At 44.6% G+C, this 819372-nt stretch overlaps 3 protein-coding genes and 1 non-coding gene across 5 annotated transcripts; all 4 read right to left on the bottom strand.

Moving 5' to 3' along the window:
• Positions 1-9409: 9409 nt before the first annotated feature.
• Positions 9410-68369, bottom strand: WWC1 (WW and C2 domain containing 1). Of its 2 annotated transcripts, none has more exons than XM_070373051.1 (19): positions 68292-68369; positions 61378-61507; positions 59753-59899; positions 58519-58592; positions 53693-53935; positions 46264-46353; positions 45043-45572; positions 41355-41463; positions 40926-41006; positions 40187-40273; positions 39174-39366; positions 33097-33249; positions 32262-32353; positions 24607-24727; positions 23237-23401; positions 16215-16307; positions 13317-13550; positions 10919-11040; positions 9410-9826 (listed from the first exon to the last, which is right to left on the bottom strand). In XM_070373051.1, exons 1-19 carry the CDS (start codon positions 68348-68350, stop codon positions 9760-9762), a joined length of 2790 nt encoding a protein of 929 aa, XP_070229152.1. In that variant the 5' UTR covers positions 68351-68369; the 3' UTR covers positions 9410-9759. The 2 variants fall into 2 exon arrangements, with proteins under 2 accessions (XP_070229152.1, XP_070229153.1); XM_070373052.1 differs by having other exon boundaries at positions 33100-33249.
• Positions 68370-69939: 1570 nt separating this feature from the next.
• On the bottom strand, positions 69940-166531 carry LOC138988473 (protein KIBRA-like). The gene is made up of 4 exons (XM_070373053.1): positions 166401-166531; positions 88557-88666; positions 80303-80506; positions 69940-70035 (listed from the first exon to the last, which is right to left on the bottom strand). The coding sequence occupies exons 1-4, from the start codon at positions 166517-166519 to the stop codon at positions 69956-69958; spliced, it is 513 nt and encodes a 170-aa protein (XP_070229154.1). The 5' UTR covers positions 166520-166531; the 3' UTR covers positions 69940-69955.
• A 34303-nt stretch (positions 166532-200834) lies between these two features.
• TENM2 (teneurin transmembrane protein 2) lies at positions 200835-689679 on the bottom strand. The gene is given in 29 exon segments (XM_070373048.1): positions 200835-202988; positions 204632-204762; positions 226904-227134; positions 227137-228517; positions 229971-230267; positions 255272-255507; positions 256957-257132; positions 264721-265595; positions 266873-267027; positions 268236-268468; positions 271909-271929; positions 279713-279962; positions 280591-280734; positions 291451-291718; positions 292496-292757; positions 296003-296122; positions 304184-304394; positions 330445-330591; positions 364309-364494; positions 366215-366415; positions 372486-372680; positions 395767-395868; positions 403854-404049; positions 431222-431427; positions 448700-448822; positions 510002-510240; positions 545478-545712; positions 627961-628170; positions 689470-689679. Coding segments are annotated over 29 exon segments (7809 nt in total). The 5' UTR covers positions 689486-689679; the 3' UTR covers positions 200835-202226.
• On the bottom strand, positions 323068-323140 carry TRNAG-CCC (transfer RNA glycine (anticodon CCC)). The gene has a single exon. It is a non-coding gene; the product is annotated as a tRNA-Gly (tRNA).
• Positions 689680-819372: the final 129693 nt, after the last annotated feature.

Here is an 819372-nt window from a genome sequence, read left to right as displayed (position 1 = left end):
TCTGAGCGGGTAACATTTGAATTAAAATTTTGAACGGCTAATCTGGGATTAAGTTCTGAGAAGACAGAGGCCTTAACTGTCTTGTTCACTTTTCCCAGGAGCCGCAGTGCTTCAAACAGTGGTCTCCAAACATTTTTGCCTCTGTGGCCCATATAAGAATTTTTAAAATTCATGCTCTAGCCTACAGACTTTTAAAAGTTGACATCTGAAAGCTCTTTCCACAAATTTGAATAGTTGTGATGAACTATTTTCTGGCATGTTGTTTCTTTTATAAGTGCTCTTAATGTATTTGCATCAAAACTGTGGAGCTGTGAATTTAGCTCATGCAATTTATGAAAAATTTCCACTATATTAATTAATTGGCAAAGCTAGTTCTCTTTGTCAAGTCAAATAATTCATATCATTTTTTTCTTCATTTTTTTATTTTTAAAGTTTGCTTTTATTTTTATTTTTAACCCAAACACAAGTGTTAATATATGTTCCTGTGATACCTTTTTACTTCTCTAAGAGAGAAAAATGGATGGAGGGAAGGATGGATGAGTTGGTGGATGGTCAAATCAATGGACAGATAGATGTCCACCTTCGAAATAAAGCAGGAAAAAGGGCCATCTTCTAAATAAATTTCTTTTGTTTGGTGCTAAAGGGGTTAACCTCAGGGGAAACTCTTGAAGTTGTAGAGAAGCAAAATTTGCCACCTCAAAATGTATCTTTTTGGTGATTATTTAGGCTGATTATTCTTTATGAAACAGAAGACTCAGGAAGTTTTTCTTTTTACCTCCTTATTAGCTGCCTAAGAAGCTGAGAACCAAAGAATTGATGCTTTTGAACTGTGGTATAGGAGAAGACTCTGAGAGTCTCTTGGACTGCAAGGACATCAAACCAGTCTATCCTAAAGGAAATCAGTCCTAAATATTCATTGGAAGGACTGATGCTGAAGCTGAAACTCCAATACTTTGGCCACCTGATATAAAGAACTGACTCTTTGGAAAAGACCCTGATTCTGGGAAAGATTGAAGGCAGGAGGAGAAGGGAACAACAGGAGATGAGACAGTTGGATGGCGTCACCGACTTGATGGAGATGAGTTTGAGCAAGCTCTGGGAGTTGGTGGTGGACAGGGAAGCCTGTTGTGCTGCAGTCCATGGAGTTGCAAAGAGTTGGACACGATTGAGTGACTGAACTGAACTGGCTGCCTAAAGAATTCTATTTATTTTTTAAAAAATATTTACTTATTTGGCTGTGCCAGGTCTTGGTTGCAGGATGTGGGATCATTAGATGTGGCCTGTGGGATCTAGTTCTCTGAACAGGGATTGAACCTGGGCCCCCTGCATTGAGAATGTGGAGTCTTGGCCACTGGACCACCAGAGAATCCCCAACTCCCTAAGGAATTTAGATAAAGGGCCTGTTCCTGGCATAGAGCTACCTCCAGCGAACTCTGCAAAGAATATTGGCTAGGTGTGCTGGGGGAAACTTGGCAGGGCCTAGAGATCACGGTCCACACTTATCTCAAATGTTTACTTACCCAACACTTGCTTTTCCATCTCCATGTGAATTGCTTTTCTCTGAACTCCCAAACCATTATTACTCTCAATAGCTTCTTTTGTCTTTAGCTGAAGGTGGTATTTAAGGTGAGGGTTTGAGCCATTTTGGGAGTTCCTCATTTCTCCTGAGTTTTTCCCATGTATACATATTATTAAATGTTTCTGTGATTTCTCCTGCTAAACTGTCTCGTGTCCATTTAATTCTTAGACCAGCCAGCTCAAAGAACCTAGAAGTGAAGTGAAGTGAAAGTCGCTCAGTCGTGTCCAACTCTTTGCGACCCATGACCCGTGGACTTCTCCAGGCCAGAATACTGGAGTAGGGGACCGTTCCCTTCTCCAGAGGATCTTCCCAACCCAGGGATCGAACCCAGGTCTCTGCACTGTAGGCGGATACTTTACCAGCTGAGCCACCAGGGAAGCCCAAAGACCTAGAGGGTAAAGGAAAATCTCTTCCTGACAGAGTATACCTAGTTCAGTTCCTGTTAGTTTACACCCAGGGCAGTGGGAGGAGCGTTAACGCCTTTCTCTGTGGAAAGAGAGCTATAGAAAGAGAATCGGATAACTGAATTTGCAAGCAAAAATTTTTTAGGAAAGAGTATACAAAAATTAACAATCTGTAAGTAGATTCTTCTCGTGTGTCCAGGCTGTAACCCCTCTTAGAATGTCTTCCTACACCCTGAATTGCATATGAACCAGTTTGTCACAGGACATCGCTAAAAAACTATTTCTTTATGTAATGAATAGGAGGGTTGTGAGTGAAAAATGTCTCCGGCCATATCCGTAAACAAAGGATGTTGCAGCCAACAGGCAATCCCAGGACAGCCACCCTGGACAGTGAACCCTGAAGGAACTCAGGATGCAGGCGACACAGGTTCTATTCCTGGTCAGGGAACTAAGGTCTGAGATGCTGTGGGGGCAACTAAGCCCACAGGCCACAGTGAAAATGCAGTGTGACCAAAAAAAAAAAAGTTGAAATAAAAACTAAAAACTGGACTTCCCTGGTGGTATAATTGGATAAGAATCTGTCTGCCAATTCAGGGGGCACGGGTTCAATCCCTGGTCCAGGAAGATTTCACAGTCCGCAGGGGAACTAAGCCCGAGGACCACGGCTACTGAGCCCTGGTGCGGCAACTACTGGAGCGCATGCGCCGAGAGCCTACGCTCCGCAACAAGAGAAGCCGCCGCAGTGGGAAGCCCGCCCACCACAACCAACCTCTGCCCTCGCTCTCTCGGCAACTAGAGAAAGCCCGCAGGCCGGTTGTTTTTTTTCCTTCAGTCAACAGGGTTCTAGACAGGGAATAGCAAATGCAAATGGTCTCGGACAGGAACTAGGTTTACTGGAAAGCAGAAAGAGGGATTGGGTGTGAGCGGTTATGGAAAGCCTGGCAAAACCAAAGCATATAGGAATTTTAAGTGAAGGCGATGGGGGTGGGGGCCGGTTTCATTTTGTTCTAAGCAGAGTGTGAACCATTGGATGGCGTAGCAGAAAAATCAGATTTCTGTCTTTCAAAAGGAAGTTGCGCTGTTACAGGGTGAATTGTATTCTCTCCCCAATCCATATGTCAAAGGCCTGACCCCTTAGTATCTCAGAATGTGGTATATCTGGAGGTAAGGCCTTTACTTCCCTTGTAGCTCAATTGGTAAAGAGTCTGCCTGCAATGCAGGAGACCCAGGTTCCATTCCTGGGTCGAGAACATTCCCTGGAGAAGTTAATGACAACCCACTGCTGTATTCTTGCCTGGAGAATCCCAGGGACAGAGGAGCCTGGCAGGCTACAGTCCGTGTAGTCCCAAGAGTCAGATACGACTTAGCGGCTAAACCACCACCAGGGCCTTTACAGAGGGAATTAATTTAAATGAGGTCATGAGCGTGGGGCCTAATCCAATATGTTTGGTGTCCTTATAAGACAGGACACATACACGCGTGCACGTAGACACACACACGTGCACACATGCACGCACGCACACACACACACACACACACACACAGAGAAGGAAGACTGTGTACAGACACACTGAGAAGGCTGCCATCTGCAAGTCAAGGGGCGTGGCCTCAGAAATAATCACCCTTGCCTGCAGACCCTTTGGTTACAGACTTGTAGCCTTCAGGACGGAGAAGGCAATGGCACCCCACTCCAGTACTCTTGCCTGGGAAAATCCCATGGGCGGAGGAGCCTGGAAGGCTGCAGTCCCTGGGGTCGGGAAGAGTCGGACACGACCGACCGACTTCACTTTCACTTTCATGCATTGGAGAAGGAAATGGCAACCTACTCCAGTGTTCTTGCCTGGAGAATCCCAGGGACAGGGGAACCTGGTCGGCTGCCGTCTATGGGGTTGCACAGAGTCAGACACAACTGAAGCGAATTAGCAGCAGCAGCCTTCAGGACTGTGAGAAAATAAACCGTTGGTGAAGCTCCCTCACTGCCCGCCTCTCCCCAGTCTTTGACAGACTGTTATGGCATCATTAGCAAACTAATACAGAAGGTTTGCAAGTGATCCAGGTGAGGGATAATGAACCAAAGTGGTAACAGGGAAAAATAAAATGGACAGATTCACAATAAATTTTGAAGGTAGAACTGATGGAACTTGCTCTTGGACTAGGAATCCAAAAATAAAGCCATGGGGAATGAGAAATAATGAACTAAGTATGAGCAGAAAGAAATGAAGAAGGTTATCTAGGGAAGGAAAAGATGATTGGATCTTTGAATTCTCCTTCCCAGAACAAAAGTCTAATGACCCAACATACTTTGTTTCCATAGTGAATAATATTTACTTCAACCATGGCACTGTAAATGCTGTTAACAGTTCTTAATTTTCAAATCAACTCATAATAGGAAGCTGGATGATCATTGCAGAGGAGCATGTAAATGTGACTGTTTTAAATGACATAAAAAATAACCATGTAACTAACAAAAATTAGGTGTTGCTAAGGAGAAAGGGAAATATGTGGCAGAATCTCCTCATCCTTATGGCAGGGAGGGGACAGCTCTTGCCTGCAGATGATGAACAGGGAATAAAGGTCAATTATTTAAGTGGAAACCACCTGATTAACAATTATTAATTGTAGATTCCAGAGGGTAGGGTGTCTTATTTTATATCTTTCTGTAGCATTTGAGATTTTTTTTTTTTTATACCTATAATTACATAGTAACTGAAAACAAATTCTAAAGTGAAAAAAATCAGGCACCAAGCATACTGAAATCTCTAGGTGGGGCAGGCCCTCTTTCTTAGCCTCCAGCTCCCAGTGAGGACTGCCCCAAGCACAGAGGGAGTGACTTCTGAAAAGGAGAGGAGGGGACCAAGACAAAGTTCTGACCCAACAGGAGGTGAAAGGATCTCCATGTCTTCTCCCTGTTGTCAGAGAGATGGTGGGGAAGTCATCAAGGGTCCCAGGGTCCCTGGCCCTCATCATTCCCACTTGTACAGCACCTGGGCCCAGTGTCACACCAGCCTTAAGCCAATACGAAGGCATTTTACTGTGTGTAAAAGCAAGGGGGTGGCAATAACATAAATATCCATCAATTAATTCAAGTTATTTATTTCATTTAGTGGGATACTTATATGGTTGTTGAAAAGTCACTTACAGATACCTAGCACCATTCTAGATATATTGACTCAATCACTGTCAGATAAGTTTCTTTGTTGATTATGTGATTTTTAAATTTTATTTTTTTTGGCAATGCCACAAGGCTTGTAGGAATTTAGCTCCCCGTCCAGGGTTCGACCACTGCCCTTGGCAGTGAAAACGCAGAATCCTAACCAGTGGACTGAATCCTAACCACTGGACTGCCAGGGAATTTCCTAAGATAGGAAATTAAATTAAATCAATCTTTAAATCGAATTCTTTCTGAACTTAAATGCTTGCTTAGCCTCATCCTCAGGAGTAGTAGCTGTGAATTCATGAGTTCAACAGCCAAGTTAAAATAAACGTATGATTATAATTATACAAAATCCACCGAGGTACCCTCTAACAGTGCTTCCTATACTTCTTTAGAAAACTCTGCATGAAATCACTGGTTATCAAGACAGCCTGTCAAAAGGTCAAAAACCCCTGAAAAAACAAAACACAAAAAATCCCCATGAACAAACAAAAAATAAAACTGCTGGAAATTTCCCAGATTCATGTTATTACTTAGCAGAACTGCAATCAGAATTTTGGTCTTAGACTAATTCATTCACAGAACAATTGTTTGAGGCTCTGCCATCTGTCAGGACTGCTCTGGCCCTGGGGCTAAAATGGTGCCCAAGACAGGCCTGATGCCTGCTCCTAGGTGTCCAATACCGTCATTATCACAGATTCAAAACCAAAATATGAACTATGTAAATGCAAGTGGTAAAAACTATTATAATGTTAAGCGGAGGTCATTTTGTTACTTCTGATTAGCTTCATGTATATTTATGGTTGGGAAGTCTTATAAATATATGACTCACCATGTTCTCCTAGATAAATGTAAAACCAGTCCCCAGTGCCCTGGGAGAAGCAGGGTGGTACAGGACAAACTTCTACCGTTAGTTATTCCCAGGAGCATCTAGAATATAGTAAGAATATAATTTCTACTAGAATATAACAAGTTCCCTACCATTCATCAATGACCGAATTCTGTTCAGTGCCTATAACGTATTACGTCCTTGATCCTCATGCCACCTAATAAAGCCAGCAAACAGAAGAAATGACTTATAGGCACTTTTACAGTTTTACGTGGAACATTTGAAAAATGCAGGCAATAAGACATGGAGCCTCAGGGTCCATCAACACAGGAATGGATAAAGAAAATGTGGTACATACTTACAACAAAATACTATTTAGCCATAACAAGAATGAAATAATGCCATTTGTGGCAACATGGATGGATTTGGAGATTATAATACTAAGTCAGACAGAGAAAGACAAATATATTATCACTTATATGTAGAATCTAACAAATGATACAAATAAACTTATTTACAAAACAAAAATAGACTCACAGATGTGGAGAATGAACTTACGGTTTCCAGGTGGGGAAAGATGTGGGGAAGGCATAGTTAGGGAGTTTGGGATCGACATGTACACACTGCTGTATTTAAAATGGATAACCAACAAGGACCTACTGTATAGCAAAGGGAATTCTGCTCAATGTTATGTGCTGCCTGGATGGGAGGGGAGTTTAGGGGAGAGTGGGTACATGTATATGTATGGCAGAGCCCCTTTGCTGTCCACCTGGAACTATCAAAACATTGTTAATCAAGTATACGCCAACATAAGCTAAAAAGTTAAAAAAATAAAAATATAGGCGGTAATTTATCTACAGATACTCTCATACTCTTGTGAAAGGCTGAATGGAAAAGAGAGTAATTAGACGCTGTAAAAGCAACAACATAAATGTCCCTCGATTCATTTGAACAAGCAGTGGAATACTATGTGGTTGTTAAAAAGAAGGAAATAGCTTACAGATATCGTCCTAAGTGAGAAGAGGCAAGGCTTAAAATAGTCTGGTTAGTATGCCCTTTCAGGTGGGAAAAAAAGAATACATGTGTGAGATTGTATATGCATTGCCTATCTCTGGAAAGACAGGAAAAACTGGCAATACAGGATGCCTTCAGGGAGGGAACTAGCTGGTGGGGACAGAAATGTGAAGACTTGTCATTGTAGTGAGGAGTCTTAAGAGTAGACTCTAGGTTTAATCCCAGCTATACCACTTACCAGCTGTGTGATGCTGGGCAAGTAACTTAAGTTGGAATTATCTAAAATAGTAATGATCATGATACTATCTACCTGATAGGGCTACTATTAAGATAAATGAGTTACAAATAAGTAAAGCTTCAGGACCATGCTATAGAAGTGGAAGGGTTTGCTACCATAGTACTTGAGTGCCCTTTGGACTTTGCTGGACTCAGTCAGTCCTGACCAACTCTTTGCAACCCCACGGACTGTAGCCTGCCAGGTTCCTCTTTCCATGGGATTCTCAGGGCAAGAATACTGGAGCGGGTTGCCATGCTCTCCTCTGTGGGATCTTCCCAATCCAGGGATTGAACCCGGGTCTCCTGCATTGCAGGCAGATTCTCAACCATCTGAGCCACCAGAAAGGTTCTTCCTACATAATACACAAGGAACAGCCAGGTAAGGAATATAGTGAGGACGTGGGGGAGAGTCTCTGCAGCCAAGAAGTGGGGTGGTGTCTACTCTATCACCCCTCTAGCAGCAGTCCTCATGGCCTGGAGAGGGTCATTCCTATTACTGTCCCCTGTGTGACTTCCTGCTAGTGTGGGGCTGTACCACTTTGCCTCTGTCTCATTCACATTAGGCCAGTGGGTCCCTTGAACTGTACTGTGCATAAGACTGACATGGGAATGTGGATAAAAGCAGGTCTCTGGGCCATCCAGATATGGTGAGAGAGGGGTCCAGGAGTCTGTATTTTAATTTTTATTTATTATCTTTGGCTGCTCTGGGCCTTTATTGCTGCACAGGTCTTCTCTAATTGCAGTGAGCTAGGGCTACTCTTTCAGAGAAGGCAATGGCACCCCACTCCAGCACTCTTGCCTGGAAAATCCCATGGATGGAGGAGCCTGGTGGGCTGCAGTCCATGGGGTCGCTAAGAGTTGGACACGACTGAGCAACTTCACTTTCACGCATTGGAGAAGGAAATGGCAACCCACTCCAGTGTTCTTGCCTGGAGAATCCCAGGGACGGGGAAGCCTGGTGGGCTGCCATATATGGGGTCGCACAGAGTCAGACACGACTGAAGCGACTTAGCAGCAGCAGCAGCAGCAGGGCTACTCCTCACTGTGGTACGCAGGCTTCTCAGTCTGGTGGTTTCTCTTGTGGAGCATGGTCTCTAGGCAAATAGGCTTTAGTAGCTGTGGAGCTCGGGCTTAGTTGCCCCAAGGAACGTGGGATCTTCCTGGGACCAGGGATCGAACCCATGGCCCCTGCCTTGGCAGATGGATTCTTAACCGCTGGACCACCAGGGAAGACCCCTGTATTTTTAAAATATATTTATTTACTTATTTGGCTGTGTCAGGTCTTAGTTGCAGCATGAGGGATCTTCACTGTCTCGTGAGAGATCTTCTGTTGAGGTGCATGGATTCTCCAGTTGCAGCATGTGGGTTCGGTAGTTACGGCACATGGGTTTAGTTGCTTTGAGGAATGTGGGATCATAGTTCCCCAAACAGGGATGGAACCAGCGTCCCCTGTATTGCAAGGTGGATTCATAAGCACTGGGCCCCCAGGGAAGTCTGCTGGCCCAAGATTCTGGTGTGGCTGGTAGTGAGACCTTCTCTGAAGACAGCTGCAGCGCTCACTTCAGAGGAAGGAAGGAGGAAGAGATTCTGTGACTTGGGTGTTGAAGTCACACAAGTTGATGTCTGCAGCAGTCCCCGCTCAGCAGACATTTGCTCCTTTAATGAGCACATGAGCAAACAAAAAGAAAAAAAAAAACCAACTCTCCTGGCCTAGGGATAGGTTGGGAGGGAATGAGTGGGAAGTGGAGATTCAAAAACAAGGGGAACACTGATGAAGGGAGGGGTAGGGGAGAAAAAGCGAGTGAGGACGTTTGTTCAGAAAGGCCACTTTATTGATGGAGATAAAACTGAAAGGTGTTCTCCACAGCCCTCCCTCACTCGTGTCAGTGGCTTCACTGGGCATGAGACCAGCGTGGGCAGGCCTGTCACCAGCCAGCCCCACGCTGCCCGCTCCACGTCGGGCGGCCACATAAAAACACATCACAGCTCGTGAAGATTCACGGACGCACCTCAGAATCCCTGCACAGTTCCCGTGCATCTTTTTAAAAACATGGTACAAAATACGTTAAGTAGGAAAGGTCAGCTGTGCTGTGACACCTTCAGGACATCCTTTGAGGATTACTGTCCCTCAAACATTACTTCTTATTGCAGTGAAACCTCTAGTAGGTAGATCTGTACAAAAAAAAAAAAAATCTAAACAACTTTAAGAAGAGCAGCAACTTAATACTGCTTTAGTTCATTTAAATTTTCTTTCTCAAAAATACATTCCTAAATATACAAACTATACAATCTTGTCATTGTAATGCTGGTTTTTTTTGTTTTGTTTTGTTTTTTTTTTAATAATAATAGAACTCAAACTAAAAAATTCTGTTTATCTTCAAATGGACAAGAGTGCTAGGGGACTCATGACTTGGTACCTTCATATAACACCACATAAATAAGTTTAGCCACAGTCTAGGCTCACAGCGTGATCACTGGGACAAAAGAAATACTTTTCTGGCTATTAGACGTCATCTGCAGAGAGGGTCGGGATATTCATCCGAGGCCGCGTGAAAAATGCCATCTTCTCCCTGTAAAAAAGGCCATTCCTTTATGTATTTCTTTCTTTCTTTTTTCCCATCCACACCATGAGGCACGCGGAATCTTAGTTCCCTGACCAGGTATTGAATCCGAGCCCCCTGCAGTGGGAGTACGGACTCAACCACTGGGCCACCAGGGAAGTCCCAGGCCATCCCTTTAGAGCAGGCTTTTCAACCTCACTTTATAGATATTATGGGCAGGATAATTTCTTCATTGTGGGGCTAATCCTGTGCAGGTAGGGTCTTTAGCAGCATCCCTGGCCTCTACCCACAAAACATCAGAAGCATCTCTGCCAGCCCTCCTCTGGTTCTGACAATCAAAAATGTCCCTAGACATTGCCAAACGCCCTCCCCGGAGGCTCAAGTCACCCCTGGCTGAGAATCTCTGCCTTGGGGGAACATCAGCAGGAACAACCACCCCCAGTTCCGATCAGGGGCCTCTGAAATCTCAAAGGGCCCTTGGCCATTTCCACTGTGGTCTGTTTTAGATTCCCTGCTGGTTAAGAATGAAAAGATGTCCAAGTGTGGTTAGAAAAATGACAGTATATTTTACATCTTTAAATTCCTCCAAGGGATGCATTTTAGCACATACACAAACATGAATACCTTTTCCGAGAGGACAACACAAACCTAAATGCAAAACCCTCTGTGAATGGGGAGGCCCAGGACACGCCTGGGTCCGGGGGTGGCAAGAAGGCATCTCCCTGAGATCCTGGCAGGTGGCAGGCAGTGCTAGGGAGGCCCAGCAAACATTTTCCACTGCCAGGCTGATTTATCCCTTGGCCAATCCTCCGCAGTTACTGGTGATGGGAGCGCTAAGAGGAAAGGCCGGAGCAGGTGGCTCACCCATTAAACAAAAGGATCTAACAAATTAGGTCGAGTTGTGCGGAGACCGATAAAGACAGCTGGGGGGAAGCACCGCGGGGCTCACAGATGACAGGGGAAGACTCGGCAGAGGACAAACATCTGCTACAGAGAGCTGGGAGCACAGATAGGGAGCATCGAGACGGAGAGGAGGAGACCGAGGCTGGGAGGGCAGGGTGAGAAGGGAAAGGCCGGCTGGCCAGGCACCCACTTGCTGACCTGAAAGACTGCACCTCTGGGGGCTCCTTACAGCTCTGGCCTCGAAGCCTGTGCACGTCCTTGGCGGCTGACCTCATCATCTTGTCTGTCTGAAGCTCTCCCTTGTGCTCTGCTCGGTCCATCTGGAGGGCAGAATGAGGTAGCAGAGAGTACTTAGGGTCTCTAGAAATGGGTCAGCCACGGAGACCCTTCTAGCATAAATGAGGAGTCTACTGTGGTTAGAAGGTCTGAGGGTCACCAGAGAGCACCATGATGTTTCCTGTTCCTCTTTATTCCAAATGATGATGAGGGGAAGTGATCCCAACATGTGTCAGACAGGATAGGTTTTCAGGGCCAGGGAACTGAATACCTATATGCACGTGTCAGAAGTAAGGCGGCAAGAGCTACCTGGTAAAATGCGTGTCACCTCACTGCTCCTCAGGGCCACTTAGGAAGGTAGGCTTTATAATAATCTATATTACAGATGCGGAAACAAAGCCTCAGGCATGTTAAGAAACTGCTTTAACGACATACAATTAAGAAATCGTAGAAACCCAATTTTGAATCATGCAATTATGGTCAAGGGTTTGAGGAACAATACATCCTTCCCTCCTGATACAAACCTAAGGAAACACTTTAGAGAACAAACCAGAGAGCCCTCAAATATCTATGTTCTACACACTTAAAACCATAGCACGAAGACAGTATTTTGGTTAATGAAGCTATACCATTTAAATGACTCTTTAACAGAATCATCATCAGATAGTCATAGATTTACTATTTAAAAAAAAACAAAACTATTTGAAAGGTCAGGTTTTCTTGGTAGGTGCCTTCTTAAGGCAGGAAACATATATACTTGTTTGCTTATCTCTTTTTGCCTTGGCTACTAGGAAGCTCCAAGATAAATGTAATAGACAGCTACCATTAGAGACATATTTAGTTCCTTCTCTTCCTTAAAACTTTCTCTAATTTTCTATTTTCTCTTAATGCTGTTATTATAACTCTGATGTAATAAACAAGAAAGAAATAAATGCTTGGGGAACTTCTGATTTACTAGAGTCAATTTGAGGCTCCCACAAGTCCAGACCTAAGAAGCCCAGCACCACCTTCCTGCTTTATGTTTTCATCACCTTAACTGAGAGCTGGAATTTTAGCTAATGGCCCTCCCAACAATCCAGTGAGGCACCGTCTGGAAGGTGCTGTTGCGTTGCTTGGCTGTGTGCAGAGAAAACTAGCAAAAGCTTGTCATTTCTGCCATGGACAGCCCTCCTGGCAGGTATGAAAGGAATGAGTCAAAGATGGCCTCTGATGATTATTTCTTCACCCTATGATGTTTATTTCTTCACCACAGTCTGGGAGCCCACTGGTGTCAAAGACAATTTTTTACCCATCCAATTGTTTTAAATGAAGTTCAAATAGCAGTTTGGGTTTTTTTTTTTTTAGCCTTTTAGAGCCTGCCTGTTACCTATACCCCCTAAAACTGCACCCAACATCTGCTAGTCATAGATGTGTTCAACCCCAGGTCTATAAAAGAGTCCAAACTCCTGCTGCTTTGGAGTTCTCCAACCCAAGACTCCTCATGGTGCTCCAAGTGACATCATCTCCATGTCTAGGTCCCCTCTCCAACCCCCTTTTTCCCTGGGAGTTTGCCTGGACTCTTCCCCTCTATGTCAGTCAGTTCAGTTCAGTCGCTCAGTCGTGTCCGACTCTTTGCGACCCCATGAATCACAGCAGGCCAGGCCTCCCTGTCCATCACCAACTCCCGGAGTCCCCTCTAGGTAGTGGAGCCCAAACAGCTGCCTTTGGAGGCTGGGGGTGGGGGTGTCTCATGCAATGTGAGACCTTCCCAAATACACACGTGTGAAAGCAGCAGCCACCCAAATTCAACTCATCGTGTGGTCTGGCCCCTTTGTGGTTGTATCTTTTTTCTTGAGCAATGCTGAGATCTCTCCGACTCACTACGCTAGGGATGAGACGCCAGCAGGCTTGTATCCTCAGGCGTCTTCATCAGGATAAAACCCGGCCAGGACCCACTCCTCTCCCCTTTGGAGAAACGTGCTCTGTGGGACTGGGTAGGCAGGCAGGAGGGCAGGTCAGTGTTCTTATTTACTCTGTGCAAGTGTGTGCTCCAGCGTAGATAAAGTGCCCCCCAATATGCCTGATGAAGGACCAGCTGCTGGAATAAACATGTGAGTAATAAGGGCTTGCGCACAAACACGGGAATGCAGCAAAAGGACCTGGCAGCCAGTAAACAGTGAATCAAGTTTCCTGGGGGAGGGATTGCTGGCTTCCTTTGCTGATGAGCTTGAGGGGCTCTGGGAGCACTCTCAGTGAGTCACAGAACTGCAGGACCCATTCAGGGCCCTCACCGCCCTCCCTTGCAGTGGCCTGCCCTGCGTTCCCACGGTTCGCCACCCACCCGCTTCTCCAGCATCCTCAGCAGCAGGCGGAAGCGCTCGTCCTCCCGCACCCACTGTGGCAGCTCCTTCTCCCCGTGGCTCTTGGCTTGTTCCAGCTGCTCCTTGAGCTCCTTCAGCACCGAGATCTCCTGAGTCAGCTGGCTGTGCCAGGTCCTGGTGGCCTGCAGGTCCAACTCGAGGTCCAGCGAGGTGCGCGGCAGGCGTTCAGTGCGCAGGGATTTGACGGATGAAGGCTGCGGGGGTGGGGATGGTTTGGACAGGTTAGTATGGGGCCGGGTCCAGTGACCCTGTGCTCTCCCCTGCTCTGGAGCTCAGCTACCCTCCTTCGTTCATCCGCGGGCTTCCACTCTAAAAGTGAGGCTCGTCCAACCCCTGGGAGCCTGTCTTGATTTTTTCCGTGTCTACCCCTCATATTAGTGAGCAGTTTTATGTCCCAGGCATGGTGCTGGGCGCTTTACTTCCGTTACCTGAGTTCATTTTCACGACCCTATGAGGTCCTGACTGTTATTGTGTGCACAGATGAGGCTCCCAGAGGTTAAATCACACACGTTATAAGCAGTGAAGCTGAGATTCCACTGCAGGCAGCTGGCTCCGGATCCCATCCACTCACTCCCTACACGCAGTTGCTTCCCTTACTCCCACTGGCTTCCATCTACTGCCTGAGCTCTGCCTCTCTCTGCATTGACATATCCAGACAAGTTTCTGAGACTGGACATGGGCCAGAGCAAAGGAAATAGCAACCCACTCCAGTATTCTTGCCTGGAGAATCCCATGGACAGAGGAGCCTGGAGGGCTACAGTCCACAGGGTCCCGAAGAGTAGGACATGACTAATGATAGTACAGGGGCAGCAGAGCTAAGCAAAAGCAGCTTCATGTGAGACCTGGAGTCACCGAGATCACTCAGCTGGATCTCCTGGCCTTGCTCATGTATAAGCACAGACTAGACAATGGTCACCCTAGAAAAGCACAGAACCACTCCATTGAGTGGTTTCCTGTTCCTAAAAGCATACTGGCCAGCCTGAAGTGAGGACAGGTCTCATAGTTAATGTCTTATGTATTAATACCATTTTAAAAATCACTTTATTGGGCATTGTATTGGTTTTCTGTTACTGCATAACAAATTACACAAACTAGCAGCTGAACGTAATGCAAACTCATTATCCCACATTTTCACTGGGTAGGAGTTTAGACACAGGTTGGCTGAATCCTCTGCTCAGGGTCTCATGAGGCTGAAATCTAGGTTTTGACTGACTGTATCCCCATCCGGGGGTTTGACAAGGGGATGATTTGCAGCCCGGCTCCCTCAGGTCCTGGGTAGGGTTCATTTCCTTGCATTTTCTCACTCAGCTGCTGACCAGGAACTGCTCACAGCTACTAGAGGTCCTCTCAGACCCTTGCCAGGTGGCCCTGTCCACAACACGCATTGCTCAGGCAGCTAGTGGAGGCAGGTCTGCAGTGTGCACGGGTCCTGGCCCAGCCTCTGGACACCCCTGTGCCTCAGGACATAGAAAGGACCTGAAGGGAACATGGGCTCAGACCAGCTATCAAGGGCCCCCTTTGCAAGGCATCCCTTTGGCTGAGGGGAAGAGGAGATGAAGAAGCAGGAACTTCTGTGAGGCTTGTCTTACGGCAGGGGGTGGGGGGAGTGGGGGCGGGGGTTGTAAGACGTGCAGGGGGTACTGAGTAGGAGCTCCTGGGTGTCATTTCTCCAGGAGTGGATCATGGAACACCTGGTCCAGAATTCTGAGGAGCCTATAAAAATGCTGCTTCCAGGGCCACACCCCAGCTGCCTGGATGAGGTGGTCTGGGAGTGCGGCCTTGGAATCTGCGTTATCAACAGGCTCCCAAGGTGACTCGGTGTTCCAGGGACTGGAGTGCCAGCCAGCCACAGCAGACGGGGTGGGGCAGGGGATGCCCCTGTCACTTGCGGCCATGCCCACATTCTCCTGCATTCAGTACCCTCTCCTTTCTGGGAGGGAGCCTCTTCTGCACTGCCTTCTTTCTCCTGCTGTCTCTGGTTCTTTCTGGAGACTTGTGCAGGGAGGGTATGGCCATACACAGGACCACTCCCGAGGCTGGTGGTCAGCAGCAGGCCTGCCGGAGATGCTACGGGGCTGCCCCTACACGGGGCTGTCAGCATGCTCTCCTTTCTCTGCGTTTTTGCTTTGCTCTCTCCACTCCTCTTTCTGACATTCTGGCTCCTGGGTTTTTTCTAGTTCTGGAAGTTCACCAGAACTGTTGTCAAGTCTGCGCTGAAAGCCCACAGTGGGGAGGGCCCCCTGCCCCTCCTGCAACCCTGACTAGTGAAAAGTCCCTAGCAGGAGTAGGGCCTTGACCTAAGGCCTCTTGCCAACCCCCATGCAGCCACGTTCTCCGTAAGGAAAGGCCAGGTTGCTCTGCGGGGACAGCTTGGGGCCTCTTCCCTGGGAGTTTCCAGCTGGACTGAGTCCCATTCGCACCTCCTTGCTTCCAGGTCAGCTCTTGGTGGGGAGGCGTGGGGGGGCAGGGGCACCTGGCCTCTCTTCCCGCAAGGAGGCTGTTGCAAGGGACCTTCAACTGCTCGGTCAGTTGGACAACACAGGGAGCAGAGACCTGCAGGAGGCAGGCTCCCATTGGTAGCTGTGACATCTTGGGTTGATTGGTTCTTCATGACTCTGATTTCTACACAAGTATGCCCACTCCTGATCTAACATACTGGTCACAAAAACTATGCTACGTTTACCCCTTGGCACTTTCCCCAGTGCCTACCCAGGCCTTACAGTTCACCAACTTCCATTTGCAAATACCACCATGCTTTCAAGTGCTTTCTTCCAACCAGTGGCTGAGGAGAAACGGTCAGGCATCAGGGGATGTGCGTGAGGGACACAGGGCTTGGGGAAACAAAGGCACCGTCTTACCCGCTTCATCCGGACGCTGCGTCGCTCCAAGGAATTTCGAACAAAAGGTGGCTTCTTGGACAGGGTGGAGCTGTCGCTATCACTTCGGTTCAGCTGCAGAGAGAAGAGGCGTGGGACACTCATGAAGGTCCGAATGCGTGCAAAAGGCACACTGGGGCCAGGAGGGTGGTGGGGTCCCCAGCCCCGTCCTTCCTTTCCGTGTTCCCCATGGGGACTGCATGCAGGAGGCAGGTTTCATTCGACCTTCCTTTTCTCTCTGGGTGAGCATTCACTGAGTGGGTCCTCAACAATGTGTGGCCCTGTGTGCCAACCACAAGACCTCATTCATCCTTCCAACAGCCCCATGGGAGAGGACATCGCCACTTTACTAATGAGAAGACGGCGGGTGAGGGGCTACCCGATTTGCTCAAGGTTGGAGCTGGTGCAGCCTGGCGGGATGGACACCAGCCACAGATGACTCCAGGACACACTGCCCTCTGGCCTCCTATGCTAAGGCCTGTTTGCACCAACTCTTTCCTGTCGCCCACAGAGCCCACCTTCAGGGCTCGAATAGAGCCCATATTGAGACTGATATGGAGATGGAGCAGACAGGTTCTGTGAGGGCTGTGCTGGTCACAGCTCTCTCCTCATCAGAACCCATTCAATCCTGCAGTTATCTGGACTCTCCCTGGAGGGCTAACATTCCTCATCTGTGGCCAGAGATCAGGGCTACGGTCAAACGGATGCTTTTTTACTGACAGTTCGTGTCCCCAGCGGGAGGACGGGAGAGGGAGGGGAGATGGTGGTCTCTCTCTGGAGTCATATTTCCAGGTCAGTGGGATTGTCACAGGCTGATGCTCCAGAGTCTATTTATTCTGGCAGCTGTCAGCTCACTGAGGTGGGTCTCCTCTGAGAAGCTGTCCACACTGTCATGTTTGTGGTTATTAGTAATTATCAGTAATAATGACATTACTAGTCCTGCTACATTGATGAAATAGCTCCTGCACTGGGCAGAGTGTCAACCAGAATGAGAAACAGATAACAGTAACAACAAAGCCACACTGGGACTTCCTGGCGGTCCAGTGGCTAAGGCTCTGCGCTACCAACACAGAGGGCCGGGGTTCAATCCTGGGTCAGGGAACTAGATCCCACGTGCTGCAACTGAGAGTTCACTTGCCACAAGTAAAGGTCCCGCATGCCCCAGCCTGGTGCGGCCAAATAAACACAAACAAGACAGCAGCCATACGGACGGAGCCCCTCTTATGTGCCACGGGCTTTACCGACAGTTTCATTTAATCCTCAAACTATCTTAACTGACGGGACTGAGGTTGGGAGAGATTACCACATTTTTATAAACCATATAGCTGGTAAGCATCAGAACAAGAGTTCAAGGTCCCATCCAAGGCCACGTCCTCTTTCAGTTCAGTTCAGTCACTCAGTCGTGTCTGACTCTTTGCAACCCCATGAATCGCAGCATGCCAGGCCTCCCTGTCCATCACCAACTCCCGGAGTTCACTCAGACTCACATCCATCGAGTCAGTGATGCCATCCAGCCATCTCATCCTCTGTCGTCCCCTTCTCCTGCCCCCAATCCCTCCCAGCATCGGAGTCTTTTCCAATGAGTCAACTCTTCACATGAAGTGCCCAAAGTCCTGGAGTTTCAGCTTTAGCATCATTCCTTCCAAAGAAATCCCAGGGCTGATCTCCTTCAGAATGGACTGGTTGGATCTCCTTGCAGTCCAAGGGACTCTCAACAGTCTTCTCCAACACCACAGTTCAAAAGCATCAATTCTTCGGCGCTCAGCTTTCTTCACAGTCCAACTCTCACATCCATACATGACCACAGGAAAAACCATAGCCTTGACTAGATGGACCTTTATTGGCAAAGTAATGTCTCTGCTTTTCAATATGCTATCTAGGTTGGTCATAACTTTTCTTCCAAGGAGTAAGCATCTTTTAATTTCATGGCTTTTAATTTCACATCCTCTTTAGGATGCATGTAATGCTCAGAGATGAAATTAATATAAAGACAGAGGGGTGGATTCATACAAATGGACTGGCTGGGTATCATTTCAGAAGGGGGCTTTATTCTGCATTGTTTCAATCCAAAAGTGGCACTCACAGAATATATGTCACACCAACTAGGAATACGTGTCAGGACGATTGGTGCTTAAGTCATAGTTGTTTATGTGTTAAAGACCATGTTATAAAAGAGCGATGAAAGTTACATTAAGTCCTTGAGTTTAACTCTTTCTTAAAGATGTTTTAGTGCATTTGATCTGAGACATGGTAGAGAATATTGTTGCCTTTTTGCTATCTCCATTAGAGGGAGATCGAGGAGCAGAGAGGTGAAATAACGGGAAGTCAGAGGGGTCTACTTGAAAATGAGAATTTTGGAAGAACTGTATCCTTCAGGTCAAAGTGGGCCAACCGACACGTGAGACAGCGCTGCTGATACGGAGGCGTCAGCGCCACAGGGCTTGTGGGGAGCTGTGGGGAGTGTAACACTGTCCCCGCCCCTCATGACTTAAAAGTCCAGTGGAAGCCCAAGCCCAGGAAACTCACCAAGTGACACAGGCCATGCTGAGGACCAAAGAGGGGGACACCCGGCAGAGGGCTCTTGATGTCAGGCCAGGAGAAGGGACTGCCTGTGCTCACAACAAAGTGCCCTGACTTGCAGCATCTATGAAATGGGATTAACGCCACTTGCCTTGCAGGGCTGTTTGTGAGATTAGATGACACAGGAAAACAGGGAATTTTTTTTGGGGGGGGTGTGTGTGTGTGTGCTGCTAACCTAATTAGCATATGAAACTCCATCCTCTTATGACTCTCAGTGGGAGACAAAGCCCACCTTCCACTCATGAGGCAAAAGTACCAGAGTCTTGCTTTCATGGCCTCCCTTGCAGCTAGAAGCCAGCACAGGACTCAGCTATGACAATTAAATGCAATCGTGCTGGTCTTTCAGTCACAACCTGGTCAGCTGGACCAAATCTCTGTGGCTGTGCCTCTTGGACTCAGCCAGGCCACTCTCTTCTGTTCCGTGTTTGTGGGCTTGTTTGTTGCATCTGTGTTTGTTGGTTTCTCAGGGAGAAGCAGCCATCAGTGGTGAACAGTGGTGGCAGCAGCAGCAGCAGCTAGAGCTCTCCTGGCCTCCTGCAGTGTCAGGAGTCTGCTGGGGGCCTCAGTGCTGAACCCCAAAGGCAGCTGCAGGGCCAGCTGGGGCCATGTACTGCAGTAGCACTGTGTCCTCACCTGTCTTTAGGGTGTGATTTTGGCTGTGGTCTGGCCCGCCTTGTTCCTGCCTGATTTCTGAGGTTGCTTCTACAGCCTTCTAATGAATCTGTGAACTACTCACTTTCCTGTTCAAACATTTCTTCCCCACATATACTGCTCCCAGTCTGTTTCTGCTGCTTGCTGTGAAGAACCCTGACCAGGTACTAGGTTCTTGGTACTAGGGGAGTGGAGTGCTATAAACCACAGGCTGGAAAACAGGGAGCTGGCTGTGTACTGGAGGTAGGAGGGGGCACAGCACAGACACATATTCCCTGCTGGGAATTTGAGAATGCTCATTTTGTGGGTGAGAAACAGAGGGAAACATTATTGTTACCTCTTGCATCTCAAGAGACAGACTGCACACCCCTATAGAGTTTTAAGGGAAATGACAGGAAAAAAAATTCAGGATGTTGTACCATTGGCTACTTCCTGTAGCCTTAAGTGAGAATCTACCAGAAACAGATAAGCTTGGGCTGAAGTGTAGTCAGAAAGCAAAAGAAGAAAAAATATACATCTTTGCTAATAAAGGCCCTTTTTTTGCCTGTGGCAGGTGATCCATGCAGACTGGGAATTTCTTTACCTTCAGCCCTGAGGTTGGAGACTGGTCCAGGTAATAAAATGTGGAACGGGCTCAGCATAGTGCTAGTTGTGTTAAAAATGCTTGAGACATGGGACTGGACCTCTTTGTTATCAGGAATGCCAATTCTGGAAAAGCCCATTTAAAGTGAATCCATTTACACAGGAGACCAGAATTTTATAGTAAACATTGGGGGGCAAAAGTTTGAGTTTTTAGTTGGAAAAGAGTAACACTTTTCAAAAGTTTTATATTTCATATCTTCCATTTGACAAAATTACAACTGCATTCTAAATCCTGATGACAAAGGATAAATCAAACATTCATTTCTTTTGCTGTGATTTTTCCAACAAGTATCATCCTTCATTTTGTGTTTGATTTCCACTGCATGTTCATAAAGGCGGTAATTTTGCCAAAGACAGATTATCCATTATCCTGAGGGCTTTGCTAAATCCTTCAAGTTATTCACATTTGAAACACGGATTGGGTTTTTCTCTTCTTCAGCTGTGAGCTGGGATTAAGCAGGATTCTTCACTTGTGGTTCAGGAAGTCCCTTGCATTAAAATCACACTCAGTGACTGCAGGAAACCCTGTACCTTTTGCAAGATACACAACTATATTACGTGTACTCACACTTTCTTTTCAGATGTTTACAAGCTCTAACATTAAGTAGAGACGACACAGAGAGGAGAGGTTTACATTATTTCTGGGAGGTACTGCAGGGAATGTTTTGGGGCGGGCACTAATTTGAAAAGTAGCCAGTGCATTTGTAAAATTGTCACGTTATGAAAAAATTAACTTCACTACTACTGGCTTACCAGTAAAGAATCTGCCTGCAATGCAGGAGATGCAGGAGATGCAGGTTCAATCCCTGGCTTGGGAAGATCCCCTGGAGAAGGAAATGGCAACCCACTCTAGTATTCTTGCCTGGAGAATCCCATGGATAGCAGAGCACGCAAAGAACTGGACACAACTGGGTAACTGAGCACACACACACACACACTCAAGCTTATAACTGGAGGCCTTGGATACCAGATATTAGATGCTGAATCCCCCATAGCCCTTCCCTCTATAACAATAGACAAATGGATGTCAGGTTGATGAGGTGGGGCGGGTTCCAGGGGCCTCTCCTGCACAACTTACTGGAACACGAAACGGGACGGTTCTGTTTATTATTCTAGTTATTGCTTGCTCATTTTGTATGGTAAGAGATAGGGAAGGATGTCAACATGTCATATGAACCTCAGAAACAAGGTCTTAGTTCTACAGCCCCAGCAACTGGAGTGACCCCTCAGATGGGAGTCATGGATAGAAGGCAAGAGATTCCGGAAGCCAAGACCACTGCACGGCTTCTAAACTTCCATGGCTTGCAAGAGCAGGTCAGCAAGTCAAATAGGTTAAAGAGGGCCGGTGGAGGCCACGATGAACTTGAAAAGGCCTGCCAGTCCCTACTCCGAGGGCAGCGGCCCTCACTGCGGAGCTCCAGCCACTCATCACTGTGACAGAATGTGTAGCCCTAGGGGCCAGACAGTCTCTCTTTTCCCCTCCACAGAAACTGGAGTTTTATGTGAAATGGCTGCATTTTAAATTTTATTTTTAATTGAATTTCTTAAGTTTTCAATGGTAGCCAAAAAGTTCAATGAAAAAAAGCTCCTAAACCCATAGCTAAGTAATCCAGGGCTGTTGCTATTTTGCAACCTCAGGCTGCATGCTGCCATTGCCTTGGAGGGGGAGGAACTGTCCATCAGGGAAGGTGAGGATCAGTCTGATCTCAGCAAGGGGTGTGGAAGGGCAGGGCCGGGCGTAAACAGAGTGGAGAGTTGGTTGGAATTATAAACAGTTCCAAATAGGAAAAGGAGTATGTCAAGGCTGCGTATTGTCACCCTGCTTATTTAACTTATATGCAGAGTACATCATGAGAAATGCTGGGCTGGAGGAAGCACAAGCTGGAATCAAGATTGCCGGGAGAAATATCAATAACCTCAGATATGCAGAAAGTGAAGAAGAACTAAACAGCCTCTTGATGAAAGTGAAAGAGGAGAGTGAAAAAGTTGGCTTAAAGCTCAACATTCAGAAAACAAAGGTCATGGCATCTGGTCCCATCACTTCGTGGGAAATAGATGGGGAAACAGTGGAAACAGTGGCTGACTTTATTTTTTGGGGCTCCAAAAATCACTGCAGATGGTGACTGCAGCCATGAAATTAAGACCCTTACTCCCTGGGAGAAAAGTTATGACCAACCTAGACAGCATATTAAAAAGCAGAGACATTACTTTGCCAACAAAGGTCCATCTAGTCAAGGCTATGGTTTTTCCAGTAGTCATGTATGGATGTGAGAGTTGGACTATAAAGAAACCTGAGCACTGAAGAATTGATGCTTTTGAACTGTGGTGTTGGAGAAGACTCTTGAGAGTTCCCTGGACTGCAAGGAGATCCAACCAGTCCATCCTAGAGGAAATCAGTCCTGAATATTCATTGGAAGGACTATGTTGAAGCTGAAACTCCAATACTTTGGCTACCTGATGTGAAGAGCTGACTCACTGGAGAAGACCCTGATGCTGGGAAAGACTGAAGGCAGAAGGAGAAGGCGATGACAGAGGATGAGATGTTTGGATGGCATCACCGACTCAATGCACATGAGTTTGAGTGAATTCCAGGAGTTGGTGATGGACAGTGAGGCCTGGCCTGCTGGAGTCCATGGGGTCGCCAAGAGTTGGACATGACTGAGCGACTGAACTGAACTGAACTGATAAACAGCCTTGGCTGTGAATTTCCTGGTGGCCCAGTGGTTAGGACTCTGCACTTTCACAGCAGGGGGCATGGGTTCAGTCCCTGGTTGGGGAACTGAGATCCCACATGCCATGTGGTTGGGTAAGTAAGTAAATAAATATACATATTATATTTATATAATAAGCAAGTAAATAAACATATATAAGTAAACAGACACACACATATATAAAAACGTTGGCCATGTACTGGTTACTGAGCCTCTCCCATGCTTTAGCCAATTCAGTCCTTAGAGCAACCGCATAGACTTGGTCTATTAACTCCATAAGGAAACAGGTGTAACATGCCAAGAATGACTGACAACAGGGGCGGGACCAGGACTTGGACCCAGAGCTGTGCGAGGCCCACGGCTCTCAGCTGCAGGGGGAGAAGCGGGTGCTCCGGGGAGGACGGCTGTGCGGCTGCTTACCCGGCACACGTACTGGCTCTGGGGGCCTGGGGAGAAGGTCTTGGAACGGATGATGGTGCTCCCTCGAAGAAACGGCCCCGGGGAGGGCGTGCCCACCCGCCGGTCCTTGGGCCGCACCACCGTGGGCGATGGGGCTGGGGTCTCTGTGTTGGTCTCCTTGTCCACCTGAGGAAGAAGTCACAGCTGTGAGGCTGGGAGAACCCAGAGTCTCAGCCACCCACCCTGAGACTCACGGGGTGGACACTGAAGCTGCTCCCCACTCCGATCACCTCACCCCTGGCCCTCAGACACAGCCGGGGGCTTCCGCGGACCCAGCCCGGCCAGCATGGCACCCAAGGCCCCGTGTGCCAGCCCCCAATCCTCCCTGACACCTGTGCTTGGGGCCAGTGGGAGAGACTCAGTCCCCTAACAAGCTCACATAAGCAGTAGAGGTACCTCAGGCATGGATGTCCTGGGCCTCACACCCTCAAGAATAATGTGCCAACCATATTTTGACAAAGCCACACCCAAGGCTTCCATCGCCTAGCCAAGAACTGCAGATGTTTTCTTGGAGTTAGGGAAGCAACTAGCAAACCTCATTTTTTAAAAACTAGGTGATCAGCTTTTCTATTGTCCTTTCACAGTAATTACCAGTAGAGATCAACAAATAAAAACACCCAAATGAAAAGCCTTGGTTAGCCTAAACAGTGCCTTTGTGTGCTTTTGAAAAAGGCACCCCCTTTGGCTGGAGAAACTGCAGGATTTCCTCTTGGTGTGGAGTAGTTAGAAGGCAGGCCCAGATTCTTTTCCAACGCCCCTACCTCCCCACTCAACCTGTACCTCCACCCCTAATGGAGCCTCTTACAACATGTCACCTGAGTGCAGCAGGGGAGCAAAAGGTGACAGTCACTCGACTAGACCCCCTTTCCTACTGCCCTTCAGGTAGACCCAAATGGAGAAATCTACTGCTTTGAGATCCACCCATCTGCAAGGTTGGCATTATTGCGCCCATTTTAGAGATGAGAAAGCCAAGGCTGGAGTGGGATGAAGTCATCGGTCTAAGGCGACACAGCTAGGTAGGAGCAGAGCCAGTATTTGAATCCAGGCCAGCTGACTGTACAGCCTGGAGTCTGCCCAGAGAATTGGGAACCACAGAGGGTGGGAGAGATGAGAGGGTCAATCAACTCCTCCTGATTTTCTGTCACTGAAATGACTCCAATTCCAGGCAGGGACACCCCTATACAACCCTCTGCAGGTCACCCCACTCTGAAAGCCTGTCCCCTGATGCTGGGGCATGAGACTTAGCCCCGAGACTTTTCTGACAGCCTGGGTTCAATAGTTGAGGATTATTTCCCCCAAAACAGCCCTTCCCATGTCCCGGCCCTCCCTACCTTTACCGCTGGGCACCCGTCCATGTCAGGGGAGGCTTCCTCTTCCCCTTCCTCCTCCTCTTCTTCCCCTTCCTCCTCCTCGGCTGCGGCCTCATTCTCGCTGGTCCCCTCTTCATACCTCCTGTGATGACAAGACACTGTGATCACCCACAGCACCCACGCTCATCTGCTCACTGCCTTTAAGTGCATTCAGGGCAGGGCTTCCAAGCATTTTCTGGATTGAGGACACTTTTAAAAAAAAAAATCAATTTTAACGAGGTATATTTACATATAAAAAAACTCATTTCCTGTAATGTTTGATGAGTTGTGTTCCCCTGTGTAACCACTACCACACTCAAGAAAAAGAATGTTCCATTATCTTGAAAGTTTCCCTTATATGCTTTCCCAGATAATCTGCCCCCACCCTCAGCCCATCATTGATCAGCTTTTCATGACTAAAGATTAAATCTGATCTTTCTTGTGTTTCTTAGAAATGGAATCAGATGATATATGCTTTTTTGTCTCTGGCTTCATTCTCTCAGCATCATATTTGGCACACAGTATCAATAATTTACTCCATCTTATTGTCGAGTCATCTTCCATTGGATGGATGGACCACAGTTTGCTCATCAGGTGATAAACATATGGATTGCTTCCATTTCTTAGAAATTATGAATAAAGCTTCTGTAGACACTCACCTACAACTCTGTGTAGAAATAGGATTTCATTTGTCTTAAGACACTGGATTAGTTTGCTAGGGCTGCCATAACACAATACCATAGACAGGGTGGTTTTAACAACAGAAATTTATTTCCCATGGTCCTGGAGGCTAGTAAAAGTCAAGATCAAGGTGCGGGCAGGGTGGTGACTTGTATACGGCCACCTTCATGCTGGGTCCCCACGTGGTCTTCCCTCTGTGTCTGTGTCCCCGGTGTTCCTCTGTGTGTCCCAATGTCCTCTTCTTATAAGGACACCAGTCATACTGGATTAAGGCCCACCCTAACTTTAACAGACTCATGTTAACTTAATCAGCTCTGAAGACCCTGTCCTCAAAAATAGTCACATTCTAAAGCATGGTCAGAGCTTCAATATCTGTAATTTGGGGGGAGACAATTCAGACCATAAGATATGTATACATATTCAGGAGTAGAACTGCTGGGTCAGACAATAAGTGTAAGTGGTGAGCTGGTTTACCCACACGGTTATATCATTTTATGTTTCCACAGTAATGTTATGGGAATTCTGTTTCCTCACCTATACTTGGTAATATCCATCTTTAAATTTAGTCATTCAGCTGATGAGTACTCATATCTATTGTGGTTTTCATTGTACTTTCCTGTGGAGAATTTCATTGACCATTCAGATTTTCTTTTGCAAAGTTTCCATTAGAATTTTTAGCCCATTTTAAAAATGGGTTGTTTTTTTATTAGAGTTGCAAGAGTTCATTATATATTCTAGATAGGAATCCTTTGCAAATATTTTCTCCAAGTCTGTGGCTTGCCTTTCTTCTTCTAAATGGTGTCTTTCAAAGGACAGAAGCTTTTGATTGTGACAAAGTCCAATTTATCCCTTTTCCTCTTTAATGCTTTGTGCTTTTTATGTTGTACCTAAGAAGTCTTTGCAAAGAATTTCTCTTGTACTTTCTTTTAAAGGTTTTTTAGTTTCAGCTTTTATGTTTAATACTATGATCCATTTCAGATTAATTTTTGTCCATGGCACCCAACATTTATTTTTTTCTGTATGGATATCCAATGGGGTTGCAGCACCATTTGTTGAAGAGACTTTATTTTTGGTGATACTCTTCATAATTATCCTTTCCCCTCAGACTTTGAGCCTAGAAAGAGTTGGTGTGACAAATGGATGGCATTTGTTAATTAGTAATTTATCTCCATTCCCATCTTTACTTTTCAAAGACATACATAACCGCCAGGCTTCTGATCAGCATGAGGCAGTATTACCATACAGAGCTGAAGGAATTTCAGCCAAAAGCAGAGAGTTTGACATCTCATTAGCTGGCTCAGTGAGACTGTGGATAAACACAAAATCTCCCTTTGGATTTTCCCAAGAGGGAAAACAGATCTTGGCTCTCCACCCTCAGCCCTGTGCTGAAAACCTCCCTTGCACTTAGATGGGGACTCTCGCTATGGAAGGGCCTCTTTTTTCTCTCCTCTGCCTCTTGATCCACTCATGAAAGAGGCACTAAACATGGATACCAGAGGCTACCCTGGTGGCTCAGAGGGTAACGCAGGAGACGTGGGTTCCATCCCTGGGTCGGGAAGACTTTCTGGAGAAGGGAATGGCAATGCACTCCAGGATTATTGCCTGGAGAATCCCATGGACAGAGGAGCCTGGCAGGCTACAGTCCGTAGGGTCTCAGAGAGTCAGACACTGAGCAGCTAACACTTTCACTTTTCAAACATGGCCTCAATGACCTCCGGGTGCCACGCTGAGGCCCTTCAACCATACCGAAAGCCCCTCGTCTCAGAGACTGAGTAGGCCTCGCTCAGTGTCACAGGCCACTTAGCGGTGCAGCCAGGTCTCCGCTCCATGAAGCGCTCAACTGCTAGGGAAGTCTCTTCTTTGTGACTAAGAAGCTGATCGACATATTTTCCGGGAAAGGAAAAAAAAAACAAAAAACCCTCAATTGTAAAGAGAAAAATAATTAGACACATCTTTTCACCCTTTGGAAAAGTGGCCAAAAATCAATAAAAATTTAAAAATATGTATTTGATATTTGTAATATGTATTTGATATCAAGTGAGGGTTTGGGGAAAAGGTGTATCCCTGTGGGGAGTGTTAATTAGAGCAGCCAATGAATACTGTGAAGTCAAATTAGCAGTACCTGCTAGAAAAAAAACATGTACATGTTCTTGATTAAATACTGTTAGATTATATTGTATCAGAGAGGACGTAGCTTTAGGGGCACTCTCAGTCAGTGCTGCTGGTAGCATTTACAATCCTGTTTGAGAATGATGCTGCAAGACCCCGTAAAATATAAACCACACATGCCCTGGGACCCAGCAAGGCCACTTCTCAACCTTTGTCCTAGACAAATACATGTAGCTCCCAAGGAGGTAAATACAAGGGTTTTCACTCTAGCATTGTTTGTGATTATATTCTCCTGCATGCGTGTGTGTCCGACTCTCTGCGACATTATGGACTGTAGCCTGCCAGTTCCTCTGTCCATAGGATTTACCAGGCAAGATTATTGGAGTGGGTTGCCATTTCCTCCTCCTCCAGGGGATCTTCCGGACCCAGGCATCGAACCCTCGTCTCCTGCAGCTCCTGCACTGCAGGCGGATTCTTTACCGGTGAGCCACCGGGAAAGCCCCTATATTCTCCTACATTTTCTAATCCTCTGAGAGTTTTGCTTTGTTTCTGAATCTTAAAAAAAGATCAAGTCTTCTGATGATACGCATTAAAGAAACCCGAACCAGTGAAAGGAGGGAACAACAGAGGCATCCTCCACTGGGCCTTGGGTGCGGAGGGAGGAGAGGAGATGAGAACAGAGGACCAGTCTGCGGAGCCCTCCACTCTAGAGCTGAGCGGGCAAAGCAGAGCTAGTTAACATTCCAGGACCAAAAGAAGCCTCCAGCGTGGGGGGAGGCGGCTGCAGATGGAGCCACCCACTACCGCAGCAGCTCGGGGGACTCCCAGCCCTCTTTGTAAGTCAGTGTCTGGGGAAGTTTGAATGGCCAAGGGTGGGGAGAGAGGGGGCCACAAAGGGTGAGGGAACAGAAGGTGGTTGCTAGGAGACAGTGTGAAAAGCCTCAACACAAGCTTGGAATCTGGTGGAAAACCACTGATCTTGTGCCAGGGTTTTGGAAGACAGGTCCTGGGCCGATTTCCGGCATTGGGACCTTGCAGAGTGTCAGAGGGAGGGGAAGAGAGGGAGAAAGGAAGGGGGAGAGGGAGAGAGGGAGAAGAGGAAGGGAGAAGAGAAAGGCAGGAGAGGGATGGGGGAAGGAGGAGGGAAGGAGGAAGGGGAGGAAGGAGAGAGGCAGTGGGGAGACAGGAGGAAGCACGGAGGGAGGGGAGGGAAGGAGAGTGGCGAGTGACAGGGGGTGGGACAGAGAAGAGAAACTGAGACAGTTGAGAGAGAACCCTAAAGCAAACGAACATATAAGAATTCAGGAACCTGGCCCTATTCTTCATCACAGGGAGGAAGAGTCAAGGAGAACAGGAAGAAAGGAGTCAGCCTAGGGGCCAAATCCAGCCCACTGCCTGTTTCTGGACAGTCCAAGGTTCAGGCTGTGAATGGTTTTTATATTTTTAAATGGCTGGGGAAAAAAAATTAAAAAGAGGGTGATATTTCACAACACATGCAAATGATGTGAAATTTAGATTCCGTGTCCGTACATGAAGGTGCAAGGACAGAGGCGTGGTCGGCTGGTGTGTGTACTGTCTGTGACTGCTGTCACACCACGATGGCAGAGTTGAGTGGAAGCAACAGAACCTGCCTGGCCCACGAAGCAGACATTCACTATCTGGCCCTTTCCAGAAAACACCTGCTGACCCCTGGAGTAAAAGGTATTAAGGAGAGACTTCTTGTCAGACCAAACGTAGAATTTAGGGCTGTAACAGAAGAGTCACTGCGTGCTGTCCGTGGGTCAGGGTCTGTTTTAAGGGCTAACCATGCATAATTTTCAGAGTCTACAAAATACACCATGACTCTATGTCACAGATGGAGAAACCGGGTTTGGAGCCTGGTTCTCAGCCCAGGCTTCACCTTAGAATTACCTTGGATGCTTTTTTTCCACACCCCCCCCCCCAGATTAATTTATTTTTGCCTGCCCTGGGTCTTTGTTGCTGTGCACGGGCTTTCTCTAGTTGTGGCAAGCAAGGGCTACTCTTCGTTTTGGTGCATGGGCTTCCCAATGTGGTGGCCTCTCTTGTTGAGGAGCACAGGTTCTGGGTGTGCAAGTTTAAGTAGTTGCAACTCGTGGGCTCAGAGAGCAGGTTTGGTACTTGTGGCGCGCAGGCCAGTTGCTCTGGGGCATGTGGAATCTTCCCAGACTAGGGATCGAACCCATGTCCCCTGCATTGGCAGGTGGAATCTTAACCACTGGGACCTCCAGAGAAGTCCTCCCAGGATGCTTTAAATGTACTGATGCTTAGGCCTCACCCAGACCTAGGATCCCACAAGGAGCTGGCTGAGTGAGATTTTGTGAATTCACATCTGTCTGGACTCAGAGCACATGTACTTAAGCACAACAACACACACTTCCTCCCAATGGCAAGGTTCCGAGGCTGTGCTCATTTCCGAGATGTCTCCCTTTCCAGCTGGTACTTAAGCCGTGTTCCTCCTCCATTTCCTGATAAGAATCTCTATTGTCTCTTGCGTGTCCACTACAGGCTTTGCACTTTTACTTCATCAGTGGCTGGTCCTTCAGTCTCTTCTGATGATTCTTCACAGTCAGTGTGATGTCCCCATGTTTGAGCCAAGGATCAGACAGGGTCAGAATGACTTTTGGCTCTCTTGAGTACCAGTGGCTGCTCTTGAGGGGGCGGGCAGTGACCGGAGGAAATGTGGTGTGGGCTTCCGGAGAGCTGGTGATGCTCCTCAGTTTGGACGCATGGGTAGTTTGGCTTCTGAAAATTCACTGAGCTGGACACACACACCAGCTTTTCTGAATGTGCATGATGTTGCAATAAACAGTTAAAAAATGCATTGCCTAAGGTTATACCAAAAAAGATAAAGCTAGGGTTTGAACCCTAGTCTACATCACTGTTTCCTAAAGTGTGTGATGAGACCTTTTGTGGGAAGACAAGGGACTAAAGTTTCTGATCACACAGTGGAAAAGCTGTGTCCTGTCCACTTCTTCTTCAGACTTGTTTACATCAAGAAGGAAGTCTCTCTTTGGCAGCAGCATGTCTTTAACACTGCTGACACATGGACTTTTTTTTTTTACTGGAGTATAGTTGCTTTACAATATTGCGTTGGTTTCCACTGTACAGCAAAGTGAATCAGCTCTTGTTGTTCAGTCACCCTGTCGAGTCTGACTCTTTGCCACCCCGTAGGCTGCAGTGCGCCAGGTCTCCTTCCTACCGAGGTCACCAAAGAGCGCTGAGTAGAGTCCCCTGAGCTATGCAGTAGGCTCCCGTTAGGTATCCACTCTGTACACAGTAGTGTATATACGTCAGTCCCAATCTCCCAGTTCATCCCCCCATCCCTCCCCTCCTTGGTTTCCTTGCATTTGTTCTCTACGCCTGTGTCTATACACATGAACTTATTCGCAAAGCAGAAATAGAGACACAGAAGTAGAGAATATATGACCTTACTTTTAACAGTAGGAGAGACCTTAGTCTTAGAACCTTGGCAAGCAATACATCTAGGTAAATTTTAATATTCTTGTTGTATTTTTATTACATTTAATCTTCCACAATTCTCTTATAAGGCAGGCTTGGCTCATGACCTACTCAATATCCACTCCTACATTCTTCCTTAGTAACAGAATCCTGAATTTTATATCAACTGAGAGACCTCATTTCCCATCTTCCTTTAGCTATTGGGTAGACCAAGTAGCTAAGCTCAGCCCATGAAAAGCAAGTGGAAATTGCTGGGTGGGACGTTCAGGAATGCTCGTTGGTTAAAAGGCACTCATGGAGACTCTGTTGTCTTTCCTCTCCTGATGCCTGCCTGATGGCTGGTGACTGCAGCCATTCTGCGCTTAGCAGCCTTGATGATGGAGGTCACACAGTAAGGACAGCAAAGCAGAATAAGAAAAAGAGCCTGGGTTACCAGTAACATCCTGGGGCTGATAGATGAGCCTTGGATTGCCTTTTTCCAAGTCTTCTTTTTTAAGTAACAAAGAAGTAAAATTCTATCTTGTTTAAGCCTGTTATTTCTGCTTCCTATTCCTATCTGCTGCTGCTGCTACTAAGCTGCTTCAGTCGTGTCCGACTCTGTGCGACCCCATAGACAGCAGCCCAGGCTCCAACATCCCTGGGATTCTCCAGGCAAGAACACTGGAGTGGGTTGCCATTTTCTTCTCCAATTGCAATTCCTTACTGAGGAATTTTCAATTTATGGCAAATTATACTTATTTCCACTTCCCTTCTGGCTCAGTTGGTAAGGTCTCTGCTTGCAATGCAAGAGACCCCAGTTCGATTCCTGGGTCAGGAAGATTTGCTGGAGAAGGGATAGGCTACCCACTCCAGTATTCTTGGGCTTCCTTGTGGCTCAGCTTGTAAAGAATCTGCCTGCAATGTGGGAGACCTGGGTTCAATCCCTGGGTTGGAAAGATCCCCTGGAGAAGGGAATGGGCTACCTACTCCGGTATTCTGGCCTGGAGAATTCCATGAACTGTATAGTCCATGGGGTCGCAAAGAGTCGGACACGACTGAGTGACTATCACTTTCATGCTTATTTCCACTTCTAGTAATATAAAGCTTCTTAGGAATGTTTCTGAACCAAAATAAATGTAAGTGCATCACAATAATCACTAACATGTGAACCAGTAGGAATATCTACTAGAACATAAAGTCACAAACTGGGAAGGGACTTGGGAAACACTCTACCAGACTATATACTGCCTTGTTGCCTATAGAGAACCATTGAGAGAGGATCTCCGTTTTCACAGGGGAACACTTCTTTTGGTTGCTGTGTTGTCTGGGGATCTCATCCCTGGGCTCAGGTCCAAGCCAGGTCAGTTCCCAGGGGCACCCTCACTTACCAGGTGTCTTCCAGGGTCTGTGTGCTGCTCCTTTCCTCCTGCCTCTTCTCCAGCTCCACGGCTGTCTGTTCCAACAGAGCAGACACAGCATCCTGCAGAGACAAAGGCCGATGAGCCCTCTGTGCAAGGCAGGCAGAGCCCCACCTGACAGGAATCAGACCCTATCACCCTCCCAGTGAACAGAGGGTAAAACTGAAGGCCAGAGTGGGCAAGCATCTCGCCGTAAGGTTACATCAACTGGAAATATGGTCCCTAGTTCTTCTAAGTGGCGATTCTACTGAAAATAATCTCTGTATACATGGACAAAATTTGGAAGATGAGTTTAGTGTTTGCATGAGACAGAATTACAGGTCTACAGCTGCAAGATCATCAAGTAGTCAGGGAGACTGTCCCACTGAATGGTGTCCACGCTGAGGAAGACTGTGTGACTTGAGGAAATTAATTAACATCTCTGACACTCAGTTTCTTCTCTAATAATTACTCCACCTCTGATGTCCATGCTTCTCTGCTGGCCCAGAGGGTACAAAAATCTGCCTGCAATGCAGGAGACCCTGGTTCAGGCCCTGAGTTGGGAAGATTCCCCTGGAGAAGCGAATGGCAACCCACTTCAGTATTCTTCCTGGAGAATCCCATGGACAGAGGAGCCTGGCAGGCTACAGTCCATGGGGTCGCACAGAGTCTGACAGTGAGTGACTGAGTGACACACACACACACACACACACACACCCCCCCCTCTGATGTCCAGCCATCTCCAACTCTGGGAGAGGCTTTTCCTTCCAGCTGACCAGGTGCTGCCTTTTATAGGAGAAAGGTGCAAAGCTGTGGTCCAGCTCACCACGCTTTCAGGCCCTGGGATGGGGGCCATGGCTCCCACTGGTTTGGGCTCCCGGCTCTGTTTCTTCAAGTATTTGTAGCTCAGGAGGTTGTACCACCGAGTCGACCTCTCGCCGGACCGGCAGACCTCAGCCAGGCTGATCTGGGCGCCTCCCTGTAGAGGATGGGAAAAAAGCATAAGCAGAGAGTGACACGGTATTCTGGGGAAAGTAGATAAAACACCACTCCAGGTGAGATAGAAGCATCCTGGGAGGAAGAAATGGCTGGGTATTGTTTTCTAATAACTCACTCATTCACTGACTTATTTGTTTACTGAGTTGTATAGGTTAAGATCTATTTAGATATTAATTTTAAGGATGGGTTCTCTGATGGCTCAGATGGTAAAAAATCTGCCTGCAATGGGGGGAGACCCAGGTTCGAACTCTGGGTTGGGAAGATACCCTGGAGAAGGGAATGAGCACCCATTCCAGTATTCTGCCTGGAGAATCCCCATAGACAGAGGAGCCTGGTGGGCTACAGTCCATAGGGTGGCAAAAGAGTCAGACACGACTGAGTGACTAACACTGTACTTTCATGGGCTGTTTAGATATTAACTCTTTATCAGATATACAATTTGAAAATATGTTCTTCCATTCAGTAGGTTGCCTTTTCATTTTATTGATGAAAATGAAAGTTCTGCTGTGCAGAAGCTTTTTAGTTTGAGGTAGTTTCACATGTTGTTTTTTTCTCTTGGTGTTAGAGTTCAGAAAGATAATCGCCAAGACTGATGTTAAGGAAAACAACTCAAAGCTCTAGCAACAGTAGATTGGGGGAATAGACTGTAACCTATATCTACACGGTTATTACATAGCTATGTACAAAAAATAAGGAAGATTTCTAGGTACTGATGTACAGAGTTGTCCAACAAGATACAGTCTACTGCAGCCACAAAACTACAAGACTCTTGCTCCTTGGAATAAAAGCTATAGACAAACCTAGACAGCATATTACAAAACAGAGATACTACTTTGCCGACAAAGGTCCGTATGGTCAAAGCTATGGTTTTTCCAGTAGTCATGTATGGATGTGAGAGTTGGACCATAAAGAAGGCTGAGTGCTGAAGAAGTGATGCCTTTGAACTGTGGTGTTGGAGAAGACTCTTGAGAATCCCTTGGTCTGCAAGGAGATCAAACCAGTCAATTGTAAAGGAAATCAATCCTGAATATTCATTGGAAAGACTGATGCTCAAGCTCCAATACTTTGGTCACATAACGTGATGAGCCGAATCATTACTAAAGACCCTGAAGCTGGGAAAGGTTGAAGGCAAGAGGCGAAGGGGATGGCAGAGGACAGGATGGTTGGATGGCATCACCGACTCAATGGATATGGGTTTGAGCAAGCTCCAGGAGGTGGTGAGGGACAGAGAGGCCTGGCGTACTGCAGCCTGTGGGGTCGCACAGAGTCAGATACGACTGAGTGACTGAACAACAACAGCAACAACTATTTGGGGCTGCCTCATGGGTATGAATAGTCTGCCTCAGTAAACTGGATGCACTTTGACAGCATCTACGCATTCATTCATTTATTTGACACACACACATTTGCCCAGTTGCCTCTATGTGTCAGACACTGTTCTGGGTGTTGGGAACACAGCGGGATTTAAGGCAGAGAAAAATCCCTGCCCTCCTGAGCTTATATTCCAGTCTGGGGGAATCAGATAATCAGTAAGTAACTTCCATATTGTGTCTCATAGAGCCTACTGCTGCTGCTGCTAAGTCGCTTCAGTCGTGTCTGACTCTGTGCGACCCCATAGACGGCAGCCCACCAGGCTCCCCTGTCCCTGGGATTCTCCAGGCAAGAACACTGGAGTGGCTTGCCATATCCTTCTCCAATGCATGAAAGTGGAAAGTGAAAGTGAAGTCGCTCAGTCATGTTCGACTCTTAGTGACCCCACGGACTGCAGCCTACCAGGCTCCTCCATCCATGGGATTTTCCAGGCAACAGTACTGGAGTGGGGTGCCATAGAGCCTAAGATGCCATCAATTATAGAGTGTACTATTATTTCATGTATCACTAAGAAAGAAAAATAGTTACCAATTAGAATATGACCTGCCAGCTAGTACACACTGCATCTTGATTTCAGAGATGATAAAAATGCGAAAATAACTTGCGCCCTAATACCTATGACACGGAGAAATATTAGGTGATATAAAGTGCTGCAGAGAAGATGATACAGGCAAAGTGCAGAGGTGGGGATAAGAGGGTGGAGGGGGCAACGTGACTTTACGTAGGGTGGAAGGAAGTCCTCATGGAGAAGGTGACATCTGGGTCAAGAACAGAATGAAGTGAGAGAGTGACTTTTGCCCATCAACATCCAGGAGGAAAGAATTACATTCGAAAAGGATGGCAGTGAGAAAGGCCGGAGAAGGGGGTGTGCTGGTGTATTCAAGGGGCACAAGGGGGCTGGAGGAAGAGTCTCAGGGATCAAATCTGAGAGATGGCAAGGAGCAGACCTCAGAGGACCTGGGGAGAGCAGGCAAAGGCCCAGGTGTTGACTCTGGGTGGAGACAGAAGCCTTCCTAAGGATTTAAGGAGAGGACGGGATGGACTCATCTGCGATTTAATAGGATCACCCTGGCGACTGTTGGAGATGAAGGGCGGCAAGAACAGAAGCAGGGAGACCTGGTAGGGGATTCTGCAACTATCAGGTGAGAGATGGTGGTGGTCAGGAGCATGGGAGAAGTGGCTGGAATTTGGAGATCTTCTGAAGGCAGAGCTAGGAGTTCCCAAAGGACTGAATGTGGGGTACGAGAGGAAGAAAGGGGTCCAAGACAACCCTGTGGTCTCTGGCTTGGGCAATGGATGAATGAATGGGGTTGCATTCATCTGAGACAGTGAAGACATGGAAGGAAAGCTGAGGGGTGTGCTGTGGACACATGATTGGTGATGCTGACTGGATATGCAAGAAAAGATGGAAGAGACAGTGGACATACAGCACTGAGATGAGTGGGGAGGCCCAGGATGGCATTATTACATGGAATGGTATTGAAAAGCCAGGGGATAGGACAAGATCAACGAAGCAGTGCATGCAAGTAGAAAAGGGGAGGAGAGCAAGGCCTGAGCCCTGGGGCCCTTGGAAGGGGAGAGGTCAGGGAAATGAGCAAGAATCCACAGAGCAGACAGACAGGGAAGCCAGTGATGGAAGAAGGCGGCCAAGAGAGTGAGCGGTCCAGGAAGCCAAGTCAGGGCAAAAGATGTCGAAGAAGATGGAGTGAGCAACTGAGCCAAACACTGCAGACAGGCCAAGAGACACGAGGATGGAGAGAGCTGGCCATTGGATTCAGCAATGAGGAGGTCCCCAGTGACCTTGATGAACACATTTTTGGTGGAACGATGAAGGCCAGAGCCCACATAATCTGAGATGCAGAGAAAACACACACCTCGTTCATATGTTGCTACAGAGAAAACAAAAGAAGTAATGTAGTAGCTGGAGGAAGAAATGGGGTAAAAAAATTTTTTTTTTTTTTTTACAGCATGGGATTAATAACAGCATATATATGGAGAGTATATCAATCTAGTGGAGGAGGGAAAACTGGAGACAGAGCAGAAGGGTGAAGATGACCTTGAGCGAAGATGGCCATGGATGGGAGTGCGGAGGGCCCACCCTGAGCTCTGGGTGGAACCACAGAGCCTGCAAGAAGAGCTAACTGTGGCGGGGCAGCTATGGGGGCTCTCTTCTGGTTCCTTCTACTGTTCCAGGATTGGGTATAAAGCAAGGGTCTCAGCAGAGGGAGAATAGGGTGAGGAGAAAGGAGAGGATGAGAATTTGGTGCTGTGTGTGTTTTTCTCCAATTGCACGGGCAGACAGGAGGGGAGAGTTCACTTTGACAGGGCTGGTGTTTTGCCAAGTGTGGATGGCAAAGTGAAAAAGGAGCAAGGGAAGGTTATAATGGTTAGCTCTGGGGTATGAGTGGGCCTGGGCAGTGGGCTGCCTTTACAGAAGCTGCACAGTTGAAGGGTGAGCAACCAGCACCTTGCTGGAAAGCCTGTGACCCCGTGATACCACCATAAAGTGACTGTGGAACTGCTGCCCATGATATTGGGGAGGGCAAGACACATATTCCATCCAAACCCATAATCTAGTAGGGTAGTGTGATGGCTCCCAGGTAGCACAGTGGTAAAGAATCCATCTGCCAATGCAGGAGACACCGGTTTAATACCTGGGTTGGGAAGATCCCCTAGAGAAGGAAATGGCCACCTACTCCAGTATTCTTGCCTGGGAAATTCCACGAACAGAGGAGCCTACAGTCCATGGGGTTGAAGAGTTGGACTTGACTGAACAACTGATCACACACACAGTGTGATGGTGACATAAGGAAGTTGGAATCTGTGTTCAAATCCAGACTTCTCTACCTACTTACTGGATGACCTGAGCTGGTTAACCAGCCTTTCTGGGCCTTGATCCCTTACCTGCCAAATGGACCTAATGCTAATATTGCTTCCCCGTTGTAAGGATTAAATGAGATACTGCACTCAAGTTCTTAGCCCAGAACTAGACACACAGATGCTGCTCAGGATGAGTACTACTCTTCTTGCCCGGCTGGTTACGTGGCACCGGGGTGCCACCAACTCAGCAGTGCGGGGAGGCAGCGTGTGGGAGCCGACAGCCCTTCCTTCACGCATCTCCCTTCCATGCCTCCACCAGCCACCAAAACACGACAGCCTGACACTCCACGTCCCCACGGGACATGGGAGACAGAGGCTTCCGGCTGGCCATGGATGGAGACAAGCCACGGTGGGATGAGCACTTTGGCTGCTGCCATGGCAACCAGCAATGGCCAGACTTCAATTAGGAAGGAGGAATAAAAGGGCTCCAATTAGGAGGATAAAACAGGGTTGAGTCTCTTCTCATTTAGGAATGCTCAGGGCTGAGGAAACGCTTCACTGGAGGGGCCTGGATTTGGTTTTTTTTTTTTTTATTTTGTATTTAATTTCTATTCTATCCTTTAGAATAGAAATTAATATTATAGAAATAAAGACGTATATTTTTGGGCATGCCATGCATCTCTGTTCCCCAGTCAGGGATTGAACCTGGGTCACGGCAGTGAAAGCCCAGAATCCTAGCCACCAGGCGACTGGGGAATTTCTTGGAGGCTGGATTTGGAAAAGCTTTCTGCTCCATCCTTCAGCAGCACCCACCCTGCTTGCCAAATTCTTGAGTCACTATCTCATGTATTGGGCTCCTCCAGGGAGCACCGTGCTGACCCAGAGAAAACTCCAGGGTGTGACATGGGTGGATCAGCCTACGTTCTAACTCTACTCTAACCCTGAGAAAGTTCTTTGTGCCTCAGTTTCCCCACTGGTATAATAGTATGGTACCTAGTTTATAAGATTTGTTGGGAAGATCAACAGAAATGATACCAGTATGGAGTTCAGTTCAGAGCCCACGATATAAACTGCATCCAATTAACACAAGCTGTTGCATTACTGCCAGTAATAACAACAACAATATAAATGGCAATGAAGCTGTTATGAACCCCAGCTGAGCAGGAAGGTGATGGGAACTGATTTCCAATGAGAGCCAGTGTGTGCAGACACTTCATTCCTTTACATCCTTGCTACGGGGACCAGCAGCAGCGGCACTGCCTGCGAGCCTGAGAGAAATACGGAATCTTGCTGCCCAGACTTGAGGCATCAGAATCTGCATTTAACCTGCATTTTAACCAGGTAACTGTGTGCACGCAAAAGTTCGAGGGGCACTGGTTTAGCGCTTCATTCAGTCCCCAGAGAACCACCTATGAAGTAGTCATGGTGAGCTGGTTTTACAGATAAGGAAACTGAGACAATTAAAGCATCTTAGGCCACACGATGCGGAAGGCTGGTGGCTCAGCTTCAGGCACAAGGAAGGGATAAGGCCCTGCAACTCCACAGCAGATAAAGGAGCTCCCTGCTCTCTCTCCCCTGCTCCCAATAAGTCTACCTAGAACCCACGAAGAGCTGGGCTGATACCACAAGCTGTGTTTGCCCCAAGCCTTCTCCCTGAAGTGCAAAGGTGGATCAAGAAGGACAGAAGGCTGGACAGACAGACAGAGCTCTCACCAGGCACTCCTCCAGGTGGCACCTGTCGGTGGTACAGACGTCGACTCTTAAGGTCTTCTGGTGGAGGGCTGGGTAGGACATGGACACCCAGAACACCTCATTGAACACCAGGGTGTCCGCAGCATCCAGGGGCCGGGTCCGGAAGAGGCAGGTGGTGCTCTCGGAGCACGGAAGGAGAGCCGCTCGGATGTTCCTAGAGGGGCAGGCACACATGACAGCCAGGGTCAGGTGGGCCCGGGTCGGGGGGCTCAGGCCTTAGGCTACACAGCTGCTGCACATCCCCCAGGAAGCCACAGAGGACAAGAGTTTGTCATTTCCCCAGTCGCTATGTGTCCCATCTCGTCTGCCTTCTGTTTGGCCTGCTTTCGGGCCTGCCTTCCTCCTTCCCACATGTCACGCCCCAGGCGCTGGTTGGGTGCAGACCACAGAGACAGAAGCTTATACTGATGCCCTCAAGGCCTACGGTCTAGCAAAGGAGGGGCACGGAGGCAGATGAGCTCAACGAAACATAAACCCGTCTACACCAGGCAGAGCCGAGAGGCAAACGGTGCAGGTCTCTGCTGTATTATTAGCCGTAGGGTTAACACCCATCGCAACCTGCCCACTGAATCATGATGGGAACTGGCTCTTGAGAAAGGCAGGCCTGGCTCTTTCTGCACGAAACACTAGCGCTTAGAGCAGACAAAAGGGGCCGTGACTTCCTCCTTCACCAGGCTTCAAGTTCACAAGGACAGGGGTTTGCTCGCCACCCCATTCTTAGTGCCGGCACCTGGTCGGGGCTCAGGACGCATATGGAAAGCTGTCTTGGGCTCTCCTCTTTATACTGAGCGCGTCTGGCGCCCTGCCTGCATCCACGCTCACGGCCCTGACACTGCGCGTCATGGTCATGTGCAGTAACCACCCACAGCGGTCTAGGGGGGCCCGTGGTCGGAGCAGGGCAGAAAGGAGAGTGTCCCCTAGGATGGGCATAGAGGGCGAGAGGATGATACACGGTCCGTCAGCTACACACTCACACTTTCTGGTCTTGTTGCAGCAACAAAGCAGAAAGGTTGCTCAGCTGAATGATGAATATTGCAAACTGTTTATTCTTCTCATCATACCTGAAATGAAAAGGGGGCATACAGAGCACCTGTTGGTAACACATTTATCTCTCTCTCCTTTAATTATCACGGATGGAGATGCTGACTGCTCTGGGACCGTGGTGAGCTGGAGATCACAGACCCAGTGTTTGCAGCCATGCAGGGACACAGGTCCAGAGCTGTCGGTCTGATTTTTTAAAGTGAAGCCAGAGGTTGTGTAAAATTTCCTGAGAGCTAAATGTAGGCAATGAATTCCTATTTAAAAATAATCAAGACCATTCCCCATCAAGAGATGAGCAACAACAGGAAATCTAGGCTGTAGCCCCCCAGGGGCTGACTTCAGTCCAGATGAGATTATAAGACAAAAGCTGTAGTAATGATGATGACCAAACACACCAAGAGGCAGGCGGTCTTGGTCCCTGCCTGGCTTGGCCACTGCCCAGCTCAGTGACACTGAGCAAGGTACAAAGTCTTCAAACCTTGTTTTTTTCTCTTTTGTGAAATGGGGAGCTGGGAGGCATAGAAAGAGACCCCCACCCTTAGTTAGGAGCCCACAGCTGTCAGCGGGGCCTGCTGGTTCTGGAGGAGGGTAAATGCTGGACATGAGGCAGAAGGGGGAGGAGGGGACCCAGTGCAGACCATGCCCCTCTGCCCCGCCCTCCCTGCCACTTACTTCAGGGCGACCTGAACCCGGGTGGCACCCACTGCTTCTGATTCATCACTGTCGAAAGCAGCGGCTTCCGAGACACCCAGCCTGGAAGGCAACACGGGGAAGACAGAGACAGAGGGTCAGGCTGGTCTGCAGTGACCTGGGGCCAAAGTCATTTTCCAGAGACAGGGTTCTCTCTGGGAGGGAGCAGCAGGTTCTTGAGGAGGAAGGTTTGGGTCTGCTGAGCCTCCCTGGGGACCCTGCCTGCCCACACGACTCTAGATCCCTCTCTCAAGGGGGCTGCTCTTTCCCCAATACTTGCTCCCGGGCCACACGCCCCTTGATGGCACTCAGGGAAATCAGCAGTCTCCCAGACGTGAAGTATCTCTAGCCCCCCACCCTCCTGTGGGTTCCTCCCACACGCCACAGGGGGCCCGGGACTCAGGGACCCACCTCTGCACGGAAGCCTCATACACACCACTGTCCCCGGCCACGGATTCATCTGACACGGCGGCAGACACACAGGCCACTTTCAGGCCGCACCCCTGAGCCATATTCACAGCTGGAGGAAGAGAGGGGGGGAAAGGCGGGCTTCAGAAATCAGGACACTGTCATCCCAACATGTACTGTGGATCCCCTGTTGTTTTAAGATGGTCCCACCAAAATCCTACTATCTCTGACCTTTACAGCAAGGTCCTGCGTGTTTTGGGGTGAAGGAAAGGGTGGCAGAGGAGTCTGTGTCTAACATCTCAGACTCCACAGGCAAACCACCTGGGTTCAAATCACACACTGCTTTATGACACTGGGACGCTGCTTTATTCCCTCTAGGCCCTGCATTCCCTATCTGTAAAATGGGGATAATAACACCTACTTTGTTGGGAAGACACAAGGAGATGATATAGAGAAATCTTTAGAGACTGGGGCAGGGGAAGGGCCCTAGAAACCCGTACTGCTATCCTTAGTTACTATGACTACCATTCCCATCACTACAGTGATGCCTTCCAGATCAATTCCTACACACTTGGGACAGTAACACAGACCCTGGGCCCTTGCGGGAGGACAAGAAGGGGAAGAAGGATTTAAGCACTGGCTCTCCTACTTGCCTATCCCACTGCACTCCTAAGTCAGCTCATCTCCCCTGCCCTTGACAGAGGCCCTCTGAAGTCTGTGACCTGGGACTCAGACTCAGCACACGCTGCACATTCCTTCCCTCCCCAAGTAATGGGCGCTGACAGTGTGCCAGGGCCGCTGCCAAGTTCAGAGCTGCCAAGATACAGGACAGCGCCTGACCTCCACGCAGCACAAGAAGGACAGCTTCAGGTGTTCCAACCTCAGGGCCAGCACTTCTGAGCACCTGCTGTGTGCCAGGCACATGGGTGGGGGATGGGGGTTGGGGGGTGCGCTGGCTGGCCTAGGGGATGGTGACCGTGAGCCTGGCAGAGGCCAAGGGGCCATCTGGGTGTGGCTTTCCCAGCCTGCATCCCACATCTGCAGCCCTGGAGCCCTCCTGCCTTCAGACCCACCCCGCTCCACCCTCCACAAAACCACTTAAGAAGATTAGTTTGTCTGCTGACTGAACAGTGGCACTAATCACATAACCTGCTTAGCGTCTGAGCTCAGCCTGGCAAGGCTTCTGGAGATGGCATGAAGAAATGCCGGCCTGGGACGTGAGCGGTCCCTGGCTCCCAAGCTGCACTGACGCTGTGGGGTGGGGGTGAGGTGGGCTGGGAGGTAGGGGAGGGGTTGCTCCCCACACCCCACTGGAGTCCCAGCATCCCTGATCCAGCTGATCACAGCCCTTAGACAGGGAGCACCGGGAACCCTTCTTGAGCCTCATTAGAGGTTCCGCCTGCAACCCCTCCTCTCCAGGGAACAATTTTCTGAAGCTTTCCACCTGCTGCAGTAGGAAGCCTGTTTTTATTTTTGTTTGAGAGGACTCGGCAAGACTGCCTTCCTGATGAGGGAGCCCCAGGGATCTCCCGGCTCTTCTTCTAAGGAAGTGGCTGGCATGCACCCAGCAGAGCCTTTAATTAACCAGGAAATCGTGTTGCTTCTCCCTTGCTCCCAGTGGCCCTTGTAATCGAAGGAACTGATATTTCTGGGTGCTGCAGCTGCCCCTGCCCCCATTCCTGGAGCTGAGAGTGGTTGAGATTCTAGCTGGCTTCATGGGAGTCAGAAGCAGACCTTTGCCAACTAGGTGGTCCTGAGGCCAGTCCTGACTGTCCTGCCTTACCGCAGTGACGCTGACCTCAGACAAGTCACTTAACCTCACCGAGTCTCACGCCTTTCAGTCTGTAAGATGAGGATAAAATCAACACCCACCTCATAGTGTTGTTTTGAGGTTTACATGAATCAGTATGTGCAACAGTGCCTGTATCTTGTACACCTGAACTTAATAAATTATCCTGTTCAGTCCTGACTTTCATATGTGAGATGGGGTCAGTGAGCATCAGGGGTATCTTAGGAATAAATACACAGAGCTGCCTCATGTCCTAAGGGGACCACGGTGATAAAGAGGTTGGGCACTGGGGTCAGAAAAACCCAGATTCCAGTTCCCGCTTCCCCACCTGTTGGCAAGTGATAGCACCTCTCTGAGCCTCTGTCTTTCCATCTGTGAAATGGGTATAATGCTGCTGCTGCTGCTGCTGCTAAGTCGCTTCAGTCGTGTCCGACTCTGTGCGACCCCATAGACGGCAGCCCACCAGGCTCCCCCGTCCCTGGGATTCTCCAGGCAAGAACATTGGAGTGGGTTGCCATTTCCTTCCCCAACGCATGACAGTGAAAAGTGAAAGTGAAGTCGCTTAGTCGTGTCTGACTCCTAGCGACCCCATGGACTGCAGCCCACCAGGCCCCTCTGTCCATGGGATTTTCCAGGCAAGAGTACTGGAATGGGTTGCCATTGCCTTCTCTGGAAATGGGTACAATAGAAGTAGCCTATTTCACCATATCAAGCGCATTGCTCACCACATCAATGCACCCCAATAAATATTCACCATTATAATTTATTATGTGGTTGCTGTTACAGATGAAAATTTTTCTAATAAACCTTGGCTGTCATTATTGGCATCATCTTTTACTTTGAAGCTTCTGACCTGAATCTCAGTCTAGACTACAATGCCCTTTTTGACCTCATAACAGGAGTGATCTTTTGTCATTCCCTGGCTTCAATCACATGGATCCTTGCTGCAACTAGCATAAAATGTAAACTCCTTACCTTACACAATTTGTTCTCTGCCTGATTCTCTGCCTTGTTGGTGACCCCCTACCTTTGGTCTTTCTTGCAGCCCCTGTTTCAGCCTCAGACACTTTGCTCTTGCTTCTCTCAAGGCTGGCTCTTTCTCACTGTTCAAGTCACAGTTAAAATGTTGCCTTCCTTCACCACCCAGCCTGAAATGGCAGCCCTACTCCAACCTGAAAGGCTCCATCACACCCTGTTTTATTCTCCTCCTAAGTGCTTTCCCCTGATCTGCTTTTACAGTTATTATTTGTGCCTTCATTTGCATGCAGGCTTCATGCAACCAGGATCTTATCTGTCTTCCACACTGTATCCTCTAACTAACCCACATGGCCTATCTGTCCAATGAAAGAATGAATGAATCCATATCCACCCATTAAGACATAGTTTCCATAGGTACTTAGTATCTGTTGCATGAATGAACCCACCATGGAAAAACCCTTTGCTCAGGGTCTGCTGCTGCTGCTGCTAAATCGTGTCCGACTCTGTGCGACCCCATAGACGGCAGCCCACCAGGCTCCCCCGTCCCTGGGATTCTCTAGGCAAGAACACTGGAGTGGGTTGCCATTTCCTTCTCCAATGCATGAAAGTGAAAAGTGAAAGTGCAGTCGCTCAGTCGTGTCTGACTCTTAGCGACCCCATGGACTGCAGCCTACCAGGCTCCTCCGTCCATGGGATTTTCCAAGCAAGAGTACTGGAGTGGGGTGCCATTGCTCAGGGTCTAGATGACAGTAAACACGTAATAAATACCTACTGCATGAATGAATAAATCGATACACTGTGTACAGATCTGGTAGATAGAAAGCAGTAACTGTTGCCCGTAACTGTCACAATTATCACTGAGGTCAGAACTCGGTCCTGAGCACAGCCCCACCTCCCTCCCTCCTGGGATGCGGTGCTCTCTACCTTGGCCCAGCGGCTTGCCTTCCGGGCCGGGTTCCTCCAGCCGGTACCTCTCCCGCATGCTGCTACTGAGGCTCAGCTCACACAGAGCGGCACTCAGCTCGGGGTCTTCAAACTCCAGGTTGCTCAGGAAGGCTTCCCCAGCCAGGTCAGCGATGAGAGGCGAGCAGGGCGGGGACGGGGAGGAGAGCGAGGAGCGGGGGGACAGGGAGGTCATGGACTTGGGGGTGCCCGAGAGGGAGCGCAGGGCTTGCAGGCGGCCGCCCCCCTCCGCCTTCTGGGTCTTGGCCACTTCGTCCTCGTGGATGGTGGTGATGCAGCCAGAGGGCCGGAAGCCTGTGGCCCCCTCCAGGAGCAGGAATTCCACCTTGTTCTGCAGCTCCGAGTCCAGCTGCTCGAACGGGTCATAGTAGAGGTCGGTGAAGCTGGCCGAGGCGGAGGAGTCCAGGCTGGAGGCGGCCAGGGAGCCCCGGCTGGACGTGAGGGACCCCGGACTGCTGCCGGAGGACAGGCTCTGCATGCTGCCGGAGAGGCTGGAGCGGGGGGAATAGAGGACACTGAGCGGGTGGGCCTCCCGAAAGCTCCCCCGGAAAGCACTCAGGACACACTGTTTCACTGGACCCCCCGATGGTGCCCAGGGCAGACCGTGCACCCCTGCTTCACTGAAGGGGATATCCGGAGAAGGCCGGCAGAGTTGGGATTCGAACCCAACCCAGCTGCCTTCTGAGTCCACTTCCTCCTGTTTCTCAAACCTCCACCAGCTGCACTCCATTTTCCTATTTTTCCATATTTGAATCCAATGCCAAGTAATGAGGCTTAATATTTTTCTCCAAATCAACTCACTTTTTAAACATTAACATAGTTATCTTCAAAAGGAGCCTTTATATCCTAAGTGTAACTTGAAAAGCCCTGTCAACTGATAAAAATATCTGATGAAAACAAAATGTGATAAAATTCTGGCCACTCTGCCCAGCGAGGCCCCGGCCTGAAGCCAACCCCCTCTGTGTCGTGCAAGTTGGGTGGTAGGGGTGAGGGATGTGAACGAGACTCACTAGCACCCGACTGGGGCCTTGTGCACGCTGTCAGAAGGGGGAGGTGAAGGACCCTGCCCTGGGCCACATCTGTCCCAGCACAAACCCCCCTGGACCATCCATAGACCTGCTGTGCACTCAAGCATATCTGGCCATTCCCCGGGGAACACTTACCCCACTGCCCACCACTCACCTCTTCAGCTGGGAGTGCAGGGCCGCAACCTGCCGGGTGGCTTCCTCCAGCTCTCTCACCAGCTGGTTCCTCTTACTGTTTAACTTCAACCTGAAGGGAGCGAGAGAAGGCATGAGGGGGAAGCCCTGGGGGATCCAGCCTCCATCTCCCTGAGAGAGGAACCACAGGCATATACTCATGAAGATGTCCACAGACATACACACACACACCGGAACATCCTGGGAGCATTATACTATGCTGTTTGGAGAGATATGGTCTCTATGTACAATGTTATAGTAACTGCTATATGCATCACCTGCTATATACCAGGGGCTGACTAGGAAACTTATGTTGTTGTTCATTAGTCACTAAGTTGTGTCCGACTCTGCAACTCCATAGACTGTAGCCTACCAAGTGTCTCTGCCCATGGGATTTCTCAGGCAAGAATACTGGAGTGGGTTGCCGTTTCCTCTTCCAGGGGATCTTCCCGATTTAGGGATTGAACCTGTGTCTCCTGCACTGGCAGGAGGATTCTTCACTGAGGAGCCACCAGGGAAGCCCTGATATTGCCTTAAATCATTTGCACAATAACCCTTCTTGGTAAGAATTTTATTATCTCACTTTATGCATAGGGGAGCTGAGGCTCTTAGAGCTAAATAGTTTACTTAAAGCTAGAGAGTTAGTGGCAGAGTTAAGACTCCACCCAACCATCCCTTCCTGTGCTGCGCACAGGTGCGCAGAGAGAGAAGACCACGTGAAGATGTGTAGATGACCATGTGCAGACCCAGAATCCAAGGAGAGAGGCCTCAGAAAAAACAACCCTGCCAACACCTTGACTTTGGACTTCTGGCTTCCAGGACTCTGCAGAAATACTTAATACATTTTTGTTGCTGAAGTCACCCCATGCGTAGTATGCTGGTTTGGCAGCCCTAACAAACAAATGCACCATCTTAGGGCAAAATATAAAGGGGACAAAAAAAGGTAGGGTCCACGACCAAGCTCTGAGTCTAAACAGCATCTCAAGGCTGAACAGGCAAGAAGCAGTCAGCAAAGGAGCTTGAGAGAATGGTTCCAGAGCGCCTGGGGAAGATCCTGGTGAGTGTGATGGAGCATCACAGAGCCCGGGAGCAAAGGCCTGCACCCAGGCCTGCTGACAATGATGCTCAGTTCTGCAACTCCCTTCCTGAGGGCAAAATCCTTGGGTTTTTATTTTTATTTTTTTGGCTGGTACAGTGCAGCTTGTGGGATTTTAGTTCCCCAACTAGGGATCAAATCCAGACCCTTTTAGTAGTGAAAGTGTGGAGACCTAACCACTGAACAGTCAGGGAACTCCTGGGCTCAGGAATATGCATCTCTTCTTTTTTTTTTTTGGCCATGCCACTCAGCATGTGGGATCTTAGTTCCCTGACCAGGGATTGAACCCAGGCCTCAGCAGGGAAAGTGCCAAGTCCTAACCATTGGTCCACCAGGGAATTCCCTGGAATCTGCATCATTATTACCTATCCAGGTGACTTTTTGGCACACTGCGGTTTCCAAGTTGCTTCACTAGCTGGGGATTGTAAAGCAGGAGTTGTGCCTCTCTCCAGCCCCGAGCACGGTGCCCACAACATGGACGTGTTTGAAAAGGCGTCACTGAAGGGACGACTCCTCCCCAGCTGACACGGGGAAAGCTCCTTTGAGCTCCTGAAAAGACCCAGACGTTCAATCTCCCTTGGGACTCCTCTGGTGGCCCAGAGGTTAAGAAGCCACCCACCAATGTAGGGGACTGCAGAGCAACCGAGTCTATGTGCCACAACTACTGAGCCCAGTCTCTAGATACAGCTCGTGCTCTGCAACGAGAGCAAAGAGAAGCCACCCACATGAGAAGCCAGAATGAAGAGCAGCCCCTGTTCGCTGCAACTAGAGAAAGCCCGGGTGCAGTGGTGAAGACCCAGCACAGCCAAAAAGTAAATAATGAATTAAAAAATTATCTCCCTGGACGGATCTTCATATCCCCTTATGCCATCCTACTGGACGAGGAATGACTGACTCATTGCTCCCAAAGCACAGCCAACCCAGCCTGGGGCCTGAGAGAAAGAGTTCATTCCCATGGAAAAACTAACCATGCCATCCCTCCACCGACACGCCCCAGGACCCCAACACAGGCCCTGCCATGAAGACCAGAGACACAACTGGAAAGTGATGAGAGATGGGCAGGATCTGTCACTGGGGAGCTGGGTTGTGGAATTACAGAAAAGACCATGGGAACAGCGGGCGTAGTGGCCTCGGCATGGTTCTTGGCCGGTTCAACCCCTGGCGCTGTTATTCCAGAGTCCTGCCTAGGGCTGGGGGTTGGGGCAGACAGCAGGCCAGCAGATGGAGCCAGTAATGAACAAAAGCCCAGTTTTCAATGGAATGGACAAGACTGTGGAATGTGGCCCTCTATAAGAGGAAGACCTTGAAAGGGTGTGAGGTCTGGGCTGGGTGGGGGCAGGGGGGGGGTCAAGGCACAGCTGGGGGTCACCATTTCTACCTCTGTTTTCCTCTCCTCTGGGAGGAGACCACAGCACATGCACTAGAAGTAAACGCAGGTTCCGGCCCCCCCGGAGGCCCAACTGGAGGCTTAGGGGCCTGGGAGCCAGGTGGCCTTGACTTCTTAAGCACAGGGGTGTCGCCACCAGTAACAGCATGCAGGTGCTGAGGCTGCCTCCCAGAGGCAATGGCCTCGGTGGCCATATGGCGTTTGCGTGTGATGCCCGGCACATGCTGTGAGGCCAAGGACGCATCAAGCATGGAAGCACGCAGAGGACCCAGAGGGTGGGGCTGGAATCCCCACAAGCTGCAGCTCAGCACCTGGGGCGCTGGTTAAAAATGCAAGAGCCTGGGCTGTGGCTCAGGTCTGGGGAGTTAGGCCCTGGGGTGGGGGCAGAGATCCCACCCTAACAGGCACTGCAGCTCTCTGCAGTGGTGGGGAGGGTCCACAGGAAGGGAGGTGGGAGTAGGGGGTAGGAGAGGGGGTGTTGGGGGGAGGTCCGTGCTTCTCACCGATTCCTGATTGGGGTTTGGCAGACCCTGTGGTGTGCTGTTCCTGGACGTGTCTCTTTCTGGCCTAATCAAATCCACCTTGAACAGAGAGGCTGTTGTGTGCAGGTGAGGAGTACAATTGTCGTTCAGTCGCCAAGTCGTATATGACTCTTTGAGATCCCATGGACTGCAACATACCAGGCCTTCCCATCCTTCACTATATCCCAGAGTTCACTCAAACTCATGTCCATTGAGTCGGGGACACCACCCAACCATTTCATCCTCTGCCCCACTTAAAAAAATTTTTTTTAATTTATTTATTTGACTGTGCCAAGTCTTAGTTGTGGCATGTGGGATCTTCAATCTTTGTTGCGGCATCCAAACTCTTAGTTGTGGCATGTGGGGTCTAGTTCCCTGACCAGGGATCAAACAAGGGTCCCTGCATTGGGAGCCCAGAGTCTCAGCCACTGGGAAGTCCTCTCTGTCCCACTTAACTAGAGAGAGAAGAAACAGTGGAGCGTGGCTTCCCTGGAGGCTCAGTGGTAAAGAATCCAGTGTAGGAAACACAAGAGATATTGGTTCAATCCCCAGGTCGGGAAGATCCCCTGGAGAAGGAAACGGCAACCCACTCTAGTATTCTTGCCTAGAAAATTCTATGGACAGAGGAGCCTGGTGGATTACAGTCCACAGGGTTGCAAAGAGTCGGACACGAATTTAGCAACTGACATGCATGCCTGAGAAACAAAAAGAGAAAGAAACCTAGAGAACAAGAGAGTCAGAAGATGAACGCAGACAGTCAGGGGGCTGGAGGCAAAGAACACAGATGAAAACTTATGGGTGGGCTTTCTCCTCTCTTTCCTGCAGGGGCTCAAGCCATCAGTCCTGTCCTTCCCAAGGCTTTCCCCTGGCTTCTTTCTGTGTGAACCAGGGGACCCTGCTCTCTGGGACCTCGAGTCGGCCGCTCAGCAGTTGCCGTGGACTGGAGGTTCTGGCTTCCCTGGATGGACTGTGTGAACTCACTGTTCCAGGAGAGCAGTCAGACCTTTGAAAGATGATGCTGAAGGCAACAATGAAAGGTCTTCTAAGAGGGCAGCAGCCTGGGTAGTAATCCCGGCTCTGTGCCTCCGTGATATCGGGTGAGCCTCAGTTTCCTCATCTATGAAACGAAGATTAATCTCAGGGTTGCTGGGAGGCTTAGCTGAGATGATGTAGGTTACAGAATCTGGTACATAAAGGTAACTTTTACATGTAGTATACGCTTCCCAGGTGGCACTAATGGTCAAGAACCCACCTGTCAGTGCAGGAGACTCTTAAAAGACGCAGTTCGATCCCTGGGTTGGGAAGATCCCCTGAAGGAGGGCATGGCAACCTACTCCAGTATTCTTGCCTGGAGAATCCCATGGACAGAGGAGCCTGGCAGGCAACAGGCTATAGGATCACAAAGAGTCAGACATGACTGAGCGACTAACACTTTCACTTTAGGGAGTTCTAAGAGCATATCCAATCCAAGTTTCAAGAAACTGAAATTATTAGAGAAGAGCCTCAGTTCACAATCTGGTCTAACCACCGGCCTTCAGAATATATAAATATTTATATAGAATGTAATTATCTTGTTTTTTTCCCCCTATTAGGCAGTTGAAGTCCATACGGTCAATGACTTGCTCAAGGTCAGTGGTAGGAAGGGTATTTCTACTGACCTACCAAGCAGACGGATCTGTTCTTTTCAGCTGCTGGCTGTGAGCATGATGAATAGCTGAGGGCTTCCCAGTGATAGCTGGAGGGCCTTGGAGCAAGTCAGGAACCCAGAGGACCGGCAGACACATTAGGAGATACATGCAGAGGCCTGTAAGGGTCTGCTCAGGTTGGCTAACCATTTATTCTTTCAAATGACACTAAAGTCAAAAAGGCGTCTTGTCAGAGGCCTCGTCCCCAAGCTGCACAGCCATGGGGAAAGTAGGACAGGGCCTTGGCACTAAAGGAGATTTCTAGGAGGCGCTTCCTAGGGCTATAAACCACCAGCTCCTGAAGCCCTTTTCTCCTCCTCCCACCTGCCTGGTGGTGTGTCAGCAATCAGCCGCTCCTCCCAGGAGAAGGAAAAGGTGAGAAAAGTGACACATCCCTGCGAATAGTTCTGACAAGGGGCTTGGTGGGGAAAGCTTTCCCACCTCTGACAGTCACTGGACTCTTTGATGTGCTTATAGGAGGCCAGGCAGAGGCAGGTCAACTTCACCCATCTGGCACCCTGCCATATGCAGATAGCGCTCACTCAGTTACCAGGGTGAGGCTGAAGCAGGGTGCCTTCGCACAGAGGAGGCTCCCTGAAAGCATCCTAGCCCCCATCACAGGGTGATACAGAGAGCACAGCTGGGCACCGAGGACACCGGGCCTCCTGCCACTGGCCCAGACAGCTTCATCTGCTTTATAAACGGGGCTTCTGCCTCTGAGTACACTGGAAAGAGGAATACCCCTGCTCATCCCTTCCCCTCTTGCCCATGCCCACCCCACAACAAGTTTGAAAACCACCATCTTCAATTCTGGGCTTCCCCCGTGGCTCAGACAGTAAAGAATCTGCCTGCGATGCGGGAGACCTGGGTTCGATCCCTGGGTTGGGAAGATCCCTTGGACGAGGGCATGGCAACCCACTCCAGTATTCTTGCCTGGAGAAGCCCACGGATAGAGGAGCCCGGTGGGCTACAGTCCATGGGTCACAAAGAGTCGGACACAACTGAGCGACTAAGCACAGTACGTCTTTAACTGTAGCTCCTTAATGGCAGGTGGTGGTGGTGGTGGTTTAGTCACTAAGACATGTCCGACTCTTGCGAACTGTAGCTTGCCAAGCTCCTCTGAATATTCATTGGAAGGACTGATGCTGCATATTCCTGAATATTCATTGGAAGGACTATTCATTCCTGAATATTCACTGGAAGGACTGATGCTCAAGCTGAACCTCCAATACTTTGGCCACCTGATGCAAAGAGCTGACTCATTAGAAGAGACCCTGATGTTGAGAAAGACTGAAGGCAGGAGGAGAAGGGGACGACAGAGGACGAGACGGTTGGATGACGTCACCAACTCAATGGACATGAGTTTCAGCAAGCTCCGGGAGGTGGTAAAAGACAGGGAAGCCTGGCATGCTACAGTCCATTCCATGGGGTGGCAAAACACTGGACACGACTGAGCGACTAAACAACAGGCTCCTCTGTCCACAAGATTAAGGGCAGAGACTTTGTCCAATAAAGTCTGCTGCCAAAAAAAAAAAGTGAAAATAACTGAATACACTTTAAGAGTATCAGAGCAGAGATCATGACCTATTCACTTCTGAATCCTCCAAATTGCGTTGCATGCAAAATATGTGCCACAAAACATCTCTTGCATGAATGGAGAAGCTGGGGATTGAAGAACCACCTGCAAGACTGTGAACACAGAGATGTGCTCTGTGTAGTATGGGTGTGGAGGCTGGTGAGACACTAAAAGATTAAAGTCTGTTGTGGCTCAGCTGGTAAAGAATCTGCCTGCAATGCAGGAGGCCTGGGTTTGATCCCTGGATTGGGAAGATCTCCCGGAAAAGGGAAAGGCTACCCACTCCAGTATTCTGGCCTGGAGAATTTCATGGACTGTCTATGGGGTTGCAAAGAGTCGGACACGACTGAGCGACTTTCACTATACAGTCTAAACCGGAGAATGTAAACCAGTGGCTTTCATGTTAAATCAAGCCCACAGATGAAGCTAATTTAGCCTCTAGGGTATTAAAAATTGTTTTGGATTAGTTGCCAATATTGAAAAAAAATCAAAAAAACTCTTTTCTTGAAAAATGGGGCCTCTAGCAGCCTGGGGCCTGTACTCACCTCCTGGAGGCTGCAGACAACACCTGGGGTCTGTGCACTGCAGTCTAACATGGCCCATGGCCAAGTGGCCTCTGGCATTTATATCACCTGCTTGACCCCTATAAGCATCTCAGTTTGCAAGCCCCATCTAAACCAGTGTTTTTCAAACTGCAAATTGCAATTCCTTAGCACGGGGCAAAACCAATTTAGTGGGCCACGACCGGTGTGAAGAGAGACGCAATATAAAAGAAAGTATCGGAGGACTCTCGCACAGAAAGACTACGCACTGTTTCATGAAACTTTTGTCTATTCGGTAATAATGCGTGAGTCACTGTCACAAAGCTGGAGAACAACTGCTGTAAATTACATAGAGCTTATCTCAGAAGAACATTTCTGAAAATCTGCATGTGAGCAGACGTTTTAGTAATGTGATTCCCTCTGGTAAAATTTTGGGATGGTTGGTTGGTGAGTCACTTCCCTACATTTGCTATTCTGGAAAGTGATGAGTTCTCTAAACTGTGCTCTCAGAGTGGAGCCCGGGCGTCCCAGGTTGTCCCTCTCGCTGAGGGGCTGGAGCATGACCAGCAGCAGGCAAGGGCCCCGTGCCCCCAGCCCAGCCCCACCTCTCGGTCAGCGCCTTGCTCTGGGTGTCCCGGGCCGCCTGCAGGTCCTTCTCCAGCCGCTTGCGGGCCATCTCCAGCTGCTCCACCTCCCCTTGGGTCCACTTCCGGGGGCTGATGAAGCGCATCTCCTTCAGTAGCTCCTCCTTCTCGTTGATGAGGATCAGCCGGTCCCTCTCAGAGTCGAGCACTCCAGGCCAGGCCTCGCTGTCCAGCTTGGCGAGCTGGATCTTCAGGTTGGCAATCCTGTGGGCCAAGAGGGTGAGCATTGACCGGTGTGCTCAGCGGCAACCCAGGAGCAGCGGGACAGACTGTGTTGCCAAGGTTACATGGTTTGAGGAGCACTGCCACTCTCAGAGCATCCTCTTTGACCCTGACTGGATTCCTTTTGATCAGCGTGTGGTCTCAAGGAACAGATTTTTATCTAACAAACACACGCGATGCCTACCACATGCCAATCCTGGCTCAGCAGGGAAGGGAGGTAGAGGCAGTGTCCTTGCCCTGAGGGACACGAAGCCTGATAGAACAGAAGTGGATCCGTCACCAGGCAATAGCCTCCTACCGCTAGCTATGTGCCCTCGGGCAAGTTGCTTCGTCACTCTGCAGGGAACACCACCACCTCCTTCCTTGTGGGGTAACGGTTGCAGGTTTTAGGACATAATTCATAAAATATCCAAGCGCAATATCTGGCACACACTAAACCAGCACTCAATGAATTCTTCTGCTGCTACTGCGCTCGCTCCCTGGTTTAACCACTTCTCACGTGTGTAATGTGGGGCACACTCCCTGAGCCTTGCATAGAAGGAAACAGTTACTTCTGCATCAGAATTGGTGTGAAAATGAGCAATTATGTGTTCTGTGTGTCTGGCACGTAAGTGCTGAAACAATGGCAGTCACGGGCCCTCTATGATGACAGCAAACACTGCCATTGCCACCCTGGTGTTCTCAGTCCAGAGGGTAGTGGCAGCACCTGTGAACAGCTGCACACTTGAGGTCAGAGGCTGCCTGTTAGAGTCTTGGCTCCGACTTTCTTAAGAAATCATTCAGGTGACACAAGCTGCTAGCACAGTGGCCGGTACACTGCAGGCCATTAAGAAGTGTTACGGGAAGGAGACTCAGTATCCTCATCTGTGGGCTTCCCAACTGGCACGAGGGTAAAGAACCTGCCTGAATGCAAGAGACCTGAGAGACGCAGGTTCAATCCCCTGGGTGGCGAAGATCCCCTGGAGGAGGGCATGGCAACCACTCCAGTATTCTTGCCTGGAGAATCCCAGGGACAGAGGAGGCTGATGGGCTACAGTCTGTGGGGTCATAAACAGTTGGACACGACCGAAATGACAGAGCACACACACACACATCCTCATCTGTAAGGTGGGGATGATACTGGTGCCTGCGAGGTGAGTTGTGAGGACCAAACAAAAACATATCACTAAGAGCTCTTTACACAGATGTACGTGAACCCTTTTAAAATTAATATATTTTTTAAAAAATTGGAACAATCCATTCCATTAAAGAGGACTTGAAAAAGAAAAAAAGAGCTCTTTATACAAGGCCATGTGCTACATAGATATTCGGTATGATTATCATTGGATCAAATTAAAATTCACAGTATTGCTAAGAGTATTGCTACAAATACTTAAAAACAATCATGTGATTCTTTAGGATTTAGTCTTTGCAAAGTGTTTTTTTAAAAGCTATCACTACCAGGCTCCTCTGACCATGGGATTCTCCAGGCAAGAATACTAGAGTGGGTAGCCATTCCCTTCTCCAGGGGAATCTCCTCCACCCAGTGATGGAACCCACGTCTTCTGCATTGCAGGTGGATTCTTTACCATCTGAGCCACCAGGGAAGCCCCTTCACCGTCCTACCCTGGGGTGGACAGGACCTGATGGTAATCCTGTGGGGCAGGTAGCCAGAGAGGATGCGGTTCCCCTACGACTGCAGGTCATACACATGACCAGTATTTGTTGGGGTCCCAGGCCTCCAGACCCTCAGTTCAATCTTCCCTGCAAACAGTGTGGCCAAATTCTTATTTTACCAAAAACATTGTTGGAGATGAGACCTCCAGGGTGTGTAGTGAGAAGTTCACAGAGAACCACATATACATTTGCTCCTTCCCAGCCAAGTGTCTCAGCAGGGACTCTTAGAGTGAATTAATCTTAATCCCATACTCACATATACAGCAGTCCACCAAAGCCAGCTTTGGGATAACTGTAGCTGTTATCCAGCCAACTGCTTGAGAATAGGGTGCTATGGCTAAGTCAGGGGGTGGGAGTGGGGGCTCTACTACACACAGGAAATTGAAGGGGTGACTGATGCTTTTTTTGTCCTAAATCCACCAGAGTCAATCTCTGTATTTTTAAAACATATATTAAAAGTCTTTATTGATTTTTTTTTAAATAATATTGCTTCTGTTTTATGTTTTATCTTTTGGCCAAGAGGCATGTGGGGTCTTAGCTCCCTGGCCAGAGACCAAACCTGCAGCCAATGCATTGGAAAGACCAAGTCCTAACCACTGGACCACCAGAAAAGTCCTTTAAAAATTTTTTATTTCAGTATAGTTGCTTTACAACATGGCAGTAGTTTCTGCTACATAGAAAAATGAATCAACTATATATATACACCAGAGAAGGCAATGGCACCCCACTCCAGTACTCTTGCCTGGAAAATCCCATGGATGAAGGAGCCTGGCAGGCTGCAGTCCATGGGGTCGCTAAGAGTCAGACACGACTGAAGTGACTTAGCAGCAGCAGCATACATATACACATATCCCCTGTTTTTTTTTTTTTTTCTTCCCTTTTAGGTCCCTAATTGAATGTTTTCTTGAAGGTCACACATGACCAAACTTGGCAGCAATCAGACCTTGCGTTACAGCCACCTACCCTCCCTGCCTCAAGTCCCACAGCCTTTGCTTCCCCATTCAGCAGGCTACTTTATTCTTTGTCCTTAAACCACTTTCAGGTGAAAGAGGAGGCACAAAGTTGGATAAAGGTAGATGAGTCAGAAAGCTCTGTAATGAGAAGTTTAGTGGTGCAGCCCTAAAGGAAAGATTCAAGCCCTTTCATTTCTCCATAACTGATCATCTAAGATAGCCACCACTGCAAACTGGAATATATACAGAGTTCAGAGGGGCCAGGAAGTGGTTGTCCAGAGCAGAAGTCGTGCTGTTCTGCGGGCCCTCCAGGGGGAGCTGAAATAGTGCACGGGGTGTGCTTTTCCCCACCTGAACAGTATCCACTTTCTGCTTCTTTTGTTAACAATATTCCAAGTTTTCTTTGGGAAATCGACATGTCCCCCCATACTTTCAGGTCACTTGGTTCCCACAGAGCTGACCTCAGTCCCCTTCCTATAGTCGGGCACATGACTCATGTCTGGACCTTCAGAGAATTCCAGTTCCTCCCACCCTGAGACAATGACTGGCTCTCCCAGAAAAGCCAATGAGTCTCAATCCCAAAGTTTTGTAAAACTGTATGGGGAAGGTAGGTCCTATTTCTGCTGGGGTTGCTAGCCTGGCAGTATGTAAGTCTAGAAGAGCAGGGGTCATTTTTTGCTTTGACAGAAAAACCTGTCAACACAAAGGCAAGCAGGAAGGAGAAAAGGAGACTGAGTCTATGTAACATCATTTGAAACTCTGGATCCAGCTGTGCCTGAAGCTAGATTACCCCTGCACTTTGGCATTCAATAAGCCTATGAATTCCCTTTCTTGCTTCCAGTTTCTACAGGATTCCTGTCATTACCTCCAAGGGTTTCTGCATTGTTGGCAGAGGGGCAGGGCTGGGTACCACCACAGTCTCCCTGGCCTGACTTAGAATGTCCATGGGGTGGGCCATGTAGCCTAAGGAGGAATGGATGCAATGTGCTTGGTTTCATTTACCATCAGACCTTGTGAGTTCTTTCTTAGAAATATAGGCTCAGTGTATAGGAAGACCATGGACCGTCCAGTTCAGATTCTGAATCTACCTTGAAAAGTCATGAAACATCTTAGATCTTACTTTTCTCTTAACATGGAGAGAATATGAGATAAGCTATGCTATAAGGTTGCTTTTAAAATTGATGAGTATACACTGTCTGGACCGTTACAGATTCTCTAAGAATATCAGCTTTGATTACTATTTTATTTGCAGTTGCTGCTGCTGCTGCTAAGTCGCTTCAGTCGTGTCCGACTCTGTGCGACCCCATGGACTGTAGCCCACCAGGCTTCTCCGTCCATGGGATTCTCCAGGTAAGAACGCTGGAGTGGGTTGCCATTTCCTTCTCCATTATTTGCAGTAGTGGAACCCAATTACCTAGGATTCTGTGAAGTCACAGAATATCTAAAGTCCCTGGTGTCTACACAGTTTAAAAACACAGCTTGTTCCCAGTTGGGCAGGAGACACTGAAACGGGTAGTATCAGTAATCTTTTTAGCCTGTTGCTAAAACCCCAGCTGTGCTCTTTCGCACACAACTATTTACATGATTGTTGGTAAGCCTTGATTTTAGAGGTTGATTTTTAGGCAGACAAGTGGGAAGATTACTAGGTTTGAGGTTTAAAGTATGGTTCAAAGCATAGTTGCACTCTTTATCTAAGCGTCCCTGGTTCAGTCATTTCCAGAATTTCAGAGAAGACTAAAGTATGAAGATGATAATACTCACCTTCACAATCTTTGTGAGGATTAAACACCATGAAATGTGTAAAAAGCAGGCACAGAGCAGACAGGCTACAATGGTACTGGGTTGGCCAGAAAGTGTTTGGATTTTAAGTACTTACAGAAAAACCTGAACAAACGTTTTGGCCAACCAGTTATTATTGGGGGGCCATCCTGCCCCTAGACCCCAGCCTCTAATTACCTTCTCTTGGCCTCTTCGTATCGAAGGCGCAATCTGACCTTCTCCGCCAACTGATTGTTGCTGCTGGTACCGAACTGGAGGAAAGAACAGGTCAGGAATTACATGGTTATGGTGGCCAGGGCTGAGCTGGGTTTCGGGGGCTCCTGAGAGACTTGACAGCTTGTGTGGGAAGGAGCTAAAAATAGTACCCAATTATTGAGCTGGCTGCGGGAATCGCAGGGAAGCTAGTTAGGAGAAAAACATTTTCTTTCCTTCAGGCCTGGGAAGAGCCCCCAAAGCACACATTTATCACTTTAAGAAGAGAAGCCGAGGGCTCGGAATATCATCTTGCAGCCCCAAAAGGCTTGGAGTTCATTCAGGTGGTAGGAGCGTGGTGGACCGCTGGCCAGGAGGAGACAGGCACGGCCACCACACGAGAAAGCCACGCTGGGCCCGCTGGGGAGGGCTCCACCACACTCAGGGGGCCTGCAGCCCGCAGTGCAACAGCGAGTGACAAGAGTGTCCTAGAGCTTGGAAGAAGGCACACGGTTCCTTCACAAATGCTTCACCACAGGTGGCTTGTGGCTGGACAATGGGTGGTGTGAAGATGGAGGGGGCAGCCCCGTTGGCCATGCCAGTCTGTCAAACAACTCCGAGGCTCACCCCATCAGACATGAATGGAGCTTCTCCTCACAAGTGGGAATACGACTGTGGAGACCCCATGGAAGAGCATTTAGGCATGGAGGCTCGTTCATTCAATGTCATCTGCTCCAAGAAAAAAGCTCTTCTAAGTTACGGATTGCCATGGGTCAGTCCTGCTCTGAGGCTTTCAGGAGCGATGTCTGGACAGCACTTGCACTATTCATTACTCTAACCAGGGCTAAGCTTTTGAACTGGGAGGCGAGCAGCTGTCTGAAAGCCACATGCATTGGTCTGGGGTGAACAGGAGGGAACTATCTTCTGTTTCTCAGCTGGTGAGAGGAAAACAGAATGGCGATGCTAATCAGCACAAGGAGAAAGACCTGAGAAAGACCCTTCAAACATGCTTTCTATGCAGCATCTAGAGATGCATTCCTGGGACCAGCAGTCAGAGCTGGCTACCCCTCCACGTCGTCATCTCATGTCATCCAGAGGCCAAGAGGTCTGCAAGAGAAGGCTGGGGCAGCACCCAGGCTCAGAGAGTGCCTCGGGCTCTCGGGCAACAAGAAGGGTACTCCGTTTCTCGGGGCCCCAGGGGCATGTGCTGTGTACTCACACTTCCTGAGATGTCCGTCTGGGAGCTCACGTCCAGGTACTGTTTCGGCAGTGGGAAACCCGAACTCTCCAGAGAGCTGCTGCTGGACCACAGGTCGGAGTGGGAGCCTCTGTCGGTGTGGAAGCCGTCCTTCAGCATGGCGAGGCTCTGGAGCAGGGAGGGCAGGCTTAGCAACACCCCCTCCATGGAGGGTGCTCTGGGTCTGTCACTCTCTAGGAATCTACTAGGGGCCCTGACACCCCACTTCTCCTGTAAAGAGCTACCAGTGGGTGGGTATCAACTAGGTGCCGGGCACTGTGCCGGGCCCTTTGCAGGGGAGAAACCACTGTGGACAATGGCTTTGGAGCTGCACAGCCTGAGTCAGGATCCACTGCTCTGCCACTTCCTAGCTGTGTACTCTGACCTTGTAGATTAACCTCTCTGTGCCTCAGTTTCTTTTCCTGCAAAATGGGTCCTATCTCACAGGGCTATCATATTGACTATCATATTGTTTAGATAAGATGACCAGTGTAAAGTGCTGGTTTGGTCAATACTTAATAACTGTCTGTTTTACCATGATCTTATTTAATCCTGACTGCAATCTTACAAGGAATAACCTGTGATTATCCCCATTTGGGGCTTCCCCGGTGGTGGCTCAGTGGTAAAGAATCTCCTGCAGTGCAGGAGCCTCAGGAAACCCGGGTTTGATCCCTGGGTTAGGAAGAGTCCCTGGAGATGGGCAGGGCAATCTACTCGAGTATTCTTCCTTTAGAGAATCCCATGAACAGAGGAACCTGATGGGCTACAGTCTATAGGGTTGCAAAGACTTGGACACGACTGAAGTGACTGAGGAGGCACGTGTGCACCCCAATTTTATCCATGAGGGAGCTGTTATGTGGAGAAGCTGGCAACTGACAGAGCCAGGATTTGGTCCTGGTCTATCTGACTTAAGGCTTGGCACACTTAACTGCTAAGCATGAATGGAACATGCCTCACTGTCCACTAATGCCTGGTTTCAGTGTTTTCGCTAGGCTGCGGTCCTGGTAGGAGCTTTGAAATGATTCTGTTTGTCACAGAGTGTAAAGCTTCCCTCATCAAGTCATGGGCTTCTGAGTTAGGTGTTGACGGGGTTGAATCTTGGCTCTAGTGCCTACTCTCTGATCTGTGCAGTCTTTTGCTGTATGCTGGGGATAACCCAGCACTGATATAAGGGGAAAGTGAGGCATGGTGTGGGCCAAGTGCTTGGCACAACTGCCTGGCACAGTACATCACAGCCATCACCATTAGTCAGTTCCCAGCACAGAGTCGGAACATGCAATGAAATGCTTACAAGGATGCTACATCTTGATGCCAAGGTTAGTGAGGCTGAAGCCAGCTCCCACCATTTGGTTCTGTAAACCAGACAGCTAGAGCTGGTGGCCAGGATGTGACCTTTAATCTTGACCAGAGGGATTCTGTTCTGGCTCTGCCACTGCCACTGGCTGTGTGACCTTAGGCAAGTCACTTCATGCTTCTGAACCTCCATTCTCTTCTCTGAACTCAAGAATCTGGCAGCACATGGAAATAGCCCATCTGAGTCCTGCCTGGCACAGAAAGGTGCTCGGGAGAAACTGGGATGGGGCCCCCGTCACTGGGAGGTCTTGTACCTTAATGAGGTCTTGCTTCTCCTTTTCTCCACAGGTGATGGCCTTTTTGATGGCTTTTGTTTCTCTCAGAACAGCCTGAGCTTCATCCAGTTTGTAGCTGCCCTGAGCATCTGACATCTTCTTATCGATTCTAGGAGACAGTCAAGGGGAAAGGTCAGACAAAAAGAAGGTGATGGATGGGGTTCCACCAGGGAAAAAACACAGACCACAGTGCTTTAGTCCTGAAAGAAGTCTCCTTTCTGTCCCTTCTTCCTCAGGTCCTGCCTATTGGATAAAGCACAGAAGGTCCCTGTCAAATTACAAATGTCAGTGTTAGGCTGCAGAAGCAACACCGTTCTTGAAGTCAACTCTTAGTGGAAGCCTTCCCTGATCATCTCCGGGGTCTCCAGGCTGGGCTAGATGTTCTCATAACATATCTTGTAGAGCTGTGACACTCCACTCGGTACGTTGTGTTATAATTAATAATTTATGCCGGTAGTGTCATCTGATAAGCTTGAATATGTTTGAGTAGTTTTATTATATAGCACAGAGCCACACTTTTTTTTTTAATGTGATCTTCTTTTCCAAATATTTATTTATTTGGCCGAACCGGGTCTTAGTTGAGGCGTGTGGGATCTAGTTCCCCGACCAGAGATAGAACCCAGGTCCCTGCACTGGGAGTGTGAAGTCTTAGCCATTGGACCACCAGGGAAGTCCCGTTTTTTCCCCTTTTAACATTATTTTATTTTACTGAATGAAAGTCTTTCAATTCTATAGTGCTTTACAATTTTCAAAAGGGTTCACTCACACACATGATTTCCTATAATCCCATAATAATGCCTTTTTGCCCTCTACCCCATACCGTCCCGTCCCCCTTCCCTCTCTCCACTGGCAACCACAGTTTGTTCGCTATACCTGTGAATCTGCTTCTCTCTTGTTACGCTCCAAGTTTGTTGTATGTTTTAGATTTCACATATAAGTGATATCATACAGCATTTGCCTTTCTCCGTTGGACTTATTTCACTTAGCAAATGCCAAGTCCATCAGTATCATTGCAAATGGCAAAATCTTATTCTTCTCTATGACTAATATTCCACTGTATAGATGTACCACATCTTCCTTATCATTTATCTGTCGATGGATACTTAGATGGCTTCCATGTCTTAGTAATGGTAAACACTGTTGCTATGAACATTGGGGTGTGTGTATCTTTTTCAATTAGTGATTTTCAGATATATATCCAGGAGAGGAACTACTACTAGGTCATGTGGTAGCTCTATTTTTAGTTTTTGGAGAAATCTTCATACTGTTCTGCATCGTGGCTACACCAGTTTACATTCCCACCAACAGTGTACAAGGATTCCCCTTTTTGCACATCCTCACAAACATTTGTGTTCTTTCTGACGATGATCACTCTGACTGGTGTGCGGTGATACTTTTACATTTCCCTGAAGATTAGCGATGTTGAGCATCTTTTCATGTTCCTTAACTCAGGTCTCTCAACCTCAGGATTCTTGGGGCGGGATCATTCTTCGTTGTCGGGGCTGTCCTGTGCATTGTAGGATGCTCAGGAGCACCCCTGGCGTCTGCCCACTAGATGCTAGCAGCATCTGGACCTTGAGTTGTGACAACCAAAAAAATGTCTCCATATTTTACCTAATGTCCCTTGGATGGGAGGAGCAAAATCACAGCTGGTGAGAAGCATAGCCTTTAACAAGCATTTGTTGGGCTTCTCTGGTGGCTCAGTGGTAAAGAATCCATCTGCCAGTGCAGGAGACATGGGTCCGATCTCTGGTCTGGGAAGATCCCACATGCCATGGAGCCACTAAGCCCATGTGCCACAACTACTGAGCCTGTGTTCTAGAGTCCAGGAGCTGCAACGATTGGAGCCCGTGCGCCCGAGAGCCTGTGCTCCGCAACAAGAGAAGCCACTGCAATGAGAAGCCTGTGCCCTGCAACTGGAATGTAGCCCCTGCTTGCCACAAAAAGGGAAAGGTCAGTGAAGCAGCAAAGACCCAACACAGCCAAAAGTAAATAAATAAGTAAACTATTCTTAAAAGTATAATAATAATTAAAAAAAGCATTTGTTGAAGTTAATGGCCACACAAAGGAAAGGTTAGAAGGATGAAGAAACCCCTTGCTAGCACTTAGTAGCATGACCTTGGGCATGGCCCTCGTGCACATGGAGCCTCAGCTTCCTCCTCTGAAAAAAACCTGGATAATGCCATATGCCTCGCCCATGTTCACCAAGCTGTGAGCCATGTTAAGAGGGATAAGGCTGGAACATGAAGTGGGGAGCTAGGAAGTATGAGACAAATGTGAGGGGTTATAATACTTTCAGACTGGGGAGTCTGCCAGCTCATCTAGGCCCTACACACAGGTTCATTTTGACGGAGGAAGATGGAGGTGAAGGGGCACGAGGCCATTTTCTGAAGGTCAAATGAATCCTATTGGTAGGGGGCCCAGCCCTCTTGGAGAAGAAGAGCTGTGCTGTGGACAAGGCTCTGAGCACAGAGAGAAATTTTAACTGCTTCACACTTTCATCAAAAGCCCGGGCGGAGGTTTCAGTGCCCAGTGAAGAAAAGGAAGTTTTGTAGTCTGAGGGAACACCACAAACCCATTATTTCAGGATGAGAAACCACTCCGAGGCATGCTTTTCTGGCCTTCTAGAGGCTGAAGTGTCCTGGGCTAAAAATAACCTGAGTGGGGAATCACAGGTTCTCATCCTAGCCTCCTTGTCTGCAATCAGGGAGGGGTAAGGAGACTTGTCTCATGGCCCCATCCCTTCAGCCTCCTCCTCGGAGGAAGACAAAGCCCCAGTTATGTCTCCCCACTAAAAATAGCCTGTCTATGCCTTTCGAGGACTTGGGCCTGGGTGAGCCTGCCAGGTCAGCTCAGATCGAGTTTGAAAACTTCGTCTACAGGGAGCTTTCCCAGCAGAGGCCTGACCAACATGCTTGGTGGAGAGAAGGCTCCCCCTAGAGCTGAATGTCCTGGGGCCAGAGGTGGCCCTGTCCCAAATGGAAAGGGGGTCAGGGGAAATGCTGTATTGTCTGAACCTGGCTGGGGGCTCTGGGCAGGGGGCTGTGCCCAGCTGTCCCCTGCCAACCGGGTGAGGGTGGCTTTGAATCCTCAGCAGGAAGAGACAGAAGTGGTCTGTCTTCAGGGCCTCGGGCGCCTCACATGGCTTCTACCTGACTGCTCTCAGGGGCTTTAGCAACCCAGGCTCTGGAATTTGGCTCCAGAGAGGAACTCGGACTCTCAGGGACTGGGGAGTAGGGGGAGCGGAACAAAGGGTTACCATTATGTACTCAGTGAATGAATCCTTTTTTTTTTAAAGGGAAAGAAAAGTTGCGTGGTTGGTGGGAAGGAGAGGGTGTGTGTGTGCTGGGAGGGGTGGGGAGCGGGAGACGTGTGTTTTAGGATTTCCAAATTACACGGCTGTCCTTCTCTAAGCTCTTGAGACAGTCATACCCGGCAGCCACAGAGAAGCAGGGCAAAGGCTCTGGTGGTAGCCAGCTCCTCTGGGTCTTGTCCAGCCAACTCTCACTGGGCAGGGTGGCTCTGGGGACCAGCAGAGAGATGCTGTCTTGCCCACCAGCCCCAGGGTTGGTATGCCTAGTCTTCCTTATTTACAGGGGCTCAAGGCAGCTGACAGGGCCAAACCCCTGGCTTTGGTCCTGATTTTTCTTTTCAGTCTTTTCTGAGAGGTCTGCTTCCATCCTCAGCAACCTTTCTTTCTTTTAAAATTGGGTTTTCTGACCATGTGTGTGTGCTAAGTCACTTCAGTCATGTCTGACTCTGTGACACCATGAATTGTAGCCCACCAGGCTCCTCTGGCCATGGGATTCTCCAGGTGAGAATCCTGGAGTGGGTTGCCATGCCCTCCTCCAGGGGATCTTCCTGACCCAGGGACTGAATCCATGTCCCTTGTGTCTCCTGCATTGGCAGGTGGGTTCTTTACCACTAATGCCACCTGGGAAACCCCTTGCTGACCACGAACCAAATGAGTTTTAGCTTCCTCCAGGTTCCACAAAGACAGGATGCTAAGAAGTGACTGGACAATTCCCCAGTGGACACTGAATGGCAGTCCCTTGGGAGAGGGAAAGGGGCCTGATGTTTTCCGGGTCTGAGGGGTTTATCTGGGATGATGCCAGGAAGGCAGGTATAAGGACATGAGTTTCAAAACCCAAGAGTCCCAGGTCTAGCTCTGACACTCTCGAGGTCGGGGCTATTTGCAGCCCCATCAAGTACCCTGGCCTATAAAGGGAAGCAGAATAAAAGCTGCTCGAGTAGAGACGATGGAAGGAGGTGACTGGTGCCCAAGGCGAAGGCACAGTTCATGTGAGTTCCTTCCCAAGTCCAAACAGCCAACTATCTAGAGGTCACCACCCCCTTCAGCTCACCAGGTTTTCCCTACGTGCCAGGTACAGTCATGCGCTTGACACGGATTTTCCAATTCAATGTTTACAATATCCTATTTTTCAGATAAAGAAACAGAAGCTCAAGGGGATGAAGCAAAACACTTTTTCATGTTCCCTGGGAACTAAGATTTGAACCCAGGCCATCCGGCCCTGGCAGCGACATTCCTAACCCTCTCTGCCAAGGTGCGCATTAGAGCAGAAACCTTCCTCCACAGGGAACACGGGGGTGGCTTCCGGCCCGGGAGCCCTGAGAGGCCTTATCTGGGCCTGATATCAAAGGGGTGGGGGTGGGTAGGCTGAGGGAGGGGGAGAAAAGGAGTCTTGTCTTTGGGGTTTCAGCATCAGCTTACCAAGCAACAAGAATGATCAATGCTGCTACAGGGTGACAGAGTGGTAAAACAGGTTTGTGGTGGCTCAGAGAATAATGGCAAGTGTTTTAACCAGAAGTTCCAGAGCACCTAGGAGTTGGGGGAGGGGAGTGGTGGTGGTGGGGAAGTGGCGGGGCAGACATTGGAGGAAGGGGGGAGGGGAGGAAGGAAGAGGAAGGGGGAGGACCTCTGCTCTGAGAGTGAGTAGCCCTTAAACTATGTGCTCAGAACCTGCGCCACTACCTTGGAAGACTCATGAAGCCATTTGCTTTACAGGAATTTTCTGAACTCACATTCCTGCCCCTGGCTGCCCTTGGCACTGCTGGAGACTACCAAGGAGCATAAAGTGCAGCCCCTTGTCCTGATGAGACTAGAAACTGGCTTGAGAGGCAGGACCGGCATATGTATAGATACACACCTAAACAATATATATCTATATAAACACAAAGCCATGACACATAACACAAAAAGGCACTCTAGGCAATCTACAACATAGAGCCATGTTTCCTTATATCCTGGTGGCCCACCTGGACAATCAGGGTCTGAAGAGTGGGGCGTGTGAACAGGAATCCACCAGCCCCACTGGTCAACTCCCCGAGAGTTGGACCATAAAGAAAGCTGAGTGCCGAAGGACAGATGCTTTTGAACTGTGGTGTTGGAGAAGACTCTTGAGAGTCCCTTGGACTGCAAGGAGATCCAACCAGTCCATCCTAAACACTCAGATCCAACCAGTCCTGAGTGTTCATTGGAAGGACTGATGTTGAAGCTGAAACTCCAATACTTTGGCCACCTGATGCAAAGAGCTGACTCATTTGAAAAGGCCTTGATGCTGTGAAAGATGGAGGATAAGAGGAGAAGGGGACGACAGAGGATGAGATGGTTGGAGGGCATCACCGACTCAATGGACATGAGTTTGAGTAAACTCTGGGGGTTTGTGATGGACAGGAAGGCCTGGTGTGCTGTAGTCCATGGGGTCGCAGAGTCAGACACGACTGAGTGACTCAACTGAACTGAACAACTCCCCTCGATTCATAGGACTTGGAGATAAACACCCAAAGGCTTGGGGCTGTGGCCAAGAGTAGTGAGGTGGTTTGAGGTCTGGAGAATGAGGAGAAGGTACAGTCAGGGAGAGTGAGACAGCAGTGTCTAGAGAAGATGCTGTCTGTGTACAGGTGACCTCACTGGGAATCTAAGCAGACAGTCCTTAGAACAGAGACATCTACCGACCGTCCTCTTTGGAGCTTCCAGGAGGGCTATGAGGCACCTCTGTAATGACTGTCCCATGAGCTCATCACACGTACTGAACATGACTCAAGGCACAAGTCTCAGTGATATGAGTGGTTTAATAACAACAATAAGCTGACACTCAGGAACATGGACTAGGTGCTTCAGTTTCTCCATCTATACAAAGGAATCAGCTAAAAGCACATTCCTTACAGAGTTGTCATGAGGGGTCACCCAGACAGAAACACTGGAAGTGCTCCCTGGCATGGACTACCTGCTTAATAAATCTCTGCTAGTATAATCATAGAAGTGACAAGGAGCACGTCTTCTCTGAGGAAACAAGAGAGCTGCATGTTCGTGGCTGCACGTCAGCTTCTAAAAGTGAAAACTACATTTGGTCAAAGTTCTGGAAATTTCTTCAGCCACCTGCAAAGTACAGTGTGCATGGCATGGAGCCCACTCTTCTAGAAATCCGTTTGTTGGGGAAGGGATCCTTGTTTCTTCTGGCAGCGTACAAGCCAGGGTCATTGTTCACTTTGGGGGGCCATGGAAAGAGCTGGTTTTTTCCATGTGCGTATCAGATTCTCCCCCATCTACAGGAGGGGAGGAGTCAGGTGCCCAGACATGCCTACCGATACTCATTTCTGTGGCTGGCAAAACTCAACTGAATGGAACAGACTTTAATGACTTCTGGAATTCAGAGGACCGTGAGAACCTGAATCGGAAATGAGTTCCCTTTGCTCTTCCTAAACCTCAAGCTTGGGGAATGGGCTTCAGTAGAATAGAACTGGAACTGAACGATTAGAAAGCCTCGTTTCAAGGAGGGTGGAATGAGAATGAAGGAGAGGGGGACAGAGAGGATGGGAGGAGAGCACAGATGAGGGTAATCCCCATACCCTGCACCACGACGCGGACTTACTTCTTCAGTGTCTGAAAGCCGCGCTCTTTGAACTGTAGCTCCTGTTGCAGGTGAACCATCTCTCTCTTCAGCTTGTTAACCTGGATGGCAGAAGACCACACGGAGAGTCAGAGGTGGATATTAACCCAGAGCCCCCAACTGCCCCTGCATAATGACACATCCCCTCACTGATATTGCTGGGGTCGGCCTCCCAGTCCAGTGGTCCTGTAGGTCATTCTTAGCCAGCCCTTGCTCTGCAGAAACAGGAAGTCGACAGGACCTGGCTGACCTGGGCTAGAGTCTGGCCTTCCCCCTGACTAGCTGGCTGGCCTCTCTCATGCCTGGCTGGCTTCTTTCAAGCCATGTTGTTGCCTCTGTGAGCCTCCCCTTCCTGTTTCTGACAGATGAAGATAATGGCAATTTCCTGGGCTGGGCATTACTTAAAGCAGGTACTGAATTCGCTAGTGTAGTGCAGGGAGGCGAGAGGCAACGTAGTAACTTAATGTGCAGCCCTGGCCAGGGAGCCAGCTTCAGCCTGCAGAAATGCTTTGGCTTGCAGTCTTACTAAATTTTTAAAAATTAGTTGCTGATGGGCATCCCTGGTGGCTCAGTGGTAAAGTGTCCACCTGCCAAAGCCAGGAGACACAGGGAACAACGAAGCCCGTATACCACAACTATCGAGCCTGTGCTCTAGAGCCTGGGAAGTACAACTACTGAGCCCTCATGCCACAGTAACCGAAGCCCGTTCGCCCTAGACCCCATGCCCTGCAGCAAGAGCAGCCCCCATAATTAAGAAGCCCGTGCAGCACCACTGAAGTGTAGCCCCGTTCGCTGTGACTACAGGGAAGCCCACGCAGACCAGCACAGCCAAAAACAAATAAATAAAAATTTTAAAAAATTAGTTGCTAATAATTAAATATTGAGCTGTTTCGTATACTAGGCCTAGATACACAGTTCTTTTATGAAAATACTTGAAGATGTGCCAATGCGGAGCCCACGTTCCAGCATGGGCACAAGAGCACAGAGCTAAAATCCTACTATCCTTTAGACAAGAATACCCTTCTAGGCTACACAGTCCCTGCTGCCTCATCTCCAGCCGCTTCTCCCCTTTCACATTTTCTCACAGGCATCTGAATTTGTAGTAAACCCATGTTCACAGCACTGACTTCACCTTGAGCAGGTCATTTAAGTGCTGGTCTTCAGTCAGTCTCCACATCAGTAAAGGGGGAATAAAACTATCTGTCCCCTAAGGTAATCAGGAAGTAATTAAATACGATAATGCAGAACAAGCAGTGGCTAGGAAGAGAGCACCTTCCATGAAGAAATTTGGGGTAAGCCTGAGTCCACTGTGACCTTGAGCAAGTTACTTAATCCTGCCAAGCCTCTGTCGGCTCATCTTTAAAGTGCAGATGGTGACAGTGGCTACTTCACAGGGCTATCGCGAGGGCATGAGGTATTACTCATGGAGCATTTAGCACTACACCTGGTTAGAGTGATTGCCTGTGAAAGGGTAGCTGCTATCAGGAAAACGAGGGCTACTACAACTCCTGCTGTTGTTACGTAGGGTCTTGTTAGTCAGCACCAGCTGCCACTGCCTGGCTGAAGCATCTACTCTGGTCTTGTGGGTAGGCTAGTAGCCCAGAGCTGCCTCAGGGACCCCCATCAACAGCATAAGCAGAGAGGACCTACCGGGATTTTGCTGTGGCAATTTCAGCTTTCAGAATCTCAGGGTCATACTTAGAGCTGGATGACGAGCCAGAGACCACTGCAAAAAGAGAAAAAGGAATTCTGTAGATGAAACATATTTTGGTCAAGTTGGCTTATTTGGCCATCTAGATAAACCCAGAAAGGAATGACTATTAGCAAACAACCTAAATGCCCAACAAAGGGGAATTTGTTAAATAAATAGGGTATACGTATAAAATGAGGACTGTACAACGTAAGTGATTTAAAACGGTGGTGTGGGGACTTCCGTGGTGGTCCACGTGGTGAAGACTCTGCACTTCCATTGCGGCGGGTGCAGTTTTGAAGAAGAAGATTCTGCATGCTATGCGCATGGCAAAAAACAACCAAATAAACGATGGTGTAGAAGGATACTAAATACTCAGGAGATGCCCAAAACTTACTGTTAAATAAAAAATAGTAATTTACGAAAAACTACAAAGAAAGAATAAGTTTGAAAATATACAGAGGTAACACACACACACACACATATGTGGAAGGAGACAAGAAAGATTATATTTAGAGATTTGGATGCTGAATAAAATTAATTTTCATCTTTGTATTTTTCTATCTTTTCTACAACTTCTAACACAAACATAATTTTCTAATCAGAAGTTGTATACCTCAGAGATATTGTGGGTTTGGTTCCAGACTCCCATAATAAAGGGATTATCAAAACAACAAGAATTTTTTTGTTTCCCAGTGCCTATAAAAGCTTTGTTTACAGTATTGCAATCTATGAAATGTGCAATAGCATTATGCCTTAAAAAATGTACATACTTTAATAAAAAAAAATACTTTATTGCTACAGAAAGCTAACCATCATCTCACAACACCAGGTTGCCACAAACCTTCAATTTGTAAAATCCACAATCTCTGTGAAGTGCAATAAAACGAGGTATGCCTGCAGCTGTAATCTTAGTGCATTTTAAAAATAGAATTTCTTTGTGTCTTGATAAAGGATTTTAAGGCTTACAAAAATGGACACAGAGTGATCCATCTAAAAGGAAGGAAAATGAAATAAACGTACAGCGAGAGTGAGGAAGCCAGTGGCGTGAAGCTGGGCTCACTGCATGCCATGAGGTCCCATTTCTGACCCGCCGCTGCCACAGACCTGGCTCTGAGCTTCCTACCTGCTGATCTGAAGAGGAAAATGGGCCCTGTGTACGATTCATGGTGTCTTTAAACACAACCCCACTGTTCAGGAAAAGGGACAGGCACTGTTCAGGAAAAGGCCAGAGAGGCCAGAGAAGCGTTCTCCTGAGTCCTTAATCTTATGGTCTGAGCAATTTTATCACCTCCCCTTTCTGTTTAACATCACTTGCTGGCACCTGGATTTTTCTGAGGCTAAAGAGGCTTATTTGGAGATTGTGGGCAATTTTCCGTGTATGGAGGTAGAAGGAACAATCATGAAGGGGCTGCTGCTCTGCTCTGTGGACCTGGTTTAAATACTGGAGTGGACCTTTTGATTTGCTGCCATTGTTTAGTTGCTAAATCATGTCCTACTCTTTTGTGGCCCCATTGACTGTAGCCTGCCAGGCTCCTCGGTCTACAGGATTTCCTAGGCAAGGATATTGGAGTGGGTTGCCATTCCCTTCTCCAGCGGATCTTCCCAGAACCAGGATTGAACCTGTGGAAGATTCTTTACTATCTGAACCACCAGGGGGGACCTTTTGATTATGCTTGTGCAGTGTGTGTGCTCAGTCGCATCCAACTCTTCGTGACCGCATGGACTGAAGCCCACCAGATGTCTCTGTCTGTGGGATTTCCCAGGCAAGAACACTGGAGTGGGTTGCCATTTCATTCTCCAGGGGATCTTCCTGACCCAGGGAACAAAACCACACCTCTTGCATCTCCTGCATTGGCAGGTGGATTCTTTACCACTCTACCACGGGGGAAACCCCCGATTATGCTTTAGGAAAGTTAAAATGGAACACTGGGGAGTCTGGGAAATAAAATTGTTCTGCGTAGAAACTGACAAGATGTCCTGCACCATGGGCAGCATTTCACCTCTGCTGAGTTTGGAATGATGGTGATGGTGACTAAGGCTGGGCTTTCTCAGAAGAGATGAGTAGCAGGAACACCTGGATAGGAAGGACCTCACAGCCCTTGTTTTGAGCATGGAACAGGGATACGTGTTTTGTTTCTAGTTTGAAGCTTTCACTTCCTGTGCTCTAACTCCTTCAACTCTGCTGGAACTGGGAGTTTCAGAGGACAGACCTGGTTGGATACAAAGTTGGAAGCACTGACTTAGGCAACTGCCCAGATAGGCACTTCCGGACAAAATTTTAAGGTCATTGACGATCTTTGTTACCCACAGATGGTTAGTGAAAACATGGTGCAAAGATGAGAGTCATCAGTGAGGAAATAAGATACACCGAAAAAGAAGTGTGCCTGTTCTGTGAGCACCCGATCCTGCAAGTACCCTGTTCACCCATGCTGCGGGCTTGGCCTTCACTGGGGGAAGTGTTAAGGGGAGCGTGGTAGCAGCCTGGGAGAGCCCATGAAACATGGCAAGTCCTGACCCTAGCAAGGAGAGGGTGGCTGTGGGGACCAGTGCTACCAGGGCAGATTGTGGAAGGCAGGAGTTCTTCCATGGGAACACTCAGAAACCCTCAAGGGAGAACCCAAGAAGGATGAGACTCTCTGCCAACGGGGCCACCAGGGGCTGGAATCATCACCCTCTCTGAAGAATCACTGTGACATGTACTGTTTCTGTCCAAAGCTGCAGAAATAGGATGTGGCTTGTTATTTTTTAAGCAATCTTTTTGTTGAAGTAAAAAAGTACATATAGGAATGGAAAAGCACACAAATCATATGTGTGCAGCTTGGTGGACTTTCACAAAAGAAACACACTCAACTGACCAGCACTCCCAAGAAACAGGTCATGAACTTCCTTTCTGTATCCAGGTCCCCTCAGTGACTCACAACAAAATAATCTCATATTCAAACAGGACCGTATAGATTGCCTTTAAGATGACATCTTTTTCTAGTTTTTAATTTTTTAGTTTTTATTCAAGTTATGTATGAACACTCTAACAGTCTATATAAAATTCCACATATTTTATACATCCCAGATTTGCTATTAAAAAAGAGCATTTCCCAATCCGCTAATCTTACTAGCAAAAAAGGAACCATTTCAATGGGTTCAGCCAGTTTCTTGGGCATCCGACCCTGTGTGTCTGATGATATGCAAGCATCACTGTTTCTTGATTTTTTTTTCTGTTTTAGGCATCATGTATTCATTTCTCTCTGGAGGATGGAGTGTTAGACTCACTCCCTTTCCCAACCGCTACCCCACACAGGGCACCCCCCTCTCAGCTCCTCATCTTCCTTACAGATAACTCTGGCCAGAGACACCTTCAGTGTCTGTATTACTCTTACTCTGTAAATGCTATTCAGGACCAAGGCATGTAGCCAACTTTGCCTACTTTTTCTTTCCAGCACATTTTTGGGGTGGTTTTTCTTAAAGTTAATAATTATCATTTCTAGGTGTGCTTACTCTCCACACATTTATCACTGAGCAACCTCACACTTGGCCACTTATCTAAGTCTCCTCTCCCTGAGTTCCCTTCTTGGGCTCTGCCTCGCTGGGTGTGTGTCTGTATTCTCCCTGCATGGCTGGCATCCTGGGACTCCCCCCACCCTCACCCCCACTGCCTCTGTCTCTCCTCCTTCCTAAATTCCATGTCTTCCCCCTGTGACTACCTCCTCATTTTGGTAGAATATCACTTCCAGGAACTTCCTGAGAAAGGAAGCATGAAGGAAATAACACTTTTGGAAAACGTGCGTGTAGAGTCAGACGTGACTTAGCAACTGAACAACAGCAATAACATCCATGATTTAAAGGTAGTTTTGCTGGATATAGAATTCTGGGGTAGAAGTTATTTTCCTTAAATGTTTGAAGGCATTGCTCCATTGTCTTTTACATTTCCAGTGTTACTACTGAGAAGCCAGGAGCTATTCTGAGTCCTGATCATTTTTGTGTGACCTAGTTTTTCCTCTCTGAAAGCTTTTAGAATCTCGAATCGTTCCCCGTGTTTGAAGTGGCACAATGATATGTCTTTGGTGTGAGTTAACTTTTATCCTCTGTGTTGGGTGCTCACTGAGCGCTTTCAATCTCCTCTATCAGTTCTGGGAAATTTTTCTAAATTATGTCACTGATGCTTCTCTGTTTCTTCTGCTCTATCTGGAGCTTTCATTACTCGGATAGAGTTCTTGGCCTGATGCTATTTTTCCATCTCATTGTATTTTTGTTCTGCTTTTTAGAAAACTTCCTCAGTTTTACCTTCCAGGCTTCCTGTGGGTTTTTCATTTCTACTACCGTAGTTCAATTTCCAAAGGCTCTTCTGTGCTCTCTGAACGCTCCTATTTATAAAATGCAGCATCCTGTTTCACTTTCACAGTTGTGAGCTTTGCTCCATGTTTTCTTCTCCACGCACACTCTCCATTTCCTACAAGGCCTCCCCGCGGCCAGGTGTTTGTTTCATCTCTACTGTTCATGTAAGAGGCTTCCCGTAGATGTCCAGAAACTCAGCTGTCTGCTCACACTTAAACCGGGGACCCAAAAAGCTGGCTGGAGCAGAGTTTGTTGGAGATGGGTTACACGATTCACTGTGGGTTGTGTGGTATATGTGATTTATCTGGACTGTTTCATCCAAGAATCCTTGCTGTCGGTGTTTTTACATCTTTTCTCTCTATTTTTAATGTTACTGATGTACTTATTTGTGGCTGTGCTGGGTCTTTGCTGCTGTGTGGGCTTTTCTCTGGCTGCAGCAAGCAGGGGCTACTCTCTGGTTGTGGTGCTCGGGCTTTTCATTGCGGTGGTTTCTCTTGCTGCAGAACAGACTCTAGGGCTCGCGGGCTTCTCTAGTGGTGGCACACGGGTTTAGCTGCTCCCCGCCATGTGGGATCTTCCCGGACCAGGAATCGAACCCATGTCCTCTGCATTGGCAGGTAGATCCTGAGCCATTGGGCCACTAGGGAAATCTCATCTTTTCCGTTTATATCTCTTTTCTCTGAAAAAAAGAGACTCAGATTCCCCAGATTCTTCTACTGTCCAGCCTGGCAGGCAATAGCCTGGTACTCTTCTGGGAGTCAGGTGGTACATGCCGGCTGGGGTCTCAATCCTCAAGTTCATGTTCACTTGAATACCATGTTTTCAGTATGGTGCACCTCAGTTTTGAATTTGCCTGGTATCCTGTGGTCCAGAGACTCTGTTTTATTCTCTCGTAAAAATAAACCTCCTTTTTCATCAGTTTGGAGATAGGCACTGGCCTGGGTCTCACTGATTTGGGGAAGAGATCTGGTGGTCTGTGTCTCAGAAACAACTTTTCTCTGGTCTTCTTTGAGGGCCTCCTAACTTCATTCCCATTCCACAGAGACAGCCACTGCCTCCAATTCCTGACGCTTTTGCACATGCTCCAGGTAGACCAGAGGCCTGCTTTTTCTGTCAGCCCAATTCCTCCTTTCTCTGGTCTGTCAAATAGGCTGCTATCTGTCCTTCCGCCTTTAAGTCTCCACATTTTATTGCTGCCTTTTCCTCCAAGTCTCCCTGTCCTTGTGCATGTATGCCTTAAAAATCTCTTATCTGACATTTTCTTAGTTTCAAGAATGAGTGAAAGCACGTAGGTGGTTCAACTGGCATTTTTAGCAGCAAGGCGCCCAGTAACTGATTTTCCAAATGGGAAACCAAGGTCTGGAGGAGGAAGGAGCATGGTGAGGTCCCAAAGAACCCAGCTCTCCTGAGCTCTCATCTTTCAGAGGATGGAAGAACCCCAGTGTAGCCCTCAAACCTTAGAATTTGACTGGCTGACTTGGGTTAAATCAAGAGAATTGGTTTTGAAGTCAGATGCTTATGGGTATAAAAACTAGTTCTGCCACTTTTTAACAGTGTGACTTTGGGGAAGCTACTTTCCCTCTCCGGGCCTCAGTTTTCTTATCTGTAAAATGGGAACAACAGTATCTTGTAGGATTGTGTGTGTGTAGCAAGGTTATTTGATACAACATATGTACAGTGGCCAGCATATCACCCTGCAGAAATTCGATAGATGCATGTTAAATGAGAGTTCTCTTCTCATTCCCCATGGGGTGAGAGACTGTACCAGTGATGACAACAAAGCCTCCTTCCCCAAGGCAGAGCCCCACCTGTAGCCAAGCCCTACAGCAGCCAAGGCCAGGTGACAAAACTCTCACAAGCCCTGACAGGCCATCTGAGTTAGAGGGAGGCATGTGACCTCACCGGTCTATCAACATGCCAGAGAGCTTGACTTGGAAGGCAAACCTGGTTTGTCAAACCCTAAGAAAGTCATGAGGAGCCTTGGGTCATGCCTGTTTCACTAGGATGCTTGGGCTGAGGGATGCCCCATCCCTTGCTGATTTATATCTTAGAACTAGTGATCTGAGATGATTCTTTTTAAAATTTTTAATTGGAGGATAATTGCTTTACAATGTTGTGTTAGTTTCTGCTGTACAACAATGTGAATCAGCTATAAGATACATATATCTCCTCTCTCTTGAGCCTCCCTCCCACCCCCATATCCCACCCCTCTAGGTCATCACAGGTCACAGGGCTGAGCTTCCCATGCTATACAGAAGCTTCCCACTAGCTATCTATTGATTTCTTCTTTAACATTCAAAATGATGGTGTCTTTGAACCTGATGGAGCACTCAGTAGTAGCACTGAAGTCATACGACAGGACTGCCTCAATTACTTTCTATAAGGAATTGTTTATTCTTACTGGTTCCAGGGATTGGTTTAAAATCTTGGTCATTTCAATGCCAATGAATTAATAATATCAAATAAATATTAATATTATCTATCGTGAGCTTAAGAATGTGATAACTAGTATTCCAAGTACAAATCCCGTAACACACCGGTGGAAGGTAACACTATTATTATGTCAGTTTTATACTTATTTTTGGCCACACCACACAGCATGTGGGATCTTAGTTTCCTAACCAGGGATCAAACTCCTGCCCTCTGCATTGGAAGCACAGAGTCTTAACCACAGGGAAGTCCCTGTCAATTTTACAGATGAAAAACTTCATGCAGAGAGAAGCAGCATCACTTGTACAAAGTTGAACAGCTAGGAAGTTGCATATCCTGGACTGGACCCCAGCAGTCCAGCCACAGAGTCCACATTCTCAAAAGATTATGTGATGTATTTCTTATCAGGAGAATACTTATTGAGCTTTTAATACATTCTAAGGGAATTGTGCTAAGTGGTTTACCTAGACCAGTGGTTTCTGGCTGGGGGCAACTTAGCCCACCCTGGGGCAGTGTCTACACTCATTTTTGGTTATCACAACTCTGGGTGGGAGATACTATAGGCAGAGACCAGGAATGCTGTTAAATATCCACAACACACAGGACAGCTCCCACTAAGAATGTGTCACTGCTGCCACTTGGCTCTTTTCCCCACCCTAAATTTTTATTTTGAAACCTTTGTATCTACTGGAAATTTGAAAGCATAATGTGATGAATATTGATAGATCCTTCACCTAGATCTACCAACTTTTAGCATTTCCCCACATCTGTTCTGTCTATCCCACCCTCCACTCTTATTCTCTCAGTAGGATGACTGCCTGGATCATAAAAGCCCTCAATAAATGATTATTGGGAAAAACCCATCCCACATCCAAAACCATCAATGAGTCATTGATCTCACTTAGACTGACATCATAGTTTTTTCATTTACCATACCCGCACCACCCCCCACCCCGCCGCCCCGGATTTTTTTGGAATTAAGTTGCAGACATGATGTCACATGAATGTCTTAGGAACAGGACATTCTCCTACACAGTTACAAAGTCATTATTATACTTAAGAAAATCTTCCAATTGCCTGAGAATATCTTTATGGCTGCTTTCCCCTCCATCCATGGTCTAGTCAAGGTGCAAACACTTCACTGGGTTTATGCCTCCTTAGACTTTTTTCATTTTGTAATCTAGAACATTGCCCCTCTTTCCGTTTTTTTCACTGCACTATTTTTTGTAAGTGTGTTGGGTAATTATCTTGTAGGATACTGTGCAGTATGGATCTGTCTGGTTGTTTCTTCATGATTCAATTGAGAGTAAACGTTTTTTGTCAAGAATCCTCGGTGATGTTTTTTTATTGCATCGCATCAGAAAGTATATAATGTCAGTCTGTCTCATTATTGGTGATGCTAATTTAACCCCTGTGTAAGGTGGCGGTGGCTGCAGCTCTTCAACATAAAAAATACATTTTACCCCCCAAAGATAGTAAGTTATTCAGGGTGTGATACTTGGGGTCCTTGTATACATCCTGACCTCCAAAATAGGAAGGTTTGTTTTTTTATACACTATGTCACTGTTTCAGACTACAGAAAGAAAAAAAATTATCTCTTTGAATCTGAATTTCACTAGGGATATTAATATCTCCCTCCAGGGCTCTGGTAAGAATAATGCTATGGACTTGGACTGAATTGTGTTCCCCAGAAATTCATATATTGAAGTCCTAACCCCTATTGTAATAGTATTTGGAGAAGGAGGCCTTTGGGAGGTAATTAGGGTTAGATGAGGTTATAGGGATAGGGCCCTTATGATGGGATTAGTGACCTTATAAGAGACACCACAGAGCTTGTTGTTTTCTCTTCTCTCTCTGCCATGTGAAGACACAGTGAGAAGACAGGGAGAGGGTCCCACCAGAACTCAACTGTACTGACACCCTGATCTCAGGATTCCAGCCTCCACAACTGTGGGAAAATAAGTGTCTGTGGTTAAAGCCACCTGGTCTGTGGTAATTTGTTATGGCAGTCCCAGCTGATTAAGACAGATTAAGTGCTAAAACCCTCATGATGGTCTCTAGGACATTATTTGACCTAGAAACAGCTAATGAGTATAATGCAGTTCTTTTCTGTAATCTGAGATTCTGGGTTTTTCCCTGAGTTGCCAAGGAAAAGGGCAGGGCTGGGACACTGAGTAACCTACTCACTGTCCTCCTCCCAGACCAAATTTCTCAAAGTGGGGGCTTCACACAGGGGGAATGTTTGATTACCCAGCCAAGGCATGGAAACCCTGACACCATCTTAGAAGCTAGCCCCTTGGCCCAAACTGCAGATGTTGGGGGAGAGGATTGTGTTTGTAACTTATCACCTCTTACCAGCTGTAAGACCCTGGGTATGCTATCAGTCTTCTCTAAGCTGCAGATTTTTCATCTGTTACAGGAAGATATTAATTGTGCTTCCCCACAGAACTGTTATGAGAATTAACTGAAATAACATATTCAGACCGTAGATGAGCATTTAGTAAGCACTCAGTAAACATAGAAAAGGATTAGCTATTAAAAATAGTGGCAGAAGACCAAAAAAAAAAAAAAAACCCCAAAACCCCAAAACATCAGAAAAGGTCAATGGGCTCTTTGAGAGCTATGGATCTGGTATTTCCCTACACTGAGAATGAAGGGACTGGGGTGCCTGTTCCCCTCCTGCAGACATGAGGGTGAACAAGGGAAATGGGAAATTTCCTCCACTAGGAAATACCAACAGATGTATAAGCAGATGTACTGTGATAGTGCTATGAACAAAATAAACAGCCATTACAGAGGCTAATGCTGGGGAAGGGCATCTGAGGATGGAGTTGTCAGAAGCAAGCCTCTCAGAGGAGATGACTGGAAGGGTGAGAAAGAGCCAGCTGTGCAAATGGATCAATAGAAAATCTTTCTAGGCAGGGGAGCAGCAAGGACAGAGACCCCGAGGTAGAAAGGTGTAGGGCAGGCTAGGGAAGCAGAATGGGTGTGCTTAGTACATCTAGACCCTAGTGACTGGGAGCATCCGTGGAGGTGGGAGTGGCTGGCAGGAGTCTGATCACATGGGGCTGTGTATGGAAAGAGTGATGCAAAAAAATACATATAACATAAAATTTACCAGTTTAACCATTTCAAAATATACATTTCAGAGGCCGTATATACATTTACACTGTTGTGCAGCCATCAACACCATCCACCTCCAAAACGTCTTCATCTTTCCAAACTGAAACTCTGTACATTAACCAAAAACTACCCCTGCTTCTCCCAGCCACTAAAGGGCTTCAAATAAGGAGATAGGTAAGTCAACTGGCATTCTGAGATGAAAAATGAATGAAAGGAAATGGAATGAAAATGGCAGATGAATCATAGCAAAGCACAAGCAGGAGCAGGAAAAGGGTGGTGGTTTTTGCAAGGAGTGGAGAGGAAAGAACACAGGTAGATCTGAGAAGCATCGAGAAGCAATACATGCAGGAGTCAGTGTGGCCATTTCCTCTTCCTTGAGGTCATGTTGGTGGGGGTACTGGTGGTGGGAGGTACTCACAGCTGACCTGGGAGCCAAGCTTGTGCTCCCAGACGGCATGCAGCTGCTGATACTCCTGCTGTGCAAGCTCTAAGCGCTGCTGCTTCACCTGGTAGATTTCCTTTTGTGCACTCAGGGCCTCCTGGGCCACCACCAGGTAATCCTTCAGCATGTGCTCCTGCTCCCGCCGCCACTGTACCCGGGGATCCTCGATCTGAGTGGTTTCTGGAACAGACCCCAGAGATCCTAGATTAGCACTTCAAAAATGTCTGTTGAGTTGGTGGCCTGTAGAATCTACCAGACAACAAAAAGTGTAATAAATATAAAATTACAGTAAATGTAAATGGGTTAAACTTGCCTTTTGAATAGCAGAGACTCTTCATTTGGATTAAGCAAACAAACATACACAAAAAACCAGGATCAATTTCCAAACCTGCAGTTACTCAGAGAATAGCCAGAATGAACAGATGTGAATTCTACTGTAATACAGAGAGGTTCAATGATATTACAGATGCTTAAAGTCATTCATTTCGGTAAATAGTAAAGGAAAATAAAATAACTGATATTTCAAAAGATGTACAGAATACTGTGTCCACACAGTATGTAAATTAGAACAGCCTTCCTAAAGGGCTATCTGACAGTGAAAATCAAGAGACTTAAAATGTTAATACCCTTCATCCAATAATTCCTCCCATAGTAATTTATTACAAAAAGTAATAAATTCAGGCAAAGATGCATTTGTATAAAATCATCTTCATCATAAACAAGCACTTATTTAATGTTTACTCTATGCCAAGCACTATTTCATTTACTTTGTATCTATTTACTCCTCTAATCCTCACATTAACTCTATAGAGAAAATTCTTTTATTACTCTGGTTAAACAAAAGAGAAAACTGAGACATAAAGAGGTTAAGTGACTTGCTCAAGGTCACACAAGAAATTACTGCTGAAATATGTATGCTATATTTACACAATACACTAAAACAGCCATTAAAAATCATGTCTTTGAAAAAAAAAACCAGAAAGGTGTTTACGATAAAAAAAATGGGTGTAAGTACTGAGGTCTCAACAGAATTGGAGGCAATTTAGCAACTAAACAATAATAACAACTGGGTAGGAACTGCATAAATAATTTGGATTTATCAAAATATATATGTACATTCTCAAATAGATTAGGAGGAAACAGCAAATTATCGACAGTAGATAATGTCTTGTTGGTAGGATGCTTTTTCTTCATTCTTTTTTATTTTTTAAATTATGTATCCAATAAAAATACACAGTGATAATTTAGAAAAAAGTAATAGGACAAAAAAATGGTTTTAAAAGGGTAGCTGGCAGCTGAGCAGATATGGAAGAGGTCAAAGCAATGTTAATGTCAAAGAATCAATGCCCATCGACTGCCAACTCCTCAGTCATCTCCCAGCTGGAAGGTGGGGTATGGGATGACAGACACACCAGAAATTATATAATCACAGCCATATGGTAAATTCAGCTTGCAGGAAAGTTTTGCTTAGCCCAAAGAACTTTAGTAATTTTGAATTGATTACTGGTATATAAAAATAAGGAGATTTTTTAAAAATTCATTTTTTATTTTTTTAAATTGGAACATTATTGTTTTATAATATTGTGTTAGTTTCTGCTGTACAACGAAGTAAATCAGGTTTTCAGTGTTAGTTGCTCAGTTGTGTCCAGCTCTTTTCAGATCAGGTATATGTATACACATAACACCTCCCTCTTGAGCCTCCTGTCAGCCCCACCCCCACACCTCCAGGTCATCACAGAGCACTGAGCCGAGCTCCCTGCGCTCATCAGCAGCGTCACACTAGCTGTCTGCTCTACACATGGTAGTGTACATATGTCAACACCACTCTCTCAATTCATCCCGAGCTCTCCTTCCCCTCCTGCGTCCACAAGTCTTTCTCTACACCTTTGCCTCTTTCTGTCCTGCAAATAGGTTCATCATACCATTCTTCTAGATTAGCAAGGATATTTATACATTAAAATCTTGATCTCTGGTTTTTCTGGATCATTCAGAAGATGTGGCCGCCAGGGGTCCACAAGCTACCCTCTGCACTCATTTCTGCCGTGTGTCTGGCTCCTGGGGAAATGAGTTAGAGCCTCCGCTCTCAGGCCCTTCACTCTCAGTCCTCCTGAACAGGCCCCAGTGAGCTTTTCCAATGAAAGAAAGAAGAGACAGGGAGAATGATCACAGAGGTAGCAGGGCCACGTTCTCATGCCCGCTGGTGATCACTGGGTTACAATGGGCAGGTTGCTTAACCTCTCTGAATCTACTTTTCTGATTATTAAAGAGAATAAGGGGCCCCGCCTCACTGCTTACACCCAGGTAAAGTAAACATACGATGGTGAGAGTAAAGCCAAAGCTATTCATTGAGGCCAGTGTTTGAATTATCTGTGAATAGCTGTTCTTCAAGCTCACCTCCTCCCTTTTTCTGGAAAAGAAAACAAGGTGTGAAGATGGCCTGTCTGTCCTGAACTAATGACACTCAGAGGACATTCTCCTATGCCCAGCCCCTTCTATGCTCACTCTCCTTCCTTAACTTCCATCTCACCAGAGTAGTTAACTTTACACCAGGGCAGGTTCTCAGAGACCCCCTTGGTCGACTACTTATTTCCTTGCTTATGTATCTGGCTGTGTCAGCTCTTGGCTACATCATGTGGGATCTTCCACTGCGGGCACAGACTCTCTAACTCTGGCTTCAGGGCTCAGTGCGGCGCGTGGGCTTAGCTGCTCCATGGCATGTGGGATCCTAGTTCCCCCACCAGAGATCAAACTTGTGCCCCCTGCTTTGCAGGGCAGATTCCCAACCACAGGACCACCAGGGAAGTCCTTGGTCAACTATTTTTCGGTTCTTGTTTTTATTAACGTTAAACATGGACATAGTTAAATCATTCAGCATGTCACAAAATCAGCTTCACACAAAATCATCCCGCATCCCCTTCCCCTTCATTCGCTCTCTCCCTAAAAGGTAGCTACTTCCAACAAATGTTTAATTGATTGAATACAACCATCATTGAGACCCAGTTCTCCTTCCTCCCCCAGGCCCCAAACATCTACCTACAAATACACCGTACCCTCTCCATACAGCTCACAGTTCACGGGCTTCACGTACTCCTCATCCCACCACACACCTGCTTTCTACATGCACCACACAAGCACCCGTGTGACTCACACTACTGAATTCTGCAAGGGCTTGAATTACAATTGTCTTAAAAACAGCTGAACATCTGGAGAAAGTCCAACCTTGTTGCTATGCAAAGGAATGCAAATGAAACACAATGAAGTAACAGTTTAAACCTGTGATGAATGTATCAAAAGTAAAGAAGTGAAATTAGTCATATACTGATCGAGGTATGAGGAAAACAGTACCCTCATTGCTTGTAGTAATGCAGATTGACTCCATCTTTTAGAAATATTATCCAACTAGGAAGAGTTACCAGAAGCCTCACAAGTGTCCACAACCTTTCACTTGGCGATCCTACATTTGGAAATGTGACTCCAGGGAAGTATCACAGAAGAATAGAGCAATATGCTTAAAGACTCTCCCTCAAGTGTTATTTTTCATAACAAACAAATGGAAAGAACCCAAAGGTCAGTTGTTTTATGTGTCATAATGTATTGATGCATCTGTTTGATACATTAAAAATGGCAAATATGAAGACTATGTAGCATCTCTCAAATATTCATGACATAGTGTGAAAAGAAAACAGAAAACACAATTTGATCACTGATTAAAACCATCTAATCCCGGAGAAGGCAATGGCACCCCACTCCAGTACTCTTGCCTGGAAAATCCCATGGACGGAGGAGCCTGGTGGCTGCAGTCCATGGGGTCGAGAAGAGTCGGACACGACTGAGCGACTTCACTTTCACTTTTCACTTTCATGCATTGGAGAAGGAAATGGCAACCCACTCCAGTGTTCTTGCCTGGAGAGTCCCAGGGACGGGGGAGCCTGGTGGGCTGCCGTCTATGGGGTCACACAGAGTCGGACACGACTGAAGCGACTTAGCAGCAGCAGCAGCAATCATGATAGATAAAATCAATGCAAGAACACGAAGCTACAATCATTGTAAATTTGAGAAATAAATGCCCACAAATTAACAAATAAATATTTAATAAATAAATGAGTACTCTCTTTATGCCAACAGCTCCATTTCAAATGCCTACTTCAGCCCAGTTCTCTTTTCCAAACACCAGATTCCTACATTAAACTGACCAACATCTCCTCTCAGATGGATAACAGGCATGGAAGATGTGACCCATCCCAGCAAACCCTTGTTCTTCCTTCCTAAACACATCACTCCTCTTATAGCTTTCTCCATCCAATGGATGGCAATTCCATCCTGTCACCTGCTCAGAGAGGCTCACTTATTCCTTTTTCTTCCACACCACACATGTAATCTATCAGGAAGCCTTGTTGGCTTTATCTTGAAAACACCTCCAGCCTCAGGCCACTTTTCACCACCTCCGCCACTATAGCCTTGGTCCGGGCCAGTGTCCTTTGTCACCTGGACTACTGCAACATTCTTTCACAGGTTTCCCTATGTCTGTCCTTGTTCCATGGTCTACTCTCAGGAAAGCAGCCAATGACCCTTTTTAAGACATAAAACAGATCACACCACTCATCTGTTTAAAATTCTCCATGCTAAGTTGCTTCAGTCATGAGCGAATCTTGGTGACCCTATGGACTGTAGCCCACTAGGCTCCTCTGTCCATGGGATTCTCCAGGCAAAGATACTGGAGTGGGTTGCCATTTCCTCCTCTGGGGGATCTTCAATGGCTCCCATCACGTGGAATAAAAGCTCGAGCCCTTCAGATGGATTACTGCCCCATCCAGGCCCTGCTACCACCTGGCCTGATGCCCTCCTCCCTACTTCCTTACAAATTCTGCTAAATGCACACCTGCCTCCTTGTCACCCCTTGAGAAGTAAAATGTGATCACATATTGGCATTTTCGCTCGGTCAACCCTCTCTGCTTGAAACACTCTCCCCACCTCCTTCAAGTCTTAGCTCAGAGAGCATTTTCTCAACACTGCCCCTCCCCTGCCACCCACAAATGCACACAGCACACCTCAGCCCCACGCTCTGCTTCCCACTTTTCTCATAACCCTGATAATTTAAAAATACACTACATAATTGGCTTACTTATTCTGTTTATCTTCTGCTGCTTCTGCCAAAATGAAAGCTCTATGAAGGCAAGGATCATTGCCATCTTGCACTCTCATGTACCCCATGCTCCCAGTACAGTGCCTAGAACATTGTAGGAGGTCGATAAATATTTGCTGAATGAATGAATGCTTGATGGTGGATTTAATTTGTTGTTCAATTCTATTATCTCTATAACAGTAATTTCAGGGGCTTTCCCTGGTGGTTCAGTGGTAAAGAATCTGCCTGCCAGTGCAGGGGACACAGGCTTGGTTCCTGGTCCAGGAAGATCCCATGTGCCACGGAGCAACTAAGCCCATGTGCCATAACTACTGAGCCTGTGCTCTAGAGCCCAGGAGCTGCAACTACTGAAGCCTGTAAACCTAGAGCCTGTGCTCCGCACAAGAGAAGCCGCCTCAACGAGAAGCCTGTTTTCCACAACCAGAGAGTAGCCCCTGCTCACCACAACTAGAGAAAAGCCCCTGCAGCAATGAAGACCCAGCACAGCCACAAATAAATACATCAAATTCATAAACAAAACCAAACCGTAATTGCAGTCACTCACAGAGGATTGGTCCGAGTCCACAGCTCTGAATGAGTGGGCCTTGTGCATACCACCGTTTGTATCACTGGCTCCGTCCTCTAGAAGTGGTACCCTCCATCCAATGAGAGCACCTTCCAGCCAAAAGAAACCCTGCAGCCTGACTGCTGGCAGAACTACCAGAGAGAATTCTTCCTTTTGTGGTTTTCATTTACTCTCCTTCCTATACACACCCTCGTTTCTGCTACCATCCCCTCAAGAACATACTCTACCATTGCATGACACGCCTTCCGTCTCTCCAACGACTCCCAGAAGCACCAGAAAATCCCACTCCTGCCATCAGATTTCAATGAGGGGGATTCACTCAGCAATTAGAGACAGGAAAGGACTAGTGCAGGTTCCTGTACATCAGTGTTTAACCCAATATACCGTGCAGCCCTCCAAGCATTAGCCTCCTTCCCCATACACACTCAATTAGGCACATTTACGTCTCATTATCCAATATGCAATCATGAGTGCTAATAAAAACCGTTGCTACCCTCAACAATGCAATCAGTGCCATTAGCTGTCTCTCAGAAACTCTCCTCTGCTTTGGTGCCAAGTCTGCTCACTCACCCATTTATTTAGCCATGCATTCATGCACGTGTAACCTTTTCTAGGTAGCAAAGGTCAAGTGCACACCTACTCTGTGCCTTGCCAGGCAAAAAAGTCTGGGGAACCTGCCCTGACAGGTAAATGGTTATACTACAGAATGTGAGGGGCACAGCAGAGATTTGACCAGGTGCTACAGAAACCCAGAAGAGGAAGTGGATGGAGAAGCCCAACTTCACTCCCAGGACGAGTTCAAATCCCAGCCCTGCCATGCTTTGGCTCTGAGAGTTGCACAGTCAATTTCTATCTCTAAATTCCATTCATAAGACAGAGTTAATCATCCTAGTGCTTCCCAGGTGGCGCCAATGGTCAAGAATCTGCCTGCCAATGGAGGAGACTCAGGTTCGATCCCTGGGTAGGGAAGAGACCCTAGAGTAGGGAATGGCACCCCACTCCAGTACTCTTGCTTGGAAAATCCCATGGACAGAGGAGCCTGGCCGGGTCTCAAAGAGTTGGGTACAACTGAAATGTCTTAGCATGCACACACAGACGCACCCGTGGAAGAACCAGGCTCTTTCCCTTCTGGCAGGCTATAGTCCATGGGGTCACAAAGAGTCGGGCATGACTGAGCACACACGCACAATCATCCTAGCATCCCACAGGGGTGTTGGGAGGATTGCATGAGATGATGCCTAATCAAGTGCCTTGTCCAGCACATGGCACAGAGTGCATGCTCAGGAAACAAGGGCTACTAGGAGTCAGCGCCTTAATCTCAACCTTCGGACACGTGCCACTGCAATCTATTCTCCTCTTGCCTGAAAGGACAAGAGGAATCCCACAGCTCAGAAGGCTGAGATCGAGACAGAAAAATCCTCTTTCCTCGATTATACATGGACAAATAGGGCAGCAAATTCCCGAGGACAAGAATAGTCTTGGCCAAGAAGGTGCACAATGGATGAGGCCCAAGCACACGTCAACTCTTCCTGCCTGGAAGACCTCAACCCGGGTTCTTCCACCTGTGAGACGGCATGCTTCTCCCCTTCTCGACCGACACTTCCATCAAAGTCCCAGAGACAAAGACACTGGGAACCTTCATTCTGGATCAGGATATCCGGACCACAGATATAAAATGAGAGTGGGCTGACTGGTGTGATGGGCTGGAGATACACACATACATCACTCAGACCATCCATTACAGACACATGCTGTATGCTGCTGGGGACTTGCTGTAGGGGCAGTGGCTGCTAAAAAATAATCTGGGGACGACACGGACACATCTACCTTCTGCGAAAAAAATCTGTATGCATGAGCCTCCCCCCACCATCCCTGCCCTCTAGGTTGTCACAGAGCACCGTTTTGAGCTTCCTGAGTCATATGGCAAATTCCCACTGGCTATCTATTTTACATATGGTGCATGGAAATCAAGGGAAGTGAAAGTGTCAGCTGCTCAGTCATGTTTGATTCTTTGTGACCCCATGGACTGTAGCCTGCCAGGCTCCTCTGTCTATGGAATTCTCCAGGCAAGAACACTAGAGTGGGTAGTCATTCCCTTCTCCAGGGGATCTTCCCAACCCAGAGATCAAACCCAGGTCTCCTACATTATAGGCAGATTATTTACCATCTGAGCCACCAGGGAAGCCCTGTGGAAATCAATATATGTTAAAAAAAAAAAAAAAATATATGTATGCACACATGACTGGGAAGTTTCTGGAGAGATACACAAGAAATGGCTAGCAGTAGTTACTTCTGTAAAATTGGGGAGATGGGTTGTGAGACACAGAGTTCTAGATTCTATTTAAAACTCTTCTAAACTGTTATTTATATATGAGCATACATTATCTATCTATATCTACACTGACATCTCCATCCAACTCTCTGTGAAACGAAACACAATCTGGCTTCACAAGCCCCTGCTGGTAGCTCTTCCAGACGTGGGGGCTGGCCAGGAGGTGGAGGGATGGGTGGAGGGGACTTACTGGTGTTGTGGTCTATGAAGTAATCTCCGACCTGTGGATCGTACGCCTCTTCCCATCCCAGCGGCAGCTCGTCACTGATGCAGTCAGCAAAGGTGAGCGGTTTGGTGTACCTGGCGAGTGAGAGCAGAAAGAGACTCCGTCAGCCTACGGTCCCCAGAGAGCTGCATTCGTGGCTTCCTATAGCCTCCCTGCCCCTCTGGACTGGCCCACCAGATGCAGAAGCTCTGCGCCCCGGCCCCATCGTCCCCGGGAAGATGAACGCGTATCGGAGCAGCAGGATAAGGTCACCTGGGAGGGAGGTGGGGAATCTGCTCTGGTCCCAACTTTGCCACCAACTGGGAAGGGATTCCGAGCGAGTCGCCTGCCTTCTCTGGGCCTCACTGCTACGTCTCTAAGTGAGGGGTCACAGGGAAGGGCTCAAAGGTCGAGCCTGGCTTCTGGACTCAGACTCAAATCTCTCTCTGGCTTCTCCATTAGCAGGGCACGTGGCCCACTCCAGCCCCAGCCGTCCTTCAGGCTCTGTCCATGTTTGTCTTACCTATTTCCCCTCTGAAAAGCTAGCTCGCTGCAGCATTGAGAAGAACAGATGTTCCCTCCCTGTGAGTTTGGCCAAACGCAGTATGTTTTTTTTTTTTTTCCTGGGCTGGTTCCCAAATGCCTGTACCCACTGCTGTCCTTCTCTGTACAATCCAGGCCAAACTGATTTTTTAGCCATAACCACCCTCGAAGTCCCCATATTGGGACTTCCCAAATGGGGGGTGAGGTGGTGGTAACCACTTGGTCTCGGCGACTATGTCAGATAGACAAACCACCTAACTAAATGGACGAAGGTTTATCGAGGCTCAAAAACATCACAAGCCCTTGGTCCAGCACTTTAGCCAGCATGCAGGGAGCAGGGAATCTGGATACATTGAAGTCAGCCTGAGTGGCCCCTTTGGATGGCCCGGTTAGTTTCTCCCCATCACTGCATCTGCCTAAAATACACACACATAATATTCTCCCTGGTGTGCTGCAGTCCACGGGGTTGCAAAGAGTCGGACACAACTTAGCAACTGATCAACAATATTCTCCCTCTCCTGCCTGCTCCTGCCCCCTCCCACTTCTGAAAGACTGAAGGTTGTGCTTCAACACTCTTTCGACAGCCTGGCAAACTGAGGTACAATGCAATAGAAGGAAAGATGAGTGGGATGGGGTCTAGGATTCCTGGTCAAGAACTTCCCTCCAAGCCATAGGAGATGACTCTCCTAGCCCATGCAACCTCCTTCCCTCTTAAACCCACCCCAAATTAAGCTGAAAACAAAATATGTGCTGAGACTTCCCTGGTGGTCCAGTGGCTAAGACTCTGTGCTCCCAATGCCAGGGACCCGGGTCCAATTCCTGGTCAGGGAACTAGATCCTGTCTGCTGCAGCTAAGACCCAGCACAGCCAAACAAATTTTTAAAAAAGAAAGAAAAGCAAAATGTGTGGGAAAAAAAGAAACCATGAAAGAGCCCCTGGTGGACAGACCTAGTGTGTTCACATACCACTATACATCCAGGGTCTGGTAGACTGAGAACATATCTACTGACTGAAGGAGTGGACAGCACCAAAGCGCTGTTAAACATACTGCTGTATTATGGGAGACAAGGATGAGGCAGAGGTCTATATGATATAAAATAGACTAAGCCCTATCCAATACGGATTCAGTAGGCATCACTTATTAGCTGTGTAAGTATGGCAACTTAAGTGTTCCTCTCTGAGCCTCAGTATTTTTATCTAAAATGTGGGGATAATAACTCTCCAAGTTGTCAGGGTAAATAAAGTCATGATTGTAAAAACAATTAGATCCTGGTGCAAATGAATGCTGAAAGAACATTCTTCTCCACTTCCCAGAAGGGGAAACGGAGACTAAGAGAGAGATGAAATAACACTCTCAATGTCTACACCAATGATATTCAAGCAAGGCACTCAGCCTTCAGAGCCCCTGCTGTGAACCAAAAGGTTCTCTCGAAAGTTAACATCTTCAGCTGAGACCCATGGAAAATTACAAGCCACTGTCTTAAGAGTAAAAAATGAAGAGATGAGGAAGACACAAGTGATTTCTTTAGGCTAGAAGGCTCTTCATTTGGGAGCACTTATGCCAGCCTGGATAAAGTTTCTAAAAAGTCGTCTTCAGCGCAATCCGCCGCTACCCCGCAAGCCCTGCCCACCCCAAGACTTCAGAAGCAAGAGACCATGTTCCTCAGTTCCTCCTCCTCCTTAAACTCCTGTAAAAATGGTTTATTCCCACTTCCTTATGGAAAATGAAGACCAGTGACCAACAGTGAAATCTCATCCAACATCATTTCATCTAACACATTACTGAAAGGGTCTCTGAAGGAAAACTCTGCACGCAGGCCTACCCTTCCACAGCAAGTGACTCTGTTACTGAGGACAGATACATCTGGGGAGGGAACAGCAGTGCTTGGGCCAACCACAGTCAGACCCTTCTGGTTCATTACTTTCCTTGGGTGCAGCCCTGAGAAGCCCCACCTACTGGCCTGGTGATGAAGATGGGAATCTTGTTATTTACACTTTGCAACCCAGAAAACCAAGAAGACAAAGATATATTCCCTCTCCACAGCTCCCTGAATCCATGAGTGGATCAAAATTCTTTCCCCCCTCCCAGGGTTGGGGGGGTGGTGAGGTGGGGAGGAGAGGAAGAAATTTCCTGGTTGTCCAGTGGATAAAAGTCCACCTTCCAATGCAGTGGACATGGGTTTGATCCCTGGTTGGGGAACTCAGATCTCACATGCTATGGGGCAATTAAGCCCATGTGCCACAGTGAAAACCCAGGGCAGGCAAAAAAGATAAACAAAAATCTTCCATGGGGATGAATTAAATGATTTCATCAATGGTGCATTTAAGCAATAGAATCTTATGTCCCCCATGATTGGTGATCAATAAATATTTGTGGAATGAGTGAATATGACCATAAATATCTAAGAACAAAAAATAATGGTGTATTTTATATTTTGCTAACATGGAAGAATGTTCTTAACATACTATGAGAAAAATGACATTTTTGAACAAGAAACGCTTTAGGATATTGTTTTAATACAGTATTTTTGCCTGAAATGTGTGTACGTTTGTAGAAGAGAAGCTGGAAAGATACACATTAAAATGCTATCTTGGTAGAGGGATTTTAACAATTTAATTTTTTTCTTTTTAATCTTTTTAAAAGTAGTTTCTCTGTAATATTCCTATCTCAACTGTAATCAAAATAGTTAATGATGGCTAAATCAAGGCTTAGAAAACAAGTTTGTTCCTTTTCTAGGCAGCAGGTGCTTTTCCTCTATTTGACCAGTGAGAAAACACACCCAACATCTTGCAGCTGGCAAACACCAGAGGTATAACCTGAAGCCCCACCGCCTCACTCCAGAACCTGAGCTTTGCTAATAAAAACTGACAAGACCAAGGGAGTCTCAGGATAATCTGGAAGCTATGCCTGAGATACAGATGTCAAAGCTGGGCTGGGGGACATCGGAAGCAGGCAGAAGGCACCTGAGCTGCAGCCTACCTGCACCTTCAGTTTTCTACGTCTCGGTGCAAAGCTACTCAACACATTTGGATAATGCACAGTTGCTTCACGAAAAGACAATTAATTGTTCTAAAGTCATCGTAACAAGGGATTCACTGAGCTCTCTGTGTGAGGCTGGAGATTGGGGGAGGAGAGGCAGGTCTAAAACACCAAAAATGCATCACTTTTCCAGAAAACCATGAACTTTACTGCTCATTCCAGCCTTGGACATCAAGAAGTCAGACCTGAAATAAATGTTAGCTACAAGCATCAGTCATGTACCTGACACTGGATTTCCTACCAAAGCTGAAATGCTGATTCCCGCCTATGGTGAACGCAGACATTGTGCTCAACAGTTATAAAGAAGAGGAATCAAGAGGACCCAAAGTTAGCCAGAGGGGGCAGGGGAGACAGGAAGGCTTTTGGGTTTGATATTCGGGCTTCTCTTAAAAGTGATCATGGAGAAAAAACCAGAGGACTGACATCCTGACTCCTATAGCTCTTCCATGGGAAAGAGAAAAGCTTCTATTGGAAGACTACACAACTTACAAGAAATCTGGACAGCAAGCTTCTCTGGAACAAATGCCAAGAGGGGGATGAATTATTCAGTGTGCAGGGACGTGTCATTCAGAGAATCAGGATGAAGAGAAGCATTTTTAGCTGTACAAGGATTTAAATACATACACACACACACACACACACACGATATATACATGTGCACCCACTCCTCATCCCAGACAGAGGAACTGTCCGTTTAAACCAATCCCCTCTGGGAAACTGTGGGTGCTTCTCTGGCCTGCAGTGTTTCCCCTTGGGCAAGTGCCAAGAATGTGAGCTGGGACGAGATGTCTGCTTTCAGATGCGGCCAGGACTTGGGGGCCTGCCTGCAACTCACAGCCCCCATCCTCTGGTGACGCGATTCACCCCCATTCTGTCCGGTGCAGTCCCTGCCTCCAGGCTCCAAGTCCTGGGCTGCTGAAAACCCAGATCGTGAAATCAAATGACCCAAATGCTGAAGGGGTGAGGGGGAGTGAGGGAGGGCGCCAAGAGAGAACCAGTTCTGCATCTTGTTAATTACCAATCTCTGGAGGAACACAAACATTCCTGAATGTTTCACAACAGGCTCTCCTGGAAGAAGGGGCCCGGATGTGTTGCCTTAGAGACAGGTAAGGCTGTGTGGGATCACCTGTCCGGGAACGCGGGCCCCTGTCCTCTGTCCAGCTCCATGTCCCCACGACTGGCTGGCATTCAGTATTCAGACAGTACATCTTTTCTAAGGAGGCAGCTCAGAGGAGCGGAAAGCCTTCTGCCAAGTCTAACACTGGGTGGTGATTCTCTTGGGCCTGAAGAACGCGTAGCATATCTTTCATGTTCCTAGTGCTTCCCAAGCAATCTGAACGCTTCCCACAGTAACCTCTTTATGGCCCGCCAGCATGAGGCTGGCCCCCGACCGGGCTCTCGCCAGGGCCAGCTGGGCGGGATCGCTTTCTAAAGGGCCCTGAGGACCACATGCCAAGAACTGTCCAAACTTTCAGCTGAACCTCTCCTCTCAACCCTGGGCACAATGGCCAGGCTGGCTCTTCCCGCCCTGGGGTGTTTCACACGCATGGTTCCCATAGCTCAGGACTGCACAACTCCTGAGGAGATGCAGCCATCTCTGGACTCCAGCAGAGCCCCAGGCCACACAGACCCTCGACTTCCACACCTGCAAGGCTGGGGTGGCTGAACAAAAGGGCAATCTTTGAAGCTCTCCTTCCTTCCTTGAATTCCATTTGGTTCAAACACCTTCATTCATTCCTTAAACAAATCTGGGGATGAAAGTAATCACTGTCTCATAGTCGGTTAGGAGGGCTGAGTACACGAACTGCAGCGGAATCTGAACAAACTTCCAGCTACAGAAGTGGACAAAAGGACCCTGCCCTCACTCCCAGCAGGGAGACATCCCAACCAGAAAGTGAATCCACAAGATCATTTCAGAGATTCGTGCTTTTCAGAAAAATACAACAGGGTGGTGGGATTATGTGTAAGGGTGGGGTAGGTTGGGGCAATCAAGGGAGGCTTCTCGGAGGAGGTGATCTTGGAGGGGAGACCAGATGGTGGGAAGCATCAGGAATAGCCAGTACAAAGGCTTTGGGGTGGGATAATGTTGGTGTGAGGAACAGAAAAGAAAGCCACATGTGAGCCACATACGTCATGAGTGATGGAGTAGAGATAGATAGGGGCAGATGCTGGGCTTTTAGGACTTTGGGGTCCCTGTTAAGACTTTGAGAGCCATCCTAGTGTTGAGCCACAGAGGGTGACCCAGAGAGGCTCTCTGAGTCACCCTCTCCTCACCTCCTTTCTCCCTGCTTTCCATCAATCCTCCAAACAACAAGAATTTATTGCATGGACACAAGAGCCTGGTCCCATGCTAGGCACGACCACAGCTCAGACATTTGAATAAGCCTTGTTTCTGCCTTCGAGAGCAGAGGGCCTGGCCAAGCAGTTGAGGCTTACCCTTAAAGCAGGGAGTAGCTGATCCCTGTGACAGTATGTACGGTGGTTATGCTACCTTAGGCTTTGAACCGTGGGCAGTGAGAGGATGCAGAGATAGTTAATAAGATGCTAGGTCACAGGCTTCCCTGGCGGCTCAGTGGTAAAGAGTCCGCTTGCCAAGGCAGGAGACAAGGGTTCAATCTCTGATCCGGGAAGATCCCGCCTGCCATGGAGCTGCTAAGCTCATGGGCCACAACTACCGATCCTATGCTCTAGAACCAGGGAGCTGCAAGTACTGAACCACGTGCCGCAACTATTGAAGCCTGCGTGCCCTACAGCCCTGGTCCACAACAGAAGAAGCCACTGCAATGAGAAGCAACGGGAGAGTAGCCCTCACTCGCCACAACCAGAGGAAGGCCCTTGCAGTAACCAAGACCCAGCTTAGCCAAAAATAAAAATGAATTAATTTTAAAACAAATAAGATGCCAGGTCTGGTCTGCTGTACACATGTGAAAGAGCAAAAGGGTGGGAGAAGGGAGAGACTGAGAGGACAGGGCATAGTCAGGGGAGGCCGGAAGAAGGAAGCAGTCCACGGAGGACGGTGGTCAGCTCCGGGGCTAATAAGGAGGCAGGGTAGCCGTACCCACATAGGCTGAGGAACTGATGCTGGGGTGAAACCCACACCCTGCCTCTTCCACAGCCACAGGCGTGTCACCTAACCTTGTTAGGAGTTTCCTTCTCTGTGAAACTTAGAAGGCCCAATCTCATAAGGGTGTTGTGGGAATTAAATGAGATAACCCATACAAAGTGCTTAGTACAGGGCCTAGCATGTAATAGGCCCTCAGAAAATGTGGGCTGTTAACGTGAACAGCAGAGAGACTTCCGTCCTCTCCACTGTGAGAATTGTGTTATCTTTCATCTTCAGTTTGTTGGATATGTTCACTATCATCGTTCTCATCATCGCTGTCCCCATTTTTCATCTCAAGAGATATGAGTGGTGGTTAAAACTCACAAGCTCTAGAGTCAGCCACCTGGGTTGCAAGGCTGGCAGCATCACTTACTCACTCTATCCTGTTGGGCATGAACCCCTAACTTGCCTGAACCTGCTTCTTCATCTGTAGAGTGGGGATACTCAGAGTGACTACCTGGTTAAAATGAGCTATGCTGAGCCCATGGTACACAGGGCTCCACCCACATTCACTTTCTTACCAGTTAGGTTTTACATCCTTTTCTAAAGTTAATTTTTTGGGGAGTGCATTTGCTTTATAATGCTGTGTTCATTTCTACTGTGCAGCAAAGTGAATCAGCTACATGTATATATATATCCCCTCATTTTTGGATTTCCTTCTCATTTAGATCACCACAGAGCACTGAGTAGAGTTCCCTGAGAGGTTTTATATTCCTTTCCACGATGAGGCAAAAACCTGTCCGTGCTGCTGCTGCTAAGTCGCTTCATTCGTGTCCAACTCTGTGCGACCCCAGAGACGGCAGCCCACCAGGCTCCCCCGTCCCTGGGATTCTCCAGGCAAGAACACTGGAGCGGGTTGCCATTTCCTTCTCCAATGCATGAAAGTGAAAAGTGAAAGGGAAGTCGCTCAGTCATGTCTGACTGTTAGCGACCCCATGGACTGCAGCCCACCAGGCTCCTCTGTCCATGGGATTTTCCAGGCAAGAGTACTGGAGTGGGGTGCCATTGCCTTCTCCACCTGTCCGTGCTAATAGCTGTTAAATCCTGAACTGTATTCCACTGCCTCCCGCCCTAGAGGAGCTGGGGTTGGTTACACTCCCTGGTTTTTTTGGAAATTAAACCAGAGAAAGTTAAGAGATGACAGCTGGATTGGCTTTGGCTCTCAAACTGTGTACTCTGAAGAAAGCATTTACACCAGCAATTTCCAAGTTCTCTTTCTCTTAAAACCCTCCCTCCCTCTCCTCCCCAGACACCTGTCTTGACATTCTGGTTGTCCGACCCCCAGAGTTCCTTCCTTCCCTCCTTTGGTTGGGCTGGTTTATCTAGCCGCTTTCTTGGTCTGGACACTCCCTCCCATTCCTGGAATTCTATGGGGAGGGGAGGTTCCAGACTGTTCCCCCTACCCGCTCTAGTCTTCAACCCAGGCTTCAACAAACCAGTAGCTCACCTCCCCCTGATAAATCTAGCTCTCACTCTGCCCTACCCCCACTGAGTTCTTGGGATCACACGCCCCAGCCTTGGGTCTGTTCCCTCCTTCGCCTCCATCCCCATGTCTCTATGCCTACTCATGCCCAGATACCCTCCAGCTCACTGACACGGAGGTGACTGTGCTATTCCTCCACGTCTCACTTGCTGGAATTTAAGATTAAGATTCTGAGAAGCAAATTACGGGTTGGCAGGGCCAAGTTTGGCCTATAGATATGTTTGCTTGTCTACTGTAATGTTGTACTTTAAGAATGGAGTTAGCATGCCTTTTGAAGTCAGCCCCTCACTCGTTGCACACAGTCCCCTCTGCTCTCTAACGTGTTTCTCCTGCATCTTGTCTTATCAAGAGGCAGCCTGTGTGTGTGCTCAGTTGCTAAGTTGTGTCTGACTCTTTGCAACCCCATGGACTAGCCCGGCAGGCTCCCCTGTTCATGGGATTTTCCAGGCAAGAATACTGGAGTGGGTTGCCATTTCCTTCTCCTGGGGATCTTTCCAACCCAGGAATCAAACTCGAACCTCCTGTGTCTCCTGCATTGCAGGAGGATTCTTTACCACTGTTCCGCCCAGCAAGCCCAACAAGAAACAGCACAGAGAAGTCATTAGGAGCACTCTCGAGCCAGACTCTCTGGGCTTTGACTGCCAGTTTCTAGCTCTGTGACCTTGGGCAAGATACTTAAACTCTCTTGGGCTGTTTTCACACTTGCAGAACAGGAGAAATAATAACATACTGATGGAGCATGCATTCTGTGCCTGGAATTGTTCTAAGCCCTGTACATATATTGGCTCACTTGGACTTCATACCAATGCCATTCAGACCCACCTTACAGTGTTCTCTGAGGATTAGATGAGCTAATGGATGAAACAGCACTTTGGTACACAGTTTGTGCTCAACAAATATCAGCAACACATCATTATTTTCACTGCTGTTCAAACGAGGCGCCTGATGCAGGAGTAGTAAAGAATGCTAAAACTGAATGTGATATCTGGGATATGACAGATCAAATCCTTGTTTCATTGGTGAGAAAACTGAAGCACAGAGAGAAAGACTTGGCCAGAGCCACCCAAGAACCCAGAGGCAAGACTGAGACTAAAACCTGGGGACCAACCTCAGGCCTGCATCACTCATGCCACCAAGAGATCAAGTCAGCCTGGTGCTGAGTTTAGCTCCATTTGAGATGCAGTGATCACCTGAACAGCCCTCAAGAAACAGCTATTGGTAGTACTGCCCTATTATACTGAAAGGAGAATGATCGCTAGGCCAGAGCCCATATTAAACTATGGAGTTCCCATTCATGGATAGATAAGGTTGGCACATGGGCCCTTCATTTTGCTTGTTTCCTCACTGAAGGGCAATTCTCTTGAACAAAGCACTGGGTATATATGCTCCCGCCTCATCCAGCTTCTTCCAACTCCACTCTCATTTCCAAATTGGGAATTAGGCTAAAGAGGTTCTGGCCGCATAGAAAAGGCCAAGAGAACCAAATGGAATTCCCAGTTCCATCTTCCTTAGCCATATAATCTTAGGCATTCCTTCCCCAGCTCTAAGCCTGTTTCCCCATAGGTCAAAAATAAAGCAGTCAAGAGAATCTGCCTCACAGGGCTCTAGTAGTGTTGAATGAATTAGTACCTGGGAACAAGTCAGCAGAGCCCTTGGCATGTGATGCTGGGCAGGCATGCAGAGCTCTTCCATTTTGATTTGTTTTTAAATTTTTTGCAAGATCTTATTCCCTGACTAGGGATCAAACCGTATTCACCCTTGCCAGGGAAACCACAAGAGCTCCTCCTTTATGAATGTAGGCTCCTGAGGGCAGCGACCCCCAGCTTTGCCCCTTTCTAGTCTCAAGAACTGGCTGTCCAAGGGGTCCTCCCTGGTGCTGGTCTATCCAGGAGCTTCCAGCTCGGAAGGACAGAGGCCACCACCACCCTTCCCTGGAATCTGGCCATTCCTGTTCCTTGAGTTCTGACCCTCACCCCAGCCATGCAGCCTGAGGAGCTGGTCCTTCCAGAAATGGAAATGGCCATGAAGGCTTCTCTGGGATCCTGATCTGTGGCTCATTCCGTGACTACACAGTTTAGGCAGAGCATTGGAAGGGGATCTGGGTTTCAATCCTGACGTGGCCACTAGATGAACCAGGCCCTTAGGCAAGGCACCGACCCTCTCTGGGCTTCCCATCTACAAAACAAAGGAGTTGAAATGTCATGTTTCTAAGGCCCCCTTTATCTTGCCAGTCCTCAAAGTCAAGGGCATTGTGAGGTTGCGATGAAACAAAACATCTTACTGGACCATGGGTTCTAAGTGAAAGAAATCAAGCCCTTTATCTTCACAACATTTCTGTGAGGCAGATAGAGCCACCCTTACTTGACCACCAGGAAACTGATGTTTCAGTGTCATGTAATAACGGTAATATAAGCTAAATCTCCCCGAGTGTTTACAAAGTACAGGCACAGTTCCGGATCCCACACACAGACTCTGTCTCAATGATTCTAAGCTGCACATTTTAAAATACCTTGTAGCATCTCTGAGACTGGGATGTGTGTGAGCACTGCTGACATCTTTCAACAGTATCAACCAGGCTGTGGTCCTGATGGAGCTGTCACTGCCCACGTGTGCACAGACATCAAAGGTGTCACGGGCTTGGGATGAAATCCCAGAGACAATAGTGGAGCACTTTTAACCCCTAGGAACCACATGGTTGTGGGGAAGGGTGGAGGAGGCAGTGAACAGACATGTTTAGCAACATTCCCAAAGCAGGCGTGCAAGGGAGGCTCCCTCTGCATAATTGCCATGCTAGCCACAGAGCCCAGCACCAGAGCCTTTGAGCTGCTCTGTGGGTCCTATAACAAGGCTGTATCACCAATGCTCAAGGGCATCAAGGACGAGGATATTAGAAGGACAGACATCAATGATTCTGAGTTAAAAAATGACTCCAAAGAATTTGATTCAAAGTGAGAAAATGTATTAGGAACACTCGAGTTTTACCTTTTTTTAGGTATTCCTTTTTATTTTTGTATGAAAAAAGCAGTATGTGAGTTTTAAAAAAATCTGAAAGATTTGAGAAGTATGAAATAAACATTCTAGTTAATTTTAAAACATTGGGTCATAATTTAAATGGCAGCATTTTTCCTTTCTTCACTAAGATAAATAATGGTACATCTTAAAATCAGTGCTAAATTGATTAGTGTTAATAACCCCAAGCTGGAAACAGTCCAAATGTCCATCAAGAGGGGAATAGATACATAGATCAGTACATGTGTACACTGGAATATTACTCAGCAATAAAAAGGAACAAACTATTAGCACAAACAATAACACAGATGAATCTCAGAAACATATTGGGCAAAAGAAACCAGCAGGGGAAAGAGACTATTCTGTACAATTCCATGTATGTAAAATTCTGGAAAATACAAACCAACCTATAAGGACAGAAAGCAGATCAGTAGTTGCCTGGGGATGGATAGAGGGAGAGAGGGGTTAAAGGCACAAAGAAAGTTTTGGGCGTGATGGGAATAGTTGTTATACTGATTGTGAAAACAGGCTCACGGATGTATGTGTGCCTGTCAAAAGTCATCAAATTGCACTCTTTAAATACATACAAGTTAGTGTGCTTTAATAATTCCTCAAAACTGTTGTAAGAAAAAAAAATACAAGAAAATCCCATATTTGATGTTTTGATGCTACATATTATCGTGTTTAAAATAATCTAAGTACTATTATCAGCTCCATTTTACAGATGTGGAAACTGAGGCATAGCGGGGCAAGCTGGTACATCCTGGGACACTCAGTTTGTCAAGGGGCAAATCTAACTGGCTTCAAGTCTCAGCTCTGCCACCGAGTGACTGTGGCCAAGTCCCTTCCTCACTCCATTCCCATCATGAGGTGATGACACAGTGACTGATCACTAAGGGACCTTTCAGTACTGGGTTTCTAACACTGTGACCTGAGGACTGGTCCAAGGTCACACAGCCACAGAGGAATGGTTTCTCCTGGCACCCAGGTTTTCTGACTCTCCTCGATCCCCTGGTTCATATGCACTTGTTCTCTGAACACTCCTTCTGACACCCCCTTGTGTATACAGCAGTGATCCTCAGCCTTGAGCTGCAACACAATCCCCTGGAGAGTGAGCGCTTGTTAACTCACACAGAGCTTCATAGAGAGCTGTGACCCAGAGTTTCTGAATCTGGGATGCACTGAGAATCTGCATTTCCAACTAGCTCCCAGGGGATAATGATGCTTCTGGTCCCAGCACCCTACTCAGGACCCACTAGTGTACAACATCCCCTATCTTATAGTTTCAGAAACTTTACTCGTCACTTTTTTTAGTGAAATTTTTTTTGGTGTATAATGGCTCAGTGGTAATGAATCTGCCTGCCAATTCAGGAGCCACATGAGATATGGGTTTGATCCCTGGGTTGGGAAGATCTCCTAGAGGAGGAAATGGCAATCTACTCCAGTATTCTTGCCTGGAGAATCCCATGGACAGAGGAGCCTGGTGGGCTACAGTCCATGGGTCACAAAGTCAGACACGACTGACTGAGCAAAAGACACAGCACATAGTCGCTTTACAATGTTGTGTTAGTTAGACAGCAAAGTGAATCAGTCACGCGTACACATATCAGTCAGTTCAGTTCAGTCGCTCAGTCGTGTCCGACTCTTTGCGACCCCATGAATTGCAGCACGCCAGGCCTCCCTGTCCATCACCAACTCCCGGAGTTCACTCAAACTCACATCCATTGAGTTGGTGATGCTATCCAGCCATCTCATCCTCTGTCGTCCCCTTCTCCTCCTGCCCCCAATCCCTCCCAGCATCAGAGTCTTTTCCAATGAGTCAACTCTTCGCATGAGGTGGCCAGAGTACTGGAGTTTTAGCTTTAGCATCATTCCTTCCAAAGAACACCCAGGACTGATCTCCTTTAGAATGGACTGGTTGGATCTCCTTGCAGTCCAAGGGACTCTCAAGAGTCTTCTCCAATACCACAGTTCAAAAGCATCAATTCTTGGGCGCTCAGCTTTCTTCACAGGCCAACTCTCACATCCATACACGACCACTGGAAAAACCATAGCCTTGACTAGATGGACCTTTGTTGGCAAAGTTATGTCTCTGCTTTTTAATATGCTGTCTAGGTTAACCCCTCTTTTTTTTTTTAAATTCCTTCCCACTGAGGTCACCAGAACACTAGCTAGAGTTCTCTGTGCTGTACAGTAGGTTCTCACTAGGTATCTATTTTATACATAGCAGTGTACACACACCAATTGCAATCTCCCAATTCCCCTTCTCATTCCCTTAGGACCACCAGCAGAAGCTCTTTCAAAGCTGAGCCATGCATTTCACACTGAAGGAATCGTGCCAGAGCCCCGCAGAAGACACGGCATTGGACTCCCTACTGTTCTATGGGCTGTAGAAGCAGGGCAGGCCCCAGGTTATTCATGCAAGTAGGCAGGGCCTTCCTAATGCCTTCCCTAGATGCTGCGGCTGGGGAAGCACACGGCGGCATAGCCTGGCCACGTCTAAGGATCTCAGAACCTGCAGATACCCGAGTGTTTGCTGACGGCATCACAGTGGCCGGTGGACCCAGCCCAGAAGCTCGCCTCGCCTGTCCACCTGACTGCTATTTCTTTATTCTCCAAGACGGCAGAGGCCTACGGTGACTGATTACAAAGGAGCTCTGCACGGGAGTTGAAAAGAAAATGGTTTTCACCTCTGAAAAGTACAACTGGAAGGGTTTATGTTTTCCTCCCATCGTTTCTTTCTAAAGAAGAATATAAACCCTTGTTCCCTGAAGGGAAGCCCTACCTGCAAGTCAGCGTTAAACACCAGAGGAGGAAGGTGCCTTCAGAGCTGAAGGCGGCTGAATTAAAGTCAGCAGTGAAACAAATAAGCAATTAAAATAGCTATTTTGGGAAGCCTTGGAAAGCAGCAGATACAATATGAATTATTCATTCATGCTGCCAGGATGACTTCGGGGCACCGTCCTCTGTGCTACTGTTCTCTTGCTCTTGTTCATTCAGCCGTTCAAGCACAAAGAGGGGACACAATACCCTGGCCCTGGGACACGGGCGCTGAGTGAGTGTGTGCGCGTGTGCGCGCACGCGCGCGTTACACACACACACACACACACACACACACACACACACACACACACGTGTCCTCCACAAGGAGGCCAGGTGGCTACTCCAGATGGTGAACCACATGGAAAAGAAACCCACAGGTTGGCAGACACCTTCAGCTCCCATGCCAGGGGAGAATATATGAATTTCCAATTGGCCCAAGAGGGGTGTGTGTGTGTGTGTGTGGTCACATAAGCACATAGGCATGGGGAGTGAGTCATAGGCGATCACCTGTGCAGAGCAAGAGATAATGCATACAGTGTTTCTAATACTTCACAAGCTTCCCAGCTGCTCTGGGGTTGATTCGGGGACTCAGGAGGCAACGGGTGGGATCTGGACAATTAGTTGCGCATCACACTGAGCCCACCCAAGGTCTGGACATAAAGGAGGAGTCCCCCAGGCTTGGTGGAAGGGCTCTATCTGGGCTCTGAAGCCATCAGCCCCCTCCTGCTGCCTGACCATAGAAGTAGTACTGTGTTCTCATACCTTATACCCATGCAGGAGACCTTGAACAAGTCCCTTCCCCTCTGTGGGCTTCAGCTTCCCCATCAATGAAACCAGGGATATGAGCTCCATTTCAACTGATCCTTCCAGGTTTGACATTTCATGGTACCATTTTGTCACAAAAATCTAGCATCTCAGAGATGATTTACATGCTCCTGTTTTGACCTTGTAGCAAGTCAAAGCTTTTAAAGAATACTAACACACAGTACTTTACATGTGCTGCTGCTGCTGCTAAGTCACTTCAGTCGTGTCCGACTCTGTGTGACCCCATAGATGGCAGCCACCAGGCTCCCCCGTCCCTGGGATTCTCCAGGCAAGAACACTGGAGTGGGTTGCCATTTACATGTGCTACTTGTCATTCAATTCTGATAGCAATCCAGTTAAGTGGTTCCCATGATGATCTCCCATGGTACAGATGAGTACATGGAGCCTTAGAGAGAGATGTTAAGAGAATGACTGAGAATTTGGATTCAGGACTTAACTATGACTCAGAAGGTGAGTGGAGATAGTGACTCTACATAATTGGGAGGACAGAAGGGGAGTTTTTTAAATACCATGGAATTGAAAACTACCCTCTATAGCTTTAAACTATAAAGTCTGGTAAGAAGGGAAAATTAGGGGGCTATTTTTGCCCTGGCTACAAATATTAGGAATGGATATTAGGAACGCTGTGGGTGAGGCTATGAGAGAAGGGGTGGTTGTCTGGGGAAGATAAAGAGAACAACTTTTCGGTCAAAGTTTTTAGACAAACTTCTAAAAGTTTAGACAACCCAGGAGCAGAAGTCACGGGTGACAAAGGACAGGAGCAGTCAGAAGCACCCAGTTCCTAAAAGACAAGGGGCCTCTTAAAAACTTACAAACTTAACCCACTGTCTTAAAGACAACTGCACAAACGCTCCAGTGACCAGCTGCTGTTCTGACCCGACCCAGGTGGGAAGATTTACACTCAAAGATGTTTAAGGCAACATTAGTTATCATACGAGGGAAAAAATGTGCACAGCCTCAATATCTGTAGGGAATGAACAGGTAGAAAATTTTGGTTATAATCATTCAAGTAACTGTTTGAAATATATGCTCAGGAAGCACTTTGAATGATAAAAGGGAGAAGGCTTATAGTACAGAATTGAAAAGAAAGTTAAAAAGCAGGATACAAAACTGTGCCTGCAGCATAACCTTACCTGCCTGCAACTAAAGAGGAAAATGACCATAAGGAAAAATGCCAAAATGTTGAGTGTTTGCCTTTCACTGGTGGGGATGGGGTTTGGGTTGGGGGGTTTGTTGATTTGTTTTGGCTGCTTTCATAGCCAGGAATAAGGCAAAAACCCCTAAACCACCAAGTATATTTTTCAGCCCTGCTATCCAGAACCTCTTATTCCCTCTTCATAAAAAAAAAGTCATTTGAAAATGAATCCTAATTTTCCTCTTATAGACAAGTTCAGAGTATAGGAAAGCACTAAAATAGTGAACGAAGAAGACAAGCATAAACAGTAGTTTTGTGATTCCTGCGTGAAGCAGGGTCACTTTTCTGCACTCCCAATGCAGGGGCCCCGGTTCGACCCCTGGTCAGGGAACTAGATCCCATATGCCATAACTAAGACCTGGCACAGCCAAATAAATGTTTTTAAAAAAGAAGTGGGGCCATGAAGCAGCATGGAAGCCAGTGAGACACCCCAGCACAGCCCTGGTCCATCTGCCAGGAGAGAAACAGAGGCTGCCTCCTGGGTCTCCTCTCTAAAGCCGGAGGGACCAGAAGGGACCAGCCTGGGAGCTTGTCTAGAGACTGATGTGAAAGGGCCCTGAGGATATGGGAAAATCATTACTAGATACTCTCCCTGCCAACACGTGGGTATGAAGAACTTTGGAAAAAAACCGAACCATTACCAATCACCCCAAATGAAGTGTTGTTGGAGGAGGGCTGCTGCTGCTGAGTCGCTTCAGTCGTGTCCGACTCTGTGCGACCCCACAGACGGCAGCCCACCAGGCTCCCCCGTCCCTGGGATTCTCCAGGCAAGAACACTGGAGTGGGTTGCCATTTCCTAGTAGAGCATAATAAACAGGGGGCGGCTTGGAATATTTTGTGTGTCGAAAAGAAAGTTGATAGAGATCAGACCACAGCCTGTGATAAGACCATGGTTAGAATACCCAGCAGCAGGGGCTGTTAAAACAACCCTCACCCCAGTCTCTCTGCCCCCAGAATGTTCTGGCCTAGGGAAAAATGGTAGCAGCTTCCTGCTGCTGCTGGTAAGGACACAACTCCCAGATCACTCAGTGCAAACTGCACGCTATTTCATGTGATCCGTGCCTTTGTCATCGCTGTTCCTTCTGCCCAGAACACTCTTTCCTTCCTTCCACCCTCTTTCCCTCCCTTCCCCACTCCCCACTCCTTTTTAAACAATATATGTATTTCTGTTATCTGTTTATGTATCCACCACTTCCAGAAGTTTCATGAGGATCTGAGCGGTGACTTACTCATCGCCGTAACCTCAGCATCTTACATGAGTAGACAGTGAGTGAATGTTCACTGAATGAATAAATGTACTTACAAAAGAGCAAACGAAGAGAGAAATGGTTCCTGGGAATTCCCCGCAGGGTTCAGAGTGAGGTTCACCAGGTTCCAAGTCAGGCTTGACTCAACAAAGGAATTTGTGAGCAGGTCCTCAGAGTGCCTTTGCATTCTTGACCCTAGATGATTCTCAAATAACCATCACAAAAGCAGCATCGTTACTATCTTGACTATTCCCCCACTTTACGAAGGAGCAAACCAATACTCAGAGACGCTCCTCAATCGACAGGGCTCCCAAGACCCTGGTTTGTGCCAGGACTGGACCTGGCCCACCGCTCAGTCCCATCCACCCTGAACTGTCGCGACGGCTCCCTCCGCTCGTTCCCAGCTGGTAACTGGAGATGTGTGGCAACGGCCAATTCTCCTGCTTCCGGGTAGTGGATTACCCACTGGGTAGCTGAGGGGGCTCGTCTCCTACTCCTGTGTCACTTTCATTAGCGTGATCATCACCATGCAGAAGCGGAATTGCCCCCGACACATGCAGGCCTTGGAGGGCTCTGCTCAGAAGTCCTGGGAGAAGGAGGTGACCCTCGAGGGTGGAAACAACCCTTGTGGATTGTCTCTGAGGGTTGGTTATTCAGGAGCCTCTGCTGACTCCATCACTGCACACACTCCCCAGGTCAGAGGTGGGGGGTGGCCTGGGAATGTTCCCATCAGCTGACTTAGAAGACCCTTGCCTGATACTCAAGCACTTCAGCTACTTTCCCACAGACAGCAACACAGAGTGGCCCAGAGCCTTAATTAGGTCAGGGGAGCGGGCAGGGGTTTGGGGACCACAGAGGCTTGGGTCCCCAGTTGTGAGATCTGGTGCCAGACTCTTCACCTCTGTGGGCTGCACACAGCTGGCTCCCCACCATTCTGCACAGAACAGGGCTCATGAAGTATGCACTCCATCGCTTCTCTCTACTTTTTCTCCTGAGTGAAGCCTTCCAAGAAATATGCTTTTTTAGCTATTTAACAAGTCTGATCAGTAGAAATCATGTGGCAAGATTTCATGGTGGAAAAAGAACATATTTGGGTCTAGTATCGGTGGAAGAGGGCTTCCCTGCTGGCTCAGATGAGAAATAATCCGTATTCTTGCCTGGAGAATCCCATGGACAGAGGAGGCTGGCAGGGTCTCAAAGAGTTGGGTACAACTGAAGTGTCTTCACACACACGCGCACACGCACCAGCGGAAGAACCAGGCTCCTTCCCTTCTTACACGGATGGGGACACTCATCCTTGAGTTTTGAGCTTTCACAGTCTATGACCTAGACCTTCAGCAGCTGCATTTCCGAAAGCCCCCAGATCACGCCCGTTTGTTCTCTTTGGGGTCTCCAAGGAAACTATCACCTTCTTGCTGTCCCTCTTTCCTCTGGCCCTTAGCTCCCCACCCACCCCCTGCTGCTGCCCTTCCTACACTGCAGTCCCCATTCCTCACTCCAGCTGTCGGCTTCCTCAGTTCTTCTACTGCCCCTTCCTGCTCACCCCTCACTCCACAGAAAACTCCAAGTAAGTCCAACCTTGTCCATCTACTGCTTCAATCCCTTCAAAGTCTGCCCACCCAAACTAGAAAGAAACCCTAACTTTGGCTGTGGCCCAGCCCCCTGCCTATCTCTCCAGTCTCATTCAGTTCCCAGAACTCAACAGCCTAATTCCCGCCTCTCAGCCTCGGCTCACGCAGCGCCCTCTGCCCAGGATGCCACTGCCTGTCCCTGTCCACAGTCTGCCCACCGTTTGCACGGCTGTTGCCTTCTGTCCATCAGCTTTCAGCCACAACACCATCTCTAAGACGCCTCTCCAGGCAGCCTTGTTGACTGTCTGTCTGTCTGTCCCTTTCCACGGAGCCAGTCTATGCTCACCATTGGCTCTCTAAGGTGGAGCAGAGAGTTAGCTGACGGCCCTATTGTCTGCTGAATGAATGAGACAGAGGACTTGTGAGTATTCCTTTCTCCCCAAGGGGAAAGGTTTCGAGTTTATTTTTTTGTCTTTGTTTTCCTTTACCCTCCCTCCAGAGGCACAGTCCCTGAGCCCAACACCTACCAAGCCAGCACCGGGACTCCTGCAGAGTCCATGGCCCCACTCCAGGGTGTTATAGGTTTACCCATGAACCTCAGTGTCCTTGCACAGCCCATAGCAAACTGGAAATTCCCAAGAACAGGCCCTGAGAACCCTCCTGAGAAGGCTTTGAACTGACAGGGCCAGAACAGTCCGTGAGGGTGAAACTCACTGATGGAGGGGATGACATGGGCCTCTGAAAACATCTCTCTGTGGACTGGCAGAAGTCAGATCCTTGAACTGGGTCCATGATGAATACCTGAGGGTCCTATAAACTTCAGGAATTGTGATTTATTTTGTACCTACTGCTCATGTTGGGCACACCCTGGGCTCTCATAGGATGGAGGAAAGGTTTTTTGTTTTTTTTTGTTTTTTTAAAGTAGGGCTTCCCAGGTGGTACAGTGGTAAAGAATTCGCCTGTCAATGCAAGAGAGGCGGGTTTGATCCCTGAGTTGGGAAGATACCCTGGGGTAGGAAGTGGCAACGAACTCTAGCCTTCTTGCCTAGAAAATTCCATGGACAGAGGAGCCCGGTGGGCTATAGTCTGCGTGCATGTGTGCATGCTAATTCGCTTCAGTCCTGCCCAACTCTTTGCAACCCCATGGACGGTAGCTCACCAGGCTCTTCTGTCCATGGGATTCTCCAGTCAAGAATACTGGAGCAGGTTGCCATTTCCTTCTCCAAGGGATCTTTCTGACCCAAGGATCGAACCCATGTCTCTTATGCCTCCTGCACTGGCACGCAGGTTCTTTACCTCTATTGCCACCTGGGGCTATAGTCAATGGGGTCGCAAGGAGCCTGACACGACTGAGTAACTGAGTACACAAGCTAAAATATATTTCAGAAATTTATCGAAATAGTTGAAATGTTACTTTTCCCTAGAGAACAAGCAAACCAATGTAAAAGGATTCAACAATGAACCCTGACTTATGTCTCCTCGATGGTATTGATATTGAGAAACAGAAGAAAACACATTAGCTTTTGGAGGAGCCTAAACTAATGAACAAATTTCTTTTACACAGTTATTATGTGCCCAGCACTGAATACTGTATATGACCTTACGGGTATGTTGTGCTAAGCCGCTTCAGTCATGTCCGACTCTTTGTGACCCCATGGGCTGTAGCCCCTTGGGCTCCTCTGTCCATGGGATTCTCCAGACAATAATACTACAGCGGGTTGCCATGCCCTCCTCCAGGGATATGAACTTAGAACTAGCTGGAAATAAACACAAATGTTCATTCACGCACAATAATATATACGAAGGCATGAAAACAATGAAGACATTGTTTAAAATGAAACTTTCATGAAAGGGGCCACAGGATTCAAAGAAAGAAGAGCCCCGAGGGCTGGCAGCTCCAAGGAGGTTCCCAAAAGGAAGCAGGAAGTAGCCTGGGTCCTGAAGGGCAGCACTTGGAGTAGGCACAAGTAAATAACAAAGTAGATCTTCAGCCTCCACAATGAGACAGGCAAGCGCAGCAGAGGAAACAAAGGTCTCGAGAGGGGCTGAGGTTGGCCCGAGGGCATACCGCTAAGGAGGAACAGCCCCCTGGCCAGGAGGCTTCCACAGGGAGGTGCAGCAGGCCTAATTCTTCGGGGTGGAAAGATGGAGCAAGGTCAGAGCAGAGTGATGCCAAGAACAAGGCTGTCGCGTGTTTGCACATCAATAGCATCTTGTCTCTTTACTTAAGAAGTTCACCTGCAAAGTGCAAGACCTACCTTAGGGTCTGGAAGAAAATTCTAGAAGGAAGAGCCAGGCTGGTCACGGGGCTGCTCTAGGGAAGCCCAGGGAGGAGGAGGAAAGGCAGGAGAGGGAGGTGAGCATTCCCGCAGAGGTGAATGCTTTGGGTGCCCCAGGGGTGAGAGGCTGCTCAGAGGGGGCTGCCCTGAGCCCTCTATAAGCGCCCAAAACACTCAGAAGGGTTTCCACATGGGAGCGAGGCTGCTGACGGAATGGATGGGGCGTGGCTGTCAGAGCCCACAGGCCCGGATTCAAGTGTAAGTTTACTCACTGATTCGCTGGTAAGTAAGGTCACCTCTATAATAACAACAGTTCTCACTTATACAGCATATCTGTCTGGCAGGTGTTGACCTATGAGCTCCAAGTGCGAGCTCAGTTTAATTCTCCCAGCAATCCAGTGAGAAGATACTATTTGGTGTCATTAAGGATTATTGTCTGTATTTTAGATGGAAGTTGAGGTATGAAGACCTAGAGCCAGTTACTTGAGGTTCTACAGCTGGAAAGCAGCAGAGCTGAATCCAGGCCAGCAGGTTCTATGCTCATAATACCAATGAGTAAATCAGGGAGTAAAATTATGAATACCTTGCAAAGTTATTTTGACAATGAGAAAAAAAAAAAGTCTGGAAGACTCAGGAATCAAGCTGCTCAATGAGTGATACTTAAGCAATCACCAGATAAACCCAAAACCCAGGTAAGGCCTGGTCAAAGAAAATATCTGCCAAGAGATACTGTGTGGTTCTCTGAAATAAATGTTATTTCAGTGGCTGGGCGAATATCCCATTTTTCAGATGATGAAGCTGAGACTCAAGGAGGTTATCTTGCTTAGGGTCCCAGAGTCAGGAAGCAATGGGAATGGGAGGCCAACTGTCTCCACTGTAAGTGCATCTGGAATGTTATTTTTCAAACCATGTTGGTTAGTGTTTATTGAGTGCTTGCCTGTGCCAGACCGTGTGCTCAGCGCTTTGTGTGCATTGTCTCATTTTACACTGCCAGCTAGCCTCCGAGGTAGGTACTCGGATGACCGCCAATGCACGGGACAGAGGGGCCCTGGGAAGGCACAGCTGAGGGTTCCGAATCCACAGGGGCTCCTTTAGCTGTACCAGCGGCCCCTCCAGAACGCCTGGGCAGAGACCGTGGAGCAAGCCCGGGTGTCCTGGGGGACAGCGTGCAGGGAAAGAGCAAGTCACTGGGCAGACAGCCTGGTCTCAGCTGTGAGGGGAGAGCTGATAAACACCACCGTTAGGATCAGGACAAACGTAAACAGGACACACGACTGGGCAGGTGGCACTGGGCATGGGCATAGCACGCCTGTGGGTGAGCCCCGTGCTGCTCTCCAGCCCCTGCCCCCCCTCTGCCTGCGATGTCCTGCCCACTTCTCTGGGGGTCAGAATCCTCCCCAGACTCCTAGGGGCACACCCTCTTCTCAGCTCCCACAGCACTTCATCTGAACCCCTCCTTCTGTCACGTCCTGCCTTGGAGCACTTCGATTTGTGCCTGCCCTCTCTCCCACTAGACTGGAATTTGCTTCAAGGCAAAGTTTGCATTGGATTCCTTTCTGAATTCCACCAGTATTGCACTTTTCCCACGTGTACACGAGGCTTTTCGGTAGCACACAGGACAGTGTTATATGCACACATAAAAGGCAGGACTAGGCAACGGCTCTTTCAGTGAGAAGGTGAACTCCTTCTCAATCCCCTTTCAGTTTTCCAGAACTGATCTAGAATAGAGCCTCAAAGAGCTACCATATGATTCAGCAATCTCCTTCCAGGGCATATACTCTGAGAAAAAAACAATTTAAAAAGATACATGCATTCCAGTGTTCACTGCAGCACTATTGACAATAACCAGGACATGGAAGTGACCTAAATGTCCATCGACAGAGGAATGGATAAAGAAGACAATGGAATATTACTCAGCCATAAAAAAGAAAAAAAAACCAGTGTCATTTGCAGAGACATGGATGGACCTAGAGACTGTCATACAGAGTGAAGTAAGTCAGGAAGAGAAAAACAAGAATCATATAGTGTCACTTACGCGTGCAATCTAGAAAAATGGTACAGGTGAGCTAATTTACAGAGAACAAATTTACAGATACCAAGGTGGGGAAGGGGGTGGGTGGGATGAACTGGGAGATTGGGATCGACATATATATACTACTACATATAAAGTAGATAACTAATGGGAACCTACTGTATAGCTCAGGAAACTCTATTCAATGCTTGGTGGTAACCTAAATGGGAAGTAAATCTAAAAAAGAGGAGATATTCGTATATGTATAGTTGATTCATTTTGCTGTACAGTAGAAGCTAACACAATATTGTAAAGCACCTATCAGATCAGATCAGTCACTCAGTCGTGTCCCGACTCTTTGCGACCCCATGAATCGCAGCACACCAGGCCTCCCTGTCCATCACCAACTCCCGGAGTTCACCCAGACTCACGTCCATCGAGTCAGTGATGCCATCCAGCCATCTCATCCTCTGTCGTCCCCTTCTCCTCCTGCCCCCAATCCCTCCCAGCATCAGAGTCTTTTCCAATGAGTCAACTCTTTGTATGAGGTGGCCAAAGTAAAAATTTTTAAAAGATAGAGTCTCAGTCTGGTGATACAATGTCTTCAACAACTCCAATACCTGGCAAGCTTCCCTTTTAAGAAAGAGATCAAATACAGGTTCAAACCTATCAGCTAGGGACTGATAACATAACTTTGCTTCTATTGGCTTTTGCCAACAACTGAGAAGTGGGAAACTGTGAAGAGAGCACACCTATGTCTGAACGACAAACTAGAAAGACAGCAGGCTAACGACTGTAGTTTGAGAAACCCCGATTTAACTTGGTGCCTGAGACGTCTTAGATGTTAACAAACATGTGTTGAGCAAATAGTTGAGAAATCCAATGGGCAGAAGAATGAGTGAATGGATGAATGAATGATCATAATTACAGGCTCTCCTCTACTCCCCTACCTCCTGTCCTGTCCTTGGCCAGAGATGATTCATCTTTGAGTGGATGAGAGGAGAGCATTTGCTGGAAAGGAGGGATCAGGGGACGTGGGAAAGTCAGTCCAGAAGAGAACTCTCAACTTCTGTCCAGGTGCCCATCTGGCCCATGTAGGCAGCCTCCTTATGGACCAGGTCCTGGGGACCCCCAGGGGAAGGCATGGAAGACAGTTGGAGCTTTACCACCAGGCACCCATTTCTGCCTTTTTAGTGGGTGTATTGCAAATTTCCTGAGGAAATCACCTCTCTAGGATTCTTAGTCCGTGTACTTTGTTGGGGAGTTGATTTCAGCCGAGCTCTAGAGATAGACATTTGATGTGGGCCTGACCAAACTCCATTCTATGCCCCTGAATGTTGACTCCTGGTTCAGAGGCAAGTGACCCTCCTGTATGAGCCAGTATGATTAGATCCCAGGACTTCTGTCTGAGCCATGAAGGAAAAAGATTCTTTTTGTACTTGTCTTGAATCCTAGAAGCCCGTTATGTGGAAACTGATAAGGAAGTCAAGAGGGTAGCAAGTGCAGTCAGGAGACAGAGAGAACCCAAGTCTTGACGGCAGTACCGGAGCCTTGGAGCTGACAGCCTCTTCTCCTGAATCTTCCCAGTACATCCCCAATCTACCCCTATAGTATTTAATGTCCAACATGGCTGAGGGCCACCACCTCCTGGAAGATCGACCTGGAAAAGCAGGTATTAAGCAGCACAGGTGGAGAGCTGACATTTGGAGGGCCTTGCAAGATGGGGCCCGTGTCCTTTCTGCAGGTGAAATGTTGAGCACTGCTTTGAGGAAGCAAAGGCACTAGGGAGGATGCTTCTGGTCACTGAGTTAGGGCTGGTGGAGCTCCTGGTCCAGACCAACTCTTCCAAAAGCAGGAGGGTTTGGGAGAGCCTGGCCCAGTGGGTCAGAGGTTGTCAACCCCACTCCCTGCTCTGCCTTCTGTCTGCAAACAGAAGCAAAGGAAAGAATAGCCAGTTAAATGCAATGGGGGTGGGTGGGGGTGGGGAGGAGAAAGTCGCATTCCTTGAGCACCTGTCATATTTGTAACAGCAGACCAGGAGGTAAATCCCAGCTTGGAGCCACCATCCACAGACTGTGTGACTTTAGGCACGTCCTATGCCAGGCACTCAGTAACTCTTAGAGGGCTGGTAATGCCTGCCTATAGGCCTGTGCTGGAGGCAAGGCTGCTTGGCAGAGTGGGATGGGAGGCAGCAAGCTTTTATGGAAAAGAGGAAAAGGGGGTTTTGAGCTTCATGTTGGAAAACATTTAAAACCAAAGCAAACAAAACAAAAAGTATACCCTCCCTAGGGACTTCCCTGGTGGTCCAGTGGCTAAGACTCTGTTCTCCCAGTGCAGGAGGCCCAGCTTAGACCCCTGGTCAGGGAACTGGATCCCACATGCCACAGCTAACTAAGACCTGGTGCAGCCAAATACATATTAAAAAAAAAAAAAGCAAAACACCTCCCTAGGTTTGTAAGGTAGGAGATGCTGTACACAGAAGGGGCATTCAGGAGGCTGGCTCAGAAACAGGTGTGCATGGGAAGACCTGGGCAGGGGTGCCAGAAACCTAGGCGCCTAAGAGCACCTGCCTGTGAATGAATGACTCTGCAGATCCCTGTGACAGCCATGGGGCCTCAGGAGCAAAAGGCCTTTTAGAAAGCATCATGTCTGGGGCTCTCACTGTGGAGAAGGGGAAAACAACGCAGAGGGAGTGAAAGTGACTTGGCTATGGTCACTTGATGGTAGAACTGAGAGGAGGAGCCAGCTCATTGCTCCAGTCACCAGTCTTAGAACTCAGGGCATGTCTGTTAGCCTCTCCATGCCTCAGTTTTCTCTGTGAAATGGGGATAAGAGTAGTCCCCCCTCATGGGGGGACTGGGAGGCTCACAGGACACAGAGTATATAATACTGGGCAGTCGCTCAGTCGTGTCCGACTCTTTGCAATCCCATAGACTGCAGCATGCCAGGCTTCCCTGTGGAGTTTGCTCAAACTCATGTCCACTGAGTCGATAATGCCATCCAACCATCTCATCCTCTGTCATCCCCTTCTCCTCCTGCCTTCAATCTTTCCCAGCATCAGGGTTTTTTCCAATGAGTCAGCTGTTTGCATCAGGTGGCCAAAGTATTGAAGACTTAGCTTCAGCATCAGTCCTTCCAATAAATATTCAGGGTTGATTTCCTTTAGGATTGACTGGTTTGATCTCTTTGCTATCCAAGGGACTCTCAAGAGTCTTCTCCAGCACCACAGTTTGAAAACATCAATTCTTCAGTGCTCAGCCTTCTTTATAGTCCAACTCTCACATTTGTACATGACTACTGGAAAAACCATAGCTTTGACTATACAGACCTTTGTTGGCAAAGTGATGTTTCTGCTTTTCAATACGCTGTCTGGGTTTGTCATACTGGTCATTAGGTCTGACATATAGAAAGCAGTTAGAATTTTCAGACTACTCAGAATTTTCAGACTACCTTCCACCAGGAAAGAAATTCCTTCCCACATCCCCAAGCAAAGAATCCAAACTGAAGTCTGGGGACTAGTCACCCCCAGCCCCTCTCCCAACCAGATTCCTTCCAGGCCACCTTCAGGAAGGGCCCTTTCCTGAGTGGGTCATTTCTTTCTTTGTGTTTTCCAAGTGGACCCTTACCAGACAACTCCTCCTCCATCCTCCCGGTGCCCAGCTCTCCGGGGGGAGCCTCTGCTGTTTCCTCCTTGGAGAAGTCCTTGTTTGTGATGGCTGTCACCCCCGGCTGGCAAGTCGGCGACGCTCTCCTTTGGCCATCTGATGTCGAGGTGGGATAAAGGCTGGCCTGTGCTCCCAGCCAAGCTCCCACCCCACCCCGGAACTTGCTGAGAGGTGTGCTCCACGAGAGGGACAAAGCTGCTAGGCCCTTCCCTCTGCCAGCAGTGCCAGCAGCTCTTCCCATCCGGCCGTGGATTAAAGGAGCCTGGGTAAGTGCCCAGGCGGAATAAAGCCTGCAAACATCCTGGGGACGTGCCCCTCCTTGGCAGGAAGACAGAAGAGGGGGTGACTGTGATGGCTTGGGTCTCCCTGAGCAGCACCCTTCCCCCCACCCCATCCCAACAGCTCAGTCACATCCCTTTTGCTCAGGACCAGCCCTGCAGTCCTGAGTGTGCCTGGCACCCATCCCTTCATCACAGCACTGCTTGCCTGTCCCATGTGGCAACAGGTGGACCTCGCTCATGAGCATAAAGGAGCTCAGGCTTGCCGTGTGTCTGCACCGTGCCTGGATACAGCAGGCACTCAAGACTCTCTGGTGAGAGGTGTGTTGAATGCTTAAGTCACCACTGCCTGAACATCACTCCTCTGACCCTCCAGACCAGGTTAGATCCCAGCCTGACTTCCAGTGACTCAGAGTGTTCCCCTGGAGGTGGTGACCTCCCCAAGGGCAGGCACCAGGACAGTTCAGACCGCTGCAATATCCCCAGTGGACAGCACACAGAGTGAGGCTGGAGTGTATGATGACTATGCATATATAGGGATTTGATCTGGGGACTGATTTTGCTTGGCAATGACTTTACTGAAAAATCGCCATCAGATTTCACCCAGGCTAATAAATGAAATGAGTCCCATGCGGATTCCTCTGTCCTGCCTTGATGCTTAAGTGGAGGGTGTACTTGGGAAAATGAAGCCTATGTTCAAATTAGGCCACAAAATGACAGAATGGCAAAAAGGGGGTTTTTAGGTCCACTTTAGCAGGGGATCCACAAACAGGTCCCAAGAGAGTGAGCAAGGACTTCATAGGACCTTTATCTCAGCAGCAGCATCTCAACAAAAGGTATATGGAGACCCTGGAATCCAGGGCACTCAAGTCCAGGCTCCCTCTCCAGGCAAGACAAGGGTGGGCACTGGGGGAGGCAAATGGGAAGTTGGGAAGGGACCCCAACATGGTAGGCTGAATAAGCAGTCCCCGTGGAACTGCTTCTCCCCTGGAGTCTGCCCCAGAGGGAGTGTGGCTCAAACCTGCTAAATCAAGAACTCTCTGCAACCCAGGTCCCAGGAAACAGCGCTCAGCCCAGGGCTCCAAAGCTGCCATCTGACCTGGGGAGGACTTGGCCTTGGGCCTTGGGGAGGACCCTTGTCACTCAGGGGCTGGTCCAGGGGGTTGGGGGTAATGACCAGTGCCTGGGGGTGATTTCAGAGGACCCCATCAGGAAAGGAAGGAGCACTCTGAACATAAGCCCAGTGTCACAGATCCAAGCACTCTGCACAGTACCTCTTACCCTACATCTCCACTCCCTATCACCACTGCCCTGGGACTCCCATGAACATTTAGAATGTGTGGCCAGTGCCCCCAAGTCAAAGGAAAAGCATCTGGGGCCAGGAGAGACATAGTGCCTGACTTAACCACACGGCACCTCTAAAATCCTTTTACAGGGACTCACCATCCATTGTCACATTAAAAAAATAAGGCGCGTTTGGCAATCACTTCTAAACCACCACCAATTTATGGAACAGTCACTGGAAAAGCACAGCAAACTTAGGCCTTGGGAGGTCCCCAGCTTTTTAACCATTCTAACTTGCCACACAGGTTTCTCAACAATGGGAAAATGAAGCCCTTTGAAGCCAGCTGAATTCCTTTGCTCAGAGCAAAACAGGAGGAATTTCAGTGCATTCTGGGTATGTTGATTCTCACGACAAGGATTCCGGGCATGCCCATGGCATGCAAGGTGTGTGCTGCCTCTTTGCAGTGTTTCTGCGCCTCCAAAACACAGATGCCTAGCCTAACTGGAGCCCTGCTGGTATCAGTCTACTAGAAGTTGTCCTTCCCATGCCCTTTTCCTTTCTGCTTCTTACATCAGACACAAGGCACCTGATTAATTTCAGGAAGGGAACTGGAGAGTCAGGGTGGTGGCATCCAAGCCTTCAGGTCCAAGGCTCCCGAAGGTGTGTGCCTCCCTTGGCCATGGGATTCTATTAAGAGATGGGTCAGTTATTTCTCCCTGCCAAGGTGCTGTTGGGGTAGTCTCTCATGCCAGAGTCCTGAATGCTGGCAATACTCTTGTTCCCAACCTTGAGGTGGTTCTCCTTCCTGCTGTAACCTTGTTTACGTTAGACCCTGGACTTGGATGTGGAGTGTCACTAACATTGTGAACTGCATGCAGCTCCATGGGAAAACTCAGCCACAGGTGAGTAAAAAAATTCTGCTGAAAATCATGAACATCAGTACTCGGTAATAATAGCAACACCTACAGTAAACTCCAGGCACTAAACCAAGCTCCTTACCTTAACTGTCTTGTTTCATCTTCATTAAAAACCCTATGAGTTAGGGGTTATAACATTGTCCTTTTTACATAGGTGGGAAAAACTGAGACTCTGATGATGATCTTGTCAAGGGTCACACAAATTGTACCAATAAATACTGAGATTTTAACCCAAATGCTGGGCATGTCCCTGGCAATCCAGTGGTTAAGCCTCTGTGCTCCACTGCAGAGAGCACACGTTCAATTCCTTGTCGGAGAACTAAGATCCTACATGTCACGTGGCACAGCACCCCCCCTTAAAAAAAAATAGAAGTGCTCTGACTCCACAGCCCACACTCTTAATCGTGAGAAACTGGGTATTATCTCAATATCTGTACACAGAGGGGCTCCTCAGGTGGCTCAGTAATAAAGAATCAGCCTGCCAATACAAGAGACACAAGAGATGTGCGTTTGATTCCTGGGTCGGGAAGATCCCCTGGAGGAGGAAATGGCAACCCACTCCTGTATTCTCACCTGGGAAATTTCATGGGCAGAAGAGCCTGGGAGGCTACAGTCCATGGGGTTGCAAAGAGTCGGACGTGATGGAGCACAGCACAGGGCAGGTTATGCAGAAGACCAATTTGGGAAGCAAGAGTCATCATGATCTGAACATTTAACCCATGAACTGAGCACTTATAAAATCAGTGCCTACTCCAATATCACTCCCCATTTAACATCCGTGTCCAGCACAGACCTTAACATTTCAAGTCAGCAACCTACTGGGTTAATTGGATGTTGACAAAGCGATGCAAGTATAGTGTGCGGCATCTGAAGGGGAAATAACTAATATTCTAAACGATGCAGGATTTCATGAAGTCAGTGAAAGTGATTTGGAAGAACTAGCAGAATTATACCCAAGGAGTGGCAAAGTCCCTGGGTTAACAAGTAAGGGGACTATCCAGCAGGATGAAGAAGGGGAATATCCAACAGGTTCTTTAAACAGGAGAACTTTGATGACAATAGGGATCCGATGAGACTCTTGGAAAATTGATGGAGCTCTTGCCAATATTTTGCAAAAATGACCTTCCTTATGCATCTGCTGGGAAAGTTAAATGGGAGGAGAAAGCTGTGCCTTATAGCTATTGTTAACCATGTTGAAACAATTACATAAAAAATAAATCAACACTTTATTTGTACTAAGAACTGGGGGCATGGTTGCAGCCACAACTGAAATTTTGTTAACCACAACATAAAATCCACTTATGGTCCAAACTGTCTGTTTTTTGTCAAAATAAAGACCTAATAAAATCTTTTCCCCTCAATATCCACTATAGATTTGATCTCTGTTTTAAGTAGTTTGTCTTCTAAGTGAAATCTCTCCTTGAACTAGGAATCCCTGTGCTCCTATGTCAAGCCCTGCTGACCTCCTGCCATGGGAGACCCATCGCCAAGAGCTGGGCGATAATCTCATAGCCTCAGAGATGCAGAGAGCTTCTCACTCTTCAGAGAACTTCCCCATCAACTGTTTCATCGAATGCCTTCCAGAACCCCAGAGACAAAGTAAACCGCGCACTGGTACTCCACACGCATATATCCACTTCATGGTTTACAAAACGGATCACTTCCAGGATCCCACATTGACCAAGAGGAACACTGAGCCAGGCAAAAATAACACTCACACATTACTCATGAGAAATGGAAGTTTAGATCAAAAGAACATGCTTGAGGTCCCCTAACTCATTGGTGGCAGCTTCAGGACTAAAATCCAGCTTTAAACCTCTTATTTTTTCCCACATGACACCTGGTTCTCGCAAACTTAGAAGGACAAGTGAAAATTCTGCTGGCTAATGAACAGTGTTTCAGGCCAGAGAAGTCTTTTGAGAAACTATCAACTTTAAAACACCCAGACATATCTCCTTTCCTTTCACAGAAACAGCCCAACGTCTTAAAGCAGAACAGTGACAATGAACACATTGCCACTGCTTTATGGGGACTGTTCCAGGTGGCAAAAAAAAAGAAACAGAGGAGCTCTAATTCAAATGCTTATCAGAATTACCTTGGAATTTTTTGAAAAATACAAATGCCCAGGTATTGCTTTTTTTTTTTTTCCCCTCCAAAGCTCCAGCTGTGTTTCTAATGAGCAGCCATGTTTAAAAACAACTAGACTCTGTGATGACCTTTTACTTTTCTCTAGTTTGTTTTGCTTTTTCTATTTCATAGTCAGTGCTCCCATTTCATTTAGTTCCTGTTCTCCCATTTCTCCATCTCTCTCTCTCTTTTTTTATGTTCTTTCTCAAGCCTTTAACAAGCACAGTAGAAAAACTTTTGTATACATATATAAAAACAGTATGTATAATGTATATGTTTTAGAAAACTTATGAAGTTTTGCCTAAGAAATTTATGACACTTTGATTCCACGTGTTTGACTTGGTGTGAATACAATGCCAGATTTCTAATTTAAAAAAATAGATATGTTACAAGCAACAAATGTTTACTGTATAGTATAGGGACCTATAGTCAATATCTTGTAATAACCTAGAATGGAAAATAATCTGAAAAATAATATATGTGTATATGTATAACTGAATCACCTTGCTGTACACCTGAAACATTGTAAGTCAACTATACTTCAATAAAATATATATGTTAAGGAAGGAAATGCTTAGGATGCAGGGGCCTTGCAAGCCACCTACAGACAAAGGTAGCAGTGTTCTCAAATTCCTAGCTGTGCCAAAGAAGAAGCATATGAATTATTAAGAAATGCCCGCCAGTGGAAGACTGAGTCTTCTATTTGGGTGTTGGCAAAACCTCTGAGGTCTGAAGCTCTGAGGACGAGGAAGAAACACACCTGGTCACCAATATCTTTGCAACCAGTTGTGTGCTGCTGCTAACAAGCACCTTGGCTCCGTGACCTTGGGTAAGTTACTTCCCCCTGTGAGGCTCAGTTTTTCTCATCTATAAAATGGGGATCAACACTCACACCTGTTTGAAAAGCATATGAGATAACGTGAGACATACAGTGAGCCCAGTGTAGCTTTGTAGTAAACGCTCAAAGCACAGAGGCTGTCATGACCATAGCCAAGTGCCAGGCAGATGATAGCACTCGATAAATGTTAGGCCTCTCCATCAAGAAGGTATTTCTGTGTCCCCTATCAAGGGGGCTCCATGACCTTCAAAACCATGACTACTGGTTTGTGCAAACAGAAGAGGGGATTAAGATTGGGCAAGTCGGGGACAGGAGTCTCATCCCTTCAGTGGGAGATACACGCAGGGTCCCTTGTTCACAGGACAAGAGAACCAGTCATTCCTTGGAGGGTATAACAGGGAGTAACTACTCAGCATTGGAACTGAAACGCCCTTTGCTTTTTGCCTGGGCCTGGGCACGGGTCCTTGGCAGTGGGCACCTGAATAAGCCTGACTGCCGAGGGCGGCAGTGCTCAGGGGCTCCACACAGCGCCCTTGATCCATGCACAGCATGGTCAGCTCTTGGCCACGCCTGCACTTGTTCTCGGCTTCCCATCCCTCACTGGTTTCCTTAGCTGAGTTTCCTGGGCTTTTCCTCATCTACCCTTTTGAGTTATTCCAGAAGCCCCTCCTCCATACAGCAGAATCTGGTCCCTGTGTCCCTTTCCTGCCTCAGTATCTTGACCTCTGAAAGCCTTCCCCAAAACCTTGGCCTGCCAATGACCACATCAGGGTTAGCCTTTTTAGAAGCTGTGCAACTTTCAGTGCCTCCACTAAGTCTCCGGGAATCTCCTTCTGCCTGAACCTGTCAGCATAAATTGAAGCCCATACCTAATTTTACTCTGTGCATCACTGGCTGAACTGCAAGAACCTCTGAGGCAGGGCCTGTGGCATCTGCCTCTGGGATTCACCCTCAGTCCCTAACACTCTGACTCAGACCCCACCGAGTGCCTGCCACGTGCCTGCTCAGCTGTTGATGCCCTGAGTCTGGCTCTGTGATTCTCCCCTCCAAGATCTGTGCCCTGGTTGAGCTTCATCAGCCCTAGAAACTATTACCATGATCTGTTTCCCCTCTCCCTTCCTCAGCTCCATGCAATTCAGAGGAAAAGCAGGCCAGCTGGACTGGAGCTGTGTCTGATCTTCCCCATGTCTGAAAGTCGCTCACAGCAGACCACCACAGTTCCCCACATGCCTCCACTGACACGCCCTCATGCAGAGGGGGCCATTCCACCGTCTGATGAAGCACTTGGATCCAGTGCCCTGGGGACAGGGAGCTGTTTCCTCCCATCAGTTAGTCTTAGTGGCTCAGCTGTGTCTGACTCTTTGTGACCCCATGGACTGAGCCCACCAGTCTCCTCTGTCTGGATTCTCCAGGCAAGAACACTGGAGTGGGTTGCCATGGCCTCCTCCAGGACTTCCTCCCATTACACAGGTTGGAGTCCGACCCTCGCAGGGAGCAGCAGGGCTGTGAATGAGCCTGGTGGTCATAGTTAACTAACCCCACCTAATCCCCACCCACCCGGAAAAAAGGAGTGGGCTCAAACGCTGCCAGTAAGAGACCACAAGGGCTTTCTTCTGCTGCCTGTGGGTGAGTCACCCGGTCTTCTTCTTGGCTCACTTAAGAAGGGGTCAGGGAGGGACCTGGCTGGCCAAACCCTCAGCAGGCGTATATATCTGGTGACTGACAACTTCTTTTTTCCCAACCCAGTTCTCATCAGCACACAAGCCCTGGACCCCTTTGAAGAGTAATGGCTCTTCTCCCCCATGTGAAAGGACAGTTATTGGGAGGGGAGGAGATGAAAACCACCACCCCAGGTTTAGATGTGAAGCATCTCAGCCTTCTGATGTTTCAGATGAGAGGTGGGGACTGAAATCTGGGTCTCCCCAACTGAGTGAGACATCAGTAATATCTGACAGTGGGACGTGTTCATGCCTGGTGCTTGAGCTGGAGGGAGTTTTCTCAGTCAGCACTGTCCCTGGGACTCGGTGTCCATGGAGGCCTAAGCCGACTAAGAGGGCTAAATAAAAGCTAAGTAAATGCCTGACCTCTGAAGGATATATGCTCTACGGGCCCTACCCTGGAGGGCTCGCACCCATTCAAGGCTGCTAACCATCTCTGCCTGGTTAGCACCTCTGCCTCCTGCAGCTCTTAGCCTATGAGGTCACGCAGCCTTGGCCCCCAGAGACGACCTGCCAGCCCACCCACCAGAACCTGGAACTCCACTGTTACAGCTGTCACATTGGTTGTTCTGTGCATCTCTGGTTATTACCCTGTGGTCTCCCAGTCAGCTTCATAAGGGCAGAGATGTGTCTGTCCGCTTTGTTCTCCTGGTCTCTCTCTCTCCTAGCTCCTTTCATAGTAGTTGATACATAGGAAGCTCTCCATGGAGCTTCCTCTGGGGCTAGGCTGCCTGAATTCTGGTTGCAACTCTGTTATACCCTAGCTGTGGGGCCTAGGCAAATAACTTAACCTTTCCAGGCCTCAGTATCCTTACTTGTAAAATGAGGTAAGAGTAGTACCTACCAGGGACTTCCTGGTAGGTGGTCCAGTGGTTAACAATCCACTTTCCAATGCAGGGAACACAGCTTCTACTCCTGGTCTGGGAACTAAGATCCCACATACTGCAGAGCAACTAAGCCCACGTGCAACAACCAGAGAGCCCACACCCTGCAACTAGAGAGAAAGCCTGCGTGCTGTAACAGAGACCTAGGAGAGCCAAAGAAAAGGGATAGTACCTACCGCATATCCAGAAGAAATGCAAACTTATATACACCCCAAAGCTTGTAAATGAATATTCATAGCAGCATTATTCATAATAGACAAAATGTTGAAATAAGCAACTACCTATCAACTGATGAATGGATAAATGTAAATCCATACAGAGGAATATCATTTGGCAATAAAAAGAATTAAGCACTGACACAGGATTTAACAATTTGAATGAACCTTGAAAGCTTTAAGTGAAAGAAGTAAGACACAAGAATCCACATATGGTTCTATTTATATGGAATGTCCAAAATATATATATCTATAGAGACAGAAAGTAAATTAGTGGCTGCCCAGGCTGGGAGAAAGGGTGGGAAGAAATTGATGGGGTGATCGATAAGGGAAGCTGGGTTTCTTTTTGGGGTGATAAAAAATGTTTTAAAGCGACTGGGTGATGGTTGCAGAACTCTATGAACACTTTAAAAGTCATTTAATTGCACACTTTAAATGGCTGAACTGTATGGCATTTGAATTATATCTTGGTAAAGCTGTTTAAAAAAAATCATAGATACTATCTCATAGTATTGTTTAGGCCATTAAATGTATTACTTGTGAAAGTGTTACCTAAACTAACTGCCTAGTAACTAATACTCATTAAACCTTGATTATATGCTAAGCACTTTACAAAGAGTACATTGTTTCAACCTCACAGCTCCTTCAGGAAAATGTTCACACACTTTACAGATGAGGAAACTGAGACTCGCAGAGATTAAGTAATTCACCTTACGTGGCTGGTAAGCACCAGAAGCAGGCGAAACCCATGTGCTAAAACCATCACATACAGACAGAGCAATGTTCCCCAAACCCTGGGGTTCCCTGAACTTGAAGTGGGAAACCTCTTGGCAAAAACTAACAGCACTGACATCAAATGAGAGCCCCACAGGCCCTCAGAGCTAACCGCTTGCGTATTCTCCCCTGCAGGCAGCTAGCTGCGGGGCAGGGCCCTCCACCCCGGCCCTGGCCCTCTGTTCTGGGGAGTCCGGTCTCTGTCAGGGGCCCGGCGGACATGCTCTGCTTCCCCTGCTCTCACAGCATCTCTGTTTGTGTATCTCCAGCTTTCCTCACACCTGCGCAGCCTCTCTGGTCAAGGCTTCCCTGGAGCCCCTGGACCTTCCGATGCCCAGGATTGGTTTCTTAGCCCCTCTCAACATTTTCTTTAAAGTCTTTATTGAATTTTTCTATAATATTGTTTCTGTTTTATGTTTCGGTTTTTTGGCCACAGAGCAGGTGGGATTTCAGCTCCCCAACTAGGGATTGAACTCTTGCCCCCTGCATTGAAAGGCAAAGTCTTAACCACTGGATCAGGGGAGTCCCTCAACATTTTTAAAAGTGGAAAAATCCCTTTCAATTCACACTTTATAAATCTTAAAAAAATAAACAAGAGCATGCCATGTCCCTGTTACAGGCTTTCCATAGCTTCTCACTGTGTTTAGAACGAAATCTACCACCCTCTTGCCCAGGTGTGAAGACCCCTCCTGGCGGCTCCCCAGCTTCCTCCAGCTCCTACCACTTTGTCCAAGGCTCCCTCTACTCTGCCACCCTGCACATTTCAGATCACTTCAGGAATCACTCCTCCTCTCTCTGCTTGGCTAGCTCCTGGGTCTCCAGACCCCAGTTACCTGTCACCTTCTCAGAGAGGGCTTATCTGACCAGAGCCATCTTAATTAGGTCCCCCTATTTATTCTCCACCAGGGCACCATTTTATTTTCTTCCCAGAACTTACAACAATGGGTAGTTATATGCCTGTTTCTTTGTTTGGTCATTTAATCCCTGTTCCCCACCCCCAAATTCCCCATGACGCACACTAGACTACATGATCCATGTGGGCAGGGACCAGGCCTGCATCATGGGTGCTTAACACAGACTTCAGGGGTTCTTTAATTTTTTTTAAGTTAATTTATTTTAATTGGAGGCTAATTACTTTACGATATTATAGTGGTTTTTGCCATACATTGACATGAATTAGCCATGGGTGTATATGTGTCCCCTATCTTGAATCCCCCTCCCACCTCTCTCCCCAGCCCATCCCTCAGGGTTGTCCCAGTGCACTGGCTTTGAGTGCCCTGTTTCATGCATTGAACTTGGCCTGGTGACCTATTTCACATATGGTACTATACACGTTTCAATGCTATTCTCTCAAATCATCCCACCCTCGCCTTCTCCCACAGAGTCCAAAAGTCTGTTCTTTATATCTGCGTCTCTTTTGCCATATTGCATATAGGGTCATCATTAACCACCTTTCTTAACAGGGTTTCTTGACTTTGGCCTTCACCAGGAGCCTCTGCTGACATCTGGGCCCAGATAACTCTTCATGGTATGGGAAGAATTGCTTTGTGCATTACAGGATGTTTGGAAGCATCCCTGGTTTCTACCCATTAGATGCACCCTCCCAACTGTGACAACCAAAAATGTCCCTGGACATTCCCAAACATTCCCCAGGACAGGTGGGAAAAGCTGTCAAAATCTTTTCTAGTTAAGAATCACTGATGTAGCTGTTGAAAGACGGAAGTCAAAAGTAAAGATAAAAACCATTCATCTCAAGTGCCATATGGTTTGACAGCAGGGTGTTCGGATACTCAACAGGGCTGTTTACCACCACACATAAGAATACACGGGGTAGGACTTCCTGGGTGGTCCAGTGGCTAAGACTCCATGTTCCCAATGCAAGGGGCCCTGGTTCGATCCCTGGTTAGGGAAGTAGATCCCACATGCCACAACTAAGAATTCACACACCAGGATTCAATGCAAGATTCCATCTGAAGATAGGGCTCCATGACTAAAACGTGTTTGAAAACCCCTGACGAGAGTCCAATGTCCTTGTTTATAGAAGATGAAACTGAGGAGCAGACAGAGGCAAAGTGATCCTAGGTCCCCTAGGGGCAGGAAATCAAGGACTTTGCAGGTGGATGGAACTGGGTTCAAATCCTGGTTCTGTTGCCTGATGAAGTTCTCTAAGCCTCAGTTAAGTAATTGGAGAAGTGCGAGTGATCATACCTTCCTCGTCAAGTTTTGTGAACAGTTAGGTGAATGGATGTGAAGTACTAGGAAGACTATACCTGGTCAGGTGCTAGCTGCAACTCGGAGTCAGCACAGGCATTAGAACAGAAGCGTGGAAGCTTCTAGACAAAGCTATGTTCACGTACGGGCACTTCCACACCCAGCTATGTGGACAAAGGCCGGTCTTTCCATTCTCTGAGACCTAATTCCTCATCTGTTTAACTGGCATAATAATCTCTCACTTACAGGTGTGCTGGGAGGACCAGATGAAATGAAGCAGGCGAAGTGTTTAGCACATTTCCTGGGGGCATAATAGATGCTCAGTAAACACCTGCCATTGTTATCAGCCCCCCCCCCTTTTTTTTTTTAAACGTCTGTGATATCTCATTTGGGAAACTGCAGGTGAGATGTTCTGCAAGTGCCCATGGAGTATGCGTCTGCAACCTTACCTCCTCCAGGCTGTGTGAGGCCAATAAGTCTTGGAAGGCACACCTGCGCCAGAAAGAAGTAGTTCTGGGTGATGAATGGAGCGTGACTTAGAAGCTCCCACCTCGCAGCTCCCTTAGAAAGAATGTGTTGCATGATTGCCTCTTTTAAGAGAGCAGGGGGCAAAAAAAAAATACAAGCTAGAACTTCAAGGTCAGGTTCACTTCCCTGCAGGCTCCTCCTGGGCTGAAGTGAAATTTCAAGAATGCAGCCTCTGGGCCCAGTTTACATTCCCACCCTCTCTCGTATCCAGGATACCAGAGGGACCTGTCGCATTCCATCCCACCAATCAGCCTCCTCCTGCTGGGGGCGGGGCCAGCCACTGGCTCTTGGGAGAAGCGTCACTGCTTGGCAGAAGGGTCAGCCATTCATTTGTTCAACACATGTGTTCAGAGCTTATCAGGGCCAGGCACTGAGGATGGAGTTCTATGAAAAAACAGCCTGACCCCTTGTTCTCTGGGAGCTTGCAAGCGCCTCAGAGAAGACAGTCAGTCACAAAAATACTGTGAACAGGCCTACAAAGCTGAAGCACACAGGGGCATGAGTCGGTGACTGTCTATGGGGGTCTGAACTACTCAGCAATGTTAGAGGAGGCTCCTTTGAGTAAGTGATGATTAAGTATAGAGCCGAAGGGTAAGTAGGCACTAAAAGGTGAAGTGAGGAGGGAAGAAGAGTCCGAGTAGAGGGACTAGTACTTGCAAGTAATGCAGAGTTAGCAGGCCTTGGCATATCTGTGGTCGGAGTACAAGGCGGGGTGGAGGTGGGCAGGAGAGGGCAGGAGAGGCAAAATCGGGGTCAGACTTTTGTTCCATGTGCCATGCATGGTAGAGCATCAGCATGTCTTGTTTCTTTCCATTTGTTTTTTTTTTTTTTGGCTGTATCATGCAGCATGCTAGATATTCCCTGACCAGGGATCCTCTGCATTTGGAGCTCAGAGCCCTAATCACTGGACCACCAGGGAAGTCCACACCAAAATGCTTTTAATGCAGGGGGGCATGATCAGACTGAACTTCTATAAAAATTACAGATTACATTATATATATATATATATATATATATATATATTAAGATCATCTTGGACAGTGGAGTAAGGAAGAGAGAGAAGCAGATTTATCAGTTAGGGAACTTTAGTAGCAGTGTCCAAGTCTGCAAAATGATGGACCTGGGCTAACGGCGTGGGGGAGGGGGAGCCGGGGGCTGTGCAGGTGGGGGAGGGGCTGTCCTCTTCCTCCATGTCCCTCTGCTTCTGGAAAGCCCTGGCAGCCACACCAGCACTGATCTCCTTCTAGTCCTTCTAGACTGACATCACGTCAGAGCAGCCTCTCTGGGTTGCAAAGATCACAGAGGCACTGCCAGGCAGTTGGAATCTGATAACTGATAAACCTGCGCTGGCCATCTATGCATCAGGATCACTCCAGGGAGGGGAAGCCTCCACACTGGGGCAGGGGCTGGGGGGTGATGGTCCCAGCATGGAGGCACGTCCTCAGATGTAAAGGCTCTAGAGAGATGGCAAGGACCGTAACGACAAACATGTTTTGCAGGCACCTCTAGTGCCAAATGAACATCCCTCTCCAGCTCTACAAGGAAGTCTGGAAGGAGAGAGTCTGCAGAAGCCTGTTTGAGGCTATACACAAGAGAGGCGCTCAAAACACATCTGAGGAAGCAAGGGGGAGAGAGAGGGGAAAGCCAACAAGTTAGTTAATTAGTGATTTCTCTGAAACCCTGATGAGCCTCAGGGGAAGCTTGATCTCCTGACTTGGGGGTGGGGGGAAATACTGGCTTTCAGCCTGGTTTGATGGATAACTGAACCTGGCTGTCTCCCCCGCCCCTGCGGTCCCATCCCCAGAGATCAGGAGGTCAGGAGGTCTGAGATGGGGCTTGAGACTTCAAAGGTACTGTTAGTAAAAAAAAAAAAAAAAAAATTAACAAAACTAAAAAAGCCAGAGAAAATATAGTGAAAGAACAACAAAACAACCTGCGAACACAGGCAACAAAAACCTCTCCCCTTCTCACCCATGAATGCAAGCCCCCCAAATAACAGGAAAGTTAAGATTTCCTTCCCAGTTATACACGTGTAGACAACAGATAGGTAGCTGCCTGAGGTGGGGGCAAAGGGATCAATTGCGTAAAGGGAGTCAAAAGGTACAAGCTTCCAGTTATAAAATGAAACAGTCATAGGGGATAATGCACAACATGGCGACTATTGGTAACAATACCATATTGTATATTTGAAAGTTGCTAAGAATAGATCTTCATTTTTTTATTGACATAGTTGATTTACAATGTGTTAGCTTTTGGTGTACAGCAGTCATTCAGCTACACATATAGAAATACATATTCTTCTCCACTATAGGTTATTACAAGACATTAAATATAGCTCCCTGTGCTCTACAGTAAGTACTTATTATCTGCTTTATATACAGTAGTGGTGATAGGAGAACTTAAAAGGCCTCATCAGAAGTAAAAAAAATAAAAGTATGCAAGGAGATAGATGCTAACTAGATTTACTGTGGTGATCATTTTGCAATACATACAAATATTGAATCACTATGTTGCACACCTAAAACATATGTTATATGTCAATTACCCTCAATTCAAAGAAAGATTTCCTGTATGTCCTTCCAGAAATATTTTCATGGACATACCAGCATGTGTATGTACCCAGCATACACACAACACATGTCCACGTGACTGCATCATACCTAAGACAGCAACCCTATAAACAAAAGTTTTATTATGTAAACAACAAAGAAAGAACAGCACTGCCAATCAACTATGGTCCCAACGCTTTCTTTATCTCAGAATACTTACTTTATATGTATTAAAAACGCTCATTTAGGCTTCTTCAGATGTGGACTTAATTATATGGCTCTCTTTTCCATACACGAAAAGAAAAACGCAAGCGAATGACGTTGGCTCAGGGATTGATAAGACTGAACCCTCCCGAGCTCTGAGGTCACCTGCGCCTGTGGCTTCCTCACAGCGCCCTTCTTTGTGCTGGGCACTGTCTGCTGATGCCTCTGCTTTTCTTCCAAGCTACTGAAAATTACTTTGAGTTTGGGTTCTGATGCTTTCGTGATTTTACCAGACGATGTCAAAGACGGATTTTTGATAAGAACAAAGGTCCATCCACAAGAGGTCTTAAATGGTTTGGGGCTGAAACAGAGGAGTCATGGTACCAGCTACATTTGTAGAATAAGTAGAGTTTGTGCATGTGTTGGCAATGACCGTGCCAACATTTCTAAGATTCATCCCCAATTTGAAGGTGGCAACATGTTAACATTTGAAGATGTTAACATTTCGTTTTTGTAAAACAAACAAAAATAAGCCATTCTTGGAACTGACGGACCACACTGTGGTGCAGGTGCTTCAAGCTCCCTCCACTCTTTCTCCGTCGACTGGGAGCTGCAAACTCAGATTACAACACGAGTCAGGCAGGGAACCGAGTGAAGTGGGAAAGGTGAGGCTGCAGGAATAGAAGGTGGTTCCAAGGCAGTGACGCTCGAAGGGTAGTGCTGGCCCAGCGGCTATTTTGGGGGGAAGGGCCAGGGATTCTCAATAATTTGATTTTTAAAATTTGCATTGGAGTGTAATTGATTTACAATATTGTGTTAAGTTTCAGGCATATGGCAAAGTGAATCAGTTATCTGTATACATACACCCACTCTTTTTTACATTCTTTTCCCATAGAGACCATTATAGAGTATTGAGTAGAGTTCCCTGTGCTCTACAATAGGTCCTTATCAGTCACCTATTTCACATGAAGTGGTGTGTTTTTACACATGATGCTTTGGAGCCCCTCTGTAAGACTAACTACACATGGATGTGTATTTTTAACCCCATCTTTAAACACAAAACATACTTTTCTGAGTCTTGCAATCTGCTGAACCATACATTCTGGAACTCTTTCCGTAACAGCACACACAGCTCCGTCTCACTGTTAACTGCATGGTCCCCACTGTGTGGACGCTCCCCAGCTTACTAGGCAGCTCCCAGCGCAAGGTGTTTAGTCTACTTCCTGGTTGCTCTCAGGCTCAAGGCTAAACGAGGAAGGGGCAAAGCTGTGGTTTGAAGCATGACTCCCCCAGTGTGGGAGAGGGGGTTCTGATGGCCCCAAACTAGGGAAGGCAGTGAGTCACCCAGCTCACTTCCTGGCAGCTCTGCCTTGAGGTCAACTGCAGGCTCTGGGGGAAGCGGGGAGGGATTGGAGGTACAGGACTCTGGAGGCACCAGCTGCTTCCTAGAGTCAGTGAGGACTCAGCAGCTTTAGGGGAGAAGACTGGGATGGGACCCCATTCTTTCCCCATCTTCCTCTTACGGAACTGCAGAGCCCTGTAGTCCCCAGAACCAGCTGCTGCCTGCCAACAACCTCACGGCATCCTTCTCCCTGAGCTCTGTCCCTCTCCTTCCCTACCAGCCCCAACTCCTTCTAGAGGAACAGAGGAAAGAGAAAGGCAAAAGGGGTCTCAGGGAGTGTGCGCGCAGGGAGGTGGAGGGAGGTCCCCAGAAGCCCCTCCTGCTAAGCCACCCCCTCCAGCACATCCCACACCCGCAGGATGGGCTCTGCAGTGGTGAGGGTAGCAATCATGATTACTGAATGCCAGAGCCAACACCCACAATCATCATGAATCCTCATGGCTCTGCACATATCAGCAGCTCTCTGTTTCACTGACAGGAAGACTGAGTCCAGGAGAAGGTGAATGCCTTTGCCCAAGTTGTACAAGGTACACATGGCCTCCCTCCACACAATGGCCCAGGTTTTCAAGGGCTTCTTCCAAGAGGGTATATCTTAGGCAGCAAATTGGCCTTTGTTTTTTAACTTTTTATTTTGTATTGGAGTATAACCGATTAACAGTGTTGTGACAGTTTCAGATGGACAGCAAAGGGACTCAGTCATAAAGATACATGTATCCATTCTCCCCCAAACTCCCTCCCACCCCAGATTTAAAGCAGCAAATTGAAGTCTTTTTCCTGGAGAATGTGGAAATAAAGTGCAAGTCACTCGGTCGTGTCCGACTCTCTGTGACCCCATGGACTATACAGTTCATGGAATTCTCCAGGCCAGAATACTGGAGTGGGTAGCCTTTCCCTTCTCCAGGGGATCTTCCCAACCCAGAGATCAAACCCAGGTCTCCCGCATTGCAGGCAGATTCTTTACCAGCTGAGCCACAAGGGAAGCCCTTGTGTGGGTCCCAGGCTAATTCCCCAGACCCTCCTGTTCAATGTATTATATTCCTGTGTGTGGTGAGGGGGACTCGGCAGGGGTGGCAGGAAAGTGGATACTTCTTTTAATAACTGAAGAATTGACATTTCAACCAAAGAAGAAAGAAAGTTAGCTGCACAGTTGTGTCCAACTCTTTGCGACCCCATGGACTGACCCCATGGACAGAGTAGCCGGCCAGGCTTCTCTGTCCATGGAATTCTCCAGGCAAGAGTACTGGCGTGGGCTGCCATTTCCTTCTCCAGCATACTTCCCGACCCAGGGATCAAACCCGGGTCTCCTGAATTGCAGGCAGATTCTTTACCAACTGAGCTACTCTGCTGGTTATTAACGATTACGGCTCTATATCATTTCACCTTCCCTTTATCTTTCTACCCTTTTAACTGCTGTTTTGCCTCATTCCTCACATATTCATTCACTGACCTCCCCAGCAGATGTTTCCACCTGTGAGTCCTGCTTTCCTAAACTCTCTCCCCTTCCAGGGGACCACAGGCACAAAGTCCAGGAATTTGCACAACTTGGCAAAAAGGTTCTGCCTCCAAATCCCTGTTCATCAGCATGGCTCGTTAATTATAAACGCTCTGCTCTGCAGCCACCCGTCTCCCCAAACACCCCAAAGAGCAGATTAAGTTTTAACTTTGGCTGGCAGGACACCTGCTTCTGAAATTCCTCCCCACCTCCACCTCACCTCCTAGGATTTACAACACAAAGCAAACATTTACACTGGTTAAGATTTACCAAAAGGAAGTGTGGCCTGGAATGTTTCCTTTGAAGTTGTGTCTTAAAAGAAGAAGGAGCCCTTTTAAAAATATATATAAAATAAGAGACCTCAAAGCTTTCTCCAGGGTGTCTGACAGGCACTCCGCATAACCAGACCCTCTCAATTTTTCACTTGGGCCTTGACGTCAGCACATGGTAAATTCTGAGCATAACTCAGAACTATGGGTCCCTCTGCTCCAGGGTAAATGGAGTTATCAATCAAATGGCTTCCTGGAAACTCTAGGGTAGGACTTTCTTCCAAAGATACCACCAAGGAGGGAAGAAGAAAAGGGTACCCTATGAAGTGAAGGGAAGTGGCTCAGTCGTGTCCGACTCTTTGTGACCCCACGGACTGTAGCCTACCAGGCTCCTCAGTCCATGGAATTTTCCAGGCAAGAGCACTGGAGTGGGTTGCCATTTCCTTCTCCAGGGGATCTTCCCAACCCAGGGATCGAACCCAGGTTTCCTGCACTGCAGGCAGACGCTTTACAGTTTGAGCCACCAGGGAAGCCCACCAAGATACTACCAAGGAGGAAAGAAGAAAAGGGTACCCTATGAAGGGGGAGCCAAAGGCGAGGCAATTTTCTAGGCAGGAAGGGGCCTGAGGTACACCTGCTCGCTCCAGACAAGCCTGATGCTCTCAATGAGGCATGTCTGGTTTACTGGAGGTGGGCGAGGGGTTGGGGCACAGCCAGCCCAGGGTGGATGCTGGCTGAGCTGACAGAGTAAGTGCCAAATGCCATGGCAAACATGAGGTCATGCAGATACTTTGGGGGGAAAGGAAGTGAGAAAATTCCCCATACCTACCCCACCCCACGATTGCCTGGTGTGACCAGTGGAAAAGCGCTAACAAGAAAAGCAAGGAGGTTGCACTTGTTTGGCCTTTGTATCAAATCAGAACCTTCTATTCCTTTAGCGAGCACACATCGAAGGTGTAATCAACCAAGAATCTTGACCACGTGAGGCAGACCCAGGTGATGGTCGTAAACATGAAGCAAAGGAAGGGCAGATGAAGCATGAGCTCACCAGGAAACAGCAGCATTAACAACTGACTCTGTCCTAGGCACCTGCCGGCTACTTAACCTGACTGCTGTCTAGTCCTCAACACTACTCAGGGTATAAGTGTTCTTATACACGCCCTGCAGGTGACGGCATTGAAGCTGGCTCACCTGGCCAAGACTGCAAGTGATGTTCAAAAGCCCGTGTTCTTTGCACTGTACTGCTAAGTCACTTCAGTCGTGTCCGACTCTGTGTGACCCCTGAGATGGCAGCCCACCAGGCTCCCCTGTCCCTGGGATTCTCCAGGCAAGAATACTGGAGTGGGTTGCCATTTCCTTCTCCAATGCATGAAAGTGAACAGTGAAAGTGAAGTCACTCAGTCGTGTCCGACTCTGAGCGAACCCATAGACTGCAGCCTACCAGGCTCTTCCGTCCATGGGGTTTTCCAGGCAAGAGTACTGGAGTGGGGTGCCATTGCCTTCTACTACAGGCCTCTAACTGGAAGACGTGGATTAAAAGCAGCCTACATGAAACATCAGAACCACTGGACCTACATTCCTAAATTGTGGATGGCCCCGTTCAGCATTTTTTTAGCTGAGTGACCTTGAGCAAGTCCCTCAACTGCCCCCCGCCCCCACCGCCCCGTGGGTGTTTCTGATTTCTCTTCTGTCCTCAGCTGCAGCATGTCCTCGGGCAGCCGCATTGTAGGAAGGCGTTAGCATCCACCCACTTGCTCCAACTTCCTCACCCATCCAGCTGAGCGTTCAGAATTTTACCAGCATGAATGCAAAATATTTTGGTAAGACTTTTCCTTACTCCCGGGTTCCCTATAAAGGGAGAAGCATATTCCTTCCAACATGAGCTTATATTCTCTCTATATATCCTTCCAAAGTTGGAAAAGCAGCCAACTTAATGCTCCACTAGGCGATTTTACACTCAGGCTTTCACTAAGCGGACATCGACAAGCACTGACCTCGCATGGTTCTTCAGGTAAACTCAACCCCAGCAAAAATTCATCTTTACTTGGCGAAAGAATGCACCCAGAGCCCCTGAGCACCCTTATTCTTGCTGCCTTGGGCTTTCCAGGATCTCATAAAGCCACAGTCTTGCTCAGAGGAACGGCATGTTTCTGATTCTGAATTCAATTCAAGGACCAACATTACAATTCATTTCTCAACAGTTTGAAGCTCAATTTCCTGGTTAGTCGATTGGGGAATGAGACAATTTACCGCACAAGGTTATCCCTGAAGAGCTAATAAGACGCGAGGTAAAACTCATTCATCAGAAACAATCCAGCACTTCCTGTGTCCTGGGCCCTTTAACACACCACTTCAATGCGTCAGTATAAGACATGCATATTGGAAACATTCTAAAACACAGGTCACAGGATGAACAAATAGACCAATCAATAAATGAGGGAAACGGAAGGAGGGAGGGGGAGGGGCCTCGGAAGGGCAGTGGGGCCCTGAGTCATGCTAAGAAGTTTTGGGGTTTTCTATGGGCACTGGAGAACCACAAGAAGTTTCTGAGAAGGGTAGCAATTTGCTCTGGAAAACCCTGCGGAAGAAAATTCCAGAAGTAGTTGCAACATGAGTTGCGGGAAAATGGTCTTGGAACCTGGCCATCCTGTTACAATAGCCAAAGCAAGACATGACACCTTAACTGCGACCACAGGGACCACAAGGCGCAAAGGACTGCTGGGAGAGTGAGGATGGGCTTTAAAGCCCTCAACTAGCAAAAGTGTCAGCAGCTCTCTACCACGGGGCCAGACTCTCCCGGGTGCTCATTTTTGTTCTAAGTCCCCCGTGTGAAATAAGGCTGTCAAGTGTTCTGAACCACTAATTTCTTATTTTTCTTTTTAAAGAAGGTGGGGCAAGGAGGGGGAAACGGTGTTGAATTTTATTTATTTTTTTTCTATTTTTTGGTCACGCCACACTGCACTTGGGGTCTTAGTTCCCTAACCAGGGATCGAACCTGCACCCTCTCCAGTGGAACCATCCCAGCCACTGGACTGCCAGGGAAGTTCCTGAACCACTAACCTCTATCCCTGCCTTCACCTCATTACCTTAACACAAAGCAAAATTACACAAAAAGGAATCATTGCTGTCTACTCATGTTCAGAGCAGCAATATTCACGAGAGCCCAAAGGCGGAAGCAAGTCCAGTGTCCACTGACAGATAAATGGATAAGAAACGTGTGGTATGCGCATACAATGGAATATTACTCAGCCTTCAAAAAGGTAATTCTGATGCAGTTACAGCATGGATGGCCCTGGAGGGCATTATGTTGGGTGAAATAGCCAGTCGTCAAAACACAAATACGGCATGATTCCACTTGTAAGAATACCTAGTAGAGTCAGATTCATACAGACAGAAAGTCGAATGGTGGAAGCCAGGGGCTAGAATGAGGAGCTAATGTTTCCATGGGTACAGAGAGTCATCTTTGCAAGATGGAGAGAATTCTGGAGATGGACAGTGGTGATGGTTGCATAACGATGTGAATGTATAATACTTAATGCCGCTGAACTGTACCCTGAAAATGTTTAAGATGGTAAATTTTATATTTTGTGTACTTTGCCACAATTGTTTTTTTTAAAGTTTGAAAGGAAGGAAGAAAGGGCAGGAGAGGGAAGGGAAAGAGAGAAAAGGAGAAAAATTATCGCTGGACTGTCAGCAAATGGGACTGAAAATGATGCAATTTCTTTGCCAGCCAGGCACACCCTATCTGGGAACCTCCGCCTCCTCCCCTTCCAGGCAACATTTCGTTATTGCTGAAAAATTCCCCTAATCCTGTCCCCTGCCCCACCTGGTGCTGACTCAGCCCTTTTTCATTCCCCGTGACCAACCCTGACCCCATCCATCACTCCAGGACCCCAGTCCTCTCCAACCTCAGGTGCACGGCCTCTAGCCTGGCTGGCATCCCATGTGAGGTCAGAAGGTTCCAGAAAACTCTTTATGGCAAGAAGAGGTGAAGGAGCCTGTGGGAATTCTCTGCAGGGGCTCCCAGGGGAGAGCCCCAGGCCTGCCTTCTCAGAGGCCCTCGAGAGACACACACGTGCACCAGGCTGAGCGCAGAACCGGCTGCGGAGTCAGCCTGCTCCTGCCCACTTCTCTCCCGTCACTGACTCGGAGGAGACAGGCAGGGAACGAGGGAGTGTCTCCATCAGCCCTTCCCCTTGGGAAGAGCCAGCAAACTTGCTGTGCTGGATCCAGTCACTTACTTACGCATGTATTTCGAACTCAACTATTACGTGTGTACACATCTAGGATTATTATGTCTTTCTGATGAATGGGCTTGTTATTATAAAAGCTCTCTCTTTCTGCTAATTCTCCTGTTTTGGGTATACTCTGTGTGCCAACATTATAGTCATTCCAGCTTTCTTCTGATTAGTATCTGTATATTATACCTTTTCCATCTTTTTACCTTTTTTATAAACATTGTTAAGAAAATATTTATTTTAGTACAGTCTATCGGCTCAGATGGTAAAGAATCTGCCTGCAACACAGACCTGGGTTCGCTCCCTGGGTCGGAAAGACCCTCTTGAGAAAGGAACGGCTACCCACGCCAGTAGTCTTGCCTGGAGAATTCCACGGACAGAGGAGCCTGCTGCTGCTGCTGCTGCTAAGTCGCTTCAGTCGTGTCCAACTCTGTGCGACCCCACAGATGGCAGCCCACCAGGCTCCCCCGTCCCTGGGATTCTCTAGGCAAGAACACTGGAGTGGGTTGCCATTTTCTTCTCCAATGCATGAAAGTCAAAAGTGAAGTTGCTCAGTCGTGTCCGACTCTTATCGACCCCATGGACTGCAGCCTACCAGGCTCCTCCATCCATGGGATTTTCCAGGGAAGAGTACTGGAGTGGGGTGCTACTGCCTTCTCCACAGAGGAGCCTGGTGGGGTACAAAACAGTTGGACATGACTCAGCAACTAAACAACAACAAAAGCTCAAAACAGTTGGTTCAGGCCTTCTAGGATCTGCACACCTCTTAAATACCAGGGAAATCACAAGAGGAATGAAGCCCCAGTGGTTGGCAAACTGGCTTCCCTTGAAAAGTTTTTTTCCTTTTTTAAAAAAGATATTTATTTATTTGGCTGCGTAGGGTCTTAGTTGAGGCATGAAGGATCTTTTGTTGAGGCACACAGACTTTCTAGGTGCAGTGCACAGGCTTAGTGGCCCCATGGTGTGCGGGAGCTTAGATCCCCAACCAGGGATTGAACCTGCGTCTCCTGCATTGCAGGTGGATTCTTAACCCCTGGAGCACCAGGGAAGTCCCCATCCTTTTACTTTTAACCTACCTGTGTATTAATATCAAAGTGCATCTATTGTAGGCAGTCTGTAAACTGCAGTCTTGTTTTTTTCCCACCACCTGACAATATCTTTTAACTGGCATGTTTAGTCTGTTTATTTTTAATGAATAATTAATATAGCTAAACTGAAGTCTACTAGCTAACCAGCTGTGTTCTGTTTGTTGTATCTGTTTCTTGATTCTCTTTTCCTGCTTCGATAAAAATAACACCATCATGTTTGCTTTAAATAGACAATTATCTTTTAAAGAAATTAAGGGGAAAAATTTAAGTCTTTTATATTTCTGGTGCGCTTAATTTCTCATGTAGATCCAAGTTTCCATCTGACAGCATTTTCTTTCAGCCTGAAGAATTTCTTTTGACATTTTTTATTGTGTAAGTCTGCTGGTGAGAAATTCTCTCAGCCTTTATCTGAAAACAAAGGTTTTGACTTTACCCTCATTTTTAAAGGATACTTTTGTTGACATAGAATTGCAGACCAGCTGTTTTTCCGTATCTCAGCACCTTAGAGATATTATTCAATTAATTTTTGGCATGCATTGTTTCTGATAAGACAACAATAGTTCTTATTGTTCTCCTACATCCAGTATCTTTTTATCCTCTGGGAGATTTTAAGATTTTCCTCTTTCTCTTGCGTTTTCAGCAAGGTGACTACAACGTATCTACATTTAATTTTCCACATGATTATTGTGCTTTAGGGTTCACTGAGCTTCTTGGATCCATGGGTCAATATTATTCACCAGATTTGGAACTTTTCAGCCATTATGTCTTCAAGCATATTTTCTTTTTCATTCTCTCTCTCTCCTTTCCTTTTGGGAATCTAAATATACATTTGTTAGACTGATTAATAACATCTCACAGATCACTGAGGTTCTGACCACTTTTTTTTCAACATTTATTTTTTTTCCTTTCTGTGATTCAGTTTGGATAGCTTCTATGGCCCTGAGTTCACGTTCAATGATCTTTCTTCCTGTAGTATCTGATCAACTGTTAAATCCATCTAGTGAAGTTTTCATTTCAGATATTGTCATTTTCATCTAGAATCGTTATTTGGTTCCATTTCCCTACTGACTTATTTTCCTTAAACATCCTTAAACATATCTGTAATAAGTATTTTAAATTCATTTTCCACTAATGTTAACAGCTCTGCCATTCCTGGGTCTGTCTCCATCATGTTTCCTCAGAAATCTAGTACCTTTTCTAAGATGTTAGACCCTCTGAACACTAAGTTGACAAATATCTGGATTTTATGTTCCTTTTTTAAAGAATGTTAAGTTTTGTTCTGACGGGCAGTCCATTTATTGGCAGATCAGCTTAATCTCTTGAGGGTCTTTAAGTCTGGTTGGGCCAGGAGGTGAGTTTAATGAAGGAAGCCACATGCTAAGAAATGGGGTACCAGAAAGGTACAAGGAACCTGGGTCCCTGAAGCCAGCACCCTGGCCCTAACTGGCCTGCCTCGATTTTTTTTTTTTAATAATGTGCTAAAGAAGCCAAGATCTACCTACCTTGGCATTATTAAATTCAATCAGTCACTGTTATTTTTCACTTGGATGACTAGCCACTAAATATTATTTCTGTTACAATCCCTAAGCATCTACTAAGCAGCAGGCCCTGTACTAGGTGTTGTGGATCAAGCAATTCACTGGTTAGATGTGGTTCCTGGCGTTTTGGAGCTTATGGTCTCAAGCAGAAGAGGGCAAAACATGGCCCATGGGCCAGACTCACTCATGCTTATTTCTGTGAAGAGAGTTTTCATTGGGGCACAGCCATGCCTATTTGTATACACATTATCTATGGCCACTTCCATGCTATAGAATCAAACAGTTAAGACAGAGAGGGTATGCATGGTCTTCTGGTCCTTTACGGAAGAAAGTTCCTGATCCCTGTTTAGGGCAGCGATTCTCACTCAAACCTTTTGGTCTCAGGATCCCTTCACACTCTTAAAACTTGAGGACCCCAAAGAGTTGTTGTTTATGTGGGTTTTTAAAAAATATTTATTTATTTATGCATTTATTGATTTGGCTGTGCTGGATTTTAGCTGCAGGAGGCAGGATCTTTGATCTTCATTGCAGCGTGTGGGATCTTTAGTTGCATATTGCAAACTCTTAGTTGTGGCATTGGGATCTAGTCCCCTGACCAGAGATTGAACCCAGGCCCCTGGCTTAAGAGCACAGAGTCTTTGCCACTGAGACCACCAGGGAAGTCCCTATATGGGTTTTATTGATCAGTATGTATTATACTAAAATTGAAAACAGAGAAAACTTGAAAATATTTATTAATTCCTTTGAAAATAAAAATAATAAACCTATTGCACGTTAACACAAATCAGATTCTTATATTCTCCAAGCTCCCCTCTGCCACATTATGAGAAGAGTGTCATTATTTCACATTTTTGCAAATCTTTTTAATATATGATTTAACAGAAGACAAGGGCTTCCCTGATGGCTCAGATGGTAAAGAATTGGCCTGCAATGAGGAAGACCTGACTTTGATCCCTAGGTTGGGAAGATCCCCTGGAGAATACAATGGCAACCCACTTCAGTATTCTTGCCTGGAGAATCCCATGGACAGAGGAGCCTGGCGGGCTTCAGTCCATGGGGTACCAAAGAGTTGGACACAATTGAGCAACTAAACAAATAATGACAGAAGACAGTTGGGCCCTAAGAGCTGCTTTTGCATCAGTCTGTTGCAAAACTGCACGTCATGTAGCCTCCAGGAAACATCACAGTCGTCTCGTGACAGGTGGAAAGTTAAAAAGGCAGATGACTTCTTTGGATTATTATGAAGTTTTGACTTTGCAGACCTTCTGAGAGAATCTTGGGGACCTTCAGGGAACAGACTTTGAGAATGGCTGGTCTAGAAAAGTCTGAGGCCGACATTAAACAGAAAAAAAAAAAAAGGTGAGATCTTAACTAATAATAATTGAACCTTTGATTTCAAGGGAAAGAATACTGCTCTGTGAGGCAATGTGAACACTGGCCCCATTTGGGGAGTAAGAGGACGATCCCTTAAGGAACTCATGTTAGAAGCTGGGCCCTGAGAAGGAGTTAACCAGGTAAACTAGCAGGGGAGGCGGAAGCCCCCCATCCTTCTGTGTGTTTCCTAAGGAAGCTGGGTTAGGCTTCAGAGAAGGCTCAGAGATGAGGACTATTTTCCTATGACTCCTTCCCTTGGGCTGAGTGACCAAGTCAGAGATCTGTCCTGGGAAGCAGAACCCAGGGGCTTCTGACACTCCTGGAATTTACCCCAGGGACAGGCGAAGCCCTAATCTCTCTGGGAGGAGGCTGATGTCCTGTGGGTGGGACACCGCAGGGAGGCCCAAAACCCAGGGAGGACTAAGTATGTGTACCTGCAGACAGATCTCCAGGTGGTCTGGGCGCAGCGTCCCACGAAGACACATGCAGCAACACAAACCCTTAGTCAGCCGCCTTACTTCAAGGCAGCGAGGAGCCATTCCTCGTCCACGTGGTTATCAGCTCTAATAGCTCTTGGCCGAAGGAACCAGAGCAGCTACCTTTGCACTGGATTCCCAGGAACAGTCCCATTTCCTGGCCTCCAGATCTGCACACACTCACTTTTAAGAAACCAGATGCTGCCAAGTTCCAGGATGGATTTCCCCCTGACATGCCCAACCTCAAATTCCAGCTGCCATCTCGCCTCAGACTCCCAAGCCTCCCAAACTTGGAAAAGACTAGGCAGAGAAGAAAACCTGCCCTGGAGGAGGGACGAGCGACAAATGCTGCTCTTCACTCAGAGCAACAAAGCCCAGCACTCAGCAGACACCTTCAGCCAGTCTCGTGCTTCCCATGAGACTGATCTGTATTAGATCACAGAATCCTCCCATCACCCCTGTGAGACAGCTTGCTGATTACCCCATTTTACAGATGAGAAACTGAAGCAGAGAGACATACTGCAAGCGACCTGCAGTTACGATCAGAAAGAAGTGGAGCCAGCATTAAAGCAGGCAGCATGGCTTCTCAGATTTAGCACTTGAACTGTACCTTTTACTGCTTTTAGCCTTGAAATACTGGGCTCTCCTGGTGGTTCAGACAGTAAAGAATCTGCCTGCCACGTGGGAGACCCCAGCTCAATTCCTAGGTTGGGAAGATCCCCTAGAGAGGGGAATGGCAACCCACTCCAGTGTTCTTGCCTGGAGAATCCCATAGACAGAGGAGCCAGGTGGGCTACAGGTAAAGAATCTGCCTGAGTGACTAAGCAGGCACAGCCTTGAAATGACAGGAGAAGTTAGTTTTTTTAAAGAAATATCTGTGTAGATGGTCAGCATCACTAATCATCAGGGAAATGTAGATCACAACCACAAGATTCCATCCATCCATTAGGATGGCTACTATCAAAAACAAAACAAGAACGGACACTAACAATTGTGTTGGTGAGGGTGTGGAGACACTGGAACCCTGTACACTGCTGGCGGGAATGGAAAACGGTGCAGCCGCTGTTTAAACCAGTGTGGCAGTCCCTCAAAAAATGAACACTAGAACTATTATATGATCCGACAATTCCACTTCTGGGTGTGCACACACAGGATGTGAAGGCAAGCATGTAAAGCAGGTATTTGTCCACCCATATTTATAGCGGCACTTTTCATGCTAATCTAAAGGTGTAAGTGTGTCCATGAATAAATGAACGGATAAACAAAACATGGTGTAAACATACAACAGAATAGCATTCAGCCTTCAAAAGGAAGGACATTCTGACACATGCTGCAGCGTGCAGTGGGAAAGAATCTGCCTGCCAAGGCAGGAAAGGCAAGAGACTCAGGTTCGATCCCTGGGACGGGAAGATCCCCTGGAGAAGGAAATGGCAACCCACTCCAGTATTCTTGCTTGGAAAATTCCATGGACAGAGGAGCCTGGTGGGCTACAGTCCATGGGATCGCAAAGAGTTGGACACAACTGAGCATAATGCTCGCGCGCGCGCACGCACAGACACACACACACACACACACACACACACACACAGAGGAAAGGAGGACCCAGAGGACATTATGCTAAGTGAAATAAGCTGGTCACAAAAGGACAAACCCTGTATGAGTTCACTCATATGAGGTACCTAGAGCAGTGAAGGCAGAAAGCAGAATGGTGGTTGCCAGGGACTGGGGAAGAGAAGAGAAATGGGGAGTTAGTGTTTAATGGGGATAGAGTTTCAGTTTTACAAGAAGGAAAAGAGTTCTGGAGACCGATGGTAGTGATGGCTACACAGCGATGGAATGTACGTATGGCCCCTGAACTCGTACACTTAAAAATGGCTAAAATGAGACATTTTGTCATGTATGCTTTGCTGCTGCTAAGTCACGTCAGTCATATCTGACTCTGTGCGACCCCAGAGACGAAAGCCCACCAGGCTCCTCTGTCCACGGGATGTTCCAGGCAAGAACACTGGAGTGGGTTGCCATTTCCTTCTCCAATGGATGAAAGTGAAAAGTGAAAGTGAAGTCGCTCAGTCGTGTCCAACTCTTCGAGACCCCATGGACTGCAGCCCACCAGGCTCCCCCGTCCACGGGATTTTCCAGGCAAGAGTATTGGAGTGGGGTGCCGTTGCCTCCTCCGTATGTATGCTTTACTCAGATGAAAAAGAAAACTTTTGGAAAAAAGGAATAAGAAAAAAAATTTTTAAGTGAACTAAAACACATCTCTACATAACAAACCTCAGAATGTTTATTATAATTATGATAAGAATTATCCTGAATAATAGTCTAGTTTTTGAAAAAAAAATTGGGGCTGATGACACTTTGAATTTCTGGACCTGAGAGAACACATTACAAGCCATGGCCCTTCCTTGGTTCACATGCCAAGCTAAAGAGGTGATTAGCAGGCTTAAACTACTGATTGTTAATCAGAAAGTCTAAAAAAAAAAATCATTCTTTGTCAAAGAGAACAGGAGCAAGGGGCCAATAAACTCAGGGGTTATACAATAAAAGCTGGATTATACCAGGTAACCAGGCCCTTCCATCTCCTCAGTGCTGTATTCTTGCCTGTGAACATGTTCTCTCCCAAAGCCTGGATTTTCATGATGTCATCAGGCTATTGCATTGCACTGATAACACATCACTCAGCATGGCGTGGCCCCTCACAAAGGCGGGCAGCACCCCTGATTGCAAATGGGGACGCTCGGGAGACAGACCTTCTTCTTGGATGATGAACAGTCGAGTCTAAGTTGTTCCCATACACTTCGCTCTCGCGCCCACACAATCCTGCTTTTCTTTCTCTTTCTCTCGAGTGAGAGAGGCTACCAGGACGCTGGGAGAACTGGATTCTTTCTGAAAAGTTCTCTGTGCTCACCTTTCCAAACAGCTGTAGAACCCAGGAGGGCAGGGAGCAAAGAGGGAGATAGGAGAGGAGGTGCTGGGAGGCGGAGGGTACCTGGGAAGTGACAGGGAGCACGTGGCCTGTGGGTCATCATGACCTGGCTGCTGGCTCCTCCAGCCACAGATGCAGGTCTCTCATCCTCACTGCCCTACCAGTTAGGGTCTATGGGATCTGACTGCCTGTGGACTCTAGGAAGGAGGCAAGGAGTCTAGCCACTGCTCCTGGAGAGTGTGAGAGCTTAACTAATCCTCTAACCAGGACGTGTACACAAGATGCTCTGAGAAATGGTGGAGAAATGGTCAGTGATGTTACATCCCCAAGCACCAGTGACCTCTATGCGACAACCACGCAGCAAGACAAGCACCTGGGGCTGCGCAGTCACAACGCCTGCATTAAAATCCAACTCTCTCACCAACTTGCTGTGTGACCTTGATAAATTCCCTAGCCTCTCTGGGCCTTAGCTGCCTCCTCTGGACGGGAGACACAAGTCAATCAGTAAAATTCCTTAGTAAATGGCAGCCGTCACAACCTCCAGCTGGGGTGGCAGGTGGAGCAATTGCTGTAGCATCAAACAAGATTTTTGAACTTGTATCATTTTTTGAATGTGAACAAACAGTAACATCATCCTGTCTTCTTCCTGGAAGCTATCCAAGTGTAATCTGAGGAGATGAGAAGAGATAGAGAGGGGATTCAGAAATAAATCCTTCTGGACTTCCTTGGCGGTCCAGTGGCTAAGACTCTGTGCTCCCAATGCAGGGGGGCTGGGTTCGATCCATGCTCAGGGAACTAGATCCCACATACTGCAACTGAGTTCGCATACCTTGACAAAAGATTCCTCATGCCACAAGGGAGACAGAAGATCCTGCATGCCGCAATTAAGACCCAGTGCAGCCAAATACATAAATAACATTTTTTTTAAAGTATGAAAGAAATTCAGTAACGACCTAAAAATCCTATCATACAGATGCCCTCATGGAATTTCAGTGTCGACTTAAGAAAATATTTACCACCTAAAAGTTGAGAGTTATGTTTTAGTCAGTGGGAATTTTTAGGACTTCAAGCCCGGAGGACATCTCAAGTAACCCTGAGAGAACTCTGCATGAGATGAGGAGAGAAGCCAGGTTATAGAGAAGCTCTATGAACAGGCAGTCTGAACGTTTTAAGATTACTGTTAACTAAAGAAAACCAGATAACCCAGATTAAGGAATTTAGTGCTTTTCTATACAAGGGAAGATGCAAGAATCTGGGCTGAGGGGCACATGAAACCATTCCTTTGATGTGCATCTCAGCTATCTGGGGCCAGTATCTTGTATTTTTCACATCCTGAGCTTCCTTGGGGCTCACCAAAGGGAATGGCTATAGTCTGATGGCTGCCAGATGGCAGATATTCTTTTCCTTTCTGTGTCCCCTTAGGGCTCAACTGGAGAAGGCGATGGCACCCCACTCCAGTACTCTTGCCTGGCAAATCCCATGGATGGAGGAGCCTGGTGGGCTGCAGTCCAATGGGTCTCGAAGAGTCAGACACGACTGAGCGACTTCACTTTCACTTTTCATGTTCATGCGTTGGGGAAGGAAATGGCAACCCACTCCAGTGTTCTTGCCTGGAGAATCCCAGGGACTGGGGGGCCTGGTGGGCTGCCGTCTATGGGGTCGCACAGAGTCGGACACGACTGAAGTGACTTAGCAGCAGCGGTAGTAGGGCTCAACGGCTCACACTGGAGGGAGGCAATTGCTGACGACTGAACATCCTTGTTGACTGATACGGCAGAAAATAAATACTCCATGTCTCATCGGCAACTGTCTGAAGGATTCCGAGAGCCCACACTTAACAGTGGGTGCTCCCCCTCAGCTGCTCTGCCCAGTCACCTACAATTCAGCCAATCCTTTCTCTTCAAAGAAACAAAGAAAGTTCTGACTGGACTGCGTGACATGTTAACCAGTCAGTCTGCCTCCAGGGCTGAGGTCCTCTGTGGTCACAGCCGTCTGGGCTGACCCTAGAGTCTCACCAGGCCAGGTCTTTTTCCAAAGCCACCCTGTTCCCTCCCTACCCCACATATACACAGAGAGGCAGAGATCAGAGGAGGTGCCCTGGACTGGTAAAGCAGGTTTTCGTGGTGCTCAAGTTGTTAAGAATAAGGAAATGCATTTTGTTTTTCAGAGCGAGGAGATGGGCCACATTCTTCAGCTCACAGGCGCCCGGCTCTCCCTTCACTGACTCTGTGAAGGCAGCCGGCCACGGGCTTCTCCCATCTTTGTGCGATTTCTGCTGGGTCGACATTTCCCAGTTTGGCAAATGGCAATTTGGAGCCTCACACTGAAAACGGTGGTAGTGATCTCTGAGAAAGGCTGGGGGAAACTGACTCTTGGGTGTTTCATGGTCTGATAGCTCTATTCTTTGACCCGCCCTGCCTGACAAGGCGAGGGGGTGTTGAACGTTCTAGAGGTCTGGGCTTTGGGGTCAGGCTTAGGGCTGGCAAACCATCCTTGAGTCGCTTTTCTTCTGCATCATGCCCCTCCCTTTTTTTATCTGCTGGAGTTTTTCTAAAATGTAGCTAGGCTTCCACGGGGGTCACCTCAGGCCCACACGGGTGGGCTGTGCCCCAGGCCAGCCAGAACCCTGGACTCTCCTTGGGTCCAACACTTGTTCTCCAGCTTCAAAACTTAACCGAGGACTTCAGATCCACTGAGAGGAGAATCGGAATATGGGAGCTTACTATTGGGAAGCGTTGACTTCACCCTCTGCTCTGTGGCTTCATCAGTCCCTCTCAGCTGCCTTCACGTATATTCAGGCATTTATTAGTCCTAATTATGTACACAGCTTTGTGCTGAGCCTGGGGAGATTTGACGGGATGCTTTAAGATTCAGTGGAGAACACAGATATGAAAAAAATGACACCGATGTGGCAAGAGCCGTGTTAGAAGCGGGGCACAATGGCCCCCCTACATGATCTGGGACAAAGATAGCAAGGCGGGCTCCCAGGAAGAGGTGACCTTGCATCTGGGTGTAGCAGAACAGGAAGGGAGCACCACCAGCAGGCAGAGACAGGACCTGGTTTATGCAAAGGAAAGAAAGTGCCTCACGGGCGGTGGGAGGAGAGGTTTTCAAGTTTTCAAGTTTAAGGTGGATTAGAATTGGCTGGGGATCCTAGTAAGAATGCAAATTTTGGGAAACCTCACTGAGATTCAAATTCAGTTGTTTTCAGGAGGGGGCCCAGGAATCTGGGTTTTATAAGCTTCACAGGGGAGTAAGGCAGGGAGATCTGTGGACCACACTCTGAGAAACTCTGCTTGGAAGGAATGCCGCATCCATGGCTTTGATGGGATATTGGTTCATTTTTCTGGAATGTCCCCAAAGGGACTTTGGACAGCTCACTAATGACTCGTTCTTCAGTCATCTTACACAGACACACAGACAACATCCAACAAACTGGAAACGAATGCAGGGAGGGCGTCAGGGGCCTCGCTCCCCTGGAGGCACTGGCACTGTGCTCCCAGGATGCTGGTGGGTGGTTCTCTCAGGAATGCGTCGGGGCAAGGTCCACGCTTAGGCAGGAACGCTGTTCACAGGTGAAGCTGGGTCAGGGAGCAGCGATGGGAAAGCCCTCTGGGATCCTGCCACACCTCCCCGCCACTCTCCTGCCAGGAAGGTGAGGCCTTGTACAGACTTCTCTGCAGCCTTAGGCTGGCTCCCTGCCCCTCCCACCCCCGGGGGCCCCTCAAGGAGACTGCCTTCTCCAGCCCCAGCGCCACCCTGCTCAGGCTGCCCCTGGCTGGGACCAGGGCTGCACTGGGCGGGTCAGGGGGTGGGGGGAATGTGTGTGGAGCGACTGATGGACCCTGGCTCAGTTGGCCCCCAGTTTTGGCCATCGGCACTGTTTCTGCTAGTCCCCACATGGCAGTATCTTGCCCTGTTCAAAGACAGTTCCAGGGACAGAGTTGCATGGAACCTGCTGTTTATTTTGCTGGCTCATGCCCCTGCCTGGGAAGCTTCTCTGGGACCCAGACCTCCTTGCCTTGCTCTTGCCACTGTTGTCTAAGGACTGGAATCCTGCCTCTGGTTTCTGCCAGGTGCCTGCCAGGCCACCTCCTCATTCCTTGTTACAGCCAAGGGACACTGCCCCTGCCACCAAAGTTCCCATCTTCTGACTGTCTCTTGCCCCCTGGGGGCCACAGTGGTGGACTGCCCTGTAGCCTGCATCGGATCTGACCTCTGACCCTGCTGGTGGGCATGCTGCAGGCTCAAGACCTTTTCTCAAGGCCTTTTCTCAGCAGGTGTGATCCTCTTTCCACTGAGACCTCCCCCACCCCCATTTCCGGATCCAGCTTCAATCCCTTATCCCAAGTGGAATTCCAGGAACAGGTTGAGAAGCTCCCGGTCCTTGGTAGTGTTTATACCTAGATGTGAGAACCCACTGCTTACTGATACTACCTGCTATCTGTGTCTGGAGGCAGAGTCAGCTACAGAACAAAAGAATAAAACAGGGCTATGCAAACATCAGTCGTGTTGACTGGCCAGTGCTACTCAAACATTAACCTGCGAAAGGACCACTGGGGATCTTGTCAAAATGCAGTCTCAGGGGTCTGAGGTGGAGCCCGAGAGTCTGTGTTTCTAACCAGCTCCCAGGAGATGCTGGTGTGCTGGTCCACAGTCCCCACTTCCAGAAGCACAAGTCAGGGTCACGCTAATGAATGGGAACTTGTCATAAGGGAGATGAGGCCAAAAGTGGGGCTCAGAATCGAGCATGTGCTCAGAGAGTAACCACTGGGTCCCCAAACTGCCACAGCATTCCAAAACATGGACTCTGGGGGTTCTGAGAAAGCACAGCCTCCGGGTGCCAGCTACCCACAGCCTCACCTGAGTGGCCAGCTCCCGTGGGGGTACATGACCCCTGAGCCCTGATGCAGTTCCCTGTAACCAGATGAGTCCAGTTCAAGGCCGGCTCTGTCATCTTTCCAAATGAGTGTCTCGCAAGAATCTCAACTGGGGACACAGAGTTAGCTGCGGTTGCTGAGGTGGAGAATTACGAGACTGGCTGGCGCTGGGAAGGTCAGATGGGTCACCTGCAAGCAAATGCTGTGATGATGTCATGACTGTTAGCATTCTTAAGTAATTATTCCGGGCCTTGCCCTGGGCTGTGTGTCCTAAATAAGAGAATCTGTCCTGTAATTCTCACAATAACCCTCACAATGAATGGCAATCTAGTAGCATGAGCTCTGGGGCCAGAGAGCCTGAGTTTGAATCTTAGCTTCTCGACTTTCTAGCTGTGTGACCTTGGGCAAATTACTTATCCTCTCTGTGCCAGTAATAGTACCTCCCTCAGAAAGTTAGTGTGATAGTTAATTGAGCTAATAAATGTAAAGCACTTGGAGCGGGGCTTGGCACTCAATAAAATCTGGGCTATTATTTTACTCCTCTTAGCCTTATTTGTATAGAGGAAACTGAGGCTCACAGAGATTAAGTAGCTTGCCTGGGGGTCACACAGCAAGTTCGAAGCAGAACTAATTCATAACATGGTTTATGAATGTATGAACAAACTTTAGATTTGTATAGTCTGTATAAAGGTTTCAGGAGGTAGCAGAAACCATAACTCTGGGGGTGGGTAGGGGGTTGGGGTTGCGACAGGAGGGAATAGAGGGGCATGTATGGACACTGTTTTTCACGGACTCCAGCTATAGCTCCCGCCAGTCCGGTGGTGGGGGTTGCTATGACCTTCCTTAAATTCCAGCAAAACCTCTAATCTCACAGTAGCCTCTTTCTTGGAGCCATGTCATGTGGGCCTCTACTGCTTTTGACCAGAACAGGCCTAACTTAAAGTAGATTCCTTTCAGCAGAGCAGCGGGGGAGATGGCACATGATGAAGGCTTCATGAAGCAAGTGGTGTCCCAAGTGGCCAGTGAGGGAGGTGGCCCTTCAAAGGACAAGGTGGGCATGGTTTCAATGGCCACCAGTGGGTGTGGCCTGTGAGGAGATGGGGTTTCAATAGACACAGGTGGGGGTGGCTTTGATGGACCCCAGTGGGCAAAGCCATTGGTTGAGTCGCAGACTGAATTCAACTTTAGATCCGTGGTAGTTTGAAGTGCTTGTCTGGGCAGAGAAGTGATATCCAGCAGGAAACTGAGCACCTGAGGTTTCACTGCACAGGAGGTGGTTGAAGGCTTGGGGGACACAGGCCACCACTAGGGAGAAGCTAAGGGATGAGAAAGACCACCAATAAAGGCAGAAGTTGGCGACACCGCTAGATGCTACAGGGAGGTCAAGGAAGATGCCATGCATGTCGCCTGGTGACACTTCTGGAACTTTGGTCAGACCGAAGACTTACTCTTGGAAAGAGAACACCTGAGCACTAGAAACATCCATAGATGCCTGAAGAAAGGAAGAGATGTTTTGGATGTGAGGTCCCAGAAGTAGGCCAGGTTATGGGGAGAGGCTGAAGGGATCTAGTCCTGGTTGAGTCTCTGGAATGACTTGGGACAAGTCTATTGATCATCGCTTCTTAAACTTAGAATGGTATCAAAGGTCCATCAACAGAGGAATAAAGAAAATGTGATATACATGTCCAATGGATTACCACTCAGCCATAAAAAAGAATGAAATCTTGCTATATGCAGCAACATGGATGGACTGTGAGGGCCTTATGCGAAGGGAAATAAGTCAGACAGAGAAAGAATGATGATGTCACTCACATGTGAAATCCAAAAAAATACAACAAACTAGTGAATAAAACCAAAAAGAAGCAGACTCGCAGATATTGAGAATAAACTAGTAGTTAGCAGTGGGGGAGAGGGAAGAGGAGAGGGACAATGTAGGAGGCGAGGGTTATTAGGGGACCATATGAAATCACATGTGTGAAACTTCTGAAAACTGTAAAGTGCTATAGAATTGAAAGAATCTTTCATTCAAAAAAAAAAGAGAAAGACAAACACCTCTTGTTGCCACTACAGTGAGTGCCATGCTCTTTGGACTAGAATTAAGAAAACTCAGTTGAAGAGGTTGCGTGGTTATCATAGACGAATAGTGATCCATCTTTCTTTCTTTCTTTTTTTTTACTTAAAGCTAAAAGCAAACAGTTTTTCTGACTACACAACTTTTAAATTCTATAACTTGACGTGTGGTGTCATTTACAAGGGCTATTATTTTTGAACACAGCGTCCTCTTTATTTTCCCGATCTGTAAGGATTTGGTTCATGTTCTCATTATGTGTCTATAAGCTTCATGAGGAATGACGTCTGTCTTTGGTCACTGCTGTACCTACTTCTTAGCACCATTCTCACCAGGAATGAAACACACCAAGGTAATACATTCTTTGCTCTCAATTCTAGCCAACATGCAAGAGAAGTGGAAGGTAATTGAAGCATGGCTGGAGCCACTTCAGACCTGAGATGACCCAACTGACTTCTAGGGAACCCCAAACATCCTGATGGATGTGCCACTGGGCAAGCGAGAATGCTGCAGTCCAAGCCCATGGGCCCTTCAGGCACCAAAGTGTCCGACGGGAATTTGATTCCTGATAAGTCTTTCACGCTGAAGTAACAAGAGATGGGGCTCCCTTGGGCACAACGGTCTGTGAGGAAGGTGAACCAAAGATGCTGATCACCACCAGGGACAGGGGAATGTGAGCTGAATCTTGATGCAAACATGTCAAGTGATGGTAACACCTGGTGCAAGAACTGCAGAGGTCCCACTTGGACAATAAGCATTTGGGGGGACTTCTCTGATGGTCCAGTGGCTAAGACTCCATGCTCCCAATTCAGAGGGCCCAAGTTTGATCCCTAGTCAGGGAACTAGATCCCACATGCCACAACTAAGACGTGGCATAGCCAAATATATAAATAAATATTTTTAAAAAGAAATGAGAGTTTAGGGGTTGATATAAAAATGTTCTCAGGCTGATGACCATTTCAATGGGCTGCATCTACCCATACTCAGAAGGCTCTTCAAACCCGGACAGATTTTGCCAGCAACCACCCACAAAATACCTTATGGCATTCTGGCTACAAATGTTCGGCCAGTAGTTTCCAGACTTCAAGGGGCAGCAGAGTCCCCTGGGATGCTCCTTGAAAGACAGCTCGCAGGGCTCCCAACCACCCTCCCCCCAACCAGAGTGTCTGATCAGTAGGTCCAAGATGGGACAAGAGAGTCTGCAGGTCTAACAAGTTCCCAGGTGAAGCTGATGTCCTGCTTGGGGACCACATTTTGAGAACCACTCAGGCCTGGGCAGAGTACATCATGAGAAACGCTGGGCTGGAGGAAGCACAAGCTGGAATCAAGGTTGCCGAGAGAAATATCAATAACCTCAGATATGCAGATGACACCACCCTTACGGCAGAAAGTGAAGAAGAACTAAAGAGTCTCTTGATGAAAGTGAAAGAGTAGAGTGAAAAAGTTGGCTTAAAGCTCAACATTCAGAAAACTAAGATCATGGCATCCGGTCCCATCACTTCATGGGAAATAGATGGGGAAACAGTGGCTGACTTTATTTTTCTGGGCTCCAAAATCACTGCAGATGGTGATTGCAGCCATGGAATTAAAAGATGCTTACTCCTTAGAAGGAAAGTTATGACCAACCTAGACAGCATATTAAAAAGCAGAGACATTACTTTGTCAACAAAGGTCCATCTAGTCAAGGCTATGGTTTTTCCAGTGGTCATGTATGGATGGATGTGAGAGCTGGACTATAAAGAAAGCTGAGCACCAAAGAATTGATGCTATTGAACTGTGGTGCTGGAGAAGACTCTTGAGAGTCCCTTGGACTGCAAGGAGATCCAACCAGTCCATCCTAAAGGAGATCAGTCCTGGGTGTTCATTGAAAGGACTGATGTTGAAGCTGAAACCCAATACTTTGGCCACCTGATGCAAAGAGCTGACTCATCTGAAAAGACATTGATGCTGGGAAAGATTGAAGGCAGGAGGAGAAGGGGACAACAGAGGATGAGATGGTTGGATGGCATCACCGACTTGATGGACATGGGTTTGGGTGGACTCTGGGAGTTGGTGATGGACAGGGAGGCCTAGTGTGCTGCGGTTCATGGGGTCGCAAAGAGTTGGACACAACTGAGTGACTGATCTGAACTGACTGACAGGCCTGGTGACCAATAAGGAAGCTGAAGAAACACCCAGGGTCCTCCACTAGCAGCTGGCAAATATTTGTTTCATATCAGTAGTAGGAATAAACCATTCAGGCTGGTTTGAAATGTTTTGAGCTATTAAGATACCCCTCCCAGTCTTTGTTGACCAGGAAGATGTGTATATGCTTAAGTATGATCTGTTTTTTCCCAGAGAAATGAGAAATGGCTTATGTCCAAAAAAATTATGGTGCTCAAAATACATGAACTGAGCAGAAACTACCAAAGTATAGATAAAGCTAGCAAGGAGACCTTAATCACTGCACTTAGAACTATACGGACAGTGACCTTAAATTTGATTCTGACCAAGCCTACGAGGTAGGTTCTAATGTATTCCCATCTTGTCAATGAAGAAACTGAGCCTCAGGAGGCTTTAAGGGGCTTAACCAAGATTGGCCAACTAGCCAGTGAGAAGGGGGAGATGCACAGTCCAAGTCATGGTCAAGGGGAAGAGCCATGGACAAGGCCTCCCTCGAGGATTCTGTTGGGGGGTGGACTTTGCCTCTTCCCCGCCCCTGGACTTCCTAGACTTGGGATAGGAGAGCTGCTTGGCACAGGTACCCTGGCTCAGCAGGGAGGAACAGGGAAGACTGTTCCCTCTGCTCCTCTCTGTGACCATGGATACGCGACTCCACACATTCTCGGATAAAGAAAATGTCCTCCCTGGATCTGCTCAGCCCTCTTGCTTCCCTGTACTGTATTTCACAATGCAGGAGAAAACCCTACTGGACTGTGCCACCACTGAGGCTTCGGGTCAGCAAAAGAACCAGAACAAAACTGCTCGTAGCATCATAGGGATGCAGGTAAACAGGTCTTGCTCCTGAAGTCACTTCCTTTAGCCCACTTAGCATAAAAAGGAGGGCCAAGCTACCTCATCTGCCTTCTTCGGTTCCCTGTTTGTGAAACACGGATTGAGATGGTGCTCCCCTACTCTCCCCACTTCCAGGTTACTGTTGAGGAGTCAATAAATCAACTGTTTGTGGTATGCAAAGCACAGACACAAACCAGCAGTATCGCCTATTGAAAACTCAAATTTCTGGGCCCCTCAGCAGCAGTAAAGAATCCGCCTGCAATGCAGAAGACGAGGTTCGATCCCTGTGTCAGGAAGACTCTCGGAGAAGGAAATGGCAACCCACTCCAGTATTCTTGTCTGAGAAGTCCCATGGACAGAGGAGCCTGGCGGGATATAGTCCATGGGGTTGAAAAAGAGTCAAACATGACCTAGTGACTAAACAACTGATTCAAACTAGGGGCAGCGGTGGGAGCGTACAGGTGGGACTGGGGTTCACAGGTCCTCAAGGTGATTCTGATGCTTCCCCAAGTATGACGATCACTGCTGTAGAATGTAAACTCCATGAGGACAGGATTTTTGTGGCTTGCTGCTGCTGCCGCTAAGTCTCTTCCGTCATATTCGACTCTGTGCAACCCCATAGATGGCAGCCCACCAGGCTCCCCCGTGCCTGGGATTCTCAAGGCAAGAACACTTGAGCGGGTTGCCATTTCCTTCTCCAAGGCACGAAAGTGAAAAGTGAAAGGGAAGTCGCTCAGTCGTATCCGACTCTTAGCGACCCCACGGACTGCAGCCTACCAGGCTCCTCCATCCATGGGATTTTCCAGGCAAGAGTACTCACTGCTAAATCCCCAGTGCTGGAACAATGTCCAGCATATTTCAGATACTCTATCCATTTACAGGCGCTCCATAAATATTTTTAAACTGAGTCCAGATGAAACAGGAGAGAAAAAAAAAAAAAACAAGGTTCAGAGAGCCTGGGATTTCTATTTGCACAGATTGATGACAATTTCTCACTAATGTGTAGTAAATGTTATGAGCTGGACATGGTCTTGTGTTACCCTTGCATTCCTAGCACTTAGCCAGGTGACCAGCTCATCCTCATTGGCTCTGGGTAACACCCTATCTACGGAAGGTACAAAGGTCTCTCAGATCCAAATCTAAGCTCACACCACAACTACCAACTGGTGTCTAAGACACGGTCATCCCTCCATCTTCCTGAGATGGGTCAAACTGTAGCAAATACCAAGCCCCTGGTCATAATGTAATTTGCCTGTTTAACTGTTTGCCCATCTCCCTCACCCGAGGGTACACCCCATTGTAGCAGGGACTTTGCTCTGATCCTCAGCTAGGGCAACGGAGCCAGAAGCCCAGCAGGCACTCAATAAATACCTGCTGAATGAATGGCCAACCCCAGGCTGGGTGGGACGAGATAAATACCAATGCCCTTCTGTGCTACCTCCACGCTAAAATCAGCAGGTTCTCAAACGGCTCGTCAGCAGGGCACGGGGAAGCCCCAGTGAAGGACCAGGATATCAAAGCAGTTATCAACGAATTCCAGAGACGTGCCCCCACTTCCCAGTCCAGTTCCCACAGCAGCCATTTTCACTCAGCCATGACCACTGCGATTCATTACCCTTGCCTCACACACCGCCCTGGTGCCAGCTCCCTGGCAAGAGTCACTTCACTCCAGAAATTCCAAAGAAGGGCTTGCCTCTGATAAGACCAGGGGGAAAAGAATTTATTGGTTTATTTATACAGTGAGTGCCCCAAGGTGGTTTGCAAACTCTGATGTCAACGTGGCTCAAGTGAACCCTGGTTCAGCAGGAAGAAACTTGACTTGGAAAGGAGGCGACAATGGTTCTTGTTCCTCTACCAAGGCAAAGAAGGGTAAACTCGCCTAACTAGTCCCAGCTCCCATGTGAAAATCGTGTGTAGCAGGCACTGGGTAAGATCCGCCTTTCCTCTCCCCACAACCCTCGGGGGATTGGTAAGCCCTCCTTATGAACGTGAAGTCGCTCAGTCGTGTCCGACTCTTTGCGACCCCATGGACTGTAGCCTACCAGGCTCCTCTGTCCATGGGATTTTCCAGGCAATAGTACTGGAGTGGATTGCCATTTCCTTCTCCAAGGGATCTTCCCAACCCAGCGATCGAACCCGGGTCTTCTGCATCGTAGACAGATGTGGGAGACCTGGATCTGTCTGAGCCACCAGGGAAATCGTGCCCTCCTTACCTGTGCTTTAAACAATTGAGAAGGGCTTTGTTCAAGGTGACCTACTACCTGGAAATGACAAAGGCAGGACTTGACTTGATAGCCTCTGGAGATCCTTATGGAGACCTTTTCCACTACAGGGAACTGTGTGATATATCAAACCAGCATTGGGCTGGAGCCACACAAACATTTTCCTCCATAGTGAACAAGGTATATATGCTAACAGGTGTGTTATCTCTGTAGTTAAAAAGCTCCCTTTCCTTTGCTCTCCTCCCCTCTTCCCTTCCTCTCTCCAAATGCACTGAGAAGGTTGCAGTGGTGCAAAGATTAAGGCTCTGTAATCAGACAGACCTAGATTCAGATTCCAACTCTCCCCCTTTCTACCCATGCAACCTTGAATTTGTCCCTTGGCCATTCTTAACCCCAGTTTCCCCATTAAGTCAGAAAAATACTATGCGCAAAAGACTGTGCTTGGCACATGCCAGGTACTAGATAAAGATGACTAAATATAACCATTATCATTGTGATCACCAGGGGCCGGTTATGATACAAATGCACGTGGAAGAAATTCCTGGACTACACAGTGCCACGCTCACAGAGCCCTAACTATCCAAGAAAAGCCACGACAGATGCAGGATCAGAAGGCTGTCCCAGGGTCATCTCATCCTAACAGCCACCTGATGCCTGGATCTTGACATTTTATCCTCCCTAGTCAGGCACCAGTCAGTGGATCCTAAGGGCAGCCCAGAGACAAACCGAAAAAGTAACTGCCACTGGGTGAGGAGGAAGCCAGCTTGGGGACAGCCGGGCTGCCATCAAACCGGGCCCGGCAACAGCAGGCAGCCGGCTGGGGAAAGTCAGCAGCTGCCGCTGGCCTGGTGTCTTGGCTGCCAGAGAGTGATGAATGGAGCAGGGGAAGAAAAAAAGCCAACAAAGGTGTCCCTAATCTTGATGCAGCTTCTTTTTTTTTTTCCTGGCCGACCATTGAAGGAGAACTTAAGCCTTAGTCCTTTTTCTTTGGCAGACATTTGAAACTGAAAGATCCCATTTCTTTGCAATGGTGAGATGTCATGGGTAGAAGCACGGAAGAAGCAGTGGGGGCGGGGGTGGTGGTGCAGGGACGTAACCCACTGCACTGGTCCTTTTTTCCGCCCCCTCTCTGCTCTCTTCTCCACCCCCTCTCCCTGGTCCAGCATCTTTGTAGAATTTTCTATGTTCTTCCCACACAACAGTGAATGCCCCCCCACCCCCTCACCCGGCCCCGTTATTTTGGCAGGAGCTTTGCTGCTCAGGAGCCAGAGGCTTAATGGCCCGCTGGTGAAGGTTAAATAACAAAACGCCACTGTATCCAGTTTCTGAGTTTTCTCTTCTTTTATCTCAGTCTGAAACAGGGATCCAGAACAGCTGAGAAGCTTGTCAGCAGCAGCAACCAGAGCCTCTAGCTGTTCCACCTAAGGGTGTGCGGCTGGCGGGCTGGACCCTCTGTGCTGGGAGAGGCAGGGCATGTATTTTTTACCCGGACTCAGCCCCTATCCAGCCCTCTGCCCTGTCCAAGCGGAAGCACAAGGAGATGCTACCCAGGCCATTTCTCCAAGGGAAGGGGGCTTCTCTTATCCTGGGCCCCTCACTGAGCTGGGGGCAGATCGTCATCACCTGGAGGCAGACGTGGCCGGAGAGAGAGCTCCAGGTGCGCTCAGCATGGACAGGCGAGCGCTGTAAAGTTGGCACCCCTGCAGATGCTGCCAAAACTTGACCGAGGGTTCTGCAGCAGCAGGCCGGCCGCCTTCCAGCTCCCACTGATCCTAGCCTCGTCTCTCCTGTGCACCTGAGCTTGGCGTTCCAACCTTCCCAGTAACTAAGGCAACCCGACTCTCTTCTCTTCAAAAGGGCCGTGTTGCAAGGCTCCCCCGGGCTCCCAGGGGAGTGGGGAATCAGGTCAGTTTGTCGAGGCCAAAAGCAGGAGGGGCAATAACAGGAAGGAGCTGCCTTAGTGGTTACTAAGCCCCTGGCTGTTGGGAGCATTTACCCAAGCAATTTGGGAATGGCTTTGAACTCTCCACACACTGCATCCTTCAGAGTTTCCCTGCCTCTGTCTCTGTTCTCTCCCTCCCTCCCAGAGCTCTGGTTGGCTGGCGGCTCCCAGAGGGTAGCCTTTGTGCCCTCTGGTCTCCCAAGCCACCATGTGGATTTCACTGGCTTTTCTGATCAAGCCTCCTTGCCAGCATCTTTCCCTGAGATCCACAGCAGGCTGGCCTCATTTTAAGAGTGAATGGTAACTTTCCAGGCCAGTTTGTAGACAGGGCATCTGGAGTCCTAAAATGGCTACAATGAGGAGAGCATGGCAACCCCTCCAGCATTCCTGCCTGGAAAAATCTCCATGGACAGAGGAGCCTGGTGGGCTACAGCCCATGGGGTGTCAAAGAGTCGGACATGACTGAGAGACTAAGCACAGCACAATCCGGGTTTGGATTCAGTTGAACCACCTGGGCTCCAGTCCTGGGCGCATCACCTAGTGGTGGTGACCTTGAGCAAATATAAATTCATGACCTTTTTAAGTCTCTGTTTCCTCATCTGAGGATGGAGTAACACTATTTACCTTATATGGCTGGCAAAAGGATTAAGTGAGATCATAATATAAAACACTTTATGTGCAGCCCAGAGTACATATTAACATTTATTACTATTCATTTGTGGGTTCCAAAGCCTCTTACTTCTTCCTGTTAGCTAGATTAGTGCCTTTTAACCTTATTTCTTTCTTAATGAATGATATAAGATACTCCCGTGCACTGCAGATGCCCACGAGACGTGTAGATCATAAATTCAGGCCTTGGAAGGAGAAGAAAAGCCCTCTCATAATTGTAAAGGCCCAAACTAAAGGTATTAGTGGATCATTAAGAGCAGAAGCATGGAGAATAGAGGCTTTGGGTAAATTCCCTGGCAGGCTGGTTATAATTCCTGCTAAGAAAGCATGTCAGAATGTAAATTGGTGGAAAGTGACATTAGTCTGACAATAACCTTAAATCGATTGAAACTGATTATAAAAATAGTAGTGCACTTGCAATTGCTGTACTTTGCTCGACACATAACACATTCCTATGACGCGACTCACACATGGTTGTGACGCTATGAAAGAAACTTGCTGGCCATCAGCACAGCCAAAAAGGATTACAGAGGATAAACCACAAGCATAAAATACTCTCAAATTATTACAGTGGATGAGAAGAAACTGGGTCTGATTTTCAAGGAAAAGTTTACATATGAGAAAGAAGAAAGGAGACCTTTCCCTGGTAGCTCAGCTGGTAAAGAATCCGCCTGCAACGCAGGAGACCTTGGTTCAATTCCTGGGTCAGGAAGATCCCCTGGAAAAGGGGTACGCTACCTACTCCAGTCTTCTTGGGCTTCCCTTGTGGCTCAGCTGGTAAAGAATCCTCCTGCAATGCGGGAGACCTGGGTTCGATCCCTGGGTTGGAAAGATCCCCTGGAGAAGGGAAAGGCTACCCACTCCAGTATTCTGGCCTGGAGAATTCCATGGACTGTATAGTCCATGGGGTCACAAAGAGTCGGATACGACTTAGCGACTTTCACTTTTCACCAGAGACTCAGGTTGACATTTGCTGTGTGACCTGGGGCAAGACATAGGTTTCCGTTTCATCAAGTGAAATGAGAGGGTTAGACATGACCAGAAAGGTCCAAAGCAGTTGCAAACTGCTACAGAGCTGGAGGCTATTGATATTTCTCCCGGCAATCTTGATTCCAGGTTGTGCTTCATCCAGCCCAGCGTTTTGCATGATGTATTCTGCCTATAAGTTAAATAAGCAAGATAACAATATACAGCCTTGATGTACTCCTTTCCCGATTTGGAACCTCAGATATACAGATGACACCATCCTTAAGGCAGAAAACAAAGAGGAACTAAAGAGTCTCTGGATGAAAGTAAAAGAGGAGAGTGAAAAAGTTGGCTTAAAACTCAACATTCAGAAAACTAAGATCATGGCACCTAGTTCCATCACTTCATATCAAATAGATGGGGAAACAATGGAAACAGTGAGAGACTTTATTTTGGGGGGCTCCAAAATCACTGCAGATGGTGACTGCAGCCATGAAATTAAATGACGCTTACTCCTTGGAAGAAAAGCTATGACCAACCTAGACAGCATTTTAAAAAGTAGAGACATTACTTTACCAACAAAGGTCCATCTAGTCAAAGCTATGGTTTTTCCAGTGGTCATGTATGGATGTGAGAGTTGGACTATAAAGAAAGCTGAGCACCGAAGAATTGATGCTTTTGAACTGTTGGTGTTGGAGAAGACTCTTGAGAGTCCCTTGGACTGCAAGGAGATCAAACCAGTCCATCTTAAAGGAGATCAGTCCTGGGTGTTCATTGGAAGGACTGATGTTGAAGCTGAAACTCCAATACTTTGGCCACCTGATGCGACAAGCTGACTCATTTGAAAAGACCCTGATGCTGGGAAAGATTGAAGGTAGGAGGAGGGGACAACAGAGGATGAGATAATTGGATGGCATCACCAAATCAATGGACATGGGTTTGGGTGGACTCCAGGAGTTGGTAATGGACAGGGAAGCCTGGCGTGCTGCGGTTCACGGAGTCGCAAAGAGTCAGACACGACTGAGTGACTGAACTGAACTGAACAGAACTGGATGGAGACTTGGTCTCCATTTGACTTAAGTATTTTCTAGGTCAAAGTGTAGTCGCTTAGTCGGTCCGATCTTTGTGACCTCATTGACTGGGCTCCTCTGTCCATGGGGTTTCCCAGGCAAGAATACTGGAGTGGGTTGCCTTTCCCTTCTTCAAGGGATCTTCTCTACCCTGGAAGATCCTGCACTGCAGGCAGATTCTTTACTGACCTCCTTGTAAAAGCTACAAGATTTGACATTCCCAAGTGTCTACTGTTATATGAGGCTCTATGATAGTTTCCCTGCCCAATTTAACTTATTTCATGCTCAAAATGCCTCTTGACAGCTGATGTATATCATCCCATCCTAAAGAAGACAAAACTGAGGCTCAGAGAGAATACATAACTTGCCAAGGTCACTCAGGTAATAAGCAGCAGATCAAAGATGTCAGGATTCAAAGACTCTTTTCATTTTCTTTTGTTTTTTATCTATTTGTTTATTTTTGTCCTGCCATGTGGCTTGTGGGACCTTAGTTTCCCAACCAGGGATTGAACCCACAACCCCTGCAGTGGATGTGCAGAATCTTAACCACTGGACCACCAGGGAAGTCCCCTCTTCCCATTTTCTACACTGCTCTCTGAATAACTGTGGCCTGGCCACACCAGAATGGCAGCAGGTAAGTGAAATCATGCCTGTCCGGGCTCCATTCCCCAAGGCTGAATTCCTTAGGCAGTAGAGCAGAGGTGTTTGATTCTGCAAGGGATTCCAGGCAGCTGAGTGGTCAGGAATGTGGGTTCTGAGTCGACACGCCTGGCAATCACATCTCAGCTCCTCAGAAGCTGAGTGGTTTTCTCCGAACTTAGGCCCCCTAAGCCTCGAGGTTTCTCAGGTAGATAATCTACTCCCAGGGTTGTTAGGGGGATTAAAAGAAATCCTCCATGTAAAGTGCTCAGCAGACTGCCTGAATACAGTCAGTTCTCAATCATTATGTCTCAGCTAAACAGGAGGGCATACAGGTAGTCATGAGCAGTTTCTAAGCTCATCCATGGTAGGGGTTATGAATCTGGGGTCGGTGAACCCCCTGAGAAATGATGTGCCAAAAGCCCTGTTCATGCTTTTCTTCGAGAAACGTCCTTAACCTCTGTTGGAAGCTTCTAAGGGTCTGTGACCAGAAGGAGATTAAGATCTTTTGCCTGCTGTAAAGCCCAACATCTTACACTATGGATTGTTCCTGTAATAACAGGGTTGGCAAAAATTCCTCTTCATATCATGAGAGAAGTTGCTGGGTTCTCTCAACAAGGCCTGCTAGCCACGTGGGCCTCCAGCACTGATCACACAGACACAGAAACTGTTCCCACAGAGCTCCCAGGTGAAGAAAGTCTGAACACAGTCCCCCTCCCTTCCCCCCACACACCAAGGAGCAGGAATTAGGCTTCAGGAACCTTCTCTGGCAGGGCCAGTTCCAACAATCCATTCTTCCTCAGAGAACAATCAGTGCGTTTGTTGTTGCATACCACTAAGTTAAATACACCCAGAGTGCTGGCCCTTGGCTAGAAGCTTCCAGAAGAATTCGGGGTTATTCTGCTGAAGGGGTACTGCTCCATGGCCAGATGGACAGCACCTGATTCCCCACAGACCTGGCACCTTCTAAGACCAGCCCGACCTCAGGAGGAGCCCGCGGAGCTTGGCGGAGCCTTTGGCCCAGTCGGCAGGGCCCCGAGCTGCCCACTGGCCCTTCTCTGGTTGTTGGGACAACCGTCCTCAGGAATTTCGGCCTCCCAGTCTTCCCCTGGGTGAGAAGGGGAGAGAGTTGGCAAGGCTGGCTGCCTGGCTGCTCTTCCAACCCCCTGGTGAAAGGGGAAGCTGAAAACTGGATTCCCTACCCCCAGCAGCCTCCATGGCGGACACACACAAAACAGCTCAGGCCCGGAGGGAAGAATGTGCCAAGACATTCTGCAGGGTTGGTAACCCGAGATGCTATTTTGTTCTCGGTGGCTAAGAAATCACTTTTCTAACTGAAGGACCATTTGACTTACTTCTTTTAAATTCAGGGGAATGGGCAGGCATATCTCCTTGATTCAGATAAGAAAAAAAAAAAGACAAATGCGTGCACACACAGACATACAAACACACACACCCAGCAGAATCTTTTTTCTTTTATGTGATATTTTGTTTCATAGCATTAACCAGCTGCAGAGATGTAACCACCCTGGCAGAATTCCGCCCCCCCGCCCAACCACCAACAAACCCCACCACCCCAAAGAAGTCTGGCTCTTTTTCAGCTTTGCTCAATTTTTTCCTCCTCCTTACAGCTCCCTCACCTTCCTGCCTACCGCCCTCCTCCCAATTCTGCCATGGAATCACGGGGGATAAGGTGAGGCCAAAGCCGAGTCCATGAGATCATATTTGAGAACTGGCAGGGGGCCTCAGAGACCATCTCATCAACTTTCATCTCTCACCAAAGGAGCACTTGCACCTCAGAGAGGTAAGGAGATTTGCCTGGGGCCACACAGATAGAGTGAGAAGGTTGAACTCTCTTCTGGGGTGTGCGGGAGGGAATTCCAGGGAGGCAGAGGTGGACGCCCTCTGTTCAGCTGTTTCCCCAAAGTTGGCTCACTGCAAGAGTGAGCTCAGAAACCCTCAGCATCCTAAGATCAGGGGCCCCACCCCAAGCTGGTGCAGGTGGGCTGACCGGAGATACAAAGGCACAGAGTAAAACCAGTGAACAGCAAGGCGGAGAAAGTGAGCAGTTCCTTAAGCGCCAGTTGTGTTTTTAATTCCTCTCCATTGCTTGCCAATCTGCCTAAAAACACAGGCTGCAGAGGCCTGTTGCTGGGGTCGTGGACTTCAAATAGAAAGGCACTTTTTTCCCCTTCCACTGTACTTTTTAAAGGTTCCTTTCTCTTTGGAGCCATAGATATTGCTAGTTTCCCATTTGCAAAAGTGGCTAAAAAGAATTCAGATTGGGTTGATTCAATGTCAAGTATTAAGTCAGCAATAACACAGGTGATATAGCAAAAAAGGTGGTCTACATAATACTGAAATTTGGGAAATCATGCCATAGCCAGGTCAGTTTTCCATGGAAGCTATACTGCGTGCCCTCTTCCAAGGGTAAAGAATGACCGCTGCTTAAGCAGCTTTCTGCAGCTGTGTTAGCCTCTCGGTGCCCCAGAGAAGTTCCCAGATTCAGGACCTGGGGTGAGTTAGCAATGCCCTCGACATTCAACTGCTGACAGCATACTGGACTCTGTAGCTGCTGGGATCTAAAATGCAGGAGGGCACACAAACTTGAACTTGTGTCTGTCTTAGGTGAGGACAAGGGACTGTGGAGGCTAGAACTTCAGAGCTGGCAGAGAATTTGGCAAAAGGCAGAGTGGTGAGACGATCAAAACCCCCAAGCACATCCCACCTCCGGATCTCAAAGTTTGTCTCATGTTTGAAAATGGGAGCTGGGCCCTGATCTTCTATATCCCTTCCACTTTCAAGAGTTCCACTATTACCCTTTCCCTTCCAAGCAAATCATTTGTCTGACAAACAGGCAAACTGAGGCTCAGAGGTTAAAGCAGCTTGCCCGTGGGACACTGAGCTCTTCAGCATTAAAAATGTCTTTCAGATTAAATTGATGAGATATTCAGCATAGTACTGAACTCAGAGACGACACCCAGTCCATGTGGAATGAATGAACCAAAGTGCTCACAGAAACTATGAGCAATCTCAGCTCACATTTTCTTTCTTGCTTTTTCTTTTTCTCAACTCTCATCTTGATTACACACCCCATCCTAGACTTCTGGAACCTCCATTCCCACCCCACAAGATGAAGCAGCCAAACAATTCAGCTTCATTGTTTTACAAGCACCTGACACCTAAGGTCACAATTACCAGGTGAAAACTCCGCATTCCTGGGACCCTGACCACAGAGATGACAGCAAAGGACAACCAGCAGTCCCAGAGGGTGGTCCTTCCCCCTCCCCCACCCCCAGGATATTCATGGAGAGAGGGTGCTGTGTGCAAAAAAAATGCCAAGCAGCCAAAACCAGGAGAAAGTCTGGATGCTTAAGAGCCACACCAGCCATCTCACACTCCACCTGCCTCAGCAAAGAAAAAAAAAAAAAAAATCCGGTGCTCCAACCGGCGTGGTGCCCACCAAGGTCAGGACGCGCTGGTGCAGGATTGAGGAACCCCCATCCCCAGAGGAGAGGAAGGCGGGGAGGAGAAGAGGCGATGGGCAGGGCTTTGCGGCGGCCTCTCACCTCTATCTACATCCTAACAGCTTCCAAGTTGCCGTGAGATTCCTGGAGAACCAGTCTCCCCGATCAGCCCTCCCCCGCTCCTTCCTCTCCTTCCCACTGTCGGCCTCCCGGCCCCCAGAATGCCGCTGCGCCCGTCTCTCCGAGCCTGGGAGGCACCTGTCAAAATTCACACTCTGGTCTGCCTTTCCCGGGACGCAGTGTCCTTCCTCCAGCAGCCTCCCGCTGAGTCCTGGGTGCCTACCACCCCCTCCAAACCAGATGCTTTCCTATCCCCCCTTCCCCGCCCCCCACCCCGTGCTGGGGAAAGCCTCCCCGGGAAGCCCCAGCATCACTCGGCTAGATCGCTCCCCCAGCCCCCGCCCGACCTAACTAAGGGGGAGGTGGGGGGCGGGAGGCGGGGCTAGAGCTTAAGGTCAAAACTCCCGGCAGGTGCCGGCGGGGGGCTGAGTTCCCCTCAGAGGATGACGCGGGGTGAGGAGGTAGCCTGGGACAACTCACCGGCCGACCCCTCCTCCCAGCTGCCCACCCAGCAGGAGCCGGCGGTCCGGAAGGGCACGGGGGGTGGGTGGGGGGGCACACTGAAGACAGCGCAAGAGGCCCGCAGAGCTCCCCGGGGTCCCCGCCCCGTCCCGGCTGGTGGCCCCTGGGGCAGGAGCGGGATGCGGGGGGGCACACGGAATCCTACCTGTCCCGCGGGTCGATCCAGCTGGTGGTGCGGCTCGTGTGGTCTATGTAGTAGACCTTGCCGTCGAAGTCGCGCGCCTCCTCCCAGCCCTCCGGCAGGGGCAGCTCCGGCCTGGGCATCTTCTCGAGCGCGGCCCGCGCTCCCCATGCAGCTCCCGGCCGCCACGGGGGCCCCCCGGCTCAGCGGCTCCGGCCGGTTCCTCTCGGCTCGGGCGGCCGCCGAGGCACCATGGTCGGGGTGGTGGGGAGGGAAGGTGGCGCCCGCGGACTGGGGGCCCCTAGTGAGGGCCGGCTGGGGTGGCGGCGCTGTCCATGCGGCCCTGCGGCCCCGGCCCGGCGCCTCCCGCTTCTCCCGCCGCCGGCCTCTCACGCTGCCATGTGCGCCCGCAGCGGCGCGGTGCGGGCCTGGGTGCGCGCCCGGCCGGCGGGGCAGAGCGAGCCGAGCGCAGCTGCCGCCTGTCCTCCTCCGCTGCGCGAGGCGCCCTGCAGCCTCCACGCCGCCGCCGCCGCCTCTCGCTCCCCCAAGCCGAGTGCTGTCCCCGCTCTCCCTCCGCCGTTCAGCGCTCGCTTGGTTTGCGACTCCTGCCTGCGCCAGGTGCGGCTCGGGCCGTGCAGGTAACCGCGCTGCCCCGGAAACTGGAGGCGGAGCGCCGGGCGCCAGGGTTCCCGCGTCCCCTCCCCGCGCCCAGCGCCGCGAGGGCGGGTCCTAGGGCCCGAGACGCGCCCCCTCGTGGGACAGTCCCAACGGCCGGCCGCCCCTTCGCGGCTCCTGCCGGGAGGAATGGGAGCCCGCCCTTCACCTGGGTCCCGGACCCAGGCTGGAGCTCCGGGAGGCGCTAGCAAGCCCCGCTCTGCCTCGGCTTCCCGGCGCTCCGGGCTGTCTCCACCCCGAGTGGCCGGGCTCTTGGCACAGGTGTCCCCAATCTTATAACTCCCGGCTTCTCTCCTGTAGAATCAGGAGTCAGGCAAGAAGTGGTTAAATGGAAACATTCTTGCAAATCGGGGAACATAAGTTTTCCAGGATCTCTGATCCCTTCCCCCAACACACACACCATCTGTCTCCCTCTTATTCTATTCTTTCCGCGCGTTGCTTCACCCATCCCCCCACCCCTCGTACTTGCAAGTGTAGCTGGCTCTTCCCCGGGTCCCTAAAATGAAGAGTGCTAGGCATCTCCTCCCCCCAATCCCCAAGGACCTCCAGTGGGTGTCGGGGAGGCCCTTTGTAATAGTAATGGTGGTGTTGTTCATTAAACTGAATACGTAACCTGTTCCAAGCAGCTTCACCTGCCCTCTTCGAGATATTAACTGATCTGTCATGGCTTTGGGGGGATAGGGGTTATGGAAAAGAAGGAAGCAAACAAAGCAAAATTCCATGTTGGAAAAAATGAGAACTTTTAAAAATCAATATTTCTTGAGAAATGAAAAATTTGTGATTATTTAATTACAGTTAAGAATCAGCTGTCTGTGTCTCCTGAATGTCTCTAAATTTTTTTTTTTTTTTTTTTTTTTGCCCTGGATGTATAGCAGGGAGCTGGACTGGAGGGATGAAGCCCAGCCTACTGTATCCTTTGGGTCCCGCAGCCTCCCAGAGGAGCCAGTGTCCTGGGCCAGGGTGTGCTGAGCATAGGGGAGAATCCCATGTTTCTGGTCTCCTCTGCTCTTGGTACAGAAGACCTGTGGTGGCAGCTCCTCACCTCCACATGCCTTCTGCTAAGCCAGTTACTTCCCTAAGGCCAGGCCCATGGGCTCAGTATTTGACCTTTCCCTCCTTCCCTCATTCCATAGATGCCATGCACAAAAGTCCAGAAACACAGACCTCAGGCTGGCCTCAGAATACCTAGAAGTAGGAGTTCACCCTCCTACTTCTTATGGGGAGTTTCCCACAGCCCTCTACAACTCACTCAACTTCACTGGGTGTAAAATACTCCCATTAATGATGAGGGCAATGCGTACATGCCACTGGGTGCAAAATACTCCTGTTAGTGATGTGGGCAATGTGTGCATGCACTCATGAGGTCGCTCAGTTGTGTCCAACTCTTTGCAACCCCATGGACTGTAGCCTACCAGGCTCCTCCGTCCATGGAATTTTCCAGGCAAGAGAACTGGAGTAGGTTGCCATTTCCTTCTCCAGCGGATCTTCCCGACCCAAGGATGGAACTCAGGTCTCCCTCATTACAGGCAGACTCTTTACCATCTGAGCCACCAGGGAAGCCCTGATGAGGGCAATGAAAAGTGAAAGTGAAGTCACTCAGTTGTGTCCAACTCTTTACGACCCCATGTACTGTAGCCTACCAGGCTCCTCGGTCCATGGGATTTTCCAGGCATGAATACTGGAGTGGGTTGCCATTTCCTTCTCCAGCGGATCTTTCCAACCCAGGGATCGAACCCAGGTCTCCTGCATTTTAGGCAGATGCTTTACTGTCTGAGCTACCAGGGAAGCTACTGATGAGGGCAATAGCTCAGAATTAAAGCCAACATGGTGCTAGCTGCTTCACAAGCATGATCTCACATAAGCTCATACCACCACTCTGGAATAAGGAATGCTACTTATTATACCCATTTCACTGATGAGAAAACCGATGCTCCAAGATGCTATATTGTTGACCAGGGATACAAAGCTAATAAGTGAACCTAGGTCTGACTTCAGTACGCATGCTCTCCACCATTAACCTATTCTTTCTTTCTGTTTAATTACTCTGAAACTCCTGAACCTACCCAGGGTCTAGATCTGGAATATTACGGATGCTGATGACTGCTTGTCTCTTTGGATGCTTGCTTCGTCATTATTTGGCTGAGAAGCTAAAGCTCTGGAATCAGTCTGTTTGGGTCTTAAACCCTCCCTCTTTTCTAACTGTGGGACCTTGAGTAACTTGATCAAATTTTCAGTCTTAGGTCTGAAAGACACCATAATCATATAGACTCTGTAGGGCTTGTTGTAAGGGCTACAGATGAGAAATGTAGGGGGCTTGACATTTCACAGTACGCCGTCATCGCAGGTGCCAAACGCAGAACACCATGCCCTCATGTGAAACGGAAGTATTTTCTGTGCCAAACACAAGCCCATGTCCTTTCCCGTCCTGAAAATTGTGTGTGGGGTTTTTTTTTGTGTGTGTGTGACAATCTTCCTCATTGCTGCTTTCATTTTCTGTCTTGTTTTGCAACCAAGACTTCCCACTGGCTGATGCTGGTAATGAAGGGAAAACCCCTTTTAGACCTCCAAATCCAACTTTCTTGCCCACACCCTGGACTTTCCACATGACTTGCCCCTGCAGGTCTTTTGACCTGAGCTGGAAAGTAGGAAATCGAGACCAGAGCAGGAATGGACTCCTGAAAGCCTTCCTCTGTCTGCCTTACCTCCATCTACCTTCCCCCGCCCCCCAGCCCAGAACAGAAGACTCCTAGGTTATCTCAGAAGCTACAAGCAGGGTGAGGTAATAAAACAGATGACTGTCTGCCCCATGTGATGGTGGGTGAATCATCCCCAGGCATTCTTTGAGGCTGAGCACAAACGTGAAAGGGATTAAAGGTAAAAACCAGCTCAGCCACGTGATAGGGCAAATTGGACATTATTCTACAGGTGAATGAACTGCAGGAATCTGAAGCGAAGACAAGAAGCCCAGCCTTCCTCCTGGGGCTGCGTGAGCCTGCCCAGGAAGTTGGAGGCATAGTCAGTTGTTGGAGCCAAGCAGAAGTGACCACAGGATAAGCCTCTCTCGGTTTGGTTTCACAGCCACGTTGCCAATTGGACACACCTGAGCCTGAAACGGATGGTCTTTTTTTTTTTTTAAAGACACCCACTAAAATCCTTCCCCCACTGCAGCAGCAAAGGAGAACACACACGCGTTTCAGAGAATTTCAGAGCGACAGGGTAACATATTTTATGAAGACGGTAAGGAGAAGAAATTAGCTTAGGAAAAAAAAAAGGAGCAGAAATGCCAGCAGTACTTTCCTGTTAGCATCAACATTCTTCAAGAAAATGGAAGAAACCTCTGCGGAGATTTTTTTTCTGACTCCATGACTGTTCTCCCTACATCATGCTCTCCCTCCTACACACCCTGCGGGATGCACAGTTGTGTTTCTGTGATGGAGCCGATAATGTGCCCTTTCTTTTGTCATGCATTATGTGCGATTCATAATTGGGCCCATGAACTATTTTCTTTCAATAATGGGAAAACATGTCGTAAGCCAGGAAAAATTAGGGTGCAGGAAACCTTGGCAATATGAGAGCTGAGACAGAAATGGAGATAAATAGAGACCTATTTATCTCTGCTGCTGCTGCTGCTAAGTCATTTCAGTCGTGTCCGACTCTGTGCGACCTCAGAGATGGCAGCCCACTAGGCTCCCCCGTCCCTGGGATTCTCCAGGCAAGAGCACTGGAGTGGGTTGCCATTTCCTTCTCCAATGCATGAAAGTGAAAAGTGAAAGTGAAGTTGCTTAGTCGTGTCCAACTCTTAGCGACCCCATGGACTGCAGCCTACCAGACTCCTCCATCCATAGGATTTTCCAGGCAAGAGTACTGGAGTGGGGTGCCATTGCCTTCTCCTATTTATCTCTAGGTCTTCAGTGTTTAAGGCTTCCCAGTTGGTGCAGTTGGTTAAGAACCTGCCTGCCAATGCAGGAGATGCAAGAGATGTGGGTTCGATCCCTGGGTTGGAAAGATCCCCTGAAGAAGAAAATGACAACCCACTCCAGAATTCAATCCCATGGATAAAGGAGCCTGGTGGGGTACAGTCCATGGGGTCACAAACAGACATGACTGAAGTGACTGAGCACACACTTCAGTGTTTAATAGCTTGAAAATACATCAAAATAAGTCTAGCACAGTCGATTCATTTTACAAATCGATGGAGTATCTATGAATACTGACTCATTTCCCTGGTTTCTTATTAGTCCCATTTTACAGGTGTGTAAACTGAGACTCGAGAGGCGAAGTGACTTTCCTCTAGTGACACGGTAAATAATAGAGCCAATAGTCCAACTCAGTTCTTCCCAGTTGAGTTTTTACTTCTGAACTCAGGGCAGTGTGTGCTCCAGAATGTCAACGAAGAAGGGACTTCAGGTTATATAAACAGACTAGTTAGAAGGGGGCAGAGAGCAGCCAGGAGACTACTAGTCTCTGCTTTCACTCAGATTGCATATCTGTTGGAGTGGTTGGAGGTGGGAGAGGGCACCCTGAGGTCATAGCTGAGTTTACAATGAAAGGGCAGAGTTGAGGTGGGGGCTCTGAATTCCAAGCTGAAGACAGACCAACCTGGTTCTCAACCTCCAGCAATGTGTCAACAAGACCCACCTGGGGTTTAGATAGCTGGGGCTTTAACAGAGAAGCTGTCTCCGTGGAAGGAGGGGCACTTTTCTCCCTATGCAGCCTGCCTCCCTACCTCCCTGCCTTTTTCTTGCTGCTTCATTCATTAGCTGAACTGGATTTCTTCCGGATGGAAGGTTATCCTGGGGCCGCCAGGAGAGGTTTCCACTCTCCCATCCCAGAGGCCTCTGCGGCCTGGGGGCTGGGAGCTGTTGTGTCTTTCACCAATGAGAAAATGAATTATGCACCATAGGAGGAGGTGGAGATGAAATCTCAGTTTCAAGGGCGGGGGTGTGGATAGGAGAAAGAAAGAGTGTGAACAGAGGGACAGAGTTCCTGCAAAGCAGTGCTTTCCTCCACCCCCACCCCAACCTCTGGAGAGGAGCCCTGGTGGGAAACAGGGGTGGGGATACAAGTGCAATAACCCACAGGCTGAAAGGAGCCTCTCTCGGGCATTTATAGAACTTGCATCACCATGGCACCCGGGCACTTATAGTCCACCCCAACGGCTAGTGGTAAAGAACCTGCCTGGCATTGCAGGAGACGAAAGAGACACGGGTTCAGTCCCTGGTTTGGGTAGATCCCCCTGGAGGAGGACCTGGCAACCCACTCCAGTATTCTTACCTGGAGAATCCCCATGGACAGAGGAGCCTGGCGTGTTATGGTCCACGGGCTCGCACAGAGTTGGACACCACCGAAGCGACTTCCTGAAGCACAACTGCTTAGAGACTGGTGGAATGAAGTATTCTGTACCTGTCCACTGCTCATAGTTCGAGACCTCATTCTCAGAATTCTAGATGAGCAAACTGAGTGAATTTTATAAGACCTCATTCTCAGAATTCTAGATGAGCAAACTGAGTGAATTTTATAAGTATCTTATAATTTTATAAGATACTATCAAGAAGGGTACAGGGTTGGGATCTAAGCCCAGATAACCTGTCTGAACAGGGTGACTGGGTGGAGTAGTGGAAAATACATGGGCAGAAAAGAAATATCTGTTTATGAACTATGGCTCTACATCATGGTGGATGTGTGACCCTGGGTATGAGATGGTACTTTTTTGGGCCTCGATTTTCTCATCTGTGAAATGAGAGCCACTGTACCTACCTCCCCGTCAACTAAATGAGGTGATGCAAATAAAGTGCTAGCTCAGCCCCTGAAACATAGGAGTTCATTTAAAGGTAGGTCCCTTCCCTCCTCAGCTATTTATTCATTCACTCAACAAGACTCTTGTCTGTCAACTGTAACAGACAATGGGTTAAGCCCTCAGGACAGAGGGTGGTTTTAGGTCTCAGAGAGAATACAGTTTAGTATCAGAGATAAAAAAATCAACAAACAAATATTTGCCTATTGAGACTGATAAGCAGAAGACAGCATGCTATGAAAAAATACAGCATGGTTGGGTGGGTGATGGGCTTCCCTTATAGCTCAGTCAGTAAAGAATCCGCCTGCAATGCAGGAGAAGAAGAGTCGCTCAGTCGTGTCCGACTCTTTGTGACCCCATGGACTGTAGTCTACCAGGCTCCTCTGTCCATGGGATTTTCCAGGCAATAGTAGTGGAGTGGATTGCCATTTCCTTCTCCAGGGGATCTTCCCAACCCAGGGATCAAACCCGGGTCTCCCGCATTGTAGACAAATGCTTTACCGTCTGAGCCACCAGGGAAGCAATGCAGGAGACCGGGGTCCAATTCCTGGGTCATGAAGATCCCCTGGAGAAGGGATAGGCTACCCACTCCAGTATTCTTGGCTTCCCTTGTGGCTCACTGGTAGAGAATCTGCCTGCAATGCAGAAGACCTGGGTTTGATCCCTGGGTTGGAAAGATCCCCTGGAGAAGGGAAAGGCTACCCACTCCAGTATTCTGGCCTGGAGAATTGCATGGACTGTATAGTCCATGGGGTTGCAAAGAGTTGGACACAACAGCGATTTTCACTTTCTTTCTTTCGGGTGGTTGTTAGTGGAAAATCTACTTTAAATATGCCCAGAGGAGAAGGCCTTTCTGAGGAAGTGATATATATATATATATAAAATTTGTTTTTTTTTTACTTTACAATATTGTATTGGTTTTGCCTTACATCAACATGAATCCGCCACAGGTATACACGTGTTCCCCATCCTGAATCCCCCTCCCTCCACCCTCCCCATACCATCCCTCTGGGTCATCCCAGTGCACCAGCCCCAAGCATCCAGTATCATGCATCAAACCTGGACTGGCGATTCGTTTCATATATGATATCATACATGTTTCAATGCCGTTCTCCCAAATCATCCCACCCTCTCCCTCTCCCACAGAGTCCAAAAGACTGTTCTATACATCTGTGTCTCTTTTGCTGTCTCGCTTACAGGGTTATTGTTACCATCTCTCAAAATTCCATATATATGCGTTAGTATACTGTATTGGTGTTTTTCTTTCTGGCTTACTTCACTCTGTATAATAGGCTCCAGTTTCATCCACCTCATTAGAACTGATTCAAATGTATTCTTTTTAATGGCTGAGTAATACTCCATTGTGTATATGTACCACAGCTTTCTTATCCATTCGTCTGCTGATGGACATCTAGGTTGCTTCCATGAAGTGATATTTAAGCAGGCTTTCCAGGTGGCACTAGCAGTAAAGAACCCGCCTGCCAACGTGGGAAACAAAAGAGACACAGGTTCGATCCGTGGGTCGGGAAGATCCCCTGGAGGAAAGCATGGCAACCCACTCCAGTATTCTTGCCTGGAGGATCCCATGGACGGAGGAGCCTGGTGGCAATAGTCCATGGGATCGCACAGAGTCGGACACAACTGAAGTCACTTAGCACACACTCATGCTGAAGTAGCTGGCAATGTAAACAGGCAAAGAACGTGCATTCCTGGTTAAGGGAGCAGGAGATAGAAAGCATGCAAAGATTTGGTGTGTTCAACACATCAAAAGAATCCTGTTTCTATTCCTCTGTAAACCATGGGAAGTTGTTTTTCTTGAGGGATTCGAGCTAGTGGGTGGTTGCCCTAAAATCTTGCAAGGTTCTCTGATCCCAGTCATGTGTCTTCCGGCACTGCCACTGACATCCTGATTCAGGCTAAACAGAGTCCCTACTCCCTGGTCCATGTTCTTCAGCTGCAGAAGCCTCTAAAAATTGAAGACAGCCTAGTAAAGGTTGGGTACTTTGCTTTTTCTGTCTTTACTTTTAGACGTTGTTATATATCATGATGTGAATTGGAGCAGGGTTGGGGTAGAGGGACAGTTATCTTCTTTGGCTTTACAAATCAGCTTTTTGAAGCTGTAGTTTGATGATTCCCATCAAAGTTGAGAAGTCTTCAGCCGTTATTCCTGAGTCCTTTTACAGTTCACCCTTTTTCTCCTCTCCTTCTGGGACTGTCATCTTTTATAATAGTCCCTCAGATCCCTGGGTCTCTGTCAATTTATTTATTTATTTATTGTCTATTTTCTCTCTGCTGTTCAGATTAGGTCATTTCTATCGTTCTACCCTCTAACTCACTGATTCTTTCCTCTGTCCCCTCCACTCTGCACACCCCCCTTTTAAAAAAAAATGTATTTGGCTGCATCAAATCTTAGTTGTAGCACACAGGATCTTTGTTGCATCATTCGAGATCTTTTGTAGCGGTGCACGGACTCAGTAGTTACAGTGTAAGGGCTTAGTTGCTCCACAGTATATGGGATCTAAGCTCCCCAACCAGGGATCGAACCCTTGTCCCCTGCATTGCAAGGTGGATTCTTAACCACTGGACCACCAGGGAAGTCCCTCTGCTCTGCTCTTGAGCCCAGCCACTGAGCTTTTCATTTCAGTTGTAATAAATTTTTTAGCTCAAATGTTACCATTTGGTTCTCCTTTATGTCATTTGTTTCTTTGCTGAGATTTTCTGTTTCCATGCTGAGGGTGTTTCTCCATTTTTGTCAAGTGTGTTGATAAATAACTCATTGAAGCATTTTTATCATGCTGCTCTAAACTCTTTGTCTGATAATTCTAAATCTCTTTTTTTGTTGTTAGGGTTGGGGTGGGGGTTGATCTATTGACCACCTTTTTTTTCCCACTCAATTTGAGGTCTTCCTGGTTCTTGGTATGGTGAATGATTTTTGACTGAAACCAGGATATTTTTACGTGTTCTGAGACTCTGAATCTTACGCAAACCAGTTTTAGCTGGTTTGCTCTGATACCATTCCAGCAAGGGAATGAAGGGTGGCGGGGAGCGGCACCTCGTTACTGCCAGGTAGAGGTGGTAGTCATGGTACCCACTTAGGCCTTGTTGACGCCTGGAGGTGTGTGTGTGTGTGTGTGTGAGGGGGGTGGTCCACACTGCTCACAGGCCTTCCCTAACGTCATCCAGGGGAATGTTGGGCACCTCATCACAGCCTCTCGAGGGTGAAAGTTTAGGGTCCCTCCTCAGCCTTGGCCTATCTGGATGAAAGTATGCTGACATTTTTTTTTCCCCCCTCATGGTATTTAGCTAGAGTAGGGTGGCTATTGTCTAAAAGTTTTTTTGTCTGCTAGTCTACCTCTTTGCTAGGTCTTGGCTAGAGAGAGCAGGCTTTTGTTGAACTTTCTTTTGTTGGGACCGTTGGTGTTTGTGGGTTCCCATTTTTCCAGTGCTCAGTCTGGGACATGTAGCAAAAAGAAAGCCCAGAGAACTGCCCACCATCCCATTCATCAGATCCTAGGGTCCCTAGCCATCTGCCTTCCTTTCTGCACTTTCAGAGTCTTCTTCTGTTTTGTGTATAATGTCCAAAATTCTTGGTTTTACTTAGTGGGAGGAATAGGAGGAAGCATGCCTACTCCATCATCCTGGAAGCAGAAGTTCATTGTTTACTCTGAGCCAACAAAACCCAGTGCACCTAAGCTGGAATTCACTTTTTCTCAAGCCAGCATCTCTTCCTCCTGCTCCTCCTCCACTCTCTGTCTCCTTATCTCCATTCACGTTCCTCACAGCTATCTAATATTAAACTGAGGATCCTGCCTTCATGGCCTCGCTTATGTCTCTTCCTTCCTTATTGATGTGAGCCCTGGTCCAGATCCTTTTATCTGATTCTTGTCATTTTAATGGTCTCTTAACTGATCTCATGACTGGTCCTCTCATCCATCTTTACCATTTCAGTATAGCTACTCATCTTACTTTTTAAAAATTTATTTTAATCTTAAAAAAAGTTTTATTTAGTTATTTATTTGGCTGGACTGGGTCTTAGTTGCAACATGCAGGATCTTTTCGTTGTGACAAGCAGGATCTATTTCCTTGACCCAGGATGGGATCAAACCTGGGCCCCCTGCATTGGAAGCTTGGAGTCTTAGCACTGGACCACTGGGGAAGTCCCCCTCCTCATCCTTCTAAAACAACTGTCCACAGGGGCTTCCCTGGTGACTCAGTGGTAAAGAATCCACCTACTAATGCAGGAGACACGGGTTTAATCCCTGGTCTGGGAAGATCCCACAGGCTGAGGAGCAACTCAGCTCGTGCGCCAGAACTACTGAAGTATGTGCACCTGGAGCCGTGCTTCCCAGGAGAAGCTACTGCAATGAGGAGCCCACACATCTCAACTAGAGGGCAGGCCCTGCTCTCCACAAGCAGAGAAAAGCCACGTAGGAACAAAGACTCAGCCCAGCCAAAAATAAAAGAAATAAATTATTAAAGCAAGTGTCCATAGGTGCATTCTTCAGAGTCGAACTAAAGAACAGTCTGACAGCAAATGAATTTGGGAAATGTTGACTTTAATAAAGAGATTTCTTTACTGTGAGATTTCTCAGAGCTCTCAGTGTATCTACATCTGTGGTAAATAGTCAAGAAAATGACATAGACTATGAATGGCCTAAACTTATTTGACTAAAACATCTTTTTGCTTCCTGAGGCATCTCTGGAACACAATGTTTATAAAGCAGGGGAATGCAAACTTTTTCTTCAAAGAACCAGACAATACATATTTTGACTTTGCAGGCCATATGGTCAATCTCTGTCAAAAGGACTCACTTCCTCCGTTGTAGCTGCAAGCAGCCTTAGACGACACGTAAACAAATGGTGGGCCTGTGTGCCAATAAAACTTTATTTCCAAACAGGCCACCGGCCCTCAGGTTTTAATTTGCCCACCTGTTTCAAAACATCATTTGAATTACAGAGGAGGCCTTATCCTATATTTCTTACTTTTCTTTGCTCTCTCTTTGCATTCTATCTATTCTATTTGGATCCTATCTCCAAAATATTCATCTGTTATCACCTCACATCAATCAGAGTGGCCAACATCAAAAAGTCTACAAATAACAAATGCTGGAGAGTGTGTGGAGAAAAGGGAACCCTCCTACACTCTTGGTGGGAATGTGAGTTCATGCAGCCACTATAGAGAATAGTATGGAGGTTCCTCAAAAAACTAAAAATAGAATTACCATATGATTCTGCAATCCCATTCCTGGGTACATATCTGGAGAAAAATCTAATTCAAAAAGATACATACACCCCAATGTTTATAGCAGCACCATTTGCTACGGTCAAGTCATGGAAGCAACCTGTGTCCATTGACAGAGAAATGGATAAAGAAGATGTGGTGCAGTGGTATGCATACAGATTACTCAGCCATAAGGAGAATGAAATAGTGCTATTCATAGCAATGTGGATAGATCTAGAGAGGATCATATCAGGTGAAGTAAGTCAAACAGAGAAAGACAAATGTCATGTCACTTATATGTGGAATTAAAAAAGAAAAATTATACAAATGAACATTTTTACAGAATAGAAATAGACACATAGACATAGAAAATGAACTTATGGTTACCAGAGGGGATAGCAGGGGTGAGGGGGAGGGATAAATTTGGAGTATGGGATTAACATATACACTACTATTTATAAAATTAGGAACAAAGCTAGTGGAGGTGATGGAATTCCAGTTGAGCTATTTCAAATCCTAAAAGATGATGCTCTTGAAGTGCGACACTCAATATGTCAGCAGATTCGGAAAACTCAACAGTGGCCGTAGGACCAGAAAAGCCTCATTTTCATTTCAATCTCGAAAAAGGGCAATGAAAAAGAATATTCAAACCACTATACAACCATAGTCATTTCACATGCTAGCAAGGTTATGTTCAAAATCCTTCAAGCTAGGCTTCAGCAGTACATGAACTAAGAACTTCCAGATGTACAAGCTGGGTTTTGAAGAGGCAGAAGAACCAGAGATCAAATTGCCAACATTCATTGAATCATGGAGAAAGCAAGGGAGTTCCTGAAAAACATCTGCTACATTGACTATGCTAAAGACTTTGACTGTGTGGATCACAACAAACTGTGGAAAATTCTTATAGAGATGAAAATACCAGCCCACCTTACCTGCCTCCTGAGCAACTTGTATGCAGGACAACAAGCAACAGTTAGAACTGGACATGGAAGAACTGACTAGCACAAAACTGGGAAAGGAGTATTTCAAGGCTGTATATTGTCACCCTGCTTACTTAACTTATATGCAGAGTACATCATGTGAAATGCCAGACTGAATGAATCACATACTGAAATCAAGATTGCTGGGGAGAAATATAAACCACTTTAGATATGCAGATGATATCACTCTAATGGTGGAAAGTGAAGAGGATCTAAAGAGCTTCTTGATGAAGGTGAAAGAGGAGAGTGAAAAAGCTGGCTTAAAACTAAGAATTCAAAACACTAAGATCAAGGCATCAGGTGCCATCACTTCATGGCAAATAGAAGGGAAGAAAGTGAAAGAAGTGACAGATTTTATTTTCTTCGGCTCCAAAATCACTGCAGAGGGTGACCACAGACATGAAACGAAAAGACTTGCTCCTTGGAAGGCAAGCTATGACAAACCTAGGTAGCATAATAAAAAGCAGAGGCATCACTTTGCTGACAAAGGTCTGTATAGTCAAAGTTATGGTTTTTCCAGTAGTCATGTACAAATGTTAGAGCTGGACCATAAAGAAGGCTGAGTGCTGAAGGACTGATGCTTTCAAATTGTGATTCGAGAAAAGACTCTTGCGAGTCCCTTGGACTGCAAGGAGATCAAACCAGTCAATCCTAAAGGAAATCAACTCTGAATATTCATTGGAAGGACTGTTGCTGAAACTGAAGCTCCAGTACTTTGGCCACTTGATGCCAAGAGCTGACTCACTGGAAAAGATCCTGATGCTGGGAAAGATTAAAGGCAAAAGGAGAAGTGGGCAGCAGAGGATGAGATGGTTAGATAGTATCACTGACTCAATGGACATGAATTTGAGCAACTGCCAGAAGATAGTGGAGGACAGAGGAGCCTGGCATGCTGCAGTCCATGGGGTTACAAAGAGTTAGACAACTTAGCAACTGAACAACAGCAACAATATGTTAAATAGATAATCTCTTCCAGATAGCTCTAGTGGGAAAGAAGACACAAGAGATGCGGGTTTGATCTTGTGAGGAAGATCCCCAGGAGAAGGAAATGGCAGCCCATTTCAGGATGCCTGCCTAGATAATCCCATGGACAGAGGAGCCTGGCAGGCTACAGTTCATAGGGTCACAAAGAGTCAGACACAACCGAACATGCACGCATGCATGTGATATGAGAAAAGAATCTAAAAAAGAATGAATATATGTATATGTATAACTGAATCACTTTGTTGTATGCCTGAAACTAACACAACACTGTAAATCAACTATACTCTGGTAAAAATTTAAAAAAAAAAAGAGATAATCAACAAGGACCTACTGAATACAGAGGAAATGGTATTCAGTATTCTATAATACCCTATAGTGGGAAGGAATCTGAAGAAGAATATATATATGTATAACTGAATCACTTTGTTCTACATCTGAAACTAGCACAGCATCATAAGTTAACTATACTTCAATTTAAAAAAAAATTTAAAAATACAAAATCTGTTTCCCTCTGTCCATCTCCATTTCCACTGACTTAACTGCAGCTGCTCATCGCCTGTTCCTGGTACAGTTTCCCAGCTGTGGTTCCTCTGCCCACTTGCCCATCATCCTAGACAGTGAACCAGGACATCTGGTCGTGTTCCACCCCTCAATGGCACTTGACTGGTCTTAGGATAGATTCCAAGCACCTTACTATGTCTTCTAAGGCCAGTTTAGGTGGGTCCTCGTCACCCCCCGGCCCCTGCTTCAGCTGCGGCTTAGATGAGACCTTTTCCCCACCATCCAGCCTTGAGTTACATGTTCCTTCATCTACTTTACCCAGAAATCCAGCCTCATCATTTTTCTCTCTCTCTCCTGATTGATTTTCCTTTCCCCAACTAGACCTGGGAGGCTTCCCTGGTAGCTCAGATGGTAAAGAATCTGCCTGCAATGCAGGAGACCCAGGTGGGGACCCTGGGTTGAGAAGATCCCCTGGAGAAGGAAATGACTACCCACTCCAGTATTCTTGCCTGGAGAATTCCATGGACAGAGGAGCCTGGTGGGCTACAGTCCATGGAGTTGCAAAGAATCGTCAGACACAACTGTGCAACTAATATTTTCACTTTCAACTAGATCTGAAACCCTGTGAGGGCAGGCTTGTTTTTCATCTTTCCCACCTCTCCAGTGCCTACTACAGGCCCACACTGACATGGGCTTGTGTTCCAGAACACAGGCTAAACCCTGATCAAGACCTAAGACTCCCCAACACCACATTTGAAGTTTTTCCTCCTCATAGGGAGCAGATGGCATTAAACTGTTGGAATAATTAGGAGTCCATATGCCCCTCTAAGAAATGATCTGCCCATCTGTGGTGAAGAACGAGAATTATGCAGCATCCAAGGGTCCTTATGGACAGATTTGTCTTTTTAGTTGGAGTCTAAAGTTTCTTTCTCAGAAGTCTTTATTGGACAGCTCTAACTCTTTCTTTACATCTATCAAAACATTAGGAAGAAGCCAAATGTAGTGCATGATCCACGAGTGTATCCTGGATTGCTTAAAAAAAAAAAAAAAAAAAAGCAAAGCTACAGAGAACATTCCTTCGACCCTTGGGGAAATGGGAATACAGACTGCATTTTAGACAATATTATCATTGTTGGTGCTAATGGTCTCAGGATAACGGTGATACTGTAGTTACTGCAGAAGAATAATTCTGTTCTTAGGAGACAGAAGCTGAAACATTTAGGGGTTAAGTGTCATGATGTCTACAGCTTACTTCAAATAGTTCAGTAACTGAGGATTTTGGAGGGAAGGAGGGGTGAAGAGAATGGAAATGTGGCAATATTGTTAAAAATCAGTAAATAATAGAAAAAAGGTACTATATTTTATGTTTTATTCAACTCATCTCAGTACACTGTCTGCCATGGAAAGTTGTTGTTGTTTAGCTGCTAAGTCATGTTTGACTCTTCGCGATTCCATGGCTTGTAGTCTGCCAGGCTCCTCTGTTCATGGGATTTTCCAGGCCAGAATACTAGAGTGGGTTGCCATGCCCTCCTCCAGGGGATCTTCCCGACCCAGGGGCTGAACCCAAGCCTCCTCTTGCCAGTCAGATTCCTGACCACTGAGCCACCCAAGAAGCTCCTGCCATGGAGGATACTTCTATAAATGTTGGCTGAACTATGAACAAAGCTAGTGGAGGTGATGGAATTCCAATTGAGCTATTTCAAATCCTGGAAGATGATGCTATGAAAGTGCTGCACTCAATATGCCAGCAAATTTGGAAAACACAGCAGTGGCCACAGGACTGGAAGAGGTCAGTTTTCATTCCAATCCCAAAGAAAGGCAATGCCAAAGAATGCTCAAACTACCGCACAATTGCACTCATCTCACATGCTAGTAAAGTGATGCTTAAAATTCTCCAAGCCAGGCTTCAGCAATATGTGAACCGTGAACTTCCAGATGTTCAAGCTGGTTTTAGAAAAGGCAGAAGAACCAGAGATCAAATTGCCTACATCTGCTGGATCATGGAAAAAGCAAGAGAGTTCCAGAAAAACATCTATTTCTGCTTTATTGACTATGCCAAAGCCTTTGACTGTGTGGATCACAATAAACTGTGGAAAATTCTGAAAGAGATGGGAATACCACCTCACCTGCCTCTTGAGAAACCTGTATGCTGGTCAGGAAGCAATAGTTAGAACTGGACATGAAACAACAGACTGGTTTCAAATAGGAAAAGGAGTATGTCAAGGCTGTATATTGCCACCCTGCTTGTTTAACTTATATGCAGAGTACATCATGAGAAATCCTGGGCTGGAGGAAGCACAAGCTGGAATCAAGATTGCCAGGAGAAATATAAAAAACCTCAGATATGCAGATGACACCACCCTTATGGCAGAAAGCCAAGAAGAACTAAAGAACCTCTTGATGAAAGTGAAAGTGGAGAGTGAAAAAGTTGGCTTAAAGCTCAACATTCAGAAAACTAAGATCATGGCATCTGGTCCCATCACTTCATGGCAAATAGATGGGGAAACAGTGGAAACAGTGGCTGACTTTATTTTTCTGGGCTCCAGAATCACCGCAGATGGTGACTGCAGCCATGAAGTTAAAAGACGCTTACTCCTTGGAAGGAAAGTTATGTCCAACCTAGATAGCATATTCAAAAGCAGAGACATTACTTTGCCAACAAAGGTCTGTCTAGTCAAGGCTATGGTTTTTCCAGTGGTCATGTATGGATGTGAGAGTTGGACCATAAGAAAGCTGAGCGCTGAAGAATTGATGCTATTGAACTGTGGTGTGGGAGAAGACTCTTGAGAGTCCCTTACCAGTCCATCCTAAAGGAGATTAGTCTTGGGTGTTCATTGGAAGGACTGATGTTGAAGCTGAAACTCTAATACTTTGGCCACCTGATGCGAAGAGCTGACTCATTTGAAAAGACCCTGATGCTGGGAAAGATTGAGGGCAGGAGGAGAAGAGGATGACAGAGGATGAGATGATTGGATGGCATCACCGACTCCATGGACATGGGTTGGGTGGACTCCAGGAGTTGGTGATGGACAGGGAGGCCTGGTGTCCTGTGGTTCATGGGGTCACAAAGAGTTCGACACGACTGAGTGACTGAACTGAACTGAACTAAACTGCAGTAGCAACCACTACTAGGTCGTCTGATGACGTGCGTTGAGTTGCCTAAGGTGATCTGTTCACTTCCTCCCTTTGAACTTCTGATATTGGGCTTTGGCAACTGTATAATGAAAAAGCCCAGCAAACAGCCATCTCTTTCCTGGTGAGATGAATAGCTTGATCTCCAAATAGGTTTCTCATAGTTTATCATTTTTATTGTGAAGTCTTTATAAAGGAAAAAAACAAAGTTAGGGGAGAAACTTGCTCACCGTATTCCAAGTAAGGAAAAAGAGCTCTGGGTTTGGATGTGACCATGGGACACCATGTCTCACCTGATTCAGAATACGGAGGACGGGGCTTCCCAGGTGGTACTAGGGGTAAAGAACCTATCTGCCAATGGAGGAGACATAGACTCAAGTTTGATCGCTGGGTCAGGACAATCCCCTGGAGGAGGGCATAGCAACCCACTCCAGTATCCTTGCCTGAAGAATCCCATGGACAGAGGAGCCTGGTGGGCTATAGTCCATAGGGTTGCAAAGAGTCCAACACACTGAAGCGACTTAGCATGTACATATGCACACAGGATACAAAATTAATATGCAGATTACGGAGGACGGAGGTGCTCTCTGGCTCATCTTCCAGGATAGCTCCCTGGATGTCCCTTTAAGAGCTTGGCTGCTGGTGCACCGCAGCCCCTCTGATATCCTAACGATCCAGCTCAATGACTGAAATTGCCTGAAAGGCTAAAGATTCGCACTTGCATGAAGTTAACAGGGATTCATGGGCCTTTCCCAGCCCCAGTCTCTTGGTATCTTATGTTTTCATTTCATGGCGATCAAACATAAGGTCCAGCCCAGAAGAGGAAAGCCCTCACATATGGCAGCTCTGAAGGCAGAGGGTCGGGGCCAGGGGATGGCCCAAGAGCAGGTGGATGATGGGTTTGCCATACGCATAGCCTCCAAGGGGCTCATTTCGTGGACAGGAGCTTCCCTGGGGTCGGCAACAATAGTACTGACAGTGGCTGTGGATTGACTGGGCATCCTGAACCAGGCACTGAGCTGGCACTTCCCACGTCCAGCTGGGGCTGGAGGTCGCAAAGGGTCAGACACAATTGAAGCGACTCAGCAGGCGTGCACACGGAGATGCTAGGGACCTGTAGAGCCGATGTAGGGGCTTCCTTGGAACAGGGGCCTCACAGTGTGTTTTGCTGGGGGGCGGTGGGAGAAGTAGGGGGAGGAATCAGACCCAAGCCCACCTGACATTAAATTCCAGGCTGCAGAGTAGCTGGTGTTAACACAAGACCTCCCACACGTGGGAATACAAAAGATTCTCCTAGCACATGAGATCTGGCATCTGAGTGCTTGGTGAAGTTCTAGATTCGTCTGAACGGTGAATGGCATGACTGTTACCCTAAGGGCACAAGGACCCAGAAGCCTTGCCCTCCACAGGTTTTCCTCCTCATTTCATCTTTAGCACCTCAGAGAATAAATCAATTTCCAATCACCAAGTTAACGAGTAACATGGTTGCCCCCACCAGGGGCAAGGTTCAGGCATGTGCTCTCACTGAACGCTGGATTGGGCAGGAGGATTGTGGGGGAAGGTGGGGGGCAAATTCTGCCTCTGCATGGAGCCACCAGCGTGGACATGGTCCACTGCCTGGAGTTTGATCAGCAGAGCCCTCTCGTTGGCAGGGAGGCCAGGAACTCCCTTGTTCCAGGTGGTGAGGAGGCTCCCCATCTGTGTAGCATCCTCTTGTGGAGAGTGAGCTGGGGCTCGCCTCACACAGGGAGCTTCCGAGCCAGCAAAGATGCCAAACATCGAGTGCAGCGAGTGTTTGGGGGAAATGAATAAATGGACTGTGCAGGAGCGAGTGACATGTGCTAGAGGCTAGGATTTACCTGTGACCAGGAGCTGATCCCAGGACCTGATTCTTCAGCTTCACCTCTTGCACTCAAGGTGAGGTGGGCTGAGTTCTTTCCATCGCCACTGAAGAACCAGGACTGGGAAGGTGGGCTGTGTGTCTGGGGCTGCGTTTTGTGCCTGCAGGTAGAGAGGGCGTGTGTTTCTGCATACTCAGATGTGTTGTGTAGTTAGCAGAGCAGGTGGCTGTTGTCTCAGAGGTCCTGGGTGTTGCTAAACTCAGCAAGCAGGTGGCATTCTTTTGCCTCCCCGCCCCTTGCCGTGCCCTTCAACAGGGGTGGAAAACAAACAGCAGCAAAGGCACACACACACACACACTCACACACACACACACACACACTCACTCCATCATGCTCCTCCCCCTACTTCTCCCACCCCACCCCCCGGCAAAACACGCTGTGAGACACCTCTTCCAAGGAAACCCCTACATCGGCTCTACAGGTCCCTGGCATCTCCATGTGCACGCCTGCTAAGTCGCTTCAATCATGTCTGACTCTTTGCTACCCCATGGACTGTAGCCTGCCAGGCTCCTCTGTCCATGGGATTCTCCAGGAAAGAACACTGGAGTGGGTTGCCATGCCCTCCTCCAGGGAATCTTCCCAACCCAGGGATCGAACCCTCATCTCTTATGTCTCCTGCATTGGTAGGCAGGTTCTTTACCACTAGCGCCACCTGGGAAGCCCCTGAACCTGTGCATGGGACAGCCATGCAGCCATGGACAAGTCCTCACTGCAAAAAAGCACCTGGGGTTGAGCATTAGCTCTCCTGGGCAGTGGTCTCTTTACAGGGAGATGGGTAGGGTGTATTTTAGGATGAATTTCCTGGGAAAAGATTCTGGGCTGAAAATTTGAGTGCAGGAAGCTTCTTAGCATGCCAGGAACACCTGGGAGGGAGGGAGGGAGGGATGCAGGGTTGGGTGGAGGGGGAAGCTGGGCTGCAGTGCCATAGGAGCAGTGGCCTGGGCCAATCCCGTTGGAGCTCTGGAGCTGGGATAACTCTTCAGAGATGCTGCTCACCCAGGGGAGCAGCCAGGCCTTTGAAGCTTGGGGTGGACTAGTTCCTGGATGTGAACTCCCCACCGGGGTAGGGGATGGTGTGACCTGGCGCCCGCAGCTCCCTTCAGAGAAGGTACACGAGGCTTCTGCAGGCAAGTTTCCCAGCCTGGGGAGAACCAGTGCCAGGAAGCTGAAGGCAGGAATCTTCGCCTGCACCACAGTCCAGACCGTATCATTGTCAACTGGTTGCACACACCCCGAAAATGCGGAAGAACGCAGAAAATGTCCTTGTGCTGCTTCTGCCACAGTTATCAGTACTTAATTGTTGATTTGTTTTAGAATGCTGCCAGGCCTGAGTTCTTCGCCTTGGGTGTCCACGCGCTGTCTCTTTGAAGTCAAAGGAGAAAGCTTTCACCTAACCTGTAGGTATGTTCTCTACCCCCTTCTGTCTCTCTCTCTCTTTTTTTTCATGTTGTAAATGGTAGGGCTTCCTTTATTCTGTTTTTAAAAATTAATTTTTATTGGTGTACAGTTGCTTTACAAGGCCATGTTATTAATAGTTGGCTTCTACTTCCCTGGTGGCTCAGACGGTAAAGCAAGTGTCTGTCTACAATGTGAGAGACCTGGGTTTGATCCCTGGGTTGGGAAGATTCCCTGGAGAAGGAAATGGCAACCCACTCCAGTACTCTTGCCTTGAAAATCCCATGGACAGAAGAGCTTGGTACAGGCTACTATCCATGGGGTCGCAAAGAGTTGGGCACGACTGAACGACTTCACTTCACTTTCACTTCTACTGTACAGCAAAGTGAATCAGCTATGTGTATACCTATATCCCCTCGTTTTTGGATTTCCTTCCTATTTGGGTCACCACAGAGCACTGAGTAGAGTTCCCTGTGCTGTACAGCAGGTTCTCATTAGTTATCTATTTTATATTCAGTTGTGTCCCACTCTTTGCACCCCCATGGACTATAGCCCACCAGGCTCCTCTGACCATGGGATTCTCTAGGCAAGAATACTGGTGCGGGTTACCATTCCCTCCCCTAGGAAATCTTCCCGACTCAGGGATCAAACCCACATCTCTTACGTCTCCTGCATTGGCAGGTGGGTTCTTTACCACTAGCGCCACCTGGGAAGCCCTATCAATAGTGTATATGTGTCAGTCCTAATCTTCCAGTTACTCCCACTCTCACTTCCTCCTTGGTATCCATATGTTTGTTCTCTTAATCTCTCTCTCTGTCTTTTTTATTTTTGGCCTGGCCACATGGCTTGTGGGATCTCAGTTCCCCAACCAGGGACTGAAGGTGGGCCATGGAGCAAAAGCCCAGAATCCCAACCAGTTGGCCACCAGAGGCGGCCCGCTTAATGGCTCTTTGATGTCTTTATCCTTTCTTGTATTCCGCTACCCCAACCCCACCCCAGTCTCGTGGAAATTTGCTCACGTGCATGGTGTAGCTACCCCCTCTATGGCCCCTGCCAAACTACCAGTGTGATGTCACTGAACACGGGGTTGGGAAGGACAAGTCATCTCGGGAGCGGGTTCTAGCACCTCCCTGAGTGCAGGACCAGAGGGAAGGGGCTGGGGTGGGGCCCCTGGGGCCATAAGCAGAGCTCGCCATAAGAGCTGGCCTGCTTCCATCTGCTCTGAGGGCCTGAGCCTGCCTGGGTGTGCAATGGCTTAGACTTGGTCTCCATCCTGTTTCCCCCGGTGCTTTCCCATCCATGGGACATGTTTCTGAATGGGACTCTCTTCCTTTCTGTGCTGGTCCTCAGTTTCCCCTCTGCCAGATCTCCAGCAGGACACACAGGGGTTTCCAGCAGGGGTAGGGGTTGCAAAGAGGGGGAAAGGGCCTTCAGGGTGATGCTTCTGCCTTCGGGTACGAGAGCTGAGCCCTTGGCAGAGTCCAGGTTCTCTGTCCTGGCATTGTTGAGTTGGTGCTAAGTGCTGAGTTGGGCATTGTTAAAGAGTTGGTGCTAAGTGCTATCTTCTGTATCCTGCACTTAACAAGAGCCAGTACGTGGGACTGTGGCATCTCTGTTTAAGTGCTTTACACAGAGTGGATGTCAGTGGAGTCTCATAACACCTGCAGGAGACGTGGAGCATCATTTTCTCCACTTCACAGAGGAGGAAGCCGGGTCTTAGGGAGCTTGTCTGAGGCTTGGAGCAAGTACATAGTAGAGCAGGGTTCAACCTCAAATCACTGATTCCAAAACTTGTGCCAGAAACCCTTTCACTGCACACCTCAAGTGTAGAGACTGTCAGATGTCCCGTCCTACAAGGTCAGAAGAGGCGCATAAAGTGGCCATCCCCCTGTGCTTCTGTATACAGAGCCTACATCTGTGCCGAGAGTGATGCCACACAAACTTCCTGTCTTTCCACACCAGGGGTTCTGGGACTAAGGACTGGTCTCCGCCCTGAGCCTCCCCTTCTGGGATCCACCACCCAGGAGATGCTACTCAGTAGCTAAGTTCATGAGCCAAGTATGGAGAAGAGAATGGATTGCTGCCCCCTCCCAAGTTCTCCCCTGCCCTGCCAGCTCCCCCTGCTGAAAGGGGGGCAGCGACCTGAACACTGCAGACGGAGTGGCAGTAGATCTGTTCGGGTGAGGCGCAGCTCCCAGGGTCCATTCCAGTGATGGACACCAGAGCCATCCCAACGAGAAAGTGACACGTGGAGAGGGGCAAGGGACCGCTCAAGGGCCCTCCTTTGGGACCTAGGCAGGATGCTGGGGCCTGAGATGGCTGGGTAATGTATTTCCTCCTTCCTCCCCTGTCATGTTCCAGGAGTCCCTTGAAAAGGGGCATCTGATGGTGACTGATGATTTCCAGTGTTCTCCGGAAGGGGCTGGGCATGGTGCCGTGGCATCCATGGCATTTCTAGAGAGAATATGAGTCAGTGTCCATCTGCGCCAACCTGTAAGGCTTCCAGGGCGGCTTGCAGGAGGTGGTGTTTTTCTCAGAAGCACTAGTCTGCCAAGCTGTTGTCCTGATTATTGTGGGAACCTCTACTGGTCAGGTGTGTCTTGACTCTTTCAGTTTGGGGGTATACCAGACATCCTGATGCCAGTGACATTGGAGTGAAGAGCGAGAATACGGGTTAGGGAGAGGCATGTCTTACTTAGTCTGCCCAGAAGTGTACAGCAGACCGTGTTTTGAGCAATGCGGTGGAAGGCCTGGGGTCTGCACCAGGTGCTATGACCTGCATGTGTGTGTCTGTTGAATTGCAACACACATTGTGTGTTTGCCCGTGTGCAGGGGGGCACGTGGTGCATGCTCAGAGGAGCACAGGTCTGTGCACTCATGCATGATTTCCAGTGTGGTCCACATGGAGGAAGAACATGTGTGTGACACACTGCAAGGAGCTGGGGAGGACTGCACGGGTGCCAAGACACTGGGCATGAGCGAAGGCATCACACAGAGCGCTGAGCGGCGACCTGCACTGCGTGGGGAATCACGGAGCTTGTGAGAATGTGGGGACAATGGAACGTGCAGAGCAAAGCGGTGCGTGCAAGGGAAGCAGCACACCCTGGATGAACTTGGGTGAGCACTGACAAATGTCTGCTTAGTGGGAGCTAGCCTGCCTGACCAGGGGGCTGGAGTCTGGGGTGGAGGAGCGATGAGGGAGGGGGAGTGGGGAGGCACTAGAGCAGCACTTCTCAACTGAGGGCATTTCTCCCCGCCTCCAGAGGACAGCAGGCCATGTCTCGAGGTGTTGTCACAACTAGGCAGGTCTTTCCAGGGGACTCTAATGGTATAGAACCCACCTGCTAATGCAGCAGACATAAGAGATGTAGGTTCGATCCCTGGGTTGGGAATATCCTCTGGGAAATGAAATGGCAACCCACTCCAGTATTCTTGCCTGGGAAATTCCATGGACAGAGAAGTCTGATGGGCTACAGCCCATGGGGTTGCATAGGAGTCGGCTATGACTGAAGCGGCTAGGCACGCACACGACTAGGCATGCGGAGCTATCTAGTGCATACAGGTCCCGGATGTTGCTCAGCCTCCTACATGGACAGGGAAGCCCCACGACAGACCGGCCAACCCTAAGTGTTTGTGGAACTTGGCAGGAGACCCGTGCAGTATAGCAGAGGCTGGTCTGATGGGCAGAACCACCTCTGCTGACAACGCAGTTGATACTAAGGGGAGGTCCAGCTCCCCATGTGCTGGGGGAGGGAGAGAGGAAGTGAAGGGGCAGGAGGGATGTCCAGCCCTTCCCCATCCCCAGTTCTGCCCAGTGACAGGTTCTCTAGGTTGGTGTTGGGAGGAGGTTCCCTGCCTTTGCAGAGGACTGGAAAGGCCCATGGTGGGCGGTGGCTGGTGCGGGTGGAGGTGGATAAGAACCTTAGCAGGAAGACTTGATGGGCTTGGTGCCTTTTTGCCCATTAAGTTTCAACCTAGATCTTCCCCATGTGATACCTGTGCATGTGTTTCTTTCTTTTTAATATTTACTTATCTGGCTGTGCTGGGTCTTAGCTGCGGCATGTGGTGTCTAGTTCCCTGACCAGGGATTGAACTTGAGCCCCCTGTACTGGGAGTGCAGAGTCTCAGCCGCTGGACCACCAGGAAGTTCCTATGTCCTTTTTTCCAAATCCCCATCAGCGCGGAATTACCTGCTCCCCCTGCCGTGTCCCCGTCATGCCCTGCGGTTCTCTCCCCAGCACTTCTGTGTTGAATTGTGATTGTTGTTTTGTTGGTTGGCATTCCCCACCAGACTGCTCCCAGATGGCTGTGTTTGTTCATCCTTGGATCCCCAGCCCCTGACCTTGTCAACCGAGCGCCTAAGATGTGTGGGGACGCTTTGTTGACAGCATAGACAAATGCGTGGTTTCAGTGGATACATCAGCAGCTAACGTGTTTTTGTCTAAGCGCTTATCTTTCCTGGGGGAAACCACCTTTCCCCACTCTTTATGGCCCCAGAGTTCTAAATTTTTCCTGCTGAAGTATAGCTGATGTACAATGTTGTGTTAATTGCTGCTGTACAGCAAAGTGACTTGGTTATATACAGATATATGCATACGTGCCTTTTCATATTCTTTTTCATTATGGCTTATCACAGTATTGAATACAGTTTCCTGCGCTATACGGTAGGAACTGTTGTTTGCCCATTCTATTAATATATATACCAGTTTGCATCTGCTAAGCCCAAACTCGATCCATCCCTGTCTTACTCCCGCTTCTCCTTGGCAACCACCCATCTCTTCTCGATGTCCCTGATTCTTTTTCTGTTTCATAGTGTGTCATATTTCTGTTCATTTGTGTCGTGTATTAGATTCCACATATAAGTGATATCATATGATATTTGTCTTTCTCTCTCTGACTTACTTCACTTAATATGATAATCTCTAGTTTCATCCATGTTGCTGCAAATCTACGGCCCCCAAGTTCTGGTGGGAATTGGGCCAATTCAAGGTCTTCTGTGGGTAGAGGGAGGGTTCTCTGCTGTTTCCGCGGGTGCTGCAAGGATATAGGTTTGGGGTCGTTAGCAGTCATGGGTCCCACACATGGAGAAAGCCTACTTGAGAATAAGGCCACTTCCCACGGGAAGCAGAAGTGGAGGCGGGGCAATGACGTCCTTTGAGCCCCTGGATCTGACCGTGTCTGAAGTCAGCCATGCCTTTGGACTTGCCAGGTTTTGCTTCGTGTCAAGGTTCTGACACTTAGCATCACAGGTCCTCTGATTAGCACAGTGATGCTGCCTGGGGGCAGAGCCAGTCTGGAATCTTCCTCTCATGCCCCCCCCACCCCACTCCAGCCTCCTGCATGATAGATTGCACCTGGCTGACTTCAACCCGTGGGGCAGATCCTTCTGGCCAATGGCTCCTGCCTGAGAACAAATCCATGTTTGACTGAGGTCCCACTAAGGTGAGGGGTTGTTGAGGGAGGGGCCTGGCAAAGAAAATAATGAACCATAATATAATGAGGTAGTAGACTGAGAACCGGAGGAGGATTTCCAGACACTAGGAAGGGTCTGTTGTGTTGTGTGACTTCATCTGGTCACTTCCTCTCTTCCAGCCTCAGTTTCTCGACTGCTCCTGACTGTCTCACTGGGTGAATGTAAAATTCAGATAAGGTCAATTAATTTGGGTGAAAGTTTTTTTTTTTTTTTTTTGAGGTGGACCATTTTTAAAGTCTTTATTGAATTTGTTACAGTATTGCTCGTGTTTTATGTTTTGGTTTTTTGGCCAAGAGGCATGTGGGATCCTAAGTTGCCAAGTTGTGTCTCACTCTTTGCAACCCCATGGACTGCAGCAAGTCAGGCTTCCCTGTCCTTCGCTACCTCCCAGAGTTTGATCAAACTCATGTCCATTGAGTCAGTGATGCCATCCAATCATCTTGTCCGCTGTCCTCCCTGACCAGCGATCAAATCCACACCCCGTGAATTGGAAGGCAAAGCCTCAAGCACTGGACCGCCAGGGAAGTACCAGGTGAAAGCATTTGATAATTTCATTGGGTTTAGAAGTGAAGGGGACCAGAGGTTCACTGGAAAGGACAGATGAGCAAGCGCTAAGGGGAAACGATGGAAGAGAATGCTGCATGGAAGTGGCCACCCCCACCGAGGACTAAAGGTGGGTCAGTTCAGCTCACTTGTGTCTGACTCTTTGCGACCCCATGGACTGCAGCAAGCCAGACTTCCTTGTCCATCACTAACGCCGGGAGCTTACTCAAACTCATTTCGATTGAGTCAGTGATGCCATCCAACCATCTCATCCTCTGTCGTCCCCTTCTCCTCCTGCCTTCAGTCTTTCCCAGCATCAGAATCTATTCCAATGAGTCATTTCTTCACATCAGGTGGCCAGCGTATTGGAGTTTCAGCTTCAACATCAGCCTTTCAATGAATATTTAGGATTGATTTCTTTTAGGATGGACTGGTTGGATTTCCTTGCAGTTCAAGGGACTCTTAAGTCTTCTCCAACACCACAGTTCAAAAGCATCAATTCTTTGGCACTCAGCTTTCTTTATAGTCCAACTCTCACATCCATACATGACTACTGGAAAAACCATAGCCTTGACTAGATGGACCTTTGTTGGCAAAGTAATGTCTCTGCATTTGAATATGCTGTCTAGGTTGGTCATAGCTTTTCTTTTAAGGAGCAAGCGTCTTTTAACTTCATGGCTGCAATCACTATCTGCAGTGCCAGGTGATCACCCCCTACCTTCAATAGCCTCCTAACTGAGAACACAGGTAACCCCGACCCCACCAAGATCCTTCTATTTCATTCTCTGGGAGGGTGACCACTGGGTTGACTGTTCCTATGGGGGGTGCAGGCATAGCTTGTTTTCCTCTTGCCCCAGGGTCTGCTAGCTGAGCACCTGCTTATTGCTTTCTGTAGTTTATGTGTAGGGCGGATGGAGAGGGAGTGGTGACCTTTGCTCTTTGACAGGTCAGACTTCAGGACTGGGACTGTATCTAGCTAATCTCGGGACAGGAGCTTCACCTTCTGTCCTCACAGGCTAAGAGTAATCATGCTTCGTGTTGGATAAATAGTCATCCCTATTTGCCAGGCACTAAGCTGGGTGTTAGTTACAGCATCTCCCTGTGAGATGGGATCATCATACCCATTTCAGAGGAGGAAAGTGAGGCTTCAGAGGTTAGGTAAAGAGCCCAGGCTTAGCTAGAAATGGGGGCAGTGGGATTTAAATGGTAAAATGCTGTGAAAGGAAAACAGGGCATCATTTTGGGGTTACAGTCTTTGGAGTAGAAAATAAAACTTTGGAGCTTCCCTGGTAGCTCAGTGGTAAAGAACCTGTCTGATAATGCAGGAGACACGGGTTCCATCCCTGATCTGGGAAGATCCCACATGTCATGGAGCATCTAAGCCCATGTGCCACAACTACTGAGCTTGTGCTACAGAGCCTTCAAGCTGCAGTGACTGAAACCCATGTGTCTAGGGCCTGTGCTCCTCAACACAAGAAACCATTGCAATGAGAAGTCCACATACCACTAGAGGGTACTTTCCACTCCCGCACCTAGAGAACAGCCCATGTAGCAACAAAGACCCAGCGAGCCAAATAAATAAATACATAAAATTATTTTAAGAAAAAACAAAAATTTAAATCCCAATTTTGTACTTGCCAAGCACCTCATATTTATTATTTTTGTAACTCTTTTCAAATAATCCTATAAAGTAATTTCCCCCCGTTTTGCACCTGAGAAAATGGGTTTCTCAGGAAGGGGAAGGTTTGTATGAAAATCTACTCAGGGAATAGGTGGTGGAGCTAGGCTCTGAATCCAGTCTGGCTGTTCCCGGGGCTAATATTCTTTGGAATCTTGCTTCCTGGAACCGATTCCAGGGGTCTCTCTGAGGGCACAGGACTCTTCTCTGGGCGCAGGGCTTTTTTGGCTGTCTCTTGATTCTCAGAGTGGAGCTAACATTTTCGCTAAACCAGTCCCAAGTGCCCAGGCCCAGATCCAGGACGATTTCGTGGGAAAGGCTGCCACCTTGTGGCCAGACAGCGAGCATGTACCAGGAGGAAGCAAGGGTTTAGGAGGGTGGGGCTTGGGCAACAGGTGAGGTCAGTCTCTGGAAAGACTCCAGCTGGTGCAGACTTGGTTTTGGAGGGCTGCCTCGCAGTTGGAGGGCCAGCTTGGGCCTCAGAGGGAGGGTTCAGGCTTCCCAGCAGTTTCAGGATGGATGGTGAGGCTTGGCTGTGGGCACACTGGATCAGAATTTTCCTGCAAAGTCCTGACGTGAGCCCATCAGAGGAATCCTGAAGGTAAGCCTAGGTTAGACTTCTTATGTCCTTCTGAGGCACTGGTTCTTTTAGCTGTGTGGAGAGGCCATGTTGTGTCTGTGACACTTCTCCTGCAGGACACCCTCGGAGCTTCTGGACTGAATCCTGCCTGAGCTCGACCCTGTACCGACACTGTCCCCAGCTCTGAGGGAGATACAGAGCCTCCTCCCCCCTCCAAAACCTAATCCTGTGTATCCTCATCATCTGGGCTGATGCAGCCTCCCAGACTCAGTTCTTTCTGCTTCTCTCCTCTCTCCACTTTGCTAGTCAAAGGATTTCCTAGTAATATTTTTCACCAGGTGCAAGAGCCTTGTGCTTCCCTGGTGGCTGAGAGAGTAAAGAATCCGCTTGCCAAGCAGGAGACGCGGATTCAATCTTGGAGTCGAGAAGATCCCCTGGAGAAGGGAATGGCAATCCACTCCAGTATTCTTGCCTGGGGAATTCCAAGGACGGAGGAGCCTGGTGAGCTACAGTCCATGGAGTCGCAAAGAGTCAGACACGACTTAACGACTAGACAACAAGAGCCCCACTGCACACTCCTCGCAGTATGGAAGAGGACGTTGGGCTTCTTAGCCTGGTCTTCCTTCCTGCCTCACTCCGACATCAATGTCTGAGGCCACGTACCTCCTGTTAAGGCTCCAATCAGTACTTCTCCCCTGGCTGCAGGTTCGCATCACCTGGGAACTTCAGAATCGGCCCCTGGCAGCCACGCCCCCTCGAGATCCTGCTCTGATTGGTCTGGGCCCTGGAGGTTGTGGGCGTGTTGAGAGACCTCCAAGTGGCTGGGAGGGTCCTCGTGCGTAGCCATTGCTCTGTCCTTTGGCAAGTTCTCCGCGGTCAGCTTATGCCTTTCTTCTCATTCCTGAAACCTGTTTCTTAGTCCGGATAGCCCTCTAACCTTCTCTTCCCCACGTTCTCGTCCCTGTGAGTACCCAGCTCTAAGCTCGTGGACAGAACTCGTGGTCCTCTTCCCCGCCTTCACTGTTTGGGGGACCACTTCTGTGCCAGCTTCGAGCCCGCTCTGTCCCACAGATTGACTTGTGAGTTAGTCCTCACGCTTTACACGGTGAAATTTTGGACCACGTTTTATTTCTCTTGGTAGTCCAAGCTTCTGACGGTGCCCGGGAAGACCCTGTGCTTGGTGACTGGGAATGTCGACGAACGACTGAATGGACAGCCAGACTCCATGTTGCTGAGATCTCCGAGCCTTTCCGAAAAGCCGTGAGCAGCGTCCTGAGGTACATGTCCTGGGCCTGGGAGGGAGGAGGGGCACCCCCGAGCAGGATTTGAGGGCCAGTTTTCTCCATCTTCCTTCACAGCTGCATAAAAATCTCTTACTCCTAGGATGAACAAGTCATGCCTCAAGTTTTACTTTTAGAAACTCTGCTTGAAGCAAAGATTTAGAAATCATAAAAGCTAGCATTTACTGGGGACTTACCATGTGTTGGTGATATATGCAATCTCATTTAATCATCCAAGCAGCCCCGTGTTTATCAGCCCTGATTTACGGGTCAGGAAACAGAGGCTCCTAGATGCTGCCTTATGTGGCAATGACTGCTTAGACTCATGAACATCTGGTCTCCTCTTCCTGGATTCCTAGTCAGACCACATTGTCTAAGTGTCCTTTGCAGTAGGAAGGTCCACGGAACCCCTCATGGAATGTGAGTGGAGGGGATAAGTATACCTCCAAGTGTGGCCCATTAAAAATAAAGTAGTTACACATGTGCTCTTGGCGCTACTTCAAAGATTCTGAGGAGGAAGAAGAAGGTGGAGCCAAAGATAGAAGGAGCCTGGGGTGCCCACTGGGGCAGAGCCATTCCCACTGCTGGCCCACAGTGGACAACTACACAAGTAAGGATTCAACGTTTTCTGTGTTAGCTTATATTGGGTATCTCTCTCTCTCTTTAAACTTATTTGGCTGTGTCAGGTCTTAGTGGTGGCATGAGGAGGTTTTAGTGGTGGCATGTGGACTCTTAGCTGTGGCATGTGGGAACCCTGAGCAGGGATTGAACCCGAGCCCCCTGCATTTGGAGCACGGAACCTTAGCCACTGGACACTGGAAGTTCCTGGGTTTATCTCTTAAAGCAGCTAATGCTATTTACCCCAATTAATACATGTAATTTCCCAAAGGGCTTTCCTGGTGGCTATGATGTTGTTGAATGAAAAAAACTAGGATTGAATGAAAGTATCGTGTGTAGAGCACATAACACTGTTCTTGGCATGTAGCTATAAAGAATCTGCCTGCAATGCAGGAGACATGAGTTCCATCCCTGGGTCAGAAGATCCCCTGGAGAAGCGAATGGCTACCCTCTCTCGTATTCTTGCCTGAGAAATCCCATGAACAGAGAAGCCTGGTAGACTATCATCCAAGGGGTTGGAAAGAGTCAGACGTGACTTAGTGACAAAACAACATACATGAACCTTCCCAAGCCCTGTGTTTCATGAGTGGTCAAGTTAGGGTTTGTTCCCATCATGCTGACCTCAGAGTGTACAATCTTGTCCCCTGAAAGGCCTTTCTGGAATTGTCTTTCATTGTTCTAATACTGAGTTGGTTGAAAAATTTGTTCAGGCTTTTCCATGAGATGTTATGGAAAAAGTGTGGCCAACCCATACTTTTGGAAGAGGTGAAACATTTTATGCTGGTCATTCTAGGTCTGGCTCAAGGAAAGACAGAAGTTTTTTGTTTGTTTGTTTGTTTTTAACCCAAGACCATCTCCTTCTCCTGTGTTATGAGTGTGCATGTTGTGAGGGGCTGGGCTTGCCTGGGTATAACAGAACACTTATGGATAATTCAAAGATGGCTGGCATAGAAGAGAGTTTCACGTTCACGGGAAACTCTGGTGACATGTGACTGCCTGTGTGCTGTGCTGTGAGCCCACCCTTTTTGGTCTGCCTGCTGCCCCCGCCCTGCCATGAGGCTGGTGAGGCTGGGCAAGCTCCCACTGCCTTGTTGCCTGAGATCCCCTCCGTCTTGGTGGCCCTACTGGCTGCATCTTCCCTGGAGAGACAGGGCACAGCAGTTGGTCCCCATGTGGTTGGGATTCAGCCTGGCTTTATGACCAACTGGAGGCTGTTCTGTGGGTACAGATCCAAGGGGTCCTGACACCAGTCAGATTAAACAAGGCAGCTGGACCAAGCACACGGAAGGACCTGTGTCCTGCTTCCTGTTCTTCTAAAAGAAAATAGGGAAAGAAAGCTTTACATGTGCTTCTTTTTTTAAGGTATTTAAAAAATATTTATATTATTTGACTGCGCTGGATCTCGGTTATGGCATGTGGACTCCTGGGTCATGGCATGTGGGCTCTAGTTCCCTGATCAGGAAGTCAAACTAGCCCCCCTGCATTGGGAGTGCAGAGTTAGCTACTGGACCACCAGGGAAGTCCCTACACGTGCTTCTGAGAAGCAAATTCTCTGGTGTATTTTTGTTCTCCTGTTTGATTCACTCATCACAGCTTGCTCTGCTGATAAGAGGGCCATGGGATCTGATACACCATGGCCTCTCTAGCCTGGCCTCTCTTCCCATCTCCTTCCACCTGGGGAAGCCACCCCTGGTCAGGCTAGAGAATTGAAAGGCAGTGGTGGTTCAGAAACCTTGGAGGGCTCAGGGTGACATGCCACCCGGATGTGCTGGAGAGGTTTGGGAATCAGCCGCAGCTGGGCTTCAATCATTCCACCACCTCCCAGCTTGTGACAAGCAGCCTGTTTCTCCACTTGCGAAGTGAATGATACTAGGAGCTTGTCTTTGCAATCTGTCCACTCAATTTACTTTTGTTTCCTCCTTGATGGCCAGGAACCTTCCTTGTTATCTCACATAGATGATTGCATCAGCTCCCTTGCCTGGTCACACCGTATTCAGAGCACTTGTTGGTATCAGAGATTAAAGCAGACTCCCTGTTTGTAATACAACAACAACAAAAAAATTCCAGTCTTTAATCAGGGTGTTTTCTGAACCTTGAAAGCCTTTTCTGTTTTCTGGCCTGACTGTGTGACCACTGTCCCTTTGCACGTACTGTTCTCTGGGTCTGGGATGTGTTCACCTCTTTTCATCTGATTAACTCCTCCTCAACTTTCAAATCTCAGTAACTTCCTTTGCATTCTCAGTCTAGGCCACATCCCCAGCTAAGTGCTTTTATAACTTTGTAAATCTCTCCTTCTTGGTATTGACCCCTGTCATTTTACTTTATAGTGTAACTACTTGACTGTTGTCTGTTTGCATCCCTGACTGTAAGTTTCATGAGATTAGTGCCCCTATTCATGTCACCTCCTTTATCCCCAGAATTTAGCATAGGGCCCAGCATATAGTAAGCTCTCAGAATAATGCTGTTGAATGAAAAAAAAAAAAAGAATTGAATGAAAATATTGTGTGTAGAGCACTTAGCTCTCTTCTTGGCATGTAGTAAATATCAAAAAATGGGGCTTCCATGTTGGCTCAGAAAGTGAAGAATCTGCCTGCAATGTAGGAGGCCTGGGTTCAATCCCTGAGTCAGGAAGATCCCCTGGAGAAGAGAACAGCTACCCACTCCAATATTCTTGGCTGGAGAATTTCATGGACAGAGGAGCCTGGTGGGCTACTGTCTATGGGGTTGCAAACACTGTTCTTGGCATGCAACAAGCATTAATAAATATGAGCTCTTAATGATAGTATTACTATTCTGACTGTGGGACTGGTGGGGAAAAATTCATCCAAATCATAAGTGTTCTTCTGATGTATATGTAGGGCTGAGTCCCTTTGCTATTCACCTGAAATAACCAAAACATTGTTAATCAACTATATCCCAATACAAAATAAAATGTTTAGTTTGGGAAAAATAAAAAAAAGCTTTTATTAAAAAAAAATGGTCTTCTGACTTCGGTTGCCCCAAGTTTGCAAGTTTTGGGGTAAAGTGATCTAGTGTGGAGGAAAATATACACATATGCAGATACACACTGAGCCGTGACACACAGACACATGCAGGCCTCCCACGGGGACAACTGTGTGATTTCAGTTTCCCGGCAGCACCTTCTACAACTAGAAGGCGGCAGCAGGGAGAAGGCTGGCTGTCCCAGGAGTGCTGGAGGAACCTGTCCAGGCACCGGTGGGCCTGAGGGTCTTCACCGCCCACTGGTCCCAGGCCCACACTCTCCTTCTCATCTCCGCTCCATGCAGAGTGGGGCTGCAGATGTTGGGAGAGATCACTCTAGAGAAGCTTGGAGAACAGGGGATGCCTCTAACAAAGACTGCCCCCAAAGTTCAAAAGTCCATATCTGCCCGAGCATCTTGACAAGATCCCTCTTTCTTCCAGCTTCTCTAGTGGCTCAGATGGTAAAGAATCCGCCTGTAATGTAGGAGACCTGGGTTTGATCCCTGAGTTGGGAAGATCCCCTGGAGAAGGGAATGGCAACCCACTCCAGTATTCTTGCCTGAAGAATCCCATGGACAGAGGAGCCTGGTGGGCTATAGTCCGTGGGGTCTTAAGCATCGGACACAACAGCAACCAAGCACGCACACACACCCTTTTCTCCAGAACTTTTGACCTTGCCCTCACCACAAAGCATTTCCACAGAAGACCAGTGTCCACAGGAGTTTTAGAGACTTTATTATGTATAAACAATTTAAACACTTTGCCATAAATTATCTTTGCCTGTCCCTAGTCTTTGCTTAGCAGCAAATTAAAATTAATATAAAAACTCGATGAACAAGTCATACATGTATATTACAAAAAAGTTCCTGTACCAAAGTTCTTATTAGACATTTTTTTATGGTTTTTTTTTAAACTTTTTTTTTCTTGTTTTTTGTGGGTTTTTAAAATTTTTTATTTTCTCTCCTCGTGGTGACTGTCATGTGATTGTCTCAGTTTCTGGACCAAACAAACACACTAATAATTGTAAATCTCAAACAGTGATTGTGCCTCAAGGCTTAGGTATGTACAGGGTGATCTGAAGTGGTGCCCGTTTAGCAAAAGAGTGTCACGATGCCCACACCTCTACTGCAACTGATACCCACGAACTACGGAATCTAAACAGACTACACCCTGTAACTGCGTATTACTGTCCACAATGGAATCTTCAAAGACAAAAGAGTATGAAATTGATCTGTAGTGATTATAGCCACCCTTGGAATTAAATTTTACACTCTGCGCTCAAATAAATTAGCTCAGGCCAGACTAAATCAGGACCTGAGAGTTAAGTGCTGAACGGTATTATTTCGCTTCGATTTTTGATATTAATTTCCTTTTTTTTCTTGTGTTTTTCTATTTTTTTTCTTTAAAAAGTTATTTCCAGTGCTCACTCTTTCACTTTTACCCCCCCTCCCCAGTCGCTACACACAAATCACCCCCAAAGTCGTGGTTTAAATGCACCTGTATTTGTTTAAACGAAAACGTCTGTAGTTATCTATCCAACGAGCAGTCTGAATCGTGGTCCTTAGCTGGTCCTGGGATGCTGGCCCTCACGGATATCTGTGTGTCGCTCACGTGTGAATGAGTGAGGTAATAGAACATGAGGCCTTCTCGTCTTCACGTCTCTGTTTTGCGGTCGCTGTGTTTTTGTTTTGTGTGTGTGTGTGTGTGTGTTTTGTTTGTTTCCTGTGTGCATATGTATGTTCTTTTGTTTCTTTTGAACATTTTGCGTCTCTTTCCGTCTCTTGGCTGCGTAGACCCTGAACAAGTGGGTCATTATTTTAGGGGAACTTGGAACATGGTTGTGTGTTCGTCCATTTGTCTGTTTTGTGTTTTGTTTGTTTGTTTTTTTTCCTCAGGAATTTTGCCGCCGGGCTTTAGTCTACTCCAGGAGGTGGGACTTCTTGTGTGGACAGTAGCATTTGAACTCAAAAAATGTGAGCTTTCTTGCCACTTGGTCTCCTAAAGCAGCCCGGCCTTTAGTGCCCCAGTTAGGTCTTCATCTCCTTAGGAGAGGAGATAACAGTGACTCCCGCTGAGCCATCCAGGCGAGGAATGGCAGCAGACGATTTTGTTACCTCTTTCCCATCTCGTTCTGTCTTAAAAACTGGATGTTGCTGCTACTGTCCGCCAGCTCAGGGTACTGCTCGACGGGCAGCACGTAATAGCCCTCGTAGCCCTGCACGCGGCCCGTGCTCAGCAGCTGCTGCTTCTCGCCCTCCGTCCACAGGCGGCTGCCCTCGCGGCCGTCCCTGGCTTTCTGCTGCTCCTTGGCCCAGGCCGTGCCTAGCGCCCTCTGCCTGGCCTGGTCCAGGACGCGGGCCTTCTCTTCGTCCAGGGTGTCGGGGGTGAGGCCGTAGCGGATGCTGAGCAGCAGCGTGGAGTACTGGAACTCGATGTTGGTGAACCTTCGAGTCCTGCCGTTGACCAGCAGCGTGGGCTGCGACACGGTCACATTCACCCCGCTCTCCAGCACCTTGCGGCCGATGGTGGTGCCCAGGGTGACCAGGTCGGCATCGGCTGAGCCGATCTTCACGAAGTAGTGGGTGTCCTTGCCCTCGATGCTGTAGTGCATCTTGTCCAGGTAGTAGGCATTGTTCAGCACAGACGCCACTTTGCGGCTGTCCTCGCTGGCGATGCTGGACACGCCGGTGGTCACCCGCCCCTCCTTGATGGCGAACATGATGCCTTTGCCGATGATGGGCGTGGTGGTGGCGAACCAGTGGCCTGCTTTCTCGCGGATGCTGGCGTGGAGCTTCTTAGAAATGACCTGCCCTTCAAGAGCCAGGAAGGCCTGGTTGTGCCTCTCGGTTGTCTGCTGGACACCTGTAATGAGCTGTGGGCAGAAGAGACACAGAGAGCTGAGGGGGTGGGCTGGGCCCACCCTGTGCAGTTAGGGGCTGGGTCAGAAAGAGGAAGGCTGGGACACCCCTCCAAGAATACGTCTTGCGTCTGTCATGATCAGAACTAAGAGAGCCCTACCTTTTGGACTAGGACAGGCTGGCTTGTTTCCAGTGCTCTGATGGTATGGCCTCCCCACCTTGTAACTATAAATGGGGGTGCATAGGCATAACACCTGAATGGCATCTATACCCAGGCCTACCCACTTACTGTGTCTCTCCATCATTGCAGAAGAGAGAGTCAATTGGCCCGCTGATGGTTTAGCAGCTGCGTTATACATATATAGGGGCTTCCCTGGTGGCTCAGGTGGTAAAGAATCTGCCTGCAGTGCAGGAGACCTGGGTTCGATCCCTAGGTTGAGAAGGTCCCCTGGAGGAGGGAATGGCTACCCACTCCAGAAGGGGATGTTCATTAACTTCCTTGAGTTGGCACTGTGCTACTCCAAGTACGGCTAGGAGCCGAGGCATCACCAGGACCCTCCCTGTTAGCAAAGACTAGAATCTTGGGCCTCCCTCCTGACCCAGCGAGTCAGAAGCTGCATCTAAACAAGACCCTCTACCTGGTCTGCATGCATATGAATGTTTGAGAAGCACCAGGCTAAAGAGATTCCAGCTTTGTGGGCCAGAGGGAATATCCCTGGACTTTTTGAGCCATTTGCTTTGGATCCTAGCCCTGCTTCTGCAGGGGGACGAAATCCCCATTATCTCCTTGGCCTTGAGTTTTCTACTCAGAAATTACAACTCATCTCAATTGGTGGTTGGGGGACAGGCTGGGATAATGGAGGAGGCTGTGCTGGGGAGGTAACGGCACTTAGATAAATGAGCGAAATGATGGCTATTCATCCAGTGAGTGGTCCCCACGGGGCAGAACTGTGAGAATGCTGTTCTCAATTACCCGGCAGTTCCTCCTGGTCTCTCTCTAGTGACACAGTCTGGACAATTATTCAGAGCAGCTGAGACCTTTCAGAGGTTGATCGTGCCAAGCACGGGTTCTGCAGCAGGAGAGATCCAAACGCAGATGCCCACCCCTCCCATCCAATTGTGGCCGCGGTCTCAGCTGCACCCAAATTGAAACTGACCACCTCTCGGTCATCACCGAGAAACCCAAGCACAGATTATGTTCTGAAAACTCAATCTGTATATGTTTGGGCCATAAAACACTGAGATTTTATGTGAGGCATAAAAATGTTCTTTAATGGGACAGAAACTGCAAACTACCGTTTTATTATGTCCCATAAAAGCCAAAAGGGTTATGATCTTACAGGCAGTGCAGATGGTAGGTTGCTGCTAGATTTCTCAGTGCTGTTGTTAATCAAGGAGTGACTCAAGGGTATACACTGAACAGATAATGACACCACAATTAAGGTAATAATTGAGGTTGGGAAGAAATATGTGCTGCGCCAGACAAGTGACAGCACTGATGTCCACTGTCTCATGAAGCCACCCGGTTTCATGCCCCTTTTATACCCAGCTCCAATGTTTTCTGGTGCTACTGACATGTCCTTGGCCCCGACATGGTTCTGTTTGCCAGAGGGAATGGTGACAGTCTTTTGGATTCTTGGCAGGGACCTCCGCTTACCTGTCCGCTCTCACTTGCTTGACTCTCTGACAATTCATAGGGTGGAGGCACGAAATACATTTTGGCTCTTGGGAAGCCAGGAATTATGTTGCTGAGCTGAAATCCAAACATCACAAGCCAGCTTTTCACATCTATGGTGGAAACAGAAATAAAGACTTCTGAAATCATGATGGGTAGAAAGCCAGAGGGGATCTTGGAGAGAGAATGAAATAAAGTGGGATGTTGAGTATGGAGTCCAGCAGGAGAGGGAGGCAACAGCCTGTGAGAGTCTTCTGGTCGGGACCTAGAGCTGCTTTACCTGGGCTCTAGGAAACAGATGTCCTTCCAGACTTGGTCAGTTGACCCCAACCTCCCACTCCACACGGTGATTTAGGACAGTGCTGGAGTAAGCTAGATCTCCCTTCCGATGCCCTTGTTGTGTGACCTTTGGCAAGTTCCTGGCCCTCTCTCAGATTCAGGTTCATCAGATATAAACTACTAATGTCATTGGGTTGTTGTGAAGGTTGAGGGAGAAAATTCACGTGGAGGGCTTATCATGGTGCCTGGCATGTGGCTTGTTCAGTCACAGTGAAATCCTTCATTTGGCAAGTACTTCAGTATTGATGGGCCAGTCAATGTGCTTAGAAGCTAGAGATACAATGATCGGAAACATGTAGATGTGATGATTACACTGTGCAGGACCTCCAGGCAGGGGCTGCTGCACCAAGCCTCGCTCATTATGAAAGGGGGGGTCCCTGAGTGCATGCAATGCAGACAGTCACCTGGCTCCTGAGACCCTTTCCTCAGGTGTCTACTCTTCAAACGGAGGTCAAGAGAGTGCTCTTGTGTGCTCAGAATACAATTGCCCTTTCCTGCTAAGGCCTAGGGTTGGGTCGGCTCCATTGTCATGCTCCATCTCTATTCCTGAACTCCTTCCTTGTGATTTCATTATACAAGCAGTCAAGCCTTCCAGTATCCTGGCCTCTTAGTTTTTTGGTGATCCTCCACTTACTAACTCTCCTGCTCATCCTTTGGAGCTTGTGATCATGAGTAATTCTACCTCAATTTCATAGACATCACCCTCTGAACACCGCCTGGACTCTCTCTAGTTTACTCTTTTTTGTAACCTCACCCCTCCATACTCCCAGAACGTCTCCCTTCCCTAGGACCTTCAAGCCAACCTAAACTACTTTTCCCATCCCCCAGCTTCTTTGTCTGTCCTCTCTTCTTACCTAGCGTGCATTCCATGGTCAGTCATTAGAATCATCCCCTTGTGTATATTCTCAGATGCGTTGCCACTTTCTCACTTCATCACACTTGCTTGGTGAAATCATGGCAGGCTCCTGTTTGTCCCTGTTGCAGCTGAATGCGGCAGCAGAAATGAACGAAGCCACCCTGACTGGTATTAAATTCCTGACCATGAACCCCAGCTGTGCCTTCCTGATGCCTGGTAATCTGACCATATCCCCTTTTTCCATTCAGTCCTTCTTCCATTCTCCCGGGTGATTGGCTACTTCTCATCTCTCCTAAAACATCCCACACCTTCCTCACTCTAGCAGCTGACCTTTCATTCCTATCTGAGAAAACTGATGTGGTCAGGGGGAATTTCCATCAAACGCTCATCATATTTACCAGCTTACCAGCATTAGTACCCACATTCTCACTTTCCTTCTGTTACTCCACATGAGCTGCTGGAAAAAACCCTCCGCTGGTGTAACAGGTCACCCCATCAACATACAAACATGCCACTAAATACGCACCTTTAAAATTCCTCTCTTGTCCGTCCTTCTCCCTTTAGCCACCATACGTGTCTCACCCCCTTTATAAGAACTTCTCAAACTCAAAATAATTCTCTAGACACAGGAACTCCCATTTCTCCCCTTTGAATCAGGCTTTGCTCCCAAAGATGCATTAAAACAACACTTGTCAAGGCCATACATGACCTCCATGTTGCTGAGTCCAGTGCTGACTGTGGGCTTCATCTTACTTTGACCTATGAGAAGTCTCTGACAAGTTGAACGCTCCTGCATCTCTCTCTGTTTTAGCCTTGTGGACAACACACTGTCTTGTTGTCCCTCTCCCACCTTTGTGGCCACCTCTTGTCCCTCTTTGGTTCCTCCTCATCTCTCTGCTCTGAATGCTGGGATGTCCTAGACGCAGTCTGTGAACTTCTTCTCCACTCTATCTGTTCTTCCCAGACATGGTGATCTGACCCAGTCTCAGGGCCCTCAATACCATTTTTTCTCCTTCCAAGTTTGAGATAATATTGACATACAGAACCATATAATTTTATACAGCATGATTTAACTTACATCATGAAATGATTAGTACATTTAGTGAATACCTATTGTCTCACAGAGATACAAAATAAGAGAAAAACATTTTTTTTCTCTTATGATGGAAACTCCAGGATGGAAAACATACATCAGTTTTAGGTATATTTATCATGTCATACATTCTATCCCTAGCCCAATCTATGTTCTAAGCCAGATCACCCTAAATATACTCAGAGTCAGCAAAAATGCACCTTATCATTTTCACATGGTGCCTTAATGGAGAGGAGAATGCCTAATAGAAACACTTGTCCATTATTTGATTTGATGATACACAAAAGGATTCATATAAGGAATGTTTGTTTTTAAATAATTTATTTATTTTGGGCTGCACTGGGCCTTCTGCTTGGGCTTTTCTCTAGCTGTGGCGAGTGGGACCTACTCTCTAGCTGCAGTGGTCGGGCTTCTCACTGCAGTGGCTTCTCTTGTTGCAGAGCACAGGCTTTAGGGCACACAGCTCCCAGGCTCTGCAGCACAGGCTCAGTAGTTGTGGCGCATGGGCTTTAGTTGCTTCACAGCATGTGGGATCTTCCTGGATCAGGGTTTGAACCCATGTCCCCTGCACTGGCAGACAGATTCTTTACCACTGAGCCACCAGGGAAGGCCCAGGACATGTTTTATTTGCACCTCAGTACCACTTGCGTGCTGATGCCAACTCCAAAATTTATGTCTCCATCTAGGACTTCTTCCTCAATGCCCAGCTTCTGTCCAAACCTCAGTTCCTTGTCTTCCTCTCCACATCTGTCACAGTAGCCTTCTTCATCCCTGATTATGGTAACTCCATCCTTTCAGCTACCATCCTGGACCTCTTTCTTTTTCTCACTCTCTATGTCTAATCCATCCATAAATCCTTTACTTTTGTTTTTAATTGAGGTAAATCTCATGTAACATAAAACTCATCATTTTAAAGTGCACAATTCAGTGGCTTCCAGTTACACTCACAATGTTGTACAATCATCGTTTCTGGAATTCATGAATTCCAAAACATGTTCATCATCCCCTCAAAACTGCATCACTATCAGTAGTCACTCTGCATTCTTCTTTCCCCTCAGTCCCTGACAACCGCCACTGCTTTCTAGTCTCCATGGATTTGCCTTTTCTGGATATTTCATATAAATGAAATCAAAGAACGTGTGGCCTTTCATGTCTGGCTTCTTTAGCACATCATTTTCAAGGTTCATCCGTGTTGTAGCATGTATCAGTATATTATTATTATTTATGGATGAATATTCTGTTTGGATATATTCCACTTTGTTTATATCCATCAGTTAATGGATATTTGGGTAGTTTACACTTTTTTTTTTTTTTTTTTACCTATTATGGATAATGCTGTTATGACTATCCATGTACTAATTTATTTATTTTTTTCATTTACTGCCAAGGTTTTTATTATTATTAGGATAACATTTAAACAAATGAAGTATAGTGATTTACAATGGTGCATTAGTTTCAGGTATAGCAAAGTGATTCAGTTGTGTACATACATATATATTCTTTTTTTACTTTAGTTTTTATTTTATATTGGAATATAGTTGATTTACAGTGTTGTTTCAGGTGTACAGCTAACTGATTCAGCTATCCATATGCACATATTCATTCTTTTTCAGATTATTTTCCTATATAGGTTATTACAGCATATTGAGTAGAGTTCCCTGTGCTATACAGTAGGTCCCTGTTGATTACCTATTTTATATATTAAAGTGAAGTTGATCAGTCGTGTCCAACTCTTGGCGACCCCATGGACTGTAGCCCACCAGGCTCCTCTGTTCATGGAATTTTCCACGCAAGAATACTGGAGTGGGTTGCCATTTCCTTCTCCAGGGGATCTTCCTGACCCAGGGATTGAACTCCGGTCTCCCCCATTGCAGGCAGATAATTTACCATCTGAGCCACCAGGGAAGCCCATTTTATATATAGTAGTTGCTATTTAGTTGCTAAGTTGTGTCCGACTTTGCAACCCCATGAACTGCAGCACTCCATGCTTCCCTGTCCTTCACCATCTCTTGTAGTTTGTTCAAACTCGGGTCCATTGAGTTGATGATGCCATCTAACCATCTCATCCTCTGTTGTCCCCTTCTCCTCCTGCCTTCAATCTTTCCCAGCATCAGGGTCTTTTCCAGTGAGTTGGCTCTTAACATCATGTGGCCAAAGTATTGGAGCTTCAGCTTTAGTGTCAGTCCTTCCAGTGAATATTTAGGGTCAATGCCCTTTAGGACTGACTTCCTTGATTTCCTTGCTGTCCAAGGGACTCTCAAGAGCCTTTTCTACTACCACAGTTTGAAAGCATTAAATTCTTCAGCACTCAGCCTTCTTTATGGTCCAACTCTCATATCTGTACATGACTACTGGGAAAACCATAGCTTTGACTAGATGGACCTTTGCCATTTGTCAGCAAAGTGATGTCTCTGCTTTTTAATACACGGTCTAGGTTTGTCATAGCTTTTCTTCCAAGGAGAAAATGTCTTTTAATTTTATGGCTGCAGTCACCATCTGCACTGATTTTGGAGCCCAAGAAAATTAAAATGAAATCTGTCACTGTTTCCACATTTTCCCCCATCTATTTCCCATGAAGTGATGGGACCAGATGCCATGATCTTCATTTTTTGAATGTTTAGTTTTAAGCCAGCTTTTTCACTTTCCTCTTACACCTTCATCAGGAGGCTCTTTGGTTCCTCTTCACTTTCTGCCACTAAAATGGTATCACCTGCATATCTAAGGTTGTTGATATTTCTCCTGGCAATCTTGATTCCAGCTTCATCAAGCCCAGCATTTCGCATGATGTCCTCTGCATATAAGTTAAATAAGCGGGGTGACAATATACTCCTTTGCCAACTTTGAACCAGTCCATCATTTCATGTCTAGTTCTAAATGTTGCTTCTTGTCCTGCAAACAGGTTTCTCAGGAAACAGGTAAGTTGATCTGGTACTCCCAACTGTCTAAGAATTTTCCACAGTTTGTTGTGATACACACAGTCAAAGGCTTTAGCATAGTCAATGATGCAGAAGTAGATGTTTTTCTGGAATTCCTTAGCTTTTTCTACAATCCAACAAATGTCGGCAATTTGTTCTCTGGTTCCTCTGCCTTTTCTAAACCAGCTTGTACATCTGGAAGTTCTCAGTTCATGTACTGCTGAAGCCTAACTTGAATAATTTTGAGCATAATTTTGTTAGCATGTGAAATGAGTGCAATTGTATGGTAGTTTGAACATTCTTTGCCATTGCCTTTCTTTGGGATTGGAATGAAAACTGACCTTTTCCAGCCCTGTGGCCGCTGCAGTTTCCCAATTTGCTGGCATATTGAGTGCAGCACTTTAACAGCATCATCTTTTAGGATTTGAAATAGCTCAGCTGGAATTCCATCACCTCCACTAGCTTTGTTCATAGTAATGCTTCCTAAGGCCCACTTGACTTCACACTCCAGGATGTCTGGTTCTAGGTGAGTGACGACAGCATCATCATTATCCAGGTCATTAAGACCTTTTTTTGCACAGTTCTTCTGTGAATTCTTGCCACTTATAAATCTCTTCTGCTTCTATTAGGTCCTTGCTGCTTCTGTCCTTTATTGTGCCCAACTTTGCATGTTCCTTTGGTATCTTTAATTTTCTTGAAGAGATCTCTAGTCTTTCCCATTCTATTGTTTTCCTTCTTTGCATCATTCACTTAAGAAGGCTTTCTTATTTCTCCTTGCTGTTCTCTGAAACTCTGCATTCAGTTGGTTATATCTTTCCCTTTCTCCTTAGACTTTAACTTCTCCTCTTTTCTCAGCTATTTGTAAGGCCTCCTCGGACAACCACTTTGCCTTGTTGCATTTCTTTTTCTTGGGGATGGTTTTGGTTACCACCTGTAGAGAGTTACAAACCTCCATCCATAGTTCTTCAGGCACTCTGTCTACCAGATCTAGTCCCTTGAATCTATTTGTCACCCCTACTGTATAATTGTAAGGGATTTGATTTAGGTCATACCTGAAAGTCCTAGTGGTTTTCCCTACTTTCTTCAATTTAAGTCTGAATTTTGCAACAAGGAGCTGATGAGCTCAGCCATAGTCATCAACAGGTCTTGTTCTTGCTGACTAGATAGAGCTTTTTCACCTTCAGCTGCAAAAAATATAATCAATCTGGTTTCAGTATTGACCATCTGGTGATGTCCATGTGTAGAGTCATCTCTTTTGTTGTTGGAAGAGGGTGTTTGCTATGACCAGTGCATTCTCTTGGCAAATCTGTTAGCCTTTGCCCTGCTTCATTCTGTACTCCAAGGCCAAACTTGCCTGTTACTCCAGGTGTCTCCTGATTTGCTGCTTTTGCATTCCAGTCCCCTGTGATGAAAAGGACATTTTTTGGTGTTAATTCTAGGAGGTCTTGTAGGTCTTCATTGAACTGTTCAAGTTCAGCTTCTTTGGCATTAGTGATTGGGGCATGGACTTGGATTTTTGTGGTGTTGAATGGTTTGCCTTGGAAATAAACCCAAGTACTGCATTTCAGACTCTTGTTGACTATGAGGGCTACTCCACTTCTTCTTCGGGATTCTTGCCCACAGTAGTAGATATAATGGTCATCTGAATTAAGTTTGCCCATTCTCGTCCACTTTAATTCACTGATTCCTAAAATGTTGATGTTCACTCTTGCCGTCTCCTGTTTGACCACATCCGATTTACCCTGACTCATGGACCTAACATTCCAGGTTCCTATGAAATACTGTTCTTTACAGCATTGGATTTTACTTTCACCACCAGTTGTTGTTCAGTTGAGACCCCATGGACTGCAGTATGCCAGGCTTACTCAAACTCATGTCCTTGAGTCGGTGTTGCCGTCTAACCATCTCGTCCTCTGTCCACAACTGGGTGTTGTTTCTCCTGTGGCCCAGCCTCTTCATTCTTTTGGAACTATTTCTCTGTTCTTCCCCAGTAGCATATTGGACACCTACCGACCTGGGGAGGGGCTTATCTTTCAGTGCCATATCTTTTTGCCTTTTCATACTCTGAATGGGGCTCTCAAGGCAAGAATACTGAAGTGGTTTGCCATTCCCTTCTCCAGTGGATCACATTTTGTCAGGCCATTAGTAGCACGGACATGCCCTCTAGCCTCTCCACATAGCTGGAAGACATGCCTGGTGCTCTGGCTGTCCCACTGCTGGCCCTCGTTCAGTGTGTAAACCTTCATGGGCCATTGGGTGTTGGTCAATGTGAAGCGGGGGGCTAAGGCAAAGGCCCTGCTGCAAGAGGGCCTGAGAGAAGCTGGAGCTGATGTTGGAGGACGCCCAGGAACAGAGGGCTCCTCCAGTTTTCCATTGCCTCTGGCTGCCCTGGGGCCAATCCACCAAGCTTCTAATTTATCCCTCCTTACCATGTTTTCCCCCAGCAACCACAAGTCTGCTTTCAAAGTCTTAGTCTGTTTCTGTGTTGCAAATGAGTTCATTTGTATCATTCTTTTTTTAGATTCTACATATAAGTGGTATCAAATGATATTTGTCTTTCTGTGTCTAACTTGACTCAGTATAACAATCTCTAGGGTCCATCCACATTGCTGCAAATGGCATTATTTTGTTCTTTTTATGGCTGAGTAATATTCCATTGTATATATGTCCCATATCTTTATCCATTCCTCTGTTGATGGACATTTAGGTTGCTTCCATGTCCTGGCTATTGTAAATAGTGCTGCAGTGAACACTAGGGTGCATGTATCTTTTCTAATTATGGTTTTCTCCAGATATGTGCCCAGGAGTGGGATTGCTGGATCACACGGTAGCTCTATTTTTCTTAAGAATTTCCATACTGTTCTCTGTAGTGGTGGTACCAATTTACATTCCCACCAACAGTGCAGGAGGGTTCCCTTTTCTGTACACTTTTTTCAGCACTTATTGTTTGTAGACTTTTGATGATGACTATTCTGACTGGTGTGAGGTGATACCTCATTGTAGTTTTGATTTGCATTTCTCTGATAATTACTGATGTTGAGCATCTTTTCATGTGCTTTATGGTCACATGTATGCCTTCTTTGGAGAAATGTCTGTTTAGATCTTCTGCCCATTTTTTGATTGGGTTGTTTGTTTTTGGCATGATCTGTTTGTACATTTTGGAGATTAAACATTGTTGGTTGTTTCACTTGCAAATAACTTCTCCCATTCTGTAGGTTGTCTTTTCATTTTGTATACAGTTTCCTTTGCCATGCAAAAGCTTTTAAGTTTAATTTGGACCCATTTGTTTATTTGCGTAGTGACTATCTCTTATAATAGTTTTTAAGGTCTATTTTGTCTGATATGAATATTGCTACTCCAGCTTTCTTTTGATTTCCAGTTGCATAGAATATTCTTTACCATTCTCTCCCTTTCAGTCTGTATGTGTTCATGTCCCTAGATCTGAAGTGGGTCTCTACTAGACAGCATATATATGGGTCTTGTTTTTCCATTCAGCCAGTCTATGTCTTTTGTTGGAGCAATGTAATCAATTTACGTTTAAAGTAATTATTGATATGTATGTTCTTATTGGAGAAGGAAATGGCAACCTACTCCAGGATTCTCCTGGAGAATCCCATGTGCAGAGGAAGCTGGTAGGCTATAGTTGATGGAGTGGCAAAGAGTCGGATACAACTGAGTGACTTAGCATGCAAGCACCCACATGTCTTTATTGCTGTTTGGTTAATTGCTTTGGGTTTGTTTTTACAGCTCTTTTTTCCCCCTTCCTCTTTTCTTGTGGTTTGATGACTATCTTTAATGATGTGTTGGATTGCTTGTGTGTTTGTATCTGTTGTAGATTTTTGGTTTGAGGTTCCCATGAGGTTTTGATATAGCATCTATGTGTATGAGATTGTTTTAACTTGCTGATCTCTTAATTTCCCATGCACTTCTAATATCCTACATTTGTACTCTTCCCTCTTCTCACAATTGCTGGTTTTGATAACATATTTGTGTGTGATTTCCTACCCTTATGTTTGCCTTTACCATGAGCTTTTTGATTTGTAATTTCCTTGTTTCTAGTTGTGGCCTTTTCTTTTCTGCTTAGAGAAGCTCCTTTAGCATTTGTTGCAAAGCTAACTTGGTGGTGCTGAATTCTCTTAGCTATTGCTTGTCTGTAAAGCTTTTGATTTCTCCACTGAATCGTAATGAGAGCCTTTCTGGGTAGAGTACTCTTGCTTGTAGGTTCTTCCCTTTCACCACTTTTTTTTTTTTCCTTTCACTACTTTAAATGTATCATGCCACTCTCTTCTGGTCTGCAGAGTTTCTGGGGAAAACCAGCTGACAGCCTTATGGGGATTCCCTTAAATATTATTTGTTGCTTGTCATAATTTTTGGTTGTCTTTTATTTTTGTCACTTTGACTAATATGTGTCTCAGCATGTTCTTCCTTGAGTTTGTCTTATATGGGACAACTGTGAACTTTGTGGACTTGAATGAGTATGTCCCTTCTTATGACAGGAGAGTTTGGTGCCTAATCTCTTCAAATATTTTCTCAGGCCCTTCTCTCTCTCTCATCTCCTTCTAGGACTCCTATAATGGGAATGTTGATGTTTTTAATGTCCCAGAGGTCTCTGAGACTGTTTTCATTTCTTTTTATTTTTCTTTTTTTCTATTCCACAGCAGTGATTTCTACCACTCTCTTCCAGCTGACATATTTGTTCTTCTGTCTCACTTATTCTTCTATTGATTTATTCTAGACTATTTTTATTTCAGTTATTGTATTGTTAACCTCTGTTCTTTAAATATTTTAGGTCTTTTAAAAATGTTTCTTGTATCTTCTCAGTCTGTGCCTCCATTCATTTTCCAGGATCTTGGATCATCTTTACTATCATTATTCTGAATTCTTTTTCAGGTAGATTGCCTACCACCAGTTCACTTAATTGTACTTGTGGCTTTTTATCTTGTTCCTTCATCTGAAACATATTTCTTTGCCATCTCATTCTGTCTTTCTGTGTTTGTGGTCTCATTTCTGCAGACTGTAGGGTTGTAGATCTTCTTGCTTCTTCTGTCTGTCTCCTCGTGGATGAGGCTGGTCTAAGAGGCTTGTGCAGGCTTCCTAGTGGGAGGGACTAGTTCCTGCCCACTGGTGAGTGGAGCTAGGTCTTGTCCCTCTGGTATGCAGAGCCATTTCAAGAGAGATATTTTCAGGTGGCTTGTGATCTCAGTACAACTTTAGGCAGCCTGCCTGCTGATGAGGTTGTGTTCTCTCTCTGCTGATTGTTTGGCCTGGGGTGTCCGGGGACTACAGTCTGCAGGCTCTTGGGTGGGGCCAGGTGTTGGTGCCAAAATCATGACCTCTGGGAGAGCTCACACCAATCACTGTTCCCTGGCACTTCTACCACCAGTGTCCTTGCCCCCACAAGTGAGCCACAGCCAATCGCCACATCCCCAGGAGACCCTCCTTACACTAGCCTTGCCAAGACCCACAGGTAGGTCTGGCCCAGACTGCTGTGTGGTCACTGCTTTTGCTGGGTGCCAGTACATGTGAAATCTTGTGTGCATCCTCCAAAAGTAGAGTCTCTGTTTCCTTCATTCCTCTGGAGCTCCTACACGCAAGCTCTGCTGGCCTTCAATGCCAAATGCTCTGGAACTCCTCCTCCTGTTGGCAGACTCAGCCTGGAGAGCCCAACGTGGGGCTCAGAACTCACTCCTATGGGAGAACCTCTGTGATATAATTATTTTCCAGTTTATGGGTTACCCATCCAGTGGGGACAGGATTTGATTATGTCACGAAAGTGCCCCTCCTACCATCTGGTTGTGACTTCTTTGGATGTTAAAATATCTTTTTTGGTAGGTTCCAGTCTTTTTTGTCAATGGCTGTTCAGCAGTTAGTTGTGATTTTGTGAGAAGAGGTCCTACTCAAGTCCTACTCTGCCATCTTGTCCAGAATTGAGGGCTCTACATATGTTCTTTTCCAGATACTTTTCCATTAAAGGTTATTACAAGATATTGAACATACTTCCCTGTGCTATACAGGTCCTTGTTGTTTATTTTATATAAAGTATTGTGTCTGTGTTAATCTCAAGCATCAAATATATTTCCCCCTCCCCCTTTCCCTTTTAGTAATCATCATACTTTGTTTTCTGTGTCTGTGAGTTTCTCTGTATTTTAAAAAATAACTTAGTTTGTACTATTTTTTAGATTCCACACATAAATTATATCATATATTTGTCTTTGACTTTTTCACTTAGTATGATAATCTCTAGGTTTATTCATATTGTTGCAAATGGCATTATTTTATTTTTTTATGGTCAAGTAATATTCCATTGTATATATGTACCATATCTTTTTTATCCATTCATTTGTTGATGGGCATTTGGATTGTTTCCATGTCTTGGCTGTTATGAACAGTGCTGCTATGAACATAGAGGGGACATGTATCTTTTTGAATTATAATTTTATCTTTTCTGGTTATATGCCTGGGAGTGGGATTGCAGAATCATGTGATAGCTCTATTTTTAGTTTTTTTTTTTTTTAAAGGAGCCTCCATACTGTTCTCCATACTGGCTGCACCAATCTACATTTCCACCAACAGTGTAGGAGGGTTCCCTTTTCTCTACACCTTCTCCAGCATTTGTTATTTGTAAACTTTAAAAAAAATTTAAGGGACTTCCCTGGTTGTCCAGTGGCTAAGATGCTGAGCTCCCAATGCAGGGGCCCAGGTTCAATTCCTGGTCAGGGAACTAGATCCCACATGCCACAGTGAAGATCAAAGATCCTGTGTGCCATAACCCAGGGAAGCCAAATAAATAAATAAATAAATAATTTAAATATTTATTTGGCTGAGTCAGGTTTTAGTTGCAGCACTTGGGATCTTTAGTTTCAGTATGTGGGATCTAGTTTCCTCACCAGGGAGTGATCCTGGGCCCTTTGCATTGGGAGCGCAGAGACTTAGCTGCTGGGCCACCAGGGAAGTCCCATTTGTAGACTTTTTGATGATGGTAAAAATTGACATTTGAAAATGTATTTTTAGTTCTCTTGTGTATACACCTAGGTGTGGAATTGCTGAGTCCTATGGTTAAATCTTTTAGTTTTACTTTTAAAACAGACCAGAATCTGTGTCTTCTCACCACTTCTACCATCTCAACCCTTGCCTCACCTTCTAACTGGCCTCCCTGCTTTCACCTCTGCTCCACACACCCTGTCAACACAGCAGCCAGAATAAGCCCTTGTTGTTGTTGTTGAGTCACTTCAGATGTGTCTGACTCTGTGCGACCCCACAGACGGCCGCCCAACAGGCTCCCCCATCCCTGGGATTCTCCAGGCAAGAACACTGGAGTGGGTTGCCATTTCCTTCTCCAGTGCATGAAAGTGAAAAGTGAAAGTGAAGTCGCTCAGTCGTGTCCGACCCTCAGCAACCCCATGGACCGCAGCTTTCCAGGCTCCTCCATCCATGGGATTTTCCAGGCAAGAGTACTGGAGTGGGGTGCCAATAAGCCCTTAGCATTCCTCTACTCATTACACTCCAGGGATTCCCTCGTTTCTCTCAATGAAGAAGTGAAAGTTCTGCTAATGGTCTGTAGGCACCCTTAACATATGATCTCTCTTCTCCTGCTCTCTCTGCTTCAGCCTCTCTGCTATTTCTTAAACATGCTAGGTGCACACTCGTCTTGGGGCCTTTATACTGGCAACCCCTCTACCTGGAATGTGCTGTCTCACTCTTCCCTTTTTCAAGTCTTGCTCAGATACTGCCTCCAATAAGGCTGACCTCAACCACCACATTTAACCCCTGCCCAATCCCACCTAACAATCCCTAGTCCCCTTCCTTTTGCATCCCCCACTGCCAAAACTGTAACCACACTTTAACATGTGTCTCATATGGTTATTTATTGCATTCATTCTTTATTGTCTGTCTCCCTCACTGAGAATGTAAGCTCCACCAGGACAGGGAGTTAAATGTCTATTTCATTCACTGATGTCTCCCCAGGGCTGGCACAAAATAGGTGCTCAGTAAGGATTCATGGCGTGGATGAATGACGAAACACTGAACATATGTGGCAAAAGCCACCCTGACTACTGTGTGTGACAGAGGAACTACCTGTACCTGCCTGAGAAGATGCATCTGAAGGGGTTGAATAAGGTCTACCCACCTCCTGCCCGGGGGCTGGTATGAGGGGCTTAATGCAACTTTGCTACTAAACACCCAGGCCTAGAAGACCCTTTAATGAGGGAGATTCTGGGATCCGTGGTGTATCCATCAGCCTTAGGTACAGACTAGGTATTGAATGACTTGGTAACTATACTTATTAATGATAGTCCATTTAAGACTGATTAACATCAATAATCATACATGTATACAGGCTAAGTTGCTTCAGTCATGTCCGACTCTGTGTGATTTAATGTAGCCTACCAGGATCCTCTGTCCATGGAATTCTCCTGGCAAGAATATTGGAGTGGGTTGTCATGCCCTCCTCCAGGGGATCTTCCCAACCCAGGGATTGAATGGGAGTCTCTTATGTCTCCTGCACTGGCAGGTGGGTTCTTTACCACTAGCGCCACCTGGGAAGCCCATTTAAGAGTCATTATCATCAATAATCATAAGAGAGATGCACATAAAAACCACAGTGAAACAGTACCTCATACCTCTCAGAATCACTGTCATCAAAAAGACAAGAAACAATAAGTGTTGGTGAGGATGTGGAGAAAAGGGAGTCCTTAAGCCCTGTTGATGGGAATGTTAATTGGTGTAGCCACCACAGAAAACAGTATGGAGGGTCCTCAAAAATTAAAAATACAACTGCTATATGATCTGGCAAATCTACTGCTGGGTATTTATCCAAAGAAAACACTAATTTGAAAAGACATATGCACCCCTATGTTCATTGCAGCGTTATATATAATAGCTAAGACATGGAACCTAAATGTCCATGGACAGATGAACGGATGAAGACAATGTGATGAATGAAGACATCTATAGTGGAATATTACCCAGCTATAAAAAAGAATGAAATCTTGCCATATGTGACAACACATATGAGGCTAATCTTATTGAAAGAAGTTAGCGAAAGACAAATACCATATGTTTCTACTTAAGTGTGGACTTTAAAAAACAAAACAAATGAACAAATATATTAAAAAATAAGAGTCACAGATACAGAGAACAAACAGGTGGTTGACAGAGTGGAGATGAGTGGGGGAATGAGCTAAATAGATGAAGGGGATTAAGAGCTACAACTACCAGTTATAAATAGGTCACAGGGATGTAATGTACAACTCAGGGAATATGGTCGATAGCACTGTAATAACTTTGGTGCGTAATCTATAAAAATACTGAATCACTATGTTGTATACTTGAAGCTCATATAATATTGTAAGTCAACCATACATCAATAAAGAAGTCATTTAAGAATACAGGTTTGAAATTGCTTTAAAAATTGTCAGCATCCTAGCAGAGAGAAGCCTGGCTTTAGCCCAGCAACAATCATATGCCCACAGAGCATCTGTGTGCAAAGTACTACTAGATGATGAATGCTGTGCAGTGTGGATTTCTAAACTGGGTATTCCTGGTCACCCATCATGGTCACCTGTCAAGATTGTTCTGCCATATCTAGGTATTATCTTACTGGTATTTGCTATCTAATTAAAAAATTGTTTTGCCTTGTCTACTTAAGGAAATCCATTTAAAAAAAGAAGAGACTTTATGTCACTACCATAAGTAGGAAGGCAGACTCGCTGCAAACAGAAAATAACTGTAAAATTAAAACAAAGCAATGCAATTAAATTGGAGCATGATTTTGTTACCTGCTACCGGGGGAGTCTTAGACCTGCTCTCTCCGTTAAAAAGGGAGATAAGAAGTGTTAATGAGGTGTTAAATACAACCAGCATCAACTGGAGGCTTTCTCCTCTGCCGATTTGGGAGAATAAAAAGAGCCTGGAAAGAAACTAACTTTCCCCATTTGTGTTGCCATGTTATTTAATACCTCATCTATACAACGTATAAAATCATCACATTTTTCACCAGGGATATGAAGGGAATCCCACGAAAGGCAAGAGAAGAGGTCTTTGCCCTTAGCAGACTCTCCACATCCTGACCTCTTCCCTGAAGGCATCTCTCCTTGTTCTCCAGGAGATAAGTTAACAACACCCTGCCTTGGGGACCACACATTTCTTCATTTTTTTTTTTTTTTTGGCCACACCATACGGCATGCAGGATCTTAGTTCCCTGGCCAGGGATTGAACATGTGCCCCCTACAATGGACGTGCAGTCTTAACCACTGCACCACCAGGGAAGTCGCAAGGGACCAGACATTTTAATGGCCGCTCCGATGAACACTAATAGTTCATGTCATGTGTTTTCTTCTTTTAAAGTTTCTAACGTGGCTTGGTTTCCAAGTGTAAACCTCTTCTGAAATGTTTATTCAAGTCGCTTGTCTCCTCCATTTCGCAGAAGGCACTTGTGGCATCATACAGACACCTCTCCTCCTTTCAAAGTCATTGGCGTCCTCTGATGATAGCCTCCCTAAACAATCAATCCTCGAGGTAGGAGCTGGTGATGTGGCCCCTCCTAACAGCTCATCACTCCCCCTCCTTATGTTCTTCGCAGCGAGTGCCGCTGGAGCACGTGCTCTGTAATACACACTGTCAGCACAGCGGCTTAGGTGCTAAGTGCAGACAGAGCAGAGGGTAGTGAGGAGGAGGCTGGGCCTCCCTCCTCTCAGGGAAATCAACCTCCATGAAGTCTGACTTCAAACCTGCATGAACCTGGGGGTCTGTAAGCCCAGAGATCCCCAAGGGAGAAAGGTGGGGAGCCAGCCCAAGTCATCGTGGATAACATTTCTGAGGTTTGCTTACCTCAGAATGTGGGGTTTCAGATTTGCCAGAGCAATGCCACTCAGGCCAGAGTTTGGGATCTGTTTCAAAGTAGAGCTGCAGACCCCTGGGAGCCCTAGGGAATTACATTAAGGGGATAACTTCACTTCTCACCTACAGACCTCCTGTCTCGGAGTCTAGAGCTTCTTATAAAGCCAAATGCATTCCTACCATCAATCAGGCTTTGTGCAGGCCTTGGCTCTTTACATATCATGACTCACTTGCTCCTAACAGGGGGTCTATGCTGCCCGCCTCTGTGCCAGTAGAGGAAACAGCCTCCACCAGCCTCAAGAGGTGTCTGCTGCATTTAGGGAGTTGTATTTCCAAACAGCAAAGACTCTTTTGAGCACAACAGAGGGAGAGAGAGAGAGAGAATTTCTATTCATGGAGTTCCTGCTGACTACACGTTAATTACTTCTTAAATTGTGAGCGGCAAGTTCAACCACTCTGCTCATCTCCTAAGATTCAAATTAAGAGTCACAAAGATGGGTTTACAGATGAGCCAACACTTGAATAGTGGAGAATGATTTGATGTTCTCCCCTGGGATGCGTCCTTCGGCGGTCATCTCATGGGTTTACAGATGAGCCAACACTTGAATAGTGGAGAATGATTTGATGTTCTCCCCTGGGATGCGTCCTTCGGCGGTCATCTCATCTGCAGCAGGCAGCAGGCGTGGGCTTGTGCCTGGTCTAGCGCTCTCCACCCAGGTTCTCTTCCTCTGCTTTGACTGCAGACATTAGTCCTAGGCGTGCAGATTCTCTAATAGGACCTTTTACTTTAGACTCTTTCTAGTGTTTTCTGGATTCAGTTTTGTTGGACTTTGTTCAGCCTGGCTTTGATGCCCATTTACTGAGTCTCCATGAAGCACTGGAATGAGGAGTGTCATCTTGCTATGCAAAAACTCTGCTAATTTCTTTTTTCTATTTTTACTGGCGAATAGTTGATGTATTTATTTTAAATTATACTGCAGTAAAAACATTTGGAGTATATTATACTCCAATAAAATCATTTAAAAATACCTGAAATTCTAAAATGATTTTTATTGGAGTATAGTTGCTTTACAATGTTGTGTTAGTTTCTGCTGTGCAGCAAAGTGAATCAGCTATACGTATTCATATATCCTTTCTTTTTTAGATTTCCTTCCCGTTTAGGTCACCACTGGGCACTGTTCAGTTCAGTTCAGTTTAGTCGCTCAGTCGTGTCCGACTCTTTGCGACCCCATGAATCACAGCACGCCAGGCCTCCCTGTCCATCACCAACTCCTGGAGTTCACTGAGACTCACGTCCATCGAGTCAGTGATGTCATCCAGCCATCTCATCCTCTGTCGTCCCCTTCTCCTCCTGCCCCCAATCCCTCCCAGCATCAGAGTCTTTTCCAATGAGTCAATCTTCGCATGAGGTGGCCAAAGTACTGGAGTTTCAGCTTCAGCATCATCCCTTCCAAAGAAATCCCAGGGCTGATCTCCTTCAGAATGGACTGGTTGGATTTCCTTGCAGTCCAAGGGACTCTCAAGAGTCTTCTCCAACACCACAGTTCAAAAGCATCAATTCTTTGGCGCTCAGCCTTCTTCACAGTCCAACTCTCACATCCATACATGACCACAGGAAAAACCATAGCCTTGACTAGATGGACCTTTGTTGGCAAAGTAATGTTTCTGCTTTTGAATATGCTATCTAGGTTGGTCATAACTTTCCTTCCAAGGAGTAAGCGTCTTTTAATTTCATGGCTGTAGTCACCATCTGCAGTGATTTTGGAGCCCCCCAAAAATAAAGTCTGACACTGTTTCCACTGTTTCCCCATCTATTTCCCATGAAGTGATGGGACCAGATGCCATGATCTTCGTTTTCTGAATGTTGAGCTTTAAGCCAACTTTTTCACTCTCCTCTTTCACTTTCATCAAGAGGCTTTTTAGTTCCTCTTCACTTTCTGCCATAAGGGTGGTGTCATCTGCATATCTGAGGTTATTGATATTTCTCCCGGCAATCTTGATTCCAGCTTGTGCTTCTTCCAGTCCAGCATTTCTCATGATGTACTCTGCATAAATAAACAGGGTGACAATATACAGCCTGGACGAACTCCTTTTCCTATTTGGAACCAGTCTGTTGTTCCATGTCCAGTTCTAACTGTTGCTTCCTGACCTGCATACAGATTTCTCAAGAGGCAGGTCAGGTGGTCTGGTATTCCCATCTCTTTCAGAATTTTCCGCAGTTTATTGTGATCCACACAGTAAAAGGCTTTGGCATAGTCAATAAAGCAGAAATAGATGTTTTTCTGGAACTCTCTTGCTTTTTCCATGATCCAGCAGATGTTGGCAATTTGATCTGTAGTTCCTCTGCCTTTTCTAAAACCAGCTTGAACATCAGGAAGTTCACGGTTCACGTATTGCTGAAGCCTGGCTTGGAGAATTTTGAGCATTACTTTACTAGCATGTGAGATGAGTGCAATTGTGTGGTAGTTTGAGGCTTCTTTGGCATTGCCTTTCTTTGGGATTGGAATGAAAACTGACCTTTTCCAGTCCTGGGGCCACTGCTGAGTTTTCCAAATTTGCTGGCATATTGAGTGCAGCACTTTCACAGCATCATCTTTCAGGATTTGAAATAGCTCCACTGGAATTCCATCACCTCCACTAGCTTTGTTCCTAGTGATGCTTTCTAAGGCCCATTTGACTTCACATTCCAGGATGTCTGGCTCTAGGTCAGTGATCACACCATCATGATTACCTGGGTCATGAAGATCTTTTTTGTACAGTTCTTCTGTGTATTCTTTCCATCTCTTCTTAATATCTTCTGCTTCTCTTAGGTCCATACCATTTCTGTCCTTTATCAAGCCCATCTTTGCATGAAATGTTCCTTTGGTATCTCTAATTTTCTTGAAGAGATCTCTAGTCATTCCCATTCTGTTGTTTTTGTCTATTTCTTTGCATTGATCGCTGAGGAAGGCTTTCTTATCTCTCCTTGCTATTCTTTGGAACTCTGCATTCAGATGTTTATATCTTTCCTTTTCTCCTTTGCTTTTCGCTTCTCTTCTTTTCATAGCTATTTGTAAGGCCTCCCCAGACAGCTATTTTGATTTTTTTGCATTTCTTTTCCATGGGGATGGTTTTGATCCCTGTCTCCTGTACAATGTCACGAACCTCATTCCATAGTTCATCAGGCACTCTATCTATCAGATCTAGGCCCTTAAATCTATTTCTCACTTCCACTGTATAATCATAAGGGATTTGATTTAGGTCATACCTGAATGGTCTAGTGGTTTTCCCTACTTTCTTCAATTTAAGTCTAAATTTGGCAATAAGGAGTTCATGATCTGAGCCACAGTCTTCTTGGGAGAACCAGGAGAGTAAGTGAGGTTGAATATGCTTTGCAAATGATTTTGTTTGGGTCTTGGTAGCTGTAGGGTGTCTGTTTAGCCCACACTGACGACTTCCATTTGCTTCTGGCTGATCCATCCCCAAGGTGTCCAGTGCCAAGAGGAATCTGGGAAGTGCATTCTTGGGGGTGGAGGCCGCCTTCTATGCCTGAGATAGGTGTGGCCTGCCGCCCCATTCCTATTGGTGTCTTCATCTGGAGACTTCCTCTCCCTTCCCCACTTCATAATGGCCTCAGCTCAAATGGCCCTTCCTCTGTGAGCACCCCAAAGAAATGAGATCCTTTGTTCTCTAACTCTTAGCTGTTTCATTTATCTTCACGGCCCTTGTCATTATCTGAAACTATATATATAGGGGTGTGTGTGTTTTCCTGAGACACCCTTTAGTTAGAAACTGCAGTGTGGTCAGTGGGAGAAGGAGAAGGTGGGATGATTTGAGAGAACAGCATTGAAACATATACGTTACTATATGTAAAATAGATAAGCAGTGCGATCTGATGGATGAAGCAGGGCACCCAAAGCTGGTGCTCTGTGACAACTTGGAAGGATAGGGTGGGGGGTGGTTCAGGATGGAGGGGACACATATATTCCTATGGCCAATTAAAATTGATGTACGGCATAAGCCACCACAATGCTGTAAAGTAATTATCCTCCAGTTAAAATAAATGAATTAAAAAAAAAAAAGAAACTGCAGTGAGCTGGGTGGACACAAACCCTGCTAAGCCCTGGAGAAGAGAAGAAGCCCTGGCAGAGTAGCATGGCAGGGCCTCCCGATGATGCACAGTGGGGCGACTAGGAGGGAACTAGCTTGGCTGTAACTCCTGTACTCCTGAGGTACCAGCTGCTTCGGTTGTAGGGGGATGCTGGGTTCAACTTCAAAGGCTCTGGAACTTGTCAGTAAGGCACAGCATGGCCAGAAGTTGACCTTTAAGGTCATCTATTTCTGCAGCATGCGGCACTGAGGGCCACACTGTGCTCCAGGGAGCTGCTGCTTCCTTTCCTATCTTGGGGATGGATAAGTGATCCCTGGTTACCTGAGGGTAGGGACCCTCTGGGCTTGATGCTTCCCTGGCCCATGGCTAAGAGCTATGAGTTCCCTGGAACTTGGGGTGGGGCTTGGAATTGGGGTCCTCACTGTTATTCATCTACAATGCATGTTCAGGTGAGATGGCTCCATATTCTTTGCTGAATATTGGTCTTTTTCCTTCATCTATCCATCCATCTATCCAGATTTCCTTGTTTCTCTCCCCGAAAAAAGGGGCTCTATCTTGCAGTCCACTGCATCTCTAGTACTTATATGTTAGATGAAAATATCTGTCAATAGGTGAACAGACGGATGGATAAGGACCCTCATTTAACCAGTTTCTCACTTAGCATGAAGAAGCAGATTATTTGCCTTCCTTGACCTGTCTATCCAGACCTCTCTCCAAGCTTCCTATGTCCTTTTGACCTGTTTTTCTTTTTTCTGTGACTCAGCTCTGAGTGGCGTGCAGGATTTAAGTTTCCCAATCAGGGATTGGACTTGCGCCCCCTGCAGTGGTAGCACAGAGTCTTAGCCACTGGACCACCAGGGAAGTCCCCTGTCCTTTTGGACTTTTGCTCATGTCTTTCTTCAGCCTTGAGCTCATTTCTACCACCAAGATCCCCTTCATTCTCAAGGTTTGAGGTGGGGCCCTTCTGGACTATGCCAAAATTTTCAAAACTGAAGTCATCTGCACATGCACCACACACACACTTCTTTGAGAGAAGTGTCTGCCTTGTTTCCATTGCATCCCCAGTAGGCATCACCAACTGGATGGACATGAGTTTGAGTAAGCTCCGGGAGTTGGTGATGGACAGGGAAGCCTGGCGTGCTGCAGTCCATGGGGTCACAAGGAGTCAGACATGACTGAGTGACTGAACTGAACCCCAGAATGAAGCATGTTGGTGCCTTGAAAACGCTTGTTGAATAAATACCTGGACAAACACCTATATGGTAGCATGGACTTAATCCCATTTTCCATTATCACTGCTTATTTGTATTTGTTTCTCATCAGCCTCATCATAAGGTCAGGAGCTGGGTCACAGACATCTCAATACCCACGCTGTTTCGTTGCTTCACTAGTAATGGTGATGTTAATAACACAAGCAGATACCCTTTCGTGAACGTCCTCTAAGTGCCAGGCACTGAACTTTACATACTTAAGTTCATTTCCTTCTTACGATCACTCTGTGAGATGATTTTGTTAGTGCCCTTTTGCAGAGGAGGATACTACAGCTCAGAGATACTGGACAACCAGCCCAAGGTCCTTTGACTTATAAATAAAAGAATTTGAACCAGGTATTTCTGAGATTAGGGTCTCATCCTTTCCTCCTTCATAAGGTTGCTTTCCTCTTTTGAGTTAGAGAGGGCTCTTATAAAAGTTATTTCAATGGAAAGGACTTGAAAATAGCCAGGACATCTTCAAACAGAGCTGCCTGGCTAGCTCAGTTGGTAGAGCATGGGACTTTTAATTCCAGGGAAGATGGCCCTGGAGAAGGGAATGACAACCTACTCCAGTATTCTTGCCTGGAGAACTCCATGGATAGAGGAGCCTGGCAGGCTAGAGTTCATGGAGTCCAGAGAGTCAGACACGACTGAGTGACTAACATTTTCACACTTCTCTTCAAATAGAGCTAAGGACTGCTCTGTACTGTGATTGCTTGACTGTTCTCAATCCTGTACTGGCAGTGTACACAGCCCTCCAGGATTCTCCTAGCATCAGACATAAGACCTTGTTTCAAAGTCCCTGATAGTCTACTAGGACAACCACCCCACAGGGAGCCACTGCCCAACTGAGGTGGCCAGGTCCTTACCTGTCACATAGTTCTTCAAGTCCAGCTCATTGCTGAGAGGATTGTTGCTCTTGAACATGTACAGGTTAAAGGGGGCTGGCTCCTTGCCCACATTTTTCCACATGGTGTAGTCTGGAGAGGTCCACCGTCCCGCCAGCACGTCATAATCACGCTGTGTGAAGTGGACCAGCTTGGTGAGGGGATCGTAGAGTCCCCCGTGGAAGCCAATGACCATCTGGAAGTCAGGGTTGAGTCGTAATAAATCTCCCCATAGGCGGTGTACTGCAGCTGCTTGATCATGAGACCATTGATGCTGAACACAGCCAGGGGCGTCCCCGTGTTATCCGAGGCAACGTAGTACTCCTCTCCACTGCTGCTCTCCATGGCAAAGAGGTGCCCCTGGAGGTCATAGTAGAGCGAGGTTATCTCTGAGTTGGAGTGATTGTAGACATGGGTGATGCGAGTCGGGTTGTGGAGGTCAGAGTAGAAATACTGCAGGTGGTGGCCCAGGTTGGTCTTGTAGGAAGCCCGCCGCCCCACGCCATCATAGCGGTATTGGACGCTCCAGCCACTGGCCTTGTTATAAGCCCTCGTTAGGAGGCCCTTGGAGTTGTACTCAAAGATGTCAGCCCCTCGCTGGCACAGATAGCCATCGTCGTCAATTTTGTACTGCACGTCGCCAAGCCTGGTTATCCGATCCCGGAGGTCGTAGCGCAAGGGCATGAGGCGCACACTGTTCCCTGGGTTCAGCAAGTGGAGGTTCCCGTTGAGGTCGTAGCTGTAGCGCCAGGTGGGGCGGTCATTGACGGCCACACTCTGGAGCTGCCCATCCCCATCATAGTCGTAGGTGTACTTAGTGGTGTTGGCGTAGGGCCCCAGTTTCAGCTCCCTCTTGATCACCCTGCCCATGCTGTCATACTGCACCGTCATCCAGTACATGAGGGACCGGAACATCTCGTATTGGACTTCCTTGATCCGCCCATGGGTGTCAAAGTGTTTGCTGAGGGTCATCACGGCCGTGGTGATGATCTGGTTGATGTCATAGTAGATGACCCCGAACTTGCCGAAGTGCTCCACTTTGCCGGAAATCTCATCATAGCGGTAGAGGTCAACGGGAAGGGGAGTCTCACTTATGACAGGCTTGATGCTTGCGATCCGGAAGCTGTTGTCGTGATAGGTGTATTCAAACCTAGCGTTGACCATGCCTTCCTCGGAGAACCTGTAGATCTGCTTGTCCACAAGTGGGCCGATCTTTCGGTACCTGATGGTGCAAGAGAAGCCCCCACTTTGGAGGTTGACCATTTTTAAGACGCCGGTGGTCTCATCATATCCGAAAGTGATGGCAGTGCTGTCATAGACAATCTCCGATAGCTTGGAGAGTTTCCCATACTTGTAGAATACCTGGCGTCCAGTGCCCAAAAAGGATGTCTTTAGGATGCGGCCATCATCACTGTAGTCAAAGATGACGGAAGCGTTGCTTTCAGGCGGGTTATAGGTGTTGCGGATGTAGCCAATGGAGGTGTGGGTGGACATGCTGTGCCGGGCGACGCTGGGCATGGTGACAGCGTGGAGGCGCTCAGAGGAGTCGTACTCAAATATGTACTGACGCTGACTCTGTAGCAGGAGCACCATGGACTGGAGGAGGAAAGGGGAAGGGAACACGTGAGTTAGCCATTTAGGACCCAGTGCTCAAATGGACGGAATTTATTCCATGTCCTGGATGGCAATTCAAAATCTGTGAAGGATGGGGAGATTTAGATTAGAGATTTAGGGTGAATTGATGTCATGGGGCATGCTACTCTATGGATCATGGCCGCTAGAGGAATGCTCCCCAAACTTTAATGTATGTGTAAAATACCCAGGGATCTGGTGAAAAGACAGATTCTGATTATATTGTTCAGTGTGAGAGGGCAGTGGGGAGGTGGCCTGTGAATCTACTTTGGGAACATCCCAGTGATGCTGGTGTTGCCTGGACCATAGTCTGAGTTGTAAGGGTTTGAAGGACTGAGATGAGAGGCACTGGGTTCGCCTCCAGGCTCAATGACAAGACATCCTGAGACTGGTGAGAAATGACTGCTGCTGGCCCGGCAGGGGAGAGGTATGATGCACATACTATGTTTGGGGGCACCCCCTACTAAGTCTCACCGTAAAGCACATCCTTCGTTTAGAAGCCCCTGGAAAGATTAAGTAACCTGGAATCATTGATTCTTTGGGGGAAAAAATGACCTCCAACTTGAAGCCATGGGGAGATTCTTGCCTTCCCTGATTGACCATTCATTCTGATATCTTCTGTCCTAATGAGAACAGTATTGAGGAGGGACCAAATAGACAGAAGCCCCTCTTACAGAAGAGGTAACAGCTCTGTCTGCAAGTGACCACTGTCATCAGGAGGCAAGAAGGGAAGAAATGGAAATGGGCTTGTGTGGAGGTGAGTCCAGGTGAGAGGTCCAGGCTGAGCAAGCCCCTGTCTAATGATAGATGACCAAGGCAGTCTTTAAAAGTCTTGTCCCCCGCTCCCAGAAGGGACTTCTTTTTTACTGCTGCTCCAACCTGACCTTTTCTAACACGGAAACCTGAGTCTGGCACTTTCAGACACAGGGAATTATGTAGCAAAAATCTGTTGACTGCTTCAGCCAACAAGCCAAGTAGGAGGGGGCTGCTCCGTGTGCTGGAGTTTTGGGCAGAGTTCCCTACCCTGATGGCTTAATTCCAGGCATGGCAGAAATGAATCACTGCATTTCCAATTCATAAGGAATGATGAACTGTGCTGCTAGTGACATGATTCTGTCCACTTCAACAGCACTTTTCTGGGGGAATAAAATCAGACAATCTATTCTTTTCGCTATTACCGAGTGTCTAGCAGGTTTTTTTTTTTTTTCCTGTTGATGGTAGTAGTGCTGGGCTATGAATAACATTTTCCTTGGGATTTCCTCCCTCCCAGAGGGTGGTGGGAGTACATGGGAGCCCTGGTAGTGTCAAAGTAAAGATGTTAAAATGTCTTATGGCAAAGTGTATCAGGTCAGCTTAAAAAGAGCAGTGTGAATGAGAGAGACAGCCCCAGCTGAGCAAGGGCAGCATGTCCACCCACCTTGTCAAGGTAGGAATAGCTCCACACCTTCCCGTCGGCAAACATGCGGGACACGATCCGGCCCTGCTTGTCGATGTCCGTCCTCTCGCTCATGGCCCCACGCTGAAGGCCGGCCAAGCGCCCATTGAAGAAATAGGAGACATTCACGGCCGCCAGCCCGCTGCTGGGGAGCCAGAGGAAGGGGCGGCCCACTTGGTCATAAATGATCCTCAGGGTGAACTTCCGGTGATCATCATAGATCTTCTCTGTCCGAATATTCCGGTCATAGTCAATGGACAAGAGATTTCTTCCATGGACCTAGGGAAACACAATGTGCCTGCTTTGAAAGACATCACGGGGCATGTTAGCTCAGGTTGCTATGGAGGGTGTGGCCAGGGTATGTGTGTGCTTTACAGGAAGAAATACTCTTGAAGTTATTTAGGGAAGTGCTTCCTAAAAGCCTTTACATCATAGTATACACAGGAAATGGTAATTTTTGTTGTATTCACTAGAATACAGGAACAAGGCTGCTTATGGCTGGAAATGACTGATCTGGGCATGCCCACCATGAACAGTTATATAGGCTGTACACTGCACAGCTCAGGGGTGCCATCATGTAGACCACATAAATGGTGAAATTACACGGCCATCCACAATAGCCCTGGATCCCAGGGTTCTGACTGTCCTGCCTGGCCATCTTGGCAAGCAGGAGAATTTGTATATTTACACACTTAAAACGCTTTTTGGGCACGTCATCAACTAATGGGTAGCCAATGATTTTTGAGAGCAGGTGCCAAGATTTGTTCCAAAATCTTAAAAGGTACCCAGGAAGGTGAGGAGGAGCTCTTAGAAATCCATGTTTTACCACGATCTGGGAATACGAAGCCTTATTCCTACGCGATATCCTTTAATTCTCCCACCTAGAGAAAAATCTCGCCATTGCCAAGGATGCAAGACACCAATGGGATGATAGCAATAGGGCTGGGGAATGCCAACAAAGGGAAGAACTGATTCACTTAGATTTGAAAAGAACAATCCAGATATAATTTAATATTTATTTAGCAGTTGATCTGTTTAAGGAAGAGAGCCTCTCTCCAAAGGCAGAGCTGAGAGACTACACTCTGGGTATGGGGACATGAGAGGGACTCTAGAGATTCAGCTAGCCTGGAGTGGATGCCTGGAATTGAAGGGAATGAGGCCAACTCTGCCCAGGCTCTTTCAACATAATTGACTACAAATGTGCACATCCCTGGGGTGACTGCTGAAGGCAAGAGAAGGTATAAACATGCAGAAGGAAAGGATGTGAAAGATGTCTGGTACCTCCCTACCTTATAGTAATAATTCAATAGCACTTAACAATAATAATGATGGTAATACTAACTCTGACACATGTTCAGAGCCAGTCTATATAGGCATTATCTTGGGCAATTTACATCCACTGTCAGAGCTGATGCTCACAACTGAGGAAACTAAGCCTTGAACAGAGGTTATACACTTGCCCAAGGTCATGCAGCAGTGACGTGGTAGGTTAGTCTGGGACTTAGGTCTTTAGACTTAGACCAGTTAACCAACCAGCTCTACTATTTCCCACACTGTTTATATTGGATGTGCACTGAGTGTCCTGAGATGTGTCAAATGACTGTAGAGCATTGCCACAGCCCTTGAAGGATTCCACATTGCAGCTCTGGTGGGGGCACTAGGAATAATTCTAATATGACAGACGGCTGTTATACTGGGGAGCAGCACTTTACCCAGGTAAAGAACTACACTTCACAGCTTTCTTGCGACTTGGGTAGAGGTAAAGTGATTTAAGTAGTAGTCGTTGGCTGGGTCTTCTGGGACCTTGAAGAAAGCAGACATAGCCAGGAAGCAAGCACCCTTTTGTTCTTCCTCCCTCCTTTCCTTAGGTGGAATGTGGATGTGATCACTGGCGCTCCAGTATTCACTTTGTGAATATGGGGTGACTTTGAGGATGTTAAACCTCAAAGACTCATCCAGAGAAAGAGTCTAGATCCCTGTCAACCTAGGTGTCCTCAAGATGACCTAGGTCATCTGTACCAGCAAGGAGATCCAACCAGTCCATTCTGAAGGAGATCAGCCCTGGGATTTCTTTGGAAGGAATGATGCTAAAGCTGAAACTCCAGTACTTTGGGCACCTCATGTGAAGAGTTGACTCATTGGAAAAGACTCTGATGCTGGGAGGGATTGAGGGCAGGAGGAAAAGGGGACGACAGAGGATGAGATGGCTGGATGGCATCACCGACTCAATGGACGTGAGTTTGCGTGAACTCCGGGAGTTGGTGATGGACAGGGGGGCCTGGCGTGCTGCGATTCATGGGGTCGCAAAGAGTCAGACACGACTGAGCAACTGAACTGAACTGAGGAGAAGGGAATGGCTACCTACTCCAAGTATTCTTGCCTGGAGAATTCCATGGACAGAGGAGCCTGGCAGACTATAGTCCATGGAGTCACAAAGAGTCAGACATGACTGAGTTATGAACACTTTCACTTTTCAGACTCCTTTTAGATCATAAAAAGTGTCTATATCTTGTATAATCTCCTGTTATTTCTAATCTGTTACCAGCAGTTGAAGCTAATCTAAACTGATAGAAGTCCCTGATGCTTTGACAGATACTGTGCTAAGTACTTTACATACTTGATTCCATTTTATTCTCACACATAGGTAAAAATTGTTTTATATATGGGCATCCAAGCTCGAGGGGGCTCACATAACTAGAGAAGTGCCAGGATCTGAGCCCAGGACTACCTGATTCCCCAAACCATTGCTGTTTTCATGAAATCATCCCAGAGCAAAGGGGACAGAACATGTGAGATAGAACATTTATCTAAAGCATGGAAAGAGAATAAAGGTGTGAGTTCTTGGGCTTTTAAGGAAATCCAACTTTAAGTGGAAGATTCATATCATCAAACCTGCAGTAATTGGAGGAATCCAAAAAAGGAGTGAGTATGGCAGGATATTTCTAACATGTCCAAAAGTTAATGCTGTCAGAATCATTGAAGATGCTGAAGATACGGTATTAGAGTTATCATAACCAGAGCAAACCACAAGCTTGGGTTAGAAAGATCACTCCCTCTGGGAACAGAAATGTGGCCACACTGGGTCGCTTCACTTGGGACAAGAGCAGCAGAAGGCCACCAATATCCTTAAGCCTATTGTCTAAGAATTTCAGTTCAAGACCCCGTCAACATTTTATTCGGCAGAGTGAAACACATGGCAACAGGAAGGATTTTCAGGATTTCCTAAGCCGCCTGTACCTATGTATTTCCCATTTCCTCAGTCATCCGTCCATTCCTTTCCTTACTCTTCCCCTTTGTTTCTCTTCACTAATATCACACAGCCCCAGGGCATTTATTATTGATTAAACATTACATCTCTGCCCATGTCAAGCATGGTGCCTGCTCTGGAATGCAAGGAGGGACACCACCAACAAAGCAACACGCCCTGAGAACTTTTTGCCATGGGCTTGGTGTGTTCTCAGCACTGCCCATGTTTTTCTTGTTTAATCCTCACAACACTCACAGGCAGGCACTATTATCCCCACGTTACATGCAAAGCACAGATGGTTAAAATGCTGTGCTCACGCTTACACAGTAAGTGTTGGGGCCAGGATCCCAATCCTGAGCTCACCACCTCCACCCCTAGGCTGTACTGCCGTCCCCCACACCCCCACCCCATGGGCGGCTCTCCATCAGACGTGTGATTCTAAACCATCGGGGATGCTCTCTCAAAGCACGGCGACTGCACTGACTCCACCACTGCTGAATCAGCCTCCCAGGGAATCCAAGCTGGGCGATTCTGATGAGTACTACTGGCTAAAATACTTGGTGAGCCATAAAGCTCTACTTCAGTTACCTGGGGGAGACCAACAGGCAAATCATATATCCATAATCGTGTGTGCATGCATGTAAGTATAGTGCTATAACATGCATTCATGGGGATACTAACATGTAAATCATATGTGCAAGCATGACTATCATAGTACCAACTATATTAGTGTATGAAGGTGTTGAGAATGCAGAAAAAACAGAATAGTAGGCAAGCACAGAAGAGGGTTCCCAAACCTCTGACTGCTACCATTTGGGTTTGCTGCTGTTACTGAAAAGCTAACGAGCCCCAGGTACACCAACCATAAAAAAGTAATAGGTGCTAATCATTCAGTTCAGTTTAGTTCAGTTGCTCAGTCGTGTCCAACTCTTTGCGACACCATTAGCCATTGATAATTCAGGGTAGGATTTTATTCCCAAATTCATTTCATTCTGGGAATGGGATTTTATTATAGAGCTAATTTGGGATTTTCCCCCGTTTATTGAGATAATTGGGCTTCCTTGGTGGCTCAGACAGTAAAGCATCTGCCTGCAATGCAGGAGACCTGGGTTCGATCTCTGGGTCGGGAAGATCCCCTGGAGAAGGAAATGGCAACCCGCTCCAGTATTCTTGTCTGGAAAATCCCATGGATAGAGGAGCCTGGTAGGTTACAGTCCATGGAGTCGCAAAGAGTCAGACATGACTGAGTGTCCTCACTTCACTTCACTTCATTGAGATAACTGATATACCTCATTGTATAAGTTTAAAGTGTACAGCACAGTGATTTAAGTTACATATATTATGAAATGATTACCACAATAAATTAGGTTAAATCCATCATCTCACAGAGATACAAAAAAAGGGAAAAGTCTTAGGATTTACTCTCTTCACACCTTTAAAATCAATGATTTTTATGTTTATTTTTAAAGTTAAGATCAAATTGACATACAGTATTCTATTAGTTTCAGGTATACAACAGAACGATTCAATATTGTACAATTGTACATACTGTAAAACAGTCAGCTCAGTAAGTCTAGTTAACATTGGTCACTGTACACAGTTGTGAAATACTTTTTCTTGTGATGAGGACTTCTAAGATTTACTCTTCAGTTCAGTTCAATTCAGTTCAGTCGCTCAGTTGTGTCCAACTCTTTGCAACCCCATGAATCGCAGCATGCCAGGCCTCCCTGTCCATCACCGACTCCTGGAGTTTACTCAAACTCATGTCCATCGAGTCGGTGATGCCATCCAGCCATCTCATCCTCTCTCATCCCCTTCTCCTCCTGCCCCCAATCCCTCCAAGCATCAGGGTCTTTTCCAATGAGTCAACTGTTTGCATGAGGTGGCCAGTATTGGAGTTTCAGCTTTAGCATCAGTCCTTCCAATGAACACTCAGGACTGATCTCCTTTAGAATGGATTGGTTGGATCTCCTTGCAGTCCAAGGGACTCTCAAGAGTTAGCAACTTTCAAATATGCAATACAGTGTTAACCATAAACACCATGCTGTACATTACAGCTCCATTACTTAAGTGGAAGTTTGAATCTTTTGACTCCCTTTCCTCATTTTGAGCACCCCAACCCCTTACCACTGTCAACCACGAATCTGTTCTCAGTAACTATAATCTTTTTTTTGAATATTCAGGACTGATTTCCTTTAGGATGGACTGGTTGGATCTCCTTGCAGTCCAAGGGACTCTCAAAAGCCTTCTCCAGCACCACAGTTCAAAAGTATCAATTCTTCAGAACTCAGCCTTCTTTATGGTCCAACTCTCACATGGACCTGTACATGACAAATGGAAAAACCAGAGCTTTGACTAGACAGACCTTTGATGGCAAAGTGATGTCTCTGCTTTTTAATACACTGTCTGGGTTTGTCATAGCTTTTCTTCCAAGGAGCAAGCATCTTTTAATTTCATGACTGCTGTCACCATCCGCAGTGATTTTGGAGTCTGAGAAAATAAAGTCTGCTACTGTTTCCATGTCTTTCCCATCTATTTGCCATGAAGTGATGGGCCTGATATAATCATCTTATATTTTGAATGTTGAGTTATAAGCCAGTTTTTTCGCTCTCCTCTTTCATTTTCATCAAGAGTCTCTTTAGTTCCTCTTCACTTTCTGCTATTAGGGTGGTGTCATCTGCATATCTGAGGTTATTGATATTTCTCCTGGAAATCTTGATTCCAGCTTAAGCTTCATCAAGCCCAGTATTTCACATGATGTACTCTGCACAGAAGTTAAATAAGCAGGGTGACAATATATAGCCTTGATGTTTGCTGTTCCATGTCCAGTTCTAACTGTTGTTTCTTGACTTGCATACATGTTTCTCAGGAGGCAGGTAATGCAGTCTGTCCTGAGGCCAAACTATGTTAGAGGTAATGGTCATCTCCTCAAAGAGGACTTATGCCAGCACACCATGCCTCCCAGGACTGTTGCTGTCAGTGCTCCTGACCCCGTGGCAGGCCACTGTTGACTCTCAAACACTCACAGGCAAGTCTCGATCAGTCTTTTGTGGGGTCACTGCTCCTTTCTCCTGGATCCTGGTGCACACAAAGTTTTGTTTGTGCCCTCCAAGATATTCTGTTTCCCTAGTCCAGTGAAAGATCTGTAATCAGATCCCACTGACCTTCTAAGTCAGATTCCCTGGAGTTTCTCAGTCCCTTTGTCAGATGCCCAGGTTAGGAAGTCTGTTGTGTGGGGCCTAGAATTTTTGCAACAGTATGAGAACGTCTTTGGTGTGATTGATTGATCTGTAACATGTTGTTTAATCTCCACATATTTGTGAATATTCTAGTTTTCTTCTGTAATTGACTTCCAGTTTCATACCATTGTGGTCAGAAAGGATGCTTGATATGATTTTAGTCTTATACATTTGTTAAAACTTATTTTGTGGCCTAACATATGATCTGTCCTGGGGAATGTTCCATGTGCACTTGAGAACAATGTGTATTACATTGTATTACATTGTTTTTGGATGGGATGCTCTACATATAACTGTTAAGTTTATTTGGCCAAATCTATTGCTTAAGGCCACTGTTTCCTTACTGATTTTCTGTCTGGACAATCTACCCATTGATGTAAGTGGGATATTGTCTCCTACTATATTTCTGTATATTTCTCCCTTTAGATCTGTTAATATTTGCTTTATATACTTAGGTGCTCCTATAGTGGGTACGTAAATATTTGTAAACACTATATCCTCTTGCTGAATATACCCTCTTGTCATTATGTAATGCCTTCCTTTAACAACTTTCCCATATCATACAACAGTGTTGAATTATGGTCATAATGGTCATTACTCATAGCACTTATTTGTCTTAAAACTGGAAGTTTGTACATTTTAACCGCCTTCTTCTAATTCTACTTCCCTCATCTCTGCCTCTGGTAACCAAAAATCTGATCTGTTTTTTACAATGAGTTTGGGGTTTTTTGTTTGTTTTACATATTTTAACTATAAGTAAAATCACGTAGTATTTATCTTTCTCTGTCTGACTTATTTCACTTAGTGCAATGCCCACAAGGTTCATCCATGTTGTTGTTACTGGCAGGATTTCTTCATTTTTATGACTGCATAATATTCTGTTGTCTGTCTGTCTCCATCTACCTACCTATGTACAGATTCTTTATATGTTTACTTTCAGTGGACACTTAGGATATTTCCATATCTTGGCTATTATAAATAATGCTGTTTGTGAACATGGGAATACAGATAGCTCTTTGACATAGTGGCTTTTCCCTTCAGACATACTCCTAAAAGTATAATTGCTGGATTGTATAGTAGTTCTATTTTTGCCTTTTTGAGGAACCTCCATACTGTTTTCCATAGTGTCTGTGCCAATTTGCAATCCCAGTAGTGTAAGAGTTCCCTTTTTTCTACATCTTTGCTACTTTTATTATCTCTTCTCTTTTGAGGATGACCATTCCAATAAGAGTAAGATGCTGTCTCATTGTGTTTGTGATTAATGGCAACCCACTCCAGTACTCTTGCCTAGAAAATCCCATGGACAGAGGAGCATGGTAGGCTCCTATAGTCCATGGGGTCGCAAAGAGTTGGACAAGACTGAGTGACTTCATTCACTCAGTGATCAGTGATGTTGAGCATCTTGTTGAGATGTTGAGCACACCTGTTGGCCATCTATATATTTTCTTTGTAAAAATGTCTATTCAGGTCCTTTGCCCATTTTTAATTGGATTTTTGCCATTGAATTGTATGAGTTCTTTACATAGTTTAGATGTTAACCCTTTATCAGATATATGTATGTATCTCAATTGCTCAGGTATGTCTAACTCTTTGCAACCCCATGGACTGCAGTCTGCTAGGTTCCTCTATACATGATGTTTTCCACACAAGAATACTGGGGGTCTTTCCAACCCAGGGATCAAACCTGGGTCTCTTGTGCCTCCTGCACTGGCAGGTGGATTCTTTACCACTCTGCCACCTGGGAAGCCCTATCAGATGTATAGTTTACAAATACTTTTTTCCCATTTTATAGTTATTCCACTTTGCTGTTTTTTTTTTTTTCCTGTGTAGAACTTTATAGTTGATGTGTTCTCACATGTTTATTTTTGATTTTGTTGAGTATGCTTTAGGTGTCATACCAAAAAAATCATTATCAAGACACATGTCAAGGATTTTTTTCCCTATTTTTTTCCTCTAGAAGTTTTATAATTTCAAGTGTTACATTTAAGTTATTACTCCATTTCAAGTTAATATTTGTGAGTGGTCTAAGGGGCCTAGTTTCATTCTTTTACACACGAATACCCAATTTTCACAGTACAATTTATGAAAGAGACTTTCTTTTCTCCATCAAGTATTCTTGGCTCCTTGTTAAACACAGTTGACCATGTATGCCTGAATTTATTTCTGGGCTCTCAATTCTTTTTTATTGGTCTGTTTGCCAGTATCATACGTTTTGATGACTATAACTTAATACTAGAGCTTGAAACCAGGAAGTGTGATACTTTTTGCTTTGTTCTTAGTTCTTAGGATTTCTTTGATCATCAGGGTCTTTTGTGGTTCCATACAAATTTTAGGAGTGTTTTTCTACTTCTGTAAAAAATGCCATTGGAATTTTAATAGGAATTGCATTGAATCTGTAGATGGCTTTTGTTCAGTTCAGTCACTTAGTCGTGTCCAACGCTTTGCAACCCCATGAATCGCAGCACGCCAGGCCTCCCTGTCCATTACCATCTCCCGGAGTTCACTCAGACTCACATCCATCGAGTCGGTGATCCATCCAGCCATCTTATCCTCTGTCGTCCCCTTCTCCTCCTGCCGCCAGTCCCTCCCAGCATCAGAGTCTTTTCCAATGAGTCAACTCTTCACACGAGGTGCCCAAAGTACTGGAGTTTCAGCTTCAGCATCATTCCTTCCAAAGAAATCCCAGGGCTGATCTCCTTCAGAATGGACTGGTTGGATCTCCTTGCAGTCCAAGGGACTCTCAACAGTCTTCTCCAACACCACAGTTCAAAAGCATCAATTCTTCGGCACTCAGCCTTCTTCACAGTCCAACTCTCACATCCATACATGACCACTGGAAAAACCATAGCCTTGACTAGATGGACCTTTGTTGGCAAAGTAACGTCTCTGCTTTTCAATATGTTATCTAGGTTGGTCATAACTTTCCTTCCAAGGAGTAAGTGTCTTTTAATTTCATGGCTGCAGTCACCATCTGCAGTGATTTTGGAGCCCCCAAAAATAAAGTCTGACACTGTTTCCACTGTTTCCCCATCTATTTCCCATGAAGTGATGGGACCGGATGCCGTGATCTTTGTTTTCTGAATGTTGAGCTTTAAGCCAACTTTTTCACTCTCCTCTTTCACTTTCATCAAGAGGCTTTTTAGTTCCTCTTCACTTTCTGCCATAAGGGTGGTGTCATCTGCGTATCTGGGTTATTGATATTTCTCCCGGCAATCTTGATTCCAGCTTGTGCTTCTTGTGCTGTACAGTAGGTTATCTATTTTAAATATAGTGGTGTGTATATATCAATTCCAGACTCCAAATTTGTCCCCTACATTTCACCTTTGGTAACCATAAGCTTGTTTTCTAAGTCTGTGAACTTATTTGTAAATAAGTTCATTTGTATAATTTTGTTAGATTCCACATATAGGCAATATTATATGATATTTTTCTTTGTCTGACATTTCAATTAGTATGATAATCTCCAGGCTCATCCACGTTGCAGCAAATGGCATTATTTTGTTCTTTTAAATGACTGAGTAATATTCCATTATAGATATGTACCACATCTTCTTTATCCATTCCTCCTGTGTCAATGGACATTTAGGTTGCTTCCATGTCTTGACTATTGTAAACAGCACTGCAGTGAACACTAGGGTGGCATATATCCTTTTGAATCATGGTTTTCTCCAGATATATGCCCAGGAGTGGGATTGCTGGGCCATATGGTAGTTTTGTTTTCAGTTTTTAAAAGGAATCTCTACATTTTTCTCCATAGAGATGGTACTAATTTACCTTCCATTAACAGTGTAGGAAGGTTCCCTTTTCTCCACACTCTCTTCAGTATTTATTGTTTGTAGACTTTTTGATGGTGATCATTCTCACTGGTGTAGGTGGGGAAACAGTGGAAACAGTGTCAGACTTTATTTTTGGGGGCTTCAAAATCACTGCAGATGGTGATTGTAGCCATGAAATTAAAAGACGCTTACTCCTTGGAAGGAAAGTTATGACCAACCTAGATAGCATATTCAAAAGCAGAGACATTACTTTGCCAACAAAGGTCCATCTAGTCAAGGCTATGGTTTTTCCAGTGGTCATGTATGGATGTGAGAGTTGGACTGTGAAGAAGGCTGAGCGCCAAAGAATTGATGCTTTTGAACTGTGGTGTTGGAGAAGACTCTTGGGAGTCCCTTGGACTGCAAGGAGATCCAACCAGTCCATTCTGAAGGAGATCAGCCCTGGGATTTCTTTGGAAGGAATGATGCTGAAGCTGAAACTCCAGTATTTTGGGCACCTCACGCGAAGAGTTGACTCATTGGAAAAGACTCTGATGCTGGGAGGGATTGGGGGCAGGAGGAGAAGGGGATGACAGAGGATGAGATGGCTGGATGGCATCACCGACTTGATGGATGTGAGTCTGAGTGAACTCCGGGAGATGGTGATGGACAGGGAGGCCTGGCGTGCTGCGATTCATGGGGTCGCAAAGAGTTGGACACGACTGAGCGACTGAACTGAACTATTAAGTCATTTTGAGCATCATTTCATGTGCTTCTTGGCTATGTGTATGTATTCTTTGGAGAAATGTCTATTTAGGTCTTCTGTCCATTTATTTTTAAATTTTTCTGATTTTGAACCACATGAACTATTTGTAGACTTTGCATATTAATTCCTTGTCTGTCACATTGTTTGCAAACATTTTCTTCTGTTGTATGGGTTGTCTTTTTGTTTTGCTTATGGTTTCCCTTGCTGTGCAAAAGCTTTTGAGTTTAATTAGGTCCCATTTATTTTTGTTTTTATTTCCATTACTCTAGGAGACAGATTGAAGAAGCTATTGCTCTGATGTATGTTAAAATGTGTTCTTTCTATGTTTTCCTTTAAGAGTTTTATACTGTCTAGTTTTACATTTAGGTCTTTAATTCATTTTGAATTTCTTTTCTTGTATGGTGTTAAAGAATGTTCTAATTTAATTTTTTTTAATATGTAGCTGTTCAGTTTTCCCAGCACCATTTATTGAAGAGACTGTCTTTTCTTCATCGCATAGTCTTGTCTTCTTTATCAATAGATTAACTGACCACAGGTGCATGGATTTACCTCTGAGTTTTCTATCCTGTTCCATTGAGCTGTATTTTTGTTTTTCTGCCAGCACAATACTCTTTTGATGACTGTAGCTTTGGAATATAGTCTGAAGTCAGAGAGTCTGACTCCTCCAGCTCTGTGTTTCTTTCTCAAGATTACTTTGGCTATTTGAGGTCTTTTGCACCTCCACACAAATTTTAAGAATTTTGTTCTAGTTCTGTGAAAAATGCCATTGGTAATTTGATAGGGATTGCATTGACCCTGTAGATTGCCTTGGGTAGTACAGTCATTTTGACAATATTGATCCTCCCAATCCAAGAACATGGTATATCTTTCCATCTGTTTGTGTCATCTTTGATTTCTTTCATCAGTGTCTTACAGTTTTCAGAATAGAAGTATTTTGCCTCCTTATGTAAGTTTATTCCTAGGTATTTTATTCTTTTTGATAAGATAAATTGTTTAATTTCCCTTATCTTTGTTAATGTATAGAAATGCAACAGATTACTGTGTAGTAATTTTGTGTCCTGAAACTTTACTGAATTCTTTGATGAGCTCCAGTAGTTTTCTGGTGGGAACTTTAAGATTTTCTATGTATAGTATCATGTCATCTGCAACAGTGACAGTTTTACTTGGTGAGAAAATGCCAGCCTCCAGGAGAGCTCACACCAATGAGTGCTCCCCAGAACTACTGCTGCCAGTGTCTTTTTCCCTGCAGTGAGCCAAAGCCTCCCCCTTTGTTTGCAGAAGGCCCTCCAATACCAGCAGGTAGGTATTCTATGACCAGGCTTCCGTGAGTGAGGTCACTGCTTTTTTTCCCTGGGTCCTGGCACACACTCACTCCTGTGGGAGAACCTCTGCAATATAATTATTTTCCAGTTTGTGGGTCATCTACCAGGTGAGTGGACTTCCTTGGTGGCTCAGATGTAAAGAACCTGCCTGCAATGCAGAAGACTTGGGTTCAATCCCTGGGTTGGGAAGATCTCCTGGAGAAGGGAATGGCAACCCACTCCAGTATTCTTGCCTGGAGAATCCTATGGACAAAGGAGCCTGATGGGCTACAGTCCATAGGGTCACAAAGAGTCAGACATGACTGAGTGAATAACACTTTCACTTTTCACTTTACCAGGTGGGTATGGACTTGATTTTAGTGATTGCGTCCTCCTACCATCTTCTTGTGGCTTTTTTGTTTTCGGATACAGGATATCTTTTTTGGTAGGTTCCAGTATTTTTTTGAGGATGGTTGTTCAGCAGTTAGTTGTATTTTTGGTGTTTTCATAGGAAGAGGTAAGCTCATGTCTTCCTACTCTACTCTGTCTCCACCTCCAGACTGTTTCTTTAGGAGCTTTCTTGCTTCCTAGTATAGGTGGTGTTGATGTGAACTTCCATCTTAGAACTTCTTTTGCTGCATCCCATAAGGTTTGGTATATTGCATTTCCATTTTCATTTGACTCAAGATTCTTTTAAATTTCCTCTTTAGTTTCTCTTTGATCCACTGGTTTTTCAGGATTGTGTTTTAAAATTTCCATGTATTTGTAAATTTTCTAGTTCTCCTCCTATTATTGATTTCTAGTTTCATACTACTCTGGTCAGAGATGATACCTGCTATGATTTTAGTTTTTTTGAATTTGTTATGACTTGTTTGGTGCCCCAACATATGGTTTATCTTAGAAAATGTTCCATGTGCACGTGAAGACTGTGTATTCTGCTGCTGTCAGACAGCACGCTCGGTGTGTCTGTTAGGTCTATTATATCTATCTATACTGCTGTTCAAATCTGATGTTTTCTTATTAATTCTGTGTCTGAATGATGCATCCATTTGTTGAAAGTGGGATAGTAAGATTCCCCACTATTATTGAATTGCTGCTTATTTCTCCTTTTAGTTCAGTTTTTGTTTTATATATTTAGATGTTCCAGTGTTTGGTATATAAATATTTATAATTGTATTTTCTTTAATGAATTGACCTCTTTATTAGTATATAATGACCTTCTTTGTTGTTGTTTTAAACTATTTTTAAAGTCTTTCGTTTGATATGAGTACAGCTACCCCTTTTTTGGGGGGGATTATTTTTTGGTGTACTATCTTTTTCCACCTCTTCACTCTCAGTCTATACATGCCTTTAAGGCTAACGTGAGTTTCATATAAGGCAGCATATTGTTGGATTTTTAAAAAATTAGCCATTCTATGTCTTTTAATTAGAGAATTTAATGTTTATGTTTAAAGTGATTATTGATAGGTAAGGATTTACTACTGCAATTTTGTTCATCTTCTGGCCTTTGGTAGATGCATTGTTCCTTTTTTTCATAACCTGCTGTCTTTTTTTGGGTGTGTTTTGATGTCTTTTGGCACGAGTGTTCTTTGACTTCTTTATCATGTTCTTTGTGTAATTACTACAGGTGTTTCTATTGTGGTTACCACTAGGCTTACATAAAATATCTTTAAATTATAATATTCTATTTTAAATTGATAAAAACTTCAATGTAACTCCTCAAATTTACACTTTAACTTTTCCCATTTTAGTTTCTGGTGTTATGGTTTACATATTTTTAAGATTACATACCTAATAACAGATTAGTTATGAGTATTTCTATTATGTTAGCTTTTTAACTTATAACTAGAGTTGTACGTGAATTACATCACACTCTTACCATATTACATAATCTAACTTTGACCATACCTTTATCATTACAAGTGAGCTTTACTTTCTTCATTTTTACGATGCTGGTGAGTGTCCTTTTATTTCTACTCAAAGAACTCCCTTTATCACTTTTGTAAGGCAGGTCTAATGGGGACGAACACCTTGCTTTTGTTTGTTCATGAGTCTTTATCCTTCCTTCATTTCTGAAGGATGGTTTTGCTGGGTATAGAGTTTTTGGTTTAAAGTTTTTTCCTTTCAAGATTTTGAGTATATCATCCCATTTCTCCTAGCCTGAAGTTTCTGGTGAGAAACCTGTTGATAGTCTCATGGGGGTTCTTTTGTATGGGATGTCTTTTTTTTTGTCCTGCTGCTCTCAACTTTCTTTATCTTAGACTTTTGACATTTTTTTTTCTTCTTTTAAAAGAAAAAAAAATTCTTTTTTTTAAATTTAAAATTTCTTTTTCTTTTACAAATTTGTGTGGCGGGCTGACTTTCAGTAGATTACAGCAAGGGTGAAACCCCGACCCAGAAGCAGGTCTATGAATGATTTAGCACCAGGTTCCTCACGAACATGCAGTGTGTGACGGGTGACGGGGCGGCCACTTTTCCCGCCGCGCCCCATGTCCCAGGATGAAGGGCTCTCCACACTGACCCTGGTTCTGACACCATGGTGGGAACGGTGGGGGACCGACTTTTGAAGATTTTAATTGTAATGTGTCTCAGTGTAGCCCTATTTGGGTTCAAGCTATTTGGGGTCCTTTGAGCCTAATTGATCTGGATGTCCATTTCCCTTTTTTTTGATTTATAAAAATTTCAGCCATTGTTGCTTTCAATATACTTTCTGTTCTTTTCTCTTTGTCTTCAGGAATTTCTGTAATGCAAATATTCTTTGTGCAGGAGCTAGGGTGGGGTGGATAAGTGCAAAGCCTTTCATCACTGTTTTTCTGTTTTGTTTTTGTTCCTCTGAATAATTTCAACTGCCTTATCATCCAGGTTGCTGATTTTTCTTCTGTGTTGATTCTGCTTTTGAAGTGCTTTATTGACTTCTTCAGTTTGGTTATTGTATTTTTTTTAGTTTTTTTCATGGTTTCTATTTTTGCTCAACTTGTGTTCAATAGTTGTTTTCCTCATTTGTGTGCTCTTGCAGTTCACTAGAGTTCTTTAAGAGGACTATTCTGAATTCTTTGGCTGACAGCTCACAGATCTTCATTTAAATAGGGTCAGTTATTGAAGCTCTCTTAGTTTCCTTTGGTGGTGTCATATTTTTCTGGTTTTTCATTGCCCATGGTGGTATCTGTGCAACGAAGTAAGTGGTTTCTCTTCTAGACTTTATAGGTTTGCTTTGGTAGAGATAAGTCTTCACCAGTTAGCTCAGTTTTGGTTTCTGGATGTATCTACTGATAAAGTCTTTGAGCAGGTAGGGCTTGATATTAGGATCTGTTTTTGAGTAAGATAACTGCCTGAGGCCAGGGGTGAGAGGGTGTGCTGCTGACTGCGAACAGTTGGACAGGACTCTTATCTCAGTTTCCTGCCTAAGGGAGGGCATAGTATAGGCTCTGCAGTTGCCTAGGTTCTCTGGTCAGGCTTTTTAGACCATTGGGCCAGGTTACTATACTCAGCAGTAGGTAGCGTCCTTGTCCTAGTCAGGCAGCAGAATGGAATCCAAGGGCTGCGTGGCTTTTTGTCGTGGGATTTGAATTTGGGAAGTGTATATACTGAATTCCCTGTCCAGATGGGGCTACTGGTTTTGCTCTGCAGATGGGAAAAGCCACGGAGTCTTTCTGTTCAAGTGCCACTATAAGCAGGGCTCTGGTTAGTTTCCTTGGTTGGGTGGGATGAAGCCTGTAGTCAGCACTGAGTAGGGCTACACATTAGTTTCCCTGCTTGGGCACAGTGGAAGAACTAGCTCCAGGGTTTGTAAGGCTATTCGTTTGTGGTCTTGATCCAAACCAACTCTTGCCCCAAGCTCCCTGCTCAAATAGGGCCACTGGCTCTGCTCTACAGGCTATCAGCTCAGCCTTCCCATCTCTCTGCTTGAGATTGCTGTGCAGTCCATTCTCTATGTGTTCCTGGCAGTGACCCTGGCCAGTCTGGGTGGGAGCCACACTCAGCGGCTGGCAGGCCTATGATCTGCTCCCCTGCCTGGATGCTGTGTGTGTGTGTGTGTGGGGTCCGCTTCAGGCACCTCCCAGGTTTTCTGAAGAGGTTTTTCTGGTTTGCAGGAGCTGAGAGCTCCACTTAGCAGCAATGGGACTGTGGATGAACTATCCCTGTCTTGGCATAGCAGGCGAAGTCTCCATGCCTGACACAGACTGTGCTCTGGGGGCCATCCGCTCTGCCTGCCTGCCTCCTGGCTTGAGCACTGTTCGGCTTCCATGCCTTGGAGAGGGAGGTGGGCAGATCGGGCTCCAGGGCTGGCAAAACACCCCTCATTTGAGGACCTGACTTGCACCCAGGTGAGTTCCCTGGTCAGACTTGGTTCTGCAGCTGAGCAAAGCTGCCCGACGGGATTACTACCTGGGTGCTGCAGGCAGGGACTTGGTCTGCTGCGCTCTTGAGTGTGGGTTGTTGCAGGCCCCTCCCCATTTCCCCCATCAAGTCCGATTCCCTTGCAGGCCTGTGGGACGATACAGGTGTAGTGGCTCTGACAAAGCAACTCACAGTGCTGGGGTGGGGCGGGGCCCTGAATGCCTCCCATGAGCTTGCTTTCTCCACTAGGACGATACAGGTGTAGTGGCTCTGACAAAGCAACTCACAGTGCTGGGGTGGGGCGGGGCCCTGAATGCCTCCCATGAGCTTGCTTTCTCCACTAGTGGAGCTGTGCCAGCTGGGGGAGGGGCAATGTGGTCTGTGGGCAGCTGCGCCCCTGACCCTTCTGATGTATCTGTCTTTCCCTCTGTGGTGCGTGTGTTGGGAGTTGCCTCAGCCTCACCCTGAGTTGTAGAATGCTCTCAGTGGTGCCTTGTTAGCTGCTGTGCTTGTAAGGGCAGAGCAGTCAGGAATGACCTGCATTCCCACCTTGGTGATACTGCTGAGATTAACTTTGGAAATGTGTAATTTCTATAAAAATATCCAATCCTTCTAATAATTAAGTGTGATAAATTCACTGGAAGCAGAGCCAAGGAGTCTGGGCCAGCCACATCATCTAATCAAACATCTTGAATTGTGAGGGTCCCTTTGCTAAAGAGGAGGTGTCTGGGCTGTAGGGGTCGAAATCGTGGGGAGTCTGACAGGCATGCTCAGCTCATCGTGGGCACCTGCCCCGCCTCATCTTCAGAGTGTGCGGGAGTTTTCACTTAGCCACACCGCTCTCTTATTCCGAATTAAATTACCCATCTAACAATATTTAAATTAACCTTGAGGCTTCCTGGAGAACATAAAAGTTATTTTGAATTATTTTCACTGCCAGAATCAGCACAATTCCCTTCCCAGCCAGCTCGGTAGGTATTCAGTGATTGAGAAACCAATTTTTAAATTAATACAATTTTGTGTTTCCAAGGAAGCCATTATTTTTAATTATCGGGCATTTTCCTCAGCCTGGCTTCCCCAGTTAATAAAACTCAGCTACTTAGCGTGGCTGTTATTTTTGCAGAGGGCAGACTTTGGGAGGTAGTTTCCCCATGTGGAATCTCCCTCCAGAATGTTTTGATCTCACCAAGCACACGCCTGTCACAAGGAGGCTCGTAAAAAACCCCGAGAAAAGGAAACGCTGTCGTCAAAATGGCCCTGCTGGGCCCATAACGGATGACTCTAACTTAGCTTGAGGGGCAGCGTGGGGAGCCGGTGAATCGAGAAACTGCAAAGAAGAAATTAACACTGAGCTGGGTCCCCTCCCGGAAGTGGCACTGAAGCACAGGAGGAGAGACCTCAGTTAGACTTAGAGCAGAACCCTTGCCTCTTCTGCTTTAAGTCTGGGAAACCCTGAAAAGATTCGTGAGGGAGGAGGGGGAGAGAGTCTCCTTGTCTGGCAGCGTTGAAAAGCAGAACTCCCCGCTTGGAGAGTTGAGCTGTTCACCCACCCAGAGGAGAAGCCTGGCCTGGATGACATCTTCATTTCCTTTCTGGGTCAGTCCTCTAGGATTTAAAAAGCAGCTCTCCCCAGCTCCCATACAACATGACTCTGTGCTATGTTGGGATCAGGGCTGGAGCAGACAGAACAACTTGCTATCAATTTAATATTAGCTTAAATAATGCATAATTAGAAGGTTAAGCCTCTGCAAACACGTTAAATAATGTATTCCCCAAGCAAACATGATTTGGTGATGATGTGCTATTTTGGATGGCGGTGAGGTGGAAAGGTGGAAGAGACCCGGATCTGAGCTGCATTGTTGATACGGATCGTTTTTGTCATTATAAAGTAGACCCTTCCCTGGTCATGCCGTGGTTTCCTTACCTGTCATGGCCTGTGAACTTCTGGTGGGTAGAGGCTTTAGCTTAAGTTTCTCAGGGTCTCTATTTTTTGGAAAGTGCTTGGTGCTCGACAAGCATTTGTGAGTAAGGGGACTGAATTAGATTGGGTATAAGCATGTTAGATCTAAGGCTCTAATGTGAAAAACTGAGACAAGAAAATGTGAGCAGGACACTTGTGACCTCCAAATATCTGAAAGGCTGTCTTCATTCTAAACAGTGATAGTCATTCTGGGAGGAACCCTCGAGTCCCGGAATGAACACAGATGGGAGGGGGTGGATTTTCAGGATGTCAATTTAAAATCACATCCATTCATTGAGCATTTCCTGAGCACCTACTATGTATGCTTGTTGATGTGATCAATACTTAAAATAGAGCAGAACAGTTAGGGCCCCTGCCCTTGTGAACTTACAGGTCAGAGGAGGATAAAGACACACAAACCACCAGTGGAACACTTGTGTGGTTGTGAGCGTATATGGAATGGAGAAGGGACACAGACTCAGAACTGAGCCGACAAGGACAGCAGCCCAGAGAAAGTGCTGCCTCGGGGGTGGGGTCGGGGTCCCAAAGTATGAGAGTTCAACAGGTGAGGGCAGGAGGTGGGTTAGGGAGAATATTCCAGATGGGGTGGTCAGGAAGTGAGAGCTTGGGTGGTTAGCAGGGGCCCCGCGCAGGTGTCAGAGAACTTCACTTCTGATGCTTCGGGTATCCTGGTGGAGGCAGGTGGTCCCTGGGGAGGCATGTGGCAGAGAGGAGAGGTGTCTGATGTGGAGGTTCAGCCTAGATGACCTGAATGGGGCTTGTACTTGTCATCCTTCAACCTGAACTTCTGGATGTCAAGTATGCTGTACGTCTCTTTAGCCTCTAAGAAGAAAGGAAGACGGTGCAGCCTATGGATGAATGCTCCTTTGCATTCAACAGTGGGTACGTCTCGTGGGGACTTCTATATTTCTATAGTCACTAAGTCATGTCCAACTCTTTTGTGACGCCCATAGACTGTAGTCCACCAGGCTCCTCTGTCCATGGGATTTCCCAGTCAAGAATACTGAAGCGGGTTGCCATTTCCTCCTCCAGGGGACCTTTCCGACTCTAGGATCAAACCCGCGTCTCCTGCTTGGCAGGTGGATTCCTTACCACTGAGTCACCTGGGAAGCCCTTCCAAGATCCTTACCAGCACAATAAGGTCCCAATCCCTTGACCTCACCACCCCCAGCTAATTTGCTCTAGCCCTTCTGCCTCATCTTCTGCTCAGATAACAAGCAACAGTCTTTTCTGCCTCAGGGTCTTTGGATGTGCTGGTAGCTTAACCCAGAAGGCTTTCTTCCCATTCCATTACTGGAAAATTCCTACTCTCCATTCATTTCTTACCCCAAATGCCATTTTCTTTGTGTGGCCTTAACCTCAATCAGATATGCCCTGTTATCTCAACCATGTTCTCTCACAGCACCCATCACCATTTCTTTACATTATTTGTAGTTAATTTGATTACTGTCTGTTTTCCCCTTGCTACAGTATAAGCTCCATGAGGGTATTTTTACTTTTCTAGCACACCAATCAAAATAGCAAGTAATCCAAAAGTAATGCTTGTTTGGGGATATATTATTGAATATATTTGCAGAGGCTTATCCTTCTAATTATATATTATTTAAGCTAATGTAATGTTTGTAGCAAGTTCTGTCTGTACAAGCTCTGCTCAGAACTGAGTGTCTTGTCTGTTCACTAATATATCCTCAGTGCCTAATACAGTGCCAGGAACATAATAGGTGCTTGGGGTGGTGGGGGGAGAAAACATGGGTTGGTGCAAAGTGAATGCACTGGGGCAGGAAGGGCGGATAAAGCTCAGGCTTTTGTGATGACACTGTAGGTGAGCAGACCTACCAGAGTGGGACCCACGCGGAACTGAGTTCACGTGTGTGTGTTCACAGGCACACATGCACATCTGCCTCCCACCTTGTTCCCGTGTCACTGTCATTTGCCACAAAAGTAAAAGTAACACAAGCCAACGTGTAATTGCAATGTCATACTAATTATACAGAAACCAAAACAAAATTACTAACTCCCACTCCTTCTGGGAATACTAATAACACTAATACCAATATCATGATGGAAGATTATCTTGGCAGCAATTTTCCTTTTGTTCTGCTACCTACACATGTAGCTGTTTCGTGCTTTTGCAATCTCTGTGTAAATCATAATCAGGAGGAGATATCCTAGAGGGTGGTTATATGCCTTCCTTATCAGAGAGAATCATGCAGTAAGCCTGTCTTAGCAAAGAGCAGAAGTTTTAAATCGTAACAGGAGGAGTTGGTTTCAGTTCTCTCTTCCAAAAGTATAGAAAGAAGTCTTGCTGGAGGGGAGAGGCATTAAAGCATGAACAAGTCCTCGGGACCAGAAGTGTGTTTTATGATTAGGCTTTGGAAGGATGGACGAGGAAGACTAGACAGGGGGTGTGTGAGTGTGATGTAACCATGTCTTCCTTCTTTGGGAGCAGCGCCCCCTTTCTTTGAGGTTTCCCCATCTAGAAGTTTTTCCTGAGCCATCCGTCATGTGGTACACGTGACCCAGCCGTGTACAGACCCCCCGCCCCCTCCCGGAGCAGTGGGACTGGCCCAGGGCTGTGACTGCCCTTCCAGCTGTGGCAGGCCCTTCAGAGGGCTTCAAAGGGATTTTGGTTTTTAATTCTGTAACAGATCCCTTTCTCGTCCCTCTGGGTCACTAAGCTGAGCTAATAGCAGCCTGGAGTCATCTTTAGCCAAGCCTGCCTGACCTCCCCAGTGTGAAGAGATCACCAGTTGAAGGTAGGGGTAAATGAGCCTAAGTATCAAGGGAAACACTGATAAGAGATGGAAGGGGTCCGGGAGAAAGATGTCAACGTGATGATATCGTTTGAGCTGGTGAAGTCACTGGTGGGGAGAAGCAAGGCCACGCACAACGCATGCCCTTTTTAACAGCTCATTTGAGTACATGTCCTATTTCTTGCAGTGGAAAGATTCCTGACAGACGCATTTATGGACTATGCACATTCCACGGAGGAGCCTTTTAAGGGGGCGTGGTCATCGTATCTTCATCACCCACTGCCTACATGCCCATCACATGTCATCAGGGATATAGCCGTGAGATGGTCCTCATGCCCATAGAGCTTACAAGGTACCCTGATGTAATAGCTTTGTGAGAAGGTCAGAGGAAACAGGGAAGAGTGATGGGTGGTGAGGGCTGGAGGCAGGAGGAAGTTTTCAAAAGAGATTCCTGGAGCAATCCTTGGGAGGCAGAAGGAAAAGTCTTCTCCACTTTGAGTCTAGGCAGCAACAACTGCTCGAGATTTGGCCCAAGGAAAAAAGCCATAAAGCTTTTGGTGGAAGGGAATGGCCATGGTCCATCCAGCCACCATTGTAACTTCAACCTTTAGGTAAGGGCTGCTGGTGCATCCCTCCCCTGAGAGATGCCCTTGGCTGGAAAGCTGGAAGCAGCAGGTACCTAGGTGGGTTAGACTTTCACTGGGGACCATTCTGGGGGTTCTGAACTCCAGGGATGCTCAGAGCCTTTGGCCCTCACTGCTCAACTGGCCAGACTCTCAGGAGTGGGCCAGCCCCTGGGAAAGGTCAGGCTGTTTGCGTCAATGCAAACAGATCCACGGGGGTGGGGAGCAACGATGGAATGGTGCTGGTTCGGTGGTAGCACGTGACAGTTCATTCAGTTTCTTCCCTCTCCAAGAGGCAGGGCTGGGGCTGCCGGAATCGCACATCTCTGTCTCAGGGTTCAGGCCCCAGCCTCTGTCCCACAACAGAGCCTGGCAGGCTAGTCCTTGAAGTCTGGAGGACTCCTTGGCTTCCCAGTCTACCTGATCACGCAAACGGCCCCTTAAAGGTGAGCCTGATATAGCCACCCTGCTTGCTGCCAAATCCCATTAACTGTGTGTGCTAAGTAGCGCTCAGGTCTCCCTCTGTCTTCTCTGCTAGGGATTTTGTTTCTTGTTCGAATTACCCCCTCCTCCTATCCTGCCCCCATCTGATTTATCTTCCTCTGTACCCAAGGAAGCCTGAGAGGTCTTTCTAACACGACAAATCCCAACACGTCACTCTGCCAACCAAACCCTGGAGCAGCAGCACCCCCACCCTAGCAAAATATGCCCTTCATTCCCTTCCCATCCTAACCCTGACCAACTCACCCTGTCTCACAGTATAACAACACAGACCTTTCTCTCCAGCCACACTGAGTTAGTTTTCTGAAATGCCATTCCTTTTTTGAGGGGGGGTGGGGGCAGAAACCTCTTTGCCTTTTCACAAGCGACGCTTTGATCACCCCTTGCTGATAATCTTTGCCTGGCTAATTCCTCCTGCTCTGTAGAACTGATTCCAACTCTTCTGTGAAGCATCTCTCAGCCCTGAGCTGGAGGGCAGGGACCCTGCTATGTGGTCACCAAATCTCCTTTCATTTTCTTCTTAGGCTTGTATAAAGACACCATTTCCTAGGCTTCCTTGCAGTTAAGTTGAAGTCACCCCACTGTGTTCTCACCAGGGGGAATGGCAGTGATGCCTGCCACATCTAGCCATGTTCATTAAGCCCCCACTTTCAGGGCTTATCTGTGCCCATTTGTTAACCGATCATAGCTCATCCTCCCCCGACTGATACAGTGGCGTTCCCCCTTCTTGACATCCTGGCCTCGTTGACAGCTCACAACATCACGTGACTCGCACTTGCCACTCCACCTTCCTCCTCTACCTTCTCCCAACGGCTCCCCAGCAATTTCCAGGAGTTGCTTTTATTTCATTCACTAAACAATTTATGAATTGAATTAAAATAAATGAGATGCAAATAAATTCCAGGCTTTCTCCCTCATTTTCAAATTACATTTTCAGTCCACTCAACCTGTTATAATCTCATAGTGATTTTCATTTAAGAGAGCTAAATGGATATGTGATTATTGTTACAGGAACTAACACCAGACAATTAAATGTTGAGGTGTTGATAGATAAAGCTGTGTTTCGATTTGCATAAACATGATGCCAGCAAATCTAACCCTGGCAGAAATTCAGTTATAAGACTTGCGTGCCTAACTTCTGCTAATTACCACGAGTACCATTATTACGACTTTTAATATTCGGAGTTGGGATTATGGCCATTTTATTTGAGGGCTGCATTTATCTTTATTTCAAAAACTCAGTCAAAATGCATCACTGACTTACCAGAGAAAAGGCATGATTACTACTCCTAATCAACTTCTACAGTGCAGTGTATCAAAAATCAATTATACAGCCCTGAAATCCAGTCATTAAGGATTTAGTTACTAATCTCATTTCATTTTTGTCTTTAGGAAGATACTGCAGCTTGCAACTCTACAGATACCAGCAGAGGAAGAAAAACATGGGCGACTGCTGATAACCTAATGTGGAGAATTAAACTCCAACTAAACAAAGGTAGAATCTTAACATGGAGTGGCCTGGTTCTGCAGGAGTCACCTGGGCTGGCTGGATTTCAAGCCAATAACACAGTAGCAGTTATGACCCAGGTTTTTTTGTGGGTGAGCCTTCTGAGCTCAGGAATTCCAAAGCATTTGTGAAGCCCTGCAGCATCACATTGTTTACCATCTTCCTTGTGAGTATCTCGATCTACAATGATGTTTTATCTGTTAGTTGGTTTACTGTCTGCTGCCTCACCTGCTGGCTGTAAGCTGTATGAGGGCAGGGATCTTGTGCGGTATAGCTCCAGTGTGTCCACAGTGCCTGGCTCCTCGTTAGGTGTTCAGTAAATAGGTGTTGAATTTGACAAAGACTGAGATCCCAAAGAGGTTCCCAGTGAGCATGAAGGTAAGAACCCGTCCCTCTTCACGCCATGTAAATGACCAGAGCAGGACCCAGGCTATCTGGATGACTGCTGATGGAATCAGGAGTTGTGAAGCCTATTGGCTAAGAATCCTAGCACGTGAGACAGAAAGAGAGAACTGGGGCTGAGTTCTGTCCTTGGCATTTTCAAACCATTGTACCCTGGAATTGGTTACTTAGCTCCCCAGAGCCCATGTTTTCTCATCTGAAAAATGGAAATAATACCTACCTCCATTGGAAAGTAAGATAATATAAGCAAAGCATTTAATGTCGTGTTTGCATCATAAAAGTCCTCCATGAATGTTATATATTGGTTTTAAAAGCTGTAACTTGTGGTGAGTTACCTAGTCTGCGGAAGCTAGAGTTGGTTAAAACTTCTTGCTGCAGCTTGCTTGTTACTTCCTCTTAGGAAGCCTTCCCTGATGCCTGCAGGGTGGATAAGAGCTCCTCCTCTGTGATCCCACCAAACCCGGGATGCTCCTCCAGCTTCTCGCTCAACCCACTGGATTATCCTGAGTTCATCTGTTCTACCAGACTGTCAACTCCTTGCGCCTAGAGAGTGTGTTATAAAACTTATTTAGCAAAGCACACAGTAGGGCATAGGCACCAGCTCATTTGTTAAGTTGGCCAAACAGTGAAAGGTGACAGAGAAAATGGCAAGTATGAAAAGAACACCAAAGGGAATCTCTACTTTCAGCTGAAGGTAAATCCCCACCTTTTCCATCCTAGAAAATGCAGACCATTCTCCCTGAGACCTAAGTCCCCGAGGGATGCGACTCACGTGTTTCTTCCACGGAGGCTTGGGAGAGGGCCTCAGCTCCTGAGGAAAGGGGGTGTACCCTGCCACTTTGTGGGGACAAGTTGGGTGGGACGACTTACCCGGAGCTTCCTGCCAAAGATGGTAACTTTGCCTTTAATCTGTTCCTTTCTTAGGCGCCACTCAATGGAGTTGAGGCCATTCTCCATGGGCAGGGAGATATTGCAGCGCCCGATGGTGGGGGTGATGGTGCCCGCAAGCACGTGGGGCTCACTGTGGAAGCTCACGCCCATCCCATTGGCGTACATCACCCGCAGGGTCCCGTTGTTGCAGAGCTGGTAGCTGTTCCGCACTTGATCTGGAGAAATGGAAGTGGGGGCAGGGAGAGGGAAATAAATTATCCATGCTGCTAGTCATGAGAGAACGGAACCCCTATTTTTGTAGGTTTCCATGGTACTTTGCAGCTGTCAGTCTAAGGCTGCCTTCAATTAGCACACGTGCAATGTTAAGGTGAGTAGCAGAGATGCTACTGATCCGTGGAAAGAAAAACATTATTAATATGTGGCATTCTAGAAATAATTATGCTGTGATATTTTTCTTCTCCTCACTGAAGACTATTAATAGTAGTACATTTAAAGATGTATCTTGCCTACACAATTCATGTCAATCAAATCCCTGATCTTTAACATATATATTTTAGCTGAAATGGAAAAAAATAAATGAAAACAGATGTAATTTTGTTTCCTTTCCCCTACCATCTAACCTGAGGCTGATGGTTTACCATGGGTCAGATCCACTGCAAATCAAGTCTAAGAGTCTTCAAGAAGCAGCAGCCTTCCTGCCCCTCATCTCCTTGCTGCTGACTCTACCATGATGCCACCTCCACACGAGACAAATCTGAGGAGCCTCAAATAGCAAGAGAGAGACTGAGCCAGTGGGTGCTGATAATGTGTGTTTATCTGCCCAAATGGAATCTACACTCGTCCATCAGACTTCTGACCTTTTCCTTTATCAAAAAGTTCCAGGTAGGAAATGTGACTCTGAGACTCTTCTTATGGATAAGTTGCTTCCTGATTATTTGGGCAGAGTCCAGCTGGGCTGGCCTCCGAGATGCTAACTTTTGGGGGTAGCAAGCAAGTGGGGACCTGTCACTCCTGCGACTGCAGCCATCACGCAGAAAGACAAAAATCTACATCATTAATCATCTGGCAGAGAAGAAATAGACTCATAGAAACAGGCTCTGTCATGGGATAATAGTCCAGAAATGTCACCATTTATCTGCCATGGGACACTTTTATCCTCTGACAACGGGCTAGCCCACCGACAGTCTATCTTAATTAAAAGAAAAATTAATCTGCACAATTCCTTTTCTTGCCAGGCCCCGTGCTTGTCCTGGAGTGTGCGTCATGTTGAACAGCAAGAGAAACTACGAGCTGGTCAGAGACCTTTACGGTCTGGGCAAGAGACTGCTAAAGGGCTCTGTGACTTGAGGACAATGGACTCATCACACAAATGTTTAGTAGACAGAATGAGACTAAAACCACCTTTGAGGAGGTAGCTGTGTTTGTTGGGTGAGTAGGGAGTGCTGGTGACAGAGAAGTGGGAATGGAAAAGGACAGTCTCCTGCATCTGATTAAATCCTTTTCTATAACGTGGATGTCTTATAGAGTTAGTTTGCTATGGGCTCAAACTGCAAGCTGAGGGGTGCTAGGAAGTCCTCCCAGGCTTGGTAACTCACACCTGCCTCTGGCCTTGGCTGCGTCAAGGGTGAGGGTGTGGGTAGGATGGTGATGAGTGAGGGACTTACCTTGTACCACTGTGTAGGAGGCCTCCACCGAAGACAGGTTGGTAATGACGGTGACATCGTCATCACGGTTGGAGTTCTCAATGTCGATAGTGATGGACTTCTCCATTTCCCGGTGTAGGCTGGTCACCACCCCCGTGGGGCGTGTCACGTTGGTGAGGCGGCCCTCGTGGTCATAGCTGGAGAAGAGATACACTGATGAGAAGCAGTTCCTGGGGCTGAAGACTTCCTCAAAACTCAGAACCCCACAATGGATAGACTCATGGAGCTAGAAAAGGAGAGAGGGGGAAGGGGGGGTGGCGGGTGGTGCAGCACGCCCACCTGCCCTGGGAAATGGTGATGCTTTCTACTACCCACCCATTTACCTAACAACATACTAATTATGCTTTCCCAAGTTAGTGAGAACAGCTCCTTTATGCTCTTTAATTTGGGCTCCACAAAGTAAAGGACTAATGAATGAACAAGAAAATCTGAATAGACCAATGAGGAGTAAGGAGACTGACTCATGAATCAAAGCCTCCCACCAAACAGAAGTCCAGGATCACCTGGCTGGCTTCCTGGTGAGTTCTACTGAATATGCAAAGAAGAATTAATACCAGTCCTTTTCAAACTCTTCCAAAAAATAAACAGGAAGGAATAACACCGAAGTCATTTTATAACGCTGGCATTACCCTGATACCAAAGCCATATACATGGACACTGCCAGAAAACAAAATTACAATTCAGTGTCTCAACATAAATGCAAGCATCCTCAACAAAATATTAGCAAATCAAATTCAACAGTACAGTAAGAGGCTCAGACACCTTGATCAAGTGGGAGTTATTCTAGGGACTGCAAAGATGGTTCACATCAGCAAATCATTCCATGTGAAATACCATATTATCATCTCAATAGATCCAGAAAAACATTGACAAGAAAACCCTCAACGAAGTGGATATAGAGGGAACATGTCGCAAGATGAAAAGACAGACCATAGCTAACCTCAGACACAGTGGTAAAATCTGACCATTTTTACTCTAAGATCAGGAACAAGACAAAGAATGCCACTTTATTCAACATAATATTGGAAGTCTTATCCAGAGCAATTAGCCAAGGAAAAAAGGTATTATTTGTAAATAACATATTCTATCTATGTATATAAAACCCTAAAAACTTCACCCAAAAAAACTGTCAGAAATAAGTTCAGTAAAGTTGAAGGATACAAATATATAAAATCCATTGTGCTTCTATAAACTAAGTACCAGAAAGAAAATTTTAAAAACCATTTATAGTTATACCAAAGAAGAAAAAAATACCTAGGAATCTATTTAACCAAGGAGGTAAAAAACCTGTACGTTGAAAGTTATGACACTGATGTAAGAAATCAAAGAATATACAAATAAATGAAAAGATAGCATATGCTTATGGATTGGAATAAATAATATTGATAAATTATCCATGCTGTCCAAAGCAAGTTACTGTCTCAGTGCAATCTCTGTCAAAATTCTAACAGTATTCTTCATAGCAATAGAACAAATACCCTAAAATTTGTACAGAACCACGATCCCCAAATAGCCAAAGTGATCTTGAGAAATCACTGCTGCTGCTAAGTCGCTTCAGTCGTGTCCGACTCTGTGCGACCCCAGAGACGGCAGCCCACCAGGCTCCCCCGTCCCTGGGATTCTCCAGGCAAGAAATCACTAGGGAACTGCAAATCAAAACCCACACATACACGGCCAGTTTATGACAGAGGAGCTGAGAACATACAGTGGGGGAAGAACAGTCTCTTCAGCGAGTGGTGTTGGGAAAGCTGGACAGTCACCTGAGAAGGAGTGAAACACTGTCCTCTGCCACTCACGAAACTGACTCAAATGGAATGAAAACCTGAATATAAGACCTGAAACCACAAGTCCTAGAAGTAAACAGAGGTGCTAAGCTCCATGACATTAGTGTTGTGGTGTTTTGTTTTTTTTTTTGCACTTGACACAAAAGCAAAGGTCATAAAAGCACAAACCAACAAGTGGGATTATTTCAAACCAAAGAGCTTTTGCACAGCAAGGCAAACCATCCCCAAAATACAGCAATGTACTGAGTGAGAGAGAATATTTGCAAATCTGACAAGAGAAAATATCCAAATATAGAAAGAATTTATACAACCCAATAGCCAAAAACATGAACAATTTGACTAACAAATGAGAGGATATACAGATGGGCCATCAGGTACATGAGAAGATGCTCAGCATCGTTAATCATTAGGGAACTGCAAATCAAAACCATACTGAAATATTGCCTCACAATAGTTAGAATGGCTCTTATGAAAAAACAACACAAACCATGTTGGTGGTGATCTGGAGGAAAGGGAACCTCCTACATGGTTGTTGAGAATGTAAATTGGTGCAATCACTATAGAAAACAGTATGGGGATTTTTCACAGAGTAGAATTATCCTGTGATCCAACGGCTCCACTTCTGGGTGGAATCTGAGGAGCACAAACACGCTAATTTGAAAATATTTATGCACTCATATTCACTGCAGCATTATGTACCACAGTCAAGATATGGATTAAGGGGTCCATCTCCAAGATGAATCAAAAAAAAAAGCTATGCTATAAACAGAACATTATTCAGCCATAAAAAGAATGAAATCATGCCATTTGTGACAACACACGTGGACTTTGAGGGCGTGATGTTAAGTGAAATAATTCAGACAGAGAGACAAATCCCCTATATGTAGGTCTCAAAAACAAAAACAAAACCCCACGAAAAACCAAACGTATAGACACAGAGAACTGATTGGTGGTCGCTAGAAGTGAGGGGTAGATGAGGGGGGTCAAAAGGTACATAATTTCCAGTCTCTCAAGGCAATAGAAATAAAAAATAAACAAACGGGACCTAATCACACTCACAGGTTTTTGCACAGCAAAGGGAACCATAAACAAAACAACAGACCTACAGACTGGGAGAAATATTTGCAAACAATGTGACCAAGAAGGGCTTATTTAGCAAAATATACAAACAGCTCACACAACTCAGTAACAAAAAAGCAAACAACTCAATCAAAAAAATGGGCAGAGGACCTAAAAAGACATCTCTTCAAAGAAGACATACAGATGGCCAAGAGGCACATAAACAGATGCTCAACTTCGCTGATTGCTAGAGACATACAAATCAAAACCTACAATGGGAGTTTGGGTCAGAAGAACCACCAGCAAAAAGTCCACAAGTAAACACTGGGGAGGATGCGGAGAAAAGGGAAAGCTCCTGCACTGTTGTGGGAATATAAGTTGGTGCAGCCACTATGGAAAGCAGTATGGAAGTTCCTCAAAAAACTAAAAGGAGAGTCGCCGTATGATCTGCAATCCCACTCCTGGGGATATACCTGGACAACATGCACCCCAGTGTTCCCAGCAGCACTGTTTACAACAACCGAGACATGGAGACAGCCTCAATATCCATCGACAGAGGAGCGAGAAAGACGTGGTACACACACACAATGGAATACTACTCAGCCAGCCAGGAAAAGAACGAACCAACGCCATCTGCAGCAACATCAGCGGACCTAGAGATTACCATACTAAGTGAAGTAAGCCAGAGGGAGAGAGACAAATGCCACACAGCACCACTCATGTGTGAAATCTAAAATACGACACAAATGGACTTATCCATGAAACAGAATCAGACTTACATACAGAGAGAATACACTCGTAGTTCCCAAGAGAAAGGCGGGCTTGGGGAGGGATGGATTGGGAGTTTGGGATTAGCACATGCAAACTGTTAGGGATAAATTACAAGGTCCTATTGTATAGCACAGGGAACTATATTCAGTATCCTATAATGAAGCATAATGGAAAAGAATATGAAAAAGAATTAACTGAATCACTTTGCTATACAGCAGAAATTAATGAAACATTGTAAACCAACTACACGTGCATGCATGCTAAGGCGCTTCAGTCGTGTCCGACTCTGTGCGACCCCGTGGGCAGCAGCCCACCAGGCTCCTCTGTCCACAGGATTCTCTAGGCAAGAATACTGGAGTGGGTTGCCATTTCCATCTCCAGTAAATCAACTATACTTCAATAAAATAAACTTACAAAAGGTACAGATTTTCGGTTGTAAAATAAGTCATGGGGAAGTAATATATAGCATGGTAACTGTAATTAATAATACCGTATTACATATTTGAAAGTTGCTATTGCTAAGAGAGTAGAACCTGAAAGTTCTTATCATAAGAGGTTCTTGTAACTATATGGTGACATGTTAATTAAATGTATTGTGGTCATTTCACAACATATACAGAATCATTATGTTGCATCCCTGAAACTAATACAATGTTACACATTAATTTTACCTCAATAAATAAGAAAATAAAAAACAGTTCTAAGTGGTTTGATGTGGGGTGCTTAGTGGAGAACTCAGACAGTGTTCCAACTCTTGCTGCCAAGTAGGGACAGTGTGAGCAGTGTATTCCACGAGTCCCAGGCAATGATTTAATTCCAATCCACTATATTACCTGGACACCTACAGTGTGTAGATTGCTGTGAGAGAAACAGTAGGAACCGGAGCTTCTACTTTTGGGGAACAGAGAATTAAGGCTGAGACCAGAATCTCAGTGACCACCAGGAGAAAAGCAGGTTTTCTTTAACTTTCAAAGAAGATTCAGCTTTTGATACCCCTGGAGTAAATGTCTAAGATTCAGGTCTCTCTGCAAAGAAGCCTGGAGACACTGGCAAGGAGCTGTGAGTTCCAGTAATGGGGCCTCATGGCCACCCAGTGGAACCAGCTCTGCCTTCCTTGTCTCAGGTGGGGCTGGAGGCTGCATCTGACTCCTTCATTCAGCACCTACTCACTGAGTTCCTCGTAGGTGCCAGGCACTGTTCAAGGATCCGGGGACCCATCTAGGAACAAAATGGATGAAAATCCTTGACCTCGTGATGTGTGTAAACTAGATGCAGAGGGTCAAAATAAAGCTCACAATACAGAGTATGTCATATGGTGACAAGCAGTAAGGAGGAGACAGAGAGAGAGCACGTGTAGAGCTGGTTGTCCTTTTCAGTAGCCCTGTGCCCTTCAGCGATAACAGACCACTCGCGCCCATTCTGAGAACTTAGCAGACACAACAGCAGTCCAGAGGGCATTCCCATGTTGGCTTCATCCCTGCCCAGCTCTCCACGGGGCACTTCCCAACTCAAAGTGGATCGGGGATAAAGGTAGCCCCTTAAAGGGACCCACTCCAGGCTCCTCGAGTGGCAATGCTGGCTGATTCTAGAAAGTAACTCTTGAACCCTGCTCCCTGGAATATAACGTCCCTCTCTCCCTCAGAGCTGATATTCCGTCCTTCCTCTGTTGCTTTGTTGGGAGGAGTTGATCAGGACTAGAATAGCCCTTTATATTACTTTATTTTAGTTTATATTTAGTAATGCTAAAAGTATTTAAAATTAAATATTAAAGTACTAAAGTATTATTTTATATTATATAATAAATGTATTTTATATACTATATAAATATATTTTATTAAAATTTTAATAAATACTTTATATATATATATAGGCTAAGTTGCTTCAGTCATGGCTGACTTTTTGTGACCCCATGGACGGCAGCCCACCAGGCTCTTCTGTCCATGGGATTTCCCAGGCAAGAATACTGGAGTGGGTTCCCATTTCTTCCTCCAGCGGATCTTCCTGACCCAGGGATCCAAGCTGTGTCTCTTATGTTTCTTGCATTGGCAGGCGCATTCTTGACCGCTAGCACCACCCGGGAAGACTCCCCCCTTCTGGAGGGCCGGTCCTCTGGGCCCCAGGTCTGGTAAGGCAGGCTCTGCCCTGGCAGGAGAGAGAGTGGCAGGAGTACAGGGGGTGAGGAGAGAGCAGGATGAATTCAAAGTGGAGTATTGGTCCAGTGGCTAAGACTCCATGCTTCCAATTCAGGGGGCCGGGATTAGACCCCCAGTCCAGAAACTAGATCCCATGTGCCGCACCTAAGAGATCCTGAGTGCTGCAACTGAGACCCAGGGTAGCCAAGTAAATAAATGTTTTACAAAGTTTTCAAAGTGAAATATTATGTAGAGATCAGATGGGAAAACTACATGCTTTAATTCTGACTCTTTAAACTGAATCCAGGCGTCTGTGGGGTTTTGTTCATGACTTTGTTGACTCCTTTCTCTAAAGTTTTCACTAAGGTGACCATGTCAACAGGAAGTCGAATTTGTGTCTGACTATTACACAACCAATTTGCTGACAATGTGTGAAAAACAAATACCACTAAATAGAAGCTACCATCTTATTTAGGAGGCTAAGAAAACCATATGCATTGAACTCCTACAATGGAGAATGTATGATCTTTTGCCAACTTTATGGAAGAAAAGCAACTCTTCATATCAAGAGAGAAAAAAATTCTCTCTTCCGTGTAACTTCTGAACAATCATGAGGGGGAAAAAAAGTGACCATGTTTTCATTTAGTTCGGCGCCCCTTCTGGAAACTACTCTTCTACTTAAGAGTTCCTGTCTCAGGATGCACCTCAGCCTGAATTCTGTCACTCCAGCCTCTTATACCTGGCCCACTCAGACTGGCCTCCTGAGAGTGACACCAATTCTCTCTGAAATGTGTTGGGTCTTCAGGTGCAAGTGAGAAGAGAAGTTGAGAATCTAAGAGGCATTTGGATTACAGCGCAGCTTTAGCTTAACTTTGTGTGAGAGCCAAAGATGACACTCAGATGGCACCTCCAGGGACAGAGTCACCTGGTAAAGTGTGGTCCAGTCCCAGTGCCCTGAAGGATGTCAGGCTGCTTCGGAAGTCTGAGAAAGACAGCTTTGCCCAAAGGAAGATGGCAATGCAACCTACTTCCAGCAGATGGCAGAAGCTTCCTTTACATTCTCTTAAAGCCTTTGGAATGCAAACAGAAAGTGAACATGCCTGAATTTAAGACTGATCATCAACGAAGTCTTCTGTTCTTTCTCCTGTCCTTTCCTTCCGTGACAACACCTGGCCAACATACTAAATTCTCAGCTAGCAGCATCACACAGACAGAAAGCAATGACTCCAAATTACACAGTGGTTAACCAGATCCTTCACCATCAAGGACAGCCAGATCCTTACCCATGCCATCCCTGTCTCAGCCAGCCAAGGAGCAACCTTAGCAATCATGCCTTAGCAACCTCCTCCCACTGGCATCCCACTGGTTAATACCTGGAGCAGCAGGCAGGTGACCAAGAACTGCCTGCAGGAGTGAGGGAAAACAGCTTTTTGGTAAAACAAACAGCAGGACTATCAAGTATGAGATAATTGTTAGGGGAAATATGACCAGCTCTCACATCTTTTAATATACCTAGCACTTTATCTGTATTGATCTGCTTCTGCTAAAGAGGAAATTCAGAGTTTATCTACCTGTCTGTGCAATCAAGTGTGTTGCTGGACCTATCGGCAAATTACAGGAGCCCCACCAGGACCATGCCTTTTAGTTTCTAATTTCCGCACCCACGGCAAACATGAATAATCAGCAGAGTTAATCAACACTTGATCTCTCAGGCGCTGTGCGTGTCCAATATCCTGAAACTGGAACGGCAAGCAGACAACAGGAATTCCCAACTCTTGTAGGGAGGATGTTCGATATCAGACACCCAATAATGCAAATCACTTACGAGTCAGGCAGAGGGGACAGGACTACCCCGAAGCATTAAAGTCAGGAAGACAACATGACTAAATGATTCTAAAAGCCACACCAACACTTGATCCTGATGCCAGCGAGGGTAGTAGGGAAAGTGCTCTGAGGAACTACTTTAAAAGTCGACTTACTCATAGAATGTTGTCCATCCTGTTTCATCACTCTTGGTGGCTAGGAGGCCAGTGTTCCCATCATAGGTCATGAGGCCAAGCTCCAAGTTCTGCGTGGACACGACTTTGAGACCTCCGTTGGTGCCCACTGTGAGGGTGATGATCTGGTTGTCGGGCATGAGCAGATGGCGGGGCGTGCCACTGCTGTCCCGACGGATCTTCAGGGAATTTCCGTTGTTGTCAATCAGCTCAGTGACATCATTGTCAGCACTGTACGTGAAGTTGTACAAGTACTCCCCCGTCACCAGGCTCACGGTGTACTGGTGGATACCCTCGGCGTTGAAGACGTACAACTCCTGTTCCCCAGGGGAGGCAGCCTCATACTGGTTAAAAGCATTCAGAACGGGCTTGTTCTTGCTGACTGCCCTGATCCGAATATTCCCAAGGTCCGCGATGTAGATGGTACCGTCAGGAGCTACAGCTAAGGATGATGGGGAATTCAAGATGGCGTCAGTCGCGTAGGCATCGTCTCCTGAGTAGCAGTTGCAATTGACATCGTTTTTGCAGTCACAGTCAGAGGCTGCGCCTGCTAACAGGCAGATCTCCCCATTGGTTGTTACCTGGCGTAGTCGGTTAATCTTCTTCTCATCCGTCTCGGTGATGTAGAGGACCCCAGTGTGAGAGATGGCAATGGCGCTGGCTGACTCCAGGGCAGAGTGAATGGCTAGTTTGCTAAGCGAGTAGTCAATGCCAGGAACCTGGCAGTGCATGGGGCGTCCCGCGATGATGCTGACTTGATGGTTCTCGGTGATGCGAAGGATGACGTTGTTCTCCAGAACATACAGGGAGTTGTCCATGGGGTTGACAGCAAGGTCTGTTGGCCACTCCAGGCGAACCTACGGATGATACAGCACCAAATTCAAGGACAGCCTCTAACATGCTCAGTGTTTACCTGCGCAGGGCACTTCTATTGATTTTATGCAACTGGGGGGAAAATACTTTTTTTTTTCCCCCTAACACAGTGTAGAAGTGCCCATCATGGGACCACTTGCTCACTGTCCATGCTGGGCATGATGGAGAAGAGACTGTGGAACAGAGATCTTCTGTGGCATCACCTGCTGGGGCTAGAGTAGGTCACCAGTTCTACCCACAATGCTCTTTGCAGCCCCAGATGATTGGGCCAGGGTTGGATTCACCACACATAGTTGGACAGGTAGTTCAGAGCTCAAGGGCTACTGTAATGTAGTCCAGGCTCTGCTCACCAAGCCATGGGCCTGAGGAGGCTATGTTCACTTAGAGGAGGCACCTTGATCTAATTCACAGCAAGGAACCATGCAGTCTAGAATGGGTCCCTGCCCCAAGGGCAGCCAATGCACAGGCTGGCCAGTGAACTACAACCTGCCTGTTTGCCTGAAAAAGTAAACTGCGTAAAACACTTCCCTTCTCTGCAGAATCGGAAATGGAAACCTTAGGAATCAGTTGTCAGTTAGTTGAGGAATTTGAGCTGGAAGTAATTAGGTTGACTGAGGGTTTTGGAAAAGACCCTTTTGGAAGAGTAAGCACAGACTCAGGTTGAGGGCCCTTATATTCAAGTCCCATTTCTGTAAATCAACTATACTTCAATAAAGTTGTTTTAAGTATACAGTCCTTTTACTCCTGTTGTACATTTGAGTGAACCTCTGTTCTCTGCTAATGTAAGAGCCCAGACTAAAAGACTATCACTTGGGGGAATATCACAGAGGGATCTGCTCAGTTACAACTTCACAAAGTAAAGGTTTATGTAGTGAGGGTGCAATTGCTTCAGATTAACAGGGAAGTTCTGATTGACATGTAGTACCGTATGGTATGTTCTCAAACCCACGATAATGATGGAGAAGAGAGGTAATTACACAGTAACGCCTACCCTATAATCTGCCACGGCTGGAGCATGTCACCAGCTCCACGCTTCTGAGCAGAATTCCCCTCTCTCTTTCTCCTATTTCTCTCTCATGCCTGTCTCACATGTCCCATTCCATCTTGCTGTCCAGTTCATTTCAAACCTTCTGCAGACAAACCTGGGATCTGTATCTCCTCCCACTCTACTTCTAACACAAAGAGAACCCAGGTGAGAAGTTCAGACTCAGAATCAGGTGTGGCACAGTGATGGGAAATGAGAGGAGAGAGAGAATCCCACCTGGGCCACATCCATGCTGGAGTCACAGCTCAGCGGCCGGACAGCGGTGAGGTCGTTGGAGCCCAGCAAGGTGGAGATGATTCCATTCTGGTCGACCTTGCGGATCATGGTGGCGTCGACAAAGTACATGAGCCCATTCTTGTCAACTGCAATACCTGAGTGGGACAAACAGCAGGAGTGTGTCTCTTGGCAAGGGACAGAGCTGCTGGGGCGGTGGTGGTAGTGGGGATGCCCTGCTAGGCATTATTTTCTTGGATGAGGAACCTGACTGGACAGCACACTCAAGAGTCGTTTAAGGCGACACCCTTTCTCCCGAGCGCTGTGCTACGATCTGGCTAATTCCTGGGGTATTGGCTATTTCACCATGCAAGTGAAGAAAGAACCTTGGGCTGCAAATGAACCAAGGCTGCGAATGAATGAATGGGGAGATCATTTTGCATCTGCTCTTTTTTAGAAAAGAGCTATTTCCCAAGTTCACTGCTTGAAAAATTATTGGTAGTAAATTACTGGAATACCCTTCACAACTGATTGCCACACTAAGGTTGAGAAACAGTGACTCTTGCAGTCACAAACTCCTAATTCAAAATATATCCTCCAGGAAGTATTCCCAGTTAAGCCGTGACTCCAGTCGGCACATTGCTATTCTGGGGGAATGCTGGTTCTAGCACTCCCTTGGTAAGAGGCAGACAGCAGCTTTATTTCTTCTGCATTTTCACCTCAGTGCCCAAGCCCAAGGCTCCCCGTCTTTAATCTTCACTGCTGTGTGCTTTCAGCTTAGCTAAAAATGCTAACAAGGATCGGACCTTTCAGTGATGGTCCTTAACCTTCAGCATCTTTAGTCCTTTTCAAATAGAGATCCCTCAGAGCCAAGAACCCCTCCTTGCCAATCCCAGTCCCTTGGAACTTATACTGATTCTTAATTGCTACCATTATGGGGCATTTGCAAAATGTCAGGTACTGTTTGGACTTTATATACACTGCTACCTAACAGGAACAGCTGGGAGTGGTTGAAGGCTCCCCGCACTGGGCTCTGTTCTGTCTCCAGCCCACACAGCTGGCCTTCGGGCTCACACAGCAGACATTTCCTTCTGACTCTCTATGACTGGCAGCAGTCAGCAATCTCTAGGGGCAAGCGACTGCACTTTCCATTTGTAGCCTATGTGGGAGATGAAGTTTACTTCAGATAAAGAAATACTTCTTCTTAAACAATACTCACCCACCCACCAAAGCCATCTATCAGAGTTAAATGATTCTAGGAGAAGCTGGGTTTGGGACTGCTGGGGCTGAGTTCACTTCGAGCATGAAGGGAGCCGGGTGTTCGGGGAGCTCTCCCTGGGGTGGGGCTTTGTTGCTGGGCCTTTACCTCGCGGGCTCATCAGGGTGGCATCCACAGCCTTGCCTCCGTCCCCGCAGCGGGCTTCGTCAAAGGGCAAGCACTGCTCGCCTGTCCCCGCCACGACTTCCGAGTTCCCGGCCAGGTCTTTGGCTCCACTCAGAGACTTGACTCGGTAGATCCGCCGACTGTTGGTGTCAGACACGAAGAGTGAGCCGGACACGGGGTCCACCGCCAGGTAGTACTTGTGTGCCGGGTTGTTGCTTCAGGAGGAGAAGCACAAAGAGGAGTGAGACGGCGCCACGCACTGGCCTCCTGGGTCAGGGAGATGACAAACATCCCAGCGAGACTCCAACCGCCTCTGGTGTCTACTGGGTTGGCCAAAAAGGTCGCTGGGTTTTTCCATGAGATGATATGGAAACACCTGAACCAATTTTTGGCCCAACCCAATACTTTAGTGAACTGGAAAGAATCTAATCTAGTAAGTTAGTGTTCTAACATATCATGGCTCTGAGCTATTTCTGCTTGGGCTTAAGCTCTTCACGCTATCAGAGAATTCATCACTTCCCATCATGCTAAAACACCACTGCTTCATTTAGCCAGTGTGAAAAATCCCACTCTGATCCTGCTTTTGTGTTTGTGTTTTGTGGGCACTGGTCTTCTTTACTTCCCCTGTGGGTTTCCTCTATTTTCAAGTGGGACTGAGAAACACTTCCATGAGACAATGTCCTCTTCTAATCTATGCTCCCTCAGTGACTCCAAGGTACTAGCCCATGAAGACTGGGGTAACCTTGAGTCTTCCTAACTTTGTGATGGGCAGCTCCCCGCAGCCATCTCAAGTCCTCAACCTCAGATCTTCTCTACTGTTTCTCAGTGTGGATACGAACAAAATTGGTATTTTGTGTGACAACCTGTGATATCTTGCTGATGATCATGTTCAGAATCTAAATTATAAAGGAAGGAGATGTAGTTTTCAAATATTGGGTAACAGTGAGATCTGGGGGTTTCCCTGGTGGCTCAGTGGTAAAGAATCCACCTGCAATGCAGGAGATGTGGGTTCGATCCCTGGGGGAAGATGCCCCAGAAAAGGGAATGGCAACCCAGTCCAATATTCTTGCCTGGGAAATCCCATGGTCAGAGGAGTTGGTGGGCTACAGTCCATAGAGTTACAAGAGCTGGACACGACTAAGCAACTAAACTACCACCAACCAATAGTGAGGTCACAGGTGTGCCCCAGAAGCTGCCAGGACCCTAAGTCACACTGGGAGAGAAGTACCTCAGTGTGGAGGTGATGTATCAGAAGAGCATGAAGCCTCAGAGACCTGGATCTCTTTCTCTGCTGTGCGTTCAGCTCTCCTATGGGTAAGATCTGTAAACTTGGCTCAGAACTAAGACTTAGGAAACTCTAAACTCAACTTGAACTCAGCCGGGGACCTTAAGGAAGACTTTTGGCCACAGTGGGTCCTAGATTCCTTACCGGGGGTAATGAAGAAGTTGAATCAGAGTATCACTCATGTCCCTTTTGGCTCAAGCCCTACATTTTTGTCCCTCTCTAGGGTGTCTAGTGTGGAGGTTGCAACAGAATGGGTCCCCGTGCTATTCCCACACGGGTTATTAGCATCACTGTCCCTAGGATACAGGTGGCAGATGTCTCTCTGTCTTAGGTTTTGGTGCCACAGGTCTAAATGAGCACAGGTCATTTTTTTTTTCCTAGTCATTTTGCATCTGTAGTTTGGAATGATGGGAAGAGAGGAGCTGGAAAAGGTGAGGCAAAGATGAGGGCGATGAAGGTGTTGGATACATCTGTCCTGTAGACATTAGCTGGTAAATTACTAATTAAAACACCACCACTTGGGTTCTTTGCTGATTTAAGTAAGAAAAGAACTAGAAAGCTATTTTAAGGAACAGTTTATGCATCGATATCATCTTAATTCCAGCTTCTCCTCAGGTGGCTGTTAAGACCCATAACTGAACCAGAAGTCAAGGGCTTTCTAAAATTCCAGCCTAGATGATGAGTCTGGGAGAGTAGGCTACCTGGAGTCCTTGCCTTCCTTCATTATTCCTTTTATTTATTATTTATTTTTGGCTATTAAGTCTTAAGAGACTATCTATACAGGCAAAACAAATAAGAGCAGAAAGGGAAAAACTCATGCAGGTTTTTAATTAGATGCTGTTACTTTGTTACTGGCCTTGGAGGAGCTGGTGCCATCCTCAGAAGAACAGGGCATTGCACGTTTGTGCCTATCTTAGGAACAGGATAATTAACTCTGGAATTCCTCGGGAGCCCAATTCAAGGAGGCTTTTCAAAGTTTCTGGCAGAAGAGCAGCCAGTTGAGGGTATGGGGTCAGTTCCTGCTGGGAGCCCATTCTTCCCCCACTGTCTCATACTCATTCCAATCAAGATGCTTACAGAGGAGCTCAGGTAGATGGGCAACCATGCTTTCACACTGGGGCTATGGTGAAGGTCAAATGGAGTATGGAAATTTGAGGGGGTGTCCTTCTAGAGTGTTGCTGCTTTTTAAAAAATTTGGACCAATTGGGGTGTCTATAACTAGCCAATTTTGGCAGTGCCTGAGATGGAGAGGCAGAGGACTTCTACGTATGGCTTTTACACTGACTTTGATGATCTTGTACAACTTAACTCTACTCTGCCTGTGTGTGTGCTCAGTCACTGTCATGTCCGACTCTTTGCAACCCTATGGACTGTAGCCGGCCAGGCTCCTCTGTCCATGGGATTTCCCAGGCAAGAATACTGGACTGGGTTGCCATTTCCTCCTCTAGGGGATCTTCCCAACCCAGGGATCGAACCTGCATCTTCTGCATCTCCTGCATTGGCAGGAGGATTCTTTACCACTGAGCCACCTGGGAAGTCCCACTCTTGATTTTGACCTAACATGATGCAGAAGCTTCTGCCAACATTTCATTTCAAGGAGTGAGGAGAAGAATTCCCTCGAGTATTAAAATGCACTTTTTCTTCTCCTCTTCCAAGTAAAAATAAGGTCACTTTTCTGATGTTTTAGTGCAACCCGAAGTTTTCCTAACTTTGAACAGGAAGCTCCTCAGAGCACTATGCATGTAGATATGAACTGTACCAGTTCGGTTTTAAGTGATAACCTCAGAGCGGCTGAATGACAAAGGGTATTTAGACAAAAAGTACTTGGTCCACACCCTTCATACTACTTAAAAGTGACTGAATTTTATGAAAATTCCCAGTGCATCTGACTGTTGGATTCATTTTGACCAGCAGATTGGCAATTAACTTGTTTTTTTTAAGTGACCATACATTCAGGGGAAAAAAATCATTAATGAGTTGAAAATGAGTTTTTGACCCGTTTCCAGTTCATTAAAGCTTTTGTGAACCCAGTCCAGCATTTACAAAAGCCAGAAGTTTGCCTCAACTGTTTAGCCCAATTATGGACCGCAATGAGCAGTCGGGGTAAAAGTTCGCTGAGGGTTCATTATCTCACACTTGCATCTTCCGGAAATTCTAATTACTGTCAGCTTATTTGGTTCTTTTTTTGACTGCATTTCATAATTGCTAAAGCTTATCATATCCACAACACACAATTAGCACATAAAAAAGTTACTATATTTGGCATATAAAAATATACAACATTCCACAAGAAAGCACAAAAACAAAACGGAAACACAAGGAAGCAAACGAACCATATCAAATTATATGGGAACGAGTTCTTCATCTTACCTATGTTTAAACTCTTTATTTCTTTATAGAAAGAAAACAGAAGGAAAAAGAACAAACAGTTAGCAGAAGAATTGATGATAAAGCAAACATAACATTTTCGTTTCTTGTATAAAGGGCCCCCCTCAAAGGCAGTCTTTTTCTTTTTTTTTCCCTTCTAGCTGACAGCTCCTAGTACAATTACAGAAATGAGTCCTCTACATACAAGTAAGTTCCCTTCCAGAGCTTGTTTGTAAGTCCGATTTGTTTAGTAAAGTCCAACAAAGTTAGTCTTGGTACCCAACTAACAGTTGGTATAGAGTACTGTACTGTAATAGGTTTCTAATACTGTTTGCACAACTGAGCATAAAAAACAAACACAAAAAATGAAGAAACCATTCTTAATGTTACAGTACAGTACCTTGAAAAGTACAGTCGTTCAACAGCTGGTCTACAGGGACTGGCATTAAGTGAGCAGGCAAGAAGAGTTTGGAAGAAGGGAGAAGGGAGAAGAGGTGGGAGACGGCAGAGCTGAAGGATCATTAGCAGTAGGAGATGGAGGGCAAGCTGCAAGTTCACGTATGCCTTAGGTGAACGGACCAGGGTACAGTGTGCATCTTTGAAAGTTTGCAACTTGAAGGTTCATATGTAGGACACTTACTGTATTTGGGAAGCTCCTCTAGTTTTAGATTCTTCCCAGCCACTGGAAAATCGAGACAAGAATGCTTAAATTCTCTGACCGGCAGTGTGGCTTTATGTGACTCAGGTGAAACAGCCTAATGCAGGGATGGCACACAGGTGACCTCTTGGGTGCCGACACCTATCCACTGGTACTGGCTGCTGGGAGGGCGGGAGGGGAGGAATCTGAAGCCACATTCAAGCCCATCTAAAGTCATTTGGGATATCTGCCTTGGGTGTGGGAGGGAGCCTGGTGACACCCGTGTCACCTACTTGCCACTGGTGCATCACAGAACCAGGGAGAGAGGGACTCTGCCCCCAGGAGAGAGCCCCTGCCCCAGACAACTGCATTTGCCAAACACTGTTGAGACCCTGAGCGTCTCAACTATTTCCTCACCCTGCTCCATGTCTCCTCCCCATCTGACATGCATGTGTGTGCCCCTGCCTAACATGCACTCTTCCTTACAGGTAACACTCATCAATGAAACGCACAGGTGATGCCATCCTCTCATAATCAGAGCCAAAGATTCCAGTGATCATTCTTTTTCAGAAAGCTAGTGAAAGTTTTGCTACTTTTTTCTTTTAAAAGTGAAAACATGGGGACTTTCCAGTGGCTAAGACTCCAAGCTCCTAATGCCGAGGGCTCGAGTTCCATCCCTGGTCAGGGAACTAGATCCCACATGCCTCAACTAAAGATAACCACATGCCACAGTGAAGATAGAAGATCCCACCTGCCATAACCAAGACCTGGTACAGCCAAGTTAAAAAAAAAATTCTTAAAAAAAAAAGAATGAAAATACATGTCAAGTTCAACAGAAAAGGAGCTGAATCTTAACAGCATTAAGGAGAAGAGGAGAGAGACTACGGCCTCAAATAGAGAAGTACTCCCCATTTCTGAGGTTTCCTGGCCACTGTGGAAGGAACCCCTGACCTCTCTTTCCCTTCCAGCTAAGGGAGGAGGCTTCAGGGAAGGAAAGAAGAAGGTTGACTGCCCTGATTCCTGTCTGGGTGCAGCTCAGGCCTTTGCCAGGGGCCATCATTAGTGGTGGGTTTGCACAGGGATTACATTTTTATATTTTATTCCAACATGTTAGTTTTTGCAAAAAAAAAAAAAAGTTAATTAAATGATGCTGATAACTCTTGAGCTCTGACTGACATAGTGCAATTTAAGATTCATTCTGCAAAGCCTGGTGTGTCAGGGTGGCAGCCGGGAATTCTCGCATCTATTTTATATTGCTTAATGAAAGTGAAATGTTATCTGCCACCAGTGGTAGTCATATTTGGCTCTTAATTATTACAATATCAATTCCACTTTTTTAAAGTTAAGATTTTGTGAAAAGACTGGTTGGGATTTGGGTCTGTAGACCTGACCTACTTCTTTGCTAAGAACATCTGCTTTAAGTTGATTAATATAATATCTATGTTGGGGGAAGGAGAAGGCAGTGGGGACTCAGTCACTGAGACTGCAGGGTCCGAATGATCATATGGATCTGAGTTTTGGACAAAGGCTGAGATTACGGCTGTTCCAGTCCAGGGCCATTAGCAAAGTGGGTGTTTAGGACCAACAAACCCAAATAACAGCACCATTGAGTCAATCTCCGTACATGTGTGTAGGTGCCCTACTTACAAGGGATAGGCCTAGTCTTTGGGTCCACGGCCTCAGGACACCAACCCTTTGAGGGAAGAGTTGTCTCTGATTCAAGAATTGAGATGGATTGGTTCTCCACACTGTGGAGTTTCAATGACTCCCCTGCAAAGTCTTCAGGGTCTCTCCAAGCCTTCTCCGCTTGTCTCAGGGATCTCTCCATAGGCTGTCTTGTAATTTATGTGTGTGTGCTTATCTTCCTTGATTCATCAGCAACGGAAGTGAGTGAGTAAATCTGGACATGACTGACTTATCTCTGTGTGGCTGATTCTTAGTAGAGAGCCCTGGAGAAAGGCAGGGCTGGAAAAACGGGTTCTTGAGTAGAGGAAGGAAGCAACGGGCTGCTTCCCTTCATGCTGGAAGACCTGCTTTGGATGAGGTCCAGTCCCTCGTGTCCTGCTGAGAATCACAAAGCTGCCATCGGTGGACGCTGGAGTCTTTCTATTCCAATTCTATCGCTCTGTGGCATAGAACAGGGTGGATGTGGGCTGGCCAGAGTTTTTGTTTATGTGTATTCTTTAAAAAATTGAGTTGGGATACATTTAGTTTAGTTTAGGGGGATGTGCTTCTGTGGCTCATACATAGTCCTTCACTATCTTTCAGATGACAGTGGTATTCATGGCTTTAAGGAATGCTCCTGCCCTGTTATACCAACTCACCTAACATCATTACAGGAACTAGAATGTCCAGTGGAGAAGTCATATATCATGGAAGTGCAATGGTTAGTTAACAACAAACTTTAGGTTATTTGTCTGGATTTTGTTATGTCTGCACTAATTGCCAGCTTTTCTAAATTTGTCATTTGTTTTGGGTCCTTTTCTTATTTTAAATGGTAGACACTTTCATTCTAAAACTGCATGAAGAATCAGACCCCATGAAACCTGGATCTGTCCTTGGTAAAAAGAGCTTTGAAAACAGTGCCAAGAACTGTCTAAAATGTTGTGGCAATATTGTTGTCACCGTTACTCTGGGTAGGTGCTGTGTTATATTTTGCTTTCTGATCTCCATGTTTATACACTGTCTACACAGAGAAAGCATTTTCCCTCTGGCTATAATCTCATTCTTCTCCCTAACTTTCTATGTTGGCATTAAACAGGCTCTGTTGGAGGTGAACTCTCAGGCAAAGCTGGCCTTTGGTGAAGCCTCCTTTGAATTTCTGCTGCCCTTACCCACTCGCCTAGGTTTCTGCATTCTGGCATCTCTTCCCTTTCCAGCACTCACACACCTGGGCAGGACAATCCCATCCCCTAAACATCTTCCCTAGGGCAGTGGTGCTGCTGACCCCCCACCACCAGCATCCTCAGAATCTCAGCATGGGGAAGTGTTTTAGTTGGAAAAAACCACAGCTCATATCACAGTATAATCTAATAATGGGAAAAAGAAAAAAAAGCTTAGAACTGCAAACATGAAGGAAAGTGTGAGATTCTTATGTTTATGGAAAGGGGCCAAGTCAAGAAAAGGCAGAGAGACACTGTCCCATCCGTTATCATTTCCTGCCTCATACTGGGGTTCAGGTCCAGAGATATTCTCAAACAGGGAAGACAGGAAAGCTTGTTTGTTGATAGAACTTCACCCCAAGATGTGAGTGACTGACAGATATACTCTACTCCACAGGGCTTGGGTTTTCTAAGAATCACCTGCAGAGGATAATTGTTGTAAGAAGGGAAATGGGCTCCCAGAGGTAGGTTATCAGGCTTTTTGGGGATGTGGGTATTGAAAATGTCTTGAATGCTGGTGGAATTAGAGCAGGCAGGTGATAATTGGTTTACATAAGAAGAAGGCTTCTTCCAGCATCAGTTCTTCAAGTGTGTAGAGCTCTGCCCCTACATGTTTGGGATAGGCAAAGGAAGAAGTGAGGGAGAAGGAGAGTGAACACTGAAATAAAATTAGGGTTTGGAGGCTCAGCTCTGGGACGGGCACCAACTCCCAAAATTGGCTAATTCGGCTGCCAACTCACAATGGAGAAAAGACAGAAGCACGACAGGTCTCTCCCCATCCCCCCCTCCCTTTGCTGGTTACTGTTTTGAAGAGAGGGGATTGACAGCCCTTTGTTTTCAGGTATGTGGTGGGAAGCAAAGAAGAATCAAACCAGTGTTCTTGTTAAAGCTTAACTTCTAATCGTCTCGATACCTGGCTGATGAAATAAGAGCAAGTCTAAAGGTGGTTACAAAGGGAAAAAAAAAATCACACAGCTGTCAAGGGAAATTGACAGTTACCCTCCCTCCAGCTGTCTTCAATGTTACCACGTGGGCCCTTAACTTGTGCCATTGATGTTGTGGCCCCTGCAACTTGAGAGATGTGGAATCAGGGACAAACTCCAACCAAAGGGAGGATGCTGGGCTTTATCCACTTTAACTCAAGGAGCACGTCTCGAGCCCCTCCTGTGGGCCAGGCACCTCTCTGGGCATCAAGGGGCAAAGATGTCAAAGGTGCTGGCTCTATAGATGTTCACACCCCAGGGCCCTGCGGACTTGCAGAAATAGCTGAAAAACATGACAGTCCCATGGTGTCACGTGTGTGCAAAATGAGAGTTAAATGGCTCAGGGGAGGGAGAGAATTTTTTCTGCTGGGGAGACCAGGCTTCACGGAAGAGGCGGCCTTCAAACTCCACCTCTAAAGGGGGACCTGATGCCGGAGATGAGGCGGAGAAGGTATTTTAAGTGGAGCAAGCAGCACGAGTCAAGGCGTGGAGGCGGGGAAGTGGCGGGCGTGTGCTGACGGGGCCCTGAGCAGCAACAGCAGTGACAAAGGAGCAGGAGCCAGATGCTGGATGCCGACACGCAGCCCCTCAGAACAGGCCCAGCGCTCCCTCCACTGCCGTCCCCGCCTCCTCTCCTGGCCCTCCACTGCCCACAGGATGCCTGTGAAGAAGATGTTCTACTAGAAAAACAAAGGGAATAAACAGCTTGGCAAAGGGACCCGGCTGGGGAGCGCTAAGAAAGTGGCGTGTCTCACTGTCAGCGTGACCTCCTGAAGATGACCCAGCCTCTTCCCTTTTGCCTGCCCCTTCCTCTCACTGATTATCTTTTGGTCATTACACCCTCTGCCCCATGGCCCCCGCCCGCCCCACCATGTTTCTGTGATGGTTGGTTGTTGGCTCTTCTAGAACACTCAGCTTGAACTGCTTTTCCTCTCCCAGGTGCCCATATCTCGTCCTCGAACGGGTGCTCTTTAAGCCTGGGTTTCATCCCCTTTGGGACCCAGCTTAGGGTCTGGTTCACCCTTATGCTCAGTAAACGCCTCCAGGATCCCTGATCATTGTATCACTGAAACCGTCACCTTCTTGGGGTGGAGCTGGGTTGTATTCTCTTCTTGTACCCACTCCAGACAAGTGCCTGGCACAGACAGTCTCAGCCCCCCAGGACACCAGCAACACTTGCTGGTGGTCAGAGCACTGACTTCCCTCTCAGAAGGTTCTCAGAGACACAAAATGCAGGGGCAGCCTGTGGCTTCTTCCAAGTCCTTCACTTGGCAGCTGAGGCTGCCTCAGAAAATACCACCGCCCACTTGGCTGCTCAGACCAAAATCTTAGCATGACCTTTGATTCTTTTCTCTCTCTCTGGTTCTCCCCACCCCAATTTCTGAAAATAGTCTACTGACATTTCCTATGAGATTTGCCCTGAAAATGTATCTCAATTGGAAGCTCCCCATCCCCCTGGCTACCACCCTAGTCCATGTCACCATCACTGAAATCCTGGACAATGGCTACAGTCTCCCTATTGTCTCGAACGCCTACAGTCCCTTCCTCATCCGATAGCCAGAGTCATCTGTAAGAAAATGCAAATCAGATCATATCAGCTCCACCCATGGCTGTGCATTGCATAATGAAAAAGAATATAAAAAGCATCTATATGTATGTATAACTGAATCACGCCGTTATACAGCAGAAATGAATACAACATGGTACATCACATATCTTCAATAAAATAAATTAAAAAGAATGTGACCCACACGTGTAGACATGGTCATTCCGATCTTGAAGCACTGGCCCCCTACCTACCTCTCTGCTCTCCTCTGAGACACTCTCCCCTGAGCTCCCCACCTTCCTGGATTTCTATCAATTTCTATCAATCCCATAAATAAGCAGGTTATTTGCTGATACTGGGCTTTTGCACAACGTTACTCTTCCCTAGTACACCACATAACTAACCTCATCATTCATGTCCCACCTCACGAATCACCTAATACAAGGGGTTTTTCTGAATACTTTATCTTATGTAGCTTTCTTCTTCCTCCTCCCCATCACCACAGTCCCTATTTCTCACCCTGTTAGAGTTTCCTTAGAGCATTGAAGGCTACTTGAAAAAAATTTTTAAATTTGTCCACATGATTTAGTTTGAAGTTCCCTATCAGACCACCACCTTTGGCTGCCTGATGTGAAGAGCTGACTCATTGGAAAAGACCCTGATGCTGGGAAGGATTGAAGGCAGGAGGAGAAGGGGACGACAGAGGAGGAGATGGCTGGATTGCATCATGGACTCAGTGGACATGATTTTGAGCAAACTCTGGGAGGTGATGGACAGGAAAGCCTGGCATGCTGCAGTCCATGGGGTCGCAAAGTCGGACACAACTTAGCGATTGAACAACAACAACAGACCACCAATGTGACAGCTAGGGCTTTGCTTTTTCCATGTGTTTTTTTCCCCTGCTTCACCAGACAGTCCTGCACATGGTATATATTCACCAAGTATTTGTTGAATGAATCTTCCCCCTTGTTTATAGACTGCATTTCTCCCTCTATTTATAGATGGATTCCTCTCTAGGTTTGAGGACCTGGAATCAACTTTCCCAAAAAGAGAGTTTCAAAGAGCTTTTGTCCAGACAGAGACCAGGACTTTAAATCCCCTGGAGTGGCTGGAATTTACCTAGCAAGGCCTATGCAGTAATTCTAAGTCAGATCCTAATAAATGTGCAAAGATCTAGAAAATTCGCAGAGAGCTAGCACACAGAAGTGCTCAATAGAAATGTTTGAATTAATGAATGAACGTTAGCGATTCTCAAACTTCGATGCATATCAGAATTTTCTACAGAGCCTGTCAAAGAGAAAGACACCTTGACGCTGCTCTAGACTTACTGAACCAATTCTCTCGGGGTGGGCTCTGGGAATCTGTATTTTTAAGACGTGCCACTTTAGAAACCAGGGAAATGGACCATCAGCTTAGAGTAGTGGTTCTTTCACTGTTGGGGATGTATCAGATTCTCTCGTGGAGGTTTTATAAAATATAGCTACCCAGGTCCCACCCCCAGCACAATGTCTGAAGGCTTTCGTCTTTGCCGTAAGGTAGGTGTCAACAACTGTATTAAATACATGGGTAGTGTTTTATCGCTACACCAAGGATTTTCCCCAGTCCTTATTTGATCCCAGGCCTTGGTTATCAAACCTCAGCCCATCACACCGAATGTGCATCCTCTGGAGAACCCCACACGTGGCCACCATTTACCCAGGGAAGTTTTGTAGCAGTGGGAGCCATAGAGTAAAAGCAGGTTTTCTGTGCTGTCACTTACCGTAACTCCAAGATGCTGGTCACGTTTCGAGAGGGAAAGATGCGTCGGATGTAATTGAAGTCACCAACGAAGAGGCTCCCGTCGACTCCAACGGCCAGGGCGACTGGGGCGAGCAGCTTGTTGCCTTCAGCAAGGCCGTTGCAGCTGGGACAGGAGATGCTCCGGCGGCGGCCGTTGCCCATGATGCTGGTGATGATGGCGGGCTGCTGCGTCAGGAACTGGTTCTCCCCGGTGCCCTTGTGCAGGATTCCTGGGCGGGGTGGGGAGGCAATAAATTGGGATGGTTACTGCAGCCCTCCGGGTGGACATGTCTATCAACTTACTGAGGATGGGTGAAAGTGACAGAGGGAAGAGAAACAGTAGGAAGCGTCAACTGTGGGGAGGTCCCCAATTTCCTCACAATGCCGACAGCACTGCAACAGGATGCGTACACCCCAAGGCCGCGGTCCGGGGTAAGAAAACATTTGCAGAGATAATTGAAGACTTGTGAGGGCCACTAAGATGCATGGTCTGGGAAAACCAGCTCTACGGTGTTTGACATTTCAAAGGAGAAGGGGGAAAAACCTATGAGTATTTTAGGCACTTGATGAAAAATAGATGCGAGAAGGGGATGGTGCTTTCGCTTAAATGTCAAGGCTGGAGAGAAGGTTCCAGATGTTGTATGCAGGAAAAGGGGCTGTGCTCACAAACTACTTTTTGTGGGGGGGATGTAGGCCATTTTTAAAGTCTATTGAATTTGTTATAACATTGCTTCTGTTTTATGTCTTTTTTTTTTTGCACCAAGGCATGTTGGATCTTAGCTCCCTGACCAGAGAACTGAGTTTGTATTGGAAGGTGAAGTCTTAACCATCAGATCGTCAGGGAGGTCTCCCACATACCACTTTTAACGTTGAGGATATGGTGTTTGTCCAGGGACCAGCCACCGAGGTTGGAAGGGTCCAGCTCAAATCCCTGAAGGAGGGCTGTCCTTTTCTCCCACAGGATGAGACTGGGGCAGGTCTCATATTCAAAGCCGACGGACACTGAAAGATACCAGGGGGTGGGGCAGAGCGGGAGATGAGAGAGTTTACTTGATTACTCCAGAGCCCTCCAGCAGGAATAAGAAACTTGTGTGCACAGTAATACAGATTCAGTTCAAAAGACTCACTCAAGGAGGCAGGCTGATTGCTTTTCTCCTTGTGATTCCATACAATATTAAATTCAAATTTCAGGCTGAACTCAACCTTGAAACTTTACACAGTAGTAGTCTGTGGGGATGGAAAGACCTTTCCAATGAACAGCCGGCTTTTCAAAAATGACCCCAGTGATGGAGAGGGAAGAGATGAATCATTTAAAAACTGAATACAACGCTCCTTTAGAGATGGACAGGAGACCGTTTCCCTCAGCCTGCTGCTCACGGCATGCGTTCGCTATATTCTGCGTTATTTATTTCCACTCACTAGGAGAAAGACCTATGGAGGCTTTGTGGCTCATTTATAAGGAGATTTTGGAGGCAACAGCTTGTGTTAGTTAAGGCACTTTGTACATTCACTCAGGATTCCAGAGGGTTCCAAGTGAGGCAGGCACGGGGACACAGCCTGCCAATTATGTGGCAATGCAGTGGGGAACAGAATCCAAAAACTATAAAAATCCTGCACTTGCCACATGGACAAATAGGAGAGAGGGGTGGGAGATGAAGGACTTGAGTCCCAATTCTGTTACAGCTCACACTTCCTCGTGGTTCCATTTCCCCCATGTGTAAAACAGAGCAAGTGAAGCTTCAATTTCTGAGCGATGTCGTGAGGATAGATGAGACAAAACGCCGAGATGCCATACATTTTTAATTGGAGCGCTGCTTTAGAAATATGAGGCGTTGTTATTATTGCTGTTCCTACTACATTAAATTCTTAACTATGTGTGTCACCTTTGGGGATTCTCCTCCGCTTCTTTTAAATCCTGAGATATAGGAGTGCCGAGATGAACGAAAGATACATTTCATCTTTTTAAAAAAAGCTCCATGTATTTCCTGGCTTGTCCTCTGAAAATTCTAAGAAAAACAATGACCGACTCAGTAGCAAAGAGAATAGCTAGTGCTTGGTCTGTGGCCTTGAAATATTATTTCTCATTAAAAGGAATCAGGGCTCCTTGAAGACATGGCTGGGGCAAGAAATGAACAATAGAAGACCAGGCCATTTTATCAGACCAGATAGGAAGGAAATAAAATCTACTAGGGCAATGGCAAAAGAATTTGGGAATCAGCTTGAAGAGGCTTCTGTTGACCAAGGATGAGACAATCTGACTATTAGGAAAGACAACTTCAAAGGATATATTAAGAGGTATTTCATCCTGTGAGTTTATAATGGTATTTAAAAAATGGATTTGCCACTGGTAGAGGATATTAGAGAGCCAACTTACAATGTTGAAAACTAGTAAACAAAGGGAAAGAATCAAGCATTTATCTTATTTAAACTGTACTTCAAATAACAAAGTAGTTAATGAGAAAGTATCTCTATAGAAAAGTATTCTAGCTAGTAAATAATAAAGAAGCAATGACATTATTAGAATATCCTTTTGTAATCCCTAATGACCTAATGAATCTAGGTAGTGAGCATCAATGCTGCAGAAAGCATAAAAGAATAGACAAGCTGACATTAGTCACCTCCTGACAGAAGATGAGAGCACCACCTGTTTTTCTTAAAAAAAAAAAAAAAAAAAAGAATAAAATACCTAGAAATAAATTCAACCAAGGAGGCAGAAGACCTGTACACTGAAAACTCCAAGAAATTGATGAAAGAGACTGGAGAAGACACAAATAAATGGAGAGATACTCCATGCTCATGGATTAGAAGAATTAATATTCTAAAATGTCCATACAACCCAAAGCAAAGTACAGATTCAGTGCAATCCCAATCAGTATTCCAGGGGTATTTTTCACAGAAAAAGAACAAACATTCTTAAAATATGCATGGAACCACAAAACCCTGAACAGTCAAAGCAATCTTGAAAAGAACAACAAAGCTGGAGGCACCACATGCCCAGATTTCAAACTATATTACAAAGCTATATTTATCAAAACAGCATGGTGTTGGCATAAAAACAGACACAAAAATCAGTGGAATAGAATATAGAGTCCAGAAGTAAACCTAAGCATACACAGTCGACTAAGTTATGATGAAGGAGCCAAGAATATTTCAGTGGGCAAAGGACACTCTCTTCAATAAGCGGGCTGGGAAAGTTGGACAGTCACATGCAGAAAAAAAAAAAGAAACTGTTCCACTCTATACTATTCATAAAAATTAACTCAAATGGATTAAAAGGCCCCAAACCCATAAAACTCCTAGAAGAAAACACAGGCAGTAAGCTCCTTAACATCAGTCATGGCAATGATTCTTTGAATTTGACAGCCAAAGCAAAGGCAACAAAAGCAAAAAAGAGCAAGTAGGACTAAGTCAAACTAAAAAGCTTCTGCACAGCAAAGGAAACCATCCATAAAATGAAAAGAGAAAATATTTGTAAATCATATATCTGATATGAGGTTAGTGTCCAAAGTACATACAGAACTCACAACTCTTGACAACCAAAAGCCAAAAAATCCAATTAAAAAAACAGGCAAAGGAACTTAATGGACATCTATCAGAACACATACATAAGGCCAACACTACATGAAAAGATTCTTAGCATCACTAATTTCCAGGGAAGTGCGAATCAAACCCACAAAGTGATATTACCTCACACCTATCAGAATGGCTATCATCAAAAAGAATACAAATGACAAATGGTGAGGATGTGGAGCAGAGGAACCCTTGTGCACTACTGGTAGCAATGTAAACTGGTATAGCCATGGCAAACAGTATGGAGGTTTCTCAAAAAATTAAAATAGAACCACCACTGTGACCCAGCAATTCCACTTTTTGGTATTTACCTGGAGAAAACAAGAACACTACATTGTAGCATTATTTACAATAACTAACATATAGAAACAACCAAGGTGTCCATCGACAAATGGATGGATAAAGATGATGTGGTATACAATCAATGAAATATTCAGCCATGTAAAAGAATGAAATCTTGCCACTGGTGACAACACACATGAACCTTGAGGGCATTATGTTAAGTGAAATATGTGAGACAAAGAAAGACATATACTGTATAATCTCACATATATGCGGATCTAAAAATTTGTGTAAATAGGAATACTGCTGCTGCTGCTGCTGAGTCACTTCAGTCGTGTCCGACTCTGTGTGACCCCATAGACGGCAGCCCGCCAGGCTTCCCCGTCCCTGGGATTCTCCAGGCAAGAACACTGGAGTGGGTTGCCATTTCCTTCTCCAATGCATGAAAGTCAAAAGTGAAAGTGAAGTCGCTCAGTCGAGTCCGACTCTTAGTGACCCCATGGACTGCAGCCTTCCAGGCTCCTCCGCCCATGGGATTTGCCAGGCAAGAGTACTGGAGTGGGGTGTCATTGCCTTCTCCGAAATAGGAATATTACCTACTCTAAATGCCTTAATTCTTTATCGTGATAAATAGTACATTTCTTTTTGTGAGATCTAACTAATCTTTTTAAAGTGTTTATGGAATAAAGATGATCATAAGCAGAATAAAAAATTAAAAACAAGCAAAAAACCAAGATCATGTACAGGTAACAAATTGGTGGCTGTCAGGCAAGGGCTGAAAGCTGGGCCAAACAGGTGAAGGAAATCAAAAGACAGAAACTTTCAGTTAAAAAATAAATGAGTCATGGGGATGTGAGGTACAGCATGGTAACTATAGTGGGTAATACTGTATTGCACATTTGAAAGTTGCTGAGAGAGTAGATCTTAAAAGTTCTCATCACCAGGAAAAAATTTTGGATCTAAGTATGGTGACAGATGTTCACTAGACCTATTGCAGTCATCATTTTGCAATATATACAAATACAGAATCATTATGTCATATGCTTGTTATATGTCAATTATATTTAAAAAAAGTTGGTATAGATAAAAAATCACACCTGTATTTAGGAAACCTCCAGGTTCAGCTATCGATTTACAGGAGATACAGAACAGCGGAATATGTTAGACAGCCACAGGTGTGCAATCAGAAAACAAACCAGACTATGAGAAATGCTACAAGCAAACAGTTTCTTCAACAAATACATCATAAAACAAAATATAAAAAAAATGAGCTAGAAGTGAAAGGAAAAACCATAGTTTAAAATAACTGAAGAGAAATCAACTAATCACACAAGGCAGATCTCATAGTAAGCACAGGGAAATATCTATAGTAATTACACAAAAGAACATGATAAATAAGTCAAAGTGACTAATATCAAAGACAGCAAAAGAAGAAAGAAGGAACAATGGTTCACAAAAAAGCTAGAAAACAGAGGCCAAAATGACAATGCTAAGTCCCTACCTGTCAATAACTTATTTAAATGTAAACATTACAGTCTCCAATCAGAAGACATGAAATGACCAAGTGAACAAATCAAACAAACAAGATTCAATGATATAACGCCTACTATAGGCTTAAGGTGGAGGAGGCAATGGCACCCCACTCCAGTACTCTTGCCTGGAAAATCCCATGGATGGAGGAGCCTGGAAGGCTGCAGTCCATGGGGTCACTGGGATTCGGACGCAACTGAGTGACTTCACTTTCACTTTTCACTTTCATGCATTGGAGAAGGAAATGGCAACCCACTCCAGTGTTCTTGCCTGGAGAATCCCAGGGACAGGGGAGCCTGGTGGGTTGCCGTCTCTGGGGTCGCACAGAGTCGGACACGACTGAAGCGACTTAGCAGCAGCATAGGCTTAAGGACCCATATAGACTGAGAATGAAGGGATGGAAAAATACATTCAAGCTTTCAAGCAAGTGGTAAACCTCCCTACCCTGCCTCAAGCAAGGGTAGCTATATTTATATCAGATGAAATAGATTTTAAACTAAAAATGTTCAAAAGAGACAAAGATGATCATTATACAATTGTAAAGCAGTCAATACACTGAGAAGATATACCAATTATAAATATTTATTCACCCAACATTGCAGCATCTAAACATATAAAGCACAACTAATGAAGCTAAAAGGAGAAATAATATAGTAAAGTTAGGGATTTAATATCTCATTCTCAAAAATGGATAGATCACCCAGACAGAAAATCATAAAGGGGACAGCTGATTTGAACAACACTATAGACCAAATGGACCTATCACACATAGAACATTCTATCCAACACCACCAGAATACAGATTGTTCTCAAGGGTACAAGGAACATTTTAGGTCACATGTTAGGCCACAAAACAAGTCTTAGCAAATTCAGGAAGATTAAAATCATACCAAGTATCTTCTCTAACCACAGTGGCACGAACCTAGAAATCAATAACAAGAAAACTGGAAAATTAAAAAATACATGGAAATTAAAAAATGCTCTCCTGAATAACCAACAGATCAAAGAAGAAATTAAAGGGGAAATAAAAAGAGACAGATTAAAATGGAAACACAAATACCAGAACTTCCAGGATGCATTAAAAGCAGTACTAAGAGGAAGGTTCACAGCAGTAAACACCTACATTAAGAAGGATCCCAAATAAACAGCCTAATTCTACGTCTTAAGGAATTAGAAAAAGAATAAACTGAGTCCAAAATTAGCAGAATAAAGGAACAAATAAAGACTAGCGTATAAATGAATAAAATAGAAAGCAGAAAAACAATAGAAAAGATTAACCAAACCAAGAGTCAGTTCTTTGAAAAGATAAACAAAACTGAGAAATCTTTAATAAGACTATGGAAAAAAGAGAAAGGACTCAAATCAACAAAATTAAAAATGAAGGACACATTATAATTTATACTACAGTAATACAAAGGATCATAAGAAGCTCTTCTGAATAACTACACACGAATAAACTGATCTGAAGAAATGGAAAAATTCTTAAAGGCATAACTTATCAAGACTGCATCAGGAAGAAATAGAAAATCTGAACAACCAATTACTAGTAAAGAGATTGAATCAGTAATCAAAAATCTCCCAGTGAAGAGAGGCTGAGGGCCAGATAGTCTCACTGGTGAATTTCTCTAAACACTTTATGAAGAATATACAGCAATCCTTTTCATAGCGGAAACAATCAGAGTGTCCAATGATGGATGAATGAATAAAGAAATGGCAGTGTATACACACACATACACACACACACAAAATGTAGTATATGTGTACATACACAATATTTCCTTCTCCAACGCATGAAAGTGAAAAGTGAAAGCTAAGTCGTTCAGTCGTGTCCGACTCTTCACGACCCCATGGACTGCAGCCTACCAGGCTCCTCAGTCCATGGGATTTTCCAGGCAAGAGTACTGGAGTGGGGTGCCATTGCCTTCTCCAATACACAATATTCCTGAGTCATAAAGAACCAGAAATCCTACTATTTGCAATATCATGGATGGAACTTGAAGGCATTATGCTAAGTGAAATAAGTCAGACAGGGAAAGACACTGTGTGATCTCACTTATATATGGAACCTAAAAACAAAGTGGACCAAACTAATAGAAAAAGATCAGACTCAAGGTTCCCAGAGGCAGAGAGTGGGGAAAGGGGAGATTGGATGAAGGTGGTAAAAAGGTACAAATTTCCAGATATAAGATAAATAAGTACTAGAAAGAAAGCAAAACAGTAATAGGAATATAATGTATACCATGATGACTGTTGTTAACACTGCAGTATGATATGCAGGAAAGTGGTTGAGAAGGCAAATCCTATGAGTTCTCATGATAAAAAGAAAAAATTGCCCGTTTTCTTACCTTTTTTGCTCTATCTTTATGAAAAGATAAATGTTAGCTGAATCTACTGTGCTAATCATTTCACACTATAAGTAAATCAAATTATCATAGTATATGTCTTACATAGTAATGTATGTCAATTATTTCTAAAACTGAGGAAAAAATTCAGAGGTGAAAGGGAAAACCATTGATTTAAATTTTTTAAGAGAACTCAGCTATTCCCTTCTTGGTATTTATCCAGAGAACACTAAGACATTAATTCCAAAAGATATATGCACCTCTGTATTTACTGCAGTATTTACAATAAAGATACAGAAACAACCCGAGTGCCCACTGGTGGATAAGTGCATAAATAACTTGTGCTACATATAGACAGTGGAAATACTACTTAGCCATAAAAAGAATGAAATCCTGCCGTCTGTGACAACACGGATGCACTTTGAAGGTACCATGCTAAGTGAAACAAATCAGAAAGAGAAAGGCAACATTCTGAATGGTTTCACTCATAGGTGGAATGTATAAAAACCAAAGGAACAAAAAAATAAAGCAAAAAAAAAAGCAAAGATACTGAGATCAGACTAGTGGTTCCCAGACGGGAAGGGAGTTGAGGATGGATCAAATGGATGAAGGGGATCAATGGCATGGTGACAGGTGGTAACAAGATCTGTGGTGGTGATCACTTTGTAGTGTGTACAGAAGGCAAGTAATAATGCTGCATATCTGAAGCATATGTAACAAAAAGAAGAAATCAACCAGTTACAAAAGGTGGATCTTATGTGGATTCTGACTCAAGCAAATGAAATACTTCTATTTTCAGATATTCATAAGGCAATTGAAATATTGAATGATGATTGGCTGTTTGATATAAAGAAATTCTGTTTCCTTATTGTAATGATGATGTTGTTTGGTTTTCAAAGTCCTTTTTAGAGATACATTCTGATATATTATGAATGAAATGATGTGATGTCTGGGACTTGGTACAGAAAAATACAGGAGGCAGAGGAGTAGCTGAAGGTAAGGAAGAAACAAGAGTCAACAAGATGTGTTGATAATGGTAGAAATTGGAGTACATGGGGTGTGTTATAGTATTCAGTCTATTTTTTGATGTTAGCTATCATTTTGATATTGGCTAAAGCCTGACATACTGTTGACAGTAAATGCACTGGTTACTCCAATAACTTATTACTGTTCTGAAGAATAGCAAGGAAAGATAAGAAAGCCTTCCTCAGTGAACAATGCAAAGAAATAGAGGAAAACAACAGAATGGGAAAGACCAGAGATCTCTTCAAGAAAATTAGAGATACCAAGGGAACATTTCATGCAGAGATGAGTACAATAAAGGACAGAAATGATATGGACCTAACAGAAGCAGAAGATATTAAGAAGAGGTGGCAAGAATATACAGAAGAACTATACAAAAAGGATCTTCATAATCCAGATAACCACGATGGTGTGATCACTCACCTAGAGCCAGACATCTTGGAATGCGAAGTCAAGTGGGCCTTAGGAAGCATCACTACAAACAAAGCTAGTGAAGGTGATGGAATTCCAGTTGAGCTATTTCAAATCCTAAAAGATGATGCTGTGAAAGTGCTGCACTCAATATGCCAGCAAATTTGGGAAACTCAGCAGTGGCCCCAGGACTGGAAAAGGTCAGTTTTCATTCCAATCCCAAAGAAAGGCAATGCCAAAGAATGCTCAACCTACCGTGCAATTGCACTCAACTCACACGCTAGTAAAGTAATACTCAAAATTCTCCAACCCAGGCTTCAACAGTACGTGAACTGTGAACTTCCAGATGTTCAAGATGGATTTCAAAAAGGCAAAGGAACCCGAGATCTAATTGCCAACATCTGCTGGATCACCAAAAGAGCAAGAGAGTTCCAGAAAAACATCTACTTCTGCTTTATTGACTACACCAAAGCCTTTGACTGTGTGGATCACAACAAACTGCGGAAAATTCTGAAAGAGATGGGAATACCAGACCTGCCTGACCTGCCTCCTGAGAAACCTGTATGCAGGTCAATAAGCAACAGTTAGAACTGGACATGGAACAACAGACTGGTTCCAAATCAGGAAAGGAGTATGTCAAGGCTGTATATTGTCACCCTGCTTATTTAACTTATATGCAGAGTACATCATGAGAAATTCTGGGCTGGATGAAGCACAAGCTGGAATCAATATTTCCAGGAGAAATATCAATAACCTCAGATACTCAGATGACACCACCATTATGGCAGAAAGTGAAGAAGAACTAAAGAGCCTCTTGATGAGAGTGAAAGAGGAGAGTGAAAAAGTTGGCTTAAAACTCAACATTCAGAAAACAAAGATCATGGCATCTGGTCCCATCACTTCATGGCAAATAGGTGGGGAAACAATGGAAACAGTGAGAGACTTAATTTTTTTGGGCTCCAAAATCACTGCAGATGGTGACTGCAGCCATGAAAGTAAAAGGCACTTGCTCCTTGGAAGAAAAGCTATGACCAAGTTAGACAGCATATTAAAAAGCAGAGACATTACTTTGCGAGCAAAGTCCGTCTAGTTAAAGCTATGGTTTTTCCAGTAGTCATGTATGGATGTGAGAGTTGGGCTATAAAGAAAGCTGAGTACTGAAGAATTGATGCTTTTGAATTATGATGTTGGAGAAGACTCTTGAGGGTCCCTTGGACAGCAAGGAGATCCAACCAGTCCATCCTAAAGGAAATCAGTCCTGAATATTCATTGGAAGGACTGATGCTGAAGTTGAAACTCCAGTACTTTGACCACCTAATGCGAAGAGCCAACTCATTTGAAAAAACCCTAATGGTGAGAAAGATTGAAGGTGGGAGAAGGGGATTACAGAAGATGAGATGGTTGGATGGCACTGCCAATGGGATGTGTTTGAATAGGCTCCAGGAGTTGGTGATGGACAGGGAAGCCTAGCGTGTTGCAGTCCGTGGGGTCACAAAGAGTCAGACACGACTGAGCAACCGAACTGAACTGAACCACTCCCTGACGAAGCAGACCACAGGACTATATTCTGAGCATGTGTAACCCGCTAGGTGTGTGTCTTTAGGTAGCTTGCTTACCCTGCCCTCCTGTCCCATCTAGGTAATGGGGATTATGAGAGGGGCTTCTTGACAGTGTTAGTGAGAGGTCAACCAAGACAAAAGATTTAGCACAAAGCTCTGCACAAAGGGAGTGTCTGATAAACATTGGAGGCCAGTTACAGTGAACATTTCTGAGTTTGCTGGTTTCTTATTTTGGTAAACTTATTGCAGTTCTTGAAAACCACAAGCCTATTAATGAAGAATATACAGGATTCTGGATTTTAATTAATCCCAGACAGCTTTCTACAAGTAAGAAAATATACTGGGTGGGTTGATATGAATCCACAGTTCATGGTTCTTCAAAGACTGACAACTGTAGGACCCTTCTCTCACGGTGGTCTTTCTTAAGTAGGAAGTCGCATGATTCCTTCAGAGGCAAAGCCTGGAACAGAGCGTGTGGCGTTCAGATGCCCTCTCGCTCCATCCCCTGGTCCCCCAGGTGTGTTCTGTGCCACTCTGGAACACGATCCAGCCCTGCCCAGTTCTCTCCCCGTCTCACACAGTCTCCCTGTCCACCACATTCCAGCCATCCTGGCCTATTTTGGTCTTTCAAAAACAGCTCTTCTCTTTGTTACAGGGTTCCTTTACCTTCAAGTCTCTGTTTAAATGCTACCTGCTGAAGAACCTCCCATGAACACCCTCTCATGCTTGCCCCTCCTTCCCAGTATACATCACTTATCTTTATTTTCATATTAGCACGTTTCACTGCTTGAAATTTTCTTCCCAGTCTATGTTTATCATCTCGATACCCACTATAGAAGGTATAGAAGGTCTGTGGAAGACGACTCTTGTCTGCTTTATGGACCACTGCACTCTTAACTACTGGAAAAGTGCTTGGCACATACTAGGAATTCAACAAATACTTGTCAATTTAATGCATGCCCAAATCCAAGAATCAATAAGGGGTTGAAACTGAAACATACCAACAGCATCAGAGAGTCCATAGACCCTTTGGCCGTAGGCATCTGTCTTGTCCCAGATGAAGGTGTAGGCCAGGTTGGGAGAGGCCTGGAATGACTTCTGGAAGAGGTGCCCCTCTACAGCAACCATGAGATGAACCTTGATGAGGTTCAGGGGCACTGTGGATTGGGTCATGGTGATCTTCAGCAGTGACTTGTAGCCTGCGGTCCTGGAGCTCAGGTAGCGAAGCTTCACGGTGGAACCAGGGAGCTCAATTTCTTCATGAAGAACCTGGAGGAGAGGAAACACAGGTGGAAACAGTGCATCAAACACACCCCAGACGCTAAGCTGCGTGCAACCCACGGCTACCCTTCTGCTATCGTCCTCACCAAAGCATCCCACCTTACAGGGGTCGGGTGTAAGAACCCCTTCCCATGGCTGAGGAGAGAGAAAAAAAACCAACAACCACAACTTTATCCTGCACGATGGGGCGAAGGGGCTGAGGTTATGATTTTTGGATTAATAATTATTCTTGGTCACTGTTGTGTTTCTTTTTAAAACCACACTGTTGGCAAAAGATGTAAATAAGAACAGCAGGCTTTATTGCTAGTTGCATGCAAGGAGGCCACAAGAGGCTGTAATTATATGAACCTGCAACTTCCACTGACAATTGGTATAAAGCAACAGGGAAGCAATAATGTAATATGCCCTCTGTCGTAACACCGATGTAGATCATTAAAGCGCCTCTTATCATGTATCTCTGTGACTAACAGGAATAAAAAGCAATTTGCAGGTGGCATGCACATATGTGTATCGTTTTTATTCTATTAAAAGCTCCAGTGACTGCCAAAGTCTTGAACAACTATCTGGAAACATCTGGAATGTCCAGGAGAGATTCGGTTTTCTCTCCAGCGACAATAAATTATACTGTGACCTTACTTTTTGTCCCTCCCGCTTAATAGTAGTTTCTGGCTTACCCCAGGAGAAAGAGACGGTGGGAGGAAGTTGGCCAGTGGGTTTGAGTCAGGGCCGGATCGAGAGTCCCACCCCGGGACCCGGAGCTCCTACCTGGGTCTCGGGCACAATGGGATTCTGTCCCGGGACAGCACTGAAGAAGGTGGACAACGGGGAGGAAATGATGATCGGATCCGGCCGGACAAAGCCACTGAGGTCACAGCTGGGGATGGAGTTCTCCTCTGTCTTCATCACCAGAGTGTCCATGGCGTAAAAGCTATTCCACGGCAGCCACACGGTGCGCTCCTGGCTCATGAACGGGGCCCGCTCAAAGTGCAGCGTCAAGGAGGCACCACCGTTGGCGATCAGGTCGAACCTGTAGGGGGCAAATGGGCTCACTGAGAGGGGCTGAACTCACCTGCAGACCAGGCGGGTGCTCTGACCTCCGCGCTGAGGGCAGTGGAGGGGCAGAGCGGGCAGGAGGAGACGGCGGCTTTGTCAGCAGACGGGCTGGGTGCGAGCCCGAACTCTGCCACTTACTAGTTGTGTGACTGTGGGCAAGTTGCCGCAATTTCTTCATCTGTGAAATGGGAATAGTTACACCGACTTCACAGTGTGGCTGAGAGGATGAAATATCATCATGAATTCAGAGCAGACGTCAGCGGACTAGACCCGTGAGCTAAAGCCGGCCCACCACCTGTTTTGGTAAAAAGTTTTGTGGGAATCCCAGCCATGCCCATTCATTGACTTATTCTCTCCAGCCATTTCTGGGGTACAGTGGCAGAGCTGAGTAGTTGTAACAGGAACCATATGGCATCTCAGCTTAAAATAGACACAATCTGGCCCTTTACAGAAAATGCCCCCTCACTACTGGTATAAAGCATTTAGCATTGTGCTGGGCTAATAGGAGTCTTTACTACTTACTGGAGTTACAATGATTTGATTGTAGGCTCAGGAAAGCTTTCTTTTCATCAACCTGTGCTGTTTCTGACTTCTTTTTTTGGTTTCATAGAACTTTAACTTTTTTTGAGATACCATTGACATATAACACTATATTAGTTTCAGGTCTACAACATAATAATTCAATATTTGTATATATTGTGAAATGTTCACCACCATAAATCCATTCATCACCACGCTCAGTTAAGATTTCTTTTTTTCCTGTGCTGAAATTTTTAAGATATGTCTTAGCAACTTTCAACTATACAATATGGTATCATTAACTACAGTTACCACACTGTACATACATTCCAGGACTTTATTATTAGAAGTCTGTACTGTTTAAAAACTTTTTATTTTATATTGGAGCATAGCTGATTAACAATGTTATGACAGTCTCAGGTGAACAATGAAGGGATTCAGCCAATCATATACACGCATCCAATCCACCCTAAATTTCCCTCCCATCTAGGCTGCCATGTAACAGTAAGCAGAGTTCCGCGTGCTATACAGTAGGTCTTTGTTGGTTAAGAAGTTTCGACTTTTTAACCTCCTTCATCCATTTTGCCTTGTTTCTGACATATTTTTCCAGCACACAAATTTATTTGGCATTTAGAATGAAATGGTTCTTACTGTTTCTTATATTTTTGACAGTTGTTCTTAAACTATATTCCTGCTTGTTCTTTCAGGCTAGATGGAAATCTATTACTAGTGAAGTAAAATAAAGGTAGTTCTTCCCCCGTTAAAGGAAAAGAAAGTCAATGGAGAGAAGTCTCTCAATTTGACCTTTTACTCCTCCACCAGGATCTCAACTGTTTACGGGCAGTGGTGCTCTCTTCCACACACTTCAGAATCCTCAGCACCTAGCAGAGTTCCTAGAGTACAGTAAAAACCCAATGAAAAAAAAGGGGAGATATATGTGTAACTGACTCGCTTTGCTGCACCCCCAAAACTAATACAATACTGTAAATCAACTATACTCCAATAAAAATTTTTAAAAACTCAAATGAAAATATATAGACTCTCTGACTTCATTCAATTTTGGTAACAGTTTTGGTGTTTCTCAATAGACACAAAATGAGTGAACAGGGAGCATATGAGTATTAAGGTAAATATCATGGTGGAAGAGTTTATTCTGTTAATTTGTTTATATTTTTATTTTAGGGCGTGCACGCTGCTGGGGACAGTGTTTTATTTGGAGTGCAGGAGAGTGGAATGTTTTGAAGCGACATTGTTCCTCCTTGGGCTGATAGAGTCGAACCACCCACATCTGTGGCGCACAGCACTACACAACAGATTGTGGGATTCCTTGGAGCATTTCCACACAAATCCTGTGACTTCCAGGCTCTGCTACCTGGACAAGCTGAAGAATCACCAATCTGGGAGGTTGGATACATGATCTGGGAAGTTGATTTAGGTGATAATTAGTCTGGAAGCAGCGAGGAAGGATGGGGCAGTGTGAGGTGAGAGAGACAGCAGACCAAGGACTCAGACACCTCCTCTGGTGTTATCACAGGACTCACAGGGCAAGAACGCTGGCTTCTGAGCATGAACAAGTGCCTAAGTAGCCTTGTACAGTACACCCTCACAGTCCTAGTGCATTCAAATAATGAGATTTGGCTGCAGGAACATAAGATCTAAGACACCAGAAACCTGGTGAATATTAAGAATTTGATGTGAATCATCAGATGCCTTCTTTGAGTCTCACAAATAGAAATAGGAGGATAGGGCTACTGTGGGCTGGTCATTTTTGAAACTACCCACAAGGCTATTTTAGGACATTAGGGGAAAAAAAAAGACCAGATTCTTCACCAGAGAAAAGACGAGAATCAGAGTACATGATTCGTTTATGATTTTCCAGACTCCAGTTTTATAGAAAAAGTGTTGCATCAGATTTACAGCCACAGTGTCCTCTTTCATTTGAAATAGAATACAGTAGTGTGTGGTGTATGTGTGTGTCTTTGTGTGTTTTAAGGCCAGGGTGGGTGCGTGTTTTCCCCTTCCTATAGATTTCTTCTTTTTATCTTTTTCTCTAAATTGCGATTCCATGCCCAACGGATTAAGGAAATGACAGAGCTTTCATCTTGGTGGGGGCTGCACGGGTGCGGGTTTCCAATCAGAAGATAATAGGGTAAGGTTGCCTCCTTCACACAGCAGGGTGAAGGCTAAATGTATTTAATTAGACTTCCCTGATTACATCCCACCCCCTCAAAACAGAAGCGAACACACCACCGCTCCTAAAGTCACAGATGAACGCAGAAGGGGTTCACCACAGGACACTGAGGCCTGTGGATCCCTGTCACCCGGCATGGCCTTTGATTTAAAAGAAAATAGGAGTGAGGTTCCAAGGGCTACTTTCCTTTCCTTCTAGACTCTGCCACCCTGAACCTTTCCCCAACATACACCCCTCCCTTCCCCACACACAGAGTGAAAAGCATTTCCGTGCCGTGGAATAAGCATGGCTGTCAGCAGCCCTGGAGAGGCTGGCTACTCTAGTTATCTTCCATTTTTGAGATCATACCAAAAAATATATATCTGGGCGGGGGGATTCTCCCTCGAGATCTGGCCTGGTGGGTCTCCCCCCAGTCTGCAAGGGGGAGGCACGTGGTTCCAAGCCCACTGCACCATCTGTCTCTTTGCAGCCTCAATACTAAGTAAGTGGAGCCCCACAAAGCTACTTACGTGCCATCTTGGCGGGTGATGGTGTAGCCGTATTTTGGATACTTGACAAAAGACACGTTCACACCAATCAGGGGAGTCCCATCTGTAGTTACTACTTGGCCTCGGATGAGAGAAACCAAACTGAGAGAAAGAGAAACACAAGCTTTTGAGCCATACTCAGGAGAACAAGGGGACAGGCGGTGGGGATCGCCGACAAGTTCCCCTTCTCTGCCAAAGCTCCCCACGCCCCCATCCTCATCTGGTCCCTAAAGCAAGGAGAAGACTTTCAAATGTGAACTGCTGGCTTCACACGATCAGGGGGAGCTGTGGGCGAGAGGTGTGCCTCAGTGCTGGCTTTCCCTGAGGAGCAGTCTGGGCTGAGATCCATGGGTAGTGTCCTCAGTCATTCTACTGGGCAATGGGGTCCCCTGGGCACAGTCCCTCTGCTCTTGGCCTCACTCCGCTTCTTGACATCACTTGGCTTTTGCTTGGCCGGAGCTCTAGGCTGCCCCACATCACTCATGTTTGTGCCTTAGCCTGGCACAGAGAGTATTATCCTCGGGTGAGAGCTTCCCCATCTGCCTACTCATTTCATTTTTTTGGCTTTGGAGGAAGGCAATGTTACTTTTTCCCTCCAGGCTGGGATGACAGAGGGAACGGGGAATGGGGAGGAAGGGAAGCACACAGAGGTTTTTAACAAGGCCAGGGCGTATACATACATTGGTTTTTTTTGTTTGTTTGTTTTTCTTTTAGTTGCCCTTTAAAAATAAAATTTCTCACAATCCGTGACAGCCTAAGGAAAAGAGAATATGAGAGATATTTTCTCCAGCAGAACTATCTTGGATTCTGGATTCCATGTAACTATATATTTTTCTTACATCAAATTCCTGCTACCCTGATTTTGGGCAGGGGAAGGGGGAAGTGGTTGAAATCCCTCTCAACTTTTGGCCCCTGTGGCAGACACCTTTCCTCTATCCAGATCATAGTAACTAGAATGTTCCCAAGGATGCCAGCATTCAACCAGCTCCTTCGGGGAAATCCCATAAAGCAAAGGACATGATACAATAGTCTACTCAAAATCCATGGAGAGAGAATGCACATGTCTCCCTTTGCCTGAATTCTCCTGAGTTCATAGAGAAATGGGTGAACGAGAAGTTCCACTTCTGCACTGAGGTTCCAGCCTACCAGGCAGGTCTGCAGCTGTATTGTTGGCCCTCAAGCCACTGGGCAATTTGGCAAAGGCAGAGAGGTTCTCAGGCATCCAGATTCCTGGACATGCTCCCAATTTCTGGACTAGGTAATAAAGCTGACCTGTTCTGTGCCAGAATCTTGTCCAAGTCTGCTCAATTTTTGGAAAGCACTGACTTCTGCAATCCCAAGTGACCAGAAAACTGGAGGGATGTTCTCTCCAAGCACCTCCCTTTCTATTAGCAATCCCCCCAGCTGTTCCACTCCGACCCTTTGATGATCTCAGGAGGGTTTAGACTGTTCCACTGACAGCTCTAATTGTCTGCGACTGGCTGCCTAACAAATGAATTCCATTTTTAGCTGGTTCTAACCACAATGTTAGAGTCTTTTGAAAGTGGAAAACTCATTTATGAAAATAATTCTTTTGTTCAATTCCCTTTCCTTATCTTAGCTCAGACTAAGATTTCTTTCAGGCCTTCCTAGACACTATTTTAAAATCAACGATGTGTGTTGATGACCACAAGGTACAAGCTGCTTGTGACGAGAAAACAAAATTGGGAATGTATCCCACGGTGGAGTTATTTCCCCCCTCCTTTTGAATACAACTGTTATTTCTTTAAATCACTCCTGCAGCACAAGACTTTGCAGTGTGCCATAGGAATAAAGAGAGCTGGGTTGCCTGTGATTTCTACCCTCTATTTTTCTAATTCTTCATTGCTGCTGGCTTCCTACATCTCTAGGCAGTCAATTCGCAGCAAAGATTCAGCTAAGACATGCTATCGGTTCATTTCTATTTATGATTATTGATGTGTAACAATTATCACATTATCTAGATAGTGAGATCTGCTCTATAAATTACAGTGGTGGAGTCAAGGCATTTTGGTTATTTTTGTATGCCATTATCTAGGGGAAACGCCTTCTTAGAAGTCTTGAATTAAGTTCTTTTTTACTCTGAGCTTTGTCCTTCATTATTTGTCAGAGGATAATGCACTGAAATTCACATGCTTAGTGAACTTCAACCTATGTCTTGGAGTAACATTTTCCATTTCTGAATTATGGATCCAAGCCGACATGCTGGAGTGTGGACTCATTTGGGTGGTGCTATTGATTGCTGCCTTCAAAGCTTCAGAGAAGCTTTCTCTAAAGGAAGTTTCTTTTGCCCAGATCTCTGGGGCTGGTACAGTCTACCTAAAATTCTGGAGTCCCTGCCTGCTCCCCGACTTCTTGGCTCTAACCCAGGGTGCCTTCTGGGAGTGGTAGCTACTGGTGAGGAGGATAAGACTGACTTTTAAGGCATAAGTGAAGAAAGAGTATGAAAAGAATACGAGAAAATAAAGGATTTAGGGGAGAAATAAAATGTTAATAAGAAGCGGATTAAAACAGAGTATGAGCCTTTGAAAGATGCATTTATAGTATAATCAAATGGTATGCAAACCTCATGGACTTCCCAGGTGGGGCTAGTGGTAAAGAAACTGTCTGCCAATGCAGGATATGTAACAGAGGTTGGATTCGGTCTGTGGGCAGGAAAGATCCCCTGGAAGCAATCCACTCCAGTATTCCTGCCTGGGAAGTCCCATGGACAGAGGAGCCTGGAGGGCTACAGTCCACAAGGTCGAAAAGAGTCATCCTGGCAATGGGAATCACGTCCATAATTAAAAAGAAACATACCAACACAGTCTCTTACCCAGAACTAGGAATTAACAAGCAGAGAAAATATTTTTTTGGTTCCAAGATATGTGATTTACTTTTCTTGAGGGTTACTCATATTAAAATAATATTACTGTGTATAGTATAATCTACACTTACTAAGTTAATTTTACCAATCAAGAAAATAAAGTTTATGAGGTTAAATCACTTGCCTAATGTGACACAGCCAGAAGATGTCAAGGTTGAAACAGGCGAGGGCTGAGATTATTTTTTTTCCTCTTCTATTTTATTTTTAGTGAAACCAGAACAGAGAGAGGCTAAAGTTGCTGGCCCAAGGTGACCTTAAGAACCCTCATAGTCAGAAAGCTGCCATGAATTGGGGCTACATAGCTTCCCAGGGCGGAGAAGGCAATGGCACCCCACTCCAGTACTCTTGCCTGGAAAATCCCATGGATGGAGTAGCCTGGTAGGCTGCGGTCCATGGGGTCGCTAGGAGTCAGACACGACTGAGTGACTTCACTTTCACTTTTCACTTCCATGCACTGGAGAAGGAAATGGCAACCCACTCCAGTGTTCTTGCCTGGAGAATCCCAGGGACGGGGGAGCCTGGTGGGCTGCCATCTCTGGGGTCGCACAGAGTTGGACACGACTGAAGAGACTTAGCAGCAGCAGCAGCTTCCCAAGGAGTTCTAAGAGGCTGCAGAGTTCATTGGCTGTACCATTACCCACCACCTCCCCACTCCCACCCTCACCAGGCTCTCCCAGGGAGGACCAGAGTCTGAGTTGTGACGTGGTGATGTCTCCTCCCCAAAGTCTAATGAGTGGGGCTCCAAGACAATCTCTTGTAGACCCAGGGGCTCTTCTAAAGTGTCAGTCAGTTCAGTTCAGTTCAGTCGCTCAGTCATGTCTGACTCTTTGCGACCCCATGAATCGCAGCACGCCAGGCCTCCCTGTCCATCACCATATCCCGGAGTTCATTCAGACTCACGTCCATCGAGGCGGTGATGCCATCCAGCCATCTCATCCTCTGCCATCCCCTTCTCCTCCTGCCCCCAATCCCTCCCAGCATCAGAGTCTTTTCCAATGAGTCAACTCTTCGCATGAGGTGGCCAAAGTACTGGACTTTCAGCTTTAGCATCATTCCTTCCAAAGAAATCCCAGGGCTGATCTCCTTCAGAATGGACTGGTTGGATCTCCTTGCAGTCCAAGGGACTCTCAAGAGTCTTCTCCAACACCACAGTTCAAAAGCATCAATTCTTCGGCCCTTAGCTTTCTTCACAGTACAACTCTCACATCCATACATGACCACTGGAAAAGCCAGAGCCTTGACTAGACAGACCTTTGTTGGCAAATTAATGTCTCTGCTTTTCAATATGCTATCTAGGTTGGTCATAACTTTTCTTCAAAGGAGTAAGTATCTTTTAATTTCATGGCTGTAGTCACCATCTGCAGTGATTTTGGAGCCCCCCAAAATAAACTCTGACAGTTTCCACTGTTTCCCCATCTATTTCCCATGAAGTGATGAGACCAGATGCCATGATCTTCATTTTCTGAATGTTGAGCTTTAAGCCAACTTTTTCACTCTCCACTTTCACTTTCATCAAAAGGCTTTTTAGTTCCTCTTCACTTTCTGCCATAAGGGTGGTGTCATCTGCATATCTGAGGTTATTGATATTTCTCCCAGCAATCTTGATTCCATCTTGTGCTTCTTCCAGCCCAGCGTTTCTCATGATGTACTCTGCATATAAGTTAAATAAGCAGGGTGACAATATACAGCCTGACGTACTCCTTTTCCTATTTGGAACCAGTCTGTTGTTCCATGTCCAGTTCTAACTGTTGCTTCCTGACCTGCATACAGATTTCTCACGAGGCAGGTCAGGTGGTCTGGTATTCCCATCTCTTTCAGAATTGTCCAGTTTATTGTGATCCACACAGTCAAAGGCTTTGGCACAGTCAATAAAGCAGAAATAGATGTTTTTCTGGAACTCTCTTGCTTTTTGGATGATCCAGTGGATGTTGGCAATTTGATCTCTGGTTCTTCTGCCTTTTCTAAAACCAGCTTGAACATCAGGAAGTTCAGGGTTCATGTATTGCTGAAGCCTGGCTTGGAGAATTTTGAGCATTACTTTACTAGCATGTGAGATGAGTGCAATTGTGTGGTAATTTGAGCATTCTTTGGCATTGCCTTTCTTTGGGATTGGAATGAAAACTGACCTTTTCCAGTCCTGGGGCCACTGCTGAGTTTTCCAAATTTGCTGGCATATTGAGTGCAGCACTTTCACAGCATCATCTTTCAGGATTTGAAATAGCTCAACTGGAATTCCATCACCTCCACTAGCTTTGTTCGTAGTGATGCTTTCTAAGGCCCATTTGACTTCACATTCCAGGATGTCTGGCTCTAGGTGAGTGATCACACCATTGTGATTATCTGGGTTGTGAAGATCTTTTTTGTACAGTTCTTCTGTGTATTCTTGCCACCTCTTTTTAATATCTTCTGCTTCTGTTAGGTCCATACCATTTCTGTCCTTTATCAAGCCCATCTTTGCATGAAATGTTCCCTTGGTATCTCTAATTTTCTTGAAGAGATCTCTAGTCTTTCCCATTCTGTTGTTTTCCTCTGTTTCTTTGCACTGATCGCTGAGGAAGGCTTTCTTATCTCTTCTTGCTATTCTGTGGAACTCCACATTCAGATGTTTATATCTTGCCTTTTCACCTTTGCTTTTCACTTCTCTTCTTTTCACAGCTATTTGTAAGGCCTCCCCAGACAGCCATTTTGCTTTTTTGCATTTCCTTTCCATGGGGATGGTCTTTTTTTTTTTTGAATTTTTAAAAAAACTTTATTGGGGCAAGTTGATTTACAATGTCATGTTAGTTTCTGCTATACAACAAAGTGAATCGGTTATACATATACATATCCCCACTTTTTTAGATTCTTTTCTCATATAGGTCACTGTATTGAGTAGAGTTCCCTGTGCTATAGAGTAGGTCCTTACTAGTTATCTATAACTTTGATGGTGATTTTTTTTTTTTTTTTTGGTTTCACTGGGTCTTCATTGCTGCATGCAGGATTTCTCTAGTTACGGCGAGCGGGGGCTATCTTCCTTGCTGTGCATGAGCTTCTCATTGCCGCGGCTTCTCGTCGCAGAGCACAGGCTCTGGGTGCTCAGGGTTCAGCAGCTGCAGCACGTGGGCTCAGCAGTTGGGGCGTGCATGCTGCAGAGCTCAGGCTACTCTTGTTCTGGCACATGGGCTTAGTCGCTCCTCTGCCTGTGGATACTTCCCAGACCAGGGACCAAACCCGCGTCCTCTGCGTTGGCAGGTGAATTCTTATCCACTATACCACCAGGGAAGTCCTCTTTTTTATCTGTAGTAGTCCGTGTGTCAACTCCAACCTCCCAGTTTATCCCTGCCTGCTCCCCAATGTTCGATATTTTGATTGTGAATTTACACAACATAATTATATAGAATTACACACACAAAGGTGAAATCTGGATAAGCTCTGTGGATTGTACCAATGTCATTTTCTTGGGTTTGATATTAGTTATTTGAGATGCTACCAGTAACCTCCCTGGTAAAACATTTTTTTTTTTTTTTGGAGGGGGGTGGGTAACATCCTCTCAATCTGTAATTACCTGAAAAAAAAATTTAAAAAGTCTATCAGAGATGCATAACAACATATTTACAGATTACATGATACAGCTCTTAGGTTTGTTTTAAAATATATTCTAGTAATTAAAAAAATAAAACAGTAGAAGACATAGATGAAACAGGATTGAAAAGATGTTGCTAAATGTTGAAGCTGGGTGAATAATACATAGGGAAAGCACTAGTTTTGTGTTTGCAGACTTCCCAAATAAAAAATTTTAGACTTTTTATTAAGCTTAGGACTAAGCCTAACTTACACAGCCTTACTCAATGCTGTAACTTTTCCATACAAATTGAGTTCAATGCTTGTAATTGTTTCATTCACAAAGTTTATTATGACCTTTTATTGCTGCTAAGTTGCTTCAGTCATGTCCGACTCTATGCGACCCCATAGACGGCAGCCCATCAGGCTCCCCCGTCCCTGGGATTCTCCAGGCAAGAACGCTGGGGTGGTCCATGGGGATGCTCTTGATTCCTGCCTCTTGTACAACATTACGAACCTCCGTCTGTAGTTCATCAGGCACTCTATCTATCAGATCTAGTCCCTTAAATCTATTTCTCACTTCCACTGTATAATCCTTCTCTAGTTGGAAGCCTGCTTAAACAGCATATTTCCTGAGTTGCTTCAGGGTCTGCCCAGACCTAAGTGAGGGGGAAGAAAACTAAGAGAAAGATGGCGTGATGAGGGCTGTCAGAGGGATAAGGGGATGGGGACAAGTTTCTAGAGGTTCCCAGTTCTTATTTCTCCATGAGAAGGAGCACAAATATGGGGCAGGGCATTCCCAAGAAGGTCACACCCACCATCGTCACATCTGCTGACACCACTGTTATCTGGATCCAGACTGACCCAGAGTGAGAACAGAGATGTGCAGGCAGGCCTGAAGAGGACAACACTGCCACCTCTCCTTGCCTCCTTCCAGCCTCAGCATCAAAACCAGCGCCTAGAAGACACCGACTAGGAGGGCGGGCATCTCAAGGCCAACGCATCTCTTTGCTTTCTTCTCCAGGGTACAGCTCTAATCTGTCCTGGTGGGAGAGGAGGGGCCAAGCTGTCTACAAAATAAATCCAGAATTTGCCCCAGAACACTCACAAGCCTCAAATTAGCAACCGAGAGCAAATGTAAATTCAAGAGAATCCACTCTGCCGCCGCCATTTTGGAATGAGAAGGGGAAATGCCCAGGCACAACACCTAACACCAGGTAAGGAATTAGCAGATACAATCATTGGGGGTGGGGTGGCTATGAGGATGAGAGCCAATCTATATACATCAGGTCTCTAGCTCATCATAGGTGCTCAATAAATTCTAGCAACTGGCATCATCCTGACTCTAAGACGCCACAAATGATAACTTGTGTTATTGAGTTTACAGCTGCTTTAAAAGCCTATGGTTGATTCATGTCGATGTTTGATAGAAACCAATACAATACCATAAAGCAATTATCCTTCCAATGAAAAATAACTAAATTAAAAAATACTCTAACGAATGAGATATTTCAGTGATGATCAAACAGAAGTCACAATCAGGGAGATTTAGAATAACAATAACGTCATAAAATAATAGATCATCAAAATGATCTAGAAAGCAGGCAGTTAACGGGTCTCCAGCAGGTTCTGCACCGCAGGGGGTCAAATCCCACAGAAAAGCCAGGAGCACTTCCTCCTGCTCAGACAGGAAGGGAAGCAGTGACTTCAGCCACCTGCAGGGACAGAAGGGTGCCTACCTGCTGTTGAAGGGGTTGTCTCCAGGAATGATGTGGGTGCTGTCTTTGCCAGCCAGGAGCTTGATGCGGTCGTAGAAGGACTTCACGGCAGGTGAGTCTGTCTGGCCCTGCTGAATGATGTCTAGGGGGTCCCGGGACCCTCGGCAGAGCAGACTATTCTGACAGGCTGACTGCAGACAGCAGTCAGGGTCCAGGCAGTCCACCAGGCCATCTGGAAGGGCAGAGACAAAGCCAGGGCTCAGCAGATTTCACGGCCCAAAGCTGCTCTGAGACGCTAGCACCTTTTAAAAAAATTAATTAATTAATTTGACTGCACTGGATCTCAGCTGTAGCACGGGGATCTTCGTTTCTTTCACTGTAGCCAGCAGACTCTCTAGCTGTGGCACAGGGCTCAGTAGCGCTGCACGTGGCTTTAGCTGCTCTACAACATGTGGGATCCAGTGGTAAAGGATAATTGCAAGGCAGATTCTTGACCACTGGACCACCAGGGAAGTCCTTGAGATGTTAACATCTTTGTCCCCACCAGCCTCGACCCTTCCCAAAGGCCTGACCTGGCAGGTTTCCCACAACAAGCCTAGTATATTTCCAATATAAATTAAAGACTGAAAGAAAGTTGTTGAGAATGTTGACAAATGGTTATCCCCAGGTAGTAGATTAGTGTGTCTCTTTCTTTTTCTATCTTGTATTAAAACTTTTGTATTTCTACTTTTTCTATTACGAACACGTATTATTTGGGCGGTTGGCAATAAAAACTAACACTTTGCTTTTAAACAACATAGCACAAAAAAATTACCTGTTGCTAGATTTCAGGGACCCATGTTAATGGGTATGCAAGTCACCAAAATGCATGGGATTCCTTAAATCCTGCTTCAGTGGAGAAAAGCATTCCATCCCCACTTTCTCTAAGCCAGGGAGGGTAGTGCTGATTAGTGGGAGCACCAGGGGGTGATGAATGACATTTTCCAGAAAATGTGGAGATATGGCTTTGGCATGAGCATCCACAAACTAAGCCATTAGTTTACCCAATTGCTTCTGGAGGTGCCTTCACCATAGCTGTAGGACTCCGAACATTCTGATTTACTTGCCTAGATTCCCGCTCCTTCACCCGTTCCTGAGTCATCTGTGTTTAGTTGCTCAGTCATGTCTGACTCTTTGTGACCCCATGGACTGTAGCCTGCCAGGCTCCTCTGTCCATGGGATTCTCCAGGCAAGAATACTGGAGTGGGTTGCCATGCCCTCCTCCAGGGGATCTTCGCAACCCAGGGACTGAACCCAGGTCTCCCACATTGCAGGCGGGTTCTTTACTATCTGCGCCACCAGGGAAGCCCTCCTAGTCATCTACGCTTCAATAAATACTTGAGTGCTATTTATGTTCTGAAAATAAAACAGGGAACAAAGAATGATGGTGTCTGTCCTAAAGGAGCTGACAGTATAGAGGAGGAAATGGATATGACGCAGCCTTTAAGATCCACACTAGGTGTGGCCTCCTCCAGGAAGCCTTCCTGATGATGTCCATGGCTAAGGGAGGTATTCTTGTTCTGTGTATCCCTGAATCTGAGGTTCTCAGAGAATGGTTCTACATCAAAATCCCACAGGGAGAATCAGGAGCCTACCCCAGACCTCCCCAGGCAGAGCCTCCAGGAGTAGGTCCTGGAATCTGCATTTTAAACATGATCCTCACATGATTCTAATGCACCGGAAATATTAGAAACCATTGTTCACGCTAACTTCCTTGTACTAGAATTATCTATCTCTGACTGCTTGCCTTTCTGTCTGGAAAATGAGCTTTTTGAAAAGAAGAACAGTGTCACATTCATTTTTATATTCTTGCTTTGCTTAGTGCCAACGTGGAATCAGGACCCAACAAATGTTTGTTGAATGAATAAATGACTGTTTCCCATTCTCCACATGTCTATTAGGAATGGGGATGGGAATGTTTAGGGCAGTGTTTATGCCTTGGGATTCCTATTAGAATGGATTAGTTAGCTAGTCCTTCTTCACTCTGCTGGGAGTTGATTGAATACACAGTGTAGGAGCTTGGAGAGTAACTTGCTTACACCTCCTTGATTTGATAGCGAGGCATTTGGGGGCCATAATTAGCATCATAAAAACATGCACTCCAATCCCGGGCTGTGACTTGATGAACACTTGAACTGGAGCACTGAATCAGAGGCCTGGCTGTGTGCTTTAAATTCACTACAATGTAATTTTTTGGCATTACCCTTTACGTTTGGTTCTGCCAATGAAATTGAAATATATAATTTCACCCAAGTTCCACTGTAATTTAGCAATTAATGTACAATGATTTTAATGCATTACTTTCTTTTTAGCAAACAAACAAATTAGGAGGTTGTGTGTTCTGCTCGGCTTTAAATTACTAAAACTAGCCTCTCATTTTCCACATGGGCAAATGTTGCTCGGGTGTCTCGTAACACGTTTAGATTTACAAAATTTCCTGGAAGTGCAGACACAGGAGGGTGAGCAGGCACGCACACTTAAAATTTAGAGACTTTCAGAGTCATGGCTATGAGTACCTCTGTCCGACGTGCTGGCTGAATTGGGTACCCACCCCCTCAAGAGTCCCGCAAACCTCAGACCTAAGAAACGGTGTTGGAGACTCATATCTCAGCAGCAGAATGATGCCAAGGTACCATTTTACATCAGCCAAGGGCTCCCAGAGCCCTCGGTAGAATATGAAAGAAGAATAGGATAAAAAAGCCAAGTATTCTTCCTGTAACATCGCCTTCCATGGACTGCCCTCACTAGACAGAAGGAATCTACCACAGAATGCCTGCTTTGGATTTAAAAATATCCTGCTGAGATATGTTGGCAGTGCTTCATTCAGCCGCTGCAGAAAGTTCTCAGGTAGAAGAAACCCACTGTTATTAGCACTATAGATTTCTTTAAGGCCACCGGCCTCTTCCCATTAGGAGTTCCATCCGTCTCTGGTGGCCTTTTCCTCCCGAAGCTGGGAATGTGACCCCCCCACCCTCAACCCTCTACCACCCACTCTGTACAGCCAGCTTGAGGGCCTCACATCGGGATCAAATAATAACTTAAGACAGTCTTTTTTGTTAAGATTCCTCTCCCAACCCCCTCGAGTCGGCTACTCCTTCCGGATCTGTGACTGCTTCAAAAGTGTGGACCTCAAATTTCCTCACTGTTTTTGTTGACTCTGGGCTTTTTATTCAAGGGTCCGTCTGGCAGCAGGAGATGTCCTACAAACACATCAGCAATAGCAGATGGCAAATGCTTAAAATAAAAAGGATATAAATGATGTCCTCCTACATATTTACATTTACCTGCTCCAGACATTATGCATTTGGGGTTCTAGCCGTTATTAAGTGTGAGCATACGTTACGCCTGTAATGACCTCATCATGTTTTGTGATTATGGGCTGCAGCCGCCAAACACTTGCAGACGACACTGTGAACTTGAAATTGGCACTCCAATCTCCCCTCGGCCTGTCAGTCACAAGAAGCGCATCTTTATGCCAGCAAGCCCCTCGCATGGAGTCTGACATGGCAATCTTCAGTAAATTACCCTGTCACTGACAATCTTGCAGTTATCTCGCAAACAATCAAGCAGGCAATCAAACTGTTCTGAATTGCCAGTTCAGGACCTGAGAGGCTGCCGACGTCTCCATTCAACAGGGGCGCAAAAGCGGCTCTGCCCCCGCATGACATTGGATGATTTATTTTTTTATTTATCCGCCTACTTATTTGTTTGTCTGCTTGGCTTTCTCCTGGTGAGAGAGGTTTGCAGAGTCTTCGAAAAGGGCCCCGTTCTGACTCAGCGGTTATGGGAAAGTTTGACCCAGGCCTTCCCCATCAGCTCACAGCGGGGTCCTACGTCCGCTTCATAAACATTCTTATTTACTCCACTCTGCAAGATGCGGCTGCAGAGCATTAACTAGGTGCTTTCTGTTAGAACACACACTAAAGAAAAGTTCTGGCTGTATGCCACGCACAGACATCATATGCTAATGGGAATGGCCATTTCAGAGAAATATGGACAGGGAGAAATTTTCTGAGAACGGTAGGTGAGGCATTCTTTGTATTGCTTTTGACAAAGAAAATCAGAGAGAATCTTGCATAACAGTTCTGGCAACGCGACACTAAAATCAGGTTAATGCTAAATGGAAAGCTTTGGATTGGCATTCTCACGATAAGAAGCCAAAAGTCTACACAGTGTCTACATGGAGGTAAGAACCTGGACTGTGAATTCCTCTAGTCCCTGGCTGTGTCAGCTTAGAAAGAAAAAGTTTAAAAGTTTAAAATCAAAGTTTTCCTGGCTGAAACTCAATTTCTTTGCCTTTAAAACTGAGTGATAACAATGCATATATCATAGGGTCATATGATGGGGAATGGACAGATATAATATCAGTCGGGCATACAGTATACATGGACAGAGGATGAGGTGGTTGGATAGCATCACTGACTCAATGGATATGAGCTGGAGCAAACTCCAGGAGATACTGAAGGACAGGACATGCTATGGTCCATGGGGCTGCAGAGTTAGACATGACTTAGGGACTGACCAATACAGTATATGTTGAATGATAGGAATTACTATAACCAGAAACTCCCTGAAGTTTTCCACTTTTTCAGTGGATAAAAATGGGATATAAAGAAATAAATGTAACGAATGTCCCCTGATTAGAGTGATTCATGGGTAGGTTGCAGTTGGGCAAGAATGCTATGTTTTCAAATAGGGATAAGTTAATAATTGATGGTAATAATAAATGCTATAGGTTGTACAGGATTTACATATATTCTTGATTTATATCCTTATGGCAATCCTACAAAGCAGAAAAATAGAACCCTTAAGCTGCAGACTCTGGATTGGGGTGTCTGGGTTTGAATCTCAGAGCAGCTAGTACCCATCTGGTGACCATGGGCAATTAAGTGCTCTGTGCCTCAGCTTTCTTAGCCACAAAAAGAAGAAGATGATGACAAGCACTGTTGGGAGGATGAAAGCAGTTATTCCATATTCAGGACTTGGAAGAGCACCTGGTGTAGCAAGTACTCAGAACAACACCCATCCTATAGAGTTGGAACTGAGGCTCGGAGAAGCTAAGTAAATTCTTCGAGTGGTCAAGAAGCAGCTCTTGAGAAAAAGCAGAAAGAGGCAACCCATGAGATCACCACTCACTGTCTTCATCATCGGAAGGAGGAGATGCTTCCTTCCCAAAGGGAGCCTGAAGACAGGGCAGTGGACACTCATTAAGCCGGGAAGGCATGAGCCGCAGCGAGATTTAATCACTTCTGAAGGCTTGTCTGCCCTACAGCTGAGGAAGAGTCTGGCTGGTTGAAATGAACATCTGAAAAAGGAATCAACATGAGAAACAAGATGCCTGGGAATTCACTGTCTGATATGCAGGCTGCTAAGGACCACACTGTTTACCTGGGAGACTCGAGCCCCCCTCCAGCTGTTTACCACTGGTACAAGGTGGCACACCTGGGTGGGCTGCAGGCTGGTGCCAGCTGTTTCCAGCTCCTGCCTCATTTGTTCCGTAAGGCTTTTTAAGGAGTTCCTCAACAGTCCAGACATTTAACCTCAAAACCTTCACTGAATACTCAACAGTGATGCTACTCTCGGGGGACAGGTGCCACGGGTAAACAGAGAAGCTGTAGCAAACAAGTGAGTATTTCCAAGCTGGCTGAAACATGCACCTCTCTTCTGTCCGGGGAAGGCTGCCCGAGTCCATGCATCACTCCTGTAGGAAAGTGAAGTCTCCAGGAATGAGACGAGGGTTATTTCATTTCCTCTCTGATCTTTGTAAACTGGGCAGCTTTGGGAGAATCCGGATGGAGGCATTTGGGTCTGTTCTTGGTGCCTGTTGTTCCTTGCAGCTTGGTAAGCAAGTGACTCCCTCAACGACCTGCATGAACTCTCTGGCTTTTGTGGGTATTAAAGGCTTCAGAGGAAGATCCAAATTTACTTTTCTCAGTTTTATTTTGTGACAGGGTGGCACAAATCAACTCTCACAATTCACTTCAGGTGCCACGGATAAACTCTGCCAGTGTCTGTAGGCAGCATGGGGTTGGGAACTCGTTGGCAGCTCATGAAAAACGAGCCCAAGTTTTTCCAGATCATGGATTGATGAGAGGGACCACCAACCATCAAATCTACCTTTCCCATTCAGTAGGATGGACTGGTTAAAACACTGGCTTTCAAGACTACATAGTCTTTCATTTATCAGATGTTCAAGAACAGGCAAAGTTCATGACTTATAGTAGAAACGTTAGAAATTGTAGTCACCTTTATAGGGAGGTATTGCCTGGAAAAGAATATAGGGGACCTTTCAGGTTCTTGGAATTTTCTAGATTATCTTATTCACTTGACCACACAAGTGATTATGTCAATAAAAATTCATCAAGGTGTATATTTAAGATTATGTACTTTATGTATTTGCCAACAGATTGACTTTGGGCAAAATAATCACCCTCCCTGTGCCTTGTCATCCTTAAGTACAAAGTAGGCATGATGATGATGATAATGGTGATGCTGCTGCTGCTGCTAATGATGATGACCTCACAGGAGCATTGGGAGGATTAAATAAGAGCACCTAGTAACCTACTGCGGTTGCTGTTTAGTTGCTAAATTGTGTCTGACTCTTTGCAACCCCATGGACAATAGCCTGCCAGGCTCCTCTATCCATGGGATTTCCCAGGCAAGAATACCAGAGTGGGTAGCCATTTCCTATCCAAGTAACCTACTACATGCTTCCAAGTAATTTCTACTTCTCTTCTTTTTGAGTCTTCTTGGCATCATATAGGTCTGTTTCCCATACAGAGTACAGTACTTGTCACATTCTCATTCCCCCCCCAAAAAAAAAACAAAAACCCATGGAATCCAGGTAGTAAACCCAATAAATCCTAGGGCAGTTCTTGAGATCACCTGAATAATGGAGAGGAGGGGGGAATGAATGAAGCAGTGGTGAGAAGGAAGGAGGTGACAAGTTGGGGCAAGAAGGAGACCTGTGCTGTGGGCTCTTTGTGATGGACACGAAGAGGGAGCAAGGAGGGGTGCTGGAGAGCAGGCTCCATTGCAGGCTGGCAGAGGCCAAAGGCTCCTGAATTCTAGCCAGACACATAAAGGGGTTCTTGAATGAAAAAAGAAATACAGCGACCACAGGATTTGACTTGCCTTGGGAGTTATTTTGTTTTAAGGTGAGCTCTTATATGATGTGCTGAAAGTGTATGGGGTCCCTGGCTAATATTTTCCTGCCAGGCCTATATCTGGGTAAACAATCTGAGTTACCCAGATCAGCATATCAGCACTATTCTGGCAGCCTGATCTTACATAAACTTGCAGAAGAAACACTCCTTCAGCCAGCAGGAGCAACTGACTCACCAATCTGCTCTCTGGTATTCAGGCTGGGTGTTGGACCTTGAGATAACTCAGAAATGCAAATCTCCAAACATCTCAGGGTATCTGGTCAACCGTACATGCGTGGGGGTGAAGGTGAGGAGGGGGAGAGGGTCAGAGAGCACATGAAAGGAAGAAATAGGACCCAGGGCTCCTGAGGGCCCTAGTCCAGGTGAGGGCACTGCATTGCTGATCCTGGCCAGTCTCTACCACTGGGACAGCACTTATAAAATTTTAAGGCAGGTACTCCAAAGCTCAGGGAACCACTGTCCAGGGCAGCACTGGGCTCCTATCCTAGTTAAACAAATAGGCTTTAGAGTCAGAATGGTCTGGTTTTAAAACCTGATCTATCTATCACTCATCAGCTACGGTGAGTGACCTCCTGTGACTCGGTGTTCCCAACTACAGAGTGGACTTAATAGCACCTATGTCACTGAAGATCAGGGAGATGCTATAAGATGGTCCATGTGAAATGAGAAGATGAAGGTACTGCACTAAACACAGAGGAAGAGCTCAATAAACGGTTGAGGCTGTTTTTAATGATATTTCCTGCTCTCCACCAGGGAAGGGCACTCTTCTATTTGCATTTTACCCAATGCCTGCTGACAAGTTGGAAGTGAGGGATAATTGAAAGTATTCCAGCTTGATGTAACTAAGAAGTGAAAGGCACAGGCAAGGCTGACTTGATTTAACCTGGCAATATGAGATTAGTTCTTCATTGCCTCCGTTAGGTCTCCCGCACTGCCAACCTTTTAAAGCAATGGATTGGCTGACAGGGTGCTCATTTGGAAGGTTTCACCTGCCATTAATACCCTGGCTGCCTGATGGCCCATCGTTCGGCAGGCATCTCGCCTCTCCCCCCATGGGGCACCCGCCATTCTCAAACATTGCAAGAAGTAAAATTGTATTTGCATTCCTTCTGGAAGGCCTGTTGGAAGTGTTCCTCTTGCTTCCTGTCAACTCTTTTTGTCAGTCTCTGAATTCCGAGGCCTGGGATCCTTGCCCCCAAAGCGCCTTCCAGCTTTTCTTATAACTTAGCAGTGGAAGATCCATCATGTCCAATCAGAGACCTGGCAGAACGGAGGCCCCACTAAGAGCTCCTTTGCTGGCTTTCCTGGTCTTCAGGATGGATGTGGGAAAGAAAGCAAAGACTGCCTAGGAAAACCCAGGCACTGTACTGAAGGCAGTGATCTGATCCAAGTAAAACCTCTTTTTAATGTGATTCTGGTTTACCCTGAAGCTACTGGGGCATCTGGTCGACTCCATATGCATGGGGATGGGAGGTGAGGGATGGTAGAAATCTTATGGCAATGAACTTGAAATGTGTGTCTAGTTTTCTTTTTTGGGGGGGGTGGGGGGAATGATTCTTCACCAAAAATAAAACAAGTGGACCAAAAACAAAAACAAACACTATCAACCAAACCCTTTAAAACCAGTGCTTCTCAAATTCTAACCAGCATCAGAATCACTTGGGGGAACTTGCTAAAATGTAGATTCTAATTCTGTAGCTTTAGAGTTTGGGACTTGAGAGCTTGCATTTCTTATAAGCTCCCAGGTGATGCTGACGCTGGTGTTCTGAGCACGTACTTCTATAAATCAGGCACCAAACTGCTGATGGTCAGGTTACGCTCCCAGATTTCCTGTCCTGGAATCAGCTCAGTGATGTTAAAATACTGATCGTTATCTCACCCACACCTACTGAATTCCTGAGAGTGGAAACTGGGAATCTGCATTTTAAAGAAAATGCCCCACATGATTCCTTTGCTCACTAGAGCTTGAGACCCTCCTGCTCTCAATGACTGAAAATACCTTTCAGATATCCACAGCAGCACAATTCACCCTCAGGCAACTTATGCCTCCTGGGACAGAGTAACAAGGGTTCCCTAAAATAGAGAGTGAGGTGGGACAGGAGGGTCTGCAGTCAGACAGTCTAGGGGGTGCTGGTTAAACAAAGGTAAAGTGGTTTCATCACAGCGGGATTTCTCAGAGCCTTTGTTGAGTGACTATGCATTAGGAATCTTTACTGTTGCAGTGGCGTGTGCAGTATTTCCTGACAATGAACACTTTTTGGCTGGGAGCATCTCCATGCCGACAGTCTAGTGTCTTACTAGTTGGGATGCACTTCAGGAGAACACAGGGCTCTAGGTTTGGGGATTCTCCCCTAGGAAGGACCAGCCAAACCTTCATCTACTCCAGTCACAAGTGACAGCTCCATGCTTTACTGACCATCTTGTAAAACACAGGCTTGGGGTGGTCAGGCCTAATGCAAACTACACCATCGAAACAAGCACATTGGCTCAGAGCCTCTGTCCTTGTGCTCCCGGAGCCTCCCAAAGCCCGTGCATTTCAGCACAGGGATCCTGTGCTAGGTGACAGCATCCCTGGGGGTCAGCACGACCACGGATCATCTAATGAGAGCTAATAGCTGCTCTTATGAAGAGCTTACTAAGTGCCAGGCACCGGGCTAAGTGCTTTACATGCATCCTCTCATTAAATTACCATCAGAACTCCAGGCATCATCAACACTGCTGTTTACAGATGAAGACTTGCAGATTGAGAGAGATTAAACACCTCACCTAAGACCATGCAGCTTTTATCTGGTGGGGCTGTTCTTTTTTATTTTTCACAGAGAACATTTGTAGTTTATTCAAAACTGTAAGAGTGCCAACGTGAAGACAGTTTTCCACACGGTGTCTACACTCCTTTGCTTGGAACGTGTCTGGGCTCCACCCCGAGACTCACCATCATTTGAGGTAACGCGAGGAGGCCCAGGAATATGAAGCATCTGGGCGTGGACCCTGAAGGTCCTGGTCAAAACCCAGCCATCAAGGATGGTCTTACTATCCACACACAGCCCGAGGTCATGTGTACAAGAACCCGGTGAGTCTCAGGGAGCAGACCCAGTCTGCTTTGTGTCTTCCTGAAATGAAATCTTCTCAAATTACCTGCTTCTAACATGCTTCCCCTGCAGCCAACGTGGCCCTCCTGTGGTCTGACCCTCCAGAACACCACCGGAATGGGAAGTACCCCTGTGAATCAGGGCACACCAAAACACACACCTATCTGCAGTGTGCAAAGCCACAGGGTTTGGAGTCCCACCTTCCTCATTGAAGCCATTCTAACATAGCACCAGAATGTCCCCCGACTATGTCCATGTTGTCTCTGACCCTTGGACTGTCCCATGAGCATAAGAACAGAAACCCAGTGACCTCACACACCTCGCACGGGCTGCCATGTCCCCTGCTTCACAGGTGCCCCTGAGTGGTGCCCACAGGTGACACCTGCCAGAGACAAGCACTCGGGGTTAAAGGGTGCTGGTTAACTGGAATGCAGCTCTTTGCCTTTCCTAAGGAGATGGTTGTACATCTGGTCATATGTGGTTTGAAATCATAAACGTTTGGCTTGTCGGGTGCTGGTCCTGGAAGCTCCACACCAGTTCCTGTGCTGAAGGACCGGATGCTGAATCCTTGTTTGCTACAGAAGGTTAGAGATGATCCTTAAGGCAGGGAAAATGTTTTAGCTGCTGGAGCTGATACCATGCTTGATCTACCCAGTTTCGTCTCAATGTTCAGATCAACACAGAAATCGGTTTTCTTTCAACCAATCCTTCCAATCTTAGTTCTGCCTCCTGAGGATGTTGTGCGCCTCCGGTTCTGGTTGATTGAGCACACCACTGCCACCCGCAGAGGTGACGATGGCATGGCGGCAGCTGCACTGTCTAGGGTTGGGATTTGAACCCAGTTTGTTGCACTCCAAAATAAAATCCTGCATGAGGCTGCCATGACAGGTCTGCTACTGTTAAACATTCTGAATGGCCAACACACAGGAGCAGCTTATCTGCCACGTGGCCATGCTTAGTGCCCGTGCCAAGCTCTTTAAGGCAGGACTACATCAAACAGAAGATGGACGATTTAAAGCCATAGGGAAGGGTGATTTATTTTGAAAAACCAGGATGCAGAATGTTTTAGCTGCCCTCCACCCCAGCTCCTCACTTCACCCAGCTTCCACTTCCGCCTCGGGTAGACCGCCACAGGTGTCCTCGCCAGCAGCTTAAGTTTCTCTGTGCTTTCTCAGTCTGCGCCAAACATCCTGATCCAGCCACCAGCCAGTAATGCCCACAAGAACCCTTTGAGGCGGATTCTGTGTGGCTCATACGGTAAAGAATCTGCCTGCCGTGTGGGAGACCCAGGTTTGATCCCTGGGTCGGGAAGATCCCCTGGAGAAGGGAATGGCAACCCACTCCAGTATTCTTGCCTGGAGGATTCCATGGACAGAGGAGCCTGACGGGCTACAGTCCATGGGGTTGCAGAGTCAGACACGACTGAGTGGCTAATACTTTCACTTTTCTTTTTATCTTCTGTGAGCTCCGCCTTGCTGGTGAAGAAGTGGAGGCTCAGAGAGCTTAAAGGTCTTGCCCACAGTCACACAGGAAGTACATGATGGAGGACCGATTGCCCGCTAGGCGGTTATGCTCTTGGTTTCTACCCTTCGTTCTTCACAGGAGGCTGCAAGTGGCCACCACCATTTCAAGGAGCCCTGTGAACGCTGCAGGACTTGGGGAAGGCAATGCCAAGCCTTCAGAGAACACCTTCGTTCTCTAGCTGCTGTTTCTTTCAGTCTTTCTCTCTCTTCCTTCTTCCCCTCCCCTTCTGCCTCTCCTCAGCCCACACAGAGCCTCCAAGAACAGTGATCTCACTTGATCAGAAAGTTTCACCTTGGACATCCCTGACAGGCCTCGCTGGCACAGTCTCCCCCGTGTTAGCCCAGGGCCACGTTTCTATACCCGGGGGCTTTCTCCCCTGCCTGCAGCTGTCTGCCCCTTTCCTGCTACAAAAACCAGCGGCAACAGAGAGCGGGGGCTTCTGATCTCAGGCGCTGACTTCCCCACATGCTGGCCTGGCCCTGCTGCTTGTGGCCTCTCCCAGCTCCATCTACTCCCCCCCACCATGCCTGCTGCCCTCGTCAACTACCATTTCAAAGAGCCCACTGACAGGTCAGACAGAAGAGAGCCGATGGCCAGGGAGTCCGGGCCTGGCAGGGGGTGGCAGCCTGGTGGGGTGCCAGACACTGACTAGCTGGGGCCCTCAGAAAAGAAGAGGGCTGTCACCACCGACACCTCTGAGCAACAAGCCGGAACAGTCCCTTTCCGCCTGAGGAGAGGCCCTGTCTCCTGGGGGATGGAGGGCAGGTAGGAGGGCTGGCCCCAAAGCTGAGAGAATTAGCAGGTAAAGAATAAAGAAATACCCCCAGCCCGGCCATGGGGAGAAGGGACCAGACTTGGCTAACAGAAGCTTCCTGCTAGATGAGGGCAATCAGAAGTGCGAATTCCTAAACCTGGCCATTACTCAGCCCCAGGCACTATGCTGAACGCTCCCTAGAGATGTGCTCAGTTTAATCCTGACACCCACTCTACAGCGTAGGCACTGAGAACTGGTACAGTACTGCCAATTATGATCCCAGGATCTGGAGGTCTGCAATGCATTGGCTGTGTGGCTTTGGGTTAGTTACTTTGCCTCCCTGAGCCCCAGCGTCCTCATCGGTAAACTGAAAATGATTGTTGTTGTGAAAGACTAAATAAGCTCCGTGCAAAAGCACTCAGTGGATAGTAACCATCTGTTTACTCTGGCTTCTTTGCTACTCCACATTTGGTCAAGTGACCCACACTGTGGGAGGTCGGGACCCACTCAGGACTGATTCCTGGCTGCCTCTGCCTTTTCGTTGGAGGAGGATTATGGAGCCTGCCTACTACTGCGGTCAGCCCACAGGAAGTCAACGCACAGGGTGAGCAAAGTTGGCTACAGAGGTAAAGAGCAGCAGAACCACACGTTCACATCTTTGTGAAAGAAACAGTGTAGCTTACGCTTGGATTTTCTTTGCATTAATACAGTGGTGTCAATGATATGTAGTGACTTGGGTGTCATTGTGTGTGTTTCTTTAATCCTCAAATGAAATTTATTCATCTTATTAATAATCTCTTGAATAAATGACAACTGCTTCTTATCTTAGATACTTCATATTCAAGCTTTCATTCTTCAAGTCACTTAATAATGAATTGACCAAGACAGACGGGAACCTGGAGGTTGTGGGGCTAGACTTGACAGGGGAAACAGTGGACAAACAAATTATACTAGACTTTGCAAGAGTGATAGTGTTTTGAAGAAAAGTAAACGGGGGCCAAGGGTTGAAGACGGATGGAGGAGAGCCAGGGATGGCATCTCTGAAGTGATGACTGGGTGGAAGCCTAAGTGAAATGAAGAAACAAACTGCAGAAACGTCTGGGGGAAAACATTTGGGGCAGAGGGAAGAGCAGGTACAAAAGCCCAGGGATGGAGTGTATTTTGTGAGCTATGGGGAGAACAAGAAGGTGGACACTGGGCCAGTGGAAGGAGAGGGTAAGGAAGAAAGGAGATCAGATGGAAGCAGGGACTTGCTTTTGCAAATGAATGGCCAATGTTGCACCTGGACACCATTCTATGGGAGAGGAGATGCCCTGGGAAAGTCTGAGAAGAGCTGTGATATGACCTGACCTTTAAAGAGGATTCTTCTGAGGGCCCTGTGTGGGATAGACTGGCAGCTGCAGGAACCGTAGTCAGCCTAACAGAGTTGATGGCAGGATGTGGGTGGAGGTGGGAAGACATTAAGAAACCAGGGCCTTAATAATTAGGAATAGAGACTAGAAGGGCCAGAAAAAGGTGTATCTATGGATCTGTGTGACACCATGCAGACAAAGGTGGCAGGTGAGAGAACCAGGGAATGACCGCTCCAGTAGACCTGCCCCAGGGATGTGAGCTTGGGGATGTTCCTGTGGCCTCAAGGCCAGAGTGCCTTAGCTGGTTTCCCCATCGGGCAGCCCAGGGCCACCAGGACTGCAGACATCAGGCCCTGCAGGCACTTGAGCTCTCCGCACAAGGGGACATATTGTGCCAAGTCAGTGGTTTTCAAAGTATCAGCATCTTCTGGGCACTCACTAGAAATGAGCATCAGGACCCCCTACCAGACCTATTGAATGAGAAACTCTGGGAATGAGGCCCAGCCTAACCTATGCCTTACTCCCTTCTAGAGACTCTGATGCCCAATGACCGATGGAAATCACTGTGCTAAGCGTTTTGCATGGATGAGCTCATTTAAGCATCACAGTATCCTGTAAGGTAGGATCCATCATTAGCCCCACTTTAGGGAGGACAAAACTGAGGCTCAGAGAAATAGAAGGGACCTACTTACATTCATACCATGAACCAGTGGGGGGAGCCAGAAGGTGAACAAAACCTCCTGACCCCAGAACCTCTTTATCATCCTGCCAGGTTGCCTCTTCCTGCCACAGGCAATAAGGCATCATAAAGAAAGACACTTCTCTGCTGTGAGTATGTGTGTTCCAGAATAATTCAAACAGATCTGTCAGCTTCCTGTCTGAAGGAAAGGGGTGGCTGCGATTTTGGGGACCAAGATGCTCAGCAGAGGAAGGTAAAGCCAGTACTTGGGATAAAATGCTCCGTCTGGCACACAAGAGCTGGTCTATCCCTACCAGCTTCCCGAGTCTCCCCCTCCTCCACGCTCCACACTCAGTCATCTCAGATGCCCCCAAATGTGCTCTGTGTCCCCTTGCCATTTTCCTCACCCACCATGCCCTTCCCTCTTTTCTTATCTGATTCCTCTCGAGCTTTCAAAATTCCAACTTTACTGGCTTCAATGTCTCTCTTCCAGGCTGCCACTGTTCTGTGGCCTCAGGTCTATCGTGGACACTTAGGACATGGCTTTGACTGGTTTCATGTCTTCTTCACCCATCATTAGACTGTGGGTTCTTTGCGGGACTCTGTGTCTCACGCATCTCCACAGAGTACAGGCTTGGTGTACATCTGTTAAATGAATGAATGATCTGGGGGATTCTGTCCCAGAGTGGCTGGTTTGGGGGGAGGTGTTTGTCATCATCACCATCAATGACAAGATGTCTGCACAGGGCGGGGACTGGGGTGGGGTGAGTCCCACTTGGGGTGCAACTTTAAAGAAGGCACTCACGGGACATCCCTGGTGGTCCAGTGGCTGAGAATCTACCTTCCAAGGCAGGGAACGCAGGTTTAGTCCTGGTCCAGGAACTAAGATCCTACACGATCCGGGGCAACTAAGCCCATTTGCCTCGATTTCTAAACCCATGCGCTCTTGAGCCTGTGGGCCACAACTGGAGAGGAGCCCCAGAGTGGAGCAACGAAGAGCTTGCACTCCATCTCAAAGACCCAGTGCAGCCAGGAAACAAGACGGTGCTCACTGTCAAGAGTGTCTAGGTCCCAGGTCTCAGACAGACCTTGGCTCAAACGAGCACTGCCAGGCACCCATTCTCTGGAGGGTAACTGGGTCCCTTTGGGGAAGCATGTATTGGATTTAAAGCCAGGAAATAATTGAAAAGGACACATGTCTCCCAGCATTCCTCACAGCACTATTTACTAAAGCTAGGACATGGAAGCAACCTAGATGTCCACCGTCAGATTAATGAATCAGGAAGTTGTGGTACATATACACGATGGAATATTACTCAGTCAGAAAAAGGAGTGCACCTGAGTCAGTTCTAATGAGGTGGATGAACCTAGAGCCTATTATACAGAGTGAAGTAAGTCAGAAAGAAAAAAACAAATATTGTATATTTATACATATATATGGAATCTTGAAAGATGTTAATAATGAACCTATTTGCAAGGCAGCAGTGGAGACGCAGACGTAGGGAACAGACTTGTGGACACAGCGGGGAAAGGAGCAGGTGGGACGAATGGAGGGAGTGGCACTGAAACGTACATATTACCATATGTAAACAGACAGCCAATGGGAATTTGCCGTATGTTGCAGGGAGCTCAGACCTGGCGCTGTGTGACAACCTAGAGGCATGGGATGGGGTGGGAAGTGGGAGGCAGGTTCAAGAGGAAGGGGACATGTGTACAGCTATGGTTGATTCATACAGATGTATGACAGAAACCAATGCAATACTGTAAAGTAATTATCCTCCAATTAAAAACATAAAGAAACAACAACAAAATAGAGCCAGGAAACCAGGCGTTTGGCTCCTATCTGTCCTTCCCTGCTGTGTGGCCTTCAAGGAGTTACTTTCCCCTCTGGACTTTGCAGCTGCTGGCAGCTGCTGGTATACTGCAGCTTTCCCGCGCCTGACAAGCCTGGGCTCCATAGTCTCATAAACGAAAGACATGGTGTCCCTCGGTGTGAGGCCCCACCCCTGGGTAGTGCTGGTAGTCCCGGCTGGGGGCAGATCGATGCTGATACACCTTGAGGACTGAAAAGGGAGGGAATTCCCTGGAAGAGGCTTGAGTTCTGCTGCATGTGGAGAAAGGCAGAAACACTGGGCTCTGAGCTTGGGGGACACCTTGCAGTTTTCTTTCGATTCACATTTGGCCGCATAATTCTGGCCCCTCTCCAATCCCCCAGAGCTCTTGGCTGAGAAGATGGAAAGTCAAAGAAAAGAGCACAGGCCTTGGGCAGCTGTTCTCTCCTCGCTGCGGAGAACGCCTCGCTATTTAAAGTCCAACTGCTCCACTTTCCCCTGCTCGCCCCTGGCACTTCAGCGCAGAAGCACTTTGTGGCAAAAAATGCACTCCAGATCCAAAACTGGGGGGAAAAAGCTAATGCCGAGGCGATTTTTCAGAATGCTGCAGAATTCGTGCTGCTGAGGGGCTGAGGGTGTTAAGCAGATCTGCTCTGCTCTGATCCAGGACACAAAACTCAGGAGCTGTAAGGGGCCCTTGACCATGTGTCCTGAATCCTGATTTGGCTACATTTTAGCTGGGGGACCTGGGTAAGCCTTCTCTCGCCCTTCTTTATCATCTATGTAAAGGATGATAATAAGAGGCTCCTAGGGCTCTCCTGGGCCAACACCATGGTTTATTTGGGCAGTCTGGTAACATCTGAGCACTGGCCTGGCCTCTGCTAATAAGGGCTCCATGCACCAGGCCTTTGACCTTGAAACAAAGGACACTCCCTTTGCCAGTACTGTCTAGCCCCTCAGATATGCTTCTGGGAGATGTTAGTGTCTGCATCAGATCTGTCAACCCTGGCATTACTGACCTTTGGGGCTGGAGCATCCTTCGTTGTGAGTCATCCTGTGCAGGATGTTTAGTAGCATCCCTGGCCTCTACCCACAAAATGCCAGCAGTGCCTCCTCTGTTTCTCCTTGCTGCGACTCATACAATGGCAGGCGTGGCCAAGGTGCCCTGGAGAACTCAGTCGTCCCTGGTAGGGAACCACTAGTCTGGACTGAAGGGAGGGTTGTGGGAGCATCAGAGCTAATCATCGCACCTACGCCCTTTAACCCTGAATTTGAAATGTAAATGCTGGTCACAGAAACCAGGGGGGCATCTCAGTCATCTAGGCAGCTTCTCTGGTCAAGGCAAAAAGCAGGAAGCCAACAGAATGATACAAATGTTACCTCTCTGCCACCAGTTAGATCTTTGTTTTGATCCTTTAATTTCCCCAAGTAAGTCCTCAGTGATTTGAATTATCAACATTTTTTGCAGTTATGCATTTTAATCATAATTTTATGATGAATATTTGATTTGTCATCTAATCAGGGAAAAATATACAATTCCTTAAGAGACACTTAATAACCATTTAAGCCTCTAAAGATTTGATTAGAAAAGACTGAAGGTGCTGTGTTAGGTAAACTCATGAACTTTCAACACCTTTTTATTTTCTTCAACAAATTCCATGGTCAAACACATTTACTATGAAAAGAGTTTCAATGGAAAGTTTTACCTAGGAGGCGATGTCCCCTCAAGACCTTTTTTAGCAACAGTACACATTCTGTACTTGTTTGAAGCTTCTTCAGAAACAACTTCCAAATTTTGTTGCTGTTTTAGAAGAAATGAGATGCTGGCTTTAAGGAAGAAAAGCTATGTCACAGTGGCCAGCTGAAAAGCCTGTTTTGAATATGCCTTTCCTGAGGTATCCTCATCTGGGAAATGGAAAAACTATGAAGAGAAAGACTCATAGACCTTGTTGTGAAGACATAGATAATGCAGAAGAAAGTAGGGGTAAATTGGGGTGTGACATTTGCTGTGAAGGAAACACCAGAGAGTGATGGGAGAAAGAAAAGGTGAACCTTCTATGATAGGCCTTTCTGTGGCCTTTGAGCTGAGACCTAGGAATAAGATGCTTCCCAAGTGGCTCAGGGGTAAAGAATCCACCTGCCAGTGCATGAGACGTAAGAGATGCAGGTTTGATCCTGGGTTGGGAAGATCCCCTGGAGGAGGAAATGGTAAACCCACTCCACTATTCTTGCCTGGAGAAGTCTGTCATGCAAAATGCCCAAGTCAGAGTATTGCTGGCCTCGGACCAGCATGGGCTGGGGGATGAAACTTAGCCCCCACAAGGCTCAGAAGGCTGGCCAGAGAGGATGAAGCAGGTCTGCTATGGAGGTTACTGGGAACAGCGAGAGGGAAGGTAGGGGCCCATCACAGCAGGCCCTCAGGCCAAGGTGGAACATGCAGAACTCTTAGTTGCCGAACCTACCGACCTAGTTCCATGACCAGGCATTGAACCTGGGTCCCCTGCATCGGGAGTGCAGAGTCTTATCCACTGGACCACCAGGGAAGTTCCCCAAGGTGAAACATTTGATTTTGATGCTAACTATGGGAGACGCCTTTGGAGGGCATGGCATCATCTGTCTACAATGTGAAACTCTCTCTCTGCTTCTGTGTGGGGATAAGAACAGGGGCAAGAACAGCAGCAGGGAAACCTCGTGGGTTGCCTGTTCCCATGATCCAGGTGCCTCCAAAGCCCAGCACAGTGCTCTTAAAATCTTAGTGATTATAGCTTGTATATGCAGTGGAAAGTGGATTCTATCTCTTTTTTTGAACCTCAATAGAATAAAAGGAAACCAAACCCCCTAACTCTCAGTACCCTCAACAGAAGAAGCTTCTCTAGTCAAATGTGCCCAGGAAATCAAAGACCTTATTACAGCTGGAAGGCCCATGTGGTTCGCTAGGAGTTCAGCTGGGGCTAGTTCTGTTTCCCTCCCAAAGACGAGAGCCCCAGCGCCTGGCCAGCTGGCAGTGGCCTCTAGGCCAAGTCTTAGTCTTCTAAGCGTTAGATATATTGCTTTGCTCTCTGGGAGCTAATTGGTTATGGCTCCAGCTACATTTGCCACAAGGTCTTTGGACTGCAAAGGGAATCCTCATCCAACCCAATTAATAGAGCAACATTGCATTTTTATGCTGTCCTCCACCCAACCCATCCATCAGTGTGATTTACACACATTAATCAAGGCATTTACAATGGGTTCACCAAGCTTGCTCCCTCATTGGATGGAGAGACCGGACTATTTGGATTCTTCTGGAGTCCCTGAGGTCCCGAGCTTGGCTCTGCTAAACGTACAGACAAGGTGAGTTATTAATTAACAATTGAGATAAATGCCGCAACAGCATCCTTGAATCATGTCAAACCAATTTGGATGGCAGTGGGTGAGGGGTGGGTTTTGTCCGTTCCAAGTGCTTCTGGACAGACTCCAGTGTTTTTTCTCCTCATTTAGGCCTGGCTGGAGTGCCCTGAGCTCAGGCCAGCATCCACATCTCTTAACCCTAGGCAGCCTCCTTTGGAGCAAAACAAGGAACTGAGCTTCACAGATGGAGGTGGGCTGGGAAATACCGTTCTGAAAAGCAGCCTGACTGAAGACCTTAACTTACAGAGAGAAAGGTCGATGCTGCTGGTGGAGGGAAGAGCTCCTACCAGGGGTTCCTGACCACACAGATCTGAGGACCTGAGGGAGCTAGGAGGCAGGCTGGAGACCCAGGCTTGATATTGTGATGGGCTTTCTTTCCGCAGAGCCGACGCCCACACTCTGTGGCAGTGTCTCCCCGAAGCTCCCGGTGAATGGCTTCCCGCCCCGTCTGCCTTCACACGCTGGACTGTGACACTAATACTACCATGCTAATACATCTTTCCAGATGGATTCTGAGCTTCAGATGGATTCAGTGAACTCTTTGTGGACACTCTGTGTCATTTGTCTTCATATTTCCAGAGGCCTATTTCCAAAGTCTAACATTTAGTCAGCCCTCAACGAATGTTTGTTAAACCACGAATGAATGACAAACGGAAGGGTGGATTCACACTCTAATGACAGAGGGTTAAAGGCTACTTAAATTTTGAGTACATTGGCCACCTCTCCAACCAGGAATGGACAGCACTTCTAACACATACTAAAGTTATTTACTCAGAAACACAACAGGAAATTGTGTCCATATTTTTCCAATTCCTTCCTTCTTCCTGAATTAAATTCTCCTTTCTTCACTTCACTCCTCTTGGGTTCTGGAAATACTAGGGGTAGAGGTCTTGGAAACAGGTATCACGACATTGGGCTGTGTCAGCCCATGCAGGGGAAACTATTATTTGAAATTTTTTTTTTCTCAAGATGTGGTTGGCAGACCACTTGCATCAGAATCCTTGGTAAAAATGCAGATTCCTAATCCCACATCTAACTTAATAAATCAGAATCTCAAAGGCTGGGGCCAACAAATCTATATATTTAACAAGCTCTCCAGTGTTGTCCTACAACCCTGAGGTCTGATGAACGCTAGTTAGAATCTCACTGGTTATATACCGTGGGGAGATTACAGGTTCGGCTCCATCTCTGTGGATTCAGCATCCATTCTGGACAATGACAACACCATCAGGACTAATAACGTGAAAGCCAAAAACAGCCAACACAAGAGGGCATCCTATGAGCTGGGCGCCTTGTAAAACATATCACACACATTTTCTCCCCGAAACGTCACACCTGCTCATGGAGGTGGCATAACTGGGCCTATTTTACAGACAACAAAACTGAAACTTTGGGGAGGAAACTGGCTTGCAGAAGTGGGTTACAGTGACTGACTTCTGAGTCCAGGCTCTTAACCATATTCTGCTACAGTGTCACCTATTCAAAAATCAGGGAAGGGACAGGGGATGCACACAAAGCATCTTTCTTTTCTTTACCTTTTTAAAGACATTTGTTGATTTCTTTCTTTTTTTTTTTTTTCCGGCTGCACCATGTGGCATGCAGGATCTTAGTTCTCCCACCAGGGAACTTAGTTCCCAGAACCTACGCCCCCTGTGGTGAAAGCTCGGAATCTCAACCACTGGACCACCGGGGAAGTTCCCAGCATGTAACTTCCAGATCTGTGTTGAAGCAAGACAGAGGCAAACACAGACAATCCCTCCATTGTGGAGGGGAAGCCTTCAGAAGGGCTGTCTCCTGCCTCTCCACCTCTGGGCCTCTGCCCACAGACAGGGGACAGCTTCTGATAGGCTTCTATGAGCACTTCAGACCATAATGGAGGCCAACCTTTCTACACACAGAGGGCCGGAGCGCCTGACTCCAAGGTTCGGGTGATAAACGGATGGAGGGAAGGCATAAGGTCTGTCTTTCCAGGGCAGATGATCCACCAGCGCCTCCCCACCTCGAGGTTCCCACTTTGAGAGGAAATCTACACCCTTTCTCCTACCCCTGGCTGTGATGAACTAAATCTCACACCTCTGTCTTGGTGGTGATAATTAAATATTATCCGCCTGTCACTTGACGCACATGTTGTGTGTATTCTCAGACTTTAATGAGCTCATATTTGTCTTCTGTAAGCAATAATATTTCTTTGAGTCTCTTCTTTTTCAAACTGGGGTGAGCAGTTCAAGCAAAGATCTCAAACTATTAAAAAGACAGTCTGCTCCCATGCATGTCTTTCTGAACCGTGTCTGCTACGTCTCAGGGGCCATGGCAGGTGATGTTTGTCCCTTCAAAATCAGCCAGTACTTCCTGAGGTTAAGCTGGTGGTCACATGGCTGGGGGTGTTGGGAGACTTTGAAAGTGATGAGAATAAGAAGGTAGGAATCGATAAATTGTTTGGCGGGGCATATTTTAAGGCAGCTTTTTCCAACAGGGTTTCTCATCTAAGAACCACAGAAGCCAGAAAATATTTGTGTGATCAATTTTCCAAGTTTTCTGAGGAAGGTACTTAGTACCATTCTAGATGCATGGGGCTTCCCTGGGTGGCTCAGTCAGTAAAGAACCTGCCTGCAATGCAGGAGACCCAGGTTCCATCCCTAGGTCAGGAAGATGCCCTGGAGACGGAAATGGCTATCCACTCCAGTCTTCTTGCACTGGAAATTCCATGGACACAAGAATCTGGTGGGTTACAGACCATGGGGTCACAAGAGTCAGACGCTACTTAGCGACTAAGCTACCACCACCATTCGAGGTGCCTAGGAGAGAAGTTCATTCATTCCATATAACAGATGTGTTAGTTAAGTGGCTCTCAGAGAGAACCTGCATTAGCACCCTCTGGAAATTTACTAGATGTTCAAATTCTTGCATCCTTCCCTAGACCTACGGAATCAGAAAAGGGGGTAGGACTAACAACCTGTGTGTAATCAAGCCCTCCAGGTGGTTTTGCTATAAGCTCAACTTTGGGACTTCCCTGGTGGCTCAGACGGTAAAGCGTCTGTCTACAATGCGGGAGACCTGGGTTCGATCCTTGGGTTGGGAAGATCCCCTGGAGAAGGAAATGGCAATCCACTCCAGTACTCTTGCCTGGAAAATCCCATGGACAGAGGAGCCTGGTAGGCTACAGTCCATGGGGTCGCAAAGAGTCAGACATGACTGAGAGACTTCACTTTCACTTTCAACTTTGGAAACTACTAGAGTCGGACATGACTGAAGCGACTTAGCAGCAGTAGCAGCAGCAGTGTCTGCAGGCATTAAAACGTCTTGATTCGCCGGGCAAGAATACTGGAGTGGGTAGCCATTCCCTTCTCCAAGGGATGTTCCCAACCCAGGGATCGAACCCGGGTCTCATGCATTGCAGGCAGATTCTTTAGTGTCTGAGCCACCAGGGAAGCCTCTCATGGAGGAACTCAGGTTGAAAAAGGCTGCAGAGGACTTCAAATATCTATTTCCATATTTGCATCTATATTTATCTCTGTTTAAAATAAAAAAAGATCTATCACTTTAAACTTGAGAGTTTAAAAAAAAATGTAGAGCGTTCCTAGATGGAAAAATGATTTGGCTCTTCCAGCTTGCTCTGGAAGGGCACTCTATTATCTTCTCCATTCATGAGGTTTATAACAAATGCGCTCACTGCAGCTGCTCCCCAGGCCTGGGCGTCCCTCCGACCCACCCACTGCCATGTCTAGAGACCCACAAAGCTCTCCCTGAGAACTGGCAAAGCAGGCCAGAGCCTGGGGCAGAACTCCCACCCCCACCCCCAAAATGAGTAGAACAGGATAAAATTAGTCTGCTGCAGGGCTGGGTCTGGAGTTGATGAGGAACAACTTCAATATTTATCAATAAACCCCATACTGCTGAGCACGCGTCCTCGGGAAGTAACTAACCATAAAAAGGATACTCTGCACCAAGGAATCTCCTCCAAAAAAAGAACTCAGTTCATTTGTGAATTGCTTACGCCAGGTGAGAGAGAATCCCTGCCTACCCCTCTCACCTGACATAAGCAACTCTGAATTAACTGGGAGTTTCTTTTTATAAATACTGTGCAGAGCCTTTTTTTTTTTTTGGTGGTTAATTACTTCCTTGGGAGGTTTCTTTAATGGTTCCCATAACAAGGCTATTATTGTCTTTAGCATAATCACTGCCTCCTTTGCTTCTGTGGCCTGCCTTTCGGATGCCTCTTGCCTCTGTCTGCCAGGAGGGACCCTGAATGGTGCACTTTGGGCAGTCCTCAGGCTGGGGACTTGCAAGGTATCTCCCCCAGCCCCATCACTTCAGGAATTTCTCCTGGTGGGAGCTGGGATTCGAGTGGGGCTGGTGGAGGGAGAAGGGAGTGGTGCAGGGCACGTCTGGTGGAGATTGGGTCCCCCTCCCTTGGGTGCAGCGTTTCAGCCATTTGCTAGGCTTTCAGCTGCTGACACCAGTGCCAGCGAAGGAAGCCAGTTCCTTCCTGGAAGGTGAAGAGCAGGCCTGTAAGCAACCGCTTTGCTTGGTGAGACCACCAGGGACCAGATGCAAAAATAGTGACTATTACCAGGAAAAGCAGTGCAATGTCTGACTGTCTATTTTGGAAAAAAAAATGTATTACGGACTTAGGCCTCACTTCATTCAAAAATGAATTAAAAGTGGCTTCTACTTGGGCTAAACGAATGAATGGGAGCATTGTGTCAAGTCTATAAACTTGTTGTGACTGGTGTACTCCTATCAGTGTACACAGATTTGTTTACCTAGGAGCTATAGAGGTGTTACAACTGCAATAATAGGTTACGGGAATTGCAAAATGGGAGGATGAAGAAAAACAGAAACAGGATGTCTGTTACTTTCAGCCTACACCTCCAGACACCACTGAAGCCGGCCCCCTGGGGCCATGAGGGCAGGCGCTGACAGTCCCAGGGTGCAGGGATTGGCAGATATGAGAGAATACATGTTTTTGTTAAATAATCAGACTCATACCTTCTTATACCCAGAAACAGTTTCTGCCCTGAGGAAATGCTGACCACATGAGTCATTCTGGTAGGGGTGGATGACGAACCTGTACTCATGTTAGGGGACCCTGACTCTGTGTTCCTAGGATATCAGGTGGTCCACGCGATACCGTAACCCCATTTAGCCCCCAAATCTCAGGACTCCATCAGGGAATAAACAACTCAGGAAAATTCAGCTCAGAGGTATAGAACAGAGGTCAGCAAACTTCTGATAAGGGATCAGAGGATAACAATTTTAGGCTTTGTCTTGGCCAACTAACAAATATTGCCTTCATGCTGGAAGCAGGACAAAACATAAACAAATAGGTGTGGCTATGTTCCAATAAAACTCTACATATGGACACCGACATCTGAATTCTACATAGTTTTCATGTGTCATGAAGTATTTTCCTTCTTTATATATTTTTCCCCAACCATGAAAAATGTAAAAACCATTTTTTTGCTTGTAGGCTCTGCTGGTACAAAGACAGGCAGTGGATTGGATCTGGTCCAAGGGCTGTGGTTTGCCAACCTTTGGTTAGAACATGGATTTTGGAGTCAGAGCTGGATTTGGATTGTGATTAAAACAGAAAGATTGTGATTAAAACAGAAAGAGAGTCACAGATGTAGAGGACAATCTTATGGTTACCCAGGAAAAACGATGGGGAGGGATAAACTGGGAGACGGATTGATATATAGATATATGCTGCTAGTTGGCTCAGTCGTGTCCGACTCTGTGTGACCCCATAGACGGCAGCCCACCAGGCCTCCCCTGTCCCTGGGATTCTCCAAGCAAGAACACTGGAGTGGGTTGCCATTTCCTTCTCCAGGACTATATATACACTATATATAAAATAGATAACTAATAAGAACCTACTGTATAGCACAGGGCTCTGTAATGGTTTACATGGGAAAAGAATCTAAAAAAGAGTGGATATATGTATATGTATAACTGATTCACTTTGCCGTACACCTGAAAGTAACACAACATTGTAAATCAGCTGTACGCCAATAAAAATTAAAGAAAAAAGTTACGTCATCACTCTCTAGGCCTCAGTTTCCTCATCTGTATAGCAACATCTCAAAGGGCTGAAAGGATGCGGCGTTTTCACAGCTCACAACATTCTAGCCCATGTTGAACATATAATGTCACCAGCACAAATTTGTTTGTAATTCCATACCCTGTAAGGAATGGTCACCCAAAGGTAGAGTCAGGGCCTGGCCACCTTTCAGTGGGGACATGTACTTTAGAAACCAAAGCTAGTATCCACCCCTGGTGCCTCCAGGGGCCCCCACTGGCCCAAGGACCCCACTCTCTGCTGTGTTTGCTTCAAAGGAAGTGTTACAACAACATTTGACAATAGCAGAGGGGAGGTCTTTCAAAAGGGACTCATGAGGACCGTTTATACACAACGCTCCTCTCTTGAGGGGCTGGGAATTCGAAGACGATCACTCACCTCCCTCATTATCCTTGTTATCCGCACAGGAGGTTTCCATGGCAACGTTGCATCCGGGCCCTCTCCAGCCGGTCTGGCAGACACACTGCCAGCTGTTCTGACCCAGTGTGCATCTCCCGTTGCCGTTGCACAAATCGGGGCAGCCATCTGGTTGGAGAAACGGAGAGGATGAGGAGGAGGAACGTGAGGCCGCGCTGGGGCCGCGGGGGAGCCATGCAAAGGGGGAGCGAGGCCACAGGGCGGCCGCTGGGCCAGCCGCAGAGGGGGGCCCGTACCTGGCTCAGGAGTCGGGGAAGCAGGCGATGCATGCGGTTGCAAGACGCTAGCAGGGACCCAGATGCAGACGCTCCCCAGTGACACTGACCTGTGCGAAGGGGTCTGAGGCAACCTTCCCAAAGTGGGGAACGTTCTGGAAAAATGAAACTAGCCCTGAGCGGACAACGAGTCTAGTAGGCTGTTGATTCCAGCCCATGGCTCAGGGTTGATGCTACCTCAACAAAAATCTTTTCTTTCTTTTTTCAGTGCCTTATGCAGAAGGGAGAAAATTCCCTACCAACCCAGGGTGGGGGCTGAGTGCCCTCCATCTTTCAGAATTTTAAAACTAAATTTACATGTGATTAGCATGAGCTTCTTAGGACCAAGAACTGGATGGTTCTGCTGGGCTATTTTCATATTTTTGTGGTATTTAGTTAAAAGGGACACTTAAAATGTTGGCTGCTAATCACTCAATCTATTTATGGCATGATGCAAAAATACTGCAGGATCTGACGCCTGGGGAAGGGTAGGTGCTCAGTGCTATGGATCAGGAGAAAGCAGAGGAAAGCTTATGTGCCTGGGGGGAGGCGGGAGTGTTCGAGTCATTCTATTTTGTGGTTTTCTTTTCCTTTTTGGATGTGTGTTTGTGTAGAATCAGTAGCCTGCCTCACTCCCTAGCTGCCCCAACCCACAAAACAGTTGCAGCTACTGCTGTCCTGACCTGAGAGAGTCTAGATGAGGAAAGAAGAGAAAGATTGGGGGTCACTACAGAGAGAGGGGAGTCTCTGGGAGGATGTGGCCATGCTCACAAAACTTACTTGCTGGCAAGAATTCCTAGATATGTTTTCATCTTTCTTTCCTTTAACAGCTTTATTGAGGTGTAATTTACATACCATAAAATTCATCTGCTTTAAGTGTACAAGGCAATGACTTCGAGGAAATTAAAGAAGTGCAATCTAGGTATGTTCCCTTACATATCTACATTTAAAGAGATTCTTACGTTAGAACAGATTCCGAATGACCATTAATTTAATTGGCCTCAGAAAATAACTTTTCCTGACTCTCTCTCTCTTTCTATCTCGACTTCTTGCTATCATCTCCATCTCTTTCTATATCTATTTTTAAACCACACAAAGTGCAGGGTGGATTGGGCCGTGGTAGAGGGATGAAGTGCTTCATAATGATGGAGGTAATTGATTTGAAACCTTTCTGGCCCAAATCTTCTGAATCAAAACTGTGTCTCTCCCCCTCCTTCTCTCTCCAGTGTTCTGGAGGCCATCACCTGGCCGCCTTCTTCTCTTCTCTTGAGTCCCCCTTACGAGAATGCCGATAAACCTAATTTGTGCATGTGGCAGAGGTGGGAATTTAAAGGACTCCTCCTAAGAAGAAAGGGCTGGAGGGTTTGAAATTGAGTTGAAATTTACTTCTTTAAGGAGTTTCACTCCTCAATACTTCTTCCCTCCCATCCTTTCCAGAACGTGGTATGGGTTAGGACCTGCGTAAGCAACAGAAGTCCTACATGCAGAAGTCTCTGTAAAGAAACAGCTTTCTTGAGAGGAGGCATGAGGAGATGGTGATCAGGGAATTTTTTTCTTTTGTTGTAGAGCCTGGCACTCAGTCCAGGATGTGAGCAAAGCACTGGTGTTTGCATACCTAGAAAAAGACTTACTGGTCTCCACACCTATCCTCTCAAAGTCAAGAGTCACATTTCCATTCCTTACCTACCAAGGAGGTGACCACAGCCCTGCCTGGAATACAGGTGATTTTCCTGTCTCTTTATACTTTGAAAGAGAGCTGGGAGAGGAAGCCAGCCCCGGTGTCAGGGAAATGCCACAAATATTTCTACAGGAGCAAAATGCAACTCAGTAGGAAAAGCCCAAGGGACACTTCACAGATTTGCAAGGAAAAGAGAGGATCCGCAACCCCCAGCCACCTCCAGCTTTACAGTTTCTACGAGCAGAGTTTTAGGGGCTGGGTCACAGAGGAGACACTGCATGACAGACCCACCAGCATTCACCTGGTATGGTATCTATTATGTGTGCTTTGTTATTTAGCTACTTTGAGGTCTTGTGTTTGACGAAAATCATGCCCAAAGTCTCAACAGAAGCCTCATTGTGTAGGAAACCCACGTCCACTACATAAATTTCAAATTTGCAAAGAACACCAGCATGTCAGTCAGATATGCACTCAAAATATGTATGCTCCTAGATTGAACGAGGTTTTTTTTTTTTTTTTCCCTTTTCTTTCTCTCTCCATTCCCCTCCTCCTCCCCAGACCAACTGAAGCGAGATAAACAGACCACAGTAGCTGGTTTTCTCCACATTGTATGAGGAAGATGAAAACATGAACAGTGGGAAGCTGGCAAATCTCTGAGAAGTTTTGGGGCAGCTGGGAATTAATGGACAGGACGTTGCTTTTTAGCTTGAAGAGGAAGAAAGCAGCCTTGGTAAATGCGTGGCGTTGCTAGGCAACCCCAAGCTACCCCCAGCACAAGTTCATTCTGCTGGTGGCCTTCCGAGGAGGTGATTCGTTGTGTTTGTAAAGTGCAAAGCCAGCCTCTGCTTAAGGGAAAACAAAACGTAGGAAGTAATTAGTCTGGAGGGCAAATGGGTATCGGGTGGTGGCTTTTCCCTGGAGAGGAATCTAAAACTGCAGTTGAATGGGGCTTATGGGCTTAGACTTGGGGATCCAGCAGGTCTCTTGTGTGGAGTCTTCTGGATTTTAGGCTAGCTAGCACTGCTCCTTCCTTGAGTGCTTGTCTCTGAGACCACTGATACAGAAGGCCTGAGGCACAGCTGCTTGGTTCATCGGTACAGCTGGCGAGCTGGCTGTTGGAAACTTCAGGTTCTATCATGACGACTTGAGATTCTCAACTGAGGCAATTGTGGCCCCCATCCCTCCCTCCAGGGGACATGGGCAATGTCTGGAGACACTTGGGATTATCACATCTTAGGGAGGATGCTACTGACAGCTGGGGGGTAGAGGCTGGATGTTTAGCATCTTACAATGCCTAAGATAGTCCCCACGACAAAGAAGGAAACAGCCCCACGTGTCAGGAGTGCCGAGGTGGAGAAGCCTTGCTCTTGATCTAAAGTTGCACGAGAGCGGAGATTTCCCTGTTTGCTGTTGGATCTCAGAAACTGCCCCAGTGTCAGGCACACAGTAGGTGCTTTAATGAATGGAAACACAAATCAGGTGGTGCTAGATCATTTCAGCCTGGCCTTCACTTATAGACTCTTCTGAGAGTTATGAGAAGCTAGTGGGGCCTCCTTCTTAGGAGACCTAAGTCTTTTTCCTAGAGAGAAATTTCTAGGGCAACAATGATATCTGGGGCTGGTTCTATCATACTTTAAATGCTTTTGGCAGAAAGCATTGGAAATGGAATCATTTCCAAGACTTTCCTACACGCAGAGTTCTAACCACTAGGAAAAAATATTCATTGGCACAGTTACCAGGTAGGCAGAGTTTCTGCCTTAACAAAAATTAGAGCTGATGTAAAAATTAAGGATTTAAAAAAATCCCAAAACCCAAACACACTGGTATATTCTGATGAATCCTGAATTTTCAACTCTATTCCCTTGAACACTGGACCTGGACTCCAACTTGCATCTCAACATCTCCATCTGTTCACTCACAAGTATCTCAAACTCAACAGAATTTGGTTTCTTGATCTTCCTTCCCCTCCCAAACTCTGATTCCTTGATCAATGGATGGCACCTCAGTGTATCCCACTGGCCAAGACTGAAGTCTTGGGGTCATTGTTAATTACCCACCCCATGCCCCTCCTCTCTCATCTCATGTATCTAGTCAACAATCAAGTCCTGTTCTTTCCTATAAGAAGCCCTACCTGTTCTTCTTAAATATCTCTAGAACCTTAACCTGAGCCATCCCCATCTTTGGTTTAAACTCTGGTCAAAGCCATCTAACTGGTCTCCCTGCCACCAGTTCTGTAGCATTATCCCTTCTCTCAGTTCTGGACCCTGCTGCAAACACTTGTATAGCTTTCCGATGACCTTAGTAAAGTCTGAACTCCTTGGCTTCCAGATCTTACACTGGTTATCTTCATATCAGTCTAACTCAGTGTCACTTTAGGCTTTATTCACATCGAAGCCATTCGGCCTTTTGTTATCTAACTTCATCCCATCCTTCACTCAACTCACTTCCAGAAAGCCTTTCTGAAGCTCCCAAATCGAGTTCCACCCATCAGGGTGCTTTATCCTACCCTGTCCTATTCTATCCACCACACAGAATCACAGCTCTCCGGCATCTCCTTGATGCTTGCTAGCCCTTGTAGCAGCTCTGCTTTAGGATGTTTTATCACCACCTGAAGGAAAATCGTTGTAATAAATGTGCACATCGTCACAACTGCCATTTGAATGGGGCCCCTAAAGTCGTGCAGTGTACACTGCTCTGGGCATTTCTGTTATCATGTAAACCTCCTAAGGCAGGGGCCATGTCTATCCTGTTTACTCTTGGATTGCTAGTACTCAACACATAGGCAGGGGATGAATGAATGAATGACTTCTGACTGAAATCAGCATCTCTGATACCTTTGGCAGAGTGGAAATGGGATAGTTTCCAAGACTTATATACACGCAGAGTTCTGAACACTAAAAAAAAATTTCATCGACACAGTTACCAGGTAGGCAGGCTCTCTGCCTTAACAAAAATTAGGCATGAGTGAAATAATGTCTACAGCACAGTAAAAAGGGGAGCATAAATGTACTTGAAGAAAGCTATAATTACCATAAAAGGCTTTTCTAAAAAAGCATCAAGAAATGTTCTGCCACGTGTGGCAATTGAGAGGTACAAATAAGTGGCTGATAGGGGACAAGGGATGTGGAAAGAGAAGCAGGACTTTAACATTCTACATCGGGCAGCCCTTAGAAAAGCAGAGAGGGCAGCACACAGATGGCAGTGCAAGTGAAAACACAGAACAAGATGCATGGCAATGCAGACAGATGACAAAGCAAGCTGGAGAAGGGAGACGTATGTGCCTGCTGGTTCAACAGACCATTAGGAGAGCTACTGCAGCCCGGACTACACCCCTGTGGAAAGGTTTTTCTGAGTCCAGGGGAAAATCTGAACCTGGTTTGTAGTCAGAGATCAAAACCTCGATCTGCCTCTTGTTGTCTGTGTGACCGTGAGCTAGTGGCTTTGCCTTTCACCCTTGTTTGTAAAACTCTATCTTGCTAATTGGAAAAGGAAATACGGCAACCCACTCCAGTATTCTTGCCTGGGATAATCCCACGGCAAGAGGAGCCAGGAGGGCTACAGTCCATGGGGTCACAAAGAGTCAGACACTACTTAGCAACTAAATCTCCACCACCATCTTGCTAATGGATCTTATTCCTTGTCCCGCCCAGAAGAATGCAACCTGCACAAGGGCTAGGATTTCTGCATCTTTCGTTCATGGAAGTATCCTCAGTGTCAGAAAAATAGCTGGCATATAACACATGCCATCAACGTTTGTTGAATGAATGAATGAAGGAGGATGATGGTTAATACTTTACACAGATGACAGAGGGGTAAAATGAAATGTTAAAGGCAAAGATTTTAGCATCAAGTTAGAGCACACTGCAACTGCTCCATAGAGAGAAGCACTTACAGTTATTAGTGTTGATATAATTATTGATATTACAAATATTATATACAATTAGTGGCAGGCTTATTCTTTGGGGCATAAGGTGAAGTGCAGGCCACTTCTTCTGGCCTCATCTCCAGATTAAGAAAAAACCAAGAGGTTATCCTGTTTCAAATGAAAAAATGGAGGTTTCTGGGGGTGTCCTGAGTGTGTGACTGCTTCACATCCTAGGAAAACCTCACTCCCCTTTGCCTACCACCCAAGACTCTAGTAAGGTCACTGGAAGTGTTTTCAGATAACCCAGTGACACTAAGAGCCACTCTGAGGAGCAGAAGAGTCGAGAATAAAATGAGTGATGATCTTTTCTTTTGGGAAGCATTGTACTTTTGCTTGTTCACTTAATTAAGGGAACTTTTCTCCTCCAACTGCTTTAAACACCACTACTTCCTGAGAGCCATGCATTGCTGAAACTGAGGAAAAGATGCACGATGGAAATATGTAATAGAGTCCGTCACTGCGTTCCAGAACTCTTTAAGGCTGCAAACAGCTGAGGGGCTGGGGACCAGGGGTTTGGTGGTCATTTCTATTAAAGAGCAGCGGCAAATGCTCAGAAAATTCAATTGGGTGTTTCGAGAGACTCTGGGGCAAACTCTAATTTTAGAAGCTTGGCTCTGCCAGAGAAGCATTTTGGTCCCCAGAAAACAGCAGGACTTGTCCCCTAGCTCATCTGGGTGAGTAAGAAGGAGCAGGGAAGAGACTCTGTTTCCAGGCACAAATTGGTAAGGACCCTCAGCCACTAACCTGAGCTTGAACAGATAGATGCCCCTGCTTTGTCAGAAAAGATGCAGAAAATCCAGAGGCAGATGTTCCTTCATCTCAATAGCAAGTGTGTGTCTTTAAAGGTTTGTGTAGGACTGAGGAGTGGGTATGCTGGGGAGGTGGAGGGAAGGGCTGGGAAGGCCAGTGATCCTTTCCATGGTCTGCTGCTTTTTTGCTCAGAAGACAGAAATCATGCCCCCCACCCCAGCAGCAATGGAAGCTTCCATGAGGTGATATAAATTTGGATCCAGGTGTCGATGCTGCCTGTTTCCTGGAAGAACCAGGATTCTCACTGATCAGCATCATTTCTGTCTGCCTGGGAAAAGGAAAGCAGCAGGCTCAGCCTTGGGCTCAGAAGAAAAAAAAAAATGCATCTTATTTTGTACACTTTTGACGCTTCCAGCTCTTACTAGTACACTTTTTAAAAGAGTAGAAGATCATGAAGGGAGGAAACAGTTTAGGCAGCAGTAACTGGGGATCATTCTGGGGAGGGAAATCCCATGTCAGTTACTTAGTGAATTGAGACTGAGTCATTATTGCTTCTAGGCCTTTTGGCTAAGTATGGGGGCTTCCGAGGTGGCACAGTGAATCTACCTGCCAATACAGGAGATGCAAGAGATGCAGGTTTGGTCTTTGGGTTGGGAAGCTCCCCTGGAGAAGGAAATGGCAACCTGCTCCAGTATTCTTGCCATGGACAGAGGAGCCTGGTGGGGCTACAGTCCATGGGGGTTACAAAATGTTGGACACGACTGAGTACATGTTATCACCCAGGAGCACTGGAGTTGGACACAAGTCTGTGCTTTCCTTGGGGGAAGCCTGCTTTTTCCCTTTCTTTATCACTTTTCTTTGTCCCACTTCACCCAGTCATGGGAGGATGCCATGGGATAGTGATGGGCAAATATCAGGAGGTTGCTAAGGTACACATCAACTGGAGCCACACTGAAACCACTGATGATGCACCAGGGATTTCTCCCATTGCTTCAGATCACAGCAGTGCTTCTCCAAGTGTGGTCCTGGTACCACCAGGGGTAACATCACCAGAGGCAACATCTCATTAGAAATGCGCACTCTTGGGTTCCATCCCAGACCCTCCATCAGGACCTCTGGGGGTGGGGCCCGGCAGTCGGCATTTTAACAAGCCCTCCAGCAGGTTCTGAAGGCTGCTGTGTGAGAACCGCTGCTTCAGGATCAAGTCCTAAGTCCTTAAAAAAGCCTCCAAGGCCCCACATGATCCGAACCTGCCCATCTCATCTCCTGTCACTTGAGGTTTCTGCTCTCTGACCTTCAGCCACGCTGCTCTGCTCTGCTCGAGAACACAGCCTGCCTGCATGGCCTGGATCCTCCTCTTATGCTTTGGCAGATTCCTCCCCTAAACCCTGCTCCCTGCACTCACTTTGGCAAAGCCATGCATCCTTGGCTTGTTCAGAGAAGGCTTTCTGACTTTCAACTCAGGGTTCTGCCCCCATCATATGACTTCACAGCACCACCTACTCCTTCTAAAGCACGCGTCATCATTCTAATTCATCCTTTGTTTGGAGCAGTAGGTCTCCACTTGGCTGCACATTAGAATCACTTGGGAGCCTTGAAAAATCCTGATTGCAGGCTGCACCCCAATTAAATCAGAATCTCCAAGGATGAGGCTCAGACATCAGTATTTTGATTTCTCGAGCTCCCCAAGTAGTTCCTCTGTGCAGCTGAGATTGAGAACTCTCAGTGCCCATCTTCCTGGGAGCCTCCAGGCCTCCTGAGAGCAGAGACTCTGTTGTACAGGCTGTTTTCCCCGCACCTGGCATTAAAGATGTTTGTTGAATGAAAGCATAAATAAGCCACATGGTGTTTCTGCTGCTTCTCTGTGTCCTTGAGTCAGCAGCCAGGTAAAGGGAAAAGCTTCCTGCAGGCCACACCCCCTGGGTGGATGACACCTCCTCCAAGTCAAAGAAACAGCTGGTTCCAGTGCTGGGTCTAAAACCAGGCTGAATCCAGTGGCCGTGGATGCATGCTAGGGGAGTCTTGCATTTTAACTTGGAACCAGCTGATCCCTTCTGACCAAAGAGACAGGATAGAGCACCCAGAGAGAAGGGAGGAGAGGGAGAGGGAGAAGAGAGGCATGTTGGTAGATTAAGAGGGTGACAAGAGTTGCACAAAGGCAAGGATGACAATAAGAAGAGAGCCCAATGGTTTAATTTGGTTCTTGGAGGATAATCAAGTTGTTGTAGCTCGTGCTGCCTATTCCCACAGCTGTCCAGCAAATAATGAATGTGGTACCTACCCGGTATGGAAATAGGGACAAAGGCACGACTTTGATTTCTTATTTGTTATTTTTAACCATCCAATTTCTACACCCACTGAGCATCTGTATAGCCACAGGAGAGTCATAAAAATACAAATAACACCTAGGAGGCCTGTGGGCACGGACCTGTTACTTACTGCAGGGCTGACGGCTCTCTTTTAACCGGTGTAAAATCAGGCTGGTGATAAATTGCCATATATATTTCTTTGTTGTTGCTGTTTGCAGCCCAACTTGAGAAAATGTACGGAAATCACTACATGTTTGTTTCTTACAGATGTCAAAAGCACTAGGCAAAGAACCTGCCCCAGGACTGTAGCTCTGGATTTTTGGAAGCTTTTAATAGGAAGACAACAATAATAGCAAATCCTCAACTAGACATTTCTGTGCGCCTGGCACTCTTTTATATGTCTTTTATGCATTAACTTATTGGTTACAATAACCCTATGATGTAGGCAGTATTATGATTCCCATGTTACATGTGAGGGAATGGAGGCACAGAGAGGTTAGGTAACTTGGCCACAGTTGTAGAGCTCATTAGTGGTGGAGCCAGGATGTGACATCAGACGGGCTCCAGAGGCTCTGCTCTCACCTAAGGGGACCAACCATCCCCACATGCCCGGGACTGTCTAGTTTTAGCTCCAAAAGTAGTGAGTCCCAGGAAATCCCTCAGTTCCATGCCAGCTGGGATGACTGTTATCATCATGGTCAGGGAAGGAGGACTAGGCTTGTTTCACTGGTGGTCATGGGGGCGAATGCCCTTAAGGGCAAGGGACAGGGCACAGACTTTTATACTGGGTTACCTGTTTGAGGATGTTGGGCCTCCAACAGCATCTGCTGCCCCACTTGGGACAAAGTACCAGGTCAGTCCTGTAACCACATGGCTGTAGTGTGGTTAAGACAATGGGCTCTGAATCCAGGCTGCTGGAGTTCATATCCCAGCTCTATCCCTTGGTTGCATAATCTTATTAGCAAAAATTATGAGATCTTTAGTCCTTAGTTTCCTCATCTATGAAATGAGGGCAATAAGAGTACCTATTCTAGAGGACAACTGGGGTTTAAAAGAGAATACATATCATATTACTTATCATACTTAGCACGGGTGTTAGTAGATGTTAATGCACAAAAATACACATAACATGTAAACTACATGTAAATGCACATAGTAAAAGTTCTAGAACTAACAGCTATAGTTATTGCTGTTACTAAAAGTAACCTCAAAAAAAAGGAAAAGAAAGAAAGAAAGAAAAGTAACCTCGAATAATAGAAGGGGCCTGTGTGGCTAAGAAGAGCCTCTGATTTGCTCTCACAACCTCTGAACAGGTGATGGGAGGGAGCATCACGATCCGTACAGTCAGTAGAGCAAAGACCCCAGGAAGATGCCCTCCAAAGACTGAAATGGAAATGAGAAAAGTGAGCAAGCTTCCTGGGAGTTACATGAGTAAGGTGGGTACATAATGGATGTAACATGTAATCTGCAGAATTGTGCTTAAAATACAAGAGGCATGGGTGGTGAAACTGTAAAGGATCCTAAGGTTGAGAAATCTCATTTAGGCTCAAGGAGACATGTTAAGAGAGAGGGGTGGTCTGCCTGGGGTGTGGAAGGGGAGCCTACGGAGCAGGGGGGAGTCAGGGTCAACTCAGCCACGAGTACGTCCTCGTTGATTGAGGAATAACGGGACACCCCTGCCACTGATGAGTGAAGACTAGGAACTTAGCACTGCACAACCTCATTATTTCATCAAGCCCTTTCAAGGACACTATAAAGTATGAATTATTATCATCATTTGTGGTTGGATAATCTGAAGCTCAGAGAGGTGAACAAACTCGCCCCAGGTCAGAATCACTGAAAATTGTGGCTTGAGGGTTTGCACCCAGGCGCATCCAACTCTGAGCCCACACACTTCACTTCCCTCTAACCAAGTTGGATTCCATGGGGAGAAGGTGGCATCAGAATAGCACACTCCTTGCTTTGACTCCTTGCTTCCCCGGCGATCTTGTGATCTTAACTTCCTTTCCCATATAGGTTTCCTTTGAGGGGGCGAGTACTCTGAGATGGAGATGTGGGTTTTCCTTACTGTGGATTAATCAATGGCCATCTTGGGTTTTTGGAAAAGACCTCAATGCTCCAATGCTGGGAAAGACTGAAGGCAGGAGGAGAAGAGGGTGACAGAGGATGAGATGGTTGCATGGTATCATCAACTCAATGTACATGAATCTGAGCAAACTCCGGGAGATGGTGAAGGACAGGGAAGCCTGGCATGCTGCAGTCTATGGAGTCACAAAGAGTTGGACATGACTTAGTGACTGAACAACAACCACCTTGCATTTGTAGGTGGTTTAGGGCAGTGTGAGGGTGTCAGTGTGGAGACTGGCCCACTCTGTTGTAATGAGGAGCTGACGGTGCGCCATGAGGATCCTGCAGGTGAAGCCACACTGTGATGTCCTGCCTGAGTGACTTGGTGGTCTCCAGTCAAGAGTGATGCCCTTGGTCTCCTGTTCTATCTCTCGCTCTTGATGAGTTTAGTGTGTGGGACTCACGGAGTGAAAGGACTTCTACAGAAGCAATCCCAGTCCAACATCAAACAGGTACAGAGTGATGCAGCATGCCAACTTCTGGAATACATTCACGAGTTTGTTCTTTCACTCATTCGGTCAGTATATGTTGTGGTGGTGGTGGTGTGGTCTCGAAGCCATGTCCGACTCTTTGTCATCCCAAGGACTGTAGCCCACCAGGTTTCTTTGTCCGTGGAATTACCCAGGCAAGAATACTAGTGGGTTGCCATTTCCTTATCCAGGGATCAAACCTGCATCTCCTGCACTGGAGGCAGATTCTTTACTGTCTAAGCCACCAGGGAAGCCCCAATATTTGCTGAGTATCTACCAAATGCTGGGGTATGTTCTAGACACAGAACATATGGTGGTAAATGAAAGAGACAAAGTCTCATTCTTAAAGATCTTACATTCTATTAGGGGGAAACTCATAGGAAACAAATAAGAAATTAATATGGCATATCTGATGGTGGTAACTGCTAGGGGGAAAATAAAACAGCAAGGGGGGATGGTGATGGGGATGGTATGTGATGGGGATTGCTGTTATATATGGGGTGGTCAGAGAAGTCCTCGTTGATGAGGTGATATCTGAGTGAAAATCCTACAGGAAGGGAGGGAGAGAGTCATGCCAGTATCTGAGGGGATGGGACTCCAGGCAGAGGAAACTGTAGGTGCAAAGGCCCTGAGGCAGAGAGTGCTTGGGGTGTTGGAGGAACAGCAAGGGGGCTAATGTGGCTGGAGTGAGTGAACAAGGACGCAGTGTGGGGACTAGGCCGGGCCACGCAGGACAGCTTGCTGTGAGGGTAGTGGCTCTACTCCCGGCGAAAAGAACTATTGGGATATTCTGAGCAGTGAGTTGTCTGATTTGATGAAGTTTTAGAGGATCCCTTTATGCAAGGAGAACACACAGGGATGGGGCAAGGGCAGAACCTGGGAGGCTGGCCAGGAGGAAGCCATAGGGCCAGTCTTGGTCACCACGGTGGTGGCTCGGGCAGGGTACAGGGTGGCTCTATATGGCATGGCTAATCCTCTATGAGTTTAAGGTTCCCTACACATCCTCCCAAAAGGAAAGGCTTTGGGGACGTGAAAGCGGATGATAAGACATACTGTTCATATAGTGCTCTGGTCGATGTAAACAAATTCAATTCCTCAGCCAGGAGTTAGCAAACATTCTGCCATGATCCTGCCCTCGTCTCCAAGTTGCTTTTCCTTATTAAAGACAATCAGGAGAGGCCAAGGGAAAGAGTAGCATGTGTGGAGGAGAGCAGAGAACCACCGGGTTTCCCAGCCTTGGTCCCTAGGGTCAAAATTGACAGTCTAGCACAGAACAGCTCCAGCAAATAAGATTCCTGACTTCCTTAACATAATGACTTCAGACCACAGGATGCATGTGTTCTGCCAGCTTTGTCTAGTTCTTCTTGGCATTAAGGTCTCCTTGGATCACCCCCAAGCATCCTCCTGGATTAGTGCTCCTGGACTTTAAATCCCTTTGCATTCTGTTTATCCTTATAGATCAGCTGGACGCATCTGAATTGTGGCATTCAAACACACTAAAGCTACATCCACCTATCTAATACCTATCTATCTAATTATCTATCTATCTAGGGCTTCCCTGGTGGCTCAGATGGTAAAGAGTCTGTCTGAAATGCAGGCGACCAGGGTTCAATCTCTGTGTTAGGAAGATCCCCTGGAGAAGGAAATGACTACCCACTCCAGTATTCTTGCTTGGAGAATTCCATAGACAGAGGACCCTGGTGGGCTACAGAGGGTCGCAAAGAGTTGTACATGACTGAGTGACTAACACTTACTTATCTATCATTTACCTTTTCATCCATCACTTGTCCATTATCTACTTATTTATATCTATATTTATATTTATTAATCTATTTCAAGCTTTCCCTACCAAACAACCTCTCCAAAACCTCTAAAGACTTGCTCTCAGAACACTGCATATCAATTAACCTCACACAATAGCCATATTTTATCTTGTTTTCTGCTACTTTCTGCCTGGTACAGAGACAATAAAGACACTCCAGCCTCCCCTCCACTTTCCACCTCCTGTCTCTCCTCTGGCTGGCGTGGCACCTCGCATCGCCCCCTTCACTCACCCAGCACGTCCATCATCCATCCCTCCCCATCCTCGTGACTCAGGTGACTCCGGCCTCCTAATCGTTCTGACCATATCCTGTACTTGGAAACGCTTACTTGCACGTCGTGTTCTAGTCCTTTTCTAAATACACAGCTGATCAAAGACTCAGGGGAAGGATGCTGCTCACGACTGGGACTTTTTCTACCAATTTTGTAGGATGTCTCTATGAAGAGGTGCAAGTGTGTGTGCTACAGTATAAAGAATAAGGAAGCTTGCTTTCCCAAAGTACAGAATTCCAACAATCTGGCCCCTGCTATTGTTAGGTGCCAGTCTTCAGTTTTGCATAATAAGTGTGCCCTTATGAAGGCAAGAGCTACCTCTTGGAAATCCTCTCACTCACAGAGAAACAAAAAATCCCTCCTTTTCCAATACATTTTAAACATGCAAAACAGCAGTATGTTTCTGCTAAGTCACATTTTCGCTAAATGGATAATTGAATGCTGAATAGAAGCTGCTACTCAGCTGCTAACCTGCCGGGTTTCCACACTCACACTCCCAAACTGCCGCCGAGCAATCCCCAGGAGGCAGAAAGCATGACTGATTTTTCCAATAAAGCTACAAAAATCGATAATTCTTGTAGACAGAACGCTCACGTCTCTAACCATCTCCGAGTCTCCCTCCCTCTCGCAAAAAAGCTTCTGACTTTACCCTGGCGCATGTCACCAATTCTATACCGCCAGGACTCAGCCCGAGTTCTGTTCCAGTTCTGCTGAACGTACCTTTTAGAGAGGCTCTGCAATGCGTCTTGATTTAGAGATGCTTGGGTTTTATGGGGCTCTGGGAAATGTTGTTTAGCTTTTCCGGAGCTCCAATAAGTTCTGATGTATGGCTGTGCATGCCTGCATGATTAATGGCACGTGCGAGGACTTGGAGCTTTCAGAGGTCACCCTGTGTGTACTGAATAATACAGCACAGAGCCAAAAATACCCTTGGATGAGAATCCTGGCTCCATACAAAAGCAATGGCATCGCCTGCTTTAGTTGACATTGCCCGAGACTTGGTACCTCTCCCTGATTATGCTTCCAAGGAAAGTCACCTCTCCAAAACATTGCAGGGATAAAATGGGAACCATTTTGGTTTCTTGGCGATTTCTCTGTTCAGTGTCATAGATACCAGCATGAGTAAGAAGGCTGAGAAAACCAGAAGGCTGTTACGCTAGTCTCTGATAGGACTTTCAAGTTCAGGGTAGACTGGCCAGGGGGCGGAGCAGATGAAGCTCCAAGTAACATACGCTATGGAGTACAATGCTGTGGTTGAGAATTTAAATGCCCCCAAAGTCAAGATTCAAAATGATGGTTCCCACAGCAACTACAACTCAGTTCTCTGGTGAATATAAAATTAACTTTATTGCGAAACATGCTGCTCAATTTACACCTTAATATAGTCATGGCAGAGTTACAGTTGCTGTGAGAATGCTAACTCTGAATTGTTTTGAATAATTAATTTAATGAAAAGTTAGTGGAAATGTGAACGCTGATAGAAAGTCAACTTAAATTTAGGGGAGTTGACCTACAATATCTATGCTGAAGAGCAGTAAGTCATTTTCAGATTCTAAGGGAACTCTTTGGCTGGGGGGTGCTGGTAAACCAGAGAACCCCAAAGCATACTAACAGGGGAGCAGTCCCTCATCACCAAAGAGACACTATGGCTGGTGGTGACTTTACCAGGAGGTGAGGGTGGCTCTCTGGTGCCCATATATTTCTGATTTCAGCTTTGGTCTCCAAAGTAACCCTCTTGCTGCAATTACCTGGGGTCAAAGCAGGTGATCAAAACAGTACAATTAGTACACCTGGTCTCTGTCAAGTAGTCCTGGATTTAGAACTCAACTTCCCCTGTCTCTGCCAGGTAACACACTGCCTATTGCACCTCTCTGAGCCAATTTTCTCACCTGTACAACGCTGACGACAACGTGTGTGCATGCTAAATCGCCTCAGGCATGTGTGACACTCTGCAACCCCATGGGCTGAAGTCCGCCAGGATCCTCTGTCCATGGGGTTCTCCAGGCAAGAACACTGGAGTGGGTTGCCATGGCCTCCTCCAGGGGATTTTCCCGACCCAGGGATCGAACCCGTGTCTCCTATGTCTCCTGAACTGGCAGGTGGGTTCTCTACCACTAGCACCCCCGGGGAAGCCCTGCTGACGACAACAGTTTCCACCTAACAAAACTGGTGTGAGGATTCGATGAGAGAAGGTTATGTTTAGAATCTGGCACTGGCCTTGGCAAGTGTAATTGGTCAACACTCAATAACTATTAGCTCTTATCATCATCCAAAAAGGCAATCCGTAAGTTCAAAACGTATACAACATCAATTATTTTGGCCCGTCTCCTTATTTCAGCCCAAATGGATTTGGCATAAGCCTGAGTCTGCTGTTGGGGGGTGATAAACACAGAAACATGAATTGGAAGAAGGTGTCCCAAGCCACAGGATGTCTTTAGTAAAGATACTTGAGGCTGCTTCTACTGAAGTTCTAGAAAACAGTCATCTCTTCCACCAGATGAGGAGTTCTCAACCGTTTTAGGTTACTGCCTCCTTCCCTGTGAATCTGTTTGATTCAATAAAGGGTAAGATTTTCTTCACATCCTCCCAAGGAACCATTTTTCACTCCACTGGGGGTGTTCCTGCGCCATTTTGAACATATACACTAGATGACAGGCCCGCATTCCCTGTGTTCACGCCCTCAGGCTCCCGACTCAGGAGGAGCCCTGCATTCACTCAGCTTCTGTTACTCCCTTTGCTATTCCTTCTTCCCACGCAGCTCTTGACTTTGGAACAATGGACTGTTGTCGGCAGCTAAGAAGCACAGTGCTCACAGTGGCTTTTCACTCTCTGCTCCCCAACTCTTCTCCTCAGAGCTGAGATGGCCCAGAGGGTCCTCCCCAGGGCATCTCAAGCCAGTTAGCACTTACAGAGCACCTGCTGTATTCTTACTCAGAGCAGGGAATCATTTAGGCTCTATCTGGGTAGGACTTTCGCTGCTGGGTGCCAGGGTTGGCCAAACCCAAGGAATTGGCCCTGCCAGAGATCACCTTTCTTAGGAGCCACTCTCAAGAGTTTTAATAGAAAGGGATGAGGTCCCAGCTGGGGAGGAAAAACAGATGAAAAGCAACACCCTCCCTGGCCCCACCCCGCCACCTCAGCAACATGCACTTCTAGATTCTGAAGCCACTCCTGGCTGGCTTTAACTCCTTACTTCTGTGTCAGCCTCCTGCTGTTTTCAGGGACTCGGCCTCCTCTCCCTCAAGGTCTTAGCTTGTGCCTTTTTACCTCGCTGCATAACATTTTAATGTCTCCTACAAGACAAGACTTTATAACACTGCAACCATTTGCCTTTACTGCTCAGAAAATATTTTAAGGTTGCATTACTTAGAGTAACCAAACCTCACTGGTGATGGATGTGGAAATTTACATGTCAAGGTAAAGCTGTCCCAGGAAGCTGGGATCACTGAGAGGCACTGAAGTGACCTTTTGGTTCCACAGGTATTTAATTCAACCTGGAATTTCACTCCAGCTTCTGCCAAAACCTGAGTGAGGCTGAAGGCTGAAACTCCAGTGGCTGAACTCCCTGTTGACCAGTGCATCTGACCTCTTGAGCCTCCCTGAATCTGCATTCAAGAGCAAATTTAACATGAAGGCCAGTTCAGTCACGTAGGCCTGAATTTGCCAGCAGATAAATCTCGAGGGTCACCTGCACTAACATTTTACACACTGTTGTTGTCGTTTAGCCGCTAAGTCTTTGAGACCCCATGGATTGCAGCATGCCAGGCTTCCTTGTCCATCACCAACTCCCGGAGCTTACGCAAACTCATGTCCATCAAGTCAGTGATGCCATCCAACATCTCATCCTCTGTCACCCACTTCTCCTTCTGCCCTCAATCTTTCCCAGCATCAGGACAATTTGGGCTTTACCAGGTATTGCAACACTGAGGATGCCAGTGGCTACCCAATTTTGACTTTCTAGAATGTCACCCTGAGACTATGAAGACAGAGGTGTCCCCAACAGGGTGTCCCCTAAACTCCCTCAAATGCATATGTGCATATATGTTTGAAAAATACAAATGACAATTTGTCTGTATGATACTTTGAGAGGCATAATGAATGGAGATAAAGAGCAGCCCTGGCTGACTTTGAAAGCTTCCATTCTGAACAGCCACATGGAAAGCACAAGTACATTTCTCCCAAGGCAGCAAAAAAGCCATTTCTTCATATACTCAGCTGGAGTCGGGTATATAAAGAAATCATTCTCTTAATTTACATACTTGAAACATATTCAACATTGATTTTGATCTACAGAATGAGCTAAAACACTATGGTTGATTCAGGAGGCACAATTAATTGTGGTTCAGACTAGATCGAGGAGGGGTTTCCACTGCTTTTCTGTAAGATCTTTAGAAGTTTTCATCCCTGGAAAAGGCAAGTTTCCTTTGACTCTAATGAAGAGTCTCCTGATTTGCAGGATCAGATGGGAAGCTGGTGGGTATGACAGCTTTTGTAGTTTCAATGTCAATAAGTCTAGTTATCCCCCCAACACATGCATTTGAAAATGGCCAGGTGTTTCTTGGGTTTTGCATCTGCCTCTGAAGGATGTTCACGGCATGCTCACATGCAGAGTGTGAATGACTGTCATAGAGTATCATGCTGGGAACTGTTCCCAGGAATCAGTAGCATGATCTGAGACAATTTGGAGGCAAGAGCAAGGCAATCTAGAAAATGTAGGATACTTGTGCTCTGCTGTCCTGGGGTAAAGATCAATAGGTTTACACTGCTGTACTGGAGTCTTCTCTCTGGGTCACGCCTGTAAAGCCCAATGAATTCCCCTGAGTAGAACAGGACAGATAGCACATATGCCCAAGAAGCCAAGGGGAAGGGGCTGAGTAGGGAGACTGTATAGAAAGCCCTTGAACCCAACCAGTGTTAGAGAAGTGATAACAACGACAGAGCTCCAATCACTGCTGGTCAGTGTGACTTTCTTGACTGTTCTCCCCAAGGCAAGAAGATCTTTGTTCCTGTCCCTTGTCCGTGTTTTACATGGCCATTCCCACTAATCCACTGGGGCCAACGAGAGGGCATGCATGGCAGCTCTGTAAGAGAAAGACTTCTCTACCATTAGTAATTCTATCAGATTGAGGAAGAGAAAGGGACTGAGGGGCCCCAAGCAACATGAATTATTCAGGCACTGCTAGTTAAAACAGGTATCCAGATTCCTGAAGACACCTGCTGCGAAAGTCTAGGTTTTGAGCTTTTGCAAAAGAAGCATTTCAGAGCATGGCATTAGACCAATGACCGATGCAGGGGCGTGTTGTAATGGGGGCAGATGTACCATGCTGGGCCTGCTGAGAAGTCAGATGGGCACACACACACGCGTGCACACACAGACGTGGACACACTCACACGCACGACAGAAATTAGTTCCTGGCTTGGTTGGCCTATATTGTTGACATTTGGGGCTGAGCTGTCAACTGGAGCAGATGCAAAGAAAATAAGCCAAGAAGGCAGCAGAGGAGGCAGTATTGGAAACCCTGTCCATGCTTCTCAAAACGCTGTGTGTGCCAACTGTATAGACTCTGGATTGAAACCAATGAGTCAACCCAGCTGCCTGTGTCCAGTTCTTTCTGATGCTGCTCACTGTGCATTTGGGGGTGAGGGCCTCCTGCCAGCCTCACAGATTTGTTGTGAGGTTGACTGAGGCAACACAAAGTCTTTTGAGCTCCTTGGAGAAAATTCACCATGTAAGTGCAAAGTATCACCATTGTATCATGGTAACCAGACTCCTATCAGCTTACACCAGGCAACAGGAGAGTTGGGGTATCAAAAACAAATAGCCGAAGCTGTCCCAGTCTCGTGGGCAAATGAGCTTTCCTTCTTTACTACTCACCTTGCACTGGAGGTGTCAGGGGCCCCAGATGGGGCCCCATTTGGCCTCCAGTCTTATCTGAATGGCTTGTATAGCATTTTTATAAATTTTGAATTGCTTGCCAATATTTAAACTTTGGGAGGGTATGCCTGCCCCTTTGGATCTCTGGCTTCTATTGAAGAACTGGAAAAATTCGGCAAAACTACATTTCTATTTCTACATGGCAGCAGTCAGCTAGTGGTGGGTTGTGTCTGTCCTCCATAGACGGGGCCTCTGCTTTCCAGATCATTCCCATTCCCTACCATCTTACACCCTATTTAATGCACTTACTTACACTGGTCTTGCTTCATTCACATAGGGGTGTTTGAGTTCATAACTTCTTTTGCAGATTCTGACCTCCCTTCCCTTCCCATAGCCAACAAAGATGCGGAATGCGTGGTGCATTCATTCTTCAAATCTAGGCTAAGTCCCCCATCAGGAGAGGCCCGTCTAGCAGCTCCTGCCAGGGGGAACCAGGGAGAGAACTTGGTTTCTCCTGCCCCCTCCTCTAGCCAGTAATTCCACCTGAAAACTCCACAGTTCTTTTACTTAAGAGATGTCCAAGCAGTAATCCAACTAAATTAGATTATAAGCATCTAAAGGTTTTCCTAATAAATAAAAATATAGATACAGCGAGGAGATGATGAGATTTAATTAATGAGTGTTATTTAACGGAACAAGCCGTGCCATACACAGAGGATTAAAAGATAAAAAAGGATAGGAGGGAAAATCAAATTTTAATGAGTTGCCATCTTCATTTGATTTAACTAAATGTCTTCCGTTGTTGGAAATATTAACACTTATGATGGAGTCATCTGTGTGTATCCACACAGTTTGATACCTGACTGCTTCCTTTTATGTAATTACATTGTGTTACAAATGAATTTAAGCTACCATTTGAAGTAGACCGGCTTCTATGCTTACATTGATCTCCTCAGGAAGCTGTGAGCAAGGGATGGGGTTGAAAAGTCAACCAAAAACTATTGACAGAAACACCAGGAGAGGTGTCCCAAGTTAGAAAACAGCCAAGTCTCATGCAGTCGAAAAGGCAGGGGAGGTCTAGAGCCCCTGTGCAAGTCACCTCTCTTTCCTGCTGTCCCAGGGCTCACACGGAGGAGGGGAGGGGGTGTGTGCTGTAGCCAGCACACAGTAGGTGCTTCATAAATGTTTTGTGATGAATGAATGAATGTAGTCGCCATTGCTCAGCTAGAACCAGAGAGAGGAAGAGCAGACCCCAGACATGGCATGCAATGATACAGGTGTATCTCTCGTTTATAACACCCACGTTTCTGCAGCTGGCAGTCAGGTCCATCCTGGGCCATTTCTACCTCCCTCCCTGCTTTACATGAGCTCCCAGGCTTCTCCTTTCTTAAACGAACAGAATCCCAGTATTCCAAAGAGCTCCTTCTGCAAAAGTGAAGTCAGAGGAGGGGCCCAGAATTGAGCTTGACACACAAGGCCTAGTGCCCTGGCCTCTCCTTTCCGTGCTTGCTCGTGTCCTATGCTTACTGCTTTCTTAACTACTCCCTCCACGAAGATCCAGTGGGGAAATGACAGCCTAGGCACAGAGATGTGCTGTTCATGGTTATTAGGTCAGCATTGATAGAATTTCAAGCACTGTGTAAAGGGCTTCACCTATAAGTGAAGTCCCCACAACAGTAGGACATGGCTATTATTAATTCACAATTTACAGAAGGGAAAAACCAAGGCTTACCAAGATACAGAAATTGCCAAAGTCACCCAATGTGCAAAGGATTTGAAGCTAGGCCTGTTTGATTCTTACATTTAATCCTTTTGCTACACACTTCCCAGGTGGCACAAGTGGTAAAGAACCCCTGCCAATGCAGGAGACATAGGAGACATGGGTTCGATCCCTGGGTCAGGAAGATCCCCTGGAAGAGGGCATGGCAACCCACTCCAATATGCTTGCCTGGAGAATCCCAAGGACAGAGAAGCCTGGCAGGCTGTGGTCCACGGGGTCACAGAGAGTCTACCACCACAGAAGTGACAGCACAGCACACACGTTTCCTGATGCCAGCCCCACCCTGCGGATGCACGACAGCTAGAGCACGAAAGCACTGGCGATAAGTGTTCATACGTGGCAGACAGGGAAGACGGCACAGTCTATAGACAGAACATGGGCGCCATTGAGAGTCTGGAGTGGGTGTTGATGCGTATTTTGTATTTTGAGCTATTTAATTCTGGGTAGACTGTTTTCGGCACTAGGCTTTCCTATGATATGATAACATTTCCTGTATCAGACCCCCAGAGAGTAGGTCTGTAAGTGAACAGATACAGATCTTTCTTGGCTCCATTAAATGAAAATAAAAAGTTAAATCGGTTCATATTCAAAGTATGGGGAGAAGTTGATAGCAGCAGGCTTTGGGGACCCAACTTGACTTGCCTGCATTCCCTGGATTAATAGAAAAAAGCGAGTCTCTCTCACTGCCTCCAACATCTTCAATCTCTCTCCTTATTCACAGGAGTTGCTATCACCAGCAACATCTGGGCTTACTGGGCTCACACACACCTCATGTAGAGAAACAATCCCACAGCCTATTGCCAGGATGCTCTCTTGCAAAGCGAAGCCACCACTTGTAAGTTTTGTGTCACTAGACAGAGTGTGTCTTGGGTGGAGTAGTGTGACCAGTGATTGACAGCTTGCTAACCTACTGGAATCAAATCAGATACAAATGTTTCCTCTGTGTTTGTGAGGTGATTGTTTTATGATCTTTGGGGGTCCCACCCGTAGATGCTGTCTCTAAATGAGACAGGCTGTCTGGCAAGCCCTCTTGAAGTTAAAGCATAATTTAAAAAATAAAGAAATGCAATTCACACTTATCAGAGCCCATCACTCTGCCTAGCACTTTAGACAGATGATGCTGCTGGGCCAGGCTCTAACCAACTTCATTGCTAATTTGACCAGGTGCTGCTGTGGCTGAACTTGGAATTTGTGGACCAGGATCCTCCGCAATTTTAATTCCTCCTGGACAGTGATTGTATGTGGCTTTCTGTCTCTAGAACATTCGTTAACCCTTTCTTTCTCTGAGGTCTGGCAGGACGTAGTTTTTGTGATGTACAGTTTGGGCCGTGTGATGCTGGGGGGCATGAAGGATTAGAACACATGATCTCAAAGAGCTGTGCCAGAAACTGCTGGAAATCTGCAGTCCAGGGGATATGGAAGCAGTTCTCCTGGTGCATGATTATGAGGAAGGTGGGAGGCCACAAGGGGATCTCTGATTGGCAGCTGAGCAGGCTGAAAATGGAAGCCACCCTTAAGATCTGGTTGTGTAGATGTCAGAGGTCCTGAGGATAAACTGGGATTCACAGCTATCTGGCCTGTTTAAAGAACATGTGACTGTTGTTGGGACAGCAACTGATACAACCACTATGGAACACAGTATGGAGATTCCTTAAAAATCTAGGAATAAAACTACCATACAATCCAGCAATCCCACTACTGGGCAAATACTCTGAGGAAACCAGAATTGAAAAAGACACATGTACCCTGATGTTCACTGCAGCACTGTTTACAACAGCTAGGACATGGAAGCAATCTAGATGTCCATTGGCAGATGAATGGATAAGGAAGTTGTGGTACATATACACAATGGAATATTACTCAGCTATAAAAAAGGAACACATTTGAGTCAGTTTTAATGAGGTGAATGAACCTAGAGCCTATTACATTACACAGAGTGAAGAAAGTTCAGAAAGAGAAAGACAAATACTGTGTATTAACACACATATATGGAATCTATACAACACTCCTATGTACAGAGCAGCAAAGGAGACAGAGACGTAAAGAATAGACTTTTGGATTCAGTGGGAGGAGAGGGTGGGATGATTTGAGAGAATAGCATTGAAACATAAATATTACCATACATTAAATAGATAGTCAGGGCAAGTTTGATGTATGAAGCAGGGCACCCAAAGCTGGTGCTCTGTGACAACCCAGAGGGATAGGGTGGGGAGGGAGGTGGGAGGGCGGTTCGGGATGGAAGGACACATGTGTACCTATGGCCAATTCACCTTGATGTATGGCAAAAATCATCACAATATTGTTAAGTAACTATATCCTCCAATTAAAACAAATAAAATATAGAAAAAAAAAAAGATAAAGAAGGTGTGAGCATGTCCCAGCGCACCTGGGTCTGCAGAAGGTGTCCGAGGATGAACGCAGGTGATGAAACAGAAAGGATCCCATGGTCTGTTCTATAGCCCAGTCCTGGGTCAAAACCTTGAGATACAGGAGAGGGGCAATGGGCAAAGAAAGAAGCACCGTTCTCTCAAAGGAACGTGTTAGCAGCTGATAAATTTCCCCAGGGTGGGAGACCGTGGCACCCTCTCCTGGGTGTAAACACAGCGGGCTTCAGTAGACTGGTTGCTGTGGCTGCCGGCTGGCACACCCCTGGCAGCAGGGGAAATACTGTAGGGCTCCCCCTAACTAAATTTTGTAGGCAGCCTCATTGAGGAGACTTGAGCTAGAGGAATCTGAATGGGCTAAAGATGAGCATGTGAGACACATTCAAGCAACATTTGGGGTGAGAGTGGGGAGTGAGTTTTGCAGTTGGGATGAACCATGATGGAGAAGTGATGTGAATGATTCCTTATTTGTGAGACAGACTTGTAGGGCCTGGGGCAGTGTGGGGTCTGCCAGGCTTGGAAAGGAACACATGAAGGGCTAGACTGTGACCCTGTTCTATTTCATGCACGTCTCACGTCACCTACTGGTCTCATGTTGACTCTTATCCCAGCTCGCTTGGAAAAGTATATAAACCTCTCTTGAATTATTCTTCACACTCGACACTTGCTGACCAAGGGGAGTCAACCACATCTTCAACTATCTGGGCACAGAAAGAGGGTACTGTCACCATAGACCACAGAAAAAGGTCTTTTATGGAGAATCTTGCAGTGAAAGCTATGGGAAAACATTGAGTAGGCTTCTGAAGAATCTTAATCATCGAAAAAACAGTGGCTCGTAGCTTTTAATTACTTTGCAGACTGCTGAAGCCTATCACTAAGGACCAAGCAGGCCTTCTCCCCTTACTGATTACAATGAGAATATGTTTTTAAAAACAAACACTTTACTTAAAACCAGGGATATTTTTTTAATTAGAGGAAAGATTAACTAAATGCATTTTCTCTTGTAATTTAATCCATTCTAATTATCACAAGAATGTTTATGATAAAATATTCAACTTTCTCCTTACCACTGATTCGTGAGGTTTCTTTCTTTATTACTCATGAAGGGAAAGGCTCAGAGATGGTTAATGGTATGATGGCCTCTGTGGGTCTGATTATAATGATACACAGAAATGCACAGTGGAAAGGATGGAGGAAGAAAGCAATAATCCCTGATTTTGACCGGAGGGTTTTCAAAATGATGGTACCATATTTTTCAAAAGTAATAAAGGTAAGTCTTTTAATAAGAGTTTGTGAAATAGAGTGCTAGAAAAGAAGTGGGTTAGTGTAAAAGTGAACCCCATAAGCCAGGCAACTTGGGAGAAAATGCAGAATTTGTTTCTTCCATAAACATCTGGGATACCCTGTATGACTCCTGATAACCCAGGAGATGAACCAAGGAATTGCAAAGAATCTCCATATCCGACCCCTGGGTTATGTTTCAAGGAGTCAAGCAATTGCAGCCTGGGAATTAACTGGGCTGAAAAGAGACAGACAACCAGTGAGAACCTTGAGTCTCTGAGAAAAGCATGCGTGCTACTCAACTGAGTCAGAGTTGAGGCTCCTGGATTATTATGTGAACAGAGCCAAGCAAACAGAATCTTGGAACCCAAGAGTCACGAGGAATGAGAATGAGTACGAAAAGGTGAGAACCAGGACAAAGTGTTCTAAGACACACTGACCTGGCAGCATCCTCAAACGTGAGAAATATCAGATTTCTTCTTAAAGGAGAACAGATCCCTACCAAAGGCCTCAAGAATATGTCTGTGGTCCCTAGTAGGAGAAATGCTAGCTGAAAGAATTGAAGTTTTATCCTCTTCAAATAATAACAGAACTCCAAACTAATATTTCGGGGAAAAGTTGGTTTTTTTTTTTTTTTTTGAACTATACTTATGGGAATAAAGGAAACCCAGCATTAAAAATAAATTCTCACAGATCTCTTGGCTATCCCAGGATATGTCCAAGATATCTAGGTTGGAGAAACTGGTTGAAAACAGCAAACTCCAATTTCACAATCAGGCTATATTAACACAGGATATTCAGATATTTGATTTCATGTTTGAATAACTGGACTGTTTGGTAAAATAAGCAGGTTCAACTCCAGGTAAGAGAGGCAGCTTGTCTGTTAAAACCAGATGTCAGCAAGTTACAGAACAGATCTTTGTTTGGGAAATAGATAGTGGGTAGCTGCTATGTCCAACATGCTGCTAACTGCTTGAGGGACTGGAGGCAGATGTGTGAGAGGGAGATTGAAGGTGGCAGAAATGTCTTAAAGGGGATTCTGTTAATCCTCCCTTGTGCTCACTGGTACTAGATAAGGATGGTGATGATGGCGAATGATGATGATGTTAGCTCATATTTACTTGGCTTGTACATTATGACAGGGGCTGTGCCAACTACTTTACAAATAACCCAGTGAGGAAGGTCATATTCATTATTCTCCTTTTATAAACAAAGAAACTGGGGCATACAGAGGTTGGGAAATTTGCTAGGATTTGATCTCAGGTTGACTTGAACCAAAAGACTCTGTCTTAAGCACTTTATCATCACGCTTGCATTGCCCCCAAACCAAGTGAAGTGACTATAGTCAGATGGACCTCTACTAACACTACCTTGTTTTTATTAAGAGACACAAATGTATCCAAAGAAAGAAATACAGATGACCAACAGGCACATGAAAAGATGCTCAACATCACTAAATATTAGAGAAATGCAAAGCAAAACTGCTGTGATGTACCACTTCACACCATTCAGAATGGCCATCATGAAAAAGTCTACAAGAAACCAAGTAACAAATGTTGGAGAGGTGGGGAGGAAAGGGAACTCTCCTACACTGTTGGCGGGAATATAAGACGGTGCAGCTAGTATGGAAAACAGTATGGAGATTCCTTGAAAACTAAAAACGGAATTACAGTATCATCCAGTAATTCTACTCCTGAGCATATATTCAGACAAAACTGTAATTCAAAAAGATCCGTGCGGGGTACTCTTTCTACCCTCTTCTGATGCCTATGTCAGAAGCTTTCTCTATCTCCTTTATACTTTAATAAAACTTTATTACACACACACACACACAAAAAAAAAAAAGATCCGTGCATCCCTATGTTCACAGCAGCACAGCTGTTCCAAGATATGGAAGCAACCGAAATGTCCATGGACAGATGGATGGATAAAGAAGATGTGGTACAAAACACAACAGAATACTACTCATCCATGAAAAGAATGAGATAATGCCATCTGCAGCAAAATGGACACAACTAGAGATGAACATATTTAGTAACTAAGAAAGAGAAAGACAAATAATGTATGCTATCACGTATACGCGGGAATCTAAAATATCACACAAACGAACCTATCTATGAAACAGAAACAAGAAATCAGACTGGGGGTTGCAAAGGGGTCAGAGGTTGGGGGAAGGGAATGGAGTGGGAGGCTGAGGTTAGGTGACTTAAGGTATTCATTTATATAGAATGGAGAAACCACAAGGTCCTACTGCATAGCACAGAGAACTATAGTCAATACCCTATGATAAACCAGAATGGAAAAGAATATTTTAAAAAGGAATATATACATATATATGTGTGTGTATATAACTGAATCACTTTGCTGCACAGCAGAAATTAACATAACACTGTAAATCAACTATACTTCAGTAAAAAAAAATTTTTTAAGAAACATAAATATAAACCATGTAAGGAAGTTTTTGAATGCCCTGAAGGATTCTCTAGGTAAACCAGGTATAAATTGGGACTGAGATGAGCAGATAATCAGACAGACTAATAAAAAGCAGCACTGACTTCAACAATTCACCCATGTGTCACCACTGAAACACTCTGCTGTATCTATCCCTTTAATGTAAAGTATGTATTATGGGAATCTACCTGGAGACCCTCCCTGACCTTAGAGAAGAGGAAGATTTGATTGTGCTGAAATGGACCATTCCATTTCATGCACATACATTTGCATCAAAAGTAATAAATTTCTGGAGATGGACAGGTCCTTAGAGATCACCTCATCCAAGTGTGTTCTAAATCCAGTCAATCACATATTGAATTTGTGATATTTGCAATATCTGCACTGTTATTTACTTAATATTTTTTTACAAATTTGCTCAGGCCTAATATCACTACCTGCTTCTGCCACATCCCTAAGCAATAATGCCCCTATAATCATGAGTTTGATGAGCTAGTTATGGTTTTCCTAATACTTCTTTTTTAACAGCCATGCATAACCAGTCAATAAAATATACTCACACACCAACAGAAAGCAGCTCGTGTTTCTGGACAGTGATGTAGTCGACCCACTCACTGGTCTCAGGAAGAAACTGAGGCCAGAAGGTTGGGTGACTTCTCAAGGGCACCCAGAACGTTCGTGGCACAGCCAAGCCTAGAACACAGATCTCCTCTGTCAATTTATTCTTCATGACACCATGATGAATCAGAGAGCAAGTGGTGATTAAATGTCCATCATGAACATCTTACGGAATTCATCGCTCTGGGGCCCTCTCTGTGTTCCCTTTCCCTTTAATATGAAGTCTTAAGTGCACGCTGTGAACCCAAGAAGCACAGACTTGGAAGAAATGCTGATTCTCTGTAAAAGTTGAAGCGACCAAGTGCTCATTACACACACTCAGGGAGCGCAGCTCAGGTTTTCTATAGCTCTGACTCTTTGATGTTTTCCTTTCTTTAGAATCTGGCATCTGTCATGCTAACGCTTACTCCGTTCTGACAGTTCAGAACTGTTTTTAGTTCTTTGCTCTTATGAAGGCAGTAACTCCTTGTATCATGCTATCTCCTTGTTGGGCCTGGCCTTGTCCCTGTGGGCCACACAACAGCACATCAAGGGACCCTCTGACATCTGAAGGGGATGGTACAAGGAATGCTCCAACTTACTGTCTCCTCACAGATCTAAAATTCCAAGACTTCTTTGCCTCTTTTCTTTTTTGATGGGACCTCCTTTTCTTCTGGGGCATATATTACTAAATCACATAGGAAGTAATACAAAAGAAAATTTACATTTAAACTAAGGACGGTTGAGCTATAAAACTAGTGGGAGCTTTGTGACTACCTTCCCCCAAAAGCTCCTCTTCAACATCTAGGCCAAGAAAGTAAACACTTTCAGCAACACATCTTACTACTTATAAGGCAGTTTTCTTTTTCTTTTTTTTCTATTTTATTCCACTTTTTGCAGTGAGCTGAAAATGGGTTCCCATAACCACTACCACCAGGCCCTTGTTCTGAGTTTGGGTAGGAAACCTGGGCAGACTGCCTGAACAGACTCAAAGATAACTTCTGGGCATGTGGTGATTCCTGATCTTCAGTGAAAAGGCTCACATTCTGGCCAACGTGTAGGGGGGCAAAAAATAGCAGAGGAACATCCTCTCCTCTTTGCTATTCATAGTCTTAAATGGTAAATAATCATCACTTTTAGGTTTTCACTTCAAAAAAGACGGGAGATCCTCGGATAGGTTCCAAGAAGGGCTCCAGGAGGAATAGGTTAATGAGCGAATCAGAGAATTAGCTGCTTCCACAGATCCTGTAGGAAGGACGGCACCACAGTGGCAAATTTTATCTCAACTTGATATCTCATTGTAGAGTCATGAAAGCTCAAATGTTGAAGGATAATAGCTACAAGAAAAAAAAAAAGTTTCTACAACTAGAGTGAAGCTGGAATGAGATGCAGAAGCAGCTGTACTGGTCTGAAGCTGGTTCATTTCGACAGTGGTCTCCTTCCTGACCGTTCCCTGTAGCGCCGAAGTTCTCTGCCTCCTGGACTGTGACCCTGTCTATTCCGGGTGACAATCACTTAATCAGCATATCAGATTTTCGCACGGCTGGTTCTACCTTGGGTAAAGATTCATTTTCCTTATTAACATCGCAAGAACCTAGTTCTTTCCCCAACCAATTAAAGAGGAAAAATAGAAGGGCCCCAGTGCGATCGAGGGAAAAGAAAACTGATGTGACTCGTGTTCCAGGGGCAGGTTATTCAGCCCCACAAGGTTCTGGGAATCCAGTCCTCATGATTCCAAAATGCAGTTGGAGGTCAGGACCACATAGACAAAATAAACAGGCTAGAATAACCATTATAGACATTGCTTGCTACCCAGATATCAAGGAGTTCACGCAGGGTTGGAGCCTAGTGTCAACGGGTTTATTCTGTGCACGTGTTAGCTTGTATTATTTAGAGTGGGTGTCTGGACAGCTGACATTCAAGAGATAATAGTGACTATCTTCAATTAGCATTTTGCTTTCCTCTTGCAATCTCCGGTAATAAGAACACTGGTCTCTCCCTGTATTTTGCCCCACTATTCTGTTTGCAAAACATGTTAACATTTACTCTATTTCTTTATAAGAGATGTTTATCTGACTCTACTCTAGCTCACAGAGACTTCTGACCTATTCTATGGTTCCTTTATGCCCTGGTGTTATAGATTTTGAATGGACTTCTGAGGTTAAATCTTCAGTATTAATAAGAGGCAGGCAGGGGAGGGGTGGCAGGTGATTGGAAAAACAACCCATTTTAGGATTATGCTTAAAGAATGAGACTATTCTCACCACACAATGTGCTTTCCGACTTATTCATATGCGTAAACTGCCGTCTATTCAAATACTGCTAATATATTCTAAAGACATACAGGAATTGCAGTTGATCTGGATTCAGTACCTATTTCTCATCAATGCAATTCTGTAGATTTTAGCCACCCTCTGTTTTTAACCTGTTAGAGACAAAGTAAATTCACTGCTTGGTAGAATCCAGCCTAGGATTGGTTAAGCTAGCTCTACCAGCTTATTTCACATAACGCTGAAATGTGATACCTTGTATTTAAATTTTCAGCGACATGTATTAAATATCCAAATACAATTGGGTTGAAAAATTCTAGAAATGCATTTGACCAGCTATGAATAGATTCTGGTGATTCTACTTGACTGAGCTGTAGAGGCTGTGCTTTTATTCTCGTCCCCGCCCCTCCCCAAGCCCAGCATCTATCTTCTTGCTTCCTTCAGTAAAATACATGTGATACATAAGGACTGATGTGAATTGCTTAGCTACTATTTGCAATGACCCTAAGAAAACCGTTGCACCATGACCTTTTGAAAACAAACCACAGACAACCCAAAGCACCCCAACTCTAAGCACCCACGGCTTTGTCTTACCCTAAACCTGCCGATGCCTTTTTTGTAGGCTAGGTGCCATTTCATTCTTATTTATTTTCTATTTTTCAAAACACAGCATTTGAGGCTCTTTTTGAAAGGAACCAAAGAGCCTCGCTTTCCTTTCTGACTGTCAGTATCCCTGAGGAGGAGGACTGATTCTGGGCTTGTAAATTGTGGCATTTACTTAAAGCGAATTGACAGGAGTGTCTGCTCAAAATAAAAGACTAAAACTCCATGATATAGCTCTGGGGGCAGAGGTTGCAAAGCAAAAGGCGCAATTACGTGTATACGAACACCTCTAGAGTTTGAATAGCAAATCTCACCAAACCAAGGTATGCCTGGGTTTTTTTGAGCAAAGCCCCAGAAAACATATTAATAAATCTATGAGGAGATGGCGTGGATCCTACTAAGAAAACCATAGAGCCCTAATTTCTCACAAGGACAGACACTGGTGATAAAGACCTTTATAACTTAAGTAGTGCAAGCTCATGAAGTCACGCGAGATCATAATTCTCAAGGAGAAACCTTCCTGGGATGTCACTAGCTTCATTGGGGGAGCTTTACTTGGCATATAAATCTGCATCTTTCTCTATCTCTCAAGAGGTCATGGTGATGTGAACTTCAACCAAATGCTTCAAGTAGCAAAAACACCTTTCTCTAATTCATCTCACCCAAAGGGCTAGCTAGAATCATCTCCTGTGCTCTGCTGCTGGCCGCATCCTCACCATCTTCTATGAGACTCAAGATACCATCTTCCCATCTCATTTTCAAAGACCACAGAGACATTTCCATGCCACAGTTTTCTTCTCTCTCCTCGCTCTCTGTGACATCTGGACCTTTCCTTTTCTCTTGGCCCCTGATGTCCTTCAAGTCACATTTGGTGTCCTTTCCCTAAAGTGAGTTGCTGACCCTCTTCTCTTTCCTCCTCTCTCTACCCAGACTGGTACAACTCTCCGATTCAGGGGTAGGCCAGTTTTTTTCCAGTATGTTTTGCATCAGACCACACAGGGCTTCGCGGACCATGCCGCAATTACTCAAGGCTGAGGAGCGGTGCGGAAGCTAACAATACATCAATCACATGGGTGGGGCTGCCCCCAACTAACACCTTGTGTAATGGACACTGAAATTGAAGTTTCATATAATTGTTATGTGTCAGGAAATATTTTTCTTTCAACCCTTAAAAAAATGTGACAACTATTCTTAGCTCGTAAGTCACAGAAAAACAGGCAGCAGGCTGGATTTGGCCCCCTTCAGCCTAGAATTTTCCAAGCTTCGCTCTGATCCATCAGCACTGTGAGCTCTTCCCAGAGTAGAGATGGGTTGTAGGATGGAGAGGGCCAGCAGGCATCCCTGTGGGATGCTAAACCCTTGGCAGATGGGGGGTGGGGGGTAAAGGGGAGGTTGAGGTTGGATTGTGTGAACTGAGAGAAAGTGGGATTTTCTACCTAAAGGTTATTGGTTGGCAAGAGCTCTTTTGGGGAGGAAGACTGAGGGCAATGGAGGTATTGGGGGAGAGTCTGTATTTACATCACACCAAGCATGCAAAAGTATTTCAAGAGGAGCACCCCTAAAGAGCAGGAGCTATTGGTAATGATTTTAAACTGTCTGGATACTGGGTTGTACACATCCTTCCCTTGAGAGCTTTCTGAATTTTCCCCCAGACTCTGCAGGGAACTGTAAATGAAAGCAGGAGGGGAGGGGGGCGTGGGATCTGGAGCATCACTGAGAGATTGCAAAAACAATTCACTGCCAACAGACTGTCCCGGCAGGGTCCCAGTGCTACGGTCATGGCCTGGATAGGCACGCTGCGCCCTCTGATGCCCAATTAGATGGAATTAGGGAAAACCAAATGCAAAGAGCACTTTGTCTCTGCCTGACCACCCAAATGAACAGCATGGGAAACTGAGTCTGTTCTCATGAGTCAGCCCTGGACCAGCTCCTAATCCTGCCTTTTACTCCAGGTGCCTGGGGTCTTGAGGTTAGGGCAGATGGGAGGGCCCCCACCTCAATGGCTAGAATCAAAGGTAAGTTCAAGAGACCAAGTTAGTAGTTCGGATGGAAACTTCTCTGAGAGTGTCCATGCCAGCCAGTGGCTTCAGCCAGACTTCGCATGAAATCAACCCTAGATCTGACTTAATTAAATAACAAATGCAAAAAAACAAATGCTAATCCCAACTGTCTAAGAGATGTGGAAAGCCAGAGGGCAATCACTCCCATCTCCTCAATTAAAGGGGTAACTGGTATAATGAATCCAGTTTTGTCCTACCCTAAACCACAATAATGACAAAAAAGAAACCAAAATGGAAGAAACTCGAGAACTACCACTTCTTAACAAAGAAAATGACCTGTAGAGACATATTCTCGGTCATGAGCTTATATAGAGATATGGCTGAGTGAGAATGAAATGGGGTCAAAGGAGGAGACATTTATCGATGGTGGTGGCGGTAGGCAGGAGCCCAAAGGCAAAGTTTTTGTCTTGGGATAGCAAGAGGATGCTCAAACTTATTACAATTGGTACCTGGTTACCCAGGAAACCTGGGAGTCCAGCCTGCATCCAACCATATCTCCAAGAAGTGAGTTCCATTGTTGCCACCAAGCCAGGATCCAGTGATCCAACCAGCTGGGAGGATATTCAGAAAGGGGAGACCTGCAGACCGCAGTTGCGTGGGGTACTTAAAACCTCCAGGTCCTGACAATTTCCCATGAGTGTGCATTTCTCTCTCCCCCTGCTCAGTAATTTGGATGGGTTTTCTTATCTAATCTGGTCCCTTTCCTCCCAATCTGGAATTCTGGGAAGCAGGGAAAATCTTTTCCAATCCGGACCATGCTTTTCCTTTCCCTATGCCCCCGGGGAGATTTGAGAGGCAGCAGGAAGCATTGTGTCCCTGAGGGAACAGCCGGTTGCAACGCACGACCATCACTATAGATCTACGATTTATGAAAATAAAGCAATATGTGCCTGTTTCGGTGCCTGCCGTTTGCCTACCAATGGTGCAGTGTTCACCATTCCAGCCCTCTCGGCATTCACATTTGCCATCTTTACAGGTCCCGTGCTCAATGCAGCGGGGGTGGCAGACGCGCTGGTCGCAAGCTGCGCCTGTCCAGCCCTCTTCACAGCGGCAGGCTCCCCCGATGCAGACGCCGTGAGTGCCACAGTCTACTGAGCACACTTCTGGAAGAAAAACAATGATTACAGCTCAACACCACCTCCGGTGAAACCCTCCATGGGAGGCCAGACCACAAACATGGCCCAGGTCCCTGGAACTGGCCCAAGGCCCATGTCATCTTGGGCAGCCTGTCTCTCCACTGGCCGGGTATTCATTCATGGTTAGGTAGTTTCTAGAGCAGTGTTCTCAGAGGGAGACCCCTGGACTGGCTGCATCAACCATCACTTGGGAACTATGTAGAGATGCAACTTCTTATGCCTTGGTTGGTCCTCCAAGCTTAGAAATGCAGGGAGTGAGACTCAGAAATTTGTTTCACTATGTTTTCCAAGTGTTTCTGATGCACACTGAAATGTGAGGACCACATTTCTGGGGCGGGACATCATCCCAGGAAGAGGTCAGAGACTGCCCATCTGGTTTGGCAAAGCTCCCTGGGAAGTGCCCACCTGAAAAGATACCCATGGAGCCTGACTCCCTGGCCAGCTGGGATGTCTTTCCCTGTTGAGAGCCTGTCTTGCCCCAAAGCCAGTTGGGGCCCCACAACAGCTCCATCCACACAGGAGGACGCAGACCCAGCTGTCACCTGGAATGGCACTGTGGTGGCCATCAGGACCGCTCTAACTGTGCTGCATTTACACAGCTTCTTTCTCAAAGGAGCTCAAAGTCTTTTGTGGTTGGGGAGGAGACAGACAGACAGATATGCACTCTCTGGCGTTCCAGACCTCTCACTCGAGGACAAGCACGAGCCAGACACTCATCCTTACAACAGACTACGGAGGGAGGCATGGCTCATCAGGCCCGGGAGGGGAAAGCCACACCAGGAGGGTCAGTGACTCACTCCAAGTCACACAGCAAGTCGGCTGCACAGCTGGGCCTTGGATCTAGGACTGCCCTGCCCTCCCCATCCTCTGTAGCACCTGTCCTGGGTCACTAGTCTCAGAACTGAAGCCAGAGACGAGTGGGCTGAGAAGACACTCAACATAGCCCATTTTAATGGAATCTTCCTTTTTTTTTCCCTTCTGGAATGAAATATTCACTTCTTTCCCATTGTAGCAAAGCTTCACATAGGTTCCCTTTCTGATTGCCATGGCAATCTGACAGCTGTCTCACTACCCACAGGAAGGGGGCGGAAAGATGATGGCTTGCTTGGATAGGTGCTGTCAGTGTGAATGGAACGGTTCTTGGAGAGGTGGGGACTGGCCTGAACTGTTGAACCGTTCCTTTTTAAGGTCACTTGGGAGGGAAGACATGTACTCTTAATTTTAGGAAAATAAAGTGTATGGTACAACTTCATTATTTTCCTGTCACTAGAGTATTGCAGAGCTTTATAACATGTTCACCCAGGACCCCAAGGGAGCCTCTTTTCTGTTTTATAGGACGTTCCATTCAGTTTGTCTGGGACTGAATTGTTTGGTTTTGTTTTCTAGTACCTTTAGGGAGTGTACATAAGAAAGCTCTAATGCAAATAGAAGCGTCCCTCCCGGACCCCTCATCCATTTGCGGTGACGAAACCAACAAGGCACAAGAACCTATGTGGATTCGTTTGCATGTTTCTCAAGGATCCAAGACTTCAGGGCTGAGAACAGAGTAAGAGAGGTACTATGCAACTGACTAAAGTCCCTCCCTTCCGAGCTAAGTGCAAAGAGTTGATTCCCATCTTTGTGGGCTCATGGAAGGAACACAGGGTGTGAGCATTGGGGGAAGTGAGGAGGAAACCTCTGGACTTACCGACGGAGCAGTCGGGACCCATCCAGTTGGGATCGCAGCTGCAGAGGCCAGTATCTGGGAGGTACGTGCCATGCCCACTACACTGGTCTGGGCACTGGACCCTCGCCAGCTCACAGTTGAGGCCACCCCAGCCAGGGCTGCAAAGGCATTCTCCATTTACACAGACCCCATGGCTGGAGCACGTAGGATCCAAGCAATCAACTGAAAAAAACAGAGGGGAAAAGTACTGATCACTCATGGGGGCGGGGACATGAAATACCAGCTGAGAGCTGAATGGACCAGTGGTTCACCAGTTCCTATCCACCTGCAAGAAAATGGAGCAGCCCCAGTAAGAGTTATGCGGCCCTTTGAAGAAGACCCATACAGAATGAAAGATTTTTGATTTGTTAAAACACTACATCTCAAACTTGAAGAGAATGTAAAGGAAAAAGGGAGATTTCTCAAGCGGAATTAGAGGAACTGAATACAGAGTTGTGTCACCCAACTTTGAGAGCTTTGTAAGGTTATAAGTAATAGTATCTTAACTGAACCACATCGGGGCTTCTGAGACTGGACCATGAATGCTGGTGATATCTTTAAATGTATCACCAAACCCAAACATCACCCACTATTGGAAAGAAGAGTAGAGAGGCTCAGTCTAACTTCACTAATACTTGACTTCAGAAGGTACCAAAAGATGAAAAAGAAAACCAGTGAGACTCATGCATGAGTCACTTTCCTAATTAAGTTTCACTTAGGATAAGTCTAAAATTAGTGTTCACTCTCTGAGCACATATCTACTCAAGAAGTTAGTAAATGTACAGGATGGAAGAGGAGAAAGTGGTTGTTGTTCAGTTGTGTCCGACTCTGCAACCCCATGGACTTGCCAGGCTTCTCTGTCCATGGGATTCTCCAGGCAAGAATACTGGAGTGGGTTGCCATTTCCTTCTCCAGGGGATGTTTCCAACCCAGGGAACGAACCTGATTCTCCTTCACGTAAAGGCAGAGTCTTTACTGTCTGAACTACCAGGGAAGCCCAGAGAAAGTGAAGCTGGGTATGGAAATGACCCCAAAGGGGTCATCTTCCTACACATAGTCATGAGTGGACTGGATGGGGCAGTCTCTGGCTGTGTCACTGACCTTTCCACAGACGGTTACTCAGACAAATTAATGGTCAGATTCTGGTCATTGTTGTTCTGGCCAGTTTCATGGTCTGCTTGCTTGGCTATCTCAGTAATCAGAGTGGATACACACCCAGTAGTAACTTGAAGATTATTACTCTGGAATCAACTCAGAATGAGGAGAGGAATGAGATGCAAAGGCCAGTTGTCAAGGACAGGACTTTTTGTATGAGAATGTGACCCCAAACTAGGACATCCATCTAGCTTGTGAAGCGCAAGTGTTAGTCACTCGGTCATGTCTGACTCTTTGCAACCCCATGAACTGTAGCCCTTCATGCTCCTCTGTCCATGGGATTCTCCAGGCAAGAATACTGGTGTGGGTAGCCATTCCCATCTCCAGGGGATCTTCCCGACCCAAGAACCCTGTGTTGTAGACAGATTCTTTACTGTCTGAGCCACCAGGGAAGCCCTCAGGGAAGCCCTCCTGCCCCCTCTCCATTTAGCTTGCAGGTAGGTAAACACAGCTTTTCAAAGGAAGACCAGCTCCCTTGGGTATTCCTAGAAAATGATGCAGTGGCATTTGGAGGAAAGAACACTGCACACTGTGGGGTCTGAGTGGTGAATAGTGATCTTGCAAGAAGCTTAGATGTTGCCTTGTGGATCATGGCAATGAAGGGAGGGTGTCTTATAATCTTATTTGACTAAGACATACATTTCGCTCATTTTAACAGCTTGGAAATCAGGTCTGTTGGCATAGATTAAATCATTTGCTTCTGCCATCATCTGGGGGCACAGCCAGCTTGAGATCACTTAAACCCTTTTCTTGAGGTTTTTCAGGCCACGTTGATAGTGTCATTCAGTCCCTTGTATGAATGTGTGCCATCTTGTAGTTCAGATTCTCAGAGAAGATTTTGATTTCTCTCTTTTCCCAGTGCCAAGACTGAAATAAGGTTTTTGTCCTCTAAATAGCTCACTGTGACATTCAGATGGGGTTCTAGCTTGCTGTAGTATAGTAGCTCTTTTTCTTTCTTATGATATACAAAGTAATGGTGTTATTTTAAAACTGATGGTACATCAGCTCCAAATATGGCATGATTTAGATTATCCAAACTACTTCATTCTGGGGGACATCAGACTCGAGGAACTTGGATTTAACTGAATTCATGATATTCCATGAAGCTTCCAAAGAGTACCTCTCCCTTCAGGTAAAAAGTAAGAATTTTCAGTGTTAAGAGATGTTTCTCAGGATCGCATTTGGACCTTCTCAGGAAGATACTATTTATGTAAATCAGCTCAAAATTATTTGAGCCACGAGGAAACAAAAGCTGCCACTGATTTTTTTTTTTTTTCAGGAATACTGTCTCAGAAAGGTACGTTTCAGTGATTTATTATCACTTAGAGATGTTTATGATGTTACTTGCTCTGGTTACAACCACTTTCAGGCTGAATTCATTCTCTTGGGGACTATTACTCCTGACGACATCAACCCTTTCTGATACTTTCTAATTTGCTCCATTCAGTCGGGTGGAGCACATCTGGCTGTAAATGAACTGAAAGGTTCCAACACACAGAAGACATTCACAAAGAGGCTGTGCAATGCCCTTGACAGCTCATGCCTTGCTCAGTCAAGAGAATATAGTAGGTGCTCAATACACATCTGCTGAGAGGATGAATGGCAGACTTCGTCGTAAGCATTATTGTTAATGAGACAAATTTTCAGCGTGAAGGACTAACTGACAAGAAGGACAGAAGGGTGCCAACAACATCTTTCTTTGGGGAAGAATGTAGTGCAACTTGGAATCTACAAAATATGAACTCACTCGTTAAGCATCAATCTTGTCCATATTCTTTTCATAAAAGAAAACCCCAAAGTTCTGTCCTCATTTCGGACATAGAGAAAGAAACAAGTACATGAAAACACCTTGTGTGCTTTGCGCCTCAATAATGACTCCCCATCTATAATTAGCCACTTAAAATGTTTGGTGAGGTGCCAAGAGCTAGGAGCTTTCAAAAAACTGAAAAAACTGTAATATAATCATTTTCTTAAAAGGATGACATAAAAAGTAATATACCAAAAAAAAAAGAAAGAAAGAAAATGGCACTTTTCTTCCAGATTTAAATTAGTTTTCTCTGCTCTATCCTGAATTACAGTGTGGAGGAAGGAGGAAAATCCACTGAGATTTATTAGCCTTGGAGTGGAATGTCATCAAAAGAACCATTTGCTGTATCTAGAAATGGGAGATAACCCTTTCTCTGGTCATTGAGACCAGTAAATATGCCCTTTGTGCTACATAATTACAGCAGCCGATAGAATAACTAAATTCAGACTTTAAGGGGCATAGTTTCACTGAGAATTTTAAATTTGGTTCCAATTTCATAAGGTGGTCTTGTGGTCACGTCCTTAGAGTCTTCAGCAGGCAGGAGGGAGGCTGGCATTTTACGAAGCTTTATAAATAGAAACAGTGTTATACTTAAAAGGGGGACAGTGGCCTTTACCAGCTAAGTACCATGTGCCTTATACCGCCAGCCCCTTGGCAGCTGAAATCATTAGAACTCATTTAGTCTTGGGCCCTCTGTAGGTTTGACAAAAAAGGATTGTGAATGCAATTTTTATCCCTAAGGATAAAAAAGGAGGTCAAGGAGTTTTACAAACAATATGTACTATAAACCCCTGAAGAACCATGAATTACATTTATGAAGTTAAATGTCATTGAAAAATGACTCAACCATGAAACTGACATGAAAACATGGCTGACTGAAACTAATATGTCAATTCCTCTCTCATCACCTTCCCACTCCCCCAGATATCATTGAGTGAAGCCTCACGAATCTGTCCTTCCGTTTTCTTGTGCAAATTTGTTAATAGTACAACAACGTTTAGGCAGCAAAAACAGAGGATGGCAGCTATTGATTTCGTTGCCATGGCCATTTCAGGTAAATTGTTTGAACGTTATGGCTAGGATGAATATCAAAGAAAAAAAAAGCTAAATGGAAGAAAAAGTGCTGATCCAGGCTTTCTGATTCCATTTCCTGTTTTGAAAACAGCATATGAATCATTTCGGTTCATTCTTTTGGGGTAGCAGAAATCAATAGAGGAAACTTCATCCTCTCATAATGATCCACGTGACTTCCTTGTTTTGTTGGATGTTTAATTCATTCCAAACATTTAAATAAGACCAACTGGGACAGTGAGAACGTTGAGAAATTACTTGAAATTCCACTCATATAGATATACACAAGCCTTCCTGGACAGAAAAAATTCTAAGACGGGCAATGCCATGGTTCTATCACTACCCTCTTGCCAAATGATGTATGCAAAAGGTCGTTTTAACCTTTCTTGTCATATTATTGGCTTCTCCCATGTTTTCACAAAATGAAGCTTTGCCTCCTGCAGTCCATTTATCTTTAAGAACTTTGACCTTTTTATTAAATCAGCACTTCCTCCATCCAAACTCCCAATTTGGTTTTATGATGCAGACAGAGGGAGGAAGCCTACTTTTTATAACAGAAGAAAAAAGAGAGAGAGAGTTGAGTAAGTGATGACCTGGGGCGGGGGGTCACACTTCTGGGTCCCACTAAGGGCACCAGCACTGATGTATTGGAAAATCTTAGAATACTGTCACGGAAGCAGAGCCTTGTGGAAATAGTTCTAAAAACCATGAAATGGGAGATGTTACAAGGCGAGCTTTTGTATGTGTTTCTAAGGGTAAGCCATTGTCATTCCTCTGTAGTGAGGGCTGTAATGGTTTGTGAGTTTGTACAAAAACCCAGAGATCTGTGAAATAACAGGATGAAAGAACAGATCCACTTGCATCTAGGAACCTCGTGGCATCTGAGGTCCATTCTTAATCAGCTTGGCAGTGAGATGCTGGGAGAGTACATGGGTGCCTGACATTCAAGGATCTTTTCCGGGGAGACATCCTGGGTGGTCATCTCAAGCTGTTTCCTATGGGGGAGGTAATGGGCTTCATTCCTCCCCTTAGTTTGTTGGGCAAGTGGATGCTGATTTTTTCCACTGGGAGGATGGGAGAGAAACAGCCATTTGGGTTGCATGGGGACATTTCGCTGGGAGATGGACTGAGTGGAAAGATGCTGAAGACTTCCAATGCAAAGGCTGAGGAGCAGGTGAGGTTCTGAGAAGAAGGGTTTTTTACCTTCCTACCACTTGGGGTTGATTCTTTATATGGGAAGATGCAATAGGTGGCCATAGTCTGGAAGGGCAAACACAGAGGGGAAGGCTGACAGGCAGCTTGGCTGAGTTCCATTGCCATACAGGTCCCAACACTTGGCTACCAAATGACTTTTAGAAGCACCAACTGGAGTAACGAGGATGACTTAGCTTGTTTCTGAACACCTCCAGAGGGGAGCTCTTTACCTGTATTCCTGCATTTTCTCCTCCAAACCTCCCTTTTTCAATCTCTAAGCCTGATCTCTGATCATGTTTCGTCAAACTGGATTTAGCTGATTACATCCTCTGATTCCCCCTCTCCCCACCATGTGCTAGAGGCCACTTCAAAGCATAGAGTGAGCTCCTCAGGACTCATCAAATCCCAGCTTTCTCACTGCACACCCTCTCTCCTCTGTCTCTGTGACTGTAGGTAACCAGGATCGTTTGCTCTACATGGTGTCTCTAAACGACATGGGTACCCACTGTCTCTCAAGCCTGACTGTCTTTTATGAATATGAATTTTGGCAGAAATATTTACACAGACATATATGTATCTGAGATTACCAGGAACAGTTTTTTTTTTTTTTTTTTTAAAGCTTTGGGGAAGGGAGGAGAATTAAGGATTCTTGTTTGTTCTTAATGCATAGCATAATTCTCAATGTAGAGGGCTTTAAATAAAGCAGAAGAAAAGAGAAGAGGGGAAGGGCAAGGAAGGAAAAGGAAATGAAAGAGCAGGAAGGGAAGGAAGTAGAGGGAGAGAGAAGACAGAAAAACAAAGGAGAAAGAGAAAAGGAGCTAATTATCATAAAGTAGGGGAAAACAGACCATGCCTTTCAGAGCCACCCTTAAGCTCACTCTCTAAAGTCCTACAATTTAAGAAGTCCATTGAAGCTGAGGGGTTTGAAATGTAAAATGTTTCTTTCCTTTGCAAAACAGGGAGCCAGGACTAGGCTCATCAGCATAGGTCCAGACCTGCAGACACCAGCCCAGCCCTTGGGCTTACCTTCCTCGCAGTGCTCGCCCTTGTAGCCGGCTGAGCAGACGCAGTTGCCATCAATGCAGGAGCCGTGGCCCCCGCAGGAAGGATCAATGCACTGATTCAAGGGCACGTCGCACTCTGCGCCTTTCCAGCCGCTGTAGCACTGGCACGTCCCTTTAGAGTACTGTCCATTCCCGCTGCACAGCACGGGGCAGGCGGCTGCAAAGAGCGAAGACAGAGCACCAGGTCAGGGGGTCCAGAGCTTGAAGAACTGTGTCAGTCTAAGAAGGCAGAGCCCGCTGGGCATCTCAGCTCTGCCTGTACTGCTCTGGGCTGGGGACTTGGGCCATGGACTTGGCAGAGCAATTTTCAAATAAACAATCACCACCACCACAGAAATGCTACTAATGATCACTAATAAGAACCTGCCGTATAGCACAGGGGACTCTACTCAATACTCTGTAATGATCTACATGGGAAAAAAAATCTAAACATGAGTGGACATATGTATAACTGATTCACTTTGCTGTACAGCAGAAACTAATAGAACATTGTAAGTCAACTATACTCCAATAAAAATTAATTTTAAAATGCTACTAATAAAAGCAGTTACCATCAACTGAATGCTTATTATACTCTGGGCATGGCATAAGATGCTTTAGGTACAATTTACTGCTGAATCGTCATTACCACCCAGTGAGGTGGAGTTAGAATCACAATCCCATTTTATAGGGGAAGCTCAGACTGGGGAAAGAACTTTGCTGAAATCACAAAACTCAACAGTAGGGGGCCCATGGGAAATCAGGTTGCCTCACCTCTTAAGCTGTGCCCTTAACTAAGACCCAAGGACAAGCAAGTATTGTTGCTGTTGTTGGTAAGGGGGATCGGGACCCATTTTGCTGAATATTTTACCTTCAGATTGCTGCTGCTGCTAAGTCGCTTCAGTCGTGTCTGACCCTGTGTGACCCCATAGACGACAGCCCACCAGGCTCCCCTGTCCCTGGGATTCTCCAGGCAAGAACACTGGAGTGGGTTGCCATTTCCTTCTCCAATGCATGAAAGTGAAAAGTGAAAGTGAAGTTGCTCAGTCGTGTCCGACTCTTTGCGACCCCATGGACTGTAGCCTACCAGGCTCCTCCGCCCATGGGATTTTCCAGGCAAGAGTACTGGAGTGGGGTGCCACTGCCTTCTCTGTACCTTCAGATTAGTCAACTGCTATTCCTGGTAAGTTTATGTTCATTAAAAAGGAAGGGGATGGGCCAGTGTTGAGACACAACCTCTCTATGCTTCACTTTCCTTATCTAGACCACAAAGAAATAACTGCCGACCCCAAAGGGTAATGTGTGATAAAGAATAAAGAGGAAAGATGCCTGGCCTTAAAAAAAAAAAAAAAAAAAGGACTGGAGGGCAGGCTAAAGACAGGAAATCTCTAGCAGTTCTCTAGCAGGGACCCTCTTTCATCTGTTGAGAGGAAGAAGGCTGACAATCAGAGGGGATGGCCTGGTATGAATTATCAACAATTCTCACCAGTTTGGCTTCAATTATGCTGATACTGTTCCTTTGGAGGTCATTAAGAGTGGGATTTTAGTGGTCAACTTCAGGCTTTGGGCTTTGCACTTCAGGATCAGTTTGTAAAGAATCTGAATTTCCAACCTGCCTTCTGTTGTTCAGTCATTAAGTTGTGTCCGACTCTTCGTGACCCCGTGGACTGCAGCACGCCAGGCTTCCTTGTCCTTCACTATCTCCAGGAGTTTGCTCAAATTCATGTCCATTGAACTGGTGACACTATCTAACCATCTCATTCTTTGCCACCCCCTTCTTCTTTTGCCTTCTAGAGGAGGGAATGGCAAACTACTCCACTATTCTTGCTGCGAGAACCCCATGAATAGTATAAAAAGGCAAAAAGATATGACACCAGAAGATGAGCCCCCCAAGTCAGAAGGTGTGCGATATGCTACTGGGGAAGAGTGGAGGGCAATTACTAATGGCTCCAAAAAGAATGAAGATGCTTCAGTGGAAATGAAGATGCCAAAGTGGAAATGACGCCCAGTTGAGGATGTGCCTGGTGCTAAAAGTAAAGTCCAATGCCATAAGGAACAATACTGCATAGGAACTTGGAACGTCAGGTCTATGAATCAAGGTAAATTGGATGTGGTCAAGCAGGAGATGGTAAGAGTGAATGTATTGACATCTTAGGAATCAGTGAACTAAAATGGACAGAAATGGGTGGATTTAATCCGATGACCATATCATTATATCTACTTCTGTGGACAAGAATCTCTTAGAAGAACCTGGCTTTTAGTGTGAGCCTAAAATGAGGACACTGTTCCAGGTTATGGAACTGGCATCCAGAGACCTTCAGAAATGACCTACAGAGGTATTTTTAGTGATTCCTGGTTTACCTGTGATTTGTGATGCCGTGGCTCCAAGAATTCTGCAGTCACATATGTGTGTACAACTGGAATGGTCTCCCCATCCCCTGATGTGATTCCATTATCTAATTAGATCACTCCATAATAATGGCCCCACCCACCTTATCAATCCCCCTTTGTTGTCATGTTGTTTATTTTTTATAGTAATTCATTCTCCTTCTGTGAGTGTTTAATTTCCCAAAGATATAGTAAACTACAGAAGGACAAGATTGTGGTTATCAGTGTTGATTTCCTTCTAGTGCTACATTCATCAATGTTAGCTTGCTTGAGTAAATATTTCTATTATGTTCTTGATTCATTCAGGGATTCCCAAGTTGTGGGGGTGTGGGCAAGCACTACATGGCCATTTATGAAAGGTGTGGAAAGAACAATTTCTAGAGTGGACCTCATGTTGTACATACAATGCCTTTTTTCTGGGGAAGGGTGTGTTGATGGTAATTGACCTTAATTATAAACTGATGTGAAACAAAAACATCTCAACAGTTGACATATGATGGAGGGGTTATTTCCTCCCCTGCCCAACAAATGCTTTGTAGTAGAATAAGTGGGAAAAAAAATGGCCATTTCCAGTAGAATTCTTATCCTTATGACTCTATTAATACCAGAAAAGAAGAATGAGTTCAAAAGTGAGAACATCAAAGTTACATGTTAAATTTAGATAAAATCTCTCTAAATATTGAGAACTTGCCTTCTATTCCAAGAGACTTGAGTGGAGAGACCCATAGAGTTTCTACCCATGCTGACTGTCTGAGAGAGAGTAGAGGGAAGAGTTTTAAATCAGGGAACCCAAGATTCAAAATTAGAGACTGTGTTAATATGAACAAGTATGAGAAATGATGGGCTTTCTCAAAGTTTGCAGAGGGCTTCCAGGACAAAGTACACTGGTTCCATGTCAGTGCCCCAGGATACACTCACGCTAAGCTCTAGGTCAGGGATGGCCGTTGAGTGCCCATGGGCCACTATTCTCCCTTCCTGCACCTCTGCAGAGACGAATCAAAGCATTTTGCTCTCCCGAGTCTAGAAAAAGCCTGAAAACCTTCAAGGTAGCGGCCCTGGCTGGGACTTGGGAGCAGGCGGACAAGAGAAAACTCAGTTGCCCTTTCTGATCTAGGTAACACTGAAGATATCTCCTGGTGGGAAAACTTGAATAAGCACCATTTCTTACCCCCCGCCACCCATGCACACTCAAGAGGGAAAAGAGTGAGAAGTGTGAGTATCTAGTGGGATGAGCTTCCAAGGGCTGTTTCTGACCTGAGGGTTATATATTAGACTAGTTCTGGATGGCAGAGAAAGTTACATTAAATCACCACCAATGGGCTTCCACTGGACATTCCTTCCACCCCAAAGGTGGAGGAGGGTAAGAAGCAAAGAGGAAAAAATTATTGTCTTTATCAATTGAAAAATAAAGTTAGGATTATTTTCTTATTTCATATTGAAACAGCTTCTCTTTTGCAAAAACTCTAAGGTGGTGAAAAAACATTGGATTCTCTAGAATGTAAGCATGGATTTATTTAAAACCAGGTGCCTGGTTTAAAATGTGACCTACTTACATTTCTCAGGGAGAAAAAAAGGGAGAACAGTCAGGTCAGAGAGTTCTCTACATTCTAAAAGCAGCCTTCCTTCAACATGTTTGCTGCATGCTCACCAGGAGGGTGGTAAAAAATGCAAAACACTGTGATGTTCTTCAGAAAGCAGGACACTTGACAGGCTCCACTGATGTTACATGAAAAAAAAAAAAAATAGAAGGCAGGCTAAAGAAGCATGAAGCTCTCTAATAACCCGTTTGCCATGGGACAGAGTGCAAATGCCAGATGAGCCCCCTCTGGTAGCCACTGTTGACCTGCATCAGAGAGAACTCCTTCCCTCAGGGTAACTGACTCATCCTCAGACATAATTCAACCCAGAGCACCCCAGTATGGAAAGCTCAGCCTGATCCTCACCTGGAAGGCTGCACATGAAGTAGGGACCTCCTTCTGCATTAATAACTTTTCTTACTAGTTTTACTCTCACTAATTCTACAAGATTTTTTTTTATAGCAAGTTATAGGACAAATATTTCTGCTCCACCTGCCTGCAAGTGATATGGAACAGTTAAGTGGAAAGAACAAGGGTTTTGCTGCCAGAAAGACGTGGGTTCAAATCCTCACCCATCACTTACCAGCTGTGGGATTTTGACAAGATTACCAAACTTCTCTGAGACCCACACTCCCCACAAAAAACCCGTCTCTTTGAGTCGCTGGGAGCAGTACGTGTGCGAAGATCTTTGAGGACTCAAAACAGTAGCTGACACCTGGCGTAGAAATCAATCGATGTTCCCTGTGACATTCCAAACTGAGTGACCAAACTGACTCCCAGGTCTCAAAGGCACACATACCACCACCGCTACCACAGCTCCAAATAATACTAACAGAAAGATCTCATCTTGTTCTTCCCCTGCTTGTGGGTGGGAGGTGGTTCTGGAACCACAGTGGAAAGTTTTATTTCCAGTCTCTCTTCCTTCTTCCTAAGGCTTTAAAGGAGCATGGTACTATACATCCAAGCTTCTATTTAAAATTAATTAAAACATTTGCACAAAGTGGCTATTTCTGTTTTAGTAAATCTAGTAAATGGAAGCTCTAAGACTTTTCTCAGAAGAAAAATAAATTACTGCTGCCACTAATGACTGAAAAGTTACAGGCTGATGACAAAATTATGACACAATTTAGATTCACCTAAATGGTGTAAAACTCATTTTAGTGATCAAGCTGGAGCTTTCCCCTCACCGCCCTAAAGTTCTCCATAAAGGATGAAGTGAATTATCCATGTTATTTACTCATTGGGAAGTAACAGGACAAGTCAGGCATGTCGGCTGCTTTAAGTGAAATGGGTGCCATTTCTTTGGGGCTTGCAGTACAGCGAGCAGCTGGAGAGAAGACAGAGGGAGTTGAAGAGGGCCAGTCAGCCAGACACACAGGGAGCACGCCTGCATCTTGACGAGGCATCTGCGGGCTGGGCTAGATGTTGGAGGGATTTTTCAAATAAAGTGTCTTTTTAAAAACAGGGTTCCATATGGTTCTGCAATTCCATCCCTGGGCATATATCCAGACAAAACTACAATTTGAAAAGGTACATGCGCCCCAATGTCCATGGCAGTGCTAGCGCTATTTACTAGAGTCAAGACATGGAGACAACCGAAATGCCATCAACAGATGAATGGATAAAGATAGACACGCATACATATATACAATATATACATATATACAACAGAACACTACTCAGCCATAAAAAAGAATGAATTAATGCCATTCACAGCAGGATGGACCTAGAGATTATTATACTCAGTGAAGTAAGTCAGAAAGAGAAAGACAAATACCACATGATGTCACTTACATGTGGAGTCTAAAATACAACACAGATAAACTTATTTACAAATCAGAAACAGACTTGCGGGTGCCAAGGGGGTGGGTGGGGAAGGGAAGGACTGGGAGTTTGGGATCAGCAGTTGCAGACTATTATATACAGAATGGATAAGCACCAAGGTCCTATTGTATATAGCACATGTATCTATATTCAATATCCTATGATAAACCATAGTGGAAAAGAATATGAAAAAGAATGTATAAATGAGTCACTTTGTTGTACAGCAGAAATTAACATAACATGGTAAACCAATTAGACTTAAATTTGAAAAAACAAATAATGTGTCTTTCAAAATTGATATGAAATCTGATTGAACATTTCTCTGGAAAAAGACTGGAGACTACTTGAGCCTAGGACTCCGAGAAATTGTCAAAACTGTACTAACAATTGGTTGCCTCACATCCCAGTTAGTCAATAAACACTTACGAACAACCTAATATATGCGAGTAGCTGGCTTAGGTGGTAGGAAAAAAGGACAGAGAAATAAAGATGCCTCGAGTCCTCTGAGGCAATTAAGGATATAATATTAATATTTTGGGTCATGGAGGTGAGACAAAGTTCAGTGTCATTGAAACCAAAAGAGGTGTCCCGTTGTCTTTAGAGATTGTGGACACAGTTTGGTGCTGAGCTGAAGTCAGGAAAGGCAAGTTTCCATTATTTCTGGGCTCCTGCAGGTGACAATCTATTTGATAGTCAATAAAGTCTGACCTCTATTACACACCATAAATTTGATACAGATTAAAGATCCAAATAAGAAAAAAGACTGACACAGTATTTGAAAAAATACTGAAGACTAATTTTATTTTCTTGTGAATGGGATATATAAAAAAGATAAATTCAAGGGACCAAGAAGATCAGCTTTGAGAAAAGTACACTGATATGAATGCAGAGTTCCAAAGAATAGCGAGAAGAGATAAGAAAGCCTTCTTAAGTGAACAATGCAAAGAAATAGAGGGAAACAATAGAATGGGAACAACTAGAGGTCTCTTTAAGAAAACTGGAGATACCAAGGGAAAATTTTATGCAAAGATGGGCACAGTAAAGGACAGGAATAGTATCGACCTAACAGGAGCAGAATACACAGAAAAACTATACCAAAAAGGTCTTAATGACCTAGGTAACCATGATGATGTGGTCACTCATCTACAGCCAGACATCCTGGAATGTGAGGTCAAGTGAGCCTTAGAAGCATCACTATGAACAAACCTAGTGGAGGTGATGGAATTCCAGTTGAGCTATTTCAAATCCTAAAAGATGACGCTGTGAAAGTGCTGCACTCAATATGCCAGCAAATTTGGAAAACTCAGCGTGGCCACAGGACTGGAAAAGGTTAGGTTTCATTCCAATCTCAAAGAAAGGTAATGCCAAAAAAAATGTTCAAACTAACACACAATTGTGCTCATTTCACATGCTAGCAAGGTAATGTTCAAAATCCTTTGAGCTAGGATTCAACAATACATGAACTGAGAACTTCCAGATGTACAAGCTGGGTTTAGAAAAGGCAGAGGAACCAGAGATCAAATTGCCAATATCTGTTGTATCCTAGAAAAAGCAAGAAAATTCCAGAAAAACATCTACTTCTGCATCATTGACTACACTAAAGCCTTTGAGTGTGTGGATCACAACAAACTGTGGAAAATTCTTAAAAAGATGTCTCCTGAGAAACCTGTATGGAAGTCAAGAAGTGATAGAACCAGATAAGGAACAATGGACCAGTTCCAAGTTGGGAAAGGAGTACGTCAAGGCTGTATATTGTCACCCTGCTTATTTAACTTATATGCAGAGTACATCATGTGGAATTCTGGGCTGGATGAAGCACAAGCTGGAATCAAGATTTCTGGGAGAAATATCAATAACTTCAGATATGCAAATAACACCACCCTATGGGAGAAAGTGAAGAGGGATTAAAAAGCCTCTTGATGAAGGTGAAAGAGGAGAGTGAAAAAGCTGGCTTAAAACTCAACATTCAAAAAACTAAGGTCATGGCATTCGGTTCAATCACTTCATGGCAAACAGGTGGGGAAACAATGCAAACAGTGACTGACTTTATTTTCTGGGGCTCCAAAATCACTGCGGATGGTGACTGTAGTCATAAAATTAGAAGACGGTTGCTCCTTGGAAAAAAAGCTATGATAAACCTGGACAGTGTATTAAAAAGCAGAGCCATCACTTGGCCAGCAAAGGTCCATCTAGTCAAAGCTATGGTTTTTCCAGTAGTCATGTATGGATGTGAGAGTTGGACTGTAAAGAAAGCTGAGTGCTGCAGAATTGACGCTTTTGAACTGTGGTGTTGGAGAAGACTCTTGAGAGTCCCTTGGACTGCAAGGAGATCAAACCAGTCCATCCTAAAGTGAATCAACCCCAAATATTCATTGGAAGGACTGGTGCTGATACTGAAATTCCAATACTTTGGCCATCTGATGCGAAGAGCCAACTCACTGGAAAAGACCCTGATTCTGGGAAAGACTGAGGGCAGGAGGAGAAGAGGGCAACAAAGGATGAGATGGTTGGATGGAATCACTGATTCATTCGACATGAGTTTGAGCAGGCTCTGGGAGATGGTGAAGGACATGGAAGCCTGGTGTGCTGCAGTCCATGGGGTTGCAAAGAGTTGCAACTGAATAACACGACAACTGAGGAAACACTGGGGAAATATATTTTCTAACATTTTACAGAATAAAGCTTGGCATATGAAATACAAAAGGAACTCTTACAAATCAATAAAGGGAGACAAACAAATGAAAACCTGGGCAAAGGACAGATAAATATAAACATAAACTGCCAATAAGGATTTCCCTGGTGGTGCAGTGGCTAAGAATCTATCTGCTAAAGTAGCGGATACAGGTTTGATCCCTGTTCCAGGAAGATCCCACATGCCACAGAGCAACTAAGCCTGTGGGCAACAACTACTGAGCGTGTGGTCTAGAGCCCAGGAACTGCCACTACGGAACCTGTGTGCTACAACTACTGAAGCCCTTGTGCCAAGAGCCTGTGCTCCACAATAAGAGAAGCCAGCACGACGAGAGGCCCATGTGCTGCAATGAAGAGTAGCCCCAACTCTCCACAGCTAGACAAAGCCCAGGCTCAGCAACGAAGACTCAGTGCAATGAAAAAAAAAAATCGCCAATAAAAGTATGAAAAGTTCTCAACTTCACTAGCAATTAAATAAATATAGATAAAAATGAGAAATAATCTTTGACTTATCAGATTAAAGAAATCTATAACTTTTATATGTAGAATGGATAAAAGACAAGGTCCTACCATACAGCACAGAGAAACTATACTCAATATCCTATGATAAACCATAATGGAAAAGAGTATAAAAAAAGAATGTATACACATATAACTGAATTACTTTGCTGTATAGCAGAAATTAATACAACTCTCAATAAAAAAAATTTTAAAAATTGAAAATACATAACTTCCAATGCTGCCACAGCTGAGGGGAAACGGGCTCTGTCACAGTGGATGGGGGGCAGAAGTTCAAACTAGCTTCCAGGGGGCTCATTTGCTCCCATCTGAATAGCTCCTTGGCTCACCATGCCCAGCTGACAAGCCTGTTGACCTTGGTGCCTCAGTTTTCCCTTCCTATGAAATGGGTGGGACAAGAAAGGACCGTTTTTGCAGGAAGAGTGAGGAGGATGGAAAGCAGAACTAAGAAGCCATGACAAAATTATAGATGCAAACATGACCGGCCAGTCTCCTCACGATGATAGTCTCTGACCGGAGCCGCCCCCCGCCTTCCTGCCTGGATTACTCAGACACTTTAGTTGGCCTCAGTCTAGGGGGAAAGATCCAGCAGCCCCTGTGAAGACAGGAAAGCCAAGGATGCTTCTGACAGAGCCTCTGGCTCAGAGGGCCAAAGTTCGGGTGCACCCACTTCCTCATTCCCGTTCTGTCAAAAGGCACATTAATAAGCAAGGAAGCGATTCAGGGAAGAATTTCCAGAAGGACGAAAAACTCATCAGGTGTGTCAGATCTCTGACATTCAGGAGCCATGTGGGGAAAGCAGCACACGCTGACTTAAGCACGAAAGTATGGATGCTTTAATTAATCCGGGGTGAATTTAATTGCTTTAGTTAAGTGGAAATCGGGTTAAAAATGATGCAGAGCATGCTGGGGTGTGTTAAAAACATGACATATGAGTTGGATGAATCGATAAATTAAAAGTGCACAGATGTTTTAATTAAACCCAGGGAAGTTAACGAAGATCGCAAGAGACTTTTAAGCCTATGATTAATTCAATTCATTTAAAATACCTGTAGAGATATGGGGATGCCTCCATTTTGAGAGTTATAAAAGTTCTCAATCGATAAGGGCTTAAGCTTTTCTTAAAAAACGTCTAAGTTTTTCTGTGTGTGTATGTGTGATCGAACAGCATTAATTACATAATGAATATTTAAAATTTTCAGAGTACACAGTAAGCTTTTTTGCAGCTCACATCCACACTGAAGTAACTTTTCATTCTTATTGTGATTCAGGCATTGAGATGGGCTTGGAAGTTACTGGTGTCCGGTTGTCTGTAAGCATGGGAGCTCCCCCAAGACACGAAGGCCTGTTTGTTCACTGTTTATTGACTGGTACATAGAAGAGGACCAGGCAGTGCAGGCTTATGAGTTAGACAGCTCAGATTTCCCTTCGGTTTTACCAGTGATGTGACTCTGGACACCTTATTTTCAGCCTCATTTTCTTTATCTTCAAAATAGGACTAAATTGTTGGATTACCTAACCCGTGGTGTTTTTAAGAGGATGAAATGAGATAATGCCTGTGAAGTGCTATGTACAATGCCTGGCACGTAGTAAGAAATCTATAGGTATGATTTATCATCATTTTTTTTAGGAGAAAATTGTTCCAGATTATCATATCATAAAGAGACAAGAAGGACTTCCTTGGCAGTCCAATGGTAAAGACTCCACGCTCCCAAGCAGGGGGCCGAGGTTCCATCCCTGGTTGGGGAGCCTAAGATTCTGCATGCCACACTGGGGCCAAACACCAACAAACAAAAAGACCAAGAGACAGGGGAGGGGGAAACGCTCTTTCCCATCACCCATCCTGGCTGACCTCCTCTCTAAAGACTGGTTTATCTCCCAATATGGAACGTTTTTTTCCTAAAACCAGAGTATGTTCCCACCTCTCTACGTCTCATTCCTACAGCAGGTTTCCCTAGGGTTAGGCCCTCTGCTTTCTCGGTCTGCTCTGCTTATCTAGTTTTAAAAGGAAACAAAAAGTTTTTTAGCCTCAGAAGTAACTTGACTCGGGGGAGGGCTGATGGAGAGATTGCTGTTTGGTGGTGTACCACCCAGCAGGAGTGTCCACGTTCTGGAGGCAAGGCTCTGCAGGAGGGCACCAAAGAAAGGGCACTGCAGCTTCCAAACGGAGGCAGCAGGCATCCTCTGTCCCTGCCTGGCAAGCTGGGGAGAGTGGAAGGTAAATGAGATATTGCCGCTCCTGCTCTCTGGGCCATCTGGGCAGAGTCCAAGGGCAGCGGCATCCAGACTCAGACCTGGATGTGCGCCCAAGTCATCTGGGGATGCTGTGAGAATGAGATTCTGATTCAGAGGGTCTGGTGTGGGGCCGGAGGTTTGGATATTGAACAGGTTCCCCAGGCTGATGCTAGCACCCCAGACCTACTGAATCAGAAACTCTGGGGGGAACCCAGCAAGCTGTGAGTTAACAGGTGATCCTGATGAGCAGGGCTCTAAAGCCACGCCTGGGTGAGTACCTTAGCTTCTCTGAGTCTCAGTTTCCTTAGTTCTGAAATGGGGATGACCCAAGATCATTCCGTTTAAACCCTCTGCACAGGGCCTGGCATTCACTTCATGTTCAATATGGGCAGAGATTCTTACACTACTTTACCAAAGGTGCCTTTGCTGAGTGTGGACACTCACTTTCTGCAAAGCCTGAACCAAGGGCCTGGCTTCAAGCTCCATCTCCTGGGTCCTTGCCGCCAAGAAATTTCTGCACGTTTTCTCAGGTCAAGGACAGGAACAAGGAGAGGTGGGATTCAGCCTTGAACTGCACTGGGCGGTGGAACGACTCCTGTGGGCAGCAGCCATGGCCCCTGGCCAGTCTGTATTACAGGGGATTGTGAGGGAGGTGGGGTGGCAGAGGGAGACAGGTGTGAAAGACAGGTGGTCTAAAGGAACATCCGTGCTTGTTCCAGGAAAGACAGGTGGAATCTGAGACAGGTGAGCCAGCTGTGAAAGGGGAAAGTGGCTTCCTTGGCAGAGATGCTCCGAGGGGAGCATTTCTGGGGTGGTGGGGAGGACCCCTATATCACTGGTGGAGATGAAGGGGCTCATCATTCCCCTCCCGAGTGCAGATGTCCACTTGGGGGAGGAACTGATGGGGAAATGGGAAACAGGTGAGCGGATGAAGCCAGCCAGGAGAGCCAGATAGCTGAGTTTCTGTGACGGTTTTAGAGTAAGTGAGGGGTCACTGCTCCTCATTTAGGAGATTCTTCTGCCAAGTTAGGAAAACCAAGATAGGGTCACAAGTTTCAAAGTCAGCCAGACATGGCATCAACATCTAGCCTGCAGTGTGACCTTGGGCAAGTAGTTTTCTTTCTCTGAGTCTCTGTTTCTCCTGGATAACAGTGATTTCCAAGGCTTGTGAAGATTAACGCTGGGTAGTACTTATGGAGCATTCAGTACGTGTCAAGCATGGTTCTACATGCTTGACATGCATTTACTTTTTAGTTCTCACAGCAATCCATCAGGTAATATTGCTATTGCCCCCATATTATGGATTCGACAACAAAGGCTTAGAGAGGTTAAGTAATTTTCTACAGTGGGTATAGTTTCAAATACCTGCTTTGCCACTCTCTACCTAGGAAATCCTAGTTTCCTCTCCTGAGGGTTTCCTGGGGTTCAAATCCAAATCCCAGTGTATATCTGCTACACAAACTGCGTGCCAAGCACATCTTCCTACACTCACATCTTCGGTGAATCCATCTCACGGCTGGTCTAACGTTAAGGGTTCAGGCCGGATTGTTTGGTTTGAATCCTGGCAATACCACTTATGAGCTGAGTGATCTTGAGCGAGTTACTTAACTGCTCTGTGTTTCATTTTCCTTGCCTGTAAGAGGGGATGATAATCATCTATAAAATAGGACAATAAATGATTCATTGAGCTAATTATACAGTTGTTTAGTGCAGTAGCTGCACACAATAAGCACTCAATACATGTCAGTGATGATGACAATGATTTGACTTTAGTGCTAGAACTTGGCCAAGAGGGATTGGGTAGTGGGTACAGCCAGACATCCTAGAATGTGAAGTCAAGCGGGCCTTAGGAAGCATCACTATGAACAAACCTAGTGGAGGTGATGGAATTCCAGTTGAGCTATTTCAAATCCTAAAAGATGATGCTGTGAAAGTGCTGCACTCAATATGCCAGCAAATTTGGAAAACTCAGCAGTGGCACAGGACTGGAAAAAGTCAGTTTTCATTCCAATCCCAAAGATAGGCAATGCCAAAGAAAGCTCAAACTACTGCACAATTGTACTCATCTCACACGCTAGTAAAGTAATGCTCAAAATTCTCCAAGCCAGGTTTCAACAATATGTAACTGTGAACTTCCAGATGTTCAAGCTGGATTTAGATAAGGCAGAGGAACCAGAGATCAAATTGCCAACACCCATTGGATCATCGAAAAAGCAAGAGTTCCAGAAAAACATCTATTTCTGCTTTATTGACTATGTCAAAGCCTTTGACTGTGTGGATCACAATAAACTGTGGGAAATTCTTCAAGAGACAGGAATACCAGACTATCTGACCTGCCTCTTGAGAAACCTGTATGCAGGTCAGGAAGCAACAGTTAGAACTGGACATGGAACAACAGACTGGTTCCAAATAGGAAAAGGAGTACGTCAAGGCTATATATTAGCACCCTGCTTATTTAACTTCTGTGCAGAGTATATCTTGAGAAACGCTGGGCTGGATGAAGCATAAACTGGAATCAAGATTGCCAGGACAACTATCAATAACCTCAGATATGCAGATGACACCACCCTTATGGCAGAAAGTGAAGAACTAAAGAGTCTCTTGATGAAAGTGAAACAGGAGAGTGAAAAAGTTGGCTTAAAACTCAACATTCAGAAAACTAAGATCATGGCATCCAGTCCCATCACTTCATGGCAAATAGATGGGAAAACAGTGGAAACAGTGGTAGACTTTATTTTTGGGGGCTCCAAAATCACTTGCAGATGGTGACTGCAGCCATAAAATTAAAAGATGCTTGTTCTTTGGAAGTAAAGCTATGACCAACCTAGACAGCATATTAAAAAGCAGACATTACTTTGCTAACAAAGGTCCATCTAGTCAAAGCTATGGTTTTTCCAGTAGTCAATCATGTATGGATGTGAGAGTTGGACTTTAAAGAAAGCTGAGCACCAAAGAATTGATGCTTTTGAACTGTGGTGTTGGAGAAGACTCTTCAGAGTCCCTTGGACTGCAAGGAAATCCAACCAGTCCATCCTAAAGGAAATCATTCCTGAATATTCATTGGAAGGACTGATGCTGAAGCTGAAACTCCAATACTTTGGCCACCTGGTGCGAAGAGCTGTCTCATTGGAAAAGACCCTGATGATGGGAAAGACTGAAGGTGGGAGGAGAAGTGACAACAGAGGATGAGATGGTTGGATGGCATCACCAACTCAATGGAGATGACTCTGAGTAAACTCCAGGAGTTGGTGATGGACAGGGAGGCCTGGCGTGCTGCAGTCCACTGATTCACAAAGAGTCAGTAGCGACTGAACTGAATTGAACTGAAGAGAAAAATGGCAAGATTTCCATCCTCTTTTCTCAAGGCCCCACAGAAACTTGGTAGGAGCAGAGAGCAATTCCCAGAGAGAAGACTATGTTCCTGTGGTTGCAGCATTTCTGGGCCTCCCCTGACAGCCATTCAGCAGTGGACCTTGTAATTTCTAATTGCTATTACTGAACAAGGAAAGCTCTGCTGTATTAAATTTCTACTGCAAGTTGGGGCCTTAAGTTCAGCACCAAATACACCACCTGAAAAACTTACATCAAAAACCACACCATCAGAAGCCTTATCTTTTCTGAAAGGCAAGACTGCTTTATGCACAAGCTAAGGAAGCATCTTAAGTCAATGAGAGACTTCAAACAAAAGTCAATGAAAGAAAAAGGAATCAGAGTTAAAAAGCATCTAGCCCAGGATGACCCTGGTGGTACAGTGGCTAAGACCCCACACTCCCAAAGCAGGGGGCCTGGGTTCAATCCCTGGTGGGGGAAGTAGATCCCACACCCCACATGCTGGAACTATGAGTTTGCATGCTGCAACTGAAAGATTCCTTGTGTGGCAACTAGAATATCCTGCATGCCACTTGGAAGTTCCCTTGTGCTGCAACTAAGACCCAGAGCAGTCAAAAAAGTAAATAGGTACAAATATTAAAAAAAAAAATCTAGCCCACAGCAAATAGCATACAAGTATAGTGATGAGAAAGTCATGCAAGGGAATTAGTAATAACAGAAAAAAACCATAAACTAAACAATAATTGAATAATAAGCATGATTCTAGCTGGACAGGAGAGGCACCTGATGGAGAACAGTGCAAGACATCAGGAAAAAAAACCACCATATCTCCTCAAGCTCTGAATGTGAACAGGTTGCTTACTGCATTAAGAAATTAATGACATTCTATGCTAGAAGACACTCTTCAGTGTAGCTCCTTTACTGTATGCCGGGAGCCGGCATGTTGCATATTGAGTGCATATTGCATATTGAGTGCAGCACTTTCACAGCATAATCTTTCAGGATCTGGAATAGCTCAACTGGAAGTCTATCACCGCCAGGAGCCAGCGTGAGGAACTCTGCCCGTGGCAAAGGTCATGAGGAAGGAGGCTCGGCATACGCAAAGGCGGGATCGAGCCTCAGGAGTCCCCCTGGAAATTCTCGAGCATCTACCCCCAAAACCAGAGTCTGCCTACTTTCTGCTTTGTGCTCTCACCTACACCTCTGACTTTACAGGCTGTCCCCTACTACCTCTCTCTGAAAAAAAAAGTTAACTTACAGCTCCAGTTAATAAAGTTCCTGGGTGTGATAGTGTTTCAACCTACAAACTCCTTTGGAAGTCCTCTAGCCTGCCTGAATAGGTTTTTCCGGCCACAAGTGATTGCTCAGAGCCTCCCAACTGTGAGAGGCAGGAGATGTTCTAAACTGTCTAAACACAGATTCCTTTGAGCAGTTAAAAGATTGATTAGAAATTGTATTGGTGAAGGGTTTTTCACTTGTTGGGCCAATGTTTGCTGCTAAGTCTCCATATCCCTTACCTGCTGTGTCCCTGGCAGTGTATTGATGAACATAATTGGTGTAAGTAGTAGCTTTAATGTTTATAATCTTGGACCCTTGAGTTAATTCTTTTTCTTGTTACAGCCCACCACACCTTTGCCCTATAGGAATGCAACTTTAATGCTTTTGGAGGGTGGCGCCTGACTAGTCACCTTTAGAGAAAAATAAGTTTTCTGAAGAAAGGGTCTTAAAATGTTAACAGGCCTCCGGGCCAGAAGATGATGCAAATCACCTAAACTTTTGCATATGATAAGTTTGCAGGAAGAAAGCCTGGCTTGCTGCATGACTCTACCCCTTCCCCCATTATCCTCTATGCATAACTTAAGGTATAAAAACTACTTTGGAAAATAAAGTGCGGGCCTTGTTGATGGAAACTTGGTCTCCCCATGTCGTTCTTTCTCTCACCTTCTGGCTGAATTATTCAGCCTCTTTTCTCCACTGAATTTCCTCACTGAGCTATCCTTATTTCAGCCTCTTTTCTCCACTGAATTTCCTCACTGAGCTATCCTTATTCTATTACTCTTTATATCCTTAATTAACATTTAATTAAGCAGTTGTTTCCTGATCCTCGCCGACGCCGTCCCCGCTTCAAATTCCCTGGTTCCACCGGGGCTGGACCCCAGCAACTGTACTCTTCCGCCATGGAATTTTTTCCACATTCCTTGAAACGAGTTGACTCTTCATAGATCCACACTTTATTGCTTCATGAACTTTCTTATCTTCTCCTTAATGACATCCATAGCATTCAGAGTCCACATCCCAGCACGCCGGACTTAGGCTTACATTTCCTATGTCCTTATCATGTGCATCCATCAGACGGGAAGCTCCCAGAAGGCACGTGCTGGCACTCTCGCTTGTTACCTTATGCCTGGTACTTAGTGCAGTGCCTGGCTCACAGCGGGCACATGATAGGCACTTGCTGGATGCACAAATAAGTTTGGTCCCCTGAACTGATTTGGATCGAGGTGTTAGAACCCGCATACGTTCTTCTGGGGGTGAGGGTCAGTTCCACTTGAACTTCTAGCCCCTCGGAGCCCCCAGTTCGGCGGCGGACTGTGGCATGACTGCCCTGCAGTTCATGCCGACTGCTTTCTTCACTCACTGCGAGGATGTCTTTGAGTGCCTGATGCAGACTGGCAGGTTTATCAGGAGACAAGGAGCTGCCGTCCACACTGCATATCTGAGGGCACAAGAGGCGCTGCGCCAGGTCAGGAGAGCAAACCCGCGTTTCTGTCACTTGGACGCACACCTGGCCACTTGGATGTGATGGGAATCTCGTCCGCTAATGTGGCAAATTCTCCTCCTGGCAGGAGAGCCTGAGTCTGCTGGCTGCCTGCAATACAGAAACTGGCAGACCTGAGGCATACTGGGCACAGCTGGCAGTGCAGGAACAAAGGGGAATGTGAGTTTGTGATGGAGGAGGACCTGGGCTCAGGTTCTCTTAAAGACATTTATCAAGAAAGAAAGGACATGATCGTGGGCTGCAGCCGGGAGATGGCATGCTCCGTTTAGGGTGGCAGGAGCCCCGGGACTGGCTGTCTCTCTCCTCTGCACTGGCTAGCACGATTACTCACCCTGTCTGCTCCAGAGCTCTCCCTGCTAACACCTAGGAGTTTCTTAGGCTCAAAAGTTGTCCATGAGTGGCAATTTGTCATCGTCACCAACAGATTGCACAGGACCAATGGGATCGAGCCACCCTACCATCTCCGCCTTATGTGTGAGGGGTGAGGGGCAGGTATACACATGCTCACACCCACAAGCACACACCCCCTCACACAGAACCATATTTGAATCTTTTCTTATCAAAGACCAGAAGTGCATCTTTGATAGAATTCACTGAGAAAGGCACAGCATCTTATGTAACCTCAATCTTTTTTTTTTGCTGCACTGCACGGCACATGGGATCTTAGTTCCCCAACCAGGGATCGAACCTGTGCCCCCTGCAGTGGAAGCACAGGTCTTAACCCCTGGACTGCCAGGCAAGTCCCTGTAGAACTTCCATCTAATCATGAGAAAACATCAGACAAACCCACATCTAGAGGCTAGCTAAGAAATGCCTCACTAGTACTCTGCAAAACACACTCAAGGTCATGGAAAAAAAAAAAAAAAGACTGAGGAGCCCTTGTAGACTGGAGGGCACTAAAGAGACATGACAACTAAACACAAAGTGAGATCTGGACCAGAAAAAAGGGGCAAAATTAGAAACAAGTCTGTAACTTAGTCAATAGCATCGATCCATGTTAATTTCCTGGTTTCACCAACTGAACTTTGGTAATTTAAAACGTTGACATCAGGGGAAGCTGAATGAACCCTGGGAACTCTGTGTACTATTTATGCAATCTGTCTGCAAGACAAAAATGATTTTAATATTAATAAAAAAAGCTTAACATATTGGGGAGGGTGGTTAGAATAGGATTTATCTCACATTGCTGATATGAGAATGGATAAGACTGTATGCATTAAGTACTTTATACAAAGCCTGGTACATCTTTAATACTTAATAACTATTGGTGGTTATGAAAAAAAAGAAACTATTTGAAATGGAGGCTTAACAGACCCCAAGTAAATCAGGCACTAATCATTAAGCTTACCCACTTGAAGCTGGTAGAGTTGAACCTGTGCGCCTATTTTTACCAAGTTTCCCACTTTATCACCTACCTCTTGTGTAAGCAGTGAATTGCATTATTTTCAGGACCCTAAACTTAGGACTTGAGATGTTCAAGGCTTGAATTTCTCTAGAAGCCAGGCTGGCTCACACGTGCTATACAGTAGGATCCAATTTGGGGATCACTGGTGTGAAATGATGGAGAAGGCAATGGCACCCCACTCCAGTACTCTTGCCTGGAAAATCCCATGCACGGAGGAGCCTGGTAGGCTGCAGTCCATGGGGTCACGAAGAGTTGGACACAACTGAGCGACTTCACTTTCACTTTTCCCTTTCCTGCATTGGAGAAGGAAATGGCAACCCACTCCAGTGTTCTTGCCTGGAGAATCCCAGGGACGGGGGAGCCTGGTGGGCCGCCGTCTATGGGGTCGCACAGAGTCGGACACGACTGAAGTGACTTAGCAGCAGCAGCAGAAGGTGTGAAATGAATGTCTGAGAAGCTGACTTGGCTTGACTGCTCAGAGCAGGGAAAAGATTCCGTACTTGAATGCAAAACAAAATGACAATGAGGTGCCACCTCACGCCAGTCAGAATGGCCATCTCTGAAAAGTCTACACTGTAGACTCCACAAATAACAAACGCTGGGGAAGGTGTGGATTAAAGGGGACTCTCCTACACTGTTCATGGAATATAAATTGGTACAACCACTATGGAAAAGAGTACAGAGGTTCCTCAAAAAACTAGAAACAGAGTTGCTATATGATCCAGCAATCCCACTCCTGGGGATATACCTGGACAAAACTACAATTTGAAAAGATGCATGCACCTCTATGCTCATAGCAGCACTATATACAACAGCCAAGACATGGAGACAACCTGTCCATCAACAGAAGAATGAACAAAGAAGATGTGGTACCTACATACAATGGAGTATCACTCAGCCATAACAAAGAATGAAATAATGCATTCTGCAGCAACACTGATGAACTATGTGAAGAGATTGTAAGAAAGACAAATACCATATGATATCACTTACATGTGGAATCTAAAACAGGACACAAGTGAACATATCTACAAAACAGAAAGAGGCTCACAGACATAAGAACAGGCTGGTGGTTGCCAAGTGGGAGGAGGGGCAGGGCTGGAGCAGGAGTTTAGCAGATGCAAGCATCTGGAGCATTAGCAGATGCAAACTATCATACACAGGATGGATGGACAACAGGGCCCTACTGTGCAGCACAGCAACTGCAGTCAATATCCTGCGATAAGCCATAATGGAAAAGAATATGAACAAGAATGCTGCTACCACTGCTGCTAAGTCGCTTCAGTCATGTCTGACTCTCTGCGACCCCATAGACGGCAGCCCACCAGGCTCCCCCGTCCCTGGATTCTCCAGGTAAGAACACTGGAGTGGGTTGCCATTTCCTTCTCCAATGCATGAAAGTGAAAAAGTGAAAGTGAAGTCGCTCAGTCGTGTCTGACTCTAGTGACCCCATGGACTGCAGCCTACCAGGCTCCTCCATCCGTGGGATTTTCCAGGCAAGAGTACTGGAGTGGGGTGCCATTGCCTTCTCCGATGAACAAGAATAGATATGTGCATAACTGAATCACTCTGCTGTATACCAGAAACTAATACAATATTGGAAATCAATTATATGTCAACAAAATTTAAAAAAAGAAAATATTTCTTTCTCAATAGATTTAAAGGCAGCACTGGTTGTTTGTTAGTGTTAGTCACTCACTCATGTCTGACTCTTTGTGACCCTATGGACTGTAGCTTGCCAGGCTCCCCTGTCCATGGAATTCTCCAGGTAAGAGTACTGGAGTGGGGTGCCATTCCCTTCTTCAGGGGATCTTCCTGATCCAGGGATCAAATCCGGGTCTCCTGCACTGCAGGTGGATTCTTCACTGTCTGAACCACCAGGGAAGCCCAAAGGCAGCATTAACCTTTCCTATTTATTGCAACAGATTCCAGGTTTCTTTTCTAACTTTTCATTTTGACGTTGTTCCTTTTAAAAGAAGTTCACCTATGTAAACCTAATGGGTAAACTTAAAGAAATATATTAAGGAAATAAAAATTCTGATGCCCCATGAATTTGACAAAAATCATGAAGGTGGTACATGAAAGAGCAAAGTGTGAGAAATGAGGGATTAGGGTGTTTCTAAACACTGTCCTTGTTAATGAAATAGCTAAATTGTGCCCATTTCAAAAAATACTAAGGAATTAATATCTTCAGGGCCAAGAGGCAAAAGCTTAGTCCTAACATTCTTAAGCCAACTTACCCAAGAATAAGTGAGGAAACAAAGAGAAAGCAATTTTCGTCTCTAAACACTTCAATTTTGCCCACTGTAGGCGTCAACAGCTGAATTAAAATATACAACAAGTTCAGAGGCCGATTTCTGGAACGGCTTCTGAGTATGCCAGAGGAACTACTCTTAACAGCCACTCGATATTTGTTTCGCGAGGATCAATTATATACCCCGACTAATGCACAGTCAGAGCGTGCCGCCCGGCCCGCAGTACAGGTGGTGAATGCAAAACACACACCGAGAGGCCTTTTAAGCAGCTAAATGCACACCCCATTACAGATCCATAATGTAGAATGGGCGCTCATCTGCAAATGGATGGAGAGCGAAGAGTTCTTAAATGGCTGGGGTACTTAGGGCTGAAAGGCCGGTCCCTGGATGTGCAGCCGGAGCACACACGGTTTTAGGATTAATAATACATCGAAGTGTGTCAGTGTTAATATACATTTACAGCTCACAGGCCATGCAGCAGAGTGTTCAGCCCGTTTGCAGCCATACAGAAAAGGACTATTCTGTCCTTTCTCTCATTAATGCCTTCACTCCCAGGAAAATTAGATTATGCAAGAAAAGCCATTCAGACGCTATTGAGGTTTTCCCTACTTTAAAGCCTTTGCTCAGGAAAAGTGCTCGGCACCACGAGGCAGGTGTCATCTACCTCCCTCCATCAAAGCCCATCAGAACTGGAGCCAAGGAGCGCTAGGCTCTGCTGTCTACTTGGGGGATGTGTCCACGTGCCCTTGGGCATAGTGTGGTAAGGAGAAAAGCGGCCGAGAGAATGGTCTGGTTCGGTGGATCCCTGCTCTCTTTTCCTTTTGCATCTGACAGGTTTACTAAATCTTTGACATGATCCTGTGGTTAAGGATATGAATGTAGTAGTGTCATTTAGCAATGAATCTCACACAGGTGCAACCAAACCACAGTCCTGTTCATTTATCAATCAGCATTCGGAAGGATATGGGAATTGCAAATCTTTGAAATACTGTGAATATTTGAAATACCATACAATTTTCCCAAGCCATTGTGGTGAGGGTGGTACTATTTAGCATTTACAGAGTGGCTTTATTAATGATTGCCTCTCTCTTAGAATATCAAGGCAGCATGGTCTTTTGAAGAGGAGCACATAAAGGGATGAAAATAGTATACAGATATATAAATAAACATACTATGACATGTGTAAATAAAAGATGGTAAAACTAAAGCCTCCAAGGGCTCCCAAAGTGTTCTGCTAAGAGCTTGGGGGTACATTCTCTCATTCCATCCTCACAATGAATTCAGGAAGAAATTCCCTAGTTTTCCAGAGGAAGAAACCAAGATTCAGAAATGTTAGGTCACTTGCTAAAGGCCACAGAGATCCTGAATGGGGCTGGAACCCAGGAAGGCCTGACTCCTGAACAAAGGCTTGGAAGCTCTCTACTGCTGTTTTTCAGACCCACTCACTGGTGGGTGGGGAGTCAGTGTAGTTAGTATATTTCATTTTTTAAAAGTGAAATAGGACAGAATAGAAAAGAAACATGAAGTGTTGTTTTATGAAAGTCTCAATTTAATTTTACACCTGTATTTATCATGAACAAATACTTGTGTGTGTGTGTGTGTATGCATGCATGAACCACGTCTAAAAAGTGTGAGAAGCTCAGCTCTCCACTGCACTTGCCTGTGATACCATCACTTGAAGGTCAAACTCAAGGTCTCCTGTTAGCTAGATATGAGCCATAAGTCCCCTATTTTTGTGAGAGTCATTTTCTTTCTTCTATTACCTTCCCCCCAAGAATCCCAGGGCCCCCGTCATTCTGTGCAAAGCAGTGTAGATAAATTAATAATACAATTTAAAACCGATTCCACCAAGATAAATAGCACTTCCTAGATTAAGAGCGTAGCTGGCCAGAATGAATGAAATTTACTAACCCTGAGATGCTTAATCTTCCATTACACAGAAGTTAATGATTATAAGAAAGGAGTGATGGCAATTCACTTCTGCTTTTACAGGAAATCTAACCATCTCATTTTTAGCAAATCTTTCTTCTCAGCACACCTCAATGCCAAGGATAACTGCCCTGCTCTTATAGGTATATTGGCCAATTGTCATATATCAAAGTCTCCTCTTTACCAAAGTGGTAGGATGCACAGCTTGCACCGGCTTACAAGATATCCCAGTGGAATTTGCTGGGGAGGCAACCTTGGTGCTCCCTCTCCCAGCCCCATTGAGAAGTCTCTTTTCTATTTTCCAATCGTCGCAGGGAAGTGGTGGTAAGTACCTTTAGCGCAGTCTGCTCCTAGAAACCCTGGGAAGCAGTGACACAGCCCGGACACACATTCGCCATTCCCGTGGCAGTTACGTGGACAGTCCTGCACTGAATCTGAAAAAGAGAGAACGTGAACAATTACTTCTTTCTCTGCTTGCTGGTGAAGCAGTTTAGTAGCCAGCCACCTACTGTTTTTCAGGAGCAGTGGCAGTAACCTCGGATGCCTACTGGGGACTGGTAAGGAGAAGTGGGCGAGGTAGGAGAACAGGGATGGGTGGGGACTAGGGCAGCTTGGACAATGCATGGCTGTAACCACTGCTCTCCATGGGATTAGCCCAGGCAGGAATTTGAGTATAGTACTATTGCATTTTTTGCTTTTTCAAAAGAAACTACTTATCTGAATTTAAAAATTGCAGTGTTCTATGCTGGCAAGATTGAAACACTGTAAGCCTCAGCCTGTCCCCAATATCACCCTATCAATATGAGATTTGGTTTGAGATATCAGCTTTTAGCCTCAAGTATAGAGAATGATTCTCCAAATGACAGAGGTGCTCCTGATCTCAGGTTCGCAGAGTAAAAAAATCCCCTGCATTAAAGAAAGTCTAAATACCTAAGACTGATCAATTTTGGCATGATTTGGGGATTCATTAAGTAGTAGGTTTGGGGTGGTACAAAAGTCCTTTTATGCCTAGCTTTTTGCAGATTTTTTTTTTTTTGTGAAAATCAATTAGTTCACCCTTGTTCTCACCTGTATAGCCATCTTATTTCATGATTTACTTTGCTATGTGTACTCTCAAGAAATGCCTTCAAAGGGATCATTTTGGAACTTTTTCATGTTGATTTGGGTCTGCACAGCAGTAGATGTATTCTTTTAAAATTATGATTATTATTATCCTCATTTCGCCTTACATTCAAATAAACACATTTAGACTTTCAGGTTCTAAATTACTAAGATGATGAAAAGCCACTGTGCCCCAAAGATGACATGACACAGTCCGTGGAGAGCTAGGGACATTGGCTTAGTGATGTGCGTGAGACTATGAAGTCTAATTGTCCCTAATGGAACGGTAAGGCCTTCCTTTAAACTGAATTTCCCATTTATTTCCACTCTGGACTGAAAAACCAAACCATGCTTTCTTTCTATAGTTGCACTTCTCAGCTCTCATCTTCTAGAATCAGGCTGTGGTTGGTTTCTGGCAGTAGGAGAATTCGAGAAGTCTATCTGTGTTTTCCAAAATCAGTATCAAGCCGATTTCTTTCCTTCTTCTTTTTTTTTGTTTTTGGCTGCGCTGCGTGGCTTGTGGATCTTAGTCCCCGGACCAGGGAGTGAACCCGTTCCCTCAGCAGTAAAAGTGCAGAGTCCTAACCACTGGACCTCCAGGGAATTCCCAAGCCAATTTCTTTAGTGTCCAACAATTATCACTGCAGAATCAAATCCTTGAAGTTGGCTCTATAAAGGTGGGCTGAGAAGCATCCAAGTGGCTATCAATTTGTTTCATGTTTCATCTACTCATTGTCCCTTTCCTTCTTTCATTCAAAAAGCATTAGGTTGAATCATACGAGGTAGCTGCTTTGGCAGGTCAAAAGCCAGCAATTTCACACGATGGTAGGAGATAATGGGTCTCGTGTGTTTCTGAATGTTTTATGAGCAGAGGCACCGACTGCCTTAGCTCTGGACTATCTTTTGAAAGGCTGTCTGTACAGTGAACAGCCTTAGGAGATATAGCATCTGTCTTCAGAGCAAAGGCCAGGTTTAGTTACTGTCCAGTAGAATAAAGAGAATGTCTCCCTCTGGAGAAAAGCAAGAGCAGGCTCACTGCCCATGTGGAGACTGGAGTATAGTAAATGAAGAGTTGTACATAATGTAACCCACGGCCTGTGCAGCTGTCACCTGGCCCTGTGTTGCCCTGTGGGAATTGGTGTTTGGGAAACTTGCACATAGGCTGGTATTCTCGAAATTACATTGCTCTGAGGAATAAAGCCTGTTGTCTCTTACCCAGGAGCACCCCCTCTTCGGATAACATTGATGACGCTGTGGCTGGCTAATAATATGTTAGCTTACAATTAGGGTGAGATCTCAGACCTGCCACAGTCCTTGAAAGGGGGGTTTACTTTATTAATTGAGCATCTGTTATACATAATGAGGTGTCCCTGGTGGCTCAGATGGTAAAGGATTTTCGTGCAATGTGAGAGACCCAAGTTTGAGCCCTAGGTCAGAAAGATCCCTTGGAGAAGGGAATGGCTACCCACTCCAGTATTCTTGCCTGGAGAATGATACAAGGCACCCTACAAGGCACTGTTGAATACAGTGGTGACTAGGAAAGACATAGTCTCGTCCTCACAGAACTTCCACTGTTATAGAGAACACAGGTTAAAAAAATCATCAAATACAGTAAAAATTGTGGTACGTGGACTCTCTTGGCCATGCGGTGATTAAGACTATGTGCTCGCAATGCAGGGACAGGGATTTGACTCCTGGTCAGGGAACTAAGGTGCCACATGCCGTGCAGCATGGTGCAAACCCCCTCCCCTGCCCCGCCCTGCACAAATCATGATATGTGCTTTGAAAAGAATGGGATACTGTGAAAGGGAGTAAGAGGAGGAAGCTACTTAGAGAGGATGGCCAGGGAGGGCCTCACTATTCCATGCAGGTGACATATAAGGGTGAACTGGAAAAGCCAAGTGAAGAGCAAGACAAAAGTACTCCAGACAGGAGGAAGATATGCAAAGGCACCCTGGCGGAAAAGAGCATAGGTGAATCCCATGTGGCTGGAGGGTAGAAAGAAGGAAGAGAGTGACATAAGGTGGAGCTGGGGAAACTAGATCCTCCAAGGCCCCAGAGGCCATGTGGATGAGTTAGATTTTATTCTGAGACCAACGGGAACAAATGAAAAGTTTTCAAAATAGAAATGACATCATCCAGCTTGCATTTTCAGAAGTCACCCGGACAGCAAAGTGGAGCTTGAGTCTCACTGAGCAGCTTGGTCTGGGAATGGTTTGGTGGAAACTGACATGGCTCAGGCCAAAGCTCCCTGTTCTCCAACCGAGCATCCTCAGAGCAGCGAGGATAGGAAGCTCTTAACCATCACAGTCCCAAGGAAAAGGACCAAGGATTTTGCACAAACTCCTTGCTCTTTAGTTGACGTATTTATCTTTAAGTCTCAGTTTAGAAAACATTTAGCTTCTATCTAATCTTCCTTCTCTGGGCTTCCCTGGTGGCTCAGCAGTAAAGAATCCACCTGTCTATGCAGGAGACGCAGGTTCAATCCCTGGGTCTGGAAGATCCCCTGGAGAAGGGAATGGCTACTCATTCTAGTATTTCTGCCTGAAGAATTCAATGGACAGAGGAGGCTGGAGGGTTATAGTCCATGGGATCACAAAGAGTTGGGCAGGACTCAGTGACTAAACAACAAAATCTATTTCCCTCAACCTGGGTTTTGTACCCTTTCCATTACCCTCCCCTAGCTCCTATAATTGCCTTTTTACCTATCTGTCTCCTCTCATCAAGTTCTATGAGGAAGAGACCAGATTTGAACTGTTTACTGAGGTATTTTCAATGTTTGGCACATAGTAGATCCTTGGAACAGAGAAGGCAATGGCACCCCACTCCAGTAATTTTGCCTAGAAAATCCCATGGATGGAGGAGCCTGGTAGGCTGTAGTCCATGGGGTCGCTAGAGTCGGACACGACTGAGCGACTTCACTTTCACTTTTCACTTTCATGCAATGGAGAAGGAAATGGCAACCCACTCCAGTGTTCTTGCCTGGAGAATCCCAGGGACGGGAAGCCTGGTGGCCTGCCGTCTATGGGGTCACACAGAGTTGGACACGACTGAAGTGACGCAGCAGCAGCAGCAGATCCTTGGTAAAGAGTTACTAAAGTGTTTGTGTGTATACATGTGTGTGTATGCACACACATCTCAGAGGAGAGGAGAATCCAGAATAAGCAAAAATTGCAATGAGGAGTACTTTTCATTCAATTTCCCCCAGGTCTTATCTTGGAAGCATTTCTACAGTTTTTGAGGAAAGCAACAATTATGTGATACTGCCGAAATATTGAAGGAACCTACTTCCCTCAATCACCTTTTTTCAACACTCAATTTAAATATTACTCTTGAAATCTTATCAGTTTTCCTTTTTGTCATCCTGGTTGAAGTTTTCTTGAGGAAACAAGGCGGGTGATGAAAGACCAGGAAATGGGATTTTTACTCAAGCGGAGGCCAGCCTCCCTGAAATGTGCACCACACTTCAAGAATGCCACTCCATAGTCCCCTGAGATGAAACTCATTTCTGAAAGCAGGCTGCTTCTCTCCAAAACACATCGGAAGACTTCCCTGAGTCAAAGGTATATTTAGCGTGATGGCTGGTTGACACCCGTCTAACGTCCTTCCTTCTGTTTCATATCACAGGGGCTTTCGGCGCTCCAGGCTGCTCTTGACGGCGAATGGTCTGATAATAGATATGTGTGGGAGAATCCCTGAACCAAATAAAACACTGTTCTTTTCCCTACATTTCAGGCCAATTACTATCATTGCTCTATCAAGATGTCTGCCCAACTATTAGGCCGATTACCTTTGACTTTCTCTTTGAGCTATGTCCAGACAAGAGAAATCCTCCGGGTAGAATTGCTATTCCCAGCTCCGACAGAGAAGTGAGGGTAATGGCTCAGGGGAAAGGGCATCTCACCACCTCCATCTGTGTCCATGTGGATAAAGGTGATGGAGGGCAGAAGCCATTATTAGATAACATGGCCCCCAGACAACTTGCTGCGTGGAAGGGAAGAGGGTTTTAGCTGGCTACAATCCAAAGCAATTCAGTGGTTAAGAACACAGGCTCTGGAGAGCTGATTCTGACTCCACTTCTTACTAGCTATGTAAGACCTTAGGTTAACTTCTCTGAGCCTGGGCTTCCTCAACTGGAAAACAAAATATTGGTAATCCTGACCTCTTATAACTACTCTATGGGTTGACTGATCTGGTCCCCAAAAGGGCCAAGTCCACGGGACCTGGAACATGGACAACTCTCTATAGATGTGCTGCTGTTACTGGTTTTGCTATTATCCATTCCACTGGGTCTTTGTAGACTCCAGCTAAGCCAGCTACTGTGCGTGAGGTGTGTGTATGAAGCCTCTGAGTTTTAAACACGAAGCAAATGGATGGATCTAGAGATTGTCATACTGAGTGAAGTAAGTCAGACAGAGAAAGACAAATATATGACATGGCTTACATGTGGAATCTAAAAAATGGCGCAAATGAACTTATTTACAAAACAGAAAAAGAGTTACAGATGTAGAAAATAAATTTGTGGTTGTCAGAGGGTAAGTGGGGGAGGGATAAAGTTGAAGATCGGGACTGAGATGTACACATTACTGTATATAAAATAGATAAAGACCTACTGTAGAGCACAGGGAATGCTACTCGACATTCTATAATGGTCAATATAGGAAAAGAATCTAAAAAGAGTGAATGTATGTATATGTATAACGAATTCCCCTTGCTGTATACCTGAAACTAACCCAGCATTGTAAATCAACACTATTCCAATAAAAATATTTTAAAAATGTGATTTAAAAAAATTTTTAATAAACCCACACAGGGAACTGAAAAGACATCATTTCTCATCATGCTGCTGCTACTGCTAAATTGCTTTAGTTGTGTCCGACTCTGTGTGACCCCATGGACTGCAGCCTACCAGGCTCCTCCATCCATGGGATTTTCCAGGCAAGAGTACTGGAGTGGGGTACCATTGCCTTCTCCACATTTCTCATCATATTCTTATGCAAAGGATTGTTTTTTTTATCTTAACATCTCAAACTAGGTCCAAATGTATTGCCAGTGTCTTTCTTTTGTGTTCTGGTTTTTATCCTTTTAGATTTTTTTCCTCACTGGTACATAATATGCTCTTGGAAATTTCCCCTAACTATTGGAAGATTTCTCCAGTGACTTTCCTGTTACAAAGTTTATGCCATTAGTGTAGAGCAGTGCTTGGCAAACTTTTTCTGTCAAGTGACAGTAAATATTTAGACTTTGTGGGTCAAACTGTCTCTGCTGCAACCATTCCACTCTCCTGTTATAGCTGCCACAATGTGACAACAGATGAATGTGGCTGTGGTCCAATAAAACTTTATTTATAAAAATAGGCAGTGGGCCAGATTTGGTCCATGGGCTCTGGCATGCCCAGTACTGCTTTAGAGCATTTGGCTTGCCCTGTTAGGGCCCATCTTTTCTTAGCAGAGGAATAAGCATTAACTTCAGTGCTATCAGATCAGATCAGTCGCTCAGTCGTGTCCGACTCTTTGCGACCCCATGAATCGCAGCACGCCAGGCCTCCCTGTCCATCACCAACTCCCGGAGTTCACTCAGAGTCACGTCCATCGAGTCAGTGATGCCATCCAGCCATCTCATCCTCTGTCGTCCCCTTCTCCTCCTGCCCCCAATCCCTCCCAGCATCAGAGTCTTTTCCAATGAGTCAACTCTTCTCATGTCTATGGTAAATACCAAATACTGATTTTGGCAGCTATGGCTGCCACCTGGATTTTAGGTTGGCTTATATATCTTTTTCAAGGATCAGGGAAATCCTAAGAGCAATCCATGAAACCAGTAGGGAAGTTCTTAACATGAAGTTAAGAGAAAAACAGCTGCACAAGACGTGCTCTTAAAAAGTCATCAGCTCTCATGAGTGATTACCAGCTCCATTCCAGACAGGTTCCATAAGAGATGGTACATCATCCTTCCCTCCAAGGACATGGTCATTACTTGTCCACAAATGATGAAACTGAGGCTTGGGAAGGCAAGTGACCCTCCCAGGTCAGATGTGGGAAAGAAAAGGCAGGATTTAATCCTAGATCAACCATCTTCTCCAGGTTTCTAGAGAACCATGAGGTCTATGGCTGAATGCTGCTGGGACAACATGGTGCTGTAGAAAGGCAATGAATAATCCCTGGAAGTCCATGTTGTCTCCATCATTTATACATCCTGGGACCTTGAGGGACTCAGTTTTCTGAACCTCAGTTTATTCATCTGTGAAATGGGTCTAACAATCTGCCATGATTCAGAGAGGTTCTGCCCAGGATCAGTTATCATCATTAGTAGACGATTAAAACCTAATGACAAAGTAAATGCAATGAAAATATTTATAGGTGCTATGAATGCTAAAATTCTTAGGATTTGCTTTTGGACAACTCATGAAATATTCTCAAATGGCCCTTTTAGGGGTTATTTGACTTATAAGGGGAACTTTTGGAAAAAATCTTAGCTTTTCCTCAATAGCTACTAAAAAGTTGTGTTAAAATATGCCCCACATGACAAGTGCTTAAGTAAAGCTTTTGGAGATTTACCAATCTGAGAACAAAGATATGATTTCCTTCTTATTGCTCAGTTGCTTCAATCATGTCTGACTCTGCGACCCCATGGACTGTAGCCCACCAGGTTCCTCTGTCCATGGGATTCTCAGGCAAGAGTACTGGAGCAGGTTGCCATGCCCTCCTTCAGGGGATCTTCCCAACCCAGAGATGGAACCCACGTCTCATGAGTCTCCTGCGTTGCAGGTGGATTCTTTACCACTGTGCCACCAGGGAAGTCTGTCCTTCTATGGTTACACCCTTATTTTTCAGGTTTAAAAAAAATTTTTTTTAAGTTTGGACTTTCCTTGGTTTTTGAGAGAAATTGTGAGCTGGTATGAATGGTCAGTATTTACTGGATCTACTATACATTTAGTGATTTATAACTTATACTTTATTTTATTTAATTTCATAGTATGAGGTGGGATTTTTTAGTTCTATTTTACCACAGGAGAACTGGGGCTGACAAAAGTCCAATGATTTGCCTACTCCGTGTGGCCAGAGCTTGAGCCAGGTGGTTGGATCCAAGTTCCTCATTGCAACTCAATCCTTGGGACTCACAGTGGCTTTTTCATGAATTAGTAGCAATAGTATTTTAATCAGGGCTAGTTTTAGGTGGATGAAACTATGAACCCTAAATTAAGGATGCTGGTTGGCCCTCTACATAGTAGAACCACCTTGGAAGGTGTGCCTTCAGCAGAGAACCCAGACACTTCCATGCTTTCTTTGGTGACACAGCACCTCAGAGATCCCGTACCTACCTAAGACCACAGTGTTGAAGGAAACCATCTCTTTGTCTTTGCCATCATTGTAGAAGGCCAGGTGCCACAGGCCCACATCCAGGTATTGGACAAACACGGCTTCGTTCTGAACCAGCGTTTGTATGCTCCGGCGTTCCCTGGGCGACTCGACCACGCTCCACTTCTCCTTCCCGTCCAGGCGCTCCATGAAGTCATACTGGGAAAAGAAGAGAGCGTGCTACGTGTGACCTGGGGTGCACACCTGCTCCCATGACCAGCACCCTCCCTTCCCGCCCCACTAGTTAACTGAGAGACACTTCTGAGGACATTTTACTGTAAACTCATTTTGTCACAAGTAAAACAAGAGTCATGAAAGTTGTAATAATAACAGTCACCAGGTATTGTGCTTATAATTATTGCTAATAGTTTTATGACTATAGACCGCAATATCTTTTCTGCTTTTATGATTTTTTTGAGTGTGTATGTGTGACAGAGAGGGAGAGGGGAAGGGGGGTGAGTTTTTGCTCTATTCCTCAATAGGGTGTTGCATAATATGTAGCATATGCCAAGTATAACTTTTTAAAATAATTCCCCCAATTCTGAATTCCAAAATGCATCTGGCACCCCCAAGAGTTTCAGGTAAGGAATTACTAAGCTATGTTAGCAGATACCAGATACCCTTGACTGATCATTTACTACGGGAAGGTGGGAGAGTAGTTAATCAAAGTAGTTATAGCAGAGGTGTTAACACATTACTGACCAGAGGCATATTAATGCCATGGCCATTAGTTTCCACAAAAATTCCCTGGTTGATACTGTGCTAAGAAAGAGGGCGGAGGATCCAGACTACCTGAGAGGGGAAACTAGAACTTATTACTGTCACCCATCTGTGCCTCAGTTTTCCCATCTCAAAACTGAAAATAGCCGTGCTTATGTTATAGGTTGTTGTCAACAACAAGATCATATAGATATACGATCAGAGCACAAAGTACTTGTGAGCTATCATGACCACCATTATTATCACCATCATTTAATTCAGTTCTTCCAAAACCCCTCTAAGACAGGTCCTATTTGTATCTTATTTTACAAATAAGAAAACAGACTCCGAGAAGTCCAGCAAACATACCCAAAGTCACCCAGTGACCAACTGGGCAAGCAAAATTTGGACCGAGATCTGTTTAGGTGCAATGCCTGGGCCCTTACCAGCAATCAACTATGAAACTCTGTTTCAATGGAAAACAGGCTCAGAACTGAAAGTAATCAGTGGGAGACAGAGTGGAGGGTGAAGGCTTCCAGGAATGGGTGGGGGGAATGGGAGAGCAATTGTCCTCCAAGGGGGCCTGTCCAAGGGAATGGCGAAATCCTGGGGTGGGTGGGTCGGAGCCACAGAAGACACGTAAGCAGTGAGTGACATGATGAGAGGAATGTTCTAAGGTTCATTTGCAGGCAGCCTATGAGATGTCCTAGAGGAGGGAATGGAAAGAAGCAGGAAGACCAGTTACCAAGCCATTGTAGAAACCCAATCATGAAGTGACAAACATCGTGATTAGGTATAGTGAAAGAGAAAAGGGGACGATTTTGGAGGACCATTTTCAGGGAAGACAGGACAAGGCTTGACCTGGGCTGGACAGAAAGGATGAAGGAAAAGGCCAGGAAGGTGGCCATGTCTCCTTAATTGTTGACAAGTAAAAAATCAATAAGACCCCAGTAGAAAAGGAATCATCTTGAACTCATGCAAAATCATTGCACAGGAAAGTCATGTGCATGGTGACTTCCAGAGAACATTCAAAGTGTAGGTCTTTAGCAGATAAAAATCACCACTGTGGGACGGACCTCTCTCTCACCACTTTCAAGCCATGAAAAGGGTTTCATAGATTTCCACAAACTTCACAGAATGAAATGCTAGGAAATGCACTAATGGGACCTCCCCATCAGCAGAATTGCCACTTTTCCCACCTGAAACATGATCAGTGAAAACAAGAGAGTCTATAATCTTAGGGACAGAGGTTTTACTGTCAGATAAACCTGGGTTTGAATTCTGACTCTGCCGTTTGCTACCCGTTTGAAGTTAGGTGATTCTTGAACCCCTTTCCTGGTTTGCATGCTAGGGAATAATACCCACACCTTTTGGGGATGTTGCAAGGATAACATGAGATAATGCTTAGGGCCGTGCCTGAAAGATAATAACCATTTCATGAAATACTTTGTGACTCTGAACAACTTACTTGTAAGTTGTAAGGGTTGTGGAGGAAAGCACATGGTTTTAGTTTTGTGTCTGGGGGCCTGGGGAGGGATGTTGTATAGGAAGTAGAAATTTCCTCCATCTCTCAGGAAACAAATGTTCATATTTAGCTTCCCTCTATCCCACAGTTCATTGGTCGCAGCTGTCTTTATGGGATAAAATAAATGATCTGAAAGGATATGACAAACAGATACTGCTTTTGGAGCCTCTTGTAACCAAGGCATTTGTTCCTTAGCAACCTCGTAAATGTCCGGCTACCCAGACCCACGTCTACAAATTGCTGTCAGCCAGAGGAATGAGTGTAGCTTCCTTGGTGGCGAAGTGAGAAGGATATACTTCACCTGGGATTCGAGTTATCACCCCCATGAGGAACAGGTCGGGGAAGGTGATTACTTGCGTGGGACCATTGCTCATTATTAATTTGGGCATCAGTCATCTTTTTCTGAACTGGCTGCCCAGCCCAGGGGCACAGGAATGGCTTAGGACCATCGGTGGTGCTCGCTGTTCAACAACCAATCAAATGACCCTGGGAAAGGCATTTTTCAGAAGAGAGAAGGGACATCTGTCTTGGCTGGCTCTTCAGTTCTCTCCACGGAAGCAAGGAGGGCAGTTTTCATTTAAAGAAGAATCTGTGACCCTGCGGCACTGGGACGTGTGGGTCTGAGGTGTCCCAGTCTTGCATCTCTTTGTTGTGCTTTATTTCCTTCAAAGCACTTATCACCCTTGAAAATGACTGTAATGCTTTTCTGCTTATTGTCTGTCTACTCAGAAGAACATAAACTCCAGGAGGGCGGGGATTTCACCTGCATGGTAGAATGGTTAAGAGTGGGGACTTTGGAACTAGACTGCTTGATTAGAACCTATGCTCTGCCACTTACCTGCTATGACACTTGCACAAGCCATCTCAATTCTCCATGCCTCGGTCTCCTAATCTTTAAAATGGGCAAAATATCAAGACATAATAATAATACAGCATAATACTGCTGTAAGGACTAAACGAGTGCAAGTATGTAAAGTGCTTAGAATACTAAGTAGTCTGTATATTGTGAAAGTGAAAGTTGCTCTGTTGTGTTTGACTCTTTGTGACCCCATGGACTGTTGTAGCTCACCAGGCTCCTCTGTCCATGGGATTCTCCAGGCAAGAACACTGGAGTGGGTTGCCATTCCATTCTCCAGGAGATCTTTCTGACCCAAGGATCGAACCTGGATCTCCCGCATAGCAGGCAGATTCTCTACTGTCTGAGCCATCAGGGAAACCCCTGCATATGGTAAGCATACTTTGAAAGTTTATGCTATCCTGATGATAATTCATTGTTAAATCTAATTCATCTTGAGCTGAGTCTGATCAATAAATATTTGTTAAATATCAAATACATAAAATACTGAATCTGCAAATGAATTCCATTGACAGGAAACTAACTTGCAATGTTAGAAGATTTTGCCTCTAATAATAAATCACTTGCCCTTCCTTGTCTTCTAGTGTGCTTTCTTGAGTAGGAGATACATGGGCAGAGTTAGAGGCAGCGAGCCTCAGTCAGGCCCCTCACAGTGTAGGTCATGCATATGACGGACACTGCGGCCCAAGGAATCTGTATATTCACAGAGATCATCAAGATTTGAGAGGGGACTTCAGATGGCCATTACGACTTCACCTTTTCAATTCTAAATGAGATGAGATGGTGTCCAATGCACACTTTCTTCCTACAGACTTTCTCGTCTTCCTTCTCTTTCTCCTTGGACACTGTGCTTAGTGACCACTGTAGTAGAGATGGCTGGTCATTGTCTGTATCAGAGTCTCCTTCCTTTCCATTACTTGCAAGCATGTGACGGTGTTCCCATCAAGGAACGTAAGCTGTTGTGACTACTCTCCTTCTGGACTCTTCTGTGCTATATCTCCTACTTGCTCGCTCCCCCTACCTGTCTGTCCCCTGAGAGAACCAGAGTTCTCTTAAAGCCCAAGATGATGGAGTCACAAAATAGGAGTGGCCTGGATCCTAGATTTGCACTTGGAGGGAAGCTGGAGATGCTGACACGAGCAAGCAGTAAACACTTATTAAATTAGGCCATGGATGCAGAGAACACAGTAGTGGCTACCAGAGAGGAAGTGGGGTCGGGGAAGACAAAATGGGTAACAGGGGCCATCTGCATGGTGAACGATGGACACAAAACTCTGGTGGTGAGCACGCTGAGGTGTATACAGAAGCCGAAATACAACGCGTACGTGAGAAAAAGTAAGCTACAGAAATGTTGAGGCTTATTTGTTATTTCAGCATAGCCTTCAGGATTTCTTGCTTCTCTTCCTTCCTGGTTCACTCTGCAAGCCTGTAAGTGTTAGCAAATTTTCTGTCCTTAGGAGCGGTAGGAGAGGATCACCCGGGAAGGAATGTAGCATCTTTTGTTGGCTAAGTTCCACCTATTATGTGTAGGCTATCTATTTACCTCTGTTTGCCCAGGGGTGTCCTAGTTCCCATCTCCTATTGCTTCTCTCACTCTCAAAAGTGCTCTGGTGTGTAATCTACAGTTACCCTCCTCTTTAGTTAACATGTACCAAGCAGCATCACGCAGCCTCGTTCACGGCTGCTATAACCTGGGGAGGGCTGGAGGCTAGAAACACAAGGTGGATCAAGCCAGCCAAGGGCAGAGACTGCTTTCCATGGCAGGAAGGGCAGGGGCGCAGTAAGAAGCTGGTTTGTGCAGAGGCCATCTGGTTCTGGAGAGCCTCTGCTCTCTAGGAATCCTAGACGGCAGTCTGGCCAGCTTGCTTGGCAGCCTGGCTGATACCAGAAGGAGGCCAAGGACTTAAGCGCTGGCCAGAGTCACTGTCTCATGCCCCAGTGCTGGGGACTGAGAACTCAGGCTTTGTACCAGAGGCATGTGCCTCCTCAGTTACAGAACTCCATCACGATCAATCCTGGATCCAGGGCTGCTCAGAAAACCGTGCTGTGCTTGAAGGACTAAGAAGGTTGCTTCCTATCACGTCCTATCTGATAGATCTGCAGAAGCCCTGGAAGAGGATTAGAAAGCACGTGGCCCAGTCCCACTGGGGGCTGTGGGAGTGCATAAGCTGCCTGCAGGAGCAAGCCTGTCTCCCAAGGCAGCTGGTCTTTCTTGATCCGGCAATAAGGTCACCCAGAGGGTGACAGTGCAATAACCGGAAATAACCGCCCCCCGACCCAGCCACTAAAGTTCTTTTTTCCTCCTTGGCCTTTGAAACACAACCCATGCTGGCATGAAATGTGAGGGCTGTGCTTCCGAGTCATGTGTCATACCCCAAAGTGGCATGAAAACGCAACTTTCATGAGCGCTCTAGAGGCAAACAAAGAATCCACTGCAAATATTTGACTGATCCGACTGTCAGTCGCCCCTGCTTCTTGGCAGAGACCCAGGAGGAATGGTAATTAAGATAACTTAGTGGCCTCCCAGGGCCCTGGAGGAGACAGCTGAGGGGCCTTTCACTTTCCCTGGAGGGAGTGCGTCCACAGGCAGCGACTGCGCAGCTCAGAGATGCTTCTGGAAGCCATGCCAACGCACACCTGCCACAGAGGACAAGGTTAGAGACAGACTCATGGCCCTTCTGGAAGAAGTTACTACTGGGGCCAGGACCTTGGGAGAGGGCAGGGAGTGGGCAAATAAGTTTATTGTTATCTGGTCTACCTGCTTGCTCCTGGTCCATGTAGACGGGGGCAGTGGCAAACGCTGACCTGTCCCATGGAGAGCCTGCAGTGCCTGGCTCCGTGCAGGCAATATCCCCAGCCTCCAACGTCTGATGTTGATGCCGCCTTAGATAGCCAGGCACGTGCAGCAGGTGGTTGGACTGCAGGGAAGCAGCATGTGTCAGTGAGGTCTGCTTGAAGCCACACGAGCGTGGAGGCTGCGGTGGCATCCAGTGACGATTGGCAGCGGCGGGTCGCTCCTGGGGGCCTGTGCATCTCTTTCCGCCTCCAGCCAGGCCCGTGGCAAAGTGCGTCTGGCTGATTCCTCATTAAAGCTCTGCACGGCTTCTTTTCTCTCCTTCAAAGGGCTGAATGCTTCAGGAAGCATGGAAGGATGAGAGCGGTGGGCCGTGCTTGGGAGGGTTGGGGAGCAGTTGCCTTCCCTCCACGTGGCCTCACCTGTCATTTTCAGTTCCTACTTGCAGGCTCCATGTCTTCGGTGTCCAAGTTGCTTCACTAGGTGCTGACTGGCCCAGTGTGGGCACTGCGGGGTTGTCTGTCCCCCAGCTATGAGAACAAGACCCAAGCCTCCGGGCAGGAAACAGCATCACCTGTATTTGAGGACTGTAACAATTATCGTGCTGGGCTCCATTGTGAGTATCGAGCAGATAGAGAAGAATCAAACATGATTGCTGACATAAGGAGCAAGGAGACTACATCTACATAGGTGCAACTCCTGATTCTTTCATGACATATCTTCTTGTAGCAGAGGAAAACAGAATCATCAAGAATAAGAAGTAGTTTTTTTTTTTTTTTTTCTAGGCACTTGCTATGTGCCAGGCAAAATGCAAAAGCTGATATGTGTTATCTCATTTCACCCTCCCAGAAACCTTATTCTCATCCCCATTTCTCAGGAGGAACAAAGGCTATTAGAGAAGTTAAATAACACACCCAGGGCCACAGACTCTGGTTGGTGGCCAAGCAAGGACTTGAACTTGGATCTGCATGAGTCTTAATGGTGGGAGGTTGCCAGAAGTTTTCCAAGAACCTGGGTGTAGCTGGCTGCCAGCATATTTGGTGACTGGCCTGGTTGGTAAGTTTCCCAAAGAACCCAGGAAGCAGAGATGAGGGAGCAAGGCAGAGCCGAGGAGTGCTAGGGTCAGACTTGAGCAGAGTGAGTTGGGCACCTGAGGACAGGAAGATGTCCCATTGGAGATGATGAAAAAAGATGCCAAGAGAGGCCTGGATGCCTTTGCTGGGCAATGACTATACCCGGCCCATAATCTCCTCCGTCCACCTCCTAACTTCTCTCTCTTGTGTTTCAGCCATACCGCTCTCCTCTCTGTTCCTGGAATATGCCAAGCTCATCCCAGCCTCAGGGCCTTTGCACAAGGTCTCCCTCCTGATCTCAGAGCTGTCTGCTTCTTGTCAATCAAGGCTGCCTAAACACCATGGCCTTAGAAAGCACATCCTAAACCATCCATTCTAAAGTACTCTGATCACTTCTCCATTTCTGCTCTCAGCAAAAAATGATCAAAAACTCTTTGGGGAGGAAAAAAAAAACCTTGTCACTTGTCTGCTAATTTATACTTCATCTCACTACTCTCAGACACAAACTTCCTAAGACTGGAAGACTTTATGATAACTTCAAACGGAATGTAATCTTTAAAAATTGTTGGGCTTCCCTGGCGGCTCAGTGGTAAAGAATCTGCCTACCAGTGCAGGAGACATGGGTTTGATCCCTGGTCCAGGAAGATCCCACATGCCACAGAGCGACTAAGCCTGGGCACCACAGTTATTAAGCCTGAGCTCTAGAGCCTGGGAAAGGCAACTACTGAGCCCACGTGCCGCAACTATTGAAGCCCAAGCACCCTAGAGCCTGTGCTCTGCAACAAGAGAAGGCACCGCAGTGATAAGCCTGCGCACCTCAGCTAGAGAGTAGCCCCCACTCGCCACAATGAGAGAAAGGACCACAGAGCATCAAAGACCCAGCACGGCCAGAAATGAATTAAAAAACAAATCGTGACTCACTATGCTGTATACCTGAAACATATATAATGTTGTGTACCAACTATACCTCAATAAAATAAACCAATAAATAAATGTTAACCAGCTTTGAATGCAGAAAAAATAAACTAAAAGAGAGTAGGAGACTTGTTTGTTTTACTTCGCATGGTGCCTCTGGGCTCTAGATCAGTGCCTGGCATACAGTGGGTATACTCAGAAAAGACCTTGACTGAGCAAATGAAAACTTTCAGGCTCAAAAGAAAATAGTACCCAGAGTGAAGTGTATGATAGTCCAGTGGAATCTTGTGATACAAATACTGAAAGGACATAACCTCTTGAGGAAAGGTTCCTAGGAAGTTTTACTAAGCACTATACAGTTTTCCTGGGTTTTGTTTGCTAACTGCTCAGATGATAATACAAGGTGACGTTTAATGAGGCTAGGCACTGTTCTAAGTGAGTCTCATGCATGATCTTATTCAATGCTTGTAACAGCCCCTGAACATGAATCATTATCCCCATTTGCATATGAGGAAACTGAGGCACAGAGAGGTTACATCACTTGCTCTAGAGTTGGCAAGGGGTGGAACTGGGGTCCTCACTCCAGCAGTCAGCCTCAGAGGGTGTGCCCTGAATCCACTGCACTCCCTGCCACTGGGCACACCAAACAAGCAGGTGGTCACTGCCGGTCAGCCTTGTTCACATGGGGAGACCAAGGTTTAGCCTCCTGTCTTCAGAAGGAGAATCTACGCATCAGGGCCGGAGAGCCTCGGATGACAGAATGGGTCTCCTCAAGCAGCCCGCAGGACTGTCAACAGAATCACACTCAGGACACAACCAGCTTCGTGTTTTGGATCCTATTTCTTTGGCCCAGAATAACTCTTCCCTCTTGGGAGGCCGGGGTGGTAAGACCAAGATGAGGGTGCCTGTGGTGTGGGGGGTATCCCGCCACCTGTAATGAGATAGAGCAATTTTCCTAAACTTATTGGGGGAGAAACGGTTCTTTAACAAACTGTTTAGAGCAGGAAACAAGAAACCAAGGAATTCGGGGGCAGGCAGGACTTTCCTGGAGGAGCCAAAGGAAGACTCTTTCAGTTACTGGAAACGGGGAGGGAGCTAGAGAGAGATAAAGGGAGGGGAGGGGACAGCAGCCAGGTATTGGGGACCAGCCAGGCCACAATGTGGCTTCTTCCTGTGATTCCCAACCCCCTCACCAAATCCAAGCAATAAAAATGAGAAGAAACTACAGGAAACTGTTAAGAGGCTTGCTATGACCGAGTTTGTTAGAGAAACCGGCAAAGAGAGAGCATGCACCATTCCTGGACATCACACAGCAGGAAAGTGGGGGTTAAAATATTCGAGAGGAACAAGCCACAGGAACTCAGAAACCATGGACGAGGCGACAGGGCATAGACACACTGAGCACTGAGCAGGGACTCCCAGCCAATGCCTGGTTTCCAGTGGAAGGCCTGAAGGTCTCTAGATTGGGTTCATAGGAAAGAAAAATCCAAAGCTCCGCTCACAAGCCTGAGTCTTGCTCAGGCCTCAGGTTACAGGGGAAACTGAATGTAAAACTATTGGTTCCATCAACAAACACTGACCACCTACTATGTGCCTGGCCCTGCTCTGGGCAGTGGGGATCCAACAGTGAATCATATGGTCAAGGTTCCGGCCCTCCAGGCACAGGACACCGTCTTGGGGGAGTAAAATCCCAGGGAGTGACGAGGGCTATAAATGAAGAAGAGCAAACCAAGGACAATCCAAATGCCCTCAACAAGTGAACAGACACACTGATTATAGCATATCCGTACAAGTGGAAGTCGACTCAGTAATAAAAGGGATCAGCCACAGACACACACAGGGCTTCCCTGGTGGCTCAGAGGGTTAACAATCTGCCTGCAATGCAGGAGACATGGGTTCGATCTCTGGGTTGGGAAGATCCCCTGGAGAAGGGAACGGCAACCCACTCCAGTATTCCTCCCTGGAGAATCCCATGGACTGAGGAGCCTGAAGGGCTACAGTCCATGGGGTCGCAAGAGTCAGACACGACTGAGCGACTCTGACTTGACTTCACAGATACACACCACATGGATGAACCTCACCGACATTATGCAGAACGAGAGGCTAGACACAAAAGAGCACAGGGTACCGTGTCCATAAAACTCCAGTGAAGACAAATCCAACTTCGAGTGACAGGAAGTGGATCAGTCGGGGGGAGGGATGAGGTAGGCACGGGGCCCAGGGAGCTCCTGAGGGGTGGTCACATTTTACATCATGACTGCGATGGCGCTCACGCAGTTTTCACATTTAAGGAACCAAACCATACATGTAGAACGTGGGCACTAGCAGCCAGTAAACGATAGCTAAATCAAGTTGATTGAAGCCAGATAAAGCAGAGCATGGGGATAAAGTATAAAGGCGTCTTAGATTCCCTTGTCAGAAAAGAGCTCACAGAGGGCATGGTGTTTAGGTAGAGTCCTGACAAGAGGAAGGAAGGAACCATCTGCATATCAGGGAGGAACATTCCAGAATGAGGGAACAGCCAGTGCAAAGCTATGCATGAGACAGGATGACCTGGGTGTGACTAGGGGAGAGAAAGTGCGTCAGTGTGGAGGAGGGTCTAGGGAGAGAGGATAAGACCAAAGATCCGAGGGCCTTAGGTACATCAGAGCCTGCTACAGACCAGCACAGCTGTCAGCGCTGGAGACACAGCAGGCAACCCCACCGTCTCTGCCCTCAGGGAGCTGGCACTCTAGAACAACCTCAGATTTTCCTTTTAGCGTGATGGGAGGCCGATGGAAGGTCTGCAGAGATGAACGCACTGATGAAGAGTTAAATAAGGTGAGACCAGCTGTTCTTTGTAATAAGAAGACAACTCCTCACTTGTGTTCATGGTGGTGGGCTCCCGAGGGCCCTCAGGGCTGGAAGGGGCTTTGGTGGGCTGCTGGGTGAGGATAAGCAGATGGTGGGTTCTGCCAAGCTCCCCTTACTAACCCCTCATCAAGCCTAAAACTGTGGTTTTCAAGTTTCCAAGGAGTATGATTTGAAAGTCTGCTATGGGATGGGAATCATGTAGGCAGAACAGAAAACGAATAGAAAAGGATCAATTATTACTGCTAAAGAAGACATCAGCATCATCATTATTCCTATGGTGAGATCCTAGCACCCCTCCATCTCAGGGGTGTTTCAGAGAGGGATCCCACTTCCACGAATAGACCTGCAGTGATAAGGCCAGGCCGGGGCAAGGCAGGGACAATGTATTCCTTGGTAGGTGGCCCTGCCAGGCCTGCTGCCTGGCAGCCACACAAGGGCCAGCACTGTCTTGCCCACCGCTGCAGCCCCTTGACACATAACACACAGCAGGTGCTCCATAAATGCTGGTGGAGTCCAGGGTTATGGCCTGAATGATGTATCTAGCTGAAGAGAGTGTCTGCTTGGGGGATCATTAACCCTCTCCCATGAAATTTTTGAGATGAGAGAGAAACAGTCGAAAACCATAAGCTTGATCTCCTATTTTTCAAGACTTCCCCTCAGTACATAAAAGCACGTGCTCCCAGTTTCAAGGGTAACTCCTAGCTTTGTGGTGTTTGGCCACTTTTTCCTTTTCTATAACACGGATGCCTAGTGGGGGCTGTGTGCATGGCTATAAGCCCGCAGTAACTCAACCCAGGGTCACGGCCAGCAAACCTCCAGAGAGGCTGCCCTCCTTGGTTCCTCCTGGCCGTACAAGAGCCAGGTCTCAAAGGCAAAGCTATGTCCTTGTTGGTGAGTGACAGCTAAAGAAAAGTACAGTTTCGAAAAAGAAGACAGTCTTATGTGAAGCTTTAGCACAGCCCATACAGAAGGGGGATCTTCGCTGCCCTCGGCTTGGAATGGTCTTTCCCTCTCTTCCCTTTTTCTTTCTTTGCTTGACTCACCTTCTAACAGTCAGCTTGGGTAGAATCTCCTTCAGGAAGCTTCCCTAAAATCCTGCACAGGTTTGAACTAGTAGCCAATTTTATGCTCTTAAACCTCCTATACCCAACTCTTCAGGAATGGTAATAGCTAAAATTTGATGATCATGCAAGCAATAGGAACAAACTCCATAAATGATACACGGCACCGACTTCAAGAAATGTACAGCACAACAGTGCTAGCAGGATGCACGCTGTCCACCTGTGGAAAGGTGGGCTTGGGTTGGACATGGCTGGATGTGCTGGGCAACGTGCCCCAGGAAAGGCACCCCAATCCCCTACCACTGCATACATTTATAAGAGGATTGAGAGGAGACAGGAATCACCTGACCGAGTTGGCAGACCCTAATCTTTGCAGTCTGGATTAGAGTCTTGAGGGAGATCAACGAAAACTCAAGTTTGCAAACCAGCACTGGTTTCTGCCAGAGGCCTTGCCATCCTGCCTGGAGAGACCTCTGGTTGCTAGGTTACCTGCAAGAGAGTGGTAAGGGCTCTGGACCAGTCAGACTGATCGATTGATCTCCATGGGGTGCTCACTCTTTCCTGGGCATTATCTCATTTATTTTCTCAACAACCCGATGAGGTACAGTCCTCATTTTACGGATGGTGAAGCTGAATCTAGAGAGTTTCATCCACAAACTTCCAGCTACTACAGAGGGGAGATAAGATTCCAACCTAGACCAAGCCTATTCTGGAACATCAGTTCTAATCTTCTGCCTGGTACTTCATCTCACAACTCTCCCTGCACGATGATGCCATTGTTACTTGCCTTGTCAGGTCCCTATCTTTTTAAATGCCTTTCATCTCTGCACTCACTACAAAGACCTGCAGTGAATATCTGCTGAGCGCATGATTGGATTGATTTCATATTTTGTCTTCCCACAAGGTAATGCCCTCATTGTGCTGCCTTATGATCCAACCTGAAGACCAAGCCAGCCACAGCGTAGGGATTAAGTTCAATGAAACTGACGGACATCTCTAGGCCATGCCAAGATGCGCTGACGCTCTACCATGGGGCCAGAACAATGGAGGTTTTACCTCTTAGTGCCTTGCTGATGTGATTTCTTATTTACTGCACATTCCCATCTAATTGTCTTTAGCCAATGGTTTCTCAGGAATGTCACATTTGGCTCTTTGCCCTCCTAAGATCAAGAGGAGGGTCTCATGCAGGCTGCGTGTGAAAATAAATTAAATGTATCACTGAGGAGAGGGAGCAAACTGGGAACATGTCCAGTCACAAAACGCCTTCTCAAGTGGGAAAGAGGCACAGTCACGGGCACTGGTGGCTTGTCTCCAAACTGGCCTGACCCTTTTGCCAGGCAGCACTGTGACCTTAAAAAGCAGAGACATTACTTTGCTGACAAAGGTCCGTCTAGTCAAAGCTATGGTTTTTCCAGCAGTCATGTATGGATGTCAGAGTTGGACTATAAAGAAAGCTGAGTGCTGAAGAATTGATGCTTTTGAACTGTGGTGTTGGAGAAGACTCTTGAGAGTCCCATGGACAGCAAGATCAAAATAGTCAATCCTAAAGGAAATCAGTCCTGAATATTCTTTGGGAGGACTGATGCTGAAGCTGAAGCTCCAATACTTTGGCTACCTGACTCATTGGAAAAGACCCTGATGCTGGGAAAGATTGAGGGCAGGAGGAGAAGGGGATGACAGAGGATGAGCTGGTTGGATGGCATCACCGACTCCATGGACATGAGTTTGGGTAAACTCTGGGAGTTGGTGATAAACAGGGAGGCCTGGCGTACTGCAGTCCATGGGGTCACAAAGAGTCGTACAAGACTGAGCAACTGAACTGACTGACTGTGATTTTAGGCAAGTTACTTAACTGAGTCTCTGCTCTCTAATCCCTAAAATAAGAATAGTAAAATTTCCTACCTCTAGGGGTCATTGTGAGTCTGGTCCACCTCACAGTAAGCACTGGATCAGTATCAGCTATTTTTATTTTTTTTCACTTTACAATATTGTATTGGTTTTGCCATACATCAACATGAATCTGCCATGGGTATACACGTGTTCCCCATCCTGAACCCCTCTCCCACCTTCCTCCCCGTACCATCCCTCTGGGTCATCCCAGTGCACCAGCCCCAAGCATCCTGTATCCTGCATCGAACCTGGACCGGCGATTTGTTTCTTATATGATATTATACATGTTTTAATGCCATTCTCCCAAATCATCCCACCCTTTCCCTCTCCCACAGAGTCCAAAAGACTGTTCTATGCATCTGTGTCTCTTTTGCTGTCTTGCATACAGGGTTATTGTTACCATCTTTCTAAATTCCATATATTTGTGTTAGTATACTGTACTGGTGTTTTTCTTTCTGGCTTACTTCACTCTGTATAATCGGCTCCAGTTTCATCCACCTCATTAGAACTGATTCAAATGTATTCTTTTTGATGGCTGAGTAATACTCCATTGTGTATATGTACCACAGCTTTCTTATCCATTCGTCTGCTGATGGACATCTAGGTTGCTTCCATGTCCTGGCTATTATAAACAGTGCTGCGATGAACACTGGGGTACACATAGTATCAGCTATTCTTATGGCTATTTCTATTGTTAGAAAAGCAGCAATTCCACTCTTGAGAATTCATATAAGGAAACTATTAAAAACCAAATGAATGTATGCCTGTGAAGATATTTACTGTAGAATGAATACAATGTTGAAGAAGGGAGCTTGGTTAAAAACTTTTAAAGTCTAGAATGAGCTATTTTTGAGGCATTTAGAATGAGTTTATGGAACAATATTCAGATATAGAAAGATGTTTCCTACTTATCATTATGCAAAATATCAGGGTAAAAACAGTATGTATGACAAGACTCAAATTTGTAAAAATGATTACTGTATGTGAACAGAAGATATACTAAAAATATACTAAAAATCTTAATGTTTTCTGTTTTTCCTATCATTATATATTGCTCTTAAATAAAAGTTATCTTTTAATAAAACTGTTGGGATTTGTTTTGCTTTGCTTGTTTTGTTTGCATTTTGGATGCTTTGAAAAACATAATAGCTGATATCATTTCTTTGTGCCAACACAGTGGTAAATGCTTTATAAAGACTACCCCATTTACATCTCACAACAAAGCTATGAATGTGTAATATTATTATCTTCATCTTACAGATGAAGTAACCAAGGCGCAGAGAGGCTGAGGGACTTGCCCAAGGTTGCACAGCTTGCAAATGCTGGATCTGGCCGTCTGGCCTGGTTTGAACCCTTGTCCCATGCTCGTCTGTGTCTGGAACAGTTGCATAGGCATTCCACAGAATGTCTGCTTAAACTTTATTTTTATTTGTGTATTTATATATTTAAAAAATTATATTTAAATACCCACCCTGACTCGACATACACAATAAGATCAAGTTCATCTGAGCGTATTTGGAAATAATAAAAGGTCACTTAAAATGGATGCTCTGAACAAATGGGAAAATGACTGATCTGGAATTTACCTTGAACAGTAAAACTGCAACTATGAAAGTATTTTTATCTCATATTTAGGAATGTTCAGGTTATGTTTGCCACTACACTCTAATTATTAGAATGAACACTGAGCTTTCCTGTATACACAAACATGTGACAACCAACATTTCATTGTCTCTCCGCTATACTGACTGCAAAATGCACCCTGTTTTCAGAGATGTCAAAAGATGAGCATCGTGAGCATCTCAAAATTGATAAACTATCTGAGAACAATGCAGCTTCACTGTAGCCTGACTGGCACCACACAAACAAATGCAAACATATTGGGTGTCTTCATCAAATCTTAAAGGACCCCTCTTCACGTTATTACAACCGCCTTCTTGGAAGTGCCGATCGTGTCACTTTCCTTGTTACTTCTCTCTGCCACGGTAGTTAACTGTGCTACCTTGGCCGGATTCACGTTGACCAAGTCCCCCGGCACTCAGAAGCAGATCTCCAACATCACTTCCTCTGATTTAATGAGATTCTTGTCTTGGGCTTGAGTTGTAATTTTACTCTGTCAACGAATTCATTGACATTGTACTGCAGGATGCCCCTGGAAATGACGGCCAGCAGCATTAATTTTCTCTGGCAGGAGGGAAAGGGGGTGCCTGTCTGCTGTGTCCAATACACACCAGCTTTGAGACCCTAAACTCTGCCTCAGTTCTTTCCTCTGTAAAATGGGGCTGCTCCTAATAGTGCCTCAATAATAGGTTTGTTGTGAAGATAAAATAATTTATATGAAACACTGTAGCCCTCAAATAATGCTATCATTATAATGCATGTTAAATGGCAGGGGGGAATCTCTGAGTGGGGAACATTTTTAAAAGAGATCAGATAATTAAGTTATTTTTTCCTTCTAACAACTTTGGCTTCCCTACAGACATCTGTACTGAGAGGGGCTTCAATGAACATTTCTCAAGTCAATTAATTCTTGTGAAGAGTTTGGAATAAAGCTTTTCTGAATATCTCTGAACACAGATTTGACCTTCTGTTACTCTGTCCTTCATCAAGAAACTTCAAAATCTGCACTGGGCTTTCTTTGAAGCCACCTGATGTGTGTCTGCTCAGAAAAAGTTGTATAAGGAACTCCACTGGAGATCCTGTTCAACCAAATGCCAGGCGGAGCAGAGACGCAAGTTAATGTCAGGATGTTAAACCAGGAATGCAATTTCAAGTCAACATGTAGCAGCACCCCTATGTTAGAAATAGCCACACTATTTCTAACAGCCAAGATACAGAAGCAACCTAAGTGTCCATCAAGAGATGAATGGATCAATATATGGTGCGCATGTATATATGTGTGTGTGTGTGTGTGTGTGTATACTTTGATAGATATATACATACATATACACACAATGGAATACTACTCAGCCATAAAAAGAAGGAAATTTTGCCACTTGCAGCAACATAGATGGACATAGAGGGCATTATGTGAAATGAAATAAGTCAGACAGAGAAAGACAAATACTGCATGATATCACTTGTATGTGGAATCTAAAAACCACAACAAACTCGTGAATGTAACAAAAAAGCAGCAGAGTCATAGATGAGAGAACAAACTGGTAGTCACCAGTGGGGAGAGTGGAGGGAGGATGGGAAATACAGGAGCAGAAGACTAAGAGGTGCTATCTATTACATAGAAAATAAGCGACAAGGATATACTGTAAAACGTGAGGAATACAGCCAATATTTTATAATACCTAGCAATACAGTACAATCTTTAAAAATTGTGAATCACTATATCATACACTTGTAACTTACATAAAACTGTATACCAATTATATTTCAATTTAAAAAAAGAACATGTCGCATGTTCCAAACAGTGTTGGTTTTTTTTTAAAATAGTTTCACAACTTAAGTTTGGGGTACAACCTTTCTGTATCTGAGGCAAGAGATGTGAATAGTTAGATATTTTACGTTATTTAACCTTGAAATGATTATTTTCTATTGCTCTTCTTTCAATGGATCAATTTAGTTGAAGACTATCCAGAGCCTGTAAGGGAAATGATGGAAAAATACAGTTGCTCTTTGCAACTACTTATATACATTCACTGTGATTTTTCTCAAAACTGTGCAAACAAAACAAAGTACATAAAAAAGTTGAATCCTGAGAGTGATACAAGATTAGAGTCATCATCTATAACCTCTTAATGCTTGTTTTACTCGAAATAGACTCAAGTTTGTCACAGACCCACTTTTCCTAAAGAGACAGAGATTGCTAAAATTAAGAAAAGGATAAAGAACACGCTGACAGACTGCCCATATTTCAACCCCTGGAATGGACGTTAACACTGTCACATTTACTTTCAGCCATTGTGTGGGTACACACATGCGTGTGTGCCTCGCACATGGGGAAGGGTTCGCCTTACCTTTAACGTTTTATTATGGATAAAAAAATACTCTTTAAATCTAATTCTCAGTCCTTTTTTCCTCACCTATTCCTACAGGTGACCAACCTTATGAATTTAGTTTCTCTGTTGGTGTTTCTATCTCTATGTACAATATATATATATTTACACATACAAACAGGTATACAGAGATTAAAACACATATAAGAAACATATGCACACAGATTAAAACATTACAATAATAAATATGGATTTGAATTATAAACCATACTTATGCTAATAAAACTGTCACAACCTGTTTTATATATGGAGTTCTAATAAGATTCCACTTTAAGATAAAGGCCATTGCCTAGAAAACTTGAAACTCTTGAATTACGGTACCTCTGAGATTTTGCTCAGTCAAAATACGTGGCTTGGTACCACCCCCTCTTACTCATTTCTGCTTTCTCTGTTTCTGTCTTTCTCCCTGAGTTCCATGTACTCAAATCAATATCTTTTTGGAAAAATATTCAATGTGCCCTCCTCATACACCTTCCTCAAAACCAGGTCCTTTGTAAAACTTAAGAATCTCCTGAGATTTCTCCTGACTGGTGACTGCCCAGGAGGATACTCATTGATTTAAATGGCAGTTTCCATTCCTGTAGGACAGTTTTATTAGATAATCGGAAGGGGTCTCCTGAGAAAAACCTTTCCAAAAGCACTTTTAGTACAATACAGAAGAAACCAAGGTTCTCTTGGTTTCACAAACTCTTTCTCTATACCTCAAGTTCTTTTGGAGAGGAAGGGTCTGTAAAACATGTCTGTAAAAATATGTCCCTTCCTAAAATGAAATTAAAATGCCCACTACTAGGCATATACCCTGAGGAAACCAAAATTGAAAAAGACAAATGTATTCCAATGTTCATTGCAGCACTATTTACAATAGCTAGAACATGGAAGCAACCTAGACGTCCTTCAACAGAAGAATGATAAAGAAGCTATGGTACATTTACAATGGAATACTACTCAGCCATGAAAAGGAGCACATTTGAATCAGTTCTAATGAGGTGAATGAACCTAGAGCCTATTATACAGAGTGAAGTTAAGTCAGAAAGACAAAAACAAATATCATATACTAACACATATATATGGACTCTACAAAGATGGTACTGATGAAATTATTTGTGGGGCAGCAATGAGACACAGACATAGAGAACAGACTTATGGACACAGGGTAGAAGGAGGAAGGAGAGGGTGGGATTTATGGAGAGAGTAATATGGAAACCTACATTACCATATGTAAAATAGATAGCCAATGGGAATTTGCTGTGTGACCCAAGGAACTCAAACTGGGGCTCTGTAACAACCCAGAGGGGTGGGATGCGGGGGGGAATGGGAGGGAGGTTCAAGAGGGAGGGGATATATATATACCTATGGCTGATTCATGTTGATGTTTGGCAGAAACCAACATGATTTTGTAAAGCAATTATCCTTCAATTAAAAAACAATGCAATGTGGTGATTATGCAAGCTGACAGCCAAACCTGGTATGGGGAGGGGTCCCCATAAGATCACCGAACACAGTTCTGCAGGATGAGTGAGGTCCAGGGAGAGCTCATGTGACTGAGCAATGGGCACTGGACAGGAGCACAGCGACAGAAGCAGGCTGCTCAGAACACGCGGGCATTCCAGGGACCCAGGGATGCGGTTAGTTACATCTCTAATGAAACTATGTACAGCTGACTTGCTTGGACAAGAGAGAAGAGGACAGGACAGAGAGAATTTATTTTCAAATAAGGCTCTGAACTGGAGAGGGATAAACTGAGCTGGGAAAAAGCTAACACCACTCATCACCATCTATAAATTTGCCTTTAAAAAATGTCATTTAGGAGAATTCTGCTGATGAGGACAAACAGGAATGTTTGCTCAGCTCATTTGCTCTTGGTCTGTACATGCTTAATCTGCCGTATTTGCACTTATTTGGTATGATCATGGGGCAATATGTGGTCTCTTAAATAGTTCCTTTCTATTGTTCAATAAATGTGTGGATAGTTTTGCTTCCCACCCCACAGACACATCTTAGGGTAAAGCGCTGGGGCTGACAGCGTCTGCTTTTATCTTAGCATCATTTAATCCTCACGACTTCCTTCTAATAAACCCTTATACCTGGAGCTGGAAGTCCACCCCACACTTTCAAGTTGCCACTGGAAGTGACTGGACTCATGGCTCCATCAGTCTGAGTGATGAAATAGGCATTTTTGAGATTTGCTAAATAGGATTGTGAAGAAGGTGAAGTCCCAGCAGGGCTCCCCAGCAATAACTGCATCTTGTTGACTCCGGTTATCATGTACCTAATTTGCCGATTACTGACTTGGTCTCATGCAGGATTTTTACTTGGCTTGACATATTGGTAGCAATCAGTGATGAACTGTCAAGCAAACCTGCTCCCTGCCTTAACAACCCAAGAGTCTCACTTGCATCAATAGCTTCTGAGATCTCCTTTGATTCCCAGTACTGCTGCCAGGTCAGATGATGATGACGACTTTTAAGTCTCATCGGCTTCCTTTCTAAAACTGGGGTCAAGCAAACCCGACACGGTTGGTAGGATTTCAAATACTTGGCAAGATGGACTAGGCTACCTTACACACACTAGCCCCATAAGAACTTGAGCTGGTAGGTTGAGAGTGGCTTCGACTGACTCCTTTTTTTTTTTTTTCCTCTTTGTGCCTAGGTATTTAAAAAAAAATGAAATTCAGGGTATGAAAATGCTGCATTTAAAAGACAATATAATACCTATCTTTCAAATGGACAAATTAAACAATGATAATATTCAGTTTATACAGGAGTTAAAGTAAATAGAACGAACACTTACACACTGCCGCTGGTGGTAGGAGAGTATAGTGTGTGCATGTGTGTGTGTGTGTGTGCGTGTGTGTGTGCATTTAGTTGTTCAGTTGTGTCCAACTCTTTGCAACCCCACATACTGTAGCCCACCAGGTTCTTCTGTCCTTAGGATTTTCCAGGCAAGAATACTGGGGTGGGTTGCCATTTCCTTCTCTAGGGGCATGGAGGGTAACTGGTATAAGCTTTCAGAAGGACAATTTGGCAATTCATATAAAATCCTTAAGAGTTGCTTTCAGGAAAAGAATTAAGGGTGCACACAAAGACTAACCTTGAGGACCGGTCTCCCAAAGTTTTACTGTAAGTCTTAAGGGCCTTTCATTGGGATATCTGGTGCCCCGCCACCCAGGAACACCAAAGGACTGTAATTCCTGCTCCACAGAAGTTAGGATCTGACTTACTTTTGGTCCATAGGTGAGGGGCTTAAATGATATGTGACGCTTGCAAGCAGAAGACTTTAGGGATTAGTGCATAATTCACCCATCTTCTCTTTCCTTTGCAATAGAGTACTAGTCATGTTCCTGACAGTGGAAGCTCCACAGTTCCCTGTCCTTGAGTGAGACTGATACTGAGTAAAGTCCAACGTTACCTGAAATGAACACGTGAAGGAGGGTTTCCCACCTCAGCACTTTTGCCCTTTGGAGCTGGTTGTTGTGGAGGGTTCTCCTGTGTGTGTTTAGCAGCATCTCTAGCTGCCACTACCTGCTGGAGTAACCTCTTCTTAGAGCAAAACCAAAAATATCTCCAGACACTGCAAAATGTCTCTGGGCGGGGGGGGGCAGTGGGCAGAATTGGCCCAGGTCGAGAGCCACTGATACAAACAACAGATAGCCTCTGTGGTTTTAAACCATTCAAATTCTGAGTTTTTTTTTTTTTTTTTAACTGCAACTGATTTGCTTTATTATAGCAAAACCTCTGTATAAATATTTAGCAAAAGGGGACTGCTTCCAATTATGGGTGTTTTTACTTTCCTTTTGTTCTTCTGTGCTGTAGAAATTTTCTTGTAATGAAAACAATTTGTCCTTTGATAAGAAGAAAAAAATGAGCCAATTAATTTTACTTTAAAAACCTATATTTACACAATTGCTTATTGATAGACAGTATTGGCTAGGGACACGCAGGATTTCTAAGTACGATGAGACACTTGTGTACCATATTTTTATATTGCATTTCTATTTACAAAGTGTTTTCTCATCTTACCTTTGTGGGGGGAGGTGTAACTACAGTAACATTGGGAGATGTAACAACAGCACCAGGTAGACAAGGAAACTGAGGCTCAGAGAGATTAACGTGCATGTCTGGGGACACCTGGTTAATACACAGCAGGGTCTTCATCCTCAGCTTTCTTGCTAACTCCAGTACTTTCTCCCCTATGCCACGCTGCCTCTGCATTTCTGTAGAAAGCCACTTTCAAAAAGTCAGCTGGGACAGACTCTGATTCTTTGGGAAATTTAAACAGGTAAGAAAGGATTCTCCTCTGTATTTAATATCCTTGGACAAGGATACTAAACCTTGTAGGCACTTGGTCAGAGCGCGATCCTCAATAAAATTTAAGCAGAGCCGTTTCGTGCAATGCAGCCGAGAGACTTTCACATTCCTCCCCCTCCCCACTTCTTTCTCTTTCTCTCTTTTCAGCTCAAATGAGTCACCTTGGCTAGTCTGCCAATCCCCATAGAACTTATGTTCCTTGATAGAATATGCCAATAGAAATGAGAAATTCTATAATGGTTTGAGATGTGAGTTAGTTGCCTATCCCTGCGTGGGGCTAAGCTCCGTCTCCTCCAGGAAATGTAACTCGTCAAATGGACATGAGTGCTCGTAATAATAGCGAATGAATGTGAAGATGCGTGGGGAATCGGTTTCCCCCCTCTTTCTTTTTTTTTTTTAAAGAAGCGCCCCTGCATTGTAGCTGTCTCGTGCATTTCCAAGCATCTGCACTGCGGCTCGCTTACCTGACCCTCCAAGTCAAGCTCAACTCCCAGACTGGCAGCTGGACTGCAACCCTCGGTGCACATCAGCCCAGACCTATTCATTTCTCTTCTCGAGAAATGGGATGGGGCTGTCCCTGGAGTGGAGCTATTTTGAGAGAACGATCACTAGAACAATCACCGGCTTGGCAGGAGATGGACAGCGTGGTGCAGCCACAAAAGGAGAGACACTGTCATGGAGGGTCTGAGTCCTGAATGTCAGAACAGCGGGGAACCCGGGTAGATCATGTTCTTGCCTGCTGTCCACTATCAGTCAGTTTCAGAGAGTTACCGACTTGACTTGCCATGATCGCTGGCTTTTCCATGATTCTGACTGCTCAGAGCATGCAAGCGGAGGGGGACAGCAGTGCTTCAGAACAAGGTCAAAAGGGGACATTTTCCCCCGCCAGTAAATCTCCTGGTGTCCAAAGGGCTAAGAGGAAAGTTATGCTCAGCTGTGCCCAGAGGCAAGTTCCTACTTACTTGAATAATGCCAACAAGCAGATTTCACTGCTGTCAATCTTTCATTATGCTACTGTAGAAACGGTGGCGTCTGAAGGTCAGGGAGACCCTCTAACACTTTGCATAACTTCCCAGACCGGCTCCCTGCTCCTGGCAGGAAATTACAGAAATGCCTTGGGGACTCCTCTTAGCTGAATTCCTCTCTTTCTCTTAAGGGCATCTCTCTGAAGGACAGGTGTGATTTTTGTATTAGGAGTTTTGCTCGGTTGCATGCATGCTGCATGCTAAGTCGCTTCAGTCGTGTTCGACTCTGTGTGACCCTATGGACAGCAGCCCGACAGGCTCCTTCATCCACAGGGTTCTCCAGGCAAGAACACTGGAGTGGGTTGCCATTTCTTTCTCTTAGGGGCTATGCTAACTCAACTCTGGATAATCAGCACCTAGACCGATAGATGTTTTTCTGGATCGACGGATGGTGGAGGACTTATTGATTACCATTTTACATATTGGTCCCCATAGCACGGGCCGTATACGGTGTTAAAAACCTACACAGCCCTCCATGCTCAGAAAAGAAAGTCCTTTTAGTCCCTTATATCGATTGTTTCAGGCTGTAAAGATGGGACTGCAAATAAATTTCATCTTGCGAGCCAACACTGGTCAATTGGTGGTGGCTGCCTCGAGGGCTCTCTTGGGGCATCTGTGCACGGAGTTTCGTGAGGAAAAAGTGCAGTCGTCGATTAGCAATGTCTGCTATAAGCTGAAGACAAAGAGATGGTGGCCCGCTTTGCATTTGCCAATGGGTTTAAAGCTTTATATTCTTCCACTGAATTTTCTGGATGAATACCTCTCCAACACATGTTTTAAAAAGCTAGCTTTGACTGGATATAAAGGGTGGTTAAGAGTGTTTTTCCCTCCACTGGTGTATTTTCCTAATGGACTTCTTTATATACTTTCTGGATTTGAAAGCAAGTGAGGCAGGAAACACTACTTGGGTTTCCTTAGGATACACAAATCTTACTGGAAAAGCAAACCAAACTAGATGAGGGTTAATGTATCCCAAGTGGGATGCTTAAGAAAATCTCTACCAGGAGGGATGAGAAGAAAAATAATGAAATCCATAATATAATCCAATCTCTTCATTTCCAATGCAGGGAATAATCTCACTTTTGCAGTGTCAAGCCACTTCCCAAGGAACTCGGTACAACAAGAACAGGGAAGCCATAGAAAAGTGTTTGCTGAATTGTGGTTAAAGTTACATCACTCCTGTCAAACACAGTGGGCTGTCTCCTAGGGATGCTTTAACAAATAACCCAAATCCCTGAACAAAAAGTACCCAACGATTAGTAAAGGTCTAGTCGGGATAAGCTAATTACATCAGGTAGGGAAGTAACCCATTTTTTTTTCTTTTTTTTGAGAAATAGTTTCCATAACATAAATTTCACCATTTACAGTTTGGCAATTTTTAGTATATTCACTGTGTTGTACAACTATCACTGCTATCTAATTTCAGAGCACTTACATAACCCAGAAAAGACAGCCCATAGCTATTAGCTGCTAAGTCTGCTAAGTCGCTTCAGTTGTGTCTGACTCTGTGTGACCCCATAGACAGCAGCCCCACGAGGCTCCCGTCCCTGGGATTCTCCAGGCAAGAACACTGGAGTGGGTTGCCATTTCCTCCTCCAATGCATGAAAGTGAAAAGTGAAAGTGAAGTCGCTCAGTCATGTCTGACTCTTAGAGACCCCATGGACTGCAGCCTACCGGGCTCCTCCGTCCATGGGATTTTCCAGGCAAGACTACTAGAGTGGGTCCCCAGTGCTATTAGCAGTCAGTCCCAATTCCCTCCTCCCTCACCCTTGGCAATCACTAATCTCCTTTCTGTCGTGACCCCCATGGACTGTAGCCAACCAGGCTCCTCCGTCCATGGGGTTTTCCAGGCAAGAGTACTGGAGTGGGTTGCCATTTCCTTCTCCTTTTGTTTCTATAGATTTTCCAGACAACATAAATAGAGTCATATGGCGGTGATCAAAACCATCCCCAAGAAAGAGAAATGCAAGTATGCAAAATTATAGTCTGGGGAGGCTTAACAAATAGCTGAGAAAAGAAGAGAAGTGAAAGAGAAAAGGAAAGATATACCCATTTAAACGCAGAGTTCCAAGAAGAGCAAGAAGTGATAAGAAAGACTTGTTAAGTGAACAGTGCAAAGAAATAAGGAAAATAATAGAATGAGAAAGACTAGAGATCTCTTTAAGAAAATTAGAGAAACCAAGGGAAAATTTCATGCAAAGATGGGCACAATAAAGGACAGAAATGGTATCGACCTAACAGCAGAATATATTAAGAGGTAGCAAGAATACACAGAACTGTACAAAAAAGCTCTTAATGATTCAGATAACCACAATGGTGTGGTCACTCACCTGGAGTGTGAAGTCTAGTGGGCTTTAGGAAGCATCACTATGAACAAAGCTAGTGGAGGTGATGGAATTTCAGCTGAGCTATTTCAAATCCTAAAAGATGAAGCTGTGAAAGTGCTGTACTCTACTGAGCAAGTTTGGAAAACTCAGCAGTGGCCTGAGGACTAGAAAAGGTTAGTTTCCATTTCAATCTTAAAGGACAGTGCCAGAGAATATTTAAATACTGCACAACTGTGCTCATTTCACATGCTAGCAAGATAGGGCTCAAAATCCTTCAAGCTAGGCTTCAATAGTATGTAAACCAAGAACTTCCAGATGTACAAGCTGGATTTAGAAAAGGCAGAAGAACCAGAGATCAAACTGCCAACATCTGTTGGATTACAGAAAAAGTAGGAGAATTCCAGAAAAACATCTACTTCTGCTTCATTGACTCATAGTCAATGACTGTGTGGATCACGACAAACTGTAGAAAATTCTTAAAGAGGTGGCAATAACAGACCACCTTACTTGCCTCCTGAGAAACTTGTATGCAGGTCAAGAAGTAACAGGTAGAACCAGACATGGAACAACGGGCTGGTTCAAAACTGTGAAAGGAGTACGTCAAGGCTGTATATTGCCACCCTGCTTATTTAATTTATATGCAGAGTACCTCATATGTACTGGGCTGGATGAAGCACAAGCTGGAATCAAGATTGTCAGGAGAAATATCAATAACCTCAGATATGGAGATGACACCACCCTAGTGGCAGAAAGTGAAGAGGAACTAAAAGAGCCTCTTGATGAAGGTGAAAGAGGAGAGTGAAACCACTAGCCTAAAACTCAACATTCAAAAAACGAAGATCATGGCATCCGGTCCCATCACCTCATGGCAAATAGATGGGGAAACAATGAAAACAACGACAGACTTTATTTTCTTGGGCTCCAAAATCACTGCAGATGGTGACTGCAGCCATGAAATTAAAAGACGGTTGCTCCTTGGAAGAAAAGCTATGACAAACCTAGACAATATATTAAAAAACACAGACATCACTTCGCCTACAAAAGTTCATCTAGTTAAAGCTATGCTTTTTCCAGTATTCATGTATGGATGTGAGAGTTGGACCATAAAGAAGGCTGAGCACCGAAAAATTGATGCCTTCGAACTGCAGCGCTAAAGAATACTCTTGAGAGTCCCTTTGACTGCAAGGAGATCAAGCCAGTCAATTCTAAAGGAAATCAACTCTGAATACTCATCGGAAGGACTGATACTGAAGCTCCAATACTTTGCCCACGTGATGCAAAGAGCCAGATCATTGGAAAAGACCCTGATGCTGGCTACAATTGAGGGCAGGAGAAAAAGGGGATGACAGAAGATGAGATGGTTGGATGGTATCACTGACTCAATGGACATGAGTTTGGGCAGACTCTGGGAGACAGCAGACAGGGAAGCCTGAAGTCCTATAGTCCATGGGGTAGCAAAGAGTCAGACATGACTGAACAACTGAACAACAAATATGCTGTGTAACCTTTTGTATCTGGCTTCTTTCACTTAACAAAATATTTTCAAGATTCATCCATGTAAGAATATTTCATTCTTATTTAAAAAAATTTCATCCCCTTTTATGTTTTAATCATACCCCATGGTATGGAGAGATTACATTTTGTTTCTCCATTCACCGATTGATAGACATTTGGATTGTTTCCACTTATGAGCTATTATGAATAAATGCTGCTATGAACATTTATGTATATTTTTAAATGAGAAAGTTTTAGTTCTCTGTAGGAATATATCTAGTAATGGAATTACTAAGTCATACTGTAATTCTTTAACTTTTTGAAGGACTATTGAATTCCTTCCACAGTGGCTCTATATTTTACATTCCCACAAATCATGTATGAGGGTTCCAATTTTTCCACATCTCCACCAATACTTGTTATTGTCCGTCCTTTCGTTATAGCTGCCTCAGTGGGTGCTCAGTGGTATTTTTTAAACTCATGGTGTATCAAGCATGGTCCTACCTGGGCATGAGATGGTGGAAGTCCTCTTCTTATGTAAACACCAAAGAGAGCGTCCTTCCCAAGGGAGATGTTGAACTTTAAGAACTGCGGTTGACTGATGTGAATCTGCGATCTCCAAAACACGCCTGGTGGGACTTCCTGGGTCACGCGCCGACCAACTTCTGCTTCTCCACTGTCTATGCTGCTGTTCTTCAAGGACCAGGGCACTGGAAAATAGGAATTGACATCAAGTCGGTGACATGCGTACCCGTTATTTGGCTCTACATTTCCAACTGATTACATGCTAGGATTTAAATATATATATATAAAGATGAAATTCATGGCAAGTTTCTCTTCAGGTCACAGCTTAAAACATTTAGATTTTGGGGACTTCCCTGGTCACCTGGTGGTTAAGAATCTGCCTGCCAATGCAAGGGACACGGATTTGATCCCTGGTCCAGGAGGATCCCGCTCACTGTGGAGCCCTGAGCCTGTGAGCCACAACTACTGAGCCCACGTGCTGCAACCACTGAAGCCTGCGGCCCCCGAACCTGTTTTCTGCAGCAAGAGAAGCCACCGCGATGTAAAGCCCGAGCACCACAGAGAGTAGCCCCTGCTCAAGATGACCACAGAAAGCCTGCGCACGACAACAAAGAACAGGGCAGACGAAAACCAAAACAAACCATCTCGGTTTTAAATAAGAAACACAGAAACGCGTACCCCAGGGCATCCGAAACATTGGCACAATGCTTCCTGAACTTCTGTGACTGCTCGTTACTGATCAACTATCGTAAGAGTTACAGTCTGACAAGTACATGTAAACCTTCCAGCACCCCAAATGTGACTGGGATGTTAAATCATCAGCAGGAGAGCGGAGAGTGATGTTAATTTGGCATGAAATGTAATTCGTGCAGCCTTTAATTATTCTTTCCAGCCACAAACAAGTCCAATATACTCTGACATTCTCATAAATTAAAAAAGAAAAAAAAAGAGACCTCGGTGAATAAAAATCAGTCCAAAGTAAATAAAATAACTGAACAGAAAATGCTGGCTTGCCCTCAGGCTGACCCAATACTGCTGTTAGCGGCTTCCCTGGTGGCTCAGAAGGTAAAGTGTCTGCCTGCAATGTGGGAGACCTGGGTTTGATCCCTGGGTCAGGAAGATCCCCTGGAGAAGGAAATGGCAACCCACTTCAGTATGCTTGCCTGGAAAATTCCATGGATGGAGGAGGCTGGTAGGCTACAGTCCATGGTGTCACAAAGAGTCAGACACGACTGAGTGAGTTCACTTCTTCACTTCTTCCCTGCTCGAGGGAGGGACTTAAGAATCATGTGGAAACCACACCCCTCACATGTTGACACTGGTACATCTCTGTTGCATTATTTGAAATCATCTACATAGAAACCATTGGTTGCACATACTCAGCATCCTTCAGAACTTTAGTAATAGGAGTTCCAGAAAATCCCACTTTAAAAGAGGATTTCTTAATAACAATGAACCAGCCAGGGTCACCCGCACTTCAGAGGGTGGTTTGCTTTACAAATATAGAATTAAGAAAAAGCTGGGAGTTACTAGTAGTTGCCTAAGAAGAGCAAGTTAATTAATTTCCCAGAGCCTCATTAATCTCCTCTCTAAAATGGGAATAAAACCTTGTTGGAAGCTGGTTTCAGATAGGCCATTTGTGATTCCTTCAAATGGATTCTAAACTTGAAATATAAAAGCACACTATCTTCTTAAGATCTTCTAAACCAGCTGAAATCAAATACAGAAAGAATTGAAGACATTTTGGGTTTTGAGGGTCTTTTCATTTTTTGATTGATCACTTTGGTGGCCTTGTGGATCTGAAAACTTCAGCCTGAAAGGCAAAGCAGGGGAAGCAGGCTCCCTCCTGCATTCTGTAATGCATGGACTCCTCTGAATATATTCATCTGTACTTGGCCGCAATCCATTGCCAAAGGTTTGGATGGTCAGGAGGGATCATGCAGTTGCAGAAGACTGGCCTGAAGGGTTAGTGACTTAGCCACCCCGCTCTGTTACTATCTGGCCACTGCAGTCAAGACAAGACTCGTAAATGACTCATAAATGACAGCTTCGCCATCTGGAAAATGGAGAGGTGACATTCTTGGATCCTGAAGGTTTTCTATATCTAAATTATAAAAGAGAAACCACAGAGTGACTTGAGGGTGTAAAGTTATTTTTTTTCCCCTTTGTAATAGTTCAATAGCGGGGCAAATACAAAGTAAACAGGGGCTTCAAATCAAGTAGGAGACACCTTGGTTTGGCCCTTAAGAGGACACTCTTGACCTTTAGAATAGGGAATGGGCTTCCACAGGAAGTTGGGAAGCTTCCATCACAAAACACTGTTAGGAAGAAAAGAAACTAGTGAGTCCTGTGGTCAGCTCTTTAGATGGGGACTCGATGATGCATTCCCCAAACATTTTCATGTGGCCTCAGAGACTGTGGAGTTGGAGGGTCCCTGTATCACATGTAAGAGCAGAGACTCTGGACTGAGACCGCCTTGGCCCAAATCCCAGCTTTGCCACTTGCTAGGGGCATCCTTCTCTGGGCCTCAGTTCCCTCACCTGCACAATTGGGACATTATTATTATTTATTTCATAGGGTTGTTAAAAGAATTTAATGACTTAATCTATGCTCTTAGAGGACTTTTTGGCAAGAAACAAGCACTAAATAAAAACTATCTAAGACTCAGTAGTGGAGAAGGAAATGGCAACTCACTCCAGTATTCTTGCTGGAAAACCCCATGGACTGTATGTAGCCTGTCAGGTCCTCTGTCCACAGGGTCGCAGGAGTTGGACATGATTTAGCAACCAAACTACCACCACCACCAAGACTCAACAGAGGGGTGTTTATTTTGCTGACGTAATGACATACCCAGGGGGAATCACTTTTTATCACCACTTGATCAGAAGCTCTGATGAATATAAATTAGAAATACATTTGTACTTAAAAATGCTGCTTTTGATGGGCTTCCGTTCTCCCCAGTTAAGACCTTTTGGAAGAAGGGATACAATAAAAAGGATGCAGTAAGGAAGTAATACAGGAAAAAAAAAAAAAAAACCTTTGGGGAAGAACAGTTTACAAACCTCTTATAAAGACCACATGTAAGCCCAGCAATCATTCATAGTTTGCAACAAGTTAAAGAAACGCATTAAAAATGAAAGCATTTTAAAGAAGTTATTCATCTTTACACTTAATAAAATGAACTTTCCCTCATGTCTGTTGGGCTTTCAGGGGTTGCTGGGTTAATGACAGGATATGAAAAGGAAGCTGGAAATAGGCACCCACGAGCCTGCTAATCTGATGCTGAAACTTAAACAGATTTTGATAATATCAAACCAAGTAAGGATGCCAGAGATGGCAAAGGGAGCTGGTTTCCAAAGAGTGGCTGTGAGGGAGAAATTCCTGCAAGGAGCCTCAGGGGTTTGGTTCAGGGCTGAAAGCAGTGAGGTCCCCCTTCTTTCATGAGACCCTGACTTCAGGACACTGATGTCAGCAACAGCTGCTCCTGCCAGTGGTGACAGGCTGCTTTCTCGGTAGTCACACTGCCCCCCGGGTTCTAGATGCTCGCTCCCCATGCCCTATCCACTAAAGGAGGCAGTGTACCTGGTGCTAAAGGTTTTGCAGTCAGACAGAACTGGGTTCAAATCCTGGCTCCGGTTCTTGCTTGCTGTGTGACCTCCACCAATCTGCTTAACCTCTCTGGGCCTTCACTGTCTTTTTGTTAAGATGGGAATGATAATAGTAACTATCTCATAGGGTGAGAGTAACAAATCAAAGTACACAAAGTAGGTGCTGAGCAGACTAATAATAAAATAAATGCTCAGATCAGATCAGTCGCTCAGTCGTGTCCGACTCTTTGCAACCCCATGAATCGCAGCACACCAGGCCTCCCTGTCCATCACCAACTCCCAGAGTTCACTCAGACTCACGTCCATCGAGTCAGTGATGCCATCCAGCCATCTCATCCTCTGTCGTCCCCTTCTCCTCTTGCCCCCAATCCCTCCCAGCCTCAGAGTCTTTTCCAATGAGTTAACTCTTCGCATGGGGTGGCTAAAGTACTGGAGTTTCAGCTTTAGCATCATTCCAAATGCTAGTTACATTAATTAAATAAAAGAATGAAAAACTATAATGGAACTATAAGGGAAAGCATCTGTCTTTCTTTTCAGAGTACAGAAGTTCCAAAAGGAAACAACGTGTATATATGTGACATGCATGTATATATTTATATATTATGCACATATCTATCTACCTACCTATTCATCTATCCATCAAGAGAGAAGGGAGAGTCTAACTCTCTCTTAAGAGAATGATGGGAACAAGTTTAAAATTGGGAGTCAGGCTCTGTTTCCATTACTGACTTTTGGTGGGACCTTCCAGGAGCCAGTGTGGTTATCTTTCTGATTAGATTATTGAAAAACCTGCTTTCTTGAGTTAACACTGAAATAAAGATCCTGTCAGCTTTACCTTCACACTGAAGCTCTTTTGTCCTTTACCTCCCGCCTCCCACCAGATAAACAGGTTCTTTCTCTGTCTCCGTAGCATTTACACTTAGCTCTACTGCAGCACTGTTATTAGGGACTATGTTGATTTTGTTCGCCTTCCTAGTTGTCATTCAGTCTCTAAGTTGTGTCCAACTCTTTGTGACCCCAGGGACTGCAGCTTGCCAGGCTTCCCTGTCCTTCACTATCTCCTGGAGCTATCTTGAGCACTACCTTGCCCAAACTCATGTCCATTGAGTTGGTGATGCTACCCAACCATCTCATCCTCCATCACCCCCTTCTCCTTCTGCCTTCAATTTTTCCCAGCATCAGCATCTTTTCTAGTGAGTTGGCTCTTCACATGATGTGACCAAAGCACTGTAGCCTCAGCTTCAGCATCAGTCCTTCCAATGAATATTCAGGGTTGATTTCCTCTAGGGTGGGCTGGTTTGATCTCTTTGTTGTCCAAGGGTCTCTCAAGAGTCCTCTTAGCACCACAATTCAAAAACACCGATTCTTCAGTGCTAAACCTTTTCTATGGTCCAACTCTCACGTCTATACATGACTACTGGAAAAACCACAGCTTTGACTAGATGGACCTTTGTCGGCAAAGTGATGACTCTGCTTTTTAATGCGCTGTCTAGGTTGGCCTTCCTAAGTCTCCCTTATTAGACACTGTGCTCTCTGAGGTCAGGCAGAGCCGCAAATTCATCTCTGGGTTCTCGGCGGCTTGCACTTGGCAAGTCACGGGTAATCTATAAATGCCTGTTGAACTGAATCAAGTTTTATCTGCCCATCTGATTGGGTATTTTAACTTAATCCTTATGAATACTGAGTGAAATGAGAGCTTTCAGGAAGATTTACTTTGAAAGGTTGCATGGAAACTGATTTTTTTTTTTTTTAATAAAACTCTCTTTTCAAATCTCCACAGGGAGATTTATTTAAACAAAACAAAAGTATCTAAACAAAATTTCTTTATGAATTCTTTTGAAAAATCATGAGTCAGCTTTTAATTTATCTTTTATATAAAATCTTATAAACAAAACAATGAGCCAGGGCAGCTGGAGTCTAGTGGGTAAGTTCTTAGATTAACAACCCAAAGTTGAGAGTCCTTATCCTGATGCTTTATGACTCTGAACCATTTGTGGAAGGAACAGGGGTGTAAAGGAATTATTTTGTTGACCTCCCCTCCTTGCTATTAAGAAGGTGGCTAGTTTTAGGCGGGTTAGCTCTCAGGTCTCATTGTTCTTGTTTACATAAGAGTGGTATGACCCCCAAATATCTTAAGATGCATTCCACCCTAGCCTGCTGTGGTCTACAGAGTGAGCCAGGAGGGCTGTCTCCTGTTTTGTGCTACAAAGGCGCATGTGTGGTGTCTGCAGGGGAAGGGTTATCAGAAAGTGAAGGTTACATCCCTTTTAACAAACTAGTGATTGCTTTCAAAGTAAGCTTCCCAGATGCAAAACTGAAGTATGCTTTTGCAAACAGGGGTTTTCACTTTTTCCCCATCAGATCAGTTCAGTTGCTCAGTCGTGTCCAACTCTTTGTGACCCCATGGACTGTAGCATGCCAGGCTTCCCTGTCCATCACCAACTCCCAGAGCTTACTCAAACTCATGTCGACTGAGTTGGTGATGCCATCCAACCATCTCATCCTCTGTCGTCCCCTTCTCCTCCTGTCTTCAATCTTTCCCAGCATCAGGGTCTTTTCCAATGAATCAGTTCTTCGCATCAGGTGACCAAAGTATATGAGTTTGAGCTTCAGCATCAGTCCTTCCAATGAATATTTAAGACTGATCTCCTTTAGGATGGACTGGTTGGATCTCCTTGCAGTCCAAGGGACTCTCAAGAGTCTTCAACACCACAGTTCCAAAGCATCAATTCTTCGATGCTCAGCTTTCTTTATAGTCCAACTCTGACATCCATACATGACTACTGGAAAAATCATAGCTTTGACTAGATGGACCTTTGTTGGCAAAGTAGTGTCTCTGCTTTTTAATATGCTGTCTAGGTTGGATAGCTCAGTTGGTAAAGAATCTGCCTGCAATGTGGGAGACCCAGTTCGATTCCTGGGTCGGGAAGATCCCCTGCAAAAGGGATAGGCTACCCACTCCAGTATTCTTGGGCTTTTCTTACGGCTCAGCTGGTAAAGAATCCGCCTGGAACACAGGAGACCTGGGTTGGGAAGATTCCCTGGAGAAGGGAAAGGCTACCCACTCTAGTATTCTGGCCTGGAGAATTCCATGATGAGTTCATGGGGTTGCAAAGAGTCAGACACGACGGAGCAACTTTCGCTTTCACTTTCTAGGTTGGTCATAACTTTTCTTTCAAGGAGGAAGCGTTTTTTAATTTCATGGCTGCAGTCACCATCTGCAGTGACTTTGGAGCCCCCCAAAATAAAGTCTGTCACTGTTTCCATTGTTTCCTCATCTATTTGCCATGAAGTGATGGGACCAGATGCCACAATCTTAGTTTTAATATATATATATTTCCACATATATATATTTCCATATATATATATTTCCATATATATATATATATATATTGCTGCTAAGTCACGTCAGTCATGTCCGACTCTGTGCGACCCCATAGACAGCACCCAACAGGCTCCTCCGTCCCTGGGATTCTCCAGGCAAGAATACTGGAGTGGGTTGCCATTTCCTTCTCCTATATATATATGTGTGTGTGTGTGTGTGTGTGTGTGTATATATATATATATTTTTTTTGTTGTTGTTTAGTTGCTCACTCATGTCCGACTCTTTGTGACCCCATGGAGTGTAGCCCGCCAGTCCCCTCTGCCCATGGGATTTTCCAGGCAAGAATACTGGAGTGGGGTGCCATTTCCTTCTCCAGGGGCTCTTTCCAACCCACGGATCACACCCAGGTCTTCTGAGTGTCTTCTGCATTGCAGGCATATTCTTTTACCACTGAGCCATTGGGGGAAGTCCAAATTTTTCATTTCGAAATAATTTCAGATTTATAGAAAAATTTCAAAAGTTGGTACAAAGATCCCTGCATCTCCTTCACCCAGACTCCAAAAATATTACATACACTCGTGCTTTCTCTATATATAAATGTTTTTTTTAACTGAAACATTCAGAATTAAGTTGTAAACAGGTTACTCCTCTAAATATCTCCATGTGTTTCTCTTAAAAACAAGGGCATTCTTTTTCAGAACCACAGTGCAGTTATCAAAAATAGAAAAATAACAATGATACAACTAAACACATATATTTATAGATCTTATTCAAATTTGCCAATTGTTACACCAATAGTCTTTATAACTAACGGAAAAAAAAAGACTCTACATACTTATAAGAGTCTTTAAAATGAATGTGCATAACTTGGGTAATTTTAAAAATAATAAAAAGGAGGAAAAATACACCAATATTGCCATTGAAGAGATAAAAAGGAAAGATGGTTTTTGTAAACTACTATTGCCGATGTGAGGAACCATTCCAGTGACTCCATCCCTGAGGGTCAAATCCCTGGGCGGCTGTCTGGAAAGTCTGTGCTAGCCTCTGAGGTCAAAGGGGCCAGCAGCCCGAACCAGGCTCCTAGTTCCACAGACAAGGATCTGAACCTGGGCTCCTGAAGCCGTGCCAGCTGTTCCAGGATCAGAAGTATGGCTAATCCCTAAGAGGATGCCACTGAGAGACACTCAACAAGGAAACAACATAATTACATTTCCAGCTTTACCACCAGAGAAATGGTGGCTCAGATGGTAAACACGCTGCCTGCAATGCTGGACACTTGGGTTTGATCCCTGGGTCAGAAAAATCCCCTGGAGAATGAAATGGCAACCCACTCCAATGTTCTTGCCTAGAGAATCCCATGGACAGAGGAGCCTGGCAGGCTACAGTCCATGGGATTGCAAAGTCGGACACTACTGAGCAAGGAACACTTTCTTTACCTCCAAGATGGGTGTCCACGTACTGAGAAGCTCTAAGATATCAGGGGGCAATGTTACGTGTGGAGCTGGTCAGCCCTGGGTTTGAATCCCAGCTTTGACAGCTACTAGCTGCATGCCTTTGGGCTGATCCTGCCCCTTCTCCAAGTCTGTCTACTCATGTGGGGTTGTATAATGGGGTTGCTTCTAAGGATTTATCAGAGTAACATAGGTAGGACCTGGCTTTTAGGCGCTTCTATATCTTTCTATCTGTTGCACTACCTTCGAACATCTGTAAATATTTATCACAGATCTGGAGGATAAATGTGTAGTGGTCTAATTTATGATATCAGCTGCATAGTGTAGGCACTATTTTTTTTTTAACTGGTGTATAGTTTCCAGTAGTTGTATACAGATGTGAGAGTTGGAACCATAAGGAAGGCTGAGCACCGAAGAATTGATGTTTTTGAATTGTGGTGCTAGAGAAGATTCTTGAGAGTCTGTGGACTGCAAGGAGATCCAACCAGTCAATCTTAAAGGAGATCAACCCTGAGTACTCATTGGAAGGAATGATGCTGAAGCTCCAATATTTTGGCCACCTGATGAAAAAGCTGACTCACTGGAAAAGACCCTGATGCTGGGAAGAATTGAGGGCAAGAGGATTATGGGGCTACAGAGGATGAGATGGCTGGATGCTATCACTGACTCAATGGACCTGAGTTTGAACAAACTCTGGGAGATGGCAGACAGGAAAGCCTGGCATGCTATAGTCCATGGGGTCACAAAGAGTCATACATGACTTAGCGACTGAACAACAACACTAGTTGCTTTACAATGTTGTACAATGAAGTGAATCAGTTATATGTATACATATATCCCCTTCCTCTGGCCCACTGCCAACCTGCTCCATTCCACCCCTCTCGGTCATCACAGACCACAGAGCCCAGCTCCCCGTGCTATTCAGCAGCTTCCCACCAGCTATTTTATGCACGGCTGTATATATATGTCAATGCTCCTCTCTCAGTTCATCCCACCCTCTCTTTCCCCTGCTGTGTCCACAAGCCTATTCTTAGTATCTGCATGTCCATTTCTGCTCTGCAAATAGGTTCATCTGTACCATTTTTCTAGATTCCACATTTATGCATTAATATATGATATTGGTTTTTCTCTTTCTGACTGGCTTCACTTTGTATGACAGACTTTAGACCCATTCACACCTCTGAAAATGACCCAATTTCACTCCTTTTTATGGCTGAATAATATCCCATTGTATATATGCACCACATCGATAGAGGGCCTAGGGCTGGGACTGGGCCATAATGAGACAGGCACTTTTCAGAGCAGCTGAAATCAATATACAATGAGTGGTCAATATGTCTGCAGACCTGGGGGAAACTTATGGCATAAATTAAAGTGGTATGGTCGGAGAAAGCAAAGTCTATTCATCCCAAACTACAGGTGCTGGTGGAGACTCTAGCTGCTTAGGTGGACAACTGAAAAGCGGTTGTATATTTATTTAACAGTGATTCTTGAAGGTACCAAGCAATGTCAGGTGGGTCATTCACTCATGTATTCATGCAACAACTATCTATCAGGCATCAACTGCAGCACTAGGTAATCTCTGGTCAACATTAAAGTTGGGGTGTCTGTCATTCCCGTTATCTAGGCAGCCTGAAATCAGGGTCCCATGGAGAGCATCAAGCACAGGGGAATTTAACACCATTCTGTAATCATTCTGTGAGAGTCCACCACCATCCTTGGGCTCTTGGTAATGACCGAGGGTGGGGTCCTGGCAAACACCATGGAGTCCAGCCTGCGACTGCCAGAGCTGCAGCTTCCATGGCCAGCTTTTCTTCCTATCTATGAGCTGCCCAGTGAAAAGTGGAGATGACGATCATTTTGCCCTACGAAGCAGATGCTTAAGACACATTGGTTCTGGCTGGTTCACCTCCAGCTTAAAGATGAGATTTCTGGGATTTTAGAGGCAACACTCTAATGATCAATTTCACAGGATAGTCTACTTCTATAACTTCCACGGAAGATTGCTCATAGAAATGTGAAGCGACTGCCTATTTCAGACACATGTACCTAAAATTCCAGCCAGTTAAATAAGACTGATGTTGAGCAAAATGACAGCCATCCGTAGCCCCATTAGAAGCTAATAATTTCAGAAAATGTTGCCATAATTCATTTATGGATACAGCGAGACTATTCCCCAAACAAGTGATAAAGGGAATGGACTCATAGTCATACCAGGAAAATGAAGCCTCATATTAATACTTCCCAAACTTGAACTGAACTCTGGAGGCACCTTCGCATAAATCTGCCTTGCAGATTATTCTGCCTCACATATTTTTATCTATCGCAAATAAAGTGGAATTCAGAATATTGCTTCAGTCATTACACCTCGTTTCCATTTATTTGGGAAGCAGGACAACCATCTGGGGGTTCTGTTTAACCAAGAGATAGGTGAAAAGATCCACCTAAGGACATTAGATTCACCAGCTTGTCTAAGTCAGCAGCAGCCTGGAAGCCTGCCCGCTGCTCTTGGCTGGCTAATCCTTGGGAATAGACTTCCATCCCGAGCGTCCACTACTCCCATGATAGTTTTCAGAACATCACATAGCAACAGTGATTTTTATAAAATCCTTCAGCATGAGGAACTACATGTGGCTTTTACATCTTTCGAAACCTCAATCTTAGACAAAAATGGCCAACTCTCTGCCACTCAGGGTGTTAACAGATATTTATCCATCTAATTGTTCAGGTGAATATGCTTCTGTATTAATTTGTAGTTCAGTTCATTAGTATTACTTATAGCGGCTAAAATTGACGGATTGGTTACAACTCACCATGGAATCTCCCAGTTCCTTTATGGTTTTTTTTTTTTTTTTAAAGACCAGAGGACCACAGAAGTAACGTGACTTGCTTAGGGTCACACAGGTCTTAAGTGCTGGCTGGAGCTTGGATCAGAAACCATGTCTGACTGATTCTGCAACCCACGTATGTAACCACTATGCTGACTGCATTTGGGACCCTGGGCTAAGTATAAGAGATACAAAAACACATGTATCAAGCAGAGATCAAGCTTTGGGTGTGCAGGTCTCTCTGAAAGAGAAACATGCCAGTGAAATTTCAGGGCAAATGCAGCAGGGAGGGAAACTGGATCTCATTATTAATGCCTATGTCAAGGCATGATGGGCTTCCTCGGTGGTGCTGGTGGTGAAGAACCCACCTGCCAATGCAGGAGACACAAAAGATGATGGTTCCATCCCTGGGTTGGGAAAAATCCCCTGGAGAAGGGCATGGCAACCCACTTCAGTATTCTTGCCTGGAGAATCCTATGGACAGAGGAGCCTGGCGGGCTGAACAGAGGAGCCAGGCAGGTTAGAGTCCATGGGGTCACAGAGAGTCGGACATGACTGAAGTGACTTAGCACACATGCATGCATGATGGTGCTATGTACAACAGGGAGTATGCAACTCAGAACACGGTGCAGGTGGCAGTCAGAAGCTGACATCCAGCAGTTAGATGCACTAAGAGGTACCCTTCTGTAACAATGGTAGAATGGCCTGGCCTCCAAAATGAAGGGAGTTGCTGCATTGCTATGTAGGCTATGGGTGTTGTATCTGCCAGCAGATGTGCAGTACCGTAATGACTGGCTCAAACATAATGACCCCTTGCCCTTCTAGGAACTTCACCGACTTTGAAAAAGCTCCATGTAGGGAAGTGATCATTTTGGAACCCTGGGCTGTGTTCATTGAGAGGCTGACGAGAGCCAGAGGAAGAATTAGCAACCTCCCTGCTAATCTGGCTCCTAGTACCATACATTAAGCCAACTAGTAAAAATCATTATGAAGTTTTTGCTGAAAGGGCAAGTGTAGAAAAACATGTTTCTAAACAGAATAACAGTCTTTGCCATTTTTTTCCAACTTGCATACCATCTGGAAATTCTGATTTTTTTTTTTCAAAGGGTAGGAAAGAAATGTGCTCCAGGCACAAATAAATGTTTACAGCTGAGTTATAAACCGAGAATGGTGGGGCTTAAAACAGACAGGCTGGCAGTGATGGAACTCAAGCTGCAGTGAGACAAATAACGTGATGAGGAGCTGGCCAGCTTGTTCTTGCACATTGGCCCTTCGGAACGGGAAGTCCTGCTTCCTACTGACCTCATCAAGCATCTAGTTAAGAAGAAGTCCTCATTACAGTTTGCCCCAATTCTTAGAAGATAAAGAAGAAAGATAAAGTGGCAGGATTGTCTACCTTGACATTCTGAAGGCAGCCTTTGCCTTTGGGAAATACAGCACCTCATAAGAAGTTGGCAGTCCGTGGAGGCTTGTTAAACGGACTGACTGTGAGACACGATGATGATGTCAGGAACAACAACAAATATTCATGGATCTCTTATTAGTGTCTGACATCCTATACCGTGTTGTATAAGTGACATCTCATTTATGCTGGACAGCAAGCTTATGAGGGGGTACCATTCTACAGATGATGACCCAAGAGGCCGAGGGAGGGCAAATGACCTGTTTACATTCACACAGCTGCTAAGTGATGGAGCTGGTGGTTGTATCCCATGAGACCAACCCCAGAGCCCTATATTACAGAGCATTTGTCAATGCAAAGTCACCAAGATTATATTAAACCCAACTCTCAGTCAAGAAGGAAAAATTGATATATTGGTGTTTGGTCTTTCTCCCTAGTCTCTTATAGTTTTTAGTTACAGACAAGTCCAAGGAAAGTAGAAATGGGTTTGTACACAATCAAGAGCAGTCACCAACATTTTCCGTAAGGGGCCAGATAGTAAACATTTTAGGTTTTTGGGGCCATCTAAGCTTGGCGGCACCTACTTAACTCCCCTGCTCCAGAGCAAAAGCAGCCAGGCACAATGAATAACATGGCTGGATTCCAATAAAACTTTAGTTGAATAAATAGACGGCTGGCCAGATGGGGTCCATGAGATACAGTTTGCTGACCCCAGATCTAGAGGATGCCCTGAATGTAAAATGAGTGAGAGGTTTTGAGAATGGTCCATGAAATTCTATTTGGGAGTTTATTCTTTCTTAAGATCAGTGCACAAATTGGCTACATATGATGTGCCCTTTAAAACTTCTTGTACACTTTGCCTCTGGGCCTGGCCAATCAAACTGGATTCCCTTATGCTATCTGACCAGGTCAGAACACTGTATTGAATCTTTGTTCTCCAGGCTTATCTCATCCCAGATCTATAGCAAAAGTGCTCCGTGCTCTTGTAATGAAGATGTATGAGTTCATTCCTTTTAACATAGAAATACACTCGAGATGGTGAGTAATTCTGGCAGTCTGTGGGCTCCCTTTCCTTGATGTGAAATCCAACACCCAAATCAACCACATTAAGGTTTAATTGAAAGAGAGAATGGAAAAAGAGAGAAAAAAAAAAAAAAAGAACCATCAACAACAACAAATGGAAAAGGGGAGACAAAGCCCACAGAACATATACTCTCCCAACTAATTAATCAAGGGCTTTGCTTCCACTAACATATCCGACTGTGTAGGCTGCCCTGTCTATTAGATTCCTTGCCAAATCTGAGCAGTGTAAACACTCCTAAAGACCAGGTAATGAAATCTCTATCAATGTGCCATCTTAGATGGGACTCACATGCCTGTGTTTTGCTTACATTTTAATTTGTGTCTGCTGGATACTTACCCAGTAATTGCTTAATAAGATTAACCTTCCTGGCAATGTGTGGTGGATTTTGATGAAAACATTATCGGAGTGAAGGATTATCGTATAGCACAAAAAAACAGAGGGGGTGGTATTTAATTAACTTATTGCCAATATATCTTGATTGTCTCTTTGAAACACTGGAGAAGTAGTCGATTGGAATTGATTCAGGTTATCTAAATGTATAGAATTGGCGAGTGCGGAGGAGGTGGGCCACTGAGTAAAGAAATTCAAACCCAGGGTCACTGCCTTTCGAAAGTGTTAGGCGGGTGTGTGAAAATGTAAACCGTCTGAGTCAATTTTAAAACCAAACTTTTCAACTTAAGAAGAGATGTGATCTCTTTGGTCACAGGGAGAATACTGTTTTGGTGTTCAGAAGAAGGTGTTCCGAGTTTTATCTCAGCTTTAAGCGATTTGAAATGCTCAGACTTTATCATAAGAGTTCTCTTGACAAAAGAGACTTCAGGGACTTCCCTGGTACCAGTAGATAAGAATCTGTGTGCCAATGCAGGGAACAGGGGTTCCATTCCCGGTCTGGGAAGATTCCACGTGTGGTGGAGCGACTAAGGCTCACGAGCCACAGTACAGAGCCCATGCGCCCCAACTGTGATGCCTGGGTGCCTGGAGCCTGTGCTCTGCAACGAGAGAAGCCGCAGCAATGGGAAGCCCGTGCACCTCGATGAAGAGGCGCCCCTGCTCGCCGCAGCTAGAGAAAGCCCACAGGCAGCAACCAGGGCCCAGCGTAGCCAAAAATAAGTAATTATTTTAAAAACCACTGGACAATGATTTGGAAACCCCTTTGCTGTCTCAGAACTCACTTGGAAAACATTCTTTTGTGTGTGACGTTATGTGACTCACACACTGTTTTCAAAAGCAGGTTGCATCTGAGGGGGAAAATTCTGGTCTTTTCCAAGACACTGTGAAAACTGTTCCTTTGTTCATTGAGAGACATCATACTCTTAGTTAGGAGTTGTTCTCTTCAGGGAACCTTCTGTCCTGCTGCTGTGGGAGGCTCAAGTCGGGTGGGGGTTGGAAACAAAGCTTAACCACACTGGGAGAAGAGGCGGACCTTCATTTATGGGAGTTAATGCCTATTGGGAATTTCCTTTTGTGAAGACTGCTATTTTAAAAGTGTGGATAACCTCAGTATGTATGCACACATAAAATATATCCCTGTGCAAAATACATGCATATTCACTTTTCAACGTATATTCTGCACTCTTTTCAAAGGAAGGGGTGCTGATTTGGAGAATAAAGGACACTTGTGGATCAGACATAACAGAGTCTCCCTAAAGCAGTGTTTCTCAAAAAGCAGTGTCACGGACATTTTGGACGGAAAGATTCCTCATCATGGGAGGCGTTCCTCTGCGCTGCAGGCTGCTTAATTGTATCTCGGCCTCTACCTACTAGATGCCAGTTGCATCTCTTTTAAAAGTGACAATCGAAAAAGTCTCCGGACTTTGTCAGATATGTCCCCAGGGGGCAAAGACATTGCAGCTGAGAACCACTGCACTAAAGGGAACTCAAGTTACATTTATGGGTGGTCAAGTCCTAGAGGAGAGCAGACTGCAAATCTGGGGCCAAGAAATTTGGCTCCTGGCTTTTGGGTCAGTGAAGACAAAATATACTGTTCATTTTCAGGTCTGGTTTTAGTCACCTGATAATGGAAAGCACATAATTTCATCCTCAGATAAAAACTTTTTCATGCTTACTTAGAGGTAATTCAGTGTTTTGATTAGGATAGATGAGGAAAGTGATTCTTCGAGCCTGGCTCAAAAGATGAAAAAGTCACACTTGAAGCACCAGGACAGCTCAAGAGAGAGTAATTTAAGCAACATTAGCATCTCAGAGATGACTAATGTATACCTCTATGTGAGGTATACACATAGAATCTGGAATCTTCTTTGTGGAAAATGCCTCACCTTGGGAAACCCCAACAACTCCCCTAAAGATACGCATGACAGAGACCTGAGTTCAAATTTGTACCTGCCTACTTGTTTGATTTGGGGTAAATTTCTTGTTTTCTTTTCTCTCTCTCTCTCTTTTTTTGCTGTACCATGCAGCATGAGGGATCTCAATTTCCCCAACCAGGGATCAGACGCGTGCCCCCTGCAGTGGAAGCGTGGGCTTCCAACCACTGGACTGCCAGGGAAGTCCTGGGGTAAATTTCTAAAACATCCTGGGTCTGTTTCTTCAAGATAAATTTTATCCCTTTAGAGTTATTGAAGTCATTCTGCATTAAACCTAGCACACAATAGGTGCCCAATAAATGTTTCCCCCCCGTCACTGAAATACCTCTCCAGGGTTTTTTTAAAATGTGGAGTGAACTGCCTTGTGAGCTAAGAGGCAGAGTGAAAAATTCTGTGTTTGGATAACCCTTCCAGGCAACCTCTTCCTTTCTTGATTTCTGTCCTGAATCAAGCATCCTTCTCCCCTCACCCACATGCCAACCCACCCCATAGTGCCATTGGCTGCCCTGCGTGCATGCTAAGTCACTGTAGTCGTGGCCGATCTTTTGGAACCCTATGGGTGTAGTCTGCCAAGCTCCTCTGTCCATGGGATTCTCCAGGCAAGAGTACTGGAGTGGGCTGCCATACCACCTTCCAGGGAATCTTCCAGACCCAGGGATCGAACCCACACTTCCTACCTCTTACGGCTCCTGCACTGCAGGTAGATTCTTTACCGCTGAGCCATTGTTGTTCTTTAATTGCCCCACGGTCCCACTCCCCCACCGTTCTGTTTTCTCTCCTCCTTCTTAGCACCTTTTTAGCACCTATTTTTTTTTCCTGCAAAAATACAGTTGCCTGATTGCTTTCATAAACATTCCTATTGTCCCCCTTCGATGTTCTGCCAAGAGAAGCTTTGTTCCCGAGTTGTCAAAACTCTTTTCTCTTCTCTCCCGAAGTGGAACCGCTCGGGGTCTTTCCCTTTCATGCCTTGCCAGGCAGCGCTTCCTCCCAGGGGAAGCTGTATCTCTCCCCTCGGGAGAGGCTCCCATCTAGTGTGCCGCCTGCTGCTCTCAGCTTTCCCCATCAGGCGAGACTTCCTCCTGCTGCTTTTGCTGCTGCTGCCCCAGCTGCTGCTGTTGTTGCTGCTCTTGCCCCGGCCTTGAGATGCTTTCAAGTAGCTGCAGAGCGTGCCAGTCGCTGCAGATAGCTTAGGTATGCACATAGCTCCAAGCTGGCACCTTGCCAGCTCCCAGTGGCTCCAGCCAAGCCCAGCTCCCAGACAGGGACAGCAGACAGCTTGGAACAGGGGCACCTGAAAAGGGCAGTTCTTTTTCCTCCCCTTTTCTCCTTTTTTGCATACCTTCCAAGATTTGGATCAGAAAACCTGAACCAGGTGGCGGGGGAGCTCTGACTTTTCCTGTGACCTCAAGAGGGCAAGCTGCAACTGTAACCTCACCTTTGCCTCCAGATGGCATTGTTGCCACATCATCGCTTCCTGGTAAGCCGGTCCTTATCCCATTGTTAAAGGTGTGTCCATCTGCCGGCTGGAGTTGCCAATTGAGTCCGAGCAGATGCATTGCTGCAGGAGAGACAAAGTAATGAAAATATGAATAGATAATTCAGCAATGCAAATGTCAAGGGGGAGGGCCAGGTGCTTTTTCCAAGCGGCTGCCTTTGAAGGAAGCTGCAGTTCAAAAATGGCTTGCCCCAGGCCACAGGGATTAGCTAAATGCAGAAAGCAAGTAGGTCTGGGTGGGCTGGGTTTCCTCCTCCAGTGGAAAGGAAACAGCCTTGCTGAGGGTGGGACAGCATCCCTTATGGTTGGGCAGAGGAGAAGGGAGGAAACACAGCCCAGACCTTCCAGAAGTGCCCCTGCAAAGGGGAACATGCCCCTTTGGACTCACTGTGAAGGGTATTCTCTATCCCTCTGGGCCTTTCCTGCTCTCTGGACAGAGTTGTTTATAGACTGCTGGTCCAGGGGCATTGACAAGGATGGTTTTCCTCCAAACTGCTCAAAATCTAAGCCTGTTTCAAATCGAGGCTCCCCAAGTGGGACCAGACTTTTGGTCTGGTTCAGGTGAGACTACACCTGTGTTGAAATACCCCTGTAGCCCCCAGTAGCTGCAGTACTCCTTGTTGCTGTTGTTTAGTCACTAAGTCATATCCAGCTCTTTTTCTACCCCACGGACTACAGCCCAGCAGGCTCCTCTGTCCATGGGATGCTCCAGGCAAGAGTACTGGAGCGGATTGCCATTTCCTTTTCCAGGGGATCTTCCTGACCCAGCCATTGAACCCACGTCTCCTGGTTGGCAGTAGTACTGGCCCACGGGAAGAGCCCACCTCCCAGACTATTTCAAACTTTAAAGATAGTTTTCCCTCCCAGCCCTCCTCCTCACCAGTGAGTACCTTTCTGCCTATGGTGGAAAAAGCCAGGGGGTAGCAGTGGAATGGGGTCCTTCTCTAGAAAAAGTACAATGACAATTCCCTGTCTTTCCCTCTAAAATCCTTCCCACTTGCCTCACCCCGACACCTCCCCAGAATACAGAATGAGACAGAGTTCGGAACACTGCCTCTTCTTTGCTAAGCAAACAAGAACGCCTGCAAAACTCTTGCTTCACTCCTAGGCATGCCTCAAGCCTCCAGATACACACTTCTTTCTTGTTGTCCTTGTCGTTCTGTCGGTGCCAACTCCCCACATCCCAGGTCATTGAGCAAACTCAATGCCCACCTACATCTGCTGGTTCTCAGTAAGCTGTTTTTACTGAGCACGAAAGGCAAGTTCACACACCTGCATCCTTTCGAAGTCCGGGTCTAAGAAATGCTTCCTTTGCAAAAACATAAGGAGCTCCCTTCCCTGCATAGTTCTCACCCAGACAATAACCACCCTGTGTCTGTCTGGCATTTCCACCGGACACAGGTTGATGCCGTTGCTATGTTTCCAGCACTGTGGGAGAGAAAGGGCTGTTGACAGCGAAAGGTTCCTAGTATGATGCGGGGATGGGAGAAACAATTAACCACAGGAAACGCAATTAACAATGCTTAGGAAATTGTTCACACAGCAATTAATTCTGCTTGCTTACCACCACCTAAAGTCAGGCTGCATTGTTTTAAGGTTAGAAAACCTATCTTCAAACTTTACAGCTCAGATTGATGGCTGTGGATGAAGGTGGCAAGGTGTCCTTGGGGGCATGTCTGCTTTTTTCTTACACACGCCCCTACCTCATAACCAAGTTTTCTTTCTCTACATTCCTCTGAAGTGCACAGCCCACTGTTGCAACTCTTCGAGATGATTCATGCTAATAAGTGACATTCACTGTACACTTTCCGTCTGGGTAACACCTAATTTTCTCCTGCAGTTTATCTATTCTATGTAGGTCACTTACTTGAAGAGACCAGATCCGACTGCCTCAAATAATGACATATTTTCAGCGTACAGAGGTCAGGACATGAGAACTAATTGTGGCAGCTTCAAGATAACGATAGCATCTGATTTGTAATTACCAGGTGAAGGGAGCCAAGGAATTAGCTATTTTTAAATGATTTTTTAAAAAGTTACAATTGGTTATTGGGCCTCGCCTCAAGCCGGCTTGCTGCTACATGGGAGATGCAAGGAGGGCCTCTGTGTTTTAAGAGAGACGCAAACACATATTGCAGGTCTAGCTGGGGCCCAGGCCTTACACGATTTTGCCTTTTCACATTTAGAGAAGGAAGCGGAGGGTTCATCAGTCAAAGAGGATAAACAACCTCCCCAGGTGCCTTCTCAATATGGAAACTCTTGTCAAAACTGCTCCCCTCTTGAGGTTGTTGCTGTTTAGTCGCTCGGTCATGTCTGACTCTTTGAGACCCCATGGACTGTAGCCCTTCAGGCTCTTCTCTGTCCATGGGATTTCCCAGGCAAGAATACTGGAGGGGGTTGCCATTTCCTTCTCCAGGGGATCTTCCCAACCCAGTGATCGAACCTGGGTCCCTGGCATTGGTAGGCAGATTCTTTACCAGTGAGCCACAGGGAAGTCCCTGTTCCCCTCTCCTGGTATTCAAACTTGCCATTTCAAGGTGCAGAACATGTTTCAGCCATCAGCTTTGGAAGATCAGCAAGCAAGCAATACCCCAATCTTACTGGATAAAGAGAAAACATCCAGGAAACAGTGGCCTCTGTTTGCAAAGATGCCTGCCCCCCGCCCCTGCTTTTTATCTTGGGTTCTATAGCATCTCTTTATTAAAACAAAAAAAGAATTCTGAAAGCAAGAAAACCCCAGGTGGGATGAGAAGGGTTCGGGTTAGAGTATACAAGTAACTTCTCAGAGAACTCCCAGAAGTGAAAGGAAAAATAAAGTGAGAAGAAGATTGGAAAAGGACAAGAGCCAAATCGATGGTGCACAGGCTCTGTCCTCCCAGTAGAAGCCATGTAACTCAAGCTGCAAAATGAAACTCAAGTTTGGGCGTATGTTCAGTTGTTGAATTGAACTTTAACTAAAGAAATGAGAACTATATCAGATGTAGAACCACCTCTTGGTTTTTTCTTTGCGGGGGCGGGGTGGGAAAGTTTGAAACAGACTTTTGCTTGCACTTTTTTTTTCCCTTGGTCAGCTATTCCTTCTCTCTTCCTTGAGTAGGAAAATGAGACTCTCTTTCTGGACTGTGGGGAAGGACCAAAGTGTCCTTAGGATAAAGACTCAGGGGAGCTGTGAAGTAAATGAGTTTCCTGACTAATGAGAATTCTGTTTCTTATTCTGCTACTGATTGGCTTGATGGTGGGGGCTGAGAAATCAGTCTCTCAGTCAGTCTCTCTCTACCTTTTGTAAAGGTTTCCCTTTACAGGTAGGATAATGGCTGCTTAGGGCCAGAGGGAGGTTCAGCATCTGCCACCCCCTGAAGACTTAGCAGAATGTCTTGAATATAGAAGACACTCCATAAGCGTTCATTACAATTGGTAATGACACATGGGGGCAGATGTGAAGAGCTGGATTGTAGGATACGGTACTCCGATAAATAAAAAATACATAATATGGATGTGTAAAGGATGGAATGAAACAGTGCTGGCAGTAATACGGACAGGTCTGCTAAGAGAAGCATTTTGATGATTAGGATATTAATACCTGCTGCCGGTCCTTGGATCCCTGCTATAGGCAGCCCCGTGGCAGACATTCTACAGATATTATGTCAAGGCTCACTGCTTACAGTCGAGTGGGTGCTATCATCATGCCCATTTCACAGACAAGGAAGCTGTTGACTATTAAGTATGATCACAGGGGGCTTTTGGAATCCCAGGAGGATTACAACATGAGGTGGTTGGCTGCTTCATACTTCACAGTGATTTGGTTACAAATTCTGGTTCGCAACAGGATCTCAGCCAACCTGGTCTCATAACTCATGATTAATCTCCCTATAGTCTATGAAGTGCCATTTTATTGGGCTGGCCAAAAAATTCATAACATTTTATGGAAAAACTCAAACGACCATTTTGGCTGGCTCAATATATAGTTAGCATCCTTTTCCTGGGGCAGGGGCTGGTTTACAGCTCCTCACCCTGTTGATTTTTACCACACATGCTATACACCTTTTCCTTCTGCCACATGATCAGCTTGGGTCTGGAGTGAAGACAGCATGGCCTGGAGCCATGACTGATCAGTAATAGAATACAGAATGAGTGCGGAAGGGAACTGTTACTGTTGCAAGCAATGGAGAGTTTAGGGCACTTTGTTACAGCAGCATGCTTGAGCCGATCTTGACTGATACATTTAAGTATACGGGATGTGAGAGATTGTACATTTATACCTTAGGTGTCTGTGCAGACCTAGAGTTATTTACTTACAGGGTCAGGATCCTTTCTAAAAACCAGCTGGGAAGAGTTAGCACATATTTAGGGCCACCGCATTTTTTTCTCTATGAACAACAAGTAGCTCTTTAAACATTAAGTGATGATATCTCCAATTCTGATCTACTCTCAGAATCAGACTTAGAGAGCCAAGAAGACTCAGGGAAGAAGCCCATTGCTTTTTCATCTAAAGATTTTAGGTGAACACTGGCCTCATTGTTTTCTTCCCAAAGACATCTGGATGCAGTGGGGGTGGTCCCCTCCTCTGCTAGCTACAAATGCTCCAGCAGCTCATCCCAAAAGGTCCTGTTCAGGCCATCTGAGGGTCAAGAGTGAAATGAGTTTGGGAGACCCTTTCCCTAATGTTATTCACCCCCTACCGACAGCCAAAATGCACAATTTATCATGATTTGACAGGCTCCACTCCAGAGAGACCCTGGGATGGAACCAGGGGGCTCCACAGGGCAGGAGGGACAAAAGAGGAAAAGCCTCCAAGTAGAAGTTCATGTAATGAAGGGGCAGCTGGGAAACCAGCCACTAAAAACACAATAGGCAAACAGACTCTGAAAGTGTCTCTGGCTAATTGGAGAAAACTTTCATCAAGTACTAAAAATGCACCAAGGCAGGGCCGACAGACCACACACAGACCCCAGATTTCAGCAGGAATAATAAACAGACCTACCTGGAGTGAGGGTACTGTTTTCTCAGTGAACTTGCCTGTGTTTGTGCCAGATACGCTCTGATTGAAATACTCAGGGGGAACCAAAGCAAAGGGAAGGTAGAGGGGCTGGTGGCAGGTAAAAGAATTCTCTAGCAACCGCAAGGGCAGGAGACTGGAGGCCTGGAAAAGTGGCAGCTTGGAACCGGGGTTGTCTGAAATAGTAATTAGGCTATGTGTGGGCCCTGCTGGGTGCCACTTAGAACCTTCCGTGCTCACTGGCTGGCAGAGGATCAAGTTGACAAGAGGGCCAATCAATATGTCAGCAACGCTTCCCAGAGAGCTGCTCAGCCCCTGCTTGTCAAAGAGGGCAAACACGGGGGCCACGGGGGTTCTGTGTTTGCCGAGCAGGTCCCCAGGAACCGGGGCTATCTTTAAAGATCAGCTTTGTCGATACATAAATGGAGGAAGAGACTGGGCTTTCCTTTTGAAAATGGAAGCCTTCAGGCCAAGCAGAGCTTAGGGAGGGGGGCAGGGAGTCGAGCTCGCCGGGTCTTGTGGCTCAGCCTGCGAGCAGATTCGCAAGGGCCTTAGAGATGACAGCAGAGCTCCTTTGGAGACCAGGCAGGCTGATGGGGAGGGTCAGGGCTGGGTCTCCCCACCCTGACATCAGCAGATCAAGCCAACAATGCCAGGGCTCCTGTGGGAAATGTACCCAATTTGGAAAGGGCCCCTGTCCAGAGGAGAGAAAGAATCCAGGTGGAATACTCTGATCTCTAGTGCACCAATGCTAACCTGGAACTTGCACAGGCAATCTGCAAAAGCACTTCTGCAAGCAGTAGTGAAAATTAACACATGCAAATGAGCCCGCTCAATGATGATGGTGACAATTAACATTTATTTTGGCATGGAGCCAGGTGTTGGGCTAATTACAGTGTTTGCATTATTTATTCATCATTTATCATTCAGCATATATTTATTGAGTACATAGAGTGTGTTAGGTATGTATTCCTAGGTGCCAGGAATAAAGCCATTTAACCAGACAAATCCCTTGCTCTCATGGAACTTACATTTTAGTGGGAAACAGAAACTAAACACATAAATGAAAAGTAGGGTCCAGGGCTAGGAAATGCCAGGATATGGGGGATGGGGAATGGAAATTTTTTTTTTTTTTGCTTGTTTAAATATAGCGGGAGACCTGGGTTCGATCCCTGGGTTGGGAAGATTCCCTGGAGCAGGGAAAGGCTACCCACTCCAGTATTCTGGACTGGAGAATTCCATGGACTATACAGTCCATGGGGTCGTAAAGAGTCAGACACGACTGAGCGACTTTCATTTTCACTTAAATATAGTAGTTTAGTAGTAGTTTTAGTTGCTTAGTTGTGTCCGACTCTTTGTGACCCCATGGACTATGGCTTGCCAGGCTCCTCTGTCCATGGGATTCTCCAGGCAAGAATACTAGAGTGGATTGCCATTCCCTTCTCCAGGAGATCTTTCCGACCCAGGGACCAAACCCAGGTCTTCTGCATTGGAGGCAGATTCTTTACCAGCTGAGCTACAGGGAAGATCCTGTTTAAATATAGACCAATCAAAAATAATGTCTGTAGTGGGGAGGGAGGTGGGAGGGGAGTTTAAGAGGGAGGGGACATATGTATACCTATGGCCAATTCATGTTGATGTATGGCAGAAACCATTATAATACTGTAAAGTAAAAGAAAAGGGAGTGTCCTCCAGTAAAAGAAAATAAATGAATAAAAATGACATCTGTGATAGGTAACATTTGAGCCAAGCCTTGAAGGAAGGAAGGAAGAAAGCAAGCAAGCAATTTATGATGACATCTGGGGAAGAACACAGAGAAGGCAATGGCACCCCACTCCAGTACTCTTGCCTGGAAAATCCCATGGATGGAGGAGCCTGGAAGGCTGCAGTCCATGGGGTCGCTAAGAGTCCCACGACTAAGCAACTTCACTTTCACTTTTCACTTTCATGCATTGGAGAAGGAAATGGCAACCCACTCCAGTGTTCTTGCCTGGAGAATCCCAGGGATGCGGGAGCCTGGTGGGCTGCCGTCTATGGAGTTGCACAGAGTCGGACACGACTGAAGCGACTTAGCAAGGTCTGTGGCCTGCGATTTGTTTTGTAAGTGAATACTGAAATGTCTCTGGTCAATAACACTTGGGTAATTACATCTCTGGTCAATAATGTGGTAAGTGACTAGCCCAAGATCCAGAGCCAGTAAATGGGAAGCCTGAGATTCTGACTGAGACACGTGTACCTGCAGAGTCGACCACCATGCCCTCCAGCCAGTGACTCCCTCCACTAAGTCCTGACTGGAGGCCACTGGGCCCTCTGAGTTCTTTAAATGAACCACGGCTTTGCCAAGACGGAACAAGTCAGGTGGGCTACAGAATCTCTTCCTAAATATTGTCAAGGCTCACTCGGGAACAGACACCTCCTTTTGTAAGTAGTGATTAGTCTTCTATAAATATAAAAAAACCAGTGTGCTATTTAACTTAAAGGAATGGCCATTGTCTGGAGAAAATAAATCTGTGTGGCAACTTCAATTTACAGTCTGACTGCCCAACCATCAATATGTTTGGTGACTTTTTCCAGGGTCGGTTTGCTTATCATCCTTTGGGGACGTGGTAGACGACAGCATGTCTTCCTACTTGAAGGGAGGGGTTGCTGCAACGTATTAATTATCCTTTTGAGGAAGGCTGTTAGTGCCAAAATGACCTTCTGCCTAAAAGAAGAGCTGCAGACAAAACCGTGAGAGAGAACATTCTTGGAAATGCCTAAAGTCTTAAAGGAGTTTTAAACAATTAAATCTTAAAGGAGTTTTTTTTTTTTTTTTTTTTAATCCCTTTCAAACGGCCATGGTGGAGTGATTTCTTTTATTTTCGCCCTACTGTACTGCGATACACTGAACGGAATAAACTTTCAAAGCACTGCAGGGAAGTTACGCCCACAAATCCCTTTACTACTAATGGGATTTGTGCACCTATCTCCCAAGAACGCTCTGAAAACTTACTTGCCTGTGTCCAACTTCCAGCCCGCAGGTTCCAAAATGGTCGCAAAGTTTACAGCCCAGGAATTACATGGAAGAGAAAAGATGAGCTGTAGATGACCATATCAGAATCCTGGCAGGACCACAGGGAGTGAGAGGGGCTTGGGAGAAATGGACCAGCCTCTATCCCTCTACCTGCACTCTCTCATCCACCAGCACGGTGCCACAATGGTTCCCCGCACACGCTTTGTCTGTGCCTTTCTCATTCTTGTCCCTCACAAAAGTAGGGAGGATTTCTGGCCCCTCCTGCATGTCTGCCATGAGGACAAGGAGCCAGTTGCATGAGGCAGCCCTGAGACCAGAGAGCAGTATGTTCCGGATGCAAGAAGAATCCACACGGAGGGACCAGCACGTTCATCTATTCTTGTGACAGGCTTGGAACGGTACAGCGAGTGGGAAGTGGTATGAGATTAATCAGTTCCTGTGTTTAGAGGAAACAAATGGGGCTCCTTGCCACCTGAGGGTGCACGGGGCTCCCACCTGGTGTCAGTCCCACTCCCGTCGTCCCCATGCGCCCACTGCACTGCAGGTAGCAGCTGTGAACAGTGCGGGTGTGTGGTGTCTGCTGTGCTCCGGGGACCTCTATCAAGGCCCCCCAGCTCCCAGCATCACTGGGCAGATCGATATGTGAGACAGACACACACACTCATGGCCACTTTCTGTTTCTCGTGTGGGGACCCCAAGAGAATACACTGGAGGAGAGGTGATGCTGCTGGAGCCTCCCATTGTCCAACGAGCCAGCTCATCCTCGGGCCGATAAAACACACACCCGGAGCCATTCAACACACAGAGCATCATTTCCCACCCCAGACTACTCCGTTCCTGCTGTTATTTTTCCCGGGAAAGAACTAAAATAAAAGCCTTTCTTTCTCCAAGAAAGGACCCATGTGATCAAAATACCTTTAGAGAATGATAATATCGGTAGGTTTTATTCTGCAAATATATCACGGTCTCGGATTTTAAGAGCTTTTGTGATAGCAAAACACATCCCCACAATCCTTCACATACACCTCAATGCATCTTTCTCCCCGCCGCCCCTGAAGATTACCATTCAGGGTTGACAATCCAAACAATACTCAGCTCTCTTTAAGGAACAGCAACCAGAAGTCCTGTTCAAGAGGGTGCTGGTCCCTAAGACCACCAACTACAAGGGAAGGCGATGTGGACTGCGCGTGGCACGTGGCCACTGGAATCCTAGGAAGCAGACATTATAAATGTTTTAGAGGATGAGATGTCATATCGATCAGGAGATGTGCTGTTTGTGCTGGAACAAAGAGGGGGAACTCTCTTTTGAAAATAGCCTTCTGTAAGCGGGAGTGAGGAGAGGGGTCTGGAAGGTGACAATTAGCGTGGTGGCCCTACTCTGTTCTCTCAACTGCTGTAAATGAGAAGGAGGGTCCAGACTCACTTCCTTCCCTGAGACCCAGGCAGCCCCCAGCAAACTGCTCCCAGTGAGCCTTCTGAGTGAACTCAGAGCCCACAGCCAGGCAGTCTGAGAATGGCAGCCAAGCCAGAGCAGCTTAGCAACAGGGTAAAGAAGGAGCTGTCTCCCTCTCCTGAGTCCCTGAGAGATTCAGCCCCATCAGGGTTCAAAGCCCTGCATGGCTACTCATAAGCAGATGACCTTGAACCAATGAATTCACCTCTCTGAGCTTTACATTCCTCAGCTAGAATAAAAGCTAACATTTTTATAAAGTACTGATTCAGTGGCCAGTACTGAGCCACTGAGTATGCATTACCTTACTTACCCTTTACAATAAATCCAGAAGTGGGTTCTGTTATCATTCCCATTTAATAGATGAAAAAATTGAGCCCAAAAGGTGTTGGGAATTTTGCCCACACTAACAGGGCTCAGAATTGGGGAGCTGATTATGGAATCAAGCACATGCTCTCAGCCATTTATATCTCTATGGGGAGAGGGGTGATCAAACCAACCTTGCAGGGTGTAGTCGGTATAAAAGAGGCAGGAACCTGGGGATATCAAACACACAGGAGGCACTCAAGAAATGTGTCTCACTTCCTGTTGGGTCTCAGATCACTTTGTCATGACAACCATGGTGATCGTGGCTACCTTTTATTAAGCCCTTAATGTGTGCCAGGCATAGATTTTATGGAGTGTGTACATTATTCTCCCATTTCACAGATAACAAAATTGAAGCTCAAGGAATTGATATAACATGCAGCTGGTGAGTGGTTGAGGGGTGACTTGAACCTGAGTCCCGTGACACCTATAGCCTGAGTACTGACTGTATCACTCAGCTCACAGCAGGACAACTGTCAGCTCAAGTCCAATACCAGTGGAGATGGGGGATGTATATTCATCTAGATAGCCCTCCCCCATTGGCATGAACCCCTTATCAGAGGCAGCCTTGTGGCTTCCTTTTCTGCATCACATTAGGAGGGAAGAGCCACAGTTAAGATGGGCTCAAAGGTCATCTGGTCCAGATCTTTGCTGTACAGATGGTACCCATGACAGCCAATGACTGGCTGAGCCTGGATTTGAAACTTGGTCTCTTAATTCTTTGTCTGGTGCCCTCTCTGCTGTCTCTTCCATTTCCTTAAAGACAGAGAAGCTGATGGGCAATGAAAGGCCTTAAAAAACAATGAAGGCACTGCAGAGAAGCCATCTTCTCTGACCTAAGATTTTTATTACTATTATCTGCAATGCAGGGCATGAGCAAAAATAGCCTGTTAATAAATTAGTCAACAAACTGGGCTTTATTGTTCTTCCTGATTCTAAGTTCATTAGCTAGGGTTTCTATGACGAAGTACTTCTGCTGCAGAAGTTCATTCACACCTGGAATCTAAAATCACTATTTTTCTATTTATTTCTACCTGGCCCAAGGATGCCGTGGTTGATAGAGATGTGATTCCTCCTGCATGTCAACTTGGTAATTTTTCAGGAGTGAGAAATGAGTTGAAGAAATAAGGATGTTGAGCAAATCCTGTATGTAATTCTCATTTCATTTGGTCATTTGTTCAGCAAAGCCAAATTAGGCACATGGGGAGGCTGCCAGTGTTCTTTTCAATTTTTAATTTCTGACATGGTTCACTCAAGGATTTTTTTTCAACTCCAGAATAAAAAAATCTCGTGTTAGCAAATTGGACTTGATCTTTTTCTTAAATGGTTTTAAGTTAAGTGGATTTCACATGCCTAACCTGTAACATTTAAAACTTGATTCTTATGGAAAGAAACATTGAATTTTAAAAGGAGTTAGTTCTTTCCCCCAGAGCCTGATCATAGAGTGGGAAGTGAAAAGTTTCAGAAATATGGTAGTCCTGGTTCTCTGATATGCTTACTATTAACATGGTCAACTTTTTAACTGGGAAAAAAACTGCTCTAGGAAAAAAGGGATACCTTCTTATTGCAATGCAAACCACCAGTATCCATCAAAAGAGAAGTACATTTTCATCTGCAATAAGATAAATGATACAGCTAGGCTTATTTTGAATTTTTGACAATTTACTTAGTAGAGCTAATTTCAGGGGTTTTATAGGACACTCAAGTTCCACAGATTTCTTTCCTGCTGAAGGTACACGTTAGTTTCAACAGGCAGCAGCATTGTAACCACCAAGGCATTTCTGGCTTATATAAAGCATTGCAATGACAGCAGAATGACATTTTACACACCCTCCCTCTTCTCTTTAGCTGGTGACCCCTCCCCACCTTGGGTACAGTGAAATGTGGTTCTGCCAAAACAATAAAAGTTTGTTAAACAGAAAACCATGTTATATTCCTTCAGCTTTTACATTTAAATGAACTACAGTGAAATAAAGTGAAAAATTCAGTTCACATGCGGCTACTGGACAGTACAATTCCAGACCACTGGGGCTTACAGGGGTTCTTCTAGGCCGATTTCCTCCTCTTTGCTCCCAGGATATTTTGTGCCCACATCTCTCAGGGCATCTACAGCTTTATGTGGTAATAACTTATTTGCTGGTCACCCTACCTCCCCTCAAACTCTGAGCCATGAGCACCTTGAGGGGTGAGAGTGAGTCTTTAGCCAGCTCATTTCAATTTGCCTGCAATGGAGGAGACCTGGGTTTGATCCCTGGGTCGGGAAGATCCCCCAGAGAAGAGGATGGCTGCCCACTCCAGTATTCTTGCCTGGAGACTCCCGTGGACAGAGGAGCCTGGCAGGCTACAGTCCACAGGGTGTCACAGAGTCGGACACGACTGAGCAACTAACATACTTTTCAGTTTGCTGCTGCAGCAGCCTGTATCAGGTTTAGAACACACTAGCGTCCAAAAAACATTTACTGAATAAAAGAATGACTTGACAAGCTGTGTTTAAAAAAATGCAATTAACAGAGGTCTTACAGTGTACCAGGCTAAGAATAATTATGGCGATAGTCATAAGCAGTATCTACCGAATCTGGACTTTGTATCAGGCTCTCAATTACTACAGGCATTTCTCATCTGAATATCCTCTTGCCCCTAAAACATCATCTTTGAGGCAGGACTTATTATGTCTGTTTTATAGATGAAGAAACTGAGGCCTAGGGAGATTAAATAACTTAACCTACTCTCACACAGCTACTAAGTGCCAGAGCCATATATTTCTCAATCCCTCACTGGTGGTTCCCTAACCTCAGTCATCATGGACCATGTTCCTGATTTTTTACTAAATCCCATCTCCACTCATCCTATTATTTCCTCACTACATTTTAAAATCACCCTTACCCCCCCTTAAAATTTTAATCCACTTAGCCTCATCCCAAAATAGTATCTGTGAAATAAAAAGCTTGATGTATTAGTTGTAAGGCTTTGTGATAATGAAAATAAACACAGAATTACTGAAATAAAGACGTGTGCCCACACAGTTCACAGTGGTCTGCCTCCTACACTGGGCAAACACCACCCCCTGCTAGACTGCCTCTAACTTAGAACATTCGTCTTTCTATTTCCAAAGACCCACCATTATTTCTGTGTTTTTCTGCCCTCTACAGTAGTCTAAGAGAGGAAAAAAATTAACAACACCAGCAGTAGAAGAATGGGCTGGAAAGAAGGCTGCTCCTGCCTGTCTTCTCTCATTATTTCTTAGCTGGATAAAAGCAAAATATAAATGAACCACAAGACCTGACCTCCCACACAGTCCCTCCACCTTGAGGCTTGCTCTTTATATCTTCAGTGCCAGAGGACTAAGACGGCTGAAGGCAGGCTGGATCCATGGGGTCAGTCCTTCCTGCTGAGAGCCTCCCCACCATATACCAGGATCATGCCAGGATAGTCTGGAACCTGCTGGAATTCAAGAGTCCTGATCCACACCACCTGCTGCCCACAAACATATCCATAGCCCAGACCACCATGGATGTCTTCCTGGCCATTCCTGTTTCTATTTAACTCACAAATTCACTGGCAATCATTGTGCACCTACTATATCCCAGATACTACAAACACACCATGCAAATCTCTTTCCTTTTTTTAAGTGTTATTGACGTATAGCTGATGTAGAATGCTGTGTTAATTTCTGCTATATAGCAAAATGCTTCAGTTGTGTGTCTGTATATTCTTTTTCATATTCTTCTCCATTATGGTTTCTCACAGGATACTGAATACAGTTTCCTATGCTGTAAGTTGTTGTTGTTCAGTCGCTCAGTTGTGTCCAACTCTGAGACCCCATGGATTGTAGCACACCTGCCTTTACCATCTACCATATTTGATAGATCAAATGTGGTAGAATATCAGTAATTTTCAATGGTCCAACTTAAATATATTAATCATTTACTACAATAGCTCCAGAGACAGATATTTTTATTATTACTCATTTATATCTGAAGAAACTATAGAAGTGAGAGATTAAGTAACCTGGTCATCCAACCACCAGTAACAGAGCTGGGCTTTGAACTTGGAAACTCTGGCTCAGAACACTTAACCATAATGCATTCTGCCTCTCAGAATAAAAGTGTCAAAACAGAATGCTACTTTCTTTCTGCCTAAAGACTAGAAGCTACACTTCAGGTGCATTGTGGGTAAAATATACTTTTATGGAGACAATGGAACATGTAGTTAGAGCAGCTTAGCAGCCAAAAAGACTTGGCTTCAAGCCCAGGTCTCCCTGGCCCTTAGGTATCTGAGATTCTGGGAGTTTTGTTTAGTCTTTTGACTTATCTGACCCTCAGTTTCCTCATCTGTAAAGTGGGAATCTTCACACTCCCTACCTCCCAGGAGAGATCGTCACATTTAATGAAATACAGCATGTATAACACTGAGCCCAGCTTGACAGAGTTACAAGCTCAATAAACAAGTCATTGTGTGGATTGGCCAGAAATAACACTATTTGGAGAAAAGTATCTTTCAAATTCCAAATCGCTCGATTATAAGCAAATAGTCATCCCTAAATTGGAGATGCCCTGCATTCTGAATGAAAACCTCAGAATCCGAAGTGGAAAAATACTTAGGGGTCATCTTCTCCAGACTCATCTTACAGAAGAGGTGACGGAGCCCAACCGAACAGGGGTTAAACACCTTGGCAGGGAGGCCAGGCACTGTTCTCGAGGAGCACAGACCCCTGACCTCACTCGCTTCCACCTTGCTGCCTGGATTCTTAAAGTCATCCTTTTGGGGAGACACTTTCAAGTGGGATGTCAGACCTGCTGACCCGACTCACAGAGTCCATGCGTGTGTGGTGTCACTGGCAACACGAAGCAGTGCTGGGAGGTGCAGTTGGGGTGGGAAAGGGAGGTGAGGGGGGATTCTAAATGATTTCTATCAACCTTCTCCAAAGCTACCACCAAAACACAGTCCAAGTAAAATCAGCATCTTTTCTATGCAAATGTAACTTCAACACAAGCCCTCCAACCTCCCTCTTTCTACCCAGATTGCCACCTTGAATCCCTTCCTGTGTTAATATTCAGGAGATGCTTCTGTGTAGAAAACATTCAATAGCAATATTTCCTACATTTACTCTGATAGTCACAAATTCAGCCTGCTCACATGGTTAGGTTTGTGCAGTGTGGGAGAGCCCAGTTAACGAACCTCCTCTAATCCTTGACTGTGAGCCTGGTGCTGAGCCAGGCTCAGGAGGGGAGTGGTTACCAAGACGCTGCTGCCCTCCAAAAGCTGCCTGTCCAGGCCAGTGGGTTCAGGCCATGGTGCCCAGACTAGCAGCATCAGCATCCTCTGAGAGCTTGTTAGGAAATGCAAATTACTGGGCCCTACTCCAGACCCATAAATCAGAAACTCAGGCACGGGTGGGGCTCAGGTATCTCTGGATTAACAAGCCCTTTAAGAGATTCTGATGGATGCTCACGTTGGAAAACTACTGGTGCAACAGCAATGAGTAAAGCAGAACCCGAAGGGTGGGAACAAGCTCCCCTTGTCCGTTTCCACAAGGGTGGAGGAGGTGAGAGACCCAGAACCTCCTGCCAGGTGCTTAAGGTCTCCTCCCACACGAGACGAATGTCACAACCAGCTAGGAAGACGCAAGACGGAAAAGAGATGCTCAAGCCAGAGTGGAAAGATGGGAACAATGCCAGAACCAGACCTGAGCCAAAGTGAAACAGAGAAGCGGGGCAAGTTCCTCCCCAGCCTGCCTCCTCTCCTCCCAGGGTCTGCTGTCTGTCTGCTCTGCCTATCTGGGAAGACCAGCTATCAGAGACCCACCAACACCTCCAGATTCAGCAGTGCCACTCGTATGAATGCCTTCCCATCACACTGGAAGCTTCCTGGACTCCCATCCAACTCACTCAGAACTTTGCTTTCCCAACTATCGGCCACTTCAATGCATATGAATTCAATGAATGTCCTCCCCCGCTTATAGCAACTTCACATTTTCTAGTGTTAATAGATGTGTAATCATAAGGGAGCTTAAGCCAAACATATAAACTCTCAGGGTGGAAATTTTAGGCACTGTGCCTAAAACTGGGGAGATATTTTCAGAGAGACAACATTTTAGACAATGGCTGCAAGATGGCACAAAGGGAAGGTTCCCCCCTCTGCTCTCTGGTCAGCCCTGACTGCTGACGTGCAGACTGAGGGCAGGAAGGTCTTGGCGGATCTGAGCTCTGTTTGGCAGAAGGATTGCAGCCCCTTCCTCCCATCAGGCACAGTGCTGTCCAAAGAGATGCACTGAGGTAGTTGTGGCAGGGACTTCTGACAGGAAATATCTGTTGGTGAGCATTCTTGGGGCAATTTCTTTTCTTCTTTAGCCCAGGAGGCTGAACCCATGAGTCTGAGCTTAAAAGCTATGTACTAGCTCAGGACCATTAAGGCTTAGCCTGACGTAGCTTCAGCAGAATAGGGCAATTTTTGGAAGGCTGTTAAGACAGTTCATGGAAGTGCAGGAGGACCTGGCCCACTGTCTGTCTCAGCTGGGGTCACAGGTCCTGCCTTGGGCCTGTCACCGTGGCCTTGAAGGAAGATAACACCATGGGCCTGAACTGAAGACAATATGCAGAAGGTGCTGTGTATAGAGACCTGGTCATCAGGTGAAGATGCCACATCTGAGCCAATAAAAATACAGGATGCTAGTTACATTTGAACGTACTAATTTAGGACACACTAATTCTAAAAGCTTTACGTGTTACTTATCTGCAACTCAGATTTCATTGGGGTTCTACAGTGAATCTGGCAGCCTTGTCACCAAAGGAACTTGTGGGAGTCAATCAGGGTTCCTATTTTGTATATACAACAGTTTGGTAAAACCCTTGAAGAGGTACAGAGTTCTTTGTGGAGCAAAGTACTGTCCATACCCAGAGGTGCCCAGACACTGCTCCCGGTTGTGCTGGGACGGCTGTCCACGCAGATGAGAGCCTGTGGCAGGCATTTGCATTCTTCACCAAGTGTAAAAACTGTGGCTGTCTGCTGTGTAAATCTTGTGCACAATACTTTTTATCAACTGTATGGATTCCCAGATGGGACCTGGCGATTTTATCAGAAAATTCATCTAGGATTATTCAGTTCAGTTCAGTTCAGTCACTCAGTCATGTCCGACTCTTTGCGACCCCATTAATTGCAGCACGCCAGGCCTCCCTGTCCATCACCAACTCCTGGAGTTCACTCAAACTCATGTCCATCGAGTCGGTGACGCCATCCAGCCATCTCATCCTCTGTCATCCCCTTCTCCTCCTGCCCCCAATCCCTCCCAGCATCATTGTCTTTTCCAATGAGTCAACTCTTCGCATGAGGTGGCCAAAGTAGTTAGAGGGATGCAAATTATACCTACAACTAACTATTTAGATCACACAGGTCAGAATGGCCATCATTAAAAGGTCTACAAATAAAGTCTGGAGGCAGTGAGCAGAAAACGGAACCTTTCTACACTCTCGGTGGGAATGTAAATTGGTGCAGCCACTATGGAAAGCAGTATGGAGGTTCCTCAGAAAGCTAAAAGGAGTCACCATGTGATCCAGCAATCCCACTCATTGCCATTTATCTGGGGAAAACTTTAATTTGAAAAGATACAGGGAACTGTATGTTCTTAGCAGCACTATTGGCCATTAGCCAAGACTTGGAAGCAACCTAAATCCCCATCGACACAGGAATGGACAAAGAAGATGTGATACATTATGAACCATTGAATACTACTCGGCCACAAAGAAGAACAAAAGAACGCCATCTGTGACAACATGGATGGACCTAGAGATTATTATAGTAAATGAAGTAAGTCAGAAAGAGAAAGACAAATGCCACGTGATATCACTTATACGTGGAACCCAAAATATAGCACAAAAGCGCTTATCCGTGAAACAGAACCAGACTTACAGACACAGAGAACAGGATTTGTGGTTGCCAAGTGAGGGGGACAGCCAGGGAGGGATGGATTGGGAGTTTTGGATTAGCAGATACAAGCTAATATATATACGATGGATAAACAACAAGGTCCTACTGTAAAGCACAGGGAACCACATTCAATACCATATAATAAAATTTAATGGAAAAGAAAAACAGAATTCAGCTAGCATCAAATTGATATTTCACTCTTGCCAAAGCTATTCCAAATCCTGAAAGATGATGCTGTGAAAGTGCTGGACTCAATATGCCAGCAAATTGGGAAAACTCAGCGGTGGCCACAGGACTGGAAAAGGTCAGTTTTCATTCCAATTCCAAAGAAAGGCAATGCCAAAGAATGCTCAAACTACCACACAATTGCACTCATCTCACACGCTAGTAAAGTAATGCTCAAAATGCTCCAAGCCAGGCTTCAGCAATATGTGAACCGTGAACTTCCTGATGTTCAAGCTGGTTTTAGAAAAGGCAGAGGAACCAGAGATCAAATTGCCAACATCCGCTGGATCATGGAAAAAGCAAATGAGTTCCAGAGAAACATCTATTTCTGCTTTATTGACTATGCCAAAGCCTTTGACTGTGTGGATACAATAAACTGTGGAAAATTCTGAAAGACATGGGAATACCAGACCACCTGACCTGCCTCTTGAGAAATCTGTATGCAGGTCAGGAAGCAACAGTTAGAACTGGACATGGAACAACAGACTGGTTCCAAATAGGAAAAGGAGTTCGTCAAGGCTGTATATTGTCACCCTGTTTATTTAACTTATATGCAGAGTACATCATGAGAAATGCTGGACTGGAAGAAACACAAACTGGAATCAAGATTGCCGGGAGAAATATCAATAACCTCAGATATGCAGATGACACCACCCTTATGGCAGAAAGTGAAGAGGAACTCAAAAGTCTCTTGATGAAAGTGAAAGTGGAGAGTGAAAAAGTTGGCTTAAAGCTCAACATTCAGAAAATGAAGATCATGGCATCTGGTCCCACCACTTCATGGGAAATAGATGGGGAAACAGTGGAAACAGTGTCAGACTTTAATTTTTTGGGCTCCAAAATCACTGCAGATGGTGACTGCAGCCATGAAATTAAAAGATGCTTACTCCTTGGAAGGAAAGTTATGACCAACCTAGATAGCATATTCAAAAGCAGAGACATTACTTTGCCAACAAAGGTTCGTCTAGTCAAGGCTATGGTTTTTCCTGTGGTCATGTATGGATGTGAGAGTTGGACTGTGAAGAAGGCTGAGCACCGAAGAATTGATGCTTTTGAACTGTGCTGTTGGAGAAGACTCTTGAGAGTCCCTTGGACTGCAAGGAGATCCAACCAGTCCATTCTGAAGAAGATCAGCCCTGGGATTTCTTTGGAAGGAATGATGCTAAAGCTGAAACTCCAGTACTTTGGCCACCTCATGCAAAGAGTTGACTCATTGGAAAAGACTCTGATGCTGGGAGGGATTGGGGGCAGGAGGAGAAGGGGGCGACAGAGGATGAGATGGCTGGATGGCATCACTGACTCGATGGACGTGAGTCTCAGTGAACTCTGGGAGTTGGTGATGGACAGGGAGGCCTGGCGTGCTGCGATTTATGGGGTCGCAAAGAGTCGGACACGACTGAGCGACTGATCTGATCTGATCTGAAAGCCCCCCTAGAGACATCTGATAGCCAGCATGATACTACCTAACTGGTCCAAGTCCCTCTCTTAGGCTGGATGTCAGTACCCTCTTTCCAGAAGGCTCACTACAACCCATTCATAAGGTCTTTTCTTCTCTCATCTCAGCTGAAAATTTGAAACCTAAAGATCTCTGCCCAGTGGTTCAGTGGTAAAGAATCTGCCTGCAGTGCAGGAGACCTGGGTTCGATCTCTGGGTTGGGAAGATCCCCTGGAGCAGGGCACAGCAACCCACTCCAGTAATCTTTCCTGGAGAATCCCATGGACAGAGGAGCCTGGCAGGCTACAGTCCATGGGGTTGCAAAGAGCCAGACACGACTGAAGCGATTTAGCACGCATGCAAGCAAAGATCTTCTGCAAGTTCCATTTCTTCCAACAGTGTTGATTCCTGTAAATATTTACCAAACGTGTTCTGCAGTCAAGACACAGCCATTTTTTCTTTTCCTTCTGGAAGGAGGTTTATTACACAAAGTAATAGGTGATGTCTTCTTACTACCACATCAATCTGCTATAGTACCTGTGTGCTGAACTTCCTCGACAGCAAGAACAAACAGTTGTTACCGAAACCTTCCACACAGAGGAAAACAGTAAAACCAGAAACAAAAGCAAAATAACAAACAAAATTTTTACAGAGATTTATTCTCTGTTAGACTACTGAACACAACACAGAGCAGCCCAAAGCTAAAGTTCAATTATATTTTCTAAAGCAGGAATGTCAAACAGTTCAACTTGATTTTTTTCTTCAGACAACACTGTCTTATTTTGCTGATAAGAGGTTACTTTTCAGCACCAAGTATCTCCCAAAGGACCCTGAGCTTTGGGGTGAAGTACTGGGCTCGGATTTAGGATACACAAAGCCAGTCCAGGGGAGGGTCAGCATAGGCGAGATTTTGAGCTGAATAACTTTTTTCTACGTGTTCTCCCATCTGTTCTCAGGAGCAATGGTGTCTGAGAAGCTCTGGTGAATGAATTGATAGTTAGTGAAGCAAAAAGCTAGGCTAGGAGCCCATGGGAAGCATGTCTGGTTTAAGGGCAAGACAGTATTTCCTTTTCCAGGAAGGCTCTATACATTTAGAACAGATTCCTTAATCAAGTGTCAATGATCTCAGACTCGATCTTCAGTGTTCTTTTCACGAGGTCTTGCGCTTCATACCGTGGTCAGGAGCCAGCTCTCATCGGGTGAGGGTACTTGGCTCCAAAGTCTTTCTGAGAAATATGTTTCAGTGCATGTGGGACCACTTTGTCCAGAGAGGGGATTATCATTTTAATGAGTGGCTTTAGCCAATTAGTTTATTTTTTGCTGAGTTTGTTTTTTTTCCCATTCCACACTCCTAATTCAATATCCTTATTTTACATAAAACGTGGAAGGCTGACTGACCCTCCTAAGGATTCATGCAGAGGTTATGGTGGGCCCTATTATGGAAACTGAGTAGACTGGGGGTGATGAGACACATTTCTCACATGGACTCTCTTTACAGGTCGACTGTCTCTGTGTATCCATGTGTATGTACGTACATGTGCTCAGTTGCTCAGTCGTGTCTGACTCTTTGCGGCCATGGACTGTAGCCCACCAGGCTCCTCTGTCCACAGGATTCTCCCGGCAAGAATACTGGAGTGGGTTGCCATTTCCCACTCCAGGGGATCTTCCCAACCCAAGGATTGAACCCTCATCTCTTGTGTCCCCTGCATTGGCAGGGGGATTCTTTACCACTAGTGCCCCCTGGGAAGCCCATGTGTGTACATAAATGTACACACACATAAATGCATATATGTCTGTATATACATATGTATGTGTACACACACACACACACATATCTCCCCTCATGTATGTATATGTGTTATGAGTGATTTGTCTTCATTGATTCTATCTGGCTTTGTTGCTGTGTATTCTAGAAGGCCAGTGATTAGGTATATCTGGCTCACTACTGTACCCCTGGAACCCAGCAGAGTAAAAATGGTATCTATACAGCTCCTTCCTTTGCCAAGCACTGTGCTAAGGGTGAGTCATAAACTCTCTCATTTAATTTCCTCCCAACTCCTATGAGACAAGTATTATTATTATGCCCATTATATACAGAAGAAACTGAGTCACAGGGAGGCTTAGCATCCTGCCTGTGCTGATGTAGCCAGTAAATAATTAAAACAAAACAAAACAAAACAAAACACCCAGGGATTTGATCCCAAGCAGTCTGGATTCTGGAGCCTCTTTTCTTGCCTTATACTGGAAAATACTTGTTTTATAAATTAATAAATAAATGGATGGCTAGTAAGATTAAAGCACTATGACAAAACCATGTTTTCACCCTTAGTTATTAGGTGCAGAAATCACATAAAATTCTCTAAAAGTATCACCCATTCCAGCCTTTCTCTCTCTGAGTCAGGTATGTGGTTTTCCACACCCTCTACAACTCATTCTGACTTTCAGAGTCTGCATTATTCTCACAGTTCTATTACACAAACTCCCTGTTATGGGATTGCTAATTGCTAATCTCCACATCGGTGGATAAATGTTTAGGTGGACACTGCTACTGCCTCCTCTTTTCAGAAAGGTCTTCAACATTTTAGAGGGGTCTTCAACATTCAAAGAAACTGTGAGCCATACCTCCTCATCAAGGACAGGTTTCTTGTGATGAGCTACAGGCAGTTAGGGGCCCTGAAAATCCAGATGAGACCACCTGATCTAACACCTTGAGAAAAGCAAAGAAATATACAAGATCCAAACCATGTTCATCTCTGGACAACTGAGCAGACCACTCTGAATTAGGAAGCTGTACTTCTCTCCATTCACCATTCACTCCCCATCACAGCTGGGTCCCCATCATTGCCCTGGGAGAGGAGTACCATACTCTCTGAGCTCAGATGGGTGATCAAATCCTACCCTCGAGTCTCACGGGCTAATTAAGACTCCACGGCTGGTCAATGCTAGTCACTGTGGCAGTTATTTTAAACAACTCTAGACAGTCTCTTCTGGAGAAGGCGATGGCACCCCACTCCAGTACTCTTGCCTGGAAAATCCCATGGATGGAGGAGCCTGGTAGGCTGCAGTCCATGGGGTCTCGAAGAGTCGGACACGACTGAGTGACTTCACTTTCACTTTTCACTTTCATGCATTGGAGAAGGAAATGGGAAGCCACTCCAGTGTTGTTGCCTGGAGAATCCCAGGGATGGGGGAGCCTGGTGGGCTGCTGTCTATAGGGTCGCACAGAGTCGGACACGAACGAAGCAACTCAGCAGCAGCAGATAGTCTCTTCATGTTCAAAAACCTCTCTATTGTCTCACATGTGATTTACACAAATAAATCTCGAATGGTAGATTTTCTGTCAACCCCACAAGAGGCTTCTCTAATTCCATACCAAAAAGGCAGCCCTACTTGATCCCCAAACTTGTGTTTGCTCTTTAAAACTCATACATACATAGTCAGTAGACAAAACTACACAGAATAAAACACTACCCACATTCCACTTGGAGAAGGCAATGGCACCCCACTCCAGTACTCTTGCTTGGAGAATCCCATGGATGGAGGACCTGGTAGGCTGCAGTCCATGGGGTCACTGAGAGTCAGACACGACTGAACGACTTCACTTTGACTTTTCACTTTCATGCATTGGAGAAGGAAATGGCAACCCACTCCAGTGTTCTTGCCTGGAGAATCCCAGGGACGGGGGAGCCTGGTGGGCTGCCGTCTATGGGGTTGCACAGAGTCGGACACGACTGAAGCGACTTAGCAGTAGTAGCACATTCCACTGTGTTTACCAATCAAGACACGCAGTCCCAATACTTGAGTCTGGATACTTTTGCCACCTGGATTCCAATTTTCAATTCCCACTGAAAGAGTCTCATATTCTCACTGCGGCATCATCTGTTAATGCCCATGGTCCATGGGGAACCATCGCTTAACAGTAAAAAATGGAAAAACAAACAAACAAAAAAAGATTCTACTTTCCAACAAAACCAGTTTCCAAAAATTTCTGCTAAAGAGAAGTGTTGAACCCTTTTCCACTTCAATCATTTTCAAAACTTTTAATGAATCTTCTCTTTTAAACAAATAATGCCATTAACATGGATGCTATGCAAATGAGATGCAGGACCTGCATTTGTCTGGCTTCCTCAAAATTGTTTCAGAAACCTGATCACATCAAATATTTTTCAGTTTATGCAAAGCAAGACCTCTCAATACATTTTTTTGAAGAGTATGTAGTTTTTCATTTGCATGTTAGTCCCAAGTGGTAAATTTACACTCTGAATGTAGGATTAACAAATTTCCATGTCTGTACTGCATTTTGAAACTTAATCATAAAGAAGTTACTTTCATACACCAAGGGCCTTAATCTGAAATTGAATGAACTTGGAGGTACCTGGATACAAGAGTTTAGCACGGAGACGGCACTGAGGAAATCTGTTTTCCCAGGGGAACATCATTTTTGTAGTTACCGACTTCATACAGTGGTTTTTCAAAAACTGATTTCAAGTCATCTTGGAGAACTCAGGAACAAGAATACACTTTGTGCGGCTGAAGAAACCACTTAGATTCTTGGCTCGACAGATCTGCATCCTAACCCCTTTTCCGACTGCTCTTTCCCAGTCTGGCGAGCAGGCCTGGCAGTGCCACTTCCTCCTTGTCAGTGAACAATGTTAGGGCTTGAGAGAGCGATGCATGATCACATTTACTGTAGCATCAACTATTTTTTTCTTAATTGTCCTGAGATCCTAGAAAGGAAACAAGCGTCTGTGCTGACAGAGGAGCTCAGCGTGAACTCTCATTTTTCACATGGAGCTAATTAAAAACTGAAATTAGTTAAATATGGAAATGACACTTGCAAGCACTTTAGTAGAATTCTGGCAAAATCCCTCTGGAGTGCTGTGACATTACCTGCTGCTCCGAAACTCCCCAACTGAATTTCACAGTTAAAAGGCTGAGCAAAGGGAAAGTTATTATTGAGATTTTGGATTCAGAATGGGTCTGTAAAACTCCAAATTAAATTTCACGGCTGGCCCTTGAGTGGCTGGCGATATATAAGGCAGGCCAGTGGAGTGGGCTGCTCACAATGTTCCTGCAAGCAGGCGCTGCAATTATCCCCTCTTTAGGTACGGTCCTGTGGGGGGCAGAGGGGTGACGATCAGAAGGTTAATGGATGTATTTCTCCTGGAACCTGTCTCGAGGCATTTCACATATACACCGGTTTGGACAAAGAGCCTGGACTCATGCACGGGGTATCGGCTCCTATTACAAAAACTGAGGCGACTGCTCAGGGGTTACAAGACACCCTTTTCACATGTATTCTCTTTACAGATCAGACTGTCTGTGTATCTCTGCACATGTCTATACAGAAATGCATATGAACATATGTGTATGTGTGTTTATCTGTGTGTACACATCTGTATCTCTCCCTGCACGTATGTATATGTTTTACAGGCATTTCTCAGTTTTTATTCATCATTGTGATACTTATCATTGTGATCTCCCATCATGAAGCAGGGAGATCAAACAGCTTGAGTCTTACTGGGGGAGAGAGAATGGCCTTCTCTTAAAAATCCCTCGTAGAAGAAAGAGCCTTTCCAAATGGACTAGGATGAAGCGGGATCCTCCAGTGTAGATGGCAGGAGACACCATCCACGATGCCACATTCTCCGTCACAGGCAAAAACAGTAGCGTTTGCTCGAGGGCAAATTATGGTGTTTGTCTACATCTGCATACAATTTAATTAAACCCGCCTACGTGTCTGATGGCTCAGGATCTGTGGTGGAGTGTTTGGGAAGTCCAGCCACTCTGCAAACCACTGGAGTGCTGGGATTTTTATTGTTTTTCTAATACCCTGTCCATGTGCCCTTGAGGCATTCCCTCCTCCTGGATCCTGGCCACGATGGAGGCAGGCACCGCATCCCTGCCTGGGCAGGCCAGCGAGAGGCGCTGCGTCTTGCCAAAGCCGGCCCTGCTCTGTGAGTCAGCTGGCAGGGCACCGGCGGTGGGCTGAGTTGCCAGAAAGAGTTCTCTGGCAGCCCTGGCGTGCATCTTCCCATCACACTCAGGCTTTGCTAGTCCGAGGCCTGGAAATCAGTGCGGCTTACCCAGCTGGATGGGTGGAAATGCCGCAGCTGTACCATCAGGCTGGCTTATTTTTATTGAATTTTGAATATCCAATTTCAAAGCAATTCAAATGAATTTGCCCAAGGCTTCGGATCAGCGTGGCTGCCGACACTCTCTGCAGCAGGGTTTCGAAGTTCATATTTCTAAACAAGGGCAAGATTACAGAAGCTTTCCTTGTCAGGACCAGCGCCTCTAAAGAACCCTCTCCACCGACTCTATTAGGTCACATGCTGACAGCGGCGGAAGCTGTTGTGCTAATCCAGGCCCCACTGGTCAAGCAAACTTCTTCCACTGCTGAGAGAGAGACAGGGGAGTGGAGTCAGGGGTAGGTTTCAAAGGGTGCAGGTCGTGGAGGTCAGCACATAGAATGTTGCTTACAAAGTGCAGACTGAATAGACAAAGATGCACAAAAGTGAGGCACTGCAGGCACGGGGGTGATTCCATAGCCTTGACCCCAGGGGGAGAAAACAACCTTTCTAGAAGTCAGGATCAACTCCAAACTTGTTCTGTAACAATCGTTCCCCCCACCCCATTAAGATAAAAAGAGTACAAACAAAGAAACACTATACCTGTTTTGCTAAGACTGACTTGATGATTGGAATCTTCCATCTCATGGAGTCTTTCCATCAGCTTCAAAAAAAAAAAAAACCCAAATATCTGTCTTTCCTCACCCCTGTCATTTTATTCTAATCCTGCTACACTCATGCCTGGAAGGCATTTGTTTTAAATGCACAAAGCAAAACTGAACCCAAGAGGTAGAAGGCTGAAGAATTGAGAAAAATGGGCCTCCTGAGGAAAAGCCCGCAGAACAACCTGAGGCTGAGGATGGTTAGATAATCACAATATGACCCGCTCTGATTTCTTCCAGTAGGACTTGGGAGACATCCCAAGTAGTGCCATGGCACTCACTGAAAACTGTTTTTAGGAAGCCTGGGGAAAAAACCCAACTCAATCACTTATCAATGTTCCAAATCTGTCAACTCTGTCCTGCAGGGGTTAAAAAATAACTTCAACACACAGAGCAAACCGTGATTTGGTGACTCTGGTTGTAACAGGAGACAGTCAGCTTCAGAAGAGCAGGGACCTGCTTCTTCTCCCTGAGTACCGCACCCCCGGCCCAGCACAGGGCTGGCCGAGATATTAGCAGGACATAAGGAATATTTGTGGAATGAGTGAATGAACAAATAAGCAGAGGTGGTCTTGTCATTCAGGGGTGTAAAATGGCTTTTAGAGTCAGAAAGACTCCTAATATGGCCACTTAATTGTTAGGTAGCACTGGATAAGTAATCTCTAGCCCTCAGTTTTCCCATCTATAAAATGGGTTTGATAGAAATACTGACTGCATGAAACTGTACTGTAGACTAGATAAGAAAATGAACATAAAGGGCCTGGGACCATTTAGAAGGGGACGCTTTCCCACTTATTCAACTGGATAAACCACAACTCTTGTACCTGATCAATTGTGTTCCCTTTGTATCATTCTATAGAGTCTGCCTTTAAAAGGGAAAATCAAATATGTAGGAGAGCCTTGTGTTTTTGAAAAAAATTTATAGACCTTCAACAAGGAAAGTTTTGCCAGCTCAAGGCAATTACTGTTTGGGTACCTCTTGCAAACCTCACCATAAATGAGGGAGCCATGATTTTCCTTTAAAGACAAGCACTTTAGATTCAGATATAAAGACACAGAAAGCCAAAAGTGAAATAAATAGCAGCAGGATAAAGCAGAAACCCCAAAGACAGAAGTAAAGGAAAGACAAGAACCCAGTGGCCGGAAGAGGGTGCGGGACCTGCGTAGACGCTTCTGGAAACCAGAGGTAAGAACAGCCACCCACAGGTCACTCCCCTTTTGTGTGTGATGCAGTCAGTTTTAAATCATTTGCTCCTCTGAGCAAACAGTGCTGCTGGTTAGTTATCCAGTAGATGGTTTTTAATTACAAGCTGAAAAAGTCATTCTGGAGCCCTGAAACCGGTGCCCTCATGCCTAAGAAGTGCTTTTGAATATTTATACGTCTAAAGAGGGTTTGCCCTTGCAGACACAGAAAATCATCAGGAACCTTCTCGAGAGGACGTAACTTTGGTCAAGGTCAGGCACAAATCTAAACTTCGAATTTCAGCCAAGGCTTACCAGTAGGTGCCACTTCTGTGCCACAAACCATTTCAAGCCTTTTCTGACTTTATTTCTAGGTTATCAATTTTTAAATAGAGGGAAGGAACCAAAATATGCTTGTGAGACAATTCTGAGCATATGAAAGTTGGAAGAAACTTTTCTTTTTTTCCCTTGTTACTTGGCACTTCTATTTAATAGAGCTTTTTTTTTTTTTTGATTTGACTTTTTTTCTTCCAGCACGGCAGATGAATGGGAGAACCAAGGAAACTGCACTCAAAGAAATGTCTTCTAACAGTGCTAACTTTGGTTTGGCATGTCACCTATCTAACGATATCGGGGAGAGGAAATATTCCGTCAAAGCTGTGAGCCTGGAGGGAAACAGGCTGGATGGTGTCCAAACACACGCAGTATCTTAGCAACTTTTGAAGTTCACAAAAGCCAACATTTCAGTTTGGGAAGCCGGCTGGTGGGAGCTCCATCCTACCCAACCATGAACTGCTGAAAGCCACAGCCCAAGGTGGAAGTGGCAATCATTTTCAGGATCTGCTACCCAAGCTGGCAAAAATCAAGTGGCTGGCAGAGGGCAGGCGGCTCTCTTCCCAAGAAAACAGAATAAAACGATGATGCCCCAAACCCCACAGACATGTAGAACAGTGATAACCAGGTAGGGGCAAATATATCATGACTGAATGACTGAAAATGTCTTTTGGAGCATGTTGGACCAACACAGACACACACAGACACACACACATACACATACACACCGCATTCATTGGAAGAAAAGGGGAACAGGAATCAGGCAAAAGGTATTCCAAGACCTTCTTGTTAAGAATCTGGGTGTGCCAGGACGTCCCTGGTGGTCCGGTAGTTGAGATCTCGCCTTCTGGTGCAGGGCGTGCAGGTCTGATCCCTGGTCAGGGAGCTAGGATCCCACATGCCTCATGACCAAAAAGTCAAAACATAAAACAGAAGCAATAATGTAACAAATTCAATGAAGACTTTAAAGATGGTCCATGTCAAAAAAAATCTTAAAAACCAAAACACTGGGTGTATCTTTGTGCCTTTGCCCTGTAAAGAGAGGGCTTGAGAATCCTTCTCATTTATCTCTGGAGAGTGGAGACCCTGAGCACCCACTAAAGATGTCAATGGGGATCACCGTGGAACCCCTAGTCTGTCTGTCATAGCTAAGTGATAGCGTGTATTTGGGTGGGGCAAGGTCTAACTGAACTTGACGGTAAGCCTACTTATATCCTCAACATTATCCTCCAAATCTGAAGCTGACAGTTAATCCTAACCATCTAATCCCTGAATCCTTCCTAAATCCAGCCCTGAAGCCCCAAACTGATCCTAACCCTCTGAGAACCTAGTGAATAACTGTCGCAGGAGGACAAATTCATGCGTCTCTCTGAAGCCCACCTCAGGTTATCTGCAGCTCAATCATTCCTCACTTTCAGGCAATTAAATCACGAGGCAGGTGAGACAAGTCATTTTAAGTAAAAAGAAAAAGCAAGTACTTCTTAAGCCTTTAGCTTTCTTTAACGCCTACTGTCCTTAAAACATCATTCATATAAACATTAGTATGCACAAACAATGTATGTAATAGATAACTAATGAGAACCCACTGTATAGCACAAAGAACTCTACTCAATGTTCTGAGGTGACAAAGATGGGATATATGTATACATATGTCCAATTCGCCTTGTTGTACAGCAGAAACTAACACATCGTAAAGCATCTACATTCCAATAAAAATTAATAAAAACATCATTCACCAACAAAATCAGAAAGTGTACTACATCCAGTTCTAGTGGCCTAACTTCTTTGTTACACGTGTGAAAATAAGAGAGGAAGCACATTCTTTGTCCCAAAAGCCCCAGCACTGTCCAGCCCAGTGGGCATGTACTGATGTAACACAAGTAACTGATCGGGCTTCCATTGTAATTATAAGAACAAGAACACTTCTCTTCACTTCCCACGTTAAGAGACTGGCTGCAGTTTTCTCTGCCCAGGAGAGAGCAAAATCCTGGTCAGTTGGTGAAGTCATACCTGGTACCCCTCTCCTCTTCCTATCAGATTCACAATGACCAAACCTGGACATTCAACCTCCAAAATGTCTCCCAGATCCTGACCTGCCCTACTTCTGTCGTTGGTCTATCCATCTTCTCTGCTTGCTGGGTTTTGGAAACAGTCCCCTTAGATCTTATTGCCTCCAGTGTTGAACTACTCATTTAAACTCACTGAAACCCTCTGGCACAGAGTTGCCAGACTGTTCCATGCTCTCCTGTATTCATAAGTCTCAGCAGGGTTTACATCACTTAAGAATCAAATACACACACGCCTTTGGATGGCGTGAAAGGGTCTTTGTCATGTGGTTTGCTTCGGCGTGAACCACGTGGCTCCCTACACCACCATGCTTTCCCAGGCTTGAATCACCGCCCTTGGTGTTCTTATTTCCTGAAATATACTTTTCTCACCCTGTCGTCTGCCAAACTCCTATGTACCTTTCCAGCTAGAAATCAAATGTCACCTCCTCTCTGAAGTACTCCCAGATACCTTCAGCTAAAATCCTCCTTGTCCTCTGCCCATTCACTTGCTATGAAGCATAGTCATGGTCTCCTTAGCCTTGTGTTGTCAGGGACTGTCTGCACATCTGCTTGCCTTCTGTGTGTGACAGCTATCTGCCGGAGGTAGGGGGCAGGGACCTTGGGTGCATTTTTGCATCACCAAGGTCTCAGAACTTAGAAAGGATTCCGTAAATGTTTGCTGAATGAATGGATAAAGGACAAAGCCAGTCCTAGGGAGGTACCCTAGGATAGATTCAAAATTGAGAATGAGCTGTAAAATTAAAATACCAATGTGGGGATTCTCTCACCTCAAAAGTCCTCAGCTGCCAGACTAGCTCTGTTTTCTGAACTCAGTTGCTTCCTTTTCTCTCCTCCCTCTTATTCTATTCCTTTCTGGGACTCCTAGGGCAGGGGTCTGAATTGAACTGTCTTCCTTCCTCCCTGCAACCTTGGGGTCAGCAAGTCCATATCTGCAGTTTCTCCAGAGATCAGGGATCCAAAGTTGTCATCAACAAAAGAGACCCAAGAACAGAGGGCAATCCAATCCTTTTTTAACTCCAGGCTCTATTTCCCTAGAAACACTTATTTCCTCACACACACACACACACACACACACAAAAGAAAGAAAGGAAAAAAAGAGCTCACAAAACCACATTAAAGCAAAGGCTTGGAAAATATTTTTGAAACATTTGGAAGTAATTTCTATTCACAAATTATCTCTATTCACAAAATGAAAAGGCAAATTATGTAAGCTGGATAAATTGAGAGAGAGAAGAAATCAGATGTAGCTGGGAGCAGAAGAATAGGGAGAAAGGAACAGAGAGAAAGACTAGCAATTCTTGCATTTCTAGAGTAAGTAGAATTTTAAAAACATTAAACGTGTACTACCCTCTTCATAAATGCTTCAACCAATTCCAAGATGCTGCTGGGCAGTTAATTTCACCATCTGGGAGAAGAGAAAGTTTAGGCTAAAGAAAGACAGGTCTTCCATCACCCAACAGTGGGCGAGTTGGAGCTAGTGAGTAAGAGGTATGGAAGAAGAAAGAGAGATGAGAAAGAACAAGCTGGGAAGATGGAGGAAGAACAGATTAAGGCTAATATGTCAAGAACAGAGTGACAGGAGGGTCCCCAAAGATTCATCCAACATCAGCAATGGATGGCAAAAATGGTGTGAAGAACTTTGAAGCCATCCTCTGCTATGAGGTCCTGACACATGAAGCCCCTTTCTCAAATAGCCACAACTGGAAAAAGAATCAGATAATTATGAATATCCAGCCCCCAAGTCCCCTTGAGTTTCAGGAGGTTGAACCCATTGACGGTTCACAGACTTCAATGCCCGGCTAAATGCTTCTGAATATCCTAACGTGCAGATTGCTTTTCTTGTAATATGCCTTGCTCCACTCAATGAAAATTAAACAGTTACACATACTATTCAAAAGTAATTTGCTTGTCACACGCTATTCTCTTAAACTCCTTCCCACCAGCAACAGCTGGAGTGGGGGAAAATTCAGAATACAAACAACGTCAAACAAAATGAGCAAAGACCACTTCCAGAATTCAGATCATTTCTTCTCTATGGACCACCACAAATTGCCAAGAGTAAACCTGTTGGCCAGTTTAAAAATGACAACCATTTTTCTATCACATGCCAGGGCACTCCACAACGATCCTCTTGTTTAATGACAATGCTGCAAAGGTGGGCACTATTATCCTCATTTTAAGGTCATAGTCTGAAGCTCAGGGAGATTTAAATAACATCCCAATTTGAACCCGGTTCTGAGCAGATCCAAACACACATTCTTTCCGTCTCGGTCCCATTTCTAAAACTGACCATAAATCGTCTCTGCTTCCTATTCCTTTAATGAAATGATGAGAGGGCCCCCTAGATGGGTCAGAACAAAGGGATGAAGAAATATGGAGGGGCAGGAGAAGAGGATGCTAAATGATTAATGCATGCAGTAAGGAGCCTAAGCAGGGTGCCTGCTGGGAGAAGCCCTGTGCAAAGTTGGGTCCTACCCTGGGCTGGCTCAGGCTGGTAAGCCTATGAGGTCCACTCCAAAGTCATTGAGCAATTATTGGGCACTTAATTATACCAAGCATGGTGCAAAAAGCTGTGCACATAACCTCTAATTTAATCTGCGCAGCAGCTTTTGGAGGTGGGTGCATTTATTATCACCATTTTATGGATGAAACAAAACTATCTCAGAGAGGTTAAGTAACTTGCTCACAATCACACAGCTGGTAAGTAGAAGAGTGGGATTCCAGCCCTGCTCTGATTCTAGGGGGTTGGCCATAAACCACTTTCTTCAACTCCCATGAAGAGGATGCTCAGGGATCATGATGTCATTGTTCATATGAGGTCAAGGTCAAGGGGCAGTAAGTCTAGTTTCTGAGTGTCAGCTACATGATCCATGATCGTGGGCACTGGAGTACAGGAGGCCTGACCTTGAAGACACTCCCCCTTTCCCTAATTGTATTACTTTAAGTGAGTTATTTGGTTTGTATGTCAGTTTCTGCAGCTGACAAATGGGAATAAAATGAAGACAATGGTGCAGAACTCACTACAGAAACACAACACTTGGGAAGAAAAATTTATACTAAGTTTAATAAATTTGATAAAATAATGGATTAATAGAAATTTACAGTTGAAGGATCTTGGGGATGACCTGTGGCCACAGAGCTCTATGGTTAAGGGCCGGGATGCTTCACTTATGCAGCTCCTGGCTATGTAATCCTAGACAAGTTATTTAACATCCCCCGGTCTCAGAAATGGAGGTAAAAACATTAATAGTAAAACCTGATAGGCTTGTTGGGAGGAGGAAATGAGAGGATGCAGGCAAAGCCCAATGACCTGCACAGAGAAAGTGCTGCATCAATGCTAAGACTGTTATGATGGGAAAGCTGAGGTCCTCAGAGGGTAAACCCTTATCTGTGGTTACACTAAGAATTAACAGTAGAGGAAGTAATGGAATACAGACCTCTGTTTCTCCCTCCAGCTGTGTAAACCTGGACAAGTTACTTAAACTTTCTAAGACTTAGTCCCCCCATCTGCTGAATGGGGACAAGTGTTCTTACCTCTACTAATAAGGCTGTGGAGTGGAAGTCAATGAGTGATTTAAGCAAAGCCTTCAACCTGAAGCATCTCAAGGGCTCACTAAATATCAACTGCTATAATAATTCCTTCCCTTCTGATTTGGAAGAACATAGCTTTTATTCTCAGGAATGAGGATCAAAAAAGCGGGAAGAAACTGTTCCTCATGGCTGTTGACTAACTCAAAGAATGAGTGATGTGGACAAATTCCAAATTGAAGAAAGGTAGCCAAGAGATGTCCCTTCAATTCCTTTCATCTCCCCAACTCAATAGACTTCTCCTTGAGGCATGGCACCTGGAAGCAGCACCTTGGTCCTCTAGGAGGAAATCTTGCCCTTTCTGAATCTAGAAGCTTCTGTGAGCCCAAATCAGAAGCCCTTCATTACTGTTCTCTGCAGCAGTGCTGAATTTTCTTGTGGAAGAAGCACAGTATTTGGAGTCCAGCGACCTGGGTACCAGCCCTTGACCTGCTATGGACTAGCTGTGTGCCTTGGACAAGTTCCTTCCCCACCTGAGTCCGTGTCTGCAGCTGTTAAATGAGGACCATCATGCCTGGTGTTGACCATACAGACATAAAGTATTATTGCTCTTGGCTCTCACATCCTTCCCTGACTGACTCCAACCAGGAAGAAATGAGCAACCTGTGTGATTGCCTTTAAAAAGCCTCATTTCCCTCTCTGTCTTCAGTCCTTTATTATAAGGTGGGGCAGCCTTCTTTTCCATTCATGGTTCTGGTGCAGAAGGATGATAGCAAAGCACTGGATCACTATAAGTGGCCATAAGGCAGTTTATGGCAAGAGGGATCAGTTACAGGGCTGCATGGCCAAAGCAATGATGATCAAGTCCTTTCCCTGTTCCAGCCGGCAGATCAATGCCAGGCTCCCCGTGACTGAGGAGAGCCAGAGCACCAGCATGGAAGCATCGCTTCTGCCCCGTGGATTGCCTGGCCACCCACAGCACCGCTTCATCCAGCTTCCCAGAGCCTCTCTCTCCAGGGGGTTGTCAGAGCAGACCACAGTTACCCTGAGACTGGGCGGAAGTGGTGCGCAGGACCCATCACCTTGGATTTTGCCTCAAAGGTGGCACATTTGGGCTTCTACACGAAGTATTTGCCTTTGACTTAGGAATCCTTCCATTTCATCTTTCCATTAAGGATGATTTCATCTTTTAATTGAACTTCACCAAATGATGAAAATAAAATACTTTGCAGATGGCTCTGCATTTGAGTAAGAGGAAACCATTATACCCAGTACAGAATAAAGTGTTTTATTTGTGTTTCTCAGGCAGCAAAGAAATGTTTGAGAAAAAAAAAAATTTAAGATTGGGAAACTGATTTGTCTACCTTTACATGGCAATCAACTTGTCTACCCTTATTTGGCAGTTATGAATAGGATTCTTGTAGTAGCAGAGATGAAGATGGCTGTGGTGAAGACAGTCTAAGTGACCGTTAAGCGCAAGGGCCTAGTGGTCACACTAAATTAGTATTACATACTAATTATGTGATTTGGGGGGAATTACCCAATATTGTTTTTTTTTTTTTGCCTCAGTTTCCTTTTCTGTAAGACAGAAATGATGATACACTGATCATTTAGTGTGGTGGTAATATACATTAAATGAGAAAATTCCTATGAGCTTTCTGGCATATAGTGAATGTTCAAAAGTATTAACAGTCATCTTAAGATAATATGAATGATTCAGAAAAATCCTGTGTATAGGTTAAGTTGTATTCCTCTCCCCAACCCCCACCAAAAAATGTTGCAGTCCCAAGCTCCAGTGTCTGTGAATGTGATTTTATTTGGAATTAAGTTTCTTGCAAAAAAAAAAAAAAGTTTCTTTGCAGATGATCAAGTTAAGATTAGCTCATTATGAGTGAGCCCTAATCCAATATGACTAATGTCCTTAAAAAAAAAAAAAGGGAGACTTTGGGTACAGAGACAGATATGCACACAGGAAGAAAGCCATGTGAAGACTGGAGCTGTGCTGCCGCAAGCCAAGGAACCATCAGAAGCCAAGAAGAGGTCTGGAACTGATCCTTTCCTAGAACCTTCAGAGGGAGCAGGGCTCAGCTGACCCTTTGATCCTTGACCTCTAGCCTCTAGAACTGTGAGACAATAAACTTTTGTTGTAAACTCTCATTTCACAGTATTTGGTATTTGCCCTGGCAAACTAACACACCCTCTTTCAAAGTGCCACACAGAGCACGTATGCAAAAGAGATTTCTTAAAAGTAGCTATTGCATCTATTAATACTTTCAGAAAAGCAGAACTGACTTAGCGTTAGAGTATAAAAATCACTCTTAAAAGACACTGCTGTGTTTTGGGTTTATCAGACAATTCCAACCTTCTTTTCCCTTGCTGTCTTGAATAAGAGTCTAGAAAAGCTTTCCTAGCCTCTCTTGAAGCATGGAACAACCATGTGACAATTCTCACTAATAAGATATAAGTAAAATTTTGCTAAGTGTCTGTGTGTTGGGGGAGTGGGTTTATGCTTTTTCTGATAAATGACTCAGAGACTTGGATTCTTCCCTTCCTCTTTGTTCCCCCTTGTGAAGGTGGATATGATATTTGGAGCTACATCGGCCATTTTGTGACAATGAGGCAGCAAATGCAAGGGGAACACACGAAAGTTCTGGGAATGGCAATGTGGAGAGATAGGAAGGGCTGGCATTGCAGATGGTATCATTGAGCAGGACAGACAATGCCAGTTTCCTGCCAACCATGGCTATCTAGCTGGCTCTGTGAGATAAACAGAGCCTTACATTTGTTTAGGCCAGCATGAGAGTTGCTGTTTTTGATAACTGGCGGCTGAATGCCCCCCTAACTGAAACACTGCCTTGTCTGATCTCCCTGACCAGGACGTTCAGGTCCCTTCCTCACTTTCAGTTTTGAGACATATTTATTTCCCAATTCCTCTTGCCTGTCTCCAGTCTTCCCACCTGTCCTGCCGTGGAGAACTGGCTAAGCAATGTGTCATCCTTCAACTTGCAGGACAAGGTTAGGCTGCAGCTGACTGGTATGCACGTGACCAGAGGGACTGTAATTTCTCCTTTCTTGAAAGCGGCGTGATTAAGGGTGGGTGCAAGAATTTCTTGGGGGATGGAGACACATAACGTCAAAGGCACCAAGTTAATGGCAGTTCACATATTGGTGAGAACATGGACTTGGAATTAAAGAGATCTTTGTTTTAATTCCAGATCCCAACCACTGACTAGTGTGTGGCTGTGGGCAAGTCACTCAACCTTTCTGAATCTCTTTCCTTAATCAGAAATAGGAAAACAGAGTCAATGGGAACATTATGTAAGATACCACATGTGAAGTTACTGCACACAGGACTGACATCACTGTCCTTGTTACAGAGAAAAAAGCATCGGCAATGATACTTTGGGAAAGATGCACACTGAGGGGTATTTGTTCTTACACGTCTGCAGTTGAGCCCTCTTTTCATAACACAAAGTTGACCAGTTCAGTCGAAGAACTTCTCAGAACTTAGCACCATAGCTTGCTTTCATGAAGGGAACTGAGGACTGAGTGTGAAAAACAGCATCAAGCAGAATAGCAGCACAGAGCTAAAGATGACTCACACAAGGCTGACACTGGGTCTGAGCTCTTATTTTGGTTCTGATGATAAAGGAGAAAAATAGACACCTAAAAGCATGACGACATGTCAGTGAGAAAACAGAATTTCTTGATCACAGCACTATGGACATTTGGGTGAGACAATTCTTCACTATATGGGGTTATTCCATGCGTTGTGGGATGTTGAGGAGCATCTCTGGCCTCTACCCACTAGATGCCAGTTCAGTTCAGTTCAGTTGCTCAGTCGTGTCCGACTCTTTGCGACCCCATGAATCAAAGCACACCAGGCCTCCCTGTCCATCACCAACTCCCAGATTTCACCCAGACTCATGTCCATCAAGTCAGTGATGCCATCCAGCCATCTCATCCTCCATCGTCCCCTTCTCCTCCTGCCCCCAATCCCTCCCAGGATCAGAGTCTTTTCCAACGAGTCATCTCTTTGCATGAGGTAGCCAAAGTATTGGAGTTTCATCTTTAGCATCAGTCCTTCCAAAGAACACCCAGGACTGATCTCCTTCAGGATGGACTGGTTGGATGTCCTTGCAGTCCAAGGGACTCTCAAGAGTCTTCTCCAACACCACAGTTCAAAAGTATCAATTCTTTGGCCCTCAGCTTTCTTCACAGCCCGCATCACCTAATTGTGACAACCAAAGGCGTCTGCAGATGCTGCCAGATGTTTCCAGGGGCGGGGAGGGGTGTGCTGAGTTAAGAGCGAAAAGCAGTGGAGTCTTGATGCACAAGAGAGTCTCACTGGGTGACTCTTACTGGGTCACATTCACAAGTGGTCCCCCAGGCACTATAATCCTGCATCGTGCATGAAACAGCAAGAGTGGCAAGGAAATACTTCTATACATCTTTGAGTCCCGACCACCTGTTTGATAAGCAAAGCTTAAGGTGACTGGTTATGACTCTATGACTTCCAGACTGTAGAACAAGGAGTGATCATACGTGGATTATTTCATCAATCCATGCAAGGGCTCCTTCAAATCAAGTCAGCTTAATGGCTAAAGTATTTGGTGCTCTATAAAGGAAAAGTGACAGTGTTACTCGCTCCGTGGTGTCTGACTCTTTGCGACCCTATGCGCTGTAGCCTGCCAGACTCCTCAGCCCATGGAATTCTCCAGGCAAGAATACTGGAGTGGGTTGCCATTCCCTTCTCCAGAGGATCTTCCCAATCCAGGGATTGAACCCAGGTCTCCTGCACTGTAGGCAGATTCTTTACCGTCTGAACCACGAGGGACCTGCTGGGTTCCACTTTATCCTTTACTCACAAGGCGCTATTCTAGCCAAAAGAATCACAGAAGAGCAGTTACAGAAAGGTAGTGGAGCCTGAAAGGAGTCTTAGCCCTGTTTTCTAGTTACACCCTCAGCTTGAAGTGGAAGGGTGCAGCTAGCCAAGCCCTTGGCTCATCAAACACATGAAAATGATCAGAGATCTGCTCATCAGTGTAGGTGCGGAATATGAGTGTTTGCATTTTACTTTGATTCTCTGCTAATCCTAATAATTTTAAGGGGCTCTTCCCCACGAAGATCCCTCCTCGTCATCATTCACCATCTTTTACTTAACAAAGATGCAGTCTTTGAGCTGCTCCTCTTTTACACTTCTCTCAGGATCTTTGAGGGAGCCCATGGTCTTGAGATGGTATAACACTGTTCTAAAAGACTCTGTTGTATACACCATGGAGTGCTGAAGAGGGTAAAACTTGAGGGAAAGGCTGCTCTGCATGAAAATATTCATCCACATTATTTCATTATACACTCGAGAATGACAAGCTGGTTTGCCAGAAGAGTGTTAAGAAATTCTCTCACAATTTCATCCACAGTTAAGGGCCTATTCGCTCTCTTTCAAACTCCACTTTAAAACTTCATCCTATCTTGGAGTCCCCAGAGCAGTTCCTTTGTATCTTGAAGAGGTTTTCAGAGTGTTGTCGTTGATAGTACTGCTCCTAGACAATAACATATTGTCCTGTGATGATTCTAACCTGGTTGAGAAGTTGACTAAATTTAAGTGCCGTTTATAATAACTCTCCATATTTATGATGGAGCCATGGGTTTGTTGGGGATGCACACAGTTAATTACCCCACAAGACATGACATTCAATACCAGGAACTTCTCTCACAGCAGCTTGGGGAGGATGTAGGAAGACTGCAGAGAATTCAGGAGAAGGCTGATCTGGCATCATGGCACTGGCTTTCCTGTGGGATGAAGTGGAGAAGCCCCAGCACTGACGTCCATCTTTACCTAACCGAGCTTGGAAATGGTTACTGATGTGAACCTCCCTGAAGACCAGTGCAGGGTCAAAACCTGGATAGAAATGGGATGTCTGGCTTCCTAGCCAAGCCTTATCTCCCGCTCCCCTCTGGCAGAAAAGAGACTAGAAGCAGGGAGAAGAAGGAAAAAAAAAAAAATACAGAGATATAATTATCAACTAAATTTAAGATCATCCACGCACCCAATCCAGATAAGAGAAACTAAACTGCCTTTAGGGTCTAAATTATCTTGGTTAGTTTGGAAGCTCATTCTAAAATTCCCCAGGTGATGAAGCAGTTTTAAGTTTTATGCTTTACTCCGGGCCCCTAGCAACCGTGAGGGTATTTTGTGCACTTCCATCGAATGCTAAAAGCACAGAAAATAAATGGAGACTTGAGCATGGTGCAGGGCGAGGGCTGGCAGGAGGAGGGCAAAGGCCCATTCCCTGATGTCTGGCCCTCTCTGTCCGGATCCGCAGACCCATAACCCACGTCATCCATCTCACCCTTCAGCCTGGGTCCAGTCGGTTAGCCTCACTGCACAGACACGTTAGAGTTTAAACCTGCTCATACAGTGAATATGTAGCAGATTTATCATCATTTCAAACTTGCCTTGAACTGGCTGATCAAAAGGCAAGTTTCTTCTTTGAAGATTTTCTTTTGTAAGCTTCACTGCCCCAAATCAAAAAGGGCAGTGGTACAGACTCCCAGGACTATGCTCTGCATTTTCTAAGGCAAGTGCCTTCAAGTCCTGGAGCATGTTTTCTATTTATAAGTGGGTGTGCTGTGTGTCAGACTAATTCCTGATGCCTCTTTTTTTGGTCCACAATATTTGCATGACCTAGGAGGACTATGTTTTGGAGGAAGTTTTTTAGCCCTTCTGAGTTTAGTTTTAACACGATTCTGCTCTTCCCCGCCCCCCACCCAGACTTTCACACGAAATCCAAAGTGAATGCCTCTGAAGGGGTCTTGATGGGTTTTATTGGATCAAAGAGCTCTCTGATAATAAAGAAACCGCACAGAGATTTACTGAGTGCATTAAAAAAGAATGGCTTTGCGTCAGCCCTGGTAAAATTACACACCCATAAAAAAAAAATATTTTGGCCAGCCACTCTTTCAGAAAAGTGAGTGGTGATTTCCAAAATGGTGGATTCCTTTTCAAGTTTTTCAGCTCCCCCATTCTTGACAACATCCCTCCAGGACTCCAAGTCAGAAACCTGAGGAGCATACTAGATATTTCTGTCTTCACCTCCATAGTCGACACACCACAACTTCTATCACCAATCTGTCTTCTCTGGAAGGCACCGCTCACAGATCCCTCCTGTTTTCTCTATTTCCACGGCTCCCTTTCTGATCTGGGCTCTAACTGACTCATGCCCTCACTCGTTATTGCCTGAGCCTCTGGATCAGCCTCCCTGTCTCCTGTCTTACTTCCCAATCTATCTGAATCTTCAATCAATTAGCGAATAAATATTTATGGGGCATCTACTAGGTAACTGACATGCTATCATGTCGTAATTTTATTGTATTATACTCCAGCTTATGAACTTAAAGCACCTCCCTGTTGCCAAATTAATCAAATTAAACCTCCTGCCAGATTTCTAGGCCATCCATCAATTGTTCCTGCTGCACCTCTCCTACTATTTTCCACGGCTCTTCCATCACATCCTTCCATTCACTGGCCAAGCTGCTCACTACCCTCATTCACCCTCTGCATTCCTGCCCCTTGCATTCCCTGCTGTGAGTTTCTCTGCCTTGAACACTTCTCAATCGCTTCTGGGTCATTTTCTCTCCATCCTCCCAGGACTGGGTCAGCCTGGAACTTTCTCCACTCAGTCACCTTCAACTTCTCCAGTCCTTGGGGTGTTTCCCCCTCTTCTCTAAATCACAATAGCCTAATCCCTAAAATGCAATTCAGCATCTCTGTGTGTTTTCTCTTGAAAGAATTCACAGAGAGCAATAATAATAATAATAAAACCTACTTTAAATTTCCCATAGACTATTTAAAAAAGGTGAAACCATCACTATAACTATTATCAAACATTCCTCATAGCTGAAATCAAGGAGGCTCACCTTCTTGAATTCTTTGGGGAATTCACCTTCCCCAAAGCACTGTTAGCAAGGGTTCAGACTGGAACCCAGTTGCCTAAAGCAAATTCAAAGTTTTTTGCACTGGAGTGCTCTAATGTCAGCTGACCCTGTAACAAGGCATTATTATAACTACCAATCAGGTTTCCTAATCCATGTGAACAATGACTTGGATGTATAGAGTGTCCATGAGTTACTATTTGGGTCAAGAAGGAACAGAGGCAGGGAATTCTGTGTTGATAATGCAGGAAAAAGAAAACCTATCCCCAAATGATAATCTACTCTTCTCATCATGGGCACCCTTCTACAAGCTAGTCCCCAAACCTTTCTCAAAACTCATCATTGAAGATTCTCCCCCTCTGCCGCTCCGTGAGACAGGATGTGCTCAAATCAGTTTCTTGACCACACATCTCAGTCCTGAGAAGAAGAGAGGCCTGGAGTGAGCCTGCTGAATTTCTTGAGTTCCCGTACCAGGAAAACTTAAATGAAAAACTGAGTTTGCCATGAAACAGTAAAACCTTATACGACCTTCAAACGGTTGGATGGCATCACCAACTCAAGATACATGAGTCTGAACCAGCTCTGGGAGATGGTGAAGGACAGGGAAGCCTGCAGTGCTGCAGTCTATGGGGTTGCGAAGAGTCAGACACAACTGAGCGACTGAATAATGACCTTCCAAAGGATGCACAGCTACCAAGGGGAAAGGGGAGTAGGGGGAGGAATTGGGAGATTGGGATGGACACATACACACTATTGATACTATGTATAACATAGATAACTAGTGAGAACCTACAATATAAAACAGGGAACTCTTTTAATGGTCTGTGGTGACCTGAATGGGAAGGAAGTCCAAAAGGGATACATATATGTACATGTATGGCTGATTCATTTTGCTGTACAGTAGAAACACAACACTGTAAAGCAACCATAATCCAATAAAAATTAATTAAAAGAAAAAGAAATACACTTGTGTGTGTGTTGGTGAACCTGCTATGAGTGAAAAATGAGATGGGAGCAATGTACCATACCCGACCACGCTGCTGTCTCCATCGCTGGCTTCCTTGTCGATTTCAGCAGCACCACCCTCTCCCCGCCCCAGGTGGGACCTGACTCAAATTGTAGCTCATTAGCACCAAGGGAGAGAAGTTTAAGGAAAAATGTGTCATAAACAATGGTAATCCTGGCTTAAGCGGGAGAAAGCGACCTTTCTCCCCTCCCTAAAACAAATCGCTGTTTTGGGCCAGGCGTGCCTGTTTTACTATTACCAGTTAATACGACCGTGGGCCGAAGATGCAGCTGTGGCCCCGGGAACAGCCTCCAGAGCCAGGCTGAACCTAATCCCTCAGGTAATGGAAAACCTATTTCTATTTCTGAGGCCTCACTACTCTTCATACCGAAGAGCCTTGTGCCTGTCACACATTTATTGAAGCTTATTACTCATCGAGACAGCGGGGCCCAGTTAGTATTTGGAATTATATTTTAAATCACAATTTTTCTCTTATTTATTTTGGGATTCCAAGGCTATGGTGAAAGCATGTCAGAGTTATTCTTCATGTGCTTTCAAACACCTTAAAGCCCACCCCCTCCCCCTGAAATTCTTTTCTACGCAGAGAATCTTTACGCATACGTGGAACATCTTCAGCCAAGACACAGGGGTCACCCCTGTGCTCTGGGACCTCAGGACTCCACCAGATCACAGGGTTCTAGGGGAGAGATTTCCAGTCTCCTCACTCAGCATTAGAGTAATCTTCCCCAGGCCACTGGCTTTACTTCTCCCTCTCACACCACGCTCTTTTCTTTGGCTTTCAAAGATAAATGGATGCAGTCTCTGAGGATGCTGGGGACGGAGGTGGGAACAGATGGGCTAAAACTGCAGTCTCATCATCCAGTGGAAAAATAAAGACCACCTTAATCTAAAGCAGAGGATTTTCTGAACTGACCATGAGGCTTGAGCTTATTCACTAGGCTAGTGGTGAATATGTGGTTTTCTTGTTCAACAGAAGCCAGAGGAAACGATAATTCTCTCTAGCTATTCATCTGGCCTCCTGCCGTCTTTATCTTCCCAAGAAAAATATATACACCATATACACTACAGTCACTCATAGGGATGCCTCCCCGTATATTTTCTCTCTGGTGCATGCTTGCTTTTTCTTGCGGCATTTATGCATTTTTCTTCCTCGGTCATGTTTTTTTTTTTTTTTTTTTTTAACATGCTCTGCCATTAGAATCTGCACCCCACTTTTTCATGTGAAAGAAAATCAGCCACAATTGGACAGTGTTTGCACAACACGTTTCTCTGCAATTTACACCTAGTTACTTTCCCGATCTGGAGTCTTTCTTTACATTTCCACCGAGAGAGAGTCCAGATCAGCTGGCCCTTGGAGGAAAGTCCCTGTGCTATATCTAATCTGGTAAATGAGTTTTGAAGGATGTGACAACAAGCCAAGAGTCCACTCTGGGTATCTTCTCAATTATCTAGGTTTTTGTTTTGCTGTTTTGGTTTTCTGTTTGTTTCAAACTTTATATTGGAGTATTCCCTGGTGGCGCAGACAGTAAAGAATCCACCTGCAATGCAGGACACCCCAGTTCAATCTCTGGGTTAGGAAGATCCCCTGGAGAAGGAATGGCAACCCACTTCGGTATTCTTGCCTGGATAATCCCATGGACAGAGGAGCCTGGAAAGCTACAGTCCATGGGGTTGCAAAGAGTCAGACACGACTAAGCGACTAACACTTTGACTTTTCATAGCTGATTAACAAGGCTGTGATAATTTCAGGTGAACAGTGATGAGACTCAGTCATACATATACATGTATCCCTTCTCCCCCAAACTCCCCTCCTATCCAAGCTGCCACATAACATTGAGCTGAGTTCCCTGTGCTATACAGCAAGACCTTGCTGGTTATCCATTTTAAATAAAGCTGTGTGTACATGTCGATTCCAAATTTGACATGGTGGGAAACATAAGCATAGTAAAGCTTTTAGTTGGGGTGAGGCAGCAGTAGTGTGTGGTGAAGAATCACAAAGGGAGTGGGAAAAATTAGCAAGGGTGTTCAGACATGCAATTAGGAGAAGAGTTCAGGCTTGGCTTTTCTGTGATCTCTGCTTTCTTCTTCTTCATGTTTTGACAGCATTCTCCTTGGGTGGGGTACATAGCCTGTTTAATAAATTCCTTAGTCATACAAACATGACAGAAAATTCTTTTTCTTCCTTTGAGATAAATTTAGTCATGGGTATTTCAGGTCTGCTCTCCAATCTGCCTCTGACATTAAAATAATCCATTGGTATTTTTCTGTGATAAGGATAGGATAGCGCTGCTGGGTCAGCTGACCTTTCCAGAAGGCTTCACTCCTGTCAGTTTTGACGAGAAGAATAAAATACCATGCAATTAGCATCCACATCTCTACAAAAGAAATAGAGATATGTGTTCCCAGAAGGAGTCAGAGCCACGAGCCTCTAGGGAGCACTTTCACCCCCATGACCTACACCTAAAGAACCAAGGTGGGGGTTGGGGCAGGGGTGGGGGAGACAAGAGCTGGGGATAAGCCACAGATCGGCAGGCTAGTACCTTTTAAAAAAATTAACAGTAATGCATGCATATTCCTTTAAAAAAAATTAAACTTGACAGAGCAAGCTAAATCTGGATGTGCCCCAAGGATACTTAAAGTTGAAATGTATAGAGGAGAGGAAGAGACAGAAACAGAGACATCCATATCTGTGCAAATAAAAGCAGACTTTATGAAAGAACAAATCTTTAGAAGCAGGATTGGAAGCTGGTTTCCTTAAAGTCGGACTGAATTTACATGCCAAAATATTTCATTAAAATAAGCATATGATAAAAAGTGTTTCTGACCACAATATTCGGGACGGGGTCTGAAGGAGTAGTGGTGTGTGACACCATTTACACACGTGCCAACTCAAGAGCTCACCTCCCCTCCCTTCTCCTTCACTGCCCCACGCCCTGCCTCCACACCAAGAGATAGGACTTGGGTAAGTAGTAAGTGGCTACTGGCCTGGGCATAGCCATGTCCTATCCTAGACCAAGACCTGTCTGATGAGGAATTAGGGAACTTTACAAAATGCTGGTGGTTTAGTTGCTCAGTTGTGTTCAACTTTTGTGACCCTATGGACTGTAGCCCACCAGGCTCCTCTGTCCAGGGATTTCCCAGGCAAGAATACTGGAGTGGGTAACCAGTCCCTCCTCCAGGGGATCTTCCCAACCCAGGGATCAGACCTGGGTCTCCTGCATTGCAGGCAGTCTCCTGCATTGCTGGCAGATTCTCTACCAACTAAGTCATCTAAATGCTAGAAGTTTATAAATCCACTGAATTGGATTGGTTGCTAAAATTGTATGGTTAACTCAAATAGTCTTTACTGGACATTTTTTTTTTCCATCATGATATAAAATAAGGCAGAGAAAAGATATGATATAAAATAATTCTGCTCCTGTCAATTTTTGATCAAGATTGAAGACTTGGAGAATGCCCTCATAATTAAAAACAAATATCCTCACCCTCTGGCTGCAAGGGTCATTCCAAAGACAACACAGAAGACAAAAGCGATTCCTGATCCCCAGCTTCCAGTGCTCTCCTGGGAACCAACACCCATGGTCATTCTTTCCATCTCTCACATCACTTGCAGTAGCAAAGATGGTAGTGGAATTACATGGATATCAATTAGACACAACGGAAAATAAGCTAATCTTAGTGAAAAATGATTTTGCAGGAGGAGGTATTTTGAGAGCGCTATCCCCCCTCCCCAACAACTTTGTACACTGTATCTGAAATATAGATTGATATTCATCATTGAACACATTACTCTCATCTATTAGGCAAGAGCCTGCCGTGTCTATAAACTCAATTTCCTTTATCATGGTAGCTTTCTGGTTTATTTGGATAAATGTCGAGCTGTCTACTGTTATTTATCTAAGTAGCTCATGAGGGAACCAAAAGTTTAATGATGTAAGATAAGGTGGTGAAACAGCACCTCCAAGCAATTCTCCAGGATAGCTTTCATCTCATTACCTTGCTGGATGTATCGGTTCGAGAAATTGTGCGGAAGATTACGTGTAATTTGGTATGCTGGGTGTCATTTTTTTTTCCCCCACCACACTTGTGTCTTCTAATTGTGCCGTGTTTTATCCGGCTTGATACATGGCATTTTGTAGTTTGCATTGCTAGGTAACATTTTTAATTATTCTACTCACAGCTGCTTATGCCTTGTTCTTATTTCTCATCTTAATTCCATCTCGTTCTTTTTAGTATTTATTCTTCCTTCTTTGGCTCTTCACTCGTCACTGGTATGGTCTTACGAAGTGTAAGCTTTATTATTTGGAAGCCTGATAGCAAAGCTGAAACTCCAGTACTTTGGCCACCTCATGCGAAGAGTTGACTCACTGGAAAAGACTCTGATGCTGGGAGGGATTGGGGGCAGGAGGAGAAGGGGACGACAGAGGATGACATGGCTGGATGGCATCACCGACTCGATGGACGTGAGTCTCAGTGAACTCCGGGAGATGGTGATGGACAGGGAGGCCTGGTGTGCTGCGATTCATGGGGTCGCAAAGAGTCGGACACGACTGAGCTACTGAACTGAACTGACTGAACCGATAGTTGTTCAAGTAAATGAGGAGGAGATAATGCCTACATTGGACAAAACCAAACTGGGTAAAGACAGACACAAATCTCCTCCATTTCTGGTTGTAAAATGGTTAGGCCACTTCACATTTCTAGCGGAAAAAATGAATGGCTGATCACAGATTCATGCCAATGCATTAAACAACGTTTTCAGGATGAAAGCTTTGGTTCTCTGTTGGAACTGGGAAAATGAAAGTCAGATGCTTCTATCACTATTGTATGTGTCTGATTAACACCGTGCATAAGTCGTTTATGCAAAACATAACTTGCCCAGGTGCTAAGCCTTCTACTAAATGTGCTGTTTTACAGGGTTGCTCATTAGACTCTAGGTCTAGGAAAACATTTCAAGTAAAAATGTCCTAGATTCTGAGGCTGGTCAGCAGATTCTAGCATACAATGTGACTGGACAATAGCTCACCTAAATAACATTTCTTCCCCAACAGAAACACATAAAATTAATGTAATATATTTAATACATTTTAAATTAATATAAAACTAATACTATATAAAATTAATATATAAAGTTACAATAACTTTTTTCATGGTAAAAATGTCTACCCACAATTCTCTTGAGATTCAGGAAGTCTACAAATCATCTTATGAAACACATGTACTTTAACTAATACCCTAGCAATCTGTGTTTGTACAACTGAGGTCACAAGGGAGCCTTACAGTCCATTTCCAAAATGCGTCTGATTCAAAGGCACACTGAACTTCCTTGAAAGATGTCCCCTTGTTTATCACGGCACGGAGAAGAGAAAGCATCTGACACAGCGCCACTTAACCTTTCCCTGTGGAATATGATGGAGCCTAATCTAACCTTCATTAACGTCACGCCTAAAATGCTCGTGGTGTTAGCATAAGTAAGCAGACTGATAGAACTGCATCGTGACTGCAAAGTCCAAAGCAAGGCAATATGCCTTTTTCTTCCAAAGATCAGAGTCCCTAAGGGGAGTATGGAACATGTTCGCACAAATCTTCCCATAAATGACCTAACTCCACTGAAAAGCCATCCCCAGGGAAGGGCCTTCCCTAGCTGCTGTGCAGACAGTCATGATGAAAGAAATGTAAAGACTGGAAGCAAAGCTCATCCTCCCTTTCCACCCATAGGTCTGACTTTTAGGAGAAAAAAGAAAAAGCCTTTGAAAGACGATACATACTGTATACCTTATAAATTCCTCTCTCTCTCCAAGAATGGAGAGCTTTTCTTTTGCAAAGCTCTTTTCTTATCAACATGTAGCTGAGGACTATTTTCTGAAACACTCTGATATTTATATATTTATTTAAGGTGAGAAGTCAGTAAGATAAAAAATGAAATTAGTGGAACGTGCAATGCATTATCCTCTTTCTTTATGGTAATATTAAATATGTTAATATAGTTGATGGACCATTTGCTCTCCTAATGCAGAGGATCTTATTATGAGACATCAATTTAATAAAAGATTTATTTGATGACAAAAGGGCTCAGGCAAAAATTCTGAGGGTCTATTCTTTACAATCAAGGTAGAATTTTCTCTAATGGCATTTGCCATGAAGGACACAAGAAATCTGGTTTAAGGTGACCTCAAGGGAAATACAAATGTTTTAAAAGTTCACTTTGGGGGTCAAGTTTCTGTTGTACGAAGCTATACAGCTATGCTGGGTGTTGCAGGGCATGAAAGATTCTGTATGGCTTGTATACACAGACCTAATTCACCATATAATAGTTCCTTTCACTACTTGGTGCCTTGTAGCAATTGTTTTCATTTCTTAGCACATCCTCATTTACAGGGACACAGCCAGCAGACTTTCAGATTTATGCCATTATTTGCTTCTTCACCTTGAACTCCAAGTGAATCCTGCTACACTTTTGTAATGTGAGTGCCAAATGCTGGCCGTGTGCCAGACACAAACACTTCCCAGTTTCGCTCAGCTGGCTCTCTTGATTTCAGGGAATCACGGGTTCCTGCTAGAGGGTTTCAGTCTGGTGCTTACACACACAGCCCACCTCACTGTTCCTTTGCCTATGCTTTCTAACTTGGGAACGCAGTTTGGGAACAGAGGCAATTACAATTACATCAGGGAACCCGCAACTTCTCTGGACAGGGGGAACAAGTAAAGCTAGAAATCAGGGATTCTGGGTGCCTTAGAAATGCCCTCCACAATTGGTTCAACTCAGCCCTAACCCTGATTAGCATTCAGCAACTCAACAAATGTGTACAGATCGCTTATGAGGTACTCGGCACTGTTTTGAAGATACAATGACCCTGGGACTTGCTTTAGGCCTCTTACTGTACCTACCGAGGAGTGTGGCAGCGAATACAATAATCACAATAACTCCATTTAGTTGAGCTTCTAGCTGTGCACCAGGTACCACCACCATATTTCACCTGTTCTAAGATTTTATTTTATTTTTTTTAACATTTTCACATTTCTGGAGTCAGGATGCTCCTTCAAAACTGGTGTTTTCTTACAACTGAGGCCGACCAGGCAGCACACTGGTCTGCTGGTCTGACTGGATCTCTTTAAACACATGGTTGCGTATCAATCCAGGTGGTCTGTGTCTACCATTTCCGAAAAATACAAATTACAAATGCTAAGTAATCATGCCATATTTTAACTGATAACCTTCTCTCCCCTTGAGGATACAAACAGTAACATCACCTCACATACAACCACATATTAGATTTGAGGGGCTTCCCTGGTGGGCTCAGTGGTAAAGAATCCACCTGTAATGCAGGAGATGCTAGAAATGTAGGTTTGATCCCTGGGTCAGGAAGATCATCTGGAGGAGGAAATGGCAACCCACTCCAGTATTCTTGCCTGGGAAATCTCATGGACAGAGGAGCCTGACGGGCAGCAGTCCAAGGGGTCGCAAAGAATTGGGCATGACTGACCAAAGGTTCGTCTAGTTAAGGCTATGGTTTTTCCTGTGGTCATGTATGGATGTGAGAGTTGGACTGTGAAGAAAGCTGAGTGCCGAAGAATTGATGCTTTTGAACTGTGGTGTTGGAGAAGACTCCTGAGAGTCCCTTGGACTACAAGGAGATCCAACCAGTCCATTCTGAAGGAGATCGGCCCTGGGATTTCTTTGGAAGGAATGATGCTAAAGCTGAAACTCCAGTACTTTGGCCACCTCATGCGAAGAGTTTACTCATTGGAAAAGACTCTGATGCTGGGAGGGATTTGGGGCAGGAGGAGAAGGGGACGACAGAGGATGAGATGGCTGGATGGCATCACTGACTCGATGGACGTGAGTCTGAGTGAACTCCGGGAGTTGGTGATGGACAGGGAGGCCTGGCGTGCTGTGATTCATGGGGTCGCAAAGAGTCAGACATGACTGAGCGACTGATCTGATCTGATCTGAGCATGTATTCATGCATACATGCATTGGATTTAAATGAAAGTTGTATGCATGTATCAATTCAATGAATACTCAAAGCATCTTTACAAGGCAGGAGTTATTCCTATTGTTTTGGGTGGGAAACTTGGGTGCAGTGAGATAAAACATCAAGTTCATAGTCATATGGTTTTTAAATATATACATTAGAAATCGAGCCCTAGTCTCTGACATCAGTGCCCACATATGTGCTTTCCATCACATCAAGCTGTTTCTTTTGTAATTACCAAGGCAGGGTGAGAACCTCGGCAACCATGTTATAGGTACAGAGTAGAATGAAATAATTCAAAGTGGTGCTGCTGCTGCTGCTAAGTCGCTTCAGTCGTGTCCGACTCTTCGCGACCCCATAGACAGCAGCCCACCAGGCTCCCATCCCTGGGATTCTCCAGGCAAGAACACTGGAGTGGGTTGCCATTTCCTTCTCCAATGCATGAAAGTGAAAAGTGAAAGTGAAGTCGCTCAGTTGCACAGAATTTTAAATCATGAAACAAATAAATGAACAAATGAAAGACTGAGAAATGGGGATCTGTGGGATTGGTGCCCATCCTAAGTGATCCAGACAAATAAACAAAGTGTGTAGAGAGACAGAGAAAATAATGCTTGACTACTGCTTCTGTACTGATGACGGCTAGGGAGACAACTGTCACAGAGAGAGTCAGAATGATCTCTGTTCGTTTCCAAGGCAATCATTCAATATCACAGTAATCCAAGTCTATGCCCCAAACAGTAATGCTGAAGAAGCTGAAGTTGAACGGTTCTATGAAGACCTATAAGATCTTCTAGAAATAACACCCCCAAAAGATGCCCTTTTCGTTATAGAGGACTGGAATGCAAAAATAGGAAGTCAAGAAATACCTGGAGTAACAGGCAAATTTGGCCATGGAGTACAGAATGAAGCAGGGCAAAGGCTAATAGAGTTTTGCCAAGAGGACACACTGGTCATAGCAAACTTCTTCCAAAAGAGATGACTCTACACATGGACGTCACCAGATGATCAACACCGAAATCAGATTGATCATATTCTTTGCTGCCAAAGATGGAGAAGCTCTACACAGTCAGCAAAAACAAGACTGGGAGCTGACTATGGCTCAGATCATTAACTCCTTATTGCCAAATTCAGACTAAAATTGAAGAAAGTAGGGAAAACCACTAGACCATTCAGATATGACCTAAATCAAATCCCTTAATGATTATACATTGGAAATGAGAAATAGATTCAAGGGATTAGACCTGATAGATAGAGTGCCTGAAGAACTATGGATGGAGGTTTGTGATACTGTACAGGAGGCAGGGATCAAGACCATCCCCAAGAAAAAGATATGAAAAAAGGCAAAATGGTTGTCTGAGGAGGCCTTACAAATAGCTGAGAAAAGAAGAGAAGTGAAAGGCAAAGGAGAAAAGGAAAGATATACCCATTTGAATGCAGAGTTCCAAAGAATAGCAAGGTGAGATAAGAAAGCCTTCCTCAGTGATCAATACAAAGAAATAGAGGAAAACAATAGAACGGGAAAGACTAGAGATCTCTTCAGGAAAATCAGAGATACCAAGGGAATTTTTCATGCAAAGATGGGCACAATAAAGGACAAAAATGGTATGGATCTAACAGAAGCAGAAGATATTAGAAGAGGTGGCAAGAATACACAGAAGAACTATTAAAAAAAAGATCTTCATGACCCAGATAACCATGATGGTGTGATCATTCACGTAGAGCCAGACATCCTGGAATGCGAAGTCAAGTGGGCCTTAGAAAGCATCACTACAAACAAAGCTAGTGGAGATGATGGAATTCCAGCTGAGCTATTCCAAATCCTGAAAGATGATGCTGTGAAAGTGCTGCACTCAATATGCCAGCAAATTTGGAAAACTCAGTAGTTTCCACAGGACTGAAAAAGGTCAGTTTTCATTCTAATTCCAAAGAAAGGCAATGCCAAGGACTGCTCAAACTACCGCACAATTGCAATCATTTCACATGCTAGTAAAGTAATGCTCAAAATTCTCCAAGCCAGGCTTCAATAGTACGTGACCTGTGAACTTCCAGATGTTCAAGCTGGATTTAGATAAGGCAGAGGAACTAGAGATCAAATTGCCAACATCCACTGGATCATCCAAAAAGCAAGAGAGTTCCAGAAAAACATCTATTTCTGCTTTATCGACTATGCCAAAGCCTTTGACTGTGTGGATCACAATAAACTATGGAAAATTCTTCAAGAGATGGGAATACCAGACCACCTGACCTACCTCTTGAGAATTCTGTATGCAGGTCAGGAAGCAACAGTTAGAACTGGACATGGAACAACAGACTGGTTCCAAACAGGAAAAGGAGTACGTCAAGGCTGTATATTGTCACCCTGTTTATTTAAAGAGTACATCATGAGAAACGCTGGCCTGGATGAAGCACAAGCTGGAATCAAGATTGCTGGGAGAAATATCAATCACCTCAGATACACAGATGACACCACCCTTATGGCAGAAAGTGAAGAGAAACTACAGAGCCTCTTGATGAAAGTGAAAAGAGGAGAGTAAAAAAGTTGGCTTAAAACTCAACATTCAGAAAACTAAGATCATGGCATCTGGTCCCATCACTTCATGGGAAATAGATGGGAAAACAGTGACAGAATTTATCTTTTTGGGCTCCAAAATCACTGCAGATGGTGACTGCAGCCATGAAACTAAAAGACACTTGCTCCTTGGAAGAAAAGCTATGACCAACCTAGACAGCATATTAAAAAGCAGAGACATTACTTTGCCAACAAAGGTCCGTCTAGTCAAAGCTATGGTTTTTCCAGTGGTCATGTATGGATGTGAAAGTTGAACTATAAAGAAAGCCGAGCACCGAAGAATTGATGCTTTTGAACTGTGGTGTTGGAGAAGACTCTTGAGAGTCCCTTGGACTGCAAGGAGATCCAACCAGTCCATCCTAAAGGAGATCAGTCCTGAATATTTATTGGAAGGACTGATGCTGAAGCTGAAACTCCAATCCTTTGGCCACCTGAGTGAAGAACTGACTCATTGGAAAAGACTCTGATGCTGGGAAAGATTAAAGGTGAGAGGAGAAGGGGATGACAGAGGATGAGATAATTGGATGGCATCACTGACTCGATGGATACGAGTTTGAGTAGACTCCAGGAGTTGGTGATGAACAGGGAGGCCTGGCGTGCTGCAGTCCTGGGTCGCAAAGAGTTGAACCCAACTGAGTGACTGAACAGAACTGCTTCTGGACTGATGATGGCTAGAGAGACAACTGTCACACAGAGAGTCCAGGACAGAGCTGAATGGTGACTCAAGGAACAGACAAGTGGTGGACTCCTTCCTTGTGCCCCTAACACTCTACCTCTTGTGGAGGCACAGAGCCTTGGGATGGCAGACGATAACAGCACCCTGTTTCCTTACTGTGCTCCTTAAGAACATGGACCCAAGGGGTCCACGGGGCTGTGTCACCTACTTCCTTGTTTTGCGTTTAGATGCTGTATTGAGTTAGGACCCCAAATTTCTTCCTCATTCTCACCAATCAAGTTTACGCATGACGGTGGAAAGCCCTGTATTGCCTGATTATCTTGATTTTTGCATTTACTATTATTATTTTTTCTATTGAAGTGTAGTATATTTACAATGTTGTGTTTGCTTCAGGTGCAAAGTAATTCAATTTATATATGTGTATACTATATATGTGTGTGTGTGTGTTTGTGTGTGTGTGTGCACATGCATGTACTCAGTCACTTCAGTCATGTCTAACTGTTTGTGACCCCATGGATAAGTGGCTCCTCTGTCCATGGGATTTTCCAGGCAAGAATACTGGAATTGGTTGCCATGCCCTCCTTCAGAGGATCTTCCTGATACAGGAGCTGAACCCGGATCTCCTGCCTCTCCTTGTACTGCAGGTGGATTCTTATCTGCTGAGCCGTCAGGGAAGCCCCTACATATACATATACACGGGAACATATACTATTTTTCAGATTCTTCTCCATTTAGGTTACTACAAGATATTGACTATAGCTCCTTGCACTCTTCAGTAGGTCTTTGTCATTCACCTATTTTATCATAGTGTGTTATCTATTAATCCCCAACTCCTAGTTTATCCCTCCCCTCCACCCCCAACTACCTTGATTTCTGACAGGCACCTTGGAGAGGAGAGCAAAAATACCTCCTTTCCCTCAGCAGAGGAACTCATCTTTTCTGAATGTCAAACATGAGATACAAATGTTGCCACACGGCGGCTAGGTGATGGGGACCTAGCTAATGACTTAATTTACTTTCCATAAGTCGACAGATCCTCTTGAAATCAGGCATACAATTAGGAAATGGCAGCCCCACTGCCAGAGACACACTAGTGTGGAAGCACTGACAGGACTTTATTATCCGGTTAAGAGCACATTAGCATATCTATTAGATAAAAAGTCTGCTACTAACATCGAATGCATAACATAACTGGGTCCCCTGACTTATTTGTGGGCAGTTCTCTTTATCTCTGTGTGGTTGACTGTGAGGTTTGACGATCTAGGGCCAGGGAGTTGGGCGGAAATGTTATTTGCTGGATGGTTCAAACATCATCATTAGCATTTTGCCCTTCAGATAATGGGAGATAAATACATAATTTGGAATTCATATAGGAGGGGAAGGTGTAGTATTTCTCTGGATAGTCAGAGAGCGGTGAGCTTGAAAGGGAGGGCTGACGCTTCTCCTAGGCTGCGTCCTCAGGAAGACTGCCAGGTTAAACTAACTGTTCTCATCATCTTCTGTCATTTTCTTTATGTTTTCCCCCAAACCCGCTCTATTCGGCGAGATGGGAATACACAAAATAGCAGCCGAGAACGCAGGATTCATCAGCGTGAGTCTCAACACATCAATTTCCAAGTGTAGCAACTTTAAACACATTGTAGGCTTTTAGTTTCCATAGAAAATAATCTCTCATTGTTTTCAAAAGAAACTGAAAGCACCCCAAATTACCAGACTCTTAACATCCTGACATGTTGATGGCCCGCGTTCTTCCCAGATCAAAGTGAGAGTGGCAGAAGACAGAGCAGTGAACAGCTTACTTAAAACACAGTATTTCATATTTGGCAGGAGTTACTGTAGTGAACAGAGACAAGGTGACTTTCTAATACATATATATGCATTTTAGTTTGGCAGGGATCTGAAGAGCTGAAAACTAATTTAGGATGACATAAATGCTCTTATCTCTCTCTCTACTCCCCTTCCTCTCCCAGCCACGGGAAGAGTTTTTGACAGAAGACTCTTGTTTTTAACTCAGGGGCGACGGTCTGAGCCCTGCGTCATGTTGAACCGTTGTGTTTGACTCTCAGAATTTCGAGGATTATCTGGATTTAAACAGCAAAGTCATAACATTACGAGCATCTTTCTTCCTTGATGGGGGTTAGCCCTGCAAGAATATTGTTGCCTTTTAAGGAAATGAGATCTCGCCAGTGTTAACCCGGGACAAGAAAGCAATGATGTCATTCAGCAACCCAGCATTGTTACGACCTGTTGGAAAATCTCATCAAAGAAGGTGTCAGGCGCTGAGTCATCTTCAAAAACAGACAATAGTTTTGCAGAAAAATCTAAAGATTGAGGGCAAGTGAGTATGTGGCAAAGTTCCTAGGCAATTATACTCCATCCATGAGTTGGGGCAGTGTTTCAAACAGTCTACTGGGAAGGAAATTTTTATCTTATAGAAAGTTTTTATCTTAAGGAGAAAAGTGAATTACTTTTTCCACTTTTAGTTTGGGTCAGAAAATAAGATGGAAGCATTCATTATTAAGTGGAATTATAGGCAATCACCATTTACAGTGGACTCTTGCCAGTTTGAGAGCACTGTAGTGTTTCTTGTTTGCCTGTTTTTTTGTTTTTGTAAAGGTGGAGATACTCTGAAAAGATATTTTTAGGAAAAGAAGAGTAATGCAATCAGACAGGGGTTGGCAGACTGTGGCAACAATACATGGACCTAGGGGGCAGTTTTGCATTTTAAATGGTTGAAAAAAATCAAAAGAATAGTGTTCCATGACACATGAAAAGTATATAAAATTAAAATTTCAGTGTCTACGTGTACCCCAATGTTCATCGCAGCACTGTTTATAATAGCCAGGTCATGGAAGCAACCTAGATGTCCATCAGCAGATGAATGGATAAGAAAGCTGTGGTACATATACACAATGGAGTATTACTCAGCCATTAAAAAGAATACATTTGAATCAGTTCTAATGAGGTGGATGAAACTGGAGCCTATTATACAGAGTGAAGTAAGCCAGAAGGAAAAACACCAATACAGTATACTAACGCATATATATGGAATTTAGAAAGATGGTAACGATAACCCTGTATACGAGACAGCAAAAGAGACATTGACGTATAAAACAGTCTTATGGACTTTGTGGGAGAGGGAGAGGGTGGGAAGAATTGGGAGAATGGCATTGAAACATGTAAAATATCATGTATGAAACGAGATGCCAGTCCAGGTTCAATGCACGATACTGGATGCTTGGGGCTGGTGCACTGGGACGACCCAGAGGGATGGTATGGGGAGGGAGGAGGGAGGAGGGTTCAGGATGGGGAACACATGTATACCTGTGGTGGATTCATTTTGATGTTTGGCAAAGCTAATACAATTATGTGGAGTTTGAAAATAAAATAAAATTAATTAAAGTTAAAAAAAAACTCAACATTCAGAAAACAAAAAAAAAAATAAAATAAAATAAAATAAAAGTAAAAAAAAAAATTTCAGTGTCTACAATTAAAGATGTCCAGAAAAAAGCTATGGCCATTTGTTGACACACTATGGCTGTTTTTGAATTACAACGGCAAAGTTGTGGAGTTGTAACAGACTGCATGACCTGCAAAATGAAAAATATTTACTATCTAGCTTTTGACCAAAAAAGTCTGGTGGTCTCTGTGATAGAAGGTACTTGGGAAAGCAGAAATATGAGGCCAGGTTAGGAGGCCAAGCAGGAGATGTGGCTTTTTTCCATTTTTTTAGAAGATGATTCAGGGAGGATGGGAACCAATTATTCTCCCTTGCTAATAAGGACAGAATTAGGTAAGGTGAACTGATGCTACGAAAAGGATGACTGAGGCTTCATGCAGTATTTGGGAAATGTGGCTAACCGTGATGTTTAGGAGAGAGCAGTCAAGGGAAAGATGTTAGACAAGGCATCAGGAGAACGAGTGCTTACTCCTGGGCCTGCAGCTAACTAGCCATGTGACTTGAGACCCTCTGGGCTTCAGCCGCAACAATTGTCAAAGGATTGCAATATGCCAATTTCATTTTCTGCCAGAGTGTATATTAGGGGGCTGGGGTACGGTTCAAATTTAATAATTATATGGTGATGGTTTAGTCACTAAGTCATGTCTGACTCTTATGACCCTATGGACTGTAGCCTGTCAGGCTCCTCTGTCCATGGGATTCTCCAGGCAAGAATACTGAAGTGCGTTGCCATTTCCTTCTCCAGTGGATCCTCCTGACCCAGGGATTGAACCCAGGTCTCCCGCATTGCAGGCAGACTCGTTACTGACTGAGCCACCAGGGAAGCCCAATAATTATATACAAGTGCTTTAAATAGAAAAACAATTCTAATCAAACAGAAGGCACTAACCAGTTATTGTACGCACCCTATAAGGAGAGAAACTCAGTAGACTTGGCATAAAACAGGAGAGAAACAGTATGCTGGTTACATGCTTTAGGAACCCAGGGATCCAGAGGGATTTCTGGTGTTGCCGGCAATGAAAGTATTTGAGCAGCCCAAGGATAACAGATGACTTCCTGAGCAGGAAGCTCTTGTGTGTTTCCCAGCCAAATTCTCCAAAACCAGTCTTCCCGAGGAACCATTTGGGCGAAGGGCTGAGTGATGCATAAGATGGTCCCCTAGTGGTTCATGTAGCTTTTCAGAATAATTTATTTGAGAATGTTTTGTACCCTGGGAGACTTTGGCACTGGAAGAATCTGGTGGAAGAGTATCACAGAAAAGACCCCAGCTGCGTGAGCAGGAACCGGGGGACCTCACCACAGTTGGTAGAGGCTCACGTCTTCCATTTTGCCCGAGGGCTGGTGTTACTCTGATCTACACTTGCCCACAGGCTGAGGCTATGGAAGAACTGTCATGGGGCTGAATGTTTCCAAATTGCTCATTTCTGGAAAGACTTCATGCAAGTTTCAACACGCAAGGAAGATAATTTGGCCTATTTGTCAGAGTTCCTGGCAGGCCTGAATCAGTGCCTGTCCATAACTGTCCTGGGGCGGATGTGTCAATTTCAGGACCTGTCATGTTCCAGCGGAACACAGAGTCATGTATGAGCCAGAGCAGGCTCAGGTCTTAAAATCGTCGCCCTCCTTAACAAAAGGGCTTTGCTTTTTAAGTTGTCCTTCTGTCCTGTCTGATGGCTTGTTTTCTAGGTAGGCACAATCATGTGTTGCTCCTGACAGCACTCCGCTCTGTGTTTTCAATGCACTGTTTATGCCCCTGTGGTTCTGTAATTAATAATATACTGCTTTTCATCTTCGAAGTGATTTATACACATTAATTAATCCTCATCATACTTTAGAGTTTCTGAATGTCAATAACCATCACTCCCAGGTTTTACTTAGGAAACCAAGACCCAGAAGGAAAACAACTTAGTCAAGGCCACAGGGAAAGGGGTCACTGGGGTCAAGGTCAGAAATCCCTCTGGATCCCTGAGTTCCTAAATCAGGCACCCTCCAGATGCAGACACCTCACCATGCTTGCAGACCTGCCCTCACCTTTGAAGAGTAGCCTTGGCACTACCAAGACTGCTGGTGAATCAGCCCCTTCCATCACTCATTTTGAGTCATAAACTATTCTTCAATACTCCAGGGTCGAAGCATAATCTTACCTAAAGCATACATAATACAAAATGATGGATTATAAACTAATAAACCATCCTAAGATGCTTGGGTCCAGCTTCCAGTAGCCTCCAGACTGAGGATAAATATGTTTCCTAATCCATCACTTACAAGTTACACACCCAATTAAAACATTAAACTCTCGCTACACTGTTTCCCATTTATATGATCGCCCTACAGAAGGCATTATATTTTAACTATCAAGCTTAATAAATCAGGCAGTAGCCATCTATTTCTCTCCTGCGAGTAGAGAAGGAGGTACACCAGGGACCTTATTGGCAGAAGCAGACAGTTTCTATATCTGAGCTCCCCATGGTGCCCACCAGCCCAGCAGAACTCTGAAGCCCAAGAAGTGAGCTCATGGACCCTTTCTGAAATTTCTGACACACAGACAAATCAAGCAAGGACCCTGAAGGCATTCTGAATTTGCTTCCACCAAGCCCCACCCCTGAACAGCTACCAGCAGAAACCCACAAAACTACCTTTAAGGACAGAGAAGATTCCACCCAAGTGACTGCAGGGACAACAGATGCCCTTCCCACTCCTTCAGTCCATCCCTGACTCCATCCTTCATCAAGAGGTAAGTGAGAAGCAGACATGACTTTAAATTAGGGGTGCCCGGGTGTCTGACCTCAGCCCAAATGTAGAGCTGGGGTTTGAAGTACAAAGGATTTTGCAAAGCCCCAAATAAACAGGGTGCCTTTCCCCAGAGTGTCAATGTGCTTACTTCTAGAGGACACTGACTCCTGAGAGATGCAAATAACAAGGGCTACAAAACTTAATTTTCCATATTAAGATGAGCACAGCGACAATATTTAGTGAGAGTGAAACCCTTCCATCAGTTTTCGGTCTGTTGTGCTTTGCTCTGTGCAAGGCCCCAGATCTCTGGGGGCGCACAGGTGCCCTCCTCTGCCTCCAGGCAAGCTCGGGCACAATGGTCTGGGAAGCTCCAGACCAGCTTATCCTCTGGCAGGTACCTTGCTGGCTGCCTGAGGATGAAGAAAGTGTGTGTGAGAGAGAGGAGGGTTTATATTGGGAGAGAGGGCAAAACGAGAATGATCAGGGTTGTTTTTTTATTTTCCCTCTTGTAAATGCGAAGGAGTTCAGCAAACGTGCTAAGAACTCATTTAGAACCGGTCTCTTTTTTGCTGGTGTTTTATAGGTTTGCTTTGCAACACAGCACAGCCAAACTGGGGAGGCCTGACAGAGGAGCCCTGAAACCATGCCAGAGCCATCCAGTGTTTCAAATAAATTTAAACAAATGTCACCGTGGCCTCTGCCTGGGCCAGGAGATCTGCCGCTGGCAAGCTCCGTTGACAAAGCAGCAGTGCGAGGGGCTCTTAGTTGGGGCCAGGAGCTACGAGCAGGCTTTGTGCCCAGCTCAGGATGCTCTAATGCAGGGGGCACCCTGTCCCTGAACGCCTGGCATCTGCTGCTTCCCACAGTTAGAAGGCCATACCCCATGGATGCACACCAACATCCCCAGTGGGTGAAGAAACATACTCCAGCAACTTCATCAATCTGCTATCCTAGCTCATACCCTGACCTCAACCCAGAATCACAGCTGGTGTGGGAGGTGAATCTGATTCAGATTCAGCAGCACGTGAGATGAGAGTTGAAGCAATAGAGGTGAAGGAGAAGAGGTGGACAAGATCCACGGGGTCTGAGAGACTTGATTCCCTATGAAGACCTGGCTGGATGCTTCAGTCCCTCAATCGTCTTTCTGTTCCCCAGCTCTAAAGATCAGCTAGCCACTCTGACTTTCCTTGCAGTCACAATGTTCCAGGCCTGCTGATGGCTACTCTTCTATCCAGTTTTTGGCTGGCTGAAGTTTAACCAATGTTGCGTGAATTGCTGAGCCCAGACCTGGGTTAAAAATCCAAGATGGAGGAGACCAGAAGACTACTTGAGGAATGAGGGAGGGGTTGACAGCAATGACAATTTTCAGCTTATCTCCAAGAAAGTATACAGTAAGGATATTTAATTTCACTTCTGATAAATGTCATTTAGCATCACGAAGGAGAAACTCATCAAAGTGAAATGGATTTCAGGAGGGGGAAAAAGCACTCCCATCCATCACTCATTTTTACATCCTGCAGGAGCCAAGAGGCCGACGGAACAGACCACAGAGGCCCCCTATGTTCACAAGTGGGTGACTGTGCCCCCGCCTGGTCACAGCTGCCCGGACTCACCTATGAAATACGCCAGCAGGATGGCGAGGAGGAGGGCGGCCGCGATGGCCGACAGGGCGGCGCATTTCCAGCTGCAGTACTTGGAGGGCTTCTTCAGCTTGAAGGCCTTCCTGGAGAACGTATTGCGGGGCAGCAGGCGGGGTGGTGGTGTGTAAACCGTTCCTGAGGTCAAAGGGTATCCCGGGGAGGAGCTGCTAAACAGGGGTGTGCTTCCCGAGGACGTCTTAAAGAGGAAGTGCCTGCCAGGGAAGAGGAAAGAGTCAGGATCCACATCCTAGCTGTTGAGGACCAGTCAGCTGCTCCCCCCTATTCCCTCAACTCTGCTTTACATAGCACGAATATAGTCCTAATTGGGGCTTCCTAAGTGGCACCGTGTCAGGAATCTATCCATAGTGCAGGAGACCTGGGTTTGATCCCTGGTGTTGGGAAGATCCTCTGGAGGAGGGCATGGCAACCCACTCCAGTATTCTTGCCCAGAGAATCTCCACGGACAGAGGAGCCTGGCGGTCTGCAGTCCATGGGGTCATAAAGACTTGGACACGACTGAGTGACTGAGCACAACACACAGTCCTAATTTTCTACCCTACCCTGTCATGGGCAGAGGGATGAACATGACATTTGATGGTCATGACTTTTAAAAAAAATATTCTGCAATCTTTTCATGAGTATTACATAAAGGCAACCACAATTAAAACAGCAATTAGTATCACAAACCATATCCTCTGATAAAGGAAAGGCTCTCTGTACCTATGTGCTCATGCCCAGAATGGTAAAAGACCTACTACTGATCGATCAACAGTGATTCAAGCATGACAAATAGGTTTTTTCCCATTCAAAGGCTAAAACATGTAGTTCTGAGTATAAGATACATAGAATTTTTTAAAAAAAATTTTAATTAGAGGATAATAAGTTTACAATATTGTGATGGTTTCTGCCTTACATCAACATGAACAGAAATGTTTTGAAAAATCAAAATGTATAACCAAGTGGAAAACAGAATTGTTACTACACAGACTAACATCAAGGATAAAGTTATTCACACATTTTACAGATTTCCTTCCAGCAACCCAAAGCTCAAGAGAGGTTATCAGCTTTAGATCAGGAAACTCTGAGAGGGCAGAAAGAAATGATTATCAAATGACTACAATTATAGTTACTAATAATTTTAAAAAATGAAGCCCTTGGTTTGAGAAAGAGTAACTAATTGCCTTCAAAATGAAGTGCTAACACTAGAAAAAGGGCCATAAAATTTGAGGAAATAAAGTTTGAAACTTAATAGATAAATGCTGAGAAGATATTCATGATGAGTGGAAACCAAGACCTTTTCCCATATCACGAATATAAAATTGGAAATACAATCTTAAAATCTTGTGGTTGCCAGGGGGGTGGGGGAAGGATGGAGTTGGAGTTCGGGCTTAGCAGGTACAGACTATTATATACAGGATGGATAAACAACAAGGTCCTGCTATGCAGCACAGGGAACCATATTCAGTATCCTGTGATAAGCCAGGATGGAGAATATGAAAAATGAGGTATATATATAACTGATTCCCTTTGCTGTGTAGCAGCAACTAACACAACATTGTTAATCAATTGTATGTCAATTAAAAAAATAAAAGGACTTGAACTATATTGTCACAACTATTTACAACCTAAATATCACAATATTTCCATTTAAGATTTGAGAAATCGGGCTTAGCAAAGTCAAGCAACTGTTCAAGGATTTAAACTGTGAGCTCTGTCTTATACTACAGTCTGTGCTCTGAAGTTTTACCCTAAACTGTCTCTCTTGAGTCTTCCTTATGGGCTGTCTTCCTCCCTTAATTTTGCTTTCTCTTCTGAGACGGCCTCTTTAGATCATGTGATCCTAGTTCTTTCTTTCTTTTTTTTTTTTTCATTAAAAAAAATGGTTGTATAGTTGATATACAATGCTGCATTAGTTTCAAGTATACAGCAAAGTGACTATACACAAACACACACATATACATAAACATATATTCTTTTTCAGATTCTCTTCCATTTTAGGTTATTATAAGACATTGAATATAGTTCCCTGGGCAATACAGTAGGTCCCTGTTGCTTATCTATCTTATATATAGTAGTGTGCACCTGTTAATCCCAAACTCCTTACTTACCCCCTCCACACCTCAACCCCTCTTTGACGATTTCCCCTTTGGTAACCATAAGCTTTTTTTTTCTAGATCATGGTTCTTTCATTGGAAATGTTTTTGCCTGCTAAATGAATAATGTGCCCTTAGTCTAGAATTATGGCCTGACAACAGGGTAATGTACTGTTGATCCCTAACAGAACCCTTCCTCAGGGGTCAGAAGCCTGTCGCTCTAAAGAGACTTCAGGGACCATCAATTCTCCCACTACAGATTTTCTCCCTCTTTGGTGTGCCGTTTATGAGACTTCAAAGGTGCCAGGCTGTATCTTTCTTGTTCAAAACGACGACTTATCTTCTGGAAAACATCTAGTGGATATCAAAGCACGGGTTTAGTAGCCTAGAGTCTGAGCAGCTGGAGGTTGGGGACTGTGGCTTATTTTGTTCATTTTTATGTTATTTGTTCATCTTTATGTTCCTAGGACCCAATTCAAGTTCAGCAGGTAGGGGTGACTTGAATAATGGAGTTTCCTCATTGTTTTGTGAATTTACTCAGCTTCAATTCTGATTTTAAAATGTTACACAGGTATTTCTGCCTCTTCAAGTTTTCAGTAGGTGCAGCTGTATTTATGGAATACATACTAGGTGTCAGTTATAATGCTAAATATTTTACTTGTAACCAAATCTCACAACAATCCCATAAAGTGAATACTCTTATTACCTTACTTTTACGAGTGAGAAAACTGAAGCCAAGAGTTAGCATGTGGGATCACTGGGGCTTAAACTCCAGTCTGCCAGACTCTGGAAGCTCTAACTGAACCTATGACACCACATGTTCCCTGCATATGGTGGTTAGCTGGCTTTTCCAGTGGGCTTCTGAGGCAAGATCGTGGTCCTTACAATTATTTATATCATGGCCTCGTCCAGATAAAACTCTGCAAGTATTTTAATCCTTGGCAAAGACCAAAGGAGGCTGAGATGACAGACAATCATGTCAGAAAATGACTATCTGATTAGTGAATTATTTAGCACAGCTAACATCAAAATAAACAACTGATACTTAAACTTTATTTGTACTGTAAGAACATTTGATGATCTGAATACAGCCAAGAGGTTTGATTCTATAAATGAGGTTTGCATTCCTTGTCCAAGAGCTCTCTTTGAAAGCTCCAGATAAAAAGAGCCTTTTGGAAGAGGAGGCAGTGGGCATTGTGTTTAAAGGCAGCCTTTTGGAGCAAAATTCATCTGCATTGGAGTCCTGGTTATGTCATTTCTGGACACAGAAGCTCATGTAGGTTACCTTATGCTGTTCTTGACAACCTCCAGGTCCTAATCAGTAAAAGGGGAGGAATAACAACACAGGTTGTTGTGGGAATTACACAGCCATGTTGCATGAGCATTTAACCAAGGGTGTGTCCCATGGCAAGTGCTCAGTGCCCAACAGATAGCACTTATTCTTAATTCCTCAGAGAACATAAGGAGCCTGAAACATGAGTTTTAATTTAAATCTTGACAAATGTTGAGCAAACACCTGAAGAGTTCTCCAAATCACTAAATAATAGTCCACTGGCCTATAATTAAGCTAGCACATATGCACACCAGAAAGCCAGCATGGTGGGAAAACTCCAGGATTTGATTTAGAATGACTTCAAGTTTACTTCTTGAACAATTCTTCAGTTCTGGTAAAAAAAAAAAAAAATAGGGAATCAAACTTAGGGGAATATACAGACATTGTAAGCCATCATTAATGAGTATTTACAAACATACGGACAACCAGTTTTCACTCCACCAGGGACCTCACCCACTCCCATGACTTTAGCCATCGTTGATGGGCCTGGAGTCCTCAGATTTCCATTTCTAGCTCAAGTTCTTCCCTGAGACCCACATTTCAATTGTGTATTGGATATCTCGTCCTCCACATTCCTTAACTCTCTTGAGCAAGTTACAACCAAACATCGACTCTTTTCCTTCCCCTCCCCAATCACACTCCTCCTGACTTCTGTTACCTCCAGTTGTCTAGGACATCATTGTCATCCCCACCTCCTTCCTTCTCTCATCTTCTCCTAAACAAAGGCTTAAAGATCCCATCCATTTTATTTCTGAAAAGGTCTCCCACCAAACTTCTCCTTCATCCCTCTCCCACTTTTCTTTCCAAATCACAAATTTCGTCATACCGCACTTAAAAAGCCCTGTGGGTTCGCCATTCCCTAGAAGAGGAAACCCAGATATCAATATGGGACCAGACTCTTACAACCACTACCCAATCTTTTTCTCTTCATCTCCAACCTTGGGCTTTCAGCTCCCATGAACTCTACACTTCAGCCAAAAGAAAGATGCAGTGCTCCTTCACCAACCCATTTATGACACTGCGCCTTTGTGGATGATACGTAATGCTCTCCAAAATGTCTTCCTGTTCCTTCCCTCCTCCCATCCCAGGCAACTCCGACTCACCTTCCAACCACCTGCCTGGGAAACCTACTCCAACACTCCCCCCACCTCCACCACCCCATCACTTTGTGCACTCAAGAAGCTATTTATACACTTGTTTATATGTATATATGTGTGTGCTTATAAAATACATGTTATATATTGTTATATTATGTAAATATGTTTAATGTGACTGTCACAAATCCAATCGTAAAATCCTTTCCACTTGATACTGTTAAACATTACTCTTGGCATTTGTAGAATCTAAATATCAGTGCCTCAACACCAGTCATATTTGTGGACAGAATCCATAAATTGGAAACAAGGATGTTTTTAGCAATATGAAAGAAACCACAAGATGAAGATTAAAATGTTTGAATTGATTTTAGTTGTCTTTAATGCACTCATTTATAAGAAATACTAGAAGAATATGATTATTTCTTTTATATGGGATTGCTTCATGAGATCCTCCAATTGTCCCCTTGACAATCCAGGCTATTTTTTCACACTTCCTTCTAAAAAGGAAGTCAGATTATGTTACGTCATCACTGTTCTCTTTTCCCAGAAAGAAAGAAAGAGAAAGTGAAGGAAAGAAAGAAAAAGGAAAACATTGTAAAAATTAAAAAATGAAAAGTAATTAAATAAAAAGACAAGGCTTCCAATAATACTTCGAGAAAAATTGGAAATCTTTCCCATGGCCTACAACTCCCCAGATGATCTGTCCTCCGACTCTATCTTCCACCACTTGGTCCCCTCCGCTCCATGAGTTACACTCATCATATCATGTCCAACATATTCCTGCCTCAGGACCTTTGAACTTGCTATTCCCTCTGCCTGGAAATGGCTCAGATGATGCAGAATCTGCCTGCAAGGTGGGAAACCCAGGTTTGACCCCTGGGTCAAGAGGATCCCCTGGAGAAGGGAATGGCTCCCCATTCCAGTATTCATGCCTGGAGAATTCCATGGACAAATGAGCCTGGTAGGCTACAGTCCACTGAGTCACAGAGAGTGGATAATGATTGAAGCAAATAACACTTTCACTTTCACTGCCTGGAAATACCTGCACAATTTGTTTCTTCATGTTGGTCAACATTCTATTTCCCCTCACTTCTTTCTTTGTCACTCCCTCCTATTAAAACTGCTTCCCCCCCCGCCCACCTCCAGGGCACATGCATGTGTGCATTATTTATTGTCTGTACCCATCATGAGAACTGAATTTCTATGAAGTTCAAAACCATCAAGTACTTTGTCTGATGTGTGCATCACTGTATCCTAACATCTAGAGCAGAGCCTGGCACAGAGAGGGAAGCCAGCAAATCTCTGTTGGCTGAAAGTCCTGCAACCTTCTCAAGGCCAAAATCATGAACGCTCAAGGGACAATACTGTGAACATGGTGAATTTTGAAATGAATATTTCTTCTGCCATGTCAACTCTTATTTTCCAAACAGATTGATAAGTATGCAAAGTTCATACAGGCAAGAGAGTCTGTATGTATACAGACAAGGCCAGATCCTGCTACGGACGAGAAACAACCTCCATTCTTTTTGGCACTGTGTTGACTTTTTCAGGATACAATTCTCAGGCCTCTCACGGGTATTGCAGTGTCTGTAGTGATCACTGCTAGATGAAACTCATTTAATTATCACATCCTTTCTTTCTGGTTGCTGGTCTTTAAAATTATTAAACCAGGGTGTCAGAGATAGGTAGACTCCTCACACAATACAATTACACCCTGGTGTTTTGTATCTTTAGAAGATTAAATTCGGCAAATAAAAAAAAAAACCTTTTTTTTTTTATTAATCGAAAGAAGCAATCTTTTGATTATATCCCATAAATACCTGCTTTAGAATTACTTGAAGGCTCTGTCAGAAAAGTGCAAATTCCTGGGCTGCATTCAGACCTAGGCCTGGGGTCTGGGAATGCATTGGTGAAGAGGATTCCTAGGTGCTTCTAATGTATCATAAAGCTTAAGAAATTCTACTCTAACCCTTGATGCAATTTTCAACTACATCTGCCTCACCCAGAACACACTAAATGGTTACTAGATATATGCCTTAAAATGCAAGTTTTGAATGCTTGATGTCTTTAGACGTGAAATGTCATGAAGCCTACAACTTATTTTCAAATGACTCAGTACAAAGATCTCTCTCTCTCTCTATGGATCTAAAAGCGATATGCAACAAAACGATAGTAATTGTTTAAACTACAATTAACTACTACCGTAATACAGGTGGTTTTTCTCACCTGTATTATTCTTCCAACTTTTCTGAATGCTTGAAAGTTTTCAAAATAACAGGTTGAAGAAAATGCAGACTCTGATTCACTCAAAGATCACAGTCAAATGACGCAAGAATAAAGGTAAATAAAAGGAAGCAAAAAGACCTACAAGGTGATGGTCTGGCCAGATGGTCAATGGGAGGGCCAAGAAGGGTCAGGGCACTTTGGATTTTTCCTAAACTAGCTCTTAAGACAGCTTATCCCTCTTGGGGGCCGGCTTAGTGTGCTCCAAGAAGTCATTTGTGATGCCCCAACCGAAGGTCTTCCCAGTGGTTGGCCATGGAAATAGCGCAGCTCGGGACTCCGGGCATCAGCAAAAATGTGTAGTTTCCAAATGCACTTGACATTTTTCAAGCACAACTCAACTGCTCTCAGAATTGGCCACTTGTGCCTCAGGAAGGAAGGCAAATGAGGGGCCCCCAAAGTGCTGTCTTTGGAGTTTGCTAACACTCGAGGGGAGAGAGAAAATCAGTCCTTGATGTTGTACAAAAACCAATACTTTTGTTGTGCACACTTCTTTCCTTGGTAGCCACGTGGGTTATCAAAGTTCAGCCCCAGCACCCAGCATCATGCCTGGCACAGGTTAGGGGCTCAAAGGCTGGCTGTCAAATTGAGTAGTGAGACTAAGGAATGGTGGTCCCTCTCTCTTCTCTCTGCTCTATAGCCTCCGTCCCCATGAATTCTCAGAATAAAGTGATCATCACTTCACTCTAAACTCTCAATCTTTTTAGTACAAGTCACCACTTCCCCTCTTGTGAAAACAAAGTCATTTAATAAAAATTGTGTGTGAGAGACAGAGAGGGCTTCCCCGGTAGCTCAGCGTTAAAGAATCTGTCTTTAAGGCAGGAGTCGCAGGAGGTGTGGGTTCGATTCCTGAGTGGAGAAGATCCCCTGGAGGAGGGCAGGGCAACCCACTCCAGTATTCTTGCCTGAAGAATTCCATGGACAGAGGAGCCTGGTGGGCTACAATCCATGGGCTCACAAAGAGTCGGGCACAACTGAAGCGACCCAGTACACACGCATGTGAGAGAGAGGAGAGCAAAATGAACAGCCATTCCCCCATGGGCTTTACAGGACTGCAAAGGCATGCCTTTGAGGCAGAATCTTGGCAAGCCAGGCTTTCACTTCAAATTGCTTAGAAAATTAAGGACATACATTTTCTCTGATGAAACAACCATGGAAGATTTTAAAAAGCAGTTGAACAAACAAGACACTCATGCTTCGCATCCATGCAAGAAGGACCCCATCAATTCAAAACATGGTGCATTTTTATTTTATTCTTGTGATACAGAAGGAGCTTGACGGATTAGAGTGGACGCTTTGAAAAGCAGTGGCTGGCTAAACTACTTGAGGCCCCAACAAAAGATTTCTCTTCCTTTTTTTTCGGAGTCAATGGCGAATAAACTCACTCATTAACCTCAAAACCTACCAAAGAAAAGAAACAAACAAATATTGAAAGGCTCTTCATGCCAAGTATCATTCCCCCCCGCCCCCACCCAGCTCTCAACCAGTGGGATCCTTAGAGGCGGTCTCCATCTTTTCTGTGGCTTTAACTTTATTCCCGGGGGAAATCCCAGTAGGGTTTCGAAAAAGAAATGTACTAGAGAAACAATTGCGTAGAGGTCAAGTTTTTGTGTCTTTCTTCTTGCTTGCTCACTTTCAGTCTGGATCCAGCTCTTCCATCACAGAGCATCATGGAACTAACCAGGAAGACTCACGACTAACAGTGCAGCTGTGGTCTTTGCTCATGAAGTCAGCCATAGCCACCATTCTCCTTGAAACTGAGTGAATGTCTTGAATGCTCTCCAGGTTGCATGGTGTGCAAAAAAAAAAAAAGCAGCTCTGTTTATCAGGGCAGCCAGGTGTTGACTGTTGTTCTACCGAGAAAATTGACCTCTCCAGAAAATAAACTCACAGGTATTCAGAGAAGCGGATGGGAATATTGATACACAGTCCATTAATCCCTAAAAGATTTTGAATATCATACAGGCAGTTGCTGAAATGCGATAAAATGCCAGAGAAAGGAGAGAGGCAGAAGTCCAGCAGGCATGGGGGCATGGTGATCAGTAAAGGAGACCAGGCGTGCCTGGAAAACTCGAGATCCCCTCCCATCTCACTGGCGCTGGCCGTGCCCTTTGAAGCATCAGGTTTACTGTCTCAAAAGGAGTACGTTTAATAAAGAGGCAGCCCATAAAGGGTACTGTAGCATGTAAAGTTACTGTAATTAGGTTTTCAGGAGATATCATAAAACAGTTAGCTGGAGAGAGGTTAAACAACCAGCACACTTTCTGCCATTGCTAGTCTGCTCTCCAACCTGAGAAGGAATGGTGATGGAGAGGGGCAACTCAAAGAGTAGATGAGAGAGAGAGAGAGAGAACAAGAAGGAGGAGGAGGAGGAGGAGGAGTGGGGGGGGGGAGACAAAGAGGTAAAAAGAAGAGAGAAAAGGGTAGAGATAAATAAGAAAAAGAATGAGGAGAAAAAGGAGAGCGAGTGGGGAGGAGAAGAGAGAGAGAGAGATGTAGGGCATGCAGAGAAAGAAAACAGAAAAAAAGAGAAGCTTCCAGGATGAGACAGAGAAAAATGATGTTGGACACTGTACTATTCAGCTCCCCCACTTTTTGGGGGCTGCACCACGTGTCTTACAGGATCTTAGTTCCCCAACCAGAGATCAAACCTGGGCACAGCAGTGAAAGCCCATGTCTTAATCATTGAATGGCCACAGAATCCCCATTCAGTCACTTTTTAAATAGCAAAACTAAACCATCTTTTAAGTGTCTTGCATTTATTTTTCTGTTTGCAAACAAGAGGCACACATTATAAAAGAAAAACCAAGTACGTAAGTTAAATAAACAGAAAGCAAGTCTCCCTTACGCTGAGAGTGTGTGTGCGTGCTCAGTCGTGTCCAACTCCTTGTGATCCTTGACTGTAGCCCGCCAGGCTCCTCTGTCCATGGATTTTCCAGGCAAGAATACTGGAGTGGGTTGCCGGGCCCTCCTCCAGGGGATCTTCTCAACCCAGGGATGGAAACCACGTCCCCTGTGTCTCCTGCATTGCAGGTGGATTCTTTACCTCTGAGTCATCAGGGAGAGACTGGTAAACATTTGATGTTTAGAGTCAGATTTTTTCCCTACAGATAAAAAATCTTTTATTATTATTATTAATTATTTTTGAAATCAATAGGATCATGCCAAGGAGGTGGTACTGAATCTACAGATTCTGAACTTGGACAACCAGGGTTTGGATCCTGGCACTAGGCAAGTTACCCTCTCTAAGTTCCTGTGGTCTCACCTGTAAAGTGAGAGACGGCTGGTATATATGTATAGGCCTGTTAGAGGGATTGGGTAAATTTATTTATGTGCAAAGGCTTCCCAGGTGGCTCAGTGGTAAAGAACCCTCCTGTCAATGCAGGAGCCATGGGTTCGATCCCTGGGGAGGGCAGATCCCCTGGAAGAGGAAATGGCAACCTACTCCAGTACTCTTGCCGGGAAAATCCCCATGGACAGAGAAGCCTGGCAGGCCAGTCACTGGGATTGCAAAGAGTCAGACAGGACTGGCCAACTCAGCACAACACAACAACACTCATGTGAAAGCCTTAACACTGAGCCTGATGTTCAGTGAGTGATCAATCAGTTCAGTTCAGTCGCTCAGTTGTGTCCAACTCTTTGCAACCCCATGAACTGCAGCATGCCAGCCCTCCCTGTCCATCACCAACTCCCAGAGTCCACCCAAACCCATGTCCATTGAGTCAGTGATGCCATTCAACCATCTTATCCTCTGTTGTCTCCTTCTCCTCCTGCCCTCAATCTTTCCCAGCATCAGGGTCTTTTCAAATGAGTCAGCTCTTTGCATCAGGTGTCAAAAGAATTGGAGTTTCAGCTTCAGCATCAGTCCTTCCAATGAACACCCAGGACTGATCTCCTTTAGGATGGACTGGTTGGATCTCCTTGCAGTCCAAGGGACTCTCAAGAGTCTTCTCCAAAACTACAGTTCAAAAGTATCAATCCTTCTGCGCTCAGCTTTCTTTATAGTCCAACTCTCACATCCATACATGACCATTGGAAAAACCATAGCCTTGACTAGATGGACCTTTGTTCACAAAGTAATGTCTCTGCTTTTTAATATGCTGTCTAGGTTGGTCATGACTTTCCTTCCAAGGAGTGATCAGTAAATGTAGCTATTAATCGCTTGAAGGGAGGAATCAAGTATATCTTACTTTTTACTAGATCTGCTTGACCCACACAGTGCCCAGCTCATTTAAAATATCTCTAGAACTAATGCATTGTCCTAATTAGCACAGCGACTAGAGGATTGTCGGCAACCCTACCCCTCAAAAATAATTTTATTAGGAAGGGAAGGATGGAGGATGTTACTAATACACATCTCTTTTTCCATTTGGGAATTTATGCTTGGGTTGAGAACTTAACTGTTGCTTTAAAAATAAAACTTGAAAAATGTTTTAAAAAACTGCTACTTCCCAAGTTTGAAGAAGCAGCCAATAACCCAATTAGTATAATGAAAAGCCCATTTCATATCATGATTCCTTAAGCTTTAAACTCAAACCAATTTTGATTCAATGAGAAACAGGCTTTCAAGGTTTCTGAGCTCTGAACCTTTCAGATCAGAGGGGACCGTCATTACATTTGCATATGCCACGAACAACAGGAAAATCCTCTATTTTGCCCTCTTCAAAATTTGCAGTCATACCAAAAATACTCACAGCTGGAATAATTAGCAACTCAATTTATTGCCTTCCGTTTTCTAAATAGAAGCTTGATATTTAAATAGCATCACACTGTGATATAACATAGCATTTTTTTCATAGAAAAACTTTGTTTTTCTTTTCCCCCCATGAAATGACACAGTGTTTAGTGTGACAGGCAACGTCTCAGGAGGTCACTAAAGAAATCTGCTGTTGTGTGAGCAAATCCATTTCGGAATCTTTGGCATGCGATGACTACGAGTCTTTCTTCGAGCCCCGCTCCCTCTCCCCCGAGTTGTTAACTTGACTTTTTTCAAGTTAATTGGTAAGAGTCATGATATAGTAGAGGGAAAAAAAAAACAAAGACTTCGGACTTTGGTTTACACTTGACCTTGAAACCACCTTACACCATAATATGGGAGTGCAGAGACAGCCATTTGAAATAGACTTGCATCTGTGTTCACCGGCAGCCAGAGAAAGAGAGAATGCACGCCATCAGATACATTCAAGGAGCACCGGGACTCCTCCCATTGTGCTTACTGCCTGCGCCATTCAGAGAGTCAAAGAATTTTCAAGCTGGAAGGAGCCTTAGGATATGTCCCTTTATCATATTCTGCTTCACTACCTGGGTCCTGTGTGTCTGCCTTGTCTCTTCTGTCGACTGACAAGCTTCTCCAAGGCAGGCTCTCTATCTTTTGCTTCCTAGTACTTTTCTCTGTTCACAGTTGGTATTCACAAGTGTCTGCTGAAGGAACATACAAAGTATGGTTTAATGGAAAATGTACAGGCTTTGGAATGAGGCACGACTGCATTCAAATCTCAAATCCTTTGGGAACTGTGTGATATTGGGAAAGCCAATGAATTTCTCTGAGCCTTGGATGCCTCCTCTAAAAGATGGGTAAATAATAATATCTACATTACAGAACCGTTGGAAGGGCTGAAAGAGATCATTTGTGAGCACAGAAGCTGGCCTATAGGAGGTGTTTAACACATGCGGGTACTGTATATTTGGGGAATACAGTACATCCATGTGTTAAACATGTCCTGAGTCTTCATTAAATGTTGGTTGTTCTGAGTCAACCAATATTTACAGGGATCAGTTCAGTTCAGTCACTCAGTCTGATAAATCTTTGTATTTACAGGGATACAATGGTAAATTACGTCCTAACCCTCATGCGGAATTTCTAATTGGAGAGGCAGACCAAATAAAACTCAAATGCAGGTAAGTCAATTTGTTGTTGTTTTTCAGTCACTTAAGTCATAGACCCATGGATTGCAGCCTACCAGGCTTCCCTGTCTGTCACCATCTTCCAGAATTTGCTCAAACTCATGTCCACTGAGTTGATGCTGCCATTCAACCATCTCATCCTCTTTTCTCCCCTTCTCCTCCTGTCCTTAAACAGCATCAGGGTCTTTTCCAATGAGTCGGCTCTTCGCATCAGGTGACCAAAGGATTGGCGCTTCAGCATCATTTCTTCCAATGAATATTCAGGACTGATTTCCTTTAGGATGGACTGGTTGGATCTCCTTGCAGTCCAAGGGACTCTCTCCAGAGTCTTCTCCAACACCACAGTTCAAAGGCATCAATTCTGCAGCACTCAGCCTTCTTCATGGCCCAATTCTCACATCTGTACATGACTACTGGAAAAACCATAGCTTTGACTAGACGGACCTTTGTAAACCAATAAATACATGATGTAATTACAAACTGTGAAAACCAATGAGATAGAAAATGTGGGACTCCATCAGTGTGGTCACGCTTCTCTGAGGAGACAGTGAAAAAGAGGAGATCTGAGGAAAAGAAGTGGGTGATCAAATGGTGAAGACAGTGTCCCAAGCAGAGGAGACTTTCTCGTTTTTATTTTGAGGAGGCATCTAGCAGGTCTTGTGAGAGTCTTCTTGTTTTCTTCATCTTTCAAGTTGGAATCCTCCTCAACTTTTCTGTCATCCTTGAAGTATGCTAGCCACCATTACACCAATTATTTCCATTGAGGAAACACGATGGTTTTGAAAAATAATGGGGTAATGCATTTTTAAGGCTAATTTCTAGGATCCTACTTAGCGATTCTGTGCATTCTGCAGCCGTCCCTTCCTCCCTTTCCACAGCAAACCCAAAGGATGCATATATTCAGGCATTAGTTTACAGGAATCTCAGGGCCAGTTACTGGTTTGTCACCAAGAGCTCAGAGATAACACTCCTTTAAGTCTGGAAGAATTTTTGGTGAATGTACTTGCTACTTATCTGTCACTTCTCTGCCCACCTATATACAGAGCAGTTTATCTTCACAGGTTTCGTATCTCTGCAAACATGGAGATTTCATGGAGCATTTTCTCTTTCAAATCACTTTGAAAAGAATACGACAAGAACAGACTTCATCTCTGAAAAATCCAATGTTTACCCTCTACTACCCAGAGAAGAATCCATTTATCTTTCTCTTCTTTCCCCCCACCTCTGTCATGAAGGAGTCCTGCCTCATACACTTTTTTTCTTTCCTTATCTTTGATGCTTCAGTGATCTCAGGAAAACCTGAAGAGTTGCATTTACCAGGATGCAGCCCAGGGATCATGTAGACCATCTTCCAGATATTAACATATTACACACGTGGGTCTATTTACCAGTATTAATCAAATCACATGTGCTGGTATTTTGTGCAGTGCCTGCAAAGTTCACCATTTCAAAGCATGTTTTGGAAGAAGACATTTATTCCCTAGCATCCTTCTTGGAAAAGACTGGAGCAAGAATCATGTTCTCCAGACTACTGTGTCTCTCCCTTGAGTAGGTCTTTCAGACTGAGGGAGACGCATCGATCCTCTAGCTGCTCTTCATTAATTAAATTTTTTTTCTATTGAGGTGAAATTCACATAAAATTAACCATTTTAAGCTGTACAATTCTGTGGCACTTGGTACATTCACAACGGCATAAACCACCACCTCTATTTTGTTCCAAAAATTTTCATCATCCCCTAAGAAAACGGTCTCCATTAAACAGTAACTCTCATTCTCCCTTCTCCCACCCTCAGCTCTGGGTAACCACTGATCTGATTTCCATCTCTATGGATTTCCCTATTTCAGATATTTCACACACTACACAATATCATACAATATGTGGCCTTTTGTGCCTGGCTTTTCTCAGCTGGCATAATGTTCTCAAAGTCATCTCTGTCATAACATTCATTGGTACAGCTTTCCTTTTCTGTGGCTGAAAACTATTCCACTGTATTACTATATTATGGTCATCCCTGGGTATCCACAGGGGACTGGTTTCAGAACCCCACTTGGATACCAAAACCCATGGATGTTTAAGTCCCTTAAATGAAATGGCAGAGTATTTGCATATAACTACACACATGCCCCTTTAAATTGTCTCTAGTACAAAGGAAACACTATGCAAATCATCATAAATATAATATAAATGCTATATAACTAGTTGCTGGTACATGGTAAATTCAAATTTTGCTTTTTGGAATTTACCCCCCAAATATTTCTGATCCCTGGTTCACTGACTCCACAGATGCAAAACCTGTGGCTGTGCAGGGCTGACTATATGCGACACATGTTGTTCACTGTCATCCATCGACGGACGTTCGGGCTGTCTCCACCTCCTGGCCTCTGGGCACAGGGCTGATCTGGCTATTTGCATACAAATACTTGTTTTCATTTTTTTTTTCTTTTTTGGCGGCTATACCCAGAAGTGCAATTGTTGGGTCATTTGGTTACTATGACCCATGACCTATAACTATGAATCTAGCTGCAGCCTGGGAGACCTGGGTTTGATTCCTGGGTAGGGAAAAACCCCTAGAGGAGTACATGGCAATCCATTCCAGTATTCTTGCCTGGAGAATTCCCATGGACAGAGGAGCCTGGTGGGCTATAGTCCATGGGGTCACAAACAGTCAGACATGACTGAGCAATTAAGCACAGTGGTCATTATGTTTAACTTTTTGATAAACCTTTAGCTAGCTTCTAAATGCAGAGAATGATGGTCTACATTGAACTTCTCTGCAAGCTTACACTCTGGTTGGCTCTAAACCTTGTGTCAGGCTTCTTGCATCTAATCCATGTTGTGAACTTGTTTCTGAAACCTTGGACTAAATTATAAAAACAAGAAGCATCATCAAAGGGCCAGGGATCTATATGTGCAGAAAGCATAATATAACTTCATATCTTACAAAATGCTTTCACATGCCCAAGTCAACGGCTTTCATTTCAAGAAAGAGGTGTGAAAGCCTGGTAAAGTTTATTCTAGCAAAGCTATCTTATCCCCTGATAGTTTATTTTTTAAAAAGTTTCATTGTTAGCACATATTCTGAGCACCATATTATTAATAGTACTTACAAGGTCCAAGTACTGTAATGCGGCTGCTGCTAAGTCGCTTCAGTCGTGTCCGACTCTGTGCGACCCCATAGACGGCAGCCCACTAGGCTCCGCCTTCCCTGGGATTCTCCAGGCAAGAACACTGGAGTGGGTTGCCATTTCCTTCTCCAATGCATGAAAGTGAAAAGTGAAAGTGAAGTCGCTCAGTCATGTCCGACTCTTAGCTACCACATGGACTGTAGCCTACCAGGCTTCTCCATCCATGGGATTCTCCAGGCAAGAGTACTGGAGTGGGGTGCCATTGCCTTCTCCGCCAAGTACTGTGGAACCTTATAAATGAGTGAATTTCAAAACTTTTGGCCAAAAGAGATATTATGTTTTATTTTAGAGAGCAAAATCACAAAGTCCTTCTCTAGCAAGGATGTGAAGACATGCCAGGCTTCCTACTTCAGTCATGACATCAGAGACAGACTGAAATATTAAGACTCAAACTGTTTTTGGGACCACCAACTGGATATGTGTATTACTAACTTCAGCTAAAGAAAGAATTCCATGATATTTGGGAAATATTGGAGTAAATAAAATTAAGGAGATTACTACCTATTTTCACAAGCCTTTCACATCTTAAAGATCTCGGTGCCTTCTGCAAAATGTTTATCATTTTACTTACTGATTTGATCACACAAATTTTAACCCACTCACCTTCCCGGTCTTAAAACTGGTATCCCACTGGGTACATCTTTGAGAAATAAAGTTTTAATTCATTTCTATCTCTGAACGAGTACACTAACGCCCAGAAAGAAATGAGAAATAAACAAACAAACAAAAATGGTTATTTCCTAGATGTCTGTAGATTCTTAAGACCCAGTCTTGGGGTGGAGGGAGAGAGGGAGGGATAAGAGGAGGAAGGAAAGAGAGAAAGAAGAGAAGAAGGCAGGACTAGCTTTATGTCATAAAAATTAAAAGGGACAGATTAAGTATGTTACAGCTTCCTTCAAGGCCTAGAAAAGAAACACTGAATTATCTAAGTTTTTGCAGTGTGTATAGCTGAGATCGTGTTGATGACTTAGATGTTGGTAACTCAAGCTATACGGACAGCCAGAGGAGAAAGAAAACTGCTACCCATTCTTGTGTCGTATACATTTGCTTTTTCCATGTATCTACTGTATGTGGAGATTTCTGGCATTTATGTTCAGGGCTCTGTTCACTTTTTTAGCCCTCAAATAAAAGTAGTTATCTTTATAATTTGTTTTCTCATCTGAATTTACATCAGACCCTTTAGGGCATAAGCCCTAAAGAAGACCTATCAGTGTATGTACCCACATTTTTTTTACATGTATAATATCCATAGGTATTTTTTCTTAGCACTCCTCAGGAAATGATACAAGAGCCCTTCAGGGATATTAATTAAGCTTTGTAGCAACCCCTGTGACATGTCTGCCTGTCTACATATGTCTGTTGGACACTCAGAAATTAATGCTTTGCGGAAGTGTGCCATTTAAGTGTGTTTGTAGGCCAGCCACATACCCACTGACAATGCATGAACAGATCCATATGTGTCAGTCATCAAAAAAGAAAAAAGCGCCATTTAAAAAGGCAACCATCTTTTAGCATCAACACATAAATACCGCCATGGCAACTTTTTATCCTCTCGGGCAGATCCTGCCGCCTCCCTGTCACAAAACAGGTCCCGGGGAAGCAGACTCTGCAAGTCTGGCTTCCTTGAAAGGCTCCTGGTTTCTTAAATGCTGGGTTTCCCAGGGCCCCAGGCAAGGCTTTTTAAAAATGCAAGTGTCAAGGCAAACTGTCATGCGTGTTTGCCTTAAGTACCCGAAAAGCTTGTCACTGCCATCTTGGAAGCCTTGATGAAGATGCAGACGGACAGGCTGAGGCACGGGAGATGGAGAGCTGCCCGATGGGAAGGTGGCATGCGAGACGAAAAGGCAGGGGCCCACCTTCAGGCATTTTCTTTGCGAGTGGCAGAATTAAAACACAACTTCAAGGAGAGTCTGGTAAGGGGAGGGTGCCTTGCAGACGCTGCAGAGGCTTGGACTTGAACCGGGGTCCCGTCTGGCTCTGAGGTTTGGCTTGATAAGAGGTGAAGTGGTTACAGGACACAAAAAAGCCGTGTCTGCCTTTCTGGGAGAGGACATGGGGTGGATGGAGAGGTCAGGGACCTGGAAGGAGGAGGAAGGTCAGGGCAGGGTGAAGGCTGGGACAACATCTGCGCATCTTTGGGTGCTGGGCAGGGCTGAGGTTACAGGGTGAACTGCGGGCAGCATGTGGGCTCCATCACCTGGCTGCCCCTCCTGGAACCTGGTGCAGCCTGGGGCAAACGACCCGATGTTGTTGAATCTCAGCTTCTTGAGATGGAAAATGGTGAAAATGACTGAAAATATCTCATAGGGATATGGTCTGGATTAAACATGGGGGCTCAGCACATACCTGATGCTGAGTAGACCCTCAATCACTGCTGCAGCTAATGAGCAATGACCCCTGTAGATGGCCTCCTTGAAGTAACTGTTTCTTGCCTCTTAGTCCCCATTCCTTTCTTCCTTATGAGATCCTTTGTTTAACAGCCGAGAGCCTATTTTATTTATTTCATTTATTTGGCCGCACTGAGTCTTAGTTGCATCATGTGGGATCTCGCTCAGCTTTAGTAGTTGCTGTGTGGCTTTAGAGGCTTTGTGGCACGTGGGGTCTTACTTCCCTGACCAGGGATTGAACCTGAGTCCCCTGCATTGCAAGGCGGATTCTTAACCACTGGACTACCAACGTGCCGTTAACTTTTAGCTCTTGCACTTCCGGTGTGTTCATCAAAGTCTTTCTTCGTTCTCACCACAAATGGGGTCATAACACACCTTTGGATAAATCCCTCTGCAGGGTCCATCAGAATAAACCACAGGGGGCTTCACTGGGCCTGGAAGGTGCCCCTGCCATGGGCCTCTCCTGCACTGAGTCCCAGTGCAGTGGATCCAGAATACTCGTGCATTCTTCCATTTCTGGCCTAGTTTTATTCCTTGTCTCAGCTTAGAAGGCCCTTTTGCAGGGGTAACTCTCCTATTTCTAACAGAATGGGACTCAGACCCCATTCCTACAGCCCAGACTCCTTGACCCTTCACTCCATGTCCCCAGACGGTGCCCTGAACTTTCTTCCCTCTTACAACTGTTTATATTCATGTAAATTACTTACTTCGCTTTTTCTGTTGTTTTCTGTTTCTTCACTAAATCGAACCTGAGTCTCCTGCATCTGCAGGCAGATTCTTTACTGCTGAGCCGCCAGGGAGGCCCTAGTTTTCTCCTGTGCAAGTGAAAGTGTTACTTGCTCAGTTGTGCCCTACTCTTTGAGACCCCATGGACTGTAGACTGCCAAGCTCCACTGTCCACGGGATTCTCCAGGCAAGAATACTGGAGTGGGTTGCTATGCCCTCCTCCTGGGGACCTTTCTGACCCAGGGATCAAACCCCAGTCTCCTGCATTGCAGGCAGATTCTTTTTATCTGAGCCACATTCTTTACCATCTGAGCCACCAGGAAAGCCAAAGAACAATCTGTTTCTGCCCAGTTTTTAATCAGGCAACTTTCATGTGTGAGGGCAAACGTGATCAACACTACACTAATGGACAGCTTTCTCCTGCTGCTGCTGCTGCTGCTGCTAAGTCGCTTCAGTCACGTCCGACTCTGTGCGACCCCATAGACAGCAGCCCACCAGGCTCCCCCGTGGGCAGGCAAGAACACTGGAGTGGGTTGCCATTTCCTTCTCCAATGCATGAAAGGGAAAAGTGAAAGTGAAGTCGCTCAGTCGTGTCCGACCCTCAGCGACCCCATGGACTGCAGCCTTCCAGGCTCCATGGGATTTTCCAGGCAAGAGTACTGGAGAGGGGTGCCATAGCTTTCTCCTACCAGACTGTAATTCCCAGGGGACAAGGGCCTCACCCTCTTCCTCCTTTACTCTCAGAATCTTGCTTGGTGCTCAGCCCCTAACAGGACCTGCATAAATGTTGGCTGAATTAAGTTGAAGTCTGATGAACACTTCAACACGTTAAGTTGTAGTCTGATGAACACGTCATGTATGGCTATGAGAGTTGGACCATAAAGAAAACTGAGCCCCGAAGAATTGATGCTTTTGAACTGTGGTGTTGGAGAAGGCTCTTGAGATCCCCCTGGACAGGAAGGAGATCCAACCAGTCCATCATAAAGGAAATCAGTCCTGAATATTCATTGGAAGGACTGATGCTGAGGCTGAAACTCCAATCCTCTGGCCACCTGATGTGAAGAACTGACTCATTAGAAAAGACCCTGATGCTGGGAAAGATTGAAGGCAGGAGGAGAAGGGGACAACAGACGGTGAGATGGTTGGATGGCACCACCGACTCCACGGACATGAGTTTGAGCAAACTCCGAGAGTTGGTGATGGACAGGGAAGCCTGGCGCGCTGCAGTCCATGGGGTGGAAAAGAGTTGGACACGACTGAGAGACTGAAGGACTGAACTGAACCGAACTGATGAACACAGCTAGTAATGGGATTACCAACGGGAGGTGCGAAATACAAAAGTCCTTATTTAGCATAAAACTGGAGTTTCAGATAAAGAAACTAGATAAGTTTGGCCAGAGGCTCTCATATTGACTGAGCCTTCACATACTTATTTCACAAAAGAGAATGTCTTTCGTGAGGGATTTTCAAGCTCTTGATGATCACACTCTCCTGTAATAGAACAATGATACTGCTGTTCTCAGCATTTCTCTTGGGGACTCAGAAACTTGACTCAGTCATCTTAGATGTTCTGATAATATCCCCATTAGGCAGAGAGAGGCAAGGTAGACAGGGAAAAGAGGCAAATTTAAACCTTGCCAAATTAGAAACGTTGGAAAAGACTCTGATGCTGGAAGGGATTGGGGGCAGGAGGAGAAGGGGACGACAGAGGATGAGATGGCTGGATGGCATCACCGACTCGATGGACGTGAGTCTGAGTGAACTCTGGGAGTTGATGATGGACAGGGAGGCCTGGCGTGCTGTGATTCATGGGGTCGAAAGGAGTCGGACACGACTGAGCGACTGAACTGAACTGAAATGAATTGAAATTAGAAACGAGAAAACAAAAGGCAGCAAAGGTTAGACTAGAATCACATTGGCCAGGTTGCAGAACGTCTGGGAATAAAGAGAAAGGGCCCTACAGCTAGAACCAAGGGCAGTGAGCAAATCCAATTTCCCCCACAGCCATTCCTCTTTCTTGCTTTACCTGACATGTAAGAAGGGGAGGTGAGTTTCTGGAACATTTGAGTATTATATAGTACAGTATTCCTTGAAAAAAGAAATATTGTACAGTATTCCTTGAAAAAAGAAAATTCAATTCTATGTCTAAAATCTAAGACTGTAAATTTCAGGACTCTTATTTTAAACCCATAAAAGACATTCAGGCCAAGAAAGGAGGAATAAAAAGAGACTGTAACATTCAAGTTGAGACAGACATAATTTGGCACAATCTATCAAAATTCAAAATGTACATTATACATACCCTTTGATCTAGCAATTTCACTTCCAGGGATTTAACTTTGGAATATAATCATGGAAGTATGCAAAGAAAGATATATACACAAGACTTGTCATTACAGTTTTGTTTGTAACAGCAAAAACCTGAAAGCAATCTAAATGTCCATCAGAAAGAGATTGGTTAAATAAATTATGGCGTTACGGAATATTACACAGACTTTAAAAAAGAATGAGGCAGTCTACATGAAATTACCTGAAATGGTTTCTACAATTTCTTATGAAGTTAAAAAAAAGACATCGCCAAATGGTAGGTATAACACAATCCCATTTATACTAAACTTAAAAAGAAATATGCTCAGACACCATAAATATTTTTAGAAGCCTAAAATAATAAACCTTCAAATGAGATTTCCTTGAAGATAGGAATGGAGGGGGCAGGGAGTATACTTTGCATTTTTCACCTTTATAATCACTGAATATTTTTATCGAGAGAGTGAATACATTTTGTAATAAAATACCTGGAAATACTAAATCTATTGTAATCAGTTCAGTTCAGTCACTCAGTTGTGTCTGACTCTCTGCGTCCCCATGGACTGCAGCACACCTGGCTTCCCAACTCCTGGAGCTTGCTTAAACTCATGTCCATTGAGTCGGTGATGCCATCCAATGATCTCATCCTTTGTCATCCCCTTCTCCTCCTGCTTTCAATCTCTCCCAGCATCAGCGTCTTTTCTAAAGAGTCAGTTCTTCACAGCAGGTGGCAAAACACCAGTCCTTCCAATGAATATTTAGGACTGGTCTCCTTTAGGATGGACTGGTTGGATCTCCTTGCAGTCCAAGGGACTCTCAAGAGTCTTCTCCAACACCACAGTTCAAAAGCATCAATTCTTTGGGCTCAACTTTCTTTACGGTCCAACTCTCACATCCATACATGACTACTGGAAAAACCATAGCTTTGACTAGATGGACATTTGTAGGCAAGTTAATGTCTCTGCTTTTTTAATATGCTATCTAGATTGGTCATAGCTTTTCTTCCAAGGAGCAAGTGTCTTTTAATTTCATGACTGCAGTCACCATCTGCAGTGATTTTGGAGCCCAAGAAAATAAAGCCTGTCACTTTATTTCCATTGTTTCCCCATCTGTTTGCCATAAAGTGATGGGACCGGATGCCATGGTATTAGTTTTCTGAATGTTGAGTTTTAAGCCAGCTTTCTCATTCTCCTCTTTTACTTTCATCAAGAGGCTCTTTAGTTCCTCTTCGATTTCTGCCATAAGGGTGGTGTCAACTGCATATCTGAGGTTATTGATATTTCTCTTGGCAATCTTGATTCCAGCTTGTGCTTCATCCAGCCCGGCGTTTCTCAAGATGTACTCTGCATAGAAGTTAAATAAGCAGGGTAACAATACACAGCCTTGACGTATTCCTTTCCCAATTAGGAACCAGTCCATTGTTCCATGTCCAGTTCTAACTGCTGCTTCTTGACCTGCATACAGATTTCTCAGGAGGCAGGGAAGGTGGTCTGGTATTCCCATCTCTTGAAGAATTTTCCAGTTTGTTGTGATCCACACAATCAAAGGCTTTGGCATAGTCAATAAAGCAGAAGTAGATGTTTTTCTGGAACTCTCTTGCTTTTTCTATGATCCAATAGATATTGGCAATTTGATCTTTGGTTTCTCTGCCTTTTCTAAAACCAGCTTGAACATCTGGAAGATCTTGGTTCACGTACTGTTGAAGCCTGGTTTGGAGAATTTTGAGCATTACTTTGCTTGTCTGTGAGATAAGCGCAATTGTGTGGTAGTTTGAAAAGTCTTTGGCATTGCCTTTCTTTGGGATTGGAATGAAAACTGACCTTTTCCAGTCCTATGGCCACTGCTGAGTTTTCCAAATTTGCTGGCATATTGAGTGCAGCACTTTCACAGCATCATCTTTTAGAATTTGAAATAGCTCAGCTGGAATTCTATCACTTCCACTAGGCTTGGTTGTAGTGATACTTCCTAAGGCCCACTTGACTTTGAACTCCAGGATGTCTGGCTCTAAGTGAGTGATCACACTATCATGGTTATCTGGATCATGAAGATCTTTTTTTGTACAGTTCTTCTGTGTATTCTTGCCACCTCTTCTTAATATCTTCTGCTTCTGTTAGGTCCATACCATTTCTATACTTTATTGTGTCCATCTTTGCATGATATATTCCTTTGGTATCTCTAATGGTATCTCTAATTTTCTTGAAGAGATCTCTAGTCTTTCCCGTTCTGTTGTTTTCCTCTATTTTTTTGCACTGATCACTGAGGAAGGCTTTCTTATCTCTCTTTGCTATTCTTTGGAACTTTGCATTCAGATGGGTATAGCTTTCCTTTTCTCCTTTGCCTTTCGCTTCTCTTCTTTTCTCAGCTGTTTGTCAGGCCTTCTCAGACAACCATTTTACCTTTTTTGCATTTCTTTTTCTTGGGGATGATCTTGATCATTGCCTCCTGTCCAATGTCAGGAACCTCCATCCATAGTTCTTCAGGCACTCTGTCTATCAGATATAATCCCTTCAATCTATTGTAATATGTGCTCTAATTCTTTGCCTAATTCTTGACTGTTTCTTTGCAGAAGGAAATGGAGATAAAGATTCTTAATGGGATGAATAGGCAACAAAGTTGCCTCATCATCATGCAGGAAATGGAGGGAAGTTCCAGTCAGAGACCTGCCTACAGCCCCACCTGGACAATCAGCTCGAGAAACTGATGAGTCATCTGGCCTCACAGCTCCTCATCTGTAAAACGGATATCAGCCTGCAAATCCTGTTGGCCTTGATTCCTCCTCCTGGTCTGCCTTCTGATGCAGTAGTCAGAATCAAGGGCCTGGTAATTCCATGGTGGTGCAGTGGTTAGGACCCTGCACTTCCCCTGCTGGGGGCCCAGGTTCAATCCCTAGTCTGGGAACTAAGATCCCTCAAGACTTGCAGTGCAGCCAAAAAAAGAAAAAAAGGAATCAAGGGACCAACTTCTCGGAAGATGGCAGGTGTTTCTATACTCTCATCATCAGACCCCTTCCTTCCCACCTCACCTCCTACCTCTCTCTCTTCCTCTCTCATTAAAATAGCCCCTTCAACTCTAGCCCTGCAGAAAATTCTACACTTCTCCCTTTTCTAAAACCTGAAGGTACTGTGAATTTGAAGATGCATGTTATAGGCAGGACAGGAGGAGGTCTCCATCCTAACACAGCTTTCGTATTTCCGGACAGGGCCCATGATGGTGAAAACTCAGAAAAGTACCTCCAGACACACACTGAACGTGTCCTTTCCTACTTGGTTCTCACACCCGCTGCAGTGTCACACACACCATTCTACTGAATTTCTAGGGAGTTTAAATGTAGGTGTGCACTTTTCCCCCACTACTGAGCTTCTCCACAACATGCAACATCAGATTAAATCACAAGAGTGTAAATAGGAATGGGCATAATTATTGACATTAGGAGAAGCTGATTTTTAGGACAAAACTTTTTGTCTCATTAAATGTGGAACTATTCTGATGGTACCTATAAGAAGGTCCATTAGGGAGCAGACTGACTCCTATCTAAAATTTTCAGCACAAAAAGGAGAAGATGCATTTTTATATTGCTGAGAAGAGAACCTTGGAGCATGGAATTAGAGGTTTCCCATTCACTGTCTTATTAAAAAGCAAAACCAAGGACTTCAAATTGATAAAGGTAAAACTGCTTCTCCAGCCATTTTCAGGAGAGGAGAAATGCACTGAGTTGTTCTGAGTTAACTTTCTCATCAAGAGCCCTCATAAAGAGCACTGGTTAGTAAGACAATAAATGAGCATGTTTTAATTAGAAAATGTGGAATCCAAGCACTTTTGCAGGAAAGAAGATGATAGCTGGAAAGAGACATCAGGGGACTAATAAAAGTCAAGATGCATTCAGTGGCCACAGTGAACTCCAAGGTAAAGTTGTGGGACGTTTGAGAAGTGAACCAGAGAGGGTGATGAATCAGAAGGGGATGGGAATTACTCAGTGGAACTTATTCTTTCTACTTCATAATGGAATCAGTTGTAAACCCCCTGCTGTGTCCAGGCAAGTGAGGTAACTGATACTCTTGAACCTCCCATACTCCCAACCCTGGCCAGGACTGTGTGCCCAGAGGAGAAAATAATGTAATTAGGGGGTAAGCAAAAGCAGCTAGGCTGGGGCACAGCTAGCACTGAACTTGGCCTGGGTTTTCTCGTCTTTTTTTCAGCCTGCCAGCTCTCTGTCTTACCGTCTAACACCGTGGTGTTTGGTTATGGCCACACCCTTTTTTCTGGTATCTGGTCCTCACAGGCATATGATCCAGGCGTAATCAGTCAACACGGTCCACACTCCAGACCTCCAGACTGGGTCTGCTGTGGGCACAGGTTTCTAGCTGAGTTCCTGGGAGTTTCCTTGAAATATGAAGAGGAAATCCTTTTTCTCTTAGTTTCTAAGCTATGAGAATAGAGCCTGCAGTTCCCACAGCAATCTCACAAAAGGACACCTGCTTAAGAATGATGTTAGGAAACGGAAAAACAGCTGAGAGAGAGAGAGATGCCTAGTGCCTGAGCTCAAGTCCCTGAATCAAGTTCTGCCTGAGTTTTGATTCTGTCCCACACCCTACATTACCCCAAGTTGTATCTTCCTGACAGGGCTCCCAAATGGATAACATAAAGTGTCTGAAACAGTGCTTGGCACCAGGCAGGCGTTTAAGAGATGACAATGACTAAAGACAAAACCAGGAACAGCGTTCAGTCCGTCCACACAGTGCAAAGATTTTCAATATAGCCACCATCTCTCCTCGCATGGACTCAGAAGTTTAGAAGCTGGACAAGACGATCCCTGCCCTTCTCTGCCTTTGGACAAACAAAAGTGTTCAATATTTTACAGAAAATAAACACGTGTTTAATTTTTAAAAATTGATTTAATATTACACTATTTCCAAATATAAATCAAGTCACTTGCTAATATCTGCAGGATATTGTGTGGAGTGCTCTCGTCAAACTCATTCACAGAACATCATGGTCAAATTGTCAGGTCTTCAAGACACCTTGCCTCTGACAAAACCCCATTTCTGTGCTCTTCAAACTGCCTTCATACTTTTGTTCCACCTTCCAGTAACTAATATCCTCCATCCCCGGGGTCTCTCTTTCCAAGACATCACATGCAGTAAGTCCTCAGATCTGCCAAGGGTCTTAACACCAGGCTAGAGAGATTAACTCATTGGGTTTTGGAGAAAGAGAGAAGAGGTCACTCAGGGTCACCAAAAATGCAAAAGTTGAGCTGCACCAGCCTCTGAGCCATGGACTGAGTACCTCCTCTCAGATGGTTGGCAGCATTAAAGTGCATAATAAATGTAATGCAGTTGAATCACCCCGGAACCATCCCCCACGCCCCACCCCCGGTCTGTGGACAAACTGTCTTCCACAAAATTGGTCCCTCGTGCCAAAAAGGTTGGGGACCGCGGCACTAAGGTGACTAAGAAAGCACGAAGCTGGACACAAGACACCCACACAGCAGGGCCCTACTTTCAGACGGTTTTTACATTTATTATCTCACTTTACTAAGCTGGCTTTCCCCAGGGTCCCACCAAATGCTTCAAAGTGCCTAATATCACCTTATGCTTTCTCATTCCCTATTCCTAAGTGTAGTGGAGAGGATCTGGGTTGATAAGAGATTTAAAAGGCACAAAGACTAAGTTCCCCATTTAAAATTCATATCTAAGCACATATCCATGCAAGAGGAAGAACATTTCCTACCTTCTTCCTAGAACCGGATTTTATATCCAGTCCTTCAAGTAATTGCAAAATAATAATAATAAGCTTTTAATTGTCATATCATTGGTGTGCAACATCTCGACAGGAGGACTAATGTTGAGCAGTGGACTTAGGGATGCTCCAACCCAGCTGAAGCTTTTTAACAAATTGAAATAGAATTTTAGAACCATCTCACAAATACAAAAAGGAAGTGCTACTCATTCTCTTTTGAAATATAAGGCAGGCATGCACAGCTAAAACACGGAGGACAGAAATTGGAAGCACTTGCTGATTTCTCAAACAATTACTTTGAGCAAGAAAGGATTCTGTAAGGAATTAAAAACACATGATTTTGAAGCTGATTCTCCGTGGTTAATGTTGTCATAAAAATGGATTATTTGCATACAAGACTTAGGGAACAGTCTGAAACGTGTGGGTTTTGGAGGAGAAAAAACAGCTATATGAGAAAAAGTGCTTCAAGTTGTTTCAGCTCCCTTATCATCCAAAGGATGCAGTCCTAGCTGAGCACACTGGCTGAGTGCCTCATGATGGACTGCGATTCTGGGGACATAAGATCCCCAATCACGAAGGCAGTCCAAACCAAGACTAATAAATCAAAGGAAGCTTCAGAAAAGGTGCAGAGCCTACTGCCTCTGCCTGGGAGAACCACGAGTGCCTTATCTGGCTTCTGTGAAAAGAAAAAGATCATTGCGGAGCCAGAATTAGAAAAGCCTCGCGCGCTCCATCAAGTCTCTCCCATCTGAGCCAGATAAAATATCCTCTGGGGAGGCTTCAGGAAATGCCCCGAGGGAATGACAGTTGATATTAGCTGAATGGGTGAAAGAGCACAGACAGAGATGGAAATACTGGGTTTTTTTCAACTGTGAACTTAACCCAAGAGTCTTTGACATTTACACAGACTCAGGGCAGAGGCTTGCACTTCCAAGGCATGACCGCAAGGTGGCTTCAGTCTGTAATAGGGTCCCCGTGGTCCAGGCTGCAGAGGGATGGCTTTTAAAAAACACAAAACATCTTTCTACCCAGAGGCTTTCCCGTGGTAACTCATAAGTAAGAAGTTCAAGTCCCCAGAGCTTTAATAAACTTAACAAGGCTTTAATTTTATAGCGGGAGACACATTTTAAAAGTTGAGCCCTCCTTGTAGACCTTTACCTTCAAGTATGTTTCCAAGTTTGCAAACCATGCCAAGAGCAGACTAGAGTGGTCTTAAATAAGACAATGCTTGTTTCTTTCTTAACGCACCTTGTAATTTGCACACGAGCCACACCACTTTATTTTCTTATTAATGGGTTTAGGTGTGTTTAACACCGCAAGCCATAAATGGCAAAGCAATGGATTAGACCAGGTTCTCTTTATTTTCCTGCCAATTGTTAGAAAGTGATGTGGGGTATGGGGTACCCCTCCTTACTGGGTTTTTCTCTACCACTCACCAACACACCCCCAACTCTACCTCCCGCCTCTAACCAACCACCAACCCCTGTCTCCATTTGCCAAGAAAAAAAAAAAAAGGCACAGTCTGGTTTCTCATTGGAGAGCATGCCTATTGAGCAGTTCAGTTATTGAGATTAATAAGCTGCCAGTTTCCAAGGAAGACTAAGAAAACTACAAAATTAAAGTGCACCGCAACGTGAAATGCTGCTGGTGGCCAGGCGGGATCACAGTGTCAAAAAGGCAAGGTAAAGCTATAAACTAAGGCTGAGTTTGAAAAGCTAACCTAAAGGTCTCATTAATTTCCATGTTGCCTCTGATGAGAATTTAGAGGGGGCATAATGTTTCGCAGTATGGAGAAATCATGCTGCCTACTGATTTGAAAAGTGCTAGAATGCATTTCATGCATTGGAGAAGGAAATGGCAACCCACTCCAGTGTTCTTGCCTGGAGAATCCTAGGGACGGGGGAGCCTGGTGTGCTGCTATCTATGGGGTCGTACAGAGTCGGACACAACTGAAGCGACTGAGCAGCAGGAGCAGAATGCATTTGGTTCACCCAGAATGAATTCTAGTTTTACATCTCACTTGAAAACGTTAAAAAAAAAATGGGGGGGGGGAAGCAAACAGGTTACCTTGGTTTAATATTCTCAAGATCAAGCTTCTCAGGGATTCTGTCAGAAAATTAATCCTTAGGTAGAAAAATCAATCTGAGAACAAGTTGAGAAGAGTCTTCAGGTTCATCATGGTGGGGATGTTTCCACAATCTCATTTCTTCTCCATGAAAACCTTATTTACTAAAGATCATTAGGCTTGATTCCCAAATATGCACTCCCCATAAAGCTTCCAGATGAGGCTAAAATTACTTGGTCTTGAAGATAAAAAGTAGGTTTTCTGAAATGCTGATACCCAAATTAGATTCCTGGGATTCCCTGTGCCACTTGTCAAGCCCAAAATGCTCCATTCTCGATCAGAGCACTTCCTGGGTGTTCATCACAACTTTCTGAGTGTCCCTACACGAACGATGACCAAATGGCCATCCAGCATACTCAAGGCAGTGTGGCTTTCTCCTGCCAATCTGGCAAAGTCCTGTTTGGAAGATAAACCTCCTGCAAATCAAAGAGGCTAAAAAAAAGTAGCAGTGCTTTTTATTTCTGCAGCTTCAATTTACTCTCGCAGTTTATGATAGGCAGAGCATTAAACCTCTGAGCTCAGCTCACATGTATCCCATGCTGCTGGCACCATAGTCCTTTGAGGCTTCAGATTTACCATTCTGGGTGGCTGTCAGTCTTACAGAGCTGAAGACAAGGGTCCCTTATATCTTGCCTAGCTTATGAATTTGTCAGTGACCAACTCTATGTCCAGTAACAGACTGGGATTCATCCCTCAGATCATTTCTTGCCTCACATCACTTATAATGCATTAACTTCATCATTTCCATGGCCTGGGTAAATTTTAATTGGATAATAAGTATCATTTTATTTTGTTTTGTTCTTCTAGTTTCAAAGACATTATCATGTGTTGGGAATACGGCATGTGGAGTCAGGTAGACCCAAATTTCAATCCCGGTCCTGCCACCTACTTATTTGGAGATGTGAAGGTAATTTCATCTTCTCAAGTCTCAGTTTCCATTTATTTAAAATAGGGATAAGTAACATATACTCAACAGAAGAGTTAAAGGGTTCAGTGGGATCATGCCTGTAAAACTAAGTATTGAGCAAAAACTATTTGATAAAGTTGTTATTCACAGAACTATACAATCATGTAGAATAACTAAGTTGAACAAAATTTCTGGAGAGTTTGTTTTTTTTTTTTAAAGAGAAACATCAACTGCTGAGAACTTTGGATACAGTCAAAGTGAAAAGTGAAAGTCACTGTCGTGTCTGACTCTTTGTGATCTTGTGGATTATACAGTCCATGGAATTCTCTAGGCCAGAATACTGGAGTGGGTAGCCTTTCCCTTCTCCAGGGGATCTTCCCAACCCAGGGATCAAACCCAGGTCTCTAGCATTGCAGGCGGATTCTTTACCAGCTGAGCCACAAGGGAAGCCCAAGAAAACTGGAGTTGGATACACTAACTATGCTATTATTTGTAAATGGATGTGCTTTATGTTACATCTGTTATTTTAGAATCAAAATAAGTCTGGACAATAACAGCAACTCAATACTCTTTCTCGTTGCCTCAGAGATTTAAGAGGTGGAAAACTGAACTTGTTTTCTAAGTGACATCACTATTCACTCAGCCTCTTAAGTAAAAAAATCGGGTATTGTGCTCACGTCTGTCTAAGCTACATCCTGACATTCCAGCCATCATTAATTTTACTGATTCTACCTTTAGTACATTCCCCATAACTCTGGTCAGATTGGTAGGAGAAAGGCAGACAGCTCTGATTCTGCAGCTATGGGGACCCTAATGGAAACACCACCATTTTTCATCTTAACCATGACAGTATTCTCCAAATTGCATCCTCAGTCTTACTGTACCTCTCCCCAACCCCCTACCTATTAACCATAAGGCAGCTACCATAATTAAAAGCAAAACAAAACCATCTATGTATTATTTCAGCCTTCTGTTTAAAATGCTTCAGTGATCTTTCACTGTTTTGGGGGAGAGTCCAGAGTCTTTAAAGCAGCCCCAAACCATGCACTGTCCTGCCCTTGCCTGCCTTTCTAGTTTGCTTTCTCTTCCTGGAATCATAGCACTTCTTCTCCCACTGGATCATGGTTTTCACCAAGAACATTCTTTAAGTCTGCTGCTGCTACTGCTGCTGCTGCTAAGTCACTTTAGTCGTGTCCGACTCTTTGCGACCCCATAGACGGCAGCCTAATTAACACCTACTCATCCTTAGGGCTCAGCCTTTATGCCAATTTCTCCTGAGTCTGGCTTCTCTATACCTCTCATGGCACTTAATACATTTGTCATTGGAGGGTCACAGGCCTAATCTTTTGCTCGCATTCTGTCTACAGCCTAGAATCTACAAAAAGACAAGGACTTGCTTTTCTTCTTCTTCAATGCCTGGCATCTGGTTGGGTCTCATAGATGTTTCTCTAATGAGTAATGGATGACCATTTCAAAAAGTAACTTGAAAACTTGCTTGAGGATCTTGATGGCTACTCTGGTATTCTGGGGGCAAAAGCAAACTCAGAGAGAAGTTTTGTTCTGCTTAGGGATTTTCTTTAGTGACCTGCTACCAGAGAGAGATTCCAAGAAAGAAGCTTGCTTCAGCAAAATGCACGACGGAAGGAAAGTTAGGTTCTTTCACTGAGCTACTTTTTACTACTTTAGACAAAGAGATGCTGACTTCAGAAACTCCCAAAGCAGCAGCTGGCCAGAAAGATTCCTGACCTTGTTGCTCTCAGAAGAAGGAGGAGATAGGTGGTATCAACTCAGAATTACCCATGGACCTTGTTCTAAGACCTTCTGCAAGTAGGCTGAGAGAAAGATGGTTGAGGAGAATGATTCTGTAGACCATCCTGTTTGCAAATAGTTCCTCTGCCCTGTGTTTTGTTTCTCTTGGCTTATATTATGGTTTACACATGAACTGATTGTTTTGGGTAGTACGCATTTATATGCATTTTTTATTTATATGGTTAACACTGATACAAAACTTTCCCTTATAAGCTTTTTTTGTCTTGTGTTATATTCCAAATTTGTACAGTGCTGTTTTCTGGCTATGCCTCCTTAACCAGCACCTTGATTCTACTTGTCATAGAACAAAAAATGGAAAAAGCATAGTCCAAGGAAGATCTAACATGCCTCATTAAGACTGATGGGAACATCAACAAGCAATGCAGGGGGCCAGGGCTTGTTCCTTGCTGGTCTAAAGAAACACCTTGGATTTGGCTTGGAGTCTCTGGGGTGGCAGAATGCCTACCCATCACCTTCCAGAGTTATGAAATTCTTCCGTCATGCCCAGAAGTCTAGATTAATGAGATCGGGGGTGGTGAAGTTTTGTTTGTAAATTTCCATTGCACTTTCACAGTTGATGACTACATCATAATCAGCCTCCAGAATGTCTTGCCTTCAATGGTTCTCTCTCTCCGATATGGTTAATCAATCCTTATTTGATATGAAAGACACGAATGGGAATCCTAGTATGATATCATTACCCTAACTTAAGAGCTTCTGTTCCCTACATTTGCCTGGTGGGTAAGAAAATGACACCATTAAACTAACAATATTTCAGCATTGGAGTGAAATTGTTCACTTTTACAGTTTCCAAGACTACATGGAAAAATCACTGAAGAATGGGAACAAATGATGCCATAATCTTTGATTTTTTTTCTCCACTTATCTACTAGGTAAAACTCTTATTTATCCTTCCAAACCCAGCTCAAACAGCCCCTCAGCTGGAAAACTTTTCCTGAACATCCTGGAATAGTTAACTATGATGTCAGCTGTTCAACCACTGTAACTTACAGACTTTCTTTATTGTAAACACTGCATGATCTTTCTGTTTATGTGCCTATATCCTTTTTTAGGCTGTATGAGCTCTAAGGGAAGAATACACGTTTTAATCATAATCTCCCCAGTACCTAACATAGCACTTAGTATTTTCAAGAGACTCAGTAAATATTTGCTAATAAGAGACTGAATAAATAATATCTAAAAGAGAAACATAAAGTTCAACAATTCAATTCAAGACCAGTTGCACACCCAAATTCTATGTATTCAGTTCTATAGATAGAATTTCAAATACCTGGGTTTGATTTTAGTAATGGCCCTTCTCAAGGGACTTACGTTCTCTAATTCTTGGCCCTTGAATGTACTGATCAGAGAACATCTGATACTGTTCTTGCCTTCTGATAGGATTTGGCTTGCTTCCTCTAAAAGCACTGAGAAACTCCAAACCTAGGAGAAATGCTAAGTATTCTAATAACCTGAAGAAGGACTCGACAGGTTGGAAGGCATGTTCTGGGAGAACTTCAGGAGAGCAGGAAGGGGATATGCTTGGTTTGCTGGTCCTCTCCCCCAGATCTTTTCAAGGGAAATATTTATTGCCAATCACATCAGAATGTGATGGGTGACAGCAGATACCCTCATGCAGTGCATGTGTTCCCATCACCAATAAGAGACTCTTTGTGCAGAGTGGACATTCTGATGGATCTTTCCCTGATGATGCGACAATCAAGGCAATAATTGTAGGTTTGTGATCAGATACCTCACCATCTTATGTGTAGAAACCACCAGAGTTCCATCCAAAGTCTCATAATTTACCATCTCACTGATGCTCTAGAATGCATGCAAGTTACGTTGACCCCAAATCTACATTCTGAAATTTTTAAATGGTGACAACAATGATTTCTTCCTACTTCACTGACGTGCTTCCAGGCTTGATTGAGACAGTGCATTTAAACCACTGATATTGGCATTTACAAAGTACACAATAGAAACTGTTCGGTATTGGTGATGCTAGTCCTCTTTTTCCCTTTTTCTCCTTCTTTTTCCCAATATCTACTACATTTCTTCTACCCTTTCTCCTCCTCCTCCGTCTTACCCACTGTGCATTGCCTCATGTCTAGTGACTATTAATATTTTTCAAATAATGGCTGTTAACGTGAAAACAGACTGACTAGTACCCCACAAACTCTATGGCAGTTCATAAATATAAGGAAGAAAAAAGAAAATCTTATCCAGTCTTAAAGACCACCACCAACTATGAAAATTGACTGAGTTAAGCCTGGTGGACTAGTTAGCTTTCAGCCTGGAACCCTTCCATAAAGCTACTTATTAGTGGGTTATTATATCAATGCAGATGTTTAAACCTATCTATTATATATAATATATACATATATTTTCTATTGAGTTTACTTATTATAAACCTTAGAGATTACAAAGGCATGGTTACAAATCACCTACACTGGTTAGAAAATAAAATGCATCAAAGTTTGAAGTGACTATAATGACAATGAGGTTCAACGTATCCAAGATCTTATTAATAATTAGAGATAAACAACATGAAATGCTATGGCTTGCATAATTATTGCCAGCTGTATGCAAAAAATTCACTGGCCATTACCGGAAAGATTACAGATTATTTTTTTTCTTTAAACCTAAGTTATTAAAGTTTAAAAACTATGTGAGAACTTTCTAAAGGTTCAATATGAATTAGCCCCATTCTCTATTTAGTCTCCATGGTTCTTCTGGGCTAGGAAACAGTGACCACTGAAGTACATACACCCTGAAAGTGCCTGGGGATGGAAAAACAAGAGCATTCCAGTATCTGGTCAACCCACTGCCAATTACACTGTAGCCTGCCACGCTGTGACCAATGCCCCTTCCTTCAGGTCGCTAAGGCAAGGGTGATTTTGGAAGACCAGAAGCAAAGGTGAGAAAAGGACAGCAGCAAACACAAAGCAAAGCCAGAGCTGGAGATCACTTTCCAACTCTTCCCTTTCAACATAAATGCTGCCCCTTTTTTCTTGTTTGTTTTTCTCTACATTGTTGTTTGCCCATCAGGCATCAAGCTGTTAAAAAGTGTCTACAGGAGGGATTAAAGAGAGACTGCATGTTGGATGAAATATAAATTAAAATTATACTTCTGTCAGTCTGGAATTGGGGATTGTTTCTCAAGGTCTCCCCAAACACTTAATTTCAAATGAGTCTTCATTTATTACTTCAGGAAAGGCTAAATGCATAATTTATCAGCAGCTTTCAGTCAATATACCCTTATAAGCATGTTTCCCATGAGCCTTTGTGTAAAAATATGTTATGCTAATTCTATTAGTTGGGTACACAGGAGCTGTCGAAGAAAGTAAACATGCATTAAAAGGAGACACATGTGAACAAAAGAAATACCTATCAACCTGCTGTCCAGGGTGGAATTACCAAGGGAACAGCCAGAGCTGGTCAACTTATCCCACAACGTAGGTGGGGTTTTCACCCCACTATAGCTCTGCGCCACCCCGATGCTCTGCGAGGGTGAGGCAGGAAGGAGGCATGTGTGATCACGATGGGGACTTACCGAGTCTCCAGCGGCACGTTGCTGTTCAGCACCCAGCTGTCCTGAAGCTGAACGGACTCGGGAGTGGTGGCCAGGTCATTGGGTGCAGGAGCCGGGGCGTGGATCTGACTCCGCCGGTTGGTCAACGAGTTCCTGTTGAGGGAGTTGGCGGACGAGTGGTGATGGGACAGCGTGTGGTTGTGCGGGGGTGGCAGAGGGGGCCTCAGAGTCGACTGGCTGTGGTGGTTTGGAGGGCCTGGGAAAAGAGGAAGGAGAAATGGCAGTCAGGGGCTGCTGGCCACCGCCGTGAACACACTATCTGGAACCAAAGCCTTGATATTGACAAGTGCTGAACATCACCCATTGGAAACTCAGGTAAGACTACATCAAGCATCCCAGGGTCAGTTACTAATAAACAGTATGCCTTGATTTGCCTTTAGGTAATTGCACTCATCTCACACACTAGTAAAGTAATGCTCAAAATTCTCCAAGCCAGGCTTCAGCAATATGTGAACCATGAACTTCCAGATGTTCAAGCTGGTTTTAGAAAAGGCAGAGGAACCAGAGATCAAATTGCCAACATCCGCTGGATCATGGAAAAAGCAAGAGAGTTCCAGAAAAACATCTATATCTGCTTTATTGACTATGCCAAAGCCTTTGACTGTGTGGATCACAATAAACTGGAAAATTCTTCAAGAGATGGGAATACCAGACCACTTGACCTGCCTCTTGAGAAATCTGTATGCAGGTCAGGAAGCAACAGTTAGAACTGGACATGGAACAACAGACTGGTTCCAAATAGGAAAAGGAGTACGTCAAGGCTGTATATTGTCACCCTGCTTATTTAACTTATGTGCAGAGTACATTATGAGAAACGTTGGGCTGCAAGAAGCACAAGCTGGAATCAAGATTGCGGGAGAAATATCAATAACATCAGATATATAGATGACACCACCCTTATGGCAGAGAGTGAAGAGGAACTAAAGAGCCTCTTGATGAAAGTGAAAGTGGAGAGTGAAAAAGTTGGCTTAAAGCTCAACATTCAGAAAACGAAGATCATGGCATCTGGTCCCATCACTTCATGGAAAATAGATGGGGAAACAGTGGAAATAGTGTCAGACTTTATTTTTTGGGGCTCCAAAATCACTACAGATGGTGACTTCAGCCATGAAATTAAAAGACGCTTACTCCTTGGAAGGAAAGTTATGACCAACCTAGATAGCATATTGAAGAGCAGAGACATTACTTTGCCAACAAAGGTCCATATAATCAAGGCTATGGTTTTTCCTGTGGTCATGTATGGATGTGAGAGTTGGACTGGGAAGAAGGCTGAGCGCCAAAGAATCGATGCTTTTGAACTGTGGTGTTGGAGAAGACTCTTGAGAGTCCCTTGGACTGCAAGGAGATCCAACCAGTCCATTCTAAAGGAGATCAGCCCTGGGATTTCTTTGGAAGGAATGATGCTAAAGCTGAAATTCCAGTACTTTGGCCACCTCATGTGAAGAGTTGACTCATTGGAAAAGACTCTGATGCTGGGAGGGATTGGGGGCAGGAGGAGAAGGGGACGACAGAGGATGAGGTGGCTGGATGTCATCACTGACTTGATGGACGTGAGTCTGAGTGAACTCCGGGAGTTGGTGATGGACAGGGAGGCCTGGCGTGCTGCAATTCATGCGGTCGCAAAGAGTCGGACACGACTGAGTGACTGAACTGAACCGAGGCATCAAATGATGCATGAGAAGCTAGGTTAGCAAAACCAGGCTGGTGAGGGCTGACCAGTGGGAATTATTTGAAACTTCTTAATTCTACAAGGAAAGTCATGTGACATTCAAGGTTGACCACTGTTGTAACAAGTTCCCAGCCCATTTCCTGGTAAGCCAGGATACTCCATACATTCTTTAAACAATGTCCACAATGGGGGGAGGGGTGGGCTTCCCTGGTGGTCCAGCATTAGGGCTCCACACTCCCACTGCAGGGTGCATGGGTTCGATCCTTGGTTGGGGAACTCCTACATGTTGTGAAGCATGGCCAAAATACAGATAAAAAGAAATAATGGTATGGTATCTTTCTGAAGGTATAAGAATATGGCATACTGGAAGTCAGGGAGTAGCAAGTTTAAACACCTATCAGGGGCCAGGCAGGAAAGTGAAGTGGATTGAGGTGAACGGGAGCAGGTAGGGAACAGCCTTCACTCAGATCAAGGCTCACGTGGCTATTTAGGGGTTAGAGATCAAGGCAACTGATCCTCCAATTTTTCTAGGAAAGCTGAAGATCTGGACTTTTAGTTTTTTAAAAAATGTTGACAATGAAAATATATATGCGTGTGTTTTGGGTGTGTATTTATATATATACCCACATATGTATGTATACACACACACATATATATTTTTATATATACACACACACACATATATATACACATATGATTACATATGACTTCCCTGGTGGCTCAGATGGTAAAGAATCCGCCTGCAATGCGGGAAACCCTGGTTCGATCCCTGGGTCAGGAAGATCCCCCGGAGAAGGGAATGGCAACCCACTCCAGTATTCTTGCCTGGAGAATTTCATGGGCAGAGGAGCCTGGAGGGCTACAGTCCATGGGGGTCTCAAAGAGTCGGACACAACTGAGCGACTAACACTTTCACGTTTATATACAATCACATGTATATATGTATACCTTTTTAAAAATGAGAGTCAACAAAACACACCTATGAGCTCACTCAGATCAGGGGCTTGATAACATCTGTCCTCTGAGAGATGAACCCTGAGGACTCGGTCTCTGGAGAAGGTCAGGGTTGATGTTTTCAAACCGTGACCCTTACTCAAAATTGCATCCTAGTTTCTAATCTTGAAATCCTCCATCCTTGCAGGAAAAACACACAAAGGACAACCACACCCCTCTACATATTCGCCTGTAAATATGACCAAGGATGACAGTCCCATCCACGGTTTTCCTGGCAATCCGTTCTCCATCTACAAAGTGAAATATTTTAAGCGTAATGAAAATGAAAGCAGTTCACTATGCAATGCAAGCCTATAATTTGGTTTTAATGGCTGCTGAAACATGACTTTTAATTTGTGTCCTTTGAGAAAGTTTATTTTTTGAAGCCTCCAGTCGGGCTTGGCAGCCCACCAGGTGACTGCCGAGCCTTGTCATTTTGGCCCCTGCCAACTTTGAAAATCCTCAGCCCCTGCTGTCCTGGCTCTAAGAAGTTGGCTCAAGTCATTTAAACAAGCAATTTGACACAAATTTCAACTACTTGTCTCCTTATGTGGCCAGGCTACATCTCCAAAAGGTGTAATCTACATTCCATGGCTCCTGGGAAGCTTGCAGAAATGTTCCGAGAGAAAGGCAACATGTCAAGAAGATACTAGGTTTGGGGAGCATCGTGACCATTGCAAACAGGAAAGAAAAATGCAGAGGAAAGTGGTTCCTCGAAGTTTGTGTCTCTGGGCTGAAATTACTTGGGTGATTTTTTTTTGGGGGGGGGGGTTGTGGGACAAATAAAACTAAAACTAAAACCCAGTGGGAAATGCCACCATACCGTTGTATAGATTTTTAAATTGCGTCCTCCAAATGAACCTGTTAATTCGTATTTTCCATTCTGCACCACTGACATTTTAAATATAACTTTGAAGGAGTTTCATTGCTATAGCAGGCTATTATATTTTCTGGCATTGTTGTCTGTCTTGCAATGTATTATTATATAGTTATTTAGCATTTGTCTGTCTCGTATTAGTGGAAAGAGGGGAGAAAAGGGGGTGAAATGATGTAATAATGATCCTTCAGAGATGCTATCTAAGCCCCTCACACAAGGTTAATGAATTCTCATGCCTTTCTTTCTCCCCCTCTCAACTCCCATCCAAGTGGTGTCATTATTCTCCATTAGTTAGGTAATTATGAGCCTTGCCTCGGGAAGGCGAGATGAATCAGAGCACAAGCGAGAACCCACCCTCCCCAGCCCCAAGCCCTAACTTTGCATCTCCCTCAGCCCTCAGCCCCCACCCTCCAGCTCTCCAGCTACACCCTCCCAAAGTACAAAGAGGCTGTGTGAGGGATTTCATTCACTAAATGGGACACCAGGCCCCTCCTGCTTCTGGTCTGTTCACCCTGAGCTGAGCTTTCTCTGCCTGCTCCAGCTTGGGTGGTCTTTTCCTGTCCATCAGTGTTCCCTGTGGGTGGAATTCCTGTGGTTGTCTTCCTGTGGACACAGCTGGTGGTGGTGCCCACGGGGGAGCGGCGCTTCCACCTGGGTGTTGAGTGGTTTGTTTCCAAAAGATGGAGGGTGAGTTTTCCAGTTTTCCAGACAGGTCAAATTCTCCATTTCTCCTTAAGAGAAGGCCTAGGGCATCATCGCGGGGGGGCGGGTGGGGGAGTTGAGGGATGGAGAAGGACGAACAGGAGAAGATAAACAAATACTCAACTCTCCACTCACCCGGCCCTCCTGTAAAGCAGCAAGCTCTTTGCATAAAATCAAATGACCCATAGCAACAACAGCGCAGCGGTCCCCCATCCTCTGTATTGAAGGATGCTCACCTTACACTGTTGCTCATTTCCACTGTGACACTGGTCATATTTGCTCATTTATCTATCTATTCAAAACTCAAACTTTTGAACTAGGTGCAGGAGCTAGAAGGAAAAGACACTGACAAGAGAGGCAAATGCTATCACTGGGGATAAACAGAACTGGTGCAGGAGCATTTGCAGGGGGCACTGAGCCAGTGGTTAGGAGACAATATCTGAAGAACTGGGTTCAAGGATCAAGTCTGCCCACTTTTGAGTTATGGGAACTTAGGCCTCAGGCTTCATTTCTCTAATTATCAACATCCTTATCTGTCAAATGATGAAAACAGCAGTAACTACCCATAAGGTTGCTGTGAAAGGTAGGGAGGAAGGTGACTGCAAAGGGCTAAACATGCTACCTGATGGCTGGCAAGTTCCCCCCAAACTGCGTGCATGGACCACTGCTTGGTTCTGGGGGACAGAAGGATGGATAAAGGAGTAACTGCAGCTCTCAAGAAGCCCAGATTTAAGCAGAAAGAGTACGCTCAGAGTTCATCTCCCAAGGGCAGGAGTCACAAACTGGCAGACCCCAAGCTGACTATTACCAAAAATTCAAGGTGAAGACTGTACATAGGGTTCCAGACTTCTGACTTCTCTTGGAAACAAATTAAAGATATCGAGTCTGTATTCCCTCATGGCAACAACTGGATGGAGCCCAGCACCATTGGGTGGTTTTGCTTGTTTGCTTCTGTCATCAACCTGAACAACCCCTGTTACCTTCACCTGGTCGGATGTAGCCTTTGTATTACGGGCTGGTAGACATTTACGCTTTTGGACCGCTGCCTGAACTCAGGGTTCCTTAGCATTCTGTGTGGGTCACGTGTCTCTCATATAACAACACTTCTGCTACAGTGAATGATCTCAAGCACTTTTTGTGTTTGTTTTTGTCACAGTCATCCAATATGTTTGCTGGATGTGACGGTTTTCTATTTCAAAAAATGCACACAATGGCAAGCAACATGCCTTACTGCTTTCTAGGAAGCGAAATGACATGAAAGAGTCATTCTCTAAGGCAAGTGTTGTCTTCAGTCTATGGTGAAACAAAGATGAATATCTCAGCTTGATGAAGGTAGCTTCCTTCATGTCCACTCTGAGTGCCACACATTTATTGGGCTTAATTCATGTGCATCGTATTAATGGCTCTTCTATTACATAAATCTGAAATCACACAGTAATGTAATTGAGGCATGAATAACTATGTAGCATAAACACTTACATGGTATCAACCTAATAAGTATGCTATTAGCAGCAAAAGGCAGTTGTCATTAAAATTACTGTGCTAACCTATTATACTGCACCTGATTTATCCTGAAGTCAGAAACCTGGAATTTGTTTTTAGGTGCTGTGCAGCTTTTAGTCCTAGGAAGGAGGAGCTATATATCGGTCCTTTGTTAAAAGCTAGGGCAGGACAGATAGGAATCCGAGCAAAGTTAATTCACGGAGAAGGTGCCTCCTGTAGATTTTAAAATGAAGTGCTTGAATGAACACTTAACTTGAACTGTTTGCTTATTTGGATTGTTTGCTTGAATGGTCTAGGCGTCTGAGGTTTTAGATGTGCTGTGGGACAGCTGCCAGCAATTCTGTTCCTGAAAGAGATGCTGTTCACATATTCTGTCCTTCCTAAATGCCAACTGGTTAACAGTGGAGTCTTAAAAATAAAGCAGGACTTCTTGATCAGGTCACAATATCAATTCCAACATAGTTGTCTGGGATTACAAAATTTTAGAGTATCAACTCTTTTTGTAGAAAAATTTTTTATGGAATTACAGTTGAATTATAGTATCACCTAAGTTTCAGGTGTACAGCACAGCAATTCAGTTATATACACAACTTTTCCCTTGCAAGTTATTTTGGAATACCAAGTATGGTTCCCCGTGCTATACAGTAGGTCTTTGGTGGATTTATGGTAATGTGTATATATTAATTCAAGTCTCCTAATTTATCCCTCCCCTACCGCTCTTCCCCTTCGGTAACCATAAGTTTGTTTTCTGTGTATGTGAGTCTCTTTCTGTTTTGGAAATGTTTGTATCTTTTTTTTTCCTTCAACCTATAAGCAATACAGTATAATAATTGTCTTTCTCTGGTTTACTCTACCTAGTACGATAACCTCTAGGTCCATCCATTTTGCCGCAAATGGCATTATTTCATTACATTTTATGACTGAGTAATAGTCCACTGTATATACATATACACATACATATTAATACACACTGGAGTTTCATCACCCAGAAACTCCAGTCTGTCAACATTATCCCCACTTCCAGCATATTCTAGCTATTCTAGCATAATTGCTGTCAAGAAGGAACTTGCTTCAAAGATGAGGTTCAGGAGGCAGAGAGTTTGTGGTTAATTCATTATCCACAAATAAATAAATTAGGAGGGATAAATTAGGAAGCTGAGATTAACATATACACCTTCACTATATATAAAATAGATAATGAGTATCACTCATTCTTGAAGATGGCATGCTAATTGTTGATCTTTAAAAATTACATATATATATGTGTATACATATATATATACACACACACATACACACACGCACACATACACACATACACAAATACACTGGAGTCAACTTATGTGTTGACTAGATGAGTGGTGCTCAAATAGCATGTGGAAACCAGCAACGCCCACATTTTAAAGAATGTGTAAAGAAAGCATTTTCTATGGAGCTAAGGAAGTAAATCCACAATAACTGGCTACTGTTGTACTTTCCTAAATAAACAGCTGGGGGAGGAATTCAGGCTGGGTCTTCCTTTGCCAGGCAGGGTGTTGATGGCAGTGGGAGGGCAGGGATGAACTCAGATAGCCTTGACTTGCCCACACCAATTATTCCTGGTGATTAAAAATGATGAGGAAATGTGTGAAAGAAAAAATAAAAGTAGAGGCCTGCCTAGCTGCCAACGATTTACTCATTCTTGGAGCTGACAAGCCAGTTGTCGGCCTTTAAAAATTTTAACCCTTCAGCCCCCAAGATAATGAATTAACCACAAACTCTCTGCATTCTGAACCTCATCTTTGGAGCAAGTTCCACCTTGACAGCAATTTGAATATGTTGGAAGTGGAGATAATGTTGACAAAGACTCTGGAGTTTCTGGGTGATGAAAACTGGCACCAGGAAACCCTGTTCAATTTTAACCTTGAATGGGCGCCAGAGGGAATCGGAGGTGAGCATTTCCAAGCCTCAGGTTAGAACTAAGGAGAGTGGAGGCTATTGCAGACGGCCAGGCTGGTGGTAAGTTGTGAACCCCTGTTTGGCCACTTATTAGCTATGTGATCCCTGGAAAGTTACGTATTTTTTTCTGAGTTTGTTTCTTCATCTGTAAGATGGGTATAGTCATTTTATTTCTTTCATATAATTGCTAGGATAATCAAATAAGAATATTTGTAGGGAGCCTAGCACAATTCTTGGCACTTTAGTAAGCTATCAATACATATCATTTTCTTTGCAATTAATAATACCAATAATAGTAATAACAGTGATAGCAACCATGGTTCTGGCGAAAGTGATGAGTACCTCTTGAGGCACTCCAGTTTTCCTAGCTGTTTTAGGCAGCAGCTTTCACAGTGAAGTATCAAATCAACATGTGGAGGCAAAATTACCATCCTCAGATCCCCTCTACCTTCAGATTCTGTCTGCAGAAGGGCACAGGGACTAAGTGACAAAGCGGGACATTAATACAGGCGGTCTCAGGAGTATCTCTCTAAAAGCCTGCAGCAGTGGAACCTGGGATTCAGAGCTCTCTCATTTCCATAAACAAAACAATGGTCATGACGACAAACCAATAATATTGACAACAGATGCTATGAATTAAGCTCTCTCTGTGTGTCTGATCCCACACTAAGGGCTGCATTTCAGTTATTTCAGAGTATTTCCACTCCCTTCTATGGGATAGGTTCTCTTATCATCTCCATTTTACAGACCCAGAAAGTTAGGCTCAGAGAGGTTAAGTAGTGTGCTACTGGTCACACAGCTCAGTAAGCAATAAAGCTGGTGTTGATCCCAGGGTCTCCTCCTCACTTTGCCCCACGCAGAGGAGTACAAGGTTCTAGAAAGCATGCTCACAGGGAGGGAATGAGGACCCTCCCCAGTTTGCTCAGGACCCTGCAAATCCCCGCCTGTCACATGGGTTCGATTCCCTAACAGAGAAAGTGTCAAACTACTTTGGGCTTCCCTGGGGGCTCAGATGGTAAAGAATCTGCCTGCAATGTGGGAGACCTGGGTTCCATCCCTGGGTTGGGAAGATCCCCTGCAGAGGAAAGTGGCAACTCATTCCAGTGTTCCTGCCTGAAGAATTTCATGGACAGAGGAGCCTGGTGGGCTATGGTCAATGGGGTCACAAGAGTCGGACATGACTGACTAACACGCACACACACTGCAAATACAGAGGAAAACTGGCTTGCTGTACTCTTTTACACATTGCTTAAATCGCAGAACCAGATCTCGTGAGAAAGTGGAGGGAATCTCCCCCTCACAGTATGGCTTGAATCAAGAGAAATAGGCCAGAACAGCCAAACTGCAGAGCGGTCTCTTTTCTGCGCCTCTCCAAAGGGCCCTCCCCGCACTGCATCCCTGCCTCCCATAACCAGTGGCGGGAGGGATGAGCAGCAATTAGGTCTGCTGGAGGCGGAAACAAGGGCACGCTGGGCCCGGCCTGTCCTGCTGGCTCTGATTGGAGGGCCTCTGCCAACAGCCCAGGGATGAGGCAGACGGAGGTTGATCCAGATTCAGCTTCCTCCTCCGTTTGGAGAGAGGCTTACTTACCTGCCTGTAAGTACTGGACATTCAGCGAACTCCCTCCTTCCCTTAACATCTACTGAATGACCTGTCTCCTAAAGAACAGACTCTTTATTTTTTATTATTGACCCACTGATGGTATTGCTGGCATGTGGGATGGGTGACTTGTCTGTATTATTTCTTATATCTAACTGTGCTATTGTCAGGCTATTTCTCTGCATGTCAGAATAGAGGAGAAAAGAAAGAATACAAGGTGAAGGAGAAGCCAAGTTATGGCCTCTTTCTCATCTCCCAGAGGGCCTCCCTGGCCAGGGCCTCTCAGTCTGCGTTGCACGGTCCTGGAGCCAGGAGGCTGGCCTTCCTGGAAAGACCCCATTCAGCCTGACCGGAGCACCAGAGGAGGAAAGGACAGTACTCACTCATAAGGAGTGATTTGTACTTTACTTGCTTACACAAAATGTATGACCTCAGAGAAAAAGCATTCCAGGCACCTTTATGATGATACTCGCAAGGCAGACGTGTTGTCAGATTTACCTACATTCATAAACAGCTAGGGTTCAGAGGGACATCTTAGCTCATCTAAGGACAAGCGTTTGCATTTAATAAGCCCCACCTGTGTGATAAGCACTCCATATATTTCGCCTTATTTAAAACTTATAATACTCTACTCAATATTCTGTGATAACCCAGATGAGAAGAGAATCTGTAAAAGAGAGAAAATAAGTATGCATAACTGAATCACTTTGTTGTACACCTGAAACTAACCCAGTATTGCAAATAAACTCTACTCCAGTGAAATCAAAATAAAAAAAAATTGAAGAAAAATTTATAACAACATTCAGAATAGATATTGTTGTCCATTTCAAAGAGGAGGAAATGGAGGGGCAGGGAGGTTACGTGATACAGGCTTCCTTTTGTACATTTCACATTTAACCACAGTATATCCGGGCCCCTTTCCAGTGCACCATCGCTTTCATCACCCTTGGCAAAAAGCTTTGGATGATTTTTGGACCCTCCTGTGTTCTGCACGAGACTGTGAGCTCCTCCAACACCAGGAGCCTACCTCTCTTGTTTGTATATCCCCAGCACAAGGCTACAGCACCTGGCATGGAAGTGGCACAGAATGAATGAATGAACAAATGAACTGATGCCCCTGGAGGGTTCTGTTTGGTGAGCCTCAGCTCAGAGGAATCACAGTAGACTTATGCCCCTGTTCCTTGAGCATTCCAGTTACTCCCCTAATTCTCACTGCCTCAGAAGGTCCTTTAACAGGGAGATGGGCAGACACAGGGGAGAGGTGACTTCCATCCCCTCTATTTTTATGTTTGGTCCTGGCTCTGCCTGACCTCCTACTCGTTTAATTGTTATTAATGACAACTTAACTGAGCTATAATAAAATTCAGTCCTTAAAGTGCACATTTTAGTATTTTAAAAGTATATTCACCGAGATGTACAACCATCACTACTGTTTGAGGACATTTCTGTCACCCCCACTCCCCACAAGGAAACCCCATACCCACTCGCAGGTGCTGTCCAATTGCTCCTGTTTCTTTCTGTTTCCATGAATCTGCCTATTCTGGACATTGCATATAAAGGGTGATCCCCTCCAGGATTTTATAATCACGTTGTCTGTCTGCTGCGGAGCCCCGCTTGAACAAAGTTAGACTTCAGATGGGGAGGCGAGCACTTCATACCACTTAGAAAACATCTTTCTCAGGCAACCCGAAGCCAGTCCTTCACAGGTGCTTTTGGGCTGCTGTTGATATTTTTCCGGTGGAGATTGTTAGGTGATGGCCATTTGAGAGCCAATTGTGTACTTGAGGGTCTGAGGGGGATCCTGGAATTTGTTGCAGTGCTTCAGGCATGGCTGTAATCACAGCAGAGGGCCATTTCTGCTCAGCTAAAACCCAGCCGTGCACAGGCAGGAACTCTTGACAGCGGAGAAGGAAGAGAGAGGGAACTCTTGCATCGGGTGCCAAGCCAGCAGCTACCCTTGAATTACGAGCTTCAGGTCGCTTGTTGGTTTGGGACTGTCCTGCCCCAGGTGGGCAAGTTCTCACCTCTGGTGGGTCGGAAAGGGATTTTAATCCGAAGTGCCACATTATTTTTACCATACCCTTCCCTATATTCACTCCTTATTTTCTTATTTTTCTCACTCCTTGCTTTCTTAAATCATCAGGAAAGTATCACTTGAGATCAGTGTCAACTCCATTAGCTCTTTCCAAGTGACAAAGACAAAAAAAAAAAAAAAACCACTTGAAATATCTGAGAGAAATCCTTCTAAAGAGAAGATTTTATTGCAAAGTTACATCTGAGCAGTGCCTATCTGAGCATTTCAATAAATCTACATTACCCTAGGTATTTTGGCATCCTCTGGGAGAGGAAAGCCTATCAGTGAAAAGTAATGATTTTGGGTTTTTCAATTGCCCTAAGGATCTTGACAATGCTATTAAGACCCATGCTCTCCCAGTCGAGAAGTTTAGGAGTGAAATTATTAATACGCCCAGACGTTATGTTGATTGTTGCGCTGTAGCAGAAAATACTCTCTCTTATTTGAGCTGCATTATCACTTTCCCAAGCAGAGAATTGCATCAGAAATTTAAACTCCTCTCATTCCAGCTCATCGCATAGCTTTTCAAGGTCTTATTGTAAAATAGGTTGGGCATAATTTGGATATTTCCCTACCCATGAAAGATAATATGTTTTTCAAAGACTGGACTTCTTTCTTTTTTTTTTGAAAAATAAAAATCACAGTGGAATTTTCTTCCATCAAGATGTCATACTTTAGCTTTTAAACTAGGTTTTCCTTGCGGTGTATTTCATTCTTTTTTTGTTTCTTTGAGATGGTCACAATTCTTTTCCCAGAACATAGGAAGGGAATCAAAACAAAGATAAAATCTGATTTTGATGTCAGATTGAGCCTCTGATTAACAGAACGACGGGAACATGCTCTGGTCGACACCATTCATTAATACCAAGAATGACTGAAGCACACCAGTTAAATGGCAACGACAGGATAAAGGTTCCTAGCACATTTTCACTTCAAAGCTCAGCAGAATTATTTACTCTCTGGGTGACCTTTTCCCCAAATCTCTCATGGTATGAGCCTTATAAGGCAAGAGAACAAAAGTTTCTCCAAACTATGTAAACAGAAGTCCGCTGAATGTCAGACCTTGAACTTTGTGCGTCTGATTTCCTGTCAAGTGACAGTGGACATGATGGGATATATAGGGTATATTGCTGGGGATGTTTTCAGGTCTGCCTTCCAGATAAACAAACACGGACACACACACAAGCACATAATTATGCCGGAGAAACAAATATCCGAGAGCTTTCTGAAGAAGCATACCCCTCCCAGGATGTAGTGGTTCACAAGCATGAACATGTACCCCTCGGTCTGATGCAAGAGTCTCAGGATGCAAACAACTTTCAGAAAACACGGGGACCAACAGGAGGCCAGTGTGCTCTGCAGATCTCCGTTTTGTTGGGGAGGAGGTGTCCGTGACATGAGAATCACCATCTCCCACTGTGCCCCTTTGGCAAACAGAATTTCCTCTTAGCCACACTTTAGTATGCTATTTCCAGGACTTTTCCACAGCCTTCTCAACACTGATTTCTCCGGTTTTCCCTGGGTGACTTCTGAGTTCAACAATCAGAGTTATGAGGTAGGTAACCTGTCCACGCCTCTGTTTCCCATCCATAAAAGATAGTTAATAACCATTTCCATTTGGTGAAGAGAGTTAAATGAGATAGTACGCTCAAAGTGCAAAGAAAATGCATCATGAATAGGAAGTACTTAGGAAATGTCAGTATTTATTTCTATCTTATCAGGTTAATTCTTTCTAGAGATGACAGAGAAAGGCGTGAAATAGATCCTGTGATCCTGAGATTATTTCAATGACTTGGAAAATTTCCTGTTGCCAGATATTGTTGAAGTAAATGGCACCTTTACGAATAAGGGACTCTTATCTAAAAATGATACAAATGAACCTGTTTAAAAAACAGAAATAGATTCACGGATATAGAAACAAATTTTTGTTACCAAAGGGGAAAGAGGGAGAGGGATAAATTAGGAGTTTTGGATTAACAGATACATACTACTATACATAAAAGAACAAGGACCCTTTGTAGAGCATAGGGAATTATATTCAATATCTTGTAATAAACTGTAATGGAAAAAAATCAGAAAAAGAACTGATATACACACATATGTATACATGTATCACAATATCTGTGTGTGCATGCTAAGTCACTGCAGTTATGTCCACCTCTGTATGACCCCATGGACTGTAGCCTGCCAGGCTCCTCTATCCGGGATTCTCCAGGCAAGAGTCCTGAACTGAGTAACCACTCCCCCCATCCAGGGGATCTTCCCGACTCAGGGACTGAACCCACATCTCTCACATGTCCTGCATTGGCAGCTAGGTTCTTTACCACTTGCGCCACCTGGGAAGACCGTATCTATATCTGTATGTATATATGTATAACTGGATAATTGTTGTACACCTGCAACTAGCACATAACAAATCAACTGTACTTAGATTAAAAAAAAAGAACAAGGGTTTTTTTTTTTCTACTGATGAGTCATAGTAGCTCTTTTAGGTCTTAAAACACACTGAAATAATCAATGCCCTTAATTTTCACCTTGTGTAATAAATACACTGAAATAAAACCATCTGATGGTGGATAATCTGAAGGGCCTTATCAGTAGCTTTCCACTTTTTATAAATTCTCTTATTTTCTATGAAAATCAGCATTAGAAAAGCTAAGCTTTTCCGGAACCTTGGTATTCCTGGTTGAGTATCAGCCCTCATTTTGCATGAAAAACCAGTGGAAAAACCCACACTTTTAAGTTTCTTTTGCTCAGGTTCACTGATAGCCAAGCAGGTTGCTCTATCACTGCTAATTCGCCAGTGAACCCACTGAGGCCCTGAGTTATTCATCGAGTTTACATGGTGTAAGTCATGAATTAGCCATTTGTTTCTCAGGGCTTCTCAGGTTACTGAAACTTTCTAGTATTTGTCATCTCAAATGGGATCATTCTTAATCCCATAACATAGAGATGAGTCATCTCTCTCATGAAATAATCAGATTTGGTGGAGCAAATAATTTCCATTTCTAACACTGCTTATCTGAAACTTTAATAGTGTGGCGTGGGAAGGCTTCTCAGTAGGATGATATTTGATCAGAGACCTGAAGGAAAGAGGGAGAGAGCCATTCCAATATCTGGGAGAACAAACATTCCAGGCAGAGAAAAAAGCAAGAACAAAGGCATTTTAAAATCTGTGGTGTGTGTAGGGATCAGCCAGATTATCAGCCTAGATCGGTCTCTTGCATTTAGCTTCAAGCCTGGTTCTCAGAGAAAACATTTAAGTAAATGAGAAAGGCTCTGATCCTCTCTGGCCTTCGCCTGATATGGGACTTAGCCAACGGGCTTCAACTCTAGGTCCCTTGTACTCACACCCTTGATCGGGGATACAGACAGTTGAATGGCCCACTCCTTTCCTGTGTGCAGGTCTTGGCTACGTGTCATCTCTCAGGACATGCCTTCCCACGACAACCTCAGCACGCTTATCCTCCTTACACTGCTTTCTTTTTGTCTGAAGCACTTATAACATTTTGAAAAACTGTCTTTTAGAAAGTAAGCTTCTAGAAGGCAAGGAGGCTGTTTTATTTCCTGCTGAATTCCTGCCTCCTGGAACACTTGGTAGATACAACAAAGGGCTGCTGAGAGAATGAATGACACTTTGAGAAGTAAGGTAAGAACAAAGGAGTCAAAAGGAGAGTCCAAATCCTATCAGATTTGGAAGTCTTTCAAAGGGGCTGTTGCTTGATACCCTTCGAGACAAATTGTAAAAGCTTCAACTTGACCGAAGTTCAGGAAAAAAATGATGGCGGGCTTCCTTACCAAAACACAGCTCGATCTCACGCAAACTGCAGCAATTTTTTCTCTTCTGCAGCAACCCAAACATGACAACAAATGCCTTACAAGCTGAAATCCCCACGGAACTCATGATGGCAGAGGCCTCTGACACACCCCAAGTGGGAATAGACGCACTTCACTTCCAAACTCCGCTAACAGGATCTCTGGTGGCTGTCTAGGCCACTGGAAAATGTTCACTTCTCCATCATGAACCTATTGTGTTAAAGAACCTCTGCTGCAGGCCACTGACTCATGAGTAGGGTAAATCCTGATTTATCTGTGGCTCATGACACAAAAAGCAAATGAATGTGGCAAAGGAAAGGAGGGTGCTGCAGGGGATTTGCAAATCAAAAGCAAGGTAGATGGATTTCTTCCTCCGGCAGGAAGGCTTTTTGGATTGGATCAGAAGAAATCCAAAGGCTTCCTTACTGTATGGTTACAAGTGTAAGACATTTGATGGTTGTACTGTTCTAGGACTACAATCAGAGTAGTAATATATCACATGCCACTGGCATGTCACACATTAAACAATTCCCCGTGGCCATATTTAGCCCATTAAGTCTTTACAAAAATCTCTAACTTAGCACCAAGGACTGGTCTTGTGGAAGACAATTTTTTCATGGACTAGGAGTGGAGACTAGGAGTGGAAAGATGGTTCACGCAGCGATGTGGGTGATGGGGATCGGTAGATGAAGCTCGCTTGCTTGCCCACCGCTCACCTCCTGCTGTTGGTCCCATTGCTAACAGGGGGTTGGGGACCGCTGTTATACACAGCACATAATAGGAAAAAGCTTTCAGTCTATGGGTTTCTCTTTGTACAGAGCCTAGCGAAGTCATATGCTAGTTGGATATTTACCAAAGCCTTTCATATTCTCTTCCATTTGCCTTCTCTCCCATTAATTCCTTGCCCAGTGACCCATGAGCTAAACTCACTTATGACAAATCATTTTCAACCACTTGTTTGTTCCTTCACTCAGGTTTTTACTTATTCCCATGCACATTCATTTAGCAATTAATTATTGAGCTTCTACCCTGGATCCCATGGATTTTTGAGGCTATAGAATCTCTGACCTCTAGGAAGGTCAGGAAAGACAGTCATAACCTACGCTCGCCTTTTCACGGAGCCACAAAGATCTCACCTTAACTTTTTTTCCCCTCGTGATTGTTAACAATCAAAATGCTTCATTTTTCATATAGGTTTTTATTCATGTTGCAGTTCACACAAAAACATTTTCTAAGGACCATTATGACATATTGCTTTGAACAATTTTCCTATATGTATATCATTAAAGTAAACATGAATCCTTACCTACTCCTCCCACCCTAATCTCATCTCCAGAAGCTAACTCACTATTCTGTTGGGTCTATATACCCACATGTCTCAGTGTACAAGGATTTTTCTTTTTTTTGCCAGCATACCATTTACAGGGTGATCTGTGACACACTGAGAAATTCACAAGAATGTTAATTATTACCTGTGGAGAGAAACTATAACATTTTGATTCATTTGTGTTTTCAACTGAATGTGGTATTTATCGACTGTCTTTTATGTTTAATTCTAGATAACAGAGCATGGTGAATTGGAGTCCTCAATTATACACATGGAATATACGTGCTATACTGCTTTCTTAGCAGGACTCAGACTTGGCATTCCTGCCCTGGATTCTCAGCCACATGGGCAGGACACACATGGCCTTCGCAGTGCTTTATGCACACGTAAGGTGCAGTGAGACGCCCGGTGTCATAAAGTGAAAATGGAAGTGGACCACGAAGAGGTTTTACCACTCAGGTTTACTCCGATGAGCCAAGCTGCGTCTGTCTGCACCTCTAAAGTACCCTAAGCTCATGGCCCTCATTCTGAGAAAAACTCGGAGACATATATCACTGATATATTTTCCTAATTAAAACACATGTAATCTGAACCAAAGAAGAAACCATAAATAGAACTGAGAAACGTAGGCAAACATGTTTTATGCTTCTTCTTCTTCAATAAAGTTAACTTTAACATTAAAAAGACAGAAAGTTAGGGACCTCCCTGGTGGTCCAGTGGCTAAGACTTCACACTCCCAATGCAGAGGGCTTGGGTTCAATCCCTGGTCAGGGAACTAGATCCCACATGCCACAACTAAAGATCCCGCATGCCGCAATGAAGATTGAGTACCGCAACTAAGACCTCGCCCTGCCAAATAAAGATTAAAAAAAAAAAAAAGACAGAGAATTTAAGGACTCTTTCATTAGGGAACTAAAAAATATGAAATTATGAAGTTAGAAGCAGCTCGTGACAAGAGAGAGCATTACGTGAGAACATACTTTTGACAGATGTGAAAGCTAATCAAAATACCATGATGGGAACTCCCATACGTTGCTGGTGGGGTGCAAAATGGTATTGTCACCCTGGCAAACAGCTTACCAGTGTCCCACGACGCTACACTTAACCACACCCACTAATAACCCCCATCTCAGGTGTTCGCCCTAGAGAAATGAAAACGCATGTCCACCCCCGATCCACACGTGAACTGACGAACCTAGCGGACACAGCTGGGGAAGGTGAGGGGCCACGCACTGAGAAAGCGGCACTGACGCGCACACAGTCGCGTGCGGAACAGACAGCTATGGGGGGCTGCTAAAGAGCACGGAGCCCCACCTGGCGCTCTGTGGCGACCCAGAGGGACGGGCTGAGGGGAAGGGAGGGAGGTTCCGGAGGCAGGGGACTGATTCACATTATCGTATGCCAGAAACCAACACAACACTGTAAAGCAGTTTTCCACCAGTTAAAAAATAAAATAGAAAAAATACTCAAACCAAAATCCACACACAGAAGAGTCATATAGCAGCTCTATCCACAATCACCAAAACCGGGCAACAACTCAGAGGTCCTACCACCTGTGCAAAGATGAACAAGGTGGGGCACAACAGAATGGTACGCGGCAACGGAAGGGATCACCTAGGGATACAGCAAGCGGGACCCCCCTCCAAGGCACACGTTGAAAGAAGGAAGCCTGTTTCAGAAGGTTACATACTATATGATGTTGCTCACAGGACATCCTCAAAAAACCCCGAAAACTTTAGTGACTGAGAACAGATCAATGACTGCCAGGGGTTGGGAAGGAGAGGAGATGTAACTATAAGGTTGGCCAAAAAGTTCATCTGGGTTTTCAACGTTAAGGAAACCCCGAACAAACGACTTTTTGGCCAATCTAATTCAAAAGGAGGGCACAAGGGAGGTTTTTGAGGTGATGGAGCTGTTCTGTGTCATGAGAGTGATGGTGTTACCCAAATCTACTATTCATGTAGTTAAAATTCACAGAACCCTATACCGTAAAGGTAGGTACTGTATGCCAATTTTTAAAAATATAATATTGATAAAACAAAATTAAACATGTGGATGGATGTGGAGAGCAGGACAGAGTTATTCGGTGTTGACGGGGAAACACTTGCATCAGATCAGGAGCCATTCCAGGTAGAGAAGCTCAGGCTCTTCTCTGAAGAACAAGGAAGCAAATTAACCCCCAAACCTGGAACATCTGCTTTCAATATATACACTAGCACATCCTTAAAAAACAAAAAGCACACCAGAAACAAGTCAAAACAGAGTCAACATCTGTGCAAAAGTCCTACTGGTGTGATGTTAATAGTTTTTATATTTGAATTCATTAGAATATTGCTTGCTGAAGCTTGTGTGTCTCTCACAAGCTGTTTAAGAAACTCTGCTGCGTAAAATGAAGAAAGGGTGGCTTTGCTGCATGGCACTGTCGGCTCCTCTCCTGACACTCAGCACAATCCATAACCTTGTAGCAACATTAACAGTACTGTATTATTCATCACAATAAGATTATCAGTTGATGGGAAACAAATTACAGAGCTTCACAACCTGCTATACTTTCTGACTGCACACAAGGAAATTTTTCATGAATGGGAACTGCTACCCAGGAAGAGAAACTTCTGTTTGTCTTGAGAAATTTCCCATAAGTAGAAGGGGTTGATTCTGGGAGTATAAGAAAATTACAGCATAATAAAAGATAGAAAAACTTGTAAAAGTATTTAGAAGGAAGCCCGAAGGGGACTCACAGCTCAGCTACACAGTTGGGGCTCAATAGAATGTAAGCTGGGAGAAGTGGAGAAAACAATCCCTGCCTTGTCTAAAGTGATGGCACAGTTCTGCATGATACCATGGATATATTGGGAAAACACCTTCAGGAATAGAGGGGATGTTAGCAGGGATACAGGTCTGGCAGGTCAGGGGGCCACCTACACTGACTTGGCTTGCGCTGGTCCCTGGGCCCCGTGCCAGCAATTGGTTAATGCCTTCTCATCTTGTACATTTCACATACCAGATAGCCCTTCCTGACCTCATTCTTCCCCGGCAGGTGGAACGGACTCTTCTTTCATCAGCTCCAGGTAACACATACAGATGCTACTTTCCTGTGGGCTGTTCCTTACTGTCCTTGTCCCCTAAAGGGAGGGGCCAAGTCCCAGGTCCAAGGTTTGTTACTTGCTGGGGGGTGGGGGGGTGGGCGTGGGGGGAGAGCAATGACACCTTGCTGGGAAATGGATACATGAAAAGGGATATCAAGGTTGCCAACAGCAACGGCTTAACCTGGTGAAACAGGCGTGGTGTAATTAGCATAGTGTCTGTGCAGCTCTAGCACCTGTGACCCGCATCGGTCCTGTCCTTCAGAGCCCAGGAGGTCCCCAACTGATGGGGCTGGGCTCTGAGCAGAAAGGAGCGGGGGGTACAGGAAAATGACATTGCCTGCACTCACAGCAGGGGCTGCGGCTTACACGGGCTGGTCCCAGGAAGGGGACGAGAATTCTAAGCAGGGTACCGTAGGCACTGACAAATAACAGGACGCCCCATAGTGCTAAACGCTCTTCTCTGCTCCTCCGTCTCCAGCTCAGTTGCGAGAACAGTTCACGTCTTATTTCCCCTTCCATTCCCGGGCACACTTTTTTCCCTGTCTCTGCCCCTGTCCCTTAGGTGTTCTGATGTTTCCCACACACACTTATGAGGACAGCAAAAATGCCGTCTACTGTTTTGATATTTTCCGCCCCTCTTCTGTGCTTTGAGCCTCCAGGAAAAGTCAATAGGAAACCGTCATTCTGCCTACCTGGATGAAACAAGGGCAGGGCTGCCTGTACAACAGTCTGCTGACCGCGGAGTTGAGGACACAGATGCCAGGCCGTGGAAAGTCGGTGCTGCAGGGGCTGGACCCGAGATGCCCACTCATGGAGATCGTCTGCACGAGCAGAGCCTTGCGGGAGGGCAGGGCGGTGCAGCAGTCTGGGCAGTCCTGAGTCAGGAAGGCGGGAGCTATCTTTGTCTTTCCTCCCGGGGATCACGCTGCCAGTCTGGTTAATACCCAAAGGCTCTCGACGTTTCTCATTGCTCCAGCCAAACTCCCTTGTCCCAGTTTCTCCCTCTGAAGCAGCCCTTTCTCTGTGTTACATCAGTGACTAGGCTTGTCATCAGCGCTTATTATTCCAGAAGGAAGCAGTCCTTTTCAGGTCCTTGCTTTTAAAGGTCACAACCAGTGTGGTGTGTCAGTAACTCCACTGGGTTACATTTGGGGAATACAGTGAAGCATAGTCTGAAGCCAGAACACTTTGAAAGAAAATTGCAGGGGAAAAAATTGTGAATCGCGTCCCCTTCTAGGAGGGGCTCTGGTGGCCTGAGTGGCGTACGTGTGTGTGCTCAAGTGGTGTCCGACTCTTTGCGACCCCATGGACTGTAGCCTGCCAGGCTCCTCTGTCCATGGGAGTCTCTAGGCAAGGATACTGGAGTGGGTTGCCATTTCCTTCTCCAGGGGATCTTCCCGACCTAGGGGTTGAACCCAAGTCTTTGTATTGGCAGGAGAATTCTTTAGCACTGAGCCACCTGAGTGAAGTGAAATTCTATTGTTCCACTCCACTTCCACACTCCCTTTCTGCCTTCAGCAAGGAACAAAAAGCTAAGGTGATAGGGTACCGGAAATTCAAGACATTTGGGAGTTTAGAGTAGAATCTGATGTGAAAATGTGTGTGTGGATTTTACTGTTCAAGAAAACAGACTTTCTCAACCTAAGAAAGTATCCCAGGGGTAAACAGAGTTCTGAGGTAATTAGTCCCAGTTTAGCTTGATTTCTAGACTTCACATGATCATTCTAGATAGAGTAGCACCTTCCATTAGGTACCTTCTCAGTTGCTTTCAACTTCCATATTTATTCTTTTATGTCGTCTCCTTGAGGACTCTGTCACATTCATTTTTCATACTTTATCATAATGCTGATAACAATTATAGTCCTGCTGCTGCTGCTAAGTCGCGTCAGTCGTGTCCGACTCTGTGCGACCCCAGAGATGGCAGCCCACCAGGCTCCTCTGTCCATGGGAGTCTCCAGGCAAGAACACTGGAGTGGGCTGCCATTTCCTTCTCCAATGCATGAAAGTGAAAAGTGAAAGTGAAGTCGCTCAGTTGTGTCCAACTCTTAGCGACCCCATGGACCACAGCCTACCAGGCTCCTCCGTCCATGGGATTCTCCAGGCAAGAGTACTGGAGTGGGGTGCCATTGCCTTCTCCGATTATAGTCCTAAGAGCTAACTATTTTGAGCCCCCACTTTATGTCAGCTTCTGTGTCAAGAATTTTATTTACTTAACACAGAATGTGAAGTAATGATAAGATATTTACTTACTTAACACAGAATAATGAGATTCTCTAAGTAAGTGACCTTAAGAGATAACCCATTATAGAGACCAGGAGACTGAGGCTTAGAGAAAGTTACTGTGTCAGGCTGCATGGCTGGAAAGGAAGAACCAGCCCAGGTCATCTGCGTCTCCACCCCTTGCTCTTCATGTTAGGTGGTCCTGGGTCACAAATGTGTCTTTCATCACACATTATTCAAAAATGAGAGGGTCCAATGAGGGAACTTTCCAGATCACCAAAACTGTCTGCAAGTGCTTGGATATATTTTTATTTTAACCATGTTGTGTAGATATAATAATTTGAAATTGGAAGCTAAATTTGTCTGTATTTTTAAAGGGAGCCTAATGAGCATAATTCAACATTTAATTGATGACTGAAAATCTGTTAAGAGCACAGATAATTGTACCAGGCAGTCAGCTAGCTCTGTATCTCCTGATTTACTCTGTCTCCTTCTTGGAGGTCAGGCTGTCTGGTGTCAATCTTGGGGTTGCCTCTAGGCCGACTGCTTTGCGCAGGCACCATCGCACACCCCTCTCCCTTCCTGCTGTCCATCTTTTAAGTAATTTATTTTTAATTGTTAAAATTAAAAAAATCCTGCATGCTAAGGAAGAACAAACAGGACCCCAGATGAAGGCCTAATGAAACACAGAGCAAAGGCTTTCATAAAGCTATTGTGGGAACTTAAGAGGGCATTGAAAAAACTTATTTCTCAACTTGGGGTTCTATTCCAGAAAACCAAAGTTGCCAAGGATCTGTCGAGAACACGAGCTGTGTTCTGAATCGTTACTTAACTCGTTTCTGTACAGGATCTTTTTTTTTCCCAGCTGGAATATAAAACTGGAAGGCGGCGATCACTGTATATTTGGAAAAAGAACACTTGCCAGCACTGAGGCCAGGGCTGCAGAGATAAGACGCTCCCCTCCGAGAATTTTGAGTTGAGCTCTTTTCAATACGATGTGGAGGCTGCTCTGGATGAAAAAACAAGGGACACTTGGCTTTGTCTTGGGGTTGGCAAATTATGGCCGATGGACCATTTTCAGTCCTCGAGTTAAGAATATTTTGTACATTCTTGAAGGGTAATTAAAAAAAAAAAAAAAGAATATGCGATAGAAACCATATGTAGCTCACAAAGTGAGGCCTAAAATATTTACTATCTGGACCTTTACAGAAAAAATGTGCTGGCTTCTGGCCTAGTGGATGCAAGAAGTCTTCCTGGAAGAGGAGGTACATGAGCAATCTCTGAAATTCATCAAGGTGTACTTCAGTCTTGCACACACATGTATGGATGTTTATTACAGGTATATTACGTTTGTGTGAATGAAGTGATGATGAAACACACAGACATAATTAGTAGGCTCAATTATGAATACTTTTGACCACAGGCTATGGTTCTGGCTTATTCCTCTGGGCTGATACCTTGAACAAACACAGACTCTAAAGCAGACACATTCATATTAGCGTACTGGAGAGACCACCAAAGGGAAAAAAGCAAAACATCAAGAAACAATTGGGTTTCCTTTCTAGGGTTCCATAGTACATTCAATCTATCTGTACAGGACTGAAACGTTCAAATATGGAATTACAGCAAGGCACATGCGCTAAGCGTCCCCCCATTCCTTCCCCCACCTGCAATCTACCTCCCTACTTACAACGGTTCACCTAGGCAGCTCAGTAGGGACGAAGGAAAATCAGCAAACGCATCTTTTTCTTCTTGGTGTTTTATATCTTGCCTACTATTTGGGCTTCAATGAAACAGAAATGTCACACTGCTATCTTTAGAATGCTCAGAGTTTGAACTAAAAAATACTGTAGCTGATGCCCTAGACAAAAAGTGAAGGCATGCAGATTTCATCTCTGGAACAGCCAAAGGAGACACAGTTTCAAAACAGCTATTAATCTGTGATGGGGGGAAAGGCAGAAAGGCATAGGATCTTTCTTCCAACCACAGTCAAAGCCAAAGTTAAAGAATTCAGCTATTTCTGAAGCAATTAGCAGTATGTATTATTTCCCAGCACTCATGAACAGAATCATTTTGAAAACCAGTGCTCTTGACACGTTTCACTATAAAATCAATTACTTTTAAAAGCAAGAAGCTCATTCTCCGCCCCGGGAACATATGATACACCACCTGCCTGTTCCAAGAGATGCTTCCTTTTTTTTTTTTTTTAAAAAAAAGGGCTTATGGGATTGGGGTGCTCATCCTTCTGGTGTTATCTGCACATTTATGCAATGAGGAATTTCAAATTCACCCTTTACTTTTATGACCATTACATGGCCCCATTCACAAGCATTCTGAGTCTATGCCATTGGGAAACTTTCATCTCGTTACGAATTAAATTTTCCAAATCTGATATGATCTTAATTATCAGAAGTGTATTCATGCCCAAGTTCAATCTCTGACATCATAGTAAAGTACAATAGCTCCATTTCAGATGAGAAAAAGCTGATTCAGGAAGATACTGTATGTATCTGTTTGCATAGCAAGAATCAGGCCTGAACTTATCTTCTTAGATGTTTCATGGATAACATTTTCATTTTCATCAAAGGCAAGCGATTTAAAAGTTTCTGTTGCTGTTGACACTCTCTCTCTAGCAGGGGATCTGGGCTGATTACAAATGGCAATGTTTCAAAAGGGGCAAAAGGTGCTATTTTATTTCCAGAGCATTTAAGGTGGAAGCAGGGTCAGGATGGAGATGCAATACTTTGGGATCTTTTGTTTTTTGCAGAAAAGGAAAATAAACTCCTCCTAGCTAAGGCTGGCAAGAATAACATTGTAAGTGTTATGGAACTTCATTGTATATGATGCATGTCTCACTCAGTAAGTGTTTTAAATGAATCATTTTTTATCAGAGCAAAAACAGTAACTTTGCCTGGCCATTTTAAATGTCATTTAATGAATTTCCAGTTTGGCTCAATTAGAGGCTCCTTGAAAAGAAATCACGCTTTCTTTTCCCCAAATCTTTCTGTTTTATGAACAATATACTCACTGTCAAAAACTGGCTAAGTATCTTTAATAATTTTTTTTTAAAAAGAAAAAAAGTTCAGTTAATCCTAAATCAAGTGTCAACAGTCTACAGAAATCCAGGATTTTTGGAACAAGCCTGAAGTTCATGCCAAAAAACCAAAATGACAAAAAATCCTTTTTTTTTCTTTGATTCTTCATTCATTCTTCATACAGTGTCACTAATATATTTGTTCCTACAACAAATTGAACATTTTATGTCTATCCATCCAGACAAAAATTAATTGTTAAAAAATCTGTATTTGTGGGGATGTGTCTCAGGTCATGTCAAGCTGGCCCTTTAAATTACCTCTAAAAACGCCTCCCTATCTGAGATAGGCCAGACCCAATTGATCTTTTTATGTCTCTGGTCTTCTCTGAAAGAAAGTAAGAATTGCTATTTCCCTAGAGCACAGTGAAGAGATCTGAGCATGCCTCTTCTTTAAGCAATAACCATTAATATGGGTTCCGCTTGTACCAGACATCTGTAATGCTCTGGGCTGTATTTTCTGGCGTGATAACAGTGTTGTCTTGAGAACTGGTGCATGAAGAGGACAGAAGGCAGACAGCCAGAGCTCAACTGCTCACTTGTGCTCCTATCTAAGGGATGACACTCTTATCGTGCAGGAAACTGAGCCCTGAACCATCAAGGAAAGTTCCATAAATCTTCCTCCACCAATTTTGCCAGTCTCTATTCTAGCTTATGGCCTGTGGGTGACCTGGATTAGAATCCATTCTCTTGCATAAGGGCACCAAGCCATCTGGAAGGAGATCACCAAGGAGAATCGCTCAGACTCCTCCAGGTCCAGACCCCAGCTTCTTTGATAATCCATCCTATCGGGACTCTTTCCTGGGACCCAACTAGCGCTTGTGCTTAAGAAGCTCATCAGCCATTAAATGAACATCTACTTTGTCCCTGGATCCGAGCTTGGTGCTAAGAGCCAAGCGATACCTAAGATTTAGCCCTCACCCTGGAGGAATTTATAGTAGGAGGAATGGGCAACTTTAAGAGAACTTGGAAAGTGGTAAGAAAGGAGAGGGTGCAGGGTGTTTGGCAGCTGGCTTCTTATTATGATAACAGAATGCAATCTCATAAGCTTTTACTTGAACTCAGAATTTTCTAGATGAGAGCAAGTTCATGGGCAAGCGAGGCAGGCTGTAATATCCCCTCCCAAGATTTTCTCAGATGCTCTTAGGAAAGTCTAGGGATGACCCTACACTTCTTCACATGTTCTTCCAACACACATCTGGGTTTCTCTTAGGTATGCTGGGAAGACCTAGACATATTACTCCATCTTCGGTTATCACTGAATAACTAAATGTGCTGCTCTTCCCATCGGATGTAATTTTGAGAACATGAAAGCTCTAGCTATCGGCTTAAAACTCTCTGTCCCATGGCTCTACTCTGGGGCCTAGGATTACACTAGGAATATCCTTTATGGGCCTAGAGGAAACGAATGGCTTCATGACATGTTAGAGCTTCATCTTACCCAATTAATCTAATTATCACTTGGAGTCTTATCAAGCCTCAGGGTCCAGAGAGACTGGGAAACAGAACTGGTAAGTTCTGATGTAGGAGTGAGAATGAGATGGGAACCTCAGGCATTAGGTGGGAGGATTGGGGGAGTGTCGAGAAGGTAAGAAAATGCTAGTAGAAGAAATGAGAAAAGGCAATGAGGACTTTTCATATTTGTCTGAAATTCTTACTATGCCTGCTCCCCAAGGAGGAGGAGGAGGGGCAGGAGGAGGAACAGGAGACAAGGAGGAGAGGAAGAAGAAGAAAAAGAGGAAGAATAGTAATATGAAGAGCGTGCAGAAGGAGGATGTGGTTTAAGTGAGATTAATTACTTTTCCTTTCTGCAAAACAGGATAAACTGTATCAACCCACCTCTTGGACATTGTTAGACACATTAAGACAATGCTGGTGATGTCCTTGCCCAAAGAAAGGTGGGAGGGACTTAGCCTTCCTAACGTGCACCTTGATAATCACTGGCATCTGTAACTCAGAGTATCAGCCCTACTATAGCAGACATTTGACTGAAGCAGAATCCACGAGCTTGGGTGTGTTTCAGAGTGGCGTGGGCAGGTGTCAGGAGACAGGCTGCAATGGTGACTCAAGGATGGGTTTAGACAAGCCAAGGCTGGCAACATCATTGCAGCTGATGAATTCCTTCCTTCACAGTTGTCTAAGCCAGAGCAGCCTTCCCGGGGGATTTCAACAAAGAAACAAAATACCTCCCAAACCTAGGTTCAGATAGTGTATGCATTGCTTGCTCTTCAGACGCAGATCATTTACACAAGGAGACATCTTGCCTTCTCTCCCTGTGTGCAGCACACATGAGGAAGCCCTCTGCATGGACAGGAAAAGAAAAAGAATTGACTTATGCACTGAAGGCCCTCAAGGGAGTGACATAAACCCAGCTGGTGTCCTTGCATCCAGGAGACTATATTAGTACTAACAGCATTACCTAGAAGGAGAAGGCAATGGCACCCCACTCCAGTACTCTTGCCTGGAAAATCCCATGGACAGAGGAGCCTGGTAGGCTGCAGTCCATGGGGTCACAAAGAGTCGGACACAACTGCGTGACTTCACTTTCACTTTTCACTTTTATGCATTGGAGAAGGAAATGGCAACCCACTCCAGTGTTCTTGCCTGGAGAATCCCAGGGACGGGGGAGCCTGGTGGGCTGCCGTCTATGGGGTTGCACAGAGTTGGACACGACTGAAGTGACTTAGCAGCAGTAGCACCAGCAGCGTTACCTAGAAAACCTGCAAAAGCAGGTGTGGCTATAAAATCACACGTGACTGGCATCTCCCCCCACCTGGCACATAGACACATCAAATGCACTGTTTGCTCCATGAAGTTAACGGATTAATGGTTATGTTCAAGAAAGGAGTTCCTTGTATTCCATAGCAATTTTGGAGTGATAAGACATTGGGAAGAAGCAGGGAGTGATGTAAGAATTTTTGACCTTAGAGTGATGAAGTCAATACCATCGAAGGAGTGAATGTTCAATCATGAGCATACAAAACAAAAATCAAAATAAAAATGGAGAAATCAAAACAAAACTCAAAATAAATTTCAAATTACTCAAAAGCCCTGTTTTCTTTCTGTCTTTCCCATAAAAAGTGCACACGCACACACACACAGAAACACAGCAGGTTACTTACAAGAAGACAAAAATTCAAATCCCAAGCTGTTAATACCAAATGTTGTTGCTTTGTTTTAATGAAAACTTTAAAATTTGAGATAATTATAGATGCACACGCGGTGGTAAGAGTAATGCAGAGACATACCAACTACCCTTTATCCAGTTTCCCCTTATCGTAAATAACAGCCCATGAAAGAAGAGCAACAGTATCACCAGTGAGATTCTGACACTGACCCAGTCAACATACAGAACATTCCCATCACCAACAGGGTCCCTCACACTGCTCTTTTATACCCACTTCTTCCCTGTTGGCTCAGACGGTAAAGAATCTGCCTACAATGAGGGAGACCTGAGTTCGATCACTGGGTTGAGAAGATTCGCCTGGAGAAGGCAATTTCTGGCTACCCACTGCAGTATTCTTGCCTGAAGAATTCCACGGACAGAGAAGCCTGGTGAGGCACGGTCTGTAGGGTCTGTCCAAAGAGTTGGACATGAGTAACTTTCACTTTCTTTCACTTCTTCCACTCTCCTTTTTAAAAAGCAAGATGGACTTCTACACATATCAAACTTAAGCATACAATTGGCAAAGTTTTGATAAATAATGCACCCAAGTAACTATCAGCTTTTTCAAGGTACAGACTATTTTCATCATCCTAGAAAGATCCTTTGTGGCTCTTCTCAGGCAGTCCCCAAGCCTTCAGGTCATGCTTACGATTTCAATCACCATGAATTAGTTTTACATGTTTTGAACATGTATAAAGGGAAGGATCAGTTCAGTTCAGTCGCTCAGTTGTGTCCGACTTTTTGTGACCCCGTGAATCACAGCATGCCAGGCCTCCCTGTCCAACACCAACTCCCAAAGGATAAGTGACTGCTATTTTGTATCTGACTTTTTTTGTTCAGCATAATGTTTCTGAGATTCATCCATGCTGTTGTGTATCTCAGTAGGTGCTAAATACAACTCTGTTGTGTGATGATATCAGAGTTTGCTTATCTATTAATTTGTGAGTGGACATTTGTTTTGTTTTCAGTTTAGGGTTATTGAGAACCAAAGCTATTACTACCATTCAGGCAAAAATCTACTTTGGGATGTACATTTTTATTTCTTTGGGGTTAACAATTTAGGATTGAGATTACTGGGTAAATGCTTAATTGTATAAGGAGATGCCAAACCATTTTCCAAAGTGATTATACGAGTTTACAACCTGTCACTCCCACCACTATATATGAAGTACTCTAGATTCCTGCTAGTATTGTCAATCTTTTTAACTTTAGCCACTCTGGTAGGTGTGAAATGATACCTTTTATTCCTTTCAACCCAAAGGCACTGCAGAAAGAAAGTCTTGAGATACACTTTGCAATCCAATGTGTGGATTAGACGCTAAAGTCCCAGGTTTAGCATCTAGCTGGTAACATCAGACAAGACACGTCATCTAAAGCTCTCCTGATGCTTCTGCTTCTAACATAGGTGGTCCTCCAACTTCACCATGACAAATAGTCCTGGGAATAAGTTTCATATGATCCTGACTTTTGCATTTAGTAGAGTTCCTTTCAGGTTCTGGTTTATCCACACTTTGGTTACCTTGTGTTGAAGGAAGTGTTAACCTGTGTCCCAAACTCTAAATATTTTGCCACTTTTATGCTATTGCCAAGGGAGCGAAAAATTGGCTGACAGGTCAGACCAGCCAGTTTGCTGTTCTTGCCTACTCTGTAAGCTCCTGTCAAGAAAAACATTTGGCCCATCAATGACATCCCATTGTCTTGCCTGCATGGTTCCTGGCAAGTGCCCACAGACAGAAATGGATCAGAGCTGGTCCCCACAATACCAACACAGGAGTCGGCAAGAGCACCTTGCCTGTCATCTGTGTTTGGCTAACTGGGCCCCAGAGCTGAGACATGCACTTGATTCTGCTCATCCGTAAAAAAAAAAAAAAAAAAATATATATATATATATACACACACATATATATATGTATGTATCAAGAGAAATGTGTGACTAAAGTCTGGATGTAGAGAGATGCTATGATCGTATCTGTGGGCTGATATGAAGCATCCTTTTCCTGTCCAGGATACGGGAGACCCAGGACTTGGACACTGTCGATACACACAGTTGGTCATAAGTACAAACACAGGGGTATTTTCCCACGGCAGGCATGATAGTAAGGCATAAGAGAGACCTGTATGTATATTTTACTCTGATGTCTTCTGTTTTAGAGTCACACATCATGTCTCTATATTGTTACACATACTACCTAGGAAACTTTGTTAGAAAACTGATGGCCATGAGAGAGCGAGCGAGCGAGTGAGCTGTGGGTGAGGCTGCCTGGTATAGTGGGATATACTGGTCTACCATCTGAGAAGAAACTCTCAACTTCCACACTTACAAGCCACAGGTGGGATCCATGTAGGAAATTATTGAACATATCCAGGACCTTGATCTCCTCATGAGTAAAGCGGAAGTTATAGCAGTTATTCCATAGGACTACTAGGAGAAATGGGGCTTCCCTGGTGGCTCAGTCGGTACAGAATCCTCCTGCCAGTGCGGAAGATGAGGGTTGCATCCCTGGGTCAGGAAGATCCCCAGGAGAAGGAAATGGCAACCCACTCCAGTATTCTTGCCTGGAGAATCCCATAGGCAGAGGAGCCTGGCAAGCTACAGTCCATGGGATCGCAGTCAGACATGACTGAGCACACACACACACACACATGGAGAAACAGACAAGCTAAAACCCGTGAAAGTCATCTAATATACAACCTGAAACAGTACTAGGACTCAAACATGGACTGAATCTGATGACATCCTCCATGGGGACATAATTCTGGTTTGAAGTCACTCAAGCTGTCTTTCTAACTCGCTGGCAGAGGTTCTGAGATTCTATAGATAATTCAAACTATTTATGCTTCAATTAATCCTGTTTCTATTCAGATGCATGCAAGGCTGTTGGAATAAAAGTGGCTAGGAGACCAGGTGGTGTCCTCACATCATGAATTAAGCCTAAAAACATTCCACACCCTCTTCACGTAACTCTGGTTAGAGAATAAGAGATGGGTGTTGGGGAAAATTCATCTACAATGTCTTAAACCTAACAGAACATTTTAATGCCTAGTTTTTTTGACCTGTGAGCCATTCTCTTGTCTCCATATTCTTTCTTTCTTCCAGGGCCATATCAAGAATACAAATTATGATTTAAAAGAGGCAATAAGCAAAGTGTTAACTGATCTAAAAGTGGTCTAAGCCAAGGGAGCACGTCCTTCTGCTTGGGTAAGGTGATGGATGAGACTGCACAGCTGAACTGGCTTTCACTGAAAGCTGGGTTGAGTTCATTGGATAGCTGAGATGCAAAGAGTGTTCCTGGTGGTGGAAAATATGTGATTGGTGAGAGTGGATGGGATGGCGAATGCAGGGAAGGAGAGAGGGAAATGAGATCAGATAGGCAGCCCGGGTAGAATGTGAGGGGTTTCTGTGAACTTGTCACTTCCTTGAGGGCAAAACATGTATTTCAGCTGCCTTGGTGTTTCAGTACCTGACATAGAGCCAGGCAGAGAAAACATGCTTGGATTGGGTTTTACGAAGACAGTGGTGATCGACTAGCAATATGGCAGATGGGCTGGAGTCAGGGATGTTGTGGAGAGAATTTCTCCCTACCTAGCTAGAGGCAGTGAACTGAGACAGCAGTGTGAACTTCAAGAGCCAAGGAAACAGGAAAGAGATACTAAAGAAAGAAAATTACAGAAATGGTCAACTGGATATGGGTCATCAGGGAAAAGGAAAAATCAAGGACTGCAAGCTTTTAACTGGGGAACTCAGAAAGGGACATATTTTCATAGAACCTAAAAGACCATTTGCTGGTCTTCCTTTTCTCCTTCCCTATAACGATGGTTCTCATTTCAGGACTTAATTTCCTGCTCAATATTCCAGGTTCTCCCTCCATACAGCTTCCCCTGTCAACTAGCAATTCTACCTAACGGGACCATCTTGCAGTTGTTTTGAAGCCACACAGATATGGGTGTCGTCCACCTTGGCAATGCTACTAACAAGCTTGCAGACTGGGGGAAAGTTCTTTAATTCTCTTAGGTGTTATTTCCTTTGTAAATAGGAAATATTTACTCATAGCAAATATTTATTTACTGTCTACTCATAGGGCTGTCCTCATGAAGATTATGTTGGGTCAAGAATGAAACACCCTCTGCAGAGCGTCCTGTTCATAGTAAGTGTTCAATAAACATTAGCTACCATTTTTACTGTTTTGCTGCTCTGGTTTATCATCATCATCATTTGGGTCATGTCTCACGGTCATTCAGGACACTTTCCGAGATACATTAAGAGCTCCCCACCTCCTTTCATGCTTTATGTCTGTCACAGCATGATTTGCCTTGAACCTACACTTCTCAAACAGCAATACATCTATGAATCACCTGGGGATCTAACTCAAGATCCAGAATCTAATTCAGTGAGTCTGGGGTGGGGGGCCTCAGAGGCTGTATCTCACAATCTCTCAGAGATTGCAAACGTGCTGATCTGTGGACCACCCTTTGGGCCATAAGGATCTAGACTCTCAAGACAATTCTGGAGAGGAGAATGAAATGCAGATTGTAACCCCTCTAGGTCTTCTAGTGCATATCATTCATGGTGACCAGGAAACATTTCTGTTTAGAATCAACAGCATCACTGTAACTATACCCTTTGTTTTCCCTACCTATGTACTTTAGTAACTCCTGTGAATGGCACCAACTGAGGAAGTGGGCATTAAAAAATAAGTTCTTTTTATTCCATACACAGCAAGTGAAATCCTTGCACACACAAACATAATAAATATATTTTTCAATGTCTCTTCCTTAATTTATCACATGATTTCTCTCTTTGCGTACCGTGGCTTATCATCAGGACACCACCAATCGGATAAGATGAAGATGCTGCCAGTAATTTTTAATATTATGGTAAAATCATATATTTTCCTAGATGGTTGATTTGATACGAGGCCTAGCCCTCGGTCCATAAATCTTTGGGTGCTTGAGATCTGTGGTAATTTCATATTTAATCTATAGCCTATCAATACATCATCGGGACCTGAGAAATGATTATGAGGAACTTGGAAGATAAGCATGGGTCATAGTGTATAATAACACAATTTCAAATATAGTTATAGACAGAGGACCCTGGAACGGGCAAAATAAGTCAGATGGGTTTTCTTCCCCCTTATATTTGTTGATGATTTTTACCTAACTCCTAACTTGCATGCTGGGTTCTTTTGGGGGTGTTTTCTTAGGCCTTCTGGATGCTACCATGTCATGAATGAGGCTAAATGCAAAGAAAACTGTCTCTTTTCTGAGCATTTTATTTAGTAAACATGTGTATGTAAATTTCAACATCTCCTTCAATTATGTACCTCCTTGAACCTGCTAAGGGCTGGGTGGGAGAATATATGTGGCCTGGAGGCTGTGACCTGCTTTATTCATGACTGTACTCCCAGCACCAAGAATAATACTTGACCCATATCTTCTTTGGGTGACTGAATTTTGACGTTTAATCTTCCTTCATTTGTTGGAAGCCACCAACAGAGTCACTTGTAAAACACAGCATTCCTGCTTCTCCTTTAGTCCAGGTGTCAAGCTCAGTTGTCCATATCCTCTGGCCAGCTCCTTTCCTGACAGATGGGCCTATCTGAGGACAGTCCTGGGTGCCCCAGAACACATACACCCTGATGTTAGGACTCTTATTTCCTCTCTGTTGCAAATGGAGAACATGCTCCCACCTTTACAACTAGGCAGTCAGCTGGGATCAGGCTACTCACACAGCACAGCTTTCCTTCATATTTGCCTTGTCTCGTCTGAAAATAAGAGTGCCTTGATTTATTCCATCTTGAGTCACCATGATCTTGCGGGAATTTAGGAAACGCAAATAAACTCGAACTAGAAATGGTTGCGATCCCGTCTGCCTCTGAGAGTTTTTGCCGGATCTATCGCCAGGGCACTCTGATGTTCACGCCAACATGTTCAGTTTACTGCTCATAAATTCTTCACGGCTTGCTATTCTTTTTGTAAGGGGATTGCAAGAGTGAGACAGAGAAACAGAGCTTATTTCCAAACAGAACGCATCCCCCTTAAGTTTCAGACCAAGGCCGCTCTTGGAAAGCATCTTTCTCTGAAGCCAAGGGATCGCCGCCCACCTCCCCTCCACACCGCCCCGCACCCCCAGCCCCCGCCCCACCGCTCTGGGAATCCAAGGAAATCTAAGCTCTCCTCCCGCACTTAGAATAAAAGCCAAGGAATAATGTGTCCTTAAACTATAATTTGCTTGCATTCACCAGCTTCCTATCCACCCCACAATGGTCCTCTATGTAAATCAGATTTATTTATTCATAGGCACTAGCATTCCATTACTTTCATCAAAACCAGTCAAGCTGCATTCAGTGGTTTCTGCATTCTTATAAACTAACTGGAAAAGCAATTAACATTCGCCAGCCCTTTAGATAGTGGGGAGAAGGGGCAGGACCCCACCACCCTCTTGATAACACCACCTCTGTAGGCGGATGGCGGTGCCAAATGACTGCTCCTCTGTGTCGAGGGAGATAAGAGAAGTGACACAGATTAAAACAAATTGTTGATCCATACCAGGGAGAAGCTAGGGAAACAATAGAAGTAAAAGCATAAATGTCAATTTGGGATGATAAAGGATACAATCTAAATGTAATATGAGAGGCCCCCAGACAAAAGCAAGAAATAGAGATTGCACATTAGTGAAGTATCAGAGTACTGGAGCGTTTGAACACACATGCGCGCGCGCCGAGTCAGATGCTCTCAGCATATGAAAACACAAGCAACACATTGTTGATTGCTCAGCAAACCCAATTATGAATTAACCCGCTCTTGCAGAAATTCTCCCAAATTATGCTCATTTCAAGCTGCTCTGAAGAACATTTTGTCCCTGTAGTAACTTTGCTTCCCATATTGGCTTCATTCTTCGGCTCCTTTTTCTCCTAAGTGCCTGCCGGCTACACACACACACAAACACACACCCATTCTGGTTGTCAGCCTAACAAGAGGTTCTGGCCAAGCGCTCACCAGGCTCTCTGAAAGAAAGATTAAGACTGAGGGCAATGCGCAAGGTCACCATCTCAGCTTCCAAAACACTGCCACCCGCTCCCGCCTCCCTCTCTAGCAGCATGCTGGAGAAGTCGAGATCTGAAAATTCATTCCTAATTACTCTAGTGTCATTTTGAGTCTTGCCTTTATGGTGACAGAAATCAAACCTCGGGCTCAGCTGTGGCTCCGTCTAATACAATCGCTGTCGCCTGCTAATGCAGGCAGAGCTGATGGGGAGGTATGCAGGTGGTGACGTGTCCCCGAGCCTCCCAGACTAGGGCAGCATCTCATGCCTTATGGACCTTCAAGTGTCAGGATGGTTATTAATTACCCCTGTGGTCAGTGCGATGCAGTGGGGTTCAGGGACAAGACCCCATTCTGGAAATGTTCTGTGTTTGTTCAACACCCATCTCACGGCCTCTCTTTGAGGATGAGTGGTAACTATTTTTGTTCACTCAACATAACTTTTATGCTTTAATAAAAAAAGAGAAATACAAACAAATCTTTCATGTCACAGATGCAGTGCCATGAATGCATATGGAAACCAACATTTTGAAAGGCAGGCTATGTATTGTTTCACTATTATTTAACCTTCACTGAATGCTAACTTTGTGCTAAGTGCTATACTAAATGTCAGGTATTAGTAAACAGTAGCTGTTGTTATTGTTGCCCTCTGTAGGAAATAATAATGTTAATCAAAGTAGTTACAAGAATAATATTGGAGTGGTTACAAAAAGCTTGATGGTTCCCTTATACACACTTTCCTGAACATATTGAAAATATTGCTCATTGTTAAAGTCAACTCAATCTAATCAATGCACACGGAGTTTCCATAAAGTGCCAAGCAGCGTGCTAGGCATAGGGAGACATATAAGATTGAGACTCTCTGGTTGTCAGAGAAGGCTTCTCTTGGTGTCTGACACCCTAAGGGGCTATGAACTCTGTGGGGCACAGACTGTGTCAGGCACTGGTTAAAGCACTTTGCATGGTGTTATATCATTTATGTTGTTGCTGTTCAGTCACTAAGTCATGTCTGACTCTTTGTGACCACTTGGACTGCAGCACACCAGGCTTCCCTGTCCTTCACTATCTCCCAGATTTTGTTCAAACTCATGTCCATTGAGTCGGTGATGCCATCCAACCGTCTCATCCTCTGTCACCCCCTTCTCCTCCTGCTTACAATCTTTCCTAGCATCAGGGTCTTTTCCAATGGGTTGGCTCTTTGCACTGCATGGCCAAAGTATTGGAGCTTCAGCATCAGTCCTTCCAATGAGTATTCAGGGTTGATCATCCCCAATCTCCCATTTTAAGAGTGAGAAACCTGAGATTCAGACAGTGACATGAATCTCTAGGTCACCAGTAGGCAGGAGGCAGGCTTGGCCACCCCCTCTCTCCACTCTGCCTGTTAGTATACATTGTTCATCCTACTCCCTGATCTAAGGTGGAAATGGAGTCCTTCCACTTGGTAACTATTATAAAAAAGATTCCCTGCCTAGGGACACCCTGAGATTCCCAATTCACAAAGGAACATAGGCTCCATTTCTCCTGGATTTACAGCACTGTCTCCCCGTAAGTCCTGGAGATGGCATCATCAGAGGATGAAGTATATTCATCAAGCTGTCTTTCTAGCTTTGCTTGGCATCTGGGCTAGAAATGGGGTTTATGAATCACCCTGGATTCCATAGGCAACTGGTCCCGTGAGCAGGTTTTTTCCTCTTCCTCAGTTTCCACATCATAATTTAGAAGTGAGAGGAGAGGAGGCGGAGGAAAACGAAGCCCCTTTAAGAGTTCCTCCTTTCACAGAACTGTCAGGGGCGTCTGATGCACCAGGCGGCAAAGACGGGCCTTCCTCAGTTTGAATGGTCCTGACGTCTCCCCTTGGGAATAGCATTTCCTCCCCACCGCTTCTCATCCTCTCCAGGCACACCTCTGCATTGGGACCCCAAGTGAAAAACCCAGGGCAGCTCCTTGTTTAAGTAACAACAATGACAACAAAAAAAGGCGAGGCCGGCAATGCTGAAAGCAGAGCTGTTGCCTCGCTTCTCTGTGGATGGCGGAGCCCAGGCTGGCGGCTTCTCTCACCACGAGAAGGAGCTGAGCTGCCCAGTCAAGGGCAATGGACCACTGAGAATGAGTGAGGCCTCCCGCAGACTTTCTTTTTTCCCTTTTTTTTTGTTCCGGGGCCTCTCTCCCTCTCAGGAAGAGCCCGGCTCTGCTCACCGGCATCTCAGCCTTTCAAGGTGAACCTCCAGTCCTGGAGATGTGGTTCCCGGCAAGGGCTGAGGCAAGGTTGGGGGGGGTCCAGATCAAAGCTGGCTTTGAAATGAGTCTAATTTTTGGAATGTTGCTAAGAGTGTAACACACAGTTCAGCAGGAAATTGGCTCTGGAAACAGCTTTGTAGTTGCTCCCCGGGACTGATGATTTCCCTGACCTGGTGGCAAAGGTGCGGAGCCGAACAGTGGGGGAGACGAAGATTGCTGACTCTCGCCGATCTGATTTAAATTTTTCACCAACGGGGTCCTCTGGCTCTGCCTCGCTGCACAAAAATACAGTACGATCAGGTCGGAAACAAACCCTGCGAGAAGCTGGGGCTCTTGCAACGGATTTTTGAGCAGCTTCCGAGACTGGACATAAAGGAAAGGAAGAGTATTTTGCTTCCTGTGACGGATCGAGGCGGGGCGGGTGGGGGGGGCGGACCACGGAGTCACAAAAAATAGCAACTGTTTCTTATGCATCAGACTTTCTAAGTGACCTCCATCACCTGAGAATCCATGAAAAGGGCACACAGCTAGTGTCCCTATATGTTATTAGCTTCTTTAATCCTTGTCACAAACCTATGAATTAGGTACTTGAAAAAGAGGATAGAAAAAGAGGGGATATATGTATACATATCACTGATTCACTGTGCTGTACAGTAGAAAATAACACAATATTGTAAAGCAACTGTACTCCAAGAAAAATTAATTTAAACCAAATACAGATAAGGAATGAGTCCAGGTTACTTCTCCAAGGTCAGGTGGACAAAGTGGCAGCATACATAGATCAAATACATCTATCAGAATCTGAACCTACATTCCTTACATATCTAGAGTGGGACTTGTATCTTGGGCCAGAATAGTTAACAGTGACATTTGTTTTGATATAATTAATGTTTTGATACAATTAATGCCCTCCAAACTAAGGAGATATCATCTTTTCATAAAATAAGATCCTGATTATGTGTTCCTACAGGAAAAGAAATAGAGGACAGCCCGTCTTTGTTATTGGTACATGGGTTTGTTTTTCTTCTCTGAGACGCCCTGAGAGCTGACCATGTTCTGGTCTGGGTTAGGCATTTAATTTCTGGTTTAGGTAGTGTTGGTGTTAAAAGGGGAGGGAATGGACAGTGGGGACTAGGTGGCTAATTGTGGCATCGATACAGGGGAACAAAAGATGTTGCTGGAAAAGTGAGACCTAGTCACACACTTGTAATGTCAGAGGAGTAACAGAGGCTGATGCCAGCAGAAGGGAGCTGGTGGTTAGAGGGGGTGTGGAGGAGAAAAGAACTTCAATATGGAGCAAACTTCCCCGAACAGGAGGGGAAAAGACACTTCCAAGAACAGATTCAGACACCTTAAATGAAAGCTCACTTGGGATGAGATTTGACCATATGTTGTCAGGATTTAATTTCTTCCTTTTTCTCCTCTCTCCGACTCCCTACTCTACTGCCAGGGACTGAAATCCCTTTCGACAGCACAGGCTAGCTGTCCTTCATGGGTCACGTAAGGGCTCTCTCTCTCACATTAATGGTCATTCAGAAGGTAGCACCATGAGGCTGGGGCTAAATCTAAGTTTCTCCTTCTTTCTCACTCTGAGCTGTGGCCTCCTCATCCCAATCTGGAATGAGGGTGACTTAAAGAGGGGTGGTAGGTGGAATGCTGACCTCTAAAAGTATCCACATCCTCACCCCCCAGAACCTATAAAATGTTAGGATACATGCTGGTAGGGGTTGAATTGTGTGTCCCCTGCCAAACAGGTTGAAGTCCTAAACCTCCAACCTCAGATGTGACTTGAAAACTAGTTAAGGTGAGGTCATGTTGGAGCAGGGTGGGCTCCTAATCCAATATGACTCATGTCCTTGTAAGAAAACAGACACACAGGCAATACTCCATATGACAATGATGTCAGAGATTGGAGTGACACAGCTACAAGACTGTCAGCAGACCATGAGCATCAAGCAAGAGGGAAGGAAGGATTTCTCTAGAGGTTTCAGAGACAGCACGGTCCCAACAACACTTTGATTTTGGACTTCTAGGCTCCAGAACTATGAGACAACATTGTTGTTTTAAGCCACCCAGTTTGTGGTCCTTTGTTATAGCAGCCCAAAGAAACTAACACAGCAAATGAACTAATGGGGAATGAAGGCTGCAGATGAAATGAAGTTTGTTAATCAGGTGTCCCTGAGATGGAGAGATTATCCTACAGTATCTAAGTGGACTTAGTGCGATCAACAGGGTCCTTTTAATTAGAAGAGGGTGGCGAAGAGAGAGAACCAGTGAGATGGCAAAATCAGAAAGAATAGTCTGACACTGCTGGTTTTGAAGACGGAGGAAGGGGGTCCATGGATCAAGGAATTCTGGCAGAGCCTCTGGAAGCTGGAAAAGGCAAAGAAACACAGGCTCCCTGGAGCCCCCAGAAGGAACACAGTCCCAGTGACATTTTGATTTTAGCCTAAGCCAGGGCATTTCCAGTGTCTGACCTGTAGAACTGTAAGACGATACATTTCTGTTGTATGTAGCCACTGAACTGTGGTGACTTTCCTCTGCTGATAGACATTTAGGTTGCCTCCATGTCCTGGCTATTGTAGATAGTGCTGCCATGAACACTGGGGCCCATGCATACTTTCAAATGATGGTTTTCTCAGATGTATACCCAGGAGTGGGATTGCAGGATCATATGGTAGCTCTATTTCTAGTTTTTTTACAGTACGTCCATACTGTCCTCCATAGTGGCTCTACAAATTTACATGATATCACTTACAAGTGGAATTGAAAAAACATGGTACAGATGAACTTATTCACAAAACAGAAGTAGAGTCACAGATGTAGAAAACCAACTACAGCTACCAGAGGGAACTGGGTGGGGGAAGGATAAATTGAGAGATCGGGATTGACATATACACACTACTATATATAAAATAGGTAACCAATAAGAACCTACTGCATAGCAGAGAAACTCTACTCAGTACTCTACAATGAGTATATATGGGGGGAAAATCTAAAAAAGAGTGGATATATGTACGTATATAACGGATTCACTTTGCTGTACAGTAGAAACGAACACAACATTGTAAATCAACTAGACTCCAATAAAATTTTTAAAAACTATGGTGACTTATTACATCAGCCATGAAGAACTTATACAGGGGTAACCCTGAACCCATGCGAGTAAATCTCAGAGTCAGGCATGCCCCACTCATGCAAAGTACAATATAAGAGGAAATGGGAATACTCAATCTTGGTTGAGCTTCTGTTTTCTCCCCTTCCTGCCTTTCTGGCCCTTCAATTTTAAACACACAGTCTCTGTTATGTACATGTAACAATAAGAGTAGGGGGCCTCCCAGGAGGCACTAATGGTAAAGAAGCTGCCTGTCAATGCAGGAGATATAAGAGACATGGGTTTGTTCCTGGATCGGGAAGATCCCCTCAAGAAGGAAATGGCTACTCACTCCAGTATTCTTGCCTGAAGAATCCTATGGACAGAGGAGCCTGGCGGGTTACAGTCCATGGGGCTGCAAAAATTCAGCCATGACTAAAGTGACTTAACATGCAAAGCACGACAATAACAATAGCCGCTAACATAGTCGGTATCCCAACAGATACAGGCACCATTCTTGGCACTTAATGCACATGATCTCTTTTAACTCTTGCAACAACCCTTGCAGAGCTAGGCTCTGCTCTCACTTCCTTTTTACTGATGAGGAAACAGGCAATCAAGAAATAACTTGAGCAAAGTTACATGGCTGGTAGGTGGTGGAGCCGTGACTGCAGTGGACAGAAGTGGTAGGGGGGTGGGATTCAGAAGTTGCCAGACTGATGGGGCCTCCCAGAGACGGAGCAGCAGAAGAAGGTATAACCTCTCTCCCTCTTCTGCCTGCCACTATGCCCACAGAGGGTATGCATATTGCAAACTACTATCTATCTCACTTTGAGACTTCTATTGTTTTAAGTTTTCCACCACAATCTAGCAACAGATTCATGCTGAAGATATTCAAATCTTGAAGTTGGTCTTAATTCCAAGTTGGCAGGAAGGGTATCGAAAAATGGGAACATGCTGCTTTCTCCCCCCGCCCCCACCCCATTTCAACTGCTGTGCCAATATTCTGTCGAGAAAAGGATAAAAAGAGCGTCTGCATAAATAAATATGCTTTGTAACACTACTGAAACTTATTCTTTCTGCTTGATATGAAAATATGATGGGTGATAGTATGTGAAACTTGCTGCTTCCACTGCTTTATCAAAGTTTATAAACCCACTGATCTCTGGCATGGAGTTAAGATGCTGAAATCCCCGGCAAAGAAGATGTATTCAGCCATCAGAACTTAGCTGAGGGTCCAGGTTGTACAAGGAAAAGAGGCAGGAAGATGCAGCACTCCACTAGCCAGCCAATTAGCCACTGGGCACCCCCCCAAGATTCTCAGTATCACCTTGGGCTACTCTGTTGTGCTAAGGCTACCACAGAGCTTTCCTGGAATGAAAGGATGCTAAGGAATGATCGCCTCCAGGTTTTCTAAGGGACAGTCCTTCATCCATCTCTTCATGCCTGCCTGAATCTTCCCTGCTGTGTGACTGGTCCCATTCCACCTGGGAATGTCCTCTCCTTTCCTGCCTTTGCCCAAGGTATTCCAGCAGCTGGCACAAGGAACAAGGATGAGCACAAAGTGTACACTGAGTAAATCACCTCCATTCTCTATTTGCTCTTGAGAAGAGGAAAAGGCACTCTGGATTTCTTTTTTCAAAATCACAGTGGTCTCAAATCACTTTAGGCCCCTTCTTTCCTTTGCTTCACATCTTCACACCTAAGTGACCTCTAATCATTCCCTATATACCTCTGAAATCATTGTGCAACATGTTTCATATGCCCAGGAGATACCAAGGCCTCCGCACACAGAGATAGCAGACTTGTGCCCACCCTTAGGGAGCTCGCTGTCTGCAAAAGGAATGTGTGAAATCACATGAATCCACTCACTCCCTCTTCCTGCTCCCTTCATATAATTCAGTCTGTGAGTGCATACTGAGCACCTACTTTGTGCCAGAACTGTGCTAGTTGCTAAGAATCCAACAACGAACTAGAGAGGCAGGGTCACTGGCCCCTGAGAAGTTCATTTAAGAGAAACTTCATGTGAAACATTCATAAGTTATAACCTACCACCCCTGGTTGTTTATCTTTCTGTAGTCTGATACAGCCCTGGAGCACAAGGACACTGCCTGGTACAAAGAAAACATCCACAAATATTCACTGCATGAATGACTGTTAGAGTTGATGCCCACTGCCTTCTGGAGCCCTTCATGGGTACTCCTGGGAGCTATCATGGCTACCTGAGCTGCAATTTCGATGCCGAACACAGAATAGGTGCTGGATTGAAATTTGTTGATCACAGTTGGGTTCCTCACCTCACTGCCCACAGTACAGTATGCATGGCCATTCCTGTGCAATACCTCCATTCTAGAGGAACAATAAAACTGCAGGCAATTCCCTCCATCTTAAGTAAAACAAGATATGACTGTCTCTTATCACAAAAGGAAATACAAAATCACTCTGAATTCTAGAGATTGCTGCAGTTGGAAAAAATTCAACTCTTCTAATAAGAAGTTTATATTTTGAGCTCTTAATAACAGGTTTTGGATGCCTAAACATGCTGTTTTTCCTAGGGTTTGTTTAACCAAAAAATATGTATTCATAAATTGCATAGTCCTCAATTTAGCAGAGATCCAAAGAGAATCTGAGAGTAATGATAGGTTCTTGCTCTTAGGAATTTAACTGTGCTGCCATGGATTTACTTATTTTAATGTAACCCAGGATAAATTATTCCTCTATAAATATAACTCCTTCAAAATTCAGAGTATTTCATTCTGTGGAAGGACACAATTTAGTATCAGTATTCAAGACCAAGGATGCTAAGCATTCAGAACTATCTGCTCACAGAAGAGAGATTTGATAATAGTGAAATTGTACCATAAGGGTTGGCTCTTTCTTGTTTTTGGAGGAAATGAATGTAAACTGAGCTATGAGTTAGTGGATTTCAAAGATAGCTCTTTTGGTGCAAGAACAGTTTAAATCTTGGAGAAAAGCAAAAATGTTAGATGTTCCTCTCCCAAACAGAACAGAACCTACTTTGCATGCTTTTATTCTTGTATTTGTATTGGAGAAAAGGAGACTATTAAATACACATTTTGAAGAGAGAATTTATAATAGGTTTTGGCATTGCAGATACCCCCAGAGAATCACATGTATGAGACTGCTACTTTATGTGATTATTGCCCTGAATGGCAAGTGCATTTCATCATGCATGCCAATCTGATTGATTAGTACTGGCTGCTTAGAGGACTGTTGAGAAGTATTGGCAGGCTGCATTTGTTCCCAGCAGGAAAGAACACAGTGATCGATTAGTAATGTCTGCCCTGGGTGCAAGAATGAGGAGTAATAGCATGTACACTTAGTTTCTGCCAAAACAGATATAATTCCGAAACCAGAAAAGAAAATTTTCATTGTGTTAGTATTGCAGAAAGATAAATTAAGCTACACATCCCAGTGGGCCATATGGTTATGTCAAAAAATGAATCCTGTAAGAGTTCCAGAAGATAGATCCCTGGTCAATAATTGTATAATACTGAGCCCAATCTGTCCTTCAATATTAAAAAATCCTAGCTATCAACACAAAGTGTTACATTTTGTACAAATGTCGTCTGTGCTAGAAAAAAGCCTTACAATTGTAGAGTCAGGTGTGAACTTCAGAAGGCTTAATTTTCCTTAGCCAAATGATTTCCATAGTCTGTCCTTTCCCTGCTCATAAGTGCTATCATCAATGTATTTTTTTTAATAAAATAAAACTAGTTATAAAATTTTATGTCTAGTTTGCATGATAAAGTCTAGCCATTTGGGTGATAATACAATACACTAAGCTTTGTATTCAAACCCCTACTATTTATATTTTTTAACTGAAAAATTAATTTTCTAAACTTTGCAAATGCAGGTTTGATAACTGATTGTCGAATGCAGGTTCACCTTTAAGGCTCTAAGAGAACTTTTCACCTAAAAAGTACTGACAAATAAGAGTTAACGATCATACAATTATAAGTGAAGGACTACAGCTGAGTACTGACAAAGTAGATCTCTTAAAGAATAATTTTTTATTATCTAAAAATTTTTTTAAGAATTTTCTGGTGACAATGCAACAACATTTTTGACAATCCTTCATTCCCTAAAGAAGGCAGATTAAACACAAGTGATTACATTATGTCACAGGACAAAGGGAATGTAGATAATATTTTTGAAGTAAGGCAATCAGATAATCAGATATTCAGTCCACTAACTCTTTAAAAAGTCCAGCTGTAAACCCTGACACAGGATAGAGTAAACAAAACTTCCATGAGGCATCCAAAATGTAAAAAATTATACTATGAGTCTTTAGTTCATTTTTCTCTTTTCTCTTTAGAAAAGGAAATTCTCTCCCTTGGAAGAGAATAAAACTGGTTCAATTTTTTGCTTACAAAAAAAAAAGAAAATGAAAATATAAAACTCAGCAGAAATGTCACACTGAGGAATCATAATAAGCATTAAACATTATTTAAGTCGTGCATAACCACTAAAATATATGACCCCTTTCCATAAATTGAAAGGCACTATATTCAGCAGATTATGGGCCTCAGGTGCTGAACTAAGGAAAGCTCCCAAGATCCCCATGCCTTGGAGACCTGAAGATTAACTCTGATCCACGGTACCTTTCTCTCCAAGCAAGCAACACACTATGCCTGAAGAACTGCAAAAGCTGGCCTTTCTTCTCTCTCTTTTGTTAGGGGATATTTGTGAGAACCTATATGCTGAGGACTGTGTTGGGGAGAGAATGAGGGAGGGAGGGAAGGAAGAAGGGAGAAAAGAGGCAACAGGAAAGAGAAAAATAGAGAAAAGTGTGAGTACAAGCTCTCTTATTCAAGGATTTCCGGCTAGCTGAGGCCTGCCAATAGTCTCCAGATAACTGTTAGGCTCACTTGTTGCTAATAGCATGTGTGATTCTAATAGAAAGCCTAGAACAGAGTGATTCTGAGAACCAAGTACTGGCCGGAAATGTGAATCAGGCAATCAGAGGAAACGCGTCAGTCAAAAACTTTAACGTAGAGACAGAGACTTTTGGCTCTAGAAGGATCTAGAGGATCAAGTTGAATGTCTTCATTTTGTAAATTTCCTGGTGGCTCAGACAGTGAAGCGTCTGCCCGCCGGGTTCGATCCCTGGGTGGGGAGTATCCCCTGGAGAAGGAAATGGCAACCCACTCCAGTATTCTTGCCTGGAGAATTCCGTGGACCGAGGAGCCTGGTGGGCTACAGTCCACAGGTCGCAAAGAGCTGGACACAACTAAGCGACTTTGCTTCACTTCACTTCACGCTTCACAAACAGAGGCAAGGGTTTCCCAGGTGGCTCAGTGGCAAAGAATCCACTTGCCAATGCAGGAGACACAAGTTCCATTCCTGGGTTGAGAAGATCCCCTGGCAACGGAAACCCACTCCAGTATTCTTGCCTGGAGAATTCCGTGGACAGAGGAGCCTGGTGGGCTACAGTCCACGGGGTCACCAAAGAGTAGGACACGACTAAACAGCAACAAAACAGAGGCATACGGACAAGTGACCTGCTTTCCTTTGGTTATCTTTCTATAGGACACGGTGTCTTTAGGCCACAGAGAATTTCATGTTTTCCTATGAATGTCAATGTCATCAGCTCTATCAGATTGATTTAAATGAGGGCAGCTTCAGAGTTAAAAATTGGTTGTATGGCTATTCATACAAAATCAGTGAGGCTTTTCATCTGTATGTTGAGGCTTGCAGGAGAAAAGGAATAATACATCTTCCTTAATTCTTTAGGTCTATATTAAGACTACAAAAATTTACAAAAAGTATTTATTTTCATTTTCAAGATGATTTCAAACAAACTAAAGGGTGTAGAACTATCATGATCAGAAAAAAATTACCCACTTTTATTTATACCCCTTTTTATTACTGAGTGGTGTTGTGAGTGACAAAGTCAAAAGGGACCAGGTTCAACTTTTGGTGCAATATTTTGCAAACAAGGGTCTATGAGTTCTTAAAATGGAGATGTATGGATGTAGAGTTATAGTAATTCAGATTTATGCTCTTAAGCGGCTATGTCTTCTTCATCTTTTGACTTCATCTTCTGGGCCACCCAGAACAGAGGGTCTACCTAATTAGATTCTATGGCAGCTGGCAAAAATATCGGCTCCCAGTCACTCCCCATGCTTTGCCTCACTTACTGTGCTCTCTCTCTTAATCAAAGAAATGTGATGTCGCCAATCAGGAGAAAGCCTGCAAAGGGAAAGGAGGAGCCGCAGGAGGCACCATTCACTCTGGACACCCCAAGGCACAACTTCACAGAGAAAACAATGTGAAGGGCTGTCGCTCCCCTGGGGCACTGAGTATTTTCCTCCCCAAATCTGGTGGTCCATGTGGAGTCAAAATCTTGATCCTCAGCCTCATTACAGACAGAACGAAGCCAGGGTGGGTAGGTGCTGACCTTGAGTAGTTTTGTCAAAGGAGAAATTGATGGGTTTGATCGCGGCCACTGAGTTCGGGGTGGGTGGGTAGCGATGCCTTTCTCAGAAAATCAGGGGTCGCACTTGGGCAAACAGGTGCACGGGCTAATTGTCAGCTCCCAGCTGAGTCTGCCAGTCCCTGGAGAGCGTGCCTTCGCCTTGGGAGTTCTTTCAAATGGTCCCTGATTTGATTGTTTAGCACCGCCCACAAGAGGCTCTTAATTGCATTCCTAGAGCACTGGCTTTCGACGGAAATTACTTAAAACACCGCTTAAGTGTTAAATTCTGGACTGTGTAATGTGCAATTGAGGGGTTTTCTTTTATTTTATTATTAAAAAAAAAAAAATAACCTCACTCCCGGCTACCTCCTTGTAGGAAGCTCTGACAGGTTCAGTGGGAAACCTCGGGGCTGGCGCACATTAGAAGTTCTCTCCTGCAGGGCTGGCAGGTGTGAGCTATGTCAAATAAATTTATTACAGTCTGTGCTAATAATGAAAATTATAGAAAAGCTAGATGAAAGTGCTCTACAGCCAGCTAATTTGAAGCTACCTTACTAGACAATAACAAGCTCCTAACAGTTTTTCCTTTTGGAAAAAAAAAAAAAAACACTAATTATGCTTAATGTTCCCTGTCGCATTAGCTTTCATGGTAATTATATTTCAAAACTTTTGCAATTAGGGTGCAGTTAATATTGTGGAATATTGCAATTATTTTTCATTGTGACACCTCTATTGAAAACTGGTGGCATAATGATCACATTGTTCAACTAAATCAGAACTGTAGAAATATGGCAAATGAACCAATTACACATTATTATTTCTAATTACAGATAATGTCATTTTCTCCGCTTTTGTCCAAAAGAATTTCTCAAACACAGATATCCCAAATTCTCCTATTTGTAAAGACTCCCTCGTTCTCTCATCCACACTGGTATTTTCTTACATTAGTGCCTTGAGTGCTAAATTTAAAAAGGTCTCATAGGGATTTCTTGAATTTTCCTCTTCCACCCCCAACTCCCTCCCATGGAGTTTGTAAGCCAGATGCTCTCATTGAAAAATCTCAGCCTTGGCCAGGCTATAGACAGCAGCCGCTTGCTAGGAGCCAGTGTGAATTTAGCATCTCATAATCATCATCGACGGTGGCTCATTTTTATTCATGCAACAGGTCTAACCTCCCGTCCCAATGAAGATTCATCTGTGGGAACTTGCTGTATCCCAAATACCTTCTAAGTAGCCCCTACTCCCTGCTCTCCATCACAAAATGATGAGGTTGGAAGCGGAATTTTTTATCTGTGTTTCTACCTACATATGGAGAAGGAAATGGCAGCCCACTCCAGTGTTCTTGCCTGGAGAATCCCAGGGACGGGAGAGCCTGGTGGGCTGCCACTTATGGGGTCACGCAGAGTCGGACACGACTGAAGAGACTCAGCAGCAGCAGCTACCTACATATTACTATCAGAGCATGGAGTAGAGACCAACAGAGGGTTTCTAGGAAATAGTTAAGTTTGAATTTGGGGTTGTATTTTTTTCCTTCTACCTCTAACATCCTCATTTGTGGTCATCCTAATAATACAGATTGTGACCACAAGATCATCTACAGAGTCCCATTCCTGATCATATGGAGTATGAAATACTGTTCAGTTTCATCTTACAATCATGTCCTGAGAAATACTGGCTGGGAAATAATATTCAGTCTTACAGATAAAGAAACTGAAGTGTAAAGAAATGCCCAAGACGTTATGACTAGTCTGTGGTCATTGAGAGCAGCTCTCCTGACTCTTGGTGGCTTGGTGGTCAAGAATCCAGCTGCCAACGCAGGAGGCATGGGTTTGATCCCTGGGTTGGGAAGATCCCCTGGAGAAGGACGTGGCAACCCTGGTCCAGTATTTGTGCCTGGAGAATCCTGTGGATAGAGAAGTCTGGTGGGCTACAGTCCATGGGGTCACAGGAGAGTCAGATATGACTTAGCGACTATACAACAACAACTCCTGACTCTTAGCCACCATCCCTACAGTCAGGGCCATCAATCAGGGGCTGGGGGTATCTGGGCTACAGCACTTACAGTGCTGGACACACAGGACAGACCACAGGACACACAGGACACACCAGGACAGTTTCTGGCAAACTAGGACCTTTGATCACCTGACCTACAGTTAAAGTTAACTAGTCTATGAACTAAGAAAACATACAGGTAAGATGCTATCTAACTTGGGCTTCCTTTAAGTTCTGAGTTTTCAGAGTAGAAGAGGGACATAAGTGAGGGATGGGGAAAAATAAATCGAAATGACCCCATAGCTAGACTTAATCCCCTTCCTCATCTGTTTTCCCATGTAGTCTGCAATCTCTGCAGGAAAGGCTGGCCATTGCCCCCAACTTGGACTCTACCACCCGGCTCTATGCAGCCTGTGGTGGGTATGCAGTACATATTTGTGAAATAATATTGCTCATGCTAATAACTTGTGTTAATAGAGCCCTTATTAAATTACTTTGCTAAGTAACTTAAATGCATTTTCTCAATTAATACACATACCAATTTACTAAGGCAAACGTTGTGCTACTTTTCTCCCTTCTGCACTGAACAGGAAGCCAAGACAGACAGAATCCAGGTGATGTGATCACTGGTGTCCGGGAAGGGTGTGGGGGAGGCAGATGGGGACAATTCTGATGATTCTACAGTCCATACTCTTAACTATATGCTGATGATTTGCAAAGAAGGACCTCTGTGGCTCATCCAGGCCCTTGAGGGTATTTGACTCTTTGGGAGTCTAAGACAAAGCACCCACTTGAGGGGAAACAAAAGTCCTATTTTCCCGTCTGGGGGACATGCTGCTGCTGCTGCTAAGTTGCTTCAGTCGTGTCCAACTCTGTGCCACCCCATAGATGGCAGTCCACCAGTCTCCCCCGTCCCTGGGATTCTCCAGGCAAGAACACTGGAGTGGATTGCCATTTCCTTCTCCAATACATGAAAGTGAAAAGTGAAAGTGAAGTCGTTCAGTCCTGTCCGACTCTTCGAGACCCCAAGGACTGCAGCCTACCAAGCTCCTCTGTCCATAGATGGGCATGTTTTCCTCTGTTTGCCCAGGCTCACAAAACAGTAGACAAGCTTCCCAGGCACATAATCATCTTTGGAATTTCTCTGTCCTCTAGTTTGGGTTGAATTCAGTGCTCAGAGGAGCTACTGCAACTGCCTCCTAACTTGTGTTCCTATTTCTTCTCACCCTCCCATCCTTCTCTGTTCAGTCAGAGTGATCTTTTAAGATCTTGTTAAAGCATGCCACACCCTGTTCAACCAAAACTTTCCCTTGCCATTAAAGCCTGAATCTCTTACCTTAATTGCCTGCATCAGCTCTTTTCAAAATTTGCTGGGCAGGTCCACGAACGACCTGAGGATCCAGTGCAGTGAAAAGCCTGCCCTGACTCCGAAGGTCTAGGACGGGGCCTGGATGTTGTAATTTTAATGATCTCCCAGAGGCTGTGGATGGTGCTGGGCTCATCTCCACTCAGTCTCCACTGACTCTTCGATCATCTCTTGGGCTTCTCTCCCTGGGCTGGTGACATTCTAGCCACAGGCCTTTTCTTCTAGCTCAACACTATTAAGGGCTTTCCTGTCTCTGAGCTTTTTTCTTACTGTTCTCTTGGTCTGTATAAAACCTTTCTACTGCCCCCTCCTGCCCCAGCCACTCAAAACCTTGTCCCACGGGGACCTCAATTTTACTTTTCAGGATGTGGTTAAAAAGTCACCTCCTCAAAAGCATTCCTCCCCCATCCTATCTCAGTAGGCATCTTCATGCTTGTTCGTTTAATTTCAGCATCTGAATACTGCTGTCACAGCACTCACAATTGGTCATCATTATGTTTTCATGACTCCAGAGTTTTAAGTTTCCCCTTTAGAATAGAAGCTTCATGAAGTTAGGGGCCACATCTTCCTTCGGTACCATTAGGCCCACAGGGCTTAGAAAAGTGCTAGCTTGGGACAGGCATGCAAGGATTGTAATGAATGGAAGTGCTCGCCAGTCAAACAGTGGGTTTACTTTATATCGAAACATTCATGGGAATTGCTTCCGTTTGAACTGCGTTTCCCTTAGGCTGCCAAAGCTATTTTTCCCTGGAGTACAGAATAATATGTAAAAATGCCAGATTTGTTTTCCTCTTCGAAACAAATACAGCCAATCTAAGTGCCTCGCTCCTTTCATATAAACTGGGGGAGTACAAAAGCGAACTGTCATCCATGATCACTTTCCAGGCGGAGCTGAAGCACTGCAATATGAAGCCAGGTTCCCTTCATAAGATACAGAGAGCTCCAAAACATTTAAGTGACACCGGGGCTCATCCTCCACGCATCGGCTGCCAGAACACTGTATTTATACAACTCATTCCGTTTATCCAAGGAGTTTTACAAATACCTTATCAGTTTTCCTTTTGAGGAGGCAACTCCATAGGTGGGATGTTCTTTTAGGCTGGGACAGCCCCAGAAAGCGGATGCTATGATCTGCGTCACGGCAGCAGAAAGGGAGAATGCAGGGGGCCAAGGAGGCTGCAATGGCCTTGAGTCTGATATCTTGAGACGGGCAAGGAAATGAAAATGACAAGGTGAAGGACTTCCCTGGTGGCCCGGTGGCTAAGACTCCACACTCCCAAAGCGGGAGGCCTGCCTGAGCTGGATCCCTGGTCAGGGAACTGGATCCCCACATGACACAGCTAAAAATCCTGCAGGCCACAACTAAAGACCTGGAGCAGCCAAATCAATAAATGTTAAAAATGAAACAAAATGAAATGACAAGGCAATCAAGTATACAAACAGAAGCAGCTGTGGAGATGTCAGCCCCGGCCCACACCTTGGGTATGGCACTTCCTATGCTGTGCTTTGAGCACTTAAGTTTATTGAGGGCAACAGTTAGGTTCATCCGTGATACGCACGTAGCTTCTTGGGACAGAAGATCCACATCCATGCTTCTCCCTCACCCTCTACACTGCCCCTCACCTGCGCAGCCACCCAGAACTTGCTCCTAAAACTCTGTTGTCTGTTGGCAGAGCAACTCCTTGACCTGACTCAAGATGGCCTGAAGAAATAGAAGGGGATCTGTTTTTCAAAGAGAAACTGCATAACTGGTAAAAAGAGCCCTGCTCATATGCTGTTGGAGGTTCCTACACTGCTACTACATTTCATCGGCAATATGTTATACAGAGTTATAAAAAGATCTATTGCCTATGATCTTCTGTTTCTACTTCTACAATTTCATCTGATGGGAAAAATTATAGGTGAGTAAAGCAATTTTTATATAAGGATGATCTCTGCCATGATATGTTTTAACACCAAAAAAATTGAAAAGAGTAAAAGTGATTGACAAAAGGGAGTAAGTTTAAATACGTTGTGCTATGTCAGCATGATGAGATAACATTAATATCTAGAATAGTGTTTAATAACATACAGTAAGATGAATAGCTAGCATTTACCAGCAGGTATGAGCTTGTGAGTCAAGGTTCTAAGCTCATTTATGTACCTATTTATTTCCCCTTACAAAGATGCATTGAGACGGGTATTATTATGGCTCCCATTTTACAGATTAAGAAACTGAGACCTAAAAGATTAAGACATTACCTAAGGTCATTCTGCTAGTAAGTGCTGAAGTGTAGATTCCAGCTCAGGCAGTCGGCCTCCATAGCCCCAAATACTGAAGCCTAGTGTCTGCATGTGATGGTTCATGGTACCGTATGTTGCCATTTGAAAGAGGGTTTGTATAAGGTGGACTCTCTGACTGGGATTTGAAAATTACATGAATATTCCATCACATATAATTATGTGTGTAATATATAATTGCATATAATACATGTAATGGGTTTTTCTTTCCGTCCTACATCAGCACATATTTATTGAGGGTCTACTATGTGCTCAGGAACAGTTCTGAGTGTTAGTAATTTAGTGGTGAACAATTAAGATAAAGTCCTAATGAATCTGTTTGCAGAGTGGCAATGGAGATGCAGGCATAAAGAACTGACTTGTGGACACAGTAAGGGAAGAGGAGGGATGAATTGAAAGAGTTAACTCTGAAACACAGATGTGTAAAATAGATGGCCAGTGGAAATTCTCTGTATGACGCAAAACTGGTACTCTGTGACAACGGAAGACTGAGACGGGGTGAGAGGGAGGGGACATATGTATACCTATGGCTGATTCATGTTGATGTATGACAGACACTAACAATATTGTGAAGCAATTATCCTATTTTAAAAATATATTGAAAAAAAGATAAAGTCCTTGCTCTCACAAATCTTATGCATAGAGAGGAGAGAGAGGGACTCTACATAACAAAAGGTTAACAGAGATCATCTCCGTGTGCTAAGTCACTCAGTCGTGTCCAGCTCTTTGCTACCCCATGGACTATAGCCTGCCAGGCTCCTCTATCCATGGACTTCTCCAGGCAAGAATACTGGAGTGGGTAGTCATTCCCTTCTCCAGGGGACCTTCCTGACCTGGGGATTGAACCTGGGTCTCCTGCATTGCAGGCAGGTTCTTTACCATCTGAGCCAAATTTGGGGTATTTTTAACAGTCATTTTAATCTTGTCTAAATATTCCAACTGTTTTATTTTCATAGAACACAGAGAATGAGAGAATACTTAATTCACATTATTAACAAAAAAACAATTTTAAGGAATTAAAAAGTGCCTACATTTCAAGAATGACATCTCAGGCCATTGTTACCCTCCTGTCCCCTGAGGGCTCCCTGTGAGTCTGTCCTGAATCTCTGGTCTCTAACAGAAGAGTGCCCTGGGCCAGCCCTTCCATCTGCCCCATCCCTGGAAGAGCTGGTCACAGTGTCATCAATTCCACCTCCCTCGCCCCTCCCACAGCTGAGCCTCTGTGCTTCCCGAGCCTTCCATCAAGACAGGACACGCCGGGCTGAATGAAGGCGTGACCTATTTCAGACAATCTCTCTCTGCCACAGTCATAACCAGGTAGTTATTAACCAACCCCATGATTAACAAGAAAATTAACAGTTTGAAAACAAGGCCAATCCTCCCATCCTTTCACTTCAAAAACGAATTTGTGTCAGCCTCAGTTATCTGGGCTCATTTGCGATGAATTCTCATGGTCAAATTTCACTTTGAAACATGGGAAATGGCTTTTAAAAACCTTGCGCTGATAAATCATTACCCCAATTCCCAAAATTTTCCCGTGGATCATCAGAGCAGCCCTCATTAGAAGACAAATACAAATAGGGAAGTTCTCCTGGCCGGCCTGGGAAAGTTTCTCCTCTCACCTGCTGGGAAAATCATTTAACCTCTCAGTGCCGCAATTCCCAGCTTCATGATAACCAGATAATAATTCCTCCCCCACAGAAGTGTCGGTGGTTTCATGTATGTAAAGTGCTTTGATGATTTTTTAAAAAATTGCACGGGAAGTACCAGATGCTGTTTCACATCTCCTCGGTGCCTGACATCTAAGAGTTTCCTAACGCACCACCGTGAAACCGTTGCTTCCGTGTGATGTTTCCAGAGGAAGATATCATTCCTTTTCCCCCCTTCTCCTTGCTTTTCTTTCTTTTTTTTTAAAGGGTTGAGAGCACAGACAGAAAGATACTGTAAGGAACGGTATGAGGTCTAACCATTTCAGGTGTGAAATGAACTTTCTCTGGCATCATCCCGAACGTGCTATGGAAACTCAGGGAGGTGAGCCAAGGGTAGAATAAAAGCCTTAATTGAGAACGCCTTTGCGTGAGTGGATTTAAACAAGACCTTTCAAATTAATTTAACGCACTCTCTTTTATTTAATTCTCTTTGTTCAAATGTCAACTTTTTGTCAGAGTCGAGTGCAGAGCTTTCCCTCGGTCCTGATAGGTGTTTGCACATTTTGCCCAGTGACATTTTCTCAGCACAGAGAATCCACTCTCTGTGGAGAATTCCTGTCTGGAGCCACGCGGGAGATATTTTCATCTACCTGGACAGAGACTTCTGGTCCCTGTTGGTTTTTCCAACCCTACAAAGCATCGCCTTCTAAATGGCTCCTGCTGGTTTCCACCGAGAGGGCAGATATGGGTAGTCCAATGGCCCTGAGTTCTCATCGGGGCTCCACCACTTTTTTCTGTGTTACCTTGTGCCTCAGCTTCTTCAGCTGCAAAATGGGGAAACCCAATACTTGAAGGCTTGTTGAGTTCACATACAGTGCTTGGTGAAGAGCCTGGCTCATGAATGGATTATAAACGAGTTATCATTATTATTACTATTGTGATGATTTTGTGAGCTTTCTTATTTGAAATATCTCACCCTCCTGGCCTCTCTGTGGCATTTGATACTATTGGCAATTATGATTCTTGTGGTCATCCCAGGATGCTACATTAATATGGCTCATCTCCAAACACTTGGCCCCTTTGTTACCCTCTTTTCTTTCTGTTTGTTTCTGCCCTGAACATTCTGGAGACTGTTTTCTATCAGCACATCCTTGAGCTCAGTTTCGACCTTCTCCATGTGCTTCAAATGCCACCTCTAAGCAGATGCCTGCAAACTCCCTTCTCTGTTTCCAGCATCTCTCAGTGTTCCTAACGGTTTCCCCCTTCATTCTTCTCTTCCCTCCTGTCTCTCCTCCCTCAATTCCAGATCCAAACTTTTAGCTGCCCACTGGGCATCACCATCTGGTCAGACCACAAATTACCAGAGTCAAAGCTGGTTTCTACCTGCCTTCAAAAATCTCCTTCCCTCCAAACCTCAATCTTTCTGTTGCTAGGAGGAATCTTCTATTTTCCTGGCCATGCTCAAGTACTCAGATCTACCTTCCATTTTTACTTCTCTTCCAGTCCCCTGCATTCATCCAACATGCAGGTTTTGTGGCTTCTTCCCAGCCAGTCTTAGCATCTTTCACCATCCAGTGAGAGGGTACGTGCTCAGTTGCTTCAGTCCTATCCAACTCTTTGTGATCCCATGGACTGTAGCCCGCCAGGCTCCTCTGTCCATCGGATTCTCCAGGTAAGAATACTGGAGTGGGTTGCCATGCCCTCCTCCAGGGGATCTTCCCAACCCAGGGATCAAACCACCTCTGAGCCACTGAGGAAGCCCCAATAAACAATGGCACAGCCTAAATGTAGATGGGGAAACAGTGGAAACAGTGTCAGACTTTATTTTTTTGGGCTCCAAAATCACTGCAGATGGTGACTGCAGCCATAAAATTAAAAGACATTTACTCCTTGGAAGGAAGGTTATGACCGACCTAGACAGCATATTAAAAAGCAGAGATATTAGTTTGCCAACAAAGGGTCCGTCTAGTCAAGGCTATGGTTTTTCCAGTGGTCATGTATGGATGTGAGAGTTGGACTGTGAAGAAAGCTGAGTGCAGAAGAATTGATGCTTTTGAACTGTGGTGCTGGAGAAGACTCTTGAGAGTCCCTTGGACTGCAAGGAAATCCAACCAGTCCATCCTAAAGGAGATCAGTCCTGGGTGTTCATTGGAAAGACTGATGCTAAAGCTGAAACTCCAATACTTTGGCCACCTCATGCAAAGAGCTGACTCATTGGAAAAGACCCTGATGCTGGGAGGGATTGTGGGCAGGAGGAGAAGGGGACAACAGAGGATGAGATGGCTGGATGGCATCACCAACTTGATGGAGGTGGGTTTGGATGGACTTCAGGAGTTGGTGATGGACAGGGAGGCCTGGTGTGCTGTGATTCATGGGGTCGCAAAGAGTCGGACACGACTGAGCAACTGAACTGAACTGAACTGAGCTGAACTGTAAGTCTCTCCTTACTTCTGAGGACCCAGGCAGTGTTTTGCCATAACTAGCTCTTTGTATAGCTCCAGTTTCTCCCCCACAGCTTGTCTTACACCTGCTTCCATGGGAACCCTTCCTCAAGAACATCTGGGGAGCTTTAAACACCCTGCTGAGCAGGCTGTCCCCACCCTGCCCCAGGTCCTATCCCATCAGAATCTCTGAGCTGTCACTCAGGCATTATTTTAAAATTCCAAGGTGATTCCAACGTACGACCAAGGCTGCCAGTTACAGCATAAATGGACAGCTCAGCAAGACCAAGCTTCTAGATCAGGGCTCCCCAATCGTTAGCATGAGTCAAGACCCCCTGGAGAGCCTGGCAAACCAAGGACTGTGGGAACCCAACCCTAGGATTTGAATTTCTAGCAAGTTTTCAGAAGCTGCTGTTGCTGCTGGTCTAGGGAAACAAAACTCGGAGGCCCATGGCACTAAATTGTTTCCTTCATTGGAGTATGTATATGAAGGTAAGGTCATTGAGAGGAAAAACATGCTACTGGGTAGACTAAGCAGTCCTGAGCAGCTACAGCAAAGGGCTCTTGGAAGATGATCCAGATGAGTGGGAGGCTTGAAGAGGTCTCACTTTCTGTCCACAAATCCCTTGTCTCAGCAACCACGTTGCCCACTATGAAAGGGCCAGAGTTAATATTCTGACCCTACTTCCAATAGGATTGTGTCAGCCGCCCAACAGATTAAAAAAAAAAGAAGACTACAGCATGGATTACTGGTGTATTCTTTTCTAACTCAAACTCCTGGAATTTTTCAAGCTCATGAGTTTAGTTATCTATTTCTGTTTCTCGCTCTACTTATCACTCTACCTATGTCTATCCACCTGCCTACCTATCAACCTATATCTATGTATCTATGTGTCTGTCTACCTATCTACTTATTTCTTTCTATACTGGTTCTAAAATAAGGACCTTTAGACTAGCCCAAGGCACCTCTCACAGATGCAGCAAAGAATGTGGGTGCCTACAAGACTATCGCAGGAATATCCCATTACTGAGAAAAATGTGGTTTCTCTTTCCTTTTTTTTCATTTCATGTAGGTTTTAAAGGTAATTTTGACCTGGAAGGCAGATTCTATACTCAAATCTATATTCAACATCTCCTGACAGTGATCACTGTAAATAACTTTCCTACCTGAATTCTTGAGAGTTTAGAGTAAGAAAGGAAGATGATGAATATAATCTGGAATGAGGTTTATAAATCCTTTTAAGACTTGATTTCTCCCCCTACTTTTCTAAGCATCTGTATTACAACCAGCGCTTCAGTTAATATTGTTCTTGGGCTGAAAAGCAAAGTTTACCAGAGCCGTCTTGACCGTGAGCACTTTATAATTATAAGAGAAGAAAGAGTCTCTGAATTCTGAGTAGGGGAAAAAAAAAACCTGACTATGAGCTTTACTAGTTCAGCTCATGGCACAAATGAGACTTAAGAGCCAAATGAAAGAGTAGAAATAGCACGGGTCCTCATTGCTTGCTAAATTGGGGGAAAAATCCTACAAAGCTAAACTAAATCAGCTCATCAGTCAGTCTTTGCTCATATTCTAAGAGCGTGGATTCATCAGGGAGTGTGGGAAGAAGGGAATAGAGCCTCTGCTTCCCATTCTTTGAAGCATTTGTGGGTGATAACCGCCACTGCAGACCAGCCGAGTGCCGCTCATTTGTGTGCTTATAAAGATTCATGCAGCAATTATTTAGAGGCTGGCACATCCATCCTTTCATCAGGCTGCGGAGACACGCAGGCCAGCTCTTCTCTGGATGTTGAGCAAGGAGGAAAAGGCAGGCGTAAGTCTACAGGCAACCCCTCTCTAAAAGCCTTTGGATTGTAAGCTTCCTACCTTCTTCCCTACACTTCTGAAGGTCAATCAGAGAACTAGGTATACAAATACTCATGAAGGTCTGCGAGGGTGATAATTGGGACCTGCTTTACCTCTGACTCTCCTGTGAGAGTTATCACAAATGTGGCCTCTGGGCTTCTCCCGATGGGTCACCGCTTTTCCTCCAGGCTGCTCCACAACTTCTCATTCTGTGTCTTGATGCCTTTTGTGCTTTTTTTGGTCAGGTCTTTGTGGCACGTGGGATCTTTAGTTGTGGCACGACTCTTAGCTGGGCACGTGGGATCTAGCTCCTCGACCAAGGATCAAACACGCTCCACTGCACTGGGAGCGTGGCATCTTAGCCACTGAAACCCCAGGGAAGTCCCTTGACACCTTCTAATAAGGGCAGATTTTCACCTTCATATTGGAGTTTAGGTCATAATTGTTTTCTCTCTTCCTAAAGGAGAGGTTCAGAGTTTGAGTCTTCTTTGTACTGCTCTCATCATTCAGCACAGACTCAAAAAAAATTTACCAAATGAACGTATGTCTGAATAAGCAGCAGGTTTGGCTTCCCTTGTGGCTCAGCTGGTAAGGAATCTGCCTGCAATGAGGGAGACCTGGGTTCCATCCCTGGGTTGCAAAGATACCCTGGAGAAGGGAAAGGCTACCAACTCCAGTATTCTGGCCTGGAGAATTCCATAGACTGTACAGTCCATGGGGTCGCCAAGAGTCAAACACTACTGAGCGGCTTTCACTTTCATTGCCTATCTTGTTCAGGAGACACCTACCTCAATTATGAGCTTTCTTCATTGTCTGACTGCCATTCATAACCCACGGTATGTAGACAAGGCCCTTCACAACCAAATTCCATCCTCATTTCCGGTGGTTCCCCATACTGGCCTGAATCTAGACACATCTGCATGCTAGTCTTGGCATCAACATTTCCCTGAGTCGTCCTCAGATAAACCACATTCTTTCCTATCTCCATGCCTTTGCACTTGCTCTTGGATTTCCTGGAACCCCACCTGTTCCTCCCAGCTGACTACTAATCATGATGTAGGAGACCAGTCAGGTGCCAACTCTGTAGGGAGACTGTTCCCCAGCCCAGCTGTAGCGCAGACAGGGAGGGCCCAGTTATGCCTGGGCACTGGGTCCCTGCATTCATCAGAACACCTGACATGCTGTTATCACAGTCATCTGTTTATTTTTACTCTCCTTAGTGCCCTTCCTCAGCCCATGCTGCCACCAGCCAGATAAGGGTCTCCCTAAGGCCATGTACCTGGAGTTAGTCATTTCTGACTCTCATCTCTGTTTATTGCATCATGGGTCTATAACAGTAGAGACTCAAGAAATATCTGTGGAATTAAAATGAATTAGTTGTATCATTTGAAGGCAGGAACAACTACTTGAAAGAGTCTTCAGCTTCTCAAGCCTCTAAGAACACTATTACCAAAAAAAAAAAAAAAAAAAGAAAAAGAAACAGTGATACTTGCTGTTTAAGCCAGTGGTACTCAAAATGTGGGCCCCAAACCAGCAACATCAGACACTACCTGGGGACTTGTTAGAAATGCAAATATAGGGGACTTCCCTGGTGGTCCAGTGGTTAAGAATACACCTTCCAATGCAGGGGATATGGGTTCGATACCTGGTCAGGAAAATAAGTTCCCACATGCTGTGGGACACCTAAGCCCATGTGCCACAGCTAGAGGAGCCTGTGGGCCTCAGTGAAGACACAGTGCAGCCAGAAAAAAAAATAAAATAATAAAAAGATTACATTGGCTAAAATAGGGATAATAAATTATTTTTTAAAAAAGAAATGCAAATGTACAGGTCCAACCTTGGACCTACTGAATTAAATAGGCTAGTAGAAGGCCCAGGAATCTGTATCTTATAAGCTCTTGAGGTGATTATACTGCATGCTAGCAAGAACATCTGCTTTAGTGAATTAGAAGCAACATTTTGAGAAGAATTGTGTAGCAGTGAGAAGATCAAGGCCATTGGAATCAATGGTTCAAATCCTGGCCGCTACGCTTGATTTGATGGTTCTGTGAATTTGGTTGAGTGAGCTAACCTCTGTGAGGCTCATTTCTTCATCAATAAAAGGGAGAGGGGCCAAAGCAAGTGACGAACCTGAAACGCCTCGTCAGGGCCTGGGATGACGGTAACTGTCTTGCACATGTCTGTTCTTAACTTCCTGTTTTGCAAAATGCATGCCAAGATGAGTCCCTGGATCTTCGGGACAAGGAGGAAGACGGGGAGGAACACTGCTGCCTGGTCAAATCATTCTTAGAAACAAGGCATCTTTTCTCCTCTTGAAGACTTTCAGCTGACATAAACATATTAACAACTTGGAGAAGTCATAACTTTTTCTCCCTCAAACTTAGTATGATCCAGTCTTCTCTGAGATTTTTCTCTTTCTCTCTTTTTCTCCCTCCCCCTTGCCCTCCTTCCCTTCCTTTCTCCCTGTATTTGGTGGGGAGTGGTGGAGTGGTGGAGTGGAGGCAACTCCCTAGCTTCCAGTTTAGGAGGACAAAACAAAAGGAAGATTTCCGCCTTGGATCTGCCTTTTAGATTGTTCGTTTTTCCGCTGGGTATGGGAAAGAAGCAAACCTCCCGAGTTTCCTGACAGTATCATACTCAGTTGGCAAATATGGATTATTATCTGGCAATCACCCAACAGATACTGAATATACGCCAAATGCTAGGCGTTCTCTTGGGTGCTGAGGATACGGAAAGAGGGGAGGCCAGTCTGAGGAGATGATATTTAGGCTAAGGGGATGAAAGGTCAGCTATGGGGAGATAGGGGGTTAGCCCTAATAAGTGGTCCAGATTTTGTTGTGAGTGCACTGAAAACATTTTACTAAACATATCACTCCAGCCTGATTTTTAGGCATGAGAATCTTACCCTCTATATCTTCACTGATGAAACCAGAAACTTCAAAGATCACGGAAATCAAGTCTTTTCTCTCCATTCATTCATTCCTCCATCCATCCACTCACCTATCCACCTATCCATACAATAGTCATCTCTGGCTTCTGACATGCTGGGCACTGTGCTTACCATGTAACAAAGATGTAAAGATAAAGAAGACAAAGCTTCTCCTCTCAAGAAATTTATTATCTAACAAAGTACTTTAAGTGTGAAAGAGGCCTAGTAGAAGTATAAATGATGATGTTTGCTCCACTAAATTACCTTGCTATTTTTCTCAGGGACTCAATGTATCTACTGGGCTTCCCAGGTAGCTCAGTGTTAAAGAATCCACCTGGCAATGCAGGAGACACAGGAGACGTGGGTTCGATCCCTGGGTCAGGAAGACCACATGGAGTGGGAAATGACAACCCACTCCAAAATTGTTGCATGGAAAATATCATGGACAGAGAAGCCAGGCAGGTTACAGTCATGGGGTTGCAAAAAGTCGGACAGAGTACACACAGAATGTCCCTACGAGGACTAAATCTTTGGGTAGAAATACCACAGAACTTTGTATTATTTTATCATATTCCAAAACATGCTAAGCAGAACTGTTTGGACCCTGAGTTTTGGAGGCGCACAGAAACTAGGGTAATAAGGATTTAAAGCCGACACATCAAACTCAGTTCATCTGTCACCCATCAGACCTCATCTTGCTTAGGGGCTGATCCTGTACTTGAATGACTGTCCTACGACATAGTTTTAAAAGCCTTCAGAAATTTTCTATTTTATTTCATTAACCAATGCTTTTGCCCCCTCTAACACTTTCTTGAAATGCCTCTTATAAAACCCTTTTTCTCTTTCTTGTGGCAAAGGAAAGGAAGAAAAATACTAGCATTGAAGCATATGCTAAGGTAATTTAAGAGTTGTGATAAGCCAAAAGGAAAAGATAAACAGCCCCCAGAAACCCACAAAGTTAAAGAGTTTGTTCCTTTTTAAGGAAGTCTAATTGGACACGGCAGGGGGTCTTGATCAGTGTGCCTCGTTGTTTTATGAGCGGAATTTTCTACTACAATGTAGAAAGTTAAAGTGTGTGCTTAATGTCTCTGTAATTGCTTTCTCACATCTATTGTTCAACCTTGAACTGGTTGGACTCCTATTGGAGGGAGTAGGGCCCTGGAAATGTAGGAATCACCTCTGAACCTGGAGAGCTTTTACAGTCTGCCAGATCTTCAGTCTGAGTAGCCTGAGTCACTTTCCCATTATGAATTTCTCTTGTGATCATTCTAGTCAGTGAGTTTTGGGTAGCCTGAGCCCAGCTGTTTACGGAGGTCTTGATGAAGAGGAACATGGCAGCAAGAAAAGAAGAAACCAAGCAGAGAAGTGATGCTCTATCTCTGTCTACCTTCCCGCAAAACCTGAGTGAATGTCAGGTTTGATAAGGGAGTCCAGAGGAAGGCCCCTCTATGGGGCAGAGGGCTGGATTCTACTGTCCACGTGGGGCGCTGTTACTCTGAATCAACAATAGCAATAACTTCCATGTCTGCTGCTCACTGGGCAAAGGAGAGGCATCTTCCCCCTCACACATGATCCTGAAGTAGAATGATCTCTGTGTTAGAAATGGTGAAACTAAAACACAGAAAAATTAATTAAAGATCTTGCCCAAGGTAACAGGAGTCCAGGTGGAAAAGCGAGTAAGACACAGACTTCGGATGTCTTGCCAGAGGGTTTTTCAGAACTGTGTGATGGACACAAAATGAAGGCATGGGCTCCCACCTTGACCCCTGCTGAGGAAATATTTCTCAAGTGCTTTGCCTAGCCTTGACCTCTGAAACATAATAGGTGTGGAAGAGAAAATCACCTCCTTCCCCAAATTGCTTCACACATGCCCTCCCTTGTAAAGCTCTTTCCAGATGATCTCTGCTTTGGTTCAGAACCCTGATAACGAGCAAGGTGTGCTACCCTCTCATTCCTTCACCCCACGAAGGAAAACTACTCCTGTGTAGAGATCCCTTCAAAGCCTGGGTGCACTGCAACACAGGGATGTTTCTTACATCAACCTAACTTGATCCAGGTTATTCAAAACAGGCAACTCTGGGCATGACTGTGGGCCAGGCATGCATCTTCCACTCATTTACAAAGAAATGTGTTTGGCTTATATTCATGTAGTTGCTGTTTTCTCCATTCTGGGAAAATTTTTTTCACATTTAATGTTGCTGAAATTAGGACTTCAAGATTAACATGCATGGTTAAAGTAGCATTTCTTATTTCTGCCCATGAAATGCTGTAATTAAGTCCATGGTGTACTTACTGTCAATGTCATCTCACAATCTAGAATAGAGCCTAAATTTATGTATTTCTAACACAAGCCCCTTTCACAAAGAACTTAAGGACTTTATAAGAAAATACAATGAAATAGACTTTCCTCCGCATAGGAAGTCTCCTCTTTGTAAAAGCTGAATCTTTTCCAAAACAGGCTAGAGTAAAATTAAACCCTAGAAGCCTCTGGGTTATTTTGAAAAAGGGATCCGATCTTGTGCTGTTGGGGGACATGAGCAAGTTCAGGCCAGGAGTGTTTCAGAGCTTCAGAACTCATGAGGATCAGACAGAATGCCAAAAGGAAGACAGGGGAGCTAGCTCTGGGGTGACGATGGGACTTCAAATCCAGGCAATGCCCAACCCCTGTGACATGATGGATGTACAGTGAATATTGAATTAAAATGTGCTGACACTCGGTGGCTGCCAAGTACTAGCCCCGGAACAGAGGTGAGACCATTTTCCACACTGGATACTCCCGTATCAAAAATAGCAACAACAAAATATGTGAGTCTGAAGTCTTCCCCATCTGGCTGCCTTGGCAGTGACCTTAGCAGATCAGCATAAAACTCAGCTATGTTATAAAGATATCTGGTCCACTTTCCATGACCCACGTAAGCTCTCCTTCCTCTTAACTGTATACGCTTATTGATAAGTCCACCTAAAAATTCAGAGTAATTGCACAAAGGGACCAAAGAATTTATTCATTAGCAGTTATAATTTTACTTGGTAAATAAACTCATCATTGAGAGTACAGGAAGACAGCAGTTGAAATGTAGTTTGAAAAAGTTGCTGATAGCTTAGGGGAAGTTAAGAGCAATCATGAAGGTAAAAGCCTATTTGGTGGAGTGGGAGGTGGTCTAAGCCCAACGTGCAAGAATTCTATTAGTTTAGTGTGTTAAAACAAAGCGACGTTCTGAAAAAACATATATGTGTATTTTCATGTAACAAAAATGAGAAAACAAACTGTGACTTAATGCATGTGAATAGGTAGACAAAGTCCTACGAAATAGATTTTGGTAGTGGGAAAGTTGGGAGATTAGAGACTAATCTAGTTTTCTGACCATCAAATATTTTATCTCTTACGTGAGGATAATGAAACTCTTTACATCCTCCTCATTGTCTGGTAGTAATGGGGTTTTAAACAGATAATGCACATGACAGAGTTTTCCAAAGGCAAAAATGGTATACCAACAGGGAGATTATTATCAATAACATCATCATCATCATACATAAACTAGATAATTGGGACCACAAGTTCAAATATCTAAAGAGGCCAAGTCAGTCACAGGAAGAAGTCAACGGAAAATGCCTACCCCATCTAAAATGGGCAGCTCCTACCTGACTCCATGTATTTGTGGCCATGATGTAGAGCAGGCAGGTAATGCTAGATATGTTATTTCAAGAAAGATGGTGTTACGAATGTTTATATAAAATATCCTGCCTTTTCAGTGTCATCACCTAAACAAATCACATAGGTTTGCAAGCTTATGTATCCAGGGGCCAGATATTTGCAACCTCTGAGATAATGTACACGAACTTCCTCCTTGAAACTATCAATGATATGTAAAGAAACATTAAGTGATAATGATTATTTAATATCATCATCATATCACTGTCATTATTACTATCACTCTCACTATCATCGCCACCAGCAGTCTAGAAAGGGACTGCAGTTTTAGTTCCCTACCTTTGGGAAGGAAAGAGCTTTTAAAGAGACGTAACAGAATTGGCAACTCAAGACATCCCTACAAGCGGACTATATGCTTTGTGCCCAGTTATTCTTTTCCTAGAAGTGTGACTTTTCGGAACATCTGGCCCCAACTTTCCCAACGCTAGAGAATCAAAAACAGAGGGTCCAAGGAGAGAAGTGACCACTCAGTTGACACAGTGAGCTCCCCTAGAATCAGGACTCAGCTTCTGATTCCCTGGTTCCCCCACTGTCTCGGGGCTCTTTTCTTCTTTGCCATGATTTTCTGTCTTTGTTTCACATTCTTTTTATCTTCCAAACCCTTTCAGCAATTTGAGATCAATAAAAAGAGGCAGAAAAGGCCAAGGGTGCCCAGTATAAGAAGACTTTTTTCCATCCCTGTGAATTATTTTCACCACCCATTTTCAGTCTCTTATATGCTAACCAGTCTTCAAGCGGAGGTGCACAGGTTAGCAAAAGAAACAGAAAGCCAGCATCCTAGGATTTAAATAGGTGGCATCCCATCCTATTTCTCCCCACTTTTATAGCAAATTGCTCGACCTGAGAAAGAACCCACCTAGAAACAGGGGTGGGAGCATAGGCTGATAAAGATCACTGCTCCAATAAAATTGCTGATAGAAATGTATTAGAGACAATGGTTCCTGCAGAAAGAGTAACACATAAAGCAATATCTAAAGCAGGCAGAGAGGAAGCAGGGTGGGCAATGGCTAGGCGCCCCAGGGAGACGGAAAAGGTCATTGAGATGAAAATAACCTTGGGAACTTGGAAAAAGTGCTCCATTACCACAGACGGGAGGAAAACCCAGTGTCCAATCAGATGGAACAGACTGAAATGCGATTCCAGTCAAGTGTGAATGCCACCAAATGCACTGCGGAACAACTGGGGGTGGGGTGGGGCTGGCAGAGGGAATGTGAGCCCTGGCCCCACCCCTCAGTTCAGGGGTGGACATCGACACAGTTGAAAAGCAGGGATTTGCAAGGTCCTAATTTGCACGCATGCATTTTTTAAATCTTGGGTGAAGGTGAGGAGTGAGAAAATGTGATAAAGATAAATCAAGGGTCTTTCTGTGAAGGGGCAGGACTGTTCTGCTGAAGTATTTAAAAAGATGCTACACTGTCAGCTTAGCTTTTTTTAAAGCAAAGGGAGGCAAAATCTGCCTTTAGCGTAGAAGAGGGAACGAAAAAGACGATTGATCATTGCCTTCATCGTTAGCTTCCCATGGTTGAGTGTTCACTGATAGAATTGGTTCAACTCCAAGATGCTGTCTTTGAAACAATTATTGTTTTCCACTAAAATACAACTCTAGCAGAAAACATTAATTGAAGTGATAACTGCCTAAATGCTTCAGTATCAAAAATGCATGTGCCTTTACATCTCTGGGCTTTACGAGCACGAGAAAGGAATAAGCATAATAAGCAACAGAAATCATAAAACAAAAGATGAGATAGAAAATGACAAGAGAGAAAGGGCTGGAGGCCCAGGCAGAATCAGGCAGAAGGCTGGTGCAGGAACTTTAAAGCACTACAAGAAATAGTTTTTCTACGCTTTACTACTTTATTCAGATTCTAGAGTTGAAAAATTAACTATACTGCTTTTCTTCACTTGCTCCTGGGCTTTCTCTGCCATGCACACTGCACCGCACTACTCCACCAACCAGAAATGCCTTCTTCATGTTTCACCTCTTCTACAACAGGATGAGGAAAACAGCCTGGGAGCCAGGGTCGCCCCACTGCTTTCTTGGACCAGCCTTTGGAAACTGAAAACTCTCTCTGAGCACCTTTGCTCTACCCTTTGACTTCATTCCTATTTATCTGCTCATTCCACCAAATACTGATTGAGCATCAGCCCTGTGCCTGGCACTGTGCTTGTTAAATGCATAGAGTCAAATGGGACACAAGAGATACAGTGCTTGTCTTCAAAGAGCTTCACTACAATGTTGAGTGCAGTCAGATGGTGAGTTCAGTAACAGAGGTGGCCTGAGAGCTACAGAAGGGAGATGGAAGAGACACGAACCCCGATCAGGTAGACCAGAAGGCTTACCAGAGGAATGAGCATCATGTACAAAGATGCTACAGCACAAGTGTGCCACATTCAGGAGCTATTTATGGAGTGGGGCAAAGGATGGGAGATGTGGATAGGGACATGCACAGGAGTTTTTTGTGACATGATTAAATGTAAATATTATATCCAAGGAACAAGCAGGTCCCACCAAAGAGTCTGAAGCAGCAGACTTGTTCAGATATGCATTTATATGGAAACTCTGCTAACTGCAATGTAAGAAAGAGTTAGACTAAACAGACAAAAAAGAAAGAAGACTCAATTAGAACCAATTAGCTCTTTAGGCCAAAAATAATAGTCATTTGAGCTAGGGTAGTGGTAGCAGGGATAAACAAATATTTGAGAGTCCAATTTGATAGGCTTTACAATGTTCATTGCAGCACTGTTTCTAATAGTCAAGACATGGAAGCAATTAAATGTCCAGCAACAGAGGAATGATAAAGATGTGGTACATACATACAATGGAATATCACTCAGCCATTAAAAAGAATGAAATAATGCCATTTACAGAAACATGGATGGACCTTGAAAGTGTCATTCTGAGTGAAATCAGTCAGACAGAGAAGAAGAAATGCCATATGACATTCCTTATATGTGGAATCTAAAAAGAAATGATATAATTGAACTTATAAAACAGAAAGAGACTTGCACCTTAGAGAACAAACTTATGGTTGCAGGGAGGAAGGAGTGGCAGGGGAGGGATAGTTAGGGAGTTTAAGACGGACATTTTCACACTGCTGTATATACAATGGATAACCAACAAGGTCCTACGTTATGGCACATGGAACTCTGCTCAATGTTACGTGGCAGCTTGGATCGGGGGTGGGGGGTTTGGAGGAAAATGGATACATGTATATATATGGCTGAATCATTTCATTGTTTATCTGAAACTATCACAACATAGTTAACTGGCTTTAGCCCAAGACAAAATAAAAAGTTGAAAAAAGTAAAACAAACAGATTTGATAGCGTTTGGCAATTTATTCTCCATAGAACTGAGGAATAAGAAGGCTGTTTTCTAGGATACTGGCTTGAGCAACTGGATGATGGGGCATGCATTGAGATGAGGAATACCAGAGATGAATCAGATGCAAAGAACATGTTTTGGATTAAATGAATTGAGCTTTAGCAGTTTCATCTCAGAGCTGTTGTATTTGAAAGGCCTATTGGAGATTCTAGTGGTAATATCCAGAGGACGATTAGATACATTGAGTAAAAGATTTGACCTAGAGAAATGGATATCAGGGTCATAAACTTACAGATAGTAATTTTAGTTATGAGTGTAGCTGATCGTCCATAGTACATAAAAAGTAAAATAAAGGGGGCCTGAGTTTATAGATACCCTGACATTTAAGGGATCAACAGAGAAGGGGGCATGTATACAAAGACAGGAGTGGCCAGAAACACAGGAAAGAAAATGAAAAGAATGTGGTATAAAGATGTCAAAGGAAAGGGCATTTCAAGGTGAAAGGAGCAGTGAAAAAGAGAAATGTAAGATGTGATGAGACATGGTTATTAAATTTAGCAAACAGGGGGCTATTTGTGAATGTAGTAAGAGCAGTTACTTAAGTAAGTTAAAATAATAAGTTGCAGAGCATGTGGGGAGTGTGAAAGTAGAAAGAGAGGCCAGATAAGTCTATCAGGAAATTTTTCAAGGAGAGGAGTAATTCTCCACTGAATTAAATCCTGTTGGCAAAGTTCCTCTAAGGGAGATCCTTAATACAGGGAGAAGGTGGGACCAGATGGAAATCGAGAGCACCAGAGGAGGGAGGCAAGAGGGATGTTGCTTCTTCATTGTCACAAAAATAAGACAAGAGGCTTGAGCTCTACTCTGAGGCCCAGCATCTAGTAGCTCTGTTTTGTACTCAGTGGGATCTGCTGTGGGTGAACTGTATTCCTCCAGAAGATATGTTGAAGTCTTAACCCCTGGTCCCTGTGAAAATGACCTTATTTGCAAATAACGTCTTTGCAGATGTAATTAAAATGAGGTTATACTGGATTGGGGTGAGCTCTAAATCCAATCACTGGTATCCTTATAAAGAGAGAGAAGGGACTCCCCTGGTGGTCCAGTGGTTAAGACTCCACCTTCCAATGCTGGGGACATGAGTTCAATCCCTGGTAAGGGAACTAAGATCCCACGTGCCATGGGGCATCTAAGTCCATGTGCCTCAACTAGAGAGCTTACGTGCTGCAAGCTACACAGCTCCCATGCTCTGGAGCACACGTGCCGCAACTAGAGAGAAGTCCACGTGCTGCAGTGAAGAGCCTCTATGCAGCAACAAAGATGCCAGGTGCCGTGTGCTGCAACTAAGATGCACCACAGTCAAAAATAAATACTTTTTTTTTTTTTTTTAGAAAAAGGAGAGAAAGCATTTATTCTTCAATTAAAAGTAAATAAATTAAAAAGAGAGAGAGAGTTTAGGGGACCTAGAAATACATACAGGGAGAAGATGGTCATGTGAAGATACAGGCAGGGATTGAGTTATGCTGCTACAAATAAAGAATGCCAAGGATTTCCAGCAACCACTAGAAGTGGGGAGACACAAGGAAAGACTGTCCCCTAGAACCTTTGGAAGGAGAATGGACCAGCCAACATCTTGAGCTTGAACTTGTAGCCTCTGGAACTGTGAGAGAATACATTTCTGTTGTTTAAAACCACCTAATTTGTGGTGCCTTATAACAGTAACCCTAGAAAACTTGTAGATACTGAGAACATGCATTCCCCAGGTTAGCTTCCCAGGTTATGACTGTTCCACCAAATACTCATCAGTGGAAGCAACTATCTCAAAAGCACCATCAACTCAGGAGAGCAGATGCTAGAAAGAATGGAGAGAAATATTCTTTAAGTCCAAGGAAGACAACAGATTGGACAAACACATTTCTCATCACGCCCTAGGCTGCCTCTTCTGCTCTTTCTAACAGTGAGAAACTCATGCCCACAATCACAGATGACCGCAGACCTAAAATCATGACAACGACCTTCAGTCAACTGGCCCAAGTTAGAAGACCTTAACTGGGAGTGCATCCATCTTTTTGTTGCCCCAGTCTGCGTGCGTGTTCAGTTGTGTCTGACTCTTTGTGACATCATGGACGGTAGCCTGTCAAGCTCCTCTGTCTGTGGGATTTCCCAGGCAAGAATACTGAACTGGGCTGCCATTTCCTTCTCCAGGGGATCTTCCTGACCCAAGGATCAAATTTGCGTCTCCTGTGTTTCCTGCATTGCAGGTAGATTCTTTACCACTGAGCCACATGGAAAGGCCCTGCCCCTGTCTACTACAGTCTTTTTAAAGCCTAGATCAGTAAGGATGTCTTAGCTCAACTCAATCTATACCGAGGGCTAAATGATACAAAAAGACCAAAGAAATGACCCTTGTCTTGAAGTGGTGACAATTTAATGTTGACACGAGTGACTTATATGCATGAAATACCAAGAGAATATTACAGATCAGAATGTAATGAGGTGCTAAATTGAATAAGGCAGCCTATAAGACTGGTGTAATTCTGACTCTGGCTGGAGTTGGGCTATATTGGTTGGGAAATATGTGGGAAAAGAAGGGACCTGTGCTTACATGGATACTGGGTTAATAATGAGGAGGAACAGTGCTTAGGATATCTCCTCCATTTCATGCCATTCTAAGCCTGGGATTTTTCAACAAGGCTGGGGGCTGGGTTTGGATAAAGTTTTAAGGCCCTAAATAACTCCACAGGACTCCCTCATCAACAGTAGCAAATATAAGACAAATCTACAGTTTTGATGAAATGTTTCAGTGACAACCATTCAAATTCCCATTGCCTGCTATCATCTCAAAGACATAGCCTCTAATCAACGTATGTATGTTGAATGAAAATATATCTGGTAATATTAAACAGCTACCGTTTGAGTGTTCTAACATTGTATGAAGTGTTGTGCACAACCAATCCCTTGTACTTTGTTTTAAATTTTTTTTCTGTTTGTAAAGAGAAAAATGCATATAGTTTAAAGAATTGAATAGTTATACAATATTTGCTTCAAAAATAGCAATCCTTTCGCATCACTACCAATTTCTTCTTTCCCAGAGGCAACTACATTTACCTATTTTTTTTTTTAGCTGATTATTTTACTATTTAGCTCCAGGTTTATAAATAACATGCTTTGCTGCTATTTCTTGCATTTCCAATTGTAGGCATTATCTAGTAACTTCTCACTAGAAAAATGCACAGCTAGCCTTTTTCTTCTACCTGCTCCATCCATATATGTAACGTACTTTTCCATCTCCCCATCTTTCTGATATAATGCTTAGATCAATATTCAGTGTTTAAGAGCTGAGCCATGTCATAAATGATAACCATCTTTCATTTCTTGAACAATTTTTTTGTTGTCTTTTAAGAATTTCCTTAAATTTATTTTTCAACACTGCAGACTGATTTCTTTGTTCTCGTTGTATTCCTTATTCACTCTGTGTCCTTGGGCAAGTTAAACTCTCTGTGCCACAGTTTTTCCATCTGTTGAAAAGGAGATCATACCAACCCACAATGTAATGGTGTTAATGTCCTCCAGCCAAAACACCACTAGGAACACACTGTAGTCAAACAAAGTGGGGTTAATTAACTCATTGCAAAGAAGGTGCCATGGGGTGCTTCAGTAGAAGGGTATTAGAGAGGGCTATGTTGAATAATTTTAGGGAGGGGTCAAAGAAACAGGCTCCCTGCATTTGGTGCTGTCAGATAGTGGGGATAACCCTATGATTGGATATCTCAATATATTTCATGTACAGGAAGGGTTGAGTAGAAGAGGCTAACACTACCACTGGTAAAGAAAGTACTGTTACTCATTTTAGCCTGGAGAGGGGGGTGTTTTGTACTTTTCTGTTTGGGATAGTGACTTGGTTTTTGTCTTTATTCAGGCAAGATAATAAAATGGGCTTGCTTTCATTTTATCGTACTTTATCTCAACCACAGAATGGTCCTGATGAATGCTAGCATTCTTTAAGACTGTTTAGGTTCAAGGGGAGGCTTCCATGGCCTAGCTGGGAATGCCGGGCCAGTTCCCCCCAACAGAACTTTTGCAGAGATGCTAGTGTCAGGCTAGTTCCCAGTGTTAAGGGCTGATTTTCTTGTTCTCATAGGTAAGGAAGATTAAATGAGCTGCCATCTGTAAAAACCATTAGCACAATGGCTGCCATATAATAAGCCCTTACAAGTGTTTGTTATATGACACTAAAAGCACAGGCAACAAAAGAGAAAAATAGGAAAGTGGACAGACAACACTAAAATGAAAACATCTTGCATATCAAAGCACATTCAACAGACTGAAAAGGCAACCTCCAGAATTCAAAAAATATTTGCAAATTATTTCTAATAAGAGATTGATATCCAGAGTACAGGGCTTCTGTGGTGGCTCAGACAGTAAAGAATCCTCCTGCAATACAGGAGAGCTGGGTTCAACCCCTGGGTTGGGAAGATTCCCTGGAGGAGGGCATGGCAACCCACTCCAGTATTCCTGCCTAAAGAATCCCAAGGACAGAGGAGCCTACAGTCCATGGAGTCAAAAAGAGTCAGACACAGCTGAGCAACTAAGCATATCCAGAGTACAGTCAGAACTCAAGAGATATTGTGGGTTTGGTTCCAGATAACCACAATAAAGCTAATACTGCAATAGAGTCACATGAAATTTTATTTTTATTTTTTTGGTTTACCAGTGCATTTAAAGTTATGTTTACACTATACTATAGTCTATTAAATATGCAATAGCATTATTTTAAAAAATGCAATGCATATATCTTAATTAAAAAACACTTGATTGCTAAAAAATGCTAACTATCACCTGAAACTTCAGTGAGTTTGAGTAATAACAGCAAAGATCACTGATCAGGGATCACTGTGTCAAATACAATAATAATGAAAAAGTGAAATATTGCAAGAATTACAAAATGCGACACAGAGATACAAAGTAAGGTAATGCTGTTGGAAAAAAATGGTCCTGACAGATTGATTCAGGGGTGCCACAGAACTTCAATTTGTAAAAAAAAAAAAAAAGGAAGTGCAGTAAAACAAAGCTCAATAAAATGGGATACACTTGTATATAAAGAACTCTTAAAATTCAACAACAACAAACAACCTGATTAAAAAGTGGGCAAAGAATTTGGAAAGCATTTCTCCAAAGGCCAATAAGTACATGAAAAGATGCTCAACATCACTAATCATCAGGTGAACGCAAATCAAAACCACTTCACACGCATTATGATGGCAATTATAAAAAACAAAGAAAATAACAAGTGTTAGAAGGATGGAGAGAAACTGTAACTCTTGTGCACTGCTGGTGGGGACCTGAAATGGGGTAGGCACTGTGGAAAGTGGTATGGCAAGTCCTCAAAAGATGCAGCATAGAATTTCTACATGGTTCAGTGTTCCACTTCCAGGTATACACCCAAAAGAAGTCAGAGCAGGCCCTTGAACACATGTTTGTACACCAATGTTCACAGCAGCATGAGTCACAATAGCTGAAAGGAGAAAATAACCCAAGTGTCCAGTGACTGATTAATGAATAATTGAAATACAGAATCAAAAGATTATTATTCAGCCTTAAAAAGGGAGAAAGCTCTGACACATGACACAATCTGAGTGAATCTTAAAGTCATGAAACTAGGTGAAATAAACTGGTCACAGAACAGACACATGTTCTGTGACTCCACTTATATGAGGTACCTAGAACAGTCAAATTCACAGAGGTAGAAATTCAAATGAGGGTTGCAGGGGGCTGGAGTGAGTAGGGAGTTCGTGTTTCACGGGTAGAGAGTTCTGTTGGGAAGATGAAAAATTCTGGAGACGGATGGTGGTGACAGTTGCCCAGCAATGTGTATGTACCTCTTGCTGCAGAATGGTGCACTTAAAAATGGTCACCAATGGTAATTTCACATTATGGAGAAGGGGACGACAGAGGATGAGATGGCTGGATGGCATCACCAACTCGATGGACGTGAGTTTGAGCAAGCTCCGGAACTTGGTGATGGACAGGGAAGCCTGGCGTGCTGCAGTCCATGGGGTCACACAGAGTCAGACATGACTGGGCGACTGAACTGAACTGACTGGTACTTTTTCACAATGTATTTGCTAACGTAAAAAGTAAATAATATCAAACTTGATCCCTGCTCCATCTAAATCTTCTTTTAAGATACTTAGATGCATCAGAATGTCCTTTAATATTCATGACAACTTTAGGAGTTGTACACTCTTACTTCTGTTTTACGGATAAAGAAAACCGAGGCATAGATGAAGTCAGTCATTCATGATCACAGTGTTACAAAGTGGCTGAGCTATGATTCAAATCCAACTAGTATAGATTTGAGAGCCCACTCTTAAGAACACAGTTCTTTTTAATTATTATATTTGGGAGGGGTCTAAGAGATTTACCAGGGGCTGGGGTTATTACTTCTGTTAGAACTGCCCATTTGTAAAAGAAATCTATCGTTTCATTTAGTAGAGCATTGAGACATCTATAGCAAGAGACTGGGGCCACATTTTAAAATGGCTATTTAATATTAGCCGAGAAGCTAACTAACTAGAATTAAATATAATCTTTAAGAAAATTTGGGAAAAGCTGAAGTTCTGGATAAAAATTGTTAGGGCAGGAAACTGTTAAGATGTTGCATATAGCTCCTAGGGCATCTCGCCTGTATTAATATCATGAAACCAGGGGCAGAGATGGAGAGGCAGAAAGTACACAATGCTTATCGACCTTGGGAATTTTGTCAATAGCAAGATTATTTGCTGAGAAGGAACATTTCGGTGCCGTATGTCACTTCCATGCTGCGCATCTCCAAAGGAATTACCTGTCCATCTTGCCTGTGTGCTCATTTGCACTGTGGTGCAGACAAGCGATCCCGACCATAGCTGGGCTGGAAATAGCTGAACCTACAAAATTCCTGTGTGTGGGCGCATGTGCACATGAGCATGCATGCATTACAAGAAGCCACAAATGAAAAGAAGAAAAGGTCCGACCTCTGTTTATCAACATCAAGAGAGTTCCTGAGAACGATCAACTCCCAATCTCAGAGTGGAAGACCTTGTTTAGGAGGTGCTCTGGGAGCCCAGGTGCTCTGCTTTTTCTGCTTGCTGGGATGGCAATCAACATTTTCAAGCACGTGTCATCAGATGCCAAACCATGCTTCTCAACCTCTGCAGGGAAACTGCAAGGAGCTACTTGGCCTGACTGCATAGGTCTCAGTTTTGACAAAGCCCTAGAGGATGGGGTGAAATTCACACTATGCAGGAAGAGGGGTGGAGGGTAGGCTCTAAATGGGGGGAGGGGGCGTAGTTTGGTCCAGCTGGATACAAGGAACTTACACATACAGAATATTAGAGCAAGAAGGGAAGATTTTGGGCCAGTGCTCAACCTTGACAAGTAGGGAAACTGAGGCACAGGATTGACTATTAAAGTTCATGCTGTGAACTGAATCTTCAGCTTCTATTTTAGGGCTTTCCCATTACACCCAGGCTTCCCAAACTTGCCGGACCCTAAGAATCATCTGAACAGAGAAGTGAAAGCATAGTTCCTGAGCTCCTCCTAAACTTATTCTACCAGAACCTTCTGCAAAGAGTCAGGGGATGTGTGTGTTTGCCAAGCAGAGGAGGTCAAGACTATTTTTGTGATGTGGTATCAGTTTTTTCCCAATCTTTTAAACAGCGTAACTCGTGTCCCTTGAGGCAATGCTCTCATTGTCTTTTGTTTCTCTCAATAAGTCACTTAGATATTTTCAAGGTTAACATTTAACAGAGGAGTGGGGATAAAAGTCTCTGGAATTAGGAAGGTTAGGTTTGATACCCAGGCCATTCATTTCTCAGCTTTGTGACGTCACTTCTTCTCTGGTGTTACTCCATGGTGTTTCATCCATGGAATGCATATGATGGCAATCCTTTTACTCTGGGATGTGGTGGGGATTAAATAAATGAAAGGAGGTATGCGCTGTGCTGTGCTTAGTCCCTCAGTCGTGTCTGACTCTTTGTGACCACATGGACTGTAGCCTGCCCGGCTCCTCTGACCATGGGGATTCTCCAGGCAAGAATGCTGGAGTGGGTTGCCATGCCCTCCTCAAAAGGAGGTATATAAAGTGTCTGACATAATACCTAGTGTAAAGGGAGAAGGCAGCTTTGGGGGAGAAGCAAACCCATGTGTTTTGCGTTTAGGGCAAGAGCAAGGTGAAAGTGTGGCCTCCCCAGCCTCGAGTCAGCACCCAGGACTTGGTCCATGCTGCTGGAGCACTGGAAGCCCTCTGCAGAAGAGGCAGTCAGACCACTGCCTAGAACCAGAAAGGGATTACAGGCAGCTCTAAACATCTGGCCCCCATGTCCAAGCTGAAGGAGAAGAACTGGGAACCAAGCAACTCATGCACAGAAGAAATCAACTTTGGGGATGTGAATGATATTTGGACTCGATTTCCTGACCCCCAAGTCAAGAGTGAAGAATGGAATCTCTCCCGAACAGGCGTGCCTCTTTCTGCTGAGGTTCCCACTGAGTCCTTTACACTGGTTCTGCCACTGCTTGTCGTGATATGTACACGTGTTATTGAACACTTTCTCATTTAAAGATGATCGACAAAGTTCTAGAGGATCAAAAACAGGAGAAACCAAGCAAAAAATAGGTATACTGAATATGATTTGTATGTTCCTCTGAGTTGGGATATTCTAAACCGCCTTCACTCCCCCTCATTATCCAGTTTTTCCATTCACACATGATGTAAAGCATTACACGTAGTTCCTGAAGACACTGATGGATTCATTTATTTAATAAATACTTATTGAACATCTATTTTGCACCTAACACCAGAATCCTACAGAGGAGCTTTATGCATAATAAATTGAACCTAAGAGAAGAAAGAGAAGCCTATAAAGAACAGGTTAACATGGGGTACCTTAAAAGAGGTGCAATAAACTGTGAAGAGGTGACTCACTGGAAAAGACCCTGATGATGGGAAAGACTGAAGGCAGAAGAAGAGGGAGGCAGAGGATGAGATGTTTAGATAGCATTACCAACTCAATGGACATGAATTTGAGCAAACTCTGGGAGATAGTGGAGGACACGGAAGCCTGGCATATTGCAGTCAACGGGATCACAAAGAGTCCAATACGACTTAGCAACTGAAAAACCACCACAAACAGTCTCACAATGTAGAAGGATTTTTAAAAGAAAACAAGTTCGTATTATCAGCACAGTCAGATCATCCATGTGTGAAAGAATTGCTGTGAGCTATTTAGGAAATCCTAAATAAAATTAAATTAGAGTGGGCATAATCTATTTAAGGAGGCAAGAAAATTTGTAACATATTAGAGGAAAAATTCTTCCCTAAGCCTAAAATACACTGGGTTGGCCAAAAAATTTCTTCAGATTTTTCTATATGCATGTATAGGAAAACCCAAATGAACTTTTTGGCCAATCCAATACAAGGGGATGTCGTTTCATTAACTTAAAAAAATTCTGGGCACTCCCCTTATGCTTGATCCCAAATCCAGCCCCGTGGATGGTGGGCCAGGCCAGATGAATGAGACTGTCTTGGGCAGTGCTTTAGTCCACAGGAGAGGATGTCATTTCTAACATCTCAAAGGCTGTCAAGACAAAGCTGTCATACAGAACATCTGCTTCTCAGGTTCTGGGTGAGGACGACCACCCCAAAGTTGACTAATTTCTGTGAAACATTTAGTTATGAGCAATGATATTTAAGGTCAGTTGCCCATGGGACAAACAGCTGACATGGTCTTTTATAGAACTAAGGTTTATCTATGCATCAAATCAAGTTTTGCCCCTGGGTTGTGCAATTTTGGCAAATTAGTAGAAAGGTTTTTTAACTGAAAATGTTCTCTATGGCTCATGAGGAGGGAGGTCTTAAGACATTTTGACAGGACACCCTTTCGCATGCATTATAGCATGTTTCTGGGAATCGGTCATCTTTCTGGCCTCACTAATATAAGGATTTGCAGAATTTCCCTGAAGCAGTCAGTTGATTTGTCTTTATCTCATGGATGTTGTGTGTTTTGGGGTTTTTCTCTTTTTGCTTTGGTTTCTGGGAAGCTTAGAATCAAGTTTTTCTATCTTAAATAATGGAACGGGACTTGATGTAATATAAGCCTATATGTATGCTTTTCTCCCTAGACTTTTCCCTTTATTCTCTTATAATTTTCCACTTTTTGAGAAAAATTTGTTAGAAGCTATCCAAATTATAGGGAAGATGTAAGAGAAGGAATGAATGAATGGATGGATGGCTGAATGAATGAATGGATGAGTGAAATTTTTTGCTTTATGATGCCAGATAAACAAGAGTATCGTTTAATGAGCTAGGCAACTGAATTCCTGAACCACTCTAGGGAATTCAGGGCTTGCTGTTTTGAAGTACTATGTTCTTTAGAATTAGCCAAGGTGATGCTTTTTAAAAAAGAGTTGGGTACCTTCAATGCGCTTTAACAAAGTGACACTCTCCAGCGGAGATAGCATCTTTGTCACACAGAACCAATGGAAAGGGTCCTGGCAGATGCATACTGATTACATTTCTTCTGCATACTTTGATGTTACTAATGAGTATTCAAAATCCCTTTATTTAGACTTTTAAGAAAATGAAAACTCAACCTTTTAGAGTGGAAGAGGTAAGTCAATGCTTTTAGACTATAATGCAGCCGCCCAGGTATTTTCTGCCTCATATGCTGATAGCAAAATGCAAACCCCATTCCTATCTGGAAGGTACTCTTAGGCATCCATCTGCAGGAGCCTCCATTATGCTGCCACTGGGATCCAGACTTTTTTCTTCTAGATGAGTTACTTCACAGAATCTGAAATTATGCTGTTGTAGACAAGAAACATCTCTGGAGCTGACCTGCCCTGGCAGAAGATCAGAACACAGGATGAACCACTTGCCGGAGCTCAGTTATCTGGAAGCAAATGCTTGAGGGGATGGGAAGCACGCCTCTTCTAAGCATCTCACTAGCTGAACCTGGCTACCAGCACGATTGGCACAGATTGAAGGTTAGAGCAATTGGGCTGCGCAGGTGCCAAGGGTTTAGGACCGTCCACTAAAGAATGCACAATAGTCATAGAAAATAATGACGGTGGAGCCGTAATGGTGAAGTTTTGTTGTTGCCTTGAGATGTTCATGTTGTCAAAATCATTTTAGTGTACAGTTTATGTCCAGTTTGTCTCTTTAGAACAGAAGCTCTTTGAGCAGGAAATGAGCACACTGACTCTCCTAATGATGGGCTTCACTAATGTCAAGACATAACAGCAACAATCAGAGGGCAGCAGGAAAGAATTTTTTTTACTGTCATGTATGTGCTGAAGGTGTTGGAAGGGGTTTTATTTCACCTAAGAAAGAGACAAGGACCAAACTGGTCCCAGACCTTCAAAGCACAGGGTCATTGCCAAGAGACTGGCTTCAAAAGGTCTGTGTTCTTAAGCAGCTGAACATAACACAACCAATCACGTGGTCACTTTATGCCTCCACAGCTACTGAAAAAGCCAGCCCCTTTCATCAAACTCAATTCACAACACCCAGGCACGGCTCCGCACTTTGCATCTTCTGCGTCAAACTCTATTTTCAATCCTTTATGTCAAATTTAAGTTCATGGCAACTACATTCAGATCTTGATAGAATCCCCAATTTGCTTTGGACCCCACATCCATTCCACAACACACGCACACATGTGAGCACACACATATTCAAAATGGATTTGCACTCACTTTAGCACTAAGCCAGAATCAAGAATTTTGAATGGCTGCCAGGTGACTGGAGCTTTAACCAGTTCTCAGATTAAGTAACCTTCTGAGAACAAGAACAGAGCACATTTGGATCTTTACCCCGCAGGTGAAGACACCCGTCACTGTAGTCTTAAGTGGGATGAAAATGGACCCTCAAATTTTCTGTGGTATTTTTCCCTATTACTGAAGCTTAAATAGCTATCAGTCTGAAGTGAGCAAAACAAATTGGTGCGAGTGAAGAAAAATGGATAAGTCTGAGTCCGAACACACGCATCTGTTGTGTCCACCAGAAGGAGGTCTTGATTAGGCAGCAAATCAACAAAAATTCCCTATCAACCACTTACAATCTGATACAACAGAAAAGAAATCACTCACAGCGTTATCACCAAGAAAACATTCTAGACAGCCCTGAGTATGAATTGACCCCTCTTATGGAAATCATCTTGGCTTGGGTATACATATATGCATAAAAGGAGATAGTTTTTAAAAGCTCATTTTCTTGCTAATAATCATCTGTTTTTAAAAAGCTATCAGCAGGTGCACCTCATTTCAAAAGCCTCTTGTCCTTTATAATACAATATTCATCACGATTACATAGTATGAAATAAAAAGCAGCAAAACATAAGCGAGGATAGTTCAATTAAATGCAACATAATCTCAGAAGCAAAGGGAGAAAAAAATGATCCTGTAGCTAAAATCAGGTTCTGATGAAAGAAAAAAGGGAATATATTTCCACATATTTTTAATTATATAGAATTTCCTCAAACATGATTTTTCATAATATATTCCATTAAGTTAACATCATATTTGAAGAAAGAGCATTTTCCGATTTCATTTTAAGCCTGATTTTGAGCAATTACAGTGTCATTGTTCCGCGGTAGAAAGGTTGAATTCATTTACTGTGTGGTTATGCTAGTTATGATTGATGTCTCTTCTCCAAATGATAAACCAATCACCCCAATGATGTAATGTCATTTTAAGAGTGCCATAATCACATTTCTCTCAAACTAGAAGCTCTGATGAGTTCTAATAAAGATTTATGGTAGATTAAAGGCCTTCATAATATCAACAATGGATTGCTCATTTGATGAGAGATTTGATTAGGTAATTTTTTTTTGAAAAAGAATATGAGTTTACTAAATATATCAGGGCTGGCTTTGAAGAAGGGCATGGGCCATCATAAGTAGCAGTCCATCATTCCATCTCCTGAATGAATCATCTTTAATGTATTTAGGAGGTCCTTTCTAATTGTAGAGGTTGAGGCCATTGGTGGCATATATTCATGGATGGAGCCCAAATACAATCTCATCGAGGAACACCCTTGGCATAGAAATCCAGAGCTTTCTGGATTTTGATGGGATATGCTAATGAACACCATGAGCGACCAACTCCAAAGATAACTCCAAAGCCTTAGGGGTTGGGAGCAATTAATTTCCGCAAATGTCTTTCCTTGGGCTGTGGGTACTTAACCCTAGATCCTGCCCAATCCTACAGTCACGTGTTTTGTGAGCCACCAACAGCAGAAATCAAAATAAGGCATTGCTACTTCTGGGTCTAGGGCAATTCCACCTAAGATTTAGAGATCTGGAGCTGAGGTAAGTACCAAAAAATCCTCAAAAGGGGGACGGAATGCTGTGACCAGTCCTTTTGATGTGTGAATGTGAAAACCACGGTGAGAATCAAGGATTTAGAGGTGTTATTTATCCTGGTACCACAGAATCAGCTCATTAATCTCAAGTGAAGTGGGACAAATAGAGGGTCAGAGGAAAGATCACCCTCAAATGCTTCAGACTTGGCAAGACATTCAGCATTCACATCAGGAGAACACATTTTAATTGCAAAATCATCCAAATAAGCAAGGAAGAAAGAGTCAGAAGCCAACCATAAAAAAAAAAAAAAAAAAAGATCTGAGATGCATATGCATTGGTCACGTTGAGGGTGTCTGTCGCCTATGACCAGAATTATAGTAACACAGCATTCAATATTCCGTCATCTCTCTGCACTTCACCTTTGAGACCTGCAGCCTCTCACGTGCAGCTAGGGGGAAGTGCTTCCCACTGAAGGAGGGCCAAGCTCTGTTCAGATAAGCCACACCTCTTCAGTAACCACGACCTTCAACAAATAGACCCTGAAACCTCAGTGTCACCAGATGACAAAGGCACTTCACCTCCTCGCTCCCCACACCACCTTCTCCCCAGCCCTGGTTTCAGAGGTGTAGTTTCGTAGGAGACGCCAAATCATCACGCGCACAACACATGTTCAGACGCCACGGTTTCCTTACCACTGCTGGAGGCTTGCTGGGGCCCTGAGCATGCTCTGAGCAGGTATGAATTGGGGGAGAACTCCTCATCGGGGTTGGTGTCCATGATTTGATGGGAGGTGTTGCTGTCTAGCAATGGCATCTGGCAGCTAACGGGTGGAGGATTATGGGAGCTAGGCAGCTGAGCAGATGGGAGGAGGCTAGACGAGGATGTAGGTGGAATGGGACGACCTGGGAAAGAGGACAGAGGGGTCAAAGGTCAGCAATGAGTGTCATGAAAGCATCCAGAGAAAGTTACATTACAATCACCTCACAATACAAATCTCCAAAAAAAAAAAAGCTCCAGATGTATTTTTTTGAGTGATTTGATGGTTTTTCCAAATGTCCAAATTCATACGATTGTAGTTGTGTATTTCAGAAAATGGACATGACAACAGAAGTATCCATCGACACAGCTGAAATGGGATCAGTCAGGAAGACATCCACTTCCTTCTGTCTTTCCTGCTATGGTCCTAATCGACGTTTCCACCATCTCTCAATAGACTAGCTCCCTTCTGTTCTCCCTGCTTCCACTCTTGCCACACACCTGTCTCTGACCCTTTGTTTCTCTCCCTTCTCTACAGCAGCCAGAATGCTATTTTACTGATAGACATTAGATCATATCATCCTGCTGCTTGGCACCTTCTGGTGGCTTCCCACTTTCTATAGAAAGAGACCCAAACTCTTTACACTGCCCTGCATGTCTCATCTACACTGGCACCAGCCGCCTCTTCCATCTCACCTCTGACAGTGGCCCTTACCATGCTCCACTTTTATTCTCCAGCCAATGTACTATCTTTATTTCTGTTGCTTGCACACATCACACCATTCCATCTTCAGAGTCTTCACACTTCCAATCCCTTCTAGTGGAACATTCTTCCTTATCTGCAACCTCACTGATACTCACAAGCCTGCTTCTTTTCATTCAAGCCTTCCCTGTTTGCCTTCTTGAGAACTGCCCATTTATCTGCTCTATCCTGTCATCCTGTTTAAATTTCTTGACAGCCCTTATGACTATTGGAAGGGAGATATGTCAACTTATTTTATTCACCCCTATGTCCTCAGTATCTTCCTAACAAACAGCATCTGTTGAGTGAATGAACAGATAAATAAGGGAGACTAAAATCAAACTCATTAGTTTGGGGAAGAAGGAGAGGAGAGGCAGAAAGGGCGACACATTTGCATTTCAAAGAAGTGGCCAGTGCCACCATTGTCTGGTGGCTCAGATGGTAAAGAATCTGCCTGCAACGAGGGAAACCTGGGTTTGATCCCTGGGTCAGGAAGATCCCCTGGAGAAGGGCATGGCAACCCACTCCAGTATTCTGGCCTGGAGAATTCCATGGACAGAGGAGCCTGGTGCGCTACAGTTCATGGGGTCCCAGAGAGTCAGACAGAACTGAGCGACTAACTGTTTCTTTCACCACTGTCTTCACCATGTGGTTCTTCTGGACATCACTGGGAAATTTCTACAAGGACCATCTGCACCAAGCCATAGGGAGGAGCAGCCAGCCTGGAAGGAGGTGGGCAGTGTCTTGGAGCTGGCCTTCGGTCAAGAACTTCTCCCGCACAGAAGGCTGCTACAATGCCTCTTTTTCTGTGGCAGGGAGCTCCTCACAGCAGAACTGCTGAGTGAAGGTAACTGCTGTGTGGACTTTAACCTGATTCACCCTTATATCTTGGGGTCCTTGTGACTGCTTGCCTGCTGGTTTGTTCATTTGGAAAGCTCAGAAAAATGAGCCAAGAACAGCAGCCCAGGGGATATGCCCTGTCGAAAAGAGGGAAGGTATTAAGAAGGCAAACTCAAGAACCAGGTTAGAGTTTCAACTCAGGCAAGACATGCCCAAGGCAGAAGAAACCCATGTTCCGCTTTTAGATGCACTGCACCTGTGAAGGCATTTTCAGACATCTCATTATTGTTAAGTCACTCAGTTCAGTTCAGTTCAGTCGCTCAGTCATGTCCGACTCTTTGCGATCCCATGAATCATAGCACGCCAGGCCTGTGTCCAACTCTTTGAGATCCTATGGACTGTAGCCCTCCAGGCTCCTCTGTCCATGGGATTTCCCAGACAAGAATAGTACAGTGGGTTGCCATTTCCTCCTCCAGGGGATCTTCCCGACCCAGAGATTGAATCTGCGTCCCCTGCACTGCAGGTGAATTCTTTACCACCGAGCCACCTGGGAAGCCCTCAGATATTACATCTGGATGTATATTTTTGTCATTGCTTTTGTAATTGTATTTCATGATCAGTTCCCCAGTGCATTAAATGTTATTGACAGATTATTTTGAATCAGTAAAATGTATAAGCATCTCCTAAAGGCACTCTGCTAAACACTGAAGATACAAAAGTAAGCAAGACATCATCCTTGCCCTCAGAGAGCTCACAGTCTAGTGAGAGAGGCAAGCAGTAAAATGCATCATTTCAGCAGCACATGGTAAAGAGCACAATGGTCCCATGTAAGAACATGCTTCTATGGGGGCCCAGGAAGAGAGACCAGGTTGAGGTAGGGGTGGAGGGTCAAACAAGGATTCTTGGGAAAGCTGGTATCCAGGCAGTCTTCAAGAGAAGAGGAAAGGGGCTCCTGGTGACATGAAACAATGAACAACAGCACAGACACGTCAAACCACTAGCCAGTTACCCTTTTTGAGGATGGGAGTGGCAGAAAGAGATAGGAAACAAGGTACCCTTAAAGCTTAAATGTTAGGGTCTCGGTAACACAGTCGAAGAAGACTCATTCCTGCAGCAGGTCAATGGATGAATGAAGTTTGGTTTAAAAAATCCAATTCATTCATAACTTGTTCAGAAGCCATATAAGGCACGATATTCTTGCCAGATGCTCTGGCAAGGGTAGGCTGAATAATCAGCTTGTGATCAGAATCAGTACTCACATTTAATCAACGTGACTTCCCCCCAAAGCTGATAAAAATACTACCATCATCATCATTATTTTAACTGCTAATCTTTTTGCATGACTATCTGCCTCTCACAGCGCAATCATGATCAGTTCTACGAGGTTAAAGGATTATCACCCCCATTTTGCAGATGAGAAAACTGAGGCACAGCACAGTGAGACTGCACAGGCAGCAGGTGACAAGTGCCAGGTCTGCCTGTTCCCAAGTCTCCTCTCTTACCCGTCTGCATGCTGTTTGCCTAACCTGCATGGTGACAAAAATGGAGCAAGGTGACATACAAGGAGGGGAGGTGATGGACAGGAAATCATATTTCAGGTTTCCCAGTCCCCCATCCCAAGGCACTCTGGAGATTCCAAATGAGAAACACTGCTTTGAATAATCATTGATAGCAGCTATCAGATGGCAGAGTTCAAAGCTTTTCTCAAAATTCTGTTATGAAGTTCAAAGTGGCTTCTTCACAGCCATGCTACCCTCCACCTTCTTCAAGGCTCCTTGATGCAGAGGCAGCCTGACCAGGATACGGTGAAGTTGGCATTGACATCTACTTAGCAGCAAGGCAGTGGCAGGAATGGATTTTAACTCCCAATCAATAGGCTTTAAAGTTTGTATTATTGAGGCATATCTGAAGCTGCATGTTGAAGAACAAGGGTGGCTGGGAGCCAATTTTTAAATTCCTTTGAGTGACTGAGGTGGAACTGAAGTTCAGGGGCAATTTTCCAGGAGCCTGATATGATAGTTGCTGTGAAATCATTCTTTACACGAACTTTTGGAAATTTTGTTCAGCACGAATTCATTTCCTAGAGTACAGACAGGACTGCTTTTTAATTTATACACATACAGACAACGGAAGAGCAGCCCTAACACAGTGCAAGCATGGGAGTTATTCCGGTCTATTAGAATATGTACTGTAGAATTAACTGATTCTTGTAAAATCCATGCACCCTTAAAATCCATGCTTTGGTAGCTCCTTAAATTCTCTAGCTGGTATCCACTACTACTTGGGAAATTTCTCAGTCCCAAGATCTGCCCCCAATCAAATTGTGTGCTGTTCTCTATTTGCTATGTCATTTGCTAATTTTGTTCACTTATGCTACATTTTTCCCCATGACTATTCCAACTGACAGAGACCATCTGTACAGACACAAACAGGTTCCAAAGTACAGGGGAGAAAGCTGGAACTTACACAGGCTCACTTTATAGACCATGATTTCTTACTAAAATACTTAGTATGGGATGGGCATGAAACCAGGGGCTACGTCCTTACCCAGTTCCTACTTGATGCACTATGCGGGCTCCCTGACCCCCAAACTATTTTTGAAATTTTATTTTAAATGTGTATAGAGTCCACGGCAAATATACAGAAAACCAGGTTTCATCAATCTGTTAAAAAGCAAGAGGAAACATGCAAAGGCAGCAATGTGTCATTCATTAAACTCACATGGTCTTGATATGTGTGGGTGCATATGTGTGTGTGTTTTCTAAGATCCCCATGTAAATCAAAGTCTAATTATGTGTGAATGGATTCCCCATGACCTTAAAAGTGGGAAGTAAGTAAAATTTGCTGATTTTTCTGCTTTCAAATGAGTAAGATTTTGTGACAGTTTCAATTTGTAACATGTTTTTGGATTGAAAGACACATGGCGTGGGCAAACCACTTAAGGCACCTCTCTGTGCAGCCTCTGGACCCGTCCCTGTCCTCACTCCATATAGAGAACAAGCCTGCCCCTCCTTGAGGAGTGGGCAAGCAAGGGAACTGTTATTTGTTCTCACTATCCTCTGCTGTGGCATGAGCCCCAGTAAAGCTTAGCCTGAAAAAAAAAAAAAAAAAAAAGGACCCTATGAATTTTTACCTAACTAAAAAATTTATGACATTTTGATTCTACTTGTTTGACTTAGTATGAATAGAATGCTAGATTTCTAATTAAAAAAAAAAAAACAAACAGATTTGCAACAAGCAACAAAGGTTTACTGTATAGCACAGGGAACGGTAGTCTTTATGATAACCTATAATGGAAAATAATCTGAAAAATAATTTATGTGTATAACTGAATCACCTTGCTGTGTATCTGAAACACTGTAAGTCAACTATGCATCAGTAATACATACATTTAAGAAAAGCCATGTAGCCAGACAAATCAGTTTCATGCTAGTTCTGACTGGTAGTGGCTGTTCAGAAGGCTGTGTTGAGAAGGATTCCGAGGACACCCTGGGCTCTGAAGGAAATAGTCGAATCATCAAATAGAAAAATCATGGATAAGGAATGACGGGAAAGGCAACATATCTTTAGAGTGCATTTGCCATCTACGCTCCCGCCCCTCATGCATCATCTGCTTCAGCCACATCTGAAAACCTCACTCCACACCATCTGTGGCTGAAGTCACCCTGCTTTCTCTCCCAATGTCTTGATCACAGCTCTGTTTTTCTTCTTACGCTGACTTGGATCCAACTCTAGTTCTCCCACCCAAGATTAAATGGCTACAACCTACTCTCCATCCCCAAAGCAGTAAATATCATCCGTGAAATTGCTGCTCTGCCCAACTGTTGCTAACACATTCACTAATTTATGATTGAGGGCATGTTGCAGATCAATTCCCCAAATTCACTTCCAACAAGTTCCTCTTTCGTTCAAAAGATTAATGGCTAGCTGATATTAAAATCTTTTGTGTAGACAATGCATAATTGATCTATGCAGGGACGGGGTGTCAGGATACTCGGTGGAGCAGAGACACACGGGTGGGAGAAAGTCAAAACAAAACAACACGAACATCATGCAGAACGATTACATATAAAAAAATAAGTGAAATGACCTCATTATTAAATATACATGTGATTTCGCTTTGTGCTAAAAACTTAGCCAACTATGTTACATGCACTTTTCTCTTATAACATTCACAACTTCTCTGTGAACAAAATCCTATTATAATCCCCATTTACAGGTGAAGAAACTGAGGCTGAGACGGACTAACTTTCCTAATGTTGTACCAATAGCAGAACTGGCTGGGATTTGAACTCAGGTGTTCTGATGGCAAAACCCAAGCCTCAGATGGTTCCTTCTATGCTTTCCCACTTCCCACATTAAAGAAGAGAGATTGCTTTAAAAAAAAAAATGAACAGGGTATGAACCCCAGACTCATTGATCCTCTTCTGGAAGGCACCATAGAGGTCAGCCTTCTGCTGCTGCTGCTGCTGCTAAGCCACTCCAGTCGTGTCTGACTCTGTGCGACTCCAGAGACAGCAGCCCACCAGGCTCCCCCATCCCTGGGATTCTCCAGGCAAGAATACTGGAGTGGGTTGCCATTTCCTTCTCTGAGGCATGAAAGTGAAAAGTGAAAGTGAAGTCGCTCAGTCCTGTCTGACTCTAAGCAACCCCATGGACTGCAGCCTACGAGGCTCCTCCGTCCATGGGATTTTCCAGGCAAAAGTACTGGAGTGGGGTGCCATTGCCTTCTCTGAGAGGTCATCCTAGGGGAGGTAATCAACTGGGGGCACAAACAAGGCTCTTCCTGGAAATAGAGATCACACACACACAATACATGATTTGCAAAGAAAGAAAGCAATTCTTAAGTCAGAAACAAGAACTCCTCTGTGGTTTTGTAAATTTAAGCACTTAATAAAAATATCACTTTTGTGTTAAAGTTGAGGTTGCAAAAGGATGGCGTTAACAAAAGCAAAGCAGTTGGTCGAGAATTTAAACAATTGTCCTAATGACATTTCCCAGTACTTACTGTTTACTCAGATGTCTGACAGAATTATCCATTTCCCCTCAGATGTTTGGGATTTATGAAATCTCTATTTCTGACAGAGTGAAAGTGAGGTATGTGGGTATGTATGTAAACAGAAATAATTTCAGTGTCTGACACTGTGCCCTCCTTTTGTTGAGGAGGAAATGGCAACGTACTCAAGTATTCTTGCCTGGGAAATCCCTTGGACAGAGAAACCTGGTGGGCCACAGTCCTTGCAGTTGCAAAGAGACTGAGCAACTGAGCATTTGGTTTGTAACTGATGAATAGTTGAGGAATGTGGCCCCACTTTCTTTGGATTTCCATGTGAACATCATTCTGGAAGATGGATCAGATCTTTTTAGCTCTACCTAGTTCCACACATGGAACTTGTAGAAGGCTGTTGGTGGGACAGCTCACTCGAGGTAGGGTGAGCTCAGGGAGGCACTGGGGCACGGGAGCCCCAGCTGCCACCACATCTGGGCCAAAGTACCCTGACAACTGCTCGAGGCGGACTCCCTGCCTCCAGCTGAAGGAATGTGGATGAAGCCGCTGCACATCTCTTCAGCTATTTTATGTGCTAAGAAAAAGACTCTGGACTTATCACATACCCTTCCCCAATTGTCAGGTCGTTAGAATAGGAAAAAGGAGTCCAGAATGGTGGTGGCTAAAAGACAAGGGAAGGGAAAAGCCCTTGAAAATAGAACAAAGGAAGGTCCGAGGACTACCATAAATGTCGGGGGAGTTTGTAATTTCCTTGGTTCTGTCTTGTCACAACAGAAATTTGAAGCAATGGCTGGACCAGTGTTACAGCTCCATGTTACAGCTCAGTTTTATTTAGAAAGTAAAGGAAAATACATCCTCGAGGCATGAGGGCATATCGGCCCAAAAGATGCAAAGAGAAGAGAGGCCCCCAGCCCAATTTTGGCTCCTCTTTTTTATATGTTTTTTTCTCCTCCCCCTGGGCCTGCCCTATGTAAACTGGGCTAGCCCGGAGAGCTGTTTGTTTTACCTGAGGTCCTCACTCTGGTTCTTGGACTTTCCTTTGTTCTATTTTCATGGGCTTTTCCCTTCCTTGTCTTTTAGCCACCGCCGTTCTGGACTTGCTCCTATTCTACCTACCTAACACAATGATCATAGGTAGTTAGAATAGCAGCACTGTCTAGAGACTCAGGGAGGTTAATAACAGAGCAGAACCAAGATCTGAACTTCAGCTTGTGTTTTACTGAAACTGTAATGGATTATTCCTAAACCTGGACTTGGCTCATGTTGAAATCCACCTGTTAATTGCCTTCATCATCCAACCCACCCCATTCTCACTTTCTACTCTGCCCTAAATGAAATCCTGATTCTAATGGATGTGATTATCCAAGAGTCTTGGGCAAATGAGGATCTCTGCCTTCCTGCTTACAGCATTCCTGTCTCGATACTGTGTAACCATCCTCAGTTCCTTGGCACAGACTTTGAAGCCAGGCTGACTGAGTTCTGCCACTTTCTGTGTGAGTTTAAGCAATTAACTTCACCTCTTTCGGCCTCTCTGATGACACGAACACTGATGAACACTGACTTTACATGCTGTAGTGAAGGCCAGAGATAATATATGTAAGGTGGTGTCTGACACCATGGTAAGTGCCAGGGACTCAGACGGAGACAGTGAAACTTGCAGCTTATTGGTTCCAGTTAGTCTGCAAGCACCTACTCTGTGTGCATGGCCATGCGATAGTCATGGGGTCTATCATTCTTCCCTCTTGGGTTGAGTCTGGTAGATAGTGAGTCTGGAACAATGTAGCTATCCTGCCAGTCCAGGGGAGAGGCTGCCTGAGAAAGGGGTATGCAGGGAGGACAGCAGAGGTGGGAGGGGCAGAGAGGGATACTCGGATGGCACTGTTAGGGTACTGGATTCAGCTAGGACTGAACCAACTCTGTCACCGAACTTCTCAATATATGAACCAATTCATTCTCCACCCAACCCTCTTTTTTTTGTTTTGTCTGGTTTTTTGAGTCACTTTGAGTTGGTTTCTGTCACTCAGAAGGAAAAGCATCCTGTCTAAACCTGGCTAGCAAGCCAAAGTGAGAATATGACTTGGTCAATACCATAAAGTTATTTAGTAGAACACCTAGAATAGATTTCAGGGCAGAAGACTTCCAGAATTATGAGACGTTCATGTTCTATAAGCTGATTCCCTTCTTGTTAAATCACGAGAAGTTGAACATGTTGGGTCCCAGAGAAACCATTTATGGCAGGGGGTACCTAGTCTATTGATATGAATACTATGGGCATCAGAGCATAGATGCCGGCCAACGTTGGTATCAATCAAGCTTATACTGCAGTAGCCTTCTGTCCTTGGCAATGGAGAAAAACTCAGATCACCTTCTAGCTGGACTGGGCCTTACAATAAATGTACCGATCTTGGAGTAGGGTGAGAGAATCACCCAAGACTCAATTTCTTGCCTGTGTCTAGATTTTAGAAAAGAACAGAGACAGTAGGTTCGATCAAAACTGTAGAATGCAAAGTGACCTCAATGAATATAGCATCTGAAAATTCAAATAGGCATGTATATATGTGTGTGTGTGTGTAATTTTTACATCACATTATGTATTTATATTCCCCTGCTGCTGCTGCTTCTGCTAAGTCGCTTCAGTTGTGTCCGACTCTGTGTGACCTCAGAGATGGCAGCCCACCAGGCTCTGCCATCCCTGGGATTCTCCAGGCAAGAACACTGGAGTGGGTTGCCATTTCCTTCTCCAATGCATGAAAGTGAAAAGTGAAAGTGAAGTCGCTCAGTTGTGTCCGACTCTTAGTGACCTCATGAACTGCAGCCTACCAGGCTCCTCTGTCCATGGGACTTTCCAGGCAAGAGTACTGGAGTGGGTTGCCATTGCCTTCTCCGATATTCCCCTGCTAGCTGCTTATATTTAGTGTAGATGTTAGTCTAGATCAGTCATTCTTAATAGGGGTAAATTTTGTCCCTCCAGGGGACAACTGGCAATGTCTGGAGACATTTTGGTTGTCATAATTCAGTGGGATGGGGGAAGGAGAGGATGCTACTGACGCCTAGTGAGCAGAGACCAGAGATGCTGCCAAACATCCTACAATGCACAGGACTGTCCTCCACAACAAATAACTTCCAGCCCCAAATGTCAACAGTGTGGAAGCTGAGAACCCCTGGGTCAGCATGTGTGACAGCTTGCGATTAAAATCCTTTACGTGACATGGTCAATTTCTAAGTAGCTCCTTTTTTTCCCAACTGATAGAATTAGGTAGATATTGGAGAAGGAAATGGCAACCTACTTCAGTATTCTTGCCTGGAGCATCCCATGGACAGAGGAGCCTGGCAGACTATGGTCCATAGGATTGCAGAGAGTTGGACACGACTGAGGTGAATAAGCATGCATGCAGGTAGATATTAGAAGTAAAAATTGGATCCAGTTAGCTCTTCACCCAAGAAAACTTCAAGCAAATAAGTTTAAGATGAAAATGGGGGGATTTAAGTTAAAGAGAGGGAAAAGTTCCTCAGAGCAAATCTAATTTGTTGCTAAGAGACATTACAGTTGGCCTTTATCCAGAAGATGGGGAGACCTGCCTGTCAGTAAAGAGTTGGGTTGCCTTTACAGATATAAGAGATTCAGGGGAGAACATTCCAGCTCGGGTATAGGTAAGTGCATCTCACCTGAGGAATTTTCATGATGACCTCTTATGTCTTCTCAATGAGGCAGTATCAGCTTAACTGGGCTTGAGCTATTCCATATCAGGCCATTTCAAGTTTTTATTTTTACAGCAGAAGACCTAATTGCCCTCTTCACTCACACTTCACTGAACTCACTAAAGCCCAGTTAAGCATTTTCTCGAAAACAAATCGTTTTCAGATGGCCCTGGCAAAACTATCCTGATTTCACACAGGCCATTATACATAATTTATCGGAAGAGTGGCAGGCTGTTGGACTTGCCCCAGTTAAAGAGCCTCTTTCAGGAGCTTGAGCATGAACTGTCTTCACAGTTTGGGGCTCCATGCCTTTGAGTGTCATTCCTAGATCTCATGAACAACTTGCCTGTTTATATAGCACATCTTCCTGGCAGCACTGCACTTTGGAAGGTGTCAAATATAGATCGGGCTCTAGATAGAGGGGAGAGTTTATTTTTGAAGTAATATGATTTCTATAATTTTTCTTAATGCCAGCCCTTCCATATTCATGAGATGAAATGCAGTGAATCTGTACAGTTTCCCCTTTGGAGGACATAAATTCTATTCCACCAGAAGTAATACAACTCTTTACCCAAGGTAAGGGAGTCTCAAACACATTCCGACCACAAATTCCTAGTTCCTCGATACATGCATCTTAATTACATCTCTCAGCTTCTTTAAGATGAGATGGTATTATTATTTTGGTGATATGCACTTGTGTGGATCAGTGCTGACTGATGGAACTCTCCGGGATGATGGGTATGGTCTATGTCAATAATGATTAATGCATGTGAATACCGAACAACTGAAAGGTGACTACTGCAAATGAGGAAGTGAATTCTTAATCTAAGTTCGTATAGCCACATGTGGCTGTTGGCTACCATACTGGATGGCCACCAATATGGTGTATAAGTCTAGCCTATGGTTCTAGCTTACCACTAAATGGTATCCCTCACTCCTGTGTCTCTCTCCTCCATTCAAGAGCCAATATATTTCTGAATATACAGATTTGTTCCTGACATCCTCCTTTACTTTCCCAAGGCTCCTTAGTGCCTATGAAATATAGTTCTAACTCTCCCATGGAATTATCTCTTCCCAGATGCTCTCATGCCCTATACACATCAGAGCACTGGGATGACTGAATATCCATCTTCCCCTTCCCTCCTTCCTTATGTATGGAAGTCATTCCTTTCTCTTTGACAGTTTCAACCTTCTCCTGCAAACCTCCTGGAACACTCAGCTTAAGCATCATCTTCTTTATAAATCTTCCCTGATCACCTCACCCACTGGTTACCCAGGACATCCTTCTATCATTGTGTTTGTAATATGTTAACATATTTATTTTTCTACATGTCTGGCTCATTCATGAGACTATGATGATTGGGTAGAAATGAGGGATCCTGGACCTCTGTATCATGGTACCCAGTTCAGAGCCTGTACACTGTAAGGAGTGGTGCTATTGGTTGATTATAACAATTTATGCCACAAATATTTATTGCACATGTGTCAAATGCACCACAGTGCTGACTTTACTGCTGGATGCTGTTTCTATTGGTCTTGGGTTTTTGGTGCCTCTCAGTGTGTCAGTATTTTGCTAAAAAGAATTTATTCTGATTTTAAATGTATGTTTTTCTTTTAATCAAGTAGCTGGTACATTAAGAGTTGGATCATAAAGAAAGTTGAGTGCCAAAGAATTGATGCTTTCAAACTGTGATGCTGGAGAAGACTCTTGGGATTCTCTTGGACAACAAGGAGATCAAACCAATCAATCCTAAAGGAAATCAACCCTGAATATTCATCAGAAGGACTGATGCTGAAGCTGTAGCTCCAATATTTGGCCAACTGATGTGAAAATCTGACTCACTGGAAAAGACCCTGATGCTGGGAGGGATTGAGGGCAGGAGAGGGGGGTGACAGAGGATGAGACGGTTGGATGGCATCACTGATTCAATGGACATGAGTTTGAGCAAACGCTGAGACAGTGAAGGACAGGGAAGCCTGGAGTGCTATAATCCACGGGGTAGCAAAGAGTCGGGCATAACTTTAGTGACTGAACAACAGCAAAATATTCAGCTACTGCTTCATCTGGTGCTCAGATGAAGACACAGCAATATGCAACAACCTTGGAGGGAAAACTTAGTGCTTGATTTATTAACAGGGACTATGTCAGTTGCTAAGATGGTGCTTTCTAAGGAATTCTCCACGGTGGTGGTGTGACTATTTTTTGGCTTGGCTGGGTTGACCCCAGAACCTAAACCCTGTTTACGATGCACTCCCACTCTATAATTATGAAGGCTTCCTATCCCAGGTCAGAGGAGTGACCCAATACTGTCCAAGAACACAAGAAAGAAAGTGAAGTCGTTCAGTCATGTCCGACTCTTTGCAACCCCATGGACTGTAGCCTGCCAGGCTTCTCCATCCGTGGGATTTTTCAGGCAAGAATATTGGAATAGGTTTCCATTTCTTTCTCCAGGGGGTTATCCCAACCCACCTGGGTCTCTCACATTACAGGTGGACTCTTTACTGTCTGAGCCACCAGGGATCCCAAGAACAGAAGGGGCAAGTACTAAATGCAGTTCCTACAGTGTCACAAGTAATACACAGAACATACACTGGGCTGTTTTCCAGTCCTCCTGTAACCTACATTATATTCGCATAAGAGCTTATCTGGGGGGAAGCTTTTAGAGAAACACTGAAAGAAACTGTATGCCCATGACAAAACTTAACTTTCAAAAGGTTTCCTTAGGAAACATCTTCCATGACATGTAGGAATCCGTCTTACTTTTACGTTCACTCCTTGGGTTCATGGACATATAAGACTACCAACTGCTAAGAGTCGCTGAGCTCTTATAATGCACCAGGCATAATTTCCAAGCCCTTAAAATATATTATACTTAACCTTATAACAATCCTTTAGGGTAGGAAATATCCGCATTGCAAAGGACAGAAGACTGAACTAAGACAGGATGGGTTGTCTCCTTGGAAGAACTTGAGCTAAGGCTCTAGAGCTTTTAACACTGCATAGGGAATGACAATGAAATTCAATTAACCATTATAATGACAAAGTACCCATCACTGATGTGACAATATGATTGGCAGTGGAACCAGACTGAAGTTTAACTTAGCTCTGCCACTGAATTGCTGGGTGAATTTTGGCAAGCCACTTAACTTTACTGTTCTCAAATGCCTGATAAGCAAATGTATATAAAAATACAGATCATTCTAGGCACTGAATGAGATATTTATATAAATGTTCTGAAGTAAAGAGTAAATATTATCATCCATCAGAAGGTGATGAGAGAGATGTCCTATTCCCCTTTTCCAGGACATTTTGAGGATTAAATAATAACATATATGAAAGCCCAATGCAAATGGTACAGTGCTCTACACATGGTAACTGTTTTTGCTCTCATTATTGAAGCTTTCTTTTTCAAAGGCTTTGTTTGCAGACAGCAAACAGTTCTCAGCTCAAGTCTGTATTCCGCTCTGTGTCTTTGAGACAGCAAAGATAAAACAAGGGATCTAGGTGACAGATGCTTGAACTCTGTCATCTCCCTGTTGCCTACTCAGACTACCACCCACCCATTCCTCATGGACCACTCCTTGATAAGGTGCTAAAGATTAGATATCGAAGGAATAACCACCGATAGCCAACAGAAAGGCTGAAAATCTCCCCCTCAAAGAATTTAGAAATGTTTGAAAACTAGAATGGAGAAGGTAAACTAGACCAGTACTAAGTCCAGCTTGTTAGGAGACCACAGATTAGTTCATTAGTTCATTCTTTCCTCATATAGTCATTTCTAAGTCACCGCCTTGGACATAAAGAATTCCCAGTAGTAGTACAGTTAGAGTGAGGAGGCCACGGCTCCTATTGTGGCTACCTGAGGGCTTGCTAGCTAAGGGATTTAAAGCAAATGACTTACCCTCAGTAGGCTTCAGTCAATGCATGCAATCAGTTCAGTAGAGTTCAGTTGCTCAGTCACGTCTGACTCTTTGCTACCCCATGGACTGCAGCACACCAGGCCTCCCTGTCCATTACAAACTCCCAGAGTTTACTCAAACTCATGTCCACTGAGTCAGTGATGCCATCCAAGCATCCCATCCACTGTTGTGACCTTGTCCTCCCACCTTCAATCTTTCCCAGCATCAGGGTCTTTTCCAATCAGTCAGTTCTTCACATCAAGTGGCCAAAGTATTGGAGTTTCTGCTTCAACATCAGTTCTTCCAGTGAATATTCAGGACTGATTTCCTGCAGGATGTACTGGTTGGAGAGTCCAAGGGACTCTCAAGAGTCTTCTCCAACACCACAGTTCAAAAGCATCAATTCTTTGGCACTCAGCGTTCTTTACAGTCCAACTCTCACATCCATACATGACTACTGGAAAAACCATAGCTTTGACTAGACAAATCTTTGGTGGCAAAGTAATGTCTCTGCTTTTTAATATGCTGTCTAGGTTGGTCATAACTTTTCTTCCAAGGAGTAAGCGTCTTTTAATTTCATGGCTGCAGTCACCACCTGCAAGTGATTTTGGAGCCCAGAAAAATAAAGTCTGACACTGTTTCCACTGTTTCCCCATCTATTTCCCATGAAGTGATGGGACTGGATGCCATGATCTTCGTTTTCTGAATGTTGAGCTTTAAGGCAATTTTTTCACTCTTCTCTTTCACTTTCATCAAGAGGCTCTTTACTTCTTCTTCGCTTTCTGCCATAAGGGTGATGTCATCTGCATATCTGAGGTTATTGATATTTCTCCTGGCAATCTTGATTCCAGCTTGTGCTTCATCCATTCCAGTGTTTCTCATGATGTACTCTGCATATAAGTTAAATAAGCAGGGTGACAATATACAGCCATGATGTACTCCTTTTCCAATTTGGAACCAGTCTGTTGTTCCATGTTCAGTTCTAATTGTTGCTTGCTGACCTGCATACAGGTTTCTCAAGAGGCAGATCAGGTGGTCTGGTATTCCCATCTCCTTCAGAATTGTCCACAGTGTGTTGTGATCCACACAGTCAAAGGCTTTGACATAGTCAATAAAGCAGAAGTATATGTTTTTCTGGAACTCTCTTGCTTTTTTGATGATCAAATGGATGTTGGCAATTTGATCTCTAGTTCCTCTGCCTTTTCTAAATCCAGCTTGAACATCTGGGATTTCATGGTTCATGTATTGTTAAAGCCTGACTTGAAGAATTTTGAGCATTGCTTTACTAGCATGTGAGATGAGTGCAGTTGTGTGGTAGTTTGAGCATTCTTTGGCATTGCCTTTCTTTGGGATTGGAATGAAAATTGACTTTTTCCAGTCCTGTGTCCACTGCTGAGTTTTCCCAATTTGCTGGCGTATTAAGTGCAGCACTTTCACAGCATCATCTTTTAGGATTTGAAATAGCTCAACTGGAATTCCATCACCTCCACTAGGTTTGTTCATAGTGATGCTTCCTAAGGCCCGCTTGACTTCACATTCTAGGATGTCTGGCTGTACCCACTACCCAATCCCTCTTGGCCAAGTTCTAGCACTAAAGTCAAATCATTGTCATCATCACTGACATGTATTGAGTTCTTATTGTGTGCAGCTACTGCACTAAACAACTGCATAAGTAGCTTAATGAATCATTAATTGTCCTATTTTATAGATGATTATCATTCCCTCTTACAGGCAAGGAAAATGAAGCAAAGAGCGGTTAAGTAACTTGACTTTGAATTCCAGGATATCTGGCTCTAGGTGAGTGATCACACCATCATGATTATCTGGGTCATGAAGATCTTTTTTGTACAGTTCTTCTGTGTATTCTTGCCACCTCTTCTTACTATATTCTGCTTCTGTTAGGTCCATATGATTTCTATCCTTTATTGTGCCCATCTTTGCATGACATGTTACCTTGGTATCTCTAATTTTCTTGAAGAGATCTCTGCTGCTGCTAAGTACCTTCAGTCGTGTCTGACTCTGTGCGACCCCATAGACGGCAGCCCACCAGGCCCCGCCATCCCTGGGATTCTCCAGGCAAGAACACTGGAGTGGGTTGCCAATTCCTCCTCCAATGCATGAAAGTGAAAAGTGAAAGTGAAATCACTCAGTAGTGTCCAACTCTTAGCGACCCCATGGGCTGCAGCCTACCAGGCTCCTCCATCCATGGGATTTTCCAGGCAAGAGTACTGGAGTTTGGTGCCATTGCCTTTTCTGGAAGAGATCTCTAGTCTTTCCCATTCTATTGTTTTCCTCTATTTCTTTGCATTGATCACTGAGGCAGGCTTTCTTATCTCTCCTTGCTATTCTTTGGAACTCTATATTCAAATGGGTATATCTTTCCTTTTCTCCTTTGCTTTTCACTTCTCTTCTTTTCACAGCTATTTGTAAGGCCTTCTCAGATAGCCATTTTGCTTTTTTGCATTTCTTTTCCATGGGGATGGTCTTGATCCCTGTCTCCTGTACAATGTCCATAGTTCATCGGATCTAGTCCCTTAAATATATTTCTCACTTCCACTGTATAATCATAAGGGATTTGATTGAGGTCATATCTGAATAGTCTAGTAGTTTTCCATACTTGCTTCAATTTAAATCTGAATGTGGCAATAAGGAGTTTATGATCTGAGCCACCGTCAGCTCCCAGTCTTGTTTTTGCTGACAATGCTACTGTACTATTAGATAACACTTCCTAGTACTTGGCAATGTGAAGACGTAGTCTTAGCCACAGTTGAACCCATATTCTAGTGGAGGAGACTAATACTCACTTTTTGAGCATTCACAATGTTCTAGGCAATATGCTTAGCACACATCATTGTTTGCAACTTACTAATCCTTTCCAACAATATTATCTGGAAGTTATGATAATTATTCCCATTTTACAGATGAGGAAACTGAGGTAGGTAGAGTTCTAGTGGCTGGACCAAGGTCACACAGTAAGTAATGAGCAAAGCCAAGATACTAATTCAGATCTCTATGATTAATGATCAAATGGCCACAAAGAGTTATTGCAACATGAGTGAGATAAAGAGAGAAGAGTAACTAGAATCAGCAGGGAAGGCAGATTAGAAAGTGTAGCACTGTGGAGGTGACAAAACAACCTGTAGGAAGTTCTCCTTCAGCTCTAAAACTCCACAATTTCTAAATATCATCTATTGCCCCCAGATAACAAGTACAGAGATCAATAATCAGGTCAAGATCACAGGTGAGGTTGCATCCTAGCTGAAATTCACAACCTGACTTCTACCTTCCCCATCATCTCCCAGCCTGGCTTCCTTTTTTCATGAAAGTCAGAATGAATCTTCACATTTCTCTTTTCAGGTACTGCTGGGTCCTGTTTTCTGAAGGCTCATTTAGAATACTCACCAGGGGAAACTATGCTTCCATGCAGACAGCTGAAGACGTGAAAAAATGACCTTCGAAGGGCAGAAGGAAGCATTAAGGGGGAGAAAAGAGGAGCACTGACTCCACAAGTTGGCATAATAATCACACTGACCATATACCCTAGCCACATGTTTCTCAGTCTGAGGATTGCATGCCAAATGACTGATGCGTGTCTGAAATCGCTACGCTGTGGTTGAAAACACATGGAAAGGGACATGTTTCAGACTTTCGACAATACACAGGCATCCTTGTGGCCTGCCGGACAACGAAGATGTCCCCGTTTAGCTCATGAGAACTTATCTTGTGTGCGTGCATGTGCCCATGCGCACAAGAACACATTCTTAAATTAACTGGAGTCAGCAAAATTAACATGCACCCACGGGGCACTGTTGGCCAAGGCTCTATTTTCATAAATAATGCCTTTCTCGGCTTCTACAAGCCTGTTTGAAGACCTGCAGTGCATCCTGGCTACAATTCAAAGCCCACCTAATGAAAGCACCTCCACTGTCAGCAATGTTAATGTCACTTTAAAGAGTGTGAAATGTTGCTAAATGTGTCAGGAAACAATTAGATAACATAAGAGGCATGTTTCTCAGTGCACAGAGAAATATATTATGCAGACGGGAGATAAACGCAAAGTTTTCTGAGCTCCGGCATATTCAGCACTCTCACCCCCTCCCCCCGCGTCTCTTTTTAATCCAACAGAGAAATTGTTTGGCAAGGCTCAGCCCTGTTTCAAATACTTGGAGAAGGGAGAAAGGCCTGCTTTGCCTCTGACTGTTGTCGCTTGAGCCCTGTGCTCTCAGGCTCAGCGAGATACAAACAGTCTTCCACTCAAATTAAATGTGTGCTCTCCTAATTAGCATTATAAATATAGGTTTCTCTGAGCCAGAGTTGATAAAATTACAGTGTTGGGCTGGAAAGGAACCGGCAGCTCTTCCATGCCGACACAATGGCTGCAGCATTTGCCCAGCTAGAACAATGCCTCCAGGACCTGCCCCCATCATCAGAGGTCAGCCTGGGGAAGGAAGGTAAATGCCAAGCGAGCTGACATTAGGACAACGGCAGGGCCCAGATGCAATCTCTTCTTTGTATGTGATGGTATAAGGTTTGGCTTCTAAGCTCTGGGGAGAATGGTTCTCACTGCAAAGTGTCTTTGTAGAGTTTTGTCACCTCCATCACCTGTGGGGTTCCAACAGGGGCCTGGTAACCACAGGCAAAGACAGACAAATGGATTTTTCCTATCTCCATCCAATATCGCTGTCCATGGTCCTGAAACATCACTGAGCTCTAGGAAATGGTTGCTTCTTTCTTCCCAGCCCTCAGATGCCTCTGTCCAACTTCTTGGGGAATTCTGAATTAGCCAAGGGAATTGATGGAGGAGAGGAGGAAGAGAATAATTAAAGAGAGATGAGGGCAGAGACTCGGGAATAGGCATAGCTACTAAATGATTGTCAGGCGGTGAAAAAAGGAAATTATTTGTTTTGACATTATTTTCAAATAATCACAGCTGCTAAGAAAGAAACTAGTGCCAACCTGGGCTGAAACGCAGAGAGACTTAAGGTGAGTGAGGAGTTTGCATGTCAGGTGATGCAATGATGTGCAAGGCAGGGTATGAACATGGCAGGGCAACCCCATCATGGTGGAAGTGATGTGACTGAAGTGTCAGTATCACTAAGCAAAAATTCTCAGGATTTTTCTTTTCTTATGAAAACATGCCACACTATACAGGCAAAGAACAAAGACAGTCACAGGGAGTAGTTCACGTTTGTTTTGCCATGTACACAGTTCTGCCATGTTAGGTGAGTCTCATAAGTAGGGGGTAAGGTTGACTTTTTCCCCAAGAAAAAGAAATGCAAAAATGCAAAGTGGTTGTCTGAAGAAACTTTACAAATAGCTGTGAAAAGAAGAGAAGAGAAAGGCAAAGGAGAAAAGGAAGGCCATACCCATTTGAATGCAGAGTTCCAAAGAACAGCAAGGAGAGATAAGAAAGCCTTCCTCAGTGATCGATGCAAACAAATAGAGGAAAACAACAGAATGGGAAAGACTAGAGATTGCTTCAAGAGAATTAGAAACACCAAGGGAACATATCATGCAAAAATGGGCACAATAAAGGACAGAAATGGTATGGACCTAACAGAAGCAGAAGATATTGAGAAGAGCTGGCAAGAATACACAGAAGAACTGTACAAAAAAGATCTTCATGACCCAGATAATCATGATAGTGTGATCACTCACCTAGAGCCAGATATCCTGGAATGCAAAGTTAAGTGGGCCTTAGGAAGCATCACTATGAACAAAGCTAGTGGAGGTGATGGAATTCCAGTTGAACTATTTCAAATCCTAAAAGATGATGCTGTGAAAGTGGGGCACTCAATATGCCAGCAAACTGGGAAAACTCAGCAGTGGTCACAGGACTGGAAAAGGTCAGTTTTCATTCCAATCCTGAAGAAAGGCAATATCAAAGAATGATCAAACTACTGCACAATTGCACTCATCTCACACGCTCGTAAAGTAATGCTCAATATTCTCCAAGCCAGGCTTCAACAGTACATGAACTATGAAATCCCAGATGTTCAAGCTGAATTTTGAAAAGGCAGAAGAACTAGAGATCATATTGTCAACATCCACTGGATCATCAAAAAAGCAAGAGAGTTCCAGAAAAACATCTACTTCTGCTTTATTGACTATGCCAAAGCCTTTGACTGTGTGGATCACAACACACTGTGGAAAATTCTTCAAGAGATGGGAATACTAGACCACCTGACCTGTCTCCTGAGATCTGTATGCAGGTCAAGAAGCAACAGTTAGAACTGGACATGGAACAACAGACTGGCTCCAAATTTGGAAAGGAGTACATCAAGGCTGTATATTGTCACCCTGCGTATTTAACTTACATGCAGAGTACATCATGTGTAATGCTGGGGTATATGAAGCATAAGCTGGAATCAAGATTGCTCGGAGAAATATCAATAACCTCAGATACAAAGATGATACCACCCTTATGGCAGAAAACAAAGAAGAACTAAAGAGCCTCTTGATGAAAGTGAAAGAGGAGAGTGAAAAAGTAGGTTTAAAACTCAATATTCAGAAAACTAAGATCATGGCATCTGGTCCCATCACATCATGGCAAATAGATGGGGAAATAATGGAAACAGTCAGAAACTTTATTTTTGGGGGCTCCAAAATCACTTGCAGATGGTGACTGCAGCCATGAAATTAAAAGATGCTTGCTCCTTGGAAGAAAAGCTAAGACCAACCTAGACAGCATATTAAAAAGCAGAGACATTACTTTGTTAAAAAAGGTCCATCTAGTTAAAGCTATGGTTTTTCCAGTGGTCATATATGGATGTGAGTGTTGGACTATAAAGAAAGCTGAGTGCCGAAAAACTGATGCTTTTGAACTGTGGTGTTGGAGAAGACTCTTGAGAGTCCCTTGGACTGCAAGGAGATCCAACCAGTCTATCCTAAAGGAAATCAGTCCTGAATATTCATTAGAAGGACTGATATTGAAGCTGAAACTCCAGTACTTTGGCCACCTGATGCAAAGAACTGACTCATTGTAAAAGACCCTGATGCTGGGAAAGATTGAAGGCAGGAGGAGAAGGGGACGACAGAGGTTGAGATGGTTGGATGGCATCTCCGACTCAATGGACATGAGTTTTAGCAAGCTCTGGGACTTGGTGATGGACAGGGAAGGCTGACCTGCTGCAGTCCACAGTGTCATAAAGAGTCGGACTTAACTGAGTGACTGAACTGAACTGAAGTTTGACTTGCTGCTTATCTTCTTTCCTTTGCATCTCTTTAGAAGAGCTATCTAGTTATCTCTTAGTCTTCCCGGAGACTAGTAAAATTTATAGAATGACCTGGAGAAAGTCAGAGAAAGCTTTGGCTTAAGACCATCAAAGGCTAGCTCTACAAGGAATATCAGAGAGTATCTGGACCAACCATTTCACTTTGCTGATAACAAAATTGTGGTTCAGAGAAAGAAAATGGCTTTTCCCAGAACATGCAGTGAATCAGTGACCCGAGTCCAAGGTCCAAGTCCAAGGTCTGTCCACTAAATCACACTACTATTAATAATATTCAAGTTGAAGGATAGGTAGAAAAACCAAAGTTCAAGTTCTGACAAAGAAATCAAATTTCATAGCAAATCATATTAATGGGCTACAATTTTACCATTCTACTGCAAAAGGTGTAAAATAGGTACTGACCCCTCTTCCTGAAGTGAAGCCCAGCACATAACATTACACTCTTATTTTCCAAACTGTGTTCTTTGGAACACTGGGTTTTCTTAGAATATAAACATGTGACCCAGGTAAAAAAGGGTTTCAGGACCAAATGGTTTGCACAATAGGAGATACACAGGAGAAAAGAGCCTCGGTGTATGCTAGGCTGGTGTGATCATATCTGGACTGGCTGATCTATTCCATTTTAGGCTGACATCATCTAAGAGCCCAGCTGAGAAACTGGACTTGGCTGGGGGAGGATATTCAGACTGACAGGTGTTTTAGAAATCATTTAAAAGGTTATAGGCCCTGCAACTCTTGAGTCTGGAAAAGAGGTAAGGGAAGATGTAGCAATCCTGAAATAATACAGCTATGATTCATGGAAGAAGAAGTGAACTTTTATGAATGAATTCAGATGTCAGTGCTCAGAATGATTAAAGTTAAAGGGAGGAGATTAATCTTGTTATCTGCTGTAGTTATTTTTCCCTCCCTTTATCTAAATCCTACCTGGTATATGATTCCTTAGGCACTTTCTCATTCTTCTTAGAGTGTAACCTACTCTTCCATTCATTCAACACATATTTACTGAAAAACTACTGTTTCAAACTGTCTTCTAGGCCAGAACATTGCTCCAGGTGGTTGTTCAATCCACAATACTAGTGCTCTTGTTTTTAATCTTTCCATGTCCCAAAGCACTTCCTCATGCAAAGTGTTTAATACTACTATTGGATCAAACAGAGACACTAGGCAAAGAGTTTTCTAACAACAGTTGCTAGATAATATCATAATCTGCAGCCATGCAGGTAATAAGCTCCCCATCACAGAGATTATTATTTAAGCAGTCCAGATCAGCCCTGGTCAGCAGACCATAGAGAGTGTTTCATGTTTAGTGAGAAGTGGGCTTACAGGCCTTCTACATTCAGCTCCAGCTCGAAATCTCCATGATTTTAGGGGTGTTCTTGTCACTGTCCCTTGGGGTAAAGGAGACAGAGGATCATTTAGAAGGTATCTCGAAAGTAAGCGGTCTGCTCCAAGTGTCTCCCCACCCCATCAGAAGTCAGAGACACATCTGTCTTCTTGCCTTCCACATACATGAAAATGTTTAGTTCCTAGCTGAAAATTGAGACCTGTGTAGATTCAACACATCCGGAGAGGACCTTGCTTTATTTAAAGGAAACGTGTCACTGTGCTGAAGCTCAAGCTCACGTTAATTATAACAAGTGTGATATTTGGCCAACCTTAGTTCCATGATCCAACATTTGCACTTGATCAGTTTCCAGAGCTAGATGAGCGCCTATAGCCATTCACAAAGTAATAACACTTTTTCCTTTTACGAGAGCTTTCATCTGTGGATCTCAAAGCACAGGGTAAACAGTGATTAACGTTCATTTGGGAGGTGAGGATGCATTTGCTTCACTCGTTTGGCAAGGGAGGTGTGGGAGGGGCTGACCGGTCAATGCTCGGGCAGAAACTGGCATGCTGGGCTCTCTCTTCCCACCTGTTTTTTTGTTTTTTCTATGATCACAGTAAACAAGTCACGTGGTTTACTGAAGCCAAAAGTCAGCAAACGTGTACCTAAACTAAACCAGTTTCTATGCAGTATAAGAGGTTATGTGGAAGATAAAAGCACAAGTAGGGAATTCCCTACCCTACCTTTCTTTTTCTCCCTCCAGTGCCTTCTCTCTTTCCTTTTTTCCTTCCTTTCTTCCCTCCCTCCCTTCCCCCTTTCTTCCATTTATTCAACACAGATTCTTGTGTGTGAATGAAATGAAATGCAATCTTTCATTTCAACACATGAAATGAAAAGCCAAAATCTTTGCCTTCTTAGAGTTTATACTCTGGTTGGGAGAGAGGAAAACCAACAAAGAAGTAATAGCAAAAATAGTAATAAATTTTAAAAAACTCAACAAAATACATATTTACAGGCACTCATATACAAACACAAGCATAAATGTGTACATGTATAAGAGGGCTACAGGGGAAAATAAGAGAAGAGTAGAAGGACCAGCGAGAGGCAGGGGAGGCTTAGGAGGTGGTGCTAACTTAAGTCAAGGCCATCAGGGAAGAGCTCCCAGTTAAGATAGCGTTTGAACAGGGATCTGAAGGAAGTGAAGAGAGGGGGCTCTGCTGATACCTAGGAGGAAGCGCATCCTGGACATGAGGACCAGCACTGACAGAGGCTCTGAGTTAGCAGTATGCTTGGTGCATCCAGGAAGAGCAGCAGGGTAGGGAGCCTGGAAAGCGATGACAGATGGGGACGAGGGAGGCCCGACAAGCCACCGTGAGGTCTTTGGCTTTCGCGCTAAGCCGCTCAAGACTTCTAAGAGAGGAGTGACCTGTCTGGTGCATGCTTTAGCAAGATCACTTCTGCTGCTGTGTTGAGAGCAGACCTAAGGAGGGGTAGGGCAGAAGGTGGGAGACCCATTAGAAGGCGACATAATAATCCAGGTCAGAGATTATTGGGGCTTGGACTGTGACAAAGATCAGAACCTGGAGACATTCTGAAGGTAAAGCTGACATGTTTCACTGGTGGACTAATGTGGTTTAAAGAGAAAGGAGGAAATCGACGATAATTCAGCTTGTGGCCTGAATAAGCATGGCGTGAGTCCTACCACACTCACTTATGGAGGCTATGTTTTGTTTCCACACGTAGCATAAGATGAGAGATATACCTGGATTGAAAACCATTCTCAGTGTTTGAAAATGTTGCTAATTGCTGCCTAAAATACACTTCTCAAATGGATAGGCAAAATTGCTATTTTATTCACAATTTTAAAAAATATATTTCCCAGGAAGAAAGAGGTACAAAGAGGTCTTTCAGATGTTCCGAAACAGTACTTACAAGGTAGACATCTTTTATCCAACTTAAGAAAATCTAATAAAATCTAAGCTGAGAGGGTTGAACTTTCACCTTTGTCTAGCCAAGGTGATGCTACTCATGCCTTAGAGTAAAAATTTCTCAACCTATTACAGAGATAGGAGTGGTCCAGAAAATAAGCTATTTTCTCCCTGCAAACTCATATTCACATGTGGTACACAGCAGTACATTAATTTGGTCCCATTCTTTGATTTCTCCTTTAACTTGACCTGATTTTCTTGCAAGCCTCAGGCACAGTTAATTTGTAGTGAGGGGTGTGTACATATATCAGAGAATATGTATTTGTGTGTGTGTGCCTGAGTAGATGCGGACCTTGGTTGAAATATTAATATAGCACCTTTTTATTATTATTTATAGGAGAACTATATCTTCAGGGCTTTTAAAATAAAAAGAAATGGAAGATAGGTGATGTGAAATTATTTTTTTACTGCTCATACCCTTTGGTTGATGTATAAATAATACAAATGAAATAGTAAACAGCATTAAGGGTACAATTATTGAGTAAAGAGAAATGTAGATTCACAACTGTACAAAGTTCTCAGTTGTTATGATAGGGAAGAAGTTATTTATGTAAAGCGCCATGAGTTTTTAAAGTCGTATTTGAATTATTCTATCACAAAACTGGAAGATGAATTTCTATCTCTGAAGTTGAAAATCTAAAGTTTGGATAGTAATTGGCCACAAATACACAACTTCGGTCTGCACAGAGTAAGTAAGAAGCAAAATGTGATAGTCTGTGGAGTGAAACAGTTGCTTAATTGGTTCTGAGTGACCCGCCGCTGTAGCCAGCATGCAGTATTAATGGTGGAGACACTGCTTAAACCTTTCCAGGAAAACAAACCAAGTCCTGGAAAGAACAGCAAACTACCTCCTTAAAACAGCAACAAAGGAAACATCGCCAGAAAAACCCACGTCAGAACCATCTACTTCAGAGGACGTTATGAGGGAAATCTCTTCTCCTCAAAGGGAGCCTTGATTCAAATGAACAACTCACCGCTGTAATCTCCCATAGGGTTATGGAATCTTATTTATTTAAATTGGCTGGTCGTCCCCTGAGAGTCCTACCAGTGGAGTGATGCAAAAACTCATTAGTCCCATTTTATTTTTAAATTCCACGGAACAGTCTCAAACAGAGCACGATCACTTTCTCAAGTGTTCCCACTGAGGAGCGTCATTTGCCACGGGATGTGCAGCACTAAATCATAACGCCCATCCCTCAGACAGAGGCTTCTGTCTGCTGACTTGCCTGTATCGCTTTGTGGGTAACAAATCCAGCTCCAAATGACACCTCCTATCAAAAATTGACTTACCACAGCAGGGCACATGTGCTCCTTTTTGTCTAATTCTGCCATTTCTTAAATTCTATGAGGAGGACCCAAAACTTCAAAATCCATGCTAAAGGGAGATATAAAAGAGCCGATCACTCACATTTGCTTTCTAGAAGACTCACACTCAGCTTATACAGTAGAGGCATGAAAGCAAAACAACACCAATTATCATTAAGCCCAGATGTAAAGAGATCAAGGCACGGGCTAACAATTGGGGGCTGTCAAATGTTAAAACCACTAAATTCTCGTCTTGTTAAATCATCTGATGGCCGTTTCTTCTTTAGTTAAATAGGAATAAATAATAAAAAACAATTTACAACTAAAAGATGCTAGTATTTTGCAGCTGCTGAATGTCTTTGGGGGAGATTAGGTTCTATAATGAGGAGATATAACCATCATTTTATAAAAGCTGTTGCTGTCTTGGGAAAAACACCACCGAATACGATTAGAAAAAGGCTTTCCTTCATGAACCTATTACAGTCATGCACTGATTGCCTGGCATATGCTTAATGATATCTTCATAGCTGAAAAACAATAATTTGTTACTGTAAATCTTGATATAATATATTAAGTTCAACTGTGCTTTTATTAGTTCTGCCTTTGACTTGAGTGCTTTAAACTTGCAAAACCTTACAGAAGTTGAAAAGCAAATCAGCTACCTGCAATTTTAGCACAGATCCATATATTTCCCAATAGCTTAATTAGAAGTCTTTCTCAAATACTTTAAATATCATATCAAGCATCCCTGGCTTCTGATTCTCCATTAAGAGTATCAAGGATACGGTAATGGGGTGATGAGAATTATGGAGTGGGGAAAATCCTGTGTGTAGTATAGACAATTAGTATATTAGGTAACAAACAGCCAACATTACTATTCTCCTTATTTTTAAAAATATCAGAGGGTCAATTAAGACAGTATTAACTTATGTTATGCTAATGAAACTTTTCTAAAAGAGACAGTAACTCCTTGGCTTTGATTTCTTTCACCAGAGAAATGAAGAGAGGAGGAAGGAAGGCAGCACTTCCATTTCCTTCACTCGTTCCCCACCTCCCTCCCAAACAAGTCAGCTGTAGGAGTCTCCAGCTGTCCCCTGCACAAAGACCTAAGCAAGTCTTGACCCGAAGACTCCTTTTTGCTGCTGCTGCCGCTTCCCACAAAGACAGACATGGCCTCAATCAGAGCTTAAGCCCAAGAAGTTGTTTTTTTTTTTTTTTTATTCCTTATAGTCAGAAGTCTACCCTTGAGCGCTGGTATTGTTACATTCAAGCCCAAATCCGAAGCCTTGCAGGGAGACTTTTTATACCTTAAAACAAGAAGATGAATAACGCCTAGAAGGGAAATAGATAACAGGCTCTTTGACCTTACCAAGCATTTCTGTAGTGTCTGACACGATACAAATCCTTGCTTAATATCTTGGGTAACCAGGGTAAATGTGGATACAGATATATACATATTTCTTCATTATATATATATATATATATTTTAAATCTATGACTATGCACACAAGCATTGTCTTCTCATCAAAGACAACTTCATAGCAGGACTCAGAATTCGTGAGCCACAGGACAAACTGAGATAAAAACGGCTCTGGCTCTCATGGTTTACCCATCCACCAACACCTAGCAAATGATCACACTGATCGATAAGCCCCTCCCCCCAGTTAATCTTCTACTGACTCCAAACAACATAATGTCCAAGGTGGGAAATGGAAATCTCCTTGTAGGCAGACACATGGCCTCGTATGTCAGCTTTAAGGCTTTGCTCTTCGTTGCTGGGTTCCACAGAGAAGCTCACCTCCCGAGATTCAGACAACAATTAGTGATTCATTCTAAGAGTGATAGTACTAGGTGGGAAAGATCACACCTTTGTGAATGAAGATGAGAAAATTCAGAGTTGTAATTATTTAGCATTTTTAATGCCAAACCTCATCTACGTCACACTACGGAGAGCTGCAATTAACTCCTTTCACGCTAACGGGTAGGGGTGGGCTCGGGGTAGCCACACGAAGTCAGCCCTTGGCGACCAGCTGAAGGTCCGTTTTCCTGCTTTCTCTTCAGAGCCCAGGTGCTTTGGCAAAGAGTTTGTTTCTCTTAAATAATCACGCAAACCTTACCTTTGTAGACCCTTATCTTCTGGAATAGCCCCGTCCCCCAGAAAGTTACTTCTCGGGCTTTTCCTGGATTCTATTTATGGCTTTGCTTACTTTCAGAAGTGAGGTGACATCTTTTTTGGGTTACGTGTTAAGGAGGAAAGAAGTTTCTAGTTTTAAATGTCGAGGTCAAGGAAAGAGCTCCATCATCTCTCTCCATCACATGACCTAGCACAGCACCGAGACCGTGACTGTCCCCTAAGTCCTAGCAGAGTTCCCCTCCTCAGTGAACCCCTCCATGCACAGCGTTGCTCAGCTGATAAGAATGAAAACGGCAGAGCTGAGTGGTTTTCCCACCAGCTGGCCTCATGCCTACACGCAACACGGATGAGTCATATAACATATGTGGTGAACACCGTGATGGTCCCCAACATCATCCATAACTTAGTTAGTCCCTGCAACCTGTGACTTGTTACCTTGCACAGTAAAAGGGAAAGTGCATATGTTCAGGATTTTGGGTTGGGGCGATAAGAGGGAAATAACAAGGCAGCAGAAGGGTCAAAGTTCACAGAGAGGTAACCACAGAAGCAAAGGTCAGAGTGACATCAGGAGGGGGCCAGGAGTCAAGGGATGCAGGCAGCCTCTAGAAGTACAAAAGGCAAGGAAAGAGATTCTTCCCTAGAGCCTGCAGAAGGAATGCCTTCTGTGGACACCTTGATTTTAGTCCACTGAGACTGCTTTTGGGCTCTCACCTCCAGAATTGTAAGCTAACAAATTTGGGCCACTGGGTTTGTGGTAATTGGTTAGAGTCCTAAAAGGAAACTAAACGTGCAATGTGGCTTTAAAAGAGGCCTGTTCTATGTGGTCTGCCTGGTCCAGTGTCAGGACCACCCCCTCCAGGGTGCTGGGAACGGGCTAGAAGGGGGACAGATGTCCAGCCTGCTCCCAAATTCCACCACCAGGGAACCGAGCTCTGTGAGAGCAGTCAGATCAACAACAGAAATAAGGCTGACACAGAGAGTTGTGGCAAAAAGTCACCAGTTAGTGAATCAACTAATACCTTAAAAATGACCCAAGAAGGAAAAGTGCATGGGCAGTTTTTTAGTAATCACTCTCCAGAAAATGTTTTAAGAGCTGGGGATTGCTGTTTACACGGGAGAAATACACGGGTCCAGGTCTGTTCCTTGGTTCTAATGCTTTTCTCTGGAGTATGGTCTGCCCTGCGGTGGGTCACTGGTCTTATCTGGCATGCATACACACACACACACACTCATATACACATATACATATGTATTTTTTAACCAAAACTGTGTTTTTTTAAAAATTGAATTTTAATGCCTTCGATTAAAATATACACTCTTTACCAGCATGCGTGTATGCTCAGTTGCTCAGTTGTGTCTGACTCTTTGTGACCCCATGGACTGTAGCCTGCCAGGCTCCTCTGTCCATGGGATTCTCCAGGCCAGAATACTGGAGTGGGTTGCCATTTCCTCCTCCAGGGGATCTCCTTGACCCAGAGATTGAACCTGTGTCTCCTGCACCTCTGGCATTGGCAGGTGGATTCTTTACCACTAGCACCACCTGGGAAACCCTTACTTTACCAGAGACCTCACCATTCTCTTTTACTTACCTCTGGCTATTTCATCCATTCATATTGTCTAGATGGTCCTTAGCGGAACTTGAGTCTTCAATCCAGGTTAAGATCTATGGTCACTTTATTATGCATTTATGATTTAACACTCTGAAGCGAGTCTCATGGCCCATCCAGCACTCATGGCCTATTTAGCCGTCTATTCTGACCCACCAAAGTCTATCACTCTGCACATTCCTAGTGATAAACCACAGGGCTGCTTTGTTGAGAAGTCCTGTAGGTTCACAGAAAAACTGAATAAGGATACAAAGAGTGGTCTTGGCACATTTGTAGGAAACATAGTACTAGAGTCAAAAGTGTGTATTTTGGACATGAGAATGAAGACACAATGAAGGCTGAATCACTTAGCTAAAATCTAAGAGGGTAAATATAAAGTTCTTCATAGAGGATAAAAGAACAGAAGAAAAAAACCTATCAGGTCCTAGATGGGAAAACAGGATTCAACAGGAGCACATATGAAACAGCAGCTCTGTTATTAGCACTGATAGACATGTTTGGCCCAAACAAACCACTAAGAGAAGTCAAGGTTCTGAAGACACCATACTTCAAGTTCTGCACTAAGATAGCACATGCTCAAAGATACAGTAACATTCCAACATGCTGCTGTAAACTGCAAGATGTTCGTAAGAAAATGGCAAGATGGCTCTGGGGAGTAAATTCAAGTCAGGTCAAAGTCTAAAAGAAACTGAGGGACTCCCCTGGTAGTCCACTGGTTAAGACTCCACGCTTCTAACACAGCTGGTACGTGTTCAATCCCTGGCCAGGGAACATGCTGTGCAGTGCGGCCAAACAAAAAAAATTTTTTTTTTTTAAAGAAACTAAGATACTCAGCCAGGAGAACTAGAGACTGGGCAGGTAGGGTCTGCTGTGCACAAGAGCAAATTTAATCCAGTCCATACCATCCCACCCTGTAGAGGAAGGTTGGCATTTATTTGTTTACAGAGGGTAGAAAAGGGACCAAGAAATAAAGAAAGTAAGGGGGAAAAAGTCAAGCCAAATAGGTTGGATTTTCTGATGAACTGACTAGTATCCACATGAAATGATATTTCTTGTGTGGGAATGAGTTCATCATAAGTGGAGGCATTCAAGCAGATATTAAACGGCCCTTGGTGGTGATGCTAGAGAGGAAATCCAAGTGTGGGTAAAAATGGAGTAAGATGAGTTCTGTGGTTCAGTCCAAAAAGCCAGAGTCTCTGAAACCACGTCCTTATTGTCTTCAAGATAACACACAATTTGTAATGCAGATCTTATCGAAGTAGAAAGGGAAAAATTAAGTTCATTTATGTGGAGCAAAAGATGCCACTTAGGAACAGTCCAAAGAGGCTTTCTCTGAAATCTAGCCCTGGGAATGTGGTTTATAAGCATACCCCGGGCTATTAATTTTTTAATAGAAGAGATCCAAAATACCCTAGCATTGTTTTCAGTGTTACTTGCAGCATTTTACGCCGTGGCATCATCTGTTCTCAACCTTTCAAAACATTCTTGGCATCATGTAACCACCACCTGAGCATTCTAAAAAAGACTCCCAGCACTTTCAGGCTACTTGGGGTGAACTTTCTCTAGTGATCCGAGTGCTGCTGACAGGTCAGAGTCCCTTTCCCTCTTGTTTCTGACTCAGGATAATTTCTAAATCCAAGGATTTGCCAGTCAGGCCCTGTGGATGGATGCATGCAGATGGAGAAAAAAGCTGACTGCAGGGATGCCAGATTCAACACTTTTCTAAGTCGCTGAGCGGTCCTGAGGGTATGCTAACATTTTACATTTGTTCAGCCAGTCTTCACTGAGGGCTGGCCACGTGGCAGGAGCCTGCTTAGATAGGAGGACCAAAGCATGAAACCAGGCATGGCCTGTGTCCTCGAGGAATTCACACGTTTGCGAGGAACACAGACTGGTAACTATGTGGCTGTTTTCAAGGTGGTATCTGCTCTTCAAGGCATCTGCTCAGCGTGGCGGGAGAACCCAGAGACAGTGCAGTGAACTCTCCCTGGGAAAGGAGGGGCTGATGACAACTAGAGACCACTAGAGATGGTTTAGGAATGAGACCTTGCTAAGTAGTTGGTGGAGGGAGGCGAGTGAAAGAACAAGGCTGGAAGGAAGGCATGTATGAAACCTAGGTGGGTGGAAAGAGGCAAGAAGAATGGCCACAGGAGCAACCGCCAGGATGAGCTCTGCAGCCTCTTCCTTGTCTCCACTGAATACTTGTTGGTGTGTCTGTTTCTACTGTGAAGAGGGGAAAATGGAATTTCAAGAGCCTGCCTTCCAGGGCTGCTCTGAAAACAAAAATGAGATAGCAAGGGAGTATTTTGGAAAAGGTTAAGGGCGGTAAGTTTAAGCTGAAAAATCACAAAACTCTGCATCTCTACAGTTTAAAGCATGCAATGTCTGTCTGCCTGTCTGTGGCATAACCTCAAATGCTTTTAGCGGGGTTTATATCATCCAGTTCACTTCAGGCCCTACACTCTCTTATTTCACATACATGGAATTCTCCAGGCCAGAATACTGGAGTGGATAGCCTTTCCCTCTCCAGGGCATCTTCCCAACCCAAAGACTGAACTCAGGTCTCCTGCATTGCAGGCAGATTCTTTACCAGCTGAGCCACAAGGGAAGCCCATTTCATATGCCAGACTGCTTCAAGCATCTCTGTGACCTGCCTAAAGCCAGAAAGAATACTTTAATAGTAAAGGGGTCTGTGCAAGATAATATGGGAATCGTGGACATTTTTTGAGTCTGGATCTTTCTTGTGGAGAGTGGTAAAGTGATATATTGTTCAGAGTTGCAACATCAATGAAGGTGGTTAATAAAATAATACCTAATTATTTCAAAGATTCACTTATATTTAATATATTATATTTTGAAGTTATTTTTCACACAGCCCTCTTAAATAAAAATATCATTCCTACCCAATCAAGAATGGACAAAGGTCTGAAAAATTCAGAGAGAGAGAGAAGGTAATGATGGGGAGGATTTCTACTTGAAAAATATAAAAAGAAATTTCTACAACAACCTTTTAATTTATATTACACTGCTAAAGGGAAAATAAATTTTTACCTAATCTGCAAAAAATGGCAAACAAGACTGAAAGATGACCGCTAGATGGATCTTTCTGGCAGGCTGCCCACTACTTGATACAAATTATAGTTGAATTTATAGAAAGAGGTGTAAAGAGGGGACTGAGAAATGACAGACATTCACTAATTCGGCATGGTGGAAAGAGAGACGGGGAGGGAAAGTTCTAGAAAAGTAATGCTAGTGGGGAGAGGGGGCATGGAAGAAATTGGGAGACTGGAATTGACACATACACACTACTGATACAAGATATAAAATGGATAACTGGAGAACATACTGTATAGAACAGGGAACTCTAGTTAATACACTGTGGTGACGTGAATGGAAAGGAAGTCCAAATGGGAGGGGATGTATGTATATGTATGACGGATTCATTCTGCCGTACAGTAGAAACTAACATTATAAAGCGACTATACTCCAGTGGAAATTAATGAATGCCAGTACTCTTGCCTGGAAAATCCCATGGATTGCGAAGCCTGGTAGGCTGCAGTCCATGGGGTCGCTAGGAGTCAGATACGACTGAGCGACTTCACTTTCACTTTTCCCTTTCATGCATTGGAGAAGGACATGGCAACCCACTCCAGTGTTCTTGCCTGGAGAATTCCAGGGACGGGGGAGCCTGGCGGGCTGCCGTCTATGGGGTCGCACAGAGTCGGACACGACTGAAGCGACTCAGCAGCAGCAGCAGGGGACAACTAAAAGGGAATGAAACACTGAAGGGGTAAAGGTAAGAAAAACCTATGCAGGATTTTTTGGCCACTCTCAAATCTCTAAAAACAAACTCACATATCTAAGAACTGCCAATTCTTGCCTATGATGAGATAAAGCCAATTAGATCCATCACACCAGAAGAAGATCATGGGAAGTGGGTGGAAAGGAAACTCCTGCACATGAGTTTGTTTGAAACCTATTGTCAAGAGGAAAATGTCTGCCAAGCAATTTCCTATATTGCAGTGGAAGATGCCAGCTTGAAGCTGGTACACTGCTTCCCCTTTTCTCCCCCAATTCAAAAGCCGTTTACAACGCATCCTGGTGATTCAGACCAAAAAATTACCAAATCTGAGAAAAGCACAAAGCTGTGTAGGAATCTGAACTTTGTTTATACAATTAGGAGACACTCACGTGTACATTCCATAAATGACAAGGTTCCCGCAGCAAATTAACAAGAACAATTTTCCCATCTCAGGAGCTGTCAAGATGGGCCCTGTTGGCCAATTTATCTTACTCTAGCACATCTCTGGTGCTTGTCAATCAATGCGTGAAACATTTGGTGCTGATTGCCATTTTTCTCTCCACTTCCTTTCGCCTCTTGTACTAGGCAATTTACTACAAGTCAATCAAGGTCGGAGCCGACCTTGTTTAAATAAAACACTGTTGAGCTCTTTTCACACCAACAATTTCAAAGACAGAATGAGCCGTATCTTTTACATTTACACTTATACTACCTTTCCCCTGCCTCACCAGTGCTCTTAAAATGTCACACTGGAGTTGTAAGTCATCAGTATCCACCACAGTGGCTGAGAAAACTAGGTTGAAAAGTGGTGAGGAAATGTATGTTTCAGATACATTCCTTTGCTGCTAATGATTCACCAAGCCAAGAGCACTCCTGACTGTCTAGCTATCACTTGTTGCTGTTTAGTCCCTCAGTCATGTCTGCCTCTTTGCGACCCCATCCCATGGACTGTAGCCCTCTGGCTCCTTCATGGGATTTCCCAGGCCAAAATACTGGAATGGGTTGCTGTTTTCTTCTCCAGGAGGTCTTCCCAACCCAGGGATCCAACTCAAGTCTCCTGCATTGACAGGTGGATTCTTAACCACCGAGCCACCAGGGAAGCCCCTGGCTACCACTACTGCTGCTGCTGCTGCTGCTAAGTCGCTTCAGTCGTGTCCGACTCTGTGCGACCCCCCACAGATGGCAGCCCACCAGGCTCCCCCGTCCCTGGGATTCTCCAGGCAAGAACACTGGAGTGGGTTGCCATTTCCTTCTCCAATGCATGAAAGTGAAAAGTAAAAGTGAAGGCTTTCAGTCGTGTCCAACTCCTAGCGACCCCACGGACTGCAGCCTACCAGGCTTCGCAATCCATGGGATTTTCCAGGCAAGAGTACTGGAGTGGGGTGCCATTGCCTTCTCCAGCTACTACTGGTCAGCCCTAATTTGAGACGGGGTCACACAGCACAAACGACGTATCCCAGATCATCAGCACTTGAGAATCCAAAGGCGCAGCGTTAAGCTTTAAGTGTGTGCCCCAGAGATCAAGTCCTACGGTTTAGAGGGTTTTGGTGAGAGTTCCTATTGTTATCGAGTAAAGCATCAACTTGTATTACTATTATCATTATCATTCATATGGAAGGAGAAACGTGGAAGAAAAGGCAACTGAACATATTCAACTTCTTAAAAACAACCTGTTCCAAGGTTTGGCTTTCAAAACCTTCTTTTGCTTGCAAACCTTTTATAATCTGTATTTTCCTGAACAAACAGGGCTCTGGTTGTTTAGTAAAACAGAACTTTGGGGTCCCTCCCCAGCAAATGTTAAGAATATACACTGAAATGAGGCCTGGCTAAATGTGATTCTTAAACAAAGTAATACAATGGGACAAATATAGAATTTCTTGAAAATAGCAACATGCAGCTTCCCTGCTAAAGTAGTACTACGCTCTCAAAACAATGAATTAGAAATGGATGCTTTTAAGTGTCTACTATGTATATGTAAGGCCCAATTTAGGCATTTTTCAAAAGTGTGATTTCTCCCATTTAAAACTAAAACAAGCAAAACATTCTCAAATTCTCAGAGCCAGAACGATCCATCTCTATTCTTTTATGCCAACAGGAGTTCTGCTGGGTTGAAGCATATCTCAGGGTGCCACGATCTTACTGTTTGTTAGAAGGCACTGCTGATGTAGTCATTCTTCCACGTGACAGCTATTCATTGTCTATTAAGCACCGGGCACCACTGAGGACACATGGGGGTCAAAACTGACAGGGTCTCTGTTCCATGGAGCCTAGAGTCAGGTCAGGGCCCTGGATACTAATGAAATCATCCCCCCAGTAAAAGTATTGGTAGAAACAGAGGTTACTGCTGTGCAGGAGGCATTGGACGTGGCCTAAAGCAGGCTGGGGAATCAGGAATGCTCCCAGAGCATGTAAACCAGCGAATTCTGCCTGACAGGAGCTTACTGTTCAGCCCCAGTGCCTTGCATGGAAGTCCCAGGGGTACAGACTGCACATAGTCAAGCTCAGAAGGACCATATTTAAAAGATCCCCAAAGAACTGGAAGACAAAAAGGTCCATCACCATAGGCAGGAGTTCTGCTCCTTAGATGTGAACAATATCATTCCCCTGTCCAACTTCATTAAGCCAAACCCTTGGCTTCCTTTAGACCACAGTGGACAGCAATGCCCTGCCCCTTCCTGGTATCAGATGGCAGCAAGAGGTCTGTTCCACCACGCGAGTGAGACAGCTTAGAGCCATAAGCAGGAGATATGTTGGGATGAAAGAGCTGAATCTGGTCAAAAAGAATTCATGCTTCTTTTGGCTAATCAACGTGCACAATAAAAATTAACTGCTGAGGAGGGCTCTTGGGTGCTGTATTTAGGGTCTATTTCTTGCTCTGGTGCCAGTAACATGGGTGTGTTCCATATGTGGAAAATTCACTGTACTGTACATTTATGATATATGGTGCTGCTGCTAAGTCGCGTCAGTCGTGTCCGGCTCTGTGCGACCCCACAGACACCAGCCCACCAGGCTCCTCTGTCCCTGGGATTTTCCAGGCAAGAATACTGGAGTGGGTTGCCATTTCCTTCTCCATATATATATCAGACTTCCACCAGACTTCCCTGGTGGCTCAGATGGTAAAAGCGTCTGTCTACAAAGCGGGAGACCCAGGTTTGATCCCTGGGTCAGGAAGATCCTCTGGAGAAGGAAATGGCAACCCCACTGCAGTATTCTTGCCTGGAAAATCTCATGGACTGAGAAGCCTGGCAGGCTATAGTCCTCGGGGTTGCAAAGAGTCGGACACGACTGAGCAACTTCACAACAACAACAATATATATCAGAAGCTTTTATTTATAGTAAAACTTCAATAAAATGTTTAAAATGTCATAATCAAAAAAGACAAAGAAGAGCAAAGGAAACATTTGAGATTAAAGGAGACTGAAAAGACACGAAAACAAAGTTGCAGGGTGTGACCCTGAAATGAATACTACACCGAGAAACAAGAGCTATAGGGGCAACTGATAATATTTGAATATGGACTGAAGATTAGATTGTTTTCTATCAACGCTAATTTTGTTGTTATTGTTGTTGTTTGGTTTTGGTTATTTGTATTGTAGTTATGTAGGAGTGGAGGCTTCCCTGCTGGCTTATACAGTAAAGAATCTGCCTGCAGTGCAGGAGACCTGGGTTTGATCCCTGGGTCAGAAAGACCCCCTGGAGAAGGGAATGGCTAGTATTCTTGCCTAGAGATTTCCATGGACAGAGGAGCCTTGCGGGCTACAGTCCATGAGGTCACAGAGAATCAGACATGAGTGAGCAACTAACACTTCCTATGTAAGAGCATCTTTGTTCTTGGGAAATACACACTAAAGTATTCAGGGGTCAAGGAGCTGGATGTGGGAGCATTTTATTCAACTGACTCAGGACAAAAATGCTCATAAGAAAGGGGGGTTTGGGGGCAGAGAGGGATGGGGAGAAAGAGGAGAAAAGGGACAAAGAATGATAAAGCAATTGACAAATGGGGCAGACATATACAAGTGGTGAATCTGGTAATTGTGCTCGAGTGGTTCTATTTTTTCCTACAGTTTTAAAATTGCATCAAAAGTTAAAAAAATGAGGATGACAACTTTAAAGAAAGTTAACTCTTCTTTAAACGAATGACCAGCATGCTAGGTGGCGCTTGGTTGCTCCAATAAATTGAGTGTTATGTACAAAGAAAAGTGAGGTGGCAAGGTTGCTCTGAGCGTTCAGAGTCACTGGCACAATTACCCCTCAAATGGAGGCTGGGAAAACTTGACAGTTCCCTGGGCGGACATGTTCAAACCAGACTGACATAGTCTGATAGACCAAAGGTTCTTTTCTTTTTCTGACATTAATTCGCTTGTGATCAGTAGCAACAGTGAGTACCTTATCTTGAGGTGGTCCTTAACAGTCCACGGTATAGTTGTTGCCGTTTCCCTGATTCTGTGTTTTCTCTCTCATGATTATATCTGTTGTTACTGTCTGTCTCTTTCAAGATGCTATTCTCTTTTTAGACTAAGCACGTTTTAGAGGCTTAATGAGGCTTCTATATTGTTAGCTGATTTATTGTGTCCTCAGTTAATGTAGGGGTGGGAGAGGAGTGAGTGTAGAAGAGATAAGTTGGTCCAGGAGGTGCTAAGCTCACACAGTTTGTATCAAGTTCATTCTTATGTGTGCAGAATTTGTTAAAGAGTGACATTCAGTTGCAGCAGAACCCTTATGGGAGAAACACACTGGTTGGTTTTCATGCCTCCTGTCCTTTCTCTCCCATTGTAATAGGGAAGACCAAACCTGACTCCATAGCTTTTGCTTACAGTTAAGAACGTGGCCTGTAGGCCAGTGCACTGGGATGACCCTGAGGGATGGGATGGGTTGGGGAGGGATGTGGGAGGGGGGGTACAGGATGGGGACACATGTACACCCATGGGTGATTCATGTCAATGTTTGGCAAAAACCACCACAATATTGTAAAGTAATTAGCCTCCAATTAAAAAAAAAAAAAAAATGTGGCCTGTAGCCTGAAATGTACAGGAGAGCCCATTCTCAAGACTCTGACCTTTAAGAGTGTAGCATTTTCGCATTTATACAGAGATAAAAAAGTTGCAGAACAGAGAACAACATTTGTCATGTTGGGAGTTTACAGGAATACCATGACCTGACCTATGTGGACAGCTGTAACAACAAAGGATTCCCACACCAAGAAGTCTGCAACAACCAACCACACCCCTCCTTCATCTTGCCTTTAAAAATGCTTTGCTGAAAACCTTCAAGGACTTTGGGGTTTTGAGGGGAACCACCCCTCTCCTTGCATGGCCCTGCAACAAACCTTTCTCTGCTCTGAGGTTCCACGTTTCAGTGTGTTTGACTTCACTGTGCATTGGGCACATGAACTTGTGTCTGGTAACACCAGAATTTTTAAAGCATCATTATTACAATTGCACTCATCTCACACGCTAGTAAAGTAATGCTCAAAATTCTCCAAGCCAGGCTTCAGCAATATGTGAACCATGAACTTCCAGATGTTCAAGCTGGTTTTTGAAAAGGCAGAGGAACCAGAGATCAAATTGCCAACATCAGCTGGATCATCAAACAAGCAAGAGAGTTCCAGAAAAACATCTATTTCTGCTTTATTGACTATGCCAAAGCCTTTGATTGTGTGGATCACAATAAACTGTGGAAAATTCTGAAAGAGATGGGAATACCAGACCACCTGATCTGCCTCTTGAGAAACCTGTATGCAGGTCAGGAAGCAACAGTTAGAAGTGGATATGGAACAACAGACTGGTTCCAAATAGGAAAAGGAGTATGTCAAGGCTGTATGTTGTCACCCTGCTTATTTAACTTATATGCAGAATACATCATGAGAAATGCTGGGCTGGATGAAGTACAAGCTGGAATCAAGATTACGGGGAGAAATATCAATAACCTCAGATATGCAGATGACACCACCCTCCCGGCAGAAAGTGAAGAACTAAAGAGCCTCTTGATGAAAGTGAAAGAGGAGGTTGAAAAAGTTGGCTTAAAGCTCAACATTCAGAAAACTAAGATCATGGCATCCGGTCCCATCACTTCATGGCAAATAGATGGAGAAACAGTGGCTGACTGTATTTTCTGGGCTCCAAAATCACTGCAGATGGTGACTGCAGCCATGAAATTAAAAGACGCTTACTCCTTGGAAGGAAAGTTATGACCAACCTAGACAGCATATTAAAAAGCAGAGACATTACTTTGTCAACAAAGGTCCATGTAGTCAAGGCTATGGTTTTTCCAGTAGTCATGTAGCACTGAAGAATTGATGCTTTGAACTGTGGTGTTGGAGAAGACTCTTGAGAGTCCCTCGGACTGCAAGGAGATCCAACCAGTCCATCCTAAAGGAGATCAGTCCTGGGTGTTCATTGGAAGGACTGATGCTGAAGCTGAAACTCTGATACTTTGGCCAACTGATGTGAAGAGCTGACTCATTTGAAAAGACCCTGATGGTGGGAACGATTGAGGGCAGGAGGAGAAGGGGATGAAAGAGGATGAGATGGTTGGATGGCATCACCGATTCAATGGACAGGAGTTTGGGTGGACTCCGGGAGTTGACGATGGACAGGGAGGCCTGGCAGGCTGCGGTTCATGGGGTCGCAAAGAGTCGGACACGACTGAGCGACTGAACTGAACTATGGGCAAGTGGGTAGTTGGACTGACCTTGAAAAATGACAACTTATGAACTAGGTAGATAATTCAATCTATTCCTTGAGCTTGGAAAATGTTCTTGTCACTAAAAAAACAGGAACCGTCTTCTCAAAGAAACTATAAACATTGCATGTGCTCACTGCTAATAAGGAGAATGATTTCACTATCAATGGAAATTAAGCCATTCTAAGAACACGGTGTCACATATACTTTATATTTTGGCCTCAAGTCTTTAAACACACAAGTGCTCACATGCATGCACCCACACATCTTTAATTTTCTAAAATAAAAAATTGGTTAAAAATCTGTTTCTCAGGTTCGATCTAACCTCTTTGTATTTCTTTCTTAAAGCTATGATGCCTAAGTTTTCGATGCTAGCAAATGTTATATGACAGGGCCACAGATTTACTGCTCTGCACCATTTTTAATTATGGATGGATGAAGGAAAATTTTACTGAGGAAAACAATAAATCACCAGTGAAATTATTTGTTAGTTGAATGAGCTGTATAAACAGTTGGCTTCAGGGCAGAGATTCGTCTGGCATCTTTTAAGTTATCCCATATTTTTCCTCTCTATTTCCACATTAAAAGCAAGACTAGGCCTTGCTGGAATCAGCTGGGGATATTGATGGCTCTGAAAAGAGGAGGGAACAAATAATGACCTCAGAGATGTGAGTGCCGAATACAAATACTTTTGGTCAGCTTTTAACAATAATAGGTGTTTCCCTGGTAGCTCAGATGGTAAAGCGTCTGCCTACAATGCGGGAGACCGGGGTTCGATCCCTGGGTTGGGAAGATCTCCTGGAGAAGGAAATGGCAACCCACTCCAGTATTCATGCCTGGAAAATCCCATGGACTGAGGAGCCTGGTGGGCTACAGACCATGGGGTCACAAAGAATCAGACACGACTGAGTGACTTCACTTTTAATAATAATGAAGACGATACAGGTATACTTCATTTTACTGTACTTCACAGACATTGCATTTTGTACAAATTGAAGGTTCGTGGTAACCCTGCATTAAGCAAGTCTACAGAGACATTTTTCCGGCAGCATTTGTTCACTTTTGTCTTTGCGTCAAGTTCTGGTGATTTGTGCAATATTTTAAACCCTTCACCAGCATAAAAATGACTGCAACTTGTTGCAAGCTCAGATGATAGCTTACAGTTTTTAGTAATAAATTATTTTAAAATTAAGGTATGTACATTGTTTTTTTAAAGACATAATGCTATTTCACACTTACTAGACTACAATGTAAATATATCTTCTATATACACTGGGAAACCAAATAGTCATAAAACGCACTTTACTGCAATACTCACTTTATTGTAATGCTTTGGAACTGAATTCACATCTCCAAGGCATGCATGTACTCAGAAATCCTTATTGACAGTGTACTGTATGCCTAAGTCATTTCACTTAATTCTAACAACCCTATTTCCCTCATCAACAGCACCACCTTTAACCTAGAAAGTGGCAAATCAAATCTAGAATTCAAGCCAGTTTATGACTCCAAATTTTGAGCTCTCAGCAATCAAGTGTCTAAAAATTTATTCCAAGGAAACCATACTTTCTCAAAAAAGTCTTTGTTTATTATTTAAACTTTAAAAAGAAAGCCCAAATTAGCCCTGGAAACCCTGGTTTGTAATGTTATCTTAAACCTCTACAACACTCTTTCTGTTTAGTTGATGAAGCAAGATTTTCCAAGGCCTCTTCAAGGAAAGCAAGTTTGAAACAAAGTCTGCAAAGTGCCAGCTGAGATGAGAACCACAGAAAAATGGGCTAGGGCTGGAGTTTCTTGGGGACATGACAGAAATAAGAGTAGTAAGAGTTAGTTTCAACTTGAAAGTGTGGGCTGTGTCAGGACTGACAACTAACTGTTGCTATTTTTATAAAAATGTCTCCATCAGAGTCACCAGCAGATGCTGAGCCCTGGAAGCTTCTATGTAGGAATTCATTTAGCACCTACCCTTCTCTGATGTCCCTGAATGTATCTCAAAAGTTATGAAGAATCGTGGCCACCTGGAACGGATTCACAGCAATAGTACCAACAGTTTCCCAGTTGAGGACACATAACTAGGCTCAGACTTGCTCAGTCCAGCAGATGGGCTGCCCCACAGTGACTCTCATAAAGATTTCAGCTGGAACCTTTGTTAAAGGTACTTCAATGGACTCTCGAGCTCCCAACTTTGGAAAGAGATTTGAGTCATCAGATATTCTCACTGAAACTGCTGACTATTTCTGTGGCTCCTTATGTATCATTAAGTATCAGGTTCCTCATCAATATATTGATTAGACATTGCTTAATGCTGGACCCTATGAACTTGGGTGGGGAGAAGTGCTTGTGAGTTGGTATTTTGGACTAGTAGCTCCAGTCTATGTTTCTGATGGGCATTTCCTAATTCCCTCACTTCTCATCCAGGTGCAAGTTCTTAAAGGGCTTCCCAGGGACTCGTCAAGGGGGCCGAAGCAAGGACTAGAAGGAGGAAGACGAGGTGTCTGGGGCAGTTTTGCTAATGGCTCCCTATGTTGTTCTGAGAGACAAGTGATTCCTTCCCACCTACGGCAAATGTGTTAGGGCAAACAGTGGTGGTCAGACCCAACCCTCCTTTCTGCAGATCCTGAACTAGTTGTGTGTTTGGGGCTAGAGTCTGTTGTTTTTCTTGCACTGACAACCTACTGGCTTGGAAGCAGCACTATCTCTAGAGGTTTAATGAAGCACAAAAATTTTAAAATCTTGATTATGACTGTAAGAAAAAGTAGTACACTCCAAGGGGAAAATGGCCAGTGTGGGGAAGAACTGGAGTTCAAAAACACATATCCAAGCTATAAATTAATAATCAGATGAAAAAGATGTTTGACTTTACCGTTGATCAAATAAATTCAACTTTACAAAATGATGGGATTTTTTTTAAGTTAGCAGCTAGACCAATATTTTAATAAAGGTCAATGTCTAATGTTGAGGAAAGTATGGGAAATTTAGTACTCTTACATACTGCTAGGAGCATTTATAGTGAAATTCAACTTCTTGGAGGATGATTCAAGGGTATATGCAACAGCCAGGACATCTTCTTGAGGGAATTATCAGAGATGGATATGAAACGCACATCGCTTTTTTGCAATGGTAAAAACAGAGAAACTAAATATCCAACAGGAGTAGAATGCTTCAGTAACCAATGGTGAATCCATATGTTGGACCATATGTAATCCTTAAAAATAATATCTTAGAAGAATATTAAATTATGTGGAAAATATAAACACTACTATACTTATACGTATGCATTTATGCAAAACTATACTATTTACTATTAGTAAAATTATAGTTAATTTCCTCTATATTTCCCTTTGTACTTTTCTGAATTTAACTTAAAAAATAAACATAAATTGTCTTTGTAGTTAATGTTATTCTACATATATTAAGATATGTACGTACCTCTACTGGGAATTCTGTCCTTTTCTGAATTCACAAAGTTAATTACACCACAAATCCTACAGGAAATGGGGCAGGACATCTTCCCTTCTTCCAGAATGTTCACACTTATTGCAATAAAGTACCAGTATAAAAGTCCTTGTTAAAACTGTTAACAGTGTGACATTCTTTTTTTTTGAGGTAGTTTCAAAACAAAGTGGACAAACTCAGTGATGCAGAAATCTGAAAAAGTATCACCCCAGTGGGTCCTTAAAAAGATGTGTCACATTCGTCACCATGGCTGCCACCTCAATCTGACAATCCACCAAGTCCTAATAGTGTCTTTTGAGTTTCCAGCCTGAGGTCTCTGGGGGTGAAGCCTGGTCTGAAACCCTTCGGTGAATGGGACTGTTTGTTAGCTCCAACAGACAATTATGAAGGGCAATTAAAAATTCAAATTATGTTAATAGGCCCGAGAAAAATGACTGTTTGCAGAAATCAGTGGCAATTACCAGACATAATGGTTCCCAATTAGGCTGGAGGGGATTTTCAGTCATTCATAATTCACTATCTTAAATGTATCATAAAAAAGTAATTGTCACTTGTTAATAAAACTTACTTAAAAAACAACATAGCTGTCTTGTGCAGAAAGTAACTTGCCTCTCTTCCTCAGTTTTTTAAAAGGTACAGTTCTTTAATTAAAAAATGTAGTACAGGCTGGCTCAAAACAAAATCAAACAGTGATGAATGCGTTTAAAATAAAAAATAAAGGCCTTTCTAGGTCCCCACTTGTACTTCCCAGGGGTAACTACTGTTTTATCAATTCAGCGAGCGTTCTTCCTCCAAACCACTTTTTCTCACTCCCATTAAAAAGAGGGGAGGGGGGCTTGGGGAGACTGTCCAAGGAGTGTGTTGTATTGATATTTTTAGTCAATTAAAGGTGAAAACATAAAAACATTATCTGGCTGCTTCTGTCATGTTTATTTTTCTCCCAAGGTTTTTGCGTTTTTATTTTCATATTCACATGCAGCTTCCTTTACCCCTAGGACTGGAGGCAGCATCCATGCATGTCCTTACAATTCTATTCTCAGGCAATGCCATTTGCTGTATGAATCTCACTGCACGTGGGATGTGATTCAAGGACTCTGACCAGTTGGTTCTGAGCTGAGCTTTATCCCTGGTGCTTCAGGGAGAACCAAAAAAAAAAAAAAAGAAAAAAAAAAAAAAAAAACCAAACTAAAAGAAGAGAGAAGGAGGAGGGGGTAGGGGAAGGGCAGAGGGTAACTCTTGAATAAAGGCTGAAAGGAATGTGTGTTTTTCTCACTGAGTAGCCATCCTATCATGCCTCTTTTGTCTTCTGCCATGGATCCTGCTTAAAGAATAACAGCTGCATTTTCAATTTTCTTGCCCAACCTGGGATACTTTGCTACAGCTTCAAGTCTCAAACTGCAGCGCTGCAGCCAACAGAAAGATGGAAGCAAAGACATGAATGAGCTCTCCCTATCCCCATGCAATGAAAGTTTCACTCTGGTGAGTCATAGTTCAACAATATTTCCAAAAACTTCTCTAAAAGGAAGCTCCCGGATGCTCTGAGCCAGGCACTTTATAGACATGACCTTACTCCATTTTCACCATCCCCCTATGAAGAGGGCATTTTTATATCCCCACGTTACAGGTGACAGCCCTGAGAAATCAGAGAGGGTCCATACCAGGTGAGTGACACCAAGTGGCAGTGCTGACATTTGAACGCAGCTGTTTCTTCATCCGAAGCCTGCGTACATTCCCCTCAACACCCCGTCTTTCTGTTAACATTCTACGGACACAACTCACTACTGTGAGATGTCACAGTTGATGACATCTCAACTTATGACGGCCCTGTCTGTCTTTCATGCTCTCTACTCCATTGACCAGTAAACCATCTCAGACATAGTGAAGAACATGACATCAGCTACACATACACAAATGATCCCCTTCTTGAACATTTCTCAGAAGTACTTGGGGCGGGCAACTTGCTTTGAGATACTAGGAAAGCAGGCAAGCACCTCCAGTGCCCTTCATTGCACCCAGTCTTCACAGCAGGTAAACCTGCTTTTAGGTTAAGGAACCTCCATACATTCCATATTATGCTCTGCCCATGGCTGGCTGCCCCCTGTCATTCCCATTTCAGTTCAAAGTTTATCTTCCAGAAATGTTTTCCCTTCCTCCCGTCTAAAGCAGAGGATATAAAGTACCTGTTACTCTCTATCTCACCCTCTTATTTCACTGTGTTTCAAACATAACTCACGCTCTGTTTTTGCTTGTTTTTTATTGGTTTACCTGCTTCTCTCTGTCTCCATTTACTGGAATGTCAGCTTCAGGAAAGTGAGGTATTTGTTTGATGTCTTTATGACTGTATCTTTACACTAAACACAGTGCCAGGCACACAAAAATGAGACCAGCTGGAACCTAGGACCTGGGACCATTTGCAGCAGTACTTATACCTGGACAAACGCCTCCTTGAGCGACAAAACACAAAGAAACTCTAAGGGACTGAAAATAACTGAGTGCATGTGCAGTTGGGGAAATTATGGACAAGATACAAAGAGACCAGAAAACCCAAGTGACACTCCTGAAAAGCTGGGAGCAAAAGCAGGGTTAAAGTGTGAAAGTGTCAGTCGCTCAGTTGTGTCCGATCCTGTGACCCATGGACTGTAGCCTGCCAGGCTTCTCTGTTCATGGCATTTCCCAGGCAAGAATACTGGAGTGTTTCCTAATCCAGGATCTTCCCCATCCAGGATCTTCCCCATCCAGGGATTGAACCTGGATCTCCTGCTTTGCAGGTGGATTCTTTACCTTCTGAGCCATCAGGGAAGCCCTAAAAGCAGAGTGTCAGGAGGAAAAACAGGGTACTGCTCATGCCTGCTGCACACACCACCAAGGGGTGGGCAAACCACCTAACCCGCCCCTCTGGTCTGATCCCTGGACGTACCTTTACCCTCATCCCACATAAGGAACCAGCTCAACCCTCCTCAGCACGTGAGCCAGTGAGCAAGGGAAAATATTACTTGTTTTTGCTCTCCCCCTGCTGTAGCAGGGGCCCCAAGAAAGCCTTGCCTGTTTCTTATCTGGCCTATCAATTTTTATTGATACTCAGCCATTAAAAAGAAAACATTTGAATCAGTTCTAATGAGGTGGATGAAACTGGAGCCTATTATACAGAGTGAAGTAAGCCAGAAGGAAAAACACCAATACAGTATAATAAGGCATATATATGGAATTTAGAAAGATGGTAACAATAACCCTGTGTACGAGACAGCAAAAGAGACACTGATGTATAGAACAGTCTTATGGACTCTATGGGAGAGGGAGAGGGTGGGAAGATTTGGGAGAATGGCATTGAAACATGTAAAATATCATGTATGAAACGAGATGCCAGTCCAGGTTCGATACACGATACTGGATGCTTGGGGCTGGTGCACTGGGACGACCCAGAGGGATGGTATGGGGAGGGAGCGGGGAGGAGGGTTCAGGATGGGGAACACAAGTATACCTGTGGTGGATTCGTTTTGATATTTGGCAAAACTAATACGATTATGTAAAGTTTAAAAATAAAATAAAATTAAAAAAAATAAAAATAAAAAAATAAAAAGACTGAGAACCCTGGTCAGTAACAGAAATATGTCGAATGAATGAATACACATTTATAAAATCAAGCATCTATCTTCATGAATGGTTGAGGTATGGGCTTTTAGATGTGGGACTTTCATCTGTAAGAGTCCTAGGAAACAGGAGCAATCTGGTCATTAGTAGGATATCACCTGGAGTTCATGGAGATAGAACTGAGCAGACAGACAGCGGTGTGGAAAGGAAGGGGAAATGGTGAGCCTCTTTTCCTCTGCACCTTACGGAGGTGGACTAGAGATCTCAGCATCTGAGAGTGGGAAAAGAAAGCATCACCATCACTTCAGGTGGTGACAGACTGGCTGGACCCCGTGGATGGCACCTTTACAGTGGGGTCGCAGCTCCGTTTCTGGGCTGGAGTGCTTTTCTCTTCATTAGCAACGTTTCATGCTGTCAGCTCAAGGCTACTGATTAGGTAAAGACTGTGAGGTGATTTGGCTTAACTGGTCAACATGAGGAGACGAGCTCTGGATGGACACCATCAGACTTTCGTCACTAGCATTTACTGTGGGGTGGGATCTGACTGCAAACACTACACACTCCGGAGCCAGGGTCCATTCACACTTTGTGTGTGATTCTGTTTTCCTTTGGATTTGGAAGACTGAGGAAGTTTTCACCACCAAAGCACACACTTCCGAGTGCCCTGAGTCTTAAGTCCCTTGAGTATTTGATTCTATCACTTGTCTGAATTGCTTTTCCTTGTACAAAGTGTTCTGTACCTGACTTACAAAGCAAAGGTGATTAATTCTATATATTTTAAAAAATGTTTCAGTGATATTTGTGGAACAATTTTACAACGAACTGTTTAAAAGCAATTATTATTACTATAAAGTAATAAATGCTATTGGAAACTGTAGCAATAAAGAGGAAACATACTTGTTTCTCAGCCCCAACACTTCTGCTTCATGGACCACTCCTTCTCCTAGTCAACCTGCTTTCTAGATATAAACACTCTGGTTTGTTGTATGTCCAGCAGTATTCGTTGCATGTCCAAAAGCTTAACAATTGGCTTTGCAGAAAAAAAGTTCTGGTTTATAATAGCATTTGCTTATTTCTGTGGGGTCGATACATCCACCATGTGCAATTTTCAGCTGCAGTTTTGATGGAATCGGGAAAGGCTGTTACATAATCAACCCTACATGACAATCCAAGCCAGCTCCAGAACACTACAGCATGCTCCTTCCACATTATCTGTGCTTCTTGCCCTTCCCCTCTCCTTCCCTCCTTCCATTCCTCCCATTCTCTCTTTTCCTTCTCTCCATCATTCCTTCGTCTATCCACATGTACTTGCAACATGAACAGACATGCATGAGTCAATATCTAACATACACACTGTGCATTCTAGTCTGCGAGTTTCTCTTTTTCACCTGGTATATTACAGCTCTGTATTTTGAAAAGTTCTGGACCCTCCTTGTAACTGGAAACACTCTGTTAGCTCAACAGCGAAGCAGAGCATCACCTGGTCTACAGATGAGCCTGTGAGCATGCGTGTGCCCACACACTGGCTGTCTTCTATCTGTTGTAAAAGGGAGTAATTCATCACTGGGCAGCAGGTTCTGCTCAGATGGTTTATTGTCCTGACCTCATTAAAAGCATGTAATCCACACAGTGCCGTAAATCCATGCCTCTAAATACTTTCCTCTTTAATTTTTTAATACTGCACACATGAAGGGAAAGGTTAAAGCCAATTAAAAGAGATACAAATACCATTATTACTGCCCTGACAAACAGTTAGTTATTGGATTTGGTCATTCTACTTTAGAACGCCATTATTTTTGTTCCTGAATGAATTAGTAATCAAGCTGTTTATTGACTTGTCTCATCACTGAGACACTGAATTTTTTTTGGGGGGAGGGGGTCCATTCTCTGTCTCAATTGGCATCATTCCTCCACACATAAAAATTACAGACAACTTAAGGTCTACGCACAAACAATAACAGCACAGCTGCGTGTGGAAACCCACATATGGACGGATGATCATTTTCACTGTGTCCAGGAAGGGGAGAGACACTAAGTTCATTCTTATGCAACGAAGAGTTGTTACTGTTGTTGTTGTTGTTTTCCCCTCCCATTAAGGCTATTATATGCTACTGACAGATGCTTAAAAGCATTTAGAGCTGAAAGAACTGTTAGGAAAATTGCTGCAAAAGGATTGACAAATGATGATCTTTCTGTCCACAAGGTTCTTATTTGCTGTGCAAAATGGGCCAAAAGAATAAAGAAAAAGAGGAAGAATCATTAATCTAGAAACTGGGTATTGTTTTCTGACACGAGTTCACATTTTCCATTGCATTTGGCCAAAAACGTGACTCTATTTATGAAAAGCCTGCAATACTCTCACCGTGTAAGACTTTTTTTGGGTGTTCCTTGGTCGCTTGTCTCTCTCTTTCATTTCTCTGTGAGCATGATGTGGGGCCCATAGGATGTGGGATGACCTGAGGATGTACGGGAGGGGATCTGAAATCTGACTGCCTTGTTTATTTAATTGTCCATCCACAGTATTTTGTAAGACTCAGTGCTAACCACTTTTTTTTTAAGAAACTCATCCTCACACCCTCACATCCACTAGAATTTATACATGATTCGTGTTAAGTGGTCTATCATTTCTCTTAGCATCTCGCTGTTCCCTCCTATGAGAGGTCAAAGTCAAGAACTTAAAAAGGAAAACTTGGAGAACACTACAGAACTATACTTTCAAAGGCGAGAACAGAAGCATACACTTTTATAAGGAAACCTTAAACAAGACAGAGAGAATATAACAGGGAAGAACAAATATGACTCCATACTGGACCTGTTTCTTTTACTTTAACCTTTGTATCCTACTGTTTTTTTGCTACAAGTTAAGAATGCCACCAATAGTCTAAAATACACAGGAGAGCCTATTCTCAAGGCTCTGGCTTTAAAGGTATAATACTTTTCCATTCTTAGAGATAAAAAGTTGCAGAATAGAGAATAATATTTGACTTGTTGGAGGTTTATAGGAACATCAGGACCTGACCTTTGTAAACAGCTGCAAAAACAAAGGATTCAGATACCAAGAAGTTTGTACCAACCAACCACACCCCTCCTCTTTCAGTATAAAAGAAGCTTGAATTCTAACTCCATTAAGATGATTCTAGTGGACACTGTCTTTCTTGGTCTGCTCTTTCTGAATACAGTTCTTATTCCTTGCCCCAACAACTTGTCTCTCAATTTACTGGCCTGTTGTGCGGTTAGTGGTGTGAACCTGGACTCAGTAACAAGAGGATGAAATATTTTTAACTTAGGGGATAAAACCATAGAAACAGTAAAGAATATTTTCTATATCATCCGTCCTCTGGAAAGGCTAGAAGAGGGGTTCTCAAAGTGTGTTCCCTGGACCAGCAGCGTTACCATTATCTGAGAACTTCCTTAGAAATGCAGATTTGAGGACCAACTCCATACATATGGAATTAGAATCTCAGGTTGGGGCCCATTAATCTTGTTTTAACAAGCCCTCTGGGGGTTTCTGATGCCTACTCAAGTTTAAGAATCTGTATTCTAGGGAACACATTTTTCCCGCCCGCGTAGCCAGTGATAATCTTCTGAACGCGAGTCGACCAACTACTCCGGCAGCTGCTTCCACGCTGTACTACACACTGCAACGCCTTACACAGATTTGTTCACACGGCCTGCTCTCCTACTAGACTCCTTGAGGCCACATGCTGTATCTGACTCACTTCTTTATTCTCAGTACCCAGCCAAGGGCCTAGACCAAAGCAAGTGCTTAGGACATCAATCACAAACGAAATGGCTAGATAAATCCCAATGAATGAAAAATAAAACAATGGAAATATGCAAATTCATTCAAGTTATTAGCTCTAACTTGATAAATGACATCCACATCTAAGTAAAAATAACGTTTTGTTTCCTTCAAAAAAGAAAGGAGGAAGAAAAAGTGGTCACAGGAACATTCTCAAGCAACTTCTAATGGGTTCACTGTTTATCCTCCTGAGGAAAGCAAGAAATAATTGAATACTTCTCAAACTAATAGCCTCTTGTAAAGTGGTTCTGAATATTCTTAAGATGGCTTCACATTCAGACAGGGCCCATCTGCCCATCTGATGACAGACACTATCAAATTGAAAGTTAACTAAATATGTATGTGTTAGCCACTCAGTCATGTCCGACTCTTTGTGACCCCATGGACTGTAGCTCGCCAGGCTCCATGGAATTCTCCAGGCAAGAATACTGGAGGGGGGTAGCCATTCCCTTCTCCAGGGGATCTTCCCAACCCAGGGATTGAACCTGGGTCTCCTGCATTGCAGGTGGATTCTTTACTGTCTGAGCCACCAGGGAAGCCCCGATCTAAACATGGGCAATAATAAAACCACAAGAACTACCATTTAGTTCCTTGGTACTCCAGTCTCCCAGTATGTGGGAAGGTGGAGGGAAGTTCTTGGAAAGAGGAGATACCCCGATACCATTCTGATTGCTTCTCTGAGGAAATGAAAGACCTGGAGCATGGAGTCTCCAGCCCTTCATAGCTTTCACTGACACTCTAAAGTGAAAGTGAAAGTCGCTCAGTCATGTCTGACTCTTTGCAATCCCATGGATATACAGTCCATGGAATTGTCTAGGCCAGAATACTGGAGTGGGTAGCCTTTCTCTTCACAAGGGCATCTTCCCAACCTAGGGATTGAACCCAGGTCTCTTGCATTGCTCATTCTTTACCAACTGAGCTATCAGGAATTCCGACACTCTAAAGGTGTTCTATTTAGCCTGTATCTTCTACCATGTATCTGCTACCATGGGATTTACCACAGCATTGCATACAATATGATCAAGGCCTACTTTATGAAAATGTCCTATGCCTGCCTTTATGTGGCTATGGTATCAAATCACCTGGGTTCTAATCCAGGTTCCAATATTTTCTGGCTTATTTAGCTTCTTCTGATTCTCAGCTTCCTCATCTGCAAAATGGGAACAACTGTGACCCCTGAGAATTAAATAAAAAATTTACATATATGCATAATTCACATAGAAAGCATACCTATCTATCTAATGAGCCAAGTATCTGACACATAAGTGCTTAATAAATATTAGCTATTATAATTAACTAATATTATTATGCATTCTGTGCTACCAGGACTTCTTAAATCGAAATCCATGGGTCTCTAGAGATCTATGAAATGGACAAAATTGTGTCCATGAGCTCCCTGAAATAATCTGCAAAACATCTCACGTTTGTCCATATTCCTTTTCTCTGGGCATATGGCCCAAAAGTTTAATCACATTCTCAATGTGATCCATGGCTTCTAAATTGTAAAAACAAAAAATTCATGGTGTTGGGGATTTTAGGAGCCAGACCATATTCCCTATAAGCTGGCAAACCAGAGAACTGAGATAGTTTCTCAAAGGTGGTATCTTCCTCTAGGGTGTGATGTTTAGAATTGTGATCTCCATTTCTAATTCCACATGATGTGTGTTTATTTTTCTTCTTTCACTTCATAACAGGAAATAGCATTTCAAATGCATTCCACCACGAGGACAGACAGTTAATTTTCACCTCCAACACCCCCAAGATTTAAGAAAATAAGAGCACTTAAATCCACCACTCCTGACCTGCCAAATACAACGTTCTCAGCAGCAGCCACAGTTAGTCTTAAGTGCTCTTCCGTTTCTGATGAGTTTCTCTTGATGCTATCAGCTTGGGTGACTGTGTAAGCAAGGCAGATGTGCAGAAACAACACTGGATCATGAGCCAAGAGCACTAGGGTTTGCTCTTGAATCCAGTCCTGACCCCCTCCCAAACTTGAGCAAGTGGCTTCTCCTCTCAGCTTCTCTGATTATTTACTGATCAATCTCTATAAATGTTCTACAACTTTTTGTCTCTACTAAAGACCCAGATTTAATACTGACATGGCTATACTAGGCTGCCATTTTTATATCAATTGACTAAGAAGGATTTAATCACAAAAAGAAAGTTACCTTCTCCTTTTGAAAATTTGAAAAACAATTTTGTTTCACTTATTTGTCAATCTATGTGGATAGACAGATAGATGAAAAATACCATTTATTCTGGCTACAGACAGCAAATGCTGTACATATGAATTCAAAGACCCATTAAACAAATATTTATTCAGTACTTATTAAATGTCAGTTACTTGAATACGATTGGGGATAGAGCATCAAACAAGAACAGTTGCTGTCTTCACGGACATGATGCTAGTGCCAGAAAATGAAAACGACTGAAAACACACACGCGTCTAACGGTGGCTCAGACAGTGAAGAATCTGCCTGCAGTGCGGGAGATCTGGGTGCGATGCCTGGGATGGGAAGATCCCCTGGGGGAAGGCAGGGCAACCCACTCCAGCATTCATGCCTGGAGAATCCCATGAACAGAGGAGCCTGGCAGGCTACAGTCCATGAGGTCACAAAGAGTCAGACACAACTGAGCAACTAACACAATATGTGCTGCAGAGGATAAGCTAGATCCTGAAAAGTTCCATGGGGGAGAATGAATGAGATTAAGCTGCCAGGGACAGCATATGAGCTGAGAGCTGGTAGTGGCCGACCCCACAAAGAAGCAACAAAACTTGGTGGCAAAGAGGAGACCTCAAGTTAGCAAGACCCAGGGCAAGGCCCTTGACCTCCTTTTGACTCATTTCCTTGTCTACAGAATGGAGCTGATAAGGAGATTGATTTAGTCCATCAGACTGTTGTGAGGATTAAATGAGCTGGTAAGGAAAATTTGTTTGGGGATGGAGCCTAGCATTGTACTAATAAAGTAGTATAAAATAAACCTCAGACCAAGGTAAAAGCACATGCTAAGGCCCTGGGGTGGGCAAGAGCTGGGTATGTTTTAGAAACTGCAAAAAGGCTGGGGCTCTTGGGTGAAACATAAATGGGAAGGTGGAGGAAACTGAAGCCGGGGGATGCTGAATCCCATGCCAAGCTCAATGCCAAGGAAGTGGAGAGTTTTGCCATGTCCCCAGCGGACCTCTGAAGTTCATTGCCCCAAACTTAGAATATTACTGTCTCTAATTCACCTTTTGTATAGTTCTCTAATTCAACAATTCTATGAAATACCTCCTTCCTCAAAGGGAACAGTTTCTTTAGGTAAGAAGTTTTAAATAAAGAACCCCTGTTTCATTCATGCTCATTAAACTGTTTTCCCCCCCACCTAGATCCCTGCAATAATAAATATAATTATATCCATCTTTAATGACTTTAGTTTCTTGAGCTGCAGGTGCTGGAATACTGTATTTATTAACATATTTTAAGCCCTTTAAAAAGACTGCATTAATTCCTATGATAATTTGGTACCCATAATACATTCTCTGTTCTGAATAGATGTTAATCACCACAGAATGACTGATTTGCCCGTGTAGGAGCTGAGCCGTGCTCTAACTAGTAGCTAGTAACTTTTTAATTCAATATTGTCACTGAAACTGTTGATTAAAATTTAGTCGCCATAATTGTCCTTGCCCCCCTGCCAGCCCCGCCCTCTGAGGACTCAAACCAAGAGCGAACAATTGGATTCTCTGCCACCAGAGATGAATGAGATAATTTTGAGTGTTTGCATTTCTGGTAATACTCTGCTTGGGGAAAAAAAAAAAAGTTCTGCTATGGCCGGTTATTCTGAACCATTTCGGGTCTGTGAGCAGTAGGAAAGATGGTGACTGAAGAGAAACAGACACCAACCCAAAAGCCTGCATGGAGGAAGCTAGCAGGACCACCTCCCTGCCCCCCACAACACCTTCTGTCTTGAACAGGAGGGACGTCCCTAACTTGTGTCAATTTCTATGTGGTGGGCTGGGGTGTGTTCTGCCAGAATCTCAGCGCCCTGCCAAGTTCAACTGAAATTCTTCCTCTTTCTTTGGAAATAAAAGCAACAATCCCATCATAAAATTTGGAGGAAAATCAATGCAGACACCCGAAGAAACAACCATTGCACGTGCCCAGTTCTGAGATAACATCTCACTGAATCACATAAGAGGGATCAGAGAGACACCAAGATGACCCCTCATTTACCTGGAGCTCAGAGAACTTTGGAGGAGGAAATGGCAACCCACTCCAGTATTCTTGCCTGGAGAATCCCATGGGGTCTATAGTCCATGGGGAAGCAAAGAGTCAGACACGACTGAGCACAGCGCAGCAGAGAACTTTAACTCGCTCAGGGTCACACAAGGGGCCAAGCATCAGAGTCTGGACTCTTACTCAGCCACACTGCCTCTATAATCAATATGTCAATCAACTGGCCATGGGGGAAGGGCATTGAAAAGCATAATGAAATACATAAAGCACTATGTCTGAAAAACTCTTATTTAAAACAAGAACCTAACAGCTTTTCCTTTCTGGTGGCTTAGAGTTTGGTGATGGGAAGTGGTATTATTCAGCTCTTCAAGGAGCTAAATCTCTCTCTGACTGTCTTCCTCCAGCAGAATCTGCTGAGATAGGGAGAGAGGCCAAGCGAGGAACAGACTGGCTTCTGTCTGCCAACATCATGCCAAGGGCACTGGCTCTGGGGGCAGAGGTGAAGACTGCTGACCTGCTCTGCGTAAGCATAATGGGAGAAACACTGAATTTCTGGTCAGTTAGGAAAGAGACAGACACCACATGGAGCTTGGTGGGCAGGTGGAGTAGGTAGACAGATCATTATTGACTTCGCTTCCTAGAGCTTCAGCAACTGTTTAAGAAGGGGGTGTGTGCTAATGCTTCAGTCATGTACAACTTTTTCGTGACCCCATGGACTCTAGTCCTCCAGGCTCCTCTGTCCATGGGATTCTTCAGGTAAGAATACTGGAGTGGGTTGTCCTGCCCTTCTCTAGGGCATCTTCCTGACCCATGGATTGAACTCATGTCTCCTGTGTCTCCTGCATTGGCAGGTAGGTTCCTTACCACTAGCTCCACCTAGGAAGCCCTAAGAAGTGGAGAGTGGGCACGAGTGTGTGTGTGGGTGTGCACGCACGTGCGCACATGCTTATCTCAGTAATTTCTGACTCTTTGCGACCCCATAGATTGTAACCCGCCAGGCTCCTCTGTCCATGGGGCTTCTCCAGGCAAGAATACTGGAATGCGTGGAGGGCATAAAATATTCCAAAGTCCATTTTATGGCCTGCAGATGCAATTCTTCAGCGTACTCTGCTCAGAGGTCTTGGGCGGCTGACTGTGTTTGCCTGTGTGTTTGTTCGCCAGGTTGTGATGCCTTTTCTGTACGTGCCAGGAGAAAGGGGCCGAATTCTACAAGTGGATTGATATGAAGCGGAGAGAAAGGAACTCGTGCCGGCACTGTGACAGGCCAGGCCGCTGGACCCTGAGACTCTGGGCCCTGGGTGGCAGGCCTGGGGATGGAAATGAGAGCAGGAGCCCAGGGAATCCGGGAATGCACAGCAGTTGTGGCTGGTTTGCAGGACTAGGGTCTGAGCTGATATATTGGTCAAATTAAAAAAAAAATCATTATTATTTTCACAGAGTTGAGAAGTATTACTCTCCACTCTTCAGACAGATAAATTAGGGCAGGGAGGGGTCAGTCACTCGAAAAAATTCACATGTCAGCACCCATCCTTAAAAGCAGCCAGAGAGCCAGGGCCCAGGCCTGGGTCGCTCATCGCTGGCCCAGCTCTTAACACCCCGGGAGCCCTGACAATTCGGGAGGCAGAGCCTGTGGGATGATGGATGGGCTCCTCTGGCTGGTCTCTCCTGTGATGCACAGCCGACAGACTGGCACGCATCCCAACCTGGGGCCAGATGCAGGTCAAGTGGTAGCAGGGAGTCAAGGTCAAGGCAATCGCTGGCAGCCTCCTTCCCACCACCTCACTCAGTGGGGGCTGCATTCTCAAAAGATAGCGCAGAACCCGCGAGGGCTCTCTAACAGCAGCGGGAGCTTTTCTGCCATGACTGGAGGGTAGAGAGTTCTGCTGCTGATGAGAAGATACAAAAAATTGAATACAAAGGAAAAATGCCCCCAAACCTCCTATAGCATGGGCTAAGCACATGTGTGAGTGCTCAGTTGGGTCCGACTCTGCAATCCCCTGGACTGTAGCCCGCCAGGCTCCTCTGTCCATGGGATTCTTCAGACAAGAATACTGGAGTGGGTTGCCATTTCCTTCTCCATGGGCTAAACACAAAGGCCCTCATTAGCTGAGACAGGCTGACTGTGTATGTCTTTATTCATGAGGTCGGCATTTCAACCCAGATTTCTGATTCCACCTCCAGGAGCTTTGACTCCGTGAAGGAAACTGCACACACCCACTACTATATAAATACCTGCAAAGCACAGGTAAACATAGATATATGTATTTTGACCCTCTGCCCCACAACCAGAATTTCAAGTGAGAGCACTTGAAAGTTAGAGAATTTTGGAGACACTGTGTCTCGAAACACACTGTTTATGTATATGGAAACACGTCTCTCTAAACTCCTTTTAGATCGAAAGCTAGTTGGATTTGAGCCGGAGGGTGAAATCTCTTTGTAGACATCCTCTTGTCCACATGTGGAGGATGCCAGCTAGCAGCCCCGAGGCTCCATCTGGGACCTTTGCATTTAATTGTTTGGTTCACATGGTGGCAGCCGGTGCAATTTTTTTTTTTTTTAGTTGAATTAGGAATGGAAATTGCAAAGCTCAGGAGTTCTCTCCTAATGCCCAGTGTCTGGCCTTCACTGTGCTTACTGCCACGAACAGCCTGGCTGCTTTACACTTTTAAGAGAGTGGCCCAGACTGGAGGGTATGGAAAGCCAATAACCACGAGGGCTCCACCCACCCATCTAGTCCAATCCTTTGCCTTCATCGTGCCCTGTGTACCTACCTTCCTGGACTGAGCACCTGAAGTGATCTGCCAAAGGGAAAGTGAAAGCCACTCAGTCATGTCTGACTCTCTGCAACCCCATGGGCTGTCGTCCACCAGGCAAGAATACTGAAGTGGGTTGCCATTCCCTCCTCCAGGGGATCTTCCTGACTCAGGGATCGAACCCGGCCTCCTGCACTGCAGGCAGATTCTTTACCATCTGAGTCACCAGGGAAGCCCACGACTGGCCATTTTCAGGGCCCACAAGACCCCACCCCACATCTTCCAAGGGAAGCTTCCGGGCTACTTCTCTTGATCAACGGCCTCTACCAAGCCTTTCCTGTTTCCTGACCTTCTTCCTCTGCACCCATCTGGTGCCTGTGGCCGTTCAAGACTTTCCTTCCTCAGCACTGAGGACTATGCAGTCTGCATTTCTGTTGGCCGCCCTTCCCCATGAGACGGGATCTCCTTCAGGATGGGGACCACGTCTCATTTGCTTTTCCCTCCAGTGCCTGTCAGAGTGCCAGCACAGAAACAGGCCTCAAAAGAGGCGCTTTGAAGGGAAGAGAGCCACCAGTGGGATGGGACGGTGGTCAGAAAGGGATTACATAGGCAGTAGGCTCCTCAGCTGGGGGGCTCTTCAGGGCGGGGTTGGGGTGTCATCAAGGCAGTCAAAGATAAGCTGCCCCCTGACCCCACTGGATCTCAGCCCTTGGACCCAAAGGCCCTCCTGGGGAGTGGGTGGTGAGTGAGCACAGGCCAACCATCCTGCCTTCCCCTCTGCCCCCACGTCAAAGTAAATAGGGCTCCCTAGCAGTCCAGGCTATTCCTTTGTACCCCCAATCCTGAATGCAACCTCCAGGAGAGTTAAAAGAAAAATCAACTCAAGAAAGTATCTGCTGCTACTTAGGAGAGGGTTAAAACAAATTTTTTTTTTTTAGGTTAAAAATGCTACTTGCTCTTTAGGTCAGTCACTGTCGTAACGATTTTTCTCTTGCCATATGCTCCTCTGAATTGCATTAATATGACATCTCTCGCTGAAGCATCTGGTCTCAGCCACTTCAAGGCGTGCAAGGAAGCACACACATTCAGACTGAGTCTATAATAACACGGAGAGGTATTCATACTCCTGCCATCACAAAGCCAGATACCATACTCGCAAAATTTTGTGCTGGTCGTGTTGGATAAAAACACTCCAGAAACGGGGCAAGGGATAATTCAAAGGAATGGAGGCAGAATCTGGGGGGAGGCTTTTGTATGTCTGTATGCTGTGTGCATATGTATATGTATGCATGTGTGTGTAAACACACATCTGTACGCTCTCACATATGTTTTATGAATTGCTAATCATCTTCATGGCTCAAATATAAAGTCTTCTTTTCTACTGAAAGAAACTAAACATTGAAAGCATGAGAGGAAAACAGAGCCTCACGAATTTGGACAGGGAGGTAGGGCATATCTATATTTTTGCACTTGGAAATACAAAAAGGAAAATCTTCCATCACAAGCCAAAGGCAAAGTAGCATTATCAACCACCAACCACATTTTTCCCACTAAGAAGAGGAAAAAAAAAATGTACTGGCAAGCAATGCCATACCAAGGATTTCTTCTGTCTCACTGGTAACAATCTTTATCAAACAGATACATTACCTTCAATTTTCCCCAAATATCACATCCCACTTTCTTAAATAGCTCATTAAAAAAAAAAAAAATCCAAGTGGGTTAAATAAAAAGTTTACTACATAACAAATGAGACTGCAATATCCATTCTTTTGTTGTCCTGGAGATCCTTGTGCTCATTTTGTCAGAAGCACAAGAAGAAGAAATGCGATTGCATTTGTGCTGATGCTAAACGTTAATAGATTTGCCTAAACGCCTGCTAATAGCCCCCCTAAAATTAGCTAGACTAGTAGTGCATGCCTAATGTGGTGCTGTTTTTGTTGTTTTACTTGCATTTTTGCTTTTTTGGTGTCGCTCAGAGGGGGAAAAAGGCCCCTAAATAAAGCAAAGGTCTTTGGATGTGAAACATTTCCAAGTGTCACATGTGAATTCTGCAGAAAGAACATATATTCTTCAACTATCCCAGAGTTCTGACATTCTGTCATGAAGGTGACAAATCCTACTGCTCTAATGTTTCATTAAATTAAACATGAAATGTTTAATGTTTTGTTAAATTAAACATGAAGCTGTGACTCTGCACCCGAGAACCGGGGCCTTCTATCAAGCCCTCACATTCCTCCAGGTCACTTTTTGGTTATATAAGCCGAGTTTTGTTTATCGGGAGTATTGTATTTCTCTCTGCAGTTACCACGTAAACCGTACTTTATCCTAATGCGCTTATAAATAAAAACCAACAAGTGACAGTTTTCAGGTGCTTCCAGCATTTCTAAAGTCAGGCCCACAGAGAACAGCTTGCAGACAGACCCTTAGCCAACTCTCTATTACAATTTTTCCCTTTCAAATATTTACCACCATGACTGAGAGTTCCAGAGTGCAGAGGTGTTACATTTTCTCAGGTCTCAAGCCCATTTCACAGACGGGCTCACGAATGGCTAAAGAATGTAAGGCTTGCTAGAAAACAGTTGAAACAGATCTGTAAGACCACAGATTTCAGGCTAAAGAAATCTCAGTTAAACTGTCCCGGCCTCATGTCCTTTTCTACCATGACAAAAACCAACAAGGTAAAAAGAGCAAGACAAAACAACTACTCTGTTTTAGGAATGTATTTCCACAAGCAGAGAGGCCCACGCAGAGGGCTTGTGATAACTGAATAAAAGTCTTGCTGGAACCCCTTAAAGCAGCAGGTAAACACACCAAGGGCACTTTTGGGAGAGTGAAATGAAGTTCAGACCAAAAAACGTCGCTCCTTTCCAACTAGTTCAATAAGATGGTTAAAAGCATAGGACCATACCACAAGCAAAATTTCCAAATGCTATTTTATAAAACACATTTGGATGATACTTTTTAAACAGAGGGGAAAAATCCCACCAACTATGTAGCAACTTCAAAAGGAAAAAAAATACTCATGTCCCAGAATGAAACTGTCTGAATATTTTTACATTTTTTCTAGTCAATTTAAGTGGGTTATACCTTAACCCACTTAAAAAAGGTCCCATCATTGTCAAACCAGCAACAGCAGAAAGAACCATCTCTCTCTCTTTTTTTAAAGAACCATCTCTTAAAGGGCAAGTTGCACAGACCCTTCCAGTCCAACCAAACTTGATATCTATACTTTCTCTCTGTTGACACACCAGCTCCTATCACTGGCCAGAAACTGCAAAATAGTCTGGAAGCAGTACCACATCTTTGCTCAGGTCTCCTGCTCCTGGCTAGTTCCCCAACAGGTAGGAATATAATTGACACTTACCATTCTGAAGCTTCATGTCTGTGAGGCAAACTAAACAAATGAAACGGATCCTGCTTTAATCTTCTTTCTAGACCACAAATGCCTTAATCAAAAAGAAAGAAAAAAAAAAAAAAAAAAAACACAAATGTTCCCTGAGGTTCCTTCTCTCAACCCCCAGAGTATAAGGAGGAGTCATCCTTCTTTACTGAATGGCCAGAATTTGTCCCTTAATATCAACAACAGAGAATTCTTTCTAACATTTCACTACGCCATCCTCCTCATCCCCCATCTCTTCCCTCACTTGTATAATTTGTACCCGAGACAAGGCTTAAGTTGTACTTTAAATCACAATCTGGAAATGCTTCAGTTGGATATTTGGCTTGGCAGACCTCCTGTAAAAATCCCACGTAAAGCCACATTTGTTTCCTTCCTGCAAATGAACTGTGGCGTTTGTGGCCCCTCTGGCTCTCGCCAGCACAGACTTCGGCTTTCAATGAGCTTAAGTCGCAGGACTTCATTTGGGGTTAGCTGTCCCGCAAAGCTCATTTGGCTCTTACACCATTAAGGCGAGAGGCTCTAAAAGGCAAAGCAAGATGCTTTTAACTACGTTGGAGGGGCCAGTCATATCTTGTTAGCAACAGCTGCACACTTACCAGGCTTTCAGGGACTTCACAGAGCTGTCCTATTCCTTCTGGGATTAGGAACACAGAGTGAAATGAACCAGTCATTCATGGGAGCTGGCCAGGCTGCGCCAGACTCTCGTCTTCCTGAAATCCAGCGAGGCGGCTCCCTCCAAGGTTACTCCTCCGTCAGCTTTTCCTGGTGGAGACAGCCCGCCAAGGCCCTGGCTGCCGATTCCAAACTACTACTCAATAAAAGGATTTTAAAGGCTGTGCCGGGAGCCGGGAGCTTTAGATCCCAGTTTGGCTCTTTCTCCATCAGCATTCCTCGGCAAGCCTGCACAGAGCGAGGTATGCTACATTATTTATGTCAGCTCTAGGCTCTGGAAAACACACACTGGCATCCTGAATTACTGAGAATCCTCATGGACACAATTAAACCGTTCCCACATATATTTTTTTCACCCCCCCACTCCCTTCCCAGATTCAACCTCTTTCAGAGGAAACAAAAGCACTTTGAGGCGTGGTCCAGCTCACCTACTACGAGCCAAGAGAGCTCTGAAATATGGTCACAACGGCAAACGAGCTGAGAGAAAAGGACACTTTCCCTGGAGTGGGCGGAAGGCAAACTTCAGGGAGGAAGTTCAAGTAAGAGTCTGGGGAATAATCCAGCAAGTGGCCTCCCTGGGTTGAGGACACTGATGTGGAAGCAGCACAGTGAAGGCACTACCCGAAAGCCATTTTGATGGATTCATGGAAGATTGATTTAGAATGGGCTGTTAAGGGAAGGAAGGAAGCATTTGGCAACACGACTAACCTTTCAAGCTGGATGAAGAGCAATCATGCTCCCCCACCAACTGCTCCTTGGTGCCCCATCCAAGTCACAGCCCTAGACGGGAAGACCACGGATTCAGCCAAGTAGAGCAACCATCCTGGCCTCAAGTGTCCTCTTCAGCAAAATGAACAACTCTCCAAGTTGCCGTCCACCATCTCCCTTCTTGTCAATAGCTCGGCCACACTTTCTGAAACGGGTCTCTTAGCCACAGGCAGAAGGCGCTGCACGCAGGCACAGCTGAGGAAGGCCGATGACAGCCACTTCCTCCTCTGTAGGAGTAGCAAGAAGGCTATGCATCTCCCCCCTCCCTGTCTAGCTAGAAAGTCCCTGCTTGGCAGGCAGAGGTGACTTCACTTTGTGAAAGCCCCAGGCACCGCTTAGTGAAACCACCTTTGGCAGGACCTCACAGTGAAGTCAGTGGATGTGGGCAAGTAGTTGGCTGAGGGAAAGGCAATTGTCTCATCTAGGAACACAAGGAGAAAGGAGCGACCTGCCTCTTTCCAAAGGCTTCCTTTGAACGTGAATTCCTGTGTTGTGCCAGTTTTTTTTTTTTTTTTTTTTAGTGACTGTCACTTCCAATGACTTAGTCCATCCCCACTCAGATATCTTGGGTGGAAGATTGGTGTGTGAGACGGCAACAATGTAGAGAACACAGTGTGGGTCAGTGGAGCAGAGCCGGAGCAGGCAAGCCCACTCTCTGATGCACGCAGTAGCAAAGCAATGGGGAATCTGCTCCGGTGCATGAAGCAGCAGTGCTTTCCTCAACCGTAAACAGATGAAAGGAAGCGTGATGGAACACACGCACACACACTCTCACACTCACACATCACAGAATGATATAACCCAGGCACCCAAAGATCTGATGAATGGAAAGCATATACAAGTTGCCCGACGGGATGACTTCAAGTTGCGGTATCAGCTGCTGAGACCCAGAACACTGGGTCATCCCATCCACGGACCCTTAAGCAGGCCTTGGCCACAGAGGGTAACCACTGTGCTCCCAGCTAGAAGTGACTTCTCTTATCCTCTCCACAAAGGAATCCCACCCACATTGTAATCTCTCTTGGAAAGGACTTAGAAGCAACTAACAAGAGTGATGAGAACAGAGATGATCCCTTGGGAGAAAGGTGACTCAAGAGTATCATTATTCCTCCAGGAACTAAGCAGTCATTAACACAGAGGCTGTAGAAGGCAATGGCACCCCACTGCAGTACTCTTGCCTGGAAAATCCCATGGACAGAGGAAGAGGAGCCTGGAAGGCTGCAGTCCATGGGGTCGCTGAGGATCAAACACGACTGAGTGACTTCACTTTCACTTTTCACTTTCATGCACTGGAGAAGGAAATGGCAACCCACTCCAGTGTTCTTGCCTGGAAAACCCCAGGGACGGGGGAGCCTGGTGGGCTGCTGTCTATGGGGTCGCACAGAGTTGGACACGACTGAAGTGACTTAGCAGCAGCAGCAACACAGAGGCTAGCCTCAAGCTAAAAACCTTGATAAGGATACCCTTCATGCTGCCCCCCCAGAGCTGTGGTGTGGGTGAGACCCGGAGCTCCACCAGTACTTTGCGAATCTGTGGTCTCAGATGAGCTGTTCAACCGTCCTGAGCCTGTATTCTCATCTGGAAACTATGGATAGTGAGACCCACTTCCAGGATTTTGAGGATTCCATCAGAAAAGTCCAGGGCTTAACCCAATGCCTGGCACCTTGCGAGCTCACGATAAACTTGGCTACTATGAGTTTCCAAAAGTGTATCAGTTCAGTGGCACAAAGCTGACCCTGACTAGTTTGCAGATGCCCGAGCCTGTTCTCTAAGCACTCCCTCAACAATCAGATCGTTATTGACAATCTGTGTGCCAAGCACTTTAGTTATGGCGCTCGTTTCCCTCAATAAACTTGCTCAGATGAGTTGCCCCATGACAGAGATGTCAATAAAAACTAAAGACAAGAGAAGAACTGAGAGTATTAACAGGCAGATGGTGAAACATTTTTTTTTTTAAAGGAAATTCCAGCACATTACAGATCAATTGAATTCCTTTCTGTTGATTAACTGTAAACTAAAACTATTTCAGAATGTTGGTATCCAAAACAGGGCTGCTCTACTTGAGATGGAAGGAAAAGTGGCCTGAAATCCCATTATCTAGAGCCCTCCATCCGTTTATAAGGACCAAAGGCTGAAAACCTCTAATCTAGTACAAAGGCAGAATTTTATGAACAAAAGACAAGGAAGACCAGAGAGATTAAGGGACTCAGTCAATTTCATGTCACCCAGCACAGCTCAATTGTAACCCACAGGTCTGACATCCTGCCAAATGCTCCTTCCATCCTCTCACAAGGCCAAAGGTAAAACCAGTGGAACTCCAAGTTTTTATTTCACTGCCCAATAAATTGGTTTTGATTCAATCCAGTCTCTTTGTTTTAATACTGTGTGTAGACGACCAATACTTAACCACATGATGAATTTCATTTTTTTTTTTCAGAAAGTGACTACTTTAAATTTTTATTTTAAGTTTCATTATTTTCCTTAAGCCATTTTTGTTCTGATCAAGATTTTTCAGTCTTTCAAATGAGAAAAGCGCTACTTCCAACTCCTATTTCATATGAAGGCTGCATCTTCAACGGATGATAACATACGCGGGTTAGTATCAGTATCTTTGAAAAATAGAGACGTTTGCCCATATATCTCGTCTCTAATGACCTAGTTAATAGATCACTGTATCCTCTTCTGTATACACAAACAAAGGAAGTCCTTAATAGGCAGTATTTGAAGTATTAACCACACTTCTTTTCTAACGTAAATGAGGACTATCAGAATTATAAATCTTCAAAAGAAGCAGATTCTCCAACATTTCACTACTAAGAAATACCCAAACATACTGTGACTACATCTCTATGACCATCAGGACTGCACAGACATCTCTGAGATCCTCATCTCAATTCAAGTTTCACACAACTCCCTTTCACTTCTTGTCAAACCACCTGAACAAAAATGCGGTATGTTGCATCATTCACTGAAGATATTTCTCCAGTTGAAACATGAATTATGAGTTCTTCTGAAACACAGCAGCTAAATCAAGTTGCAACATGGCCCTGCTTTATTCATGGGGCAGATCACAGCTAATCACCTTCTAATACAAGTCATGATTTTGCTTTGTTAACATTTCTCTTATATTTTCCCTCCATGGTACATACTAAATTGTGCGGCATGAAGCTGAGTACTTTTTCCCTTACCAGCTCTGCTTCACCTGAGGGTAACTGATCCTGCTGGGCCATGTGTATTTTGACAACATGTGGGGTTCAACTTCTAGTCTCACAACATAGGCGTCCTTTGTAAATAATATGGAGGCACTCTGGGTGGTCTTTAAATTCTAGGGATTTTTTCCCCCTAGGTGGAAGCTCAAACTCCATCCCTAAGGATGAACAGCACTAAATATGTACTCCTGAGACTACCTAAAAGGGATGGGTGTGTCTTGTTGGCAGTAGAATTGAGAAACTGCCCTTACTTCCAGAACAACACAATGGACAGCCTGGGGCATCTACATCCTGTCTTCATCAGGCAGAACAATTGTTTGAGGTTATCCTTTCCACTGGAGACTTCAGAAATTGTATAATCCTCATCTAAATAACTTTCTTCAATGAAGCAAAAGAACAACAGTCATCCTATCCCACTCAAGTTAAAGTTAAGCTCTTTAGGAAGAGGACTCTTGGTATTTTTGTTGTTCTGCAACATTCCAAGCTATGGGTGGCCAGAAGGCAGCAGGGCATCCCTTACAGAGACCACAGAGAGAGTTTATGGATGGGGTAGAATGGAGCCCCGCCGTCCCTCCTATGTCATGCCCTCTGTTTCTGCTCTAGAATGAGATACCCTGTGTAACCCTTTCTGGGATCTTTTATGATGATGTGGCTCTGTTTTCCCTTTTGAGGCTGAGTTATTCAGTGAAGGTAAGATTTTCCTGGTGTTTTAACAACTGTGAGTGAGTGTCAGTTGCTTCAGTCATGTCCGACTCTTCTGTGACCCCATGGACTGTAGCCTGCCAGGCTCCTCTGTCCATGGGATCTCCCAGGCAAGAATACTGGAGTGGGTCACCATTCCCTTCTCCAGGAGATCTTCTGGACCCAGGGATTGAACCCACGTCTCCTGCATTGCAGGTAGATTCTTTACCATCTGAGCCATCCTCTAACCCAACTCTCTTTCTGAGCTATTCTACATCAAAGACAAACTCAAGATAAACTACTTATCCTAGGATTGAGAAGATTTTAATGGGACTAAGTGGCCATTTAGTCCAAATCCCTCACAATATATTTGAGGAAAAAGAAGATCAAAGAGGATAAGATATTTTCCCAATGTAGTCAAGGCTCACAATGAGCTGGGAAGAGAACCCTGGCACAGAAATTCCTCTCATTTATATGGATTTGTTATTTTCTTTCCCTACTTTTCATCCCACGTGTCGGCTTCCCAGGCGGCGCAGTGGTAAAGAATCTGCCTGCCACGGCAGGAGAAGCAAGAGGCATGGCTTTGATCCCTGGGTCAGGAAGATTCCCTGGAGGAGGAGATGGTAAACCACTCCAGTATTTGCCTGGAGGATCCCCTGGTCAGAGGACCCTGGTGGGTTACAGTCCAAAGTGTCACAAGGAGTCAGACACAACCGAGCACGCGTGCACTGCACCTTCCACATCAACCATCGTTCCCCTTCCCCACCTTCGCCAGATCTGAAAAAAGATCATGGTCAAAGTTTTCTTTGTCTGTGACTTCCTGTTGCCAGAGGGAAAGTTTAACTCTGGGCACCACAGGGAGCGTTTTGTAGGATATTCAAATTCCACTGATGATGGGACTACAGGTTTTTCTGAACAGCTGTTCCCCAAAGCGTTCAGCCCTGGAGCACAGCCTCTGATGTCCAACTACTCATTAAGAAAGAACTGGATTTGAGTCTCTGAGTAGTGTATGTCCTGACTTTAGCTTCTGTATAAACACACCGGAGATAATGGTGTCTGGGTCATCTAGTTCTTCTGAAGTTTAGACTTAATGAGACACGCCTAGCATATCCTGAAGACTCAGTGGCTAGGTACTGTCGTCATAATCTCTCCACCATGGACTTAGATACATCCTTGTTACTTACGTGCTAAGTCATGTCCGACTCTTTTTTAACTCCATGGACTATAGCCTGTCAGGTTCCTTTGTCCATGGGATTTTCCAGGTAAGAATACTGGAAAGGGTTGCCATCTCCTCCACCAGAGAGTCTTCCTGAACCAAGGATTGAACCCACATCTCCTGTATGGGCAGGCAAATTCTGTACCATTGAGCCACCAGGGAGGCCCTAGAAACATGCTAAATGAGTTATAAGTTCTAGGAGAATTGTAAGTTCTTCTCTAGCGCTTGAGAATCCTGGGCAGAGCCCATTTATTTGAAGGACTCCCTCTCTGAAAGGAATGTCTTCTGAGTGGTCAGCAATATCCTGTCTCATATCCTTCCACTGGGGAGAGGGTAGATAGGACGTGTTGGATCGAGATACTATGAATGTGCAGTTTTCTGCTTAAAACCACAAGACAGACAGGACTTCATTCAACAAGGAGATGTGATTCAAATCCCACTGAGCCCCAGGGCATCAGTGTGTTCCGTGTTTCTGCCTAGGGATGTAAGGTCACAGATTCCTCCTTATCACCACTGGCTGGGAAAGGGCAGGGCTGGCCTCAACTCTCTCATTAATTCAACTGGTGGGGAATTTTCCTACATCAGCGTTTCCTCAAGCTTAGTCATTCCCTTGCTACCTTCTGCACTTCGGCTCTACCCAGCTTCTCCCTGCAGGAGCTAGAGTTGTCATTTCATCCAATCTTTGCTTCTTCCAGTTACTTAATATTTTTCTTCTGACTTGCGGTTTCTAATTTTAGCCTCATCCTAATAATATTGATGAAATCACAGTTTATAAGTAGTAGCTATGTATAACTACATATACATTCTTAAACATGTGTCTACATGTCATACATATAATTTCTAATACACATTACATTAAGTATTAAAAAAAATTAGCTCTGTGCCTCTTAAAGCCATCTTGTATTTTTGTACCACACATGTTGGCATCCAATAGCGCTCAAACATGTGTTTGGAAATAGTGTCCTGGATGAAACATTCTCCTTTTTTCTTTTTGGAGTCAGAATGTTCCTTTTCCTCTTCAGAATGCGGTGCCTCAGAGTGAAATGTCACCAGGAAAAGAAATGCTCTAAAAATGAAGTTTTGATTATGTCCTACAGCCTGGATAGAAAACTCAGAGAAGAGCCCACACGCTACTTTTCATCCCGGGGACTGACGCTCGAGGGTGTTAAAATGCTATTTATTTTCCGACAGCCCGCTTGGGCCTGGCACCATGTAAATCCAAAGTGTTTGTAGACGTTCCCTTGGGGACAAAGGAAAAATCATCTGTATAGATCAAACGTGTATTAGCCGCATTAGCAATTGGTCCCTGGAGACTGATAAAGACCTTTTTAGACAGATTTCCCTGCACAGCTTTTTAAGAGCTTGTGTTGAACTAGCCTGGGCTCTCACGGGTTTGGGGCTTGCTTCAAGCCCTAAGTGTCAGAGGATAAAGGTGGAAAAGGAGAAGCTGGGGTGAGATCCGCTGCCTTCGTCGTGGGCAAATCTCGATTCCATGTCCATGTTCTCTTCCCCCATCAATATTTCATGTTCCCAGAACCATAAGAAAACACATCTGTTGCCTTCCTGCATCGTAATGTGTGGGATGGCAGGAAGATTATTACGGCGCAAGTTCAAGAATTTAAAAATTCATCACCTTCTCAATTTAGAAAGCTGGCTGTGGCTGGGACTTAGGAAGGCTCTGCAGGCCTGACGTGACCAAGGAGGACAGAGTCCTGTTCCTAAGAGATCTGAGCACCGTGGGAGGCAGAGAGGGAGGGGACACTTCCACTGGCACTGCCCAGAATGCAGAGCCAGGAAAGCGGAGGCCTCAGTTCTCTGCTTCTTGTCCACAGAAGGTTTGCTATGTTCCCTGAAACTGTATGGGGCTTCCCAGGAGGTGCTAAAGAACCTGCCTGTCAAGGCAGGAGATTTAAGAGATGTGGGTTCGATCCCTGGGTCGGGAAGATCTGCTGGAGCGGGGCATAGCAACCCACTCCAGTATTCTTGCCTGGAGAATCCCATGGACAGAGGAGCCTGGTGCGCTATAGTCCATGGGATTGCAGAGTAAGACACAACTGAAATGACTTAGCACTCACGCACTGGCACCACATGAGCAGCAGAGGGAGAACGCTACTCTGGTTGGAAGTTTAGGGGCAAAATCCAACGTTTCAACAGCATGTATTCTCCCTGCTTTTTCAACATTCCATTGCTCTTTCCATCATAGCAGAGAGGTTCCCAGGGCTTAGCTCAGTTCTCTGTGTGTGTGGGATGGAGGGTTTATGACTGTTAAGCTCTCTAGTAAAGCAGCTCCCTTCCAGAACCCTGGGCAGTGATATAGTAGTTCTCCATCCACTGAAGACCTTCCAAGGCATTCATCTGGGTTGGTTTAACAGCTTTACTTTCACTTTTGGACACATTTCAGAGACTTAGACAATCTCACAACATCATCCCCACCGCCACTAACTGGGACGCACGCTGTCCTCAGAATGGAGGGTCCAGGCCCTGCTCGGGAAGGAACAAGAGCCACTGGCCACAGCAAGGGTTCCAGGAAACTGACACTTTCCACGGTGGGAGATAAACCTTTGCATTTTCAGCAGCTACTTCACAGAAGCATGCAGGAGACTAACCTGAACCAAAATGGTTAGGGAAGATATAAGTGTAACTTGCTGATACATTATCACCTAATTGCATACCCTGCACCCTCCCTTTGCTTGGGGATGTCATCACCAGTCTGAGTGCCATCCCGGACACCTTGCTGTGGCTCACACATGTTACTGCTTCTGCTTCGTCCCCCTCCCCTGCCTTTCTCATTTGCCTTGGCTCTTAGTCATACTTCCCTGGTGGCTCAAACGGTAAAGAATCTGCCTGCAATGCAGGGGACCCTGGGTTGCGAAGATCCCTTGGAGAAGGGAACGGCTACCGACTCCAGTATTCTTGGCCTGGAGAATTCCATGGAGAGTGGAGCCTGGCAGGTTATCATCCATGGGGTCGCAAAGAGCCAGACATGACTGAGCGACTAACACTTAGTCATGCTACTGAGCCATCAAAGGCAGGTATAGCTCAGCAAGATGGCTTTCCTCAACCTTTAAGTATGAGACCAGACGTCCTCAGACACAAGCCTAGTAGAAAAGGCAGATGGGCTTCATGTCTGCTCCAGTCAACTGCCCATGGACATAATCATTTCCATGGACATAATCAGATACTTAGTGGGATACACTCAAAGTGAAAGTGAAAGTCGCTCAGTTGTGTCCGACTCTTTGTGACCCCATGGCCTATACGGTCCATGGAATTCTTCAGGCCAGAATACTGGAGTGGGTAGCCTTTCTGTTCTCCAGGGGATCTTCCCTGGCATTGCAGGCAGATTCTTTACCAGCTGAGCCACAAAGGAAGCCTGGGATACACTCAGGTTGCCACTTAATGAAGGTAATGTTCTCTAAGAAATCCTAGAACATTAGATTTGATACAGGAGCATTATGATTCCGTGAGCGGCATTCACTGATAAATAAAAAATACAAATCTTCATTCCTTCCATTTCTGGTCAACAAATAAGAAAGTTGGGAGAGTTCTACACAGGGACCTTTGCCAGGGCGTTGCCCACCCTCAGGGGAGGGTTTTTTTTTTCCCAAGGGATGTCTACAGGGCAAACTGGCATGGTTACTACATCAACAGAAATGGAAACAATTCTAAATGGAAATCAGATCATCATCCCTACCTTAAAATCCTTCAATAGCTTCATCACTCACAGGAAAAAACCTTCATTCCATCCCATGACCTTCAGCTCCTTCTGCACCATCTGCCTTTTGCTTTATGCTGCAGGAACACTATATTTCTTGGATGATTTCATCTTATGTCACACTTTAAGCCTCTATATCTGAGATTTTTCTCTATTTAACAAGGTTTTTTTTTTTAAATTCTATTTCTTAAATGTAGGCAATAGTTCCATACTTTTCAAAATCCATTGAAAACTCCTCCTTTGGGGAGATTTTCCACACATGCCTTTGTGCTCCAGGTATGATAACCGAAACTTTACGTTAAATGACTTGTTCCCGCTCGCATGTGTGTGTGCGTGTGTGCTCAGTCATGTTCGGCTCTCTGCAACCCCATGGACTGTAGCCTTCCAGGCCCCTCTGTCCATGGAATTTTCCAGGCAAGAGTACTGGAGTGGCTTGCCATGCTCTTCTCCGGGGATCTTCCCAACCCAGGGACCAAACCAGCATCTCTTGCATCTCCTGCATCAGTAGGCAAGTTCTTTACCACTAGCACCACCTGGGAAGCTCCTTCTAAAGCACTCCAAACAGTGACTAACACAAAGCAGCTGCTCAGTGATTTTTCAAAGCTATAAGTATTGCCTCATCATTGAGTTAAACCACCTCGCATTTATAGTATTCGCTCCCATGCTCTTATTAGACATGAAGCTCCTGTCTATGACTTTGCTGCTGCTGCTGCTGCTGCTAAGTCACCTCAGTCTAAACCACTAATATCTTGCTACTGTTTGGCAAGTGGTAGGTCTCATATAGGATGTGCTGAGCTAAAACAGACAAAAGCAGTTTGGGTGCCTGAGAATTCGACACAGAGCCTGGTTAAGTACTTCAGGGACCCATCATGCAAAAGCCTGGGGTGCGGCTCATTTTGATTCTGTTCCCAGTAGACTAGGTCTCACACTCTCTTCTATTTGGGCACCACTGTCTGGTGTATTACCTACCAGGCTACTGCCCAGAAGCCACACATCCTAGGAGCAGAAGCAGCAGAGGCAAGACAAGAGTTGGCTCCCTTCTTTCCATTACTCTAATCAAGCTCCGAGTTATAGCATCTACCCTTAATCTGATTCGAGAAGGGCCTTAATAGCAGGATAGAAGCAAAGAACGAAGCCAGTTCTTCAAGGAGTGGCTCACTTTAATGGCACTTATTTTTGTGGCCCAGCAATGAAAGTGCGGCTCCTGACTGGGGCCAACGGTTGCTCTTGGATACGCGCATCGGGCCCTGCCTGAAGGTACACCGTGTTTGATGGCACAGGTCAGTCCTTCCTGATTTAATTAAGAGTTTTTTTTCCTCTATCTCTCTTGACCTTCCGCTTGATTATGTAGTAAAGTATTCCTGGAGAGCAGTAATCCTATAAACTCAACATCAATCCTTGCAGTGATGAAAACGACAAAGCCGTCAAAATTTCAGCCTCACGAGGACTTCCCTGATGGTCCAGCGGGAACTGTGCTTCCAGTTCAGGGGGTGTGGCTTCAGTCCCTGGCTGGAAACTAAGATCCTACATGCCGGGCAGTCAGAAAAACAAACGAATAAAACAAATACACCTATTTTAAAAATTAGTTTATTTTAATTGAAAGCTAATTACCTTACCATATGGTGGTGGCTTTCCCATACATCGACATGAATCAGCCATGGGTGTACATATGTCCCCCCTACCCCTGTGGGTTGCCCCAGAGCACCAGCTTTGGGTGCCCTGCATCATGCATCAAATTTGCACTGGCCATCTATTTTACACATGGTAATATACATGTTTCAGTGCTATTCTCTCATATCGCCCCACACTCACCTTCTCCAAATGTACCTATTTTTAAAAAGGTGTTATATATACACTACCACGTGTAAAATAGATAGATAGTGCTACATAACACAAGTCAGTGCCCAGTCAGGCACTCTGTGATGATCTAGAGGGGTGGGATGGGGGAGGGGAGGGAGGTTGAAGAAGGAGGGGATATATTTATATAATTATGACTGATTCGAGTTGTATGGCAGAAACCAATCCAAAATTGTAAAGCAATTTTCCTCCAATTAAAAAATTGGAGGAAACATACTGGTATGTTTAAAAAAAAAAAAAAAAAGGTGTTAAAAAATTTCAGCCTTACAACTTCCAGATGGGATCAGCTTGGAGATAGAAAGGCAGAGAAACGGAAGGCCCAGGATCCATTAAGAGAAAAAAATGAAGAGTTAAATAAATAAAAGGACCCAAACAATGACAACGGGAAGCTTTGACTTTCAGGATACGAAGGAAACTTTTGCCTTTCTGCCTGTGCCATTAACACAGTGATTTAGTAATTTCCGTGGGAGCTGCCATTCCCTTGGAATACTATTAGTGTCAGAGTCAGGGAAAATGAGGAAGTCTTTTTTTCTCCCCTAGTATGCAAACAGAGCTTAGAAACATGTTTGCATTTGGATTGGATGATCTAAACCAACAAAGTTCAACCTTTTCACTAGGAGCTGTGAGCTGTTTGACAAGACCTACTTTTTATCAGGCAGGTTCAAAGTCTACACACTGCAGAGGCCTCCTTAATAAGAGGGACTAATAAGATTATTTCCTTAAAGATCTAACTCTGGCACCCATCCGCCTATTAGACAGCAGAGCCGATTCATTCTCTAAATTGCTTACCTTCAAAAGAAAAGCTCTGTTGATTGGACCAGGGCCCCAGCATGGCACACCAAGATGCTATTAGTGGGATCCTCATTTGGATTTGAAGTGGGTATTATTTTTGTCTTTTTCTGGAGTTTGTTTTTTTTTTCCCTGTCATCAAAAAATTAATTTCCCAAACTAAATACAATGATTGCATTTCAGTGACTTGAGTCAGAATCACTTATATTTCACTTATTCTCAAAATCTCTCCAAACATCTTGCCTCCACTTGGGGACATATTTAACCAGCTACCAAAAAAAAAAAAAACTAGTAAATGTAGGCACATTTCTGGGTAAGTCAGCTTTAATGTAAGGACTGAGAAATGGGGCAAATCTGTATTAAGTATACACAGAATAGAGCAAAGGCGCTATTCAGAAATTTTTTTCCAAGCTTCTATTTTGACTCATTTGGGATCATAACCCAAAATCTTCAGTTGAATGGGAAGGTTTGAGGAAGAAAGATCATGTGATCATCAAACTGAATTCTGGCTTCCTACCTCCTACGTTCCTCTATCAAGGCTTGTGTGATCTGCTGAAATAATGAGCCGTTTTCACTCTCCCTTCCCTAGGTGGGAGGGCATTCAGCCATTTAAAATTGGCCCCATTCGGAGAAAAATGATTTAAAAATGGGGACCATTTAAACAGGTCATTCTATTTTGCAAAGGTGAAATGATGATCAGCGTAGGATATTTAATGATCTAAGAGAGGCATGAGAAAAAATGTTCTTCTGATGGAAATAGAGTCACTTTTCTAAGGAGAGAGGGTGAAGCCATATGTGGAACTTGGTGCTTTCTGGCCTCCAGTGACTGAATCAGCATCATGTATAGCTCTGAAGCCTAGCATCCCGGATTACACCACATCTGTGATATACATTTCCTTGCTCACTGGAACATGTATGAAATAGGAATTCCTTTTGCAAATTATAGCATTTTATAAGTTTAACTGGCAAAGGTTTCTCTTATATTCATATATAAGATAATAATGAGTTATTTGGAAGTGAGTATATTTTAGGATTGCTGAATTATTGTCATAAAGACTTAATAAATCTTGTCTGGAAAAAAATAACTGAATAAATGGGCTACCTTCTCAAGGGACTCCCAATACTTAAGGGAATAATCATATTTAATGACAAAACCTTCCAACTTTTGCATCACTGACTGAGACATAATTTTTTGATCCTATATAGATATGTTAAAAATAAAGAACAACAAACCCAAAGCAACAATGTCTGAAAGGTAGATAAACAAGAGAAAGGGGTTCTATTCTATCACTCTGAAAATAAATGTAAGGATATAAAAAGAGAATTGATATTTTCTATGTCAGGCACTTTCTCCATATTTTCTTTCTGAAGTTCCATGTGGTAGAAGTTACCAGTTGTTTCACAGATGATGCAATTGAACCTCAAAAACTAAGATATTTGCCCAAGATCCAACACCTAGTATATATAAAAGCCAGGTTTGAACTTGGCTATCCGACATCAGTTTTGTACTGCTACTGCTGCTGCTGCTGCTAAGTCGTTTCAGTCATGTCCAACTCTGTGTGACCCATAGACGGCAGCCCACCAGGATCCCCATCCCTGGGATTCTCCAGGCAAGAACACCGGAGTGGGTTGCCATTTCCTTCTCCAATGCATGAAAGTGAAAAGTGAAAATGAAGTTGCTCAGTGACCCCATGGACTGCAGCCTACCAGGCTCCTTTATCTACATCCCACTAGTCTTGGAAAATAATTCTTCTGACTAGTGGTTGGGTAGTTTTCTTTTAATTAAATAAATTTGTCCATAGTGGAAAATAGTGTCAGAGCGGTGTTGGTGTTGCTTTAACATCCTATCATGATGCTTCCAAACTCCTTCACACTGGAATCTCCTAGGGATCTTTTAAAAATATAGATGCCTGGATCCCATCCCGAGCCATTCCGATTTCACTGCTATGGGGTGTGACCTGGGCACTGAGACTTTAAAAGTTCCTCAGATGATGCTAGTGTACAGCAAGCCTGGGAACCACTGCTCTAGGTGGTTCCCATGATGCTCTAGGGAAACGAGACAGACATCTCTTTGCTGGTGGGAAATCTGCATGAACAATCACATATGGAGCCTTGTTATTATTCTGCTCTTTCTTAAATAACGCACGCCATATTTTAAGAAGTTATTTCTCTTTTCAAAAAACTACATTTATCTTACGTCACCTTTAGCTCCTTTTCCTATAGACTTGCTAATGCCAACTCATGAAGTCAAAATAAAAGGAATTTTGTATTTTTCTTATTCTGTGGAGTTTTTTCATCCTCTTACTATTTAGACTTTCATCCTCTTATTTACTACTGAAAAGACCTTGATCACTGTCCAATTTTCTTGGAGAACTACCACTCCTTGTTCTTGTTTTTATGTACTGGACAGATGGTTGGTGTATTTCATCTCCATGCCAGGGCAATTGATTCAGGTATGGGCTCGTAACACCAATGGAGACCAGGGCTGTTAATAGAACAGTAGGGGAGTTGTGTAGTAAAGAGTTAACCGTACTCAAAAAGAAGTCTGGCCTTTGTCCTCGGCTCCTGAGAGGTGACCTTAAAGCCCTTGGAATGTTCTGCCTGGGAAAATCCTGTGTTTACCTGGAGGGCCTTGGGTCACACTGAGTAGTCTAACAATGTGATTTATGATGGGAGCTTGACCTCTGGGGAGACTAGACACCGAAGGTCAGCATGTGGTGGTCAATCACGACTCTGTGACTGATGCCCAATAAAACTCTGGACGCCAAGATGTGGGAGAGCTTCCCTGGTTGGCAGTACTCCCGGTCTACTGTCCCACATGGTTACCTGGAAAAGTTGGTGTTATCCATGACTGTACTGGGGGTATCCAACTGGAAGCTTTGCTCTTGGAAATTCCCTAGACTGTGTTCCATGATGTTCCATGAGTTTCTTCCCGTGACTTAATTTCATCTGTATCCTTTTATGGAAATAAACCCTAACTATGAGTATCACAGCTGACAGTGAATTCTGTGAGTCCTTTTAGCAAATGATCAAACCTGAAGGTGACAGTGGGGACTTCTAAACTTTCAGTTGATGTAAAAGGTGAAAGTGATCCTGTGGACTTCCTGTCTCTGCAGGTATAGAGTCTTCTTTTCCACGAGGATTGGTCTTCCTACAACAGAAGCTGGAGTTGTTGGTGCTCATCTTTATTATCATGGAAAAATGCCAACATAGAAGACAAGGGCCCTATGATATCATTTGAGCCCCTAAAATCTAACTTGTCTAAAGGTACCCCTGGACTCCTTTTCAGTTTTGTGAGCAAAAAAAAAAAAAAAAATTCTTTCTAAAGCCTAATCTTCACTGAGACACTCTCATTTGTAATTCACTGTATTATTTCATTAGGTTCTTGTAAAGAATCAATTAAACAGCATGATGTGTGAAAGAGCTTAGTATAATATCTGGAACTTAGGGGCTTGATGAATATGAGCCCATTAATTATTATTATTATTATAGTCATTTTGATTTTCAATATTGTTCTACTGAAAAAAAAAACAATTAAAGCCCAATGATCCCAAGATTAAGCAATGATACACTGGCTGTGCTGACCAAGGTAACCTGGTCCTGTGTCTACTCTCAGTTTTCCTGCAGCCCAAAGGTGGCACCCCTTGGCTTCCTCAATCGCCCATAGCTGCCCCTCTGAACTCCTGAGCTTCAGATATATTTCAGAACACACTTAGGACTGTCTGTGATAAAATATGCATATTTCCTGAAACTCAAAGGATTCTCACTGAATGTAATAAGTGGAAAGTTATTTTACAGGAAATGAAAATCTAAGATTAATACTCTCTGATGTTATCTAGTCCCCTCAGGACAATTATTCACTGTACTATAGCAAAATAAACTTGCAAAATGTGGGAATTGGTTTTCTCCTTGGGTTTCTAGGGTAAGTGAACTCCTGAAATGACTCAAAATCATCTCCTGGCTGTTCTAGCCTGAACTTCTCCTCACTGAAGAAGCATCAGGCTTTCTAGAACTCAAGACTTGAAGCAAATTCATGGCCACTTCCCCAATGCCGAGCAAAGGTAGAGGAAAAATAAAACAGACTTAGAGCTAATCAATCAATACATAGTTATCGATCACCACTTACTAACGTTGTAAGAGGTAAGTTACATCATCACCGACCTCAAGGAAATTAAAATATTCATTCATTCCCTCTTTCCATCAACAAATCTCTACTGAACTTTATGCCAAGCTCTCTGCTTTTTTAGTTTGCCTGAAGCAAAATATCCTTATGGACTTAACGACTGTAAAGAACAGCAAATCGCAAATATGGTCCATTTAAGATTCACAAGAAAGCCTTATAAAAAAAATACAGTTATCTGAGCCTTAATTCAAAACTACTATATGAAAAGTTTCTCAGGGGTCCAGAAACCTATTCTTCCAGCAAGTGGTTCCCTTGACTCTTGTGCTTAACTGAGTTTGAGAACCACAGGGATAGATGTTAAAACACATACATGAAAACAGTCTAATACAAGGCAGTGTTTCTGTGCTAAGCGGCGATGGGGGGGTGCACTGAGCGGTCAGCTAAGGGAGAGATGACTTCAGACAATGCCCCTCTTTCATCCCCCAAGTTGCTATATAATCATAACTTACTCTGAGTTTATTCAAGCTGGTAATGGTGATGCCTCCTGAAGCATTACCACAGATCTGTGCAGTTCATTCCCAGGTAGAGAGTCAAAAATGAGTCAGGCAGGCTTCTCCGTACAGTCTCACCCCCTCACTCAGAGCCTCAAACGCCACACAGCTCAAAGGACAATGTCTCAGGACTTCCCCAGCCATAAGGATTCTTGCCTTAAATCATTCTTCTCTTCACATCTATTTTTGAATGGCTGTTAAATGTGATGTCGGCATACCTTTTTCCGTAGGGCCACGTGTCTTTTTCTCCCTAGCACTAGAAGCAGACCGCTGACACCCGGGCTGCCCCTGGATTGCCGTGCCTTGATTCATTCGTCTAGAGTTGGAATGAAGTATGATCTTGAAAGGAGGGGGCGGGGTGGTGAGACAGACCTGGGTTTCATTCCTAGCTTTGACATCTGCTGTGGAATGACTGACAAAATGCATTCCAACTCTCAGAACCTCAGTTTTCTAATCTTTATGAAGGGAGAGAGCCCAGGGTGAGGCTTCACAGTGAGGCTCAAATAAGACAATATATGTGAAGAGAATAAAATAGAAGATATGGTCAATGAGAAGCAGAGACGGTTATTATTAGTTTCCAATTCACTGGCAACTACCCAGGTGGTGTTAGTGGTAAAGAATCTGCCTGCCAGTGCAGGAGACATGGGTTCTGGTTCAATCCCTGGGTCCAGAAGATCCCCTGGAGGAGGGCACAGCAACCAACTCTAGTATTCTTGCCTAAATAAAGGAGACTGGTGGGTTATAATCCATGCGGTCGCCAAAGAGTCAGATACAGGGGAGCACATGTGCATGCACACACACCCTCCCCCACACAGGCTTACCCCAGGTGGTGCCTGTGCAAAGAATCTGCCTGCCAATGCAGGAGACACAAGAGATGAGGGTTTGATCTCTGGGTCAGGAAAATCCCCTGGAGGAGGGCACAGCAACCCACTCCAGTTGCCTGGAAAATCCCATGGACAGAGGAGCATGGTGGGCTACAGTCCATGGGGTCCCAAAAGAGGTGGACACAACTGAGCACGCATACCCAAAGGCTTGCTACCTTTAGTATAAGGCACATAATTCAAGAAGTGGGCTCTCCCTTCTGCCATCCACACAAAGTTGCACTTCAAATCTCGGTGTGGGCTATCAAAGTACAAAGAAATGGAGCTGCTCTGCAAACTTGGCTTCGTCATTGTAAAAGACCATCTTTCCCCTTATTTCTTCTCATGACACAGAAATTATAATAGTATACTAGAAACTAGGAAAATCAGTTTAAATACCTTTTTATGATAAGATATTCAAAACATGCTTCTATGGTTTTCAAATAAAGAACATATCATCTAACTGTCAGAGAAGGCAATGGCACCCCATTCCAGTACTCTTGCCTGGAAAATCCCATGGATGGAGGAGCCTGGAAGGCTGCAGTCCATGAGGTCACTAAGAGCCAGACACGACTGAGCGACTTCACTTTCACTTTTCACTTTCATGCATTGGAGAAGGAAATGGCAACCCACTCCAGTGTTCTTGCCTGGAGAATCCCAGGGACGGGGGAGCCTGGTGGGCTGCCGTCTATGGGGTTGCACAGAATCAGACACGACTGAAGTGACTTAGCAGCAGCAGCAGCAGCATCTAACTGTGGAGGGGTTTGTAGACTATATAAAAACACGCTGGGCAGGCACTTCTGATATGAAAGAGAGGAACTTTCTGATATGATAGAAGAACTTTAAAAATGGGTTTTGGGGATGATTGTGCAACTGTATAAATTTACTGAAAATCATTAAATCTAGGACTTACAGTGGGTGAATTTTTTGGTATATAAATGATACCTCCATAAAGAGACACAGCAACTTAAGAATCAAGAAATGAGAAGAGAGGAAGGGAGGAAAGGAGAAAAAGTAAGGTTAAACTTTGAATCATAAGTATGCAGATTTAAAGAGTAACATTAAAACAGTTACTGTTTTAAACAGTAACATTACTTTGATGAACCCTAACCTATCAGATCTACCTCCTGGTAAGGGAAAATTTGGAGTTCCATAGGAACCAGTGCTTCCTAAACCATGATCTGATCTCGACACAGGAAGCAGAGCTCTCCTGAAAATGAAGAAAAGTGGAGAATGGCAGCCTGCTACTGGCTCATTTCCAAGTTCCTTGAAGACTCTTCTTCCCAATTTGCTCCTGCAAGATGTCCTAATACTCTTTAAACCTTCCACTAATCAAAATCTGCTTTCAAATCTTTCTCTGTTCAAAGGAACGAGAAAGTAAGTAAGGTAAAGGTAGACAGAGCTGAATATGCACAGGACGCTCCTGCTCCTGGAGGAGACTTCGCTGGTGGAATTTTTGGTGCCAGATCCTGGAACAGAGGTGCATTCTCCTGTCCTTTCTATCTTCCCAGGTACAAGACCATAGAAGAGATATCTGACCCAGGCAGGCGGGTTTGATGTTCACCGTGTAAGAGGTAGAGAATTTGATAAAATTAGTAGTGATTTTCAGCAACTACTGATTTGCCACTTTCCCATCTATGCCTCAGGCTCTCCCTAATGCCTCCCACATCAGGTGTTTAGCTTCATCTGCACTGAAGTCTCCATTGCCTGCAGTTGGCAACTGTTCCTGCAAGCACTCATTTGATTTTCTTTGAATATGCAGGGTTAACACGCCATCAATTCTAGGACTCATGTAAGTTAATACGTGGCATCCCAGGAAATAACAGTCTCATAGTAAAAGAATGAAGGTTGATAGGTATGAACCTCATGCGGATGACATTAAGGTTGTACTACCAAGCATTTACGATCATTCAGACCAACATGAGGGCTTGATCACTTTAATGGGAATCGAGAAGAACCCATTTAAATGACCAGAGAGGTCTCTCACCAGATGCTTCAAACAATGTTAACCTTGCCCAGTGTGTAAGTGTATGAGTATCTCAAGCCATAGGGAACATCGTGGTCATCCTTTAACAAATATTCTGAGATGCTTAAAGGAGGAAGACAGACCTTTCAAATCTGAAACTCAATGTATTACTACCTGAGAAGACCACACGTTTTATGGAACTGGACAGATTCAATGAATGTGCTCAAAGCACGGTCAAAATAAGGTCTAAAGAGGTTATTTTAGGTCACCATGTTGTTTAATGCTCTTAGTAACACAGAGGGACATATCCTATCAAGGAGGAGGCACTGAAGGGGCACAAATGCATTGGAAGAAATGCTAAGTGTGAAGATGTGATTAGTCTTAACCTGCATGCCTCATCAAAGTCTCAGGGGTCTTGAATGGAAAAGGATTCCACACATCGTATTTTTTTCCTCTCCAACTTCATCGCCCTGACCCTTTTGTCTTTCAGCATCACCCAGCTCTTTAGGTTAGGTCAATGTACCCCTGCGTCATTCCTGTACCAGTCTGTACTCACAGATCTTAAATATGGGCCAGATTCATCCTCCTCTGAAGAGACAACCCCTCATTCCATGTCAATATTTTCCAACCTGCCTCACTTCCCTCTTGCTTCCCTGGATCTCTGGTTCTCTGTCTCTCTGTTTCAATCCTGATTCTTCCTGGGTCGCCCCCAGCACAGGATCTCATTATCTGTCCAGTCTTTGTCTTCTCTCCATCCTGTCGCCTTCTGTTCACAGCTCTAATCACGCCATTCATCTTGCTCCATTGTATTTATCTGTTCAGAAGACTGGCATTCCCCACTAACTATCAGTTCCATTAGGGAGTGAAATGGGTGTGATTTATCACTGTACTTTTCAAGGCCTAACACCCTGCCAGGCACATTCAAGGCACTACTAACTCACTGACTGACGAACGAATGAAAACACTCCTTCACAGCCAGCCATCAAGAAAAAAAAAAAAGTGATAGAAATAAATGATTCCTTTACCAGCCAGCATCATTTCTTTACAAAATGTGAAACTGCCCAAATATAGTCCCCATAGCACTGGGACACTCTGACCGTAGAGACACAGAATATTTTCCCCCAAATGGAGGGCTTTCAAAATACAGGGGGCGAGGGAAGTGCTATACTTAGTTGGCTAAAGGCTTTTATTTGAAATCTGATTATTTGGAATTAGAGCATTATTTTTCAAGGCAGTGGTTTGGAGACACACAGAAATAATGTCTAGAACAAAGGGAGATCTAATGAACTCCAGAAATCAGCCCATTCATTCATCTACAGGGACTACTGGGTCTAACTTTCACAGTGTCATGTAAAATTAATTTGGTTCCTGAAGGAATCCATTCACTAGAGGATCAAGAAAGCCTCTTTGGTGATTGAAGGGACACCCCCAGACAAAAAGTGACAGGAGACACAAGCAGGGTAGGTGTCCTATTTTATAGTCGGCCCAGCCTCCTGGAAAACACACAGAAAGCAGCAGCCCAAGGCAAAGATCCTGGGGCTACCAGGGTTCCTATGCTGATGCCCAACAGAACTGAAATTCAATGGAAATCAAGTAGCAGACAACGTGAACCGCAAGACTTGAAAACTAACATGCAGCCTAATGAGCATATTCTAACTGCAGGCTCTGCTTGTTAACTGTTGAAAATATTTTCACACGGCTTTGGGTGAGGCAGGATGGGGCCAGTTACGTGTCTGTGCTGAAAGGGAACTCGTGTAAGCCAGGCTCAACCAAGTCACCTGGATCTTGTCTGTGACTAGAAATGAAATCTGAGCACGTTCTGGACTGGGCTGTTCCTTGACAAAGCCCATCGGTTTTGCAGAAACCAGAAGGTAAACAGCTTCGTCAGGCTCAGTAAAGAGAAGGGCTGTCAAGTTCCTATTGGAGGGACGCGTGGTCCTTCTCTGATCTGTGCAAGAAAACCTGACTCAAGATGAGCCTCAAACAGGAACTGAGAAAGCGCTTGCATGACATCAGTAGCCTTCGGTGAGAGTTTTTAAGGGAACAAGTGCACACTGTGCAAAAGAGAGAGACCTAAACAATTTATCCAGCCAGATGTGTTACTCTCATATAGGTGAGTATCATCAGCCTAACTTTCCAAAGACTCCTGAGGTCAAGAAGGCCAGTGGGATTGACAGGCCACTTAGCTGTTGGGTGAACACAGGGCTGCGTGAATCGGAAATTTGTTTCTGCCATTTCTAATTACAAACTCTAATGCTGTTACTTGTCTTATATTGGTCTGGGCTCTTTACACCAGAAGGCTTGATACTTATATGACACAGTCCACATATATTCTCCTCTTGCACATGACCCTAGGTACTAACATGGGCCAACTTCCATCCATCGAGCTTCTCCACTGGGAATGCTCAGTGGTGATCTGGGTTAGTTATTAAAATGCACATTCCTTGGCCCTACCCCAGACCCACTGGAACAGAATCTCTAGGGGTCGGACTCAGGTATCCTAATTTAAACAGAGAAAAACAAAGCAAAGATCTCTTATAAGTCTGATACCCAACAAACCACTTATCATAGACTGTGGCAACCTATGACGTATGGCAATACCTACCCCCGAATACATTCTTTTTATCCTGCTTTTAGGAGCCTGCAAATGTCATTAGATCCAGTCACCACTCAGATCCAGTCACCACTCAGTGTTAAGAATCTGCCACACTTCTCAAGACTCCCTGAAAACACACGCATCTGAGAAGAGATGTGCAGAAACAACGTCTCGCAGGCTGAGTTAGAGTGCAGCAGAACACAGGGCCTCCAGAATAAAGCTTCTGTCAAAACTTCGTCCTTCCTGTTTCCCTCCCTGTCTTTACTTTAACCTTTACCACTACTGACCTAAGTTTTCTTTAAGTACATCTTTACATCTGTTTTTTTCTCCTGATGAAATGCATTTATCGGAAAGAAAATTTTACACCACTGCCTGAAGTGTAAAACAAGCATCGCCTGCCCTACATACAAAGTAAAGGTAAGAACAGATAGAATGAAACGAAAGTGAGAAGATAAAAGCACCAAACATGTTCTCCTTGATAGAGTTAAAGTGAGTGAAGAGTGAAGTCGCTCAGTCGTGTCCGACTCTTTGCCACTCCATGGAGTGTAGCCTGCCAGGCTCCTCCCTCCATGGGATTCTCCAGGCAAGAAAGAGTACTGGAGTGGGTTGCCATTTCCTTCTCCAGGGGATCTTCCCGACCCAGGGATCGAACCCTGGTCTCCCGCATTCCAGGCAGATGCTTTAACCTCTGAGTCAGTTGAAGTGGAACTCACCCTATAGTGTGATTCAGTCATTCAACACACTGCTGTGCACCTACACTCTTAAATAACTCCCCAATATTACCCAGAGGCATGACCCTAAGGGCATGCTCCCCACTCTTAGCCTCCTGGTAGGGTACAGGGCAGTGCTCTCCCAGAATGTCTGAGTCACAGGTGCGGGGCGTGCGGTCTGGGAGTCCCAGGCGTCGGATGTGGGACGTCCACGTAGCCCCCCAGACATCACAGCTTTGTTCAAGGCCACCCAGGCTCTGCCGCCTTCATACGCTGCAGAAGCCTTCTCACGAGGTGTTCACGGGAGGCAGGGCAGAGGTGGGGACAGTGGGGCAGCAAAGAAAGAAAGGTTCTTTTATTCCAGGTTTGAATCTCATGCAGGTTAAGGTTCAGCATACCAAGTCCTTTCCTGACTGTAAGGATAAAAAGATAAAATAGCTCCCTCAACCACAGTGGAGTTGAGGATGCCTCTGACAAGCGGCATAATTAAGATCTCGCATAAACACAGAGCCTCCGAGGACCATAAAAGCTGACTAAATGGGGACTTGTTCTGTTTGGCTTTTCTTTCCTTTATTTAGTTTTCCCGTGGAAGTTTCACTTTGAAGCCAGGCTGGCCTTAGGCAAAAGTGCAGAATCTACGATCTCCTAGCATCGACCCCCGCCTCTCCCATCTTGTTCCTTCTGAGGTCCAAGCCCTCAGTCAGGGCCACCCAGCCTGGAAGAGCTTCCCGCACATGCGCCCTGCTGGCCGCCACCCACTCTGGCCCCTGCGGGCTTCTGTGCTACACGGAGGCTACACGGAGGAACTGTGCTACACGGTCTGAAGCTCTCCTCCTACTTCCCCTCATCAAACACAGAGGACTGTGTCCTACACCACCGCAACATCTGCCCTGCACTGTGGACTCATCTGCGTGGGGAAGAGGAGGCTGCCGGTGACTTCCTGGTTGGGACTTTTCATAGGAGTGACCCACTTACAATCTTGAGCTTACTGAAGGCTGATAGAGGTGGGACTATTGATGGAGGTGCAACTGACCCAAGAGGTTTAACATGTACGTGGTTGGTGGTGGTGCGGCTCTGGCCCTGGAGGTAGCCTGCCTACATCCAAGCCCCAGTTCTGCCATTTTTAGCTGAACAATCTCAGGCATTTAACTGAAGCTTTCTAAACACCCATCCTCTCATGGGTAAATAGGACTGTCAGGATGAGTAAATGGAATAAATCATGGAAAGCTCTCTGTATAGTCCCTGGAATTTAATAAGAACTCCCTAGATGTTCAACCTGGTTTTAGAAAAGGCAGAGGAACCAGAGATCAAATCACCAACATCCGCTGGATCATTGAAAATGCAAGAGAGTTCCAGAAAAACATCTATTTCTGCTTTATTGACTGTGCCAAAGCCTTTGACTGTGTGGATCACAATAAACTGTGGAAAATTCTGAAAGAGATGGGAATACCAGACCACCTGACCTGCCTCTTGAGAAACCTGTATGCAGGTCAGGAAGCAACAGTTAGAACTAGACATGCAACAAAAGACTGGTTCCAAATAGGGAAAGGAGTACATCAAGGCTGTATACTGTGACCCTGCTTATTTAACTTATATGCAGAGTACATCATGAGAAACGCTGGGCTGGAAGAAGCACAAACTGGAATCAAGATTGCCGGGAGAAATATCAATAACCTCAGATACAGAGATGACATCACCCTTATGGCAGAAAGTGAAGAACTAAAAAGCCTCTTGATGAAAGTGAAAGACAAGAGTGAAAAAGTTGGCTTAAAACTCAACATTCAGAAAATGAAGATCATGGCTTCTGGTCCCATCACTTCGTGGCAAATAGATGGGGAAACAGTGGAAACAGACTTTGCGTGACAGACTTTACTTTTTGGGCTCCCAAATCACTGCAGATGGTGACTGCAACCATGAAATTAAAAGACACTTGCTCCTTGGAAGAAAAGTTATGACCAACATAGACAGCATATTAAAAAGCAGAGACATTGCTTTGCCAACAAAGGTCCATCTAGTCAAAGCTATGGTTTTTCCAGTAGTCATGTATGGATGTGAGAGTTGGACTATAAAGAAAGCTGAGTGCCAAAGAATTGATGCTTTTGAACTGTGGTGTTGGAGAAGACTCTTGAGAGTCTCTTGGACTGCAAGGAGATCCAACCAGTACATCCTAAAGGAGATTAGTACTGAATATTCATTGGAAGGACTGATGCTGAAGCTGAAACTCCAATACTTTGGCCACCTGATGCGAAGAACTGACTCACTGGAAAAGACCCTTATGCTAGGAAAGATTGAAGGCAGGAGGAGAAGGGGATGACAGAGGATGAGATGGTTGGATGGCATCACCAACTCAATGGACATGAGTTTGAGTAGAATCCGGGTGTTGGGATAGACAGGGAGGCCTGGCGTGCTGCAGTCCATGGGGTCACAAAGAGTCAGACACAACTGAGTGATTGAACTGAACTGAACTGAAATGTAACAACTGCACCTTCCAACTCCAAGTACTTGTTTTTGATTGATAGCTTCACTCTTTGTTTCTCTGACAGTGGCCGGAAGCCAGTGATCTCAAAGGTAGTGGGAGAATTAATTATAACATGTGAAACATACTCAACCTTCAGATCTGAAATGACAGGTAAATAACACAATTTGAAAGGAATAGAGTCTCTCTCCTTAGACAACGTTTATGTCCTCTCGCTTACAATGTAAATATGACAACTCACAATAACGCTGCTCTTAGCCTCACAACCGCATTTGTGCAGGTGCTATCACAGAGAAAAATGAGCATCTATCTTCCAGCTTCAAATGTGTCCACAAACGGTAATTTGAGGCAGCCATTCTTTCTAAACAAGAATTTCCCTCAATGCTAATTGCTTCTAAGGGCTGGTCAGTTAACGGTGACAAATACTTCCACTCATTAAAGGAGATGCCATTGAGAATGGGTCCCACTTAATGCAAGGATGCTTTAAGTGGCAGGTCACAAGATAAAGGAACTTTGGGTCCCAGGGCTCAAGTGACACCTCCCATGTGCCACAGCAAATGGCTAGAGGGCTTTGAGCTGATTGGGTCAAAAATTAGCAGATATGACAACACTGAGAACGTGATTCTGCATGTCAACCATTGTGATGTCCCCACCACAGCAAAACTGTCAATGTCGAGCAAAGACTAAATGTCAAGTCTGGAGATCTCACCACCTTTTAACCACTCACCACTTCTCTGACTGGTATTTACTAGGGAATTGTGACAAACTGGAGAGTGGGCTCCTGTTTGGCTTCTGTATGCAGTAAAGTTTATGTATCTTGTTGTCAAATACCATATCGATACTATACATCAGAAAGGAATAAGATAAAAATTTACTCCTGGGGAGAAATAGCATTGAACCAAACTATATTAGGACCTTGACAGACAACAAGAGAAGGGATTTCTAGAAGAATTTCCAAAGAACCACTTGAACACGAACAACTCATTTTTGCTGTTCTGCTTTGTATGTTCTGGTTGCTGTTTCCAGGCAGTGGAGGATGCATGGCGACGGTATGGCATCCCTAAATCCTTGAGCTGCTCCCAGCTACATTCAGGAGACACACACATATTCCCTAATTCTGTGTGTGTACCTAATTCTGTGTGTGTGTACACATAATGCACGCACACACACAGGCCAAATGAACTATGAGAAAAGCCTCAAAAGAAAATAAAATGCTGTAAGAATATAAAAATGGGAGAACTGAGGGACATTGTGGAAGGCCTCACTGAGGTCGTGGTCACTGAGCTAAGAGCTGAAGGATGAAGACAGAAGGGAAAGGCAGGAATGAGCAAGCAATGCAGGCATGCCTCATTTGACTGCACTTCGTGTTGCTCTGCAGATAGTGTGTTTTACATAAATGAAGATTCAAGGCAACCCTTGGTGGAGCAGGTCTATGGGCACCATTTTCCCAACAGCATTTGTTCACTCCCTGTCTTTATGTCATAGTCTGGTAATCCTCACAGCATTTTGAACTTTTTCATTATTATTATATTTGTTATGGTGATCCAGATGGTGCAGTGGGTCCACCTGGATCACCATAAAGAATCTGCCTGCCAATGCTGGAGATGCAAGAGATGCAGGTTCAATCTCTGGGTCAGGAAGATCCCCTGGAGGAGGAAATGATAACCCACTCCAGCATTCTTGCCTGGAAAATCCCATGGACAGCGGAGCCTGGTGGGCTATAATCCATGGGGTTGCAAAAGAGTCAGACACAACTGAGCGACTGAGCATACATGGTGACCTGTGACCTTTGATGTTACTACTATGACTCACTGAAGGTTCAGATGATGGTCAGCAGTTTTTTAGCAATGAAGTATTTTTAAATTAAGATATGTACCTTTTTTTTTTTAAGACATAATGCTGTTGAACACAATAGGCTCCAGCATAAATATAACTTTATAAAAAAACATTCATGTGATTTTCTTTATTGAGATAATCACTTTATTGTGGTGGTCTGGAACCAAACCCACAGTATCTTGGGCACATGCCTGCTTGTACCAATACTGAGAGAGAGGAAACCATAGTGCTTTCAAGAAATGGAAAGCAAGCCATTGCGCGTGGAAGCAGAGGACAAGGAGAGAGGATGGTGTCATATAAAGCTGGAAGGTTTGTAGGATTTTGATCTTTATCCAAAGTGCAATGGTGTAAAGGGTTTTCAGAGGAGGAGCAGTACCACATGCTAAGATTCTAGTTAAACTACGACAAATACACGGCGCGGGGAGAGCAAGAGTAGATGAAATAGATAAGCCAGGAAGCTATCATGGTTCCAGATGAGAAATGATGGTGGTGTCTAGAGACAAAGCCAGTTCCTTTACAGATGTCCCTTTTCTATCTTTCTAAAGCTCCTAAAGGACACTGTTTCCTTTCCATTCCTTTCTTCAGCATCTGCAGTCTTTCCTACCTCTCTCTTCTTGTTTCACAAAACCCATTGTCTCTATCTTGAAAAAAAAAAAAAATAAAACCCCAGCAAAATGCATTGACTCATACAGATGTCTCCACTACTTAACATCTTCTTTCCCCCTCTATTTTTTTTTATAGTTACTTGGCTGTGTTGGGCCCCAACTGTGGCACATGGGATCTTTGTGGTGTCATGTGGGATCGTTCACTCCTGCGGTGCAAGGATTCTCTGGTTGTGGTGCACAGGCTCTTCGTTTCCCTGTGGCAGGTGGGATCCCAGTTCCCGGACCAGGGATCAAACTCACATCCCTTGCACTGCAAGGCAGACACCTAACCACTGGACCACCAGGGAAGCTCCTCCCTCTATTTCTAAAGAAATCATTTCTTCTCAGAGTGGGAGGTGCACTGTGCCTCTGTTTCTTCTCTTCTCCACCTGGTGAAAATCTGGCCTTTGTCCTCATCACTTCCGTGAAACACTTCCCCTGGTGGTCGCAGTCACCTCCCTGCTGATATCCGTACGCCTCCTGTTTACCGTGCTGGAGTTTGCTACATTTAACAGTATGGTCCATGCTCATTTACCTTGGATCCTTCCCTTCCTTTGTCTTTGGGGGCTTTAATCCTTATGGCTCTTCTCTTAGCTCCTCCATCTCCTCACTCTTGAGTTACCTTCAAGGCTTTTACCCTCCTTGTACTGCCTCACTGTGAATTTCTGCCAAAGGGAGGACTCTAATCAGATTCTTGTGTGGGTCACTCCCTTGTAGAACTGAACACAGCTCAATGTGGGTTTCTCCTCCAACTTCTAAAATCCACCCATAAGCCTTATAATTTTGGAAGACATACCTGCCTTTATGTACCACCATCACTACATTCTCAAGTGCTCAGAAAGTACCCCCTCATTTCCCCAGTAAAGGAACTGCTGATGACTTAACGCTCCTAACAGGCAACCTTTACTCTGTAGGCTGCTAGGGGAAATTAAAGCATAAACTAGTACCTCCCCACAAATGGTTCCCTCCAAAAAATCTAACTTATCCACCTCGCTTGCTTATTGGTTTTTCCTGCACACTTCTACCAGATACCAGATCAAATCATATGAAAACTGTATCTAAGACTGCTTAAAACAAACAAAATAACAAAAGCACTTTTCTACCCAAATGAAGATTCTCCAGCCTGGCATTCAAGTCCCTTTTCTTTTCTATGACCATGGCACATGGGATCTTAGTTCCCTGACCAGGGATAGAACCCATGCCCCCTGCAGTGGGAGTACAGAGACTTAACCACTGGACTACCAGCAAAGTCTCTCAAGTGCCTTTTCAATAAGGTCCAACCTCCCTCTCCATCTAAGTTGTAGCTTCACTCACCTACCCAAACTCCAGGTCAAACAAATACACTGTTCTACTCTGTATTCCCCACTCTTGATCTTCTTTAGTAAAAGACACTTATTTGGGAATAGTTTTAAATTTATAGAAAAGTGTCAAAGATAAGCTAGAGCGTGCTTATATGCCCTGTACCCAGTGCCCCAGTCCCAGCATCTTATGTCCTCAAAGAACATTTTTCAAAAGTAAGACACTATCACTGGCACACTGCGGGTAACTCAACTCCAGATCCCGCCAGTTTTCCTGTCCCAGGATCCAAACCAGGACACCACACTGCATTTAGCACGCTTGCTTTTTATTAGCCTAAGTATCTCCTCTCCCTGTCAATTTGTTCCGTAAGTACCTTCTGGCTTTCTTCTCTTCCCTGCTACTTCCAGACTTCTGCCATGGAACTCTCTTTCTACTTGCCTTCATTGTGAAACCTCCTGCAGGAAAGTTGCCTGCTTCTTTCTCTTTCCTTCTAATGCTTCCAGAAGTCTTTTCTCCACTAAACTGACTCTTACTGTATACACCCATATCAACATCGGTACCCAAAATACAGAAGGAATCAACACTCACTGATTCATTTCTAACCGAGAACTAAGCAAAATCATGTTGTAAAGGACTCATTTCAAGTATAATTTCCCACCCCTGCCCCCCTCCATTTTCCTACTAAAGGAATTACTAACGACTTGACTCTCCTAATACCCAACCTTTCCCCCAGGACCAAAATAACTTACTTTCCTTTTGAGGTTCATCAGTAGAGGCAACAGTTTTGGAAGAAACATATGTAATTTATCACGCCCGAAGAAAATGTTTTTCTGGAACAACTGCTTTATTTGGCAAACATGTGCCACTTTGTAGCACTGGTAGAATGCATGTTTGTAGAAGCAGCTTTAGATTTTATCTGGGTTCTGAGTGGACTGGTGGGTGACACATCTACTGTAATATATTCCTCAATTAAATACGTGGATAGAAATAGAATTTAAATATTCAGGAATGATAATTGTTGGGGAGAGGAGCCCTAAGCGATATTCCTCACTGTCTATCATTTTTCTATTCTTACTTCTCAAATTTAGGGCTTATTAACATTTTTCTAATATTTTTCCCTCAAGCGAGCAGAAAGGTGAATGCTGAAGTAAAACTGAAAAGTAACAGAAAGTTACATTACAAGGTAGGTAGTCTTATCATAATTTGTACCCTAGCTGGTCGTGTTTACACAAATCTGGATGGTTCTTAAGAATAAATTACAACTTGAGGGAGAAATCACTATTTATACATGCTTTTATCAAAGAGAAGAAAACAGAAAATGAAAAAAGCTAAGGAGATAGAAGTTGAAAAATAATAGTAGATATTTATGAAGCATTTACCATCATCTATTACACATGGTTATGTAGTGATTATAGTCATTCTCTCCTCTAATCCTCAAAATCATTCCCATCAATCTATTATAACCCCCATTTTACAGATGAGAAAACAGAGCCTCAGAGACTAAGTCCTTAGGCCAAGATCATACATCAACAATTGGTGGAACTGAGTGCACTCTTGATTTCTAAGCCCAGGTTTCACGACACCACCTCACAAGGGAAGGTGAAAAGATTTCATTTCAGGCCATGGTTTCATTCTAGGAGGGACGAGCTCTCTCTCGAGGCTTTCACAGCAAGGAGAGAACCTTTCACTCCTGCCCATCCCCAACAGCTTGGAGGAACAAGTATTCACTGCACGTTCTGGAGAATCCAGGAAATGTGGTGTACAAATGAAGGATTTTCTTCCCAAGAGTGCTTTCTGTGCGGCAGGACTCGCAGAAGAAAGAGGACAAACTGGAAAATGCAGTCAGGGACAGAAACCTCAGAGGAGAAGGCTCCTGCAGAAGCTGTGAAAACCTTACTGGGCTTATAGCAAAAGTCTTTTCTTCACATTACAAATGTTGACATCAATATTATCATGTAAATGCTTGTTAAAAGAACAATACCTCCTGGAGGTAAAAATGAGTCACCTTAAAAAAAAAAAAAAGAAAGACATCACAGATCACTATGCAGGGTTTTTTTTTTTTTTTTTTTTTTTTTTTGCCATACTAAGGGAGCATGTCAGATCTTAGCTCCTCACCAGGTATTTAACCATTGCCCCCTGAAGTAGAAGTGCAGAGTCCTGACCACCAGACCACCAGGGAAGTTCCACCATGCAGATTTATGGTGGTAACAATTTCTAGTAACAATTTGCCAAGAGTCACTCTGTTCTACTGAGTGAAACACAAGCTCTGGTGTTTGTTGCTGTTCAGTCACTGTGTCGTGTCCAACTCTGCGACCCCACGGACTGCAGCATGCCAGGCTTCCCTGTCCTCCACTATCTCCAGAGTTTGCTCAAGTTCATGTCCATTGAGTCAGAGGTACTATCTAACCATTTCATCCTCTGCCACCCCCTTCTCCTCCTGCCTTCAATCTTTCCCAGCATCAGGGTCTTTTCTACTGAATTAGTTCTTCGCATCAGGTGGTCAAAGTATTGGAGTTTCAGCTTCAGCATCAGTCCTTCCAACGAATATTCAGCATTGATTTCCTGTAGGATGGACTGGTTAGGAAACTCCTAAATTTAAGGATGTAGACAACTGCTGTGTGTGGCTCCTGAGGAACTCTTACAGTCACTGAGGTAGACGAGGTAGACAGGTTGTCTCCAAGTGTCTAGCAGCCCTCTGGAGCCCCACGTGGACCACCTGTTCTCCTAAAGCACACTTCTGGCTGGAATGCCTCCCGATGCCCTCTCCGTACCTGTGTCATAACCACCACCAGCGAGATTGGTGGAGTAGAGACTCTGTTCCTCCAGAAAGTGCCAGCATGCTCTGCCTTGATGTCCAAGTTGTCCCCAGGACCCACACAATGATCTTTAAGACAGAGGTCAATGGCTAACCCTTGATTCACAGAGATGGTCTGAGCCAGTTCTAATGATATCATCGTGGCTGTTACTCTATTGTATTCTCGAAGAAAAACTATGATGAGAAGAACACATAAGGAAGGTTCTGGTCTCTTGTGATTTGCTTAAGATGGGGTGTGCAAATTCACAGGCCTGGAGCACCTACTTAGAGCTCATTAACTAGAAAGCCTGGCTATGAGAAACTGAAGCCCTTTTGATTTGTTTTTCTTGATAGAGACATGGGGGTAAGAAATAGTTCACTCTCATACATTGGGAGATTGGGACTGACATATACATATTAAATACTGACATATGCACATTGCTATGTGTAAAATATATATAAAAAAGATTAATAAGGACCTACTGTATAGCACAAGGAACCCTACTCAATACTCTACTCTGTAATGGCCTATATGGCAGAAGAATCTAATAGACAGTGGCTGTATGTATATGTACAACCGATTTACTTTGCTGTACACCCGAAACTAACAACATTGTAGATCAACTATACCTCAATAAAAATTTTTAAAAAAGAAAATGCAATTGAATTGTTGCATTTGTACAATTAGAAAATGTCCATGGGTTAAAATGCATCTGGTAAGGTACAACTTATGTTGATAATAAAATCCTCTCTTATGTAAAAAAAAAAAAAAAAAAGTTCACTCTCCTTCTCTCTTCATTACCTCAGAAAAAGTTATTTCAATCTTGATGATAAATGCATGTGACACCAATCCTCATTGTTGGGAAGACAAAATGAAGAGCTGGGAACTCTGACCCCCTGGAAAGCATATGTTTTAACTGAAAGATCAGTGCCCTTGTGCGTGAATGATGTCACATGGGGGTGTGGCTCTGAAATCAGACTGTGATATTTCAAAAACAATTGGAACTCTAGGTGCTGGCTTTGTTTTGAACCCTAGCCCACTAATTCCAAATTTTCTTAATTACTGTGTGGGTCACACAAGACAGGTTTGTGCCTTTAAACAGCAAGAGAGGGCTCAAATCAAGAGGAGAACTTGCCTCCTGATTTCTAATTGCAGAATTTGAGAAACACTGATCATACTTAGGGTTCCAATTGCTTTCCTTATATGCCATGCAATCATGATCCTTGTTAATTTATTCAATACATATTTACCAAGAATTTACTATATGTAAACATCTATTTCTGCTTCATTGACTATGCAAAAGCTTTTGACTGTGGATCACATAAAACTGTGAAAAATTCTTAAAGAGATGGGAGTACCAGACCACCTGATCTGTCTCCTGAGAAACCTGTATGCAGGTCAAGGAGCAACAGTTAGAATCTTACATGGAACAACTAGTTCAAAATAGGGAAAGTAGTATGACAAGGCTGTATATCGTCACCCTGTTTATTTAACTTATTTGCAGAGTATATCAAGCAAAATGTTGGCTGGATGAATCACAAGATTGGATCACTATTGTCAGGAGAAATAGCAACAACCTCAGATATGCAGATGATATGACTCTAATGGCAGAAAGTGAAGAGAAACTAAAGAGCTTCCTGATGAGGGTGAAAGAAAAGAGTGAAAAAGCTGGTTTAGAACTCAACAGTCAAAAAACTAAGATCATGGCATCCGGTTCCATCACTTCATGGCAAATAGAAGGGGGAAAGGTAGAAGTAGTGACAGATTTTATTTTCTTGGGCTCCAAAATCACTATGGACGGTAACTGCAGCCATGAAATTAAAAGATGCTTGCTCCTTGGAAGAAAAGCTATAACAAACATAGACAGCATATTAAAAAGCAAAGACATCACTTTGCCAACAAAGGTCCCTATAGTGAAAGGTATGGTTTTTCCTGTGGTCATGTATGGATGTGAGAGTTGGACTGTGAAGAAAGCTGAGCGCTGAAGATTTGATGCTTTTGAACTGTGGTGTTGGAGAAGACTCTTGAGAGTCCCCTAGACTACAAGGAGATCCAATCAGTCCATCCTAAAGGAGATCAAGCTTGAATATTCACTGGAAAGACTGATGCTGAAACGCCAATACTTTGGCGACCTGATGCAAAGAGCTGATTCATTGGAAAAGACTCTGATACTGGGAAAGATTGAAGGCAAAAGGAGAAGAGGGCAGCAGAAAATGAGATGGTTAGATAGTATCACTGACTCAGTGGACAGGAATTTGAGCAAACTCAGGGACATGGTGAAGGACAGGGAAGCCTGGAGGGTTGCATTCCATGGGGTCCCAAATAGTCAGACACGACTTAGTGACTGAACAACAACAAAGCACTTTATTATGTTCTGTGGAATATGTCCATGTTTCCACAGGGAGGGTGTATGTGTATTATATTTTTAATAAAATACAGATATAAAAATTACATATATACATACATTATATTATATAGTTCATGTTTCTTAGAATATACAACGTGCCAAAGAGAAAGAAAAATAACTCAAAAATTGAAATATGATGGCTAAACCATCACTAGAGAGCTTTTATTAATGACACAGGCTTTGTGAGATGAAATCTAAGGATTACATAGATGCTCTGCTGACACACCTGGGGTTTATTTCTTAAGCCAAATGCATCCTCATGGGCAGTTATTGATAAGGTATAGACATAGAGAAACAGAAACCTTTAGCAGAGATGTGACTGGCCATGAAATTTTTGAGACATAGCCTAAGGGTTAGAGTGAAAAATGAAGGCAAGATCCATTTTTCACTGGAAAAGAGGAAGAATCAGTCACTGAATGGCTGTCCTGCCCAGAGATGGAGAAACATTTTCAATATGGAAAGTATTTGAGGGAGAAGTCATGTTTTCAGACATTGTTTTCTGAGGGATGGATCATCACTTGGAGGTTTCAGGCAAATGTTTTTGAGGGGATACACTGAGGAGAACGTTAGAGAAAGGAGTGTTGAAAAGTAACTTGGGAACTGAGTACCACCCTTGAACACCTGCCTCCCGTCTGCTGGTATGTGTGTGCGAGCTACATCACTTCAGACATATCTGATTCTTTGCAATGCTATGGACTAGAAACCGCCAGGCTCCCCTGACCATGGGATTCTCCAGGCAAGAATACTGGAGTGGGTTGTGACGCCCTCCTCCAGGGGGTTTTCCTGACCCAGGGACTGAACCGGCATCTCTTAAGTCTCCTGCATTGGCAGGCAGGTTCTCTGCCACTCCTGCCACCTGGAAAGCCTCTCTATTTGGCAGCTAAGACACTTCAATTGTGTCTGACTCCTTGCGACGCTATGGACTGCAGCCGGCCAGGTTCCTCTATCCATGGGATTTCCCAGGCAAGAACACTGGAGCCAGTTACCATTTCCTCCTGCAGGCGATCTTCCCGACCCAGGGATCAAACCTGCATCTCTCTCAGTCTCCTACATTGACAAGCTGGTTCTTTACCTCTAACACCACCTGGGAAGCCCTCGGCTGGTATATGTCTTCCTATTACTGATTCCCACAGTGATGGTGAACGACAGCAGAAGGGTATCTCTGCAATAGAGGGGCTATAGGAACCCCCCCCCTTTTATATTCTGCCGGGCCTAGGGACCTAGTGTTGACATTTCCAGGTTTGCTTTTGGACATCCACGATCTGAAAGCCCATTATTCCTCTCCCTATTTTGGTTCATCTGTGTTAAAAAATGATGTTCTAGCAGTTGGAGAAGGCAAGCATGTGCATTTTCTAAGTAGGAATCACACAGAGTTGAACATCGCTTTACCCAAATAAAACTTTTTTGCTTTCAGACTTTTGGTGGGCATGTTCCTTTTTTTAGCTTAAAAATTTTCTGGTCTGTATTAACAGCTTCTTTCACCCGCTTAGTCTCTCCCGTTTTGCCAGCTGTGGACCCCGCCAGTGTGATTTCTTTTGTGTCCTGCTTTAAACAGTCTTAGAAACAGACGGTATTCTGCCATCAATCCATGCAGAGAAATCGTTCTGACAATGAATGGAGGCTCTGTGCAGGAATCAAAGCCAGGGCATGGCTTCATCATATCTTCAAAAAAAAAAAGTCTGCTTTTTATTTTGTCTGTTATTAACAAAAAATATACTCAAAGCACTGAGATAGAGGTTAAATCAAGAAACCAGGCAATGAGAAACTCAACTTCCGTGATGTTATTTCTTTTATCTGTAAGCTATAATAGGACCTAGCTCCCTTTTAAAAATTTTCAGGTATGAATCCCTGGATAATTACAATGAAAATAATGCTGGTTAACATTTATTAAGTACATATTATGTCTCAGGCACTGTGCTAAGTACTTTTAAAAAGGATAATAACCTTCTAGAAAAGGAAATATTATTAAAGCCCCATTTTACCCCACTGGTGTAGCTGAGACAAGATTTGAATTAAGGCAGTCTGATAGCTGATAGCATATTTATCATTGCTTCTCTAAGCTGCCTTAGAAGATGACCTGAAGAATGCTGCTGTTCATGACAACAGGGGCACCCACTAAGTTAGTTTATAAAAGGTGGCTGGCCAGAATCTAATTAACACAATTGAAAAGGAACAAAGAAAATTCAAATTAGTTAATATGAATGCTAAAATAATCATTGTTAACAGGGCTTTCAAAATGCCCAAGTGACCTGGAAGATGACAAACCCATGGCCCGTGGGCAGCTGGCCAGGCTGGCCAAAGGGTAAAACTGCACTCTGCTCCTATAGCCTGCTCCAGGCTACCTTGGCTCCTCTTTTACAAACCAAAGAATGAGCTGGGCTTAGCTTTGCAGAGAGGATGAAAGGTGGGGAGAGAATCAGACAGTCATTGACCTACAACTGGCCTGGCTTCCTGCACTGGGTTACTCCTGCTTATCAACCCTCTGTCAGATGCTATCAAGGTTATAATGATCCTTCTTTTATCTTAAAACCTACCAGGAGGACAGAGCCTAGGGAAAGGAAAATATGAACCTCAAATGATTGCAACTATTGATCTAAGAATTACTTTTGAGCCCCATCTTGAGGATGTGCTAGTTTGCTTCAGTAATTCCTTTACTCAACTAGGAAACATTTAGGTACGACACTGGGCAATAAGGATGCAATGCCCAATGAGATACAACATTCTTGGAATGCTCACAGAATCCTAAATCACAGGAGGGACAGCAGGCTCTAGGGTGGCAGAGTTGAAGCAGCTAGCCCATGTAGATTTTGGCTTTGTCCCCACTTCCATTGTGGAGGTTGTTGCTATATTACATTTCCCGGCCTCACTTGCATCTTGGTAGGGCCACATAGCTATTAGTGGAAAGGGAGAGGAAGCCATGGGTCAGGGATCAAGAAGTGGTACTTTTCCTGTGGCTGAATGGAGAGGATGATGACAATCAAAAGGCAGGCAGAGCCGACAACTGGAAGCAGTTTGCATTCCTGAATAGCTATGGGGAAGGCTGGACCCTCAGCAACTGGACTGTGATGCAAGAGATCATGCGTTTTTCTTCTGAGGTAAGCTACTGGGGGAATCCAAGCGTTTCTAGCATCACCTTAACCTAATACATGACCTAGAAGCAAAGTATTGTTGACGATCCATTCTGTGATGAACCATTTTGAGTCTTACAAGACCTAAATACATCCCATATTTTCAAGATCTTGTTTGGTATTCCTCTGTTGCTTGTATATGCCACTAACAATTACTAAGAACACTTTTATCATAAAAATGAGTTATAAATCGGGTGTCTTTTTCTTGATGAAATAGATTCAGTCTAGGAAATATTTTTATAGACTACTTTACTGTAAATTAATCTATGGTTCACACGTTCTAAGGAATTTCTTATTTAAAGGATCCTTGTGGGTAAATCACTTGAAAGAGGAAAAAAAAATACTTCCCATGAGCTAGGCACTGTGTTAAGATCTTTTTATAAATCATTTTGTTTCAATTCATCATCATAAAAATTCTATGGAGGAGGAACCTGGAGGAAAGCATTGGCTCAAAGTCACACAATGGCCAGGATCTGAGTCCATTACCTGCTATCTACTGTACATATATTTTCTGAACAGTGTAGTAAAAAAGAACACCACCTCTCATTTTTGGCAAAACAGCAATCTCTATGAACCACCTATCCCATTACTTATATTCCTATAACTGTCATGGGAAAATAAAAATAATTCAAAAAAGTGAATATAAAACTACTACCTTTAAAGGCCTATACCACAGACAAAGGAGAGACAAGATATAGTGGAAAGAGTACTCATTTGAAATTAAATGTCTATGATATTATTCTGGCTCAACCATTGGGCTGGTGGACTTTCTCACCTGCCATTAGACACCTTCCACTAACAATCCTCTGGTTTCCCTTTAGGGGCCATCTCTCCCATGCTTTCAACCCAAGTGGATTATGAGGGTCTTCTCCCATTTCTAGGTGCCCAGGAATCACCTGACTCTATCATGATCCAACAAAGCATGGTATTCCTTTGGCCACAGAGGTCAGGAGTAGGCAGGCAATGTAAGACAGGTCAGGTAGATCTAGTAAGACTCAATGACAAGCAGATCCAGTAAGGTTCTTAGAACTATTGGAAAATGAAGGTTTGTCTCTGTTGAGATTGCTAAAAGATGGAATGAATGCTCGGAACTACCTGGGGAAGAGGCACGCTCTAAGCAAGTGAGGAAAGGAAGGGTGATAGATGAACATCCAGCTTCTACGTGGAGACAAAGAACAGAGCGAATCTTGAACAAAAGAGATCCAAGGTGTAAATCCCTAGAATCAGCTCTTCCTGGACTTTTCTGTCATTTCAGTCAATACATTTCCTTTCTGGTTGCAGTTGCTGCTGTTAGAGATTAGAGTTCCATCATTTGCAATTGATGAATACTGAAAAGAACATCACTTAATTACTTGATAAGTAATATTCAGGAAAAAATATTAAGTACTAATGCCTTAAAAAAATTAGTACACAGAACATAAAGATGTGAGACTGATGAAAGCACTGCTTTGGGTTGATACAAGGCTTAGATCTCCTGGCTCCCTGGAACACAAATTAGAATCTTGAACAGCGCATGCTCCCTATTTGGACCCTGGGGATGATCATTTCTATGCTTTGTGAGATGGCTGCCTGAATACAATAAAGCACCACATAAGAAAAGAATATCTAACCAAGTACCTGATATTTAGTAAGTGCTTAATAATGTAAGTTAAAGAAAAGAATGGAGAAAATAGAGAGAAAAGGGGTTCACCTTTTGCATTTGAGTCATTGGAAATTGTACTGGTCCCCAGTCCTGCCTTCAGGTCAGTCCAGGGAGTGTTAAGATGTTTTCCTACAAACTCCAACTATCTAAGCCCTATGCTAGTGGTCCTGCTGGGAGAGACAAGCACTGAACCCAGTACAAAGGGGAAGCATGACAGATATCTATTGTTTTTACCTGCCTGGTTCTTATCACCTTCTTTTAAAACAGTGTCTCAGTCTTTCTTGTTCATTCCCAAGCAAGGATATTCCCTGGGGAGACTTTACCTCCATTCAATTATTCCTTTCTCCTGGCCACGCTGATTGCTTTAGGAAAGAACATTTACCCCAAAACTATTCCAATGAGATCCCTGGGAAGGGAAGATTCCCTGGAGGAGGGCAAGGCAACCCACTCCAGTATTCTTGCCTGGAGAAACCCACGGACAGAAGAGCTGGACGGGGGTCACAAAGAGTCGGACATGACTGAGTGACTAAGCACAGCACATTTCATTGAAAATCAATCTTAGGATTTTGTTGTTTAGAGCCACAAAAAACTAAGATCATGGCATCTGGTCCCATCACTTCATGGCAAACAGAAGGGGGATAAAGTAGAAGCAGCAACAGATTTTCTTGGGCTTCAAAATCACTGTGGATGGTGACTGCAGCCATGAAATTAAAAGACTTGGAAGGAAAGCTGTACAAATCTAGACAGCATATTAAAAAGCAGTCATCACTTTGCCAACAAAGGTCCATATATTCAAAGCTGTGGTTTTCCTAGTAGGCCTATATGGATGTGAGAGTTGGACCATAAAGAAGGCTGAGCACCAAAGAATTGATGTTTTTGAATTGTGGTGCTGGAGAAAACTCTTGAGAGTCCCTTGGACTGCAAGGAGATCCAACCAGTCAATTCTAAAGAAAATCAAACCTGAATATTCATTGGAAGGACTGATGATGAAGCTGAAGCTCCAATACTTTGGCCACCAGATGTGAAGAGCTGACTCATCAGAAAAGACCCTGATGCTGAGAAAGACAGAAGGCAAAAGGAGAAGGAGATGACAGAGGATGAGATGGTTGGATGGCGTCCTCAATGGACATGAGTTTGAGCAAGCTCCAGAAGATGGTGAAGGACAGGGAAGCCTGGCATGTTGCAGTCCATGGGGTCACAGAGTTGGACACAACTGAGAGACTCAACAACAATAACAAGAAAGAGAAGCTCTACCACAATTTGGTTGGGTTATCACATAGATATGAAAGTCTGGATCTAACAGAACTCATTTTGTCATGACAAAGGGAAGTCTTCCTAAAAATGAGGCAATAGGGGGAAAAAAAATAAAACACAGCCAAGAGGTGGAGACAGTGTGTCTTGATGAGCTGATTCAAGCATCTAGATCCAGCCACACCTTTAGCTAGAGCTTTGCTGCTCATGTCCCAGGCATTGAATCCCCCTTTAATTTTTGCTGAAGCTGGCTGAAATTCACTTGCTGTCAATTTTAAAGGAGAGAATCCTGTCTAATACTGTAAGCAATAGCATTCCACAGGGCTTGGTACCTTCCTAAACCAGAAGTTGAACTTTATGCATGGCATCTGGTAATGACATCAGGTACAAAAAAAAAAAAAAAGAAAGAAGAAGAGCAGAAAATTTGAGTATGACACATTGGGTTTTACTTCTCACCTTCTAAGTTTTCTATTCTGGAAAAAGGGGTGAGACTAATTCAAGGGCCACAAACAGCAGGCTTTTGGCAAAGATAACCCATGAATATGTTTTTTCTATGCAGACAGACTTGTTTTGGGGGGTAGGGAGGCCTCCCTGGTGGCTCAGCTGGTAAAGAATCCACCTGCAATGTGGGAGACCTGGGTTTGATCCCTGGATTGGGAAGATCCCCTGGAGAAGGGAAAGGCTACCTACTCCAGTATTCTGGCCTGGAGAATTTCATGGACTGTATCGTCATGGGGTTGCAAAGAGTCAGACATGACTAAGTGATTTTCACTTCATTTCAGACTTTTTTTGAAAATTGAAGTATAGTTGATTTACAATGTTATGTTAGTTTCAGGTGTACAGTAAAGTGAATCAGTGATACACACACACACACGCACTTTTTTTTTTTAGATTTTTTTCCCAATAGACATTATTATGAGATATTGAACATAATTCCTGGTGTTATATAATAGGTCCTTGTTGTCCCATGAATATGTTTTGTGTGGCCATTTTATTTCCTTATCTCCTAGCATAACACCTGCCTACTTACGCTGTCTTATAAAGCATTAGTTGAACATTTACTGTCTTACACCCACCCACCTGGTACTTGTAGATATCTGAATCTGCAATCCTTTGACTAATGTTCTCTTGGGGCACTTGAGCACCATAATGTAATGTTTCTACCTTGGAGTTGCCAATTTCTAAAGTCTGAACTCGTGAATTTGTCAGCTTTACTATGACAGGGCAGACCCAAACAGGGATGAACGTGGGCGAGCACACCTGCCTGCTTCCGCTTCTCTCTGGACCCTATGAAGTTACTATCCTGGGGATTTTCGTATTGATGAGAGGATTGTTCATGCATTCAGGATGCGGGTGATATCGAAGCATCCCACAGGGCCTGTATCTTAGCGATCAATCCATCTGACTTTTCTGCTGTTTCCCCTTTTCCTGCAGGGCGGGAAATCAATTGTGTGTTAGCTACTCTCTAGGTCTGAATCCAGGGAGCCTGGGAATTGAATTGCATATGGTTTCATTAGCAACATCAGCAAGGACAAAAAAAAAAAAAAGGGAAGAAACTCCCCTAAATGACTTCACCAAATAAAATGCACATAAATAGACACTTGAATTATCTTCCAATGACACTGAGGAAAAAACAGGAAAAATTAAAACAAATCCAGTGACCATATTAAATCATACAGTATGATACTCAGAAATGAGGACCGACTGGGATAGGAGATCAGGAGGGAGACACTCTGTATGTACATAGAATCTCTATACACACATGCCTTGACAGACTGCATAGTAAGGGGAAAAATAAAGAAATTCTATTTTAGGATTAGATATGTGAAAATTTTTCCTGTTAGTTCAGATTGGCTCAAAATACCACACAGGGCTGCATTAATGAAGATTAAGTATATTTAGAGAGAATAATTCAGAAGACTTTATCAATTTGGCACTATTTCTTTCAACATGAAAAAAACTCTTAATGTAACAGGATATAGATGAATTCCTAGATTTGTTGAAATAGTTTGGAGTTGAATAAATTGAGTAGGAGTCACAAATCATTTGTCTTTGGTATTTTAGGTTTTCCACCTTGAATTAAGACCCAAATAACACAAACTCTCGATTTTGGGCAATGTTCTGAACAGAGACTGGTACACACTTTGATATTTCCTTCCAATGCATGACATCCCTGTTAACCTTCTTTTCACCCCTTTTTGGGAACAAAAGAATTACAATGGCAAATGCAAATGTGTCAAATCTCATATTCACTGGCTGGCTGAGAGGAAAACAGGGTGTTATGCTTCTCCGGCACCCAAAAGTCACATAACTCCTCATGCTGGAGAAGGTTAAAGAAGACAGGAACTATGCCATTCTTTGGTTAATAACTACACACATGTGGTCGCACTTAAGGTTTGTGACAATGTATCACTTGGCCTAAAATGGAAGGATGGATGATTTCTGTAAAACCCTGTTTCCACTTGGCATGATCTAACCATAGAAGACTAGTAAAGTGGTCTCGGCCACGTGCAAGTGACAGTCACACACACTGCTTCATTTATCTCTTCATCAAAATGAAACCCCTAAACTGAAATGGAAACCCTTCGGATCATTATTATTTCCCCCCCATTTCATAGACGAGGCAACTGAGGCTTTAGAGATTCAGCACTTTTGTCCAAAATCTAAAATTTAATAAGCGACTGAGTCAGAATTTTAACTAGACAACGAGTTTAGTGCCTATTCTTGCTTCAGCTATGATCCTGTCGGGAATCCTGCCCTTGTTTTCTACTGAATTAACCCCAAAGTTGGTTACAAAAAACTCCACAAGGTTATCAATTTCACCGCATGGTTTACTCAGTTACTAGGAGGTCCCTCTCTCTCCCTTTCTCCCTCCTTCAGTTCCAAACGTTGATACTCACCATATGCCCACATAGGACTGTACACTAAGTCCCTGACACAGGAAACTTCAAGTAGCAAACTTTCAAAGACACCTTCAACGCCAGGTGTTGCCCTCAATCTCCTATTGCAGACAATCCTTCAGTTCTACCATCTCCCACCTCCTCCAGCCAGTAACTCCTTTGCCTGTTCACTAGACCCCAGCCCCTGTATGCCAGCTGCTTAAAGGTACTGTACTCTAAGATTACAAATGTTTTATGTTTTGTGTTTCTTTATGTATTATTTATGCAAGTATTATAAACCTGTTATAGTACAGTACTGTATAGCTGATTCTGGTAGTTGGGTCCCTAGGTTAACTTTGCTAGACTAACGAACAAATGGGACTTCCGAATGCTCTCTAGGAACGGATCTTGTTTGTATGTAGGGGACTTACTGTACCCATAAGCTTGACCAAGGCCTTGCTAAAGTCGTGTGATTCCTCAGCATAACCAAGTGATTTGCCGGTAGGCAAAGAACGCTTCACGTGCCAGCTGACATTTTTGTAACATTAGAAACATCACTGGTGCTTCGCAACCTTGCCTGCGCTAGTCCTCAGAAGGTGGAAGCATCTCCAGAAGGTCAGTGTGGAGGAAGGGGCGGGGCTGGTGAACGGAGGAGCTGTTCCAGCCCTGGTGGAGCGCAAATGCGGCTACTCTGCCTCTCCGTCTGAAGCACACACAGCCGTGGCATCTAACTGCATTAATGAGTTTCCTGGGGATTGCAGCCGGAGCCGTGAAGGGCTTGTTAAACTGGGGTTCAGAAACCCTTCCTTGTGAAACGATGTACTCTGGGTCCCAGCAGTGAAAGCTGCTGCCAGGGCCGTGTGGGTCTGCCCCGCGCTGTCCAGTGGTCATCCATAAACATGCCCCACTCCTGCCCTGCACCGCCCTAGCCAGGCCGGCACCATCTCCCAGACGAACGTGACCCTTCTCCTTGGACTTCTCGAGTGAACTGAACCGGGGTTGTGCTGATGAACAAAACCATCCAATGGGAATAAGAAAAAACAAACAAAAGGAAAAAAAAACCCACAAACCAAAACCAAAAAACCTGTTTTTAGTTGGAGCTGATTACTGTTTCACTGTCCTTGCTAAGAACAGAACGCAGAACCGGAGCTTACATCCGACTTCAAAAGCATTGTCCTTTCAGTGTGCTTTGAAAATTAAGCAACCCTTCCTCCTCCGTTTTAAGTGGCAGAAGCAGCCAGTCGGTCAGATGATCATAAAAAATGTCAAGCCAAGTGGAGACACACATTTGATGATTAGAAAAGAGGTGAAAAAAAGCTTCTGCTTTTATACGGGAGACTTTTGTTGTCCAGCATAAGCCTGGCGACTGAGCTAGGCAAGCAGACCCTGTGTTCATGGCATCTGACAGCTGCTTGATTGACTTCACCTATATTTGTTTTTTAATCCAAAGCAGCCTTCCCCCATAATGCTCCTTTCTTTTCCACCAGCAGTACTTTAAGCTAAGGTGGGGAAAATTAAAAGCTGCTAATTCCTTGGTGAAAAGATCAAAAAAGTACCCAAAAGGCAGCTAAGGGGACTTTTTGTCTCTTTAATTGTTCTCATTTCAGTTTGACTGCTCCCTTGTACTTTTTTTGGTTTTTACATCTTTTGCTCCAAGTGCAAAAAATCTCCTTTCTCTTGAGCATTTACTATAAAAACAGGTTGGGGGACTTCCCTGGCAGTCCAGTGGTTAAGACTCCAGGCTTCCAATGCAAGGGTGCAGGATCAATCTCTAGTTCGGGAATTTTGATCCCACATGATGTGTGGTGTGCCCCCCCATTCCCCCAAAGAAGCACGTTGAAGAATGGTTTGCCATAAAGAGCTGAACTTGGAAATGATCTCAGTGCCTTACTGAGGTGGGGTGGGAACATCTTCCCTTCCCAGGAGTGCAAGTGAGTCATCTTTATCACATGGCGGAGAACCAGCTTGCTGGGTCACTGGCCCACTTGTGTTTTGAAGGCCACATCTAGTGAGTTAGATTAACAGTAATTCAGAAGACTGTTAATTAATTATAAAGAAACACCAACTCAATGGACATGAGATTTAAGCAAGCTCCAGGAGATGGTGAGGGACCAGGAAGCCTGGCATGCCTCAGTCTATGGGGTCACAAAGAGTCAGACGCTACAGAGTAGCTGAACAACAGCAACAACAAAGAACCAATACGGAAAACTCCTAACCCACGGCCCTCATAAATTCTGTCTAGAAGGTCAAGGGTTATAGTTTGGATTTAGAATGGTCATACACTCACCCCATTCCTGACATTTACCCTTTTCACTGCTTTGACTTAAGTCACAGAATCTCTATTAAATGTGCTTGTGGCTACAGAACTAGACTCTAAGGGGGCAATAAGTAAGAAAGATGAATAAATGCCTTCTCCAATACCAAGTTCCCATAAACTTTTACTTTTCCTACCTCCTTCACATATTATTTTGTGTTTGCATTTACTACCATCTTTCCTAGTCCATATTATCATTGGCTTGACATTACATAAGTTTCAATTAACTCAGTTATTTAACTTAAATAAATGCATCCGGAGAAAATCTTTATCACTTTATAACCCAATGAAATTTTATAATACTATTGTATTTATGCCATAAATTTAAAGTAACAGCAAAGATAATTAATATATGAAAAACAAACAAATAAGGGGAAACAAAAGTGTTTACAAATTCTTACAAATGCTGCTGTCACCTAATTGTAAGGACGATCCTCATTATTCATGATAGTTTTAAAGTCACCATGGACACTGAATTAGGGAATACTAAGCCTTTGCTCTTAGGGAGGAAAAAGGGTTAGGTTCCTATGAGCCTCTGTTCACAGTATTTTCACTGACTGGCCAATACATAGTTCTATTTCATGTTTCTGTTTAAAGACAGAATTAAATCTTATTTAATATATTAAATAATATTAATCTTATTTAATAGATATTGTTGAGTCACTAACACTGAACTCCTAGCCAACAGCATTGTAATTCATGCCTGAACAAAGCTTATTGAACACATGCGCTTTCTCCATAAGTCATAATGCAACTTTCTTGCGCTCAGGATCTCTAGACAGTACTTCAGCAGTGTGCTCAGGGGTCATTTTAAAGAACAGAATCACCAACAAAACCCACAAACGTGTGAAAACGTGACACCAAAGAGACTGTGAAATAACACTTTAACACTGGGGGGACAGAAACAAGAAGGCAGAGCGTGTCCTTGTTCAGCCTCAGCTGGAACGTGCACAGGACAGCTGAACTCCTTCCCTGCCCTGCACACATTCATGAATGGCTGTGGAAGCGCCACAGGTCTGGCTTTTTGGGGGTTAACAGTAAATTTTAGTGAGTATGCAAATTCACAAATATGAAATCCACAAATAATAAGGATTGCTTGTATTAGGAAGAAAGACATGCTAGTATCCAGTGGAGGCTTTCTCAATGACATAATAAAAAGCCAACACCGTGCTTGCTCTGTGATTCAATACACTTAAATGTCAAGCATGTGAACCAGCTATTCCCTGGAGTATCACCATCGATACTTGTCCCACGCGTTGGGAAATTCTCCCTTATCTGTATACATTTGGGAGATTGAGGTGTGTCATGTGGCTTCCTGGCACCTGGTCCTGGTCCCTTTGGAACATTGAAGGATGGTGGCTCATAACATTTCATGGCAAAGTACAAAGCTGCCTATGTTTCCTTCCAGTGCCCCAGTTGCAGCTGGACGTCGCCTTCTGTAGAACTGTGCTGGGAACAGGGTAGACTTTTTGTGCAGCAAGTGTAGGAGATCTATGCAAAGCCAGTGCTTATAAAGCATTTCAGAAAGCCTGTTGATGTGTTACCTGACTCCAACATCATGTGGAGGACCGCTGACTAACACATTGCTTAAAACTCAGTTATTTAAAAGCATTCTGCCATAGTATACGCTGTTTTAAGCTTACTGGTACAGAGACTAAAGGGAAAGTGGGTTCTAGTAAAGTCCTTGTAATATAGGACGACAGGAAGTAACATGTTTTCATTTTTTCCCCAAGAGTCTGCGGTGTGCTCACCTGATTTTATGAATTTTTGGACATGATGAAAGTGCATTTGGGATCTCATGATGTATAATCTAGGCTACTGAGGACCAAGTCCACCTCACTATTAACCCCTACTCCCATCCGACTGAATTCTAGAGAGGTTCTTGGTTGGTAGGGCAATGAATATTTCCTCTAATATCATCTGTGCTGATGTTGGGTTGGGTTGTTTCTCAGTTCTGAGTTGCTAAAGACGTTTGTCAATGGAGGCTTTAATAATTAACAGAGGAACTCAAAGATGCAGTATAGAAACCCTTCCACCCAGAAGGCAATGTTGCTGCTTACCACTGCCTGTCTACTTGGTGTTTCAAAGGTTGCATATTGGATACTTTCCTTTTCACTTTACATTTAGGATGGAAACTTTTTTCCTTCCACCTCATTACCACTATGATGTTCTGTGCCACAGTAAAGGCCTATAAAGATACCCTAAGCTCTGGGTGACAGCCTGATGTGTGCTAATGCCGTTGACACCATTAGCCAAGGGCTAAGTCGAGTGCGAGTCAGATCAGACGTTGATAACTGGCAAGGTAAGCAGGCAGATCCTGCCACGGCAGAAGGAATTCTGATAGAATAAGATCATTTTAATGTTGTTTCCCCAAACTAAAGCTTGTGCAGCCTACACATACACGAATGCATGACTTTTAAAGGAAGACACTGTGAGCCTTTTAATCCAAAAGAAGCGTCCCATTTTTGAATTACTATTTTAATACCTTTTGTTGAAAAGACTGCTATTCTGCTAATGTTGATGAACTCTGCTGCTGACTGTATGCGACTAAGCTTGTTTCCAGGGAAGAAACCCACGATGTTTTCTTTGTGAAAGATGGTGGGAAATAGTTCTTGAAAGGATTACAGGACTACGTGAAACTTAATTTTCTCTTCCCTCCCAGTAATAATCTTGCTGAGGTCCCATTTTCTCATCACCACATTGCTCTAATAAGTACCTGTTCCTGTTCTGGTTGCAGGTTTACCTTCTATAATCCCTGCACAAACTCCACCATCAGACAATCTCCTCTAAACTAAGTTGTGTTTGTCCTGTTGAACAGCCTGTGCGCGGCCCAACATACAAGACTTAAGCATCTTTGCTGCAGTGGACAAAGATCGTCACATTGGTCCTACTCAGCTGAACTATTTTTGGAACCTATCCTTCCATATATCTTACTGGCTTCAGCAGCGTCCTAGAACACACCATTTGGACACACTTCTGACAATCTCTTTTTGTCCACCTCCTTCTGTCTCACAAAACCTTCCCTTTTTACTCCATCGTATAAGGATACTCAGTGAATTCCCTACAGCGCGGGTGGGCAAACATCTCCCATAAAACCCAAGTAAGTAAATATTGCAGCTTTTGCAGTCCACATAGTGTCTGCCACAGTTACTCAAACTCTGTCTGCTGCAGTGTGGAAGCAGCCACAGACAATAAATAAATGAGTGGCATGGCTGTGTTCCCAGAAAAACCTTATTTACAAAAATAGGCTGTAGGTCAGATTTGGGCCACGGGTTGTAGTCTGCCAAACCCTTCTCCCACAGCATCAAAACAAATACTTGAGATCTCACTTAACTTTTGTTTACTTGCATTTTTCTTTGAATAACAGGTAAGCCTCAGTTTGACTCACAATTTAGAAATTTGGCCCCTTGACATGAGAAAAATAATAATAACACAAGACTAGCTATGCAAACAGAAGTACTTTGCATCATCAAGTTTTTTAGATCTTGGTATACTTTATCTGATTTCACCAAAGCCCGGCCACTGGATGCTATTACTACTGTCTCTATTTTGCAGTTACAGAAACTGGGTTTAAAATAACATTTCCCAAAAGTATACATGTAAAAAGTGGGAGATCTGAGATTCAAAGCCAGGGAATCCAAGTGTAAAGACAGTCCTGCTAGCAAATCTGAATCACCACATCTCAAACACAGACTGCATCATACAGCCCAGGGCCAGATACACTGCATTTTTTGTCCTTTATATTTATTAAAAAATTAATTAACTGAGTAACTTGTCTGCTAATAAAAGAATGCTTGCTCATTGTAAAGAGTTTATATAATAGAGAAGATGAAGAAAATAATACAAATGTGTCTTAATTGTCCACTTCCAGTGATAAGCACTACTAACATTGTGGTTTCTATTCTTCCAGGCTTCCCTGGTGGCTCAGATGGTAAAAGAATCCGCCTGCAACGCAGGACACCTAAGTTCGATCCCTAGGCTGGGAAGATCCCCTGGAAGAGGGGATGACAGTCCGCTCCAGTATTCTTGCCTGGAGAATCCCCATGGACAGAGGAGCCTGGCAGGCTACATTCCATGAGGTTGCAGAGTCCGACACGACTGAGCAACTCACACACACACACACACACACACACACACACTTTCAATCATTTGCTTTTGTCTCCTGGCTAATGTATGCATCAAGCTTCCTTGATCGACTTTCACTTGAGTGGTTGGCTGAATTGGCCCATACGCTGTATCCCTGTGTAAAACATACAAGCATATCCACAGCACACAGCTTGTAGGCGACTCTCTAATAACCTTCTCCCTTCTGCTCCTGGTAACTGTGCTTGTTCCCAAACCTATTTATGTCAGTTGTATTTTAATCTAATTTCACAATTCAGTTAAATATAGCATGAACCAACAAAATGGTATAAACACAAAGCATTTTCTTAAGTTCAGTGCTTTGAAAAAACTCAATGCATGCAAATTGCTACAAACAATACTGTCAAATTAGGTATGGATACAACCGGAAAAAATTGTTGGAGAACATGTAAACATCTAGAAGGATTCAGGATTCAGACTTCTTTGCAAGCCATTTGATTTCTGGCTTTATTTTAAAGAACTGCAATAGGAAATCATACAGACTGCATAACGGGAGTAGTTTATGCAAGAAATAAACAATTTCACACTCAAAGAAAAAGCTTAGCCTTGCCCCTTAAGATCAGTGTAGTTTAGGATTAGTGGAACAATACTTTTTCGTATTGTAAGTTGAAACAAACTACTTAAGATATGTATGGATTGATCTTTATGACCCACTGCTCTACTGTTTTAGCTAACCCATCAATCATTTGGTTTGATCATATAGCATGAAGTTTTTTCTTCCGTATTTTTTTTCTTTTCACAAAAATCAAAATCATACTACACATATTTCTTTGTAAGGACTTTCATTAAATAATAAATTGAAAAATCTTTCCCATGCTATATTCTTCACAAAATTTAAAATTCCTCCAAAATCTTTTAGTTGGTAGATGTCATCTTTAGCTAATCCTTTTTGCTACATTTAGAAGTTCCCATTTCTGCTCTTATGAATACTTCATAATAATATTTATTTATGCAACAAATAGTCATTGAGCATCTACTTAGCTACCAGTCAACATGGTGCAACCAACAGCCATTTAATTTTACACACTGTTTCTCTGGATAAATTCCTGGAAATAAACCTGCTGGGTCAAAAGGTAACACAATTTAAACAACATACTGCTACACTGCTTTATACTTACCTGACTACACCTGTCTTTCCCAGTCCCTGAGAATAGGAACCATGTCTTGTTCATCTTTTTATCTCAGAGCACTGAACACAGACTGTGCCCAGAGTAGGCACTCAAAAAAAAAAAAAAAAATGTTTATTGAATCTTGAATAATGAATAGTCCTTGACTCAAGTACTTATTTACTAGAATTACAGATTTTTTTTTTCCTAAACACTCCTGGTAAAGTCAATTAAAAATCATTACTTGCATTTGTAACAGGAAGCAGGATAAGAGGAAATATCCAAAACTGAGTGCCATTTTTGTCAGAAGTATCTGAGGGCCTTAGTTAAGCCTCGTTCTTAGTTACCAGCAGCTTGGAGGCTTACCAATGCATCCACAGTCTCAGGAGATTTTCCAGCAAGAGCTGGGAATTCTCAGGAGAGAAATTCCATCTGCCAAGGGACCACAACCTGGTTTCTTCCTGCTCACTCCTCCTGGTGAGGTGGCCTTGTGAGATCTCACATCCTGGAGAAGGCCCAGCACATCCTCTGGACCACTTGCTAATTGGGCACCATTCATTCTCTCGACAGATGCACTGGAAAGGCTGTCTCACGGACACACACAGTGTTGAGGATAGGTTTTAAAAATACTTTCAGAGAAAATCATGGCTATATGGACTCTCAGGCTTGCGGACTACTGCCAACAGTCCTCTACTTTCTCACCAACCATTCTGCGCAGAATACATTTCTGAGACTCTTGATCTGATGACGGGATAATACCCACAGTTCCTTTCCAGTAACTTGAAATTCGCCATTCCCTTTAGTAAACCATGTGAGGCAACCGGGGGTGTCTATGTACTAGCTAAATGGATGTACATCTATTAGATATTTCTGTACCTTTTCTAGAGCTGACTACTGCTAAGAAAGATTGCTCCTGATGTACCTGCTGAGATGATAAATGGCAAGATGAAGAATATAGCATAATTTCCACCTGGTTTAGTATTTTCATGTCTAGGTTTAAAGATGCCTATGAAGTGAGGGTAGGGGACCAGACTTCTGGGCAAATTCAGCAAGGCAAGTCAAGCCATCTCCATGGTATGCTAGCCATACTGAATATTATCCGACAGATAAGGATATATAACACTTTATCTAAAGAAGCTGCCCTCAGCATATCTCATCCACCTGAGAATCCATCTACCTTCTTTTTTCTTTACAAAATACTGAGGTGGCAATTGTTTGTGATTGGCAGCAGGGGCAGCCCTTTCTCACAGCTACGTAAGGACTCGGCTTTTGCTGCTGGCATGTGGGTCACCTGCTTCTTCTAGGCATGCCCTTATATTAGTTAATTTGTTAGCTTGCTTGAATCACAGTCGAGAACCCTTCAGCTTTGGTTTGCAGCAATAAATTCAACTGACAGCTGAAATTTGGAACGCTCACTTAATATTGATTCTGAATGTAATAACAAGCGACATGACCTTTTGGATGGTGTAAAATATGGCCGCCACAACATCTGTGCCACATTTCTTGCTGTTTAGTAATATGCTGTAACAGCATGGAGCTGGCATTAAAGCTAAGCTTTATTATCAAGCAGATCACTCCATCTCTCTGGCTTCATTTAAAAAAAAATGCTTTCCGCTTCTAGAGTTGATATCGTGTCTAATACAACGTCGCTGTTTTTGAGACTTAATTTACTCTGCAGTTAAAAAAAAAAAAAGATATCTGATGACCAACTAGGAAGAACAGAGTGGGTAAGAAAGCCCCCCCTCCCCGACACCCCAAATTCCAATAGGTCAGAAGTGACACAATTCTCCTTGACTATGGCAGGGACACTAAGAATTCTCAATTGTATCCTTGAAAAATATCTATGAAGTTGATGTCATTTAGAGATTCCCACAAGATGGAAAAATCGCTTTCCTTTCTCAACACTCCCCCAATAAAAAAAAGATGATTACCAGTGGTACTCGCCCTCATGCCTGAGCATCATTCTAATTTAGCATTGCCCTAGGAAATCCTAAACTAATTTTGCTAGGAAGGATACAGGGATGTTTGCATCTGATTTACTCTCACTGTTTTTCTTTGAAGTCTTGGTATCTTTAAAACATTCTCCAAGTAGGCAGAACATCAATTTGTGCACTTTAAAAAATCCAATTTAAGCAGGTTAAAAATTGTCAAAATAGTCTAACCATATTTCTCCAACAGAATTTCCAACCATGGAACACACACAGAAATGCTCAACTTGAAAGCTTTCTATCATTTCAATGTATTCCATGGCTCAGATTGGCTCGTACCCTGTGAATAGAGAGGATTTAAACCTCTTTATCACAAGAGACAGATCTGGACTCTGAAACAATAAAGCATCTTTTTCTCACTGCTGTGATATTCTGATTCTGTTTGGTTGAGCCTTTTCTGGAGGGTACAAGCACAAAGTTTTAAATCCTATTTCTCTGGAGGGAAGAAAAGAATTAAATCATATTTAGGAAGTCTTCTCCCCTGTAAAATATACTTCCAAAATAAAAGACCTGTCAGTAGTTTGAAAGAGGTGAAACATACAGAAAACAGAGAAGAGTTTTATTCATTCTTCTGGTTAATAGGATACTATTAACCAGATACTATTTAACATGCAAGCCTGCCTATTGAACATGCTTAAACTTGGCACAGTGGTCGTGTCTATGCAACATATTATTAATAGGGGGCTTTCAATATTATGACTGCAGAAAAGTGGGTCTGATACTTGGCGTTTTATTCAGAGAGAACACCAGGTCTGGTAGGTAATTGAAAACGTCATACTTCAAAGTCCTAACACAAAATGAGAGAAGGTGGCCTGTGCCCTTTCCCTAGGGATACCGAGGAGAACACCCACTGGGATAACATCCAAAAGAGTAGAGAGTCACGCTGCCTACCATGAGGCTGCCTACCTTACCCAGCCAACGTGCCTTTAGGTAGATCACCAAGACTGACAGGCACTATCACTGTTAATCCCTGCTGCTGCTGCTGCTGCTAAGTCACTTCAGTTGTGTCCGACTCTGTGCGACCCCATAGACGGCAGCCCACCAGGCTCCCCCGTTCCTGGGATTCTCCAGGCAAGAACACTGGAGTGGGTTGCCATTTCCTTCTCCAATGCATGAAAGGGAAAAGTGAAAGTGAAGTCACTCAGTCGTGTCCGACTCTTCATGACCCCACGGACTGCGGGATTTTCCAGGCAAGAGTACAGGAGTAGGGTGCCATTGCCTTCTCCGAATCCATGCTACTTTCCCCATTAGATTACATCAATTATTAGGATTTCTTTTTTGGATATGTTACTTAAGTAGTATTCATTTAGGAAAGATCAGCAACTTTGGAGGCTACTTCTATATGCCAGGGAGCACATATCTATCTATAAAGACTAAGCTCATTATTCACGTGGAATAAAATGGGTAAGATGTGATTGGATTCCTTTACTGACAGCAGTCTATGCCAGATGGCTGAAATGCCACTTTCATTTCAGGGAAGAAAGGCAGCCCTCGCAGACAGAGGAAGGCTGAGCTGCAAGGTAGGATCCTTCTTAATTATTAGGCCCAGGGAATGCATGGCCCTCACTGTCTTCATTTATTTATGATTAGAAAGTGAAATTCAAACTAAGGAGTTCAAAGCCTACCATTAATAACAAAGTACACACGGCATCCGGGTTAGAGGGTCTGTGAAGGGGAGCTGGACCCAGATCATCAAAAAGTATTGCAGCTTTGAGATGAGTTTTTGGTTCTGGGCTTAGAATGAATCAATCCTCAAACTCGGCAAGTAACAATTAATTCCAGGAGTGTATCATTCATCTGTGTAGTGGCTGCTCCCTCAAATAGAGATCTTACAAAACTCTCCCTGGTGCAATCAGCGGAGCCATCAGACACAGCCATATGTTCAAAGCTCTGAGCCGGTTGGTCAGGAGACAGCTGTCTCTGAATTGAGATGTTAACTGCCCAGCAAAATTTTCATAGCCTGGGGTGGAGAGCCTTGGGGTTGTATCAACTGTTACCAAGAAAGCAAAGAAAAACAAAAGCCAGAACCCACTGCTCTTGAAGTATTTACATCCACTCCTTTTATTTTTCTTTCTGGTCTGATAATTGACATGTTCTCAGAGATACTGGGATCCCTGTGTTGGGAGCACCCACTGAGGCCAAGAGAAAGGATGAAATGATTGGGAAAAAAGAAGTGCCCACACAGACAAGGTAAACAGGCGTGAATTGGATTACTCCGACATCCTCCACTGAGGTAGGATTCAAAACTAATCTGATTATATGAATATTATGAGCCACTAAGTATCTTTCTCCAGCAATTACCAAGCTTCCACACATAAAAGAAGGCCTTTTCTTTAGCGGTGGGCTAAGCTAGCAAGTGTTTAGCTTCAAAGCAAAAGTTGAGGGTAGGGGAGGAGGAGGGTGGGGAAGGAGCAGGTGGGAAGAGAGGGAGGGAGAGAGAAAATATGATTAAAGCGGACTTTAAAAAACATTTAAAAAAATGTTTTTCTTCTCTCTTCCCCTCCCCTCCCTTTTTCCCCTCTTTGTATGGAACCTTAGAGGATTCTTTTCATTGCTTAAATACACTGTAACCATCGTTTAATATAACACTAGTTTGCTCTCTTTAAACTTCTTTTCTGGACTTCTCAACTTGGTCTCAGCTAAGAAAGCTATACAATCCTCTCCCAGCCATCATGCTGCCCAAAGGGACTAAGAACACTCACTCAAACCCTAAATTCTAAGCCTCTTTCTAGGCTTGGAGACCTAAGATTTGGCATAAAGATAATAGCGGTTATATAAAAGGTCCTCTGTGCACTGTTTGGTCTACCAGAAGTTAGTTTGGTTTCTTTTCCATGCCAGCGTTGGTGGTGGCTCAACAAGAATCTGCCTGCCAAATGCAGCAGTCACAGGAGACGTGAGTTCGATCCCTAGGTCAGGAAGATCTCCTGGAGAAGGAAATGGCAACCCACTTCAGTATTCTTGCCTGGAGAATCCCATGAACAGAGAAGCTTGACAGGCTACAGTCCATAGGGTCACGAAGAGTAGGACTTGACTAAGCAACTGAGAAGGCAAACCAATGGCAGAATAAAAGTAATAGATTTTATGGAAAGACTACACTGACACTGGATGACAACTCCTGTGCGTAAAAACCCCATGAAAATGTTTCAGAAACACCTCACAGAGAAACTATAATAGGATGGTTCTAAGCTCATGCTATGGTTATATAGCTATAATATAGTTATAAACTCAGGCATCCACACAATGGAGTATTACTCAGCCATTAAAAAGAATACATTTGAATCAGTTCTAATGAGGTGGATGAAACTGGAGCCTATTATACAGAGTGAAGTAAGCCAGAAAGAAAAACACCAATACAGTATACTAACGCATATATATGGAATTTAGAAAGATAGTAACAATAACCCTGTGTACGAGACAGCAAAAGAGACACTGATGTATAGAACAGTCTTATGGACTCTGTGGGAGAGGGAGAGGGTGGGAAGATTTGGGAGAATGGCATTGAAACATGCATAATATCATGTATGAAACGAGTTGCCAGTCCAGGTTCGATGCACGATACTGGATGCTTGGGGCTGGTGCACTGGGACGACCCAGAGGGATGGTATGGGGAGGGAGGGGGGAGGAGAGTTCAGGATGGGGAACACATGTATACCTGTGGCGGATTCATTTTGATATTTGGCAAAACTAATACAATTTGTAAAGTTTAAAAATAAAATTTAAAATAAAAACAAAAAAAACTCAGGCATCCTCCATATGCCACTTCCTATTTGAGGAAGGAGGTGATTTCATTATTTAAACTTTGATTTGCCAAAGCATTGGGAAGATAGTATTAATAGTATCTCCTATTGTACTAAGTTGGTTTAAGGAGTCAAGACACAACTCCTAAGATGGTCTGGGGGACTGGTCCTTCTTACTTCTCCAGAGTTATTCTGGACCTTGCTTTTCCTGGCTCCAGCCACCCAGAACTTCTCCTAGATCCCCAGTTGGCAATGCCCACACTTGCCACTCAGCCACATGGGCCTTGCTTCTCTTGCCTGAGATGCTCATTCCTAGTCATTAAGCCTTCACTCTTCTGCCCAATTGGCTCCTTTTCTGGGGAACCTTCCATAATTCCCAGGACTATATCACCTCCTCCTTGATCCCCAGAATAGAAGCTCCAAGAAACAGGGGCTGTGCCTGCCTTGGGTCATCATTCCATCCCCAGCTAGAAGCTGAGGGCTTAACACACAGTAAGAACTCCACAAATATTAGTTGTTATCATGATGCTACGCGTTAGGTCTTCAGAGCAGAGGCTGGGGAAAAACTAATGCCTGTCCTGTAGGATTTCAAGGCATTGGGAAGGCAGAAAGAGGCAGCACTTCGGTGGTTTTGAATTTCCCATAATTCATATGATTGAGACTGAGCATAACTTCATTTGACTTGTGATTGTAATGAGCAATGTCCTATGTTTGCTGCAAAGCTCAGGAAAATCCAACTATACATGCAAACTGTGCTATAAGCAGTGATACGCATCCTGGTTTCACTGGCCATTGTCTTGAAAGCCACCCTTCAATGTGCACCATCCTAGTATTCATAGGCAGCAGCCCAGGTATTAGTATTCAAGTTTGATCATCTCTCTGCAAATCCAGTGGCTAAATACATATTTTAATTGAGCCCAGGAGTGTTGACTTGCAGACCCAGCGTAGAAAAAAAAATCACGAGAAAAATGGCAAGTGGAAGCAGCCTTTTACCTTTGAATGGAATGTGATACTTACAAAACATCAATAACAATTTTCTACTGGGGAAAAGCCTGCAGCAGGAATAACCGGCTTAGGTTTCTAAGCTGCGGCTCAACCAGAAATTAGTGTTTCTTTTTCTTTTGAAAACAGAACTGCCCACAGTAAGCCAGGTAAGGCAGCTTTAACTGGATGAAATATAATACAATTAGTTTTCTGTAATGTTAAATTATTGAAATTATCATTAGCCAGTGATTGGTCTCCAATGTCCAGAATGATGTGAAGAGGGGTCACTGTGATTCAAATGGGCAACATAAATTTAATAAGAAACAGAACATCGAGAGTGGGTGAGGAGGTGCCTTTGAGATCAGATCAACCTAGTTATGGACCAAGGTTTCTAATCGCTGTTGTACAGGGTAAAATGCTGCTAAATCTATCATGGGCACCAAGCACTCCATAAAGTATAATGCACTCTTCACATTAACACTGTCATATATACCTAGTCACATACATAATAACCTCAATGTATCTATTTCTCTGTCTCTTTATATCATGTCTCTCCATACATTTATTTTCATATATAATGCCTTTCTCATGAGCATATGATTTGCAGTTCACTGGTGATAATAACAGCTAATGCTTACTGAACATTTATTCTAAGGCTGTGTTCCAACACTTTTACATTTAGTAACTCAATCATCACAAGGACCTCTGGAGATAGATATGGCTATTGCCCCATTTTATAGAGGATAACACTGAGGTTCGGGGAGTTTAAGTACATCTAACACCACACACCCAGTCAATGGCTAGGATATGACTCAAGCAGGGGAACTGCTGAGCTCTGGACCCAATCAATGCTTCTATGATTTTATAACCTCATGGTTCTGACCATTCTGGAAACATCCCAAACAAAGAAAACAAAACTCCTAGGGACTTCAGAGGCTTCATGGGAAGCTGAAAGTGACCCTTCCATACATCATTAAATCTTACATGGAGTGCTTGATCATATCAAATGTTTTCTTAATAATATCATTATTTTAAGATTCCAAATCGCTTACGTGGGATGCTACTAAAATGGGGTAGATTTTCAAATTTTTAAAAAAATTAACCTAACCCACATTCATAACCTTTCTAGTGGGCTTCCCAATTGTTTGTTTCTGTGCCATGTAATTATCACATAAAGAACTATCTACTTATGCAGAAGCAAGAAAGAGAAAACAAAACAAATGGAAAACACAAACACAGCCATGTTTGTTATTTCATACTGAGGGTTATTTAGCTTGGATAATAAATCATTACAATGAATGTCAACACTACACAGGGGAAAGGGAGTAGTTAGTTGCATATGCTAACGGAAGACATGCATTACTAATAAGGAAGGGAATGAACAACTCCAGCCACATGCTAGTTACCCTGCAAATCACAAGACGAGCCGTGTTCACCCGCAGTCTATGATTGCTGTGTGGCAGTTCACACAAATATTCACATGTCAACAGCAATAGCTCCCAATCTCCATCCAAGACTACTGAAGGGTTTAAAAATAAAGCTTTCCTTGTCATGCACCAAGACGTCAAGCTTAAACACATCTGCCAGTCAAAGGGATTTTGCCAGTCTTTACCCTCCATAAGTGTGGTCTAAAGGCTTCAAGTGTATCAGAGTTCAAACTATAAAGAACTGAGATGTTATCCAGCAGTAAGTCCTGTAGCTTTTCCCCTCTAATATATATCTCAGATTCACAGATCCTCTGCATCTCTATTGCCACTGAATCACCATTGTCTTAACACTGGACTAGAGTAGTAACCTATCTTCCCTACTATTTTTTTGCTTCCTTTCTATCTAGTATAAAATAGACTGGGGTTTTTTTGAAGCTGTTTTATGTTATGGTGAAATATACAAAACATAAAATGTATCATCTTACTTACCTTGATAAGTGCAGAAGTGGCATTAAGCACATTCACATCACTGTATAGCCATCACTATAATGCGTCTCCAGAACTTTTACCCCTTTCCAAAAGCAAATTCCATACCAGTAATAACTCTTCTTTTCCTTCCCTCCCACTCCTGGCAACTACCCACTATACTTTATCTCTATCAATTTGACTACTTTAGGTCTTGCATGTAAGTCTGACCATATGATAATTTGTGTATTTGGCTTATCTTCCTTAGGACAATGTCTTCAGGGTTCAACATTCTGAGGCATGTGTCAGCATTTCCTTTTATAAGGCTGAATACTATTCCACTATATGTACTGGGTTGGCCAAAATGTTGGTTCAGGTTGTTCTGTAAGATGTTATAGAATAACTCAAAAGTACTTTTGGCCAACTCAATATATATCATATTTTGCTTATCCTGTTATCTGTTGATGGGCAATTGGTTTATTTCCACCTTTTGGTAAATGTGAATAATGCTGCTAGTAACATGAATGTACAAATATCTGAGTTCTTGCTTTTAATTCTTTTTGGAATATTTTCAGAAGAGGAATCCCTGGATAATATGGTTATTCTGTTAATATTTTGAGGAACTGCGACGACTGTGCGACTTCACTTTCACTTTTCACTTTCATGCATTGGAGAAGGAAATGGCAACCCACTCCAGTGTTTTTGCCTGGAGAATCCCAGGGATGGGGGAGCCTGGTGGGCTGCCATCTATGGGGTCGCACAGAGTCAGACTCGACTGAAGTGACTTAGCAGCAGCAGCAGCAGTACAATTTTATATTCCCATCAGCTATGCATAAGGGCTCCAAATTCTCATTCTTGCCATTAAAAAAAAAATAATCACCACCCTAATAGGTGTGAAAATATAGTTTTAATAGATATAAACTGAACTAAGAAACACTCTTCCATGGCTTCTAACTGTACTTAGGATAAAATGATAAACTCCTTCCACGGCTACAAGGCCTCGATCTACTTGCTGCAGAAGCCTCTTTAATTCCATCTCATCCCACACTGCCTTCTTGTTTTGCACTAGAAATGCTCATTGCCATTTAATTCTTCAAACATGTCAGGCTCTTCCCCAGTTTAGGATCTTTGCACATACTATTTTTGTGTGTGTGTGGAAAGCTCTTTCCCTTTCCAGTTTCAAGACTTACTTAGCCTCATCCTTCCTATCACAGCTTAAATATTGTCTTGCCTCCAACAGACCTAGTGGTTTCCTCCCCACGATCCCCTGCATTCTCTTGCTGCTCTTCTCACGGGGCACTGATGTTAGTGCACAATTATAATATTTCGCTTGTGTGTTTGTTTTATTGCTTCTCTCTGTATCTAGGAAGGAAGCCTACGAGAGAAGAGCCCAGATCTTGTTGTTCCCTGTTATATCTCCAGAGTCAAGCAGAGTGTCTGGCACATAGTAGGTATTCGATGAATATCAATTAAGTTTATGAGTGAATTACAGGAAACGGCAGACCTCCAAACACAACTTGGTAGCAGGCACAATGATAAACTCACTCAGTTCTGGGAAAAGGTTGGAAGGAACCTATCCCAATCAGATATTCATCAGCCCTGGCAACAGGCACTGAGAGTCTTAGGCCTGAAAAAAAACACACATCTCAATAACAATGGGATCAATTTTGACATTAACACGAATATTACCAAAGCCCAAGAGATACATTTAAATTCACCGAGCTCTGCGGGAGATAATATAAAAGCTCTAACTTGCTCTCTAGAAACAAGAAACTTTCATTTATGGCTTCCCAGCTCTTGCTAATCCTGCCCATTAGGCCCCAATATTGCATTTTACACAGGATGCAAGATCATACAAGAGACTGATGTAATACTCAGGCACAAAACCAACTGGCAGATTTAACACTAAAATCCCCTGGATTCAGAAGACACAAATCAAGCCCAGGATGCCTTTTCTGACAGATTCCTGCATGTCCCTCATTACAGATAGATGAAAGAAGACGACTGCATTCCAGGGCACACCCCCCCTGCATTTGCATACTCTGTCTTTTGTAAACGGAAAGAAACACAGCCCTGCTTTTGCCCAGAGGTGAATGTTTACTGAGAAAGGTGACTTCTGACATTGACAATAATGTCAGTTTTCAATCTGCATATTTTAAGGTAATGCATCCTGCCTTTAAGTGCTTTTACTTCAGCTTCTTGGTTTCCTTCTTTCTATGAGCTTGGTGACACCCAGACCTCGAGGTCTCAATTTGAATAACTTTCTGGGAGGAGAGAGAAATGCAATAAGGCTTCCTTCTAGCCCAAGGACAGGCATGGGGTTGCTAAAAAGTGAGCCTGATAACTGGAGTCCTTTCATCTTCCTTACCCCACCGTACTCCACTAGCTCAGGGCTAAAAGGCTCACCCCAGGCTGCAGATGAAGCCTTCTCTAAAATGTGGTTTATCCCCGGAGATCTCCCTGGAACATGTGCTCAGGTAGCTGAGCAGTTCATCAGCATAGCAATTTGCCCGGTCAGCTCCATCCGTCAAAGCAAGGAAGTGTGGCTGGCGGAGGGGAGGCTCGTGGGAGAGCTCCCCGTGGGCAGGTAGGAAAGACACATTCATCCAGAGATCATAAATATGCATCCTGGCCCTGGTCTCTGCATGAGGGTGATAGACTGGAGAAGAGGCAATCCTCATGGCCCACCATGTCCCAGCGCCCCTGTTCTGCTTAAGAGTGTGCTCTATTTAGATCTAAAAAGGCAGGTGAATTTAGCCACAAGTGACTCCACGGACTGTCTGAAACACAGAGGCAAGAGTGAACGAACGCTCTTTCTGGCTTCCAGATCACATCCAACAGAGGTCTGTTTCTCGGGAAGCTCCTCTCTGCCAGGTGGGATCCAACAATGAGTTAGACAGCCTCTCACTCCTTGGAGAGCTGACAATCGAGACAATTTAAATTAAATTGCTAAATTAATTTAAATAGGATATAAGAAGCACTATGATGGAAAAACAGATGGTGCCATGAGAGCAGGGAAGAGGAACCTTACTTAACTGTGGGTGGTGTGGGGCGGGGGGCGGTCACTGAAAATTTCCCGGGAGAAGTAAAATCTGGACGGAGACATTAAAAAAAGCGGAGAGCAGCTTGGAGCGTCAAATCGGAGTACAAGATGTGGAAGGAAAACTCAGCAGTCTCTCAAATTTACCCCCAATGATTTTTTTTTTTTTTTTTGCCACAGCTGGAATGTGAAATTGAGAATTTCCCAGCATCTCTCTCTCTCTTGGCCAGACCCTATCTAAAGATGCCTATGTTAAGAAGCCAAAATAAAGAGACAACACAGACCATCAGCGGGAATAGCTTGGAAATTCAGACTTTAATTGGATTCAGACTTTCCCCCTAGAAAGCCCAGATTAACAGTGTATTGCTTTTCTGTTGTTCATTGGCTTCTATGCCAGCCAAGTATGAGAGGGCTAAAGAAAAAAAGAGAAAAAGGAAAGAAAAGGTAAAAAAAAAAAGGAAAAATAATGCTCTTTGTAAATTAATGCTTGTCAAGCTCAACAAGTTGGAGAGCTGGGGAAGGCTTAATTAAACAGACAATTTAAAGTGAGGGGAAGTTCACCCTACATGGGAGAAATATTCCAGGCATTAAAACAAATTCATGAAAAGTTAAAAGTACCTACTGCCAGTTAACATTTATTCAAGGCAACGCTGGTAATGAAATTAGCAAACTGCCTCCAAATGTGGAGTTAGCACGACTTTGGTTATTAAAAGATGCTGAGTAACTGAAGATGCGGTCTTTGTGTCTATGCGAGGCATCTTTTTTCCTTTTTCCCCTTTTCTTCTATTCCTCATCCCACCAGAAACCTAACAATAATACAATCCCCCTTCAGCCTGCAGTGCCTCCGTATCTCAGCTGGTTTCTGTGCTTGGGGACACTTGACATTTGCTGATCACTTGGGAGCTCTAGGCTGCCATTTCAAACTCTCAGCATAAAGAATCTAATGCAAAGAACAGAATGACATTGACTTGGGAGCTGGGAAAAGCCCTTGGTAAAAGCTGTGCTTTCTGTGGCCCGTGTAGGTGAGAGATAAAATGATCACAGCAGGCAGGATGGAACACAAACCAATCTACCTCAAGAAGCACTTTTTAAAAACATCTTTTAAAGCATGCACTTGCTTAAACCCCATTTTTCTCTAAGCAGCAAGTCTTGCATGGGCGGCCTTCAATGAGAGAGTTGGAGTAAACTCTTTGGGACTTGGAGTGGCGATATTTAATAACATGTGCATTAGGGCCAGAGAACTGATTACTAGAATTGCTCTGGAGGGAGAAGGCAGGCCAAAGAGAAAGTGTGAACATGGACTTTACAAGCTAGATAATCAGTGATAATGGAAAAGGAATCAAGGCAGGAAGGGGAAAAACAAAACAAAACTCTGACAGTTCAATTGGATTTTGGCAAAGTATTTCCTATGTGGCAGTCATTCTTTATCCCCAAAGACAGCAGCTTTTGGAGGCTAAGATAGAGAGGTCTTATGGCGATTCTTCTGGTAACAACTGTAGGAGGAATTCTGATTGCTCTGCAACCTCTATGTAAACTTGAGGAAGCCTCTTGAGTTGGATGTTTCTAAAACTGGGTTAAAGTAAGGGGAATGGCACCCTGGATGTCGATGCTACTTTATAACAGATTGAATATGCTGGGGTCATAAATCTGCCAAAGCCTTTGCCTAAGCAAAGAAGCAAACCAGCACAGCAACACCTTTTCTGATAAACGGAGATCGATACTAGTAGAGCATCTAAAATTGACTTTTCATCCCTAACCCCACTGCCTGCTGACAACCAGAACTCTGCAGACTGGGGCACCCACTTAAATCCAAGAGGGTCTTGCATCGCCTGAAGAATGAAACGCACAAAGATAAGGGAAGGGAGGTAACCCAGAGAAAATGATTGGCCATCGCAAGCATCGTACATTCTTGTTGCTCTTTAATGAAATTTCTTCTACTTGATAAAGAAGTGCTAATGACGTGCAGACAAAAACCAGATCATAGATGTGACTAGTTTCCCCCACACCTACGAGCAGAATAAGGATGTTTGCGGATGTGGCAGGAGGAGGCTTTTTTTCCTCCTAAAAAGCTGCTCAGATTCTTAGTTCATTTGTAGACAACCTTAGATCTATGTATGCATGCGTGTACTCTGTGTGTGAGAAAGATGGAAAATAAGTCACTTTGATTTCCTTCCAAAAAACCATCTGAGAATCAAGAACTTCATGTTCCTCAGGCTAGCCCCAAGTCAGGCATACTTGCACATCTGCTTAATTCTTCCCAGCTGCAGAGCTGGTTCCTGCAGCCCTCAGCTCATTGGTGCAAGCATGCTGAAGATTCAAAGTAGAAACTTCCAATCAGTGAACTTGCTAGATGTGGCCCGGCTAGCACTTGCAGACTGGCACAGAGGATTCATGATCATCGCTGAATGCCTCTGTGGTGGAAGGGGGGATTGGCAAGGGCCCGAGCTTGAAACAGCTGCTGGGAAACTCAGGAAGCCAAGTGGAGACACCAGTATCCTCTGAGGGCCCCCGGGGTGGGTCCTGACGCTTCACATCAGGCCACTGCTGCCACTGATCAGAAGCCTCCAGGGCATTTTGTAGGAGTCATGTGATATTTGGGGATTTTAATCTCATGTTTTCAATTTAATAATCAAAAGCTAAAACATGTATCCATTATAAAGACAAAGTTTTTCTTTTGCACTGATACTGAAATGTTCATAGAATCTGATTTTTGAACGATTTTTCTTAATAGCAGTTCATCATCCCCAAGGTAGAGAAACACAGCACTGGGCCTAGAGTTAAGGAATTTCTTGGCATGGCCTCCTCAGGATGCTTGTTTAGTCATTCATTCTGCAAAATATTCACAGAGAGCCTACCATGTACCAAAGGACATATTTCTGAACAATCTAGCCGGAGTTTCCTGCCCTACTGGGGCTTATGTATCACTGGGTAGAGGCGAAGAAACCATAACATAATAAGTAATTTTATAGCATGTCCAAAACTCAGTGTCGTGAACAGGAAAAAAAAAAAAAAAGGGAAAGGAAAGAAAAAAATACACACAAAACAAGGTAAAGGGGATTGAAAGTAAGGGGGCTGGGTGGGAGAAAAGAACAATTTACTTTTAAACAGCATGTTCAGGAGAGGACTCACTGAGAAGGTTCCTTTAAAAAATGACTGAAAAGAGGGACTTCCCTGGCGGCCCAGTGGTTAAGACTCCAAGCTTCCAATTCAGGGGCACAGGATTGATCCCCAGGCAGGGAACTAAGATCCCACAAGCCCTGTGGCCAAATTAAAAAAAAGAGACAGACAGAGAGAGACTGAAAAGAGGTGCAGCAGCAAGTTGAGGAAGGAGGGTACGTTCACTCAGGATCTTAGCCACAGGCAGTCCTGCACACTGCACCACAGAGGTGCTCAGCAGGTCCCTGGCTGGGCAGGAGTGGGGACGCCCACTGTGGACAGAGTGGCAAGAGGCCAGCTGTGGCGGTGGGGCACACACTGACCAGGGACTGAGGTTTATTTACAAGTCACTCCATCAAGAGCGTTTTGGGCAACCTCAACACACCTGATCGTCGGCTCCAGGGTTAACAACCTTCTGGATCAGAAATCAAAACCCTGGTCAAAGGGGAGAAGGGGATATGTTAGGACCAGAGCCTGAGCTGCAGAGATGGGACAGCGTGAGCTTCCTCGTAGGATCTCATGGCCTCTGACAGGGTATTAAATTCTCTCCTTGTCTGACATAAAGTAATAACAGAGAGCTGTCACTGGGCAACAGGAGATGAGATGACTTTATTTCCTTTTCTTCCAGAGGCATGTCCCAGTCTCCTATTTAACGACAGGAGAGAAGCCACTGGATGTAAGTCAGGGAAGCCAGGACTCAGCATACCTCCGGGGAGACCGGGAGTAAAGCCAGGAGGATGAAACGTACCACTCAGAGTTTTAATCGGGTAGGAGCCAGCCTCACATTCTACTCAAGTTGTTTAGGATGGTCCAGTCTCTCTCTCCAAACACCCCACAACTATTCTCCAGGATGGTCACACTAACATATAGCCAATTTCACATCTCTGGATGTTCATAAAAAATTCCAAAGGAAGAATAAACATCTGAAAAACAAAATCTCTTTTTTAAAAAAGAAAAGAAATTGATGCTTTTTTTCACACTCTAGAACTAAAGAAATCCCATCTCCAAATGGGGGTGTGCCAGCATCTCTGGAAACTAGCTCTTGTGTCGTTAGTGTTGCAGGAACCCCCAGGTTCATGACTGTCTCCCTCAAGCAACAGATCCCATGGTCTCCCCTCAGGTCCACCAGCTGGGAAGGGAGGGAGCCCACCCTGCCAGAAGGGAGTGATTCCTGCCCCTCCCAGGCAGAGCATAGCTTCCAGGCACATCCAGGCGTGTCCATCAGGGTGCTGTCTGCATTCCTGCTCCATCTGTCCTTGCAACCCCAAGATTCACATCCCCCGCCCACCCCAGAACCTCCCCACTACTCTTCAGCGTTCCTGGGAACTGAGGGCTTTATCCTCATGAAATTTTATGACACTGTGCAAGGCTCAGGAAAATCTGCACATGTTCCATTTTCAGAAATGGAGTCCTAATCAATGTCTCCATGTGCAGAATGCGAGTCCTAATGAAGAGCCAACACTAGTAAAAGCTAACATTTACGGAACACTTACCATGTGCTGGGCACTTATGAACATTTAATTCGAAACACATAAGTACACTAAGCCCTCTGAACACACTGATATCATTTAACTGTCACCATAGCCTTTTAGTTATGAATGAGGATACTGAGACACAGAGACGTCAAGTAACTCACTAGTTAAGAAGCAACTAGCAAGTGGCAGAACTGGGATCTGAACTCCAGACTCTGAACCCATGATTTTAACCCCTGAATGCTAATACTTTTCACAGCAACTAGCAATATGTATTTATAAGAGGTGATGTATGTGTGCCAAGTATGAAGCTATCCATCACAAAAGCAGTATGGTTCAAGGACTAAGAAAGTAGGGGTCAGGAGAAGGAGAACCAGCTGGGCTGTGATGTTAGTTCTAGCTGCTGCTGTGCCAGTCAAGGTCACAACCTGAAAGCAGATGACATACACACCGAGTCACGTGAGGAGAGTTTATCAAGTAGACTATTTTAGAAGTCGTGGTTGGGGTTCAGGGAAAACAGGAGGGTTGGTGCAGTGTTCCCAGGCTGGCCAAAGAGGGAACTTGCCAGCATCATCAAGGAGCAAGGGGAGGGAGTGAAGAGGAGAATCGGAAAGAGAACACTATATGGATTGGGCCACTTGAGAGGACTGGCATCTTGGGGACAGAGAAATAGCCAGCCCCTGGCCCCATGACACAGAGGAAGCTGGTAATAAGTACATGCTTCCCTTTCCTCCATCCTCTGATCTGTTCCCACTGAGTAAACAGTTGGCAGCCAGAGGACGAGGGCACCCACTGATGCAGCCCATGTGGTCAGCTCTCAGGATGGAGAGCAAGGTCCTGAGAGATGGAGGGGCACGTGAAGGACAAATGGAAAATATGGAACACAGTCATTATCGTGATAAACTGGGACAAACCTCAACCTCCCTGGGACTTGATTTCTTCATCATTATAATGAGACAATTGGACCACATGCAATTTATGCTGCCTTCCAGCTCTGACATTTTAAGATTTGATGAATCCACCCTCCACCTATGTCTCAAGAGATTTTTTAAAAGAATAACTTCAAAAAAGAAAGTTGAAAAGACAGCCCCCACCAACTCGGGTGATATTTCGCATCATTTCTACATGTGCAAGTGGATGGAAGCATGAAGGCAGACAGTGGCTGAGCTGGGAGGGCATCTGTCTGCTCCAGAAAGTAACTGAGGCATTGTTCAGTGATCTAAGAAGGTGGCTTGAGAATACGAATTGTCATGACAAAGGCGGAAGCGTAATGCGAAATCCCTCATTCTCCTCCCGCAGCGGAAGCAAAGGTACCTAAGGGTACTACATACTTGGTAAACCTGGAGAGAGATCCTGCCCCTTTTGTGGGAGCCTATGTCAAGCTCCATCCCTGGGTTCTCACAAAGACGCAGTAGACACATACTGTTGGGCCTGAATGAGGATGCTGGGAGGCAGCAGATGAAGGGAGCGGTTGGGAGGAGGGGGTCGTATCTGCTTGAATCCTATGCAGCTCATCCAAATACTATTAACATATAGTATATTAATGCAAATATATGGAACCTAGGAAGATGGTACTGATAAACCTATTTGCAAGGCAGCAACGGAGACAGAAACATAGAGAAGAGACTTGTAGACACAGTGGGGGAAGGAGAGGGTGGGATGAATTGACAGAGAGGCATGGAAATGCATACATGACCATATGTGTAAAATAGGTAGCCAGTGGGAATTTGCTGTCATGATTCAGGGAGCTCAAACCTGGTGCTCTGTGACAACCTAGAGGGGTGGGATGGGGTGGGAGGGAGTTCAAGACGGAGGGGACATTATGTATACCTATGACTGATTCACATTGTTGTATGGCAGAAACCAACACAATATTATAAAGTAATCATCCTCCAATAAAAAATAAATAAATTAGGGGAAAGAAGTGCTTCTAGGGAATTCCCTGGTGGTCAGTGGTTAGGATACCATGTTTCCACTGCAGGGGCATAGGTTAGATCTCTAGTGGGGGAACTAAGATTCCACATGCCACAAAATGCAGTCCGAAAAAGAGAAAAACCACACACACAAAGGAAGGGCTCTAGAATGTACTTCATGAGTGGGTCTTAGCTCTCAAGGACTCCGGCTGGCCAGTTCTTGACAGAGCACTAGGCTCCATGAGGGCATCTGCCCTCCCCAGCTGCTGGGAACACACCTGCTTGTTCTCAAAGGCTGCGGGACCCTATGTGCGATGATCTGAAGGATACTGGATTCCCCTCTGCTGCTGCTGCTGCTCAAGTCCCTTCAGTCGTGTCCGACTCTTCACGACCCCACGGACTGCAGCCTACCAGGCTCCTCCGTCGATGGGATTTTCCAGGCAAGAGTACTGGAGTGGGGTGCCATCGCCTTCTCCGGCATCCCCCTGAGCTTTCCCTAATTCCTTCTACTCAAACAAATCTCAGTGAAATCACACTATTACAGAATCACCCTTTTGTTTTCTCTAGACTCATGATAGGGAATATTAACCTCCTATCAGATTTACTAATGATTTGCTTCTTTAATGAGAGGAAATTCACAGTATCTCAGGGCCCCTAGATCCAGGGAGCAAAGTGTGTGCGTATGTGGGCATGTGTGTGTACACACGTAAATACGTGTGTGCACGCCTGAGGCCAGGGAGGCAGCACACGCTCAAACTGAACTTGTTTTCTCCACCCCTGTCCTTACTGTGACCTGAAGAGCAGGAAGCAGGTCAAACAAGGAAAACGGCAAATATGTTAGACACCAAGGGAGCAGGAATCCACGCTTGTGTTTGTGTCTCTACCACCTACAACTCAAAGCCTGAGGCAGGGAGTGGGCTGGAATACCAACACGTTGGCTTAGTAGCTGTATAACCTTGGAAGAGTCTTTTGTCCTTAATTTCCTCCTTTGCAAAATGGAGCTGATAAAAATCGTAATGCCTACCACACAGGGCTGATGTACTGATAAAATCAGATCAATTCGATAAAAGAAGTGAGAGAACTCTGTAAAACATAGATTGCCCTGAAAAGCAAGGGATTATTCTGACTTTATTTAAACTGCTGTGACAGCAGTGTCCTCTTTGAAGGCAAATGGTACACCTGAAGACGCATCAACAGACTCAGCACCTGCAGCGGAAGACACCAGGAGTTTCTTAAAAATCTGTTCGGCATACTAAATACCAGATCCAGATCGCAAGAATCATCCATGTTTCGAAGAAAAGTTTGGTTACTAGAATCAATCAGTTCCCCTCTCTCCCTTTTTGCCTGTTTTTTTAAAAACCCCTCGATGCAGAGCCACAATCAAGGGTGAAGACAATCAGTGCAAAGAGAACTCCCACAGATAGGTCTCCGGAGGGTGAAAGAACGCGGCAGATGTAGACAGAGTCCCTCGAAAGTCTATTTCGACAACAGACCTAAGATGCTTGACTCAACAGATGTTTGCAGTTAGTTGAGCCCTATCTACGTTCACAGCATATTTTTCTGATGCCGTACCTGGCAGCCATCATGGAGGTCACAGAAAAAAACCCTGCAGACCCACAGGCCGATAGGAATTAGAAATTACACTTGGTGGCAAGAGGCCATGGCTACTCTGAGAGAGCTGTGGGCAGCAGCAGTTTCACTGTCATCCGTCCTTCCCGCCACACCCACTGAAGGGTTCAAGGAAATGGTCCCGCTCCTCTGTCCATTCGGAAAGGTCCTTGTGAAGCCCCATTTGCATGCACATCACATCCGATATCCTTACCCAGAGACTCCATCACCACCTTCCCACGGAGAGGGCTCTTGGGCAGGGGTGAGGCATGGCCATATCTCCATGAGAGGCGGTCCGGCTTGCGCTCAATTGTGCCAGCCACGCTGATGAACAGCAGAGACTGGCTCACCATTGGCATAAGCTGGGAACGGGCTGCCAGTCCTTCGCTGGTCCCCCCTAACTACAGAAGATCGCCAGCAGTCCCAGCCTGCCACAGCTGAGGTCTTCTCCAGCTGCGAGGGAAAAACATCATCCCACTGTCTGCTCTCCCCTCCTCCCTTTTCTCTCCCTTCCCTGTAGATAGACACAGCATGAGGTTCCTGAGGAATTAGTAGCGGGAGACGCCTCCCCCGCTGGCAGCCAAATGCCAACTGCAAGTCCTGCCCATGTAATGTGTCTGACATTTCTGCATCTCTCTGGGTTAACATTGTTTGACACAGACTTTTAAAAATATCTCTTAAAACGGTTTGTGTGTGTGTGTGTGCGTGCATGTACAACTGCAGTTGTTGCAAGGCATCATTGGGTGTATTTATTATTATTTAAAACAATTATTCTCTTAGTTGCTGACATCTCTCTGCTTTGGCATTTCTACTTAGGCAGAAGTAATTGGTTTCAGAAGGTTGGAAACCCTTATTTGAGACCATGTGCACATTCCTGTTGATGGATGCCATAAAATGTTCACGTATCATCTTCCCTCAAGTAAAACAAGCGTTCAAATCCAGAAGGAGGAAATGTGATTGACAGCATGGCATACTTGGACGGTAACTACCTGTTGTCAACTTATTTTAAAGCACCTGTATGTGAAGTGGGGTTGGTTCTCCTTCTTGGTCAGTTACCTTTAGCTAGATCTTACCAAAAGGGATCCAAAAGGGATTCTCTTGCTCTCCTTTCTGTACTAGAAAGTACTTCCCATGTCTTGTGGTTTCTGTCAACGGGCTGATTAAGGCAAGACCTCTTGCAAACATTCCTATCAGGCACAGTCTCTGGGAGAGAAGACGACACACAGCTCTCCATCATGTCTGGAAGAAAGGTTGAGTTGTAGCTCGTGTACCCAGAGATCAGGGCTGGTTTTCTCTGTGATATTTTGGGATATGTTTTTTACTTTTGTAAAGGCATGGCGTGGCATGGCTGCTGAAGTGGATGACATTGATATGGCAGGCAAAGAAAGTTCTACCAAGAAACAAGGAAGCCCCATTCCAGATGGCGCGGGGAGGGCAGGTGAATGGCTACGTGTACCTACAGAAGAATGATCAACCGGGCATGGAGGTTCAAGCCCAAGGGCTCTGGGTGCACACGCAGAAAGGCACCTCTGACTGTGTGACGTGCCACCACAGAATGCACCGCCACTTGTGGGTGCTTTAAACACCTTGGAAACTCAGGGCAGAAATACAGCCACAGATTCTCTAAGTGATGCCCACCTATAAGCAATATAGCAGCACAGTTAAGCCTGTGGATTCTACCATCAGACTGACAGGTCAAATCCAAGTTTTGTCACCTACTAATTGTGTGACCTTAGACAAGTGACTTGGCCATACTGTGCCTCAGTTTTTCCATCCGTACTATGGGAATGATTAAAAACAAAAACAAAAAACAACTTACGTCAAAGCAGTGTTATAAAGATTGAGTTAATACATGCAAAAATACTTGAATCACTGCCTCTTATGATCAGTATTGTTAATATCCAGTCTCTTGCTTACTACTCCCCCATGCAAGACAAACTAGGTCCCCTTCCATTCTTGGTTAGATGCTGTTGTCAGAAATTTCTTCTCCACACCAAGCCCAGATTAAGCTCCCTGAAATTTCCATTGATTTACCCCAAGCCTAATAGGAAAGACAGAGCAGAGTAAGTCTCATTTCTCTTCCCCTGACAGTTCTACACAATATTTGAGACAGCTGTAATATATCCCTAAGTCTTCAAGAACAAGCCTTTCCCATTTTTAACAACTTCTCCTTATATGGCAATTTTCCCAGATTTTTCTTCATCTTTATCGTGTTTGATTCAGATTTGTCAGCATCTTTAAATTGCATCATATCATACAGAACAGAATTTTCTGGGTGTGGTCTCAGAGTGCAAACCATGGGAGACTTTTTAATCTTCCTTAGCCCAGATATGCCATGTCTTCAATCTTACAAACCACCAGGCACAGTCAAAATTCATATTCAAAGAGCCACCCACCTTCTTGGCCCAAATGCATTTTTCAGATACTTAGAGGACTAAAACAATTCTCTCCTTTTTTCCTCTGACATAAGTATGAAGCATACATAGAGACAAGCACTCTCTTGTGTATAGACCCATATAACTAAACATTTGCAATTATCCGGAGGCTAAAGAGCCTTCTGAAAAATTAGTTCACAGCTCTCCTGGATAGAAATATATCTGGAACTAAAGCGTGAAAAACACGTGGATGATCAATCAGCCTAACCATCTTATTTTTCCAAAGAAACTCAGGGAGCTTAAATGACTTACCCAAGCTCACATTCAGATGGAGCTGAAAGTTAAGCCAATACGAAATTATGAGCGAGAACTTTCTCAATGCCTTTCTATATGGCCAAATGGAAGTTTTCTTTCTCATGAGCTCAGGAAAACCTAGCCTATTTCTTTTCCAAAGAGATTCACCGGTGGAGTTGGGTAGCTTTTCCATTACAGCAAATCAGCGCACTTGATTGGCCGTTCCCAGTGTAAGAGATCTAGATGAAGATGTTGGGAATTGAGGAATGAAAAGTAGAATGGGGTTTCAGAGGGTTGTTTCAAGAAGGGACCCCAAGAGCTATAGCAGAACACTGTACAGGTCTTTCTACTGGCAATCTCTTTCAGCTTTATCAGGGTAAAAGCATAATATCCCCTCCATTTGCCCGTGTGCCCACATTGTTGACTTGGCAGCAGTATGCCCTCTACAGCAGTGGTCCCCAACCTTTCTGCCACCAGGGACCGGTTTCGTGAGACAATTTTTTCACAGACTGAGGAGAGCGGATGGTTTCAGGATGAGTCAAGTGCATTACATTTACTGTCCACTTTATTTCTATTATTATCACACTGTGATATATAACGAAACAGTTCTACAGCGCACCATAATGTGGAATCAGTGGGAGCCCTGAGCTTGTTTTCCTGCAACTAGATGGCCCCATCTGGGGGTGATGGGGGACAGTGACACCTGAAATGTGCTATTTTCCTATGGGAATCTAATGCCACCGCTGATCTGACAGGAGGCAGAGCTCAGGTAATAATAGGAATGGCTGTAAACACAGATAAAGCCTAGCTGGCTCGCTCACTACTTACCTCCCACTTTCAGCCCGGTTCCTAACAGGCCATGGACTGGTACTGAGACCCCTGTTCTACAAAGAGAAGATCTGTCTCTAAACCTACCCAACTATACTGACAGACAGATGACCTGGACAAGGAATGGGAAACTCACTTGCTCCTTTCTAAAAGGAAATTAATCAAAACCTGCTTTCCACTGCCTGCCAAAGATAATGTGAAACTGAATATAAAATGTGTGTGTGTTGTAGCTTTAAAAACAATGGAAACAGTGGGAATGTTACTTTTAAAGTAATTTCTTATCCTGGAGGCTGTTGTAACTAAAATCAAAACAAGAGCAAAAAAGCAAAAAAAACCCAAAACAAACAAACCTCAGGTCATAGGATTTGCTGTTCAACACATAAGATATTTCCCTTATTTTTCTTTGCTGAAAGGGGCTTTTCCCTTTTCTCATTTTATTTTCCTTAATTCCTGTGGCACATTACATACTGCGTGATGACATGGGTACGCATGTTCACTTCCTTACTCTTCTGTGAACTTTTGCGGCAAAGGGACAAGTTATCATGCTGTTCTCTGCCACGACTGCATCTTTCACAGTGTGACGACCTCCTGTTGGTTCTCTCCATGCCACTCTTGCTCCTCCCTCTAATCCTCTATCCACATGGTAGGCAAAACGATCTTTTAAAGACAAATCTCATCATTATAACCCCGCCTTCAAAATCCTTCACTGGCTTCCAGTGTTCCATACTGTTCCATATGGAGTCCATACCCCTTTAAGATGACCCAGGAATCCTTGCTGGATCTGGAACTTTCCCACTTCTTCCCATCTGTTTCACGCCTCTCTCCTGCTCCCTCTCTCTGCCCCAGTAACCTTATCCTTTCACTCCTGGAACTCACTCGGTTACTCCCGCTCCACATATATTCCTCCTCTCCCTCCCACCCCCCATCCCCTCCTCTGGTTACTTGCTATTAATCAGTTTACTTCTTTAGGGAAGCCTTTCTTTGATATCATATTCAAGTCAGGTTCCCTCCATGTTACATACTGCTGTCCTATCCTATAAATCTTCTCTAAGACCATCCCAAAACATAATTTTTGAAACACTGGTGGAATATGATATAATGGCATCAGAAAATGTTAAGTCCTAAGTTCTCAGAAACCTTCTGAAGAACCATACTACAGAAGGAGGACTTCTCTCTCTCTCCTGGAAATAAAGTATCAGTCCAGACATATTTCTGGAGGGGAGTGGAAGTTAGAATCTACTATAACGTTGAATCAGCCACCCACATAATTTTTACTAAAAAACAAACAAACAAACCTAGGCTGGGTAATCAGCTTAATATTAAAAAAAGACTCCGCAAGGCCTAGAGAAAAGATTGAAATGTAGGTATATTACTTTACTATCACATGGTTTCAAGGTCCCAGTTGCCCATCTGTGATTTGCTGCCTCTATGGTATGTCAACCACCCCAGCAGAAGATGTTAGGTCACCACACACACTTATCCCTTTTATAATCAGACTCACAACTTCAGAGAATGCTGGAGATGAAAAGAAGAGGACCACTGCTGGATGCCAAGGGCAAAGCGATCATCAAGAATTACTCAGCACATCAGGAGTCAAAGAGAAAGATGTTGTTCTGATAATCAAACCCCCAACCCCAAGATGTTATTAAAGCCCTTGAGGCTCTAAGCATGTTTATGGGAATACCAACTGGAATACAGGGGGCAAAGCCATCCTGGGGCCGGAGCAGGGGGAGAGGGATGGAGAAATTACATTCACTGAGCACCTGTCCAAAATCACTGCAGATGGTGACTGCAGCCATGAAATTAAAAGATGCTCGCTCCTTGGAAGAAAAGCTATGACAAACCTAGACAGCATATTAAAAAGCAGAGACATTACTTTGCCAACAAAGGTCCATCTAGTCAAAGCTATGGTTTTTCCAGTGGTCATGTATGGATGTGAGAGTTGGACTGTGAAGAAGGCTGAGCGCCGAAGAATTGATGCTTTTGAACTGTGGTGTTGGAGAAGACTCTTGAGAGTCCCTTGGACTGCAAGGAGATCCAACCAGTCCATCCTAAAGGAGATCAGTCCTGGGTGTTCATTGGAAGGACTGATGCTGAAGCTGAAACTCTAATACTTTGGCCACCTGATGTGATAAGCTGACTCACTGGAAGACTGATGCTGGGAGGGATTGGGGGCAGAAGGAGAAGGGGATGACAGAGGATGAGATGGCTGGATGGCATCACCAACTCGATGGACATGAGTTTGAGTGAACTCCGGGAGTTGGTGATAGACAGGGAAGCCTGGCGTGCTGCGATTCATGGGGTCGCAAGGAATCGGACATGACTGAGCGACTGAACTGACTGAGCACCTCTTCTGTGCCAGTCCTCTGTCAGGGGTTTTAAGGTCAGTTTAGCATGTAAATAAACTTGTCCCCTGGCTGGATCCTTCCTTCTTTAGAGTTCTCCAGGAAGACTGATAACTTTCCCCTTGAATAATGAACCAATCCTGCAAAGAACCCCCTTATGTCTTTTTACTTAAAAAATCATCTCATTACTTTTGACCAAAGTCTACTATACCTGATCAAAGGAAAAGGGAGATTATTCAGATGACAATGATTTTACCAGAATGGGCAACATAGCAATTGATCAAGCCAGTTCTGGATCCCAATTTTGTCCCTGAATTTCCTTCTTCATAAAAGGGGTGGGGACTGATATCCTTATTGGATGGTCTAAGAGATTCAGGGTAAAAAACAAAGATACCCGCTCAGAAAAGAAAGATATCAAATGCTAATGCAAGTCACCAGCTCCTCTTACTGAGCTGCCCCCTCCTCTCATGCTGACTGGAAGATATGGGTCATAAAGACTCAGTGTTGAATTTGTAGAGCCACTCAGCCTTCATAAATCTCACTTTTGGGACGTCCCTGGTGGTCCAGTGGCTAAGACTCTGCACTCCCAATGTAGGAGGTCCAGCCCAACTCCTGGTCAAGGAACAAGATCCCCCTGCCATGATTAGGTGTTCACATGCAAAAACTAAAGATCCTGCAAAAAGAACCCACATGCCACAATTAAAGATCCTGCATGCCATAACAAAGATAGAAGATTCCATGTACCACAGCTAAGCCAAATAAACAGATCTCTCCCTTTCCCTTCATATTTTATTTCTTTCAATTCTTCTAATTATGAATATCTGAAATTTTTTTTTTTTGCCCTAACCTACTCAAGTGCAAGTTTTTAAAGACAGGAATCATGGTCTTATTTATCACCCTATTCCTGTCAGTTCTTAGTATAAACACCTTGCATACTTCCTGTTCTAAATTACAATTTTTTTCACTTTTGCCTCAGTCTCTCTATTGTTACAGTCAAGGTAACACTCAATTTCAATAGACATGTAATGAAATCATTATGTTTGATTCCTCTTAAAAAATGGAAATATATATACACACACATAAAAACATGAATTGTTCTTAATGAAAAACCAGCAGCTTTTCATAGATTGAAATGTCTTTATACATCAACACCTTAAACAGGGATCAATGAAACATAATGGAATTACAAAAGCTTCTCAATATATACCATAAAATAAGTGTGCAGTGGGAAGAATTCTACAGATTTTTCCTAATGGATAAAAATTCTGTTAATGACCACAGGCAACTGGAAGAAATACAGAAAACTAATTCTATAGTAGGAAGTAGTATAGGGTAGTAAATTTTCAAAAAGGAATTCTCTGGAATGGGGAGATGATAAAAGATGAAACTATACTTTTATCCTAGAAATCTCTAAGGAAAAAATAATAACGTAACTAAAGGTTTCTGACAACTGGAAAGTAACAAGAATTAGCCAGAGAAGCTTTGTAAGCACTGTGAGAAAAGACTGAGCATGTAAAGAGAAGAACATCTGAAATGAAATGCAGTGTGTCACTTAAGATTGTAAAACAAAGAGTAGGAACCTAACCTCAGTAAAAGAAACTTCAGAGCTAGAACCACCTGTTGTTTTTCTAATTCATGAAATAGTTGAAAATAAAAGTCACAGGATACGGTTGGCATTGAAGACCAAATCTAGAGCAAGGAACCAAGAAGCAAATTCAGTTTTTAAACCCTTCAAATAAAAGACGATATTTTCTCCCCAAAGGGAAGACATCCTCATGATGAAATGAGTCAGAAAAGGCCCAACTGATGTTACTGAAATTTAGCAAAAGTATTCACATTTCAGCTGAATTATAAGCTTGAGGTTTTACAGCCCAGAGGCATATCTTTGAGAAAGTTATAGGGGAACATAAATAGATTTTTAAAATAGAAATGGCTCTTTCAGCATAGGTTAATGGAAGATATGTTATCACTAACGTGGGCAGGGAAAATGGAGAATTGATATATTAGGTTACCCAGGCTTGATAGAGAAATTGCCAATCTTTATGGAAGATTTGCAGAATATTTATTAAAAAAGACACAGAAGGAAAGGTTTTACATTTTTAAATGTGACTATTTCTCTCCATTTATCCTGCCAGGCCCATATTCAAAGCCACTGGGATGTATCACTTGAGCCCTGCTAATTCTTCATACATTGCCTAGAGAGGCAATGTTCTGATTTTTTGTTTTGCTTGGTTATTCATTTTATTTTAATGCAAATTTGAGCCTAAGCCCATTGTCTTCTGCCCCTGACAGACATGTCCTCTTGAGACACTCTGTGTCTTCATGGCTTTTCCCATTACTTCAATGATTTATCTATTTATTGAATACCCATGGTTTTTGGCAGCTCAGGCTGCTATAACAGATACCCAAAACTGGGTAGCTCAAACCACTGACTCTCACTTCTCACAGTTCTGGAGACTGGAAGTGTGAGACAGGGTGCCACAGTGAACTCAGGTGAATTCCGTTCAACTCCGGTAAACTCAGCACCTGCTTTGTAAAGTGCCTTCCCACCTTGGCCTCACACCATGAAGAGAGAAACAGCTGCGTTCTAGTCTCTTCATCCCCTTATAAGGGCACTAACCCCACTATGGAAGCTCCACCCTCATGAGCTCATCTAAATCTAATTACCGCCCAAAGGCCTTACCTCCAACTGCCATCACATTGAGGATTAGGGATTCAACACATGGATTTTTTTTTTTGGGGGGGAAGGCACAAATGTTTAATCTATAACCTTCATCTTCCTTGTAATACTGTAAGCTCTCAGGGGTCAGGGAACTCTAGTTTTGCTCCCTGCTAAAACCCGCATGCCTTACACTTGACCTGGAACATTATGGGTGTTTCATAAAGATTTATGGGATGTATGAAAGAGAAAAAAATATAATCCTCTTCTACCTCCACTCCGTGTATGTGTGCACACATGCACACGTGTGCAAACATGTATATATGACTACAATCTCTAGGGGAAGCTGTAGATTACCTAATTATCCAACTGGGAAACATGAAAAAATAAACTGCCTCATCAATAACATAGATGATGTTAATGTCTCTGTTTCCACAGAATATCTTTTGAGCAGCTCACTAATTGCATAGAGTCCAGCCCTCTTTATATTATATATTAGTAATTCACCTCCACAGTGGCCACACAACTCAAGAAGGAAATAGGCAGGTGCCGTGTGAGTTGTAAGCGGTCTGAATATTAGCAAAGGTTTTTAACTAATCAAAGCTCTCAGTACACATGTAGTTGATTTTACATTATCTAGATGAGTGGTTATGAGTCTGTGCTTCCATCATGCAGCTCTCCAGGGGCCATGTGTTTGTCGTTCATCTTTTGAATTCTCACACTGCCTATCCTGTGCTAAGCATAAGACAGAAAATTGATACATTTGCACTGGTCTATGTATCAATGTTAAAACTGAGTTGGAAGTGACCTGCTAAAATTTAGATGATTATACTTTTAGGTGAGAGAATCCTAGGGCAGATTTGCAAACCTCAAATCCATTTAAAGTGGCTACACTGGGGACTTTTGATGTGGCTAGAGGGTGGGCAATGGGGTTTGTGGTGGAAAGTGCAGTGCGAATGCCTGCTTTTCTGTTAGAGAGGTAGAGAGGCTGCCAGGTGTGGTGGAAGGAGCATAACTTGAATTTTGGCCCCAGAAACATTTTTCCCAAGTAAGCATGCTTTTTTAAGCCTCAGTTTCCTGATTAAAATTCTTGTATTATCAGTTGTGAAGTCTCAAAATGATGGACTGAAACTGATGAGCATAGCTTGGAGTACATGAGAATTTAGTAAGTGGCAGTTAAGAGGTCCATGCAAAGAAATGCATACAAATGTTCATAAAAGCATAATAGCGCACAGCTAGAAATAATCCAAATATCCATCAACCAGTGGATGGATGCAGATAAGGTGATACATTTGTGTCCATGGAATACTATTCAGTCACAGAAAGGACTGAACTACTGGTACATGCTACAACATGGACAGACCTCAAAAACATCATGCTACATGTTATATAATTCCATTGGTAAGAAATGCCCAGAAAAGGGACACTCATTGAGACAAAAAGTAGGTTAGCTGACTGAGGGCTGAGAGTGGAAGTGTAGATTATCAGGAAATCAGCAGTAGGGAATTTCTGAATGGTAGAAATGTTCTAAAACTAGAGCATGTTGATGGCTGTACAACTCTATGAATTTGACAAAAAATCATAAATTGCATACTCATGGGTAAATTTTATGGTATATAATTTATATAGGAATGAAGTTTTTTTTTTTTACTTTTTTAAAGATCTATAAGAATGCTGAGGGAAATTGAGGAAGTAAGAAATCCCCTTGTACTCACTATTTGGGGAAGGGTCTCAGATGGAGCTCTATGCAGAAGCTGATATAAAGGCAATGGCTTTGCTGGGCAAAGGGATGGTGGTGCTGGCATTCTTTGAAACTCTTGGGAAATACCCTCATTCCGTCACAAAGTAGGCAGCCAGCCAGAATACTAGGGAATGGCTCCTGGAGCCAATGTCCACGCAACTGTCGGCCTGGGGAACGTGGGCTCCCTCAGGGGTATTCAGAGAGCTGCCGCCAGGACTGGGTTTTGAAATGAGAAATTCTGGTACTTCCTATCCCTGCCTTCCAGCCACCCTTTCCAATTTCATCTCATTGTAATTACTAACGGCAGGCAGCTAATTTAAGAAGTCCTCTGTACGACTTGCTGATCTGATGAGAATCTATATGGGGGCTGTTGGCTGTTACCTGTCCAGAAAGGTGTTCAAAGAGACATGGGTGTCTGGTGTCACACAGAGACAAAAAGGCGCCTGGAATACCATCAGTCACCCACAAACATACAAGTTCCAATAAAAGAGGAATAATTGACATTAAAATCTATAGGTCCTAGGAGGATATGAAACCTATCACACATTTTTTTTTTTTCAAAGAGAGAGATAGAGAAAGTACAGTGCCCACAACACATCAATTAAAACCTGCCATTTCCCTGAAGCTGTCAGCTGCAGAGTGGCTGCCAGAAGTCCTCCTTCTCTGAGGGCGTCTTGAAAATGAACACCTGGGGCAGCCAGAGCTATTAATAGGTGGAGGGAAAGATATAAAATGTCACAATGCACCTTTCCAAATAAAAACGTGTCCAGACTTCTTGGGGAGGGGAGAGGGAGGGGAAAATGGCCCAAAGTATTTAAGAAATGATTGCATTTTCCTTTTTCTGAACTCCTACTATATATTACCAGGGAAAGCTTGTCATTTCCAAGGTGTCCAGACCCTCTCACTGCTGTTCTGGAGAGTTCCATAAGTCACTCATGGCTGGCGGGGTCTTTGTGCTACATTCTACTCACAACAGGGGCCAGAAAAGGCGCTGCTTCTGTTCCAACAAGGAGAGCACATGGGTACGAGGTGCTTGTCACCATGTGCCGTGGGAGGAAGACTGGGGTCCCGTCTTCTGCTGTTCGACGCCTAGTCCAGACTGGGAAAAGAACTCCAGGTCTTTAATAGGTATGCTCAAAATCCCTGACCATGCCTCTGGATTGATTTCAGAATAATCATCATGAATTTGTTTTTAGTAGGATGCCTTCCTAGTAAGACAGAACAAACAGATTCTATATCTGGGGAAAGTAAGTTTCCATTCCTGCCAATTTCTAGAATTTAACCTTGAAATTCAAAAGCTGGGTGAGCATGGGCAAGTCACTTAACTGCTTTAGACACCAATTCCTCCAATTACAAAATAAGACACTCTCACATAGTGATGATTCAAGCTTCCTATGAGTTTTAAAATTCCTGGACTGTATCAATGAGCTAATAATTTTGCCTCTGGAACAGACTCAAGAAAGCTCTCAATGAAGATAAGGTCAGTAGTCATCGCTTCCGTAGAGGCTGATTAAAAGATCTTTTCTTTCTTTCTTCTTTTTAATAGCAAAGGTTGTTCTATTTCCCTCCAACCAAACTATCAAGCTCCTAGTTGCTCTAATTTAACTTTATTACTCTTTTGTCTTGTCAATAAGAACATAATAGTGTCCTTAAAGAAAATGACAGCTTTTTTCTTTTTCTTTGAGGTTTATTTCAAACAATTTTCTTTCTTCCTAATGAGCCTGATCCATGTTTGCCGTTGCATATTGTGTTCTTTTAATGGGGAGGTTTTCAAATACAGAGAGGAGAAAGAAAAGCTGGCTTTGTTTTCCTTATTTTTTGCTAGCCTTTTTGTCACTTCAAATAGTTACGTTACAGATCATTTACAAATCATGGGCTGTTTGCAATGCAGTGCATTTCGAAGATGGTGCCTCTTTTTTTTCTTTTTTAATCTTTTTATAAATGAGGTCTTGCCCAGAGACTCAATATGTCCACCCCTCCTTCTGAGGTCTTGGGTTCCCTGTGTTTTCTTTCACAAACGGTAGGGGCCCGGCAGCTTTAAAGCTTTTTGATCAGGTTTCATGCAGGGAGACAATGTGCATTAACTGGCATATTGGAGCTACCACTGTGGCACCATTAGTCAACAATTATTGGTCTTTTAAACTCTTGCTTCAGCTGTCCCCTAGTTAGCGGACTCCCAAGTTTTATACTAAAAGACAAAAAGCAACTATGTGTGCCTGTGTGTGTGTGTGTGTATGTGTGTGTTTTTCCTTCAGCACTGAGGTGAATTCAAGGATCTGGATTGCTAAAGATTTGGGCTACTAAGGATTGGTATTCTATTCTATTGACCCAGATGACAAAAGAGGATGAGTGGAGGACACAGTAACCCCTCTGTACCCATCAGGTACTGGCTCCATGACCCACTGTGGATCCCAAACTCCACGGATGCTCAAGTTCCATAGCTGGCCTTCTGTGGGTTCTGAATCTGCAGATGCAATCAACTTCTGATGGCAAACAAAATAGACAACATGTGGTTTGTTGAATCCACAGATGCAAAACCCATAGATACTGAAGGCCGACTGTAGTCAAATCTGCAAACGCTCTTCCTTTTAGCCTATATCTTTCTTCTTTCCTTATTCAACTGTTCTTCCCCAGTTTACTGGAGAAAACTTCTCTGTTAATTCTCCACTTGATTTAAGAACTCTAAATGGGCTCTGATAGTAGCTGCTAAATACTAGCCATGTGGACACACACCTACAAAGCCTAAGTGAAAATATATTAGCTAAAGCGCCTTAAAACTCAGCAAATATTTTTAGGGCTAGCTTTCTGACTTGAAGCCTATGAACTGTAGTTTTCTTTTTGATACCATGCAAGGGTTGGGCTGAATAATGTTTAACGTTCCATCCACATCTGAAATCTATGATAGGAAATATAGAAATAAAAATAGGGGTTAAAGGGACAGGGAAGCAACTGGTATGGCTGGGAAGGAGGAAATTATTGGAGAAATGTGGGAGGAATTTAGAGTGATGGTCAAATGATAAAAACTTTTCCAAAGTTCAGTGTAAGAAAACTCTAGACCCAAACTGGAGTTAGCTTAGATTCTTAAAGAAGAGGTAGAATAATTCACTGCTGATGAGGATGATTAGTTGGCAACAGTGTGCAAGATATGGTTAGAAGATTGTTATTCAAGAAAGGGGGGCTTGAGGGACTTCCCTGGTGGTGCAGTGGTTAAGATTTGACACTTTCAAAGCAGAGGGTGTAGGTTTGATCCCTGGTCTGGGAACTAAGATCCCACATGCTGCACAGTGTGGCCAAAGAAAAAAAAGAAAGGTGGTGAGGGCCTGGGTCCTGGGAGGGATGCTCATTCATTGTTCTTTCATCCAATTAAAACAGAAACAGGGTGACTCTTAGTTCCCCAGGGGCCAGAGCCTGGTTTGTTTGTAGGCTTAGCACAGTTTCTAGAAGTAACAACAGGTGCTGAATGAATGCATGATTGCTTAAGTTTATTGAAAGTAACATAACTCTTTTTTAAGATATTGAGAACAAGGGACTACAGATGGTGAAGAGCCAGGGAGGGCTGGTTTTTTTCTTCTTGAGAAAAGAGAAGACAGGCAGTGAAACTGACAGGAGAGTTCAGAAGGTAGATGTAGTTGCTGAGCCAGAAGTCATGATAATATTTTCAATATGTTGACTCAGAGGTGATGGTAGAATCTAGGAATGAGGGAAGATGGCATACATCCCTGAGAACATTTTGTGTAGAAGTGATGTCTAAAGTGGCTTCTCAGGTGGCTCAGTGGTAAAGAATCTGCCTGCCAAGCAGAATATGTGGGTTTGAACCGTGAGTGGGGAAGGATCCGCTGGAGAAGGAAATGACAACCCACTCCAGTATTCTTGCCTGGAGAATCCTATGGACAGAGGAGGCTGGGGGCTACAGTCCTTGGAGTCGAAAAGTGTCAGTCAAAACAGTGACTGAACAGCAGGAGCAGCAGCAGATGTCTGAAGCAAGATGGCTGCACCACAGCCAAGTCTCGGAGATGGTCCGTGGCTGGAAGCTCCTGAAGAACTACAAACGAGTGCTAGAACCTGAACCAACAAGACAGTTTTCCCACTGATTCCCTTTTGAAGATCATTCACTGTATTTTATTCTGATTCTTCCTCCCTTAACCCTATTCTTCAAAATTCATTCATTCAACAAAGATCTACTGAGTATCTCATCTGTAATGAGCACAGTTAAAGATTCTGGAGAAAATAGGGACCACAGCACAAAGTTCTAACCCTCATAGTGCTTACTTGTGATAGTAAGAAGGTTAAGGAGTAAATAAGTAAGTGGAAAGGAGAGTGACCAGTGGAAATGGAGAGAGCACTTCAACCAGCGTCATCAGGGGAGATTTCTTGAAGGAGATAACATGTGAGCTCTGACTAAACTTCTCAGATTCACGAGAAAGACACAGTGAAGCTATAGTGTAGGGATATACCAGAAAGAGGAAACAAAGTCCAGGGTTTTCAGATAAGCAGGATGAGCATGAGCTTGGCATATATGCAGGGTCCAAAGGAGACTGGTGTGGCTAGAACCCTGCAGTGAAAGGGGTAATGGGGGCTGATGAGGTCAAAGGTGGTGGGACCACCAAGAAGGAATTAAGAATCAGGTCAGGGATGTTTTTTCTCAGTAAGAGAAAATCAAGATTGCCTTAATCCTTAATCTTTCAGAATAAAGCCCAGAGTACGAACGTCTGGTTGACCTCTATCCGGTGCCATTCATGAGTCCCTAGCCCCAGTTACTGAGGCTAAAGGGTAGTTTTTATCTTGGCATTATCCCAATTGTGTTTGCAGAGGTAAGACAGGGATCAAGTAGGACATGGAATAGAAAAGAAGTAAGAGCAATGCATGCATTGTTTCTCAGAGATTGGCTGACCTGAGGTATAAAGCCACCGGCAATAGAAACGGGAAATCCGAGCAGAAGGAGAATTGAAGTTATATAGAAAGGGAGATTGAAGGGAAGTAGAGTCAACAAAATGTCAATTGACTGCACAATTCAAAGCAGACAAGAGAACGATTCTGTGGGTGTGATTACAGTTTTCCAAGCTCCATTCAGTGTATTTCAGAAGCTGAAATGCAAATGACCTTGAACTTCTGAGATCACAAAGATTTGTGCAAGTTTCTCCTTTTCGGTCCCTATAACCCTATGTGATGGAATAAACGAAGAGACAGTACTAAAGCCAGAGAGCAAAGATACATATTTGAGTCACTGTCGACTCAGAAAGGGGATTTTTTGGGCAATGGGGCAGTGAATGAAAATGGGAGAAACATATGCATGTCCAAGCAAACGCAGCTACCATCCTGCGTTTGAAATGCATTGAGCAAGAGGACAGACATCTAGACCAGAACACCTCACTAGTGAAATAAGGCAGAAACTCCTGCATCTTTTAACCATCCTAAGATCTTATTCTCAGAGAAGGCAATGGCACCCCACTCCAATACTTTCTGCCTAGAAAATCCCATGGATGGAGGAGCCTGGTGGGCTGCCATCTATGGGGTCACACAGAGTCGGACACAACTGAAGTGACTTAGCAGCAGCAGCAACAGCAAGATTTTATTCTAGCAGCATCATAGCAAGTTTTCACATAGCGAAACAATGACCATTTTTTAAAAGACAGAAGGGTAGAAGAGGGTTACCAAAAGTTATTTATTGCACTTTCCTGGAGTATTACACTGGAGGGAGCAAAAAGAAAAAAATTCCGTTTCAACTCTGTCATTTCACTGCTCAAGAAAATGTCTCAATTAAGCCCTCAGAGGAAAGAATAGAAAACATCAGTGAGACAGGGTGGAGAGTAGTCCTTTATGGGGTTTCTTCAGTTATCTATTCTGAGCTTTGGGGCAGAGTGGGGAAAAGGGCTAAGTTTTGACTATTACATTTGCGGAAATATGGTCTTTCTTACTGTCTCAACCACCATAACCCCCGAACTCCTCATGACCAAGTAGGTAGAGATGGATGGAAGCCAAGAGTGGCTCCCAGTCAACGAGATGGGAATCCGAAGCATTGGCCAGCTTTTTCCTATTCAGGAAGTTATTTAAAATTGCTTAAAACAGGTTATTTGGGAAGCATCCTGGGGTAGAGACTTTGCCTCCCCAGGTCTCCGACTTGCAGCACAGAACTGGAATCCCACTAAGGAAACGACAGGGGAGACTTTGGATTCCTGCTTTCTCTTCCCAAGCATTTGAGAAAGAATTACTGAAGGTCACTGCTGTTAGTCAAACAGACTAGTCAGAAGGAAAATTTCCATTCTGGTCCGCTTTTCACAGAATCACAGAGTGACTCAGTGATTCCAAGCCCTTCATTTTGTAGGTTAAAGAACTGAGGCCCAGAGATAGACAAGCCCCAAATGGCAGAGCTCACCTGTGCTCCCCAGCCCCAGCTAGGCACCACATCTGGTCTGCTGGCTGTAATACCACCCTTCTGTTTCTGCCCAAGGCAACCTAGGAGGGAGCCTGTGACCATCACGAGGAATAACCTTAACTCATTTTGATGTAATATTTATGTCCATTATTCTCAGATTTCTCCACTTTACTATGAACCAGTTTCCTGTGTAATACATAATTCTGTTTATCTCATTCATCCTTGTAATCTGAAGTGTGCTGCCCCCCACCCCCACCCTGCACAAGTTCACATGTTGAAGTTCTAATCCCCCAGTACTAGAGAATGTGACTATAACTGGAAATGGGCCATTTCCGAGGTGATTAAGTTAAAATGAAGCCACCAGGATGGGCCCTAATCCAATCTTACAGGTGTCTTTATAGGAAGAGGAAATTTGCACGCACACACAGGTGCACACACAGAAGTAAAGACACAGGGAGGGAGCAGCACCTGCAAGCCAAGGAGAGAGGTGTCCGGAGAAACCGAACCTGCCAACACCTTGACCTTCTACCTCCAGCCTCCAGAACTGTGAGAAATAAATCTCCATTGTCTAAGCCACCCTGACTGTGATATTTCATTATGTCAGCCCTACTGAACTAACACAATCCCTTCACTAGATACTGAGTACTTCCTGCCAAATCTGTTCAAGGCATCAGAGTTATAATAGTGAAGAATCCATGTTTTGTTATGCCTTCGTGGGAATTACAGTCTTTCAAGAGTGAAAGACATCAAATAAATTAGGTTACTAATAATTACTTACCTGCTGCTGCTGCTAAGTCGCTTCAGTCGTGTCCCACTCTGTGCGACCCCATAGACGGCAGCCCACCAGGCTCCCCTGTCCCTGGGATTCTCCAGGCAAGAACGCTGGAGTGGGTTGCCATTGCCTTCTCCATTGTGTGAAAGTGAAAAGTGAAAGTGAAGTCGCTCAGTCGCATCTGACTCGTATCGACCAAATGGACTGTAGCCTACCAGGCTCCCCCATCCCTGGGATTCTCCAGGCAAGAACACTGGAGTGGGGTGCCATTTCCTTCTCCAATGCATGAAAGTGAAAAGTGAAAGTGAAGTTGCTCAGTCGCGTCCGACTCATAGCGACCCCATGGACTGCAGCCTACCAGGCTCCTCCATCCATGGGATTTTCTAGGCAAGAGTACTGGAAAGGCTTGCCATTGCCTAGAGTGGCAGTAAGTCTAAAAGAAAATTGCCTAGCGTAAGAAGTCACTCTCCTAGGAAGTAAGAGGGTGTCAAAAGTAGGAAAAAGCAGGCACCACTTAACTATCGTAAGTTCAAGTCCTATATATCAGTTTGTGTTCTAACAGCCTCTAATGCTACTTTCTTATTTGATAAAACAATTAGAACATCCCCTGCCCTGAAATGTCCACCAACGCAATGTTATTGCATTGCCAGACACTAAGTGCTCACGCACAGCAACCTGAGTTCTGAGTTACAAACAAAATCAAGAATAAAATCAAGCAAGTAACACAACAAGAAAGAAAAGCAAACAGGAGCTAGGCGTTCAGAATGCAAGGGTGGATCAACCACATCAGCCATGACTGCTAGGGTCTGGCCTGGCTTCCCTTTGACCTCAGAGGGATATGGATCAGTTGAGTGCTCCCAAGAGACTGTCTGGCAAAGCACCCCACGGATCAGAGGCAGCCCTATTCATTCTTGTGAGGTCTTTCCTCAGCAGAGGCCCCACTTTGTCTTACACCGTGTGTCCTAAAGTGATAGGCAGAACCAGGATAGGGCAGGGGCAATAGCATCGGGTGTCTACTAAATGCTGCCAGTGATCCTTTTGCAGGGGCAGCACTACATCAAGAGCCCAGAACAGTTCCTGAATTTCTGCAGCCATGGCTGCCAAGCTCTTAATTACACAGAGGCTCCATGGATCATCTGGCTGCCTCTTGCCCATGCGTCTGGACTCCCTGCCAGGACTGTAGACCACCCGAGGGCTGCACACCCCACAGGACTGGACCCTCAGCAGGAACACATTAAATACTTGTAGAGTTTGAAATGAAGGAGAAGATTGTCTGCAACTGGCAGCTTCCCAGCTGAATTCTCTCTTCCTGGGAGGTATCAGCATGGACCTTCCGATGTGGCAGCCAAACAGTTAAGCCTCTGCCAGAAGAAGGATTTTGGACTCCTGGGCTGGGGCACTGGCTCCGTAGCCGGCGGCACTCGGTGACAGGCATGTTCTGATCAGAGGAGAGACGTTCCCACCTCCCAGGGAAACTTGTTGATGAGCAGTCTGCCCCGTAGGAACCACAGAACCTTTGCAGGGGCTCATTGGATGAGCCTGGTGTCCAGAGGACCATCATTTTAGACTTGTCCATTTAAAATGCTTTGACACACGGGCTCTTGCAACTGGCTAAGTACCCAGAGGTGAACTAATGAACTTAAAAATAGGACATGATGGGGAGCGGCAGGAGTTGTCTTTCTGGAAGGCAGAAAGAGCTGAATTAGAATCCCAGGTGTGACAGGGACGGTTTCTATGGCCTTGGGCAACTCTCATCAACTCAGTTTCATTTTCCATACCATTCAGCAGGGAGGCCAGTGCTTCTCTGCAGCCAGGTCGAAGCAAGGCTTAACCAGCCTGGTCCCTGTGGCTGGGGAAGGCGGGTTTCCTTGCTGGCATTCCACAGTGGGGCTGCTCCAGCCCCTCCTTAGGGCTCCCTGCTTCCTCAAGTTCTCTCTGGGGCAACTTCTCCTGGAAGTATGCTTGTCAAGAAGCACTTCCTTTCCTCTAATGCCTCCCTGCAGCACCCCCAGCGTTTCTGTCCTGGCCTGATGCTGCAGAGGTCCTAGGTGACTGGCTGCTAATCCAACACATTTACTAGAGTAGAATTTTTAAGGTTTTCTAACAGCTTTACATTTTCTCAGAGAAGACAATCTTTAACTGAGACCTTAAACACCTCGAAGAAATGAGATATAGATACTGGCTGGACAAAATAGGCATCTGGATATCTATTTACCTAACCACCCATCTATCCACCCAACTATCTACCCACCCACCCATCTATCTACCTACCTACCCACCGACCCACCCTCCTACCTGCTCACCTACCTAACTACTGATCTATATTGCATTTCTGTCTCCTTTAAAATCATGGACTAGAGGCAGATGGCTCTTTTGTGTTCAGATTCCTTTTGGTTAGAAGCAGGAATAGACATTTCTAAGTTCCTTTGGTAACATCAAATTTATAAAACTTCCTTTTTTTTCTCTTTCCCCACTAGATGGTAAGTATCATGCATAGGGTCTCAATCTTAATCCCTGCATGGCACTTATTTAGGTGTCCAGTGAATAACTGATCAATTGATAAGGACGGCTCTCCGAACTTTCTTGGTCAACAGTTCTCATATCGTGCCCAACTCTCCTTTCTAAACAATCTGCTAAGTATTTCAGTAAAAAGGTTTTGTTTACCAAGTTGCACTTATTTAGTATTGATTTTCTAACTGAAAGAAAACTCACTGATTTTCTAACCAAAAGCAACTTGACATTTTAGTAGCCTGAATCAAGAAGGGTGCTCTTTCTGTTCGGCTTTGTGAAATAACGGCGTGACCTTGGATACCCCGAGGTAGTTTTGTTCACATGTAAATTGTGAGACTCCAAAATGGGAATTGGTGGGTGAGATTATTATTACAAGTTAACCATAATTTTCAGACACATTGGATGTGGCTGCCTGACCCGCCACAGTATGAGTGTAGTGGACCTTCAAAGCAATAGCATTTTGTTATTATTCTTTCTCTTTATACATTAATGTTTGTTGTCTCCATAAGACTCCAAAGAGAGCCAGATGCACCACGGATATAGCTGGTTAGTTTGTCTACACGACACTAAACATCCAGAGGCTTGGATAATTTGGAGACCCTGTTTGACCAGAATATTCAGTTTTCACTGAGATAGGCTAATGCCATTTAGACTAAAACAAAGCAAGTGCATTTCCTACCAGTTTTGAATGATAAAGGTTGGGTGTGTGCATTGTGGAGAATGGCAGTTAAAACAGAGGGAGGGTAGGAGGGAGGGAGGGAGAACGAACAGAATTGATTTTTGTAATCACCTCTGCTGTGTGGATCTTCTCTGCCCTACAAAAGAGGGCAGTAGGTCAAGCTCAGTGTTTAATTGCCCCTGTATTCTTAAGGGTGCAGTACAGATTATGCTAATCATTCCACTTAAATAATTCAGACCACATTATTGAAAGCTGCAGAGTCACTCTGAATAATGCAGACAGAACACACTGAGAAACTGGAAATCCTATGAGTGGTACCTGTTTGGCAGAAGGATGAAATGAGGGAACAAGCCATTCTTTTCTTTAACCAGTCAAGTTTCAAGGAACCATAATTATTGATATTATTGACTGACATTTATGAACCACTATTATTGATATTTATAGCATGTGATCCTTTGGCTTTCATTTTAGATTTTACTGCTTGCTCACATTTATTACTGGAAGGACTATTTCTCATGCCATTTTATACAGGGTGTTCAAGACAGAACACAGATCTTCTTGTGTGAGTCCTCACAAGTTAGTCCTACCAAGTCTCAAAGATGACATGTCAAATCAGATATGATAAATAAGAACCATGAGCAGAACCCCAAAGGGCCATGAATACTGTTCACGCCCTTTTCAGCAAAGGGGCCAACTGCATTTTTGTTTGGTACTGTAATTTGTCAATCCTAAAGGAAATCAAGCCTGAATATTCACTAGAAGGACTGATGCTGAAGCTGAAGCTCCAATACTTTTGCCACCTGATGCAAAGAGCTGACTCACTGAGAAAGACCCTGATGTGGGAAAAGGTTGATGGCAGGGGGAGAAGGGGGTGGCAGAGGGCGAGATAGTTGGATGGCAACAGCAAACTCCGGGAGACAGTGAAGGACCGGAGAGTCTGGCATGTTATAGTCCATGGGATCACAAAGAGTCAGATGCAACTTGCTGCTGCTGCTGCTGCTGCTAAGTTGCTCCAGTTGTGTCCGACTCTGTGCGACCCCATAGACGGAAGCCCACCAGGCTCCCCCCATCCCTGGGATTCTCCAGGCAAGAACACTGGAGTGGGGTGCCATTTCCTTCTCCAATGCCTGAAAGTGAAAAGTGAAAGGGAAGTCACTCAGTCGTGTCTGACTCTTAGCGACCCCATGGACTGCAGCCTACCAGGCTCCTCCATCCATGGGATTTTCCAGGCAAGAGTACTGGAGTGGAGTGCCATTGCCTTCTCCGCAGATGCAACTTAGTGACTGGAAAACAGTTGTAATTTGTTCCCCACAAGTGTTTCCTAAGTTATGGAAAACCTGCAAAGCCCACTAGGACACAGCAGAAACATCTCTCCAGACAGGATACCAAGGGTGGGGAGTCTAACTACTGTTTGAAGTGAGACAAACCTAGAGCTATCGAGTCATCACTCCCCGCCTTGCTAGGTGTGAGATGTGACCTTGGACTTTTGCCTCTCTGAACCTTAACTTCCTCACATATAAAACGGAAGGATGATTCCTTTGCTGCATTCGGAGGACCTCATGTATATGGAGTAACAGGCACAGACACTGTCAGAATGTGGTGGCCTCTTTTGTGAGGATTTTCTGGGATTCTTGTTGATCACCTGGGCAGCAAAGAGTGAGGTAGTGACTTTGAAAATTTGGATAGTCTTCTGGTCTTTAGCAGAGAACCATAGGACGTTCTGTTTTTTAAAAAATGTGCTAATGTTAGCAGCTGTGTGTGTAAACATATGTAAGTCAGATTATCCGCTTGTTAAAAACTGGACTTCAGAAGTTAAGAGACAGACATTCTGGTTCAAGCTTTTCCTCTCTTTGTGCAATTTCAGGAGAGCCTCTTAACTCCTCTGTATCATGGTTTTCTCATATGTAAAACAGAAACTTGGAATAGAGGTGGTGGTATGCTGGTGCTGACTATTATGGACTCACGGGATCCAATTACTAGTATCTCTTTCTAATCCCACATTCAGCATCACACTGGCAACTTGAAATTTGGCCGTGGTGAGAATGTTCACACCATGGAAATCAAATTGGCAAATGCTGTAGACCAACCTCAACTCATGCACCCAGAGCCTGTTGTTAACCATTTACCAGCACAGCATTGACGAGACATTCTATTAGAAAGATCCACATTTAGCTCCTTGATCTTATACGACATTTGTACGGCTTCCACTTTCATAGCAGGTGATCAAAACCAAAAATGGCAGATTGAGTAGCTTCACCAGTGAGTATCTTTTGACTGAGAGCCATGGAAAACTCAATGATCTTGAATAATAAAGGAAAAGAATTTAGAAAAGAGTCTAGAAATAGGACAGGCTTCAGAGAGGGCTTAATTCAAAGGTTCAGAACTTGGCTCACATTTCTTTGAGATTCTTTTAGCTCTTCCCTTTTTTGGAGGACCCACTTTATCTTCAGGCTGGCTTCTCCCTTTGCAGCTAAAACTGGTGGCAGCCATTTCTGTCCTCACATCTTTACACCCTACTGATTCACTCTGGGCTGCTTCATGCCTGGTTGTCATTAAGAGTCCTGAGAGGCTCTCTGGTCAGGCCAGCTTAGGTCAACAACCACACGGCTAGAAGGATAGACTCAACTGGCAGGCTTAGTCTATGTGGTGGCTTCCTCTCCAGTACCCCAAAGGAGACAGTGGGTAAAGCTGGCAAGGGGGTGACAAAATTTGTTTGTTGCTGAGGGTTAGGGGAGTAATACACAGATGTCCACCTCTGCGTGGGAATACGCCTTTCTCTTTGACATTACCAAGCCAGTTTGGAGAATCAAATTGAGGAGATGCGGGGGTTAAAGAAAACAGAAGAATTTGTCATTTTCCCTTTCTACTCCAGAAAAATATTTCCTGATGGGAAAATAAGACTCCAGTGTCAAAAAATTCAAACCAATGCAGAGTCTTCACTACAGACTGAGTACCATACACGTCACTCCTTAATGAAAAGTGAAAAGTTGACATTGTTAATGTGTTCAGTTACCTGCAACCTTATACAGCCCGGAATGAACAAGGAAGCATCTTCCATTTCAAGGCTGCAGATTTCAGTTTCACTTTGTCACATTTGGCACATGTACAGCCTGTTTGTGAATCGGAAAGATTGGTTCAGAGCTTCTCCACTCAATGATGGAATAACATTTTCTTGGAAACGCGAACCATGTCATCTATCTCTGTCAGAAAATCGTCCACACACAATAAAGTGAAGTGTCACTACATGTCACTAATGAGAAATTCTCTTGTCCTCCTCACCCTTCCAGCCAGGACACAATAAGAAAGTGGCAGAAGAGGGTCTGACCAACAAACTCCAAAAGCTCAACTGAAATTCAAAAGAGCAAACTGTCAGCCATTTGGCAGCAAGAAAAAAAAAATTCTTATCTTTGAAGTTTTCTTGAAAACAATAATGTATTCAGTTCTTTTCTCCCTCCATAATTGATCTTAAATCACATCAAATTGACGAAACAAGACCCTGAGTGTACATTTTACACTTTCCAAAGCCTCTGGTGCACTTAAGTTTTATATAATGGACATTACATTCACACGGGACACATTACTCTCTGGACAGTTTTTTAAAAAATTAAGAGAAATCTAATGAAAATAACCACAAACACAGTAATGGCTTAGCAATTTTTTTACACATCCTGCTTCTGGCAGTTCTCCTAGGTGCTGATAGTTACCATCGGAGGAAAACTAAATACAAAAATACCTCATCTGTCTGGAATTCGGCTGTCATACAATATTGTGGATCCAGAGCTCAGTTTCAAAAGAAGAAGCAAATTTTAAAAGTGACCTCTTTGCAGTCAAAATAGGTGTCACAAAATCCATGTCTTTGCTGGGTTGTCATTCCTCAGGCAAGTCAAGTCCTCATTCATATTCTGCTTAATCTTGATTTGCACATATTACTATTATGTACGCTATCAAATTTCCAAACCTGAACAAACTAGACATAGGCACTTTGAAAAGGGAAGGGGAGACACTGAAGCCAGAAATGCAGGAGCAAAAGTGAAAAATGACATTTATTCATTTAACAAATAACTTAACGAGCACCTACTATTCACCAGGTACTGTGACAAGCTAACAGCATTAAGGCAACACACGAGAGAGCAACATTATAAAAAGAAAACAAAAAGACAAAAAGCCTCATCAAAATGCAATAGTCCAGGCACGTTTAGGAGACCAGCAAAGAGTCTCAAATATCTCAAAAAAATTTCTGAGAAATTGGATGTTTTAGCAACCACCTAGAGTCCATGAAAAGATATTTAATTATACCAAACATATTCGAGGAAGGCAGAAGTCAGAAACAACATAATATACATATTTTCAAATGATGAAATAGGTCAATAAAAATATTTTGTTATAAAGAAAATTAAACTACCAACAAAATGACATTTTTTCCTGGATGTCTGGAGGGTTGAGATATACCCTATTCTGATCTGACCATTAGTAAGTTCAGAATAAGATAAAGATCAAAGAATAACCTAGTCGAGACCTCAAAAAGCTGGAAATGATTATGCATCTGATAGAAAAGGCATCTTCAGCACACAGACCAGAAAAGTCTCCCTCAGCAGATGCCAGCTAATTTTAATTCCATGGAATGCAAGAAACTCTAACAGAGGCAGACATCTTCCAAGTTGTACAAAAGTACTGATACAGTTAAAAACTGAACGTTCCCCCTTAGAACTGGCCAAAAAAAAAAAAAAAATCTAGAGAGTAAAAACACATTTTAGTCAACCAGTATGGGGTTTTCACCGATGCTTTGATATTAAAAGGTTATTTGCATCTTCCAAAGGTGAAAACAGCAGCTGCCTACTCCCCTTCTGTATTGGAACATAAGGGTATTTCTCTCAAAAGAATCCCTGCCTCCACAAAGATACCAGATTGACTATGTTCAAACACTGTATGGATTGTCTTTTAACTGAGTAATTTTCTGTGAGAAATATTATGTTGAAACTGTTAGGAATCTAGATATATATGTATATGTCTTACTCTGCTGTCCACGTTGCAGAAATTTAGTGGAGGGGAGGATAAACATAACAGCCAGTTGAGTAAATCCCTCTGGGGAAACATAAAAGTTTAGACTATTAAGAGAGTTTATTTCAATAATTTTTGGTTCTAGCAATAAAGTGATCAGCTTCACAAGTGATTGGATTGACAAAATCAATACTGTGAGTATTAATCACAATAGTCCATCAAACAAACCCCACACGTCTCTGTCTCTACGTGAACAATAGGCGTGTGCTCAGTAGGCTGTGCCCGACTTGTTGCGACCCCAGGGACTGTAGCCCGCCAGGGTCCTCTGTCCACTGAATTTTCCAGGCAAGAATACTGCAGTGGGTAGCCATCTCTTCCCATGACTCTTGTGTCTCCTACATTGACAGGCAGATTCTTTATCACTGAGTCACCTCGGAAGCCCCCAAGGTGAACAAAGAAAACTTGAAGAGATGAAACTCTCTGATGGTTTGGTTCCAGAACCATGGGGGAGTGGGGTGGGAGGGGGAGAAGAGAACTGTGTCCTTTCATAAAATGAAGAAATACTATCACTTAGTCATCACAAGAAGCCCTAGAAATTCTACAGGACCCACCACCTACAATGATTGCCTTCAAAGGCCGGATGACACCCAGAACAGGTGTTGACAGAGAAACTCAAATGTGGGACTCTTTTCTGGTTTGCAAAGCTAATGACTCACAAACAATATGCAGTAAGAAATGAGCTTGGAGCTCTAGAGTATTATTCATACCTTGTCTTCACAGCCTCAGTCGAAAAGATCCCAACATCTTCGGCTGACCTCAATTCTGTAAATTGCATAAGTGACCAAAAATTCCCTTCCCTACAACTATTTGGAAACCACAAGATATTTTCATAAATAGGTTTCTGTAGTATGCTCCAATGAGAACATTTACACTGCATGACGAGTTACTAGCAGTTCCAGTTGAGGGCTGTTGTGAAGACGACAGATTTTAGGACTGTCGTATGGCAAGGGTTATTGTAAACAGTATAGATTTTAAGGAATTAAGGGAATGCAATGCATGCTATCAAAAGCAGAAAGATGTCTTTATAACCTCAAAATCCTTTTCTAAAAGGAAAACTATCTCAAAAAAGAATAAAATGAAATCTCCAAATATTTCTCTATGTACCCACAGCATGGTGGCAGACATACCGTGTGGCCCTTTTATGGCCAGCCAGAAAATGACCTTCACATAGGAAAAATGCTCTGAGTGTAATTTCCTACAAACTGCTAAATTTAAAATTCTGTTACTAAACGGAACCTACTTCTGACAAATGGAAAAGAAAATCCAACAGATTCAAAAACAGGGCAGAACAAAATAGTCATAAACCTTCCCTCAGGCCTTAGACAGTCATTATGACTTTACCAGGACCATTTTCTAAGCTACAAGAGAAAATTGATTGTTTAAACAATATTATTTAACAATCTCCTGTTAATTGACATTTCCCAGTTGTTGGGTTCACCCAATTACATTAGCCTTTAAACAGCCAGCACACTTCCATAATTTTTAATAAAAATGGCCATTTTGCAAGGTTTAACTTGCTAAATAAGGGTATTAATTTCAATAAAGCAATTAACACATTTACATAATTTGATATTGTTATTTTAATGGAACACAAGAGCTTTAAAAAGCAGTTTCTAATACAGGAAGAACAGTGGCCTATTCACATGCAAAAACTAAACTTTCGCTCCCTGATTAAAAGTTAATAAGAATAGCTCCTTATATTTTAGAAGTAAGTGAAATTAGAGAGTTAAGGGCTTGGAAGCCTAACATCTAGACAAGGAGCCAACAGGAGAGAGGAAAGGGAGAAGGAAATCTCTTTTAGGAATTTAAATGGCTACTGAGAGGTGGAAATCGTGCCTGAGTTTTCAGTGATGCTCTTGTGAGGGAGCATTTTGGTGAATGTGAAGTACTGAGAAGCATGTTCAGTTAGAGTACTGCTGCTAAGTCATGTCTGACTCTGTGCGACCCCATAGACGGCAGCCCACCAGGCTCCCCTGTCCCTGGGATTCTCCAGGCAAGAACACTGGAGTGGGGTGCCATTTCCTTCTCCAATGCATGAAAGTGAAAAGTGAAAGTGAAGTCGCTCAATCGTGTCCGACCCTCAGCGACCCCATGGACTGCAGCCCTCCAGGCTCCTCCGTCCATGGGACTCTCCAGGCAAGAGTACTGGAGTGGGTGCCACTGCCTTCTCCGTTAGAGTACTAGGGCAAGGCAACAAAAAGTAAAGAAAACAAAGCAGGAGTGTCACGGTAAAGATGCTACCAACTTTGGGTATCTGTTGAAATGGCAAGTGTCTGCCTTCTTGATAAGCATGCCCACATTAGAACACGAGAAGTGTCTCTTTCTGACAATGACCTGGCAGTATCACAAGGTCAGAATAGCCTGGACTGCACAGATTTTGTTTGGACCTCTTCCTCAGTCCTCAGTGTCAAGGCCTGGGCATTTCCAGGAGTCCTTGTGGTTCCCACCCACATTGGTCCAGGAGCTCACTGTTGCTGGGGGAAGTGGTGGGTGGTCGGAAGACAAATAAGGCTGTAGATTAAACACACAATGAACCACACTCTCTCTCAGTCACTCCATTTAATATTAGGAAAACTCACCTAATGCTTGTGTGCAGGGAAGGCTGAGAATCCTTGACTAAAGCAAGGGAGGAAGGGAGGGGAGGTAGCTAATCTTTCTCAGCTTCTCTGAGATAACTCTTGCCAAAAACAAGGAGTACAGAATAAACTGGGGTGGAGAAAAAGAGTTTTAGAAATATACACAGCATGTGCAAGGAGCCTCCATCATAGCAATGGCTCTGGTTTCCTCTTGTCAACTCAGCCTCCTTTTCAAGTAAAGAAAGTGACAGTGTCAGATGCTCAGTCATGTCTGACTCTCTGCGATTCCACGGACTGTAACTCGCCAGGCTCCTCTGTCCATGGGCTTCTCCAGGCAGGAATACTGGAGTGGGTTGCTATTCCCTTCTCCAGGAGATCTTCCCCACTCAGGGATCAAACCTAGGTCTCCTGCACTGCAGGCAGATTCTTTACTATCTGAGCCATGAGGGAAGTAAACTAGGTTTGAAATTGTTATCTTGCATGTTACCTAGAGCCATGATGTTAACACAGACAAAAACTAAAGCCCAGGTAAGATAAGTGACATGCCCAGGGCCTCAAAGAAGGTTCCCTATGAGAAGTGAATATACAGCGTCATTTTTAGCACAAAATGTATTCTTGCAGTGTTCAATGAATCCTGATTTGAACCTTGTCTGGTGATGTTGAAAACTCTAGAAATCAGGGTGGATATGAACAAGCACATACCTACACTAGAAGAGTTGAGAGTCTCGAGGGTTCAAGATGGTGACACAGGAAGATCCTGAACTTTCTCCCAGAAGCACAATGAATCTACATCTACACAAGGAATAACTCCTATGGAACGGGGCCTGAAAACTGGATAAACAGAGCTTCTACAACAAATGGAAAAAGGACAGCGTTGAGACAGATAGAAGAGGCAGAGATACAGTCCTGCCAAGGAAAAAAAACCAGACCCGTCATGGTGATTCACAACCAGGAGGTGTCACAAAGGAATGGATTTTTCCCTCTGGAGTATTCGAGTTCCACACCAGGCGCCTGAAGCCTTAGAGCCTGCACAGAAGAAATGAGCCCCCCAAACAGCTCGCCTTGAAAACTAATGAGGAATATCTCCAGGAAAACAGAACTACAGAACTACAGGGAACAGAAAAGCTGCTGTTAAAGGGCTTGTGTGCATACTAACTTGACCTGAAAATGTGCAGAAACACCTGACTGAGAAGCACAAAGACCATAGGTGAAGGGACCTGTTTACTAATCTTGAAGCATCTACTGGGAAGGCAGCAACCAGTTGGGATGTGCCCCAAGGACTGAGACACTTGGCTAGAGCGACTTGGTGGACACTGGTAGCCACTAGTCTATTGCTGCTGCTGGCAGCTATCGTTTTGGCGTTCTCCCTCTAAGGTATTAGTGCCCTGCAGAAAGCTCTGCCCATCTTTGCACCTCAACTGGGCCTCACAGCTGGTGAAATGATAGTCCCCCCCATGAGTATGCTATAGAAGTTACAGTTGGGCCCCACAGCCAGTCCAAAAGACCAAGCCCAATCAAATCTACTGTTGCACATCAGCCATGACCCTACCCAGAAAGAGGGCACCCCTTGAGCACTTGGCTCTGGTAGCCAAGAGGATTGCTCCTCTGAGCCCCAAAAAACATTTCCTAAATATGGCCACTCCTTCAAGTTTAGGAGAAAGAGCTGATTTACCTAATACATAGAAACAAACACAGAGTTAGGCAAAAATTAAGAAAACAGATGTTTTCAATCAAAAGAACAAGACAAGACCTCCAAAAGAGAACCAAAAGAAATGAGATAAGCAATCTACCTGATAGAATTCAAAATAATGGTCATAAAGTTGCTCACTGAACTTGGCAGAGTAATGGATGAAGCCAGTGAAACCTCAACCAAGAAAGAGACGATACAGAACAGAAGTTATAACTAAATTGAAAAATATGCTAGAAGGGTTCAGCAGCAGACTGGATGAGCTGAAAGATAAAAAAAAAAGGGGGAGGGGCTCAGATCATCAAGGGAAAAATTCTTTAAAAAAGATTAAAAGATACTCTTAAGGCACAGTGGGGACATCAAGCAGGACAGCAATCACACAATAGGGTTCCCAGAATGAAAAGAGAGAGAGCATGAGCCAGAAAAACTATTTTCAAGAAATAGGGGCTAAAAACTTGCCTAAGCTGGGGAAGAAAACAAACATCTAGGTCTCATAGGTCCAGAGAGTTCCAAATATGATGAACCCAAAGAGACACACATTAAGACACATATAATTAAAGTGAAAGTTAAGAATAAAGAGAACAACTTGTTACATACAAGGGTAACCCTGGAAGACAATCAGTAGATTTTTTTTCAGCAGAAACTCTACAGGCCAGAAAGGAGTGACATGGCATATTAAAAGTGTTTAAAGAAAGAAAAACATTCAACCAAAAATTCTCTACCCAGCAAGCTTATCATTCAGAATTGAAGGAGAAAGAGTTTCCAGATAAGCAAAAGCTAAGAGAGTTCATCACCATTAGATCAGCCCTACAAGAAATATTAAAGGGATTTCTTTGAGCTGAAAAGAAATGGCACTAAGTAGTAATAAAACATACAAAAGCAAAAATCTCACTGGAAAAGATAAATATATAAAACTAGTGGATCAGTCACTTACAAGGCAATCATGAGGTTGAAACAACAGCAGTAAAAATAATTAACATTACAATAATCAGTTAACAGATGCATAAAATAAGATGTAAAATATGTAAAAGCATAAAACATGTGGGGGGTAAAAAGATAAAACATCAGGGTGTTTTAAGTTGCTACCAACTTAAAACAAGCTACTAATTACATATGTGAACCTCACAGTCACCACAAATAAAGACAATAAAAACAAAAGAGAACTTGAAAGCAATCTGAACAATAATAAAGAAAACCACCAAAACATAAGGGAAGAGAGAAAGAAGAACAGAGGAATTACAAAAACAGGCAGAAAACAATGAGTAAAATGGCAATATGCACCTACCTATCAATTATTAATTTAAATGTAAATGGGTATATAAAGCAAATATTAATATACTTAAAGGGAAAAATTGAAAGAGATACAATAATAGGAGACATTAACACCACACTTACATCAATGGATAGACCATCCAGACAGAAAATCAATAAGGAAACATCAGACTTAAAAGACATATTAGACTAGATTAATAGCTATGTGCAGAATATTCCATCTCAGGCAGCTGAATACACATTCTTTCCTCAAGTAAACACGGAACATTTTCCAGGATACATCAAATGTTAGGTCACAAAAAAGTCTCAAATTTAAGAAGACTGAAATCATATCAAATATCTTATTTGACCCCAATGATATGAAACTAAGACTTGCAATAAAAAATGTGAAAACCCACAAAAAACATAAATATCACATGCTGCTGAACAACAAATGGGTCATGGAAAAAATAAAAGGAGAAATTAAAAAAAATACCTAGAGATAAATGAACACCTAATGTATGAGACGCAGCAAAGGTAATTCTAAGAGGGAAGCTCACAGCAGGACAGGTCTACCTCAAACAAAAACATCTTCCCACTCCAAGTCTGCACACCTGCTCAGTTGCTCAGGTCAGCAGTGTCTGACTCTTTGTCACCCTGCCTGCCAGGCTTCTCTGTCCTTGGAATTTTCCAGGCAAAAATATTGGAATGGGTTGCCATTTCCTACACCCCAAATCTACTTTACACTTACTAGAAAAAGAATAAATGAAGCCCAAAATTAGTAGAGAAAAGAAAATTTAAAACCACTGCAGAAAAAGTCTAAAATAGTCTAAAAGACAATAGAAAGTTCAATGAAACTAAGAACTGATTCCTTTATTAGATAAACTATATATATATATATATATGTGTGTGTGTGTAATATATCACATAACTATATATATATATGTATTAGCTAGACTAACCAAGAATAAAGAGAGGATATAAATTAAATCTGAAATAAAACAGAAGTTACAACTGATAAAACAGAAATACAAAGGATTCTGAGAAGCTATTAGTACAAACCAAAAAACTGGACAACCTAGAAGAAACATATAAATTCCTATGGCTAATTCATCTTCTAAGAAACCTAAAGAAATTAAAAACCTAAATAGAAGGATTATTACAAAGGAGATTGGGTCAGTAATAAAAAATTTCCCAACAAGCAAAGTCCAAGACCAGATAGCTTCAGTGGAGATTTCTACCAAATATTCAAAGATTTAATGCTCATCATTTTCAAGCATTTCCAGAAATTAGAACAGGAGGGAAATCTTTGATACAAAACTTGTGTTACTAGCATTACCCTCCCTGATAACAAAACCAGAAAAGGACACCACAAATTAAGAGAAAAAGAGGCCAGTATCCTTGATGAATATAGATGCAAAATTCTTCAACATACTATTAACAAACTGAATCTAACAACATATTAATGTGATCATACATCCTGACTATACCAGGATGCAAGGATGATTCAATGAATGCAAATCAGTATAATATATCACATTAACAAAATTAAGGATAAAAAATATAAAAAGCATTTGACAAAATTCAAATCCACTTATGATAAAACTCTCAATAAAGTGGGTATAGAGGGTACATACATCAACATAATAAAGGACATACACGAAAAACCCACAGTTAATATCATACTCAATTGTGAAAGCTGAAAGTTTTTCCTTTAAGATCAATGTCAAATATGCCTCCTCTGTTACTTGTATTCAGAATAGTATTGGAAATCCTAGCCACAGAAATTAGGCAAGAAAAAGAAAGAAAAGGCATCCAGATTGGAAAGGGAGACGTGAAATTGTCACTATTTGCAGAGGACATGATACTATATATAGAAAATCCAAAAGACTTCATCCAAAAACTGCTAGAACTAATAAACAAATTCTGTAAGGCCACAGAATACAAAAATAAAGATATAGAAATACCTGGTGCTTCTATACACTAACAGAAAACTATCAGAAATAGAAATTAAGAAAACAATTCCATTTATAATTGCATCAAAAAGAATAAAATATCTAGGAATAAATTTAACGAAAGAGGTGAAAGCTATACACTGAAAATTATAAAGATACTGATGAAAGAAATTAGAGAAGACACAAATAGGAAAAATGTTCCATGTTCACAGATAGGAATAATTAATATCGTTAAAATATCCAGAGTACCTAAAGCAATCTATAGACTCAAAGCAATACCTGTCAACATTTCAATGGCATATTCACAGAACTAGAATAATTCTAAAATTGGCATGGGACCACGGAACACCCTGAATAGCCGAAACAATCTTGAGAAAGAACAAAACTGGAGGTATCATGCTCCCTGATTGCAAAGTATAGTATAAATCTATACTAATTGAAACAGTAGAGTATTGGCACAGAAATAGACACAGTGGTCAATGGAACAGAACAGAGAGCCCAGAAATAAATCCACTTGTTTATAAACAATGGATGACTAGGGCACAAAGAATCTACCACAGAGAAAGGATAATCTCTTCAATAAATGGTGCTGGAAAGACTGATCAGCAACATGCAAAAGAATGAAACTAGACCACTACCCTGTGTCATATAAAAAGTAACTCAAAAATGCATAAGATTTGACTATAAGACCTGAAATCATAAAATTCCTAAAACAAAACATAGGTAGAAACCTCACTGATTTCAATTTTAGCAGTGGCTTTGTGGATCTGACTCTAAAAGCAAGGGAAACAAAAGCAAAAATAAACAAATGGGATTACATCAAACTAAAAAGTTTTTGCACAGTGAAGGAAACCATCATCAAAACAAAAAGGCAGCCTACTTAAGGAGAGACGATATTTTCAAATCTTATCTCCAATAAGGGGTTGATATCCAAAATATATTAAGAACTCACACAATGAACAACAAAAAAGAAACAACTTGATGGGCAGAGTATCATTTTTCCCAGGACAATAAAACATGGCCAACAGGTACATGAAGAAATGAACAATGTCACTAAATATCAAGGAAATACAAACCGAAACCATAATGTGGCATCACTTTACATGTGTTAGAATGGCCAGTGTAGAAAAAACAAGGAATAACAAATGCTGGAGAGGATGTGGAGACAGGGAACCCTTGCAGCACTGTGATGGGAATATAAATTGGTGTAGTCACTATGAACAACAATATGGAGCTTCTTCAAAAAATGAAGAACAGAGCTGCCATGCGTGCGTGATAAGTCACTTCAGTCATGTCCAACTCTGTGTGATGCTATGGACTGCAGCCCACCAGACCCCTCCATCCAAGGGGTTCTCTAGGAAAGAGTACTATTCTCCAGCCAATCTTCCCAACCCAGGGATCGAATCCATGTCTCATGCTTCCTCCATAGGCAGGTGGGTTCTTTACCACCAGCGCCACCATATGACACACTATTCCGCCCCCTGGTATATATCCAAGGAACATGAAAACACTAATTAGAAAAGATACATGAATGCTTATGTTCATTGCACCAATATTTACAATAGACAAGATATGGAAACAACTTAAGTGTCCATCAATGGATGAATGTATAAAGAAGATGTGGAATGTAGACTCAACGGAATACTACTCAGCCATGAAAAAGGAAATTCTGTGACAACAGGGATAGACCTTGAGGTTATTAGGCTAAATGAAATAAGTCAGAAACATAAAAATATAATTATCGTATGGCCTCACTTATATGTGGAATCTGAAAAAAACTAAACAAATGAACAAAATAAAAACAGACTGATACAGAGAGCAAACTAGTGGTACCAGAGAGGAAGGGAGTTGGGGTATATGTGAAATGGTCAACTTTTGATGACAGACTATCGCTAGACTTGTGGCTCACTTGTAGTGTATACAGGCATCAGATCATCATGCTGCGCACCTGAAACTTAAAATGAGTTGAGAGTCTCTGCCCTGTCCAGCCATAGATAAACTGCAGATCTATGAAGTAAGTTTTGATTTAGTTGGGACTCAACAGATGCTGGTGGGAGCCGTAACAACATCTGCAAAGAACCATGTCAGAAATTAATGGAGTCATTACTGATTCAGCAAGCTTTACTCTGGATAGACTTGGAGGCTTCATTTCAGTAACCATTTAAAACACACAAGTTTTGCATTTGCACTGCTGGGATTTTCTTCAATAAAACATATTTATTAACCTCTCATGAAGACTTATTCTTTCAATTAATTACTAACAATAGAAATTCAAAGCAATCAATTCTACAGGACAAAATTGAAAGCTAGGGGAGTTTAGGACCATTAGAGGCATCCACGGTTATTAGCAAGCCCTCAGAATGAAAGGCAGGCTCCTGACATATATTGCCAGAGTTTGCAATGGTTCTATTCTAAAAAGGAAGAAAAAAAAAAAAAAAAAAAAAGAAGTTCTGCTATTATTTATGAATACTGTTATGATCAAATCGGATTTTTAGACTGTAGATCATGAAACTAGACTTCAAGTAGTAAAGAGGTTATCTACTGTGTGCTGTGTGCTTATTAGCTCAGCTATGTCCAGCTCTTTGCAAGCCCATGGACTATAGCCTACCAGGCTCCTCTGTCCATGGGATTCTCCAGGCAAGAATACTGGAATGAGCTGCCATTTCCTCTCCAGAGCATCTTCTCGACCCAGAGATTGAACCCAGGTCCCCTGCATTGCAAGCAGATTCTTTACTCTATAAGCTACAGGGAAGTTCCTAGACTTCAAATAGTAAAGAGTTTATCTATTAATATTGCTTTTTTCAGAGGCGTTTGATTTAAAGGTGCCTTTTAAATTCCAGGCTTTCCTCGTAGCTCAGATGGTAAAGAATTTGCTTGCAATGTGGGAGATCTGGGTTCAATCCCTGGGTGGGGAAGATTCCCTGGAGAAGGAAATGGCAACCCACTCCGTATTCTTGCCTGGAGAATTCCATGGACAGAGCAGCCTGGCAGACCACTACTACCACATCCACGGGGTCACAAAGAGTCGGACACAACTGAACGACTTTCACTTTACTTCACTTTTATATGGCAAAACCAATACAATATTGTAAAGTTAAAAAATAAAATAAAATAAAATAAATTAAAAAAATACAAAGTAGTATTAAATTTACAGTTTTACATGTAAAACATACATATGATGTAAAATGTACATCATATATTCTTTATCCATTGGTGAACACTCATGCTGTTTCCACACCTGGGATACTGTAAATAATGCTACAGTGAACATGAGGAAACATGTATCTTTTCAAGTTAGTGTTTTCATTGCCTTTGAATAAATATCCAGAAATGGAATTGTTGGATCTTAAAAAATGAATAAATAAATTCAAGAAATGCTCCCTGGGTACTTTCTCTACCCCATGTGGTATGCCCAGCATTGGGGATTTAAAGAAGAACCTCTTAGTCCTGATGCCTGCAGCCATCAGCTAATGGCCCAGTATTGGGGCTAGGCAGGCAGCAATGACAACCAACCACAGTGATTCTGAGACTGGCTTCCCAGGTGGCTCAGTGCTAAAAGAATCCTCTTGCCAATGCAGAACACGCACGTTCAATCCCTGGGTCGGGAAGATGCCCTGCAGGAGGAAATGGCAACTGGTTCCAGTGTTCTTGCCTGGGAAATCCCATGGATGAAAGAGCCTGGTGGGCTACTGTCCACAGGGGCACGAGGAGGCGGACATAACTGAGCACACACACTGAGCCCACATGTCCTGAGAGGACAGCTAACCAGACACAGAGCTAGGAAGGACATGAAATGTAGTCCTTGGGAGATGACTTAAGCGGGGACTTAAAGGATGAGTAGAAATTAGGTCAGTAAAAGCAGAGGCATCACTGATTCAATGGACATGAACTTGGGCAAACTCTCGGAGATGGTGAGGGACACAGAAGCCAGGCATGCTGCAGTCCGTGGGCTTGCAAAGAGTTGGACACAACTTGGCGACTGAACAACAACAAAAAAGCAGAGGAGAAGAATTTAGGTGGAGGAAGGGTGTTTTAAAATGTGACAGCATGAATAAAAGAGAGCAAGGATTCTCTGAAGGAATGGAAAGAATTTCAGGGTGATGGTAGGAGGCGGCAGGAGATACACTTGGAAAAATAAATAAGGGGCAAAAAAACTAAAGACACCCCTGAACCACTCAGGGCACTGAGAAGCCAAGCAAAGATGTGAAAGCAGAGAGCAAAGGGGCATATTTGCATTTGAGAAGACCTCATTAGGAAGCTGCTGCAGAAATACAGGCAGGGAGGGTAGAGTCTGATAGTGTATTTGTTGGGATAAAACAATTAAATGTACATTAGAGGTATTTAGCCTGTAAAATCCACACAACTTGGGCCTAATTAATAAGCGTTTAGAATGCAGCATAATACAGTCACTAGCATTAAGTATTTGTTGGAAGAACAAACAAATATACCAATTAATGAAAACACTTTTTATTTAAAGATTTCCAAAGACTTTCAGATACGTTTTTGGTTCACATAGGCTATCAGGAAATACATATACCAGGAATTTTCTCATTGCATATTTTTCTTGAAGATATCCAAACCAAAAAAATTTTTAATAGCATGATTCATTTTGCATCATATCATGGATGACACGATTGTCTTAAGTGAGGGGGAAATGCTTGAGCACATTTTGGATTAGAAAGTTAACAAATTTTGGGACTCCCCTGGTGGTTCAGTGGTTAAGTATCTACCTGCTAACGCAGGGGAGATGGGCTTGATCCCTGGTCCAGGACGATTTCACGTGCTGCTGGGCAACTGAGCTCATGCACCATCATTGCTGAGCCCACACTCTACGACAAGAGAAGCCACCGCAATGAGAAGTCTGAGCACCTCAACTAGAGGGTAGCCTCTGCTCCCCAGAACTAGAGAAAGCCTGTATGCAGCAAGGAAGACCCAGTGCAGACCAAAGTAAATAAATGAAACAATTTTTTAAAAGTTAACGTATTTTAATAAGGATCAATTTTGTGTGCCTTTAATTAAAACCTCGATTGATAATAAATGCAGTATAGCACAAACACACCAAATTACTAGAATATGCCCTTGTTTATGCCCTTTATTTTACTGGAGAACAAATATACTCTTTCTACTTGGAGAAGTTAAATCTGAAAGAAAGAGAAAATTTTAATTTATTGGACAATTACTAGGTGCCAGAAGCAGGGGTAAGATGATTCTCCCAGGAACACTTGGCCATGGTGCTTCCAATATGAGCCACCTTTGCTAACATCTTGGAGCCCAGAGATTTAGTGCCACGCTCACTTCTGCTTCAGCCACAAGAACCATCTTTCTGGTCCCTGAATCATCTAGCTCCCAGCCATTGCAGGCACTTTGAACCTACTGTTATTCCCACATGGAACATTATTTCATTAAACATTTTTGTTTGATTCATCTCAGCATTTGAATCTCAGGCCAGAGAAAAGTCTTCCCTGAAAGTTCCACCTTAAGTAGTCTCTCCCTGCCCCACATCTACCTCCTCTCTCTCTTCCATCACCCTGAGTTTATTTGTTTTAAACATCACTCATTGAAAATACCTTACTAAATTATTTATCTTCTTCCTACTTGACTATCACCGTCCCCACCCCTAATGCCAAAAGACTGAAAGCTACAGAAGACAGGCATCTTATTTATCTAGCATATCACTCTTTCTGTAGCACCTAAGTGATGCCTGGATCATAGCAGGTACTCAGTAAAATGCTAAATAAATGTAAACCTTACAAAGCAGATCTTTAAGAGATTCAGAGAGGTTAAGAAATTTGCCCAAAGTCACACAGCAAGTAAAAGGAAAAAATATAATAGTATTTTGCCCTAATAAGGTCTTTTCCAAAGCTACCAACAAGGAGGCTGCTGGAGAGGAAGGCAAGTAACACTGGAGCCTAACAGGTGTACTATATAAAAAGTGTTATTTGTACAATATTCCCTGATATGAGATGCAGTAAGATGTGTAAAACAAACATGGACAAAAACAAAGGAACCAATCTCTGGTTTCACTGCAACAGTTACCCTGGCTAAATTATGAAGTACTCAGGAAACTCACTTCTGATCAATGGCAACGAGCCGAAAAGGCAGTAGAATCTGTGTATTTATACCTCAGTGAGTGCGAACACTGACATTTACAACCTGTTTGGACACCACCTTTTACATTATGTTCAAGTTCCTGCCTAGTGGGGTGTAGATCTAATTTTCATCAATGAGGGCTTGTTTTCTTTCCGATTTACACATTCATCAAATATTTATCGAGCCCCAACTATGTGGCAGTTTTGCAGTTAAGTGCGGGGGACACAGTCATGAGGCAGTTAGTCATGGTCCCTGCTCTAGGAGCTAACTTCTTAGTAGAGCCAAGAGAAAACAGAAAATACGCAGGCAAGTTCTATAAAAGAAATAAAGAGGGTGATGCGTGGCAGCATACAGGGAGAACCATAAATAGCAGTGTCAGGAGGCTCCGTGAACAAGTAACACTTGCTTTTGTTCATCCATGCTCTCAGAGACATTTACTGAGCACCTACTAAATGCTTGTTCTAGAAAGTATAGTGGTAATGAGTGAAGTGGGGAGACGTCCTGCATACATCTAGGGGATGACCACCGAGCCAGACAGCAAAGGTAGAGGTCTAGAGGTGGGAGAATACATAGCACATACGAGGGACGTGGAAAAATCTGAATGTGACAATGAGGAGGGGTGAGCTACAGAAGGTGTCAAAGAAGTAACTGAGGCCGAATTGTGGAGGGCTTTTGAGGTCACTGTAAAGACCCCTGTGAAATCAGAGGCCCTTGGAAGGCTGGGCGCAGAGCAGTGACAGATCAAACTGTATCAAGCGCCCTCTGGTGGCTGTGCTGAGAACACAGGTATGGAGAAAAGGCCTGGAAGGAGGTGCTTTGGGGGCAGAAGGAACGGCAGGTGCAAAGATCTAGAGATGGGAGGACCTGACCCTTTCTAGAAACAGAAGCCCAACATGACCACAGAATAGTGATCAAGGGAAACAGGGGCCAAATCAGCCAGGGCATGTGGATCTCATGCTAAATATAAAGAAAGGTGCAGGTACAAGAATCTTTTTACAACAGCAGCCGTGTACCTTTGGGAAAAGCTCACCTTTTAATGCTTTTCTTTGCTTAGTTGGCATCAGCCAACAGTGGAACAGAAGAGTGTGGTTTCTAAGCACTGACTAAAAAAAATGCCTTAATTTTTTAAAAAGCGTGCCAATAGAGTTATAATTACTGAACACACAACCTCATGTGTATTTAAATGACAGATGTAGTGATTACAGTGTTAAAGTCCTTCAGGGATAAAGAAATCTAATACCATCATTCTGGTTCCAAAGAGGGTTTTGTAGTTGGCTGCCTCATCATACTCTCCCTCCCAACAAAATGCCTCATTTCTCCATGACTTGTCATATTGGAAACATCTCTTTTCTGAAATTTAGGAGAAAGAGCTAAGGTAAATGTAGAAACATTTCTAAGAACTTGAATAAAAAAGTTGAGGAGTTTTTCAACTCTTCCTAATAAACCCCTTCTCCTCCTTTTTAATTTATAACCAGGACTCATGAGTAAATAAAGATACTTTCTTCCCATAGCTTTCATGGAAAAACGAGTAATACTTTATTCTGGCCACAGCCTGCTTCCCATTAGAAAGCCTGGTTTCATTCGCTCAAAGAGCAGTTTATCTGGGATGGGTAGATGGGTAGGGTTCAAATGATTCCTTTTACCAAATATTAACAGCGAATCATGCAGCCAGCCAGAGCCACATGCTTGCTGACACCAGAAATCGTCTGTGTGTAGGAATCGTGCCTGAGGGAAGGCAGCAGTGACCCAGCTGAGCTTCGCGGAGCCAGACACTCAGGCCAGGAGGTGATGCGGGTATTCACAGCCAGACACTGACAGGCGAGATGCTCCACTAACATCTACCACTTACTGCGTGTCCTGGGACAAACCCTACTCAGCGTGTTCAGGAGTTGTATTTCTACAGGATGAATGGGGAAGAAATGGAGCCAACGAGTCCATGTCCATGTTAATTTCATTTCAAAGCTGAAGAAGTAATGGCTCCATGTTTGTTTGTTTGTTTTTTAAAAACACTTTGAAATATGCTTTTCTGATTTTTGAGCACTTTTCAGAATTTCTCTCAAATCATACTGGAAACAAAGCATGCTAGGTAGAAAATGAATTCCCATAGATGTTCAGATCTGAATCCCCATAATTTGTGAATATGTTACCCTACATGGCAAAAAGGATTTTGCAGATGAAATTAAGGACCTTGAGATGGGGAGACATGATCCTGGGTTAGCTAGGTGGGCTCCATCTAACCCATGTGTGTGTGCGTGTACTCAGTCGCTCAGTCGTGTCCAATTCTTTTGCGAGCCCATCGACTGCAGCCCACCAGGCTCCTCTGTCCATGGAATTTCTCAGGTTGCTATTTCCTTCTCCAGGGGGTACTTCCCAAACCAGGGATTGAACTCACATCTCTTATGTTTCCTACACTGTAGGTGAATTCCTCCCCCCGCCCCCTCCCCCCACTGAGCTACCTGTGAAGCCCAATCCATGAATCCCTGTAAATGGAGAAACTTTCTTGGCTGTGTTGAGAGCGAAATGTGCCTAAGAGCAGGGTCAGAGAGACACAGTGCTGGTAATCTCTGATGATGGAAGAAGGGGCATGAACGAAGGAATGTGGGCAGCCTCAAGAGGCTAGAAAAAGCAAGAGACAGCTTCTCCCTTGGAAATTCCAGAAAGAAATACAACCCTTGTTTTATCCCAGTGAAACTCATGTCAGACTTCTGACCTACAGAACCATCAGATAATAAATATGTAGTGTTTTAAATTATTTTTGTAGTACTCTGCTACAGTAGCGATAGGAAAATGAATTCATAAGTTTTTTAGTGGCATTAGATAAAAAATTAAACCATTCAAACCACTGAAAAAATTTCCAACATTCAAGTGATGTGTTACCTTCTCTTTTTTAAACCTGAGAAATGATGATAGCTGATTATATTAACTGACTTTTCTGCAAATGGAAATGGGGATTAGGTATAACATCAAGCTAATGAATGATTGAAGGACAAAAGGTCCTAAGGCTTTTAATCCTTTAATACTATAGTAAGTAGGATCAAAGGAGAGATGAGATATAAGTTTTCTCCTAGAAAATTAAGTAATTGGGCTACTAGAAGGCAGGGATTTATTATGCTAAATACACATGCCTATTTCCTAATAAACTGCCATTTGTAACAGATTACTGTAGATTTCACTACAGCACAACACACACCCAACTTCCTCTCCTACAAAGCTCCTTGCAGGTCCTCTTTGCAGGGATGCATATTACATTCATGTAACTAAGGGAACTTAAAGATTCCGTATAACACATAAACAATAATCAATTCCTCCCTTCTTCCTCTGGGCTTCTATTTCACTCAAAAGCTCTGATGTCAGCCCAACACCTCCATTTAAATTATGTCCTCGCACTCAACCAGGGAGTTTACATTATTCGGGCTCTCTCCTGAATATATCTTCTAAGAAGATGCACTGAAATAAATAAATGCAATATTTCAGAGGGAAAAAATGCAAGGATGGAATCCGTTTTACAGACAAAGCAATCAGATGTGAGCATCTGCTGTAACTACTCACTTATAACGGGGGTGGGGAGAATCACTTAAGTATCAACAATAAATTCAGTTCAACAAACACACTGAGTGCCTATCAGGGAAACGGCTGTATTAGCATCTTGGCACACTGACGAGACATTAGACTTTTGTCATTCTTAACTGCTAGAGATAGTATGAGGGAACTGTGGACTAGAATATTCTTAGTTTCTTCTCGGCCCGAGCCATCAAGATGACGTATTCTGTCAGGAAGCAATCTTTTGTTCAAATGCACGGCTAGGTTTTGTATTTGGTTGTGTGCGTTTAAACAATTTAAGATCGACTTTGTCTACTTTTTTTTTTTTTTCAAATAGATACTGTGGAGTAATTAACATGAAATACTAGGTTAATAGTATTTCCCATACTACATTTTGTAGAATATTTAGAACTTACGAAGTTATTTCTAGGAAAATTGGCTTTGGCAGTGCTTCCCATTTTAATTAAACACTCAGAAACACTCTGTAGTAAAGAAACCTATTTACATTTTAGGGTCACAGAACCTCCCAAATTTAGGGGGACATGGAACCTCCTCTTCCCTAGCCACATCTCCCCACCACTGCCCCATGAAGTGTGATTATCTTGTGGCATGCAGGTGGAATGGAGCTTGGAAAATGCCTTTCTAGAGCAGCGTTTCTCACCCTGGGCCCTCCTGATGTCTTGGGCCAAGTAAGTCTTTGATGAGGGGGTGGGGGCCATCTCGTGCATTGTGTGGGGTGTGGCGGCATCTCTGGATCCTCCTTGCTGGATGCAGGCAGCACGCCTACCCCTGTTGTGTGAAACACGACGTCTGTAGACAATACCAAAACCCTCTGCGGGCGGGGGTGGGGGGCGTCTGGTTGAGAATCACCGTTCGAGGATGTGCCCAGTCCCTGGGAAGACGACCTTTTGTGTATTTCATTGCACACGTGCTGTTTATTTAGATTTTCCTTCCGTCTTGCCACTAGCCCTATGCTCAGCCATCATCCAGGGCTTAGGATGCTTATTACCTATCAGTCTGCTCTCATCTTCAGTTCATCAAACATTCATTTTACCTTTCGCCTCCTCAGAAACACATCTTTTCTCTATGGAAGCCCAATTCAATCTGTTTAAGTACTCCTCTGGCTCTCCAGGACCCTCTCAGCTCAAACCCTCAGGAATCTTCCTCACACCTTAGTGTTGCCCTAAAAGCCTGCGGGGCTACAGTCCATGGGGTTGTGAAGAGTCAGACACGACTGAGCACACACACACACACACACACACACACACACACACAAAATCACCAAAGTGCTGTCTTCTCTATCGAACCCTTTGTGATCAGTCACTGAGACCAAGGGTATTGACCCAAGACGAAACTTGGTTCACAGGGACCTTCACAAGCGTGTAGGACAATCCATTTCAAAAAGGTGTTTCTAGTTTAAAAATCTACCTTGATAGGTGACGCATATTTTATTAGGAATGGGATCTCCTCTCTTGACAAACAATTTCTTTCATCTGTTCAGTTTTAATTACATTTCCAACCCATACTTGCTTTTCTGGGTAGAATTATATTCATCCTTCTTTTATTTATATAGACTTGAATACCTAAAAAAGCATCTATAACACATGGGCTGAGTTCAACAACTGATTTAGTTGTACACTTGAAAGGTGTGAAAACTAGGAACAGCCGTCAGTGTTTCTCTGGGGCATGTGCGTATCTCTGGGGTTGTGCCTGGTGCTTCACATAGGTTTATGTCTCTCTAGTTCATACACACACAGAAAAGCTGAAAAACTGCTGTTAGTATTACCTTCAGGCAGATGAGGAAACTGAAGCTCAGGTGAAATGAAAAGCCAAAGGCTTTTAATTGGTACATTTTGAAGCAGAACAAAATATAAAGCTAAACCACTGATTCAAACTAGACTGTCTTAACCCGAACCCACCTTGTGGTGCTTGAAAATTGGTTCCTCTCAATTTGTGTGAATCCTGATCTATGGTATGACCTCAAAACCTTGATTCTTTCAACCACACAATGGATAAAATAACTCCAATATCAAATCCCACTCAACCTGTCCTTGAATTACAATTTGACTTAGGCTCCTTTGAGTCCCAGAGGGTTACACAGGCTTTGCACTCTCCCACACTACCAATGTTCCTCTGAAATTTGTTCATCCCAGGAGGTTTTTCAAAGCTCTTTAACATACATTGTCTCTGGCAAGGCACAAAGGACAAGGGTGATTACCCTGTTTTAGACACGCAGACACTGAGCCACAAAGAAGCTGTGACTTACCCAGGTCACCGGCTCTTCTGTGAGTGCTCCAGGAATAGGACTCAATTTGTCAGACAATAAGCCCGGCACTACTGCCTTCACACAACACAACTTCAAGTGAGGCCCTCAGAGCTGTATCAGCTCCACAGCAACAGAGAGAATGATGGATGCAATTATGAGGCCATATAAAAAAATATATATATATATATACGCACACACACACACACACGCACACACTAGCACAAACTGGATGAGTTTCCTGTGCTTAACTCTGCTAAGAGAGTTAAAATTCCCCACATTACGTAGAGGGAAGCTGTGTCTCTTGGATTCAGGAAATAAAGTACATCTAAAATCCAATTCATATTTGAATGATAGATTCAGAATTTCACATTAGCAAAATCTTTCAAGACCACCTATTTAAAATGAAAACTCCCGTGCAAACGAGCAGGACTAAAAATCTCAACAGTCAAGGTGTTTGACAAATGTAGAGCAGCTCACTGTAATTCCAACTCAAAGGCCACTGGTCTTTCAGAGCAAAAGTTTGGTCTGCTTTCCCCAAAAGTCCACTTTGGGGCAGTCCCTGAAGGCTTCCCTAGTAGCTCAGACAGTAAAGAATCTGCCTGTAATGCAGGAGACACAAGCTTGATCCCTGAGTCAGGAAGATCCCCTGCAGAAGGGAATGGCTACCTACTCCAGTATTCCTGCTTGGAGAATTCCACGGACAGAGGAGCCTGGCGGGCTACAGTCCGTGGGACTGCAAAGAGACAGACCCGAGTGAGTGACTAACACTTTCACTCTCACTGTGAGCAAAGTGATGCAGTTTCTGTTCCATAGTGATTTCAGGTTTTGTTTACTTTAATCCCCATTTTGCAGATTTACAAACGGAGGTTCAGCAAAGTGAACCAAAGGGCACGTCTGTCAGTGACGCAGCTTTGGTTACTACTTATAGCCAATTCCAGTGATCGTGCTTTTTTGTTATAAGTCCTTTCAACCAGAAGGGGAAAATACTGCTTCCTCAAGAAGCAGAAAAATATCTTTATATTTTAAGCACCAATAAAATCTCAAAAGAGATAGATGGTATAAAAACTATAACATTCTAGCAAAAATTAAAAAGCATTCAAGGAGGCAAAGAATTCAGAGCATGAGGTGTGTGCTGATGAAGTAATTTAAACACAACTCTTGGGTTATTTGAGAATATGTTCACCTATTTCTAAGCCATATTGCTTTGAGACTCTAAAACTGAGGATGTAGAAGGGGTCACTTTACAGCAAGCATGAAGCACTCAAAATACCAAGTTTAAAGTCAAGTTAAAGAAAGCAAGTTAGTGTAGACTTAGTCATGTTGGAAAATGTACAAAGGCTGAGTAAAGATGGCTATATGCAAATTTTCCCGCTTGAAAATACAGGTAACAAAAGACTTAAAATTGATATCTTCCCTTTATATTTCTGAATTCTAAGCACAGCAATGACTTGCCTCACAAAGTCAAGTTTACCCAGCTTTCAAATACTACTGCTTAGTATCCATCTGGATTGCTCAGACTTGCGTAAAGCCAAACCTTATATTTTACATTTGTCAGTTTTACTGGAAGCCATTCAACTCATTTCATTTATTAAAAGCATAAATAAAAGTTTTTTTTTTTTTTTTAAAGAAAGAAGTGACTTTCTGAGCTCCTAGACCTTAGCTCATTACACATTCCATTGGTCTCCCTACCCAAAGGCCACAATCTGGAAGTTATGTAAATATTAACAATAAAAGTCCACGAGCGAAACTGCTGTTAATTCCAGCTGACGTTACCCCATTGCTGATGAACACGTGAATTTTGGTCATCAACTCTCAGATGAAAGCACGGGGACGCTGCACATTTCACAGACATGACACAATAACAGGAGCTGGGTGGCGCTCAAGGAGATGAAAGCTGAAGTCGACAGACTAGCAGATTGCTGGAGGAGGCATGAATGTTAAAGAGACACCTTGGGATCCTTCACAATGCAGTTTACCAGTCATCGTCAACCCTCAGGTGACTTGTTTTCAAGCCTTCTTGACAGCAGCCACTGTTTCTACAACAAAGGACCTTACCAGGTCCCTCTGCTCCTGGGCTGATGAGGGATGGATGGGGGACCATGTTCCTCAGTGACCTTGAAGAACCTCATTCTGCAAGCACACACCAGCAGCTGTCGCTGGGGTAAGCAATGGTGGGGACAGTGCCACCTCCCCTCCAAGCTCCGCCTCTTTTGTTTGCGATGGCAGCAAAGTGTGCCTGATGGTTTGACCTCCACTGTCCCTCTTCGTAAAAAGCTTCAGGTGAAACATGTACAGAGGGAATTAGAAAATTTAAAAGTTCCCCAAGGAGAGATGCATTATAAAATAACAGATTCACTGAATTGAGGTGGACCCCTCATGCATCCCAGACAAATACAAGAATGTGGCAGGAATGTATTTTGCATTCAGCGGCTCGCATGACCTCTATAAAATGAGAACCCACGCAAGGAAGCCTTGAACTCACTACTGGTGTTTTTTCCTTCGCTACTTTGAATTTTTTTCTTTGTCACTCTGATTCCAAAGATCTGACCCTGTCAATTCACTCTGGATGAATGGGTTCTACTCTATGGAAATGCATATGAAATTGAGAAATTAAACTGTCTAAAGTTTATCATTTCTAGGAAATATTTTCTCAATAAAAACATCAATCTTGGGGCAATTCTGTTGAAAATATCTGTGTTTGTATCCCATAAAGTCAAAACACCCCAGAAGTCAAAGCCATGAAAATGATATTTTAATTCTATTGCTTTATTCTTTTAATTGGAGTATAATTGCTTTACAATGCTGTGTTAGTTTCTGCTATACAACAATGTGAATCAGCTGTATGTATAAATATATCCTCTCCCTTGGGAACCTCCCCCCCCCCCTCCATCTCACCCCTCTGGATCACCACAGAGCACTGAGCTGAGCTCCCTGCGCTACACTGCAGCTTCCCACCAGCATTCTACTGTTTTAAATCTTTTAATGGCTCATTTTGGATCAAATGGCTTCTCTAGCCCCCTCTCCATCTGGGCCTCTGTAAGTAGCACACACTACCCACCCCCAGATACAGATTTCTTGAAAAATCCCCAAAGAAACAGGTGGTCACTAATATATATCCCTCTGAGGGGACCTGTCATCCCGGCTAAATAGATTTGACTAACTCTTTGCTTTCCCCTAAGATTTAGTTTAAAATGTACCTTCTTGCGTCCACTCTGTCAAGCCAGCCTCCTTTCTTTGTGGTATCCTTTTTTCAGCCTCACCATCATGTGTCCATCTATTTTGTACTATGAATTCTTTATAATATGAACTGCCCTGTCTCTTCCTTCCAAGACCATGAGAGGGTTGAGGTCAGGGGCGACGTTCTATTCTCCCGGCATCCTTAGAGCCTAACACTTAAGAGTAATGCGAAGGAGGTACTCATTGTTCTATTAACAGTAAAGAGTATGCTGCTTAGAAATCATGAACAAGGGTAGAAAGTGTTTATGTAATTATATAGGTCAGGACTATTTGAGCCAACACTGGATTTCCACCTACACTGCATTCACCAACCTCAGGGACAAATGACAGTGTAGAGGCTGAGGAGAGAGCCTCAGTGACATGAATTTGGGGGCAGTGTCTGGGTTAAGGGTGGTAGGCTAAACACTGGGAAAATACTGAGTCTCCCCTGGTGGTCCAGGGGTTGAGAGTCTCCCTGCCAGTGCAGGGGACATGGGTTCGATCCCTGGTCTGGAAAGATCTCACATGCTTTGGGATAACTAAGCCTGTGTACCACAACTACTGAGCCCCTGAGCCCCTGAGCCCCAACCACTGAAGCCCACCCACCTAGAGCCTGGGCTCCACAACAAGCCGCCAAAATGAGAAGCTCACGCTCCACAACCGAGAGCATCCCCCACTCACTGCAACTAGAGAAAGCCCGTGCACAGCAACAAAGACCCAACACAGTCAAAAATGAATAAACAGAAATTTAAAAGAAAGACTGGGAAAAATACTGCAAGAATCTCATGGGATTTCAGCTGGGAGATGCTTCCTCCATTTGGCTTGTCAATCCCCCTAATCAGTTTGCTTTGTTTATCCAATTTAGTTACAAAAGCCAGTTCCTCTCACTTGTCTGTTGTTTAGGAGCCTCCCTGGCTGGGCTTGTGGGCCTGAGAGCTGACAGATCACAGAATCCTGAGCTGAGAGGCCTTGGAGGCCCAAGTCTACCCACAACAAGAAAAGTAGGAGTCAATGAACTTAGGTCATTCAACTAATAGACGCAACCCTCCTCCTCCTCTTGTTTCTAATCTTTTTCACGGTGACTCAGCAGAGGTCAGAACCAGAGGTGCCCTTTCTCAGTGCATGAAACAAAAGAAGAAGAAAAGAACAGAGATAGATCTACAGAGTGTGATGAAGCCACCCCCAACTCCTGTCACTTCTTGCCTCATCAGCTTTAAAGGCCTCTCTCCTCAACCCAACACAAAGAACCCTAGAGTACCAGGGAAGAACTGGGACGTGAAAACCCATCCCCCAAAAGAAGTAATGGGGGAAACGGTAGAAAACACATACAAATCCTTGTGTGTGTTAACACCCTGGTTCTAGGGAAGGAGGCTGTGGGATATCCTCAGTGTCATGTCCCTCACTCCGTACAACACAGACAGCCCAAGTCAGAAGGCAAGGCCAAGGTGGCCCTCGCTTCATCAGCGCTAGGCTTCAGTGATCTGTTTCTTCTGCTCAGGTGGGTTATGAAAACTTCCATACCTGCTGCATAGGACTGTTCCAGTGATCTTATAAAATGAGATATCCAGACTTCATCTGTAGAAATATCATATTCTTAACAGCTATGGGTTATCAATAACCTCAAAAGTCTCAGTATTGGGCACGTTGAAGGGTAATGTATCATATCATACAGGTCAGAATAGCCATCAAAGAGTCCACAAACAATAAATGCTACAGGGGGTTGTAGAAAAGGGAACCCTCCCACACTGTAGGTGGGAAAGGCCCTAATTCAAGAAGATACTTGCACCTCAATGCTCACCGCAGCACTCTTTACAGCAGCTAAGACATGGGAGCAACCTAAATGGCCACCAACATAGAAACGGATAAAGAAGATGTGGTATATACAGTGGAATATTACTTGGCCGTTAAAAATAATAATGCCATTTGTAACAACATGGATGAGCCCAGACGTTATCATACTAAGTGATGTAAGTCAGATAGAGTGAGGCAAATCTCATATGGTATCACTTACCTGTGGAGTCTAAAAAATAATAGAAATGAACTTATTTATAAAACAAACAAACTCACAGACTTTGAAGACAAACTTACGGTTACAAAGGGGAAAGGCGGAGGGCCTGGATAAATGTGGAGTTTGGGATTAACATATACCTATTACTGTATATAAAAAATAAACAAGGACCTTCTGTATAGCATGGGGAACTCTACTCAATATTCTGTAGTAACCTAAATGGGAAAAAATATCTGAGAAATAATGAATATATGTACACCTGAAACTAACACAAGATTGCAGTAAGTTAAGTATACTTTAATATAAACACAATTTAAACAGGGAACAAAAAGAGTTCAGGTTGGAGAGGTAAAGGAAAAGGGCTCAGATCTGTGTATGCATGTGTGTTCACGCACATGCAGATGAATGCATGCATGCATGTGTACTACACACACATGTGTGTATGTGTGTGTGCATACACAGGCATGTGTTGTCTGTGACACATGCATGCATACCTGCACGGGCAGGGGGTGCGTGATATTCGTGTGCGTGTGTGTGTACATGTATGTCTGCATGGGAGTGCCCATGTGTGTGCTCATGTCTGTGTGCATACACCTCTATCTGTGTGTACATGTGCTCGGTCCATGAGATCAGTACCTTATACACAAACTAGTAAAATGATTAACCAGGAAGAAAGAACCAGCCAAATTAAATAGGAAGCTGAAACTCGAGCTCTCGCAGCCAGCTTTGGCACAGAAACCCAAAGGGAGTACTACAGGATGGCGGTAACAAGTAGCTTCCTGACTTCTCTCTAGGCTGTCGATTGGCATCTCTCATCAGCGTTATATTTTAAAAGACAGAAAAAACCCCCAAAATCTCCATAGGAAGATAGAAATCATGGCAGAGGCTCAGGGAATTCAAAGCATTCTAATAAACATTCACCGAACATTACTTTCACTGAACATTACAAACAGTGTGTCCTTTTCAGAGTGCTATTAAAATATATAAACATACACATAGGTGTACAGAAAAGTATGTGCCATCCATGTAGCATCTCTAGCTGTGAGCCTATGAGACCCCAAAATACTTTTACCCAGCCTGAGTCATGGGCTTAATTTGTGCAATCAAATGCTTCCAGCAGGAAGACACTAAAATCTAGAGTGAAGTTATCATTTAATAAGGGAAACATGCACACACAAACACATATGGGTGTTTGCTGAGAAATATTCTGTCATTTTAGAGCAAACAAATTGTTTTCTCCATGAAACTCCTACTGGGGTAGAACACTGAAATATGTGTTCTCATTTGCTTATGTCCAGATTCATATTTTATCCCGTATTCAGAAAAGCCTCTGAAGTTACAGGCTTTTCTTTCCTTGTGGTGCTTCAATCTTTACTGAAGGTATGTTTATGTTTTTGAAAAAGATCATTGAGCAAAGGCATCAAAAACCAATTCCTAACCTAAGAGAGAAATGGCTGTCATGAGTCTCAGATACTACTTCTATGTAAAACAAAAAATAAAGCAAAATTTTTAAAAGAGGGCAATATGGCCTCAAATTTTTCTAATTGACTGTTAGACTCAGCTACAAATACTAGATAAAAAGAAGCATAATTCTAGGAATAAAACTTATTGTATTATCTGAATTGTAAGATCCAATTTTTCTTCACATTTTCCCATTCACATTTCTGATATTAGGGTTGCATGTGTGCATGCTAAGTCACTTCAGTCGTGTCTGACTCCTTGCAACCCTATGGACTGCAGCCCACCAGGCTCCTCCATCCATGGGATTTCCCAGGCAAGAATACTGGAGTGGGTTGCCACACCCTTCTCCAGGGGATCTTCCTGATCGAGGTATCAAGCCCAAGTCTCTTTATGTTTCCTGCACTGGCAAGCGGGTTCTTTACCACTAGTAGCAGATTAAATTTGCATTTATGCACTCAATTTCCCCCAAATCCCTTAAAAGACTCTCAGTTGGTGGCATCTTAAAACTTGTTAATATAATATATAGTAAAAGACCTAATTTTTGAGACATTAATGACTTTTGCCTTTCTTCACTTGTTAAACTTATTTTTTATCTGGTTATTCAGTGGCTGGGGCTTAGAAACGGAAGTGAAACATCATTTGGGGGCTAATTAAAATCTAGTTGATTGGAGCTTAACCTACTTCATCCTGACCTGAGGTAAGGATGAAGAAAGTTGAGGCCTTTTCATAGCTCATTGTGGGATAATGAAAGTTCTGCTAATAAGGACAATACTACTTTTTAAGAGAGAGGATAAATATCTTTACCTGAGTTTGCAAGGCACAAACATTTTAAACAATGTATTAAAAACTGTTTGTGCACAATTGATCAAGTTTCAGTGGACAGCAAGAAGAGAAACAACTTCTTTCCCTGAAATAAGAGTGGAGAGAGGACACGAGGTCTGAACAGAATGTGGAGGTGGAGGGCAGCTTAGCTGAGTGACCACAATACGCATGACCTTGATTCCTAAATCAGTGGCAATATCATTTCACCCTGCAAAGAGCAGGTGTCTGGCTAGGGTCTAAGGAGAGGGGCTCGGTGTACAACAGGATGAAGAAGTTGATAGGAGAAGAGGAGGATAAGGGGGAGGAATGAACTAAGCCTGCTGGTTTTGCAGGGGTCACTGCACGGGTTTTCAGGAGCTGGCACAGGGTAAAGAGACAGTTGCTTAGATCCAAGGAAAGCGACTGGTGAGCTGAGTATGGTGCAAGCTCAGCGGACAAAGGACTGCAGGATGTGTAAAACAGATAGCTGGAAATACTGGCCAAGGGGCCCGGCAGGGCTGGAGAGACTGACCAGTTACAGAATATGGAAGGGCCAAGGGTCTGGAGAGACTGATGTTGGCTAACGACTGGCTTCTAGGTGACACGGTTCAACTGGAATGAATGTCAAAGCCCTTTTCAGAAATAAATGGAATTCCCTGGCAGTCCAGTGGTTAGGACTGGATACATTGGGAGACTGGGGTTGACATATACACAGTGCTATGTATATAACAGATAACTAATAAGGACCTACTGTGTAGCATAGGGAAATTCACTCAGTACTCTATAATGGCCTATATGAGGAAAGAATCTAAAAAAGCGTAGATGTGTGTATATATAGTCATATAACTGATTCACTTTGCTGTATACCTGAAACTAACACAATACTGAAAATAACTATACTTCAACAAAAATTTTTTTTTAATTTAAAACAAAACAACAAAAAAACAAAGCAAACAAACAAACACACACACACACACAAAAACCCAAATGAACCAAGTTGAGTTCTTCTGCACTCGCTCTCCTAGACATTCAGGCTCAGAACATGGTACTTATGCTGGGTGTGTTCTTCTCCCTTATTCCCTGAACCTGGTCAATCATCTAGTCTAGATAACTATACCTCCAAAATATTTCTGACCTGTCTCCCTCCTTTTCAATGCATGACCATTGGGATAGTGGTTAATTACTGAAGTTTGTTGTCAGAGTGACCTGAATTTAAATATTGCCTTTGCCACTTAATGGCTTAGTGACTTGTGACCAGGTAATCTCTGAAACTCAGTTTTCTCACCTGCAACGACAGGACTTGACACCCTAAGTCTTTTCTGGAGATTGACTAAGATTTGAGTAAGACGGCCCCTGGGAGATATCTAGGAGAGTACAGGGCACATAAGAAATGTTCATAGCTATTTGTTGAATTCATGAATATTCTTGTTATTCTGCTTCAGTTTAGATCTCCATCTTTCCCCTAGATTATTGCAATAATTAGCAATTCTCCCTGTATCCCAATTTTCTTCCTCTCATATCTGTTTTCCATTTACCTGCTGGGTGATCAACTTTTTAAAAAAAAGTGATTGGCTTTTTTTTTTAACTTTTTATTTTGTATTGGGATATAGCTGATTAACAATATGGTGATAGTTTCAGGTGGACAGCAAAGGGACTCAGCCATACTGAGTCCCTTGTCTGAGTCCATTGTCTCCCAAACCCCCCTCCCATCCAGGCTGCCACAGAACACTGAGCAGAGATCCATGTGCTGTACAGTAGGTCCTTGTTGGTGATCCATTTTAAACACAGCAGTGTGTACAGGCAACCAGAAGTTCTAAAACACAAGTTTGATGTGTCACTGTGCTTAAAATCTTTCCATGGTTTCCCAACGTGCTTAGAGTAATATCTAAATGGATTAACCTGGCCAACAGCGCTCTTTAAAGTCAGTCCTGGGCTCCCTCCCCACTGCTTTCCCCTTTACCTCCTTATACTTGAGCACATCGAGCTGCCCTTCACAGAACATACCATACTATTTCCCATCATCTTGCCTCCATCCATGTTATCCCTCCTACTGTGAATGGATGCTCACCTACTCTTCCTCAGCCCACCTCCTATTCTGCCTTTCAGAGCCATCTCAGGCATCTACTGCTTTGGGAAGACTTCTGGTCATCCCCTTTTCTGGGTTAGTAAGTGTTGCTTGGGCTCCATGACTACTGTGCACAGGAGTTTAATTTTTCTTGGTTTGTGTGTCTGTGTTTCCACGAGACTGAAAGCTACCTGAGAACAAGGACCCTTCCAGTAACTGGTACAGTATGTATTCACCAAATGTGTTGTACATGCATGTGTATAAATATGCACTCATACATACATTAAATATATGTGTGTGTGCATGCATATTATATATACACAGGCTCTTTTGAATTTTAGGTTTAGTCTCTCATCTCACATTTCTTTATATTCATCTACCATTCATTTTCTTCACTGTAGTTAGATCTTTTCCAGGTTGTGTCTGATACAGAATGATTATTCTTAATTTATCCACAGATTTGGGACCCCAGGGCCTTATCTTTACTCTATAACTTTGCTCTCTTTGTTAGAGTTTATTGGGTCAGATGTGGATGCTTGAATGAGTTGGACCAAGAGCAGCCTCTCTCCCTCTCTACCCTCCTGTCTCCCTAGTCCCTCTCTTTTATTATTTCTAATATTTTGAACTAGTAAAGTCAAAGCCAATTTCTCCAACAGGGTAGGTATAAAACTTTGGGGTGTTGGCAGCCATGTCCTGCCATGTGAACTTTGGAGCAAGGAAAGTGGGTCTGCAGAGAAAGGAGTGTGAGAAAGATATGCAGAGACAAAGATATTCTTAAAGAGTTAAAGAGAGAATGAGAGAAAGCACAGACACACACACACACACACACACACACATCAGTTTTCCATTTGTTCTAGCTGCCTTATTGCAAGGACAAGTAAGTACCCGTTGGACCGGCCTCGTGGACGGCTCCCATCTCTTCTAACTTTCACCCTAGTTTCACTGCTCTATTTATAAGTGTGTGGCCATCACAGTTAAGTATATATTTGTACTCTACAATGAATACCCAGCTGTCAGGAATGAGACAACACGCTTAGAATCCAAAATGGCCTGGATGCACTGGAGGGATTACATGAAATGAAATTCAAATAAGACAGATACAAAAAAATTACAGTTAGGAAAGGAAAAATAAATTCTATGAAACCTAAATAGAAAAGTGCTGGGGAGAAAATGAGAGAAGAAGTCCAAATAACTTGGGGATTAGAGGAGGCCACACAGTGAACCCAAGTGGGCAGAGACAGTAGCTACAAAGCAGGAAAGTGACTCAGTCAAGGATGTACGTGCCAGGGAGGGAGGGAAAGGTGATGTATCCCCTTCTGCTTGCCCCTGAGGCTCCCCCTGAGCTCTCGCGTGGTTTTGATGCTTGCCTCTGGACTCTAACGTTGACACCGTCACCTTCAGAAAGCGCTGTGCTGACAGACAGTTCGAAGCATAAGCCCGATTTAGGAAGACGAGAAGCGTGCTCAATATTCCCATTTAATGAAAGAGAAAGAATGCTGTGGGGGAGGCTTCTTAGCTGACGTGAAAATAGAGAATTTGTATGGAAAGGGAAACCATCTACTTTGCTTTCTTGAATTTTTAATTCAGACTTCTGGTATGTTTTACACTTAATCTGCCTGCAATGTAGGACACCGTAGTTCAGTCTTTGGGTTGGGAAGATCCCCTGGGGAAGGAAATGGCAACCCACTCCAATATTCTTGCCTGGGAAATCCCATGGACAGAGGGGCCTGGTGGGCTACAGTCCGTGAGAGTCGGACAGGACTGAGCGACGAACACACTTACACTTTCTAAAAAGCTTGACATATACAGTATGAGTCAATGTAGGTGGCCAGCACTGATTGTGTGGCGCCACACAGAAAAAGTGTACTTCTTGCTCATGGCAGCACAAAGCAGGTTGGCAGGCAAAAGTGGGAGGGCTGGGGGAGGCCCCTGCTCCATGCAGTCGTTCAGGGACTCAGGCTCCTTCCCGAGTTTGGGCTCCCTCCTACGTTTTCTCACCCAAGTCCTCTCCGTTCCTTCTGCTGATGCGCAGAGAAACAGGATGGAGAGTCCTAGGTGGATTTATTTTCTTTTCGGGAAATGATGCCATTTCCTTACACATATTCCACTCTCTGAACTCATGAACAGGGACACACCTAACTTCAAGGAAAGCTGAAAGTGCATTTTCATTGTTTGTCCAAAAGGGGAAGGAGCAATAGGTTGATAAACAACTAGCCAGTATATGTCACCTCTATTGCGCATTTTCACCCTTAGAAGTGCACATACTATTATTTTAGATAACTTGGTACGTACATAAATGTCTATATAATGCATCTTTCTTCCTCCTCTCCTTCCTCATCTTGTGACAGAAAGTACTCTTCAATTGTGGCAGCTCTTCCTTTTTTTAATGGAACCCAGATATCACAATCTTCTCAAATCAACACCTTAGGTAGCTACTATCAATCAACGGGAATCAGAATTTTAGATAAAATCTATTTGCCTTTCCAACCCTAGACTGTATCTCAACATCAGTGAGTTAAAATACATGAAGATAGCAAGAAAGTCTTAATCATATTTATTGAGCAGAGAAATGGCTAGACCAGAAAACCGAGCATCATCCACTCCTGTTCACTTTTGTAAATCATAGCTAATATTTTGACTTTCAATGTGTCCCTGAATACTATTTCCCGAATTGATGGGGAGTCTCTACTCATGAGAGCTACTTAAACACCTGTATTAAAGCTTGGAGGCATTAAAATAAATAAATTTATATTAAAAAAAAAAAAAGAAAGCTTGGAGGCTTCTGAAAAGAAACAGTTTTCCGATGCTCATACACACATTCAGTCTGGTTTGGACTCCACACCAAAGCCTAATGGAATACAGAGTGTGACTGTCCAAGGCTTTATGCAGGATACAGGGACTGTGTTCCAGGATTTCGAGAAGTTCATCATGTACAATTCATGCTGTCAATTTTGATGTATTTTTAATAACACCTCTATGCATTATGAGTCTAAATCATTGCTAAGTGTTAGAGCAGAGAATGCACTTGGTGAATATCTTGAACTGGATGAATTAGTTCCAACGGAATGTTAAGAAAATCCACACTTTCCCTCTCCACCACAGCCAGTAAATACTAAGCCTTGCCATTCATCCTTTCAAGCTTCACATTCAAAGCAAATTACTACAGAAATAGACAAATTGTAGGGAGGATGCCAATGAGAGAGCCAAAGGCAATCATAAATATTCTGAAGTTCTATCCAGAGCTACCAATGGGGGAATAATGGAGAAAAAAAAACACAACAACACAGGAATACCCAGATATCTACCAATTATTCCACAGTTCTGAGAACTGTAGTAAGCCAAGATCTTATTGTACTATTTCACTGACATAAGTATCTGTTTGTCCATTAGCTGGTTTTGTATTGGCATTAAATGATCACTTAGTATGAACTCAGCAGAGTTCCACTCACATAGAACAGGAACATAATAACCATACTTGCTAAAAGCGGCAGAACAAAGTTTTCCCTTTAAATATTTACTGTTAAGGAAATGGATAAAGCAGATGTGGCATATTTAAACAATGAAATATTACTCAACCCACAAAAAATGAAATAATGCCATTTGTAGCAAAATGGAAGGACCTCAAGATTAACATCCTAAGTGAAGTAAGCCAGAGAAAGACAAATATCAATATGATATCACTTATATGTGGAATTAAAAAAAATTATACAAATGAATTTATATACAAAACAGGAGACCCATAGACACAGAAAACTAACTTATGGTTACCGAAGGGGAAAGGCGTAGGAGAGATAAACTGGGGGTTTGTGATTAGCAAATACAAACTACTGCATATAAAATAGATAAATAAGGTCCTACTGCATAGCACAGGGAACCATCCTTGACATTGTTTAAAA

Source organism: Bos mutus, chromosome 7, assembly GCF_027580195.1.
Source record: "Bos mutus isolate GX-2022 chromosome 7, NWIPB_WYAK_1.1, whole genome shotgun sequence".
NCBI classification, from domain to species: domain Eukaryota; kingdom Metazoa; phylum Chordata; class Mammalia; order Artiodactyla; family Bovidae; genus Bos; species Bos mutus.
The sequence above is the reverse complement of the archived record's forward strand: the minus strand, read 5'-3'. Positions and strand labels throughout refer to the sequence as shown.

Coding starts and splice junctions, on each gene's coding strand:
- WWC1 (XM_070373051.1), bottom strand. CDS start 68,350: ATGGTTCACCTGCAACAGGAGCTACAGTTCAAAGAGCGCGGCTTTCAG. Junction 53,936..58,518: donor TACGAAGAGGCCAAGAGAAG/GTAATTAGAGGC, acceptor CTTGGCCCACAG/GATTGCCAACCTGAAGATCC. Junction 33,250..39,173: donor GCCACCTGGAGGAGTGCCTG/GTGAGAGCTCTG, acceptor CATCCTCTACAG/GGAGGCGCCCAGATCAGCCT.
- LOC138988473 (XM_070373053.1), bottom strand. CDS start 166,519: ATGCCCAGGCCGGAGCTGCCCCTGCCGGAGGGCTGGGAGGAGGCGCGC. Junction 88,667..166,400: donor TGGATCGACCCGCGGGACAG/GTAGGATTCCGT, acceptor CTCACTCGCCAG/GTACACCAAACCGCTCACCT. Junction 70,036..80,302: donor GCTTGGCTCCCAGGTCAGCT/GTGAGTACCTCC, acceptor CTCTTTTTGCAG/TGGTCTCTGGCTCGTCATCC.